This window comes from Odocoileus virginianus, chromosome 4 (genome assembly GCF_023699985.2).
Source record: "Odocoileus virginianus isolate 20LAN1187 ecotype Illinois chromosome 4, Ovbor_1.2, whole genome shotgun sequence".
NCBI classification, from domain to species: Eukaryota; Metazoa; Chordata; class Mammalia; order Artiodactyla; family Cervidae; genus Odocoileus; species Odocoileus virginianus.
The window spans coordinates 75,431,523-76,529,738 of NC_069677.1; the positions used below are offsets into that span (position 1 = coordinate 75,431,523).

A 1,098,216-nucleotide genomic window follows, 5' to 3' on the forward strand; every position below is an offset into this window, starting at 1 on the left:
TTGGTTCTAGCTGTGGCCCACTGTGGCCCAATGGTCTGGCCCTTCTCATTTTACCTGCAAACTTAGCTCTTGGCCTGGTTCTTACTGTGCTGTAGGTACCCTAAAAGTCTGACCGAGACTCCCTATTGTGATTGCCTCCATGAAACTCCCCAGATTGACTCTCAGGGGCTTTGGGGCACTTTGGGTACCACCTATGGGGCCAGAAGGCAGCATTGAAAAGTTAACTGAGAACTTTTCCTCTGTTGAATCATTTCTTATCATGAAATGTTGCTTGAGTCCAGGGGCCTACATTAGGGTATTTTCATGCTAGCACTGGAAACCTTAACTTCCTCCTTATACCTCTGTTCTCTGGGACTCAGGTCCAGCTAGGGTAGGCTGAGGTGCAGCTTATCTTCCACTGTCTCCTCTGCCCCTTCTGATCTCAGGTGGCATTAACCTGCCGTGGCTTGAAGCAAGATTTCAGTTCCTGGCCGGAGACTGATGTCGGGTCACAGCAGTGAGCGTGTGGAATCCTAGCCACTAGCCTGCCAGGGACCGGTGGCCAGTGACAAGGCCCTGGATCATCAGCTTTGTGGAAATGAATTTCCACAAAGAAACAGAAAGTAGTGAAGAAAGTCAAGTGTTTATTAGGAGGAAAAAAGTATGTGTGAACAGATACACACAGGCAAATTCAGAGAAAAATTTGCACTCTCCTGGTGGTTTAAATCACTTACCTAGGGCATATTTCCTGGGTTTCCTTTGGTCAATCATCTTGCTTTGCCTGGTTCTGAGTCTGTGTCTATTTATTCTGGGTCCTCCCGTGTGTGCATATGCATCTCTTAACCACAATGGATTCTAGCTAAGGGGCCTATGGGTAATTTGACTTCACTCCCTTTCTTCCTTTTTGACCTCCAAGGAGCTTTTCTGTGCATCTACAGTTGGGAAAGTCTCCTTGACCTCAAGAATGAGAAATGCATGGTCTCTTATCTGGGCAGGGCTCAGCTTCTCCTCCGTCTTGCTATTGTCTTCATACTGGAGTATCTGTCCTCAGGGCACAACCTCCGGCTGCTCAGCTTGGGACCCATCTAATCTCTTGCCTCATTTCCATTATGCCTGAGATTGGAAAGGGAGAACTTTGGGCTTCCTGCTTCCTCTATGCTTTATATTCTTTCCACCTAAGGGCAGCAAGCCTTGTGATGAGCCATCAGACTTGCAGAGTTGTCTCCTTGTGGTGGAGAGAATGCTATGGTCCATGGACCTGCTCTGGGAGTTGGTGATGGACAGAGAAGCCTGGCATGCTGCAGTCCACGGTGTCGCAGAGTTAGACATGACTGAGTGACTGAACTGATGGGCCTGCAGAAGCATCACTGGAAGCTTATTAAAATGCACACCCAACTCAGACCTAATAGCTAAGATTCTGCATTTTTAAGAAGATTTTCAGGTAACTTATGTGCACATTAAGGTTTGAGAAGCACAGGTATGTAATAATCACTAAACTTCTCAAGGGAAATAGATGTTTCTGATATGGAGAGTTCAGTATAAGGAAATGCAGAAGAGAAAGCTATTTAATCAAATTAAACTCTTAGCTTTTATAGATTTTTAAAAAGGAAAAGAAAATCACAAAAGATGAAATGAGTAAAGCAGTTAAGTGGATGACAATATAATTTGTTATACTTGAGTTTTTCTTTCATAATATTACTCTGGCACTATATAGTTTGTAAGTAAGAAGCAAATTTAATTGATTTTTGTCACTATATTCATGCTTCCTAAAGTGAGTTTTGCTGAAGTGTTCTAAAAAGGTGGGTTTCATCAACCAGTTTGCCAAATGCTATGAACCATATGGGGGCTTCCCAGGTGGCTCACTGGTAAAGAATTCACCTGCAATGCAGGAAACACAGGTTCAATCCTGAATTGGGAAGAGCCCCTGGAGGAGCAAATGGCAACCAACTCCAGTATTCTTGCCTGGGATGTCCCATGGACAGAGCAGCCTGGCAGGCTACAGTCCATGTGGTTGCAAGAGTCAGATAAAGTTTAGGGACTAAACAATATACTTAATTACTTAGTGACTAACAACATGAATGGCATATTCTTCTTGGAGACTTCCAATAAACATTATGACTATAAAGATGCTGCCAAGTCCTGTTGAGAAATCCCTCTGACCTTATCTAATGGATTTCTAAAACATGGTTTGTCCATGGAACTCTGTTTCATGTAATATCCATGAGCAAGCCACAAAACTGTGTTCTCTTGACCATGGTTTAGACTTTTCTAATCTAAAACAAACCCTTCATATTAAATAAGAAATAGTTGATAAATCTAATTTGCAGTGTCCCCAAGCTCCACCTGGTTCACTGTAGAAGGTCCAAACTCTTTTACTCACCAGCAAGGTCAAGGACCAGAGTCTACAGGACTCTCTCTGCAGTGCCTCTGTGCTCTCTGTCCTAAACCCAACTGCTATGCTCCAGATACCTCTTTTTGTATTCAGTCCTTATTTTCTGCCTTTCTAATTCAGTTGATATTGTGTATTGTCTACTTGCTCCTCAATTCAGTTTTTCCTCAGATGCTATACCCCTTAGATCTTCCTGAAACCAAAAATGAAGCAGTTGATAAAGAAGCTGACATTGCCTTCTCACAGCCCAGTTCAGACTCTGGGCCAGATTCTTGAGACTTTTGCTGCTGAGGAGGAGAACTAGACAATTACTGAAATAAACCTACTCCAAAGAGTTAGCACTGATCACTTGACCATAGACACAAGAGTAAAAGAATTGGCTTTGCAAACCCAAAAGGAGGATACATAATCTGCAAAGACTTTCTGTATAATTTTTTTGAAAAGTTTTGGCCAACTTTCAAATTTTGTGTGAGGATAGTCTTGCAGTTTCAGATTCTTGATAATGTTGCATAGATACAGGATATGTGTATTTAGAAACCACAGGGTCTCTGAGAACCTCTCCTCTGTTTCTCTTGTACACTGTGCTTGAATATCAGGCCAAGTTCTGTGTCAAGCATCTAATCAACTGCATATAGACTAGCATGAAATTGTCTTCCATGCAACTAATTTTGGGAGATAAAAGTCAGAAAAGAGTCTTGTGTACAAAACAAAGTTGGAAATTTCTGGAATGATACTTGAAATGCTGATGGGGTGAGAGTGGGATGGGAGGGACTCCAGAAAGGTAATGGAGTGTTGGAAATAGTAGAATTAGACACCCATGATCAAGCTGTAGCCTCATAGTTCGTGCCCCTTGACTAGGGCTTGCCATGTGTCTTGCTTTGGCCAATAGGATGTTAGCTGATCTAATGTGAACAGAAGCTTGAAGTAAGCTTGTGCAAGAGTGTCCCCTGGGCAGCTGCTGCTCCTTTGGTCTGGGTCCCAGTGTGGGTGTTCCAGAGGTGGCCTGAGCACAGAGCCACATCAGTCAATCTTCAGCCTGAAGCAGAGGTGCCCAAATGAGCCCAGTCTTTTACTGACTAAGGTTCTTGTCAACCTACAGACCAAACCAAAGCCCAGATTTACTGACCAAGTTATTGTCAACCTGCAGACTTGTGAGTATCAGAATAACTGCTTTCTGTAAGACAGAGTTTTGGGGGTTATTTGTTATGCAGCATTATTGTGGCAATAGTTTCCTGATAACCTGGATTAAACAAAGCTAAAAAGATTTCTCAATTGCATTTTCTTTAAGACCTTAATTGTCTTTATGCATAGCAAGATGGTCATAGAATGAGTGACATTTCCCAGTGCATCTTTATTTTTCATAGCAATTTATGATACCAAGGTAGGTAGAGACCAGAACTGTCCTCTAGAGGAAGGGTAATTAAACCTCCCCTTCTCTACCCCCTAGTGCAACACACACAAAGAAGTCTGGTCCCCTAAGAAGGGTCCCTAATATGATGGGTAACAGATACATAGATATTGGGTCAGGATTTGGGTACAATAGTTTTGGGTATGCAGAGGGCAAAGGAGAAATTTTTTGAGATTGCTCCATGCCTTACCTTTGGGCATACTGCTGCTAATATATCTATAGCAAATATTTATGCTTTGAGAGATGGATACAAAATAGAATATGAAAAGGGTCTGAGGGAGCAGAGATACCCATGAAGAATTAAGAAGGGAAATATGAAGAAAGTTTATGAGAAGCTAAGAAGGGAAATATGAAGGAATTCTATGAGGACTTAAGAAGGGAAATATGAAGTGTGACAATGAAAGAATCCAACTAGTTACCACATTTACTAGTTCACTAGGGGTATGTTTGCTTCCCGTTTTTCTAGTGCATCCTTTTCTCTTGTGAGGGCTGATTGGAACTGGGGTTTCAGGGAGAGGAACTTCCTGCCTTGAGAAAGCTTAGGCTGGGAGAAAATTCAAAAGCAAAATAATTTGCAGCAAATTAAAGATTACAACTTGATTAATTACAAAGAGGCAAGTGAAATTTGCAAGACAGCTATCATGAGACTTAGAGCTCTTGTGCATTTCTTGTGAGTTAAAAGGGTAGTCAGCACATTTACCCTTGTGGAAGGTCAGCAGGGTAACTGTGATTTCAACTCCATACTAATGAGACCCACATCATCTGCATGGAAACCTTCCCGCATTTCTGTGCACTTGAAAATTTAATAACACTGCCTCAAAACACTGCCCAGATTTCTTCCCTTTTATGAATTACCTAAGTTTTGTGCCATCACTTTGTCTTACAGGACACCTGCAGATAGTTCATTTAAGCAAGCTGCAGTAGAGTTCCACAAGCAGTCATTCCTGCTGTTCATGATCCACTTAATTACCAGCTTTGCTAGATCACCCATGAAGTCACCCCAAAATTTTTCCAAAGAAGCAGAGAGATTCTAATCAAGGAGAGAGATTTAATGGTTGCCAGCATGTAATGGCATATTCCTGCCTTTAGGGACCAATGAATTCATCTTCAGGCTGCAAAGGTAAGTGGGTCTTATTTCCCGCAGTTCCATAGTGTTAACAGCCTCAGTAGGGAGGCCAGAGGTCTCCAAGCAGCAGGAGGAAATAAACTGCAAGTGCAGAATTTTTTCCCTTTCTATTGACTACACCTGGTTCCGCCTGAACTTTTCTCAAACCTTGAGCTACCCAATGCGTTTTTCTTGTGGAAATGTTTTCCTTAAGCTTTGCTAATGAAACTATGTATTTGCTTTGGAATCGGCCTTTCTTCAAATCGGATTCTGCCTAAGACTAAATTTTTTCCTTTTCTCAAACTTTGGGCTGATGATGGCTCAACAACCCAGCATTCAGGTCAAATGTTTTATGGCCAGAGATGACACATCTTGTACCATTCTGTCTCAAAATTGCATATTGTGGGAGAGTAGACTGGTGAAACTCCCTCAGCCTTGAGGTGTCTCTTTTATCTGATTAGCAGCTCGCTGACATAAAGCACCTTGCTAAAAACTAGCAAGCAGGCATTCTTTCTGTCCTCTTCTGACGTCTATGTCAGAATCTTTCCCCATCTCTACTACACTTTAATAAAAGTTTACTGTACAAAAGCTCTGAGCACTCAAGCCTTGTCTCTGGCCCCAGATCGAATTCCTCTCCTCTGGAGGCCACAAATCCTGGTGAGGCACATGACTTGCAACCACAAGCTTTCACATAGAGAGAAGTTTCTTTAGATACTCTGGGAGTATGGAGAATGCAAACAGAGAATTCTATGGGCTAATTAAAAAAATCTCTATCTTTAATTCTATTCTATTGACTCTCCTATAAAATCTAATTAGATAATTTTCCATTTGATATTGTCCCCAAACCTTATGTGCCTTGTTGTCATCTCATTCTGATGCCTAATGAGTAGTATTGGGCTCATGCTTTTCAGCTGGTCTTCTTGAGGTCTGCAAAGCCATCTCCAGGGTGAAAAATCACAGGTAACAGTCCAGTGAGGAGAATGGGTGTAACTTTCTTCTAAAAGAACCAAAAGCAGTAGCCTAGGTCACATTTGCTTTGGATTAGTTCTTGCTTTCAGCCTCTAAGACAACAATACCTTCTGAAAAACAACTATATAAACAACAGCAATTTTTAAAAATCCAGTAAAACCAAGAAGTAGTCAGTGTGCTAAAAACCTTGGAACTGACCCAAATGGCAACACAAATTAGATTATTAAAATTGCTTCTTTTTTTGCATTTTTATTAGTGTGACCTAACGAACCTATTAGAAGAGATGCATTTGAAAAGACAGTCTGAGCAAGGTATATGAACATCCAATAAAGTCACAAGGTCATACTGCACTTGCCTTTGTTTTGGCATCATTTCTGTCAGTCTCAGTTTTACCACCAACTACTTGAGCATGGGAGTTTATCTTTCCCTTTTTGTTTGTAAAATTCCACTCTTCAATTCCAGAGTTACCCAAATTCATGTTACCTAAGTAAGTCAAATTACTGCATGCCTTCTGGCAACGAAGATGAGTTTTATCTGGGTCAGATGTTCACCCATGAGATATCTTTAGATGATTGCTGAGGCATATGAGATAGGGGCAAATGTTCTTTCCACTGGATTAGAATTAAAAAAAAAAAATGCAGTCTTACAGATTGTTGTAACCATGTTGCCTCATGTGAATACAAAGCGTGGGTTCAACATCTAGACAGCAGATCCAAGAAATAAAGAGGAAGAAAGGTTTCTGGGAACATCGTTGGATCAATTCACACCTGATTTTCCTATGGATATTTTAATTATGTAAGATAACCAATCCTTTCTTGCTTGAGCCACTTCGGGTTGTTTTCTGTTACTTGTAAGCCAGTAAGGCCTAAATATTCAGATCTAAATGGCCACTATTCATGCTGAAAGGGCTGAAGGGATGATGCTCTCCACATTTTATTTCTAGAAAGCATGAAGGTGGGGCACTGACTTGGCACCATGCTGGTGGTAGAAGCATATCTAGCCTCTGGGTATTTTTCCTTTCTTAACCTTTAAATTAATAACTAGATCCATCAACAGGAGATAAGACACATTCAAGAAAGTCACTTAATCTTTTGAATTTATTCTCATTCAAATGTGCCAGTTCTGCTGTCAGTTTTTAACTTATATATTTTAAAATAAAATTACAACTGGATTTTCAGCTAAAACATATAAACAGGGGCTTCTCTGGTGGCTCAGTGGTAAAAGTGTCCACTTGCCAGAAGATATGGGTTCCATTTCTGATCGGGGAGGATCCCACATAGTGGAGCAACTAAGCCAGTAGGTAACAACTACTAAGCCTTTGCTCTAGAGCCTGGGAACCTCGACTACTGAGCCCATAGGCCACAACTGCTGAAACCTTCATGCCCTAGATCTCATGCTCTGCCACAAGAGAAGCCACCATAGTGAGAAGCTTGCACGCCACAACGAAGAGATGTCACACTTGCTGCAACTAGAGAAAAGCCTGTGGAGCAATGAAGACCCAGTACAGCCAAAAACAAATAAATAAAAATGAAAACGCACAAACAAAAGACACATAAACAAGCAAAAATAAGAGTCATCATCACAAGCCCTTGGCTTATCAATCTGAGTTGAAACTATAACATCCTCTGTGGCTGTGTGATGGGCCCGGGATAACCCTGGCCTCTCTTAGCTGGTACACTGCTCCAGTACTCTTTTGCCTGGAAAAATCCCATGGACGGAGGAGCCTGGTGGGCTGCAGTCCATGGGGTCGCTAAGAATTGGTCTGAGCGACTCACTTTCACTTTTCACTTCCGTGCATTGGAGAAGGAAATGGCAACCCACTCCACTGTTCTTGCCTGGAGAATCCCAGGGACGGGGGAGCCTGGTGGGCTGCCGTCTATGGGGTCGCACAGAGTCGGACACGACTGAAGCGACGTAGCAGGGCAGCAGCAGCTGTTACCTGGTAAGTGGTTCCATCTTGCTCATTAGCATCAGACAACTTGACTTTGACCCCAACTCCTTCATGAGTTCTAATCGGCCCAACCTCTGGGATCTAGGGACAGAGCCACATCCTGTTTTTCCTGGAGTCAGTCTCTGTTCAGGGAGACTTCTCCTCAGGGTTGATTCTAAGTCATATCTCTGGTCACCCTTTCTGTCTACTCCTCACTGAACTCTCTCTCTCTGGGACTTTAAATGTGGCCTGAACTCTATTTATCCTATAAACTCATCTTCTGATCCCTTCTGCCTCATTAAAGGACATCTATGGATTTATGGTGTTTTCCCACTCTGATGGTCCCTGGGACTCCTCTGACTATGTCCCTTGGGATGACTGGAATATTCCTTTTTAGGAACTAAAAAATAAATAAAAACTTTTTTAAGAAATAAAAACTGTGCTATGCTTAGTTTCTCAGTCATGTCTGACTCTTTGTGACCCCATGGACTATAGCCCACCAGGCTCCTCTGTCCATGGAGATTCTCCAGGCAAGAGTACTGGAATGGGTTGCCATGCCCTCTTCCAGAGGATCTTCCCAACCCAGGGATTGAACCCAGGTCTCCCGCATTGCAGGTGATTCTTTACTATCTGAACCACCAGGGAAGCCCAAAGAAATAAAGCAATTAGCCTATTTGCTCAGAAGACTTCGGCTAGTACTGAGGTCCTGAGGGCCTAACTAAATTTACAGACTTAAGAAAAAGTAATTATAAGGCAATATTTAAAAACCTGTAGGATTTATGTCAGAATTATGCAGTTCTAGACTAGTCCTAGGAAAATTAGATGATCTGGCAACAATGCTTTCCTATTTCATAACTATGAGGGCCTGTGCCACAGTCCCTAGCATCCCTGTTACATTGCTTCCAGTTCTATCATGGCTTTAACTTTTATGCCTGTCCAGTATTTCTATTTGAGTTTGGAACCTCTTCCCAAGTTGGACCTTTCTAACTCTGCTGTCATCTAAATTATGTATTATGAGTGTCTTTATTCTCAAGAAATATGTGCTTTTTAATCAAAATATAGTTGATTTATAATGTATTATTTTCAGGTGACAGTACTGTGATTCTTTTATTCTTTTTCAAATTCTTTTCCCTTATAAGGTTATTACAAAGTATTGACTACAGTTCTCTTGCTATACAGTAGCTGGTTATCTATTGTATATAGAGTAACGTGTAATTGTTAATCCTAAACTCCTAATTTATCTCCCTCCTCCCCTTTCCTCTTTGGTAATCAAAAGTTTGTTTTCTATGTCTGTGGGTCTATTCCCATATTGTAAATACATTTATTTGAATCTTTTTTGTTTTGCTTTTGTTAAATTCCACATATAAGTGATGTGCTCAGTGCTCAGTCACTTCAGTCATATCCGACTCTCTGCGACCCCATGGACCATGGCCTGCCAGGCTCTCCTGGCCGTGGGATTCTCCAGGCAAGAATACTGGAGTGGGTTGCCATTTCCTTCTCCAGTGATAAGGTATGAAGTGGTGAAGTGAAGCCGCTCAGTCGTGTCTGACTCTTTGCAACCCCATGGACTGTAGCCTACCAGGCTCCTCCGTCCATGGGAATTCCCAGACAAGAGTACTGGAGTGGGTGCCATTTCCTTTTCTGCATATAAGTGATATCATGTGATATTTGTCTTTTTCCGTCTGGGTTATAAATGAGATATGCTTTTGAAGTTGTATGTACAATTTCCATTGTGAATATATTCATTTTAGTTATTCTTAGCCTGTTGTTTCTTAAAGAGATGCGAACATCAGACCATCTTACCTGCCTCCTAAGAAACAGGTCAAGAAGCAACTGTTAATGGACTGGTTCAAAATTGGTAAAGGGACATGTCAAGTCTGTATATTATCACCCTGTTTTTTAAACTTATATGCAGAGTACATCATGTGACATACCAAACTGGATAAATCACAAGCTCAAATCAAGATTTCTGGGAGAAATGTCAACAGCCTCAGATGTGGGCTATGAGTCTATCATTATCCAGAAGGCTGGCCTGAACTTGTTTCCCTGGTGGCTTGGCAGGGTTCCAAGGAAAAGAGTGTAAGGTCTCTGGAGACGTAGGCTCAAAACTGGCACAATGTCACTTCTGCTGTGTGTTCTTGACTAGTCCAAGTCCAGCTCAGACTCAAAAGATTAGGAAGTAGACATTTGATGGAAGGGACTGCAAAATCACCTTTGCAAACAGATGTGGATGCAAGAAGGCCTTATTTGTAAACGATCTACCCAATATCCTTCTGTGAGCAGGCAGAGCCCACTATATTGGAATTTAACTCCTCTTCTTGTGGGCACAACCTGTCCAGGCACTCACTGAGTGAGTCAGTGGCAACATGGTGATCACACTGATAGCCTACGGTGAATGGTGTTGGATTCATGATCTCTGAAGAAGAAGATTTAGCTTCAGGACCAGAGACCAGGCTTGATCACTCGGGAGCTTTTGTGTAGCAGAGTTTTATTAAAGTGAGAAAGGGACAAAGAAAGTTTCAGACATAGACATCAGAAAGGGGACAGGGAGTGCCCCCCTTGCTAGTTTTAGCAAGGGAGTTATGTAGATTTTTAATTACTTACTACAATAAATCAAAAGAATGTCTCAAGGTTGTAAAGATCTTACTAGACCCAGTCCCATAATTTACATTTTAAGATAATAGGATTAGCCAGAAGGTTTTCAGGAAGGAGAAACTGGCCACCAGCAGGATACATTGTTGTTATGTAATCCTTAGTACAGAGTTTAAACTGACTTGTTTGTTATGTAGTCATCAGTTCTGGGCTTAGAGAAAAAAATGTTTACGTGACTAAGATTAAGGAATATAGAGAAAAAAGAAAAAGATGTTTGTTCTTTCCTCCTCCTTGAGAATTCCAGATCCTTATCTCCTCCTTGAGAGTCCCAGACACCTTTCTCCTCCTCAGGAATCCCGGGCTTCTTATCAGCCTGTCTAGGAATTGACTCTCTCAACACCATGGCTTGATCTTTGATCTAGATAGCAGGCTTCTTGGTTCTGATTACCTTCAATGTTTTTGGTAATGGCTTGCTACCCAAGGAAACCAGTCCTACAAGGAATGCACAATACAGAAGCAGAAGCAAACAATACAAAAATGGCAGTTGAGTCCCATGACTTCTGGGAATGTCCAACACAAAAATTTCATTTCAACACAATCTCTGATCTCTTTCTCAGTACATGACCAATAGTACCTCAAAGCTGTTAATTATTTAAAGCAGTAAACTCCCTAGGTGATGATCTTGGAAAATCTTATTCTGTAAAGAATTTTCCTTTTGTCTCACCCTCACTGTGCCAATGGGAGCTGCCTTTAGGACTTCTTTGTAGCTGAACAAAGTTGGTGACAAAGTTCCAATGTATTAATATGTAGTGAACCCATTCCACAGAATGGCCCTTGAATATCAAATATGCTTTACTGTCTAAACACAGCATGCAACCATCATTAACACTCCTCATGTGCCTTTTGTAAGAATTACAAGCTAATTGGTGCTGGAGAAGACTCTTGAGAGTCCCTTGGACAGCAAGGAGATCAAAGCAGTCAATCCTAAGGAAATCAATCCTGAACATTCTTTCTGAATGTTCTGAACATTCTTTCTGAATTCTGAACAAGGACTATGCTAACACCGAAGCTCCCATATTTGACCATCTGATGTATAGAGTCGACTCATTGGAAAAGACCCTGATGCTGGGAAAGATAGAAGGCAGGAAGAAAAGGGGATGACAGGATGAGATGGTTGGATGGCATCACCAACTCAATGGACATAAGTTTAAGCAAACTCCAGGAGATAATGAAGGACAGGGAAGCCTGGCATGCTGCCGTCCATGGGGTCACAAAGAGTCAGACACGACTGAGTGACTGAACAACAACACAAATTAATTACAAAATGCATAATTAAGGTTTCATCTTTCAGATGCTGAAAAAAATTACCAAGCATTCCTCGTTTTGAGTTTGATATTACTATTGATGATTAGCAGTATGGTTAACTCTGAAACTGGAGGGGTGCGCTTTGAAGCATACTTTTTGCTTTTCAGACATAATAAGAAGTTGAAAGCTCAGAATGTATGTGTTATTCACTCAGTCGTGTCCGACTCTGTGACCCCATGGACTGTAAGTCCGCCTCTGTCCATGGGGTTCTCCAGACAAGAATACTGGAGGGGGTTGCCATTCCCTTCTCCAGGGAATCTTCCCAAATTTTTCCCCGTAGAAGTAGACTTTTTTATTTGTTTGTTTAATTAATTAATTTATTTTAATTGGAGTATAATTACTCTACAATATTGTTTCTGTCATACATCAACATCAATCAGCCACAGGTATACATGTGTCCTCCCCATCCTGAACATCCCCCTCCGTCCCAATCCTATCCCTCTGGGTTGTCACAGACACTGACTTTGGCTGCCCTGCTTCATGCATTGAACTTGCACTGGTCATATCTTTCACATATGGTAATGTACATGTTTCAATGCTATTCTCTCAAATCATCCTACCCTTGCCATCTCCCATTGAGTCCAAAAGTCTGTTCTTCACATCTTGATTGGAAACTTTTTTCTTGTCATCTGTTATGAATTATTGTTTAGTTCTTAAGTGGAGTGCAGCCTTTCTCACTGGCTGAGGCCAAGGTAGGAGATCTGTGAGGCATAAGACAACAACTATTAATGTAAGTACATAATTTTATAGTTATTGAAACTTGGACCCATAATTCATTCAGTGCTCACAATAAACTTTTAATAAAGATGTTTTTAATCTCCATTTTGTAGTAATGTGGTTCAAAGTCTGTAGTTAAAGTCTATTTCAGAGTCTACAAATGTCTAACAATTAAAGGATGATTGAGATCTTTGACCAGGATCCAGCATGATTCTAGATTCCATGTATTTCCTCCTACAACATTATGGAAGGGATGAGGAGTCAGCTTGAAAAGTTCTGTTTAGGGTATGCCTTGGGGTACCAATTTCATCCCTGGAATTCCCCTGTGTCTGATATATTAGCAAAAACACTGTTTTTGTGATATCTGGTGATCATCTGGTGGGATTAAAGTGGGAATAATCATTGCAGCACAAAGTAAATAGGCAAATTCATCAACTGAAGTATGTAGGTGTAACACTGTATGAATGTCAGGATTTGATTGTGGAGTTGAATCTTGTTATAACTTGAGTTCCCCCTAAAGTGGCTCAGAAAGTGTGGGCATGAGGATGCTTCAAAGTAATTACACATATGGAAAGGGAAAAACCATTCTGTTATTTTTCTACCCACACTCACAGCATTTCTGAAACCAGATGTGTGGGGTTTTCCCACACAAACCAAACCTCTGAGTGTCCTGCAATTCAACTTAGTTCTGACACTCTTCTTGGAGTTAAGAGCACAGTCCTGCAAGTTGGCCCATACTTCAGATGCAAATCACAAGTCCCAAGTTTTCACCTGTACTTCTGACCAAGCAGCATAAATCCCCTGATCCCTTGCTAAAACAGTTTTCAGGGCTCAGGGAAACACTTACTTATGTATCCTGGTTTATTATATAGTAAATGATTTGATAAAGGATATGGATCAACAGCCTGATGAAGAGATACACAAGTGAAGGTCTGGAAGGGTCCTGAGCACAACCACGTCTGTGGCACTGGGGTGGGTTACCCTCTTGGCATGAGAAGGTGGTCTCCAACCAAGAGTTCTCCAAATCCTATAGTTTAGTTATTTTTTTAAGAATATTTATTTATTTATTTTTGCTGGCCTGGGTTTTCATTGTGTGTTTTCTCTAGTTGCATTGAGCAGGGGGTATTCTCCAGCTGTATGGTGGTGGCTTCTCTTGTTGCAGAGCACAGGCCCTAGAACTCACAGGCTCTAGGACACAGACTTAGTAGTTGTGGTGAATGTGATTAGTTGCACACAGCCTGTAGGATCTTCCTGGACCAGGTATTGAGCTAGTGTCCCTTGCATTGCAAGGCAGATTCTTCACCACTGGACCACCAGCGAATCTCTAGTCTAGAGATTTTTACAAAGGCTTTGTCATACAGGCACAACTGATTATTAACTCAGTTTCCAGTTCTTCTCCTCTTCCAGGAAAATAGCAGGTAGGGCTGAAAGTTCCAAGCTGCTAGTTATGACTTGGTCTTTCTGATGTCCAGCCCCCATCCAGGCAACCATCTAGAGTTGCCTTATTAGGACAAGAGATGTTTCTACCAGCCAGAAAATTACAAGAAATTCAGGAGCTGTATGTCAGGAACTGAGGTCAAAGACTAAATATTAGCAGGAGTCAGTATCTATCTATCTATCTATCTATCTATCTATCTATCTATCTATCATCTATCAATCATCATCATCTATTAATATCTATCATCTACCTAATTTACCAAAGAAGACCTTCACTGACACATTGTAATCACCCAAAGTCCATAGTTTACACTAGGATTCATTCTTGGTGCTGTACATTCTATAAGTTTGGACATGTATCTTTTTAACATCATGAAGACTATTCTCACTGCCCTAACAATTCTCTGAGGTTTGCCTAGTCATCTGGATTTTGATCATTCTAGTAAGTATGTAGTGATATCTCATTGTCAATTTGATTTGCATTTCCCTGGTGCCTTTTTATGTGGAGCATATTTTCATACCCCTGGGTTGGGAAGAACCCCTGGAGGAGGGCATGGCAACCCACTACAGTATTCTTGCCTGGAGAATCCCATGGACAGAGGAGCCTGGCAGGCTATCATCCATAGGGCCACACAGGGCCTGACACAACTGAAGCGAGTTAGCACTTGCATATATTTTCATATGTTTATTTGCCATCTTTATGTCCTCTATTGTGAGGAGTTTATTGTGATCTTTGACTCCCTTTTTAATTGGGTTGTTGTTTCTTATTGTTGAATTTTAAGTGCTCTTTGTACATTTTAAATAAGAGTCTTTTATCAAATATGTCTTTTACAAATATTTTCTCCATGTCTGTGACTTACATCCCAATTTTCTTGATATTGCTTTTTACAGAGCAGAAGTTTTAAATTTTAATGATGTCCAACTTAATAGTGATTTCTTTCATGGATTGTCTCCTTGTTGTTGTATCTTAAAAAAGGTTTTGCCATACCCAAGAACATCTAGGTTTTCTCCTATGCTATCTTCTAGGAATTTTATATTTTTGCTTCTTACATTTAGGTCTGAGGTCCATTTTGAGCTTTTTTTCAGATATAAGTGAAATACTTCATTAATATTCATTGCAACTATTGTATTAAATTTATTTTTAATTGAAGGATAATGGCTTTACAGTGTTGTGTTGGTTTCTGCTGTACAACAGTGTGAATCAGCCATAAGTATAAATACATCCCCTCCCTTTTGAACCTCCCTTCCACCGCCCACCCCACCTCTCTAGATTCAGTTATTTGCATGTAGGCATCCAGTTGTTTCATCACCATTTATTGAAGAGACTATCTTTATTGCATTGCCTTTGCCCCATTGTCAAAGATCAGTTGACTATATTTATGGGAGTCTATTTCTCGGCTCTTTAAACTGCTCATTTGTCTATTCTTTTGCCAATACCATGCTGCCTTGATTGTTGTAGTTTTATAATAAGTCTTTAAGGTGGGTCGTGTCAGTCATCCAAATTTATTCCTCTCTTTCAATATTGTGTTGGTTATTCTGAGTCTATGTTTCTCTATATAAACTTAGGAATCAGCTTAATTACCATAAAATGACTTGATGGGATTTTGATGAGGACTTGATAATGTAATCTTTCTACTCATGAACATGGAACATGACCCCACTTATAGTTTTTCTTTGATTCTGTTCATCAAAACTTTGTAGTTTTCTTCATACAGATCTTGTACATATTTTTGTTGAATTTATTCCTACTTTATTTTGGAAGGTGTTAATGTAAATGATATTGTGTTTTTAATTTGAAATTCCAGTTGCTCATTTTTGATATATAGGAAAACAGTCAAGTTTTGTGGAACATTTTTTAAAATTTTAAACTTAATTTTGTAAAACGTATGTTGTTGATTAAAACAGAATTAAATTGGAAATCAATCACAGAAAGAAGTTTGGGAAACTCATAAACATGTGGAAATTGACCAATATTCTGAAGTAAACAATGAATCAAAGAAGAAATCACAGGGGAAATTAAGACTAGTTTGAGATGAATGAAAATGAAGATGCAACATACCGAACATTGAGATGCAGCTTAAGTAATACTTAGAGGGAAATTCACAGTTGTAAAATGCCTGTATTAGGAAAGAATAAAGATCTAAAATCAATAACTTAATCCTTAAGGCACTGGGAAAAAGAAAAGAACAAACTAAACCTAAACAAGAAAAAGAAAGGGAATAATAATGATTAGAGTGGAAAGTGAAAGTGAAGTCGTTCAGTTGTGTCCGACTCTTTGCGACCCCATAGACTGTATAGCCTAGCAGGCTCCTCCGTCCATGGGATTTTCCAGGCAAGAATACTGGAGTGGGTTGCCATTTCCTTCTCCAGGAGATCTTCTCGACCCAGGGATTGAACCCGGGTCTCCAGCATTGTAGGCAGACGCTTTACCGTCTGAGCCCCCAGGGAATGATGATTAGAGTGGAAATTAATGAAATGAAAACATGAAAAACAGTAAAGAAAAATCAACAAAACCAAAAGTTATTTTAAAAAATATCAACAAAATAGGCAAAATTTAGCTATATTGACCAGGAAAAAAAAGGAAGACTCAAATTACTAATATCAGAAATTAAAGAGGAGACATTATTACTGACTGTCTTAGCTCAGGCTGCTATAATAATAAATTTTCATGTACTGGGTGGCATATCAAATGTCAACATTTATTTCTCACAGTTCTAAAGGCTGGGAAGTCAGAGGCTAGGGACCTGTGTGACCAGGTTTTGGTGAGAGTGCTTCAGTGGGCTGCAGATGGCTGACTTCTTACATCCTTGCATGGTGGAAAGAGAGTGTGCTAGCTCTCTGGCCTTTCTTATAAGGGCACTAATCCCACTCATGAGGGTGTTGCCTTATTCATTTAATTACCTAAAGCCCTACTTCCAAGTATCATCACATCAAGGATTCGATTTCAATGTAAATTTTGCTGGGACACAACATTCAGCTTTAAACACCTTTCATAAATTAAAAAAAAAAATGGTAAAGGAATACTGTGAACAGCTGTATCCCAATAAGTTAGATAACTTAGAGAAACTGCAATCTATAGAAAGAAACAAATTACCAAATCTGAGTTAAGAAGCAGAATGTCTGAATAGGCCTATAATAAGTAAAGAGATTGAATTAGTAGTTTAAAAAAATACAAAGAGAAAAATGGCTTTCACTGGTGAATTCTACTGAACATTTATAGAATAATTAATACTGTTTTTTTTTTCATGTATGTGCAAATTCTTCCAAGATATAAAAGAGGAACATATGATTAATACAACCTGCTTTTTCAGTTCCCAGGCCTACACTTCAGTCCCTGGTTTATGATGCATCCCTTGCACCTGGGCTTTCTAATACCACTTCAGTTTTTCCTTGAAATCCTTAACTGTGAACTGCTAGTGGAGAAATCTAATGAGGTGAAGCCCCAAATCCTAAAGATATTCCTGCCTTTTCTGGTCTTGGACCTCAGAGAACAGACCTGGTTGAGCTTAAATGCTATCTCTCTTTATCACTTCCACTGGTTAAGAAATGATTTAACCAGCCAAGAAACACAGGGACTAGGCTTTACTCTGTCATGCTTCTGATTGTGTTTAGTCCAATCAGCAGGGGTACAGACTCCCTCAGAACATGTGACAACTGATTCTGTGTCAATTTCCATCCAGAATCTGTCTGGTAGTACCAGGTCAAGGGATGGGGTACCACAAGGGTGTGTGAACACCTGTCTAGATTTAGCCTTTTCCAGGAAATTGACCCATCTTTGAGAGGTTCTTGACCTCAACAAGCAGGGCTTTTCAGTGGCTGCGTATGGCTTTATGGTCTATATCAGAAGCTTCTTGGAGTAAATAAAATCATAGGAAGGGCTTATAACAATGTCTGGGATGTAAAAACCCTCAGTAAATATTAACCATTGTTGTTGATTGCTTTTATGATGCCCAGCCCTTAATAGAGACTCAGTCAATGATAATTTATCACTAACAATAATTCATGCTACCCTTCATATCCCATAGAATTTATATGAAATCAAAAAGAAAATTATTCTGTGGGCTGTTAGTAATCTGAAAGGCATGAAACAAATGCAAGGGGAAAAATTCATGGAAATAGCTGCCTGCATGATTTTCAAAGAATTATGAGAAAAAATAGCATAGACATGCATTAAAGTATTTTGACTAACTGATTGTTACAAAAGGTTAGACAACACAATCCCTTTAGTGGTATCTGACCTTAGCCCTGCTGTGGAATTAAAGATTCTTAATGACAAGGAAAACATAATGTGTGTGTGTGTGTGTGTGTGTGTGTGTGTGTGTGAACACACATGTTTAGTCACTCAGTCATGTTCGACTCTGTGTCATGGACTGTAGCTTGCCAGGCTCCTCTGTCCATGAAATTTTCCAGAACACTGAAGTAGGTTGCCATTTCCCACTCCAGGGTATCTTCCCGACATAACGATGGAACCCACTTCTTGGGTTCTTTACCACTGCACCAACTGAGAGGCCCACAATTTTTATATAAGCACAGATTTATCATACATTGATAGACATTCTAGGATACGTAGTTTGAGACAATTCACACTCATTATTCCTTACATTTTCTTTCTCATTATCTTGTTAGACTTGAGAAGACTGTTTTTGAACTTGAAATCTATGTAAAAAGAATGAGACTCCGTTGTTTTTCAGTCAGTCAGTTCAGTTGCTCAGTCATGTCCTGACTCTTTGTGACCCCATGAACTGCAGCACACCAGGGCCTCCCTGTCCATCACCAACTCCTGGAGTCCACCCAAAGCCATGTTCATTGAGTTGGTAATGTCATCCAACCATCTCATCCTCTGTCAGCCCCTTCTCCACCCACCCTCCATCTTTCCCAGCATCAGGGTCTTTTCAAATGAGTCAGCTCTTCGCATCACGTGGCCAAAGCATTGGAGCTTCAGCTTCAACACTGGTCCTTCCAATGAACACCTAGGACTGATCTCCTTTAGGATGGACTGGTTGGATCTCCTTGCAGTCCAAGGGACGCTCAAGAGTCTCCTCCAACACCACAGTTCAAAAGCATCAGTACCTCTGTGCTCAGCTTTCTTTGTAGTCCAACTCTCACATCCATACATGACCACTGGAAAAACCATAGCCTTGACTAGACGGAACTTTGTTGGCAAAGTAATGTCTCTGCTTTTGAATATGTTGTCTAGGTTGGGCATGACTTTCCTTCCAAGGAGTAAGCGTTTTTTTAATTTCATGGCTGCAATCACCATTTGCAGTGATTTTGGAGCCCAAAAATATAACATCAGCCACTGTTTCCCTATCTATTTGCCATGAAGTGGTGGAACCGGATGCCATGATCTCAGTTACTGAATGTTGAACTTTAAGCCAACTTTTTCACTCTCTTTTTTCACTTTTATCAAGAGGCTCTTTAGTTCTTCTTCACTTTCTGCCACAAGGGTGGTATCATCTGCATATCTGAGATTATTGATATTTCTCCCAGCAATCCTGATTCCAGCTTGTGCTTCATCCAGCCTAGCGTTTCTCATGGTATACTCTGCATATAAGCTAAATAAGTAGGGTGACAATATAGAGCCTTGACGTTCTCCTTTACCTATTTGGAACCAGCCTGTTGTTCCATGTCCAGTTCTAACTGTTGCTTCCTGACCTGCACACAGATTTCTCAAGAGGCAGGTCAGGTGGTCTGGCTTTCCCTTCTCTTTCATAATTTTCCAGTTTATTGTGATCCACACAGTCAAAGGCTTTGGCATAGTCAGTAAAGCAGAAATAGATGTTTTTCTGAAACTCTCTTGCTTTTGCCATGGTCCAGAGGATGTTGGCAATTTGATCTCTGGTTCCTCTGCCTTTTCTAAAACCAACTTGAACATCTGGAAGTTCACAGTTCACATATTGCTGAAGCCTGGCTTGGAGAATTTTAAGTATTACTTAACTAGCGTGTGAGATGAGTGCAATATCGCAGTAGTTTGAGCATTCTTTGGCATTGCCTTTCTTTGGGATTGGAATGAAAACGGACCTTTTCCAGTCCTGCGGCCACTGCTGAGTTTTCCAAATTTGCTGGCATATTGAGTGTAGCACTTTCACAGCATCATCTTTCAGAATTTGAAATAGCTCAACTGGAATTCCATCACCTCCACTAGCTTTGTTCATAGTGGTGTTTCCTAAGGCCCGCTTGACTTCAGATTCCAGGATATCTGGCTCTAGGTGAGTGATCACACCATTGTGATTATCTGGGTCATGAGGATCTTTTTCGTACAGTTCTGTGTATTCTTGCCACCTCTTCTTAATATTTTCTGCTTCTGTTTGGTTCATACCATTTCTGTCCTTTATTGATTCCATCTTTGCATAAAATGTTCTCTTGGTATCTCTAATTTTCTTGAAGAGATCTCTAGTCTTTCCCATTCTATTGTTTTCCTCTATTTCTTTGCATTGATTGCTGAGGAAGGTTTTCTTATCTCTCCTTACTATTCTTTGGAACTCTGCATTCAAATGGGGATATCTTTCCTTTTCTCCTTTGCTTTTCACTTCTCTTCTTGTTACAGCTATTTTGTAAGGCCTTCTCAGACAGCCACCTTGATTTTTTGCATTTCTTTTTCTTGGGGATGGACTTGATTCCTGTCTCCTGTAGAATGTCACGAACCTCTGTCTATAGTCCATCAGGCACTCTGTCTATCAGATCTAGTCCCTTAAATCTATTTCTCACTTCCACTGTATAATCATAAAGGATTTGGCCACACTGGAGCATGAGAGGAAAAAACTAAAGGCAGATTTGGTCTGGGAGGGGGTGGGGGGTACTGAGAGGACTGAGACCTGAACCAGGGATTTCAAGAACACTTGTGAGGAAACCAAGATCCCACCTGGGGATCTTCCCAATCCAGGGATTGAATCCAGGTCTCCTGCATTGTGGGCAGATTCTTGACCAGCTGAGCCACAGCGGAAGTCCCCATTGCTTTTAATGTAACCTAAATACTCCATGCAAAGTCAAAGTCAGCCAAAGATAAAGAACATTTTATAAAAATAACTCCAAATCAGTTTGTTCTCTCTCACCTCTGCTCCCCACCTGTCTGGTGAGATCTTGGTTTCCTCACAAGTGTTCTTGAAATCCCTGGCTCAGGTCTCAGTCCACTCAGTCCCCACCCCCTGCCCCCCAAATAAATCCACCTTTAGCTTTTTCCTCTCATGCTCCAGTATGGTGTGTTGGCTTCCTCCAAGCCCTGTTCTTCTCCCCAGGAGCTATTGCTACCTCAGTGGTGCCAATTCCTATCCAAAACCACCAACACTTACCCAGGGTGTCCTGTAACCATAGAAACTATTGCTACTCATGTCGTCTTTATGGTCCAAGGAGATCATAGGCAAAAAAGTCTGTACTTGCTCACTAGTTTATTCAACCTTCCCTTTCCATGAATCAGACATGAGCCTACAGAAGTTCTGGAACAATCTTGGGAATGACCTGCTCTTCTCATGAGCAGAACAGAGCGCCTCCACCCCTCACAGCCTGGGTCCTGCCCTTGAACCCCACTGCCCCTCTTCCTTGCCTCCCTCCCCTTTGTCATAGCACATTTCAGATGTCCCAGTAGCCCAAATGCCACAGCAAACACAGCTTGGGGCAAGTCTCAGACACTGGTTGCCGCTAATGACGTACAACTGGTAATTAATTTTTAAAATCAACAGATCATTTTCTTTGAAGAGGTAAGCACCTTAAAAAGAAGGTGTCATAGTTCTTATTTCCAGAAGATCCCTCACAATTTGTTAACAAAGATTTCCAAACAGCCCCATGGATAGGTGTTACACCAGACATGAGTCCTGAAGTCACTCTGTATTTGAATCTTATCTCTGTTTAATTAGTTATATAACCTGGGCAAGGTTCTTAAGTTCTATGAAAGTTGATTTATTCATCTTTAAAAATAAGAATAAAAATAGCTTCCTTTAAAAGTCAATTTCTATTTTTTAAAAATTGAAGTATAATTAATTGATTTACAATGTTGTATTAGTTTTAGGTGTACAGCAAAGTGATTCAGTTTATATATAAACATGTTATTGTTCAGTTGCTGAGTCATGTCCCACTGTTTGTGACCCCATGAACTGCAACACTCCAGGCTTTCTCTATCTTTCTCTATCTCCTGGAGTTTGCTCAAATTCATGTCCAATGAGTTGAAGATACTATCTAACCACATTATCCTCTGATGGCCCTTCACTTTTTCCTTCAATTAGGGTCTTTTCTGCCAGCTTTATGGTCATTTCCAATGAATCAACTCCTCGCATAAGGTGGCCAAAGTATTGGAGCTTCAGCATCAGTCTTTCCAGAATATTTAGGGTTGATTTCTTTTAGGACTGATGCCATCCAAGGGACTATCGAGAATCTTCTCCAGCACCACAATTCAAAAGTATCAATTCATCAGTGCTCACTCTTCTTTATGGTCCAACTCTTACACCCATACATGACAAATGGAAAAACCATAGTTTTGAATATACAGGTTGATTTTGGTGAAGTGATACCTCTGCTTTTGAATATGCTGTTTGATTTGTCATAGCTTTCCTTCCAAGGAGCAAGCATTTTTAAATTTCATAGCTGCAGTCACCATCTGCAGTGATTCTGGAGCCCAAGAAAATAAAATGTCACTTCTTCTACTTTTCCTTCATCTATTTGTAATGAAGTAATGGGACCAGATATCTTCCTTTTTTGAATGTTGTGTTTTAATTCAATTTTTTCATTCTTCTCTTTCACCCTCTTCAAAGGGCTCTTTAGTTCCTTTTCCGTTGTGCTATTAGACTAATATTATTTGCTTATCTGAGGTAGTTGGTATTTCTCCTGGCAATCTTGATTCCAGCTTGCAATTTATCTAGCCCAGCATTTCACATGATGTTAAATATTCAGGATGACAATATATAGCCTTGTCATACTCCTTTCCCATTTTGAAGCAGTCAGTTGTTCCATGTCCAATTCTAACTGTTGCTTCTTGACCTGCATACAAGTCTCTCAGCAAACAGGTAAAGTGGTCGGTGTTTCCATCCCTTTAAGAGAATTTTCCACAGTTTGTTGTGATCCAACAGTCAAAGGCTTTACTGTAGTCAACAAAGCAGAAGTAGATGCTTTGCTGGAACTCCCTTGCTTTATCCATGATCCAACAAATGTTAGCAATTTGACTTCTGGTTCATCTGCCTTTTCTAAACCCAGCTTGTACATCTGGAAGTTCTTGGTTCACATACTGCTAAAGCCTAGCCTGAAGGATTTTGACCACAATAAACTTGCTAACATGTAAAATCAGTGCAACTGTACATCACTTTGAACAGTCTTTGGCATTGCTCCTCTTCAGAATTGGAATGAAAATTGACCTTTTTCAGTCCAGTGGCCATGGCTGAGTTTTCCAAATTTGTTGACACATTGAGTGCAGGCTTTAACAGCATCATCTTTTGGGATTTGAAACAGCTCAGCTGGAATTCCATCACCTCCACTAACTTTGCTCCTAGTAATGCTTCCTAAGTCTCACTTGACTTCAGACTCCAAGATTTCTGTCTCTAGGTGAGTGAACATACCATCATGGTTATCTGAGTCATTTTTTTTTTTTTTTGCTATAGTTTTTCTGTGTATTCTTGCCATGTCTTCTTAATCTCTTCTGCTTCTGTTAGGTCCTTACCATTTTTATCCTTTATTGTGCACATCTTTACATGAAATATTTCCTTGATATCTCCGATTTTTTTGAAGAGACTCCTAGTCTTTCCCAATCTGTTGTTTTCCCCTACTTATTCGCATTGTTAATTTAAAAAGTCCTTCATATCTTTTCTGCTCTTCTCTGGAATTATGCATTCAGTTGGAAGAAAGTCCCTTTCTTCCTTGCCCTTTCTTCTCTTCTTTTTCAGCTATTTGTAAAGCCTCCTCAGACAACCACTTCGCCTTCTTGCATTTCTTTTTCCTTTGGGATGGTTTTGGTCATTACCTCCTATACAATGTTATGAATTTCAGTTTATAGTTCTTCAGGCACTCTGTCCACCAGATCTAATCCCTTGATCTGTTGGTCTTCTCCACTGTGTAATCTTCATTATTCTTGCTTTGAAACCCCATGAACAATATGAAAAGGCGAAAAAGATGAAAGATGAACTCCCCAGGTCGATAGGTGCCCAATATCCTACTGGAGATCAGTGGAGAAATAACTCCAGAAAGAATGAAGAGACAGAGCCAAAGCAAAAACAACACCCAGTTGTGGATGTGACTGGTGATAGAAGCAAGGTCTGATGCAGTAAATAGCAGTATTGCATAGGAACCTGGAATGTTAGGTCCATGAATCAAGGCAAATTGGAAGTGGTCAAACAGGAGATGGCAAGAGTGAACATCAACATTTAAGGAATCAGCAAACTAAAATGGACTGGAATGGGTGACTGAGTAATATTCCATGGTGTAGTAATGGGTGAATTTAACTCTGCTGCTGCTGCGTCACTTTAGTCTTGTCCGGCTCTGTGCGACCCCATAGATGGCAGCCCACCAGGCTCCCCCATCCATGGGATTTTCCAGGCAAGAGTACTGGAGTGGGGTGCCATTGCCTTCTCTGGAATTTAATTCAGATGACCATTATATCTACCACTGTGGGCAAGAATCCCTTAGGAGAAATGGAGTAGCCATCATAGTCAACAAGAGAGTCCAAAATGCAGTACTTGGATGCAATCTCAAAAATGACAGAATGATCTCTGTTCATTTCCAAGGCAAACCATTCAATATCACAGTAATCCAAGTCTATGCCCTGACCAGTAGTGATGAAGAACCTGAAGTTGAATGGTTCTATGAAGACCTACAAGACCTTTTAGAATTAACACCCCCAAAAGATGTCCTTTTCATTATAGGGAACTGGAATGCAAAAGTTGGAAGTCAAGAGATACATGGAGTAACAGGCAAATTTGGCCATGGAATACAGAATGAAGCAGTGCAAAAGCTAACAGAGTTTTGCCAAGAGAATGCACTGGTCATAGCAAACACCCTCTTCCAACAACACAAGAAAAGACTCTACACATGGACATCACCAGATGGTCAACACTGAAATCAGATTGATTATATTCTTTGCAGCCAAATATGGAAAAACTGTATACAGTCAACAAAAACAATACTGAGAGCTGACTGTGGCTCAGATCATGGACTCCTTACTGCCAAATTCAGACTTGAATTGAAGAAAGTAGGGAAAATCAGTAGACCATTCAGGTATGACCTAAATCACATCCCTTTTGATTATACAGTGGGAGTGAGAAATAGATTTAAGGGACTATATCTGATAGACAGAGTGCCTAATGAACTATGGATGGAGGTTCATGACATTGTACAGGAGACAGGAATTAAGACTATCCCCAAGAAAAAGAAATGCAAAAAAGCAAGATGGCTGTCTGAGGAGGCCTTACAAATAGCTGTGACAAGAAGAGAAGTGAAAAGCAAAGGAGAAAAGGAAAGATATTCCCATTTGAATGCAGAGTTCCAAAGAATAGCAAGGAGAGATAAGAAAGCCTTCCTCAGTGATCAATGCAAAGAAATAGAGGAAAACAATAGAATGGGAAAGACTAGAGATCTCTTCAAGAAAATTAGAGATACCAAGGGAACATTTTATGCAAAAATGGGCTCAGTAAAGGACAGAAATGGTATGGACCTAACAGAAGCAGACGATACTAAGAAGAGGTGGCAAGCATACACAGAAGAATGGTACAGAAAAGATCTTCATGACTCAGATAATCACGATGGTGTGATCACTCACCTAGAGCCAGACATCCTGGAATGTGAAGTCAAGTGGGCCTTAGGAAGCATCACTACGAACAAAGCTAGTGCAGGTGAAAGAATTCCAGTTGAACTGTTTCAAATCCTGAAAGATGATGCTGTGAAAGAGCTGCACTCAACATGCCAGCAAATTTGGAAAACTCAGTAGTGGCCGCAGGACTGGAAAAGGTCCGTTTTCATTCCAATCCCAAAGAAAGGCAATGCCAAAGAATGCTCAAACTACCTCACAATTGCACTTATCTCACATACTAGTAAAGTAATGCTCAAAATTCTCCAAGCCAAGCTTCAACAATATGTGAACCATGAACTTCCAAATGTTCAAGCTGGTTTTAGTAAAGGCAGAGGAACGGAGATCAAATTGCCAACATCCGCTGGATCATTGAAAAAGCCTGAGAGTGGCAGAAAAACATCTATTTCTGCTTTATTGACTATGCCAAAGCCTTTGACTGTGTGGATCACAATAAACTGTGGAAAATTCTGAAAGAGATAGGAATACCAAACCACTTGACCTGCCTCTTGAGAAATCTGTGTGCAGGTTAGGAAGCAACAGTTAGAACTGGACATGGAACAACAGACTGGTTCCAAATAGGAAAAGGAGTACGTCAAGGCTGTACATTGTCACCCTGCTTATTTAACTTATATGCAGAGTACATCATGAGAAATGCTAGGCTGGATGAAGCACAAGCTGGAATCAAGGTTGCTGGGAGAAATATCAATAACCTCAGATATGCAGATGACACCATTTTTATGGCAGAAAGTGAAGAAGAACTAAAGAACCTCTTGATGAAAGTGAAAGAGGAGAGTGAAAAAGTTGGCTTAAAGTTCAACATTCAGAAAACTGAGATCATGGGATCTGGTCCCATCACTTCATGGCAAATAGATGGGGAAACTGGCTGATGTTATATTTTTGGGCTCCAAAATCACTGCAGATGGTGATTGCAGCCGTGAAATTAAAAGATGCTTGCTCCTTGGAAGGAAAGTCTTGCTCAACCTAGACAGCATATTAAAAAGCAGAGACATTATGTTGGCAACAAAGGTTTATCTAGTCAAAGCTATGGTTTTTCCAGTGGTCATATGTGGATGTGAGAGTTGGACTATAAAGAAAGCTGAGCAGCAAAGAATTGATGCTTTTGAACTGTGGGGTTGGAGAAGACTCTTGAGAGTCCCTTGGACTGCAAGGAGATCCAACAAGTCCATCCTGAAGGAAATCAGTACTGGGTGTTCATTGGAAGGACCAATTTTGAAGCTGAAACTCCAATACTTTGGCCACATGATGCGAAGAGGTGACTCATTTGAAAAGACCCTGATGCTGGGAAAGATTGAGGGTGGGTAGAGAAGGGGCCGACAGAGGATGAGATGGTTGGATGGCATCACCAACTCTATGGACATGAGTCTGTGTAAACTCCAGGAGTTGGTGATGGACAGGGAGGCCTGGAGTGCTGCAGTCTATGAGGTCGCAAAGAGTCAGACACGACTGAGTGACTGAACTGAACTCTATGATCATAATCATAAAGGATTTTATTTAGATCATACCTGAATTGACTAGTCATTTTCCTTACTTTCTTCTTTTTAAACCTGCACTTTGCAATAAGAAGCTGATGGTCTGAGTTATGGTCAGCTCCAAGTCTGTTTTGCTGCATCTATAGAGCTTCTCCATCTTCAGCTGTAAGGGATATAATCCATCTGATTTCAATACTGACCATTTGGTGATGTTCATTTTAAAGTAATCTCTTGTGATGTTGGAAAAGGGTGTTTGCTACAACCAGTGTGTTTGCTTGACAAAACTCTGTTAGCCTTTGCCCCCACTCCATTTTGTATTCTAAGACCAAACTTGCGTGTTATTCCAGGTATCTCTTGACTTCCTACTTCTTCATTCCATTCATTCCATATGGTGAAAAAGACATCTTTTTTTTTTTGTTGTTATTTGTTTTTGATATTAGTTCTAGAAGGTGTTGCAGGTCTTCATGGAACTGGTCGGCTTCAGCTTCTTTGACATCAGTGATTGGGGCCTAGACTTGGATTACTGTAATGGTAAATGGCTTTCCTTGGAAAGAAGTCAAGATCATTCTGTCATTTTTTGAGGTTGCACTCAAGTACTGCATTTTGGACTCTTTTGCTGATTGTAAGTTTACTCCATTTTTTCTAAGGGATGTTTGCCCACAAGAGTAGATACAATGGTCATCTGAATCAAATCCTCCCATTCCCATCCATTTTAGTTCACTGATTCACTGACACACACACACATATATTTTCTTTTCAGATTGTTATAGGTTGTACTGCTTGCGTGCTAAGTTGCTTCAGTCATATCTGACTTTTTTGACCCCATGGACTGTAGCCTGCCAGGTTCCTCTGTCCATAGGCTTCTCCAGGTAAGAGTGCTAGAGGGGGTTGCCATGCCCTCCTCCAGGGCATCCTCTGGGCCTAAAAATTGAATCCGCATCTCTTACATCTCCTACATTGGCAGGCAGGTTCTTTATCACTCTGACAACCTGGGAACCCCTGTTATAGATAATTACAGAATATTTAGTAGACTTCTCTGTGCTACATATTTTGTATATATTAGTGTGTTCATGTTGATTTCAAACTCATAGTTTATCTTTATCCACTATTCTCCCATTGGTAGCTATATGTTTGTTTTCTATGTTGATGGGTCTATTTTTTGTTTTGTTTTGTAAATAAGTTAATTTGTAACTTTTTTACAGATTCCATATGCAAGTGATATCATATGACATTTATGTTTCTCTATTTGGCATACCTCACCTAATATGGTAATATCTAGGTTCATCCGTGCTACTGCAAATAGCATTATTTCATTCATTTTATGCTTGAATAATATTCCACTGTAGGTATGTATACCACATCTCCTTTATCCATTCATCTGTTGATGGATATTTAGGCAGCTTCTGTCTCTTGGCTATTATAAATGGTGCTGCAATTGAGGCACATGCATCTTTTAGAATTAGACTTTCTTAAGATATATGCCCAAGAGTGGAGTTGCAGGATCATTTGAGAACTCTACTTTTAGTTTTTATGGAACTTCCATACTGTTTTTCAGAGTAGTTTCTCAAATTTACATTCTCACCCACAGTGTAGGAGAATTCCTTTTTCTCCTTACCATCTCCAATATTTATTAGTTTTTATGATCTGGTTGTGAGCACAAGTTGGTATTGGGTGTTTAACAGAGAAAGTGGCCCATTAGTGAACATTATTGTATCAAGTCCAACCTACAGTCATCATGGCCCTTAGGTCTTGAAATAACTTGAAAGAAGACGAAGATTATTTTGGCTTTTTTTTTTTTTTTTTTTGCTAAAGTCTTTATTTTCAGGAAGAGAAGTAAAGGTCATGATATACAAAAGATTGTTAGTCACATAAGTAAAAAAGGTGTGGTAGATTTTCTTCTAAGATACAATTATACTACTGAACTTAATTGCCAACTGTATTTTTCTATAGCAGTAAAACAACACCTATTATTTTACTAAAGCAAAGTAAAAATTATTTAGCATGCTATATTTTATCTGAGAAGAATCTATTCTTTAAAATCCTTCTTGTCCCATTAGGTACATGGGAATTGATAAATATTTTTCTGAAAGAAGGAAATCTACACAGAAAATTCAATAGACATTAGATAGCCTAAAATTTTAATAAGCCAAGTTACTTAATGTAAAGCCTTCAAGGTATATATAGAAGTAGGAAGTTCAACCTCTACAGTTTGATCAAAGAATTGCAATTCTAAGTCTGAAGGTTTGATTTCTGCAATCATGGGTATTCCTTCTACCCTAGGGAAATGTGCCTTTCCTGGTATTATTTTAAAATATAGATATAGATTTATGGGCTTCCCAGGTGGTGCTAGTGGTAAAGATTCTGCCTGCCAATGCAGGAGATAGAAGAGACATGTGTTCGATCCCTGAGTGAGGAAGATCCCCTGGTGGAGGGCATGGCAACCCACTCCAGTATTCTTGCCTGGAGAATCCCATGGACAGAGGAGCCTGGAGGGCTATAGTCCGTAGTGTCTCACAGAGTCAGACACTACTGAAGCAACTTAGCATGCACACACATGTAGCTATATAGGTATAATTTTTTAGATTAATTTTTATTAAATTTTAAGTAAAGTATAATTATCTTTTTTTCTAAAATGTGCTCAGTTGGTCTCTTCTTTTTTCTTCTTCTTTAATTGGTGGAAAATTGCTTTACAAATTTGTGTTGATTTCTTCCATACAACAATGTAAACCAGTTATAATTATATATAAATTCCTTCCCTCCTGAGCCTCCCTCCCCTCCCATACCCATGCCTCTAGGTCACCACAGAGCACCAGGCTGGGCCCCTTGTGTTATTTAGCAACTTCCTACTAACTATTTTACACATGGTAGTGTATATATGTCAATTCTATTTTCTCAATTCATCCCACCCTCTCTTTCCCTGACTTTGTCCACAAGCCCATTTTCTACTAGGTTCATCAGTACCATTTCTCTAGATTCCATATATTTGCATTAATACACAATATTTGATTTTCTGTCTCGGACATACTTTATTCCACTTAACAGGCTCTAGATTCATTCACCTTACTACAACTAATTCAAATTTATTCCTTTCTATGGGTAGGTAATATTCCATTGTATAAATATACCACAATTTCTCACTCCATTGATCTACTGATGGACTTCTAAGTTGCTTCCATGTCCTGGTTATTGTTAATAGTGATACAATGAACATTGGGGTACATGCGTATTTTGGAATTGTGGTTTTCTCAGAGTATATGCCCTGCAGAGGGATTGATGGGTTATACAGTAGATTTCTTCCTAAGTTTTAAAAGAAACTGTTAGGGAAATTTTTAAAAAGTACTTTTAGGCTTCAGAGACAAAGCAGAGCAGGTCTCTGACCTTGCTTCTAACCTGCTTGGACACTGGCCCGACTGGGAATGACTCTGATTGACTGCCTGCTGTGAGTGCAAGACTTGCAGCACCTTAGATAACATAGAGGAGGAATCTTGAGATTGTTGAACACCTGAAGGGGGACTGGCCAACCAAGCCCCAGGTTTAGCACCATTCCAAGTTTCACAAAACAGAGCAAACAGCATTAACATGAAACCAGGCTTGCAATTTGGCCACAGATTAATGATGGTATCAGTTTGCATCCCAGGATTATAAATGGAATCCCAAATTGCAATCTTTGAAGTCTCACCCACAGAGCAGAGGTGCTGCCTGGGACCTTTTCCCAATTGGGACTCCAGGTATGCTGTGATATGGGACTTCCCAGCACTGATTAAGTCAGGATGTTGGTCAAAACCCAATTTGGTGATGTATTCTTTGCTCTTTATATTTCTCTTTTCTTTAATGTTAGCATGTTGAAAGTAAGTCAGATAATTCTCTAATAAATATCTGTGTTATTTATTTATATATAATGAGTGGCTTATTTTGTTAACAAATCCTTTGAACCTGAGATAAAAGTGAAAACTTTCAGCAAAACAGAATCTGCATACTGTATGGACTGTCTCAGTACATAATGACTGATCAGTTTACATTCCTACCGACAGGGTAGAAGGGTTCCCTTTTCTCCACATGCTCTCCAGCATTTATTTGTAGATTTTTTTAAAATGGTGGACATTCTGATTGGTGTGAAATGATACCTCATTGTAGTTTTGACTTGCATTTCTCTGATAATGAGTGATATTGAGCATCTTTTCATGTATCTATTTGCCATCCATATGTATTCTTTGGAGAAATGTCTGTCAAGGTCTTCGGCTCAGTTAAACAAATTAATTTATTTTTAATTGAAAGCTAATTACTTTACAGTACTGTGTTGGTTTCTGCCAAACATCAACATGAATCAGCCATAAGTATTCATATGTCCCCTCCCTCTCACACTTCCTTCCCCATCCCACCCCCCTAGGTTGTTACAGAACTCCAGTTTGATTTCCCTGAATCATACAGCAAATTCTCACTGGCTATCTATTTTACATATGGTAGTGTATATTTGATGTTACTCTGTCCATACATCCCACCCTCTCCTTCCACCTTCTGTGTCCATAAATCTCTTCTCTATGCCTGTGTCTCCATTGCTATCCTGCAAATAATTTCATTAGTACCATCTTTCTAGATTCTATACATATGAATTAGTATATGATATTTGTTTTTCTTTCTGACTTACCTCACTCTATATAATAGAATCTAGGTTCGTCTACCTCATTAGATCTGACTCAAATAAACTCCTTTTAATAGTTGAGTAATATTCCATTGTATGTATGTACCACAGCTTCTTTACCTATTCATCTGTCGATGGACATCTAGGTTGCTGCCATGTCCTAGCTGTTGTAAATAGCACTGCAATGAACACTGGGGTACATGTGTCTTTTTTAGTTTTGGCTTCCTCTCAGGGTATATGCAGCAATCCCACTGCTGGGTCATATGGTGGCTTTATTCCTAGTTTTTAAAGGAATCTCGACACTGTTCTCCACAGTGGCTGAACATTCCTACCAACAGTGTAAGAGTGTCCCCTTTTCTCCACACCCTCTCCAGCATTTATTGTTTGTAGACTTTTTGATGATGGCCATTTTGACATGTGTGAGGTGATATCTCATTGTAGTCTTGATTTACATTTCTCTAGTAATGAGCAATGTTGAGCATCTCTTCACGTGTTTATTAGTCTTCTGTATGTCTTCTTTGGAGAAATGTCTGTTTGGGTCTTTTCCCCACTTTTTGACTGAGTTGTTTGTTTTTCCAGTATTGACTTATATGAGCTGCTTGTATATTTTGGAAGTTAATCCTTTGTCAGTGGTTTCCTTTGCTATTTTCTCCCATTCTGAGGGGTCGTTTCACTTTGTTTATAGTTTCCTTTGCTGTGCAAAAGCTTTTAAGTTTAATCAGGTCCCATTTGTTTACTTTTGTTTTTATTTCCATTCTCTAGGAGGTGGGTCATAGAAGAACTTGCTGTGATTTATGTTATAGAGTGTTCTGCTTATATTTTCCTATAAGAGCTTTATAGTTTTTGGCCTTACATTTAATCCCTTAATCCACTTTGAGTTTATTTTTGTGTATGGTGTTAGGAATGTTCTAATTTCATTCTTTAACACATAGTTGCTGAGTTTCCCAGCACTACTTATTGAACAGACTGTCTTTTCTCCATTGTATATTCTTGCCTCCTTTATCAAAGATAAGGTGTCCATAGGTGTGTGGGTTTATCTCTGTACTTTCTGTCTTGTCCCATTGATCTGTACTTCTGTTTTTGTGCCAGTATCATATTGTTTTAAGGATTGTAGCTTTGTAGTATAATTGGAAGGCAGGAAGGTTGATTCTTCCAGCTCCATTCATTCTTAAGATTGCTTTGGCCATTTGGGGTCCTTTATATTTGCATAAAAATTGTGAAATTTTTGTTCTAGCTCTGTGAAAAATGTCTTTGGTAATTTGATAGGCATTGAATCTGTAGAGTGCTTTGGGTAGTATAGTCATTTCAACAATATTCATTCTTATACTCCAGGAACATGGTACATCTCCCCATCTGTTTGTGTCATCTTTGATGTCTTTCATCAGTGTCTTATGATTTTCTGCATATACAGGTTTTTGTCTCTTTAGTTAGTTTTAGCCTATATATTTTATTCTTTTTATTTTAATGGGATTGTTTCCTTAATTTTTTTTCTAATTTCTCATTATTAGTGTATAGGACTGCAAGGGATATCAGTGTATTAATTTTGTATATTGTGATTTTACTAAATTCATTCATTCATTAGTTCTAATAGGTTTTTGGTGGCATTTTAAGAGTTTTCTATGTATAGAATCATGTCATCTGCAAACAGTGAAAGTGTTATTTCTTTTCCAATCTGGATTACTTTTATTTTTTTTTCTTCTCTGTTTGCCATGGCTAGGATTGCAAAATACTCTAGCTGTGAGAGTGGGCACCTTTGTCTTGTTCCTGATCTTAGAATAAATGCTTTCAGTTTTTCATTGTTGAGAATGTTTGTTTTGGGTTTGTCACATATAGCCTTTATTATGTTGAGGTAGGTTCCTTCTATGCTGATTTTCTGGGAGGTTTTTTTTTTTTTTATCATAAGTGAATGTTGAATTTTGTCAAAAGCTTTCTCTGCATCTATTGAGATAATCATATGGTTTTTATCTTTCAATTTGCTAATACAGTGTATCACATTTATTGATTTGCCTATGTTGAAGAATCTTTGGATCCCTAGGCTAAATCCCACTTGATTATGGTATATAATTCTTTAAATGTGCTGTTGGATTCTGCTTGGTAGAACTTTGTTGAAGATTTTTTGCACCTGTATCCTCAGTGACATTGGCCTATAATTTTCTTTTTTGTGATATTTTTATCTGTTTTTGTATCATGGTGATGGTGGCCTTGGAGAATGAGATTGGGGACTTTTCTCCCTCTACAATATTTTGGAATAGTTTTGAGTGGGATTAGTGTTAGCTCGTCTCTGAATTTTGAATAGAACTTGCCTGAATTTTGAATAAAATTCACCTAGAATCTGTCCTTTGACTTTTGTTGGTTGGAAGATTTTTGATCACAGTTTGAATTTCAGTACTTGTGATTGATCTGTTCATATTTTCTACTTCTTCCTGATTCAGTCCTGGAAGGTTGTAGTTTCCTAAGAATTTTTCCATTTCTTCCAGGTTATCTACTTATTTGGCATATGGTTGCTCATACTAATCTCTTATGATCTTTTTGTATTTCTCTGTCTCTACTGTAATTTCTCCTTTTTCATTTCTAATTTCATTGATTTTAGTCTTCTCCCCTTTTTTCTTGGTGAGGCTGCCTAATGTCTTGTCTGTTTTGTTTATTCTCATAGAACCAGCTTTTAGTTTATTAATCTTTGCTACTGTTACTTTCATTTGTTTTTCATTTATTACTGCTCTGATCTATGTGATTTCTTTCCTTCTACTGACTCTGGGGGTTTTGTCCTTCTTTTTCTAGTTACTTTAGGTTTAAGGTTATGTTGTTTATTTTATGTTTTTCTCATAAAACATAGGTAGGGTTGTATTGGTACAAACTTCCCTCTTGGCACAATTTTACTGCATTCCATAGATTTTGATGTGTTTTCATTGTCATTTTTTCAGGTATTTTTAAATTTCCTCTTTGATTTCTTCAGTGACTTTTTGAGTATTTAAAAGTATGTGGTTTAACCTTCATATGTTTGTGTTTTTTACAGTTTTTTTTCCCCCTGTAATCGGTATCTAATCTTATAGCTTTGTCATAAAAAAAATGCCTGATACAGTTTCAATATTCTTAAATTTACCAACCGTTGATTTGTGACCCAAGATGTGATCTATACTGGAGAATGTTCCATGTGCACTTGAAAAAAAAGTGTATTCTGCCATTTTTGGATATAACGTTCTATAGATTAACAATTAGGTATGTCTTGTTCAATGTGCCATTTTAGGTTTGTTTTTCTTATTAGCTTTTTGGCTGCATGAACTATCCATTGGTGTGAGTGGGTTGTTAACTACCTCCACTCTTATTGTGTTACTGTTGATTTCTCCTTTTATAGTTGTTATCATTTGCCTCATGTATCGAACTGCTCCTATGTCGGGGGCATATATATTTTTAATTGTTTTATCTTCTTGGATTGATCCCTGAATCATTGTGTAGTATCCTTCCTTATCTCCTCTAATGATCTTTATCTTAAAGTCTATTTCATCTGATATTATTATTGATTCTCCTGCTTTCTTTTGATTTCCATTTGCATGGGATATCTTTTTCCAGTCCCTCCCTTTCTGTCTGTATATGTCTCTAGGTCTGAAGTGGATTTCTGATATACAGCATGTATAGAGGGTCTTGATTTTCTATCCGTTCAGCCAGCTGTATCTTTTTGGTTGGGACATTTAATCCATTTACATATTAAGGTAATTTTTGATGTGTCCACTTACTTTATTGTTTGGAGTTTGTTTTGTCTTTTCTTTCTCTTGTGCTTCCTGACTAGGGAAGTTCTTTTAACATTTATTGTAGAGCTGGTTTGGTGGTGCTGGATTCTCTTAACTTTAGCTTATCTGTAGAGTTTCTGATTTCTCCATCAAATCCAAATGAGATTCTTGCTGAGTAGAGTAATCTTGATTGTAAGTTTTCCCTCTTTTATCGCTGTAAGTATGTCCTGCCATTCCCTTCTAGCCTGCAGAGTTTCTGTTAGCATCATGGGGATTCCCTTATATGTTACTTGTTGCTTTTCCCTTGCTGCTTTTAATAATTTTACTTTGTGTTTAATTTTTGTTAGCTTGATTAATATGAGTCTCAGTGTATTTCTCTTTGGGTTTATCCTGTGTGGGACTCTGAGCTTCTTTGACAATCGTGGCTATTTCCTTTCCCAAGTTAGGGAATTTTTCATATATAATCTCCTCAAATATTTTCTCATATACTTTCTTTTTTTCTTCTTCTTCTTCCATGACTCTTATAATTTGAATGTTCATGAACTTAATGTTGTCCCAGAGGTCTCTGAAACTGTCCTTATTTCATTTTTTCTTTTTTCTCTATGCTTCTCTGCTTCAGTTATTTTCAACCATTCTACCTTCCAGCTCACTTATCCATTCTTCTGCCTCAGTTATTCAACTATTGGTCCCCTCTAGTTTTTTTTTTTTTTTTGAGAAGGCAGTGGCAACGCACTCCAGTACTCTTGCCTGGAAAATCCCATGAATGGCAGAGCCTGGTAGGTTGCAGTCCATGGGGTTGCTAAGAGTTGGGCACGACTGAGCAGCTTCACTTTCAGTTTTCACTTTCATGCATTGGAGAAAGATATGGCAACCCACTCCAGTGTTCTTGCCTGGAGAATCCCAGGGACGGGGGAGCCTGGTGGGCTTCTGTCTATGGGGTCGCACAGAGTCACTTCGCATGACTGAAGTGGCCTAGCAGCAGCAGCAGTGTATTTTCTATTTTAGTTATTATGTTGTTCATTGTTGATTGTCTGTTCTTTATTTATTCTAGGTCCTCGTTAAATGTTTCTTGTATCTTCTCAATCAGGGCCTGCATTCTGTTTATCTGCATCACTATTTATTTCCGAGGTTTTGAATCATCTTTACTATCGTACTCTAAATTCTCTTTCAGGTAGACTGCCTATTTCCTCTTCACTTGTTTAGTCTGGTGGGTTTTTATCATGCTTTTTCATTTGCTGAATGTTCCTCTGTCTTTTCATTTTGTTTCATTTACTGTGTTTTGGGTCTCCTTTTCAGAGGCTGCAAGGTTGTAGTTCTTCTTACTTGTGAAGTCTACCCCCAGTGTGTGGGATTGGACCGCACCTTGTGAAGATTTCTTGGTGAAGGGGGATTAGTTCTTGTGTTTTGGTGGGTAAAGTTGGATCTTTTATCTCTAAAGAGCAGTGCTGTACCTAGTGGTGTGTTATGACATGTTTGTGACCTTAGTATGACTTTGGGCAGCTTATCTGCTAATGTGTAGGATTATGTTCTTATTTTGCTAGTTGTTTGGAATGGGGCATTCAGCACTAGAGCTTGCTGTCCTCTGGGTGGGGCTAGATCTAGTGTTGAAATGGAGGCCTTTGGGAAAGCTCTCGATGATTACAATTCCATGGGGTCACGACCTCTCTAGTGGTCCAACATCCTGGACTCTGGTCTCCCATCTTGGATGTTCAAGCTTGACTCCTTGCTGGAGCACCAAGATGCCATCAGCTGCACAGAAGAGAAAAAGAGGGAAAGAAATGGGGAATCAAACCAACATACAAACAAAGAAACAGATAGACAAAACCCCAAGACAAATGGTGAAAGCAACACTAATCAGGTAGGAACAAAGAAACTCAAAACTCACACTCACAAAAAGAATAAAAAAGGAAAGAATGAAGAGAGGAACCAAAAAAAAGAAGAGAGAAATCAAACCAATAAACAAACCCATAAATGAAACAAATGCTAAAAACTAGAGTAGCAAAAATACAAAGCCAAAAACATGGAAAAAATTGCAATACAACAAAAATTTGTTGTAGAAATAGGAAAAAATAAAATGAATTTATTCAAAAATAAAAGCATTAAAAAAGGAAAAAATAAGTAAAAATAAAAATTAAAGGATTAACAAAAAGAAATAACAATAGAACAACATGATAAAGGAAAAAACCAAATTTATATATATATATATATATATATATACACATACATATTATGTATGTATGTATTCTAGCCTATGTATGTATTTCTCTCTCTAGCAGAGAGAGAGAAACAGTGGTAGTAAGAAGCATGGGGCTTCCTGGGTGGCTCAATGGTAAATAATTCACCTGCCAATGCAGGAGATTTGGGTTCAATCCCTGAGTTAGGAATATATCTTGGAGAAGGAAATGGCAAGCCATGCTAGTATTCTTGCTTGAAAAATCCCATGAACAGAGGAGCATGGTAGGATCATGGGGTTGGAAAAGAGTCATAAGTGACTTAGCAACTAAGCAACAAAGTAAGAAGAATATTATCCTGTGAAGACAGTTGTCCTCAACACATGTCCTCACCACATGAGCTACAGCCAATCTGCCTACTCAGAAAGTCCTCTAATATTTTTAGGAATGTCTCTGGGCCTGGTGTGGGCGCTGTGGGGTCAGCTCCTACTGGCCTTACTCCAGCTTGTTCTTGCTTCCAAAGTCCACAGTCTCAAGCTAATTTTCAGGGATTTAATTCACTGCATCTGTGGCTGCAGGAGTGAATTGCCTTCCTATTCTCTGTTCACACGGCCCCTGGTGCTCAGTTTTTGTTTTGGCCCCACCTCTGCTTCTAGGCTGCCTTCCAGTGTCTGTTCCTTGCACGGATAAGAGGTGGTGAGGGCTGAGGCTTGCTGGGGCTCACTTGCTCATTTGGGCTGGGGAGAGAGAGAGGTATAGCAGCTACAATTTGGGTATGTGGGCAGTGCCTGTGGTGGTAGGGACTTGTAGGTAGTTGCTGCATTCTGAGGCGAGTCATGCACTTTCCCAGGGGAATTGGCCCCAGGTTGAGGGTCCCTCAGAAGAGTCAAGATTCATAGACTCCCAGGAAGTTTTTGGCAGTGACTTGCACCTGTTCACAGCTTGGTGGCCACTGCAGTGGTCATCATGCCCATCTCTGGGGTCTCAGACCACAGCCCCATCTCACCCCCTACCTCTGGCACTTGTGCCAGCCTTGGCAGCAGCAAGTCCACAAGCATGCCCACCTCTGGGATTGCAGATTGCAGCCAGCTTGTTCCACCTAGGGCACTCAAGAAGCTGTGTCTTGTTGTCTGCATGTACAGAGTTAGAGTCCCCATGACAATGATCTCTTACCTCTCTGGCTGATCCAGGCTTTTCCCTGGACTCCCTCAGCTATGTTGTACTAGCCTCATCAGAGTATCTTCAATGCAGTTAACACCAGGCCTCTCCATGGGGTCCAACCCCCGAAGCCTGAGCCTTAGTACCTTGTCCCCACTTGTCATGGCAGGTGTGCAAATAGCTTCTCAGCTGGGAAGTACTGGTCAGCACTGGTCTCTGTGCTTACTCTGCTTTGTCTTCCATGCACTTGTTGCTGTGCTCCCTTCTAAGGTTCTGAAGCTCCTCGCCATCCCTGCCTTTAAGAGGTTTCCAAGTGTGATGAAACTTTTCCTGCTTCACAGCTCCCTCCCAGAGGTTCAGGGCCTGTACTATTTTGTCTCTTTTTTGTCTTGTTGCTTTCTCCCTACCACTTTATGTGGAGCTTAGCTTGCCTTTTTGGAAGTCTGAGGTCTGCCAGTGTTTAGTAGGTGTTATGTAGGAGTTGTTCCACATGTAGATGTATTTTTGATGTATTTGTGGGGAGGAAGATGATCTCCACATCTTATTCCTCCACCATCTTCAACCCATCTCAAGGGGGTTTTAATATTTTTGTGAATTCAAAGGAAAGACAGAAAAGAAGGTATCTCAGGCCTGCCTCAAAGTGTATGACTTGAAAATAACATTCAATAATAAGAATAATAATATTTATGACAAGAAATCTATTTTCCTTGTGCAAAGGATGGGAAGAGGGATATCACTAGTTGAGGTGGGACAAATAAGCCAACTGCTGCCACTTTCCTTTCTTAGGAGGTACACAGGGTTGTCAGAGGTAGCAAAGAAAAATAAAGGACACTAAGTGAAGTTTATATTTCAGAAAAGCAACTAATAATTTGTTAATATGAGTGGTGACCAAATATTGCATGAGCATCTTGTATTTTGTCTGGCAATCATAAATCCAATTATAAAACCTTCTACCTCTTCTCTTGAGATCCTGGCACCATCAAGCTTTCTGCTCTAGACATTTTACCAGACATTTTGGTAATGAGTTTGTCTGTCTGTGTCAGAAGATCAGCAGTTACCCTGAATTACAGAGCTCATATATCAAGGCTGCTCTGTTTAATCAGTGAGGAGATGCTGGCTGGAAGGCTTCTGCCTGGCTCAGACCTTGAGAATTATCCTAATACATTGTCCTTAAATATGCAGCTCAGAATATACATGCCTTTGTGGCTGAAGCTAGACCCCAAAACATTTGGTAAATGATGGCAGTTATTGTGATACATATCAGGGTGGATCTGCTGATCACTTGGCATCATCTGCTCTAGCTCCACTGTGTGAAGAGTCTTGATGGAAATTCCTGTCCATCACAGCTTGGGGCTTTGGGGAGTAGGATTGGTGGCAATTACTTGATAATATATATTTGAGAAGGCTTCCCTGTTGACTCAGTGGTAAAGAATCCACCTGCAACACAGAAGATGCAGGTTTTATCCCTGGGTCAGGAAGATCCCCTGGGGAAGGAAATGGCAACCTACTCCAGTATTCTTATCTGGAAAATCCCATTAACAGAGGAGCCTGATGGGCTACAGTCCACGGGGTCACAAAAGAGTCAGACATGATTAGAGATTAAATAACAATAATGCATTTGAGAAGCTGCATTGCTTTGTGATAATTATGAAATCATGAGTAAACTATGCTTCTCCCCTTCTTTACATTAATAGTCACAAGGACATGTATAAATTTCAATGACATATTAATGATCTCTCCAGGAAACTCCTTTTCCCAGGCAGCTGGAGTGTTTGGGGACTGGGCAAGCTCAGTATGGCAGCTGCTCTTCATCGTTTCAGAATGAACACAGTAGTCTGGAGCTTCCTTAGGGCTTCTTAAGAGGCCACCTACCTTCCTTCCCTTAGTCTCTCCTGACTTAGTGGGGAAGCTGGAATTATTAATAGAAACTCAGTGACTGAAGTTTGCAAAAGTCAGTAATAAAAGCAGACATTTGTAGAAATTCTTGCAGGATTCCTTCATGCCTTTTTGTCTCTTTGTTCCAGTATCCTTGCCTGGAGAATCCCCACTGACAGAGGAGCCTGACAGTCCTGGGGTTGCAAAGAGTCAGACACAACTGAGCGACTAAGCACAGCACAGCATGAAGGAACAAAGAGAAAAAAATGCATGAAGGAACCCAGATATTCCACATTGCAGGTGGATTCTTTACCATCTGAGCTACCAAGGGAAGCCCTTGTTCCTTCATAGCAATCACTAAAATCTCCATTTCACAGAAGAACTAGTGCTAGTGCTTCCCTACAGTAGTTAAATTTCCAGGATTAGAATCCAGATCACTTGACCATTGACAAGAGCACATTATATCTTAGTTCCTTTTTAAATTAAAAAAATTTTTTACATTTATTTTTAATTAGAGTATAATTGATTTACAATATTATGTTGGTTTCTGCTGTATGAAAACAGGAATCAGCCATGTGTATACATATATCCCTTCTCTCGTGAGCCTGCCTTGTACTCATCCCCACACCTCTAGGTTATTACAGAGCACTGAGCCAAGCTGCCTGTGCTGTACAGCAGCTTTCTGCTATCTATATTACACATGCTAGTGCATATGTGTCAATGCTACTCTCTCAATTCATTCCCCCATCTCCTTCCCCACTGTGTCCACAAGTGATTCTCTATGTCTGCATCTCTATTTCTGCCCTACGTATCTGACTTCCTTCTGTGGTCACCTTCTAGGAGAGGCAAGTTACTTCATTAGCCCTTGAAGACAATTTCATGGTTCCAGAAGAAGGTATAATTCCCATTTGGCCCTAAATTTCAATTAAGGCACCATGGAACTCAGAAAATAGTACAAATTGTCTACCCCTCTGTAATGAGTTAAGCAATTACCAGTATGCCACTGTTAACCCTACAGGACAGGATTTCTCTATCAATTTATATGGTCATTATTTTCTAAAATAAATTTTCCTTACTGTACCTGCACTGTTTAGAATGGAAACACTAGGCATGTGTGTTTTCTGAGCTTTTGAAATGTGGCTGGTTTGGGCTGAGATGTTCTGTGAGTGTAAAATATATACCAAGTGTTCAAGACTTAGTAGGAAAAATGTATCTCATTAATCAAACTATTGACTACATGTTGAAATGATAATATCTTGGATATGTTTGGTTTAATACAATGCATTGTATGGTAGTTTGAACATTCTTGAACTAGGGTTTCCCTGGTGGTTCAGACAGTAAATAATCCTTTTGCAATGCTGGGGACCTGGGTGTGATCCCTGGGTCAGTAAGATCCTCTGCAGAAAGAAATGGCAACCTACTCCAGTATTCTTGCCTGGAGAATTCCAAGGAAAGAGAAGCCTGGCAGGTTGTAGTCCATGGGATTGCAAAGAGTTGGACATGATTGAGCAACTAAAATTTTCACTTTCACTTTGAACATTCTTTGGCATTGTGCTACTTGGGGACTGGAATGAAAACTGACCTTTTCCTGTCCTGTGGCCACTTCTACGTCTTCCAAATGTGCTGACATATTAAGTGCAGCACTTTCACAGCCTCATCTTTTAGTATTTGAAATAGCTCAGCTGGAATTCCGTCACCTCCAGTAGCTTTGCTCCTAGTAATGCTTACTAAGGACCACTTGACTTCAAACTCCAGGATGTCTGGCTCTAGGCGAGTGACCACACCTTCATGGTTATCCATGGTCATAAAACCTTTTTTATATAGTTCTTTTGTGTATTCTTGCCACCTATTCTTAATCTCTTCTGTTTCTATTAGGTCCTTATCATTTCTATCCTTTATTGTGCCCATCTTTGCATGAAATTTTACCTCCAAAAATTTTCTTCAAGAGATCTCTAGTCTTTTCCATTCTATTGTTTTCCTCTATTTATTAACATTGTTCTTCTATGAAGGCCTTCTTATCTCTCCTTACTATTCTCTGGAACTCTGCGTTCAGTTGGATATATCTTTCCCTTCCTCCTTTGCCTTCTGCTTCTCTTCTTTCCTCAGCTATTTGTAAAGCCCCCTCAGGCAATCACTTTGCCTTCTTGCATTTCTTTTTTGGGGGGGATGGTTTTGATCACTTCCTGTACAATATCATGAACTTCAGTTTGTAGTTCTTCACTCTGAAGATCTAATCTTCAGGCACTACCAGATCTAATCACTTGAATCTATTGGTTACCTCCATTGTATAATCATAAGGGATTTGATTTAAGTCATACCTGAATGGCCTAGTGGTTTTCCAAGCTTTCTTAAATTTAAGCCTGAACTTTGCAATAAGAGGCTCATAATCTGAGCCATGGTCAGCTCCAGGGCTTGTTTTTGCTGACTGTATAGAACTTCTCCATCTTCAGTTGCAAGGAGTGTAATCAATCTGACTTTGATATTGACCATTTGGTGATGTTCATGTGTAGAGTCGTCTCTTATATTGCTGGAAAGGGTGTTTGCTATGACCAATGTGTTCTCTTAACAAAACTCCATTAGTCTTTGTCCTGATTCATTTGGTACCCCATGGTCAAGCTTGCCTATTATTCCAGATATCTCTTGACGTCCAACCTTTGCATTCTAGTCCCCTATGAAGAAAAGGACATTTTTTTTTTTTTTTTGTATTAGTTCTAGGTGTTGTAGGTCTTCCTAGAAACAGATATTTTCAGTTTTTGGCATCAGTGGTTGGGGAATAGACTTGGATTACTGTGATGTTGAAGAGTTTTCCTTGCAAATGAACCCAGATCTTTCTGTCATTTTTGAGGTTGAACCCAAGTACTGCGTTTTGAGCTTTTTTGTTGACTATGAGGGCTACTGAATTTCTTCTAAGGGATTCTTGCCCACAGTTCAGTTCAGTTCAGCTGCTCAGTTGTGTCTGACTCTTCGCGACCTCATGAATTGCAGCACACCAGGCCTCCCTGTCCATCACCAACTCCCAGAGTTTACTCAAACTCATGCCCATCGAGTCGGTGATGTCATCCAGACATCTCATCCTCTGTTGCACCCTTCTCCTCCTGCCCCCAGTCCCTCCCAGCATCAGGGTCTTTTCCAAAGAGTCAACTCTTCAGATGAGGTGGCCAAAGTACTGGAGTTTCAGCTTCAGCATCAGTCCTTCAGTGAACACCCAGGACTGATCTCCTTTAGGATGGACTGGTTGGACCTCCTTGCAGTCCAAGGGACTCTCAAGAGTCTTCTCCAACACCACAGTTCAAAAGCATCAATTCTTCGGTGCTCAGATTTCTTCACAGTCCAACTCTCAAATCCATACATGACCACTGGAAAAACCATAGCCTTGACCAGATGAACATTTGTTGTCAAAGTAATGTCTCTGCTTTTTAATATGCTATCTAGGTTGGTCATAACTTTCCTTCCAAGGAGTAAGCGTCTTTTAATTTCATGGCTGTAATCACCATCTGCAGTGATTTTGGAACCCCCCAAAATAAAGCATGACCCTGTTTCCACTGTCTCCCCATCTATTTCCCATGAAGTGATGGGACCAGATGCCATGATCTTAGTTTTCTGAATGTTGAGCTTTTAGCCAACTTTTTCACTCTCCTCCTTCACTTTCATCAAGAGGCTTTTTAGTTCCTCTTCAATCTCTGTCATAAGGGTGGTGTCATCTGCATATCTGAAGTTATTGATATTTCTCCCGGAAATCTTGATTCCAGCTTGTGCTTCTTCCAGTCCAGCGTTTCTCATGATGTACTCCGCATATAAGTTAAATAAGCAGGGTGACAATATACAGCCTTGATGTACTCATTTTCCTATTTGGAACCAGTCTGTTGTTCCATGTCCAGTTCTAACTGTTGCTTCCTGACCTGCATACAGGTTTCTCAAGAGGCAGGTCAGGTGGTCTGGTATTCCCATCTCTTTCAGAATTTTCCACAGTTAATTGTGATCCACACAGTCGAAGGCTTTGGCATAGACAATAAAGCAGAAATGGGTGTGTTTCTGGAACTCTCTTGCTTTTTTGATGATTCAGCGGATATTGGCAATTTGATCTCTCATTCCTCTGTCTTTTTTTTTTTTTTTCCATTTATTTTTATTAGTTGGAGGCTAATTACTTTACAATATTGTAGTGGTTTTTGCCATACATTGACATGAATCAGTCATGGATTTACATGTATTCCCCATCCCGATCCCCCCTCCTACCTCCCTCCCCACCCCATCCCTCTGGGTCTTCCTAGTGCACCAGCCCTTCTGAACATCTGGAAGTTCTCAGTTCACATATTGCTGAAGCCTGGATTGGAGAATTTTGAGCATTACTTTACTAGCGTGTGAGATGAGTGCAATTGTGTGGTAGTTTGAGCATTATTTGGGATTGCCTTTCTTAGGGATTGGAATGAAAACTGACCTTTTCCAGGCTTGTGGCCACTGCTGAGTTTTCCAAATTTGCTGGCATATTGAGTGAAGCACTTTCACAGCATCATCCTTCAGGATTTTAAATAGCTCAACTGGAATTCCATCACCTCCACTAGCTTTGTTTGTAGTGATGCTTTCTAAGGCCCACTTGACTTCACATTCCAGGATGTCTGGCTCTAGGTGAGTGATAACAGCATTGTGATTAACTGGCTCCTGAAGATCTTTTTTACACAGTTCTTCTGTGTATTCTTGCCACCTCTTCTTAATATCTTCTGTGTCTGTTAGGTCCATACCATTTCTGTCCTTTATTGAACCCATCTTTGCATGAAATGTTCCCTTGATATCTCTAATTTTCTTGAAGAGATCTCTAGTCTTTCCCATTCTGTTGTTTTCCTCTATTTCTTTGCACTGATTGCTGAGGATGTCTTTCTTATATCTCCTGGCTATTCTTTGGAACTCTGCATTCAATTGGGCATATCTTTTCTTTTCTCCTTTGCTTTTCACTTCTCTTCTTTTTTTTTTCTCACTCTTTTTTTTTCCATTTATTTTTATTAGTTGGAGGCTAATTACTTTACAGCATTGCAGTGGTTTTTGTCATACATTGAATTAGCCATGGATTTACATGTATTCCCCATCCCGGTCCCCCCTCCCACCTCCCTCTCCACCCCATCCCTCTGGGTCTTCCCAGTGCACCAGGCCTGAGAACTTGTCTCATGCATCCAACCTGGGCTGGTGATCTGTTTCACCCTAGATATACATGTTTCGATGCTGTTCTCTTGAAACATCCCACCCCCGGGTTCTCCCATAGAGTCCACAAGTTTTCACTTCTCTTCTTTTCATAGCTATTTGTAAGGCCTCCTCAGGCAACCATTTTGCCTTTTTGCATTTCTTTTCCACAGGGATGGTCTTGATCCCTGTCTCCTGTACAATGTCATGAACCTCCATCCATATTTCATCAGGCTCTCTGTCTATCAGATTTAGTCCCTCAAATCTATTTCTTACTTCCACTGTATATTTATAAGGGATGTGATTTAGGTCATACCTGAATGGTCTAGTGGTTTTACCTAATTTCTTGAGTTTAAGTCCAAATTTGGCAATAAGGAGTTCATGATCTGAGCCACAGTCAGCTCCTGGTCTTGTTTTTGCTGACTGTATACAGCTTCTCCATCTTTGGCTGCAAAGAATATAATCAATCTGATTTCAGTGTTGACCATCTGGTGATGCCCATGTGTAGAGTCTTCTCTTGTGTTTTTGGAGGAGGGTATTTGCTATGACCAGTGTGTTCTCTTGGCAAAACTCTATTAGCCTTTGCCCTGCTTCATTCTGTATTCCAAGGCCAAATTTGCCTGTTACTCCAGGTGTTTCTTGACTTCGTACTTTTGCATTCCAGTCCCCTATAATGAAAAGGATATCTTTTTTGGGTGTTAGTTCTACAAGGTCTTGTAGGTCTTCATAGAACTGTTCAACTTCAGCTTCTTCAGCATTACTGGTTGGGGCATAGACTTGGATTACCATGATATTGAATGGTTTGCCTTGGAAACAGAGATCATTCTGTCATTTTTGAGATTGCATCCAAATACTGCATTTTGGACTTTTTTGTTGACCATGATGGCTACTCCATTTCTTCTAAGGGGTTCCTGCCCACAGTAGTAGATATAATGGTCATTTGAGTTAAATTCACCTATTCCAGTCCATTTTAGTTCGCTGATTCCTAGAATGTCGACGTTCACTCTTACCGTCTCCTGTTTGACCACTTCCAATTTGCCTTGATTCATGGACCTAACATTCCAGGTTCCTATGCAATATTGCTCTTTGCAGCATCGGCCCTTGCTTCTATCACATCCATTTTTGCTTTGGCTCCATCCCTTCATTCTTTCTGGAGTTATTTCTCCACTGATCTCCAGTAGTATAGAAGGCACCTACCGACCTGGGGAGTTCCTCTTTCAGTATCCTATCATTTGCCTTCTCATACTGTTCATGGGGTTCTCAAGGCAAGAATACTGAAGTGTTTTGCCATTCCCTTCTCCAGTGGACCACATTCTGTCAGACCTCTCCACCATGACCCGACCATCTTGGGTGGCCCCACACAGCATGGCTTAGTTTCATTGAGTTAGACATGGTTGTGATCCTGTGATCAGATTGGCTAGTTTTCTGTGATTATGGTTTTAGTGTGTCTGCTCTCTGATGCCCTCTCACAACACCTACCATCTTACTTGGGTTTCTCTTACCTTGGACGTGAGGTATCTCTTCAGAGCTGCTCCAGCAAAGTGCAGCCGCAGCTTCTTACCTTGGACGAGGCATATCTTCTCATGGCTGCCCCTCCTGACCTTGAACGTGGAGTAGCTCCTCTCAGCTTTATTGCGCCCAGCAGCAGCCGCTCCTTGGAGGTGGGGTTGCTCCTCTCGGCTGCCGCCCCTGACCTCGGAGGTGGCTTGCCTACAGTAGTAGATACTAAATTTGTCTATTCCCACTCATTTTATCTTACTGATACCTAAGATGTTTGAATTTCATGGCTGAAGTCACAATCCACAGTCGTTTTGGAGTGCGAGAATCTCCCGCTTGACCATAACCAATTTACCTTGATTCATAAACCTAATATTCCTGTTCAATATTATTCTTTACCTTATCAGACTTTACTTTCACAGCCAGACATGTCCTCAACTGAGTATCATTTCTTGGCCTAGCCTCTTCGTTCTTTCTGGAGCTATCATTAATTGCCCTCTGCTCTTGCAGATGGGCAAATCTGGTTTAGAAAAGACAAGAAGCCAGAGATCAAATTGCCATCATTCATTGGATCATAGAAAAAGCAAGGGAATTGCAGAAAAACATCTACTCCTGCTTCATTGACAATAAGAAAGTCTTTGACTGTGTGGATTATTGCAAACTGTGGAAAATTCTTCAAAAGATGAGAATGCCAGATCATCTTTCCTGTTTCTTGAGAAACCTGTATGTGGGTTAGGATGCAACAGTTAGAACCGGTCATGGGACAACTGACTGGGTCAAAATTGGGAAAGGAGTACAACAAGGCTGTATATTGTCATACTGCTTATTTAACTTATATGCAGAGTATATCATGTGAAATGCCAGGCTGGATGAATCACAAGCTGGACTCAAGATTGCCAGGAGAAATATCAGTAACCTCAGATAAGCAGATGACACCAACTTTATGGCAGAAAGTGAAGAGGAACTAAACAGCCCCTTGGAGGGATAGAGGAGATTGAAAAAGTTGGTTTAAAACTCAACATTCAGAAAACTAAGATCATGACAACTGGTCCCATCACTTCATGGCAAATAGAAGGAGTAGAAGTGGAATCAGTGACAGATTTTATTTTCTTGCACTCCAAATTCACTATGTATGGTGACTGCAACCATGAAATTCAAAGATGCTTGCTCTTTGGTAATAGAGCTATGACAAACTTAGATGGCATGTTAAAAACCAGAAACATTACTTTGCCAACAAAAGTCCATACAGTCAAAGCTATGGTTTTTCTAGGCATATATGGATGTGAGAGTTGGATCAAAAAAAACGCTAAGTGACAAAGAATTGATGCTTTTGAATTGTGATGCCGGAAGAGACTCTTGAGAGTTCCTTGGATAGCAAGGAGATTAAACCAGTCAATCCTAAAGAAAATGAACCCCAAATATTCACTAGAAGAACTGATCCTGAAACTGAAACTCCAATACTTTGGCCACCTGATGCCAAGAGCTGACTGACTGGAAAAGAGCCTGATGCTGGGAAAGATTGAAGGCAAAAGGAGAAGAGAGTGGCAGAGGATGAGATGGTTGGATATTGTTGACTCAATGGACAATACGTTGATCAAACTCTGGGAGATAGCAGAGGACAGAGGAACCTGGTGTACTGCATTCAATGGTGTCACAAAGATTTGGATATGACTTAATGACTGAACAATAACAACAGCATTATGAGTTATCAGCAGTATATGGATCTTCACACATACACATTACTGTGTGTGTGAAGCATGAATTTCACCCTTTATTTCTTGCATTTGTCACTGTGATGACTAGAAAATGTCAGAGGGCATTCATCATTCACGTTATATGTGGAGCCATATTCCTTGGTAACTAGTGAAGTCTGCTATACAGCAGGTGCTTGATAAATGCATGTTGACCAAATGCCTAGAAGATAAACAAAAAGAATAACTCTTTGGGGATGATTGAGTGGGATCTTATCATCCATAGACCTGCACAACAATTAGAGCTAAAGGGGTGAGAAGTAATATGCATAGACCCAGTTATTCGCTAGGGACAACAGAAAATTCATCTTAGGATTCCTGGTGGAGGGCACTTGCATTTGCAGTAAAATGTTTGGTGACTGCAAACCTAATGCCTTGAGAGGGCATCTAGCCCTGGCAGGGCTTTTATTTGCTCCAAGGATCCCCACTGCATAGTCTTGGGCACATGCATCCACAGAATCCCAGCAGCTGCTTCGTGGATGAGAGTGGCTCCACATTTTAACTCTCTTCCTCTTCCTGGTTGGCTCCACTGTTGGCCTGTTTCTGGGATCCTTCCTCTTCAACCAGCTATGGGTAGCTTGGTGATGTTTTTGCATATCATCTGGGATTTTGAATGAATTCTTTACCCGGTGCCACTGCTTCCTTAGCTGCTCCCTTAGCATCACACATCCAAGTTCCCAAACAAGTAAAGGACTCAGTTTCACCCACATATGATTTTTCTGGTAAAGACCACTGGCTTGGAGCACTATCCAGAGTTTATGCTGCTTAGACAGGGAAACTGAGATGGTATCAGTTTACCCTCTCCATTGCTGGAGATATTATCCAGGGGGAATCTTCTTAGCTTTAATTCTCACAATTGCCCTATGAGACAGGCAGTATTTTTTAAACTGAAGTATTATTGATTTACAATGTTCTGTTAATTTCTGCTGTACAGCAAAGTGATTCAGTTATATATGTGTGTGTATGTGTGTGTGTGTGTGTGTGTGTGTGTATATATATATATATACGTTATTTTTAAAATATTATTTTCCATTATGGTTCATCACAAGATATTGAATGTAGTTCCTGGTGCTATTCAGTATGACCTTATTGCTCAAGTAGTATTACTAATTCCATTTATACTGATAAAGGAACTAAGCCTTGACAAAATTGAATAACCTACCAAAGCTCATTCAGAAAGAATGACAGAATGGAAATTTGACACATATCAAGTCTGATTCCAAAACCTAAATTACTAGTCATGTTGCTATGATGTTTTGTAATCAGTTAATTCTGCATTCTGAAGTTCACATTCTCTTCCGACCTTCCTTCACAAGTCTTTCCCTGCTTTCACAGGGTCATCTTTAAAGAATTTGAAGAAAGCAGTACCTTCCTCCTTTGCCTAATTATTTCAGACTGATCAATTTTATTTTCTTCTGCTTTTCCTCATCCAGTATGTTGAGTGGGTATGCTGTTACCATCCCATTTCTCCTATCCAAGCAGCATGAACTGTTAGATCAATGCTATCGCTCACACCTTCACTGGGAGTTGGTCATATTTCCATTTTAGAATTAGAAGAAGGATATATGAGAAAATAACTTATAGCTCTTAAAAAGAAGTTTACATATACTCATCTGAGTTTCGCAATAACCTTGAGAAGTAGTCTTGATGTTTTTAGTTATTGCAATGATTGCAGACAAGAAATTAAGTGACTTATCCAAAGTTATACATGTGATGAATAAAATAATTAAAAATTTGAGTCTAGACCATCCCATGCAAAGTCCATCTTTTTCCCACTTAAATGTACTAATACATGATGTTTATACTTATTGGCACATTAGCCCTGGGGCTTGGTTTCATGAGTTTCTGGACTAGAATTCCTTGGAAAGTCTAAGATTATTTTGACAGTAAGATTCACTCTTTCAGAAATATTGCAAAGGCATTGCCATTTATTTTTAAAGAAGCAAGTTTTGAGAGAGTAATTGCATCTTTCTAGAAAGACTTAACTTTAGTTGAGAAACTTTCTTGGATGGTTGAAAAGAAAGACAAGAGACTGAAGGAAACCATTATAAACACCTGGTGAACCAACTCACAGCCCTGTGGACTCTTGGGAGAGCATTTAGTAAAGTCCCTGATGTGCAGTAGGCTTTCAGCAAGTGTTCATTTCAATAAGTGAACTCATGTAGCCTTAAAAAGGTAGAATAGAGCACACTAACCTTCTTTCCCTGTGTTCAGAGCAATCAGAGCCTGAAAAACTGAGGTCACTTCTCAATATATAGGAGTATTGAATATTTAATGACTTAGCTAAGGCAGAGCTCAGATTTATGTATCTGGGCTAGCCCTGGCTTTGGTTACCACCTATATCCTACCAGAGTCCCTTAGAAAGATCTTTAAGGAGGATGGGTGAATAGTTGTCCTGGTAACCAGGTTCCATGGTAACCAGACACAATTAGGATGGTGATGGTGATGAAGTTATAGCCAGTATATTTCCCCATCACTTCCAATAACAAGACTGCCTCACAGTTCCTGGGGAGAGGACTAGGGCATGTCCAACAGCAAATAGGTTTCCAACAGAAATGAAGCAGCTTCATAAAGTTTACTGTGAGATCACCACTGAATTATATTGATCAGTCCTCTAAGAAGTTTTCTGTGTTCTGCTTAACAGCTCTCAGCCATATCATCACTGTGCAGTTAAATGAAATAGCATTTTTTCCAGCTGTCAGGTGAGTTTTCACAACTTAAGTTAGTTTACTGCTCCTTTTGCCTCCACTCATTCACTTGAAAACAGTAACACCATTTTTCTTTCCGGGTTGGCATATATTTATAAATGCAAGTTGCTCTGCATTTATATCCAGCTTAGCAATAATGCATGCATAATGATAAAAAATAATCATGAACGTCAGGGTACTGCTTTGCAGCACATCAAGTGCTTAGTATAATCATTATATTTCCTCCACATATGACTTCTGGGATGTACTTATGATTCCAGTTTACAGATGAGGCAGAGAATGGGCCTCAGAAAGTGGAAACATCCTATTCAAATCAGGAAACTGGTAGTGAAGGGGATGGGACAAAAGAAAGGTCTTTTCAACCTCAAGACTCTATGCCTCCTACCCCACTGCATGGAGCACAACCTCTTGTGTGTCTTTCCAGCTTTTTTTTTCTTACTGCTCCTCAGAGCCATCCTAATCTGTGCTGTTACATTCATGGGAAACTGTGTGCCTGGTCTCTGAACATCATCCTTCTTCTCTAATTGCTGCCTGTTTTTCTTCTTCAGGAACCTTGTTTAACTTCTGCCCCTGCTGGAAAGTGTCTCAGTCAGTTCAATTCAGTCACTCAGTCGTGTCCAACTCTTTGCGACCTCATGGACTGCAACACACCAGGCCTCCCTATCCATCACCAACTCCAGGAGTTTACTCAAACTCATGCCCATTGAGTCGGTGATGCCATCCAACCATCTCATCCTCTGTTGTCCCCTTCTCCTCCTGCCTTCAATCTTTCCCAGCATCAGGGTCTTTTCAAATGAAAGTGTCTACTCATCTTTAGAACTAGATAAAGCATCACCCTTCTCCATGAGAGATTCCTTGAACATCTCTGCTTGGCTGAAAAAGACCTGTCATTCTAAGGAATGGCTTTTATCACTTTTCCCATTTGTCTCTCCACTAGGCTGTCAATCATTGAGGGTAGGGCTTGCTTCTCTTTGCTTCTGTATTGCCAGGACCTACCTCAGTGTCCAAAACTGGGTAGAAATATAATAAACAACTTTTGAAATGATAGGCCCACATGTATTCCTTTTTAATTTTTATTTTATTGAAGTATAGTTGATTTTTAATATTGAGTTAACTTCTGTACAGAAAAGTGATTCATACATATATATTTTTTTAATATCCTTTTCCATTATGGCAGGATATTGAATATAGTTTTCTGTGCTATACAGTAAGACCTTATTGTTTATTCCTTCTCTATGTAATAGTTTGCTTCTGCTAACTCCAACCTTCCAATCCATTCCTCCCCCTTGGCAACCACAAGCCTATTTTTTGTTTCTGGGCCCACATGTACTTCTAATGGTTAAATGCAATTCAATTGCATTTGATTTATGAATGTGTCACTCCTTCCCATGAACTGACATATCCTTGCAGAGGATGTTTGGCCTCTCTTGATGGTGAGGACTTCCAACTGACCAGTGTTCAAGTAGCTCATGAGATACATTTTAATTTTCACGTGGGTGCCAGAATGAGAGTCCCCCTTTTTTTCCCCCCAGTGGCAAAGTTTATTGGTATTTATTATTAATTTCTACTCTTTAGTCTTTATAGCTCCTGTTAGCTTTTCTATAAAATTTTTCTTAACCATTACTGTGTAGAGGTCCAATTTATAACCCTTATTACTCAGAGAAATTTGAAAAACAACTTGTTCTAGGTTCAAGAAGGCTGGACACTTTGAAGCTTTCTCATCTATTTAGAGCAGTACTAAAAAATAATTTATTTTCTCAGCAAACACAATTTCTCGGTCACTGTGAATCCCACACTTGTCCTTCTCAGTGGACGTAATGGCCTAAAATGACACTAATTTTCCTAAATGGAAAAAAGAGATTGTAGGCATTACCATTAGGTTTTGACAGCTTTGTTTTGCCTAGAGCTTTCATAGTTCTATTCCTTCATATATGGTGGTAAAAATTTCCTGTGTTTTTAACTAAAGGAGTGTCTTTTAAAAAATTATTTGCTAAGAATTAGACTACAGGGTACTTACATATGCAAAAAGTATCTGTGTTGGTATATGTGGGAGACACTGTGAGTTACTTTCCCTTAGTCCTGGCTAACAGAACTCCAGTTTTTTAAATATATACATTCTTTTTCATTATGGTTTATCACAGGATACTGAATATAGTTCCCTGTGTTATACAGTAGTACCTGTTGCTTATCCATTCTATGTAATACTTTGCATCCTAAAATATGCTATATTTTAACTATATATAATTATATATATTTAACTATATAATTATTTAACTATAAATAATTATATTTCAACTATAATCCTAAACTCAGAATCCATCCCTCCCCCAGTCCTGTCCCCTTTGGCAACCACAAGTTTGTTCTCTATGTCTGTGAGTGGGTTGCTGGGTCACATGATAGCTCTATTTTTAGTTTATGAGGAACCACCATACTGTTCTTCATAGTGGTGGCACCAACTTATATTCCCATCAACAGTATAGGAGGGTTAACAGAATCTTGGTTTATTTTCCAGCAGCAGTGTGTCCAGCCTTGACGGAATACTTGTGATTAGTGCAGTGTATCATGGCTTTCTGGTTCTGCTTTCTCTGCCTCCCTGGCCTAGAGGTAGAATTGTGTCAGTGAGTTAATGGGAAGATTTTCTAATTAGACTGCTCGCATCCCTATCACTTCTTGCCTTGGGACCTTGAGGTGACAAGCATAAGCTTAAAGAATCAAATCCTTAGAAGGGTGGAAGGAAGCATAGCCATTGCTGGATCCTTGAGGACACTTTTGAGTTTCTGAACCAGCCATGGGCTCCTCACCTATGGGCATGTTAGGTAAACGACAAATGTATGGAAAGTTTAAGCCACCATGAGACTTTTCATTACTAGTAGTCTAATTTCCACATCCATAGCAGTCAGGGACCCTACCTGCTTGCAAGGACCCATCTCTTCCTGGATTATGAGGTGCTCCTCTAAAATATATTGCTTTTTTCCCTCTGGCTAACATTAAGGTTTGAGAAACACAGGTATATAATAATCACTAACATTATCAAGGAAATAAATGTTTCTGATATGGGAATTTCAGTATAAGGAAATGTAAAAGAGAAAGCTACTTAATCAAATTAAAATGTTAGCCCTAGGGGAGGAGAGGGTGAGATGTATGGAGAAAACAACATGGAAACTTACATTACCATATATAAAATAGATAGCCAATGGGAATTTGCTGTATGACTCAGGAAACTCAAACAAGGGCTCTGTATCAACTCAGAGGAGTGGGATGGGGAGGGAGAGGAGAGAGAGGGTCAAAAGGGAGAGGATATGTGTATACCTATGGCTGATTCATGTTGAGGTTTGACAGAAAACAGCAAAATTCTGTAAAGCAATTATCTTTCAGTTAAAAAATAGATAAAATTTTAAAAAGTTAGCCCTTATAGATTTTGAAAAAAGAAAAGAAAATCACAAAAGATGAAATGAGTAAAGCAGTTAAGTGGATGACAATATAATTTGTTATACTGAAGTTTTTCTTTTATAACCTTACTCTGGTGCTATACAGTTTGTAAGTAAAAAGCAAATTTAATTGATTTTTGTCACTATATTCATGCTTCTTAAAGTGTGTTTTGCTGAAGTGTTCTAAAAAGGTGGATTTCATCAACCAGTTTGCCGAATGCTATGAACCATATGGGTGCTTCCCAGGTGGCTCACTGGTAAAGAATCCACCTGAAATGCAGGCGACGCAGGTTCAATCCTGAATCAGGAAGATCCCCTGGAGAAGAAAATGGCAACCCACTCCAGTATTCTTGCCTGGGAAATCCCATGAACAGAGGAGCCTAGTGGGCTACAGTCCATGGGATTGCAAGAGTTGGACTTGACTTAGCAACTAAACAATATACTTAATTACTTAGTGACTAAAAATAACAGCAGAACTATATATTCTTCTTGGAGACTTCCAATAAACATTATTAATACAAAGGGGCTGCAAAGTCCTGCTGAGAAATCCCTCTGACTTTTTCTGAAACACCATTGTTCATGGAACTCTGTTTCATGTAATATCCATGAGCAAACCACAAACTGTGTTCTCTTGACCATGTTTTATTTTTTAAAAATTATTTTATTTATTTTAATTGAAGGATAATGCAATATTCTGATGGCTTTTGCCATACATTGACATGAATCAGCCATGGGTATACATGTGTCCTCCCAACCTGAGGCCCCTTCCCACCACCCTCTTCACCCTATCCCCACTGGGGTACCTGTATCTCCTTCAATTCTGGTTTCCTCAGGGTGTATGCCCAGCAATGGGATTGCTGGGTCTTATGGCAGTTATATTTCCATTTTTTAAAAAGGAATCTCCATACTGTTCTCCATACTGGCTGTACCAGTTTTCACAACAACAGTGTAAAGAGGGTTTCCTTTTTTCCACACCCTATGCAGAATTTATTGTTTGTAGACTTTTTGATGACAGCCATTCTGACTGGCAAGAGATGATACCTTATTGTGGTTTTGATTTGCATTTCTCTAATAATGAGTGATGTTGAACAGCTTTTCATGTGTTTATTAGCCATCTGTATGAAGGAAATGGCAACCCACGCCAGTATTCTTGCCTGGAGAATTCCAAGGACAGAGGAGCCTGATGGGTTACAGTCCATGGAGTCACAAAGTGTTGGACACCACTGAGGAACTAACATATTAGTCATCTGTATGTCTTCTTTGGAGAAATGTCTGTTTAGTTCTTTTGCCTACCTTTTGATTGGTTGTTCCTTTTTCTGGTATTGAGCTGCATGAGTTGCCCGTATATTTTGGAGATTAATTCTCTGTCAGTTGTTTGGTCTATTATTTTCTCCCATTCTGGGTGAGAGAATCAATTCTTAGGTAGGTTGATAGGAAGTCCAGGGTCCTCAAGGAGGAGAAAGGGGTCTGGGACTCTCAAGGAGGAGGTAGGGGTCTGGGGTTCTCAAGGAGAAAAGACAAACTTTTTGGTCTACATTCCTTGTCTTAGTTGCCTAAAATGCTTTTATCTTTAAGCCCAGAGCTAATGATTACACAACAAAACAAATCATCTTGCCCAAGGGTATGTTCTTCCTTAAACTCTGTACCAAGGATTATATAATAACAATGTATCCTACTTGAGGACATGTTTCTTCTTAGTAAGAACCTTCTGACCAATCCTCTCATCTTAAAATGTAAACTGTGGGAGTGGGACTGGTAAAATCTTTTAATTGTTAGCTCTAATCCCATTATCTTAAAATGGATGTTGTGGGAGTGTGTCTGTTAAGACCTTTACAACATTGAGACATTCTTTAGATTTACTGTAATAACCAAATGAAAAAGTATATATCTCCCTTGCTAAGACTAGTGAGGGGGGCACTCTCCATCCCCCTTATGATGTCTATGTCAGAAGCTTTCTCTGTCCCTTTTCACACTTCAATAAAACTCATACACAAAACTCTTGAGTGATTGAGCCTGGTCCCTGATCCCAAAGCTAAATCTTCTTTGGAGATCAGGAATCATTCGCTGTAAGCTATCATAAGGGCTGTCTTTTCACCTTGCTTATAGTTTCTCTCATTGTGAAAAAGCTTTTAAATTTAATTAGGTTCCATTTGTTTATTTTTGTTTTTATTTACATTAATCTAGGAGGTGGGTCATAGAGGATCTTGCTGCGATTTATGTCGGAGAGTGTTCTGCCTATGTTTTCCTCTAAGAGTCTTATAGTTTCTGGTATTACATTTATATCTTTAATCCATCTTGAGTTTATTTTTGTGTATTGTGTTAGAAAGTGTTCTAGTTTCATTTTTTTAGATGTGGTTGACCAGTTTTCCCAGCACCACTTGTTCTTTTTTTTTAATTAATTAATTTTTTTATTAGTTGGAGGCTAATTACTTTACAACATTGCATTGGTTTTTGTCATACATTGAAATGAATCAGCCATGGATTTACATGTATTCCCCATCCCGGTCCCCCCTCCCACTTCGCTCTCCACCCGATCCCTCTGGGTCTTCCCAGTGCACCAGGTCCAAGCACTTGTCTCATGCATCCAACCTGGGCTGGTGATCTGTTTCACCCTAGATAATATACATGTTTCAATGCGGTTGTCTTGAAACATCCCACCCTCGCCTTCTCCCACAGAGTCCACAAGTCTGTTCTATATATCTGAGTCTCTTTTTCTGTTTTGCCTATAGGGTTATTGTTACCATCTTTCTAAATTCCATATATATGTGTTAGTATACTGTAATGGTCTTTATCTTTCTGGCTTACTTCGCTCTGTATAATGGGCTCCAGTTTCATCCATTTCATTAGAACTGATTCAAATGAATTCTTTTTAATGGCTGAGTAATATTCCATGGTGTATATGTACCACAGCTTCCTCATCCATTCGTCTGCTGATGGGCATCTAGGTTGCTTCCATGTCCTGGCTATTATAAACAGTGCTGCGATGAACATTGGGGTGCACGTGTCTCAGATCTGGTTTCCTCGGTGTGTATGCCCAGAAGTGGGATTGCTGGGTCATATGGCAGTTCTATTTCCAGCTTTTTAAGAAATCTCCACACTGTTTTCCATAGTGGCTGTACTAATTTGCATTCCCACCAACAGTGTAAGAGGGTTCCCTTTTCTCCATACCCTCTCCAGCATTTATTGCTTGTAGACTTTTGGATAGCAGCCATCCTGACTGGCGTGTAATGGTACCTCATTGTGGTTTTGATTTGCATTTCTCTGATAATGAGTGATGTTGAGCATCTTTTCATGTGTTTGTTAGCCATCTGTATGTCTTCTTTGGAGAAATGTCTGTTTAGTTCTTTGGCCCATTTTTTGATTGGGTCATTTATTTTTCTGGAATTGAGCTGGAGGAGTTGCTTGTATATTTTTGAGATTAATCCTTTGTCTGTTGCTTCCTTTGCTATTATTTTCTCGCAATCTGAGGGTTGTCTTTTCACCTTGTTTATAGTTTCCTTTGTTGTGCAAAAGCTTTTAAGTTTCATTAGATCCAATTTGTTCATTTTTGCTTTTGTTTCTAATATTCTGGGATGTGGGTCATAGAGGATCCTGCTGTAATTTATGTCGGAGAGTGTTTTGCCTATGTTCTCCTCTAGGAGTTTGATAGTTTCTGGTCTTACATTTAGATCTTTAATCCATTTTGAGTTTATTTTTGTGTATGGTGTTAGAAAGTGTCCTAGTTTCATTCTTTTACAGGTGGTTGACCAGTTTTCCCAGCACCACTTGTTAAAGAGGTTGTCTTTTTTCCTTTGTATATCCTTGCTTACTTTGTCGAAGATAAGGTGACCATAGGTATGTGGATTTATCTCTGGGCTTTCTATTCTGTTCCATTGATCTATATTTCTGTCTTTGTGCTAGTACCATACTGTCTTGATGACTGTGGCTTTGTAGTATAGTCTGAAGTCAAGCAGATTGATTCCTCCAGTTCCATTCTTCTTTCTCAAGGTTACTTTGGCTATTCGAGGTTTTTTGTATTTCCAGACAAATTGTGAAATTATTTGTTTTAGTTCTGTGAAAAATACCGTTGGTAGTTTGATAGGGATTGCATTGAATCTATAGATTGCTTTGTGTAGTATAGCCATTTTGACAATATTGATTCTTCCAATCCATGAACACGGTATATTTCTCCATCTGTTTGTGTCCTCTTTGATTTCTTTCATCAGTGTTTTATAGTTTTCTATGTATAGGTCTTTTGTTTCTTTAGGTAGATATACTCCTAAGTATTTTATTCTTTTTGTTGCAATGGTGAATGGTATAGTTTCCTTAATTTCTCTTTCTGTTTTCTCATTGTTAGTGTATAGGAATGCAAGAGATTTCTGTGTGTTAATTTTATATCCTGCAACTTTACTGTATTCGTTGATTAGCTCTAGTAATTTTCTGGTAGAGTCTTTAGGGTTTTCTATGTAGAGGATCATGTCATCTGCAAACAGAGAGAGTTTCACTTCTTCTTTTCCTATCTGGATTCCTTTTACTTCTTTTTCTGCCCTGATTCCAGCACCACTTGTTGAAGAGACTGTCTTTTCTCCATTGTATATTCTCACCTCCTTTGTCAAAGATAAGGTGTCCATAGGTGCATGGATTTATCTCTGGACTTTTTTTTTTTTTGTTGTTGTTGTTCCATTGAGCTATATTTCTGTCTTTCTGCCAGTACCATACTGTCTTGATGACTGCAGTTTTGTAGTATAGTCTGAAATCAGGTAGGTTGATTCCTCCAGTTCTATTCTTCTTTCTCAAGATTGCTTTGGCTATTTGAGATTTTTTTTGTGTTTCCATACAGATTGTGAAGTTATTTGCCCTAGTTCTGTGAAAAAATGCCATTGCTAATGAGACAGTAATCTAATTTCTTGTCTGTGGAGCCGAAGAATGAAATCCACAAACATGCAAACAATCACAGTAGCAAGCAAATAGGATTTATTAAAGAGGAAGACAGTGCAAAGCTCTCAGCAGAGAGGGTAGAGTCCCCCCAAAGTGGGACTTATAGCAGTTTTTATATCCTTCCTTAAATAGCACGAATTTTCAGTTCAGTTCAGTTGCTCAATCATGTCTGACTCTTTGTGACCTCATGGACTACAGCACACCAGGCTTCATGTCCATCACCAACTCTTGGAGGTTACTCAAACTCGTGTCCATCATGTCAGTGATGCCATCCAACCATCTCATCCCCTGTCATCCCCTTCTCCTCCTGCTTTCAATCTTTCCCACTATCAAGGTCTTTTCCAAGGAGTCAGTTCTTCACATCAGGTGGCCAAAGTATTGGAGTTTTAGCTTTAGCAACAGCCCTTCCAATGAACACCCAGGACAAACTTCCTTTAGAATGGACTGATTGGATCTCCTTGCTGTCCAAGGGACTTTCAAGTCTTCTCCAACACCACAGTTCAAAAGCATCAATTCTTCAGCTCTCAGTTTTCTTTATATTCCAACTCTCACATCTGTACATGACTACTGGAAAAACCATAGCCTTGACTAGACAGACCTTTGTCAACAAAGTAGTGTCTCTGCTTTTTAATATGCTGTCTAGGCTTTTCTTCCAAGGAGCAAGTGTCATTTAATTTCATGGCTGCAGTCACCATCTGCAGTGATTTTGGAGCCCCCCAAATTAAAGTCTGTCACTATTTCCATTGTTTCCTCATCTATTTGCCATGAAGTGATGGGACTGAGATGCCATGGTCTTAGTTTTCTGAACGTTGAGTTGTAAGGAGCTTTTTCACTCTCCTCTTTCACTTTCATCAAGAGGCTCTTTAATTCTTCTTTGGTTTCTGCCATAAAGGTGGTGTTATCTGCATATCTGTGGTTATTCGTATTTCTCCCAGCAATCTTGATCCCAGCTCGTGCTTCATTCAGCCTGGCATTTCAAATGATGTACTCTGTATGGAAGTTAAATAAGCAGGGTGACAATATACAGCCCTGACATACTCCTTTTCCTTTTGGAACCAGTCTGTCGTTCCATGTCCAGTTCTAACTGTTGCTTCTTGACCTGCATACAGATTTCTCAGGAGGCAGGTCAGATGGTCTGGTATTCCCATCTCTTTCAGAATTTTCCACACTTTGTTGTGATCCACATGGTCAAAAGCTTTGGCATAGTCAATAAAGAAGAAGTAGATGTTTTTCTGGAACTCTCTTGCTTTTTCAATGATCCAACAGATGTTGGCAATTTGATGTCTGGTTCTTCTGCCTTTTCTAAATCCAGCTTGAACATCTGGTTATTTCTAACCAACCAATTTAAAGGTCAAGATACTTAACATCTTTATGGCTTCTCTTGATCCTTGTATTAACTTACCACCCTTTTTCATGCCCTCTGGCCATTTTATCATTGACCAGATGTATGGGCTTAAGATTAATGATCACCAGTTGTTTTTCCCTAAAACATATGGAACAGAGTTTAATTACTGCCCTTCCCTAGATCTGAGTGCTGATAATTTATTAGACTAAAGACACATTCAAGGAATTTAGGATGTTTACTGAAAAGCAAGATGTTTACTGAAAACAAGACTGAGGTCTCAGAGTTCTACATTGGCTTCCTAATAATTTCTACCTCAGTAGTTTTATAGGGATTGCATTGAATCTATAGATTGCTTTGGGTAGTATACTCATTTTCACTATATTTATTTCTTTCAAGCCAAGAACATGGTATACTTCTCCATCTATATGTATCATCTTTGATTTCTTTCATCAGTGCTTTATAGTATTTTATATACAAGTCTTTTGTTTCTTTAGGTAAATTTTTTCCTAAGTATATTTTTATTTTCCTTACAATAGTGAATGGTTGTTTCCTTAATTTCTCTTTCTGATTTTTCATTCTTTGTGTATAGAAATGCAAGGGATATCTGTGTTTAAATCCTATATACTGAGAATTTACTATATTCTTTGAGTAGCTCTAGTCATTTTCTGGTGACATCCTTAGGGTTTTTCCTATGTAGATGATCATGTCATCTGCAAACAGTGAGAGCTTTTGCTTCTTCTTTTCTATCTGGATTTCTTTTATTTCTTTTATTTCTCTGATTGCTGTGGTTAGGACTTTCAAAGCTATGTTGAAAAATAGTGGTGAGATTGGGCACCTTGTCTTTTGGGTGGGCTCTTGTCTACTAATGTTCCCTGGGGTCAGAAGTTCTATGATGATCTAAAGTTCTGGAGTTGAGCCTCCTGCCTCTGGGTTTTGGTCTCCCTCTTACAGTAGCCTCAAGACTTCTCCATCCACACAGCACAGAAGAGAAAACCCCTAGTTAACGGTGAAACAACTCTCCACAGCCAGGAAAACCCAGAGAGACTCACAGGGTTATATAGAGAAGAGAAGAGGGAGGAAGGAGATAGAGATGTTCAGGAAGAGGAAAGAAAGAGTCAAAAGGGGAGAAAGCAATCAAGCCAGTAATCAAATCCCTAAATGAAAATGGATACTAAAGATTAGATTCTTAAAGGTACAAAATTGATACCAAACATCAAAAAGCAAAGATAAAAAAATCTAGTATAGAGATTAGACTCTAAAAAATGCAATATAAAAAACACAAAATGAAATCACTCATAAAAACTAAAAGAAATATATGTATATTGGATTTGTTTGGAAAAACAGGTGTTTTTTTTTTTTTAAGGTAGCGTATAAAAATGAAAGTTAGAGGAGTAATAAGGAAATAAAATTTAAAAAATTGAAAAGTGATAATAGTAAAAATATAGCTAGGAATTTCTCTGGAGCTGTTGTGGGCAGTGCGGGGTCATTTCAGTGTCAGATAGTCCCTTGTACTGGCTTGTACTTGTTCTTAAAGTCTACAGTTGCTCCTCAAATGCAGTCTCAGTTTAACTGCAGGGTTTGAATCTGTTGCACCTGTCACTTACAGGATGGTTCCCCCTTCTTTGCTTATTTTGGCTTTCTCTGGAAGTCTCTTTAGTGTCTAATCTCTGCCCTGACACCAGGGGGTGAAGGTGGCTACTTATTCAGGCTCACTTGCTCAGTTGTACTGTGGAGAGGGAGGGACACTGCAAATACCGCTAGCATATGTGGGGTGTGCTCGCAGTGGATGGACCACACTGGGGATGCCACAGCCTAAGGTGGAGGGTACTTCCCAGGTTCACAGTTCTCAGGCTACTGGGTGCTCCGTGAGCACACTGTCCCAAGAGGGCCCTGAGTTTTGTGCGCTTTCCAGATCTAAGCCACTCAGGCTCTCAGGTGCTCTGCTTGGAGCATCCGACTTGGGCTGTGTGTTTTGCTCCCTTCCTAAGTCCAAGCCACTCAGGTGACTGGGTGCTCCACAAGGGCACTGTCCCAAATGGGTCCTGTGATTTGTGCACTTCCCAGATCTAAGCTGCTTAGCCTCTCAGGTGCTTCACACAGGCACAGACCCAGGTGGGCTGTGCATTTTGCATCCTTCCCAGGTCCAAGCCTTCCAGGCATCCGGGTGCTTGGCAAGTGCACTGTCCCAGGTGCGTTTATGCACCTCTCAGGTCCCAGTTGCTCAGTTTCCCAGCGGTGGTGCTCTGTGAGGGCACAACTTCAGGTGTGCCATATGTCTCCTCTGGGGAGCTGATCTCAGGCTGTGACTCTCCTGGCCAACGTGAACCATCCACGATCCCAGGAGGACACGGTTGGCAACTGGCAGCCTGCTCACCGTTCGGTGGGAGGTGTGGTCTCTGAGGCTGAGATTGCAGCAGCCCTTTGCCTTCTGCCTCTGGCTGTTGCACATCTGCCTCTCGGCTCCCGGGTAGGGAGGGTTGTAAATGGCAGCAGGCTTGTTCTCATTTGGTATTTGCTAGGGCGCAATCTTTTGTTCCGTGGGCATACCAGGGGTCACCTACCAGTAGCATTAGGGCCTTCTCTTAGGAAAGCCCTTTTTTTTTGGTCTCTCTGGCATTCCCACAGTATGAGTTGCTATGTCACATTATCCCCTTCAGATTGTCCTCAGGGCATTTAAGCCCGGTCCTTACCCTAAGGACCAATGATGCAGCCTGTGCCTCTGTGCCCAGCCTCCACTTGCTGCTGGTGGATGGATGTGAGCATCTGAACCATTTCTCTGCTGTTAACTGCAGTTTTGCCTGCATTCTGGGGTGTTGGATTTTTTTTTTTTTTTTTCAGTTATGTTGTCCTCTGAGATTCCAAAACTCTCCACTTACCCCACCTGTGAGAGGGTTTCCTATTGTGTGGAAGATTATCCTCCTTCACAACTCCCTCCCCAGGATAGGTCTCCTTCCCTAAATCTTTTGCCTCTCTTTTCGTCTTTTATATTTTGTCCTATCTCCTTTCAAAGAGATTGGTTTGTTTTTCTGGGTATCTGGTGTCCTCCACCAGTGTTTGTAAGTTGTTTTGTGAAGGTTGCTCCACATTCATATGATCTTTTGATGAATTTGTGGGGGAGAAGGTGGTCTCCCCATACTATTCCTCCACCATCTTGGTACTGCCCCTTGACCATGTTTTAGACTCTTCTAATAGAAACATCAATAACCTCAGATATGCAGATGACACCACCCTTATGGCAGAAAGTGAAGAAGAACGAAAGAGTCTCTTGATAAAAGTGAAAGAGGAGAAGGAAAAAGTTGGCTTAAAACTCAACATTCAGAAAACTGAGATCATGGCATCCAGTCCCATCACTTCATGGCAAATAGATGGGGAAACAGTGGAAACAGTGGCTGACTTTATTTTTTGGGGCTCCAAAATCACTGCAGATGGTGATTTCAGCCATGAAATTAAACGACGCTTACTCCTTAGAGGGAAAGTTATGACAAACCTAGACAGCATATTAAAAAGCAGAACATTACTTTGCCAACAAATGTCGATCAAGTCGAGGCTATGGTTTTTCCAGTGGTCATGTATGGATGTGAGAGTTGGACTATAAAGAAAGCTGAGTGCTGAAGAATTGATGCTTTTAAATTGTGGTGTTGAAGAAGATTCTTGAGAGTCCCTTGGACTGCAAGGAGATCCAACCTGTCCATTCTAAAGGAGATCAGTCCTGGGTGTTCACTGAAGGACTGATGTTGAAGATGAAACTCCAATACTTTGGCCACCTGATGCGAAGAGCTGACTCATTTGAGAAGACCCTGATGCTGGGAAAGATTGAGGGCAGGAGGAGAAGGGGACAGCAGAGGATGAGATGGTTGGATGGCATCACCAACTCAACGGACATGTGTTTGGGTGGACTCCTGGAGTTGGTGATGGACTGGGAGGCCTGGCGTGCTGTGGTTCATGGGGTCGCAAGGAGTCGGACAAGACTGAGCAACTGAACTGAATATAAAACATACACTTCATATTAAATATGAAATATATTGCTAAAAGTTATTGCTTTATTCACTCTGGCTAAGTATGTGCCACCCATATCTCTATAAATTCAGCTTGCATTAATCTTCATTTGATCTGTATTCTATACTCCACCATCTAGGATTATCTCTGCATTTTGTTTTAATATTTCCAGGCAACAGCAGATGAACTTATCCCAGCAAATATAATGAATGCTTTGTTCTACTTTTCTGATTGCATAACTATCTCTTTCATCTAGGTCAGTGCTACCCAATGAAAATATAACAAGAGCCCCCATGTGTAATTTAAAATGTCCTGAAAGGATAAAATACATGTAGATTACAGTACAATAATATCTTAGGAAATGCAATGGTTAGAGTGAAATGTACTCCTACCAAAATAATAAAGTGTGCTAAACAGAAAAATAACTTTTGTATTGCTTCAGTTTAATAATTGATATTAGTTAATATTAGTTTATTGTATTGGCCATATTTCAAACACTCAAATAGCTGTATGTGAAAACTCTATTGGGTAGCTTTAAACCTCTTGAGAGCAGAAACTGTGTTCCATGCAGGTCTCCCCTTGGTTTGTTTCCTAGAATACTTCCCAGGTCCCCCAAGGCTGAGTTAAGTGCTCCTCTTATGTGCTCCTACAGCCCTCTGTACTAACTTGTCAGGCAGTGCTTACCTCCCGCATTGCGCTTACTTATTTACCTGTCTGGAGGCTCCTTACAGCAAGGATTCTTCCTTTCTTTCTCCTTCTTTCTTCTTTTTCTTTTGATGTGCAAGACTTTTTTAAAAAATTATTTTTCATCATGGCTTATTACAGAATATTAAATATCCTGTGCTATACAAGAGAACCTAGTTGTTAATCCATTTTCTATATACTACTTTGCATCTGCTAATCCCAAACTCTCAAATCATCCCTTCCCTTGACAACCATAAGTCTGTTCTCCATGTCTGAATCTGTTCCTGTTTTGTAGATAAGTTCATTTGAGTCCTATTTTAGATTGTACATAAAAGTGATATCAAATGGTATGTGTCTTTATCTTTCTGACTTACTTCACTTAGTATGATCATCTCAAGGTCCATCCATGTGGCAATTGGCATTATTTCATTCATTTTAAGTCTGAGTAATATTTCATTGTAAATATGTACCACATCTACCTTATCCATTCATCTGTTGGTGGACATCTACATTGTTTCTGTGTCTTGGCTATTGTGAATAGCGCTACTATGAACATAAGGATGCAAGTATTTTTCTGAATTATGGTTTCATCCAGATGTATGCCCAGGAGTGGGATTGCTGGATTATATGACAACTCAAAATAGTTTTTGAGGAAGCTTTACACTATTCTTTATAATGGATGCACCAATTTACATTCCTACCAACAGTGTAGGAGGGTTCCCTTTTCTCCACACACCCTAGACAAGAACTGTTTCTAGTTTACAATTACATGCTCTGTGCTTAGTATGGGGCCAGGCATATCATTGACACTCATTAAATATTTATTGCTTTTTTGATGAATTATTAAATTCACCAAAATAAGTTTTTTGGGGAATTTTTATCAGAATAAGGATTTCTTGAAGGTAGAGATTATGATTTATTTATCTCTGTAGTCTCTTTACCTAGCATAAAGCTTAGCACATAGTAGGCACTCAGTAAATGTTTGTTGAATGACTACTGAACCCTGTCAAAACTCCAGGCTATCCAGCCCTTCTATCTTCACAGCTATGACTGACTGCAGCCTCAGCTTCTCCCTCAGGGTTTGAGACTTTGAATCACCTTATAAAGACTTGCATCTGACCCTCTTAGCTGGAGTCTGCCTTGTATCCTCTGTCTGGTGCTGGGGGTCGTCTTGGACTTGTCAAGCTCCCTCTTGCCTCCATCATCCTCTTTACGACCAAAGGCAATGGCCCCCTGGCTTTTTGAGTCCAGTCTCCCTTCGGAGTGCTTCATCTTGGATTATGCCTTCCTTTGATTTACAGGCTATGGTGCCTGATGTAGACTGATTTCTGGCCCATAACCATGGTTGCATGTACACTACCAGGCTAGATTTCCTCTGAAGTTGACCTAACTTATAGTTGTTTGGGTTTTGCAATGACAGAACGCACCTCCAGGGGGAACATTCATTCACCCTAGATATAAATCATTATTTTGACAGCATTCCAGTAGATGGCAGTAAAGTGTTTTAAGCAAAACTTGTCTTTTTTCTAGTTAGCACAATGTCTGCAGACAAGCCAGGATCTGGCCTACCAGTGGGGTCTGCCTGCAAGTCTAGCAGGAGCTTCTAGTTGTGGTTTCTTGTCTGTCTCCTTTTCCCCTTATCCTGGCAATTAATTGTACTTGGCCAGGTATACTGAAGATGTTATAAATAGGAAAACCTTATGCTTGAAGAATGAGACATATTTCTTTAGGACAATTTCCTATTGCCAAGCATCACAGGGTAGCACAACACGGACCCTCCCCAGCCCTGCCCTGATTCTGGCACTCTGATATCATTCTCTCCCTTCCTATAATTCATCTGTAGACAACACTTGCGTTCTGTCATAAGTCTGATTAAAGCTCTTTGCATGGAACGCAGTGGCCCTGGAGATGTCAGAATATTCTATGCAGATTTTTTTTTTGAGAGAAAACGTTTTAAAAACTATCAATAGGAAAGAATACCATTTGCAGCAATATGGGTGAACCTAAAGATTAACATACTAACTGAAGTAAACCAGAGAGAGAAATGTTGTATGATATCACTTTTATGTGGAATTTAAAAAATGGTACGGGTGAACTTATATATCAAGCAGAATTAGACCTGCAAACATAGAAAGCAGACTTATGGTTGCCAAAGGGGAAAGGGGGAGGGATAAATTAGGAGTTTGGGATTAATATATACACACTACTATATACAAAATGGATAAACAAAGATCTACTGTATAGCACAGGAAACTCTACTCAAGACTTTGTAGTAACCTATAGTGGAACAAATCCAAAAAAGAGCATATACACCTGAACAACTTTGCTGTATACCCGAAACTAACACAGCATTATAAATCAATTATATATCAATTTTAAAAATAAGTAAGTAAAGCTATCAAAAAGAAAGAACAAAGAAATGAAAGGGAACTAGTTACTGGTTCCAAGAGAAGGAAGGTTCCCAAATGTTTGTGATGCTAATTTTCCTTTTAGGCCCAATCCTCTGGACTGTGGAGTCGTATCTAACTGTGAGAGATCTGTAAAGCTGTGAGCATCTCTGTGTGTAAGTCCATAGTAGGAACAGAACCCTCCACTTATTGGCTCTCATGGTGCAGTTTAGAGTGTATTTGGGAAGGAGAATTTAACCCCTGCAGGGCTAGACTCCATCCCTCCACTCAGCAGGTTCCAGAGAGAAGAGCACATTACAATATGAAGCATGTGGTCAGGTCTATCCTGTTTCAGGAGACAACTTCATACTCATGAATCTCCTTATCCCCAACTCCCCTGGGACTGTATTCCTGCTTAGGAGAGCAGAACCAGTCATTATTTTGTTTGGTTCTTCCTTGGTTGGATGGTTCTGGGTTATTTCTTAGTGGTTTGTGGGCCAATTTGATATTGGTGACAAAAGACCACCACCCATTGCTTGGGAGAACTCCCCACTGACCTGGCATAGTGGAGATTTTCTCAGTTTTCTTTCCAAAGGCTGTGTAACAGATGTGGATAAGATTAAAAGGAACTTCTCTCATTGTTGTGAAACATTGCTGAGGATAATAAAGAGAATTGGATGGGCAGAAAAGAAAACTGAAGTCTAGCTTTTGGTCCTACCTTTCAAGCAATTACTTAGCTTTGGGAAATTCATCCTTTCTGAATGCTACTTCTTGTACATTAAATGTAAATTTGAAAGACAGAAAGTTTCCAGAATTATCTGATTTGGGTACTGTAAACCAGCAGCCTTTTCCAGCAGAAATACTGAATTATTATGAGCAAGAATGGCAAGTGCCTGGAATGTTGCTGCTATGTTGCCCAAAATCAATCACACTACCCTAGACTTCCCTAGTGGTTCGGTGGTTAAGAATCCGCCTGCCAACGCAGGGCACATGGGTTTGATCCCTGGTCCAGGAAGATCCTACAGGCTTCATGGCAACCAGGCTTGTGCACGACAACTGCTGAGCCCACAGGACCTATAGCCCATGCTCCACAACAAGAGAACCCACCTAAATGAGAAGTCCATGCACCACAACTAGAGAGTAGCTCCTGCTCACTGCAACCAGACAATGCTTGTGTGCAGCAATGAAGAGCCCATGAACCATAGCAAAGACCAAGTGCAGGCAAAAAAAAAAAAAAAAAAAAGAAAGAAAAAAAATTGCACTATTCTTTCCACTACCAATTAACTGAAGTTGGCTTTCAAGATAGCCACCCCAGACTGAGTTCAATGTTCTGCCTCTCTCATCATGCTGGAATTTCCATTTGCCTTAAAGCTCCTACAGATGGTTAGTTGTTCATGACAAGAGTAGTCTCAATAGACTCATTAGCATAAACTCCCATTTCCAGCTTGAGCATATATCAAGGAAAGAATGCCTGAATGTGAAAACAAATGAAATGAACAACAATAAAGACAGAGGCTACATATATCAGTATAAATGAATAACATTGGATTTGTGCTGTATTAAGTAGGAGAAATAGAGAATTTTAGAAAAGATCTAAAATTTAGTTTGGCAAAGTAACCTCACATCTCCAAATAAAGGGAAAAACTCTTTAATTGATGATATATTAACAATTCTGTGTTGCTGATTTGATTTCTTTGCCTTAGTATAAATTGATGCACAGTAGAGTCTGCTGTGTGCACTCTCCAGGAACAAGAACCACTACATCCAAGATTTTACATCCTCTATTCTTTAATATGAATCCTTTGCATTTTATTTAGATGCAATATTGTACAGTTCATAACATTGTACAGGAGGTGGTGACCAAAAACATCCCAAAGAAAAAGAAATACAAGAAGGCAAAGTGGTTGTCTAAGGAGGCCTTACAAATAGCTGAGAAAAGAAGAGAAGCAAAAGGCAAGGGAGAAAGGGAAAGATACACTCAACTGAATGCAGAGTTCCAGAGAATAGTAAGGAGAGATAAGTGAACAATGCAAAGAAATAAAAGAAGACAATAGAATGGGAAAGACTAGAGATCTCTTCAAGAAAACTGGAGATATCAAGTGAATATTTCATGTAAAGACGGGCACTATAAAGGACAGAAACAGCAAGACCCTAACAGAAGCAGAACAGATTAAGAAGAGTTGGCAAAAACACACAGAAGGAAAATGTAAAAAAACTCTTAATGACCCAGATAACATGATGTGTGGTCACTCACATAGAACCAGACATCCTGGAATGCATAGTCAAGTGGGCCTTAAGAAGCATTACTACAAACAAAGCTAGTGGAAGTGATAGAATTCCAGATGAGCTATTTAAATCCTAAAAGATGATTCTGTTAAAGTGATGTACTCAATATGCCAGCAAATTTGGAAAACTTGGCAGTGGCCAAAGGACTGGAAAGGGTCAGTTTTCATTCCAATCTCAAGAAAGGCAATGCCAAAGAATGCTTAAACTATCATAAAATTGTACTCATTTCACATGCCAACAAGGTAATGCTCAAAATTCTTCAAGCTAGGCTTCAACAGTATATGAACCAAGAATTCCAGATGTATAAGCTAGGTTTAAGAAAAGGCAGAGGAACCAGAGATCAAATTGCCAACATCCATTGGATCATAGAAAAAGCAAGAAAATTGCAGAAAATTTCTACTTCTGCTTCATTGACTATGCAAAAACCTTTGATGATGAGAATCACGTCAAATTATGAAAAATTCTTAAAGAAATGGGAATACCAAACCACTTTACCTGTCTCCTAAGAAACCTGCATGCAGGTCAAGAAGCAACAGTTAGAGCTTTACATGGAAGAGCAGATTGGTTCAAAATTGGGAAGGGAGTATAACAAGGCTGTATATTGTCACCCTATTTATTTAACTTACATGCAGACTGCATCCTGGGGTGCTGAAGTTGATGGGGTTGCAAAGAGTCAGAGTATATTATGTGAAATGCTGGGCTGGATGAATCACAAGCTATAATCAAGATTTCTGGGAGAAATATCAACAATCTCAGAAAGGTAGATGATACCATTCTACTAGCAGAAAGCGAAGAGGAACTAAAGAGCCTATTGATGAGGGTGCAAGAGGAGAATGGAAAAGTTGGCTTAAAATGCAACTTTAAAAAACTAAGATCATGGCATTGGGTCCCATTACTCCATGGCAAATAGATGGGGGAAAAGTGGAAACAATGACAGATTTTATTTTCTTGAGCTCCAAAATCACCAAGGATGGTGACTGCAGCCATGAAATTAAAAAATGCTTGCTCCTTGGAAGAAAAGCTATGACAAATCTAGACAGTATATTCAAAAGCACAGCCATGTTTTGTTGACAGAGGTCCATATAGTCAAAGCTATGGTTTTTCCAGTAGCCATGGAAAAGTTGGATCATAAGAGGGCTCAGTGTGAGTGATAGTGAGTGGCTCAGTCATGTCTGACTCTTTGTGACCCCATGGACTATAGCTATGTCTTTAAGCCTGTTTCTATTTTGTAGATCATAAAACAATCTGTTTTGTAGATAAGTTCCTTTGTGTCATACTTTAGGTTCCATATATCAGTGATATCATATGGTATTTGTCTTTCTCAAGTATTTGATTTACTACAACTGTTGCTCAGTTCGAAGGTATCAATTCTTCAGTGCTCAGCCTTTTAAATTGTGCAGCACTTACATCCATATATGACTGCTGGAAAAACCATAGCTTTGACTAAACAGACCTTCTGTAGGCTGTCTAGGTTTGACATTGCTTTTCTACCAAGGAACAAGCATCTTTTAATTTCATGGCTGCAGTCACCATCCAGAGTGATTTTGGAGTCCACGAAAATAAAGTCTATCTCTGTTTACATTGTTTCCCTGTCTATTTTCCATAAAGTGATGGGACTAGATGCCATGATCTTAGGTTTTTGAATGTTGAGTTTTAAACCAGCATTTTGACTTTCCTCTTTTATCTTCATCAAGAGGTTCTTTAATTCCTCTTCCCTTTCTGCCATAAGGGTGGTGTTATCTGCATATCTGAGGTTATTGATATTTCTCTGAGCAATCTTGATTCCAGCTTGTTCCTCAGTCCAGCATTTCAAATGACGTATTCTGCATATAAGTTAAATAAGCAGGGTGACAATATTAAGCCTTGACATACTTCTTTCAAAGTTTGGAACTAGTTCATTGTTCCATGTCCAGTTCTAACTGTTTCTTCTTGACCTGTAAACAGGTTTCCCAGAAAACAGGTAAAAGTAATCTAGTATTCCTATCTATCTCTTTAAGAATTTTCCACAATTTGTTGTGATCTACACAGTCAAAGGCTTTATTGTAGTCAATGAAACAGAAGTAAATGTTTTTGGAATTCTCTTGCTTTTTCTGTGATTCAAGGGATGTTGGCAATTTGATCTCTGGTTCCTCTGCCTTTATTAAATCCAGCTTGTACATCTGGAAGTTTTTTGATTCACATACTGTTGAAGCCTAGCTTGAGGATTTTGAGTGTTACTTTGCAAGCATGTGAAATGAGTGCAATTGTACAGTAGCTTGAACATTTTTGGGGGGTTGCACTTCTTTGGGATTGGAATAAAAACTGACATTTTCCAGTCCTGTGGCCACTGCTGAATTTTCCAAATTTGCTGGTATATTGAGTGGGTCACCTTAACAGCATCATTTTTTAAGATTTTGGAAAAGGTCAGCTGAAATTCCATCCCCTTCTCTAGCTTTATTCACAGTGATGCTTCCTAAGGCCCACTTGACTTCACATTCCAGGATGTCTGGCTCTAGGTGAGTGATCACTCCATCGTGATTATCTGGGTCGTGAAGATCATTTTCGTATAGTTCTTCTGTGTATTCTTGCCATCTCTTTTAAATATCTTCTGCTTCTGTTAGGTCCACACTGTTTCTGTCCTTTATTGTGCCCATCTTTGCATGAAATATTCCCTTGGTATCTCTAATTTTCCTGAAGAGACCTCTAGTCTTTCCCATTTTACTGTTTTCCTCTATTTCTTTGCATTGTTCACTTAAAAAGGCTTTCTTATCTCTCCTTGCTAGTCTCTGGAACTCTGCTTTAAGATGGATCTGTCTTTCCTTTTCTCCTTTGCCTTTTGCTTCTCATCTTTTCTCAGCTATTTGTAAGGCCTCCTCAGACAACCATTTTGCCTTTTTGCATTTCTTTATCTTGGGCATGGTTTTGATCACCACCTCCTGCACAATGTTATGAAACTCTGTCAACAGTTCTTCAGGCACTCTGTCTATCAGATCTAATTCCTTGAATCTATTTGTCACTTCCACTGTATAACCAATCATAAGGGATTTGATTTAGGTCATACCTGAATGGTCTAGTGGTTTTCCCACTTTCTTCAATTTAAGTTTGAATTGTTCAATGAGAAGTTCATGATCTGAGTCACAGTCAGCTCCTGGTCTTGTTTTTGTTGACTGTATAGAGCTTCTCCATCTTCAGTTATAAAGAATATAATCAATCTGACTTTAATCTTAACCATCTGGTGATGTCCATATGTAGAATTGTCTCTTGTGTTGTTGGAAGAGGGTGTTTTCTATGACCGGCATGTTCTCTTGGCAAAACTCTGTTAGCCTTTGCCTTGCTTCATTTTGTACTCCAAGGCCAAACTTGCCTGTTACTGCAGGTATCTCTTGACTTCCTACTTTTGCATTCCAGTCTCCTATGATGAAAAGGACATCTTTTTTTTTGGTGTCAGTTCTAGAAGGTCTTATAGGTCATCATAGAACCATTCAACTTCAGCTTCTTCAGCATTAGCGGTTGGGGCATAGACTTGGATCACTGTGATATTGAATGGTTTGCCTTTGCCTTGGAAATGAGCAGAGATCATTCTGTCATTTTTGAGACTGCATCCAAGTACTGCATTTCAGACTCTTTCATTGACTATGAGGGATACTCCATTTCTTCTAAGAGATTCTTGCCCAAAGTAGTAGATACAATGGTCTTCTCAATTAAATTTGCCCATTCTGGTTCATTTAAGTTCACTGATTCCTAAAATTTCAATGTTCACTCTTGCCATCTCCTGTTTGATCACTTCCAATTTACCTAGATACATGGACCTAACATTCCAGACTCCTATGAAATATTGTTCTTTACAGCATCAGATTTTACTCTCACCACCAGACACATCCACAACTGGGCATTGTTTCTGCTTTTGTCCATCCTCTTCATTCTTTCTGGAGCTATTTCTCCGTTCTTCTTCATTAGCATATTCAACACCTACCTACCTGGGCGGTTCATCTTTCAGTGTCATGACTTTTTCCTTTTTATGCTGTTCATGGGGTTCTCAAGGCAAAAACGCTGCAGTGGTTTGCCTACTACACTTAGTGTGATCACCTCTAGGTCCGTGTTGCTGCAAATGGCATTAATCCTTTCCTTTTTATGGCTGAGTAATATTCCAGTGTGTGCATATGTGTGTGTGCATGTGCATGTGTGTGTGCATGTGTGTGTATGTCACATCTTCACCCATCCATTCATTGGTCAGTGAACATTTATGTGGCCTCTATGTCTTAGCTACTGTGACTAGTGCTGCTATGAACATTGGGGTGCATAAAGATACTGTTTATTTAATTTATATATAACATAAGAGGAAAGAGGTATATATACATTTATCATGTATGTAGTTATGACTAATTCATGTTGTTGTATGGCAGAAACCAACACAACCTTGTAAAGCAATTCCCTTCCAATTAAAAACTTTAAAAATATATATGTTACAGGTTAGGAAATTCTGTGAAAGAATTCCATCAGCTAATCCATATGTCACTCAACCTTTCTAAGGGTCCTTGGCACAGAAGCTTGGTCATTTGGGATATGGAAATGACCAGGTGATTTGAGTTGGAAGTCCACAAAGGATCCAAAATGACTGAGTTATGTAGAGACTGAACTCATAAGCTTTAGTTTTCTTACGTGTAAAATGATGTTGGTTAACATATTCCTAATGGGTTTGATGTAAAGACTGAATTACATGTACACTTCTTGGCTTGAGGCAGACAATTAACACTGGCTTTCTTTTTGCCTCCATAAGAAATCATGAATGCATTCCTTAGGACATAGGCACTGGGTAATCTGAAGCTTTGTGCTTTCTCTTAGATTCAGCTTTAATGACCCTGAAGCTGTCCTTCGCTACAGAAGACAGTTTAAGGCACTTTCCACTTGGTGCTATATTGATGCTTTTTATTGGTCTGTGCTTCTCTCAAATGCGTTACCCATTTCTAACACTATCTTCTTCATTAAAAAGATTCTCAGCACTCGAGGAATGATACAGAACAACTATTTCATCTTCTTTCACTTGGAGAGGAACACACAAAGCATCACCCATAATTAGTGTGTTTCTGTCTTAATGTTCCCAAGTCAAGCCTACAAGGAGCCAAGGTTATTATATCCACTTAGAACATCCTTTTCTACCCCTCATCAGGAGACAGCAGAAGGAAGTTTGTGTTTTTCTCTTCCTCTGCAACTATTCTTCAATCTGACACTGAAAACACTCATGCTTGAAGTTTAATTTGAATATCTATGGTATAAAATTACCAGCATTCACATGCCCTAGCATTTTCCCGACAAATTAATTGCCAATACAATTTTCCATGGCAGGGGTATATGGAGGGTGGTGGACTTGTAGGTTCAGTTTACAGAGGTAATTACAGGTGCACTTGGCCAGGAAGAGCAGAGATGATACTAAGGAGGCCAGTGTTAAGGGTAAGCAACACTTGCTTCTTTGCCTACTCCATAGATCTGTGTGTCTAGGAAAAACATGTATTCTGGAGGGCTTAGCATCTGCCTTTGGTACAGGTAATTCAATTTCTTCAATGTGTTATAATCTGTGGCTTCCACAAGTTCTCTGAAACTACACCCTGTGTCACCATCACCTGGTTCTTAGATCTTTGCCGTATTTTCTCAGCATTCAGAGTCCTCAGAACATTAGGATAATGACTGCAAATAACAAAACCATGCACTGAATACATACATGCTAAGTCTCTTCAGTTGTGTCCGACTCTTCACGACCCCATGGACTTTAACCCACCAGGCTCCTCTGCCCATGAGATTCCCCAGGCAAAAATACTGGAGTGGGTTCCATTTCCTACTCCAAAGGCACGGGGTAAATGAGGCTAAGAAGATTCTTCGTTTTGACTGGGTCTTAGGAAAGGGATCATGGACAGAAAAGTCTAGGGTTGCAAAGAGTCAGACACGACTGAAGTGACATAGCACTCACGCGTGAGGGAAGGGGCAGTTTTGTTGACATATCTGAAAGTAACTGACCTTCACTAAAAAACATGAGGAAATATTCTGTTGGGATGAAGCATCTGACCTTTTAAGCAATAGTCTTTGCTCATTTCAAAGCCTTCACTGAAAAACCACTTCCCTGAAAGATACACCTTTGGAAAAGATGCATGTGTTTCTTTTTCAGCCAAAGCCTCTTACAGTAGTGGTAATTCTCTCGTGTCAGAGGCATTTCCTGCTGGAGTTATTTTAATTTTTTAGTGTGCTTGTGTGCTAAGTCACTTAAGTCATGTCCAGCTCTTTGAAACTCTGTGGACTCTAGCCTGCCAGGCTCCTCTGTCCATGGGATTCTCCAGGCAAGAGTACCAGGGTGGTTTGCCATGTCCTCCTCCAGGGCATCTTCCCAACCTGGAGATTAAACCCTCATCTCTTACCTCTCCTGCATTGGCAGGTGGATTCTTTACCATTAGTGCCACCTGGGAGGCCCTAGATTCCATATTTATGCATTAATATGCTGTATTTATTTCTCTCTTTCTGACTTACTTCACTCTGTATAACCAGCTCTAGGTTCATTCACTAAAGTTCTCAAAGATAATTTTAGAAATAAAGGGTTTTAACATTCAGTTCAGTTCAGTTCAGTTGCTCAGTCATGTCTGATTCTTTGTGATCCCATGGACTGCAGCATGGCAGGCCTCCCTGTCCATCACCAACTCCTAGAGTTTATCCAAACTCATGTCCATTGAGTCGGTGATGCCATCCAACCATCTCATCCTCTGTTGTCCCCTTCTCCTTCTGCCTTCAATCTTTCTGAGTATCAGGGTCTTTTCAAATGAGTCAGCTCTTTGCACCAGGTGGCCAAAGTATTGGAGTTTCAGCTTCAGCGTCAGTCCTTCCAATTAATATTCAGGACTGATCTCCTTTAGGATAGACTGGTTGGATCTCCTTGCAGTCCCAGGGACTCTCAAGAGTCTTCTCCAACACCACAGTTCAAAAGCTTCAATTCTTCAGTGCTCAGCTTTCTTTATAGCCCAACTCTCACATCCATACATGACTACTGGAAAAAACATAGCCTTGACTAGATGAACCTTTGTTGCAAAGTAATGTCTCTGCTTTTTAATATGCTGTATATGTTGGTCATAGCTTTTCTCCCAAGGAGTAAGCGTCTTTTAATTTCATGGCTGCAGTCACCATCTGCAGTGATTTTGGGGCTATGTGAAAAAAAACAACTACAACAAAAAACAGAGAAATGCATATATTTGATACCAGTAAGTCTAGTTCTCAAGTTTTCCCTGTGATGTCAGTCGCTTTTAAAGATATTAAAGGTATAATGAAGATGAGATAACATTTCTGGCACTTTAGTTCCTGGAATAATAAGATTGGAGAGAAGAACATAAGAGTCTTTGTCTGTCAAGGCTAATGAAAAAGTACTTCACTTGGTTTTTTGATGAATTTGGATATTATCATCCAAACATCTCATGTCTCTCTAGTGAGGTGGATATCATTCCTAGTTTACAAATGAGAAAATCAAGGTTCAGAAAAGTTAAGCATTTTGCCCAATATCTTTCAGCTGTTAATGTAAGATTTGAACCCATAAATAAATGATTCCAAGTCCATTTATAGTTTTTCTATTCACTATCTTTGTTTCACCTATTCCAATATTATTTTTATTACTCCTTCTAGCACCATGAAAACCACAAAGCTGGGTCAAGATAATCAGCCTTATGAACTTACACAGGCATTTGTAGGACATCTACCAAACATGAGTTTTGTGTTGGGTGGGAGAAAAATAACAAAGAAATATGAGAATTTTATATAACTTTATGTTTCATCCTCAGAAACTGGAACATTGCCTGGCTTATGTTATAAATTAGTAAGAGAATGGACAATGGAAAATATTTCATTGCTATTGAAATTTCAACATTTTGATATTAAAAGCTAACATTATTTGCAAATATTTATCTAAGCAAACTACCAATTTATATAACAGCATTTTTTTATTTGCTGGTCTGAGATAAAGTTCTTTGGGGCTTCAATTCATGAATTAAGAAAAGAAATGTGTGGTAGAGGGAAATTTTTTCTTTTTAAACTTTTACCAGTTTCATATAAATTGATTTAGTTAGGGTGGCATTTAGGGATTTTTGATTTAACTGCCCAGGTGAGTTTTTCTCTAAATATTTATTCAGCATTTCCCTAGAGAAATGCAGATGTTTACCTTTGGCACATGCAAAAATGTGCATGAAACCTTCCCATTTAATTTACAGGCACCTATCATGAAGCAGCTTATTTCTTGGTTAAAAACATCCATTTTGGAGAGAATTCATGCATACTTTATGAGTTAACTCTGCAAGAATCCACTGCAGATATTCTTAGAATGAAAAGGAAAGGTAGCTGCTCTGAATTCTGATGAGACATCCTGGGAAAAGCTCTCACATCTGTGATCTACAAAGGCCCTATAAAAAGGAAAATGAGAAAGAAAAACCATCTGATATGCAATATATGTCAGATGACATAAAAAATGTGATCTTCTTTTAGCTCTCATTGCAACTTTATGAGTCAATATTGCCCCCATTTTACAGAGTGAGAAGCTGAGCTCGAGGTTAATATTTAATCCAAGTCATCCACCTGGTGTCTACTTCTGCTTCATTGACTACACTAAAACCTTTGACTGTGTGCATCACAACAAACTGTGGAAAATTCTTCAAGGGATGGGAATACCAGACCACCTTACCTGCCTCCTGAGAAATCAGCATACAGGTCAAGAAGCAACAGTTAGAACTGGACATGGAACAATGGACTGGTTCAAAATTGGGTAAGGAGTACATCAAGGCTGTATATTATCACCCTGCTTAGTTAACTTATAAGCAGAGTATATCTTGCAAAATGCTGGACTGGATGAAGTACAAGCTGGAATCAAGATTGCAGGGAGAAATACAAATAACCCCAGATATGCAGATGACACCACCCTTATGGCATAAAGTAAGGAGGAAGTAGAGCCTCTTGATGAACGTGAAAGAGGAGAGTGAAAAAGCTGGCTTAAAACTCAACATTAAAAAAAACTAAGATCATGGCATTCAGTCCCATCATCTCATGGCAAATAGATGAGGAAACAATGCAAACAGTGATATTTTATTTTCTTGGGCTCCAAAATCACTTAAGATGGTGACTGCAGCCATGAAATTAAAAGACGCTTACTCCTTGGAAGAAAAGCTATGACAAACCTAGACAGCATACTAAAAAACAGAGACATTACCAACAAAGGTCCATACAACCAAAGGTATGGTTTTTCCAGTAGTCATGTATGAATGTGAGAGTTGGACCTTATAGAAGGCTGAATTTTGAAGAATTGAAGCTTTTGAACTGTGGTGTTGGAGAAGACTCTTGAGAGTCCCTTGGACTGCTCCTTGCAGATCAAGCCAATCAATCCTAAAGAAAATCGGTCCTGAATATTCATTGAAAGGACTGATGCTGAAGCTGAAGTTCTAATACTTTGGCCACCTGATATGAAGAACTGACTCCATTGGAAAAGACCCTGATGCTGGGAAAGACTGAAGGCAGGAGGAGAAGGGGACGACAGAGGATGAGATGGTTGGATGACATCCCCAACTTGATGAACATGAGTTTGAGCAAGCTCTGGGAGTTGGTAATGGACAGGAAAGTCTGGGTGCTACAGTCCATGGGGTTGCAAAGAGTCAGACATGACTGAGCAACTGAACTGATCCAGCTGGTAAGCAGGAAATTCAAATCCATGTTCCTTCTACTGTATCACTGTCCCATCATACTTACTCACTCTCATCCTCCACCATCTACTGCCCTTGCTAGGATGTTTCTACTGCTGCCTTTTTACATGAAAACTCTTTTGTGGGAGCCAAATTTTCCACTTACTATAGAAGAACATCCCAGGGATCAATCACATTATAAAGGTTTTATGAGGAAAACAGAAATGATAGTGCAAAGTCTTCCATATTACACAGACAGAAAAGGCTCTCATTCTGGAAATCCAGAAATAGAATTTTGTTTACCTCACAGGACTTTGGCATGCTTGGTCAGCAGATTCAACCAAAATGTAATTTACAAGGATTTGAGAGGTCAGCTATTATGGTTTCCCATACACACATGTATATTACTCTATTAGTCATACATTGTCCAATTGTTGTTATTGCACAGTTGCCAACTGGTGTCCCACTTTTGTGACTCCATGGACTGCAGCACATCAGGCTCCCCCATTCTCCACTATCTCCCTGAGTTTGCTCAAATTAATGTCCATTGAGTCAGTGATGCTATCTAACCATTTCATCATGTGCCTCTCCCTTCTCCTGCCCTCAATCTTTCCCAGCATCAGGATCTTTTCCAGTGAGTCAGCTTTTCAGGATAGGTGGCTAAAGTATTGGAATTTCAGCTTTAGCATCAGTTCTTCCAAGGAATATTCAGGGTTGATTTCCTTTAGGATTGACTGGTTTGATCTCTTTGCTGTCCAAGGGACTCTCAAGAGTCTTCTCCAGCACCACAATTCCAAAGCATCAATTCTTAAAAATTCAGCCTTCTTTATGGTCCAACTCTTACATCCATACATGACTATTGTAAAAAAACATAGCTTTGACTTGGATCTTCATTGGCAAAGTGATGGCTCTGCTTTTTAATACATTGTCCAGGTTTAGACATAACTTTCCTTCCAAGGAGCAAGCCTCTTTGAATGTCATGGCTGCAGTCACTGTCCACTGATTTTTTTTTCCACAGTGATTTTGGAGCCCAAGAAATAAGACCTGTCACTGTTTCTATTGTTTACTCATCCATGTGCCATAAAGTGATGGGACTGGATGCCATGATCTTCTGAATGTTGAGTTTTAAGTCAACTTTTTCACTCTCCTGTTTCACCCTCATTAAGAGGCTCTTTAGTTCTTCTTTGCTTTCTGCCACTAGAGTGGAATTATGTGCATATCTGAGGTTGTTGATATTTCTCCTGGCAATCTTGATTGCAGGTTGTGAGTCATCCAGCCTGCATTTCACATGGTATACTCTGCATATAAGTTAAATAAACAAAGTGATAGTATACAGCCTTGTCATACTTCTTTCCCAAGTTTCAACTAGTCTGTTGTTCCATAAGGTTCTAACTGTTGCTTCTTGACTTGCATACAGGTTTCTCAGGAGACAGGTAAGGTGGCCTAGTTCGCCCATCTCTTTTAAGAATTTTCTGCAGTTTGTTGTGATCCACACAGTCAAAGGCTTTCTTGTAGTCAATGAAGCAGAAATAGATGTTTTTCTAGAATTCCCTTGCTTTCTCTTTGATCCAACAAAACTTGCCAATTTGATCTCTGGTTCCTCTGCCTTTTCTAAGCCCAGCTTGAAAATCTAGAATTTCTTGGTTCATGTACTGCTGACAGTGAGCTTAAAGATTTTGAGTATAACCTTACTCATGTGAGATGGGTGCAATTGTTCAGTAGTTTGGACATTCTTTTGCATTGCCCTTTTATGAGATTGGAATGAAATCCAAATTTTACCAGTCCTGTGGCCACTGCTGAATTTTCCAAATTTGCTGGTATATTAAGTGCAGCACTTTCACAGCATCATCTTTTAGGATTTTAAATAACTCAGCTGGAATTCTATCACCTCCACTACGTTTGTTTGTAGTAATTCTTCCTAAGGCCCACTTGACTTCACACTCCAGGATGTCTGGCTCTTGGTGAGTGACCACACCATTGTGGTTATCCCAGTCATTAAGGCCTTTTTTGTATAGTTCTTCTGTGTATTCTTGCCACCTCTTCTTAATCTCTTTTGCTTCTGTTAGGTCCTTACTGTTTCTGTCCTTTATGGGGCCCATCCTTGCATGAAATGTTCCCTTGATATTTCCAATTTTATTGAAGAGATCTCTAGTCTTCCCCATTCTATTGTTTTCCTCTACTTCTTTTGTTGTTCATTCACCAAGTCGTGTTGACTCTTTGCGACCCTGCGGACTAGGCATGCCAGGCTTCCCTGTCCTTCACCATCTCCTGGAGTTTGTTCAAATTCATGTCCATTGTGTTGGTGATGCCATCCAATCGTCTCATCTTTGTCACCCCCTTCTCCTCCTGCCTTCAAACTTTATGTTAAATTTTCATTGAAGAATATCTTCTTATCTCTCCTTGCTCTTTTCTGGAAATTTACATTCAGTTGAATATATCTTTCCCTTTCTTCCTTGCCTTTCACTTCTCTTCTTCCATCAGCTATTTGTAAAGTCTCCTCAGACAACCACTTTGCCTTCTTGCATTTCTTTTTCTTTGGTATGGTTTTGGTCACTGCCTCCTGTACAATGTTATGAATCTCTGTCTTCAGGCACTCTGTTTTTCAGGTCCTCTGTCTACCAGATTTAATCCCTTGAATCTAGTCATCACCTCCTCTGTATAATCAGAAGGGATTTGATTTAGGTCACACCTGAATGGTCTTGTGGTTTTCCCTACTTTTTTTTTTTTTCAATTTGAGCCTGTATTTTGCTATAAGGAGCTGATGATCTGAGCCACAGTCAGCTCCAGGTCTTGTTTTTGCTGGCTCTATAGAGCTTCTCCATCTCTAACTGCAAAGAATATAATCAATCTGATTTTGGTATTGAACATTTGGTGACATCATTGTCAAGTGGAGGACCTAATTCAGACTGGATATACTGTGATCCTATGCTGACAACAGAATATAAAAGAATTTCTAGAACAATGTGATATTCAAAGAATTGAACCTTTCTTTCTAGTCATGTGAAGGCAGTGAAAAGAGGGCAGAGGGTTTCTTGGACATTTTCCCCTCCTTGTTAGATTGTAGAACTAAGACAAAGCCCCCTTATGGACATATTTTGGGACCTTCCTTATTTCCTAAGATGCTAAATTTGCATCTTTCCCGCTGAGAATGAACTTATAATTCTATTCCAGAGGCTATGCAAAGGTCCAAGACAAGAATTTCAAGTAAACCCAGAAGGCCACCTGGGTTTCTAGGAGTTTTCTGTTATAAACCATGAAGGCTTTTGCAAAATGAGTCCTGAAAGTGCATTAAAATTTTCCACAACAGTGTGTATGATCCCACTAGAAGGTGCTCATCAGCAACTTTCTGGCAAACCTATACTTAGAACTTTTTACCAAAGTACTGCAAAAATGTTATATTTAAGTTTAAAATCTTTTGGAAAACTAGAGCTTTGTAAAATACATTTCCTCTCATTTCCTGGTTCACAGTCCATTCTTTCAGAAATTGGAATTCAAAGGACAGTAGGGAATGTGCCACTCAGTTTATAAAATTGCCTTCTTTAGTTTATAAATATTTCATTAACTTTAACATTTCCCATGGCTAAGAGAGAAAAAAACATAAAAACAACTAGAGAATGATTCTTCTCCACCTATTCCCATTTTGTTTTCATTTCCACTTAGGGGATAACTGTTCCCCTCCCCCTCCCTGAACAGAATTTTTCTTTTTTACTTGTTTTATTGAAGTATAGTTGATTTACAATGTTGTGTTAATTTCTGCTGTATAGCTAGTGTTTCAACTATACAGTTATAGTTATATAACTTATATAATGGCCCACTTGACTTCACATGGTTTTTCCAGTAGTCTAGTATGGCTGTGAGAATTGGACTATAAAGAAAGCTGAGTGCCAAAGAATTGATCCTTTTGAACTGTGGTGTTGAAGAGTCCTTTGGACAGCAAGGAGATCCAACCAGTCCATTCTAAAGGAAATCAGTCCTGAATATTCATTGTAAGGATGGATGCTGAAGCCGAAACTCCAATACTTTGCCCACCTGATGTGAAGAGCTGACTCATTTGAAAAGACTCTGATGCTGGGAAAGACTGAAGGCGGGAGGAGAAGGGGACGACAGAAGATGTGATGGTTGAATGGTATCACTGACTCGAAGGACATGAGTTTGAGTAAGCTCCAGGAGTTGGTGATGGACAGGGAAGCCTGGCATGCTGCAGTTCATGAGGTTGCAAAGAGTCAGACAGGACTGAGTGACTGAACTGAGTTTATCCATCCTAGTTTGCATCTGTTAATCCTAAACTCCTAATCCTTCTCCCATCCCTACTCCTTGGCAACCAAAACTCTGTTCTCTATGTCTATGAATCTATTTCTGTTTTGTAGATAAGTTTGTTTGTGTCCTATTTTAGATTTCAAATATTATATGTTATTTGTCTTTCTATTCTCGATTCCATTTAGTATGATAATCTCAAAGTCCATCCCAGAGGTTTATTTTATTTTGGCTTAATCCCCAGTCAGGGACTAAACCTACAGCCACTGGAGTGAAAGCACTGAGGGCTAATCAGTTGGCCACAAGGGAACTCTCTCTGGAGGGTTCTATTTGGAGATCATTTGCTTATAATTCAAAGTCCCCTTCTTGAAACAGGTGTTTTAAATAATAGTTGTGAGATATTTAAAAATGCCTGCTCAACCCTTCTTGTGCCTAGCGGTGAGTCTCAGTATGATTTCAGTAAAATCTAGGCAGTGTTTACCCCATTGTTTTTGAAAATAGATTCTGAAATATTTTACCTAGTGGAGACCCAGTGGCTGAAACAGTTCTTCTGGCACCAGTAATTTAGTGATTTCTTATCTTGGATTATACATAGGAATCTCAGGAGCACTTATACTGTTTTGTTATTTTTTAATGGACAAAGACTGATAGTTCCACTTTCAGAGGTAAACCTGAACTTTCTCCGCATCCAGGGCTGTGGGAATACATTATTATTCTGACCAAATGATGCTTTTCCCTCAAAATCAAGTCTTCAGTAGTTTTCAGTAACCACAGTTTTATCTTTGGCAGGTGCTGCCCCACAATCAAGTAATCCTTTATAAAGGATAGCTGAGGGGAACATTTGAAGTAGAAAATGCTAAAAATGTAGTTCAGGGTGTAGCAGAATCAAAGGAAAACTTTGATGCTGAGTAATTCACTAAAAATCTCCTAGAAACTGTGGGTCAGCTTTATCATTGCTAATGGGACACCATTTCTTTCTACAGTCAGGCCCTGTCTGGTCTAAGAAGAGATGGGGTCCATAGGTTAGGTCTCAAATGTTTCCCAAGATTTTAGGATCCAGTTGATCAATCTGATTTTAACACAAAGTACGTTCTCAGCTCTTTGCTAATTCTCAGAGGGGCAGAAATGTTAAATTTTAGTGTTAAGTACATAAGAGACAATAAGGCTCTGTTAATAATATGCTATTGTATGCTCAACCTCACTAATTATTAGAGAAATGCAGCCTCACTCTGGTCAGAATGGCCATAATCAAAAACTCTAAAGATAATAAATACTGGAGAGAGTGTGTGGAGAAAAAGGAACCCTCACTGTTGGTCAGAATGTAAATTGGCAGCCACTCTGGCAAACAGTGTGAAAAGTGAAAGTCACTCATTCGTGTCTGACTCTTTGTGACCCCATGGACTATACAGTCCATGGAATTCTCCAGACCAGAATACTGAAGTGGGTAGCCTTTCCCTTTTCCAGGGGATCTTCCCAACTCAGGGATTAAACCCAGGTCTCCCTCATTGTAGGCAGATTCTTTACCACCTAAGCCACCAGGGAAGCCCAAGAATACTGGAGTAGGTAGCCTATCTCTTCTCCATCAGATCTTCCTGACCCAGAAATCGAACCAGGGTTTCCTGCATTACAGGTGGATTCTTTACCAACTGAGCTAGCAGGGAAGTCCAAACAGTGTGGAGGCTCCTCAAAAAATGGAAGGGAGTTGCTGTATGATTCAACAATCCCACTCCTTGGCATAACTAGACAAAGCTAGAATTCAAAATGATACATACGCCACACTGTTGATTGCAGCACTGATTACAATAGCCCAGGACATGGAAGTAACCCAACTATCCTTTTGACAGATGAATGGATGAGGATGGTGTGGTACCTATGTACAATGGAATATTACCCAGTCATAAGAAAATAATGAAATAATTCCATCTGCAGCAACATGGACGGACCTAGAGATTATCATAATAAGTGAAGTAAATCAGGCAGAGAAAGACAAATATCACATGGCATGGCTTACATGTGGAATCTAAAAGAGAAAAAAAGAAAGAGATATAAATGAGTATATGCAAAACAGAAATAGACACACAGACATAGAAAACAAACTTATGCTTACCAAAGGGTAAGGAAAGAATTTGAAATTTGGGATTAACATAAACACACTACCAGATAAAGGAAAGATGGCAGGGGAGTAAGATAGGGAGATTACCTTTCTCCCCCAAAGTTCATCTGAATATGGAACAACTCCTACGGAACACCTTCTAAATGCTAGCAAAAGACCCCAAACTTTCAAAAAGGCAAGCCAGTCTCCTTAGAATGAGGTCAAGCAAAAGATAAAGACAAAAATAAAAGAGACAAAGGATTTCAGGATGAGGACTTGTGCCCTGGGGAGGGAGTCATGAAGGAAGAAAATTTTCTACATACTAGGAAAAGCCCCACAAATAGGGCAAGGGGGGAGTTTTAGAAGCTCAGAGGGGGGTGCAACAGCAGGGGCTCAGAAGGCAAAGCAGAAAAAATTCAACACAGATCATAGCCGAACAGCACTTCCCAGCCAAGAAGCAACGTGCACACCTCTGCCCACAGCAGAGGATGGGGGCAGGGTTCTGGGGCTCAGGCATGAGTGTCAGATCCCAGGGAGATGACCAGGGTTGGCAGCCATGAGGATACTCTGAGAGGGCTACTTCAACAAAGTGGATAAAAGACCGGACCAGACTAGACTTTGCTGAGAAAAGACTGGGTGTCCCAGAGTAGCAAGAAGTCATTGTCACCAGGACACTAACTTTATACTAATAGACAGTGGCTGAGTGCCCACTACGTCTGCCAAAACCAGCAAAACCATTCAGAGCACCAGCCATGGATTTAGACATGACTGCCACTGCCAAAGCTGGGGAAAGTGCTTGAGGCAGCAGGCAAAATGCTACTGATGCAATCCTGACCCCACAGTTGGCAGCTACCACCAGACTGCGAGCAGGCAGAGGCTACTATCTACACCTCGCTGGTAGTTTAAGCATCTTGGCTCTTCCTAGGGACCCATGACCTGGGACTGATTCCTCTGGGAGAGCACATGACTTGCCTCAGACTGTGACAACATCTGGCAGGTCTCTATCACTACAGGCACTCCCTGATACATCCCAGCTGGGGGTGTCTTGTCCTCCCCTCACCCTAGCCCAGGGGAGCAAGTGAGCCCTAATAGGCCTCAACCTTCTCTCCCTCATGCCTGGGCAGGGAACAGACTGTGGACTCTAGGGGCAACTGTGAACTTTAGGAACAGATACAACCTGGAGTGAGCCCAGATCTGAGACTGAGCTGACCCCATACACTGACCAAGCAACAGGTCCAGAGTCCTTCCTATAAATATTGGAGGACTTTGGTGTGAGTCTATCTGGGTGTTCTGGGCTGTTGAACCAACAGTCTTAGAGTTTGTCTTCTGTGCTCGGTTGCTTGTGAGATCTTAGTGTTACAGTTAGGGTTTGGTCTTGAACCCCTGAGGTGGGAGACAGGAGTCCAGGACTTTAAGCTATCATAGAACTCCCAATCCCAGGAAACATTAATTGACAAGAGCCCTCCCAAAGTTCTCCATCTCAATATTAAGACCAAACCCCTCCCAAAGGTCAACAAGCTTCAGTGCTGGAAGCCCCATGCCAACCCTTCAACAGAACAGGAGTACAATCCTGCACATTAGCAGATTGCCCAAAGTCGTACCAAACCCACAGACAACCCAACACACACACTGGACATTACGCTGCCCTGGAGACAAGATACAGCTCCACCCGCCAGAACACAGGCACAAATTCCCCAAACTATGCAACCTTCACAAGATCAACCCCACCCATGGTGGGCAAACTCCAAGGTTAAGAGAAACTACAACCTCCAGCCTGCAGAAAGGAGACCACAAACATAGTAAATTAAGCAAAATGAAAAGACAGAAACATACAGCAGATGAAGGGACATGATAAAAACCCGCAAGACCAAACAAATGAAGAGGAAATGGACAGTCTACCTGAAAAATAATCCAGAGTTATGATAGTAAAGATGGTCCAAAATCTTGAAATTAAAAAGGAGGCATGGATAAATAGACTGGAGGCATGGGTTGAGAAAATGCAAGTAATGTTTAACAAGGACCTAGAAGAGTTAAGAAAAAACAATCAACACAATAACTGAGATTAGAAATACACAAGAGGGAACAAACATGAGAATAACTAAGGCAGAAGAAGAGAGAAATGAGCTGGAAGATAAAATTATAGAGAATTGAAGCAGAATACAATAAAGAAAAAAGTATAAAAAGCAATGAAGAGACTCTCAGAGACATCTGGGACAACATTGATAATAACAACATTCAAATCATAAAGGTCCCAGTAAAAGAACACAAAAGGAAAGGTAATGAGAAAATATTTGAGAGGATTATAGTTGAAAACTTCCCTAAAATGAGAAAGGAAATAGCCACCCAATCCAGGAAGCCCAGTGTATCCTATACAGGATAAACCCAAGGAGAAGCATGCCAAGACACATATTAATCAAACTAACAAAAATTAAACAGAAAGAGTGAATATTAAAAACAACAAGGGAAAAGCAACAAATAACATACAAGGGGATTACCACAAGGCTAACAGTTGATCTTCCAGCAGAAGCTCTGCAGGCCAGAAGGGAATGGCAGGATATATTTAAAATGATGAGAGGGGAAAGCCTACAACTAAGAATACTCTGCACAGAAAGGATATCATTCAGATTCCAAGGAGAAATCAAAAGGTTTATAGATAAGAAAAAATTAAAAGAATTCAGCACCACAAAACCAGCTCTACAACAAATGCTAAAGGAACTTCTCTAGACAAGGAACACAAAAAGAAAAGGTATACAAAACATGAATATGAGAGAAAATGAGGATTCAAGGCAACTTAAGTGTTTGGATGGAAGAACCAAGGAAAAGGTGATATACTGTCTAACTTAAGAAGGTAGAATAAATTTGGATACAGATATGATGAAGAGTTTTGGGAAGATTAAGATGCCTGTTTGATATCTAAGTGGAGACGTCAGATAAGTTATTGGATGTATATTTTTGATGTACTATCAAAATTGGAATGGTGTCAGAATTGGAAATGAGAATTTTAGGGTAGCGGCATATGGATGGTTTCCATAACCACAGTAATGAAAGAGATTTCTTAAGGAAATAATCTTGATAGAAAAGAGAAAGCCACCAATTAGGTATGAACATTACAGATATTCTCACAGAATGGGAAATGTATCTTCCCAAGCCAGGGATCAAGCGTGGGTATCTCACATTGCTGGAGGATCTGCCAGATCCCAGGATCTGGAAGATCCCCTGGAGAAGGAACTGGCAACCCACTCCAGTATTCTTACCTGGAGAATTCCATGGACAGAGGAGCCTGGAAGGCTAGAATCCAAGGAGTTGCAAAGAGTTGAACATGACTGAAAAACTAACTCCTGTGAAATCTGTTGCTTGACCTTTGGGATGGGGAGTACATGTAAATCCATGGCTGATTCATTTCAATGTATAACAAAAACTACTGTAATGATGTAAAGTAATTAGCCTCCAACTAATAAAAATAAATGGAAAAAAAATAAAATAAAATTAAAAAAGTCTGTTGTCACTCTGAAGGTGATGGGGCAATCTGAGTTGAGGAAAAATTTTCTTTAGGAGTGTCTTAGGCACTTCAGTTGCCTTCTCTATTCTAGAAGGGAAGGCTTCTATCCATCCAGTAAAAGTATCTGCAAAGATTAATAAGTATTTGAAGCCCCGGAAGGAAGGCATCTGAGTGAAATCTATTTGCCAGTCCTCTCCATGGTAACTCCATAGCTGGACTGGGCTAGAAAGGGAGGCTTGATGTTACCTCCTGGATTACAGACTCCTCCAGGAGTCTTTTCCTTATAAAAGTTCAGAAAACTATTATAGATACTGCATCTCTCCCCAGGTGAAGAGAATCATGTAGCCCTTTAATAATTTTCAGTTAGTTAGAAACAGGTATGAGCAATTTCTGATCTATGTGCCACAATAAAGGACAGAAATGATATGAATCTAACAGAAGCAGAAGATATTAAGAAGAGGGGGCAAAAAGACACAGAAGAACTATACAAAAAAGATCTTAACTACCCAGATAACCACAATGGTGTGATCACTCACCCAAAGACAGACCTTGTGGAGTGTGAAGTCAAGTGGGCCTTAGGAAGCATCACTACAAACAAAGCTAATGGAGGTGATGGAATTCCATTTGAGCTATTTAAAATCTTAAACGATGATGCTGCAAAAGTGCTGCACTCAATTTTCCAGCAAATTTGGAAAACTCAGTAGTGGCCACAGGAATGGAAAAAGTCAGTTTTCATTCCAATCCCAAAGAAAGGCAATGCCAAAGATTGTCCAAGGTACTGCACAACTGCACTCATCTACACGCTAGCAAAGTAATGCTCAAAATTCTCCAAGCCAGGCTTGAACATTATGTGAACTGAGAACTTTCAGATGTTCAAGCTGCAATTAGAAAAGGTAGAGAAACCAGAGATCAAATTGCCAACATCCATTGAATCATAGAAAAAGCAAGAGAATTTTAATCATAAATATACAAGCAACTCCTGCAGCTCAATTCCAGAAAAATAAATGACCCAATCAAAAAATGGGCCAAAGAACTAAACAGACATTTCTCCAAAGAAGACATACAGCTGGCTAACAAACACATGAAAAGATGCTCAACATCACTCATCATCAGAGAATGCAAATCAAAACCACAATGAGGTACCATTACACGCCAGTCAGGATGGCTGCTATCCAAAAGTCTACAAGCAATAAATGCTGGAGAGGGTGTGGAGAAAAGGGAACCCTCTTACATTGTTGGTGGGAATGCAAATTAGTACAGCCACTATGGAAAACAGTGTAGAGATTTCTTTAAAAACTGGAAATAGAACTGCCATATGACCCAGCAATCCCACTTCTGGGCATACACACTAAGGAAACCAGATCTGAAAGAGACACGTGTGCCCCAATGTTCATCGCAGCACTGTTTATAATAGCCAGGACATGGAAGCAACCTAGATGCCCATCAGCAGATGAATGGATAAGGAAGCTGTGGTACATATACACCATGGAATATTACTCAGCCATTAAAAAGAATTCATTTGAATCAGTTCTAATGAGATGGATGAAACTGGAGCCCATTATACAGAGTGAAGTAAGCCAGAAAGATAAAGACCATTACAGCATACTAACACATATATATGGAATTTAGAAAGATGGTAATGATAACCCTATATGCAAAACAGAAAAAGAGACACAGATGTACAAAACAGACTTTTGGACTCTGTGGGAGAAGGCGAGGGTGGGATGTTTTGAGAGAACAGCATCAAAACATGTATATTATCTATAGTGAAACAGATCACCAGCCCAGGTTGGATGCATGAGACAAGTGCTTGGGCCTGGTGCACTGGGAAGACCCAGAGGGATCGGGTGGAGAGGGAGGTGGGAGGGGAATCAGGATGGGGAATACATGTAAATCCATGGCTGATTCATGTCAATGTATGACAAAACCCACTACAATATTGTAAAGTAATTAGCCTCCAACTAATAAAAATAAATGAAAAAAAAAGAAAGAAAAAGCAAGAGAAAATCAAAAGAAATTCTGAAATTTCTGCTTCATTGACAATGCTAAACACTTTGCCTGTGTGGATCACACAAACTGTGGAAAATTCTTCAAGAGATGGAAATACCAGACTGCCTTATCTGTCTCCCATGAGACCTGTATGCAGGTCAATAAGCAACGGTTAGAACTGGACATAGAACAACAGACTGTTTCAAAATTGAGAAAGGAGTATGTCAAGGCTATATATTGTTACCCTGCTTATTTAACTTACGTGCAGAATACATCATGTGAAATGCCAGGCTGGATGAAGCACAAGCTAGAATCAAGATTTCTGGGAGAAATGTCAATAACCTGAGATACACAGATGACACCACCCTTACGGCAGAAAGTGAAGAGAAACTAAAGAGCCTCTTGATGAAAGAGAAAGAGGAGAGTTAAAAAGTTGGCTTAAAGCTCAACATTCAGAAAACTGAAGTCACGGCATCCGGTCCCATCACTTCATGGCAAATAGATGGGGAAACAATGGAAACAATGACAGACTTTATTTTTCTGGGCTCCAAAATCACTGCAGATGGTGACTGCAGCCATGCAATTAAAAGATGCTTGCTCCTTGGAAGAAAAGCTATGACCAACCTAGACAGCATATTAAAAAGCAGAAACATTACTTTGCCAACAAAGGTCCATCTAGTCAAAGCTATGGTGTTTCCAGTAGTTATGTATGGATGTGAGAGTTGGACCATAAAGAAGGCTGTGTTTCAAAGAATTGATGCTTTTGAACTGTGGAGACGTTCAAGTTGGAGAAGACTCTTGAGAGTCTCTTAGACTGCAGGGAGATCAAACCAGTCAATTCTAGAGGAAATCAGTCCTGAATATTCACTGGAAGGACTGATGCTGAGGCTCCATAATTTTGACCACCTGATGCGAAGAGCTGACTCATTAGAAAAGACCCTGATGCTGGGAACGATTGAAGGTAGGAGGAGAAGGGGATGACAGAGGATGAGATGGTTAAGGGGATGACAGAGGATGAGATGATTTGGTGGCATCACTGACACAATGGATGTGAGTTTGAACAAGCTCCGCGAGATGGTGAAGGACAGGGAAGCCTGCCGTGCGGCAGTCCATGGGGTCGCAAAGAGTTAGACACAACTGAGTGAAAGGAAAACATGTGCCACCAACCATCTGTTCCCTTAGTTCCCCCCTGTCTCATGCCCAGTTTTCTTCATAAATTGCTTACCTGGATATAATTTTAGGAGGATTAAAGGATGGGGATTAGAGCCATTTTGTTATAGGCATCAAGGCTGCTCTCTTGCTTTCCAAACTTCCCTGTCTTTTCCTCGGGAAATTTGAGAATTTCCCTTTTGGTGCCTGTAGCAGTGGATGACTGCTACCTGTTCTGGTTTCTGTATCACTTCCGTGAGATGTAAAATCTCAGCCACCTACTTTATAGGGGAGTTTCTTGCCTTTGGCAGTTCATTCTCTTTCAAGATAACTGCATGGGCATGTAAGACAAGAGAGGCATATTTTGAATCTGTGTATATATTTGCAACCTTTCCTTCCCCAGATTATGGCTCAAGTTAGAGCTATCAGTTCAGCCTTTTGGGCCAAGGTGTTAGGTGGGCAAAGATTTTGCTTCTGTAATGCTGTGACCATTCAAAATAGCATAACCTGCCCTCCTGGCTCCATCTCTAAAGAAACTACTGCCATCAGTAAACCATTCTTCCTCAGAGTTTTCTATGACCTGGTCTGTTAGGTCAGATCTGCAGGCAAGAATGTGTTAGCTCTGGGCTTTCGGTGGGCATTAAGGTAGTGGGGTTAAGACTGTGGCAGGTTTGGAGGGTTAACTCTGGAAAGTCAAGGGGCAAAACCTAGTACTTGATAAGGTGGCCTCCAGTTAACCTTTTATCTCTAGACTCCCTTGTACCTGATAAAGGGTCTGGACTTCAAGTAAGCTTGTTAACTTTTTCCACCAATAAAGGCCAGCAGCTACTGCCTGGAAGCAGCCAGGCCAGCCTCATGCCATGGCGTCTAGTTGCTTGGGAAAGTCTCCTACAGGCTCAGGAACTTCCCCTAACTTCTGTATAAGAACCCTCAAGGCTGTCCCTGCTTTTCAGCCATGTACAAGAAGAATATGTTGTGCTTAGTCACTCAGTCATGTCTGACTCTTCGCAACCCCATGGACTGTAGCCCACCAGGCTCCTCTGTCCTTGGGGATTCTCCAGGTGAGAACACTGGAGTGGGTTGCCATGCCCTCCTCCAGGACAGGTATCCTATAGGCTCAGGAACATGAAGAATGGCTTTTATAAATTGGGGAGACCCTGAGCAGGGGCCCTGGTGAGGGTCTGCTTGATATTGTTAAAAGCTTTTCCTGTTCCCCATTCCAGAGCAACTGTTTGGTATCTATCTGGGCCTTTAGTGGCTTCATATAGGGACTTAGCCATTAACCTGAATCCTGGAATCCAAATTCTAGATAATCCTACCATGCCCTGAAAGTAATGGAGATTTTCTTTGACTTTGGAGTGTTTAGACCCAATATAGCTTGTTTTCTATCTGGAGACAACTGTCTACTTCTGAGATTCTTTACCATGATTGAAAATGGATTCTGAAATACCAGACCTCCAGCTATGTGACCACAGGACTCAACTACAGTCTGAAAAATAACCATCCCTTCAGATAATTTTTCATTGGTGGAGCATAAGAGAGACCCTGTCAGAAAGGGAGGACACTAGTTCTCCTTAAGGGCTAGTCACCCTTTCATTTCCCTCTAATAAATTTCCCTTTTTGCCTGACTGCCCAATTCACTCTTTTTTTCTCTGCACTCAAATATACCATATTTGGTATATCCCAAGATCTCCCATGTGTGTGCACACATCTCAGCCAAGGTGGATTTTATCGAAAAGGTGTCTGGGTAGAACATCCCTTAACATAACTCCCTGTCAACCTTCAAGGAGTTTTTCTGTGCATGTGTGGTCAGGGAGGTCTCCTGACTTTGAGAAGGAGAAATATGTGGTCTGGGCAGGGCCCAGGCTCCTTTCTTAATTGTCTTCTATTCTCTTCATGGAATTTTCCTCAATAGGGAATGAATCTCCAATTGCTTTACCAGCATGGGAGAGCAGGTGGCATCTGCCTCTTGTCTAAGGTTGTCCTTAGCATGCCCTACCCTGGTGACTTCATGCAGTGATGGTGAGACATGAGAACTAGGACCAAGCTTGGGTTAGATGTCTTGGAAAATGAAAGGAGACACTAGAGCTGGGAGAAAGAAAGTTTCACCAGGAACACTGGGACACTGCTTCGTGAATTCCACTTAATCTCCTCCATTTTCTAACTTTTCTACAAGTACAATGTACTACAGTTAACCTTGAACAACACAGGGTTTGGGGTACAAATCTCCAAACAGTTGAAAGTCTGCATATAACTTTACAGTCAGCCCTCAGTAACTGCAGTTTCACACCCACAAATTCAACCATCAGAGGATTGTAGTACTGTATTTATTGAAAGGAATCCTTGTATAAGTGAATCCGTGCAGTTCAAACCTGTGTTGTTAAAAGTTTAACTGTGGTTGTATCATTTGTTATATTGTGATTTATAATGAATTTGCATTTGGGTTCTGTCCCAAGCACAGAGCTCCTAAAACCCTTGTAATTTCCTGTGAGGAGGGCAATAAAGGTGCCTTTTGTTATGTTAATGAAGTTATATTTGGAAAGCCTCTAAGGAAGGGGACTGTTGCCTTGGGAACCAACTCTTTATTAGAGGGTTGGAACTTTTAGTCCCTGTCCCTCCCCAACCTTTGGAAAGAGAAAGGCTGGAGATTGAGTCCAATCACCAACAACCAATGCTTTGAACAATCACACCTATGGAATGAAGCACCTGTAAAAATCCAAAAGGGAGGGCTTTGGACAGCTTCCAGTTCAGTGAACCTAAACCCATCCATGTGCTGCTGTGCTGGGCCTTAAATTCCTTGGACACAGAAGCCCCCTTTGTTCACGATCTTGCAATGTGTATCTGGCTGTTTCATGTCTTTTAATATCCTGTGTAATAAACTGGTAATCTAATGAGTCAATGAATTTCTTAACTAATCAAACACGAAGAGTGGGTCATGGGGACCTCTGATTTGTAACCAGTTGGTCAGAAGCACAGATAACGACCTGGATTTGAGATTGGCATCTGAAGTGGGGGCAGTCTTGTGGGACTGAGCCCTTACCTGTGACAGCTGATGCTATCTCTGGGTAGATGGTGCCAGAATTGAGTTGAATTGTAGGACACCACACTGGTGTTAGAATTGGTTGGTGTGAGGAAAAAAAAATCCAGGACTGGTGCTAGAATTATATTATTAAAATCACCTTACGTCCCCCAACCCCACATAGGCACTAAATGTATTGAATTTAAGCAAACTGTTTATCATGCATTTATTTCAAATCATTGAGGTCAAAAGGGTGAGACTATGTTTCCAGCTTGGCTTATGCCCAAGACTTGGGCACTTACAGAACTTTTCTATCTAAACAATAGAAGTGTTACCAAGTCCAAGCTCACTCTGCTTGCTGCACAACAGGCCAATGAATCTGAGAGAGTGAGGTGTTGAGGCAAGGAAGAGACTTTAATCCGGGAGCCGGCAGACTGAGAAGACGGCAGGCTAGCGCCTCAAAATAACCATCTTATTTGGGTCTGGATGCCAGGTTCTTTTATATACCAGAGAGAAAGAGGCAATGAGGAACTAAAATCAAAGGCAGAATAGAGTGTGGGAGGCAGTTGGGGAAGTAAAGTGAAAGGGTCTTCAGTTTTGCAAAACATTTCCAAGGGAATGGCCGGTCTTCTGAAGGGGTGTGTTAATCTCTTCTATTCATGGGTGGGGAGAGACAAACTACCTTTCCAGGAGCTGAACAAAGGCACTTTTCTTCAGTCAAGCAGAGGGTCAGGGTACTTCAGGCAAGTCATTGGAGAAAGAAAGTGTCAGTTGCTCAGTTGTGTTCAACTCTTTGCAAACACACAGATTGTAGCCCATCAGACACCTCTGTCCATGGGATTTCCCAGACAAGAATACTGAACTGGGTTGCCATTCACTTCTCCAGGTGGTCTTCCTGATTCAGGGATTGAATCCAGTTCTCCTGCATTGCAGGCAGATTCTTTACCATCTGAATCACCACAGCAGCCATTAAGTATGCTTATAATAAAAGCAATGAAAAGCAAGACAAAGAAGCAGTTTCCAACATGAAGTCAGAATTGGCTTCCTCCCTGCGACATCAGCACTTACTCAAAGCCAGTGCATCTGAGTTAACTCAAACTTAATTTTTTTCAATTGATTGAAGTAGAGTTGATTTACAATGTTGTCTTAATTTCTGCTATATAGCAATGTGACTCAGTTATACATATGTGTGTGTGTGTGTGTGCGTGTGTATATAATTTTTCATATTTTTCCATACTGGTTTATCAAAGGATACTGAATATAGGTCCCTGTACTATATAGGAGGATCTTGTTGTCCATCCATCTTGTATAACAGTTTACATTTGCTAATCCCAATCTCCCAATCCTTCCCTCCCTCACCAGCTCTCCCCAGTGGCAACCAAAGGTTTAACTCAAACTTTAAAATGTTTATGATTCATGTCAAGATCTTGTTACAATGAAGTTCTGATTCAGTATATATGGAGTGGGGTCTCAGATTCCTCATTTCTAACAGTTCCCAGGATTTTGATATTGCTGCTTCAGAGATTGCATTTGAAGAGCCAGGATCTAGGTTTCTTCAAGGTTGAAATGCTATGATTTTATGGTAGGGGATATAGAAGGTATGTCTTTGGCACCATTCATTCATTCAACATATTTATTTACTGCTCATCACGCATCAAGACTTGTGCCAGATATTGGCATTGCAGAGGTGGATGTGGCCCAATCCCATGTATCAAATCACATTCTAGTCAAGGAGACAGATGTGCAAACAAACATTTTTCAAAATCAGTTTGACCCAGACTCCTGAACAGCTATTTCTTTCATTTCTTTAAAATCCCTATCTAGTCTCTGGCTAAGTCTCTTTTATTCATCCATTCTGAGGCCATCTTGAAAGATAAAATGTAGGGCAGATGCTGATAGTCATGTTTCTAATGAAAGAATGAACTCACAGAGTTCTTTGTGAGTCTCAGGTCTTTTACAGCTACAAGATCTTGGGCAAAATTCTCAAGGCCTCAATTCTATTGCAAAATGAGAAGTGTTGTACCTCACTTTCTTATTATGTGGAATTTTCATGTAGCTTAGAATGAGATAATGGATGTGAAATGTGTTTGAAACTGTAAAATGAAGTCTAAATGGAAAGAAAATTTCAGCTTATCACATGCACATGAAAAACAATGTTATCTAGCCATAATGATGAAAATATAAGTACAAATATTTCAAAAGTGGAACTGCAGTAAGGTTAAGACCTTAGAACTAGACTAATGGAACTAGTTGTCAGTTGTAGACCATGGCAGTTAAGAGCCTTTGTACCTTCCTGGTCCTTCCCTTCCACAGTGCAGACACCCCAAAGGCCACACATACAGGATTATCTAACTACATGGTAGAAGCAGCCCTGATTTTCAAGTCACCATTTGGAGGAAGACCACACAGAAGGACAACCTTGATCTTGGGAGATACTTATTATTATAGAATAGCCTATCTTATCTTAAGAGCACAGTTAACTCCTTCAGACTTTCAATGCATTTCAATATATAGGCAATTACAAATACATACTATTGGCCTTGTGATTTTTTGCCATACATGTTCTCTTACTGTATATACTGTAGTGCAGCTTATTATTTTCACTCAATAATATACTGCAGACATGTTTTAAGTTGTTTAATATAGCTCTACCTTATTCTTTCAGCAGATACAAAATATTCATATTAGATGTGTAGCCTTTCCTACACTGATGGATATTCTATTTTTCACTCTTTTATTTTGATACTGAAATAACTATATTTGTTCCTTGGTATACATGTGGATGATTTTTTTAGAATAGATTCTGAGTTACAGTGCCTGTGTTAATAAATGTTAATAAATACTGCCAAATTGCTCTCCAAATTAGCTGTTTTTATATAAAACATTTGTATACTTTTATTTTTTGCTTTTACATTTTGTATAAACTGAATTTTAGACCCATTAGCAGTATGTGAGAGTGTTCAAATTCCCCACACATTCCTCTTACTTCTTAAATAAGAATATCTAAAAATCATTGTTTATCTGTTACTGCATAACAAACCACCCTCAAACTTAGTAGAAACAATAGGCATTTTTATTATTTCTCATGACTCTAGCTTTACTGGATTCCATTGGGCAGTTCTCCTGCTGATTATGTCATAGGCAGAGGCTGCAGTTTTCTGAGGACTCAGCTGCCCTGGAATATCTGAGAAGATTCATTCTTGTGGTCGCCATTGTATTTTCTCCATGTGGCTTAGACATCTGATATTAATGGAAAAGCAGCTGGATTTCTGGAAAGGAAGCAGAAGCTTCCAGTTCTCTTAAGGCCTGGACTCTGAAGTTCCAAGCATCATTTCCCTCACATTGGTCAAAGCACCCATGGGCCAGCCTAGGTTCAAGAGCAAAAGAACTCAGAAATTGTTGGTAGCTCTCTTTAGTGACTATTTACACAGGAATTGTACTATCAAAACATTATTTGTATCTTTGAGTTTGAACCAAGTTGAAGAAATTCTATCTTCAAAACTTCCAATAAGCTAGTGGAGTTTAAAGGGTTGGTTTCTTTTTTTTTCATTTATCTTTACTAGTTGGAGGCTAATTACTTTACAATTGCAGTGGTTTTTGTCATACATTGACATGAATCAGCCATGGATTTACATGTATTCCCCATGGTTCCTTGATTAAGAAGTAAATGTGGTTTGTGCTGATCAAGTTAGAGAGGTATGAATTTTGCTAGGAATTATCTCAGCTTGAAGGTCAGTCATTTGACCAGTGACTCTATAATTCAAGGTGTGAACAAGATGTAATTTTTTTTTTTTTTTACCCTCTCACACTATCTAAACATACCAGTAGAAAATAAAATGAAGGTGCAGGTTCAGGTTCATTTCCAGGTATGTATAATGTGCTTGGGAGCTTCAAGGTTAGATATGATGGGAAGCATTCAAAATAAATGATTCAGACGTGTGCAAGATCTGCATCACTCAGAGTGATGGCTCATTAATTAATCTCCTGCTCCAGAGATGGGGTAGGAGGTAAGGCAGATGAAGGGGTTGTGTTGGGAGGGGTGGGAAGCACCACTCAGAACTTCCTTTAAGAGAGAACTCACTGCCCAACAGGAAGGATAATGTTTGACTAACAGCTTCCAGCTGTAAGCACTTTCACAGACTGCCTACACTTTCAAGCCTAGGACATACCACTCTGGGAACAGCCCCAGTCAATGACTGACCGAAGACATGGTAGTGGGAGTCTTGCTATCCTGAAAGCAGTCCCAAGCTAATAACTAAGCAAGACATGTGGTTCAAGAACTAGCCATTTTCAACCAGTGTAGGACTCCTCCAGTGGACAAGTTCCACCACACCCCAAACTCCCCATTGGGATAGCAGACATTTTGCCAATTCAGCATCACAGTGTTAGCTCTCCCAGGGCCTGCTAGGATTGTGTGTCCAATTATGGATCGACCCGTGATGCCAAAGAGACAAAGTAGAAAGCTGGCAACTCCAATTTATTTATTTATTTAACATGGTGAATTTTATTTTTTAATTAATTAATTTGGCTGTGTTGGGTCTTAGCTGTGGCATGTAGGATCTCTCTGCAGCATGTGGGATCTTAGTTCCTTAACCAGAGATTGAACCCATGTCCCTTGCATTACCTGCCAGAATCCTCTGTCCATGGAATTCTCCAGACAAGAATACTGGAATGGGGTGCCATTTCTTTCTCTAGGGGATCTACCCAACCCAGGAATTGAATCCAGGTCCTCTGCATTGTAGAGAGATTCTTTATTGTCTGGGCCACTAGGGAAGCCCCTGGAAAGAACATAAAGAACATCAAGATCTCATTCTTCCAACCAGCAGAGATGCAGACACTCTTACCTCATCCACCTCTTCAAGAAACTCCACAGCTAAGAAGATTTGTTCAGTTTTATTTATCTATCATTTTTGTATCAGGGGTAACAAAATAGGAGTATCAGTTTGTAGCAAAACAAACAGTAAAATTCAGTCACTGCAAGCAACAGCGGTTTTTTTTGGCTCACAGATCTATGGGCTGGCTGGTGTTTCAGCAGGGCTCAGGCAAGCATCTGTCCTCAGCTATGGGGCAGGTGCTCACATATCTGGCTATTGACTGATTTGGGGCTGATCTAGAATGTCCTCATCTGGGAGAGCTGAGCTCTGCTCTTCTGGGTGGGCTCTTGTCCTTCACAGGCTGGTCCAGCTCATTCATATGATGGTGACAGCATCCTAAGAATGAAAAGAAGTGTGCAAAGCCTCTTGACCTGGACTTGGAACTTGAAAAGCATCAAAACAGTCCAGATCCAAGGGGTGAGAAAATAAACTTCATTATTTTTTTCTCAATTGAAGGATAATTGCTTTACAGAATTTTGTTGTTTTCTGTCAAATCTCAACATGAATTAGCCATAGGTATACATATATTCCCTCCCTTTTGAACCTCCCTCCCCTCTCCCACCCCATCCCACCCTTCTAGATTGATACAGCCCCTGTTTCAGTTTCCTGAGCTATACAGCAAATTCCCATTGGCTATCTATTTTACATATGGTAATAGAAGTTTCCATGTTACTCTTTCCATACATCTCACTCTCTCCCCCACACTCCCCATGTCCATAAGTCTATTCTCAATGTCTGTCTCTCCACTGCTGCCCTGAAAATAAATTCTTCAGTACCATTTTTCTAGATCCCGTATATAGGCATTAGAATACAATATTTCTCTTTCTTTCTGGCTCACTTCACTCTGTATAATAGATTCTAGGTTCATCCACCTCATCAGAACTGACTCAAATGTGTTCCTTTTTATGGCTGAGTAATAATCCATTGTGTATATGTACCACAACTTCTTTATCCATTCATCTGTCAATGGATATCTAGGTTGATTCCATGTTCTAGCTATTGTAAATAGTGCTGCGATGAACAATGGGATACATGTGTCTCTTTCAATTTTGGTTTCCTCAGGGTATATCCCCAGGAGTGGTATTGCTGGGTCATACAGTGGGTTTATTCCTAGTTTTTTAAGGAATCTCTGTATCATCTTCCATTGTGGCTGTATCAATTTACACTCCCAAGAACAGTGCAAAAGCATTCCCTTTTCTCCACAACCTCTCTACCTTGCTTATAGTTTCCTTTGCTACACAAAAGCTTTTAAGTTTAATCAGGTCCCACTTGTTGACTTTTGTTCTTGTTACTCTAGAAGGTGGCTCATAGAGGATCTTGCTTTGATTTATGTCATTGAGTGTTCTGCCTGTGTTTTCCTCTAATAGTTTTATAGTTTCTGTTCTTACATTTAGTTCTTTAATCTATTTTGAGTTTATCTTTGTGTATGGTGTTAGGAAGTGTTCTAATTTCATTCTTTTACATGTAGCAGTCCAGTTTTCTCAGCACCATTTGTTGAAGAGGCTATCTTTGCCCCATTGTATATTCTTGCCTCCTTTGTCAAAAATAAGGTACCCATAGGTGCATGGGCTTATTTTTGGGCTTTCTATCTTGTTCCATTTGTCTATATTTCTGTTTTTATGCCAGTACCATACTCTCTTGATGACTGTAGCTTTGTAGTATAATCTGAAGTCAGGAAGGTTGATTCCTCCAGCTCCATTCTTCTTTCTCAAGACTGCTTTTGCTATTCGGGGTCTTTTGTGTTTCCATATGAATTGTGAAATTTTTTGTTCTATTTCTGTAAAAAATGCCATTGGTAATTTGATAGGGGTTACATTGAATCTGTATATTGCATTTGATAGTATAGTCATTTTCACAATATTGATTCTTCCTACCCAGAAACATGGAATATCTCTCCATCTGTTTATGTCATCTTTGATTTCCTTCATTAGTGTCTTATAAGTTTCTGTGTGCAGTTCTTTTTCCTCCTTAGGTAAGTTTATTCCTAGGTATTTAATTCTTTTTGTTGCAATGGTGAATGGGATTGATTCCTTAATTTCTCTTTCTGATTTTTCATTGTTAGTATATTGAAATGCAGGTGATTCCTGTGTACTGATTTTGTATCCTTCAACTTTGCTAAATTTGCTGATTAGCTCTAGTAATTTTCTGATAAAGTGGATGACAGAGGATGAGATTGTTGGATGGCATCATTGACTCTATGGCCATGAGTTTGAGTAAGTTCCAGGAGTTGGTAATGGACAGGGAAGCCTGGCATGCTGCAGTCCATGGGGTCGCAAAGAGTCGGACACCACTGAATGACTGAAATGAACTGAACTGAATTAATCTTTAGGATTTTCTGTGTACAGTATCATGTCATCTCCAAACAGTGAAAGCTTTACTTCTTCTTTTCTCATCTGCTGCTGCTGCTACGAAGTTGCTTCAGTCGTGTCCAACTCTGTGTGACTCCATAGATGGAAGCCCACCAGGCTCTCCCATCCCTGGGATTCTCCAGGCAAGAACACTGGACTGGTTGCCATTTCCTTCTCCAATGCATGAAAGTGAAAAGTGAAAGGGAAGTCACTCAGTCATGTCCGACTCTTAGTGTTCCCATGGACTACAGCCTACCAGGCTCCTCTGTCCATGGGATTTTCCAGGCAAGAATACTGGAGTGGGGTGCCGTTGCCTTCTCCATTTCCCATCTGGATTTCTTTTTCTTCTCTGATTGCTGTAGAAGAGACTTCCAGAACGATGTTGAATAATAGTGGTGAAAGTGGACACCCTTATTCATGATATTCGGGGGAATGCTTTCAGTTTTTCACCATTGAGAATAATGTTTGCTGCAGACTTATCATATATGGCCTTCACTATGTTAAGCTAGGTTCCTCTGTGCCCATTTTCTGAAGAGTTTTAATCATAAATGGCTGCTGAATCTATTTCCTGCATCTATTGAGATTATCATATGGTTTTTACCTTTCAGTTTGTTAATATAGTGTATCACATTGATTGATTTGCATATATTGAAAAATCCTTTCATTCCTGGAATAAACCCAACTTGATCATGGCGTATGAGTTTTTTGATGTGTTGCTGACTTTTGTTTGCTAAAATTTTGTTGAGGATTTTTGTATCAGTGATGTTGGCCTGTAGCTTTCTTTTCTTGTGTTGTCTTTGTCTGGTTTTGGTATCAGGGTGATGGTAGCCTTTTAGAATGAGTTTGGGAGTGTTCCTTCCTCTGCACTTTTTGGAAAGAGTTTTATGATAGGCATTAGCTCTTCTCTAAATGTTTGATAGAATTCTCCTGTGAAGCCATCTGGTTCTGGGCTTTTGTTTTTCAGGAGATTTTTTCTTTTATCACAGCTTCATTTTCAGTGCTTGTAATTGGGTTGTTCATGATTTCTTTTTCTTCCTGGTTCAGTCTTGAAAGCTTGAACTTTTCTAAAAATCTGTCCATTTCTTCAGGTTATCCATTTTATTGCCATATGGTTGTTCATAATAGTCTCTTATAATCCATTTTATTTCTGCATTGTTGTAACCTCTCCTTTTCCTAATTTTGTTGATTTGATTCTTCTCTCTTTTTTTCTTGATGAGTCTGGCTAAAGGCTTGCCAATTTTGTTTATCTTCTCAAAGAACCAGCTTTTAGTTTTATTAATCTTTAATATTGTTTCTTTCATTTATTTTTCATTTATTTCTGTTTGGATATTTATGATTTCTTTCCTTCTACTAGTTTTGGGGTGTTTTTATTCCTTTTTTCATTTGTTTTAGGTATAAAGTTAAGTTGTGTATTTGATGTCTTTCTTCTTTCTTGAGGTAGAATTGTATTGCTATAAACTTCCCTCTTAGAACTGCTTTTGCTGCATCCCATAGATTTTGAGTTGTCATGTTTTCATTGTCATTTGTTTCTAGAATTTTTTTGATTCCCCTTTTGATTTCTTCAGTAACCTGTTGGTTATTAAGAAATGTGTTGCTTAAGTCACCAGGTGTTTTGGTTGCTAGCAGTTTTTTTTTTTTTCCTTGTAGTTGATATCTAGTCTCATAGCGTTGTGGTCAGAGAAGATGCTTGATGTAATTTCAATTTTCTTAAATTTACTGAGGCTTTATGTGTGGCCCAAGATGTGGTTTATCCTGGATAATGTTCCATGTGCACTTGAGAAGGTGTATTCTTCTGCATTTGGATGGATGTCCTGAAGATATCAATGATACATCTAATGTATCATTTAAGACTTGTGTTTCCCTATCAATTTTCTGTTTTGATGATCTGTCCATTGGTGTGAACGGGCTGTTAAAGTCTCCTACTGTTATTGTGTTACTTTCAATTTCTCCTTTTATGTCTGTTAGTGTTTGCCTTATGTATTGAGGTGCTCCCATATTGGGTGCATAGATATCTACAATTGTTATGTCTTCCTCTTGGGTTGATCCCTTGATCATTATGTAGTATCCTTCCTTATCTCTTGTAATCTTCTTTATTTTAAGATCTATTTTGTCTGATATGAGGATTACTACTCCAGCTTTATTTTGTTTCCCATTTCCATCCTCTCACTTTCAGTCTATATGTGTGTTTATGTCTGAAGTGGGTTCTTGTAGACAGCATATATGTGGGTCTTGTTTCTTTATCCATTCAGCCAGTCTGTGTCTTTTGGTTGGAGCATTTAAACCATTTACATTTAAAGTAATTATTGATACATATGTTCCTATTGCCATTTTCTTAACTGTTTGGGGCTGATTTTGTAGGTCTTTTTTCTTCTCTTGTATTTCTTGACTTTATAAGTCTGTTTAACATTTGTTGTAAAGCTGGTTTGGTGGTAATGAATTCTCTTAACTTTTGTTTGTCTGAAAAGCTTTTTATTTCTCCATAAATTATGAATTGGTGGATACTGTAATCTTTGTTGTAGATTTTTCCCTTTTAGTACTTTAAGTATATCCTGTTTCCCCTTCTGGACTGCAGAGTTTCTGCTGAAAGATCAGCTGTTAAGCAATGGAGTTTCCCTTGTATGTTACTTGTTATGTTACCTTGCTGCTTTTAATATTCTTTCTTTGTGTTTAGTCTTTGTTAGTTTGATTAGTATATGTTGAGGCATGTTTCTCCTTGGGTTTATCCTGTATGGGACTCTTTGTGCCTCTTGGACTTGATTGAATATTTCTTTTCCCATGTTGGGGAAATTTTCAACAATAACCTCTTAAAATTTTTCTCATACACGTTTTTTCCCTCTTCTTCTTCTGGGACTCCAATAACTCAAATATCAAATAATTTGATATTGTCCCAGAGATCTCTGAGACTATCATCAGTACTTTTCATTCTTTTATTTTATTCTGCTTTTCAGAAGTTATTTCCACCATTTTATCTTCCAGCTCACTGATCCATTCTTCTGTTTCAGATATTCTGCTATTGATTCCTTATAGAGTATTTTTCATTTCAGTAATTGCATTGTTTGTCTTTGTATGTTTATTCTTTAACTCTTCTAGGTCTTTGTTAATTGATTCTTACATTTCTCCATTTTGTTTTCAAGGTTTTTGATCATCTTTACTGTCATTATTCTGAATTCTTTTTCAGGCAGTTTGCTATTTCGTGTTCATTTATTTGGACTTCTGTGTTTCTAGTTTGTCCCTTCATTTGTGTAGTATTTCTCTGCCTTTTCATTTTTTTTTTTTTTAAACTTGTGTTTGAGGTCTCCTTTTCCCAGGCTTCAAGGTTGAATTCTTTCTTTTGGTTTCTTCCCTCCTAAGGTTGGTCCTGTGCTTTGTGTAAGCTTAGTATAGGGTGAGATTTGTGCTGATTTTTGTGCTGAGATTTTTGTGTTTTTCCTCTGATGGGCGAGACTGAGTGAGATGGTAATCCTGTTTGCTGATGATTGGGTTTGTATTTTTGTTTTGTTTGTTGTTTAGAAGGCATCCTGCACAAGGTGCTGCTGGTGGCTGGGTGATGCCAGGTCTTGGGTTCAAATGGTTTCCCTGTGTGAGTTCTCACTATATGATGCTCCCTAGGGTTAGTTCTTTGGTTGTCTGGGTTTTGGAGTCAGTGCTCCCACTCCAAATGTTCAGGGCTTGACCTCTCTCCAAAGACTACAAAGAGGAATTTCACCTGAAATGAAAGGGCCTTTACTTGAGTTCCAAAAGCTAGAGCGCAAGAACACAATGGCAATCTTTGACTTAGTGGCAGCTCAGTATTCCCTGCCACATGGACAGGCCTCCTTGGATTGCCTAAACTCCACTTCTTGATGAAAGGAGCTGCAAAGCCATGATGCAAAAGATGCAGGCAGATACAGAGAAATGTGAATTATGTACAATTCTGCAAAAAGAAAGACTATGACAGGAATTAAAATATAACTTACATTTTCCCCCAAATATGGTCTTTTATTATAAAATAACAATTACACTTTACCTGCATCCTCCCTTTACTTATAACTGCTTCACCTCCTACTACCTTCTTTCCCTTGATACATCATTTACCTGTACATCACAGGTGAGAAGGCCTCAGAAGTTGACGAGAATTCAGAAGAGAGAAATTCTTCACTTGGCACACACAAAAAAAGACACAGAGGCTGGGTTTACTGTGTGTGGGGGGAGGACTATTAGATAAATCAATGAAAGGGAAAAGGACATGAATTTACCTCTGCAAAATGAGAGGGTATCACTGGATCCTTCTTTACATGCTGTCAGAATGGCCCATATTGATTCACTCTACTATTTCCTTTTTTCCAGAGAAATTTCACCCAAATAAGAGAAAAGGGTAGTCAGAGGAATGGATTCTAAAAGTCACTCATGTCATAAAACAAAATATATGTGGGAAATAGTAACCTAGAGTTATAGAGAGCAAAAGAGTAAAACAGCATTTATTGAGTTCTTCAGATCTGCTAGACTTAGAACTCTGCATCTGCTGAAGCATTTTACCTTTCCCACAATCTATGTAACCAGGTAGTAGCAACCTTATTGTACAGGTGAAGAAATGGAGACTCAGGAATATTAAGAAATATGTCCCAGATCTCACAGTTAGCTAGTGGTAAGTCTGCTGCTATTTATTTATTGGAGGGTGAGGAATTGCCTGGAACTCTGCAACAGAGTTTTGCAGGTGCTGAGTGGGGAGAAGTTGCCAAGTTCTGTAGTAATGATTGTGAGCTTCTTGAAGACCTGACCTGTATCACCTTCACCTTCATATCACACTGCTCAGCACAGTTCCTGGAGGCATTCAAGTGAAGTGAAAGTCTCTCAGTCGTGTCTGTCTCTTTGCAACCCCATGGACTATACAGTCCATGGAATTCTACAGGACAGAATACAGGAGTGGGTAGTCTTTCCCTTCTCAGGCGATCTTCCCAACCCAGGGATCGAACCCGGGTCTCTCACATTGCAGGCAGATTCTTTACCAGCTGAGCCACAGTGGAAGCCCTCCTGGAGGCACAACCATCTATTATTCTGCAGATAATAACGAGGGCCCCATTGATGTGTAGTGGTCAGAGCACAATTGAAGTGCTGGGGAATAGACATGAATTTGAGGCATAGTGGAGGTCATGGGAAAATAGAGATGAAAACCAGCTGCAGGATGGGGCCAAGCATGGGTGAAGAGAGAAGCTACTAGAGTCTAGCTTTCTGCACCCAACAGAATCAGATATCAGAACCACCTAGATTTGCTAGAGCCAATACCAAAGCTGCTCTCATGGCACAAGTGAAGGAAACACTTGGATCTTTAGCTTTGCCACAGCTGGGGAGTGGGGTGGGAATAGTAATAATGGAAAAGAGAAGATTCTAAGAATGGAATGAAGTATAGGGAGTTGAGACAAACTTCAGACTGCTTCTGTGGGTCATGAGATAATCCTGCCTTATCACATACTGACAGGCACTGTGCCCTACCAGTTACTGCACCAGGGATGGAACAAGTGTCCACAGACTCCAGACATGGGTTTACTCCATATGTCTTATTTTTAAATTAAGCAACCAGTAGTTATACAATTGAAGACTTTCTTCTAAAAATAATGGAAAGCATAAAAATACCCTAGAAAAATTGTAACATCCAAAGTTTTGCTAGTAGGTGATTTACCAATGTGATTCCAGTTACTGTGATAACAAACAAGACCAAGACTCAATGGCATAAAGTAACTGTCTTCTCATAGTCACAGATTTTGTGGGTCAGGAATCCAGACAGGGTGTAGCATTCTCTGATTTTCCTTCAGGTTTGGGTCCTCAGATTCAAACGCTGGGGTCTCTCAATAGCTTGGGGGGGGGTGGAATTACCTGGAGGTGGAGGTGCCTTCATTCACATGATTGACAGTCAGTTCTGGCTGTTGGCTGGGACCTCAACTGGGCTCTCACCTTAACAGTTACAGGTGGCCTTTCTGTATGCAGTTTATCTTAAGCTTCTTTAAATAAGGTACCTAGATTCCAAGAGAAGTGTCCCAAGAGAGCATAGTAGATGCGAATGGCATTTTCATGATGTAGCCTCAGAAGATGCATCATTCATCCTGCCCTATTTTTTGAAGAAGCCACTAAGATCTGCCAAAGTTTAAGAGAGGGGACACAGACTTAATCACTCCCTGGAGAAGTATCGAGGCACAGTGTAGGAAGGGCATGGAAAATAAGGGAGATTGTTGTGGTCATTTTTGGAAAACACAAACTTTTATAAATGCACATTTCCTTTTGATGATTTAATGGCAGTGCTTGTCATGACTGGTATGATTCCTGGTACTAGACTCTTAATACATTAGTACCACCCTGGACATGAGGAAAGCTTCTGGCAGAACTCATCCTAAAAGAACATCCTGGGTTGAAATCAAGTGGCCAGAATTCCAAATCCAACTCTGCCACAACTAGTTGGACCTCAGCCCCTCATCTGTAAAGTTTGAGAGATCTAAGGAATTAAGAACTCTGTTATTATTAGGGGAAAGAAACTTGTTCCCTGGGCATTAAGTTGGATTCTCAGACCTCCCCTTACCCTAGCCCCAGAGATATGGCCCACCTCCCTGCCCCTCACCAGTTTGGCTGTCTATACCCTGGACCCACAACTGTAAGCTGACTCCACTGGGATTAGCCTCTTGGGAATCTGGAATTCTAGGTTGGAATTCCTAAGACAAGGTAGGTGGTACTGGACATTAAGATAAGAAGTCATGTAGAACCATTAGACATTTCCCACCATAGGCTCTGAAACACAGAATATTGCTTTGCAGAAAGACAGGAGTAAGGCCTTTGTGAAGGCAGAGTAAGAAGAAGGAGTTGGGGAGGGCAAGCTGGGTGAGTAACACTGATTGTGGTTTTATGGTCCCTGGTTTAAGTCTCTCATTAGATCTAATTGCTTTATCTACTTTAGTTCTAAGAAATTGCTGTATCTTCTTTAGTTGTACAGTGAAAACTACTGTAGTTTCTAGGAAATTATCCATTTGCTTGAGAAGTACATTAAATAATTCTATTCTTCTGAAAAAAAACCCTGCCTGAACAAGATGTATAGTCACACTTCAGTGTAATGAACTTGACAGTATAACCCAGATGAGACCTGTCCATTTGACACTCCTGCCCAGCTCTCAGCACTCATAGCCTGGTGCCCATATTATAAAATCTTGGGTGAGTATCACCCTGCAGTTTATTATTCAGTGAGGATCTAGAACAGAGAAGTAGAACATTTGTAGGTATCTGTCCTGGAACGGACTTTGGAGATAGTTGAGACCAAGTCTCTCACATTGCAGGGAAGCAAGTGCAGAGAGTGAAGGGACTTGCCCAAGGCTGTGGATTATTATCAGTGGAGCTGGCATGAAATGCGTATGATTGTTATTTCCACACCTGTCTGATTTTAAATCAGCCAGAGCTGCCTAGAAGAGAGATAGCAAATGATTGAGCAATCAAACAGTTCTGAATCATTTTTTCTCTGCTCCTCTGTTCTCCTGGGAGTCAGGTTATATAGGAAAGTCTTTACTGCTAACAATGACAGATTTTAGTTATTGCCCTCATGCAGGGCAGTAAGGGTAGAGGGAAATAAATGAGGCTCATAAAGGGGTAAAATTAAATTTGCACAAGTCCAGCATGTTTTTTGAAAACTTTAGTGACACAATTGAGGCTATAATATGTCTAAGCATTATATGCACTTGCCTACCTCCCAGTGGGGGAGGGGCATTGATATGTCATCGTCTCAAGCCACTTCTTATTCCATGACTCTCATTATGTTGTACCAAAAAGACAAAGGTACTTCTTTTAAAATTTTTATTCTGAATTATCTTAGACATATACACAAGGGCACAAAATAGTGAAATGGATCTCCAGACAACAAAGATTTTTTTGTGGTTAATGAAATGGATATTATATCATATCTTAGGTGCATGTTTAACCTTTTGAGAAATTGCTAAACCATCTTCCAAAATACTTGTAGCACTTTGCATTTCCACCAGCACTGCAGGAGTGTTCCTGTTCCTCCATATGCTCTCCGACATTTGCTATGGTCAGTTTTAAAAGTTTTAACCGCTCTAATAGACATCAGTGGCATCTGAGATTTTACTTTCAACTATATAATCAAAATTATAATTATGCTGAGCATCGTTTTAATGTATTTCTTTGACATCCACATTTCTTCATTGATGAATTGTTGATTCAGGCCTTTTCCTGATTTTTTTTAAAAAATTGGGTGGTTTGTTTTCTTGGAATTTAAATAAAAAATAAATACCTATAAAAAGACCATAAAAATGTTCTTTTAATACTTGGGTTTATGTCCTTTATCACATATATATATTTGACAAATATTTCTCCCAATCTGCGGCATGTCTTTTCATTCTCTTAATGGTGGTTTTGTTGTAGGAAGGAGGACCCCTTCTAGGGCCCGAGAGTAGGCTCTTGTCTAACACTCAGAAATCGGTTGTCCTAGGAGACACATGCTGGCAAAGCAAGAGATTTTATTGGGAAGGGCATCCAGGCAGAGACTAGTAGGGTAAGGGAACCCAGAAGAACTGCTCTATCAAGTGACTCACAGTCTTGGGTTTTATGGTAATGGGGTTAGTTTCTGTGTTGTCTTTGGCTGATCATTCTGATTCAGGGTTCTTCCTGGTGGTGCATGCATTGCCCAGCCAAGGTGGATGTCAGCAAGAAGGATTCTGGGATGTGGTCAGTTTCAGGGTGTCTCCTTTTGACCTTTCCTGAATCCTTCCAGTTGGTTCAGTTCAGTTCAGTCCCTCAGTCGTGTCCGACTCTTTGCGTCCCCATGGACTGCAGCACACCAGGACTCCCTGTCCATCACCAGCTCCCAGAGTTTACTCAAACTCATGTCCATTGAGTTGGTGATGCCATCCAGCCATCTCATCCTCTGTCGGCCCCTTCTTCACCTGCTCTCAATCTTTCCCAGCATCAGGGTCTTTTTAAATGAGTCAGCTCTTCGCATCAGGTGGCCAAAGTATTGGAGTCTCAGCTTCAACATCAGTTCTTCCAATGAACACCCAGGACTGATCTCCTTTAGGATGGACTGGATGGATCTCCTTGCTGTCCAAGGGACTCTCAAGAGTCTTCTCCAACACCACAGTTCAAAAGCATCAATTCCTCAGTGCTCAGCTTTCTTTATAGTCCAACTCTCACATCCATATATGATTACTGGAAAAACCATAGCCTTGACTAGATGGAAATTTATTGGCAAAGTAATGTTCTGCTTTTTAATATGCTGTCTAGGTTGGTCATAACTTTTCTTCCAAGGAGTAAGCGTCTTTTAATTTCATGGCTGGAATCACCATCTGCAGTGATTTTGGAGCCCAGAAAAATAAAGTCAGCCACTGTTTCCACTGTTTCCCCATTTATTTGCCATGAAGTGATGGGATCGGATGCCATGATCTTAGTGTTCTGAATGTTGAACTTTAAGCCAATTTTTTCACTCTCCTCTTTCACTTTCATCAAGAGGCTCTTTCATCCTTCTTCACTTTCTGCCATAAGGGTGGTGTCATCTGCATATCTGAAGTTATTGATATTTCTCCTGGCAATCTTGATTCCAGCTTGTGCTTCATCCAGTCCAGCATTTCTTATGATGTACTCTGCATATAAGTTAAATAAGCACGGGGACAATATACAGCTTTGAGGTACTCCTTTTTTTGGAAGTTTTTTTTGGAACTAGTCTGTTGTTCCATGTTCAGTTCTAACTGTTGCTTCCTGAGCTGCATACAGATTTTGCAGGAGGCAGGTAGGGTGGTCTGGTATTCCCATCGCTTGAAGAATTTTCCACAGTTTGTGGTGATCCACAGAGTCAAAGTCTTCGGCATAGTCAATAAAGCAAAAGTAGGTGTTTTTCTGGAACTCTCGTGCTTTTTCAATAATTCAACGGATGTTGGCAATTCAGTCTCTGGTTCCTCTGCCTTTTCTAAAACCAGCTTGAACATCTGGAAGTTCACAGTTCATGTATGGTTGAAATCTGGCTTGGAGAATTTCAGGCATTACTTTACTAGTGTGTGAGATGAGTGCAGTTTTGTGGTAGTTAGAGCATTCTTTGGCATTGACTTTCTTAGGGATTGGAATGAAAACTGACCTATTCCAGTCCTGTGGCCACTGCTGAGTTTTCCAAATTTCCTGGCATATTGAGTGCAACACTTTAACAGCATCATCTTTTAGGATTTGAAATCGCTCAATTCCATCACCTCCACTAGCTTTGTTTGTAGTGATGCTTCCTAAGGCCCACTTGACTTTGCACTCCAGGATGTCTGGTTTTAGGTGAGTGATCACACCACTGTGATTATCTGGGTCGTGAAGATCTTTTTTGTGTAGTTCATCTGTGTATTCTTGCCACTTCTTCTTAATATCTTCTGCTTCTGTTAGGTCCATACCATTTCTGTCCTTTATTGGGCCCATCTTTGCATGAAATGTTCCTTTGGTATCTCTAATTTTCTTGAAGAGACCTCTAGTCTTTCCCATTCTGTTGTTTTCCTCTATTTTTTTGCATTGATCACCAAGGAAGGCTTTCTTATCTCTCCTTGCTATTCTCTGGAACTCTGCATTCAAATGGGTATATTATTCCTTTTCTTTTTGCTTTTCACTTCTCTTCACAGCTATTTGTAAGGCCTCCTCAGACAACCATTTTCCTTTTTTGCATTTCTTTTTCTTGGAGATGGTCTTTATCCCTGGCTCCTGTACAGTGTCACAAACCTCCATCCATAGTTCATCAGGCACTCTTTCTATCAGATCTAATCCCTTGAATCTATTTGTCACTTCCAGTTTATAATAATAAGAGATTTGATTTAGGGGTGGCAGCTGCACGATGCTGGAATGGCCATGAGGAGATACCCCACATCCAAGGTCAGAGAAACCAGCAGGATGGTAGAAGGGGCGAATTTGCATTTAGAATCAAGCCTCATTCCCACCAGAGACACTCTGAAGGCTCAAACAAACCTTGTGTGCACCAGGACCCAGAGACCCCACAGAGACCGAGACAGAACTGTGTTTGAGTGTCTCCTATGGAGGCACAGGTCAGCAGTGGGATGCCACAGGGGCTCTGGGTGCAGCAGAATGGCATAAGCCCTCTTGGAGGAGGTCACCATAAACCCACCATAGAGAGTCCAGAACCTACACAGGACTGGGAAATAGACACTTGGAGGGCACAAACAGAACCTTGTATGCACCAGGACCCAGGAGAAAGGAGCAGTGACCCCACAAGAGACTGACCCAGACTTGCCCGGGAGTGTCCAGGAGTCTCCAGCAGAGGCGTAGGTTTGTGGCGACCCACTGCAGGGTTGGGGGCAGTGAGTGTAGCAGTGCATGCATGGAATCTTTTGAAAGAGGTCACCATTATCTTCATTACCTCCACCATAGTTTGGCCCCAGGTAAATAACAGGGAGGGAACACAGCTCCACCCATCAACAGAAAATTGGATCAAAGATTTACTGTGCATGGCCCCGCCCACCAGAACAAGACCCAGTTTCCTCCTCAGTCAGTCTCTCCCGTCAGGAAGCTTCCGGTTGATGGTGGCTTATTAAATCTGTGTTCCTTACCAGACCTCATGTTATAAAATAACTCACACAGATGGTTACTATGGTGGTTGGTCAGGGTGGGCGGTTTCAATCGGTGTGCTTCCCCTAACAGTTTTAGAAGAGCCAGCATTTTTAATTTTAGTAAAGTCTAATTTATCAATTGTTTCTTTTATGGATCACACTTTGATATCTTATTTAAGACATCTTTGCCTAATTCATGATAACAAAGTTTTTTTTCCTACTTCTTCTTTTAGAATTTTTAGTTACAAGTTTTGTATTTGTCTGTGATCCATTTAAATGATTTTTTAATTTATTTTTAATTGGAAGATAATTGCTTTACAATGTTGTGTTGGTTTCTGCCCTACAACAGTGTGAATCAGCCTAAGCATGCATATATTTTTATCTAAGATGCACGATTGGATCAGAGTTTATTTTCTTCACATAGCCAATAATTCTGGTACTATTTGCTGGCAAAACTATCATTTCTCCAATCAATTGCCCCTGCACTTGTTAAAATGATCCTAAAGGAGTCGAGGAGGAGACGGCATTTGTTCTGGATTTTGAAGAATATATAGTTCTGAGGAAGGCTGTTCTTTCAGCTCCCACTCAGTCACATAAGAATGAGGCTTAGGTCTTAGCAAGAGCTAAAAGAGCCCACACAGCCTGTGCTGGGCTTATCCCCTTGTCTGAGGATATCTTTCTTGGTTTTAGGTGCAATGAATAGTCTTGTTTCTGCCTAAAGTGAGTGTCATGTGACACCTGGTCGGCTTACTGTTACATCTGTCCTCCATGAGGAAAGTTAGGTTTCCTTCGACTGCAGCACAAGAAGGGTGCGCATAGGCAGACTGTCCCGTACTGGCTGCTAGGAGAGTCCCATTGGCCACAAAGGACTGATACTGTCTATTGAGACTGATCTAGTTTTGTCTCTTCTTTATCTAAGGAAGGTGTTGCTCCATCCAGTTCTTGACTGCATGTTGTGTTTTCTTTGGCAACTCTGATACCAAATTGCCATGGGTAGAGGGTTTAGAGTCCTCTCTTGCGACTGGTAACCAGTGCATGGCATTATGCTCCCTTGGGATTGATAACTGGTGCATGGGACTCTGCTTGACAACAAAGACTGTAATGTTTGGGTGAAAGAAAATTCTGAGTTAGGAGGTAGATAGTGTGCAACTCACAGGGCAACAGTAACACAGAGCCGTCTGTGCATCAGACCCTTGGAATTAAACCTGGTCCTAAAGATCTTTCTAAATGCATCTCCTCATGTGACACTGTTTTATTATAAAATCCTCCCATTGGACTCCAATCACCTGCACACCAGCACCCTAATGATCTGGCCTGATTCATCTCTTGTCAGACCCCTCAACCCTTGTCTCCCAACTTAAGATACAGATAAATGATTTCCAGATTTCTGCAGAAGCCATGTTCTCTCTAGACTATCAGACTTAGTTCATCCTGTTCACTCTGCCTGGAACCTCTCCCTCCTTTCCCCTTGACTCACCTTCCCCAACTATTTCCAACAGCCTCTGAGAACTTAGCTTTTGAATTTTCTTCAAATCCAAACTTTATCCACCTCTAAATTTTGTTGCTAACAGTGTTGGTTATGTGATTGGCAGAGCCTAGTGGAAAACAAAAATATGGAGTCTCTTGTTTAAACAGTAGGAGTAAAAGTGCAATTAATAGTACTACAATTAAAAGAGTTTTCTTTTCTTTCATAGCCTGTTGTTTAATGTTTGCTATTTGCTATTTATGTGCTATTTAGTGTCATTAGAAGTAAAGAAAGTTTAAATTCTGTGGTGTTAGCATGAATTTTATCATTCATCTCTATAGTATGCATTGCCAGTTTTATATAAGAACATTTCCCTCATATGTAGGATCACCAAACTTGCAGAATGGATGTTTCACAGCTTGTACATACATATATATTTTGTTCCTATCAAGCAGTGAAAAATATGCACCAAAGTATCTCAACACTACCTCCACCATAGTTTGACCCCTGGTAAAAAGCAGGGAGGGAACACAGCTCCACCCATCAACAGAAAATTGGATTAAAGATTTACTGAGCATGGCCCCGCCCATTAGAACAAGACCCAGTTTCCCCCTTAGTAAGTCTCCCCCATCAGGAGCAAAACCTGGGTGCCATAGCCTAGTCAAGCTGACACAGACAATCAATTGTCATGGAAATAGAGTCTGAGAGGATATCAATCAGTGTGCAGAGGTTCTATTAAGGAATTCTCTGGGATCAATATTGTGGAAAGGAAGAGGAGGAAGCAGGAGAGGTCAGAGGAAGGAAGTGAACTGTGATACAGTACCAGGATCAGCCAACCTATGGGAAACACCAAAGAGGAACAACCTTTCAGAAGTGACACGGTTTGGAGCAAGGGGACTGTTCCTTTAGATGCTCAAGTTGATCATGTTGGCTATGAATTCTCAGGAAGTGGGCATGACCTTGGGCAAGGGCATTCTCTTTGATCCAGGTGTTACCTCTAAGGGACTGTCTGTAATTGCAGCAGCTGGGGGAATAAGTCTTTTTCTTTTAAATGTAATCATTTATTTTATTTTTAGTAGCACTGGCACTTTGCTGTGCTTAGGAGCTTTCTCTAGTTGCAGTAAGGGAGGTCTACTCTCTAACTGCAGTGCATGGGCTTCTCATTGCAATGGCTTCTCTTGTTGCAAAGCATGGGCTCTAGGGCATGCAGGCTTTAGCAGCTGTGGTGCACGGGCTTAGTTGCTCTTAGGATGGGCATGTGGGATCTTAGTTCCTGGCAAGTAATCGAACCCAAGTTGCCTGAATTGTCAGGTGGATTCTTAAGCACTGGACTACCAGGGAAATAAGTCTTTTGACACTAAAGGGGGATTTGGCTGCCACATCACAGCATCTATTATGCTTAATCTCCTTTTTCCTATTGCCTTCACTCCCCTCATGCTTCCCACCCCACCTCACAGACTAGATAGTTTTTAAGAGTCAAGATCTCCTTTATTTCTTCTGTGTTTTCTACACAGAACCCATTGTCTGGCACATAGCAGGCTCTCAGCAAACCTTTATTAAATGAATCAACAAAAATCTTGAGCCAAAAATAATTTTCTCTAACAGAAAGTACATAGATAGGAGAGAATGATTGAATGTTTATGCAGCTTTCTGCAATTTCCACAGGTCTTTCACATTTATCCCATCTAAATTTCACCACAACTTGGTGAGGTAGGGAATGATTGTTCTCATTTTCTAGATGAAGACAAAGCTCAGAGAAACAATAATTTGCCCAGGATCATATAGTTAATTAGTGGCTTTTGCAAGATTTTTTTTTTGGTGCAGCTTGAAGGGATTGTGTTATGTGAACTAAATGTGTCCCAATCTTCTTATCTCCTGAGACCCAGCTCTCATAGTCTCCAAGAACTAAGTGAACAAGCAATGCCTTTCCTTCCTTTATCTACTCAAAAGGTGCTACAGATGTGTGTTTCCAGTAGCAGCAGGAGTTGAGGGAGCTCCATCTTTTGGACTTCATTGCAACTAATGATGTCAACAGTGGTTTAGGTGGCCTTCTCGGGATAGAACTAGTCCCTTGTCCTCTTTATGTCACCACTCTAACTATCAAGGCTAGTTATAAGACAAGATCAGGCTTGAGGCTATTATGAGGAGAGAAATTTGTGAGAGCTCTTCTGAGTTTCTCCTTTTACTTCCATGGTGCTGACCTTTAAAAATCCTGCAGACCATCAGATGGACATAAAAATAGCCTTTTTTGGCATTGAATAATCTGATTTCCCTTGACAAAGAGGTCATAGACTCCTCTCTTTGATATCTTCTTTTTGATTAACTAGCCAAATCTGTTGAGGAAGGAGCATTCACTTCTTTGGAGGAAGAAAAATGGAGATATTTAGGTAAAGGACATCTTTTTTTTTTTTTTTTCCCCTAATGTTCCTAAAAGGTAACTTCCATTTGATCATATAGAACACATAAAGTATAGATCTTTGGGTTAGAATGATAGCGACAGAACTAAACTATTTTTTGAGAACAAATAAGATGTACTAAATATGTCTTCTGGTGCTTGCTAAAGAAATTAAACCTAAAGTAAAGAGCCCATTAATGAGTAGTCTTAAAGGCATCTGTGATGTAATGGGAAAACAATAGATTCAGATACAAGTGGATGTTAGTCCACTTACTAGCTCTGCGATTCTAAACCTTAGTTCCACAGCTGTAAAAGAAGAATACAAACATATGCCTTATTGAACTATTTCCCAGATAACATATAAGTGAAAATTCTCTTCAAAGAGTAAAGTGATTTTTACTATAAAGTACTTTATTTTTTAACATTTATTTAATTTTTGGTTGTGCCATGTGGCATGTTGAATTTTGGTTCCCTGATCAGGGATTGAACCTATGACCTCAGCAGTGGAAGCTTGGAGTTTTAACCACCAGAAAAATACCACCAAAGTACTCTGTTATTTGTAGTATATGTAAGGATGAAAACAGACTTCTAAAGACCTGTGCCAATTAGAATTACTGGGTATCAGGTCTCATGGTTAATTGTACACCATGTTTAATCTAATCATGAATTACATGACAAGCCTCTTGGAATAATATATCAATCAATTGGATTCCAGAAAGTCTTTTGGTATTATCTGAATCTAAAGGGTCTGAGTGATAAAGTGTGGTTTTCAAAGGGCCACTACCCATTAATGGAACCAAAATTAACTCATTCATTTAAAATGTACAATTCCATGAATTTTTACAAATGTAGACATCCATTTAACCATCACCATAATGAAGATGTAGAATATTTCCATCATCTCCTGAAATTCCCTTGTGCCCCTTGATGGTCAGTCTTCTCTTAGATCCCAGGAACCACTGGTATTTTTTTGTCAGTAAAAGCAGATTTATATAGAAGTTTATATAAACAGAATCATATAATATGTACTATGTTTTTCATTTATTATAGAGTCTGAGTTTCATCCATATTTTGTGTATCAATAGTTTCTATTTGTTGCAGAGTAATAGTCTTTTGTCAGGATATATCACAATTTGTTTACTCATTCATTTGTTGTTGGTGATGGTTGTTACCTTTTTAAAAACATTTATTTTAGTTGGAAGATAGTCACTTTACAATATTGTGAAGGTTTTTGCCATGCATCAACATGAATTGGTCATAGGTATACATGTGTTCCCCCTCATCCTGAACAACCCTTCCACCTCCCTCCCCACGTATCCCTCTAGGTTGTCCCAGAGCTCTGACTTTGGGTGCTCTGGTTCATGCTTCAAACTCACACTGGTCGTCTGTTTTACATACGGTAATGTATATGTTTCGATGCTGTTCTCTCAAATCATCCCACCCTCTCCTTCTTCCACTGAGCCCAAAAGTCTATTCTTTATGTGTCTCCTTTGCTGCCCATACATAGGATTGTTGGAACCATCATTCTAGATTCCATGTATATGTGTTAATATAGAGCACTTAGCTTTCTCTTTCTGACTTCACTCTGTGAGTAGGCTTTAGGTTCATCCACCTAATTAGAACTGACTCAAATGTGCTCCTTTCTATAGCTAAGTAATATTTCACTGTGTGTATGTACCACAAATTCCTTATCCATTCATCTATCAGTGGACATCTTGGTTACTTCCATGTCCTAGCTATTGTAAATTGTGCTTCAGTGAACATTGGGGTACATGTGTCTCTTTTAGTTCTGGTTTCCTCAGGGTATATGCCCAGCAATGGGATTGCTGGGTCATATGGGAGTTCTATTCTCAGTTATTTAAGGAATCTCCACACTGTCCTCCATAGTGGTTGCACCAGTTTGCATTCCCACCAACAGTGTAAGAGGGCTCCCTTTGCTTCACACCCTCTCCAGCACTTATTGTTTGTAGACTTTCTGATGATGGGCATTCTGACTAGTGTGAGATGATACCTCATTGTGATTTTGATTTGCTTTTCTTTAATAATGAGGGATATTGAGCACCTTTTCATGTATTTATTAGCCATTTTTATGTCTTCTTTGGAAAAATGTCTATTTAGTTCTTTTTTTTTTTTTTTAAGGTATCACCTTGAATTGTTTTTTTTTTCTATTTATTTTTATTAGTTGGAGGCTAATTACTTTACATCATTACAGTAGTTTTTGTCATACATTGAAATGAATTAGCCATGGATTTACATGTATTCCCCATCCCGGTCCCCCCTCCCACCTCCCTCTCCACCCGATCCCTCTGGGTCTTCCCAGTGCACCAGGCCCGAGCTTGCCCAGTTTTTGATTGGGTTGTTAGTTTCTCTGATATTGAGCTACATGAGTTGCTTGTATATTTTAGAGATTAATCCTTTTTTAGTTGTTTCATTTGCTATTATTTTCTTCCTGTCTGAGGGCTGTATTTTCATCTTGCTTATAGTTTCCTTCATAGTGCCAAAGCTTTTAAATTTAACTAGGCCCAATTTGTTGATTTTTGTTTTTATTCCATTACTCTGGGAGGTGGGCCATAGAGGATCTTGTTGTGATTAATGTTATAGAGTGTTCTGCCTATGTTTTCCTCTAAGAGTTTGATAGTTTCTGGCCTTACACTTAGATCCTTAATCCATTTTGAGTTTATTTTTGTGTATCATGTTAGAAAATGTTCTAATTTCATTCTTTTGCATGTGGTTGACCAGTTTTCCCAGTGCCACTTGTTGAAAAGACTATCTTTTCTCCATTGTATATTTTTTCCTCCTTTGTCAAAGGTAAAGTATCCATAGGTATGTGGATTTATCTATGGACTTTCTGTTTTGTTCCATTGATCTATATTTTCATCTTTGTGCCAGTACCATAATGTCTTGATGACTGTAGTTTTGAAGTATGGTCTGAAGTCAGGGAGGCTGATTATTTCAGTTCCATTCTTCTTTCTCAAGATTGCTTTGGCTATTTGGGGTCTTTTGTGTTTCCATACAAATTGTGAAATAATTTGTTCTAGTTCTGTGAAAAATACCATTGGTAGTTTGATAGAAATTGCATTGAATCCATAGATTGTTTTGGGTAGTATACTCATTTTCACTGTATTGATTCTTTCAACTCAAGATCGTGGTATATTTCTCCAGCTATTTGTGTCATCTTTTGTTTCTTTCATCAGTGTTTTATACTTTTCTGAATACAAGTCTTTTGTCTCTTTAGGTAAATTTATTCCTAACTATTTTATTCTTTTCATTGTGATGATGAATGGGATTGTTTCCTTAATTTCTCTTTCTGATATTTCATTGTTAGCATATAAGATTTCAAGGGGTTTCTGTGCATTAACTTTATATCCTGTGACTTTACTATATTTATTGATTAGCTCTAGTAATTTTCTGATGGCATCTTTAGGGTTTTCTATGTAGACCATCATGTCATCTGCAAACAGTGAGTTTTACTTCTTTTTTCCAATTTGGATCCTTTTTATTTCTTTTTCTTCTCTGATTGCTATGGCTAGGACTTCCAGAACTATTTTGAATAGTAGTGGTAAGAATGGGCACCCTTGTCTTGTTCCTGATTTTAGAGGAAATGCTTTCAATTTTTTGCTAATGAGGATAATGTTTGCTGTGGGTCTGTCATATTTGGCTTTTATTATGTTGAGGTAGGTTCCTTCTATACCTACATTCTCGAGAGTTTTTATCATAAATGGGTGTTGAATTTTGTCAAAGGCTTTCTCTGCCTCTGCTGGAATAGTCATACTGTTTTTATCTTTATCTATCATTTTTATCTTTTATCTTTCACATTGGTTGTTTTGTGAATTTTGAAGGAGAGATGCTGCTAAACATCTTCCAAGGCACAGACTTATTCCCCAAAGAATGTCACCATTATAAATGTCAATGGTGCCAATACTGGGAAACCCTGATCTACCAATTTTCACTATTTATAAATATAGTCTATTTGCATTTTTACTTAATATCTATCTCCTTCACTATACTGAAAAAGATACTAGTTGATTTATCACTGAACTCTCAGATTATAAAATATGGCATGCCATGTAGAAAGTGCTCACAAAACTTTGTTCAGTGGATAAAATAATTCCAAATGTAATTCATTCATATTTACTCATTTAAAATATTTTTTAGATATCTACTGTGTCAATCACTGGAAAACCAAGATCAATAAACTTTAGGCCTAGCCTCTATACATCTTTCTTGCTGTATTTATTGTATTTACTATGCACAGCTAGTAAACTGTGAACTGTCTCTTCCATAATTCTCTCATGCTTCACAAGGACTCTCTGAAATGGGTATACTATTATGATCATCATTTTCCCATAGTTAGCACTCAGAGAGTTTAGTCAATTTGCCAAATATCACATAGTAAGCACACAGAAAAACCAGAATGCTGCTTCAGTTGCATTGAATTATCAATAGCTCTTTCCAAACTACAACACAGTATTCATTGCTTTTGAATTTACTTTCAACCAAGACTTCGCATTTTTGTTTTATCAGTTGCGTTATTAGAACTAAAATGCAAATGCCCTGAGAGATAAGAGGTATAGGGTTTATTGACACAATTTTGTTTTTATTGTTTAAGTTTTTTTTTTTTTTTTTTTTTTTTTTAATGTGGACCATGTTTTTAAAGCCATTATTGAATTTGTTGCAGTATTGCTTAGGTTTTGGTATTTTTGGCCACAAGGCATATGGGATCTTAACTCCATGACCAGGAATCAAACCCACAACCCCTCCACTGTAAGATGAAGTCTTAACAATTAGACTGCCAAGAAAGTCCTGTAACTGTTTTAAACATGAGGAAAAAGGTGTGCAGTAAAGCCAATTGATCTGCTGCAGGACATATATCCAGTAAGTGGCAGAACCAAAAAAAAAAACGCAATGTTGATGTTTACCAGCCAAAAACCAGAAGGAACAACCTGTGATGGAACAAATTGGCTTTACTGACACTTGTTTCAACAAGGTAGGGCATACACCACGGGGAACAAGGGACCTCTCTGCATGAGAAGCTTGCTATGGGATTGAGTTCGGATTAGGAGCACTGGAGTAGGCTTCAAGGAAGCATGGTTTTATTCTGGATTGAGGGCCGGTAGGAGGAAATTTTAGATAGCTGCAGTTGAGTGTCCTAAAAACTTTTATTCAGGAGGTGGGAGAAGTGGTGTAGGGATAGAAAGGCAGTAGTCACTCATTTTAGCCACTACAATAGGATATCTTTGTGGTCTGTGTACTTCTAGAGAGGTTTTGTTTTGTCTTTGACAAAAAAAAAATCATTTTGTTAGATGCTAATGTCCTGTAAAATATTTAACTAGAAAATACCAGGCTTTTCCTGTGAGTGCTGACCAGCTAGTTTGTGGCAGCTGTCAGTAGTTGCTCTTTTTCTTTATGAAAGTCTTGGTACTTCTAATTCAGTGATTTCACTATGCCACACTACCCGCTTATAAGCAATTTTTTAAATACTGTGTCCAGGTTTACAGGTGTCTGAGAAAGGGCAATGTGAATGGGGTTGGGAGTGGTATGTTATGATCCTCCCACCTCACTGCAGGCCAACAATATGCCTTTTCCTTTTCTCCCTTTACTCAACACTCAGTGATGTAAGTCTTGCCTCCTCCCAGTCCAAACTTGATCTCCGGGACTTCCCTGGTGGTCCAGTGGTTGAGACTTCACCTGCAAGGGGTGCAGGTTGGATCTCTGATCAGGGAGCTAAGATTCCACATGACTTGGGGCCAAAAAACCAAAATGTAAAACAGAACAACATTGTCACAAATTAAATAAAGACTTTAAACATTGTCCACATCAAAAAATCTTAAAAAAAAAAAAAAAAACTTGCTTCTTTAGAAGATATGAAACTGAAAACTCCTTGAATTGTAAGTAATTGATGACATTCCCAGAGACCCTAGGCGAAAACAAAATACCAAAGTCCTATCTTCTCTAGAGGATTGTGAAATTTTCACCAGTTTATTTTAAGACGTCTTTATTTTCATCACAAAAGTACCATATGCTCACTAAATGAGGAATAAAGAGAACTGGAAATTCAAAGAGTCACTGAGAATCTCACCACCTGAAGAAAAACACTGTCAATATTTTTGAGCCTTTTGTATCAGAATTTTCTCTATACATAATATTGTGTGAGATATTTGTGATGTGTATTGTTTTGATCAGAATCACTCTATAATTTTTGTCCTGTTTTTTTTTTTATTAACTTAGAAAATGAATTGTAATCAAGATTTTCAATGTTGACTTGATACTCCATCATATGGCCATGCCAAATTTGCTTCATATTTTAATTCGGGGGCATTTGCATCACTTTCATTTTTTAAAATACATGGTTGTCCTTCAGTATCCATGGAGGATTGACTCTAGGACCAGCCCCCCAAAATATGCAGATGTTCAGTCCCTTATAGAAAACAACATAGCATTTGCACATACATCCTATTACTTTAAATCATCTCTAGATAACTTATACTACCTAATACAATGTGAATGTTGTGTAAATTGTTGCAGGCCTGCCAGATTCAAGTTTCACTTTTTGGAACTTTCTGGATTTTTTCCACATATTTTTGATCTGCTGTTGGTTGAATCCTGAATGCAGATACAGAGAGCTGACTGACAAGCAATGCTGTGGTAAACACCTCCTGCAAAAATCTTGCTACATGTCTCTGTTTTGTTAGACTAAATGGTTATACTGGGGTTGATAAATTAGAGGATATAAACATTTGAAACACTGTTAACATGTATTATTGAATCTGGACAATTGTATTTTGAGAATGAAAGCCTTGACTACAGGAATGACAATTTTTAGTAGAATTCCAGGTGTTGGGCAGCTGGTGGGTGGGAGCAGGGGAAGTAATGTGAGACATGAGTTTTCCTGAAAAGCACCTCATTCTTTCTCTTCCACATGGGATTGGTTCAGGTGTTCAGAAGGTCTCTGGAGAAAGTCTAGCAGACCAAGAGGGCAAAAGGGTTGCAGAATTAGAAGGTAAAAGAGAAGAAATTCAAGATTTATCCTGAAAGTAGTGACCTTGCTTTAATTTAATCCCCCCACCCCACCCTGGTAGCTCAGCTGGTAAAGAACTGGCCTGCAATGCAGGAGACCCTTGTTCAATTCCTGAGTTGGGAAGATCCCCTGGAGAAGGGATAGGCCACCCACTCCAGTATTCTTGGGCTTCCCTGGTAGCTAAGCTGGTAAAGAATCCTCCTGCAATGAAGGAGACCTGGGTTTGATCCCTGGGTTGGGAAGATCCTCTGGAGAAGGGAATGTCTACCCACTCCAGTGTTCTGGCCTGGAGAATTCCATGGACTGTATAGTCTATGGGGTTGCAAAGAGTCAGACACAACTGAGTGACTTTCACACATGCACCGCCATCCTGAAGGAGCATTGCTTTGAGCTGCTCACAGAGCTGAGGGCTGCAGCAAGGATCCCAGGCCCTCACCTAAGGCTGTTGAGATGGGGAGAGTGATTGGTATTCATTAGCATTTGCCCAAAATGAGACATGGGAGAAGGGAAATACACATTGGCAGTCAGATCTTAAGCTGCAATTGGTGTTAAGGCCAAAGCTTCCCATTCTCAGCTGCTTTTCATTCAAGACATCTTAATTCCCCCTTGTCCCCTGGTGAGGCATTAACTACACAGCCAAGGGAAGCCTGTGAACTCTGGTTGTCAGCAGAGAACATTAACTAATTCTTTTCTGGTTGGCAATTCTCATTCTCTCTCTCTGTCTCGTGACCTCACTATTAAGAATCTTGGAGGCTCTTTGAAAGTCTATTGTTGCTTAGTATAATCTATAGTATCTTAAATGAAAGGTGGAAACCAAGATGATATCACTTTCAGAAGGGCACCAGCAAGTGGGGAATCTAGCAGGACTTGGCACTTCCCCGTAGCTCTAAGCCAAAGTTCAGGCAGGTTACGTTATGTAACCCAGGTTTGGTTATTCATCACTCAAAGCCATTCAAGAGGACAGGTTGGTGGAAAGTTAGCTTTATTTTGGATTCCAGGAGCCTTGGGGTGGGAGAGAGACACTTGTCCGAAAGCTGACTCCCTTCTGTCTGAACAATCAGTGGAAATGAGCTTTTATAGGTTGAGGGAGGGGGCTACATGTAAAAGCAGAATAGTCAGCTCTGACAGTCATCTTGAAATTGGTCATTTGTGGTCTGACAACTGTCATCTTGATTGTTTTAGGTATAGTTAATCTTCAGCTCCACGATCAGTTGTTTCCATTTCTTTAAGGCCAATTCTCAGAATTGCGGCAGCTTATGTCATGACTTCCCTTGTGGCTCAGACAGTAAAGAATACGTCTGCAATATGGGAGACCTGGGTTCAATTCCTGGGTTTGGAAGATCCCCCGGAGGGCATGGCAAGCCGCTCCAGTATTCTTGTTTGGAGAATCTGCATGGACAGAGAAGCCTGGCAGGCTACAGTCCATGGGGTTGCAAAAAGTAGGACATGACTGAACGACTAAGCACAGCATGTCATGGCTGGACTTCCCCGGTGGCACTCTGATAACGAATTTGCCTGCCAATGCAGGAGATGCAAATGATGTGGGTCTGTTCCCTGTGTTGGGAAGATACCTTGGAGGAGGAAATGGCCATCCACTCCAGTATTCTTGCCTGGAAAATTCCATGGGCAGAGGAGACTGGAGGGCTATAGTCCACGGGGTTGCAAAGAGTCAGACATGACTGAGGGGCTGACCACACATACACGAATATCATGCCTACAGTCTGGTCATCATGCAGTTTACTTCTTCCATCTGGTGGGGATTTCAGTGTCTATAAGACAGCTCACAGAATATGGCTCAGAATGTTATCTATAGCCCTTGAGAAGGAACTGGAAGTCCTTGATTATGCTTAAAGACTAAACTATTGTTCTTTGGTCTCCTTTGACTCTTTTCCCTTGCTTCTGGATTTTCTCACTTCTCTGATTAAACTTATTCTTTGGCTAAAGTTTCTCCACAGACAAAAGACAGGCAGAGGGCATGAGAGTCAAGGACCATAGAGTCTTGCTCTTTTCAGTTACAGACCAGTGAGGTGGAGGCATGCATTCTGCCAAGACAGCAGGGGAAAAATCACTGCTCTGGAATACTGTCACCTGGTAGAAGTGTTAGAGTTGCAATGTGCAAATTAGTTAGCAAATGTTATACTTCAAGAAAGAGAAGGGAGGAAGAAAATGAATATTTATCAAGCTTCTATTAATTAATAGGACTCTGATTGGCAATGATCTTATACTTTCTCATTCATGCCCCAATTTGTTCTATGAAACAGGTGTGTAAATAATAATAAAATTCATCTTTAATGTGAGAAAATAGAGTTTCAGAGAGGTTTGCCGCATGCTGAATTCACAGAGCTGATGTGAGTGGGAACAAGGATGCAGAAGTAAGGCTGATGCCAGTATAACATATGTAATGTATACAAAAATGCATAAAAATGCATTGAAAGAAATAATATGTAAGTTTTAAAAGTTAAACATTCAGGTGTGCTTTATTTAGTTGTAGTTTACACACCTTGAAGATCATCCACTGGGGGGTGGGAATCACCATTTATAAATCACCATTTATGGTTAAAAAATAACCGTTTAGAATAGTTTTAGTAAATTTATGAAATTGTGTAACTATCATCACAAGCCAGTTTTTTTAAGATTTCTATCCAGGTGTACTTCTTTTTATGCAATAAGGTTATGACTGAAGATATAGGTAGAGAAAAATACTGTAATTTCTATTGATTGCCTATATTATCTTTTCTAGATTCTAGAAAATATAATGTTGACCCAGGGTACAGAGAATCATGGCAGTTTCTTAGAACAAACCAAAGCTGGGTGAAATTTCCAGAAAGATAACTAAAAATCAATGATGCCCCATATGACATCACTACAAAATAAACTGCAGTGCAAACTAATACTCTCCTAGTATTGTCTATTAAATAGACACAAAACATTAACACTTTCAATTACTGGCTTGTTGTTATAAAGTTCTATTTATATTTCATGTTAAGCTTAAACATTCTAGGATATTAAAGTATGTGGATGTAAAAAGCTGAAATGATCATGACTCAGTCTGTACAGTTTTTTCCTTTCCCCTATGATCTACTTTGCTGGTACTTGCTTGGTCATTACTTCCTCTGGGCATATAGTTCTGACCTTCTTTCTCTTCTTCCTAAGTATGGTTTGTATTTCCCTATAAAATCCTGTGATTATTGCTACCATATTATCATACTGTATGCTTTTATCCCTCTACATTTATTCATTCCCCATTAGACACTAAGATACTTTAAGGCATAGGAATGACTTTTTTCTACATTCAGGGGTAAAAAATTTACTTAGATTTCATTTGATTCTAGCTCACCTAGAGAATTGAAAAGCTACAAGGATCACATATTCCTTTAAATTTTTTTAGAAGGGGGTGTAAACTTAAAAAATAGTTAGAACCTAAAAGTTGAGAGTTATGTTTTACCCAACAGGAATTTTTAGGACTTCAAGCCCAGGAGATAGCATCTCAAGTAACTGCTTTGAGGATGTCGGGGGAGGAGTCAGGTTATAAAGAGACTGGCAAAAAAGGGTAGGTAGTCTGAACATCAAAAGTATTTTGGGGAATTAAATCAGATATCCCAAGTTAAAGAATTTAGGAATTGCTATGTATGGGAATATGCAAGAGTCTGGGCTTACTGAAATTATTCCTTTTGTATTTATTGCAGCTACCTGGGAGTCAGTATCCTCTGTTTTTCACATCCTGAGTTCCTCAGGGCTTACCATAGGGAGTGGTTACAGCCTGATGGCTGCCAGATCTCAGGTATTTTACTCCTTTCTAAGTGCACTTTATGAATTGAATTAAAGTCGCTCAGTCGTGTCCGACTCTTTGTGACCCCATGGACTGTAGCCTACCAGTCTCCTCCATCCATGGGATTTTCCAAGCAAGAATACTGGAGTGGATTTAAGTGCACTTAGTAATCAGGAATTCACATTTGAAGGGCTGTAATTTCTGATAACTGTGACATCCTTAGTTACTGATATGGAAGGAAGTACTCCATTTCTCAGGGTCCAGAAAAGAATGAAAAGTACTAGGGCAGAATTATCTGGTGGTCCAGTGATTAGGACTTAACACAGAAATTGAGTATTTCCTGCCATATCAGTAAACAAAGGATGTCACAGTCATCAGCAGTTGCAGCCGCCACAGATGGTGAGCTGGTGAGCCCTGAGGGAACTCAGGAAGGAAAGAATACCTGCCATCTAGCAGCCATCAGACTTCAGTCACTCCCTGCAGTGAGCCCTGAGGAAACTCACTGTATGGAATGGCTCTTGCATCTTCTCATACATAGAAAAGTGCTAAATTTCTTAACTTGAGATATCTGGTTTTCTTTAATAAACAATAATCTTCTAATGTTCAGACTACTTACCTTTTGTTGCAAAACTTCTATATAAACTGGCTCCTCCCCTCGCTTTCTCAGAACAGTTCTCTCAGGGTTACTTGAAATGCTGTCTTCTGGGTGTGAAGTCCTAAAAATTCCCACTGAATAAAACATAACTTTCAATTTTTAGGTTTTGAATATTTTTTAAATCCATAGTGCTTTCACTGCCAAGGGTGTGGGTTCAGTACCTGGTTGAGAAATAAGATCTGGCAAGCCCTGCAGTGAAACAAACAAACAAACAAGCAGGAAAAAAAAAAAAAACAAAACACCAGTGTTGGGGCCATTGTCATCTAAAGGAGATGAAAGCCCACTGGAAGAGAATATGAAATATTCTTAAATTTTCAATGTCATTAAATGGGACTATATAACAGTTTGAGGATGGGAGTTGTTTAAGAAAATTCCCAGGCCTTCCCATGCAGTTCAGTGGAAAGAATCCACTTGCCAGTGCAGGAGATGCAAGAGATTGGAGTTTGATTTATCCCTCGGTCAGGAAGATCCCCTGGAGGAGGAAATGGCAACCTATTCCAGTGTTCATGCCTGGAAAAATCTGTGGACAGAGAAGCCAGTGGACCATAGGATCACAAAAATTTGGACACAACTGAGTGACTGAGGCACAAGAAAATTTCCAGTTATTAAAAAAAAATGTGTTTCATAAATTCACATATGGAATATAGAATCCTCAAAACCTCCAAATTATTTAGAAATTATTTATCTTACCATCTCCTTTATACTAGAAATCTTGAAATTTTCCTAGAGTTAACATTTGACAGTAACTTTAAGCAAAGCTCTTGAATTTTCATTTGATTCAATTTTGTGTAACTATAGTCCTCACTTTTAAAAAATATTTAATACTGTACAATATGTTGCCGAAAAATGACTTTTCAAGTGATGTTTGCAAATGTTCTACCACAGCAATATGATTTTCTTTTGGCTATCATATGACTATGCTAAATGAATGTCTGAGATTTTATCTTAAACATGAAATTGGATAATAGTAATTATTCAATATGTGTTCTTGTTGCAATGTTCAGTTCAGTTCAGTTCAGTCGCTCAGTCATGTCCAACTCTTCGAGACCTCATGGACCACAGCACGCCAGGCCTCCCTGTCCATCACCAACTCCGGGAGTCTGTTCAAACTCACCTTCATTGAGTCGGTGATGCCATCCAACCATCTCATCCTCTGTCGTCCCCTTCTCCTCCTGCCCTCAGTCTTTCCCAGCATCAGGGTCTTTTCCAATGAGTCAGTTTTTCGCATCAGGTGGCCAAATTATTGGAGTTTCAGCTTCAAAACCAGTCCTTCCAATGAACACCCAGGACTGATCTCCTTTAGGATGGACTGGTTGGATCTCCTTGCAGTCCAAGGGACTCTCAAGAGTCTTTTCCAACACCACAGTTCAAAAGCATCAATTCTTCAGCACTCAACTTTCTTTATAGTCCAACTCTCACATCCATACATGACTACTGGAAAAACCATAGCCTTGACAAGACAGACCTTTGTTGGCAAAGTAATGTCTCTGATTTTTAATATGCTGTCTAGGTTGGTTGTACTTTTTACTTCCTTGTACACTCTGTACTCTATATGACTGACTCTTCTGCTGATTCATATTTAAACAACTGTTTGCACACCTCAACAGAATTCCTCCCAGTTTTATTGTGCCTTTTGTTATGCTCTAGAAAATATTTCTTACTTGTTGAAGCTATTTTTTTTCTTATTGCTCATTGGCAGCAAATGTAACTGCTTCTGATTTCTTTATTTGCTTTCTTATTTGCTTGTTTATTAAGAACTAGGGAGTCTTCAGTCTGGATGGTAATTTAGGAGATTAACTGTCTCCAATTATCTTTTTTAGAACAACCAATTATCTTTTCCTGATTTGTCTATTTCCTGGAATTTCTTCACCTAATTGAGGGATAACTGGGAAGCCACAGCAGAGTCATTGCTGAAAAGGTTTCAACTTTGGTTGCAAAGGTAGAAGGATGGGTTAGCATTGTGTTTTCCCCCCAAGTACCTATCTACCTTTTTCCTCTCTGTCTGTGGCAGTCATTTATTTTTATACTAAGCTGGTTCAAATGTAATCACAACCATTATTTATATTGATCTTTTCTCCTGGAAGCTAAAGTTGGAACTGGGCTCTTACTGAACAGCTCATGTGGCTTAAAGCTCTTCAGAATCACAGAGGAAGAATTGGAACTGAATGATAGAAACTGCCAACCTTCCCTGGAATTCAGGGGGTTTCATCCAATGATAATGGCAGAATCTTGACTGAAAGAGCCTAAAGATTATTATCAAGCTCAGTGTTTTCCCATTACCCTATTTGCTATGCAGTACATACTGTATTCATTTGGACCTCAGATGCATGGAGTTAAGATCAGCATTCTTTTCAGTTCATGATGAACTATCACTAGAGTTCCCACTCTTTTTTTTTTTTTAACTAAAAAAAATTTTCTTTTAAGTATATGACTCAGTGGTAAAGAATCCACCTGCTAATGAAGGAGACTCAGTTTCAATCCTTGGGTTGGGAAGATCCCATAGAGGAGGAAATGCAGCCCATTCCAGTATTCTTGCCTGCAAAATCCCATTGACAGAGAAGCCTGGTGGGCTACAGCCCATGGGGTCACAAAAGTGTTGGACATGCCTTAGTGAATAAACAACAACAACAATAGTTGATTTACAATGCTATTATACAGCAAAGTGATTTGATTTTACACATGTGTGTGTGTGTGTGTGTGTGTATATATATATATATATATATACACAGTCTGTTTTAAATATTCTTTTCCATTATGGTTTATCATAGTATATATTGTTTTAATTGTAGGATAACTGCTTTACAATGTTGTGTTAGTTTCTGCTGTTCAACAATGTGAGTCAGCTATATGTATGTGTATATATACCCCCTCCCTCTTGAACCTCCCTCCTATCCCCCCATCCCACCCACCTAGATCATCACAGAGTACCATGCTGAGCTCCCTATGTTATGCAGCAGCTTCCCACCAGCTATCTTTCCTGCTCTTGTTATATTTTTATTTTCTCTTTTATGCCTTAGCCTCTCTTCCCACTCTTTATCTATAGTGTGTTGCTCACTAGGTAGCCTGTTTAATGTGTCAGATGCATATCTTTAAGTTTGTGTGGATTCTTAGTGTGTAAAATGGTAATCACACCTGAAAGTCAGGAATATCTGAGGACTGCAAGCCCAGGAGACAACATCTCAGGTGACCTTGTTTTCAAGGAGATGGGTGGGGAGGAACCAGGCTATATGAAAGGAGCCTGGTAATCTGAATTTTTAGATTATTATTAATTAAATAAACCAGTTATATTTTGTTAAGGTACTTAGCACTCTTCTATTTATGGAAAATACAAACATTTGGGCTCACTGAATTCATTCCTTTCATGGGATGTCAAAAGTCAGACAGGATTTAGTGACTAAACCACCACCACCAAATGCATTTCAGCTATTTGGGGTCAAATTCTGCTTAAAAAGCAGAGACATTACTTTGCCAACAAAGGTCTGTCTAGTCAAGGCTATGGTTTTTCCAGTGGTCATGTATGGATGTGAGAGTTGGACTGTGAAGAAAGCTGAGTCCCAAAAAATTGATGCTTTTGAACTGTGGTGGTGTTGGAGAAGATTCTTGAGAGTCCCTTGGATTGCAAGGAGATCCAACCAGTCCATCCTAAAGGAGATCAGTCCTGGGTGTTCATTGGAAGGACTGATTTTGAAGCTGAAACTCCAATACTTTGGCCACCTCATGCGAAGAGTTGACTCATTGGAAAAGACCCTGATGCTGGGAGGATTGGGGGCAGGAGGAGAAGGGGACGACAGAGGATGAAATGGCTGGATGGCATCACCAACTCGATGGACATGAGTTTGAGTAAACTCCGGGAGTTTGTGACGGACAGGGAGGCCTGGCGTGCTGCGATTCATGGGGCGGCCAAGAGTCGGACATGACTGAGTGATTGAACTGAACTGAACTCTGCTTCTTGCTTATTCACACCCTTAATTCCTCATTCACCTTTTATCATATAGCAGATGGCTCTGTCTTGCACTTTCTCACATCACTCCCCCACCCCTAACTTCTCCGCACTAAAGGGGAAGTGGCTAATGGCTGTCTGATAGTGCAGTATTGTTTTCCTGGGCTCAGAAACTTACATTAGAAAGGCTTCAATACCTGATGGCTGTGACATTCTTCTTTACAGGTACAGCAGGAAATATTTCATATCATATTAGAAAACATAATGTGTGTGTCCTTTGGGGTGGTTTTATATTGTAACCTTTATTATTATTATTTTTTAAAATTTGTATTTATTTATTTATTTATTTATTTATTTTTGACTGCTCAGGGTCTTAGTCATGGCACGCGGGAGCTTCCATCTTTGTTGTGGCACGCTGTATATATTTAGTTGAAGCGTGTGAGATCTTTTTAGACGTGGCATGCAAACTCTTAGTTTCAGCATGTGGGATCCAGTTCCCTGACCAGGGATCAAACTCAAACCCCCTGCATTGGCAGAGGAGAGTCTTAGCCACTGGACCACCTGTAGCCTTCATTATGATTTTTACTTTTATCACTTGACACTAACTTTCTGAGATTTAGTTATTTTTTCTAATTAATTAATTTATTTTAATTGGAAGTTGATTACTTTATAATATTGTACTTGTGGTTATGTTGTTTTATCATGTTGAACATCTAGTTCATTGCTTCTAATTCCAATGAAATACTCTACAGTTTGGGTCTACATTTGATTTCTTCATTCCCCTAATGAATAAACCATGCTGCCTCCAATTTCCTACTTCCACAAAAAGGATTCAAACATCCTTGACTCTTTTTGGACCAAGACAAGGATTTCTTTAAGGAATATGCCTTGGATTGGTGATGCTGTGATTTCAAGCATCTTTACTATCTTTATCTTTACTATCTTTATCTTTATCTTTACTATCTACAACTAGATTTATTTCCAAAACGGCTATACTGGGTCATAATTCCAGTAGCCGCGTATCAGGTTTCCCATTTCTGCATGTTCTTGCCAATACTTGGTATCACATAATTTTTTTTCTTTTTTTACTTTTACTAATGTGATGAACAAGAAGTAGCATCTTATTTTGATTTGTATTTCTCTGATTATTAGTAATGTTAGCTTGGGGGTTTCACTTTTTTGAACTACCTATTCATATTTTTCTGGTCATTTGTTTTTATTAGTACTTTCATCTTTTATTGCAAACTGTGTTTTGTTGGGTATAAATGAGTAAAAATGAATCATTTTTCTATTTCACTGTACCTAGAGCTCTGCCTATCTTTTCATCTACTGACCATGGCTTCCTATCAGTCTTTCTAATCAATGAATTGATATAATTACAGCTAAAATAAGACTTATTTATCCATTGATTCATAAGGTTATATGCTAATATAAACAGAGAATTTCCACTAGCCCTTTCAAATGCTTGTGGATAGAACACTGATGACACACCTTGAAGAACTCCTAGAAACCCATCTGGTAATCGTGGATTTAACTCCCTAAAAGGAATTAAAATCTTCCTCAAACCTATAATACTTTTTTCCCTGGATTTAGCATCTTTAGGGCTGACCACTTGACTAATCAATGAAATGTTATTGCTCCTTAAAGGAAGGTCATTATAAAGATACACTGGGTGCCTATAAAGTAAGTAATGCTGTTAAAATTAGATATGTAAGTCCTGGTTTGGCTTTCCTTCAAGAAGAATTTGTTTAAGAATATTTATTAAGAAGAATCAGATATGAATTCTTCCCTCATGTACAATTTAGTTATCATTCAAATTTCCACCTTTGGAGGTAGCATCTTTTATCCAATGATGCTATATTGTTCAAAATATTGTGGTATTCTTCAGTTCAGTTCAGTCGTTCAGCTGTATCCAACTCTTTGCAACCCCATGGACTGCAGCATGCCAAGCTTCTCTGTCCATCACTAAGTCTGGGAGCTTGCTCAAACTCATGTCCATCGAGTCGGTGATGCCATCCAACCATCTCATCCTCTGCCGTCCCCTTCTCCTCCTGCCTTCAATCTTTCCCAGCATCAGGGTCCTTTCCAATGAGTCAGTTCATCACATCAGGTAGCCAAAATATTGGAGATTCATTTTCAGCAATAGTCCTCCTAATGGACTGATTTCCTTTAGGATTGACTGGTTTGATCTCCTTGCAGTCCAAGAGATTCTCAAGAGTCTTCTCCAACACCACAGTTCAAAAGCATCAATTCTTTGGTGCTCAGCTTTCTTTATGGTCCAACTCTCACTTTTTCCCAGCAGTGGTATTCTTACTGTTTTATAATTATTGAAAAATCCAAGTGATTACATGCAGCCACCACTGTTTGTAGCTGGGAATTCTGAACTACCCTTCAAGAAAGCCAAGTTAACATGCAGCTTTATCATTCTTAGTTGTGAGGTGCTGTGCATGGTATGTATGTAATGTGTATGGATTTCACTTTTCTCGGGCAACAGACATCCCTCACTCACAGGGCTGGTGAGGAAGATAAACAAGATAACTCATGGGGAAAGTCCTAGCACAGTGATGGGTACAGAATTAATGTTTGCAAATATTTCTTATATTGGAATCCAAATTTGTGTCAGAATCATAGTGAGCTTCCTAGAGTAGCCTTTGTCTAAGTTCTGAAATGTACTGAGGCAGAATGTAGGTGAATATCTCAAAGTTTTGTTTTGGTGTTCACTTGTATGTTGGTGAGATGCCACATTTGCCATCCTTTTTGTGGAAGCAGGTCCGTCCTGTTTACATCCTGACAGTGCCATCTGCTATGGGGTAGCAATAGTTCTAAGTTTGGGTTGTTAAACAGACTGTATTCAGAAGTCTACCAGGGAGAGGGCTCTCTGTTTCTATCTGAAGTGGGTTCACCTAATACAACATTCTCTAACAATGGTTGATGGAAACTAAAAGCCCAGCTTGGATTCTAGGGGCAGATTTCTACCCTGTCATTCAGATGAAGCAGCTTTAGGCTTTTGGAAAATGTTTGCCATTGGTAGTTGTTTTATTGAAGTTCTCCTGTTGTCACATTTATCATTTGGGTTCTAAGAACACAATGGAGTAGGTCCATCTTCCAACTTGCATTCTCATTTTAACCAGCCACATGACCTTGAATGAGTCTAATCTATTTCAGCCCCATTTTTTTAATTTACAAAAGTAAAAAAGAGATCTTGCAGGGCCACTATAAGGATTAAATAAATTAATGCATGAAAATCCTAAGCACTTTGACAGGCCTACTGTAGGTCTTTAGGAAATTTTACTTGCTTTCTGATTCACTTAGCCACAGAAAAAGTAGGCTGTTCTGTAAGTGGAAAGCCAGTGTGCCCCAGCACCTCATGTCTTATTCCAAATTGGGCCTCTTTCTCAGATGCCTGCCAGGTGCTCTAACCTCCATTCTTGTTTTGACAGAGGCTAGATTCTGGATTTACAAAGACCATTCTGAGACCTGCTGAGTATAGAAATGAAGGCTCTCCAAGAGCTGCTGAATGTCAGGAAGTAGCACTTCTGCCAAAGACTATCAGTGTGCTCTCTTTTGCCATCACTGCTCTGAACTCTCAGAGCACCTTTTAAAATTTCAAAAACCAATGAACTTCAAGGGCTTGCCAAGGCAGAACTCAAGCTTTCTCACTGTAGCCTGAGAGGCATGGTTAGACATAAGGATGCACCAGTGAGAGGCTCAGGGAAGTACTCATGACCTGAGCTGGGGTTCCAATACCATGGGCTCAGAGCACATAGTTTTGAGGGAGGAGTGGAAGGTGCTCTCATTAGGTGTGATGGGGAACAGTGGCCTCCTTTACTGATAGGGAGGGTCTTTCTACACAATGTGCCAGGGATCCATTTGCCAAGCCCTAGGATCCACAACAAGGGTGTGTCTCCATGGTGAAGAGGAGGAAAGTGAAGTCCATTTCAAGAAATATGGCCCATAAGGCTTCACTAAGTAGTAGAGGTCTTTACTCAGGACTGCAGAAGGCAGACATTTGTAAACAGACCACAAAACTAGAAGTAAAGAAAGACAGGAACTCTATACTATTTATAAGTTGTCTTTGCATCTCTTAGCTGGCATCCAATGCTTTTCTCTAGCTCTGACCTGGGCTTGCCCTTGGCTTCTCTCATGCACAAATGTCAGAAGCTAGACATCATCATCATCATTATTATCATTGCAACAACAGTAGCAATAATGGTAATATTTTAAGATCTGGTACAGGTTACATTGTATATGAGTAGGTCTTACAGCTTGAAGGGATCAGGCAGAATTTTATAACTGGCTTCAATGACATATTTCTGGCTTTTGGCTAGTGTAGTGGTTAGCTATTGCTGTTTAACAAACAACTATAAAAAATCTCAGTTGTTAAGGGTAAGTGTTAGCTTACATGTCTTCTGGCTTGTCAGGGTGTCATTGCTTTAAGTTGAGGTTCCAGCTGTTGCATATGCTTTATTCTAAGGTTTAGGATCAGGAACAGCTACTTCTTAAGGCAATGGCAGAGACACAAAACAGAAACTAAAAATACATGTGGCCTCTGAAGGTTGATCCTTGAAACTGGCACTCCTGCCTGTGTATAATTGGATAAAGAAAGTAACAAAATCAAGTCCAAAGGCAAAGGTTAGAGAACTATGCGCCATCAATGGAGGCAGAAGGAAATTTCTTTTTTTGAAAGCTCATAGCATAAGGCTTGAATATATGGAAGAGTGAAGAATTGGGGCCAGCAATTCCTACCAGGAATTAACAGGAAGACTTTCTGTTTTCAGTTCAGTTCAGTCTCTCAGTCGTGTCCAACTCCTTGCAACCCCATGAACCGCAGCACGCCACTCCTCCCTGTCCACCACCAACACCTGGAGTCTGCTCAAACTCATCTCCATTGAGTCAGTGATGCCATCCAGCCATCTCATTCTCTATTGTCCCCTTCTCCTCCTGCCCACAATCTTTCCTAGCATCAAGGTCTTTTCAAATGTGTCAGCTCTCTGCATCAGGTGGCCAAGGTATTGGAGTTTCAGCTTCGACATCAGTCCTTCTAATGAACATCCAGGACTGATCTCCTTTAGGATGGACTGGTTAGATCTCCTTTCAGCCCAAGGGACTCTCAAGATTCTTCTCCAAAACCACAGATCAAAAGCATCAATTCCTCAGCACTCAGCTTTCTTTATAGTCCAACTCTCACATCCATACATGACTACTGGCAAAACTGTAGCCTTGACAAGACAGACCTTTGTTGGCAAAGTAATGTCTCTGCTTTTTAATATGCTGTCTAGGTTGGTCGTAACTTTCCTTCCAAGGAGCAAGCATCTTCTAATTTCATGGCTGCAATCACCATCTGCAGTGATTTTGGAGCCCAGAAAAATAAAGTCAGCCACTGCCACTGTTTCCCCATCTATTTGCCATCTATTTTATTAAATGTAATTCCTATTTATTTACTTAGCAGATTACTTTGTGATTTGTGGTACTGCATTGAGGGCTAATGTTTCCCTCAAGCACACACATGCCAGCCAGAGTGGGATATGAGATATATGTGCTATTTCTCTGTTCCAACTAATATTCATGAAGGTAAACCAATAACTGAAATTAAATGGAGTTCCTAGAGTTTTCTTTTAAAAATATTTTGTTGCTCATGATTAATATACATTCCAAACCACATATACACATCATGAGGGCATAGCTTGAAGTTGTTGTTCAGTCACTAAGTCATGTCAGTTCTTTGCAACCCCATGTACTGCAGTAGGCCAGGCTTCCCTGTCCTTCACTACATCCTTGAGTTTACTCATATTCATGTTTGTTGAGTCTATAATGCCATCCAACCATCTCATCTTCTATGTTCCCCTTCTCCTCCTGCCCTCAATCTTTCCCAGCATCAGGGTATTTTCAGAAGAGTCAGTTCTTTGCATCAGGTGGCCAAAGTATTAGAGCTTCAGCTTCAACATCAGTCCTTTCAATGAACACCCGGGACTGATCTCCTTTAGGATGGACTTGTTGGATTGCCTTGCAGTCCAAGGGACTCTCAAGTGTCTTCTCCAACACCACTGTTCAAAAGCATCAATTTTTTTTGGCACTCAGATTTCTTTACAGTCCAACTCTCACATCCATACATGACCACTGGAAAAACCATAGCCTTGACTAGATGACCTTTGTTGGCAAAGTAATGTCTCTACATTTTATTGCAGCCATGAAATTAAAAGACACTTACTCCTTGGAAGGAAAGTTATGACCAACCTAGATAGCATATTAAAAAGCAGAGACATTACTTTGCCAACGAAGGTCCATGTGGTCAAGGCTACAGTTTTTCCAGTGGTCATGTATGGATGTGAGAGTTGGACTATAAAGAAAGCTGAGTGCACTAAAAAATTGATGCTTTTGAACCGTAGTGTTGGAGAAGACACTTGAGAGTCCCTTGGACTGCAAGGAGATCCAACCAGTCCATCCTAAAGGAGATCAGCCCTGAGTGTTCATTGGAAGGACTGATGCTGAAGCTGAAATTCCAGTACTTTGGCCACTTCATGTGAAGAGTTGACTGATTGGAAAAGACCCTGGTGCTGGGAGGGATTGGGGGCAGGAGGAGAAGGGGACAACAGAGATGGCTAGATGGCATCACTGACTCGATGGATATGAGTTTGGGTAAACTCCGGGAGTTGGTGATAGACATGGAGGCCTGGCATGCTAAGATTCATGGGGTTGCAAAGAGTCGGACACGACTGAGCGACTGAACTGAACTGAACTGAGCTTGGTCATAACATTCCTTCCAAGAAGTAAGCATCTTTTAATTTCATGGCTGCAATCACCATCTGCAGTGATTTTGGAGCCCCCCAAAATAAAGTATGACACTCTTTACACTGTCTCCCAATCTACTTCCCATGAAGTGATGGGACCAGATGTCATGATCTTAGTTTTCTGAATGCTGAACTTTAAGCCAACCTTTTCACTCTCCTCTTTCACTTTCATCAAGAGGCACTTTCGTTCCTTTTCATTTTCTGCCATAAAGGTGGTGTCATCTGCATACCTGAGGTTATTGATATTTCTCCTGACAATCTTGATTCCAGCTTGTTCTTCTTTCAGCCCAGCGTTTCTCATGATGTACTCTGCATATAAGTTAAATAAGCAGGGTGACAATATACAGCCTTGACGTACTCCTTTTCCTATTTGGAACCAGTCTGTTGTTCCATGTCCAGTTCTAACTGTTGCTTTTTGACCTGCATACAGATTTCTCAAGAGGCAGGTCAGGTGGTCTGGTATTCCCATCTTTTGAAGCACTTTCCACAGTTTATTGTGATCCACACAGTTGAAGGCTTTGGCATAGTCAATAAAGCAGAAACAGATGTTTTTCTGGAACTCTTGCTTTTTCAATGATCCAGCAGATGTTGGAAATTTGATGTCTGGTTCCTCTGCGTTTTCTAAAACCAGTTTGAACATCTGGAAGTCATGGTTCATGTGTTGCTGAAGCCTGGCTTGGAGAATTTTGAGCATTACTTTACTAGCGTATGAGATGAGTGCAATTGTGCAGTAGTTTGAGCATTCTTTGGCATTGTCTTTCTTTGGGATTGGAATGAAAACTGAGCTTTTCCAGTCCTGTGGCCACTGTTGAGTCTTCCAAATTTACTGGCATATTGAGTGCAGCACTTTCAAAGCCTCATCTTTCAGGATTTGAAATAGCTCAACTGGAATTCCATCACCTCCACTAGTTTTGTTCATAGTGACAGTTTCTAAGGCCCACTTGACTTCACATTCCAGGATGTCTGGCTCTAGGTGAGTGATCACACCATCATGATTATCTGGGTCATGAAGATCTTTTTTGTACAGTTCTTCTGTGTATTCCTGCCACCTCTTCTTAGTATCTTCTGCTTCTCTTAGGTCCATACCATTTCTGTCCTTTATCGAACCCATCTTTGCACGAAATGTTCCCTTGGTATCTCTAGTTTTCTTGAAGAGATCTCTAGTCTTTCCCATTCTGTTGTTTTCCTCTATTTCTTTGCACTGGTCGCTGAGGAAGTCTTTCTTATCTCTCCTTGCTATTCTTTGGAACTCTGCATTCAAATGGGAATATCTTTTCATTTCTCCTTTGCTTTTCACTTCTCTTCTTTTCACAGCTATTTGTAAGGCCTCCTCAGAAAACCATTTTTCCTTTTTGCATTTCTTTTCCATGGGGATGGTCTTGATTCCCTGTCTCCTGTACAGTGTCACAAACCTCCATCCATAGTTCATTAGGCACTCTGTCTACCAGATCTAGTCCCTTAAATCTATTTCTCACTTCCACTGTATAGTCATAAGGGATTTGATTTAGGTCATACCTGAATGATCTAGTGGTTTTCCCTACTTTCTTCAGAATACGTCTGAATTTGGCAATAGGGAGTTCATGATCTGAGCCACAGACAGCTCCCAGTCTTGTTTTTGCTGACTGTATAGAGTTTCTCCATCTTTGGCTGCAAAGAACATAATCAATCTGATTTCAGTGTTGACCATCTGGTGATGTCCATGTGTAGTCTTCTCTTGTGTTTTTGGAAGAGGGTATTTACTGTGACCACTGCGTTCTCTTGGCAGAACTCTATTAGCCTTTGCCCTGCTTCATTCTGTACTCCAAGGCCAAATTTGTCTGTTACTCCAGGTGTTTCTTGACTTCGTACTTTTGCATTCCAGTCCCCTATAATGAAAAGGACATCTTTTTTGGGTGTTAGTTCTAAAAGGTCTCGTAGGTCTTCATAGAACCGTTCAACTTCAGCTTCTTCAGCATTACTGGTTGGGGCATAGACTTGGATTACAATGATATTGAATGGTTTGCTTGGGAATGAACAGAGATCATTCTGTCATTTTTGAGAGTGCATCCAAGTACTGCATTTCGGACTCTTTTATTGACCATGATTGCTACTCCATCTCTTCTAAGGGATTCCTGCCCACAGTAGTAGATATAATGGTCATCTGAGTTAAATTCACCCATAGCTTAAAGAGTTCTTATTAATACAAATTGAGCACAGCAGTGTAACCAGCATGTAGACGAATTAACAAAATCTAATCAGCATCCTGGAAGTCTAATTTATACCATCTTCCAGTTGATATATCCTAAGAGTAGCCACTGTCTAGACTTCTAGCATTATTGATGAAATTTAGGACATTATATGAATGGATCATATGATAGCCAGATTCTTTTTTATGTCTCCAGCTTCTCCTTTACATGGCTTTTCATAAGTTCTCCCTTTTCAAGTTTCAAGAGTCTAGCTTTCACATCCTTCTTGTTAAAGGATTCTATAGTTCATTGACACTTAGCTTGGTATACAGTATCAGCAATGTGGTAGTATTTAAAATTATTTTATTTCTAAATACCTATAGAAGATGTGTCCCCTGATACAGACATGATTGGTAATGGTATGAAGACAGGGTCAATTGTTCAGTATACTTATTGATGTTATCTAGTTATTCTACTATTTTTGAGAGAGTTGTGTTAAAGTTTTTGGCTAGAGTGGTTTTTTCATCTCTTTCTTTAGTTTCGTCAATTTTTGTTTCATACATTTTGAATTTTTATTAGATGTGTAGCATTTATAATTGTTGTATCTTCCTAACTTTGACAACTTTATTATCCTAAAAATCCCATTTAGCCTATTAACCTATTTTGAAGATCTGAGATGATCCTAGGGATACAGAGCCAAGTGTCACACTAGTATGTCCCTTCCTGAGACCACCCTGACTAGAGAGGGGAAACTTTGTATAGGTCAGATCATGGTCATGGAGGGAAATGGATGACACAATTGAAAGTTTTAGGTGGAGAGAAGTTAATGAATGTGGATTGAGGTAAAGCAAACCCTGAAGGATGGGTAAACACTCAGAGATTGGCAACATAGAAGGACTGTGAACTGCCCAGGACCAGAAAGCAGAGGGAGGAGACATTGTGATCACAGTCTGGAGAGTTGCTGCCCAGCAGGAACAGATGAGGAAGTAACCTTGGCTGTCACTGTAAGAGGGACAAAGGATTAAGGGCAGGGAATTGGGAATAATTATCCTCTTCTCTCCCTCTCATCTCATGTCAGCCCATTGCAATGTCTAGCCAGAATCCTGAGGTCAAGGGAACCTGGGTGATGCAGGCAGCGTTCAGTCTGTGGGACACAGAGGAAGGCAGAGAAGGGTGTAAACTGCTATGTTGAGGGGAGATAGAGGATAACCAGTGAATACCTCAACCTGAGGTCCATCAGTGTTCCTACAGTGTCCTGGGAGAGAGTAGAGAGCAATGCACTTAGGAGCCTAGATTCTAGAGCCAGACTGCCAAGTTTCAAACCATGCATCTATCACTCATCTTGTACTAAAACATACTTGTTCTATCACATCCTTATTCTATACTATAATGTATAGGATATACATCCTATGCTATAATATATTTGTCTTATACAATAATGTCCTTGTCCTGTACTATAATGTACTATATCCTATACTGTGATGTCCTTACCCTATACTATCACATACTGTATCCTATATTATAATGTCCTTACTCTATACTGTAACATATACTATGATGTCCTTGTCCTATACTATAATGTACTGTATTCTGTACTATAATGTCCTTATCCTATACTATAACATCCTTATCCTATGTTGTAATGTTCTTATCCTATACTATCATGTACTATATCCTAACTTACTTAACTTCTCTTCCCCTCACTTCCACTCCTCCCCTTAAAGGTGACTATAATAGCATGCTGTTTTTGCATTTATTGTAAAAACATACAATATATTTAAAAAAAAACTGCCTCAAGGGTAGTTTTGTGGAAATTAAATGAGCAAATGTATGTAAAACACTTAGAAGTGTTCTGGACACATAACACTACAGAGATGATGCTTTCATATTTACAGTCCAATGGCTAGGAAATCTTGCTTGTTTAAGAGTCCTTGCCTTGTCCTTGTCTCTGGGTCATAGTACTTTGGTGTGTCAGTAACTTTGAAACAAGGATAGAGGGGAGCATGGGTTGATTGGATTAAGTGAAGAAGATGCTGGGTGCAGAACAGGGCTCCGTAAATATTTATGGATTAGTAAATTGAGTAACCCTGCCAGTCATGCCCACAGTTTGCCTTTAAAATGTCATAGCCTTTTCTACTTATGTAAAAATGATGCATATCAGTCAACACCAGTCACTGTGTGCCATTTTTCTGGAATTCCCTTATCATCCTTACTTGCCTTCACTATCTTCCCAGTAAATGGCTCAAATAAACTGATGGGCTACATAACTTCAATATTCCTTGGAAAGTTCCTCTTGTTAATTAGGAATATGATCATCTGAAAATAAAATATCAGCTGAGAGAAGTTGAAACAAAGGATTTTTCTCAATAAAAAACAGCAAGGAAGTGTTGCAGCTACCTGTCCCAGAGATGGCCCTGGGGACTCAGGCTCTGTCTCCATCCTGGCTGGGTCAGCCTTCATCCCCCTGCTCGTCACCTACTGGTTGAAGATGGTGAAGTGGTTATGTCTCTAGGCCTCACAATTGCAGAAAGTAATGTGAATGGTGGTGGGGTATCTTTTTAGCAAGGCTTAGCTCTTTTATCCATGGATATTAGCCTATATTTAATCAGTCAGGCTTGTGCAATAGGACTACCTCTATCTACAAAGGAGTAAATTGTAGATGGCTACATTACTGTGCTGAATAAATCAGGTTAGCAAGGAAGAAGCAAGTGTGAGCTAAGAGGGAAGATGGAATGAGTGGGTGATATGAGGGGAGTATAGCCATTGAATAGATAATTAGCAATGTCTATGCCAAGAACTTACCAATCACACGGTTTTAGCAATGGGTTTTCTGTTCTGCTCACACAAACCCAGAAGGCTGCCCTATTTTATGCTCATACAGAATGAGTAAGGCAGAATTTATAACCCAGTAGACAGCTTCGGCAGAAGGTCCTGGAGGTAAGCTGGACTTTCTGTTTCACTTTTGTCCATCTTAAAGAATAATTTGAGTGTGAGGTAGTCACTCATTTTGCAGTAAAATTCAGAGACAGTAATTGGGGTACACACTACATGTGGCAAGTGGAAAATCAACCCCTCTGTTGTTGCAGAAAATCAATAAAGAGGATCACTAGCCTAGCAGTTGAAGGGCTTTGATATTTTTAGTAGAAATCCCTTACAGATAAAGGGACTTCCACTGTATTCTTTGCTTGGACTTAGCTTCTGTCTCAAGCATATCATTCTTGAGTTTTTCTCCCTTGCAACCAACCAGCTCACAAACAGACCAACCCTCTCACTGAACCAAGAAGTCAGTGTCACATGAGAGAAATGATGATACCATAATATCACCTTGCATTTAAAGTCCCTTGCGTTTCATAGCCTTTTCTACATTTATCAGTTTTTTTAAACAATTGTGTGGTGGGAGTTTGGGTACAGCCCTAGGGAAAAAAAATCTCAATTCATTCTCTTTGTAGATAAGCAGACTGAGGCTGTAAGAGAGGAACTCTGTTAAATCCACTGAACTGGTATTTGCCCAACTTCTGATCCTCACCCCACTGAACCAGGAACTTTTTTTATGGAACCAGCTGTCACTTAATTTAAAAAGCCACAAATGCTAGCTGACATTTTTGATGATTTGATGCTCACCTCCTGTGTTTTCTTTTCTTCTTAAATCTCTATTTTTAACTCTGTACATCTTTCTAACTTGAAAATATTTGGAATTATTTTCAACTCTCTTCTTGATCTTGAACCTGGGTTCCAACACAGTTTGATATGCCCTTATTCCTTGTGATCCCGGGCCTCCTTGGGCTCTTACTAAGGGGCAAACCATGCAGGGACCTTTGTACCAACTTGCCTCCTCATCTTTATACCATCTTACACATCACAGTGCAGTTGTTTGGAATAAAACCATAACCAGAATAATACCGCCCTTCACTCTTTTAATGATCAATAACAAACACAAGCTTTTCAGACTGGCATTGCATTTTACATTCAGTTTATCTGGAAGTCTGATTCATTCTCTTGCTTTTGCTTGGCAGTGGCCCAAACAGTTTTCTCCCCCTTTTAATATTCACCCAGTAGTTCTCAGGATTTGCATGGATTCTGTTCCCTGTTCTCTATCTCTTTCTTATGTGGAAAATCTGTGTAGCGATTTGAATTCTGCTCACCCATCCTCCTCTGTCAGGAGCCTACCCAACCATGGTTTTAGTAAATTCTTTCTTGCCACCTTGTACCTATTTTGTGTCCTCTATTTTCTTGTCCCTGGCAGCAATGTTCCTGGTGCTTAATATCTAATTTTCAATTTCTCCATCATGCATCTTTCAACAGAGAGGTCTTACAGTGTGGTGGGAGACCTAGGAAGGAAAATATTTCCAAATGACAACAGGCATTTGTTGTCTTCATTCTTGATCATATTTCTGCATGCCAGCTGGACACAATTTCCTTGCTGACTGCAGCTTCCTTAGTCAGGGGCCCTATGCCACATTTCCGGAGGAGGTTACTATTAGCATGTCTCTCTCAGTTTTTTTTCCACCTGATAAAAATGGACAAAAAACTGGTTGCCAGGGACTTCTCTGGTGGTCCAGTGGTTAAGGAGATGCCTGCCAATGTAGGGAATGCAGATTCAATCCCTGGTCTGGGGAGATTCCACATGCCACAGAGCAACTGAACTGTGTACCACAACTGCCAAGTCTGTGCCCTAGAGCCTTTGAGCCACAACTCCTGAGCACACACACTGCAACTACTGAAGTCCATGTGCCCTAGGACCCGTGCTCTGGATTAAGAGAGGCTGCCACAATGCAAAGCCAACACACCGCAACTAGAGAAAGACCATATGCAACAGTGAAGACTTATTACAGCAAAAAAAAAAAAAGAACTGATGGCTGGCTTCCTTGGCCCAGAGCCAAGAAGTAGGAAGGCTGAGTTAAAAATTAAAATTCACTCAGTTGTGTCTGACTCTTTGCAACCCATGGACTATAGCCCGCCAGGCTCCTCTCTCCATGGGGATTCTCCAGGTAAGAATACTGGAGTGGGTTGCCATGCCCTCCTCCAGGGGATCTTCCCAACCCAGGGATCAAATCCAGATTTCTTGCCTTGCAGGCAGATTCTTTACCATCTGAGTCACCAGGGAAGCCCAAGAATACTGGAGTGGGTAGCCTATCCTTTCTCCATGGGATCTTCCTGATCTAGGAATTGAACTGGGATCTCCTGCATTGCAGGCAGTTTCTTTACCAGCTGAGTTACCAGGGAAGCCCAGGAAGTAGAAAGGCTTAATTAAAAATTAAAATTCTCTTCAGAATTTGGCAATTAAAATCATCTCAAACTTATAGCATCTCCAAGAGGAAAAGGCAGCAGTTCTATATCTGATGGTTCATGTAAAGTCGGCAGAGGAATAGGAGACCAAAAGAATAAGCATGACTAGATACTGGGGAACCTGTCCTATTGCAGGCTTTGTGCTAACCAACTAGTTTTGTGATTGGAGCAAATAAGTAAACCTTTCTGAGTCTTATAACTAGACTAGTCTGTTTCCAGCTTTAAAATGCTGAAAAAGGAAGAACTCAATGTGTTCATTTCCCTTCAGTGTTAGTCGTTCAGTCATGTCCAACTCTTTGCAACCCCATGGACTTTGGCTCATCTGGCTCCTCTGTCCATGGAATTCTTCAGGTCAGAACACTGGAGTAGGTTGCCATTTCCTACTCCATGGGATCTTCCCAGCCCAGGGATTGAACCCAGGTCTCCTGCATTGCAGGCAGATTCTTTACTATTCTTTCCCACCAGGGAAATCTCCCTTCAGGGCATCAGCTATTCCTGCTTATTATTCTCTATGTTTCATGCTCAAAATGTATTAGAAGTAGGAGCCAGGGTCTGAGCTAGATGTCCAGGGTCTGAGCTTTGTTAATGAAGAGTCTGCTACCATCAGCACCTTTTTCATTTTACACAATAGCCCTATGTCCTCTCTTATTGTGAATCAGTCTGGCACAAGGCAGGGGTTCTCAAATTTGCCTGTGCATCAGAGTTGCTCAGATACCTAATAAAATATAAGTTGTGTGTCCCCCTCCCAGAGCTATTATTTAGAAGTCTGGGGGCAAGACCTCCAAGTTTTTATTTGTGACAAATTCCCAGGTAATGCTGATACTGACAGAGTGGGGCTCACACTTTCAGAACTTGACGCTGGAGTGAGCAGAGATCTCCCAAACAGAGAGGAGTTCAAATGTTGACTCTGTCATTTACTGTTTGTGTGACTTTGGGCAAGTTATTTCATTCATCTAAGCTTTGGTTTCCTCACAAAAGGAGAAAAAATATCTTTTAGGTCACTGTAATATTAAACAGTTGCCATGTATTAGTGTCTGGTATTTTTACAAAATTCATTTCCTATTCCCTTATTCTTTTTCTCCTCCATTTTAAATCTTCCAGAAAATAATTAAATCATGGATCATTGTTGCAGACAGTGACCGTAATTTCACAAGCAGAAAGAAAGAAAACAAGCCTCTATTCCAAGATTCTTTCTAAAGTTTATAATTTTAGTGTGCTTGATAAAAGCCTTCTTGAACACTCAAGAAAATCTTTAACAGGAATCTTCCCATATGAAACTCTTAAATATTCTTCAATTATAACATATATGGCCTTTGTTACTCATTCAGAGTCCTATAAATCAGGCCAGAACTAAAATGAAGCACAAAATCTTGAAGAAATTGGTAATTATCATTTATTTTCTCTTAACTTAAACATGTAGGACTTATGTATCTGAGTGGATGACTAAGAATTTTGGTATCTACTAGATAAATTACATGTTCATACAAAGAATCATGGGTGAATCACAATGAATGACTCCTTCATGGATCACAGTCTTGTTGTGGTGAAGGGGCTTGTGTAACTCAATAAAGCTATAAGACATGCCCTGCAGGGCCACCCAAGACCAGCGGGTCATAGTGGAGAGTCACAAAATATAGTCCACTGGAGGAGGAAATGACAAACCACTCCAGTATTCTTGCTATGAGAACCCCATAAACAGTACAAAAAGCCAAAAATATATGACACTGAAAGATGAGTCCCATAGGTCTCAAGGTGTCCAACACACTACTTGGGAAGAGTTGAAAGCAATTACTAATAGCTCCAGAGACAAGGAAGCCACTGGGCCAAAGCAGAAACAGCACTCAGTGATGGGCATGTCTGGCAGTGAAAATAATGTCCAATGCTGAAAGAATAGTATTGAATAGAAATCTGGAATATTAGGTCCATGAATCAGATAAACTGGATGTGGTCAAGCAGGAGATAGCAAGAGTGAACATAGACATCTTAGGAATCAGTGAACTAAAATGGACAAGAATGGGTGAATTTATTTCAGTTAACCATTTTATCTACTACTGTGGACAAGAATCACTTAGAAGAAATGGAGTAGCCCTTATAGTCAACAAAAGATTCCAAAATGCGGTTCAGTTCAGTTCACTTCAGTCTCTCAGTCGCATCCAACTCTTGGCGACTCCATGAACCGCAGCACGCCAGGCCTTCCTGTCCATCACCAACTCCGGGAGTTTACCCAAACTCATGCCCATTGAGTCGGTGATGCCATCCAACCACCTCATCCTCTGTCATCCCTTTCTCCTCCCACCCTCAATCTTTCCCAGCATCAGGGTCTTTTCAAGCGAGTCAGTTCTTTGCATCAGGTGGCCAAATTATTGGAGTTTCAGCTTCAACATCAGTCCTTCCAATGAACACCCAGGACTGATCACCTTTAGGATGGACTGGTTGGATCTCCTTGCAGTCCAAGGGACTCTCAAGAGTCTTCCCCAACACCACAGTTCAAAAGCATCAGTTCTTCTGTGCTCAGCTTTCTTTATTGTCCAACTCTCACATCCATACATCCATACATCCATACATGACTCATGATGTATTCTGCATATAAGTTAAATAAGCAGGGGAAATATACAGCCTTGATGTACTCCTTTCTCTATTTGGAACCAGTGTGTTGCTCCATGTCCAGAAGTACTTGTATGCAAGCTCAGAAATGACAGAAAAGAATGATATTGATTGGTTTCAAAGACAAATCATTCAACAACTCAGTAATCCAAGTCTATGCCCAAACACTGATGCTGAAGAAGCTGAAGTTGACCAATTCTATGAAGCAGTTCTAGAACTAACACCAATAAAATATATCCTTTTCATTATAGGGAATTGGAAAGCAGAAGTAAGAAGTCAAGACATATCTAGAATAACCAGCTAGTTTGGCCTTGGAGTTTAAAATGAGCAGGGCAAAAGATAACAAAATTTTGCCAAGAGAATACACTAGTCATATCAAACACCCTTTTGCAACCACACAGAGAAGACTCTACACATGGACATTATCAAATGGTCAATACTGAAATAAGATTGATTATATTCTTTGCAGTTGAAGATGGAATTATACAGTCAACAGCAACAACAAAAATACCTGGATCTCACTTTGGCTCAGATCATCACTTGCTTCCTGCAAAATTCAGGCTTAAATTGAAGAATTTAGGGAAAACTATGAGTCCATTCAGTTCAGTTCTATTTAGTCACTCAGTCGTTTCTGACTTTTTGCGACCCCATGGACTGCAGCACACCAGGCTTCCCTATCCATCATCAACTCCCAGAGTTTGCTCAAACTTATGTCCATTGAATCAGTGATGCCATCCAACTGTCTGTCCTCTGTTATCCCCTTCTTCTCCTACCTTCAATCTTTCCCAGCAGCAGGGTCTTTTCCAATGAGTTAATTAATCACATCAGGCTAAAGCATTGGAGTTTCAGCTTCAGCATCAGACCCTCCAATGATTATTCAGGACCAGTTTCCATTAGGATTGATTGGTTGGATTTCCTTGCAGTCCAAGGTACTCTCAAGAGTCTTCTCCAACACCACAGTTCAAGAGCATCAATTCTTCAGAGCTCAGCCTTCCTATGGTCTAACTCTCACATCCATTCATAACTACTGGAAAAGTCATAGCTTTGACTTTTGTAGGCAAAGTAATATCTCTGCTTTTTAATATGCTGTCTAGGTTTGCCATAGCTTCTCTTCCAAGAAGCAACAGTCTTTTAATTTCATGGCTGCAGTCACCATCTGCAGTGATTTTGGAGCCCAACCGTGCAAAAGTCTGTCACTGTTTCCATTGTTTCCCCACCTATTTGTCATGAAGTGATGGGACTAGATGCCATGATCTTAGTTTTCTGAATGTTGAGTTTTAAGCCAACTTTTTCACTCTCCTCTTTCACTTTCATCAAGAGGCTCTTTAGTTCTTCTTCGATTTCTGCCATAATGGTGGTGTCATCTGTACATCTGAGGTTATTGATATTTCTCCTGGTATCTTGGTTCCAGCTTGCGCTTCATCCAGCCTGGCATTTTGCATGATGTTCTCTGCATATAAGTTAAATAAGTAGGGTGACTATGTATAGCCTTGACATGCTCCTATCTAAATTTGGAACCAGTTTGTTGTTCCATGTCCAGTTCTAGCTGTTGTTTCTTGATGTGCATACAGATTTCTCAGGAGTCAGTGGACTGGTATTCCCATAACTTTAAAAATTTCCACAGTTTGTTGTGATCTATATAGTCAAAGACTTTGGCATAGTCAATAAATCAGAAGTAGATGTTTTTCTGGGAACTCACCTTTTCTATGACCCAATAGATGTTGGCAATTTTCCCTCTGGTTCCTCTGCCCTTTCTAAATCCAGCTTGAACATTTGTAAGTTCTCAGTTGACATACTGCTGAAGCCTGGTTGAGAATTTTGAGCATTACTTTGCTGGCATATGAGATGAGTACAATTATGTAATAGTTTGAACATTCTTTGGCATTGCCTTTCTTTGGAATTGGAATGAACTCTGACCTGTTCCAGTCCTGTGGCCACTGCTGAGTTTTCCAGATTTGCTGACATGTTGAGTGCAGCACTTTCAAAGCCTCATCCTTCAGGATTTGAAATAGCTCAACTGGAATGCCATCACCTCCACTAGCTTGTTTATAGTGATGCTTCCTAAGGCCCACTTGACTTTGCACTAGAGGATGTCTGGTTCTAGATGAGTGATCACACCATCGTGGTTATCTGGGTCATGAAGATCTTTTTTGTTTAGTTCTTCTGTGTATTCTTGCCACCTCTTCTTAATATCTTTTGCTTATGTTAAGTCCATTCCTTTTATGTCCTTTATTGTGCCCATCTTTGCATGAAATGTTCCCTTGGTATCTCTAATTTTCTTGAAGAGATCTCTAGTCTTTCCCATTCTATTGTTTTCCTCTATTTCTTTGCACTGATCCCTGAGGTAGGCTTTGTCATCTCTCCTTGTTATTTTTTGTAACTCTGCCTTCATACAGGTATATCTTTCCTTTTTTCCTTTGCTTTCAGCTTCTCTTCTTTTCTCAGCTATTTGTAAGGCCTCCTCAGACAACTGTTTTGCCTTTTTGCATTACTTTTTCTTGGGAATGGTCTTGCTCATCTCCTATGGTACAATGTCATGAACCTCCATAGTTCTTCATGCACTCTATCTATCAGATTTAATCCCTTGAATTTATTTGTCACTTCCACTGATTAATTGTAAGGGGTTGGTCCAGTGGTTTTCCCTACTTTTTTTTTTAATTTTAAGTCTGATTTTTGCAATAAGGAGTTCATGATCTGAGCCACAGTTAGCTCCTGCTCTTGTTTTTGCTGGCTATGAGCCCTCCATCTTCAGCTACAAAGAATATAATCAGCTTGATTTTGGTATTGACCATCTGGTGATGTCCATGTGTAGAGTATCTTTTGTGTTTTGGAAGAAAGTGTTTTCTGTGACCAATATGCTCTCTTGGCAAACTCTGTTAGTCTTTGCCCTGCTCCATTTTGTACTCCAAGACCAAATTTGCCTGTTACTGCAAGTATCTCTTGACTTCCTACTTTTTCATTCCAGTCCCCTATGATGAAGAGGACTTTTTTTTTTTTTTTTTTTGGTGTTAGTTCTAAAATGTCTTTTAAGTCATCATCGAACTGTTCAGCTTCAGCTTCTTCGGCATTAGTGGTTGGGGCATAGAATTGGATTACTTTGATATTGAATGGTTTGCTTTGGAAACGAACAGAGATCATTCTGACAATTTTGAGATTGTACCCATGTTCCTCATTTTGGGCTCTTTTGTTGACTCTGAAGACTACTCCATTCTTGCCCACATTAGTAGATATAAGGGTCATCTGAATTAAATTCACCCATTCTGGACATTTTAGTTCACTGATTCCTAAAATGCTAATGTTTACTCTTGCCATCTCTCCTGTTTGACCACTTCCAATTTGCCTTGATTCATGGACCTAACTTTCCAGGTTCCTATGCAATATATTGTTCTTTACAGCATCAGACTTCACTTCTACCACTAGTCACATTCACAACTGGTGGAGAGTTCTGACAAAACATAGTCCACTGGAGAAGGGAATGGCAAACCTGTTCAGTAATATTGCCTTGAGAACCCCATTAACAGTATAAAAAGGCAAAGAGATATGACACTAAAAGATGAACTCCCCAGGTTGGTAGGCCATTTAAGTATGACTTAAATCAAATTCCTTAAAATTATGCAGTGAAAGTGATGAATAGATTCAAGGGATTAGATCTGGCAGAGAGAGGGGGAAGAACTATAGATGGCGGTTCATAACATTGTACAGGAGGCAGTGATCAAAACTATCCCAAAGAAAAAGAAACACAAGAAAACAAATTGGTTGTCTGAGGAGGTTTTACAAATAGCTGAGGAAAAAAGGGAAGTGAAAGGGAAAGATATGTCCAACTGAATTCAGAGTTCCACAGAATAGCAAGGAGAGATAAGAAGGACTTCTTCAGTTATCAATGCAAAGTAATAGAGGAAAACTATATAATGGTAGAGACTAGAGATCTTTTCAAGAAAATTGGAGATATCCAGGGAACATTTCATGCAAGGATGGGCACAATAAAGAACAGAAATGGTATGGACCTAATGGAGGCAGAAGAGATTAAGAAGAGGTGGCAAGAATATACAAAAAATGTCTTAATGACAGATAACCTTGATGGACTGGTCACTCACCTAGAGAAAGACATCCTGGAGTGCAAAGTCAAGTGGGCCTTAGGAAGTATCACTATGAACAAAGCTAGAGGAGGTGATGGAATTCCTGTTGAGCTATTTCAAATCCTAAAAGATGGTGCTGTAAAAGTGCTGCACTCGATATGCCAGCAAATTTGGAAAACTCAGCAGTGGCCACAGGACTGGAAAAGGTCAGTTTTCATTCCAATTTTAAAGAAGGGCAGTGTCAAAGAACATACAGACTACTGGAAAATTGTGCTCATTTCCCATGCTTGTAAGGTTATGCTCAAAATCCTTCAAGCTAGACTTCTCTGTTCATTTACTGAGAACTTCCAGATGTTAAAGCTGGATTTAGAAAAGGCAGAGGAACCAAAGATAGAATTGCCAACATTTGTTGGATCATAGGTAAAGCAAAGGAATTCAAAAATTCTACCTCTGCTTCATTGACTATGAGAAAGTCTTTCCTGTGTGGATCATAACAAACTGTGGGAAATTCTTAAAGAGATGGGAATATCAGACCACCTTTCCTGCCTCCTGAGAAACCTATGCAGATCAAGAAGCAACAGTTAGAACCTTACATGGAACAACTGACTGGTTCAAAATTGGGAAAGGAGTATGATAAGACTGTTTATTGTCACCCTGCTTATTTAAATTAAATACAGAATACATCATGTGAAGTGCCAGGCTGGATAAAGCACAAGCTGAAATCAAGATTTCTGGGAGGTATATCAATAACCTCAGATATGCAGATGATACCATTCTAATGGCAGAAAACAAAAGGAAGTAAAGAGCCTCTTGATGAGGGAAAAAAGGACGTGAAAAAGTTGGCTTAAAACTCAACATTCAGAAACCTAAGATCATGGCATCTGGTCCCATCACTTCATATAAATGGAAAAGGCGGAAGCAGTGACAGACTTTATTTTCTTGGAATCCAAGATCATTGCAGATGGTGACTACAGCCATGAAATAGAAGACACTTGCTTCTTGGAAGAAAAGCTATGACAAACCTAGACAGCATATTAAAAAGTAAAGACTTCACTTAGATGACAAAGGCTCATGTAGTCAAAGCTATGGTTTTTCCAGTAGTCATGTAGGGATGTGAGAGTTGGACCATAAAGAAGGTTGAACACCAAGGAATTGTTGCTTTCGAACTGTGGTGCTGGAGAAGACTCCTGAGAGTCCCTTGGACTGCAAGAAGATCAAACCAGTCAATCCTTAAGGAAATCAACCCTGACTATTCATTGGAAGGGCTGTTGCTACCTGGAGCTCCAATACCTAGGCCACCTGATGCAAAGAACTGACTCATTGGAAAAGACCCTGATACTGGGACAGATTGAAGACAAAAGGTGAAGAGAGTGGCAGAGGATGGGATAGATAGATAACATCCCCAACTCAATGGACTTGAGCTTGAGCACACTCCAGGAGATTGTGGGGGACAGGGAAGCTTGGCCTGCTATAGTCCATTGGGTTGCAAAGAGTTGGCCATGACTGAGAGACTGAACAGCAAGAAAGTTCTGTTCTTTTATTTCACTCTTACAATGAATCATAGTAGGAATCAGCAGGATTTTCTGAATTTGAGAAATACAGAAATCCTTAATAAAGAGAATTGAAAAGTGTTCAGATATACTGGGGGCTTCCCAGGTGGCACTAGTGTTAAAAGAATCCACTTGCCAATGCAGGAGATGTAAGAGACATGGGTTCCATCCCTGGGTCAGAAAGATCCCCTGGAGAGGGGTACAGCAACCTACTCCAGTATTCTTGCCTGGAGAATCCCATGGGCAGATGAGCCTGGCAGGCTACAATCCATAGGATCCCACAGAGTTGGACACTACTGAAGTGACTTAGCATGCCCGCACAGATATTATTACCAGGAGGAAGTTTTCCAATATTTCTTTAATCCAGAGTCAGAAAATCAGTTATCTGACTTGTTCAGATATGCATCTTTGTTATCATTTGATTCATTAGATCAATTTAACTTATCTTTATTTAACTCAGATTCACTTTTATTATTTTTAAACTCTTGAACCTAGAAAGAGAAAATTGACTCTAACATGGAGATACGTTTTCTCTCATTTGCTTAAAATGCATGTCCTTCTTTTTTTTTCTGTTTTCTTTTCTTCCAGCTTATTCTATTTTACTTTTTAAGATTTTTTATGTGGACCATTTTTAAAGTCTTTATAGAATTTGTTACAGTATCACTTCTGTGTTATGGTTTGGTTTCTTTTGGCCTCAAGGCATGTGTGAGCTTATCTCCTTGAGCAGGGAATGAACCCACACCCTCTGCACTGGAAGGCAAAATCTTAACCACTGGACTGGAAGGTTAGTCCCTCTTCCAACTCATTTTAGAGATATGAAAAAGAACTTGATATTACATTTAACTTATTTAATAAAAGTGAAAATGAAAGTCATTCAGTAGTGTCTGACTCTTCGCTACCCCATGGTCTATACAGTCCATGGAATTCTTTAGGCCAGAATACTGGAGCTGGTAGCCATTCCCTTCTCCACGGGATCATCCCACTCTAGGGATCAAACCTAGGTCTCCCATATTGCAGGTGATTCTTTACCAGCTGAGCCACAAGGGAAGCCCAAGAATACTGGAGTGGGTAGTGACAGGTTGCTGCTGGAAGCCGTGTGTTATGCTGGGATTCGTGACCTCCAAAGGAGAGGATTTCCATCTGGGGTCAGAGGTGAGGTTTGACTACTTGGAGCTTTTCATGTAGCAAAGTTTTATTAAAAGTATAACAGAGATAGCGAAAGCTTCTAACATAGACATCAGAAGGGGACAGAAAGAGTGCTCCCTTGCTAGTTTTTAGCAAGGTGTTTTATGTTTATTTAGGCTTCCCTGGTGGCTCAGATGGTAAAGCATCTGCCTGCAATGCGGGAGACCTGGGTTCGATCTCTGGGTCAGGAAGATCCCCTGGAGAAGGAAATGGCAATCCACTCCAGTACTCTTGCTGGAAAATTCAATGGACAGAGGAGTCTGGTGGGCTACAGTTCGTGGGGTCACAGTCAGACACGACTGAGCAAATTCACTTTATGTCTGTTAGAAAGCTATTAATCAGTTTCATCCATCTCATTAGAACTGATTCAAATGAATTATTTTTAACGGCTGAGTAATATTCCATAGTGTATATGTACCATAGCTTCCTTATCCATTTGTCTGCTGATGGCATCTCAGTTGCTTCCATGTCCTGGCTATTATAAACAGTGCTGCGATGAACACTGGGGTACACGTGTCTCTTTCAGATCTGGTTTCCTTGGTGTGTATGCCCAGGAGTGGGATTGCTGGGTCATATGGCAGTTCTATTTCCAGTTTTTTTAAGGAATCTCCACACTGGAATCCATTATACAGAGTGAAGTAAGCCAGAAAGATAAAGACCAATACAGTATACTAATGCATATATATGGAATTTTAAAAAATGGTAACAATAACCCTATATGCAAAACAGAAAAATAGGCACAGATGTACAGAACAGACTTTTGGACTCTGTGGGAGAAGGCGAGGGTGGGATATTCTGAGAGAATAGCATTGAAACAAGTATACTGTCAAGGGTGAAACAGATCACCAGCCCAGGTTGGATGCATGAGACAAGTGCTCAGGGCTGGTGCACTGGGAAGACCCAGAGGGATGGGATGGAGAGGGAGGCAGGAGAGGTGACCAGGATGGGGAACACATGTAAATCCATGGCTGATTCATGTCAATGTATGGCAAAAACCACTACAACATTGTAATGTAATTAGCCTCCAACTAATAAAAATAAATGGAAAAAATAAATAGATAAATTATATGGTCAAAACTAAAAAAAAAAAAAAAGAAAGAAAGAAAGAAAGCTATTAATCAAATAAAAGAGACACCTCAAGGCTGAGGGAGTTTCACTAGGCCCCTCTCCTACAATATACATTTTTGAGATAGGATGGAATAAAACAACTGACAGGAATACTGGTTTGTTAAGCCATTATCAGCCCTAGGTTTGAGAAAAGAAAAACAGTTAGTCTCAGGTGGAACCATTTTGAAAAAAGGTAAATTCCAAAGCGAACACATAGTTTTATTAACATAGCTTAAGAAAAAGGTATTGGTTAGCACAAGGCAGAACCAGGTGTTGTCAACACAAAATTAAAAGAAGTCTCTTTTTAATTTTGTGTAGAGAAGGAAAAGAAAATCCACCACTTGCAGTTTATTTCCTCCTGCCTCTTTGGGGCCTCTGGCCTTCCTACCTGTTACCTTCTCAGTAGCCTATCCTTTCTCCAGGGGATCTTCTAGATCCATGAATTGAACTGGGGTCTCTTGCATTACAGGCAAATTCTTTACCAGCTGAGCTAAAAAAAGGCAATGCATGTGTGGTGATAAATGGAAACTGTTGCTCAGTCTTAGGATAAAGAAGATGAAAAGGCAGGGGACAGATGGTGAGTAACTAAAACCTCAGGCCCTGCCTTTAGACACAGCTGCTACACACCCAGAGCAGATCTCTGCCATGTGAAAAGAAATGAACGCATGACCTCCTTACTACCCAATTAATAAAAAAGTTTAGTTGAGGAATTTGAGAAGGGGAGCTGGGTCGGGGTCAGGAGTAACACTGCAATCAGCAAATGACATGTCTTCCATCTCCTTGTCCCTACTGTGTTTGGTATGCTGGGCCCTGGGGCCCTGGAAGAGCAGGTATGTATAAACGGTATACATGGCCCTACCTCATGAAAGACTCTTTTTGAGCATTTTACATGGGGTGGTGGGTGGAGGAGAGGCTTCACCTTTGATGTTTTTTGGTATAAATGAGGAGGGGCAGAGAATAAGTATCTTCATTTAGCCTAGGAGTGGAAGAAGGGGATGGGGCACCAGGGTCGAGGGAAGGGTGGGGCATGCTACTTCATAGAATTCACTAGTGATAACGGCCTACATGAAGACCTCTTCCTTAACACCTGAGATTGCAGGGTGCAACATTTAGACCCAGTTCAGCTCAGTTCAGTTGTTCAGTTGTGTCTGAATCTGCGACCCCATGGACTACAGCATGCCAGGCTTCCCTGTATGTCACCAACTCCCAGAGCTTGCTCAAACTCATGTCCATCAAGTCGGTGATGCCATCCAACTATCTCATCCTCTGTCGACCCCTTCTACTCCTGCCTTCAATATTTACCAGCATCGGGGTCTTTTTCAATGAGTCAGTTCTTCGCCTCAGGTGGCCAAAATATTGGAGTTTCAGATTCAGCATCAGTCCTCCCAATGAATACTCAGCACTGGTTTCCATTAGGATTAAATGGTTTGATCTCCTTTCAGTCCAAGGGACTCTCAAGAGTCTCCTCCAACACCACAGTTCAAAACCATCAATTCTTCAGCACTCAGCTTTGTTTATAATCCAACTCTCACATCCATACATGACTACTGGAAAAACCATAGCTTTGAGTAGATGGACTTTTGTCAGGAAAGTAATGTCTTTGCTTTTTAATATGCTGTGTAGGTTTGTCATAGCTTTTCTTCCAAGGAGCAAGTGACTTTTAATTTCATGACTGGAGTCACCATCTGCAGTGATTTTCGAGCCCAAGAAAATAAAGTCAGCTACTGTTTCCATTGTTTCCCCGTCTAATCACCATGGAGTGATGAGACCGGATGCCATGATCTTAGTTTTCTGAATGTTGACTTTTAAGCCAGCTTTTTCACTCTCCTCATTCACTTTCATCAATAGGCTCTTTAGTTCCTCTTTGTTTTCTGCCATAAGGGTGGCGTCATCTGCATATCTGAGGTTATTAATATTTCTCCCGGCAACCTTGACTCCAGTTTTTGCTTCATCCAGCTTCGCATTTCGCATGATGTACTCTGCATATAAGTTAAGTAAGTAGGGTGACAATATACAGCCTTGATTCACTCCTATCCCAATTTGGAAACAGGCCATTGTTCCATGTCCGGTTCTAACTTACTTCTTGATGTGCATTTAGATTTCTCAGGAGGCAGGTAAGGTGGTCTGGTATTCCCATCTCTTGAAGAATTTTCCGTAGTTTCTTGTGATCCAGATAGTCAAAGTCTTTGGCACAGTCAATAAATCAGAAGTAGATGTTTTTCTGGGAACTCTCTTGCTTTTTTTTTTATGATCCAATAGATGTTGGCAATTTGATTTCTTGTTCCTCTGCCATTTCTAAATCCAGCTTGAACATCTGGAAGTTCTTGGTTCATGTAATATTGAAACATTGCTTGGAAAATTTTGAACATTAATTTGCTAGCATATAGATGAATACAATTGTGTGGTAGCTTGAACATTCTTTGGCATTACCTTTCTTTGGGATTGGAATGAAAACTGACCTGGTCCAGTTCTGTGGCCACTACTGAGTTTTCCAAATTTGCTGGCATATTAAGTGCAACACTTTAACAGCATCATCTTTAAGGATTTTAAATAGCTCAACTGGAACTCCATCCCCTCCACTAGATTTGTTTGTAGTGATGCTTCCTACATCAAGTCAAGGCCCACTTACTTTGCATTCAGTGATCACACCATTGTGGTTATCTGAGTCATGAAGATCTTTTTTGTATAGTTCTTCTCTGTATTCTTGCCACCTCTTCTTAATATTTTCTGCTTCTGTTAGGTCCCTACCATTTCTGTCCTTTATTGAGCCCATCTTTGCATGAAGTGTTCCCTTTGTATCTCTAATTTTCTTGAGAGATCTCTAGTCTTTCCCATTTTTTTTTCTTTCTATTTCTTTGCATTGATCCCCGAGGAAGGCTTTCTTATCTATCCTTGCTATTCTTTGGAACTCTGCTTTCAGATAGGTATATCTTTCCTTTTCTCCTTTGCTTTCAGCTTCTCTTCTTTTCTCAGCTATTTGTAAGGTCTCCTGATACAAACATTTTGCCTTTTTGCATTACTTTTTCTTGGGAATGGTCTTGCTCATCACCTCTGGTACAATGTCATGAACTTCCATAGTTCTTCAGGTACTCTGTCTATCAGATCTAATCCTTTGAATCTATTTGTCACTTCCACTGGTTAATTGTAAAGGATTTGATCTAGGTCATACCTGAATGGTCTAGTGGTTTTCACTGTTTTCTTCAAATTAAGTCTGAACTTCACAATAAGAAGTTCATGATCTGAGCCACAGCCAGCTCCTAGTATCGTTTTTGCTGACTGTATAGAGCTTCTCCATCTTTGGCTAAAAAGAATATAATCAATCTGATTTTGGTCTTGACTATCTGGTGATATCCATGTGTAGAGTCTTCTATTGTGTTGTTGGAAGAGGGTGTTTGCTATGACCTGTGCATTCTCTTGGCAAAACTCTCTTAGATTTTGCCATGCTTCATTTTGTACTCCAAGGCCAAAGTTGCCTGTTACTCTAGGTATCTCTTGAATCTTACTTTTTCATTCCAGTCCCCTATGATGAAAAGGAAATCTTTTTTTAGTGTTAGTTCTAGAAGGTCTTTTAAGTCATCATAGAACTGTTCAACATAACTTCTTCAGCATTAGTTGTTGGGGCATAGACTTGGAGTATTGTTGATATTGAATGGTTTGCCTTGGAATTGAACAGAGATCATTCTGTCATTTTTGAGATTATACCCAAGTACTCATTTCAGAAGAGAAGTTATGACAAACCTAGACATGATGCTAAAAAGAGCAGAGATTACTTAGCTAACAAAGGTCTGTCTAGTCAAAGTTGTGATTTTTCCAGTAGTCATGTATGGATGTGAGAGTTTGACCATAAAGAAAATTGAGCACTGAAGAAGTGATGTTTTTGAACTGTGGTGTTGAGAGTCTTGAGAGTCCCTTGGACTGCAAGGTGATCCAACCATTCAATCCTAAAGGATATCAGTCCTGAATATTCATTGGAAGGACTGATGCTGAATCTGAAACTCCAATACTTTGGCCACATGATGTGAAGAACTAACTCATTTTAAAAGACCCTGATGCTGGGAGATAGTGAAGGTAGGAGGAGAAGGGGACAACAGGTGATGAAATGGTTGGATGGGATCACCAACTTGACAGACATGAATTTGAGACTCTCTGGGAGTTGGTGATGGACAGGGAAGTCTGGCATGCTGGAATACATATCTTCACAAAGAGTTGGTCATGATTTAGCAACTGAACTGACTGACTGACTGCATTTCGGACTCCTTTATTGACGATGAGGGCTATTCCATTTCTTCTAAGGGATTCTTGCCCACAGTAGTAGATACAGTGATCATCTGAATTAAAGTCGCCTGTTCCAGTCCATTTTAGTTCAGTGATTCCTAAAATGTCAATGTTCACTTTTGCACCTCCTGTTTGTCACTTCCAATTTACCTTGATTCATGGACCTAACCTTCCAGGTTCCTATGCAGTACTGTTCTTACAACATCAGACTTTACTTCCACCACCAGTCACAGCCACAGTAGACATTGTTTTCACTTTGGCTTCTTCCTGGAGTTATTTTTCCAACGATCTTCAGTAGTATATTGGGCACATACCGACCTGGGGAGTTCATCTTCCAGTGTCATATCTTTTTGCCTTTTCATACTGTTCATGGGGTTCTCAAGGCAAGAATACTGAAGTGGTTTGCCATTCCCCTCTCCAGTGGACCATGTTTTGTCAGAACTCACCACCATGACCTGTCAGTCTTGGGTGGCCCTATATGGCATGGCTGATAGTTTCATTGAGTTAGACCAGACTGTGATACACATGATTAGTTTGGTAGGTTTTCTGTGATTGTGTTTTTCATTCTGTCTTCCCTCTGATGGATAAGGATAAGAGGCTTGTGGAAACTTCCTGATGGGAGAGACTGATTGTAGGGGAATCTGGGTCTTGTTCTGATGAGCTGGGCTATGTTCAGTTCAGTTCAGTTGCTCAGTCGTGTCCGACTCTTTGCGACCCCAAGAACCGAAGCACACCAGGCCTCCTTGTCCATCACCAACTCCCAGAGTCTACCCAAACCCATGTCCATAGAGTCAGTGATGCCATCCAACCATCTGATCCTCTGTTGCCCCTTCTCCTCCTGCCCTCAATCTTTCCCAGCATCAGGGTCTTTTCCAATGAGTCAGCTTTTTGCATCACGTGCCAAAGTATTGGAGTTTCAGCTTCAACATCAGTCCTTCCAATGAACACCCAGGACTGATCTCCCTTAGGATGGACTGGTTGGATCTCTTTGCAGTCCAAGTGACTCTTAAGAGTCTTCTCCAACACCAAAGTTCAAAAGCATCAATTCTTCAGCACTCAGCTTTCTTTATAGTCCAACTCTCACATCCATACATGATCACTGAAAAAACCATACCTTGATTAGATGGACCTTTGTTGGCAAAGTAACGTCTCTGCTTTTTAATATGCTGTCTAGTTTGATCATAACTTTCCTTCCAAGGAGCAAGCATCTTTTAATTTCATTGCTGCAATCACCATCTGCAGTGATGTTGGAGCCCAAAAAAATAAAGTCAGCTATTGTTTTCACTGTTTCCCCATCTATTTGGCATGAAGTGATGGGACCAGATACCATGATCTCAGTTTTCTGAATGTTGAGGTTTAAGCTAACTTCTTCACTCTCCTCCTTCACTTTCACCAACAGGCTCTTTAGTTTTTCTTCACTTTCTGCTATAAGGGTGGTGTCATCTGCATATCTGAGGTTACTGATATTTCTCCTGGCAATCTCGATTCCAGCTTGTGCTTCCTCTAGCCCAGCGTTTTTCATGATATACTCTACATATAAGTTAAATAAGCAGAGTGACAATATACATCGTTGACGTACTCCTTTTCCTATTTGGAACCAGTCTGTTGTTCCATGTCCGGTTCTACCTGTTGCTTCCTGACCTGCATACAGATTTCTCAAGAGGGAGGTCAGGTGGTCTGGTATTCCCATCTCTTTCAGAATTTTCCACAGTTTATTGTGATCCACACAGTCAAAGGTTTTGGCATAGTCAATAAGGCAGAAATAGATGTTTTTCTGGAGCTCTCTTGCTTTTTCGATGATCCAGCAGATGTTGGCAATTTGATGTCTGGTTCCTCTGCCTTTTCTAAAATCTGCTTGAACATCTGGAAGTTCACAGTTCACGTATTGCTGAAGTCTGGCTTGGAGAATTTTAAGCATTACTTTACTAGCATGTGAGATGAGTGCAACTGTGTGGTAGTTTGATCATTTTTTGGCATTGCCTTTCTTTGGGATTGGAATGAAAACTGACATTTTTCAGTCCAGTGGCCACTGCTGAGTTTTCCAAATTTCCTGGTATATTGAGTGCAGCATTTTCACAGTGTAATCTTTCAGGATTTGAAGTAGCTCAACTGAAATTCCATCACCTCCACTAGCTTTGTTCATAGTGATGCTTCCTAAGACCCACTTGACTTCACATTCCAGGATGTCTGGCTCTGGGTGAGTGATCACACCGTCGTGATTATCTGGGTCGTGAAGATCTTCTTTGTATAGTTCTTCTGTGTATTCTTGCCACCTCTTCTTAATATCTTCTGCTTCTGTTAGGTCCCTACCATTTCTGTCCTTTATTGATCCCATCTTTGCATGAAATGTTCCCTTGGGGTGTCTCTAATTTTCTTGAAGAGATCTCTAGTTTTTCCCATTCTATTGTTTACCTCTACTTCTTTGCATTGATCGCTGAGGAAGGCTTTCTTATCTCTCCTTGCTATTCTTTGGGACTCTGCATTCAAATGGGTGTATCTTTCCTTTTCTCCTTTGCTTTTCGCTTCTCTTCTTTTCACAGCTATTTGTAATGCCTCCTCAGACAGTCATTTTGCTTTTTGCATTTCTTTTTCTTGGGGATTGTCTTGATTCCTGTCTCCTCTACAATGTCACATTCCTCCATCCATAGTTCATCAGGCACTCTCTCTATCAAATCTAGTCCCTTAAATCTATTTCTCACTTCCACTGTAGAGTCATAAGGGATTTGATTTATGTCACACCTGAATGGTCTAGTAGTTTTCTCCACCCATTTTCTTCAATTTCAGTCTGAAATTGGCAATAAGGGGTTCATGATCTGAGCCATCGTAAGCTCCCAGTCTTGTTTTTGCTGACTGTATAGAGCTTTTCCATCTTTGGCTGCAATGAATATAACCAATCTGATTTCAGTGTCGACCATCTGGTGATGTCCATGTGTAGAGTCTTCTCTTGTGTTGTTGGAAGAGGGTGTTTGCTATGACCAGTGTGTTCTCTTGGCAAAACTCTATTAGCCTTTGCCCTGCTTCATTCTGTACTCCAAGGCCAAATTTGCCTGTTACTCCTGGTGTTTCTTGACTTCCTATTTTTGCATTCCAGTCCCCTATAATGAAAAGGACATATTTTTTGGGTGTTAGTTCTAGAAGGTCTTGTAGGTCTTCACAGAACTGCTCAACTTCAGCCTCTTCAGCGTTACTGGTTGGGGCATAGACTTGGATTACCATGATATTGAATGGCTTGCCTTGGAAACAAACAGAGATCATTCTGTCGCTTTTGAGATTGTATCAAAGTACTGCATTTCGGGCTCTTTTGTTGACTATTATAGCTACTGCATTTCTTCTAAGGGATTCCTGCCCACAGTAGTAGATATAATGGTCATCTGAGTTAAATTCACCCATTCCAGACCATCTTAGTTCACTGATTCCAAGAATGTTGATGTTCAGTCTTGTCATCTCCTGTTTGACCACTTCCAATTTGCCTTGATTCATTGACCTAACATTCCAGGTTCCTATGCAATATTGCTTTTTACAGCATCGAACCCTGCTTCGATCACCAGTCCCATTCAAAACTGGGAAAACTGGGTGTTGTTTTTGCTTTGGCTCCATCCCTTCATTCTTTCTGGAGTTATTTCTCCACTGATCTCCAGTAGCATATTGGGCACCTACCGACCTGGGGAGTTCATCTTTCAGTGTTCTATATTTTTGCCTTTTCATACTGTTCATGGGGTTCTCAAGGCAAGAATGCTGAAGTGGTTTGCCATTCCCTTCTCCAGTGGACCACACTCTGTCAGACCTCTCCACTGCTACCCAGCCATCTTGGGTGGCCCCACAGGGAATGGCTTAGTTTCATTGAGTTAGACAAGGCTTTGTTCCATGCGATCTGATTGGCTAGTTGTCTGTGGTTGTAGTTTTAGTCTGTCTGCCCTCAGATCCCCTCTCTCAGTGCCTACGCCCTTATTTGGGTTTCTCTTACCTTGGACGTGGGGTCTCTCTTCATGGCTGCTCCAGCAAAGCACAGGGCCATGTTCAGTAAATCTTTAGTCCAGTTTTCTGTTGATGGGCAGGGCTGGGTTTCCTCGCTGTTGTTTGCCCTGAGGCCAAACTATGGTAGGTGTAATGGTGGTAATAACAACCTCTTTCAAAACGACTTCTGCCCACACTCTTGCATTCAGTGCCCCTGACCCCCCAGCAGGCAACTGTTGACCCACGCCTCCACTGTAGACTCCTGGACACACCCAGGCAAGTCTGACTCAGTCTTTTGTGGGGACACTGCTCTTTTCTCAGACCCAATGCTGGCCCAGAAATGGGGGCTCAGTGGCAAACCCACTAGTGTGCTAAGAGCCTTTACCAGTAGCTCCCACCAGCTCACCTGGTGCCACCTCACTTCACACACATGAGCCAGTAGTGCCCACATGCTTTTGCTCTGCACTTTATGCTCAGCTTGCAGTGCTCTTGTGAAAAGCATTCCCCGGAATCATTGCTAATCAACTGATTTTTTAAACTTAAAAATAAGTTTAGCCTTATCCTAAGCAATAACATCCATGAAATTGTTACCAAGTCTAAGCTCACTCTACTTACCACATGACAGCCTAATGAATCTGAGAGATGAAGTGTTGAGGCAAAGAATATGACTTTATTTGGAAAGCCCACTGACCGAGAAGATGGCAAACTAATGTCTCAGAGTAACCATCTTATTGAGATTTGGAAGCCAGGTTAGCCAGGGAGCCCAGTTAGTGTTCTTTGTTCAGACAAACAGATGAGATATTCTGGGTATTCTGGGTATAGTTTTCAGGTAAAGCCAGGTTGTTGAACTGAAGTGTAGTGAGGGAAAGAAAGAGTCATGATTAACTCCAGAGTTTTTAACTGAATGATGAGAAAGATGCAGTTGCCATCAATTGAAATGGAGCAAGTTTGAGTAAGTTTGAGAGGGAAAATCAGGAGTATTGGACACATTGAATTTCAGATGCCTATTGGAATCCAAGTGGCTAGACATTAGGATCTAGGAGAAAGCTCTGAACTCAAGATGCACATTTAGAAGTAGCTATTGTTTATGTGTTACTAAACCCATGAAACTAGATTAAACTGTCTGATAGAGTGCATAAACAGAGAAGAAGAGCTGACCAAGGACTCAGCCCCGAGGAACCTCAACATTAAGAGGTCAGATATAAGAGAAATCAGGAGACTAAGAAGGTGCTGCTAGGGGGATAGAAGCAGGAGCATGTGGTGTTCTGAGATCCAAGTAAACAAAGTGTAATTAAGGAGGAGGAACCATTAAATGCTGCTGATGGATCGAGAAAGATGAGGACTGGACACTGACCGTAGGACTAGACCACAGATGACACCTTCATATGAGCAGTCCTGGTGGAGCAGCCATAGAAAAAGTGAAGTTGGAGGAGTGCATTTAGGTGAAAAGATAATTTTAGTTAGTTTGTATGACCAACACTTTCAAAGGGTTTTGCGGCAAGGAAAGGTAGCTAGAGGTAAAGTGGGAGCTAGTGGACAAGATGTTTTTCATTGAAGTATATAACTAATTTATAATGTTTTGTTAATTTCTGCTGTATAGAAAAGTGATTCAGTTATATTCATGTCAGATATATATATATATATAATATTATATTATATTTTCAGTCATGGTTTATCACAAGATATTGAATATAGTTCCCTGTGTTGTACAGTAGGACCTTGTTTTTTATTTGTTCTATATATAATAGTTTGCATCTGCTAATCCTAAACTCCCTGTCCATCCCTCCCCCAACCCCCAACCTTGGCAACCACAATTTTGTTCTCTATGTGTGAGTCTGTTTCTGTTTTATAGATAAGTTCATTTGTGTCCTATTTTAGATTCCATATATAAATGTCATCATATGGTATTTGTCTTTCTCTTTTGGACTTACTTCACTTATGATAATCTCTAGGCCCATCTAGAGAGCTTTTTGTAAGATGGAAGATATAAAGTGTTTGTAAACTGATGTAGGTAATTTCAAAGAGGGTGAAAATTTGCTGATGTAGGGAGAGAATGGGGCTTCCCAGGTGGCACTAATGATAAAGAACATGCCTGCCAATGCAGGAGACATATGAGATGTGGGTTCGATCTCTGGGTGGGGAAGATCCCCTGAAGAAGGGCATGGCAACCCACTTCAGTAGTCTTGCCTGGAGAATTCCACGGACAGAGAAACCTGGCAGGCTACAATCCATAGGGTTGCAGAGAGTCAGAAATGACTGAAGCCACTTAACACACAAGCATGCAGGAGAAAGCAACTAATTGTTAGGAGAGTATTGCTAGAAAAACATCTTTCAATACCAGAGGGGATGTGACCAAGTATAGAGGGAGGGTTTTTAGACAGGAGTGTGGTTAATTCACATGTTAGCAGATGAACAGATAGGAAATGTGGCCTTGGAGATGGTAGATAGGTAGAACCGGTGGGAGGGTTTGCCTAACTTCTATACTTCCAAACTTCTCCAGGAAGAAGCAAGTGAGAATTGGCTAAAAATAAGAATGTGGGAGGTTTCTTGAGAGTTTGAGGAGAGAAGGTGTGAGAGAGTTCTTTCAAAGGGTAGGAAGTGAATGGACAGAAAAAGTAGAGTGTGATCTCTCTCTCTTCCCCCCACTTCTCTTCCTACTTTCCTCCCTCAATCCCTCCCATCTTCCCTTCCTTTAATCCAGCTTCCTCTTGTGTGTCTCTAACACACCAAGCACTGGATATATGTAAACGGAGGCACAAACATTTTTCTCAGTGAATTCTAGAGGAAGAGGGAGCCTGTTCCAAGTTGGTATCATAAATTAAATAATCAGGTGTCAGACCCATCCCAAAGTCTTCAAAGCTGTTCCTAGCAAGCAACAAAGGATGGTTAAAAATGGGCAGTAAAAATAACAGCTGAGTTTTACAAGAGAGTAGAAATCCAAACTTCAGCAGTGAAGCTGAGTTTGCCTCCCTCCCACACATAGGTTTCAAATTTCATTTTCAAGGGAGGCTGTTCTCATTAGTCTAGTTGACTAGAAATTTAATTTGGATTATTTCTCAGAGCTAGATGAAAAATTTTTTTTTATAATGTAGCATTTTCAGACTATATCCAAGCCAAGGAAATGCATCAAATGAATCAGCTAAAGATTGTTGGTCAATATATCTTCCTCAAATACCATCAGGATTCTCAACACCTGCTGAGTGCTTGGAGCCTGTAATAGGGATTAGTTCTTGTTGTTCAGTCACTCAGTCATGTCCAACTCTTTGCAACCCCATGGATTCCAGCATGCCAGGCTTCCCTGTCCTTTATCATATCCCAAAGCTTTCTCAAACTCAAGTCCATTGAGTCGGTGATGCCATCCAACCACCTTGTCCTTGGTCATCCCTTTCTTCTCCTGCCTTTAATCTTTCCCAGCATCAGGGTCCAATAGGGGTTGGACATTGTCTGTATTCATAGGGACCCAAGACAGAACAATATAGCATTTATAGAGTGAATCTCAGGTGGGAAGTTAAAACCTTCACTGGAAAACAGAATGGCTAGGTACCTTATTCTAAATAGCTTTTCTCCTTTCTTAAAATTCTGACAGCTAAACAACAATATGAGTTTTGATGCTTTTAATCTTTCCAGGCACACCATTTTGGTTCACAGTTTCATTATATTGGCCTCTCTGTCACCTCTTATGTTAAGGTGTTAATGTACTTCTGAGAGTTGAGTGGCCTAAAGGTGGTCAAGATAGTCAAGTGATTCCAGATCCATGGTTCAGAAATGCATTTTAGAGGTTTGATTAGAAAGTGATTGCATGAATTTTTTCCACATTTCAATTACAATGTATTTTTCAATTGAAGTGTAGTTGATTTACAATGTTGTGTTAGTTTTAGGTGTACAGAAAAGTGATATATATATATATATATATATATATATATATATATATATATATATCTGAATATATATATATATATTCAGATTCTTTTCCCTTATGTATTATTACAGAACATTGAGTATAGTTCCCTGTGTTATACAATAGGTCATTGTTGATTATCTATCTTATATATAGTGGTGTGCATATGTTAATCCCAAACTCCTAATTTATCTCTCCCTTTCCCCTATGGTAACCACAAGCTTGTTTTCTTTTTTTTTTTTTCTCCATTTATTTTTATTAGTTGGAGTTTGTTTTCTATGTCTGCAGGTCTATTCCTGTTTTGTATATAAGTTCATTTGTTTCTATTTTTAGATTCTACATGTAAGTTTTATATATATATATATATATATATATATATATATATATATGTCTTTGTGTGGCTCAGTTCACTTAGTATTATCATCTCTTTTCAGTTCAGTTCAGTTCAGTTCAGTTCAGTCTCTCAGTCATGTCTGACTCTTTGTGACCCCATGGGCTGCAGCACACCAGGCCTCCCTGTCCATCACCAACTCCTGGAGTTTACTCAAACTCATGTCCATTGAGTCGGTGATGCCATCCAACCATTTCATCCTCTGTCATCTCCTTCTCCTCTCGCCTTCAATCTTTCCCAGCATCAGGGTACCATCTCTTCAGATCCATCTATTTTGCTGCAAATGGCATTATTTCATTCTTTTTAAAGACTGAATAATATTCAATTGTATATATTTACCTGGAAAAGGTCAGTTTTCATTCATATCCCTAAGAAAGGCAATCCCAGAGAATGCTCAAACTACTGCACAATTGCACTCATCTCACACAATAGTAAAGTAATGCTCAAAATTCTCCAAGCCAGGCTTCAGCAATACGTGAACTGTGAACTTCCAGATGTTCAAGCTGGTTTTAGAAAAGGCAGAGGAACCAGACATCAAATTGCCAAATATCCGCTGGATCATCAAAAAAGCAAGAGAGTTCCAAAAAAAATCTATTTCTGCTTTATTGACTACGCCAAAGCCTTGGACTTTGAAATATGGACAATGAAATATGGAAAATTCTGAAAGAGATGGGAATACCAGACCACCTGACCTGTCTCTTGAGAAACCAGTATGCAGGTCAAAAAGCAACAGTTAGAACTGGACATGAAACAACAGACTGGTTCCAAATAAGAAAAGGAGTACATCAAGGTGTATATTGTCACCCTGCTTATTTAACTTATATGCAGAGTACATCATGAGAAACGCTGGGCTGGGGGAAACACAAGCTGGAATCAAGATTGCCAGGAGAAATATCAATAACCTCAGATATGCAGATGACACCACCCTTATGGCAGAAAGTGAAGAGGAACTAAAAAGCCTCTTGATGAAAGTGAAAGAAGAGAGTGAAAAGTTAGCTTAAACCTTAACATTCAGAAAACTAAGATCATGGCATCTGGTCCCATCACCTCATGGGATATAGATGAGGAGACAGTGGGAACAGTGTCAGATTTTATTTTCCTGGGCTCCAAAATCACTGCAGATGGTGACTGCAGCCATGAAATTAAAAGATGCTTACTCCTTGGAGGAAAGTGATGACCAACCTAGATAGCATATTAAAAAGTAGAGACATTACTTTGCCAACAAAGGTACATCTAGTCAAGGCTATGGTTTTTCCGGTGGTCATGTATGGATGTAAGAGTTGGATTGTGAAGAAAGCTGAGCACCAAAAAATTGATGCTTTTGGACTATGGTGTTGGAGAAGATTCTTGAGAGTCCCTTGGCCTGCAAGGAGATCCAACCAGTCCATCCTAAAGGAGATCAGTCCTGGGTGTTCATTGGAAGGACTGATGCTGAAGCTGAAACTCCAGTACTTTGGCCACCCCATGTGAAGAGTTGACTCATTGGAAAAGACCCTGATGCTGGGAAGGATTGAGGTCAGGGGAAGAAGGGGACAACAGAGGATGAGATGGCAGGATGGCATCGTTGACTCGATGGGCATGAGTTTGAGTAAACTCCGGGAGTTGGTGATGGACAGGGAGGCCTGGCATGCTGCGATTCATAGAGTCACAAAGAGTCGGACATGACTGAGCAACTGAACTGAACTGAACTGAACCATATCTTCTTTATTCATTCATCTGTTAGGGGATATTTATGTGGCTTTCATGTCTTGGCTATTGTGACAGTGCTATGAACATTAGGGTTCATGTACCTTCTTTAATCGGAGAAGGCAATTGCAATCCACTCCAGTACTCTTGCCTGGAAAATCCCATGGACAGAGGAGCCTGGTAGGCTTCAGTCCGTTGGGTCGCTAATAGTCGGACACGACTGAGCGACTTCACTTTCACTTTTCACTTTCATGCACTGGAGAAGGAAATGGCAACCCACTCCGGTATTCTTGCCTGGAGAATCCCAGCGATGGGAGAGTCTGGTGGGCTGCCGTCTATGGGGTCACACAGAGTCGAACATGACTGAAGCGATTTAGCAGCAGCATCAGCATCTTCTTTAATTAGAGTTTTCTCTGCATGTATGCCCAGGAGTGGTATTGCAGCATCACCTGGTAGCTCTATTTTTAGTTTTTTAAGGAACTTCCATACTTTTTTCCATGTTGTCTAGGAAGTGCTTGTGTTTCTAGGAGACTTAATTTTTTTATTGTAATGAGCTAAGATCATATCTACAATACAGATGGTGCCATGGCATCATTGTCCCATTTGCCAATAAATCATGGAGTGACTTGTGGTTGTGTTCACTGTTGAATCTGTACTGAGTTCAAGTCTAGGTTCCTCCACCCTCTGACATGATATCTTGATTAATTGATGTGGGTCCTCTCTTGCTTGTTATTGGTCACTTGTGGAAGTCCCTGAGACAGCCCTCTTGGAGGACACGGCTCCCTCATTGTGGGTTCATCCAAAGGCTGGATGTGGAACAGATAACATTCCTTCCTGCCCACCCCCAATTACACTGTCCTCAATATATACCTCTCCAAGTGGCATGGGATTGCTGCTCTTTATTGAAGAGTTCAGAGAGATAGTTTTTAAAACTGTATTTTATTGAAGTTGAGTTGATTTACAATGTTGTTTTAATTTCTGCTGTACAGCAAATTCATTTGGTTTTAATTATGTATTTTTCATATTTTTTCCATTATGTCTTATCACAGGATATTGAATGTAGTTCCCTGTGCTATACAATAGGACCCATGCTATATACAATAGTTTGCATATACTAATCCCAAACTCCCAATCATTCCTTCCCCTACTCCCCACTCCCTTGACAAACACAAGTCTCTATGTTTATGAGTCTGTTTATGTTTTGTAGATATGTTCATTTGTGTCATATTTATTCCACATATAAGTGATATCATATGGTATTTGTCTGGTTTATTTCATTTAGTATGATAATCTCTAAATGGCATCATTGCATTCTTTTTTTATGGCTGAGTTATATTCCATTGTATATATGTATCACATCTTCTTCATTCATCTGTCGATGGGTATTTACCTTGCTTCTGTCTTGGTTATGGTGAATAGTCCTGCTACAAACACTAAACATTGGGGGTACATATATATTTTTAAATTAGAGGTTTCTTAGATATGCGCCCAGGAGTGGGATTGCAAGAGCATATGGTAACTCTATTTTTATTTTTTAAAGGAACTTTCATACTATTTTCCATAGTGGCTGTACCAGTTTACATTCCTACCAACAGTGTAGGAAGCTTCTCTTTTCAGAGAGGAAATGTTAAACTGTAGATTAAATTTAACTTTTGGCAATTTTCAAGGGGAAAACAGGAGAATCAGACCTTTCTAAAGGTTTTCAGGCAAGGCCCCTCTGGTTACCAGTCCTACACTATCAGGTTCTTGCCTCTCCCTGGCACAATTGATCCCTTTTTTTTTTCAACCTCAGGTCTGTGACTTTCTGTCCATCTTGTTGGAAACCTCATTTCTTATATGGTTAGGTTTCAGATTCTTGACCTATTCAGTGAACCAATAGGTCTACCATGGAACCATCTTTCTTCAAGATCTTCCTCAAATAGTCCTAGAGTCCCATATTTCGAGGTTTTGACAACCTCCATCCCCTTCTCCATTGAGCAACCCCTTTCTTTCAGGGCCTTCAGGGGAATTCTTTTCTTCTTTCTTCATTCCCCACTGAGACATATAATATAACTTAAAGGAGTTTGGGCTTTCACTGTGACAAAAATACGTTTCATCATATACATCACTAGAAACTTCAGCTTTCTGCTCATTAATCACTCTCTGTGAATTACAAGGAATTAAAAAGAGTGTGTCTACTTTCTTGAAGTGGAAATGGGAGAGGAGGTAAAAATTCAGATACAAAAATAAAGTAATATCCCGTGAAACATGCAAAATACAAATGATATAGTTAATAACACTGGTGGAATTCAAAGTAAATACTTTAGCCATGAGCCTCCCACACCAAACCAGTTTTTTTTTTTTTTTTTTTAAGATCATCAAGACTAGGTAATGGGTCACTTAAAGCAGAAATCTGATTTTTCATGTGGTTCATCAAATGTGTTACATTAAAGGATTTATCAGGTATGAAAATATAGCATTCACTTTGAATTATAGCACAGATATCTCCCTGAGATGCTGTAAGGTGTCAAGGGCCTTGCAGTTGTGTAACACTGCCTTTCTCATCATAGAGATCTCAGAATTCAATAAGCTAAGAGCCCAGTTACTACCATTTAAAGCTTATGAAAGTTACTAAGGCTTTGATATGGCCAATTACATCCTCTAACCACAATGAAGACACACACACACCAAAAAGAGCTGCTAACTAGTCATGCCAGTAGAATACAGATCTTTGACCCATTGGGATCATACCAATGGTAGATTGGTTCGGATTACCTCTAATTTGTTAACATATATGACCTTAAATTCATGGGAATCCCAGGCTACACCTTCATATCCATCCCTGTAGATGTGAAAGCCATAAATTAGTACCACAAATCCACTGAGTTCCACGCCAATCACTCTCTCTAAAGGTAATAATAGGCATATTTCATAAAGCACCCAGCCTTGTCTCATAATTACCAGATTGATCATTTTTATTATGATTTAACCCTTCCCAACATAGAGGAGATTTTAAACGTAAATGACTATAGCCTGGTGTTACCATGTAGATCCACACCAAAATTGTGGGAATTTTCCTTTTAATAGATGAGAGGTTTTTTTTTTTTTTTAATTGAGACTTAGCTCCTCACTCTGATTGAGTTTTAATGACCCTAAAAGAAAACCTAACTCTATGGCCAGCATCAGAGCAGGTATTATTAACTGGCCAGGTGAGAGGATCCCACCTAGTAATATCATGAAGGTAGAACAGGATGGAGCACTCATCTAAAATAATTCCTTAGAGGGTATCCAATCAGAGCCCTAGAGAACAGAAATCCACCAAGTTAACCTAGAAATACTAGACGCAGGTAATTGGCCACAACCAAACAATTGGATTGAATTTTAAACTAGCATAGACTCATGTCCATGATAAAAAACATTTGATTGCTAGGCATAGGTCCAAGAAATCAACAACATTATAAATGATCGTACAAGTCAGATCAGAATCTTGGGCACGCTGTCTACTTCTGATGTCATCTTCTTCTCATCCTACTGTAGTTTCCTCTGTTTGAGCATTGTTTTAAGGTGAGTTTGAGTTTAGTAGGCCTCTCTATGGACCAGTCCAGCTTAGGGGTCTTTGGAAGTGGGAGTTAACCCAAGAGTCAGTTTCCCTTCAATTTCACTGGGCATGAGTTAGTTAAGGGTACCTGATAGAAAGGTTCTTCCTTTTTATTATTAAATAAGATTATCATTTCTTGTATTACCAAGTGTATGACTGAGACTCCAATGAAAATAATGATGACTAGACTTGAAGCAGTTGATCAAATGTATAGATGTATAGCTTGATATATGATCAATGATTGTAATAGTGGGTTCAGGGAGAGAATTACAGCCCATTTCTCAATGGGCTTTAGGGAAATTTCATGCCATTCTAAGGTTGGTCACAGCTTATCTTTCAAAGAGCAAGTGTCTTTTAATTTTGTGGCTACAGTCATCATCTACAGTGATTTTGGAGCCCAAGAAAATAAAGTTTTTCACTGTTTCCATTGTTTCCCCATCTATTTCCCATGAAGTGATGGGACCAGCTGACTTTTTTTTGGTGGGCGGGAGAGGGGGGCTCCAAAATCACTGTAGATGGTGATTGCAGCCATGAAATTAAAAGACTCTTACTCCTTGGAAGAAAAGTTATGACCAACCTAGACAGCATATTAAAAAGCAGAGACACTACTTTGTCAACAAAGTTCCGTCTAGTCAAGACTATGGTTTTTCCAGTAGTCATGTATGGATGTGAGAGTTGGGCTATAAAGAAAGCTTAGCAGAGAAGAATTGATGCTTTTGGACTATGGTGTTGGAGAAGACTCTTGAGAGTCCTTTGGACTGCAAGGAGATCCAACCACTCCATCCAAAAGGAAATAAGTCCTGGGTGTTCATTGGAAGGACTGACGTTGAAGCTGAAAGTGCAATACTTTGGCCACCTAATGCGGAGAGCTGACTCATTTGAAAAGACCCTGATGTTGGGAAAGATTGAGGGCAGGAGGAGAAGGGGACGACAGGATGAGATGGTTAGACGGCATCACCGATTCAATGGACATAAGATTGGGTAAACTCCGGGAGTTGGTGATGGACAGGGAGGCCTGCCATGCTGCAGTTAATGGGGTCGCAAAGAGTCGGACAAGACTGAGTGACTGAACTGAACTGATGAGACCGGATGCCATGATCTTAGTTTTTTGAATGTTAATTTAAGCCAGCTTTTTCCCTCTCCTCTTCACGTTCATCAAGAGGCTCCTCAGTTCCTCTTCACCTTTTGCCATAAGAGTAGTGTCATCTCCATATCTGAGGTTATTGATATTTCTCCCAGCAATCTTGATTCCAGCTTGTGCTTCATCCAGTCTGGCATTTCACATGATGTACTCTGCATATAAGTTAAATAAGCGGGGTGACAATATACAGCCTTGATGTACTCCTTTCCCTATTTGGAACCAGTATGTTGTTCCATGTCCAGTTTTGTTGCTTCTTGATGTGCATACAGATTTCTCAGGAGGTGGGTAGGATGGTCTGGTATTCCCATTGCTTGAAGAATTTTCCACAGTTTGTTGTGATCTATACAGTCAAAGGCTCTGGCATAAACAATAAAGCAGAAGTAGATGTTTTATTGGAATTCTCTTGCTTTTTTTATGATACAATGGATGTTAGCAATTTGATCTCTGATTCCTCTGTCTTTTCTAAATCCAGCTTGAACATCTGGAAGTTCTCAGTTCATGTACTGTTGAAGCCTGGTTGGAGAATTTTGAGCATTACCTTGCTAGCACATGAGATGAATGCAACTGTGCAGTAGTGTGAACATTCTTTGGCATTGCCTTTCTTTGGGATTGGAATGAAAACTGATTTTTTCCAGTCCTGTGGCCACTGTTGAGTTTTCCAAAATTACTAGCATATTGAGTGCAGCACTTTAATAGCATCATCTTTTAGGATTTGAAATAGCTCAACTGGAATTCTATCACCTCCACTAGCTTTGTTTGTAGTGATGCTTCCTAAGGCCCAGTTGACTTCACATTCCAGGGTGTCTGGCTCTAGTGAGTGATGACACTGTGGTGGTTTTCTGGGCCATGCAGATTTTTTTGTACAGTTCTTCTGTGTATTCTTACCACCTATTCTTAGTATCTTCTGTTTCTGTTAGGGTCATACCATTTCTGTCCTTTATTGTGCCCATCTTTGCATGAAAAATTCCTTTGGTATCTCTAATTTTCTTGAAGAGATCTCTAGTCTTTCCCATTCTATTGTTTACCTCTATTTCTTTGCATTGATCACTGAGGAAGGCTTTCTTATCTCCCTTTGCTATTCTCTGGAACTCTACATTCAAATGGGTATATCTTTCCCTTTCTCCTTTGCCTTTCACTTCTCTTCTTTCACAGCTGTTTGTAAGGCCTCTTGATACAACCCTTTTGCACTTTTTTTTCTTGTGATGGTCTTGACCACTGCCTCTTGTACAATGTCACGAACCCCCATCCATAGTTCTTCAGGTGCTCTGTCTATCAGATCTAATCCCTTGAATCTATTTGTTACTTTCACTGGTTAATTGTAAGGGATTTGATTAGGTCATACCTGAATGGTCTAATGGTTTTCCCTACTTTCTTCAATTTAAGCAAAATTGGCAACATAGAGTTCATGATCTGAGCCACAGACAGCTCCTGGTATTGTTTTTGCTGATTGTATAGAGCTTCTCCATCTTCGACTGCAAAGAATAAAATCAACCTGATTTCGGTATTGACCATCTTGTGATGTCCATGTGTAGAATCTTCTCTTGTGTTTTGGGAAGAAGATGTTTGCCCTGATCAGTGCATTCTCTTGGAAAATTCTGTTAGCCTTTGACCTGCTTCATTGTGTACTCCATGGCCAAATTTCCCTATTACTCCAGGTATCTGTTGACTTCCTACTTTTGCATTCCAGTTCCCTATAATGAAAAGGACATCTTTTTGGGATGTTAGTTCTAAAAAGGTCTTGTAGGTCTTCATAGAGCCATTCAACTTCAGCTTCTTCAGCATTACTGGTTGGGATGTAGACTTGGATTACTGTGATATTGAATGATTTGCCTTGGAAATGAACAGAGATCATTCTGTCATTTTTGAGATTGCACTCAAGTACTGCATTTCATATTCTTGTTGACTATGAGGGCTACTCTATTTCCTCTAAGGGATTCTTGCCCTTAGATATAATGGTCATCTGAATTAAATTCACCTGATGCAGACCATTTTAATTCATTGATTCCTAAAATACTGATGTTCACTTTTGCCATCTCCTATTTAACCATTTCTTGTTTACCTTGATTCATGGACCTAACATTCCAGGTTCCTATGCAATGTTGTTCTTTACAGCATCTGACTTTACTTCCATCACCAGTCACATTCACAACTGGGTGTTGCTTTCTCTTTGACTCTGTCTCTTCATCCTTCCTGAAGTTATTTCTCCACTCTTCTCCAATAGCATATTGGGCACCTACTGACTAGGGAGTTCATCTTTCAGTGTCCTATCTTTTTGCCTTGTCATACTGTTCATGGGTTCTCAAGGCAAGAATGCTGAAGTGGTTTGCCATTCCCTTCTCCAGTGGACCATGTTTTGTCAGAACTCTCCACCATGACCCATCCATATTGTGTAACTCTACAGGGCATGGCTCATAGTTTCATTGAGTTAGACAAGGCTGTGGTCCTTTTGATCAGTTTGATTAGTTTTCTAGTCAGGGAGGGAACAGAGCCCCACTCATCAACAAAAAAATTGGATTAAATATTTACAGAGCTTGGCCCTGCCCATCAGAACAAGACCCAGTTTCCCCCATAGTCTCTCCCATCAGGTAGCCTCCAGAAGCCTCTCATCCTTATCCTTCAGACGGGGTACAGAATCAAAATGCTGGTGTAGTTCATGAATAACCTCCGCCAGAGTTGAGCCTCAACATCAGAGACCATAGCTTAGCTGTTTTTGAATGTTTTGCCTGGAGAACTATGTTGAATTCATAGTAGCTGCTCAATAAATGTTTATTGTATAAAAGAATGGAGTCATTTAAATTCCATCTGGTCCAACCCTCAAGGACAGTTCCAAGTTCATGAAGAAAAGGGACTAGGAAAACTAAGAAGCCTGTGACTTCACAATAAGCTTTATGAAGCTGCTGGTGACTGTGGCTACAGCCCCTGACCCCAGCTGGCAGAAATGGCATACATGACACCAGTGGCCTCAGCAAGGTCAGAGCCTATGGAGAAGGAGCCGAAGGAAGCAACGGCTGTTGTGTAAAAACACTGTGCATTGAATTGGATATAACTCCATTGGTAACAGCAACAACAATAATACTGGCTACTATTGTTATAATTATTAATATAACAGCCACAACAATTATACATTAGCTAAATTTACTAGAGAACCATATGCTGCTGTATGTGCTAAGGAGTTTATAAAAATAAATCTCTATAATCTCAAAAACCATCAAGTAAGATAGGCATTATTATCATTATATTTTAGACGTCAGAGTTCTGATCAAGAAAGATTAAGTAATTTTACCAATAACACGTATCTATTAAGAGCAGAACTGGTATTTGAACCAAAGTTGATCTGATCCAAAAGTCTGTGATCATTTCTCTGTATCTTGTGTCCTTCCTAGGAAACTTTCAATGACTACTGGGGAATGTCAGATCCCTCCTGGGATAAATTAAGTATTTCCAGGTTTGGAGTGTCAGGGATTCTCAGGGTTGAGATAATTCAAATAGTTACCCAGTTATTGACTGGTGTGACCTAGAAAACAAAGGTTATATTAAAATACAGAATATGAATGAATATCTCACTAAGAAGGAAAACTTTCTTTCTGAGCACTTCATTTCCTATACTTCAATGCTCTGCATCTTGAAGACACATCCCCTTAAAATCTTTACTTGAATGGGATGGCACGCATTGATTGCCATTTCACTTCATCCCTGGAGCATCTCAAACCATTTCATTATTTATTTTCATATGGTCATTCAGGTAAAGTTGTATTCACTCTGGGTTTATGAACATGGATATCTATTTCCTATTCATTTTGCTTCAAGCATTACTTACGGATTTACCTCCATCATAAGTAAATCATTTTTTAAAGTATTCATTTTCATCAAAGATTTACATGCCGATGATTTAACAAGTCAAACTGTGACATAAAGTTTGATACAAAAAAGTGTAGCACTGCTCCTCTACCCAGATTTCTTTCTTTTAAGAGGGAGCTTCATAGCATTAGTGAATTCTTTTGATATTTACTGCCATATTTTAAAATAACATTTTCCCATTAGGCGTTATCTATTGACTTCTGAACAAGAGAATTTAACTCTCTCTCTCAATCCCTATAACCCTAATACTCACACTTCCCATTCTCCTGTCATACTATATTTATAAGTTAGAGCAACACTCAGAGTTTACACTATGTGAATGTAAGGAGTTTACAACTGAGCCATGTAGTGCTCTAGAATAACTATTTTGCACAGCTTTTTGTTTTCAGCAGTGAAATTGTCTCTTGTTTCCTTGCTTTCTATATACCTTTCCCTAAATTCAGCCCAAATTTTCATAGGCTATCCAATTCACCTCTCAATATATATTCATATACATCAACATTAATACAATTTCATTTTCTTGAAGAAAATTATTCTCAAGCTGTCTTACTTGCCCCAGTATGGATGGATTGCTTTCTTTCCTGGGTGGCAACTGCTTGGGGATTCTGGTGTTGTTTTTCCCTGTTTCCTGAACCCAAACCTTTTTCATTCTGGTTTATTTTTCCTTTAAATAGCACATATCCATCAGAAAATACCAAGAAATGTTGCATTAAAAAGTCAACTATAATTTTAGAGATACATGTTTGTGTAGTAAATCTATAAAGTAGAACAAAAAAAATTTAGGATAATGGTTACCTAGAGGGGAAAGCAGTGGTAGAGATTGGGGAGGTACAATGACAGTTTCTAAATATGGTAATGTTCTTCTTTTTTCCAAACCCAGATGGTGGATGTTCCCCCACTAAGCTATTGAACTATGCACTTTTGTTTTGTCTGCCACTCTGTATGGATAAGAGATTTGACCATGTGTGTGTATTGTGTGTGCTCAGTCACTAGGTCATGTCTGACTGTGACCCCATGGACTATAGCCCACTAGGATCCTCTGTCCATGGAATTTTTCAGGCAAGAATACTGGAGTGGGTTGCCATTTCCTCCTCCAGGGGATCTTCCAAAACCAGGGATCAAACCTGAGTCTATTGCATCTTCTGCATTGGTAGGCAGATTCTTTATCACTGTGACACCTGGGAAGCCACATATTTGACCATAAAAGGCATTTTAAAGGATAGTTTAAACCAATGGTTAATCTGTAGTTCACCTTCAGGAAATGTTTGCTGTTAGTGTACTGTTAAAGCGGCAGTTTTCAACTAGTGGAAATTTCACCACTCTGGGGACATTTGGCAATGTCTAGAGCATCACCGACCCAATGGACATGAGTTTGGGTAACCTCCGGGAGTTGGTGATGGATAGGGAGGCCTGGCGTGCTGCAATTCATGGGGTCACAAAGAGTCGGACACGACTGAGCTACTGAACTGAACTGATCTGAACTGAGAGATATTTTTGGTTGTTTCAGCTGAGAAGAAGAATGGTGTTACTGAATCTATTGGGTTGAGGCCAGAGATCCTGTTAACATGGTAGAGTGTACAGGACAGTCCCCGATAGCAAAGAATTATTTGAACCAAAATGTCAATAAATTATGTTGAAGTTGAGAAACTCTGTTGTAAAGCCTCTCATATCATATGTAATGCCCAGATCACCTTAATTAACGGTGATCACCCCCCACCACAAATTATATTCTTTACTTATATCTGTTTATAGTCTTCTTATCAATTACATCACTGCTTCAATATGATAATAATTCAGGGCTTCTGGTTCCTTCAAGGTCAAATACTGGATAAACTCTAATAGATGAGAATAATGAAATGGACATGATTTTCTCTTAAATCACTTAGGTGGGATAATGTTTTATTGGCTAACAATAACTCTGCTCTCCAGAGAGTTATCAGATTTACTAGGTATATGCTTCATCTGTCTTTTCTTCTGAATAAACAATGGTCATCCTTTGTTTTGTTGAAGGCTTTTTCCTGTAAATTCAGTATGCATCATTGCAGGCCTGGCTCCTCAGGCAGTAGTGGCAGAGGGTTCATGGATGTCACTTGCATAATCTTTACTTAAACACCAGAGATTTAGACCAGTGGGTACAACTCAAGGGACATTGGCACATCTAATGTTTCTTCTCTGGACATAACTAAAGATCTGTTGGGTTACAGTAACTGACTTTTCCAAGTCATAATGGTCAGATTATTAGATCAAGATAATCACAAATTATAATAATTTTTAAAAACTCACTTAGAGAAGATTACAGATAATCCAAAATTAGTGTGGCAGTGGTATAGGAAAAACCTCAAAAATGGAAGAAAGAGAGGCTTCTGGTTCAAGATGGCAGAGTAGAAGAACATGCACCAATCTCCTCCTGAGAGTGCACCAAAATTGTTGAACAATCATAGACAGGAGAACAGTAGAACCCACCAAAAATATACTCCAGTCCAAAGACAAAGAAAACACTGCAATGAGATGGTAGGAGGGGTGCAGTCATGATATAATCAAATCCCCTACTCCCCAGGTGGATGACCTACAAGTTGGAGAACAATAATACCAAAGAAGTTCTCCCACTGTTGTGAAGGTTCTGAACCCCATGTCAGGCTTCTCAGCCTGGGGATCTGAAAAAGAGACTGGGAATCCCCAGGGAACCTGACCTTGAAGGCCAGTGGGATTTGATTATAGGATTTCCACAGGACTGGGGAAAATAGAGACTCCAGTCTTGGAGAGCACAAACAAAACGTTGCATACACCAAGAGCCAGAGGAAAGGAGCAGTGACCCCACAGGAGACTGAACCAAAATTACCTGCTAGTGATGGGAGGGAGTCTCCTGTGGAGGCATGGATTGGCAGGGGTTAACCAGATGGATGGGGGCACTGGAAGCAGCACTCCTAGAAAGTCCTCCTTGGCATAAGCCCTCTTGGAATGCAGCCTAAACACTAGCATAGAGTCCATAGACCCCAGGGCTGGGTTGCCCTAGGCCAAACAACTAACAGGAAGAGAGTGCAACCCCACCCACCCATTTTAATCCAGATAATCTGAGCAAGGCTCTGCCCATCAGAGTAAAGTAAAGAAGTGAAGTCGCTCAGTCGTGTCCGACTCTTTGCGACCCCATGGATTGTAGCCTACCAGGCTCCTCCGTCCATGGGATTCTCCAGGCAAGACTACTGGAGTGGGTTGCCATTTCCTTCTCCAGGGGATCTTCCCGACCCAGGGATTGAACCCAGGTCTCCCACATTGGAGGCAGACGCTTTAACCTCTGAGCCACAGGGAAGCCCATCAGAGTAAGACCCAGTTTTTCCCATGCCAGTCCCTCCCATCAGGAAGCTTATGCAAGCCTTTTAGCTTCCTCCATCAGAGGGCAGATAGAAGAAGCAAGAAGAACCACAGTCTCACAACTATAACAAAAATCACTTTACAGAAAGTTAATCAGGATGAAAAAGCAGAAAGTTATGTCCCAGATGAAGAGACAAGATAAAACCCTAGAAAAACAACTAAATGAAATGGATATAGGCAACCTTCCAGAAAAAAGAATTAAAAGTAATGATAGTCAAGATGATCCAGGATCTTGGGGGAAAAAATGGAGGCAAAGATTGAGAAGATGCAAAAAATGTTTTCCAAAGACCTAGAAGAACTAATGAACAAACAAATAGAGATGAATAAAACACTAGAAGGAATCAATAGCAGGATAATTGAGGCAGAAGAATGAATAAATGACCTGGCAGACACAATGGTGAAAATCACTGCCACAGAACAGAATATAGAAAAAAGAATAAAAGAAATGAAGACAACCTAAGAGACCTCTGGGACAACATTAAAACAAACATTCACATTATAGGGGTCCCAGAAGGAGAAGAAAGAGAAAGTTCCTGAGAAAGTATTTGAAAAGATGAAAGCTGAAAAATTCCCTAACATGGGAAAGAAAATAGTCAACCGAGTCCAGAAAGCAGAGAGTCTCAGGCAGGACAAACCCAAGGAGGAACACACTGAGACACATAATAATTAAACTGACAAAAATTAAAGACAAAGAGAAAATATTAAAAGCAACAAGGGGAAAAACAACCAATAACATAGATGGGAACTCCCATCAGGTTATCAGCTGATTTCTCAACAGAAATTCTACAAACCAGAAGGGAAAGCCACAATATATTTAAAATGATGAAAGTGAAGAACCTACAATCAAGAATACTCTACCCTGTAAGAATAAGTCTTTCCATCGGATTTGATGGAGAAATCAAAAGCTTTCCAAACAAGAAAAAGTTAAGAGAATTCAGTACCACCAAACCAGCTTTACAGCAAATGCTAAAGGAACTTCTCTAGGCAGGAAACACAAGAGAAGGAAAAGACTTACAGAAAATAAACCCAAAATAATTAAGAATTTGGTAATAGGATCATATAAATCAATAATTACCTTAAATGTAAATGGATTAAATGCACCAACCAAAAGACATAGACTGGTTGGGCAGATTAAAGCACGTGTGTGTATGCATTTCCACTTATCACATCACTCTGCTTGAATCCCTCAATTGTATGTAGTTATTTTATATTGTTAGGTTAATCATGTTCCCATTATGGTTTGCAATTTTATTTATCTTTTCTTTTTTGCCTGGCTATTGACTGCAAAAACTGATAAACATCTTTTACTATTGTGATTAGGTAACTATTACTCACTTAATACCATTGTATCATGATTGGTCAACAGAAAAGTAATAGAATTCTATATCATCAAATTACCACTTCATAGAAAAACCTGTAATCACTTTTTAAAACCCAGATGCATATCAGAATTATCTTGGAGTTTTTGAAAACTACAAATGCCCAGGTATTTCTCTTTTTTTCCAAAGCTCCAGATATGTTTCTAATGAACAGCCATGTTTAAAACAACTGGACTATACGATGCTCTTTTATCTAGTTTGTTTCACTTTTTCTATTTCACATTCAGTGCTTCTATTTCATTTAGTTTGCTTCCCAATTTCTCCATCTCTTCTTTTTTTTTTTTGCTGCTGTTTTTCTCAAGCCTTTATCAAGTGTAGCAGAAAAGTTTTTGTATGCATATAGTATATATAACATATACATACTTTAGAAATCATGAATTTTTGCCTAACTAAAAAAATTATGATATTTTGATTCCACTTGTTTGATTTAATATAAATAGAAGGCTAGATTTCTAATTTAAAAAAAAATAGATATGCAACATGCCACAAAGGTTTACTGTATAGCACAGGAAACTATAGTCAATATCTTGTAATGACCTATAATGGAAAATAATCTCAAAAACAATATATGTGTATATGTATAACTGAATCACTTTGCTGTGCACCTGAAACACTGTAAGTCAACTATACTTCAATAAAATATATATTAAGATAAAAAAGGGAAGAAAGAATCTGAATCAATTTTTGTCTATATTTATTTGGTGGAACAATTGTGAGGCAGTGATTAATTTGGGTGTTCTGTAAAGTTTTTTTATATGCCTTCATAATAAGTAAAACAGTACATTTGAAACTTGTTAAGTGAAGTTATTTTCTTACAAGTTATTTCATCCCTTCCCTAAATCACTCTGCCTGATAAAAGTAATGCTTTATAAGCTTAGGAATTCCACAAGCTGAACTAGGTATGATTCAACAAGCCACACCCTCATTTTGGACCAGATTCTGATATCACACCTGTGGTTTTGTGATTTTCCTTGTGTGCGTAAGAAAACAACTTTCTCATGGAGGTTGCCCCTAGATCTGCAGCCTTCCTGTCAGAAGCTATCCCTGGATCAAAGTTTAGATAAACATCAAATAACAAGGGATTCTGATTATTTTGGTTTGACTCTTCTGTGCCAGGATAGAGGAATGTTCTCTTTCTCTAATATTAGCATTTCACCACAGTTTGAATCAATTTTTTGCGGTACAACTAAAATAACAAAGATCTTGGCTTTGTTGGATCCCAATTCTGCCATTTACTGACTGCATGGGAACATTCATTTAAACTCTCTATGTCTAAATTTCCTCATCAGTAAAAGGAACAGATATTTTGAACAACTATGAGAATGGGGAAGGAGGTGTCATGGGCTTTTAGATGGACAATTTTAAGAAGTGGTGTGGGAGAGCCAGGGAATTAAAAACATCTCTTAGTAACTAGGGACTAGGAATTATGTTCTGAAGAAAAGTTAAAGACTTAAGATTTAATTTGGGTGACTATAGAGAGAGGAAAAGAGAATATAAAGCATCTTTGTGAATGTCTATATGCCCATCATATATGCTAGGTACATTTATTACTCATTTTCACCTTGTTTAAATCCTTACAATAGTCCTACAGAGTGAATATTAATTCGTTCCTTTTTCAGTTGAACCATAGCCTTGCCAGAGACCTGTATATAATATGACCTTGACTCCAAAGATGGACTGGACCCATCAGGTCCTGTTTCTTGGAAATCAGGAAACAGAGAGAAAGGGAGAGGAGAGAAAATGAGAGGGGAAGAAGGAGGGAAAGAAGAGAAGGGAGAGACGTGGAGAAAGAAGGAGAGGAAGAATACAGCTCAAGAACTGGAGGACAGGTACCCAGTCTACATGGCTGCCAAGGTGCTGTCAAATTCTGCAGTTCCAAGTCAAATGTATCCTCACCTAATCCCAAACCTCCTGTATGTATTCAAAGATAAAATCATTCGGGCTGTTCTCCAAGATCCTAGTTAACATTATAATATCATAAACATGTACACAATCCCCAACAAGCCTCTCCTGAGTATTGCTTGTGAGCAAGGCAGTGTGCACAAACAGACAAAGGTAGCTATCATGGCCACAGAGATATACTTGGGTCTTTCCTCAGGGTTTCTCTGCATATTTTCTCACTTCTTCACAGCTGGCTCCTAACTTCTGGCTTTGCCTGACCAATGAGAATGAATGAATGAATGAATGAATGAATGGGTTTTTCTTTTGAATGGGGTTCTTAATCTCACTGTATCCAGCACCACAGTAGGGAGTTATTAGGACCTGATCAACTCCTTTTCTCACATTGTGTATGGTCTTCTCTGCCTCTTGCCCTTTCTGCCAGGCCAGTTTTCCCAAATACTTAAAAAAGCCAAATAAAACAACTGTGTGTGCTTGTAGCCACCACCTGGAGCTTATCCCCACCTCTTCTCCTGACCATTTGATTGTTCCTGGTTTTCTCTAGCCTTTGATACTCACCCTCTGATTTCCCAGCTCATCTCCAACCATGAACTTGTCCTCACTTCTGGTCTTCAGATCTACAGTTCTGTTGTGTTGTTCAGTTGCTAAGTTGTGTCCAACTCTGGGGCCCCATGAACTGCAGTGTGGCAGACTCCCCTGTCCTTTACTATCTCCCAGAGTTTGCTCAAATCATGTCCACTGAGTCAGTGATGCCATCCAACCATCTCATCCTCTGTCACCCCCTTCTCCTCCTGCCCTCAATCTTTCCCAGCATCAGGGTCTTTTCCAATGAGTTGGCCCTTCATATAAGGTGGCCAAAGTATTGGAACTTCAGCATCAGTCTTTTCAATGAATATTCAGGGTTGATTTCCTTTAGGATTGACAGGTTTGACCTCTTTGCTGTCCAAGGGACTCTCAAGAGTCTTTAGCACCACATTGAAAGCATCAGTTTTTAGGTGCTCAGCCTTCTTTATGGTCCAGTTCTCATATCTAAGGTTCTGTAGCAAGGTTATCTAGTGTTTAAACCTTGATAGCCTTTCCATTCAGAATTTATTGTAATATAATTGGTCATCATACTGGCTAAAGTACCCCGACTAGCAGTTATACCATCCATAGTCCCTTGTAAGATGAAGAGGGGCATGCAGGCATTCTCACTAAGTAAATTTTTCAACATCTGCACTGGTAGGATTTAGTAACCTAGTAGAGTAGCCTGTATATGAGTCCACGTCTGAAAGGGCTGGGATGAAAGGCAGGGAACAGAATTGAAATGAAATCAGAAACTTGAGGTGAAGAACTAGTGAATTTTTATCTTTCATTGGAGACTTTAACAGGAATCTGTTAAATCTGTTAAAGAGAGGAATCTGGCAGGTTAGAGGTTTATCCTGGTGCCCTGAATAACTCAAGTGTATGACAAGAATCCAGCATTGTTGATAAGCTGATTGATGGCTTCTTTTGGCTATTCACTCTCTTGTTCATCACACATTTATTAAGTATCTGCCATGTACCTGGAACCCAGTTTAAAAACACATCTTTTCTGCTTTCATGCAATGCTTCAACTACTGGATTTCCAAAAATAAGTATTGTAATCTTGACCATGTGTTAGACCAAGGTGAGAACAGGAGGTCTCCATTTTCAAACTGTGCTGTGGCTAAGAATTTACCAAGACAATTATGTTTTCTCTCTTTTCCCAACAGCCAGCTGCATGGTGCAATCTGAGCTCTAGTGAAGGAAGCAAAAGGGCTTTGCTATAGAGTCTGTGTGGAAGAAGTGCTTTGCTTGAATGGGACAGTTAGAATAGGGACTCTAATCTGGGCTCAGTCAGTGAGTGAGCTATTCTCTGCATATAGAAAATGTACAAAAGTCTAGAGAAGAATTTTATATTTTCTATGACCTTAACCTTCTGACACGATTTTGTGTACAGATAAGGTTACAAGATATATGTATGCTATTTGTATCAAGTGCTTCCCATTATGTCTTGAAAACTTTCCCACTTCATTAAATATTTCTAGGATATATATATTTTTTAAAAATTTATTTCATTGAAGTATTGCATTGGCCAGCGGATTCTTTACCACTAGTGCCACCCAGGGTTTCCCAGGTGTTAAAGAATTTGTTAATGCAGTAGACACAAGCAAAGTGGGTTCAATCCCTGGATTGGGAAGAACCCCAGAGTAGGATATGGAAAACTTCTCCAGTATTCTTGCCTGGAAAATTCCATGGACAGAGGAAACTGACAGGCTACAGTCATGGGACTGCAGAGAGTCCAACATGACTGAGCAACTGAGCACATACTTATTGTTGATTTACAACATTGTGTTAACGTCTACTCTACAGTAAAGTGATTCAGCTATACATATTTTTATATACATTCTTCTTCATATTATTTTTCATTATAGCTTATTGATATTGAATATAGTTCCCTGTCCTGTAAAGTAGGACCTCATTGTTTATCCATTCTCTATATGATAGTTTGTACTGGCTAATCTCAGATTCTCAATCCATCCCTCCCCAGGACCCTCCTCCTTAGAAACCACAAGTGTGTTTCTGTTTTGTAGGTAGGTTGATTTGTGTCCTATTTTTATTTTTTTTATCTGTTTTCTTTTACTTATGTGAATTTCTGTCTTATACATTTGGTATAAAATTATTTATTTTATTTTTGGCTCCACTTTATTTTGGCTTAAGGTCTTCGTTGCTGTGCAAGGTGTCTCTCTAGTTGCGGTGAGCAGAACCAACCTCCAGCTGTGCTGCACAGGTTTCTCTCTTTGCAGAGCGCAGGCTTTATGTCACACCAGCTTCAGTAGTTACAGCTTGCAGGCTCAGTAGTTGTAGCCCCTGGGCTTTAGTTGCCCTATGGCATGTGGAATCCTCCCAGACCAAGGATCTCACCTATGTTCCCTGCACCGGCAGGCAGATTCTTCATCACTGGCCCACCAGGAAAGTCCTGTGTCCTATTTTAGATTCTACATATGAGTGATATCATATGATACTGGTCTTTCTCTGCCTGACTTACTTCACTTGATATGATCATTTCTACGTCCACTCATGTTACTGCAAATGGCATTATTTCATTCATTTTGTGGCTGAGTAATAGTCCATGGTATATATGTACCACATCTTTATCCATTCCTCTGTCAATGGGCACTTCTGTTGCTTTCATGTCTTGGCTATTAAACAGTTCTGCTATAACATTGTGGTGCACATATCTTTTCAAATTATGGTTTTCTCCAGATTTATAACCAGGAGTTGGTTTACAGGACCATATGATAATTTTATTTTCAGTTTTTTAAGGAACCTCCATGCCATTCTCTATGAACACTGCCACTGTGTAGCTGAGATGGTAAAGAATTTGCCTGCAGTGCAGGATTGACCTAGGTTCAATCCCTGCATTGAAGGGTCTCCAGGAAGGTCCCCTGGAGAAGGAAATGGCAACCTACTCTGATATTCTTGCCTGGAGAATTTCATGGCAGAGGAACCTGGCGGCTACAGTCAGACACAACTAAGTGACTAACACACACATACACACATAATTTTAATGGCTACATACATTTCATTATTTGAATGTGTCTTAATTTATTTAACAATATGATTGATTTTTTAAATCATAAATGGTGCTTTTATGAATGTTCTTTGACTGCAACCCTAACTACTTTTGTAGGTAGATTCTTAGAAGTACTGAGTTTAGGAATTTTAACTTCTAATGTTTTTGAGGCCTACTACAAAAATAAGTTTTTTCAGGCTGAAAGTCCCCATATGCATCCCAACAGCAAAGTATAAAGATGATTGAAAAACCACACTGTCTCCAACATTGTGTATCATTTAAAAAATTCTTCTATGATTGAATTAGTTGCTGCATTATTGGTTGGAGGCCAAAAAGAGTTACTTGTTGCATTTGAAGGTTTATTACCCTTTTCTGACTCTTTCCCTGGGAAAGATGAAGCGATTGAGCAGGTATCCACAATGTCATCATAACCTTTTGTTTTCTGTGATGTGCCTTCATCTTGCTGCCAAAAAATGTTGTAAATGATTCTTGTTCCTCTTCACCTCTCCCCACTCAGAACACTTGTCTCAGTGATATGATGATTTCTCTCCTCTCATTCTGGCTGATAAAGAAGTCAGAATGTTCTTGGGGTATGATATAATTTGAAGCTGCTGATTGGGACCTGGGAAAGGAAAGGTTATTAAGACCTTAGCATTTTTACCCTGCCTTAAAATTTTACTTCAAGAACACAGTCCTATTTTGGTTTTGTAATACCTAGGGATATTTTCTTTTTTACCCAAAATTGCCACAAAATCTTTTTTTCAGAAGTAATTTAATATATTTACCTTGAAAATTAGCTTTAAAAAACCATTTCTAGGAAGAAAAGTATGATAAAACCAAACAAATAAAGTGGGGTTTCTCAGCTCCCTGAAGATTGGCAAACAGTTCCCTAACAGTCAAGAATTTTCCTCTGTGTGGGATACTTTTACACAGCTAGGGATGTGGAGTCTTGTTTGTTTGCATGTTTGCTTTTTCTGAGAACAGTGAGGTAAAGTTGACTGGGATGAGACTAGAGCTAGGATTATCTGCTTATTGGGATCAGATGGCAGTTTAGGGGACAGAGCTAACTGTGGAAGTTGGAAAAAAATGTAGCCTATGTGTGTAAAACAGTACCAAAATAATATGGTAATAAATACTAGATAATATGGCAATTAGTGATACACAAAGTTCCAACAGGAAATAATGGGAACATCCCAAGTGGTGGGTGCAACACAGTGTGAAAGTAGATGGCTGTTGTGATCCAGCCAATGTGGTCAGCATTTCTATCAAGGCTTTCAGAAGTTTGTGTGTGTCCAGACATTATGAATATAGGACTGAACCCTAGTTCCTATCTTCCTGGGAGAGTAACATGGTTGAAAGACCTGCAAAGATTGGGATCCTAGGCAGAAGGTCAGGTAAACAGACTACCGTATAAGATTGTCAACTTATTTAGAAAAGAGGACTTCAAGTTTAAGTACAGAACTGCTTCACAACCCAGATGCAAAATTGATGGTGGTATTGGGCAAGAGCTTATGATAATATGACTGCCTGGAATTGACTTGGTCCTAGTACAGGCTGGCAATGGATGGCTCTGGGGACCCTGTTTCCAGGGTGAAGCAACTGAGCTGGGATTAAGAGCCAAGCAGGCTTGACTTTAGACTAGAAAGATGGCATGGATAATGCATTTCATGCTAAATGTCCCTGTTTGGCCTTAGTACAATATCTTATCTTTTGAATGTATGGATGGATTATGGAGACAGTTTTACATCCATCCCTCTTGTCTTCCCTTTTCTCATTTATCTGCTAGAGGTCAATCATTAGCACTCTGTTGAAGAGGAAAAAAGAGAGGCCTGAGAATAAAGTGCATCAAATATACCTCACCAATGTCACACTTGTCAGAAGGTAGATGAGGGCTGCAGGGATAGCACATCCATCTTTTCCCACTCGAGTGTTCTTTAAAAAGTGATTCATGGGGCCAGAGCAGTCCTCCATCATAGGACACTTAGCCCTTACCATGACTGTGCAAAGTTAGAAAAGTTTTGTGCAAGCAGAATTTGGGGGGGGGGGGAATGCTCTGAATTTAAGAGGAACATAGATACTGTTATTTTTCTCCTCACCTTGGTCAAATCATCTGTCTATGTTTCAAAGCATCTGCAGTGTCATGCAGGGGATAAAGAATGAACTTGCAGGTCAAATAGACCTTAAATCACCACTTTTTACCTGAAACTGATTCTCAGTTTCCTCAATTATAAACCTTTCTCTTCTTTGCTGTCTTCTAGGATTATTTTGCATTTCAGTTGGAATAATGCAGGTAGAAATGCTCTGCATAGTGAAAAGTGCTACATAAAAATGACAGCTACTAAGTGAAAAGAACAAGTAAAATAATGAGTCGTCTGTCCTTCAAGGTGACTTTCCACCTCCCACTTTAACCCTGGTTAGAACTTGGAGATAAGTAGGGCAGTGCTCTCAGGTCCCAGATCAGCAAAGCTAAAGTCAGCCTGCAGGACCACACAGGGCCATCTCACACACGGTTCTGTGCCAAGAAGGGAAGAACCAGCAGGAGACCTCCTATCCACTCTCTTTTTATTGGGGTTGATACTCCAGGGAAAGAAAGAAAGAAAGAGATACAATCAAATTTCCTAGTAAAGAAGCTAGTGACAGAATTCCTAGAAAATATGTTCAGTCCTTGTCTATAGGATGCTTTTGGAGGGTTTCAAGGATTTTATCATAAATCTAAATCTTAGGAAAAGATATAGGATCTTATTCTAAACCTGTGTCTAGGGATTAATAGATTAATAGGTCATAGATCCTTAGGAAATGGGAGGTAAGCTGAGTTCTGCACAGTTCTGTGTAAGTGATATGAATTGTGCACATTGCTCAGAGACTCATAGGTTAGTCTGGGTCTGAAGTGAGATGGATCAGAAGTCAGTGTCTGAAGTCTCCAGGCCTCCCTTTGCTTTGTCTGGGTCTTGTAGTTACCTACGTCTTTGAAATTATTAGAAAAGCTTGATAACTGGGTACGATTTTGGTTACATGTTGGTATGTTTTGACAATCTGACTTTCATGTAATCTCAAATACCATCCTTAAAAATGAGCTGAAGCCCTGTAACAGGAATGACCTGTTATTCTCTTCAGAGTGTTTGTTTTCATGGGCACTAAGATACGCCATTCAGGTATGACCTAAATCAAAACACATACAATTATACCATGGAAGTACAAATAGATTCAAGGGATTAAATCTGATAGACAGAGTCCCTGAAGAACTATGGATGGAGGTTCCTAACATTGGACATGAGGCAGTGATCAAAACAATCCCTGAGATAAAGAAATTTTAAAAGACAAAATGGCTATCTGAAGAGGCCTTACAAATAGCTGAGAAATGAAGAGAAGTGAAAGGCAAAGGAGAAAAGAAAAGACAAACCCAACTAAATGGAGACTTCTAAAGAATAGAAAAGAGAGAAAAGAAAGCCTTCCTAAGTGAACAATGCAAAGAAACAGAAGAACAAAATAGAATGGGAGAGACTAGAGACCTCTTCAAGAAAATTAGAATACCAAGGGAGTATTTCATGCAAAGGTGAGCACAATAAAGGACCGAAACAGTATGGACCAAATAGAAGCAGAAGATATTAAGAAGAGGTGGCAAGAATACACAGAGCTATTCAGAAAAGATCTTAGTGACCCAGATAACCATGATGGTTTTATCACTCACCTAGAACCAGATATTGTGGAGTGAAAAGTCAACTGGGCCTTAGGAAGCATCACTACAAGCAAAGCTAGTGGAGAGGATGGAATTCCCGTTGAGCTATTTCAAATCCTAAAAGATGATGCTGTGTAAGTGTTGCACTCAACATGACAGCAAATTTGGAAACAGGTCAGTTTTCATCAAGGTAATGCTCAAAATTCCCCAAGATACGCTTCAGCAGTACATCAAGCAAGAAATTCCAGATGTATAAGCTGCATTTCGAAAAGGCAGAGGAACCAGAGATCAAATTGCAATCATCCGTTGGATCATCGAAAAAGCAAGCAAATTCCAGAGAAACATCTGCCTCGGCTTCAATGACTATGCTAAAGCCCTTGACTGTGTGGATCACAACAAACTGTGGAAAATTCTTCAAGAGATGGGAATACTGGAACACCTTACCTGCTTCCTGAGAGACCTGTAGGCAGATCAAGAAGCAGCAGTTAGAACCAGACATGCAGTGGTTTTTGTCATACTGGACCGGTTCCAAATTGGGAAAGGAGTGTGTCAAGGCTGTATATTGTCACTCTGCATATTTAACTTATATGCAGAATACATCATGTGAAATGTCGGGCTGGATGAAGTGCAAGCTGGAAGCAAGATTGCCGGGAGAAATATCAATACCCTCAGATATGCAGATGACACCACCCTTATGACAGAAAGCAAAGAGGAACTGAAGAACCTCTTGACAAAAGTGAAAAAGGAGGGAAAAATTTGTCTTAAAACTAAACAATCAAAAAACTAAGATAATGGCATCTGGTCCCATCACTTCATGGCAAATAGATAGGGAAACAATAGAAACAGTGAGAGACTTTATTTTCTTGGGTTCCAAAATCACAACAGATGATGACTGCAGCCACAAAATTAAAAGACACTCACTCCTTGGAAGAAAAGCTATGACCAACCTAGACAGAATATTAAAAAGCAGAGATATTACCTTGCCAACAAAGGTCCATATAGTCAAAGCTATGGTTTTTCCAGTAGTCAAGTATGGATATGAGAGTTGGACTGTAAAGAAGGCTGAGCATGGAAGAATTGATGTTTTTGAACTATAGTGTTGGAGAAGACTCTTGAGAATCCTGTGGATTGGCAAGGGGTCAATCATTTGGGGATTGACCCTTTCCCAGTCAATACTAAAGGAAATAAACCCTGAGCATTCATTGGGAGGAATGATGATTAAGCTAGAGCTCCAATATTTTGGCCACCTAATACAAACAGCAGACTCACTGGAAAAGACCCTGATGCTGGGAAAGATTGAAGGCAGGAGGAAAAGGGGATGACAGAGGACGAGATGGTTGGATGGCATCACCAACTCAATGGACATGAGTTTGAGCAATCTCTGGGAGATGGTTAAGGACAGGGAAGCCTGGCATGCTGCAATCCACAGGGTCACAAAGGGGCAGACATAACTGAGCAACAGAACAACAGCAACAAAAATAGGCATAGCTTGTTCACGACTCAGTGACCCAGTAGCAAATTTTGTGTTGAACAAAAGCAATATTGATCAGTTTGGTCATCGTTCAGTCAGTTCAGTTCAGTTGCTCAGTTGTATATGACACTTTGTGACCCCATGGACTACAGCACATCAGTCTTTCCTGTCCATCACCAACTCCCAGTGCTTACTCAAACTCATGTCCACTTAGTGGTGATGCCATCCAACCATCTCATCCTCTGTCATCCCCTTCTCCTCCCACCTTCAAACTTTCCCACCATCAGAATCTTTTCAAATGAGTCAGTTCTTCTCATGAGGTGGCCAAAGTATTGGAGTTTCAGCTTCAGCATCAATCCTTCTAGTGAATATTCAGGACTGATTTCCTTTAGGATGGACTGGATGGATCTCCTTGCTGTCCAAGGGCTCTCAAGAGTCTTCTCCAACACCATAGTTCAAAGGCATCGATTCTTTGGCACTCAGCTTTCTCTATAGTCCAGCTCGCACATCCATACCTGACTATTAGAAAAACCAGTTTTGACTAGATGGACCTTTGTTGGCAAAGTAATGTCTCTGCTTTTTAATATGCTGTCTAGGTTGGTCATAGCTTTTCTTCCAAGGAGCAAGCGTCTTTGTATTTCATGGCTGCAGTCACCATCTGCAGTTGGAGCCCCAAAAAAATAAAGTGTCTCACTGTTTCCACTGTTTCCCCATCTATTTGCCATGAAGTGATGGGACAGGATGCCATGAACTTAGTTTTCTGAATGTTGAACTTTAAGCCAAATTTTTGACTATCCTCATTCACTTTCATCAAGAGGCCCTTTAATTCTTCACTTTCTGCCATAAGGGTGGTGTCATCTGCATATCTGAGGCTATTGATATTTCTCCTGGCAATCTTGATTCCAGCTTGTGCTTCATCCAGCCCAGCGTTTCTTATGATGTACTCTGCATAGAAGTTAAATAAGCAGGGTGACAACGTACAGCCTTGATGTATTCCCTTCCTGATTTAGAACCAGTCTGTTGTCCCATGTCCAGTCTGTTGCTTCTTGTCCTGCATACAGATTTCTCAGGAGGCAGGTCAGGTGGTCTAGTATTCCCATCTCCAAGAATTTCCCACAGTTTTTTGTGGTCCACACAGTAAAAGACTTTGGCACAGTTAATAAAGCAGAATTAGATGTTTTTCTGGGAACTCTCTTGTTTTTTTTTTTTTTTTTAATGATCCAACGGATGTTGGCAATTTGATCTCTGGTTCCTCTGCCTTTTCTAAATCCAGCTTGAACACCTGGAAGTTCATGGTTCATGCACTGTTGAAGCCTTGCTTGGAGAATCTTGAGCATTACTTTGCTAGCGTGTGAGATTAGTGCAACTGTGTGGTAGTTTGAGCACTCTTTGGCATTGCCTTTCTTTGGGCTTGGAATGAAATTTGGTGATACTGATTCCTTTTTCCCTCTGTCTTTCTCTACCTTTGCTTCCTCCCTGACATCTCCCTCCTAGAACCCTGTTCATCATGTCCTGATCTGCCTCAGTTTACTATTTTTTCATTGGGCCTCAGCTTCCCAGGTGGTGCTAGTGGTAAAGAACCCACCTACCAATGCAGGAGACATAAGAGAAGCAGTTCAGTCCCTGGGTTGGGAAGATCCTCTGGAGAAGGACATGGCAGTCCTCCCATGACAACCCACTCTAGTATTCTTGCCTGGAGAATCCCATGGAGAGAGGAGCCTCGCAGGCCACAGTCCATAGTGTCACAGAGTCAGACATGACTGAAACCACTCCTTCGACCTCATTAGCATTGAAATTAGTAGAGTCCTGCAGCTGTCTTGAGAGAGACTTGAGATGTTATCTAATCAATCATCTTTGAATTTCCATCTGTGTCTATTTACTATGCCAGGGATCCCCAATCCCCAGGCTGTAAGCATTGTGGCCTGTTAGGAACCAAGCCACACAGCAGGAGCTGAGCAGTGACAAGTGAGAGAAGCCTCATCTGCATCTACAGCTCCTCCCAATTACTTGCGTTGTGCTCTGTTCTGTGTCACTTCAGTTGAGTCCAACTCTTTGAGACACTATGGACTGTAGCCTGCAAGATTCCTTTGACCATGAGGTTCTCCAGGCAAGCATACTGAGTGGGTTGCCATGCCCTCCTCCAGGGAAACTTCCCAACCCAGGGATGAAACCCACGTCTCCTATGTCTCCTGCATTGGCAAGCAGATTCTTTACCACTATGGCCACCTACTGCGTAAAATTGCAAATGACAGTGGCCCTAGAAGTATGTTTGAGACAACTTCAAATCTCCCTAAATTCTGGATTAAAGTCAAGGCAGAATATCCTGAGATTGCCACAAATGCACTGAAAAGTCTGCTTCCATTTCCAACGCCCTATCTTTTTGAAGCAGGGTTTTCTGTGTGACAATAAGAAAAATGAGATTATATAGACTGGACCTAAGCAACATGCTTTGAGTGTCACTGTCTCCCATCACCCTCAGATGAGAACGTCTAATTGCAGGAAAACAAGTTCAGGGCTCCCACTTATTCTGTGTTATGGTGAGTTGTAAACTTATTTCATTATCTCTCATAATGTAATTATAATAGAAATAAAGTACACAATAAATGTACTGTGCTTGAATCATCCTGAAACCATCCCCCACCCCTGGCCCATGGAAAAATTCTTTCATGAAAGCAGTCCCTAATGCCAAAAATGTTGGGGATGGCTGGAATATGTGACCCTTGTGTAGATTCTTCATTTTCTTCTTGGATTGGCACAGGAACTTAGAGGTTCCTGTCCCCCGCAACTTTCATTACATGGGTTGAGAACTATACAGTTGAAGTTCACACAGAGACAGTTATAGACCCAATAATACACTCTGCACATCCACATTGTTTCCTAATCTTCACAGCTCACATGCAATCATCAGAATAAAGATTCACGTATTGGTAAAGAATTGCTTTAAAACTTCTCACAGACAAATAGTTAACTTCCTGCTGTACTCTGATTGGGAGAGATGGCCTTCCTAAAATCTTTGACAAATGAACCTGTTCTTCTGTACTATTCTGCCCTTGTGGATTTGTTCTATTAGAGGTGTCCTTGGTATTTAAAAATCAGTTTGAGAGGGGGAAGATTGTTTCTACATGGGAAGAACAACATCTGATTCTAATTTTTTAAAGTGTGTATTGAAGGCTTTGGAGTCCTATCTGGGATGACTCTGTGTCCTTTTCATCATTCTTGTGCCTCTTGGAGGGAGGAGCTAGGTAGTGTTGTGAGATAGTAAAAGGATAGAAGGACAGGAAACTTTAAGCCACCAGGTTGTGAAGTGAAGAGAACCTCCTTCCATTTAGTCACTGTGTGGCCTTGGGCCCATCCTTTTTCCTCTCTGAGTCACACTTGCCTTATATATAAAATTGAAATAAACATATACATTGACGGATGGTTGGGAAGGTCAAATGTGATGGTGAATATGAAAGCATTTTGTAAACTACAAAGTGCTACAAAGGAATGTCCTGATTTGGTATTTTAAATAAAAGGTCTTGATTGTTTCTGGGGCTTTCTAAGTTATCTTTATTACCCCTGCTCCCACCCTGATCAGAGGTTCCATAAACATTTAACATGGGAGTGTAGTATGCTCTATCAGGCTCATGGCAGACCATCTTCTAAATGAATTTTGAGATCTGTCCAAAAGAGGGCAGAAATTCAGTGAACCAAAGTACACATAGATGATTGTGTACATGCACACGCTCACACAGGCACACACACACACATACACACCCTTCCCCTCAAATCTCATGTGTGTGTACTAAGTTGTTCAGTCATGTCTGATTCTTTGCAACCCAATGGACTGTAGCCTGCCAGGATCCTCTGTCCATGGGATTCTCAGGCAAGAATATTGGAGAGGGTTGCCATGCCCTCCTCTAGGGCATTTTCCCAACCTATGGATGGAACTACATCTCTTAAGTCTCCTACATTGGCAGGTGGGCTCTTTACCACTAGCACCACCTAGAAAGACCCCACCAAAAAAATTCAGAGCTACCATTTCTTCAAGTTATGTAGTGAAAATAAAATCAGATTGTTTCTCCCACAGCAATTTATAATGCCAGCTGGAAAGCAGCATTCATGCCTTTTGAGGTGGAGCCTCTATGCCGGAGGCATGACTGTGAGGTCCGAAGTGGGGGAGAAGCAGGACACTCTCACAGAAAGGGTCACCTTGGGATCAGAAACCAGGATTAGAACTCAAAGCTTGCAAAGATTGCAAAGCTCAATTTTTATCCTGGCATGGCCTTTCTGGGGACTTATTCCTTACCTCCATCCTTATCTCTAGGGCCTCCTGCTGTTACCTCTTGGGGATGGTCTGGAAGAAAGTGGGGAGCTCCAGTGAGCTTCTGGGATGGAGTCAGAGAGCAGGACAGGCTTGGCATGTGCTCTAGGGATAGAGGACATTGAAATCAGGTTACTCATGAGTACAAAGTCATGCCCAGGATATTTTTCATTATCCTAGATCTTTGTAGTTCAAACCAGGTTTGTGCATCTCAGAGTAGCCATATAATTCTTTCACTTTTCATTGGACAAATCTTCATTCTTTGTCAAAAATAGGACTTAGAAAAACTAGCTGTTGAATTATGGTTTCCCTTCAATGCTGTTCCTAGATATTTGGTACAATGGAACTAAACAGATTTGAGTTCAAATCCCACTAACTAGTTCTAAGGCTACGGGCAAGATGGCTATACTCTCTGCAGGCAGTTTCTTTATTGTAAAATGTGGATAATAATGTTGACAAAATCACACAACTGTTGCCAGTTTGGGAGTAGATACTCACTAAATGTTGATTCTTTTCCAAGCCCCATTTCTTCTTCAGGTCTCTGTTGGGTCTCTCCAGGAAAACTCCCTCCACCCATAACTGCTCTTTAGATTCAGATTATTTCAAACTCATTTGGTTATTTGTCCAATTGTTTTCAAGGTAATGGAGACAAAAAAGAACCTCAGAGGGCCTATCACATGGGTCCATTGTAAAGGATGAATGATGTATATTTATTTTACAAATAAAGCAGTACTGAGCTTGGCAAGTAGGAGGTGGATGCAGGCTAGCAAAATGTATCATCCTTATGATAAGGGAAGAAAAGACAGTCCTTGAGTCCCCCATCAACCCCATTTTTAATTGTTCCCTTTGTGCCATCTCCGTAAATCAGTAATCCTATTTGAATCAGGAAGTCCTCAAAATAGTATACCTATTCTGAGTGACCTGACACTACAGAAACATTTCAAGTCAACTAGAGCCTTGTTTCTGTTCTGTTTACCCTGCACGCCTTCATTGTTTGGCTTATTGCAATTTGAATTGTTGAGAAGGCAAGACACTTCTACCATTGCCAAACAGTAGACAATGAAATGCTCCAGAAAATTCTGTGCTGGGCTTTTTGTGTTTTACTGGGCTCATACTGTGAGGGTGAGATGGCAGGGTCTGGAAACCCTACATTTTACAAAGGAAGAAACACTTTAATTTTATCATTTTCTGGTTCTAGCTTCAGATCACAATGCAAAGTCAAATCCACCACCCTCAACATACCTTCAGCAATCTAGGGATGGCACCTGATTCCAAATTATAACTTCTGGATGCCAATTCCTCAGAAGCTCTGCTTTCTTTTGATACTGATATTATTGGGACTCATTTTTTCTAATTTCAAGAGAATAGAATATGTAATAACACTGATCAAGAAAGGTAAAAGATTCCTACCTGGAAATGAATATTTGTGGCATCAGAAACATGCAGCTATTTTTAGGTATGTATGGAACTGGTCCACTGGACAACAGAATAAAATATGCGTCCCTAAATATCAGTATGCAGAGAATGGAAGATGTCATATTAATCAGGAAACAAAAAGAAAAATTACCATTTTAAACAGCAGAAAAATGAAAGCAGCCAGTTTTGGGGGCTGGGGAGAGTTTTATTTTACATCAAAAGAGGTGGAGAATTAAGAATCAATCTTGATTGTTTCTTTGTAGGTGGAATCTGAAGGCTCTTCATCATAAGACATCAACTTAAGGGAGAAGCAGTAAGATGGTGGATAGCAGGATTGCTCTGCACAATAAACCTAATAAATCTGGAGTGGGGGATTTTGAATTTCTAAGGGCCACCCAGGAAGGGCTAAGATATGTAAAGATGCAAGGAAACTAGGAGATGTGTGTGCATGTGTGCATGCTCAGTTGTATCTGATTCCTTGCGATCTCATGAACCATCCCATGAATGATCCCAGGCTCCTCTGTCCATGGAATTTTCCAGGCAGGGAGGGGAGATAGCCAAATGAGGGTCCAGGCAGCCAGTGGTCCCTACATTGGCAGGAAGCCTGAAGGAACAAACACAGCCAGCAAGAGATTGTGAGAGGGAAGGATGTATTTTGGAGTCAAATGCATGAGTTTGCTGATGTACAAGGAGACAGAGTAGTTGCAGGAGGAGGGATGCAGAAGCAGGACACTGGCTGTAGGATAAGATGACCAAAGGACAGATTAAGCCCTTTGTGAATCCTCAGCAATATCGCAAGGGTGGGGCAGTGAGAAGGGAAGACTGCAAGTGTTGGATTTTCTAAAGAAATTAGGAGAAGCACTTTAGATTCTGTTGGAAAATTAAAGGACAAATGAGTCCCTGAAACCTTGAAGATGCAGGTCCCCCAGAGACAGCTGATTTGTGTGTATGTAGTGGTTGTGGGGAAATCCTTAGGTAAGGCAATTAACAAATGCTGATACCTTTTATAAACATCATTTGTACTTGAGAGAGCTATTTTGTATAAATCATAAGGCTAAAAACAGAGCCTGAAGCCTTGTTATGTGGTTCTGGTTCTTGACAGTAAACTATTCCACACTGGCATATTGGAGGTAATCTAGCTGACACACACAAATAGGTCAGATCAGAGGTAAACTCATTTTGTAGACAAACTTAAGATCCTTTTATAAAAGGGGATCAATTAGATTATGCTTCAATCAGATTGTGATAATCAGTTAAGATTGTATTGTTTTATCCTGCAACTGTGCTATAGCTTCCTTGGCAGGTGGTGCTACTGTGTAGACAGGTACTTTTTGTGTACCTGGCCTAGGTGGGAGTGGAGAGTTAATACCAGCCTTCACTCATCTTGAGAAATTGTCTGTCTGTTAGCTAGTGGGCCCCAGAGCCTTGAAGGTAAAAGGCATTATCTCATTGTCATCACTCTTTTTATTTTACTTCTTTTGTGTCTTTTTGTAATTCTTAGTTCAATGGTTCTTTGTGCAATGTACCTTCAGAATATTCTTATTGATTGGCCAAACTTTTAAACTCAATCATTTTGTCCTCTCTGAGGTTACATGCTTCAATCTCCTCAACTTCTAAAAAAAAAGAGAGACCTTGAAATACTATACAAAGCATCTACTTGGTAAGTTCTTGTGCTTTTCTTAAGGAAAATAAAGCAATTATTTCATAGGAGACTTGGAAAATGAAAGTTTTCAATAAGAACTCATCATATCTATGGTTTGCATGGCCTATCATGTTCTTTATAATGACTTTAGAATTTCATATATTGCAACTTGACCATACCAGCCGGAGTACAAATCTAAATGGAAAGGGGCCAAGCTAGCACTCTAAGGCTAGGATAACAAGATTACATTTTGGTATGATTGGTAGTAACTGCCCTGAGCAGTGTGTTGTAAAGATAATAGGGCTATATTTAAGCTGACTCAGGACTGGATGGCCGCAGGCCATTAGTGGTGCCTGCTGTAGATATGAAAGAGTAGGGTATATGCCATGTGGTATTATGTGGTCCTGCTCTAGGTCTTTTTTATAGTATTGAACAGAATAGGTACTCAATAAAACTTTGCTTTGTTTCATAAATTAAAACAAAATAAATTGCTACCAAAGGAATGCTAGAATTCTCACATTACCCAACTTCTGTCTGTATAGGACAATAAGGTGTATACCTACAACCACATGGTTTATTGTTCACATTTTTAAAAAATTATTTTCTATCATGGCTTATCACAGATATTGCATATAGTTCCCTGTGCTACACAGTAGGACCTTGCTGTTTAATCCTATACAAAGTAGTTTGTATCTACTAATCCCAAACTCCCACTCCATCCCTTCCCCACACCCTTGCCCCTTGGCAACCACAAGTGTGTTCTCTATGTCTGTCAATCTGTCAAACTTGTACACTCTTGATAGTGAAATAGCTAGTATTAACTATTTGCTGGGACAGAGGTTATTTGGGATTCCTCTGGGTGGCTCAGATGGTAAATAATCTGCCTGCAATGTGGGAGACCTGGGTTCGATCCCCAGGTTGGGAAGATCCCCTGAAGGAGGGCATGGCAACCTACTCCAGTATTCTTGCCTGGAGAATCCCCACAGGCAGAAGTGCCTGCCAGGCTACAGCCCATGGGGTCACAAAGAGTCAGACATGACTGAGTGACTCAGCACATTTACTGGGACTGCTGCTGATAAACAAGACATATGGATCACCCTACATATCTCCTTGAAGTGACTCTGTAGGGTAAATTAATATTTCTTCTAATCCAAGGGTTAGCAAACTATGACCCATAGGCCAAAAACAACCAGCCATCTGGTTTTGCAAATAAAGTTTTATTGGAATTTTGCAATGCCTATGTATTTATGTTTTGTGTCTTTAGTTTCTTTTGCTACAACAGTGTTGAGTAGTCATGACATAGACTGTATGGCCTGCAAAGCCAAAAATATTTACTATGTATCTGGCTCTTTACAGGAAAAGTGCTGACGCCTCCTAATCAATGGTGTGCTTGTTGTCAGAAGGGTCTGTGAGCTGGCTTCTTGGGAAAGAAAATGAATGTACTAGGACTTACTATGTGCTGAGCCTCATGCTACACACTTCACATATGTGATCTCATTTAATCTCAGATGACATCAAGACACATGCATAATCGCCAGTGAACTTGGAATTTTCCTGGCTACCAAGGACAAAAGAAATGAGACTTCCTGACCAGCAGTGCTCAGAATATTTTCCTGCAAACCCTCTGACCACCTATGAGGCATTCATAACATTCCATAGCCAACCCAGCAGCAAATCCTATGGACTTCACTTTCAAATTTTATATCTAGAATTTGACCACTTCTCATCATCTTCACGCCCTGGATGCCGCAACCCCTATCTGAAGTTTCATGCAGAATCCACTGTCACCTCTTACCTGAATTACGTCAGCTTTCTCACTTTCTCCAACCCTACTCTTGAGCCTACAGCTGTTGTCACTGTATTATCTACAGTGATCATTTAACCCAAGTCACTCATATGCTCTGATCCAGTTTATTTCCCTCGTATTCTGAGTAAGAACCAAAATCTTGATAAGGGCTCACCTTCACTGCCAAATATGGTGGCCCCATGGAGTTCTTTAAACATATGAAAATTAAATAAAATTAATAATTGAGTTTTCCAGTCACACTAGCCCCATCTCAAATGCTCAGCAGCCACACATGGCTGATGGCTATCTTGGACAACACAGGCATGGAACACTTCTATCATCACAGAAAGTTCTTCTGAATGGCACTGGGACCCATTCCCTTCTTGTCTCTCATTGCTCTTCCTGCTCCATCTCAGTAACATGCTCTCATAGCTGTTTCTTAAACATTCGTGCCTAAGGGTCTTCAAACACATTTTATAAATCTGTTGTGAATGCTCTATCCCTAAACTATGATATGTCTGGATTGTGTACAAACTTCAGGTCCTTGTTCAAATAGCACCTTCTCTGACTCTGTTTAATCTCCAACTCCTTTCCCTCCACCTCCCTTGCATGTCATTCACCACCATCTAACATATAATATGTGTGTGTGTATATACATCCCCTCCATTTCCAATCATTTCAACATGACTTCTAATGAGACAGCCTTAAGAATTTTTGGTTTTGATTGTCTTTTCCCCATGAGTTTCCAGCTCACAGCAATGAACTCAAAATGTCTGATGAAAGAAAATAAGAAAGAATGAATATTCAGCTTAGAAGCCTACCTAACTTTCTCCACATTGTACCACACTGTTTTTTCACCCACTAGTCTTACTTTGCTCTGTAATTGACTGTAGTCCTGTCTCTCCTGCCAGGTGCTCATTTTCAGGAGTACACAGTCCCTGTCTGTAATTCTTCTGCCTCCTCCAGTGCTCAGAATGCCTTCAGCCCTACGTTTGCTGACTCACTGGTGTCCATCAAACCGAAAACCCTTAAGTTACTCTCCTAACTCAAAGCAGTAGGAATATATCAGGTTGTCAGTATTTCTTCTTCATTGCTGCTTCTAAGAACTATTTTCTCATTGCCTTGAGAAAACTGATGTGCACTAGTGCCATTACGCTAATAGTGGGGTGTTTCTATTATTTTAATTAATCAAAGTTCCATATGTACACAAAAGAAAAGATCTAATGAAAGATCATTTTCATGGAAACATATAATTGTAGTATGCCAGTGGAGGAATATTTGTCCATCAGAAATTATGTCTTCCTATCCTTTGACAGGGATTTGGGTCAGATGAAGCTGGGTCTTGACTGCTGTTACTGTGCAAAATGGTGAAAAAATTTTTACCTGGTTTTAAGACACACATGTTCTAGAGAATGAAGTGTGACTGAGTGCTTAGTCACTCAGTCCTGTCCAACTCTTTGTGACCCCATAGATTGTAGCCTCACAGGCTCCTCTGTCCATGGGGATTCTCCAGGCAAGAATGCTTCCATCACCAGTCCCATTCACAACTGGGTATTGTTTTTGCTTTGGCTCCATCCCTTCGTTCTTTCTGGAGTTATTTGTCCACTGATCTCCAGTAGCATATTGGGCACCTACCGACCTGGGGAGTTCCTCTTTCAGTATCCTATTATTTTGCCTTTTCACACTGTTCATGGGGTTCTCAAGGCAAGAATGCTGAAGTGGCTTGCCATTCCCTTCTCCAATGGATCACATTCTGTCAGACCTCTCCACCATGACCTGTCCGTCTTGGGTGGCCCCACATGGCATGGCTTAGTTTCACTGAGATAGACAAGACTGTGGTTCATGTGATCAGATTGGCTAGTTTTCTGTGATTATGGTTTCAGTCTGGCTGCCCTCTGTCACCCTCTCACATCATTACCTTTATTAGGTAGGTCACTTCAAATGTTCAGTTCAGTTCAGTTCAGTTGCTCACTTGTGTCCAACTCTTTGTGACTCCATGGATTGCAGCACTCCAGGCCTTCCTGTCCATCACCAACTCCCGGGGTTTACCCAAACTCATATCCATTGAGTTGGTGATATCATCCAACCATCTCATCCTCTGTCATCCACTTGTCCTCCTGCCTTCAATCTTTCCCAGCATCAGGGTCTTTTCAAAGGAGTCAATTCTTTGCATCAGGTGGCCAAAGTATTGGAGTTTCAGCTTTGACATCAGCCCTTCCAATGAACACTCAGGACTGATCTCCTTTACAATGGACTGGTTAGATCTCCTTGCAGTCCAAGGGACTCTCAAGAGTCTTCTCCAACACCCCGGTTCAAAAGCATTAATTCTTTGGCACTCAGCTTTCTTTATAGTCCAACTCTCACATCCATACATGACTACTGGAAAAACCATAGCCTTGACTAGATGGTCCTTTGTTGGCAAAGTAATGTCTCTGCTTTTTAATATGCTATCTAAGTTGGTCACAACTTTCCTTCCAAGAGGTAAGCATCCTTCAAATTCATGGTTGCTGTCACCTTCTGCAGTGATTTTGGAGCCCCAAAAAACTAAAGTCTCTCACTATTTCCACTGTATCCCCACCTATTTGCCTTGAAGGGGTGGGATCAGATGCCATGATCTTAGTTTTCTGATTGTTGAGTTTTAAGCCACCTTTTCCACTCACCTCTTTCAATTTTATCAAGAGTTTCTTTAGTTCTTCACTTTCTGCCATAAGGGTGGTGCCATCTGCATATCTGAGGTTATTGATATTTCTCCTGGCCATCTTGATTCCAGTTTGTGCTTCATCAAGTCCGGAGTTTCTATGATGTATTCTGCATATAAGTTAAATAAGCAAGGTGACAATATATAGCCTTGATGTACTCCTTTTCCTATTTGGAACCAGTATGTTGTTCCATGCCCAGTTCTAACTGTTGCCTCCTGACCTGCATACAGATTTCTCAGGAGGCAGGTCAAGTGGTCTGGTATTCCCATCTCTTTCAGAATTTCCCACGGTTTATTGTGATCCACACAGTCAAAGGCTTTGGCATAGTCAGTGAAACAGAAACAGATGTTTTTCTGGAACTCTCTTGCTTTTTCAATGATCCAGCAGATGTTGGCAATATGTCTGGTTCCTCTGCGTTTTCTAAAACCAGCTTGAACATCTGGAAGTTCACGGTTCACATATTGCTGAAGCCTGGTTTGGCGAATTTTGAGCATTACTTTGCTACCATGTGAGATGAGTGCAATCGTGTAGTAGCTTAAGGATTCTTTGGGATTGGATTGAACACTGGCCTTTTAAAATCCTGTGATCACTGCTGAGTTTTCCAAATTTGCTGGCATATTGAGTGCAGCACTTTCACAGCATCATCTTTCAGGATTTGAAATAGCTCAACTGGAATTCCATCACCTCCACTAGCTTTGTTTGTAGTGATGCTTCCTAAGGCCCACTTGACTTCACATTCCAGGATGTCTGGCTCTAGGTGAGTGATCACACGATCATGATTATCTGGGTCATGAAGATCTTTCTTGTACAGTTCTGTGTATTCTTGCTACCTCTTGCTTCTGTTAGGTCTCTACCATTTCTGTCCTTTATCGAGCCCATCTTTGCATGAAGTGTTCCCTTGGTATCTCTAATTTTCTTAAAGTGTTCTCTAGTCTTTCCCATTCTATTGTTTTCCTCTATGTCTTTGCACTGATCACTGAGGAAGGCTTTCGTAACTCTCCTTGCTATTCTTTGGAACTCTGCCATCAAATGGGTGTATTTTCCTTTTTGCCTTTGCTTTTCACTTCTCTTTTTTTCACAGTTATTTGTAAGGTCTCCTCAGACAGCCATTTTGCTTTTTTGCATTTCTTTTTCTTGGGGATGATCTTGATTCCTGTCTCCTGTACAATGTCATGAACCTCCATCCGTAGTTCATCAGGCACTCTGTCTATCAGATCTAGTCCCTTAAATCTATTTCTCACTTCCATTGTATAATCATAAGGGATTTGATTTAGTTCATTCCTGAATTGTCTAGTGGTTTTCCCTACTTTCTTCAATTTAAGTCTGAATTTATCCCACGTTCAAGGTAAGAGAGACCCCAGTAAGATGGTAGGCACTGAGAGAGGGCATCAGAGGGCAGACAGACTGAAACTGCAATCCCAGAAAACTAACAAATCTAATCACATAGACCACTGCCTTGTCTAAGTCAATGAAACTAAGTCATGCTGTGTAGGGCCACCCATGATGGACCAGTTATGGTGGAGAATTCTGACAAAATGTGGTCCACTGGAGAAGGGAATGGCAAATCACTTCAGTATTCTTGCCTTGAGAACCCCATGAACAGCATGTAAAGGCAAAAAAATAAGACATTGAAAGATGAACTCCCCAGGTCAGTAGGTGCCCAATATGCTACTGGAGATCAGTGGAGAAATAACTCCAGAAAGAATGAAGAGATGGAGCCAAAGCAAAAACAACACCCAGTTGTGGATATGACTGGTGATAGAAGCAAGGTCTGATGCTGTAAAAAGCAATATTGCATAGGAACCTGGAATGTTAGGTCCATGAATCAAGGGAAATTGGAAGTGGTCAAACAGGAGATGGCAAGAGTAAACATTGACATTTCAGGAATCTGTGAGCTGGAATGGACTGGATTGGGTGAATTTAACTCAGATGACCACTATATCTACTACTGTGGGCAAGAATCCCTTAGAAAAATGGAGTTGCCCTCATAGTCAACAAATGAGTCTGAAATGCAGTACTAGGATGCAATCTCAAAAGTGACAGAATGATCTCTGTTCATTTCCAAGGCAAACCATTCAATATCACGGTAATCTAAGTCTATGTCTCGACCAGTAATGCTGAAGAAACTGAAGTTGAATGATTCTATGAAGACCTACAAGACCTTTTAGAACTAACACCCAAAAAAGGCATCCTTTTCATTATAGGGGACTGGAATGCAAAAGTAGGAAGTCAAGAAACACCTGGAGTAACAGACAAATTTGGCCTTGGAGTACAGAATGAAGCAGGGCAAAGGCTAAAAAGTTTTGCCAAGAGAACACCCTGGTCATAGCAAACATCCTTTTCCAACAACACAAGAGAAGACTACACATGGACATCACCAGATGACCAACATCTGGTCAGATTGAAGTCAGATCGATGTAGAAGCTCTATACAGTCAGCAAAAATAAGACCGCGAGCTGACTGTGACTCAGATCACGAACTTCTTACTGACAAATTCAGAGTTAAATTGAAGAAAGTAGTTAAAGAGTTAAATTGAAGAACCACTTCAAATGTAGATTTTGCTTTTTCATCTATAAAATGCAGAGTTGGACAACACGGATGCTTTTTTTACATCTCTTCTATACTTAACGTTTGAGAATTCAACTGTATTTGCACACATAATACTGTTTTTATTTTAGAATCCTGTGGGTTTTGTTCATCTTCCTTTGAGTGTTCACTTTATCATCTATGCAATAACTCTTCGTATTTGTTTCCCCAGGATATGATTCTTGACACCCCCAAGCATAGCCCTGAGCTATATGGAATCAGCCTGAGTGAACTCTCATTCTTGCTTCTCCCCTTCCATGTCATTCCTTAGGTAAGATAACATCCTTTAGAACTTTCTATGGCTTTCCATCTTATGCATTTGAAGTTTATGTGGGAGCTCCTGGGTTGCCTACATTTTAGATAACTCATCAGATGCTCATTTGGATGACCATTGAACATTGCTGTTAGTGTTTACTCATTTGGATGATGCCTAGTCAACCTAGATTTAAGACAGAAAGCCTAGTGCTCAGCTCAGGATATAACCAGGCTGTACCTATATACCTAAGGTTATACAACTAGTTAGAGGTGGAAAACAGTTCTGGGATCCAGGTCTTCCAATTCCAAACCCAGTATGTACCTTGATGCTTTGACTGGGAACACCTGGGTATACCATATAGAAATGCTATACATCCTTTGATTCATCAAGTTTGGCAGACTTGATAGAAAATGAACTTAGAAGGGAAAAGCTATGAAATGGTGACATTCTCAAGATTTCAAAGAAGAGAGTTGGGGATTACAGGCTGCATTTACCCAGGCTTCCATTTGTAATTTGTCTGAAGGGCTTCCCTGGTAGCTCAGACGGTAAAGCGTCTGCCTACAATGCAGGAGACCAGGGTTTGAACCCTGGGTCGGGAAGACCCCCTGGAGAAGGAAATGGCAACCCACTCCAGTATTCATGCCCAGAAAATCCCATGGACCGAGGAGCCTGGGGGCTACAGTCCATGTGGTTGCAAAGAGTTGGACACGACTGAGCAACTTCAGCTCAGTTCAGCTCAGTAGACCAGAACTTGACCCAGGTGTTAGAAAAACAGATCAGTTAGGAAAAGTCATGGTGAGACTTCTACAATCAAACAAGAATAGGAGGAAGGGTCAACGGATGAGGCTGGACACACTGCACTGGGTGATTTGCTTTACTCTCACTTCAGTGGTGGTTATATCATCTGTGTTTCATTCACTGATGGAAAGTTATCCTGAAGTTGAGATATAATTTGGCAACTCATAGAGTTTGAGCAAGCTCCGGAAGTTGGTAATGGACAGGAAAGCCTGGTGTGCTGAAGTTCATGGGGTCACAAAGAGTTGGACATGACTGAGCGACTGAACTGAACTGAATTGGAAATACTACATTTTTGCTTCTTTCTCATTTTCAACTCTGGAACCATGCATAAAAATGTACTCATCAGCCATGTGGGAGAAGGATTTTCTTTATTTAACAGCTAAATGTACCCAACATTATGTTAGACATTTGCAAAACATACCTAGAGAGTGGGAATTAAAGTGGTTTAGGGGAAATTTGGGGTCTCAGAACAAGGAGTGAGAAAAACAATGAAGTGTCTTTTGTGACATTGGATCAGGATGAGATTGGAGGTTGTAAAATCTCAAAGGTTATGAAAAGTCTTAATATGAGTATGTTCAACAAAACCCCTAAGAAATTGGGAGAACCAGTTCTGGAATCACTAAAGAGAGACATAATTCCATGCAGGAGACAGCAAACTTATAAGATTTGTATCAGAAGGTAGCAGAGTTGAAAATGCTGTTTCTCTGCAAGGATATCGATATATCCATGGGTGAAAACTCCATTCAAAATTGTTAGTAGAAATGAGGGTTGTTTGAACTGAATTGCTGACCTCATATGGCTGATGTCATTGGAGACCATCATGACCTTCAAAATATATTTCTTGGGGTTCCTCTGAGAAATGGAATTCCAAATCAAATAAATTGTGTTTCTGAACTGGAAGTTTATTGTTGGTAATGACCTCACTATTTTATAAAAATGTTTCATAGACTCAACCTAAGAGATTCAAAGAATATAAAAAGTACAAGTAACTATCATCAACATTAAGTGAATATTATTATAAAACATCTCTCTCTCTCCTCTTCCCTCTTTCTTTCTCCATATATATACAAAAAAGAAAAGTGGGTGGTTTAGGTGGAAATGATGATTACATTAAGAGATCATACTATATATATGTCATTTTACATAAAACTATTAAATCTCCTTAAATGTAAACTAAAATAATGATTTCCCAAGAGAATCTAGCTTCTAAAGGCTCCTACTAAGACAATGGTCTCTGGACCAGCAGCATCAACAATTCCTGAGAACTTGCTAGAAATGCAGGTTCTTAGGCATCAACTCAAACCTGCTGAAGTGGAAAATCATGTGAGCCCAGCAAGCTGTATTGTAACAAATCTTCCAGATAACTTTCTGCATAGTAAGATTTCAGACCTGGGCTTTCAAGGTGGTGCAGTGGTAAAGAATCTCCCTGTCAGTGTAGGAGGTGCAAGAGACATGTGTTGGATCCCTGGGTTGGGAAGATCCCCTGGAGTAGGAAATGGCAATGCACTCTAGTGTTCTTGCCTGGAAAATTCCATGGGCCAAGGAACCTGGTGGGTTACATTCCATGGGATTGCAAAGAGTCAGATACAACTAAGCGACTAAACACATACACAAGATTTGAGACCCACTGTTCCACTAATAAGAAAATAGTTGGTAGAAATGTTGACAGATACAAGTCCTACATGGTTTTTAACTGTGTTCCATGTTTGTGCAATGCTGATTACTTCTCTATTATGAAAAATGAAAAAACTTGCACATTTATATTTTCCCCTATTTTCCTTTCCCTTATGTCCTAATTTCCTTTAGCTATATGTTGTGTTTAAGTTGTCAAGACCTATAACATTTACTTCTATTTTTTACAGTTCCCATAATTGTTTAATTCTAATTTATGGAAAGAAATTAGTCCCTTTTACTTCAGTTTCTATATTTTTATATTTTGTATTTCATTTTAACTCTCCTTTGGTTTTGACCATCTGTGGGTTTTGGTTTTTTTTTTTCTCAAGGTTTCTCAGGCATTATAATCCTTTAACTCCTTCATGGTAAAAGCAATTTTTTATTTCTTCTATATTTGAAAGACATCTTGATTTTGCAAGATAGTTAGGTCAGAATTTCTTGAACTCAGAAATTTGTAGCCATTGATAGTTGGCTTCTGTCATTAAATTTTGCTGTGGACATTCTGATGACATACTCTATTTTTTCTCCTAATGACTTGCTTTTTTGTCTACTAAATACCTGAAGAATTTTATTTTAGCCTTAGAGCCCAATAACTTAATGATGATTTCATTAATTCTCTCACAATCATTAATTTTTCCTGGAACATTTTATATCCTTTCAGTCTGTAGATTATTTTCCTAATTTCAAGGAAAATCTCTTCAATAACTTTTAAATGTATTTTTGTCCAATTTATTTGAATTTTCTATTTCTGGAACAATAATATGCCTTTTGGGGGCAATTGGCTTTTTTTCCTCCCTCTTTCTGTTTTCTGCATTTATTCCCTTTTAATCTTATTGATTTAGGTTCTTGGGTTTGGTTTTGTTTTTGGTGCTGTTTTATTCTTGGAGTTTTTTTTTTCCCCCTCTCTGAATTCCTTGTGATTTCTTCCTTACATGTTAGTAAATGTATTTAGCTGTGTCTATTACATACCTTGTTCCATAATGGGTTGTTTTGGTCTTTGGCTTCTTTGCCTGTCATTACAATCTCAATTTTCATCTCATTCTTTTGTTTTATTATCTTTGGTTTGTGGTCTTATTTTATAGATTTCATTTTCCATAGAGGCCCATAGAAAAATTATAACATGAAACATTGCCAGAGAACTTCTTCCACATTAGCTTTAGGAAGAGTTTTGGCATATTCTGTCCTGCTTCTCCCCTCTTTGCTCCCTTCACTTTCACTCCTGCTGTGCCTTCTCTTAAGGTCACACTTTTATTTGCATCTTCAGTGCCTGATGGGGACAACCCTACCTAGAGTTTCTATTGGTTCTAACAATGTGGACATATTTTCCTTGACCCTCTTCTTGCTCTATCTGTGACTTGTTTGCCTTTCTCTTCTGAGCTACTTTGAAGTGTAGCAGCTCGAGAATTCCCCTCATTTTCAAAAATAGCCTGGAGTGGTGGGCGGGATCTTGGAGAGAAAATCTTGGGTCATGTGCAACTTTCAGAGGATGTGAGACTTCTCTTCCTTCCAAAGCTTTGTAATTGTCCTGTGTCAAACCTCATTGCACTTGGTTGGCTGAGTGAGGACAAAGATGGCATCTTTCTTTGGTCTTTTCTCCAAGTCAGTGTTGACCTTACTTAAGCAGAGTGATTGTCATATCTCCATTCCCACTAACCTTTTTTTCTCAATAGCTTTTTCTTTCCCACAGTTAGAAGAAGAAAAAGGACAATGATTAGAACTGCCCATATCTAACCATTTCCAACAATAACAGAGACAGCAGAACCAGACAAAAATTGTGCTCCTAGGGTACAGAGAGGGTGCTCTGAGAGGCCTGGATGAAGACTCCCTTCTCTGTTCAAAACTGTGAAGAAGGACTGAAATCTCAAGAAGACCTTTTTAAATTTAAATTTATTTTATATTAATATATATTATATTATTAGATTCTTTATTTAACTTAGAGGTGCCCCAAACTGGCTGATTAGAGCAACAGTGATTGTTTATTGATATGTTGTATAAATTTGAAGTTGGAGAACATCGGGGGGGAGGGTGTGGTGGTTAACACTAGTATCCTTGAAATAGTTCCATGTGACATTGTCCAGATACTAGGAAATTATCTTACTGAAAGTTCCACCAGGAAAAGCTTTCTCTGCCTTTGGGGAATATTCACATGAAACAGTAAAAATGGCTTGAAATCAAATGGTGTATTGAAGAAATATGAACTTTGAAGCCAAACAGGCCTAAGTTATGTCCAAGCTTTATCATACACACTTATGTGACATTTAACCACCATAACTTCAGATTCTTCACTTGTGAATGAGAAGAATGTCCCTTGTTGTATAGATTAATGGGGAGGATTCAATGGGATGGCACAGTCAAAGCACTGAGTCTACATCTAACATGACTCTGTTGCTGGGAAATGTGGTTCCTTTTCCCGCTCCCCCACCAATGCCCTCCTCTATCCTTTCTGATCTGCAGACACAGCCATCAGGAAATGAGGAGGGATGACTAGTATCCTGACACACACATATTATGTGTCACCGATGCTTTTCTTGCCTTGTAGTATCTCATCTAACACAAGGAGTATGAGGTAAAATCAAGTCGTGGGCAGGTGGGGAAGTATTTTGCTTTTTGACCTATCCCTAGATAGTGGGTGTGTTTTCCTTTAAACTTCAATTTGTGTAAAGTCCAAAAAGGCATAAAAAGTACTAAAATACACTAAACTACTTGTTCTTCCAGCAAAGATTAACACATTAATATAGCATAGCTGTTTAATTTTTAGATGGTTTGCAGTGGGCATAACTCCCTCTGCTTGTCCCCAGTCACTGGTGAAGATAAAGGCCCTGGCAAGGAAGGCAGGAACATGACTTGATTAGAACCTAATATTCTTCTCATCTGCCCTCCAGAGGAATGGTCCTGAGTGGGATTTGGCCATTTGCCTCTGTTGAGTGAGAAGAATGATTTGAAAGAGACAAAGGAGTATACATGAGTATATATGAGTATAAGTCTCTTTCAGTTAATAAATTTGATGACAGTGTAATGCTTAATTTGAGTTTCCCCAAAAGCTAACCCTGAGACAAGGATTTTGCCACAAGTGGTTTATTTGGGAGGTGACCCCAGGAAGCAGAAGCGAGGGGATAAGGCAGTGACTTAGAGGGTAAAAAAGCTGATGACAATGCATTTATGAAGGGGTCACCAATGTGGCTCACCGGGGCTTGGTTTCAATGAGGGACCCTAAAAGACTATGGAGAAGATGCCAAGAGTCATCTCACACAAAGACAAGTAAACTAGGGTGTTTATCTACAAATTTCCATTCCTCTTTGGTAGAGGGTCACTCCTGAAGCACCGATTTACAGTCAGTAGTCAGAATACCCCTAGACACAAATGCAGAGAACTCTGCGTGTATGAATTGTCTGCAGGTAACCTCAGATGTGGGCAGAGGTAGTGTGAATCCACATTAAATGGCCCCAAGCCAGTTTTTGTCTTATGAATATCTCTGGAATTACTCAGCCTTCCCACTTCACTCTCCCCAACATCATCTTTTCCCCAGATCACTGCCACCATCTTAAGTAAGCAGTCTCTTGACCTTAAATCAGTTCTCCACCAACTGGTAGAAGAAGCTTTCTAACATAGAAATAAAATCATGCTCAATTCAGTTAGGTCACTCAGTCATGTGCAACTCTTTGTGACCCCACGGACTGCAGCAAGCCAGGCTTCCCTGTCCATCACCAACTCCCGGAGTTTACTCAAACTCATGTCCATTGAGCTGGTGATGCCATCGAACCATCTCATCCTCTGTCATCCCCTTCTCCTTCCACCTTCAATCTTTCCCATCATTAGGGTGTTTTCAAATGAGTCAGTTCTTCCCATCAGGTGGCCAAAGTATTGGAGCTTCAGCTTTGGCATCAGTCCTTCCAATGAAACTCAGGACTGATTTCCTTCAGAATGGACTTGTTGGATCTCCTTGCTGTCCAAGGGACTCCCAAGAGTCTTCTTCAACACCATAGTTCAAAAGCATCAATTCTTTGGTGCTCAACTTTCTTTATAGTCCAACTCTCACATCCATACATGACTACTGGAAAAACCATAGCTTTGACTAGATGGACCTTTGTTGGCAAAGTAATGTCTCTGCTTTTTAACATGCTATCTAGTTTGGTCATAACTTTCAATCCAAGGAGCAAACGTCTTTTTAAATTTCATGTCTGCAGTCATCATCTGCAGTCATTTTGGAACCCCTCAAAATAAAGTCTCTCACTGTTTTCAATGGTTCCTCATATATTTGCCATGAAGTGATGGGATCAGATGCCATGATCTTAGTTTTCTGAATGTTGAGTTTTAAGCCAACTTTTTCACTCTCCTCTTTCACTTTCATCAAGAGGCTTTTTAGTTCCTCTTCACTTTCTGCTGTAAGGGTGGTGTCATCTGCATATCTGAGGCTATTGATATTTCTCCGGGCAATCTTGATTCTAGCTTGTGATTCATCCAGTCCAGCGTTTCTCATGATGCACTCGGTTTATAAGCTAAATAAGCAGGGTAACAATATACATCCTTGACATAGTTCTTTCCCTATTTAGAACCAGTCTGTTGTTCCATGTCCAGTTCTAACAGTTGCTTTTTGACCTGCATACAGATTTCTCAGGAGGCAGGTCAAATGGTCTGGTATTCCCGTCTCTTTCAGAATTTTCCACAGTTTGTTGTGATCCACACAGTCAAAGGCTTTGGCATAGTCAATGAGGCAGAATTAGATGTTTTTCTGAAACTCTCTTGCTTTTTCGATGATCCAACAGATGTTGGCAATTCAATCTCTGGTTTCTTTGCCTTTTCTAAAACCAGGTTGAATATCTGGAAGTTCACAGTTCACATACTGTTGAAGCCTGGTTGGAGAATTTTGAGCATTTCTTTGCTAGCGTGTGAGATGAGTGCAACTGTGTGGTAGTTTGAGCATCCTTTGGCATTGCTTTTCTTTGGGATTGGAATGAAAACTGATCTTTTCCAGTCCTGTGGCCACTGTTGAGTTTTTCAAATTTGCTGGCATGTTGAGTGCAGCACTTTCACAGCATCATCTTTTAGGACTTGAAATAGCTCAACTGTAATCCCATCAACTCCACTAGCTTTGTTCATAGTGATGCTTCCTAAGGCCCACTTGACTTCGCATTCCAGGATGTCTGGCTCTAGATGAGTCACACCATTGTGATTATCTAGGCCATGAAGATCTTTTTTGTATAGTTCTTCTGTGTATTCTTGCCATCTCTTCTTAATATCTTCTGCTTCTGTTAGGTCCATACAATTTCTCTCCTTTATTGTGCCCATCTTTGCATGAAAAGTTCCCTCGGTATCTCTAATTTTCTTGAAAAGATCTCTAGTCTTTGCCATTCTATTGTTTTATTCTATTTTTTTTGCACTAATCACTGAGGAAGGCTTTCTTATTTCTCCTTGCTATTCTTTGGAACTCTGCATTCAAATGGGTGTATCTTTTCTTTCCTCCTTTGTCTTTCACTTCTCTTTTTGCATAGCTGTTTTTAAGGCCTCCTCAGACAACCATTTGCCTTTTTGTATTTCTTTTTCTTGGGAGTGGTCTTGATTCCTGTCTCCTATACAATGTCATGAACCTTCACCCATAGTTCTTCAGGCACTCTGTGTATCAGATATAATCCCTTGAATCTATTTGTCACTTCCACTGTATAGTCATAAGGGATTTGATTTAGGTCATACTTGAATGGTCTGGTGGTTTTCCCTACTTTCTTCAATTTAAGTCTAAATTTGTAAATAAGGAGTTCATGACCTGAGCCACAGTCAGATCCTGGTCTTGTTTTTGCTGACTGTATAGAGCTTCTCCATCTTTGGCTGCAAAGAATATAATTAATGTGATTTCAGTATTGACCGTCTGGTGATGTCCATGTGTAGAGTCTTCTCTTGTGTTGTTGGAAGAGAGTCTTTTCTATGACAGTACATTCTATTGGCAAAACTCTGTTAGCCTCTGCCCTGCTTCACTCTGTACTCCAAAGCCAAATTTGCCTGTTACTCCAGGTGTTTCTTGACTTACTATTTTTGCATTCCTGTCCGCTATAATGAAAAGGACATCTTTTTTGGGTGTTAGTTCCGAAAGGTCTTGTAGGTCTGCATAGAACAATTGAACTGCTTCTTCAGCATTATTGGTTGGGGCATAGACTTGGATTACTGTAATATTGAATGGTTTGCATTGGTAATGAACAGAGATCATTCTGTCGCTTTCGAGATTGCATCCAAGTATGGCATTTTGGACTCTTTTGTTGACTATGATGGTTATTCCATTTCTTCTAAGGGATTCTTGCCCACAGTAGTAGATATAATGGTCATCTGAGTTAAATTCACCCATTCCAGTGCATCTTAATTCGCTGCTTCCTAAAATGCCGATGTTCACTCTTGCCATCTCCTGTTTGACCACTTCCAATTTTCCTTGACTCATGGACCTACCATTCCAGGTTCCTATGTAATATTGCTCTTTACAGCATCGGACTTTACTTCCATCACCAGTCACATCCACAACTGGGTGTTGTTTTTGTGTTGGCTCCATCTCTTCTTTCTTTCTGGAGTTATTTCTCCACTGATCTCCAGTAGCATATTGGGCACCTACCGATCTGGGGAGTTCATCTTCCAATGTCCTATTGTTTTGCCTTTTCATACTGTTCATGGGGTTCTCAAGGCAAGAATACTGAAGTGGTTTGCCATTCCCTTCTCCAGTGGGCCACATTTTGTCAGAGCTCTCCATTATGACCCATCCGTCTTGCATGAGCTTAGCAGGCCATGGCTCATAGTTTCATTGAGTTATACAAGGCTGTGGTTCATGTGATTCGATTGGTTAGTTTTCTGTTATTCCACTTTTCATTCTGTCTGCCCTCTGATGGAAAAGGATAAGAGGCTTATGGAAGCTTCCTGATGGGAGAGAATCATGCTCTTCCCCCTTTAAAATTTTTCAATGATTCCTTAAAGTCTTCTCTTGAATGGCCTTTTAAGATCTTCCATTGTCTGTCTCTTCACCCTCTTGATTCTCATTGAACATATTGCCATCTCTTTTTCCAATCTGCAACCCCTCCCTTAACTTGCCAACGTGCCTCTTTCTTCCCACTCTCTCTCCAGCCACTTTTATCTCCACATACAACCCTTTATCTGCCTTTTCCTCCTGCCTCAATACCGTTTTCCTGACCAACTTATGCTAACCCTTCAAGTCTAAGTCTCAATCTTACCTCTTAAAGAAATCTTTCCATTTCTGTTTCTTTAGATCATGTTAACTCCTCATAACCCTGAGGCTTCCTTGCGGCCCTGAAGATTCTCTATTGTAATCTCACCATGCTTTATTAGATCAATCTGACTATGATCATCACCCCGTACAAGTCTATTTTATTTTTCCCATCTCTCCAGTGACAGGAAAAGGACCTGGCATATAGAAAGTGCTCATCAATACTAAATGAATGAATGATGATTAACACTTGCCTTTGATTCTGTGCTTCTCTATTCCCTGAATCTAAGAAGAAATGAATCATGAATAAATTGCCATGCTCTTGTGGCAACTCTAATAAGAGGCTGTGAAAACATAGTGTCTGTTCCATCCTTGTTCTCATTTCTGATAGATGGAAAAATATTTACAAAGTAAAGGTCATTTTGAAGACTATAAAAAGCAGAGATATTTTGAGATGTTGAATCACTTTCTACAAATCTGATGGCTTGAATCACACCATTAAATGACCTGATCAACATCTTTCTTTATCCTGCATGTGTGCTAGTTGTTCAGTCATGTCCAACTCCTTGTGATTTTATGGACTGTAGCCAGGGTCCTCTGTCCATGGGATGGTCCAGGCAAGAATACTGGAGTGGATTGCCATTTCCTCCTCCAGGGGATCTTCCTGACCTGGGAATCGAACGTACATTTCCTGTGTCTCCTGGGGGACTTGGTTTTAGTTTGAGCCTCACTGGACTACAAGGAGATCCAACCAGTTCATCCTAAAGGAGATCAGTCCTGGGTGTTCATTGGAAGGACTGATGTTGAATCTGAAACTTCAATACTTTGGCCACCTGATGCGAAGAGCTGACTCATTGGAAAAGACCCTGATGCTGGAAAAGATTGAGGGCAGGAGGAGAAGGGACCGAGAGGATGAGATGGTTGGGTGGCATTACCGACCCAATGGACATGGGTTTGGATGGACTCCGGGAGTTGGTGATGGACAGGGAAGCCTGGCGTGCTGAGGTTCATGGGGTCACAAAGAGTCAGACATGACTGAGCGACTGAACTGAACCAAACTGAAAGCTACCTTTTCTATCCTCAAAGAGCAGAATGTCAAATCCTTTTCCACTGTTGCAGATAAAGTGAAATACAGAGACTTCCTATAAGAATAATACAGAAGTAAAGAGGCAGAAGAAGATGGAGGAGGAGTAAGATGGGGAGATCACCAGCCTCCCCACAAATACATTAAAAATTCATCAAGATACAGAATAACTACTACAGAGAAACCTTTAGGAGACAGCAGAAGACCTCAGGTCTCCAGGGGGACAGACTAAGCTCGCTAGTGAGGTAGGAGAGAGGATGATGACATAAAAAAGGAAAAGAGGGAGAAATTCTGGATGGAAGCTTGTGCCCTGAGGGAGGTAGGGGGTCATGAAGCAGGAAGAGGTTTGGTGCACTGGGAAGCTCCCTCACAGGGGGCCCAAAGGGGAGCTGTGGAATCTCAGAAAGCTGGTCAAAGTAGGGACTTAGAGGGCAGAAAACAGAGAAAATTGCACTTCTCAGCCTATGAACAGCTCGTGAACCGTGGCTCCGCCCAGACGGCAGGCTCGGGGAACAAAGACAAGACCACAGAAGCCTCATGCAGAGGTCAGACCTGGGGAGGAGGGGAGATGAGAGAGGCACGGTATACAAACCTCTCAAGTGCACATGACCCTCGAGGAGCAGAGGGTAGGCCCAGGTAGCTTGAAGAAGCACACTCAATATCCAAGACATAGAGGGCAGGCCCAGGGAACTGAGACAAGCGCACACAAGCCCTGCAATATGGTGGGTGAGTTCAGGGGCCTGAGGGAAGCCCACACAAGTCTCCACGACACACAGGGCAGCGCTGGAGAGCTACCACACAAGCTCCGGCCTAGCAAGCTTTGGCTTGCAGTGCACGGAAGGACCAGGGATCAGAAGCACCAGCAAAGATTCCAGGGACAGTATGAGGCTGGCAGCAGTGAAGTTATGCTGAGAGGGCCACTTTGATGAGGCTGCAGATATAGATGTGTCTAACATGGCCAAAGCCAGAAGGACTCCCTAGAGATGTATTGAACCCATAGACAGCCTGAAACCTACTTACTGGCCACTGCACTGCTCTTCAGAGAGATGAGATCCAGCTCCATCAACATACAAGCACAAGCTCTGCCAACAAGGAAAACATCACAGGACACTAGTCCAACCCCATCCACAAGAGCAGATTCCACAACGAAAAAGAACTATGACCTGAAGAATTTTTTTTCTTATAAATCACACTGTTTATTCCCCTTACATATTTCTATGTTCACTTTAGTCTTTTGCAGTGCTGTGGAGTTTTCTTCTTTGCTTTTCTTGTTAAAAAAATTATTTTCAAGTTTTTTTTTATGCCACCCCCCCCCCTTTTTTAGTGGTGTTTCTGATATTGTTTTTGATACATTTGACTGCCTTTCTTATAGTTTTTTTTTTAAACTGGCTATTGCTATCCCTGAGTGTACATAAATCTCTTTCACATACGTCTACCTTTGTTTTTCTATTTTTCCTTTTCTCTCTCTTTTTTTAAAACCATCTTCCACCCCTTCCTTTTCTCTTTTCTCTCCTTTCTCCTCTTTTTTCCTTCACTCTTTATTTTTTCACCATATAGGTTATGTTGTTGTGCTCTCTTTGCTATATTCCCCAGTTGGCAATTTGCTCAGGCTCAGATTTCCAGATTGAGTGTTAGTTGACTCTGCTTTTAATTGGTCAATATCACTTTTGGTTTCCCTTGTTCACCAAGTCAAGTCTCCTGTACTCTTTTCTTTAGAATACTTTGGTTATAACTGTATGTGTGGAAGTGTGTTTATATGTCCCATTATTTCTGCAACTACCTGCTTGATCTACTTGATCTTCTCCCAGTAGAACACAGGCACAAGTCACCCTTAACAAGAAGTCAGTGTAAAGCACTTAACCAACCTTTCCCTCCAAGGGAAAAAACCAAAAAGAAGAAGGAATACAACCCTAAAACTTGGGAAAAGGAAACCTCAAGTGGAACAAGTTAGAGAAAAGATTATGAAAATAAAGAGAAATACAGCACAAATGAAAGAACAAGCAAGAAACTCACAAGACCAAATAAATGAAGAGGAAATAAGCAATCTACCTGAAAAAGAATTCAGAACAACGATAGTAAAATTGCTCTGAGGACTTGAAAATAGAATGGAGAAGATTCAAGAAAAGATTAACACAGTTATTATGATCACCAAGGACATAGACGAAATAAAGAATAAGCAAACAGAGATGAATAACACAGTGACTGAAATTAAAACTACTCTAGAAGGAACCAAGCCAGGCTTCAACAGTACATGAACTGTGAATTTCCAGATGTTCAAGCTGGATTTAGAAAAAGCAGAGGAACCAGAGATCAAATTGCCAACATCTGTTGGATCATCAAAAAAGCAAGAGAGTTCAAAAAAACCATCTAATTCTGCCTTATTGACTATACCAAAGCCTTTGACTGTGTGGACCACAACAGACTGTGGAAAATTCTGAAAGAGATGGGAATACCAGACCACCTGACCTGCCTCCTAAGAAATCTGTATGCAGGTAAAAAGCAACTGTTAGAACTGGACATGGAACAACAGACTGGTTCCAAATAGGGAAAGGAGTACATCAAGGATGTATATTGTCACCCTGCTTATTTAACTTATGTGCAGAATGTATCATGAGAAACGCTGGACTGGATGAAGCACAAGTTGGAATCAAGATTGCTGGGGAAAATATCAATAACCTCACATATGCAGATGACACCACCCTTATGGCAGGAAGTGAAGAAGAACTAAAGACCCTCTTGATGAAAGTGAAAGAGGAGAGTGAAAAAGTTGTCTTAAAACTCAACATTCAGAAAACTAATATCATGACATCTGGCCCCATCTCTTCATGGCAAATATATGAGGAAACATTGGAAACAGTGAGAGACTTTTTTTTGGGGGGAGGGCTTCAAAATCATTGCAGATAGTGACTGCAGACATGAAATTAAAAAAGACGCTTGCTCCTGGGAAGAAAACTTATGACCAACCTAGACAGCATATAAAAAGCAGAGACATTATTTTGCCAACAAAGGTCTATCTAGCCAAGGCTATGGTTTTCCCAGTAGTCATGTATGTATATGAGAGTTGGACTATAAAGAAAGCTGAGCACCAAAGAATTGATGCTTTTGAACTGTGGTGTTGGAGAAGACTCTTGAGAGTCCCTTGGACTGCAAGGAGATCCAACCAGTCCATCCTAAAGGAAATCAGTCCTGACTATTCATTGGAAGGACTGATGCTAAAGCTGAAGCTCCAATACTTTGGCCACCTGATGTGAAGAACTGACTCGCTGGAAAAGACCCTGATGCTGGGAAAGATTGAAGGCAGGTGGAGAAGGGGACAACAGAGGATGAGATGGTTTGATGACATCACTGACTCAATGGACATGATTTTGAGTAAACTCCGGGAGTTGGTGATGGACAGGGAAGCCTGGCCTGTTGCAGTCCATGGGGTTTCAAAGAGTTGGACATGAACGAGTGACAACTGAACTGAACTGAGAAGGAAATGATAACAGAAATAACTGAGGCAGAAGAATGGATAGATGAGCTGGAAGAGAGAATGGTGTAAATAACTGCTGAAGAGCAAAATAAGGGAAAAAGAATGAAAAGAATTGAGGACAGCCTCAGTAACCTCTGGGTCAATTTGGACAACATTAAATGCATGAAGATTCAAGTTATAGTGGTCCCAGAAGAAGAAGAAAAAAGAAAGGCACTGAGAAAATTTTTGAAGAAATTATAGTTGAAAATTTCCCCAACATTGGAAAGGTTGTCAAGTCCAAGAAGCACAGAGAATCCCTTACAGGATAAACCCAAGGAGAAACACATTGAGACTCATGGTAATCAAGGTGACAGAGATTAAACACAAAGAAAAAATATTACAAGCAGCAAAGAAAAGGCAACAAATAACATTTAGGGGAAAACCGATAAGATTAATAGCAGATCTTTCAGCAGAAACACTGCAGACCAGAACTGTGTAGGCCAGAAGGGAATGGCAGGATTTGTTTAAAGTACAAAAGAAAAAAATATATATATACAACCGAGATTACGTTACCCAGAAAATATTTCATTTGAAGTTGTTGGAGAAATCAGAAGTTTCACAGACAAGCAAAAGTTAAGAGAATTTAGCACCACTGAGCCAGCCTTACAACAAACACAAGAGAAATGAATGACCTACAAAAACAAACTCAAAAGAATTAAGAAAATGCCAATTGGAACATATATATCATTAATTACTTTAAATGTAAACAGATTAAATGCACCAACCAAAAGATACAGACTGATGGATATAAAAACAAGATTCATATATATGCTGCCTATAAGAGACCCACTTCACACCTAGAGACATATACAGACTGAAAGTAAAAGGATGGAAAAAGATATTCCATGCGAATGGAAACCAAAAGGAAGTTGGAGTGGCAACCCTTATTTCAGACAAAATAGACTTTAAAATAAAGAATATTATAAAACACAAAGAAGGACACTTCATAAAGATCAAGGGATCAATAAAAGGAGAAGACATAACAATTGTAAATATTTATTCTCCCAACATAGGAGCACCTCAATATATAAGGTGCTAACACTAACAGGGATAAGGGGGGAAATCAACAGTAACACAATAATAGTAAAGAACTTTAACACTCCGCTTACACCAATGGGCAGATCATTAAAACAGAGAATCAATAAGGAAACACAATCCTTAAATGAAACTTTAGACCAAATGGACCTAATTCATATCTTGAGGACTTTCCATCCAAATGCAGAAGAATACACCTTCTCCTCAAGTGCACATGGAACATTCTCCCGGATAGACTACATCATGGGTCAAAAATCAAGCCTCAGTAAATCTAAGAAAATTGAAATCATACCAAGTATTTTGTCTGACCACAGAGCTATGAGACTAGATAACAACTACAGGAAAAAAAAAATGCAAAAGCACAAACTCATGGAGATTAAACAAAACATTACTAAATACTGAAGAAGTTACTGAAGAAATAAGAAGAGAAATCAAAAGATTCCTGGAAACAAATGACAACAAAAGCAAGACTACCTAAACCTATGGGATTTAGCAAAAGTAGTTCTAGGAGGGAAGTTTATAGCAATATAATCCTATCTCAAAAAGCAAGAAAAGCATCAACTGACAAGCTATATCTACATCCAAAGCAAGCTGGAGAAAGAAGAACAGCAGCAACAACAAAACAACCCAATATCAGCAGAAAGAAAAAAAAAATCATAAAGACCAGAGCAGAAATAAATGAAAAAGAAAAGAAGGGATGAATAGAAAGATTAATAAAACTAAAAGCTGTTTTTTTGAGAAGACAAACAAAATTGACAAACCACTAGCCAGACTCAACAGAAACAACAACAAAAAAAAATAGGGAGAAAAATAAAATCAAAATTAGAAATGAATAAGGAGAGGCTGTGACAGCACAGAAATACAAAGGATCATAAGAGAATATTATAAGCAACTATATGCCAATTAAATTGACAACCTAGAGGAAATGGACAGATTCTTAGAAAAGTTCAACCTCACAAGACTGAACCAGGAAGAAACAAAAATCATGAACAAGCCAATTACAAACACTGAAATTGAAACTGTGATTAAAAAAAAAAACAAAAAACAAAAAACTCTCCCAAAAAGCAAGAGTCCAGGCCAGGGCCACGACAGCTTCATAGGGGAATTCTATCAAACATTTAGAAGAGCTAATATCTATTTTTCTGAAACTCTTCCAAAAGAAATTGTAGAGGAAGTAACATTTTCAAACTCATTCTACAAGGCCATAATCACCCTGTTCCAAAGCCAGGCAAAGAAAGCACGAAAAAAGAAAATTACAGGCAAATATCACTGGTGAACATAGATGCAAAAATCCTCAACAAAATTCTAACAATCAGAATTCAACAACACATGAAAAAGTTCATACACCATGATCAGGTTGAGTTTATTTCAGGGACACAAGTGTTCTTCAGTATACACAAATATATCAATATGATAGACCATATTAACAAATTTAATGGTAAAAACAACATGATCATTTCAATAGATGCAGAAAAATCCTTTGACAAAATTCAGCATCCATTTATGATAAAAAAAAAGACACTTCAAAAAGAATGGCGTAGAAAGAACCTACCTCAACATAGTAAAGGCAATTTATGATAAGTCCACAGCAAACATTATTCTCAGTGGTGAAAAACTAAAAGCAGTCCCTCTAAGATCAGGAGCAATAAAAGGGTGTCCTCTCTCACCACTATTATTCAATATAGTTTTGGAAGTCTTAGCTATGGCAATTAGAGAAGAAAAAGAAAGAAGAGGAATCCAGATCAGAAAATAAGTAAAACTCTCACTATTTGCAGATGGCATGATACTATACATAGAAAACCCAAAAGAAACTATCAGAAAATTACTAGAGCTAATCAGTGAATTTAACAAAGTTGCAGGGTACAAGGTCAATACACAGAAAACACTTACATTCCTAAAATATACTAACAATGAAAAATCAGAAGGAGCAATTAGGGAATCAATACCATTCACCATTGCAACAAAAAGAATAAAACATCTAGGACTATGTGACCAAAAAGAACTGTATATAGAAAATTGTAAGACACTGATGAAAGAAATCAAAGATGACATAAACAGATGTAGAGATATTCCATGTTCCTGGTAGGAAGAATCAATATTGTGAAAATGACTATACTTCCAAATGCAATCTACAGATTCAATGCAAGTAAAAGTCACTCAGTCATGTCCAACTCTTTGTGACCCCATGGACTATGGAATTCTCCAGGCAAGAATACTGGAGTGGGTAGCCATTTCCTTCTCCAGGGGATCTTCCCAATCCAGGGATTGACCCAAGTCTCCTGCATTGCAGGCAGATTCTTTACCAGCTGAGCCACAAGGGAAACCCAAGAATACTGTAGTGGGTAGCCTATCCCTTCTCCAGCAGATCTTCCAACCCAGGAATCAAACCAGGGTCTCCTGCATTGCAGGCAGATTCTTTACCAGCTGAGCTACCATGGAAGCCCCCAGATTCAATGTGACCCCTATCAAATTACCAATGGCATTTTTCACAGAACTAGAGCAAAAAATTTCACTATTCATATGGAAACACAAAAGACCCTGAATAGCCAATGCAGTCTTGAGAAGGAAGAGTGGAACTGGAGGAATCAACCTTCCTGACTTCAGACTATTCTACAAAGCTATAGTCATCAAGACAGTTTATGGTACTGGGACAAAAACAGAAATATAGAACAACGAATAAGATGGAGAGCCCAGAGATAAACCCACACACATATGGGTACCTTATTTTTGACAAAGGAGGCAAGAATATACAATTGGGCAAAGATAGCCTCTTCAATCAGTGGTGCTGGGTAAACTGAACAGCTATGTGTAAAAGAATGAAATTAGAACATGTCCTAATGCCATACACAAAGATAAACTTGAAATGGATTAAAGACCTAAATGTGAGACTGGAAACTATAAAACTCTTAGGGGAAAGCATAGGCAGAACACTCAATGACATAAATCAAAGCAAGATCCTGTATGACCCACCTCCTAGAGTAATGGAAATAAAAACAAAAATAAACAAGTGGAAACTAATTAAACTGAAAAGCTTTTGTGCAGCAAAGGAAACCACAAACAAGGTGAAAAGACAACCCTCAGAATGGGAGAAAATAATAGCAAAGGAAGCAACTGAAAAGGATTAATTTCCCAAATATACAAGCAGTCATACAACTCAATACCAGAAAAACAAACAACCGAATCAATATGTGGAAAAAAGATCTAAACGGACATTTGTCCAAAGAAGACATACAGAATTCTAACAAACATATGAAAAGATGCTCAACATCACTAATTATTAGAGAAATGCAAATCAAAACTACAATGAGATATCACCTCACACCAGTCAGAATGGCCACCATCAAAAAGTCTACAAACAATAAATGCTGGAGAAGGTATGGAGAAAAGGGAACACTCTTGCATTACTGGTGTATGTAATGTAAATTGATACAGCCATTATGGAAGACAGTATGGAGTTTCCTTTAAAAAAAAAAAAAACTAGGGATAAAACCACCATATGACCCAGCAAACCCACTCCTAGGCATATGCACTTAAAAAACCAAAATTGAAAAAGACAAATGTACCCCAATGTTCATTGCAGCACTATTTACAATAGCTAGAACATGGAAGCAACCTAGATGTCCATCAACAGATGAATGGATAAAGAAGCTGTGATACATATGTACAAAAGAGTATTATTCTCCCATAAAAAGAACACATTTGAGTCAGTTTTAAAGAGGTGGAAGAAAATAGAGCCTGTTATACACAGTGAGTGAAAGTCACTCAGTCATGTTTGACTCTTTGCGACCCCATGGTTATAGAGTCCATGGAATTCTCCAGGCCAGAATACTGGAGTGGGTAGCCTTTCCCTTCTCCAGGGGATCTTCCCAACCCAGTGGTCAAACCCAGGTCTCCTGCATTGCAGGCGGATTCTTTACCAGGTGAGCAACAAGGGAAGCCCAATAATGTATTAACCCCTGTTAAATTTTAACAAAGTAGAATTAGCCCACTTAAATAATGTTCTAATGTCACAGTAAGTTGGGAATTGCTGAGGCAAGTCACAAACATAAGGAAGCAAAATAAGACAGGTAGGCATGGAAGAATTCTGATGGTCATAAGGCAATCAAGTATGTTAAGTAAGTCTATGCAGATGCTGAATATAAAAGTTAATATTTGGGAACTCAGGGGTTTTCATGTTGTTGTTTAGTTGCTAAGTCATGTCTGACTCTTGTGACTCCTTGGACTGTAGTCACCCAGGCTTCTCTGTTCGTGGGATTTCTCAGGCAAGCCTATTATAGTGGGTTGCCATTTCCTACTCCAATACTGAGTGAAGTAAGTCAGAAAGAGAAAGATAAATATCATACACTAATGCATATTATATGGACTCTAGAAAGAGGATACTGATGAATTTACTTGCAGGGTAGCAATGGAGAAACAGACATAGAGAACATATTTATGGACATGGTGGGGAGGAGAGGAGGAAGAGGGTGAGATGTATGGAAAGAGTAACATGGAAACTTACAATACCATATGTAAAATAGATAGCCAATGGGAATTTGCTGTATGAATCAGGGAACTCAAACAGAGGCCCTGTAACAACCTATAAGGGTGGGATGGGGAGGTATGGGAGGGAGATACAGGAGGGAGGGGTCATGGGTGTACCTATGGATAGTTATTGTTGATGTTTGACAGAAAATAGCAAAATTTTGTCAAACAATTATCCTTGAATTTAAAAATTAATTAATAAAAAAAATACAGAAATGAAAAATAAGACCCAAAAGAGAAAAGTCATTCCCAAAGCCACGAACAACCAGCAGCTGGAGCTGGTAGAGCAGATTTGAAGAACTGCTTTTTAGAAATAGTTGATGAAGCCTCTGTGTTTAAAATGTTAACTTTGAGTGATTATCCATCAAGAGGCTGTAGAGTTTCTGTCAGTCATAATAAAGGATCCCTACTTTGAGCACTGTTCCATCACAGAATGATGTTGTGATGGAGCTCAGCAGAATTTGTATAATGTGAGACATATTGAGAGCAGATCACACACAGAACGTATGTCCTGTGAATCATCATGAATTCAGTCATGGAAAACAATGTGGTGACAAATGCAGAGTCATTGTTAGTTAGAGCTGGTACACATGACTTTTTTTTTTAATACTCGTTATGAGGAAAGAATTTCTTTTATATTTTATTGAAGTATAGTTGATTTTCAATGTGGTTTTATTTCTGCTGTATAGAAAATTATTCAGTTGTACATGTTCAGTTCAGTTCAGTTCAGTCGCTCAGGCATGTTTGACTCTTTGGGACCCCATGAACATGAGATATCACTAGGGAGGCAGGCCAGGCCTCCCTGTCCATCACCAACTCCCAGAGTTTACCCAAAATCATGTCCATTGAGTCAGTGATGCCATCCAACCATCTCAGCCTCCATCGTCCCCTTCTCTTCCTGCCCTCAATCTTTCCCAGCATCAGGGTCTTTTCAGATGAGTCAGTTCTTCACATCAGGTGGCCAAAGTATTGGAGTTTCAGCTTCAGCATTAGTCCTTCCAATGAACACCCAGGACTGATCTCCTTTAGGATGGACAGGTTGGATCCCCTTTCAGTCCAAGGGACTCTCAAGAGTCTTCTCCAACACCACAGTTCAAAAGCATCAATTCTTTGGCGCTCAGCCTTCTTTATAGTCCAACTCCCACATCCATACATGACTACTGGAAAAACCATAGCCTTGACTAGATGGACCTTTGTTGACAAAGTAATGTCTCTGCTTTTTAATATGCTATCTAGGTTGGTCGTAACCTTCCTTCCAAAGAGTAAGCGTCTTTTAATTTCATGGCTGCAATCACCATCTGCAGTGATTTTGGAGCCCCCAAAAATAAACTCACTGTTTCCACTGTTTCCCCTATTTCCACTGTTTCTCCATCTATTTGCCATGAAGTGATGGGACCAGATGCCATGATCTTAGTTTTCTGAAATTTGAGCTTTAAGCCAAATTTTTCACTCTCCTCTTTCACCTTCATCAAGAGGCTCTTTGGTTCTTCTTCACTTTCTGCCATAAGGGTGGTGTCATCTGCATATCTGAGGTTATTGATATTTCTCCTGGAAATCTTGATTCCAGATTGGGCTTCTTTCAGCCCAGCACTTCTCATGATGTACTCTGCATAGAAGTTCAATAAGCAGGGTGACAGTATACAGCCTTGACGTACTCCTTTTCCTATTTGGAACCAGTCTGTTGTTCCATGTCCAGTTCTAACTGTTGCTTCCTGACCTGCATACAGGTTTCTCAAGAGGAAGGTCAGGTGGTCTGGTATTCCCATCTTTTGAAGAACTTTCCACAGTTTATTGTGATCCACACAGTCAAAGGCTTTGGCATAGTCAATAAAGCAGAATTAGCAGAGTTTTTCTGGAACTCTCTTGATTTTTTGATGATCCAGAGGATGTTGGCAATTTGATGTCTGGTTCTTCTGCCTTTTCTAAAGCAGCTTGAGCTTCTGGAAGTTCATGGTTCATATATTGCTGAAGCCTGGCTTGGAGAATTTTGAGCATTACTTTACTAGCGTGTGAGATGAGTGCAATTGTGCAGTAATTTGAGCATTCTTTGGCATTGCCCTTCTTTGGGATTGGAATGAAAACTGATCTTTTCCAGTCCTGTGGCCACTGTTGAGTTTCCCAAATTTGCTCACATATTGAGTGCAGCACTTTCAAAGCATCATCATTTAGGATTTGAAATAGCGTAACTGAAATTCCACCACCTCCACTAGCTTTGTTCGTAGTGATGCTTCCTAAGGCCCACTTGACTTCACATTCCAGGATTTCTGGCTTTAGGTGAGTGATCACACCATCGTGATTATCTGGGTCATGAAGATCTTTTTTTGTACATTGTATGTACAGTCTTTTGTATGTGTATATATATATTTTTTCATATTCTCTTCCATTATGGGTTATCACAGGATATTGAATATAATTCCCTGTGTTCTAAAGTAAGACCTTGTTTCTTATCCTTTCTCTATATAATAATTTGTATCTGCAAATCCAAAATTCTCAATCCATCAATCCCTTACTGTAACCACCCCCTGTCCTTGGTAACCAGAAGTCTGTTCTCTATGTCTGTGAGCACATGAACTCTTTTCTCAATGTTGGCCACTACTTCCCCACATAACCAGCTTATTTTTGGAGTGGGAAGCTTAAGCCATCAGCATTTCACATTATCTTGCTCCCAGCATTGACCCTTTGATGGTTATATGGCCTAAGTGATCCAATCATAATAGACCTAGAAACTTTTGCTTAGGGTTTCTCGACAAAAATGGTTCCTTACATCCTCTGAATCTGTGAATGTGTAACCTGAGCAGTTACATGATAGCTCAGTTGGTAAAGAATCTGCCTGCAATGCAGGAGATCCCAGTTCAATTCCTGGGTCAGGAAGATCCTCTGGAGAAGGGAATGGCTACCCACTCCAGTATTCTTGGGCTTCCCTTGTGGCTCCGCTGGTAAAGAATCTGCCTGCAGTGCGGGAGACCTGGGTTTGATCTCTGGGTTGGAAAAATCCCCTGGAGAAGGGAATGGCTATCCACTCCAGTATTCTAAGTTGGATAATTCCATGGACTGTGAAGTCCATGGGGTCACAAAGAGTCGGATATGACTGAGTGACTTTCACTTTCACTTCACTTTCTGTTAGAGCCGTAAGACATCCAGAGTTTCTGGCTAAAAAATCATCTGATTATTATCCTGCCTATGCTGTCTTTCAAATACCTAAGCAAATCAATTCCTGGCTTTTTATGCTAGCTTGTGTTCCTTTTTCTATTACTCATTGCCAAAAAATATTCCAACTTTTCTTTCTTGTATGTTGAGTCTTAAAAACCATGAAAACTCTCTTGAAGTTAAATCACACATAAGGAAGAATAATGACATATGATTCATATATTCAATGAATATTTACTGAGAGCCTACTACATGCAAAACTCTGTGACAGCCCTAGGTATACAATGGCAAATAAAACAGACAGTATGTTAAGGGATATGAGTAGTTAAACCAGCAAATACAGTACTGAGTGATAAATGCTATCATAGGGTAGTACAGGCTACTCGTGGAAACATAATGAGACCGTGTTATCTTGTTTAAGACATTCAGGGCAAGATTCTCAGCAGAAGGGAAATTTCTTCTAAGACTTAAAAAAAATGTGTGTGTGTGTCTGTGTGTATGTGTGCTCACATACTTCAAAGGCCTTCCCACTTGAGACAATAGCATATGTCAAGAGGGAAGACTCAGAAATAGGAGCTAAAGGACCTGAAATAAGTCCAATCTAGCTCAAGTGTGTATGTCAGTAGCTGTATGAGGTCATAGTATGAGACAAGTCAGAAAAGTAGGAAAAACTGGGTCATGTAGGAACTACTTTGCTGAGTTAAGGAGTTCAGACTCTCCCGAGAACAATAGAAAAGGGCTGAAGGGTTTTAACCAGAGGAATGTCATGATCTAATTCATTGTCTTTCGGAGCCAAAGAAAGAAGTAATGAACTAGAAGAATGACAAGATCAAGGCCGGACAATGAAGTTATCAAACTCTGTCACTGACCTGCAGCTGCTTGATATCCAGCTCAGGTATAGCTGCTTCCTCCTCTCAATCTCAGTCTTGCAGGGACCCTGGACCTACAACAACACATAGGGCACTTTCACCTTGAGACACAGGCCTGCAGCAGTAAGTAGTCTGGTGAGCAGCTTGGCAGTGGACCCAATGAGCTTATGCTCCAGGCTCTCTTTGAAGTCTACAGAAACGTCAAAAGTTCTTATTTTGTGTTGAACTTGTTAAGGTTGGCCTGCCACAGGAGGTTCAGATTCGTGTAGGAGCCCCAACACTTCCCCAAGTTTACCCAAGTTTATTCAAACTTCCAGGGCTGAGGATGTTAGAGTAGAACCCACACTGCTTCATCAGGGGGTATTTCTTATCATTGCCTGTCAGGGGCAACTTCCTGGGCTGCCCCAAGTCTGAGGGCATGGGTGGGGCCATAGCAGGGGTAAAGGTGGAGTCTTGGGGCCAGGGCTTGGAGGAAACTTCTCCGACCCAGAATCTGGTTCCTGAAGAATGCTTCCCAGGTTATGCTCCATGTTTCTCAGAGTACACTCTTGGCCCATAGGAGTTAGTGGAATGGGGCTATTAGGCATTAACTAAACTACTTTTATTTGTGTTGTGACAGAAAGTGAAAGGACATGCACAGGAGACAAAAGGAGAAAGGTATGGAAAAAGAGACAAGGCACAAAGGAGGGATGAATGGCAGAGCCCCATAGGGAGAGAGGAAAGGAGTGCTGAGGGGTAATTGGCCTTGCTTTTAAGGAGTAGCAGGCCAGTTTGCCAAAAGCAAATCATTTCTCATTGTGAGGTGATTACATTTTTACACCAAGGTTAATGCATTTGTTTCAGACTATGTTATTGAAGTTAAAAAATAGCTGTCTCTCACCCTTCTCTCCATTGAATGCATCATTCTTAACAAAGGTACATACATGCACTCATGCTGTTCACTAATGGCAGAAAGCTAGGGAAGGAACTCTAGTTTTATCACATTCAAGTAACTGTGACACTCGGTTGTGTTGGTTATTATTCTTGTTTTCATTCCATGGACAGGGGTTCAGTAGAGGTCTTGGATTTATTTAGTCCTTGGGTTGACTCCTGACTTTCCCCACTTATTAACTGTGGGGCTTTGGAGACCTTATTCAATCTTTGTATGCCTCAGTTTTCTTTTAACTTAAAAAGAAAATTGACTATCTTCTTGTACTTTTGATAAATAACGAACCACTTTCAAAACTCAATGGCTTAAAATATGAAGCATTTATGAGCTCAATCTTTTGCCCAGACTCAGCTGTTTATGGCATGGCTGATTCATGTGTCTACGGCCAATCAAGGACTGTCTGAGAGCCAGTTTGCTGATCTTGCCTGGGTTGTCTCACATGTCTGGGCTTCAATTGCAGTAGCTCATCTCCACTCATCTGTTAATCACCCTCCAACAGGATGGACCAGACTTTTTCTGGTGACTGAGTGGAAATATGCCAGTCCTTTTAGAAGTCTAGGCTCAGAGCTGGCACCAAACTTCTGCAGCTTTCTCTTGAACACAAGGTCAGCTTATATTTAAAACATTTAACCCCCTCCCTACTCAATTGGAGGAGTTGTAAGCCACCTGGCAAGGGATACATCCACATATATCCGCATATTTATTTGCATATATATATGAAGGTGAAGAATAGTGATCATTTTTTGGAATCTCCCACTTTGTTACCCTGCACTGTTGGGAAAAATCAATAAGAACACATCTGAAGAGGCCTAGTACAGTGCCTGGTTTTCAGATGCTAAGGACCTGCTAATGTCTCTCTTCCCATAAATACCAACAGCAAGATCAGACACAGTGGAGATCACCCTGCTGCATGCTGCTGCCAGAGGAGGTGATAGAAACAAAACAGACGAACTTTTTAATATAGGCCTCAGCATTACTTATGCCTCTCCCAATAGGCAAGTGTTTTTAAAAAAGATTTTCAAAAGAGCAAAATTACAGGCCTCACTTTTAGAAGAAAGAGGCAATGTGGTCTTTCTCTGGCTCTTCTTTTCTTTTCCTCCAAGAACACCCTCAGAATGATAGGATTTCACCTTCTCTTCTCTGGAGGAACAATGTGTTATTTTGGTCTGCCTTTGATCACCAGTGATTCACTTTAAAGGCAGTGCTGCTGGGAAAATGCAGAAAGCAGAGTTGCAATCAGAAAAATGACTATGTACAAATGACATCCTCTGACTTTCTGTCCTTGTTTCACAGGTTTTTTTTTTTTTTTTTTCCTGGTCACTTCTTCTTAATTCCTTTGCCCTATGGGAACCAACCAGACTAGGAAAGTTGGGCTGGTTCTTAAATCTTTGGCCATTCTCATCAATATTCTCTCTGAGTTCTGTGGAGAAAACTGGGAAATGTTTTCCTGTGGAATTTGCCAAGGAGACATTTGACTTGAAGATGCCAAGCAGATAAAGTAAGGTTTTTGCTGACAAAGTAGGCAAAAATGATGCCTTAAGATAAATAACCATTAATTTCACAAAATTTATCCAGAGCATGAAAATTTTGCAAAGGCTTAACTTCAATTAGTCTAACTTTATCTTAAGGAGACAAGTGGAAAGGTTGTGTGTTTTTTAAAAATAGAGTTTTAATTGGGGATAATTTTAGATTTATGGAAAAGTTATAAAGAACAATACAGAGAATTTCCATACAGTTATCATGCATTTTCCCCTAGTGCTAATAGATCATGTATATTACTATAGGACATTTGTTATAACTAAGAAATCAACACTGGTGCATTGCTATTAGGTAAACTGTAGACTGTATTTCACCGGTTTTCCCATTACATTCTAGGCAAGTAGCTGTCTCTACAACATAGTGATATTTGCGTAGTGACACTTCTTAAACCCAAAGGAATGGAGTTTTCATGTATTTATCACTCTGGAGTGGTGTAACAGAGCAGACATGATGTTGCTGAAAAGCAGAATCCCAGAACTGAAGATCAATTTAAATATCTTCCTTTTACAATGAGGAAACTGAGAGCTGGCCAAGAGGCCTAATTAAATGCAAACTCAAACTATTTTATATACAGGATGGATAAATAACAAGGTCCTACTACATCACACAGGAAATACAGTATGTAGTCAATATCCTATGATAAACCATAATGGAAAAGTATATGAAAAAATATAGATGAATCACTGTGCTGTACAGTAGAAACTAACACAACTCTGTAAATCAACTAACCTTAAATAAAATAAATTTTAAAAAAGAGATAAATGGTTTTCTTTGTTGTGCAAAAGCTTTTAAGTATAATTAGTCCCATTTGTTTATTTTTGCTTTTATTTCCAATATTCTGGGAGGTGGGTCATAGAGGATCCTGCTGTGATTTATGTCAGAGAGTGTTTTTGCCTATGTTTTCCTCTAGGAGTTTTATAGTTTCTGGTCTTACATTTAGATCTTTAATCCATTTTGAGTTTATTTTTGTGTATGGTGCTAGAAAGTGTTCTAGTTTCATTCTTTTACAAGTGGTTGACCAGTTTTCCCAGCACCACTTGTTAAAGAGGTTGTCTTTTTTCCATTGTATATCCTTGCCTCCTTTGTTGAAGATAAGGTGTCCATAGGTACGTGGATTTATCTCTGGGCTTTCTATTCTGTTCCATTGATCTATATTTCTATCTTTGTGCCAGTACCATACTGTCTTGATGACTGTGGCTTTGTAGTAGAGTCTGAAGTCAGGCAGGTTGATTCCTCCAGTTCCATTCTTCTTTCTCAAGCTTGCTTTGGCTATTCGAGGTTTTTTTGTATTTCCATACAAATTGTGAAATTATTTGTTCTAGTTCTGTGAAAAATACCATTGGTAGCTTGATAGGGATTGCATTGAATCTATAGATTGCTTTGGGTAGTACAGTCATTTTCACAATATTGATTCTTCCAATCCATGACCATGGTATATTTCTCCATCTATTTGTGTCCTCTTTGATTTCTTTTATCAGTGTTTTTATAGTTTTCTATTGTTTCTTTAGGTAGATATACTCCTAAGTATTTTATTCTTTTTGTTGCAATGGTTAATGGTATTGTTTCCTTAATTTCTCTTTCTGTTTTCTCATTGTTAGTGTATAGGAATGCAAGGGATTTCTCTGTGTTAATTTTATATCCTGCAACTTTACTGTATTCGTTGATTAGCTCTAGTAATTTTCTGGTAGAGTCTTTAGGATTTTCTATGTTGAGGATCATGTTGTCTGCAAACAGTGAGAGTTTTACTTCTTTTCCTATCTGGATTCCTTTTATTTCTTTTTCTACTCTGATTGCTATGGCCAACACTTCCAAAACTATGTTGAATAGTAGTGGTGAGAGTGGGCACCCTTGTCTTGTTCCTGACTTTAAGGGAAATGCTTTCAATTTTTCACCATTGAGGATAATGTTTGAATCAGTTCTAATGAGATGGATGAAACTGGAGCCCATTATACAGAGTGAAGTAAGCCAGAAAGATAAAGACCAACACAGTATACTAACACATATATATGGAATTTAAAAAGATGGTAACGATAACCCTATATGCAAAACAGAAAAAGAGACACAGATGTACAGAACAGACTTTGGGACTCTATGGGAGAAGGTGAGGGTGGGATGTTCTGAGAGAATAGCATTGAAACAAGTATACTATCAAGGATGAAACAGATCACCAGCCCAGGTTGGATCATGAGACAAGTGCTCAGGGCTGGTGCACCGGGAAGACCCAGAGGGATGGGATGGGGAGGGAGGTGGGAGTGGGGATCGGGATGGGGAACACATGTAAATCCATGGCTGATTCATGTCAATGTATGGCAAAAACCACTATAATATTGTAAAGTAATTAGCCTCCAACTAATAAAAATAAATGAAAAAACAATAAAAAAGAGATAAATGGGGTAATCTGCTCTGAAATAATAGAAAGATAAGTTAATGTTTTTAAAGCATCACCCATGGTAAAATATAAAATCTCAGAAAGAAAATGCTCTCTGCCAATGATTTTTAAAAAGCAATGAAGAGCTAAAGGGATTCTGATGCCACCTATTGGTAGACAAAAGAATAGGGCACCCCTTCATGACTGGGAGATTGTGACTGGTGGATAGGTGCCTGAGGTCTTCACATACAAAAATGACAGAAGTAGAAGATATCATCTGGACACAAGTTTGGAATGTGCATATCAGTTCTCCACTGACTCTCAGCATCTTAGAAGGACTTTCTTAGAGCATTCCTCTCTGCTTTCCAGTAACATAACCCATTTCAGGCATATATAGAAACACCAGAGGAAGACATATCAGTCAATTCTCAAAATCACATAAATAGAAAAAAGAACACATTTTATACATATAAATAACCCTGGGGGGGAGGAATGCAAGATTCTTTTCTGATCCAAAGTCTCCAAAATAAGTCCTGTTATTTATAGCAGTCTCTTTGACTGGTTGAGGATGCAAAAAAGAAAAGATAAAAAAGAAAGAAAGAAAAAAAGAAAATAGGAATTCAATTTCAAAGCAAAATGCTCACCCTGAATCATTCAGAGAAGAATCTAAGGTTTTCAATACAGGGCACTGATTCTCCTCCTGTTTTTCCCCTTCATCATCTGTCACCCTTTAAAAAATGGGATCAATTGCATTGGTAAGAATCCACATTTTTTCCCTTTTCATTTCCTGGCTTCGTTCCAGTATTGCACTTGTCACACTGATGGGAGGGGTGCCTTTCATATTGGCATAGGACAGTAAGCAAATGTCTCCCCTTATGTTATCAAACAGAGACCCAGAGACAGGATCTGCACAGAACTGGAGAATCCGTTTGCGGCTTGGGAATGCCAGTGGTGCCGTGACCCTGCGGCTTTCTTTAGATCATTTTAACTATGTCTGTAGAGCCCAGCAGCTCAGAATTCACAAAGAGGAGAGTTGGAAGGAGGTGAGTGATACAGATCTGGGGGTTTGATGTAACAGTAGTTGAAGGGACTCCAGCGAATGAGCAACTTGCAGTGACTGCGACCTGAGTTCATGAGCTGGTTATAGATCTTCATTTGTAGAGATGGGCTGGACTGTTAGTTTCATGGGTGAGGTGGGAGAGAATTTTGCTTTCTATGCCTGGCAGAGAGCCTCTTTGAATTTACCTTCAGTGTAATTTTTTTCCTTGAGAAAAAAGAAATCCAAATTTCTGGCATAGAGTTGCACGTGTGTTCTGCACACTGGTTTGCAGGCAACTGTTTCTAATTAGGGAGCTGAAGCCTGCTGGCAGAGGAAACCGTATTTGTCACAAGTAGTGGTGCTGTGTTCAGTTTGTGTGTTTGTGCCTTTAGCACAGGGACTAACAATGGTTATACTGGACTCTCCCTGTGGTGCTGTCTGTAATTTGCCCTGTGGTTCCTGGGTATGTCATTTTTAGTTGTGCTTTCAGAGCCTGCTTCCATCAACACTATGTTCTCTGGTCTGTGCATTCTGACCACCCAAACCCTGGGCTTTTTGTAAAGATAATAAAATCTATGTGGGCAATTGGTGGTGATCCATAGAGTAGCTTACAGATTGCCTGGAAATAGTACATGATCAACATACCTTAATGCCTTTTCTCTCACCTTAATTCCTTTTCCCATAAGATGCTTGTGTTCAATAAACTCTAAGGCATTTTTGTAAATTTAACAAATGTTTATTGACTATCTGCTAAGTGACAGACATTGCAATGGCATCAGGGTTGTGATCACAAGACAACAAAACAGACTATCACCTGCCTTCATGGGACTTAGATTTCAGAGGACACAATCAACATGCAAGGAAATACATAATCACTTTCCTTTTTCTTTCCCTCATTTTTGCAAACTCAATCCAGCTCAACTTTATCTCCAAGGCTACTTCTTTATTAAACTGGAAAGGAATATTTTCTTACTTAGTATTTCCATATTCAGTAAACATATGCTGACTTTGCCTGCACAGCATCTATCCCTTGTTTTCTTGCAGTACAACAATGAATTTCCTGCGGGGGACCATCCTGGGCCTCATGCTCAGCTGCTGTGGATCAGGCAGAGCTCCACGTCAGCTCCAGAAGTTCAGCAAAGCACAGTGAATGCTCCCTAGCTCTGTGGAAGGCGTGTAGCATCAAGGGAATCCTGTGAGGCCACAATGATTGACTTGTGCTTAACCACCTGACCCAAGTTTCTCCAATCAAAGTGAATCAAAGGCACTTACTATACACACAAGCTCCCTACGTTTCTTTCTAGGGTCGATATTTTGTGGCTGAAGTTCTCAAGACCTTCAAAATGGCATACTTGAGATGTAACCTGGGTGAAGAGAAATATTATCTTCCTCTGCTTCTCAAAGATCTTCCTAATTGGCTCTACAGAACCATGAGTGAGGTTCCCGTTCCTCATCCAATTATTTCTTTTCTGGCCTTTGAAATTTAGAACACTGTGGTTGGTACAAGTCCTTGGCTGATAACCTCTTTAAATGAAGAGAGGTCTTGTTAGACGTGCCTTAAAAAGATGGGGAGGAAGACCCGGCTATGTCCCTGTCTCCCGGTCCACATTGTGTGTAATATCCTCCACATCATTCCAATGTCGGACAGAGACAGATTTTTCTGAACCTTATGGATTCTGAAGTCCAATGTGTGGTTCTGACAATACCCTCCATGCTGAGAGAATGTAACTGTCTAGTTTATCTACTATTTTTGGAACAACCAAGAGCAGTGCACAGTATACATCTGAAGCACTCACTTGCCTGAATTCGACCTAAGTTTGGAGCAGAAAAGTCACACTTTCTTTCTAAAGTGCTTCATAACATGTGGTCATGGTTAACCTCTTAACATAAGACGGCATGTTTATACTTATTTTTAAGCAGTGGTATTCCCCAAGCAGTTCTTTATCTTATATTATTTGTAAGTGGATGTATTCCGGAAGATATTATGAGATGAAAAAGAGCCTCAATATCCATTCATTTATTTATGCATTTATTTACTAAAAAATAACTACCAGGCTCCTACCATATGCCAAGCACTCTTGTAGACATAGAGGATTCAGAGATGAGCGATCTCGTCACCGCTTTTGGTGGCAGATGAGCATCCATCCAAGAAGTTTTCAGGGATGTGTGCAAAGAGTAGCATCACTGCTGCCTCTTTCCAGATATTTCGATTTCCTCTGAAATGAAGAGGAGGTCTCAAGGGTGACTTGACCCCAGGACTCCGGGGTGAGCAACTGGGCCTCGCGGGGAGCTAGGGCTGCAGCTGCCACCAGCGTGACCGCTATCCAGGGCTCAACAGCTGCTCAGGATCCGCTCCCGGAGGGCGGGGCAGCGCCCTCGGCTCCCGGCCGCGCCCTCCTCCGAGGCCCCCAGGGGGCGCTAGCTCCCAGGCCTCAGAGCCGGCTGCGCGCGGGCGGCGGGGCGCGCGGGTTTCGTCAGAAGGTGGAAGCTCTCTGCCGAGCCGTAGTTCCCCGCCGCGGGGTCGCGCCCTGCTTCCCCGCTCCCGCTCCGCCCCCCTCTCCAGCGCCCCCTCCTCTCCCCCGGAGTGACCGAGGGCCGAGCGGCTCCGCCCCCGCCTCCGGCATGGAGCCCGGGTCCCCGCGCCGCCCGAACTCCCAGCTCGGCGCCTCTTCGTTCGGCGGTTGCTGAGCTGCCTAAGAGCCCGAGGGGAGAGCGGCACGACCCCCGAGCCCGACCGCGTCCCCGCCGGCGGCCGCACCGCATCTGCGTCCAGGTCGCCCGCCGAAGCCCAGTCCTCCTTCGGGGCCCGCGCCAGGTAAGTTGGTCGGGACCCTGCACCGCGTACCAAGACCAACTTTTGAGGTGCGGGGCTTCGCTCCGAGCCGGCGCTGCTCTCTAGGAAGAGCCGCGCGCCGCCTCTTGGTGCAGGGGAACTTCGGTCCCTCCCCTCGCCCCTCTCCTCCGCCCGGCGGGCTCGGCTGGTGGGGGTTGGGGAGGGGGTGGACCTGCCAGTCCGGAGGCAGTCGGGACCTGGAGGCGCAGCATCTATCCTCCCGACGGCGGGAAAGCGAGGAGGATGGGGGTGGGGGTTATGGGGGTCCCGGGGCTGGACCGCCGCGGTGAGACTCGGCCTCTCAGCCTCCTAACCTCGCCTCCTCCTCATTATCCCCCTTACGATAGGGTGCGATAATACTTAATTGTATTGTGGGCTCTCTGGCTTAAAACTCATCCATGGTTCTCAGGTTCCTTGATTCAGTCACATCCCTCTGCACTCCTTCCTCTATTAAAGTACCACGGGGAGGGAACGGGGTTGGGACCGAGGGACCTCTGAAGCGCTGGCCGCAGCCCACTAAAGAGGTCGGGACCAAAGCTGTCACAGAAGCCCAAGGACCCTTAGGGTGAAATTGAAGGAGACAGTTAGGAGTTGGTACCTGCGGGGTCAAGTGTGTATTGATCACCGTCGTTTGGGGTGGAGGCTGACCTCTGAAAAGTGCTGTTAGGAAGATCCGTTCCTTCTTCGCCTTGAAGGACGAGGGTGGGCTTTAAAGGTTTCAGATCCCTCACCCTTCCTCCAGGTCCCACCGCGCCTCCAGCGGCCTTGGAAGCCTGAGTTCTAGCCTCCGAACTTGCCAGGCTCCGGGAAGAATCCAGGCTGCAGAGATGGTCCCTAGGGGCTCGAGCTTAAAAAGTGCTGCCCCCGGGGTACCGGAGGTGGAGGGAGGAAGGGTGAATGGTAGTGAGGTGGTGTAGGGAGGGATGAGTGTCCTGGGAGACTTTAAGAGAGAAATACCCTCCGCCCACGCCCCCTGCAACTGACCCATTGATGCCAGAGCTGATGCTTCTGCTTCTTTCCTCCGGTATTCAAAATTATGCAAAACCAGCTCCTCATCCTCTTGCTGCTTTGCCAGGATTTTTAAAGCACTGCTGTGGTTCACTTGGTTTTTGGTTCCCTAACCAGGAGTTTTGAGCTGTCCAAGGTATTTTAAAGTGTTTTCCTGAAGCTGATACTAAACCACCCTATTCTTTTGGAAAAGCTACCTTCACTTCAGAGGAGATGTTGTTTTCTCCCCATTCCTTCTCTGTCCTGCCCTCTTAACAATCTCTGTTCTCAAGGACCGGTTTTGTGTGTTACTTTTTTGCTTTATGTTAAAACAACCTCCTCCCCACCCTGCACTCTCCTACTCCCCCACCCCTGAAAACAACAACAAAAACTTTCCTAGAACACAGATGTTTCAAATCCATGCCAATGTTTTGTACTTCATGGACACTGGTTGAAAAGACCCTGATGCTGGGAAAGATTGAAGGCGGGAGGAGAAGGGGACGACAGAGGATGAGATGGTTGGATGGCATCACCAACTCAATGGACATGAGTTTGAGAAGGCTCCAGGAGTTGGTGTGGACAGGGAAGCCTGCCGTGCTGCAGTTCGTGAGGTCACGAAGAGTCGGGCACGATTGAGCAACTGAACTGACTGACTGGTTAAGCTTCATAAGGATCCCCTCAAAAGCCAGAGGCAAACAATGTTGCTTACTTCATTTGATGTTCTTCAAGCTTAGGAAGGTTCCATTTTATTACCCAGCAGATAAGACAGAGCTCTGGATGGCTGTGGTTGTGATTAGATAACTTCTGATGTTTTCATTTCCCTTACTAAACTGCTGCTTCTAGGTTAAATTCATTTTACTGTCAGGCCATTTTTAAAGAAAGACCTACAAAGTCACTCTAATAGATAGGTCTGAGTTCAGAGCAGATGAAAGGTAGGGAGGTGGATAAAAATAGGTTTGGGAAGTACAGATAGGACACCTGTGTTCATTGTGCATATTAATAAAGGCCAGGATCTCCTCATTTATCTCTGGAGGGAACTTCTGAGGGTTTCATAGGACCAAACTCAAACCACATGAAAACTAGGTGATTTCCCCTAAGCCTTACATGAAAAGAAGTATCCCTCCACAGTGGGAGTGGCTGTTGAATCCTGGGCTGGTTTTAATGGTTCAGTGAGAAGTTGTTGAGTCACTAAGTTGTGTCTGACTCTTTTGCAACCCCATGGACTTAGCCTACCAGGCTCCTCTGTCCATGGGATTTCCCAGGCAAGAATACTGGAGTGGGTTACCATTTCCTTCTTTAGGGGGTCTTCCCAACCTGGGGTTCGAACCCTCGTCCCTTAAGTCGCCTGCATTGGTAGGTGGCTTCTTTACTACCAAGCCATCAGGGAAACCATCAATCAGAAGAGCTTTCCTGTAATGGAACCAAAGGTCTGCTAATGTGTTGCCCTGTGAAAAGGTTCAGGGACATCAAACCTATACCATTCCTGTGAGTGCTCATCCTGGCATAATTTATTGGGAGCAGTGATCTTCCCAGCATAAGACAAGCAGTTTCCTACAGTTGCTGAATATCTCTTTAAAAATAGTTGCTCTGAGATTTGTGTGTTTCTTTTTATTTATTTATTTTTAAATTGAAGGATAATTACTTTACAGAATTTTGTTGGTTTCTGCCAAACATCAACATGAATCAGCCATATGTCTCCACTCTCTTGAACCTCCCTCCCATCTCCCTTCCCATCCCACCCCTCTAGGTTGTTACAGACTTCCTGTTTGTCTTCAGGTCTCAGGTAGTAGCATGCCATTTTGCTTGAATCCTTGGTTTGTCTTAAGGAGACCCTGCTTCTGAAGGTTTTGATTAAAAAATGCCTTGTCCGACAGGTTTCTTGATCTGCATGTGGGCATCTGATTTTAAGATACTGTACTTTAGTTAGTGGGAAGCAAAGTTGTTATCTGTTTCCAAAGTAGTTTCATGTAGTATTCCAGGAAATAGAGGCTGTATCCTTCTCATTATCCAATGATTGAGTTCACTTTCATGACTGAAAAACTTTAGATTCTACTAGCTAGAAGGAATCACAGAGGAAAAAAAAAATGGGTCAGTGGTGAAATCTTTATTCTCATCTATATTGGAATCTTTTGAAACTCAGCTGAAGGTATTTATAGACTTTGCACCATGCATTTCTCCGTCTTCTCTTTACAAGTTTTCTGAAATATAATACGCTGGACCTTTAACCACCTTTATTCTCATAAAGAAAGGATTTTCCCATTTGGAGGTAAACACATTGGTGGTTAGTAGCTAATATGGTGTATAATCAGTGTACCATACTTTCACAGGGGCTCAATCCAGAACTAAAAAACAAGAGAACTCTGGTGGTACCAGCTTCATTGGTTGAGAGAGAAAGTCTCCAAACCAGTTTGGAAAGTCACTTCACAAATCTTTGTATTTTTAAATCAGAGATGTGACCAGAGGGTCTGTATTTCATGTATTTTTAAAAGGAAAGGGGCTGAATTTATTCTTTATATTTACTTTTTCCATTTTTGTCATGTTAATATTTAATAAAAAGCAACAACAACAACAACAAAAACAAAAGCCTCTTTGGATCCCTGCAGTAACCCAAAGTCATATTTCCTTAGCAACAGTAGCCAGTGTATTAGAGTCACAAAATATCTATCAAGACAGAAAAGTTCCAATGCACTTAAAATAAAATGTCACATAGTTCAAGACCATCCTATAGTGCATTAAAACTGACCTGCCAGCATATGATAATAGAGTTGCCTTTAACTTTGCCTTTCTTCTGATTGAATGCAGATAGTAAAGACAGATTATAGAACTTTGATTCTTTTTAGCATGATCTAAAAATTCTAGAATGGTCTTTCTTTTGAGGGAAGTATGCTATCAAAATTAAGGAGGCTGGAGTAACATATCCTTTCTTTGAGTGAGAAGTTCTTGTAGAGGTTGGTAAGTCCAAAATCAAGCCCAATCAATGGGTCATGCAAAATGTTATATTTTCTGTGTTATTTGAAATAGACAATATATAGTAGAACCTCAGTTAGCATTAAATTCAACCAATCTGCTAAAACTTGTGACTGCAGAGTAAAAACATAGTAATGCCTACATATACTTTTAGTCTTTTCTGTACTAGAAATCACATTTATGTGGGAGCTTTCCGCTACAAACTACTAAATATATATGACATATAGTATATGTTTTCCCTAAGTTAGCAAATGCTAGGAAGTCTTTTCTTTGGTGGTGTAGTCTTGGGAAAGCATCTTGAGAACCACTAGCTTTTTAACTGAGTAAACATAGACGGCCTGAAGGCAAGTCTTGAAGAGTGGAACGTGATAAGGATGACTTATTTGGGAAGGTTTATCCTTGTCCTATGATTTTGGTGCCCTTGTATGGGTCGGGGAGCCCCTCTAAGCTGGCTGTGGTGGGCTTATCTCTGAACTGTGAACAACAATTTTATCACTTTGAATCTTTGACTGTCAGAACCAGAAAAGAGCTTGGGGATCATCTATTGACTCCAGCTGTTTAATTTGACAGATGTGGGAACTGAGCCTCAGAGAGACGACATGCTCAAGATCAGGGAACTCACTAAGCAACTCTCTTGGTTATTAAGCAAGTCTCTTGATTCTGTGAAGAGACTCACATTCCCTGGAGATAATTACTGTGGTGGTGGCCATGGGTACTGATGATCTTGACCAAGTCCAAGTCGGCGATGATGGTGGGGGAGGGGTTCTCCTACCTTCACTGGCTGTCTTGAGTCTTAATATTTTGCTCTCTCTTGGAGCCAGTGCAATATTTACTCAATAGATGTGATTCAATTTGTACAAAGTCATTGTCTGCAGCCATCCCTATTAATGTTCATGTTTTATGAAGAATTGCTCATGCTCAGTCCTAACTTTCTATTTTAAATGTCACAATTGAGTCAATAAAGTAAATAGACATTTTATGTGTATCCAGTTTAAGAAAGAAAGTCCACAGGGGAATCCTTTATTCTGTCTTAAATGAAAGATCCATTCAAAAAGAACAAACTTTCTAAAATGTTGCTTTTCCATCTCTTGCTCAGAACATCATATTGCTGACTTTCTTCTGACTTAGAAAACTAGAGCTGCAGCTTCAAACATCAGGAGAAAAATGTAGTACTTAAGGTTAATTCTAGAAGCAACCTTCTCAGGTTTAAGGTGTATTGACTAAAGGAGCTTCCTTATTCAAGAGATGCTAACCTCTGTAGGGCACTTCATCGCACTTGGAGAAGAGGAACAAAATCAGGCTGGCTAGTGCCCAAGGCGAGCGCATCCCCGAGAACTGGAGAGGGAGGAGGAAGGGCTGAGAGATGGCGTTAGAGCGGACCGCCGCGAGAGGGCGCCGGAGCACCAGCGGAGCCCTCCTGCGGCTCCCAGGCCCGACCTCCTGGCTGGGGCGTGGGGTTGGAGATAGGGGTGACAGAACCCCAAGGAGATGCCCAGAGAGGAGGGGTTGGTTACGGGGCACCTCTGACTCTCTGGCTCAAACCGCCTTGCTTCACAGAGGAGACAGAGATCTGCCTTCAGTATCGGATGGGGCGCTCCAGCCTGGTCGGGTCCTAGCGTCTGGACACCTGACATGCTGTCTACAGTCTCACAGCCCTTTGTTTCTCTGGAGGCAGGACTCCAGACCCAGAAATGCCTGACTCGAATCTCGGGCTTGCAGGTTTGCAAGCTGCAGGCCCGCGTGGATGTTGGCCTGTGGAAAATGAAGCTTGTGGTGGTGAATGTGGAGTGTGTAGAAGCGGTCTTTCAGTAGGCAGGCTGTCCTCATCCCTGGGACCTTTCTCTTGAGAGTTCTCCCTAAACTTCCTTCTTCCGCTTCCATCTGAGCCTTTCCCTCCTGTCCCCATACCCCTCCCTTCAGCAGAAGCATCTCACGTATCCATCTGTTGAACAATCGCTGAACACAGCCTCTGTGCTCTAGGCTGCTAGGTACTGAAATCAGTCAATATGGAGTTCCCCTGGTTTGGAGTTGTGGCTTGAGGGGCAGATGGTGATCATGAGATAGAGATGAACAAACCTTGTGGGTTGAGAGAGACTGGAGTCATTTGCTTTGTCTCAAAGACCCTGGGAAATGGTCTCTCAAGTTCTTTACACACATGTTTTTTTTTCATCTCCCTGCATTTTAAGGAATCTGGTGCATAGAGGGTAGTTCTGAGGGAGGGAAAAGGGGATGAAATCTCTCTCAGCATGTGCTTTGGTTTATATGTACATTTAACTGTGCTAATAGAGGTTCTTAAATCCAACCAACCTGTACTACTGCCCTCTGTGTGTTGTTTTCATCAGTATCATGAAGATAAATGCCTTTATAATTGACTTAATTTCATTTAAGCAGGAAAATGATTTTTATTTATTTATTTATTTTAGGAAAATGATTTTTAAAGGAAACAGAAATATAACAGCAAAATCCTTACTTCTAAAGGTTGGGTCTGGAACAACCTAAATCAGGGTTCTGTTTTTAAAGTATTACAGATGTGGTCAATACAAATGACAAAAATGAAAAATAATGAGGGCAGCAGAATGGTTGCAAGAAATACTTTACCATTAAAGTGACAGAAAACTGTTTATTAGTAAGCACTGGGGAAAACTGTTTCTTAGTAGGCACTGGGGACAGAGGATGCCTGATTTGATGTCTTTGTTATATTTCTGCAGTTATTTCAATGAGTAACTTGAAGACAAAGTCGAAAAACAAGGTTTGTGCCTGAGGTGGTGGGGTTTTTTAAATTTTATTTTATTTATTTTTGGCTGTGCTTGGCCTTCCATTGCTGCACAAGGGCTTTCTCTAGTTGTGGCAAGTGAGGGCCACTCTCTAGTTGGGGTGCAGTCTTTTGTGGTGGAGCACCTCTAGTGGAGCACCGGCTTTCGGAGTGCAGGCTTCAGTAGTTGCGGGTCTCGGGCTCTATAGCGTGCAGGCTCAGTAGTTGTGGCGCATGGGCTTAACTGTTCTGCAGCACGTGGATGTATTGGCAGGTGCATTCTTAACTACTGAACCACCAAGGAAGTCTGAGATAGTGTCGATGTGAAACCAGGGATGGCCACCTGGGCCGGGTGAGTTAAGTTTACTTGGCCAGGTAGATAGCAGCGCTCTGGAAAAACCAGGGTAGTCATTCTCCTGCTGGGTGCCCTGTGGGTTCTGTGACTTGACTGATTGTGAATTATGTTGGCAGGAAGGCCTGCTCAGAGAAGAAGGGTGGAAACAGTTGATTTGGGGGGCAGCTAACAACATTCATCACATTTCATAGCCTGACTGAATTTTAAAGAGACAGGAAAACAAACACTTCTTACGGAATCAGAGAATGTGAGAGCTGAAGAATCTCATAAAATTAGGAACACTTCTTCCCATTTTCCAGTTGAGGAAACAGAGGCCCAGCAAGATGAAATGCATTACTCAACCTGCACCCAACTACGTGCTTCCCAGCAGGCAAAACTCCTCCTGTCTTGTTCACTGCTGAACCTCAAACAGGGCCAGGCATCTGGCTGCTGCTCCAGGAAGTTTGATCAGCTACATTAATAATGCTATTTCTTTTTCTTTCACCCTTATTCTGGATCACTAGGCTGTAATATAATTGATAAAGATAAATATTTATTGAGTTTTTTTTTAAGATAAGGGCTTAGGCTTAGATGGTAAACAGACTTGGTCAGATCCTGGTTCTGCCACTCAACAGCTGTTTGGTTTGGGGAAGATTACTAAATCTCTCAAGTTGTATTTGTTCATTTGTAAAAATGAGGATAAAACTGTGTAAGGCAGCAGAGGGCCTGGACTGAGGGTTGGTCTTTCTCAGCCTTCCATTCCTGCTGTGTTCTTCCCAGAGAAGATTAAAGGGGGATATAATGCTTTTTAAAAAGGAGTTTTAATTTCTTTCAGATAATACACATTTGCAGAAAAGATTATTCCACTATAGACGTATAAATGCCTGAAATCACTACAAATACATATTCTGTGGGTTAGATATTATTTCCATTTTATAAATAATTGGACTAATGCCAAAGCACTAGAAACAGGAGGAAGAAGGCTCAAACCTAGGATGCCCCCCATCCCATTTTCAAGACCAGAGAATTGTTTTTCTTTTTTCTTTGCATCTTCATTTCCATAGGATATTGACTATAGTTCCCTATGCTAAACAGCAGGGCCTTGTTTTTTATCCATTCAATATAATAGTTTGCCTCTGCTAATCCCAAACCCCGAATCCATCTCCCTGACTCCCTCTCCCTTAGCAACCACAAGTCTGTTCTATATGTCTGTGAGTCTGTTTCTATTTGATAGATGAGTTCATTTGTATCATGTTTTGGACTCCACATATAAGTGACATCACATAATATTTGCCTTTCTTTGGCTGACTTTTTTCACTTGGCATGATCATCTCCAGATCCATCCATGTTGCTGCAAATGGCATTATTTCAATCTTTTTTTTACGGCTGAGTAATATTTTATTGTGTATGTATGTACCACATCTTCTTTGTCAGTTCATCTGTTGTTGGACATTTAGGTTACTTCTGCATCCTGGCTATTGTAAACAGTGCTGCAGTAAACATTGGGGTGCATGTATTTTTTCAAATTATGTTTTTTATTTTTCCCAGATGTATACCCCGGAGTGGAACTGCTGGATCATATGGCAGCTGTATTTTTAGTTAGCTTGGTACTGCTCTCCATAGTGGGTGCACCAATTTACATTTCCACCAACAGTGTAGGAGGGTTCAACCAGGGTGTTTTTTAAAATCCATGTTTCACATGGTCTTTGTATCTCATCTATCCTTCTGTGTCTGAGTCTCTCAAGAAGGTTCAAGTCCTCCCTTTTCACATCCTCCTGAATGGCTGCTCTCTTGCCCCAGTTGTGTGACACTGGTGTGCACGCGTGTGTCTGCCACCCCAGTGTACCATGGGCGTTGCCAGGTAGTGGCTGTATTCTGTGCTGCTTGCTGTGACCAGAGTGCTTAGAACCTTCTGGTACATAGGGTGCTCCTTCTGTGCCTGTGTCCTTATCGTGCATCCTGCATCTGAGTCAGGTTTATTAGTGACTGCAGTGTGCATTTAGTTTCCTCAAAATAAACTCCACACCCTTGATTACTTGTTAAAAATACTCACATTGCATTTTGATTGTTTGCTTTCTATTATATAATCTAATGTGTGACGTACAGATATATTACTGTATGCTGTCATAAAGTCATGTAAGGTACTTGGTGAACAATTTATGGGATTTTTTTCAAAAATCATTTTGACTTTGAATCATAGCCCTTCCCTAAAGTGTGCTCTATTATATTGTGTTCTGTGTGGGTAGGTAGACTCATTAGTGTTCCTGAGTTTGAATTCCAGCTCTGCTTAATCTCTTGAAGCTCAGTTTCTACAGATGTAAAATAAGAATCATGTGAGAGCCTGTGCCCTGGAGTTGCTGTGAGCCTTGGAAGATGTGTGCATCCCAAGATCTGATCATATAGTGGGCGCAGGGAAATTCCTCAGTGACAACCACTGTTTTTGGCTGATGGCATCCCTTAAAGGTTAGTGTTTAGGAGCAGTTACCCTAAAGGCAGTGGTTTGCTGTGTTGCGAGGGAGTTGTGAAAACTAGAAGAAGTATGTGACGGTACAGTACAAACTAACAAAAAAATATGTGCTCTCACAGCTTCTAGCACAATCATTCACTGTCCTTCCGTTCCCCCTCACCTCTGTTTCCACACACAAGTTTTATGCCTAGCCACAGAGATGACTCAAGGACTATGCTAGGGTTTCTCCAAGGTAAAACCGCCTGCTGATTCCAGATTTACTTCAAATGCAAAGTATGTTTAGCACTGGCCCCCAGATACACAGCCAGAATACACAATAAATCACTCTGCCCTACAAGACTTCACATTAGACATTTATTGTATTTATATATCTCCTGTGTGTGTGTGTATGTGCATGCTCAGTCATGTCTGATTCTTTATGACCCCATGGACTGTAGCCCGCCAGGCTCATCTGTCCATGGGATTTTCCAGGCAAGAATACCGAAATGGGTTGCCATTTTCTTCTCCAGGGATATATCTCCGCTATCTTTACCCAAAAGATTCTGGGCAGCCAGCAACAGATAGCATATTGGGTACACTGTACTGTCAAATCCACATTTCTACTAGCACAAGATATTCTTTTTTTTAGGGAGACCCCATTCATATTGTAAAGCCATGGTTCTCACACTGGAGAAGGAATCAGGAAACTCCTGCAGGCCTTTTGTTATAACACCGATCTATGGGCCCCACCATCAGAGTTTCTGATTTGGAGGGTATAGTGTTAGAATCAGATAATTTGTATCTCTGACAATATCCCAGGTGATGCTGATGCTGCTGGTTTGGGAACCACACTTTGAGAACCAGTGCCTTAGATATTCACTTTATTTGGACAATCTGTGCATTTTCTCTCCTGTGGGGTGTGACTAAGAATTGCATTGATGATGAGGAAAGGGATCTGACATTTACTGAGCACCTGTGACATTTGCCATATTCCAGGTACCTCAGTAGCACTTTACACATATTATCCTATTTAAGCCTCACAACTGCCCCACCAATCAATTCACAATTGTTTATTGAGACCCTGTCGTGTATCATGCCATGTACAGTGCTAGGTGCTGGGGGTATGGAATCAACACCACAGACTTTATCAGGTAATGAGCAGATAATTATGAGGGTGATTAGTCTGATCCATAGAAAATGGAAGATTGGAGAGTTAAGTAACTGGACTCAGGTGACAGAGCTAGTGGGAAACAAAGGAGACAAACTTAAAAAGCATTTTACTCAAAAATGTATAATCCCTCCACTAAAGCAGAGGTTCTTAGATTTTTGGTCTCAGGTCACGTTTATGCTCTCATAAATTATTAAAGACCTCAACGATTTTTTTTTTTTGCTTATTTAGGTTAAATCTATCAACATTTACAGTATTAGAATATAAAACAATGTGGTTCATACTTTGAGAACTGCTACTCTAAACCAGGCTGCGAATAGTACCATTTTCTTATGCTCTAAACCCCGACTTGTTTTAATGACTTTTGTAAGCCATCAAAGATAAGAAACTTCTCCTAAACTTTTTTTTTTTTAAAGCACAAGGGCCTCAGTCTTTACTTCTAGTGCTGATGGCTTCCTAAAGACAGGGCTGACCTGCTTTGGAATCACAAATGTGTGTTTGTGGGACTTCCCTGGTGCTCTAGGGTCTAAGACTCTGCATTCCCAATGCAGGAGGTCAAGGTTCTGTCCCTGGTCAGGGAGCTAGATCTCACATGCCCCCAACTAAAGATTCTGAATGCCAAAACTAAGACCTGGTACAGCCAAATAAGTAAATATTAAATTAAGTAAATAAATGTATGTGTGTTTATGATAAGGAAAAGCAACAAGTTAAATGACCAGTTGCAGAACAAAACAAGATGTGGTGGCTTTATTGTTCACCAAAGGGTCCCTATCCCAGCCGGTGGTATTTAAAAAGTTACAGTCCTAAATCCATGGCTGATTCATGTCAATGTATGACAAAAACCACTACAATATTGTAAACTATTTAGCCTCCAAGTAATGAAAATAAATGAAAAAAAAAAGTTACAGTCCATTCAAGTTACTGATATGCATTGCCTTCAGTGTTCTTTGGGGCAAATGCCATGGCCAGAGAAGCACTGTGGGATCACTTTTGCTGTCTCGTTACAGTGAGAGAAATAGATGGAGGACTGGACTCAAGTCTGGCAGTTTGTATGTAATGTTGGCAGCTGAATCATGTTTAATTGTGGGTTAATGACTAAAATACTGCTTTTCCCATCATTTGAATTCATTGTCTAATGAGCATGAGATGGCCTAGTAGATACTTACTCACTGTGTGTAACGGTCTGTGCTTGTTCAGATATGAATGCTGTGCCTGACTCTGAATGTTTTATGGCCTTGTTAAGTTTTACTGAGTAAAACCACCAAATCAGAGCCTTGTTAAGTTTTACTGAATAAAACCACCAAATCAGAGCCGCCACAACTCAATGCAATTCTTGGTGGATGATCGATGAGATCAGATCTCCTTTTATTTTTAGAGAAACCAATGAACTGGCGGCAGGGGAGGGGGGCTTCTCCAGCAAGACCTGTGCAGTTATTTAAATGTAGCAGACCCTAGGATGAGAAGTAGGAAAGAGAAACCTGTGTGGTCTTCTTGACACCAAACATATGGATCACTGGTTCATGGGCAAACTTTTAAAATGTTTATCCAGATATTTTGTGTCACACATGCACATTCCACAGATAAATCAAAGCAAATGAAAAAAATGAGTGATGCTGGATGATCATTCATCATCTTCCTTAAAGGCTGAATTTTGATACCAAGCATCTCTGTTGGTCGACCTGAGGTAACATGGAGTCCTTCACATGGCATTTCTGCAGAGGGCCTGTTTTGCCTGGTGACTGTAACATTTTAGAGGAAATATTTTCCTGGAAAGAGGCAATTGTAGGAAGATCCAAGACATGAGGCAAGTTGAATCTCCTTTTTACCGTCACATCAAACGGGAGGCTGTGTTACATCCCCTGAGGGGCCCTCTCCTGGGAATCCTTTTAGCTAAGTTTCTTTTGCTGTTTGTAAATCATGAGCTTCTTGCCCAGAATTCTGTTTTTGAGTCCATGGGCTCATGTGAGCAGCTCTCAGTGATGAACCCTGTTGGTTTTGCAGATTGTTAGGTCCATTTTCTAGAACCCCTATTTTCTAAAGCAAGCACAAGGAATTGCCTGTCTGTCCAATAAATAGGACTACCAAGGGCATGAGTTTAATCCCTGGTTGGGGAACTAAGATCCTGCAAGCCACGTGGCCAAAAAATAAAAAGATAAAAATAAAGCAGGCACAACCATGAAAGGTAGCTGAGCCTCTGCTCCTCACCAGCCCTCCTTATCCAGGGATGGGGCTCAGAGGAAACCAGGCCTGCTCACTGACCCTCCATGTCTGTTGTGCGTCTACCTTGCCAACAGTCAGCCTCAGTTTCTGCCCGGCGAACACTTGCAGGAAGGGATGGGGTTATTATCTCTGGGGATGGAATAATGGAAATCCACCTGACATCATGGGAACATTGTCTTCCCTAAGTTGGGGAGAAGACACAGCATTTATTTAGGGAGGTGCAGTGGGGTTACTTAGGTTTCCTAGGTGACACTAGTGGTAAAGAACCTGCCTACCAATGCAGGAGACTTAAGAGACTTGGGTTTGATCCCTGAGTCAAGAAGATCCCATGGAGTAGGAAATGGCACCCTACTCCAGTATTCTTGTTGGGAGAATACCATGGACAGAGGAGCCCTGGTGGGCTACAGTCCATAGGGTTGTAAAGAGTCAGACATGACTGAAGTGACTGAACACATAGCGTGCAATGTGGTTACTTAGGAGGAAACTTAAAATATTAGAGGAGGTGAACATTTATGCTTTGCACCCTAGTCTGCAGTGACAGCTACAGCCTCGTGAATCCTCATCAGTCATGTTCATTCAGCATGAACCAGAGTTATTCAGTTCAGTTCAGTTCAGTCGCTCAGTCGTGTCCGACTCTTTGCGACCCCATGAATCGCTGCACGCCAGGCCTCCCTGTCCATCACCAACTCTCGGAGTTTACTCAAACTCATGCCCATCGAGTCGGTGATGCTATCCAGCCATCTCATCCTCTGTTGTCCCCTTCTCCTCCTGCCCCCAATCCCTCCCAGCATCAGGGTCTTTTCCAATGAGTCAACTCTTCACATGAGGTAGCCAAAGTACTGGAGTTTCAGCTTCAGCATCAGTCCTTCCAATGAACACCCAGGACTGATCTCCTTCAGGATGGACTGGTTGGATCTCCTTGCAGTCCAAGGGACTCTCAAGAGTCTTCTCTAACACCACTGTTCAAAAGCATCAATTTTTCGGTGCTCAGCTTTCTTCACAGTCCAACTCTCACATCCGTATATTACCACTGGAAAAACCATAGCCTTGACCAGATGGACCTTTGTTGGCAAAGTAATGTCTCTGCTTTTTAATATGCTATCTAGGTTGGTCATAACTTTCCTTCCAAGGAGTAAGCGTCTTTTAATTTCATGGCTGAAGTCACCATCTACAGTGACTTCTGTCATCTAAAGTCTGACACTGTTTTCCACTGTCTCCCCATCTATTTCCCATGAGGTGATGGGACCAGATACCATGATCTTAGTTTTCTGAATGTTGAGCTTTAAGCCAACTTTTTCACTCTCCTCTTTCACTTTCATCAAGAGGCTTTTTAGTTCGTCTTCACTTTCTGCCATAAGGGTGGTGTCATCTGCATATCTGAGGCTATTGATATTTCTCCTGGCAATCTTGATTCCAGCTTGTGCTTCTTCCAGCCCAGCGTTTCTCATGATGTACTCTGCATATAAGCTAAATAAGCAGGGTGACAGAGTTATTAGGCAATGTCAAAAAGCATGACCATCTGCTGCTACTGTGTATCGAGTGTCTTATATGGAGAGAAACAAGGAGGGTTAAGAGTTGAGAGCATCCAAATTATGCTTAATGGCAGTTTGGAGTTGCTTTGTGGAGCATTGTTTGTGTTCTGCAGCTCGTGGTGTGACCTTGAGTATGTGCCAGATGTCCCAAATCACAATCCAAAGGGTAGTGAGTGGTAGATAGATGATGTGATGGGGGATGGAGGGAAGGAGAGGTGATGGCATTAGTCTTCCACTCAGGGAGAAACGTGAGCTGTGCTATGGGGGAGAAAGGCTCATGCTCCATTGTGTGACCTGGCCGCAGACTACTGATTCAAAGTTTATGCTGTTCCTTCCTTTAGGACCTGGAGTTCCTATGGTCCCCTTTCCCAAGGAGATAGCCAGAGTTTCCATCTGCTTAGCTCCACAGAGTTGACTGTGGGGTCATCATTTATTCATTCATTCATTTGGGAGGGTGACAAGCTGCCTCTGCTGATATGTAAGCAGGGCCTCAGCCTTTGCATCCGTATCCAGGCTGCACCTGGGTTTTCCTTTCAGGAACTGCAGCCCTCAGAACCCTGCGGTTCAGCTGAGTGGCCCTGCCTTCTCCCATCCCACACTTACTCACTGTGGCAGGTCTGAAGGCTAAGGTCAAGCAGGATGTGAGCAGCCCAGGGCTGAGGAAGGGGAGGCCTGCTCACTGGCCCTTGGCTTTCATGTGCAGGACCCTTTGGGAAGAGAAGGGTAGAAAGGACAGGACCAGCATGGAGCACTGTATAGTTTGTACTGTGTTCTGACTCTCATACCTTTAAGCTCCATGGCTAGGAGGCATGTTGCAGCGACAGACCGCCTAGTCCTGCTGGAGGAGCAGAATTTGTTCATTCTAGAGTTTTAATTTCTGAGAGCTCATAGTTCTTAGAACTTCTGAAATTCTTTTAATCTTAGGACTGGAGGTAGAGGGATTGATCTGCTGAAGTGTGGCTAAATTTGTACTTCAGGAAATTGCATGATTAGGTCAAGTGAGAAAATTGAAGCACGTTCTCATTAGTTTTATATTGGTTGCTTTTGTTGTCTTTAAAAGTAAGTATCTAATCGCAAACTTCCTTCTTCCTTTATATGTGTACCTTCATGTTTCCCGTGAGTGTATATTTACCTTTATTTATCAAATTTATTTTCCAGTTATATTGTATTACATACTGATGCAATACCATGCCCATTACTTTGAACCAGTTATTTAAGTCTTTCATCTGAAATAACAGCTATCTGAGTATTTCTGCTACTTACAACCTAGGGCTTAGAAGATTTCATGTGCAGTTGAGGCAAAGTCCTACAGTAGAAGAGAGGGCATGCTTTCTAAAGCTTGGAAATGAAGATGCTAATACCCAGCTTCACAAAACTGTACATAATTTAAAACTGTAACATACTTTCTTGCTTGCCTTATTTTTAAATGTTGATCCTGGCACTCAGAATCTCAGAGCTCCTATTTTCTTATTTTACAACTCCTAAGGAATGTGCAAAAGGAAAGGTAATAAAGGACTATCTTTTCAAGATAAAAACATGATTCATAAAGGTGACAGCCATGCCATATGTGAGAAGTGATTAATAGCTGTCGTGTCTGCTAATGGCTTTTTAAAAATAAAATGATAAAGCAGAGTTTCCTATTATTTAGTGTTTCAGTGCTTGCTCAAGTACATTGCCCCGATTCTTTTTCACACCCCAGCAGTGCTGCGTTAGAGCTTACTTAACTATTTCACATAGCTTCATGGTTATTCTTCTAGTATATTTTAAGTTTTAAGACAATGATGTGGTATGTTAAAACCATAACCGCCACTTTTTATTTCTGGAGAGTGCAATTGGATGGACAGAAGGCAAAGTATTTTCAAGGTTTGCTCATTTGGAATTTCATCCAGAGCAGTGATGAACCAGTAGTCATGCACTTAATCAAGCACATGCACACATTTCGATGCGCTTCCCTTGCCATCCTCAGCAGATCTGCTGCAGGCCTCATGGGGACAGACAAACAGGCCTGAAGACCTCTGAGTGAGGGATGGAAGGGGAAGAAAGCTCTTATTTTGAAATTCAGTTGTCTTGCCTTTCTCTAATAATGAGTGAGGTTGAGCATCTTTTCATGTGTTTATTAGCCATCAGTATGTCTTCAGTCACTATAGAAGACAGTATGGAGACTCCTTAAAAAACTAGGATTAAATTCAGTTGTCATCTTAGCAAAATTGGTTAGTTCTCGGAAATGCATCTCCGTGAAATTCTATTGTTTTTGGCAAATAACCAAACCCTTTTCCCTTCACTGATAAGCTCCTTGTGTATGTCGGTAGTTTTCCTCTTGTTTGGGTCACAGTTCCCTTTGAGAATCTCCTGAAAGCCATAGATTCTCTCACCTAAAAACTGAACACACTTACTTGTACACAAAAGTCTGCATCCAGTTTCAGGAGTTTACAGACCTCCCTGAGGCTGAGACCTTTTTCTTTTCCCATCAAGAACCCCTTCATTGTTTTTCTAGTGGATGTGTTCTTCATGGTAAATTTCTTTGAAAAAATACCGACATTAAATTTGTGACATGGCAGCGTTTCTTTTAGAGGAGAGGGAGCAGTAGAACTGGGGACATGTTATTACCGTAAATAGCTGTGCATTGTGTTGTCGGGGGCACAGTCTGCATTGAGCATCTGGCTCCTCAGCTCCTGGGGATGCTTGGAGGAAGCAGGTGCAGGAGGGGTGAGGGCAGTGCCTTGGGTGTTGGCAGTGAGGGAGGCATGGCTGCGTGCCAGTCATTGTCCTCAGGGGCGCTCCCTGCCCCCACTCTGTGAAGTACAGGAGCCCTGATTCCCTGACGGGCTGCCCAGGAAGCTAGTGAGTTGAATGCATCATGTGATGCCTTGCCACAAATAAGGGGAGAAGGCCTCCTGCCGCATTCCTGGTGGAGGGCCAGCAGCGCCCAGGCTTTTGCCCAGATATCCTCCAGAGCTCCAAGCCCTGGGCCATGAGACACAGCGTTTCTGGGACCTGCTTCCCTAGACCAGGGCTGCTGTGCTCACAGGAAATAGTGGTTGCTTACCAGTGAAGCAAATTGGCCTTGGATGAGGTTCCCACACATCTTTATGCAGGTACATCAGGCAGCCTGGAACTAGGTGCTGGGTGCCTTGTAAGGTGCCAAGAGATATTTTGGAAATAGAGAGGGAAGGAGAATGAACATGGAGGACCTGGAAGCTCAAGGGTAAGATGTGTCCTCCATCCCTTTATCTTCCCCCTTTTCACACTCCCTCTTCCTTCCTCCTGCTCCTTCCTCCATCGTTCTGTCCATCTTTCTTTCCTTCCTTTCTTTCATTCTTCTCTCCTCCTTCTCTCTCTTTCTCCTTCTTCTTTCTCTATTTTTCTTTTCCCTCCTCACTTTCTTCCCAATACTCTTTCTTTCAGTCTTTTCTTCTTTTCCGTCCCTCCTTTCAAAAGATGTGTTGGGCATCTGCCTGGGTCTGTTGGTTCTCAGCTGGAGTGGAATTTTGGTGCCCTTTCTGGGTCCAGCTCTTCCTACCAGGGAGCATTTTTGTACTGTGTTGCCTTCCCCTGCTCCTTCCTTCATCAATATATTGAACAGCTGCCTTTAGAGAAAAAAAGCTAAAATGATTATGGACTTTACTTTCAGGAAGGAAGATTAAAATCAAATTTAGGAATTGAGGTACAAGTATATGAAAAGCTAAATAATAGTGGGATAATGACATGATGTCTTCAAACAAGAAGGTGATGTGCCAGAGGACAGAATGAGCATTATTCTTAGGTGAGTGAAATGAGACATGTTTGAGTTAGGAGAATTGAGTAGTTTTTGTGGAATAGGTGGGTTTGGGAAAGTTTTAGAGAGAAGGAGTGTAAACTGGGGTTCCAAATAGGGTTTTCATATTTGGAAAAGAAAGAGAATTTCAGTCCAGGAAAGGGGAATGATGTGGGTAAAATCTTAGTGGTGTTGGTCTCTTTCTTTGGTCTCCTACATTTTCCAAGGGAAAGTTCTAGTCCAGGGAACCTCTCTTTCTCTCCTGGTCATGGCTATCTTGTCTCCAGTTCTGTATCTTTTCCCACATCTTAAATTCAGCTGTTGATGTGCTCAGGGGAAGCACCTGGCATGTCTCAGCTCCTGCCCTGATCAGCAGACTGGTCATTTTCTGCTAAATGTAAGGAGCTACTTGGGGGGATATTTAAACTGAAGAGAGGGCATTGAACCATCTTTCCCAGCTTAGTGGTTGAAATTCCAACAGTAATTTTTTTTTTAATCAGCCCTTGGGAACCAGAGCACTGCTTTTAGCACTCATGATTTAACATGTTGGAGGTCTCAGAGCACCTGAAGTTAAGGCTTTGGATTTGCATTCTTTATGTGACTTGTCCAGTGTGATTGAGTCCAATCCAGAAAACACTCCCATTTTTCTTGCACATTTTATGTAAATTTAGCCATTGTTCTTGTAAGTTTTCATAGTAGATAGGTATTATAAGCTGAAGCCAATCCATATTATTTTGTTCCAGCATCTTGAGTCCTTGAAGAAATAGTTGATTTTTAAGATGCCTGATGAGCTTTGTACTTAGCCTAGTGTCTGGGTCTTTCCTAGCAGTGACTTGAGTCAAATCTGACTAATATACCGTGGTAACACCTGGGCTGTGAAACGTGAAGATTCTAAGTTTAATCCCTCTGAGTCTAGAATTTCTCTTTGATTGTTCCATTGGATCCTTTCCAAGGCTTAGCCTCTTTGGCGACATTGCTAGGGAGATAGAGGGTTGCCGGGATCCTCCTAGGCATATGAGCTTTTGATATTTTCCCCTAAGTAAAAGAAATAATTCCTTTACCAAATACTTGTTAGTTGTCCAGAATTGAAATTTTCTCATTGGTCCATTACATTTAATTATTTAAAAGTTGACATTCAGACATCATATATGTCATGTGTGTGTGTGTGCGTGAAGAAAATTCTTTTTCCTTTCAAGAATAGTGTGGTGATTTTCAGCATCTAGTTGATCTTCTCTTCTTTCATAATCTGGTTTAAAAGGTTACTTTGGAGCAGAAGGGAAGGGGGATGATGACCCTGGTGGTAATTGTAAGCCTAACTGAAAGCTGTCCTAGAATGCTATTGTCAGAGGACAGTTTTGAAAGTTTTAATTCAGCTCCCCATGTTATGCAAAAAGGAAAACCTAGGTCCAGAAATGTGAAGTGATTTCTGCCAGTATGATGCAACAGATTTAAAGACAAACCAGGATATGAGTATAGGTTCTCTGACTGTTAGAAATAATTACATGTACAGAATCTGTGCAGCCTGTTATCAAAATATGTAGGACAAAGAAAGCAATGATAAATAGTTTTCAGCAGAATAAAGGAAATAGCTTTGTGCCACATTTAATTAGGAGTGATTTAACAACATGTTTCAGAAAAAATCTTAAATTGGAGGATAAATATTTCTCAAGAATACAAAGATCTTTTGCTAGGATATTTAGGGTCTGTTTGAAAAATATTATCGGTTAAAAAAAGCAATCAGACTTCTTGCCCATGACATTCTCATAACACCATATAATGACTCTGGAGGTGTAGAGTGCTAAGCTAATCAAAAGCTATTCAGTTGCTTGAAAACTATTAAATAACTGTGTTTGTGAAAGAAGCCAAGTACACAATATATTAAAAGATACTAGAAGTGCAGTCTTCTTATATACCATGGGATGCAGTCAAAACTGTAATTAGACTATATTTCCTGCTCCCAAAGCCAGTGTTAGACAAAAGAAGAGATTAAAATAGTTTCTGAGTCAAAAATATTTTAAGTAAAAAAGAAAGAAAAAGGAAAGAAAAATCAAAATCATTTGGGTATTGAGGAAGGAGAAAGCAAATGGTCTAATGAACAAAGTTATCATTTGTAGCCCAGCTTGATGGTGCCTCCTCCCACCTCTGCTTCTCAGCTGCCCCTCATTCTCACCCCAGTCTCTGAGAAATGCCTGGCCCATGTACTCCACTAGGATCTTGGGGAGGTCTGGAGAGGAGGCAGGGACTACCCTGGGCCATTTTCTGTGCTCTGTTGCCTCAGGGAAGGCTCTCAGAGCGTCAGAGAGAGAGCACTGTTCTCAGTTGTAGGCACATATCCAGGGCCTGGGAGGTGGCTGAAGAAAGATCTTCTTTATGAGCTGCCGACAGGCCTTCTTTCAGTTCCTCTAGTAGCAGCCACCCTCTTAGAGCTGAGTTTGGGTGCAGAGCCCTCAAGATAGTCCTGGGTTCCCCACCCAGGAGAGTGTGCAGAGTGAGCTCATGGCAGTCATGCACAGTTTGGTTTAGCTTCAATCCAGATCTCTTGCTTTGCTCTCCTTCTCTCAGAGTCACTACTGTCATCTACCCCAAACATGTGCTGATCACCTGTGTTGTTGCATTGTTAGGAAGCTATGGTATAAATAGAGCAGAAGGGCACTGGCTCTAGAGCTGCAATACCTGGGTCCATATCTGGACTCCATACTTAGTAGCGCATGATTTGGGACAAGTTATGCAATTTCTCTGTGTCTCAGTTTCATTATCTGTGAACATGGAATAATAATGATGTGTGAGTGCTTAGTCACTCAGTTGTATCTAATTCTTTGCAACCCTATGGACTTAGCCTGCCAGGCTCCTCTGTCCATGGGATTCGCCAGGCAAGAATACTGGAATGGGTTGCCATTATCTATGCCAGAAGATCTTCCCGACCCAGGGATCAAATCTGGCTCTTCTGCATCGGCAGGCAGGTTCTTTACCACTGAGTCACCAAGGAAGCCCTGGAATAATAATGATAATAAATCCCAAGACATGGGTTGTGAGGTTCTTAAATGAGAAGGGAAAAGCACTGTGATTGTGCCTGGCATGGAATAGCGGCTCCTCAGATATTAGGGATGATTATTACCCTAACCTGTATGGATGGTGGGAAAGGGTAATAAATACCATCCCTGCCCTGGACGGATTATGCTGTAATCTGGGAAACTGGACATTTTTCAGTCACGAAGAAGGAAATTTGTCTTATAAAGCTGGTCTAGTGGAGCTGAATTCTCTTAGTTTTCACTTGTCTGTAAAGCTTTTGATTTCTCTGTCAAATTTGAATGAGAGCCTTGCTGGGTAGAGTGATCTTGGTTATAGGTTTTTCCCTTTCATCACTTTAAATATATCTTGCCACTCCCTTCTGACCTACAGTTTCTGCTGAAAAATCAGCAGATAATCTTATGGGGTTTCCCTTGTATGTTATTTGTTGCTTTTCCCTTGTTGCTTTTAATATTTTTTCTTTGTATTTAATTTTTGTTAGTTTGATTACTGTGTGTCTTGGTGTGTTTCTCCTTGCATCTATCCTGCCTGGGGCTCCCTGTCCTTCCGTGACTTCGGTGACAGTTTTGTTTCCCATGGTTGGGAAGTTTTTGACTGTAATCTCTTCATATATTTTCTCAGACCCTTTCACTTTTTCTTCTTCTTCTGAGACCTCTAAAATTCAAATGTTGATGTATTGGAAGTTGGTCTTATGACCTTGTGTGTCTAGCAAAGGATCACTTTTATGTCTGAGAGTGGATTGCTGGCCTTGCCTGTGCGATCTAGCATGGATGGAGCAGAGGGTCCTTATTTTTTCAAAAGAGCTAAGCCCTCTAATCATGTTACTTTTCCCAGATCTTAGCTTCTGAGAAATCCTGTCTGGGTTTCATTCACTCTTTAGGGAAAAAAAAAATAAAAAGCACGTGTTTACATAGGAATAACTACGTGTAACTGGCCAAAGAAATAGAATACACATGAATTCTTAAATATGCTAGTTTTCAAGGTCATCTTTTTGATTGTGCCCCTTTGGTATCCTGGGAAAATGCAGAGGGAAGACCAGTCCGTTCTGTGGAATCTTGTATGAATTTATCAATCTCATAATGCCTAGAAGATGCATCTCTTAGAATGAAGCCTCCATGCTCTAGTAAGTCCCTCCTCTTACTGTGTGATGCCAGTCTTTTCAGGGAAGGATTTCACACCATTGCCATTTTGGATACTAACTTCTGTTTGGCTGGTAGCGTCAACTCTTGGTGGCTTTCATTGCTCCTGTCAGTGAACTGGGGCTCAGGTTCTGCAGCACTGCCTCAAGCAGAGGTCAGCAAACTAACCAAGGAGCCCAATCTAGTCTGCCACCAGTCTTTATACATAAAGCTTTATTGAGATGCACCCACAGCCATGAATTGACATATTACCTATGACTGCTTTTGTGCTACAAATGCCGCGTTAAATAGTACTTGGGAGAGGCCATATGGTCCACAATACCTAGAAAAAGTCCTGTCCAGCCTGCTGATCCTCGGCCTAAAGATTAGATGTAGAGAGAGGGGGAGTTCTCCCAGGGCCACATGGGGAGGCAGAGATCACAACTGCTCAACTGTAGGGAAATTCAGGACAAGAAAGTATAAGATGAGAGTAAGAAAGTTGCCTGTAGAATCAAGGAGATGAAGTAGAAGCTGAACTGTTTGGATACAGGCTTCTGCTGTGGTATGTAACAACTTATCAAATGTGACTGGAAGTTGCCCCTGATCATATGTTTTTCTCATCATAGGAGTCACATGAAATCCTCCAGTGAAGGGAAATGTATTGGGTCTGTGACATGATTCCCTGTCTCCCTACAGCTCTGCTGTGATGGCTGGTTACAGTCTCCAAACAAAACTGCCCTTTGAGATTTGACCTTACATTTCTGTGTTGACTCAGAACTGGGTAATGAGATTCCTGTATTTCCAGCTTCCAGAGCCCCCTCACTCCTTTGAAAGTGCTGTGTGAAGTATTCCCAAGGAAGCCACACCACTCCAAGTGTCTGCCTTTCCCTTTTCTGTCATTGAAAGGGCCACAAAGAAGACAGAGTATGAAATCCAGTCCTGTTGACCCACGAATCTTGCTTTGCAAGGAGAGCAGTGTCTTAGGAGCCACTCATTTTCTGTATATTACTGACTCCATCTCTACTAAGAGCTTGTCAGTCTGATCTCAGCTCTGTGGCAACCCCTTCCCAGAGCGTCTTCACAGGACTGTCTGCTGGCCTGGGATCTCTGCTGGTTGCTGGCTGTTCACTGTGGCCCAGGACTGCCTCCATCCAGATGGCCACCATTTCTAACTTACACAAGGCATCCTGTGGACTGGCAGCAGTCCTGGGTCCTGTTCCTTCCCCTCTCTAAGCTTCGGTGTTGCCTGCTTGGGGAAACTGAGCTAGATGGCTTCCAAGGCATCTCTTAACTCTTTGATTTGTAGTCCTTTTGAGGAGTCTCTGTGGCTGGCGAAGTTCCCTTCATGCTCTGTGGTGCTTCCCTGCCTGGAGTGCCTTTGAAACCAGCAGGGAAAGCTGTGCGCCAGGAAATCCAAGGGCTTGAGAAGAGAAGGGCTGTTGGGTTGCTCTGGAGACTGGACGTGACAGTGTCAAGGCAAATACTGGCTTCGAGTGTCAGACCAAAGGCAGATATGGCTAAGCCTGGACTGATCTCAACGTCAGAACAGGAGAAAAGCTGGAGCCCCTCTGGCTCCATGTGTGGCGAGAACAGCAGCATGTGCCCGAGCGTCTTCTCTCCCTGACCAGACCATGGCAGGAGTCTGACAGCAGAGATCTGGACACCAGAGTGACCAGATGCCTGGGCTGAGCGAAGGGACAGTCATAGGGAGGAGAACAAGGCACCTCGTGGGTGTGAATACGCAGAGGTGAGGCTCACTCAGACCCTCTAGGGAAGAGGCACCTCTGAGCCTCCTGAGATCTTGTCAAAACCACACTCCAGTTCCCTTAGATTACGAAAGTGTTTGGTGTATTTTTCTTTTTTAAAAAATTTATTTATTTATTTTACTTTACAACATTGTATTGGTTTTGCCATATGTTGACTTGAATCCTCCATGGGTGTACATGTGTTCCCCATCCTGAACCCCCTTCCCACCTCCCTCCCCATCCCATCGCTCTGGGTCATCCCAGTGCACCAGCCCCGAGCACCCTGTCTCATGCATTGAACCTGGACTGGCGATTTGTTTCACATATGATAATGTACATGTTTCAATGCCATTCTCCCACATCATCCCACCCTCACCCTCTCCCACAGAGTCCAAAAGACTGTTCAATACATCTGTGTCTCTTTTGCTGTCTCACATACAGGGTTATCATTACCAACTTTCTAAATTCCATATATATGGGTTAGTATACTGTATTGGTATTTTTCTTTCTGGCTTACTTCACTCAGTATAATAGTCTCCAGTTTCATCCACCTCATTAGAACTGATTCAAATATAGAACTACCATATGACCCAGCAATCCCACTGCTGGGCATAAACACTGAGGAAACCAGAATTGAAAGAGACACGGCACTGTTTATAATAGCCAGGACATGGAAGCAACCTAGATGTCCAACAGCGGACGAATGTATTTTTCTTTTTTTTTTTTTCCATTTATTTTTATTAGTTGAAGGCTAATTACTTTACATCATTGCAGTGGTTTTTGTCATACATTGAAATGAATTAGCCATGGATTTACATGTATTCCCCATCCCCATCCCCCCTCCCACCTCCCTCTCCACCCGATCCCTCTGGGTCTTCCCAGTGCACCAGGCCCGAGCACTTGTCTCATGCACCCAACCTGGGCTGGTGATCTGTTTCACCCTAGATAATATACATGTTTCAATGCTGTTCTCTTGAAACATCCCACCCTCGGCTTCTCCCAGAGTCCACAAGTCTGTTCTATACATCTGAGTCTCTTTTTCTGTTTTGCATATAGGGTTATCGTTACCATCTTTCTAAATTCCATATATATGTGTTAGTATACTGTAATGGTCTTTATCTTTCTGGCTTACTTCGCTCTGTATAATGGGCTCCAGTTTCATCCATCTCATTAAACGTTGTTTTCTTCTGTGTTGTCCCTACTTTGTTGGGTGTTGATAATGATGATGTGGACCTGTGGCTAAATGATTTCCTATTATCTCATGTAATTTAAACCTCACACGGTTAGCTGTGGCCAGTTCTCTCTACATTTGGCAGAAGAGACAACCATGGCTCACTGGAATTAGATCATCTGCCCAAAACCATAGAACTAGAAAGTTCTGCAGCTGAAATTCTAACCCAGACCTTCCACCTGGATGATAATGCTTTTAAATGCTATGTCCTGATGCCTGTCCACATCGGCTTGAATGTGGCTAGTGGAATTGCTAGTGCAATGAGATTGCAGGAGCAGGGGGAGCTTTCTTACCTGTGCAGAGTTAACAGAACTCAGGGTTCCTTAACAGCAGCTCTGACACTGGGGCAGAGAGTTCTTTGGGTGGGGGGACTTTGCGGTGCACTGTAGGAAGTTTAACAGCATCCCTACTCTCCACTCACTAGGTACCAGTAGCATCCTCATCTCCACCCACTTGTGACAACCCAGGATGTCTCCAGACTTTGTTCGTATTCCCTGGGAGACAAAACTGATCTTGGTCCAGTGAGAATCACTGAGATGTTAATTTGTCAATAATGAAAAAAGTCTCTCATATGTAATTCCTTTATTGTCTACCTTTTTTCCCCCTTTTACACCAAAATTCTGCTCTTCAGGGCTTGAGCCCTTCTTCCTGCTTGGCTGACATCCTGAACTGTGTCACTGGGAACACTTTACCTTGCTGGCATCTTGTCCAGACACTCTCTCTTTGAGCCTGGAGCCTCCTAGGGGAAGTATTAAGAGACAACGAGCTATGAAAACAGTGTGTTCTTCCTTGTGCTAAGTGCCTCTGCTCTGGCAGTAAAACGCTTCAGTGGTGTGAGCATATGGCATCAACTCAGCCTCTGAAAACCATGCTGGGCATCTAACATGCATGGAGGAAAGGAGACAGGCTGTGTGAGCTCTGAAAGCTTTTGGAAGGGACTCCCCTCTCCCCAGGAGCAGCTGGGTTGGGATTCCTCAGAGATCTTGACTCCACACAGGCCAAGGCTTTGCAGGCCTTGAAGCCATTGCATTTTGCTTCTTTAATTAAACTCCCTGCAGCCCTTGACATCTGCCACAGAGGAAGGCCTAGAGCAGAGCAGCCTTGTGGCTCAGTGCTTGCCCTCACCTTGGCTCCAGGCAGGCGTCTGTTAAGGGAGGGGTCAGGGCACACCAGTAGGGACCCACTGCCTTCTGTCTGCACAGCCTTCTGAGGGTGGGGTGTCGCTTGGAGACTTCTAGGCCAATAAACAGCCTGAGGCATTGGTCTCAGAGCAGGGTGTCTGAGCTGCTCAGCTGCCCAGTTTAATAGTCCCAGCTGTAAAAGGTTAGCAAGGTCAGGGGTTTAATGTGCCAGAAAGTGATGGCTGTGAATTTTCATCAACATGCTTCCTGGGGGATGTCATCATGGGATCTGAAAATGAATCTTAAAATAGTCTTTTTTTTTTTTCAAAACATAAATCTTTGGAGCTAAATAGAATTATCAGGAAAAATCTTTGAAAGCTTAGTCCACAGGGATTATATACATGTCCTGAACCCTGGCTGTAGGTGTAGGGTGTACACGTGCCCGAAACTTTATGCACATGTGCACACATGCGCTTGTCTTCATGTGAAGGATGAGGGGCTTAAAGCCAGATGAGCCTGTTTCACATTCCAGGTCAAGTCAGCTGCTGCATATACCCATGGATTAGTTAATTCTGATCTCTGAGCCTGTTTCCTTATCCTTAAAATAGGAATAATTGTACTGACATCCATGGCACTGTTGTGAAGGTTACCAATAACGTGTTTGAAGTTAACAAAGCGTAGAAGACACTCAATAAATGATGTTGTTGTTTCTATCACAATATCCTGTTGTGAATTGTTAGGGAAAAGATACCAAGTCTAAGGTAGAACTGAATTTCTTAGATTGAGTTCAGTCAGTTCAGTCGCTCAGCCTTGTCTGACTCTCTGGGACCCCATGAACCGCAGCATGCCAGGCCTCTCTGTCCATCACGAACTCCCGGAGTCTACCCAAACCCATGTCCATCAAGTCAATGATGCCATCCAGCGATCTCATCCTCTGTTGTCCCCTTCTCCTCCTGCCCCCAATCCCTCCCAGCATCAGGGTCTTTTCCTATGAGTCGGGTCTTCACATGAGGTGGCCAAAGTATTGGACTTTCAGCTTCAACATCAGTCCTTCCAATGAACACCCAGGACTGATCTCCTTTAGGATGGACTGGTTGGGTCTCTTCAATAATTACTATATCTCGTACTTCCTTCATTTCACTCTTGGGACTGGATGTGAATATATTCAATTTCAAAATACTCTCTCATTCAATAATAATAACATGATCTTTCAGGAACTTGAATTATTATCACTTAACACCTCCAAAGGCTCCTGTTTTGTGTTCATTACTGTGAACCTTTATGAAGTGTGTACTGTGTGCCAGACATAGATCCAAAGGCTGGGTACCCAACAATTGAACCAGACAAAGCCCCTGCTTGCTGATGGTTTATGTGCTGAGTCTGCTCCAGCCATGTCTCTGGGAAAGATGTGCCATCCCATAGCAGAGATAGCCACTGTGAACAGACTTCGTGTCATGCTCTGTGTTGGGTGCTTGGGGGAGAAACATGTAGTGATTAAAAGAAACACTGAAATATGGCAACATGGTGGTTTGTTGGGTAACTGATACATGAGCAAGTGACTGAGACAGAAAATGCAAAACCATGACAGGTGTCATGGAAATCTAAGAATTGACTTAGAGTAAACTTATGGATGAATAATTCATTAAAGCTGATTAAGGGAAGTTGAGAGCATAGTTCCTGAAACATAGTATGTGAATGTTTGAATGGATGAATTGTTGCATGAATGGGAGGTCTGCCATGTACAGTTGTATAGGTTTCATATTGCACTCCACTAGGCTATTCAAACTATGATGATGGTGTTCAGCCTCTGTGCTCATGTGCCAAGAATTTCACATATGATCTCATTCAATCTTCCTAACACTCTGCAGTTTAAGTGGTGTTTTCTCCATTTTTGCAGGCACAGATTTGGGTACTCAGTGAGGTTGTTACCTGCCCAGGTTCACAAAGGGAGTCAGTGGAAGAGGGGGCCCACAATTGGAATCAGACCCTTTAACTCCAGAGTTCCTGCTTGGAGAATAGGAGAAAAGAGTAGCTTAAAAGGAAACTTAATGGTTTGGGTCTTGTCTTTTAGAACAAAATGCTTGGGTCTCTGAGGTCAAAAGAAGAAGTAGAGACACTGAAATGATTGCTTTTCCAGGTTTCAGGCTCCAGGTCACAAGTTAGTGAGACCCTTGCCCTGTTTTCTCCACCGTGATCACATCACTCTCTAAGCACTCCATCCTCTCCTTAAGGGAAGCATGGATCCCAGACCCCATAAAAACCATCTAGTAGAAGTGGTAAATACACCATATGTATTATTAACAAAATTAATAATAAAAAAGATAACAGCACTGGACCAGATGTGTATTATCATGTCCACTGTTATTGTAGTGGACACTTAGCCTCTTGGCCAGGAGATGACATCCAGCTCAGATGTGCTGTTTCTTTTATAAATAAGTTTAGCCTCTCTCCATTCCTGAGTCAGCAATAAGCTAGATAATGCACTGCCATGTTGGAGTCCTGTCAGGACTGTCAGCTAACAGGACCTTCCCCACACTGCCCCCTGAAGTCTCAGCACTTCATGCTCCTGTGAGATCCTGGAAATTGACAGGAGTAGGGGGTCGACTAACTGCACCTGATTGCTAGTTGCTCTTAAAACGCAGTTTATTTCTCATCAGATTCATAATGTATCTGTTCAGCCTAGAGAATTGTAGTTCTTAGGTGAAAGAAAACTTTATGGCAGGTTAAGTAGAGTTGTAGATAACAGTGAATACAATTTTAAAATTTCAGGAAATGGAGGGTTAGAAATTGCATGGCCTTTGAAGGGGAATGTAGTCTGCCTGCTTTGGAAACATCCTGCTTCTTATACTGTTTTTCAAATTCCAGAACCTGTAGGATTCTTAGAGATAATCTACTTACAGTTGTAGACAGGCCTTACCTCTTTAGTCTGGTTATCTTAGAGAAAGAAGGGGAGTGGTAAGGAAGAGAATTATATTTCTGAGTTATGCGCTTTATTTCCTTAATTTCTTTCAAGGGTCCTGACAATGAGATATTATTGTCTCAATTTTACTGTTGATGAAACTGAGGTCCTCAGAAGTCCCAGGGCCCAGGGTGTGTGTTCAAGCTTTTTGTCTCTGGACTGCTCATGCCCTTTCTGTAGTAATGTTTATTTTTGCACTCAGGGAGGGAGTTTTCTTAAATAGAAGGAGGAGCATTTCTGTTTTAACTATCTACTTTAGGTAAATAAAAACAACAATAATGGGTATTTAATGAGTAGTTGCTATGTTAGATGCTATGCTAAGTGTATTTTTCTGATGAGGAAGGCACTGTTTTTCCGTATTTGACAAGTGATGGAGCTGAAGCTCAGGGGCAGATGATTCCCTCGAGTGGTGCAGGTGTTAGAAGCGCTCTGTCTCTATACTCATGTACTCTTTGTACCTTCCTTCCTTCTCTGAAGCATAGTGTCTTACAGCTCATATGTATGTATGACAGGAAAGGAATATTCTTTTGTGTGTGTGTGTGTGTGTGACTGTGTTAGTCAGGATAATACAGGTTGTGCTAAGTTGACAAATAACCACAGCAGATTGGCATCTTGGAGCAGCTTTCTAGGGCCCCTGTCCCCCATCATCAGTGGTGTAAGATGTGCCTTGACCTTTGGCTCTGCATTTCCACGCAAAGCCCTTTCATAGTCACCCCAGTGGGACAGCTGGGTGCTGGGACTGTCCTGCCCTGGTCATTGAAGAGAAATATGTCATACTGGTCACATCCTATCAAGCTGAAATTAATTGTATGCCCCTAGACAGCAAAGAAAGTGGAGAGGAGGAATTCTGCCCTCTGCACAGAAGGGGAAAGTTAGATGTAATTGATCTTGAAGACTCTAGTCCACTGGTACTGATGCTTCGTTTTATTTCCTCTACTGAGTATAGAAAAAGTTAAAGGTAGCAGTTATAATACTATGATATCTCTTCGGAATACTTTCATGGATTTGCAGTTCCATTTGGCAAATGATACTAATTTCAATTCCATATGTTTAACCACAGTGACTCATGTCCAACTCTGGCTATTTTAAAGTTTTGTATGTTGGCTATACCAGTAAATGCAATTTTTTTAAAGGATAAGATACTTCTTCTAAACTGTCAAAAATGTTTTAGCTCAGGAAATTGTTCTATTTTCTTGATAATATCTCAAATTATGCCTTAACTGGAGTTCTCAACTTTTTTAAACATCAGTGTAAAAATATTTTCCAACAGATTGTTAAAATCCTTCACAAAATGCTAAGTGAACCTAACAAAATATTAAAATATATATATTATGATTCCAAATTTCTCTGTTTCTTTGATAATTGTTGTTTGTGTCACTCTGTCTTCTACACACACACACACACACACACACACACACATCCATATTGTAAATCAGTATATCAAAATATGGAAAGCTATAGTATCTGAGCCTAATGATTATTTTTATTATATTTTCCAATCTTTTTGGAATTAAAAAAAAACTTTATACCAAAATATCTTTTTAAAAATTAACATAATTTTCTCAGGTATGTTATAATCAGAAAAAATGCATTTTATATGTTTATATAAATATAGAATGATTATGTATTTCTTGTTATTCTGTCTCACAGAACAGAATTCAATGGTTGCTCACCATAGATTATTCCTTCTTTCCTTTTTCAAGTCATTTAGAACTTGGAGGCAGTGTTGAGAACAGGAAAGGAGAGGTGCCATTCAGAGATGAAAGGAACATCATTTGCATCAGGAAATCCAGTTTAATTAGGGTCAGCCAGTCCCCACATCAGTCTCCTCTTCTCTTCTTCGTGGATAGTTACTGGTATCTTCTGAAGAATGCCATCTTGCAATTAGCATGCTGATGCTGGTGACTTTCAGCATCTCACCTGCTATGGCTCCTAGGTGTCAGCAGCCTTGTCTTTTCAATTAGGACCTATATGGTTCTGTTTATTCAAGTAACTTTGTATTTCCCCAGATTCTAGTGAATTTGGATGGAGAAGAGGTACACTAGTTGAAATTTAGTTTAATCACTTGCCTGTTGGGAAACATGCTAAAAAGATGGCATTAGGATGGTTCATACAAGGCCAGGATAATGCATCTGCTGGGGCCTGATTCCTACTGACTTGTCACCCTGGTACAGAGCACTGAGGGTGACCAGCAGGCCTGCCACCTGGGAGCAGGAAGTGAGGATGGCTTTCCTTGAAAGAAGGAGAGAAAGGCAGCCCATGGCTGTAAGGTCATCCTAATCCTTGCTGTCTGCGTTTTGAGTGGGAAGGGGATATGGCCTCCACATGCTTGCTCCCTGGGAACAAATGACTGAGGCAAGGTGCTTGCTGGGATCAGTGGAGGATGAGCTGATTGTTGAGGGCTTTCTGAAGAGGCTGATCAGACTGACAGCTCAGAGTCATCACAAATAGACTGAGAAGTTGTGCTGTGACAGATGCTTCCTCTCCTCCATCTTCCCTTACTTGTCACCTTAACTGCGTGGAGTCCCTCAAGCAGCACCTGTGTTGTCATCTGCTTGACCTGTGTGGCCTTACAGTGTGATGTGTGTACAGCTGCCCGCACTGGGCTGACCAGCAGGGTGTGCTGGCAGTGATGAGTTCCATTCAAAACCTGGGAGCTCACTCAGGGAGCTCAAGGCTCTTCAGCCCCAAAGTGCAGACAGATCATTTGGGGATCTTGAAAAATGCAGATTCTGTCTCAGTAGGCCTGAAGTGGAGCCTGAGAGTCTGCATTGCAGCAGGTTTTCAGGTGATATTGAGGCTGCAGATTGCAGGATCTCTCTTTTGAGTTGTCTTTACTGGGGCCATCAGCCTATTAGGATACTGGCAAAGCTTGGCTTCTTGATACATTCTTCTATTTGAATTTTATCTGGGACTTTCCTGGTGATCCAGTAGTTAGAATCTGCTTTGAAATGCAGGGCACGTGGGTTTGATCCCTGATCAGGGAAATAGGATCCCACATGCCACAGAGCAGCTAAGCCTGCATGCCAATGTTACACAGAGAGCCTGTGTTACACAGCGAAGACCCTACATGCCACAACTAAGATCCACGGCAGTCAGATAAATCAATCACATAAATAAACACATATAAATACATTTTTATCTATTGCAAAGGATGATTGTTTTAATGTAGCCTTTGATAGGGAATGGCGAACTCACTCCGGTATTCTTGCCCAGGAAATCCCGTGGACAGAGGAATCTGGTGGGATACAGTCCTTGGGGTCACAAAGAGTCAGACATGACTGAGCAACCTAGTTCACTCTGATATAAAAATAGATCTTAAAGGGATTGATTCATGATTGAGTTTCTTTTTGGTTGTTTGTTTAGTTGGAAATGGAAGTGCCTAGATGGGCACTGTGGTCTCATTTTCTGCAAGAGGAGGAACACATTACCTCATCTAAATACTGCAACCCTAATTCCCTAAGTTGTAAGCTTCTGGAGAAAAAGGGCCAATACTTGTGCAAACTGGTGCTTAATAGAAACTTTCTTATCATAATCTGTGTATACTTTTTGATGTGATCTATCTGGGCAAAAAATAAAAAGAATAAAAAAGATGTAGGTTTTGAGTTAAATATGACAAGAAAAATTGAAGCAGTGTCTCTGGAATGTCATGCCTTATCTCCCTGCTTAAATCAGACTTAAGCTCCTTACAAGACTCCCATGAAAGTGGCAAGTTGGCGACACATTAATGAGAACTTTGTCCCTGTCACTCGCCGTTTCTTTCTGGCTCCCTCTGAGGCTTTCTGATGAGGCATAGGTTTAATTTAATACCCCCCCATCTCTATAGCAGTTGGTTTTTGGCCATCTCAGACTGTGTTCTGAATGCCATGGTATACTGGTGAGATGACAAATGGGGCAGATAAAGGAAATCAAACAAGTAGCTCTGGGAGGCTGTTGCCATGGGGCATGGGCGCCAGAACTGATGATGAGATTGGCAGTCTAATGGATTTTATTATCTAGTATCAGTTGTGTCTGCAGTGATCTCATCCCTTCAGAAAGGAGCTCAAGACTCACTGGGAACAACATAACCTGGTTAAGAAAAATAAAAATGTTTGGAAAGAATCACACTGGGAAAACATTCTATTCAGCAGCAGCTGACTTAGAGAAGGTAGAAAAATGAACTCAGTTGCATGTGGGTCACCATAGTTAACATCCAATGATTTCTTGCACTGAGCAAGAGTTAAATAACCTCCATGACTTGGGAGACTCAGTGATGTGACCTAAGGATGTGGGTTTTAGCCTTGGTGTAGCCCCCACATCTCTGGATGTCATCCTCATATGTGGAGTGCGCAGAGGGCAGAAGGGTTGAGCCTGTCTTCCATCTACTTTATCCAGGCATAAAGTATTTTTGGACTGGTTACTTTGCATCCAAGTTTTTCAGAATTGTTGCTTTGCATCTGTATTCAAAGCATGGATGGGAGTTTTTCTAAATGCTGAGAACTATAGGTATTTCCTATGGTCTGGGCCAGTGGGCTTGGAGTTTCTGATTAGGTCATATTTGTTGTCTGTGGTCTGTTGATTAAAACAACCATATTGCTAACAGTATCTACTCACCATACTTTGATAAGATTCCCTCTCTTCCCCTTCATGAAAGTGTCTTATTCTGGTTCTTGTGAATCAAGACTAATCAACATCTTCATCCATTCAAGTTGAGTAATCTTTCGGTTGACTTAGTTAACTGTCTTGCTCTCAAGCCAGCGGAGTAAATCAGTTAGTATCAGCATCTCATTGAATTTGCTTTGCTTTGCTTTCTTGATCAGGTTATAATATTTAGAACCTTAGACTTTTTTCTCCGTGCAACACTTGCATCTCCAAAGCAAAGAACAGAGACTTTAATTGTACATTAGAGCACGGTACATGATCACAACTAATTCTACTGAGGGTTTGTTTTGAGTGGATTGAGTGTATCTTAACATTTCTGTGCTTTATTTTTCTCACCTGTCAAATGTGGATTATTATAGAATATAGCTCATAGAATTTATGACTGTAGAATTAAGTGAGATTATAATGTCTTCCCCACTTTTCCAACATTTGTTCTGTCTGCCTAGAATGTTCTCCCTCCCCAAACTCTAATCACCAGTTAACTCTTTTATGTTTTCTCAAGAATTCCCTTATCGGACTTCCTTGATAGTCCAGTAGTTAAGAATCTGCCTTTCATTGCAGGAGATGTGGGTTCAATCCCTGGTTGGGGAATTAGGATCCCACATGCCGTGTGGCAACTAAGCCCATGTGCCGTAACTACTGAACCCACGAGCCGCAACTAGAGAGAAGCCCAAGCGTGAAAACAAAAGATTCTGCATGCTGCAACTAAAACCTGAAGAAGACAAATAAGTAAATAAATAAAATATTAAAGAAAGAATTCCCTTCTCAATGAGTTTGCCTTATCTAAAATGTCACCTGCCCAATAATTCACATCTTCTTTCTCTGTTAATTCTTTGTCTTAGATCTTAGCACTACTATTAAACTGGGCATTTTGTTTATTTATCTTATTTATTGACTCTCACTCCCTCTCTCCAAACCACCCTGATTTACTTGTAGCACTTGAGGATAAAGTAGATATGGCTAGTGTGCGTGCTAAGTTGATACAGTTGTGTCTGACTCTTTGTGACCCAATGGACCCAGGGATCCAACGCCTTGGACTTTCCAGGTGGTGCTAGCGGTAAAGAACTTGCCTGCCAATGCAGGAGACATATGATATGCATGTTTGATTCCTGGATTTGGAAAATTCCCTGGAGGAGGGCATGGCACCCACTCCAGTATTCTTGCCTGGAGAATCCCCATGGACAGAGGAGCCTGGTGGGCTGCAGTCCACGGGGTTGCGAAGAGTCACTCCCAGCTGAAGCAGCTTAGCACAGCATGCACACTATGCTTCAAGCACAGTGGCTACTTAATAAACATCACATTGTGACCGCCTTCTTTCTGCTGATTGTCTGTGCTCCACAGCTGAATCTAGTTTCATCACCTTTCTTTCTGGGTCCACTCAGATGCCCTCCTCTTGCCAGCTGCTCTCTTTAAATTCCATTTTTTATTTTTAAAAAAGAGTTTTTAAAGAATTTTTTTTTATGTGGACCATTTAAAAAGTCTCTATTGAATTTGTTACAATATTATGTCTATTTTATGTTTTGGTTCTTTTTTTTTTTTTTTTTTTTTTGCCACCAGGCACACATGGGGTCTCTCAAGGGATCAAACCCACACCCACACTGGAAAGCAGGAAGTCCCCAAATCCAAGTTTTTATGATAGCATTATCTGTTTATCTTCCCTAACTTGTTCTCTGATTATTTCATACGAGTTGGTCCAATTGTGTCAACTGTATCTACAGGTTTCTTGTGGGGAATAAATAGCTCATACTTCTGCCCTATTTGCTTCAGCATAGTGCCCAAGGCATAATGAGTAGTCACTGAATATTGTTTCTGTATCAATCTGCATTGAGGAAATGATGTGTGACTACAGAATTTACTGTTTACTAACTAGAAACCATGACACCAGTTGAATGAAGGGAAAGAAGTATCATTCAACCAAAAATCACATTGGTGAAACGTTTACTTGTGTGAATGATTTGATCAATACTTGTCTCCATCACGTTAGGGTACTCTAGCTGCCCTGGCCATCTTCTTGTCTTTCCCAAGCTTTCATTGTAAAAAATTTTAAGTATCAGAAAAGTTGAAAGAATTTTACAGTAAATACCTAAGTACCCACCAATTAGATTCTACTATTAAAAATTTTAGTTTGTGTCATGTGTAAAATAGTTAGTGGGAAGTTTCTATAAAACACAGGGAGTCTTTAGGGAACATTCTAATAGCAAATGTTACTATGCAGGGAAAAGAAGCCTATCAGAAATAAACTGCTTTGTCACTCAAAAAAAATAAAACCACACACACACACAGGGAGCCCAGCCTGGCATTCTGTGATGACCTAGAGGGATGGGATTGGGGGAAGGGACATATATGTAATTACGACTGACTCATGTTGTTGTACAGTAGAAACCAACTCAAAATTGTAAAGCAGTTTTCCACCAATTAAAAACAATAAAAAATTAGTCTAGTTGCATTATCACATTCTCCTGCCTATTAATGAAACATATATTTTGGTGCATTTCAAAGTAAAATGAAGGAACTTCCCTGGCAGGCCAGTGGTCAGGACTCCACTGTACGTCCACTTCAGTGGGCACAGGTTTGGTCCCTGGCAGGGGAACTAAGATCAGCATCCCTGCCTAAATAGCATGGCTACATAGATAAGTAGATAAGTAAATAAATAAATAAAATATTGATAGGAAATTCCCTGGCAGTCCAGTTGTTAGAACTCGTGGTTTCACTGCTGAGGGCTCAGGGAACTAAGATCCCACAAGCAGCTAGCGGGAAAAGGGGGGAGGCAGTGGGCAAGTAAACTGATGACATCAGTACATTTCTGCCTAATTGCTCAGCATATATTGAAATGGAGTTGATCGTATAAGTGGAAATTCGTCATGTACTATCTTGTTGCATGAGGCTTGCTCACTGAACACAGTGTTCCTAAGATTGATCCATGTTCTTATAAGCACCTTCCTTTTCACTGCTGAGTTCCATACTTTGTCTTGCCCTAGCTGCTGTGTGTTGTGACCTATTTGGGTGCTATCCGTGTATGTTTGTGTGCAAAGCTATCTTCTACATCTTGGATTTCAAATACCTCAGATGAGATCTCTGGGTCATAGAGCACACTGTTTCTTGTTTGTCCTCAGACATACCAAGCTTTTCCCTACCTTAACACCTTGGGCATTTACTCTTTCCTGTATTTGGAATGCTGTTCTGTGTATGAAATACTTTTGCTCCTGTTCTCATGTAACATGCTTCTGTTGTATCACTTAGATCATAGGCTTCCCTGACAGACATTCTAAAGTAATCATGTAGTCTCTCTTTAGCACATGATGCTTTTATAATTATCTGCATAGCATTTCTCATTCTCTGATAATTTTGTTTTCCCCTAATGTAAGGTATGAGATGTTAAAGATGGGATGGTTAGATAGCATCACCAATTCAATGGACATGAATCTGAGCAAACTCTGGTGGAGATGGTGGAGGATAGAGGAGCCTGGAGTGCTGCAGTCCACTGGGTCGAAAACAGCACGGCTGAGCATGCACATACTACGTACTATGCCAGTTTGACCACAGAGTAATCTAAAACCATTAAAGCCTAAACCGTCATTGAGCACTTTAGGTTATAGAATGAGAAAAGTAAATCTGACAGGCCCTTTCCCTAGCTTACATTGTTCTTTGTTCAGTCACTCAGTTGTGTCTGACTCTTTGTGACCCCAGGGACCCCGTGGAACCATGTAACCCCCAGGCTCCTCTGTTCATGAAATTCTCCAGGACGGAATACTGGAGTGGGTTGCCATTTCCTTCTCCGGGGGATCTTCCCAACCCAGGGATTGAAACTCCATCTCTTGCATCTCCTCCATTTGCAGGTATATTCTTTACCACTGCACCACCTAGGAAGCTGTAGTAGGCACTCAAAAAATATTTCATGAAGAAGTGAATACAGGGATGAATACACAATTCTGAGTTGCTGGACCCCATCCACCTTGTTCATTGTTTAATCCTCAGTACCCAGCATGCAGCAAGTGTACCCCATCTATTTGAGGGTAGTTCTATTCCTTGATAGATCATAAACTCCTAAAATGCCACTCTGGAAAAATATCTTCTGTCATACCTTGTCACATGAAGGGAGTTAACTCAGTTCCTTAAACATGTTCAAAACCTGGGTAAAAAATCTCACAGTTGGAGATTCGAGGTATCTGTCGTCTGTCTTGATATCCGGCAGGATGTTTCTGGTGGCAAAGTGGAAAACACATTTATAAGCTGCCTTTAACATATTGGCTCACTAACCTGATTTTTAATGGTGCTAAAATATGTTTCTCCAAATTTAGTTACTAATAGTTACCCTGATTCAGGGAGTAGAGGTGAAGGAAAAGGACTTATGTGCCTATAGGGCAGTTAGTACAAACGGTGGGGTTGGCGACTGGACTTCGGTTTCTTGTCTTGCTCAGGTATTATCATCCAGCATGCCCACAGCCATAGCAATAGGGGATCTTTGAAGTCCAAGGGAAGGAAAAGTCAGCATTTTATGCTCATAGAGTCCTGGGGTGGTGTAGAGGGACAAGAAAGAAAGACTTCCTGGTGACATCTGCCTCTAGGTTCTTCCTTTTTCAGTTCGGCTGACCTTGTACTATCTGGGAGCAAAGAGCTGGACATGCCCATCCTGTGAATTGAGAAAGAGTCCTTGTATCTTCCAATACTCCACCAAAGAAGTGGAAAACCAGTGGGGACAGTGGAGGAAAATCTTCCCAGTATCAGCTTCCTTCTACCTTGGCCACTGTTGTGCATGTGTCCTGAGCATTATTATAGACAGAAGTATGAAAAAAGGCAAGGCAGAAGTTGTGGTTGACGTGAATAGCCCCCAAAACAGTGCTACCCCCTTATCCCTGGCCCTACCACAGTGGTCAGCAAAGAATCTGCTTATGTGGAGATCAGACTCAAGCAACCACCTTCCACTGTGTCTTTCACTATTTACCCCTCTCTCAGGAAGAACTGGATCCAGATATTAAGGCCTTGCTTAGTGTCCAAGTTGAACCAAACCATATCTGTTAAATTCCTCCATTTGAGGAAAAGGAAAATGAGGGAAAGGAAAATCAAGACACTCTAGGGCAGCTTGATGAGGGAGGAGAGGAATCTTACGTGGGCTTCTCTTTCTGCGCTAGGCATAACCATGAAATAGCCAAGCACTCACAAGGTTCTGTTTGTTTGTTTTTTAAATATCAGGCTATGGTAATTCTAAGGAGGTGCCAGCTACTCTTAATGTAACATTTTGCAAAGCAGAGTTTTTCCGTAATATGAGTAACCATCCTACATTATATCCTTTAGAACCTTGGACTTTCATCTTTTTAGCTGTACTTGAATAATGTTTGAGTTCAGGGGACAATTTGTGGTAAGGGATTCTGGGAAGATGCAGCTTGAAGGTGTATCCTTCATGTCAGTCCCTCTTGATTCCAAATTATCTGCTTCTCGTGGGCCAAGTAGCAGATGGGATTGACACTGGAGGTATTATTGAGGCCACTTTTCCTGGGATTTATGGATAAGGGATCAAGCTTAGGACTTTATTACCTTTGGGCCAGACGTTGTTGTTTAGTTGCTAAGTCATGTCTGACTCTGCAACCCCATGGACTGTAGCATACCAGGCTCCTCTGTCCTCCACCATGTCCTGGAGTTTGCTCAAATTCATGTCCATTGAGTCTGTGATGCCATCTAACCATCTCATCTTCTGCTATCCCCTTCTCCTTTTACTTTCAATCTTCCCAGCATCAGAGTCTTTTCCAGTGAGTCTGCTTTTCATATCAGGTGGCCAAAGTATTGGAGCTTCAGTTTCAGCATCTGTCCTTCCAATGAGTATTCAGGGTTGATTTCCTTTAAGATTGACTGGTTTGATAGTCTTCTCCAGCATCACAATTCAGAAGCATCAGTTCTTTGGCACTCAGCCTTCTTTATGGTCCAACTCTCACATCTGTAGATGACTACTGGGAAAACTATGACTTTGACTGTCCAGACCTTTGTCAGCAAAGTGATGTGTCTGCTTCTTAATACGCTGTCTAGGTTTGTCATAGCTTTCCTAAAAAGAAGCAAGAGTCTTTTAATTCATGACTGCAGTCACCATCTGCAGTGATTTTGGAGCCCAAGAAAATAGGCTCTAGGAAATACAGAGACTGAGAGGCCAGGGGCAAAGGCTGGTTAAAGATGGGCATAGGAGAGATGAAAGGACCTCCATAAAGAGGGAGTCCGAGTATAGTCTTTGATGGCGGGCCTGATGGATCTTCCTGGACCCTGAGTAGCTGCCTGGGAGTTAATTGGATGGGATGAAATCCTCAAATCTTCAAGTCTAGGAGACAACCAACTCTTGTAGCTCAGGTGGTCTGGATGTGGAGGCTTCCTCAGGAAGAAGGAATAGAAAATGGAGAGTTGCTGACCAGTGCTTCACCAGCCCCCAGTGACTGCTGCAAGTTTCCTGCTATCTTGGGTAACAGTTGATTGCTGGAAGGTGGGAGAAGCGTGGGAAGATTCTAAGTCATGATTAGTCAGAGGAAACAGTGCAGCTGGAGGGAGGAGGGCAACGAATGTTGCCTAATGAAATTGAACCGCTGGATATACAAGCTGACCAATGACAATGAGACCAGTAAGGATATTTAGGAAAATTTTCTTACCAGGTAGAAAAGTTATTGGGATTTAAAAATTATTTTTAATAAAAATGCAGTAGTTCAACTGAAAGAGAATAATTGCTGTTAAAAAAAAGTGGCTTGGAAGGTGAATGAGAAAAAATATTTCAAAGTAGAGACTAAGGAGATAAAAATATGAAAGTAAGGAGGGATGCCAAAAGACCCAGAGGACAGTCTGAGATCCTCACTAGGCATTTCAGAAGGTCTACAGAAGAACAAGTGGTAGAGAGACAGTTATTTTTTAAAATGATGAAAAAAAATTCCTTACTTGGAAGAAAAACTTGTCTATAAACTGAAGATCCTCACTGAGTTCTGGAAAGGATTAATTATAAAGATATACATCTGGATTTCAAAAATATGGATGTAACTATCAAAAGCTTCCAAACATTAAGAAATGACTGATAAGCTCAGACTAGCATCAGACTTGTCTTCTGCAGCTCTAGAATCTAGAGTGTGGTAGAAATAACATCTATGTAAAATCTGTTTTTTTATATCTGATGTCGAACTCTCTGAGAAGAGATGATTACTGGCTTGAGACTACATTGATATAGAAATGTTAACTGTTTTATTGAGTCAGAACTTGGAAGACTAGTGGGCACTCCCACTGATACTGTCACTACAGAAAAAGTCTTTTGATTGCATTTTCTGGCAAGACTTACCATTCCTTCCTGGGAAATTTCTTCCCAGTATCAATGAAGACAGTTTTTGAAAATAGAATTATTTGAGAATTCCAGACTTCAAATGGCTCTTCTGTATTATCTGGTTCTACTACTACCTTATAGAAACTAGGAAATTAAAAATATCAAATAAGTTAACAAAGGTTTCATAAGGAATGAGTATACAAGTCAGGATAAGAACATGGATCAGGTTTCCAGTCTAATCAGCCTTCTAGTTTAGTTGAGGAGAGGAAGTCCTTTACTTCTGTGATAGATTTCACATCCTTTGATATATTTCTTTCTTGAATAAAATCTAGCTGTTCTCTCAGTTTCAATAGTAGCATATAATCATATAACTTGGTATTTCTAGGCATGACCTTTTCCTCTGCTTTCAATATCTCAAATTTCCTAAAAGAAGTCTCTCTCTGCAGGACTTACTCATTTTTTTCAGATTCAGCAGGTATCAAGTCAGACTCACAATGTCATTTCCAAAATCAGTGTTTTCTTCATGTTCCTGCTTATGTCTTTTATATCACTTACTCTAGGAATTAGGATCACTTTTCATGAAACATTTTCATTGTTATTCTCTTCCTCAGAAACCTCTGCCTTTCTTTGCTGCTTGCAAGATCTTGTATGTTAACACCTTGGCTTAGCAGTCAAGTTCCTATCAAATCTCATCATTTTATTGTCATTAATCTATGACCATATCTGTGACCATACTGGACATTCCAATCTAAAGTGAATTTCCCTACGTGAGAATTTTTTTGCATATTGCATGTAATAAAAGAAGATCTAGCTAGTATTGTACAGCAACTATCAGTTCAGCTCAGTCATGTCCGACTCTTTGCAACCCCATGGACTGCAGCACACCAGGCTTCCCTGTCCATCATCAGCTCCTGGAGCTTGTTCAAACTCATGTCTATTGAGTTGGTGATGCCATCCATCTCATCCTCTGTCGTCGCCTTCTCCTCCTGCCTTCAATCTTTCCCAGCATCAGGGTCTTTTCTAATGAATTCAGTTCTTCACATCAGGTGGCCAAAGTATTGGAACTTCAGCTTCAGCATCAGTCCTTCCAATGAATATTCAGGACTGATTTCCTTTAGGATTGACTGGTTGGATCTCCTTGCAGTCCAAGGGACTCTCAAGAGTCTTCTCCAACACCACAGTTCGAAAGCATCAATTTCTTTATGGCCCAACTCCCACATCCGTACATGACTACTGGAAAAATCATAGCTTTGATAAGATGGATCTTTGTCGGCTAAGTAATGTCTCTGCTTTTTTTTTTTTTAATTGACGTATAGTTGCTGTCAATTAAAAAAAAAAGCTCTGGCTTTGTGCTTAAAATCAAAGATTTAGTTCCACTAATCCTGGCTATGGGTCCTTGAAGCTTCAGATATTTTTATCTATAAAATATGCACATTTTCTGTTCTAGGCCATATCTTTCATTTTTATTCATATAATAGAAAAATAAGACAGAATTTTAAGGACTCGATCAAGGTCATGTTGCTTCCAAATAGAGGAAAGCTAAATGAATGTGAGATGCTAATTCTCAGGAGGACTGTTTCTCGGGAGTCCCCTGCCTGCTGCTGCTTGTAGCCTTAAGCATATTCAGCTGTGAAGATCGGTCAGTGCACTGGGGATAGAGTGGGCAAGGGGAACGATTTGGTCAGAGTCTGATTTGTAAAGTTTGTTTCAGTCTTTAGTATAACAACAGCTGTTGGAAATATCTGAAACTTTTATTTCTGAGTGACCTGCCCTTTCCACTGATGGTTAAAAACAGACTTTTAATATTTTGGGAAATATTTTTTCAGGGAGGCAAATTACAAAGTTGGAAAGCATGCTAGAATCCAGAGACCTTGATGTGAAATTGGGTTCCATTGAAACCACGGTAGAGGGAGGGACCCTTAACCATACTGAGTTGAAAGCATTTCCGGTCATAATGCCAGTGTCTACACGGATTATATGCCCCCCTCGCCCCATAGGTCTCCCTGTATTATTATTTATGTGTATGAGTTTTTGGTATTACCCAGTCATTCTCATCACCAACATGTAGGTCTCCATCCTTCTTGAGGCAAGTGTTTTGCACATTTAGAATTTCTTGAAATTCTCTAATTTCAAGAATGCTAGTGCAAACCCTCCAGGTTTCCTGAAATTCAGGCTGTTCCATTTCTGGACAGAAACACTTTTCAAAAAGGTGTGGCCATTGCTTCATTATCCCACCTCCTAACTCAGAAACCAGATTGTGCCTTGTCCGGCTGTGACATCACATTCCCAGGAGGTTGGGGATGCCACAGTCAGTATCAACTGATGAGGTCTGCTCTCATACATAACCTGCCTGACAGATCTGAACAGTTCACGCCTGGGTTCTGCAGACAGGTGCAAGGTGAGCTGAGAGGTAATGATTGAAGTGCAAGTGGCCTTAAACATTCTCCCTGACCATATGAGGTTTGCTTGTATACTTGTTGTCTTGGGGCGTACTCCCCTCCCCTCCTTATTACCCTCCCCATTTCACACTGTCATTGGGCTTCTCCTTCTAGCTCATCTCCTTCTGCCTTCGCCAGGTGCACTGATTCCTTTCCCTCCTACTTGTTGACTTTTTCATCTCAAGTCCTCCTGCCTTCCAGCCTGAGTTCATTTTATTTTTAATGGAATTTCTCCTCTGGTTCTCTTCTCTCTCCTCCTACTCTCTGTGTTCTTCCACAGTCCCTAAGCTATAAATAACCCAAGGCATCCAACCTTTTGCTCTCATGGAGAAATGAATAATTAAAACTCCAAAGGAAGACACGTGGATTAAATCAGGCACTTAATTCCTTCAAAACACAGAAAGCATTTTGTGGTGTCCTGTGCAAATAGATGAGTCATAGCCAATTACTTCCAGAGTGAGAGAAAGCTGCGGTTTGATTTGATCAACAGCGTAGTTAAAAAAACGGAGCATGCTCATGAATGTCAGATGTTGGATGGGAACAATGCTCCTTCCACATTCAGCAGCATGAGCCCTGGAGTCCCAACTGTAACACATGTGAAAGTGATAGAGTTTACTGACCAGTGATTTGTAGAGTGTTTCTCTACAATGTTTCATTTACATTATCAAATATCACAGATTTGAGTTCTTTCTTATTAAATGTACCTCATCAACAGTTCATTTGTTAGAAATGCTCTCTTTGGTGAACTGGAGAATTGAGATTCTCTTAGAGACGTTGTTGAGATGATGGCTTATGGGACTTTTTAATAGTCAGTGCTCAGAAAGCTTAAGGATGTCTCAGGAATGGGTCCACAAAGGAGGCTGGCGGTTGCCAGGCTGAATGGTTCTCACTGGCTCCCCTTATGGTATAAGTTCTTCAGCTTTCCAGAAACTGCCTGTGCTCCTTCCAGAAGGGTCTCATTTTATGGTGTCTTCTCTTACCCCGAGACATCTCACTGATGTTGTCAAAAAAGTGCAGGCATCAGGATCCATTATGCCAGCCTTCTGTTCTGCTGCCTTGTAAAGAGACTTTCTGAAGGAAAGTCTTTCAACCTGGATGAAGTCTACAGAGCCTTTTATGGGAGGCCAGGGGCTCAGCAGAACCTTGAAGGGTGAGGTATCATTCAGAGACCCATGAAGAGAAAAGGCCTGGGTACTGGATTCAGAAGCAAAATACACACACAACCCTAAAGAAAATATTGGTAGTTTTACAGAAATATCTCAGACCTGGCTCAACCCAGGAAATAGCCATGTGTTGGAACTCTCAAAAGAACAGGGTGTGTGTGTGAATTCTTCTTTGAGAACAGATAAAATAAAAACTGCCTTAGAGGAAATTACTCAGTGAGGTAGGAGGGAAGGAAGAGTGTCATCTTAAAAACTGAACAGCAAGGAGAGCAGTAGACTTATATTTTTATTAAAAAACTCATTTGGCAGCATGTGCTTTTGTTAAATCCCTTCTTCTCTTTGAACAGTGATTAGCTGCTTTTCTCTACAAATGAGTTTTGTTATAGAAAAACATGTTTTGATTTGTTTATCTCCCCTAGCTCATATGCTACACTTTCAAAGTTTAGGTCCTTTGGAGGAGTAGGTGTTAATTAAGCTAATTATTTCCTTCAGTTTATTCAGACCTTAGAGATGGCTTTAGGGCCCAGTGCACAGGGCTCTCCCAAAGAAACAAACATGTCTTTGAAATAATTTGTTTCTTTTATATACACTTTGCTGCTAAATAAGGGGAAAGATTTTGGATGAGGGTAAGTTGTTTGGGGAAGGGCTGAAGGTGGAAGTCAGGAACACAGTGCTTCTTAAACTTTAGTGAGTACACGGATTGAACTGCCAGGGCATCTTGTTAATAATGCAGGTTCTGGTTGGGCAGGGCTACTAGATGGTGCCACTGCTGCTGGTCCTGAACCACACTTTGAGAACAAGGAGCTGGCATTTCAAACTGTGATTCCATTATAACTGCAGCTTACAATTATCTTTACTTTTTCTTAGGTAATTTTATTTTTTATAATACATAACCACAAAACTCACTTTCCTGATACTTTGATGGGTGTTGAATTGAGTGTCTCTCTCTCTCTCCCTCTTTAGTCCCTAAGTCGTGTCCGACTCTTGCGACCCCATGGACAGTAGCCCACCAGGCTCCTCTGTCCGTGGGATTCTCCAGGCAAGAATACTGAAGTGGGTTGCCATTTCCTTCTCCAGGTGATCTTCCCGACCCAGGAATAGAAACTGGGTCCCCTGCAGTGCAGGCAGATTCTTTACCAACTGAGCTATGAACTGAGTGTGTATAACAATATTAAGTCTTCTGATATATTTCCATTTATTTAGGTCTTCTTTGATTTTTCTTGTTAATGTTTTGTGCTTTTCAGCATATAATCTTGGGAGAATCTTGCTAGATTTAGATCTTTATCTAAATTTAAAATTCATCTAGATTTGGATTTCATGTTTTTGGTGCCACTGTTAATAGTAATTTTTAAAAAATGTTACTTTTCCATTTCATGGCTATCATATGGACATGCTGTTGTTTCTTATATGTTGTCTTTGGATCGGCAGTTTGCTAATAAGTTCACTGTTAGTACTAATAGTTTTTTTTGTAGACTTTTGGGATTTCTTACATAGATAGTCATTTTGTCCAAGGACAGAGACAGCATTATTTCTTTCTTGCTGAAGCGACTTAGCACTTAGCACATAGCATGCAAACTGTATGCCTTGCCATTTCTTGTTTCTGGCATTTTTACACCAGCAAAGATCACTAATATGATGTTGAATAGGAGTGTCTTACTAGTTTTTTTAAATCTAGGAATATTATTTTAGGCAATAATTAAAGCAGAGGAGAAGGGGATGACAGAGGATGAGATGCTTGGATGGCATCACTGACTCAATGGACATGAATTTGAGTAAGCTCTGGGAGTTGGTGATGGACAGGGAAGTCTGGTGTATTGTAGTTCATGGGGTCGCAAAGAGTCAGACACGACTGAGTGACTTAACTGAACTGAAAGCAGATCTAAAAAAAAAAACACGACTGAGTGACTTAACTGAACTGAAAGCAGATCTAAGAGTGGTATCTTAAATTGAGGGTTGTTGCCTATTAATATATCTTCAGGCGATTTTTTTCAGTTACTGCAAAAAGAGACTCTTCTCTGTTAGAGGGTTTGAAACCTTCTAGGACTCATTCTCTTCCCGAGTTTTGTTTTTGCTTCTGCTATACTTGGGATGTCAGTGTTTGCTCAGACACCCTCACTTCACAAAGTCATGCTGCTGATGGCTGGACCTCTGGCGCGCAGTCTCTGAGCTGTGCTGTCTCTTACCATTCCTGCCACAAAAGAGGGGTGTCCTCTTCTGCCAAGGCATTCCACACTTGAATAGCTCTAACAGCACTTTTTCTGATTGTTTTCTGCCTTCTCAAAAGGTTGCTGAATGTGAAATAAAAATCACAAGTTTCCTGTGCTCTAATTTTAAAAGGGCCTGAACCCAGGTAGCATGTGTCAGTCTGCTTAGCCTCCATAGCAAAGGACACAGCAAATAATGTACTCACTTCAGAACTTGAAAATCATCTGTGATGCCTTCACATCAGTGAGATAGAAAAGAGCAGACAGTTTTGTGTGGACCCACCACCTCCTAAATCACAGCTATGCAGTCCCTTATAGTTCTGCAGAGCCATCACTGGGAACTTCTTCCAGCCCTGCCCTGTGCTTTACCCTTCATCAGCTTTTCAGCCTCTCTCTACTCCTTTTCTATTAACATCTTTATCAATGAATATCCTGGACAAAGAAATTGCACTGGGAGCAAAAGGGGCGCTAGTGATTTTTTGAATCTATTTTTGAACTATAAATTTCCAAATCAGATATTTATTATAAGGGATCAAAGAAAATAAGAAGGTCAACTTTTTTCATATTTTCACTTCATACTGGCATCGTGTTGTAAAGTCAAGTAACATTTCTGTTGCATTTTTTTCATTGAATATGTCCTTGAAAAGCTTCCTACAATTGTTATTGTATTTGCTGGAGGATTTTAAAGGGAAAAAGAACTTAAGACAACATTTATTCCACATGTATAACATTTCAGTCAGTTCAGTCACTCAGTCATCTCTGACTCTTTGCAGTCCCATGGACTGCAGCACACCAGGCTTCCCTATCCATCACCAACTCCTAGAACTTGCTCAAACTCATGTCCATGGAGTTGGTGATGCAAGATGGTGGAGTAGAAGGACGTGGTCTCATCATCTCCTGTGAGAACCCCAGAATTACAACTCACTGCTAGCAGCCATTCACAGGAGAATGTTGGAAACCCCCCAAAATAAGATATCCCACATCCAAAGGCAAAGGAGAAGCCCCAGCAAGACAGTAGGAGGGGCAAAATCATGTTTAGAATCAAACCCCATACCCACCAGAGAGGCTTGGAGGGCTCAAGCAAATGTGCACCAGGACCCAGGGGCCCCACAGAGACTGAGCCAGACCTGTCTTTGAGTGTCTGAGTGTCTCCTGCTGAGGAACAGGTCAGCAGTGGCCTGCCGCAGGGGCAGGGACTCTGGGTGCAGCAGACCTGGGTCACACAGCGTGTGGCATAAGCCCTCTTGGAGGAGGTCGCCATTAACTCCACTGTAGAGCCACTGAGCAGACGACCCACAAACTGCAGAGCAATTTTACCAAATAAATTTTTGCACTGTTAAGAAAGTTCTAGGACCCACAACAGATTTTCCAACCCGGGAATCTGGCAAAGGGAATGAGAACCCCCAGGGAATTTGACTTTGGAGGCCAGTGGGATTTGATTACCGCTTACACAGGACTGGGGAAACAGACTCTTGGAGGGCACAAGTAAAACATTGTGTGCACCAGGACCCAGGAGATAGGAGCAGTGACCCCAGAAGAGACTAACTCAGACTTGCCTGTGAGTGTCCAGGAGTCTCCGGCAGTGCATCAGCAGTGGCCTGCTGCAGGGTCAGGGCCCTGAGTGCGCCAGTGTGTGCATGGGACCTTTTGAAGGAGGTCGCCATTATCTTCATTACCTCCACCATGGTTTGGTCTCAGGTCAAACAAGGGAGATGGAACACAGCCCCTCCCATCAACAGAAAACTGGATTAAAGATTTACTGAGCATGGCCCTGCCCATCAGAACAAGACCTAGCTTCCCCCACTGTCAGTCTCTCCCATCAGGAAGCTTCCATCAGCTTCTTATCCTTATTGTCAGAGGGCAGACAGAATGAAAACCACCATCACAGAAAACTAATCAAACTGATCACGTGGACCACAGCCTTGTCTAACTCAGTGAAACTATGAGCATGCCATGTAGGGCCACCTATGACAGGCAGGTCTTGCTGGAGAGTTCTGACAAAATGTGGTCCCTTGGAGAAGGGAATGGCAAACTACTTCAGTATTCTTGCCTTGAGAACCCCATGAACAGTATAATATTTATCCTCTCTCTATTCAGTAATGGCCATTTGGACTTAGTTGCTACAAAATTGGGTAAAACTCCAAACTCACCTCAGCCCTCAAATCAAGAAGTGTTTAGGGAAATAAGAACCTTTCTATGGCATGTAAAAATCACAATTTAGATACTGAAATTCTTTTTACAAAATAAAACCTATCGACTCTTTCTTTTCTTTAAGAAACCAGAAATTAGATTATTATTTTTCTCTTTTGGAGATATAGTCATGTTTCTAGAGGCTTGTATGATAAACAGAAAATGATAAATGAAGATGTGCGATTTTAAATCTTTGGTATTGTTGTTCAGTTGCTAAGTCATGTCTGACTCTTTATGACCCCATGAACTGCAGCTCGCCAGAATTCCTTCTCTCTCTTTGTAGCACTAATTTCATTCTGTTTGGGTTATCTTTCTTCTTACCATGTCTGTCTCCTGGCAAATTACATTTCCATGAGGATAGGACTCTTGGTTTATGTGTCCCCAAATTTGCACCAGGTTTTGGCCATTTTTGGTGCTCAAGAAGTATTCTTAAAGCAAGTATATTTTATTTAAAAATTTACCTGGGGTACACATTATCTGGGGTACATACATTGATGTATGTATATAACAAAGCTATTGCCACAAGAAGTTATTAATGCCTGAGACTCTCTCCAAGTGAATTAAACCACAATATATGGAACAGCAGTTCTCAGTCTTCACTGCAGTCTGGATCCACTTGGGGAGCTTTAAAAACCATGGATTCCGGGGTCTCACTCCCGAGATTCTGATGAAAACCCTCAAGGTGATGCTGAAGTACAGCCGTGGTTGAGAACCACTGGTCTAATTGGCATGGGTATTTTTATAGCTCTGTGTGATTCAGATGAACATGTAGGGTTGAGAACCACTGCTAGAAATTAATGGTTCTAAAAGATGAATGTGCCTAAGAATCACTGGTGAAATGTAGTTTTAATAAAAAGTATGTGTATTTGTAGCCAAAGCCTCTTGTGATACACCCAAAATGGTTGATGGAAATTCAGCATTTATGTTCCAGATTCCAGAGGAGCATTTTGTGCCTGAAACAAGCCTGTGTGCTTCTAGGGGCATTTAGTTGACTTATCTTTAGACACCCCAGGTAGCTCTAAACTCCCGTATTTTTATGTTGCATGTGATCTCAGTAGCCACCAAAAGTGGATGCACTATAATGAACCCAGGACTGTGGCTTGTCTCCTAGAGGTCATGTTCATCATCATCTTTGCTAGGTACCTGCTGTCATCCAGGAAGTGGGCTCTGAATGTACATTAAAAATGCATGCTGTTGTGCTCGCTTCAGCAGCACATATACTAAAAATGCATGCTGTATACTTTAAAAATGTACAGCTTTTATTTGTCAAGTATACCTTAATGAAGCTGGAGAAAAAACAGTTTTACATGTTAAAAAATACATTACTCTGGGAAGTAAATTCAGCACATTGCAAGTCAGAAGAACACACAATTATGAGCAATTTCCTAAATGTGTGTCTTCATATACAGTAGTCAACTACTGATTTATGAGAGCTAAAGGGAAGAAGGAAGGGATGCACAAAGAGAAGGATTATTTGGATCCAGTTTTTGAGTTTTGGGGGCTTTATATTCACAGTGAAGTGTAAGTGGACTTGGCATTACACTGATCCAAGGTTATGTGGAAAGAGCTATACATACATAGGGAAAGAGCTGTGCTGACCATTGGAAAAGAGTGCCATTGTTGTCAAGCTGTTTTTTAATTTTGTGGGTTTATTTCTAGGAAAAGTCTTATATTGATAAACTATGTTTACTGAAAAATAATAAATTTGTATGAAATTGGGAGTACCCTGGAAAGCCTTAAAAATATGGAAATAATAAGCATAATGTTCTCCACCTTTGCAAATGATACCCCCAGTTTTATTAGAGTTGTGCAAATGAAAAGACTCAGACTCATCTTTGACAACCTCATAGTCAGTCTTTCATGAAGACCTGCTCGTGTTCCTAGATAAGTATCCTTAAACCATCTCTGTCTCTACAGCTATCACCCTTGTCCAAGGTAAAGTCACCTCTCCTCTGGTCTACTAGATTAGGCTTCTCTCCTGCCCCCCTCTAAGGGTTCTCCACACTGGAGTTAGATGATCTTTTTAAAAATGCAAATCTGATTATGCCATCCCTCAGCTTAAAACCTTTCAAAGGCTTCCCATTGCTCCTCAGATAAAGACTAGAATCCTTACTGTGGCTCTCAAACTCTGGCCACTGCTTTCACCAGTGAACCCATTGCTTAACTGCTGACCATCACTCCTGACTTTCCAGCCACATTGGACTTATTTCTGCAAAGTCAGTTTTACACTGGTCTTATAGCACTTCTGCCAGTTTGGATGAGTGAATATTTAGGATGATCATTTTCTGGTCTAATAACTCTGGAGAGGGGAAACAGGCACCTGATCATAGCAAATGGCAGAGACTCACTGAGATTTTTTTTTCAGTTAGTGAGTTTTTTTAAAAACTTTTTATTTTATAGTGGAGTATAGCTGATTAATAACATTGTGATAGTTTCAGGTGGAAAGCAAAAGGACTCGGCCATACATACATATACATGTATCCATTCTTCCCTAAACTGTCTTCCCATCCAGGCTGCCACATAACAGTGAACAAAATATAGTAGTACCTTGTTTGTTATCCATTTAAAATATAGCAGTGTGTACATGTCAATTCCGAACTCCCTTTCACTTCCCCCGATCCTTTTCCCTGGCAACATGCATTTGTTCTGTAAGTCTGTGTGTCTGTTTCTGTTTTGTAAATAAGTTCATTTGTATTATGTCTTTTTAGATTACTCACATGAGATGTCATATGATATTTCTCCTTCTCTGTCTGACTTTCTTCAGTGAGTGAATTTCTGGTATGAATATTGTTGGATTGTGACTTCTTCAAGGATAGTGTATGCTGGAGACATGTCCAGGGCCTGTTGTTCATACCAGCTGGGCCCAGCCCTGCAGCTGGCACACATGGGCACTGGGTAAGCATTTGTAGCACATTTACTTTAAGTCACAAAGACTCTAGCTGAGAGCCTTAAGACTCAGACAAGCATCATCAGCATTGCTTGGGAGCTTATTAGATCCAGATTCTCTCCAGCCTTACCAAAGCAGGTTCTGATTCTGCCCCTGCCCCACCCAGAACCTACTGTTTAATTGTTGAAGTGTAGTATATATAAAGTATGTAAATTGTACTAAACTTTAGTGCATGACTTAATGTGTTACCACTTCTCAGATCAGAGGTAGAACATTCCCAGCACCCAGGAGGATTTCTTTCTTCCTGTTGTTTTGCCAAAAGTTTTCACTTTCATCTCAGGTTCAAAGGATTTGTTAACAAAATAAGCCATTCGTTGTATACAAATAAATAATACCAGTATTTATTAGAGAATTATCTAGCTTACTTTCAATATACTAACATTAAAAGAAAAGAAAAATAGAGCAGAAGATACATCACCAAATTAGGTTTTGACCAACATCTGACCTTAATCAGCCAAGGGAAGTTCCATGTCATGGCACATCTGGAGTCAAGTCCCAATTGGGAAAGGGTCCCAGGCAGCATCTCTGCTCTGTGGGTGAGATTTCAAAGATTGCAATTTGGGGTTCCACTTATAATCCCAAAGATGGGCTCAATAAAGGACAGAAATGGTATGGACCTAAGAAGCAGCAGATATTAAGAAGAGGTGGCAAGAATACACAGAAGAACTGTACAAAAAAGATCTTCATGACCCATCGATAATCACGATGGTGTGATCACTCATCTAGAGCCAGACATCCTGGAATGTAAAGTCAAGTGGGCCTTAGGAAGCATCACTACGAACAAAGCAAATGGAGGTGATGGGATTCCAGCTGAGCTATTTCAAATCCTAAAAGATGATGCTGTGAAAGTTCTGCACTCGATATGCCAGCAAATTTGGAAAACTCAGCAGTGGCCACAGGACTGGAAAAGGTCAGTTTTCATTCCAATCCCTAAGAAAGGCAGTGCCAAAGAATGTTCAGACTACTGCACAATTGTACTCATTTCACAAGCCAGCAAAGTAATGCTCAAAAGTCTCCAAGCCAGGCTTCAACAATATGTGAACTATGAACTTCCAGATGTTCAAGCTGCTTTTAGAAAAGGCAGAGGAAACAGAGATCAAATTGCCAACATTCGCTGGATCATCGAAAATGCAAGAGAGTTCCAGGAAAACATCTATTTCTGCTTTATTGACTATGCCAATGCCTTTGTGTGGATCACAATAAACTGTGGAAAATTCTGAAAGAGATGGGAATACCATACCACCTGATCTGCCTCCTGAGAAATCTCTATGCAGGTCAGGAAGCAACAGTTAGAACTGGAAATGGAACAACAGACTGGTTCCAAATAGGAAAAGGAGTACATCAAGGCTGTATATTGTCACTCTGCTTATTTAACTTCTATGCAGAGTACATCATGAGAAATGCTGGGCTGGAGGAAGCACAAGCTGAAATCAAGAATTCTGGGAGAAATATCAATAACCTCAGATATGCAGATGACAGCACACTTATGGCAGAAAGTGAAGAACTAAAGAGCCTCTTGATGAAAGTGAAAGAGGAGAGTGAAAAAGTTGGCTTAAAGTTCAAGATTCAGAAAACTAAGATCATGGCATCTGGTTCCATCACTCCATGGCAAATAGATGGGGAAACAGCAAAAACAGTGACAGACTTTATTTATGAGGGCTCCAAAATCACTGCAGATGGTCACTGCAGCCATGAAATAAAAAGACACTTACTCTTTGGAAGGAAAGTTATAACCATCCTAGACAGCATATTAAAAAGCAGAGACATTACTTTGCCAACAAAGGTCCATTTATCAAGGCTATGTTTTTTCCAGTCATCATGTATAAATGTGAGAGATGGACTATAAAGAAGGCTAAGTGCCAAAGAATTGATGCTTTTGGACTGTGGTGTTGGAGAAGACTCTTGAGAGTCCCTTGGACTGCAAGGAGATCCAACCAGTCCATCCTAAAGGAGATCAGTCCTGAGTGTTCATTGAAAGGACTGATGTTGAAACTGAAACTCCAATACTTTGGTCACCTGATGAGAAGAACTGACTCATTTGAAAAGCTCCTGATGCTAGGAACTATTGAAGGCGGGGGAGAAGGGGAAGACAGAGGATGAGATGGTTGGATGGCATCACCGACTCAATGGACATGAATTTGAGTAAACTCTGGGGGTTGGTGATGGACAGGGAAGTCTGGCATGGTGCAGTCAGTGGGGTAGCAAAGAGTTGGACATGACTGAGGGACTGAACTGAACTGAATTTATAATCCCGGGATGCAAACTGATATCAATCTGTGAGCAAATTGCAGTTCTGGTTTCCTGTTCATGTTGTTTGTTTTGTTATGTAAAACTTGGAATGTTCTTAAGCCCAGGGCTTGATTGGCCAGGCCCTCTCCAGAGGCTTAGCAAATTCCAAGATCCACTCCCTATCTCTCTGTTGTTTCTCTTCTGACACTCACTGCATGGGTGGCAGACACCCACAGCTGTAGTCTGGGCACTGTCAAACAAGGTCAGAGGGCTGCTCTGCTGTTTTGTCTCTGAAGCCTGAGCAAGACTACTTCCATTTAATTTCCCTAACATTTATTTTCAGTCAGTACTCTCTCAGAAGGAACCACTCGTCTTACTTCTCTCTTTAATAATTAGCTTATTAGCTTTTCATGTTCTGAATTTACAGGGTGCACTTTTTTACTTAACATTTTCAGAATCTGCATTTTCACAAAAAACCTAAGTGAGTTGCATTCAGGTTCAAGTTTGAGAAGTATTTCTAGAGAGCTTTAGTTCTTACCCCTGGCGGCATATTGATGTCAATTGGTGCCCAGGTACTGCCCTCACTGATGCTGATTTAATTGGCCTTGGGTGAGCCCTAGGCAGTAAAAAAAAAAAAAAAAAAAAATTTTTTTTTTTTTTTTAATCCTGAAGGGATTCTAATTTGCAGCAAAATTGAAGACTGCTCTGTGTGTCCTATGTCAGCCAGTGCTCGCTGCCTCTCTAGTCCATGCTGGGAAGGAACAGTCGTTACTTCTCTGAATGAAACAGATATCACCCAGAGCAGATTTTGTCAGCTTTCTCAGTTTACTGCTTTTCTCACCTCCCATCTTCCCTAGAACCTAGAGAAGATACCCTTAAGCCTTTGACTTGTGTTTTCATCACTCCATGGGAATAGTGGTGTGCCAGAGCTGGCTCATACAGGCTTGTGAAGGCAGACATTGTGCTTCTCTTTCCAAGTGTGCATTAAAGGACTACATGTTGGCACCTCAAAATTGGCCATGGTGGGAGTTTATTTACACCACAGAAACGGGCAAACATGACCATTCAGGTTCTGTTTCTTCCCCTGTCTCTTCATGGAGAGTTGGTTTGCATCACATATTCCCTTAATATAGGCAAAGTACTTTTCAAGTGGTTCCCAGTGTCCACTCATTCTTTCACTCCTGCCAACCCTTAACTTACCACTTGGCATTTAATTGTATGTTTCATTAATATTGGCAGTGCATCCACTGCTTTGGGAGTATAAGAAGATGGGCATGATTATCATGTTTCTTCCATCCAGCTTAGTTGGAAATCCCTAGATGTACGCTTCCAGGGTCATTACTGTCTGGCCTTATTTAGGCCATCAGTATGTGAATAATGAAGCAGAAGTCAATGAGAACATTCATTATGGTAACTCACTTAAGATTTTTCATTGCATCTAGTATTCTCTTGGAGTTGTTCAGCATTTGACTTATCTGGTTTCTATTGACCATTGGATACAACTGATTACAAAGTGATTCAGGATATGTTGCAGACATTTTGTAACTATATCTGTTGGTCAACACTGATAAAAGATTTATGGTTCTTAGTAGTTAAAAACAAGACTTTTAAGTCAGATAGATTTGTGTATTAATTGTGACTTATGCACTCCTAACTGGACAATGGTTGGTCTGTTATAACATCTCTAAGTTTCTCATTCCTCATCTGTAAAGTGAATGTAAAAATCCACTGTGGAATTGTTATGAAGATTAATTAAGGTAAAATAGGCAATGCACTAGGATTCAAACCTGCCATATAGTCAAAGTTTATTCATTGTCTTAGGTTGGGTCCCAAGGAATAGACCCCAAGACAAGGACTTGGGTGGAAGTAGTTTGAGATGTGATCTCAGGAAATATAGGTGGGTAAAGGGTAGAAAAGCGAGACAATCAAGAGCTGGAAACTAATAAAAGGTGCCATTGTCAAGCCACTTTACACTGTTAACAATTGGAACTTAATCCTACTGGGAAACTCTGAGAAACAATGTAAAACAGTGGTCCCCAACCTTTTTTGTCACCAGAGATCTGTTTTGTGGAAGACAATTTTTGCATGAACTAGAGTGGGGGAGATGGTTTCAGGATTATTCAAACACATTACATTTATTCTGTACTTTATCTCTATTACTATTATATCAGTTCCACCTCAAAGATCATTAGGCATTAGATTCTGGATGTTGAGAACCCCTGATATAGAAGACAGAACTAAAGTTTGTCCCATTAGATGGTAGAGGAAGTGGTGGTATTAATCCACCAACCCAATAGTAATAGCTGTGTATGGGAAAGTTTCCCATACCAGAAGTTTGTTTTTCTGATCCATTACTCTGACAAGGGCAGGATAGTGTAGCCAGAGGAACATTAGTTCATCTCCTAAGGTTTGTTCTAGCTCTGTTATTCACAAATAGTCTCTTGGCTTAATTTCATTTTGTATTCACAAACATTTCTGCTGGTATTGAAGTAAAATCACATTCACGCATACACTCACACATGCAGAAAACCCTTGTACAATTTTACTTTTCTTAATGTAGTGATAGGAAACAGTAGCTATTCAGCTGTAATATACTGAAGCATAGATTTGTCTAGAGGTAGTGTGGCTCCATTGTAATACCACAGGATGAGGAGTTAGGAGGCTTTTGTGGAATCTTGACTCAGTCACTTACTATTTTTGTAGTCCTTAAAAGGAGCAAAATTTCCATGAAACTGCTGAAGGGGAAGAATTTACCTGCCAAGGTAATTCTTTGTGGTGAGAAGAACAAGGATAGTGCTTTAAAAAGAGGTTGTCTTATATGCTGTGGTCTATATTAAAGGAGCCAAGTCTCCATCAGTCATCAGAGCAAGGTGCTTCTGGTTGCTTTTGGCAGGATTCTTGAATTCCTGTAGGGCTTGGGAGTTACCTTGTTATTCTCCTGTATCCACAGTATTGCAGTAATTTGTAGCCTAAAGACATAGTGACACTTGGGAGACCCTAAGACACCCTGATGTAAATCTGCTGGTTCCAAGGATTCTGTGAGTCTCTTGGCTTCAGTGGAGGGTGTGGCTGCAACAACTTTCTTTAGTTTCTTCTAGAAAACAGTGTTGATATCAGTCTGACATCCTGGAATATTTCCTTGGCTCCTCGGACATGAAGGAGAAGAAGGACAAATACCTACACAACTTTATTCTTCTTTGTTCTCAAATCCCAGGAATGATCATGTTGGACTTTGACAGAAGCTTCTTTGCCCTCAACATGTCCATCACTTTATGAATTAAGTTCTGTATGCATATAAGGTCTTTAATTACTGAACCGATTGTCACTGTGTAAATATTTAGAGGGTGCCCAGGTTGCTTTATTGACTATGCCAAAGCCTTCAACTGTGTGGATCACAATAAACTGTGGAAAATTCTGAAAGAGGTGGGAATACCAGAGCACTTGACCTGCCTCTTGAGAAACCTGTATGAAGGTCAGGAAGCAACAGTTAGAACTGGACATGGAACAACAGACTGGTTCCAAACAGGAAGAGGAGTACGTCAAGGCTGTATATTGTCCCCGTGCTTATTGAACTTCTATGCAGAGTACATCATGAGAAACGCTGGGCTGGAAGAAGCACAAGCTGGAATCAGTATTTCTGGGAGAAATATCAATAACCTCAAATATGCAGATGACAGCACCCTTATGGCAGGAAGTGAAGAAGAACTAAAGAGCCTCTTGATGAAAGTGAAAGAGGAGAGTGAAAAAGTTGGCTTAAAGTTCAACATTCAGAAAACTAAGATCATGACATCCGGTCGTATCACTTCATGGGTGCGAATAGATGGGGAAACAGTGGCTGACTTTATTTTTTGGAGCTCCAAAATCACTGCAGATAGTGATTCCACCCAAGAAATTAAAAGACGCTTACTCCTTGGAAGGAAAGTTATAACCAACCTAGTCAGCATGTTGAAAAGCAGAGATATTACTTTGCCAGCAAAGGTCCATCTAGTCAAGGCTATGGTTTTTCCAGTGGTCATGTATGGATGTGAGAGTTGGACTATAAATAAAGCTGAGCACCAAAGAATTGATGCTTTTGAAATGTGGTGTTGGAGAAGACTCTTAAGAGTTCCTTGGACTGCAAGGAGATCAAACCAGTCCTTCCTAAAGGAGATCAGTCCTGCGTTTTCATTGGAAGGACTGATGTTGAAGCAGAAACTCCAATATTTTGGCCACCTGATGCAAAGAGCTGACTCATTTGAGAAGGCCCTGATGCTAGGAAAGATTGAGGACAGCAGGAGAAGGGGAATACAGAGGATGAGATGGTTGGATGGCATCACTGAGTCAATGGACATGGGTTTGGGTGGACTCCAGGAGTTGGTGATGGACAGGGAGGCCTGGCGTGCTGTGGTTCATGGGGTCACAAAGAGTCAGACATGACTGAGTGACTGAACTGAATTGAACAGGTTGCTCAGTAGTAAAGAATATGCCAACTGATGCAGGAGACATTAGAATGGGAAAGACTAGAGATCTCTTCAAGAAACTTAGAGATACCAAAGTACCAAGGGAACATTTCATGCAAGGATGGGCACAATAAAGGACAGAAACAATATGAACCTAAAAGAACCAGAAGATATTAAGAAAACGTGGTAAGAATATATAGAACTGTACAAAAAAGGTCTTAATGACTCATAACCATGATGGTGTGATCACTCACCTATAGCCAGACATCATGGAATGTGAAGTCAGCTGGAACGTAGGAAGCATTACTATGAACAAAGCTAGTGTAGATGAAGGAATTCCAGCTGAGGTATTTCAAATCCTAAAAGATGATGCTGTTAAAGTGCTGCACTCAATATGCTAGCAAATTTGGAAAACTCAGCAATGGCTACAGGACTGGAAAGGGCCAATTTTCACTCCAATTCCAAAGAAGGACAGGACCAAAGAATGTTCAAGCTACCGCATAATTGCACTCATTTCACACGCTAGCAAGATTATGCTCAAAATCCTTCAAGCTAGGCTTCAGTAGTATGTGAACTGAGAATTTCTTCCAGATGTCCAAGCTGGATTTTGAAATGTCAGAGGAACCATAAATCAAATTGCCAACATCTGCTGGATCATAGAAAAAGCAAGGAAATTCCAGAAAAACATCTATTTCTGTTTCATTGACTGTTCTAAAGCCTTTGACTGTGTGGATCACAACAAACTGTGGAGAATTCTTAAAGAGTTGGGAATACCAGAGCACCTTACCTGTCTCCTGAGAAACCTGTATGCAGGTCAAGAAGCAACAGGTAGAACTGGACTTGGAACAACTGACTGGTTCCAGATTGGGAAAGGAGTATGTCAAGGCTGTATACTGTCACCCTGTTTATTTAACTTCTATGTAGAGTACCTCATGTGACATGCCAGGCTGGATGAAGCTCAAGCTGGAATCAAAATTGCAGGGAGAAGTATCAGTAACCTCAGGTATGCAGATGATACCGCTCTAGTGACAGAAAGCGAAGAAGAACTTAAGAGCCTCTTGATGAAGGTAAAAGAGGATAGAAACAAAACTGGCTTAAAATTCAACATGCAGAAAATGAAGATCATGACATCTGGTCCCATCACTTCATGGCAAATAGATGGGGAAACAATGGAAACAGTGACAGGCTTTATTTTCTTGGGCTCCAAAATTGCTACGCATGCTGACTGCAGCCATGAAATTAAAAAAACGCTTGCTCCTTGGGAGAAAAGCTGTGACAAATCTTAAAGCTTCCCTATTGGTTCAGCAAGTAAAGAATCTGCCTGCAGTAGAGGAGACGCAAGAGATGCTGGTTTGATCCCTGGGTCAGGAAGATCCCCTGGAGAAGGAAATGGCAAGCCACGTCAGTATTCTTGCCTGGAAAACCCCGTGGACAGAGGAGCCTGGTGGGCTACAGTCCACAGGGTTGCAAAGAGTCAGACATGACTGAGTTACTAAGCATAACACTTATATAAAATGTCTGGAAATGACAAATCTAGACAGTGTATTAAAAAGCAGAGACATCACTTTGCCAACAAAAGTCCAAATAGTCAAAGCTTTGGTTTTTCCAGTTGTCATGTATAGACATGAGAGTTGGACCATAAAGAAGGCTGAGTGCCAAAGAACTGATGCTTTTAAACTGTGGTGCTGGAGAAGAATCTTGAGAATCCCTGGGACTGCAAGGAGATCAAACCAGTCAATCCTAAAGGAAATCAACCCTGAATATTCATTGGAAGAACTGATGCTGAAATTGAATCTCCAAGACTTTGGCCACTTGATGCGAAGAATTGCCTCATTGGAAATGACCTTGATGTTGGGAAAGATTGAAGGCAGGAGGAGAAGGGAGTGACAGAGGATGATATGGTTGGATGACATAATCGACTCAATGGACATGAGTTTGAGCAAACTCTGGGAGATAGTGAAAGACAGGAAAGCCTGGAATGCTGTAGTCAATGGGGTTGCAAAGAGTTGGACATGGCTGAGCAACTGAACAACAAAATATTTAGATGGAAAACTTTGGAATTGTAAGACTTTATTCCATGTTTTGAACTTTAAAAAGGTCCTTTTCTATAAATTAGGTTGTCCAACATAAGTTTTTCTTGCAGCTCCATGTGGGAGCAAGAAACTTATATTATGTATTTACTTTAAAGATGCAATATAGCATTTTAGCAATTAAAGAATCTCAATATAATGTAAATGTAAATTAATCTCATCAGATTCTATGTTTTAAATTGCAGTGAAAAACTATATACGTTTTAATGATGGACCTACTGTTAGGAAAAAAAACACTATTTAAAAAAAAAAATAAATGTAGACAAATATAGAGCAAGCTAGAATTAACTAGAGTTGATTCTCAAGTCCCTAAACTTAAGTACTTGAAAATTTAGATATTTATAAGTTAGTAGTTTTTAATTGGAAAGTCTAATGCTAACCAAAGCTATTATTCAGTATTAATGTAGTTACAATACTTTTAGTTTCAATTTCTAAAAAAAAAAAAAAATTAGTGAGTTTTAGAAAGTAAAAATGACACAAATTAAAGATCATAAGAAATAATTATATCATTCTTTTTTAAGTTGGTTTTACTTTTAAATCAGCATTACCTGTAACTTCAGCATAAGCATACATTTCAGAGTATCCATAAAGATAATGTGTGCAGAATATTTCTAGATAGTTTCTTATATAGAACATGTATAATAGCTTTATTATGAGCCAGTTAGAAGTTTGTTGAATATTGCACATATAAATTAAAATAAATATGGGTCTTTTTTCTATCAATGGAATTTTTTATACATGAGCAAAAGAACAGCTCTCATGAGCAAATACTAATAATAGGCCACCAATGATCCCAACAATGAAGTATACAAATAAAGTGAAAGTTATGATTTTCCTTTAACCATAAACTCTAATCATGGCAAAGGGGATAAAACAACATTGTTTTTAATAATTCTGTGTTTAATAATTATATTTGCTAAACTGATTATTCCTTTTATGTGACCTCGCTTTCTAAATCTAACACTTCAATTTTGTTAGTGGAAGGACCTGCATATTGCATCCAATATATAGAAATTGTACACTGAATAACTGCAAACTGATGGGACTCTTTTGACTATTTTAGTAATTTTAAAAATTGAAGTATAGTTGATTTACAATGTTATGTTAGTGTCTGGTGTATAGCAAAGTGACTTGGAGATATATATATATATATATATATATATATATATATATATATATATTCTTTTTCAGATTCTTTTCCATTATGTTATTATATGATATTGAATATAGATCCCTTTGCTATATAGTAGGACCCTGTTATCTGTTTTATATATAGTAGCTTATATTTGCTAATCCCCAACTCCTCATTTATCCCTCTCTCTGCTTCCCTTTTTGGTAATTTTAAATTTGTTTGCTGTGTCTATCAATCCATTTCTGTTTTGTAAGTAAGTCCATTTGTATCATTTGTAAGTCCATTTGTAACTGGAATCATAAGATTCCAGTTATAATACATTTGTCTTTCCCTGACTTCACTTAGTATGATAATCTTTGGGTCCATCCATGTGGCTGCAAGTGGCATTATTTCATTCTTTTTTATGGCTGAGTAATATTCCATTGTGGGCTTCCCAGGTGCCTCAGTGGTAGAGAATCTGCCTGCCGGTGCAAGAGATGCAGGAGACATGGATTTGTTCCTGGGCTGGGAAGATCCTCTGGAAAAGGGAATGGCAACACCTAGTATTCTTGCCTGGAAAATTTCATGGACAGCGGAGCTTGGCAGGCTACAGTTCATGGGGTCATAAAGAGTCGGCCATGACAGAGCATGCACGTTGTGTTCCATTGTACATATGTATATCTTCCAACCTAAATGGACGCATTTAGGTTGCGTCCATATAGTGCTGCTACACTATTGGGTGTAGGCGTTGGAGTGCATGTATCTTTTCAAATTCAAGTTTTCTCCAGTTCTATGCCCAGAAGCACGATTGTTGGATCATATGGCAACTCTAATTTTTAGTTTTTTAAGGAACCTCCATACTGTTTTCCAGTGGTTGCACCAATTTACATTTCCACCAACAGTGTAGGAAGTTTCCTTTTCTGATTGGACCCTTTTGAATTCTACTGTGTTCACTAACTTATCTCTATGACACTTTATTTGTATCTTTGTGTTTTTTAAAATTAATTAATATATTTTAATTGGACGATAATTGCTTTACAATATTATGATGGTTTTTGCCATACATTCACATAAACCAGCCATAGGTGTATACATCTGTCCCCTCCATCCTGAACGCCACTCCCACATCACTCCCCACTCTATCCCTCTGGCTTTGGGTGCCCTTCCTAATGCATCAAATTTTTGGAATGTTTTTATTAAGTCATTTTATTTATGTAAGACTTTCTGGTTGTTTAACACGGCTAATCTGTTGAGAGATCTGAACAGATAAGTCTTAGTGATAAGAGAATTTACCTCATAGGTTCCATTGGTAAATGAAGCTTAGGGATATATAGTTAGAAATTTTTAGAGCTTTCAGTGATCAAACAATGGACATTTTAAAGACCCATTTACAGGAGATGCCTGAAGCTAAATAGCTTTGCAGTGGTTTCTATGTGGTAGATCAGTGAGAAAGTATTTTCCTCCTTGGGTGATTTATTGTCAAATATGGATTGACTGGATATTCAGCACAAGATGTCACCTTAATCACAGGTCCTCACTGAGGTGTGAGCTTCTATCCTTATGCTACTTTTCACAGGCCTGAAAGGAGAAGGTGTCCTGCTGGCTAATTATTACTCTATCTTGTTATTACTGTCACAACAAAATGGTATCTTGCTTGATTTAATCATCAGTCCATGTGGTGAAGATTCCTTCCTGGGACTTAGCAACTTATTAAACGGTTGACCTGTAGTTTTGCAGAGAGTGGTGTTTATCATCCAGTGTCTGCTGCCATCATGCTCTTGTAAGTAACAGGAAACTGTGGTCTCTGCATTCCTCTCTCCCTTTGGTTCCTTTGCTTCAAGTCCACCATCCTTGAATACTGGATAGAATTCGTTCATATTTGATTTTCATCTTTACAAAGAGTGTTGAGGAAAAGAACAAAATAAATTTCATCTAAAATAGCTTTATCAGAAATGATAGTGTTTTTTTCTGTATTACCCATTAATTTTTCAGTATTGGATGTTTATTCCTTTCAGATATTTAGAAGCCAGTTGCCAAATCCTTCACCAGCCTTACACAACCAGGTCATTTCCTTTGGCGCCAACTTGGAAATAATTTCCTTGATCATTTATGCAATATTCCCTCCTGAGCTTCCCTTATTTACTCTTCCTTTTAGATATTGTGCAGCCTGGGATGCTAGATAAAATTCTGACAATCATTTCAGAAGACTACTTAGGGGGACAGATTTCTTATTTCTTTTTGTGCCCTCCTCCTTCATTCTCAAGTAAATAAAACCAAAGCCAGAAAACAAAGAACCAAAACACGTTTTCTTAGTGTCTCAGGCTGCAACTACTGATATCTTGAAGAAAAAATAGCTTAGGTAAACTCTGAAAGTTTTTGTTGTCAGTGTTGGGTTTTTATTGTTTGCTTGTTTTTATGTGAACCATTTTTTAATTGGAAAAGTAAACCATAGTCATAGTATGAAAAAAATAAACCCCATAGCAGTGTATTTCTGTCCCAACTCAGACTCCTGACCCTCGATGCTTCTGTTGAAGTGATAGATATGGTGATTTCAACGAATAAGGCCTTCTTACAGGAGAGAAAGATGAGGCAGTTATTTTGTAACATCTTTAACTACCTCATTGGGTTTATCTTTCCCCAAATCAGTGACTTTCCAAATGCAGTGATTTGTGCCTAAAGACATGGTGGTGAGTCTCCAGAGACAGGAAGACACACTTTCGTAAATCCACTGGTTCTGAGGAGTCTATGAGTCTCTTGGCTTCAGTGGAAAGTGTGACCGCGATGGCTTTGTTCAGTTTCCTCCTGGAAGGCAGTGTTGATATCAGTCTGACATCCTGGAATATTTCCTTGGCTTCTCAGACATTAAAGAGAAAAATCAAGGACAAATACTTATGTAACTTTATTCTTCCTTGTTCTCAAATCCCAGGAATGATCATGTTGGATTTGGACAGAAGCTTCTTTGCCTTCAACGTATCCATCACCTCATGAATTAAGTTGTATATGCGTACAAGATATTGGCTTTCAGTTACTGAACAGCTTGTCACTGGGTAAATACTTAGGTAGAAGACTTTGGAGTTGCAAGACTTTACTACATATTTTGAACTTTAAAGAGCCTTCCCCCCACTAAGTTAGGATTACTTGTGATCCTAGAAATACTTCAAGGATTGAATGTTACATGGGGAAGGGGATAGGAGAGAATGAAAGGAAGAGAGAGCATTCCCTTTTTTAAGAAGATTAATAGTGACGGCCTAAGTTTTTTTTTTTTTAAACTCAACTATATATTTTAGAGGTCTTTCTATATCAACATCCATAAGTCTACTTTATGCTTCATCACAACTGCATAGTATGGATAAGTTATAATCTATTTTGGCTATTCTTTATCAGTGGACATTTCAGTTATTTCATTCATTCATTCGTTTTGACTGTTAAAGTCATGCTGTAGTCATTGCCCTTATTGATACACCTTATACCTTGTGTATACTTGTCAAATAAAATTCTGTGCATGCTACACATAAATGTCTTCATATGCAAATATGGGATAACTGCTTGTACACTTAAGCAGAAACATTAAGAATGCAGTTCTGCACCACCCTAATTTCTTCACTTTACAAAATATCTTAGGATGGCAGCAGGTACAGAGCCATCTCATTCTTCAGGTTTTCTTGCCTTTCCCTCCATAGATGTGAATGTCAGGGTGGTGTTTCTACAGTGAAGACGTTCAGTCCTGCAGAAGTAGCATGAGTAGATGCCCCCTGGATATGAAATGAATGGGCTGAAGAGATTGGAGCCAGTGGCAGGCATGCTTGTTGTAGTTCAGAAGACTGGGCTCTTGGTCATGGGAGAAACAATGGGGTAGTGGAACCTAAGCCCTCATTCTCTGAGTGGAGGAACTGGACATCCAGGCAGGGTCATTCTCATGCCAGAGTCACTTATCCAGTGAGGGGCAGAGCCTCCCAGTTCTCCACTCAGGGCTTTTTCTACTCCCCATGGAAAACTCCATGTTTGTGTATTTCTTGTTTGCTGACTCTATCTCTTGTGACCTTGGCTGGGTTCTTTTGACCCAATTGAAGGGATATTTAAACACCATCCCACTCAACTTCTAGAACATAGTTAAAATTTGACAGGCAGTTTTGTCTTGCAGGAGAGAGTTTTGCCAACTTCTCTAAGCCCCCCGTCTCAGTTTATTTATTTTTTATTTTTTTTTCCATTTATTTGTATTAGTTGGAGGCTAATTACTTTACATCATTACAGTAGTTTTTGTCATACATTGAAATGAATTAGCCATGGATTTACATGTATTCCCCATCCCAGTCCCCCCTCCCACCTCCCTCTCCACCCGATCCCTCTGGGTCTTCCCAGTGCACCAGGCCCGAGCACTTGTCTCATGCACCCAACCTGGGCTGGTGATCTGTTTCACCCTAGATAATATACATGTTTCAATGCTGTTCTCTTGAAACATCCCACCCTCGCCTTCTCCCACAGAGTCCACAAGTCTGTTCTATACATCTGAGCCTCTTTTTCTGTTTTGCATATAGGGTTATCGTTACCATCTTTCTAAAGTCCATATATATGTGTTAGTATACTGGGAATGCAAATTAGTACAGCCACTATGGAAAACAGTGTGGAGATTTCTTAAAAAGCTAGAAATAGAACTGCCATATGACCCAGCAATCCCACTTCTGGGCATACACACCAAGGAAACCAGATCTGAAAGAGACACGTGCACCCCAATGTTCATCGCAGCACTGTTTATAATAGCCAGGACATGGAAGCAACCCGTCTCAGTTTAATAATAATAATTTCAAAATCATTGCTAAAAAATAAAAGTGATATAACTTTGGAGGAGGGGAAGGGGAGAGTGAGACAAATTGGGAGATGAAGATTGACATATACAATGTGTGTGTAAAACTACGGTGTGTAAAACAGATTGCTAGTGGGAACCTGCTATAAAGCACAGGGAGCTCAACTTTGTGCTCTGTGATGAGCTCGAGGGGTAGGATGGAGAGCAGGGTGGGAGGGAGGGGATATATGTATACATGTAACTAATTTACTTCATTATACAGCATAAATGAATATAGCATTGTAAAGCAGTTATATTCCAATAAAATATGTATCTCTATATGTAATCTTAAAATATAACTTTGGGGGAAAAAATGATGGTTCTCTGTCTTTCTCTCTTTTGCATCCCATTTGAAGATGCTTAGGTGATGGGGGAATAGTGGGCAGCCAGGCCTGGCCCTATTGATATAGTATGGGGGAGGGGAAGAAGCAGTGGTGACCTTAATGAACCAGATCACATCTGTGTGGGCCCTTCTCTCATGGAGATCAGAGAAGAGAAAATGCTGCTTGGTATCCTTTCTCAGCTGAACTCAGCCTCCAGGTGGGCAGGCATCTTTCAGAAGCATGAGCTGAGAGTGCCGTGGTAAAAGGAAGATGGGAAGTCAGGAAATATCCATCGTGATTTGAATGTGCATGTTATAAACATATACAGACATGCATTTGCTATATATGTATATGTGCATGCCATGTACATATATATATATGTGTGTACAAATGGGGCATATACACATGGCCTGTCTATGCACACACATTGATTTTACAGTGTATGGCTGTGAAGGGAAGAAGAAGATAAGGACTCACTCAACCCTCTTCCGTGTAGGAAAGAAAAAAAAACCACCTGTATTAATAAGATTTGAGAACAGAAAGTTCTGACAAAAGCAAGGATGTTTGTCTTCCTAAAGTGAAAGATCTCCCACAGGACAGATTATCTCCAAATACCCACTTTCTATCACAAGCAGGATTTTAATGACAGTCCTTCTTCTATTTGTTTACATGGGGGCATCTCCACTGACACTGGTTGCCATGGTAATTTGAAGCAACTGATCTGGGCCTGTAGTTTAGGATAATATATTTTGAATAGGCAGGGTAAATAAGGAGCCCAGAGAATGCACATTTGTGGCCTGGCATTTTGCTAATCTGTGCTGAATTCTTAGGGTTAAAAAAATATATATGCCAATGGTATGCTGTGTGAACCAGTTTCTTTTGACAAGTGCTTGAGACACGTCTGCTTTTCCCATGTAATTGATCTGCAGATTAAATTGACCTTAGAGATAAACAGTCATACTCATTCCTCCATGGTGATGATAACTATTCAAAACCTTCCTTCCGAGTTTCTCTGAACAAGATTCCCATGTGGGAAGATGTTGTGGAAGCACTGACTCATGTCCAATTACCTGGGTTTGAATCCCAGCTCTGCCACTTACTGGCTGGGAGGCCTTGAGAAAATTATTTAAACTTTTGGGTCCTCAGCTTTCTTACCTGCTATTGGGAATGATGATAATCTCTACCATTTGGGGTTGTATTGAAGAAAAATTAATTGATATACAGAAAGCAGTTAGAATTATGTCTGATCCATACTATAGGCTACATAAATGTCAGATATCACCATCACCATCATATTTCTGTTATTATTATCATATTTAATTTTTACTGGAAACACTTGACTTTTTTTCTCCATCCTACACTTTGATGAACTCAGGGAGAAGAAAGACAATAAAGTTCCTAGAGTGGAGTCTGAGTGGAAGCTTGAAATCTCAGGAATTCTTTGAGATAACCTGAAAATCTTCCTGAACACATCTGAGAACCTCCAACCTTTCTTTCTTCTCTTAAACTCAGATTTTGGTAGCTTTTGAAGTTTTGAAGTAGCCATCTTTCCACTAATCAGTTATAGAAGTGTTTTTTCTCCAAGCCACTGGAGGCACTGAGATTCTATACTCAGTCACACTCTGCTACTACAACCAGTTGGAGTTTTTTGAGCCAGGAGATGAGTCAGGGAGTATTTGTACATGTGAGGGGGAGAACATGGGACCAAACTGAAGTTGTTATGGGCCTTTGTTACTATCTAATTCCCTTTTTTTTTTTTTTTTTTTTTTACAGTATATAAGAAGGCTGAGTTCAGGGAAAGATTGAGAGTAAAACTCATTGTGCAGTGGTTTCTTAGGAACTGTGATCTCATAATGACAGAGCTGGGATGAGTCCATTGGGAATATTCGCTTCTACACTGCAGGTAAAACATGGAGATGGACCTGCAGGGGCAAGCACAACTCTAGCATAGTAGGACTTTTGTAAATGAATCCAAATGACCCTCTTGGGCCAAAAGGAAAGCAGTTAAACTCATAAGGAATTACTATTGGCTCATTAAAGCTTAATGTTATTACTGGGTTTTTTTTTTTAATCTAATGATATCTTAGGGAATCAGAGAAGCAGCCAAGAGGGTGCTCTTTCATGGTATAATACATGTAATTACAGATGCTTTGTTTGCCCTGGCACTGAGTTGCAGAATTTAATTCCCCTTCCTATCAACTAGACATAGCCTTTTTTTTCACCAGTAAATCTCAGCAGAAGAGAAGTTCTGGGACTTTTAAAGCTAGATCCTAAGAAGCCTTGCAGATTCTACCTTGGAACACTCTTAAGGAATCCAGTTTCCTGAGATGACCATGTTGGACTAGGTCCTGGATTTAACATAATTAGATAAATCCCTGTCTTCCAGCCATCCCTACTATAGTTCCAGACATGTAAGGGAAGACATCTTGGACTCGCTAGACCAGCCTCTTCACCAGATAAGCACCAGTAGATGGCCTCATCTATGCTACTGAGCAGAGCCCTTCCCAAATTTCCCACTCACAGAACCAGTGGTATACAATGAAATGGTTGTTGTTTTAACACACTAAGTTTTGAGGCAACTTATTAAACAGGAATAAATATTTAGGAAATGCCCTTATCATTTATGACCACTTATGTCCACCATGTTAACAGGGGCTGGCAATGACCCTCCACCAACCCCTATACACAGAGATACTAACACATACCACTTGAATTTTGCAATTCTGTTCTCAGCAATCTAGGCAGGTAATTGAGTCTAATGTGAAACTGTTGATTCTGGATGAATTTTGAATTTGGGGAATGGAGAAATCAGTAAAGAGCAGCATCACCAGTTAACCTGTGCAGCCGGGGACAGTGCTCGGTTGTGTCTGACTCTTTGCAACTCCATGGACTACCAGTCCATGGAATTCTCCAGGCCAGAATACTGGAGTGCATAGCTGTTCCCTTCTCCAGCCCAGGGATCGAACCCAGGCCTCCCACACTGCAGGCAGATTCTTCACCAGCTGAGCCACCACGGAACCCTGGGGACAGTGCAGTGAGACCTAATCAGAAAAGGAATGAATATTAGTAAACAAAGTACTGGTCAGAATATACTGGACTATGCCACTATAGCAAACTCCAGATCTCAGTGACTTTATACAGGTAAAGCTTTTCTCCTGCTCTTCCATAGGTCTAACTCAGGTTGGTGTGTGTGTGTGTGTGTTGGGTGGGGGGGGGGGGTGTCTCCATTTATTGAAGTTACTCAGAGACACAGAATAACTGAGCTTCACACAGTTTATGCTTCCACCGTGTCCTGAGCTTCAGGAAAGGGAAATGGCAGCTCACATATGGTCCTTTAAGCTTAATTTGGACTAAAAGAGAGACCTTCCATTCACACTTCACTGGCCAAAGCAAGTTATTGTGGGGGGTGTGCAAGCTAAATTGCTTTAGTCATTTCTGACTCTCTGTGACCCTCTGGACAGTAGCCCCCCAGGCTCCTGTTGTTCATGGGATTCTCCAGGCAAGAGTACTGGAGTGGATTGCCATTTCCTCTTCCAGGGGATCTTCCTGACCTAGGGATCTAAACCACATCTCTTAAATCTCTTTCACTGGCAGGAGAGTTCTTTCCCACTAGTGCCACACAGCTTAAAAAGGGCAGGGACTTCTCTTGGGAGAAAGTAGAATGGGTAACCCTTGGTGAGGAGCACTGGTTATGACAGCAAGAGTGTATTAATGGGACAGGCACTCTACCAGGCATGTCTCACTGAATTCTAACGAAACTGCATTTTATAGGTATAAAAGAGGCCTATGGAGTGAAGTAAGCTGTCCATGGTCACAGCTGATACTTATAAGGAGGGCCTGAGACCGGGGTCCTTGGATCAGATTCCAAAGGGAAGACTCTTTTTGACATGATACTTAACCAAGCATATTCATATTATTGAGGAACAAGAACAGACAAGAGGAAGTGAGGAGGATTTGATAATTATTTGTATTTTGCAGCAACTTTCATCTTAATAAGGCACTTTGTTTCTCCTTTGACCTATGCTGTGAGATACATTGAGATGCTTGGTAAGTTACAGAGGCCTCACTGTTTTCAGGGCACTGTTCTTGGTCTGAGCAAAAGAAAGAAATCAGAACACAGTATCCTTGTAGAGTTTATTATACTCTAGTAAAAGGAGACATACTTTAAAAGAATAAGGATTCCTTTTATATACAAATATGTGTGGAACTTGCTCAGATATAAATATATATTGTTCCAAGCAGATTTTAGAACAGTGGTTCTTAATTTTTTTAATGTGCTGAAAGCTATTCTCTTTCCTATAAAAGTAAATTTGCATACTTGAACAATTTTCAGTTTCTAGGTCTCCATAAATGCATTTTCCCCTAGAAGCTCATCCATTTGCTCAAGGCTCCATGATTTAGTCAGTTATTCATTGGAAGGACTGATGCTGAAGCTGAAACTCCAATACTTTGGCCACCTGATGCAAAGAGCTGACTCATTTGAAAAGACCCTGATGCTGGGAAAGACTGAAGGTGGGAGGAGAAAGGAATGATAGAGGATGAGATGGTTGGATGACATCACTGACTCAATGGACATGAGTTTGAGTAAACTCTGGGAGTTGGTGATGGATAGGGAGGTCTGGCGTGCTGCAGTCCATGGGGTCGCAAGGAGTCAGAGATGACTGAGCGACTGAACTGAACTGATATATTTTTAAGTTCCTAAAGCTGTGCCTACCCCATATCAGGTGCTCTCTGTCTCTATCTCTGTCTCTGTCTCTCTCTCTCTCTCTCTATATATATATATATATATATATATATATATATATATATATTTTAAATCAACTGTACGGTTGATCTACAATGTTTTGGGTGTACAGCAAAGTGAATGACTGAGAAGAGAAGGAAGGAATATTTAGATGTAGTTCTAATATATGCTCATCCTTATATGGCTGTCACTCAGAAGTATGGTCTGTATTTTCTCTGGGGCATCTTAGCACATTTTTGCTGTTGTTGTTCATGTTCATAGCATGAGAATTGGGCCCCATGGAACTGAGAGAAGATCAACGACTGAATGGAGAATAAAGCAATGGATTGATTTTTAACTGTCAGAGTAGTTGCTGTTAGGGTTGTTGCTGAAACATGTAACAAATTCTGTGGGAAGAAGATATTTTGTCGTCTACCCTTGACTGAGCATCCACTAAGCACCAAGCACTTGTTGGGTGGGCACTTAGGAAATAGAAATTAAAGGGAAACTTATGATCTTGAGAGGCCCTTCGTCTAAGGATGAAACAGAAGGGAACAACTGCCTACAATGCATTGTGAGAATAGCGCCAGGGACTTGAGTGACTTGGAGTAAATGGTGTTCCTGGATCCAGTTCCCGTGTTTGTGTGTGTGTTTGACAGGGTCCTTCCTCATGCCAACAAGGACATCCTGCTGGTGTCTGATAATTCAATTCAGTTCTGACACTCTCTTCCTGGAGATAGATATGAGAAGATACAAGAATTTGGGCTCATAAAATCTTTGGAAAATAACTATTTTAAGGCCTTATTCTGCAAAGTTTTCTCAGAGCACAGAGTATCTCGTTCCTGATCTCCACCCTAAATTCTCTCACAAGGTATTGAAGTTCAGTGGCTGCAGTGGCCATTGACTAGTTCCTGCAGAGGCAGATGACAGGTGCCCGTTTTCAGTTGGCAGGGCCCCTTCAGGGTCATATACTTGACCATTATACTATGGGTGGCATTTCATTACCATTTTGTCCCATGGTGCTCAGAATGCTTATTCCCAGATATGGCAAAGATTTCACTGATAGGCCACCCAATGTGCTATTATTGGACTAGGCCTTATTATCAGTGCCAAAAGACTCTAGACCACCAGTTTTACTAGTCTCTTATGGTCCAGGAAGATATTCCCTCTTGTTGCCTCTTCCCATATTTAGGGTTATACTAATACAACTATTGATGTCATATGAAGCTATATATCATCATTTTTTCGAAGGCTCACACTGGTAATGGAAGAAATAATTTTGTAAAATAGGCAAAATAAAAAATAATATAGCTAGCAGTATTTGTAAGGTCATAGGTAAGAATTTAAGAACTTCCATTAGGTGCAGCCCAGTATATCCTAGATCATATGGCTTTGTCTGCTCCCTATCAATCCTATGTTTAAGGAAAATTATATATTTACATTGTCCAAAAGTTTCCCAGTGCAATTTCCTAGTGTTACTAGGCTAGTTATCCCTAGTGTGGTTTAATTGTCTCGAACATAAGGCAGCCTTCAAATTTAAATAACCATAGTCTGGTGTTAACCTCCTGGTTGTAGATCATGGAGCATCTGATCTTCATCCAAAGATAGAGTGCTGAGTTAAACTTCAGAAACAAACTTAAAGTTTCCTTTTAATAATTCAGTTAAACCTGCAGTTCAGTTGCTTAATTGTGTCTGACTCTTTGCGACCCCATGGACTGCAGCACACCAGGCCTCCCTGTCCATCACTGACTCCTGGAGTTTACTCATGTCCATTGAATCGGTGATGCCATCTAACCATCTCATCCTCTCTCGTCCCCTTCTCCTCCCACCCTCAATCTTTCCCAGCATCAGGGTCTTTTCCAGTGAGTCAGTTCTTCATATCAGGTGGCCAACGTATTGGAGTTTCAGCTTCAACATCAGTCCTTCCAGTGAATATTCAGGATTGATTTCCTTTAGGATGGACTAGTTGGATTTCCTTGCAGTCCAAGGGACTCTCAAGAGTCTTCTCCAACATAATAGTTCAAAAGCATCAGTTCTTCAGCACTCAGCCTTCTTATATGGTTGAACTCTCACATCCATCCATGACTACTGGAAAAACTATAGCTTTGACACATAGACCTTTGTTGGCCAAATGATGTCCCTAGTTTTTAAGAGGCTGTCTAGATTTGTTGTAGTTTGTCTTACAAGGAGCAAGCATCTTTTAATTTCATGGTTGCAATCACCATCCAGAGTGATTTTGGAGCCCAAGAAAATAAAGTCTGTCACTGTTTCCATTGTTTCCCCATCTATTTGCCATAAAGTTATGGAACTGGATGCCATGATCTTAAGTTTTTGAATGTTGAGTTTTAAGCCAGCTTTTTCACTTTCCTCTTTCACTTTTATCAAGAAGATCTTTAGTTCCTCTTTGCTTTCTTTCACTACAGTGGTATCAGCTGGATATCACAGGTTGATATTTCTCCTAGCAATCTTGATTCCAGCTTGTGAGACATCCAGCCTGGCATTTCACATGATGTGCTCAGTATAGAATTTAAATAAGCAGGGTGACAATATACAGCCTTGACATACTCTTTTCCCAGTTTTGAACCAGTCCATTATTCCATGTCCGGATCTAGCTGTTGCTTCTCGATCTGCATACCAGTTTCTCAGGAGACAGGTAAGGTAGTCTGGTATTCCCATCTCTTTAGGACCTTTGTTGTGGTCCACACAGTAAAAGGCTTTAGCGTAGTCAATGAGCAGAAGTAGATGTTTTTCATGAATCCCCTAGCTTTTTCTATGATCCAGTTGTATGTTGACAATTTGACCTTTGGTTCTTGTGCCTTTTCAAAATCCAGCTTGTACATCTGGAAGTTCTCGGTTCATGTACCGTTGAAGTCTGCCTTGAAGCAGTTTGAGCATAAACTTGCTAGCAGGTGAAATGAGTGCAGTTGTATGGTAATTTGAACATTCTTTGGCATTGCCTGTCTTTGAGATTGGAGTGAAAACTGACATTTTCCAGTCCTGTGGCTACTGCCACATTTACCAAGTTGGCTGGTGTATTGGGTGCAGCATTTAACAGCATCATCTTTTAGGATTTGAGCTAGCTCTGCTGGAATTCCATCACCTCTGCCAGCTTTGTTTGTAGTAATGCTTCCTAAGGCCTACTTGACTTTACACTACAGGATGTCTGGCCCTAGCTGAGTGACCAACCCATCATGGTTATCTGGGTCATTAAGACCTTTTTTGTATAGTTCTTCTGTGTATTCTTGCCCTTGCCTTTATTTCTGTCCTTTATTGTGCCCAACTTTGTGTGAAATGTTCCCTTTGTATCTCCAACTTTCTTGAAGAGATCTCTAATCTTTTCATTCAGTTGTTTTCCTGTTTCTTTACATTGTTCACTTAAGAAGGCTTTCTTATTTCTCCTTGCTATTCTCTGGTACTCTGCATTCAATTGGACATATCTTTCCCTTTTTCATTTGCCTTTTGCTTCTCTTCTATTCTCAGCTATTTGTAAGGCATTCTCAGACAATTACTTTGCCTTCTTGGATTTCCTTTTCTTGGGGATGGCTTTGCTCACCACCTCCTATACGATGTTAAGAGCCTCTGTCCTAGTTCTTCACGCACTTTGTCTATCAGATCTAATCCCTTGAATCTATTTGTCACCTCCACTGTATAATCATAAGGGATTTGATTTCGGTCATACCTGAATGGCTTAGTGGTTTTCCCTACTTTCTTCAATTTAAGCTTGAATTTTGCAATGAGAAGCTCATCGTCTGAGCCACAGTCAGCTCCTGGTCTTGTTTTTGCTGACTGTATAGAGCCTATCCATCTTCAACTGCAAAGAATATAATGAATCTGATTTTGATATTGACTCTGGTGATTTCTCTGTGTAGAGTCTTCTCTTGTGTTGTTGGAAGAGGGTGTTTGCTATGAGCAGTGCATTCTCTTGGCAAAACTCTGTTAACCATTTACCTGCCTATTTTGTACTCCTAGGCCAAACTTTCCTGTTCCTCCAGGTATCTCTTGACTTCCTACTTTTTCCTTCCAATCCCCTATTATGAAAAGAACATCTTTTTTTGTTGTTAGTTCTAGAACATCTTCATTCAATGTCAGCTTCCTTGGCATTAGTGATTGGAGTATAGACTTGGGTAAGTGTGATATTGAATGGTTTGCCTTGGAAAGGAACTAAGATCATCCTGTCGTTTTTGAAATCTCATCCAAGTACTGCATTTTGGAGTGTTTTGTTAACTGTGAGGGCTACTGCATTTATTTTAGAGGATTCTTGCCTGCAGTAATAGATATAATGCTTATCTGAGTTAAATGTGCCCATTTCCATCCATTTTAGTTCACTGATTCCTAAAATGTTGATGTTTAGTTTTGCCGTCTCCTGCTTGACCACATCCAATTCAATTCATCTTGATTTATGCATCTAACATTCCAGTTTCCCATACAAAATTGTTCTTTACAGTATTGGGCTTTTTTTCACCACCAGACACATCCACAACTGAGTGACATTTCTGCTTTATCCCAGCCTCTTCATTCTTAGTGGAGCTGTTTCTTTGCTCTTCACCAGTACCATTTTGGACACCTACTGACCTTGGGGGCTCATCTTCTGGTGTCATATCTTTTTGCCTTTTGTATTCATGGGTTTCTCAAGGCAAGAGTACTGATGTGGCTTGCATTCCCTTCTTGAGTGGACCACGTTTTGTCAGGCCCTGACTAGGAGAGACATGTCCTTCAGCTGCTCCATGTAGCCGGATGACGTGCCTGGCACCCTGGTTGTCCCACTGCTGGTCCTCATTGACTGGTCCTTCACTGACCACTGGGTGTCAGTCAACATGCTGCCCAGGGGCCGGGGCAAAGCCGCTGCTGGAGTCAATGGGAAGGGGATGGGGGAAAGGCTGGAGCCAAGGTTGGAGGACACCCAGGAGTGGATGGGCCCTGGCATCACTGCTGCTGCTGGCTGCCCTGGGGCAGATCTTCCGCCCAAGAGTAGTAAAACTCATGAAAATTGTAAACATATTCACTAGTTCACTCCGTAACTAATACTTTAATCAACTTTTTATGAAGCCATCAGGTTTTTCTTTAAGAGTCATTAATTTCTTATGGAATTCAGTGTTATGGTCTGAAAGTTAGATTTCATATTTATGCAAAAGTCAAGGGAATTTCAGAAAAACATCTATCTCTGTTTCATTGACTACACTAAAGCCTTTGACTTTGTGGATCATGAAAAACTGTGGAAAGCTTTTAAAGAGATGGGAATACCAGACCATCTTACCTGTCTCCTGAGAAACCTGTATGCGGGTCAAGAAGCAACAGTTAGAACCCTATATAGAACAACTGATTGTACAGGAGTACAACTGGGCTTTCTGCTCTCATCCTGTTTGTTTAACCTATAGGCTGAGAACATCATGAGAAAAGCTGGGCTGGATGAGTGACAAGATGGAATCAAGATAGTTGGGAGAAATATCAACAACCTCAGATATTTGGATGATACCATTCTGATGGCAGAAAGCAAAGAGGAACCAAAGAGCCTCTTAATGAGGGTGAAGGAGAGTGAAAGAGCCAACTTAAGACTAAATATAAAAACTAAGATCATGGCATATGGCCCCATTACTGCATGGCAAATAGAAGGGAAAAAGGTAGAAGTAGTAACAGAATTCCTCTTCTTGGGCTCCAAAATCACTGGATTTTGGTGACTGCAACCATGAAATTAAAAGACATTTGCTTCTTGACAGGAAAGTGATGACAAACCTAGATGGTGTGTTGGAAAGCAGAGATATTACTCTTCCAACACAGGTCCCAAGGCTTTGTCCTTCCCATTGGTCATGCATGGTTGTGAGAGCTGGACCATAAAAAGGCAGAGTGCCAAAGAATTGATGCCTTTGAACTGTGGTGGTCGAGAAGACTCTTGAAAGTCCTTTGGGCAGTCAATCTTAAGGGAAATCAAGCCTGAATATTCACTGGATGGACTGATGCTGAAGCTGAAGCTCTGGTATTTTGGTCATCTGATGCGCATAGATGACTCATTGCAAAAGTCTTTGATGCTGGGAAAGATTGATGACATAAGGAGAAGAGGGCATCAGAGAATGAGATGGCTGGACAGCAACACCAGTGCAGTGAACATGAACTTGGGCAAAAGCTGGGAGATGGTGAGGAACAGGGAGGCCTGGTGTGCTATAGTCCATGTGGTCTCAAAGAGTCAGACACTGCCTGGGCAACTGAACAACAATAACCTTTCTATAAATCTTCTTGAAGAGGAAGCATTTTTGCAGAGACATCACAGTGAAACCATAACTGTCTATAATGCAAAACAAAAGAATCAATATTGTCAAAATGGCTATACTACCCAAAACAATCTATAGATTCAATGCAATCCCTATCAAACTACCAACGGTATTTTTCACAGAACTAGAACAAATAATTTCACAATTTGTATGGAATGCAAAACACTTAAGAGTACACATTTAAGTTTGATTGCAATGCAGTTGACAAAGTAACTTGGTTATTACTATGACATACAACTTTCAGATAAAAAGTAGAATTATGATGGATAACATTTTACCAGGACATATGAGATTTTTAGGAACTCCATATAATTTCTAGAATACCTATATTAGTAACATTTATCGTACAGTATAACAAGATTTATTACTCATTTGACAATATTTCCCATATAATTTAACATACCTAATGAACCTAATTAGTTTAATATCTCTCTTTGGGATGTTTTAGGGGCCCTTTGAAGTTAGCTAAAGGTCAAAAGGATTTCATTAGAATTTGATGTGGGAAATTTTTTGTCAAAAAATATCAAAAGGATTTAGAACTCTTAGTCAGATAGAATCATAGGTCACTGCGAGACAATAGTTATTCAGTTAGCCAATGACAATAAAAAATTTCAAAGGCAAATATAGAAGAGATCACTTAAAAAGTCAAGAAGCTTAAAATCTGTTGTCAAAAGCAGTTTAACATTTGAAGAAAACTTGTTCTTTTAACAGAGAGAAAGGCCACATTTAGGTTTTGTACCAGCTTACTTTTTTTTTTTTCAGAAAAAATAATTTTTACGTTAGTATTTAAAAATTGTTTTAAATTATGAACATATAATAATACATTTACAGACGACTTGGAAAATACAGAAGACTTAGGAAAGAGTTGCATATATTTCCACTATATATTGCAATTATGTTTTAAGTAAAGAAATTAAGATTTCTAGTTGGAATTTCAATATCCAACTCTCAAAAATTAATAGAATGAATAGAAAAGTAGAAGAATATAGTAGATCTGAAAAACAGTATGAACCAGTTCAACATAATTAAGATTTAATGCAATTTTCACACAACAGCAGATTTCAAATTCTGTTTAAGTTCCTAGGGACATAAAACATGGTGCAGAAATTTCATGGTCTAAAGGTATTGAAATCATTCAGAATTTGTTCTCTTATCACTGTGAAATTGTGTATTAGAAATCAATATCATAAGATATTTGAAAATAACCCACATATTTTTAAGTGCAATGTGACATTTACCAAGAGAGATCTTTTACTTAACCATTGAAAGCCTCAATAAAATTAAAAGAGTGAAGAAACACAGAGGGTGACTGCAAAGAAGAAAGCATCTAAAATTAGTATTAGAGAAATTAGTATCAAAGGTGCTTTAAAAATACCTTGTATTTGGATATTAAATGTCCACTTTTAAATGATGAGTGTATCTAAGAAGTCATAACAAGGAAAATTAGAAAATATTTGTAATGGAATAAAAATGAAAAAAGTATCAGAATTTGTTGCATACTGCTGAAGCTGCTCAATGAAAACAAATACAATGTGAAATCTTAAATAAGGTATGGAAATAAATAATGGACATTAACAAAATTTTGTGAGACTTGGATAAAATATGTACTTAATAGTACTGTATCACATGTTAATTTCCATTTTTTGTGTTTTTTTTTTTTTTGCAGCATAGTATTTCTTTATAGTCTCAGAATTGGGTTAGACGTTTCAAGCCTCATTCAATTTTTTGAGAAAAAAAAATCACTAAAGTAATAAGCTTTCTAGACTTTTAGCAGTAATACTAGATGCCAGAATAAATGGAACTATATCAAAGTTTTGAGTGAATGTAAAATTCTAGCATTCTATTTATACTTAGTCAAACAGGTGGAACCAAAATGTCATAAATTTTTTAGCTAAGCAAAATTTTATAAGTTTTCTAAAGCATATGTATTACATATTATATATATGTATGTATGTATATATATAGACATACATACATACACACACACATATATGTATCAAAAGTTTTTCTACTACATTTGATAAAGGCTTGAAAAGACTCTTGAGTGTCCCTTGGACTGCAGGGAGATCCAAGCAGTCAATCCTAAAGGAAATCAGTCCTGTATTGAATATTCATTGGAAGGACTGATACTGAAGCTGAAGCTCCAATATTTTGGCCACCTGATGTGAAGAACTGACTCATTGGAAAAGACCCTGATGCTGGGAAATATAGCAGGCAGGAGGAGAAGGAGATAACAGAGGATGAGATGGCGGGATGGCTTCATTCTCTCAAAACTATGGACATGAGTTTGAGCAAGCTTTGGGAGTTGGAGATAGACAGGGAAGCCTGGTGTGCTATAGTCCACGGGGTCACAGAGTTGGACGTGACTGAGCGACTGCTGAACTGAGAAAGAATAACAAAAAGAGACAGAGAAATTGGGAAACATAGACTAAATGAAATGGGAGCACTGAATATGAAGTAGAAAAGGTGAAACAAACTAGATAAAAGATCATCATATAGTCCAGTTATTTTTAAACATGACTGCTCATTAGAATCACATCTGGAGCTTTGGAGAAAAAAACAATTCTTGGGCATTTGTATTTTTCAAAAAATTCCAAGATAATTCTAATGTGCATCTGGATTTTAAAAAGTGATTACAGATTTTTCTATTAAGTGGTAGTTTTAGAATCCTCAATTCTTAAAACTGTATAGAATTTTATTATTTTCTATTGCCCGATCATGATACAGTGATAGTAAAACAAATAATAGTTACATAATCACAGTAGTAAAAGATGTTTATCAGTTTTCGCAATCAATAGCTAGACAAAAAATAAAAGATAATTATAATTGCAAGCCATAATGGAAACATGATTAACCTAACAATATAAAATAATTGCATACAATTTGGGGGAAGGTCAAGGCGAGTGATTTGGTAAGTGGAAGTGCATATATGGACATGTTTTCATCTACCCAGCCAGTCTATGCCATGCTTGGTGCATTTAATCCATTTCCATTTAAGGTAATTGTCAATATGTGTGATCCTATTACCGTTTTCTTATTTGTTTTGTGTTTATTTTTTGTAAGTCTTTTCCTTCTCTTGTGTTTCCTGCCTAGAGAAGTTCCTTCAGAATTTGTTGCAGAGTTGTCACCAGCTTACTTTTATAATTTATTTACTCAGTTAACTTCAATCTAAACGTGGCCAGCACTGATCATCCACAAACATTCCATCACTTTCTATATCCAATTAGTCTGTCCCCCATTCTCTTCTCCATCTAGAAAAAAAGTAGTTACTTACTTTCCTTTCCCTTAATAAAGTACAATTCTATTCCTCACATCTTCTTTATTTAAAACACCCATCCTACTTTCCTACTGTATACTGAAATGTTTCCTTTATTATTTCTAGTAGCTTTAATTACATATTTAAGTTAGACTCCTCAGCTCTTAAAAACTTAATTTCTTGTGAAAATTAAGAAGTAAGCAATTATGAACTGTCTTTTACATTAGTGCTGTGTAAATTGGTAAACATAAATACCAATGATAATTTCTAAAAGCATTTTTTAAAATAGACAACTTCTCAGGGTGGCACTGACCATATTCAGTAATAGTCCCACATACTCTTGGTTTCTCTGTTTAGTAACTGATACCTTTAACTTCTGTTGAGTATTTCCTAGATCTCATTTAACTTGAAATATATTCTGGCCATTTTTATATTTCTGATTATACAAGTGCTTTGTTTTAAGCCAATTAAGTAGAGCCTAATTTGGTTATATTTTTGGTTATACCATACATCTACGACATACATAGATACATACATACACACACATAGAGAGACCTCATAGTCCTCATTTCAAAATTTCAGCCCTGAGTCAGGTACAACAACATAAAATCCATCAGTTACAATGGTTTGGGTTCATATTGGGCTTCAGGCAGATGGAGAAAATCAAGGTCATTTGTCTAGATGGCTAAACCCTTTTTTACTAATATTTACAGAAAAGACACTTAGGGTTTCTACTACTCCTTGCAAGTCAGTTCAAATAATTTACCTCCTTTTGCAAAATTTGCATTTTAAAAAGATGGTAGAGATAAGGGTTCCTGAGAAGACCAGGTAAGACATTGTATCTCAAAGGTACAGGCAACTATATACGCCAAAAGAAACAGTTTTGGAATTTTCAAGACTTTTTCCTACACCAGTTTTTTCCAAAGTCTAAAGAATATGATGGCCACTCACTGTCACAATAAAATACTACCTCTTTCTTAGACATGGGGTCATACCTAGAATCTTCCCAGTCACACAGAATTCGTTCAAGAAGGCTCCACAGTGGAACAGAACCAGAATTTCCCATTTAACAGTGCAGAATGACCATCACAAGACACCACACAGAACCCAAAGTGTAAAACAGACAGGCATGGCTTTCCTAATCGGACATTCCATTCAGTACAAGATTTCAGTCTCTCAAAAAAAAAAAAAAAAATCTCATGCAGAAACAACTAAGAACTGACAAAGAGGAAATGGAAATATCTTGAATCTTCAAAGATTTCAAAGGGAGGAAAGGAGGCCAGATTGAAAGAAGGGAAGGGGAGGGGACAAAAGTGGCCTTATGGCTGTCTCCTGCCACCTGCAGATGCCCAGGCATTATAGGACTTCCAAGGAGGATTGGAACTTGGCCCTACCAGAAACCAGATTGTCATTTAGTTGTTAAGTCATGTCCGACTCTTTCGCAACCCAATGGACTGTAGCCAGCTAGGCTTCTCTGTCCATGGGGTTTCCCAGGCAAGAGATACTGGAGTGGATTGCCATTTCCTTCTCCAGGGGATCTTCCTGACCTGGGGACTGAATCTATGTCTCCTGCATTGGCAGGTCAATTCTTCACCATTGATCCACCAGAAAAGCCCTCAGAAACTAGATACAAGACCAGACCAGAATTTGAGTTCTCTGCCCACTGAGGGTGATCAGGCCCTAACCCTCAGATCAGGCTGAAGCCCTTCAATTGGACTGTTGAATCTAGGACCTGGCAAAAGAAGAAAGGTAGGATAGGAGAGGTTGAAAAGAGGAAAGGAAGAAGAAAGGGGAAAGAGGTCAATAAAGCCTCTTATTTCTTACCCCATCAGAGTACTCTGCATCAGGAGACCAGGGACAAAAGGTTTCAGTTGTGGCTGCTAGGTCTGGTCCATTGGTGGGTCAGCTGGTCCCCAAGAGTGGTCAGGATGTTAGTTGTGGCGAAAGAGAGGTGCTGCCAGAGTCATCATTTGTTGCAGGAAGGGAGACCCTTTCTAGGGCCTGAGAGTGGGCTTTTGTCTCATACTCAGAAATGAATTGTCTGAGGAGACACTTGTGCTAACAAAGCAAAAGACTTTATTGGGAAGGTTGCCCTGGCAGAGAGCAGCAGCGTAAGGGAACCCAGAACCATTCTGCCACGTAGCTTGCAGTCTTGGGTTTTACGGTAATGGGGTTAGTTCCTGGGTTGTCTCTGCCCAATCATTCTGACTCAGGCTCCTTCCTGGTGGTGCACATGGCTGCACTGAGATGAATTCCAGGGAGGAGGATTCTGGGAGGTTGGTAGGACATGTGGACTGGCATCTCCTCTCTCCTTTTGACCTTTCCCAAATTCTTCCAGTTGGTGGTAGCTTTACAATTCCAAGCTCCTTACCAGGGCCTCCTATTGTAAGATAATTTATACAAGTGGCTACTGTCTTGCCTGCCCACAGCGGGCAGGTTCAGTCAGTGCTTCCTCCACGAACAGGGCTCACTCACTCTTTTCCCTCACACAGTATATTGCCAGACTCACAATTCTTTTCTTTTCAAGGCTGAGTCATTTAAATGACCTGACTCTTTAGAAGCACCACATAGTATGACATATTACTTGATTTGTTATGGGTTTTGGTATTCAGAAGATATATTTCTTAAAATAAGGGATTAAACAGTCAAAGATGGTTCTTTTAGACATTCACATCCATAGCTCACTGTTATTGTAATTCAGGGCACTGTATGACATTTAATTTAGGTGGCTTTATATGAGAGTGGGCGGGAAGGGGTGGTAAGGGGAGCAAAAGGATTTTGCCTTAATTGCATCTGAGAGTGGAAAACATTCTTTATACCTTCCATTGTTTTGCAAAGGTGCCATCATGCTTTGGTGTTACAGGCAGTTACACCGGCAAGTTAGACTGAGGGGAGGAGAGACTTTTTAATTGGATATCGCACTTTCTCCCTTATGGTCCCATGGACAGAAGTCTGCCAGGCTTCTCTGTCCATGGAATTTTTCAGACAAGAATGCTGAAGTGGATTGCCATTTCCTACTCCAGGGGATCTTTCCGACCCAGGGATCAAACTCGTGTCTCTTGCACTGAAGGCTGATTCTTTACTGCGGAGCTGTCAGGGAAGCTTCCCCCTTTCATAGTGGTCCTCTAATGAGAATGTTGTCAACTGAAAAAAAAAAAAAATGCACAATGTGAGAGTTTGAGTTAGGTTTTATCTGGGGCAAGATGATATACAGCCTGGAAGACAGAATTTCAGATAATTCTGATAAACTGATAAACTGCTCCAAAGAGATGGAGAGGAAGGTCAGTGTTATATATGATTTTAGTGAGGGAGGATACGTGCAGTCACACATTTTGGCAAAGACTTGCTGCTAGTCACAAGGAGCAGATGTCTCTGTTAATGATTTTAGTGCTTTTCTAGATGTGAGGAGATGAAAGAATTGTCTCAAGGCCTGTTCTGCTGGTTTTCCCGGAGCACAGAGCGCCTGAACACAGCCTGCAGCAGCTCATGATGTATTCTTTGTAGAGGGAGATGGCAAGTGCCAGTTTGTAGTTAACAATGTTTAGGAAGCTGGTGGCTGTGCCTTGGTGATTGGTCATCTGTTCTGAAAGGGCAGTGTTTGAGTTTGTAATTTTTCTCTTCTATGGGTTTTTATTAGAAGCAGCCTGCCTTTTCTTTCTTACCCTTCTTGTCTCCCTGCTGCCTAGATATTGAAATATTATGCTCATTTCCCTACTGTTTGATGTTTTTGATCTTTGGTGCCCAGGGATGCCTGGCTCCTGTGGACCTCTGCACATGTTAATCCCAATCCCTCCAACCTTTTTTTTTTTTTTTTTTTTTTTTGTGCTAACTTGTTCGTTTTGTTCAGAGAATTGTTACTTAATTCACAGCCTATGGCCAGTTTACATCCAGATATCATTTATGGAGCCTTCACTGCTCTAGGTTCTTGCATTTGTCTCATTATATTCATTATAAAACCCACTAGGATTGGGGAATACAGGGTTACTTATTACTAACTCCATTTTTTAATACAGAAGAATTGAAGCTTAGGAAGGTATATAGATTGTCAAAGGTCACACAGCTGGCACATAGGAGAGCTAGAATTTCATTCCAGATAACTGACTTCAGAGTCTGGGATAGAGCAATGGTTCTCAGGCACCAAGTGGGTCAGAACCCTGAAGGGCTTGCCAAAAATAGTGTCCTGGACCCTAGCCTCAGTTTCTTAATCAGCTTGTTAGGGACAGGACCTGGAAATATGCATTTCTAGTATGACCCTGTGTGATGACCATGCAGCCAGTTTGACACTGGAAACAAAAATGTACAAAGAAAGGATTTCTAGAGTCAGTCTATCTGGATTTAAATACAGACTCCATTACTAATTAAGGGAAAGCACAGTAGAACATCACTTGGTCTCTGAAATACTCATTGCTCCTCTAGACCTGCTTCAGAGAGTTATAGTAAGAATGACATGAAATAAAGCATTCCGAATGGTTCACAGAGTGCCTGAGATATGTGAAGTTTCATATTGTTGCCACTCTTACTGAATATCTCTGCCAGAACTCTACAAGTCTTTCTCATGCTCTGAGATATCACATTTTCTATTCTTGAAATCCTATGATTTGCGTAATGCACTCATGTTATTTTCTGTCAGACTCTGAGGTGTTCTTTCTCCCCATCTTAACAACTACTTCTCCTGGCTCACCTCTGATCCAAAGTGCAATGTTGAGAAGCTTCTGCAACCACATGGGTAGCATAAAACTCCCAATCTCAACCTTATCTCCAACTGTTTTCTGCTACCTTCTGACACAGAAGAGGCAGTAGAATCATTTGACTTCAGAACTTTTCTTCTAGAATAAGCTCCTGGAAGACAGGTGTGGCGTGCAACAAATCTTTGATCCTCTGCAATGCCTGTCACTGTTAGCAGGACCCTAACACATACTTGGTGAGTGAATAACTAAGTGAGGGAACTGGAAGGCATGAGGTCAGAAAGAGCCTTGCTACCTAGCATGGATTATTTTCCCATTGTGGGTTTTGGTTTCCTCAATGAAAGGCTTGAATTAGAATTTTTTAAAAAATATAAATGTGTGCCTTTTCTATTACACCTGTACACACCTCAGGTCAAATTATTTCCTATTCAGTAGTTTGATAATAATGCTGGTAACCAAAGGCTCTATGCATGCTCCTCTTTTCTTATTCTACTAAGTCTCCTTCTTGTATACCTGGTGCTGAACAAAAGGCAGGACTTGCTAGTGACCATTTTGGTGACTTTTCTTTTTCACAATCCCCATGATTCAGTTCAAGAAGCTATTATATTTGTCCCAGGATCAGGCTGACAGGCATGGGGACAACATACTCCTTCACTAAGCTTTGCTTTGTTTCAGTTTAGAAGTTGCCCTAGATGTATTCTGACAGGCCTAAAGTTCTAGTGGGGACATGTTCTGATACTAGTTTTAGATACCAGCAGTTTCTCCTCAAGTTGCAGTGTTGGGTTATTTTGTATCCCTACTCAGAAAGTAGGACATAGCATTGAATTAGTAGAGAATGCCTTTCTGCAGGAGGAGCTAACTCCCATTCTGGATCAATGTGGCTTTAAAATATAAGAATGAATTTTTTAAATCTGTTATAACATGTTTTCTTCCTGATGGCAGAAGTATCATTCATGTTCATGATAAAATATATATGTAACAATTTAATGAAAAATACATCAAGGTTAAAACTTTGGGATATGTACTATGAGTCTTTTATTCTCTCTCCTCTTTTCCTTTCCCTCTGTCTCTCCCTCCCTTTTTCTTTCTGTCTCTCCCCTTCCCTCCTCCCTCCCTCTCTCTTATTTGCAAATGAAAGTAATAGAATATATAATTTTTTTCACCTTTCAACCCATAATATTCTCTCACACTCTCTAAATATTCTTCAAGAATATAGCTTGTGTTGGCTGTATGGCATTTAATTGAGTGGATATGATACTTTGCTGAAAACAATCTCAATTTTTAATATTTATATTGCTTCCAAAATTATTGGTGTTATAATAAGTACTGTATTGAACTTCCATCCCTATGTATAAATTTTGTGTATCTTTCTGACAATTTCAGTCAGTAAACTAAAGTGGAATTTTACTGGATCACAGGGCATGAATGTGCTGTGCTGTTCCATAGATTTCAAACTACGTTTTTTTATGCAAGCTATTTTAATACTTAAGATTTTATTGACTGAAGGTGACATAAAAAACCACAGTGAGCAATATCCATTAAAGAAATAGTCTTTGTAGTTAAAAATATGCCTCCATCAATTCTGTACCTCTGAAGAATAAGAACTACATCAGGTCACTAAAATTTGAACCCAGGTTTCATCAAACATCAACTGATAGTCTCTATCTTATGCATATTTTAGAGAACACAAAAAGAAAGAAAATCATAGATTTTTTTAAAGCTATATTATCTTGATACCACAACCAATACTCAGAATTTAAAGAAAAGGAAGGGAAAAAAAAAAAAGGCTACTATAGACTAATTTCACTTAGAAAAATGCTAGTGCATGAAATCCAGTATTTTTAAAATATATCATGTCCAAGGAGAATTTATCCTGAGGGTGAAGGATCGGTTGACATCAGTCTTTATATCAGTATATATCAGCCTATCAATGTCAGAGATTAAAAGAGAAAAATGTTACCACTGTCTTAGTAGATGTGCTAGGTTTTAGTCTGAGTACCCTAGGCTGGATCTGCTAGAAAGCAGAACCTGGGGTGCAGATTACAAAGTTGACACTTTGAGGGGTACAGATCTCAGCAGGGAGAATGAGAAAACAGGTGATGTCTGGCAAGGAAAGTTGTGAAGTAGTTGTACTGTTGCCATATTAGCCACAACTGCCAAGTAGATTACAGACATTCAGTCTTGTGACTTCAGCTTATGGGAATTTACACAAAGGATTTGCAAGAAGGAAGTGCCCCCATTGAGCAGATCCATAGAGGGGCAAAGGGAGGGTAAATTTATCTGCCTGACTTCCTCTTGCCTTTGTTTCCCATTAGTTGTGGTCTAGTCCACAGAGACCTGATGCTTTTTTATACCTGGTAAGATGGGGACAACTAAATAAGCCCCATTGTGTGATATTTCATCCAAGTCCAGAAGCAGAGGGCTGATTCAGCTGGTTGGAGGACCCACAAAGAGAGCAAAGAAGGAGGCAGCTGAGGGAAACAGGTGATACACAAAAACTTTAGATGCAGTGCAACTTAAAAACACTGGATGTGATGTAGCACTTATGATAAAAATAAGTAAAACCAAAGGAAAATTTCATCATCAACATGGTCAATATATCTATCAAAAAGCTCTTGTAAATTTCAGGTTTTAAAAGCTTAGAGATAGTTCCATTAAGTCAGATATAAGACAAGGATGCCCACTTTTCTGCTACTATTCCATCTTTAACTGAAGATTCTAGCCTTACCCTTGTGGCTCAGCTGGTAAAGAATCTGCCTGCAATGTGGGAGACCTAGGTTCAATCCCTGGGTTGGGAAGATCTCCTGGAGAAGGGAAAGGCTACCCACTCCTGTATCCTGGCCTGGAGAATTCTGTAGACTGTATAGTGCGTGGGGTTACAAAGAGTTGGACACCACTGAGCAACTTTCCCTTTCCCTTTATGGCATTACCACTTAAAAAACTGAAGTAAAAACAAAAACAGAGGGCTTCCCTGGTGGTCCAGTGGCTAAGACTCTACACTCCCAATTCAGGGGGTGCGGGTTTGATTTCTGATCAGGGAAGTAGATCCCACATGTAACTAAGAGTTTGTATGCCACAGCTAGAGATCTTGCGCACTGCAACTAAGACCCAGCACAGCCAAATAAATAAATATTTTAAAAAATAAAAACAGAAAACCAATAACTTAATCACATGATTACAAGGGAGCCTAAAATATGTTATGTTTAGCTGGTGGCCATGTACTTAGCTAAAACAGGTGTGTGTACTGGGGGGAAGGCCTTTTACCAAAATGAAAATATGGTGAGTGGGTGCTGGGACCATAGTTAGCACTTTTTGCCCCATCTATGTGGGAAAAGTACCAATAGTATCTGCAAACAATAATCAAAAATAATAGAGCTCAGTGGTTCCAGATAAAACATTAATAAAAACTTTAGTAGTATGAGAATGTAAATTAGTGCAGTCATTATGAAAAACAGTGTGAAGGTTCCTCAATAAATTACAGTTAAAGCTACCATTTGTTGTTTTTGTCCAGTCACTCAGTCGTGTCTCTTTGCAACCCCATGGACTGCAGCACAACAGGCTTTCCTGTCCTTTACCATCTACTGGAGCTTGCTCAAACTCATGTCCATTGAGTCAGTGATGCTATCCAACCGTCCCATACTCTGTACCCCGCTTCTCCTCCTGCCTTCAACCTTTCCCAGCATCAGGGTCTTTTCCGGTGAATCGGCTGTTCACATCAGGTAGCCAAAGTATTAGAGCTTCAGCTTCAGCATCAGCATCAGTCCTTCCAATGAATATTCAGGGTTGATTCCCTTTATGATTTACTGGTTTGATCTCCTTGCAGTCCAAGGGACTTTCAAGAATATTCTCCAGCACCACAGTTTGAAGGCATCAGTTCTTTGGCACTCAGCATTTTCAGTTGTCTAGCTCTCACATTGGCACATGACTATTGGAAAAACCATAGCTTTGACTATACGGACCTTTGTCAGCAAAGTAATGTCTCTGCTTTTTAATATGCTGTCTATTTTAGTTTCATGCCTGCAGTCACTATCCACAGTGATTTTAGAGCCCAGAAGAATCCAGCAATTCTAATTCTGGGTACATTACATATCCAAAGAAAACAAAAATACTGTCTTGAGATATTTCTGCTGCCCCCATGTTCATTGTATAACTATTTACAGTAACCAAGACATGGAAACACACCATGGTCTGTGTCCATCAGCAGATGAATGGATAAAGAAAATGTAATTGATGACATCCATTGGATCATAGAAAAAACAAAGGAATTCCAGATAAACTTCTATTTCTGCTTCATTGACTATGCTGAAGTCTTTGACTGTGTGGATCACAACAAACTGTAGAAAATTCTTTAATAGGTGGGAATACCAGGCCACTTTACCTGCCTCCTAAGAAACCTGTATGCAGGTCAAGAGGCAACAGTTAGAACCAGACATAAAACAATTGACTGGTTCAAAATTGGGAAAGGAGTATATTGTCACAAGGCTGTATATTGTCACCCTGCTTATTTAACTTCTATGCAGAGTACATTGGGCGAAATGCCAGACTGGATAACTCACAAGTTGGAATCAGGGTTGCTGGGAGAAATACCAACAACCTCACATATGCAGATGATAACACTAATGGCAGAAAGCAAAGCGGAAATAAAGAGGCTCTCAGTGAAAGTGGAAGACGAGAGTGAAAAAGCTCGCTTAAAACAGCATTCAAAAACTAAAATCATGGCATTTGATCCTGTTACTGCATAGCAAATAGAAGGGGAAACAGTGACAGATTTTATTGTCTTGGGTTCCAAAATCACTGCAGATGGTGACCACAGTCATGAAATTAAAACACTGGTTCCTTGGGAAAAAATCAATGAGAAACCTAGATAGTGTATTAAAAAGCAGAGACATCACTTTGCCAATAAAAGTTTGGATAGTCAATGCTATTGTTTTTCCAGTAGTCATATATAGATGTGAGAGTTGGACCATGAAGAAGACTGAGTGCCAAAGAACTGATGTTTTCAAATTGTGGTGCTGGAGAAGATTCTTGAGAGTTCCTTGAATAGCAAGGAGATCAAACCAGTCAATCCTAAAGAAAATCAACCCTGAATATTCATCAAAAAGACTGATGCTGAAGCTCCAATACTTTAGCCACCTGATACAAAGAGCTGACTCTGGAAAAGATTGAGGGCAGTAGTGGAAGGGGGTGGCCAGAGGAAGAGATGGTTAGATGCCATCACAGACTCAGTGGGCATGAGTTTGAGCAAACTCCAGAGACCATGAAGGACTGGAAAGCCTAGCAAGTTGCAGTCCATGGGGCCGCAAAGAGTCAGACATGACTTACTTACATGAACAATAGCAACTCTCTCTCTCTCTCTCTATATATATATATATACACATGTATGTATGTATGTATGTATGTATGTATACACACACACACACACATATACACATGGACTTCCCTGATATCTCAGGTGGTAAAGAATCCACCTGCAAGGCAGGAGATCCTGTCTCAATTCCTGGGTCGGGAAGATCTGCTGGAGAAGGGATAGACTACCTACTCCAGTATTTTTGGGCTTCCCTTGTGACTCGCTGGTAAGAAACCACCTGCAATGCAGGAGACCTGGGTTTGATCCCTGAGTTGAGAAGATACCTTGGAGAAGGGAAAGGCTACCCACTCCAGTATTCTGGCCTGGAGAATTCCATGGATGGCCCATGGTGTCACAAAAAGTTGGACATGACTTATTGACTGAAGAACAGCAACAGTATACACACACACACACACACACACACACATACACATATATAAAAAATGGACTATTATTCAGCCATAACAAAGTGAAGCAGAACTAAAGAGCCTCTTGATGAAAGTAAAAGAGAAGAATGAAAAAGTTGGCTTAAAGCTCAAGATTCAGAAAACTAAGATCATGACATCCAGTCCCATCACTTCATGGCAAATAGATGGGGAAACAGTGGAAACAGTGGCTGACTATTTTTCTGGGCTCCAAAATCACTGCGGATGGTGATTGCAACCATGAAATTAAAAGACGCTTACTCCTTGGAAGGAAAGTTATGACCAACCTAGACAGCATATTGAAAAGCAGAGACATTACTTTGTCAACAAAGGTCCATCTAGTCAAGGCTATGGTTTTTCCAGTAGTCATGTATGGATGTGAGGGTTGGACTATAAAGAAAGCTGAGCACCGAAGAATTGGTGCTTTTGAACTGTGGTGTTGGAGGAGACTCTAGAGAGTCCCTTGGACTGCAAGGAGATCCAACCAGTCCATCCTAAAGGAGATCAGTCCTGGGTGTTCACTGGTAGGACTGATGTTGAAGTAGAAACTCCAATACTTTGGCCACCTGATGCGAAGAGCTGACTCATTTGAGAAGACCCTGATGCTGGGAAAGATTGAGGGCAGGAGAAGGGGACAACAGAGGATGAGATGGTTGGATGACATCACTGACTCAATGGACATGGGTTTGGGTGGACTCTGGGAGTTGGTGATGGACAGGGAGGCCTGGCGTGCTGCAGTTCATGGGCCTGCAAAGAGTTGGACACGACTGAGTGACTGAACTGAACTGATTCAGCATAAAAAAGAAGGAAATCCTACCATATAAAATAATATAGATGTACCTTGAATTCATTATGCCAAGTGAACAAATAAAGACAAATACTGTAAACCTAAGTTAATCTCAGTTATATGTGAAATCTTAAAAAAACAAACTCGTAGAAACAGAGAGCAGACTGGTCGTTACCAGAGGTGGGAGGTCAGAATCGGGTGCTAAGCTGATAAGAGAGCAGATCTTAAAAGTTCTCATCACAAGAGAAATATATAACTATGTGAGGTGATGAATATTAACTAAACTTATTGACATGATCATTTGGCAATATATACATAGATCAATGTGTTATATGCTTTAAATGAATGCAGTGTTTATGTCAATTATATCTCAGTAAGGCTGGGAAAATTTTCAGTAATAAGCCCTATAGCAATAGTAATCAATTAGAAAATGTTATGGAGATATATAAATTATAACAAAAACTATGCAGTGCTAGAAATAAATTTAATTGCCAAATATACAATATTTTTCTAGAGAAAAATCACAAAACATCTCTGAAATACATAAAAGAAGATAGTAATAGATCTTTTAACAATGTTATATCTCCTCAAACTGACCTATAAAATCAATGTAATTGTAATAAATTTTCCAACAGAATTTTTTTTAAGTGCTTTATTTTTAAAAATTTTTTTTCATTTATTTTTATTAGTTGGAGGCTAATTACTTTACAATATTGTAGTGGGTTTTAATTTTTTTTTAAAGTGGGCAAACCTGTTCTAAAATTTGTATGTTGAGGTATATATCCAATGATAACCAAAACAAACCAATCAGCAAACAATAGGAAAATGGGAAATGAGCATCTGGGCAATTCATAAAGAACAAAACTTATAAAGGGGTTCTCAATCTTATTAGTAATCTGATAAATCCACCTTTAAGCAACCATCCAAAAATTGCCATTTTAAGTGCTCTGGATTGACAGAAGTTAAAAACAGTAACAATACTAAGGGTTGGAAATGATGTGGGGACATTAGATGGGGTGCAACTTATGATGGAAGTGAAAGAGGTACAACCATTTTGAGCAACAATGTGCCAACACCTAATAAATCTGGAAGATGGCTATAGGTTAATATCTAGCCAGATTTGCAAATTTGCCCACTTGCTAAAATGCATTTGTAATCCTCAAATCAGTGCCTATATTGCTTTCACAGTCACTTGTAGATGAAGAGCGGCAGAAGTTTGCATCCCTTCATATGCACAGTCCCAGCTGAGGCCACAACAAGGTGACACTCTGCCTTGAGAAATGGAATATTTTCTTCTACATCAGTAAACAATGGATGTCATAGTCATCAGCAATTACAGCTACTTTGGCTAGTGAGCTGGTGAGCCCTGTGGAACTCAGGATGCTGTGAAAACACAGGATAATTTCCCCAGTTAGCTGAAGTACGTATCAAAGGAATTATTTCAGTGAGCACAGACTCTTAGATCTTTCCATACAGAGAAAAGCACTGAATTCCTTAACTTGGGATATCTGATTTTCTTTAATTAACAATAATATTTTGATGTTCAGACTACCTGCCCTTTGTTGTAAAATTTCTGTTTAACCTGGCTCCTTCTTGCCTCCTCAGAGCAGTTCTCTCAGGGTCACTTGAGTTGCTGTCTCCTGGGCTTGAAGTCCTAAAAGTCTCCACTGAGTAAAACATAACTCAGCTTTTAGGTTGTGAATATTTTTGAAGTCCACTGCCTTCTTGTTTTGTTTGCAAATGAGTGTCCTTCCAGTCATGGTCATTTTGTGTGTGTGTGTGAATTTTGTTGGTGATTTCACTTTTAAAATGCTCCCCGCCCCCCCCCCGGCCAATATATGCTGAAGTGCTGTCTCGTGTTCCTAAATTCAGAAAGGCTTGCTTGTGTTAAATATCCTTTGGTTAGCCATGAGTCACAGTGCTTTTGGCTGTGAGTTCAACATCAGTGAATCAGTAGCACATATATAAGGTGTCTTGAAACAGAAATACACATAAAACAAGAATTGATTGACAAAAATATTGTGACCAGAGGTTTTCAGGGATCTAACCCTGTGTTTCCTCTAGGAGCAGTAAGTACAGTTCAGTTCAGTTCAGTCGCTCAGTCATGTCTGACTCTTTGAGACCCCCTGAATCGCAGCACGCCAGGCCTCCCTGTGCATCACCAACTCCCTGAGTTTACTCAAACTTATGTCCATCGAGTCGGTGATGCCATCCAGCCATCTCATCCTCTGTCATCCCCTTCTCCTCCTGCCCCCAATCCCTCCCAGCATCAGGGTCTTTTCTAGTGAGTCAATTCGCATGAGGTGGCCAAGGTATTGGAGTTTCCCCCTCAGCATCAGTCCTTCCAATGAGCACCCAGGACTGATCTCCTTTAGGATGGACTGGTTGGATCTCCTTGCAGTCCAAGGGACTCTCAAGAGTCTTCAATATCTGCTAATTCAGTGTTTGCAGTACTTTATAAAACACAACTACTGCAAATAACAAGAATTAACTATAAATCACAGAGAAACTCTCATATGTGAATAAAAAGACATGAAGAACATTCATTACTTGTAATGGTGAAAATGTAGATATGACACTGATGTCTTCCATGCAGTGAATGGATGAATGCATTATGGTATATCCTTGCAATGAAACACTCTCATGGTGCTAGCATTTTGGTGGAGAGACATACAAAAAACAGAATAACTATGTAAAGTATATAATTTGTTAAAAGGTAGTGCATGCTGTGGAGGAAAATTAAGTAGAGAAAAATTTCAAGTCCTGCTTTGAAATTTTAAATAATGTGGCCAAGGAATGCCTTCCTGCAAAGATGTAAAGTAATTAATATTTAATATTCTCTTATTTCATAAGATAGAACTTCTAGAATTTATTAAATAATGATTATTAATAGCACATTTTTTTACCCCTGGCTCAGAATCTAGCAAATAATAGGGGATGAATAAATGTTTACATAATGAATGTCTCTGATGTTTCACCTAAATATGATTTTGGTTAATGTCCAATACATCCACATTTCCGTGCTCTAGGAATTTTGCATATTTTTTGCATGTTTTATTATTTCAGTTGGAAGAAATGTTGTAGGTTTTCCTGGCTTTCCTCCATTCTGAGCTGTAGTTCCTTGACTGACATTTTAATGTAAGTGAAGCATTGGGCCTGACATGAATTAACACTCAATAAATGTTTTTTAATTGAATTAATGAAGAAACAGAGAGGGGGGAAGGGAATACAATGTTTACCTTGATTTTTAATTTTTAAACACTCATGTATTTTTTAACTAAGCCTCTTTTTCTCCTTTTGCCATGAGCTTTGCAGATGGTAGGGGTGGGCTTAGCCAAGGGAACTAGTATTTGTTCAGCTACAAGTATATTCTAAGTACAGAGTGCAATCCTTCATATGTAATCATAACAAAACCCTGCAAGGCTGATATTATTTCTACAGAAAAAGAAATAGTTTCAAAGAGATTATACAAATTTCTCAATGTGACACAACCTGAATCATAGCAGAGCTGGATATTCCAACCTAGTTGGTCTAACACCAAAACCTGCTGTTTCCTTCACATAATGGTGCTGGTCCCTAGAAACATATCAGAGTGTTCAGAACTGTCTGTGTTCTTTTGTTTGCTTTTTCCTCCGTTGGCATTTTATACTCAGCATTGCCATGCCAAAGCATATCAGCATATAGGGAAAAATCACTTCTTGTTTTCAATTTAATAAATACTTAGAGCTCCTACATTGATTATTTTCAATATTTTATAAAAAATATGACCTTCTCAACATGATGAAAGGCATTGATAAAAAACCCACAGCTAACATCATGCTCAGTGGTGAGAGATTTAGTTTTCCCCTTAAGGTGGGGAACAGACAAGGATGCCCGCTTTTACCACTGATATCCAACATTGTACTGGAAGTTGTAGCCAGAGAAATGTTTTAGGAAAATAAATGGCAATGAAATTGAAATGAAAAAAGTAAAATTATCTCAATTTGCATATGATATGATCCTGTATATCTCAAAGAATCTACAAAAAAAAACTGTTAGAGCTAATAAATTTAGCAAAGTTGCAGCATGCAAGATCAACACACAAAAACCAGTTGTGTTTTTAAACTCCAGCCATGAGAAATCTGAAAAGGAAATTAAGGAGTCAATTTCATTTACTATCCCCGCAAAGAGTACAATACCCAGGAATGAACTTAGCCAAAGATGCTAAAGACCTGTGTGGTATAAAACATTGCTGAAAGAAATTAAAGAAAACTTATATAAATGGAAAGATATCTATGTTTATGGATTAGAAGACTTATTCAGATATCAGTATGACTCACAGTAATCTATAGATTCAGTGTCATCCCTATCAAAATTTCATTTTTGGCAGAAATGTAAAAGCTGATCTTCAGATTCATTTGGAATTGTAATATCCCTCAAATAGCCCAAAAAATCTTGAAAAACACGCACAGCTTCTTGATTTCAAAATTTACTACAAAGCTTCAATAGTTAAAAGTGTGATACTGGTACAAAGATAAACTTATGGCATAGTGGAATAGAATTGAGAGTTCAGATATGATTTCATACCAAATTATGGTATATTCATGCAATAGAATATTATTTAGTCATAAAAAGGGATTAAATACTGATATGTGTTGCAAAGCAGATGAACCTCCAAAACCTCAAGTTAAGTACAAGAAGTTAGACACAAAATGACAAATATTGTATGATTCCATTAATATGAAATCTTTAGAATTGAGAATTTCATAGAGAGAGATTACAGATTGGTGGTTACCAGGGGCTGAGTAAAGTTGGGAGTAGGGAGAAACCATTTAATGAATAAGAGGTTTTGTAAGTGATGGAAATGTCTTAGAACTAGATAGAGAAGATAATTTCTACAAAACTTTGAAGATACTAAATGACACTGAATTATTCTCTTCAAAATGGTTGATTTCATTGAATGTGATTTTCATCCCAATAAATTACTTTTTTTAAGTCATGACCAACCTCAGAGATTCCAGTAGGTCTGAGATGGGTATCGACTCTGTTTTGTAAACATAGCACTAGTGGTTCAGATATATACCAAAGGTTGTGAACTTTTGGCCTCCATGCCACCAGTGTCCTGGGATCTTTTACAGCATTATCTCCTTATCTCATTCCTGTTCTCATTTAACTCTCCTAGGACCTGACTCTATGGGTTATATTCGCTATGTGTGTGTCAGTTTTGGTCCTCCAATAAGAAGTTGCCAAGATGGAATTAGACATTGGAGAGATTTATTTGTGGGAAATAACTGCAAAGAATAAAGGAGAAAGAAAACAGATTTGGTGTAAAAGGCTTTCAGAGTATGATGCAAGTCTGATGCCTGTGAAAGGGGAACCGGAAGGAAGAGGGCTTGAGGAGGAAAAGTCTCAGACTTCAATGCAGCCCTGAGAAATGCTCATCTAGGCAATAAGATCCCCAGAGTAGATTGCCTATCAGAGGAATTCTCAGGATGGAATGGCCCATCTCTTGTACCTGAATTATTCCCTTTCATTGGCGAGGAGCAGCCCTGGGAGGGAGTGGTCTCAGGGATGGATGCTGCTGAATATTTGAGTATAAGGCACCTGGAGAATGTCCACCAACCAACCTTCTTGCAGCAGGTTTTCTTGAAAGATCTGAGTACAACACGTCCACCACCACCAATAGCATGATACTGGGAAAGTCTCGTAATCGCTCTGAACCTTATTTGCAAAATGGAGTTCATGTCATCTCCATCACAGGTTTATGTGAAGACAAAATGATATAAGTAAAAGTCCTGGTGAGGTATTTGGAGTGAATATAAGTGACTGACAGTCCTTCCTTTTCCCATCATACATGTGAGCAAACTGTGGCTGAGAGAAAACTGGCCTTCTTGAAGGTTGCAAACCTTGTGAGTAGCAGATGCAAGATTAAAACCCAGCTTGACTTCATGTCCTACACATGTTCTATTTAATAGTATAGTTATACAAGATTTTTATTCCAGTACCTGGAACTGGGATCTACATGAACTTTCAGTAAAGCTGTCTGTGGAGACACATCTGCCAGCTCTGGGTGTGCAATACATACTTTTTCTTTATTTCTTCATGTCCTCCTTTCCATTGGCACATCACAGAAAAGAGCCAAGCATCTTATGTCATCTTTAAAGAGAGTTTTTCTGTTCCTTTCTTGTTTAGATGCCCTTCATTTGTTTTTATGGACTAATTGTGCTGGCTAGGAATTCTGTTACACATGGAATAGAAGTTCTGAGAATGGACATCTTTGTCTTATTCCTGGTCCTAGAGGAAAAGCTTCAAGCTTTTCATTGTTGTGTATGATGATAGCTATGGACTTCTTATATGTGGCCTTTATTATGTTGAGGTATGTTTCTTCTGTTTATATTGTTGAGAATTTTTTATAAAAGGATGTCAGATTTCATCAAATGTGAGATGATCATATGATTCTTTGTTTTATGTGGTGAGTGATTCATGAATTCTGAGGCCTATAGCTCCCAGAGCTGGGTAGTTTGTAATCCAGTCCCTCAGAGACAGCTGTAACAGTTGGGGTGCTAGGTATGGACAGGCTCCTTCCAGGGAGAAGCTCAAAACTTGATTCGAGTTGCAGTGAACCAGGAGAGGTAGTGGGGGATGTGCCCATGAGCTGTTTCAGGCTCATGGGAGGATCCCAGTCTCTTTCCACATTCAGGCTGATTAGAAGCCAGAGCCTTTGGCAGCAGCTGGGAAAGTATGCAATAAATCCAGTCCATGGAGTGACTGGGAGATGGGTATTTTTGCCTTCTCCTTCTTCAGTAAATCTGGAGAGGGTAGCTTCAGGAAGTGCTTATGCAGCTGTTTGAAAACTGGGTGGATTTTTTCCCCTTTGTTTATTATGTTTCTGTGGAACTCATGAACGCTGAGCTCATTGGCTATCGGAACCAGATGACTTGAGGGTCCATGTCTTGTTTGGCAGCTTCAAAAGTATGGACAATCTCCTTGGACCCTTGGTTTTGCTGTTGAAACTAGGTGGAGAAAGTATCCTTTCAGGCTCCCAGGAGGATCCAAGTCAGCCCTAAAATTCAGGCTGATTAGAAGCTAAACCGTCAGGCAGCAGCTAGGAGAGTATTGTAATCAAATCTCTTTCAAGAAAAAACTGGGAGTTGGGCGTTTTTGTTTGTTCCTACGCTGAACCTGGAGGGGATGTCCAAAAGGAGTGCTTCTGTTCTTTGTTTGCTACAGTCCTGTGGGACTTTGAAATTCAAACCTCACTTGCTATCAGAGCTGGGTGATTTTGTTGTCCATTCCTCAAGTGATGGCTTTAAAAGTTGGTACACTCCATGTGTGGCCCAAACCCTTTGTTTCTCATAGAGAAGCTGTCGGCTTTCTTCTCAACTGTATGGTATTGTGCTTAGGGCAGAGATCATGGTGAGAACCTGTTTCAGTCTTTCCTATGCGTTTCAATGTGGGCATTTTCTCAGTTGTCTGATGCCCAGGAGTCACTCAACTTCTTTTTGGATTTTCCTCAGAGGGAAGTGATCCATGTATAGCTGTATATTTAGTGCATCTGTAGGAGGAGGCTAAGTCAGGAGCCTCCTAGATCATCATCTTGGTCAGCCCTTCATTTCCGTCACCAGAAACAATTAATAGTGACAAGTAAATATACTGACTCTTTCCCTTCTTTCTGGCTTTTCTCTTTTATAACTTTATTTGAATAATTAATATTATCTTTCTTATTAACTTTGTACTATGAAATATGCCTTTATTTTTCTTAATTGATATATCAGTTTTAAATGACATGTGGCATGTTTTTTTTCTGTCAGATGCTCGACAGAGCAGACAACACTTTTTGTTTGTTTGTTTTTAAAGGCGGCTAACTTTTACTTATTTATTTACTTAATTTTGGCTGAACTAGGTCTGGGCCTTCACTGCAGCCTGCAGGCTTTCTCTAGTTGTGGATGGGGGTGGGGGCTTCTCTCTACTTGCAGCATGTAGGCTCTGTTGTGCCACAGCATGTGGAATCGTCCCAGACCAAGGATCGAGCCTGTGACCCCTGGTGGATTCTTAACCACTGGACCACCAGCATAGTCCTAGATAGCATATTTTCTTTATCTCCCAATTTCTTTCCTCTTTGCTCCATCATATTTCTGTTATTTACCTAATTTATGTGATCAAGATGTTGATAGATAAATTTTGTTTTGGCATCTTAATTCTCACTTAGTTTTTGTCTTAGTTGGAGAGTTAAATACCTTCAATGTTCCTTTGCCATAGTTTCTTCAGTCATTTTGTAATTGGTTTGTCTTCTAGTATTTCCTCAAGAAAATCTCAGAAGTACAACATACCTAGAAGTTGCAAAGTGCTAGTCAATGACCTTTATACCTAAGGTATCAGTTCAGTTCAGTTCAGTCGCTCAGTCATGTCCGACTCTGCGACCCCATGAACTGCAGCACGCCAGGCCTCCCTGTTGATTACCAACTCCCGGAGTTCACCCAAACCCATGTCTACTGTGTTAGTGATGCCATCCAACCATTTCATCCTCCTGACCTCAATCTTTCCCAACATCAGGGTCTTTTCAAATGAGTCAGCTCTCCACATCAGGTGGCCAAAGTATTGGAGTTTCAGCTTCAACATCAGTCCTTCCAATGAACACTCAGGACTCATCTACTTTAGGATGGACTGGTTGGATCTCCTTGCAGTCCAAGGGACTCTCTAGAGTCTTCTCCAACACCACAGTTCAAAAGCATCAATTCTTCTGGGCTCAGTTTTCTTTATAGTCCAATTCTCACATCCATACATGATTACTGGAAAAACCATAGCCTTGACTAGATGGACATTTGTTGGCAAAGTAATGTCTCTGCTTTTTAATATTCTGTCTAGGTTGGTCATAACTTTCCTTCCAAGGAGCAGGCATCTTTAAATTTCATGGCTGCAATCAACATCTGCAGTGATTTAGGAGCCCAAAAAAATAAAGTCAGCCACTGTTTCCACTGTTTCCCCATCTATTTGGCATGAAGCAATGGGACTGGATGCCAAGATCTTAGTTTTCTTAATCTTGAGCTTTAAGCCAACTTTTTCACTTTCTACTTTCCCTTTCATCAAGAGGCTCTTTAGTTCTTCTTCACTTTCTGCCATAAGGGTGGTGTCATCTGCATATCTGAGGTTATTGATATTTCTCCTGGCAATCTTGATTCCAGCTTGTGCTTCCTCCAGCCCAGCATTTCTCATGATGTACTGTGCATAGAAGTTAAATAAGCAGGGTGACAATATATAGCCTTGACGTACTCCTTTCCCTATTTGGAACCAGTCTGTTGTTCCATGTCCAGTTCTAACTGTTGCTTCCTGACCTGCGTAGTGATTTCTCAGGAGGCAGGTCAGGTGGTCTGGTATGCCCATCTCTTTCAGAATTTTCCACAGTTTATTGTGATCCACACAGTCAAAGGCTTTGGCATAGTCAGTAAAGCAGAAATAGATGTTTTTCTGGAACTCTCTTGCTTTTTCGATGATCCAGTGGATGTTGGCAATTTGATCTCTGGTTCCTCTGCCTTTTCTAAAACCAGCTTGAACATCTGGAAGTTCATGGTTCACGTGTTGCTGAAGCCTGGCTTGGAGAATTTTGAGCATTACTTTACTAGCGTGTGAGATGAGTGCAATTATGTGGTAGTTTGAGCATTCTTTGGCATTACCTTTTTTTGGATTGGAATGAAAACTGACCTTTTCTAGTCCTGTGGCTGCTGCTGAGTTTTCCAAATTTGCTGACATATTGAGTGCAGCACTTTCACAGCATCATCTTTTAGGATTTGAAATAGCTCAACTGGAATTCCATCTCCTCCACTAGCTTTGTTCATAGTGATGCTTCCTGAGGCCCACCTGACTTCACATTCCAGGATGTTCGGCTCTAGATGAGTGGAATTGATCACACCTTTGTGAAACCTAAAGTATAGTTTGGCTATGCTTGAAATCCTTGGCTTATCATTTCATTCTTTCAGAACCTTGTAAGTGCTACTACATTGTGTTCAGTGTAGAATTTCTCTGTAGAGAAATCTAATGCCAGTCTGATTTATCCTCCATAGTTATCCTACATAGTTGTTCAAATAGTTACTTAAAGTATGATAACTTCACTGGGATATGTCTTTGTTGTTGTTCTTTAGTCACTCAGTTGTGTCTGACTCTGCAACCCTGTGATCTGCAGCATGCCAGGCCTCCCTGTCCTTCAGCATGTTCTGGAGCTTACTCAAAGTCATGTCCATTTTGTCAGTGATGCCACTCAACCATCTCATCCTGTATTGTCCCCTTCTCCTCCTGTCTTCAATCTTTCCCAGCGTCAAGGTCTTTTCCAATGAATTGGCTCTTCATATCAGGTGGCCAAAGCATTGGAACTTCAGCTTCAGCGTCAGTCCTTCCAGTGAATATTCAGGGTTGATTTTCTTTAGGATTGACTTGTTTGATCTCCTATGTCCAAGGGACTCTGAAGAGTCTTCTCCAGCACCACAGTTTGAAGGCCTCAATTCTTTGGCTCTCAGCCTCTTTTATTGTCTGTGACAATAGACAGATGGATAATGATTGCATTAATATACAATGGAATATTACTCAACCATAAAAATAATGAAATTTTGTCATGGCTTTGACTATACAGATTTTTTGTAGGCAAAGTAATGTCTCCACTTTTTAATATGCTCTCTAGGTTTGTCACAGCTTTTCTTCCAAGGAGCAAGTGTCTTTTAATTCCATGGCTGCACACAATGATTTTGGAGCCCCCCCCCAAATATATATTTTTATTGTCTATTTTTGTATAAATTTCCAATACATGTACTATACTTTTGATAAATATATTGAAACATTTTATTTCAGGTAACTTTTCTTAATCATATTTAAATTAGTTTTACTGTGTCTTTTTTTAGTTTTCATCCAGTTTTATAAGTAGGGAAATGAACATTTGCAAGTTGGCTTTTTTTTTTCTTTTCACATAATTTTTATTGTTTGTCTAATCCCTAATTCATTTTTGTGGCTTTTTTCAGTTTTGATTCTTGTTTTTTTTTTTGTTTTCTTTTAAATATCTGGTGTCTGTTCAATTCCTGTGCTCTCTGTGATGTCTCCTATTCTCATGTTCTTTCAAATTGCATCTTTATATCTGTGATTATTTTTTCCTCTGCTTATTTCCCAGGTTCTGCCAGTTAATTTTTTCTTGTTTTTTCCATCTTTTTTCTAAGATTATTTTATTAAAATTATTATGATTTGTTGTAAAATATCTTAATCACAGTTTTGATATGCCTATGACACTTTCTGATGTCTATTTTTTGTCTTAGCAAGTTTTTTCTCCCCTTTTCCACATTTTCTGTGCATCATGTCTGTGCCAATTCACTTTCAAACCATTGAAGTATAGTTGGCTTACAGTGTTCTCTTTGTTTCAGATATACAACATGGTGATTCAGTATTTTTATAGATTATACTCTATTTAAAGGCATTGCAAGATAATGACATTTCCCTAAGCTTACAATATATTCTCATTGCTTATTTACTTTATACAGAGTAGTTTATGTCTCTTAATCCTCCACCCCATCTTCCCCCTCCCCCCTTACTTTTCCCCGCTGGTAACTCCTAGTTTATTCTCTATATCTGTGGAATCTGTTTCTGTTTTGCTATATACATTCTTTTGTTTTAATTTTTAGATTCCACCTGTAAGTGATAACATACAGTATTTGTCTTTTTCTGTGTGACTTATTTCATTAAGTTCTCTCAGTTAATCCATGTTGTTGAAAATGACAAAATTTCATTCTTTTTATGGCTGAGTAATATTCCATTGTACATTTATGCAATCTTTTTCCATTTGTCTGTTGATGGACACAAGTTGCTTCACTTTGTTGACTATTGTAAATAAGGTGTCCATGAAAATTGCAATGCATGTAGTCTTTTTAAATTTGCGTTTGCATTTTATTTAGATATATACCTCGAGTGAAATTATTCTATCATATAGTAGTTCTGTGAACTTCCCTCTTGGCTCAATGGTAAAAAATTGGCCTGTCAATGAAGGAGATGTATATTTGATCCTTGGGTTGGGAAGATCCCTGAAGAAGGAAATGGCAACCTACTCCCAATTTCTTGCCTAGGAAATCCTCTAAGGACAGAGGAAACTGGTGGGCTACAGTACATGGGATCACAAAAGAGTTGGACATGACTTAGTGACTAAACAAAACAACAACAATAGTAATTCTGTTTTTAATTTTTTTTTGGACCCTCCATACTGTTCTCTGTAGTGGCTGTGCCAATTTACATTTACATTTCCACCAGCAGTGTGGGAGGGTTTCCTTTCCAGCATTTATTGTTAGTAGACTTTTTAATGATGGCCATTCTTACTGGTGTGAGGTGATACCTTATTGTAGTTTTTTTTTCCTCTGATAATTAATGATGTTAAGTAATTATTTCATATGTCTGTTGGCTATCTGTATATCTTTTTGGAAAATATTGAAAGGTTGTTACTGAATGATAAAACACTGGGATTTCTTGGCCTCAAGAGGAGAAGATTCAATCTGGGGCCAGAGACGAGGCTGGATCGCTCAGAGCTTTTGTGTAATAAAGTTTTATTAAAGTATAAAGGAGATAGAGAAAGCTTCTGACGTAGGCATCAGAAGGGGGCAGAAAGAGTACCCCCCTGCTAGTCTTCAGCTGGGTGTTATATAGTCACTAGAAGTCTGTTAATGAAAAGAAAGGAATGTCTTAAAACTCAGAATGGCATCAGGCCCCTTGTCCATAAGATGCATTTTGGGATACTCTTGGCACCAGCTGATTCATCCCAGGCCATAAAATGATTGACTTGAATCTTGTAGAAGGGCAGATTACCATACAAATAGTTACGTTTACATAGATTAGGGGAACAATATCTGAGTATAGCATACTGGTTTGTCAAGTAGGTTCTGAGCCATTAGACAGAACTGACTTGAAGACAGAGTCTGGGGTAAACGCATAGCACATTAACATAGCTTAGGACAAACATTTCCATAAGAAAAATGTATTGGGTAACTCAAGGTTTGAGAATAGTTAGCTTCAGGTGAAACCACATATCATGGCAACACAGTATTTTAAGAGAAATCTCCTTTTAAATTTGTATAGAGAAGGAAAAAAATATCGCTAGTTTGTTTCCTCCTGCCGCTTAAGAGAGATAAAAATGTCTGACACTTGCAGCCTATTTCCTCCATTTGGAGACCCCTGGCCTTCCTGCCTGTTACCCTCTCACTATCTATTTAGGTCTTATGTTCATTTTTAAAATTGGTTTGTTTGCTTTTTTGATACTGAATTATGTGAGCTATTTATATACTGTGGATATTAACCCCTTGTCAATCATATTTGCAAATATTTTTTCCCATTCTTTAGGTTGTCTTTTGTTTATGGTTTCCTTTGCTGTGTAAAAGAGTTTAAATTTAATTAGGTCCCATTTGTTTATTTTTGCTTTTTTTTAGATCAAAAAATATAGTTATGATCTTTGTCAAATGTGTTCTGCCTATGTTCTCTTCTAGGAATTTTATGGTTTCTAGTCTTACATTAAGTCCTAAATCCATTTGGAGTTTATTTTTGTATATGGTGTGAGGAGCTGTTCTAATTTCATTCTTTTTACATGTAGCTGTCGAATTTTCCCAGCACCACTGTCCAGCCTTTTCGTCATTTGTATGTTCTTGCCTCCTTTGTCCTAGATTAATTGACCATAAGTGTGTGGGTTTGTTTCTTGGCTGTCTCTTCTGTTCCATTGATCTATGTGTCTGCCTTTGTGTCAGTGCCATACTGTTTTGGTTATTGTAGGTTTGTAGTATAATCTGAAGTCAGGGAACATGATACCACCAGCTTTTTTCCTTTTGTCTCAAGATTGCTTTGGCACAATTAACCTTTTATTACTCTTAAGTAAGAAAGTTGGATTTTTCTGAGCTAGTTATATGTAGAAATTTCTCTTTGAGGTGGTATGGGTCCAAGGTAAACTTACAAGCATCCCAGTCCAAATATTCTCTCCTTTCCTACTGCTACACAGACCCATTCTAGTGTTTCTTGTGTAATCCCTTCTTATTTTGTCTGAACCAGGCTTAGTAGAACAGGTCTTCTGCTAGCAGCCCTACTCACCCAGCCCACACTGATTATTGCAGAGCCAAGTCATACCTTGCTCTCTTCAGGTGAAGCCCTCACCTTTAAGTGAATTGTTGCTTATCCCTTCAATGCTGAATTCCCTTATCTGTTTATTCACTTTTCACCCCCTAGAAGGCTTCTTCTCAGATGCTTTAACGTGTTTTGACTGTCTCTTTTCTCATGAAAATAGAGTTTGAAGATTTTATTTTTATTTTCTTTATTACTTTTTAAAATGATTTTCATGAGGAAAACAGTAATGTAGACTTACATTGCTATTATCATACTGGAAGTCCTGAATAATATTTCTGCCAAAAACAACATAAAATGCAGTAGGAGGCCCCTAATTATGGAATTCACATTGACTTTCCCCGGCTTTAATCTTTAAAAAGAAATTTATACCCCTCCACTAATCCACACATCTTCTTTACATACTTCTTTCTGTAGTGCATACTTCTTTCTGTAGTGCACTAAACACTACCCCTCCTCTCCAAAACCTGCTTCTAGTTGGTGTTTCTTAGAATTCTTCAAATAATGAACTTCTTTAACTTTTATACTTCTAATGGAAAATTTCCATCCTCTAATTTGCCTAGGTTAATATATGTTTGAATCCCTAAGACAGCACTTTTTCTGTGTCCTTCTCAAGCAGAGTCTATTTATCAAAGCCATGCTGTCATGCCCAGTCTCCTTACTACACCCTTTCTATTACTGAAGGCTTCACTCAATCTTCCTCAGTTCCTTGCTTTCAGCTATCATCCTTGAAAATTGACATCTGCTTGAACATCCCCCAAAGGGCTCAGGCCTCTCATTTTCTTATTTTAATTTTTTCTATCCTCAGTGACCCTTTGTTGTCTTCAACTTTGTTGATCTCATCTGTTATTTATGTTGTTGACTTTGGTGATTAATTCAAAGTGCCCCACCTCCAGTATTGCTAATTCATTCAACCCACTGTCCAACTTATTTGTTCAATTATCTCTCCACAATGATTGTGTGACCACATCAAGATGTCCAGTCTGTTGGTATCTCCAATTTCTCCCTTAACTTCTTCCTGTTTTATTTCCATCCTATCCAGATCATATTTTATTGGCCTTGATTTTTGGAATTTATTTTTATATATGTATATTTATATTTAATTAATTTTATTTTAATTGAAGGATAATTGCTCTACAGAATTTTGCTGTTTTCTATCAAACATGAGCATGAATCAGCCATAGGTATATAGCCCCTCCCTTTTGAACCTCCCTCCCATCTCCTTCCCCATCCTACCCCTCTAGGTAGATACAAAGCTCCTGTTTGAGTTTCCTGAGACATAGAGCAAATTCTCATTGGCTATCTATTTTACATTTGGTAATGTAAGTTTCCATGTTACTCTTTCTATACATTTCACTGTCACCTCCCCTCTCCCCATGTCCATAAGTCTATTCTCTATGTCTTTTTCTCCATTGCTGCCCTACAAATAAATTCTTCAGTACCATTTTTCTAGATTCCATATATATGTGTTAATACACAATATTTATCTTTCTCTTTCTGACTTACTTCACTCTGTATAGTAGGCTCTAGGTTCATCCAACTCATAAGAACTGACTCAAATGTGTTCATTTTTATGTCTGAGTAATATTCCATTGTGTATATGTACCACAACTTCTTTATCCATTCTTCTGTTGAAGGACATCTAGGTTGCTTCCATGATCTAGCTATTGTAAATAGTGCTTCAGTGAACAATCAGATACATGTGTCTTTTTCAATTTTGGTTTCCTCAGGATATATGCCTAGGAGTGGGATTGCTGGGTCATATGATGGTTTTATTCCTAGTTTTTTTTTTAAGGAATCTATACCATCTTCCATAGTGGCTGTATCAGTTGACATTCCCACCAACAGTGAAACAGTGTTCCCTTTTCTTCACACCCTCTCCAGCATTAACTCTTCGTAAACTTTTTGGTGATGGCCATTCTGACTGGTATGAGGTGATATCTCATTGTAGTTTTGATTTGCATTTCTCTAATAGTGAGTATTATGGATGTGAGAGATGGACTGTGAAGAAAGCTGAGTGCCAAAAAATTGATGCTTTTAAACTATGGTGTTGGAGAAGACTCTTGAGAGTCCCTTGGACTGCAAGGAGATCCAACCAGTCCATCCTAAAGGAGATCAGTCCTAGATGTTCATTGAAAGGACTGATGCTGAAGCTGAAACTCCAATACGTTGGCCACCTTATGCGAAGAATTGACTCATTCCAAAAGACCCTGATGCTGGGAGGGATTGGGGGCAGGAGGAGAAGGGGACAACAGAGGATGAGTTGGCTGGATGGCATCACTGACTTGATGGGCATGAGTTTGAGTAAACTCTGGGAGTTGGTGATGGACAGGGAGGCCTGGCTTTCCGCAATTCATGGGGTCACAAAGAGTCGGACACGACTGAGTGACTGAACTGAATGGAACTGAACTGAATAATGAGTAATGTTGAGCATGTTTTTATGTGTTTGTTAGCCTTCTGTATGTCTTCTTTGGAGAAATGTCTGTTTATGTCTTATCCCCACTTTTTGATTAGGTTGACTGTTTTTCTGGTGTTGAGTTGTATGGCTGCTTGTATATTTTGGAAGTTAATGCTTTGTCTGTTGTTTCATTTGCTATTATTTTCTCCCATTCTGAGGATTGTCTTTTCACCACGTTTGTAGTTTCTTTTGCTGTGCAAAAGCTAAGTTTAATCAAGTCCCACTTGTTTATTTTTGTTTTTATTTCCATTAATCTTGGAGGTGGATCATACAGGATCTTGCTTTAATTTATGTCATCAAGTGTTCTGCCTATGTTTTCCCCTAAGAAATTTATAGTTTCTGGTCTTACATTTTGGTCTTTAATCCATTTTCATTTTATCTTTGTGTATGGTATTAGGAAGTATTCTAATTTCATTCTTTTAATGTAGCTGTCCATTTCTTCAAGCATCATTTGTTGAAGAGGCTATCTTTGCCCCATTGTTTACTCTTGCCTCCTTTCTCAAAAACAAGGTATTCATAGGTGCATGAGTTTATTTCTGGGCTTTCTATCTTGTTCTGTTGATGTGTATTTCTGTTTTTGGTCAGTACTATACTGTCTTCATGACTGTAGCTTTGTAGTACAATCTGAAGTCAGGAAGGTTGATTCCTAGAGCTCCATTCTTCTTTCTCAAGACTGCTGTGGCTGTTCAGGGTCTTTTGTGTTCCCATATGACTTGTAAAATTTTTTGTTCTAGTCTGAAAAATATTGTTAATTTGATAGGGATCACATTGAATCTGTAGATTTCATTTAGTCATATAGTCATTTTCACAATATTGATTCTTCCTACCCAGAAATATGGAATATCTCTCCATCTGTTTATGTCATCTTTGATTTCTTTCACTAGTATCATAATTTTCTGTGTATATTTGTCTCCTTAGGTAAGTTTATTCCTACATACTTAATTCTTTTTGTTGCAGTAGTGAATAGGATTGATTCCTTAGTTTTCTTTTTGATTTTCCATTGTTAGCATATAGAATTGCAAGTGATTTCTGTGTATTGATTTTGTATCCTGCAACTTTGCTAAATTCACTGATTAGCTGTAGTAATTTTCTGATAGTATATTTAGGGTTTTCTATATACAGTATCATGTCATCTACAAACAGTGAGAGCTTTATTTCTTTTCTGATCTGGATTTCTTTTCTTTCCTTTTCTTCTCTGATCACTGTAGCTAGGACTTCCAAAACTATGTTGAGTTACAGTGGTGAAAGTGAACACCCTTGTCTTATTCTTGATCTTAGTGGGAATGCTTCCAGGTTTTTACCATTTAGAGTAATGTTTGCTGTGGGCTTATAACCTGTACTATGTTGAGGTAAGTTCCTTCTCTGCCCATTTTTTGAAGAGTTTTCTTCATAAATGGGTGCTAAATTTCTTCAAAGGCTTTTTCTGCATCTATTGAGATTATAATATGGTTTTTATCCTTCAGTTTGTTAATATGCTATATCACATTGTTTCATTTGTGTATATTGAAGAATCCTTGCATCCCTGGAATAAACCCAACTTGATCATGATGTATGAGCATTTTAATGTATTATTGAATTCTGTTTGGTAAAATTTGTTGAGGATATTTGCATCTATATTCATCAGTGATATTGTTCTGTAATTTTCTTTTTTTGTGTTGTCTTTGTCTTGTTTTGGTATCTGGGTGATGGTGGCCTTGTAAAATGAGTTTGGAATTGTTCCTACCTCTGCAGTTTTTTGAAAGAGTTTTAGAAGGATAGTCATTAGCTCTTGTTTAAATGTTTGATAGAATTCTTCTGTGAAGCCATCTGGTCCTGGACTTTTGTTTTTTGGGAGACTTTTGATCACAGCTTCAATCAGTGCTTGTAATTGGGTTATTTATAATTTCTATTTCTTATTGGTTGAGTCTTGGAGAGTGAACCTTTCTAAAATCTGTCTATTTCTTCCATTTCTTCTATCCATTTTATTGCTATATAGTTGTTCATAATAGTCTCTTATAATCCTTTGTATTTCTGCACTGTCTGTTGTAACCTCTCCTTTCTCATTTCTAATTTTGTTGACTTGATTCTTCTCTTTTTTTCTTGATGAAACTAGCTAAAGGTTTGTCAATTTTGTTTATTTTCTCAATGAACCAGCTAGTTTTATTAATTTTTACTGTTGTTTATTTCATTTCTCTTTCATTTATTTCTGCTCTGAACTTTATGATTTCTTTCCTTCTGCTAATTTTGGCATTTTTTTGTTTTTCTTTTTCCAATTGTTTTAGGTGTAAACTTAGGTTGTCTATTCGATGTCTCTCTTGTTTCTTGAGGCAGGATTGTATTGCTATAAACTTCCCTCTTAGAATTACTTTTGCTGCATTCCATAGGTTTTGAGTTGTCATGTTTTCATTGTCATTTGTTTCTAGAAATTTATTTATTTCCCTTTGGATTTCTTTCTTTGGTCTTCCCTTGTGGCTCAGCCTGTAAAGGATTGCCTGAAATGTGGGAGACCTGGGTTCGATTCCTGGGTTGGGAAGATCACCTGGAGAAGAAAAAGGCTACCCACTCCTGTATTCTGGCCTGAAGAATTCCATGGACTGTATAGTCCATGGGGTTGCAAAGAATCAGACATGACTGAGAGACTTTCACTTTCACTTTTGATTTCTTCAGTAACCTGTTCATTATTTAGAAACATATTGTTTGATCTTCATGTGTTTGTGTTTTTTACAGTTTTATTTTTTTTCTTGTAATTGATATCTAGTGTCATAATGTGTGGTCAGAAAAGATACTTGATACGGTTTCAATTTTCTTAAATTTACTGAGGTTTGATTTGTGACTCAAGATGTGATCTCTTCTGGAGAATGTTCCATGTGAACTTGAGAAGAAGGTGTATTCTTCTGTATTTGGATGGAATATCCTGAAGATATCAAGGAGATCCATCTCATCTAATGTATCATTTAAGACTTGTGTTTCCTTATTGATTTTCTGTTTTGATGATCTGTCCATTGGTGTGTGTGGGGTGTTAAAATCTCCTACTATTATTGTGTTACTGTCCATTTCTCCTTTTATGTCTGTTAGTGTTTGTCTTACGTATTGAGGTGCTCCTGTGTTGGGTGCATAGATATTTACAATTGTTATGTTTTTCCTCTTGAGTTGATCCCTTGATCATTATATAGTGTCCTTCCTTATCTCTTGTAATCTTCTTTAAGATCTGTTTTGTGTGACATGAGGATTGCTACTCCAGCTTTCGTTTGCTTTCCATTTGCATGGGATATATTTTTCCATCCTTTCACTTTCAGTATATATGTGTCTTTAGGTCTGAACTGCATTTCTTGTAGATAGCATATATATGGGTCTTTTAAGACATTCAGCCAGTCTGTGTCTTTTGGTTGGAGCATTTAATCCAGTTACATTTATATTAATTATTGATATATATGTTCCCATTGCCATTTTCTCAATTGGGGTTTGATTTAGTAGTTTTTTCCTTCTGTTGCATTTCTTGACTATAGAAGTCCATTTAACATTTATTGTAAAGCTGATTTGGTGGTACTAAATCCTCTTAAATTTTACTTGTCTTAAAAACTTTTTATTTGTCCATCAGTGTTGAATGAGATCCTTGCTGGGTACAGTAATCTTGGTTGTATATTTTTCCCTTTCAGTACTTTAAGTATATCCTGCCATTCCCTTCTGGCCTGCAGAGTTTCTGCTGAAAGATCAGCTATTAATCGTATTGGGTTTCCCTTATATGTTACTTATTGCTTCTCCCTTGCTGCTTTTAATATTCTTTCTTTGTGTTTAGTCTTTGTTAGTTTGATTATTGTGTGTCTTGGTGTGTTTCTCCTTCGGTTTATCATGTGTGGAACTCTTTGCACCTGTTGGACTTGATTGACTATTTCCTTTTCCATGTTGGGGAAATTTTCAACTATGATCTCTTCAAAAATTTTCTCATACCCTTTCTTTTTCTCTTCTGTTTCTGGGACTGTATAAATTGAATGTTGGTGCATTTGATATTGTCCCAGATGTCTCTGAAACTGTCCTTAGTTCTTTTCATTCTTTTTTGCTTTATTCTGCTCTTCAGGAGTTATTTCCAGTATTTTATCTTCCAACTCACTTATTCTTCTGCCTCAGATATTCTGCTATTGACTCCTTTTAGCGTATTTTTCATTTCAACAATTGTGTTTTTTGCCTCTGTATGTTTCTTCTTTAATTCTTGTAGGTATTTATTAATTGATTCTTGCATTTTCTCCATTCTCTTTTCAAGGTTCTTGATCATCTTAACTATTATTATTCTGAATTCTTTTTCAGGTAGTTTGCCTCTTGACTCTTCATTTATTTGGACTTCTGTGTTTTTAGTTTGTTTCTTCTTTTGTACATTATTTCTCTGTCTTTTCATTAGTTTCTCATTTTAAACTTATTGTGTTTGAGGTCTCCTTTTCCCAGATTTCAAGGTTTAATTATTTCTTCCTTTTAGTTTCTGCCCTCCTAAGGTTGGTCCAGTGGTTTGTGTAAGCTTCCTATAGAGTGAGATTTTTTCTGAGGTTTTTGTTTTTGTTTTTTTTCCCCCTCTGGTGGGCAAGGCTGAGTGAGGTGATAATCCTGTCTGCTGATGATTGAGTTTGTATTTTTATTTTGTTTATTGTTTGGATGACATGTCCTTCTCAGGGTTCTACTGGTGGTTGAGTGATACCAGGTCTTGTATTCAAGTGGTTTCCTTTGTGGGAGTTCTTGCTATTTGATACTCCCTAGGGTTAGTTCTCTGGTAGTCTAGATTCTTGGAGTCAGTGCTCTAGCTCCCACAGCTCAGGGCTGATCTCTGGTCAGGAACGAAGATTCCACAAGTGGTTTGTTATGGCATTAAGTACAATTAAACTAATACCCAAAAATGAGAAACCAAAGATGAACCCCAGACAAATGCCAGTTACAAAATCAGGCAAGTAATAATTTAAAGAATAGAATACAAACACATACACACACACATATACACACCCATAAGCAAAATAAAAACAGTCCAACACAAATAAAGTACAATAGATTGACCTGGTGAACAAAGGAATCCAAAAATTATATCTACCAGTTAAGAACAAGACTAGATAAGTCCAAACTGGGAAGAACAAGTAAAGTAAGCTGCTAAATCAGTAATAAAGCAATGAAAACAAAACTAGCAAATATGGTGAGGGGAAAGGAAAGAAAGAAAGAATAGGTATGCAAAGTGAAATAGAGGTAAAGATTTATGTCCATTAAAGAGTAACTTCAAGGGGAAAAGAACAGTTGGAAAAACCAACAAAGTAATAAATGTAGAAGAAATAATGACATGTTTAAAAAAATTAAAAATTAATATTAAAAAAGGAGATAGGAAAAAAAAGAAGGAAAAGAAAAAAGGAAAACTCCACAGAACTGCAAAAGCCCATGAGGCAGAGGTTTATAACAACAATAAAATGTTTGATTGAAAAAAAAGTAAATGGCTCAAAGCTTAATTAGATTTCATAGTACCCACAAAATCAACAACTATGACAGAGGGGGAAACAAAAGGGAAAATAAAAGAAAAAAAAAAGACAAAAAATCCAAAACATACTACATAACAATCAAAACATAATAATATTAAATATTTTTCCTGAGTCATTGCTGTCAGGGTCCTTTCCCTTGCTGTGAGTCACAGTCACCTCACCTCCCTAGGTTACCCTCCAAAACTGTTCTGGTCTCTGGATCTGCTGTGGGGAGCAGCTCAGATTTTATTCTGGTCCTACTCCTGTGTGTTCTTGCCTCCAGTGTCCACAGCGATCAGAACTTGTGTGTTTTCTTTTGTGGGAACTCTCAGTGCCCTGTTATGTATTCCATAGTCACAGAGTCTGCCTAGTTGATCATGTGGATTTAATCTGCAGATTGTACAGGTGGTGGGAAGGTTTTGGGTCTTCTTCCTTAGCCGCACTGCCCCTGGGTTTCAATTGTGGTTTTATTTCCACCTCTGCATGTGGGTCATCCACTGGGATTTGCTCCTGAGGCTGCCCTGGAGGACTTGGGTCTGCCCCAGTGAGGGCCAGGTGTGGAGATGGTGCTGCTTGGGTTACAGGGTTTCTGGCAGAAGATATTCAGGGGAGTTGGTGACTAGGGCAGCAGGAAATATAGCACTTTAGAAAGGTATAGCAACTGGTATTGGCCAATACATTCCAGTATTCTTGCCTGGAGAACCCCACTGACAGAGAAGCCTGGCAGCCCACAGTCCTCAGGTTCACAGAGAGTTGGACATGACCGAAGCAATCCCATGTGCATCGATGCAAGACTTTTTGCCTGTTGCAGCTCTGCCCCAGTGAGGGTAGAGTGTGAAGGTGGCGCAGCTGCTCGGGTCATGGGGACCCTGGCTGTGCCAAGTGTGCAGGGACACAGACTGCCTCAGCTGCAGGAGTTATAGGCCTGCCAGAGTGTTTTTTCAAGCCTCTGGTAGCTGGCAATCAGAAGGCCTCTTTGGCCAGTGTTTCTCCATAGCTCTGCCTGTTCAGGCAGTTAGAGGGCTTCTTTGCCTGGGTTCCTTCTCTGCTGTTCGGCACATCAGGCACTTAAAGGGGCATCTTGGGTGGGGTCCTACTCTGTAGTTCAGTGTATTAGTCACTTAAAGGAGCACCCTGGAGGGATCCTACTCTGTAGTTCAGTGCATCAGGCATTTGATGAGCCAGCCTCTCTATTGTTCAGCTGAGGATCCTGGCATGTAGGAAGAGAGGCTATGGTGATGGCTCCACCCACTATGTGTGACTCAGCAGTATTGCCTTGCTTCTGTGGCTGCCTGGGTTTCCTTCACAGGCATTTCCCACCACAGTCTCCTCCTTCACATCCCCTCGATCCATCTCTTTGCAGTCAATAGCATTCTCACCCTGGGATAGCTCCCCAATTCCTTATACTCCAGCTCCCAGCCACTGCGCCTTCTAGGGGACCTGCATCCCTGTCTGGGGTATGTATGGCTGTGGCAAGGACTGTCTGATTCTCATTCCACTTAGGCTGCCACAGATCAGCTGTTTCACTCTCAGTCTTAAATGTTTCTCCTCTAACTCAAGACAGTTGCCCTAATCTGGGGCTTGGACCCTTACTTCAGTTCCCCCACCCACCAAGGGCAGGTCCAGTACTACCAACCCCCTTGTTTTTCCCCCTAGTTCCTTCATCCTACCAAGTTTTGCATGGTTCTATATATTCTCTTCTGCTGGTTAGGTACTCCTGTCCACTCTCAGCTGGTGTTCTGCGTGCATTTCTGTGTCTGAGTGTGTAGTCCTGATGTATCCAAGGAGAGAGATGTACTCTACATTCACCTACTCCTCCGCCATCTTGTTCCCTGCCACCTGGCCTTCAATTTAATGTCTCTTTTGCAAATACTTTCATGTTCTTTGACCTTCTCTCTGTCATTATGGCTGCTTGATCTCAGCTCAGCTAAACCACTTATGTGTCCACACCGAAGAGCTAGGTCAGGTTCTCTTGGGAATATCACACATTGGTAAAAAGTGGTGATTTGTAAATCCATGACCACCATCCTTCAACTGGCCCGTCAATAATACCAAAATAGCTTGTTTATGTTTTCTTATTGAGGTTTTTCTTCATCATTAAACTAATATTGCACCTCCTCCATGCTCCTTATATCTCTAGACACCATTCCCACAATGTGCATCAAATGGCATTTTTCTTTTTTAAATTAATTTTATTGGAGTATAGTTGATTTACAAGTGTTATGTTAATTTCTGCTGTACATCAAAGTGAGTCAGTCATACATAAACACAAACATATATAAATCCACTCATTTTTAGATTCTATTCCCATGTCATTGCAGAGTATTGAGTAGCATTCCCATGTCATCCAATAGATTCTTTGTTTTTGGACAGGCATTTTTTAAATTAGAGGATAATTGCTTTGTAATGCTGTGTTATTTACAACAGTGTGAATCAGTCATTTGAAGGCCAGAGAAGTAAAGTGATTTCACCAAGGTCACATGGTTATGAGACCCCTTTGTCCACACTGTTCACTTCATGTGCATGCCAGCTTTAGATCAGTTTCCTTTGGAATGTTTTTTGAGTTGTAAAAAAGTAGAGCAGAATGAAGATGGGGATGAAATGGGTATGGGAACTTCAACATCATTGTGATTAGAGGGAAAGCCTCGAGTTCTGCATCTCTCAGTGTTGAAGGAGATCTTACTAGTCATTAAGCCAAAGTAGTGTGGCAGATCCTATAAACCCAGCGGTATGAAGCTCAGTCAGTCAGTTTAGTCACTTGGTCGTGTCCGACTCTTGCAACCCCATGGACTGCAGCATTCCCGGCTTTGCTGTCCATCAACGATTCTCAGAGTTTGCTCAAACTTATGTCCATCGAGTTGGTGATGCCATCCAACCATCTCATCCTCTGTCGTCCCCTTCTCCTCCTGCCCACAATCATTCCCAGCATCAGGGTTTTTTCTAATGAGGCAGATCTTACCATCATGTGGCAGAAGTATTGGAGCTTCAGTTTTAGCATCAGTCCTTCTGATGAGTATTCAGGACTGAACTCCTTTAGGATGGACTGGTTGGATCTCCTTGCAGTCCAAGGGACTCTCAACAGTCTTCTGCAACACCACAGTTCAAAAGCATCAATTCTTCAGTGCTCAGCTCTCCTTATGGTGCAACTCTCACATCCATGCATGACTACTGAAAAAACCATAGCTTTGACTATTTGGACCTTTGTCAGCAAAGTAATGTCTCCGCTTTTTAATATGCTGTCTTGGTTTGTCATAGTTTTTCTTCCAAAGAGCAAGCATGTTTTAATTTCATGGATGCAGTCACCATCCACAGTGATTTTGGAGTCCAGGAAAATAAAATCTGTCACTGTTTCCATTATTTCCCCATCTGTTTGCCATGAAGTGATAAGACTGGATGCCATGATCTTCATTTTTTAAATGTTGAGTTTTAAGCCTGCTTTTTCATTCTTCTCTTTCACTTTCATCAAGAGGCTTTTTACTTCCTCTTTGCTTTCTGTATAAGGGTGGTGTCATCTGCATATCTGAGGTTATTGCATTTTTTTTATATAACTCTCTTTCTCTGCATTCTAGCTCCTCCTGTTGTCTGTTTATTGTATTATCCCTTGAATTTTCCCTGTATCACACTTACCCTAATTTGAGTGTGCCATTTTTTTCCTTGTAAAGACCCTAACTAATACAAGCTAGATATCAAGATGAAGTCTGTCTCACTGGAAAGTTAATGTCCTTACTATAGACGAAACAGGAACTGAGTTCTTGTTCATGGAGCTGAAGAATGAACTTCATGAACATGAAAACACTCACAGTAGCAAGCAGGCAGAATTTATTCTAAAGAAAAGCACAAAGCTCTCAGCATAGACAGTGAGAGGGGGTAAAGTGCCCTGAAAAGGTGGAACTTACAGCAGTTTATATCCTTATTCGTATTGATCTATATATTTTTGGTTGATGCTTAGCCTTAATGTATGTCGTTTTTCACCAATGAGTTTACAGTGCTTAACTTGACATCTTTATGGCTTTTTTGATCCCCAATTTCTAAGTCTTCTCAAACATTGAGCCGCCATCCTGTGACCCTGTCTTCTGATCCTTGGCCACTTCACAACGGACCAGGTATCGGCCAAAAGTTGATGGTCTGCCTATTGTTTTTCTTTTAATAAGAGAACCAGGAGTTAATGGTTGTCCTGTGCTGGATCTGGTTGTTTTATAATCTAACAGGCCAAAGAAGCGTTCCTCTGAAAGTCAGGAAACTGGAACAAAGGGTATGGCTTTAGGTTAATGGAGTAATGGAGTAATAGGTTTATTGAAAGAAAAAAAAAAGACCAAGGTCTCAGAGTCTTATACTGACTGCCTAGCAATTTCTACCTTACTTCTCTCTGTTGATAATACCTATTGAAAAGGGCTAGTACTTTCATGTGAATATCTGTTAAGTGGAGTCTCTGGCAAGGACCTCCAGGATGGTAAATGTTAGTTGCTTACTTGCAAATCTTCACAGCTCATTTACAGTAGCACTTGTGGCCAAAAAGACCTGCTGTCTATATGCATGTCATATTATTCTCAAGTGATTTCCTAATAAGACACATTACAATAGTCCTTCCTGTGGAAAGGCTCCCCTGCTCCCAGCATCTTGTCAGGCAGCCAGTGCTATTAATGCAGATGCACTCCACAGCTCTAAGGTTTGCATCTAGGAGTGTTCAGTTAAAGACTTAAGAAGCTCTGTCAGGGGAGAGAGTACACACTTGTGACAGAATGGCTAATTTCTTGGTGCGCTTTCCAACAAGATAGCTAGGTGGAGAGAACGGAATGCAGAAAGGGTTGACTGTGATAAGGGGGAGAGAATATGTAGAACAACTCTGTGTTGATAGCTGGTCTGTGCAGGTGTACGGGATGGTGAGGGGGGCTGGGGGGCCAAGGGCACACCTGATGGAGTGGGCCGGAAGACATAGGAGTTCTGGAAAACAGATGTGGAACAAAGTGGAATCTCCACCTCCCTTAGAGGTTCTTTTTTTGCCCTGAATGATATCAGTATAGATCTCTGGCCAGTCATCTTCCTGGCTTAGAGTTTAATCTTTTCACCTCATCATGAAAGTCACTCTGATTTCCTACTTAATTTTCAGCAGAAGTGGAGTTCAAGGCAGGCAGATGATCATGAGTGAGTCAGTAGGCTGGAGGGCATCTCCATGAAAGAGATCCCAAGAGCAGGAGAGATTGGCACACTTTCTGAGAGGATGCATTCTTTCTTTAGTTGTTTATCCTTTGAATTAGGTGCAGGGTTATGGGTAGGGGCTACCAAGAAACCATGGAGCCTATATAAGTGCCACCTTTGTCTTATCCTCTGTAGCCATAAGGAGAAAGTGGATGGAATGGAAAGATAGAGGTGATGTACAGCGGATGGAAGGACCATGGAAGGAAAGCAGTGGCTAAGCTCGAGCTCTGATAGCAGCTTCTGATGTCGCTACTACTATTATTACTGCAACTGCCACTGCTAGTACTGCCTCCTTCTGCTACTGCTGCTGCTCTTACTACTATATACCTCCCAGGTTTGCTATGAGACCTAAAGAAATTAAGTGCTTAGCACAATTCCTGGCCCACACTAAGAGCTCACGCTATGCTAGCCATCATAATTATTGTTGCTGTTACGCAGAAAGGGAAGGAAGCACTATTAGCAGTTGGCGAGAGGTTGCCAGAAAAACTTTCCCAACTTGAGTTTGGCTGGAACTAGTCCTGGTTGTGTAACTCAGAACCACCTTTTGGATCCCTTTGGTTATTTATTCACCCATTCAAGAAATATTTCTTGAATGTCTGCAACATGCTAAACATATGAGGGGTTGGCTTTGTGATGGGGAATGTTTATAGTCTCTCATGTAGCTCAAGAGTGAAGGAGAGCTTGGAGAACAGATTATTACATACAGGAGGGCATGTGCTGTATTAGGGGTGGAGCGTGTTAAGTGTATATGGAGAAGGAAGACAGGAGAAGGGGGTGGGAATTTAAGTTGGCTTGGAACAATGTCCAGGTTGGCTTCCCACTGATACTGACCAACCCCTTAGCTGAAGAAGACTGATACATTAGCCTTTACTAATATCAGAAGACTGATATTAGCCTTTACTTTATTACACTTTGCAGATGGTGTGTTTGTTTTTTTTTAAACAAATTGAAAGTTTATGGCAACTCCATGGCAAGCAAATCTATTGGCATCATTTTTCCAACAGCATTTGCTTACTTGATTTCTCTGTGCCATATTTTGATAATTCTTGCAATATTTATAACTTTTTTATTATTATTGTACTTGTTATGATAATCTGCCATCAGGGGTATTTTTAATATTAATATTGTAATTATTTGGGGGCATCACAAGGTGTGCCCATATAGAATGATGAAATTAATAAATGTACTATGTGTTCTGAATGTTCTTTCTTCCTATCCCCGGGCCTGCTTCTTCCTTGAGATGCAACAATACTGAAATTAAACCAGTTAACAATTCTAAAAGAACGTCTAAGTGTTTAGGTGAAAGGAAGAGTTCATATCTTTAAATCAAAACATAGAAATGATTAAGCTTAGTGAGCAATGTTGAAAGCCCAAACAGGCTGAAAGCTAGGACTCTTGCTCTAAACAGTTAGCCAAGCTGTAAATGAATGCAAAGGAAAAGTTCTTGAAGGAAATTAAAAGTGCTGCCACTGTGAACACACCAATGATAAGAAAGTGAAAGAACCTTACTATGGACATGGAGAAAGTCTGAGTGGTCTAGATAAGGGATATAACCAGCCATCACATTCCCTTAAACCAAAGCCTGATCTGGAGAAAGGCCCTAACTCTCTTTAAGTCTATGAAGGCTGAGAAAAGTGAGGAAGCTGCAGAAAAGAAGTTTGAAGCTAGCAGAGGTTACTTCATGAGGTTTAAGGAAAGAAGCCATCTCTATGACTTCAAAAAGCAAGGTAGAGCAGTGAGTGCTGATGAAGAAGCTGTAGCGGTTATCCAGAAGATTGAGCTAAGATCATTATTAAAGGTGGCTACATTAAACAACAACTTTTCAGTGTAGATGAAACAGGCTTTTACTGAAAGTAGATGCCATCTAGGACTTCCATAACTAGAGAGGAGAAGTCAATGCCTGCCTTCCAAGCTTCAAAGGACAGGCTCACTGTTGTTAGAGGCTGATGCAGCTGGTAACTGAGATAAAGTCAATGCTCATTTACCATTCCTAAAATCCTAGGGCCCCTAAGAATTATGCTAAATCTTTTCTGCCTGTGTTCTATAAATAGAACAACAAAGCCTGGGTGAAGGCATATCTGCTTACAGCATGGTTTTCTGAATATTTTAAGCCCACTGCTGAGACCTATTGCTAGAAAACAAAATTCCTCTTGAAATATGACTGCTCATTGACAGGACACCTGGTTACTCAAGAGCTCTGGTGGAGATGTACAATAAGATTATTATTGTTTTCTTGCCTACTAACACAACATCTATTCTCAGGCAATGGATCCAGGAATTGTTTTCACTTTCAAGTCTTCTTATTTAAGAAATACATTTCAAAAAGCCATAACTGTCATAGATAATTATTCTTCTGATGAATATTGGACAAATAAATTAAAAACCTTCTGGGAAGTATTCACAAGTGTGATTCATGAGAAGAGGTCAAACTATCAACATTATCAGAAATTTGGGAGAAATTTATTCCATACTCCTGGCTGACTTTATGGGGTTCAAGACTTCAATGGAGGAAGTAACTGCAGATGTGGTAGAAATAGCAAGAGAACTAGAATTAAAAGTGGAGTCTGAAAATGGGACTTAGTTACTATACTTTCAGGATAAAACTTAAATGGATGAGAGTTGCTGCTTATCAATAAAACAGAGAAAGTGGTTTCTCTTTTCTGGTGAAGATGCTGTGAAAATTGTTGGAATGACAAAGGGTTTAGAATATTAAACTTAATTGATAAAGCAGTGACAGGACTTGAGAGGATTGATTATACTTTTGAAGGAAGTTATGCTGTGGGTAAAATGCCACCAAACAGCATTTCATGCTACAGAGAAATCAGTCCTGAAATTGATGTGGCAACCTTCATTGTCTTAGCTTTAAAAATCGCCACAGCCACCTCAACCACCACCCTGATCAGTCAGCAGCCATCAAATCAAGTTCAGACTCTCCACCAGCAAAGATATTATCATTTGCTGAAGACTCAGATAATCGTTAGCCTTCTTTAACAATAAAATAATCTTAAGTTAAAATAGGCACATTGATTTTTATGCATAATGCTATTGCACACTTAATAAACTACAGTCTAGTATAAACACAACTTTTATGTGCGCAGGAAACCAAAAACTTCCTGTGACTCTCTGTATTATGATATTCACTTTTTTGCAGTGTCTGGAACCAAATCTGCTGTATCTCTGAGGTCTTCCTGTATCTGTGCATTAAGCAGTATTCCCATGGTCAAAGTTACCTTACTGATTACTTCAATAAGTGTTTATTGAACACACCTCCCTGGAAGCCATCCAATGAGATGCTTTAAAACTCCATGAGGTCAGAGAATTTATCTCTGTTACTCTCTTCTCAGTCACTAGTCTGAGAAACTCAGAGATCCAGATAATACCAAAGGTCATTTGAATCTCAGTCCTTCGTAGGAGTCTCTGGTCCCTATGGGCTTGGTGTTTGTAATAAGGTGATGTGTGTGTTTCTTTCTGGCACAAATGAATGTGCAGGGAGTATGCAGCTCTTCAACTCAATGGTATCATCCAAACACAGCATGTCTTTCTTCGTGGACACAAGTTGGGGACTGGTGATTGTTGAAGAAAGATGAATGTCAGAATGTGTGACACACGAATCAGGCTGAACTGAAAAATCTTAATGATTCAGAGGCATCTCCTCTGGCTTGATGAGCATTGGAAATCTGAGAGAGTTTCATTGCAGCCATTGCTTGGAAAATGCTCAACTCTGCTTCCCCTCAGCTGGTCCTGGGACAAGCCTTCTCTGCTGGACCCAGTCCAGCGCTTCCTTACTCACTGTTTATACCAGAAGCTGGGCTTTGATGCTGGATCAGCCAGCTGCTGCTTTTTACTTCAGTTTTTCTGTATCTTGACGACTGTGTCAAGAAACATGGCTTCTCACATGACAGCTTTCCCTGGTTTAGGCCTGAGAGGCTCAATATTCTTCCACCTTTTCTAATCAGGCCTAGAGAAAATGTGGACAGCAGGTAGTCCCTCATGGATGTTGCCTTAACAAGCGTGGTCAGGTACAGTTACGGAAGGACACAGGCCCTGTTTCCTTGTGGTGGTCACACTTCAGGCACTCCCAGTTGGACACAGCTCTAAGTCTCGAGGTTGGCTTTGGGACACAGGCTGTAAGCAGTCACTTCCCAGGGTTCTGTTGTCCTCTTGTACCTCTGTCTATAACAGATAGGCACCTCTTGTTGCTGAATGGTAGAGGAGAATAGTGGGGGCCACCAGCTTGAAAGGCTTTTTCCTTTCAGCTGCTTTGATTATAAAATTCCCTTAGGATTTCATAGTTGAGTAGATTTAAAGCATGAGTTATAAAGTTTTTGTGTTAAATACAATCCCAGTTTTATGTGCAAACTATTTTTTTGAATAGCAGACTGTTATAAGTTTTGAATTATCTCTACTTTATTCACTGATATGATATGTATAATTACTACATGCTTATTCTAGATTTTGAATATTGATATAATGTAAGAGCTCATCTATGGAGTTTGTTTAATGCTTAAAATGTAATACTTATTGTATTTTTGTTATAAAAGTAATGTATGCATGTATATTATCTACAATTTAGAAATATCAAAATGTGAAACACTGAAAATTAAAATCATCTATAAGCCTATTACTCTGAAATATATTAAGATTAGCATTGTAGTGTATTTTCTTCTGTGTTTTTATGCAGTACATGCATCTAGTATGTTTTTGAATGATTTTTACATATAAAACTTGTATCAAGAATGTAGGGAAAAGAAAATAGAATTACTTTTCTTACCTCTTGGCAAGATTATCTTTGAATAAATGGTCTTTCAGACATAACCCAGCCACCTGTACTTCCTGCTACAAAGACAAAAGCAGAAAACCATGGTGGGGAGGTGGAATGTGGGGACTGGCAGAGAAAATTGAAACTCTGGTCACTATCCAAAACAGAGGGTCAAATATCATAAGAATGTATTTGGAGGACTGTTTTATATAGTAACCAAAGATGATGTGATTGATTGACTCATTCATCCATTCAGCAAACATTGATTGAGCCCTTATTTTGAACCATGTATTGTACTTGGCAATAGGATTAAAATACAAATAGGACCCAGCCTTAACCTTTAAGAGGGCAAGATGAATAATTCAGCAGTGACAATGAGATGTCTTTGAGTTATGAATGTGTAGAAAATACAAGCCATTTGCACTGGATGGGGAGAGGTACTTGAGGAGATGGGGCAGGAGAAGGGCTCTGTGTTAACGTGATACTAGGTAGTTTGTTCTTAATCCTTAAAGCACATGGATGATTGTAAAGAGGAGAGTTAAATGATCACTTTTGTATTTTGGCTAGCACTGTTGGGATCCCTGGGTGGCTGAGTGGTAAAGAATCTGCCTGCCAGTGCAGGAGACACAGGAGACATGGGTTCAATCCCTGGGTCAGGAAGATCCCCTAGAAGAAGAAATGGCAACCTACTCCAGTATTATTGTCTGGAAAATCCCATGGACAGGGGAACCTGGTGGGCTACAGTCCATGGGGTTGCAAAGAGTCAGAACCAATAGAGCATGTGCACATGATGCCTACTGGAAACAAACGATTTTGATATTACATAGATCTATAATCCTCTGAAAAGCAAACAAAACTACTGAAACCCAAGCAAATCAACAGACATGATTCTCCAAACCTCAGTCTGGTCTTCTGTAAAATGGGAACAGTAACTGCCTGTAAGGTTGTTGTGAGAGAGAAGACAATATGGTGGAGCAGAAGGATATAAGCGCACCTCTTCTTATGGAAGTACCAAAATCACAGCTAACTGCTAAACAACCAATGACAAAAAAACAAAACAAAACAAAACCAAAAAAACGCTGGAACCTACCAAAAGAGCTAGCCTACTTTCAAAGACAAAGAAGCTGCAACCAGACAGTAAAGGGATGCAATCATGATCAAAATGAATTCCATTCACTCCAAGTGGGAGACCCACAAACTGGAAAATAATTATGCCACAGATGTCATCTCACTGGTGTGAAAGTCTTGAGGCCCACCATAGGCTTCCCAGCCTGGGGGCCCGGGATTGGGAGGAGACCCCAGAGAATCAGGCTTTGAAGGCCAGTCGGGGTTTAATTGTAAGAATTCCACAGAAAAAGCAGAAACTCTACTCTTATAGGGTACACACAGGAACTCACGTACACCAGGACACAGGGTAAAAAGTGGTAACCTTGTAAGACTTCAGTTCAGTTCAGTCACTCAGTCATGTCTGACTCTTTGCAGCCCCATGGATTTTGGCATGCCAGACTTCTCTGTCCATCACCAGTTCCAGGAGCTTCCTCAAACTCATGTCCATCGAGTCGGTGATGCCGTCCAACTATCTCATCCTCTGTTGTGCCTTCTATTCCTGCCTTCATTCTTTGTAACATCAGTGTCTTATCCAAGGAGTCAGTTCTTCACATCAGGTGGCCAAAGTATTGGAGTTTCGGCTTCAGCATTAGGCCTTCCAATGAATATTCAGTACTGATTTCCTTTAGGATTGACTGGTTTGATCTCCTTACTGTCCAAGGGACTCTTCAAGAGTCTTCTTCAACACCAAAGTTCAAAAGCATCAGTTCTTTGGTACTCAGCTTTCTTTATAGGCCAACTCTCACATCCACACATGACTACTGGAAAAACCATACCTTTGACTAGATAGACCTTTTTCGTCAAAGTAATGCCTCTGCTTTTTAATATGCTGTCTAGGTTTGTCATAGCTTTTCTTCCAAGGAGCAAGTGTCTTTTAATTTCATGGCTGCAGTCACCATCTGCAGTGATTTTGGAGCCCCCCAAAATAAAGTCAGCCACTGTTTCCACTGTTTCCCCATCTATTTGCCATGAAGTATGGGGCCAGATGCCATGATCTTAGTTTTCCAAATGTTGAGTTTTAAGCCAACTTTTTCACCCTCCTCTTTCACTTTCATCAAGAGGCTCTTTAGTCCTTCTTCACTTTCTGCCATAAGGGTTGTGTCTTCTGTGTATCTGAGGTTGCTGATATTTCTCCTGGAAGTCTTGGTTCCAGCTTGTGCTTCATCTGGGCCAGCATTTCTCATGATGTACTCTGCATGTAAGTTAAATAAGCAGGGTGACAATATACAGTCTTGACATACTCATTTCCCAATTTGGAACCTGTCTGTTGTTCCAAGTCCAGTTCTAACTGTTGCCTTTTGACCTGCACACAGATTTCTTAGGAGGCAGGTAAGTGGTCTGATATTCCTGTCTCTTTAAGAATTTTCCAGGTGGTTGTGGTCCACACAATCAAAGTCTTTGGCATAGGCAATAAAGCAGAAGTAGATGTTTTTCTGTAATTCTCTTGCTTTTTCAGTGATCCAATGGATGTTGGCAATTTGATCTCTGTTTCCTCTGCCTTTTTAAAATACTGCTTGAACATTTGGAATTTCATGGTTCATATACTGTTGAATCCTGGCCTGGAGAATTTTGAGCATTGTAAGACTTACTTGCTGGTATTAGATGGTCTCTGTGGAGACAGGGGACAGCTGTGGCTCACTGTGGGGACAAGGACAGTGGTGGTGACCTCAGCGTTAGCCCTCCTGGAGGCCACTATTTTCTCATCAAGACCTTCCCGCCCCGCCATCCCCCCCGCCTCCCGCTGCAACAACCTAAAGTCTCCAGTGCTTGGACACTTCAGTCAAAAAAACAACAGAGTAGGAACACAGCCTCACCCATCAGAAGACAGGCTCCTTAAAGTCTCTCTCAGCACACAATTGGTTGACAAACACACTCTGACATGGTTCTGCCCACTTGGACAAGACACACCTCCACTCCCCATAGGCAGACACCAATCCCTCCCACTGGGAAGCCTGTAAAGCCTCTTAACAGACTCTTTCACCAGAGGGCAGAGACCAGAAGCAAGAACTGTAACTCAGCAACCTGTGGAACAGAAACAGCAAATCACAGAAAGTTAGACAAAATGAGAGAGCAGAGGAATGTGTCCCAGATAAGGGAACAAGATAGAGGCAAAGAAAAACAACTAAAAGAAATGGATACTCAGGAGATATACATTCTACCTGAAAAGAATTCAGAGAATTGATAGTAATGATGACCCAAGATCTTGGAAAAAGAACAGAGGCACAGATCAAGAAGTACAAGAAATGATTAACAAAGACCTAGAAGAACTAAAGAATAAAGAAATATCATTGAACTAGGCAATAACTGAAATGAAAAATACACTGGAAGGAATCAACAGCAGGAAAACTGAGGCTGAAGAATGGAGAAGTCACCTGGAAGAGAGAATGGTAGAAATTGCTACCATGGAGCAGAATAAAGAAAACAAATTGAAATTAAATGAAAACAGTCTGAGATACCCGTAGGACAGCCTTAAACACACCAACATTCATGTTATAGGGGTCCTAGAAAGAGAACAGAGAGAGGATATGGGAAAATAATTGAAGAGATAATAACTGAAAATTATACTAACATGGGAAAGGAAATTGTCACCAAACTCCAGGAACTATAGAGTTTCAGGTAGGATAACTCAAGCAGGAACACACTGAGATAATTAGTAATCAAATTGACAAAAATTAAAGGTGAGGAAAAAAATATTAAAACTACAAAGGAAAAGCAATATCCATCTAATGTGCAAGAGAACTCCCTTAAGGATATTAGCTGTTTTCTCAGCAGAAACTCTGCAGACCAGAAAAAAATGGCGTGATACATTTGAAGTGATGGAAAGGAAGAGCTTACAACCAAGAATACTGAACCCAGCAAGTCTCTCATTCAAATTCAATGGAGGAATAAAAAGTTTTATAGACAAGCAAAATCTAAGAGAATTCAATGCTACCAGACCAGTGTCACAGCAAATGCTAAAGGAACTTCTCTAGGTGGAAAAGAAAAGGCTCAGTCACTCAGTTGTGTCTGACTCTTTGCAACCTTATGGAACCCACCAGGTTCCTCTGTCCATGGGATTCTCCAGGCGAGAATATTGGAATGGGTTGTCATGCCCTCCTCCAGGAGATCTTCCTGATCCAGAGATTGAGCCAGTATCTCCTGTATTGGCAGGTGGATTCTTTACCACTGAGCCACCTGGGCCTATAATTATATGTATGTTTTAATTGCCATTTTGTTAAATGTGTTCACTTTGTTTTTGTATGTCTTTTTCCTTCCCTTCCTCTTTTGTTCTCTTTTCATGCTGATTGATGACTAACTTTAATATTGTATGTGTGTGTGTGTGTGTGTGTGTGTGTGAGAGAGAGAGAGAGAGAGAGATAGAGAGTGACTGAACACATGATTGGTAATTACTTTAAACATAAACAGATTAAATGCTGAAACCAAAGGACACCAAAGGCTGAATAGATGCAAAAACAAGACCATCATATATGATGTCTACAGAAGACCCATTTCAGATCTAGGGATACATATAGACTGAACATGAAGGGATGGAAAAAGTTATTCCAGGCAAATAGGAATCAGAAAGAAGCTGCAGTAGCAATATCCATATCAGACAAAACAGACTTTAAAATAGACTGTTGCAGGAGACAAAGAAGAACACTATGTAATGATCAAGGGATCAATCCAAGAATATATAACAGTTGTAAATATATATCCTCCAATACTTCCAATACTTTGAAGCTCCAATACTTTGGCCACCTAATGAAGAGCCAACTCAGTGGAAAGGACTCTGATGCTGGGAAAGATTGAAGGCAGGAGGAGAAGGGAATGACAGAGGATGAGGTGGTTGGATTGCATCACCGACTCGATGAATATGAGTTTGAGCAGACTCTGGGACACAGTGAAGGACAGGGAAGCCTGGCATATTGCAGTCCATGAGGTTGCAAAGAGTTGGACATGACTTAGCTACAGAACAACAATAACACGTATATATGCACTCAGCATAGGAGCACTTTAATATATAAGGCAAATACTAACAGTCATAAAATAAGAAATCAATAGTAAAACATAATAATGGGGGACTTTTAACACTCTATATTCATCAGTGGAGATATCATTCAGGCAGAAAATAAGGAAACATGGGCCTTAAATGACACATTAGACCAGATGGAATTAATTGGCATTTATGGAGCATACCATTCAAAAGCCACAGAATGAACATTCTTCTCAAGTGCACATGGAACATTCTCCAGAATTGACCACATTCTGGGCCACTAAGCAACCCTCAGTAAACTTAAGAAAATTGAAATCATATCAAGCATCATATCAATCATATCCAGCACCACATTACTGTTGGAAATAGCACTAGATTAGAAATCAACTACAAGATTAGATTAGAAATCAACTACAAGCATTAGATTAGAAATCAGCTACAAGGGGGGGGGGGAGCTGTAAACAAACCCAAACACGTGGAGGCTAAACAATATGCTGCTACTGCTGCGGTGGTGGCTAAGTCGCGTCAGTCGTGTCCGACTCTGTGTGACCCCATAGACGGCAGCCCACCAGGCTCCCCCGTCCCTGGAGTTCTCCAGGCAAGAACACTGGAGTGGGTTGCCATTTCCTTCTCCAATGCATGAAAGTGAAAAGTAAAAGTGAAGTCGCTCAGTCGTGTCTGACTCAGCAACCCCATGGGCTGAAGCCTACAAGGCTCCTCTGTCCATGAGATTTTCCAGACAAGAGTACTAGAGTGGGTTTCCATTGCTTTCTCCAAAATAATATGCTACTAAATGCAAATGGATTACTGAAGAAGCCAAAGTAGAAATAAAAAAATACCTAGTGACTGTGAAAACAAAGGCACAATGATCCAAAACTAATGAGATTCAAAGAAAGCAGTTCTAAGAGGAAAGTTTATGGCAGTACAGTCTTACCTCAGGAAACAAGAAAAATCTCAAATAAACAACATAGCCTTACATCTAAAGCTACTAGAGAAAGAAGAACAAAAGAAAAAACAAACCCAAAATTGGTAGAAGGAAAGAAGTAATAAAGATCAGAGCAGAAATAAATGAAATGGAGATGTAGAAAACAAGAGCTAAGATCAATGAAACTAAAAGCTGTTTTTTTGAAAAGATAAACAAAATTGCCAAGCCTTTAGTGAGATTCATCAAGAAAAAAGAGGGAGAGGACTCAATCAAAATTATAAATAAAAACGAAGTTACAACTGGCACTGCAGAAATACAAAGAATCATAAGAGATTTACTACAAGCAACTGTTTGTCAATAAAATGGGCAACCTAGAAGAAATGGACAAATTAGAAAAGTACAGCTTTCCAAGACTGAATCAGGAAGAGTTAAGAAGCATGAACAGACCAATCACAAGTAATGAAATTGAAACTGATTTTTTAAAAATCTTCTAGTAAAAGAAGTCCAGGATCAGATGACTTCACAAGTGAATTCTGTCAAACATTTAGAAAAGACCTATCCTTCTCAAAGTCTTCCAAAAAGTTGCAGAGAGAGGAACACTCCCAAGCTCATTCTGAGGCCACTATCACCCTGATACCAAAACTAGACAAAGATATCACAAAAAAAGAAAATTAAAGTCCAACATCTGATGACCATAGAAGCAAAAATCCTCAAGATTCTAGCAAACCAATTTGACAACACATTAAAAGGATTATACATCATGATCAGAGGCTTCCCAGGTAGTACTACTGGTTGAAAAAAAAAAACAAACAAAAAACACCTGCCAATGCAGGAAATGTAAGAGAAGTGGGTTCTTCCATCCCTGAGCAGAACAACCCTCTGGAGGAGAGCATGGCAACCCACTCCAGTATTCTTGCCTGGAGAATCCCATAGACAGAGGAGCCTGGTGGGCTCTAGTCCATAGTGTTGCAAAAAGTCAGACACGACTGAGTGACTAAGCATGCATGCATGCACACCATGATCAAGTGAAATTCATCCCAGGGATGCAAGGATTCTTCAATATACATAAATCAATCACTGGGATACAGTACATTAACAAATGAAGAATAAAAACCATAGTATCATCTCAATAGATGCAGAAAAATGTTTTGACAAAATTCAGCACACATTTAAAAAAAAAAAAAAAGACTCTCCAGAAAGTGGGCCTAGAGAAAACATACTTCAACATAACAAAGGCTATAGATGACAAACCTGCACTAAATATTATTCTCAGTGGTGAAAAATCAAAAGCTTTTCCTTTGAGATCAGGAACAAGACATGGATGTCCACTCTCACTACCTAAACTTAACATAGTTTTGAAAGTCCTAGCCATGGTAGTTAGAAAAGAAAAAGAAAAGAAATCCAAATTGGAAAAGAAGAAAATTGTCACTGTTTCCAGATGACATGATACTTTACATAGAAATCCTAAAGATGCCACCAGAAAGCCACTGGAGCTCATCAGTGAATTTGGTAATGTTCAGTTCAGTTTAGTTCAGTTGCTCAGTCATATCTGACTCTTCGTGACCCCATGGACTGCAGCATGCCAAAATTATTACACAAAAATCTCTTACATTCTAATGAGTGATCAGAAAGAGACATTCAAGAAACAATCTTGTTTACCATCACATCAAAAAGAATAAAATACCTAGAAATAAACCTACCTAAAGAGACAAGAGAATTCTACTCAGAAAAGTATAAGATACTGATGAAAGAAATCAAAGATGACACAAACAGATAGAGAGACATACTATGTTCTTGGTTTGGAAGAATCAATATTGTAAAAATGACTATACTACACAAAGCAATCTACAGAGTCAATGCAATTTCTCTAAAATTACCAATAGTGTTTTTCACAGAATTAGAATAAAAAATTCTACAATTTTTATAGAAATACAAAAGAACCTAAATAGCCAAAACAATTTTGAGAAAGAAAAATGGATCTGGAGTAATAAGGCTCGCTGAAATTAGACTACACTACAAAGCTACAGTAATCAAGACCACATGGTACTGGAACAAAAACAAAAATATAGATAAATGGAACAAGATAGCAAACTAAGAGATAAAACCACGCATTTATGGGCACTTTAAGAAGTGGATGTCCACTTGCAGTTTTCCCCATCAACTGTTGCAAAGTTAGTGCTCAATGTACCATGGCATCACTGATTCAATGGACATGAACTTGGCGAACTCTGGTTGATGGTGAGAGGCAGGGAGGCCTGGCATGCTGCAGTCCCTGGGGTAGCAAGTAATTGGGCACAAATTAGTGACAGAACAATAAATGGGCACTTTGTCTTTGACAAAGGAGGCAAGACTATAAATGGAGAAAAGATAGCCTCTTTAATAGTTCAATATCAAAAAACTAAACAACTCAATTGATAAATGGGTGGATGATCTAAATAGGCATTTCTCAAAAAAGACATAGAGATGACCAAAAAGTACATGAAAAAATCCTCAGCTTTACTAATTATTTTTTGAAAGTTGCTCAGTCGTATCCGACTCTTTGTGACCCCATGAACTATACATGGTCATGGAATGACCATGGAATTATCCAGACCAGACTACTGGAGTAGGCAGCTGTTCCCATCTCCAGGGCATCTCCCTAACCCAGGGATCGAACCCAGGTCTCCTGCATTGCAGGCAGATTCTTTACCAGCTGAGCCACGAGGGAAGCCCAGGAATTCTGGAGTGGGTAGCCTTTCCCTTCTTCAGGGGATCTTCCTGACCCAGGAATCAAACTGGGGTTTCCTGCATTGCAGGCAGATTCTTTACTAGCTGAGCTACCAGGGAAGCCCTGGTGCTTACTAATTATCAGAGAAATGCAAATCAAAACTACAGTGAGATAAATCACCTCAACACCAGTCAGAATGGCCATCATCAAAAAAATCTGCAGACCAATAAATGCTGGAGAGGGATTTAGAAAAGGTAACCCTCCTATAGTTCTAATGGGAATGTAACTTGCTATAGGCACTGTGGAAAAGAGTGTGGAGGTTCCATAAAAAACTAAAAGTAGAGCTACCATATGATCTAGCAGTCTCACTCCTGGACATGTATCCAGAGAAATCTTTAATTTGAAAAGATATATGCACCCTAACATTCATGGCAGCACTGTTTGCAATAGCCAGGGCATGGAATCAGTCTAAATGTCCATGACAGAGGAATGGATAAAGTTGAGTGGTATATATCTATAATGGAATATTACTCAGCCATAAAAAATAAAATAATACCATTTTCAGCAACATGGATGGACCTAGAGATTGTTATATGGAGTTAAGTAAGTCAGTTCAGTTCAGTTCAGTCGCTCAGTCATGTCCAACTCTGTGTGGCCCCATGGACTACAGCACGCCAGGCCTCCCTGTCCATCACCAACTCCCGGAGTTTACTCAACCTCATGCCCATTGAGTCAGTGATGCCATCCAACCATCTCATCCTCTGTCGTTCCCTTCTCCTGCCTTCAATCTTTCCCAGCATCAGGGTCTTTTCAAGAGTCAGCTCTTCGCATCAGGTGGCCAAAGTATTGGAGTTTCAGCTTCAGCATCAGTTCTTCTAATGAATATTCAGGACTGATTTCTTTTAGGATGGACTGGTTTGATCTCCTTGCAGTCCAAGGGACTCTCAAGAGAAAGATAAATATTATATGATATCACTCATATGTGAAATCTGAAAAATTTTTAGAAATGAACTTATTTATAAAACAGAAATACAGTCACAGATTTAGAAAATAAATTATGGTTACCAACAGGGAACAGGGGGAAGGGATAAATTGGGAGTTTGGTATTGACATATACATACTACTGTATATAAAATAGATGATAAGTAATAAGGACCCCTGTATAGCATGGGTGACTCTGCTCAAATCTTTGTAATAACATATATGAGAAAATAATCTAAAATAGAATGGATATATATATGTATAACTGATTCACTTTGCTGTAAAGCAAAAGCCAAATAGCATTGTAAATCAACTGTACTGCAAAAAAAAAAAAAAAAAAAAAAACAAAAAACTTAGCTGATATTTCCCGTTTGCCTGCGATTTTCCTGGATTAGTGACCCTGTCCTTTCCTCTTTGTATCTGCCAGTACCCAGCATGGTTCCCAGCACATATTTGAAATGTTAAATAAATATTTTATGAATGAGTGAATGAGATATAACTCTCTGGGACTGTCAGTCTTAAGGGATTCATATAGAATTAGAAACTGAACTGGGATGTTAAAGTTTACAGGGGAGGCCAAATAACATTACAGGCTGAATGCTGTAACTTTGGAGTTAAAAGAATCTGATTGAATCCTGTGATCTAGGAATTTACTTAGATTTTCTGACTCTCAGTTTTCTCATCTGTAGAACTGAAATAATACTGAGTTATTAGTATAACTAATGAAAGGGTTGAATGTACTGGTGTAACTGGAAGCACTGAGAACAGTGCTGGTCACGCAAATATCCAAGAATAGTTGTGGTTGGTTTCATTGGTACTATTGTGGTTGTCCTTGTGGCACTTGTTTGTTTCTATGCTGTCTCTGCCTACCCGGGAACCTGTAGGCTTTCCTGTGTTCATAATTCTCCTTGAAGTCAGTGAGGATGGAAATCTGTGGAACTTCCAGCCCCTACACACATGGCTTCAGTCAGGTTTCTTTGCCATCTCATCACGTCTTGCACATGCCTTGTCCAGATGCTTAAACTTGATCTATTCAGTCAGTATCTCTTCCTGCTGCCAGCAGATGCCTGAAGTTTCTTAGTGCTCATGAGGAAATGGTATTTTTTCCTTTTCAGACTCCTCCACTAAATGTAAATTTTTCACGTTGTTATGCAAAAGTAGCCCCACTTTGTACTCTGGAAATTCATTGGGAGAGAGAGGGAGAGAATTAATTTGTGCATGTGTCCGCATGTGAATACTGACATGCAGATACCATACCTTCTGCATCTGCTATCGGCTTTTGAAGCATCATGATTTGTACTTACAACAGATATCTGAGACAGGTAATGATGCTAACCTCCAGAACAGCTTGCCTTTCCAGCAGTCCTCTCTCCACTCCCAGATCTCACCTGCTTTACATAGTACTCCTGCCTCAGTTCTCACCTCTTATTTGTTTTCATCCATTGCTACTCTAGCAAGGCCATAAGCTTATGTCTTGCCATTTTGAAACTTTTTATAGAAATGTCATCACACATCAATGATAAAGGTTCAGTTCAGTTCAGTTCAGTTCAGTTCAGTCACTCAGTCATGTCCGACTCTTTGCGACCCCATGAACCGCGGCACGCCAGGCCTCCCTGTCCATCACCAACTCCCAGAGTCCACCCAAACCCATGTCCATTGAGTCGATGATGCCATCCATCCATCTCATCCTCTGTCATCCACTTCTCCTGACCTCAGTCTTTCCCAGCATCAGGGTCTTTTCCAGGGAGTCAGCTCTTCTCATGAGGTGACCAAAGTATTGGAGTTTCAGCTTCAGCATCAGTCCTTCCAATGAACACCCAGGACTGATCCCCTTTAAGATGGACTGGTTGTATCTCCTTGCAGTTCAGGGGACTCTCAAGGGTCTTCTCCAACACCACACTTCAAAAGCATCAATTTTTCAGCGCTCAGCTTTCTTTATAGTCCAACTCTCAAATCCATACATGACCACTGGAAAAACCATAGCCTTGACTAGATGGACATTTGTTGGCAAAGTACTGTTCTGCTTTTTAATATGCTGTCTAGGTTGGTCATAACTTTCCTCCCAAGGAGTAAGTGTCTTTTAATTTCATTGCTGCAATCACCATCTGCAGTGATCTTGGAGCCCAGAAAAATGAAGTCAGCCACTGTTTCCCCATCTATCTGCCAGGAAGTGTAATGCCACATTAAAAAATAAAAATCTAATTTCTTAAGGAAACTCCATAGTGTTTTTCATAGTGGCTGCATTAGTTTACATTCCTACCAACAGTATAGGAGGATTCCCTTCTCTCCACACCCTCTCCAGCATTTATTGTTTGTGAATTTTTTGATGATGGCCATTCTGACCAATGTGAGGTGATACCTCATTGTAGTTTTGATTTGCATTTCTCGGGGGGCAGGAGGAGAAGGGGATGACAGAGGATGAGATGGCTGGCTTGCATCACCAACTTGATGGGCATGAGTTTGAGTAAACTCCGGGAGTTTGTGATGGACAGGGAGGCCTGGCGTGCTGTGATTCATGGGGTCGCAAAGAGTTGGACACGACTGAGCAACTGAACTGAACTGAACTGAGTAATTAGTTATGTTGAGCATCTTTTCATATGTCTCTTGACCACATATATGTCTTCTTTGGAGAAATGTCTATTTAGGTCTTCTGTACATTTTTTTTTAATTGGGTTTTTTTTTTTTTTTTTGATGATATTAAGCCGTGTGTGCTGTTTATAAATTTGGAAACTAATCCATATGATCCTGAAATCCCACTCCTGAGCATATACCTCGAGAAGAAAATTGTCCAAAAGGATACATGTGCCCCTGTGTTCATAGCAGAACTATTTACAATGGCCAAGACATGGAAGTAACCTAAATGTCTATCAACGGAAGAATGGATAAAGAAGATGTGATACATAAATACAGAGGACTATTACACAGCCATTAAAAAGAATTAATGCCATTTACAGAAATACAGATGGATCTAGATATTGTCATACTGAATAAAGTAAGTCAGATAGAAAGAGAAATATATGATATTGCTTTTAGGTGGGATCTTAAAAAAATGAAACAAATGACCGTTTTACAAAATAGAGACAGACTCACAGACTTAGAGAATGAACTTGTGGTTAACGGGGGAAGGTTGGGAGAAAGGGATAACTAGGGAGTTTGGGATCAACAGGTACATACTTCTGTGTTTAAAATGGATAACCAACAAGGACCTACTGTATAGCACAGGTAACTCTGCTCAGTATTTTGAAACAAGCTAAATGGGAAAAGAATTAAGAAAAAAAGATACATGTGTATGTATAAGTGAATCACTCTGCTGTATACTTGAAAGTAACACAACATTATTCATCAACTCCAATATAATATAAAAAGTTTAAAAAAGAAGTTCTAAGGAGAAGCACACTCCAGTATCTTCCATAAGCTGCTACATCCCCAAACTGTGTGGATGGCTGCTGATGCTGCTGCTAAGTCGCTTCAGTCGTGTCCGACTCTGTGCGACCCCATAGATGGCAGCCCACCAGGCTCCCCCATCCCTGGGATTCTCCAGGCAAGAATACTGGAGTGGGTTGCCATTTCCTTCTCCAGTGCATGAAAGTGAAAAGTGAAAGTGAAGTCGCTCAGTCGTGTCCGACTGTTCGCGACCCCATGGACTGCAGCCTACCAGGCTCCTCCGTCCATGGGTTTTTCCAGGCAAGAGTACTGGAGTGGGGTGCCATTGCCTTCTCCAGTGTGGATGGCAGCCATTGTTAATTAACCACACTCTTTCTCCTGCAGTCTGTCTCTGTGCAGTACTGTAAGCATTCACCACTGATCAACTGGCCCTTGAAAATGAGGAAAAACCTATGGACCAAACCGGGACCCACCAAGTCCGTATAGTGCCTCTGTGTCCAGTCTCACTAAAGAGTGGGAAAGAAGTCAATTTCTTTAAAAAAGAATCCTATTTCTATGACTTACTTTGAGGTGAGGTCCTTGACATCAAATTCATGTTGGAAGGTTCTTTTGAGCAGGAGCATTCAGGTTTAGTCTTCAGTAGAAACAAAGGGAAAAAAAAAAAGCTATGAATGGTGGTTTAATACAGTATGTCAAGGACATGTCAGTTATGGTAGCCATCAGCCATAGGTAGCTATTTAATTTTCAAATGAAATAAATATTCATTTCCTCAGTTGTACTAACCCCAGTTCAAGTACTCGTAGCTGCTATATTGGACAGTGTAGATAAAGAAAATATCCATCATCACATATTTCTATAGGGCAGTGCAGAGCTAGAGGTTGTGTTTTGTACCCTACAAGATAGTTCTTTTTATACTTTGTAATCTGCTAACCCCCTTCTTCTTTCCCAAAACACACGAGACTGCCCTGTGCTAACTAAGCAAAAGCCTGTTAATGCTAGGATGCCATTCAAAGCAGAAGCAAGTCTTAACCGATGTGTAGGAGCAGAACAAGACCCATCAGTAGATCTATTATGATGCTTTTTCAAGGAAATTTACTTCTGGCTTCTTATACTATCTATAGGGTCTCCTAGTGAACATAAAAATAATGTTCCTTTTTGCTTTTAAATTTAGCCACATATATGAGACTAGAAACACACAATCCATTTCGTGAGTCTTCAGCTTCCTGTTAACATGACATTAGTAGAAGAATTCACCCTGTGATTATATGAAACAGGAAAATAACCGAACAAAAGAAGACTGGAATTTGATTTTTCTATTGGCTAAATTTAGTTGCCTGAGAAACAGGAGGAAATTATTTCAATTCCAAAATAATAAAACATCATCTAAATTTGCTTTTTCTCTTTTATTCAGGAGCTATAGTTGCCTTTGGTGTGGTAGGAGAAGGAAGGGCTGTTAAAAGGAAGAGACAGCCATTCATACAATTTCCTTTAACATTTTGTTCATGTTTCCCTTTTAAAACTTTCTGTCAGCTTTTATAATCATCCAGTTAAATTTGTCTATCCAGTTCTCCTAAAACCAGGTGGCATTTGAGTGCTATAAAATTAATATGAATGTGATGCAATGGACATAATTGCTTTCTAGAAAAATCTCATCCTTATGATTCATTGTCAGAGACACAACTGTGAGCCCGGAAGTTCCTAGAACATTGATATATCTGATTCCTCATGTACATTTAACCAAAAAAAGCTCTTTTTCAGGAAATAGGATCTCTGCTGGATTTTTTTCTTTTGGTTTTTTGGTTGTCTCAAATTATAAAGTCAGGAAATTTCTGAAATAATAATTTACTGCACTTGTGTGATTTGGCATAGTATATTTCAAGAAAAACATTCAAATCCACACGTTGTCAGTTTTGAATCTTATTTGTTAGCACCATGGCCTTTTGAGGTTCATGTGGTTTTATTTCCAGGTTTGCTGGTGTTGTAGCCCCACCATCTGTAACCCATCGACGAAATCATGAGGTCACTGAGTTCCCAGACCCCTCAACCTCTTGATGATGCTATTGTTAAAGAGTTCCAAAATGACTTGGGCTGCCTTGAGAGTAAGGGGAGAAAAGAAAAGTGAATTTTTCAAGGCTGCTGGAGCAAAAGGTCATTAATGTTCACAGTACAGCTTAGAGATTTATTAAAATTGGAAAAATTTGAAGTTTTCCTTTGCATAATCTAGAAGGAAAATAATTGTTAAGCTAACTAAGCGTATAAATCATTTTATAAGAAATGATCAGAAACGCAGATTGTGGAGTCCATTAGACCCAGGCTTAATTCCTAACTCTGTCACTTAGCAGCTGTGACTTCACCATCATGAGCCTTATTTTTACATCTACAAAGTGAGGCTGACAATACTTACCTCAAGAGATTTTCTCAAGAACTATGTGAAACACTGTGCAGTTTGTTATTAGTGTTAGTATTAGTGGTTAGGAAAACAAGCTATTTTTAAAAGAGATTTATAGAACATTATAGGCTTCATGAAAACAAAAAGTATAAGTGTTTCCAGCTTTTCTCTCTTTTCAGCTCTCATGGGAAGATTCAGTGTTTATGCACTGAAAGCAGGAATCAAGGGGGCCTGAGCATGATTAAAGTTGTGAGAGGAAAGGAACCTAGAGGGCAGATTAATTTGTAAAGTAAAGAGCTCTCTATGAAGGAAAAATAATAAGGAATCTAAAAGTGTTGAGAACTGAGAGAAAATGGTCCTAGAAGTTGAGGGGATAGCCAGAAAGAGGGAGAAGCATAGCAGTGTGACACAGGAAAACCAGATAAGTCAGGAACATCTGAGGAAGTGTTGTGCAGTGTAATTCCCTAGTTGCCACTTTTATTGAGAGTCTTCTTTAAAAAAAAACTTTTTTTTTAATTAAAGTATAGTTGATTTATATTATTGTCTCAATTTCTACTATACAGTGATTCAGTTATACATATATACATTCTTTTTCATATTTTTTCCGTTATGGTTTATCACAGAATATTGAATAGAGTTCTTTGTGCTATGCAGTAGAACCTTGATGTTTATCCATTCTTTATGTAGTACTTGGCATGTGCTAATCCCAAACTCCCAATCCATCCCTCCCCCAGTGCCCCCTTGACAACTACAAGTCCGTTCTCTATCTCTGAGTCTGTTTCTGTTTTGCATATAAGTTAATTTGTGTCATATTTTAGAGTTCACATACAATTGATACATGTAGTATTTTTCTTTCTCTGTCTGACTTAATTTAGTGTGATAACCTCTAGGTCCATCCATGTTGCTGAAAATGGCATTTACTCATTCTTTTTATGGTTGAGTAGTATTCCATCATTATGTGTGCGTGCGTGTGTGTGTGTGTGTGTATGTGTGTGTGAGACATCTTCTTCATCCATTCGTCTACTGCTGTATTTCCACACCTTGGCTATTGTTAATGGTGCTGCTATGAACATAAGGATGTATGTATTTTTTGAATTATTGCTTTGTCCATAAACATGCCAGGAGTGGGATTGCTGGGTCATATGGCAGGTCTATTTTTAGTTTTATGGAAAACCTTCATACTGTTCTGCATAGTGACTACACCAATGTGGCTACACCACATTCTCACCAACAATGTGGTAGTTGTTGTTCAGTCACTCAGTTGTGTCCAACTTTTTTGCAACCCCATGGATTGCAGCACACCAGGCTTCCCTGTCCTTCACCATCTCCTGGAGCTTGCTCAAACTCATGTCCATTGAGTTGGTGATGACCATCTAACCATCTCATCCTCTGTCATCCCTTTCTGTTCCTGCCTTCAGTCTTACCCAGGATCAGGATCTTTTCCAATGAGTTGGCTATTCACATCAGGTGGCCAAAGTATTGGAGCCTCAGCCTCAGCCTCAGTCCCTCCAATTAATATTCAGGATTCATTTCCTTTAGGATTGACTGGTTTGATCTCCTTGCTATCCAAGGGACTCTCAAAAGTCTTCTCCAACACCACAGTTCAAAAGCATCAATTCTTTTTGAAACACAGCCTTCTTTATGGTCCAACTCTCACATTCATACATGACTACTGAAAAAATCATAGCTTTGACACATGGAGTTTGTTGGCCAAATGATGTCTCTGCTTTTTAATATGCTGTCTAGGTTCGTCATAGCTTTTCTTCCAAGGAGCAAGTGTCTTTTAATTTCATGGCTACACTCACCATCTGCAGTGATTTTGAAACCCAAGAAAATAAAGTCTGTCACTGTTTCCACTGCTTCCCCATCTATTTGCCATGAAGTGATGGGACCGGATGCCATGATTTTGGTTTTTTGAATATTGAGTTTTAAGCCAGCTTTTTCACTCTCCTCTTTCACTTTCATCAAGAGGCTGCTTAGTTCCTCTTTACTTTCTGCTGTAAAGGTGGTGTCATCTGCATATTTGAGGTTATTGATATTTCTCCCAGTCTTGATTCTAGCTTGTGCTGTATCCGGCCCAGCATTTCACATGATGTACTCTGCATAGAAGTTAAATAAGCAGGGTAGCAGCATGTAGCCTTGACGTACTGCTTTCCCAATTTGGAACCAGTCTGTTGTTCTATGTCTGGTTCTGGAGACATTATGAGGATTAATTCATTTAATTTAGTACAGCTCTACAAGGCAGGAGCTATGATTATTTTCATTCCACAGATGTTAAAACTGAGGTACAGGGGAGTCAGTTAACTTGGCCAAAGTCATACACAGGGAGTAGCAGGGCTTGTGTTAGCATCAAATATTCTAATGCTGGGTCCATACTCTCGTCCTCTATACCAGAGTTACCCAATTCCCAGGCCATGGACCAGTACCCAGTAACAGTCTGTGGTCTGTTAGGAATCAGGCCATGTAGCAAGAGGTGAGTAGCTCTTCAGAGAGTGAAGCTTCATCTATATTTACAGCTGCTCCCCATCACTCACATTACCGCCTGAGTTCTGCCTCCTGTCAGATCAGTGGTGCCATTAGATTCTCATAGGAACATAAATTGTAGTATACTTGAATTATCCTGAAATCATCCCCACCAGGTCTGTGGGAAAATTGTCTTTCATGAAACCAGTCCCTGGTACCAAAAAGGTGGGGAATATTGGCGTCTCATACGTAAGATGAACAACCTCAATGGCAGTTTGCCTTGTTTTATAAATGGTTGGTTTGTAGTCAGCAATCTTGCCACTCAAGTGTGGTCCATAGGCAGTGGGATCAGTGACATCTGGGAACAGTCTCAGGCCCCCCACTCCAGACTCTTGAGACAGGAACTATGTCTTAACAAGCTTTCCACATGACCCATGAACATGCATAGCCTGAGAAGCTGCTCCAGGATATGAATATATAGGAGATGGGCTGTCTTATTAGTATCCATCATCATGCTTGCTGCCTATGAGTAGAATTACTGTTAATCTACAAATAGGTTGAACAGGAAATAAATTCACAAGCTGAGAGAATAATACCTGTTTTCTCCTCAACTGAGTGAATGATGCCTGGGGCCTCTGGACCCACTGCAGCAACAGGCACATAGTAGATTCCCCATCATATTTCTTGCACTGAGATGAAAATGTTGTGTGATAGAGACATCCAGCATAGTAGCATTCTGCTGCAACGTTTAAAAAGGCTGGATAGTGCCAGGGCAAGCAGAACAGAGATTATGCACTTAATCTTAATGCAGCTTTAAGACAAGCTCTGCTCAGCTGGTTCCCCTGTGAACTGGAGGTGATTCTGTTCTCTCTTGGGCTCTCTATTGTCTTGGTGCTGTGTGCAACTCATTCAGAAACTAATTAAGTTTCAGGATCAGTTTGTCCTGTTAAAAGAGTGTATATATGCTGAAGAGGTGGGTTTTTTTTTTTAATTACTTAAGTTTTCTAAGTGAAAGGACAATTATAATTTGCTGCTAAAATTAGCCAAAAGTCAGCTTTCATCAAAATAATTCTCAGCAGACATTAGTCTCTGTAAAACCAGAGTATTGTAAGGAAGGCAACAAACGGATTTACATAGCCATGGAAAATGTATTGATAATCTGGCCATATTAATTCTGTCCTCTAACAGAGTGTGAAATTACTTGTTTACTCCACTTATCTGGGGCTGGAGGTATCTGATCACTGGTTGACAGAGCTGTATTTTGTGATCACCTTTCAACCATGAGCTTCAGCTGGGCCAGGGCCAAACAGTCTGACTTCACTGGCCTGTATACCACCTCTAAAGTCAAGGTCAGGACTCCTGCTACATCTGGGCAGCCAGAGGAACTCATAATCTCCAATATGTCCATCTAGGTATGGCTTTCACTTGTGCATGGGTATGTCCTATATCCCATCCCCCGAAAGTGAGCATCTATAGTGGTTTCATCATCAGTATATAAATATTATCAAGGTGAACACTATTAGGGATACAATAAAGTATAAGAAGTAGTCCCTAACCTAAAGTAGACTAACCACTGTGGTAAAATAGGCCCTGCTGATGCTCTGCCCAGTTTCCCTTCATCAAGGTAGTGCATCTATCCTCCAGTGCCCAATAGATGTGAGCATTGGCTGCTAATGGCTCATAGCTGCCCTTTTTCTGGAGACTTGACCAATTGCTCTCAGCTCATGGGAAACTGGGACCAAATCTGAGGGGTTATGGTTCCCCACCTCTAGCCAAACTGTAAGCCTGAAGGAGCCAAAGAAAGAACTTGTATTCCCAAAGCATTGTGAGCGCCATGGAAATGGAGTCACCCTACAAGACTGGGTCATGTTGGGGTTTGGCTCACATTTCTAGTGGCTTGACATCCCATGATCAGAGTGCCATCATGGTTGGATCAGGGCTCTTTTCCCACTGTGTTTTCACATGGCAGATGGCCTGGAGAGTTCTGTGGGTCTCTTTTATAAGAGCACTAATGTTGTTCATGAGGGTTCCACCCTCTTGAGGCTCCACCTTCTAATCTCACCACCTTCAAGGATTAGGATTTCAACCTTGGGGGTGGGGCACATTAAGACTACAGCAACAGGAAGCTAGCCAACAGTGGTCTGTTAGTCAGTGGAGATTAGTCTGTTAGGTCCCTGAAGAAAAGAAGAAGGGGGAAATCAATGAGAAAAGGAGAAATAAATAATGACCTTATACAGCCTTAGACAGTCATAAGTTTTTTTTTCTCCTCTAGTTCAACCATTGTATTGGCACTAGATTGATTTTTCTTGAATGATTATTTCATCATCTATTTTCCAAGCTCTCAATCCTCCAAATCTTCACCATCGCCTAAAAGAATGATTCATTAAAAAGTTTTTGAATCATATACCCAATTGGTTAAAAGAAAGTCTGTAAACATGTGCTTCCTGTTCATTTTTTTTATTCACTTATCGACAATTTAAATTTACTATCAACTCAGAATACTCAGAATAGCTCAGAATACTACATACACTTACAGCTTAAGATGTCATTCATGGTTATGGCATAAAAGAAGCTTTCCTAATAGTTTTAAATTATTTTAGGCAGCCTTTGGCCTATGTGATCAGATTGTCACATGTTTTACTATCTACCTTCAAAATATGTGAGAGTTATCAGCTAATCAATGTATATGAATCCTCAGACAAACTACTGATTTGAGAGGCAGCTCTGTGCTCTTAGGTGGAAAGTGTTATGCCCAGACTGTGGACTGAAAAGACAGAATGAATTTAAGTGAGAGAGTTCCAGTTGGCAGTGGGAGAATGAGTGATTTAACCTTGAGAGCAGTCAAATTACAATAATAATAGCTCCACTTTTGGAGCATCTACTGTATACTTGGGCTTCCCTGATAGCTCAGTTGGTAAAGAATCTGCCCGTGATGCAGGAGACCCCTGTTTGATTCCTTGGTCAGGAAGATTCGCTGGAGAAGGGATAAGCTATCCACCCCAGTACTCTTGGGCTTCCCTGTGGCTCAGCTTGCAAAGAATCTGTCTGCAATGCGAGAGACCTGGGTTTGACCCGTGGGGTTGGGAAGATCCCCTGGAGAAGGAAAAGGCTACCCACTCCAGTATTCTGGTGTAAAGAATTCCATGGACTACACTCCATGGAGTCTCAAAGAGTTGGACACAACTGAGCGACTTTCACTTTCACTATATGCTTGGCATTGTGCTAATCACTTTAAATGTATTATTTCATCTGCCCTTCATATCAGCTTCAAGGTAGGTATCACTACAAGAGAGGTTAAGAATCCTGTTCAAGTTTATATAGTAAGTGAAGGAACCAGGATTTGACCCTGGAAGGAACTATGTGTCTTGACAGTCTTTTTTCCATCACATCCCAAGACGCAGCCTTAGAGTAGGTGTCCCATTCCATAATCACACTTGTTTTATATAAAAAGGAGTCCTGGATGAAAGGAGCCAGACTGAAAAGGTTCCCATCTTTGTGACATTCTGGAAAAGGCAAAACTGTGGAGACAGTAAAAAGAATCAGTGGTTGCCAGAAGTTAGAAGGTATGAATAAGTAGAGCACAGAGGATTGTTAGGGCGGTGAAACTACTTGGTGTGGTACTATAATGGGTGTTCAAGTTCAGTTTAGTTCAGTTCAGTTGCTCAGTCATGTCCAACTCTTTGCAACCCCATGAATTGCAGCACTCCAGGCCTCCCTGTCCATCACCAACTCCCGGAGTTTACTCAAACTCATGTCCATCGAGTGGTGATGCCATCCAACCATCTCATCCTCTGTCATCCCCTTCTCCTCCTGCCTCCAGTCCCTCCCAGCATCAGGGTCTTTTCCAATGAGTCAGCTCTTCACATGAGATGGCCAAAGTATTGGAGTTTCAGCTTCAGCATCAGTCCTTCCAATGAACACCCAGGACTGATCTCCTTTAGGATGGACTGATTGGATCTCCTTGCAGTCCAAGGGACTCTCAAGAGTCTTCTCCAACACCATAGTTCAAAAGCATCAATTTTTCGGCACTCAGCTTTCCTTATAATCCAACTCTCACATCCATACATGACCACTGGAAAAACCATAGCCTTGACTAGATGGACCTTTGTTGGCAAAGTAATGTCTCTGCTTTTAATATGCTATCTAGGAAAGTAATGGGTGTACACATTATTATACATTTGCCCAAACTCATGGAACATGCGACTCCAAGAATTAACCCTGATGTTAACTGTGGACTTTGGGTGACTATGATGTGTCACTGGAGGTTCACTGATTGTAACAAACATCAGTTCAGTTCAGTCGCTCAGTTGTGTCCGACTTTTTGTGACCCCATGGACTGCAGCGCACTAGGCTTCCCTATCCATCACAAACACCAACATAATGGAGATAAAAAGGTGGCAAATGGGTCCCTGAACCTTCCTCTCAATTTTGTTATGAACCTAAAACATCTCTTAAAAAAAAACAGTGTTTAAGAAAAATCGCGGGGGGGAGGGATGGAGGGGATAGACATGGCTATGAGTCTATAAGGATAGGGCCAGTTAGAAAGAGGTAGCAATGCATCCCAGAGATAGAAGAGGCCACTCAGAACTCAGCAGAGCAGTGTGGATCCAAGGAGCCAGTTAATGCTTTGGGAAAGCAGAATTCATGAAGGATAATCTGTTCTTATCAAAAAGTTGATACTTAATTATTTTCCAATATTGTCTGATACAAAGCCTCTTCATACTTGTCTATTTTTCCTCTGTGTGCCTTTTTATAAATCAGAGTTCATATATGCTATGCCTTCTATGTTGCTCTAATAATTGGTCTGCTCACAGTCTGTAAAAATAGAGGAACCATCATTTACTAAGCTGTGCATTTATGATTTGTGCATTTCCTACATATGAATAGAATTTATTTAAAAAATAGAATGATTCTGTATGGAAGTTGAAATAAGTCAAGGATATTGTCATATTCACTGTTGCTTGGTAGATTCAAACAATTCTTCAATCAACCATTTCATATATGATAAATACTAGTGTGGGCTAAGAGATAGAAAACTGGCATTCCAGTCTTAGCTCTGCTGTTAGAATAACTGTGTGACACTGTTAAGGTACCCAGTCCCCTCTGAGCTTGGATTTCCTCATTTATAAAAAGCAAATGCCCCAAATTCCCTATAATTTTCAGTATGATAGAGGATAGAGCAATTCTCACCCTCAAACTAATCCCATAGCACATATTGAAACAGAATCCCAGCTCTTCCCAACTGCAAACTCCCCTTACCTGATATTTTAGAGCAGAGATTGGGATACATTTCCAATTGGAGGGGCCAGGGAGTAGGTATTTCAGGCTTTACAGGCCATGCAGCCTCTGTTGAAAGTACTCTGAGCTGCCATCTATTAAGGTATCCACATACACTATGTAGATACATGACAAGGTCTGTGTTCCAACAAAACTTTATGTATCAAAGCAGGTGGCAAGACAGATTGGGCACACAGGCCATAGTTTGCCCATTTCTGTTCTAGGACATAACTTTTTGGGATTCAGTTCAACTTCCCTTCAGCATATATGGGAAAAACCATCTGTTCACAATAATTAAATAAAATGGGGATGAGAGACTTGGAGGGCTTCCCTGGTAGCTCAGCTGGTAAAGAATCTGCCTACAATGCAGGAGACCTCAGTTTGATTGCTGGGTCAGGAACATCCCCTGGAGAAGGGATAGGCTACCTACTCCAGCATTCTTGGACTTCCCTGATGGCTTAGATAGTAAAGAATCTCCTGCAATGCAGGAGACCTGGGTTCGATCCCTGGATTGGAAAGATCCCCTGGAGGAGGGCATGACTATCCACTCCAGTATCCTTGCCTGGAGTACCCCCATGGGCAAGAGGAGCCTAGCAGGTACAGTTCATGGGGTCACAAAGAGTTGGACATGACTGAGCAGCTAAGCACAGCACAGAGACTTGGAATGTACAAGGGAGGGAGAGTAGAGAGCCTTATGATGCAGGATTGGGAGAGAAAATTCCAGTGATATCTGCTATGAAGGAGAGGAATTGTCACTTTGGAAAAATTGGCTTTGGCATGGAGCTAGCTGCTAAGTTTGGAGAAACCAGCTGGTGTATGTGTGTGTGTGTGTGTGTGTGTGTGTGTGTGTTTGCAGGTGTGTGGGTACATGTATGTGTAGGAGGTTACAGTGTACTCCAGCCTACTGTGGTTATCAGGTACCAAGGGGACTCGCTGAATATTTGTTGAGAAAGGGAAGGAAGAGGGATGGATTATCCTCATTTATAGATGAAGAAATTCCACTGTGGGACTCCAGTGTTGTTTCTCATAAGGAATCTACAGGGAAGCAGAATTTCATGGGAAGAATATTGATCTCACCCTGGAGAGGATCTGTCAACATCTCTACAGGCCCGCCCTTCTCAGAAGAGGAGAGTATTGTTGGGCTCAGAGTTCCCTATAATCCTGAGCTGCGGTCATGCAAAGTGTCAGTGAAAGGTGGCCATATGAAGACAGGAAGGGGGGCTGCAGTTACCACTTGTGGCAGCTGCTTCCATAGGTTAGGCTTTATGCTCTCCCTAAATGGTCACAGTCGCATTTCTGACATGGCAGCAGGAGCAAGGAAGGGAAACGGACTTATGAAAATGGACTTATGCATTCAAGTCTGGAGATCAGAAACATCTTGGGAAAGGAGGCCAGAGTTTGTAGAAAGGAAAATTGTCCCTCTGTGCCATCACACAGAAGCTGGATTTGGGGGAAACCTTAACATCTTGGAATGTCTTAAAATTGATGAATTAACAACTATGTAAAATTTCACACAAGCCATGCTCTTACTAGAGAGCTGATTAAGGTTTGCAGTCTACTGCACTAATTCAGTAATATAATTTCATAGCTAAAAATTTTGCTATGCAAATATATGCAAATCATATAAGAAAACAGTGTTCTTAGCCAAGTGCATTAGCACCTATTTCTTTGGTTTTGTTTGTTAGTTTCACTGGAACTCTGGCCCTACTAGATAAATAATATATTCAGTACTCAAAAGTGTGTAACATTTTCCTGAAGGGTGATTGAGAGACTTTCTCTTTTGACAAATACTGTAGTGATTGGCATGTCTGTTTTCCTCTTTTTCTTGCCTAAAACAGAATGAAGAAGATGAGCAACATTTATGAGTCAGCTGCCAATACACTGGGAATCTTTAACAGCCCCTGCCTGACCAAAGTTGAGCTACGTGTGGCATGCAAAGGCATTTCCGACAGAGATGCCCTTTCCAAACCAGACCCCTGTGTCATCCTCAAGATGCAGTCCCACGGGCAGTGGTTTGAGGTAGGCATGTCCAGTGAAATGGAGAGAAGCATGGCAGGAGAGATTCGAAAATGTTTTGGCATTTCCTGTCTTCAGGTGGTTTATTTTGGTGAGACAGAAAATTCTAGAAATGAATATGATCACATTTCTGCTCGTATCATGATTTTTTAATTTATTTATATATTTATTTATATATTTAAATTAAAAAAATTTATATTAGAGTATAGTTGATTAACAATGTTATATTAGATTCAGGTGTAGAGCAAAGTGATTCAGCTATACGTATATATGTATCTATTCTTTTTCAAATTAGTTTCCCATTTATGTTATTACAAAATATTGAGCAGAGGTCCTTGTGCTATGCAGTAGGTCCTTGTTGATTATCTGTTTTATATATAGCAGTGTGTATATGTTAATCCCAAACTCCCAATTTACCCCTCCCCTCCATCCTTCCCCATCTGCTAACCATAAATTCACTCTCTAAGTCTGTGAGTCTGTTTCTGTTCTATAAATAAGTTCATTTATATATATTTTTTTGGATTCCACATATAAGCAATATCATATATTTGTTGTTTGGTATCTGAATTTTTTTAACTTAGTATGATAATCTCTAGGTCCATCCATGTTTCTACAAATGGCGATATTCCTTTCTTCTTATGGTTGAGTAGTGTTCCACTGTGTATATGTACCATATCTTCTTTAGCCATTCATCTGTCAGTGGACATTTAGGTTGCTTCCATATCATGATATTTTAATATTGTGGATATTTTGACATTTACCATTAACTTATGTGCTCATTGTGGATATAGTATCTTCTGGGGATGGGCAGCAGGGACTGCTTTACTGGGGCCACATCACACACTTATTTTGGGGGAATAAACAATATTAGCTAAACTTTATTGGGTGCTTATTAAGTATCAGGCACTGTTCTAAGTGCTTTATGTAAAACAACTAATTTCATCTGTACAATAATCCTATGAGGAAACAGAAAGATTAAGGATTTGCTCAGGATTATCCAGTTTATAAGTGGAATAGCTAACATTTCCCAGTCAAGCTCCAGGGCCTATTGCTATTTTATACTTACAGTGCCCATTGGTGTGGCCTTTGATATTTTGTGTGGCAATACAGCATGTTGAATTCTGCAGTTGGGTTTTGTTGGTTTATTTAAAATTGAAACAAATTGGACAAGGACTGGTTTTTAAGTTTGGGAGGGTAGATATTGTTTTCTTTGTTATGCTGCTGCTGCTGCTGCTAAGTTGCATCAGTCATTCCCGACTCTGTGCGACCCCATAGACAGCAGCCCACCAGCCTCCCCCCGTCCCTGGGATTCTCCAGGCAAGAACACTGGAGTGGATTGTCATTTCCTTCTCCAATGCATGGAAGTGAAAAGTGAAACTGAAGTTGCCCAGTCATATCTCCGACTCTTAGCGACCCCACGGACTGCAGCCTACCAGGCTCCTCCGTCCATGGGATTTTCCAGGCAAGAGTACTGGAGTAGGTTGCCATTGCCTTCTCCATTCTTTATTCTAGGTACCTGGTTCCGTTCAGTTTAGTCTCTCAGTCATGTCCAGTTCTCTGTGACCCCATGGACTGCAGCACACCAGGCTTCCCTGTCCATCACCAACTCCCAGAACTTGCTCAAATTCATGTCTGTCGAGTCGGTGATACTATTCAACCATCTCATCCTCTGTCATCCCCTTCTCCTCCTGCCTTCAATCTTTCCCAGCATCAGGGTCTTTTCAAATGAATCAGCTCTTCACATCAGGTGGCCAAACTATTGGAGCTCCAGCTTCAGCATCAGTCCTTCTAATGAATAGTCAGGACTGATTTTCCTTTAGGATGGACTGATTGGATCTCCTTGCAGTCCATGGGACTCTCAAGAGTCTTCTCCAACACCATAGTTCAAAAGCATCAATTCTTCGGCGCTCAGCTTTCTTTATGGTCTAACTCTCACTTCCATACATGGCTACTGTTAGCAATGTTTTAAAAAGATCTGGTCTCAGGTGAAATTTGGGATAGGGAGGAATAGGGGATGCAGCTGTGGAAGCAGTTATTATCATCTCTAAGGGAACGAGATGACCAGCAGAATTTGGATGAGGGTTTTGAATCCATGCTGAGTAGGGCAAGTGTACACAAATACCTTGCTTGGATCCCTCAGGACAGACTTCAGGCCTGTTTTTATCTGTTTGCATGGAGCTGACAGGTACTTCTTTCGGGACCAAGGTCTTCACTCCACAGTAAGAAAAAGGTTCAGAAGATCTCATAGGTAGTAGGTTTACTTACTTGTACATATGTGATAAAATGTACTTCTCTGAAAGGATAGGTGAGCAGATGAAATGCAGGTGAGAAGGCAACAACACATGAGGAAATCAATGACAGATGGTAGATTGGGGATCTTCCTTTAACCTCCATCTTATCCAGGGCTTATATTGTAAATATAAAATAGCGCTCACAGGAATCTTAATGTGTAACGTCTCTTTTTCCCCTTCTAAATATTCTCCCTGACTGTTGGTGGACTTCTTGTCTTTTATTTTTTGTTTAACAAAACTAAGTGGAATATCTACATTAGGAAAAAGAGACTCGTGGAAAATTAGAGGAAAAGACTTAATCTCCTAAGAGTCCCTTTACATCATTTGTTTATTTGTATACATTTCTTTTCAGTCTTTTCCTTCTGGCATTCATATTCTTACATGATATTTACGATGCACGTAAAATTTTCTTTTGTGATTTTATTACCTAGCAGAATATGTTTTTTTCCATATTGCTATAATATTCATAATCTTAATTTTAAGCCTGCATTATATCCCATCAAGTAGATTTATTTGATCATTTTCCTTTTTTTTTTTTCACTTTTTAGTTGTTTTCAAAATTACCCTATTTTAAATAATGCGGCAGTATCCATCTTTAAGCATAAGGCTTTCCTCTTCCTTTTGGATTAGTTCCTATGAGAGTCTGTCAAAGTGGAACTAATGGAACAGGATAGGACACTTTGGGGGCTTTGGTGCATTTGCCAAATTGCTTTTCCAAAGCATTCTTCTACAGAGTTACTTGAAGTGTGTTTGCACACAGCTACCAGCTTGCAAACATTTTGTTACCAGTGCACAGTGAAATCAGAAACTTGTGCCACACTGTAAGCTAATTCACTGCTTCCTTCATCTCTAAACTCTTCCTTTTTAAATAGTGTCAGCTGAACTTCCAGCATCCTTAGTGACATGACTGAGTTATATTTTGGAACTTTTGAGAAGCACTTCTCTAATAAATTTTAGTCTTAAGAGTGTACATTTAGGGTATAGTTGGGAAAATAGAGCCCACACCAAGTAACTAGTAGAAAAGATTTAATACAAATAACTAGTAACAAAAACATTGGAAATGTTGAGAAACCAAGTAGGCACTGTGTGAAAACCCAGAGATTAACAATAAGGAGGTGCTGGTTGATTTAGGGTAGAGCAGTGATGTGCTGAAGCTAGCTCATAGAGGTTTGTGAGTCAGTTGTTAAATATTCAGGAAATTTTGCAAGACTGGGTGTAAGTATTTATACCATAGATACTGGCAAACATGTCAAATCAAAACTTTACTTCCCATCAAGAGAACCAGTTGTTGAGCATTTACTGGCATACCACTGGGATAGAGGGACAAATGTTAGTACCAGCTGGACCACCCAGCAGAAGCTGGATTTGTGGAAGGAGGGCCTATGTAATGGGAGCCAGAAAGGTAGAGGAAATGCAGGTAGTGCTGGAAACATTGCCAGAAAAGGATGTGAGGAAGGAGTTGCATCCAAGGTCTCCAATCTGTATCTTCCAGTGACCACACCCCTGGTGGAAGCCTGTTGCCAAGGTTGCAGGAAGAGTCTGGAACACATTTGAAAATACCAAGGTAACTGACTAGCTGGGAAAAATATCTATAACCTCAGATATGGAGATGACACCACCGTTATGGCAGAAAGTGAAGAAAAACTAAAGAGCCTCTTGATGAAAGTGAAAGAGGAGAGTGAAAAAGTTGGCTTAAAGCTCAACATTCAGAAAACAAAGATCATGGCATCCAGTCCCATCACTTCATGGCAAATAGGTGGGAAAACAGTGGAAACAGAGGCAAACTTTATTTTTTGAGGCTCCAAAATCACTGCAGATGGTGACTGCAGCCATGAAATTAAAAGACACTTACTCCTTGGAAGGAAAGTTATGACCAACCTAGACAGCATATTAAAAATCAGAGACATTATTTTGCCAACAAATGTCCATCTAGTCAAGGCTATGGTTTTTCCAGTGGCTATGTATGGATGTGAGAGTTGGACTATAAAGAATGCTGAGCACTGAAGAATTGATGCTTTTGAACTGTGGTGTTGGAGAAGACTCTTGAGAGTCCCTTGGACTGCAAGGAGATCCAACCAGTCCATCCTAAAGGAGATCAGTCCTGGATGTTCATTGGAAGGACTGATGCTGAAGCTGAAACTCCAGTACTTTGGCCACCTGACGCAAACAGCTGACTCATTTGAAACGGCTCTGATGCTGGGAAATATTGAGGACTGGAGGAAAAGGGGATGACAGAGGATGAGATGGTTGGATGGCATCACTGACTCGATGGACATGAGTTTGAGTAAACTCCGGGAGTTGGTGATGGACAGGGAGGCCTGGCATGCTGTGGTTCATGGGGTCGCAAAGAGCTGGACACGACTGAGTGAGTGAGCTGAACTGAACTAGCACATAGACCTTCTGACAACTCTCAGTAAGTGAGAGAATCACGCACTCAGTCATGAAGTAGTACATATTTTTTTAGTGCTAACACATGCCTTTTAGTGCCAGTTCAGTGCGTGGTCCGTGCTCAAAGTGAGAAGCACCTGACAATCTATTTAAATCACACACCTCCTACATCCTGTGTTTAGTGAAAGCTGGCAAATGTGGACATTGCCCTGGGACATAACTGATGCACATTCTTCTGTATCTGTCCCTTGGAACAAGACTGGATTTACATCTCTGTTCTTCCTGAAGAACTACAGAATTCAGAGAATGCCTTGCAGAATATAATTCATGCTGGCTGTGCCAGTTCCTGGGTGTCTTTGTTATGTGGAATTTGGTAACTAAGTGAGGAAAGAAAGAAAAAACCTGGGAGGCTGAACTTCTTTGCATAATAAAGAGATTGTTGGGGGTGTCAGGGTGAGAGAGAGAAAAACGGGGTGCACTTCTGTTTCAGAGAATTTTGAAGCTTGGCAGAAGAGACTCGAGATAAGCACTGTCCGCCAGAAACTCCCTACAGTGATGGGAATGTTCTGCATGTGTCCTGGCCAGGAGGTAGTTGCTGGTCACAGGTGGCTCCTGAGCAGTTGAAAGGTGGACTATATAACTGAGGAATGGAAAAGTTTAACTACTTAAATTTAATAAATTTGAGGGTAAATAAGTAGCTGGTGTGATTTCAGAGTCTTCTTGGGTGGTAAAGAATTAAGGTATGTGGGGAGATGAAGAAAGGGAGTTTGTTAACATGTTATATTCACAGGATGTTGTTTTTATAGCTAAAATTCTTTTGGGGGAGATATACCTAGAGATTGGCATCCCTTTGTTATTACTTGTGATTGCTGGCCTTTTGCTTTTTGTAATAGTATTCCATCCAGAAAAGGCCCTATTATGCCCTCATTTACAGCTCAGGTACTACTGCAATAATTATAACTACGTTCAGATGCCCTGCTCATATATGGTGAGGGGGAGTGCTCTTTAATTGGCTGTATCCTGTTTGCAATTGAAGAGAACATTTGATCTCTGACTGGTATCATAAAAATGTAAGCCTGATTGTCAGACTCTAAAGGACCTACAATCCGACCTTCTGTGTTATTAACCATTGTTGTTGTTCAGTTGCTAAGTTGTGTTAACACTTTGTGACCTCATGGACTGCAGCATGCCAGACTTCTCTGTCCTCCACTGTCTTCCAGAGTTTGCTCAAATTTTTGTCCATTGAGTCAGTGATACTATCTAATCATCTCATCCTCTGTTAATGGTATTGAGTCAATAAGAACACATAGTAGTTTGTGTCTCTTAAACCCCCTCCCCTATATTATCCTTCCCCACTTCCATCTCCCTGCATGTAACCACTAGTTTATTCTCTGTATCTGTGAGTCTGTTTCTGTTTTGCTGTACACATTCCTTTGTTTTATTTTTTAGATTCCACCTGTAAGTGATAACATACAGTATTTGTCTTCCTCTGACTTATTTTGCTAAGCATAATACTCCCTAGGTCCATCCATGTTATTGTAAATGGCAGGATTTCAATTTTTGGGGGAGAGGAGTAATATTTCGTTGTGTATATATATATACACCACTTCGTTTTATCCATTAAGGATATATTGTACCATACAAGGAGTTATAGCCATTATTTTGTAGTAACTTTAAATAGAGTATAATCTCTGAAACTACTGAATCACTTTGCTGTAAACCTGAAACTAATATAATATTGTGCATCAATTATACTTCAAAAAAAGAGCTGAAGATAAATTGTGTCTTTGAAATATTGGGAATCAGTTATTCCGAAATGTAGAACAGACTGTCGCTCTTTGCAGACCAGCAGGGTTTGGAGTGTATGTCTGAGGGCTGAGGAGCTGGAAAGGATGCTTTTTGTTTCTTCTCAGAGTATAAACACGAGATGGTAAAACTTCTGGTAAATTTTTAATGACCGTGATTGTAACTCTCAAAAAGGAAGGAAAGGAAAACTTGTAGCTTGGAAATACATTCCCAATGGAGAATTGCAGGCCTGTCATTTAATTTCCCTAATTTAATTCATACCCATTTTAAAAATCACTCCTGCTTCTCAACATGTAATTGTGACAGTAAATGGTACAGTTCAGTGTGGTGAGGATAATTTAGAACACATTTCGTCTTCCAATGAAGGATGGAAATATTTCCCTCTGACTTTTAGTGAGTGCTGCTATTCACTAACTTCCAGAAATGAAGCTTCTTATGTAAATAGAATAAATTGACACTTCCCAGGGATTTGAAAGGCAAGAGCCCTTGTGAACTGGAGACTTTTATTCAGTTTCCAGGAGCACATCCTCTATTCCTTGGACGCGCTGGATGTCCTCCATGAAGCAGAGCTACACTCCTGGTACTCTGGCCCTTGGCAGAGATCTTGTAAATAGCATAGTACTTGTCCTCATTGGAAAAAGCCAAATGATTCCCCACACTACTAGAGTGTTGTTCCATAACCCTTAATTCCATTTTCCATTTAATTCCATCATAGGAAGCTCTAAATAATTCTGAAGATGAATTACCCTTGGATAAATTCCATATGAAAGCATATTATGATGAATCACATTCTTTGGTAGATTGTTGGTAATAATTGTTAATAATCATTGTGGTTATATTCAATATGCTTTCAGTGGATATTAATGCAAGATTACTATTGTTTGTAATAATAAAGTATGCATATAATACTTTACATTCAGAAAACCCATCTACTTATATTACTTCATTTATTTCTCATAATAACCCTGTAAAAAGGTGGCACAGACATTGAAATTAACCCTAGCATGAACTGAGTACTATGAAAAAGATGTGGTTTGTGTCCTCAATGACTTCAGGTTCCAGTAGAACAAAGCCCATCTCAGAGACAGAGGCTTTGGAGACTTAGATGGTCATGTGAACTTGAGAAAGGGGGCTCAAAACAAGGTCATAACTTAAACCCCTTCTTTTCCTTTAATGTGTGGAGGATAGTCTATTTCAAGGGCTCCTAGGCTACCTTTGTTTGAGGTAGAGCTAAAAATCAATCATTCCTCCATCCCTCCACTATTTCCCATCTTCTCTCACCACTCCCCACCTACCCAGATGTAGGGTCTATATACCACATGACCCAACATTCCTACTGGCAGCACCAGGAGAAATACGGGTCCATGGTGGTAGGCTTGCCCACTCCCAGATAAGCAGGCTGTGAACTGTTTTCAGAGGTTCTTTCTTGACTGGAGGGCTCATGGAGGAGTGGAACTTGTGGAACAAGTTTCTTTCATGCTTGGGTAAAGAGTGAGACAGGATCCTTTTGTGTATTGAACCAGGAGAGTCCAAGGTAGTAGTTTCACATATACTGGAGATTTGCAATTTTCTGTTGCTCTGAAGTACTAGAATTTTATGAAAATGTGTTAGACAATGTGAACATTTAGGTGTAACAAGATAAAGTAATCATCTCTAATTGTTAATACCAGCCATGTATCCATCATTTTACATGTTTTCCTTCTAATCCTCATGACTGCTCTGCAGTGCAGACTTTATTAACCAGGTGAGAAAACTGAGGCTTGGGCCGAATTAATAAATCACCAGGTTCCAAAGCTAGTCAATGGTAAAGATGGAATCTGGTTGACTCTAAAACCCAAGTTCTCTCTGTTTTCCCAGAGGTCGAGAATTTAAAGCTAAAGACCTCTATTTCATCTCCAGACATGTTTGTACTTTATGGTGTTTCAACAAGTTTTGTACTGGTTTACAAAATTTAAAGACCAGGAGATTTTTCATAAAACTCCAGATCTTTTGTTCTTTTTGTCAGGAAGACTGGCAACATTAATTCTTGTGAAGTGATGGTCAGCAGCTGCCCCCTATCCAGAGTCCAGGTGTGTCCTTGTGCTCACTTGGAGGATGCCTTCTTCTCTCACTGGGATGGCTTGAATGGCCCCCTGGAGGTGTTTGAGTTCAGACCATACTCCTGCAACTGCTGGGCTGGGCCTCTGAAACAGCTAACCTCTCAGTTGTGGACTCAGACAAGAGCTGAAAAATGAAAATTAAGTCAATTAAAGCATTCCCTCTGGATATCACAAACAAGCTCCTTTCTTGAAAGATCTTCTGTTCACACTTTGCTGACTTGCAGCATTTGAGTAGGTAACACCTAGTATGATGGATGATAAAAAACAACAGTTTCCTGCAGTTGTGCACAAAGTTTCCACTATGGTTTCACATCAAACTGCTATTTGGGAAACCTTTGATGTTGCTTTCCACCTCCCCCTTAACAAGTCCTTAAATGAGAATAATTTCTTTTCTTAAAAAAAAAAAAGGAATTAATTTTGGTGATATTAGAAACCTTACCCTGAGCACTGAATAGGAAGGGAAACAAAATATTAGAAGCAGAAAAAATTTCCTTCCTGCCGCTGGTGGTTACATCCCTGTGACCAGGGACTGCATTGCTGTGATGCTCACTCCAATTATGATGCTTCTTGGATGAAAGGGAAGATTACTGGATTGTGTGATATGTGACTAAGTAGTTTTTTTAATCATTGAAATCAAGTTGTCAGTGTTATGATATCTGAGAGCAGAATGACACAATATGGGAAATTTGAGGTTGCGAATGAGAAAAAAACCAATTTGAATGGAAACTTTTTTTTTACTACTAATTCTCTTGGGGACCTGGAAGGTGATTTATCAGCTGGAAGGATAATATCAGGCCTCCTGCAAAGAGGAAAGCACCATGATATGGGTTTCACTGCCTCCTTACCTCAAACAACTGGCAAGGTACACTCTGGATAGAAACTCAGCATTGGTTGTCATGGGTTTTGTAATGTGTCTTGATTTCCTATGTTGAGTGTTTGAAAATGTGATTCTGGGCAGGGAAAGAAGATATCTGTGATTTAGAGCTCTCTGACTGTAGCTCAAACCACATGCAACATTTCAAAGGAGATATTTTTCAACACCTTTTCTGGGTATTCATTTTAATATTTATCTAGTCACTATGATAATCATCTTAAAATTAATCTTTCCTTTGTAATTTCAATCTTATCTTTTTATTAACTGTAATGGTGGTTTACTGATGATGATACCTTAAATATATTGAAAGTTATCATGAGATGTATAAGGCAGTCTTTTTAAGCACTGTACATGTGTCATCCTATATAAATATCAAAACAACCCTACAAATTGTCATATTAAGTGTAGATATTTTATAGAGAGGCACAGAAGATTTAAGCAACTTGCTCAGTGGTCACACAAGTTATAATTGGAGAAGCTGTGACAAATTGAATCCAGACTGCTTGACTGCAGACCCTGCTGAGAGGATCCTTCACTGCCCATCTCTGAGAATAACGCATCCCAGTCATTGGGTGTCTGCTGTGTGCCATGTGCTGAATATTTACATACATATTCACAGAGTTCTCACAACAAAGTTAGCAGACAGGAACTGATTACCCATTTTACAGGTAAAAAAAAATGACACTCACATAGGAAAGGTACATGTCCAAGGTCACAAGGCTAGTTAGAAGTGGTATTGGGACTTGAATACAAATCTTCATATCTCCAGTGCCCACGAAGCTAGAGTGGCCTTGGAATGCCTCCTAACTTATTATTGGCTGGCAGGAGAGTGATAGTGCTGATGCTATAGGCTCTGCAATTAGACAATTTGGGTCATATGTAAACTTACATAGAAGCCTTACCTTCCCTGACCCTGCGTTCTCTCCATCTACAACATGGAGGTAACAATAAAACCTGCTCCATGAGTTTACTGTTAATGTAAGGATAGAATAAAATGATCCTTAACAGAGTCCCTGTGGCATAAACATTAAATGTTACTTTGCTTAAAGAATATAATGTATGCAAAACTAATGTGGTTCGTATATTACGTAGGATTCCATATGTAGAAGATGTTATCAGGTGATACCTACATGAGGTGTGTTTAACGCCAGCAACAAGTTTTTGCTGGCTGCCTCATCCAAGTGTTTTTGGTCCCATTCTTTGTTTAAAATAAGAGAACTTTCAATCAAAAATTTTGACAGGTCTAAGTTTCTCCCAAGCTTCTGACTAACCACTTTGATTGATCTGTTTTGGCTCTCCTGGTAGGGTATTATCTAAGCCTCTTCCTCCCCTGCACACCCTGCATCTTGAAGAAGATGAATAGTCTTGAAGCAACTTCATTTTACTTGTCTGCGTTCTCTAATCTGTGAATGGGAATCAGAGAGGCCATTCTGATAACCTTGCCTTTCCGTCTTTGCTTCTGTACCAATGTCAGCTAGCACTGTTCAGCAGTCTTAGAAGAGAAGTGACAAGAAAATGCTTCCTTCAGGAAGCTCCAGATGTTCTCAGGGTCAGTTTATAGGCTAATTAAATATTTTATCTCTATTCAAGCTCAGAAATGTTCAGCTGCCTGTCTTGGCTAGTCCGTTTTCAAATACTTGATGTTTCAAAACCTTCTTCCAATTTGAGAATTCAGTCTTAGATAGTTTCTTCTTGAGTGTGAAGACTAGTTCTTATTAAAAGATTACAGCTTGAGAACTGTGTATCTAAATAAGAATTTTTTTTAACTTTTTATTTTATTTTTAGAAATTTATTTATGTATTTAAATTGGAGGATACTTACTTTACAATATTGTGATGGGTTTTGCCATACATTAGTATGAATCAGCCGTAGATATACATGTGTCCCCTCCATCCTGAACCCCGCTCCCACCTCCCTCCCCACCCTATCCCTCTAGGTTGGCACAGTGCCCTGGCTTTGGGAACCCTGCTTCATGCATCAAACTTGCCCTGGTTATCTGTTTTACATATGGTAATGTCTATGTCTGAATGCTATTCTCTCAAGTCATCCCACCCTCTTCTCCCACTGAGTCCAAAGTCCGTTCTTCATGTCTGTGTCTCCTTTGCTGCCCTGTATTAACAATGTTGTGGTCGTTTCAGGTGGACACCAAAGGGACTCAAGCTTCCTTGGCGGCTCAGACTGTGAAGAATCTGCCTACAGTGCAGGAGACCTGGGTTCAATCCCTAGGTTAGGAAGATCCCCTGGAGAAGGAAATGACAACCCACTCCAGTATTCTTACTTGGAGAATTCCATGGACAGAGGAGCCTGGTAGGCTGCAGTCCATGGGGTCACAAAGAGTCAGACACAACTGAGCCACTAACACTTCCATACATAAACATGTATCCATTCGCCCTCAAAGTCCCCTCCCATCCAGGCTGCAGAGTTCACTGTGCTATACAGAGGGTCCTTGTTGGTTATCCATTTTAAATACAGCAGTGAATATATCTATCCCAAACTCCCTTTCCCCCATCCTTCCACCTGGCAACTATAAGTTCATTCTCTAAGTCTGTGAGTCTGTTTCTGTTTTGTACAAAGTTCATTTGTATCATTTTTTTTCTAGATTCCAAGTATAAATGAAATCATATGAGATCTGTCTTTATCTGACTTACTTAGTATGATAATCTCTGTATCCATCCATGTTGCTGAAAATGGCATCATTTTTTATGGCTGAGTAATATTCCATTATATATATATATATATATATACACACACATATATATATATTATATATATATGTATGTATGTATGTGTGCATATATATATACCATATCTTCTTTTTTAAAATTTATTTTAATTGGAGGCTAATTATTTTACAATATTGTGGTGGTTTCTGTCATACGTCGACGTGAATCAGCTGTGGGTATACATGTGTCCCTCTAATACTCCATATGTAATATTCTATAATGTCATATTCCATTGTATATACATACCATATCTTCTTTACCCATTCATTTGTCAATGGACATTTAGGTTGGAAGCAAGAAAATTTGGTACCTTTTAAACACTTACTTGGAATTCTAGCCTTTTCAGAACAACTTCTGAGGAACTGGGATTTGTGGTAGGGGAACCAATTTAAGTCTACCTTTCTTGAAGCTTTCCTTTTCCAATTTGTTCCAGTTACTTCTGTTGTATAACAATCACCCTACATTTTAACAGCTTGAAACTATGATTTTTTTAATATGATGGATTCTGTGAGCTCAGACAGGGCCCAGTGGTGCTGGCTTATCTCTGACCCCAAGGGTCCAGGGCCTCAACTGGGAAAACTAGAGAGGATGGCAGGACTTGAGGCTAAGGTTCAAATCACCTGAAGGCCCTTCACTCTCATATCAGTCTAGGACTTCCAACTGGAGCATCTGCATGTGGCCTTCTATGTATGGTGATCTCAGGGCAATGAGTAAAGTGTTGCATGTTTCCTATCTGGTTAAACTATGGACGATGAAGGCTGAAGTCCCTCTTCTGCTTCCTGACACCAGTTTTAAGAATAATGTATAAGAAATAGAGATGCTGACACAGAGAACAAACATATGGTCACCAAAGGGGGAAAAAGTGTGGGATGAAGTGGGAGATTTGGACTGACATGTATTCATCGCTATGCATGGGATAGGTAACTAGTGAGAGCCTGTTGTATACCACAGGGAAGTCTGTGGTGATCTAGATGGGCGGGAATCCCAGAAAGGAGGGGATATGTGTAAACATATGGCAATACAGCAGAAACTAGCAGAACACTGTGAAAATAAACTGGAAAAAAAGAACAATGCATAAATATTATCACACTAAATATAAAGAAGAAATAAAGGCATAGCCCTTCCACAATTTTTTCATAGATTCCCCATATCAATCTGTTAAAGTCAGTACTGTTATTTTTACAGCCAGTTTACAGGTGAGAATCTGAGATTGAGAGATCCCATAATAAAATTTCCAAGATCATATAGTCTATTTACATGGTGCCTGCTCTGCAAAATCTTCTGACTCAAAGTTTGGGATCCTGTAGTTGTATAATAAATCCTCTCCCACTAGTACTCATCATTCAAATCCCGGCCCTTTCTGAGAACCCAGCACACCCATGGCTGTGGGAGCCACCTGAGCCCAAACACAACCCTCTACATCCATCTGCGCTTCATTGTTTACTTGCCCACTCCCTGCCTGCTGCCTTGAAACTTGCTCAACTGCATCTTCCGAATCCCAGTAAATACTTCCCACACTGATTTACTGGCAAGAGAACAGTTTATCCCATGGGTCAGCCATGATTCACCTACCATGGTACAGATGTAAGTGGTCCATTTTTTATTCATTTAGCAAACACTTATTGAATTTCTACTATGTGCCAGACACTGTGCCATCCATGAGCTGGAAGGACAGCAGGTAGTAACACACAGTCCCAGGCTTTTGTGCAAGTGAAGAGAATAGAAAGTAAACAATGAATGTATAACCTCTTGTCAGGTAGTGGCAGTACTGGGAAGAAAAATGAAGCAAGGAAGAGGATGGAGAATGCTGAGAGCATCATCAGCTTAAAAATTATGGTTAGGGAAGACTTCTCTGACCATTAAATTGTGCATGGGTAAAGAGTATTCTAACAGAAGAATGAACAGAGGCCATGGTGACACAGGTTTGCTAGACTTTCTAAGGAATAGCAGGGAGGCAGGATGGATAGAGAACACTGGTGTTAGAAGGCAGGAGTGAGAGGAATGTTGTAGGGAGGCAGTGAAGGGCTAGGTCCTATAGAGACTTACAGGCCACAGTAAGGATCCTGGGGGTTCCTGAATTTTATCCCAACATGGGGGGCATGGAAGGCTTGGGGCAGGGAGTTCAGTTTCAGTCGATCAGTCATCTCTGACTCTTTCCAACCCCATGGACTGCTGTATACCAGGCTTCCCTGTTCATCACCAACTCCTGGAGCTTGCTCAAACTCATGTCCATCGAGTTGGTGATGCCATCCAACCATCTCATCCTATGTTGTCCACTTCTCCTCCTGCCTGCAATCTTTCCCAGCATCAGGGGCTTTTCCAGTGAGTTGGCTCTTTGGGTCAGGTGATCAGAGTATTGGAGCTTCAGCTTAAGCATCAGTCCTTCCAATGGGTATTCAGGACTAATGACCTTTAGGATTGACTAGCTTGATCTCTTTGCTGTCCAAGGGACACTCAAGAGTCTTCTCCAACACCACAGTTCAAAAACATCAATTCTTCAGTGCTCAGCTTTCTTTATGGTGCAACTTTCACATCCATACATGACTACTGGAGAAACCATAGCTTTGACTAGACGGACCTTTGTCAGCAAAGTAATGTCTCTGCTTTTTAATATGCTGTCTAGGTTTGTCATAGCTTTTGTTGCAAGGAGCAAACATCTTTTAAGTTTCATGGCTGCAGTCACCATCCACAGTGATTTTGGAGCCCAAGAAAATAAAGTCTGTCACTGTTTCCATTGTTCCCCCCATATATTTGCCATGAAATGATGGGGCTGGATGCCATGACGTTCATTTTTAGAATGTTGAGTTTTAAGCAAGCTTTTTAACTCTCCTCTTTCACTTTCATCAAGAGGCTCTTTAGTACCTCTTTGCTTTCTGCCATAAGGGTGGTGTCATCTTCATATTTGAGGTTATTGATGTTTCTCCTGGCTATCTTGATTCCAGCTTGTGCTTCATCCATCCCAGGATTTTCCATGAGGTGCTCTGCATAGAAGTGAAATAAGCAGGATGACCACATACGGCTTTGCCATCCTCTTTTTCCCAAGTTGGAACCAGTCCGTTGTTCCATGTCTGGTTCTAACTGTTGCTTCTTGACCTGCATACAGATTTCTCAGGAGGCAGGTAAGGTGGTTTGGTATTCCCGTTTCTTTTTGAATTTTCCACAGTGTGTTGTGGTCCACACAGCCAAAGGCTTTGGTATCGTCAATGAAGCAGAAGTAGATGTTTTTCTGGAACTCTCTTGTTTTTTCGATGATCCATGGATGTTTGGTAGTTTGATCTCTGGTTCCTCTGCCTTTTTAAAATTCACCTTGAACATCTGGAAGTTCTTGGTTCACATGCTGTTGAAACCTAGCTTGGAGAATTTTGAGTATTACTTTGCTAGCATGTGAGATGAGTGCAATTGTACAGTAGTTTGAACGTTCTTTGCCATTGCCTTTCTTTGGGATTGGAGTGAAAATTTACCTTTTCCAGTGCTGTGGCCACTGCTGAGTTTTACAGATTTGCTGGCATTTGACTGCAGCACTTTGACAGCATCATCTTTTAGGATTTGAAATAGATCAGCTGGAATTTCATCACATCCATTAGCTTTGTCTGCAGTGATGCTTCCTAAGGCCTACTTGACTTTGTATTCCAGAATGGCTCTAGGTGAGTAATCACACCATCATGGTTATCCAGGTCATTAAGGTCTTTTTTGTATAGTTCTGTATATTCTTGCCACCTCTTCTTAATATCTTCTGCTTCTGTTAGGTCTGTACTGTTTCTGTCCTTTATTGTGCTCATCTTTGTATGAAATGTTCCCTTGGTATCTCTAATATTCATGAAGAGGTCTCTAGGTCTTTCCATTCTATTGTTATCCTCTATTTCTTTGCATTGATCACTTAGGAAGACTTTCTTATCTCTCCTTGCTATTCTTTTTAACCCTGCATTCAGATGGATATAACCTTCTTTTTGTATTTTGCCTTTCACTTCTCTTCCTTTCTCAGCTATTTGTAAGGCCTCCTCAGACAACCATTTTTCCTTTTGACATTTCTTCTTCTTGGGGATGGCTTTGATCACCTACTCCTGTTCAGTGTCGCTAACCTCTGTCCGTAGTTTTCTGGCACTCTGTCTATCAGATCTAATCCCTTGAATCTATTTGTCACTTCTACTGTATAATCATAAGGGATTTGATTTAGGTAATACCTGAATGGTCTAGTGGTTTTCCCTATTTTCTTTAATTTAAGTTTTGAATTTTGCAACAAGGAGGTCACGATCTGAGCCACAGTCAGATCCCAGTCTTGTTTTTGCTGACTGTGTAGAGCTTCTCCATCTTTAGCTGCAAATAATATAATTAATATGATTTTGGTATTCACCATCTGCTCATGTCCCTGCGTAGAGTCGTCTCTTGTGTTGTTGGAAGAGGGTTTTGCTATGACCAGTGTGTTCTCTGGGAAAAACTGTGTCAACCTTTGCCCTGCTTCATTTTATACTCCAAGGCCAAACTTGGGCAGGGAAGTGATTGGGATTTTGAGATAACACTGTTTGTTGTGCCAGTGTACAGAGACTACATTTGTCTAAGGGAGAGAGATTGTAGTTTGGTAACTGTGGAGATGAGAAGTGGTTGGAAATGATATCTATTTAAAAAATAGAATATACAGTTTGCTGATGGATTGGATGTAGAGTTTGAGAAGAAGAGAAGAATCAAGTACGATTCCAGAGGCCTAAGCACCTAGGTCACTGATGACAATACTGGGGGAAAGGGGAAGTATGATGATAATCCTATGATGAACATGTTTCTAGTAGTGAGATTCAGGGTGGTGTATTTACAGTGTGAGTCAGGAACATCTACATTAGAATCCCAGCTCTGTTGTTTATCTACTGTAAGATCTTACCCAGGGCTCTTTCTGACCCAGGGATTGAACCCAGGTCTCTGGCATTTCAGGCAGTTTCTTTACCCTCTAAGCCACTAGGGAAGCCCTTACCCAAGTCAGTTAGATCTATTTTCTTACCTATATAGTGGAGACCCTGATGCTGGGAAATATTGAAGGCAGCAGGAGAAGGGGACGACAGAGGATGACATGGCTGAATGGCATCACCAACTCAATGGACATGAGTTTGAGCAAGCTCTAGGAGTTGGTGATGGACAGGGGAGCCTGGCGTGCTACAATCCATGGAGTCGCAAAGAGTTGGACATGACTGAGCGACTGAACTGAAATGATAGTGGAGACGATAAAAGTACCTACATTGTCAGGTTGTTTGGGGGACTTAATACATAGTAGTACCTAGCACTTAACTGCCAGCCATCAGTGTCATTATAAACATAAATCTGATAATACTTAGATTGTTTTCTTAGGGGAAGTGCTGGATCAAAGGATATACACACATATTAAGCCTTTAAAATTATCTATTCCCTATCTAGAATGATCATATCCATATGTTCCTTACAGCAAACTCTGAAATGCAAAGGAGGCAACTCTTTGTTTAAAAATTTTTTTAAATATTTAGCATTTAATATATAGGCTCCCCAGACCTCTGTTGCCCCTCCTGCCCCAGTCACAGAGGGAGGCTTTCTTTAGTTTGGCATGACTTGAGCTCACATAAGGGATTCTAATCACACTTCCGCCCTTTTCCTTCCAAAAGTATCATTATATTAATACATATTAACTATTAAAATAATATACTATGCCTAATATAATAAAACACTAATATAACTAAACATAACTGTTACTTTTTATTACCATACAGTGTGGGTTTGTGAGATTGAGAACTTGAATGAGAGAGATGTGGGGTTTTTGTGCATGTTAGGACTGGAGACTGAATCCAAATATCTCTAGGTTGTCATCTCTAATTCTGAAAGATCACTGTACTTGATGCTGTGCTTTATTTAAAGAGAGGGAGAGAAATTGATTTAATAACCTGTCACATTATACAACACAAGAAGAAGTTGGGAAGAAAAAGTGCTCTGGTATTCTCAGTGGGAAGAAAAATATTATGACAGCTCCATGGAGAAATCTTTGTACAGAGAATGCTGGTAGAAATTATGGTGGTGAGCTGAGGATTTTAGTAAAATGTACTGCTTCCATAGAAAAAGTGTGACCACTATGCCAGAGAGCTTTCTTTTATAGAAAACTATTTCCCTCTCTCATCTAAGGGAAAATAGAAACTCTGATTGTTCCTTCTCTTATTCTAATTCCTTAAAATAATTTATCCCAGCATAATTTCCTCTGGGGATCTTGAAAATATTTTATTTACCTGAGGTGGGACAGAATATCAACAAATTATGATAATAATAGGATAGAATTGTAAAATTTAATCAAGAGCCTTTAATATCTTAGTGCAATGATCTACAGCCTTTTTGGCACCAGAGATCAGTTTCACAGAATACATTTTTTTCCATGGACTAGTGAGCAGGGGATGGTTTTAGGGTTCGTGCTTCTGTGAGGATCCACTGCCACAGGTGACCTGGCAGAAGACAAAGTTCAGGTGGTATTGTGAATGATGGAGAGTGGCTGTAAATACAGGTAAAACTTCACTCACAAATGCCCGCTGCTCACCTCCTGCTATACGGCCTGATTTCTAACAGGCCACCAGTCCATGGCCTTGTGGTTGGGGGACCTTTGTCTTGGTGTAAATGCTGGCAGTTGGGAGAACTTAGTTTGTACGTTAGTGAACTGATAAATGTATGGGAATAATACTCTCCAGCCACCAGAAAGACACCTATAGTTGAACAAGCTGGACCTGTTGCTTTTTGCCCCATAAGAACACTGTCCTTGGGGAACTCTGAGGCATCTTAGAGAGTTTAAGAAAGGACTTATAGAACTTGGGCTATTGTTCAGTGATTTGTGGAGAATTTAAGGAAGGACGTTTTTTTTTGGATTGGGTAGAAGCCAGGACAATTCTGTAATTGAGTACTATAATAGGTTTTATCTAGGAGAGAAGAATAGACCAAGGCTGAAGCTATAATTGATAAAGAAGCAGCAATTAGTCATTTTAACCAGGATGAGAGATGTTTGGTCATTTTTGTGGTTTGGACAGGATTTGTGTTTTTGTATGACTCCAGCATGATAATGAAGTAATCTAGTTTTTGCCTTGCTCCATCATGGCCTTGTGATATATTGGTGTTCTGTGAAAGGGTTTTGTTTCACAGGACACTGAAACCTAGCTGTAAGTGCCAGGCCAGCTGCTAGCAACACCAAAGTCAAGTTGATAGCACTGAGATGTCAAGGGATGCTTTCCTCTGACTCAGAGTGAAACTCAAATGTTAAGCTGTTCTACTTAAAAGTCGTATTCTTAACAATAGACAAACTTGTTGACTAAGCATAATGTAAACTGTAACAAGTCTTAAATCCAAATAAAATAACCTTCTATTTCTCAACTGTCCTTATTATCCAAAAAATTATAGTTATGATATTCAACATATATAGATTCTGTAAGTTAATATTACTTCAATTTAACCCCACATCTCCCATATATATTAAAATAATATATAAACATATAAATATTTAATATATAAAAATATACATATAAAGTATATATATATTTAAATCTCATATATATGTGAGATTTTAAAATCCCATAAATATGTATATATATTTAAGTCTCCATTATATACTTAGAAATGTCTCAATAATAGGCTTCCCTGGTGGCTCAGATGGTAAAGAATCTGCCTGCAGTGTAAAGAATCTGCCTACAGTGTAGAAGACCTGTGTTCAAACCTGAGTCGGGAAGATCCCCTGGAGAAGGAAATGGCAACCCACTCAGGTATTCTTGCCTGGAGAATTCCATGGACAGAGGAGCCTGACAGGCTACAGATCATAAAGTTGCAAAGAGTTAGACATGACTGAGTGATTATCACTCACTCCCTTTTTTTCTCTATCTCCCTGTTTAGAGGGAAAATTCCCAGTAGCTCTTGTGAAAACATTCAAGTTTCTGCTCATCTTTTCTCGTAAAGAAATCTCTTTAAGTTGTATCCTCAGCCCATCAGACAGGACATGCATTTTCACCAGATATCTGGGCAAGATAATTTTTTTTTTTTGAAGATGAGATAGAGGGCTTAATTTCTATCACATTTATTAAGCCAGCTCTAGTTAGTTATGTTTGGGGGGAAGTTATTTTCCAGAAGGTCCATTTTATAAGCACCATATGGTCACTGACATTCATTCAGCAAATGGCTAATGAATACTGCCATGCACCATACACCTTTCTTGCCACTGGATATGAAAATCGGCGATTATGGTCCCTGTCTTCATAAAACTCATAGTTCTCAAAGGACAAGAAAATGTGCAACCCAAAATATTCTTTCAAAGTTTGGAGGAGTCAGAGGCAAGTATATTCAAGTCTAGATTGAGAAGGGGAACCAGGGAGGGTTTTATTAAGAAGATGTGACTTAATTAGATCGTAGGTGATGAGTCTACCATGTAGATAAAATAAGGAATAACATTGCTTAAAAAGGGAAAAATTATGCTATGTGCAAAAGATTGACTTTGATAGGAGCATCAAATAACCTCTACAATCACCAAGCCTGGATAGTTTTGATAGATGTCTCTTGATGGGACTTTATGAAAGGACCATCTTCTTGGCTAGAGCTCTTCATAAGCTACACTCCAGGAAGAGAATATCTCTCCTATTTTTGAAGACTTTTTGAGGAGTCCACAGTCATCCTGGGAGGTCCACAGCTTTGAGTCACAGAACCTTATTAACACAAATGGTGTTTAACAACTCTCAGTGTGGGGAGGAAGGGATTTTCCAAGAGGGATCCAGGGCCAGTTTTGAGGGTTTAATATTTTGAATAGAGAATAACCTTGATGCAGCCATGAGCTAGGGTTTTCCCATGAATATACCACAGGAGACAGGATATGGTAACGTCAGATGAAACAGCTAACTTTTTTTAAATCTTGGGGAACAATGGGGGAGTTTAAGGAAAGACTCATTGATGGAAGTAGATTTTTGTTAGACACAAGATTTCAGCCTTGGTTACATGTACCCTTACTCATGGATTCCCTAGAGTGTTCCACGCTCCCTTCCTTCACTTTACTTAATCATATTATAAGTTGTCTCTTGGACAATCTCACATGCTCTGTGTGGTTTACACACACTGACAAACTCAAACCCTCTGAGTCTGTGCTTTTTACAAAGACACACACACCATTATACACATTTAGATCCAATTCATAGTTAACTCTAGTTAAGTGATCTTTTTAACAAATGAAACTGAGTCAAGAAGTCAACAGTAGGAGGCAATCTCAGCTATACTTTTGATGGAATTACCTAGGATAAACAAGCGAAATTTTTAGATGTGTTTTTGTTCTGGAATTTAGAGGAAGGCAACGTAAGATCCATAAGGGTGAGATTTTCATCTGTCTTACTCATCACTGAATCTCCAGCTCTTTTTATTTTTTTTTATTTATTTATTTTTTCATTTATTTTTATTAGTTGGAGGCTAATTGCTTTACAACATTGCAGTGGTTTTTGTCATACATTGAAATGAATTAGCATGGATTTACATGTATTCCCCATCCCGGTCCCCCCTCCCACCTCCCTCTCCGCCTGATCCCTCTGGGTCTTCCCAGTGCACCAGGCCCGAGCACCTGTCTCATGCATCCAACCTGGGCTGGTGATCTGTTTCACCCTAGATAATATACATGTTTCGATGCTGTTCTCTTGAAACATCCCACCCTCGCCTTCTCCCACAGAGTCCACAAGTCTGTTCTATACATCTGAGTCTCTTTTTCTGTTTTGCATATAGGGTTATTGTTACCATCTTTCTAAATTCCATATATATGTGTTAGTATAATTTAATGGTCTTTATCTTTCTGGCTTATGTCACTCTGTATAATGGGCTCCAGTTTCATCCATCTCATTAGAACTGATTCAAATGATTTCTTTTTAATGGCTGAGTAATATTCCATGGTGTATATGTACCACAGCTTCCTTATCCATTCGTCTGCTGATGGGCATCTAGGTTGCTTCCATGTCCTGGCTATGATAAACAGTGCTGCGATGAACATTGGGGTGCACGTGTCTCTTTCAGACCTGGTTTCCTCGGTGTGTATGCCCAGAAGTGGGATTGCTGGGTCATATGGCAGTTTTATTTCCAGCCTTTTAAGAAATCTCCACACTGTTTTCCATAGCGGCTGTACTAGTTTGCATTCCCACCAACAGTGTAAGAGGGTTCCCTTTTCTCCACACCCTCTCCAGCATTTATTGCTTGTAGACTTTTGGATAGCAGCCATCCTGACTGGCGTGTAATGGTACCTCGTTGTGGTTTTGATTTGCATTTCTCTGATAATGAGTGATGTGGAGCATCTTTTCATGTGTTTGTTAGCCATCTGTATGTCTTCCTTGGAGAAATGTCTGTTTAGTTCTTTGGCCCATTTTTTGATTGGGTCATTTATTTTTCTGGAGTTGAGCTGGAGGAGTTGCTTGTATATTTTTGAGATTAATCCTTTGTCTGTTACTTCGTTTGCTATTATTTTCTCCCAATCTGAAGGCTGTCTTTTCACCTTGCTTATAGTTTCCTTTGTTGTGCAAAAGCTTTTAAGCTTAATTAGGTCCCATTTGTTTATTTTTGCTTTTGTTTCTAATATTCTGGGATGTGGGTCATAGAGGATCCTGCTGTGATTTATGTCGGAGAGTGTTTTGCCTATGTTCTCCTCTAGCAGTTTTATAGTTTTTGGTCTTATGTTTAGATCTTTAATCCATTTTGAGTTTATTTTTGTGTATGGTGTTAGAAAGTGTTCTAGTTTCATTCTTTTACAGGTGGTTGACCAGTTTTCCCAGCACCACTTGTTAAAGAGGTTGTCTTTTTTTCCATTGTATATCCTTGCCTCCTTTGTCGAAGATAAGGTGACCATAGGTTCGTGGATTTATCTCTGGGCTTTCTATTCTGTTCCATTGATCTATATTTCTGTCTTTGTGCCAGTACCATACTGTCTTGATGACTATGGCTTTGTAGTATAGTCTGAAGTCAGGCAGGTTGATTCCTCTAGTTCCATTCTTCTTTCTCAAGATTACTTTGGCTATTCGAGGTTTTTTGTATTTCCATACAAGTTGTGGAATTATTTGCTCTAGTTCTGTGAAATCTACCGTTGGTAGCTTGATAGGGATTGCATTGATCTATAGATTGCTTTGGGGTAGTATAGCCATTTTGACAATATTGTGAATCTCCAGCTCTTAAAATAGTGTCTGATACCTAGCAGGCACTAAACAGATGTTTTAATGTATAATTGAGTGAGGTTTTCTCTTCCTTGTAGATATTGTTGGTGTTTCATCATTTCTGAATTTGATCATTTAGAAATTCTTCTGTAGAGATCAGTGAACTTCGTCTAGTTTTAGCATGTTTGTTCTTTTTTAAAATATATATATATGTACATTTTATTGAAGTATAGTTGACTATGTTTCAGGTGCACAGCAAGGTGATTCAGTTATACAAATACACATATATTATTTTTAAAATTATTTTCCATCATAGGGTATTACAAGATATTGACTATAGTTCCCTATGCTATACAGTAAACCTTTGTGGGTTTTTTTTTTTTTTTTGTATATCTATTTTTAATTAGTAATCTAGCATTCTATTCATACTAAGTCAAACAAGTTGAATCAAAATGTCATAATATTTTTAGTTAGGCAAAAATCAATGTTTTCTGAAATATATGTATTATACATACATATATGTATACAAAAGCTTTTTTACTGCACTTGATAAAGGCTTGAGAAAAACAGCAAAAAAAAAAGAAGAGATGGATAAATTGGAGAACATAAACTAATGAAATGGGAGCACTGAATATAGAGAGAATGAAACAAACTAGATAAAAGAAAAAGATCAACATATGGTCCAGTAGTTTTTAAACATGACTGATCATTGGAAACATATGGAGCTCCGGAGAAAAAAAGCAATACCTGAGCATTTGTATTTTTTTTTTCCATTTATTTTTATTAGTTGGAGGCTAATTACTTTACAGCATTGCAGTGGTTTTTGTCATACATTGAAATGAATTAGCCATGGATTTACATGTATTCCCCATCCCAGTCCCCCCTCCCACCTCCCTCTCCACCCGATCCCTCTGGGTCTTCCCAGTGCACCAGGCCCGAGCACTTGTCTCATGTACCCAACCTGGGCTGGTGATCTGTTTCGCCCTAGATAATATACATGTTTCAGTGCTGTTCTCTTGAAACATCCCACCCTCGCCTTCTCCCAGAGTCCACAAGTCTGTTCTATACATCTGAGTCTCTTTTTCTGTTTTGCATATAGGGTTATCGTTACCATCTTTCTAAAGTCCATATATATGTGTTAGTATACTGTAAAAAATTGAGATAATTCTGATATGCATCTGGATTTTAAAAACTGATTACAGGTCTTTCTATTAGATTCCAGTTTTGGTGATATAGAGTTCTATTATTTTTCTGTTGACCAATCATGATACAATGGTATTAAGTGAGTAATAGTTATATAATCACAATAGTAAAAGATGTTTGTCAGTTGTCACAATCAATAGCCAGACAAAAAATAAAAGATAATTATAACTGCAAACCGTAATGTGAACGTGATTAACTTAACAATATAAAATAATTACATACAATTTAGGGAGGTCAAGCAGAGTGACGTGGTAAATGGAAGTGCATACATGCATGTTTTCATCCACTCGGTCTATGTCTTTTGGTTGTTGCATTTATTCCATTTACATTTAAGGCAATTGTCAATATGTATGATCCTATTACCATTTTCTTGATTGTTGGGGGTTTATTTTCTGTAGAGCTTTTCCTTCTCTTGTGTTTCCTGCCTAGAGGAGTTCCTTTAGCATTTGTTTTAAAGCTGGTTTGGTGTTGCTGAATTCTCTTAACTTTTGTTGGAAAGCTTTTGATTTCTCTGTCAAATCTGAAGGAGAGTCTTGCTTGGTAGAGTATTCTTGGTTGTAGTTTCTTCTCTTTCATCACTTTAAATACATCATATCATTCCCTTCTGGCTTGTAGAGTTACTGTTGAGAAATCAGCTGATAGCCTGATGGGAATTCCCTTGTATGTTATTTGTCATTTTTCCCTGATTGCTTTTAATATTTTATCTCTTTCTTTAATTTTTGTCAGTGTGATTACTATGTGTCTTTATGTGTTCTTCCTTGGGTTTATCCTTCCTGGGGCTCTCTGTTTCTTGGACCTGGTTGATTATTTCCTTTCCCATGTTAGGGAGGTTTTCAGCTATCATCTCTTCAGATATTTTCTTAGGTCATTTTTCTCTCTCTTCTCCTTCTGGGACCCCTATAAAGTGAATGTTTGTATATTTAATGCTGGTCCAGAGGTCTCTTAGACTGTCTTCATTTCTTTTCTTTTTTCTATATTCTGTACTGTGGCAGTGATTTCCACCATTCTGTCCTCCAGGTCGTTTATTCATTCTTCTGCCTCAGTTACTCTGCTATTGATTCCTTCTAGTCTATTATTCATCTCTGTTTGTTCTTTAGTTGTTTAGTTCTCTAGTTGTTTGTTCTAGGTCTTTGGTAAATGGTAAACATTTCTTGCATCTTCTCAATCTTTTCCTCCATTCTTTCCCTGAGATCCTGGATCATCTTCTCAGATATCATTATTCTGAGTTCTTTTTCTAGAAGGTTGCCTATCTCTACTTCATTTAGTTGTTTTTCTGGGGTTTAATCTTGTCCCTTCTTCTGGGACATAACTTTCTGCTTTTTCATCGTGATTAACTTTCTGTAATATGGTTTTTGTTTTAGCTGCTGTGAGGTTGTGCTTCTTCTTGGTTCTTCTGTGTTGCTTCTAATGGATGAGGCTCAGATGCTTGTGTAAGCTTCTTGATGGGAGGGACTGGTGATGGGAAAAACTAGGTCTTGCTCTGGTTGGCAGATCCTTGCTCAGTAAAACTTAATCCAATTATCAGCTGTTGGGTGGTGTTGCACTCTCCTGAGACAACTCAACCCTGAGGTCTATGGTAGGGATAATGGTGAACTCCAAGATAACACCATGGACCCCCATCCCTGTGGTGAGCCATGCCAACCCACACCTTCACTGGAGGCCCTCCAACACTAGCAGGTAGTTTTGGTTCAGTCTCCTGTGAGGTCACTGTCCTCTCCTCTGGGTTTTGGTGTGCACAAAGTTTTGTTTGTGCCCTCTAAGACTGAAGTCTCTGTTTCCCTCAGTCCTCTGGAAGGCCACTAATCAAATCTGCTGGCTCTCAGGGCCAGATTCCCTGGGGATTTCCAGTCCCTTTGTCAGATCCCCAGGCTGGGAAGCCTGACTTGGGATTTAGAACCTTCACAATAGTGTGAGAACTTCTTTGGTATTGTTGTTCTTGAGTCTGTGGCACACCCACCTGGCGATTATGGGATTTAGTTTGATCGTGATTATACCCCTCCTACCATCTCACTGTGGCTTCTTCTTTGTCTTTGGATGTGGGCTATCTTTTTTTGGTGGATTCCAGTGTCCTCCTGTCAATGGTTGTTCAACAACTAGTTGCAATTTTGGTGTTTTCACAGGAGGATATGAGCACATGTCCTTCTACTCTGCCATCTTGAACTGGAAGCCCAGCATGTTTGTTCTTAATAGAAATATCTTATTTCTTGATAGCATATGAGTTGAGTATATGCCTTTTTGTTATTTTAATCACATAGCTGATGTGAAATTGTGTCAGTTTGCCTTTGTGGAAACATACTCCAATAATTATTTTAGGTGAACTTTTAATTTTACAAGTTGCAAGTGTTCAACTCAAGGTATTTTCAGGAAACGAATCCAATTGTAGAACCAACACCTAGATTAATAAACAGAACATCAGCACAACCACAGAGCCCCTCTTGTGTCTTCTGTTCACTATCTCTCCACCTGTGTCAGGAATAAACACTGTGCTGACATCTAACAGCATTGATAGCCTTTTGCCGATCTTTGACTTTTATACAAATTGAGCATGCAGTTTGTACTCTTTAATGTTGACCTCCTTCCATTGAGCATTATATTTATGAGATTCTTGATACTGCATGTAGTCTTGTTCATTCTTATTGTTGTATACCATTCTTTTGTATGGATATGCCCTAACTGGTGTATCCATTCAGCTGTTAATGGATATTTGAGTTGTTTCCAGTTTAGGGCTCTTATGAGTAATTCTGCTATGAACATTCTTTGGGATGACTTTTAATGAGTATATTGATATGTTGCTCTTGGATAAATACCTAGGAGTATGATTGCTGGATCTTAAGATGAGCAAAGAATGAGCTTTAGTAGATATTTCCAAACAGTCTTTCAGAATGGTTATATAAAAATCATCCCCATGAGTAGTGTTGGGAGTTCTAATTGCTTCACATCTTCAATCTTTGATATTATTGCCTGTCTTTTTAAGCATAGCTACTTAGGTAGTGTGTAGTCCTAGCATATTGGGATTTTAATCAGCATGCTCCTGGTGAATAAGAAGATAATCTCTTTCATTTATTTGTTAGGCAAAGTTTTTTTTTTTTTTTTTAAATTGTATCTCTATTGGGCATATATGTTTCCAACCCCAACAGTCACTCTCTTTTCAACCTATTTTAATTCACTCCCACCATAGTTATTATTGTAGTTATTATTATTATGAACAGGGTAATTCTTAGCTATCACAGTCATTTTTGCCATCACTCTTATTGTGGAACTTCACACTTAAAATTGTTTTTTTTTTTTTTCTTTTTTTTCTTTATTTTTTATTTTTTAGTTGGAGGCTGATTACTTTACATCATTACAGTAGTTTTTGTTATACATTGAAATGAATTAGCCATGGATTTACATGTATTCCCCATCCCAGTCCCCCCTCCCACCTCCCTCTCCACCCGATCCCTCTGGGTCTTTTTTGATTACTATTTATAATATTGATATATCCTTCTGTTTAAAAAAAAGGTGCTATTTTCGACTCATAATTATTATCATCATCCATATTACATCATTAGACTTTATAGTAAACCACATTACATTTCTGTACCAACTAAAAATACTTTATGTTTTGATAAAAGGAGGCTAGAGGGTTTTTGAAGAAATAGGGGTTCATTTTTCTCATAAAAGAAGAAGTTATTTGTGTTGGGTCAGTTACTCCACATCACGGTCAGAAGCTGAGATTTTTCTGCATTTTCTTTGTGCTGTTCTTAGTTAAATTATGCATTTTCTTCCCTATAGCTGTTGCCTCTTAGACACAAGTCGGTTGTTGAATTGCCAAGTATGATGCCAACATTCCTACCATTCAGGAAAAATGGTGGTAGGCAGAAGGCTGTGCCATCCAGTTTAAAACCCTTTTCTGGTGGGCATAGTTTTGTTTCTAGAACTCTGATCTGCTTGCATATTAGGGATCACTTGATGGTAACGATGTCACTGGTTACTACTAGATGCAAGGCAAGCTGGGAGATTAGTGGTTTACTTTGTAGCCCTAAAAGCAGAAGGCAAGAGAGAGGGGTGTGGTTTTGGTGTCAAGGAAGCAAAATATACAATCTACTGTTGATTATTAGAAAAAAAGAAGGCACAAACAGCATGATACAATCAACTCCTCTTTAGCCTTGAAAAATATAGCTCGGGAATGGCTTTTAAAAAGATAGATAATGTCCTTTGCTGATGCTTGTGTACTTTATACCTGGTGCTCAGAGTTTGATTTAGGGAGTACTTGCCAGATTGTCCCTAGCTGTTTCTCCTGATTAGTGATGGCCACACGTGGTTCATTAGACTCTGTCACCTTCTGTCACCTACCACACAGATTAACCTTTAGTAAAACATGATAAAACACAGACACACAATCTCTCTAAAAAGGGGGAAAGAACATCTCATAGCAATAAACAGCTCTCACAAAAAAAAAAAAAAAAAGAAAGAAAGAAAGCCTTGCCTTCCATTTGGTTGTAGTTGCAGTTTTGTGTACACTAGATAAATATTATTTGCTTTTGTCTTTTATAGGTAAATATGGGACCTTATTTGTCTGTGGAAAAGTAGATTATTTTTTTTTTTTAAACAGCACTAGTGAGAAAATAAAATGAAAATACCAACCAGAAAAATCCAACAACCTGTTTTAAAGATTTTAAAAACTCAGTGAAATTTTTTATGGTAAGAGGCAAAATGGTTTCAATTCATAAAATTCTTTTCTAGCCTTATTGAGGTATGGTTGACAAATAAAAGTTATCTATATTTATGTTATACAAGGTAATTTTAAGCTGTGCAATATGATGATCTAATACATGTATATTGTGAAATGATCACCACAATCAAATTAACTAACACATCCTTTACCTCATGTAGACCTTATGTGTGTGTTTGATGAGAACACTTAAAATATATTTTAAAACATGCTCTTTTAGCAAATTTCAAGTATACAGTGAAGTATTATTAACTATGATCACCAAGCTGTACATTAGATCCCCAGAAATTATTCATCTTATAACTGAAAGTTTGCACCCATTGACCAACATGTCCATATTTCCTTATCCTCTACTATTCTACTGGTTCTATGAGTTTGACTTTTTTAAATTCTACATATAAGTGAGATCATACATAATTTATTTTTTTGTGTCTGACTTATGTCACTTAGCATAATATCTCCCAGGCTTATCCATATTGTCATAATAGCAGGATTTCCTTCTTTTCTATGACTTGATAAATCCATTGTGTGTGTGAATCCACATATATATGTGTATTGTTAGTCGCTTAGTCATGTCTGACTCTTTCTGACTCCATGGACTGTAGCCCACCACTTCCTTTGTCCATGAAATTCTCCAGGCAAGAATACTGAAGTGCGTAGCCATTCCCTTCTCCAGGGGATTTTCCTGATCCAGGGATTGAACCAAAGTCTCCTGCAGGCAAATTCTTTATGATCTGAGCCATCACAGAAGCCCATTATATATGTGTGTGTGTGTGTGTGTGTATACATATATGTGTATTATCAATCTTCTTTATCCATTCATTCATTTATAGATACTTAAGTTGCTTCCATGTCTTGTATAGTGTAAACAATGCTACAGTGAACATAGGAGTGCAGATATTTCTTGCTGACTTCATTTCTTCTGGATGTATACCAGAAGTGGGCTTGCATGACTGTATATAGTAGTTCTATTTTTAATTTTTTGAGAAACTGCCATACTGCTTTCCATAGTGGCTGTACCAATTTACATTCTCAACAATAGTGCATGAGGGTTCCTTTTTCTCCACATCCTTGCCAACACTTATTATTTTCTGTGTTTTTGATAGTAGTCATTCTAACAGGTGTGAGGTGATATCTCATTGTGGATTTAGATCTGCATTTTCCTGATGATTACATTGAGAACTTTTTTATAAACCTGCTGTCTTTGAAAAATATCTGTTCAGGTCCTTTGCTCATTTTTAAGAATCAGGTTATTTGTTTTGTTTACTATTGAGTTGTATGAATTCCTTAATATAAGCATTTTGGATATTAACCTCTTATCCAGTATATGGTTTACAAATGTTTTATCCAATTCTATAGGTTGATTTTCATTTTGTGGAATAATTTCTTTGTTTTGTATAGCTTTTTAGTTGTATATAGTCTTACTTGTTAATTTTTTTTTCATTTATTTTTATTAGTTGGAGGCTAATTACTTTACAATATTGTAGTGGTTTTTGTCATACATTGACATGAATCAGTCATGGATTTACATGTATTCCCCATCAATATTTTTATTTATTTATTTTTGCCTACACTTTTCATGTCAAATCTAAAAAAAATCATTATCAAGACCAAAGTCAAGATGCTTGCCTCCTATGTTTTCTTTTAGAAGCTTTATGACTTCAAGTCTTATATTTAAGTCTTTAACCAATACAATCCAAGTTAATTTTTGTGTATGGTGGGAGACAAGAGTACAGTATCATTTTCTTCCACGTGGGAATAGAGTTTTGTCATCTTCACTTATTAAAGAGACTATCCTTTTTCCATCGTGTATTCTTGACATCCTTGTCAAAAAAATAGTTAACCTTATACATGTGTTTTTGTTTTGTTTTTAAATTTGTGCTCTCTATTCTGTTCTTTGGGCTATGAATCTCTCTTTATGATGGTACCAGGATGTTTTCACTATTATAGTTTTGTATCGGAGTTTGAAGTCAGGAAGTATAATGTCTCCAGCTTTGTTATCCTTCCACAAGATTACTTTAGCTATTTAATGTTTTCTGTAGTTCCACACAAGATTTAAGAGTTTTGTGTGTGTGAGAGAGAAATGCCATTGGGATTTCGATAGGCATTGCATTGAATATGTAGATTGTTTTGGATACTTTGGGCATTTTAACAATATTAATTCTTCCAATACATGAACATGAGATCTTTTTCTATTTATTTATATCTTCCTCAATTTCTTTCTTAAATGTCTTATAGTTTCTTTGTTTGTTTGTTTTGATCTTTTCATTTTTTTCCATTTATTTTTATTAGTTGGAAGCTAATTACTTTACAATATTTTTTTAAAAAAAATAAATAAAGGAATCGGGCATGGCAGCATGAATAAAAAATAATTGATATTTAAAATATTTTTGTTTTTAAAAATTTATTTATTTTTTAATTGAAGGATGATTGCTTTACAGAATTTTGTTGTTTTCTGTCAAAACTCAACATGAATCAGCCATAAGTATACATATATCCCCTCCCTCTTGAAACTCCCTCCCATCTTCCTCCCCATCCCACCCCTCTAGGTTGATACAGAGCCCCTGTTTGAGTTTCCTGAGACATACAGCAAATTCCCATTGGCTATCTATTTAACATATGGTAATGCAAGTTTCTGTGTTACTCTATCCATATATATCACTCTCTTCTTCCCTCTCCCCATTTTCATAAGTCTGTTGTGTGTGTCTGATTCTTCATTGCTGCCCTGCAAATAAATTCTTCAGTACCGTCTTTCTAGATTCTGGATATATGCCTTAGTATACAATATTTATCTTCCTTTTTCTGACTTATTTCACTCTGTATAGTAGGCTCTAGGTTCATCCACTTCATTAGAAGTGATTCAAATGTGTTCCTTTTTATGGCTGAGTAATATCCGTTTGTGTATATGTACCAGAACTTCTTTAACATTCATCTATCAATGAGCAACTAGGTTGCTTCCATGTTCCAGTTATTATAAATAGTGCTTCAGTGAACAATGGGATACATGTGTCTCTTTCAATTTTGGTTTCCTCAGGCTATGTGCTGGAGTGGGATTGCTGGGTCATATGGTGGATTTATTCCTAGTTGTTTTTTTTTTTTTTTAAAGAATCTCCATACTGTCTTTGATAGCGGCTGTATCAATTTATATTACCACCAACCGTGTAAGAGTGTTCCCTTTTCTCCACAACTTCTCCAGCATTTACCGTTTGTAGGCTTTTTGATGATGGCCATTCTGACCAGTGTGAGGTGATATCTCAGTGTAGTTTTGATTTGCATTTCTCAAATAATGAGTGATGTTGAGCATCTTTTCATGTGTTTGTTAGCCATCTGTATGTCTTCTTTGGAGAAATGTCTGTCTAGATCTTTTCCCCACTTTTTGATTGGGTTCTTTGTTTTTCTGGTATTGAGATGTATGAGCTGCTTGTATATTTTGGAAATTAATCCTTTGTCCATTGTTTCATTGGCTATTATTTTCTCCCATTCTGAGGGTTGTCTTCTCACCTTGTTTGTAATTTCCTTTGCTGTGCAAAAGCTTTAAGGTTTAATCAGGTCCCATTTGTTTACTTTTGTTTTTATTGCCATTACTCTAGGAGGTAGGTCATAAAGGATCTTTTTTTGATTTAATGTCATTGAGTGTTCTGCCTATGTATTTCTCTTAAGAGTTTTATAGTTTCTGGTGTTACATTTAGGTCTTTAATCCATTTTGAGTTTATATTTGTGTATGATGTTAGAAAGTGTTCTAATTTCATTCTTTTACATGTAGCAGTCCAGTTTTCCCAGCAACACTTACTGAAGAGGTTGTCTTTGCCCCATTGTATATTCTTGCCTCCTTTGTCAAAAATAAGGTACCCATAGGTGCATGGGTTTATTTCTGGGCTTTCTATCTTGTTATATTGATCTCTATTTCTGTTTTTGGCTAGTATCATACTGTCTTGGTGACTGTAGCTTTGTAGTATAATCTGAAGTCAGGAAGGTTGATTCTTCCAGCTCCATTATTCTTTCTCAAGACTGCTTTGGCTATTCAGGGTCTTTTGTGTTTCCTTATGAATTGTGAATTTTTTTGTTCTAGTTCTGTGAAAAATTACAGTGGTAATTTGATAGGGATCACATTGAATCTGTATATTGCATTTGGTAGTATAGTCATTTTTACAATATTGCTCCTTCCTACCCAGGAACATGGAATATCTCTCCATCTGTTTATGTCCTCTTTGGTTTCTTTCATCAGTGTCTTATAATTTTCTGTATACTGTTCTTTTGTCTCCTTAGGTAAGTTTATTCCTAAATATTTTATTCTTTTTGTTGCAATGGTGAATGGGATGTTTTCATGGTTAGTATATAGGACTGCAAGTGATTTCTGTATAGGGATATTATATCCTATGACTTTGCTAAATTTACTGATTAGCTCTAGTAATTTTCTGCTACTATCTTTAGGGTTTTCTATGAATAGTATCATGTCATCTACAAACAGTGACAGCTTTACTACTTCTTTTCCAATCTTGGTTCCTTTTGTTTATTTTTCTTCTCTGATTGCTATTTCTAGGACTTCCAAAACTATGTTGAATAATAGTGGTGAAAGTGGACATACTTATATTGTTTCTAATCATAGGGGGAATGCTTTCATTTTTTCACCATTGAGAGTAATGTTTGCTGTAGGCTTATCATATACGGTCCTTACTATGATGGGGTAAGTTCCTTTAATGCTCATTTTTTGAAGAGTTTTAATCATAAATAGGTGCTGAATTTTTTTCAAAGGCTTTTTCTGCATCTATTGTGATTATCATATGGTTTTTATCCTTCAATTTGTTAATATAGTGTATTCACATTGATTGACTTCTATATATTGAAGAATCCTTGCATCCCTGGAATAAACCCAACTTGATCATGGTGTATGAGGATTTTAATGTGTTGTTGAATACTGTTTGCTAAATTTTGTTGAGGATATTTCCATCTATGTTAATCAGTGATATTGCCCTGTAGTTTTCTTTTTTGTGTGTTGTATTTGGTTTTGGTATCAGGGTGATGGTGGCCTTGTAAAATGAGTTTGGAAGTGTTCCTTCCTCTGCAAATTTTTGAAAGAGTTTTAGAAGGATAGGCATTAGCTCTTGTCTGAATGATAGAATTCTCCAGTGAAGCCATTTGGTCCTGGACTTTGGTTTTTTTAGGAAATTTTTGATCACTGCTTCGAAATCCATGCTTGTAATTGGATTGTTATCATTTCTATTTCTTCCTGATTCAGTCTTGAATGACTGAACTTTTCTAACAATCTTTCCATTTCTTCCAGGTTATCCATCTTATTGCTATATAGTAGCTCCTAGTGGTCTCTTATACTCCTTTGCATTTCTGCATTGTCTGTTGTAACCTCTCCTTTTTCATTTCTAATTTTGTTGATTTGATTCTTCTCTCTTTTTTTCCTTGAGGAGTCTGGCTAAAGATTTGTCAATTTTGTTCATCTTCTCAAAGAACCAGCTTTTAGTTTTATTAATTTTTACTACTCTTTCATTTCTTTTTCATTTATTTCTGCTCTAATCTTTATAATGTCTTTCCTTCTGCTAATTTTGGGGGTATTTGGTTCTTTTTATAGCTATTTTAGGTACAAAATTAGGTTACTACTAGATGTTTTTCTTGTTTCTTGAGGTAGGATTGTATTGCTATAAACTTCCCTCTTAGAACTGCTTTTGCTGCATCCCATAGGTTTTGAGTTGTCGTGTTTTCATTGTGATTTGTTTCTAGGAATTTTTTGATTTCCCTTTTGATTTCTTCAGTAACCCATTTGTTATTTAGAACTGTACTGTTTTATCTCCATATGTTTGTGTTTTTTATAGTTTTTTTCTTGTAGTTGATATCTAGTCTCATACCATCGTGGTTGGAAAAGATGCTTGATACGAGTTCAATTTTCTTAAATTTACTGAGGTTTGATTTGTGACCCAAGACATGGTCTATCCTGAAGAATGTTCCTTGTGCACTTGAGAAGAAGGTGTGTTCTTCTGCATATGGATGGAATGTCCTGAAGATATCAATGAGATCCATCTCATCTAATGTATCATTTATGACTTGTGTTTCCTTATTAATTTTCTGTTTCGATGATCTGTCCACTGGTGTAATTGGGGTGTTAAAGTCTCCTATTATTATTGTGTTACTGTCAATTTTTCCTTTCATGTCTGTTAGTATTTGTCTGATGTATTGAGTTTCTCCTATGTTGGGTGCATAGATCTTTGCAATTATTATGTCTTCCTCTTGGATCGATCCTTGATCATTATGTTGTGTCCTTCCTTATCTCTTGGAATCTTCCTTATTTTAAGGTCTACTTTGTCTGATATAAGGATTGCTACTCCAGCCTTCTTTTGATTTTCATTTGCATGGAATATAGTTTTCCATCCTCTCACTTTCAGTGTGTATGTGTCTTTAGGTCTGAAATGCATTTCTTGTAGACAGCATGTCTTGTTTTTTATCCATTTAGCCAGTCTGTCTTTCGGTTGGAGCATTTAATACATTTACATTTAAAGTAATTAGTGATATATATGTTAATATTGCTATTTTCTTAATTGTTTCGGGTTTGTTTTCGTAGATCTTTTTCTTCTCTTGTATTTCCTAAGTCCCTTTAACATTTGTTGTAAAGCTGGTTTGGTGGTACTAAATTCTTTTATCCTTTGCTTATCTGAAAAGCTTTTTTTTCCCCCATCAATTTTGAATGAGATCCTTGCCAGGTACAATAATCTTGGTTGTGAATTTTTCTCATTCAGTACTTTAAAGATATCCTGCCATTCCCTTCTGGCCTGCAGAGTTTCTGCTGAAAGATCAGCTGTTAAGCATACAGAGTTTCCCTTGTATGTTACATGTTACTTCTCCTTTGCTGCTTTTAATATTCTTTCTTTGTGTTTAGTCTTTGTTAGTTTGATTATTATGTGTCTTGGCGTGTTTCTCTTTGGGTTTATCCTGTGCGGGACTCTTTGCACCTGTTGGATTTGATTGACTATTTCCTTTTCCATGTTGGGGAAATTTTCAGCTATAATCTCTTCAAAGATTTTCTCATACCTTTTTTTTTTCTCTTCTTCTTCTGGGACCCCTATAATTCGAACGTTGGTGCATTTGATAATATCCCAGAGGTCTCTGAGACTAGCCTCAGTAGTTTTCATTCTTTTTACTTTATTCTGCTCTTCAGAAATTATTTTCACCATTTTATCTTCCAGCTCACTGATCCATTCTTCTGCGTCAGACATCCTGCTATTGATTCCTTCTAGACTGTTTTTCATTTCAGCAATTGTATTGTTTGTCTCTGTATATTTCCTCTTTAATTCTTTTCTGCTGGTCAGGTACTCCTGTCCACTTTCAGCTGTGTTCTGCAAGCAATACTGTGTCTAAAGGTGTATTCCTCATGTATCCATAGAGATAGATGTAACCCACATTCACTTACCCCTCTGCCATCTATTCTGTTTTATAGTTTTTAATTTATAGATCTTTCACCTCCCTGGTTAAATTTTTCCTGAGTACGGTTAGTAGGAATTGAATATGTGAAAGAGCAAATAGGAGACACTATGGTATCCAAATGATAGCAACTGAAGGAAGCGGCTTTAGCCCTTAGAGCTGGAGGGACAAGGGCGGAAAATGGGCTAAAACCCAGGCCTCTGAGGAAGAGATGGTGCCATGTCCATGAAGGGTGTGATAGGCTGGTTCTGTGAGTGTCAGAGAAACTTAAAATAGATTCAACAGCTGCCAAGGGAATTGCCCTTGTTGGAGTGAGAAGTGTTGGTAAGGGAAGATTGCTGATGCTCCTGGGGTGCGGGAGCCAGCCCCCTCCACTTCTCCATTCTTATCATCACCTCTAAGGGACCCTGCTTGGCACTAAGCCAAAACAGACAGTGGTTTTCAGAGTTCTCAGCTTTGACATCACAAAGAAATATAGAAAGGTGAGTGAAACTGAGAAATAAGTTTAATAATTGGCAAACCCACCTACCTTCCCCAAGCTGTCAGTCACAGAGTATGAGTGTCTTTAATTATTCCACAAGACAGCTAAGCTCCTATCCTGGCCATAGCTAATACTTAATCAAGTTTCATTCTTGTACTATCAGTGGTCCTAGGTAGGTTTCAGGGGTGGATAGAGCAAAATAAGATGGGTTCTCTGAAAATTCATCTGCCCAACAAATATTTATTGCCCTGTTCTAGGTCTTGGAGGCATACAAGTAAAAAGACATGATTCCAGCCATTTGAGATTTCCCAATCTTGTGATTGATAAAGTGATCAAGTTATAATATAGTGTGATAAGACCAATGATTTCATTAAAATGAGTACTGTAGAGTCATGAAAGATGGCTTAAGGCAACAAAAATTATTTATTATCTCTCACCTTTTCTGTTAGTAAAGGATTAAGGCAGGGCACCTCAGGGAGAGTTTGTCTCCTCTCTACAATGTCTGAAGTCTTTAGCAGAAAATTTGAAGGCTGAAGGCTGAAATCACTTGAAGGTTCATTCACTCACATGTGGGATATGTTGGCTGGGGGCCGAGCTGGGGCTCTTGCTCAGAACATATGGTCTCTTCATACAGTCTGAGCTTCTTCAAAACATGGCATCTGGGTTTCTAAGGCAATTATGCCAAGAGAGAGCCAGGCAGAAGCCACATTGCCTTTTATGACCTAGTTTCACCTGCCATGTACTTCCATCACAGTGTTTCTGAGACATGACAAAGATTTACTTAGGTCAGTGTAGGGGAACCAATTTCCCACCTCTCTATGGAGAAATGTCAGTGTCATGATATAAGGAAGGGTGTGTGCAGTGGGATATATATCAGTGCAGGCATCTTTGGAAAATGTCATCTGCCACAGTATCTAACTCAATCCATGGTTAAGGTACAAGGTAGTCAGAAAATATTCTTAGAGGGAATGGCATTCCTGATGGATTCTGAAGACCTAGAATGATTTCATCAATGAAAAAGAGAGGAAGGTTATTTCAGATTAAAAAAAAAAAAAAGTCCCATTAAGGGGACTTACTTAAGGTAGATTTATGTCTAGAAAAGTGCCTATAGTTCATTGTGTTTAATTTTATTTGAATGGTAGAGTCTCTGTTTGCCAAGTCTTTCTCTTTCAGAAGAAAATCAGGCTGATGATAGGAGGAATAAAGTCTGGCATTCTGAGGGTAGTCCGCCCACACTCATCCTCCCTTCTCTGTCTGGACACACAAAAAGTGTTGAGATGCTCTGGGTAGTCAGTTTCCTGTTGCCACAGGACTGTATCTCAGGGCCCAGGTGTGAAAATGCTGGGGAAGGAAATGCCTTATATCAGCAATCCTACTCCAAACCTGCTCACCTGGCTCTCTGCATCATTCTGAAGAATCCAGAAAAATTCTTGATGCTGACACCAAAAATACAGTCTTCTTCTAAAGCCTTTTATTGCTATATCTTATTGCAATCCCCTCAACTCTTCTGATTAGGAAAAATACCAATTGATCCTTATTTTCTAACTGAGATCACCTCCTGGGAACATGTCATCCTGTTCTGTCTTAACTCAGCAAAGTTATATTGCCCTTAGCTACCATCAGCTCCTAAGTACCCCTTATAAATATCTTCTTCTTGCTAGTTCTTTCTCCCTTATTCTCCCTACTTTATCCAATCAAACTCTGCAGTATTTTTTTCTCTTCATTCTTTTATATCTCCTTTGCCCTCACTCTAGACTTTTAGAATTTTCTTCTTCGATTTTTAAGGTGGTTTAATAATTGGTCACCCAACCCTTTGTCTTTTCCCACTCTCAACCATACTTAGCATCACTAAGACCTCTTTGCAAAGGCCATTCAACTTGGTTGATTTTTCCTAGGAGGCATTTATTGAATTGCTCCCAAGCTGGATGTTCCCAGAGGTACCCCCCTGCACCCTGTATGTCTCTAAACATGGCTCAGTGTGATGTGTGCTGCTGAGCTAAATGACTCTAGATAGAAACCTTCCAGTTTCTGGCACCATCATTAACTAGCATTCATTCATCAGAACATTTAAGCGAAATTAGTTGGATGAATAATGTGCTCCCACACAAAACTAATGAAACATGAAAGTTAGCAACATTAAATAAAATAAATAAGTACGTGCAGCCTTTGTTGGTTAACTGCTCATGCAGAGTTTACCAAACATACCTCTTTTTGACTTCTCCTTGCTGTCCCTTGACCCTCTTACCTACTGCCTTCTTGTCCTGTCTCTTTAGAATTACGACTGTGACCATACTCAGTCATGTCTGACTCTTAACAACTCCAGCCTCCTCTGTCCATGGGATTTTCCAGGAAAGAACACTGGAATGCGTTGCCATTTGCTCCTCCAGGGGATCTTCCAACCCAGGGATCAAACCAGCTTCTCCTGCATCTCTTGCATTGGCAGGCAGATTCTTTACCCCTGAGTCACCTGGGAAGCCTCAGAATTAAGACTACTTGTGTTTTAAAGATCACATTGTGTCCTGTTCATGCTTGATTGATTATTAACAGCTGCAACTCTCAAACCATCAATTTAAGCCCAGACTGCCTCTGTTGACGAAGTTTGTTTCTCCTCAAGGATAGCGACCATTTCTTATGTGTCCCTCTAGGCTCTGTAAGTTGGCTCTTTGCACTGGAGGCCAAAGTAATGGAGCTTCAACTTTAGCATCAGTCCCTCCAGTGAACACTGAGGATTGATTTTCTTCAGGATTGACTAGTTTGATCTCCCTGCTGTCCAAGGAACTCTCAGGAGTCTTCTCCAGCACCACAGTTCAAAGGCATCAATCTTTGTCACTCAGCTTTTTTTTTTACTGTCCAGCTCTCACATTCATACAGGACTACTGGAAAAACAATAGCTTTGACTATTTGGACCTTTGTCAGCAAAGTCATGTCTGTGCTTTTTAATACACTGTCTAGGTTTGTCATTGCTGTTCTTCCAAGGAGCAAGCATCTTTTAATTTCATGGCTGTAGTCACCATCCACAGTGACTTTGGAGCCCAAGAAAATAAAAAGTCCGTCACTGTTTTCATTGTTTTCTCATTTGTTTGCCATGAAGTCATGGGGTGTGATGCTGTGATCTCACATTTTTAGATGTTGAGTTTTAAGCCAGCTCCTTCACCCTCATCAAGAGACTATTTCCTCTTCACTTTCTGCCGTAAGGGTGGTGTCGTGTGCACATCCGAGGTTACTGACATTTCTCCTGGCAGTCTTGATTTCAGCTTGTGATTCATCCAGCCTGGCATTTCATATGATGCATTCTGCATGTAAGTCAAATAAGCAGGGTGACAATACACAGCCCTCACACAAACTGCTCCCAATTCTGAACCAGTCCATTGTTCCATGTCTGGCTCCAACTGCTTCTTCCTGAACTGCACAGGCTTCACAGGAGGCAGATAAGATGGTCTGGTATTCCCTTTCTCTAAGAAATTTCCACATTTTGTGTGATCCACACAATCAAAAGCTTTAATATAGTCAAAGAAGCAGAAGTAGATGTTCTTCTGGAATTCTGCAGCTTTTTCTATAATGCAGTGGATGTTGGCAATTTGATCTCTGATTCCTCTGCCCTTTCTAAATCCAGCTTGTATATCTGGAAGTTTTCAGTTCACATACTGCTGCAGACCAGCCTGAAGTACGCTGAGCATCACCCTGTTGCATGTGAAATGAGTGCACCTGCACGGCAGTTTGAGCGTTCTTTGGCATTGCCCTTCTTTGGGACTGAAATGAAAACTGACATTTTCCAGTGCTGTGGCCTCTGCTGAATTTTCCAAATTTGCTGGCTTGTTGAGTGCAGCACTTTCACAGCATCATCTTTTAAGATTTGAAATACCTCAGCTGGAATTCTATCACCTCCACTAGCTTTGTTCTTGGTGATTCTTTGTAAGGCCCACTTGACTTCACATTCCAGGATGTCTGGCTCTAGGTGAGTGATCACACCATCGTGGTTACCTGGGTCATTAAGATCTTTTTTATATAGTTCCCCTGTGTGTTCTTGCTACCTCTTTTTAATATCTTCTGCTTCTGGTAGGTCCATACCATTTCTGTCCTTTACTGTGCCTATCTTTGCATGAAGTGTTCCCTTGGCATCTCTAATTTTCTTGAAGAGATCTGTAGTTATTCTCACTCTACTGTTTTCCTCTATTTCTTTGCAGTGTTCAGTGAAAAAGGCTTTCTTATCTCTCCTTACTATTCTTTGGAACTCTGCATTCAAATGGGTATATCTTTCCTTTTCTCCTTTGCCTTTTGCTTCTCTTTTCTCATCTATTGGTAAGGTCTCCTCAGACAACCATTTTGCCTTTTTGCATTTCTTTTTCTTGGGGATGGTCTTGATTCCTCCCTCCCATACAATGTTAGGAACTTACATCAGTAGTTCTTCAGGCACTCTATCAGATCTAATTCCTTGAATCTAATTGTCATTTCCACTGTATAATCATATGGGATTTGATTTAGGTCTTGAGAGTCCTTTGGGCTGCAAGGATATCTAACCAGTTCATCCTAAAGGGGATCAGTCCTGAGTGTTCATTGGAAGGACTTATGTTGATGCTGAAACTGCAATACTTTGACCACCTGATGCGAAGAGCTGACTCATTTGAAAAGACCCTGATGCTGGGAAAGATTGAGGGCAGGAGAAGAAGGGGACATCAGAGAATGAGATGGTTGGATGGCATCACCAACTCAATGGACATGAGTTTGGGTAAACTCTGGGAATTGGTGATGGACAGGGAGGCCTGGCATTCTGTGGTCCATGGGGTCACAAAGAGCCAGAAACAACTGAGCAACTGAACTGAACTGAACGGATTTGTCACTTCCACTGTATAACCATATGGGATTCGATTTAGGTCATACCTGGATGGCCTAATGGTTTTCTCTATATTCTGCACTCATCACACACGCTAGTAAAGTTATGCTCAAAATTTTCTAAGCCAGACTTCAGCAATACATGAACCGTGAACTTTCAGATGTTCAAGCTGGTTTTAGAAAAGGCAGAGGAACCAGAGATCAAATTGCCAATATCTGCTGGATCATCGAAAAAGCAAGAGAGTTACAGAAAAACATCTATTTCTGCTTTATTGACTATGCCAAAGCCTTCGACTGTGTGGATCACAGTAAACTGTGGAAAATTCTGAAAGAGATGGGAATACCAGACCACCTGACCTGCCTCTTCAGAAACCTGTATGCAGGTCAGGAAGCAACAATTAGAACTGGATATGGAACAACAGACTGGTTCCAAATAGGAAAAGGAGTCCGTCAAGGCTGTATATTGTCACCCTGCTTATTTAACTTCTATGCAGAGTGCATCATGAGAAACGCTGGGCTGGAAGAAGCACAAGCTGGAATCAAGATTGCCAGGAGAAATATCAGTAACCTCAGATATGCAGATGACACCACCCTTATGGCAGAAAGTGAAGAGGAACTAAGAAGCCTCTTGATGAAAGTGAAAGAGGAGAGTGAAAAAGTTAGCTTAAAGCTTAACATTAAGAAAACTAAGATCTTGGCATCTGGTCCCATCACTTCATGGGAAATATATGGGGAGACAGTGGAAACAGTGTCAGACTTTATTTTTGGGGGCTCCAAAATCACTGCAGATGGTGATTGCAGCCATGAAATCAAAAGACACTTACTCCTTGGAAGGAAAGTTATGACCAACCTAGATAGCATATTAAAAAGCAGAGACATTACTTTGCCAACAAAGGTCCATCTGGTCAAGGCTATGGTTTTTCCAGTGGTTATGTATGGATGTGAGAGTTGGACTGTGAAGAAAGCTGAGCACCTAAAAATTGATGCTTTTGTACTATGGTGTTGGAGAAGACTCTTGAGAGTCCCTTGGACTGCAAGGAGATCCAACCAGTCCATCCTAAAGGAGATCAGTCCTGGATGTTCATTGGAAGGACTGATGCTGAAGCTGAAACGCCAATACTGTGGCCACCTCATGTGAAGCGTTGACTCATTGGAAAAGACCCTGATGCTGGGAGGGATCGGGGGCAGGAGGAGAAGGAGAAGACAGAGGATGAGATGGCTGAATGGCTTCACTGACTCGATGGGCATGGGTTTGGGTAGACTTTGGGAGTTTGTGATGGACAGGGAGGCCCGGCGTGCTGCGATTTATGGGGTGGCAAAGAGTTGGACATGACTGAGTGACTGAACTGAACTGAACTGAACTGTGAAGAACACACAGAAGACTTTAAACAGTTTGAACCTAAAGATTTTTATTTGAAAAACACTACATGGGAGGATGTAAGGCTATGGGATCCTTTGCTTACAAAAAAACAGGACTGTTGGACAAAACCTTTTTGCTACAGTGCTTGCCCATTTTCTTTAAAGTTTTTCTCTGCCTACAAAAGTCATTTCCGGAATGTCCATAGTGAAGGCTTTGAAAATAGGATTCTCCTTAATTGTCTCTACTGTACATTCAATGCAGACAAAAAGACTTTGGAAACACATTAAAATACTTCATGCTCCAAACGCCAGCGCACCAGGTAGCCTCAGCACATTCAAAGATAAAAGCAAAAGTGATGGCCTTAAACCTAAGCAGGTTGTCAGTGTAGAGCAAGCTGTACCAAGATCCACTTTAAGAAATAGTTAGGAAGCACTTTTATAGGGAACATTTTCAGCATGTGGTAGCACTTTACATAGCAAGGGCAGGAGAAAAATCATTCAGTGCTGCAGTCCCTTTAGACACGAATGCAAGGGAAGAAAGTAGTATTCACTGGAAACGATGCCTTTTTTATGCCAAAGTCCTACAGAGCTTTGGTACAACATGTCGTTGAAGACCACGAACACACAGGCTATCAGATCACTGCCATGATTGGCCACACAAGTGTGGTAGTTCCCAGATCCAAACCCTTGATGCTAATTGCTCTCAAACCTCAAGAGAAGAAGGTCATGGACTCCAATCAAGAATTGGTTCCCTCACTTCTGGAAAAGTCAGGTCTTTGTAATCACAGCAGATGGTGAATTGACTCAATACCAGAGCCTAACTTAAATTCAACAGATGTCAACATGATGTCCAATGTTCACCTGCAGCAGAACAACTATGGAGTCAAATCTGTAGGCCAGGGCTGTGTGTTGGTCAGTCAATGAGACTGGGGCTAGATGGCCAGGCACCTGTTTCCATCCCTCAGTAGTCTGAGTCTGTAAAACAGTTACTTCCAAGTGGCAATGGAAGATCTTACTGTCTTGGGTCAAAACAGAGGACCCAGGTGCCAGCAACATACTCACAGCAGTCTCCAAATGCCCCGTCTTTCTCTTCAGACCAGTTAATGTCTCCTTTCCTCTCCCAGTCACATGTATCCAGAGTATTAGGTCAGTCCAGCTCCAAGCTGACTGCAGCTGCCACTGGCCCTCCATTACCCAATACTTCCTCAACTCAGAAGTGGAAACTATGTACATTCTGTAATAAGCTTTTTCCTGACAATGTGTATAGTGTGCACTTTGAAAAAGAACATAAAGCCGAAAATGTCCCAGCAGTGCCAAACTACGTTTTGAAAATACACAATTTCACTAGCAAATGCCTCTACTGTAATCACTATTTGCCCACAGACACTTTGCTCAACTGTATGTTAACTCATGGTCTGTCATGTCCATATTGCTGGTCAACCTTCAATGATATGGAAAAGATGGTGGCACACATGGAGTTGGTTCACTTTAATGAAGAGATGGGACCAAAAACAGATTCTACTCTGAGTTTTGATTTGGCATTGCAGTAGGGTAGTCATGCTAACATCTATCTGCTTGTAACCACGTATAACCTGAGGGATGCTCCCACTGAATCTGTTGCTTACCATGCCCCAAATAACCCACCCATCCTTCCAAAGCCACAGCCAAAAGTGCAAGAAAAGGCAGATATCCCTGTTAAAAGTTCACCTCAAGCTGCAGTGCCCTATAAAAAACATGTTGCGAAAACTCTTTGCCCTCTTTGCTTTTCAGTCCTAAAAGGACCCATATCTGATGCACTTGTACATCATTTATGAGAGAGACACCAAGTTATTCAGATGGTTCATCCAATGGATAAAAAGCTCACCTACAAGTGCATCCACTGCCTTGGTGTGTATACCAGCAACATGATGCCTTGACTGTCACTCTGCATCTGGTTCACTGCAAGGGTGTTGGGAAGACCCAAAATGGCCAAGACAAGACAAATGCTTAATGAGTCACCAGACCTGGCACCTGTGATGTGCACTTATGAGCAAATGGAATTTCCTTTGCTGAAGAAGTGAAAGTTAGATGAAGATAGCGATTCACCTGGCTTCTTTAAAGAGAGCCTGAGGAGCCTGTTGTTTTAGCTTTAGACCCTAAGGGTCATGAAGATGATTCCTATGAAGCCAGGAAAAGCTTCCTAACAAAATATTTCAACAAACAACCCTATCCCACCAGGAATGAAAATGAGAAGCTGGCAGCCAGCCTATGGTTGTGGAAAAGTGACATTGCTTTCCATTTTAGTAACAAGAGGAAGAAGTGTGTCTGAGACTGTGAAAAGTACAAGCCTGGTGTGTTACTGGGCTTCAACATGAAAGAATTTTTAAAAAGTTAAGCATAGATGGATTTTGATGCTGAGTGGCTATTTGAAAACCATGATGAGAAGGATTCCAGAGTCAATGCTAGTAAAACAGCAGACAAAAAGTTCAATCTTGGGAAGGAAGATGACAGTTCCTTAGACAGTTTTGAAAATTTGGAAGAAGAGTCCAATGGAAGTGATTGTCATTTTAACCCTGTTTTTAAGGTTGAGTCTAAAATCCCTAATGATAACCCAGATGAACACAACTGAAGGTAATTTCTCAAGATGCTTTAGGATCTGAGAAGCTAGACCAAAAGGAGGAGGATGGTTCAAAATATGAAGCTGTTCATTTTACTCAATAACCAACCGAACTAATGCATGATGCCTCTGATAGTGAGGTTGGCCAAGATGATATTGTTGAGTGGAAAGATGGTGCTTCTCCATCTGAAGAGTGGCCCTGGTTCCCAACAAGTGTCAGACTTTGAGGACAACACATGTGAGATGAAAACAGGAACCTGGTCCATTGAATCTTGCCAAAGTGAAGATGCAAGGAGCAGTAAGCCAGCTGCCAAAAAAGGGCTACTATGCAGGATGACAGCTGATGAAATGGAAGAATAGCTCCTATGGAAAAGTTGAAGGGTTTTAGTCCAAGGACCAGTCACGGTGGAAGAATGCAACTGAAAATGATGAGCACTTATCCACCCCACAGATTGAGTGGCAGAATAGCACAACTGACAGTGAGGAAGGGGAGCAGTTTGACAACATGACAATGGAATAACTGAGCTGATGCATGGCAGCTTGACGGGAGCTAAACTGAGCAGCCATCAGGCTTAAGGGCCAGGTTCTCTGGCATTGGTGACAAATGCTGCAGCCTGAAACTCTGTTCTCCTTACAGCTATGACTGCAAAACTATGTTCTAACTGGTACTGCCTTTTGAGTGCTGGGTCATCAGGGTGTGGGGACATGTGGCCACTCCAGTCTCAATGGTTATTTCTAAGTCTGTGGGTGACACATGATTGGCTGATCTTGCTTTAAAACGTTCTGTGACAGACACAGTAACTAAATGTGAAAAACCAATAAGCTTGTGGCTCATGAATGCACACAAGAAAAAGCATAGGTTTGTTTTATCTGCCTTCTCCACATTTTTTTCCCTCTGTAAAACAATGTTTGGTTGGATGTCCATGAGAAATGTTCTCCTGATTAAAATGGCAGTGTAGGGCCAACACACAAGCTACCAGTCCAATGTGTACAGTGGACTTTAGGGAAATCAATTTTTTTTCATGTATTCATTCTGAATAGTTGAAATGTATATTTGTACAGTCTTTTAAGACCTATTCAAGTGATGCTTATGATATTGTTATGGTATACCCATCCATCATAGATTCATGTCTTTTTTTAGTGTTGCCCTTGCTGTGTAATAAGCATTGTATCTGGTTGACCTACCAAAAGCCTGAAACTATACTAGTGTGGACTTAGGGACAGACTTAGTTTTTGTACCTAACCTTGTGCAATCTTGTGACAGAGACCAGCCACATAAGACATATATCTGGACTCTCTTGTATTAAAGAATTTTTCTTGTTCTGAATACGCTTGACATTACAGCTGACAAAACCAAAAACTGGTATTGGAGATGTTTTCTAAAATCTTTTAAGCTAAATGTCACATGCAGTATTGACTTTGCAGCTACTGATTTTGACATCTTTTAGATCTGTGTGGAAATGTGTTGTATTGAAGCAGCAAACCAATGAGTGCTGCTTTTTGGATATTTAGTTTTATTTTTGTTAAACACCACCCTGGTGTATTCATTTATACCATCTAATATATGACACACTGTTGTAGTATGTATAATTTTGTGTTCTTTATTTCTCTTTGTATTCATTTTCAGCATCTAAATAGATTGCAGTATTGTGCTTTAAAAAAATTGTCCTGTATTCATATGTTAGCTCTCAAAACTTTCAGCAACTTATTAAATTTGTAAAATAAAGTTGTTAATTCCTATATTTGTATCACTAAGGAATTATTTGGGCTGCAAGGGAAATAAAAGTGTTAATTATTTATACAAAACACAAGTTTATTTTGCTCACATATTATCCAGGGTCTGCTAAAGCAAATTCTGGGGTCATTTGGAATCAAGGCATTTTATCCTGTTGCATTGCCATATTTCACCTGGAATTTCTACTTTGGTCCAAGATGTTGCTTGACTTCTCCCGACTGGTCTGCATCTCAGCCAACAGGAAGGAGATGGAGGAAAGATATGCATGGCCACCTATTTTAAAGGGTGTTTGCTGGAAATTATAACACTGCTTCTGCCAGAAGTTAGAGAGTATCACACCTAGATGTGCGAGGAGGTTGGGAAAGGCATTCATCATTTCAGGTGTGGCCACAGGTTACAACAAAAACCAGGAGCTGATTCCTCTGAGGACAAAAAGAATGGATACAGGGGAACAATTAAAAGCCTTTTCTACCACTCCTCACCTTAATGTTGTAGAGATTAAGTGATACAAATGCATTTCATAAACTTAAATCCTGTATCCTTGACAGATTTTGTTTTTAAGATACTAGTAGCACTATTCTCATGGGTGGGAATTCAGAAAACTAAATAGAAGTTAAAAGAATTGCCTTCTTAAAAGGACAAATGCATATATATGTGTTAGTATACTGTAATGGTCTTTATCTTTCTGGCTTACTTCGCTCTCTATAATGGGCTCCAGTTTATCCATCTCATTAGAACTGATTCAAATTAATTCTTTTTAATGGCTGAGTAATATTCCATGGTGTATATGTACCACAGCTTCCTCATCCATTCATCTGCTGGGAAAAAAAAAAAAAAAAAAAAAGACAATTGCTAGATAAAATCTGATTTTGAAGAGTGATTGTTGAGATTTGTTTTTGAAGCATTCAGTTCAGTTCAGTTCAGTCACTCAGTCATGTCTGACTCTTTACGACCCCATGAACTGCAGCACGCCAGGCTTCCCCGTCCATCACCAACTCCCAGAGTTTACCCAAACTCATGTCCATTGAGTCGGTGATGCCATCCAGCCATCTCATCCTCTGTCGTCCCTTTCTCTTCCTGCCTTCAATCTTTCCCAATATCAGTCTTTTCAAATGAGTCAGTTCTTCACATCAGGTGGCCAAAATATTGGAGTTTCAGCATCAACATCAGTCCTTCTAATGAACACCCAGGACTGATTTCCTCTAGGATGAACTGGTTGGATCTCCTTGCAGTCCAAGAGACTCTCAAGAGTCTTCTCCAACACCACAGTTCAAAAGCATCAATTCTCTGGCCCTCAGCTTTCTTTATAGTCCAACTCTCACATCCATACATGACTATTGGAAAAATCATAGCCTTGACTAGACAGACCTTTGTTGACAAAGTAATGTCTCTGCTTTTTAATATGCTGTCTAGATTGGTCATAACTTTCCTTCCAAGCATTTTTATAAGGAAAATACATACTGTTCATTGCATGCTGCTCAGTTGCTTCAGTTGTGTCCAACTCTTTGTGACCCTACAGACTGTAGTCAGACAGGCTCCCCTGTCTATGAGATTCATGGTCTTCCATGGGTCTTCCTGACCCAGGGATCAAACCCACGTCTTCTGCATCTCCTGCATTGCAGGTTTTACTGCTGAGCCCCTGAGGAAGACCTATTGTTCATTGCCCCTCTACATAAAGGATGGAGGGGACTGGGAGATGGATGGTGTATCGCTTTCACTTTACAGATAAAGAAATGAAATCCAGAGAGGGGATGCTATTTTTCCAAGGTTATAGAGCTAGTTAGTGGTAGAGCCAAAATTAAAATTCAAGATCTCTTGAAGAATATTAAATATCCAATGTACACCCCTACCTTCCCAAAATGACAATCAGTTGTAAAACGAGGGTTGATTAAACTGTCAAGGAAAGTTGCTAGAATTTTCTGAGACTAGCTAAGGGGACCTCTTCAGGTCACCTCAGCTCCAGGTTTTTCTTGGGACTGGAGTTAAAATAATGAGTGGCTCATTTAACATTGTCTCCCTGTCCTTTTGTTTCTTAGTGGCAGAGTTGATTTTGGCCCCCCATGACTACACTGTGGGGGTCCATTCTTTTTCACTGCTTGAAATTTGATGTTTTTAAAAGCAAAAATAAACAAATGGGACCTAATGAAACTTAAAAGCTTTTTCACAACAAAGGAAACTATAAGCAAGGTGAAAAGACAGCCCTCAGATTGGGAGAAAATAATAACAAATGAAGCAACAGACAAAGGATTAATCTCAAAAATATACAAGCAACTCCTCCAGCTCAACTCCAGAAAAATAAATGACCCAATCAAAAAATGGGCCAAAGAACTAAACAGACATTTCTCCAAGGAAGACATACAGATGGCTAACAAACACATGAAAAGATGCTCCACATCACTCATTATCAGAGAAATGCAGATCAAAACCACAATGAGGTACCATTACACGCCAGTCAGGATGGCTGCTATCCAAAAGTCTACAAGCAATAAATGCTGGAGAGGGTGTGGAGAAAAGGGAACCCTCTTACACTGTTGGTGGGAGTGCAAATTAGTACAGCCACTATGGAAAACAGTGTGGAGATTTCTTAAAAAACTGGAAATAGAACTGCCATATGACCCAGCAATCCCACTTCTGGGCATACACACTGAGGAAACCAGATCTGAAAGAGACACGTGCACCCCAGTGTTCATCGCAGCACTGTTTATAATAGCCAGGACATGGAAGCAACCTAGATGCCCATCAGCAGACGAATGGATGAGGAAGCTGTGGGACATATACACCATGGAATATTACTCAGCCATTAAAAAGAATTCATTTGAATCAGTTCTAATGAGATGGATGAAACTGGAGCCCATTATACAGAGTGAAGTAAGCCAGAAAGATAAAGACCATTACAGTATACTAACACATATATATATGGGATTTAGAAAGATGGTAACGATAACCCTATATGCAGAATAGAAAAAGAGACTCAGATGTATGGAACAGACTTGTGGACTCTGGGAGAAGGCGAGGGTGGGATGTTTCAAGAGAACAGCATTGAAACATGTATATTATCTAGGGTGAAACAGATCACCAGCCCAGGTTGGATGCATGAGACAAGTGCTCGGGCCTGGTTCACTGGGAAGACCCAGAGGAATCAGGTGGAGAGGGAGGTGGGAGGGGAGAACGGGATGGGGAATACATGTAAATCCATGGCTAATTCATTTCAATGTATGACAAAAATCACTGCAATGTTGTGAAGTAATTAGCCTCCAACTAATAAAAATAAATGGAAAAAAAATTCAGCCCTTAAAAAAAAAAAAAAAGAAAAGAAATTTGATGTTTTACTTGTCCTTTGGTTGAGGACAAGTACATTCTGAATTCAAGGATTCTCAATTTACCAGCTCCCAGTGCTCTTTGTCCTTACAGCTTTTCTTACACTCTGCACCAGCAGCCATTCCCCAAGGGCTGTGGGGGTGTCAGTTCTTCCTGAGTGTCACAGCCCTTTTTCCATCTCTTTCCTAGCATCAGGAAAACCTCAGAGTGTGAGTTATAGCTTCTTGTATGAACATAGACAGCAGACTCTTCCCTCTCTCCCAGTAGCACCAGCTGCCTCTCTCAATTGTCACCTGAATTTCTGAATGTTGCTGACTAGTTGCTGAGGTATCGGTGCTTCATGTTTTATGCTTGCTGTTTTGTTTTAATGTTTAGTGGTATCTTTTTCTCATTTTGCCCTTTTTTTTGTATTCTTTTCTTTGCTCTCTCTCATTGAAGATGACTTTGATTCTTTATCGCAGAAATTTGTTTTCTGCTGTGTCAGGAGCTGGGTGCAACTCTTCCCCTAATCTCCTTTGGCAAGCTTCATTAATTCATATAATTGTGTTTTGGTAAGTGGGAAACGGTCACTTTACAAAACAACAATTACCTTATGAATCTACCCTGTCTCCATGTTATCTAATCTTATTACATGTCACTTGTTTCTCCTTTAAATGTGTATTTTTTAATTAATCAATATTTTTATCAAAGGATAATTGTTTTACAGAATTTTGTTGTTTTCTGTCAAAACACAACATGAACCAGCCATAGGTATACATATATCCCCTCCCTTTAGAGCCTCCCTTCCATCTCCCTCCCCATCTCACCTCTTTAGGTTGATACAGAACCCCTGTTTGAGTTTTCTGAGCCATACAGCAAATTCCCGTTGGCTATCTATTTTACATATGGTAATGTAAGTTTCCATGTTAGTCTTTCCATACCTCTCAGCCTCTCCTCCCCTCTCCCCATGTCCATAAGTCTATTCTCCATGTCTGTTTCTCCACTGCTGTCCTGTAAGTAAACTCTTCAGTACCATTTTCCTAGATTCCGTATATATAAATATGTTAGAATATGATATTTCTCTTTCTCTTTCTGACTTATTTCACTCTGTATAATAGGTTCTAGGTTCATCTACCTCATTAGAACTGACTCAAATTTGTTCCTTTTTATGGCTAATATTCCATTGTGTATATATACCACAACTTCTTTATCCATTCATCTGTCGATGGACATCTGGGTTGCTCCCATGTTCTAGCTATTGTATGTTCAGCACTATTGTAAATAGTGCTGCAATGAACAATGGAATACATGTATCCTTCAATTTTGGTTTCCTCGGGGTGTATATGCCTAGGAGTGGGATTGCTGGGTCATATGGTGGTTTTATTTCTAGTTTTTTAAGGAATCTCCATACAGTCTGCCATACTGGTTGTATCAATTTACATTTTCACCAACAGTGCAAGAGTGTTCCCTTTTCTCCACACCCTCTCCAGCATTTATTGTTTGTAGACTTTTTGATGCTGGCCATTCTGACCAGTGTGAGGTGATATCTCATTGTGGTTTTCATTTGCATTTCTTGAATAATGAGCAATGTTGAGAATCTTTTCATATGTATGTTAGTCATCTGTATGACTTCTTTGAAGAAATGTCTGTTTAGGTCTTTTCCCCACTTTTTTATTGTTTTTTTTTGTTTTGTTTTGTTTTTCTGGTATTGAGTTGTATGAGCTGCTTGTATATTTTGGAAATTAATCCTTTGTCCGTTGTTTCATTTGCTATTATTTTCTCCCATTCTGAGGGTTGTCTTTTCACCTTGTTTGAAGTTTCCTTTGCTGTGCAAAAGCTTTTAAGTTTAATCAAGTCCCACTTGTTTACTTTTGTTTTTATTTCCATTAATCTAGGAAGTGGGTCATACAGGATCTTGCTTTGATTCATGTCATTGAGTATTCTGCCTATGATTTCCTCTAAAGGTTTTATAGTTTCTGCTCTTACATTTAGGTCTGTAATCCATTTTGAGTTTATCTTTGTATATGGTGTTAGGAAGTGTTTTAATTTCATTCTTTTAATGTAGCTGTCCAGTTTTCCCAGCATCATTTATTGAAGAGGCTGTCTTTGCCCCGTTGTATATTCTTGCCTCCTTTGTCAGAAATAAGGTACCCATAGGTGCATGGGTTTATTTCTGAACTTTCTATCTTGTTCCATTGGTCTATATTTCTGTTTTTGTGCTAGCACCATACTATGTTCATGACTGTAGCTTTGTAGTATAATCTGAAGTCAGGAAGGTTGATTCCTCCAGCTCCATTTTTCTTTCTCAAGACTGCTTTGGCTGTTCGGGGTCTTTTGTGTTTCCGTATGAATTGTGAAATTTTTTGTTCTAGTTCTGTGAAAAATGCCATTGGTAATTTGATAGGGATTGCATTGAATTTGTAGATTGCATTTGGTAGTATAGTCATTTTCATAATATTGATTCTTCCTACCCAGGAACATGGAATATCTCTCCATCTGTTTATGTCGTCTTTGATTTCTTTCATTAGTGTCATAATTTTCTGTGTACAGCTCTTTAGTCTCCTTAGGTAAGGAGACAAAATAAAGGAGACATTTGTCTCCTAGATATTTCTTTTTTTTTTGAATGGTGATGGAATTGATTCCTTAATTTCTCATTCTGATTTTTCATTGTTAGTATTTAGAAATGCAAGTGATTACTGTGTATTGATTTTGTATCCTGCAGCTTTGCTAAATTCACTGATTAGCTCTAGTAATTTTCTGCTACTATCCTTAGGGTTTCCTATGTACAGTATCATGTCATCTGCAAACAGTAAGAGCTTTACTTCTTCTTTTCTGATCTGAATTTCTTTTATTTCTTTTTAATCTCTGATTACTGTAGCTAGGACTTCCAAAACTATGTTGAATAATAGTGGTGTAAGTGGACACCCTTGTCTTGTTCCTGATCTTAGGGGGGATACTTTCATTTTTTCACCATTGAGCATAATGTTTGCTGTAATCTTATCATATATGGCCTTTACTATGTTGAGGTAGATTCCTTGTATGCCCATTTTTTTAAGAGCTTTCATCATAAATGGGTGCTGAATTTTTTCAAAGGCTTTTTCTGCATCTATTGAGATGATCATATGGTTTTTATCTTTCTGTTTGTGAATATGGTGTATCACATTGATTGATTTGCATATGTTGAAGAATCCTTGCGTCCCTGGAATAAACCCAACTCTATCATGGTGTATGAGCTTTTTGATGTGTTGCTGAATTCTGGTTGCTAAAATTTTGTTGAGGATATTTGCATCTATGTTTATCAGTGATATTGGCCTGTTAGTTTTTTTTTTTTTTTTTTTCATATTGTCTTTGTCTGGTGTTGGTATCAGGCTGATAGTGGCCTCATAGAATTAGTTTGGAAGTGTTCCTTCTTCTGCAATTTTTTAAAAGAGTTTTAGAAGAATAGGCATTAGCTGTCGTCTAAATGTTTGATAGAATTCTCCAGTGAAGCCATCTGGTTCTGGTCTTTTCTTTTTGGGAGATTTTTTATCACAGCTTCAATTTCAGTGCTTGTAATTGGGTTGTTCATAGCTTCTATTTCTTCCTGGTTCAGTCTTGGAAAATTGAACTTTTCTAAGAATCTATTTCTTCCCGATTATCCATCTTATTGTCATATAGTTGTTCATAATAGTCTCTTTAATGCTTTGTATTCCTTCATTGTTGCTTGTAACCTCTTGTTTTTAATTTCTAAGTGTTGATTTGATTCTTCTTTTTTCTTGATGAATCTCGCTAGAGGTTTGTCATATTTGTTTATCTTCTCAAAGAACCAAGTTTTAGTTTTTGTTTTATTAAGAGCTTTTAGCTTTTAGTCTTATTAAAAGGAAAACTCCACAGAACTGCAAAAGCCCACTGTAGAGACAGAAGTTTATAAGAACAATAAAAATTAAGAGTGAACATATACATATAAATATACACCCATAAGCAAAATCAAAACAGTCCAACAAAAATAAAGTACTATAGTTTGACCTGGTGAACAAAGGAAACCAAAAATTATATCTATCAGAACAAACCTAACTAAAGCACAAACTGGAAAACAAAACTAAAGCAAGGTGGCAATTGGGGATTAAAGCAAAGAAAATAAACTAACAAATATATTGAGAGGAAAGTAGAGAAAGTGAAGAAAGAAAGAATAGATATGCAAAGTTAAATAGAGATACATAAAGAAGATTTATATACAATCAAGATTAACTACAAGGGGAAAAGAACAGCAGGAAAAGCAAAAAAGGAATAAATGTATAAAAAATAATAATAGGTTTAAAATATAAAAGTTAAAATTTTAAAAAAAGAGAGAGAAAAAAAGGAAAACTCCACAGAATTGCAAAAACCCAATGTAGAGGTGGGAGTTTATAACAGCAATAAGAAATGTGACTTAAATAAGAAATAAGTCAATTTTCTTATTTCTGTGCAGTAAGAAAACAAGAAAAGCTCAGCAGCAGCGGCAGCAGCAGTGCCAATAAAATCAACAACTACAACAGAGGGGGAAAAAAGAAAAGAAATTTAAAAATCCAAAAGAATCTACAGAACAAGTCAAAGCATAAGAATAATAAATGTTTTTCTTGAGTCACTGCTGTCAGAGTCCTTACCCTCGCTGGAAGTCAGAGTCCACCTCACCCCTCTAGGGTGCCTTCCAATGCTGCACTGGTCTCTGGACCTGCTGTGGGGGCAACTCAGACTCTCATATGTTTCTACTCCTGTATATTCTTGCCTCCAATGTCCACAACTATCAGAACTAGTGTGTTTTCTTCTGTGGGTGCTCTCAATGGCCTTTTATATATTCCATAGACACAGAGTCTGCCTAGTTGATCATGTGGATTTAATCTGCAGCTTGTACAGCTGGTGGGAAGGTTTTTGGTCTTTTTTGTTAGCCACGCTGCCCCTGGATTTCAGTTGGGATTTTATTTCCACTTCTGCAGGTGGGTTGTCCCCTGGGGTTTGCTCCTGAGGCTGCCCTGGAGGACTTGAGTCTGCCCCTGTGAGGGCCAGGTGTGGAGGTGGTGCAGGTGCTTGGGTCTCAGGGGTTCTGGCAGCACCAGGTACTCAGCAGAGTTGGCGGCTAGGACAGCAGGAAATACAGCACTCTAGAAAGGTATGGCAGCCAATGTTGGCCAGTACACTCCAGTATTCTTGCCTGGAGAACCCCCATCCCTGAACAAGAAGCCTGGCAGGCCATAGTCTACATGGTCACAGAGTCCTGACATGACCGAAGTGACTCTGCACACATAGACGGAAGACTCTCTTTGTGGCAGCTCTGCCCCAGTGAGAGTTGAGCTTGAACATGGCACAGCTGCTCGGCTTGTGGGGATCCTGACGGTGCCAAGTGTGCAGAGACACGGACTGCCTCAACTGCTGGAGTTATGGCCCTGTCAAAGTCTTTTTTTGAGCCTCTTGTAGCTGGCGATCAGAAAGCCTCTTTGACCAGTCTTTCTCCATAGCTCCATCCATTCATGCGCTTTGAGGGGGCCTTGAAGGATATGAAAGTTTTACCATATAAAGTAGGAGGTAAAGGGCATCAAAAAGGGAAGAGTATCCATTAAAAGACACATGGCGTGATTAAAAGAGACAAATGGTTTTCTGGCAGGTGGGGAGACAGGTGATTTGAAGCCTGATAGTGGAAGACATTATATAAGTCTTTGACAATTCATTGGTCTTTGTAATAGTCAAGGTTTTATGATAATTTGAGAACTGATGAAAGACCAACTGTTGGTCATGTGAAAGGTAGATTATGTAGGAAGAATCAGGGTTAGGCAAATGAGCAAGTGCTCTTTGTTAGCTTATCCAGGCAATAAGTGATGGGAGTCTAAACTAAGATAGGGACTGTAAGTACAGAGAGGGTGTGATGGATTTTGGAAATTTAAGTAGAGGAATCAAGAGGGCTTGTAATCTATATTGATGTAGATAGTAAGAAAGTCAAAGATGACTGAGAATTTTGGCTTATGAGATGTGGTTATGGTAGTCTCAAAAGCCAAAAGAGGGATTAAAAGAGATTTGAGGTCTTGAAGATATCTAGAAAAACAACTTGAAATAGATTTCTAACACACAGAACCATCCCTGAACAGCAAATGTAGGTTTCTAATGCAATGAAGTATGTGTGTTACTTGAAGCCCTATATTTGAGAGATGTTGTTAAAAAAGAAGATGTAGAATAGAAGAAAAAATGGCAAAGGACAGAACCCCAGGGAAACATCCTTGTGCCTTTGTTGTTCAATCATAAGTCATGTCTGACTCTTTGCACCCCGTGGACTACAGCATGGAAGGCTCTTCTGTCCTTTACTATTTCCTAGAGTTTTCAAATTTGTGTCCATTGAGTCAGTGATGCTATCTAGTCATCTCATCCTCTAGCCCCCTTCTCCTTTTCCCTTCAATCTTTCCCATCATCAGAATCTTTTCCAATGGGTTGTAATAAGACCTGAATAAGTAATGCTGAATCCTGAGCAGAGTGATGATGTCTAAACATTTGAGTCAAATGAAACTGAGTGAAACTTTTTAGAATCTTTCCAGTAAGTGATGTTTTGCAGTTATTTTCTGACTCCAAATGAAAGATTTTCTGCAGATATGGAAATATATGTCCAGTTTCAGAAAGACTTAAGTAGAAATAAATGTATAAAGTGATCACTATGATGAGTCTAGTTATCGCCCATCAGCATACAAAATTATTGCACTATTATAGACTGTGTTCTCTTTGCCATACATTACATCCTCAAGAATTACTTGTTTTATAACTGGAATTTTGTACCTCTTAATCTCCCTTACCTTTTTATACATGTACCCCTCCCCACCTTGCCTCTGGTAACCACCAGTTTTTCTTTGTATCTTTTTATGAGTCTTTATGCTTTGTTATGTTTGTTTATTTCTTTTGCCTTTTAGAGATCACATTTATTAATAAGTGAAATCATATGACATTTGTCTTGCTCTGACTTATTTCTCTTAGCATAATACCTTGAGGTTCATCTATGTTGTCACAGATGGCAAGGTTTCATTCTTTTATGGTTGAATAATGTTCTGTTTTATACACATACACACGCACATTGGTGCTTGCATGCATGCTAAGTTGCTTCAGCTGTGTCGGACTCTTTGTGACCCTATGGACTGGAGCCTGCCAGAATCTTCTGTCCATGGGATTCTCCAGGCGAGAATACTATAGTGGGTTGCCATGCTCTCCTCCAGGGAATCTTCCCAACCTAGGTACTAATGTCTCCTGCATTGGTAGGCAGGTTCTTTACCACTAGTGCCACCTAGGAAGCATATATATATATATATATATATATATATATATATATATATAACAGAAACATATATTTATATATATATATTTATAACAGAAACATATATATATATATATATTTTCCACTTATTTTTATTAGTTGGAGGCTAATTACTTTATATATTTATAACAGAACATATATATATATGGTCTCCTCTGGTGGCTCAGTGGTAAAAAAAAAGTCCACCTGCCAATGCAATAGATGCAAGTTCGATCCCTGGGGCAGGAAGATCACTGGAGAAGGAATGGCCACCCACCCCAGTATTCTTGCCTGAGAAATCCCGTGGACAGAGGAACCTGGTGGGCTACAGTCCATGGGATCGCAAAAGAGACATGACAATGACTAAACAACAACTACATATATATATGTATTTTTATATATATATTATATATAATAAAATATTATTTATCCATTAATCTCTTGATAATTAGGTTACTTCCATATCTCAACTACTGTGAATAATGCTGCAAAGAATGTAAGGGTACATAAATCTTTCCAAATTAGTGTTTTTGTTTTCTTTGGAAAAATAGCTAGAAGTAGAATTTCTGGATCCTATAGTAGTTCTGTCTTTCATTTTGGCTAGAACCTGCATACTATTTTCCATAGTAGCTACACCAGTTTGCATTTCCAACAGTAGTGCATGATAGTTATCTTTTCTTTACGTCTTCATCAACACTGGTTATTTTGTGTGTTTTTGACTAGGCATTCTGACAGGTCTGAGGTAATGTCTCACTGTGCCTTTGATTTGGATTTCCCTGATGATTAGTGATTTTAAGCATCTTTTCATGTGTCTGTTACCCATCTGTACATCTTTGAAAAAATGTCTATTCAGATTCCCTGTCTATGTTGTAATTGGTTTTTTATACTGATTTGTATGAGTTCTTTGTATATTTTATCTAGTAACCCCTTATCAGATGTCATTTACAAATATATTCTCTCATTCAGTAGGCTGCCTTTTCATTTTGTTGAAAGTTTCCTTTGCTATGCAAAAGCTTTCAAGTTTGGTGTAGTACTACAAGTTTGTTTTTGCTTTTGTTTCTTCTGCCCAAGGAGATATCCAAAATAAATTTGCTATAGAAGCAATAACTGTGACATCGAAGCAACCTAGATGTCCATCAGCAGATGAATAGATAAGGAAGTTCTGGTTCATATATACAATGGAATATTATCCAGCTATAAAAAGGAATGCATTTGAGTCAGTTCTAATGAGGTGAATGAACCTAGAGCCTATTATATAGACTGAAGTGAGTCAAAAAGAGAATGAAAGATATTGTATATTAACACATATATATGGGTTCTAGAAAGATGGTACTGATGAAATGTGCAGGACAGCAAAGGAGACACAGACATAAAGAACAGACTTTTGGACTCAGTGAAAGTAGAGGATGGGATGATTTGAGAGGATAGCATTGAAACATATACATTATCATATATAAACAGATAGCCAGTGAAAGTTTGGTTTATGATGCACGGCACCCAAAACTGGTGCTCTGTGAAAATCTGGAGGGATAGGGTGGGGAGGGAGGTGGGGAGTGGAGTTCAGGAGGGAGGGTACACCTGTATGACTGTGGCTGATTCATACTGATATAAGGCAAAATCTATCACAATGTTGTAAAGTAATTATCCTCCAATTAAAATAAATCAACCTAAAAAATAAAATAAATTTGCTAAGATTGATGTCAAAGAGCATACTATCTTATGTTTTCTTCTAGTTTTGTTTGTTTTTTTTTTTTTTTAATGGTTTCAGTTCTTAGATTTAAGTCTTTAGTATATTTGGAGTTAATTTTTGTATATGATGTGAGAAAGTAGTCCAGTTTGATTATTTTGTGTATGGCTGTCCAGTTTTCCCAACACTGTTTATTGAGGAGTTATTTCCCAACACTTTTCCACATTGTATGTTCTTGCAATCTTGTCATAGATTAATAAACACATAATTAATGTGTTTACTTCTTGACTATTTTGATTCATTGATTTGTGTGTCTTTTTTTGTGTTAGAACCAAGCTGATTTGATTATTGTAGCTTTTTTGATACTGTAGTATATTTTGAAATCAAGGTGCATGATACTTCCCTCTTTGTTATTCTCTGTAATGTTTGTTTTGACTATTTGCTATCTTTTGTGTTTTTATATAAATTTTGGTTTATTTGTTCTAGTTCTGTGCAAAATGCCACTGGTAATTTCATAGGGATTGCAGTGAATCCATAGATTTCCTTGGGGAATACTGTTATTTTAACATTAATTCTTGTAATCCATGAGCATGGTGTGTCTTTCCATTTGATTGTATTGTCTTCAATTACATTCATCAATGTCTCATAATTTTATTAGGATAGGACTTTTGCCTCCTTAATAATATATATTCCTAAGTGTTTTATTCTTTTAGATACAGATGTAAGTGGTTTTTTTTTTTTTCATTTATTTTTATTAGTTGGAGGCTAATTACTTTACAGCATTGCAGTGGTTTTTGTCATACATTGAAATGAATTAGCCATGAATTTACATGTATTCCCCATCCCGGTCCCCCCTCCCACCTTTTTAATTTCTTTTCTGATAGTTTTTGTTTGTTTGTTTTTTTAGTGTATAGAAACACAACAGATTTTTGTATGTTAAGTTTGTGTTCTGTAACTTACTGAGTTCATTTATTAGTTCCACTAATTTTTTGGTATTGTCTTTAGGATGTCATCTGCAAACAATGGCAATTTTACATCTTCCTTTATAATTTGAATCTCTCTCTCTTTTTTTTTCTTGTCTGATTGCTGTGGTTAGGACCTCTAATACTATAATAAATCAAAGTGGTAAGAGTGAGCATTCATGTCTTGTTTCTGATTGTAAAAGAAATGCTTTCAGCTATTCATGGTTGTTGGCTCTAGGTTTGTCATATATAGCCTTTACTATGTTGAGTTATGTTTCTTCTATACCCACCGTCTGAAGAGGTTTTATCATAAATGGATGTTGAATTTTGTCAAAAGCTTTTTTTGCATCACTGAAATGATTATATAATTTTGATTCTTCAGTTTATTATATGGCCTAAAACACTGATTGATTTTTTGATATTGAACCATTCTTGATTTCGTGGGATAAATCCCACTTTATCATGGTGTATTCTTTTAACGTATTGTTGAATTTTGTTTGCTAATATTTGTTGAGGATTTTTATATCTATGGGCATGAGTAACATTGACTATAATTTTCTTTTCTTATGGTACCTTTGGCAATGTGGTATCAAGGTGATGCTAGCCTTATAGGGTGAGTTCAGAAGCACCACTTTCTCTTAAAATTTTTGGAATAGTTTGAGAAAGATAGGTGTTAATTTTTCCTTAATTGTTTGATAGGATGTACCTGTGAAGCTGTCTGGTCCTGGAATTTTGTTTGGTAAAGTTGGTTTTTCTTAAATTACTTATTCAGTTTCATACTGGTAATCAGTCTGTTCATATTTTCTATTTCTTTCTGAGTCAGTCTTGGGATATTGTGTATTTCTAGGAATTTATCCTAGAAATTGCACTCATCTCACATACTAGCAAATACTCAAAATTCTCCAAGCTAAGCTTCAAGAGTACATGAACCGAGAACTTCCAGATGTTCAAGCTGAATTTAGAAAGGGCAGAGAAACCAGAGATCAAATTGCGAACATTTGTTGGATAATAGAAAAAGCAAGAGAAGTCCAGAAAAGCATATACTTCCGCTTAATTGACTACGAAAAAGCCTTTGACTGTGTGGATCACAACAAACTGTGGAAAATTCTTAAAGAGATGGGGATCCCAGACCACCTTACCTGCCTCCTGAGAAACGTGTATGCCGGTCAAGAAGCAACAGACTGGTTGCAAATCAGGAAAGGAGTACATCAAGTCTGTATATTGTCACCTTGCTCATTTAACTTATATGCAGGGTATATCATGCGAAATACTGGGCTGGATGAAGCACAAGCTGGAATCAAGATTGCTGGGAGAAATATCAATAACCTCAGATATGCAGATGACACCACCCTTATGGCAGAAAGCGAAGAGGATCTAAAGAGCCTCTTTTTCTTTTTTTTTTTCCATTTATTTTTATTAGTTGGAGGCTAATTACTTTACAACATTGCAGTGGTTTTTGTCATACATTGAAATGAATTAGCCATGGATTTACATGTATTCCCCATCCCGGTCCCCCCTCCCACCTCCCTCTCCACCCAATCCCTCTTGATGAAAGAGAAAGAAGAGAGTGAAAAAGCTGGCTTAAAACAGTATTCAGAAGACAAAGATCATGGCATCCAGTCCCATCACTTCATGGCAAATAGATGGGGAAATAATGGAAACAGTGACAGACTTTATTTTCTTGAACTCCAAAATCACTGTGGATGTTGATTGCAGCCATGAAATTAAAAGACACTTGTTCCTTGGGAGAAAAGCTATGAAAAAAACTAGAAAGCATATTAAAAAGCAGAGGCATTACTTTGGTGACAAAAGTCCGTCTAGTCAAAGCTATGGTTTTTCCAGTAGTCGTGTATGGATGTGAGAGTTGGACTATAAAGAAAGCTGAGCACACAATTTATGCTTTTCAACTCTAATGTTGGAGAAGACTCTTGAGAGTCCCTTGGACTGCAAGATCAAACTCGTCCATCCTAAAAGAAATAAGTCCTGAAGATTCATTGGAAGGACTGATGTTTAAGCTGAATCTCCAATACTCTGGCCACCTGATGTGAAGAACTGACTCATTGAAAAAGACCCTGATGCTGGGAAAGATTGAAGGCAGGAGGAGAAGAAGACAATAGAGGATGATATGGTTGGATAGCATCATCAACCCAATGGGCATGAATTTGAGCAAGCTTTGGAAGTTGTTGATCAACAGGGAAGCCTGGCATGCTGCAGTCCATGTGGTCACAAAGAGTTGGACATGACTGAGCAACTGAACTGAAGTGAGGAATTTATCTATTTTCTCTGGTTATCTGTTTCATCAATGTATAATTGTTTATAGTAATCTCTTAACAAATGAACAAAATGAAGGAGCACAAATGTTGACTGAATTCTGCCAAAAGAATGCACTAGTCATAGCAAATACTCTGTTTCAACAACACAAGAGACAACTTGATACATGGACACAACCAAATGGTCAATACCAAAATCAAATTGATGACATTCTTTGCAGCCAAATATAGAGAAGCTATATACAGTCAGCAAAAACAAGACCAGACCTTGAGCTAACTGTGGCTTAGATCATCAGCTTCTCATAGCAAAATTCAGACATAACCTAAAGAAAACCAGGAAAACAATAGACCAGCCAGGTATGGCTTAAATCCTTATGAATTCACAGTAGAGATAATGAATAGATTCAAGGGACTAGATCTAGTTAACCATTTGTCTGAAGAACTATGGACAGAGGTCTGTAATATTGTACAGTAGGTGGTGAACAAAATCATCCCAAAGAAAAAGAATAGCAGGAAGGCAAAATGGTTTTCTGACAAGGCTTTACAAATAGCAGAAGAATGAAGATAAGCAAAAAGCAAAGGAGAGAGGGATAAGTACATCCAATTAAATGCAGAGTTCCAAAAAATAGCTAGATAAGACAAGAAGACCTTCTTCAATGAACAGTGCTTAATAATAGAAGAAAACAATAAAAGGGGAAAGACTAGAGATCTCTTCAGGAAAATTGGAAACATCAAGGGAGGATTCTGCCCAAAGATTGACACAATATAGGGTAAAAGATGGTAGAGACCTAGTAGATGCTGAAGAGATCAAGAAGAGATGGAAGGAATACACAGAAGAACTAGAAGAACTATTAAAAAAAAAATCTTAATGAACCTGACTGCTATGATGGTGTGGTTAGTCGCCCAGAGCCAGACATTCTGGAGTATGAAGTCAAGTGGGCCTTAAAAAACATTGCTATTAATAAAACTAGTGGATGTGGTGAAATTCCTGCAGAACTATTCAAATCCCTAAAGGAGGATGCCATCAAGGTTTTGCATTCATTATGAAAGCAAATCAGGAAGACCCTGCAGTGGACACAGGACTGGAAAAGTTCAATCCTCATCCCAGTTCCCAAGAGGGGTAGTGCCAAAGAATGTGCTAACAATAAGACAGTTGCACTCATCTCCCATGTCAGTAAGGTCATGCTTAAAATCTTGCATGAGAGACTTCAGCATTCTGTGAACCAAGAACTTTTAGATGCCTGAGCTGGGTTGAGAAAAGGAAGAGAAATTAGAGAGCAAATTGCCAACATTCACTGGGTTATAGAGAAGGCAAGGGGATTTCAGAAAACCATCTATCTCTGTTTCATCAATTATGCTAATGACTTTGTGTGGATCCTGAAAAACTGTGGAAAGCTATTACAGAGATGGGAATATGAGACCATCTTATCTGTCTCCTGAGAAACCTATATTTGGGTCAAGAAGCAACAGTTAGAACCCAATATGGAACAACTGATTGGTTCAAGATAGGAAAAGGGTGGAAGTAGTGACAGATTTCCTCTTCCCAGGCTCCAGAATCACTGCAGATGGTAACTGCAGCCTTGAAATCAGAAGACGGTTGTTTCTTGGCAGGAAAACAATGACAAACCTAGACAGTGTGTTGAAAAGCAGAGACATTACCCTGCTGATAGAGGTCCATATAGTCTAGGCTATGGTGTTCCTAGTGGTCACATATGGATGTGAGAGCTGGGCCATAAAGAAGGCAGAGTGCCAAAAATTGATGCCTATGAACTGTAGTGCTGAAGAAGACTTTTGAAAGTCCCTTGGACAGCAAGGAGCTCAAACCAGTCAATCTTGAGGGAGATCAACACTGAATATTCACTGGTTGGCCTGATGCTGAAGCTGAAACTCCAGTATTTTGGTCATCTGATGTGCACAGATGACTCATTGGATAAGTCCCTGATGCTGGGAAAGATTAATGGCAGAAGGAGAAGAGGGTGTCAGAGAATGAGGTGGCTGGATGGCATCACCGATGCAATGAACATGAACTTGGGCAAACTCTGGGAAATGGTGAGGGACAGGAAGGCCTAGTGTGCTGCAGTCCATGGGGTTGCAAAGAGTCAGACACAACAGGGTGACTGAACCGCAACAGTAACAACTACCTTTATGATCGTTTGTGTTTCTGTGGTGCCAGATGTAACTCCTCTTTTGTCTCTGATTCTATTTATTTGGGCTCTTTTTCCTGATGAGTCTGGTTAAAGGTTTATCAATTTTTTTTTTTTTTTGTCTTTTCAAAAAAGATTTGTTAGTTTAATTGATTTTTTATTTTTATTTATTTATTTATTTTTTTGGTCTGTTTCATTTATTTCTACTCCAATATTTACTGATTTCTTAGGTGGTTCAGCTGGTAAAGAATCCTCATACAATGTGAGAGACCTGAGTTCTATCCCGGGAGAATAGAATGGCCATCCACTCCAGTATTCTGGCCTGGAGAATTCCATGGACTGTATAGTCTATGTGATCTCACAGAGTTGGACACGACTGCACGACTTTCACTTTCACTTTACTTTCTACTTTGAGTTTTGTCTGTTTTTCTTCTTCCAGGTTCCTTTAGGTATAAGATTATATTTTTTGAGATTTTTCTTATTTTCTGGCATAGGTGTGTGTCACCACAAACTTCCCTCTTAGAACTTGCTTTATGAACTCCATAGATTTTTATTTAGATCATTATATTTCCATTTTCATTTTTTTCAATGTATTTTTTTATTTGCTCTTTGACATCATCAGTGATCATTGGTTATTTATTAGTGCTGTTTTTTTTTTTTTTTTCCTAATAGTTTACTTCCAGCATTTTAGTGTTGAGGTCAGAAAAGATGTTTGAGGTGATTTCAGTCTTCTTAATTTTACTGAGACTTGTTTTGTGCCCTACATGTGATCTATCCTGGAGAATATTCCATATGCACTTGAAAAGAAACATATATTCTGCTGTTTGTAGATGAATGTTCTGTAAATATTAAGTACATCTTAATAACCATACTTAATTAAAAAGTATCATATGGCTAGTGTTTTCTTTTTTATGTCTGAATATGTGTCTATTGATGTGACTGTTAAAGTCATCTAGTTTTGCTGTGTTACAGTCAATTTGTTTTTTATGCTTGTTAAAATTTCTTTATGTTTTTATACATCCAATCCTATTTAGAATGCATATTTATATTTTCAATTGTTATATGTCTTATTAGGTTGATCTCATTATGTAATGTCCTTTGTCTGTTCTAGTCTTTCTTTTAAAGTCTACTTTGTCTAAGTACAGCTACCCCAGTTTTCTGTCTGATATAAGAATCGTTACCCCACAAGTCTGTTCTATACATCTGAGTCTCTTTTTCTGTTTTGCATATAGGGTTATCGTTACCATCTTTCTAAAGTCCATATATATGTGTTAGTATACTGTAATGGTCTTTATCTTTCTGGCTTACTTCTCTCTGTATTCTTTTTTCACTTGAATGGAATTATCTTTTTCCATTCCCTCACTTTCAGTCTACTTATCTCTAGATCTGAAGTGGGTCTGTTGTTGATGGCATATATATGGGTCTTTTTTTTTTTTTTAGCCCATTCACCAATCTCTGTTTTTTTCTTTTTTTCCATTTATTTTTATTAGTTGGAGGCTAATTACTTTCTCTTTTTCTGTTTTGCATATAGGGTTATTGTTACCATCTTTCTAAATTCCATATATATGCATTAGTATACTTTATTGGTCTTTCTCTTTCTGGCTTACTTCTCTCTGTATAATGGGATCCAGTTTCATCCATCTCATTAGAACTGATTCAAATGAATTCTTTTTAATGGCTGAGTAATATTCCATGAATTGGAGCATTCAGTCCATTTACACTTAAACTAATTATTGATAAGCATATACTTATTTCCAGCTTTGTTGTTTTCTGGTTGTTTTGTGGGTTTTTCTTTCTTTCTTTTTCCTCCTCTCTCCTTGTTTTCCTCTCTTTCCATGATTTTCTGCCTATCTTTAGTGCTATCTTTGGATTTCATTCTCTTTTTTGTGTGTGTATCTATTAAGGGTATTTGGGTTGCAGTTACCATGAGGTTTATATATAACATTGTGTGTGTATATACATGATTACTTGAAATTGATCGTCTCTTTAGTTCAAGTGCATTTTAACAACCCTATATATTTACTCCCCTCACCTACATGTAATGTTTTTGGTCATATTATATACCTTTTTGTTTTGTATATCCCTTAACTACTTACTGTGGATATAGATGTTTTACTACTCTTACCTTTTAATCTTCCTACTAGCTTTATAAGTGATTGATCCACCACCTTTACTGCTTGTTTGCCTTTACCAGTGAGATTTTTTTTTTTTCATAATTTTCATCTTTCTAATTGTGACTTTCTCTGCTTAGAGAAATTCCTTTAACAATTATTGTAAAGCCTATTTAATGTTGCTTAACCCTTTTTCTTTTACTTGTCTGTAAAGCTTTGAGAGCTCCTTAAAATCTGAAAAATAACCTTGCTGGATAGAGTATTCTCAGTTATAGGCTCTTTTCCTTTCATTATTTTGAATATATCATGCCATGCCTTTCTGGCCTGCGAAGTTTCTACTGAAAATTTATGTGATACCTTTATGGGAGTTTTCTTGTATATAACTGGTTACTTTTCTCTTGCCACTTTTAAAATTATCTCTAATATTTGCTATTTTAATTTCAATGTGTCTTGATGTGGACTTCTTTGGGTTCATCTTGTTTGGGACTCTCTGTGATTCCTGGACCTAGATGTCTGTTTTCTTTCCCTGTTTAGGGAACTTTTCAGCTATTGTCTCTTCAAATAAATTATCTGTGCCTTTCTTTATTCTCCTTCTTGGATCTCTCTAAAGTAGATGTTAATATGCTTGATATTGTTCTAGAGGTCTCATAAACTATCCTCATTTTTAAAAATTCTTTTTCCTGTTCAGCTGGGATGATTTCCACTTCTTTGTCTTCCACTTCACTATTCATTTTCCCATAACATCAAACCTAGTATTGACTCCTCCCAGTGTAATTTTAAAAATTAATTTATTTTTAATTGAAGAATAATTCCTTTAAAGAATTTTGTTGTTTTCTGTCAAACCTCAACATGAATCAGCCATAGGTATACATATGTCCCCTCCCTCTTGAACCTCCCTCCCATCTCCCTCCCCATCCCACCTCTCTAGGTTGATACAGAGCCCCTGTATGAGTTTCCTGAGCCACACAGCAAATTCCCATTGGCTATCTATTTTACATATGGTAATATAAGTTTGCATGTTACTCTTTCCATAACATTCAGAAAGCTAAGATCATGGCATCTGGTCCCATCACCTCATGGGTAATAGATGGGGAGACAGTGGAAACAGTGTCAGACTTTATTTTTGGGGGGACTCCAAAATCACTGCAGATGGTGACTTCAGCCATGAAATTAAAAGATGCTTACTCCTTGGAAGGAAAGTTATGACCAACCTAGATAGAATATTAAAAAGCAGAGACATTACTTTGTCAACAAAGGTCCATCTGGTCAAGGCTATGGTTTTTCCAGTGGTCATGTATAGATGTGAGAGTTGGACTGTGAAGAAATCTGAGCGCCAAAAAATCGATGCTTTTGAACTATGGTGTTGGAGACCCATAGTTCTCCAACTCTTGAGAGTCCCTTGGACTGCAAGGAGATCCAACCAGTCCATCCTAAAGGAGATCTGTCCTGGGTGTTCATTGGAGGGACTGATGCTGAAGCTGAAACTCCAATACTTTGGCCACCTCATGAGAAGTGTTGACTCATTGGAAAAGACCCTGATGCTGGGAGGGACTAGGGGCAGGAGAAGAAGGGGAGGACAGATGAGATAGCTGGATGACATCAGCGACTCGATGGGCATGGGTTTGGGCAAACTCCAGGAGTTGGTGATGGACAGGGAAGCGTGGCATGCTGCAATTCATGGGGTCGCAAAGAGTCAGACACAACTGAGCAACTTAACTGAACTTTCCATCCATCTCACTCTAGTTTTTATTTCCATTATTGTATCCTTCAATACTGGTTGTTTCTTCTTTATATTTTCTTAAGTCTTTCTTAAACTTCTCACTGTGTTTATTAGTTCTTCTCCTGAGTTTATTGAACTTCTATGACCATTTCCTTGAAATGCTTATGGGAAGATTGCTTATCTTCTCTTCACTAAATTCTTCTCCTGGAGTTTTACCTGCTTCCTCTTTTGGAACATATTCCTCTGTCTCCTCATTTTACCTAATTTATCTGTGTTTTTCCCCCCTATGTATAAATAGGTCTGTTATGTTTCCCAAGCTCAGAGAAGTGGCCTTATGTAGGAGAAATCCTCTGGGGCCCAGCAACACTCCCCTCTGATCACATGAGCTGCGTGCCCCCTATGTGCACTGCACAGGCCCTTCTGTTGTGACATAACTGATTACTGTGGGTGTGTTGGTAAGCGGAGCTGGCATCTGGCCTGGTCGGCTTCCAGGAACTGCCTCATGTGTTAGTTGTCAGCCTGCTTTGGGTCATTCGTTGCTAGGTCTCTGCAGGGCTGACTGCTTGTCTCTGGAGTCCCAGGTTGGTGCCAGTGCACTGGTGAATGGGGCTGCATCACTGCACTGCTGGCTATGCAGCCCTGTGGGCTGGTGCTGATGCTTGCTAACTGGTGGGCAAGTAAGCCTCTGGCTTTAATAGGCTGGGAGGAAGAACTCCAAAATGATGTGTATCAGCATAGTCTCATGGTAGAATGAACTCTCCGAAACGTCTGCTACTCTGTGTCCCCAGGAGCAGTCTCAGTTGCCTTTTGCCTTTCTGGGAGGCTCTCCAAGATCAGCAGGTATGTCTGACTCAGGGTCCTTTCCAACTACTGCCTGTGTGCTAGGACTGGATTATGCCAGATTTTCCACGTATCCTTTGAGAGCAGAGTCACTGTTTCCTTCACCCCTGTGGCTCTCACATAGGGGTGCCCTGCTTCCCTTTAAAGCTAAATGTTCTGGACACTCTTATACCTGATAAATGACCCTTGGCTTGCAGAACTTGACATGGGGCTTGGACCCCTCACTGCTTCAGAAGAACCTCTGTGATCATCCTTTTGTTTTGAGTCACCCACCCAGAATTGTGAGTTCTGATTGTACTGCATCTCCACCCCTCCTAATCATCTTGTTGTGGCTCCCTTTATATCTTCAGTTGTAGAAAATAACTTCTGCTGGTCTCCAGGTCATTCCCAAAGATAATAGCTCTGCAAATTGGTATAATTTTGGTGTATCTGTGGGAGGAGGTAAGCTCACAGCTTTTCTGCTCTGCCATCTAGGCCACATCAATGTCAATATATTTATGTTTGAACTCAGCAATGACACCTGGAAACTTTTATTTGAAATTATACCTGAGTCTTTTAAGGCTGCTATAACAGAGTATCATAGACTGGGTGGCTTGAAAATGACAAAAATGTATTTCTCACAGTCCTGGAGGCTAGGAAGTCCAAGATTAAAGCACCAACAGACTTGGTGTCTGGTGAGGATTCACTTACTAATTCATAAACAGCTGTCTTCTATCTTGTATCCCTAGTTTGCAGAAGAGACAGGATAGTTCTTTGGGGGTTCCTTGATAAAGACACTAGTCCCATTCATGAAGCCTCCACCCCCTTGACCTTCTGAAAGACCATAATCATTTCTGAAAGGCCTCACCTCTTCAGTTCAGTTCAGTCACTCAGTTGTGTCCGACTCTTTGCAACCCCATGGACTGCAGCACGCTAGGCTTCCCTGTCCATCACCAGCTCCCAGAACTTCCTCAAACTCATGTCCATTGAGTCAGTGTTGCAATCCAACCATCTCATCCTCTGTCGTCCCCTTCTTCTCCCACCTTCAATTTTTCCCAGCATCAGGGTCTTTTCTAATGAGTCAGTTTTTTGCATCAGGTGGCCAAAGTATTGGAGTTTCAGTTTCAGTGTTAGTCCTTCCAATGAATATTCAGGACTGATTTCCTTTAGGGTTGACTGATTGGATCCCCTTGCAGTCCAAGGGACTCTCAAGAGTCTTCTCCAACATCACAGTTCAAAAGCATCAATTCTTTGGCTCTCAGCTTTCTTTATACTCCAACTCTCATGTCCACACATGACTACTGGAAAAACCATAGCTTTGACTAGATGGACATTTGTTGGTAAAGTAATATCTCTGCTTTTATTATGTTGTCTAGGTTTGTCATAGGTTTTCTTCTAAGGATAAAGCATCTTTTAATTTCATTACTGCAGTCACCATCTGCGGTGATTTTGGAGCCCCACAATATAAAGTCTGTCTCTATTTCCTTTGTTTCCCCATCCATTTACCATAAAGTGATGGGACTGGATGCCATGATCTTATATTTCTTAATGTTGAGTTTTAAGCCAACTTTTTCACTGTCCTCTTTCACTTTCATCAAGAGGCTCTTTAGTTCTTCGCTTTCTGCCATAAGGGTGGTGCCATCTGCATATCTGAGGTTATTGATATTTCTTCCAGCAATCTTGATTCCTACTTGTATTTCATCTGGCCCGGCATTTCACATGATGAACTCTGCATATAAATTAAATAAGCAGGGTGCAATATACAGCCTTGATGTACTCCCTTCCCAATTTGGAACCTGTCTGTTGTTCCATATCCAGTTCTAACTGTTGCTTCTTGACCTGCATACATATTTCTCAAGAGGCAGGTAAGGTGGTCTGGTATTCCCATCTCTTAAAGAATTTTCCACAGTTTGCTGTGATCCACACTGTCAAAGGTTTTGATGTAGTCAATAAAGTAGAAGTAGATGTTTATCTGGAATTCTCTTGCTTTTTTGATGATCCAACAGATGTTGACAATTTTATCTCTGGTTCCTCTGCCTTTTCTAAATCCAGTTTGAACATCTGGGATTTCATGGTTCACAGGCTCTTGAAGTCTGGCTTAGAGAATTTTGAGCATTACTTTTCTAGTGTGTGATATGAGTGCAATTGTGTAGTAGTTTGAACATTCTTTGGCATTGCCTTTCTTTGGGATTGGAATGAAAACTGACCTTTTCTAGTCCTGTGGCCATTGCTGAGTTTTCCAAATTAGCTGGCATATTGAGGGCAGCACTTACACAGCATCATCTTTTAGGATTTGAAATAGCTCAACTGGAATTCCATCACCTCCACTAGCTTTGTTTGTAGTGATGCTTCCTAAGGCCCACTTGACTTCACATTCTAGGACGTCTGGCTCTAAGTGAGTGATCATACCATCATGGTTATCTGGGCCATGAAGATCTTCTTTGTATAGTTCTTCTGTGTATTCTTTCCACCTCTTCTTAATATCTTCTGCTTCTGTTCGTTTCATACCATTTCTGTTCTTTATTTTGCCCATCTTTGTATGAAATGTTCTCTTGATATCTCTAATTTTCTTGAAGAGATCTCATCTTTCCCATTCTATTGTTTTCCTCTATTTCTTTGCAGTGATCACAAGGAAGGCTTTCTTATCTCTCCTTGCTATTCTTTCAGTATATCTTTCCTTTTCTCCTTTCCCTTTAGCTTCTCTTCTTTTTTCAGCTATTTGTAAGTCCTCCTCAGACAACCATTTTACCTTTTTGCATTTCTTTTTCTTGGGGATGGCATTGATCCCTGCCTCCTGTACAATGTCACAAACCGCCTTCCATAGTTCTTCAGGCACTCTGTCTATCAGACCTAATCCCTTGTATTTATCTCTTCCACTGTATAGTCATAAGTGGTTTGATTTAGGTCATACATGAGTAATCTAGTGGTTTTCTGAACTTTCTTCAATGAAGTCTGAATTTAGCAATAAGGAATTCATGATCTGAGTCACAGTCAGCTTCTGGTCTTGTTTTTGCTGACTGTATAGAGCTTCTCCATGTTTGCCTGCAAAGAATGTAATCAATCTGATTTCAGTATTTACCATCTGGTGGTGTCCATGTGTAGAGTTTTCTCTCATCTTATTGGAAGAGGGTGTTTGCTATGACTAGTGCGTTCTCTTGACAAAACTCTGTTAGCCTTTGCCCTGCTTGATTTTGCACTCGACGGCCAAATTTGCCTATTAATCCAGGCATCTCTTGACTTCCTACTTTTACATTCCATATTGGAATGCAAATTTTGCATATTGGGGATTAGGTTTCAATATAAGAATTTGGGGTGGAGGATAGTCATTGATTTCATAGCAGGTAAATAGAAATTCACAAAGTCAGTGATAACAGAGGCAGCAGGGCATACTGGAGATGTGATTCATATACTGAAACTAACTGCTTAGGCAATTAGCATTTGCACTGATGTCCAGAAATCTCTGGGGCTTCCCAGGTGGCTCAGTGGTAAAGAATCTGTCTGCCAATGCTGTAGACGTAGGAAATGCAGGTTCGATCCCCAGGTCAGGAAGACACCCTGTCATAGGAAATGGTAACCTACTCCAGCTTTCTTGCCTGGAAGATCCCATGGACAGAGGAGCCTGGCAGACTACAGTCAAAGAATTGAACATGACTGAGTGATTGAACATGCACATTAGTGCATCAGTTCAGTCAGTTCAGTCGCTCAGTCGTGTCCAACTCTTTGCGACCCCATGAATCGCAGCAGGCCATGCCCCCCTGTCCATCACCAACTCCTGGAGTTTACTCAAACTCATGCCATCGAGTCGGTGATGCCATCCAACCATCTCATCCTCTGTCATCCTCTTCTCCTCCTGCCCCCAATCTCTCCCAGCATCAGGGTCTTTTCCAATGAGTCAACTCTTCGAATGAGGTAGCCAAAGTACTGGAGTTTCAGCTTCAGCATCAATCCTTCCAATGAACACCCAGGACTGATCTCCTTTAGGATGGACTGGTTGGATCTCCTTGCAGTCCAAGGGACTCTCAAGAGTCTTCTCCAATACCACAGTTCAAAAGCTACACTAGTGCAAAATCATACAATGTTCTTTTTCATCAGTTATTAAAGACACACTCATAAAACAGGTGTTACTCATTCAAAGACAGATTCACTTTTCACTTTTGAGTATTCTGTGTGCTAAGTACTGTGGTTTATTTTGTTTTTTGCATTGCTTAGCACAGGGAAGATACAAATTATTTTATTCTTTCAGCATCTTCTGTGACATAAGCAATATAACCTCCATTAACAAATGAGGAAACAAAGACTATTTGTACTTGACTGACTTAGTCACCACAATCTAGATCTCTGATTCACACTGAGGTCAAATTGACTCAAAGTCCTATACACTTTAAAACATGTGCACACTGTTTCCATTAAATCCTTCCTTAAAAATGTATGCATAACCTAAGTAAAGGGAAGTAAATACTATTTTCAGATTTCTTTATTATCTTAGTTTATCATCCATGCCAGGATCAGGAACTGCTGGGGAATATGTAGACATTGTCTCAACTGTTTCCCATTGCAGACCCTGCCATTTCTTTTAGAGGTTTATAACAGTCATTTAAATGAGTCTGTCTTTGGCTTTTTTGTATCTTAGCCCTCCTCTCCTTATGTTTTGCACAAGTAATCCTCAGTTAATATCTAATCTGCTTCCAAATGTTATTATTGTAACTTAGTAACTCTTTTATTTTGTACGGCTATAGCCTTAGAAACATCTAACTCTGGTGGATTGAGTCTTTATTATGGCCATCTTTGTCTCTTCAGAATAACTTCTGAAGCATTTGTTGTCATGCTTTGTTGGGTGATATGCCAGCATAACTTTATAGACACAAAAGAACTGACTGATAACAAACAGTTAAAGGCCCAAGTGTCCCAGCTTGTCTAAATAATGACGTGGGTTTGATATAATTATGTGCACACGAGAGATGGAACACAGGAGAAGGTGATTTGTTTGAAATTAAGGAAAGGGATGAGAAAATAATTGCTGAGTGAGAAAGTATGGGATAACTAGGTCATTCTGTGGATGGATTTGCATTGATGTTTTCTATGTTAGTTTATGCCCTAGGTTCTGGTGGATCAAAATCATTATCATTTCTTTTAGCAGTACCAGTGTTTTTCTGTGCATCTTTTCCCATTGGACACAAGTTTTGCATTTTGTTGTAAGGTTCTTGAGAAATATAAGAGTTTGGACATCAGTGGACTCACTGAGAGTATTATGAATTGGACAGAGTTCGGTGGATAACAACATTATCTCCTTTTTGTAATTGCCTGGAGAGTACTGAGTCTCAATTGTGGCTATACACTCAAATCATCTTAAAAAAAATACTGATGCCTTACATTTAACCCTCAGAGATTCTAGTTTTATATACCTGGAATGTGGCTTTGTTGTTGTTATTCTATTGCTTAATCATGTCCAGATCTTTGCAACCCCATTAACTGTAGCACACCAGGCTTCCCTGTCCTTCACCATCTCCCAAAGTTTGCTAAAACTCATGTCCATTGAGTCAGTGATGCCATCCAAACATCTCATCCTCTGTCGTCCCCTTCTCCTCCTGCCTTCAGCCTTTCCCAGCATCAGGGTCTTTTCCAGTGAGTCAGTTCTTTGCAACAGGTGGCCAAAGTATTGGAGCTTCAGCTTCAGCAGTAGTCCTTCTAATGAATATTCAGGACTTTCCTTTAGGATTTCCTTTAGGATTGACTGGTTTGATCTCCTTGCAACTGAAGAGACCCTCAAGAGTCTTTTGCAACACCCTCAAGAGTTCACAACCATCAATTCTTTGGCACTCAGCTTTCTTTCTAGTCCAACTCTCATGTCCATACATGACTACTGGAAAAATCATAGCTTTGACTATATGACCTTTGTCAGCCAAGTAACATCTCTGCTTATTAATATGCTGTCTAGGTTTGTCATAGCTTTTTTTCTAAGGAGCAAGCATCTTTTAATTTCATGGCTGCAGTCACCATCTGCAGTGATTTTGTAGCCCAAGAATATAAAGTCTGTCACTATTTCCATTTTTCCCCCATCTATTTGTCATGAATTGATGGGACCAGATGCCATGATCTTTGTTTTTTGAATGTTGATTTAAGCCAGCTTTTTCACTCTCCTCTTTCACTTTCATCAAGAGGCTTTTTTGTTCTTCTTCGCTTTCTGCCATAAGGGTAGTGTCATCTACATGTCTGAGGTTATTGATACTTCTCCCAACAATCTTGATTCCAGCTTGTGCTTCATCCAGCCCAGCATTTCGCATGATGTACTCTGCATACAGGGCTTCTCTGTTAGCTCAGTGGAGAAGGAAATGACAACCCACTCCAGTACTCTTGCCTGGAAAATCCCATGCTTGGAGGAGCCTGGTAGGCTGCAGTCCATGGGGTCGCTGAGAGTGGGACACGACTGAGCGACTTCACTTTCGCTTTTCAATTTTGTGCACTGGAGGAGGAAATGGCAACACACTCCAGTGTTCTTTCCTGGAGAATCCCAGGGATGGGGGAGCCTGGTGGGCTGCCGTCTTTGGGGTTGCACAGAGTTGGACTAAAGCAACTTAGCAGCAGCAGCAGCTGGTAGCTCAGCTGGTAAAGAATCTGCCTGCAATGCAGGAGATCCCTATTTCATTGCTGAGTCAAGAAGATCCCCTGGAGAATGGATAGGCTGCCCACTCCAGTATTCTTGGGCTTCCGAAAACTGGTGGCTACTTCTTGAGCCACGAGTATTCTTGGTGGCTCAGATGGTAAAAAATCTGCCTGCAATGCGGGAGACCCAGGTTCAAGTCCTGGGTTGGGTAGATCCCCTGGAGGAGGTCATGGCAACCCACCAGTATTCTTGCCTGGAGAAATCCCAAAGTCAGAGAAGCCTGGCGGGCTACAGTTGATGGGGTCACAAAGAGTTGGACATGACTGAGCAACTAAGTACAGCACAGCACTCTGCATATAAGTTAAATAAACAGGGTAAAAATATATAGCCTTGAAGTACTCTGTTCCCAGTTTGGAACCAGTCCATTATTCCATGTCCAGTTCTAAGTGTTGCTTCTTGACTTGCATATGGTTTCTCAGGAGGCAGGTAAGGTGGTCTGGTATTCCTATCTCTTTAAGAATTTTCCACAATTTGTTGTGATCTACACATTCAAAGCCTTGATGTAGACAATGAAGCAGAAGTAAGTGTTTTTCTGGAATTTTCTTGCTTTTTCTATGATCCAATGGATGTTGACAGTTTGATCTTTGGTTCCTCAGCCTTCTAAACCCACCTTGTGCATCTGGAAGTTCTTGCTGCACATACTGTTGAAGGCTAGCTTGAAGGAACTTGAGCATTACTTTGCTAGCATGTGAAATATGTGCAGTTGTGTGGTAGTTTGAACATTCTTTGGCATTGCCCATCTTTGGGGTTGGAATGAGAACTGAGCTTTTCCAGTCCTGTGGCTATTGCTGAGTTTTCCAAATTTGTTGGCACATTGAGGGCAGTACTTTCACAGCATCATCTTTTAGGATTTGAAATAGCTCAGCTGGAATTCCATCTTCCTCACTAGCTTTGTTCGTAGTAATGCTTCCTAATGCCCACTTGACTTCGTACTCTAAGATGTCTAGCTCTAGGTGACTGATCACGCCATCGTAGCTTTGTGGGCCATGGAGATCTTTTTTGTATAGTTTTTCTGTGTATTCTTGCCACCTGTTCTTAATATCTTCTGCTTCTGTTAGGCCCTTGCTGTTTCTGTCCTTTACTGTGCCCGTCTTTGAGTGAAATGTTCCCTTGTTATCTTCAATTTTCTTGAGGAGATCTCTAGTCATTCTTGTTCTGTTGTTTTCCTCTATCTCTTTGCATTGTTCACTCAGAAAGGCTCTCTTTTCCCTTCTTGCTATTCTTTGGAACTCTGCATTCAGATGCATGTATCTTTCCTTTTGTCCTTTGTGTTTTACTTCCCTTCTTTTCTGAACTATTTGTAAGGCCTCCTCTGACAACCATTTTGCCTTTTTGTATTTAATTATTGGTTAAGGTTTTGATCACTACCTCCTGTACAATGTTATGAACCTCCGTCCATAGTTCTTCAGGCACTATGTCCATCAGATCTAATCCCTTGAATCTATTTGTCACTTCCACTGTATAATGATAATGTATTTGATTTAGGTCATACCTGAATGACCTAGTGGTTTTCCCTACCTTCTTTAATTTAAGTCTGCATTTTGCAATAAGGAGTTCATGACCTGGGCTGCAGTCAGTGTCAGGTCTTATTTTTGCCTACTCTATAGAGGTGCTTGAAAATTTAATCTGTCCTGCAGTTTCTAATGTGTTGTGAGAACCACTCAGATAGAGGTTGAGAATCACTGAGATCGATCCTTAATTTGGTGGAAGATAGTATGGGAGAGCAGAGAAGGCAATGGCAACCCACTCCAGTACTCTTGCCTGGAAAATCCCATGGGCATAGGAGCCTGGTGGGCTGCCGTCTCTGGGGTCTCACGGAGTCGGACACGACTGAAGCGACGCAGCAGCAGCAGTATGGGAGAGAAAGAAGAATGGAACTGGAGGAATCAACCTGCCTGACTTCAAATATTACTACGAAGCTAGTCATCAAGACAGTATGGTACTGGCACAAAGACAAAATATAGATCAGTGGAACAAAGTAGAAAACCAGAGATAAATCCCCGCACCTATGGACAGCTTATCTTAGACACAGGAGGCAAAAATATACAATGGAGAAAAGGCAATCTCTTTAACAAGCGGTGCTGGGAAAACTGGTCAACCACCTGTAACAGAATGAAACTGGAACACTTTCTAACAAAAATAAACTCAAAATGGATTAAAGATCTAAATGCAAGACCAGAAATTATAAAACTCCTAGAGGAAAACATAGGTAGAACGCTCTCTGACATAAATCACAGCAAGATCCTCTATGACCCACCTCCCAGAGTAATGGAAATAAAAGCAAAAAGAAACAAATGGGACAAAAACTTTTAAGTTTTTGCACAATGAAGGAAACTATAAGCAAAGTGAAAAGTCAGGCTTCAGAATGGGAGAAAATAATAGTAAACAGAACAGCTAACAAAGAATCTCCAAAATATACATGCAGCTCAATACCAGAAAAATAAGCAATCCTATCAAAAAATGGGCCAAAGAACTAAACAGACATTTCTTCAAGGAAGACATAAACATGGCTGATAAACACATGAAAAGATGCTCAACATCACTCATTATCAGAGAAATGCAAGTCAAAACACAATGAGGTAACATCTCATGCCAGTCAGAGTGGCTGCCATCAAAATGTCTACAAACAGTAAATGCTGGAAAGAGTGTGGAGAAAACAGAACCTTCTTATACTGTTGGTGCGAATGTAAACTAATACGGCCACTATGGAGAACAGTGTGGAGATTCCTTAAAAAACTGGAAATGGAACTCCCATACGACCCAACAATCCTACTGCTGGGCATACACACTGAGGAAACCAGAACTGAAAGAGACACGTGTCCCCCAATGTTCAATGCAGCACTGTTTACAGTAGCTAGGACATGGACGCAACCTAGATGTCCATCGGCAGGTGAATGGATAAGAGAGTTGTGGTATATATACACAATGGAATATTACTCAGCTGTAAAAAAAAAAAGAATGCATTTGAGTCAGTTCTAATGAGGTGGATGAAACTGGAGCCTATTATACAGAGTAAAATAAGTCAGAAAGGAAAATACCAGTATAGTATATTACACATATATATGGAATTTATTTATATTCAGCTGTAAATATATTCAGTAGTACTGATTCAGCAGTACTTATTCAGATCTTACTCCAACTCATTAGAAAGGACTCTGATGATGGGAAAGAGTGAAGTTAAAAGGAGAAGGAGGCTAGAGGATGAGATGACTAGATAGCATCACTGACTCAATGGATATGAATTTGAGCAAACTAGGAAATAATAGAGTGATAAACTTTTTTGAATCGCCTTTGTTGAAAATCATTTGAAAGTGTTTGTATCTGTTCATTGCCAGACTTTCCTCTGCTCTGTATATTACTTTTCTGTCCTTAAAACAGTATCAGACTTTCTTGGTTACTGTATCTTTATAGTATGTCTTAAATTTGTATACTGAGGGTCCTCAAACATTTTTATTTTTCAAGATTGTTTTGGCTATTCTAGATCATGTGCATTTTCACAAAAATTTAAGATCAGCTTAACAATGTCTTCAAAAATTTTGTCTTGTATTTTGTTGAAATTGCTTTAAATTTTACATCAGTCTGGGAATAATTGACATTTAACATGTATGTTTTAACATGAGCTGTCATTCTTTAATTTTTTTTAATTCCTCCCAGAAATTTTAAATAAGTTTTACTATACAGGTCTATGCATGTTTTGTTCATTTTATTTCTATGTATTTTTATGCTATTTTAAATTATATCTTATTTTCTAATTATTTATTATTAGCCAATGAAAATACAATTGACTTTTGTACATGACTTTGTATCCTGGGAATTTCATAATTTGTTTTATTAGTTTATTTTTTAGATCCCATAGGAATTTCTGAGTACACAATAATTTTGTCTAAAGTAATGATCATTATCGTTTTAATCTTTTTTCTCTTTGTCTAGAACTGTGTAGAACTTCTAGTACACTTGTGAATACATGTAAGGAAAGTGGAAATCTCTACATTTTTCCTAATCTTGGGTAAAAATGGCTGGTAATTCAACATTAAATATGTTAGCTCTAGGTTTTTCATAGGTGCCCTTTATCACACTCAGGAAACTCCCATTTATTTCCAGTTTCCTGAGAGGTTTTAATATCAATAGACTTTTCTACATTTTTTGTATGATGTTTTTTCTCTTTTGTTCTGTTAATGTGGTGAATTATGATTCATTTTCAAATGTTAATGTGATCATGAATCCCACATTATCTATTACCCTTCTTGTATATTGCTGGATTTTATATATTGCTTATATATTGCTAATATTGTCAGTGGCACAAAATCATCATCTTCTCCTATTAGATATAATTCTTGAGGAGAAGGGAATTTATTTCTAATCTGTGAAAGTTTCCATTACTGTATCATACTCTTAATGACCAACAAGTGCATAAATAAATACATATGCCTTTGTTCTCCCACGTCTCTTTCAAGAGTAGGCTTTACTTAATAAAAAACCTTGGGATATATAACATCCTTGTACTGTAGCACATGATAAATATAATTAATACCATTGTATATGAGAGTAAGTCCTAAGAGTTCTCATGACAGGGAAGAAAATTCTTTTCTCTTTCTTTCATGTTCTATGTATATGAGATGTGGATGTTCACTGTATGTATTGTGGACATATTTTCATGATGTATGTCTGTCCAGTCATCATGCTGTACACCTTATACTTACACCATGCTTTACATCAATTATATCTCAATAAAATGGGATCAATAAAATGGGAAGGAAATAAGAAAGCTCACGCTGAGCACCTTCCCCTTTGGACAGGTCTGAGTGCCTTATACGGATGTGAACATTGCAGCTGTCTGTGGTGTGCAGGTCATCCCAGTGGCTCCATTTTCATCCATGAATGAGGACTCAGCCCTGAGTGTATGGTGATCAAGGAGGGTTCTGCTGGTGTCTCAGCCTGGGCTCCAGGAGAACTGCTACCAGGAGGATTGAGCAACCTACCTGCTGCCCTGTCTTCATTTCCTCATCTGTGAAGTGAGAAAGGTCTTGGGTCTCTAAGACCTTCTTTGAGTGTCAGATATTCTGTGTCTGAAGGTGGCAGTGAATTATAGGAAGACCGAAAACAGAATCCAGGTCTCCTCAGGCTGAGCCGCTGTCTCCTCCACTGCAAAACTCTGTCTTCCTCTTCTAATGCTCACTGTTTCATGCTGGCTGTTTGAAGACTTACACTAAAATTTTTCAGTTCAAGGGATGTTTACTTTTCTCTCTTCCATCACAAATTCCCAGGAAGTGATTGTGTAAAAGTTTTTTTATGCCCATTCACTATTAATATGAGGGTAGTAGTCAAACTGTTATTTTTAGCTTAATTGAGGTATACTTGACTAATAAAATTATAAGATATTTAAATTACTCACTCCCTTTCTTACTGCCCTGTTAACCCTTCAGTGACTTTCAGCATTTATGTATGTATGATTCGTCTGGGGAGTGATGGTCCTATCTATGTTTTATGATTTCGTGGCTCTAATTTTTCAGCTTGATAAATTTCCTCCATCAAACTGTTATGCAGCCCATGCTAAGTTCACAGAGTATTCTTCCAGTCAGCCTTTGGAGTTTCTCACTGAATTTTTTGTTAGGAAGGGATTAAAAATATTAATTTTTAATTGACTGAGAAATATATAAACGCAGTCTAATTTTAAAAGCCAGCCCCTTGTTTCCTGGTCACTTCTCAAGAGGTTATCTGTGTGGTAACTTTTCTCATATATTTACATATATACGTACATGTACCTAAAAAAGTCTGAAATCATAACACAAATGTCATCTGGCAATGCTCATTTTTCATTACCTTTCCTCATTGTATTGTTTCAGTTTATCAGTATTGTAAACAGTTCTGCAGTGAACCAAGTTCTTAGACACATTGTCTTGCACACGGGAGCAGGCAGAGCCGGCAGGTAGCAGGATTTCTGTGTCATGGAGCTTGTGCATATTTACTTTAATAAATACCATCATAGCAGAGGAATGAGAGCATGGGCCCTGGATCCAGACTACCTAGGTTTGAATCTCTGCTCTGCTGCTTCCTAACTGTGCGACTCGGAGGCTGCTCTGCAAAATGGGGATAAGATCTCACAAGGTTGTTAAGGGGATTAAATGAGATGATAAAATAGTACCCACTCCAGAGTGTTGTCTGCTACACTTCAGTTCACTAAAGCTGTGGATCATGTCTTACTCATGCTGTATCCTCAGTAAAGCACTATATTTAGCACATATTAGAAATTCAGAGATCCTATTAATTGTAATTCAACCCCAAAATGTTTTTTTTTTTTTTTCACATAGTCATAGTAGCTCCTTGAATAAGATAGGAAGGGAGTCAGAATAAAAAAGAAACAAATACTTATTCTGTTACTTGCATATGTCAGGTATCAGGCTGGGTATTCTACATTTCTTACCTCATTTAATGCCCCATGAGATCTCATTTTATCAATTAAATAATTGAGCCTCAGAGAGGTTAAGTAACTTGTTTGAGGCCATGCAGCTAATGATTTTGAATTCAAATTCAGCATTGTCTACTTTCTGATCTAATGAATATCCTTCCAGAACAAACAGAAGGATGCCTTCAGTTTCTATAGGCACAGTCTCACTGGGGGAAGATATGCTTTTTCTAGAGGTGTCATAACCCTATACCAAGAACTCTTAGAGAGCATTTTTTTCAAGACCAAGCCCCATTTTAAGATATAGTTAACATTAAGCGGTTGAGAGGAGTTCTAAATCTTAGCCAAAAAGCTAAAAATTGTTTTAAAATTTAGGAAAATGGAAGTGATGAATTGTGCAGACTGCTGCAACCCAAAAAGGTACTCTCAGTATTGAGGAGATGCTGGTCATGAATACTGCACTCACAATGAAAGGCGGACTTATAGCACCAAACCAAGGATAAGGTACCCCTAGCTCTCAGAGCTACTGGATAGTACTGAGAGTCTGCTGTAGCTATGATCATTCTGTGGAACAAATAACCACAGAAGCTCAGTGGCACAGAGACGAGTTAGGTGTGTCTGTGGGTTGACTGAGAGCCAGATGGTTTGAGCTGGGCTCCTTCACATTCTTTTTGGTTGAAGCAGCTCTGTTCCATGAATTTTTCATCCTCCTCCTGGGACCAGAGGGCTAAAAGGGGAATGTTCTATTGTGGTGATGGCAAAAGTCCCAAAGAGCAACAAGTCCCAAAGAGGCCTGTGCATCACACAAGCCCTCTTAAAGCTGGACTCAGAGCTAGCATACTGCTCCTGCCACTTCATTCAATGGCCAAAGAAAGTAACATGGACAAAGCAAAGTCAATGTGTGGAGAAACATACTCATTACCTTTACAGGGAGGACTTCAAAATCACTTGTCAAAGTGCATGGATTTGGGCAGGGTGAAAAATGGAGACCAGTGATGCAATTTACCTTGAAGATTAGTCACATTCCCCTTGTTGCTGTATATTTGCTCTTCCAGCCTTGGTTGAGCAGCTAAGACAGAAAGAAGTGGCTGTATCTCATCTGTGTCTTATCTTTTTTTTTATTTTTTTTTTTTGGAATCACCACTGTCATTCTACTAGTGATGGAAAATGCCTTCTTCAATTCTGCCTCCCCTGTGGTCACATGGAATGAAGAGTAATTTAAAATGAACAGACTACTTTAGATTTTTCAGAACACCTGTATCTTATTTTAGAAGCAATTGATGCTCTTGGCCTGGTTTGTACTTGAGCAATTTGGAGTGATTAAAGAATTTTATATTTCTCAAGTGCTTCTGTGTTGAGATGAGCCAAATACAGGTTGGATGCAAATTTTCTTCAGTGCCTTTTTTTTTCTGAGAAGTTTAAAATTACTAATCACCTAATAAAGTGGCTAAGATATGAAGCTCCCAGTGTTCCAGTTTGAATTCACAGCAGAACAAATTTAGAAGCCCTCCTGGCAAATTCTACTTCATTGGCTTAGTATTTTTTCCCATTTCCCTTTTTATTTTTATCAACAAGGAGTCCTTGCCTGTCTCTGTGTTTGTCATTTTTTTCCACATGATGTAGGCTTAAAGAAAGTCAGCTTAAAAGTATTGCCCTCTTAAATGAGATTATTTTGGGATGGGAACTGGTGGAGTGAGATGAAGTAGGAAAAGAAGAGTGGGGACATGAATGGGGTGGAAGCCACAAGCAAGATTAGCCACTGGTAATATTTGGCTAGCAATAGACAAATAACCTAGAGATAAATGGACATGATACAAAGGAAACAGCAACATCTGAAGTTTTTAAAATGATGCTATCTACCAAAGAGGGTGAAAGAAAAGAAAGTGAAGTCGCTCAGTCATGTCCAACTCTTTGCGACCCCATGGACTGGAGCCTACCAGGCTCCTCCATCCATGGGATTTTCCAGGCAAGAGTACTGGAGTGGGCTGCCATTTCCTTCTCCAGGAGATCTTCCTGACCCAGAGGTTGAACCCAGGTCTCCCGCATTGTAGGCAGACGCTTTACCGTCTGAGCCAAAGAAGTCAAAGAAGGAGGATTGTACCAAATACTAGTTCAATTTTTTGTGCAATACATTGGGTTTAGAAAGGCAAAAAGTGGGTGTGGAAATGTAACTCGGCATTAAGAGCCTGGAAGAGCAGAGCTGATCTCTGTGAAGCAGAATTACAAAATTTCCCAAAGCCTTCCACAGAGTATTGTCTTGGGACCAGCATGGGCTACAACCACGAACTTGTCAGAAATGGAGAATCTTGGAGCCAAACGGCCTTTTGGATCATAAGCTACATTGCACCAAGATCCCCAGATGTTTCGTATTGAAGGTGAACTACCTTAGAACAGGACTATTTGATTTTACACCTGAGTCTAGGTGGGAAAGACTAGAACCAGCAATGCAACAAGACAGGGAGACTCAGTACCTGAGGGAACCTATTGTAATTGGGAGTCTTGGATAAGAGACCACCAAGATGATGTTGATACAATGAGGATGTTTTAGAACTTAATCTTTTCCCCTTTAGCATGTGCTTGTGACCTCCACATCAACTAAAAGAAACCTTTGCCTCAAGGAGTATTGGTATTATTAAAGCCACAGGGCAATCAGAGATGGTCAGTATGCAAATTCCAGGTGTCTTGACAATTCCAAGAATTTCCTAAATTATAGATGCTTCCCATTACATATCAAGACTCTGACTTATCTGGCTGTAATCATAGCATTTTATTGTAAACTCTGGTGTAGAGAAGATCCAGACTATAATCTTGATTCCTAATCCAGGAATCCAGTTTCTCCACTGCATTGGATTTACTCAGGGGAGCTTAGAAGTAAGAAATCTCAGTTAGGTTGAAGAAGTCAACAGTGAAAGGGCTTCTATCTGCTTTCTCCTTATGACTCTGGGAAGAGATGTGGCTGCGATGCCTCAGGGTGATATATGGTGACCAGGGTAGGATTGATGTGGCATTGTTCAATGTGGAGTGAAAACTTGACACTATTTCTCCCTCACATCCACCACACTATTCTTAAGACTTGTGGTAAAAAGGAAAGGACCAGGCTGTACCTCTATTCTCAGTGAAAATATGGTATATAACTGAAGAACACTCTGGCAAGTTCTGGCCAAAGTGACTCTGTGGCCAAGGGCTTGAAGTAGGGCAGGCTAAGCTGGCAGTTAAATTAGAGTCATGGTCAGAGCTCAGAAGATTTACTAAGTCTGTGTGAGCTGCTGAGATTGGGAGGAGAACCCAGGCCTCAACCACAGGAGACCTGAACTCTAGAGAGCAGTGGTTACACTGAGGACAGGGGCCACTGCCTAAATCCTTGGTGAGGTGAGCTGTCCTCAGCCTTGAGCTTATCAAGGATCATGAGGAAGGACAATGTAGGACCCGACACCCCTTCCCCTGCTGCCAGGAAGATATGAGCTTCACCTCACTCCCAGATAGGCTTGTAGAAAGATGGGGTGATGGTGGTGATCGTGGTGGGGAGATCCTTTAAGAAAACAGAGAAATACCATTGATGATGGGTATTTTACACTTAAATTGACAAAGTACTTGCCCAAAGAAGTTGAAATAACTAGAAACTTTACTTTAATGTGTACTTGTACAGTTAGAGATGCCAAGGAAACATTTCATGCAAAGATGGGCACAATAAAGGACAGAAACAGTATGGACCTAACAGAAGCAGAAGATATTAAGAAGAGGTGGCAAGAATAAACAGAAGAACTATACAAAAAAGATCTTCATGACTGCAATACTGTAATCACTCTCCTAGAGCTAGACATCTTGGAGTGTGAAATCCAGTGGGCCTTAGGAAGCATCACTATGAACAAAGCTAGTGGAGGTGATGGAATTCCAGCTGAGCTATTTAAAATCCTAAAACATGATGCTGTTAAAATGCTGCACTCAATATGCCAGCAAATTTTGAAAACTTCGTAATGGCCACAGGACTGTAAAACATTAGTTTTTATTCCAATCCCAAAGAAAGGCAGTTCACACTATGTCACAATTGCACTCATTTAACATGCTAGCAAAGTAATGCTCAAAATTCTCCATGCTAGGCTTCAAAAGTCTGTGAAGCAATTGCTTCCAGATGTTTAAACTCTATTAAGAAAAGACAAAGGAACCAAAGATTGAATTGCTAACATCTGTTGGATCATAGAAAAGCAAGAGCATTCCAGAAAAACATCTACTTCTGCTTAATTGACTATACTAAAGCCTTTTGACTGTGTGGATCACAACAAACTGTGGAAAATTCTTGAAGAGATGGGAATACCAGTCTACCTTACCTGCCTCCTGAGAAATCTGTATGCAGGTCAAGAAGTGACAACTTAGAACCAGACATGGAACAATGGGCTGGTTCAAAATTGGGAAAGGAGTCAATAAAGGCTGTATATTGTCATCTTGTTTATTTAACTTATATGCAGAGTACATCATGTGGAATACCAGGCTGGATGAACCACAAGCTGGAATCAAGATTTCCAGAAGAAATATCAATTAAACTCAGATATGCAGATGACACCACCATTATGGCAGAAAGCAAAGAGGAACTAAAGGGCCTCTTGATGAAGGTGAAAAAGGAAAGTGAAGAAGCTGGCTTAAAACTCAACATTGAAAAATCAAATATCATGGCATCTGGTCCCATCACTTTATGGCAAATGGATGGGGAAACAAAGGAAACAGAGACAGACTTTATCTTCTGGGGCTCCAAAATCACCATAGATGGTGACTGTAGCCATGAAATTAAAGGATACTTGCTCCTTGGAAGAAAAGCTGTGACAAACCTAGACAGCATATTAAAAAGCAGAGATATTACTTTGCCAACAAAGGTCCATCTGATGGGAGAGTTGGGCAATAAAGAAGACTGATTGTTGAAGAACTGATGCTTTTGAACCATGGTATGGGAGAAGACTCTTGGACTGCAAGGAGATCAAACCAGTTAATCCTAAAGGAAATCTACCCTGAATATTCACTGGAAGGACTGATGCTGAAGCTCAATACTTTGGCCACCTGATGTGAAGAGCTGATTCATTAGAAAAGGCCCTGATGCTGGGAAAGAGTGAAGACAGGAGGAGAAGGGGACAACAGAGGACAAGATGGTTGGATGTCATCACTGACTCAATGGCTATGAGTTTGAGCAAGCTCTAGGAGTTGGCGAAGGACAAGGAAGCCTGGCATGCTGCAGTCCATAGTGACACAAAGAGTCAGAGATGACTGAGCAACTGAACAATAACAATATTTTTAATGTGAAGAGTGTGACTTTTAATTGGTATGTGCGTATTTTCTTTCAAAATTGAAAAAAATAATGATGAGATGAATTAATAGAAAATAGAGGAAACTACATTTTTTGCAATCTGACATGTTGAGTTAAATCTCCCTGTCCAGCTTCCTTGAAACATAGACACACAAGCACACATAGAAACACACACTCATGCAGTGTGCACATTTCTGAGAATTTTTAAAAAAGATATGAAGGACATCTTTAATTATTGCACAGTATAGGAAGTTGGAGCTTTCAGTCTTCATGGGCACTGAGACCCCAAATGATATCCAAGTGACAGTAGCTGTCAAGTACTTGAGTATCTTTTGTGCTGATACTTAATACATTATTTAAAATACCTTTTACAGAAAAGTCTGATTTATTAATAGGTGGTGGTATTCCAGTTTACAGATGGGAAACCAGAGGCTCAGAATGGCTGGTTTACAAGTAACTTGCCCAGTGTAATCTGGCCAATAAGTGACCACATTGGGACTCCAACCCAGATTTAACTCAGAGTTTGTTTATATCTCACAGTCTATATTTAATCCTCTCCTAAATGTATGCTTGTGGCATAAGAGCCTTTCCTATTCCTTCCTCCTTCTAGGTTCTGCATTTCTATTTTTTCTCCCTTTGCTTTCTCCATTTGTAGTTGCATGATGACTGTTTGTCTCTGGGCATTAGCACAAGCTTTAGCATCTACTATCACAGGTACTCCCCTGGGCTGAGTCCTGTGTCCTAACTGGACCTTTTTCAGTGGTCCTCATGCATGAAGAAGAGACACGTGTAACCCAGTGTCTATGCAGGTCTCCCTGGAGACACAAGTGTGACCGAGCATCTGTCATGGTTCCTGGTACTGTGTCCTCTCATTTGCCTTCTAGAAAATGGCCAGGGTGCCTCAGCCAGGGAGCCACCCTTGTGTTGGCTGACATTGACTTTGGTTGGTCGTGTTCTCTCTAAGTGCTGGGAACTCTGAATGCCTCCTGGACTGTTGTCGCTGTGCTTTATGACAGCAGTGGACTGGCAGGTTCTGCTATTACATGAGAGCTGTAAAACTTCCTCCTTCCTCTCTCACTGGCTCACTTATTCCCTGAACATACCTTCCTTTGTCCCACTTCTGTTCCCCAGAATTTCACATAGAATTAATATCTAAGGATTCAGTGATTGAGTAAAATATTGTATGTAGTTATTATCAAGCCTCCCTAGAGTGAGGAGACCTGGGATAATTTGAAAACGCTGCTTATTCAGGCTGTAAAATCAGAAGTTTTAAAGAAGAACAGACAAATCAAGAGATAGCTTTGTTTTTGTTTCTCTGAGAATGTCTTTATCTTAGGAAGCTGGTCTACAAAGTAGGGTGGCGCTAGTGGGAAAGAACTCACCTGCTGATGTAAGAGATGTGGGTTCAATCCCTAGGTCAGGAAGGTCCCCTGGAGTAGGAAATGGCAACCTGCTCCTGTATTCTTGCTGGAAAATTCCATGGACAGAGAAACCTGGCAGACTACAGTCCATGGGGCCTCAAAGAGTGAGATATGACTAAGTGAGCACTACAAAGCAATCTTGTACCACTGTTTTATAGGGTCACACTACTACCTGTATTCTGATTCTTCATGAGTTACACTTATTTACTATCCATGTTTCTCTCAGATTAGCAATTTATATTACAAGAGATGTCAAAATATATGTCAATGTCTTGCTTTGCAAAAGAGGGGATGACATGACACTGCCTAAGAACACAGAGGCTATGCAGGACATAAAAACAGATTGGCTGAAAGACAGGAGTGAGCTGTGCAAATGAAAATACAGTTCTAGCTATCCTCACTATAAATCACTGAAGGGAGCCAAAATGCACAAACATTTTCATATTTTTTTAACTCATTATTCCATTTTTGGGAATCTTTCCTAATGGAGTAATGAAAGATATGGACGAAACTGCACTGATTAGATAATATGGGATTTACTAAGTCCTTGAATACTTTATAGAATTTACCTGTAAATCCATAATGACTTAGCATGCTTTAGGGGGAAATACTTCATGAACTTTCCAATTTCTTTAATGGTTATTAGACAATTCAATTTTTTTTTTCTTGTGTCAATCTTGGTACTTAATATTTCTCACCAATAGTCCATTTCATCAAACTTGTCACATTCCTTTTGAGTTTCTTAAGTCTTTTCCATGTCTGTGGTAATAAGATTTCACTAACATTGTATTGTGAAACTTCAAACATTCAGAATGTTGGAAAGATTTTATAATGAGCACCCATACACTCACTACCAAGATTCTACCACTAACATTTTACCATGTTTGCTTTATAATACTTCTCTCCATCACTCCATCTTTTTAAAATGAATTCCAAAGTAAATTGCAGACATAGTATTAGGATCTTAATGTGAACAAATATTATTTTAATCTCTGAGTAGTGTAATAGCATTAGTATTATTAGTTGACATAGCTGAGATTCATGGAAGGAAAGAGATGGTATGTACTACTGAAGACTGTTCACAAAGATGGGAATGGTGCCACCCCAAGGCATTGGGGCACCAGTGCCACCCTGGGACCTACAGGGGCAGCTAAAGGGGGCACTCACTAGAACTAGGTACAGAACTGTATGGAGGCAGTTGCCTCACAGGGAAAGTGCAGGTAGGATCCTGGAAGACTAGACACCAGCTTCACCTGCCTCTCTCCCTTCAGTCTCCTGCTGGTGCTCCCATTGCCCAAACCCAACCAGACAGCAGAAGGCAAGGTTAGCTTTTGGAGCACATAGCAGGGTGGAGAAGGGAAGTGAGTACATCAGGAGGGGACTATCTAAGTAACATAAATTCTAGGTAGAACTTAGCATGTTCAGCAATAACCTGGATTTGGAAAACCTTGGTGTATGTAACTCAAGCAGATATATACATAGTAAGTGTCCAGGAAATGTCAGTTAATATCAGAATTGTGAAAAATTTAATATATGGTGATTAAATCCTGGAAGACCCATCAGCATAGTAGCAGAAAGGCTTCTATATGGTAGAGGTGACTGTGAGGGAAGGAGACTGCAAGATAACCATGAGGTTGATCACACTGTCAACTTTTTGCGTGTGTTTCTAGTGGGTCTTCTGCCTCACTGGATGCTCCCAGCCTTGCACATTTGGCCCCCTTCTGACTCTTAGCTGGCCTGCTGGCTTCACAGCCAAGAAAGTTAATGCCCTTTCTAAAGGAGGTGTTCAAGACATTATGTCTTTGTATCTGGGAGTCTTCTAGAAGGTGCCATCCTAGGTACTGTGGGGGAATTTAGGCAGGGAAGGCTACCCACAAGGAGCATCTCATCAGTTAGTGAGCTATAAGGAGGCATAACTGACATCTTACTTTCAGATGTCATTGAGACGTGATCCCCGGGTGTGCCCAGGTCATCACTCATTACTGCTTCATCCTAACACTGCAGGTAAGGCCAATGACAAAGAGAGAAGAGGCCCCCCACTATAAAGTGTAACAGGTGCTTCACTTTTGTTTCAGCTGCTCACCTGCCACCTCTTTCTGTAACGGGAGATCTCCATCTCAAGAGTTTGGGTTGTGCATGCAAGCCTTCTCCTTCCTGTGGAGTCTAAGGCTTAGTTAACTGGCCATGCTGGTGCCAGACTTTGACTCAAAAGCAAGTGAAATGGGACACAAAGAACCAGGAGTTTCTCTCTCTCTCTCTGTCTCTCTCTCTCTCTCTCTCTCTCTCTCTCTCTCTGTTGGCTGTTGTGTAGGGGCAGTAGTTTCTTGACCAGAATCTGTTGAAAAGGGAGTTGTTAGTCATATTTCCTGGCTGCTTAGCCTCAAGGTTAGTTTTCAAGCCTTCCCAAAGACACTAGGAACTGCCTCAAATCTTTTTAACATAACCATGTTTCTTCCTTCTTTCTTTCTCTATTTCCTTCCTTCTTTCTTTCTCTCTTTTTTCCTTGCAGTTAAAAGCCCTGACTTATACATAAATTCCTGCTTCAGATATTGTCATCACATGCCAACAGATACATGTGCACAAACTATGAGCAGAATTCCTAAAGTAGTCTTAAATGGCTAATAAACACATAAAAACATTCTATTCTATTAATAATCAAATAAATATGAATATAAAATAAGATACAAGTTTTCAATTATTGTAATCCCTTAATTTTTTAGCTTAAAACAATTTTGTTTATTTATTTATTTATTTATTTTATTAGTTGGAGGCTAATTACTTTACAATATTGTAGTGGTTTTTGTCATACATTGACATGAATCAGCCATGGATATACATGTATTCCCCATCCTGGTCCCCCCTCCCACCTCCCTCTCCACCCGATCCCTCTGGGTCTTCCCAGTGCACCAGGTCCGAGCACTTCTCTCATGCATCCAACCTGGGCTGGTGATCTGTTTCACCCTAGATAATATACATGTTTCGATGCTGTTCTCTTGAAACATCCCACCCTCGCCTTCTCCCACAGAGTCCAAAAGTCTGTTCTGTACATCTGAGTCTGTTTTTCTGTTTTGCATATAGGGTTATCATTACCATCTTTCTAAATTCCATATATATGTGTTAGTATACTGTAATGGTCTTTATCTTTCTGGCTTACTTCACTCTATATAATGGGCTCCAGTTTCATCCATCTCATTAGAACTGATTCAAATGAATTCTTTTTAATGGCTGAGTAATATTCCATGGTGTATATGTACCACAGCTTCCTTATCCATTCATCTGCTGATGGGCATCTAGGTTGCTTCCATGTCCTGGCTATGATAAACAGTGCTGCGATGAACATTGGGGTGCACGTGTCTCTTTCAGATCTGGTTTCCTCAGTGTGTATGCCCAGAAGTGGGATTGCTGGGTCATATGGCAGTTCTATTTCCAGTTTTTTAAGAAATCTCCACACTGTTTTCCGTAGCGGCTGTCCCTTAAGTTTTAAAAATAATGAAAAGGGTTTTTGAGGGTGCAAGGGAGAGATGTTCTAAACTTTTTATTTTTGCTGTTGAAAATAAGATCTAATTAATATGTGAACCTTATGTATAGAGAAGGTTGCTCCTCACAGTGGTGGTTATAATAGTGGAAATATGAAAACAGCCTATATATACAACAATAGGAAAGTGATTACATAAATTATATTTATACAGTTCAATAGTGGTCAGCTATTAACAGTGAAATTTTGAAACAGTATTAAATAATATAGATACTTAAATAGCACTTTAAAAAGAAGGATGTAAGGGTAATATGATCCCATATCTGTCAAAATTATGAAAGAATATATGTTATAATATACGCAAAATTATCAGGAAAAAAATCACCAAAGGTACATACTTTTATCTGAGCTGTGAGCAAGTAAGATATTTTATTTTTTCTTTATTCATGTTGGTATATTCCAAATAGTCTTCAATAATCATGTAAAAATTTTAAATCCATGGTTATCATTTTCTACCTTACCACTTATCTAGCTGCCCATCTGCTACAATTAGCATCTATTTCTGCATTTGAATTTTTGATACACTATTTGAAGTAATGAATGTTTTAAACATTTGGGTCTCTAAAGTGGATGTGTAATTTTTATATTTCTGTGCTATCTCCTAACACTCATTGCAACCCCTTGGACAAACCCCGATATGTGGGATTTGAATGAACTCCCATTGGTCTGACCTTTTAACACAATTAAAGTGGCCTTGAATTCAATCTCTTCTGATCTATGATTCTATTCCAGCTCCATCCCAAGTCAGAAAATATCTACATTTATTCTCTGAATATACAGTGTCAGCAATGCATTCAATTGTACTTATTCCTATATGCTCAGGATTGTGAGAAAATTAATCATTAAGAACATTGGTTCCTGGAACTAGTAATACTAAATATAGGGCTTTCCTGGTGATCAGATGGTAAAGAATCTGCCTGCAATGCGGGAGACCTGGGTTTGATCCCTGAGTCGGAAAGATCCCTTGGAGAAGGGAATGGCAACTCACTCTAGTATCTTGCCTGGAGAATTCCAGGGACAGAGGAGCCTGGCAGGTTACTGTCCATGGGATCGCAAAGAGTCGGATGTGACTGAATGACTGACACTTTTTCACTTTCAATACTAGGTATGACTAACAATGAACTAAATGGAATTTGCTTCTCTGTTGGAAGAGAAACAGAGAGGCAAAGGGTATGTATGTAAAACTCATATTAGACAAAACTGACCCTGAGTGGAAATAGTGGTGATGAACAAAACCAAGTCCAGTTGGGAACCCAGGGCACAGCCATGAGGGGAAGATGAGATGGAAGGTTCAGGGTACCGGTGTCCAGAAGAAGAATGGCAGGCAGACACTTGTGAAGAGCCAGTAATGAGATGACATCATGCCTGAGAGCTAGAGTCGGGGAAGTGGGTGTTTATCAGATTGTGTCTTCCAAAGATGGCTATGATCATTGGACCCATCTTCATGCTCTTCCTGTAATAGGACTTTGATATCCCTCCTTTCAAGGTGTGAGATCTCAGTAGACTCGTGACTGTAGTGAATTTTGTGCACCTCTGAGGCTGGATTATGGGAGGAAATACAGCTTCTGCCTGGTTTGGGGCAACACTTGCTCTTGAAACCCAGCAGTCATATGGTGTGAGGAGCTCACACAATCCATCAGCATGTTGAAATGGTTCCTCTATACACTGTGTTTGGGATGTGTGTTACAGAGGATAGTAACTGGAATAGGAAGATGTAAACATAAATGAAATGAGTCACAATCTGGGGATTTGGTGCAGAGTTAAGACTCGACCCCACAGGCTAGAATCATGTGGCTAAAGAAGGGTAAAAACATATATAGCTTTTATTATGTTGAGGTATGTTCCTTCTATTCCTGCTTTCTGGAGAGTTTTAATCATAAACGGATGTTGAATTTTGTCAAAGGCTTTTTCTGCATCCATTGAGATAATCATATGGTTTTTATCTTTCAATTTGTTAATGTGGTGTATTACATTGATTGATTTGTGGATATTAAAGAATCCTTGCATTCCTGGGATAACTTAAATGACCCAATCAAAAAATGGGCCAAAGAACTAAACAGACATTTCTCCAAAGAAGACATACAGATGACTAACAAACACATGAAAAGATGCTCAACATCACTCATTATCAGAGAAATGCAAATCAAAACCACAATGAGGTACCATTACATGCCAGTCAGGATGGCTGCTATCCAAAAGTCTACAAACAATAAATGCTGGAGAGGGTGTGGAGAAAAGGGAACCCTCTTACACTGTTGGTGGGAATGCAAACTAGTACAGCCGCTATGGAAAACAGTGTGGAGATTTCTTAAAAAACTGGAATTAGAACTGCCATATGACCCAGCAATCCCACTTCTGGGCATACACACTGAGGAAACCAGATCTGAAAGAGACATCTGCACCCCAATGTTCATCGCAGCACTATTTATAATAGCCAGGACATGGAAGCAACCTAGATGCCCATCAGCAGACGAATGGATAAGGAAGCTGTGGTACATATACACCATGGAATATTACTCAACCATTAAAAAGTATTCATTTGAATCAGTTCTAATGAGATGGATGAAACTGGAGCCCATTATATAGAGTGAAGTAAGCCAGAAAGATAAAGGCCAATACAGTATACTAATGCATATATATGGAATTTAGAAAGATGGTAACGATAACCCTATATGCAAAACAGAAAAAGAGACACAGATGTACAGAACAGACTTTTGAACTCTGTGGGAAAAGGCGAGGGTGGGATGTTTCAAGAGAACAGCATCGAAACATGTATATTATCTAGGGTGAAACAGATCACCAGCCCAGGCTGGATGCATGAGACAAGTCCTCGGACCTGGTGCACTGGGAAGACCCAGAGGGATCGGGTGGAGAGGGAGGTGGGAGAGGGGATCGGGATGGGGAGTATATGTAAATCCATGGCTGATTCATGTCAATGTATGGCAAGAACCACTACAATATTGTAAAGTAATTAGCCTCCAACTAATAAAATTTTTTAAAAAAGGGTAAAAACAAAGTTATCTAAAATAAAAATGACATTTAGCTTGTAGTAACTCTATGCTGCAGTAACAGAAAAACACAGAAGAAAATCTATAGCACCTCCAAAAATGAAGAAAGACCATCACTGTTGGGGTTTTCACATGCTTCAAATCTCACAGAGCTGAATTGGGAATCTCAATAGGAAGCCTGCCATCTGAAGCCATTCCTTACTGTGAAAGAAGCAGGAAATACTTTTTTCCTTCCTTACTAGGGTCTGAACCAGGCGGAAAACTGAACAGCTTTTTACTGTGTGGGTGACCTCAGGAAACAGCCACTTATTCTATCCTTGCCGCACCTGCTATATGTGTTCCTAGTAAATTCTAATCTGATTCATTACCTTTACCCACCTCCTGAATAAGGCCAAGCCCTTAGACCTCTCTTACTATTGATGCTTCTATTCTTAGACAAGTTTTCCCTGTCAACAAAAAATGGAGGTAACAGGAAGTGGGTTGTACTAGGGAAGCTTTAGGGTAAAGCAGAGGATTTTTAGAGATAGACTTCTGACAATAAAGCATAGGAACTAAAAGACAAAAAAAGAACTCAGGTAGCTGGACATGAGGGGTAGATTTTTGTTAGTTTATTGCATCAAGAGAGTTGGTAGTTTCTAGCAGCCCCACCCTCTTTGGAACCAAAGACTGGTTGCAAAGAAGACAATTTTTCCACAGACCAAAGACAAGATTGGGGGATAGTTTTGGAATGACTCAAATGCATTACATTTATCATGCACTTTATTTCTATTATTATTACATAACTTTGCCTCAGATCATCAGGCATTAGATCTTGAAGGTTGGGGACCCTTGCTATAGTCAGTAAGGAGAGACGATATCAGCTCATTCTGGAGGATCTGTGCTAAACAAATACCTCTTTCAGTTCAGTTCAGTTCAGTCACTCAGTCGTGTCTGACTCTTTGCAATCGCATGAACCACAGCACGCCAGGCCTCCCTGTCCATCACCAACTCCCGGAGTCTAGCCAAACCCATGTCCATCGAGTCGGTGATGCCATCCAACCATCTCATCTTCTGTCATTCCCTTCTCCTCCTGCCCTCAATCTTTCCCAGCATCAGGGTCTTTTCAAATGAGTCAGGTCTTCGCATCAGGTGGCTGAAGTATTAGAGTTTCAACTTCAACATCAGTCCTTCCAGTGAACACCCAGGACTGATCTGCCCCTTGGACCCTAGAAATTATACTAGATGTTCTTGAAAAATATATATTTAGTGCCAAGCACTTCTAAGCAAAGTACATATATTAACTCATAATAATTCCATTAATTAAGTGCATTATTTCCTCCATTTTACATATAGAAAATAGGCACAAAAAGGTTAAATGCCTTGTTCAAAATTGTATGACTTGTGAAAGAGAAAATGTAGGCAATCTGGCTCTAATCCGAGTGTTGTTGACCTCTGTTCTATCAGACTTCAAATGGGTGATTTAATTCCATTTAACTTTCCAGAACTGAGAATGGAATCAAGGATGCAAATTTAAAAGTTTTGTCCCATTTCAATAAAAATAATGGAGGAAGACTCGGTCCTCTGCTCAGTATTCTGTGTGCTGTGTCGTACTTAGTTGCTCAGTCATGTCTGACTCTTTGCGACCCTACGGAGTGTAGCCCTCCAGGCTTCTCTGTCCATTCAGGATTCTCCAGGCAAGAATACTGGAGTGCGTTGCCATGCCATCCTCCAGGTGGCATCAAACCCAGGCCCCCCACATTGCAGGCAGATTCTTTACTGTCTGAACCACCAGGGAAGTTCCTATAGGGAATATTCTATAGTAACCTAAATGGGAAAATAATTTGGAAAAAAAAAGTATATGTATAACTGAGTCACTTTGCTCTACACCTGAAACTAACACAATATTGTAAATTAAATATAGTACAATATAAGGTAAAAATTTAAACAAAACAGTCTTCAGTGTAACTAAATTTTTCTCACTAAGCAAAAGTGCAAAGCATATAAACATCCAGGAATTGTAAACATGTCCTAAAGGGAATCTAAATCAAGCTATTTTCCAATTTCTGCTTCATTAAATACCAGAAGAGAAACCAAACAGCATCTACATAGTCTTTGAACAAGAAAGGTATGCCGGGATGGGGAATACATGTAAATCCATGGCTAATTCATTTCAATGTATGACAAAAACTACTGTAATGATGTAAAGTAATTAGCCTCCAACTAATAAAAATAAAAGGAAAGAAAAAAAAAAAAAGAAAGGTATGGACCGACAAGTTTATGGATGCCTAATTATTACTTCATTGATCATTCATTCAATAAGCATACATATTAAGCATCTATTATTATAAAGGGAGTACATGAAAGTAGTAGAAAAATATTCTTAGACATATTTTAACTTCATTGGACCTATGTTCCATCTTTGAACCTCTTGTCTTCCTGGATTCCTAAAGGTACGGCATATTTCTCATGACAAAGTTAAGTAGCTTAATGGAATTGTGTTACAGTTAACTCTAGCTTTCAGGAGATTTGACTACAGTTAGGTGGATGAGCAGTATAAACTTGGAAGGCATATTGCATGGTAAAGAGCAAAATATTTTATGCCAGAGAATGCTGAGTTTGAGTGCTATGTCTGCTACTCGGATGTGGCCTCAAGTAAAATAATCATCTCTTTTAAACCTTATTTTCCTCATTGTCAAATGGAGTTAATATATCATAGAGTCATGAAAATTAAGTGGGGTAATATATTTGAACGGTTGAATCTGGTACCTGGTATAGAATTAATATTCAACATAAGTTGATGGTGTTGATGGTTATGATGATGGCCTATTTGTATATGGTGAAGAGTCAGTATTTAAATCAGTCTACTAAAGCTTTTCAGCAAGTGTTTATTTGAGGTTTTTTTTTTATTGAAGTGTAGTTGATTTACAATGTTGTGTTAGTTTTAGGTATACAGCAAAGTGATTCATATGAATTCATACATATATATATATTCATTTTCAGATTCTTTCTCCCTATAGGTAATTACAGGATACTGAATAGATTTCCCTGTGCTATATAGGAGGTTCTTGTTGGTTATCTATCTTACATATAGTAGTGTGTATCTGTTAACCTCAAACTGCTAATTTATCTCTCCCCCCTTTTCCAATTTGGTAATCATAAGCTTGCTTTCTATGTCTGTGAGTCTATTTCTGTTTTGTACATAAGTTTGTTTCAGTTCTTAAATTGCGCACACAAGTGGTATCAAATGATATTCATTTTTCTTTTCTGACTTACTTTGCTTTGTATTATAATTTCTGGGTCCATCTATGTTGCTGCAAATGGCATTATTTCACTATTTTTTATGGCTGAGTAGTATTCCATTGTGTATATATACTACATCTTCTTTATCCATTCCTTAATCAATGGACGCTTAGGTTGCTTCCCTACTTTGTCTATTGTAAATAGGCAGCAAGTCTTAAATCCAGTAAAAATACATAAATGAAATCAAAACATTGACTGAGTCTCTTTGTATTTTTTTTTTTTTAGCTATTACTCCAAACCATCTTTTTATCTCACCTAATGTTGAAATGTAGTATGAAAGAACTAATAACGAAAGTGACTTTCCTAAATAACAAAGGTATAAACTGGGAGTAGCAGATTTAATGAAAGTTATAGCTCACAGTAACCACTTTTCCAAGTGTGGTGACTTGAACGGTATCCAGAATATGTGTTAGTGTCATGTGGAAGCCATTATGAAGGACTTTTAAAAGCAAGTTTGTGGCTAGAGAAAATGCACCACGGTTATTTATATAAGTTCTCCCCCCACACCCTCTCAATCTTCACTGCTTACTACTCATATCTCTGTCTCTCTAAGTCTCACTCTAGGTTTCTCTAACACAGGCAGTTTTTATTTCCTCACAGTGCAGCAGGAAACACCTTCAAGTTGATATCCTGATGTCTGGTACTCCTGGTTGATAGCTGGCTGCACAGCTCAGGTGATCCCTGAGGAAGCTGGTACTGAGGTTGGGGCAGCAACTCATTCCATGGAGGATCTGGGTGGTGCATTTCCAATGGCAGCTTCTCTGCTAAGTGATGTAATTACTGCTGTCTTTCTTTCTGTGCTCATCTGAATACCTTAAGTTATTTTCTCATGTAGGAAAATCTTTGCCTCATTGCATTGAAAGGAGGAGGCTAGTTTATGCTCCTCTGGGAAGCCTAGTCACTTTCTAATGAGAATATGAACCAAAAATTGATTTTCTGTACTCTCTTCTCCCCTTGTACTTCCCTATGTAACATTATTTAATTCCCCTTGTTGCTAAAGAAGCTCAATGGTTCCTTTTTAGCCATTCCAGGCTTGCTGTGGTTTTTCCAACTGTAATTTTTCTGGTAGTCATATATGGATGTAAGAATTGGACCATAAAGAAGGGCAAGTGCCAAAGAATTCATGCTTTTGAGCTATGGTGCTGGAGAAGACTCTTAAGAATCCCTGGGAGACCAAGGAGATCAAACCAGTCAATTGTAAAGGAAATCACTCCTGAATATTCATTGGAAGGACTGATGCTGAAGCTGAAGCTGCAATACTTTGGCCACCTGGTGTGAAGAGCCGACTCATTGGAAAAGACCCTGATGCTGGGAAAGATTGAAGGCAGGAGGAGAAGGCGATGACAGAGGATGAGATGGTTGGGTGGCATTACTGACTCAGTGGACATGAATTTGAGCAAACTCTGGGAGATGGCAAATGATAGGGAAGCCTGGTGTGCTGCAGTCCATGGGGTGTGAAGAGTTGGACATGACTGAGCATCTGAACAAGGCTTACTGTGATGAGTTGTTTCAGGAACTAGAAAGACAGCATTTATCCTCCTTTGGAGGTGGTGATGGTTTGAGGAAGAACTCTTTTCAGAAGGGAATATGAGTGCAAGGCAGGAGGGAGACAGCAGAAAGGTTGAAAGTAAGCTACCTCACTCCTTGTGAAGTTCCCCCAAAGGAATGAAACAGCAGGTAGCCCCATTCAGATGAATGATCACATCCAAGCTCCCTGCCCCCCACCCCACAGTGTGAATGCCTGTTTGTAAATTACTACTGGACAGACTACTCCAGGTTCATTTCCTATGGTTAGGTCATTAACAGGCAAGAATCTGTGTTCTACAAGCCCACTTTGGGGATGCGGGTATGTTCAACTTGTATGATGTAAAATGTCAGATAATATACTCCCAAAAAAACTCCGTGAAAGGTTGCCAAGGACTCAGATTGGTGTCTGTGTTCAAGAGCCTTGCCATCTGAAGTTGGCAACAAAACACTCACACAAATATTTGTCTTGCTGCTTTGAAAGTCCTTTGATTAGAAATCTTACCAGCTAGATATACCACATACTTAGCTGAGCAGAAATTTAAATCAAACTGTAGAATTAAAGTCCTGTTGATAAATATTTTGGCTGACTGTTTCATAGTGAGCCTGGCATTTAGCCAACATTTTTCTGCTTCTGTGTCACTCTTACACTTCTGACAGGATTCACTGCAGAGGAAATTTAAATAAAAACTAATAAAGATTCAAAAAACTAATGGAATAAAATTGGAAGCCAATTGAGAAAATTATAGAGGAGAACATCAATTGATTTTGCAAAATCCTTCATGAAAATATTTCTGCTCAACCTGTGAGATGTGTCTTCTCCTCTGCGAACATCATGACCCCCAGTAAATTCTCCCTCATTAACAATGGATTTAGACATGTACATGATTGTTTCCCCTAACTAGATAGTAATGTGTTTGAGGTTCAGTTCACATTTTGCATCTTGCGTGGCCTTGTATCAGTTCACTTCAGTTGCTCAGTCACGTCTGACTCTGTGACCCCATGGACTGCAGCATGCCAGGCTTCCTTGTCTATCACCAACTCCTGGGGCTTGCTCAGACTCATGTCTATCAAGTTGGTGATACCATCCAACCATCTCATTTGCCTTCTGTAGTGCCTCACATATTCTAGGTAATTGAACTGTAAAATAATAGAGCTAACAGGAACTCCGAGATAACGTAACTCACTCCTCCTTTAGGAGGACAGAGACGTTTTTAAAGGTTGGTCCAAAAGTAACTGCAGTTTTGCATTGTTGAACTTTGCTGTATGATATTGAAATACATCTTAAATGTGATCATGTTACACATCATTTTAATGCAAATTTCTAGCTTTTTGTTTTTTTTTCTAATTATTCAGTTCAGCCACTCACTCCTGTCCAACTCTTTGCAACTCCATGGACAGTACGCCTGGCTTCACTGTGCATCACCAACTCCCAAAGCTTGCTCAAGCTTATGTCCATCAAGTTGGTGATGCCATCCAACCATCTCATCCTTTGTCATCCCCTTCTCCTGCCTTCAATCTTTCCCAGCATCAGAGTCTTTTCCAGTGAGTCCGTTCTTGGCATCAGGTGGACAAAGTATTGGAGCTTCAGTTTCAGCATCAGTCCTTCCAATGATTATTCAGGATTGATTTCCTTTAGGATGGACTGGTTTGATTTCCTTGCAGTCCAAGGGACTCTCAGGAGTCTTCTCCAATGCCACAGACAAAAACATCAATTCTTAAGTGCTCAGCTTTCTTTATGGTCCAACACTGATATCCATACATGACTATTGGAAAAACCATAGCTTTGACTCGACAGACCTTTGTTGGCAAAGTAATATCTCTGCTTTTTAATATGCTGTCTAGTTCGTCATAGCTTTTCTCCCAAGGAACAAGTGTCTTTTAATTTCGTGGCTGCAGACACCATCTGCAGTGATTTTGGAGCTCAAGAAAATAAAATCAGTCACTGTTTCCATTGTTTCCTCATCTATTTGCCATGAAGTGATAGGACTGGATGCCATGATCTTCAGTTTTTGAATGTTGAGTTTTAAGCTAGCTTTTTCACTCTCCTGTTTCACATACATCAAGAGGCTCTTTAGTTTGTCTTTGCTTTATGCCATAAGGATGGTGTCATCTCGGTATCTGAGGTTATTGATATTTCTCCCAGCAATCTTGATTCCAGCCTGTGCATCATCCAGCCCTACATTTTGCATGATGTACTCTGCATATAAGTTAAATAAGCAGGGTGACAATATACTGCCTTGATGTACTCCTTTCCCAATTTGAAACCAGTCCATTGTTCCATGTTGCTTTTTGACCTGCATACAGATTTCTCAGGAGGCAGGTTAGGTGGTCTAGTATTCCCATCGCTTAAAGGATTTTCCATGGTTTGTTGTGATCTTCATAGTCAAAGGCTTTGGCATATCCATAAAGCAGAAGTAGATGTTTTTCTGGAACTCTCTTGCTTTTTCTCTTGCTCAAACTCATGTTCATCAAGTCGATGATGCCATCCAACCATCTCATCCTCTATCACCCCCTTCTCCTCCTGCCTTCAATTTTTTCCAGTGCTCAGGGTCTTTTCCAAGGAGTTAGTTCTTTGAATCAGGTACTTTTTCAATGAGCCAGCAGATGTTGGCAATTTGATCTCTGGTTCCTCTGCCTTTTCTAAATCCAGCTTGAAAACCTGGAAGTTCACAGTTCACATACTGTTGAAGCCTGGCTTGGAGAATTTTGAGCTTTACTTTGCTGCATGTGAGATGAGTGCAGTTGTGCAGTAGTTTGAACATTTTTTGGCATTGCCTTTCTTTGAGATTGAAATGAAAACTGACCTTTTCCAGTCCTGTGGCCACTGCTGAGTTTTCCAAATTTGCTGGCACATTGAGTACAGAACTTTCACAGCATCATCTTTTAGTATTTGAAATAGCTTAACTGGAATTCCATCACCCCCCACTAGCTTTGTTCATATTGATGCTTCCTAAGGCCCAGTTTACTTTGCACTCCAGGATGTCTGTCTCTAGGTGAGTGATCACACCATCACGGTTTTCTGGGTCATAAAGATCTTTTTTGTACAGTTCTTCTCTGTATTTTCACCACCTCTTCTTACTATCTTCTGCTTCTGTTAGGTCCATACTGTTTCTGTCCTTTATTGTGCCCATCTTTGCATGAAATGTTCCCTTGGTATCTCTAATTTTCTTGAAGAGATCTCTAGTCTTTCCCATTCTATTGTTTTCCTCTATTTCTTTGCAGTGATCACTGAGGAAGGCTTTCTTATCTTTGATTGCTATTCTTTGGAACTGTGCATTCAGTCGGATATATCTTTCCTTTTCTCCTTTCCTTTTAGCTTCTCTTCTTTTCTCAGCTACTTGTAAGGCCTCCTCAGACAATCGTTTTGTATTTTTACATTTGTTTTTCTTGGGGATAGTCTCGATCACTGCCTCGTGTATGAAATCGTGAACCTCTGTCCATAGTTCTTCAGGCACTCTATCAGATCTAATACCTTGAATCTATTTGTCAGTTCCATTGTATAATCAAAAGGGATTTGATTTATGTCATACCTCAATGGTCTAATTTTTTCCCTGCTGCTGCTGCTGCTAAGTCGCTTCAGTCATGTCCAACTCTGTGCGACCCCATAGACAGCAGCCCACAGTGGGTTGCCATTTCCTTCTCCAATGCATGAAAGTGAAGTCACTCAGTCGTGTCCAACTCCCAGCGACCCCATGGACCGCAGCCCACCAGGCCCCTGCATCCATGGGATTTTCCAGGCACGAGTACTGGAGTGGGGTGCCATTGCCTTCCCCCTACTTTGTTCAATTTATGTCTGAATTTTGCAATAAGGAGTAATTGCTATTTATTTTGTATTTATTGTAGACTATAGAAATGATATTAGACAAAAAGCACATTTGAGTGATTTTTTTTTAATTTGAGTTCAAATGGGTTGTAAAGCAGTAGAGATGATTTGAAACATCAGGAAAGCATTTGGCCCAGGAACAGCTAATGTGCATACAATGCAGTGGTGGTTAAAGAAGTTTTGGTGGTTAAAGGAGATGAGATCCTTGAAGATGTAGAGACGATTTGCAACATCAGGAAAGCATTTGGCCCAGGAATGGCTAACGTGCATACAATGCAGTGATGGTTAAAGAAGTTTTGGTGGTTAAAGGAGATGAGATCCTTGAAGATGAGGAGCACAGTAGTTGGCCATCAGACTTCATAGTATACTGCAAAGCTATAGTCGTCAAGACAATACAGTACTGACACAAAAAACAGAAATATAGATCAATGGAATAAGATAGAAAGCCAGAAATAAAGATAAACCCACACACATATGGATACCTTACTTTTGAGAAAGGAGGCAAGACTCTACAATGGGGCAAAGACAGCCTCTTCAATAAATGGTGCTGGGAAAACTGGACACCTACATGTAAAAGAATGAAATTAGAAAACTTCCTAACACCATACACAAAGATAAGCTGAAAATGAATTAAAGACCTAAATGTAAGACCAGAAACTATAAACTCTTAGAGGAAAACATAGCCAGAACACTCGATGACATAAAGCAAGATCCTATATGACCCACCTCTTAGAGTAATGGAAATAAAAACAAAAATAAACAAGTGGGACCTAATTAAACATAAAATCTTTTGCACAGAAAAGGAAGCTATAAACAAGGTGAGAAGAATGGGAAAAAATAATAACAAATGAAACAACTGACAAAGGATTAATATCAAAAACATACAAGCAACTCATATAAGTAAATACCAAAAAACCAAACAACCCATTCAAAAACAGGGAAAAAGAGCTAAACAGACATTTCTCCAAAGAAAACATACAAATGCTAATAAACACATGAAAAGATGCTCAACATCACTCATTATTAGAGAAATGCAAATCAAAAGTATATCACCTCACACCAGTCAGAATGGCCCTCATGAAAAAATCTACAAAATATCTAAATGCTGGAGAGGGTGTAGAGATAAGGGAACCTTCTTCCACTGTTGATATGAATGTCAATTGATACAGCCACTATTTAGAACAGTATGGAGATTCCTTTAAAAACTGGGAATAAAACCACCATATGACCGACTCCTAGGCATATACCCTGCAGAAAGCAAAATTGAAAAAGAGACATTATCCCAATGTTCATTGTGGCTCTATTCTCAATAGTTAGGACATGGAAGCAACCTAGATATTCATCATTGACAGATGAATCCGTTCATTGACAGATGAATCCAATCATTGACAGACAGATGAATGGATAAAGAATCTGTGGTACATCTATACAGTGAGATATCACTCAGCCATAAAAAGGAATACCTTTGAGTCAGTACTATTGAGGCTGATGAGCCTCAAGCCTATTGTACAGAGTAAAGTAAGTCAGAAAAACAAATGTCATATACTAATATATTTATATGGAAACTAGAAAGATGGTACTGATGAACCTATTTGCAAAGAGCAGTGGAGAAACAGACATTGAGAACAGACTTACGGAAATGGCTAGAGGCGGAGGGAAGGAGAGGGTGGAATGTATGGAGAGAGTAATATGGAAACATACATTACCATGTGTAAACTAGATAGTCAATGGGAATTTGCTGTATGGCTCAGGGGACTCAAACTGGGGTTCAGTAACAACCTAGAGAAGCAGGATGCAGAGGGAGGTGGGAGGGATGTTCAAGTGGGAGGGGACATAGGCAAACCTATGGCTGATTCATGTTGATGTTTGGTAGAAACCAACACAATGCTATAAAGCAATCATCCTTCAATTTGACAGTGACCAACTGAGGATTATTTCTTCCCATCAGGTGGCCAAAGTATTGGAGCTTCAGCATCAGTCCTTCCAATGAATATTCAGGATTGACTTCCTTTAGGATTGACTGGCTTGATCTTCTTGCTGTCCAAGGGACTCTCAAGAGTCTTTTCCAGCACCACAATTCCAAAGCATCAATTGTTTGGTGTTCAGCCAACTCTCACATCCATACATGACTACTGAAAAAAAACCATAGCTTTGGCTAGATGGACCTTTGTTGGCAAAATGATGTGTCTGCTTTTTAATATGCTGTCTAGGTTTGTCATACCTCTTCTTCCAAGGAATGAGCCTCTTTTAATTTCATGCTGCAGTCACTGTCCACAGTGATTTTGGAGCCCCCCCCCCCCCAAAAGGAAAATCTGTAACTGTGTCCATTTTTTCCCCATCTGTTTGCCATGAAGTGATGGGACTAGATGCCATGATCTTAGTTTTTTAACACGTTGAGTTTTAAGCCAGCTTTTTCTCTCTCCTCTTTCACCCTCATCAAGAAGCTCTTTAGTTCCCCTTCACTTTCTGTCATTAGAGTGGTATCATCTGCACATCTCAGGTTGTTGATATTTCTCCTGGCAATCTTGATTCCAGCTTGTGAGTCTTCCAGCCCAGCATGTCGCATGATATACTCTGCATATAAGTTCAATAGCAAGATGACAATAAGTAGCCTTAAAATACTACTTTCCGAATTTTGAACCAGTCCATTATTCTACATCCGGTTCTAACTCTTGTTTCTTGACCTGCATACCATTTTCTCAGTAGATACGGAAGGTGATCTGGTATTCCTATCTCTTTAAGAATTTTCCTCAGTTTGTTGGGATCCACACAGTCAAAGATTTTAGCATAGTCAAGGAACTAGATGTATTTCTGGAATTCCCCTTTTTTTTTATGATCTGGAAGATGTTGGCAAGTTGATCTCTGGTTCTTCTGCCTTTTCTAAATCCAGCTTAAACAGTTGGAAGTTCTCAGTTCATGTACTGTTGAAGCCTAGCTTAGGATTTTGAACATTACCTTGCTAGTATGTGAAGTGAATGCAATTATGCAGTAGTTTGAACATTCTTTGGCATTGTCTTTATTTGGGATTGGAATGAAAACTGACCTTTTCCAGTCCTGTGGCCACTGCTGAATTTTCCAAATTTGCTGATGTAATGAGTGCAGCACTTCCACAGCATTATCTTTTCGGATTTGAAATAGCTCAACTGGAATTCCATCACCTCCACTAGCTTTGTTCATACTAATGTTTCCTAAGGCCCAATTGACTTCACACTCCAGGATGTATGGCTCTAGGTGAGTGATCACACCATCAGGGTTATCCAAGTCATTAAGAACTTTTTGTGCAGTTTTTCTGTGTATTCTTGCCACTTCTTCTTAATATCTTCTGCATCTGTTAGGTCCTTGCTTTTTCTATCCTTTATTGTGCTCATCTTTGCATGAAATGTTCCCTTGGTATCTTCAATTTTCTTGATGAGATCTCTAGTCTTTCTCACTCTATTGTTTCCCTCTATTTCTTTGCATTGATCAGGGTAAGGAAGGCTTTCTTGTCTCTCCTTGCTATTCTTTGTAACTCTGCATTCAAATGGGTATATCTTTCCTTTTCTCCTTTGCCTTTCACTTCTCTTCTTTTCCTCAGCTATTTGTAAGGCCTCCTCAGATAACCATTTTGCTTTTTTGCATTTCTGTTTTCTTGGGGATGGTTTTGATCACCATCTCCTGTACAATATTAGGAACCTCTGTCCATACTTCTTCAGGCACTCTGTCTATCAGATCTAATTCCTTGAATCTATTTGTTACTTTCATTGTACAATCATATGGCATTTTATTTAGGTCATACCTGAATGAGCTAGTGGTTTTTCCCTACTTTCTTCAATTTAAGCCTGAATTTTTCAATAAGGAAAAAACTATAGTTCTGTCAAAACTATATGTCAAAAACATATAAAAAGACAAAAATTATGGAGAAATTTTATAGTAAATTAAATTATTATAAGCAATTCATATATATAAAGCATTCATATTAAATAATTAGAAAAGCATTTAAATATCATTTGAGATTGAGCAAAGGATATGAATGTTATTCAAAGAAGAAGAAGTAAAAATTAACAAATATCAAAAACAAAGTCAATCTCACTAGTAATGAAAATAAAATGATAGGAGGTTCTCTATCTCATCAAGATGGAATAAATACATTTTATCCTACTTCTGTTAATTATAACTAAAACCCTGGGCCCACAGAAAGCAATTATCAGAAGATTTTAAAAGGTGAAATTAAGAAAGCCAAGGAAGAAGAAAGATTTATGGTGAATTCCCTGAGCTTTATTTATTTATTTCTCATTTATATCCTTGTCTGGGTGCTAGAATGTCCTGGAACTCAGAATCACCACAGGACACAATAAAAAGTAAATCAGTTATTCCCAGGAGAAGCCTGCTCCCTCCATCCAGAAGACTGAGAGGAGGAAGCTCTTTGATGACATCGTTTTAACCCCGCTTTGCCCTCTACACCTCATAAGAGCCAGCTCTGGGCAGAGTCCCTTTTTTTGCTTATACTGAAAGAGTCTTGGGGTGTAGCCCCCATCAAAGCACTCCTTTTTACTGAACAAATGACAGCAAGGAAGTGGTACCCTCTCCCCATCCTCACACCCTAATCTGGCATTACTGCTGCATATACAGTGGTAGAGTTCCATCCCCTTCACCAAGCAAGTGCAGGAGATGCAGCATCTTGTCTCTTTGTGCTTCCCCCTAACTAGAGACTGGGGAGATCACTGAGAAGACAGGCGAGAGAAAGAGACCCTTTGCATCTGTCTATAGTCCCAGGCTCAGCCTGAAGTGGCCTATGCATAAAACTGACCATGAATGAACACAGTGAATGCTTTGAGAACTGAATTATAACATAAAACATTACCCAGTTTTAGGTTGGCCTCTACATAGGACCAGAATTGGAATTGCAAAGGTTTTAAAATATAATTGGCATTTGAACCACCGATCTCCTGGTCATAGATTCAAAAAGTTTTAACAAATATTTGTAAATATGTAAAGGAATAAAAAATCATGACCAAATGGGTCAAAGTTGTTTCAAAACTCAAAAATGAATTAATGCAAACTGTCACACAAACTCTAAAGGAAAAAACCCACATGATCGTATTTATTGAGGCATAAATGTCTCACCCACTCATGCTAAAACCTCCCAGCAAAGTAGAAATAGAAACTTCAACATGATAAAAAGTATCTACAAAACAACAGTAGCTCACATTGTATTCAATGTAGCAGACTGAATGTTTCTCCAGAAGTCTAAGACAAGTGTGTCTACTTTCACCAGTCTTATTTAACATAAAGGTGTTCCACTCTGTGCAATAAAGCAAGCAAAAAAAAAAAAAAAAGGAATTTGGAAAAGAAAAAATAAAATTTCCATTCACGACCAGGGGTGAGACAAAGAATACTTAGATATACCATCAAAAACATAATTCATAATAGAGCTGATCAAGTAGACTTTATCAAAACAAAGCAAAACAAAACAAAACCACTCTTGCTAGGCTAAAGGCAATGTTAAGAGAATGAAAAGATATGCTACAGACTGGGAGAAAACATTATAAATCACATGTCTAACAAAGGACTTGTATCCAGAATATATAAAAAATTCTCTGAATTCAACAGTAAAAATTAAGTAATCCAGTTTAAAAATGGATAATATATTTGAATATAAGCTTCTCCACAGATATGCTGATGAAAAACAAGCAAATGAAAAGATTTCAACATCACTAGACCTTAGGAATATGCAAATTAAAGCCACAATGAGATACCACTACACATCTGTTAGAATGGCTAAAGTAACAAAAGGCTTGAAATAGTAGGTGTTCACAAGAGAACACAGCATCCAGATCTCTCGTACACTGCTGGACAGAATGTAAAAGGGTGCTGCCATCCTAGGAAATGTCCGATAGTTTTCTGAGCATTTACCGTATAGAACAAAGATTTACATTTACACAAACACTTGTACATATGTTCATGGCCTAAAACTGGAAACAACCTCAATGTCCTGCACGAAGTGAATAGATAAACAAACTGTTGGATGTTTGTACCATGGAACACTAACTGCAGCCCTAAAGAAGGCCACAGTCCAGATACACACAACAACTGCCATGGCTTCAAGAGCATTACCCTGAGGGAAGAAGGCCAATCTCAAATGACTGTACGGTATGATTTCACTTTACATAAAATTAAATACACTATGACAAGATCTTAGTGATGGTGAATAAATTAGTGATTGCCACTGGGGTATGATAGGGAGGGATTGACTGGAACGGACAGCTCAATGTTTGTGAGAGGTGATGGAACAGCTCTGTAACTATGAGACTGGTGACACAAATTTACACATGTAATAAAAGTAATAGAATATATGCCCCCACTGCAAAATAACAAAGGGAAAGAGTATGGAAAAAAACACTGATGAAATCCACATTATACTTGTCACTCAGGTAATACTGTTATACCAGTGTCAAACTGCTGGTATTGATAACTGCACTAAGGTTATTTAGTGGCCACAGGACTGAAAGGGTCAGTTTTCATTCCAATCCCAAAGAAAGGCAATGCCAAAGAATGCTCAAACTACTGCATAATTGCACTCACTCACGCGCTAGTAAAGTAATGCTCAAAATTCTCCAAGCCAGGCTTCAGCAATATGTGAATTGTGAACTTCCAGATGTTCAAGCTGGTTTTAGAAAAGGCAGAGGAACCAGAGATCAAATTGCCAACATCTGCTGGATCATCAAAAAAGCAAGAGAGTTCCAGGAAAATATCTATTTCTATAGCTTCATTGACTATGCCAAAGCCTTTGACTCTGTGGATCGCAATAAACTGTGGAAAATTCTGAAAGAGATGGAAATACTAGACCACCTGACCTGCCTCTTGAGAAACCTATATGCAGGTCAGGAAGCAACAGTTAGAACTGTACATGGAACAACAGACTGGTTCCAAATTGGGAAAGGAGTATGTCAAGGCTGTATATTGTCACCCTGCTTATTTAACTTATATGCAGAGTATATCATGAGAAACGCTGGGCTAGAAGAAGCACAAAATGGAATTAAGATTGCTGGGAGAAATATCAATAACCTAAGATATGCAGATGACACCACCCTTATGGCAGAAAGTGAAGAGGAACTAAAAAGCCTCTTGATGAAAGTGAAAGAGGAGAGTGAAAAAGTTGGCTTAAAGCTCAACATTCAGAAAACTAAGATCATGGCATCCGGTCCCATCACTTCATGGCAAATAGATGGGAAAACAATGGAAAGAGTGGCTGACTTTATTTTTCTGGGCTCCAAAATCACTGCAGATGATGATTACAGCCATGAAATCAAAAGACACTTACTCCTTGGAAGGAAAGTTATGACCAACCTAGACAGCATATTAAAAAGCAGAGACATTACTTTGTCAACAAAGGTCCATCTAGTAAAGGCTATGGTTTTTCCAGTAGTCATGTATGGATGTGAGAGTTGGAATATAAAGAAGGCCGAGCACCAAAGAATTAATGCTTTTGAGCTACAGTGTTGGAGAAGACTTTTGAGAGTCCCTTGGGCTGCAAGGAGATCCAACCAGTCCATCCTAAAGGAAATCAGTCCTGAATATTCATTGGAATGACTGAAGTTGAAGCTGAACCTCCAATACTTTGTCCACCTGATGCTAAGAACTGACTCATTTGAAAAGACCCTGATGCTGGGAAAGATTGAAGGCAGGAAGAAAAGGGTATGACAGGATGAGATGGTTGGATGGCATCACCGACTCAATGGACGTGAGTTTGAGTAAACTCCAAGAGTTGGTGATGGATAGGGAGGCCTGGCATGCTGCAGTCCATGAGATCGCAAAGAGTTGGACACGACTGAGCAGCTGAACTGAACTAATCCTGAGCTTAAGCTACTGTACTACTCTACTATACAGTACTGTACAGTAAAGTACACAAAAGCATGACCACTTGTAAAGGGTGCAGGCATGTGACACGGTACACCAGACACATGAACTAACATTATTGCACATGCAAACACATGTTCACATCTTTGAAAGTTCTCGACTTGAAGGTTTGTATATAGGACTTACTCTAAAGTCTTGAAAATATTGATTAAGCGTAACTGTTCTGTTGTATCATGTAGGATTTCTGTTGCCTTACTGATTATCTGTCTCAAAGATTTGTTCATTAATGTGAGTGAGGTGTTAAAATCTCCTACTATTATTGTATTCTTGTCAATTTCTCCCTTTAAATACTAACAAATACTAATCTGTTTTGTTTGTATTTGTTTTATGTATCTGAGTGATCCTATATTAGGTGTATATATTTTGATGAGTGAAATAGCCTCTTCTTGTGTTAATCCTTTTATCATTATATAGTATCCTTCTTTATCTTCCTTTATGGTCTTTTTTTTGAAATCTATTTTGTCTGATGTGAGTATTGTGACGCCCACTTTTGTGTCATTTCCATTCACATGAAATATATGTCTCCATTCCCTCACTTTCAGTCTATGTGTGTCCTTTGCCCTACTGTGGGTCTCTTATAGACAGCATATTGTAGGTCTCTTTGTGTTTGTTTGTTTAATCCAATCTCCCACTCTGTGTCTTTTGATTGGAATATTTAGTCCTTGCCATGTAAGAGTAATTATTGATAGATATGTACTTATTGTCATTTTAATAGTTCTTTCTTTTTTTTTTTTTTCATTTTAAGCCTAGTTTTCCCATTGATTTTATATTTCTTCTTTATCCCTTTTTCCCCCCTTTTGTTGTTTGATGATTTTCTTTGATATTATGCTTACTCCCCTACATTTTATAATTTTGATATCCTCTTTTACATTTTCATGTTCATTCTTTTGCTTTTCATTCTTTGCTGTTAATTAAAAAAATTTTTTTTTTTTTAAATCTGTATGAAGTGAAAGTTGTTCAGTCATGTCCAACTATTTGAGACCCCATGGACTATACAGTCCATGGAATTCTCCAGGCCAGAATACTGGAGTGGGTAGCCTTTCCCTTCTCCAGGGGATCTTCCCAACCCAGGGATCAAACCCAGGTCTCCTGAGTTGCAGGCGGATTCTTTACCAGCTAAGCCACAAGGGAAGCCCAAGAATACTGGAGTGGGTAACCTATCCCTTTTCCAGGGGATCTTCCTGACCCAGGTATCAAACTGGGGTCTCCTGCATTGCAGACAGATTCTTTACCAATTGAGTTACCAGGAAAGCATTAATACTTTCCAATTGTGATTTTCCTTTTCCATATAGATTCTTACTTATTTTCTATTTAGAGAAGAATTTTCAATATTTCCTTTAGGATAGGTTTAGTATAGTTCTTTTTTTTTTTTTTTTTTTTTTAGTTTTTGCTTGTCTGAGAAATTCTTTCTCTCTCCTTCTGTTCTAAATGATAACCTTACTGGTTAGAGTATCCCAGGTTGCAAAATTTTCACTTTCAAGACTTTGAATATATCTTGCTGCTCTCTTTTGGCCTGCAGTGTTTCTGTAGAGAAATCAGCTTATAGCCTTATGGGGGGTTCCCTTGTAATTAACTCTTTTGTTTTTCTCTTGTTGCCTTTAGAATCCTCTCTTTATCTTTAACTTTAATCATAGTGTGTCTTGGTGTATGTCTGTTTGGTTTTATTTTGTTTGGGACCCTCTGTGCTTCCTGTACCTGGATATCTGTTTCCTTCTTTAGGTTTGAGAAGTTTTCAGCCATAATTTCTTCAAATATATTTTCCATCCCCTTTTCTCTTTTTCGCCCTTCTGGAATCCCTATTATGCATAGATTGGCACACTTTTATGTTATTCCATAGGACTTGTATTGCTTTTTTTTCATTTGACTTTCTGTCTGCTGTACTGATTGGGTAGTTTCTATTATTCTATCTACCAGGTCACTTATTCATTCTGCATTATTCATTCTGCTATTTATTGCCTTTAGCTCTGCTTTTGTCTCAGCAAGTAAAAAGTGAAAGGGAAGTCACTCAGTCGTGTCTGACTCTTTGAAACCCCATGGACTGTAGCCCACCAGGTTCCTCTGTCCATGGGATTTTCAAGGCAAGAATACTGGAGTGGGTTGCCATTTCCTTCTCCAGGAGGTCTTTCTAACCCAGGGATTGAACCCCAGTTTCCTGCATTGTAGGCAGATGCTTTACCATCACAGCCACCAGGGAAGTCCAGCAGGTGAGTTTTCTAATTTTCCTGGTTCCCCTTTATAATTTCTAGTCCCTTTTTACAGTAATCTTCATTTCTGTTTATATAGCCTTTCGGTATTTTCATTATCTACTTTTAGAAATCCATGTCATTTGACTCAAAAGATCTGTTTCATTGTGCTTTTTCAGGGGAATTCTCTTGATTGTTTTGTTTTTTTTTTTTAATTTATCTATTTGGTTATGCCAGGTCTTAGCTGCAGCATGAGGCATCTTCAATCTTTGTTGCATCATGAGGGACCTTTTAGTTGCAGCATGCAGACTCACAGTTGTGGCATGTGGGACCTAGTTCCTTGACTAGGAATCGAACCTGGGCTCCCTGCATTGGGAATGTGGAGTCTTAGCCACTGGACCACCAGGGAAGTCCCTCTCTTGGTCCTTTAACTGGGAGTAGTTCCTCTGCTTCTTCATTTTAATTTTCTTTTCTTTACTTTGAGAGTTTTGGAGAAGCAGTTATCTACTGTGTTCTTGGAGGGCTGTTTATGTAGGAATATCTCTGTGTATCTCGTGTGGTTTTAATGTTTTTTTGTGGAAGTGTTTTATGTTTAGTATGGATGCCTGTTGCCTCTTTCCTCAGTGTGTGCTGGTCATTATCTCCTTGGTAGGAGTGTACGGATGTGAGCATTGGTGTGTGCTGGTCATTATCTCCTTGGTAGGAGTGTACAGATGTGGGCATTGGTGTCTGGTCCTGGAGTTCTCAGTGACAGTGGTGGCTCACATGCCTCCCAGAGCATACAACTAAAGAGGAAGTAGCTTGTGACTGCTCCTGAAGCTCAGGACATGGCAGCAGCAGCTTATAACCACTCCTAGATCTTGTATAGGTCATGCCCTGCCACCTGACAGCATTCACAGGGGAAAAGGCTGCAGTGGTGGGTCCCAGCCCTCCCCATATGCACCCCCTAACAGTAGCACCTGGTCTCTAAGGCAGTTCAGTCTTCCTCCACATATGCCCTCAGTTGCAGTCATACCAGACTCCAGCTTCTTCAGGCTGTTTTGTGCAACCAAACCCAATGTTCTCCCCTAGGTTTGATCTCTGAAGTCTGTGCTTTAGCACCCAGCCCCCACCTGAAACAGCAGATGTGTGTCTCAGGTTGGAGAGTGTGGGGTGATGGCACTGACCATCTGTGCAGGTCTCTCTTCATTCTGGCTGCCACAAAGCAGTATTCTCCTCTGAGGCTCTGAAGCTCCCAGTCTGTCCTTGCTGATCTCCCTGATGGTGAGGGGACGTCCCAGCGTGTGGGAACGTTTCCTCTTTTACAACTCCTCCCCAGGGGCACAGCTTCCATCCAGATTATTTTCTTATTTCCTTTTTCTTTTCTCCTACCAAGTCACATGGAGGCTTTCTTGCCTTTTCAGAAGTCTAAGGTCTTCTCCCAGTCTTCAGTAGACATACTTTGTGAATCATTCCATGTGTAGATGTATTTTTGATATATTTGTGGGAGGAAGTGAGCTTTACGTTCTGCTACTTCTCCATCTTGATCACCAACAAATTTATTTTTAGTCTTTTGTGAGAAGTGATGTAACTTGATCTTTCTTCCAAATAATTGTCTCAGCATCTTTCTTTATTTAGTAATCCTTTTTCTCTACTAACAGATGTAATTATTGAATGAATAAACCCTTTTTCCTTCAAAGAAGAATTTCTTTGCCACCCACACTTTCAAGCCCAATAAACTCTTTTTTTGAATCAAAATAATAAAATATAATCTAACTTTCCTCATAAAAGGTGACATAGAAAGAATCTCCTTGTCTTCTCTTTTCTACTCCCCACATACCAGTCCACATTAAAGAGATAAGCAAGTAAATGAGCCAAACAAAGAAATAAGAGGAATTTAAAAGAAGATAATTAAATCTGGCTGTCCTGTGATATTAATAAAAGAAGAAAATACAGAAAGATAAAGATTATTATAAAATCTAAAAAGAGAATTTAAACCACAGGCTTTCACTGTAGTCTGCATTTTCCTCCTAGCTACTGCCTTTTTAAAAATGAAAAACTTGAACATTTATTGCCATCTTTTCAAAATGCGGAATTAAAATTGGTGTTTCATAGAGAAGTAAAACAATTGTATTTTAGTGTGTAGACATTTCTGCTTTTCCTGTTTAATTTTTTGAGTTATTCAAGTAATTTTAATTGGCCATTTTAATAGTTATATGAATTTAGAGGTATATCACAGCCCTCAATTGCTCCTGCTTTTATTCAGATGGGGAAAATATACCCAAAATGTGAGTTTCCTCTTGCTGGGATGCATATTACTCGGTAAAGGAAGGAATCATGGTGAAATGTATGGTAAAGAAGAGGAAATGGTGAATGTTCTTGATGAATCAGTGGTGACCTTTGCAGATTACCTCAGTCAATGAATTATTCTTGAGCAAGTCAGCCAAGCCAAGTTTTATATCTTGAATACTCTGAGCCAGCCCTCTTTTGGCAGAGATAACATTTTTAACAGTAAAGGCTGAGATATCATCTTTGTTCCCCAAACAGACCCACTTGACCTAGCATTTCCTGTCATACTCCACTCAAACCACCAGACTATGATGACATATTGACACAAATGTCAATTATACAATATAAACCATAAGCCCATCAAATAGAACTTTGAGCCCTTGACAGTGAGGACACAAGCATGGCCTGAACAGAGTTTTAGTCATTTATATTAACATCCAAGACTGTTTTTTGATCAGAAGAGTTCTTGTTATTCAGTCAGTAGTGTCTGGTCTTTACAACCCCATGGACTGCAGAACGCCAGGCTTCCCTGTCCTTTACTGTCTTCCGGAACTTGCTCAAACTTATGTCCATCAAGTCGATGATGCCATCCAACCATCTGTTCTCCATAATGGCTATGCCAATTTATATTCCCACCAACAGTAGAGGAAGGTTCTCTTTTCTCGACACTCTCTCCAGCATTTCAGTTCAGTTCACTTCAGTTACTCAGTTGTTTCCATCTCTTTGCAGCCCAATGGATTGCAGCATGCCATGCTTCTCTGTCAATCACCAACACCCAGAGCTCGCTCAAACCCATGTCTATCGAGTCAGTGATGCCATCCAACCATCTCATCCTCTGTCATCCCCTTCTCCTCCTGCCTTCAGATCTTTTCCAGCATCAGGGTCTTTTCCAAGGAGTCAGTTCTTTGCATCAGGTGGCCAACGTATTGGAATTTCAGCTTCAGCATGAGTCCTTCCAATGAATATTCAGGACTGATTTCCTTTAGGATGGACTGGTTGGATCTCCTTGCTGTCCAAGGGACTCTCAAGAGTCTTCTTCAACACCACAGTTCAAAAGCATCAATTCTTTGATTCTCAGATTTCTTTTTAGTCCAACTCTCACATCCATACATGACTACTGGAAAAATCATAGCTTTGATAGATGGACCTTTGTTGGTAAAGTAACGTCTCTTCTTTTTAATATACTATCTAGATTAGTAATAGATTTTCCTCCAAGGAGCAAGCATCTTTAATTTCATGACTGCAGTCACCACCTAGAGTGATTTTGGAGGCCAAGACAATAAAGTCTGTTCCTGTTTCGTTTCCCCATTTATTTGCCATGAAGTGATGGGACTGGATGCCATCATCTTCATTTTTTAAATGCTGAGTTTTAAACCAGCTTTTTCACTCCTCTTTCACTTTCATCAAGAAACTCTTTAGTTCATCTTCTCTTTCTGCCATAAGGATGGTGTCATCTGCATATCTGAGGTTAGATATTTCTCCTGGCAATCTTGATTCCTGCTTGTGCTTCATCCAGCCCAGCATTTCACATGATGTACTCTGCATATAAGTTAAATAAGCAAGGTGACAATATACAGCCTTGACGTACTCCTTTCCCAATTTGGGACCAGTCCGTTGTCCCATGTCCTGTTCTAACTGTTGCTTCTTGACCTACATACAAATTTCTCAGGAGGCAGGTCAGGTGGTCTTGTATTCCCATCTCTTGAAGAATTTTCCACATTGTTTTCTGATCCACCCAGTCAAAGGCTTTAGCATAGTCAATATAGCAGAAGTAGATGTTTTTCTGGAATTTCTTTGCTTTTTCTATGATCCAATGGATGTTGGCAGTTTGATCTCTGGTTCTTCTGCCTTTTCTAAATCCAGCTCGAACATCTGGGACTTCTTGGTTCATGTACTGTTGAAGCCTATCTTGGAGAATTTTGAGCATTACTTTGCTAGCATGTGATAAAGAGTGCAATTATGTGGCACTTTGAACATTCTTTGGCATTATGCTTCTTCAGGATTGGAATGAAAACTGACCTTTTCAGTCCTGTGACCACTGCTGAGTCTTCCAAATTTGCTGGCATATTGAGTACAACACTTTAGTATCATCATCTTTTAAGATTTGAAATAGCTTAGCTGGAATTTCATCACCTCCACTAGCTTTATTTATGCTAATGCATCTTAAGTCCCACTTGACCTTGCACAGTGCAAGAACTTCTTTGGTATAATTGTTCTCCAGTTTGTGGGTTGTCTGCTCAGCTGTTCCTATAGTGGGACCAGAAGAGTACCAGTATTTAAGAGCCTTTGCTCAGCAGTTTCTCATATTCTACTTTCTGTCACATAAGTCTTCAAAATAGTCACTATTGGCCCCAATTCGCAGGTGAGGGAAAATGAAACTTGGAGAAATTATGGCTCCAGCTCAAGTTTTCAGAGTTGTTAAGTGATGGAGTTGGCATTTAAATCTGTGTTTTGGACTCCAGAGCCAACACTAAACTACTCTAATGTTCTAGGGACACAGAGATGATTTTAGGGGGAATCTGGATTAGAATTAAGTAATCCTGAAGCACATAGTGAAACAGTTAGCCCTTCTAAATTCTCTTTCTTTTCTTCTGGTGCTGTCCAAAAAGTTTTGTTTTGGTGTTGTACATTTTCATATCTTTTTAACATTTTATGTCCTCCATTTTCAATAAAGAGAAGATCTCAGACCCAAAGTATTGGGCCAACAAAAGTATCTGGCTAGAATTTATTTATTTGCTTTCATTATATATATTTTTATTTTTCTCTTTTATTTTTGTCTGTATTTATTTGTCTATTATTTTATTTAAAATTTTATTTTATATTTAAAATTTAAATTATTGAAAATTTTCCATGCATGGTAGTGATGTAAAGCTTCACTTGTTTGGATCAATATACTTAATTTTTTAACATGTCAATTTAAAGGAAAGTAGTATTTAAATGCAAGTATGAGTAATATATGAAAGACTAATATGTGGAAAACACATATTTTGTTTTAGATATCATACTATAAATTCTTAGGATTATTTCAGAGCTTGAACGATATGATGTATGCTCCCTTACTCTAGGGCCCACATTCATCCAAATATGCCATGGACCACTGGATATGAGAAATATCAGTACCAGAACACAATAGCATTTTTCTTGCAGAATAAAGAAAAATGTATTGTTCTCCATTTTGAGACATTCCTAACAATATTATAATACTAGATGAATTGCATTTTTTTTTTTCTTCCTTTAAAAGCCCTCCTCCACTTCTGGGTACAATAACTTTTACCCGGGATTCTACATGTAATATAAAAATTGGCCTTCAACAATAAATCTTTGGCCCATTTTTTGGCCAAAGATTTATAAACTGGAGCCCATTATACAGAGCGAAGTAAGCCAGAAAGATAAAGACCATTACAGTATACTAACACATATATATGGACTTTAGAAAGATGGTAACAATAACCCTATATGCAAAACAGAAAAAGAGACTTAGATGTATAGAACAGACTTGTGGACTCTGGGAGAAGATGAGGGTGGGATGTTTCAAGAGAACAGCATTGAAACATGTATATTATCTAGGGTGAAACAGATCACCAGCCCAGGTTGGGTGCATGAGACAAGTGCTCGGGCCTGGTGCACTGGGAAGACCCAGAGGGATCGGGTGGAGAGGGAGGTGGGAGGGGGGACTGGGATGTGGAATACATGTAAATCCATGGCTAATTCATTTCAATGTATGACAAAAACTACTGTAATGGTGTAAAGTAATTAGCCTCCAACTAATAAAAATAAATGGAAAAAAAAAACAATAAATCTAACACTATCTCTCAATATATTTTCTAAATTTTCCATAGTGAAGTCAACTTCAGGGAAGGCCTTCATTAACAGAAGCATCAAATGCAAATTTTTCATTTGTTCAATAAATGTTTTTTGAGTACATATTGTATGCTAAGCATACACTTGGGATATATCAGTGAACAAAATATATAAGAATTTGTAGATCCCACCTTTGTGAAGATAGTTAGGGAAAATAGACAATAGATAACATATATAATAGGTGAGTCTAAAAATGTGGTAAAGACTATGGTGTGAAGATTGGGAAAGGAGCAGGGATTGGAATTTCATTAGGGGGTCTGAGCAGGCTTTACTGAAAGGGAATATTTTAACGAAGACTTGAAGGTGGTAAAAAGGAAGTAAGGAGGAGGAAATACCATTGCAGTTGTAGAGAATAAGCATATCCAGGAATGTTTTAGGAATATTAAGGAAGCCTGAGTCACAATAGTGTGGGATGTAAAGAAGTGGAATGAAAGGAGGTGAAGAATTTGGAAGAAAACAGAGTAACAATGATCCATCTTATCTCTTAGAGGACTTATGCTGTCAGCTTGGGAATAAGCTGTTGAGCTGTTGAAGAACAAGAATGAAATCAGGAGCCCAGGTAGAATGGTATTGTAGTCATATAGATGAGACCTTGTGATGACTTGGACTAGGGAAGAGGTGCAGAAAACTAGTCATTTTCTGGATGTATACTGAATGTCAATGGATTTCTCAATGAGTTGAATGTAGAATGTGAAAGAACTTGTACATCAGCAGACGAATGGATAAGAAAGCTGTGGTACATTTACACAATGGAATATTACTCAGCCATTAAAAAGAATTCATTTGAATCAGTTCTAATAAGGTGGATGAAACTGGAGCCTATTATACAGAGTGAAGTAAGTCAGAAAGAAAAACACCAATACAGTATACTAACGCATATATACGGAATTTAGAAAGATGATAACGATAACCCTGTATGCGAGACAGAAAGAGAGACACAGATGTATTGAACAGTCTTTTGCACTCTGTTGGAGAGGGTGAGGGCGGGATGATATGGGAGAATGGCATTGGAACATGTAAATTATATGTGAAACGAATCGCCAGTCCAGGTTCGATGCATGATACAGGATGCTTGGGGCGGGTGCACTGGATGATCCAGAGGGATGGGATGGAGAAGGAGGTGGGAGGGGGGTTCAGGATGGAGAACACATGTACACCCATGGCGGATTCAAGTCAATTTATGGCAAAACCAATACAATGTTGTAAAGTAAAATTAATTAATTAATTAATTTTAAAAAATAAATAAATATAAAAAAGAAAGAAAGAACTTGTCAACAAGAGGGCAGCACAGAATGGTATATCTGGGAGAGATAGTAGCAAAGGCATAAATTCAGAGGAGAATACTGTCCTTGAGCAACCACATTGTGATGAAATTTTATAAGCTCCAAAGAGTAAATTTAAGAGAAGAGACCCATGAAATGCTTGATTTTTGCCTGTAGAGCTGTGTACATCTAAATGATGATCACCACTTCTTGCAAGAATCTTCCAGTGTTAACTTTTGGAGGTGTGTTTGCATGCATGTAGGGTCTTTCCAGTTTCCACCTAAAAACTATCACCTAGTGGCTTGATTGAAATGCAGTACCACATTCTACTGGTGAATAGTCCTGGTGACAGTGATGCGTATAAAGTTATTTCAACAGTCAATGACATATATAAATCCAACGAATTTCTCGGTGTCCTTTTGTGAAGGGGTGTTGCTTCTGATTTATTCAAATTTAACATCCTCAACACTTGTCAAGTAATGTCCCATTTGGACTTGTTACTCCTTGGTTTATTGCTTTTTTTAGTGTAGTTTTAGTATCATTTTATAGAATCATCTGGTTAATGTTCTGAGTATCCTTTTTGTCTTTACTACCTCATCAGCTCTATATAGGATTTGAATGTTAATTTCTTGCTCTTGTAACTTTTCACCTTGCACTGATGAAGTTGGTTTGTGGATAAGAGGGAATAACTAAACTGCACCAATGAAGTTAAATTTGAGTGACTCAGAAGAAGCACACATTTTATTTGAAAAATTACACACCAGTCAGGATGGCTGCTATCCAAAAGTCTACAAGCAATAAATGCTGGAGAGGGTGTGGAGAAAAGGGAACCCTCTTACACTGTTGGTGGGAATGCAAACTAGTACAGCCGCTATGGAGAACAGTGTGGAGATTTCTTAAAAAACTGGAATTAGAACTGCCATATGACCTAGCAATCCCACTTCTGGGCATACACACCGAGGAAACCAGATCTGAAAGAGACACGTGCACCCCAATGTTCATCGCAGCACTGTTTATCATAGCCAGGACATGGAAGCAACCTAGATGCCCATCAGCAGACGAATGGATAAGGAAGCTGTGGGACATATACACCATGGAATATTACTCAGCCGTTAAAAAGAATTCATTTGAATCAGTTCTAATGAGATGGACGAAACTGGAGCCCATTATACAGAGTGAAGTAAGCCAGAAAGATAAAGACCATTGCAGTATACTAACACATATATATGGAATTTAGAAAGATGGTAATGATAACCCTATATGCAAAACAGAAAAAGAGACACAGATGTACAGAACAGAATTTTGGACTCTGTGGGAGAAGGCAAGGGTGGGATGTTTCGAGAGAACAGCATCGAAACATGTATATTATCTAGGGTGAAACAGATCACCAGCCTATGTTGGATGCATGAGACAAGTGCTCGGGCCTGGCGCACTTAGAAGACCCAGAGGGATCGGGTGGAGAGGGAGGTGGGAGAGGGGATCAGGATAGGGAATACTTGTATATCCATGGCTGATTCATGTCAATGTATGACAAAAACCACTACAATATTGTAAAGTAATTAGCCTCCAACTAATAAAAAATTAAAAAAGAAAAAGAAAAATACTAACTTCTGGCCATGTACCAGGCACTGGGATCATAATGATGAAAAGATACATACCATCCCTACGTCAAGGTGGAGTATTCCAGGTGAATGATGATAAGACCTAGTTTAAAGCAAGGACATTGATAGTTGATGAGAGAGGAGATGGATTTGAAAAGTGTGTCACCCATGTATATATAAAAAAAGATATTTTACAGAAGTTTTCAAGAAATACACCAGTTAAGATACATAATGCTTACCAAACTTTCCAGCATTCTAACATGTGACCCTGATAACCAAAAGATTAATCAAAACAAGAGTCTGAGAATAAAATGTGTGAAGTCAATTATCCCCCTATTTGTATTCATCCAAGAAGAAAGATATATACATATAAATACATGTAAGAATGTTCATAACAGCTTTATTTATAATAGCCCATACTGGAGGCAATCTAAATTTCTTCAATTTGAGAATGAATAAATAAATTGTAATATATTCATACAGTGGAACACTACACAGCAATAAAAAGAAAAATACAATGCATATAATAACAGATAAATCTCATATTTTTTTTTAATTGAAGGAAAGCAAATGTAAAAGATCTTCCCTGGTGGCTCAGATGGCAAAGAATCTGCCTGCCAGTGCAGGAGATCCCAGTTCCAGCCCTGGGTCGGGAAGATCCCCTGGAGAAGGAAATGGCAACCCACTACAGTATTCTTGCTTGGAGAATCCCATGGACAGAGGAGCATGGCAGGCTACAGTCCATGGTGTCACAGAGAGTTGAACACGACTGAGAGACTGACATTTTCAAATGTAGAAGAGTAATATACTGTATGATTCTATGTCTATGAACCAAAAATAAGAAAATAAAAGCTAGGATGATAGAAATCAGTATAGGAAAGAACTTGCTTGTGTTATGGAAATGTACCATTTTGTTTGTGGTACTGGTTGCACTAGTATATAAAGTTGCCAAAACTCATTGAACTGTGCTCTTGAAATCTGTGCATTTCAATGCTGGTAAATTATTCTTCAGTAAAGAAAGACTAGAGATGATGGATAAAATTTGAGGATGAAACAATTAGAAGATTATATCAAGCAAATTTAGGATTCAAGTAATACAGTGTTATACTGGCTTGTCCTAGACTGACAGGGTTACTATTACCATATTAATGAATTACTGTTTTAACTATGGCTCCTAATTCTTTCTCCTTCATTGAAATATGAACTCATTAGTCTCCGATATATTGTAATGGAGAGCATAATGCATGTCACAAAGTATTTTCTTGGAATTTCATGGCCTCAGCCGAAGAAAACCATGCAAGATACCAAGGTTTGTGCTTGTGCCTTGCTTGATCCAGATCAGTCCCATGTTTATTCCTATTGTTTTGTCTTATTAACTTCCTGTTTGTTTCTGCTACAAATTCAACCTGAAGAGCTATCCTTTCCTATACTTCAGCCCCAACTCAACACTTTTCCTTTTGATATAATGAAATAAGGGTAAAGACAGAAATCAGGTACTCTAAGACATGACAGTTATTGTGGCAAAAATGTGAGAATTCACGAGTGGATTTGACTTACTCTTCTTTATGTTGCAGTTTTTTATTTATGGCTATGTTGTTTAAATCGTAAAATGCTTTATATTTTGCTATGCTGTCAGTTGTATCCTATTTATCCATTGCTGCTGTTTTCTACAAATATAATAAAGCCAGAGGCTACTGCTGTGATGAGCCCACAGATTACTGTGTCTTGCCTCACCCTTGAGTATATGCACATTCAAGTCATGTGTCGTGAGGCAGATTTCCATTACTGGCAAAGCCAAGAAACCTTAAAATAAATAGGTCACTTTCATAATGCAAAGTCTGATTTCTTCCTAGAACACATTTTAGGTAATTTAGTATCTGTGGTTGGACATAGAAACAATTGGGAACTGAGTTGACGAGGTTTTATGGTATTTTTTTTTCACATATCATCCTGACACATTTTCCTTTTTCCTCCCAAATATGTATCTTCGACACTAAAATTTTAGATGCATCTTTTTTTAATCCCATAAAAATTCCTCAAGATAATTCAAATTCTCCCACTTTGAAAGTGAGGTATGATGTATTTTGTAACTTCAAATCACATGGAACAATCTTCATAAAAAAGGGAAGATTAAGAGGGGTGGGATGAGGTGGGAGGAAGGTTCAAGAGGGAGTGGGCATATGTATACCTGTGACTGATTCATGTTGATGCATGGCAGAAACCAACACAATATTGTAAAGCAATTATCCTCCAATTAAAAATATGAAAAAGTAAAGATTTAACAAGTACATCATCAAAATAACCTATGATAACTATACATGACTTTACTAATTAAAACATTTTTTAAAAAATAGAACAGTAAGAAAAAAATTCAGGATGCCTATGGAGACAAAAAGCTCATTGGATTTTAGTAACTAAGAAAAAGACAGTTTTTGTGATAGAGTGTATAGAACATCTGTGTATTTACATTCACAAGGTAGGAGCGGCTGTGAAGACTTCAGTGGATGGCCTGTGGAATAAAAGAAATGTTTAAGGATGAGATTTAGGGAAGGATGTTAGCTTAAAGAATAAATGACCCTAAATTTTTTAATTTACTTCGTCTCCCTCAGTCTGAGTGACCTGGTGCAAGGGAGCCCATCTCACTTGGGAGCTGGAAGAACCAAGATACACTGAACCCAAAAGCTGGATGGGAATCTTCCCTGAGAAATTATTTTTCTCTTCCCAGGTCCATCTTACTGTTTTCCTTTTGTTCTGACCTTTGTGTTGTAAAGGAATGGATGAAGGGGGGGCCTTCATAAAGCCCTGCAGTGGGAAGCCTGCTTAGTGTTAAAAGTCACAGAACAGAGTCACAAGAACTGTGTTCAGTCCCACATTGTCTTAGGCAAATACATCTTTGTACTCAAGCCCTTTTTGTAATAGGAAAAATAAGGGTTCTCTAAGTTTCCTTCCAGTCCACTGTGACTTTCTGTGACTCTTGCTAAAACCTTTCTCAGATATGAAATTACCTTAAACCTTTTCTTTCCAAGCCACCCAACTGTCCTCAGGTGGTTTAGTTTGCATTCTTTAACCATTTGCATTACTCTTACCCAGAAGATCCCCAGATACACTGGAATACCTTTAGACCATGAAGAGCCTAAACAAACTTTTTGATTACCTACTTACTGTAGGCCCATGTGCGTGCATACACATGTACACATACAAACACACACACACACACACACAGGCAATTTTACCTTATCCTCACCCACAGTCACATTAAATAGGCATTATTTATCCTATATTTGGGTTGGGGGGATAGAGGTGTACAGCAATTAAACAATTTACCCAAAATTTAGCTTATGTAAGTCAGAACTAGACTCCAGGGCTCATAATCTCCCCTCTTATTTTGCTTCAGCTCCTGAAATACTAATTTCACTTATTTATTCATGCGACCAGAATTTGTATCAAACACTTAACTATATACTTGTCTCTGTGCTGGGATTTGGGGTGTCCCTAGTGTCTACAAAATATTAATTCAGGCATTTTCTTTCCTTCAGAAGTGAAAATAGTCCAGCATATATTCCACCAAAACTTTTGTAGAGTTCTCTGTTTTTATCACAAGCATTTATGGAGCCCTTTCTCTTTTGTTTTTATCCATTTTTGCATTCACACAATGCTGATCCAAGATCTGGGGCATAGGGTCTGGGCTTTGCTTATCATCCTCTGTGCTAGAAACAGATGGACTGTGCTGTCAGTCTGCTGTTGGAGGCAACAGTATTGAATGAGATGACCAAGAGTTCATCATGTGTTGTAGCCTTTATGAAGCCCAGGGACCTTGGTTGGGCCTCTTTCTGGTGGCCTGAATCATAGTCATCAGCCTGGGGAAAGATTTTATGACCACTTTCAATCTAAACCCGCACAGAGTAGATGTATTCTTGTGTTGTGCTAAGTCTCTTCAGTCGTGTCCGACTCTGGTGACCCTATAGATTGTAGCCTGCCAGGCTTATCTGTCCATGGGATTCTTCAGGCAAGAATACTGGAGTGGGTTGCTGTGCCTTCTCCAGGGGATCTCCAGGACCCAGGGATTGAACCTGTGTCTCTTGAGTATCCTTCACTGGCAGGCAAGTTGTTTATCACTGGCACCACCTGGGAAGCCAGATATATTCTTACTTGCCTTGAACTTTGTGCACTCAATTTATTATATTCAGGACCCGTTAGGACGTGACCAAGAAGCACCTGACACTGGTTGGGAATGAGTATGTTTCTTCATTCTGATATTCTTCTCAGGATGAAGTTCTACCTTAGAAATGACTACTCACAAAAGTTACCATGGTTTTATTTGTTGATTGGGCCTCCAACAGTGAAAATTGTCTTGCCAAGTTTTAGCTGTCATTTCTGATGATTACTCTTAAGCATATGCTATAAGAACCATTCACATGGTTCCTATTTCACAGTATTAATTACATTTGCAGTAATTTGGAGAGATCCCTATGGTTCCTGAAACTCCTGGGCTCCTCACTGGGTCTTCAATTATTCCATTGGTGGTAGAAGTTCAGGTCACGTTCCATGAAAAGAAGACTGAACATCCGGTTATATGGTCACTTCTATGGTCCCTTCAGGACTTCAAAATTTTGTGCTGCTGTGGAGAATTTTCAAGAGTATCAGCCTGTCTTACTTCCTACTCCCTAATATGCTGTCCTCTCCAGGACCTTTACCAGAGTTGCTCTGCAAATCCAAGGTGCCCTAGAAATGAGAGCAAGGAAATGTTGCCTCCATTCTCTAGTTATCCCTTCTCTTGTTCTACTCAGGAGGAGAAGGGAACAGACACACCAAAAAAATGGGGAACATTCTCCTGAGGAGGAGTTTCCTATGCTTAATATGCTTTCACTCAAACAACCTGTTGTTCTTCCCAGCGGGAGAAGTTTACACAGGCTTACCTGTTTAAATACTGATAAAACTGAAACCCAGAGACATTAAAAAAACCTGAGCAGACCACTGACTGGTATTATTAGGTTCAACAGTTCTGCCTTTTCCCCCCATCATCCCAACTAAAGAATTATACTGGTCTCGTCACACATTAGACTAGGTCCTGTCACATTTGCAAAAGTCATCATCATCCAGTGTCTTTGGACAACATACTTGAGAACCCTTAAGTAAGCTGCCTCCTAAAAAGCAGTTCTTTTTAAACTCTGATTTCTACATTTCTTTCTAAGCCACGTTTATATTAAATTCCTATGTCATTGGGTAGCCAGAAAGTTAACAGAGAGTATGTGTGAGCTGAATAACTGGGTTTTGATTTATAGAATCAGAGTCATATTGTTAGCTGGAGCCTTTCTTTTTTTTTTAACTTTAAACTTTTTATTTTGTATTGGTGTATAGCCTATTAACAATGTTGTAAACATTCTAGGCAAACAGTGAAGTGACTCATTCATACATATACATGTATTCATTCTCCCCCCAAACCCCCTAAACCCCTTTCCCATCCAGGCTGGCGCATAACATTGAGCAAGTTCCATGTGTTACACAGTAGGTCCTTGTTGGTTATCCATTCAAAAATATTAATAACGTTGTGTATATGACCTTCCCAAAGTCCCTAACTATCCCTTCCCCTACCCAATAACCATAATTTTGTTTTCTGTGAATCTCTTTCTGTTTTGTAAGTAAGCTGATTTGTATTGTTTCTTTTTAGATTCCACTTGTAAGGGATGTCATACGATATTTCTTCCTCTCTGTCTGACTTACTTCACTTAGTATGACACTCTCTAGGTCCATCCATGTTGCTCCAAATGTTATTATTTCATTCATTTTAATGGTTGAGGACTATTCCATTGTGTATATCTACAACATCTTTTTTTTATTTTTTTTATTTTTTTTTTTTTTAAATTTTTATTAGTTGGAGGCTAATTACTTTACATCATTACAGTAGTTTTTGTTATACATTGATATGAATTAGCCCTGGATTTACATGTATTCCCCATCCCAGTCCCCCCTCCCACCTCCCTCTCCACCCGATCCCTCTGGGTCTTCCCAGTGCACCAGGCCCGAGCACTTGTCTCATGTACCCAATTAATAATTTTAATTGAAGGATAGTTAAAATATTGTGATGGTTTTTGCCATACATCAACATGAATAGGCCACAGGTATACATGTGTCTCCCGCCTCCCTCCCCACCCCATCCCTCTGGGTTGTCCCAAAGCAACAGCTTTGCGTGCCCTGCTTCATGCATTGAACTTGCACTGGTCATCTATTTTGCATATGGTAATGTATGTGTTTCAATGATATTCTCTCAAATCACCCCACCTTCTCCTTCTCACACTGAGTCTAAAAGTCTGTTATTTACATATGTGTCTCCTTTGCTGCCCTGCATATAGGATTATTGGTATTGTCTTTCTAAATTCCATATATATGCATTAATATGCAGCATTTGTCTCTCTCTTTCTGACTTACTTCATTCTGTAAATAGGCTCCAGCAAAATACTAAAGAAAATTTAAATGACTTTACCCAACTAATCAGCTGTAGGAATCAGGCTTTCTATCATCCATACTAGTGTTTTTAATTCTCTGAAAGTTCAACATATTAAAGATTCTTAGTCTTGAGAATAAGGAATCAGACTCTCATTCATTTATTCATTCAACATGGCTTTCTTATAGATCTTTTCTGTGCTAGGTGATAAAATGGCTCCGAAGAATCATGAAACAGTTCTTCACAGTTTCATGAAACAGTCTTACAGTCTTGTTCTAAGTTCCAGTATACATACCAGTGCCTCTTGTTTCTTTTTTTCATTTAAATTATTGAAGAGAAGAAATATCTGGCTTGCTACCCTTGATATCAGACGGAGAACAAAATATAGATTTGATGTATGGTCTTATTTAAATCCCACAACATGTTCTTGTCTTTACATAAATATGCAATATGGCTGATGAAAGTAACTTGGTCTTTGTGCCTAACCTTTAGGGAGGGTGTGATTGCAACATGATTTTGCAACTCTGGTAACTTTTGCATTCATTAGAAAGTGCTTCAGTGGTGCTTCAACTTCACCCTCCATCAATTGCTTTCAGAAAGGTATTTAATTGTCATGCACTCAGTGAAAATGAAAGTCTTGACCCTCTCTTCTGAGCAGGTGATACACTTCAGTTCCAACATATCAAAAGGTGATACACTTCAGCTCACCATGTTGGTGTCTGTAGTGATGTGACAAGGTGATTTCTGAACTATGGCACCATCACACTTACATCTTGCTGGCAGTGTCATAGTGGAAAGCTCACAAGAGCTGTTGTTACAGTCAAACGCAGACTTGCCAGTTATAAACTGTGGAATTCAAGCAAGTTGCTAACATTTCCAAATGTCCATTCAGCATCCTGCAGGGTTGTGATGAGGACAGAATGATACACAAGGCATCTAGCAATGTCTGGCACATAGAAAGCTTTCAATAAATGATAGATTTCTCCCCACTTCTCTTGCATTAAAAAAAAAAAATTGAGATGATGTGTGAGTTGCCATTTATTTCTGCCTCCTTCCTGAGAAGTGGGGAAATTATTTTAGAGATCTCATACTGGACACAAATAACAAGTTGAAGCATATGAAACAGGAATACTTCCCAAATGATCATAAGTGGATGGGTTTTTCTGGGGTTGCAGTAGTGAGGCGATGACCTTGATAGGTGTTACCTTTATGTGAACAACGTACTTCCTGACTCCATAAAACTATGTCTAGACAGGCATTTGGTTCCCTGTGCAGGTAAAAAAGCCAGTTCCCTCCCCAAGGCAGGCAAGAACATTAACTCGGATGGCTGAATAACAAACTCCGCCAAATTCTCTCCACATGTTAAATTAGTGCATCTGGAATTACATGGGGATTTAGGAGTAGGATGGATATTTAAGGAGAAAAGAAGATATCAATTATTTTCTAACCCTTGTTCGTTCATTCCTTTGGAATATCACCCACTTGTGCTAAGGCTGGAATTACAATCACTGGTCTATGCTGGTCTAAGTATCAGAGCAGTCGGTGTATTTAGCATATAAAAATCCCTCTTTGGGATTTCAGAACAAAGAACCAAATTCCACATCTTCCTACAAAGGCATAACCAAATATATTTTGTTGTAGCCTGACTAGAGGTTAAAATTTAAAGTAGTTTACTTGCAACCTGAAAAAGAGTTCTATTTCACATAATCAGCTGGTTTGTCAGCACCATTGCCTTTGTCTTAAAAATACAGTTTCACTGAATTTCTAGAATTTGGGAATTAAATGGCTTCTTCTTCCTCAGTTATCAGGAGTATATATAAAATAAAAATTTCCCCAGATAGTTGGAATGTTTACCAAGTCCTTCTTATACCTGGAAATATTATTTAACATTACACTTCTCTTGGTAATAAGGGAATAAGCAATCCCTTGAAGAACTACTCAGGGTTGATTTGTCTAGTTTTCCTATTTTCCAAAGGAGTTTATTAGATATAAATGGAAAGCATAAGAACCCCCGGAGAGACCTAGGGCCTGGGAAGCAGAGTCCTTAGATGATTTGGACAGCTTCAGAATACAAAGAAGAAGTTGATTTGCTTCCTGAACATGAGTCTGAGGAAACAGCCTTGCACTAAGTGTGGGCATTTGTATTGCAATGCCCAGTCACATTCCCCTTTCCAAATATACCCTGGTTTCCTTTTGTGAAGTAAAATCTCCCCAAATTTGTGATGTTTTTGTGGGAGAAAAATTCCATGTGTCCTCACCTACAGTGGAAACGAAAGGGCTTGTGGCCTCTCTGTCCTCACCTGGTATAGCTATGTGGCAGCTTAGCAGATGGTTTCTCTTCAGACTTCCCATTCTGGGTGAGTGAGAAAGGGTGGAAGGAGTACTTGGGAGTCATTTGTCTGTGGCTGCACTAACACCATGGATAGCACCTGTCCAGGCTTCTTGCAATGAGCAGACAGCTGGCTTCCTGATTGCCAGTCCCCAGGGACTGCATCGTTCTGCCAGTTCCACTGGCTCCCTAAACTCTTAGCATTCTCCAAAGTATTCTTTTGCATAACTTAGCCAAAGCTAGTTTTTATAGCATGCAACCATAACTGGCCTAGACCTGTGTTCTAAGCTTGTCTCAAAGTATATTACACTCCACCTATTAATATGCTGGATTATCAGTGGAGAATTCTCAAGTCAAAAGGGGTTCTAGTGGTGCTGTAATCCAATCACCTTGGGGGCAGTGGGGAGATGAGGCATGGGTTGATTATACTTTACAATGTAATCATTGTAACATAAAGGGAACATTGTGACATAAACATTAAGTGAGTTGGCAAGATACATGTGTCACCTTTCTCAACAAACAGGAAGAAAGGGAACACAGTTCCCTTGAACCTTTGTTGTTCAACTGTTGATGAGTTGAGCTGAGGTTGGACAGGCACATCAATGGTATAGCAAGAAGTGCTATTAAAAACCTGTCCAATATCATGTCCTTTCACTCTCAACCACTCATCAGAACTAGTTCTACTTACTGTCTGCACTTGTGTCTTCAACTGTAAGATATATGAACTTTATCTCATGGAGTTATTGAGAAGTTTAAATGACATGAGTGTGGGTTTCAAAAGCCCAGGGCCCAGGATCTAACAAAGGACTAAAAGCTATTTTTAAGAACAGAGAACCAAAATTGATAAGATGTTAATCATAATAGCATCTTTCTGGACACCAGAATCTCTGTAAAAGAAGTTTTTAAGGATTGTGTAAGCAAAGGAAAGGAAATAAACATGACTTGCAGAGTATGTGTTGGATGAAGACACAGCACCCAAATCCCCTGTTAAGGGGTTTGTCACCTTGCTGCCGAGAATGCTGTCTGCCCCTTCAGGGATTGGCTTGGTTGCAGAGAACTCCCTCACCCAAGGTCATGTTCTTCCCCGAGCTGCCCGTCTCTATTGACTGACTGATGGGTGTGGGATAAATGTCTGACTGTTTCAACCCACTGCCAGACAGTTGTGTCAGGCCATGTAAGCTCCGGTGTTATGAGGTCAGCCAAGTCCATTGTTGGGGCTCATTGCAGCATCTCCTTCTGTCCCTTCTGCTCCTTTTCCTTTCCTTCCACAGATGTTTTGGCCCCAAGGGCATTCCCTAACATGTCTACTGAAAGGTAAACTCAGAACCTGCTTCAGAAGGAACTTAAATCTACAACACCCTTGGTTGGGCATTTATTTTACACTGAATTCATGTAAGAAACCTTGTGAAACATCTCTTATTTCCCCACTGTAACAGATGAAGGAATTGAAGCTCAGTGAAGTCAGCAGCTTGTCTCAGGAAACACGTTACGTGACAAAGCTGGCATCCAAATCTAGTTCAGTTTGGTTATAAGGACTGTGTTTCAAGAAATTATTAATATATCTTTTCTTGGCCTGAAAAAACAGTTTTCTCTCCCGGAGTGAGCAGCTGGGCTCAGTGCTTGGTCAGAATCATTCTGTCCACATAACTGTCTAGGTTGTTTCAGATGAGATTCCCTTTCCTTTTGCCTTTATTAGTTTGCATCCTTCTTTTGTTCCCTGAGTTAATGTCTATTGTTTAGCTTAAAAATAGCAAGTGTCAGTTTCTACACATTTTCAAAAATGTCAACGTAATCATTTAAAAATAGGTGCTGAAATTTTGTTTTCTCTCTGTTGGCAACCACAGTTGCTATGGAGTTCAAGTAATAGATTGTGATGTTTAACACTGAATTAATTACTACTCCTCGCTTGCAGGGAACATCTAATTATACGTATTCTTGCCAAGCAGGATTTGATTTTCTTACGGAAAGTGTGGTGTGGTGTGTGTGTGTGTGTGTGTGTCCTTTTACTATATAAGATACATGGGGGAAGGGTCTTGGTTTGTAGTCTTCTAGAAAAACACTTCTCTTTCCTTCTTAATTGCAGTTTTTCCTAACTAGATCTGACCTATATTGAGATCATACTTCTCTCTTACACACCTGAGTGAATTTTTGTTCATGCAAATGGCGACCTTTTTCTTTTATTTTAAACATCTTGGTGAGGAAAGCATGAAGATGTCCTCTCATTTCATCCCCTAGCCTTCTCCTCTTGGACACATGTTTTGGGAGCTTGAGACAGCATATTATCTGTTAGAATCAGATATACCTGAGTCTGACTGCTGGTTTTGTAACTTGATTGACTTGGAGCCAAATCAGGTCAGGACTGAATTTCAACTCCTTAATTGATGAAATGGGAATGATTTTATCTACCACTTGGAGCTGTTGTAAAGATTAAATTATATTTTAAGTAAACTTAGCACCATGCTTCTCAAACTTTAATGTGCAAGATGGAGCTCTTGTTAAATGGCAGATTCTGATTCAGCTGGTTAGGTTTGGGGTCCAAAGTCCATGTCTAACTGGCTCCCATTTGATGCTGCTGCTGGCCTATGGCTCACACTGTGAGTAGTAAGAATGTACATGATGCTGGACACACAGTAAGAGGTAAGTACATTTGTAGCTATTAGTACAAACTCTTAATTTGTTACCCGATACCTTTTGGACAGAAGAGCACAAAATTCACACCCACCAGCCAGATGGAGAAACAGAGGCATGGGCAAGCAGACTATCACCAAGATGATGCCACTGGGTGTCTCTGCCATGAGTGGCCCTCCCTTGTAAAGATTCTGTTTTTCCCTTATGTGGGCTGTGGCAACTCCTACTGCTACTAATGGAGTTACCCAGACATGTGGAGGAAAGAACATAAATTCTGTGGTGCTTCTATCTGCTCAGCTCATAAAGCAATTTTGTATTTTGCTGAAGAGAAACCACTTTCTTGACAGTAAGCTGTTGAGAAAGTTTCTCTTTCAATTGGCCCATCAGGTGACTAGTTTGTTTTTTTTTTTTAATTGAACTCATGGTGTTCACTTGAAATGTGATTGTGACTCAAAGGCTTGGGGGACCTAAGTGGTTGAGGTTGTGCAACACAGAACTGAGTTTTTTAAGATTAGAAGGCAACCTCTTGCTGAAAAGATCCAGGGATTCTTACAAAACGGGAGTTGGCAACCTTTCAGATGTGGGTAGGTGGTATTTCTTTTATTTATACACTTCATTTAGGGGAGATGGTAAATTGCTTCTTCTTTGAAAGGGTTAGGAAAGAACTTTTCCACCTTCCTTTGTCAGTGGCTCAAGGAAATACGTCTCTATTTAATGTCTGCCATGGACATCGTCATAGTTTCCCACCTCCTGGGCTTCCTGGCTTCTTTCCTAGAACTTCTGTGTCTTTCTGGCCTGCCCTTTTGAAGCTTGTATCACTCGCTGCTCTATCCTTTTGATCCAGGATGGAACGGCAAAAGTCAGAAAGGAATACATCTGATCCATCCTTGGACCAGGACCAAAACATACCTGCCAACTTCCCCTTAGCTGATGACTCTGCTGACCCCTGCTGGCCTAACCACACGACCATACCACATGGTAAAACAGCAATAATAACCAGAGTCCTCCAGTGGCCATCTGCAGCCAGCTTGGTTTAATTCCACCATGATCTCCCTTGTCTGCAATCCTCCTATTCACTCCTCACTTCTCACGCTCCAGTCATGGCCTCCTTGGTGTTCCCTGACTGTGTGAGGTATATTCCAGCATCAGTACTGGATTATTGCCATAGCTGCCCCCTTTGCCTGGAACTCTTTCACCTGAGTTAACTCTCTCCTCTCCTTCAAGGCATACCTTCTCAGTGAAGGCTTGCCTGATTTACTCCTTTAAATTAAAAACTGAAAACTAAGGCCATCCCCACTCCACCATTCTTGATCCGGTTACCCTCTTTCCTTTTTCTTTTTTTCCATACTGCTGTAACCGTCTGTTCCTATGCAGTAAACTGCAATTCCAGTAGAAAACACTCCTCACTCCCTCTCCCTCTCTCAACATTATTGATTTTGTTTGAAAATTCCTTCCCCCCCTCCCCCACAGAAGGCAAATCTCAGTCTTCAGAAACAGCAGAAATAATTTTTCCTCAAGAAAAGTTCAGGCTTTTGTGTGTCTTGATTTTGGTGGTAGCTACACAGGTGTACACATTTGTCAAAACTCATCCATCTACTTTAATGAAGTTGATTTTTAAAAAAGAGGATGTAACTGTTCCTTTCATCACATGGGTTGGGTGTGAGGTGGGCTGATATTATAGGGTAGATGTAGTTGACATTTAGGAAGGTAAGTTTCTTCCTCAGAAATAGTATGGACAGAGAAGTCAGTACAAACGTATATCATGTGAATCACTCCCTCTGGCTTTGAATGATAAGAGCAAATATTTGGTGTTTATAGATCTGCATTGTCCCTGCTGACTCTTCTTTTATTTACAATTTTTTCTTGACAGGGGTTGGGGAATGATTTCAGACTGATTCAAGCACATTACATATATTGTGTACTTTATGTCTATTATTATTATATCAGCTCCACCTTAGATCATCAGGCATTAGATCCCAGAGTTTGAGGTGAATGTGCGTGCTAAGTCACTTCAGTCGTGTCTGACCTTTTGCGACCCTATGGGCTGTAGCGCTCCAGGTTCCTCTGTCCATGGGGATTCTCCAGACAAGAATACTGGAGTGGGTTGCATGCCCTCCTCCAGGGGCTCTTCCCAACCCAGGGATTGGACCTGTGTCTCTTATGTCTCTTGCATTGGCAGCTAGGTTCTTCACCACTAGCACCGCCTGGGACCCCTGGTATATAGGCAGGTTCTGGATTCTTCCCATAGTGGAGTAGAGGGAGGCTTCTTTATAAAGTGCACCAAAATTGAAGTAACAGTATCTTAATGTGCAGTGTTCTTATGAAGATCTAAATAAATAACACCCACAATAGCACTTTGCAAAACAGTTAAGAGCTATGCAGGTAATAATAAAGAGTAAGCAAGTGATCAGAATCTGGGGAGCCCATAGTGTAGTGTAATCACTTACCCTTAATCTCATTAAAAATCAGTCTTATCCATTCATCTGTCGATGGACAACTAGGTTGCTTCCATGCACTAGCTATTGTAAACAGTGCTGCAATGAACATCGGGGTACATGTGTCTCTTTCAATTCTGGCTTCCTCAATGTGTATGCCCAGCAGTGGATGTATGGCAAAAACCACCACAATAATGTAAAGTAATTATCCTTCAATTAGAATAAATTAATTTATTTTTTAAAAAGAAAAAGAAATCAATTTTAGTAAATCTCTGTAGAAGTTTTTTTAAAAAGCCTCAGTTGCTCTAAACTCTCAGTAGTGTTATCAAGAGGATGGTATAAGCTTCCTTCCCACACCTTCAAGTTGAAATCTGACTAGCAGTCAGGAACTTCTTACATGAATTTGGGGCCTTCCATTTTCATCCTGGTTGGCTCCAACCCTCTTCAGTTCTTATCCACTGGATTTTTTTTTTTCTTGTCTTCACAAGGAAAAAGTATTCAAAGTGTTTCTGTCTCTTTCACTTTATTTATATCATTAGCATTGTCCAATTTCATGATCCCAGAGCCTATTTCCTTATATATCTCTCTAGAATGCCTAGTGATACTTTCTGATTTTCATGCTCAATAATTCTCCCTCTGGTCCTTTACATCTGGTGGATATTTTTAGATTGCTGCCCATCCACCTCCACCACCCACTGTTGCTCCCCACTGAGTAGGCTCAGCCAAACTATACATATTTAATTCTTCTAATCTTCCTTTATCCACCAGACCCACCAGTCTCTTAAAATTGTTTTGCACTTTTTGAGACCTCCTTCTGATTTTTGCTGCCCTGTGACCCTGTAGACTGTCTCTCGGAGATGGTGTTTGAAGGCACATCTCAGTGAATCCTGACTCTGTTAAAAATAAACAGTGGAGACACTGCTTTGGGGAAGCAACTGTTCTCCTTACTTGCTGCAAGTGATAAATCCTTCTCTAAAAAATAATAATAGTAAACAGTGGAGAAAGGAAGATTCTTATGGCAGCCATTAACAATATTTATCCAGTTCTTTGCCTTCTGAACATGCAGTAGGATTTCACTTCCTGGGCCCTTGTCATTGGTAGAAACTTGTGACCAATTTTGGGAACTGAATTATGAGTAATGAAACACTTCCAGGCCAGCAAGACCCTTGGGTACTGTCTTCTCTCAGGAAAAGTGTCTGCCAGTGTTCAGGGTAGTGATTGCTCAATGCAAACCATTGCATATAGAATGGATAAATAACAGGCCCTACTGTATAGCACAGAGAAGTATATTCAATAACCTGTGATAAACCATGATGGTAAAGGATATGAGAGAGAATATATTTATGTGTATAGAAGAATAATTTTGCTGTAAAGCAGAAAACATCGTAAGTCAACTATACTTTATTTTTTTTACTTTATTTTTATTAGTTGGATCGTAAATCAACTATACTTTAATAAAGAAGATAGTGGCTGCTTTGATAGCCTGATTCCTTGAGTTACTGAAGTGAGTTGAGACACCCAACCCCACCCTGCCAACCTATGCTATCCATGCAACAAGAACAGAGAATATACTTTCATTGTTTTAAGCCTCTGAGGTGGGAGGGCTGTTTGTCACTGCAGAAAAACCTAACCTCTGCTGACTGATACAACTCTAATAGATGCCCTGAGTTGCTCCATATGTAGAGAGGTCTGTGTCATGCCTAGCAACCTGTTACAGTGTAGTTTTGTTTGTGGATATAGCAAATCTCTATTGGATGCAGTTAATATTTAGTTGAAGGCTTCACTTAGACCCTTTCCATTTATCAGTCATAGAGAAATCAGGTCTAAAGCAATGACACAAATGGAACATCTTGCCAAAGACTCAAGATACAAAAAACTTTAGATACCCCCCATATCTTATTGCAAAGCCATCTTGGGTGTAATTAAGCACATCACATCTCAGATCCAGATACTGTGACAGCAGCAGGAATAAGTAAGTTTTCTGGAATTTTTCTTCCCAAAACCTGCAGCTTTATAACATGGGAATCACTCCCACTTCAGTTGACTGCTGTTCCATATTTCTGTTGAACAGTGGAACTTCTTGATTTAAGAATGGAAACAGTGAACTTCTTGTTTCCCTGGAAAAAAAAAAATAGGTTAATGTGTTTCTTTCAGACTTAGACTAAATGGAATATTTTAGAAAAGTGACTAAACCACTTTTAAAGGATTCTGATGAATTTGCTATCACTTTGGTTCACCAAAATTTAAATCTGTACATACTTGTGTGTATGCATAGATGCCTATATTATATACACATATGTATAAATTAATATGAATGGATTTTTAATATTCTCATTGCATCTGCTGTGCTGTTACAACAGTTATTCTCATTTCAGTTTTCTTTTTCATCATTGTCAACACAGAAACATTTTACATTCTTGAATTTATGTTATATGTGGAATATTTGTTATTTGTATTTTACCTGTCATTTTATGAATTCTTTTCTCTGTTTCTACGTAGTCTTCCCAGATTTTCTGACATTTTCATTGGAAGAACTACTGTTAGACTGAAATTCCATTTGGTTAAATAATGTGAAACTATTCTTCAATGGTTGAACATGTTGATTGTTTCCATGTTTGAATTTCAGAGTAAATCTGGTTTCAGTATCTTCATGTGCTATGCTTAGTTGCTTAGTCATGTCTGACTCTTTGCAAACCCATGGACTTTAGCCCTCCAGTTCCTCTGTCCATTGGGATTCTCCAGGCAAGAAAACTGGAGTGGGTAGCCATTCCCTTCTCCAGGAAGTATTCTCAACCCAGGGATCGAACCCAGATCTCCTGCATTGCAGGTTAATTCTTTACTATCTGAGCCACCAGGGAAACCCCAATATTTTCATACATTTATTTAAAATCTGTTTTCTTGGCATTTATTCCCAGATATTGTCTGACTGAATAAGATGTTTATTTTTTCTTTGTTTTTCTCTGACGAGTTCCTATGTATATTTTGAGATCCAACTCAAATTGCTCCCTGTTTGTGAAGGGGTCCAGTATTCTTGACTCCCCCAGAATTCTTGACTCTGCCTATTCTGAAGCACTATCTATTCTGTAGATCTTGAAATGTTTAGTCTACCAGTCTGCTTTCTTGGCCTCTAGCTTCTGTGCTGCATCTTACTGTCCTATAGGCCACGAATGCTGTCAACAGTGCTTGGGATACAGTTAGTGCTCAATGTACATTTGTGGAATGGAACAAACCAAATGTTGAGCACACTCCCGGGTACCTAACATTTCCATGTGAGTTCAGTATTTATTGCCAAGGCTGTTGATCTAAGGCAGAACTCAGGGAAACTCAGATTCTTTCAGTTTTTTGTTTTTTTTTTTATGCAGTTATCTTTTATTTTTTTATTTTTTTTCCATTTATTTTTATTAGTTGGAGGCCAATCACTCCACAGCATTGCAGTGGTTTTTGTCATACAGTAAGGGTTTTGGGCTAACTGATAAAATAGCAGCCTCCAGTATCTTTGTTTTTGTCCCTAAACCCTGATGGCTACCTTGACTTGACCTTCAACTGGCTTTCTATCAGACTGTACTAAATATGTGTGCTTTACTTTCATCTTTCTGTCCCTAACTTTATTGATTTTTTGAATAGAATTGTGGTGCAGACTTTGTGGGCTTTTCCCTCCCAATTTGGCCAACTTAATTTCTATCTTCTTTATTTTCTCTTCAGTTCAGTCCACTCTCTCAGTCATGTCCATATCTTTAAGACTCCATGAATTGCAACATGCCAGGCTTCCTTGTCCATCACCAACTTCCGGAGCTTGCTCAAGCTCATGTCCATCAAGTCGATGATGCTATCCAGATATCTCATTCTCTGTCGTCCCCTTCTCCTCCTGCCTTCAATCTTTCCCAGCATCAGGGTGTTTTCTAATGAGTCAGTTCTTTGCATCAGCTGGCCAAAATATTGGAGCTTCAGCTTCAGCAGTAGTCCTTCCAATGAATATTCAGGACTGATTCCCTTTCAGACTGACTATTTCCTCTTGGGAAGTACAAACACTGAATTCTAATTATAGTCCTCAATGATTTGAGCATCAGTTAGGGTACAGGAATAAAATTGCCTAATTTATTCTTTATACCCAAAGACACTCAAGCAGGGGGCATACTGGAATTTCTAGCAAGGACTATTGATCTCCATGCCCTTGCACATGGACAGTTCACTCTCTTTTACTGCAATGTCAAGCAGTATCCTTCTGCCTTTCTGAAAAGCTATGTTTCCCCCTTTGCTGACTGTTACCCATGTGACCTTTGGAAAGATCCAGTTTCCTGATCAGGATAGTTATAAACTACCACATAAAGATGAGGGGGTTAAATGAGGTGATGGATTTAATAGCTAAACTCCTAACATGGTGCCTAACATGACATGAGTTCTTTATCAGTATTGATGTCTTCTTCATCTGGGACCATGTTCCTTTTGTTTCACTATACTAACTGTTAATATGAGAAAGTCTACATGGTGCCCTTCCTCTGGGACACTTAGAAAATTAAGAACTTTTATATAAAGGCTAATTTGAATAACATTCTCAGAGAAAGAATTAGAGACAAGGTTGAGGCAGAAGAGAACCACAGAGAGGTAGAATCTCATGAAAGAGATTTGAATGCACAGCAGAAATTCCAGTTCATACCAGACAGTTGTCCTCCTGAATTGAAGCCGGTGACCTGTCTTCCCATCAGTCCTCTCTCCAGGTCCCAGTTCCAACCTGTCATATTTAGGTTATTTTCAAGATCAACATCTTTATACTTTTATGTCTCTTCTACTTCTTTCTTTTCCTCCTTCCCCTTATCCTCCTCTTCCTTTGACTCATTTTCAATTTATTCCCTCATGTATCCCCATATAGGGATGTAATCTGCTTATTTAAATAAATCAAAGATATTCAATGACTGAGGAAGCACTGTTTGTCTTTTAACCTATTTGAACTTAGTTTAGTTCAGTTCAGTTGCTCAGTCATGTCCAACTCTTTGCGACCCCGTGGACTATAGCATGCCAGCCCTCCCTGTCCATCACTAACTCTCAGAGCTTACTCAAACTCATGTCCACTGAGTCGATGATGCCATCTAATGATCTCATCCTCTGTCATCCCCTTCTCCTAACTCTGTCAATGTTTCCCAGCATCAGGGTCTTTTCAAATGAGTCAGTTCTTTGCATCAGGTGGCCAAAGTATTGGAGTTTCAGCCTCAGCATGAGTCCTTCCAATGAATATTCAGGACTGATTTCCTTTAGGGTGGACTGGTTGGATCTCCTTGCTGTGTAAGGGACTCTCAAGAGTCTTCTCCAACACCACAGTTCAAAAGCATCAATTGTTCGGTGCTCACCTCTTTATAGTTCAAATCTCACATCCATACATGACCACTGGAAAAATCATAGCTTTGACCAGATGGACCTTTGTTGGCTTAAAACTCAACATTTTATAAAACTAAGATCATGGCATCCAGTCCCATCACCTCATGGCAAATAGATGGGAAAACAGTGGGAACAGTGACAGACTTTATTTTTCTGGACTCCAAAATCACTGCAGATGGTGACTGCAGCCATGAAGTTAAAAGATGCTTGCTACTTGGAAGAAAAGTTATGACCAATCTAGACAGCATATTAGAGTCCAGTTCTAACTGTTGCTTCTTGACCTGCATACAGATTTCTCAGGAGGCAGGTAAGATGGTCTGGTATTCCCACCTCTTGAAGTATTTTCCACAATTTTTTGTGATCTATACAGTCAAAGAGTTTGGCATAGTCAATAAAGCAGAAGTAGATGTTTTTCTGGAACTCTCTTGCTTTTTCAATGATCCAATGGATATTGGCAATTTGATCTCTGGTTCCTCTGCCTTTTCTAAATCCAGCTTGAACATCTGGAAGTTCATGGTTCATGTTGAAGTCTGGCTTGGAGAATTTTGAGCATTAGTTTGCTACTGTGTGAGATGAGTACAATTATGCAGTTGTTTGAACATTCTTTGGCATTGCCTTTTTTTGTTACTGGAATGAAAACTTACCTCTTCCAGTCCTGTGGCCTCTGCTGAGTTTTCCAAATTTGCTAGTATATTGAGGGCAGCACTTTAACTGCATCATCTTTTAGAATTTGAAATAGCTCAATTGGAATTTCATCACCTCCACTAGCTTTGTTCATAGTGATGCTTCCTAAGGCCCACTTGACTTTGAAGTTATTTACTCCTTCTTTATATTAAATTTGCAAATTTCTGCAATAATATATCAGATAATTATGATCTTTCCACTCTTATACGTGAACATTTTGGCTTATGTGTGTTTGTCCTTATTTGGTTACTTGTTTGCCCACGTTCCCCTAGTTTCTCATTAACCCTAATGCACATATTGTCAATCTCATCCAAGTTTTATCACCACACAGTTCCTAGGTATTTATTGAAGCTGTGTGGATGAATGGAGAGTGCATATTCATTTGCTATTGTAACAAATTACCACAAACTTAATGACTTGAAACAACACACATTTAGCTCACAGTCTCTAGAAGTCTGACATGAGTCTTAATGACTAAAACCAGGATGAGGGCAGAGCTGTGTTCTTTTCTGGAAGCCTTGAAAAGAGAATCAATTTCCTTTCTTCTTTAGCTTCTAGAGGCCATCTACATTTCATGACCCTTCCTCCATCTTCAAACCAGTAATGATTGGTTGAATTTTTCACATTTTAGAGTACTCTGACTTACTGTTTGACCTCCCTCTTCTACTTAAAACTTTTATTTTTTTTACGTTTTTACTGTGCTGTATCTTCATTGCAGCATGTGGGCTACTCATGTTGATGGTTTCTTGTGTAGAGGAGCTTGGGCCATAGAGCACTGGGGCTTCAGTAGTTGTGGTGCATGGGCTTAGTTATTTCACAGCATGTGATCTCTTCCTGGACCAGGAATTGAACCTGTGTTCCTGCATTAGCAGGCAGATTCCTAACCTCTGGATCACTGGGGAAGTCCTTCCTATTCTACTTTTAAAGACATTTGTGGTTACATTGGACCCACCAGAATAATCCAGGATAATCTGCCTATTTTTATCTCGATGTCCTCTCTAACACTTGTTATTTTTTGTTTTTATTTTGATAATTGCCATTTTAATGGGTATGAGGTGATATCCCATTGTTTTAATTTGAATTTTCCTTATAATCAGTGATGTTGAGCATCTTTTCATCTATCTGTTGCCCATGTGTGTTTTCTCTTTTGAAAAACTGTCTATTCATATTTTCTGCCAATTTTTAATGTACTTTTTAGTTGGAGACAAGTAGTTTTACAATTTTGTATTGGTTTCTGCTGTACTACAATGCAAATCAGCCATAATTGTACACATATCCCCTCCCTCTAAGACCTCCCTCCCCTGCCCCCATCTGACCCGGCTAGGTCATGACAGCACAAGGCTGGAGGCTGAGCTTCCTTTGTTATATAGCAACTTCTTGTCAGCTATCTGTATTACACGTGATAATATATATATGTCAATGCTGTTTGCTCCATCTTTCCCAATCTATCCTTCCCCCATTGTGTCCACAAGTCCACTCTCTACATCTGTGTCTCTACTACTTCCATGGAAATAGGATTGTCATTCTAGATTCCATATATATGTATTAATATACAATATTTGTTTTTCTCTTTCCAATTTCACTGTTTGTTTTTCTCTTTCTAACTTCACTCTAAGAAGTTCCAGGTTCATCCACCTCACTAGAACTGACTCAAATTAATTCTTTTTTTTTATGATTAAGTAATACTCAGTTGTATACATGTACCAACTCTTCTTTATCCACTTATCTGTAGATGGACATCTAGGATGTTTCCATGTCCTGGCTATTGTAAATAGTGCTAGAATGAACATTGGGGTACATGTGTCTTTTAGGATTGTCATTTTATCAGGGTATATTGCCAGTAGCAGGATTCCTGGGTTGTATGGTGACCAAAACCATCCCAAAGAAAAAGAAAGGCAAAAGGCAAAATGATTATCTGAGGAGGCCTTACAAATACCTAAGAAAAGAAGAGAAGCAAAAGTCAAAGGAGAAAAGGAAAGGTATAGCCAACTGTATGCAGACTTCCAGAGAATAGCAAGGAGAGATAAGAAAGTCTTCTTAAATAAACAATGCAAAAAAAAAAAAAAAATAGAGGAAAACAATAGAATGGGAAAGACTAGAGATTTCTTCAAGGAAATTAGGGATACCAAGGGAGCATTTCCTACAAAATGAGTTCGATAAAGGACAGAAACAGCAAGGACCTAAGAATACACAGAAGAACTGTACAAAAAAAGGTTTTAATGACTTGGATAACCATGATGGTGTGATCACTTACCTAGAGCCAGACATACTGGAGTGTGAAGTCAAGTGGGCTATAGGAAGCAATACAAAGTTAGTGGAGGTAATGAAATTCCAGCTGAGCTTTTTCAAATCCTAAAAGATGATGCTGTGAAAGTGCTGCACTCAATATGGCAGCAAATTCGAAAAACTCAACAGTGGTCACAGGACTGGAAAAGGTCAGTTTTCATTCCACTACCAAATGAAAACCAGTGCTGAAGAATGTTCAAACTACTATACAATTGCAATCGTTTCATATGCTAGCAAGGTAATGCTCAAAATCCATCAAACTAGGCTTCAACAGTACATCAACCAAGAACATCTAGATGTACAAGCTGGATTTTGAAAAGACAGAGAGGAAGCAGAGATAAACAGCAATCTTTGGATCTTAGAAAAATCAAGGCATTTCCAGAAAAACATCTACTCCTGCTTCATTGACTACACTAAATCCTTTGCCTGTGTGGATTACAACAAACTGTGGAACACTTTTAAAGAGATGGGAATCCCAAACTACCCTACCTGCCTCCTGAGAAACCTGTATGCAGGTCAAGAAGCAACAGTTAGACCTGGGCATGAAACAACGGACTTGTTGAAAATTAATGAAGTATGTCAAAACTATATGTTGTCACCTGTTCATTTAACTTATTAATAAATACAGAGTACATCACATGATATGCCAGGCGGTATGATTCACAAGCTGGAATCAAGATTGCCGGGAGAAATATCAGCAACCTCAGATATTCAGATGATACCACTGTAATGGCAGAAAGTGAAGAGGAACTGAAAAGCCTCTTGATGGGTGAAAGAGAAGAGTGAAAACGCTGACTTAAAACTCAACATTTCAGAAAACAAAGATCATGGCATCTGGTCCCATCACTTCATGGCAAATAGATGGGGAAACAGTGGAAACAGTGACAGACTTTATCCAACATCACTGCACATGGTGACTGCAGCCATGAAATTAAAGGATGCTTATTCCTTAGAAGAAAAGCTATGACTAACCTAGACAGCATATTAAAAAGCAGAGACATTACTTTGCCAACAAAGGTCCATATAGTCAAAGCTATGGTTTTTCCACTAGTCATGTATGGATGTGAGAGTTGGACTATAAAGAAAGCTGAGCACCGAAGAATTGAGGCTTTTGAACTGTGGTGTTGGAGAAGACTCTTGAGAGTCCCTTGGACAGCAAGAGATCAAACCAGTCCATCCTAAAGGAAAATCAGTCCTGAATATTCATTGAAAGGACTGATACTGAAGCTGAAACTCCAATACTTTGGCCACTGATGTGAAGAGCTGACTCATTTGAAAAGACCCTGATGCTGGGAAAGATTGAAGGCAGGAGAAGGGGGCGACAGAGAGTGAGATGGTTGGATGACATCACCGACTCAATGGACATGAGTTTGAGCAAATCCTGGAGACAGTGAAGAAGAGTGAAGCCTGGCATGCTTCAGCCTATGGGGTCCCAAAGAATTGGACATAACTTAGTGACTAAGCAGTGAACATGGTAGCAAACATTCCCAGATTTTTTAAGGAATCTCCGTAATATTCTCCATAGTGGCTGTGTCTGTTTACATCCCCACTAACAGTGTGAAAGGGTTCCCTTTTCTCCATACATTCTTCTGTGTTTGTAGATTTTCTGACTGGCATGAGGTGATACTTCATTGTAGTTTTGATTTGCATTCTCTAATAATAATTGATGTTGATCTTTTCTTGTGTTTATTGACCACCTATGAGTCTTCTTTGGAGAAATGTCTGTTTACAACTTCTGCCAATTTTTTGATTGAGCTGTTCATTTATGTGATATTGAGCTGTGTGTGCAGCATATATATTTTGGAGATGAGTCCTTTCGTCAGTTGTTTCATTTGCAATTATTTTCTCCTATTCTGAGGATTGTCTTTTAATCTTCTTTATTGTTTTCTTTGCCGTGAAAAAGCTTTTAAGTTTAATAAGATACCACTTGTTTATTTTTGTTTTTATTTCCCTTACTCTAGGAGGTGGATCAAATAGGATCTTGCTGTGATTTATGTCAAGGAGTGTACTGCCTATGTTTTTGTCTAAGAGCTTTATAGTTTCTGACCTTACATTTAAGTCTTTAATTCATATTTTGTTTATTTCTGTGTGTGGTGTTAGGTAATGTTCTAGCTTCATTCTTTTACATGTTTACTCTCCCATTTTCCCAGGACCACTTATTAAAGAGGCTGTCTTGTCTCCACTGAATGTTTTTTTCCTTCTTCATCAAAGGTACTCATATGTGTATGGGTTTATCTCTAGACTTTCTTGTTCCATTGGTTTATATTTCTGTTTTTGTGTTAGTACCATACTATCTTCATGACAGTAACTTTGTAGTATAGTCTGAAGTCAGGAAGGCTAATTACTCCAGCTCTGTTTTCCTTTTTCATGACTTCTTTGGCTATTCAGGGTCTTTTGTGTTTCCATACAAATTGTGAAATTTTTGTTCTTGTTCTGTGAAAAATGCCATTGTTATTAATAGTTTGATAGGGATTGCATTAAATCTTTTATTAATATAGTCATTTTCACAATATTAATTCTTCCAAGAACATGGTTTATCTCTCCTTATGTTTGTGTCTTCTTTGATTTCTTTCATCGTGTCTTACGGTTCTCTGCATACAGATTTTGTGTCTCTTTAGGTAGGTTTATTCCTAGGTATTTTATTCTTTTTGCTGCAGTGGTGAATGGAGTTGTTTCCTTAATTTCTCTTCTGATTTTTCATTACTAATGTATAGGAGTACAAGAGATTCTGTGTATTAATTTTATATTCTGCAACTTTACTGTATTCACTGACTCGCTCTAGTAATTGATTTTCTTTAGGGTTTTTTATGTATAATACATGTCATCTGCAAACAGAGTTTTACTTTTTTTTTCCAATCTGGATTCCTTTTGTTTATTTTTCTTCTCTGATTACTGTGGCTAGGACTTCCAAAACTATACTGAGTAATAATGGCAAGAGTGAGCACACTAGTCTTGTTCCTGATTGTAGAGGAAATGCTTTGTTTTTCAACATTGATAATAATGTTTTCTGTGGGTTTGTCATATATGGCCTTTATTATGTTGAGGTATGTTCATCCTATGCCTACTTTCTGGAGAGTTTTTATCATAAATGGGTGTTGAATTTTGTCAAAAGTTTTCTATGCATCTATTGAGATGATCATATCATTTTTATCTTTCAGTTTCTTAATATCAAATTGATTGATTTGTATATATTGAGGAATATATTCTAGGCTTTCATCCCTGGGATGAAGCCCACTTGATCATGATGTATGATCCTTTTAATGTGTTATTGGCTTCTCTTTGCTAGAATTTTGTTGAGGATTTTTGCTTCTATGTTCAGCAGTGATGTTGGCCTGTAATTATTTTTCTTTCTTTCTTTCTTTTTTTTTTTTTTGTGTGTGTGTAGTATCTTTGTCCAGTTTTGGTATCAGGATGCTGGTGGCTTGTAGAATGAGTTTGGGAGTTTTCCTTCCTCTGCAATTTTCTGGAAGATTTTGAGTTTGATAGGTGTTAGCTCTTCTCTAAACTTTTGGTAGAACTCATCTGTGAAGCCATCTAGCCCTGTGCTTTGTTCTTTGGAAGATTTTGATTAGAGTTTTGATTCCTTTGGTTGTTATTGGTCTGTTCGTATTGTCTGTTTCTTCCTGATTCAGTCTTGGAAGGTTATTCTTTTTAAGAATTTGCCCATTTCTTCCAGGTTGTCCATTTTATTGGTGTATAGTTGCTCATAGTAGTCTTTGATGATCTTTTGTATTTCTTTGTTGTCTGTTCTAACTTCTCCTTTTTCATTTCTAATTTTATTGATTGAGTCTTCTCCTTTTTTTTCTTTGATGGGTCTGGCTAGTGGATTGTCAATTTTGTTTATCTTCTCAGAGAACCATGTTTTAGTTGTTGATCTTTTCTTTTGTCTCCTTCAGTTTTTTCATTTATTTTTTATCTGACCTTTATGATTTCTTTCCTTGTACTAACTTTGGGGTTTTTTGTTCTTCTTTTTCTAGTTGCTTTAAGTGTAAGGTTAGGTTTTTTATTTGTTGTCTCTCTTGTTTCTTGAGGTAGGCTTGTATTGCTTTAAACTTCTCTCTTAGCACTGCTTTTACTACATCAGTTTTGATTTGTGTTTTCATCATCATGTGTTTATAGATGTTTTTTAATTCTCTCTTTGATTTCTTCAGTGACTTCTTGAGTATTCAGAAACATAGTGCTTAGCTTCCATGTGTTTGTGTTTTTTACCATTTTTTCCCTGTAGTTGATATCTAATCTCTTAGTGTTGTGGTCAGAAAATATGTTTGAAATAATTTAAATTTTTAAAAATTTACCAAGGCTTGATTTGTGAACAAAGATGTGATCTGTTTCAGAGAATATTCCATTCGCACTTGAGAAAAAAAGTGAAATCTACTGTTTTTGGATGAAATGCTCTGTAGGTATCAGTTAAGTCCAAAGGTCTAATGTATAGTTTAAAGCTTGTGTTTCCTTATTAATTTTCTGTTTGGATGACCTGTCCATTGGTGTGAGTGGGGTGTTAAAGTCCCAAATGATTATTCTGTTACTGTCAATCTGCCCTTTATTAGTTGTTAGTATTTGCCTTATGTATTGAGATGCTCCTACATTTGGGTACATATATATTTATCATTCTTATGTCTTCTTCTTGGACTGACCCATTGATCATTATGTGCTGTCCTTTTCTGTCTCTTGTAACAGTCTTTATTTTAAAGTCTATTTTGTCTGGTATGAATGTTGCTCCTCCTGCTTTCTTTTGATTTCCATTTTCATGGAATATCTTTTCCCAGTCCCTCACTTTCAGTCTGTGTGTGTCCATAGGTCTAAAGTGGACCTCTTGTAGACAGAATATATATGCATCTTATTTTTGTATCCATTCAGTCAGTCTGTGTCTTTTGGTTGAAGCATTTAATCCATTTATATTTAAGGTAATTGTGGATATATGTTCTTATTTATGGAGTCTTTCCCCCATGGGTGGGGTTGGACCAGTGCCTTTTGATGGTTTCCTGGTTGGGGAGACTTGTGCCTGTGTTCTAGTGGATGGAGCTGGATTTTGTCTCTCTGAAGGGCAGTGCCATGTTCATTAGTGTGTGTTTTGGAGTATCTATGGGTTTGGTATGGCTTTGGGCAGCCTGTCTGCTATTGTGCAGGTTTGTGTTCCTATTTTGCTGAAGGTTGGCATAAGGCATTTGGCACTGGAGCTTACTGGTCTTTGATGGGGGCCTGGTCTTAGTGTTGAGGCCTTAGGGGGAACTCTCTTAATGATCCATGGCATTGGGAGTTCTCTTGCAGTCCAAAGCTCTGGACTTGGATCTCCCACTTCTTAGGTTTAGGCCCAACTCCTTACTGTAACACCAAGGCTCCACAAGCCACACAGCACAGAAGATAAAACCCCAAGAAAATGGTGTTTTCGCACTCAACAGACAGAAACACCCAAAGAAACTCATACAGTTACAAAGAGAAAAGAAGAGAGAAAAGAGAGGGAAAGAAGAATAAAAACAAAAATAAAAATGTCTCCCAATTTTTAACTGGCCTGTTTGGTTTTTTGCTGTTCATTGTATGGATTCTTTGTATATTTTTGATATTGGCCCTTTTCAGGGATATGATTTGAAAATATTTTCTTCCATGTTGTAGGTTGCCTTTTCATTTGGTTGATGATTTCCTTAGCTGTGCAGAAGCTTTTCGTTTGATTTAGTCTCATTTGTTCATTTTTGCTTTTATTGCCTTTGCTTTTGGAGTTAGATCCAAGAAGTTATTGCCAAGACTGGTGTCAAGGAGCTTATCACTTGTTTTCTTCTAAGAATTTTATGGTCTCAGGTCTCACATTCAAGTCTTTAATTCATTCTGAGCTAATTTTATGTATTTGTGTTAATATAGTGGTCTAATTGCATTCTCTTGTATTTGGCTGCCCAATTTTCCAAAACCATTTACTAGAAAGTCAATCCTTTATTTATTGTAGGTTCTTGGCTCCTTTGTTGTAGACCACTTGACCATATATACATCTGTTTATATCTGGCTTCTTGATTCTGTTTTTGTTCTGTTTTTACACTCAAACCATACTGAGTTCTTCTTACCTACACTTGTGGTGGCCTTGTCTTCATCTCATGCTCTGTACTCCATCTCCCCTTGCAGACACTTTCCTTTAGACTTCAAGCTGCTTTGTACCCTGTGACCTCGGTTTGGTTTAAGAAAAGTTGTGAATATTTAGATTAGTTGGCTTTCTCTGATTGTCAGAGTAGAAGCAGTGCTCTTTCCAGCTATGAACACTGTAGGCAGAAATCCTCACTTCAAAAAGATTTGAGAAAGATTAACTTCTTCTTCCATTTTCTTGTTATGGTTGGTTCATTTATTCAATCATTCATCAAGTAATCCTAATTAAATATCTTCTATTATGTACCAGGAAGAGTTCTAATTTATATGTTTGTAAAATTAAAGACAGGAAATTTTCTTGCTTTCTTGGAGGATGCATTTGGACATTTTCTAATATTTCCTTTGCTCTTGAAATTCATCATACATTTTTAAATATTTGTTTTATGTATGTATATATATATATATATATATATATATATATATATGAAAATGTGGAGAAACAAGTTACCTCATATTTTGCAGATTAAGATACTAATTACTACACTCACTTTAGAAGATAATCAGTCAAGACTAAAATTATATACCTTAAAAAATGCATTCCCTATGACCCAGGAATTCTTTATTTTCTCTAGAGAGATACATGAACTTATTCACAAGGACATTCACTGCTGTATTATTTTAGGGAAAAATTGGGGAAGAAAATATCTGTCAATAGGATAATGTATTTTGTGTCCCGATTATGAAATAATATGCAAACAGATACAATAGGGTGGGTCTATAGGTAGTGACCTAATATTTTTTAAAAGGTATGAAATGATATATGTAATCTGATACTTTTTAGAAAACCCAGACTTTGTAAATGATGTTGAATGATGAATAGTTGAAATAACTGCTTAGGGACTTATCAGATAAATTTTAATAATGCTGGGGGGAGGAGGAGGAGTTCCTCATAAATCCACTACTCAGATATTCGTTAAGAAACTGGATGTCCTCATGAACTCCTTAATTGAATAGACAGATAATTGTACCACATAACTTGAAAGTCTTTTCTAATTCTGAAATTATACAGAAACGCTTTGTTAAAAAACAAAAGTGAAAGCAATCTTGGACTTGTATTTTTAAGCTTAATAATCGAGCTAGCAAATGTACCCCTGAAACTTGATACATGAGTACAACTTAAGTTCTAGCAAGAAGTGTTATGGCTAAAGAGAACTGACTGAGAAAAATAAAATATGGGCTGTGAAGTAGACAAATGCTTTCATGGAGCTTTATTTTAGCAGCTTATCCCAAAACTTAATGGCATAAACAATAAGGGTTTTTGGTCTCTTCCTGTTTCTGTAGGTCAGGAAACTGAGAGCAGTGTTGCTGGTTGGTTCTGGTTCAAGGTCTCTCATGAGATTACAGTCAGATAGTGGCCACGGCTGCAGTATCCTGGAAGCTTGGCCAGGTTTGAAGCAATTGCTTCTAAGATGGTCCATTTATGTGGATGGTGAGTCAGTGCTGGCTCTAGGCAGAAGGCCTCAGTTTCTCACCACAGGGACCTTCCCATAGGAATATCTGATTGCCCTCATGTTTCTTAGTTGTTTCCCCTAGAGCAGGTCACATAAGAGGGAGCAAAGTGAACGCTGACCTGGCCTCAGAAGCCACACCTCTATTGGTTGTGCAGGCTGGCCCCCTTCAGTGTGGGAGGGAGCTACATAGGAAATGGGAATCACTGCAAACTATCTTGGATATTGACTATCACAGAATTATTTTCCAACTTTTTTAGCCACATATCTGAAGGAAATGGTAGACAGACTAGAGCAGACAAGGAAAGTGATTTCCAATTCCATCACATTTTATGATACGTCAGTAAATAAGAATGGAATTTTTTCCCATGATTTTTCCTTCAAGTTGTTGTCGTTCAGTTGCTAAGCCACATTTAATTCCTTGGGACCCCATGGACTACAGCACACCAGGCTTGCCTGTCCTTCACTAACTCCTGGAGTTTGCTCAAACTCTTCCATTGACTTGGTGATACCACCCAACAATTTTATCCTCTGTCACCCCCTTCTCCTCTTGCCCTCAATCTTTCCCAGCATCAGGGTCTTTTCCAATGAGTTAGCTCTTTGCATCAGGTAGCCAAAGTATTGGAGCTTCAGCTTCAGCATCAGTCATTTCAATAAATATTCAAGGTTGATTTCCTTTAGGATTGATTGGTTTTATCTCCTTGCTGTCCAAGGGACTCTCAAGAGTCTTCTCCAACACCACAGTTCAAAAGCATAAATTCTTTGGTGCCCAACCTACTTTATAGTCCGACTCTCACATCTGTACATGACTACTAGAAAAACCATAGCTTTGACTAGATGGACCTTTGTTGGCCTTCAACTTAATTATATTCAAATTGCCCAGTCTTTCATGATTGCCTATAATATGCATAGATAGAAGGTGAAGACTAACACATCTGGATGCTACTTCACAGCGACCTTTGCATATTTGTCATAGTTAAGTGTTTCAAGAGTCCTGTGCAGAAGTATGCTTTGTTTCATATCATGGATGACAAAATTTAGATTAAATGAAATGCTCATAATACACACCCAGTCAGTAGGATCAACAGGATTTGAACCCAAAACTACCTGTCTCCAGGTATTCTTTCTACTAAACTGGGGTGAAAGATATTTCCTCCTTCTCTAATTTTCTGTCCACTAATATAAAATTAATTTTCTTGAAATTAAGAAAATGGTAACTACAAAAATATTTATTTCTCAAATAACAGTGCAGTAGTTATGAAGTTTAGTCTACAAACTGGTGAGTGAGAAGTGTAACTTGCTTCATTTTCATTAATGTTAAATATTAATACAATTTAATATTTATGATCATAGTCTCACTAAGCTAATAGGAAGCTTCAGCATCTGTTTTTTCTGTGACTCCCTGAACCCATCTTATTCCAGCTATATGGTGTCAGAGTTGGGCAAGAAACATGGACCATGTGACCCAGAAAGGTCCCTGACATGTCCTTTGCTACATGGCCTTGAGGTCTTGTGACTGTATGAGGTTTCTGTGTCTGGTTGGAGCAAGGGTACTTTTGTTCAAAACGGCACCTCCCCCACCATACCCACGATAACCATTGCACCTCATGGATTTGTGTGCCCCCCTTCTCTCGAGCGCCTTAAATCACTGGCAGCTTAGATCACCAGTTACTGATCTCTAAGCTCTCCCACATCTCTCTGAATTTTCATGGCCTTGCCAGGAATGCATGTTCCCTTGCTCTCCTGTTATGCATGCCTTTTTTCTTCTCTTCTCTCTTCCTCCTAACCTTGGGAAATATCTGATTATAAGCAGAATCTTTTCACCTCCTGATTCATTTGAGAATTTTTATGAAAACTACAAACTTACTCCTTTCTCATCCCCTGGATAGATGTTAGGGTTTTGAAAACACATCCAGGAAGACTTACAAGTAATTCACTCACCCTTAACCCCACCACATCCTTCAGAGGCAGGGGAACTGGAGTAGACCACCTATGACAAATCAAAGTAAGGAAATGCAACAATAACTTTGCTGTAGTTTGTGGCTTCATAAAGTGTCTAAGAGTCTTTTGATGTTGTTGAACCTTTTCCCTGCACCTGGGATTTAATTTAGCTGACCAAGTTGGCTGTGGTTTGGCTTTTTTTTTAATTCAGGCAGAGGCTGACAACAGTAAAATTACTGTGTTCTGAAGTTAATACTTTACAGCAAAATTCATATTTTTAAATTAAATATCATTTAGTTGTGTGTGGAAAGATTGTATCCAGCCAACAGAAAGGTTCTCATCAACTTTCAAGATGCTTTTAGGCAGACTCAGATCAGGCAAATTTCAAGTTCTAGTCAAGACCTGGCTGAATGTGGCCATACAGTATTTAATGTCTAAATCATTAGTAGGATTCTAACTGCCTTTTAATAAAATGTCTAGCTTAGGGCAAGGAAAACTGATTCAGAAATTTCCTGATTTCCTATTGTTTATCTTCACATCTGGAAAGTTTTATTTTCCACTGAAGGCTATAATAACATCTCCCACTCTACCTGTTTTTCTTTAAATGTGACCTTTCCAGATCCATGAGTCCTAGAGGTAGAATCTATGTCCCTTTTTCTTGCACCTAGGCGTACCTTTTCCACTGAGTACCGTTCAACAGATCATAGTGTCAATTTCACAGAAGAAGCAATACTGTGACTCCTGAGGCATTAAAGGAGTTGCAACTTCTCCCTAGCTATCTCTCAGAGCACTTATTCTTGGTACCCAGTTACCCTGCTGTGAAGAACCCCAAACCACGTAAAGAGCCCACTTGTAGATTGTCCAGCTGGCATGAGCCACCAGCCAGGTGAGTGAAGAATTCAAGGTGACTTCATTGCCACTTCTTATTAGGCTGCAGCTTCATGAGAGATCCCAGTTGAGAATCACATAGTTGAGCCCAGAACCATAAGAGAGAATAATAATAAGTGATGATTTTTTCCCTATACTATTACAATTAGGATTTTTTTTTTCCAGACAGTTACAAGAAACTAGAATAGCACATTGGCCCAGGGACAAAAATGCCCTGAACTAAAGGTGTCAAAGTTGGTGGAATCATCTGCTTGTGGTCTCACTGTAGCTCTCGATGTTAATCTTCTTCCGTTCACCTGTTTATCTTGCCATAAATACTTGTAAAGCATGGGTGCTCCCTGTCATATACATCTCTGTAAAATTATTCTCCAGATCAGGTATCCAGAATAATGTATCTCCCCAAGGCCCAAGGCAAGTAAGACAATGCATCTCTCTAGGTTTTACTGTGTGATTCATTTATGGATTGAGAAAGAGGAATGAGGAAAGAAAACTCACAAATGGGAAACTAGAATTCTGGCTGGACTCATGGTAGATGAATCTGGGAAGTGCCCAGAATTCTGCTCATTTTGGAATCTAGTTTGCTTCTGTTTCCCTTAAGTAATAAACCATCCAAAATATAGTGGCTTAAAACAACCACCATTTATTTAATTCAGTATGTGGGCAGCAGTGTGTGCTGTGCTTAGCTGAGCATTCTGGTCTCAGATGAACTTTCTCATCTGTATGTCTTAAACCACATTAAGACTTGGCTAATGGAAGAGATAATGGGAGTGATCGGGCCACATGTTCCCTTACTTTTCTGCAGTATAGCCTGGGATCAGTCACATGGCAGTGGTTTAGCTCCAAGAGAAAGAGCAGTAGCCAGCAAGTGTGTTACAGCTAGGCTTAGAATTGTCAACAATACCTCTGCACATCCCACTGGCTAAAGCAAGTCACAAGGCTAGCCCAGAAGCAGAAGGTGGGGAAATACACTGTACATGTTGTTGAGATGAGTTGAAAAGTCACATTGTAAAGATGTGGGACATGGGGAATGGTGTGTGTATATATATATATATATTCATTTTGCAGTCACTTAGTCCTGGCCTTGATTGACAGTAGTAAAAACCTTTGTGCTGGTTCTATGGATAAGGCTAAGGAGGGCAGTCTAAGAATGAAAAAGAGCCAGGTGCTTACCACTGATTCTTAAGGCTGTGGTCATACTCAGGGGAGATATACCTTCCTGTTTGAAAGGCATTTTCAAATCACATATTCAGTAGATATTTACAATTTGTGTTTTGGTAATACTTGCCCACTCCTTGACATTAACATTTCCCCAACTGCATTTGGCTAAATCATGTGGATTCTTCTTAGGGCCAGCAACTGGGTTCCACAGAGGTGTGTAAATACTGATGTTGATAAAATATGAATGGATAGGGAAGACAGAAATAGTAACAACTCTCAGAATTTGTACATGATGGTTGAATCAAAGAATCTCAAACCATCAGTTCTCAGAGGAAATTTCCTCTTCAACTCTGTTGGGATAGATTAATTAATAATAGTGTGTGTGTATCTGTGTGTGAGGGGCTTCCCAGGTGGCGCTAGTGGTAAAGAACCCACCTGCCAATGCAGGAGACACAAGAGATATGGCTTCAATCCCTGAGTCAAGTTGTGGCTTCAAACCCTTCAATTTCTATGGCTCCAAGATCCCCTGAAGGAGAGAATGGCAACCCACTCCTGTATTCTTGCCTGGAGAATTCCATAGACAGAAGAGCCTAGTCGACTACAGTTCATGGGGTCGCGAAGAGTCAGACATGACTGAAGTGACTGAGCATGCATACAAGTGCATGGGTGTGTGCGTGAGAGAGAGAGACAGACAGACAGAAACAGAGATACAGAAGGACAGAGGTTGACTCTAGGCACTGCAAACAATAAAACAAGGTGAGGAAGAAAAGCTGAAGTGTGCTGTGTCAAGAAGTCTATCTTACAGATGCTCAGGGATGGAGTCACACCTTAATAAGAACCTGAATTTCTTATTCAGTAAGAAGATGGTTCTTATTTATAGTTGTCCATTCTTTTCACAACCATCATGTGATCACTGTATAATGCTCCAGCAATTAGAAATACATAATTTACTTAGCCATTTCCCTGTTAAGCATTTATATTGTGTCCAGTTTCTTCTTATTATAAATAATGTTGCAATAAACATTTCTCAGCAGAGTTATATTCTCCCCAACTTGTGTATTAAGTGTCAGGAGATCTGAGAATTGTTCATATTTATATCTCTAGAGCCTAGAACAGTGCCTGGCACAGAGTAGGTACCTAACAATATTTTAAATATTGTTTAATATTTTAATATTTAATATTTTTAGTATCTTTCCTCACATTTTAAATTCTTTATTTGGAAAAGATTACCAGATGTCTATATCTTCAAAGTGTTCTTATCCAAATATATCCTTTAAGGACCAGGACAAATCACATATTCAGTTTTTCTTCATTGAAAAACTTTATAGAAGCAGTTATCAGCAAAACCTCCTCAGTACTTTTGCTTTTGGGGGCGGGAAGGGGGACTAAACTTACATAGGGCTGACTGGACAAAGAATGGGGAGAGACTTCAGGTTTCCTTTCACTGGTCACATGCCTGGCGCTGTGCTAAGCATGGTGCTGCATCATCATTATCTTCATGACAACCAAGATGTGGGTGAAGTCGGCCCATATCCAAACCTCCAGGGGACTATACAACTTGTCCAATTCCAAGGCCATGCAGCAAGCTAACAGCAGAGCCACATTTGAATTCACATTTGTCTGATTTCAAAGTATTTTTTAATTTTACCATTCACTACTCCTCTGGAAACCAATTTTAAATTATAAGGTAGAAAATGTTTGACGTGAGCCTTGGAAACTTCTAATTCCAGTCCTGTGTTCATCAGCGTTTTCAGACTAAGGCCAGCGTGCCAAGACTTGAAGGCCTCGTTCAGGGATGGTTTTCCCTGTGAGTGCTGGCCTATTCTGCTGTGGCTCTGTGTTATTATAACCTAGTCTCTGCAAGTCATCAGGAGCAAAGCAGCATCTTCTTCAGTGTCTATAATGCTGAATATTCTGTCTTGATTGCCCATCTGACTCTTGCCGTCTCCTCTGGGGATTCTAGCAATGAGACTCTCACTTTCTCTCCAGTCCTGTTGGCTTCTGGCTTAGTTTCTTTTGAACTCAGGGTCACTAGTCAGTGTACCCAGACTAGGTCCTGACACTGAGCATTTACTAAGTACCTGTCAGCCCTCCCAAGCCTGAGAAAACTCTCATGAAGTACACTACATTTTATATCCCAGAACTTTTTACACAGTGATGCCCTGTATTTGAAGAGTGCGCCAGTGGTCGAGTCCTGTGTTTGGTAAGAAGTCATGGCCCAGAGTCCCCCTTGTTTCTCCTCTGTTGACACAAAACTCTGGCAGAGAGCTGAACCGATGGAACATCTAGATTGGATTCCAGATATTGTTTGATGCCTGTTTAAAGACAGAAGGCAAGTTTTTTTTTTTTTTATGGCCTGTATTGTATAGATTTATCTCTTCTACAGTGATCTAAATGGTTTTGAGTGGTTGGACAGGAAGTTATTGTAAAATACAGTTAAGTACAAAAATAAACCTGACCCCATTTCAGTCAGAAAAGCAGCATGAGATTTTTAGAAAATTCCCGGCACTACCTGCATAGTGACTGATTGGCCTGCTGTGGGCATTGCTGATAGAAGCAGGTCACTCCTCCCAGTCCCCAAGACAAATGATAGAGGCTGCCTAGAGGCGCCACTGAGGAAATACATGTCCATGACTGTGCTGCAACGTCTGGATACTGATTCCACTTGATATATAAGCCCCTGCTGGCATTCTGAATGAGCCCCTTGGAAGTCATTCTATATGATTTCTTTCTGGGGTGATATGGTGAGTTCACTCCTCTGATAACTCTCAATCTCACACTCTCATGGAGGCTTCTTCGCTTCTCTCATAAAAGATGAGGTAGCTGCCAGTTAGACATGTCCACCTTTGTCTCCAGCCTTCTCCTGTCACTGCCAGAGGTAGTTCCACAATATATATCAATCCTGTCACTTATCCCAAGCATTCATCCAATAATATCTCTCATTTGTTCGGGACTTCATCCTGAAATTAAGGCTGCACACTTCAGCTAACATTGAAAGCCTCCCAGTTGTAACCCCCGTATTTCTTTTCTGTGTTATCTTCACCCAGACCTTCCCATGCCACTCTTGGGCAACCCTAGTGAGAAGCACACAGTGGAAGGGCTGCAGCAGGATTGAAAGAGGCCCTCCTTTTATTACCCACCAAATATTAACACAAGTAATGTCTTGGCTCCATTCTAACCCTGACATTGTAAGTGTCCATAAAATTAAAATATTGGTACATTTAGGATCAAAATCCTAAATATTGTTTCCTTTTGTGCCAGTAATGGATTAATTGAATGTGACAAAACTATCAGGATTTGTGAAAAACTATTTCTTCTGTCACTTATTGTGAGGCTACAACCCCAAAGACATTCCACCACTTATCTACCATAGAACAACTACTATATGCTCAGTAGTTGATATAGATCAGTAGAAGATATAGATCCTTAAGATAAATGGACCCTGTCTTCAAGCATCTAACCATGTGATAGTGATGGAGACCTGTAAGCAGAGCTATATTATTAGGTGTTATGAGAGCTGCTAAAACACTCTTTATGGTTACAGAGGGAGCACAAACTCCTGGAAAGGTTAGGGAAGGCTTCTGGAAGGAGACATATGAAATACACACATATACAATGAATAGTCCATTTGAAGCCTAAGACCTGGTGTCTAGGGCTCTTGGATACCAAAGCCCACTCCAGCTCTAAACTTCACATTTTTTCTACAACAATATAGAGAAGGCAGTAACTCCAGCTGTTGGCACTGGCCATTACTTCACTAACCCTAGGATGACCTGCAGGCCACTGAATTATCATTCCAGGTATGTTTCACCAGTAGTCATACTAGGGGGAGGGAATCTAGGCTATCACTGAAAATGATGATTATATTTGACTCTTGTGTCAATGCTGGAGCATCATTTGTGGGAGCCAAAAGATGGGAGAAAGAGAGGAGATCATGGAAGAAAATTATTCCAGTTCTTTTCATAACTCAATTTGGAGACTGAGGAGTAACAGAAAAATATTAGAAAAGAAAAGAAAATGAAACAAAACCCAAGAGTAGGTAGAAAATAATGATCTCTTATTATGATATGTAACTATTCTATGACTCATTCTTGCTTGTAATAAGGACTCAGTGAGATGGGACGGAATACACCCCTGAAGGCTCTCATAGAATTCTGAGCTCAGTTCAGCACCTTGGATAAGATTATAATGATGGCCCCATTCAGTATTGTAGCTCCACTTCACTCATTGGTCTTAAAGACACTACATAGAGTTTAAACCTTTAATAAGTTTATTTTTACCACAGGAGCAAGTCCTGGTCCAGCTGTCTGTGTCTTTTCTAAATCAATTATTCCCAGTCTCTCATGAGATAACTCTTAAAGTTAAAAATGTATCCACAGTAGTGATCATAACATTTTTTTTCTTTCAGAGCCAGTTTTCAAAACCCCACAAGGTGAGCAAATACATCTTAAGCTCTTTGGAAATGTCAGAGAGTTTAGAGAAAAGTGCCTTTAGTTGACTGTGGGGCATAACAAGTTCAATTTAAATTCTAAGGTGCAATGGAATTGAATCTTGCACAATTTTATCTTATTTTCTTCTAGGTTTTTAGATTAAAAAGTAGAAGAAATAAAAACATCCAAGCAATTATTTTTTTGTGTGTGAAATTCAAGCTATGATGTTAGTAGTATTAATGCCATATTAACAAAATATTGCCAGTTTTCTACCACCTTGTCAATACTTCACAGTCAATAGCTATAGAAAGTGGGTTAATTACCTTACTTACATTAAGAATGACAGTATTTGTGTCAGCAATGTTCTGAAATAGACAGACTGCAGTGTTCAGACACAGCACATCAATGCCTCTTACAACAAAATTCCCTGAATGAGTCATGTTGAGGCTTGCCCAAAGTGACCAGTTGAGCAGAAAAACTGCCTACTGAGTGGACATGAGAACTCAGATGCTCTGCCACTGAACCAATAATATAATTATGAGATGAACACCCCTCAAAAGCTTCAGTCACAGGCTTCTGCCAATTAAGATCGGTGTATGGACATGTACACAATAATTCATTGAATCACCATCAAGGACCTATTTTGTACCATGGCTTATGCAAGATAATAGGAAGATAAGCAGGAATATCACTATATAAGAGAGAGACATAAACAGATACTTAATAAACATTTTAAACAGGTACAGATTAAATAGTCTTAAGTGTGATGTTTAAAGTGACTTCCCTTGTGGCTCAGTGGTCAAGAATCCGCTTGCCAATGCAGGAGATGTGGGTTCTATGCCTGAATTAGTAAGATCCACTGGCGAAGGAAATGGCAACCCACTCCAGTATTGTTGTCTGGAAATTCCATGAACAGAGTGGCTTGGCAGGCTATAGTCCATTGGATTGCAAAAGGATTAGACGTGACTTAATGAGTAAGCAACAACAACGATGTTAAAGCAATGCATATGAAGTGTTAATGTAAGTGTTAATGTAAGTGAAAGTGTTAGTCACTCAGTCACCTCTGACTCTGTGACCCCGCGGACTGTAGCTTCTGTGCATGCATAGAGTGATATAAAAAATCACAGGTAGTAGCATCATCTAACCTGACCTATGAAGGGTGGTAGGAGGTCCCTCCCAGAAGAGATGGCCCTTGAGCTGAGTGATAGATAAGAGTTTTCTGAGATGGTTGGGAGTCTGAGGAAGAAGTTTTTCAACCTTCCAATTTTCTTTCAACGAGGTATGTATTTAAGTCTGAATTTTGCAATAAGGAGTTTATGATCTGAGCCACAGTCAGCTCCCAATATTGTTTTTACTGACTGCATAGAGCTTCTCCATCTTTGGCTGCAAAGCATATAATGAATCTGATTTCAGTATTGACCATCTGTAATGTCCATGTGTAGAGTCTTCTCTTATGTTGTTGGAAGAGGGTGTTTGCTATGACCAGTGCATTCTCTTGGCAAAACTGTTAGCCTTTGAGCTGCTTCATTTTGTACTCCTAGGCCAAACTTCTACTGTTAGTGGAAGTATCTCTTGACTTCCTGCTATTGCATCCCAGTCCCCAATGATAAAAAGGACAACCTTTTTTGCTGTTAGTTCTAGAAGGTCTTGTAGGTCTTCATAGATCTGTTCAACTTCAGCTTATTCAGCATTACTTGTTGGGGCATAGACTTGGATTACTATGATATTGAATGGTTTGCCTTGGAAACAAACAGAGATGATTCTATCACTTTTGAAATTGCACCCAAGTAATGCATTTCAGATTTTTTTGTTTACTATGAGGGCTACTCCATTTCTTCTAAGGGATTCTTGCCCACAGTAGTAGATATAATGGTCATCTGAATTAAATTCACCAATTTCAGTCCATTTTAGGACACTGATTCTTAAAATGTCAATGCTCACTCTTGCCATCTCCCGTTTGACCACTTCTAATTTACCTTGATTCATGAACCTAACATCCAGGTTCCTGTGCAATATTCACTTCAATTGAAGAAAGTAGGGAGAACCACTAGGCCATTAAAGAAAGAAAGTTACCCAGTTGTGTCCAACTCTTTGGGACCCCATGGACCGTAGACCACCAGGCTCCTCTGTTCATGGAATTCTCCAGGCAAGAATACTGGAGTGGGTTGCCTTTCCCTTCTCCAGGGGATTTTCCTGACCAAGGGATTGAACCTGGGTATCCTGCATAGCAGTCAGATTCTTAGCATTTGAGCCACTGGGAAAGCCCAAGCCATTAAGATTTGACCTAAATCAAATCCTTTATGATTATACAGTAGAAATGACCAATAGATTCAAGGGATTAGATCTGATAGAGTGCCTGAAGAACTATGAATAGAGGTTCGTGACATTGTACAAGAGGTGGTGGTCAAAACCATCCTCAAGAAAAAGAAAAAGAAATGTGAAAAGGCAAAATGGTGTCTCAGGAGGCCTTATAAATAGCTGAGACAAGATGAGAAGCTAAAGGAGGAGAAAAGGAAAGATATAACCATCTGAATACAGAGTTCCAAAGAATAGCAAGGAAGGATAAGAAAGTCTTCCTAAGGGAACAATCACTGAAGAATTGATGCTTTTGAACTATGGTGTTGGAGAAGACTCTTGAGAGTCCCTTGGACTGCAAGGAGATCCAACCAGTCCATCCTAAAGGAGATCAGTCCTGGGTGTTCACTGGAAGGACTGATGTTGAAGCTGAAACTCCAATACTTTGGCCACCTGATGCGAAGAGCTGACTCATTGGAAAGGACCTTGATGCTGGGAAAGATTGAGGGCAGTAGGAGAAGGGGACGACAGATGATGAAATGGTTGGATGGCATCACCGACTCAATGGTCATGGGTTTGGGTGAACTCCAGGAGTTGGTGATGAATAGGGAGGCCTGGCATGCTGCGGTTCATGGGGTCACAAAGAGTCGGACATGACTGCACAACTGAACTGAACTGAACTAAAGTGAACAATGCAAAGAAATAGAGGAAAACAATAGAATGGGGAAGACTAGAGATCACCTCAAAAAAATTAGAGGTACCAAGGGAATATTTCATGCAAAGATGGGCACAATAAAGGACAGAAATAGTATGGACCGAACAGAAGCAGAAGATGTTAAGAAGAGGTGGCAAGAATACACAGAACTATACAATAAAGGTCTTCATGACCCAGATAACCATGATGGTGTGATCACTCACCTAGAGCCAGACATCTTCAAGTCCAAAATCAAGTGGGCCTCAGGAAGCATCATTATGAACAAAGCTAGTGGAGGGGATGGAATTCCAACTGATCTATTTCAAATCCTAAAAGATGATGCTGGGAAAGTGCTGCACTCAATATTCCTGCAAATATAGATAACTCAGCAGTGGCCACAGGACTGGAAAAGGTGAGTTTTCATTCTAATCTGTGTCCAACTATTGCGACCCTATGGATGGTAGCCTGCCAGTTTCCTCTGTCCAAGGGAGTCTCCAGGCAAGAATACTGGAGTGGGCTGTCCATGGGAGTCTCCAGGCAAAAATACTAGAGTGGGCTTCCATTTCCTTCTCCAGGGGATCTTCCCACCCCAGGAATTGAACATAGGTCTCCAGCATTGCAGGCAGATTCTTTGCCAACTGAGCTACATGGGAAGCCCTTTCCAATCCCAGAGAAGCGCAATGCCAAAGAATGTTCAAACTACTGCACAACTGCACTCATTTCACATGCTAGCAAAGTAATGCTCAAAATTCTCCAAGCCAGGCTTCAACAGTATGAGAACTTCCAGATGTTCAAACTGAATTTAGAAAAGGCAGAGGAACCAGAGATCAAATTGTCAATATCCATTGGATCATGGAAAAAGCAAGAGAGTTCCAGAAAAAAACATATACTTCTGCTTCACTGACTACTCTAGAGCCTTTGGCTGTGTAGTAGTTGTAGTGAAAATTGCTCAGTCATGTCTGATTCTTTGTGACCCTGTGGACTGTATAGTCCATGGCATTTTCCTGGCCAGAATGCTGGAGTGGGTAACCTTTCCCTTCTCCGGGGGATCTTCCCAACCCAGGGATCAAACCCAGGTCTCCCACACTGCAGGCAGATTCTTTACTAGCTGAGCCACAAGGGAAGCCCAAGAATATTGGATCAGATAGCCTATCCCTTCTCCAGCAGATCTTCCTGACCCAGGAATCAAACTGGGGTCTCCTGCACTGCAGGTGGATTCTTTACCAACTGAGACTGTGTGGATCACAACAAACTGTGGAAAATTCTGAAAGAGATGGGAATACCAGACCACCTTACCTGCCTCTTGAGAAATCTGTATGCAGGTCAAGAAGCAACAGTTAGAACTGGACATGGAACACAGACTGGTTCCAAATTGGGAAAGGAATACATCAAGGCTGTATATTGTCACCCTGCTTACTTAACTTATATTCAGAGTGCATCATGCAAAATACTGTGCTGGATGAAGCACAAACTGGAATCAAGATTGTTGGGAGAAATATCAATAACCTCAGATATACAGATGACACCACCCTTATGACAGAAAGCAAAGAGGAACTAAAGAGCCTCTTGATGAAAGTGAAAGAGGAGAGTGAAAAAGTTGGCTTAAAACCCAACATTCAAAAAGCTAAGATCACAATATCTGGTCTCATCACTTCACGGTAAATAGATGGGGAAACAATGGAAATAGTGATGGAGTCTAGTTTCTTGAGTTCCAAAATCACTGCAGATGGTGACTGCAGCTATGAAATTAAAAGATACTTGCTCTTTTCAAGAAAAGCTATGACTAAACTAGACAGCATATTAAAAAGTAGAGACATCAGTTTGCTGATGAAGGTCCATATAGCAAAACTATGGTTTTTCTAGTAGTCATGTATGGATATGAGATTTGGACCATAAAGAAGGCTGAATGCCAAAGAATGATGCTTTTGAACTGTGGTGTTGGAGAAGACTCTTGAGAGTCCCTTGGACTGCAAGGAGATCAAACCAGTCAATCCTAAAGGAAAGCAGTCCTGAAAATTCATTAGGGGGACTGATGCTGAAGCTGACGCTCCAATATTTTGGCGACCTAATGGAAAGTGTCGACTCAGCGGAACAGTCCGTGATACTGGGAAAGACTGAAGGCAGGAGGAGAAGAGGATAACAGAGGATGGCATCTCTGACACAATGGACATGAATTTGAGCAAACTCTGGGAAATGGTGAAGGACAGGGAAGTCTGGCATAGTGTAGTTCATGGGGTTGCAAAGAGTCAGACATGACTGAGTGACTGAACAACAGCAAGGTATGTGTTTGGAAGAAATAAAGCAGTTACCTCTTAGTCTCTCTCTCAGCCTGATCAAATAATTTTTACAGCTGAATTAGGACATTTAAAAAGGCACTGTGCTGGGTGCATGCTCAGTCGTTGCCTGGTTCTTTGTGACCCCAGGAACTCTAGCCTTCCAGGCTGCTCTGTCCATGGAATTTTCCAGGCGAGATTACTAGAGTGGTTTGCCATTTCCTACTCTAGCGGATCCTACTGATCCAGGGATAGAACCTGCATCTCTTGTGTCTCCTGCTTTGGAAGGCAGATTCTTTATAACTGAACCACCAAGGAAGCCACTTTAAACATCACACTTAGACTATTTAATCTGTATCTGTTTATTATATTTATTAGTATCTGTTTATGTGTCTCTCTTATATTATGGTATGCCTGAGAATGGAAGCTGTGCCCTGCTTATATTCCTATTGTCTTGCACAAGTCGTGGTACAGTGTAGGTACTTGATGGTGATTGAGTGAATTATTGTACATGTCCATAGACTAATCTTAGTTGGCAGAAGCCTGTAATTGAGGCTTTGAGGAGCACTCTTCTCATAATTTTATCATTGGTTCAATGGCAGAGCATCAGAGTTCTCATGTCCACTCAGTGGGAAGTTTTGCTACTTGACATGACTCATTCAGGAAGTTTTATTTGTAAGAAGCATTGAAGTGCTGTGTCTGAACTGGGAAGTTAGTCTATCTCAGAACATCACTGACACAAATACTGCCATTCCTAATATAAGTAAAATACTTACCCCACTATCTATAGACTGTAATGTATTGTAAGGTATGTAATAGAGCCCCTTTGTTTCCATGTTCCTATTTCCTACAGAATAAAGCAAAAACAAATAATAGGTGTCCTGATAGTTGGACCCCTCTAGTGTGTTCATTTGGAAAATTTGTAGTGAAATCTAAACTTTCCTACACTTTGGGTGGAATCCCTATGATAGGATAAACCAATCAGTCTTGATTAGCCACTGGCATGAAGTTAACTACATCATGGTCCATTCATGCCTGAGAGATCATGAGCAGATACACATGAGTTGAATGTGTCCTGTGTTACCCTCCTCAGCTCCCTCCCTTTGCCAGTCTGGGGATACTTGCTTTGGAAATACTAAATCCAAGAAAGCAGGTCATTGCAAATGATGAGGGGTCTGAAGTATCCTAATTTCAGCCGAACTGTCCTTGACAAATGAGAATGACAAGAAAATGCTGTTGATGTGGCCAGCATTTCAATCCAGAATTCAGATTTCTGTAGCTTAATGAAACCAGAGCCATTGTGACCTACAGAGTGTAATCATACAGTGTGGAATGAATGAAACCTAAGTAAACTCCTGTCAGAGGCTGGCACTGACCAGTGTCATCTGGAGTTAATAGAAACCACTCAGACCCCTCTCCAAAGAAAGATCAGTATTCTGGTTGGAGGCACAAAGCTGTTACTTTTGCAAAGAAAGTTAAACTTGTCCAACATCCTTAGAGAAAAAGAATATATATGCATTATTCTTAAAACAAAGCAGTGGCTTGAAGAGGAAGACTCTTGTGGTCTACCTCTGTGAACTGCAATGCCACTGATGTTCTTTGAATGGGAGGTTTCTGTTCATTTGATATTTTCAGCTTTTTGTGCCAGAAACAGAAGCACCTTGGGAAACTTGTGGGTGAATGCATTCTTCCTAGAGAGCAGCAGATAAGGTTAAATCCATGTACTGATGGAGGGCCTGGGGATAAAGGTGAGGAGCAGGAGAGGAAGGGGCAGATGGATGTGTGGCAATGAACTGACTTAAAGAATAGTTTTCCAGCCTTCCTCCAAAGACTTCAGGGACAAAGCTTGGGAAACATATCTTTCAGCAGAAAGCTATGGGGTAGTTCATGTTCTTGACCTGAGGGAGCAGGTCCAGAATAGATGAGTGTGTCTGAATAGTCAGGGTCGGGACACCTGACTTCATCGAAAATGTGGCAGTTCTCTCACAAAATGGCTTTGACTCAGTAATCTTGGACAGTACATATTTGGATGCAGAAAATTTGGTACGAGGCTTCCTCTGAGGTTTTCATGATTCTGTCATGAAAAAAAAAACCATCTATATGATACCTTTGAAAGATGTTATGCTCTTAATCAGTGTAAGTCCCTTTAAGATACTGAAAGTGGTGTATGACAGGTATATCCTTTTATAGCCAAATTGTGCTTGGGCATCTAAGTTGAAGCTCATTCTAGTCCTGAGAGCTTTATACCCCAGTCAACTGCATCTCTGAAAAAGTAGCTTCCTAGTAATAATCCTGATGGCATCTCAGGAAGTCTGTGCACCATAGGCAGGGAAACAGGAGGGCAGCCCATGGCAATGAGCTCATAGAAACAGGACACACGATTCAGCAGTCACGGACATGCACACTGGTAAATCCTCACAAAGGGCTTTGATCTCATGTACACAGACATGGAGGTTTACAAGTCTGTTGCCCAGTTCTCTGTGACTCTCTTCTTTGAAGAGGTGATGTTTGAGCAAAGAACTGAATGGTGACCTGGAATCAGCCAATATGAAAATCTGGGAATAATGGGCTCCAGTTTCATCTATCTCATTAGAACTGATTCAAATGAATTCTTTTTAATGGCTGAGTAATATTCCATGGTGTATATGTACCACAGCTTCCTTATCCATTCATCTGCTGATGGGCATCTAGGTTGCTTCCATGTCCTGGCTATTATAAACAGTGTTGCGATGAACATTGGGGTGCACGTGTCTCTGGATGCATGAGACAAGTGCTCGGGCCTGGTGCACTGGGAAGACCCAGAGGGATTGGGTAGAGAGGGAGGTGGGAGGGGGGACCAGGATGGGGAATACATGTAAATCCATGGCTGATTCATGTCAATGTATGACAAAACCCACTACAATATTGTAATGTAATTAGCTTCCCACCAATAAAAATAAATGAGAAAAAAAAAAAAAAAGAAAATCTGGGAATAAAGCATTCCAGAGAGAGGAAACAGCTAGTGCAAAGATCCTGGAGCTAGCACAGATTTGGTGCATTCAAAAAGAGATTTGAATCAGTATTCTTGGATTTTAGTGAGTGAGAGAGGCCGTGATAGAAGAAATGGTCAGAGCAGGAGACAGAAGTCTTATCATGTTGGACAGTGGTTGTTACCCATCACTGTGTATCATAAATGTAGACACTCTACCTGCATTGATTCCCATTGAGATAGTCTAGGATGGGGCATTACTGTTTAATTCTTGTTTTCATTGTTGTGGCTATTCCTGCTCTTGTGGTTATTTTATGTCTCCAGGTGATTAAAATCACAGGTGAAAAATCACTGATGAGGAGCCTTATAGGTTCTTCTAAAAGTTTGGATTTTATTTGAGAAACAATTTTTTAAAAAACCACAAAGGATTTTAAGCAGGGAGGTGACATGACATGATTTCCATGTTCAAAATGGCATTCTTGCCCCTGTGTAGAGAATTAATTAAAAGAGGCAAGAGTGAGAGAAACTCTTAGAAGTCCATTGCCAATATCTGTGGAACCTTGGTCTATTAGAGGGAGAGCTGAATAGAGAAAGGAAGCATGGAGGTTTGTCCTACACATTTTATAAGATATTTTTGTGTGCTGATGGATTGGATTTGGAGTATGGAAAAGATGAATGGCCAACAGATTTTTTAGGAATTCAGTTCATTGTGGTGCCATTTACAGAAATAGGACACCCTGAGGAGAAGCACATCTTTTGGAGGATGAGGAGTGGAATAAAAACTTCTATCCTGGAGTGTTATGTTGAGACCACATGTTGATTCACAATAGGAATTTAGGGGAGAGATACAGACTATGCATAGAAAATTGTGAGTTTGTATGGTACATTAAGCTATAGGTTGAGATTTCCTTGCATTCAAATGTGGAGAGTGAGGGGGTGTGGCAATGTTTAGGGGATCTAAGGCAACTGGGTGCTTTTTTGTGTGTGTGAATTAAAATTGAGAATAATGGATCTGTGCAGAGCATTCTTGTATTGGTATTAAAATATTTCTTGAAGAAATAAAAGAATCTGAAGTGGAAGATGAAACTAAACAGTTTGTTGTAATAAGCCCTGTGTTGGTCAGCTTTTCTCTATAGAAAGAAATGAAACTAGGTATGAGATGACATGAGGTTGGGGGCAGGAACAAACTTTTCAGTGACAACAGCTTTGATTCCAGAGACAACTGTCTGAAGATGAATCACTGTGTCCTGTTCCTTTTTGCCCCTCACCCCAGGCTGGTTCTCCTGCCAAGTGAGGGGGTACTTTCAGATTCTGCTGCTACTGCTGCTAAGTCATGTCAGTTGTGTCTGACTCTGTGCAACCCCATAGACAGCAGCCCACCAGGCTCCCGTCCCTGGGATTCTCCAGGCAAGAATACTGGAGTGGGTTACTATTTCCTTCTCCAGTGCTTGAAAGTGAAAAGTGAAAGTAAAGTCGCTCAGTCATGTCCGACTCTTAGCGACCCCATGGACTGTAGCCTACCAGGCTCCTCCGTCCATGTGATTTCCCAGGCAAGAGCACTAGTTCCCTTTAATTCTGCTTCAACTGCCAGTTTTGTGACTATAGTTCAGTATCTTGACAGTGTCTTCAGACAACCTTAATACCAGTGAAGTGGTTCACCTAATGGTAAAAATAAGTCCTTTTCTTAAAGAAAACAACCAAAATCACTGAGGAGCCATGGCTTGGTGATGGCAGGCAGCCCTGGAGAGGTGACACCTGCCTCTAGCATGGCTCCTGAGCACCCAGTGACTGGGAGTGGGGGGTGGGGCGGGGTGGGGGGGTGGTACCTTCCCCCACACAGTGAATTTCTCCTTTCCACAAGCACATCAGTACTGTTCCTCCTTTCCCAATCTTGTATGGTCTGTTGATTAGTTGACTTAGAGCAATATTCTTCAGACCCTAGAGGCACATGCTCTAAGGAAACATGAAGATTTTCCAGAGTACAAGGGCATAATTACAGACCTTCCAGTTCCATCTGCACTGCTTCCTGAGAACTGAACTGTGTAGGAATTCTCCATTCTCCTCCCTTATCAAATAAAGAAACTTGCTCCTGGACTCTGTCTAGTGGTGCATTGCCCAGTGGTTTACAAAAGCTTCCTAAATGCAAAACAAGGGGCTGTTGGAATGTTAGTGTAGATACTGAGAAAATGGAGGACAGTCCTGACAAATTTTCTGCAAATCAGGTTTTCCAGTTCTTTGATCTTACAAAATTGAAGATGGACTAACTGACTTGTCAGCTGCTAGATCATTAAAAATAATTTTGATGATAAATCGCTTTGTGATTTTGAGATACAACTTGAAAGGCGTACAAAATTTAAATGGCACTTCTATTACAAAACTCATTCATGTCTGTTTATTTACAAGAAAAATTCTTTTAGTTCTAGTTGTTGTTCAGTCACTAAGTCGTAACTAATTTTTTGCGATCCCATGAACTTCAACATGTCAAACTTCCCTGTTCTTCACTATATCCTGGAGTTTGCTCAAACTCACTTCCATTGAGTCAGTGAAGCCATCCAACCATCTCATCATCTGCTGTCCTCTTCTCCTCTTGCCCTCAATCTTTCCACCATCAGAGTCTTTTCCAGTAACCAGCTCTTTGCATCAGGTGATCAAATTATTGGAGCTTCAGCTTCAGCATCAGTCCTTCCAATGAATATCCAGGGTTGATTTCCTTTAGGATTGACTGGTTTGATCTCCTTGCAGTCCAAGGGATTCTCAACAGTCTTCTCCAACACCACAGTTTGAAAGCATCAATTCTTCAGTGCTTAGCCTTCTTTATAATCTAATTTTCAAAATCCATACATGACTACTGAAAAACCATAGCTTTGACTACATGGACTTTTGTTGGCAAGGTGCTGTCTAGGTTTGTCATAGCTGTTCTTCCAAGGAGCAAATGTCTTTTAATGTCATAGTTACAGACACCATCCACATTGATTTTGGAGCCCAGGGAAATAAAATCTGACAGTTTTCACATTTTCCCCATTTCTTTGCCATGAAGTGATAGGACCAGATATCATGATCTTCATTTCTTGAATATTGAGTTTTAAGCCAGCTTTTCACTCTCCTCTTTCACCTACAATAAGATGCTTTTTAGTTCCCCTTTACTTTCTGCCATTAAAGTGGAATCATATGCATGTTTGAGATTCTTGCTATTTCTACTGGCAATCTTGATTCCAGCTTATGATTCATCAAGCCCAGCATTTTGCCTGATACACTGTGCATATAAGTTAAATCAGCAGAGTGACAATATACAGCTTTATTTTTTTTATTAGTTGGAGGCTAATTACTTTACAATATTGTAGTGGTTTTTGTCATACATTGACATGAATTAGCCATGGATTTACATGTATTCCCCATCCCGGTCCCCCCTCCCACCTCCCTCTCGACGCAATCCCTTTGGCTCTTCCCAGTGCACCAGGTCCGAGCACTTGTCTCATGCATCCAATTGGGACTGGTGATCTGTTTCACCCTAGATAATATACATGTTTCGATGATGTTCTCTTGAAACATCCCACCCTCGCCTTCTCCCACAGAGTCCAAAAGTCTGTTCTGTACATCTGTGTCTCTTTTTCTGTTTTGCATATAGGGTTATCGTTACCATCTTTCTAAATTCCATATATATGTGTTAGTATACTGTAATGGTCTTTATCTTTCTGGCTTACTTCACTCTGTATAATGGGCTCCAGTTTCATCCATCTCATTAGAACTGACTCAAATGAATTCTTTTTAATGGCTGAGTAATATTCCATGGTGTATATGTACCACAGCTTCCTTATCCATTCGTCTGCTGATGGGCATCTAGGTTGCTTCCATGTCCTGGCTATGATAAACAGTGCTGCGATGAATATTGAGGTGCACGTGTCTCTTTCAGATCTGGTTTCCTCAGTGTGTATGCCCAGAAGTGGGATTGCTGGGTCATATGGCAGTTCTATTTCCAGCTTTTTAAGAAATCTCCACACTGTTTTCCATAGCGGCTGTACTAGTTTGCATTCCCACCAACAGTGTAAGAGGGTTCCCTTTTCTCCACACCCTCTCCAGCATTTATTGCTTGTAGACTTTTGGATAGCAGCCATCCTGACTGGCGTGTAATGGTACCTCATTGTGGTTTTGATTTGCATTTCTCTGATAATGAGTGATGTGGAGCATCTTTTCATGTGTTTTTTAGCCATCTGTATGTCTTCCTTGGAGAAATGTCTGTTTAGTTCTTTGGCCCATTTTTTGATTGGGTCATTTATTTTTCTGGAGTTGAGCTGGAGGAGTTGCTTGTATATTTTTGAGATTAATCCTTTGTCTGTTGCTTCATTTGCTATTATTTTCTCGCAATCTGAGGGCTGTCTTTTCACCTTGCTTATAGTTTCCTTTGTTGTGCAAAAGCTTTTAAGTTTCATTAGGTCCCATTTGTTTATTTTTGCTTTTGTTTCTAATATTCTGGGAGGTGGGTCATAGAGGATCCTGCTGTGATTTATGTCAGAGAGTGTTTTGCCTATGTTCTCCTCTAGGAGTTTTATAGTTTCTGTTCTTACGTTTAGATCTTTAATCCATTTTGAGTTTATTTTTGTGTATGGTGTTAGAAAGGGTTCTAGTTTCATTCTTTTACAGGTGGTTGACCAGTTTTCCCAGCACCACTTGTTAAAGAGGTTGTCTTTTTTCCATTGTATATCCTTGCCTCCTTTGTCGAAAATAAGGTGACCATAGGTTCGTGGATTTATCTCTGGGCTTTCTATTCTGTTCCATTGATCTATATTTCTGTCTTTGTGCCAGTACCATACTGTCTTGATGACTGTGGCTTTGTGGTATAGTCTGAAGTCAGGCAGGTTGATTCCTCCAGTTCCATTCTCCTTTCTCAAGATTACTTTGGCTATTCGAGGTTTTTTGTATTTCCATGCAAATTGTGAAATTATTTGTTCTAGTTCTGTGAAAAATACCATTGTAGTTTGATAGGGATTGCATTGAATCTATAGATTGCTTTGGGTAGTATAGACATTTTGACAATATTGGTTCTTCCAATCCATGAACACGGTATATTTCTCCATCTGTTTGTGTCCTCTTTGATTTCTTTCATCAATGATTTATAGTTTTCTATGTATAAGTCTTTTGTTTCTTTAGGTAGATATACTCCTAAGTATTTTATTCTTCTTGTTGCAATGGTGAATGGTATTGTTTCCTTAATTTCTCTTTCTGTTTTCTCGTTGTTAGTGTATAGGAATGCAAGAGATTTCCGTGTGTTAATTTTATATCCTGAAACTTTGCTATATTCATTGATTAGCTCTAGTAATTTTCTGGTAGAGTCTTTCAGGTTTTCTATGTAGAGGATCATGTCATCTGCAAACAGAGAGAGTTTCCCTTCTTTTTTTCCTATCTGGATTCCTCTTACTTCTTTTTCTGCACTGATTGCTGTGGCCAACACTTCCAAAAATATGTTGGATAGTAGTGGTGAGAGTGGGCACCCTTGTCTTGTTCCTGATTTCAGGGGAAATGCTTTCAGTTTTTCACCATTGAGCGTAATGCTTGCTGGGGGTTTGTCATATATAGCTTTTATTATGTTGAGGTATGTTCCTTCTATTCCTGCTTTCTGGAGAGTTTTAATCATAAATGGATGTTGAATTTTGTCAAAGGCTTTTTCTGCATCTATTGAGATAAGCATATGGTTTTTATCTTTCAATTTGTTAATGTGGTGTATTATGTTGATTGATTTGCAGATATTAAAGAATCCTTGCATTCCTGGGATAAAGCCCACTTGGTCATGGTGTATGTTTTTTTAATATGTTGTTGGATTCTGTTTGCTAGAATTTTGTTAAGGATTTTTGCATCTATGTTCATCAGTGATATTGGCCTGTAATTTTCTTTTTTTGTGACATCTTTGTCTGGTTTTGGAATTAGGGTGATGGTGGCCTCATACAATGAGTTTGGAAGTTTACCTTCTGCAATTTTCTGGAAGAGTTTGAGTAAGATAGGTGTTAGCTCTTCTCTAAATTTTTGGTAGAATTCAGCTGTGAAGCCATCTGGTCCTGGGCTTTTGTTTGCTGGAAGATTTCTGATTACAGTTTCAATTTCCTTGCTTGTGATGGGTTTGTTAAGATCTTCTATTTCTTCCTGGTTCATTTTTGGAAAGTTATACTTCTCTAAGAACTTGTCCATTTCTTCCAAGTTGTCCATTTTATTGGCATAGAGCTGCTGGTAGTAGTCTCTTATGATCCTTTGTATTTCAGTGTTGTCTGTTGTGATCTCTCCATTTTCATTTCTAATTTTGTTAATTTGGCTCTTCTCCTTTTGTTTCTTAACGAGTCTTGCTAATGGTTTGTCAATTTTGTTTATTTTTTCAAAAAACCAGCTTTTAGCTTTGTTGATTTTTGCTATGGTCTCTTTAGTTTCTTTTGCATTTATTTCTGCCCTAATTTTTAAGATTTCTTTCCTTCTACTAACCCCGGGGTTCTTAATTTCTTCCTTCTCTAGGTGCTTTAGGTGTAGAGTTAGGTTATTTATTTGACTTTTTTCTTGTTTCCTGAGGTAGGCCTGTAATGCTATGAATCTTCCCCTTAGCACTGCTTTTACAGTGTCCCATAGGTTTTGGGTTGTTGTGTTTTCATTTTCATTTGTTTCTATGCATATTTTGATTTCTTTTTTATTTCTTCTATGATTTGTTGGTTATTCAGAAGTGTATTGTTTAGCCTCCATATTTTTGAATTTTTAATAATTTTTTTCCTGTAATTGAGATCTAATCTTACTGCACCGTGGTCAGAAAAGATGACTGGAATGATTTCAATTTTTTTGAGTTTACCAAGACTTGATTTATGGCCCAGGATGTGATCTGTTCTGGAGAAGCTTCCATGTGCACTTGAGAAAAAGGTGAAGTTGATTGTTTTGGGGTGAAACGTCCTATAGATGTCAATAAGGTCTAGCTGGTCCATTGTGTCCTTTAAAGTTTGTGTTTCCTTGTTAATTTTCTGTTTAGTTGATCTATCCATAGTTTTGAGTGGGGGATTAAAGTCTCCCACTATTATTGTGTTACTATTAATTTCCTCTTTCATACTCGTTAGCGTTTGCCTTACACAATATACAGCTTTAAAGTACTCCTTTCCCAATTTTGAACCAGTCCATTATTCAATGTCCATGTTGCTTCTTGTCCTGCATACAGGTTTCTCAGGAGGCAGGTATTGTGGTCTGGTAGTCTCATCTCACAAAGAATATCCCACAGTTTTTTGTGATCCACAGTCAAAGGCTTTAGCATAGTCAACGAAACAGAAGTAGCTTTTTTTTGCAATTCTCTTGCTTTTTCTATGATACACTGTATCTTGGTATATGCTCAGTTCTAAACATTTATAAAAATAAAAATGAATGCAATGGAGATGGAATCTGATTTATGCTAGAGATTGGTTATATTTATTAATTTATATATGAAGTAATTATCATTCATCTCACTAAGAAATGCATTTTGAATTATAATTTTAATTAATAATTATTAATCAAAATTTATGATATATTTCATTGTTTTGATCAATGCTATATTCATAATTCTCTTGTTCTTATCTGTCAGAGGGCAGACAGAAGGAAAATCACAATCACAGAAAATTAATCAAACTGATCACATGGATCACAGCCTTGTCTAACTCAATGAAACTGTGAGCCATGCCATGTAGGGCCACACAAGATGAATGGGTCATAGTGGAGAGTTCTGATAAAATGTGGTCCATTGGAGAAGGGAATGGCAAACAACTACAGTATTCTTGCCTTGAGAAACTCATGAGAGTATGAAAAGGCAAAAAGATATGATGAACTGAAAGATGAACTCCCCCGGTCAGTAGGTGCCCAAAATGCTATGGGAGAAGAGTGGAGAAATAACACCATAAAGAATGAAGAGACAGAGCCAAAGGAAAAAGAACACCAAGTTGTGGATGTGACTAGTGATAGAAGTAAGTCCAATGCTATTAAGAACAATATTGCATAGGAATCTGAAACGTTAGGTTCATGAATCAAGGTAAATTAGAAGTGGTCAGATGGGAGATGGCAAGAGTGAACATCAACATTTCAGGAATCAGTGAACTAAAATGGACTGGAAACAGTGAATTTGACTCAGATGACCATTAAATCTACTACTATAGGCAAGAATCCCTTCGAAGATGGAGCAGCCCTTATAATAAAATAAAAGAGTCCTAAATGCAGTACGTGGGTTCAATCTCAAAAATGACAGAATGATCTCTGTTTGTTTCCAAGGACCACCATTCAATATCACAGTAATCCAAGTCTGTAGCCCAACCAGTAATGCTGAATAAGCTGAAATTGAACAGGTCTATGAAGACCTACAAGATATTCTGGAACTAACATCAAAAAAGGTTGTCCTTTTTTGTCCGACTCTTGTGACCCCATGGACTGCAGCATGCCAGGCCTCCCTGTCCATCATCAACTCCCAGAGTTTACCCAAACTCATGTCCATTGAGTTGGTGATGCCATCCAGCCATCTCATCCTCTGTCATCCCCTTCTCCTACTGCCTTCAATATTTCCCAGCATCAGGGTCTTTTCAAATGAGTCAGCTCTTCGCATCAGGTGGCCAAAGTATTAGAGTTTCAGCTTCAACATCAGTCCTTCCAATGAACATTCAGAACTGATCTTGTTTATGATGGACAGGTTAGATCTCCTTGCAGTCCAAGGAACACTCAGAGTCTTCTCCAACACCACGATTCAAAACCATAAATTCTTCGGCAAGCAACTTTCTTTATAGTCCAACTCTCACATCCATACATGACTACTGGAAAAATCATAGCCTTGACTAGACAGACCTTTGTTGGCAAAGTAATGCTTTTGAATATGCTGTCTAGGTTGGTCATAACTTGCCTTCCAAGGAGCAAGTGTCTTTTAATTTCATGACTGCAGTCACCATCTGCAGTGGTTTTGGAGCGCCCCCAAAATAAAGTCTGCCACTATTTCCACTGTTTCCCCATCTACTTGCCATGAAGTGATGGGACCAGATGCCATGATCTTAGTTTTCTGAATGTTGAGCTTTAAGCCAACATTTTCACTCTCCTCTTTCACTTTCATCAAGAGGCTCTTTAGTTCTTCTTCACTTTCTGCCATAAGGGTGGTGTCATCTGCATATCTGAGGTTATTGTTATTTCTCCCAGCAATCTTGGTTCCAGCTTGTGCTTCATCCAGCCCAGCGTTTCTCATGATGTATTCTGCATATCAGTTAAATAAGCAGGGTGACAATATATAGCCTTGACATACTACTTTTCCTATTTGGAACCAGTCTGTTTCAAATAGGAACAATTCATATCCATGTTGTTCCCTTTCCAGTTCTAACTGTTGCCTCTTAACCTGCATACAGATTCCTCAGGAGGCAGGTCAGGTGGTCTGGTATTCCCATTTCTTTCAGAATTTTCCACAGTTTATTGTGATCCACAAAGTCAAAGGCTTTGGAATAGTCAATAAAGCAGAAATAGATGTTTTTCTGGAACTCTCTTGCTTTTTCGATGATCCAGCAGATGTTGGCAGTTTGATCTCTGGTTCCTCTGCCTTTTCTAAAACCAGCTTGTACATCTGGAAGTTCATGGTTCACATATTACTGAACCTGGCTTGGAGAATTTTAAGCATTACTTTACTAGCGTGTGAGATGAGTGCAATTGTGGGGTAGTTTAAGCATTCTTTGGCATTGCCTTTCTTTGAGGTTGGAATGAAAACTAATGTTTTCCAATCCCGTGGCCACTGCTGTTTTCCAAATTTGCTGGAATATTCAGTGCAGCACTTTCACAGCATCATCTTTTAGGACTTGAAAGAGCTCAACTGGAATTCCATCACCTCACTAGCTTTGCTCGTAGTGATGCTTCCTAAGGCCCACTTGACTTTACATTCCAGGATGCCTGGCTCTAGGTGAGTGATCACACCATCATGATTATCTGAATTGTGAAGATCTTTTTTGTACAGTTCTGTGTATTCTTGCCACCTCTTCTTAATATCTTCTGCTTTTGTTAGGCCCATACCATTTCTGTCCTTTATTGAGCCCATCTTTGACCAAAATCATATTGGTGATATTCTTTGCAGCCAGTGATGGAGAAGCTCTATACAGTCAGTAAAAACAATATTGAGAGCTGACTGTGGCTCAGATCATGAGCACCTTTTTGCAAAATTCAGACTTAAGTTGAAGAAAGTATAGAAAACTTCTAGACCATTCAGTTGTGACCTAAATCAAATCCCTTATGATTATACAGAGGAAGTGACAAGTAGATTCAAGGGATTAGGTCTGATAGACCATGTGCCTGAAGAACTATGAACAGAAGTTTGTGACATTGTACAGGAGGCTGCGATCAAGACCATCCCCAAGAAAAAGAAATGCAAAAGGCAAAATGGTTGTCTCAAGAAGCCTTACAAATAGCTGAGAAAAGAAGAGAAGCTAAAGGCAAAGGAGAGAGAAGGATATACCCATTTGAATGCACAGTTCCAAAGAATAGCAAGGAGTAATAAGAAAGCCTTCCTAAGTGATCAATCCAAAGAAATAGAGGGAAACAATAGAATGGGAAAGACTAGAGAACTTGTCAAGAAAATTAGATATACCAAGGGAACATTTCATTCCAAAGATGTACACAATAAAGGACAGAAATGGTATGGGCGTAACAGAAGCAGAAGAAATAACAAAAGGTGGCAAGAATACACAGAAGAACTGTACAAAAATGATCTTTATGACCCAGATAACTGCAATACTATTTGGGGGGGGGGGCTCCAAAATCATTGCAGATGGTGACTGCAGCCATGAAATTAAAAGATGCTTCCTCCTTGGAGGAAAGCTATGACCAACCTAGAAAGCATATTAAAAAGCAGAGACATTACTTTGTCAACAATGATCCATCTAGTCAAAGCTATGGTTTTTCCAGTAGTCATATATGGATGTGAGAGTTGGACTATAAAGAAAGTTGAGCGCTGAAGAATTGATGCTTTTGAAGTGTGGTGTTGGAGAAGACCCTTGAGAGTCCCTTGGAGTACAAGGAGATCAAATCAGTCAATCCTAAAGAAAATCATCCCTGAATATTCACTGGAAGGACTGATGCTGAAGTGGAAACTCTAGTACTTTGGCCACTTAATGCGAAGAGCTGGCTCATTTGAAAAGACCCTGATGCTGGGAAAGATTGAGGGCAGGAGGAGAAACGGAAGACAGAGGATGAGATGGTTGGATGGCATCACCGAATCGATGAACATGAGTTTGAGCAAGCTTTCAGAGTTGGTGATGGACATGGAAACCTGGCGTGCTGCAGTCCGTGGGGTTGCAAAGATCTGGACATGACTGAGTGGCTGTACTGATACTCATAATTGTAATGATAACTCAATCCAAATTAAAATCTTTAACACTTAGGGTTACTGAAAACTTTTTTAAGTGTTTACATTTATAGACATATTTTTGCCACAAAAAATATTATAGACCAATGAGTAAGACAATTTAACACATAAAATTGTATTTCATGAGATAAAATTCTGTGAGGAAAATAAAAGGGAAAATAAATTTGAAGGGGCCCAAGGAACTTTGTAAAATTTGTTAATGAAGAACTTGTTCATATATTTTTCAATAGATAGTAACATTAAGTCACCATGACATCAAATTTCTACTCTTGAGAGTTCAAGCAATTTTAAGATGGCAGTGTATCAAAATACTCTGAATGCTATATATTATGAAAGCTGAAATATTTCAGGTGCCAGCTTACAAGTGTTTTAGTGGATTCACGGCTTTTCAAACTTCTTTTAAGGGGGAATCTAGAGGATGAGATGGCTGGATGGCATCACCGACTCAATGGATTTGAGTTTGAGTAAACTCTGGGAGTTGGTGATGAACAGGGACGCCTGGTGTTCTGCAATTCATTTGTCCGCAAACAGTCAGACAGGACTGAGAGACTGAACTGAACTGAACTGAGCTGAAAGGTAGAAGATGACTCTCAGAGCATGTGATAGATCTTCACACAGGTTGTTTAGGTTCCTCTGATGCCAGGGACACAAGTCTTCATTCAGTTTTTTTTAAGTTTTTATTTTATTGGAGTATAGCCAGTTAACAACGCTGTGGTAATTTCAGTTGGACAGCAACGTGGGGGACTTAGCCATACATATACACGTATCCATTCTCCCCCAACTCCCTTCCCATCAAGGCTGCCACATGACATTGAACAGAGTTCTCTGTGCTACACAGTATGTCCTTGTTGGTTATCCATTTTAAATATAGCAGTGTGTACATGTCCATTCTATACTCCCTAACTACCCCTTTCTCCCTACAAATCCTCATTTTAAATGGCCACTCTCAGGTCATTGAGCCTTGGTGTTGCTGTCTTAGTTCAGGACAATTTCAAAGTGACCACTGGGGGTTTATAGACAGGTAGACAATATACATAACATAAAGTTTACCATTTTAACTATCTTCAAATGCACAATTCTGTGATATTAAGTACATTTACACTGTTGTATGTCCGTCACCACTATGAAAACATGTATTTTAAAAAATATTTAGCACCTCAAATCTTTACCATCAGTGAGTTGTATTTTACTGGTGTTTTCTGAGAGAGAATTCAGCAAATAAGAATTTGCACCTTAGTTTCTGTATAGTTCTGACTGAGAATTTTGTTTGCTCTGTACTGCCATTTAAGTCCGATGTGAGATACCTCCTAGCATTGAGGTCTTGGAAAGAATTTCATTTTAAAAGTATTATCAGTGGCTGGGCTCTTTGTTTTATTTTTCTGCATTAAAAAAAGCCTATAACAATCATGTATTCCTTATGTGGTAAAATATAAAACAAGAGAAAGTTTGAAGGCCTTTTATTGAGGGTAATAAGCTATATGTTCAGCTTTACATGACTAAGGTGGTCCTCTGTGAAGCTCTGAGAGTCCTAGCAGGAGTCTGTAAGGATACATTTCTGCCCAGGATTTGCTCTATTATCTTACATTAAGTTGTATACCTGATTTGTATGAAAAGTTCACTTTTTCATTCACTCATTTATTATTCACTCATCAAATACTGATTGGACACTTGTTATATGCCATGTCACCACCATGCTGGCACTGGATTACAGGTAAAAGATATAAGAACCACACTTACAAAAATTCATGGTTTAAAGTAGGAAAGAGAATTCTAAATGTTACTGGTGGGATTGGTGCTGTTGCTGATGGTACCTAACTGAGCCAGGAAGCAGAGTCAGAGAGTGGGTTTCAGAAGGGGTGATGCCATAGTTGAGATTCAGCAGACATAAGGAATCAGCATGGTGGAGAGAAGAAGGACAGGATTTCTAGCCAGAGGGAGCAGCTGGCCTTTCCAAAGAGCTCTCCCTAGGCTTGGCCCATTCTTGACCTGCACTGGAGAGATTTGAACTTCTAAATTAGACTCCTAAGAAAGGTACCAGCTAGAGGCAGGCATGGAGTGACTGGAAAACAAAATCAGCTGTTTGGGGGTAGGGAGTAGCCAGATGAGTCCTGTTTGGCCTGAAGAACAAAGAAGTACCCCTGGGAATGTTGGATATTGACTAAGCGGCTTAGTTAATTTTCAGACGTCCTGTGTTCCTAAAACTCTGTGACAGCAAGACATGGGTATTTACTGCTTTGTGAACAGAAGGGTTAGCATAGCCTTTCTCTAAAGGTCAACCCAACCCACGGAGGGGAAGTACAGAACTCCCATATCTGGCAAGAGCAGGAGAAACAGCATGGAAATGGCAAATACATGTCAAAAATGAGTGCAAATTTGTAGTGAACTACCACTTACCCACAGTGGGCGTGGGAAAGTGAACTGGAAGAAAAGCAAGCATGTCTGTTCCTCATTCCCTCTCCTGTTATTACCTAGTCTCCCCATAGGATTGACAAGAAGAGATAATTAGCAGAGTGGAATAGAGGAAGAAATGAACGTGTGTGAGATACCTACTGTGTGCATCATAATCAGTATCACTTCCTTCTCTGAACGCTTAGACTAGATGGATGAAAAGCCCCTTTTTATGCCCCTAGGGTGCCCTGTACAGACTCCAACCTGATTTACTTTATTCTATTTGGGAACTTTTTTTTCTTTCTATGTGTGTCTCCTTCTCAAAATCATGACTTTCCCCAAAGCAGAGGTTATATATTCTGCTATTGTGGATTCCTTAGAAGGACTTGGCACATAGTAGATATTCAGATTCTGGATTAACTGAATTGCATCTCTTTAATCATGTTTTACACCTGATGCCTCATTGAATTATTGTGGAAAGCATGGGCTTAGTGTGCACCATATACCAGGATGGATCTAAGTGTTTCTTAACCCACATGCTTCTCCTAAAACCCTGCAAAGCAGACACTCTTATTATCTCCCATTAAATAGGCAGCCGCCACATCTCATAAAGGTTAAATAACTTGACCTGGTCCCACAATTAGCAGGTAACCAAGCTGGGATTTGAACTGAGGCAGGTTCCTGAGTTTGTGCTTTGAACCAGTTGAACAGTTATTCCCATCCTGTTCTTGTCACATTAATGTTGGGTAGATATTTATAACCATGTAACCTTGCTTTATGAAGAAGGAAAGTAAGTCTCACAGAACATATATAAGAGAGCTGCCCAAGAGACACAGCTTGTAATTGCCTAGCCTGAAGTTCACATTCAAACTTGTGCAATTCCAAAGTTGTGTCTCTTACACTCCACAGCAATCTGCACACTCTCAGCTCTGGACAGTCATCTCAAGTGTTTTGACTAAAGATGCTGAGAAGGTGAAGCTGTCATTTCTTCAAGAATCTAGAGTGAGTAGCTGAAGATGGGTGGCTGGTGAAAGAGCAGGAGCAGACTTAACTTCCTCTGTTATTAGCTTCCTATTTAAAAGTGTGTGTGTTATCTGAAATGCACAAAGTGTAAAAGTTTTGAAAACAGAGAAAGAAATGAATAAAAAAGTCATCATTACCTATTCCACCCTCCTGACATAAACACTACTAATTTCTATGCATCTAGTATGTATATGCTGCTGCTGCTGCTAAGTCGCTTCAGTCGTGTCCAACTCTGTGCGACCCCATAGACGGCAGACCAGCAGGCTCCTCTGTCTCTGGGATTCTCTGGGCAAGAATACTAGAGTGGGTTGCCATTTCCTTCTCCAAGTATGTATATGTATGTATGTAGATAAATATATTTATAAGTGAATTTAGGCTTACAATGTTTTCTGTGACTTTTTACAACTTAACATTATAGCCTAAGCACTTTCTAATTTCATTAATTCTTCTTCAATTAGGTGCTTTTTAATAGCTTCACACTAAGTGGATAAATCATTATTTAATCCTAATTCCTCTATTGGTGGACGTTTATCAGTGTTTACATCTCAGATAATTTTACAGAAAAATTTTAAAGTTAGAATAGTTGGATCACAGGCTTTTTATTCACACAGAAAATATCCTTAACAAAGATGGTATTAATTTATTTTTACTCCCAATGTATATGTAAATCTCATCTTCCCAATCTTTGTCTACAGTATTATCTTTTCAAAATTTGTAGTTGGATAGATTAAAAACCTTTTTCTTCAGTTTTAAAATTGCAGCCATTTGATTATTATAAAGTGGTTAGATGTTTTATGTATATTCCTTGGTCATTGTATTTCTTCTTTTTGGAAAAGTCCTTTCATACCATTTTGTTCCATTAGTATATTTTTATTATCCTAATTACCTTTTCTGAACTCTTATTAAAAGGAAGACTTTATCTGTTACAAATATTTTCCAAATTATCTGCTTTAATTTTTTTCTTTCTTTTTGCATATGGAAGTTTAAACATTATAAAAGCAAACTCTGAATTTGCTTTTTGATTTTTTTCTTTGCTTCTAAAATTTGAAACTATCAAAATCATATGTACCTGCTTTCTTTATTCTTATATTTATTTATTTTTAATTGATTGATGATTGTGTGACGATATTGGTTTCATTTCTGTCATACATCAGCATGGATTAGCCATAGGTGTACATATGTCCCCTGTCTCTTGAACCTCCTTCCACCTCCCACCCTCTCCCACCCCATCAGGTTGTTACAAAGCCCAGTCTGAGTTCTCTGTCATACAGAAAATCTCCATTGGCTATCTATTCTACATATGTTAGTGTATATGTTTCCATGATACTCTCTCCATTCATCTCACCCTCTCCTTCCTCTCCCCCACCGTTTTCCTTAAGTCTGCTCTCTATGTCTGTGTCTTCATTGCTGACATGTAGATAATTTCATCAGCAGCATCTTTCTAGATTCCATGTATATGTGTTAATAGATGGTATTTGTTTTCCTCTTTCTGACTTACTTCACTCTGTATAATATGCTCTCGGTTTATCCACCTCTTTATAAATGACTCAAATGCATTCCTTTTTATAGCTGGATAATATTCCACAGTTTCTGTGTCCATTCATCTGTTGATGGACAGCTAGGTTGCTTTCATGTCCTAGCTATTGTAAATGGTGCTGCAATAAACACTGGGGTATATGTGTCTTTTTCAGTTTTGGTTTCCTCAGAGTTTATGCCTAGATGTGGTATTACTGTGTCATATGGTGACTTTTCAGATATACCTGTTTTCTTACACTGTGGTTTCAGTTTTTACCCATTCAATTCACTCACTCAGTCATGTCCAACTCTTAGAGACCCCATGGACTGCAGCATGCCAGGCTTCCCTGTCCGTGACCAAACAGCATATTAAAACTCATGTCCATGAGTCCATGTCATGCTCAAACTCATATCCATTGAGTCGGTGATGCCATCCAACCATCTCATCCTCTGTCATCCCCTTTTCCTACCACCTTCAATCTTTCCCAGCATCAGGGTCTTTTCCAGTGAGTCAGTTCTTCCCATCAGTGGCCAAAGTATTGGAGTTTCAGCTTCAGCATCAGTTCTTCCAATGAATATTCAGGACCAATTTCCTTTGGGATTGACTATTTTGATCTCCTTGCTGTCCAAGGGACTCTCAAGCGTCTTCTCTAATACCACAGTTCAAAAGCATCAATTCTTCAACACTCAACTTTCTTTATAGTCCAATTCTCACATCCATACATGACTAGTGGAAAATCCATAGCTTTGACTAGATGGGCCTTTGCAGTAAAGCAATGTCTCTGCTTGTTAATATGCTGTTTAGGTTGGTCATAACTTTTCTTCCAAGGAGTAAGCATCTTTTAATTTCATGGCTGCAGTCACCATCTGCACTGATTTTGGAACCCCCCAAAATAAAGTCTCTTACTGTTTCCATTGTTTCCCTACCTATTTGTCATGAAGTAATGGGACCAGATGCTATGATCTTAGTTTTATAAATGTTGAGTTTTAAGCCAACTTTTTCACTCTCCTCTTTCACTTTCATCAAGAGGCTCTTTAGTTCTTCTTCACTTTCTGCCGTAAGGGTAGTGTCATCTGCATATCTGAGGTTATTGGTATTTCTCCCGGCAACCTTGATTCCAGCTTGTGCTTCATCCAGCCCAGCATTTCACATAAGGTACTCTGCATATAAGTTAAATAAGCAGGGTGACAATATACGGCTTTGACACAGTCCTTTCACTATTTGGAACGAGTCTGTTGTTCCATGTCCAGTTCTAACTGTTGCTTCTTTACCTGCATACAGACTTCTCAGGAGGCAGGTAACACCTATTCCCATCTCTGGTATCCCCATCTCTTGAAGAATTTTCCAGTTTGCTGTGATCTACACAAAGACTTTGGCATAGTTAATATACCAGCAGTAGATGTTTTTCTGGAACTCTCTTGCTTTTTTGATGATCTAATAGATGTTGGCAATTTGATCTTTTGTTCCTCTGCCTTTTCTAAATCCAGTTTGAACATCTGGAAGTTCTTGGTTCATGTACTATTGAAACCTGGCTTGGAGAATTTTGAGCATTGCTTTGCTAGTGTGTGAGATGAGTACAACTGTGTGGTAGTTTTAACGTTTCTTTGGCATTCCTTTCTTCGACATTGGAATGAAAACTAATATTTTCCAGTCCTGTGGCCACTGCTGAGTTTTCCAGATTTGCTGGGCATATCGAGTGCAGCACTTTCACAGGATTATTTTTTAGGATTTATTTTTATAATTAATACTTTGATACATTTGCCATTCATTTTGGTACATGATATGATATAAGTGCCAATTAATCTTTTCTTTTTCACAATTAAACAATTATTCAATAATTATTTGCTGACAAATATCCATGTAGTCAAGGCTGCGGTCTTCCCAGTTGTCAGGGTTGTGAGAGCTGGACTTTAAAGAAGGTAGAATGCCAAAGAATTGATACCTTCAAACTGTGGTGCTGGAAAAGTCTCCTGGGAGTCCCTTGGACAGCAAGGGGATCAAACCAGTAAATCTTAAGGGGGATCAACCCTGAATATTCATGGAAGGACTGAAGCTAAAGCTGAAGAGCCAGTATTTTGGTCATTTGATGCACATAGACGACTCATTGGAAAAGTCCCTGATGCTGGGAAAACTTGAGGGCAGAAGGAGAAGAGGGCATAAGAGGATGAGATGGCTGGATGGCACTACTGATGCAATGAACATGAACTTTGGCAAACTCCAAGAAATGGTGAGGGGCAGGGAGGCCTGGTGTGCTGCAGTCCATGGGATCACAAAGACAAGCACATGACTGGGCAACTGAACAACAACATGATCTACTAAGCAGTCCTTTTTCCCATGGCCCTTGGTAGAATTCTCCCCCAGTTTTGTACTTAGCGACATCTACATCTTCCTCGTTATATAAAGGGGGGATCCTATGTGTTGTAGGATCTTCAGATGAATAATCCCTAGCTTCTGTCCTCTAGGAATGTGTAACACCATGGGGAAGGTCAAGCTATTGAATTAACTCCTGCACAAGAGAGAAGGAAGAAGAGTGATCATTTTGGTCAAGGCCTCCAGGTTTTCTTTAGAATATTGATGAAATCTCAGGTCTAGTTTCAACATCCATGCAGAAGTTGTACAGATTCACCACCCCGACCTCCTTCAAGGAAGCTTGATACTCAGCAGTGGGGAGGGACAGTCATCAGATAACCTTAAGCTGTCATAGCCTTCAGGGTTGCCTGGGTGCAGAAGAATGCTCACCCAAGAACATGCCCTTTCCAAAGCATCTGGTGCCTAGGTGAGGCCGGTTGTAAATACCAAGCTGTCTAGACTTAATGGAGGGTGATCCTGACAGGCAGTATTTGCTCCAGAGCTCCCCATGAATTGGCCAACACTTTATCATCCCTGCATTGCCATTCATCTTCTTCCTCTGCCAAATCTGCCTTTCCCCTGCTTCCTCTCATAGGAGTTAATCCTTGATAAACCAACTTCAACATCTGCTTCTCGACTCCCTAACTATAGATTCTCCCTCCTTCTCCTGAGCATCACCCTGGACCAAAGGGGGCTAATCAAGCCTTCCAAGGCACCCATAGAAACTTAATTCTGGAGATCAAGGGGAAACCTTACAAATGACTTCAATGTGCTAGGAAATGAGTGCATCAGCATCAATTAGCAAGCACTATGAACTTAAAATGTGTGAAGATACAAAAGAGAAGCAGAAGTTCAAGCTGGTAATAACTGATGTGTTCCCAGAAGGTGTACAGGCAACCACCTGGCAGTCAGAAACATGTGCTGGTGTGGATTTTTTAGGATTTGATGAAAGTAGCACAGACTCATTGACTCATATTCACAGAGAGGATATTCACTTTCCCAATACAAGCATGATTTCTAAATGGGTGCTGTGTGATAGCAGTAACATTTACAGAGTACACCATGTACAGGCATTGAAATAGGCACTTTCTTTTTTTTTTTTTAATTTTTCTTTTTTTTTTTCATTTATTTTTTTTCCATTTATTTTTATTAGTTGGAGGCTAATTACTTTACAACATTGTAGTGGTTTTTGCCATACATTGACATGAATCAGCCATGGATTTACATGTGTTCCCCATCCTGATCCCCCCTCCCACCTCCCTCCCCATTCCATCCCTCTGGGTCATCCCAGTGCTGAAGGATAATTGATTTACAGAATGTTGTTGTTTTCTGTCAAAACTCAACATGAATCAGCCATAGGTATACATATATCCCCTCCCTTTTGAGCCTTCCTACCATCTCCCTTCCCATCCCACCCCTCTAGGTTGATACAGAGCCCCTGTTTGAGTTTCCTGAGCCATATAGCAAATTCCCATTGGCTATCTATTTTACACATGGTAATGTAAGTTTCCATGTTACTCTTTCCATACATCTCACCCTCTCCTCCCCCTCCCCTTGTCCATAAGTCTATTCTCTATGTCTGTTTCTACATTGCTGCACTGTAAATAAATTCTTCAGAACCATTTTTCTAGATTCCGTATATGTGCATTAGAATACAGTAATTATCTTTCTCTTTCTGACTCACGTCACTCTGTATGATAGGTTCATCCACCTCATCAGAACTGACTCAAATATGTTCCTTTTTATGGCTGAGTAATATTCCATTGTGTATATGTACCACAACTTCTTTATCCATTCATCTGTTGATGGGCATCTAGGTTGCTTCCATGTTCTAGCTATTGTATATAGTGCTGCAATAAACAATGGGATACATGTGTCTCATTCAACCCTGGTTTCCTCAGGGTATATGCCTAGGAGTGGGATTGCTGGGTCATATGGTGGTTTTATTCCTAGTTTTTTAAGGAATCCCCATATCATCTTGTGTAGTGGCTGTATCAGTTGGCATTCCCACCAATAGTGCAAGAGTGTTCCCTTTTCACCACACCCTCTCAAGCATTTATTGTTCATAGACTTTTTGATGATGGCCATTCTGACCAGTGTGAGGTGATATCTCATTATGCTTTTGATTTGCATTTCTCTAATAATGAGCAATGTTGAGCATCTTTTCATGTGTTTGTTAGCCATCTGTATGTCTTCTTTGGAGAAATATCTGTTTAGCTCTTTTTCCCACTTTTCGATTGGGTTGTTTGTTTTCCTCGTATTGAGTTGTATGAGCTGCTTGTATATTTTGGAAATTAATCCTTTTTCTGTTGTTTCATTTGCTATTATTTTATCCTGTTCTGAAGGTTGTCTTTTCACCTTGTTTATAGTTTCCTTTGCTGTGCAAAAGCTTTTAAGTTTATTCAGGTCTCACTTGTTTAGTTTTCTTTGGGAGGTGAGTCATAGAGGATCTTACTTTGATTTATCTCATTGACTGTTCTGCCTATGTTTTCCTCTAAGAGGTTTATAGTTTCTGGTCTTAGATTTACGTCTTTAACGCATTTTCAGTTTATCTTTGTGTATGATGTTACGAAGTGTTCTAATTTCAGTCTTTTACATGTAGCTGTCCAGTTTTCCCAGCACCATTTATTGAAGAGGGCTTTGTCCCTTTGTATATTCCTGCCTCCTTTGTCAAAAATAAGGTACCCATGGGTGCATGGGTTTATTTCTGGGCTTTCTATCTTGTTGCATTGGTCTATTTTCTGCTTTTGTGTCAATACCATACTGTCTCAATGACTATAACTTTGTAGTATAATTCTTCTTTCTCAAGACTGCTTTGGCTATTTGGGGTCTTTTGTGCTTCCATATGAATTGTGAAATTTTTTGTTCTAGTTCTGTGAAAAATGCCATTGGTAATTTGATAGGGATTGCATTGAATCTGTAGATTGCATTTGGTAGTATAGTCATTTTTACAATATTGATTCTTCCTACCCAGGAACATGGAATATCTCTCTATCTGTGTGTGTCATCTTTGATTTCTTTCATCAGTGTCTTATAATTTTCTGTGTGCAGTTCTTTTGTCTCTTTAGGTAAATTTATTCCTAGATATTTAATTCTTTTTGTTGCAATGGTGAGTGGGATTGATTCCTTAATTACTCTTTCTGATTTTTCATTGTTAGTATATAGAAATGGAAGTGATTTTTGTGTACTGATTTTGTAACTTTGCCAAATTCACTGATTAGCTCTAGTATTTTCTATATGTATCTTTAGGGTTTTCTATGTACAGTATCATGTCATCTGCAAACAGTGAGAGCTTTACTTATTCTTTTCTGATCTGGATTCCTTTTATTTCTTTTTCTTCTCTGATTGATGTAGCTAGGACTTCCAGGACTATGTTAAATAGTCGTGGTGAAAGTGGACACCCTTGTCTTGTTCCTGATCTTAGGGGGAATGCTTTCAGTTTCTCAACATTGTGAATAATGTTTGCTGTTGGCTTATCATATATGGCCTTTACTATGTTGAGGTAGGTTCCTTCCATGCCCATTTTATGAAGAGGTTTAATCATAAATGGATGCTGAATTTTGTCAAAGGCTTTTTCTGCATCTGTTGAGATTTGGTTTTTATCTTTCAATTTGTTAAAATGGTATATCACATTTGTTAAAATGGTATATCACATTGATTGATTTGAGTATATTGAAGAATCCTTGCATTCCTGGAATAAACCCAACTTGATCATGGTGTATGAGTTTTTGATGTGTTTCAGAATTCTGGTTGCTAAAATTTTGTTGAGGATTTTTGCATCTATGTTCATCAGTGATATTGGCCTGTAGTTTTCTTTGTTTGTTTATTTATTTTCTTGTATTATCTTTGTCTGGTTTGGTATCAGAGTGATGGTGGCCTTGTAGAATGGGTTCAGAAGTGTTCCTTTCTCTGCAATTTTTTGAAAGAGTTTTAGAAGGATAGGTATTAGCTCTTGTCTAAATGCTTGGTAGAATTCTACTATGAAGCCATCTGGTCCTGGGCTTTTGGTTTTGGAAAATTTTTATCATAGCTTCAGTTTCAGTGTTTGTAATTGGGTTGTTCATAATTTCTATTTCTTCCTGGTTCAGTCTTGGAAGATTGAACTTTTCTAAGAATCTGTCCATTTCTTTCAGGTTATCCATTTTATTGCCATATAGTTGTTCATAATAGTTACATAATCCTTTGTATTTCTGCATTGTCTCTTGTAACCTCTCCTTTTTCATTTCTCATTTTGGTGATTTGATTCTTCTTTTTTTTTCTTGATGAGTCTGGCTAAAGGTTTGTCAAATTTGTTTATCTTCTCAAAGAACCAGTTTTTAGTATTATTCATCTTTACTATTGTTTCTTTCATTTCTTTTTTATTTGCTTCTGCTAGGATCTTTATGATTTATTTCCTTCTACTAATTTTGGGGTTTTTTGTTCTTCTTTTTCCAATTGTTTTAGGTGTAAAGTAACTGTCTATTCAATGTTTTTCTTGTTTCTTGAGGTAGGATTGCACTGCTATAAACCTTCCTCTTAAAACTGCTTTTGCTGTATCCCATAGTTTAATCTCCATGTGTTTGTGTTTCTTACAGTATTTTTCTTTTAATTGATATCTAGTCTCATAGTGTTGTGGTCAGAGAAGATGCTTGGTACGATTTCAATTTTCAGAAGTTTACTGAGGTTTGATTTGTGACCCAAGATGTGGTCTATCCTGGAGAATGTGCACTTGAGAAGAAGGTATATTCTTCTGCATTTGGATGGAATGTCCTGAAGATATCAAGGAGATCCATCTCATCTAATGAATCATTTAAGACTTGTGTTGCCTTATTAGTTTTCTTTTTTGATGATCTGTCCATTGGTGTGAGTGGGGTGTTAAAGTCTCCTACTATTATTGTGTTACTGTCCATTTCTCCTTTTATGTCTGTTAGTGTTTGTCTTATGTATTGAGGTGCTTCTATTTTGGGTGCATAGATATTTACAACTGTTATGTCTTCCTCTTGGATTGGTCCTTGATCATTATGTAGTGTCCTACCTTATCTCTTATAATCTTCCTTATTTTAAGGTCTATTTTGTTTTATATGAGAATTGTCACTCCAGCATTATTTTGCTTCCCATTTGCATGGAATATATTTTTCCATCCTCTCGCTTTCAGTCTGTATGTGTGTTTAGGTCTGAAGTTGGTTTCTTGTAGACAGCATATATATGGGTCTTCTTTTTGTATACATTCAGCCAGTCTGTGTCTTTTGGTTGGAGACTTTAATCTATCTATTTAAATTTAAAGTGATTATTGATACATATGTTCTTACTGTCATTTCCTTAATGGTTTGGGGTTGATTTTTTAGTCCTTTTTTCTTCTCTTGTATTTCTTGACCATATAAGTCCATTTAACATTTGTTGTGAAGCTGGTTTGATGGTACTGAATTCTCTTAACTTTTGCTTGTCTGAAAAGCTTTTTATTTCTCCATCAATTTTTAATGAGATCCGTGCCAGGTAGAGTAATCTTGGTTATAGATTTTTCCCTTTCAGTACTTTAAATATATCCTGCCATTCCCTTCTGGCCTGCAGAATCTCTTCTGAAAGGTCTGCTGTTAAGCGTATTGGGTTTCCCTTGTATGTTACTTGTTGCTTCTCCCTTGCTGCTTTTAATATTCTTTCTTTGTGTTTAGTCTTTGTTAGTTTGATTAGTATGTGTCTTCACGTGCTTCTCCTTGGGTTTATCCTGTATGGGACTCTTTGTGCTTCTTGGCCTTGATTGACTATTTCCTTTTCCATTTTGGGGAAATTTTCAACTATAATCTTTTCAAAAAATCTCTCATACCTTTTCTTTTTCTCATCTTCTTCTGGGACCCCTGTAATTCGAATGTTGGTGGGTTTGATATTGTCTCAGAAGTCTCTGAGACTATCCTCAGTTCTTTTCATTCTTTTTACTTTATTCTGCTCTTCAGGAGTTATTTCTCCCATTTTATCTTCCAGCTCACTGAATCATTCTTCTGCTTCAGATATTCTGCTATTGATTCCTTCTAGAGTATTTTTCATTTCAGTAGTTGTGTTTGTCTCTGCATTTTTATTCTTTAATTCTTCTAGGTCTTTGTTAATTGATTCTTACATTTTCTCCATTTTGCTTTCAAGGTTTTTGATCATCTTTACTGTAATTACTCTTAATTCTTTTTCAGGTAAATTTGCCTATTTTCTCTTTATTTCTTTGGAGTTCTGTGTTTCTAGTTTGTCCCTTCATTTGTGTAGTATTTCTCTGCCTTTTCTTTTCTTTCTTTTTTTTTAACTTATTGTATTTGAGGTCTCCTTTTCCCAGGCTTCAAGGTTGAATTCTTACTTCCCTTTGCTTTCTGCCCTCTATATTTGGTCCAGTGGTTTGTGTAATCTTCTTATAGGGTGAGTTTTGTGCTGAGTTTTCATTTGTTTGCTTTTCCTCTGATGGGCAAGGCTGAGTGAGGTGATAATCCTGTCTCCTAATGACTGACTTTGTATTTTTGTTTTGTCTATTGTTTAGATGAGGCGTCCTGCATAGGGTGCTATTGGTGGCTAGGTGATGCTGGATCTTTATTACAGTGGTTTCCTTTGTGTGAGTTCTCACTATTTGATACCCCCTAGGGTTAATTCTCTGGTAGTATAGGGTCTTGGCGTCAATGATCCCCCTCCAAAGGCTCAGGGCTGGGTCTCTCTCATAACATTGGACAATCACTTCCGTTTACGGTGTCTCAGTCTCCTTTTCAGCAGCTACAGAGAGTTTGCATGGATAAATTCTGCTGGAAGAGCCTCCAGAGCAGGAAACTCGTGGCCTGAGAAGACAGAGCCCACTTCAGGCCTCTGAACTAGGCACTTTCTAATCTTCACACTGAGCATTATCATCACCCTCAGTTTCCTTAGAAAGTATAAGTACATGGCTACAGTCATGCATATTGTAAGAAGTGGACTTAGCAGAGGGCCCTGAGATTTGAATATAGTTTTTTTTTCATTTATTTAATTTTTTTAAATTGTAATATAATTGCTTTACAATGTTGTGTTAGTTTCTACTGTACCACAAAGTGAGTCAGCTATACGTATACATGCATACATATATGTAAACATACGGCTATATATGTACATGTATCCCCTTCCTCTTAAGTCTCCCTCCCATGCCACTCCAGTCCCACCACTCTAGGCCATCAGTGAGCTCTCTGTGCTATATGGCAGCTTCCTACCAGTTATTTATTTTACACATGATAGTGTATATATATCAATGCCGCTCTCTCAATTTGTCCCACCCTCTCCTTCCCCCACTGTGTCCACAAGTTTTCTCTGCATATGCAGTTCTATTCCTGCCTTGCAAATAGGTTCGTCAGTATCATTTTTCTAGATTTCACATATATGCAATATTTGCTTTTATCTTTCTAACTTACTTCACTCTGTATGACAGATTCTAGGATCATCCACATCTCTACAAATGACCCAAGTTCCTTCTTTTTTATGACTGACTAACATTTCATTGTATATATGTACCACATCTTTATTTGGGAGGAGATGCCAAGAAGTAGGCATGAAGGAATTTGGAGAAGGAGACAGGAAAGAGAAAAAGACAATAAAGGCTCTTCTAGAATGGGCAGCCTGGGGCCCCCTTGTACTAAGGACTTTCTGAGGAATTGTGTAGCATGCATCTCAGAGCTGTCCCTCCAAAGTGTGGGAGGCTGGTTAAGGTCACTCAGGGAAGTGGTACTCACCACACATCTAGGCCGCCTCCAGATGGGCTCCCACAGCTTAAGATAAAGTCCAGATCCTTTGCTCTTTCTTTCTAGAGAAAATATCAGCAATGCATGAAATAGTTAGAGATCTACATTTTCTCCCATTGTTCCCTACCAAAGGGACCTAGAATCTCTGATCCCAGCCCCCAGCTGCCAGCTCTTTCACAATATATCACATTCTTTTAAAAAATATTTTAAATCTAGTTGCCTAATTTCAAAAACCATGTATGGCCTTTTTGAATAAAATTAATCTTTTCAAAATAACTAGAAACAAATGAACTATGTGTTTGCGTGTATGTGTATATTGTACTTAAATGAGATAAACCAAACTGAAATTATTCAGATATATTCAAAGTGCATCAAATAGTGGAAGGGTATAGATTAAATTAGTAATAATTTCAATATAGTTACAAGTTATTTATAAGATATGACATGTTTGTTGTTATTGTTGTTCAGTTGCTAAGTCACGTCTGACTTTACCACACCATGGATCGCAATATTCCAGGCTCCCCGGTCCTTCACCATCTCCTGGAGTTTGCTCAGATTCATATTCATTCAGTTGGTGATCCTATCCAACCATCTCATCCTCTATTGTTCATGTCTCCTTTTGCCTTCAATCTTTCTCAGCATCAGGGTCTATTCCAATGAGTCAACTTTTTGCATCAGGTGGCCAAAGTATCGGAGCTTTAGCATCAGTGCTTCCAATGAATGTTCAGGGCTGATTTCCTTTAGGATGGACTGATGTGATCTCTTTACTGTCCAAGGGAGTCTCAATAGTCCTCTCCAGCACCAATTCTTTGGCACTCAGCCTTCTTTATAGTGCAACTCTCACATCTAACTGACTACTGGAAAAACCATAGCTTTGACTATGTAGACCTTTGTTGGCAAAGTAATATCTCTGTTTTTTAATATGCTGTCTAGGTTTGCTGTAGCTTTTCTTCCAGAGAGCAAGTGCCTTTTAATTTCCTGGCTGCAGTCACTGTCCGCAGTGATTTTGGAACCCAAGAAAATAAAATCTGTCACTGCTTCCATTTTTTCCCACTCTATTTGCCATGAAGTTATGGGACCAAATGCCCTTAGTTTTTTGAATGTTGAGTTTAAGTCAGCTTTTCCACTCTCCTCTTTTACCCTCATCAAGAGGCTCTTTAGTTCCTCTTTACTTTCTGCCAGTAGGGTGGTACCATATGCATATCTGAGGGTGTTGATGTTTCTCCTGGCAGTCTTAATTCCAGTTTGTGCTTCTTCCAGCCAGGCATTTAGTATGATGTCCTCTGCATATAAGTGAAATAAGCAGGGTGACAACATACAGCCTTGTCATATTCCTTTCCTAATTTTGAACCAATCTGTTGTTCCATGTCTGGTTCTAACTGTTGCTCTTGACCCTCACACAAGTTTCTCAGGAGACAGGTAAGATGGTCTGGTACTCCCATCTCTTTAAGAATTTTCCAGTTTATTGTGATCCATACAGTCAAAGGCATTAGCGTAGTTAATGAAACAGAATTAGATGTTTTTCTGGAATTCCCTTGGTTTTTCTATGATCCAAAGGATATTGTTGATCTCTGGCTCTTTTCTAAATCCAGCTTGTATATCTGGAAGTTCTTGGTTCATGTACTACTGAGGCCTATGACAAGACGTGTTAGGGACCATTAAATCTGTTTGAAGAGATGAGACAGTAATAGTATATGAAAATCTTTTGCGTTGGAGGTCTCTTTTCACTAAGATATTCTATTTTATTATGAATTTTAGAAACTGTTATTTTCAGAGTTGGCCAAATTGATATTACTAAGTTTGATCTCCTTGGTTTGATGTACTCATCTGCTTTTAATTTTGAGGATGCTTAAGAGCATAATAAATAGTCAGAAGAGATCTGATTATTGAAAGGGAGAAATGAAGAATGGCAGAAATAGTTTATTTTTAAGTCGTTTAACCATTTCAAAGTATTTCCATATTATTTAGCTCTTATCCTCATCTACTCAGTGATTTTAACAGACAGTAACTACTGAACCCTCTATGTGCCAGAATCAGTGGCAGGCATTTGAAGGTAAAGATTCAAAAAACCTATCCCTACTTCAAGAAACTCTGGTAGCAGGGTTCTGGCATGCATGGTGAGGTCCTGTGTGATGAGGGGATGAGACTAAACAGATGAAACCATTTACCCAAGAGAACAGGTTGTTAGTATTTGAAAGGGCTAAAATTTTAATCATGTCTCTGGCTTAAGCAGGAAGCTTTTTTTTAAGATGGTACATTTAAAAACAGTTTCACTTGGCATTTAGACCTAGAATGTTGATTTCTGAGCCAGGTCTGACCCAGTGGGAAAATAGTAGGAGAACAGAATATGCGAGAATTTCCACTTACATATCCTCACTTTGGGGAGTGTTTATTTATTTATTTATTTATTTATTTATTTTACTTCACTTGACTTTGCACTCCTCTGCATATCTTAGTGATGTATGTTTTAAATTTAACTTTTCAGTACCTTATTTAGAAGGACCCTGTACTCTGCTTTGTACTTTGTACTGTACTTTGACTGTGTGGATCACAATAAACTGTAGACAATTCTGAAAGAGATGGGAATACCAGACCACCTGACCCACCTCTTGAGAAACCTATATGCAGGTCAGGAAGCAGCAGTTAGAACTGGACATGGACCAACAGACTAGTTCCAGATAGGAAAAGGAGTACATCAAGCAGGGTGTATATTGTCACCCTGCTTATTTAACTTATATGCAGAGGACATCATGAGAAATGCTGGGCTGGAAGAAGCACAAGCTGGAATCAAGATTGCTGGGAGAAATATCAATAACCTCAGATATGCAGATGATACCACCCTTATGGCAGAAAGTGAAGAACTAAAGAGCCTCTTGATGAAAGTGAAAGAGGAGAGTGAAAAAGTCAGGTTAAACCTCAACATTCAGAAAGCTAAGATCATGGCATCTGGTCCCATTACTTCATGGGAAATAGATGGGGAAACAGTGGAAGCAGTGTCAGACTTTATTTTGGGGGGCTCCAAAATCACTGCAGATGGTGATTGTAGCTATGAAATTAAAAGACAGTTACTCCTTGGAAGGAAAGTTATGACCAACCTAGATAGCATATTAAAAATCAGAGACATTACTTTGCCAACAAAAGTTCGTCTAGTCAAGGCTATGGTTTTTCCAGTGGTCATGTATGGATGTGAGAGTAGGACTGTGAAGAAAGCTGAGTGCTGAAAAATTGATGCTTTTGAACTGTGGTGTTGGAGAAGACTGTTGAGAGTCTCTTGGACTGCAAGGAGATCCAACCAGTCCATCCTAAAGGAGATCAGTCCTGGGTGTTCATTGGAAGGACTGATGCTGAAGCTGAAACACCAATACTTTGGCCACCTCATGTGAAGAGTTGACTCATTTGAAAAGACCCTGATGCTGGGAGGGATTGGGAGCAGGAGGAGACGGGGATGACAGAGGATGAGATGGCTGGATGGCATCACTGACTCGATGGACATGAGTTTGAGTAAACTCTGGAAGTTGGTGATGGACAGGGAGGCCTGGCGTGTTGTGATTCATGGGGTCGCAGAGTTGAACATGACTGAGTGACTGAACTGAACTATGCTGTGCCATGAAGATTCTGAATGGCCTCTGCATATTTATTGTGCATTGCTTTCTTCATCTTAGATATTCAAATGACTAGGATACAGCTGGAAGGTTTAACTCGGATAAACACAAGATGGGGTCCAGTTTGATGATGTCCTCATCCTTATGGAGGGGGCTCCCCTGGTGGCTCAGCAGTAAAGAATCCACCTCAAAGCAAGAGTCGCAAGAGATGCAGGTTTGATCCCTGGGTCAGAAAGGTCTCCTGGAGGAGGGCATGGCAACCCACTCCAGTATTTTTGCCTGGAGAATCCCATGAACAGAGGAGCCTGGCAGGGTACAGGCCACAGGGTCACAAAGAGTCGGACATGACTGAAAGGAAGGCATCTCTATAAAGGACAGGCTAGACTTCCAACAAGTTTTCTGCTCTTTTAATGTATTTGTTCTTGAAAATTGTCTGCCTCTAGCCTTATTCAGGCAACTGGTATAAGAACTCAGTGAAATATTCCTTATCTTTGCTGCTTTCTTAAAAATTTTGCTCGACTTCTTGGTAAAAGTAGAGTCAAAGTTAGACCAAATTTCATTTTATCATCACCTCAGTTTACCAATGGCAGGGACATATTTATTCAGAGGGAATTTTGTCTCCTTCTGTCCCCTGCTTCAGAGAAACATTGAGTTGGTTTCACTCATGCAATTGTCAGGGAGCCCTTGAGCAAACTGATTCTCACCACAGCCAAGATCATGGCCTGTCCTTTCGCAGCCTCCCAACCTCCATTCATCTGTTTGACATCAGTCCAGGGTCACATGCACCCTCCTGGACCTGATGGCAGGCGTATCTTTTCTCATTTGTTCCTGGGTATTCCTCCCTTGATTTTGTATTACCCTCTAGCTCAATAAGCCGTCCAGTCTAACCTCCCCAGCTCCAAAGAGGGGAGATAAGATGGGTGTGGGAGAGCATTACTTGCTTTCCACTGTGTCTGGTCATGTTGGGGATTTTTTCAGCATGCTGTGTCATGGGTGCTTTTTCTAATCAATCACCCTTGGAATTACTTGCTCTCCACTGTGTCTGGTCATGTTGGGGATTTTTTCAGCATGCTGTGTCATGGGTGATTTTTCTAATCAATCACCCTTGGAATTTGAACAGGGAGGCCAACTGTGGAGGGAGCAGATATACCTGCCATTTATTGAGGACCTGCCATCCTCTATTCTGTATTCTCTATCCTGCATGCAAACTGCATTTTACATGTACTTCCTGTGTAGCTGTGATTATAATCCCCACTTCTCAGGAAATGAAACTGAGTTTCAAGAAGGTTATATGACTTGTCCAATGTCATATCATTTGCAAGTAACAGGATTTGAGCCTTACTCCAAACCCATACTCTGTACAGAACAGGCTGCACCTCACCAGATCTGAACTAGACATGCGCTTCTGGAAGGAGTGCCTGATGGAGAGTGGGGGCAGTGGGTGTTCAGGAAGTATATCGGGCAAGCAGCTGGCCCCAAGGCAGTGCATCATCCCTAAAGGAAGAATGTAGGAGTAGAGTGAGCCTTGTGAGATCTGTCTTTGGCCCCCAGGGATAAGCCTGATGCTTGAGGTCAGCCACACTCTAATCCAGAGGACAAGGCAGGACCCTTTGCATGAGGAATGCAGTCACTGGAGAGCAAAAGCCAGTCCTGCTAGGAGAACTGGATTTGACAGTTGGGCCAGAGTCTTACAGAACCAGTATGAAGCCCTTTCCTGAAGACAGTTATGAAAGTCCCCCAACACATCATCACTAAGTAGCAACCTCAATAAAGGGGTGTGTTTTACCTCCAGACCTGCTCAGGAGAAGGTCTTTGCATGTTCCCTTCAACTTTGCCCAAGGATAGGTGTCAAATGCTTTCTATTCCACTCCCTAGCTCCTTTCGGGTACCAAACCACCACCATTGGTCTTGGGGGAGGGGATTTTAAGGTTCCCCTGGAATGTGGATAAGTGCTGCCCATAAAGAGTGGGACCGCCTGGGATTGCATGAAGTCCTGGGGTGCATACTGAGTCCCAGCGGCTGCTGTCAATAGACACCCTCCCCAGGGAGGACAGCCTCTATGCCTTCTGATGAGCAGTGAGCCAGGACCCTCCTGGGTCCCTCTCAGCCTGGGTCCCCAGTGTGATCCATAATCCAGTGAAACAGCTCTCATCTACCTTCTGGGGAGGTCTTCCTGCTCTCCCATTGTTTCTCCCAATTATTTATAAAAAGGCTTGCTTTTGTGATTTGAAAGTTCTGGGCTCTTGAAACTAAAAAAAAAAAAAAAAAAAAAAAAATCTGGAAATGCTGTCATCTCTGGTCCAAACTTTTACTTAAAAACTCAAAGGTAAGCACACCTCACATATTTTTCTGTCTTCACTTCTACCATTTCAGATGCACCTGAGAGCAGGGTATGTTGAATGCTCCTCCTGCTTTGTGAGTGCTGGGATAGGTCGGGTTCAAGTTCTTATCTTACAAGGGAAAGATTAACACGGTTACTCAAATAATGACACCTCACCACACAACCTCCCAAGGGAAAAAAAGAAGCACTTCCACATGAAGGGTATATTTACTGTAAGAAGAGCCCCTCTTTGGGGAAGATTAATGTGTGTATTTTAGAATACATCTTGGACCAGGCAAGTCTGCAGATGAGGTGTGGTCCAATGGCGGTGCTCTGAGGATGGAGGAGCATGGCCTCTCCAGCTGGAAAGTGTAAAAACTCAGCAGCTTCTGACCAGCTTTCCTGTGTACCAGGGGACAGGTTTATCTTTAACTGATATAAAGCTTGATGAATTACCCTATCACTTTTTAATTCAATCTGTACACTTGCTTCAATGTATTTCTTAATGTTGAACAGTTCGCCCTAAATCTGTGTGTACCAGGTAGAAGATGAGGAAGGGAGTTGCTTTCTCCCTAAAGATAGGTCCTTAATCAGCTGTCAGCTCCTGATGAATAAAAGGCCATTTTCCAGCAAGATGTGACAAAGCAGTGTGTTAGGCGAGGTGGCCTCGTCCTTGGTGTTTTGTGTAAACTGGGTTGGCTCTTAAAGATACTGATTGCTTCTCGTCTGAGTGCTTTTGTCCAGCGCTTTCCCCAAATTGGCATTTCCTTTATCTCTGGGGTTATCTCTCTCACTTGGCTTCAGTGCCTCAGTTTGAAGCTGACTGGGATGGGTTTGTAAAGTTCCCATCATTCCACTCTCTCCTCGTCTCTGGTGGGTGGCGGCAGGGTGCTGAGGTGAAAAACGTCCAGCCATGATGCTAGCAGCCTCCTCCCTCTCCTGCTCAGGCTTCAATTTCTGGAATCCTCTGACTAGGACTTTGAAATGTCCTGAGCCAGTGAAAAGAGTCACCCAGTTGGAATCCTGGCCTCCCACTTGCTATAAGTGAAAATCAGAAAATGTCAAAATTTCTGATCCTTAGCTTCCTGGCTTATGAGAAGGGAAACAGTTTTATTGGAGGAGATTGGAATCATCTACGTTGATATCATGTAGTCACCTACATGACAAATACACGAAGAGGCCGACATCTGATCATCTAAGATGCTTGGTTGGTTTGGGAAGCTTATTGGAAAGCTAGTGAGAAGTTGGGTTTGGACTTACCTGGGCTTCCCAAGTGATGCAGTGGTAAAGAATCTGCTTGCCTCTTCTCCTGCAGGAGCTATAGGAGATGTAGGTTCTATCCCTGGGTCAGAAACATGCCCTGGCATAGAAAATAACAACCCACTCCAGTATGCTTGCCAGCATAATCCCATGGACACAGCAGCCTGGCAGGCTACAGTCCATGGGGTCACAAAGAATCAGACTGAAACACAGCTGAGCATGCACATACATTTACCTTCTCCTGGATCACATTGTGCATAGAGGCTGAGGGAGGACAGGTCAGCCTGTCTGGGCTGGTGCATTTATTTTGCACTTACTTTCATGCTGGGCCACAAAGGCCTCTCCTATCTGAATATCCTGACATTCTCCCAAACACAGTGAAGACACGACATCTGCACTGTTTCCCTCACCTTTTAATTCTGAAGTCTGAGATTTTGGATTGAGGTAAATAAAGAAGAAAAAGAAAAAGGAGAGCCCTGAAATTTCCTTGTTTTCCAGCTGGAATATTTTTTGATTTTTTTTTTCCCCCTCAATTTGCTCTCTGACCCTGTGCAAGTTGCTATCGGGAACCCTAGTACAGAGAAAACAAAATCTGAAGAATCAGGGCTTTCAGACATCATGTCCATCTCTCACTTGAAAACCTGGACAATTCAGGTTCCAGCCTCCCAAAGAAGTGGGATGGCTCCAATGGCATCTTTAAGAGTACTTTTAAATTTCTTCCTTTATTTATTTTTGACTGTGCTGGGTCTTTGTTGCTGTGTGAGGGCTTTCTCTAGTTGCAGTGTACTGGCTTCTTTCTTGTTGTGGGGCACGAGCTTAGTTGCTCCGCGGCATGTGAAAACTTCCCAGACCAGGGATTGAACGCATGAATTGGCAGTCAGATTCTTAACCACTGGACCATCAGGGAAGTCCCTCCAAAATGGCATTTAAACTGATGGGAGAGGTTATTGGAACACTCTGCCTCACTCTGCCCCTTCCCACAACCTGTCTCTTTCTCTAGTATCCTTTAGACATATATTGTGTATGAACCAAAATTCCACGCCCCCAAAGGTGGTTAATTCCTCTAGAATAAAAGAAAATAGTCACCGAAATCTGTCTCAGGAGGAATCTAAAGTTTTAAAGAACATATGCTCTGGTTGTTTCCACAGTACAGTCAGATGCTACTGCCTCATGAACTCTCTCTTTTCTACAGGAACTGTGGTCATTTCAGTCCTCTTCAATACCTTCCCTAACAGGTGAAAAGTACAAGGGAAAAGAAGAGGGTGCTTAGAACAGAAAACAAGGTGATTTTAACTATTTAATAGCTCAGAGGAAGAGAGATCTAGATAAGAAAGAAGACGTTAGATCAATTCAGTTAAGGAATGATTTCTGAATTGCCTTTGGATTTCATCTTTCCTTTCTTTCTGCCCCATACATTATCAGCAAAAATCACTGAAGGAAAATTTAGACCATGATTTTAAGGGTAGTCTTCTTAAGCAGAAGAAAACCATCTGTTTAGAATTAGCTTGAAGAAAAAAAAAGAAAATCTGTCTTCAAAGAGGCTGCATAGAGTGATGAAATGGTTCTCCATTATTTTTAATCAGGAAAAACTTTCTAAGAACAGTATCTAACTCTGAGCTTCTACATGTTAAACAATGCAGTGGAAGAGGGGGCAGGGGAGGAGGTCTCTCCAGCGTAGCTCCTCCCTCGTTCTTGCCAGCACTTCCGAGGCACAAGGTTTGAGCTTTGTACTCAGTCAGGCCTGTGTTTAAAAATCTCATTTCTGTCACTCTTCCAGCTAGAATGCTCTTGATTACAAGTAGAAGAATACTCAGTTATTTGTTAACTAGTATTAATAATTAATGTCCTACAAACCCAGGACCTTTCCTCCTATTCTCTCCTCTATCCAGAGCATGTTGGCATCACATTCAGGCTGTTTCTGCAGGACTGTAAGTTGGTATCCATAGCTCAGACATTATGCTCTCACTCTGCTATGTCCACGGGAAGAAGAAGAAGAGGTTCTTTCGCTCTGCGTCTCTCCTTTTTTTAAGGGTAGAAAACGTGTAGCAGAGGTCTTCAACAGACGTTCCTGCTATATTTTTGGCTGGACTAGATAGAGACTCATCTCTAGATGAATCACTGATCAAAGAGAATGAGGTTACCATTTTGAGTTTTGACCAGTCATGCTCCAGCTTGGGGTGAAGGCCTATCTCCCCTGTGGATCTGTTAGTGGTAGATAAGGCAGCACAGGCCAGGGGTAGCCAGCCGTCAGTGGATGGAGCTCATGGGTGCCCCCAAACACATTCACAATGAGCCTACAAATCCCATGTTCTCAAAAAAGAGCAAAATTCCAACAGGAACAGAATGGAAGGACTGTGCTGAAATTGACTCACATGTAGTAAGGTCTAGGGTGCCTCCGCATCCCTCTCCACTGCTCTCGTTCCTTTCTGTTGACAGAATGTTACAAAGCCATCTGCGTTTCACAAATCTTAGTAGAAAGACCAGGGTTCACATTAATAATTTAAGTTTCAAAGGAAAAATTATGACTTCTTGTGCCTGCAGCAGTCTGAGAAGTCTGTTGGGGAAGAGATGCATGTAGTGATTCTGATGCTTTGAGGGAATTCCCTTGCACATGTCTAACATGGTGATGCTGCCTCATAGCTCACGTGCCCCTGTGGACACTCTCCACAGAGCTTCCATAACCATACTTTGGCAGCAAGACTCTTTTTTAAAGAGGTTTTGTTTTAACTGAAGTATAGTTGGCTTGCAATGTTGTGGTACAGCATTGTGTACAGTTTCTGCTGTATAGCAAAGTGATTCAGTGATATATGTGTGTGCTAAGTCACTTCAGTCGTGTCTGACTCTTTGCAACCCTATGGACTGTAGCCTGCCAGGCTCCTCTGTCCATGGGATTCTCCAGGCAAGAATACTGGAGTGAGTTGCCATGCCCTCTTCCGGGGATCTTTCCAACCCAGGGATTGAACCCACATCCGTTACGTCTCCTGCATTGGCAGCAGGTTCTTTACCACTGGTGCCATGTGGGAAGTCATACAAATATATAGTTTTTAGATTCTTTTACATTATAGATTATTACAGTAACCTATTATTTCCATTGTAGATTATTATATAGTGCAGGGAGCTATACTGAATATAGTTCCCTGCACTATACAATAGGACTTTGTCATTTAACCATTCTGGATATAATCATTCATATCTACTATTCCCAAACTCCTAACTTATTCCTCCTCCCCTATCCCCTTTGATAATCGTAAATTTATTCTCTAGGCCTGTGAATCTGTTTCTGCTTTGTAAATAAGTTCATTTGTGTCATATTTTAGATTCTACATATAACTGATATAATTTGACATTTGTGTTTCTCTTTCTGACTTACTTAATATGATCATCTCTAGTTGACCCATATTGCTGCATTATCTCATTCTCTCTTATGACTGAATGGCGGTCCATTTTGTATATGTACCAGATCTTCTTTATCCATTCATCTCTCAGTGGATACTTAGGTTGGTTACATGTCTTGGCTCTTGTACACACTGCTGCCATGAACATAGGGGTGCATGTATATTTTCTAATTAGAGTTTTGTCCAGATATATTCCCAGGAGCGGGGAGGGTGGCAAAGCTCTTGAAGTCTCACTCTGTAGTTCCTTCCTAATGCCAGTGAGAACTTATATTAACATGTATCACATCTGTTCCTTCATGTATCATACCTTTGTTGGCCACCTGCTCCGCACTGGGCACTGTTCTTAGTGTGAGGTAGGTACAGGCCACTTAGCTTTGTTTGCTCTATCAATCCCTTCCTCTCTGTCTCAGTGAAGATAGTTCCCCCAAACCTGTGATGTTGCCGCCCCTTGTGGCCCAACTCCCGTGGTAGAATGAGGAGCCTGCTTTGGGACAATAAACATGGTCAATTCCTGGGACACCATGTGGAGATTCCTTTCAGGAGATTCCTGTGGCCTCTGTCTTCTGTTTTTTGGTCATTTGCTTGCTGATTGTGAGGGATGCTAGCGATTGTTCGCATTAACTAGTTGACCTTCATGTAGACTCAGAGGCAGGTATGATTGTATCTGAAAATGTGTGTGTTGGAAAAAAAAAAAATCAAACCTAATGCTAACCCCAAACTGTGCCTCAGGCATCTGAGAAGGAGTCAGGAGCACATGGAACCATTTTCAGATAGTATTGACTTCTTCAGAATGGGGATTTTGAAAATTCAATGTGGATTCCAGACCCAATTTCTTTATGTCTGATATAAATAAATAAATTCCTTATAGCTAGGATATGTCTGTTTGAGGCATTATAAAGTTCATTTATTGTTTCTTCAAGTATTTGTTAAACATCTATTATGTGGCATATTTTGCCATAGACACTGAGGGCAACAGCATCAAAGGATTAGAAGTGCTTCTCATTTTCATGGGGCTTACAACTTGGTGGGGGCAAAACTTTAACAAACAGACATACAGAAATAAGGAATTACAATCAGGTTGAAGAGTATAATGTTTATCAGACATTACATTTAGCCATTACGTTCACCTTTTTATTAAGTATAGTAGATTTACAGTGTTGTACCAATCTCTACTGCACAACAAAGAACTTCAGTCACACATACACACACACACATATTCTTTTTCATTATCATTTATCACAGGATATTGTGTTTAGTTCCTTGTGCTATACATTAGGACCTTGTTATTTATCCATCCTGTATATAATAGTTTGAATCTACCAACCCCAAACTCCCGGTCCATTCCTCTTCCTCTCCCACTCCCCCTTGGCAACCAAAACTCTGTTCTCTATGTCTGTGAATCTTTTTGTTTTGTAGATAGATCCATTTGTGCCATATTTTAGCTTCTACATGAGAGTAATATCATATATTTGTCTCTTTCTGAATTACTTAGTATGATAATCTCTAGTTGGATTCATGTTGCTGTAAATGACATTATTTAACTCCTCTCTATGGCCAAGTAGTATTCCATTGTGTATATCTATGGCATCTTCTTCATCCATTCATCTGCTGATGGTTTTTTACACGTTTTGGCTATTTTGAACAATGCTGCCATGAACTTAGGGGTGCATGTATCTTTTTTAATTATAGCACTGCCTGGATATATACCCAAGAGTGAGATTACTGGATCATATGGTAACACAATTTTTGTTTTTCTATGATATCTCCATATTTTCCATAGTGAATGCACCAATTTACATTCCCACCAACAGTGTAGGAGGGTTTCCTTTTCTCCACACCGTCTCCAAAATTTCTATTCGTAGACTTTTTGTTATTATTTTTGTAGACTTTTTAATGATGGCCATTCTCACCAGTATGAGGTGGTACCTCATTGTAGTTTTGATTTGCATTTATCTATGCAGCCAGGGATGGAGAAGCTCTATACAGTCAGCAAAAACATGACCAGGAGCTGACTGTGACCCAGATCATGAACTCCGTATTGCCAAATTCAGACTTAAATTGAAGAAAGTGGGGAAAACCACCAGACCATTCAGGTATGACCTAAATCAAATCCCTTATGATTACACAGTGTAAGTGAGAAATAGATTTAAGGGACTAGATCTGATAGACAGGGTGCCTGATGAACTATGGATGGAGGTTCATAACATTGTACAGGAGACAGGGATCAAGACCATCCCCAAGAAAAAGAAATGAAAAAAAAAGCAAAATGGCTGTCTCAGGTGGCCTTGAAAATAGCTGTGAAAAGAAGAGAAGTGAAAAGCAAAGGAGAAAAAGATATACCCGTTTGAATGCAGACTTCCAAAGAATAGCAAAGACAAATAAGAAAGCCTTCCTCAGTGATCAATGCAAAGAAATAGAGGAAAGCAATAGAATGGGAAAGACTAGAGATCTCGTCAAGAAAATTAGAGATACCAAGGGACTATTTCATGCAAATATGACCTCAATAAAGGACAGAAATGGTATGGGCCTAACAGAAGCAGAAGATATTAAGAAGAGGTGGCAAGAATACACAGAACTGTACAAAAAAGATCTTCATGACCCAGATAATCACAATGGTGTGATCACTTACCTAGAGCCAGACATCTTGGAACGTGAAGTCAAGAGGGCCTTAGGAAGCATCACTATGAATAAAGCTAGTGGAGGTGATCAAATTCCAGTTGAGCTATTTCAAGTCCTAAACGATGATGCTGTGAAAGTGCTGAACTCAATATGCCAGCAAATTTGGAAAACTCAGCAGTGGCCACAGGACTGCAAAAGGTCAGTTCACATTCCAATCCCAAAGAAAGGCAATGCCAAAGAATGCTCAATCTACCCCCACAATTGCACTCATCTCACATGCTAGTAAGGTAATGCTCAAAATTCTCCAAGCCAGGCTTCAGCAATACATGAACTGTGAACTTCCAGATGTTCAAGCTGGATTTAGAAAAGGCAGAGGAACCAGAGATCAAATTGCCAACATCCACTGGATCATCGAAAAAGCAAGAGTTCCAGAAAAACATCTATTTCTGCTTTATTGACAATGCCAAAGCATTTGATTGTGTGGATCACAATAAACTGTGGAAAATTCTGAAAGAGATGGGAATACCAGACCACCTGACCTGCCTCTTGAGAAACCTGTAGGCAGGTCAGGAAGCAACAGTTAGAACTGGACATGGACCAACAGACTGGTTCCAAATAGGAAAAGGAGTACACCAAGGATGTATATTGTCACCCTGCTTATTTAGCTTATATGCAGAGTACATCATGAGAAATGCTGGGCTGGAGGAGCACAAGCTGGAATCAAGATTGCCAGGAGAAATAACAACCTCAGATATGCAGATGATACCACCCTTTTGGCAGAACATGAAGAACTAAAGAGCCTCTTGATGAAAGTGAAAGAGGAGAGTGAAAAAGGCGTAAAGCTCAACATTCAGAAAACTAAAATCATGACATCCAGTCCCATCACTTCATGGCAAATAGATGGGAAAACAGTGGCTGACTTTATTTTTTTGGCTCCAGAATCACTGCAGATGGTGATTGCAGCCATGAAATTAAAAGATGCTTACTCCTTGAAAGGAAAGTTATGATCAACCTAGATAGCATATTAAAAAGCAGAGACATTACTTTGTCAACAAAGGTTTGTCTAGTCAAGGCTATGGTTTTTCCAGTAATCATGTATGGATGTGAAATTTGGACTATAAAGAAAGCTGAGCGCCAAAGAATTTATGCACTTGAACTGTGGTGTTGGAGAAGACTCTTGAGAGTCCCTTGGACTGCAAGGAGATTCAGCCAGTCTATCCTGAAGGAGATCAGTCCTGGGTATTCATTGGAAGGACTGATGTTGAAGCTGAAACTCCAATACTTTGGCCACCTGATGCGAAGAGCTGACTCATTGGAAAATACCCTGATGCTGGGACTGATTGAAGGCAGGAGGAGAAGGGGATGACAGAGCATGAGATGGTTGGATGGCATCACCAACTCAATGAACATGAGTTTGGGTAAACTCCGGGAGTTGGTGATGGACAGGGAGGCCTGGCATGCCGTGGTTCATGGGGTTGCAAAGAGTCAGACACGACCGAGCGACTGACCTGAACTGAACTGAATAGTTAGTAATGTTGAGCATCTTTTCATGTACTGGCCATCTGTATGTGTTCTTTGGAGAAATATCTATTAAGATATTCTGTTGCTCTTTCAGTTGGGTTGTTTGGCCTTTGTTGTTTTTGAGTTGTATGAGCTATTTGTTTATTTTAGAGATTAAGCCCCTGTCTCTCACATCATTTGCAAGTATCTTCTCCCATTCTATAGATTCTTTTTTTGTCTCCTTCATTCTGCATATGCTTTTAACCTTGATTATGTCTCATTTGTTTATTTTTGGTTTTATTTCCATTTCCTCAGTAGACTGACCTAAGAAAATATTGGTATGATTTTTGTCAGAGAATGTTTTTCCTGTACTGTCTTCTAAAAGTTTCAAGTGTCATGTCTTATGTTTAAGTCTTTAAGGCACTTTGAGTTTATTTTTGTGTATGGTGTGAGGATGTATTCTAACTTCATTGATTTACATGCAGGTGTCCAACTTTCCCAGCAGCACTTGCTGAAGAGATTGTCTTTCCCTCATTTTATATTCTTGCTTCCTTTGTTGAGGAGTAATTGACCGTAGGTGTGTGAGCTAGTCATTACTTTCATAAGCAGATTTTCATGTGTTCTGATTTGGCCAATAAAATGAAACATCCAATTTATGAAAAAACATGTGATCTCTCCATATTTGCAGCCAGACAAGTCTAGTAAATGCATTGTGATGGGTGGGAAGGCTCCAGCAATTTAGATTCAGGGGTCCATCCATGACCTATAACTCAGATAAGTCAGTAAAGTTTTCCAAGATAAGAAGTTTTGGTGGCAGGGCCACAACTTAAACTGGTTCCAGAGTGGCAGAAATCTCAGAATATCAGCTTTATAAATTACTCTAGGATTAAATGCCAGCAGGTGGTCACAGCACTGGGCAGAGGCTCTCAGCCTTCTTCACTCTTGCCTTTAGAGGATTATCCCATGATTTCCTGGAACTTCTGGAGCCTCAGTTGACCCTCAATAGTAGGATTCATGCAAGGCAGTTCAGTGATGCCTGACTTCCTGGATATCATTTGACCAACAGAAATAACACCCATCTTTGTCACATCAAATGGTAGATTCATTAGCCAACTTGCCAACTCTCTTCTTTCACTGCTCAGATTGGTGCCAAGGAAATATTAGCAAACCACTGCCTAAGCAGGTGGCCAACCAAGGATCCCCTTCCTGCTAGCCCTCTCAGTTTCTCAGGAGAGTTCTGCAGGAACTCTGCTCCCCTAACTTTGCTGAGTGAAGCTTTGCCTCCGTTGAGGGAGGAGATGGCAGTCCCCACACTGGCCATCAGGCCATAAGAAGAAATCCAGCCCTTCTTGGCCGTACCTTCCTTCCTTAATCATAAGCTTAAATTGGAGGCACTGATGGTTATGGGTTTGGTCATGTCAGAGAGGTGTTTGGCTCCCAATTTATCCCACTCTTTAAAAGATGAAGTAACTGATGTTTGTGTTCTCAGCTGGAGGTAATTCCAGGGTAATAGGAGAAGCTCCATTTAAAGTTCCTTCACATGTGTAACACACCAACACAAACCTAAAGCCAAACAACATCTTGTGAATCCACATCATAGCTGGGTCAGTGCTCAGAACACATTTTGTGCTATGAAAACAAACGAACAAAAAAACCTCACATACATTTAGAAATGGAGTATCTTAAAATCATTCAAAAGCTCAAGATTCATGCTTTGTAAATGCATCATGAACTGATGGAGTGTTTTGGGGTCAAGACCAAGAGTAATTTAGTTCAGAGAATAAATCAAAGGTTATCTTTGGCCCTATTTGGCAAAAAATATATAGCTAAGGGGAAATAAACAATCAGTTAGCTCTGTTCAGTCACTCAGTTGTGTCTGACTCTTTGCAACACACAACACATAGTCCACTGGAGAAGGGAATGGCAAACCACTTCAATATTCCTGCCTTGGAAACCCCATGAACAGTATGAAAATAAACAATGTTCATATCATAATGCAGATTTAATTATTTGACTTTTACAGAAGTCTGTTTAAGAGATAAGGCACAGAAATCATTATTCATAGTCCAGTTACTAGAGAAAGGAGAGAACTCCCTCCCATCAGTAGTGGCCAAAGGATGACCCCCATTGCCCTCTAAATCCTAGGACCAGTCAAATTGGTCATTCAGGAAGGAGCAGCAGGAGGGAGAGATCAGAAACAAAGGAAGATTCATGTCAATGTATGACAAAAACCACTACAATATTGTAAAGTAATTAGTCTCCAACTAATAAAAATAAACGGGAAAAAAAAAAAAAAAAAAAAAACAGTCTTGTTGACTCCCCAAACAGGAGTCATCGCCACTGGCTTGGGGAATCTCAGGTTACCATTCCTTTCTGGACATAATTCACATCTCAACTTCTTACTAATTTATCATAAGGAAAAGCTTGATTGTTTCTTTTTCAGCACAGACCAATCAACTACTGTCAGCTATATCATCTACAAAAGTAAATGTTAGATTCAATATGTACATATTCTTCACACAAGTGTGCATCCTCATCTACAGACAGCCAAGTCTTACGGGGCTTCCTTGGTGGTTCAATAGTTAAGACTTCTCCTTCCAGTGCAGGGGGTGTGGATTCAATCCCTGGTTGGAGAGCTAAGATCCCATCCATATGCTTTGGGGACAAAAATCCAAAACATAAAGCAGAAGCAACATTGTAATAAATTAAATAAAGTCTTAAAAATGTGCTGACCTTTTTTAAGAAAAGAAGAAGTAAAAGGGAACCTGGCACTTAAGTTTTCTTTACATGTTGCCACAACCCTGAGAGATACCCCCACCAGTTGTGTTTCTCTGTTTTCACTGTTTACTAACTTGATTTTAGACCAAAACCTGTCCCTGAGCTTGCGTGATGATACTAATTCCAGAAGAGGGTCACTGAGCCATCACCTCATCTAACTCTATGGATTCCATTAGCACTGGACTTTTTTGGTGGCTCAGATGTTAAAGGGTCTGCCTGCAATGCGGGAGACCTGGGTTCAATCCCTAGGTTTGAAGATCCCCTGGAGGAGGGCATGGCAACCCACTCCAGTATTCTTGCCTGAAAAATCCCATGGACAGAGGAGCCTGGCAGGCTACAGTCCATGGGGTCGCAAAGAGTTGGACACTAGTAAGAGACTAAGCAGAGCACAGCACTGGAAAATTCCATGGGCAACAGAACGTGGGAATGTTTACCAGCACCAATGGGTGAACACTGGTTGGATGAGGTCAAGCTTTGTAGATAGTTGATGGAAATTCACATACTTACACCAGCATATACCTAAATATAATAACTATTTGCCCTGGCAGTCCTCAGGGCTAAGAAATATTTGGAATGTCTTTTTGTAGCATAGTCAAGCTATAAAAAAAAAAAAATAGAATTTTCCCTGAGTAAGCAAATTGCTTTGAGTGGGGTACAAGCAGCCTTTCTTTCTAGCTGGTCCAGTTTTGGGGCTCGAGTTTACTTCCAGGAGATTGATTCAGTATTCATGTCCAGTCTGGTTATACTGCAGGGAAGTCTGGCATTAAATTCATGGATAATAGAAAACAAGGCAAAATCGTTTTCAACAGCAGAAGCAGTTCTGTTTGTCCCAGGCCTTTCAACAGCTGATCAGTGCGAGCCAGTCCCCATCCTGCTTAAGGTGAAGTTGTTCAGCAGACTTCCCTCTGATTAAAGTGGGTTTTGCAGATAGTGTTCTCTAAATCTCAGCCAGTTCAAGGTCTTAAAATACTGCAATTTCTCAAAATTGAGAGATCCTATTTGATACCACCACAGCACTGAGAGGAAAGAATAGATCACCATGAAGGACATTTACACAAAGGAGAGTTTCTGATTCAATTTCTATCCCAATGGATGGACTCATTCTGGGCTCAGGTTATTACATTTGCAGTAGGATTTTTTCAAGTCTCTCCTGAACCCAGTTTAGCCTTCCTTGTGGTCTGTCTTCATTTCCACCTTTCCTTGCAAAACTAGGCATTGAAACTCCTGGGTCCTGATGGAATCTCTCTCAATGGGCATCCTTAGTGACTGTGCAAGCCACTGGAAGTCAGAGTTGGGTTCTAGAACTTGTTATTGTTGTTGTTTAGTTGCTCAGTCAGGGCCAACTCTTATGTGATCCCATAGACCATAGCCTGACAGGCTTCTCCATGGAATTTTCCAAGCGAGAATACTGGAGTGGGTTGCCATTTCCATCTCCAGGAGATCTTCCTGACTGAGGGATCGAACCCTCATCTCCTGTGTCTCCTGTATTGCCAAGTGAATTCTTTACCACTGAACCACCAGGAAAGCCCTGGGTTCTAATAGAATAAGTGAGAAGCATCCTCAAGACCAGCCTGTGGTTTTCTGCAGAAACATTGAAACTTCCAATACATGCAAACTGGCTTCAGCTTGATAACAATCACAAGTTTTAGCCTCCTCTTCCACCAGGCTTTGGAATTCCAGATATTCTGGCCAATATCTACAGGGAATGGTCTTTCTTTCCCTGTCTTCTCCTTAACCAGACCTGGGAGGACAAATAAAGCAAGATAACAGAAAAGCCTAAAACCCCAAAAGTCCACAAACTGGTTTCCAAATAAAATAATAGTGTGCAGGTTCAGTTTGATAAGGGTATCAGCTTGGTTTTTTACTTTCTGGATATAAGCACTCAAAACATATTTCTCCTAATACCTGTGAAATCTGAATGTGGGTGTTTGGGGAGGGGATTTGGGGAACTGAAAAAAAATCCTTCTAGAAAGTTCACTCCTTGGTAGGCAGATTGGGTCTGAAGCTCTTGTTTTGAAGAAATACTCACTGAGGTGGCAGAGGGGAAATTACAACTGTGATTTTTTTTTTTTTTCCCTCTCAAGTCTGACAAAGTATGAGCAGCATTCTTTCCTTGCCTAAAGGAGATAGGGGTCACAGCTACCCCCAGTCCCCATCAGTGCCCCAGTCAAGCTGAAGGGAGCCAACTTGGCTCTTTGTTTAAAAAAAAAAAAAAAAAGCCACTCACTGGATATCAATGGGTCCAGCCCTTTATTATTGAGTCCTGATTTTTTTTTAAACAATCCAAACTGGTTTCCTTCAACTTTACTTTTAAGGGCCAGCTCTAAATATATGTCTCAGTGTGGTTTATCACTTTGTTGTTTTTTTTCCCCAAACTTTAAACTTTTTATTTTGTATTGGGGTATAGCCGATTAACAGTATTGTGGTAGTTTTGGGTGAACAGTCAAGGGACTCAGCCATGTATATACATGTATCCATTTTCTCCCAATCTCTCCTTCTATCCAGGCTGGCACATAATATTGAGCAGGGTTCCATGTGCTATATTATAGGTCCTTGTTGGCTATCCATTTTAAGTTCAGTAGTGTGTACATGACCTTCTCAAGGTCCTTAACTATCCCTTAGCAACCATACATTTTCTAAGTCTTTGAATCTTTTTCTGTTTTGTAAGTAAGTTCATTTGTATCATTTCTTTTTAGGTCCCATGTATAAGGGATGTCATACAGTATTTCTCCTTTTCTGTCTCACTTACTTCACTCAATATGAACCTGTCAAGGTCCATCTGTGTTGCTTCAAATGGCATTATTTCATTATTTTTCATGGCTGAGTAATAGTCCATTGTATATATGTACCACATCTTCTTTATCCATTCCTCTGTTGATGGACATTTAGGTTGATTCCGTGTCTTGGCTATTGTAAACAGTGCTGCAATCAACACTGGGGTGTGTATATCCTTCTGGATCATGTTTCTCTCCAGATATATGCCCAGGAGTGGGTTTCTCACTTTGCGTTAGAGGTTAAACTATGCTGAGAAGTGATGTAGGTTTTGTGTGTGTGTGTGTGTTTACTAAATATCTGAATACAATACACATGCACACACATGCACACATCTAACACTTTCCACACTTTGTGCTTTTATTACCCCATAATCAGATGTCTTAGATAAAGTTACAGACAAAGACAAAGGAAGGAAGGAAGGTGGGAGGAAGGACAGGCTTTTCCCCTTTCTTGCACACATGTGTTTATGTCCAGGTTAATACTCTATTTTAAAGTTTCATTGATTTATTGTTTGTACAACATGAACAGGCATCCAAATGAATGGAAGAATTCCGTTATGGGATTACTTCAACAACAAATCAAACGGTGTTCACTTTACTCTTTTCCTGTCCCCATCCCAATGTTGGCATCAATTTATCTGTCCTTTACTGTTGATTCTAGAGAAGCATAGCTTATGTGGGGCACCATTGATGAAATAACTGCTTTTCAGAAAAATAACAAATGCATGGAACAATGTTAAGTGGAGATTTAAGATGCACAGTGACCACAGAAAATCAGCAGAACTCTGAAAACCATGCATCTTAGAATCAAGGAAGGGACTTCTCTAGTAGCCCAGCAGTTAAGAATCTACCTTCCAATGCAGGGGACAGGAGTTTGATTCCTTGTCCGGGAGCTAGAATCCCATATGCCACAGAGCAACTAAGCCCATGCGTCACAACTACTGAAGTCCATGGGCTCTAGAGCCTGTGCACCACAAGATAGTATCCCCTGCTCACCACAGCTAGAGAAAACCTGCCTGCAACAGCAAAGACCCAGAGCAGCTAAAACTAAATCAATAAGAATCAAGGAATCCTGTGGGTTACCATTTCATTACAGATATCATTTTGAATCTAGACTTTTTATTATGGTAAGCTTTTTGTAGGGCTGTATCTAGTCTTTATAATTCTAATTTCCATAACATATGTTATCAAGGGACTATTCTTCCATAGATATTTAAGCCTCCTCACAGTGGTGAGCAGTGCTTGTGCCAGCTCAAGGGGTCCCTCATTCATATCTCATCTCTACCCCGGCTTCAGAGACTTCAGGTTGGTGTCTTCGAATTGACCATGATAGGAACTTCTACACCATGAAAGTTGGCAGATATGACCAGTTCACTAGTACTCCACTACTCATTTCTAAAACTTTCCCTATTATATGTAATACCATAATGATTGACTAAGCATCCCAATTTTTTCTTATTCTACACCTGGAGTAATTCTGCTCAGGGGATAATGATAATTTAGTAGTAATAAGTAAACACTAACTTTTCCTGAGTGCTTACTAAACCAGATACCATGTCAGCTACCTTATTTATCCATCTTCTAATATCCTACATCAAATTAGGAATTATTTGTAAATTCACTTTACAGATGAGAAGACTGAGGCTTTTAGAACTGTTTAGATAACAGTCAAGCAGCTTACCCAGCATTACACAACTAGTGAGTGGCAGGGACAGAGTGCAGGCAGTCTGAAGCCAGAGGTCACCCTCCTAATTCAGAGGTCAAAAGGATTCCTGAGAGTCCGACTCTGGTCCCCAACAAACAGACTCTGAAGCCCAAGCCCGCCAGCTCCCTCCCCTACCCCGTCACAAGCTCACACAAGGGTTCACGCTGTCCTTGGCTGCCCTGAAGCTGCTGGTGCCAGATCTGCTTGTTCTCTTCTGTCTTCCTTGCACCATCTGGTTCCGGCACTCTGTGAATCGATTCAGTTTCTCCATTCTCAGGGTTTCTGATGCTTTTTATCAAAGGTCTTCTTCTTTCCCTGCCTTCCGGATACTGTGGCTCATCCTTCTCAGGGCTCTAGGGTTTTCTTCCACTTCAGCAACATCACTGCCACCACCTCACCCATTCCTCTCACTTCCAGTTTCTCCTCCTGCTCCTTGGCTTGAGAGAACCTGAGAGGAGTATGCAAAAGACCCTGAAATCCTGCTGGTCAGGAAAGCAGAGTTTGTTAAATGTGCTTCAGTGAAGGACAAGGCCACCTGGACAGTCTTAGGAGTTTCTCAGGGAAATGAGAAGATGTTCAAAGGTTTCAGGGTCTGGGCTCCATGATTCAAGGTAGGTCTTTGGAGGCAAGGAACTAGTCAGGGATGGGGAGACTTTACAGGCTTTTGGTTTGTGGGCACAGTCAGGGATCACCTAAAACCACTCCTGACCTGCAGCCGGCCACTAATCCTCATCACTAAGCTCTCCTGTGGTTCACGTTGTCATCTTCTCAATGCAAGCACTTCCCAGAGCAATTAAGCAAGTTGCTTGTGTGAGTTCCCAATACTATGTTTAGCACAGAAAAGGGAAATACATTTGCTCCCAGCATTGTTTATCAGAGAGATAAAAGTGATATTTTAGTTCTCAGGAGAAACAGGCCCTTTCTGCATCTGCGCTTTGTGATCCCAATGGGTTGGTAGAAGCCTGATCATGTCCCTGAAGCCCAGACAGGTGACAGGATCTCTGAAGGCCATCTCTCCCACAAGCCACTGGCATTCCTGGAATTAAGTCTAGTCTGCACTTTTTCCAGGTGGGTTTCCTGGCCTTTAGGACACCAGAACTTTGGTAGGAGGTTTTGGTCAACCACGCAGTTTCCTTCAGTATGTCTGGTGAGTGTCTTCCCTCATACACCCATTGGAAGGCTGTGCAAAGAGAGGGCCTAGTAGCCTGCCAGCCTCTCGGGGTTCTCCTAGCAGACACACAAATTAAATATTTCAGTTTTGTATTTCTTACTATGTGCATAAAGCAGTTTTCTTCTTCTGAGTTGTGATCATAAGATAATGTCCACAAGTGGGACCACAGGGTTAACAGGAAATGAAGATTTTCATGAATGATTTTCATTGCCAGCTTACTTTCTATAGAGGTTCATAACAATTTACACAGTGAGCAGCAGTGCATGATTGAATTGTTTTCACCACAATATGGTTGACATTACATTTTATGGTTCAAAACATATATACTGTAATTATACTATTATTTCTGGTACTTAAATTTCAATGTGTTTGACTTCTAAGGTGCTTTTAAACACATGGTCTTTGTAACAATGATTAGAACTAAGAGAGAAGCAAAGAGAAAATTTCAGAAGCATCTAAACATGCTGCCCCAAAGAAACCACTGTCAATACAGTTGTTATAAAAGATCTTTAGGTTTTCTTTCTACAAATACTCTCTTTTTTTTCTGTGAAAACAGGGTTACACTGTTCAACCTATTTTACAACCTGGTTTTTTTTTAACTAAACTCCATATTCTAACACTTTTTCATGAAATGGCATGTCGCCGTAACACCAACACTGCCAATGGAACATTACCTCATTGTTGTGAGGCAGTGTTAAGTGATGATTAAGAATATGGACCATAGTGCCCAGTTCAGTTCAGACACTCAGTGGTTTCTGACTCTTTGCGACCCCACAGACTGCAGCATGCCAGGCTTCCCTGTCCATCACCAACTTCCATAGCTTGCTCAAATTCGTGTCCATCAGTCGGTGACTCCATCCAACCATCTCATCCTCTGTCATCCCCTTCTGCTGCCTTCAATCATTCCCAGCATCAGGGTATTTTCCAATGAGTCAGCTCTTCGCATCAGGTGGCCAAAGTATTGGAGTTTCAGCTTCAACATCAGTCCTTCCAATGAACACCCAGCACTGATCTCCTTTAGGATGGACTGGTTGGATTGCCTTGCAGTCCAAGAGACTCTCAAGAGTCTTCTCCAACACCACAGTTCAAAAGCATCAGTTCTTTGGCTCTCAGCTTTCATTATAGTCCAACTCTCACATCCATACATGACTACTGGAAAAATCGTAGCTTTGACTAGAGGGACCTTTGTCAGTAAAATAATGTCTCTGCTTTTTAATATGTTGTCTAGGTTGGTCATAGCTTTTCTTCCAAGGAGACTTTTAATTTCATGGAAATTCTTTCCAAGTAGTATTTTAATTTAACAGCCGCAGTCACGATCTGCAGTCATTTTGGAGTCCCCAAAAACAAAGTCTGTCACTGTTTCCATTGTTTCCCCATCTATTTGCCATGAAGTGATGGAAATGGATACCATAATCTTATTTTTTTGAATGTTGAGTTTTAAGCTAGCTTTTTCACTCTCCTCTTTCACTTTCATCAGAAGGCTCTTTAGTTCTGCCTCACTTTCTGCCTTAAGGGTGGTGTCATCTGCATATCTGAGGTTATTGATACTTCTCCCAGCAATCTTGATTCTAGCTTGTGCTTCATCCAGTCTGGCATTTCGCATGATGTACTCTGCGTATAAGTTAAATAGGCAGGGTGACAATATACAGCCTTGACATACTCCTTTCCCAATTTGGAACCAGTCCATTTTTCCAGGTCCAGTTCTAACTGTTGCTTCTTGACCTGAATACAGATTTTCCATGAAGTAGGGAAGATGGTCTGGTATTCTCATCTCTTAAAGAATTTCCCCCAGTTTGTTGTGGTCCACATAGTCAAAGGTTTCGACCTATCAATAAAGCAGAAGTAGCTGTTTTACTTTCACTCTCTTGCTTTTCCGATGTTCCAGCGGATGTTGGAAATTTGATCTCTGATTCCTCTGTGTTTTCTAAATCCATCTTGAAAATCCAGGAGTTCATGGTTCACATACTGTTGAAGCCTGGCTTGGAGAATTTTAAGACTTAACTTTGTTAGCGTGTGAGATGAGTGCAATTGTGTGGTAGTTTGAACATTCTTTGGCATTGCCTTTTTTTGGAATTGGAATGAAAACTGATTTTTTCCAGTCCTGTGCCCACTGCTGAATTTTACAAATTTGATGGCATAATGAGTGCAGCACTTTCATAGCATCATCTTTTAGGATTTGAAATAGCTCAACTGGAATTCCATCACCTCCTATAGCTTTGTTCATAGTGATGCTTCCTAAGGCCCACTTGCGTTCTCATCCCAGGATGTCTGGCTCTAGGTGAGTGATCACACCATCGTGTTTACCTGGCTCATAAAGATCTTTTTGTATAGTTCTGTGTATTTTGCCACCTCTTCGTAGTATCTTCTGCTTCTGTTAGGTCCATACCATTTCTGTTCTTTATTGTGCCCATCTTTGCATGAAATGTTCCCTTGGTATCTCTAATATTCTTGAAGAGATGTCTAGTACTTCCCATTCTATTGCTTTCCTCTGTTTCTTTGCATTGATCACCGAGGAAGGCTTTCTTATCTCTCCTGCTACTCTTTGGAACTCTGCATTCAAATGAATATTTTTCCTTTTCTCCTTTGCCTTTCTCTTCTCTTCTTTTCACAGCTATTTGTAAGGCCTCTGCAGACAACCATTTTGCCTTTTTGTATTTCTTTTCTTGGGGATTGTCTTGGTCATTGCCTCCTGTATGATGTCACAAACCTCTGTCCATAGTTCTTCAGACACTGTATCAAATCTAATCCCTTGAATCTTTTTGTCACTTCCACTGTATAATTGTCAGGCATTTGATTTGGGTCATACCAGAATGGTTTATTTGTTTTCCATACTTTCTTCAATTTAAGTCTGAATTTTGCAATAAAGAGTTCATGAACTGAGCCACAGTCAGCTCCCGGTCTTGTTCTTGCTAGAACTTCTCCATCTTGGGCTGCAAATAATACAACAATCTGAAATCAGTATTGACTATCTGGTAATGTCCTTGTGTAGAGTCTTCTTTTGTGTTGTTGGAAGCAGCTGTTTGATATGAACAGTGCATTCTCTTGGCAAAACTCTGTTAGGCTTTGTCCTGCTCCATTTTGTACTCCAAGGCCAAACTTGCCTGTTGCTCCAGGTATCTCTTGACCTACTTTTCATTCCAGTCCCCTATGATGAAAAGGACATCTTTTGGGGATAGTAGTAGTAAAAGGTAGTGCCCAGCTGCTGAATTCAAGTGACAGGTTAGTGATGTGGAAGCTGTATAACCATGACTAGGTTATTTATATCCTTGTGACTCAGTTTACTCACTTGTGAAATAGAGATCATGATAGTACTGCTTCATAGGGTAGTTTTGGGAAATTAAATAAGTTAAAACATGCAATACTCAGTCCGAAACACTATGTGCTTGTTTCCTGGAAACAACATTGAGTATGCAATAAATAATTCACCGAACTATATTATTGGACATTTCAGCTGTTTTCTTTTTTCTTCTGTTACAGAAAATGCTGTAATGAATTCCTGAATATTAAATTACTTGGTCAAAGAATACATGCCTATTTAAGGCTTTCAATACATATTGCTAACTTTCCTTCAAAAAGTATATCTCATAAATAGTGTTGTTACTGTTCAGTTGCTAAGTCATGTCTGAGTCTTTGTGGCCCCATGCATCACAGCATGCCAGGCTTCCCTGTCCTTCAGTATCTCCCTAAGTTTTCTCAAACTCCTGTCCATTGAGTCAGTGATACTATTCAACCATCTCATCTTCTGTTACCCGCTTCTCCTCTTGCCATCAGTCTTTCTCAGCATCGGGGCCTTTTCCTAAGAATCGGCTCTTTGCATCAGGTGGCCAAAGAGTTGGAGCTTCAGCTTGAGCATCAGTCCTTCTAATAAATATTCAGAGTTGATTTCCTTTAGTATTGACTGGTTTGATCTCCTTGCAGTCCAAGGGACTCTCAAGAGTCTTATCCAGCACCACAGTTTGAAAGCATCAGTTCTTCAGTGCTCAACCTTCTTTTTGGTCCAATTCTCACATCTGTACCTGACTACTGGAAAAACCATAGCTTTGACTATATGGACCTTTGTATGGACTTGCTTTGTAATATGTTTTCTAGGTTGGTCATAGCTTTCCTTCCAAGGAACAAGCGTCTTTTAACTTCATGGCTGCAGTTACTGTCTGCATTGATTTTAGAGTCCAAGAAAATAAAATCTGTCACTGTTTCCATTTTTTCCCCGTCTATTTGCCATGAAGTGATGGGACCAGATGCCATGATCTTTGTTTTTTGAATGCTGAGTTTTAAGCCAGATTCTTCACGCTCCTCTTTCATCTTCAAAAGTCTCTTTAGTTCCTCTTCACTTTCTGCCATTAAAGTGGCATCATCTGCATATCTGAAGTTGTTGATATCTCTCTCCTATATGAGTAGTATATATAGGAGAGTGCAATTTCTTCTCTGATGCTAGCAACAAGTGTCCTTTATATTCTTTGCCTACCTGAGAAGGGCAAAGTCTGGAAGGTAAACATGAGCTGACTCAAGAGCCCGGAGTGCAATTTCCTGTGGCCTCTCTGTTCTGCCCATCATGATCTCCTCCTTAGCTGACCTAGACTCTACCTAAAGCAGGGAACATTCACCTTTAGGCACCTTTTAAAGTGAGAAATAATAACTGGTAATATTGCAGTTAGGGTTATCATTAGCTTGAACTAAAGTACAAGGAGACAACTCCAGAAGCAGACTTGAAGGAATAACAGTGTAATCTAATACAGCTCCATATGCCCACAGAGAGCGCTGGGTGGGCAGGCTCACCACAATCGGGACTTCAGAGCATGGGCTTCAGACCAGCCTCATCTGATAAAGCCTGCTTGACGTGGCAGATGTGGTTCGTGTTATCTCAGGTATTAAGTCAGTTGGTAAATCACATTTATCATGAATCCTTATTACTTGTCCAGATTAAAGAGGAAAAACGAATTGCAAAGAGAATCAAACACCAGCTTCTTTATCATAATTAAGTATGCATGTACAACAGAATTTCTTTGAGGAATATACATTATTGAATTTGAAGGAGATTCTAGATGGTCATGTCCTGGGTTGAAAAGGTAGTTTTATTTTCTGGAAAAAAAATTTTTTGTGATATATATACATTCTTTCTTGCCTTATCTCCTTCACCATCAGAATTTCAGTGGGATTCGCTAGTCACTTCTGTGTGTGTGACTTTTTTCCCTGCCTTGACAGGTACAAGTTTATTTGTAATATTGAAAAGATCATGTGCTTTTGCCAACTGTAACTTGGTCAAGGAAAAAACAATAATGTATACCTAAAGTAAGGGGGAAACAGTTGATTTTTTTATGTTATTACCTGAGTTTTCCCACCAAAAGGAATTAAACTGTGTTTATCATATCTTTGTATTCCAAGGAGTGGTTATCTAGTTCTTGTTTACTCTTGTTTGGAAATCAGCTCCCTTCATTTCTGGTTATCCTCTTTGGGTCATGTGCCTGATTATTAACTTGTTAATCCATGAGAAAAAAGCTAGAATATGTATGTCATCTCACTGTCTTTCTTGTCTGTGCTGAGTCATCGTTGCATTGTGCAGGCTTAGTTGTCTGTGGCATGTAGGATCTTAGTTCCCTGACCAGGGATCAAACCCATGATCCCTGCATTGGAAGGCAGATTCTCAACTACTGGACCACCAGGGAAGTTCCCATATTGTCCTTCTTAAGCTGCTCTGGAGAGAAGTTTAAAGAGGAGGTTGAAGCTCTTGGGGTGCATGAGGTGGCTGAATAATCTCCATTCCTGACACATTTCTTCCCTCAAACCATGCAGATAGTGACTGCTTATGAGTACCTGTCATTTACAGTATTCAGAGCATGTATGACTCACTCTGTTATTCAGGAAACAAAGGTCTAGAAAGTTGTGTGTTTTGACTAAGATCAGAAAAAGATGAGACAAGACTCTAACCAACATATGTTGAACATCAATTACAGACTAGACATGCTAATATATGGCAAATGACTTAACCTCAGCCCACAGCAGTGAGATAAGGTAGGAACATATCCTGGCCTGGCAGATGTGAAACGCATCATCCAGGTCCATAAAGGCCACAGGTGTTTTAGTTAATTGTAGTTGGTCCCCAGGTATTTTGCAGAACTTATCAGAGTCTTCAATTTGCTGATTAGTATTGTATATCTTTAAGAAGGGAACATAATATTCAGAATTTTCCAGCTGTCTTGCATACCTTCCCCCCCTACACACACACACACACACACACACACACACACACACACACACACACACACACACACACATATATATATAAGACAAACAGGCATAATTTTTAAAAAATAATACATTTTCAGTTAATGTTCCATAAAGCACATTTGGAAAATACTCTTCACTGTACTAGTGAGATATGAGAGACTCAGAGTGGCTAAACAACTTTCTCAAGCTCACACAGAGATTTTGAGGTAGAATTGGCACTTAGTCCCACCAATATAAATCTTAAACTTAAGCTGTTATAGCAGTGCTTTAACAATAATCCTCACACAGTGGCCAAAACTTGAACTCTAGCTGATAGTTTCTCCTCTGGTTTCTTTTGTTCCTACATTTTAATATTACTCAATATTAATTCTCAACTTTTGTTAAAAAAGCAAGTCATTCCTTGTTTGTCCTAAGCAAAAGATTGTAAGATACTGAACCTTAGATGAGGATGAGATATGGTAGAGAAGCTTATCAGTCTCTGATGTGACCAGGCATTCCTCAGTGATGAAAGACACAGCCTTTGGTGAAGACATGAAGCCCTGATCATCCCTGGCTCTGTCACTTGACTGCTGAGCTTTTTAAGTTAATGAGGGCCGTATCTAAGATGGTTTTGCTCAATAGCATATGTCCACTTTTGGCTTACAGACCATTAAGGAATAATAGTTAAGCATACATATATGATATATTTCATATGTGCTCAGTCGTGTCCAATTTTTTGTAACCCCATGGACTGGAATCCCCCTAATGCATTTAATCACCTATTATTGCTGTATTTTTCTCTATGATGACATAATCATTTCATATATTTTATATCTTTCATGTTTAGTTTATTGTCTGTAACTCCCACTTGTTTATAAATTCCATGTGTCCAGGGATTTTTTTTCTATTGTGTTCCCTGTTACAATCTTCATCAACTAGTATAGTGTGTGACACATAGTAAGAACTCTATAAATAGCTATAGAAAGGAAGGAAGGAAAAGAAAAGAAAGAAGGAAGGAAAAAGGAAGGAAGGAAGGAAGGAAGGAAGGAAGAAGGAAAGGATGAGGTTGGAGGAGGGAGGAGAATAAACCTGGGGTAAGTCATGAAGTTAAAAGACACTTGGTCCTTGGAAGAAAAGCTATGACACATGTAGACTGCATAAGTAAAAAGGAGAGGCATCACTTTGCCTATAAAGTTATGAATAGTCAAAGTTATGGTTTTTCCAGTAGTCATGTATGGATGTGAGAGTTGGACCATAAAGAAGGCTGAGTGCCAAAGAATTGATGCTTTTGACCTATGGTGCTGGAGAAGACTCTTGAGATTCCCTTGGACTGCAAGGAGATCAAATCAGTCAATCCTAAAGGAAATCAACCCTGAATTTTCATTGGAGGACTGATGCTGAAGCTGAAGTTCCAATACTTTGGCTGCCTAATGCAAAGGGCTGACTCACTGGGAAAGATCCTGAGGTTGGGAAAGATTGAGGGCAGGTGGAGAAGGAGACAACAGAGAATGAGAAGGCTGGGTAACATCACTGATTCAATGGACATGAGTTTGAGGAAGCTCCAGGAGATAGTGAAGGACAGGGAAGACTGGCGTGCTGCAGGCCATGAAGTCACCAAGAGTTGGACACGATTGAGTGACTGAACAACAACAACAAAGGGAGAGCAAGGATTTAATGAAAGGGATAGGAGCGACTTATTTTAAAAACAGAGTTCCTTTTGAAGTGAACAACAAAGTTGCTAGAAAGATCCTTAGTAAAATGGACATGAGGATGAGTCACTGTATGTATTTCACTGAGGAGGGAAACCTCATTTGAGTGCTATCATCTGCTCCCTAATTGACTGACTATAAATAGTATTTCAATCATTTATTTCCACTCAGAAAAAAGCCTACTAATTTGCTCATGTGAGCCTTAAAGCAGTGCTAATGCAGAGTTTCATGTCCTCTCTGCTAGAGAATCATGGTTTGGTAGGTCTGTTTTTTGTTTTTATTTTTGAGAAATCTCCAGAATTCTACCTGCTTCCATTTCTACATCAGTTTTTGCTCCTTCTTCTTCTTTCAGTTGACCAAATTTCCTCAAGATTTCATTGTGGGGTGGTGGTGAGAGTCCCAGTGTTCTCAGAGAGGCAAAGAGAATGAGAAATCAAGAATACAGAGTTGTAAAGTTACCAGTGCAGCTGAAGGCTTCTGTGAGAATCTGGGTGAACTTGGCCCAAGCTTTTCATGGCTGTGGGAGCCACACCCTGTCCCCCGCCAGTGGATAGACGTTCTCAGAAGCTTACTTCCTTACTTCTTTTGAACTCTGCCTCCATAACCACCAGTTTTATCCTGTAGTACCAATCTATCTCTCCAGACAATGTGCCCAGGCTTTTCGTGATTGAGTATTCCTTTTTATCAAGTGTTTCATGACTTTCTTTGGCAATCTGATTAGGAATGAGGCTGGGAAATGATGTGGAATTACTTCATGATCAAAGAGCCCTTTCCTCAGTTTTTCTGCTCTACTCTTTTCCCTGTCTCTCTCTCTCTCTTACTGGCTTCTCCCTCTTGGGAGGAAAAAAAACAAAAGCTTCCCCAAGTCTCAGACTAAACAATTTTATCCTCATTCTGGCCCTGAAGGTTCAGATTCTATCCAAAAATGGACTTATTTGGGCACCTACTCAACAGGAAGACATATATCTTCCCATGGAAGGCATTTATCTTCTTGGATTAACTGCCAAGAAAATGAAATCATCACCTGAATCTCCTTTTCTTGCCTGAACCAAGTTCATAACTCCAAATAATTTGTTGTCCTGTTGGCCCAGTCACCACCCAAAAACATGAGAATGAACGGGACCCTGACCTTGATCTTGACATTGGTAATATATATGTGAACTTCCAAGGCTTTGCTTAGCAAATCATCCACAAGAGCAAAAGGATTTATCCCACCCCATGAAATATGCAAATAGGCATGTACCCTGCACCTCGAGGGTGACACAGTGTTTCAGGAGATGAAAATGAAGAAAAGTGCAGGCTTTCTGCTACATTTGGGGCTAAGATTTAAGCTCTCTAAAGTGGGTAGCACAGCTGGTAAAGGATTTGCCTGCAATGCAGGAGACCCTGGTTTGATTCCTGGGTTGGGAAGATCCTCTGGAGAAGGGATAGGCTACCCACTCCAGTGTTCTGGCCTGCAGAATTCCATGGACAGATGAACCTGGCAGGCTACAGTCCATGGGATCCCAAAAAGTCAGATACAACCGAGCGACTTTCACTTTCACTTTCAAAGTGAAATTTAGAAACATATCACATGGGAACCTGGGTTTGATTGGTGAAAAGGAACAGACAACTTTTTTGTGTTTTTTTTGTGTGTGTGTGTGTGTGTGTGTGTGTGTGTGTTTTAGCAGTTAACTTTAAGAAAAAGGTCAGATTCAAATCTGCAACTTAACAGGTAGGCATCCTTGAGCCAGTTATAAACCCTCCCTGAGCCTCTTTTCTTTCATTTGTACAATAGTAAGGAGGATGCCCACGCTACAGGGATGCTACGAGGATTAAGTTCTATAAACACACAAGAAGGTCAGAAAAAAATGCCAGGGTCATAATTTCCTCCCTTAAGTCAGAAAAAAAATCCTACAGTTATAATTTATATGGACTTCATTGTCAGTCATTTCATTCTTGGGTATCATAGTGACCAAGGCATTTTCTTTATAATAAAGGATTTACTGTTTCAGAAGTGGCAAAGCTGCTTAAAGTCATTCCTATAAAATGGACACTTGGCAAAGCCATAATATTGACAACTATCTGCAAGCCACAACACCTCATCTATATTAGAGTGCAGTCTTTAGAACAACTAGCAATGTGCCTTATAGATTTATTCCCGTTTATAGGAGGGATGGTGCTGATTTGAGCTGTTCCTTGCTGCCCAGTGACTTACACTGACTCTGTTTCCTGACTTGTTCTTTCCTTCTTGCTTGACTCCATCCACTTTCTGCTGTCCCTATTATCTGACTAGAATCCCACAGGTGTCCTAACCTGCTTGGTTTTCTCTTTGAGTTAGACCCTTTTCAGCCCTCAATTCCAGGCCTTCAACTCAAGTCTTTGCTATTGAGTTGCTAAATCCCCCAAAACTATAACTAATGGCCCAGTCCCAAAAGGGACCCCAAAAGGATCTGCCTTCTCCATGAGATTCTCTCTCCTGCCATCTCCTGGTCAAAGGTGACCTACCAGCTGCCACCCTCTGCTCATTCTTTGCATCCTAAGGACATCATGGATGGATGATAATGGAATTTACCTTTCTAGGAGAAGGCATTTTGGGATAAGAGGGTATCAGCACAGTAGCATGAGCTCTGCCCTCTAATGGTACTTCAAATTTGGCCCTGGTTAGAGATAGTGCCAGAGTCTGGTGGGTTCCTGTGTGGGTCTGGTGGACGCTGAACGTTTAGAATTTATGAGGTGAAAATTGAAACTTGAGCTAAGAATAAATACCCTAGTTTTTTTCAGCATCTTACAAAGCAATACTGAACAGGGTAAGTATACAGTTGTTAATTTTATGAAATCATTTTTACTTTAGCACTAATGAGTATTTGTGGGTCTAATTACCAATATGTATCAATGCTCCTTATGTTTGGCCAAAGAGATATCAAAGTGTTTTGGACACCAAATCTTGGCATTTTTTACCCACTGTCTCTTTATGGCCACACATAAAGCCCTAGCATGACCCTTGGCACACACTTGTTCTTGGTGGTAGGATGATTATTGGATCAGGAGGACTTAGATGAGCTTACTCACCTTCTTTCAGGGTGAAATAGAGAATTTATGAAAGCACACTGTCAAGATTTCTTTGGGCCATGCCAGGGCTTTTAGAAATTGGTTTTGCTTTTGGAAATTGGCTTGCAGAATCTCTCAGAAAATGCTTCACAATACTAGCAACCCTGACACTCTCCAGGATAAGAGTGCCTAATATAAGGGTGCAGATGATTCTAATATGATTTATTTAATAATGATATAATAAGGTGGGCATGCAGCCTTTATATTTAACAAGTCCCATTACAAAACACACAGAGGAAGTAATCAAACACCAGAATGTGCAAACTCTGAAGAGATCTGACACCAGGTTTCTGAATATTGAGAAACTTGTCAAACTTACTGTGTCTCCTAGCAAGGCAGTGCTCAGATTTATGGTGCCTGAAAACCCAATGTAACAGTAATTAATTTGTAATTGTTTTGTATTCTTTTCTCCCTACAGGTTGTAATGGAGACAGTAAATGAAATAGCAGTTAACTTTTTGGGGTTAATATGAGTAAAGTCAGTGGCAGCACATTTAGCATTAAAAGAATTCTTTTAACAGATTTATAGAGGAAAGACTTTATTGTATTTTAGTAGTGATCATCCATCCCAGGCCTATTAACGATTTTCATAGCAGTTGCAACCATTTGCCTCCTTCCTTGTGGAGGTTTGAGTTGCTTAGCTTCATCTCTGTCATCTTATAGCAGGGGGTGCTCTCACAGCCTTTTTAGTGGCTCAGTAATTTTCTTATGAGCTTCTCTGGTGGTTCAGTGGAAAAGAATCCACCTGCAAACGCAGGAGACACAGTTCAGTCTGAGTGTTGGGAAGATGCCATGGAGAAGGAAATGGCAACTCACTCCAGTATTCTTACCTGGGAAATCCCATGGACAAAGGAGCCTAGCAGGCTACAGTCTACAGGTTGCAAAGAGTCCAAAATGACTTAGCGACTAAAAATAAATTTCTTACAATGTATATAGGCTGAAAGAAATACCAGTTCCATCTATTAAGTAATTTGGTCCAAGCAACTAAACAAGGCATTTGAAAAAGTAATACACATAAATTGAAAGAAAAAATATTCAAAACTGTATTCTTTAGTAATCATAGTTACTCGATAGCAGAATGTATGTGACTTTTGGGCACACATTTTCAGACCTTGAAATGCTATCAGACCACACCACTCTTATTTCGTGTTTCACATTTTGGCAACTGCCAAAACACCTAGTTTCACAAGGATATCATGACTTTGAAAGAAATGTAGTAAAGTGGATCTAATGTTGAAAATGTAAACTTCTTGAAGTTTGCAAGATATCCATCAGATATCAAATATCAAATGTCCCTTGAAATGTCTCTTGAAAATATATGTTGCTGTGAGCTCACTGTAATACCCTGGGTTCCATGATGTACACAGTTTGGAGCCATAACGCATAGATTCATGTTGCAGGAGCACCTTACTTATATAAATTCAACTACAGTAGCCCCCTCTTATCTATGGGTCGTATGTTCTAAGACCCTCAGGTGGTGGTTTAGTCGCTGAGTCATGTCCGACTCTTGTGACCCCATGAACTGTAGCCCCCCAGACTCCTCTGCCCATGGGATTTTTCAGGCAAGAATACTGGAGTCGGTTGCCATTTCCTTTACAGAGGATCTTCCCGACCTAGAAATCGAACCTAGGTCTTCTTCATTGCAGGCAGATTCTCTTCTAACTGAGCTACAAGGGAAGTCTGAAACCACAGACAGTACTGAACCCAATATATACTATGTTTTTTCCTATGCATACGTATCTAAAGTGAAGTGAAGTCTCTCAGTCATGTCCAACTCTTTGCAACCCCACGGACTGTAGTCCACCAGGCTTCTCTGTCCATGGAATTTTCCAGGCAAGAATACTTGAGTGGATGCCCCCCCCTCCCCATTTCCTTCTCCAGGGGATCTTCCCCACCCAGGGATCGAACCTGGGTCTCCTTCATTGTAGGCAGACGCTTTATCATCTGAGCCACCAGGAAGCATACATGTCTATGGTAAAGTTTATTTGATAAATTAGAGATTTATAGAGATTTTTAAAGAGTAACAGCAGTAACTGATAATAAAATAGAAGTTATAATACTGTAATCAGTTATGTGAATGTGGTCTCTTTCTCAAAATATCTTATTGTACTATATACTCAGCCTTCCTCTTGTGATGATGTGAGATGATAAAATGCCTACTTTATGTACTGAAGTAAGGTGAATGACACAGGCATTATGAAATAGCTTTAGGCTGCTATTGAAATTCTGCCAGTGTGTCCCAAGGAGTATCACCTGCTTGGGTGATCCTGTTTTATGGAGCCATGAGTTAATGGTTGGATATCAGGAGTAGATGACGTCAATGGTTGGGGATCCCAGGTGGGATAGAACAGTATGGCATGAGATTTCATCACTTTGCTCAGAACCACATAAAGCAAATTAAAACTGATTGTTTACTTCTGGGATTTTCCATTTAATATTTTTGGACCACAGTTGATAGTAGGTAACTGAAACTGTAGAAAGCAAACCCACATAAGAGGGGACTACTGTACCCTCCCTTGCGGCTAAAAGCTATCCCTATGTTCAAAGTAACATTTTTTTTTTCACAGTTACATATTTTTAATACAGCATGGTCTACAAATGTAAATCAACTAATTCAACTTACCTCACACAAAGAATCAGAGTCTATTCCAACATGGGCAGAAAAGTTAATTGTTTTGGATATACTGAAAGGTTATGTCTATATTTTATGGATAATTTGGGTATTTTTTAAATTTTTAAACTTAAAAAAATTACATGATACTTATACACACAAATGTATATATAGTTTTATATAAATATACAAGTAAGAGCCTATCTTTACCTTATAAGGACAATCTCTCTTTTTCTTGTCCTTTTTTTTGCTTGATTTCCCCATTATCTTCTTCAATCTTTCAATGTGCATTCTTACTCTGATATAAACAACTTAGATTATAAGCTTTTAGATTTTTCTCTTTTTTCATGTAATCTTAAACACTGTGTTGATGAACAGTGATATGGACACTAATCATTGATTTACATGATGGATATATATATATATATGGGTTTCTGTTTGTTTTTTTATATTGGGGGAGAATGGATACATGTATATGCATGATTGAGTCCCCTCACTGCCCACCCAAAACCATCACAACAGTGTCAGTCAGCTACACTTCAATACACAACAAAAAGTCCAAGGAAAAAAAATAACACCTTCCCTCAGACTTGCAAGGCTATAGAGAAAAGCCTGGAATATAAAATAATATGTGAGAAAGTACTTTGTAGATTATTGTTTAATGGGCAGAGAATGTCAGTGTCACAAGTTTAGAAGAGTTATAGAGTTGGATTGGTGATGGTTGCCCAACAAAGTGACTGTACTTAATATTTCTAAATTATACACCTGAAAATTACTAACAGGGTAAGTTTTATGTTATGTGCATTTATATATACACTGTCTCTTGTGTCTTACATTTTTAAATACAAAGTGCCAGGTTGGTTGATATGTTAATTTATTTTTTCAAATGGCTGCATAATATCCCATGGTGTGGATGACAGTGTATCCAGCCATGCTCTTGTTAATGAGCATTCACCATGTTTTCAGTTTATCCAGCCCCAAAACAGCTCTACAGGCCACAATTTTGTTCATATTTTCTCACATACTCAGTGGTTTTATTTCTAAGGGTTACAGTCTTAGGTGTAGAATTGCTGTGCTGAAGGACATATTCACATTAATTCTTTAAAAATAGATGTTGTTAAATGGCTTTTATTTTTATTTATTCTATTTAGATTTGATTTGTTTCTGCTTTTTAAAGTAGTTTTCAGCCATTCGTCTTTCACTTAGTAACATTGTTTTCAGCTTCTATAGATCTGATCACATGGTTTCCTCCATTTGATGTTTTGATATAATTACTTTACATTAATAAATTTCCTAATGCTTCATTTATATCACAGGAATAAACTATGTGGTCATAATGTATATTTGTGTACATGCTGGATTCTTTTGCCAATATTTGATTTATAATTTTCATAATATTCCAAATGAGGTTAGCATATACTTTTCTGTTTTTCTACTATTCCTTCTCAGATTTTAGTATGACATTTGTGCTTGTTCCATAAAATTAATTGGAGAGCTGTCTACTTTTTTCTGTAGTCTGGAAAAGTGAAAGTAGCATTATAATTATTCTATAAAGTTTAGCTCAATCTCAGCTGTGATCCCATCTGGTCCCAGTGCCCTCTTTAATGTTAGATCTCTAACCACCTTCACAAGCTTGTCTATATTTGCTAGTCTATTCAGGTTTTCCATTTCTTCCTGGATAAGTTTGAGTAATTTATATTTTGCTATAAAATAATTTCCTCTTGGAAATATTTAACATTAAGTATTATTTTAGTCTTCTTAATATTCTTTTAATCCTTTTGTGTCTGTGATTTTTCTTTCTCTTGTATCTATAATTAGGCTGCTAGGTGTTGGTCTGTTTTACTTTACATTGTTTTCCAAAGAGCTGTCTCCCAAATTTGTTTATCCTTTCTAATATTTGTATTGCCTTATTTTCTATTTTGTTGACATAAGGTCCCATTTTCATTAGTTCCTTCTCCTAGTTTCTTCTGATTTATTTTATTCTTCTAGTTTCTTAAGATGAGTAGTACCAAGTTTCTAAGAAATTTTTTTATTCTTTTTTTTTTAATTTTTTTTAATTAGTTGGAGGCTAATTACTTTACATCATTACAGTAGTTTTTGTTATACATTGAAATGAATTAGCCATGGATTTACATGTATTCCCCATCCCAGTCCCCCCTCCCACCTCCCTCTCCACCCGATCCCTCTGGGTCTTCCCAGTGCACCAGGCCCGAGCACTTGTCTGTGGTAAAAGCATTTAAGGCTAAATTTTTTCCAAAGAGTAAAATTTTCAGAGTCCCATAAATTTTGATTATTCATCTAGTTGCTTTCTAGAATGTTTGAAATTTCTATTTATTTCCTCTTAACATAAACATGTCTATAAATTTTGTTTCTAACGTTTTTTTTTGTTTTGTTTTGTTTCTAACTTTCAAAGTCAATAAGATTTTTGGTCACATTTTCATTTTTTACTTTTATTTTTGTTGGATTTGGCTCAGAGAATGTGTCTATAGAATCTTTACTGTTTACATTTTCTGAATTAATTTTTATTGGAGTATATTTGCTTATAATATTGTGTTAGTTTCTGTTGTAGAACGAAGTGGATCAGCTATAAGTATACATATATCCCCTCTTTTTCTATTTCCTTCCCATCTGAGTCACCATAGAGCACTGAATAGGGTTCATCTTTCTGACTTCACTCTGTATGACAGTCTCTAGGTTTATCCATGTCTCTACCAATGACCCAATTTTTAAATTTATTTATTTGTTTTAATTGGAGGCTAATTGCTTTCTGATATTGTGGTGGTCTTTGCCATGTATCAACATGAATCAGCCACAGCTGTACATGTGTCCCACCATCCTGAAACCCCCTCCCACCCCCCTCCCCACCCCATCCCTCTACGTTGTCCCAGTGTACCAACTTTGGGTGCCCTGCTTCATGCATTGAATTTGTACTGTTGATCTATTTTACATATGGTAATATACATGTTTCAGTGCTATTCTCTCATATTGTCCCACCCTCTCCTTCTCCCACAGAGTCCAAAAATCTGTTCTTTACATCTGTATCTCATTTGCTGACTTGCATATAGGATCATTGTTACTGTCTTTCTAAATTCCATATATATGCAGTAGTATACTGTATTGGTGTTTTTCTTTCTGGTTTACTTCACTCTGTATAATAGGCTCCAGTTTCATCCACCTCATTAGAACTGACTCAAATGCATTCTTTGTTTTAGCTGAGTAATATTCCATTGTGTATATGTACCACAACTTCATTATCCATTTGTCTGCAAATGGACCTCTAGGTTGCTTTCATGTCCTAGCTATTGTGAACAGTGCCACAGTGTACATTGGGATATATGTGTCTCTTTCAATTCTGGTTTCCTCGGTGTGTATGCCCAGCAGTGTGATTGCTGGGTCATATGGCAGTTCTATTTCCAGGTTTTTAAGGAATCTCCACACTGTTCTCCATAGTGGCTGTACATGTTTGCATTCCCACCAACAGTGTAGGAGGGTTCCCTTTTCTGCACATCCTCTCCAGCATTTATTGTTTGTAGACTTTGATGGCAGCCATTCTGACTGATGTGAGATGATACCTCATTGTAGTTTTGCAAATAACCCAGTTTTGTTCATTTTTATGGCTGAGTAATATTCCATTGCATAAATGTACCATTTCTTCTTAATAAGTTTCAGTTGGTGGATAATTATAAAGCCAATTTGCATAAATATTCCATAGACGTAAAGAAAAATAACCTTCTATTCAATAAGGATAAGGCCTACATATATATAAAAGCACATATGTCTGTGTATGCATGTGTATATATTCACAAATATACATGCATACATGTGTGTATGTGTGTGCATATATATATATATATATATATATATATATATATATATACAATTATTCTTTGTATATATAACAAGTACCTCTGTGGCTTTTCTTATTATCTAATAAATCAGCTCTTTCTGAGACATGTGTATTGAAGAATCCAATAGTAATTCCATTTTTGCAGCATTCTCTTGCATAGGTTTTGTTTTAATATATGGGTGATCTTTATGTGTGTGTGCATTCAGGTTTATAGCACATATCTTTTTCACAAATTGTGCAACATAATTACACAGCACCTGTTTACTCTGTCCATCTTATTTGCTATCAGTACTTAGGTTTTTATTTTACTGAATTCCTTCTCTATGTTTAATCTTTATTATTTTCTTTGTGTTTCTTGTAAACTGCATTCAAACTGTTTTCTTTTTAAGCAGTAATATGGTCTTTGCATTTTAATTGGAGAAATAAATCTGTTTACATTTATTCATTGATTTTTATGCTTTATTTTTTTTCTTTTATCTTGATTTATTATTTTACATTTTTATTTCTTCTTGTTTATTTTCTTTGTTTTTACTCATATGATAAAGTTGCTACTCATTTCTCTTCATCAATTTGGTAAAATTGTTTCCTTATTTTTCTTAGAAAAATCAGGAGTAGTTATCAGGAACTCTGTTTAGGAATGCAAAGTTTGAAATGCCTGCAAAACATTAAGCAGGGCAGGGGCTTGGAGACTCCCTATAGAGTTCAGGAAGTTTCCGTTTTGCCTCCTTTTCAACCACAAGGCAATAGCTCTGAGGCCATATCTCCAGGGTGTCCTGAGAGGGTCATCCTTGAGTATTCCCAGTTTCTCAGACCATTAGGGGTAGGTGTGATTTTATTTTGAAAGCCGGGCTTCCTCGGAGTCATCTCTGGGTCAGCATAGCTTAATATTCATCTAGGGTTGGTCTGAATTTGTTCTTAATCCCCTTGAGCTCATAAGGCCCCTGTATTTGCTGATGAATCAAGTGTGACTAGGAACATGCATTTGAGTCTATTACATTTTCTGCTCTGAATGTTTCTGAATAGGTGCAGCCCAATGAACGTCCACAGCCTTCCTGACCCCCAGAAGGGTTTTTCTTGTCTGTCTTTTTCCCTGGTTCTCAGTGTTAAATTTCTTGCTGTTCTACCAGGTAGCCTGTTGCTGCTAGTATCATGATTACTAACCCTTTCTTAATTGCTCTCCACCAAGATCTCCATGATATTTAACATCAAGGCATTTAAACAGAACTTTTCCAGGCTTTGTTGCAAATAAAATCAGCTCCCTCCATCAGAGCTCTCTTCCTTAAGGTTCCTCCCCACTTGGGCAGAACCTCTGTGCTGTTGTACCAAGGTGGGCTGGAGTTCACGTTTCAACATCTGAGCTTCAGGGAAGAAGGTCATCTAGCTTTGAGATATCAGTAGGGATGGAAGTCATCAGTTTATCAATTTTATTTAAAACCATGAGGTTTTAAATTAGATTAGCTGTGTAGAGGGAAATAAGAGCAATTGAAGAATTAAGTCTTGGATCATGCCCTCTTGTAGGGCTAGGCTAAGGCATTTAGCTATGAATAGATGGTCTCAGGTTTCCTGCCTGAGACCAGGGCCAAGAAACACTTGGTTCAGTAGCCATGGGCCAGCTCCATCTCAAGCCACAGGGGACAGACTGAGTTCCATACCTTTTGTGTCTCATCCTGTACCCATACCACTTGGTTATAAACATGCTTTCCATTCACCAAGTCTAGTTTATGCTATTGTCTCAAAAATACAACTGACTCTACTTGTAGTAGATGAACAGAATCCTTTCCCATTCTGTGTTTGTGACCTTGAAAAAAATCAAGGCAGGCTGCTATGACATTCATATTTGGTATAGAAAAAGTAACTGGAATATGATAAAAATAAATAATTAAAACCTGGACTCATCATGGCCAGGAACTAAGGGTGACACCATCAGGGGCAAGTTACTTAACTTCCTCAGGTGTCAGTTTCCCCAATATTTATCATCTCTACCTTGCAATGCTATCATGTTCTGAGACCTAAGTAATGTAATGTAAGTGCAGTAACATGCAGTAGGTACTTAATAAATGTCGCCTGTTTCCTTTACTGACTTCAGAGGCCACAGAAAAGCTACTTAAATCCACAAAGTAATCTCTGAATTTCTGAATGTTATTCTTTCTTTATCAAGCTGTCTACCTTCCTATAGCTACATTGTTTTTAAGAGTAACTGAAGGGTACTTTAAGGAATTATTTCAAGCATGCATAGTAAAACATGAAGACACAAAATGAGTTTTATAAAGGAGGAAGTCTGTACTCACGTTTCCCTAGAAACAGGAGGAACGGCATGGCACACGGGGCACATGGAACAGCACTGGGTTCAGTCAGAAGGCAGAGGGAGCCTGAGGCAAACGGAGGCAGGAGGAGCCTTTATTGTGGTTTTCATAAGAAAGAATGGACATAGAGGAGTAAGCAGGTTTAGGATTGGCTGGTTTGAAAAATGTCAAATGAATGCCAGCCAATAGGGGCTGTTCCTAGTTGTCTGAGTCATGGCTCTGGAGTGATCGGGGCAGGGGAGTCATGGTGGAGAGTGAAAAAGCTGGATAAGGAGGTGATGGGGGTGGGGGGAGGCTCTGGGTTGGTTGGCTTGCATGTGAAAGTGTGCCGTCCAGGTTTCTTACTCTCAGAATTGGCCAGTCCTGACAAAGACAGTCCCTCCAGGGTCAGCGAGGACCAAGATGTCAAAGCATAAAAATGTAGAAAAAAAGATGTCATAATTAATACACATTTTGTTTCATTTATATTTGTGCATATTTGCTGGACCAAGAAAAATAGATCTTATGTTGGAGCAAGCAAAATCAGGGAGAATCCATAACAGTAAATTATCCTTGAGGTAATTAAAACTACCCATTCTCTGGATATCAAAGCCATTTTTTAAAAAGTCCATATTTAGATTTAGGGATAAGATTAGAACTGCAGGGCTAGAATAAAACGTAAGAATTAATCTGTTCCTCCCCCACACCCACATCTGTTGTTTATTTTTTTTTATTTTTTATTTTTTTTGCAAAAAAAGGGGAAGTTTATTGCTGACTTGAGTCAGGGCTCCTGCCACACGTCCAACGCAGTGGTGCAGGGTCAGAGAGCGCTGAGCTCAAGCTGTTACCCAATTTATAAGGTGTGCATAAGCAGTTGGTAGCTGGCTTAAGCGGATTGGTTACATGTTTGCAAAGTAATCTTATTGGCCCAAACCTTCGCAGGCTTTTTTCAAACTTGGGCGTTCGCGGGCTTTTCAGCTTTCCCCTGATAGGTTCCCTTTTTCTTGCTAGGCGCATGTTGATTGGCTGGCTCCAGGTTACCTGATGGGGGGGCGGGGAATCCCACCATTTCAGGGGAAACCAAAACCCAGGTCCGGGCCGCCTGCCAGCCCCGGCAGCCCCACATTCCCCCCTGTCTTTGTTTCTATGGAAGGCCCAATCATGGGTCTTTTATATCATCTGTGGGGACAGTCGAATATTGAGATCTGAGTAACATTCGGTGGATGGACAGGCAGTGTGTTTTTCCTAACAACTCCCCCTTGAGAGACTTCATACTCAAGATGCTTTTTGGGATTTGGGGCGGAGGTCTCTTTCTTCTGTAACTTCTTCCTGCTGTGCCTGGGCGTAGGCCTGCCTAGCAGAGCAGAAGTCTCTCTATACCTGACCTAAGTTGGGGTGTTTTATATCTGAAATCAGCATTTACTCTTGTAATAACAGCAACTTAGTTTGAAACTGTTGGTGCCTCTCAGAGATAAAATAGACAGGGGCCAAACAGGAGACCTAATAGGATGGTCATCACTGGTCCCCAGAAACAGGAGGCACCGCTGGGATGATTGGCTGGTGGTCAAGCAACAGAGCTGTGTTCTAGGAATCTTGTGTTTAGTCTGAAGTTACCATCTTCCACCTGGGTGGGGGCTCCAGTTCTGTAAAAGAACTCAAAAGACATTGTTATGCATATTTCTTTGAGTAGGAACCAGGACCTGTCTCAAGGCTGTACCACCATCTGATTGTTTCCCCTCTGTTTTTGTATTTCTTCCCTTCTCTGAATAGCAATTGTTTGAATCCACCCCTGGGAACTCAGGAATACTTCCAATTCAGTGTCTCTTCTCCAAGCTGAGGCAGTCCTATGCCCCATTTTGACAGAAAGCTATCACAGTCATAGTTGCCCTGTTCTCTAAATTAAAACTGAGCAGGACTCTGTGGGGTGGCGACTCTGGAGTACAGATCTGCTGTACTCTAAAATATAGGCTTTATTCAGCCTCTTTGACCTTCCCTGAGTTCCAAGTCCTAGATCTGGGCCTTGTATGATTAAAATCTCAATCCGTTGGTCTGCCATTTTGTTCTAACATACCCAGTTAGTAGTAGCTGGAGGAGGGATAACTGGAATTTTAATAGACAAAATAAATCTCTTTCTTTTTAGAAGAATAGGCCTGAAACCCAGTCTGGAACTGACACTTCGGGGAGACTTTTAGCCAGGTGGCCAGTTACCTAGTTCTATAAAAAGTAAGGTATAAGTTACTAGCTTTTAGCAGACATCGTTTTGAGAATGGTGGCATCTAAGCCTGATACGACTCAGAAAACTCAAGTGTTTAGCAATACAATGTCTAATCTGAAATTACACCCATAGTAACATCTGTTTATTTTTCAGGATGTCTGAACCATAGCTGAGTACTCTATTTTGACTTTTAATTGTAAAATTTTTTTTAATAGCCAAAGCAGATGGCACCATTAATGATGTCAGTGTTTCTCTAGGTATGAGAAGATGCAAGAATTGGGACTCATAAAATCTCTTGAAAAGATCTAACTATCTGAAGGCCTGTTTTGCCAGTTTTTCCCAGAGCACGGAATGCCTCATTCTTGATCTTCACCCTGAACTCCTTTCAGGGCCGTTGAAAGTCAGCAGTTGCAGTGGCCATGATATAATCTCCGTAGATGTAGATGGCAAGTGTCAATCTTCAGTTGGCAGAGCCCCTTTCTGCTCACAAACTTGACCACGACTTTGAGGGGGGCATTTCATGACCATTTTATCCCACAGTGCTGAGAATGTCCATTCTCAGGTTTGGCAAAAATTTTGTTGACAGGCCACTCAATGTGCTGTTACCAGACTAGGCCATAAAACAGTATCTAAAATTCTCTGGACCACCTGTCTTACTAGCCTCTTGGTCCAGGAGAACATTCCCTCTTGTTGCTTTTTCTCATATCTAGAGTTACACTGCCATCATCATCGATCTCATAGGGAACTATATATTATTTTATCAGAGGCCTCAGTCACACATTTGGCACTGTAAGAAACAGCAATTTTGTAAAACAGGTGAAATACAAAGAACATAGCCAGCAGTACTAGTAAAGTCACAAGTAAGACTTAAGAGCTTCCGTTAGATGTAGCCCAGTATATCCCAGGTCGTCTGACTTAGTCTACTCTGTACGAATCTTTATCTTTCAGGGAAATTATACATTGGCACCACCATCTATAAGGCACGTAGCCCAGTTTTCTAGTGTTACTAGACTGATTATCCTTAGCATGATATAATTGTTTTCAACACAGAGGAGACTTTAAACCTAAATTACCATAGCCTGGTGTTATCTATATAAATCTATCTCATAATTATGGGAGATTTCTTTTTCTTTTGCTAAAACTTTTCTTGTTGCTCTGATTGAGTTTGAGGAATAGAAAAAGACTCAAATTTATAGCCAGAGTAAGAGTAGGCATTATTAATTGGCCCAGTGAGGGGATCCCATCTGGTAGTATCACAGTGACCTGAATATGACTATATATATATATATATATATATTTTAAGTAAATTTCCTCAGGGCCAACCAGTTAGAATCTTGTAGTAGAGAAATTTACCAAGGTAACCCAGAACTAGATACAGGTAATTGGCCACAAACCCAACAATTGGATTGATTTTTAAAACTAACATAGAATCAGGCCTATGATAGAAAAGCATTTGATTTATATGCAAAGGTCTAAGAAGTCAAGAAAACATTATAAATGATCATACGAATCAGGTCTAGCATCTTGGACAAGCTGTCTGCCTCTGATGTCGCTGTCTTCTCATCCTGGTGTAGTGTAGTTTCTCCTGATACAAAGTCTTTCCATCCAGGTTGGAGACAGTCTCTTAAATTATATCTTTTTCCAGTCCTGGTTGCAGGTCATGAGGCATCTGATCTTCATCCAAAGATAGATTACTGAGACAAGCGAATGGCGTCCATTGTTCACCAGACTCGGGATCAGGAGAGGAACTCCCCTTCCTGTAGAGCCGGCAGCCTTCCAGCGCGCTCGCTGGCCTCGGTCTTGTGCTGGCTGGAATGTCCAATCTGTTCCCCCTTTATAGAAAGCTTTCTCCTGTGCCAGATACCTTCCTGCTTCCCAGCAGGGCCTCAGATTTACACTGGACTTTCCTGTTCTGCCTGAGCACCGGTGCTATATCTATCCTTCCCCCTGTCCCGGAAGTGTTCTCTTTCCCCGGTCAAGGGATCCCGGATGAGCCCCCAAATGTTAGGCCCGATGTCCGAATCCCTGAGCTGGAAGAGAGAAGGCTTCCAAGACAGTGCAACTCGCAAAAAAAGGGAAGTTTATTGCTGACTCAAGTCAGGGCTCCCACCACGCGTCCAACGCAGTGGTACGGAGTCAGAGAGCCCACATCTGTTGTTTAATCTCTTCCTTATTTCTGCAAAAGTGAAAGTGAAGTCACTCAGTCATGTCTGACTCTGCGACCTCGTGGACTGTAGCCTACAAGGCTCCTCCATCCATGGGATTTTCCAGGCAAGAGTACTGGAGTGGGGTGCCATTTCCTTCTCCAGAGGATCTTCCCGACCCAGGGATCAAACCCGGGTCTCCTGCATTGCAGGCAGAAACGTTACCATCTGAGCCACCAGGGAAGCCCCCATTTCTGCTAAGGTGGCATGAAAAAAAAAAAACTAAAAAACCTCCTTCAGGTTTTTCTGATTGTAAGTAAAATTCCTCTCTTTATGGAGCCAAGATTTGCTTTGCTTTGTCCTTGGCCTCTTAATTCCTAAAAGCCTGATGACTTGCTGTACAAACACAAAAAAACACTCGGCCCAGCCCCCTGAATAACTGCCAGATCAAACTATGTGTAGTGAGCTTGTGTAACTGACAAAGGACACTTGTATTTTCTTTCTCTGAGCGGGGCAGGAAAATGTCCATTGTAGGCAACCCCAGGGTGTTGCCAATAGCCACTGCTACATAAAGTTTCCTTCCCACAGAACAGATGGGACATTGAGTAGGACACCTGTTTTTTAAATTGAAGTCTTGACTTTGAGAGGTATGATATATAGTTTAATGCTGAATCCCTAAGGTCTAGCTAAGTGCTGGAAAAATCACAGGTACTCAGTAAATCTTCATCGAGTTATGCTTCCATTGCAGGGGGCATGGGTTTGAACCCTGGTGGGGGAGTTAAGATCCCGCATGCTCAATGCAGCTAAAAACATCTTCATTGCGTGAATGAGAGGATACATGGAAATGAATATGAAGTGCTAATCAAGTGCATTTCAAATAAGTAAAACAAGAAAAGAAGCTTTGGGTTTCTAATAAAAGGAAACAGCAGTCTTCCAGGGAACTGACGTTAGGCACTGAAATCACTAGTGTTGCTCCAAGAAGGCAATATATTCTTTCTTTTTTTTCCTTTTTTTTTTTCCATTTATTTTTATTTGTTGGAGGCTAATTACTTTACATCATTGCAGTGGTTTTTGTCATACATTGAAATGAATTAGCCATGGATTTACATGTATTCCCCATCCCGGTCCCCCCTCCCACCTCCCTCTCCAGCCGATTTTTTAAATTTAAATTTATTTATTTCTAGTTGGAGGATAATTGCTTTGCAATATTGTGTTGGTTTCTGCCATATATCACCATGAATCAGACATAGGTGTATGGCTATGCTTTCCTCCCTCTTGAACCTCCCTCCCACCCCATCTCACCCCTCTAGGCTGTCACAGAATACCAGATTTGAGCTCCCTGCATAATACAACAAATTTCCACTGGCTATCTAATTTTATCAGGTTTTCTTACCTGTTGAGCGAAGGCCGACATAGAAGATTGTTGTCTAGCTTTAAAGAAAGAATGAGCATTAGGAACTTTGCACAGAGCCCATAATGAATAGTCAAAGCACTCCAGCTATTGTTGATTTGCTACTTCTGTATCCAGTGGACTCTTGAACAACTTGGGGGTTTGGGGTGCCAAGCCCTTCATGCAACCAAAGATTAACATATAACTTTTGGCTAAAACTGAACTACTAATAGCCTACTGTTGGCTGGAAGCCTTACCAATAACATAAACAGTCAATTAACACATATTTTGTATGTTATGTGTATTATCTACTGTATTATTAAAATAAAGTAAGCTAGAGAAAATAAAATGTTAAAAATTATAAAGAAGAGAAAATACATTTACAGTAAGTACTGTATTAAACTGTAAACTACATCATCTGTTTGCAAAATGAATAATCTGTTAGTACCTATATCAATATCGTCTTATACAACATAAAAGACTGTAGCTGTTAAATGTGTTACTACCACTAGGCATCAAAAATGAAAAGACAATTTGAAAAAGCAATTTATATTTAGATACAGGTATAACGAATCATTCATTGATAATAGAGAAGCAGTAGAAATATTTCTTCATGGTCACCTAAGAATGAATTGTTATAAAATGTTTGTGGCATACAGTATCACAATCATATTCATAATACAGTATTGGAAACATATTAGTGCATTTTTAAAAAAAAATTTACTACCTATGATGATGGGCTGATATGCAGTTTCTCCAACTATGAGACAGAGAAAGAGGTATACTGTACAGTAACATAATTCTTTGAAAGCAAAGTTATAAAACAGTAAAAAAAAAAAAAACAAAACTAGCATATTATTAACTTTCTATTCCATACTACTCACGTAGTGCTTATGTAATGATAGGTTATCCGCTTCAATACAAGTCTTATACACAATGTTCTACATGATGAACATTTAGGAGATGGTGACAATGATAATACAAAAATGCCTACACCATTCTTGCTGAATAGTTATTAGAGTTCACACCAAAACGCATACATACTCCTGGCAGGTAAGTTTATCAACTGTATGACATGATAATTATTTACCATTCATTTTGTGAAAGTGGATCATCTTCATCTCATGTCTGCACACTGAGTGAGCTCAGTGGGAGGAGAAGGCATTGGTCTTGCTGTCTTGCTTGGGTGGCAGAGGTGAAGGCGGTGGAAGTGCAGATGGGAGGCAGCCACACTGAGTATAAATTTATACATCATAGTTTATATGTATATTACATATCATATAGAAATACATCATAGTTTCTGACTTTTTTCAGTTCAGTTCTGTCACTCAGTCACATCCAACTCGTTGTGACCCCATGGACTGCAACATTCCAGGCTTCCCTGTCCATCACCAACTCCCAGAGCTTGCTCAAACTCGTGTCCATCGAGTTGGTGATGCCATCCAACCATCTCATCGTCTATCATCCCCTTCTCCTCCTGCCGTCAGTCTTTCCCAGCATCATGGCCTTTCCCAAGGAGTCAGTTCTTCGCATCAGGTGGCCAAAGTATTGGAGTTTCAGCCTCAGCATGAGCCTTTCCAGTGAATATTCAGGACTGATTTCATTTAGGATGGACTGGTTGGATCTCCTTGCACTCCAAGGGATTCTCAAGGGTCTTCTCCAACAGTTCAAAAGCATCAATTCTTCTGTGCTCAGCTTTCTTTATAGTCCAACTCTCACATCCATACCTGACTACTGGAAAATCCATAGCTTTGACTAGGTGGACCTTTGTTGGCAAAATAATGTCTCTGCTTTTTAATATGCTATCTAGGTTGGTCATAGATTTCCTTCCACCGAGCAAGCGTCTTTTAATTTCATGGCTGCAGTCACCATCTGCAGTAATTTTGGAGCCCAAAAGTAAAGTCTGTCACTGTTTCCGTTGTTCCCCGTCTATTAGCCATGAAGTGATGGGGCCAAATGCCATGATCTTTGTTTTTTGAAAGTTGAGCTTTAAGTCAACTTTTTCACTCTCCTCTTTTTCATCAAGAGGCTTTCTAGTTCCTCTTCACTTTCTGCCATAAGGGTGGTGTCCTCTGTGTATTTCAGATCATTGATCTTTCTCCCAGCATCCTTGATTCCACCTTGTACTTTATGCAGGCTGGCATTTTGCGTGATGTATGCTGTATATAAATTAAATAAGCAAGGTGACAACATATAGCCTTGAAAAACTCCTTTCCTAATTTCTAGCTGTTGCTTTTTGACCCGCATCAGATTTCTCAGGAGGCAGTTAAGGTAGTCAGGTATTCCCATGTCTTTCAGAATTTTCCACAGTTTGTTGTGATCCACACAGTCAAAGGCTTTATCGTAGTCAACAAAGCAGAAGTAAATGTTTTTCTGGAACTCTTTTGCTTTTTTGATGATCCAACAGATGTTGGCAATTGGATCTCTGGTTCCTCTGCCTTTTCTAAATCCAGATTGAACATCTGTGCATTCTCAATTCACATTCTGTTGAAACATAGCTTGGAGAATTTTGAGCATTACTTTGCTAGCATGTGAGATGAGTGTAATTGTGCAGTAGTTTGAACATTCTTTGACATGGACTTTCCTTGGGATTGAAATGAAAACTGACCTTTCCAATCCTGTGGCCACTGTTGAATTTTCCAAATTCGCTGGCATATACAGTGCAGCACTTTCACAGCATCATCTTTTAGGATTTGAAATAGCTCAACTGGAATTCTACCACCTCCACTAGCTTTGTTCGTAGTGATGCTTCCTAAGGCTCACCTGACTTAACACTCCAGGGTGTCTGACTCTACGTGAGTGATCACACCATCATGCTTATCTGGTTCATGAAGATCTTTTTTGTATAGTTCTGTGTATTCTTGCCACCTCTTCTTAATATCTTCTGCTTCTGTTAGGTCCATATTGTTTCTGTCCTTTATTGAGCCCATCTTTGCTTGAAATGTTCCCTTGGTATCTCCAGTTATCTTGAAGAGATCTCTAGTCTTTCCCATTCTATTGTTTTCCTCTATTTCTTTGCATTAGTCACTGAGGAGGGCTTTCTTATATCTCCTTGCTATTCTTTGGAACCCTGCATTCAGATATTTTTCCTTTTCTCCTTTGCCTTTTGCTTCTCTTCTTCTCAGCTATATGTAAGGTCTCCTCACACAACCATTTTTCCTTTCTTGCATTTAATTTTCTTGGGGATGGTTTTGATCACCACCTCCTTTAGAGCACAGGCTCAGTAGTTGGGGTGCAGGGACTTAGTTATCCCATGATATGTGAAATCTTCCCATCAGGTGGATTCTTAATCACTGGACCACCAGGGAAGTCCCTCAGTGATTTTCTTAATGGTTACTGGACACTTATCTGCAGTCTCTTTCTTGGCAGAATTTGCTTCTACTGTCATGTTGACATTTTTAAAACCAAGCCTCTTTCTAAAATTATCAATCCATCCTTTATTGGCATTAAATTCTCCAGTTTTAAATTCTTCATCTTCCATTTATTTTAAGTTGCCATGTAATGATTTTGTGTTTTCTCAAATCATATTACAGTCTTAGGTGTACCTCTCTTTTAAATTTTTTGCCTATTTATTTTGTTTTATTTTTGGCTGTGCTGGGTCTTCACTGCTGCACATGGGCTTTCTCTGTGGCATATGGGGGCTACTCTCTAGTTGTGATGTGCAGCCTTCTCATTACAGTGGCTTCTCTTTTATTTTTATATTTTGATTGGAGAACATTTGCTTTACAATGTTGTGCTAGTGTCTGCTGTACAATGAAGTTAATAAGCTACATGTATACGTGCATCCCTCCCTTTTGGACCTCCCTCCCACCTCCCCCATCCCAAGCATCTAGATGATCACAGAGCCCCGAGCTGAGCTCCCTGTGCTATGCAGTAGCTTCCCACTAGCTATCTGTTTTATACATGGTCGTGTATGTATGTCAATGCTACTCTCCCAATTCAACCCACTCCCCCCCCCCACCGTGTCCACAGGTCCATTCTCTACATCTGCATCTCTATTCCTGCCCCGCAAATAGGTTCATCAGTACTGTTTTTCCAGATTCTCTATATATGCATCCACATGAATGCTGCCGTTTCTCAAAAAATTAAATACTATTTCATAAAAAGTGCAAGATTTTCGCAGCTGCTGTTATAGCAGAAGCAATCGCTTCACAAATTTCCTTTTCTTTTTTTACAATGGTTCTTACACTGGATTTGGGCTTCCTTTGTGGTTCAGCTGGTAAAGAATTCACCTGTAATGTAGGAGACCTGGGTTCGATTCCTGGGTTGGGAAGATCCCCTGGAGAAGGAAATGTCTACCCACTCCAGTATTCTGGCCTGGAGAATTCCATGGACTTATCCATGGGGTTGCAAAGAGTCAGACACGACTGAGCAACTTGCACTTTACACTGGATTCATTCATCCTGAGAGGTGGTAATCGCACTTGCAGGCCTCAATCTAGGGTACATATCAAGCAACTGAATTTTTCCTTGTAATGCCATGACTTTCTCTGCTACTTGGGAGCACTGCCAGCATCACCAGTGGCACTTTGTGTGGGTCCCATAGGTGCTAGGATTCATGGCATTGAACATGCCATGATGAAAACATGATGAAAAATACTCAACAACTGCAAGGGGTCACTTTCCACTGCCATGTGCAATTTACTAGAGACAAACTATTCACATGGAGATGACTAGCATAACATGGCATCTTAAGCAGATACTCGAAAACACTTGAGCTCATCACAATAGCAACAGAAGACTACAAATTATTACAGTAGCATAGTATGTACTACAGCTCACTTTCTTCAGATATGACTGGATATTCCATCTTTACATTTGTTTACATTTCTCTCAACTGAGAATGACAGCATGATGGTCTGTAAGTGTTTGTGTATGTAAATTTTGATAAATTTTAACTTTTTAGACTAGATTTGTATATGTTTTATGGTGGTAAATGATGAAATAGACTAGTATCTACATATATTTTATGCATTAATGACATAGCTAACTTTTCCTTATTTTTGCCAATATTTCTAGATCGTGTGGTATGTGAGTTTTTCAAATTGTCACAGATCTCCAAAATATTTTCCAATATATTTATTGGAAAAAAATCCACATATAAGTGGACCCTTGTGTTGGGGTTCTTTAATGGACCGGAACCTGGTGGTCTGGAGTTGACAATAAGAAAGTGAAAGAAGGAAAGAGGCTAATGTTCCCTGGGTTACACAGCTGGCCTTCATGCTCCAGGGAATCAGCCAGAAATAAAGAAATAGAGAGAGAGAGAGAGAGAGAGAGAGAGAGAGAGAGAAGGACACGGGGACCCAAGTCTCTGGTGGAGCAAGAGTGCTTTATTGAATTCTGTAAGAGTATATATACCATATTACAAGGTAGCTTCTTCAGATAAAGATCAAAAGACCCGACTTTACAAGTTACCAAGGAAACAAGGAGCAATAGAGGCCATAAGGCCAAAAGGTAATCCATATCAAAAGAGGGTTGTAAATAATCCCTATCGCCAAATGGAAAAGCTAATGAAGGAAATGCTATGCAAGCATCCCATCTCTATGATCTCAGTCCTGGGAGTGGCTTACCAGCTCCTCTTGCCCCTGATAGGGACTGATAAGGAACAGAGGGCTCAAGAGGGATAGGAAACAACACACAGGAATCCTACATGCCCTGACAGTTCCCCCTATTTTAATATATTTGTAGAAAAAGTTCTGACCATTTGAGTTTGTTTAGTTTTAACGATTTTTGCAGAAAGGCAATGGTAAACAACAAATATGATTGCCAAGACAATTCCTAGAGTTACAGTTCCAAACCCGATGCTGTGAATGATGCTTTGAAACCATCATCGTGGGTCTAGCCCAGAAAATTGATCAGCAAGTTGTTCAGCTAAAATTTCCAGATTGGTGGATGAGGGCAGACTTTTAGAGAAGGTTTCAAAGATTTCTTTTTGCAATAATTGTACATTCAGAGAGGCGTTTTCCTGTATATTTTGTAAATGAAATTTGATTTGCTCCCAGTTATAGGCACTATGATTGAATTCAACAGAAGTAACACAAAATTGAGTAGAATTCCAATCACATGTTAGTATCACTTGTTTTTGTACATCTATTAATTGATCTCCAACCCATTTGATGGCTGTTTTTAGTTCCTCTATTTCATCTGGAATATCCTCAACTATCTGAATATGAGCATCTTTAGTCCAATTGTGGATAAAGTTATGTATTTGAATTGAGGTTTGTAAAGCAACGCGAGTGACGGCAGCAGTGGTGCAAATAGATATTAATCCCAAAATGCCAAGATTCAGCCATCCAGTGAATCGTTTAGATCATCTAAGTAATTTAGTAAGTAACTGGGAAGCAAGCCCGGCCATGGGACCTTCTTCCCAGGGCCGTTGGAGATTTACTGGTAACCACAAATTATGTAGAGATTGAAGAATCAAAAGGGATTCATTTCTTAAGGAAATAGAAGAGTTAAGACAGGTATCACTTCAGGTCAGATCAGTCACTCAGTCGTGTCTGACTCTTTGCGACCCCATGAATCGCAGCATGCCAGGTCTCCCTGTCCATCACCAACTCCCAGAGTTTACTCAAACCCATGTCCATCGAGTCAGTGATGCCATCCAACCATCTCATCCTCTGTCATCCCTTTCTACTACTGCCCCCAATCCCTCCCAGCATCATGGTCTTTATCAATGAGTCAACTCTTCTCATGAAGTGGCCAAAGTATTGGAGTTTCAGCTGCAGCATCAGTACTTTCAATGAACACCCAGGACTGATCTCCTTTAGGATGGACTGGTTTGATCTCCTTGCAGTCCAAGGGACTCTCAAGAGTCTTCTCCAACACTACAGTTCAAAAGCATCAATTTTTCGGCACTCAGCCTTCTTCACAGTCCAACTCTCACATCCATACTTGACCACTGGGAAAACCATAGCCTTGACTAGACGGACCTTTGTTGGCAAAGTAATGTCTCTGCTTTTTAATATGCTATCTAGGTTGGTCATAACTTTCCTTCCAAGGAGTAAGCGTCTTTTAATTTCATGCCTGCAATCACCATCTGCAGTGATTTTGGAACGCAAAAAAATAAAGTCTGACACTTTCCACTGTCTCCCCATCTATTTGCCATGAAGTAATGGGACCAGATGCAGTGATCTTAGTTTTCTGAATGTTAGGCTTTAAGCCAACTTTTTCACTCTCCTCTTTCACTTTCATCAAGAGGCTTTTTTAGTTCCACTTCATTGTCTGCCATAAGGGTGGTGTCATCTGCATATCTGAGGTTATTGATATTTCTCTCTGCAATCTTGATTCCAAATTGGGCTTCTTCCAGCCCAGTGTTTTTCATGATGTACTCTGCATATAAGTTAAATAAGCAGGGTGACAATGTACAGTCTTGACGTGCTCCTTTTCCTATTTGGAACCAGTCTGTTGTTCCATGTCCAGTTCTAACTGTTGCTTCCTGAACTGCATACAGGTTTCTCAAGAGGCAGGTCAGGTGGCCTGGTATGCCCATCTCTTTCAGAATTTTCCACACTTTATTGTGATCCACACAGTCAAAGGCTTTGGCATTGTCAATAAAGCAGAAATAGATGTTTTTCTGGAATTCTCTTGCTTTTTCGATGATCCAGTGGATGTTGGCAATTTGATCTCTGGCTCCTCTGCCTTTTCAAAACCAGCGTGAACATCTGGAAGTTCTCAGTTCACGTATTGCTGAAGCCTGGCTTGGAGAATTTTGAGCATTACTTTACTAGCATGTGAGATGAGTGCAGTTGTGTATTAGTTTGAGCATTCTTTGGAATTGCATTTCTTAGGGATTGAAATGAAAACTGACCTTTTCCAATCCTGTGGCCACTGCTAAGTTTTCCAATTTTGCTGGCATATTGAGTGCAGCACTTCCACAACATCATCTTTCAGGATTGAAATAGCTCAACTGGAATTCCATCACATCCACTAGATGTGTTCTTAGTGATGTTTTCTAAGGCCCACTTGATTTCACATTCCAGAATGTCTGGCTCTAGATGAGTGATCACACCATTGTGATTATCTGGGTCGTGAAGATATTTTTTGTACAGTTCTTCTGTGTATTCTTGCCACCTCTTCTTAATATCTTCTGCTTCTGTTAGGTCCATACCATTTCTGTCCTTTATCAAACCCATGTTTGCATGAAATGTTCCCTTGATATCTCTAATTTTCTTGAAGAGATCTCTAGTCTTTCCCATTCTGTTTTTCCCTCTATTTCTTTGCATTGGTCACTGAGGAAGGCTTTCTTATCTGTCTTGGCTATTCTTTGGAACTCTGCATTCAAATGGGAATATCTTTCCTTTTCTCCTTTGCTTTTTGCTTCTCTTCTTTTCACAGATATTTGTAAGGTCTCCTTAGACAACCATTTTGCCTTTTTGCATTTCTTTTCCATGGGGATGGTCTTTATCCCTGTCTCCTGTACAATGTCACAAACCTCCGTCCATAGTTCATCAGGCTCTCTGTCTATCAGATCCAGTCCCTTAAATCTATTTCTCACTTCCACTGTATCAAATCAGGGATTTGATTTAGGTCATACCTGAATGGTCTAATGGTTTTCCGTACTTTCTTCAGTTTAAGTCTGAATTTGGCAATAAGGAGTTCATGATCTGAGCCACAGTCAGCTCCTGGTCTTGTTATTGCTGACTGTATAGAGCTTCTCCATCTTTGGCTGCAAGGAATATAATCAATCTGATTTCGGTGTTGACCATCTGGTGATGTTCATGTATAGAGTCTTTTTGCAATTTATACAAGTTACAGAACATAAAGTCTTATTAAATTGTAAGTTTCCTATAGCTAAAACAAAAGGAAGGGGACTACAAGCTTGTATGAAATATGACTGATTATAGCAAAAGAAATAATTACTATGACTATAACTGGTTCCTGTGAAATGTCCAGTCCAAGTTCCAAGTTCTTTGGTGCTTGCAGCAAGTTTCCATATGTCCCATTGTTCAGGCCCAATTTGTTTACCGAGGATGATCTGAGGAGGAAGGATTGCCATTCCACTGTCAAGCCAGCCAAGAAGTCCTTGTCATGGTAATGTTCCATCGTAGTGTTAGTAACTTTCCAAGCCATTTGAGTAGCACAATCACACACAGTGCTGTTAATATCATTTGAGCAGTTAGACAAACACATACCATGGGATCTCCAATCGACAATGGTGTGGCTAGCCACAAATAGTTTTCCTGATTTGGCTTGACATTTGGCCCAATGAACAGGAGTATATTTAAAGTTCTTATAAGTAAATCCCTTACATAATGTTCTTGGTTCTTTCCCTAACTCTTTCCCTAAAGTTTCAGTAGTATAAACATGGTTCACAGACAAAGAAAGGGCAGTAAATAATCCAAGCAATGTCCGAAAGTCTTCTTTTGAAGGCAGGACGAAAGCCCACGTTTGTCAGCTGACACTTATGCATAATACCCCTGATCCCAGGCACAATGACAGGACTTCACAGCCTAAAGAAATGTTAATTAGTTTTCCCTCCTCCCCAGGGTGTGAGGGTCTCTGGAGTCATTGGTTCATATGACTGGTCCTTTCTCCATCCATTCTATGACCTGCAGTAAGGGGGGATTGGGGGTGGTGGGTAAGTAAACCCAGTAAGTGTGATTAGTTAACCCAGCTCAAGCGGGGTCAACAGAGCAAGCATAGCGATAAGAAGGTTTTCAGCATTCCCTGTTGAGAAACCAGATTTTCAGCTTGATTAGTAAGGGTTTTTATCTGTCCCCAAGAGGGGAGGTCATAAGCTTGATGTCGCCGAGGACGGTGCTTCCTGGAGATCTTTAGAGCCAATATGGCCCATATTGGAATTTCTTCCTCCTGGAGTTTTTGTTGTTTCATCCTCATTTTGAATGCTGTGAGCCCCCTTGGGTTGAATCTTCCGAAGAGGAAGCCATGTGAGTTGCTTGGATCCATCTGGGGAAATACAAGCGTGTGCCTTTCCCTGTAAGATTAATTTCCTATATTTCCATTGTTTATTGAACCCGTCTTGTTACCAAATGGGCAGAGGAAGAGAAGTGTCCTTCAATTCCTCAGAATGTTTTTCTGCTCTTGTCAAGATATCTCCTTGTGGTAAGTTTTAAAAATTTAAAACAAATAAAGCTGTTTTAACAATAGTTATAGGTTTAGAGAATATCTTATGTTGGAATCCAGTACAGTCTGCTTTAGAAAGGGAAGGTAGCAATATTCCAGTATATTCTCCCTTTTTAAATTTTTTTATTTGCAATTTTAGTGTGTGATGTGAATAAGAGCATATAATTCGTTTTGCTGAGCAGAATGGAATTTAGTGTAAAAAACTTTATATTCTGTGAGAGACCAAAATAAGGCTTTAGCGTTCTTAGTCCCATCTATATAGAAAACTTCAGCTTGAGGTATTGACTGTGAGCTGATGATGCAGGAAATAATAAATTCAGTATTTTTGAAGAAATTCCATAGCTTGTTAGAGGGATAATAAAATGAAATTTCTCCAAAATATCCCAGAAAAGCTATTTGGAAATCAGTAGAAGTTTGTAAGGCATTCTCGAACTGAGATTTATTGACAGGTATCACAATTTTATGGGGATGGAGCCAATTAGAGTTTTAATCCTATTTCTTCCATTGATAATCATTAGAGCAATTAAATCTAGGTAGGGTGTAAGTGACTTTATTCCTCTAAAATAAGTATAGATCCATTCTATTGGGTGTTCTTGTTGAGCAAGAAGTCCTGTGGGAGAATGAAGAGAGGGAAGTACAAATAGTTCTAAAGGTAAATCTAGTTTAATGTGAGTAAGAAATTACTTTTGCAATTTATTTTGTACCAAATAGAGTGCCTCTTGAGAAAGTGCTCGGGAGCTATTTAAATCAGGATCTCTTTTCCAAAGTATTAAATAGATTAGTCAGTTGATAATTAGCAATGCCTAAAGAGGGTCTAATCCAATTTATATCACCTAAGAGCTTCTGAAAATCGTTTGATGTTGATAATTTATCAGTACGAATCTGAGTTACTTGGGGAGTAATAAGTTGTCTATTAACAACAAATCCTAAGTAATGATAAGGAGGAGAGGTTTGGATTTTTTCAGGGGCAATAATTAATCCAGAGTTTTTTAAGCATTGTTGAGCTCTATCAAACATGTGTTGAGTTTCTAAAACAAATGGAGCCAAAAACAAGATATCATCCATATAATGGATAACAAGAAAGTCAGGAAATTGTTTTCTCACAGGCTCAAGGGCTTTAGCTGCATAGTACTGACATATGGTGGGAGAATTCATCATTCCTTGAGGCAGTACAGTCCATTGGTATCGTTTATGAGGCCCAATATGATTAGGATAAAGGAGAAAGCGAATCTCTCTCAGTCTAAAGGGTGTAGAGGTATATTTAAAAAGCAATCTTGCAAATCAATAATAATAATGTGCCAATTTTGAGGAATAGTGGTAGGTGAGGGGATTCCTGGTTGTAATGCACCCATAGGTTTCATAGATGCATTAACTTCTCTAAGGTCTGTTAAGAGACGCCATTTGTAATATTTCCTTTGTATAACAAAAATAGGAGAGTTCCAAGGAGAGCAAGATTCCTTGATATGTTTCAATTCTAATTGTGTATTTATAAGTTCTTCAGCAGCCTGTAGTTTCTCTTTCATAAGGGGCCACTGCTCTGTCCAAATGGGCTCTCGTACTTCCAATTTATTTTAATGATTATTTGTTAAATGAGCAGTGGCCCCTAGGAAAAGTGTGGAATGTAAATCTGAGTTTGCCATTGCATAAGTAAATCCCTTTCTATTAAATTAAGGGGTGCATCTATCACATAAGGTTTTAATGTTGCAGGTTGACCTTTTGGTCCCTCACATGTGTAGATTTGAACACTTTGATAAACTTCTTGTACTTTGGTTTGAGAAATTCCTGCAATTTGGCAAGAGATTTTTTGTATAGGCCAGGATTTGGGCCATAAATGTTTGTATATAATAGTAGTATCAGATCCAGTATCCAGAAGACCAGAAAATTTTTTACCATTAATTTTGATATTTATATTCAGTCGGGCAAATTCAGATACCAATGATGTCCGTAAGGACTGTTTTTTATCTGTACTGCCGAATCCATCTGTCCATACATCATTAGAGGAGTTAGTAGAAATGTAAGGTAAAAGGAGTAACTGAGCAATTTTGTCCCCCTTTTTGAATTGCCAGAAATCCGAGATGACATCGTAATTTAAATTTCTCCTTTATAATATGAATCAGTTACTCCAGGGTGAATAGTAATCCCTTTAGAAGTCAAACTAGATCAGCCAAGTAAAAGACCGAAGGTTTGTGGGCACAGGGGCCCAAAAAGTCCGGTAGGTATTCTAGAAGGGACTGCTTGAGGGTAAAGGAGAAAATCATTTAGGGCTGGTATATCGATGGCAGCGCTGCCAGATGTTGAGGTTTTGAGGGAAAAGATGGATTTTGCCCCTGGTTTTTGTTGAAGGGGGCCTGGGGGATCCCTTGCTTGGAGTTTCCTGATATAGGCTTTCCTACAATATCAATTTTAGATGTACACTCTTTGGCCCAATGCATTCCCCTACGACAGCAGGGGCAGACTTTTGGAGGTTTTTTATTAGCTTTCTTAGGGCAGTCCCTTTTTAAGTGGTTCTTTTCCCTGCATATAAAACATCCCTCATTTCTCTTTTAAAGCAAGCAGCCATTGTTTCAGCTAGCATTTGCATTTTTTGAGTTTCTGATCCTAGATTACAAAAAGCCTTCAAATAATCAATAATAATTCCTGTCTCACGAATTGGGGCTATAGCCTTTTGACATTCCTGATTTGCATTTTCATAAGCAAGTAATTTCTCTAGTTGCCTTTTAGCTTCTTCTGATTACAGTATAGGAAATAGCAGTTTCCAATCTAGCTAAAAAATCAGCATAAATTTCATTAGGTCCTTGCAATATTTTAGTGTAGCTACCTGTAGGTTCCCCTTGAGGAGTAATTCGACCCCAGGCTTCAAGGGCCACTGTTTTTAATTGTTCATGCAACAAAGGAGGGCATTGTATTTGAGTTTCTATAGCGTCAAATTGTCTGGTGCCAGTTAACATTTCAAAAGTAATTTGATTTTGGGGAGCACCAGCTTGAGCATTTTTGTTAGCATGATCTCTGGCTATATCTTGAAACCGCATTGTCCACTGAAGATATTATCCTGGTTTAAGGAGAATTTTTGTTAAAATTCGCCAATCATAGGGAATAAAGGTTCCAATAGAAGACACCATAGCATTTAGAATCTCTCTAGTAAAAGGTGAATGTGGGCCATACATAGTTACAGCATTTTTCATTTGTTGCATGTGAAAAAAGTTAATACCTTCATATAGAGGTATTATTTGCCCTTGAGCGTCAGCATTTCTTAAAACTGGAAAGGTGAAAAAACCATCAGCTTCAGAGATGTGTGATTGCAAAGCCAGCAATTCAGAGAGCCTCTGTCGTGAAGGAGAGTGAGTAGGTAGCAATTTTTTGCAAATATGAGTTTGTACTAAGGACTTATCATTGTTATCGAGAAAAATATTGCCAGTTTTGGTGTCAAAAAGTGTCTCAGGAGAGTCGTTGTTAGGTTCTAGTAAAGGAGAGACTTTTGGATTCACGCCTGTTGGCAGAGGAGGAGCATTTGGAGCAGCTGGGGCAGAGCGTGTAGGAAAATTCTGAAATATTTTATGTTGTTCTAATTGGGCCTTTTGTAAAGTTATATCATCTAATTCATATTCGTGTAATAAGCTCTCTCTGTTTTCTAATATTGGGAGGGCTAGTATTGCCTTGAAATGGCAGAGTTACAGCTTTAATGAGAGCCCACAGGGGCCAGAAATTGATTGGAATATTTTTTCCCGATCTGGCGGCTTGTTCAACATTCTCTTTGACCCGGTACCAAATTTCTAAATCAAAACTGCCTTCATCAGGGAATCAGGGATTATGTTCAACTATTGTTTGAAGGCAAGCCTCTATTCATTGGCGTGAAACCAAAAGTCCCTGAAATGTAAAGAAGTGGTGAAGTAAAGTAGAAAAATAATGGGGCTTTCCAGCCATTTGACCCATGTCCTTGTACTTACCGACCTCAATAGGTCCTGACCTCAATAGGCCCTGAGTCACTCCGTCCAAAGTGCCATGTATACCAGGTCCCTGTTCTGGGCGCCACTTGTTGGGGTCCTTTAATGGACCGGAACCTGGTGGTCTGGAGTCGACAATAAGGAAGTGAAAGAAGGAAACAGGCTAATATTCCCTGGGTTACACAGCCAGCCTTCACACTCCAGGGAATCAGCCAGAAATAGAGAGAGAGAGAGAGAGAGAGAGAGAGAGAGAGAGAGAAGGACACGGGGACCCAAGTCTCTGGTGGAGCAAGGGTGCTTTATTGAATTCTGTAAGAGTATATATACTGTATTACAGGGTAGCTTCTTCAGATAAAGATCAAAAGACCCAACTTTACAAGTTACCAAGGAAACAAGGAGCAATAGAGGCCATAAGGCCAAAAGGCAATCCATATCAAAAGAGGGTTGTAAATAATCCCTATCGCCAAATGGAACAGCTAATGAAGGAAATGCTATGCAAGCATCCCATCTCTATGATCTCAGTCCTGGGAGTGGCTTGCCAACTCCTCTCGCCCCTGATAGGGACTGATAAGGAACAGAGGGCTCAAGAGAGATAGGAAACAGCACACAGGAATCCTACTGTTAAACATGCCCTGACACCCTTGCAGTTCAAACCCGTATTGTTCAAGGGCCAGCTGTAATCATAAGAGTATCTAACCCCCATGCTTATAAAATGTAGGCATGCAATAAATATTAGTCACGGATGATCATTTGAATGATGCTGATGGTGATGAGAGTGTGACTCCACTCCTGATAGTTCTTGTGCCTAGTGAAGGACCCAGCAATGTAAGCTTTTCAGTGTCAACATTATTAATGACAAATAAGAGGGGTGTCACAGCATCTCTAGGAGATGCCTCTAAAAGAGACTTGTGCTTTGTAAAGAAGCCTTGTATGCTGTATATATATATGTTTATTTAAAGTTAGAGGAAGTAGATGTTTGAGAATGTGAAAGATAAAAAGAAAGATTATTTTTACCTCTTCTGATGTTATCTTGTGACAGTCTTAGAATAACTGTGGTCATAAAGAATCAGTCTGGAGGCTTCCCTGGTGTCTCTGTGGTAAAGAATCTGCCTGCCAAGGCAAGAAACATAGATTCAATCCCTGGTCCAGGAGGATCCTATATGAGCAACTAAACCTGTGTGCCTCAGCTGTTGAGCCTATTCTCTAGAGCCTGGGAACCACAATTATTGAGTCCATGCACTGGAACTACTAAACCCCACAGGCCCTAGAGCCCATGCTCTGCCACAAGAGAAGCCACCACAGTGAGAAGCCTGAGCGCTGTAACGAAGTGTAGCCCCCACTTATCACAACTAGAGAAAAGTCTGTGCAGCAGCGAAGACCCAGCACAGCCAAAAATAAATAAATAAAAAAAACTTAAAAATGGTCCTCGAAAAATATTTTTATTAAAAAAAAAATCAGTCTGCCCAAGTGGTTGGCAGTAAATTGAAAAATCCATTGAGGTTAATTTTAGGATTACCAGTCCTTTTCATTTATCAGAAGCTCTCTCTGTTGTTTACAAGGAAATATAGGAATAGGGGGAAATATATATACAATTAAAAAGCTTTGTGGTATGTGGAGTGGCTTGAATCTTCTGGGGTGATGCCAGAGCAGTCACCATCCACGTTGGCCTTGAATATTCCAGTATTCAGCTTACCATAGGGTAGACTCAGGACTTGACAAGCAGAATGTACCTCCTACACTCTGGGTGTCCATCCCACCATGTTCTCTCTCAGCCCTGTCTCAGTAGCTTCAACTTTTAAATTAATTAATACAGTAAATATATTCAGTCACTAAGTTGTGTCCGACTCTTTGTGTTCCCATGGACTGCAGCACACCAGTCTCCTCTGTCCTCCACTATGTCCCAGAGTTTGCTCAAATTCATGTCCACTGAGTTGGTGATGCTATCTAACCATCTCATCCTCTGCCACTCCCTTCTCCTTTTGCCTTCAATCTTTCCCAGCATCAGCATCTTTTCCAATGAGTTGACCAAAGTGTTGGAGCTTCAGCTTTCCCATAATATAATGAATCCAATTTCTTGGATTCTAAAAGGAGTCTTTCAGGGACTGGTAAAATGAAAAGTAAAATATGTGGAAATGGGACAAAAAGAAGGCGGGGGGGTGAGGGGGTGCTGATTGTTGAGTCTCAGTGGAAGGAGAACCTGGTTGAATGGCTGGACTGACAGACATCCCCCAGACTTGTCACAGGTGTGGCCTGTGTCTGAACAAAGCTGTTTGATCTGAATTGAGTGAGGCGAGAAGGCCGGGAGCTGTGATACATGTCAGGATCCACCCTAGGGTGAGAAGAAACTCAGCTCTCCTACTGCCTTCTAGTAACTGAGCTAGAGTTTCATGATGATAACAATTTATGGTAACTTGGATTTTGCTTCAGGTAGAAGCTCAACACTTTTAAAGAGGAGCTTGGAGAGAGAAGCTGATCAAGAGAAACATCAGGCAAGATGAGAGGCAAGGACCACAGAAACTGCAAAACATTGAACACACTCAGTGGTTTATTATGTATCATTAATTTAATAAATACTAAGCAAACAGTTTGTGTTTGGCAGTGTGCCTATGTGGAGCATGTAAGTCAACACATCCTACTTGTGTTGTAACTTCTTTGCCCTTAGAGAAAGTAAAAGATATCTATTTTCTTAATACTTCAGTGCAAACTCCTTCAAGTGTGTTTTGTTGGATATTAATATATATACTTTTTGGGAGAAGGGGAAAGGAGGGTTAAGTACACTTGGAAAAGTTAACACGTTAATTACTGCAGAATTCCTCAGGAGCTTGTAACATACTACACTACACATGACAACTTTCTAAGAAAAGGGTACAGTGGACAGTGAAGTGTAAAGTGAAAGTGTTAGTCGCTCAGTCATGTCTGACTCTTTGCAACCCCATGGACTGTAGATTGACAGGCTCCTCTGTCCATGGAATTCTTCAGGCAGGAATACTGGAGTGGGTTGCCATTCCCTTCTCCAGGGAATCTTCCCAATGCAGGGATCGAACCTGTGTCTCCTGCACTGCAAGTAGATTCTTTACCATCTGAGCCTCCAATATTCTTGCCCAGAGAATTTCATGGGTAGAGGAGTCTGGTGGACTACAGTCCATGCAGTCACAGAGTCAGACATGACTGAGCTACTAAAACAGTGGACAAGACTTCCTAAATTATTTTGACTGCAGATGCCTTGTGTCTAGGAGATGCTTGTTGAACTCAATGTTGTATAGCACGCTTCTGTGTGGATTCTGCTGTAAAGCCCTGATCAGGGACTTCCCTAGTTGTCTAGTGGTTAAGACTCTGTGCTTCCACTGAGGGGACATGGGTTATTTCCCTGGTTGGGTAGTTATGATCTCATATGCTGTGCAGGGATAAGATGCTATTATCCTTATACCTCAGAGGGCAAACAGAATCCAAACTACAATCACAGAAAGCTAATCAAACTGATCACATGGACCACAGCCTTGTCTAACTCATGAAACTATAAGCCATGCCGTGCAGGGCCACACAAGATGAACGGGTCATGGTGGAGAGTTCTGACAAAATGTGGTCCACTGGAGAAGGGAATGGCAAACCACTTCAGTATTCTTGCCTTGAGAACCCCAAGAACAGTATGAAAAGGCAGAAAGATATGACACTGAAAGATGAACTCCCTGGTCGGTAGGTGCCCAATATGCTACTGGAGATCAGTGGAGAAATAACACCAGAAAGAATGAGGAGATGGATCCAAAGGGAAAACAACACCAAGTTGTGGATGTGACTGGTGATGGAAGTAAAGTCCGATGCTGTAAAGAACAATATTGCATAAGAACCTGAAATGTCAGGTCCATTAATCAAGGTAAATTGAAAGCAGTCAAATGGGAGATGCCAAGAGTGGACATCAACATTTTAGGAGTCAGTGAACTAAAATGGACTGGAATCAGTGAATTTAATTCAGAAGACTATTATATCTACTACTGTGGGTAAGAAACCCTTTGAAGAAATGGAACAGCCCTCATAGTCAACAAGATCCAAAATGCAGTACTTGGGTGCAATCTCAAAAATGACAGAATGATCTCTGTTTGTTTCCAAGGCAAACCATTCAATATCACAGTAATCCAAATCTATGCCCCAACCAGTAAACTCAAGAAGCTGAAGTTGAATGGTTCTATGAAGACCTACAAGACCTTCTAGAACTAACAACAAAAAAAGATGTCATTTTCATTATAGGGGGCTGGAGTGCAAAAAAAGGAAGTCAAAAGATACCTGGGTAACAGGAAAATTTGGCCTAGGAGTAGAAAACAAAGTAGGACAAAGGCTAACAGAGTTTGACCAAGAGAACGTACTGGGCATAGCAAACACCCTCTTCCAACAACACAAGAGAAGACTCTATACATGGACATGACCAGATGGTCAATACAGAAATCACATTGATTATATTCTTTGCAGCCAAAGATACAGTCAGGAAAAACAAGACCAGGAGATGACTGTGGCTCAGATCATGAACTCCTTGTTGTGAAACTCAGACTTAGATTGAAGAAAGTAGGGAAAACCATGAGACCATTCACTTAGGACCTAAATCACATCCCTTATGATTATACAGTGAAAGTGATAAACAGATTCAAGGAATTAGATCTGACAGACAGACTGCATGAAGAACTATGGACAGAGATTTGTGACATTGTACAGGAGGCAGTGATCAAGACCATCCCCAAGAAAAAGAAATGCAAACAGGCAAAATGGTTGACTGAGGAGGCCTTACAAATAGATGAGAAAAGAAGAGAAGCTAAAGGCAAAGGAGAAAAGGAAAGATATACCCATTTGAATGCAGAGTTCCAAAGAATAGCAAGGAGAGATAAGAAAGCCTTCCTCAGTCATCAATGCAAGAAATAGAGGGAAACAATAGAATGGGAAAGACTAGAGATCTCTTCAAGAAAATTAGAGATACCAAGGGAACATTTCATCCAAAGATGGGCTCAATAAAGGACAGAAATAGTATGAACTTAACAGAAGCAGAGGATATTAAGAAGAGGTGGCAAGAATACACAGAACTGTGCAAAAAAAAATCTTCATGACCCAGATAACCACGATGGTGTGCTCACTCACCTAGAGCCAGACATCCTGGAATGTGAAGTCAAGTGGGCCTTAGGAAGAATCACTATGAGCAAAGCTAGTAGAGGTGATGGAATTCAAGTTGAGCTATTTCAAATCTTAAAAGAGGATGCTGTGAGAGTGCTGCCTTCAATATGCCAGCCAATTTGGAAAACTCAGTGGTGGCCACAGGACTGGAAAAGATCGACTTGCATTCTAATCCCAAAGAAAATCCATGCCAAAGAATGTTCACGATTGCACTCATCTCACATGCTAGCAAAGTAATGCTCAAAATTCTCCAAGCCAGGCTTCAACAGTACGTGAACAATGAACTTCCAGATGTCCAATCCAAATTTAGAAAAGGTAGAGGAACCAGACATCAAATTGCCAACATCCATTGGATGATCGAAAAAGCAAGAGAGTTCCAGAAAAACATCTACTTCCGTCTTATTGATATGCCAATGCCTTTGACTGTGTGGATCACAACAAGCAGTGGAAAATTTTTCAAGAGATGAGAATACCTGACCACCTTACCTGCCCCCTGAAAAATCTGTATGCAGGTCCAGAAGCAACAGTTAGAACTGAACACGGAACAGCAGAGTGGTTCCAAATACGGAAAGCAGTATGTCAAGGCTGTATATTGTCACCTTGCTTATTTAACTTATGCAGATTATATCATGCAAAATTCTGGGCTGGATGGAGCACAAGCTGAAATCAAAATTGCTGAGAGAAATACCAATAACCTCAGATATGCAGATGACACCACCCTTATGGCAGAAAGTGAAGAAGAACTAAAGAACCTCTTGATGAAAGTGAAAGAGGATAGTGAAAAACCTGATTTAAAACTCAACATTCAAAAAACAAAGATCATGACACACAGTCCCATCATTTTATGGCAAATAGATGGAGAAACAATGGAAGCAATGACAGACTTTATTTTCTTGTGCTCCAAAATCACTGCAGATGTTGACTGCAGCCATGAAATTAAAAGACGCTTTATCCTTGGAGGGCTTCCCTTGTGGCTCAGCTGGGAAAGAATTCACCTGCAATGTGGGAGACCTGGGTTCAATCCCTGGTTTGGGAAGATCCCCTGGAGAAGGGAATGGCTACCCACTCCAGTATTCTGGCCTGGAGAATTCCATGGACCATATAGTCCATGGAGTCACAAAGAGTCGGACATGACTGAGCAACCTTCACTTCACTTTATCCTTGGAAGAAAACCTATGACCAACCTAGACAGTATATTAAAAAGCAGAGAAATTACTTTGCCAACAAAGGTCTATCTAGTCAAAGCTATGGTTTTTCAAGTATTCATGAATGGATGTGAGAGTTGGACTATAAAAAAGCTGAGTGCCAAAGTGTTTATTGATGCTTTTGAACTGTGGTGTTGGGGAAGACTCTTGAGAGCCCATTGGACTGCAAGGAGATCAAACCAGTCAGTCCTAAAGGAAATCAGTCCTGAATATTCATTGGAAAGACTGATCCTGAAGCTGAAACTCCAATACTTTGGCTACCTGATGCAAAGAACTGACTCCTTGGGTAAGACCCTGATGCTGGGAAAGATTGAAGGCAGGAGGAGAAGGGGACAAAAGAGGATGAGATTTTTGGATGGCATCACCAACTCAACGGACATGAGTTTGAGCAAGCTTCAAGAGTTGTTGTTTGTAGGGTAGCCTGACATGCTGCAGTCCATGGGGTTGGAAAGAGTCAGATACAATGAACGACTGAACTGAACTGATGCAACAAAAGAATAAGTTAAATAATAATAATAAAGCACTGATCATCCCATTTGGGGTAGGCAGGATGCCTGACTGGGCACTGCTCTGTTAACCAAGCATCCTAATCTATCTGGCTGCATGGTCACCTCTGAATGATGCTTGGGTTGAGAGGCACCTGGAGTGGTTCAGCTCATTTCCTAAGACTGCATTCCCTGGCATGGCCTGGTTCCATGGTGGTGTTCCCTTTAGGGAACCTGGCTTTTAGAAGGTTGTTTCAGATGTTGTGGGATTAGCCCTCATTAACCAAAACCACAAAAAATGATTGAATATGTCAGTGTTTGTTTTGAACTTTGAAGTCGACATGCTGGGCCCTGGGACCCATAAGCATCTGTGTAGCTGTGTAGGCAGTTGTGAAATAAGTAGTTTGGCATGAGGAGACTAAGTGCTGAACCAGCCGGCAGGGAACCTAGTTTATCCACATGCCTACCTATCAGTCTATAGCTTTAGGAGTTCACAAATATTGTTTTACTATCTGTGGGCCTCAGTTTCCTCTGTTACAAGTTGAATCACCAGAGTAGAAAAAGAATGACACATATTTGACACCTGAGCCACTTTACCCCTCCCACACCTAGGGCTGACAATGCTAAGCAACCATCTTCCTTTTAAACACAGAGATGGCCTCAGGCACTTTTGCAGTACACTATTCCCACCAACCACTCAGAACCAAGAGGAAGGATGAAAAGTGAAAGTGAAGTCCCTCACTCGTGACAGACTCTTTGCGACCCCATGGACTGCCTACCATGCTCCTCTGTCCATGGTATTTTCCAGGCAAGACTACTGGAGTGGGTTGCCATTTCCTTCTCCAGAGGATCTTCCCGACCCAGGGATCGAACCCGGGTCTCCCGTGTTTTAGGCAGATGCTTTACCATCTGAGCCACCTCTTTCATTAGCTGCTGCCATCCTCGGACTGGATGAATGCTAAGATCTGAGATTATCACTGTCAACAACATCTGCTTTCTGAGAAAAGCCAAGGAGAGGTGAGTGCCCCCAGTGAATGGGGGAGCACTGTGGAGAAGAACCTCAGACATAGGATGATCTGCTTCTCCCTCGTCAATGGCATTCAGAGAAGGTCCATTTGGATCATTTCACAATCTGGGCAGTCAAGAGCTGACTTACAAGCAGAGCGGATGTTGATTATTCTAAAGGAGTCAGGGGAGGAGGAACTGGAGCCTAGAAGGTTGACCCCAAGCCACAGGACCACCCCCACTGCTTCATTCCTGCATGTGGGCACCTGTTGTAAGGACGGGGAGGCAGCCTCTAGAGCCCACCTGCATAGTCAGCTAGTTGGTGCACATGTGGGACTTGACTCGCATATGCAGCATCCTGCAGATGAGTTTCTTTTCACTATTTCACATCAGTCAATAAGAAAGCTAATGCTCTCCAGTCTTGGATGACCTTTCCCAAGGTCTCTAGAACTGTGATAGAGAGATGAGATGATGGGACCATTCTGTTTATAACCAGCATCTGAGTGAAGTGCAAATTTCTTTCCACTTATGTGGGCTTAACCTTCAAGCTCCCTTGTGAGGAGGATCTGACAGGAGCTGCAAACTCAGAGTAGCCTGCAATCCAGCCCCTTCCCATTCCTGTCTCAGCAGGGTCTAACTCACTTTAGAAGACAGATATGAATTTTGTAAGGGAGTTTCTGATTGTTTGATATTCATGTGCCAGCTTATAGCTGGTGTCCGATAGAAGGCAGTTAGTTTAGGATTGAAACCATCATTTATGTTATAGACTCTTCTTAAGTCCTATCCACTTAAAGCATCCAGATTTCTCCTGAGCCATCCTCAAGGGAAATGAGCTAAGTGGAAGAGCAAAATATAAAGGGGGGGGGGGGGAGAGAAGGTTTGAAGACAGGGAGAGGCATGCTGGACACCCCCACAGTCACATCGAGAAATCTTTTCTGGGTCTGTCACCCAGCTTAAGACGGTAGAGGTTGTTTTCCTTTCAAAGACTATTTACAGTCTTGGGTGTTGGGATGGACTCAGCTTGAAACCATTATGTTCAGAAGGTACCTGAAGAGATGTGTCCTCTTCAAGAAAGATGGTCATGTCCCAGGGAAGAGCTTTAAAGGAAATTCCACATGGCTCAATCACTTACACCTGAGTGACTGTGACAGGTTAACCCCTTGACCCTATGTTTTCTCATGTGCGAAATACTGATAGTGGTACTATATGGTTGTTGGGAGGATTAATGAGATAATACTTGTGAATTGGTTAGAAAAATGCCTGTGGCATATTAAGTGTTCAGCAATGTTCCTTGTGATCTATTACAGAACCTGGTTGAGGAATAGACGTTGAGGCTAAGAGGAAGTTACCACATCAATCATATATTGATCACCAGTTTTCAGACTCTTAAAAGAGCATATAATGCATTCATTGTGAGCCACCAGACTGGACTCAATTTTGCCTGCCCTTGGGATTCTGAAGGTTCTTCCAGAAGACATGTTATGACACACATGGGGATGTGTGTGCAGAGTTAAAGGGATCAGCAAGGGATGCTGAGATGCTCTGGAAATAGCAATAGTGGGAAGGTGCCACTAGGCTTGATGGGCAGGTGGAGATGGCAGTGTTACTAGAACCCAGTGAGAGCTAGAACCTTGCAGGCAGGCTACTAGCAGAGGACTGTGGAATGGGAAGACATAGTCACTGTACAGTTGCAGTGGGGGGCAGGGAGAGGGACAAGAAAAACACACTGACCTCTCTTTCCTCCCCATTTCTAATCTCCTACTGATGCCTCCCATTGGCTGAAGGAGGCAAGCTGGCACAGAAATCCTAACACAGCAATTCATGCAGCCAGTCTGCTAGGGGCACAGAGTAGAGCAGAAAATCTGTGGATGCAAAGGCTAATCACCACATTCACTAAGTCATCTCACAAACTCAGAGTGTTCCAGTTAATGGAGTGCTTGGATGGATAAACCTTCAACTAAATCAGCTCATAGTTTGGTTATTTCCTTCAGTCTTCATATCCTATAGCATGATGAGCAGCAGTCAAGATGGCAGCTCCCAAGAAAGCAGAAATGTGCCAACACACAATTGACCGGGAGGTGGGGGCGCTCAGAGTAGATCATATGATACCTTCTGGTCACCATGATCTTGGAGCTGAGCCATAGCACTTGGCAATATAATATTGCTAGTTCTCAAACTTAACTGTGCATTGGTTAAGATTTCTAAATTACATAGTTACATAATTTTAATTACATAAAAAGTTTAAAGATCACCTTGTGTCTTAGTCTGTTAGGGCTGCTATAACAGAATACCATAGACTGGACAATTTGTAAACAAAAGAAATTTGTTTCTTACAGTTCTGGAGGCTGGAAGTCCAAATCAAGGCATCAGCAGATTTGGTGTCTGGTGAGAGCTTGCTTCTTGGCTACTAAACACTGAGGTGTCTTCTTGCCATGTCTTCATGTTGCAGACGGGCCAAGGGAGCTCTTTGGGGGCTCTTTTTTAAGGGCACTAATCCCATTTGTGAGCATTCCACCCTTATGATTTAATTACCTCCACAAAGCCCCATTTCCTAATAACATCACACTAGGGCTTCTGTTTTAAATAGGAATTTTTGACGATGGAAACTAAGCCACACACACTGAGCACTCATATTGGGGACAGGAACACCTGATGAGGATGCAGACATGGATACTAGGGACCCCTGCCAATAGGGGCTGAGGAGGCCAGCAAAGGAAGATGAAGACCCAGGAACTCTGCCTGTGGCCCTTGAGATCTCTCCTCTCTGAAGGTGCTTCTAGGTGATGCTCATTTCATTCATTTCTGAGCTACACTCTTCAGTTAGGTGATGTGACTCCACTGTTTACTCTGAGCAGTACAAACCCAGCTGAGACTAGTGATTAAAGGACTGCCTCACAGCAGGTCCTCCAGCAGGCTAATCCCACGGGCTGCATAAAGAGAACCCAGCTCACACAAGGAACTCTGTTCCTTGAGAGGAAGATGAAATGCAGGGCAGAAAGATAAATGATATGTGTGTGTTGGGGGTGGGGTGGGGTGGGGTGGGGGTGGGCAATGGATTGACTTTGGTAATTCTAGATTAAATTCATTCAATTTAATCTAAAATATTTGAAGATTTTTCTGTGGGGTGGGTGAGGAATGCCTTTTCAGAGATGAATCTTTTTTTAATTGGACTAAAATTGCTTTACAATGTTGTGTTAGTTTCTACTGGATAGCATTGTGAATCAGGTATGTGTATAGAGATATCCCCTTCCTCTTGAGTCTCCCTCCACCTCACCCCCATCCCACCCCCTCTAGGTCACCACAGAGCACCGAGCTGAGCACCAGCTTCCCGCTAACTATCTATTTCACACATAGTAGTGTATATGTCAGTACCACACTCCCAATTTGTCCCTCCTGCTTTCCCCTCCTCCCATGTCTACAAGTCAATTCTCTATGTCTGTATCTCTATTCCTGCCCTGCAAATAGGTTTATCTGTACCAGTTATAGAGATTCCATGTATATGTGTTAATATATATTTGTTTTTCTCTTTCTGACTTTCTTCAGTCTGTACAACAGACTCTATGTTCTTTCACGTCACTCCAAATGATTCAACGTCATTCCTTTTAGTGACTAATATTCCATTGTATATATGTACCATGTGCATGCATGCTAAGTCACTTCAGTCGTATCTGACTCTTTGTGACCCTATGGACTGTGGCTGGTGAGGCTCCTCTATCCATGGGATTCTCTCCAGGCAACAATACTGAAGTGGGTTGCCATGCTCTCCTCCAGGGGATGTTCCCAACCCAGAGACTGAACCCGCATCTCTTATATCTCCTGCATTGGCATGTGGGTTCTTTACCTTTAGCACCATCTTGGAAGTCTGTATATACATATCACATCATCTTTATCCATTCATCTTTTATTGGACATTTAGATTTTTCCCGTTCTCTTGATGTTGTTCAGTCCCTAAGTTGTGTCCAACTCTTTTTGACCCTAGGGACTGAACCATGCCAGGCCTTTCTGTTCTTTACTATCTCCTGTAGTTTTCTCTAACTCAAGTCCATTGAGTCATTAATGCCATCCAAGCATCTTATCTTCTGTCACCCCCTTCTTTTACTGCCCTTAATATTTCCTAGCACCAGGATCTTTTCCAATGATTTGGCTCTTCACGTCAGATGGCCAAAGATTTGGCACTCAGCTTCAGCCTCAGTCCTTATAATGACAATTCAGAGTTGATTTCCTTTAGGGTTGACTGGTTTGATCTCCTTACTGTCCAAGGGACTCACTAGAGTCTTCTCCAACACCACAGCTCAAAAGCATCAGTTCTTTGACACTCAGCTTCTTTATCATCCAGCTCTCATATCTGTTCATGACTACTGGAAAAACCATAACTTTGACTATAAAGAACTTTTTCAGCCAAGTGATGTCACTGCCTTTTAACATACTTTCTAGATTTGTCATTGCTCTCCTTCTAAGGGGCAAATGTCTTTTAATTTCATGGCTACAGTCACCATCCACAGTGAGTTTGGAGCCCAAGACAATAAAGTCTGCCACTGTTCCCACTTTTCTCCTTCTATTTGTGATGAAGTGATGGGACCAGTTGCCATGATTTTCATTTTTTTTAATGTTGAATTTTAAGCCAACTTTTTCACTCTCCTCTTTCACCCTTATCAAAAGGCTCTTTAGTTCCTCTTAGCTTTCTGCCATTAGTGACATCATCTGCATATCTGAGGTTGTTGATATTTCTCCTGGCAATCTTGATTCCAGCTTGTGAGTCATCCAGCTTGGCCTTCACACAGTGTACTCTGAATATAAGTTAAATAAGCATGGTGACAGTATACAACCTTGAAGTACTCCTTTCCCAATTTTGAACCAGCCCATTGCTCCATGTCCGGCTCTAGTTGTTATTTCTTGACCTGCATACAGGTTTCTCAGAAGACAAGTAAGGTGGTGTGGAATTCCCATCTCTTTAAGAATTTTCCACAGTTGGTTGTGATCCACACAGTCAAAGGCTTTAGCATAGTCAGTGAAGCATAAGTAGATATGTTTCTAGAATTCCCATACTTTCTCTATGATCCAAAGGATATTGGCAATTTAATCTCTGGTTCATTGGCCTTTTCTAAATCCAGCTTGTACATCTGTAATTTCTCATTTCACATACTGGTGAAGTCTAGCTTGAAGTATTTTTTTTGAGCATTATTTTGCTAGCATGTGAAATGAGTACAATTGTATGGTAGTTTGAACACTCTTTGGCATTTCCCTTCTTTGGGACTGAAATGAAAACTGACCTTTTCCAGTCCTGTGGCCACTGCCAAGTTTTCCAAATTTGCTGGCATACTGAATGCAACACTTTAACAGTATCATTTTTTAGGATTTTAAATAGCTCAGATAGAATTTCATCACCCCTACTAGCTTTGTTCAAAGTAATGCTTCCTGAGGCCTACTTGACTTCACACTCCAGGATATCTAGCTCTAGGTGAGTGACCACACTATCATGGTTATCTGGGTCATTAAGATCTTTTTTTGTATTCTTGCCACCTCTTCATAATATCTTCTGCTTCTGTTAGGTCCTTGCCATTTCTGTTCTTTATCATGTTCATTCTTGCATGAAATGTTCCCATGGCATCTCCAGTTTCCTTGAAGAGATCTCTAGTCTTTACTACTCTATTGTTTTCCTTTATTTCTTTGCATTGTTCACCTAAGAAGGCTTTCTTATCTCACTCTTCTTTGGAACTCTGCATTCAGATGGGTATATCTTCCCTTTTCTCCTGTGCCTTTCACTTCTTTCCTTTTCTCATCTATTTGTAAGGCCTCCTAAGACACTTTGCCTTCTTGCATTTCTTTTTCTTTGGGTTAGTTTTGGCCCCTGCCTCCTGTACAATATTCCATCTACCAGATCTAATCCCTTGAATCTATTCCTCACCTCCACTGTATAATCATGAGGGATTTTATTTAAGTCATACCAGAATGGCCTAGTGGTTTTCCCTACTTTCTTCAGTTTAATCCTGGATTTTGCAATAAGGAGCTCATGATCTGATCCACAGCTATTCCAAGTCTTGTTTTTGCTGACTCTATAGAGCTTCTCCATCTTTGGCTGCAAAGAATATAATCAATCTGATTTCAGTATTGACCATCTGGTGATGTCCATGTGTAGACCTCACATGGAAGCGGGTGTTTGCTATGACCAGTGCATTCTCTTGACAAAACTCTGTCAGCCTTTGCCCTGCTTCATTTTGTACTCCAAGGCCATACTGCCTGTTACTCCAGGTATCTATTGACTTCCTACTTTTGCATTCCAATCCTCTATGATGAAAAACATCTTTTTTTGGTGTTAGTTCTAGAAGGTGTTGTAGGTCTTCATAGAACCATTCAACCTCAGCTTCTTTGGCTTTAATGGTTGGGGCATTGACTTGGATTATGTGATGTTGAATGGTTTGCCTTGGAAATGAACTGAGATTACTGTCATTTTTGAGACTGCACCCAAGTACTGCATTGTAAACTCCCTTATTGACTATGAAGGCTGCTTCATTTCTTCTAGGGCTTTTTGCCCACAGTATTAGATAAAATGGTCATGTGAGTTAAACTCACCATTCCCATCCATTTTATTTCATTGCTTCCTAAGATGTTGATGTTCAATCTTACCATCTCCTCCTTGATCACATCCAATTTACCTTGATTCAAGGACCAAATACTGGAGGTGCCTATGCAATATTATTCTTTACAACATCAGATTATACTTTCACCACCAGACACATCCACCACTGAGCATTGTTTCTGCTTTGGCCGAGCCTCTTCGTTCTTCCTGGAGCTATTTCTCCCTTCTTTCCCGTAGCATACTGGACACCTACTGACCTAGGGGGTCACAGCAATATGACACCTTCTGGTGTCATATCTTTTTGCCTTTTCATACTGTTCATGGGGTTCTCAAGGCAAGAGATCCATGGCCATGTTCTGGTATTATAATATTGTAAATATACATGCTCTGGCTATTGTAAATGGTACTGCACTGAACATTGGAATACATGTATCCTTTTGAATTATGGTTTTCTGGATCATATGGTTGTTCTATGTTTACTTTTTAAAGGCTCTCCATACTGTTCTCCGAAGTTGCTATATCAATCTACATTTCTTGAGATAGGTACAATGACGTCTATTTTAATAGGACTGTTGTAAGAAACTACCATAGACTGGGTGGCTTAGAAGACAGAAACTTGTTGTCTCACAGTTCTGGAGGCTAGAAGTCCAAGATCAAGGTATAACCAGGTTTTGATCCTTCTGAGGGCATTAGGGAGAATCTGCTCTACATGTCTCTTCTGGCTTCCAGTAGTTTGCTGGCCATCATTGTTTGTTTCATGGGTTGTAAGTGCATCATTCCAATCTCTTCCTTCATGTCCAAATGGTAGCTCCCTGTATTCATATCTATATATCTGAATATCCCTACTTATAGGACACCAGTCATATAAGATCAGGGCTCCTCCCTATTCTAGTATGACTTCACCCTAACTTCTAACTTCAGTAACAACTGTATCTTCAAATAAGATCACATTTTGATGTACTCAACATATGAACTTTGAGGGACATAATTCAACCCATAATAAATCTTAAGGTAGAAAGAGCATGTATTTTTTTAGTTGGACAGACTGAGTTTGATCCTTTCCTTTACCAATGCTTTTCTGATTCAGTTTTATTTTGTCACCTGCAAAATAAGGATAATGCTTTAATAGGCTTATTGGTTAAATAATAACATATAATTATTATTATTTATACACTATTATAAATAATATAAATAATATAACATATTACAATTTTATAATAAATAAATATAATTCATATTATAATTTTACAATAAATAAAATAGTACAATTATATATATAATTTATATAATAAAATTATAATTATTTTATAATTATATATTATTTATAATATATTATCTATAATTATGTAATATATAAATAAAATATAATTTACTTAATAAAATTTTAATTATTTTATAATTATATAATTATATATCTTTATTCCTCTCTTGGCTAGTAAGTCCACTCATATGCTTGATTCTGAGGTCCAAACATCCTTGGATAAGTTTCTTTATTTGTTTAGTTGGGGTTGAAAGTGGGTTGGACAAATAGAAGATACCACTAGCTTTGGAGAGTGTTTGGTTCTGGGTTGACTAGAACTAACCTCCACATTGTAGGATATTTGGCATCCAGTGATGTTACCCCATCATTGTGACAACCCCAGACACCTCTATGCATTTCCACATGCTCCCTAGGAAAGTGAGTATTGCCTCCACTGAGGACCATATATGTCCAGGTGCAAGGTCAGCTTTAGCCCAGGATATTATAAGTGAGGGAGAAGCAAAGGTTGACAAATACTCAGGCATATTTTCATTCCTAGTGAGCAGGAACCATCCATGTGGCAAGCCAGCAGAATGATGCAAGCGCAAAGACATAGCGCAAAAATGGCGTCAGGAAGCTCAGGTTCACATGTGTGATTTCTTACGTAACCAGCAAAATGTTAAAGAGGGTTAATCCTGTTCAAGTAGAAAACCCACTACAATGAAAATAGAAGTCATATCTCACCAGCACCAGCCTATTGCCCCCCGTTGAGTGATTTTCAAGACCAGTGACTTGTTTCCTGCAGCTGTAGGGCAAGCCCACCAACCCCACAGCCAGCACTTGAAAGCATCTGAAGCTGAATAATGCTAATTCCTGTGACTCAGTGACTTATTTTAATATCTAAATTCTATGTGGTTTAATATGTCACTTTGGAAGTTCCATGGTTTGAAAAATTGTCTGTAATCAATCCTTTATTTTTTGTCCTAACATTATCCTTTCTTTATTCAGAGAAAATTAGTTTCCCCTCACCCTCACTAAATAAATATTGAGAAAATATTTAAGGAATATAAGTTTTAAATAATATCTAATTATAAGCCTGCCCTAGGGGTTAGGTTATGTCTCTCTCTGGCACATGATATCACTCTTCTCCAGCCCTGTTATCCTTGGGATAAAGACTTGTACTTCTCCAGGAAACCTCAGACCATTCAGTGAGACAACAGTTTTGGCTCCTGGCTTTAGTTTTTCCCAATTAATAGCATCACATTGTTTAGTGCTCACCTCTCAGTCCCCTCACCTCCTTTGCGTCTGTCAGTCCCAGCCCTTGGGGGCCTCAGGGAGCAGATGGCCATTATCTGTGTTGAATTGTTTTTGATGACAGACTGAGTTTGTCTCATACACAATTCCCTGGGCAGTGTGTGGGGCCCCCATTGCATCTCCAATATGCCAGCGGACAAACTAGAGACCCAACTACAGCCTCATTCACTAACTTTCCCAGTTAGTTCCATATCCATGTCTGTTGTTTATTTTGTACAAGAAGATTTAGGTGAAAAAGCTTCAAATTTGCATGACTGTTTAACATAAAGATGAAAAATCCTACCTCTCATAACCTGTATGAAATTGGGAAAGGTATGGAGGTCTCTCTACCTCTCAGGAAAGGGGATGATAATAGTACCTACATCACAATGTTGTCATAAGGATGAAAAGAGAGTTAGAAGATTTGAACATACACTTCACCAAAAGAGACAAATAAGCACTTGAAAAGATGCTATTACAGCCCTCATAAGTTATTAGGAAAACACAAATTAAAACCACAGTGTGATACCCCTACACACCAGTAAGAATTTTAGAAGTTAAACATATACCTATTTCACTCACAGAAAGAAGTAATATGGAGTCCATACAAATGTTTGTACATGAATAGTCATGGCAGTTTTATGTGTAATGGCCAAACTGGAAACAGTTCATCAGTGAAATATTACTCTGAAATAAAAAAGATGAACCACTGATGCACAATGAATACATTTCAAAATAATTACACTGAATGAGGGAATAAAGGCAAAAAGACTACACGATGTGCAATTAATTTATAGGCCATGATAGAGAATACAAACTGATTATGGTAACAGAATAGATTGGTAGTTGCTTGGGAACAAAGGTAGGGAGGGGTGAGAGGAAGGTTTTAAGGGGACATGAAGACACTGTAGGGGGTCATGAGTGCCTTCACTTGCTTGTGGGGATGATTTCACATATCAAACCTTACTGAATTGCATACTTTAAATAGATGTGGTTTATCTTATGTAAATTATACCTCAATAATGCATTTTTAAAAAGTGAGTGCCTGTGACACACCAGGCCTTCCATAAGCATTAACTATCATAAACTTTACTGGTACACTGAAAAATGTTTTAGATGAAAGTCTTTAAAAGAGTATCTCATCAAAAGCAATATTCAATGATTAATTGTATCATCATGATATCATAACACAGCTACATTTTTTCTTTCCTTCTAGGGATGCTTATGATAAAGGTGAATTAAGAAAATAGTCCAGACTTTGCAGTCAAAAGGCCTGAGCTCATTGCCCATTCTGTCATCCAGTACTTTGTCCTGATGTCTGACCTTGATTTTACTCTTATATAAAATAATATAAATCTACAGCATATGATTGTTCTAAGAATCAAACAAAAATGGGTGTGAATACGTTCTGCAAACCATAAGCAACACTAGGATATCAGTCATTACAACTGCCGAGGAGAGAAGCAGAGAGAAGTGTTGACAGTTTTGCAGACTCGGTAACAGAAAGAAAGCAAAATTTTTAAAACCTTGATCAAAAACAAAACAAAACAAAACCCCACATAAGAGCAAGAGCTAGACCCTCCATCACTTCAATTCTTTTACTATGATAGTCTCGCGTTCAGATTGCCTAGGACACCTTTAAAATACACATTTCTAGGATCCCCTACTCTTATTGAATCAGAACCCTAAGTGTAGGGATCATGAATCAAGTGTAAAGAAACCTGCCCCAGTGATTCTGATGCAATTGGCAGCACCAGGCAAAGGGTGGTCCTTTGGAAACAACTGCCTTGATCTTGAGGCCTCTCAATAAGAAACAACAGCCATCCTAAGCTCTGTTGCTCAGGTTAAACCTGACTTCAGTCTCCAGAAAACATAATGTATCTCCCATAAAGACTAGGAATGCCAGATGTTTTAAAACATCAGCAAGTGTTACAAGCATTTCCCCATCACCATTCTCCTTCTAGTCCTGAGCATCCATACTCAGAAGTCTCACTGGTCCTGAGATTATCCTTATAATTATCTATGTTGGTAATACAAATGTGTGTTACTTAACTCCTTTCCAAATCAGTCCTTTCCCTCACAAAATGAAGTCATTCAGTATTGCCTTGGATGGTCCATCTGAGGTGTGGAGTGATGTTTGTGTGGAATCAGCATTTGAAAATCAAGAAGTGAGAAGAAAACCAGCAGGACTGATGCACATCAGCCATTTGTGCCCTTTGGGATGGTTAAAGCAGAGCAATAAAGACCTGAGTTTTCAACTCCTATCTCTTATAAGCTACACCTGTCCGGGACTCTATTCCTTCAGCCACAAGAAAAGAACCTTTTCTGTATCTTGAGAATCCACCTATAAGTTACTTCTTGGGGATTGTTGTTTCAAAACCCTCTATCGAAAGGCACTGCATGAATGCAGTTAAATCCCTTATCATATGCTTCATGATTCTATGAATTTTGACCGAGTGTTGCAACAATGCCTCTAGGAGTCAGATGGGAGAATTCATTGAAGATTAAGACCTTGGAAAATGGAGAAAGAATGCCCATCTGAATGAGGCAGCCCCCAGTTGGTTTCCATGTACAAATCCAGCCCCAGGTTGCCAGATAATGTTTTTTTATCCCCCAAAGGTAGGGCAATAGAAATAGTACTTCTGTTCTGTTGGCAAGTTAAGGGAAAACTACTTTTTTTTTTTTTTTTTTTTTTGGTTACAGCTCAGTTTTATTGGGAAAAACAAAGGATAGTACACCCACGAGGAGTGAGGGCGGGCCGACCCCAAAGGAGAGGCCTCAATCCTTCTAGGCTTCTTCCTTTTATACTCCTCCCCCCAGAGCCTGCCCTATGCAAACTGGGCTAGCCAAGAAGGGGGAGTGTTTGTTTCACCTGAAGTTCTCACTCCCGTCCATGGATTTCCTTCTGTTCCACTTTCGCAGACTTTTTCCTTTCTTTATCTTTTAGCCACTGCCATTTTAGACTTCTTTTTCCTATTCTAACTACCTAACATTCCCCCCTCAAGAGATAGGAGGCCCAATTCTTTGGCAATGGAGTGCCACGGTCTCTCTGGCTACTTCCTGCTGAGCTGGGACAGCGAGGGGCATTGGGCCTCCCCCTCTTGCTAGTCTCAAGCCTCAGAGTCCTTATAGCAATGTCCATCTAAGGATGCGTGATATTTTCTGTGGTCAGGTATAGTTTTATAAATCCTTGTTGAACTGGCATTGCATGTTGTAGCTTGTTGACCTGGGCAGAGACAAAATGGGTTAGACAAGTGATAATACATGGAGCAATCATAAGCAGCATCAATGTGGTGATAACAGGGATTAGTAGGAGCATTAGCCACTCCAAATTCCCCTTTGCCAGGAGAAAGATCCCCCAAAGAGAGGTTGTAGCCACCCCAAGAACTCTCCAGCTCATTCTTGGAGATCCTGTAGGATCTGAATATTTTTCTTGAGGTCTGTAAGACTTTCTTCAACTTAACTGGAGGTATTTACCCAGAAACAATATGTCTCATTCAAGGTGGTTCAAGTCCCTCCATTTTCAGGGGTCAGGAGATCTATCTCCTGTCTATTTTGGAATACCACCCCTGCCAAGCTGTTTTGGCTCTTTAGAGCTATCCTGAGAGATCTTATCTCCAGAAACTTAATTTTGGGAGTTTTCATTAGAATGGCGCTCATTTGTAGTTCTGAATAGGTATCTGAGATCTCCCAGGGGCTCACAGGTGTATTGAGTGTCGTCTTCTGTTTTCTTCCACAGATTGACTCATGAGTAGGGAGTCCAGGAGTCATGTCCTGGTACCTTGACTGCTGTGGGGGTAGAAAGTATTACAGGTAGGGGCCCTTCCATGCGGGCTGGAGTTGAGCCTTTGCGGACCCATCTTTCCAGACTTTAATTAGGACTTGAGTCCCTGGAGCATATAGTGGTAGCTCTTTAGAATCTTTTGGGTCCTAGTTGACACCCGCAAGTGTATATTTCATTGGAGTTGCCCAATGGCCATGGTATAAGACTGGAGGGTCTGAGCCTCTGGATCTAGGAAGACGTCATTGGCATAAACAAAAGGTCTCCTATATACCATTTCATAAGGACTAAAACCAACCTGTTCCTTAGGGGCAATATGGATGCAGAGGAGAGCTATTGGTAAAGCCTCCTTCTATCCCAGGGAGGTCTCCTGGGTTATCTTTTTTATCGCTGATTTTAAGAATTAGTTGCCTCTTTCTACTTTTCCTAAAGACTGAGGCCTCCTGGCACAATGGAGGTAATAATTAATGCCCAATGCTTTAGAGACCCCTTGGGTGACCTTAGAAGAAAATGGTACCCTGTTGTCACTTTGTAATGACCTGCACAGATCAAATCTCGGAATGATTTCATGGAGCAGTTTGTGGGGGTTTTTGTTTGTTTGTTTGTTTTTTACCACCTCCTCAGCCTTCTCAGGCTGGGCGGGAAAGCCTTCAATCCATCCTGTGACTGTATCTATCATAACTAATAGGTATTTATGCCCTTGAGAAACTGACATCTGGGTGAAGTCCATCTGCCAGTCTTCTCCTGAGTAGATCCCACCCCATTGGATGGGCTGGGCCAGCTGGGGTCTTCAAGCTCCTTGGGGATTGTTTAATTGGCAAGTAGGACAAGAGGAAACCACTTGCATTATAGTCATTTGCAGGCCTGTTCCTCTGAAGGACTTTTCTAGTAATCTTTGGAGGGCCTTCTCCCCTAAATGAGTGGTGGCATGTAAGGAGTTAACCAACTTCCACTGGAGGTTCCCACGCAGAAAAAGGAGTCCCTCCTTTTGGAACCACCCCATATGATCTTCTTGAAAGCCCTCACTCTTAGCTTTAAGAATATCACCTTCAGTATATGAAGGAGTTTCTGGCAAAGTAGCCTGTGAAACTAAGGTGGCAATCCCTATGAGGTCATTGTTCTGTAATGCTGCTCTCTTAGCTGCCTGATCAGCTGCTGGGTTCCTTGTGCCACTTCTGTGCTCCCGTTTTGGTGTCCTTTTCAATGAGAGACTGAAACCTCAGCGGGCAGATGAACTGCCTCCAAGAGCCTAAGGATTTGATCACCATATTTGATTGCAGACCCTTGGGTGGTCAAGTGGCCCCTTTCTTTCCAAATAGCAGCATGTGCAAGTAGCACCAGATAGGCATACTTGGATTCAGTGTAAATGGCTATTCCTTTTCCTTTTCCCAGCTCTAAAGCTTGAGTAAGGGCTATGAGCTCAGCCAATTGGGCTGAAGTACCTGGTGGCAAAAGTTGGCCTCTATGATCTCGAAATTGGAGACTACTGCATATCCCCTCTTCTTTTTCCATCTAAAACAAAGCTGCTTCCATCAGTGTACCAGATTTCCCCAGGATTGGTCAAAGGGTCTTCTGACAATCCCTCTCTGGGTTTTGTCCAGTGGTCCAAAACTGCAGGTCTTCTGGAATCTGAGACAGTCGCGTGAGCTTTCTGCCCAGTTTGTTTTCGCTGTCCCGGTTTCCAGCCTCCTGGGCTTCTTGTTACTTCCACTGCACTAGGTTTTCTTCGTGTTCAGCTCCCGCTGCGGGAGGTTTCACCAAGTTGGGCTTCTGCTGTGCTTGACCTCTGCTTCACAGAGGCTGAGCCAAGGTTGTTTCAGACAGATTAAAGCCGAGAAATGGCACCATATATGTCGGAGGAGTGGGTAATTTCCTTGATTCTGTCTCGCCACAGCAAAGATTTGAAATGGCAGACCAGTGTTACAGCTGGGTTATGGCTCAGTTTTATTAGGAAAAACTCAAGGCACAAGCGGGCAAGGCAATGGCACCCCACTCCAGTACTCTTGCCTGGAAAACGCCATAGTCGGAGGAGCCTGAAAAGCTGCGGTCCATGGGGTCGCTGAGGGTCAGACAGGCTGAGCGAATCTCTTTCACTTTTCACTTTCATGCATTGGAGAAGGAGATCCCAGGGACTGGGGAGCATGGTGGGCTGCCATCTATGGGGTCGCACAGAGTCGGAAACGACTGAAGTGACTTAGCAGCAGCAGCAAGGCACTAGGGCAGGCTGACACCAAAGGAGAGGCTGAAAACTACTTTTAAGTGGAATGAATGAAACACCTCCAGGTCACTGTGAACTTATAGGCCTCTGATTTTTACTATTATTCAAAAGTATAATCTCTTAACAACAACAATAACAAAAGTATACCAATATAATAAATCTTGTACTCACATAATCAGTCAATAGCATATACAACCCTGCCTCCCAGAATGAACATTTTAAAGAATATAAATTAAGCTCAAATAGCCACTCTTCATGGAAAGAGTCAAATAACCATTGGTCTGAACAGTAGCTTGTTGTCGAATCCTAATCGGCAGTGGATTGAGGTTTGGTTTTCTGTCTCTTGCAGCAGGATGTAAAAGAACCATATTCTCCTCCTCACAACCAGGATCATCCATCCCACCAGATAGCAGAAGGTACTCCTTACAGGGTAGCCCTATCTCAGACAGGGCCCTGCATAGGAAGAGATGGGGCCAGGGATCAAGCCACGAGATCAAGTGTGTATCAGATTTTTTCTTTGCTGGATAATATGTACATGCATAATATGGTCAAAAATGGCTTCCCTCATTTTATTGAGAAACCCTCTTTGTACTTAATGAAAGTGGGGAGGTGTTTTTCACAGTTGGTGCTGATGAATGACTCTTGGGAAGTATCCAATAAACTGTCAACTGAAAAAAATTGCACAACATAAAAAGTTGAGAATTATATTTTATTCAGAGAACATTCTGAGCATTTCAAGCCTGAGAAATAATATCTCAAATAACTCTGAGAAACTGCCCCAAGAAGCAAGGTGAGGAGCCAGTATATACAGGAGTTTTTGCAACAAATATCAGGTAATGGGAACATCAAAAGATAACTATTAATTAAAGAAAAACAGCTATCTCAAGCTAATGAAATTTAGCACTTTCCTATGTATGGGAAGATGCAACAGTCGGGGCTCACTGAAACCACTCCTTTGATATGCGCTTCAGCTACCTGGGGCCAGAACCCTGCTTCTCTCCATCCAGGGTCCTCTCAGGGTACCCCATGGGGCTGCTGCAGTGGCTGAAGGCTTGGCAGCTGGCAGTCCATTTTTCTCCACCCTGAGTTCCCTCAGGGCTCACGATCAGGGTGACTGTATTGTGATGGCTTTGTGGCTGCAGCATCCTTTGTTTGCTGATATGACAGGCAATATTTTTCATTCACAAAATGATGTTTCTGTTTGAAGTCTGAGAGTACTTGTAAACTCCAATTGACCTATTAAATATGAGTGATGGATATCTCCAGTTGAGAACTACTGTAGGATCTTGGGTTATCTGTAACTTGGTCCTCTAAGGCTTCACAGAATATAAGTGGTATTGGGTATTCTCATTTGGGACAGATGTGGAAGAGATGAACTTTAGTGGTTGGGGTACGAGCAGAGAGCAGAGTACCCTATTGGCATTCCCAGAGTTTCCCTAAAAAGGCTGAACTCTTCACACAGAAGCTCTTTGCATGGGCATGGGATAAGGGAGTCAACCAAGGATGCTGTGGCAGCTGCAGAAAGTCATCACCATCCCTTGATCTGAAGGTCAGGTCCGTGTCACCAGATCCTGGTGGCAGCTTCCTCTATGGAATGGAGTTGCTAACAGACTGTGTAGAGAGGTGCAGAGACACTGCCCATGTCCTTCTGATCTCCTGCCAAGTCCCTCCTCAGGCTTCCTCCCTCCTCTGACACCCAGAGGTCCAGGGAACCCAGGAATCCATAGAGGCCAGTCAGTCTCCTAGGGCACAGAGTGGGGCAGAGAGTGAGAGAGAAATGAGAGTTATTATCTCAGAAGGATGGGGAAATCTTTACTCCTGGAACACTAGAGACTAGGGCTTTTTCAACCTCTAATATAGAGTTCCCCAATCCCCAGGCCATGAACTGGTACCAGTCCATGGCATGTAAAGAACTGAGCCACACAGCAGGAGGTGAATGGCAGGTAAGTGAGCAAAGTTTCATCTATACTTACCCCCACTCTCCATTGCTCACATCCCCCTAGATGGGACTGTCTAATTGCAGGAAAAGAAGCTCAGGGCTCCCACTGATTCTGCATTATAGTGAGCTGTATGTTTATTTCATCATATATCACAATATAATAATAATAGAAATAGAATGCACAGTAAATGTAATGTATCTGAATCATCCCCAAACCCCCTCCCCCTTACCCTGGTCTGTGGAAAAATTGTCTTCCAGGAAACCGGTCCCTGGTGACAGAGTGGGGACCACTGCTCTAATCCTCTAGCCCTCACTTGTTGATGAGGGGACTGAGACAGAGGGATTGAACTACTGAGTCAACATGTGTAAACCCAATAAGAGGCACACTTGAGACCACAGGGTTTCATATGACGCTGGGATTCATATGACTCTAACGCTAGAATAGGGTTGGCTAAAAGGGACATCTATGAGGTCATTTGCCCAACTGTGCCCCTAAGACATCAGGAATTGAGTGCGGATTTTTTTCCTCCTGAGCCAAAATATGCCCTCAGACTTTTTCCTGAGGCTCCAGGTGGCCACTAATAATCAATCCGTCTTCTTGCCCTATTACTTAACAATACAAGGTGCTCTAAAACCCTTAGACATAAAGCTCAGATTATTCTGTGATTTTCCCCCTTGAACCATGACTCATTCTCAGGTGTATCCTTGAAGATGTCCAGACTGCTCACCCTGGTGACTTGGTGGCGGGCACTGACAGTTTGGAAGGAGACAGAGCACCATCAAATGAAGCTTCCTGAAAGATAACGATACAAGGCCTTGATCCCCTGATGGGGTTTCTCTTCCTCTGTCCCGCAGGTTGACAGAACAGAGGTGATTCGCACCTGCATCAACCCAGTCTATTCAAAACTGTTCACAGTGGACTTTTACTTCGAGGAGGTGCAGCGCCTGCGGTTTGAGGTCCATGACATCAGCAGCACCCACAATGGGCTGAAGGAGGCCGACTTTCTGGGCAGCATGGAGTGCACGCTTGGCCAGGTGGGTCTGTGACACCCTCCCTCCCCTTTAGCCTTCTGAGGGCCTTTCACCCTCCTTTTTTCCCCTCTCCCCTCATTCAGTCTTTGCTTTCTTTCTCCTGTTGATTTATTTCCTTTAACATGTAGCATTGTGTGATATGCACTGCCATGTCCATTATATTCAGTGTTACACTTTCATGTGGATGATGGTTGTAGATATGTCAGGTGTCACTTATTTTGCACAGTTAATCATTTTTGTTTCTGAATTCCTTCATTCTGTCAATCATTTATTTAACAACTACTTATGGAGCACCTGCTCTGTTCCAGTTGTATGTCTGCTAGCCTTATCCTGATACATCATAATCTTCCACCTCCCAACTCAACTATGTGAACCATTACACACGGAGTATCGCTCGGTCACAGCTATCCCAAGCCCCTGGTGCCAAAAGCAGCCCAAGAGAGGGCTAAATAGATACATGGTAAATGAATAAATGCTTTACTTAATCCTCACAACAATGTTTGGAAATAAACATTCATTTGTCAGAGAGACTCAGAAGTAATTGATTTGCCAGAGGCTCCACACTAACAAGGGCAGAGTTATATCCAAGTGGGCCTTACCCCAAACCCCATGATCTTGCCTTTGGAACACCTTTCCTTTTTCCCTTCCTTCCTGCTGTACCCAGAACTTGAATAAGTACTGAGGTGGGATCTAAGTGGAAATAGTCCCTGTGCTCAAGACTAATTGGAGAAGGCTCAGTGTGTGCCCCTCAAACAGAGACACTCATAATGTGCTCTAAGCTCTCATGAGACAACTCATCCTGGGAGCTATATACAGTTATGGGCCTGCAGGGAAGGGAGAGCTTTCTTCTGGGGAGAATGACAAAAGGCATTGTGGAGCCAAACTTTGAAAAAATATGGTCCAGGGATTGAAGAAGGAGGAGGGATGTCTTCAGGTAAAAAGGCAATGCAAACAAGGCATAGAAGTCAGAGCAACCATGCAGAGCTAAGGGTTGAGAGGACCAGCCACCCTTAATCAAGGTCAGAGGCTGATTTACTGGGAAACTAGTGCACCTTAAAATTCAGAGAACTTCACTTATGTAGACACTTCCAGAGTTCTATATCACGTTTTTATTTGTAGTGTTGTACTTTTTCCACAAAGAAAGATTCCAAATTATATAAGCCTCAATCCTCACAAGACCTGCATTAATCCCATGTAGAGGTAAGGATCTTGTTTAGGGATTAGTAAGAAAGAGTTTAAGTTGTCTTAAAACTCAACATTCAGAAAACCAAGATCATGGCATCCAGTCCCATCACTTCATGGCAAATAGATGGGGAAACAATGGAAACAGTGATGGACTTTATTTGGGGAGGGGTCTCGAGTATCACTGCAGATGGTGACTGCAGCCATGAGATTAAAAGACACTTGCTCCTTGGAAGAAAATTTATGACCAACCTAGAACGCATATTAAAAAGCAGAGACATTACTATGCCAACAAAGGTCCATCTAGTCAAAGCTATGGTTTTTCCAGTGGTCATGTATGGATGTGAGGGTAGGACTATAAAGCTGCACTCCTGTTCCTGCCTCACTTCTCTACTCCACTGTGGTGCTTCCTTCACCTCCTTTGACTTTCAGTCTCAGAGTCAGTTTTTTGGTAAATCCAAACGAAGATACTCCACAGCATATGCCAAACTCCTTCCTGAATCCAGAGACTGTATGCAGTGTTCCCATCTGCTCAGAATGTGCTTCCTTTCCCTGCTCACACTCATGCTCCCTTCCCAATTTCAGTGGAAGTGTCACTTCTTTCTGGAAGCCTTCTCTGAGCTCTTGTCTGCTTGATACCATCCCGTCAATGTTTGCTTCCTCTTCTGTGCTTCTCCCTAAGAATGGTTATGATTTATTTGTGTAATTATTTGTTTTACATCTTTATCCCCAACTAGTTGTGAGCTGTTTGAAGGCAAAGACAATGTCACTGGCCCCTGGCACACTGCCTGGCATGAGGTAGAGGGTCAAGGATTGGTTGGACATGGGAAGATAAGCCTTACAAAAGAGGTAATTTTGAGGATCATTCACACAGACAAAATTGTGAAAGCTTTGGATAAACAAGATCTTTTATTCGCATGACTTAGTGGATCTACATTTACTTCTTGGGACAGCATATAACTTTTATGCATATGTGAGATGCTCATTGCTAAGTGAGAATCTTAAAATGGTTCCTTTATATCTGCAAAATGCCATTTTAATCACCTTTTAAGTTTATTTATTATTTATTTAAGTTTACTTAAGTTGGGAGGACTGATGTTGAAGCTGAAACTCCAATACTTTGGCCACCTGATGAGAAGAGCTGACTCATTGGAAAAGACTCTGGTGCTGGGAAAGATTGAGGGCAGGAAGAGAAGGGGACAACAGAGGATGAGATGGTTGGTTGGCATCACTGACTCAATGGACATGGGTTTGGGTGGACTCCGGGAGTTGGTGATGGACGAGGAGGCCTGGCGTGCTGTGGTTCATGGGGTCGCAAAGAGTCAGACACGACTGAGCAACTGAACTGAACTGAACTGAACTGGTTTATTTATACATTACAGAATTTCACCTCAAATCCACTATTCATTCATTCATTCATTCATTGCCTACTTACAGTGCACTGTACCTATCAAGAACTATGTGCTCTTGACTCTTTCCAAAAGTAACGAGAGAGATATACAATGATGATTATATAATATATGATGGAGAATATCCCCGGAACCCACCTTCTTGTGGACTTCTCCTCAGGAGGGCATAAGGTGTCCTGCTGTCAAAGCCCTTTGGGATGAGATTTCCCATTACTCAAGTGAGAAGCATCAGGGTTGATATGGAGAAATGGCCAGATGGCCTTGAGTGGGAGAAAGAGAGAAACTGAGGGGTTCATTCACGCAATCTTCTTAATCTGTCGAGATGAGAAATATGTAGACCTGAGCACTTAAGGTGAATTACCAATAGTCCTTCCTAAGTATACTTTGATGCTTTTGAAAGGGCTTTCAAACTGATCCTTTCTCTTGGCTTTTTAAAAATTTCTTTCTTTTAGAAGTATAGTTGAGTTACAATGTTGTGTTAATTTCTGCTGTACATAAAGGGACTCAGCTGTACACGTATATACATTCTTTTTCATATTCTTTTCCATTCTGGTTTATCACAAGATGTTGAATATAATTCCCTGTGATATACAATAGGACCTTGTTCTTTATCTATCTTATATATGCTAGTTTGCATCTGAGTTGGGAAAACTAAGAATCAGAAAGATTCTATCCCTTGACAGAGCCAAGACCAGAAGTCAAGAGCTCTTTATCTTTAATTCAGAGCTCTTCTGCCATGATTTAGGAAAAGGATAATGCAGGGAGGCTGCATGTTGTGAGAAATTTTGTTGACATGGTGGCTTAGGAGGAAAAAAAGACATGAGCAGCAAGTCAGCCATGCTTCCTGAGTCATACTACTGCACCCCCCTGGTGATTTGCTGGCCTGACTGGGTATCCTGTATATTTTTAAACAACCACCCTCTCATCATATCAGCCATGTGATTGGTGCTATTGACCTGGCCCACACTTTGGGATGCCACTGACTTAAACCAATCAGAATGTCTCAATTTTGTGGCAGCAGTGATTGATTCAGGGAAGCTATGTAACTCATCAGGCATAATGAGATGTAAATATATATTGACTGGAGCCTTATAGGAAAGAAAAGGTAGGGTTGTGAGGTGGAAATAGACCCTGCAAAAGAAAAACATGGGTGCTATTGGAGAAAAAGAGAGAAACTGAATGGTGTTCTTTGCACCCTAGATAGAGTCTATCTGAAGCCAGCTTGTCCTCAAAATTTCAACCATTATCTTCTCTTTGCTGTTTGAACTACTATAGGCTAATTCATTTTGCTGCTTGCAAAGTGAAATCTAACATATTGAATTATATTCCACAGAACCCCTTTCCCAGACCATAGTGATCTCTTTAAACTCCAAACTCCTATAACCCAACTTTATTTCATTCATGTAAATCATTCTACATTGCACTGAGAAGTTCCTTTTTATCAGTTCATCAAAATAATTTCTCTCTTAATTAGCACTTATTGTTATAGTTACCTGGCCCATCCCCAGATTGCAAGTTTTTAGAGCCGGAGGGCACAGGCCACATTCAGCACTTCTTTGGGTCTAAAGCAATATCATGCTTTATATATCATGTGCTCAAGTCAAATTTATTGATCAGTTAATTTTGAAAATTTCAGATCAGTATGAACTTATACTTTGACATGGTAGATTTAATTCTTTTATGTATTCATTTTTTTCAGCAAATATTTAGGAAGGACCACAGGCATAAAAAATACCATGCTAGGTGCTAGAGGCACAAAGATGAAAAAGACAGGGGCCCTGCTCCAGAAGAGCTTATAATGAGCTAGGAGATACAGACTAATAAAGAAATCATCCAAATGCATATTACTAAGTGCTACATAATGAGTTGTGTTTCAGGGGCTCTGAGGGAAAGACTTACCTGTGCCTAAAGGCAATCGAAGAGGTTTTACAAGAAAATTGCCTCACTCTGGACCTGAGTCTCAAAAGAGTGAGTAGGGATTCACCAGCAGAGAAAAGAAATAAGGACTCTCTGCGCAAAATGACTGGTATGCATCAATGCACAGCAGTATGAGAATGTCAGAGAACTCTGAGTGAATCAGCTTGGTGGGATGGGCAAGTGAGTTGGGAAAGGGATAAAGGAGGCCAGACAGGAGAGGGTGAGCTGAGCTGACCACATGGTTTTATGAGCCTTTCATTAAAGTTTGGAGAGCTTGGATTGGATGCACAAAACCCTGAGGGGTTTTAATGAGGGGAGGGCCGGGACTGAATGTGTGTACTGGAAAGATCACGTTGGTATTCCTGTAAATGGTGGATGGGAGAGGACTGATGTGGAGGCAGATAAACAAGTTAGAAGGCTGTTAAAACAATAAAGAAGAGTTGGGGAGGAAAGTCATGATGAAAGTTGAGAAGAGGAGATAGAGAGGGGAATGTGTCTGAGAGCACAACCGACAACTTTTCGAACCTGGGTGAGGGATGCAGGGTCTTCTGGCATCTGACAAAGGTTACTGGAGGAGCGACTTGCTGTCACTGAGGGGAATCAGACTGAGGAATGAGATGGGGAGTAGGATGTGGTGCCAACACCTTAAGCTCAGGGTGTCTGTGAAAAGTCCAGAGGAAGTTGCCACTTGGTGGCTTTACCACATGGATCTGATGATGACACAGATTTGGAAGCTGACTCCCTACAGATGGTAGTTGGTAGCAGAAAGTCAAAATCCTTTTCTATATGTAGAGTTCTTTGGATGGTTATTTAGAATCGGATAAGTAGAACAGTCATATGATTAAAACAAGATTTGATATTTCTATACTACATAAAGGGGGCTTCCCTCATAGCTCAGTAGGTAAAGAATTTGCCTGCAATGCAGGAGACCTGGGTTATTTTCATGGGTCAGGAAGATCCCCTGGAGAAGGAAATGGCAACCTACTCCAGTATTCTTGCCTAGAGAATCCCATGGACAGAAGAGCCTGAAAGGCTACAGTCCATGGGATCGCAAGAGTCAGACATGACTTAGCGACTAAACCAGCACCATGTATAGAGTAACACAACAGACAAATGCATTTGTCATGAGAGCTCTGTAAAGAGCTCCTTCACCCTACACAGTTTGACAGTTTGTTACCCTTTGGTGAGAATGGGAATTTTCTTGCTTTTTCCAAATTATTCTCTCTAATGTGATCAAGCAAAAAAAAAAAAAAAAATCAACATTTTCCTTCTTTGTAACTTCAGCAGTGAGAGTAGATTCCTTTTCCTTGCACTGCTTAGTTGGGCAGGGAATGGTGGACATGGGAGCTGTAGGAACAGTGTGGTGGGGGCCCAAGGTGCTGTTTCATGATGCTGCACCACGGAGCTGAGTGGACTAGTGTCGGATCCCAGCTCAGCCGTGCTCAGTTGTATGTCCAGAGGCAAACTCCTGCAGCCATTTAAACGTCAGTCTCTTCATTTGCACAGTGATTATAATAGTTCTGACCTCAAGAAATAGTGTGAGGATCAAGTGAAAAAAATACATATAAGGTGCTAAGCAGCATCCCTGGCATTCAGCGTCTGAAACCTGTTATTAAGGAGATACCACTATGGACACTTGTAAGGACCAACATTGTTTCAGGAGTAAATGTGGAGGGAAAAAAAAGTGAAAATGTTATAATAGAACCCATGTCCTGGGCAATTAATAAAACTGAACTTATAATTTTGCCTTAAGATTGCTGCATAATTTGTATATAAAGATTCAGTGTGTGTAATATTTACTCTTATCAGGCTACTTTTAGTAAAATATGGTTTCTCTGAAATAATTTGGGACATATGTTTCTGATCCTGTCTTCCACAACTGAAGCCCAAGACAAAAGATAAAATGACTTCCAAGAACCCATCCAGAAAGTCACACATTCAGAGACTCTCAAGTACCTACTCTGTCTGAATTTGTCACATTTCATTCTGCCATGTGAATCAGCAGGGTTCATGGTATTTGGGAAGGGAAAATAGCAGCCCTCAGCATGCTAGAAACTGGCATTGGCCATAACACTGGGTACCAGCAGTGCAAGTACCCAATGAGTGGTGGTGCCAGATGAAGCTTCATGTCCTCTAAGAGCACTCAAGGCAGAACTGTGTGTTCTCAGCAGATGGATGAAGACGGCGAATCATAGATGCAGGGTGTTCAGAAAGCTGTGTATGCCTTCTGTGTCAGTGTGGAGACTTTCCTTGGGTTGCTGTTGGCTGAAAGAAGACCAGAAACTAAGCCCTGCTCCTGCTGCACCCATCAGAGGGCATGCTAGGGACAAACTTGACCCCTCACCATCTCGAACAGCAAGCCAACCTTTTTTATTTAGCTTTATTTCTTTATTATTTTATATAAATGTATTTATTCTTAATTGAAATATAATGGCTTTCAACATTGTGTTGGTTTCTGCCAAACGTCAAGATTAATTAGCCATATGTATACCTATGCCCCCTCCTTCTGAACCTGCCTTTCACTTCACTCCCCATCCCACCCCTCTAGGTTGTTACAGAGCACAGGTTTGAATTCCCTGAGTCATTCAGCAAATTCCCATTGGCTATCTATTTTACATATGGTAATGTATATGTTTCCATGTTACTCACACCATTATCCCACCCACTCTTTCCTCCTCCCAACCCTCCATATGTCTGTTTTCATTGTCTGTGCCTCCATTTCTACCATACAAATAGGTTCATTAATACCATCTTTCTAGATTCCACACATATGCGTTAACATACAATATTTTTCTCTTTTTTACTTACTTCATTCTGTATAAGAGGCTCTAGGTTCATCCATCTCATTAGAACTGACTCAAATGTATTCCATTTTATGGTTGAGAAATATTCCATTTTATATATATATATATATATGTGTGTGTGTGTGTGTGTGTGTGTATTATATATAATGTATTATATATATATATACCACAGCTTCTTTATCCATTCATCTGCTGATGGACATCTAGTCTACCTCCGTGTTCTACCATTGTAAATTGTGCTGCAGTGAACATTGGGGTACATGTGCCTTTTACAATTTTGGTTTCCCGGGAGTATAAGCCTAGTAGTGAGATTACTGGGTCTTATGCTGGTTTTATTCCTCACTTTTAAAGGAATCTCCATCTGTCTTTCATAGTGGCTGTATCAGTTTATACTCCTACCAACAGTACAGAGGGTTCCCTTTTCTCCACACCCTCTCCAGAATTTAATGTTTGGAGACTTTAATGATGGCCATTCTAACTGGTGTGAGGTGATAGCCAGTGTCGTTTTGATTTGCATTTATCTAATAATGAGCAAAATTAAGCATCTTTTCATATGTTTGTTAGCCATCTGTATGTCTTTCTTGGAGAAATGTCTGCTTAGATCTTTTGCCTGCTTTTTGATTGCTTGTTTCTCTGGTATTGAGTTGTATGAACTGCTTGTATATTTGGAAATTAATCCTTTGTCAGTTGTTTCATTTGCTATCATTTTCTCACATTCTAAGGACTGTCTTTTTACCTTGTTAATAGTTTCCTTTGCTGTGCAAAAGCTTTTAAGTTTAATTAGGTTCCACTTGTTTATTTTTATTTTTATTTCCATTGCTCTAGGAGGTGAGTCGTAGAGCATCTTGCTGTGATTTATGTCATAGAGTATTCTGCCTATGTTTTCTTATACAGAAATAACTTGCATTCCTATGCACCAACAATGTTTTCCTAGTTTTATAGTTTCTGGTCTTACATTTAGGCCTTTAATCCATTTTGAGATTATCTTTGTATATGGTGTTAGGAAGTGTTCTGATTTCATTCTTTTACATGTAGCTTTCCAGTTTTCCCAGCAGCACTTCCTGGGGAAACTAGATATCTTTGCCCCACTTTGTCAAAATTAAGGTACCCATAGGTGTGTGGGTTTATCTCTGGTCTTTCTATCTTATTCCACTGGTCTATGTTTCTGTTTTGGTGCCATTAACTTACTGTCTTGATGACTGTATATTTGTAGTGTAGTCTGAAGTCAGGAAGGTTGATTCCTCCAGCTCCATTCTTCTTTCTCAAGATTGCTTTGGCTCTTTAGGGTCTTACATGATTCCTTATGAAATGTGAGAGTTTTTGTTCTAGTTCTGTGGGAAATGTCATGGGTAATTTGATAGAGATCACACTGAAACTATAGATTGCATTAGGTAGTATAGTCATTTTCACAACATTGATTCTTCCAACCCAGGAACATGGGCTATCTCTACATTTGGTTATGTTGTCTTTGATTTTTTTATCAGTGTTTTATAATTTTCTGTATACAGCTCTTTTGTCTCCTTAGGTAGGTTTATTCCTAGGTATTTTATTCTTTTTGTTGCAATGGTAAATGAGATTGATTCCTTAGTTTCTCTTTCTGATTTTTCATTGTTAGTGCATAGGAATGCAAGTGATTTCTATGTATTGATTTTGCACCCTCAACTGTGCTGAATTTACTGATTAGCTCTAGTTATTTTCTGATAATATATTTAGGGTTTTCTATGTATATTATCATGTATATGCAAACAGTTAGAGTTTTATTTCTTCGTTTCCAATCTGATTTCCTTTTATTTCTTTTTCTTCTCTAAATGCGGTGGCTAGGACTTCCAAAACTTTGTTTAGTAATAGTGATGAGAGTGGATGCACTTTTCTTGTTCCTGATGTTACAGGAAATGCCTTAAGTTTTTCAACATTGAGAATAATGTTTGATGTGGTTTTTATCACATATAGCCTGTATTAGTTAAGGTAGATTCCTTCTATGCCCCCTTATTAAGAGTTTTTATCATAAATTGGTACTGAATTTTGTCAAACACTTTTTATGCATCTATTGAAATAATCATATGGTTTTTATCTTCCAACTCGTTAATATGGTGTATCATATTAATTGATTTGTGTATATTGAAGAACCCTTGCATCCCTGGGCTAAGCTCAACTTGATCATGGTGTATGATCTTTTTAATGTGTTGTTGAATTCTGTTTGCTAGGATTTTGTTGAGGATTTTTGCATCTATTTTCATCAGTTATTTTGGCCTATAATTTTCTTTTTTGTGCATTGTCTCTCTCTGGTTTTTGTATCAGGGTGATAGTGGTCTCACAGAACGAGTTTAGAAGTGTTTCTTCCTCTGAAATTTTTTGCAAGAGTTTTAGAAGAATAGAAATCAGCTTTTCTCTAAATGTATGGCAGAATTCAGCTTTAAAGCCATCTGGCCCTGGGTTTTTGCTTTTGGGGAATTTTTTTTTTTATCATAGTTTCAATTTCAGTGCTTGTAGTTGGCTTCTTCATAATTTCTCTTTCTTCCTGGGTCAGTCTTGGAAGTTTGAAGTTTTCTAAGTATCTGTCTGTGTCTTCTAGGTTTTCCATTTTATTGGCATGTAGTTGTTTGTAATAGTCTCTAATGATCCTTTGTATTTTTGCCTTGTCTGTTGTAACCTCTCCCTTTTTGTTTATAATTTTGTTGATTTGATTCTTCTCAATTTTTTCTTGATGAGTCTGGCTAATGGTTTGTCAATTTTGTTTATCTTCTCAAAGAACCAGCTCTTAGTTTTATTAATCTTTACTATTGCTTTCTTCATTTCTTTTTCATTTATTTCCGCTCTGAGCTTTATGATTTTTTTTTCTTCTACTAACTTTAGGGGTTCTTGTTCTTCTTCTTCCACTTGTTTTAGGTGTAAAGTTAGTTTGTATGTTTGATGTTTTTCTTGTTTCTTGCAGTATAGTTGTATCACTATAAACTTTCCTCTTAGAACTGCTTTTGCTGCACCCCATAGGTTTTGAGTTGTCGTGCTTTTATTGTCGTTTGTTTCTAGGAATTTTTTTATTTCCCTTTTGACTTCTTTAGTAACCTGTTTGTTATTTAGAAATATGTTATTTAATCTCTGTTTGTGTTTTTTACAGTTTTTTTCCCCTGTAATTTATATCTAGTGTCATAGCATTGTGGTCAGAAAAGATGTTTCATATGATTAATTTTCTTAGATTTACTGAGGTTTGATATGTGATATGGTCTATCCTGGAGAATGTTCCATGTGTACTTGAGAAGAAAGCATATTCTTTTGTATTTGGATGGAATGTCCTGAAGATATCAATTAGATCCTTTTGATATAATGTGTCATTTAAGACTAGTTTTTCCTTACTAATTTTCTGTTTTGGTGATTTGTCCATTGGTGTAAGTGGGGTGTTAAAGTCCACTATCTTTATTGTGTTACTGTGAATTTCTTCTTTTATCCTGTTAGTGTTTATCTTATGCATTGAGGTGCTCCTATGTTGGGTGCATAGATAATTACAGTTGTTATGTCTTCCTCTTGGATCGATCCCTTGATCATTATGTAGTGTCCTTCCTTATCTCTTGTAATACTCTTTATTTTAAGGCCTATTTTGTCTGATAAGAGGATGGTTATTCTGACTTTCTTTTGATTTCCATTTGCATGAAATGTTTTCTTCCATCCTCGCACTTTCAGTCTGTATGTGTCTCTAGGTCTGAAGTAGGTCTCATAGATAGCGTATATATGGGTCTTGTTTTTGTATCCATTCAGGCAGTCTGCGTCTTTTTGTTGGAGCATTTAAACCATTTACATTTAAAGTAATTATTGATATTTATATTCCTATTGCCATTTTCTTAGTTGTTTAGGGTTTGTCTTTGTAGGTATTTTCCTTTTCTTGTGTTTCCTGTCCATATAAATCTCTTTAATATCTGTTGCCAAGCAGTTTGGTGGTACTAAATTCACTTTTGCTTGCCTATAAAGTTTTTGATTTCTCCATCAATTTTGAATGAGATCCTTGCTGGGTAGAGTAATCTTGGTTGTAGATTTTTCCCTTTCAGTACTTTAAGTATATCCTGTCATTCCCTTCTGGCCTGCAGAGTTTCTGCTGAAAGACCCTCTGTTAATCATATGGGGTTTCCTTTGTATGTTACTTGTTGCTTTTCCCTTGCTTCTTTTAATAGTTATTCTTTGTGTTTAATCTTATTAGTTTGATTAGTATGTATCTTGGCATGTTTCTACTTGAATATATCCTGTATGGGACTCTCTGCACTTCTAGGACTTGATTAATTGTTTCCTTTCCCATGTTGGGAAAACTTTCAATTATACTCTCTTCAAAATTTTTCTCAGACCCTTTCTTTTTCTCTTCTTCTTCTGGGACCCATGTAATTTGAATGTTGGTGCATTTAATATTGTCCCAGGGGTCTCTGAGGCTATCCTCAGTCCTTTTCATTCTTTTTCCTTTATTCTGCTCTTCAGCAGTTATTTCCACCATCCTGTCTTCTGGCCCACTTATGGATTCTTCTGCCTTGTATATTCTGCCATTGATTCCTTCTAGAGTATTTTTAATTTCAGTAATTGTGTTGTTCATCTCTGTTTATACTTTATTTCTTCTAAGTCCTTGTTAAATGTGTTAATTGATTCTTGCATTTTCTCCATTCTATTTTTGAGGTTTTGGATCATCTTTACTATCATTACTCTGAATTCTTTTTCAGGTAGTTTGCCTATTTCCTCTTTGTTTATTTGGTCTTGTGTGTTTCTAGCTTGTTCCTTCATTTGCACAATATTTTCTGCCTTTTCTTTTCTTTTTTTATCTTATTGTGTTTGAGGTCTCCTTTTCCCAGGGTTCAAGGTCAAATTCCTTCTTCCTTTTGGTTTCTGCTCTCAGTGGGTAGATTTGGCTCAGTGGTTTGTGTAGGCTATGTGTTGGGTGTGACTTGCGCTTGTGGGAGGAGGTGGTGGGTATTTTCTCCCCCTCTGATGTGCAGGGTTGTGTGAGGTGGTAACCCTGCCTGCTGATGATTGGTTTGTGTTTTTTCCTTGTTTGTTGTTTAGGTGAGGCATCCTTCATTGAACAGTTGAGTGGTCCTGGTCTTGCACACAGGTGGAGGCCTTTTGGGGAGTTGTCTCTTATTAAAACTCCCTGTGTTTAGAAGTTCTTTGTCAGCCTAGGGTTTTGCATCAAAATGCCTACTCCAAGGGCTCACGGCCGAATCTCTGGCTGGGGAACTGAGATTCCACAAGTGGTTTGCTATGGCATTAAAGGGGATTAAAACACACACAGAAAAACAAACAAACAAAAAAAAGAAACAAAAAATTTGCCTAGACAAATGGCAAATACAAAATCAAGCAAATAATCACAAAAATAATGGAATATACACACGCATATACACACATAAAACCAAAATATCCCAAAAGAATAAAGTACAAGAGATTGACCCAGCAAGCAAAAGAAACTAAAAATGATATCAACCAGTTAAAAACAAAACTAACTAAAACACACAGGAAAGCAAAACCAAAGCAAGGTACCAACTGGAAGATAAAGCAGCAAAAACAAAGCAAACTAATAAACATAGTGAGAAAAAGGAAGAAAAGAAAGAATAGAAAATCAAGATTAAATAGATGTAGATTAAAAAAGGTTTATATATATTAAAGAATAACTGCAGCAGTAAAGAGCAATAAGAAAAGTAAACAAAAGAATAAATATAAAAAATAATAAATTAAAAAATTTTTTTTAAGAAAAAAACCCCACAGAACCACAAAAAGCCAATGTAGAGGCAGAAGCAAATAAAGGAAATAAAAATTGTAATTTAAAAAAAATTTTCAAAAGCTTAAATAGATTTAATAGTACTAATAAAATAAACAAAAAAATAAACAAGTCACAGAGCGGGGGGGGAAAGAAAGAAAAAGAAGAAAATCCAGAAGCAGCTACAGAACAAGTCAAAACATAAGAATAATAATAAAATGTTTTTCTTGGATCTCAGCTGTCAGAGTCCTTTCCCTTGCTTTGAGTCACATTCTACCTCACCTCCCTAGAATGCCATCCAGTACTGCACTGGTCTCAGACCTGCTGTGGGGACAGCTCAGACTCTAATCTGGTCTTATTTCTGCATGTTCTTGCCTCCAATGTCCACAGCTGCCAGAGCTAGTGAGTTTTCTTGTGTGGGAACTCTCAGTGTCCTTTTACATATTCCATAGACACTCTGCCTAGTTGATCATGTGGATTTAATCTACAGCTTATATAGCTGGTGGGAAGGTTTTGGGTCCTCTTCCTTAGCCACACTGCCCCTGAGTTTCAATTGTGGTTTTATCCCCACCTGTGTATATGAGTCATCCACAGGGGTTTGCTCCTGAGGTTGCCCTGGAGGACTTGGGCATGCCCCATTGAGGACCAGGTGTGGACGTGGCACAGTTGCTTGGATCACAGGGGCCATGGCAGCACTAGGTATGCAGGGGAGCTGGCAGCTAGGGCAGCAGAAAATATGGTGCTTTTATGGGTTGTTTTTTTTTTTTTTTTTTCCCCCAGTCTCTGGCAGCTCTGTCCCAGTGGGAATCCACTGTGAAGGTGGTGATTGCTTGGGTCACAGGGACCCTGGCAATGCCTGGTACACAGGGGCGAGGGCCTCTATTATCACAGAAGATATGGTGCTATTAGGGTTTTTTTTTCCTGGCCTCTGACAGCTCTGCCCTAGTGAATATTGAGTGTGGAGGTGGCACAGCTGCTTGGTTCATGGGGAGCCTGGTGGTGCCAAGTGTCCAGAGACACTGACTGCCTCAGCCATAAGAGCTATGGCCTTATAGAGTCTTTTTATAGCCTCTGGTACCTGGCAATCAGAGGGCCTCTTTAGCTGGTCCTTCTCTGTTGCTTGACACATCAGGCATTTAAATGGCTGCCCTGGCTGGGGTCCTTCACTATTGCTTGGCACTTCAGGCACTTAAATGGCCAGCTGGCTGGTGGTAGTTTAGTCGCTAAGTTGTGTCCAACTCTTGCAATCCCGTGGACTGTAGCCTGTCAGGCTGCTCTGTCCACGCCATTCTCCAGGCAAGAATACTGGAGTGGGTTACCATTTCCTTCTCCAGGGGATCTTCTCAACCCAGGACTCCAAGCCAGTTCTCCTGTATTGCAGGCAGATTCTTTAGCAACTGAGCTGTGAGGGAAGCCCAAATGTGAAACTGTTAGTCATCCAGTTGTGTTTGACTGTGGACCCCGTGGACCCCAGGTTCCTCTGTCCATGGAATTCTTCAGGCAAGAATACTGGAGTGGGTAGCCATTCCTTACTCCAGGGGATCTTCCCAACCCAGGGATCGAACCCAGGTCTCCTGTGGTCCTCCACTGTTGCTCCACGAGTTAGGCACTTAAAGGTCCACCCTCTGTGGGGTCTTCTTTATTGTTCAGCTGCCAGTACTGGTGTGGCTATAGTGATGGCTCCACCCCCTGAACATGACCCCGTAGTATCACTTTGCCTCTGTGGCTGCCTGATTTTCCTCCACAGGCATTTCCCACCACAGTCTCCTCCCTCACATCCCCTCGTGCCGTCTCCTGGTAGTCAACAGCAGACCTTGCCCTGGGATTGCTCTTCAATTCCTACACTCCAGGTCCCAGGAACTGTACTTTTTAGGGGACTTGCATCCCTGTCCAGGGTATGTAGGACTGTGGCAAGGATTATCTGTGTGATTCTCATTCCATTCAAGCTGTCACAGATCAGCTGCTTCATTCTCCAACAGCCTCAAATGCTTCTCTTCTGTCCCAAATAATTGCCCTGATATGGGGACTGGCCTAATTCAGTTCCCCCATCCCACTCCCGCCCCAGGTGCAGGTCCTGTCCTGCTCACCCTCCTCTTCTTTTTTCCCTTCCTTCCTTTATCCTACTGAGTTTTTGCATCAGTCTATATATTATTTTCCAGTGGACAGATATTCCTGCCCATTCTCAACTGGTGTTCTTCAAGATCTTCTGTGTCTGAAAGTATATTCCTGGTATATCCTTGCAGAGAGATGTACTCCATGTCTACCTACTCCTCTGCCATCTTGTTCTCAATTATCCAAGCTAACCTTTAATGTGATGCTTTCATTTTCTGCCACTGCTTATAAACTCATTCATTCATCTCCATATTTCTCCACTCCATCATGCACCTATACAGTGGACCGTGAGTCATAAATAATAAAAATAATAAACATAGCAGCCAACTTTCTCTGTGGTGGTTTAGTCACTAAGTTGTGTCTGACTCTTGCAACCCCATGAATTGTAGACTGCAAGGCTCCTCTGTCCAGGGGATTCTCCAGGCAAGAATACTAGAGTGGATTGCCATGCCCTTCTCCAGGGGATCTTCCTGACCCAGGACCCAGGGATCAAGCAAGCATCTCTTATGTTTCCTGCATTGGCGGGTAGGTTCTTTACAAGTGCCACCTGGGAAGCATTTTTATTTACCAGCCACTGGCCTGGGTACTCACTAGACTTCAACTCATTGATCAGCAAAGCATCCCTGCAAGGTAGACACTACCATTATCTCTACTTAGAGGAAGCTAATACAGTAAAGCTTGCTAGGTTCTTCAAAGTCATGTAGCTGCTGAGGGGTCTAGCTAGAATCCAAATACAGATCTCTTTGGGCTCCTAAGGCCCCCAGAGTCTTTTCCATTTACCCTAATAGCTTATCACTAACTACTATAAATTATGATGTAATGGCTATTAATGCAAATCCATGTTGGAGTTTACCTTGCTGGGTTGTTTTTTTGTTGTTTTTGTTTTTGTTTTTGTTTTTTTAGTTTGTCTTGTGCAAAATTGATAGAGGCAATATAGGAATCCTCTTGGGATGAAAAATAGCTTTGGTTATCTCTCCTCAAGATTTGCACATTGAATTTACTTTAAATATAACATGACTTCTTAAGTTGTTCATAATGTGCTCTGCGTATAAGTTAAATAAGCAGGGTGACAGTATATAGCCTCGACATACTCCTTTCCCAATATGGAACCAGTCTGTCATTCCATATCCAGTTCTAACAGTTGCTTCTTGACCTGCATACAGATTTCTCAGGAGGCAGGTAAGGTGGTCTGGTATTCCCATCTCTTTAAGAATTTTCCACAGTTTGATGTGATCCACACAGTCAAAATCTTCAGCATAGTCAATAAAGCAGAAGTAGATGTTTTTCTGGAACTCTTGCTTTTTCAATGATCCAATCGATGTTGGCAATTTGATCTATGGTTCCTCTGCCTTTTCTAAATCCAGCATGAACATCTGGAAGTTCTCAGGTCACATATGTTGAAGCCTAGCTTGGAGAATTCTGAGCATTACTTTCTTAGCATGTGAGATGAGTGCAATTGTGCAGTAGTTTGAACATTCCTTGGCATTGCCTTTCTTTGGGATTGGAATGAAAACTGACCTTTTTCCAGTCCTGTGGCCACTGCTGAATTTTCCAAATTTGCTGGCATATTCAGTGCAGCACTTTAACAGTTGAAGCACAAACTGAAATCAAGATTGCCAGGAGAATTATCAATAACTTCAGAAATGCAGATGACACCACCCTTATGGCAGAAAGTGAAGAGGAACTGAATAGCCTCTTGATGAAAGTGAAAGAAGAGAGTGAAAAAGCTGGCTTAAAACTCAACATTAAGAAAACTAAGATCATGGCATCTGGTCCCATTACTTCATGGCAAATAGATGGGGAAACAATGGAAACAGTGACAGACTTTATTTTCTTGGGCTCCAAAATCACTGCAGATGGTGACTGCAGCCATGAAATTAAAAGACACTTGCTCCTTGGAAGAAAAGCTATGACCAATCTAGACAGTATATTAAAAAGCAGAGACATTACTTTGCCAACAAAGGTCCATCTAGTCAAAGCTATGGTTTTTCCAGTAGTCATTTATGGATGAGAGGGTTGGACTATAAAGAAAGCTGAGTGCCGAAGAATTGATGATTTTGAAGTGTGGTGTTGGAGAAGACTCCTGTGAGTCCCTTGAACTGCAAGGAGATCCAACCAGTCCATCCTAAAGGAAATCAGTCCTGAATATTCATTGGAAGGACTGATGCTGAAGCTGAAACTCCAATACTTTGGCCACTGATGCAAAGAACTGACTCCTTGAAAAGACCCTGATGCTGGGAAATATTGAAGGCAGGAGGAAAAGGGATGACAGAGAATGAGATGGTTGGATGGCATCACTGACTCGATGGACATGAATTTGAGCAAGCTCCAGGTGTTTGGTGATGGACAGGGAAGCCTGGTGTGCTGCAGTACATGGGGTTGAAAAGAGTCGGACATGACCAAACTGACTGACTTCTTAAATAGTGTGTTAACCCCACAAAACAATAACCTTACAAATTCAGTACCCAGAGCTGGTCCTTCCTGGTCTTTTCACCCTCAACAATGTTGTATAAGCCCATTATCCAACTTCAGTGCTTGCCCTCAATTTCATCATTGCTTTTTTTGCAGGCATTTTCTCTCTGCCATGGCTGGGAGAACAGTTACACTGTGTGGAGTCCTCTCTTCATTGTCCTGTGACTGTTCTTTGTATATTTCTTCTCTAAATGTCAGAGAATATATGTTAACACCAAGAACTTCCTGTCATAGTAAGTGAGCAGGAAATCTTTAACCCCTCAGAGGAGTCTGAGACTCTCTGGGGACTCATGAGAGAAGAATCGTGTGCCATCTTCCCACAAAGCAGCAGTTCTCAAGCTTGAACTTACCAGAGTCACCTGGAGGCTTATTAAAACATGGAGTATGGGACCCACTCTCAGAGTTTCTGATTCAGAAGCTTTAGCGCCAACACAAGTGATTTGCATTTCTGAGTTCCCAGGTGATGGAGATGCTGCTGGTCACACTTTGAGAATCACTGCCCCAGAGTCTTGGGGGAAGAATGCTAACTTGAAGGAATGCTAATCTTGGACAGTCCAACATTAGCAAAAGAACTAATGTTTGGGAGCACTTATCTAGAGAAATTAAGGAGAATAAAGAAAACATCTGGAGAGCAGGAAAAAAAATTACTTCATAAAGTGTTCAGTCACCCAAAGAAGCATGCATTTGGCTTTGGGTGAATCTCGATTTCCAAAGTTTGTTTCTCCTAACCACTCAATGTAGTTGAATGGACCTGTTATCTAGACTATTGATTCCTCTCCTGACACAAGTGAATGCTAGGATTAGATAAGCCACAGTGACTTCTGAAAGGATTGCAGACCACAAGCTGTCAATGATCTACATGCATTTGGTTTCAGGCTGGGATGGGCTCAATCAGTGGGCACTGTGGAGGTTTAATGGTACAGAGGGTGCTATGCAAACTCAATGTAAAGTCCAAAGTGAGATTCCCAAGGTTGATTTTTTGCTACATAACATGCAGTATCCTCATGACATAAAACTGATGGCCCAGGAAGTCAAATTTACACTTTAAGGTAGGCAACTCATTTTCCTTCTGCTGCTCACATAGAAAGTTTTCTCTAATTTTGCAGAACTGCTGCAAGCAGAAGCCACATGAGTGATGATGTCATCAATAAATGTCACTATCTTGGCTCCCATGGACCAGTTGAGAAATCCTGGGAAGCAGTGCTGCTTCCATGCTGACTGTGGGATTCACATAGCAGAATTGTGAGTGAGCACACCTCAGTTCTCCAAGAAGAAGAAAACTAATTCTTGCCTTTTTCTTTGCTATCTTTGCCCAGCAAGTAGTCTTCTTACATTTGGCTACTAGGGAAACCCCTCTGCTTTCTCTAGAGTCTCCTTTTGTACCTTTAAATCTCCTCTATGGTCTCCTAGACTGGCATCATAAGCCCAGGCCTGGATCTGCCACCAAGCCCCTGTGGGATCTTAGTGATGTAGTGACCTCACCTGTTGTTGTTGTTGTTAAGTTGCTCAGTCATGTCCAACTCTTTGCCATCCCATGGACTACATCACACCAGGCTTCCCTGTCCTTCCGTATCTTGCAGAGTTTACTCAAACTCATATCCATTGAACTTATGATGCCATCCAACCATCTCATCCTCTGTCGTTCCATTCTCTTCCTGCCTTCAGTCTTTCCCAGATTCAGGGTCTTTTCCAATGAGTCAGTTCTTCCCATCAGGTGGCCAAAGTATTGGAGTTTCAGCTTCAGCATCAGTCCTTCCAATGAATATTCAGGACTGATTTCCTTTAGGATGGACTGGTTTGATCCCCTTGCAGTTCAAGGGACTCTCAAGAGTCTTCTCCAACACCACAGTTTGAAAGCATCAATTCTTCAGTGCTCAGCCTTCTTTATGGCATAACTCTCACATCCATACATGACTACTGGAAAAGCCATAGCTTTGACTAGACCTCATCTGTAGAGGGAAGCTTTTGTATTGATTAATCTCCAAGTTCCTTCCAGTTCTACTAGTAAATGATTCTCACTCACCTCTTATCTTCCCCTTGTTTCTGAAAGTAAAGCATCCCTCCCTGCCTCCTCATCCCTTTGCAGGGTGCTCTCTGCTCACCTTCCCTCATTGCCCCACCCCAACACTTCTCTTCTCATCCAGGACTGACCCTGCCAATCACAAACGTCATTCAGCCATATATTGTCTCTCCTGCATGAGTGCCCCCCGGAAAGCAGCTCCTCGTGTCTACTTAATTTCAAAGATAACTTTCAAAAGATATATTTAGTGACAATTAAACTGAGTCTGTGTATATATTTAGTGACAATTAAACTGAGTCTGTGTATACAGACCCTCTCCCACATACATTCACAGGAACGTGGTACCTCTCAATATAAGTACAAGAGAGGAGGGCAAGTGACCTGAAACTGAGTGAGAATTGCAAGATCTGACATATTACTGCTGAAAAGCAGCTCTACATGTTTGACCTGGTCTCAACACGTTGAAATAGTCCAGTGCAGGCACTCAAACTTCAGTCTACCTGGTCAGGGTGCCCTGGGCCTGTGTACGCATACGGGGAGCCACAAGTACAAGCTGGGTTTGAAGGCAGCTACTGGGACCAGACCTACCACTTCTGCTTATTGCCAACTAGCCTTCATTCCAATCACTCTTCCACCCAACACAACTACTGACTGTAAAAACCCACCCTGACCCTGTCTTTTCAGTATTCACACAGGCTCTCTTCACTATGTGGTCCTGGCCTATATTCTCAGCAATGTCTGGTTGCACCTTCTCAATTATCAGCATTCTGAGCACCTTAAACAAAAGTGTCCTAGACTTGTCTCAATTCTTAAGGCTGAGGCACTGCAACATTATGAACCAAATCCTCAATATGCCAAATGGCCAATTTGCTGAAGTCAAATAACCATAAAGTCAATCCACCAAATAATATAGTAGCCCCCAAATTCATTCTCTACCAAATATTTTTATTTAGCAAAAATAGTTTTTTGAAATATATTTGTGTTTTATTGACATTATTTTAAAACTTGAGAAGATTACTGAATTTTTTTTAGCTTGGCTGCTTATGAAACTTAGTTATCAGTTACCATAAGCTCCCCTGAACATTAAATGTAACCATCAGAAGGGGAACTCTTCTTGGTCTTCTCTCTCAAATGTGTGTATGGGGCAGGGGGCGTGGGGATGCTACTAGCTCTTAAAGTCCTAATTTCTTCATAGGCCAAAGGACTAGGACTTGTCAATTTTAAATGACAAGAATGAAGATGTGGAGTGTAGGGTTATGAGTGATTTTTAGTGTCACCTCCATAATTTTTTATATTTTCTAAAAAGAATATATGTCACCTTTATAATCAGGAAAAATGTACAATGAATATTAGTAAAAACAGTAAATTTTTTTAAAAAGCCAGGCCTGCATGATGCTTGGAAGAATTCATATTCACACAGAAAAATATGACACCTAGTATTGTATACATTTCAAACTTTTGAAGAATTTAAAATGTGTAAAGGTGCTTAATTTAGGGAATTGATTAGAAATGCTTTTGAGTGAGGTATCTGCTGAGTCTGTGCTTTATGATTATGTATATTTTGTTGAAGTATGGTTGATTTACAGTGTTGTCTTACTTTAGGTATATGTCACAGTGACTGAGATATCTATCTATAGATATATATTCTTTTACAGATTCTTTTCCCTTATAAGTTATTACAAAATATCAAGCATAGTTCCCCAAGCTATTTGTAGATTCTTGCTGGTTCTATTTTGTATATGTTGTTGTTTGGTTGCAAAGTCATGTCAAACTCTTGCAACACCACAGACTGTAGCCTGCCAGGCTCTTCTGCCCATAGGGTTTCCCAGGCAAGAATACTTGAGTGGGTTACCATTTCCTTCTCTGGGGGATTCCAGGGGATATTCCCAACCCAGAGATCAAACCTTAATCTCCTGCATTGCAGGGGGATTCTCTACCACCGAGCCACCAAGAAAACCCTATATTATATATATAGTAGTATGTATATGTTGATCTCAACCTCCTAATTTATTTTCCCTGCCATAAATTTGTTTTCTAAGTCTGTGGTCTGTTTTGTAAATAAGTTTATTTCTTTTTTTTTTTATTCCACATGTAAGTGATATAATATGGTACTTGTCTTTCTCTTTCTGGCTTACTTTACTTAATATAGTAATCTCTCAGTCCATCCATGTTCCATTTGTTATATATATCTCACATCTTTATCCATTCCTCTGCTGATGGATGTTTAAGTTGCTTCCATGTCGTAGATATTTTAAACAGTGCTTGCTATGAATATTCAGTTCAGTTCAGTTGTTCAGTCGTGTCCAACTCTTTGTGACACATGAACTGCAGCACACCAGGCCTCCCTTTCCATCACCAAACTCCCGGAGTTTACTCAAATTCATGTCCATTGGGTCGGTGATGCCATCCAACCATCTTATCCTCTGTCTTCCCATTCTCCACCCACCTTCAATCTTTCCCAGAATCAGGGTCTTTTCAGAAGAGGCACCTCTTCACATCAGGTGGCCAAAGTATTGGAGTTTCAGATTCAGCATCAGTCCTTTCAATGAATATTCAGGACTGATTTTGTTTAGGATGGACAGGTTAGATCTCCTTGCAGTCCAAGGGACTCTCAGGAGTCTTCTCCAACACCACAGTTCAAAAGCATCAATTCTTCGGTGCTCAACTTTCTTTACAGTCCAACTCTCACATCCATACATGACCACTGGAAAAACCATAGCCTTGACTAGATGGACCTTTGTTGGCAAAGTAATGTCTCTGATTTTTAATACGCTGTCTAGGTTGGTCATAACTTTCCTTCCAAGGAGTAACTGTCTTTTAATTACATGGCTGCAATCACCATCTGCAGTGATTTTGGAGCCCAGAAAAATAAAGTCAGCCACTGTTTCCCCATCAATTTGCCATGAAATGATGGGACTCTATGCCATGATCTTTGTTTTTTGAATGTTGAGTTTTAAATCAGGCTTTTCACTCACCTCTTTCACTTTCATCAAAAGGCTCTTTAGTTCTTCTTTAATTTCTGCCATAAGGGTGGTGTCATCTGCATATCTGAGGTTATTGATATTTCTCCCAGAAATCTTGATTCCAGCTTGTGCTTCCTCCAGCCCAGTGTTTATCATGATGTACTCTGCATGTAAGTTAAATAAGCAGGGTGACAATATACAGCCTTGATGTACTCCTTTTCCTATTTGGAACCAGTCTGTTGTTCCATGTCCAATTCCAACTGTTGCTTCCTGACCTGCATACAGATTTCTCAAGAGGCAGGTCAGGTGGTCTGGTATACCCATCTCTTTCAGAATTTTCCACACTTTATGGTGATCCACACACTCAAAGGCTTTGGCATAGTCAATAAAGCAGAAATAGATGTTTTTATGGAACTCTCTTGCTTTTTTGAAGATCCAGCAGATGTTGGCAATTTGATGTCTTGTTCCTCTGCCTTTTCTAAAACCAGCTTGAACATCTGGAAGTTCATGGTTCACGTATTGCTGAAGCCTGGCTTGGAGAATTTTGAGAATTACTTTACTAGAGTGTGAGATGAGTGCAATTGTGAGGTAGTTTGAGCATTCTTTCTTTGGGTTTGGAATGAAACTGACCTTTTCCAGTCTTGTGGCCACTGCTGAGTTTTCCAAATTTGCTGGTATATGGACTGCAGCACTTTCACACCATCGTCTTTTAGGATTTGAAATAGCCCAACTGGAGTTCCATCACCTCCACTAGCTTTGTTCATATTGATGCTTCCTAAGGCCCAATTGACTTCGCATTCCAGGATGTCTGGCTCTAGATGAGTGATCACACCATCATGATTATCTGAGTCATGAAGATCATTTTTGTACAGTTCTGTGCATTCTTGCCACCTCTCCTTAATATCTTCCATATCATTTCTGTTCTTTATTATGCCCATCTTTGCATGAAATGTTCCCTTGGTATCTCTAATTTTCTTGAAGAGATCTCTAGTCTTTCCCATTCTATTGTTTTCCTCTATTTCTTTGCACTGATCCCTGAGGAAGGCTTTTTTATCTCTCCTTGCTACTCTTTGGAACTCTGCATTCAAATGGGTATATCTTTCCTTTTCTTCTTTGCTTTTCACTTCTCTTCTTTTCACGGTTATTTGTAAGACCTCCTCAGACAGCCAGTTTGCTTGTGATGGTCTTGATCACTCTTTCCTGTACAAAGTCATGAACCTCCCTCCATAGTTCATCAGGCACTCTGTGTATCAGATCTAGTCCCTTAAATTTACTTCTCACTTTCACTGTTTAATCATAAGGGATTTGATTTAGGTTACACATGAATGGTCTAGTGGTTTTCCCTACTTTCTTCAATTTAAGTCTGAATTTGGCAGTAAGGAGTTCATGATCTGAGCCACAGTCAGCTCCTAGTCTTGTTTTTGCTGCCTGTATAGAGCTTCTACAACTTTGGCTGCAAATAATATAATCGCTCTGATTTCAGTGTTGACCATCTGGTGATGTCCATGTATAGAGTCATCTCTTGTGTCGTTTGAAGAGCGTGTTTGCTAGGACCAGTGTGTTCTCTTCTCAAAACTCTGTTAGCCTTTGCCCTGCTTCATTCTATACTCCAAGGCCAAATTTGCCTGTTACTCCAGGTATCTCTTGACTTCCTACTTTTGCATCCCAGTCCCCTATAATGAAAAAGACATCCTTTTTGGGTGTTAGTCCCAGAAGGTCTTGTAGGTTTTCATAGAACCGTTTGACTTCAGCTTCAGCATTACTGGTCAGGGCATAGACTTGGATTACTGTTATATTGAATGGTTTGCCTCGGAAATGAACAGAGATCATTCTGTCATTTTTGAGATTGCATCCAAGTACTGCATTTCGCATTCTTTTGTTGACTTATGAGGGCAAGTCAATTTTTTCCTAAGGGATTCTTGCCCCCAGTAGTAGATATAATGGTCGTCTGAGTTAAATTCACCCATTCCAGCCCATCTTAGCTTGCTGATTCCTAGAATGTCGATGTTCACTCTTGTCATCTCCTGTTTGACCACTTCCAATTTGCCTTGATTCATGGACCTAACATTCCAGGTTCCTATGCAATATTGCTGTTTACAGCATCAGACCTTGCTTCCATCACCAGTCACATCCACAACTGGGTGCTGTTTTTGCTTTGGTTCTATCTCTTCATTCTTTCTGAAGTTATTCCTCCACCCATCTCCCATAGCATAGGGCACCTTACTGACCTGGGGATTTCATCTTTCACTGTCCTAACTTTTTGCCTTTTCATGCTGTTCATGGGTTCTCACGGCAAGAACACTGAAGTGGGTTTCCATTCCCTTCTCCAGTGGACTACACTTTGTCAGAACATTCCACCATTACCTGTCTGTCCTGGGCGGCCCTACACAACATGGCTCATAATTTCATTGAGTTAGACAAGGCTGTGATCCATGTGATTAGATGGTTAGTTTTCTGTGATTGAACATTGGCATTCATGAATCTTTTTAAATTAGAGTTCTATCCAGTTATACACCCAGGAGTGTGGTTGCAGGAATGTATGGTAACTCTATTTTTAGTTTTTTAAGGAACCTCTATATTGTTCTCCATAGTGGCTGCACCAAAATACATCTTCACCAACAGTGTAGAAGGGTTCCTTTTTCTGCACAGCCCACTTCAGCATTTATTATTTGTGTACTTTTTTATGATGAGGTTGTCCTTTTTGTTAGGCTTTTGAGAAAGAATTTTGCAGGTGCTGCAGGTAAAGCCTTGATTCCCATGCCACTGCCCACAGGGAGGAGGTTTTCCTTGGGCAATCTGTTTCTGATCTTTCATAGTACTCCTTTTGATTACAGAAGAGACCCAAGAGGACTTGGAGCACTAATAATGAATAAGTTAAGCAAGCTTCATTAGAATCACAAAGAGGTTCTGACATTCCCCCAAACTCCAGTTCAAGCCTAATTTGAAAAAAAGAGTGTTTTATTTTGAATTAAACTAATAAGTTTAAAGGGAGAAAAAAACAATAACTGCTTGGGTTACAAAATCATTCCCAAGAGTCTTGGGTTCAGATTCAAGGGCAAAATGAAGCCAAGTATGGATTCATTAACTTTGTTTTGGATGGAATGTGAGCCTTTGAAGTTCCTCTGTCCTCCTGGGCAGGTCAGGTGAGGCCTCAAGTGAACTGATTATAGTGCTCACCACTCCTTCCTGGCATCTGCCCACCAGGAGACTGAGGGCATCACATACTCCCAAGCCAGTTTTCAGCAACAAATGAATGGAAATCATTCAGATCTGTCTCCCCACAATGAGACTTGAACCAGGAAAACTAATACTATAGTGAACTTGAAGATATAGTTCCAGTGGAATCAGAAAAGCTTGAAATTGGGAGGAAGACCAAAGTCCAGCTTGGGTTCAGCTAGCATTAGGCAGGTGTCAACCCTCATGCTCCTGGCTTCAGCTTAAGTACTTCCAAGGAGGGGAATTCATCCTTACTGTAAAGTATCCCATAAGGATATTGTAACCTAGACTCCATTTGCCCTAGGCCATCTTGGTTCACACACTGTTCTCTTTCATTTTCAAGTGTCCAAATTAGGACAATATATTTTATAGTCCCTTCATGATAATAAATCATTTTCATAGCTGATATTTATCAAGTGTTGATCCTATGCCAGGCATTCATGAGCTTGGTGCTGTCAACACCATCATCACAGTTCATCACAGATCATCATCATCACCAGACCAAGATCCACACCTCCTCAGTCAGAGTCAAGATGTAATAGCAGGCTTCTGGATTCAGAGTCAGAGCCCTACGCTCTTCCTCTCTTATCTCTAAACTTCACTACCTTTGAACTTCTGTTTTGTATACCTAAAGAAAAACGTCCATATCTCTCTCCAGATGTCCCCACCACTGACTTTCTCTTAAGTGCTCAGTTGAGGGAGGAGACTGAATGATATCTAAGGGCCTCGTATATCTCAGGTGCTCTGTTACCTGATAAATGAAGAACTGGGCTCTGAGAGCTCAACTAATTCATCTGCACTCATGTTGACAGCAAGTTGTGGAACTAAAATTCACACCCAAGTAGACCTGATATCAGTACTTGCCTTCCCAGTATACCATTTTTCTATCCCCATTGCATTCAGTTTCTACAACCCTTTGCAGATTGGAAAAACTGAAGAATAATTCTCCCTAAATGTAAACTGCAGTAACTGCTCAGTGAGGTCGGGAAGAAAGCGACCCTATCCATATGTTGATAAATTGACTTCTGTATCTTTTTCCCAGCTCAGGAAAACTTATGACATCCATCTGTGAGTGTTTATCTTCAATACTCCTGGACCACAGAATCTGAGCCACTTACAGTATTCAGGCCTCACCCTTTCCTGGGCACAGACCTTTTGTTCATGTACCAGATATGGATAACAATCAGATAAAAATAGCTGATATATATTCATTTATTCATCCATTCAGTGAATAATATATTCAATGCAAACAATAATAATACAAAGCTAATATATATTTATTCACTCATTCAAATAAATATGTATGTATTCATTCATTTATTGAGCCCTTACTATATGCCAGACACTCCTCTAGATGCTGGAGCATCAGCTGTGAATAAAGGGGACAAAGCCCTGTTATCATGGAGTTTACCTGTTGCTACATAAAAAATAATAACAGCGATAGTCCTATGAAGGAAAAAATCTTGACAGGGTAAGGAATAAAGAGTGATGGGAAGGGATGGGTGCTAATTTAAATAAGGGCTCTGGGAGGCCCTTTCTGAGCTGAGACCAGAATAAAGTATGGGCATAATCCATGCAGAGAATTGTAAGAAAGCAGTCCAGGCAGAGAGCACAGTGACCACCCATACATACTGCCCTATGCTGAAAACTGTGCCAACCAACCATCTCATTTCAATCTAACAGAACCCCTGAGGGGAAAGTGCCGTATTTTCACATTTTCTGCTAAACACCCAAACCTTGAAGTGACTTGCTTAAATGCAAGCCATTTTCAAGTTGGTGAAGATAAACCCAGGCCTCCTGACACCCAGATGATGTCTCCACTGCAGCTCCTGGGCACTTCTGTGCCTTTGCCTGTGGGTGACACCCACCAGGCTTTCAACACAAGATTTAGAGGTTGACCAGGAAGCAACCTCTGTAAAGCCTGTATCATCCATCTTCTTCTGCATCTGGTTCTGACCTTTGTTACATATTTTTGATTATAGAAGAGACCCTGGTGGGCTTGGAGCACTAATAATGGATAAGTTAAGGACCCTCATGGGCCCATAAGGATGGAAAGTTTAACTCTCCATGTCCCAGGTTTGCCAATCAAGCCACAGGCAAGCAGGAATCTTTGATCTGGGGCCAGGCCTGTAGTAGATGGAGTAGGAAGAACAACACACTGGGAGCCTTCCTGTGTGCCACTCACTCGCTCTGCCCCACAGCCCACCCATTCCGCTTTCCCAATGCCCATTGTTATCCACACCGAGATCAACTCAGTGTCTTAAATATCTTTACTCTCTACCTCTTTTTCCAGTCTACCTCAGGACCCCAGTCCAAGCCAGTCAATGACTATAATCATCTCTTTGTGGGAATTGATTAGATGGGAGAGAAAAGAAGAGGAAAGAGCATTTCCTTAGCATCTCCATGTACCTGATGCTGGACTTTTATTGGTACTCATTATGCACATGATAATATACCAATGGAGTGGATAGTATTATCACCATTTCACAGAAAAGGAAACTGAGGCTTGAGGAGGTTACCCTGCTTGTCCTATACCAAGTTCAGTGTTTGGAGCCTCATGTGTGATTCTTTAAGATTAATTTGTCTTCATTTTTAATTGAAATATGGTTGATTTAGAATAGTGTGTTGTATAGCAAAGTGATTCATTATATATCCTTTTTTTTTTTTTCAGATTTTTCCCTTATAGCTTATTATAAGGTATTGAATATAGTTCTGTGTGCTATACAATAGGACCTTATTGGTTATCTATTTTATATATATACACACACTATTTTATATATATATATACGCATATGGTGTGTATACGTTAATCTCAAACTCCCAGTTTGTCCCTCTCCCCTTTCCTCTTTGGTAACTGTAAGTTTGTTTTTATGTCTGTAAGTCTATTCCTGTTTTATAAATAAGTTTATTTGTATCATTTTTTTAGATTCCACATATAAGTGGCATCATATATTATTTGTCTTTCTCTGTCTGACTTCACTTAGTAAGATAATCCCTAGGCCCCTCCATGTTTCTTACTCAACATTATACAGCAAGAGTGAAGCATGAATCTAGGGCACAAGTTAAGTGGCTTCTGCAGTGGTCTGAGGGAGAGGGAACACCCCTCTGAGGTTAGCTTCTCCAGGGTGAGGAGTGAGTATGAATTACTGAGTACATCTGGCAGAGTTCAGTGCAGGATCAAGTCTAGCCTCTGTCATTTCCAGGAGGCAGCAGAGAAGGGATGGACTCTGGCTGGACTGACTGGATTCAAATCTCTGGCTGTGGAACCTTGAGCAAGTCACCTAGCCTCTCTATAGTGGGCTGCATTGTGGCCACCCCCAAAATATGTCTGCATCCTCAACCCTGCGGTCTGTGAATATGACCTTATTTGGACAAAGAGTCTCTGCAGATCTAGTTAAGTAAGGGTTAGCAAGATGCAGAGGTCATCCTGGGTTATCCATGTGGGATAAGTCCGATGACACGTGTCTATACAAAGGAACCACAGAGGATGCCCACAGACAGGAGAAGGCCACAGAAAGGAGGTGCAGTGATGCAGCACAGGCCAGGGGACAGCGGCAGGCACCAGACTCTGGAACAGGGACAAGAAATAGAAATCGCCTTCAGAGGCCCTGGAGGGAGCATGGCCCCCACAGGCACCTTGATTTCAAACTCTGCCCTTAAAGCCATGAGAGAAGATGGTTCTGTTTTTTTATGTCAATTTGTGGTAATTTGTTATAGCAGCCCTAGCACACCAATACACTCTTTATACTTTGTTTTCTTATCTGCAAATGGGCATAATACTTACTTATAGGGCTGTTGTGAGAATTAAATTAATCAATACACTTAAGTCACTACAGAACAGTGGCTGGCTCACATTAAGTGCTCTTCCTGCAGTAGGATTATTACACTTTGACAGTTGTGTGACTTAATTATCTCTGAGCTTCCGGTCTCTTCACCTGTTAACTGATAATAAAAATACTTGATCTAATAACCTGAAAGTTGGAATTTGCATCCTTCACTTAAAAGTAGTCCAGGGATTTCTCCCATCCTTCTCTTCCTGTAGACTACTAGTACCTACTTGCCAACCTCAGTGACAATGAGTCACCCCCTGCCAAAGGTGAGGATGGCTGCAAAGCTGCTTTGTGCCCTTGACCTGACACAGGGCCCTCCCCTGGGCAACGGCTGCTTGGAGATGAAGCTCTTCCTCTTTCTCCTGATCGCCATGTGGTATTCCTCAGCTTGGGGTGGGCAGATGGCCTCTGGGCCAGATCATTGGTGATGAGGAGGCAAAGATGCAGAATACACAGGCAGTCCTTAAATCCTTCTCTGAACATCTCTCCATCCCTTACTAATGAAGTCAGAGAAAGGGTAAAAGCCTGTAATTACACTGGAAGTTATTAGAACACTGCTTAATAGAAAGCTGGAGACAGGAAGCCCAAATGAGCAGATTACCCATCACGCCTGTCACTTGAAATCTTTCTTGCTGGGCTGGTCCCAGTAGGTCTCCACTGGGGAGCTGGGGACCAGACTGAGTTTATGTAATACGTGCATGCACACATGTGTTGCCATTCTCTCTCCTGAATATATGAGAAAGCTTCTAAGCTACTACAACTTTACTCTTAATCAAAGTCTAAATCAGCTGAATGGATTCATTTTTAAACACTTTTCTAAAAATCCTTTAAATCTGATCATACTGTACTGAACTTTGATATGAAATGTCGACATGTAATTCTCACTTCTAGCTCAGTGCTTATCACTTTTAATGTACATGCAGGTCACCTGGCGACCTCATCAAAATGAAGATTCTGGCTCAGTAGGTCTGCAGTGGGCCTTGGAAGTCTGCCTTTCTAGCCATGCAGGCAATGCTGCTGCAGCTGGATAGTAGCCAGCTAGGATGAGGAGGGGAGGACAAGAGAGGGGAGAAGGAATAATTCTCTCTCCTACAGGTGACTCTGCATCCCTCCTATCATAGCAACCACTCCAAGCTCCTAATGAAGATCATAAAAATGAATAAAATTTGCCAATTGAGGAGAGAGGGAACAGCATAAGAAAAAGCATAGCTCTTCAAAGGCTATTTTGAAGTGATCTTTAAAACAGTGGTAAAGTTTCCCTTTACTGGTAGTGCATACAAGATGCCAAGCTTCTCAGGCATTATTCTGTGCTCAGATAGGATTGTGGCTCCTCTGGGTCAGTTGTGGAAGCCAGGTGACCAGAAAAGGGAGGAAGAATGTCAAGGCTAGGGCCTTCAGGCATATTTATCTTAGCAAGTCTGATGTCTACTAGGTGAAGTTCTATTGCCCAGCAGTCTTGGGAGGGAAATGAGAAGGTAGGGATTTCCCTAAAATCAGTCATCATCAAAGCCATCATCACATCTTTTCCTGGGACTTTGAACATGGTTATGGGCTAGGTCAGTATTAGTTCCCTGTTTACTGTTACAAATGATTACAAGCTTGGTGGCTTGAAACAACAAATTTATTCTCTCACAATTCTGGGGGAAGAAGTCCAAAATCAGGGTGTAAGCAGGGCCATGCTCCTTATGAAGGCTTTAGGGGAGAATCCATTCCTTGCCTTGTCCATCATCTTCAAATATTCCTCTGTTCTGTCTTCATATTTCCGTCCTTTCTAAGTGTATGTTATCATATCTCCTTCTGATTCTCTAGATTATATTTAGAGTCCACCCAGATAATCCAGGATTATCTCCAGTCTTTAAGATCCTTAACTTAATTACATTTATAATGACTTTTTTGCCATATAAGGTAATGCACACAGGTTTCAGTGATTTTACATATGGATATCTTTGTGTTTAGTCGTGTCTGACTCTTTGTGACACCCTAGACTGTAGCACCAGTCTCCTCTGTCCTTGGGATTTTCCAGGCAAAAATACTAGAGTAGGTTGCCACTTCCTCTTCCAGGGGATATTCCAGACCTAGGGATCGAATCCACATCTCCTGCATTGGCAGGCAGATTCTTTACTACTGAGCCACTTGGGAAGCCCATGGATATCTTTAGGGGGTCATTTTTAACCTACCCCAGCCAACATTGCTAATGTACCTAGTGTCAGTCAGAGGACAACACTGCCAGGAACCTGGTCTGTAGAAATAAAGGAAAAGTCTTCTTTCTGGCCTCATATATTCACCCTGATCCTCATACTCATACATGGCCTTGGTAGCTACCATTCCCTCTCCTCTTTGACTCCTCAGTTGTCATCCATGAGCCTTCAGGTCAGGAGCAACTTCTTCAAAAGTGCCTCACCTGACCTTCTTCAGGTGAGCCTCCTCTCATGGCACAGCATTGCTTCTCCTTGCAGAGTCGGAATTTGACACGTGTTTTGTGTTGCTATCTCTGGAGGGCTGTGTGTGCCTGCCTTGTGCCATCATGTTATTCTCAATATCCAGCACATGATAGATACTCAATAAATAGGATGCTCAGTGAAGGAGCAAACCTTGGCCTCAAATCTTATAGCTTTGTGTGTTAGTCTGTTAGAACTGCCATAACAAAATATCACACACTAGTGACTTCAATAACTGCAATTTATTTATCATATTTCTGGAGGCTGGAATTCCAAGATCAAGGTGACAGCAGGGTGAATTCATGGTGAAGCCTCCTGCCTTCTCATGGTCTCCTCATGAACCTTTTCCTCTGTGCATATACATAGAGAGAGACAGAGAAAGAGGGACTTCTAATATATCGTTCTCTTTTATAAGAACACTAGTCCTATTGGATTAGGGCCCCACACTTATGACCTCATTTAACTTCAGTTATCTCCATTATAGGCCCTGTCTTCAAATACATTGTGGGAAGGGAAACAATTCAGTCCATAATGCTCTGTGACCTTAGATAAACACCCTAATTTCTCAAAGTCTGGCTTCTCTCATCCCTGTTTCTCTGGGCAAGAGAGAGTTTTGTGCATTGTGCTGAGTTGCTCAGTTATGTCCAACTCTTTGCGACCCCATAGACTATAACATGCCAGGCTCCTTTGTCAATGGGGATTCTCCAGGCAAGAAGACTGGAATGGGTTGCCATGTCCTCCTCCAGGGGATCTTCCCAACCCAGGAATCGAACTGGGGTTTCCTGCATTGCAGGCGGATTTAATATTTTGCTCATTAAATGACAGTAAATGAGATCATGTATGTGAAACACTCAACACATTATCTGACAGAGTAGATTGTCAGTAGTGTCTCCCAGAAGCAGACAAGCATTGAAAAAAGATTATTTGAAAAGTAAGAGAAATCCTAGAAAGGGAGTAGAGAAGTGACAGGAAAGGAGGAGGAGTCAATAAAGCAAAGGCTGTGATGTCTAAGGAATCACTACTGGGAGTAACTGGAGCTCCATCCACTGGAGAAACTCAGCTTCTGTGCAGAGCAAACACCACAGAGTTACCCCCATACCTGGGCGAAAGGAGCTGGGATGTTTCTGTCTGCTCCCAAGGGTGTTAATCCCCTCCACTTGCAGCTTTCTTAACCAGTGGACAGTGGACACAGACTCCAGGGGAACCTGCAGTCAAAGAGATGCCGATGTCAGCATTTGTTGGGATGTTGGGAGCCCAGCCAGCCCTGCAAGAATCCAGCCTGAGGGGACCTGGGACTGTCCCCTTCTGTTGCTATAGGAGCCATCAGGAATGCTTGGTTATACACTGTAGTGATGGGAGTAGTAACTGCTACTTTACAGAGCATCAGGGATGCTCCTTGACAAAAGGTTCTGGGGCCAAAAAAGTATAAAGAATAATTCTACCATGGCTGTGCTCAGGGTGATTCAAAACTAGAGCTCTGTTGATGTCCTGCAGTTAAGATGTCAAGCTTTTTTCTAATCGTATGATTTCCAGACTTATCTACACAAAGACTTTCTCATACAATATTTACTTACCTTTTAAGGGATGAATGTTCTCTGACACATGCTTTGCTGTTGCTATTGTTTAGTCACTAAGTTGTGTCTGATTCTTTTGCAACCCCATGAACTGTAGCCCGCCAGGCTCCTCTGTCCATGGGATTTTCCAGTTAAGAACACTGGAGTGGGTTGCCATTTCCATCTCCAGGGGATCTTCCTGATCCAGGGATTGAACCCATGTATCCAGCATTGACAGGAAGATTCTTTTTTACCTGAGAGTAGTAAAGCCACTGGGGAAGCCAACACATGCTTTGGGCATTCTCAGTTCTGGTTAACAGAAATGTGATTGTCCTATATTGTAAATATGTTCTCATCTGTCCACCTCTGTTGTCTCAGAGCAGCATCCAGCACAGAAAAGATGTTCAATAAATGTTTGTTTTGCAATAAATTCCTAGAGAAATTTCCAGAAATGATCTGGAGATATTTTCAGTAAAAGGAGCTCATGAAAAACAACTGTCTAGTCCCCAAAATGACTGCTTTGAAAGCCTTTGTATGCAAATCCAGCTAAATATACATGTTAAAATATTGACCAAAATATTTTTTATTCACCTGGATTTTTTTCCATTTATCTGAGTGAAACAGTGGACTTGCCTAAAAAATGAGGATACCTGCTGTTAGAATACTGTTCACTTCAGAAGGAGAGAAGCATTTCCTCCATAGATTCATGTATGAATGCAGATCAGAGACTTAACAGTGGTAATGTCCCTCTGATCTGACTTTCCTAATAAGAGTGTTTGGTCCCCCTATACTTCACCTTTCTCAGGATTGCAGCTGCGATCCCACTCTAGGGTGAGAAGAATCAAATGAGAGGACTTCTGGCAAGTGTATCCTGTTCAGCCCAGTGCTAAATACTGCCTATTTATTGGCATCAATGTCAGCTGGGACAAGGGTGAGTCCTTGTCATTCAAATCCCCTCATCCTCTGACAAGAGAAAAGGTTTTTCTTCAGTCTGATGCAGTTGCTTCAGTTGCAACAAAGCCTGCGTGAGATGGGGATTGGCACGAATAGGCTTTTCTTCAAAGATCACTGCTCCAGCTGGCTATCCTACTGTTCTTGCCCAAATGCCCAAAAATGGCAATGCCGATGGGAACTCATTGTCAATCATTATTACAATGAGAGATTTGAGACTTAATTGTTATTCTTTTTTTGGAGCTAAGATGGAGGCCTGGAACTGTAAAATATGTTTGTTTGAATACCTGCTTGATTAGCCACTTATGTACCCAAAGCCCATTTCTTAAGAAGGAATATTTTCTAGGATATTGCTTGTCTTCCTAGCATTCATAAAAGGCAGGAGGTGGTACATGGTAGCATTCTTTTCAGGCCCTACTAATGGAAATGTTGGCATTTCAAAATAAGTTCTTCTTCTTCTCCTGCGAGAACTCCAAACCAACAACTCGCTGCTGAACAACTGTCTACTAGAGAATGTTGGATCCCACCAAAAAATGATACTCCATGTCCAAGGGCAAAGGAGAACCCCCAGCATGATGGTAGGAAGGGTGAAACCATATTTAGAATTAAACAAACCCCTTACCCACCAGAGACTCTCAGAGGGTTCAAACCAACCTTGTGTGCACCAGGAACCAGAGACCCCACAGAGACTGAGCCAGAACTGTTTGAGTGTTTCCTGTGAGGGTTCGGGTCAGCAGTGGCCTGACGCAGGGGTAGGGGCTCTAGTTGCAGCAGACTTCAGTATGACATAAGCCCTCTTAGAGGACGTCATCATTAATCCCACCGTTGAGTCGCAGATCTCTAGCAGACGGTTGTTCAGCAGCAAGCTGTTGTTTTGGAGTTCTTGCAGGAGAAGAAGAACTTACTTAGAAATGCTAACATTTCCATTGGTAGGGCCTGAAAAGAATGCCACAGACTGGGGAAACAGACTCTTAAAAGGCACAAATAGAACCTTGTGTGCATCAGGACCCAAGAGAAAGCGGCAGTGACCCCACAAGAGACAGACCCAGACTTGCCCATGAGTGTCCAGGAGTCTCCGGCAGAGGCATGGGTCAACGGTGTCCTGCTCCAGGGTCGGGGGCACTGAGTTCGGCAGTGCATGCATGGGACCTTTTGAAGGAGGTACCTCCATCATAATTTGGCCTCAGGTCAAACAACAGTGAGGGAACACATCCCAGCCCATCAACAGAAAATTGGATTAAAGATTTACTGAGCATAGCCCAGCCCATCAGAAAAAGACCCAGTTTCCCCCTCAGTCAGTCTCTCCCATCAGGAAGCTTCCATAAGCCTCTTACCCTTATACATCAGAGGGTAGACAGAATGAAAACCACAATCACAGAAAACTAACCAAACTGATCACATAGACCACAGCCTTGTCTAACTCAGTGAAACTATTAGCCAGGCTGCATAGGACCATCCAAAATGGACGGGTCATAGTGGACAGTTTTGACAAAACATGGTCCACTGGAGAAGTGAATGGCAAACCATTTCAGTATTCTTGCCTTGAGAACCCCATGAACAGCATGAAAAGACAAAAAGATAGGACACTGAAAGATGAACTCCCCAGGTCAGTAGGTGCCCTATGCTATGGGAGATCAGTGGAGAAATAACTCCAGAAAGAATGAAGAGACAGAGCCAAAGAAAAAACAACACCCAGTTGTGGATGTGACTGGTGTTGGAAGTAAAGTCTGATGCTGTAAAGAGCAATACCCGTAGGAACCTGGATTGTTAGGTCCATGAATCAAGGCAAATTGGAAGTGGTCAAACAGGACATAGCAAGAGTGAACATCGACATTTTAGGAATTAGTTAACTAAAATGGACTGGAATCAGCGAATTTAACTCAGATGACCATTATATATACTACTATGGGCAAGAATCCCTTCGAAGAAATGGAGTAGCCTTCATAGTCAGAGTCAACAAAAGAGTCCAAAATGCAGTACTTGGATGCAATCTCAAAAACGATGTAATGATCTCTGTTCATTTCCAAGGCAAATCATTCAGTAGAACAATAATCCAAGTCTATTCCCCAACCAGTAATGCTGAAGACGCTGAAGCTGAATGATTCTGTGAAGGCCTACAAGACCTTCTAGAACTAACACCAAAAAAAAGATATCCATTTCATTATAGGGAACTGGAATGCAAAAGTAGGAAGGCAAGAGATACCTGGAATAAAAGGCAAATTTGGCCTTGGAGTGCAAAATGAAGCAGGGGAAAGGCTAACAGCGTTTTGCCAAGAGAACACACTGGTCCTAGCAAACACCCTCTTCCAACAACACAAGAGAAGACTCCACACATGGACATCACCAGATGGTCAACACCAAAATCAGATTGATTATATTCTTTGCAACCAAAGTTTTAGAAGCTCTATACAGTCAGCAAAAACAAGACTGGGAGCTGACTGTGACTCAGATCATGAACTCCTTACTGCCAAATTCAGACTTAAATTGAAGGAAGTAGGGAAAACCACTGGAATATTCAGGTATGACCTAAATCAAATGACTTACGACTATACAGAGGAAGTGAGAAATAGATTCAAGGGATTAGATCTGACAAACAGAGTACCTGATGATCTATGGATGGAGGTTCATGACAGTGGATGGTAGACAGTTATCAAGACCATCTCTAAGAAAAAGAAAGGCAAAATGATTGTCTGAGGAGGCCTTACAAATAGATGAGAAAAGAAGAGAAGTTAAAGGCAAAGGAAAACAGGAAAGATATACCCATTTGAATGCAGAGTTCCAAAGAATAGAAAGGAGAGACAAGAAAGTCTTCCTCAGTGATCAATGCAAAGAAATAGAGGAAAACAATAGACTGGGAAAGACTAGAAATCTCTTCAAGAAAATTAGAGCCACCAAGGGAACATTTCATGCAGTGATTGGCACAATAAAGGACAGAAATGGTATGGACCTAACAGAAGCAGAAGATAGTAAGAAGAGGTGGCAAGAATACACAGAAGAATTTCTGACCCAGACCCAAAAAAGATCTTCATAACCCAGATAACCATGATGGTGTGATCACTCACCTAGAGCCAGACATCCTTGAATGCAAAAGTTAGTGGACGTTAGGAAGCATCACTACAAATGAAGCTTGTGGAGGTGATGGAATTCCAGTTGAGCTCTTTCAAATCCTAAAAGATGATGCTGTAAAAGTTCTGCACTCAATATACCAGCAAATTTGGAAAACTCAGCAGTGACCACAGTATTGGAAAAGATCCGTTTTCATTCCAGTCCCAAAGAAAGACAATACCAAATAATGTTCAAGCTACTACACTGTTGCACTTATCTCACAGGCTAGCAAAGTAATGCTCAAAATTCTCCAAGCCAGGTTTCAACTGTACATGAACTGTGAACTTCCAAATGTTCAAGCTAGATTTAGAAAAGGTTGAGGAACCAGAGATCAAATTGCCAACATCCGTTGGATCACTGAAAAAGCAAGAGAGTTCCAGAAAAACATCTACTTCTGCTTTATTAAATATGCCAAAGCCTTTGACTGTGTGGATCACAACAAACTGTGGAAAATTCTGAAAGAGATGAGAATACCAGACCATCCGACCTGCCTCCTGAGAAATATGATGCAGGTCATGAAGTAACAGTTAGAACTGGACATGGAACAACAGGCTGGTTTCAAATTGGGAAAGGAGTACGTCAAGGCTGTATAATGTCACCCTGCTTATTTAACCTATACATAGAGTACATCATGGGAAATACTGGGCTGGATGAAGCACAAGATGGAATCAAGGTTGCCGGGAGAAAAATCAATAACCTCAGATATGCAGATGACACCACCCTTATGGCAGAAAGTGAAGAAGAACTAAAGAGCCTCTTGATGAAAGTGAAAGAGGAGAATGAAAATGTTGGCTTAAAACTCAGCATTCAGAAAACTAAGATCATGGCATCCGGTCCCATCACTTCATGGCAAATAGATGGGGAAACAGTGACAGACTTTATTTTCTTGGGCTCCAAAATCACTGTAGATGGTGACTGCAGTCATGAAATTAAAAGACTGCAATGATGTAAAGTAATTAGCCTCCAACTAATAAAAATAAATAAAAAAAAAGAAAACACTTATTTTAGGTATAACATCTATTCTAAAAAATGACTTTATTCTAAGGTTTTATATCCTTGCCTCAGTGCTAAAAACTGTTTATTAAAATGAGAGCTCTCAAAGCAAAAAAAATAAATAAATAAATAAATAAAAATAAAAGACGCTTGCTCCTTGGAAGAAAAGCTATGACCAACCTAGGCAGCATATTAAAAAGCAGAGACATTACTTTGCCAATAAAGGTCCATCTAGTCAAAGCTATGGTTTTTCCAGTGGTCATGTATGGATGTGAGTTGGACTATAAAGAAAGCTGAGTGCCGAAGAATTGATGCTTTTGAACTGTGGTTTTGGAGAAGACTCTTGAGAGTCTTCTGCAAGCAGATACAACCAGTCAATCCTAAAGGAAATCAGTCCTGAATATTCACTGGAAGGACTGATACTGAAGCTGAAATTCCAATACTTTGTCCACCTGATGTGAAGAAGTGACTCACTGGAATTGACTCTGATGTTGGGAAAGATTGATGGCAGAAGGATAAGGGGATGACAGAGGATGAGATGGTTGCATGGTATCACCGACTTGATGGACATGAGGGTGAGTAAACTGTGGGAGTTGGTTATGGACAGGGAAGCCTGGTGTGCTGCAGTCCAAATGGTCACAAAGAGCCAGACAGGACTGAGTTACTGAACTGACTTACTGGCTAAGTAAGAGTGAGAAGAGAGACCTAAGACCATAGTTGGTCTTCCTTGAAGAGACTGTGGATCTTGGAAGACACAATCTGTAAAGGCAATCTACCAACATGTGGTAATCCATTGCATGGATCATCTCAGTGCTGAGAGAATTGTTGGGGTCATTTGCAGCTATTGGAATGGGTAACAAATGCGGATGGAACACAATAACACTGGACCAAATTATTTTTTGAAATTTATCATGTCATATCTTAGTTGCATCACATGGGTTCTTTGTTGCTTCATGTGTGCTCTTTCATTGAGGCACACAGATTCTCTAGTTCTCGTGCATGGCCTCTGGAGTGCATGGGCTTAGTAGTTGCAGCATCTGAATTTAGTTGCTCCGTGACATGTGAGATCTTAGTTCCCCAACCAGGAATTGAACCTGCATCCCTTGCTTTGCAAGGTGGATTTTTAAGCATTGGACTACAGGGAAGTCCTGACCAAAGTATTCCTGAGACCAGATTTATTTGGAAACAGGGAATAATATTACCTTTCTTTAGACAGATATTGACCTGACTACTTCTTATCAATGATTTTTGTTTTGTCGTCTATTGGTGTGTCTTCCCCTCTACCCCCCTACTTAAAAATTCCTGGAGAGAAAGTCTTCCTAATGTTGTTTTACTGTTTGTGTTCTGTGCTTTGGTTTATTTCAAGTTTAAAAAATAATGTCTACATTATTCTAGGAAATGGTAGCTTTTCTACAATGAGTGATAATCTGGGAATGAGGTAAGGGGGATGATGATTTTGTCAATAAGACTAAAAACATTGAAACATTCTAATGATAGGGTGGGAAAGGTGAGGAGTTTGGGTTCAAAATTAACTTTGGGAAGCAAAGCCGATTCCTTCATCATCTGAATTTTTCATGTCATTTTATTGACAGCTATACATAAAAATCCTATGTTCTTTTTTTTTTTGGAATATAATTGTTTTACAATGTTTTATTAGTTTGTGCTGTATAACAAAGTGAATCAGCTATATGTACACATATATTCCCTCCCTCTTGAGCCTCCCTCCCACACTATCCCCATATCCCACACCTCTAGGTCATCACAGAACACTGAGCTGAGCTCTCTGTATTATATAGCAGCTTCCCACTAACTATTTTGAACATGATAGTGTATATATGTCAGTGCTACTCTAAGTTCATCCCACTCTCTCTTTCCCACCCTGTGTACACATGTCCAATCTCTACATCTGTCTCTACTCCTAAGCTGCAAATAGTTTCATCTGAATCATTATTCTAGGTTCTATATGTGTGTGTTAATATTTGTTTTTACTCTTTCTGACTTATTTCACTCCATATGACAGATTCTAGGTCCATCTAGATCACTACAAATGACCCAATTTAATTCCTTTTTATGGCTGAGTAATATTCCATTATATATATTAATATATATATATATATATATATATGCATATATACCATCAATAGATGAGTGGATAAAGAAAATATGTTACATATTTACAATGGAAGACCTACGTTCTTAGTCATTATGCCACAGTGAGCTCAACCAAAACCAGTGCCTTTAGATTACTTCATTCTTAAGTTTTAACTTAATTATTTCATTACCATCTTCTCCATGCTTAAACATTGAGACTTAAGCACTAACATGAGATCTAGGGCTTAAAAGGCAAACACATGTAGTACAAACCCCACTGTGAACATTTTCTGAATCTCTTTTAGGAGTTTCCTTACCAGTCATAATGTAACTGGAGATCAGTTTCTGGAGTCAGACCCAGGTTCAAATCCCAGCTACATTCCCTCTTATCTCTATAACCTTAGGAGGGTTACTTAAACTCTCTGTGTCCAACTTTGCTCCTCTATCAAAAGAAACTAATAATACCAAATTTGTAGGGCTGTAACATTAGCAACAAAGTGACCACTAAGACAAAAACCTTAGTGAATTTTTCCTTCCCCTCAGGGTCTATTCTCTCTTCTTCACTTTATAGCAAAACTTACTGAAAGAATTATCTTCTTATTCATTCCCTTCCTCTTTTTCTCTTCATCAACTTACTCCAGTGTGTTTTCTGCCTCAAACTTTGTTCTTTGCCTTCCAACTTAATATCCTCTTCGTTGACTCAACTCAATGAAGGGCATTTCTGTCTGATTCAATGATGCCTTTGGGATGCCTTCCACTCTCTCCATATTCAATCCACTTCCAAATTTTGACTATTTTATATTTATCTCATAGATCCAGTCTTTTCCCTCCATCTCCACAGTCACTGTTCCCTCTCACCTGGCCTGTTGCCAGAGATTTATAAATGGTTCACCTTCAATTATCCCATTCATCATCCCCACCATGGCCAGTACATCTCTCCTTTGTGACAAGTTATATTTGTTTGACCATTTGGTTTGTTACTTGTGCTTGTGCTGAGTCGCTTCAGTCATGTCCGACTCTTTGTGACCCCTTGGACAGTAGTCTGCCAGATTCCTCTGTCCATGGGATTCTCTAGGCAAGAATACTAGAGAGGGTTGCTGTTTCCTCTTCCAGGCGATCTTCCCGACCCAGGGATCAAACCCTCATCTCTTACGCCTCCTGCATTGGCAGGTTATTTACCACTAGCATCGCCTGGGAAGCCCTGGTTTATTGCTATGTCCTCTACTAAAAATGTAAGCTCCATGAGGTCAGAGATTGTATTTGACTTTGCTTACCACTCTATTCTTGGGGCTTGGCACCAAGTTTGTCACACAATAGGGGCTAAATAATTATTTTTGGAATAAGGCATCTGCCACATAATCTGTGTTCTTACATGGGAGCTCCCATTGTTTTCCTTGATGTCATCATCATCATCATCATCAGTGGTGATTTTTTACAGAAACACTCCTTCCTCTTCAGAGGATAGCAAACTGAACATTAGGATATTTCAATCTGCTTGGCCTAGGGAAGTTCTCTGAACTTTTTTGCATCGGATATTAGCACACTCCTGATATTGCTCTAACACAGAGACAAAATAAGGATTTCAGAGAATAAGGTTATGCCCCCACTTTTCACAGTGATCTCCTTCCCTATCTTATGTGTACTTTTACCAATTCCTGCATCAAAGATTACCCCAAAACTTGAAAGCTTAAAAACAAATGTTTATTATCTCACAGTTTTTGTGTGTCAGGAGTTGCAGCAATGGTCCTCTGGACCAGTGCTTCTCACAGGCTATTGTCAAGGTACAGTTATATCAAAGCTCATCTGTAGGGAGGACCTACTCCTTGCTTACCTATGTGGCTGCAGATCAGCTTCTGGTTCTCACTGGCTATTGAGTGGGGACATAAATTCCTGGTCATGCGGGCTGCTCTTAGAGGGCTCTTCATAACCTAGCAGCCTGCATTCCCCAGAGCAAAGACTCTAAGATAGAGAAAGAGAGATGGTGAGCAAGAAAGAAGTCACGGTGATTTCAGAAACTAATCTTCGAAGTGATAGCCTGTCACTTTTGTGGTATTCTGTATACTAGAAGCAAATCACTGGATCCACCCAACACTCAGGAGAGGGAATTACACAAAGGCAAGAACTCCAGGAAGCAAGGATCACTGGGGCCGTTGCAGATAGAAAGCACCACCAGCAACTGGGGACTTCCCCCTCCTGAGAGCATGGCTTTCACTCAAGTCTTTTAAGCCTTGTTTCCTTTAGGAATCACTGGGTACATCTGGGCCTCAGTGCCTTGCCATCTTTCTCTTCCAAAAAAGAAAACAAGAGGGTGGGTTCTAGTCTTGTTTTCTTGTTCAAGAAAACAAGATAGGGTGGGTTCTAATGAGAATAACTGCCAGTGGACTGATTCTTTTAGTTGACACTGAGTTGTGGAGAGGACTCCAATTACTCCTTTTGGCTTGTCTGAACATCAGTCTCCTGATGACTTACTTTATAGCTTCATAATGAATATATTAAAAATAGAACTCTAGAGGTTATAGATACAGATTTTGACCTTGAGTTTCTTTCCTCCCCTCACCCCAACCCCCACTCTGCACAGAGGTTTTAGTGCTAATTTGAAATCATTCTGAAATTTCATCTCCTTTATCTTAATTTACATACCCAACATGTTTTGTCTAATTTTAATATAAATGTCTCACCAATGATTAAGCCACCTCCTAAGTGACTAAATTATCCATAATCCTTCACTCACACAGCTCAGACTGTAAGAGGAAAGGAGAGAATGACCTGTATTTAGCAGAGGTTTGTGGAAGAACCTTGGAAAATAAGTGGACATTGATGTCTTAATTTCAAGGAGAACTGTAACTGTAGAATTCTGTAAGAAAAATACTGAAGTGCATACCTGCAAGTATATGACTATAATCTCCACCTTGTGTTTCCTTCATACAGATTGTTTCCCAGAGAAAGCTGTCCAAATCCTTACTGAAGCACGGGAACACGGCAGGGAAATCTTCCATCACGGTGAGCCCTCCCTCAGCAGCTACCTGCTCAGGTGCCCAGATGGAGCCTGCTGGTCTAACCCAGCCTCATGGGAAGCTGACCCTCTGGATGTTAGGGGTTGATCCCATAACTGCTCAGCTATACCAGTCACCTCTTTTTTTTCAATCTTTCTCCTTCCTAATAATACAATTTTGACCTTTTCACTGTAGGAAAAAGGATTTGAAAGTGAGGCCATTCACTTCAACTAAGCACTTCTATATTTAAATGTAGGTTTTAGCAGGGAACAAAGAAAGAAGTTATTGATCATAGTAAGAACATGGAATTGTCTGGCATTTTCAAATTATCAAAACTACCTATCCCAGCTTCTCAGTTTCTTGAGAAAAAACATCTAATAGCATTTAGTCCAAGGTTTGGTCTGTTGCCCAATGATCAGAGAGCCCAGCATTTAACTCTTCTTTTTAATATGATAGTTTGGAGCTGCATTGCTCTATTTGGTAGCCATGTGATTTTTTCAACTTAAAATTATTTAAAATTAAATAAGAGCAAATAGTCATTCCTTACACTGGCCACGTATCAAATGCTCAGTAGATCCATATACTGGACAGTGCAGATTACAGAACATTTCTGTTGTTACAGAATATTCTCTTGGGCAAAACTGGAAGTATTTCTAACTAAAACATACAATGTTCAAGATGAACTCCAAGATTTAAAACTTTGGCATCTTGTATCGAAGTTCTTGAGAAAGATAAAGTAGTCTAACCATTTAGTTGTGTGGGCAAAAAATAATAATAGGTTTAAAAAGTGCCAGAAGAATTTGAGTTCCTTGCAAGGCAAATTGCCTTAGGAGGAAAACCTAAGTTCTTTGAACATTCCTTTTTAACTCAAAACTGACTGATTCATTAAAAAAAAAATTAAGCCATTTTTTAAGGAAGAATTTTAAAATATTTTATTTCTACTGGTGAAAGTTACGACTGTTCTCACAAGAACTTAGCTGAGTTTGTTGGTTTGGGCATTTTAAATGAGCAGTCATATCAGATCTATTTCTTTAATACCATTTTCAATCATGAACAAGTGGTTCAAATGGTCTTTGACGATGCCACTAGTGCTCTAAAAATCTCACACCCAAAGCCCACAGTCCTAGAAAAGACTTGGGATGGTGAACCCAGTTATGAGATCTGCCACAGTCCCTTCCCAGGAAAACAAAAGCTCATCAGCCCACATTTTCGCTAAGAAGTATTGGGAATTTCCTTTCTCTACACAGCCCATAAAAACTCAATATCCTTCCTAATTTTAAATATTTAAAAACTACTCTTGATTTTGGATCCTTGGGTCAGAACAACTTCCATAGCTTCTGGAAAACACTTGAAAATAAGTGCAAATTTTTCTAGGCTTTGCAGATGAAAGTCATAACTTTCATCATCTTTACAAAGGTGTCTGTAACACAGGATAGTTGAAGACCATAGCTCAAGTGGAGTGTAAGAGGCATTAAAGGACAAAAGAGAATCAAATGAACAACCTAAATATGATCATTCCTGGTTTATCAAGTCATTCTTGAGTTTTTGCTGTAAAACTTGAGTTTTTGAGTTTTGTCTGGACCCATGTTCTCTACTCCTCAGGTGCTTACACCTTTGGAGGGGTCCTTCCCTCTTTAGATAGCTCTTTTAGCTTTAATTTTATGCATAAAATAAAAATTTCCAGAGGCTACCAATGTGTACTCAGAACAGATGAGTGCAACTCATAATGAAACAGTTTAGCTCAGATAGAATGGAGATAAAATTGAATTAAAACTCAATGTCTTCACATAATAACTTTGATAAGGGTGTCCACAAGGTCAGAGGCACTATGGCCTCTGAATGCATAGTGAAGTCTTAACATGACTTAGAAGCAGTTTAACCTGTATGCAACCACATTGGTCCTATATTTGGTTGTTGTCATTGTTTTTCTCCTTCTTTTCCCATCAATTTCTGCTTTAAGGTTTTAAGAGTCATTATTCAATATTAGGAAGTGATCTTTTTATGAAACAGGCTTTTAGATACTATTATCTCTTTGCTTATGTCAAAGTTGTTGTCAAGAATTCTGTTCTTTGAAGTTAAGGGTTTAGATCCTTGTTCTCTTTCTCCCCCCCCCCCCCCCCATCTCAAAAAGCCCAGGAACAGTCTTTTTTAAAGCATTACAATTAGAACTTTCTTTGATAATCTTATAACCTCTGGTCTGGAAGGGCCATACAGACCAGTTTATTTCACAATTCTTTGTGGGTCTGGTTGAAAGCAGTGGAGAAATATTGTTGCCTGCTCCTCGTTTTTTGGTCACTTCCCAAAGAAGAAAATATATATAATTATTTATGGACATGCTGTTCAGTGCTGTGTGGCCTTTGAAGGAGAAGCTCTTCCTAATTACTCCTCTAAAACTTCTTCTTCCAGCCTACACCCCATATTTCATGTTCTCATTCTCAGCACCAGTGAGGTCTACTTATCTCCTGTGGTCTGTTCTAGGGAGTTCCCTTGTACACCTGGAGATGCTGTGCCACATTCACTGGATTATGGGAAACTCCATGCCAGGTGTCAGTCTTTGTTGATTTTTGGATCAAACACGAGCTAAATCGTTCATGAATCCCTGGGTTGAGTGGTCCAACTGCCACTGCGTCTGATGAATGCTTTTTTTCTTTTAGGTGATTGCTGAGGAATTATCTGGTAATGATGACTATGTGGAACTTGCCTTCAATGCACGGAAACTGGATGATAAGGTAAAGTGTTTGGCATCAACCTTATTGAAGAAAGTAATAAAGCTAGCACACAAAGCTTAATAAGATTTCCCCTCACAGCTATTTTTTCCCTTTCAACTCACATTATTAAACAGATCAATGATTTCAGAGAGGATGGAAAGTAAGACTTCCTCCCAATTGAGAGGCAGTTAATGAGAAGAAGGAAGGACTATAATTAAAACAATTTTATAATTAAGTTTATAATTAATAATTATAATTAATTTAATTTATAATTAAAACAATTTTGTTACACTAAGACTTCATTTGTTCCCAAATGCTACAGGTCACATGGCATAGGTGAATGTGATTTAAACCCATTGCTAGGAACTTTTCAAAGGAAAAAAGAAGATGGGAAAGGGAAGAAAAATGGCATTTTTTAAGCATCATATTTGCAGGCATGGGGTTAAGAGCCTTTCAAGCATGATCACAGTTAATCATTCTTATGGCACCCTTGTAACAGGTATATTAAATCTGTTTTACAGGTGAAGTAACAGATTGAAAGATGAAGTAATTGTCTAAAGTCATTCCATGTGTTAGTCCAAATAATCAAGAAATAGACACCAAGAAAGAGTTAATGATGCAAGAAGGATTTTATTAAGAAAAATGCCTGTGTAGGGAACACAAGAAGGAAATCTAGGAGAGCTGACAGACCACAATAAGTCTGAATACAAGTAAAGAAGAGAGGGAAAGAGGTGGCAGTTTCTGCAACACCACGTAGTCTAAGGAAGGTTCTACAAAGTCAGCAAGGAGTCCTGTGTGTCTCCCATGAGTGCCTTTATAGCCCCTACACATGCAGCAATGGCTAGAAGCAGCCGTGTGCAGCCTGGCCTTGGAATGAGGGCAGGACTGGATTTCAGAGTACAAAAGCACTCAGTTACATTCCCTAAGTGGGAGGTCTGCAAAGCCGTGCCAAAGTGCTAGTTGGTGGTAACTCTGAGGACTCAGTCCCCGGTCAGCCTGACTTCCATCTGTACTCTTTTGGTTATATCTCACAACTTCCATGCAGTCACAGGCCATGTTAGTCTTGTATATACAGAAAAAATCCTATAGACTCCACCCCTTTAAAAAAATGTCTCCTCTCCAACCATAACATCATATCCACCAGTGTATTCACAGAGGGCTCCATTTTCCTAGCATACAACTAAAGAGGTGATTTGGGGATATGGTGCTACTTTTTCAAACAATTGCTTGTAGGCGTTAGACAGAAAAAGGAAAAAGTTTTTTCATAGCTCCCCATAGTATTAAGCAGCAGCTCATATCCTGGCATAGTTCATTTTCACACACAAAGAGTACTCAGCCTAATTATGTGTTCATTAATTCACTCTCCTATCTGTTCATTTATTCACTCCTCCATCATTCATTTACCAAACCTTTGTTGTGTGCTTGTCATGCATCTGTTGGTGGCAAATGGGCATCCCTGGAACCATTCTTATATCCAAAACCTGTAATTCACCATCCAAGTGACACATCAATTTAAACAACAAATGACAAAATGATACTAAAGCTATAAGAGGATGATACAAAATCAGAGTATCCCGAAAAGGGCAATCCATTCTGCCTTGGAATAATAGGAAAGACTTTGTTCTTAAGAAGAAATTATAGTTGGATTTTCTTGTTATCCTGAGTGGATTGTGTGACACTTTCACACACTGTCACCTTTTGACATTAGCTGAATGAGGTACTGGGAACTATAGAGTGCAATGGTGTCAATGGAGTGTAAGATCTTACCACTCACTTCCTGTGCTTATCAGGCTCTTTCTCTCTATCACCTTCAAGTTTCAGAATAATTCACCAGACTCCTTTGTAGTATCTTGCCTGGGGACATTATAAGCCCCTGGGTCAATGTGTAGCAGTTTTAAACTACTCACTTCATGGCTTCTCATGACTTCTTTCCACTTAGTCGTGCACCCCAACTGATTTATGTTACAGAGCAAGAGGACATGGGGTTTGTCAGTGGGCCCATCAGCTCTAAGGTGTATAAGCAGTTTCCCTTCATCCAAATGAGCACTTGCTCACTGAACTGAAAGATCCCCTTCCACACCTGCCATGGTTCTCGATGGCTGTGCCCACCTTGGACTGTGTAGATTGCTCATTACTGAGACCCCAATGCCCTGGAGCCACAGACCCCAGGTCCTCTATAATGAGGTGGGGTCTTTCCCAGACTCAGCCACCCAGAGAGGAGTGGGCCCTGTTCATAACAAAGTAGAAGCCATTGCTCCAATGTGGACTAGGAGGGGAATGGTCTCAGATGGATAGAGATTGTAGAGATGAGGAGCAAGATGATACCATGATGATCAGCTCACACAACCTCTTCAGGAAACAGAGGCTCAGCAAGGCCTGACGATTTGCACCAAGACACTGCTGTCTGGTTATTTATTGCTGTGTCACAAACTACCTCAAAACCCGGTGACTGAGTAACAGCTACTTTTTTATATGTCATCATTTTGAGGGTCGGAAATTCAGGCAGGGTTCAACTGGGCAATTCTTCTGTTACTTATGACATTGACAGAAGTCACTCAGTTAGGGACTTCCCTTGTTGAATTGTTCCCAATTGTTCCCAATTCACCTGCCAACGCAGGGGATGTGGGTTCAATCCCTTGTCTAAGAAGATTCCACATTCTGTGGGGCAACTAAGCCCATGCACCACAATTGTGGAGCCTGAACTCTAGAGCTGTGAACCACAGCTACAGAAACCCATGTACCCTAGAGCTTGTGCTCCACAACATGATAAGCTACTGCCTGAGAAGTCTGCCCACCATAACTAGAGAGTAGCCCCTGCTAGCTGCAACTAGAGGAAGCATGTGCCCAGCAACGAAGACCTAGCATAGTCAAAAATAAATAATAAAGTTAAAAAGAGGTCATTCAGTTATATTCAGCTGGTGGAAGAGCTTTACTTGCATGCTTGGCACATAGGATTGCTGGAAGCCTGGGCTCCACCAGGTTGGTCAGTCGGAGTGCCTTCATGGTGGTCTTAGGTTTATCACATTTTCTATATGGTGGCTACCTTGAGATATCATTCCATGAGAAGCCACTGAAAGCCATGTGGTCTTTCCTTTTTTTAATTTTTTATTTCGAGGATAACTGCTTTACAGTGTCGTGTTAGTTTCTGCTGTACACAGCAGGGGAAGGAGATGGTAGGACGGACTGAGAAAGTAGCACTGACATGAAAACACTGTGGTGTGCATGGCCTTTTCTGACCTAGCCTTGAAAGTCATGCGTTAGCCCTTCTGCTGCTTCTGTTGGTTACAAGTGAGTCATAAGGCTGCCCAGAGTCGAGGGGAGGAAAATGACTCCATGTCTTGGTCGGGGTGTGGCAAAATCATAATGCATAAAAAAGCATGTGGACGTTGTAGTGGAAAATGCAACCTGCCACAGTATTTTTGTGACAGAATCAGAATAAGAGAGGACAATTATTTCATGTCACAGCTAGTAAAATAGTTCGCAGCGGTTCTCAAGGAAGACCTCCTTCTAGCCTTAGCGCCAAATGAGGTTGTTGCCCTCTTCATGTTAACAGTTAAACTTATGTCTATTAATTGAGAAAACAGACCATGACTAAAAGCCACTGAGGTAAACAGATCTCTTAATTTAAAACATATTGCTAATTAGCATCATGAGAGCAACTAATTCCTACCTACATTTAAAAAATTGCAATATGAATATGTTATATCCAATTCAGAATAGTTATGGACATCTGGGCCCCCAGTCTCCTTGAAGTAATTCTCCAGTTATCCCCATACCTCTGGTAGAAAACTCTGGCCTAATGCAAATAGCCTTCTTTTACATATGAAAATGTCAAAGTTTAGGGATGTGAAATGACTTACCCAGGGCCACAGACGCTCACACCCACACTCACGATCAGTGACAGAGAAGAACCCAATCAGTTTGCCCAACTACCATCTAAATCTTTTTTGGGGGCAGAGAATTAATGAACACAGGTTAGATTGGTCTTGGGCTATGGAGAACTTGGTTATATTCCCATGTATTTCAGGGAAGAGGGGATCCAGGGAAGAGGAAGATGAGGGTATGTATGCTATTAGGCAGCAGTCCTCAAGGTGTGGTCCCAGGTCCCAAGACCTTTCAGAAGAATGTATGAGGTCAAAACCATTTTCATAGCAATGCTAGGACATTATTTTCTATTTTCATTCTCATTCTGTCACATATGTACAGTGATTTTCCAGAAAATACTTGATGCCTACTATCACAAGAGATTGAATGCAGCAGCAGATATGAGAATCCCACTGCCTTCTATTGATCCAGTCATTAAATTGATTTACAAAGATGTAACATAATGGCATTCTTCTGAAAATTTTATACATTTGGGAAATATAATTATATTCCATTAACATGCTATTTTATTATGATATAATTGGTTTATCTTTATTTTTAAAAATGATATAACAAATGAATATTTTTAAAATTTCTCAGCTTTAGCTTATAATATGGTAAAATATTGTTAGATATAATCCACATAAACAAAAGCTCCTTGGTGTCCTCAATAATTTAAGTGTATAAAATGGTCCTAAGACCAAAAAGTTTGAGTATATTTTGCAAACCTTGAAGACAAGTAAATGTCTCTTTTCTTTTGATAGAAGTAGTTTTAAAAAAAAAATCACAGATGAGAATCATTCATTTTTTCAGAGCTTGTAATGGCTTTACAATATTGTGTTGGTTTTATCCATACATCAACATGTATCAGCCATAGGTACACATATGTCCCCTCCTTCCTGACCCTTCCTCCCACCTTCCACCCCATCCCATCCCACTAGGTTGTCACAGAGCACCAGGTTTGAGCTCCATGGGTCATACAAAAAATTTCCACTGGCTATCTAATTTTATATATGGTAATGTATATGTTTCAATGCTACTCTCAATTAATCCTACCCTCCACATCCACATATCTGTTCTCTATGTCTGTGTCTCTATTGTTGCCCTGCAAATAGTTTCATCAGTAGCATCTTTCTAGATTCTGTGTGTGTGTGTGTGTGTGTGCTTAGTTGTGTCCAACTCTTTGCAACCCCATGGAATGTAGCTATATATGTGTTAATATGCAATATTTCTTTCTCTTTCTGACTTACTTCACTCTATATAACAGGCTCTAAGTTTATCCACCTTATTAGAATTGAATCAAATGTTTTCCTTGTTATGGCTGAGAACTACTCCATCGTATATATGTACCACAATTTTTTTATCCATTTATCTGTTGATAGACATCTACTTGCTTCCATGTCATATCTATTGTAAATAGTACTGTAGTGAATGTTAGAGTACATGTGTCTTTTTCAATTATGGTTTCCTCAGGGTATATGAACAGTAGTGGGATTGTTGGGTCATATGGTAGTTCTATTCCTAATTTTTTAAGGAATTGCCATACTGTTCTCCAAAGTGGCTGTATCATTTTACATTCTTACCAACAGTGCAAGAGGATTCCCTCTTCTCCACACCTTCTCCAACATTTATTCTTTGTAGATTTTTTAATGATGGCCTTTTTGACAGGTGTGAGGTGATACTTCATTGTAGTTTTGATTTGCATTTCTCTAATAATGAGTGATGAACAGCATCTTTTCATGTGTTTGTTGGTCATCTGTATCTCTTCTTTAGAGAAATGTCTGTTTAGATCTGCCACATTTTTTTTTTTTTTTTTTTGGATTGGGTTGTTTGTTTTTCTGGTATTCAGTTGCATGATCTGCTTGTATATTCTGGAGATTAATCATTTGTCAGTTGTTTCAACTTGCAATTATTTCCTCCCATTCTGAGGGTTGCCTTTTCACCTTGCTTATAGTTTCCTTCATTGTGCAAGAGCTTTGAACTTTAATTAGGTCCCATTTGTTTATTTTTGTTTTTATTTCCATTACAATGACCCAGTGAGGTGGGTCATTGCTGTGATTGAAGTATGTTGAAGAGTGTACTGCCTATGTTTTACACTAAGAGCTTTATGTTTCTGGCCTTACATTTAAATTTAAGTCTTTAACTTATTTTGAGTTTATTTTGTATAGGGTGTTAGGAAGTGTTCTAGTTTCATTCTTTTGCATGTAGCTGTCCAGTTTTCCCAGAACCACTTATGAAGAGGCTGTCTTTTCTCCATTGTATATTCTTGCATCCTTTGTCAAAGATAAGCTGCCCATAGGTGTGTGGGTTTATCTTTGAGCTTTCCATTTTGTTCCATTGGCCTATATTTCTGTTTCTGTGCCAGTATCATACTGTCTTGATGACTGTAACTTTGTAGGATAGTCTAAAGTTGTTAAGGTTGAGTCCTCCAGTTGTATTCTTATTTCTCAAGATTGCTTTGGCTATTTGGGGTCTTTTGTGTTTCCATACAAATTGTGAAATTTTTTGTTCTAGTTCTGTAAAAAAATATATATCATTGGTAGTTTGATAGGGATTGCATTGAATCTGTAGATTGCTTTGGGTAGTATAGTCATTATCACAATATCGATTCTTCCAATCCAAGAATATGGTATATCTCTCCATCTGTTTGTATCATCTTTGATTTCTTTTATCAGTGTCTTATAGTTTTTTGCATACAGGGCTTTTTTCTCTTTAAGTGGGTTTATTCCTAAGTATTTTATTCTCAATGATAATATTTCCTTAATGTGTATTTCTGAATTTTCATTGTTAGTGTAAAGGAATACAAGGGATTTCTGTGCATTAATTTTATATCCTGAAACTTTACTGTATTCACTGATTGACTCTAGTAATTTTCTGGCAGAATCTTTAGGGTTTTCTATGTAGGGAATCATGTCATCAGCAAACTGTGTGTGTTTTACTTCTTTTCCAGTTCTGACTCCTTTTATTTTTTCTCTGATTTCTATGGCTAGGAATGCCAAAACTATATTGAATGATAGTGGTGAGACTGGGCACCCCTGTCTTATTTCTGATCTTAGAGGAAATGCTTTCAGTTTTTCATTATTGAGAATAGTGTTTGCTCTGGGTTTGTTGTATATGGCCTTGATTATGTTAAGGTAGGTTCCTTCTATGCCCACTTTCTGGAGAGCTTTTATCATACATGGGCATTGAATTTTATCAAAAGATTTATCTGTATGTATTGAGAAGATCATATGACTTTTATCTTTCAGTTTGTTGATATGATATATCACACTGATTGATTTATGTATATTGAAGAATTCTTGCATCTCTGGATAAATCCCACTTAACCATGGTGTACAATCCTTTTATGCATTGTTGGATTCTGTTTGTTGGAATTTTGTTGAGGATTTTTGCATCTATGTTCATCAGTGATATTGGCATATATATATATATATTTGTGGTATATTTGTCTGGATTTGGTATCATGGTGATATTGGCCTCGTAGAATGAGTTTAAATATATTCTGCCACTCACTTCTGCACTGCAGATTTTCTGTTGAAAAATTCGTTATTAGCCTTATGGGGATTCCTTTGTATTTTATTTTTTGCTTTTCACTTGTAGCTTCTTATGTTATTTTTTGTTAGTTTTATTAATATTGTCTTGGTGTACTTCTCTTTGTTTTTTTTTTTTTTCATTTATTTTTTTTTTTTTAATTTTTATTAGTTGGAGGCTAATTACTCTACATCATTACAGTAGTTTTTGTTATACATTGAAATGAACCAGCCATGGATTTACATGTATTCCCCATCCCAGTCCCCCCTCCCACCTCCCTCTCCACCCGATCCCTCAGGGTCTTCCCGGTCCACCAGGCCTGAGCACTTGTCTCATGCACCCAACCTGGGCTGGTGATCTGTTAGACCCTAGATAATACACATGTTTCAATGCTGTTCTCTTGAAGCATCCCACCCTCGCCTTCTCCCAGAGTCCACAAGTCTGTTCTATACATCTGAGTCTCTTTTTCTGTTTTGCATATAGGGTTCTCGTTACCATCTTTCTAAAGTCCATATATATGAGTTAGTATACTGTAATGGTCTTTATCTTTCTGGCTTACTTCACTCTGTATAATGGGCTCCAGTTTCATCCATCTCATTAGAACTGATTCAAATGAATTCTTTTTAATGGCTGAGTAATATTCCATGGTGTATATGTACCACAGCTTCCTCATCCATTCGTCTGCTGATGGGCATCTGGGTTGCTTCCATGTCCTGGCTATTATAAACAGTGCTGCGATGAACATTGGGGTGCACGTGTCTCTTTCAGATCTGGTTTCCTTGGTGTGTATGCCCAGAAGTGGGATTGCTGGGTCATATGGCAGTTCTATCTCCAGCTTTTTAAGAAATCTCCACACTGTTTTCCATAGTGGCTGTACTAATTTTCATTCCCACCAACAGTGTACTTCTCTTTGGATTTATCCCTTATGGGACTCCCCGGGCTTCCTGGATCTGGGTGGCTATTTCCTTTTCCATGTTAAGGAAGTTTTCAACAATAATCTCCTCAAATATTTTCTCATACCCTTTCTTTTTCTCTTCTTCTGGGACCCCTATAATTTGAGTGTTGGTACATTTAATATTGTCCCAGAGGTCTCTAAGACTGTCCTCAATTCTTTTCATTCTTTTTTCTTTACCCTGCTCCTTGGCAGCTATTTCTATCATTCTACCTTCCAGCTCACTTATCCGTTCTGCCTCAGTTACTCTGCTATCAATAGAGCATTTTTAATTTCAATGAATGTGTTCTTCATCACTGTTTATTATTTATTTCTTCTAGGTCTTTGTTAAATGTTTTAAATGTCTCTTGCATTTTCTCCATTTTATTTTCAATATTTTGAAAGCTTCTTTACTATCATTACTCTAAATTCTTTTTCAGGTAGGTTGCCTATTTCCTCTTCATTTATTTGGTCTTGTGGTTTTTTCCCTTACTCGTTCATCTGTAACATTTTTTTTTTTTTGTCATTTCATTTTCCTTTTTGATAAGTGGAACTGTGTTCCTGTCTCACTAGTTGTTTGGCCTGAAGTTTCCAGAAGTGGAGTTTGCAAGCAATTGGGTAGATCTGCGTCTTAGTGTTGAGATGTAGACCTCTGAGATCCCTCACTCTGATGAATATTCTCTGGGACCTGACATTCTCTATTGTTTCAGCACTTCAGACTCAGTGCTCCCACCTCAGGGGCTCAGGCCTGATCTCTGGCCAATGAACTGGGATCCCACAAGCCATGAGCTGTGGGGAAAAAAAATTTACAAAAACGGTGGGGGTGGGGCAGAAAATAACAAAAGGTAGCAATCCCCAAAGGTAAAAATGTATTTCATTAGCAAAGAGAGAGAAAAAAAAGGGGGGGGAATATATATATATATAAGAGGGGACAGAATAATAACAAAGACTAAAAAATACTAAAATAAGTTTAGAAAACTAGCAGAAATAGTAGAAAAAATAAGTATATATATGAAACAACTACTGGAGAGTAAAACCAAGCTCCAGTGGTAAATAGTAAAGATAATAAAAACCAAAAGGCAGAACAAACCTTGGCTCTAAAGGGCGGGGCCTAGGTGGGGAATGGCTTAAGGGGTGGCAGTTTTTAGGTGGAGGTGGGAGTCACGTGAGGGTGAGGTCCTGACTCAGGACCCAAGCCTCCAGAAAAGGCCCTGGATGGGGGTGGAGGGAGGCCCAGGCTCCACGCAACTGAGGTGGCCTCTGCATTGCCTTTGGCTTTGGGGTGTAGAAGATAAGGTCCAGGTCCCAGGAGGCTCCCAGGGCTGAGTGGGTGGCAGAACACCAGATGGGTTCCCCTTTCCTCCACACCTGCGGGGACCCCCTTCCCTGCTGGCCCTATTCTGTCTTCCCTCCCTCCTGCACCCGCAGGCCCTATGTGGGCAGTGTGTGCCCTTGACGGTGGCCCTGAAGGACAGAGGGGGCCCCAGAGAGTGGAGATGGATCCCCAGAGGGCAGAGGGCTCAGCCTGGAAAGCAGAGGGGAGGTCAGAGGGAGAGGGGCCCTGGAGGATGGAGCGGGTGCCCCCTGGAAGGAGGAGGGAACCAGAGGGCTTAAGGGGGTCCCAGATGGTGGAGAGCCAGGTCCAGAGGGCAGTCAGGGCCCTTGGAGGGGTGTGAGACCCACAGAGGACAGGAACCCTGGAGGGAGGAAGAACATGGAGAGCAGAGAAGGGCTCTGGAGGGTGGAGGGGGGTATCCTGTATGGCTGAGGGCTCAGCCTGGAGGGATGAGGGTGCCTGAGAGAGGGGGGAGGGCCTTCAAGGGTAGAGGGGAACCCCAGGGGTTTCCCAGAGGGAGGGAGCAAACTGGAAGGTGGAGAGTAGAGGGAGGCCTGGAGAAGTCCTTGGAAGGTGACCTGGGCCCTGGAGGGCAGAGGTGGTTCCAAAGGGCAGAGAGAGGTCAGCCTGGGGGCCTTAGGAAGCTTCCCAGGGCCCTTGGGCAGGGGACCGCCAGGCACTTCCCTATTCCTGGAACCCCACAGGAGCCTCCCACTCCTCACGTGCAGATGACCCACAGGTGTTGGGGGTAAGCAGTAGGGGTGGGGAATCCCTGAAGAGCAAGGTACCCCAGAGAACAAAGGGAAGATGGCTCAGTGGGAGAGTAGAGAGGGCCACGGAGGGCAGAGGAGCCCCCAGAAGGCAGATACCCTGACCCCTGGCCCCAGAAGACTCCCTGGGGTCAAGTGCAATGGGAACCCCAGGAGGGCTCCCCACTGGATCCTCCAGCCCTCTCAGGGGTCCCTTCTCCTCCAGTCGAGCAGGCACGCTGCTCTGGACGCCCAAAGGCACCCAAACCATTCCCAGCTTGTCGCCCAAACCTCTTCCCATCCCCCAGCAGCCCTGCACTCCTTCCGTTGGAATGAAAGGGAAACCCCACGGGCTTCCTCCAACCCTTGAGGATCCCTCCCCCTCCTGGCCGAGCAGGCATGCTGCTCTTGGCACCCAAGGGCTCCCAAACTGCTCCCAATGTGCCCAAATGGCTCCTGCACCAAACTGCTTCCCCTCCCCCAGCAGTGCCTCTGTCCTGGGGGGAGTGAAGGAGAAGTGCGTCCCTCCCTCTCCCAGCCAAGCAGGCGCACTGCTCCAGGCACCCAAAGGCACTAAGCAGCTCCTGGCACCCAAATGATCCCCGAGCCCCAACTGCTCCCCCTTCCCCAGCAGCCCCTCTGTCTCTGGTCCTCTCACCTGGACCTTCCCTCATTCCCCACTGCCTGGTACCTGGTGCCCTCTGGGACTCTTCCCGGCAGGCTGTCTGCCAGAGATCCCTCACTAGTGTCTGATAAGTCCTTTCCAATGCTGTCCAGACCAGCAGCTATCTACTCAAGACAGAAATCCAGTAGGCTTCATGAGATTCACACATAAAATAGGTGAGGTTTGCAGGAAATAATGATTTTAGTATAATGTTAATGTAATTCACTTAATGGAGAGATGGACTTTTTAACTCCTAAAACTCCTCATTACATTAGCAGTTAGTTGGTGATTAATCTAACAAGTAGCGATATGAATTTAATTACTTTGGAGCATTCAAGCTGACAAAGTGTTCTTTTTCCTCTCTTTCCTGAGAAAGTATTCTTGTTGGTATGTAAGAACTGATTCTTGCACTGGTGCTCTTCACATCTGTAATCATGATCATTATATGTTGTATTTTTTTAATGTTGCTGTGATGCTAGTTTGATGGCGTGCTATATAAGCAGCTAAATGTCTCAAAAGTAGAGGTTGGCAAACTTTTCCTATAGAGGACCAGATGGTGAATAGTTTAGACTTTGCAGATTGTATGGTCTCTGTCCCAGCAACACATCTTTGCTTTCGCAGCATGAAAACAGCCATGTGCTGTGCTGTGCCTCATTGCTCAGTCATGACAGTACATGACTGGATGAGCATGACAATGTTCCAATAAAACTTTATTTACAAAACAAGCAGTGGGCTGAATTGGGGCCATATGCCATAGTTTGCTGACCCCTGTTCTATAGCAATAGTAACTGTCATGCTGTGCTGTGATTTTACTATGTTCAAATATGCCTGCCTGAACACTAATCCACCTACATTAGTGATACAGACTTTCATTCATGAGCGTCTACAGTATACCAGGTGTCAGACATCAGCCTGCATCACTCCCAAAACATAACCATATTCTTAACAATGGGTCTTATTATTTCCAGTCTACAGATGAAGCACAGTGAGGCCAAACAATTTTCCCAAAGTCACAAGGTGAAGAAGTCACAGTGTCTGAATATGACCCCAAATTCAGTCTTTTCCAGTTCCAATATTCTATTTTCATGATCACCATCATGGCTGTGCACTGCTTCCTTTTCTTTCAAACCTCGACTGACATCTCCCTTAACTAAATTTCTTTCATATTGGACTAAAAGAGGAAGGGCATATAGCCTCCAAGTTATTTCACTATGAACATTTCACTATAGCAAAACTTTGGTAAAATGCCTCTATCATTAATTTTCATTGTACTGAACTGTCCTAAAGGCCTTCTTAATACTGATGGTCAAAGCAAAGAAAGCTGAAAATTCCAGATTGTGGTCAAGTAACTATACAATTAGATTCAGGTTTGTTGTTTTTAACTATGAATCTCTGAGTGTACATTTGAGATGCTTTTGAGCTGCGTATAAGTAGTTTTATTTCCAGAAATCAGATGGAAGTACTGCTAAATTCTTAATAATAATTATCCCTGATATTTGTATAGTGCTTTTCTAAGTGTCCTCATGTATTCTATCTTTTATTGGTAATAATAAATAGCAGTAATGCTTTCTGAGTGCTGATCATGTGCCAGGCACTGGACTCAAAACTTTATGTGCATCACTTCCTCTAATCCTTCTGCATTGCTATGAGGAAAGGTTGATATCCTCTCCAATTAATGGATAAGAAAACTGAGATGTGAAAAAATTAAATATCCTGTCCTAGATCATCCCAATTGTATATGGTGGAATCAGGATTTGAAAGATAGTGCACTACACGTTAGATTTTTAGTTGCTTGAAGGTGAAGATTGTATCTGATCTTTCTTTTCTTGATTTATAGTACCTCCTTCTGACAATTCCATGCCAATACTAAATAGTATCTTAAAATAATATGAAATTAAGTTTTAAAAAATTACAATATACTTCCATTAGGAAAAATAAGATACTAAAGTGTATATAGAGTACAGTTACAAGTATTTTTTAATAAGAAAAACAAGATTCTAGAAAAAATTATCAAACTGTTATTGATAGTTGTGGTATTATGGGTGAGATTATGGACTTTTTTTCTTCTATTTTTTTCATATTTCTATTTTTTTTTTCTTTTCATTTATTTTTACTAGTTGGAGGCTAATTACTTTACAATATTGTAGTGGGTTTTGCCATACATTGACATGAATCAGCCATGGATTTACATGTGTTCCCCATCCCAATCCCCCCTCCTGCCTCCTTCCCCATCCCATCCCTCTGGGTCTTCCCAGTGCACCAGCCCTGAGCACTTGTCTCATGCATCCAACCTGGGCTGGTGATCTGTTTCACCCTTGATAGTATACTTGTTTCAATGCTGTTTTCTCTGAACATCCCACCCTTGCCTTCTCCCACTGAGTCCCAAAGTCTGTTCTGTACATCTGTGTCTCTTTTTCTGTTTTGCGTATAAGGTTGTCGTTACCACATTTTTTAATTCCATATATATGAGTTAGTATACTGTATTGGTCTTTATCTTTCTGGCTTACTTCACTCTGTATAATGGGCTCCAGCTTCATCCATCTCATTAGAACTGATTCAAATGAATTCTTTTTAATGGCTGAGTAATATCCCACTGTGTATATGTTTCTATTTTTATATATATTTTCTATTTTTTAAAATAATGATAGCAAAAAGTTTAAAATGATCAATAAAAGGAAAAAGAAAAATAACTGATAAGAGTTCCTCCAATATATTAGGGACCAACAGTCTATCCCCCCTGGAGAAGGGCCCCAAGGGCATGCAGAACATGCTAGTGTGTCCATACTAGGAAGTGGGGATTGGGCGCCAGTTCTTTAATATAAGGGATGAAACACAAATAGACTTGAGGGGTGAATGTCTTGAGCAGATTCATGTTTGTGTGTCCCTGCACAGTGAGGCCAAAAAATCAAAACATTGGAGTTTGGAGCAGAGAAAGATTTCTTTCAGGGCCAAAAAAGGAAAGATGGGTGGCTTATGCTCTAAAGTTTGACAAAACTCTTTTTTTTTTTTTTTTCTTTTTTTTTTTGGCTACACCGCTTAGCTTGTAGAATCTTAGTCCCCTGACCAGGAATTGAACTTGTACCACTGACAGTGAAAACCCAGAGCCCTAACCACTGCACACACTGCACCACCAGGGAATTTCCTCAGCAAAGCATTTTTAAAATGCCAGGTGAAGGAAGAGGGTCCCAGGGTATGCAATCAGCTCATGCACAATTCTCTGATTGGTTGCTGGTGGTGAGATAGCAGGAAGGTGTCACAGAGGCTAACATGATCAATCCTTGGGTTCCAGGAGGCCTGGGTGCTACGTGCTGAAGGTCATTATGTGGTTCACGTCTTCTGTTGGGTGGGAGGTTTTCACATCTGTGGAACAACTCAGGACATGTGCATCCAATACTGTTATCTGGGTACTTCAGAGAGAAGCTAAAGCACAGGATGTGGTGGAAGGGCTTATCTCAGAAAGGCCCCATAGGATCCTGCTCAGTTACACAAAGAAGTACCCATCAGATAGAAATGTGTCTGGGAGGAGGCAGGAGCTGTTTCTGTGGAAAGACACAGTTTGCAGGGCAGACTTACTGATGAATGCAAGTGTCAATCAGGCACCTTTAAAAATAGAGAGGAAGGGTATTTTCCAGACTCTGTGCATTTGGTCCTGGTCGGGTGGGAAGGCAGATATCCCCACCTCCCTCCTCTTTCTAAGTATCCTACAAAGTTTTCACTATACAGCCAATCACATTACTTTCCTGCTCAAAATCCTCCAGTGGCTCCCCACTGCCTCTCAGGTGAATGCAAACACTTGGGATGCACCTGTAAGGTCCTCCACTTCATGGAGCTGCTCCACCAGTATTGCCTCCAACTCTTCCCCTGCACAACCTTAGGCTGCAGCATTATTTAGCTATTTGGTGTGTCTTTTCTCTTTTACACCTTCAGTCAGTCTATTCCCTCCCTAGAAACATCCTCCTCACAACTGTGTACTTAATATTCATAACCTAAAAGTTGAGAGTTGTGTTTTATTTGGTGAAAATTTTTAGGACTTCAAGCCCTGGAGAGGAGCCAGGTATATAGAAGTTTTCTACAAAGTCCAGGTAGTCTTAACATCAAAAGATTATTGTTAATTAAAGAAAACAAATATCCCAAGTTAAGGAACTAAATACTTTTCTATGTATGGGAAGATGTAGGAGTCTGGGCTCACTGAAATAATCTCTTTGATATGCACCTCAGCTATCTGGGACCAGTATCCTGTGTTTTTCATCCTGAGTTTCTGCAGGGTTGACTGCAGAGAGTGGCTGCAGTCTGATGGCTACGAGATGGCTGGTATTCTTACCTTCCTGAGTCCCCTCAGGGTTCACCAGCTCACCATCCCTGGTGGCTGCAATTGCTGATGACTGTGACATCCTTTGTTTTCCTTTTCTCAAAACCATATTTTATAATCAAAATCCATCAACTTGCCCTCTTCTCTGCTGTTCATTCATTCATTCATTCATACTTAACCCTTGGTGATGTTTATGTGTATACTTAGCACCAAACTAGATAACATGTTGGAGGGCTGAGAAAAGTTTTTACCCTTCCTTGAATCTTAATATCAAGCACAAGTTTCCATGATCAGTATATTCCCTGAGAGTATTTTTTTTTTTGACCTAAAGACTAAGATGGCTGTAGGCTTTATTCTACTTTGCTGCCACCTGGATTTCTGGGGCAGGGAATAATCTGGTGAAATACATAGTAAGAATGTGATGACTAAAGCTGCGTCTCAGATAACCTCCTGTTATATACACAGTGTTCATGTCACTCATTCATTCACCTATGTATTTATTCATATATCCAGTAAATACGTCTGCCACTAAAAACTAGATGCTAAGGAAAATGTAGAAATATAAAGGAAAATAAGACATAATTCCTCTTCTCTGAAGAGTTTATAATCTATTGGGGTAAAAAGCAAACTTAAGCGTATGCTACTTCCAGTATTAAAATGCCTGTTTGTTTTATGTTATTCTGCCACTGAAAACAACTATAAACACTGAACAAGATACAAGGGATGTCTCTTTGGGAGTCTTCAAAGTCAGTCAAGATTTAGGAGTGGAGAAGCTGGGAAGAAGAGAAATCCATTGAGATGATTCAGATAGTCTATGCAGATTTTCCACTCAAGGCAATTCCATAAGGCTGAGTCATAAAACCTAGGAATGGAGAACCTGGGAAGCCTAGCAGAAAACAGTTACTGAGAAATAAGAAACTGAGCCGTGGTTTTGATAGTCTCATGGGGTTGGGGAAGCAAAGCTGGAACTCAGGGTTACAGGGACAGCTTGGGTTATTTGTAGAGGCTTCAGAGGAGGGAAGCAGCCCAACAGTTGGAGTGACTTACTCTCTCAGGGCATTCACTAATTAGCAAATAGCAACTTAGAGAGAAACTGAACCAAGAACTGTAGAGCCAAGAGATCATGGCCTAGAGCCTGTTGTACAGAATGAAGTACGTCAGAAAGGGAAAAACAAATATCATGTTTTTTAAAAAATAGAAAAACAAATAACACATATACATGAAATCTAGAAAAATGGTACAGATGAACCTATTTGCAGGGAAGGAATAGAAACATAGACATAGAGAACAGACAGACTTGTAGACACAGTGTGGGGAAGGATAGGGTAGGATGAATTGAGAGTGTAGCATTGACATATACAATACCATGTGTAAAACAGCTAGTGGGAAACTGCTTTATAACACAGGGAGCCCAGACTGGTGCTTTGTGACGGCCTAGAGGGGTAGGAGGAAGGCTCAAATGGGAGGGGAATATATAGGTGTGTGTGTATATATATATATATATATATATATATACACATATATATACTTATATACATATACATATACTCATGTACATATACATATATATACTTATGGCTGATTCACATTGTTGTATGGCAGAAATCAGCACAACACTGTAAAGCAATTATCCTCCAATTTAAGAATTTTTTTAAGTAAAAGAGAAAAAAAGAAATAACAGAAATAAACAGTCTTTCAGAGAGTCTCACAAACAAAAATGAGTATTTATGGCTTTTCAAGGAGAAACATCCCTCATAAATAGTGTTTTTGAATGACAGTCTTAAAGGACTATACCTAAGGAATAAAGAAATCAGAACTACATCAGACTTCTAAAGACTTTCGAAAAAACCAACCTCTAAAGAACTCAGTCCTAATTGGAATCAGGTGACTGCCCCCATTCTAACTGCTTATTAGAGCTAAACTCTCATCTAAAACCTTTATAAGTGTTTTATATGGTATCTAGTATTACACGATGTCTACCTAACAGAAGCAGAAGATATTAAGAAGAGGTGGCAAGAATACACAGAAGAACTATGCAAAAAAGATCTTCATGACCCAGATAACCATGATGCTGTGATCACTCACCTAGAGCCAGACATCCTGGAATGCAAAGTCAAGTGGGCCTTAAGAAACATCACTACGAACAAAGCTACTGGAGGTGATAGAATTCCAGTCGAGCTACTTCAAATCCCAAAAGATGATACTGTGAAACTGCTGCACTCAGTATGTCAGCAAATTTGGAAAACTCAGCAGTGGCCGGACTGGAAAAGGTCAGTTTTCTTTCCAATCCCAAAGAAAGGAAATGCCAAAGAATGCTCAAACTACCACACAGTTGCACTCATCTCACACGCTAGTAAAGTAATGCTCAAAATTCTCCAAGCCAGGCTTCAGCAATACATGAACCATGAACTTCCAGATGTTCAAGCTGGTTTTAGAAAAGGCAGAAGAACCAGAAATCAAATTGCCAACATCCACTGGATCATCAAAAAAGTGAGAGAGTTCCAGAAAAACATCTACTTCTGCTTTATTGACTATGACAAAGCCTTTGACTGTGTGGATCACAACAAACTGTGGAAAATTCTGAAAGAGATGGGAATACCAGGCCACCTGACCTGCGTCTTGAGAAATCTGTATGCAGGTCAGGAAGCAACAGTTACAACTGGACATGGAACAACAGACTGGCTCCAAACTGGGAAAGGAGTACGTCAAGGCTGTATGTTGTCACCCTGCTTATTTAACTTATATCCAGAGTACATCATGAGAAACACTGGGCTGGATGAAACACAAGCTGGAATGAAGATTTCTGGGAGAAATATCAATAATCTCAGATATGCAGATGACACCACCCTTATGGCAGAAAGCAAAGAACTAAAGAGCCTCTTGATGAAAGTGAAAGAGGAGAGTAAAAAAGCTGGCTTAAAACTCAGCATTAAAAAAACTAAGATCATGGCATCTGGTCCCATCACTTCATGCAAATAGATGGGGAAACAATGGAAAAGTGAGAGACTTTATTTTTGGGGGCTCCAAAATCACTGCAGATGGTGACTGCAGTCATGAAATTAAAACATACTTGCTCCTTGGAAGAAAAGCTGACCAACCTAGACAGCATATTAAAAAGCAGAGACATTACTTTGCCAACAAAGGTCCATATAGTCAAAGCTATGGTTTTTCCAATAGTCATGTATGGATGTGAGAGTTGGACTGTAAAGAAAGTTGAGTGCTAAAAAAAAAAAAAAAAAAAAAGAAAGTTGAGTGCTGAAGAACTGATGCTTTTGAACTGTGGTTTTGGAGAAGACTCTTGAGAGTCCCTTGGACTGCAAGGAGATCGAACTAGTCAATCCTAAAGGAAATCAGCCCTGAATATTCATTGGAAGGACTGGTCTTGAAGCTGAATCTCCAATCCTTTGGCCACCTGATGAAAAGAACTGATTCCTTGGAAGAGACCCTGATGCTGGGAAAGATTGAAGGCAGGAGAAGGGGGCGAAAGAGGATGAGATGGTTGGATGGCATCACTGACTCGATGGACATAAATTTGAGTAATCTCTGGGAGTTGGTGATGGAAAGAGAAGCCTGGTGTGCTGCAGTCCATGGGATCAGAAAGAATCAGACATGACTGAGTGGCTGAACTGAACTGTCTAGTATTTAATAAAAATTAACAAGCATAACAAGAAGCAGAAGAGAAACAGATAATAACAGACCCACAGTGTCTGTAGTCATTGCCAACTTAAAAAACAGCCAAAACCTTAAAGTTGAGAGTTATGTTTTATTTTGTGGGAATTTTAAGGATTTCAAGCCTGGGAGACAGCATCTCACATGACCCTGAGAGATGGAGGGCCTCTCCATCTGTTTCACGGAGGCAGGCAGGCTGGGATGTCAGGTTATAAAGAAGTTTGCCACAAGGGGCAGGTAGTCTGAACAAAGAAGATTATTGTTAATTAAGGAAAATTATTTCCTTATAATTTATTAAGGAAATATTTTTTTAGATCTTTTGAGTTAAGAAATTTAGTGCTTTTCTATGTATAGGAAGATGCAAGAGTCTGTAGTTAATGCAATCATTCCTTTAATATGCATCTCAGCTATTGGGGCCAGCATCCTGCAACTTGATTTTTCACATCCTTAGTTCCTCATTCACCATAGGGAGTGGGGGCAGCTTGTGGCAGCAGCTTAATGGCTGCCAGATTGGAGGCATTGCTCTTCCTCGGTGCCCTCCGGGCCTAGAAATTAAATTTGGAGGTTCAGAATAGCTAATGACTGTGACATCCTTGTTTACTATGGCAAGAAACACTCTGTTTCACACATCAGACACAGGCTTTACAATAACTAGGATGAACCTGTTTAAGACAGCAGATACACTGCTTCTTAGATAACTGGCATTTGAACTGATCTTTGAAGACTGCTTGGGACTTCAATCAACCAAGTCCTTTCTTCTCAAAGAACTTGTGGGGTTCAGATACAGCTCCTTCTAGCCGAAGGCAAAAGCAAGGAAGTGTCAAATTCAGGGGTATTTTATCCAGGGATGTTTCGAGTGTGTTTGTGCAAGGGGATGAGAGAAAAACTCATTTTTGCTTATCTGTTTTAGGATTTCTTCAGTAAATCTGACCCATTTCTGGAAATTTTTCGAATGAATGATGATGCAACTCAGCAGCTTGTGCACCGAACTGAGGTGAGAAGTGCCATCTTCAGTTTTGCCATCTCATTTCCTTAAGATGATACACTGACCTTACCTTTCTTAATGTCTGTAGCTCTCCCCCAAGACCTGCGGTCTTCCCAGTCCTCTCTTTCTTCTGAATGTGGGTGTTATAAGAGGAGAATATGGGACCCTTTCTCACCCATATTCTCCACTCCTGACCTTTAATACAGAAAGCCAGCAACTTATTAATAATAAAAATATGAATCCTAGTTAACATTTCAGGAGCGTGACTAGGTGCCAAGCAATCTACCAAGTGATTTTACACACATCATTTTATTTACTTCTCACAACTATGCCCTGACATGTTTATTATTACCCCATATTACCGATGAAGAAGCTGAACTTTGAGGAGGTTAATTCACCTTCCAGTTCTCACAGTGAGCAAGAGGTAGAGCTAAGGTTTGAATTATGTGTGTTTGACCCTGAGCTTTGCTGTAATTTGAGAAGCCAGTCAGCCTCCCCGGGGAAGTCCACACACAGTACTGATGTCAGGTCTGCACATGAATAGCTGCCCTGTATCAGCAGGCACTTGATCTGACTGCATCTCCCTCTCATATTCCCACCTTCTCGCCATGTGTCTGTGAACCTCATCCTTCAGTATCCCACCCACCACTGCCCGTGACCACACACCCACTTAACAACCAACCCTAGACTCCACTTTGTATTGTATTTTATGTATAAGCTAGTTCAAGAGAGAGACTTGTTGGGGTGAGAAGCGCCTTGGTAAGGAGAGATGGCTTGGAGCCGAGAGAACTGTTGTGCTTGCAGGGAAGTGTACAGGAGGAAGGGACTGTCATGTCTCCTACAGGGTTATAGCTGTGTTCCCACACCTCACACTGGAAATCCAGTTCCTTTTTCCCAAAGTGGTAGAGTTGCACGTAGCATTAGGGGGACATTTCATGTCATATTTAAGATAAGCAAAAACTGAATAATCTTGGACAGGCTAGTCTGTGAATGTCATTTGGTATATGGTTAGCATTTAGTAAAAGAATGAAAGCATGAATGGAGTTGATTATAGATAGCATGCCCAGTCCCTGTAATAGTACAGTGTGACTCTTTGGACAGTCACAAACTATTCCCTAGGGAATAGTTTCAAATGCAACTTGGATGGTTACCCTGAGTGGCACCTCATCAACACCACCTAGTAGAACTTTTTCCCCACATAAAGCTTCCTTTGATGGAACAAAGTTCTTTCAGAAGAAGTAACTAAATGTTGGAGAGAATCAGAAGTGGTAGCCATTCATGCCTTTGCCCAGCCAGTGCACGGGGACTTGAATGTACGGGGAGAAGGAAGAGGGGTGGCATCATATTAGACTTCTTCTCTCCTGACAGCGGCCCTCCTCTCAGTTTTAACGCTGGTAAATTCCCCTGTTCCCAGAGTCTCTAACACTTCCCCATACTCCATTGTGAAGGGCCCCTGGAGTCTCACAGAAAAGTGATTGTAAATTTTCCAGTGAATCAATCAGCATAACATTGCTTTTTCCTCTTTCTTGCTCAATACATAGAAAATAACCAGGCAATACTATTCTCCCTGGGTAAGCACATGTGTACACACACACATACGGATTTTAATTTCAGAGGAAATTTCTAGTAGAAATTTTGATTTGTGATTGAGTTTTGCATAATTGTTGCAATGAAACATCTTCACTCTTAATATTTCTATAAAGGTGAGAGATTTAACCAAAATAATTTTATCTAACATTTCTTCTCACTATCACTTTGATCATTCAAGGAATGAGAACAAAAAGCAAAGTCACACAGGAACATTATTTTTCTACTCTTTAATGCACTATAGGAAATTTAATAATGAGCCTGCAGTATACTCAATAATTCATTATATTAAGGAATTCAGAAGAGGGAATCACTTATAAAATAATTATGTTGGATAGAGAATTAATTTTTTTTATAATACTAAGATTTCTGCTAACTAAAAACTGCTTATGAAGAGAAATCAATATGACTGAATTCCATTTAACTTCATTTGTATGTCCCCTGGAACAGTGGTTCTCAAATATCATGCATCAGGATCACCTAATGACCCACCTAGGGAGTTTCTGTCAGTATATCTGGTTGAAATCTAGGAATTTGTATTTAACAAGTTCCTGAAGTTCCAAGAATCACACTTTGGGACCAGCCCCCAGAGCATACAGTACAATCCTAGATACAGAGCAAATACTCACACATTCTAAACCAAAATGAATTATTTGAATCATTTGATGGCAGAATAAGACTTGACTCAAATGGACCCTCAGGCAGGATTTAACCAAGTTCATGATCAGTAAACTGCTTTTAAAAGGATTACACTCCATTATAGTCTTAGTTTGTGATCCTGAAATTCTGAAGATCTACCTTCATGCCTTCCAAGCATACTCCTAGGATTTTTCTTCTGACTTGCAATCTGATCTAACCAAGGTCACGGGTCACCAAAGATCACTCAACTTCAGCAATAGAATTTATCACCTATAAGCTTTATGTATGCTGACCTCAGTAGAAGGGAATTTATGCCATAGCACTGAGCTACATAACAGTAGATCCTTTACCAGAGGCAGAGGCAGCCCATCTCCTTAATCCTACCCTCTTTTGATATAGAAGGGGTCATCTCCAACACCCACATACTGTACAATATTATTGTTATTATTCATAAAACAGCATCCAGGCTAGTGATCACAGGAGTTCTGCCCATAATGTTCACTTAGTGAGCACCTTTCAAAGCTTTACTACTTCAAGTTTTCATTAAGACACCTGTTGCAGACAATTGTCCGTTTCATAAGCTTCTCAAGCTTTCAATGCTTCTCAAGTAGTTTTTATGTTGAAAATGAAAATGTCAAGCATTTCCTCTCCTACCCACCACTCCTTTCTTTTTTCCTCAGGTTGTGATGAATAACTTAAGCCCAGCCTGGAAATCATTCAAAGTATCTGTAAACTCTCTATGCAGTGGAGATCCCGACCGCCGGCTGAAGGTCAGAAATGTGTCTATGTCTAAGAAATGCAGTTTTACATATTTAATCCTCCTGTTTCTCCTCAAGTGAATGTTGGCAGACTCAAAATTTTCTGTAGCTTTTACCTAGATCTCTTAGCATCTTGATGGAAAAAAAAACAAAGTGTTTCCTTCTGCTAGAGCCTTTGTGGCTCCTGAGATAATAAGAGATAAATCCCAGTTGTGTTAGGTTGAGAGGCAAATCCCATGGCTCCTCAGAGAGAAATGTGGCAATAAGCTCAAGGACTAACTAGGAGTTATTATAAACACAAATGCTGTTGTTGTCAGTTATCTACTGCTGCATAAAATACTACTCCAAAATTTAATATTTAAAACTATAGCAATTTATTTAAGCTTATGACTCTGTGCATTGGCAAGCTGAGTTCATCTAAGAGGCTCTTCTGGAGAAAGGCAATGGCAACCCACTCCACTATTTCTTGCCTAGAAACTCTCATGGACAGAGGAGTCTGGTGGGCTATAGTCTATGGGGTCACAAAGAGCTGGACATGACTGAGCACATGTACACCACGCCACAAGAGGATCTTCTCTTGGTCTCGGGTGGACTTCCTCATGTATATGCAGTCAGCTGTACCAAGCAGAATGCCTCTCTTCCTGGGGTTTGTCTGGCTCTCCTCTGGAATGATCAAGGTGGTGGGGACATTTGTTTCTCATCATTCAGCAGGTTGGCTTGGACTGATACACTAAGCAACTTTAAGGTCCAAAGGATCCAGGACAGAAGATGCACATGTCTTGAGACCCAGTCTCAAATTCGTATGAGGTCACTTCCTCTGTGTTCTACTGGCCAGTCCCATGGCCATCTGAGATTCAGGGATGAGGAAATAAGACATGGACTCCACTTCTTGGTAGAAGGAGCTGCAGAGTATGGTGGCCACTTTTTTCAATCTACCACACATGTTTTTGGGTATCGTGGGAATGTAGAAGTTGGAAGAAAAGATGTGTTATGACAATCAGGATGACCAAAGAGGGCAATAGACCAAGTGCCAGAAGCAGATGCCCAGAGGCATTCCTTTTGGTTCTTGGTCTGGCTCTCACTCTACCTTGGAAGTCCAGAACTCCATGTTGTCAGGGTCCCAGAGGTTATTCTATCTAGCAGGATGGCTAAGTAGATTCAATAGAGCCCAGAGATATAAACCAAAAGACCAATTGGTTCATGTTTAGTGAAAAACACTCAAGCAGACTCAACATTCTTATCAGCTTTGCCAGGTCATTTTCTCCATGTGGGTTAACTATGGGGAGGACAGTTATTAGGGGGTTGTGTCAGAGCCTGAAAACAGAGCTAAGGAAGCTGGATAATGGAAATTGTTAATGGCTTCAGACTTTAAAAACCTGGGACACCTATTACCACTGTGAATAATAATAAGCAGATGAAACATTCATATTGGAGGCACCAGCTCCCCTGGAAAGTGTTGGATGGGCACTGCCAATGCCTATATTTGTAACTTTAAACTTTCCTTACTCTTTTTGCCCTGTAAACCTTCTTCTAGTGGATATAATTATTGGATTTGTCAATGTTATCCTTCAGATCAGAATCCTATCCGTCAGTTACTCCCAAACTCTTCATGTGACTTTACATCTTTGCTTAAAAACATTCTGTGTGGACTTTGTACTATCTGTGGACATGCTTACTTCTGTGGTCTTGAGGCAGAGTTCAGAGTTATCCCTGATGTCTCTTGTGGAAGCCTCCAATTTCACCGCAGCTGTCTTTCACGCCAAAATCAAGACTCCTGGTTGTTTGGGCCTCAGGTGTAAGCTTATGTGCAGGGTGGCCAAGACCTACAGCTTCAGGTCTGAGGTGGGGCCTGTCACCTATACTCTGAGCCACCCTATCCTACTCCCAGGAAGAGAAATGGGCCCTTTGGGGCAAAAATAAGATAATGCCTATATTAACCACAGGTCAACTTAGTCATGGGGAATTTCTAATTCAATAAAAGGAGATGGTTATCTGTAACTGAGTAAATAACAAAAATGTGGAAAAGGAGCATTTGGTGGTTTTTTGAGTACTCTGCTATCTGTCTGTAAAGGACAAGTGGAAATAAAAAAGAGACAAGAAGGAAGGAAGACACAGACAGAGAAAGGGAGGATCGGGATTTCTCAACAGCCGCACCATTAACATTTGGATTTTTTTGGCAGGGGCGGGGCGGGGTGGGGGGAGGTTGTCCTGTGCACTGTAGGGTGTTTAGCATCATCCAGGCTACTAAACACTGGTAGTAGTACTTTAGCCCCATCAGTCATACAGACCAAAGTGTATTCAGACACTACTAAATGTCCCATGGAGGGTAAAATAGTTTGGAGAATCACCTAGAAGGCTAGTTAAAGCAGATTCTTGGGCATTACCCACAGGGTTTCTGATTAAGCAGGTCTGGGTTGAGCCTGAGAATTTGCATTCTGGAACTTCCTGGGCGATGCTAATGTTGCTGGCCCCAGACCACACTGAGAACCTGGTACAGACATTTGCTCCTTCATTATAGCCCTTCCTCAGCTCAGTGCCCACCACCACTTTCCACCACCCAGTCTCCCCTCCACAATCTTTTCTCTGCCTGGCACTCATGCCAGTCCTTCAGTCCTGGGCACATGCCTCTCCCTGTCTGGGATGCTTTCCTCACTCTCCTACTTTTCTTGGATTATCATCATCGCTACTTTCCTTCGGGTCTCTTCAATATCCCTCCACTTCCAGAAACCTTCCCTGATGTCTTTAGCTTCTAAGGGTGCCCTCCAGTTCTCTGCACCACCTTAGGGAGACAACTCCACTTGTTTAGAACCTTTCTGTTTCTCTTTCCTGAGCAGGTGACTCATTCCTAGATTGCTCCTGCAGTGTGAGAACCATGTTTCTTTCCACGCGTATCCATGCAACCAGCCCAGTGCTTGGCACAGGGTATACACAGAAGCTGTTTCTAGAGGGAATGGATGGAGAACAGGGAGGTGCTAAAAGGTTGACAGCACCTCACTGGGCGAGAGGGAATACCCAGGTGTGCTGAGCTCCCTAGGTGACAAACCCAATATCATCACTCACCTGCAGCTTTTTTGAGAGGCAGGAGAGACTTCCTATATTATTCTTTATTTGTATTCATTATTTTGTCACAAATGCCATTGTGAAATTCTGATAGTGTTGTTCCTCTTTAGCTTTCCCTAATATAAAATGGTGTCATATGACATACTAGAAGGCAGCACCTCCTTGCCACCACAAAATTAAAAAAAAAGAAAGTGAACTTTTAAATTAAAAAAAGTTTTAACCCCTCTGTCCATTTATATTCTCAGTCTTAGCAAAACTCTAACAATGAGATCTTGGTCCCAAATGAGACTTGATATCTTTAGCTCTTATTTATTCAGGGCCACAGTAACACCAAGTTGAAGTAAAGCCAGTGTTTTCTTTTGTTTTATTTTTCCTATTCCTCCTTTGTGGGGAAAAAAAACTTAAGCAAATAAGTATTTTTCAGAAATTAATGTTTTGATTTATTTATTATGAAAATTTTTAAACATCCATAAAAGTAGTGACTTATCTGTTTACAATAGCCAAGACATGGATGCAAACTTAATGTCCATCAACAGAGGAATGGATAAAAAAGATATGGTACGTATATATAATGGAATACTACTCAACCTAAAAAATAATGAAATAATGCCATTTGTAGCAACATGGAAATGCCTGGGGATTACCATGCTGAGTGAAGTAAGTGAGACAGAGAAGGAGAAATATTGTATGACACCTCTTTTATGCAGAATCTAAAAAGAAATGATACAAATGAACTTATTTACAATGCAGAAAGACTCATAGACTTAGAAAATGAATTTATGGCTGCCAGGTAGGAAGAACAGGGGATAGAGATAGTTAGGGAGTTTGGAATGGATGTGTACACGGACATGTACACACTATTATGTTTAAAATAGATAACCAACAATGACCTACTGTATAGCACAAGGAATTCTGATCAATGTTATGTGGCAGGCTGGATAAGAGGGAAGTTTGAGAGAGATTGGATACATGTATACCTATAGCTAAGTCCCTTTGCTGTCCACCTGAAACTATTACAACATTGTTACTCAACTATATTCCTCTCACCCTCAATCTTTCCCAGCATCACGGTCTTTCCAATAAGATGGTTCTTCACATCAGGTGGCCAAAGTATTGGAGCTTCAGCATCAATCTTTCCAATGAATATTCAGTGTTGATTTCCTTTAGGATTGACTGGTTTGATTTCCTTGCAGTTCAAGAGACTCTCAAGAGATTTCCCTAGCACCACAGTTTCAAGGCATCAATTCTTTGGTGCTCAGCCTTTTATTGTCCAACTCTCACATCCATGCATGACTACTAGAAAAGCATTAGCTCTGACTATACAGAACTTTGGCACAGACTGATGTTTCTGCTTTTTAATACACTGTCTAGGTATGTCATAGCTTTTCTTCCAAGGTGCAAATGTCTTTAATTTCATTGCTTTAATCACCATCTGCAGTGATTTTGGAGCCCAAGATAATAAAGTCTGTCACTGTTTCTATTGTTTCTCTATTTGCCATGAAGTGATGGGGCTGAATACCATGATCTTAGTTTTTTGAATGTTGAGTTTTAAGCCAGTTTTTTCCTCTTTCACTTTCATCAAGAAGCTCTTTATTTCCTCTTCGCTTTCTGTCATAAGGGTTGTGTCATCTGTGTATCTGAGGTTATTGATATTTCTCCTGGCAATGTTGATTCCAGCTTATGACTCATTCAGCCCAACATTTCACATGATGTACTCTATATAGAAGTTAAATAAGCAGGGTGACAACAGCTTTGACTTACTCCTTTCCCAATTTTGAACCAGTCTGTTGTTCCATGTCCAGTTCAAATTGTTGCTTTTTATCCTGCATACAGGTTTCTCAGGAGACAGGTGGTCGGGCATTCCCATCCCTTTAAGAATTTTCCAGTTTGTTGTAATCCATATAATCAAAGGCATTAGCATAGTCAATGAAGCAGAAGTACATTTTTTCTGGAATTCTCTTCCTTTATATATGATTGAACAAATGTTGACAATTTGATCTCTGGTTCCTCTGCCTTTTCTAAATCCAGCTTGTGCAACTGGAAGTTTTCAGTTCATGTACTGTTGAAGTCTAGCTTGAAGGATTTTGAGCATTACCTTGCTAGCATGTGAAATGAGTGCAATTGGGCAGTAGTTTGAACATCCCTTTGGCATTGCCCTTCTTTGGGACTGGAATGAAAACTGACCTTTTCCAGTCCTGTGGCCACTGCTGAGTTTTCCATTGAGTGTAGCACTTTAACAGCATAATTTTTTGATATTTGAAATAACTCAGTTGGAGTTCCATCACCTCCTCTAGCTTTGTTCATAGTAATGGTTCCTAAGACGACTTGACTTCACACTACAGGATGTCTGGTTCTGGGTGAATGGCCAAACCATCGTAGTTATCTGGGTCATTAAGACTTTTCTTGTACAGTTCGTCTGTGTATTCACCTCTTCTTAGACTCTTCTGCTTCTGTTAGGTCCTTACCATTTCTGTCCTTTATTGTGCCCATCTTTGCCTGAAACGTCCCCTTGGTATCTCCAATTTTCTTGAAGAGATCTATAGTCTTTTGCATTCTATCTTTTTCTCTATTTCTTTGTACTGTTCACTTAAGAAGGCTTTCTTATCTCTCCTTGCTATTCTCTGGAACTCTGCATTCAGCTGAGTATATCTTTCCTTTTTTCCTTTGCCTTTTGCTTCTCTTCTTTTCTCAGCTATTTGTAAGGCCTCCTCAGACAACCATTTTGCCTTTTTGCATTTCTTTTTCTTGGGGATGGTTTTGGTTGCTGTCTCCTGTACAAACCTCTGTCCATAGTTCTTCAGGCACTCTATCTATCAGATCTAATCTCTTGAATCTATTTGTCACTTTTACTGTATAATCATAAGGCATTTGGTTTAAGTCACACCAGAATGGCTTAGTGGTTTTCCCTACTTTCTTCAAGTTATGTCTGAATTTTGCAATAAGGAGCTCATGATCTGAGCCACAGTCAACTCCAGGTCTTGTTTTTGCAGACTGTATACAGCTTCTTCATCTTTGGCTGCAAAGAATATAATCAATCTGATTTTGGTATTAACCATCTAGTGACGTTCCTGTGTAGAGTTGTCTCTTGTGTTGTTGGAAGAGGGTCTTTGCTATGACCAATGCATTCTATTGGCAAAACTCTGTTAGTCTTTGACCCACTTCATTCTGTACTCCAAGGCCAAACTTGCCCGTTACTCCAGGTGTCTCTTGACTTCCTACTTTTGCATTCCAGTCCCCTAGGATGAAAAGGACATCTTCTATTGGTGTTAGTTCTAGAAAGTCTTTCAGGTCATCATAGAACCGTTCAGCTTCAGTTTCTTTGACACTAGTGTTTGGGGCATAGACTTGGATTACTGTAATGTTGAATGTTTTGCTTGGAAATAATCCAATATCATTCTGTTGCTTTTGAGATTGCACCAAATTAGTGCATTTTGGACTCTTTTGTTGACTATGAGGGCTACTCCATTTCTTCCAAAGGATTCTTACCCACAGTAGCAAACATAATGGTCATGTGAATGAAATTCACCCGTTCCTGTCCATTTTAATTCACTCTTAAAATGTTGATGTTCACTCTTGCCATCTCCTGTTTGACCAAGTTCAATTTACCTCCATTCATGGACCTAACATTCCAGGTTCCTATGCAATATTGTTCTTTACAGCTTTGGAATTTACTTTCACCACTAGACACATCCTTAACTGAGTATTGTTGTTTCCACTTTGGCTCAGCTTCTTCATTCTTTCTGGACTTATTTTTCTGCTCTTCCCCAGTAGCATATTGGTCACCTACCAACCTGAGGGGCTCATCTTGCAGTGTCATATCTTTTTGCCTTTTCATACTGTCCATGGGGTTCTCAAGGCAAGAATGCTAAATTTGGGGCCTGTGGGGTATTTTTTCAAGCTGATATGTGAACAAGGTCCAAGCATTGCATTTGACTGAGATGTCTCCAATCTCTTTCAGTCTCTCTCCCTCTTTTTTATCCTTGCAACTTACTGAAGAAACCAGCCTGTTTTTTTCTCTGTGTACCCTGTAAATAGCTAGCTGGGTTTGATCAGATTCAGGGATTGTTTTGTAGCAAGAATGTTTTACAAGGGATGGTGCTCTTTTATGATCTTAACAGTCACTGAGGCATATTGCCTAGATACATTATTTCATTAGAATTTCCAAAATGGTAGTTTTCTAATTCTGTTATTCCTTCTTTATTATTTAGAGTTCTTTACAGAAAAACTGTTTGGTTAACAGTTCAACACCTATTTGGTTCCCAGAGGTGTGATTTGTATAAGAAAGACAGGAAAATGCTTTATTCTTTCTTTTTTAAAAATAATTTTCAGAATAACACATTTATACTCTAGCATCCTTCATTGGTGACTAATGGGATCCCTTATATTATCAAAAATTCATGATTTTTTAATGTATTCTAGTGTTTCAATCTATTTCAGTTAATATTATTCCTTTGAAATCTTATATAATTCCATGTTTCATCAGTTAAAACCTCTTTAAATTGTCTCTTGAGTTCTTTTGACATAAGCTTAGTAGTTTGAATAGGGTAGGGGGTGGGAGGGAGGTTCAAGTGGGACGGGACATATGTATCCTATGGCTGATTCATGTTGATGTATGATAGAAACCAACACAACATTGTAAGCAATCATCCTCCAATTAAATATATTTTAAAAAATAGTTTCCTTGCTTTCTGGTATCAATTTTTTAAGTTCAAGAGTTTGAATTTTTTTATGTAAGATATGTATCTCCTTATGAATGCTCAATCATACTTTAAACTCTAGAGATAAGTCCTCTCCATGGTTGAAGCTCTAACCCATGAAACTCTTGGGTTTCTTTGTTTCATTTTGCTTTCAGCTTTTAGAATTTAATTTTCAATGAAATTAGTTTTATAATTATATAAAATGCTTACATGATTCTAAAGTCAAAACTACAAAACAAAATACATTCAGACAAACTTAGCTCCTATTCTGTTTCTTCTAGTTTTTACTCTCTTCCTGTATAAGTAATTGTTATATAGCACATTTTAATACCTAATAGAACCAGCTTTTCTCACTTCTATATTTGTCTTTTAAGGATTTTCTTGAATATTTTCTTGTTACTCTTTCCAGTCAGTTCTTTCATTGCATTTATAAGCAACTAGTTATTCAGTCACCTAGCCATGTCTGACTCTTTGTGACCCCAGGGACTGCAGCATGCCAGGCCTCTCTGTCCATCACCATCTCCCAGAGTTTGCCCAAGTTCATGTCCCATTGAATCGGTGATGCCATCCGACCATCGCATCCTCTGTCACCCTCTTCTCCATCTGCCTTCAATCTTTCCCAGCAACAAGGTCTTTTCCAGTGAGTCTGCTCTTCACATCAGGTGGCCAAAGTATTAGAGCTTCAGCTTCAGCATCAGTCCTCTCAATGAGTATTCAGTGTTGATTTCTTTTAAATCTGACTGGTTTGATCTCCTTGCTGTCCAATGGACTCTCAAGAGTCTTCTCCAGCACCACAGTTAGAAAGCATCAATTCTTTGGTGCTCTGTCTTCTTTGTGGTCCAGTGCTCACATCCACACATGACAACTGGAAAGACCACAGCCTTGGCTATGTGGACCTTTGTCAGAAAAGTGATACACTGTCTAGCTTTGCATAATATTCCTGCCAAGATGCAACCATATTCTAATTTAATAACTGCAGTCACCATCCACAGTGATTTTAGAGCCCAAGAAGAGGAAATCTGTCACTGCTGCCACCTTTCCCCTTCTATTTGCCATGAAGTGATGGGACCAGATGCCATGACCTTATTTTTTTAATATTTAGTTTTAAGCTGGCTTTATCACCTCCCCCTTTACCCTCATCAAGAAGTCCTTTAGTTCCTCTTTACTTTCTGCCATTAGAGTGGTATCATCTTCATATCACTGAGGTTGTTGATATTTCTCCCGGCAATCTTGAATCCAGCTTATAACTCATCCAGCCTGGCATTTCTCATCATGTGCTCTGTGTATAAGTTAAATAAACATGGTGAAAATAAGCAGATTTGTCATACTCCTTTCTCAATCCTGAGCCAGTCAGTTGTTCCATACAGGGTTCTAACAGTTGCTTCTTGACCTGCATACAGGTTTCTCAGGAGACAGGTAAGATGGTCTGGAATTCCCATCTCTTTAAGAGTTTTCCACAGTTTGTTATTATCCACACAGTCAAAGGCTTTAGCATAGTCAATGAAACAAAGGTAGATGTTTCTTCTGGATTTCCCTTGCTTTCTCTATGATCCAGCAAATGTTGGCAATTTGATCTCTGTTTCCTCTGTCTTTTTGAAACCCATCTTGGACATCTGTAAGTTTTGGTTCATTTAATGCTGAAGCCTAGCCTGCAGGATATTGATCATAGGCTTACTAGCATGGAAGATGAGTGCAATTGTCCAGTGGTTTGAACATTCTTTAGTACAGCACTGCCCTTCTTGAGAACTGGAATAAGGATAGACCTTTTCCAGTCCTGTGGACACTGCCGGGTTTTCCAAATTTGCTGATATAAGCAACTAGTAGCAGAAGGCAAAAACTGATAGTATTTTCATTGAAATTGCAAAGGAAATCTCTTCTAATGCTGTGTTCCCAGCCCAGAACATGATTTTTCTTCCAGTTCATTCAAGTCTCCTTTTGTGTTTGTGCGGGCACTAGTGTTTCTCTTAGACGTCTAGAATCTTTAAATTTATGCCTAGTTTATTTGTGTGTGTCTTTCTTTCTCTTCCATTACTCCTTCAGACTATTGTTTGCAAACATAAAAGCTATTGAATTGTTTTCTCAAATTAGTATTTTACTGTTTTATTGTTGTTTATAGTAATTTTCTGTAATTTTTTGGAGTTTTAAAAATATATTTCATCTGGAAATAGTGATAGTTTTGCCCCTACTTGCTTACCTAGTGATTCTCCTTATTTCTTTATTTGTGTGGACCAGTGCTCCCAACACAGTGTTAAATAGTAGTAGAGAATGGAGGGCATCCTTGTTAGCCTTATCCATCACTATAATGGAAAAACCTCTGGTGTTTCCCTGTTAATTCTGAGAGGTTAATTTTCTAAAGTAATTGTGAAGGGGTCAGAGACTTAGAATTTTCTCAACCATGTCTACTGAGCCTTAAATACCTGTGGTAGGATTTATAGAAGATTCTTTCTTGGTAACTCAAGAGACGATGCTGCAACCAGCTGAAATGTCTTCTGAAGTATGTAAAAGAGTTTGCACCACTTCCTGAGTAGATTTAGGGTTACACTTAATATTATCTATTTAACAAAATATTCTAGTAGTCATGTATAGATGTGAGAGTTGGACCACAAAGAAAGTTGAGCACCAAAGAATTGATGCTTTTGAACTGTGGTGTTGGAGAAGACTCTTGAGAGTCCCTTGAACTGCAAGGAGATCCAACCTAAAGAAAATCAGTCCTAAATATTCATTGGGAAGACTGATGCTGAAACTGAAGTGCCAATACTTTGGCCACCTCATACAAAGAACGGACTCCTTGGAAAAGACCCTGATGCTGGGAAAGATCGAAGGCAGCAGAAGAAGGGGACAACAGAGGTTGAGTTGGTTGGATGGGATCACCGACTTGATTGACATGAGTTTGAGCATGGTCCAGGAGTCAGTGATGGACAGGGAAGCCTGGAGTGAAGCCCTAAAACTGAACTGATGTATTTAATATTTAATACTACCTATTTAATGAAATATGTTTAATAATTGATATCAGTTATTTAATGAAATTCATATTTTATATCAGCTATTCAGTGAAATATATTTAACATTAGCAATTGAATGAAATTATCCATGATTTCTATGGCATATTGATTCTGTTCAGTTCAGTAACTCAGTCATGTCTAGCTTTTTGAAACCCCATGGACTGTAGCATGCCAGGCCTCCCTGTCCATCACCAACTCCCAGAGATTACTCAAACTCATGTCCATCGAGTTGATGATGCCATCCAACCATCTCATCCTCTGTCATTCCCTTCTCCTCCTGCCCTCAATCTTTCCCAGCATCAGGGTCTTTTCCAATGAGTCATTTCTTCACATCAGCTGGCCAAAGTATTGGAGTTTCAGCTTCAGCATCAGTCCTTCCAATGAATATTCTGGACTGATTTCCTTTAGGATGGACTGGTTGGATCTCCTTTCAGTCCAAGGGACTCTCAAGAGTCTTCTCCAACACCACAGTTCAAAAGCATCAGTTCTTCAGTGCTCAGCTTTCTTCACAGTCCAACTCTCACATCCATATATGACTACTGGAAAAACCATCAAAATCACAACTTCATTTACTTCTAACCAAATTATGAGGTAGATTCCATGTGTTCATTTTACAGATGAAAAAAACTAAGGCTCAAAATCCCATGCATTCAAATGCCAAATGTCATGCTTTTTATTGAATTGTACTGCCTATGTTTTGTTGTATTTCTTATAAAATAAATCATCCTTATTTTATAATATGATTATATCCATATCCCATTACTCTCACCTAACCAAAATGTTTATCATCATTCAAATATTTAATAGAAAGACTTGTCTCTATGTAACATATTTCATAAAATCTGAGAAGCTATCACTATTCACTATACCACTAAAGGGAGAAAAAACACTCTCAGTGAAGCTATAACACAGTGCTTTCCTACCAATTTGTGGGTTGTTAAGAAAATTAATATGTGTCTCTTTGATCCTGTGAAATGTGATATGAATCATTTCCTTTGACTTTATCAACACATTATTAATATCTAGTATATATTTGTTAGGAGATACTGCTGGTATTTAGAATAGACTCTTCCAGAAGAGAATCTTAAAGAGGAAGAGAGGGAAAGGGGACCACCAGCAAGTATTATTAACACCCTAACACTGGGGGAAAGACCATGCAGAACAACCCAAATACCGTGTAAGCACCCTGAGGCCATTTCCTGTCCTGTTCTCTGGTGCTCAAACTGTAGAGGTAACTTGTAGATTTTCCCCTTGTGAGTTTATCAGGCATCCTCTGAGGATAACTGATAGAAGCTAGTTGCTTTGAAGAGGAGTCTAGGGTGATGAAGAAGAGGATTCTAGGGTGATGAAGACCAGTTGTTTCTGTATAAACTTACCACCCAGCCTTATTCAGCAGAGAGGCCCAGGTTATTAACTGAGGTCATGGTGAGGTGGACACAACCTAGACAGAACCTGGAGAAATAAGTAGTGGAAAAGAAAGAGAAGCAGGTCCCCAAAGTCAAAGCAGAGGCAAGAATCTCAGGAAACCATGAGGGTTGAGAGGAGGCCTGGACACACATCTAAAGCAATGGCATCTTGGCATACAATGGCATCTTTGCCCACCGCTCATCTCGCTCTTTCTTCACACCCTTCCCTCTTTTACAGCCATGCCTGGGTAATTTAGAGCAGCATGTTTACAAGCTCCCTCCTAACACCTCAAAGTCAGATTCCTGGTCAGTCAACAAAGTGCTCTGTGGAATCAGAATCCCAGTGGTCCCAGAAGTTTCAGTGTAAAGGTTTTCCTAAGCAGTGCTGGTGCAGGCCATTTGCCAAGCATACATGGATAAACAGTCTTCTTACTGAATCTCCAAACTAAGCTGGCTTCCTGGCACTTCTCTTAGGTAGCTCAGTGTTTTTCCTGCCACCTCACTGCAAAGCTAACGTTTGCTCCTCCTCTATAGGCAATCTTAACATTTGTCCTTGGCTTCTATCCAGCTGTTCCTGTCCTCTCTTCTCACATGTGACTAGGCCATCTTCTCCACAAAATCCATGTCTTTGCTTTGGACTCTCTGAGCCAGACTGTCACACAACTGCTTAATGGATTGGACTCCTGGAGTATGCTCCTGGAGTTTGCCCAGAACATTCCCCCTTTATTCCCAACCCCCATGTGACTCCTTACTCCCGAACCCTAAGTGTTGCTGAACCTTTGGATTTAGCTGCCATATTTTTTTCATCCTTAACAAACCCCACTTCTTACTGCTTGGAAAGGAAGAAACCCCACCCCTGCTCCAACCCCAGGATCTCAATCCTTGGCAGTGGCCCCAGTTCAGCCCCATAGTTGCCCCAAACTCATAGAAGGGGTTTTAATCATTAGAAAACCCATGGCTTACACCAGCATTTCCTGATTCTTGGTAAAAAAAACAGAGCAGGTTGGAATTGAGAGGTTCATCACTATGTTCAGTGTTGCTGGAAACCCCCCTAGTAAAGAACCTGACACTCCCAGGCAGTTGGCAAGCAAGTTTGCTTCCTTCTCTGCCTACCTGATAATAGAAAGGGAAAAATTGGGGGGTAGCTCAGGGTCCTGTGAATCTTTCTCAATATCTGTTAAAATGTAGGTGCTTTCTTGATGGCCTTTGGACTCTAGGGCTGCTGGTTTTATGCCTGTCGATAGCCTGCTCAACCTAGATGCCCTGCAATTACCAGAAGACTGCACTCACCAAGGTGTCTCTGTATTGGATCAGCCCTGGCTCAAGAATTCTCAATGCTACTTTAAGTAAATGACACCTGAGCCCAGCAGGCTGCCCCTCCTGAGATCTGTAATCAATACAGTACTGCAGCAAGAAAAAACAACAGCTAGCTTAAAGAATGTTCAATCATGCAGGAAGAGAGGTTTCTGAATGAGAGAAAAACTACACATTCTCTTAATTTTAATAATATTTTTCCTTTTTATTAATATTATTTCCCTTTTTACAGATCAGTAATTTAAAAGTCTGTTTGAGGAATTGCTTAAGATTACTTAGCAAACTAAGTACAGCCTTAGTTTAAAACCAGGTCACACATGCTGCATCATTGTGGTTCTTCACTGTTAAAGGACAGTTAACATTCACTGAGCATGCACCCACCAGCTCCCAGGTGCTATGTTGGACACTGCTTAAGTTATCTTATTTAAGCCTGTAATTATCTTAGGTTAAATAATGCTGCAGTAACAAAGAGCCTCCATGCAATATAAGCTTATGTCTTGCTCACATAACAATTAGAACTAGAACTTTCTAATCAGTGGCTGATTAGAAAGCCTCTCCCGTGCAGTGCTTCAGAACCCAAGTTGCTTCTATCTTGTGGCTCCTCCAGACTCTAGGGCCTCAGTGTTACTTGCATTGACAGGAAGAAAGGTAAAAAATGGGGAGAGTGCAGTCTGTAGAAGTTTTAGGTGAAAACAGCACTTGGCACTGCTGCCTATATTCCAATGATTAGAGCTCAGTCAAATGGCCACACTGAACTACAGTAGAGGCTGAGAAATGTGGTCTAGTTGGATTTTGTGTGGTTTTTTGACGGCTAGTGAGCTGGCTTTTCCACTGGGTGACACTCTTAATATCCCCATTTTGCAGATGAGAAAACTGAGGCTTAGAAAAGGGAAATCATTTGATTCAATTCACACAACTTGGAAGAGACATAACCAGAATTGTGTCTGTCTGACTCTGTCCAATAAAACTCTCTGTGATGGAATATTTTGTATCTGTGGTGATCAAGAAAGTAGCCACTGCCCATATGTGGCCAGAGCAATCCTCTCTCACCCTGTCCTCTCTTTCTCTTCAAGAAGCCTTCCTATATCCACTCATCCCATCCTGGGAACCCATTCCGTCTTCTCCAAAAAACACCATCCCAGGAGAAAATTTCCCCCTCTTCATGTGTTGAGTACTCATTGTTCATGGGACACATTCTCTGCCCAGTCTCCAATGATCCCAAATGGGGAGGAATGGGTGTCCTGAAAATCAGGTCACAAGTAGGTACTTCAATGCAAAGATAATTTTTTCATCATGGGGAATCAAGTCTGATTTCCTCAATATCTAAGAAAAGAGAACACCTTGTCAAAGTGCTGTGTTCCTCCCCTAGGAAGCTATACCATCTGGTCTTCCATAAAAAAGGAACTAACTTGCAAGTTAGTGCTTAATACTTAATGGGTATACATTTTCAGTGGGGAAGATGAAAAAGTCTGAAGATGGATGGTGGTGATGGGTACACAGCAGTGTGAATATACCTAATGCCACAGAGCTATGCACTTAAAATGGTTAAAAGTAGATTTTGTGTTATTTAGCTGTTTCTACAATGGAAAAAAAAAAATGTGTGCAAAAAAAGAATCTTCTTAAAAAAAGAAAGAATCTTCTTCCTGCTGATGTGACTTAGAACTTGCTGTTTGTGAAACACCTGCTTGGCATTACTGTACTAAAGAGCATTTCAGTGCTGCCCACGCCTGGCATACCTCACCTAGAATGTCTCTTGCTTGCACAGTAACCTGGGATGAGGGTGAGGCAACTCCTCAGACCCCCAGACTCCTCCCTTTCCCTCTCAGAAACCCTTGTGGGGTGTAGGGGAGGTCCTTCCTTGCCACATTATGAGTGAAAATGGTAGAAGAGTTGGCATGATCTAGCCCAACTGTTTTGTGGGGATAATTGTCAATTATGCTCCAATTAACTCAAAAAAGATTTTTGAGGAAACTACCTTTGGAAAATACTTTGAAGTTCTGAACTAAGAAAAGCAAATAAACACTAATCAGTGCCCTGGTGAGATCTCTCATGTAAAGTAAAGAGGGAGCCCTCTTGCCATCCACAGTGGACATTTCCCACTAGAGAGAACATCTATTTCAATAAATTCTAATTTATTGCTCTGATGAGAAGCAATTTCCTCACATTATTTAACCCATCAATTCCTGCATCTTCCCTGAAAATTAAGATAGCTAACTAACTCCTGGGAAGATGCTTAGGGAGAACTAGGCAGCTAGCTGGACCAAGTTGCTGAATGAAAGCAAGGAAGAAATGCACTAGAGGATGCTCTGTACAGCCTTCAGGCACAATTCAACCCGACGGGGTTCCCTGCTCCGATGAATGATGCTGTGTGCGGGTGACATGGGCATTTCCCTTATGCTGGTTGCTCTTGTTTGCTTATGTGTTTGTGTTTATTTAGGTCACTGTTCATTGCTCATTGTACCACTGTGTTAGCGTTGAAGCTGAAAAAGTTAAGTTGCCTCAAGATCTCAATTTTCATGTTTGTACTTTCGAAAACATTTTTAAATGTAGCCTTGTCAATAAGAAAGTTTTCATAAACTGGGTTGACATCCCGAGAGGCCATTGTATTGAGTCCATTTCTGTAGGGCATTCAGCTACTCTCCAACATTTTAAACATTAAAGAGGAATGTAGGTTTAAATAAATAAGGATTGCAATCTGCAGCCATCCTGGGCATTTCTTGTGAAAAGTCTTTTCAATAGAATTTCAAATAAAACATTAACAGAGCCCTCTTTTATGAGGAAGAATAACTTTTTTTTTCCATTTATTTTTATTAGTTGGAGGCTAACTACTTTACAACATTGCAGTGGTTTTTGTCATACATTGAAATGAATTAGCCATGGATTTACATGTATTCCCCATCCCAGTCCCCCCTCCCACCTCCCTCTCCACCCCATCCCTCTGGGTCTTCCCAGGGCACCAGGCCCGAGCACTTGTCTCATGCATCCAACCTGGGCTGGTGATCTGTTTCACCCTAGATAATATACATGTTTCGATGCTGTTCTCTTGAAACATCCCACCCTCGCCTTCTCCCACAGAGTCTGTGGACCCTCAGCACCTGTGAAAAGGTCATTTATCTAGGCCAGGTGCTGAGGGTCCACAGGCCTTCCTTCTCAGGAGCTGGAGGAGGTGTCAACATCTCTTCATGGCCACTGTGCTCATGAAATCCCAGCTGCTAAAAGGTACTCAGGCTTCTAAAAAAGGGTTGGAGACGGCTAAGATTTTGTCTGTGGGGAGTACATGAAACAATTGTCAGGGGAGAGCAGACTGACTGACATCATAAGAAATAAAATATTTGTCCCCTGGGAGCATGTGAGTCCCTTCCTTCCTGTGACCTTAAACTCATGACAGAGGTTACAGATGTCCATCCCAATGAGGAAACTAAAGCTAGAATGATCATCACCCTACCTCTACCCAACAAGTTAGAAACAAGTGAGATGCTTTTCGTGTTGCCTAGAGTGGCCACTCAGCTAAACAACTCCAGCCGGGGCCCTGTCTGCCTGCTGTGGTCTGTCTCTAGCTTCTTTTATTAGACAGCCACTCAGACTTGATGGGTACTGGAAGAAGTGACCCCTGTTAGAATTAGATGTATACATCAGGAGACCAATATATGAATTTATAAAATATTCAATAATTTAACAAAACTATAATCTCCATGCTGCACACAAGGTACTCATTTCCTGATACCTAAAACTTTAAGAAGCAGAGTTAGCCATCAGAACATTGCTTGAAAAATCAAGGCCAGGGCATATGAGGAATCTTGAGAGATACTACTGTGGTTAGCAGTGGACAGAAAAACCCTCTTGGAGAGTCTGAGTAATAGAATATTTGCCTTTTAAAATGCAGACAATTTCAGGGCTACACATACTCATTAAGGCTGATCCCTGGCCCAGAGCCCTGGGCTGAGCTATGGAGAGTCTTGTCAAAATATAATTTTCCAAAAGTTAAAAGCATGACTCATTTGACTATCAGTAATCACATATCAAAAATTTTAATCAACTCATTCATTGTTGAGGAAACCAATATGATGATACACTATTTTCTAAACCCTATTTCTAAATAGGGCTTACACAGTCTTTTTATTTAAACATGACTAGACTAAGATTTCTAAACACAAAATTGGTCAGTGTTCCTCACAGCAACAAATCATAAATTTCAAGGTTATCTTTGCTATTATATAGAAATCACTGCATCATATGTAAGTTTAACATATATAACTTTGCAGAGTCTGAGCTCTCAATTAATAAGTAATAAATAGCAAAATCTTGTGATGGTACATTCTTGCAAAAAAAATCAGTCATCCTTGGACCTGTTAAACAAAGCTTCAGTATACCTTTGAAAGGACTTGCAGAATCACTCTTGATGTATTTCCAGGTTATAGATAATTTTTTTTTAATTCATTGGCCCCCTAGTTCACATTTCTGGAACTTGATATATGCTTGAAATTTCTGTCTGTCCTCCTTTGCTCCCTCTCCATCTCCGAATGGCTATAACATTCTTAACTTTCAGATGTCAGCTCAAAACCCAGCCACTCAGAAATGTCTGAGGGGTTCATACATACATTTGTTCAAGTACTGTCTGTCTCACCACCCTATTAATCTCTCTGATGGCACTTATCATCATCTGTCATCCTCATGTTTACTTGTTTACATGTTTATTGTCTGTCTCCTATCCTGAAATGCATGTACCAAAGTCCAAGAGAAAGGAATTGGCCTATCTAAATCACCTTTATATCCTTAGCTCCTAAAGCAGTACTGAGTATTATAGTTGATGCTTGATAAATATTTACCTAATGGATGGATGCAGGCATGCATGGATTAATGCATGGATAGATGGTGTACATGTATGCCCACAGTTACACTAGCAAGATCTTTTGGAAGCATTCTGCAAGTTTTTGCTCTTTGGCCTACCCTTTTAAGGGTTCCAAGAAAAACACTCCTCTCATCCACTTACTTATTCTTACTGTCACATATATTGACACTATTAACTTCTTATTGCTATCCATCACTTTGACTTGGAACACTTCCTTTTGTGTAAGGCAAGTCTAAATGCATTACAAAAACATTCCTGCCTCATTGCCAGTGTCTTGGAGAACAGCCCACTACAGGCCATTTACCATCATGTCCCTCTCCTGATAGTTTCTCCCTTAAATTTAAGCATGTCTTTCCTTCTACCAGGCATGTAGGATTGCAAGAAGGAAAGAAAGGAAGAGGGAAGTCTGAATGAGGGGGAAACCAACAGGAAAAGACACCCCCTCAGGAAAAAGAGCTAGAATGAAAGCCACAAAGAGGATAAACTAGATCTTGGCCTCAGCTAGCTTTCACAGCATAGCTCTTGGAGGGCAGTGGGGCCAAAATTCCTCTCAGAAAAGAAAGAGAAGGAAAGTAGCCTTGTGAATTTTCCAAATACTAAATCTCAGACAATCTCTCAAATAGCAGGGACCAAATCTAGGACTGGGAATGAAAAATTCTAGTTCATCTGTAAGCTGTAAGATTTTCAATGGAAAAAGTCAGGAGACAGAGGTAGGGTGAATGAAACAAGCAGGATTCAATTAAGTCCCCCAGAGTAGGTGAGAAAAGAAAGGACCATCTTCTATATTCTGATCCTCAGAACTTTTTCTATAATTCCATTTTCTTTTTTTTTTTTTACTTGTATTTCCCTTGGCAATTAAACATCTATCCAAATTTTATTGCTGTTGACCACCCAGATGCCTGGCTGCACTGTCATTTAAAATATGGTATGACAGCTATCCCACAAAAGAGTAAAATCACTAAATGGACTTGTCAGGATGCATTACCTCCAGCTCATCTCCCCTGCAGACCAGCTGGTCCTCTTCATACGCTCTCTTACAATTCACTAACCCCTGCTGCTCCCTATAATGAAACCAACTCTCGGAGGCCAAACCACAACAGACCTTTTTACAGGTCAACATATGATCTGCAGTCCATGGGGTGGCAAAGAGTCGGACACAACTGAGCGACTGAACTGAACTGATATGATCTAGAACAGTGTTGTCAAACTTGGGCATGCATCAGAATCTCCTGGAGGGCTTGTTAAAACACACATATCTGGGTTCTAACCCCAGAGTTTCTGACTCAGTCCATCCAGGGTAGAGCCAGAAATTTCTATTTCTCACATTTACCATGGTATGCTGATGCTACTGGTCCAGAGTTCACATTCAGAGAATCACTGACATTGAAGCAGCAGTTCAGAGACAACCTCAACAACGTTTCCTTCAATTCATCCATCTCCACCTTAAACTTTCTCAATATCTGCATCCATTGTTTCCTTCTTGCCAAAACCAGCTTATTCATTCATTCACTCTAGTTTCTCATAATACTCAAAGACTCTTTCATGGCTGGTCATCAATACAAGTATTTTTAAAATTTATTTAAAGTAAAGCTGATTTACAATGTTGTGTTAATTTCTTCTATGGAGCAAAGTGATTCAGTTACACATGTAGGTGTATTCTTTTTAATATTCTTTACCATTATGGTTTATCACAGGATATTGAATATAGTTCTCTGTACCATCAATAGGACTTGCTATTTATCCATTCTACATATAACAGTTTGCATCTACTAATCCCAAATTCACAATCCATCCCTCCACTAGTCCCCTCCCCCTTGGCACCACAAACCAAGTTTGTTCTCTGTGTCTCTGAGTCTGTTTCTGTAGAAAAGTTCATATGGTATTTGTCTTTCTCTTTCTGACGTACTTCACTTAGTATGATAATCTCTAGTTTCATCCATGTTGCTGCAAATGGCATTATTTCATTCTTTTTTATGGATACATACTGAAATCACCTGGGGACCTATAAAAAGTATTGATCCCACTTCAGACTAATTAAGTAATTTCTAGGTATGAGCCCAAAGCATGAGAAATTTTGAAAAGCTGCCAAAGTGATTCTAATGTCCACCCAAGGTGGAGGACTATTGCTTTAACCAGAGTCCCTGGTTGGTTATATCTTAAAGGTAATGAAGAGAGAACAGTCTGATACAAGATCTCCCAGGAAGTTTTGTAAGTCTTTTTTAGTCAACTAGTCTTCAAACTTCTGCTGCCATGTAACTTAAATTTATTATAAGGAGCATAAAATATTTACAGGCTTCAAAGCAGGCTTCATGTGAGAGTAGAGCTTCTAAGTCAGGACCTTGAAAATATATTAAAAAACACAGAAGTTCATTATTAACTTTAATTAATTAAAGTTCATTTAATTAATATTAAAATTAATATTTAATGTGTTGAGGAAGAGGACCCAGGGGAGGGTTAGAGGTGGGCAAACAGAACCCTATGGGTCATGTTAAGGAATTTGGATTTTTATCCTGAGAGCACTGAGAGGCACTGGAGTGTCTATGCAGGAGAGTAACATGATCATATTTGAATTCTTGGGATCAGTACTCTGCCTATTTGTGGTGGTTGAAGGAGGAAGGCTTGAAGCAGAACATCTAGTTGGAAGTCACAGCAGCCATCGAGGTAAGAGTTACTTACCAGACAGGGATGATGAGACTTGGTACCAGATTGGCTTTTGGACGGAGAGACAGGAAGAAGAAGGCCTCAAGCATCAGTCGCTAACTCCTGGCATGGTCCAGTGGATGGAAAATGGTATCATTCCTTGAGATCTGACCATCAAAGGAGCAGGAGTTTTAAGGTGGGAATGATGAGCTCTGTTTTGTACCTGATAAGCTTGAGGTATGTATGGGTCATCCAGTGACAGTTGGCCCAAAGTTGTCCCAGTTTTAGCACAGAAAGTCCTGCATCCCAGGAAACTACTTTTGTATTGTTATCCTGAGAGCAATGGAAGGCACTGGAGTTTCTACACACTGGTACCATTTACCATCCATGTGACTAAGCCAAGAGTTAGAGACTGATGCTTGAAGCCTTCTTCTTCCTGTTTCTCCATCCAACAGCCAATCTGGTACCAAGTCTTATCATCCCTGTCTGGTTTCATCCCTGATCTTAGGCAAACCAGGACACTTGGACCTGGCAGATATCTAGGTGAGTTTGACTCTCAGAAGAGAAAGCTGGCTGAATATAAGAGTTGTTAATAAATAGATGGTGTCTTTGTGTGTGTGTGTGTGTGTGTGTGTGAGCATGTGTGAAGTACACATGTGCATATGATTAGAAGGAAACACACCAAAATGATGTTAACTGTCCATATTACTCAGTGACTGAATAAATAAAGCAATTTTTAAGAATTAAAAAAAACATTCTACCTTAAGAATTGCAACAAGGAAAAAGACAAGACCAGTTTAAAATACACACACAATTTTTAGTATCCATGCCAACACTGTCTATTTGCTTAGTCCTTTTTACTTCCTATTTAAAAAGTAAAATTTGAAGTAATTATTTTTAAAAGTCCCTGAGGGTTTTCCTAGTGATAGACAAACATACCTTATTTTTGTATACAAAATTTATTTCTGTATTTATGCCTTATCTTTGTATAATTTTGCATACCTTATACAAAATTAGGAAATAGACTATAAATCAATGTAACTTATCTTCTCTTAAATTCCATTGTCTTCTTAGGCTTAGAGAAATCTGGCAATATAGAGTGATTATCTGGTGACACAAACTCACACAAGAAAAGTACTGTCCCTCTATATTTGTGTTAGTTTTCTGAAATGGGTTTGTCTTTACCCCATTTCTGCATTCTTCAGTCTTGACCACAACCTATTCTGAGGGCTGAGTGTGCATTTGAAACTGTAGCTACAGCATCTAACTTCTGTACAAACTGTGTGGCCACAGATTTCATCAATTGTTCCTTAAAATCAGTGGGCTGTTTCCCCTAAAATCAGGAACAAGGCAAGAGTGCCCACTCTCACCACTACTATTCAACATAGTTTTGGAAGTGTTGGCCACAGCAATCAGGGCAGAAAAAGAAGTAAAAGGAATCCAGATAGGAAAAGAAGTAAAACTCTCACTGTTTGCAGATGATATGATCCTCTACATAGAAAACCCTAAAGACTCTACCAGAAAATTACTAGAGCTAATCAACGAATACAGTAAATTTGCAGGATATAAAATTAACACACAGAAATCTCTTGCATTCCTATACACTAACAATGAGAAAACAGAAAGAGAAATTAAGGAAACAATACCATTCACAATTGCAACAAAAAGAATAAAATACTTAGGAGTATATCTACTTAAAGAAACAAAAGACTTATACATAGAAAACTATAAAACACTGATGAAAGAAATCAAAGAGGACACAAACAGATGGAGAAATATACCGTGTTCATGGAATGGAAGAATCAATATTGTCAAAATGGCTATACTACCCAAAGTAATCTATAGATTCAATGCAATCCCTATCAAGCTACCAATGGTATTTTTCACAGAACTAGAACAAATAATTTCACAATTTGTATGGAAATACAAAAAACCTCGAATAGCCAAAGTAATCTTGAGAAAGAAGAATGGAACTGGAGGAATCAACCTGCCTGACTTCAGACTATACTACAAAGCCACAGTCATCAAGACAGTATGGTATTGGCACAAAGACAGAAATATAGATCAATGGAACAGAATAGAAAGCCCAGAGATAAATCCATGAAACTATGGTCACCTTATCTTTGACAAAGGAGACAAGGATATACAATGGAAAAAAGACAACCTCTTTAACAAGTGGTGCTGGGAAAACTGGTCAACCACTTGTAAAAGAATGAAACTAGAACACTTTATAACACCATACACAAAAATAAAATCAAAATGGATTAAAGATCTAAATGTAAGACCAGAAACTATAAAACTCCTAGAGGACAACATAGGCAAAACACTCCAACATATATCACAGCAGGATCCTCTATGACCCACATCCCAGAATATTAGAAACAAAAGCAAAAATAAACAAATGGGACCTAATGAAACTTAAAAGCTTTTGCACAACAAAGGAACCTATAAACAAGGTGAAAAGACAGCCCTCAGATTGGGAGAAAATAATAGCAACTGAAGCAACAGACAAAGGATTAATCTCAAAAATATACAAGCAACTCTTCCAGCTCAATGCCAGAAAAATAAATGACCCCATCAAAAAAATGGGCCAAAGAACTAAATAGACATTTCTCCAAGGAAGAAATACAGATGTCTAAAAAACACATGAAAAGATGTTCAACATCACTCATTATCAGAGAAATGCAAATCAAAACCACAATGAGGTACCATTACACGCCAGTCAGGATGGCTGCTATCCAAAAGTCTACAAGCAATAAATGCTGGGGAGGGTGTGGAGAAAAGGGAACCCTCTTACACTGTTGGTGGGAATGCAAACTAGTACAGCTGCTATGGAAAACAGTGTGGAGATTTCTTAAAAAGCTGGAAATAGAACTGCCATATGACCCAGCAATCCCACTTCTGGGCATACACACCAAGGAAACCAGATCTGAAAGAGACACGTGCACCCCAATGTTCATCACAGCACTGTTTATCATAGCCAGGACATGGAAGCAACCTAGATGCCCATCAGCAGACGAATGGATGAGGAAGCTGTGGTACATATACACCATGGAATATTACTCAGCCATTAAAAAGAATTCATTTGAATCAGTTCTAATGAGATGGATGAAACTGGAGCCTATTATACAGAGTGAAGTAAGCCAGAAAGATAAATAACATTACAGCATACTAACACATATATATGGAATTTAGAAAGATGGTAATGATAACCCTATATGCAAAACAGAAAAAGAGACTCAGATGTATAGAACAGACTTTTGGACTCTGAGAGAAGGCGAGGGTGGGATGTTTCAAGAGAACAGCATCGAAACATGTATATTATCTATGGTGAAACACATCACCAGCCCAGGTTGGATGCATGCATGAGACAAGTGCTCGGACCTGGTGCACTGGGAAGACCCAGAGGGATCAGGTGGAGAGGGAGGTGGGAGGGGGGATCGGGTTGGGGAATACATGTAAATCCATGGCTGATTCATGTCAATGTATGACAAAAACCACTACAATATTGTAAAGTAATTAGCCTCCAACTAATAAAAAATAAAAAAAAAATGAAATCAGTGGACTGGGAATGATGACACTGAAATGAGGAGGATAACATGGAGGACACTGCCATGACTTGTCCTGGATCTTGTGGGATCTCATGCAGCAGTGCTGTTTGAACCTGGAGCTCCTTAGAATTATGGAATAGAGCCCCATGGAGGAGAAAGTACTGGCCCTGGACCACATGGCTCATTAGAAGCCAAATCATGACTTGAACCTGGACTTACAAAAGAGAAAAGAGCATTAAGCCACTACTGGTGTGCCTACTGTATACCAGGAACCATGCCAGGTACTTTCCCACTTTTCATTCCCTCTAATCCACACAACAAAATTTCAAGGCTAACAAAGAGGGAAACTAAAGCTAAGAGAGTTGAACAAGCCCCTCAAAATTCACAAATCTCTTAAGACCTGAGCCCAGATCTGGTTGATTCCAAAGTCTATCTAATACTTCCTGAAGGTTTCCAGAGGTCCCTCTTTTATATTTCCTATTCTGAAGATTGAAGGCAGAAGGAGAAGGGGACAATAGAGGCTGACATGGTTGGATGGCATCACCGACTCAATGGACATGAGTTTGAGTAAGCTCTGGGAGTTGATGATGGACAGGGAAGCCTGGCATGCTGCAGTCCCTGGGGTTGCAAAGAGTCGGACACGACTGAGTGACTGAACTGAACTGAACTGATTCTGATGCCTGGGAAAAATGGAAGAACGGGTTCAACTGCTGTCTTAAAGGAAGGAGAAAAAACAAAATAGGAGATTTATTTTCCCATCACTGTCGATGATTAAAGGACGAGGGAAGAGGAGAAATGCCAAAAACTTTCCTGCAACTTAATATCACCCATCACATTTCAGGTGAAGTGCCCTTGCAGCAAACAGCCAGGAAACAGGAACCTAAAGGGATTTTGTAAGCTTGTTGTAAAATCCCGGAGAGCCCTATGGTATTTTCAATCTCCTGGGGGAGACCCTGTATATGTGTTGGAGAAATCACATATAGACAGAAAGGAGATGCACCTTGAACAGTTCTTTCTTCTTTTCTTAGTGTAAATTTAGAGATGATAACCTACTTTTAGGTTTCCTGCTTTTCTGCCTACTTTGTATGTATTGTGTCTATTTCCAAATGTTTCCCAACATTTTCTCTTCAGGACCTCATCAGGGAGGTAGACAGGGCTGGAATTATTATTCCCATTTCTGCACAATAAGAAGCTGAGTCATAGATTAAGTAATTAGTGTAAATTACATAGGATATCACAGATAATTAGCAAAAGATAGAAGAGAAATTAGGGGAAAGATCAAGATAAATGCTTGAAATCATTTATAATTTTTTATGATGCATTTCTATCAATAAAAGCACTTTTAGTATATACATAGTTTATTAATTATGCACCTTTACTCTTATACTAATACAGTATGCATACTTTAAATTGTATACAATAATAGAATTTTCAAGGCTATGATAAAAATGAATACAAATGCAAGTGCTAATATTTTCTCCATTGACTCCAGTTGTGAGCAACAAGGATATGGTGATTGCCACCCTCCAGTATCCATGTTTTTGTGTGTTTCCTCCCCTCGAGTGTAGGCAGGACCTGTGACCTTCTAGCCAGTAAATATATCAAAGGTGGTGGGACATTATTCTTGCAGTTGTGTTACATTATATGGCAAAGGTGAAAATGTCATTAAGATCCCTAATCAGTTGACATTAATTGCTCAGAAGGGAGATTATCCTGGTGAACCTGATCTAATTAAAAGCCCTTTAAAAGAGGGCCTGTGTCTTCCCTGAAATCAGAGACTTCAAGTAGCAGACACCCCATATCTCTGTTTCTGTCTTTCAAGAAACAAACTGCTATGAATTCTACAGCCACAAATTCTCCCTAGTCAAGCATCCAGATGATAATGCAGCCCAGCCCACACCTAGACCTCAGCCTGTGAGAGCCTGAGCAAGGACGCAGCTAAGATATGTCTGGACTCCTGATGCACGGATATTGTGAGATAGCAAATGTGTGTTCTAAGTCACTGTGTTGTAGTAATTTGTTACACAATGACATCAAATGAATATACCAGAGGGTGGCCTCTGTACCCCCTTGTGTTTGTAGAATTTACTTTCTAGTAAAAAATCTGAGCACCAAGCAAAGAGGCATTCTGCTCAGCACTTTACCTGTAAGATGTCATTTAATCCTCCCTACCTTATGGAGTTAGTATTTTTGTACCTAGTTGGGAGTGATAAATCTGAAATCAGTAGGATTAAGCAATCTTCCCCAGGCTCCACAGTCAGAAATGAAAGTCAAGGGTCATGACCCTCAGCTTGGAGCTAAGAGTAAAACCAGTTACTCTCTTCCCTCTTTCTGTTGCATCAGGTGATATTACAGAAGACAACAGTGGTAAACTTATTTCCCACAGCTTTGTCTACTCGTGAAATGCTGATTATGTGCAACTACTCTAAATATGAAAATTTACACGTATCAGACCACCCTATTTTTGCCCACAGTTTGGCTAAGAGAATAACAACAAAATGTTTATCGCTTAAGGGATCTAGTCTGCAACCATCATTTTTTCTTTTTTCTTTTTTTTTTTTTGCTTTTAAAGTTTCTATTTTATATTGCAATTTAGCTGATTAACAATGTGAGTTTCAGGTGGACAGCAAAGGGACTCAGCTATAGATATACATATATCCATTCTCTCCCAAACTCTTCTCCCATCCAGGCTGCCACATTACATGGAGCAGAGTTCTCTGTGCTATACAGTAGGTCCTTGTTGGTTATCCATTTTAAACATAGCAGTGTGTATGTGTTGACCCCAAACTCCCAGCTATCCCTTCCTGCTGTCCTTCTCCCTAGCAACCATAAGTTCATTCTCTAAGTCTGTGAGTCTCACAAACATGTTTTAATACTAAGTCTCTGGCAGTGTGTTTTCCTTCCACATTTTTCTAGGGCAGAGCTAGCAGCTTTTTCTCTTAAGGAGAGAGCTGAAAATTATTTTCTCCTCTGTACCTTTCAGGATGCTGACAAGGCATTTCATGAAGGACTACTCTACAGATGTAAAATGAGTGATGGTTAAGTGTCCAGGAATAACAATAGCAGGAAGCTTTTACCATCCCAGGTCTAAAGGAATGAGGACGGGGGATTATGTTACAAGAGAGTGAAGCTGTAGAACTCATCTCCTTTCCCCACAGCCAGGAGCTGTAGTAACAAAGGAACACAGGTCCCACCACAACCTCAGCATGGCAGGGAGGGAGCAGAAGTAGATGCCCTGATACTCCCCTCTCCTGATGGTGCTTCCTACTATAGGAAGGGAGTCAGCCTTTCACTAGCCTTTCTACTGGATTTCCATTCATGCTATCCACACTGTCCTGAATAAATTTATTGTAGCATTGATGCATTGTGTGTACAAAATGCTTCACTTGCAACGTGGGTTCTGTATGTAGTAGTTACTCATGAGAATGGGTCTGTGTGAGAACCATCTGTCAGGCCAAAAAATATATTGAGGTGGGAAGTTCAAACAGTTGAATGATTGAGTATCAGTGGAGCTTGGAGCTCTTGGAAACAATTTGATATGACCTCCCTTTCATTCTATCGTGGTGTGCTGGTAAAATAGAACAGTGTGCCCCAAACTGCTGCTTACTGCGAATCAGCTTTTCACCTGTCAACAGCTATCCTAGCAGCTTCCGTTTCTGCATTGCCATGTTCCAAACCTTGCAAATCCATCACTAATCAACACCAAGAAAATAGAGAGCAAAGTAGGAAAATTCTTTCACATTTATCAAGAGGTTCTTTAGGTCCTCTTCACTTTCTGCCATAAGGGTAGTGTCATCTGCATATTTGAGATTATTGATATTTCCCCCGGCAATCTTGATTCCAGCTTGTGCTTCATCCAGCCCAGCATTTCGCATGATATACTCTGTATATAAGTTAAATAAGCAGGGTGACATCATACAGCCTTGACGTACTCCTTGTTGCCAAAAATAAACAAATAAATAAATAAATAATTTTGAAAAAAAGGAGCAAAGCCAGCATTTTCAGAACCATCTCAATTTTAAGTATTCAAACAATTTAGTCCTTGAAAGTGATAATCATTTGCTGAATAGCTTTAAGTGCCAGCTTCTTAATACATTAAATATGTGATCATTTATTTAATTATATATGTTTCCATTCAAGCCCTATAAAGAAGATTTATATATATACACACAGTGGAATATTACTCATAAATATAATCATAATTACTGAAATTACTCAAATATAATCAAATTATAATCATAATCAAATTACTCATAAATATAAGAAAGAATGAACTAATATCATTTGCAGCAACATGGATGGACCTAGAGATTATCATAACAAGTAAAGTAAATCAGATATAGAAAGACAGATATTACTTATAAGTAGAATCTAAAAAATAATACAAATGAACTTATATACAAAACAGAAATAGACCCACAGACATAGAAAAGAAGCTTAAGGTTATCAATGGGGAAATGGGGGTGCAGGGATAAATTAGGAGTTTGGCATAACATAAACACACTACTATATATAAAATAGATAACCAACAAGGATCTGTATAGCACTAGGGAATATACTCAATATTTTGTAATAACCTATAAGGGAAAATAATCTGAAAAGGTATATTTGTATATATATACATACATACATACACACACACACACACACACACACACACACACACACACATGTGTATATATGTATATATAGAGCTTCCCTGGTGGCCCAGCTATAAACAATTGGCCTGCAGTGCAGAAGATGCAAGAGACATGGGTTCAATCCCTGGGTTGCCATTTCCTTACCCACTCCAGTATTCCTGCCTGGAGAGTCACATAGACAGAGGAGCCTAGTAGGCTACAGTCCATGAGGTCACAAAGAGTCGAACAGGACTGAACAACTAATACACACACACACACACACACACACAGACACACATGACTTTGCTATAAACCTGAAACTAACACAACATTGCAAATCAAAAAAAAAAAAAAGAAAAAAGAGAGAGAGAGAGAAAGAGAAACAGAGAGAGACCTCCTCTCTGTGAAGCACCATGCCAGTTTCTGGAGGTAGAGAGTTCAATGTCTCCACCATAAGGGAATTCAAAGCATGATGAGGAAACTTGATCACAGCATATAAGCAGACAGATATATCTTTAAAGTGCAGAAATACCAGAAAAAGAAAAATCTATAGGACACCCATCCTGGGCTATGAGACATGGAAACTGTAGTCAGATTCACATTTCTGATAGTTAATCTGACTCCCTGAACTTGAACAAGAAAAAAAGCAATTGTGTTTCTGTGGTCCAGGCAAGAGATAGAGGTCCTGCAGTGCAGTGATGTTGAGTGTCAGAGAGCAAAGCAGTCTTTTGGAGACTAGATAGTGTGTTTTATAGTAAACTATGAGGGCCTTGATATCACATGGGAAAGAAGAGAAAGGGAAGGGGGGGCTAGTATTCCTCTCTGATTTCTTGCTTGAGTAATCTTATTAATTCCCCTCATCAGCCCTACAGGGTAGGTATTCTTATTAGCATTTTACTCAGAGCCTCAAGATCAAGTAGCTAGTAAGGTCAGGGCCAAGATTCATACCCACAGCCTGATTCCAAAGCCCATGCTTTTGTACTACAAACCCATCCCCCTCCAGGATCTTCTTATCAGTCTTTCCATAAAACCCTCTTCTTAGATTCAGAAGTCTGCTCCCTGGACCATTAGATGTGACAAGGGAAAAGAAAGGGTATGGCAGGATTGGAGATGACAGAGGGAAGGAGACGTGTGGGGCTGCTAACCAGTCTTATCTCCCTTCCATCATCTGAATCCCTTCCCCACCTCTCTTCTCTACCAGCAGGTGCATGATTCTTGGAGCTCATGGCCCTCCCGATAACCTGGTCCTCTTTATAGGAATCAACACAGTCAGTCTCTGCAGTGTCCCCTGACAGTCAATTTGATGGGGTTTCTCACAGCATTACCAGGTTTGGGGATATCTAATGTGCACCAAAAGGTATGGTTTAAGAGACGAGAATCAAGAAACTCATTTGCTGTTTGCTTACCAGCATTCTTAGGCTCCATCCTCACTCCAGTTGTCACATGCAAGGCAGAATTTTCTTTCTGGCCAAAGCAGTATCTTGACAAGTGGGTGGGAGCCATTTTAGCCTTCAGAGTTTCCTCTGGATCTGCACAGCAGTTTTAAAATTTCTGGGGCAGAGTGGAAAGGCTTTCTTTCTCCATCTTTTCCATGATGCTCTGCTCCCAAAGACTGGGGACTAGTGGTTCAAATGACAGGGTGGTGTCATCTGTGGACTAAAGTTCTGCATCATCAATGATTTCCAAGGTAGCAAAGATGTTACCTAGCAGTAACAGAGCTCACTGGCTGCTCAGCCCTTTTCCTCATCCTGATGTGTCTCATTTCTCTTCTTCAACTTGTCTATTTACTACTGCTCCAAATTGTCAATGAAAATATCAAATAATGCTAATAGCCCAGATTTGAGATGGGTTTCTAATACTGGACACACTGTAGCTGTCCTCAGCAGGACTCACTCTCTGAATTTAGCCTGTGGCATTTGTTGAGCCTCTGGAGACCTGGGAGAGGGTTTTTGAGGAGATTTCTTGAGGACAGAATTCTAACTTGTGAACTCTTCTGCTGTCAAAGCAGGAGAGGAATTTTCCTTGTTTCACGGAGTAGGTGGTTTCAATGAAATTCATCAATACAATTATCTAAAACATTTAGGTAATTTCATTCCATTTTATAATAAGAAATACATTGCTATGGATGAGGGGAAAATCCTTTGGCCTAACTCTTAATTCTTGGGGCACTGTATGTTTTAAGAGAAATGTAACCAGAACTCTTCAGCATTTTAGCCTGATATGCACCAAAAGGTTTTCTTTTATTTTCCTTCTATTTGTATGTGGTTTGTCACCCTTTTTGCAGCAGAGTTTGTGTTTTTATTTAGTCACAAAGAGTGATTCTGACTTCTTTCTGGGCACAGTAACCTCCTATGTTAGAAACTGGATATTCTGCAGCTGTTGAAAAGAGGTCTTCTATGGGCAGTTTCCTGAGTCCTCTCCAAGTCAAGGTCTGATTTCCACTCACAATTCTGAAACTCTCCTTACTGACTTTGGATTAATAGCTTTCTTGTGCTTAAATTGCATCATCTACAAAAGAAAGATGATAATGTCTGCTCCCCACCCCGTCCCAATTTTTTTCAGTCAATGAGAAAGTCTGAAAGCACTTGGATTGCTCTATGAGACCTATTTTAGAAATGCTTTATTAGCAGCCGGGACAGTCAGACAGATGCCACAAAGGCTCAAATGCTGAGACTTCAAATAATGAAAACCTAGCTCATAGATCACTTTATCCAAACTCTATACTTGAAAGTTTGAACTTATTTAATTTATAACCAGGCAAGATACTTCTCTCAGCTTTCATCATTGGCACAAAATAGTACCTGCTTTATAGAGATGTTGTCAGATTAAAGGAAGAAATGCAGACAACTCACACAGCATATAAGTGCTCAGGAAACATAGGCTACATTACCTGTATTATATGTTATGACAGATCACTCATTAAGATGTTTTATTGGCCAGGGGGCAAATAAAACCAAATGTACCTATGTTCTCTGAGGTACCACCAGCCACTGCCACAAACAGTGTCAGGATTTCCAAGAAAAAATATGGCTAATCCTGAAAGATGTGTCAATACTATCTGTAACTGGTAACCAGGAAGGCATCTGTGTAGATAACTCCAGCTCTTAGTGGTGAAGACCTCATCTCCTCTCAAGGTATATGCAGTGTTAGTTTGAATGTTACAGATGGACAGTGGATGGGTCAGTCAGTCAGTCAGTTCAGTTGCTCAGTCATGTCCAACCCTTCACAACCCCATGGACCGCAGCATGTCAGGCCTCCCTGTCCATCACCAACTCCCGGAGTTTATCAAAATTCATGTCTGTTGAGTTGGTGATACCATCCAACCATCTCATTCTCAGTTGTCCCCTTCTCCTCCTGCCTTCAATCTTTCCCAGCATCAGGGCCTTTTCAAATGAGTCAGCTCTTCACATCAGGTGGCCACAGTATTAGAGTTTCAGCTTCAACATCAGCCCTTCCAATGAACACTCAAAAATGATCTCCTTTAAGATGGACTGGTTGGATCTCCTTGCAGTCAAAGGGACTCTCAAGAGTCTTCTCCAACAACACAGTTCAAAAGCATCAAATCTTTGGTGCTCAGCTTTCTTTATAGTCCAACTCTTACATCCAAACATGACTACTGGAAAAACCATAGCCTTGACTAGATGGACCTTTCTCGGCAAAGTAATGTCTGCTTTTTAATATGCTGTCTAGGTTGGTCATAACTTTCCTTCCAAGGAGTAAGTGTCTTCTAATTTCATAGCTGCAGTCATTATCTGCAGTGATTTTGGAGCCCCCAAAAATAAAGTCAGCCACTGTTTCCACGGTTTCCCCATCTATTTGCCATGAAGTGATGAGACCAGACGCCATGATCTTAGTTTTCTGAATGTTGAGCTTTAAGCCAACTTTTTGACTCTCCTCTTTCACTTTCATCAAGAGGCTCTTTAGTTCTTCTTCACTTTGTGCCATAAGGGTGGTGTCATCTGCATATCTGAGGATATTCATATTTCTCCTGGCATTCTTGATTCCAGCTGTGCTTCACCCAGCCCAGCGTTTCTCATGATGTACCCTGCATATAAGTTAAGTAAGCAGGGTGACAATATACAGCCTTGACATACTCCTTTCCCTATTTGGAACCAGTCTGTTGTTCAATTTCCAGTTCTCTTGCTTCCTGACCTGCATACAGATTTCTCAAGAGGCAGGCCAGGTGATCCAGTATTCCCATCTCTTGAAGAATTTTCCACAGTTTACTGTGATATACACAGTCAAAGGCTTTGGCATAGTCAATACAGCAGAAGTAGATGTTTCTCTGGAACTCTTGCTTTTTCAATGATCCAACGGATGTTGGCAATTTGATCTCTGGTTCCTCTGCCTTTTCTAAATCTAGCTTGAACATCTGGAAGTTCTCGGGCCACGTACTGTTGAAGCCTGGCTTGGAGAATTTTGAGCATTACTTTACTAGCATGTGAGATGAGTGCAATTGTGTGGTAGTTTGAGCCTTCTTTGGCATTGCCTTTCTTTGGGATTGGAATGAAAACTGACCTTTTCCAGTCCTGTGGCCTCTGCTGAGTTTTCCAAATTTGCTGGCATATTGAGTGCAGCACTTTCACAGCATCATCTTTTAGGATTTGAAATAGTTCAGCTGGAATTCCACCACCTCCAATAGCTTTGTTTATAGTGATGCTTCCTAAGGCCCACTTGACTTCACATTCCAGGATGTCTGGCTCTAGGTGAGTGATCACACCATCCTTTATATGGATCATGAAGATCTTTCTTGTACAGTTCTGTGTATTCTTGCCACCGCTTTTTAATATCTTCTGCTTCTGTTAGATCTGTACCATTTCTATCCTTTATTGAGCCCATCTTTGCATGAAATATTCCTTTGGTATCTCTAATTTTCTTGAAGAGGTCTCTAGTCTTTCCCATTCTATTGTTTCCCTCTATTTATTTGCACTGATCACTAAAGAAGTCTTTCTTATCTCTTGCTATTCTTTGGAACTGTGCATTCAGATGGGTATATCTTTCCTTTTCTCTTTTGCTCTTCACTTCTCTTCTTCTCACAGCTATTTATAAGGCCTCCTCAGACAGCCATTTTGCTTTTTTGCATTTCTTTTTCTTGGGGATAGATAGTCTTGATCTCTGTCTCCTGTACAATGTCATGAACCTCCGTCCATAGTTCATCAGGCACTCTGTCTATCAGATCTAGTCCCTTAAATCTACTTCTCATTTCCACTGTATAATTGTAAGGGATTTTGTTTAGATCATACCTGAATGGTCCAGTGGTTTTCCCTACTTTCTTCAATTTAAATCTGAATTTGGCAATAAGGAGTTCATGATCTGAGCCACAGTCACCTTCCAGTCTTGTTTTTGCTGACTGTCTAGAGCTTCTCCATCTTTGGCTGCAAAGAATATAATCAACGTGATTTCGGTGTTGGCCATCTGGTGATGTTCATGTGTAGAGTCTTCTCTTGTGTTGTTGGAAGAGGGTGTTTGCTATGACCAGTGTGTTCTCTTGGCAAAATTCTATTAGCCTTTGCCCTGCTTCATTCTGTACTCCAAGGCCAAATTTGCCTGTTACTCCAGGTGTTTCTTGACTTCCTACTTTTGCATTCCAGTCCCCCATAATGAAAAGTGCATCTTTTGGGGGTGTTAATTCTAAAAGGTCTTGTAAATCTTTATAGAATCGTTCAACTTCAGCTTCTTCAGCATTACTAGTCAGGGCACAGACTTGGATTACCATGCTATTGAATAATTTGCCTTGGAAACAAACAGAGATCATTCTGTTGTTTTTGAGATTGCATCCAAGTACTGCATTGCAGACTCTTTTGTTTACTATGATGGCTACTCCATTTCTTCTAAGGGATTCTTGCCCACAGTATAGATATAATGGTCATCTGAGTTAAAATCACCCATTCCAGTCCATTTTAGTTCACTGATTCCTAAAATGTTGACATTCACTCTTGCCATCTCCTGTTTGACTATTTCCAATTTGCCTTGATTCATGGACCTAACATTCCAGGTGCCTATGCAATATTGGATGGCTAACAACACAGAAATGTGATTTAAGTCATCTGTGTCCTTCAAGTTGGAGGACTTCCCAAGGTGATTTCAGCCTTCCAACTTTTTCCTGTTTCCTCTTCCAGGCAATGATGGTTTGGTACCTCAAGCATCTCTCTTAGCAATAGATTCCCAGGCCTGGTTCATCAGAGGCAAATCATTAGTTCAGTATCACTCTCCATCTCTTCCCTTGTTATCTGAAAACTGTTTTTTATTGAGCTGTGGTTGGATTATATAAAGCTGGAATAATTTGTTTGCTGTTTCTTTTTTCTGTCCATTACCAGAAAGTCTTTTAAACTTTAAATTGTTCCCAACTATTCTTGACTTTTTTTTTTATTTTGCCTCTCTTCCATTCATGCTAATTTTATCTAGAGTTCATATCATCCTTAGACCTTAAACCTCCTATGGCCAAGAGGTTTGTATGGCTTACTTGAAATCACAGATTCAATCCACAGGCTGAAACAAGAAGCAAGAACTCCTAATTCATCATTCTAGAATCATTTTACTTTCTATATGGATGATCTTTTCTTCCATAAACATGAATGTGACTCAGAACTCCAAACTGGACATGGGAAATGGCCTAAGTTAAAAATAATGATTAGCAAGCATTAGCAAGAAGATAGTATTTCTCAAAGTGTGATCCTCTAACTAGTAGCATCAGCACCACTGAGGAACTTGTTAGAAATTCAGAATCTCAGGCTCCACCCAAGACTTACGGAAGCAGAAGCCACCAGGGAAGTCCTCTTCATCCATAATATAAATATTTAAGGCTTTAAATTATCATTGAAGGATCACTTTAACCACATTATACAAATTCTGATATTTAGTGTCTTCATTGTTATTTAGTTCTGAGTTATTTTCAGTTATCATTATTACTTCTTTTTTCATGAATTATTTTGATTAATAAAATTTATTTTAAAATTAGAATATGAAGATGTAGTTGTGTTTTAAAATCAAGTTTTAACTTAGTAGTAATAAGTAAGACATAAGTATCAGACAGAGGCTTCTGGTTCAAGATGGCAGAGTAGAAGGATGTGTGCTCATCTCTTCCTGTGAAAGCACCAAAGTTGCAATTAGCTGTTGAACAGCTGTCAACAGGAGGATGCTGTAACCCACCAGAAAAATTTACCCTACATTCAAAGAAAATAAAGAAGCCACAGCAAGATGGTAGGAGGGGCACAATCATGATAAAGTCAAATTCCATACCCACAGGGTGAGTGACCCACAAACTGCTGAACAATAATACTAAAAAATTCTCCCACTGTTGTAAAGGTTCTGAAATGTCAGGCTTCCCAGCCTGTGGATTTGACAAAGGGACTGGGAATCCCAGTACAGGGTATCTGACCCTGAAGACCAGCAGGATTTGATTATAGGACTTCATAGGACCAGAAGAAACAAAGACTCCAGTCTTGGAGGGCACAAACAAAATCTTGAAAAGACCCAAATGGTAGGAGCAGTGAGTCCATAGGAAACTGATCCAAAACTATCTGCTAGTGTTGGAGGGTCTCCTGTGGAGGTGTGGGTCAGGGGGTCTCACCACAGGGATGGGGGCACTGGCAGCCTCAGTCCTGGAAGGTCTCACTTGGCATAAGCCCTTTTGGAGATCACCCTTAACCCTGTCATAGAGCCTGTAGATCCCAGGGCTGGGTCACCTCAGGCCAAACAACTAACAGGGAGGAAACACAACCCCACCCATCAACAGATAATTGGATTAAAACTTCACTGAGCAAGGTCTTGCCCACCAGAGCAAGACCCAGTTTTTTCCCACTGCCAGTCCATCCCATCAAGAAGCTTACACAAGCTTCTTAGCCTCCTCCATGAGAAGTCAGACAGGAAGAAGGAAGAACCACAATCCCACAGCTAGAACAAAGCCACATTACAAAACATTAATCAGGATGAAAGAGCAGAAAGTTATACCCCAGATGAAGGGACCATTTCTCCCCTTTACAAAAGTGGGAGAACTTTTTTTAGTATTATTGTTCTGCAGTTTGTGGGTCACCCACCCAGTGGGTATGGGATTTGATTTTATCATGATTGTGCCCCTCCTACCATCTTGCTGTGGATTCTTCTTTTTCTTTAAAATCCCCCCAGAAAAACAACTAAATGAAGTGGAGATAGGCAATTTTTCAGAAAAAGAATTGAGAATAATGATAGTGAAGATGATTTGTGATCTCAGGAGAACAATGGAGAAGATGCAATAAGTTTACCAAAGGCCTACAAGAACTAGAGAACAAACACAGATGAATAATATACTAGAAGGAATCAATAGCAGAATAACTGAGGCAGAAGAATGGATGAATGACCTGGAGAACAGAATAGTGGAAATCACTGCCACAGAACAGAAAATAGAAAAAAGAATGAAAAGAAATGAAGGCAGCCTAAGAGACCTCTGGGACAACATTAAATGCACCAACATTTGCATTATAGGAGTCCTGGAAGGAGAAGGAAGAGAGAAAGGATCTGAGAAAATATTTGAAGAGATAATAGCTGAAAACTTCCAGAGTATGGGAAAGGAAATAGTCAACTAAGTCCAGGAAGCACAGAGAGTCTCAGGCAGGATAAAGCCCAAGAAGGAACACACTAAGACACATAGTAATCAACCTTACAAAAATTAAAGACAGAGATAAAATATTAAAAGAAACAAGGGAAAGATGACAAATAACATGCAAGGGAACTCCTATCAGTCTATCAACTGGTTTCTCAACAGAAACTCTACAAACCAGAAAGGAATGGCATGATCCATTTTAAGTGATGAAAGGCAAGAACCTACAACCAAGAACATTATACCCAGTAAGACTCTCCTTCAGATCTGATGGAGAGATCAAAAGCTTTTCAGACAGGCAAAAGTTAAGAGAATTCAGCACCACCAAACCAGCTTTACAGCAAATGCTAAAGGAATTTCTCTAGGCAGGAAACACGAAGGAAAAGCCCTACAGAAAATAAACCCCAAACAATTAAGAAAATGGTAGTAGGATCATACATATTGATAATTACCTTAAATGTAAATGGATTAAATGCACCAACCAAAAGACATAGACTGGCTGGGTAGATGAAAACATGTGCATGTATGCACTTCTACTTACCACATCACTCTGCTTGACACCCAAACTGCATGTAATTATTTTCTATTGTTAGATTAATCATGTTCCCATTATGGCTTGCAACTGTAATTATCTTTTATTTTTTATCTGGCTATTGATTGTGAAAATTGATAAACATCTTTTACTGTTGTGATTTTGTAACTGTTACTCACTTAATACCATTGTGTCATGACTGGTCAACAGAAAAATAATAGAATCATATATCACCAAATCTACAATTTAATAGAAAAACCTGTAATCACTTTTTAAAATCCAGGTACATATCAGAAGTATCTTGGAATTTTTTGAAAAATACAAATGCCCAGATACTGTTTTTTTCCTCCACAGCTCCAGATATGTTTCTAATGAGCAGTCATATTTAAAAACAACCAGATTATATGACGATCTTATACTTTTATCTAGTTTGTTTCATGTTTTCTATTATATATTCACTGCTTTCATTTCATTTAGTTTAAGTTTTCCAATTTTCCATCTCTTCTCCTTATTTTTTGATGTTCTTTCTCAAACCCTTATCAAGCATAGTTATAAAAGCTTGCGTGTGTGTGTATATATATTTATGTATATATATATATATATATATATATATATATATATAACTTATCTTAAGAAAACTTCTGAATTTTTGCCTAACTAAAAAATTTATGACACTTTGACTACTTGTTTGACTTAGTATGAGTTGAATGCTAGATTTCTAATTTGAAAAATAGATATACAAGCAACAAAATTTACTGTATAACACAGGGAGCTATAGTCAATCCCTTGTAATAACCTGTAATGGAAAATAATCTGAAAAATAATACATGTGTATATGTATAACTGCATGTGTATCTGAAATATTAAGTCAACTGTACTTCAATAAAATATAAATATACGTATTATGAAAAAGTAAAAAAAAAAAGCAAAAAACAAAAGTAAGTGTTTTAAAGCCACAAGAAAAGACATAAGTATAATACAGATAAGTAATAAGACAGAACAAAATCTGTCTTGTACTGATTCTTTGACTTTTTGAGCCAGAGGTCAATTTTCATAAATATTTCATGTGCACTCAAGAAGAGTATGATTCCTCAACATGGAAGATATTCCTATGGTAAAGTGGGAATGATTGTGGGGAGGTGATAGAATTAGAAAGGGGAAAGCATGGAAGGAAAGAGACGAGTTAGCAGGCTATTATGATTTAAAAATGGTGGCTTGGACCAGGAAGTGAGTAGTGGAAGTGATGAGATGCAATTGGATTATGGATGTATTTTCAAAGTAAAACCAAGCAGAATTTCCTAAAGGACTGAATGTGGAAGAGAAAAGTCTTGCCTGAGCAACTGAAATGTATTGGACCATAGGTGGAACTAATTTAGGGTCAAAGACTCAAGGAGAGTTCATATTACACACCCAGATTGAGAGGTCGAGGAGGCAGAGGAGAGGTCTGAAATGAAGATACAAACTTGGAATATAAGCTTGGGTATTTTGCACTTGCTGGTGGATTTTAAAGCCATAAAATTAGCTGAGAATACCTAGGACAATGGTTTTCAGCTGGGAGTGACTGAGGTGGTTGCTACTGAAATGTAATGATTCCACTACAGGGGATGGAATGCTGCTAAACAGGGCTTCCCAAATGGGGCTAGTGGTAAAGAACCCACTTGCCAATGCAGGAGTCATAAGAGATGCAGGTTCGATCCCTGGGTCAGGCAGATCCCCTGGAGGAGGGTGTGGCAACACATGCCAGAATTCTTGCCTGAAGAATCCCGTGGACAGAGAAGCCTGGCAGGCTACAGTCCATAGGGGCTCAAAAAGTTGGATGCAAATGAAGCAACTTAGCTTGGAAACATGCATGCTGCTAAACATCCTGTAAAAGCACTGTATTGTCCCATCGTAACAAGGAAGTATCTGGCCCAGGAGACCTAAATAGACATTTCTCCAAAGGAGACATACATATGGCTAATAGACATATGAAAATATGCTCAACATTGCTTATTATTAGAGAAATCAAAACTACAAGTGGATACCATCTCACACCAGTCAGAATGGCGATCACCAAAAGGTCTACAAATAATAAATGCTGGAGAAAGTGTGAAGAAAAAGCAACCCTCTTGCACTGTTGGTGGGCATGCAAATTGATACAGCCAATATGGAGAAGAGTATGGAGATTCCTTAAAAAGAAAACTAGGACCAAAATTACCATTTGATCCAGAAATACTACTACTGATCATATACTCTCAGGAAACCAGAATTGAAAAAGGCACATGTACCTCAATGTTCATTGCAGCACTGTTTACAATAGCTAGATCATGGAAACAACCTAGATGTCCATTGACAGATGAATGGATAAAGAAGTTGTGGTACATATACACAATGGAATATTCATGCTCATGCTCAGTCACTTCAGTCGTGTCCAACTCTTTGCAACCTGATGGAATGTAGCCCACTAGGCTCCTCTGACCACAGGATTACTCAGCTATAAAAAGGAATGTGTTTGAATCAGTTCTAATGAGGTAGATGAACCTAGAGCCTATCATACAAAGTGAATTAAGTTGGAAAGACAAAAACAAACATTGTATATTAATGCATGTATATGAAGTCTAGAAAGATGGTACTGATGAACCTATTTGCAGGGCAGCAATGTAGGCGCAGACATAGAGAACAGACCTTGGACACGGAGTGGGGAATGAGAGGGTGGGACAAATGGAAAAGGTAGCATGGAAACATATACATCATCATATGTAAAATAGATAGTGGGAACTTGCTATATGATTTAGGGAGGTCAAACTGTGGCTCTGTGACAACCTAGAAGAGTGAGATGGGGTGAGAGGTGGGAGGAAGGTTCAAGAAGGAGGGGACATATGTATACCTATGGCTGATTCATCCTGATGCATGGCAGAAACTAATACAATATTGTAAAGCAATTATTTTTCAATTAAAAATATTTTTAATTTTAACAAACAAATAAAATTGAGTTATTAATTTTTAAAAAGAGGAGTTATCTGGCCCAGGTGTCAGTACTCCCAAGGTTGATAAAACACGACCCTGGGAAATGAGAACATGAGCATAGCTGGAGAAGAAGAGCTACTTAGAGACTCAGCTCTGGGACACTCCTTCCTAGGCATTCAAGAAGATGAGAAACAGTCAAAGAAATGGGAGGGTTTATGTCCATACACTAGAAACCACATCTAGAAAGTCTATTACAGAGTAGAAAGTGATCAGCTATATCAAATGCTTAAGATAAGTTAAGAAAGATGAGGTCTTAAAATCAGCCATTGAATTTTTCATCATAGCATCATTAACAAGACCCGCATGTTGACAAGAGTAGTTTACCAGAGTGGTGTTAGCAAAAGTTCATTGAGTGACCTTGGGCAACCTATTTAGCCTCTCTAAGTTTTAGTTTCCTCAATCATAAGATGAAAATAATTGCCTATATCACAAAGTTGCATGAGATGATGTAAACAAGGTATGTAAAGCACCAGCTCAGAATTGGCACCAAGTAGGTACTCAAGAAATGTAAGATCTTCTTCCACAATTTTTGCATCATTTCCAACTTCTATCCCCCTGCACCCCTACACTCACATACAAATCCACTGCTTCAGTGTTTTATCACTCACTATAGTATTATAAGAGGCAGTTCTTGCATTGAAACACACTTTATGATAGGAACTATATTTCAATTATCTATCATGAATCAAAGAAAAAGAAATGTGTTAATAACTTCAGGTTTTCTGTATAAGGGGATAAAGTGTACTGAGAGAACCAGGTAGCAATTTGAAAATATAGCGAATCACAAAGTAATTTCTCATGAATTTAAGCATTCTCTTGTTAAGTTGCATTGTGTATGAAGTCTCAGGTTTTGGAACTGTGCAAGCCTGAAACAGTAACCCCATTTTCTAAGTCTACTTATAGCTTCACACATTTTCCTCACATAAAACTCTTATATTTCCAACTCACAGTCAAGATAAAAAACCCTCAGAGAGATGTCAAAGGATGGAGATTGGGGAAAATCTAGAGAGGTGGATATTCACTCTTTAAAACCTTTTACTCTAGAAACTCCCACTGATATTTTTTTCTCTTGGGACTCAAAATAATTATATCACTCTAATGACTGCATAATAACTTTACAAAAATGAATTTAATTTCAAGAGGAAAATTTTAAGTGGAAAAAACTATCCGAAAAGATGTCATTCTGTATTCAATTCTAATTTTCACAGAACTAAGGCCCCTGGAAGGTCATCCAAGTGATGAGACTTTGTGCTAACTCACAGCCCAACACAAACAATATCTCTTAGACCAAGTGGCCCCTGACTGCTCTAGAAACTCAGAAAACTGAAGAGGAATTCTCCATGATTTGGAAGTTCTAGATACCCGGAATCAGTTCCAAGTGATTCTCAGGCAACCTGATTCTCATATCTGCTAATTCCTCAAAGCAAAGCTTTCAATCATCTCTCTACTTCTGCATCTACTGTATTCCACTGAGTCTCAAGGAGCACACTTTTCTCAAATTCTTATCTCAGAAATCGGACTATGTCATACAATCAGTGGCTTTTTACTGTCATTGTTGGTCTGTCCTGTCCAAAAGAACACTTTCTATGTTGGAATTATTCAAATGCTGCTGGTCTGTTCTATCAAATATGGACACCATTAGTCACTCATGGCTTCTGAACACTTGAAATGTAGCTGGTGCAATTGAATAAGTGAATTTTAAATTTTATCTAATTTTCATTGTTTTGAATTTAAATAGCCACATGGGACTAATGGCCACCATATTGGACAACACAAGTCAAGTTGAATTCTCCTAAGGAGTATTTATATTTGTTTCTTCCACACACTGGAGGAATGATGAACTTGAGAGTCTTTTAAATTAAATTCTCTGCTTGAGGCTTTTTTGCACTACTTTGGTGGTACAATTTCAGATCATGGCCCTGAGTAAATACCAGGTTTGGCTCAAATTCTCAGAGGGGATTTTTCTTTTTCTCCATTTAACCAGTGCCAGTATTGACATGTGTAGATTTTCCTGCCATCCCTTCCTGCATGGTGGGCTTATTTTTGTACTTATTTGCTCTTACCCTCAGAGAGTGGCCCTTGAGTTCCAACATGCAGAAATAATTTACTATTACAAAATATCATGGATGTTTTTTAGTTTCATATTGAAACCAAAGCAATGATGCTTCTTTCAACCAGTAATAACTAAGAACAAATGAAATGTAGCAATATAATTTCTGATGGATAGTAGAAGCTTAATAGATATTGAAAGAGAAAAGGCATACAGCAAAGGAAATCACTAACAAAATAAAAAGCAACCTATTAAGTAAGAGAAAATATTTGCAAACCATATACCTGAGCAGGGGTTAATATCCAAAATGTATAAAGAACTTACACAACTCAATATCAAAACATCAAACAGCCTCATTTTTAAATGGTCAGAGAATCTGAACAGGCATCTTTCCAAAGACACACATATGACCAATAGGGACATGAAAAAATGTTCAGCATTACTAATCATCAAGGAAATGGAAATCAAAACAATGATGAGATGTCACTTCACACCTGTTAGAATGGCTATTATCAAAAAGACAAGAAATAACAAATTTTGCTGAGGATGTAGAGAAAAGAGAATACTTGTGCACTTTTGGTGGGAATGTAAATTGGTATAGCCACTATGGAAAACAGTATGGAAGTTCCTCAAAAAGTTGAGAAAAGAACTACCGTATGATCTAGCAATCCTACTTATGGGTACATATCCAAAGAAAATGAAAACATTAATTCAAAAACATGTATGCACCCGCATGTTCACTGAAGCATCATTTACCATAGCCAAGCTATAGAAAAAACCTAAATGTCCACTGGTGGATGAATGGATAAAGATGTTAGATAGATACATGTGGAATACTATTCAGCCATGATGAAGAAAGAAATCTTGTCATTTCTGACAAGATGGATGGACCTTGAGGGCATTGATAGTGATACAGTGTTTAGTGAATGGTGCTAGATTTGTGGTCTCTGAAGGAGGCAATTTCACTCGGGCCAAAGATGCAATCTTAGTCGCTCAGAGCTTTGTGTAGATTTTATTAAAGTGAAAGTGATAGAAAAAACTTCTGACATAGACATCAGAAAAGGATAGAAAGAGTACCTGCCTCACTAGTTTCGGCAGAACATTATATACTTTTCAACTGGCTGCTGAGAATAGATTTTTTAAAATCTCAAAGTTGTGAAAGTTTCATCAAATGTCTTTTCCCATAACATACATCTTGAGCTTAAAAAAAGCATGTCCTTGAGGAAGAGATATTGCTTACAAGGCCTATGTGACTAAGGCAAAAGAATGTGAAAAAGAAAGAACGTTCACCTCCTCCTTAAAGGGAACTTGGACTCCCTATCAACCTGCCTAAGTTAACTCTCTCAGCATTATGCTAAATGAAATAAGTTGGACAGAGAAAGAAAATACCATATGATCTCATTTATATGTGGAATATAGAAACAAAACAAAAACACACAAAAACAAGCTTAAAGATACAGAGAACAGATTGGTGTTTGCCAGCAGTGGGATTGGAGGTAAGTAAAATGGATGAAGGGAATCCAGAAGTGTGATTTTCCACTTCTAAAATAGATAAGTCTTGGGGTGTGTGTGTGTGTGAGAGAGAGAGAGAGAGAGAGAGAGAAAACAGAGGAGCAAGGGAAGACCATATTTGGTCACAGAATTTGTTTCTAAAAGTGATGGTTCTGTGACAACCTAGTTATTTTAAAGAAAGGAGGTGTTAAATGCACTGTTAACTTCTGTTTGAATAAAAAAGAGAGAAATTGGAGAGAGAGTGTGTATATATAATCCTAATAGGGTACAAGGCTTCTCTGGTGGCTCAGATAGTAAAGTGTCTGCCTGCAATTCAGGAGACCTAGGTTCAGTCCCTGGGTCAGGAAGATCCCCTGGAGAAGGAAATGGAAACTCACTCCAGTACTCTTGCCTGGAAAATTCCATGGACTGAGGAGCCTGGTAGGCTACAGTCCATGGGGTCACAAAGAGTCAGACATGACTGAACGACTTCCCTTTCTTTTCTTTCTTTCTTATAAGGTACAGGAAAGAGAAAACTTAATGCTTAGTGTATCAGTCAGAGTCCAGGCAACAAAGAGTTGCTACACGACAGGGAGATGAGACAGCATCACCCTGGCCTGGTTTCTTGAACTGAGCTGGAGCTCTGTTTGCACAGGGGGAGACTGGAAGCTAAAGACACTGTTTCATGAGCATCTTTATGAGCTTCTGTGTATAAGAAGCACAAATTTGGGACTCACAATTGCAGGGTGCAAACAGGAATTCCTCTTTACTTATGCAAAATCCATCCCTCTGGGTGCTGGCCTGCCATGTCTTGGAGCTTAGAGAACTTTGAGGGCCACTTTCCTTGATGGGCGTTTCCCTGGTGGCTTAGATGGTAAAGAATCTGCCTGCAGTATGGGAGACCCAGGTTCAGTCTCTGGGCCAGGATGATCCCCTGAAGAAGAGCATGGCAATCCACTCCAGTATTCTTTCCTGGAGAGTTCCATGGACAGAGGAACCTGGTGGGCTACAGTCCATGGGGTCGCAAAGAGTCAGACAAGACTGAATGACTAACACTTTCACTTTTCCTTCATGGAGGCATCATTCTGGATGCCAATGACAGCTGTAATCACAAGGCAACCCAAAGTGACTAAGGAGGAGGCTGAACAAGAAAGGAAGAAACATGACCTTACCCCATGGGGATGTGGCTGGACAGGTTGACTTCTGTATGTAACTGAAGACTCTCTAAGATACTTGGGGTATGAGAGTGACTATGTAACTCTGCAAATTACTATCATTTATGCTTGAACACATGTACTCATTGATAGAAAGATTTTTCTGTTGTTGTTCTTTAGTCACTGTCATGTCTGACTCTTTGCAGCCCCATGGACTGTGGTCTGCAAGTCTCCTCTGCCCATGGGATTTCCCAGGCAAGAATACTGGAGTGGGTTGCCATTTTCTTCTCCAGGGTATCTTTTTGACCTAGGGGCCAAACCCACAGCTCCTGCATTGCAGGCAGATTTTTTACCACTGAGCCACCTGGGAAGACCCAGAAAGATTTTAGTTCATAATATTTATGTGATCTCACTTCAGTTGAGGAGAGGATGAGAACTGAGATATTCAGATCATGAGAGAAGGAAAATAAAAGAAAAAGTGTAGTTAGCTATTCCCAAGGCTGAAACTGAAATTGTGAAGGAAAACGTGTATGTCCCTTTTTGTCTGATTCATTCAGATTTTATCCAGCAGATGCAAAAACCGGGAAACCCATTTGAGGATTACTGGAAAGTTGTAAGCCTGTGGGCCCAAGACATAAGACCAGAATTTTTGCAGAGTCCATTTTTGGCATCTAGGTTGTTGGGCATCAAAGTAACAATCCTTTGTCTCCACTAGGGCATATCAGGCATTATAGACAGACAGCACCAGCTTTGGGTTAAGACTTGGATTTGAGTCAGTTCTGTCAAAGGTACAGTGAATTCACTTAACTTGCCAACTATGAGATCCTCATCTGAAAATAGGATATGATACACTCTTATGAGACTTCACAGTCTCTGTAATGTCATCAAATGAGACAATAGAAATTCAGTAAAGTCCTATATGAATGTATGAGGGAAAGAGTATATCCCCTCTATGTTGTTGCTCAGTTGCTAAGCTGTGTCCAACTCATTTCAACCCCATGGATTGAGACACACCAGGCTTCCCTGTCCTTCACCATCTCCTGGCGGTTGCTCAAACTCATTTCCATGGAGTCAGTGATGCCATCCGACCATCTCATCCTCTGTTGCCCCTTTCTCCTTCCATCTTCAATCTTTCCCAGCATCAGGGTCTTTTCCAATGAGTCAGCTCTTTGCATCAGGTAGCCAAAGTACTAGAGCTTCAGCTTCAGCATCATTCCTTTCAATGTATATTCAGGGTTGATTTCCTTTTGGATTGACTGGTTTAATCTCCTCACTGTCCAAGGAACTCTCAAGAATCTTCTCCCATACCATAGTTCAAAAGCATCAATTCTTGGGCTCTCAGCCTTCTTTATGGTTCAAGTCTTACATACATACTTGACTACTGGAAAAAACATAGCTTTGACTATATGGACTTTGTCAGCAAAATGATGTCTCTGCTTTTTAATGCACTGTCTAGGTTTGTCATAGATTTTCTTCCAAGGGGCAAATATCTTTTAATTTTATGGCTTCTGTCATCTATGGTGAAATATTATTCCATTAAGAGAGTAAAAAGCACAAATGATGCTCACCTGAAAAATTACTCCAAATTAAAACCTGTAGTTGTGAGTCCAACTCTCTCAACTTATTGAATCTACATGTATTTGGGGTTGAATTGAATATACAGTAAGTTCTGTCAGTGATAAAAGAGAATGAAAAGGATGTGGAAAGTTAACAGGCTGTCTAAAAACTAGACCTATTTGCTATTCCAGTTGTGGCTCATTACTATTGTAAAGAAACACTTAAATTTGAGAAGGGACGAAAAGAAGCTCTGGAAAAAGGATCTGCTTTTGTTGTTGTTGTTGTTGGCAAAGTGCTGGCTCAGCTTTTTATTTATTTATTTTTTTCATTTATTTTTATTAGTTGTAAGCTAATTACTTCACAACATTTCAGTGGGTTTTGCCATACATTGACATGAATCAGCCATGGAGGATCTACTTTGTGTGGTTGGAAAATAAAGCCTTTTGTTTCCCTGTCAAGGGCAGGTTACTTCTCCCAAAGGTATGTTGCTAAAAGTCTCTAGGGGCAGCCACAATTCCTAGAATCTGGACACAGATCTCAGTAGCAGCTAGGATAGTATATGTCTCACGGTTAAAAGTGAGAAAGTTGGACTTCTCTGGTGGTCTGCTTGTTAAGAATCTGCTTGCCAATGCAAGGGACACGGCTTCAATCCCTGGTCCAGGAAGACCCCACATGCCATGGGGCAACGAGGCCCATGTGCCACAGCTGCTGAGCCTGTGCCCTTGAACCCGTGCTCCACAGGAGAAGCTACGCAGTGAGAAGCCCACCCACCACAACTAGAGGAAGGCCTGTGCGTGGCAATGAAGACCCAGTGCAGCCAAAATAAACAAGCAAATGATTGGTTTTAATGAGAAAGTTATGTTCCAAGGCCAGATGTCACAAGGGCACATGGGCACAGAGAAGAGAGCCTTGAGAAACTTGGTAAATAAGGCAGAACATGATGATCAGAAAGGTGTCACAAATTATAATCAGAAAATTCAGATAGATGGATTCATGACAGCACAAAAGAGAAAACAGTCAAATTATCAGGAAAATTTTAGAAAAACACATGTAGCAGAGAATAAAGCCAGGTCAGATACCCAAAATTAAAGAGAATGGTAAGAAAGGGGAAGGCAAATCAGACCCAAATGACAGGGCAAGGTAGTGAACAAGTGTCATAGCAAATAGAAAGAAAAGGAACTGTACCCTCTCTACCTTTTATCCATAGAACCTAAGGAAGTGCCTAATATAGAGTAGAGACCCAATACTAAGTGAATGCATAAACCCAGAAACAGGATACTGAAAACTGACTTTTCTAATTCAACCAGCTAATAGCCTAAATTGAGAAGCCTAAAATTTCTCGAACTTTAATGGACACACATATCACTCAGGGATCTTCCAGGGTGCCTGGGGTAAGTCTGGGGTGGGGCCTAAGTGTGACTGTGCCTGTGACTATAATGCTCCTGATCCACAGATACACTGATTCACCCCATAATTTGAATAATAAGGGCCTTGACTCAACTCAGCAACTTGTATTAGCTTTTTGTTAAGACAGAAATCTATTGCAAGAAAGACTGCGAGTGGAAATAAGGAAAGTATTTTCCAGGAGTAAGGAAGTCAAGTTTGGACAAGAATAACAATTTCTGAATAGAATGATTTGGGGAACTTTCCTGGGACAGTGGCTGCCAACAGCCCTGTGCCCAGAAAGAGGAGACCATGGTGGTCCAGAATTATATTGATACATGCAGATTTTGAGGAGTGCAAAATTTGTAAAATGGCTTATCCATTGTAGCCATTACAATTTTTCAGAACCTGACAGAAGTCATTACCCAGTGATGGAGTTCATTTCAGCATGCCCCATCTATCTTACTGCATAAAAGTAAAACCTCAGGTTTATTTTCTTTAGTTTGAGTATATCACTACAGTGGAGTTTACTAAGTGACAAAGAAAGCTGATATAGAGTTGTGTGTGTAGCAAAAGGGTAGAAATGGGAAGCTGCAGACACTGCAGACAGAATTGTCACATGAACTCTCTAGTCTCCCATTTACTGGTCCCTCCTTTACCTCATACCTATTGTCTTCTGTGAACTATAGCATGCAATCTGGGTTTAAAGAGAACTTGGAGAATACCTTCATCTCTAATAGATGACCCTAGGTGTGGCTTCAAAGCAACAGTTCCAAGCAGTGATGCAGAATCAACCCCAAATTGACTGCGATGAAATTCTGTGTTCTGCGATCAGCAACTTCAGCACCAGGGACAGAGGCACATCCAGGTGAACATACAACTCTGATTTCAGTGAGGCTTTCAGAGCATCTTGACCCTCTTGCCATTGTGCAGAGGACAGTCACTTCTGATCTGCCCTATCAAGTTCACACCTTTCCCACCAATCATGTTCCCATTCTTTATATGACTGTTCCCTGCTATGCTTATGCATACAAGACAACATACTCCTTTCCCATGGGCAGACTTTGCCATTTTAATTCCAGGAATTAGGCATTCATATGTCAAACAAGTTTTCAGGATGCATCACTAGCTCATAGACTGTTTAATACGGATTGTCTACTCTGCCTTGTTGTCTCAGCCATTAGCTGTCAGATGACATCTGCTCATGTACGTTGGAGTAAGAGATGGTCTTCAAGACTTTTACTTGAGGCACACTTTGTGACAATCAATGACATGTTTCATGGCACAATGATCTTAAGGTCATGTGTGGGTACTTAGATATTCTAATCCATTTACAAACTGAGCAAAATCAAGCTGCCACTCTTCTTAGTATAGTATAGCATGTGAAATCCCCTTTAGAGCAGGGATTAACTGCATGTACCCCGCTAAGACCAAAATTGGAGTAAGAAAGTGAAGTTAAAAAAAGGTTCCTGAGGGTGGTGAAACCAGGCAGGAGACGAAAACCAAAATTAGTGCTGATGACTACATGTAAGAAACTCTCTGACTTACAGAGAGTCATGAGGCATAGGTCTCAGCTAAGGGAGCTGTTGATTATAATTAGGAAAGGACACATTAGAATAAGACACCTAGACACAAATGGCCTTGTTTCTAGCAAACATTTAATTTCCTCAGAATGAGATTTGCAGACTCAAATGGTCAATGGGAAAGATTTTCTGAAGCTGGCCATGAGCACTACAGTGTCAAAGGGATAATGGCCTAGGGGACACCTGAAGTGGCAGCATCCGGAGAAGTAAGAGTAGATGGCCATAGGGAAAGTCTTGAGATGGGACACTGTCACTAGTAGTCATACAGAATAAAAGCACCGGGACTTTCCTGGTTGTTTAGTGGTTAAAAGTCCACTTGTCAATGCAGAGAACATTGATCCCCAGCCCGGGAAGATTCCACAGGCCTCGGAGCAAACTAAGGCCGTGTGCCACAGCTACTGAGCCCTGCATGCCTCAGAGCCCATGCTCCACAGCAAGAGAGGCCACCAAAATGAGAAGCCCATGCACTGCAACTAGGGAAACCCTGCATGCAGCAATAAAGACCCAGCATGGCCAAAATAATAAATTTTTTTAAAAAAATTAAAACCCCATGGATCTTGTAGTTGAGGAAGGAAATTGAGGCTTTTTGCCCAATAGTGGTTCTAAGCCAGAGTCAGTGCCATGGATTTTGAACTTGAGGCTTAATTTGACCCCCATGCTGGCTTCTCCTATGGATCCCACTTGGCCTCAAGAGCCTTCCTAGTCAACATGGAAATAATGAACAAAAGCCTGATGGTGTATTAGTTTCCTATTTCTTCTGTAACAAAGTACTACAAACTTGGTGGCTTAACACAACACAAATCTATTATTTTAAAGTTCTGGAGATCTGAGAGCCAAAATGAGTGTCTCTCTAGGCTAAACTAGGTGCCATCAGAGCTGCATCTCTTACGAAGTCTCAAGGGGAGGATATGATTCTTTGCCTTTTTCAGCTTCTGGAGGATGCCTGTACCCATTGGTTCATGGCCTCTTTCCAGCACTCACATCACTCTGACCTCTGTTTCCATCATCACATCTTCTCTAATTCTGACATTCTTGCCTCCCTCTTTTAAGGACCCTTTAGGTTACATTGGTCTTGCCAGGATAATCTAGAGGGATCTTCCCATCTCAATATTTTTAACTTCATCACATCTGCAAATTCCCTATTGCCTTATAAAGTAACATATTCACAGGATCCAGGGGTTAGGATGTAGATATTTTGAGGAATCATTACTTTGCCTATCTTTACTGAAGATACCTTCACTGAAGATGGTGATATCTTCACTGAAGCCCCCCAAAATTAGCAAATATTAATCTGACCTTCAAGTAGCTGGTAACTCTGGACCCAAGGGCTCAGGGAAAACAACCTACTGTGCTAAAAGGAAAAGGATTTACCCTGGTACAATTTGGTCAATTTAAAACCTTTTAAAACTTACATAATTTCTTGTTCCAAGAAACTCTCTCTTCAAATCATCTCATTGCAATACAACATCATCATTAGTTTCTAAATCAACCAAACAATTACAGTAATTTTTGTGTTCTGAAAACATGGATATGATAGTTGGCTACTCTCCGAAAACCCTTTAACTTTGCTTTCCACCTATGAGTATGATCAATATCATCTCCAGATGTATACACCTGCATGCTACTATGCTCTGGCTGAAGCTCTCTTGAGGGCTTACACTCAGGGGAATGTGGCAGGGACATTCTCTGCTTTTGTCCTGCTCAGAGAAGGATGTGGGTGAGAGGCAGGGACTTAGAGCCCACAGAACGTGTTGATGAGTTATTGGAGACTTTGCTTTCTTACAGTCACAGTCCAATCAGACAGTTCTACCTCCTTAATCTCTTTCTGGGCTTCTCTGGTAGTTCACCTGGCAAAGAATCCACCTGCAAGGCAGGAGATCTAAGTTCAGTTCCTGGGTCAGGAAGATTCCCTGGAGAAAGGATAAGTTACCCACTCCAGTATTCTTGGGCTTCCCTGCTTGGTTCAGTTGGTAAAGAATCCACCTGCAATGCAGGACACCTAGGTTCGATCCCTGGTTTGGGAAGGTCTCCCGGAGGAGGGCATGGCAACCCACTCCAGTATCCTTGCCTGGAGAATCCCCATGGGCAGAGGAGTCTGGCAGGCTACAGTCCATGAGGTCGCAGAGAGTTGGATATGACTGAACAGCTAAGCACAGCACAGCACAATCTCTCTCTATGCCATCCCGCTTCCTCTCCAACCTCATGCCACTTGTCAAGGCAATGTGATACACTATAAGACTTCTCCCAAATGACCTGATCTTACAAAATACCTAGGATGTATATAAAACATCCAAGACGCTCCACTTAGAAAATCTGATTCTAACTTTTGCAGGGGGCTTGGAATTTGCAAGCAACTCTTATTATCTGGCAAGAATGGGCAAGACACATTTCCACCCTGAGCCAAGAAATCAGGCACATTTTTTTCTAATGTTTCTCAAACTGGTCAACTTGGGCAAGTTATTTAAGCTTCCCAGAACCTGTACAGTGAAGAGTTCACAGGTTATTTGGAGAATTTGATAGGATCATGTGCACATTTCACTGAACACAGAGCCCAGAGTTTAATAATTGTGAATTATCTTCTTTCCCTGCCCTTCATGCCTCTCCCCCCCAGTGCCTGCCATATTGTGATTTTCATAGCTGGGAGATGTTGGCTGACTCTGCAAATGTCAAAAATGACAATGAGCAACACTTGGTTAATCTTTTTGCCAGGAACCTCCCTACCCTACCCAGTTATCAACATTATGGTATAATTACATGGGCTTTCAGAGGTTTCCCTGCCATAAAGCTTCCTCTAGTCTACAAGGAAATATCCACAAAGATCCCTCTTTCTTCACAGTACCCAAAGAAAGCTAATCTTCCCCCATAGCTGTGTCATTCATAGTCAACCAGCTTCATAGTTCTAGGAATTGTCTCCAGGAAGTGCTTGACTTTTATTCTTCAAGAGAAAGAATCATTACAGTTTTACTCCTCAGCAGGCTGAGACTAGGAATGGACCCTAGACAGGGGCACCTGTTGGCTGGAGAGTTTCTTTGCCATTCCCAAAGTCTCATGTCTCCCTGCATCAAGAATGTATGGTGCACTGGGAAGACCCAGAGGGATCGGGTGGAGAGGGAGGTGGGAGGGGGGACTGGGATGGGGAATACATGTAAATCCATGGCTAATTCATATCAATGTATAACAAAAACTACTGTAATGATGTAAAGTAATTAGCCTCCAACTAATAAAAATTAAAAAAAAAAAAAAAAGAATGTATGTCACAAGCCACAGGCCACATGCTGCTGTGATATATACATTTAGCATATGCTGTAGAATCAGCTCAGTTTTTAAGTACCATCCCCATTTTATTTTTGGCAATTTTAGGCTTGGTATGAATGAGGGAGCAATTTTATTTTTTAGTGGCTCCAAAGAATCTTGGGAGTGTATGATGACTGGTGCTCTATTTTATTCTCTTTTTTTAACCACTTATCTCAATTCTCTTTTTATTCTTAAAGTTATAGCAATGGGTACAGAGTGATGATCACACTCTTATAGTAGTTTGTATCTCTTAATCCCCTACCCCTATATTGCCCCTCACCCTCTCCCCACTAGTAACCACTGGTTTGTTCTCTGTACCTATGAATCTGCTCCTTTTTTTGTTATATTCACTAGTTTGTTGTATTTTTTATATTCCACATATAAGTGACATCATACAGTATTTCTCTTTCTCTGTCTGATTTATTTCATTTAGCATAATACCCTACAAATCCATGTGTGTTGTTGTAAATGGCAAAATTTAATTATTTTTTATAGCTGAGTAAGATTCTTTCAGGGCTTCCCAGGTGGTACAGTGGTAAAGAATTTGCCTGCAATGCAGGAGACTCAGGAGATGTGGATTCAATCCCTGGGTCAGGAAGATTACTTGGAGGAGGAAATGGCAATTCATTCCAGTATTCTTGCCTGGGAAGTCCCAAGGACAGAGGAGCCTTGTGGGCTACAATCTATAGGGTTGCAAAGTGTTAAACACGAAGACGTATGCACATATGTATGTAGGATTCCATTGTATATATGTACCATATCTTCCTTATCCATTCATCCCATCTGTTGATGGACACTTAGACTGCCTCCATACCTTGGCTATTGTAAATAATGCTTCTATGAACATTTTCAAATTAGTGTTTTTGTTTTTTTTTTCTGTTTTGCATTAAGGGTTATTGTTACCATCTTTCTAAATTCCATATATATGTGTTAGTGTACTGGAATGGTCTTTATCTTTCTGGCTTACTTCGCTCTGTATAATGGGCTCCAGTTTCATCCATCTCATTAGAACTGATTCAAATGAATTCTTTTTAATGGCTGAGTAATATTCCACCAGGGAGTGGAATTGCTTGGCCATATAGTAGTTCTATTTTTAGTTTTTTGAGAAATTCTTCCCCAAATCACTGATATCTCTTTCTGTCTGTATTTCCCAGTCCTGACACTATAGCAAAGTGTCAAAGTGTAGCCTCTAGGCCAATAGCATTACCTGAGCACTTGTTAGAAATGCAAATTTGGACTCTACCCCAGATCTGCTGAGCCAGAAATTCTGAGAATGAGGTTCAATGATGTGCACTTGAAAAGCCCTAGGTGTCAGGATAGGGGGACACTTGTATACCTGTGGCCAATTCATGTCGATGTGTGGCAAAAACCACCACAATATTGTAAAGTAATTATTCTCCAATTAAAATAAATTTTTAGAAAAGCCTTAGGTGATTCACATGCTCTCTAGTTTGAGGTTCATCATCCTGTAGCCATTTCCTGTCTATCAGCCATCTCCTGAAATCACCTTTACAATGTATCTTGTTTTTAGTAGCTTGGAATGCCACCAATGTCTCCACAGAATGCTTAGGAATCCTCCCCACCATTCCAACTGATCTCATTTTAATTCCCTTTTCTCCCACCCCATGTACATGGGCCACTATCTCATTCTCCATACCCACCTCCCCAAACTTTAAGGCACAAAAAGCTAAACTGGAAATCACCTGAGAGATAATCTAAGACAAATGTGGCAGTGGTGTCTCAGTTGTGAGTTCTGAGCCACTGGTAGTAAGCTACTTAGACTTCCAGTGGTATTCTGAGGTCATGTTCAAGTTCAGTTAGTAAATCTTGCAGTTACTGTACTGATGGGTACTATTGAGGTTATAAGGGAAAGTGGCAGCAAAGTGCCCTACATAAGCTTTACCAATGTAGACTACCCATAGCCCAGGATTTTAGGAGAGGAAACTGAGGCCCAGGGGAAGTAAGTGAACTGTGTAAAGTCTCCCAGCGAGTGATGGTAGAGATGCTTCTGGAAACCATGAATATGCTCTTCTCACAAGACCCATGTTCTTTCCCTGTGCTCTCCCTCTATTTCTCCTTTTCTTGACTCTCCATCCTACTTGTAGACTTTCTGCTCATCATTGACATGATTACCACAAATGAATCAAGGAAATGGGGGTGGGGTGGTGAGAATCAACAGACTGAGCTCTTTATACTGAGGAGTCTTGAAGAGAGGACAGGTGGAAACCAATTGCTCCATAAAATGTGCTATGGGGGACTTCCCTGGTGATCCAGTGGCTAAGAATCCACCTGCCAATGCAGGGGACATGGGTTCAATTCCTGGTCCAGGAAGATTCCACGTGCTGTGGGGCCACTAAGCCTATGCACCGCAACTAGAGAAAGCCTGCACAGCAATGAAGACCCAGTGCAGCCAAAAGTCCAAAAATAAACAAATAAATAAGAATTTTAAAAAATGTGCTGTGGGTCTTCCTCATCAATCTCTGTACTGCATGAGAGCAAACTTGCCTTTCTTCCTTTTCTTTCCTTCTTTCTCTCCTCCTTCTTTACTTTCTTTCAACAATAAATTTATGTTGGGTACATATTAAGTCCAGGCATTTTTATAAGCTCAGAGTACAGCATTAATAAAACACCCAAAAAATTCTGCCCTCGTGGTCCTTGAATTCTAGTAAGAAAGACAGAAAACAAATAATTAAGCAGAATATATGGCATGTCAGATGGCAACAAGTCTTACAGAGACAAATTAAACAGGCAAGACAAGTAAGAGGAGCAGAGGGGAGGACAGTTGTCACTAGGATGGTCAGAGAAGGTCTCAGGGGAGGCGACATGTTAACACAAACCAGGAGGGAAGGGAGCAGGCCACACGCAATCTGTGAGGAAAATGTGTTAGGACAAGCGAACGCAAGCACCAAGTCCATGAGACAAGCATGTTCCAAACAGCTTTGGGGGGATCGGAGGGACCATATATGGAGCAGAATGAGCAAGGGCAGAGGTGGTAGAAGATGCCACTAGGGAATTTCTGGAGGGATGCCTTGTGTAAAGTTCTGTACACCATTGTGGGAACTTTGGACTTTTTCGAACCCTGTTAGGAAATCCTTTCTGGGTCTTTTAAGCCCTGCCTTCCTTAATTAGTCTCCATATTTTACCTATAGTTGCAACTCCCTTGCCCAACAATTCCTTTCTTCCAAGCTCTCTTTGCTCAGAAAGTTTATTTTCCTCCCCCCATTATGTGGGCAGCCACTTCACAAGCTCATCTGCAATGCTTCCTACCCTTTCACTTGCCACACTGCTTGTTCTTCAAGTTCAAACTTTACTGTTTGCTGTAAAACCTTCCCCAGCCTCCCCAAGGTAAAGTCAATGGTCCCTAATCCTGGGTTATACACAAGCCCTTGGATGTGAACCACTGTTTATTGCTCACTCAGCCAGTGATCATAGGCCAATGATGTCTCCCTCTTTGGAGACAGGAGCCTCTTCTTCTTCCCTTGCCCCAGTAATGGATATCCCATGCACATACAGGGTTTTGATGGGTACTCAAGTATTTGGGAAATGTCTTTTCTAATGTAGACATACTTGGACACCTAAGAGTTGGACCATAAAGAAGGCTGAGTTCTGAAAATTGATGCCTTTGAACCGTGGTGCTGGAGAAGACTCTTGAGAGTCTCTTGGACTGTGAAGAGATCAAACCAGTCAATCCTAAATGAAATCAACCCGAATACCCCTTGAAAGGATGATACTGAACTGAAGTTCCAATACTTTGGCTACGTGATGCAAAGAGCCAGCTCACTGAAAAGACCCTGATGCTGGGAAAGATGGAGGGTAGGAGGGTAAGGTGGTGACAGGATGATACAGTTGGATGGCATCATCAACTCAATGGACATGAGTCTGAGCAAACTCCAGGAGACAGTGAAGGACAGGGAAGTCTGGTATGCTGCAGTCCATTGGGTCACAAAGAGTCGGACATGACTGAGCAAATGAACTACAACAATAGAAAATAGAACAGGTTCCTGGAAGTTTAGAACAGAGGAAGAAAATACATTCTGGCATGATTGCACTTTCTCCAAAAATATCCTTGAAATTCTCCAAGTCCCAGATACTACAGTATATACAGGTGGAAAACCAAAGGACCAATATAGTTCTCAGAAGCACATAGGACAGTAAGAGCAGAGATATCTTGAGTGTCATCCTTTGCTACTTTTAGCATTGGCTCTGTCCTCCCAAATCATCTATATACTCACCCTCAAGCCCTTTATAGTTAGTCAAAGTCTCCCATTTATCAACCCTTTCAGAAATTCCCTGTAGATCCAGGATTTATTTTTTACCTTTTTTTTTTTTTTTTTACCCAACTCCAAGTTGATGTCTCACTTCTCTTACAGTTTTTGGTGGTGACAAAGCTGCTCATAATTGATAAAATAATGAGCTCTAAGGTTGTGACAATAGATTGTGCTTTCTTATCAGAAGTCTCTGCCATCAAACTTTGCCCCACTTATGGTGGACACTCTGGCTCCTAAGAGATAAATATTTTAGAAGCAGAGGGATCTTTGGGGGAGTGCTCCTTTGAACCTATCAGACAGGTCTTTTCTGTATTTATGTAAGACCATAAGACCAAGGGAAGGTTATTCTCCCAAATTACTGTGCAGTTAAATAGCTCAGGACTGTATGAGGCTCAACCTTATTCCCTTTGGCCTGTCGTGCACACAGAAAATAAAGATAAAAGAGCCTATTTCTAATTTAAAGAGAAAAATATTTGGGGAGGGGGCAACAGTGCTCAGGATACTTAGTGATAGTGATAGCATTAGTCTCTCAGTTGTGTTCGACTCTGTGTGACCCCATGAAGTGTCTCCTAAGAAATCTTTATGCAGGCCAAGAAGCAATAATTAGAACCAGACATGGAATGATAGACTGGTTCCAAATTGGGAAAGGAATACATCAAGGCTGTATACTGTCACCTTGCTTATTTAAATTATATACAGAGTACATCATGTGAAATGCCAGGCTGGATGAAGCACAAGCTGGAATCAAGGTTGCCGGGAGAAATATCAATAACCTCAGATATGCAGTTGACACCACCTTTATGACAGAAAGCGAAGAAGAACTAAAGAGCCTCTTGATGAAAGTGAAAGAGGAGAGTGAAAAAGCTGGCTTTAAACTCAACATTCAAAAAACAAAGATCATTGCATCCAGTCCCATCACTTCATGGCAAATAGTTGGGGAAATAGTGGAAACCATGAGAAACTGTATTTTGAGAGGCTCCAAAATCACTGCAGATGGTAACTGCAGCCATGAAATTAAAAGACGCTTGCTCCTTGAAATAAAATCTATGACCAACATAGACAGCATATTAAAAAGCACAGACATTACTTTGCCAATATAGGTCCATCTAATTAAGGCTATGGTTTTTTCCAGTAGTCATGTTTGGATGTAACAGTCATACTATAAAGAAAGCTGAGTGCCAAAGAATTGATGCTTTTCAACTGCAGTGTTGGAAAAGACTCTTGAGAGTCCCTTGGATTGCAAGGAGATCCAGCCAGTCAATCCTAAAGGAAATCAGTCCTGAATATTCATTGGAAGGATTGATGCTGAAGCTGAAACTCCTACACTTTGTCTGTTGTTCCATGTCCGGTTCTAGCTGTTGCTTCTTGACCTGCATACAGATTTCTCAAGAGACACTTCATAGGGTCACAACAAGTCAGACACGACTGAGAGATCAACACTATCACTATCACTAAGCATCCTGAGCACTGCTGCCCCCTCCCCAAATATGTTTCTTTTTAAATTAGAAATAGGTTTTTTTGTCTTTGTTTTCTGTGCACACTGACAGGCCAAAAGGAATAAGTTTGGGCTTCATACAGTCCAAAGAATAAGTGACTCACTGGAAAAGACCCTGATGCTGGGAAAGATTGAAGGCAGGAGGAGAAGGGGATGACAGAAGATAAAATGGTTGGATGGCCTCACCAACTCAATGGACATGAGTTTGAGCAAGCTCTGGTGATGGACAGGGAGGCCTGATGAGCTGCAATCCATGGGATCGCAAAGAGTCAGACACAACTGAGTGACTGAACTGAACTGAAGTGTAGTCCGCCAGGCTCCTCTGTCCATGGAATTCTCAAGGCAAGATATTGAAGTGGGTTTCCATGCCTTCCTACAGGGGATCTTCCCAACCCAGGAATCGAACCAGGTCTCTCAACATTGCAGGCAGAGTCTTTACCATCTGGGCCACCAGGGAAGCCTGAGACTTGGGCTTGAGTTATCCCAGTCAATGACTGCCTGTCTTTGGGATACTCACTTAATTTCAATGAGTGTCTGCTTATCTGTAAAATGGATCCTTGGACAAAACAGTTTTAAGAAAAGTTATATAGCTTAATATAACTTAATATAACTTTAGGCTGAAATGTCAGCAAGACTTCATTATTCTTCTTCCTTGATCCTTCCCCTTTTGCCATAGAAGTTTCCCTCATCTGGAAGAATATAGAACTATAAAGAAGCATTCCCTGCCATCTGTAGTCATCTTGACTTGCACCAAGAGCTCTCCTCCAGATTCAGAAAGGCAGGTGGTCCTTACAGAGGACTTGTTCCCAGGAAGAGTGTTATCTCCTCCAAAATGCCTTCTCTGACCCCTCTTTCTGATTTAGAACCTTCTTTTGTGTTTTCACAGTATCCTGTCCTCACCTTTACTATAGCAAAGATATTTTCATTGTTGGTGTAGTTTCCTGTCTCACCTTTCCCCCCTCCTCCACTTAGCACCTCACCTCCCTAAATTACACTAAATTGTAACCTCCTGGGAAAAGAGGTATTCTGCCTTGTCATCTTTGTATCTTCAGCCTTTAACACAGTGTCTGGCACATAGTAGTTGCCTACAAAATGATGAATGAATGAATAAACAAATGGTTTTGGTGGTGTAGGTTAATGCTGGTGTCAAAAAGAAGTCTCTGAAGAAAATGGTCACAGTGATTTAACCAAGGCTCAGAATGGTTTTGGGAGAAATTTTTAAAGTCACCAACATTCCAAAGGATCTTGTTTATAATCCAGTGGAGATTCTGACTTAATTTGTGGAAAATCCCTGTAATTTGAAAGTGTGCAGAGAATTGAAGATGCAAAGAAGACACTGTCTTTAAGGATGGACCTTTGCAGTAATCCAGAGAATATGACATGGGGCTTAAGGTGAGGGCTGTAATAAAGACTAGCATTTCTATTTCAAATTTTAGTTTACAAATTGCTTTCAAATATATTCTCTGTTGGAAAGCAATCTGGACTACACATCAGAAAATCTGGGTTTTGGAAAAGTGGCCTAGCCTTTCTCAGCTTTATCCTCTTCAATTGTAAATTGGAAATGATACCTCTGCCCATCTCAAAGGGTGGTTGAAAGGAGCAAATGAGATAAGATATATGACAGCTGTTTAAAAACTTACAAGTGTAGCTGCTGGTGTGGAAGAGTGAGTGTGGGGAGATATTATAAATGGCCCCACAAATTAAGTGACTGAATACATTGTTAAGATGAAGTTTTTACTTCCTCTGAGCTAAGAATAAGTACAACAAGACTTTAAAACAATACTATCATGAATAAATTTAGTGATGTTTGCTCTCAGTTTTCTTATCCTTAAAATTAGAGAGTCCTAATGCAATGATCCCCAAATTACTATTGAACTACTAAAATTATGGTGACACTTGAGACAGGCATGGTGAGTAAGCCCCCATTCAATGAATCTAAGAATATCAGAACTCCTCAGAACAGTGCGCAGACCCTATAAATCTACATTACATGAGTGCAGAGTAAGTATCTGGAACACACTGTCCTGTGGCTCATGTCATAGCTGAGCTTGTTGGCAGCAGTCCTAACCCTCATTATCCCTAGTGGGCCTGGACCAATTGGCCAAAGCCTCACAGAGGCTGGCAGAGCTAATTATTTCTAGATGCAACTTATCAACGCTTTGCACCTTCTTTTGTGTTGAGGGCTGATCTCCTGACTCCCATTCTTCCTTTCTCTTTTATGCTGTCTGTGCCTTAATTCCTTGCATTTTGATGTGCCTTCAGTTCTGATGAATTCAAAGCTCTGAGGATTTTAATGTCCCCATCCATCAGTTGCAGTGATCAGCGGGGAGAAGAGAGAAATACTATCCCAATTCTGCAACTATGTGCCAAGTCTGTCACTAGGGGATTTCCATTGGAGTTTATGTCATTTAGGCTACTTTTGTTAAAAGGAATTTCGATGGCCTTTAGTTTGGGTGAGTTAGGTAGGAATTCACCTGAATAAAAGGAAGAAGATAGGGGTTTTGCTACAGTCTCAGCATTCTGGGAACTGCTAAACTACCAGGTCTCACAGAACTTACTAAATAGTTCAAGACTCAATAAATTATTCAGAATTCAGAGTGGCAAAAGTGACTGAGTCATTTGGTCAACCTCCTAAGCAACAGGGGTTCACAAATACCTATTCTCATGTTCTACCATTGTGGCAACTTGTGTGGACAGAAACCCTTAGAAGAGGTATATACAAGAAGCAGATGTTTTGAAGCCCAGCCTTCAGTATAAATCCAACTTAAAAGGCACAAAGACTTTAAGAACTCCTTTATGCACAATTTCATTATTTTTATGCCATGCTACTCTATTATTCTTTGGTTAAAGATCGTTCAATTCGTTAAGTTCCCAATGTACTGAAATAAATTTATCTAAACTTAGTGGTATGTAACTTCTTAGTATCAATCTGTCAGACAGAGTAAAGAACACATGTTCAAGGTTGTGTTTGATTTAACTGGTGGTTTGGCCATGGTGATATTTTTTGTGATTTTCCATGAAGAACTGAGTGCATTAGCTATATTTCAGGTGACCTGGAGACCTAAATACTATTTAACTTTGTTGTTCTGAGTTCTCAGCATCCAATTAACAGCAGGAACTTCTGAGTTACAACCATTTATACATTGAAAATCAATGCAGTTTTATTCCAGAAATCTTACACCATCTGAACAACCTTGAAACAACTGCCTTCAGCAAACATTTTTAAAAGGCCTAATCATCACAAATATCTTATGGCACTTGATTCTGTGTCTTGGGGAATGGTGTAAATATGAGGGAAAGATAACTGTGTATTTATCTAAACCAGTGATTTTCAAACTGTGGTCCCAGATCTAGCAGATCAGCATCACCAGAGGATGTGTTAGAAGTACAAATCCTCATGCCTTACCCCAAATGTGCTGAATCAGAAATTTTGTTGATGGGACGCAGAAATCTATGTTTTAACAATCCTTTCAAAAGATTCTTGTGTATACTAATGTTTGAGAATGCTGAGCTAAGACTTTTGTGAGCTCCAAAAGACCCCAAGGAAGACATGAGAACAACACAACATCCTCATCATGTGGTTAGGAACAAGAGCATGTATTGTTTCTCTAAGTACTTCTGACTGGGGTCAGATTTGGGGAGAAGTCCAAACCAAAGATCAATGTCACCAATGTACGCGGTTTCTCTTTCTGTATTCTCTGTCCTTCCCTTCAGCTCCAGCAGGTTATCCCCTCACTATTTCTAAGCTCCTTCAGTTTCCTACATAGAATTTCCTCCTCCTTCCTCTTTGTTGACCCAACCTCCATATTTCCTTCAAGTTCTGCTTCAAAAAAGATCTCCTTCAAGAATCTTCCATGTTTCCTCTCAGTTGCATTCATCAAGTATTTGTTAAATACACTTACTTTTTTCCTGGCACATATTTCAAAGAAAAGACTTTGTCCCTGTTCTCATGTGCAGTGAGAACCCACAACACAACATGCTTCTGTTGCTTTCGCTCCGACCTTTCTCCACAGTTCCTAATAAACTGCCAGACAACTTCACTCTGGTTTTAGGTTACTTCCAATATGTGTTTCAGCTTCCCTACTAGATAGCAAGTTCATTGAGGGCAGTGACAGTTTTAAACTCATTTTGTACATTTTGTACATTTTGTATTTCTTGGCAGACTGTGGAGGAATGTGTTAGGGGATGTTATTGAGTTGAATGAATGAGGTAATGGTTGAAACAATAGTATAGATGTGCACAGAATGGACTTAGCACCTTCATAGTGAATCTCTCTGTCTTTTCTTCATCAGCCCTTTGATTGACTCTTACCCACTTACCTAGGGTATGAAACCAATAAAATCCCAAAGACCACTCGCTTGAATGAAAGTGGATTCATGTTTCTCAGTTCTGGGCTGCAGAGGGGAGGGGGATCCCAAGAAGTGCCAAATCAGACATCAGGTCAAATGCCAATTAAAATTCTAAAAAATGTATCTTAAATCTGTATCTTAATTCCACCCTGTGCTTTTGGTTGTGATGATGTTTGGGCTTTGAAGAAAAATTTTTGTAGAATCCTGACTCAGAGCTAAAAAGACCAATAGTTTGCCCTTAATTAGTGGAATTACAAAGAACCTGCCAAATGAATGATTTGTATAAAACCAGCGAGACACAGAGGAGAATGATGGTCCATTTAGTAGTTATTATGTGTCCAAATCTTTTAAGAGACCTAGATTACATGCCAAGCTGAATCTTCCAAGAGTACCAGCCTGCAGGTAGCTTACAAATTCTCTTTTGATTCACATGTCAAATCAGTACTTAGGTTTATAGAGCACATACTTGCTTGCCAAGGTAATTGTTTGTGAATATGAATAATAAGATATCAAAAAGTCTACATTTGCCAGTTTGTTCACCTCTTCATAGATCAAAGCTCCAGAGAGCATCTTAAAAGCTAACCTTTTGACTAGAACAGGAGAAGAAGACAAGTTTCCTGTGGTTCTCTTAGAAACTCATGCCAGGGAAATCATCATCATCAATACTATATCAGTTGGATGTTGGGGCTTGAGTCATTAGGGAACTCTGAGATTTGGTACCTGACCTAAAATTAGAAGGACTTGTCATGGAAAACACGTGACTTTGTGAAAATGAGAGGTGGGAAGAAGATGGATAGGATGGTAATTTCTGTGAATGAAATATTTTTTGCTGCCTCATGATTCTTGAGTCTCGTCAAGGTGGCAAAAATGAAAGCTACTTTCTTTAATAAAATAGAACACTATGGATCGCTAAAGTTGTCAGTAGGACGAAGAATCACAGAGCAAGGAAAAGCAGCTGAACTATAGGACCTACATTTCCTAGGAGTGTTTATTAATTAGTAGTCTCAAGGTAACCAGCTTCCCACTTAACTCTGACCCAAGCATGGCTATACGCTTCTCCTCTGGGTGTTATGTGGTCCAGCTATGACAAAGTCAAATTATTCAAACCACATGGTGCTAAAAGGCAGGTAGAAACAAAGAAAATAAACCCAGTGAGTACAGTTAAGTGAAAATGATGTGGTTTACAAGATATGGCTCACTCTTCAGGGCTTCTATCCCTGCTTCAATGGGTAAGACAATGACATTCAGGTAGTTCCTTTCCTCCTAGAAACCACCCTACAAACATGCATCCTGACTCATCAAATTTGAAACTGACAAGAGGAAACAGGTTTTAATCTTATAGTCCAACAATGAATAACAGACAAAGACTGCCTGGGATGCTGGATTGAGGAAGAGTCTGAGTGAGGAAAGTATAACGATTGATTGGTGATGTCTGCAATGGGTGAGGATAAAAGGATGGACAGGGAGTAGTAGGGGAATGCTATGTCCGTGCCAGGTATTTGCCATCCTGACCAAGACCTAAGAAAGAAATGCCAAAACGGAGGTATAGAATCCTCTCTCTCTCCACTCTGTGAAGACCTGTCTCTTCTTCTATTATTGATATTTGAAATAATGCCTCTGCATTTCAGGGAAGACTCCACCTTAGCACAGGGTCCAGTTTCTATAGGCAGCCTTATAAGATTCTTATATGCCTCAGTATTCACACAGGAAAAAAAAAAAAAACTCATTCTGATGGGAGAGGCATATCTTTCCATCAGACATTTTTCTCTCTGGAATGACTCTCAATAACTATCTCAGTCTTTCTTCTGGCCCCACAGGATATGGAGTTTCTAAGTTACAAGTAACTGTCATAGGCAGAGGGCTAACCCCGCAGGGTAATTAACTTTACAAAACAGTTCCTGCATGGGAGGGAAACTCTGACACAGTCTCCTCCACCCTTGCTCATGGTGAAGTTGTTCCTGATCAGCTTAAAGAGGAGGACAAGTTAAAAAATAGCTCTAGTGAAGGGAAACACAAAATAGCTGCAGTGAGGGGAAACTTGGAGAAGAGTGGAAATTGATTACTTTAAAGGTGAATGGCAAAAGGAAAACAGTAAAAGCAGAGATTCATGGGCAAAGGAAAAACTCATGACTTGGTGGGGACCTAAAAAGAGGAGGTATTCTAAATAAGGAGGATCTGGAAAATTCTCCATACCAGCCCCCTCCCAAAGATTAAGCTAGATGGCAAGATGATTATGAATATCAAAGTAGAACTACCAGCTTTGACTCTGGATCTAAGAATAAAGTTCCCTTCAGTGGTGGCCCCACACCAGCCCAGAGCAACAGTCTAGACAGGGAAGCACTGAAATACCACAAGCCAACCTTCACATTCCACGTGTAGCCTGGTGACAAGTGTTTATAAAATATGATTGATCACCATACAGTTTGTTATGTCAATCAGGCATAGAGTTAAGTACATGTTACTCTTGGGCACTATTATAAATAATGATATGGCAAACACAGCTAGGTTTAATGGTCCTTCACATTCAGCTATTAAATTGATGACGCAGCATCAGTATTGATGAACAGGGATTTTCTCTATTAAGGATAGTTTGTATCCCTATGTCTAATGGGCTATCCCGCTCCTATTTTTGCCAAGGCATCATTCACACTGATACAGGCAATAAATCCATCAACAAAGAATTAACAAATACATTTTTTTAAAAAAAAGAAGAAGAACCCTGATAAAAGCTGCTCATGAGGAAACAGGGATTTTTGCATCGCTGACACAGAGGTTACAGAAAATGTGAGCTCACTATAAAATTGCCAAAACAGTAAAACTAAGATGGATTCAGGAGAAAGAATTTGCACCCAAGCACAGCTTCTCCAGAATGTGCTGTCCACCTGCCAAGGACATCCTTCTTTTCTACCTATTCCACAAATACATATCCAAGTTCCTTGACCAAGTAAATTGTGTATTATATACTGCGTATATGCCCTAATCTTGGAAGTTATTCACAATACAAATTAGCAGGATGTGGAGTAAGAGACAGTAAAAGGAGTATTGATGCAAAATTTAAGGAAGAACTCACTCTCAGCTTCATGCAAGTGACAACCCTGTGTTTGTGGTGCCCTAAGAACAAGTGCTTCCTTAAATTTTGTGCCCTTGTTGACTGGTTGGCCTCATGCCCACATTTCAAAGTCTGCAGAACAGGGAAAACTGTTTAACTTGGATAAACCAAGATTATTTGAGGATTCAGCCCTTTTTTGTTGATACCTTATTAACCTCCCATAAAATAGGTCCTCTATGAAATGAACTTTTAAAATGCTTTGCTACCATATAGATTTTGATTTCTGCTCTTTAAAATAATAACCTTGATGTGGAGAATGGAATTTAGATGGAAACTTGGGTCCATTTATCAAATACCACCATTGAAAATGTGCTATTATGAAAGCCAGAAAGAAATCTAACTGGTTTCCACTACTTTTCTTGGCTTTTAAAGTAGTTATTGATGACCCTGTTACTAGAAGGGCCTTCCCATTAGTGAATGGACAAATTTACACTTCCAGGTGAAGAAATTCTGTGTCACCTCCCCAGAGACAAATAAAACTATTGGTCTGTTTGGTGATAGAAATGGAATGAGAAGAAAAAAGGTTAAATTACTTGGGAAATAAGAATGATAAGATCGGTCAGTGGCCCTGCTTAACACTGTCAAAATCTCAGCTTTCTGCTTGTCCATCTTCCAAATGTGTTTCTGACTTCATCCAGATGAAAAAATAGGGTTTCTTCCTGGATAACTCAGAATCAAGCCCTACTATCTCTCAGGGAAGTGTTCAACTCAAAAGTATGTCTATAATAATTACTGCTTAGAAGAGGAAAAATGATTCTCTCTGACCAGGAGAGTTTCACCAGTAGCCATTGTAAGCTAGCTACCTAGTACCATTGTTTGGTTTTCTTGTTTCATCCTGGAACTCCATACTCTTCTCCTTACACTCACTTCCTAGGCTACATTGCTCAGAGAGGCACAGATTGACCAGGAACAGCTGGTACTATGTAGAAAGGCTGACTGACAGGGGAACCTCTTCACAAGGAACTAAATGAAACTAAAAGCAAAAGTTTTGGATTTCCCTAAGCTTGGTTTCTCATATGAGAAACGCTGGGCTAGAAGAAGCTGGAATCAAGATTGCTGGGAGAAATATCAATAACCTCAGATATGCAGATGAAACCACACTTATGGCAGAAAGTGAAGAGGAACTAAAAAGCCTCTTGATGAAAGTGAAAGAGGAGAGTGAAAAAGTTGGCTTAAAGTTCAACATTCAGAAAACTAAGATCATGGCATCTGGTCCCATCACTTCATGGGAAGTAGATGGGGAGACAATGGAAACAGTGTCAGGCTTTATTTTCTTGGGCTCCAAAATCACTGCAGACAATGATTACAGCCATGAAATTAAAAGACGCTTACTCCTTGGAAGGAAAGTGATGACCAACCTAGATAGCATATTAAAAAGCAGAGACATTACTTTGCCAACAAAGGTTCATCTGGTCAAGGCTATGATTTTTCCAGTGGTCATGTATGGATGTGAGAGTTGGACTGTGAGGAAAGCTGAGTGCCGAAGAGTTGATGCCTTTGAACTGTGGTGTTGGAGAAGACTCTTGAGAGTCCCTTGGACTGCAAGGAGAGCCAACCAGTTCATCCTAAAGGAGATCAGTCCTGGGTGTTCATTGGAAGGACTGACGCTGAAGCTGAAACTCCAATACTTTGGCCACCCCATGCGAAGAGTTGACTCATTGGAAAAGACCCTGATGCTTGGAGGGATTGAATGCAGGAGGAAAAGGGGATGACAGAGGATGAAATGGCTGGATGGCATCACCGACTCAATGGACATGAGTTTGAGTGAACTCCGGGAGTTGGTGATGGACAGGGAGGCCTGGTGTGCTGCAATTCATGGGGTCACAAAGAGTCGGACACGACTGAGCGACTGAACTGAACTGAACTGAAGTTTGGTTTCAAAGGTGTTGGAGTAAATCTTAACAAGACTTCAGTCAGAAGTCAATTCCTGGATGAGTACTCAGGAGCCACACCAAGGTCAGATGTGATGTCTGCCCACAAGAGACCTGGGTGAGAGTGTCCCAAGGTGGAGCCAGAACCTGAAGAGTGGAGGCCCAAAGGATAAATTAGGGTGCCAAGAGAAGCCAAGGAAACATTAAAAACACAGGGACATAGCATGGGCCAGTCTGTGGTGATGATAAGGCAGGAGAATCCAGAACAATATTTGTGAATCTGACTGGGATGCCTGAGATATTTTATACTGTCTATGGAGAAGGCAAAAGCAACCCATTCCAGTACTCTTGCCTGGAAAATCCCATGGCCGGAGGAGCCTGGTAGGCTGCAGTTCATGGGGTCATGAAGAGTCTGACATGACTGAGTGACTTCACTTTCACTTTTCACTTTCACGCATTGTAGAAGGAAATGGCAACCCACTCCAGTGTTTTTGCCTGGAGAATCCCAGGGACAGTGGAGCCTGCTGGGCTGCTGTCTATGGGGTTGCACAGAGTTAGACACGACTGAAGCGACTTAGCAGCAGCAGCAGCATGGATAAATTGGTGTTGTTCAGTCACTAAATCATGTCTAACTCTTTGAAACCCCCTAGACTGCAGCACGCCAGTCTTCCCTGTCCACTATTTCCCAACGTTTGCTTAAATTCATGTCCATTGAGTCAGTGATGCCCTCCAACCATCTCATCCTCTGTTGCCCCCTTCTCCTCCTGCCCTCAGTCTTTCCCAGCATCAGGGTCTTTTACAATGATTTGGCTTTTTGCATCATGTGGCCAAAGTATTGGAGCTTTAGCTTCAGCAACAGTCCTTCCAATGATTATTCAGGGTTGATTTCCTTTAGGATTGACTGGTTGGATCTTCTTGCTGTCCAAGGGACTCTCAAGAGTCTTCTCCAGCACCACAGTTCAAAAGCATCAATTCTTCAGCACTCAGCCTTCTTTATGGTCCAATTCTCACATCCATGTGTGACTACTGGAGAAACCATAGCTTTGACTATATGTACCTTTGTCAGCAAAGTGATGTCTCTGCTTTTTAATACACTATCTATGTTTATCATAACTTTCCTTCCAAGGAGAAAGCAACTTTTTATTTCATGACTGCAGTCACTGTCCACAGTGATTATGGAGCCCGAGAAAATAAAATCTGCCACTGTTTCCGTATTCAGTTGGATTCAAACTCCCAGAATTGGCTTGGATGTGGCAGCCACAAAACTGTTTTTCATAAATCATTTCTTGGGATTGGTTAGGAACGACTCCCTTCTCCATGATTATAGGGTCTAAATTTTGTCCCCTTGTTTTATTTTTTTTTCATTTATTTTTATTAGTTGGAGGCTAATTACTTTACAATATTGTAGTTGTTTTTGCCATACATTGACATGAATCAGCCATGGATTTACCTGTGTTCCCCATCCCGATCCCCACTCCCGCCTGCCTCCCCAGGCCATCCCTATGGGTCTTCCCAGTGCACCAGCCCTGAGCACTTCTCTCATGCATCCAGCCTGGGCTGGTGATCTGTTTCACCCTTGATAATATAACCCTATATGCAAAACAGAAAAAGAGACATAGATGTACAGAACAGATTTTGGACTCTGTGGGAGAAGGCTAGGGTGGGATGTCCCCTTGTTTTAAAACCTCCAAATCTTGAACATCTTTGATGGTCCCAAGGGTTTCCCTCATGGCTCAGCTGGTAGAGAATTCGTCTGCAATGTGGGAGCCCTGAGTTTGATTCCTTGGCTGGGAAGATCACCTGGAGAAAGGAAAGGCTACCCACTCCAGTATTCTGGCCTGGAGAATCCCATGGATTCTATAGTTCATGGGGTCGCAAACAGTTGGACACGACTGAGTGACTTTCACTTCACTGTGATAGTTCCAAGGGCAATAATTAAACAAGAGAAGTGAGTAAATGAGCTTATGTGGGAAGCACACAGTAATGAAGTTGCCTGGCTGAGCCAAGACTCACTCCTGGCTGTCAGTGAGCCCCATGCTGCCAGCTTGTGGTTTCCGGACTGATTAAGCCATATGAATGGAGTCATCTGTTCTTTTCTGGTCTTCAAGTGCCTTTTCCTCCTCGGGGACCAAGACGAGGTTGCCTCCAGGCATTAAATTAGAGCAATCAATAAACCATGAGCAGCATGGCTCATTTAGAAATAGAGACACAGGCATTTTTCTCGAAGAAACAATGATTACCTGTCTAGAGTACAGAGATTCATGGTGTTTATTAGAGGTCAGAAACGTGGGAGTCTATATTCGACACAGCCAAATACCAAACCACCCCTTGGGCCTGCCAGTGACTGGCACTCAGGTGAATGGTACATTGGATCACTCAAACCAGCAGCTTGCATGTAATATCAATTTCTTCTTTTTCTTCTAGCTCAACTCCAACCTCTACTTAGAGATTGAGACCCATAGCTGCCACTTCTGTAATATCTCTGTTCCCATGCCATACATTTACTGCAGGCCATCTCTGGACTTCTAGCCCACACTCTTTTTATTCTTACGCCACTTGGCAGTCACAATAATCTCTCTGCACTGCTAGTCTGATTATGTCATTCCCCTGTTTAGAATAGTTTACAACAGATCACCAGTCCAGGTTTGATGTATGAGACAAGTGCTCAGGGCTGGTGCACTAGGATGACCCAGGGAGATGGGATGGGGAAGGAGTTGGGAGGGGGTTTCAGGATGGGGAACACATGTAAATCCATGGCCGATTCATATCAATGTATGGCAAAACAACTACAATATTGTAAAGTAATTCGCCTCCAACTAATATAAATAAATGAAAAAAAATTTTTTAAAGAATAGTTTACATCTCAGAGTTGCCTGCAGCTAAGGAATTCTATAGGATTCTCTGGAACTTGATAAATGCTGGAGTGGATAGACTTCATAAAAATAGTGAAATGGCATCCTGTCTCAATTGTAATGTACCCAGAAAGTTACAGAAAACACAACAGTTAATAAATATCCATTTAATCATGAGTAAAAATGCAGTGTGGTATACGAAAAAGCATGGGGTCTTTCCCAAGAGATCAGGGTTCAAACCTCAACTTTATCACTTTCTAGCTGAGTGACCTCTGGAAAATTACCTTATGTCACTGGGCTTCAGTTTTCTTCAAATGTTGTTATCAACTCTTGCCTAACAGGTTTGTTATGAGGATTAAATGAGATGTACTTAGAGGACTTGGCCAGTGAGTGCCTGGTGCTTAGAAATAACTCAAACACCCATTGTATTTATTAAAAAACAGATAAACTAACAGAGCAATAAGCATGTATCCACTAGGCATTACCTAGGCAACGGCACCCCACTCCAGTACTCTTGCCTGGAAAATCCCATGGATGGAGGAGCCTGGTGGGCTGCAGTCCATGGGGTCGCTAAGAGTCAGACACGACTGAGTGACTTCCCTTTCACTTTTCACTTTCATGCATTGGAGAAGGAAATGGCAACCCACTCCAGTGTTCTTGCCTGGAGAATCCCGGGGACAGCAGAGCCTGCTGGGCTGCCGTCTATGGGGTCGCACAGAGTCGGACACGACTGAAGCGACTTAGCAGCAGCAGCAGCAGCATAGAGGGTACTTTACAAGGAAATGGGGGAGTTGTGACCTCTGACCTGCAGGACTTAAAACCTACATTGCACAGAGAGCACTTACTCAAGGCTCATCATGCAACTACAATCTGGGCTTTTTGAGCAGAGCTAAAGAATCTAACACAGCACATATTGTGGATACTATGTCTGACCCTGGAGTCCTAGGATGGCTTTTCTGTCTTAAAACTCTGAGGTTCGGTTGAGGCTATGGGTTATGTACCTAATCTGAATTCTAAACGAAAGTGGTTTTGTACCGGATCCCACTGATCCTCCAAAATATTTGGAGGGAATTATGGCTTAGCATCTGTGAAGTTCTCCAAGGTCCTTAAATAAAAGATCTTTGCATGTTGGTGTCATTACACATTCATTTATCTAACCGACTCTTACTGAGACCCAATGATATACCCACTTTAATTTTACATTTTTTTCTATATGTGATTAATGTCTGCTTTTACCACTGGACTGTGAGTTTTTTTTTAATTGGAGTATAATTTTTTTTTTACAATATAGTGTTGGTTGCTACTATACAATGAAGTGAATCTGCTATATCTATACATATATCCCCTCCCTCTTCACTCTTCCTCCCAGTCCCTTCATCCCACTCCTCTAGATCACTACAGAGCACTGAGCTGAGCTCCTTGTCTATACAGCAGATTCCCACTGGCTCTCTATACACAATCACATGATAGTGTATATATGTCAATGTTACTCTCTCAATTTGTCCCACCCTCTCCATCCAGCCCTGTGTTCACTCATCTGTTCTCTATATCTGTGTCTCTATTCCTGTCCTGCAAATAGGTTTATCTGTGCCATTTTTCTTCATATATATGATATTTGTTTTTCTCTTTCTGTCTTACTTCACTCTGTATAACAGACTCTAGATTCATCCACATCACTACAAATAACCCAATTTTGTTCCTTTTTATGGCTGAGTAATATTCCATTGAAAAATGTACCACACTTTTTTTATCCACTCATCTGTTGATGGACATTTTGCATGGTTCCTTCCATGCTAGACTGTGAACTTTATACAGGTAGAGACCAGTTCATCTATCTGTCCCATGTGTTGCTCCATGGACTACATCTAGTTCATTTCCTGACACATTGGAAGTAGTCAATAAAGGTTTGATAATGAATGAAAGGAAACCATCAGATAGGAAAAATAAAACCTATTTTTTCACTTTTTCTGCCTCCTATTATAGAATACATCAAATTCATCCAACATAGGTCTCAGGAAATACATAGAGGATGGAGATATGGATATAAGAGGCAGAGGGACCAAAGAGAGAAAGGAGAGACACTTGCAATTTCAGAATTCCTTGAGGACAGAAGTGCTTCATCAGATGTTCAGAAGAGTATGCATCATACTGCAACAGCCCACTGGACTGTCTGGTATTATCAAATATCTGTTTTTTGAGTAGGGATTATATTCACATTTGCAGTTCACCCAAGGAAGTTTCCTGAGTTCAACTACTCATCAGTCCTCTGATTGACTATCAGCTTCTCAGATAGATCTAACACCTGTAAATTTGGTAGAAGTATAGAACAGGTTGAGCCAACACAAAGTAACCAATCATGGCATTGGAGCTCCTGACAAAAGCTCGGGACACAAGTCGCTATCAAAGCTGGCCTCTTCACTCCACCACACAACTCTAGGGCTTTCAATCTTCCTAAAGACTCGTGAGGTGTGAAGTTAAAATGGTTTGGACAAGCATTTGGAGGCCCCTGAAGCTTATCTGAACTAATCAAATCTCCCAAAGTCGTACGTTTCCCATGAAAGCTTCCAAGGGTGACACACCTCACTGTGGAGTGTCTCCAGGCTTGGCTGCAGTCCAGAAGAGAAGAGATGTATGCACTAGCTAGATAAACAGACAGGTGCATGACCCTTCCTTCTGGGCATCTCTCAGTCCAGCTCTCATGAGCATAGCATTTCAGGACTTTTCACTGCCTATTTAGAGTGGTGCTACATTGAATGACCCTTAAGGAATGAGGATGGCCCTTGAATATTGTTTTCCATCTGTAATCAGGTTTCTTATTGATTTGAAGAAAACAGAGTGTAAGCCAGAATGTTGCTGTTCAGTCAACAAGTTGTGTCTGACTTTTTGCAACCCCATGGACTGCAGCATGCCAGGCTTCCCTGTCCCTCACCATCTCCTGGAGTTTGCCCAAGTTCATGTCCATTAAATCCATGTTGCTATCCAACCATCTTATCCTCTGTCATCCTCTTATCCTTCTGCCTTCAACCTTTCCCAATATCAGGGTCTTTTATAAGGATATAATTGTAATTATTGCCACAATTTTCACAAGCCATGGACTCCTGAATTTTCTGTCCAGTGTTTCTCAATGTGTCCAGAGACTACATACATCCAAACTGACAAGTTGCTTGCTTCTAAATCAGGTTCTTGGGGCCCTCCTCCAGAAAACTGAATCAGAAGCTCTGAAGGTAAATCCCAGAAATCTGAAAATTAATAAGCTCTCCTTAGACATATTAAAGAGTTGACTCTTGACTGTTGCAGGTCAGGAAGCAAGTTAGAGCTGTACATGAAACAACAGACTGGATTCAAATCGGGAAAGCAGTACATCAAGGCTGTGTATTGTCACCCTCCTTATTTAAATTATATGCAGAGTACATCATGCAAAATGCTGGGCTGGGTGGAGCACAGGCTGGAGTCAAGATTTCTGGGAGAAGTTTCAATTACCTCAGATATGCAGATGACATTACCTTTATGGTAGAAAGCTAAGAAGAACTAAAGAGCCTCTTGATGAAAGTGAAAGAGGAGAGTGAAAAAGCTGGCTTAAAGCTCAACATTCAGAAAACTAAGATCATGGTATCCAGTCCCATCACTTCATGGCAAATAGATGGGGAAAATGGAAGCAGTGACAGACTTTATTTTCTTGGACTTCAAAATCACTGCAGATGGTGACTGCATCTATGAAATTAAAAGATGCTTCCTCCTTGGAAGAAAACCTATGACCAACCTAGACAGCATATTAAAAAGCAGAGATGTTACTTTGCCAACAAAGGTCCATCTAGTCAAGGCTATGGTTTTTCCAGTAGTCATTTATGGATGTGAGAGTTGGACTAGAAAGAAAGCTGAGTGCTGAAGAATTGATGCTTTTGAAATGTGGTGTTGGAGAAGACTCTTGAGAGTCCCTTGAAAAGCAAGGAGATCCAACCAGTCCATCCAAAAGGAAATCAGCCCTGAATATTCATTGGAAGGACTCATGCTGAAGCTGAAATCCCAATACTTTGGCCACCTGATGCGAAGAACTGACTCCTTGGAAAAGCCCCTGATGCTGGGAAAGATTGAAGGCAAGAGGAGAAGAGGATGACAGAGGATGAGATAGTTGGATGGCATCACCAACTCAACGGACATGAGTTTGAGTAAACTCTGGAGTTAGTGATGGACAGGGAAGCCTGGCATACTGCAGTCCATGGGGTCACAACTGAGCAACTGAACTGAACTGACTGAGACATATTAAAACCATAGGCATAAAAATTATATCACTCTTCCTCCAATACAAGATAGTCATTCTAACAATGAGAACTGAAACCCAGGGAGATGGAATGACCTGCTCAATATCTCACAGATATTAGCATCACAGGCCATAACAGGACCCACATCTTGGGACATTCATCATAGCATAGTACAAGGTCCTGCAGAGATTCATTCTGATAGGCTTGTCCTTTTGCTGGGACATGTAATTTGAGGGGAGAGGAGAGACTCAATTAGGTTACATTCCTGTTGCATGCAGGCTTGAGTGTGAAGAGGAAGAAGAAAGTACCTCTGCATCCTCCACTGGTCCCATCAGGCAGATGCTCCCTGCTGTATCTGTCCCTGCCTCACAGAAAGGTCTGGTTTTAGTTATTTGTCTTTCTGTGTGAATGAGATCAAGACCCCTCATGCTTCCATATGCTGTTCTCTGGGGGCTCTTTTCTGATTTGTCTCTGACTTGCCTGTCCTCAGTGAAGACTCCAAGACTTGGTGCAACCCTCCAGTTTGGCCATTTCTGCTCTATTTGCACATCCATCTCCTGCACAACATCATCAGCATCTTGAGAACAGGAGCTAAGTCCCTCATTTCTTTTCCCCATTGCCAGCGTGATTACTAGTCCATAGTTCAGTTTAATTTAGTTCAGTTCAGTTAAGTCACTCAGTCGTGTCCAGCTCTTTGCGACCCCATGAATCACAGCACACCAGGCCTCCCTGTCCATCACCAACTCCCGGAGTCCACGCAAACCCATGTCCATCGAGTCTATGATGCCATCCAACCATCTCATCCTCTGTCATCCCCTTCTCCTCCTGCCCTCAATCTTTCCTAGCATCAGGGTCTTTTCCAATGAGTCAGCTCCTCGCATCAGATGGCCAAAGTACTGGAGTTTCGGCGTCAACATCAGTCCCTCCAATGAACACCCAGGACTGATCTCCTTTAGGATGGACTGGTTGGATCTCCTTGCAGCTCAAAGGACTCTCAAGAGTCTTCCCCAACACCACATTTCAAAAGCATCAATTCTTCATTGCTAAGCTTTCTTTCCAGTCCAACTCTCACATCCATATGTGACCACTGGAAAAACCATAGCCTTGACTAGACGGACCTTTGTTGGCAACGTAATGTCTCTGCTTTTTATTATGCTCTCTAGGTTGGTCATAACTTTCCTTCCAAGGAGCAAGCATCTTTTAATTTCATGGCTGCAATCACCATCTGCAGTAATTTTGGAGCCCAGAAGAATAAAATCTGACACCGTTTCCACTGTTTCCCCATCTATCTGCCATGAAGTGATGGGACCGGATGCCTTGATCTTAGTTTTCTGAATGTTGAGCTTTAAGCCAACTTTTTCACTCTCCTCTTTCACTTTCATTAAGAGGTTCTTTAGTTCTTCTTCACTCTCTGCCATTAAGGTAGTGTCATCTGCATATCTGAAGTTATTGATATTTCTCCCAGTAATCTTGATTCCAGCTTGTGATTCCTCCAGCCCAGCATTTCTCATAATGTACTCTGCATGTAAGTTAAGTAAGCAGGGTGATCATATACAGCCGTGACGTACTCCTTTTCCTATTTGGAACCAGTCTGTTGTTCCATGTCCAGTTCTAACTGTTGCTTCCTGACCTGTATACAGGTTTCTCAAGAGGCAGGTCAGGTGGTCTGGTATGCCCATCTCTTTCAGAATTTTCCACAGTTTATTGTCATCCACACAGTCAAAGGCTTTGGCATAGTCAATAAAGCAGAAATCTATGTTTTTCTGGAACTCTCTTGCTTTTTCGATGATCCAGCAGATGTTGGCAATTTGATCTCTGGTTCCTCTGCCTTTTCTAAAACCAGCTTGAACATCTGGAAGTTCATGGTTCACGTATTGCTGAAGCCTGGCTTGGAGAATTTTGAGGATTACTTTACTAGCGTGTGAGATGAGTACAATTTTGTGGTAGTTTGAACATTCTTTGGCATTGTCTTTCTTTGGGATTGGAATGAAAACTGACCTTTTCCAGTCCTGTGGCTACTGCTGAGATTTCCATGTTTGCTGGCATACTGACTGCAGCACTTTCACAGCATCATCTTTCAGGACTTGAAATAGCTCACCTGGAATTCCATCACCTCACTAGCTTTGCTCGTAGTGATGCTTCCTAAAGCGCACTTGACTTCACATTCTAGGATGTCTGGCCCTAGGTGAGTTATCACACCATTGTGATTATCTGGGTTGTGAAGATCCATGGTAGGTGATAAATAAATAACATGTAAATGTCTAATAAGTCTTCACGACAACCTAGCGAGTGGAGAGGAGTTATCATCCCTACCTTAGAGATGAGTAAACTGATGGCAGGGGGAGGGAGACAGCATGACCTGGGGATGATTACACAGTTGTCTGGGGAAAGAGAGGAGATTTGAATCAAATTCTGAATGATTCCACTAGCAAATTCCTCCCAAGATCAAGGTATTTCCTCCCTTGGAGGCATATACGTTTTAAACCAACAACTCTATAATTTAGAAAAGGAAACTGTGCCCCATTTTGGAAAGGTAGTGAGGCAAATACAAAATATAAATCAAGAGCATATTTAGAAGAAAAAGCAATGAAGTCGACAGCAGTGGAGTCTGGAACCTGAAGATCAAGACGTAAGGAGCAGGTTGAGGTACATGGCTCTGACCAAAGTCTGCAGGGAAAGTTGTGCTTTGGACTGCTCCTCCCACTGAGTACCTGAGCTCATTTTCAGGATTAGAGGGATCCCCATCAATCTGGACACAGGGCGCTGACAGGGAAGGTGGTGTACCCCCAGGATGGACACAGCACACCTTCCCACTGCTGCTGGACTGCATGTCCCAGACACTCTGTATTTCCTCTTGAGGTGGAGTCAGCAAGTGAGGGCAGGCTAGGCAGGGAAAACAGGTGGTGGATGACTGTGCACAGACTCATGTAAGGGTCTGCATCTGAGTTAAGACAAGTTGATATATCCAATATTTAGTATGGATTTGAAAATAAAGACTGGTGGTAGAGACTACATTTTTCTTTGTCTTGCTTCATCAATTAAAGCAGGATCTCTGACCTCCCCTTCCCTTTAAAGGCCACCCTTCAACTATTTCTTGAATTTTTCAAGCTGGTTCTTGCATATATTCACCCACATGTCATTTCTGCTACCTCTGGCTTGGGCCATGCCTCTTCCTGTGCATCACCTCCTGCTTCTGCCTCCCCTGAAGACCACTGAGGGCCCTTCCCCACTCTAACTGTATCAGAAGCTCATGGGAAGTATTAGCCCCCCAGACCAAAGGGTGTCATCTTCCATGGATACCTAAGATTTCAGCAACATTTCCTCTCCACTGCTACTGCTCCTGCCTTGGTACCTAGGTGCCTGAGTGTGTGGAGGCCCAGACTGTGCTCTCTAAGCTGCCAGACCACCCTGCAGTGGCTGCGCTGCCATCCCCCTGCCCTCAGCCCCCAGCAGCACATCCCCTGCATATACATACACTGAGCCCTCAGCATGCTCAAATCTGGGCCTCTCGCGCATCTAACTCCCTCTCTTCTCCTGACCTACATATGACCCTGCTATTTTGTGAAAACTGCTCAGGCTACCTTTCTACTTACAACTCCTTTCCTAGAACTCAGACATGAATCTATGGGGTTAAACTTATGGAAAATTCTGAGCGACGGTCACCAGATTCTGTGCAGCCTTGCCCACTCCTTGAAAAAATAGTTCTTTTTTCCTGGGCCCATCTTGTTGTCCTACTCCCTCTTCCCCTTAGGTTGAGTCCCCAGAAGATACTCGGGCTCTCAGATAAACAGACGTCCACTAGTCCTGCCCACCAGCCCAGCAAAGGTGACTCCCCGAGATGCAGATGGCTGAGGCCCCAGCCCTGCCGCATTCCTGTGGCTATCCCTGCATTATGTTCATTTGAGAGACTCTTCCCTCCATCCAGATGCTGCATGTGCCCATCTCCCAGGGTTAGGCTTCATCCCTGCTCTACTGAGCAGATTTCTTTCTTAACTCCCTATGCAGCCTGTCCTGCCAAACTCAGAGATCCAAATCAGAGTGCTCACATTACAAATGGAGAAACTACTTTAACTCCCATGCTAGTATATGAGTTTATGTTAGAAAGTTACTGCCAAGTCTGTAGTGAGTAAAAACAATCAAGTAATGATAAAATAATCAAAGGAGTGTGGACCCTCTTCTCATGGACACACCTCACCTAGGTCTGTCTGTATCCAAGTCACAACCACCAAGTAAACAAATAGACATTTTATACTCTTTTTTATAGATGTTTAGTCCTGTGTAAATCACTAAACCAATTTTGTGTTAAGGGTTGTCATTGAATTTCAACAAAAAAGAAGACATTCTAAGTACTAAACTATGAATGAAATTCTCCCAAATCCTTAGTCATACTATCCTGAAATACAGTTGTGTATATTTGCCTAAAACTCCTTAAAATGACAGAGCATTGACTGATTTCCAAAAAGTTGCAGTTAGGAGACTGGTCTGGACTAACTAATATGAAAACACAGTCTGATTCCTATATTACTGATTCTGTTAGCATTTAATTTTGATGGTCTCTATTTATTTATTTATTTTCATTTATTTTTATTAGTTGGAGGCTAATTACTTTACAATATTGTAGTGGTTTTTGCCATACATTGACATGAATTAGCCATGGATTTACATGTGTTCCCCATCCCGATCCCCCCTCCCACCTCCCTCCCCATCCCATCCCTCTGGGTCTTCCCAGTGCACCAGCCCTGAGTACTTGTCTCATGCATCCAACCTGGGCTAGTGATCTGCTTCACCCTTGATAATATACTTGTTTTGATGCTATTCTCTCAGAACATCCCACCCTCACCTTCTCCCACAGAGTCCCAAAGTCTGTTCTGTACATCTGTGTCTCTTTTTCTGTTTTGCATATAGGGTTATCGTTACCATCTTTTTAAATTCCACATATATGCGTTAGTAAACTGTATTGGTCTTTATCTTTCTGGCTTACTTCACTCTATATAATGGGCTCCAGTTTCATCCATCTCATTAAACTGATTCAAATGAATTCTTTTTGATGTCTGAGTAATATTCCATTGTGTATATATATACCATAGCTTCCTTATCCATTCATCAGCTGATGAGCATCTAGGTTGCTTCCATGTCCTGGCAATTGTAAACAGTGCTGTGATGAACATTGGCATGCACGTGTCTCTTTCAGGTCTGGTTTCCTCAGTGTGTATGCCCAGGAGTGGGATTGCTGGATCATACAGCAGTTCTATTTCCAGTTTTTTAAGAAATCTCCACATTGTTCTCCATAGTGGCTGTACTAGTTTGCATTCCCACCAACAGTGTAAGAGGGTTCCCTTTTCTCCACACCCTCTCCAGCATTTATTTCTTGTAGACTTTTGGATAGCAGCCATCCTGATTGGCGTGTAATGGTACCTCATTGTGGTTTTGATTTGCATTTCTCTAATAATAAGTGATGTTGAGCATCTTTTCATGTGTTTGTTAGCCATCTGTATGTCTTCTTTGGAAATATGTCTGTTTAGTTTGTTGGCCCATTTTTTGATTTGGTCATTAATTTTTTCTGGAATTGAACTGCAGGAGTTGCTTGTATATTTTTGAAATTAATCCTTTGTCTGTTGCTTCATTTGCTATTATTTTCTCCCCTTCTGAGGGCTGTCTTTTCACCTTGCTTATAGGTTCCTTTGTTGTTCAAAAGCTTTTAAGTTTAATTAGGTCCCATTTGTTTATTTTTGCTTTTATTTCCAATATTCTGGGAGGTGGGTCATAGAGGATCCTGCTGTGATTTATGTCGGAGAGTGTTTTGCCTATGTTCTCCTCTAGGAGTTTTATAGTTTCTGGTCTTACATTTAGATCTTTAATCCATTTTGAGTTTATTTTTGTGTATGGTGTTAGGAAGTGTTCTAGTTTTATTCTTTTACAAGTGGTTGACCAGTAAACAAAAGCCCAGGACCAGATGGCTTCACAGCTGAATTCTACCAAAAATTTAGAGAAGAGCTAACACCTATCTTATTCAAGCTCTTCCAGAAATTTGCAGAGAAAGGCAAACTTCCAAACTCATTCTATGAGGCCACCATCATCACCCTAATACCAAAACCAGAAAAAGATGCCACAAAAAAGAAAACTACAGGCCAATATCACTGATGAATATAGATGCAAAAATCCTTAACAAAATTCTAGCAAACAGAATCCAACAATATATTAAAAAGATCATACATCATGACCAAGTGGGCTTTATCCAAGAAATGCAAGGATTCTTTAATATCCACAAATCAATCAATGTAATACACCACATCAACAAATTGAAAGATAAAAACCATATGATTATCTCAATAGATGCAGAAAAAGCCTTTGACAAAATTCAGCACCACTTTATGATAAAAACTCCCCAGAAAGCAGGCATAGAAGGAACATACCTCAACATAATAAAAGCTATATAGGACAAACCCACAGCAACCATTAATCTCAATGGTGAAAAGTTGAAAACATTTCCCCTACAATCAGGAACAAGACGAGGGTGCCCACTCTCACCACTACTATTCAACATAGTTTTGGAAGTGTTGGCCACAGCAATCAGAGCAGAAAAAGAAATAAAAGGAATCCAGATTGGAAAAGAAGTAGTAAAACTCTCACTGTTTGCAGACGACATGATCCTCTACATAGAAAACCCTAAAGACTCTACCAGAAAATTACTAGAGCTAATCAATGAATATAGTAATGTTGCAGGATATAAAATTAACACAGAGAAATCCCTTGCATTCCTATACACTAATAATGAGAAAACAGAAAGAGAAATTAGGGAAACAATACCATTCACCATTGCAACAAAAAGAATAAAATACTTAGGAGTATATCTACCTAAAGAAACAAAAGACCTACATATAGAAAACTATAAAACACTGATGAAAAAAATCAAAGAGGACACAAATAGATGGAGAAATATACCGTGTTCATGGATTTGAAGAATCAATATTGTGAAAATGACTATACTACCCAAAGCAATCTATAGATTCAATGCAATCCCTATCAAGCTACCAATGGTATTTTTCACAGAACTAGAACAAATAATTTCACAATTTGTATGGAAATACAAAAAATATCGAATAGCCAAAGCAATCTTGAGAAAGAAGAATGGAACAGGAGGAATCAACCTTCCTCACTTCAGGCTGTACTACAAAGCTACAGTCATCAAGACAGTATGGTACTTTCACAAAGATACAAATATAGATCAATGGAACAAAATAGAAAGCCCAGAGATGAATCCATGCACCTATGGACACTTTATCTTTGACAAAGGAGGCAAGAATATATGATGGAGAAAAGGTAATCTCTTTAAAAAGTGGTGCTGGGAAAACTGGTCAACCACTTGTGAAAGAATGAAACTAGAACACTTTCTAACATCATAAGCAAAAATAATCTCAAAATGGATTAAAGATCTAAACATAAGACCAGAAACTATAAAACTCCTAGAGGAAAACATAGGCAAAACACTCTCTGACATATATCACAGCAGGATCCTCTATGACCCACCTCCCAGAATATTGGAAATAAAAGCAAAAATAAACAAATGTGACCTAATTAAACTTAGAAGCTTTTGCACAACGAAGGAAACTATAAGCAAGGTGAAAAGACAGCCTTCAGAATGGGAGAAAATAATAGCAAATGAAGCAACTGACAAAGAATTAATCTCAAAAACATACAAGCAACTCCTGCAGCTCAATTCCAGAAAAATAAACAACCCAATCAAAAAAATGGGCCAAAGAACTAAACAGTGATTTCTCCAAAGACATAGAGATGGCTAACAAACACTTGAAAAGATGCTCAACATCACTCATTATCAGAGAAATGCAAATCAAAACCACAATGAGGTACCATTACACGCCAGTCAGAATGTCTGCTATCCAAAAGTCTACAAGAAATAAATGCTGGAGAGGGTGTGGAGAAAGGGGAACCCTCTTACACTGTTGGTGGCAAACTAGTACAGCCACTATGGAGAACAATGTGGAGATTTCTTAAAAAACTGGAAATAGAACTGCCATATGACCCAGCAATCCCACTGCTGTGCATACATACCGAGGAAACCAGAATTAAAAGAGACACGTGTATTCCAATGTTCATCACAGCACTGTATATAATATCCAGGACATGGAAGCAACCTAGATGTCTTAGCAGACAAATGGATAAGAAAGCTATAGTACATATATACAATGGAATATTACTCAGCCATTAAAAAGAACACATTTGAGTCAGTTCTAGAGAGGTGGATGAAAGTGGAGCCTGTTATACAGAGCGAAGTAAGTCAGAAAGAAAAACACCAACACAGTATACTAACACATATATATGGAATTTAGAAACATAGTACCAATAACCCAATATGCGAGACAACAAAAGAGACACAGATGTATAGAACAATCTTTTGGACTCTGTGGGAGAAGGCGAGGGTAGGATGATCTCAGAGAATAGCATTGAAACATTTGTATTATCATATGTGAAACAGATCGCCAGTCCAGGTTCGATGCATGAGACAGGATGCTCAGGGCTGGTGCACTGGGATGACCCAGAGGGATGGGATGGGGAGGGAGGTGGGAGGGGAGGTTCAAGATGGGGAACACATGTACACCCATGGCTGATTCATGTCAATGTATGGCAAAAACCACTACAATATTGTAAAGTAATTAGCCTCCAATTAATATAAATTTTAAAAAATTAAAAAAGAAAGAAAAAAGGAAGAAGAAAAGCCTGCCATTGAAAGGGCACCTGGCATGAATATATTATGAATCTATGTAGTGTAATGAAAAGGACCCTGGGTATGGAGAAATAAACCCAGGTCCACAGGCTAATTCAGTTCTTGGGAATAAGCCACTTTTAGTTGCTTTATTGCATTTTAGCAACATCATCTGTGAAAATGGACCTGCCATCTCATGATGCTCTTGTGAGGATCACCATGAGAAGATTAATAATTGAATTTCAATTGTTCAAGAGGTGTAAAGATACCTTGCAAATACAATAAAGGCAGTAGTGTTACATTAATTGGATAATTAATAATTTTATAACTTTAATCTGATCATCTCAGACTTTGGAACAGAAAATTGCAAAAGGAATAAAGGACTTCCCTGCTGGCCCAGTGGTTAAGAATCCTCCTGGCAATGCAGGGGACACAAGTTTGATCTCTGGTCTGGGAAGATCCCACTTGCCTCAGGGCAACTAAACCTGTGCCACAACTACTGAGCCCACCCTCTACAGCCCACATGCCACAACTACCAAAGCCACCACAATAAGTCTGCCCACCACAACTAGAGAGTAGCCCCCACTCACCATAACTAAAGAAAGACTGCACATAACAGCAAAGATTCAGCATAGCCAAAATAAATAACTATTCCAAAACACATTACCTAGTTTAATCATCTCTTTTAATAAAAATTAACCAGTTGATTTTGATACCTTCCCTTTGCAATGTGACAACTGGACCAATTTGAGAACTGCCATCCACTTAATTTAAGGAGAAAAACCTTTTTCATGAACTCATCACAGATTTATCTGAGTTCTTGCTTGTGACCAAGAACTTAGCTAAACTCTGATAGAAAGCTCAGTACTCAGAAGTTTCCTTCAAGTCATGGATATAGACCAGTGGTGACCATGTAGCCAGAGACATGTCAAAGCAGATATAAACAAATTGCACTGGAAGCTTTGGGGATGGTATAACCAAGGAGCCTAGAGAAAGTCAACAGTGAACCCTAATTTACCTGGACAAATGACAGGTTACAATGTTAAACATATGTAAAATTTAAAAAGCAAGGGAAGAAGAATAGATTCCATTTTACTATAAGGACTCTGCAGTGATGAGCTGCAGTTATGTAGTTTCATAAACACAGTTTGGGTAGCTAGCTTGTCCTGGCCTTCCAGGAAATGAATCACATTCAGATCCCAAGAGCTTTGGTCTCAAAGCCAGTTGTAGTTTAAACACCAAAATATTTCATAACAGTAGATCATTTCTCTCTGTGTGTCTAAGCTTCCTATCTGTAAAGTGGAGATGACAATAATAGTGTCCCACTAATGGTGTTACTGTGAAGATTAAGTATTAGAGCTTAGAACAATGCCCAGGACAAAGTTAAGGGTTCAATAGACATTGGCATATCAGTGCAAGAAGACCAATTGTCACTGAAAACTCACATGAAGTTATGAATGTCAAGGCAGAAGGTGAGGGGAAGTGCATAGGCCAGATTAACCAGAGAAACAGAACCAATGGATGATAGACATTAATAGATTTATTGCAAGGAACTGGCTTATGCTGTTGTGGGGGGCTAGCTTCACAAGTCTGAAATCCCTAGAGCAGCCCCTCAGGAAGGTCAGACTGGAACCCTCCAGTGGAACTAAAGTTAAGTTATGATCCCAAGGCAAAATTTCTCCTCCCTCAGGGAAGCCTCATTCTGCTCTTAAGGCTTTCAACCGATTATATCAGACCCACCCAGATTGTTGAGGAAAATCTCTATTTGAGATTCTTTGACAGCTTTATTTAATTGACATATAAAGAATTATACATATTTAATGCATATGATTTTGTTAATTTGGACCTGTGAAACCATCACCAGAATCAAGGTAACAGACAGATCCTACACATCCCGATGTTTCTTTATGTCTTTTTGGCTTGTTTTGTGATATAAACATGTGACATGAGATCTACACTCTTTACAAGTTTTAAAGTGCACAGCACTATGTTATAAGCTATAGGCACAGTGCTGTACAGCAGGTCTCTAGAGCTAATTAACTTGAGTGACTAAAACTTTGTACACACTACAACAGCACCCAATTTCGCCCACCCCTCAGCAGCCTCTACTGTATTATCTGCTTCTATGAGTTTGACTGTTATAGATGCCTCATAAAAGTGGAATCAGGCTACTATCATCCATCAGTAACTGGCTTATTTCAGTTAACATAATGCCCATCCATGTTACAAATGGCAAGATTTTCTTCTTTAAGGCTGAATAATACTCTTTAAAAAAATTTTTTTAATTACAAAACTATGGTAACACATTTACAAGAAACTTGGAAAATATAGAAGAAAGTTACATATAGCTCCACTATATAATTATTTTTAAGTAGATAAATTAAGATTTTTAGCTGAAGTTTCAATATCAAACTCTCAAAAATTAATAGACTCAATACAGAAAAGTAGAAGGGTATAGTAGATCTGAAAAGCACTATGAACCAGTTGAACATAAGAGTTATATAATTTTCACACAACAGCAGGATACAAATTCTACTCAAGTTCTTATAGACTATAAACCACGAGACACAGGAACACATCCAGGGACATAAAACAAGGTGCAAAAATTTTATGGTTTAAAGGTATTGAAATTATACAGAATCTGTTCTATTACTGTGGCATTATGTTAGAAATCAATATCTTAAGATACTTGAGAATAACCCACATATTTTCAAGTGCAATGTGACATTTACCAAAAAAGATCTTGACTTAGCTACTGAAAGCCTCAATAAATTTAAAAGACTGAAAAGACACAGAGGGTGATTGCAGAGAAGAAAGTATATAAATGAGAAGCTAATATCAATATTAGAAATTAATATCAAAGATACTTTTTAAAAAACACCATGCTCATTAGAATCACATCTGGAGCTTTGGAGGGAAAAAAAAAAACACCTGGGAACTTGCATTTTTCAAAAAATTTCAAGATAATTCTAATGTGCATCTGGATTTTTAAAAGTGATTACAGGTTTTTCTATTAAATGATAGTTTTATTGATATAGAAGTCTATTGTTTTCTGTTGACCAATCATGATAGTTACAAAATCACAGTATGAAAAGATGCTTATCAGTTTTCACAATCAATAATATGACAAAAAATAAAAGATAATTACAATTCCAAGCCATAATGGAAGCATGATTAACCTAACAATATAAAATGGTGGCAATGTTTAGTTGCTAAGTCATGTCCAACTCTTGTGACCCCCCTGGACTGCAGCCTTCCAGGCTACTCTGTCCATGGGATTTTCCAGGCAAGGACACTTGCATTTCCTTCTCCAACAATATAAAATAATTACATACAATTTAGGGGGTTAAGTAGAGTGATATGATAAGTAGAAATGCATACATGTACATGTTTTCATCCACTTGGCCAGTCTAGGTATTTTGGTTGGTGCATTTAATCCATTTACACTTAAGGTAATTATCAATATGTAAGGTCCTATTACTATTTTCTTAATTGTTCAGGGTTTACTTTTGTAGGTCATTTCCTTCTCTTGTGTTTCCTTCCTAGAGAAGTTCTATCACAATTGGTGATAAAGCTGGTTTGGTGGTGCCAAATTCTCTTAACTTTGGCTTGTCTGTAAAGCCTTTGATTTCTCTTGTCAAATTAGAATAAGAGTCTTGCTGGGTAAAGTATTCTTGGTTGTAGGTTCTTCCCTTTCATCCCTTTAAGTATATCATGCTATTCCCTTCTGGCTTGTAGAGTTTCTACTGAGAAATCAGCTGATAACCTTGTGGGAGTTCCCTTGTATGTTATTTTATCATTTTGCCTTGTTTTTTAATATTTTATCTCTGTCTTTAATTTTGGCAATTTGATTACATTGTGCCTTGGTATATTCCTCCTTGGGTTTATCCTGCCTGGGACACTCTGCATTTCCTGGGATTGGTTGACTATTTCCTCTCCCATGTTAGGGAAGTTTTCAACTATTACCCCTTCAAATATTTTCTCAGGTCTTTTCTCCCTCTCTTCTCCTCCTGGGACCCATATAATGCAGATATTGATGTATTTAATGTTGTCCCAGAGGTTTCTTAGACTGTCTACAGTCTTTTTTCTTTCATTCCTTTTTCTATATTCTGTTTTGTGGCAGTGATTTCTACCATTCTGTCTTCCAAGTAACATATCCATTCTTCTGCCTCAATTATTCTGCTACTGATTCCTTCCAGTGTATTGTTCATCTGTCTGTTTGTTCTTTGGTTCTTCTAGGTCTTTGATAAACACTCCTTGCATCTTCTCTATTCTTTTTTCAAGATTCTGGATCATCTTCACTATCATTTTTCTGATTTTCTTTTCTGGAAGGTTGCCTATCTTTACTTCATTTAGTTGTTTTTCTGATGCTTTATCTTGTCCCTTCATCTGGGAAATAATCAGTTGCTTTTTCATTTTGATTAACTTTCTGTGATGTGGTTTTCTTCTGGTAAAAGGAAAATTGTAATTCTTGCTTCTTCTATCTGTCCTTTGGTGGATGAGGCTAAGGGCCTCATGTAAGCTTCCTGATGGGAGGAACTAGTGCTGGGGAAAATTCGGTCTTGCTCTGGTGGGTAGGGCCATGCTCAGTAAAACTTCAATCTGATTGTCTGCTGATGGGTGGGGTTGTACTCCTTCCCTGTTAGTTGTTTTGCCTGAGGTGACCCAACCCCGAGGTCTACAGGCTCTATGGTAGGGTTAATGGTGACCTCTGAAAGGGCTTATGCCAAGGGGCACGTCCCAGAGCTGCTGATGCCAGTGCCCCCACCCCCACAGTGAACCACTACTGATGCATGCCTCCACAGGAGACTCTACAACCCTAGAAGGTAGGTCTGGTTTAGTCTCCTGTGGGTTCACTACTCATTTCTCCTGGGAGCTGGTGCACACAAGATTTTGTTTGTGCCCCACAAAAGTGGAATCTGTGTTTCCCTTGGTCCTTTGAAAGGTCTGTAATCAAATCCCACTGGCCTTCAAAGTCAGATTCTCTGGGGACTCCTAGTCCCTTTGCCAGATCTCTAGGCTGGGAAGCCTGAGGTGGGGCTCAGAACCCTCACAACAGTGGGAGAACTTTTTTGGTATTATTGTTCTACAGTTAGTAGGTCACCTACTCAGCATGCATAGGATTTGATTTTACCATGATTGCACCCCCTCCTACCATCTCACTGCAGTTTCTCCTTTGTCTTTGGTCAAGGGGTATCTTTTCTGGTGGGTTCCAGCATCCTTCTGTCAATAGTTGTTCAAAAGTTGCAATTTTGGTGCTTTCACAGGAGAAGATGAGTGCACATTTTGATTTGCATTTCCTAACAGTTAATGACCATGAGCATATTTTCATCTATCTGTTGGCCATTTGTATATCTTCTTTGGAGAAACATGTTCAAGTTCTTTGACAATTTTTAAATCAGGTTATTGGGGAATATTTTGGTAATGAGTTGTAGGATTTCCTTATATATTTCGGAAATTAATCCCTTATTAGATATACAGTTTGAAAATATCTTCTCCCATTCTGTAGGATGACTTTTCACTTTATTGATGGTTTCCTTCGCTATGCAGAAGATTTTTATAGTTCCTGTAGGAGTTTGATGTAGTCTCACTTGTCTATTTTTGCTTTTGTTGCATGTGCTTTTGGTATCATATCCAAGAAATCATTGCCTAGGCAAACATCAAGAATATTTTCCCCTGTTTTTTTTTCTAGGAGATTTACAGTTTCAAGTCTCATGATTAAGCCTTCAATCCATTTTGAGTTGATTTTTATGTATGATGTAAGGTAGGGATTCAATTTCATTTTTTTGGCATAAGGATATTGAATTTTCAAAAAATCACCTGTTAAAGGGACTACATTTTCCCCAATGTGTATTTATGACACCTTATCAAATATCAGCTGACCATACATACATGGCTATTTCTGGGCTATCTATTCTGTTCCATTGGCCTACAGATCTGTCTTTATGGGAGTACCATGATGTTTTAATTCCTATGGCTTTGTAATATATTTTGAAATCAGGAAGTGACATCTTCAGCCTCATTCTTTCTCTCAAGATTGCTTTAGCAATTCCGTGTTGACAAAATTCAACAACTTTTCTTGGTAAAAATGCTCAAAAAATTAGAGATTACTTCAACATAATAAAGGCTGCCTATGACAAGCCCACAGCTAATATCTTACTCAACTGTGAAAATGTTAAAGCTTTTTCTCCAAGTTTAGAAATGAGACAAGAATGCCTGTTCTTGCCCCTTCTTTTCAACATAATGCTGAAAGTCCATGTCAGAGCAACTGGACAAGAACAAGAAATAAAATCCATCTTTTCACTGTCTATATGTCTAGTCAAGTCTTTAATCTCTCTAAGCCTGTGACCAATGTGGAGTCTAAGATGGCGGAGTAGAAGGACATGCACTCATCTTCTCCTGTGAGAACTCCAAAATTAAAACTCACTGCTGAACAGCCATCAACAGGAGACTGTTGGATCCCACCAAAAAAAGATACCCCACATCCAAGGGCAAAGGAGAAGCCCCAGAAAGATGGAAGGAGGGGTGAAATCACATTGAAAATCAAACCCCATACCCACCAGAGATGCTCAGAGGGCTCAAACAAAACCTTGTGTGCACCAGGACCCAGAGACCCCACAAAGACTGAGCCAGAAATGTGTTTGAGTGTCTCCTGTGGAACTGCAGGTCAACAGTGGCTTGACACAGTGGCAAGGGCTCTGGGTAAAGGAGACCTGGTCACACGCCCTGTGGCATAAGCCCTCTTGGAGGAAGTCACCATTAACCCCACCACAGAGCCACCAAGCAGATGGCCCACAAACTGCAGAACAATTATATGAAAGAAATTCTCTCACTGTTAAGAAAGTTCTAAGACCCACAACAGATTTCGCCACCTGGGGATCTGGCAAAGGGACTGAGAACCCCTAGCGAATTTGACTTTGGAGGTCACTGGGATTTGATTACAGAACTTATACAGGACTGGGGAAACAGACTCTTGGAGAGCACAAAAAACCTTGTGTACACCAGGACCCAGGAGGAAGGAGCAGTGACCCTACAAGAGATTGAGCCAGACTTGCCTGTGAGGGTCCAGGAGTCTCTGGCGTGGGCCGGCAGTGGTCTGCTGCAGGGTCGGGGCACTGAGTGTGGCAGTGCATGCATGGAACCTTTTGAAGGAGGTCACCATTATCATAACTTCCACCATAGTTTGGTCTCAGGTCAACCAACAGGGAGGGAACACAGCCGCACCCATCAACAGAAAATTGGATTAAAGATTTACTGAGCATGGCCCTGCCCATCAGAACAAGACTCTAACCCCTACAGTCAGTCTCTCCCAAAGGGAAGCTCTCCCAACAGAAACAGAATGATCTCTGTTCATTTCCAAGTCAAGTCATTCAATATTGCAGTAATCCAAGTCTATGCCCATCAGTAATGCTGACAGTTCTATGAAGACCTACAAGACCATCTAGAATTAACACCCCCAAAAGATGTCAGTTTCATCATAAAGGACTGGAATGCAAAAATAGGAAGTCAAGAGACACCTGAAGTAAAAGGCAAATTTGGCCTTGGGATAAAAAATGAAGCAGGCCAAAGCCTAACCTGAGTTTTACCAAGAGAACACACTGGTCATAGCAAACACCCTCTTCCAACATCACAAGAGAAGACTCTACACAAGGACCTTACCAGATGGTCAATACTGAAATCAGTTTGATTATATTCTTTGCAGCCAAAGATGAAGAAGCTCTATACAGTCAGCAAAAAAAAGACCAGGAGCTGACTATGGCTGAGATCATGAACTCCTTATTGTAAAATTCAGACTTAACTTGAAGGAAGTAGGGAAAACCACTAAATCATTCAGATATGATGTAAATCAAATCCCTTACAATTATACAGTGGAAGTGATAAATAGATTCAAGGAATTATATCTGATAGACAGTGCCTGAAGAACTATGGATGGAGGTTGATGACGTTGTATAGGAGGTAGTAATCCAGACCATCCCCAAGAAAAAAGACATGGAAAAAGCCAAAATGGTTGTCTGAGGAGGCCTTACAAATAGCTGAGAAAAGAAGAGAAGCTAAAGGCAAAGGAGAAAATGAAAGATATACCCATTTGATTGCAGAGTTCCAAAGAATAGCAAGGATAGTTAAGAAAGCTTTCATAAGTGATTAATGCGAAGAAATAGAGGAAAACAATAGACTGGGAAAGACTAGGGATCTCTTCCAGAAAATTAGAGATACAAAAGGAATACTTCATGCAAAGATGGGCTCAATAAAGGACAGAAATGGTATGGACCTAACAGAAGCAGAAGATATTAAGAAGAGGTGGCAAGAATACACAGAACTATACAAAAAAGATCATGACCCAGATAACTGTGATGGTGTGATCACTCACCTAGAGCCAGACATCCTGGAATGCAAAGTCAAGTGGACCTTAGGAAGCATCACTACAAAAAAAGTTAGTGGACGTGATGGAATTCCAGTTGAGTTATTTTCAAATCCTAAAAGATGATGCTGGTAAAGTGCTGCACTTAATATGTCAGCAAATTTGGAAAACTCAGCAGTGGCCACAGGACTGGAAAAGGTCAGTTTTCATTCCAATCCCAAGAAAGGCAATGCTGAAGAATGTTCAAACTACTGCACAATTGCACTTATCTCACAGGCTAGCAAAGTAATGCTCAAAATTCTCCAAGCTAGGCTTCAACACTACGTGAACTGTGAAATCTCAGATGTTCAAGCTGGATTTAGGAAAGGCAGAGGAATCAGAGGTCAAATTGCCAACATTCATTGGACCATCAAAAAAGCAAGAGAATACCAAAAAACAAAAACTTTTGTTTTATTGATTACACCAAAGCCTTTGACTGTGTAGATCACAAAAAAAAAAATACCAGACCACCTTACAGGGCTTCTGAGGAATCTGTATGTAGGTCAAGAAGGAATAGTTAGAACCAGACATGGAACAAAAGACTGGTTCCAAATTGGGAGAGGAGTACATCAAGGCTGTATATTGTCACCCTGCTTATTTAGCTTATATGCAGAGTATATCATGTGAAATGTCAGACTGGGTGAAGCACAAACTGGAATCAAGATTTTGGGGAGAAATACCAATAACCTCAGATACGCACATGACACCACCCTTATGGCAGAAAGTGAAGAGGACCTAAAGAGCCTCTTGATGAAAGTGAAAGAGAAGAGTGGGAAAGCTGGCTTAAAACTCAGCATTCAAAAAACTAAGATCATGGCCTCTGGTCCCATCACCTCATGGCAAATAGATGGGGAAACAGTGGAAAAAGTGAGAGATTTTATTTTTGAAGGCTCCAAAATGACTGCAAATGGTGACTGCAGCCGTGAAATTAAAAGGGGCTTGCTCCTTGAAAAAAAAAAGCTATGACCAACCTAGTCAACATGTTAAAAAGTGGAAACATTACTTTGCCAACAAAGGTCCATCTAGTTAAAGCTATGGTTTTTCCAGTAGTCATGTATGGATGTGAGAGTTGGACTATAAAGAAAGCTGAGCACTGAAGAATTGATGCTTTTGAACTGTGGTGTTGAAGAAAACTCTTGAGAGTCCCTTGGACTGCAAAGAGATCCAAACAGTCCATCCTAAAGGAAATCAGTCCTGAATATTCTTTGGAAGGACTGATGCTGAAGCTGAAACTCCAATCCTTTGGCCATTGATGCAAAGAACTGACTCCTTGAAAAGACCCTGATGCTGGGAAAGATTGAAGGCAGGAAGAGAAAGAGACTACAGAGGATGAGATGGTTGGATGGCATCACCAACTTGATGCATGTGAGTTTGAGCAAGCTTCGGGAGTTAGTGACAGACAGGGAAGCCTGACCTGCTCAGTCCATGGGGTCACAAAGAGTCAGACATGACTGAGTGACTGAAGTGAACTGAACTGAACCCTGTGACTGATATCTGTAAATGATAACAATAATATTGTCACTTCAAGATTAATGTACAGGATTAGAGACCATAAAAACTAATTGCTTGGGTTCATATGAAATGATCAGTTAGAGCAAACTTTAAAGTTTAACTTCTGTTCATTCAAAGATTACCTATTGTTAGATATGTACTTTAGAAAACTTACTTCACCTATCTGTGCCTTGGTTTCTTCATCTGTAAAATGGGCATAATGAAAATTGTTCTGGGTAATATGTGAAGCTGGGTAAAGTAGTCAGAACAGTTTCTGGCACATAGTAAGCACTATATGTGTTGTAATTATTATGATTTGATGTTTTGTGACTGGGTGGAAATTAGGTAGGTAGGAAACCTGGACTTCATCTCCATCCTGTACTGGATGAACTTGTAGGAGTCACTTCCCTTCTCTTTCATTAATTTCCTTCTCTGTAAACAAGGGCGTTGATAAGACCATCTATCAAGCTTAGATATTTTAAGATGATAAACTCCACTGTGAGCTTAAGAACTCGAGAAGGCCTCCTGGCTTGTAGATAGTTCTGAGCTGCTACTCTCTCACCAGTCTGTCAAGGCTTCCTTATTGATTTATACCAAGAACCGTTCCTCTGTCTCAACTTTTCTGCAGAGCAGTTGATCTGTTTACTCTTCACCAAGATGCATTCCTCTGTCAGTTGCATCAGAGCTGTCATATAAGCCAGCTTCATGGCAGGGAGAGAGAGGAAAATAGTGTTTTTATGTTTATGCCTCACTGTGTCTTCCTTCCTCTGGGATCCCTTCTGAAAAAGGTCAAAACAGAATTCTGCAACTGCCCTGATGAAAAATGACACTGATTGAAGAAGCAGAGCCTATGTAAGCAGTCCTGCCCACCCAACGAGGCGGGGCCTGGAGCCCTGCTGGGCCTGACTCATCCTCCACCCCAGGGGGGTTCTGCCCCTAAAGAGAGCAAACGTCTTGAACGTTATGGCAGCAGATGGAAGAAGGGCAGTAACTAACGGAAGCATGATTGGAAACTTAAGACAGGGCAGAGAAGAAGTGACAGTTTTGCTTCAGATTCAGTGACAAACCAAAGTATTATATACATTCTCTCTTGCTTTGCCTATATTCTTCTTTGTTTGTTTGTTTTTGTTTTTGTTTCATTAATTTATATTAGTTGGAGGCTAATTACTTTACAATATTGTAGTGGTTTTTGCCATACATTGATATGAATCAGCCATGGATTTACATGTGGTCCCCATCCTGAACCCCCCCTCCCACCTCCCTCCCCATCCCATCCCTCTGGGTCATCCTAGTGCACCAGCCCTGAGCACCCTGTCTCATGCATCCAACCTGGGCTGGTGATCTGTTTCACATTTGATAATATACATGTTTCAAAGCTATTCTCTCAGATAATTGCTTTACAATGACATGTTAGTTTCTGCTGTACAGCAAAGTGAAATCAGCCATAAGTATACATGTATCTCCACCCTCTTGGACCTCTGCCCTCCCTACCCCACTCATCTAGGTCATCACAGAACACAAGGTTGAGGTTCCTGTGCTATATACACAGCAGCTTCCCACTGGCTATCTATTTTACACATGGTAGTGTATACATATGTCAATCCTACTCTCCTGCTTTCCCTATATCCTAGGGAAGAGTTAAAAAGAAACACAGTAAGACACAAGGGAGTGTAGAATAGTCTGCTTCCTCTTCTCTTCACTTACTGGTTTTGACCCCTTTACATTTTTATCTGCCTCTCCCCAAGACTGAAGACTGGGTATCTGACCATCAGACTCAGGTGTCCCAGGGCTGAGTTCACTACTGGGCAAAGTTAAGAGCCTAAAAGAAACAGCTCCAGGAACACACTTTCTTCTCTTTCTGTGTCCAAGCTGGACAAGCTTTCCTTTGCTTCTGGCTCCAGATAATGATTGTGTGAGTGCCAGGGTCAGTGGGCAGGAGCTGACAGAGAGAGAGAAAAACCCCTGTGGGGAGTAGCTGACATCAGTGGACAAGTGTTTGGCAGTGTGCTGTTCACAGAGTGCTTCCTGAGTGATGTTACCCACTGGATGGAGGTTGATAAATCCACTGTGACAGAAAACAAATGAGTAGGAATAAATTTGAAAGAAAAGAAAGAAAGTGAAAGTTGCTCAGTCATGTCTGACTCTTTGTGACCTCAAGGACTATACAGTCTATGGAATTCTCCAGGCCAGAATACTGGAGTGGGTAGCCTTTCCCTTCTCCAGGAGATCTTCCCAACCCAGGGGTTGAATCCAGGTCTCCTGTGTTGCACGCAGATTCTTTACCAGCTGAGCCACAAGGGAAGCCCAGGAATAAGTTTAGGGGGAGATTATGTTTTGTTTGGGGCAGTATTTCATTTTAGGTCTGTGCAGTATCCCACAGAGTCAGAAAATAGATTTACACATCAAGTTTGCCAGGAAGGACTGACCAGCATGTTCTTCATCCCAAGAAAAAGCCAGTATGCCCCATGTACCCCAATATTCCAGGGAAAACCTCTGAGGTAAATGTCTCATTTACTCCCTTGAGCTTATCTGAAGTCTGGGGTTCCTGATTGCAAATTCCTTGTTTCAGATGTAGAAGTGATATTTGAAGTGCTTGAGACCCTAGTCCAACCTCCACACTAGAAAATATGGGGACTCCCTCTTTATCTAAGAGCATGTGACCAAGCAAAGTGGTGGCTACTGATTAAACCTGCATTACTCTGCAAAGTGTTACTTGGAAGCCCAGAAGGTAGCTTCTATTAGATGGAGCCCTCCTGTTGGAAGGTCGTGTCTTAACTGTGGTGGATGCCTGCTTTTTAACCAATGTAACTCACCTCTTTGTTTTTCACCCATTTTTTTGCTTGGGTATAATTAATGATCTCACTTTTTGGCTCTCTTACTCGTTTTTGTTAGCATCGCTCTTTTGCCTGCAGAAAAAAAAGAAAAAGAAAATGTGATTCATATGATCAAATCATCGCTGCCACTGTGGAAGCTACAGGCATGAACTCAGGCACCTGATTCCACCTGCAAACCACAGAGGCTCTGCTGTGGGGAAAGCATTAGAGTTGTAGTCAGGATACCTACTTTCAAATCCCAGACTTTTCATTCACTGCATGGTACCTTTGACAAGTCACTTATCTCCTTTTGGTCTTATTGGCCTTATCTGAAAAATGGGCAAATTATTAGTCACTGTTGCAGAACAGGGCTTCTGGAGATCATGGCAAAAATGCTAAGTAAAGCCAGTGGAAACCAAAGGCATACAACATCCCACAGGCTGCAATCTTAGACTTTTGACCCAGAAAGTTTTCATTGCCTTCAGCTGCTGTGGACACATTCTTAAGTTTAAAAAAAAAAAAAAACAACTTCTTTTCTGTTGCAGTGCATAGTATGGGACTGGGACTCCAATGGCAAACATGACTTCATTGGAGAATTCACTTCAACCTTCAAGGAGATGAGAGGAGCAATGGAAGGCAAACAGGTACGTGGTGAGCACCCTGTGGAATTTCTCCAAGACTCGCCCATCACAATGCCTCGTTAGCACCCAGACAGAGCAGCTAGAGGTGAAATATTAGTGTATAATTAAATGAGGCCAGCAGGGAGCATGGAGGGATCCAAAACCCAGGTTCTAGTGCCAACCCAGCCTGCAGCAATTAGTGTGACTTTGGACAGGACCCTGCCCAGTGTGAAACCATTCCTCCACTGGCAAAGTGGAGAAGTCAAATAAGGATGGTTCAAATATTCTTTAGCTGTGTAGCCCTGGACAAGTGACTTAGTCTCTCTGTGCCTCAGCTTTCTCACTTAAAAAAATTAAGGTGATAATGGTACCTACCTGTGAAGACTAAATGAGATAATTCATGATTCGCATTTGGCAGGATGTCTGACACTTACAAAATATGTACTATTGTTATTATCTAGTATCAGTACTCTTTCCAGATCTACATTTCCATAACCTGATAGCATTAATTACACATTTAATGCTTTGGATGAATTGATTCCTTCAAGTGTGGATTTTGGGCACCAGATTTTCATCTCGTCTCACCATTTCATTCTTACACTCTTGATACCAAGACATAAATCTGAACACTACCACATGCCACAGGGGCACATAGGGATTTCATTGCATCATGCAGAAGCCTGCCCCTTCTCTGTGTATCTTTCAGGCACCTGTACTTTGATAGATACATACATGCATCTATTATTCAGTTGCTGTCGTCTGAACCCTGACCATGTAACTTCTGCTGTGACCTGTTCAGGGTTCACCTGCCCAACTTCAGCTACAGAACCTGAATCTCTTTGCTTGAGAGCTTTTTCTGCCTGCTGAATCCTGCTCTGCACCTGCCAACAGCAGGCTGAATGTGTCGGGGAAGATGTACATATTTCAGACAGCTGCCCTCAAACAATAGCTAGTGGTAAGCAGGATATAACAGCCCATCTCTTTTGCCCTTCAGGCAGCAGAACTCTGAGGTGTGCTCTGAGCAGCTGCCCACAGCTCACCAGCAGGGAGTGGCCCTAGCTGACAATGGCATCCCTGACTTGATCACACACCTCTTTCTGGCTGCTTCCCTCTCCCAGTTCCCCACTCTTCTACTGTTGTTTCCTGGAAATGCCAACTAGATGAATTATTGTTCCTGTTGTTGTTGTTTTGCACTTGCTAAGTCATGTGTGACTCTTTGTGGCCCCATGGACTGCAGCACACCAGGCTCCTCTGTCTTCCACTATCTCCTGGAATTTGCTCAAATTCATGTTTATTGAGTCAGTGATGCTATCTAACCATCTCATCTTCTGCCACTATTTTCTCCTTTTGTCTTCAATCTTTCCCAGCATCAAACTCTTTTTTCCAGTGAGTCAGGTCTTCATATCAGGTGACCAAAGTACTGAAGCTTCAGCTTCAGCAACTGTCTTTCCAATGAATATTCAGGGTTGATTTCCTTCAGGATTGACTGGTTTGATCTCCTTGTGGTCCAAGGAACTCTCAAGAGTCTTCTTCTCCAGTACCACATATCAAAAGCATCTATTCTTCTGGGCTCAACCCCTTCTTTATGGTCCAGCCCTCACATCCATTTATGACTACTGGATAAACCATGCTGCTGCTGCTGCTAAGTCGCATCAGTCGTGTCCAACTCTGTGCGACCCCAAAGATGGCAGCCCACCAGGCTCCCCCATCCCTGAGATTCTCCAGGCAAGAACACTGGAGTGGGTTGCCATTTCCTTCTCCAATGCATGAAAGTGAAAAGTGAAAGTGAAGTCGCTCAGTCATGTCCAACTCTTAGCGACCCCATGGACTGCAGCCTACCAGGCTCCTCTGTCCATGGGATTTTCCAGGCAAGAGTACTGGAGTGGGGTGCCATTGCCTTCTCCGTGGATAAACCATAGTTTTGACTATATTGACCTTTGTTGGCAAAGTGATGTTTCTGCTTTCTAATACACAGTCTAGGTTTGTCATAACTTTCCTTACAAGGAGAAAGCATCTTTTAATTTCATGGGTACAGTCATCAGCCACAGTGATTTTGGAGACCAAGAAAATAAAATCTGTCACTGTCTCTACTTTTCCCCCTTCTATTTGCCATGAAGTGATGAGACCAGATGCCATGATCTTCATTTTTGAACATTGAGTTCTAAACCAGCTTTTTCACTCTCCTCTTTCACCTTCATCAAGAGGCTCTTTAGTTCCTCTTCACTTTTGGTCACTAGAGTGGTATCATCTGCATATCTTAGGTTGTTGATATTTCTCCTGGCAATCTTGATTACAGCTTGTAATTCATCTAGCCCAGCATTTCACATGATGTACTCTGCATGTAAGTGAAATAAGCAGGATAACAATATACAGCCTTGTCATATTCCCTTCCCAGTTCTGAACCAGTCCATTGTTCCATGTCCAGTTCGAACTGTGCTTCTTGACCCACACACAGGTTTCTCAGGAGACAGGTAAGGTGGTCTGGTTCTCCTATCTCTTTAAGAACTTCCATAGTTTGTTGTGATTCTCACAGTCAAAGGTTTTAGCACAGTCAATGAAGCAGAAGTAGCTGTTTTTTGGGAACTCCCTTGCTTTCCCCATGATCCAATGAATGTTGGCAATTTGATCTCTGGTTCCTCTACTTCTTCAAAACCCAGATTGTATATCTGGAAATTATCAGTTCACCTACTGCTGAAGCCTAGCTTGAAGAATTTTGAGCATAACTTTGTTAGCATGTCAAATCAGCACAATTTTATGGTAGTTTGAACATTCTTTGACATTGACCTTCTTTGGGATTGGAGTGAAAGCTGACCTTTTCCAGTCCTATAGCCACTGCTGAGTTTTTCCAAATTTGCTGGCATATTGAGTACAACAATTTAACAGCATCATCTTTTAGGATTTTAAATAGCTCAGCTACTTGAACTTAAATCTTTGCTTCAGCATTAGCTTCTGGAAGAACTCAAACCAAGATACCTGCCATCCTTACTCTGGGACCACGAGACCCATAGACCAGAAAAGAATGATAGCAAAGAAAGACTTTTTCTGTAAGAGATAAGACTCTGTGCCTGGTCTGCTCAGAATTACTGCTCAGGGAAAATGTCCCAACTCATTGTTCAAGTCTCTCCTTTCAGATATTAAGTCAAGATATAACCAGCCTGGATGGACATAAATTAATATCCTTTCGGATTAGAGGCTTAATCAGAATCAGACCATTTGTTGAATACCTTTCATTGGCCTGAGAAGTCAAGGGCAGTTCTCCACATAGCTTCCACAACCCACTGTATATACTGTTGTACACCCAGCATTGCAAGAAATTTTTCAGATACACAGAGACCTTCACCCATGAGCAGGCTTTCTGAGTTTCAGGACTATAATTAAAATCAACAGTAAACTATAAATAAAGTGACTCCCCAAATAACTAGGATTTTATCCAGAGATGTTGTTGGTTCTTTGAATACACAAGACAAGGCCCCTTTGAGTCAATAAATTAATGACAGTTAGCCACATCACCCTCTGGAGTTTTAAAGAGTTATACCAAGTTTTGCCTTGTTCTCCTTTCCAAAGAGAAATAAACAAACCAATAAACATGGGAAATATTACATCTTTAGAATGCTGGGAACATATTAAAAGTAAGATTATAGCATACATCAAAATTGAAGCATACTGAAGTCTGATGCTTTAAAACAAACAAGAAAGAGTCTTTAAGTGCCTCTGAGGAAATGGATCATATGTTCTTGTTCAGGCATTACGATGTGTCCAAATCTCTGCAGCCCCAAGGACTGCAGCATGCCAGGCTTCCCAGTCTTTCACTATCTCCCTGAGTTTGCTCAAGCTCATGTCCATTTAGTCAGTGATGCCATCAAACCATATCATCTTCTGTCATTCCCTTTTCCTCCTGACCTCAATCTTTCCCAGTATCAGAGTGTTTTCCAATGAGTTGACTCTTCATATCAGGTGGCTAAAGTACTGGAGATTCAGTATCAGTATCAGTCCTAGCTTCAGTATCAGCCCTAGCTTCAGTATCAGTCCTTCAAGTGAATATTCAGGGTTGATTTCCCTCAGGATTGACTGGTTTGATCTCCTTGCTGCCCAAGGGACTCTCAGAAGTCTTTTCCAACACCACAATTTGAAAGCATCAATTCTTCAGCACTCAGCCCCTTCTCTATGGTCCAACTCATGAGATGTGAATCTGTATGTGACTACTGGAAAAACCATAGCTTTGACTATGTGGACCCTTGTTGGCAAAGTGATGTCTCTCCTTTTTTAATACGCTGTCTAGGTTTGAACTCTGGTGTTGGAGAAGACTCTTGAGAGTCCCTTTGACTGCAATGAGATCCAACCAGTCCATCCTAAAGGAAATCAGTTCTGAATATTCATTGTAAGGACTGATGCTGAAGATGAATCTCCAATACTTTGGCCACCTGATGTGAAGAACTGACTCATTAGAAAAGACCCTGATGCTGGAAAAGACTGAAGACGGGAGGAGAAGGGGATGACATAGAATGAGATGGTTGGATGGCATCACTGACTCAATGGACATGAGTTTGAGCAAGCTCCAGGAGTTGGTAATGGATAGGCGAAGTTTCGTGTGCTGCAGTCCATGGGATCGCAAAGAGTCGGACATGACTGATCAGCTGAACTGAACTGAACTAGATTTGTCATATCTTTTCTTCAAAGGAGCAAGCATCATTTAATTTCATGGCTGCAGTCATGGTATGCACTGATTTTGGAGCCTAGGAAAAGGAAATCTGCCAGTGGTTCTACACTTTTCCCCTTCTATTAGCCATGAAGTGATGACTGGATGCCATGAATTAGTCTTTTCAATATTGAGTTTTAAGCCAGCTTTTCACTCTCCTCTTTCACCCTCATCAAGAGGCCCTTTAATTCCTCTTTGCTTTCTGCCATTAGAGTGGTATCATCTGCATATCTGAGGTTGTTGATATTTCTCCTGGGAATCTTGATTCCAGCTTGTGCTTCATCTAGCCCAGCATTTTTGCATGATGTACTCTGTATATAAGTTAAATAAGCAGGGTGACAATATACAGCCTTGACATACTCCTTTCCCAATCTGGACCCCAGTACATTGTTTGATGTCTAGTTTAAACTGTTACTTCTTGACATTCTTAACCTCCAGTTTCTCAGGAGACAGGTAAAGGTGATGTAGTATTTCCATTTCTTGAAGAATTTTCCACAGTTTGTTGTGATCCACACAAAAGCTTTCACCTAGTCAATGAAGAGGAAGTAGATTTTTTCTGTAATTCCCTTTTTCTGTGATCCAATGGATTTTGGCAATTTGATCTCTGGTTCCTCTGCCTTCTCTATTCCAGCTTGTATATCTGGAAGTTCTCAGTTCACATAGTGTTGAAGCCTAACTTGAAGAATTTTGAGCATTATCTTGAGGATGTGAGATAAGTGCAATTATACAGTAGTTTGAACATTCTTTGGCATTGCTTTCTTTAAGATTGGAATGAAAACTGAATTTTTCCAGCCCTGTGGCCATTGCTGAGTTTTCTAAATTTGCTTTCATAATGAGTGTAGTACTTTAACAGCATCATTTTTTAGGATTTTAAATAACTCAACTGGAATTCCATCACCTCCGCTAGCTTTGTTTGTAGTAATGCTTCCTAAGGCCTACTTGACTTCACACTCCAAGATGCCTGGTCCAGGTGAGTCTCCACACCACCGTGGTTATCTAGGTCATTAAGGTTTTGTTGGTTTTTTTTGTGTTTTTTTTGTTGTTGTTGTTGTTTTTTGTATAGTTCTGTGTATTCTTGCCAGAATCTCTTTTAATCTCTTCTGCTTCTGTTAATTCCTTGCCATTTCTGTCCTTTATTGTGCCCCATCCTTGCAAGAAATATTCCCTTGGTATCTCCAATTTGCTTGAAGAGATCATTAGTCTTTCCCATTCTATTAGTTTCCTCTGTTTCTTTGCATTATTCACTTAAGAAGTTTTCTAATGTCTCCTTGCTATTCTCTAGAACTATGCATTCAGTTGGGTATATCTTTCCCTTTCTCCTTTGCCTTGTGTTTCTCTTCTTTTCTCAGCTATTTATAAGGCCTCCTCAGACAACCATTTTGCCTTCTTGGCATTTCTTTTTCTTTGAGATGGTTTTGGTCACCACCTCCTATACAATGTTATGAAACGCTATCCATAGTTTTTCAGGCACTCTGTCTCCCATATCTAGCCCCTTGAATCTATGTGTCTCTTCTACCAGAGTAAGACCCAGTTTTCCCCACAGTCAATCTCTCCCATCAGGAAGCTTGCCTTTTATCCTCATCCATCAGAAGGCAGACAGAATAAGCAAGAACTACAATACCACTGCCTTTGGAATGAAAGCAAAAATCACAGAAAGCTAACCAAAACAATCACATGGATCACAGCCTTGTGTAACTCAATGAAGCTATGAGCCAGGCCATCCAGGGCCACCCAAGATGGACAGACCATAGTGGAAAATTCTGACAAAATGTGGTTCACTGGAGAAGGGAATGGCAAATCAAATTAGTGTTCTTGCCTTGAGAAACCCATGAATAGTATGAAAAGGCAAAAATATATTACACCTGAAGATGAGCCCCACACTGAACCCCCCCCACCCCGCCCCACCCAGGTCAGTAGGTATGCTGTGGGGAAGAGTGGAGAAATAGCTCCAGAAGAATGAAGAGGCTGGGCCAAAGCAGAAACAACACTCATTTGTGGATGTGTCACCACTACGTCAAAGTAAAATCCAATGCAGTAAAGAATAATGCTGCATAGGCACCTGAAATGTTAGGTCCATGAATTGGATGTGGTCAAGCAGGAGACAGCAAGATTGAACACTGACATCTTAGAACTAAATGAACTAAAATGGATGGGAATGGGTGAGTTTAATTCACATGACCACTATATCGCCTACTGTGGGCAACAATCCTTTAGAAGAAAGAGTAGCCCTCACAGTCAATGTACTGTGTGCTTAGTTGCTCAGTCACGTCTGAATTTTTGTGACCCCATGGACTGCAGCCTGCCAGGCTCCTCTGTCCATGGGGATTCTCCAGGCAAGAATACGGGAGTGGGCTGTCATGACCTCCTCCAGGGGATCTTCCCAACCCAGGGATCCAACCCAGATCTCCCACATTGCAGGAGGATTCTTCACCATCTGAGCTACCAGGGGAGCCCAAGAATACTGAAGTGGGTAGCCTATCCCTTCTCCAGACAATCTTCCCAACCCAGGATTCAAATCAGGGTCTCCTGCACTGCAGGCAGATTCTTTACCAACTGAGCTACCATGGAAGCCCAGTAAGAGAGTCTAAAATGCAGTACTTGGGTGCAATCTCAAAAACAACAGAATGATCTTGGTTATTTTTTCAAGCAAACCATTCAACATCACAGTAATCCATATCTATACCCCAAGAACTGATGCCGAGCTGAAGTTGACCAGTTCTATGAAAACCTACAACAACTTCTAGAACTAACATTCAAAAAAGGTGTCCTTTTCATAATAGGGGATTGGAATGCAAAAGCAGGAAGTCAAGAGATACCCAGATTAACATGCAAGTTTGACCTTGGGGTACAAAATAAAGCAGGGCAAAGGCTAACAGAGTTTTGTCAAGAAAACAGGTTGATCATAGAATATACCCTTTGCCAACAACACTAGAGATGACTCTACAAATGGACATCATCAGATGGTCAAAATCAAAATCAGATTGACTATGTTCTTTGCAGCCAAAAGTGGAGAATCTCTATACGGTAAAAACAAGATCTTGGAGCTAACTGTGGCTCAGATCATAAACTGCTTATTGCAAAAGTCAGGCTTAAATCAAAGAAAGTAGGGAAAACCACTAGGCCATTCAGATATGACCTATATAAAATCCCTTATGATTTTACAATGGAGGTGACAAATAGATTCAAGGGATTAGATCTGGTAGACAGAGTGCCTGAAGAACTGTGGACAGAAGTTTGTAACACTGTACAGGTGTCAGTGCCCAAAACCATCCCCAAGAAAAAGAAATGCACAAGGGCAAAGTGGTTGTCTGAGGCTTTACAAATACCTGAGGAAAGAAGAAAAGCAAAAAACAAGGGAGAGAGGAATAGATATACCAAACTGAATGCAGAGTTGCAGAGAATAGCAAGGAAAGATAAGAAGGGCTTCTTAAATGAACAAGAAAAGAAATAGGGGGAAACAATAGAATGGGAAAGACTAAAAACCTCTTCAAGGAAAGTGGAGATATCAAGGGAAATTTTCATGCAGGGATGCATATAATAAAGGACAGAAACAGCAAGGACCTAAAGACGCAGGAGAGATTAAGAAGAGGTGGCAAGAATCAACAGAAAAACTGTACAATTAAAGTCTTAATGACCCAGAAAACCATGATGGTGTGCTCTCTCTTCCTGAGCTGGACATCCTAGAGTATGAAGTCAAGAAGACATTACTACAAACAAAGCTAGTGGAGGTGATGAAATTCCATCTGAGCTATTTAAAATCCTAGAAGATGATGCTGTTAAAGTGCTGCACTCAATACATCAGCAAATTTGGAAAACTCAGCAGTGGCCACCCAGCTGCTAAAGAATCTGCCTGCAGTGCAGGAGACCCCAGTTTGATTCCTGGGTTAGAAAAGTGCCCTGGAGAAGGGATAGGCTACCCACTCCAGTATTCTCAGGCTTCCTTGTGGCTCAGCTGGTAAAGAATCTACCTGCAATGTGAGAGACCTGGGTTTGATCCCAGGGTTGGAAGATCCCCTGGAGAAGGGCATGGCAACCCACTCCCGTATTCCTGCCTGGAGAATTCCGTGGGCAGAGGAGCCTGGCAGGCTACTGAGGTGGTAAAGAGTAGACATGACTGAGAAGCTAAGCATAGCAACACTGCACAGCAGTGGCCACGGGACTGGAAAAGGTCAGTTTTCATTCCAATCCCAAAAGGCAATGCCAAAGGATGTTCAAACTACTGTACAATTGCATTCATTTCATGTGCTAACAAGGTTATGCTCAAAATCCTTCAAGCGAGGCTTCAGCAGTATGTCAACCAAGATCTTCCAGATGGACGATTTGGGTTTCCAAGAGGCAGAGATACCAGAGATCAAATTGAGACCATTCATTAGATCATAGGGAAGGCAAGGGTGTTCCAGAAAAACATGTACTTCTGCTTCATTGACTATGCTAAATTCTTTGACTGTGTGGATCACAACAAAATGTAGTAATTTCTTAAAGAGATGGGAGTACCTTAAGGGAGTACCACCTTACCTGTCTCCTGAGAATCCTGTGTGTGGGTCAAGAAGCTACAGTTTGAACTTGACATGGAACAATTGACTGGTTCAAAAATGGGAATGGAGTACTTAAAGTCTGTATACTGTTACCCTACTTCTTTCACTTATTAATATATACAGAGTACATTATGTGAATGCTGGACTAGATGAATTACAAGCTGTAATCAAGATTGCCGAGAGAAATATCAACAACCTCAGTATGCAGATGATACCATTCCAGTGGCAGAAAGTGAAGAGGAATTAAAGAGCCTCTTGATGAAGGTGAAAGAGGAGAATGAAAAAGTTGGCTTGAAATGCAACATTTCAAAAACTAATATCATGGCATGCAGTTCCATCACTTCATGGCAAATAGAAGGGGGGAAAGTGGAAGCAGTGGCAGAGTTTCTTTCCTTGGCTTCCAAAAGTTACTGTGGAGGTTATTGCAGCCATGGAATTAAAAGACCCTTGCTCCTTGTAAGGAAAGCTGTGACAAACCTAGCATATTAAAAGGCAGAGGTATCACTTTGCTGACAAAGGTCAAGATAGGTAATGCTTTGGTTTTGCCAGTAGTCATGTGTGGATGTGAGACTTGAACAGTAAAGAAGTGTCTCAGTCTGGAAGAATTGATAGTTTGGAATTTTGGTGTTGAGAAGAAAGACCCTTGAGAGTTTCTTGCACTACAAGGAGATCAAACCAGTCAATCCTGAAAAAGGAAATCAACCCTGACTATTCATTGGAAAGACTGATGCTGAAGCTGAAGCTCCAATACTTTGGCCACCTGATGCAAAGAGCAGACTCATTGGAAAATACCCTAATGCTCGGAAACATTGAAGGCAAAAGAGAAGGGATGGCAGAGGATGAGGTGGTTAGATAACGTCAACAACTCAATGGACGGGAGTCTATGCAAACTCCAGGACATAGTGGAGGACAGAGGAGCCCAGAGTACTACAGTCCACGGAGTTGTAAAGTGTCAAAAATGACTTAATGACTGAACAACAACAAAACAAAAACTGTAAATATACATTGTGACAAATGTTATTAAAAAACTGAGCCATTTTAGTTATAAAGATGTAACATAAAAGAGATCACCTGAAAAAAAATGAAATTGAACATGAGGGCCCTTAAAAATGAAATGTCAACCATAAAAAACAAAGAAATAGCATTTCAGGTAGAGGGAACTTTGCAATTTACTGAGTCAGAAAAGAGTTTGGTGTGTTTAAGGATCTGTAAAGAGACCAGTTTATCTGTAGCAGAGAGGGTGAGGGAGCCATGCATGAGATGTGATCAAGAGACCAAGAAAAGAAGGTTCTGATAACTTGGAGAAAAGAGTTTATATTTTCCTATAAATGTGTTGAGAGCACACTGAAGACTCTCCAATTTAGCAGCCACTACCTATATACACCTATCTCAGTTTTAAGAAGTTTTAAGGTAAATTCAGTTAAATTTCAATTCTCTCTCTCTCACACATACACATACACACACATATCAAGTGCTCATGTAGCTAGTGTCTTTCACATTGGTTGGTGCAGATGTGGAATCTTCTCATTATTGTAGAAAGTTTTATTGTGCAATGCTATGAAGGAGTCTAGACTGGAGAATGAAAAGACTGGAGAATGACATTAATTTTTTTCAAGATTACTCTGGCTATTGTATAGAGAATCAGTTATAGAGAGATGAGAGTGAGGCAGGGAGATATTTCAGGAAGCCACACCTATAGGCAGGACAAGAGGTCAGCAATCTGGGCTGAGTTCCTCTGGGAAACGCCTCTCGGCTCCAAACAATGCCAAGGGGACTCACTCCTGCATTTGTGCCTCTGCAGCTGGGGTAGCTGAGATGTTTCTCAACGTGCTCTTTCATCCTCTGGGATACCAGCCTAGGCTAATTTCACATGGTGCTGAAAACATCCAATCAGCAAGGGCAGGGCAAGCCCCACTGCACAGGCACTTGTGAAACCTCTGCTCATATCACTTTTGTTAATGTCCCATCAGTCAGAACAAGTCACCTGACAAAGTTCAAAGTCATTGTGCGCTGGGAAGAATGGGTCATTGCAGACAATGCTGTATCAGCCTATCCACTAACATCTGGCTCAGAAATGTCTTTGTTTTCAGACACTTCCAATTGTCAGGGGGTGAAAATTTGTCTTCTGAGTGAAAATCCAAGGAAGACTCCTGTAGGACAGTGGGCAGGAGCAATTTGGTGACTCTTGGATGTTTGACTTTGTCAGTAGTCAAAATGCAGTTAGCTTTGTCCCATGAAGTCTTGTGTAGAAATGTTGAGCTCTGTTCACCCATTAACTCCCAACTGCCTCCTCAGTTCTGATTCTATCCCTCACAGAAGCCCCTCTGGAGAAAGTGCCACCATTGTGATATGTATCAATCCATCATTTTAGTCCTCTGCGAAGTTAAGCAAACTCATCATCCCCATCCGCTTCCTATAACCAGTATTCAGCCTTCCTCAGTTTTCCTGCCTCTTAAGTCTATTCCCAGACACTAAGACTCAGCATTGGGGTTACTCAGCTATGTGTCCCAAGATCTCTCCTTCCCTCTGCTTTTTGATTTGACCCCATTCATAGCAAGCATTTATAAGTGTCAGGCACTGTTCTAAATGTATTATAGGGGCTACTCATTCCATCCTCACAGTAACCCTATGAGATAGCTATAATTATGGGCTCCATTTTACAGAGGCAATATGCAAGGCATGAGGGAAGCGAGTCATTTGTCAGAGGTCACACAGCTGGAAAGTGAGGAGCTGGGTTTCAAACCAGGCAGACGTTATCAGAGTCTTCCTCTCACCACTTCTCCTTTCTTCCCCTCCAGATGCAAGGGGATCAGCTAGAGAGCAGGTGTCAGCCCTCAGGACCGCCTGCAACAGCACCCAGGGGCCTCCTCATTAATAACTCTACTTCTTCCTGAGCTGGCAATCATAGAATAACCTTTCTTATTGCAGGTGCAGTGGGAGTGTATCAACCCCAAGTACAAAGCCAAGAAGAAGAATTATAAGAACTCGGGCATTGTGATTTTGAATCAGTGCAAGGTATAAACATAGCCCCTGTCTTCCAGGAGTTTGAAGCTAAGGCTGTCTGGGAGGAAGGCCCAGGTGGTCTGCACAGAAAGAGAGAGTGTCAAGAAGATGTGACCTTTTTAAAATAAAAAAATCAGAACATCAAGGTATTAGTGGACATACATTATAAGTTTGGGTGGCTTTGGAGCTCTGGTAGGCCAATGCCTCCATCACCTCAACAAAGACAGTCCTGCCCAAAAATAACAGAGTCCTGGTCACAAGTCAGGTTCTCCTCTGCCCAGGACAGCATCAGAGGGAGGTCCCCAGATGGGGGCAACCAACATTTCTAAAGCACTTGAGTGAGTGAGTGAAAGTCGTTCAGTTGAGTCCAACTCTTTGCAACCCCGTGGACTATACAGTCCATGGAATTCTCCAGGCCAGAATACTGGAGTGGGTAGCTGCCCCCTTCTTCAGAGGATCATTCCAACCCAGGAATCAAACCCAGGTCTCCTGCATTGCAGGCGAATTCTTCACCAGCTGGACCATCAGGAAAGCCCAAGAATACTGGAGTGGGTAGCCCATCCCTTCTTCAGTGGAATCTTCCTGACCCAGGAATCAAACCAGGGTCTCCTGCATTGCAGGCAGATCCTTTACCAGCTGCTAAATGGAAGACCCCATTTACATGTAATAAGCATTAAGTTTTTAACAAAAAAAGATTTTAAATAGAATAGTTAATATTACCAGAACTGTACCAAGACAATGTAATACCATAAAAAGTTATGGAAAATTGCAATAATCTGCCAAAAACAGGATTATTTCTATTATAGTCTAAATTCAAATTTTATCTTCACTTATGCATATTTCACAAAAGAAAACACTAATATTAAGTTTTAGAGTAAATTTTTACTCTTTTTTTTTGTACTTTTATTCCATAACTACATTAAAGTATTGCCATTTCAAAGAAACATCTACAGCTTCCCAGAAGAACTAGTTTTAATACTGGCAGTCGTCCTGTTCAATACACACCAATATAAATCTTTTCTTGTCAGAGAGCTCAATATTAAGTACTTTACACCAGGCTTTTTTGTTCTGTGTTTTCTTCTCCTCTTGGGTGCTGTGAACTCTGTTTCACTAAAACTTTCGTTCTCCATTTCCTCTTCTGTAACCACAGGCATACTCAGACTTAAAGATTTATCTTCCGTATGTATATTCTGCATACCACCTCTGTCTCTGGAAGACACTTTCGTTCCTGCTGACACTTTCTAAAGTGTCACTTTTAGACACATTCTAAAGCACCTAACTCTGTGCTTATCACACAAAGTGATAATCACTCATACTTACCACTCAATGCTTTGTATGTGGCACCTCCTCCATGCTGAAGAGATACCATGAAAACAAGACATGGAGGATGAGTAAAACACCTAAAAATTTCTCCCAGAGGGGCTCTAACTTTGCAGAAAACCCCCTCTGAGAATAATTTTGCCATTGGTTGAGTACTTGCTATGGTAAAAATAACTACAATACATTCTGTTATTCTTCCCACAACTCTGAGATGTCTACCTTCAAATGTGATTGTAACTAGTTCATTGTCACACACATGGCAAGAGCTGAGATTTTAATCTCTGTCTGTCTGACTACATGATGTAAGACTTCCATGCCATCCAGTCTCTCTCTAAATATATCAGGTTCCTTTTCTCAGAGTTGGCATTCCTGGCTGCCAGGGGCTGTAGGAGCCCATTCTCATATAACGGAAGAGTTGGAGAAAAGACTGATGGGTCTAGCTTAAGTCAGAGGCCTATCTTGTGAACTAATTACTGGAACTAGACAATAACAGTGCTTACGATTGGCCATCTGGGATCATTGTTTTGATAATGTTTCCTGTATTTTATGATGCTTTGATATCTTGGGGACTTGCATACTGAGAAGAACTGCCCCTATTAGGTTTAGCTAATTCCTCGAGATAGCAATCAGCGTGCCTATGAGCCCATCTTTGACACGCAGACAGAGCAATCCAGAGCCTGTCTCCCTAGCCACCCCCTTTCCTGAGCTCTCACACACCAAGCCAATATTCCCCCTGCCCTGTGTCACCCCAGAGCCAGTTTCAGACAATTAGAGACCATGCCTATTGCCCAGAGCCTCCAGAATCACTCATTATTCAGTCCTAAACCTGCTTAACTGCTTACCTTGCCTCACTCATTCCTCCCGACAAAAACCACCATAATGACTTTTGTCTCTGCTTCCCCTGCATGCCTCCTGCCTCCTGACTAACCCAGTGCTACCCCATGTGGCCCCTTTGTGTGGCAGGATATGCCTTCAGTCCTTTGGGGACCTGTGAATAATAAACTCTTCTTTCAAAGGCAGTTGTCTCTAATCATATTACCTACCTACCTATACAGACCAAATCCTGATGCATTCAGAACAGTCCTGTGCCCATAAAAGCAGGAGAAAAGACAATCCAGATGAGTCATGTCTGTAAGGTGACTGTGCATATAACTGTTTCGATCTAAGAGTCTGGCACTCAGAGGACATGGTACTGGTAGGGATATAGTAGCAGGGCCACCCACTCCAGTATTCTTGGGCGTCCGTGGTGGCTCAGACAGTAAAGAATCTGCCTGCACTGGGGGAGATCTGGGTTTGATCCCTGGGTTGGGAAGATCCCCTGGAGGAGGGAATGGCAACCCACTCCAGTATTCTTGCCTGGAGAATCCCCATGGACAGAGGAGCCTGGCGGGCTACAGTCCATGGGGTCGCAGAGTCAGACACGACTGAGTGACTAAGTACAACACAGCGTCTCAACTATCAGGCAAAGCATCCCCATAAGGAAGCCTGGAGCAGGCACTATTCTGAGGGCCCAGGAAACATCAGCCCTGAGACAAGTCTGCTGATAGGTGTGTGCCACCTGGAGGTGGTGCCTGGAAATGCCACCACGGGGTTTTGCGGGTCAGTCTTTGAGAAGCTGCCCTGAGCCTCAGATGGAATATGAGAAGTGAGGTTCAAAAATCAGCTAACGGTTGTACCAGTAAAATGATCCAGATCGTGAGCTCTATAACTGCAGGTACCATGCCTGTTTCTCTTCTCCCTGTATCCTTAGCATCCAGGGCATGGTGGAGGCTCAATCAATCCTTGTCAAATAACTGCGTAGATGAATGTCACCAAGACTCAAGCAGCAGAATCATAATTTAGCAGAAATGAAGACTAGAAATCAGTAAAGTGTGTGAGAACACAGAAGCTAGGGGTGGGACAAGAAGCAGGAAGACTATAGACTTCCAGCCCAGAGGTTAAAAGGATACATTTGAGTCCCACCTCCACCATCTAGAGAGGTAATCTTAGCCTCAGTTTCCTCGTGGATAAAATGGACACAATAATAATCATAGCATCACCTTCACAGGCTCATTCTAAGAATTAAATGAGATCATGTATGTTAAGAGCTTGGCATACAGTTAGCGCTCAGTAAATATTAATCCTTGTTCTTCATGGCAAGGGAAGAATCTCACTCACTGGCAGCTTACAGTGGAGAGCTTCTTGGACAATTGTGACCTTGAAGCTGTTTGTCTTTTTCACTGTGGTGTTAGGAACGTTACCAAAACTGGGACTTAGACACGGGCAGCAAGACTGAAGCTAAGCATGAGACTTCATGTATTTCAAACCAGTGGTGACCCATGAAAACACAGTACCAGTCGCACCCCAGAGGCAGAGGCTGATAAAAATCATGTAAACCCAAGAAGAGTGAGAAAGAGGATGGATGGTTGCAGCCCTCACAGGCCCATCTGTTTTCTTTCTCTCCTCTCATGAAAGATAATAGCTGACTCATCTTTTCCCCACAGGCCTTTCTCTGCTCTTCCCTCTAGGTCAGCAAACCCCATGTTTAGGCCTCTAATGTGTAAGTACTTGGATCACACTGTTCTAATACAGCTTCCTCTCCTCCCATGCAGATTCACAAGATGCATTCTTTCTTGGACTACATCATGGGTGGCTGCCAAATCCAGTTTACAGTGAGTTGTTTGTTTGTTCTTACTCAGGGAGCGAGGTTGGGGGTCAGTGCTGGGTGTGGGGCACAAGGACCCACAGTCTGTTAAGACCCTGGGCTGGCTTTGCTTGGGTTTCACCGCTGAAATATCATACAGTTACATGTCTTTGCAGTGAGGTCACACTTCTGTTTTCCCCATGACTACTTTTTCAGCATCCTATCAGGAAATGCATGCCATTTAACCTCAGGGGGGTTGGGGAACCATTCTGTTATGCTTTCCATTCTTTCAGTAACTGCAGGAGGCAGGAGGCAGTGGGTGGGTTGCCAGATTCCATCACTGGGTGAAAAGGGTTGGGGGAGGAGTGAACCGTGCTAAAACGTCCCACTGAACCATGGCTGATATCTTGGTTGTGTTCATGTAGACAGAACAAAAGCTTACATGTCAAGCCCAATGGTCAATGCCAAGAGTAACCCATCCAGATGATTCACTGGGCAATGAAAAAGTGAATTCCAAAAGACTGGAGAACCAGTCTGTCAACGTTGAGAAATAGAATTAATGAGTGGACTAAGGATCTTCTCTGTGAGCCCATGGGATTTGTATACTCCTAATAATGTATTTGGTGGTGGGCTGGGTCTTTTTTAAGTGTCTGGGTGGGCCAAGATTGTAAGTCCACCTGCCCTGACACAATTTGCTCTCAGTGGCTACCTCCTAGTTTCCAGCAGACATGACCTGCAAAGAGAGAATACCCAGATGACAAGAAATAGATCTGTTAAAACCTGTGGGAAAGTCACGTGGATATAAACAAGCTGTGCAGTATCTGCGCCCCATCTTACAGAAGTGTACTTGTGAAGTTCAGCCCTATTTAGCTCCCTAGATGGGCTCAAACACGTGAGGAAGAAAAAGAGAATGGTTTGAGCCCAAGAGAGTCAACTGGACCAATATGCTCCTGAGACTAAAGGTCAGTTCAGTTCAGTCGCTCAGTCATGTCTGACTCTGCGACCCCATAATCTGCAGCACACAGGCCTCCCTATCCAACACCAACTCCCGGAGCCCACCCAGACTCATGTCCATTGAGTCGGAGATGCCGTCCAACCATCTCATCCTCTGTCATCCCCTTCTCCTCCTGCCCTCAAACTTTCCCAGCATCAGGGTTTTTCCAGTAAGTCAGCTCTTCGCATCAGGTGGCCATAGTATTGGAGTTTCACCTTCAACATCAAACCTTCCAATGAACACCAAGGACTGATCCTCTTTAGGATGGACTGGTTGGATCTCCTTGCAGGCCAAGGGACTCTCAAGAGTCTTCTCCAACACCACAGTTCAAAAGTATCAATTCTTCAACTCTCAGCTTTCTTTATAGTCCAACTTTCACATCCATACATGACTACCAGAAAAACCATAGCCTTGACTAGATGGACCGTTGTCGGCAAAGTAAGGTCTCTGCTTTTTAATATGCTGTCTATGTTGCTTCCAAGGAGCAAGCATCTTTTAATTTCATGGCTGCAGTTACCATCTGCAGTGATTTTGGTGCCCCAAAAAATACAATCTCTCTCTGTTTCCAGTGTTTCCTCATCTATTTGCCATGAAGTGATGGGACCAGATGCCATGATCTTAGTTTTCTGAATGTTGAGCTTTAAGCCAACATTTGTACTCTCCTCTTTCACTTTCATCAAGAGGTTCTTTAGTTCTTCTTCACTTTCTGCCATAAGGGTGGTGTCATCTGCATATCTGAGGTTATTGATATTTCTCTCAGAAATCTTGATTCCAGCTTGTGTTTCTTCCAGCCCAGCATTTCTCATGATGTACTCTGCATATAAGTTAAATAAGCAGGGTGACAATATACAGCCTTGACGTACTACTTTTCCTATTTGGAACCAGTCTGTTGTTCCATGTCCAGTTCTAACTGTTGCTTCCTGACCTGCATACAGGTTTTTTATGAGGCAGGTCAGATGGTCTGGTATTCCCACCTCTTTCAGAATTTTCCACAATATATGGTCAAAGGCTTTGGCATAGTCAATAAAGCAGAAATCTATGTTTTTCTGGAACTCTCTTGCTTTTTTGAAGATCCAACAGATGTTGGCAATTTGATCTCTGATTCCTCTGCCTTTTCTAAAACCAGCTTGAACATCTGGAAGTTCATGGTTCATGTATTGATGAAGCCTGGCTTGGAGAATTTTGGGCATTAGTTTACTAGCGTGTGAGATGAGTACAATTGTGCGGTAGTTTGAGCATTCTTTGGCTTTGCCTTTCTTTGGGAATGGAATTAAAATTGACCTTTTCCAATCCTGTGGCCCCTACTGAGTTTTCCAAATTTGCTGGCATATGAGTTCAGCACTTTCACAACATCATATTTTAGGATTTGAAATAGCTCAACTGGAATTCTGTCACCTCCACTAGCTTTGTTTATAGTGATGCTTCCTGAGGCCCACTTGACTTCACATTCCAGGATGTCTGGCTCTAGGTGAGTGATCACACCATTGTGATTAACTGGGTCATGAAGATCTTTTTTGTACAGTTCTTCTGTGTATTCTTGCCACCTCTTCTTAATATCTTCTGCTTCTGTCAGGTCCATACCATTTCTGTCCTTTATGGAGCCCATCTTTGCATGAAATGTTCCCTTGGTATTTCTAATTTTCTTAAAGAGATCTCTAGTCTTTCCCATTCTATTGTTTTCCTCTATTTCTTTGCATTCATCACTGAAGAAGGCTTTCTTATCTCTCCTTGCTATTCTTTGGAACTCTGCATTCAAATGGGTATCTTTCCTTTTCTCCTTTGCTTTTCACTTCTCTTCTTTTCACAGCTATTTGTAAGGCCTCCTCAGACAGCCATTTTGCTTTTTTGTGTTTCTTTTTCCTAGGGATGATCTTGATCCCTGTCTCCTGTATAATATCATGAATCTCCATCCATAGCTCATCAGGCACTCTGTCTATCAGATCTAGTCCCTTAAATCTATTTCTCACTTCCACTGTAAAGGATTTGATTTAGGTCATACCTGAATGGTCTAGTTTTCCCCACTTTCTTCAATTTCAGTCTGAATTTGGCAATAAGGAGTTCATGATCTGAGCCACAGTCAGCTCCTGGTCTTGTTTTTGCTGACTGTATAGAGCTTCTCCATCTTTGGCTGCAAAGAATATAATCAGATTTTGGTGTTGGCCATCTGGTGATGTCCATGTGTAGAGTCTTCTCTTGTGTTGTTGGAAGAGGGTGTTTGCTATGACCAATGTGTTCTCTTAGCAAAACTCTATTAGCCTTTGCCCTGCTTCATTCTGTACTCCAAGGCCAAATTTGCCTGTTACTCCAGGTGTTTCTTGACTTCCTACTTTTGCATTCCAGTCCCCTATAATGAAAAGGACATCTTTTTGGGGTGTTAGTTCTAAAATGTCTTGTAGGTCTTCATAGAACCGTTCAACTTCAGCTTCTTCATCATTACTGGCTGGGGCATAGACTTGGATTACCGTGATACTGAATGGTTTGCCTTGGAAACGAACAGAGATCATTCTGTCATTTTTGAGATTGCATCAAAGTACTGCATTTTGGACCCTTCTGTTGACTATGATGGCTACTCCATTTCTTCTAAGGGATTCTTGCCCACAGTAGTAGATATAATGGTCATCTGAGTTAAATTCACCTATTCCAGTCGATTTTAGTTCACTGATTCCTAGAATTTCCACATTCACTCTTGCCATCTTGTTTGACCTCTTCCAATTTGCCTTGATTCATGGACCTAACATTCCAGGTTCCTATGCAATATTGCTCCTTACAGCATCGAATCATACTTCTATCACCAGTCCCATCCACAACCAGGTGTTGTTTTTGCTTTGGCTCCATCCCTTCATTCTTTAAGTTATTTCTCCAATGATCTCCAGTAGCATATTGGGCACCTACTGACCTGGGGAGTTCATCTTTCAGTGTCCTATCTTTTTGCCCTTTCATACTGTTCATGGGGTTCTCAAGGCAAGAATACTGAAATGGTTTGCCATTCCCTTCTCCAGTGGACCACATTCTGTCAGACCTCTCCACCATGACCCATCCCTCTTGGATGGTCCCGCACTAAAGACTAAAGGTAGTGGAACCAAAGGATTAGAGCGAGGTTCTCCAATGGGATGAGGTAAGGCCTCTCCCTAGATAGAGGCTGGGCGTTTGCTGTAACCTCAGAGGGGTCTACCTATGTCCTGCCTAAACTCAGGCCATTGTTCATTTGCCACTGAATACTTATAGGAGTTAATTATAGATTATGGTCATTTCTTTAAAATTTAAGGTTCTCTAAAAGCACACCCATAGAGCTATACCCCCGTATACACACTGGCATGTTTAGAAGGTAGCAACCATGTCCATTGTGGGCATACACCCTGACCCCTGTCTGTCCTGGGCTCTTGGAGGTGGAGGATCGAGCAGTGTCACAGAGGAGACAGTGTCCCATGATCTTAGGCAAAGGGCTGGTTTCAGGAAACTATTTATAGATTTTCAAGTGAAAGCTCTATTGATTTGGGTCTGTTTTAGGTTCTATAGATCCCATGCTTTTGAACAACTCTTTAGTCAACCTTCATGGGCTTGCTTTGCCCTTGGAGTTGGGCCGCAAAGAATCAGCCCCAGTGAAAACTGGAAGTTTGAACCCAGAGGGTTTCCAGCTGTACACCCTGGCTCACAGAGGAGAGTGGAGGTCGTGTGGTCCCCCTGACCCAAGGAGATTATCCTTCTGTTGTTGCTCTCCCCTCCTTCTCACGTTTAAAAAAAGTGCTTGAGTAATAAGAAACCTGTTTTTTTAAACTAGTTACTTGCCAATTAACTTTTTATTTTTTAACTCTATTTATTTTGGCTGCACTGGATCTTTGTTGCTACATGTGGGCCTTCTCTAGTTGTGGCAAGTAGGGGCTACTCTTCATGGCAGTGTACAGATTTCTCATTGTTGTGGCTTCAGTAGTTGTGGCTAGCAGGCTCTAGAGAACAGGCTTAGTTGCATGTGGAATCTTCCTGGAGCAGGGATCAAACCTGCGTCCCCTGCCTTGGCAGGCAGATACTAAACCACTGGATCACCAGATGCCCCATCCTTCTCACTTTTGCTGACCCTCCCCAACTTGGAGGGACCACCTCAGTGGTTATTGCCACCACTTCCCCAGCTTCCACTTCCCAGCCCTCGAGGGTCCACAGAGGGACCTGCAGGAAGTCTGCAGTGAGTGAGGAGCAAGACCTCTGAAGAGGGAGAGTAGGTACAGATAAATGCCAAGGAGAAAGAGCCAGACCATAAGCAGTGCCTAAAACAAAGCCCTACCTCCTGGAGGGCTCCAGGCCAGGGATGCAAGAGAAGGTGCTAGGTGTTCTATTTTGAGGTTTCTGTTAAAGAAAGCATAAGAACCACTTCATTGTTATTTTCTCTAAAATTAAGTCAATAATTTCTTACTACTCAAGCATTGCCAGCTAATGTAAATGATAAGCTGTAATGCAAACTATTAATAACAATTGACCTGCCTTACTTAATTTGGCCTCTAAGTATTTATTATCTGCCCAATCATTTCATTGAAGCCATCTGGAAAAATGAAAGGAACATCGCAGAGGGATAAGAAATGAGAAGAGGGCTTCCTTGTGTGGAGGTGGGCAGAACAGAGGAAGTGAGTCCAGGATGACTCAAATGTTTTGTGCCTGAAGACAAAGCATGTCGGCCCCATTCAGAGAAATACAGAACTCAAGATTAGCTGCCAGACAGCAGAATGAACTTCCCCGCAGATGTGGTGGGGGTGTTTTCAGGCATCCCAGTGAGATGGCATTTATAAATATGGACGTTGGTTTCAGGAGAAAGGTGGAAGCTTCACATATATAGGTCTGGAGGAGACAGCTAAAGAGAAGAAGACAGAAAGATAGGGGGCCTGGTAACAGAATGTTATGGAAAATCTGCATGCAGCAACAGGGGAAAGAGAAGCCAACAGTAAGATAAGATACACCAGAGGAAAAGGCCCCAGAGGAGGCAGTAACTCAGATGATCAGGAGAAAGTCTAATAGGATCAAGGACAATAATCTCATATGCTAAAGGAAAGATAAGGTGAAGAGTGAAAATCAGAGACTGGGCCATGTGATGAGTAAGCACAAGTCATCTTCAGAAGAGCAGCTTCAGCAGAAGGAAATAGTAGGCCCAGGTGCTGGGGTGTAACAGACAGTGAGGACATGAACACAGTGGGTACAGCTACTCGTTCAAGACAGCCGATGGTGAAGGAAAGACAAGAGGCGGAAAGTAGGTGCCAACCTGAGGATGAGAAGAGGGGAATTTTAAGTAATAAAATAAGCAGAAAAGGTCCCAGGGAGGGAAGCAGATAAAGGATGCTAAAAAGAGCCCCCATCAATGATTCTTCCTCTTTTTCAGTCCCATGGACCACTTGAAATCTGACGCAGGGTCTACATCCTCTCACTGGAAAGTGTATACACTCCATCCCACACACAGCTACAGGATGTCAAGGGCACCCAAGAGGAACCTTTGTTCCTTGTGTGAATTCTTGAGTCATAAGGACTCTGGAGCAACAGTCATATCGTGGTCTTGGAAGAGCTGGGCAGAGGTAAAGCAGAGATTAAGGGAGAGAGATTGGGTTCCATGCATTTGGCACATGGCACAGCAGCCAAAAGGAAACCAGGTACTAGAATTTCACCTACAGTCAACAGCTATAGACAGCATAGATGAGACCAGACTCCAAAAGATATCTGGAAAGACAATGGTAGAAGAATTAAATGTTTCTTTTGAAAGTTATTGCCTTTCCAGATGCAAAAAACGTTTACTGTGAAATGGATTTTCACTGAATCAGGTTGTAAGCAACACAAACGTCCAACAATGAGGTAACGGCTATATAAATCGTAGTAGCTCATTTAGGTGGACTATGATAAAGCCATTTTAAGTGATAATTATAATGATTTGTAATCACATGGGGATATGTTAATGTCATAATATTAAGTGAAGAAAAAAGAATATAAAGCAAAGCTACCCTATGATTACAACTATGTTAAATGTCTTTATGTGTTATATATATTTTTTACATATAAAATTTTAAAATATTTTGTATTTATATATATGTAAGACTAAAAAGGAAAAATATGACTTACTGAACTAGTGGAATCCTGAGTGGTCATTTTTCTCTTATTATATTCAGATGATCCTTTTTATTATTTGTAATATTTTTAAATTAAAAGGGGTATTGCTAGGAGTTCCCTGGTGGTCCAGTGGTTGGGACCTTGCCTTCCAATGCAAGGGGGTGGGGGTTCAATCCCTGGTCAGGAAGCTTAGATGCCACATGCCTTGCGGCCAGGGAACCAAAGCATAAAACAGAAACAATATTGTTACAAATTCAATAAAGGCTTTAAAAATGGCCCACATCAAAAAAATCTTAAAGGGGCAAGTATCACTTTTCATTATCTCTGATTTCATTATCTATTTTTTAATAATATGATATAACAAGCTAAATGTGGCTAAGCTTGATGATTAGCCTTCAAACCTAAGAAAAGATCACCTATTAAAGGTCCTCTCATGTCATCTTTTCTGACCTTAATACACTTAGGATATCCTATGCCCACACTGTGTCTCAGTTTAGTTTTAAATCCTGATTTTAAATGTCAGGCTAAATAGTGAGGTACTCTTGTGTAGACCTCTGAGACGTGAGACTGAGTCCTGGGTTGAAGACAAGAATGCTTTGCACGTTCCAGGAAGGGAACCAGACAACATCCAGGTTGTTTCTCATCTTATCTTGGTTCCTATTTCTTTCCTGCTATGGAGTTTTGAGGAATCAGAAAAGCACAAGAATAATATGTGTTATTTAAGAAATGGTCCAGACTGAACAGCATCACCACCTATAAGGCTCATTGTATAGGCCCAAACTGTATACAGACTTAAAAAGAAAAATGAACAGCTGCCCTAATAGCAGATGATATCACAAAGGTTTCAGAGAGATCAGACAACTAACCGGAGATGGGTTCACAGCAGCTTTCCCCCAAAAAAATCCAGGTGGGTCTCAAATGACCCAATTGTCAGAAGCAGGGAAGGGATCTGAGGCATGGGCTCGGTTCAGGCAAGAAGCTAAAAATATCCAAGGAAGGATACCATCGTTAGCATCCAGCCTTTTTCGGAAGCAGTTCCTCACACTGGGGACTTGGCAGCATAGAGAAAGTAAGCACTTTGCCCTCATACTTTGCAAGGTTTTGCAAAACTGCTCCATGGCTCTGCTTAATGAACAGCGAGGCCTCCTGGGCAGAAGGGGACACAAAGGAGGCCTGCTCTGGGGCTGCCCACTGGGAAGATGGGCATACACACCAAAACCGCAGGCTTTCCTAAATGCTTCATAGCAGAAGATGAAAACAGTAGCTCTGCAAGCCTGCCACATTCAGGAAGCCAGGAATCAAGAGCCTCCTCCACAAACTGGCATTTTTCAGTCATTTTCTTGCTTTTATCTCTCAACTTAGTCCCATCTTTCACAGCCTCCCTGTTGCTTTTTAAAATAAATCTAACCTTTCTCGCTGTTCTCTTTGCACTCATGCTAACTTAAAGAGCACAGAGAATTGGTGGTAGAAGACCACCTCCTGAAGACAAAATTCTTATCTCTAGCCTCATCAGGGAGACTTTAGGAGCCATCACTCTCCAGGGGGGACAAAAAGGCACCTTTGAGCTGCCTTGTACCTGAGACTGTCTATTTACTGCCAAGTCAAATGATAAAGTGAGACAAGATAGCTGAGAACTATACAAAAAGATTTTATTGATCCAGATAACCACAATGGTGTGATCACTCATCTAGAGCCAGACATCTTGGAGGAAGTGTGAAGTCAAGTGGGCCTTAGGAAGCATCACTATGAACAAAGCTAGTGGAGGTGATGGAATTCCAGTTGAGCTATTTCAAATCCTAAAAGATGATGCTGTGAAAGTGCTGCACTCTTTATGCCAGCAAATTTGGAAAACTCAGCAGTGGCCACAGGACTGGAAAAGGTCAGTTTTCATCCCAATCCCAGAGAAAGGTAATGCCAAAGAAAGTTAAAACTATTACACAATTGCGCTCATCTCACACACTAGTAAAGTAATGCTCAAAATTTTCCAAGCTAGGCTTCAAGAGTATGTGAACCGAGAGCTTCCAGATGTTCAAGCAGGATTTAGAAAAGGCAGAGGAACCAGAGATCAAATTGCCAACATCCTTTGGATCATTGAAAAAGCAAGAGAATTCCAGAAAAACAACTACTTCTGCTTCATTGACTATGCTAAAACCTCTGACTGTATGGATCACAACAAACTGTGGAAAATTCTTCGGGAGATGGGAAAATCAGGCCACCTTACCTGCCTCCTGAGAAACCTGTATGCAGGTCAAGAAGCAGCTGTTAGAACTGGACATGGAACAACAGACTGGTTCCAAATTAGGAAAAGAGTACATCAGGGCTGTATATTGTCACCTGGCTTATTTAACTTCCATGCAGAGTACATCATGCAAAATGCTGGGCTGGAAGAAGCACAAGCTGGAATCTAGGTTGCTGGGAGAAATATCAATAACCTCAGGTATGCAGATGACACCACCCTCATGGCAGAAAGCCAAGAGGAACTAAAGAGCGTCTTGATGAAGGGGAAAAAGGGGAGTGGAAAAGCTGGCTTAAAACTCAGCATTCAAAAAAGTAAGATCATGGCATCTGGTCCCATCACTTCATGGCAAATAGATGGGGAAAAAAATGGAAACAGTGAAAGTCTTTATTTTTTGGGACTTCAAAATCACTGCAGGTGTTGACTACAGCCATGAAATTAAAAGATTCTTGCTCCTTGGAAGAAAAGCTATGACCAACCTAGATAGCATGTTAAAAAGCAGAGACATTACTTTGCCAACAAAGGTCTGTCTAGTCAAAGCTATGGTTTTTCCAGTAGTCATGTATGGATGTGAGAGTTGGACTATAAAGAAAGCTGAGCACTGAAGAACTAATGCTTTTGAACTGTGATGCTGGAGAAAACTCCTGAGAGTCCCTTGGACTGCAAGGAGATCAAACCAGTCAATCCTAAAGGAAATCAGTCCTGAATATTCATCAGAAGGACTGATGCTAAAGCTGAAACTCCAATATTTTGGCCACCTGATGTGAAGAGCTGACTCATTTAAAAAGACCCTGATGCTGGGAAAGATTGAAGGCAGGAAGAAAGGGGATGACAAAGGATAAGATGGTTGGATGGCATCACTGACTCAATGGACATGAGTTTGAGCAAGCTCCAGGAGTTGGTAAAGGACAGAGAAGCCTGCCATACTGGAGTTCATGGGGTTGCAAAGAATTAGACACAACTGAATGACTGAACAACAACAACAACAAATGCTAAGATATTTTTATGAGCAGAGGGAACTATAGAAAGCAGCATGTGATAGGGATCATTATTTTATTTCTTTTTTGCATCAGATAATTTTTAGGTTAATACACTTCCCCAAAGTTTCATCAGCATCTCCTGAGCTTGAATAGCCTCTGTGGTTGTCGTAAATAAGGGGGCCATTCCCACAGAAAGAGTGCAAACCCCAGAGGCCTGCAGAAAAATAAAAAGCAATTTCCACTGGGCATGTTTTTCTCTACAGCACCACCAGGAACAGGCAACTCAATACTGCCTACTAACCTTGAACTTCAAGTTACCCCACTTCATAATCCCCTGCATCCCCAAGGAGATCTGGCCACTCCCTTCCCTAACTGGCATCCAACTTCAGAATCAATGAATATCCTATTTCTATTCCATGCTTAATATATTCCATCACAATCCTCTTCTCACCACCATCTCTGCCTCCCCCTAGTTTATTAAGCATAAGGGAATTATTTCAAGCCTAAGGATGAAGAGTTGATAGAAATGAAAAGATGTAGAGCACTGGGACCAGAGTGAAGAAAGAGAGGGAGGCACCTAGGATGCAAAATTTAAGGAGGCATCACTTGAATTGGGCAAGTGTAGGATCAGCTCAGATGAGTGCCTTCCTGAGTTTATGCCCTAGTCACCTCTCTTGTCTTACCCTAATCCCAGCCCTATGATTTTTTTCAAAATTTAATATAGTTATTGCCAAAATTTTTAACGCTCATCCAATGTTACATACACTTCTTCCCACACCACAGGAACTCATCCAGGTGATACACCTGGGCTCAAATGCTGCCTCTTGGTGCCTACATGCTTGGAGCATCTCACCCGTGCTTAGGAGGATTAGATGTTCAATTACGTTTCTTGAATTGCCGTTTTTCTTTATGGAGGTTTTCCCCTCTATTCTTTATATTATCTGATTTATCTGATTTCATTCTCTGATTTTACATCAGGATACCAGCATGTTTTTGTCATCATGAGACACCCTTGACAATCAGGTAATCAACACACATGGGACAACTGCAGTATTAAAAAACACACGTAGACTGGAACGTCAGTGATTTGCAATATTTGCAGTGACACTGATAAATCAGAGCAGAATCAAGTTTGTGTGTGTGTGTGTTTAGTCGCTTCAGTCGTGACTGGCTCTGTGACCCTACGGACTATAGCCCACCAGGCTCCTCTGTCCATGGGGTATTCCAGGCAAGAATACTGGAGTGAGTTGCCATTTCCTTCTCCAGGTGATCTTCCTGACCCAGGGATCGAACCCACATCTCTTATGTTTCCTGCATTGGCAGGCAGGTTCTTTACCACTAGCGCTATCTGAGAATCAAGTTTGTCTCTGCAACATCCTTGCAGTCTCTAGAATTTTCTACAGTTCTAAAGTGCTTTCCACAGTAGGAAAGAAAAAGATGCTTTACTTCTAGCCTTCCCCGCACTATTTTTACTTTTTAAACACTATGTGCACCTGTGAGGTGCCATGATCTCTTAAGTGTGTCTTGTCAGGACAGAAGTAAAGAGTGGCAGGTGTGTGTTGAAGCTTAGCAAATCCAGGAGGCCTGAGATGCTTGATTTCTCCAAACCCTGTCTCTTGGGTATCTTTCGAGTGTCTTCCTTGGAGAAGTTTTCCAGGGATTGTCTGAATGTATCTGGACCTTTTTCTGGTTGGTGCCCGATAGGTGTGACCTAGAATGCCCTTTGATTGCAAAATGCATGTAGACTCCCCACCCCCAAGTAACTTTTCACCACAGTTCATGTTGTCTTCCTCTCTCTTTTCACTGGCTTGGCTTTCACCTTCAGGATGAAGTCTATCTCAGAAGATATTGGATTTCACTGGTCCTTTTAGGTCACTCCCAATCATCCTCAGTCACCTATTATCCCACTGTTTTTTTCTTCTTTTTAAAAATTATTTTATTTTAATGTTTTTATTGAAGTATAGTTGATTTACAATGTTGTTTTAATTTCTGCTCTATAGTAAAGTAATTCAGTTATGCATATATATACATTCTTTTTTAAAATATTATTTTCCATTAGTTTATCATAGGATACTGAATACAGTCATCTGCAATATACAGTAGGACCTTGCTGTTTATCCAGTCTATATATAATAGTTTACAGTTTGTTGTTGTTGAGTCATCAAGTTGTGTCCGACTCTTTATGACCCCATGGACTCTAGCACACCAGACTTCCCTGTCCTTCACTATCTCCCAGAGGTTGCTCAAACTCATTGAGTCAGTGATGCCATCCAACTGCCTCATCCTGTTGCCCCCTTCTCCTGCCCTCAATCTTTCCCATCATCAGTGTCTTTTCCAATGAGTTGGCTCTTCACATCAGTGTTGGAGCTTCAGCTTCAGCATCTGTCCTTCCAGTGAACATTCAGGGTTGACTTTCTTTAGTTTACAGCTGCTAACCCCAAACTCCCACTCCATCCTCCCCCACACCCTCTCCCCCCTGGTAACCACAAGTCTGTTTTTCATGCCTCTGAGTATGTTTCTCTTTGTACATAAGCTCATCTGTGTCATATTTTAGATTCCACATGTAAGTGATATCATATTTGTCTTTCTCTTTCTGACTTACTTTTTGCTTAGTATGAGAATCTCTTGTTGCATCCATGTTGCTACAAATGCATTATTTCATTCTTTTTATGGTCAATTAGTATTCTGCTGTATATATGTACCATATCTTCTTTATCCTTTTATCTGTGGATGGACATTTAGGTTGATTCTCTGTCATGGCTATTGTGAATACCACTGCTATGAACATAGAGGGTGCATATATCTTTTTGAAATAGAGTTTTGTCTGGATATACTCTCAGGAGTGGGATTGCTAGATCATATGGTAACTTTATTTTTAGTATTCTGAGGAACCTCCATAAGAACCTCCATACTGTTTTCCATAGTGGCCATACCAATTTACATTTCCACCAAGAGTATAGGAGGATGCCCTTCCCACCACATCCTCTCCAACATTTGAACAACTAATTTTTAAAGCTAATGAATTTCTTCTCTAACTCTGCTTGTCAGCAGGATGTGTAACATACAACTTCCCCCCTCCCTCAGGCTGCATCACTGTCAAGGTTAAATGAAATATGTTCACTTTAAATCCACCCACTCTCCTATCTTCTCTTCCAGGTAGCTATAGATTTCACGGCCTCAAATGGGGACCCCAGGAACAGCTGTTCCCTGCACTACATCCACCCCTACCAGCCCAATGAGTACCTGAAGGCCTTGGTGGCAGTGGGAGAGATTTGCCAAGACTATGACAGGTATGAGACTTCCCATCTCTGGGGGTTCTTGTGGCCCCTAGCTGATCCTGGGCAGAATAATGGAAATGAAGTTATGCTGAGACTCATGAGGGGACAAAATAAAGCCTGGCTATTCACCTCTGGAGGAACTGAGTTCATGCCAAGCTCACATTGGCCACCAAAAAATCATTTCTTCTCTTTCTTGGCTGGCAGGACCACTGGAGAGAGATTTTGGTTTCTCTTTTATGAAGTTTCATTATGTGCCTTACTACATACAGAAACTTGCAAAGTTGTGTGCATTGACTAGCAACGTAATGTCGCAGAACATCAAGCTCCACTTGAACATCTAAGTCAGCATCTGTACTGTAACATGATTCCTAGATGATTTGTGTGCAATTTGAGATTTGAGAAGCACCAGTTTATTGGGCACTATTCTTTATTGTCCTCATACTAACCCTTCTGTCATGGGTGTTGTTTAACAGAAGAGGAAAACTGTGCAGGGAGGGGAAGTGGTGTGTACCCTGACCTACAGCCAAGGGCAGGATTTAAACCCAGAGCCAGCTCCTTCCACAGCATAAACTCGTAATCATGGGATTTCACTGACCTCAAAAGCTATTGGTAACTTTAGCAGAGGGTGTGTGTGAGCCCACAACAGTGTTTATATGTGTTTGTACGCCTGTATAGAAAACACAATTTTGAGTTCAGATCGGTATTCTATTTATTTTCACTTGATGGCAAACATTGACCTTGCCCACCAAGAGAATTCCTTGTAAGAAGTGATTTACATAAACTAGATTGAACTGAATTTATTTTGCCTTTCCAATATTTCTAGATTGAGGTGAAGTTGTTCACATGTTTGATTAAGGAGGCTCTTTGAAATAGAACCAGTATAAATATATTATGGGTAAATCTCAGTTGACAGCCTGATGTGATTGTAAAACAGGACTAGTTAGTAATAAGCAGTAACTAAGTGACGTGAAAGTTGCTCAGTCATGTCCAACTCTTTGCGACCCCATGGACTATACAGTCCATGGAATTCTCCAGGCTAGAATACTGGAGTGGGTAGCCTTTCCCTTCTCCAGGGATCTTCCCAACCCAGGAACTGAACCCAGGTCTCCTGCATTGCAGGCAGATTCTTTACCAGCTGAGCCGCCAGGAAGCCCAAGCTGTAACTAATTGACCAGGAAAATAAAGGAAGTGACTCTGTCCTCCACTTTAAGAGAGATTTCATGAAATAGCCTGATTTCTATTCTTTCTAGTCTCATAATTGGTGATAACCATATTAAAAACCTGGTACCCAGGCACTTAGGGAGTGACACAACCTAGTGACCAGAAGGTTCATGAGTGTCCTTCCCACTGGCGAGTCTCTGGATTCGGATTGGTCGTCACCAGTAATTCAGATGTGTACAAAGCTAGCTGGGGATGAACTAACAGATGCAGTCAAATCAGATAGTGCTAAACCTGAGGCCCTTGCCAACACTTCCCCTCCACGTTTGGAACAGAGAGCAGTAATAGCAGTTTAAATTACCCTGTTGAAATGATACTTGTACTTAACCTTGAAATATTGTCTGTGAGGGCAACTTGAATTTCAGCTCTGATTTCTTCAGGCCCCAATTCAGGAAGGATTCTTAGAAAGGCTCAAGTCATATGGAGATTTTTACCAAGAGGGAAAAAAACAGACAGATTGCAATTCCCACTGTTAGAAACTCCTCCAAATAGCCCCAAAATACCACCACAGTAATTCCCTCCTTTCTTTCTTTCTCTTTCTCTCTACCCTCCCCCCGCCATACACAAAATGTTATCTAGTGTCATAATGTGTCCATTTAAGAGAAGAACAGTTAGAACTTCTTCAGGATTCTTAATAACTTTTAAATATTGAAATGCTCATAAAGTAAAGTAGGTAAAAGCACTTAATACAACACAACAAACACTTAGTTCAGTTAGTAAAGTTGACCTTAACTGACTCTGCAGACACAACGCAGCCTAGTAATGAATTCTGAAGAGCAAATTGGTGGCTTGGCCAGAAATTAAGATGCCAACACCCAGAGCCCTTGCAGAAAGCAGACTTATTGGACAGGCTACAGGTAGCTTCTGTTTCCTGATTACCTCAAACTCCAAATGCAGATAAGACAGTCAGAGGAACCAACACATCTTTTGGAGCTATTATCCCTTTATAATATGAGCCAGACAAACCTGGGGAGGATTTTTATATTTCCTCAAAAGTACAGATAAAAGTAAGAAATGACACCTTTGGGTTACATAAAGAATCACCTTAGATGATTCTTTGAAAAAACTGATTCATGTTATATGTGGCAAAACCCATCAAAATATTGTAATTATTCTCCAATTCAAATAAATTAATTTTTTTTTTAATTTTAAAGGAAAATACCAAAGTTGTTGGTCCCAACTGGCCAAGAAAATCAGATTTCTTCAACTCAGTGGAGCATTTTTATTTTTCATATAAAGAAAGCACCTCAGCATTGAAATCAGCACACTAATCACTTCATGAAAACTGACAAGTTTCCCTCGCTTCTCTGTGTGGGTGGAAAGACAATAGACAAGACAGTCAGGACATTGCAAGTAGGGGCTTTGGAATTAATTTATTCTTGCATCAAAGTCAGAGAGGTTGCTGCTCAAAAAGAAACAGTTGAGTAAAAACTGACAGAAGGCTCTATTTGCCCACCTGCAGCGACACAGAGGCATTTAATCCCCAGGAACCTTGAAATTCCTCTCAGCCTCTGACAGCCAAGAGTTTTCTTCCTGCCTTGTACATTCACTGCTCACGGGTCGTGACGAGCTGATCCATGAAGCTGAACAGCTTGAGAGACGCGTGAAGCTCAGAGTTCTCAGGGCAGTCTTGAGGGGAGGCTCAGGTCCTCAGCCTGGAAGGCAGCTCTGCGAGCCCGTTTTCTCTGTGCTTCTGAGAGAGAGACCCCTGCCTTCTGTCTCCTCCAGCTCCCCAAGTGTGCGCCTCACAAACGAGCTCATCTGTTCCCAGTCGGTCGTAGCCCTACCCCCAGCTCCTACAAGCAACGTGGTCTCTTTACGCTGCTTAAGGCCGAGGAGGCATCGACTGGGTTAGAAGTCAGAAGCCACATCACAGTGCTGTCTTTTTCACTCTGCGGACACCAATCCATTGTTCTCTTGGCTCCACTTTGGAACTACTAGGGAAGCCTTAACGCAGGCTGGTGCCTGGGCCCTATCCCCAGATTTAATTAGTCTGGTGCACATCCTGAGGTAACTCCTTGGGCCTTGTTTCCCTGACAGCAAATGAAAGATTCAGCTCAGTTCCCCTGCAGAGTAGTTGTAACAATTAGATATAAAATTCTGCCTTTTGTACATTCTTAATAAATAATAGAGGCTTATTAATTGATAGAGGCTTATACTCTTTACTTATTTTTAAAACAGCAACTGACACAAAGGGAAAAGAACTATAGTGTCAGACCTAAAAGTCATTTTGGACCAATGACCTTTAAAATTTTTGGCTCACATACCCCTAAAAAGAATGTTTAAACATATAACCTTCACACCCTATTACATTGAAACCTAACATTTTCCATCATGAGTTTAAATAGTGACAAAGAAGGAAAATTCCAATATAATGTAAATATGGACATTTAAAAATAAAACTCTTACATAACTCTGTTGAATGCATACAGCAGAACTAAACACCACTTGATCCCCACCATCATCCATTTAAAAACTACGTGAACAAGTTCGTCAGTTTGAGTTGAGAATTCTGTTTCTTCTTTTTCATGAGGTCATATTTTCATTCCCTTCTCCCATAGAATTTCATCCCAATGTATCTTTAAAGTTTGCTTTGAAAGTCCTTAATTGATCACTATATTATTTCTTTAATTAAAATATGAATATAAATTTTTAAGTTTCCAATTTCTAAAATTTACTGTAATGAAAAGATTTGAAGCATTTAAAAATATCTTCTGGATTAGTTTTTATTATAATCATTATTGTTGCCTAATTGATCATAAATATTTGGGAAATTTCAATAACTGACTATTGCCTATAGAAACTTTTTTTAAATCTTAATGAAACAGATACTAGGTTCTTTCCCCAGTTAGTTTACATATCTGGGGGTAACTGCCCCCTCTGACCAGAATGGAAAAGTCCAGCATCAATCCTAATTCAATTTTTTGTTTTATCAATGTAAATACTAAGAAAGCTTGTTTTTATAAGTCCATGGTAACGAAAAGAGTTTGCCTAGCAGTGTTATGCATTTCTTTCAATTCAAAGTTTTATATAAAAAAATTACATATCTATCATCAAAAGATGTTTTTAATGGTCTACCATCTGACATCAGCACTTCCAACAATTCTTTTAAGCAAAAACTGGCAACTACCTGACTCACAAAAGGATTTGTTTGCTAGCAAGTCATTCTCATCAGGAAATGTCCCTTTGTATTCTGCTGTGGAGCTTCTACAAAGGGGAGCCTTGCACACGGTGCCTGAGATTCTGAGTGGGTGAGCAGAGGGCAACTAGGAAAGGCAGGTGTGGATGAGGAGCAGGTATTTCAATCACAGACGCTCCCAGAAGATCAATTTCAGCAAAGTATACATGGAGAGGTAAAGGAGATGAATATTGATTTCCTTTCAAAGAAGCCATGCTCTTATTTCTATAGAAGGACTTTGCACCTCCACATACCCCAACTTGAAGACCACCTCTTTAGAGAACAACCTTATTTAATGTCTAGCTGTTCTAAAATGTGATTTTACTGAGTTCATCTCCATTTTCTTATGGACATAGTCTTTCCTTTGATTCATCTCTTGCTTTAGCCCCCTCTTCCTTACCTGGGAAGATAAAAATGCAGCTCTCATTGGCAGATCATCTGACCAAGGTCTTTCCCTAAGTTCAAGACCGCAAGCCCATTGCCACTGAAAATCCTGGCCTCTTTGATCATATTTTATACTATTTTATTCCAATAGTAAGAAATACTACCTTCAGAAAATTCAATCTGCCTTGAAGTTTCCAGATTGGGAGCTTCCACCAGTCATCTCAGTAGTTTCTAAACGGCCCCTTTATAAGTGCTGGTAGGTCTCGTTTTAAGTTCTCTGATGTGTTGGCAAGCCTTTACTGCCTGTGTGCTCACCTTGCCTTCCCTCTCTCTGTCTAGTTTTATTTTTAATCAGGGAAAGTGAATGCTTAAATCTATTGTCCTTATGCTTGATTTTTTTATTTCTTTAGTATGCTTATTAGAGTATGTGTGGTGGTTAACTTCAGAGAATTGACACCCTCATGACTCATTAATTATTCCCCTTGTAGGTGAGACATTTTCCCTACCTTCCTGCTGTTGAAACTCAATTGTGTAACAGTGCCTCATGCTCAGTAAACTTCAAATCCCCAAGGGTGGCTTGAAGGTATAAAATCTGAAACACTGGTTTGCTGATTAGAAACAGAATACTAGATCTCACCTCTCTTGAACTCATCAAAGAAAATAAAAAGTGTGGAGCTTCCTAATTTTCTCTGCTTTGACTTCTGAGCCATATGAGCTGGAAGAAGCTGGACTCATCCTTCACCCAGAACAGCTTTCTTCCAGACCTAACTAGAAAGTACCTCTAAAAACTCCCTCACACTCATCACCCTTATCGTAGCTAAGAAGGAATCTCTGAAACAAAGCATTTCAATATTTCCAAGGCCCAGAAGTCTTTCAGACCTGTGTCTAATCGTTTATAAGCTTTTATGATTTTCTGTTTATCATCATTAATACCCTAATACCTTCTGAAAGTGAAAGTGAAAGTGAAGTCGCTCAGCTGTGTCTGATTCTTTGCGACACCATGGACTATAGCCTACCAGGCTCCTCAGTCCAAGGAATTTTCCAGGCAAGAGTACTGGAGTGGATTGCCATTTCCTTTTCCAAGGGATCTTCCCAACCCAGGGATTGAACCCAGGTCTCCCACACTGCGGGCAGACGCTTTACCATCTGAGCCACCAGGGAAGCCTTCTAGATGTATGCAAAGTCCATATCTATATAACAGAAAGGGAAAGGGGGAACTGGTAATTTTCTGACAAATTTAGCCTCTGATTTCAAAGAATTCTGATTTCCCTGAATCTCCCAATACCTGCCCCAAATGTGGTCAAATTGAATGTATTTTGGTGAAGTTCTATCAAAGCCATCTTTGGCTACCAGTGACCTCTATCTAAATCAGTAGATGGTGATGAGTGATAGTCTGACTTTGATCCTTTGACTTCTCAGCCTGGGGCTCCCCTTTTGCTTCCAGAGACATTCCAGGGACAGTGAGCCCTTATCTGAATTTCTTCTTCTCCCTGACTGACTCTGCAAGAATTGAGAAATGGAGGAATTGTTCCAAGAACAAATCTCAAATGAGCCTTTAATGGGAGAGAAAATAAAAAGTAGGTGTCCTGAGAAGGACATGCCCTCTTCAAAGAGCAATATTCCTGAGCTCCACTGCAACAGTCCCCTGACAGCACAAAATTCACTTAAGAAGTGTTTTGTTTGTGGTCTGATCAGGGGCCCAGTTACAGAAAGCATAAGAGGAAACCACATTTAATGCTGTACATATTCATCAAATTTTGATGGTATAATAGAAAATTCATAGACTTTGGAATTAGACAGTGCTTACTGGTAAACACCTTAGTTCACTTTATTAGACTTTCTGAGACTCAGTTTATTCATTAGTAAAACAGGAATAAAAAGTAGGTGTACCTTCAAATGTTGTATGAAAATTAACTAAGTATAGACATGGCCTAGCATCATATCTGGTGTATTGTAGTGCCAATCATTGTTCATTCATCTCCTACTCACTTCTCACTTATAGTATAGAAAAGCAGTAAAGTGATGAGCTTTGGGGATTATTTCTTTATTTCAGTTTTCCACTCTATTGCTGTGCCCTGTTACCGCAGGCTATCAAAAAGCATGAGTTAGCATTTGGCATAGTGACCTGTTCCAGGGAGGCAATGCAGGGTTATGTTTTTCTTTCTCTTTAGATGAAAAAATGTAGCAACTTCTTTTTTTAATTTCAGTGACAAGATGTTCCCAGCCTTTGGGTTCGGTGCCAGGATACCCCCAGAGTACACGGTGAGTGGGTGTTTTACTATAAACAAAGGATGGCATGGGTTTCCCTCACAGGAGTCTCACAGTTTCAACCTTTAGCATAATTATGTAAAGGCCCATAGTCAGAAATGATCTTCACAACCAGTGAGGTTAGCTCCTCGAGCTGGTGTGTAGATGTCACCCCTTCACCTGGGGTTCTTGATGGGCTGTCTCAGAGTCAATTCCAAATGAAAACTTCCATTGTTTAGCTTCATACAGACAAGTCAGAGACTGTGGAAACACTTGGAAGTTGATCTTCAGTGGCTCAGAGCCCATCTATTCAGCTCTCCCCTGGAGAAAGACCCTATTGACCATTCTGACAGTGAAAGTCCATGACAGTGAAGTCTACAGACTCCCTCACCCCAAGTTCATAAGTACCAGTCTTGTGTGGGAGAAACATAGAAATCCTGAGGAAAGAGCTACTTGGGTTCAAAGAATTTGGAGCTGAAAGGCTACTGTAAAAACACTGGAATCCTATTGGACCTTGATGCCGATTTCTCATGACACAAAGAAGGTAAAGACTGTATATGGAGAGATTTGTGCTGCAGTGGGGCTGAGGCACTCTCCCATGGTATACCAGATGGCCCGCGTGGGAGACTCTTGGAGAGGAACAGGGCTTTCTGTTCCTTAGGAGATCTCTGAGGTCCCAGATATATGCAAGCAATACTGCCCAGTCATCAATTTCTCTTTTACTGACCTAATCTGAGCTGCACATCAAGAGGCAGATGCCAACTTTTGCTCCCACCCCAAAGCAGTCAGACCAAAGACCTTTCATGAAAAAAGGAGTCTACCTTCCTTTTCCTGCTGGAGTGAGCAGTGATGGAGTAGCCTGTTTCCATGACCTGTCCTCCTTCTTGTTTGCCTATGGCCCACCCTGTTCTCCCTGCTGGCCATGCTACAGAATTTTGGAAGCATTTGTTGGAAATGGAGCACATGGTGGGGGAAGAATATAGATCAAGTGTTGTCAATTGTTGGCTTATAGATGTTAATCAAGCCACAATTCTGACACATAGTTTTGTTTTGTTTTTTTAAAGAATTAGACAATTTCATGAAAATGTCAGATTTCTGGCTTCTCTGGAAAAACTGAAAGGCCTGGCAATACTAAAATTAAAAGATCATACATAAAAGAATTAACCAGAGCTCAGGAGAACGCAGTCCCCTTCAGATGGGGTATCAGTTCCAGGATGTGGGCAGGTGGGTGCCCACCTTCCTCACAGAACTGCTATGCCTCTAGCCTGGAACTGGACCTGGACAACCACCAGTCCAGCCGCCCTGAGATGCGTAAGCATACTCCCCAATCCCCCTAGGTAGCCTTGAGCCAGTGGGGCTGAGGATAGAGGTGTATAGCATACCTGGCTTCAGGCCTTCCTGTCCTCATCCCTGACATCCGCCTGGTCCCCCTCCTAAAGCAACTTGTTCTTCTAGCTGTTAGCTAAAGTCCTGATCCCCGTCCTGATCCACTCTGCCTGACAGCTAACTACTTCTTCCTGCTACCCTACCAGGCATCCCTCATGCATCCTCACTCTATTCCCTCAAAGCCATTCAGATACCCTTTTTCCATGCCTCATCTCCATGCCTCATCTCCCCTCTGCCCCAGACAAGCCCTGATGGTCTCAGCAACTCAGGTGCCCCCAGAGAATTTATAAGGTTACCATGACTTACTTCTTCAGGATAAAATCTCAGTTTGCATTGAAACTGAGTCACAATCACCTCTGTCTTAGTTTGCACTCTCCAGGGACCTTGCAGCAAGGATTAGGATCCAAGCAGTTTATTTGAGAGGTGTAGAGAGCCTCGGTAGACAGAGGGGAAATGGGAAGAAGTCAACACAGGGTTTACTAACAAGTCATTACCAGCATGGACAGCCAAAGCCAAATCCTGGGAGACAGTGCAGAGTACACACAGACCCCAAGGGATCAGAGGACTGGGATACTGATTCACAGCCTCCTGTCAGCCCATGATGAAGAGCTACTCTCTAGGGACATTACTCTCAGGGGACCTTAATTCCCCAACACTTTTTGCCTGTCACTTGGGTAAGCCACGCCAGCTCTGGAAGCCCAAGAAAAACTTAAGGTAAATAAACCAGGTAAGATGACTAACAGTTGATTGAGTTACCTGGAAGAGCCAAGGGCAAGGGAATGTGGGCAAGGCACCAACGGCATCAGCTCTGACCCGCACTGAGAAAAAAAAAGGATTTTTACCACAATAACCTATTTTCTAGGCCCCAGTCAGTGCTTTGAGAAATAGCCTTTGAAATGGAAACCTCAGTAAAATTCCATGTGACCCAATAAAAATGTCTAGATGTCAGGGCACACCTCAAGTTTTAGAAAGAAAAAAATAAGCCACGTATTATTTGACCTTGTATTGTACGTAGGTCCCACCAGGTAGAGGAATCTGTGTTGGAAGTTTCCAAATTATGTTACTTTATTACTTTTCCAAAAGCTAGAGTCTATTTTTACCTGTATGCATGTGAAAATCCTCTGGCCCAGCAGTTCTATATATTATGTTAGAATGAGTCGTAAATGTCAACAGCTTAGCTGGAGCCTTTGTAAGCATAGTCATCTCCAGCAGACAGCTTGGGTTATTGAGTTATCATTTTTTAATCACTTGGTCCAAATAGAACTCAGCCAAATCTAGCCTCTGTTCTGAGGCCACTTCTCTCTTGAAGCTATTTGGAGTTAACATTTTTCTGAAATCTTTCCTTGTATTTTTTTTTTCATATACCTTATTCTCCCTCCCCTGCCAGCATTTATCTGGTTCTAGAAAATCTCCCTGTCACCTCAACTCCACAGGGAGCTTAGAATCCACCCTCCATCTCAGAGAGATTCTGTAAAGGCTTAAAGTGGTTCCTGCTGCTTGACACAAAATGAATGTAATGAGCGTCTGTTTGCAGACTCTAACCCCAGTGCCTCCTGACTGGATTAATGTTGTCATTCTCCTGTCTTCCTTTTGTAAATTTTAATTGGTGTCCAGGTCTCTCATGACTTCGCCATCAACTTTAATGAAGACAACCCTGAATGTGCAGGTAAATCATGATGTGAAACGAAGCCAGGGTCCCGCAGCCCTTCCCTTCCCCCTTTTCCCATCTTAGTTTCTCCTGATGCAGTATGTCAGTGATGATTGCCCACAGCAGAGAATTAGTCTCCCTGGATCCAAATAACAACAGAGCAGACGTATAAGAGTTGGAAAAGACAGAATGCAGAAGAGGTCTTGAGCTTAGAGCAAGAATATCAATCCCAATTCTGGATTCCTCTGGTCAAAAAAAAAACCAAAAAAAAACACTTGAGGGAAGGGTCACCTGATGGGCAGTGATGAGGTAACCCCCTTTCTGCTTTCCAAGTAGTCATCAAGTATTTATTTTTCACAGCTTCCTGTGTAGTAATAAGAAGAGGGGGAAGTATGGACATCATATGACAATCTTACCATATTGGTAATGGAGTCATTTCAATGGTTTTGTGCCAGAAAGAGCTCCTCAAAGGCTTTGATCCCTATTCTGTTATTTCCAGCTGGAGAGTCTCCAACACATTCCACAAAATAATGATGATGACTATGATGATAAATTGTATCCTAGAATCATTTTTCCTGGTTTCTAAATGATAAATAGAGCCAAGTACCCCTGTTGCTATGAAAATGGTAAGACATTTTTACAGTGGGCTGGTGGAAATGTTCATGTCTCTCCTCCTTCCTGTCAAGGAGGAACCCAGAACAGAGTTAATTCAGATCCTATGGGGGATGTCGAGCTTTCTGCAGTTTCTTTCACAAATCTGGCACTAACTGTCCAAGAACATAACATCAGTATCCCCAGATCTGCACAGAACAACCTCTGAGACCAGATCTCCATTTGGCTCTTATTCCCTTTCACCATCCTTCATGCCGAGTTTATTACAATTTAGGCTTCCCTCATCTGGAACCATCCCTGCTTTTCAACTGTAAGAGTGATTTTTCATCAAAGCAGAGTGAAGGACATATCTATCCCATGTTAACCTGTTTCACATGTTAGAATTTATCTGCCTGTTACCTTTGAAAGAGAATTCAAACTTGCTTATCTTAAGCAAAAACTCAAGGGCCAAAAAAGATAAAGAACTTCTATTCAGTATCATTTAACTGCAAAACCAGGCTGTGTATATTGATTTGGTATCTGTCTTTAGAATGGCAGACTAAAGAGAATGGAACACTTTCAGTCATTTTCATACACATTTTGTTACATGCGTGTGTATAAAGGTAAAACAGAATACAGCTACATCCAAGAAGCCCAAAAGCTGGTTAGAAAGATATGGACAGAAAACAATCACAGGAGGGACTTTGTGAGTCTCTCTGGCCTGAAACAGGACCAGTGTGCTGTTTTAGGGTAGAGAGGGCTTTAGGAGGATGAGATGAAACAGGGGACGGGAGAGGGAACAGAGGCACAGGCATGGACAGGACCCTTTGAACAAAAATCACTGGTAATGGAACTGTGTCACTGTGGGATCGTGATTAGAACCTTCACTGTGCAGTCAAGACTCAGGCTGGGAGAAGCTCCACAAAAAAAGCCTGCCTGTCATGAGGTTTGGGTGGAAGCCCCCCTTAAATGAAGGGTGCCTATGGTGATGAGTGTCACTTGTCTGTATTACAGTCCCCAGCAGATAACAGTAACAGTCATTTTCCTCACCCATCACACATTTAGGGAGCAGCTACCATGTGCCTGACATGCCTTGAGCTTATGAGAGAGGAAGGTGCAATTCCTGCCCACAAAGACTTTAGCCTCTGCAGAGACGGCTGTATGTACACATTACTCACATAGGTGGCCTGGGGTGGGTATACTACAGTCAACAGGGTGGTCCAAAAACTGGAGAAATGTTAAAGCCTTGAGCATGGCCCTTAGAGCCAGACATACCTGGTATGAATCCTGAGTCTGCAACAAACCTCTCTGAGCCTTAGTTTCTTCACCTGTAAAAATGATCGCTTTTGATGTGAACCTTTTAAGAAGATGAGTTCTGACCGAAAACTTTCTCTCTGAGTTTTAAGCTGTAGGGTTGCAAAATATCCCCAGCATGAACCCCTTATTTTTGAAAGTGTAGAAAAGTTTTGGGAATACATAGGTTTGTAACTGACATTTTTTTAACTGGGTCTAGAATGTTCTCTTTGTCATAAAAAAAAACTTGGTCATATTCTCTAGGAAACACAATCATTCATTAATAAATTCTTCCCAAACCAATTTCAAAAAATAACTAAAATGCATAAAGAAAATGATTTTAGTGGAATGGAGGCAGTAACACCAGCCCAGATGTGATGTTTTCTTTTTTATCTTAAGGACATAAATGTGCTATTGATAAGGACTCTTTGAGGGAAGTTAATGCTTCATGTGTGTTTGTGTGTGTGTGTGTGTGTTTGAATTTAAATTTATTTAGAGGACTATTTAGCTATTGATCTTTGCCGATTTTACCTCAGGGATTCAAGGAGTTGTGGAAGCCTATCAGAGCTGCCTTCCTAAACTCCAGCTCTACGGCCCCACCAACATTGCTCCCATCATCCAGAAGGTGGCCAAGTCAGCATCAGAGGAGACCAACACCAAGGAGGCGTCGGTAAGGAGACGGGTGGTCTACCTGCTAGTGGGTACCTGCCCTTCCTCCCCTGGATACTGGCCATAGCACCCACCCTACTCTGACAATGAATTTGCATTTTTACCTGCATAAGTTTGAATAAATGATTTAACCCAGTCCTCAGTCTCCTCATCTGAAAAATGGGGATAATCATGCCCGTCTCTGCTGGATTAACATGAGGTTTAGGGATGACACAACTCAAATGTCTTCAACATTATCAGAACGCAGGAGGCACCGAACAAGGGAAGCCTCTATATTCTCTGGAGTGTAGGTCTACGTCACAATGCTCAACTCACCTTCAGTTCCTGGGAAAGAAAAAAAAACTGTCCAAAACTAAGCTTAACTTCCGACTACAGATGGAAGTGAAATAAAATGATGGGTTATTCTTCTACCTAGTAGTCAAGTGAAGTAACACACAACATCATAGGGAAGATTTGTTTGAGGTCCTGTTGGTGGTTTTCTTAAGAAAAATGCAAACCAAAGCTGAAAGGCCAGAGTTTGGTTTTTTCCCTAATATGTGGTGTGCATGCTAAGTCACTTCAGTTGTGTCCAACTCTTTGTGACCTCATGGACTGTAGCCTGCCAGACTATCTGTCCATGGGATTCTCCAAACAAGAATATTGGAATGGATTGCCATGCCCTTCTCCAAGGGATCTTCCCAACCCAGGAATCAAACTTGTGTCTCTTACATCTCCTGCACAGGCAGGCAGGTTCTTTAATACTAGCACCACCTGGGAAGCGCCACCCAATTACATTAGAGTTACATATATTACCATAATATAATAATTTTTCTATGTATCTTTTTTCAGTACCATCATTATGTCCCTTTTTATGGCTTTATGAAAGTTTTTTCAGATTGAGCAGAATATTAATGATGTCTGAAATTTTCTTTATGATTTTATCCTGGGTTCCACAACACTGGATTTGCATAAAGAACATGGTATCCTGCTGCCTCACCTTCCTTTGTGAGCCCATCCCCATGCTCTCTGCCTGTGTTCTTAGCATTCCTCATGTGAGGATGGGCTGGACATGCTCCCATCTCACAGCAGTGTCCGCTCTCTGCACTGCAGCACACACCTCCCAACTATCCAGGAACACTGCCCTCGTACTTGCATTTCCTTTCTCTCCTTATCATCTATTTCTCTTTCTACTGAAGACTCATTCCTATTAGCAAATAAAACACATTGTAATATCTCTTACGTTCAAAGCTCTCCCTTGACACCACTCTACCCTTCAGCTACTTTCCCTTATTTTACTCGTTTTGAGCAAAATTCATTGAAAGAACTGCCCATACTCACCATCTCCATCTCTTCTTTCCACTGGTACCTCTACCCATACCATCCAAACTTTGCTCCTGACACCACTCTGAAGACCACACTTGTCAAAGTCAATAGCAGCTCCATCTTACCAAATCCAAGAGGCCTTGGAGAAATTTTGAATCCTCACAGATGCAAGGTTTAGGGATAGGGCTGGACAGGATCAGTATTTCATTTATTTTAACCCCTTTTAAATCACCAGAACCTCAAGTTCTTCAAATAATATCTTGTTTAGAAACCAAACATATAGATTTTAAGAAAACAGACTGTTCTGATTGAATCTGGGCTAAGGGGTGGGGTCCACACTTGTCTATTCTTAGCTGCTTTATCTTTAAGAGGATCCAAGGCATCCCTAGGGCTCCATGGAGCCCAGTTTGAGAACTGAGTTATCTCAGCCTCTCTAGTGTACCAACACTCATGGGAGTAAAGAGAATCTGACATAAAGTGTGCATTCTGGATTAATAGAAACCAGAATGAGGTTTTGGCATCACTTACTCCAGGATCAGGTGGGTCTGCTCTGAAAGGACAGATCAGAAAACAGTACTGGACAGATCTAATCCACATCTTCTCAAATAACTCATTCCTATATGCCAGGAACACTGATGCTTTCCCCCAGAATTTCTGTTATCTTATTAACAGAGTGTGGTCCAGGGCCCCTTGTTATCACTGATTGCTAAGTGTCCTCACCTTGAACCTTGTAGGCAAGTGGTGTCAGGAAGTCTGTGGCTATAGGATTTTCTCCCCAATTTTATGAAACTCTTCTAGAAAGAAAAAAAATCCCCTCTTTATTTAAACAGGACCTCAAGTACATTCAGACTATAATGTTTCACCCATGAGCATTTTCCTAGCCTGACTTTGGAAGCAACTGTTACTGCAAGCTTTATTGGGAATTTCCATCAGGGTTTCGATCCAGCAGTCTGCAGCCTATTACCTTTAGCTAGATTAAACCTGGAAGGATCAAGTCTGGAATCTTGACAGTCTCTTCAGACTAGAGCTTCTTAACCCTTTTTGATCCATGGACACCATTAGAAGCTGGTGAAGCCCATGGACCCCCTCCTCAGAATGGCCTTTAAATGAACATTACTTTATATGTTATAAAATAAACTAATTATGTTGAAATGCAGTTAACTAACTATTTTTAAATGTGACATAGAAGCATCATAAGTATAGTAATAAATTTAAATTATGAGAAATAGTGGCTGGCCTAATAATTCTGTTATTTCTAAGTAATATTGAATGTAAATGATACACTCTATTATAACAGGAACATATCCTGTGATTTCTATTGGTGACTCAGTCATAAGTACAGTTAAAACCAATTTTATTTGTTGATTATACTCAGAATTGAAAAATGATACATTTTTAGTTAAAGGTAAGTGAAAACAGAACTTTAATTTACCCCAACTATGCAGATGGCCTGAAATTATTTCAATTCAACAGTCTGCAAGCCCAAGTTAAGAACCCCTGCTCTACCTCTTGAACCTCCCTCCCATCTCCCTCACCATCCCACCTCTCTAGGTTGTTACATATGTATACCTATGGCTGCTTCATCCTGATGTTTGGCAGAAACAAACAAAAAAAAAAATCTGTATAGCAATTATCCTTCAGTTAAAAAAAATAAATTAAAAAAAAATGAAATCAAGGCAAATGAGAGAGAAGTAACGAATGAATAAATAATACTAGGGGGGAAAAAAGGAATCTCTGCTCTAAATGAAAAGCCAGCAACATTCTGCAATCTGTTTTTCAGTTAGCTAAGAATGGCTTCTACAGTTTTAAATGGTTGAAAAAAAATCAAAAGGAGAATCATATTTCATGGCACGCCAAAGTCATATGACATTCAAACTTGTGTCCCTCAATAAAGTTTTATTGGAACACAGCCATGCACATTCCTGTTAAGTAATATCTATGACTATTTTCATTCTAACCGGCAGAGTTAGGTCATTGCCTTGGACATGATTATGACCCACATAGCCTAAAGTATTTATTATAGCCCCTTTGCAGAAAATATTTTCCCAACACCAGATCTAGACAGTGACAACTCTAAATTCCTTGATATGGTGGTGTGATTTTCAGGTTGTTTGCTCCTGGAGGTATTGTAGGGGACAAGTAGGGGGGATCCATGCCCTGAACCATGAAGATCAGATCAGACAGGAATTAGGGAAGGGTGAGGAGTGAATGGTGGGGGTGCAGAAGTGTGATTCACTCACAAGGCCACCTGCTCAGGGATCAGGAGGAGTCTCCAACCAGATTTGGTACCTGTTATAGCCTCCAAGGCGCACCCTGCAAAGAGTCATTTATGGCTCTGGTATATCCATCATATACTCATGTGGCTCATCATATCTGTCCATCCCTAAGCCACCAAGTTGCCTCCTTTGGCCCCTTCTCCCTGCACCTCCCTAGCTCCTCCATCACTTTCCCTGATTAAAACCTTCCTCCAAACTCCCAGGCCACTTTCTCTGTGAATGTATAAGACTCCAAAAGCATCAGTATGGATGAAAATTGATAACTCAGATGAATTTAAAAATTGTTCAGTTAGAATTAAGGGTGGGTAATTAGCAGGCATGGAACAGAATTTGCCTCTGTATTAAACTGTATGAAAAGCATTAAGGACACATGCCTGTCTTCATCATAGTATGAATTTCTCTTCTCTCCAATTGTATTTTGACTGGGTTGTTTTGTTTAAAAATATTTTTTTCAGAATCACAGAGAAAAATAGGAACTCTTTAGCACTGCCAGCCCTATATGCAACCTTTTAAGTGTGATTCTCAAAACCAGATGTGTTCAACATGTGATTTTTCTATCTAGTCTTTCTCCTTTGAAATGTGGCAACTTGGAGTGATTTCACCATCCCACATTTATTCCCTGTAGATGAGCATATTGCGAAGGTTACATTAAAAGTTCTTTAGAGTTTGGTGTGAGCAGCATCTCAGTAACCTCATTCCCGAATCCCCTCTCATCCGAGAGGTTGTCATGATGCCTCTAACAACTAAGGACAGTGAGGTCCTTCCTGAACTTTCCCTCTTCAGACCCCATAGCCCTTCCCTAGCCCTCTGTGTCAGATGAGACTCCCACAAGCCTGTTCAGCCACAACTTAGAGCAGTAAGAGCCTTCTGCCCCCATCCTCGGAGAAGGGCAGCCACCCGCAGACCACTCACCAGTCCAGGGCACACGACCTAAAGAAGGAGAGCCCACAGTCCTCACCTCTCCTAGGGCTTTAGTGCAGTGCCATCCTCTAGAAACAGAGTGGAAGGTGTGCAGAAATTTTTAATTCTCCAGTAGTCACAGTTTAAAGCTGAACAGAAACAGGGGAATTCATTTTAGTAACATATTTTATTTAGCCCAGCATAACTAAAACCATCATCTTAAGAGGTACTCCATATAAAAATTATTAATAAAGTATTTTAAGTTATTTTTTGCACTGTCTTCAAAATCTAGTGTGTATTTTATCCTTATATCATCTCAATTTGGATGCTAAATTATCATCAAAAATACTTGATCCTTATATACATTCAATAAATTGATACTTGAAAAAGTAGATTCACATATTTTTTAATTTATTTTTTAATTGAAGGATAATTGCTTTACAGAATTTTGTTGTTTTCTGTCAAACATCAACAAGAATCAGACATAGGTATACATATGTCCCCTAGATTCACATATTTATAGTTGTGCAAATATACTTAAAAAGATTTTCAGTAAATCAATCAGGTATCCATTTTTTAAGTTAAATTTAAATTTATTTGAATGAGATAAAATTTAAAATTCTGTTTCTCCATTGCTTGCATGGCATTTCAAGTCCTCAGTAGTCACAAGGAGCTGTTGGTTAAATTAGGCAGCTCCACTTTAGACTTGCAAATCTCCAAGCTGAAGAGGACCCTATGAATGATCCAGCTACACCACTCACTTGAGAGATGAAAAGGGTGAGACCCAGAGGATTCAGGGGAAAATTCCCACCATCTCAGAGAATGAGGTTTTGAAACCGACCCCCTGACTCCTCTACTATTCTGTCTATACCCTGTGCTTTATAAACATCACTAAGGTGATTATTTGGATTTACTTGCAATTACTGAGCCAGGCTTTAAGCTCCATTCATCCTAAGTCTTTGGTGTTTAGGGCTGTAAACTCAGGCATTCAGGAAAAGTTAGTCATCACTTTTGCTGCGGTCAGTGTGCCCTGGAGCCACCTGAGTGTGTAACTGGCTTTGTCCTTGTCTCCCCCGCCTCTCTGTCCCTATTGTCTCCTGATGTCCAACTTATGGCAGCAATACTTCATCCTGCTGATCCTGACTGATGGGGTCATCACAGACATGGCCGACACACGGGAGGCCATCGTCCATGCCTCCCACCTCCCCATGTCAGTCATCATCGTGGGAGTAGGCAACGCAGACTTCAGCGACATGCAGATGCTGGATGGTGATGATGGGATTCTGAGATCACCCAAGGGAGAGCCTGTCCTCCGTGACATCGTCCAGTTCGTGCCCTTCAGGAACTTCAAACACGTACGCATATTTTGGGGGCTTCCCTTGGGAGAGCAGAAACAGCCCGTTTTTCTACCAGTGTTGGTAGTGAAGCAATGCCAGCCATACCTGCCTGGGCCAGGCCAACTCCCAGCTAGAACATGTAAAGCTTGACTAATTGGAGAAAGATGTATGCCCTGAGTTATGGATGAGGAGTCATGCTAACTATGTAGCCAAACTTTCATTGGAACCTGGCCTCGTCTACATAATTTAGGGTCTTCAGTGTTCCCAAGGCTGGCATATACAGTTGGACAGGTTGTTTCCTGCTCAAGGGTACCCGGCAGCAGAGGTAAAGAGGAGCTGAAATGCAGCCTCAGTTCTCCTTGTCAAGCCATGTGCCCTGGCAGAGACCTGTGTTTGCCTTGGCAAAGTATGTTTTCAAAATGATAGAATCCTAAATCCTCTATAAATATATAGTAAGCAGTATCAAAGATTTATTTAATTCAGTAGTGAAAGAACCAGCAAGATGACAAAGTTAGCTTAAAGGGTAATATTAAACAGTTGATTGTGATCAGTCGGGGAAAATGCTGGAATCGGTTTGCCAAGGTAGACTCAATACTGGTTCATGACCAACGGGTTTAAAAATAAATGTTTTTTTTCTGACTCACACGAAGTTTCCCTCTGGGTTGGTGGTGGCCCTGAAGAGCCCTGCTGGGTTATAGAGTCCCCTGTTCTTTCATTCCACGCCCCTTGTGAAAGCTTCCACAAGTGTGGGCAGTAAGCCTGGGGGAAGGGTCCCTCTGCTACCATAGCCTATCTTTAACTTGCCCAAGGGGAGGTTTCAAGCCCCCAAGGTGTCTGCACAGGAGAGCAAGGAGGGGCATCTTTGTCAAGTCGAGGTGTGCTGGAGCTGAAGCCCCTTGTGTCCATCAATGAAGCTAGTTGCTAGGGTGATGCCAAGATGGGAGAGAGTGTTCTTCCAGACCATAATGTCCTGCCCCATCTTGTCAGCTGACAGAAGTACCACAGGAGTGACCACCACCCGCAATATTGCCTGGGTGATGAGGGGTTCAGGAGTTTCCCCAAACCACCCTCTGCCTACCCGCTGCAGACACACACTCACACACACACACACACACACATACACACACACACAAACATGCCTCATTGCCATGTAGGGCTGCAGCCTTTGCTCCAGCCCCTGCTCCCCCTCACACACTTACAGACTGCCTGCTGCGTGCTTGCACTGGGACCACAGGGAGATAAGGAGCCATGGGCCCAACCTCCTCCAGGAACTGACTGGAGAATTGCCCAGTTGGAACACAGATGTCCACCTAAGTGATCCGTGGGTGGTTGAGGAAGGCTACCCTGTCACTACGAAACTTCAGAGACGTGGCCGGAGTTGGGACATGAAGGAGGCAGACCTTGGTGGAGTTGGGACATGAAGGAGGCAGACCTTGGTGGGGTGGCGGGAGGGGAAGAGGGACACCTGCAATAAGGAAGTGCCTCATGGGGCCAGGAAGGGGGTGTGCTGGCCGTCCCTCTGCCCCAGGGCCCTAGCTTCCTGTGGACCGCAGAGCAGAGCACCAGGAGCTCAACACCCGCCTTATCTTCCTGAATTTCAAATTAGATTCTGAGAACCATTTCATTATCCAAACTAATCTACTCTGAATTCAATAAACCATAAATAAAGCACAAGATGAGGTGCTGATATCATTTCAAACACCCAGGAACCCATGAATTGCCTCTCTTTTTCTGCTCTGCAAAGTAACTCAGACCTTCAGACAGGCAGAGGCTGTGGGCTGTTGTGACTCAAGGCAATTTACTTAACCTCTCTGTGTCGCAGACTTTCATTTGTAAAATGGGGTAAATGACACACACTTTGGAAGATGAGAGGAAGGGCCTATATAAAGCTCAGCACAGTGCCTGGTGCATGTAGGAGGTTAATAAATGCAGCTGTTATTACTGTTGTTACCAGATACTTTCATATTTTTTTCCTTTTCCCAACCTAAGGACCTCTAAGCAGACTTTGCTCACCAGAACCACCAGTACAGATGTGCAAAGGGCAGGAGAATCACTGGGAGCTGTGCCATCCAACACAGTAGCAAAGGGCCACATGTGGTTATTTAAATTTAAATTCATTAAAATTTAAAAATTGGTTTTTCAGCCATACTATCCATATCGCAGGGGCTCAGAGACACCATGTGTCTGGTGACTACCACATTGGACAGAAGAGATACAGAATACTTTTATCACCCAAGCAAGTTCTATTTGACACACTGGTCAGGAATATTTTTGTCTTAAAATAACAGCAAACCCATATCACAGTGGATCACATGAGTTGTTCTTAACCAAGGATGATTTTTCTCCCAGAAAAACTTGGCAATGACTAGAGACATTTTTGATGGCTGCATGCATCCAATAGGCAGAGGCCAGAGAGGCTTGTAAGCATCCTATGCTTATAAGAGGAATAGTCCTCTTCCAGAGGAATAGTCCCCACATGAAAAATAATGAAACATATCTAGTATAGCAAAATAGAAATAGTGCCAATATTGATTATGTAAGTACAAATATACTTTTCTTTTCTCGTGTAACTAAATATTAGGGACTAGTGGCTACTGGCTAGTTTTTTCAATGATTCAATAGTGTCAGTACCACTTAGAGATTCTTTTTGCTATTCCCTCATAATGATAAAATGGTTGCCAAAGCTCTAGAAATCACATTCTAGTTCAAGGTAAAAAGGAAGGGGAAAGAGATATAGAACTGATGATGTCTATTGAAGAGCTTTCCAAGAAAGCCCCCAGGAAACTTCACTTGGGTCTCAAATAATGAAATTGGGTCACATGGCATCCCTCCATGCCAAGAAGACTGGGAAATCAAGTCTTTATCTTTCTAACCTTTGTGTGAGCAACAACCAGAGAGAAAAGGGAGGAAATGACTCTTGTGTTTTCCCCAGTGTATGAGTTGGCCATGATCTAACACCTGAGCGGTTATTTATAAAATAAAAGAGTATTAATGGATGCCAATGGCCAGTATACTGACATCTTCAAAATGTGAGCAGTCACTTTAGAAGCACAGTATTTTCAGATTGTTTTTGAAATTTTTAAGATCTCTTGCATTTTGAGCCACCTAGAATATTTGAGGTAGAATGAATTCCTATTCTTTCCTTTCCTGTCTCAAAACATCAGGGTTTAGCAAAGTTGAATGGCTGAGTGACAAGGAAGGCAAGAGCTAGAAACCTCGCCACCTGGCATTTAGGCCAGCCCTCTTTCCTTCAGGATTTTTCCGGAGGGACTTCAAACGTTTCACTCTGCCTCCAGTTCTCAACCTCTGCAGGAACTGCTAACAAAGAGATTCAGGCAATCTTACTTGCCCAGGGGCTGAGCAGTGAATAATGAGTGCCAGGGTCAGAGGTCAGGCCCAACTCTGCTTGAGTCCAGAGTCCATGCAGAATGTCAGCCTCCACCTTCCTCTGCCCCAAGGCTTAGAGTCTATAATGCTGATAGGAGAAAGGCTACAGAAACCAGCGCAGCATTCAAGATATTCCATCACTCAGACACGAGCTCATTTTCCAGCCGAAAGCACAGCCAATCCTGCATCCCTAATACACACTTCCTTCAGAGCCCCATCAGATGACTCACTGTCCCTAGAATGATCAAACGCCAGTCCTCTCCTTCTCCCTGTTTCAAAACATACCCCAACTTAAGTGCTATCTCTTCTTGGAAGCCTGCTGTGATCTCTTAGATGGCTTACTCTCTTGATTTTCTGTGCTCTGGTCACACAGTGTTTGTGACTCCCTAGGGCAGTGCTTCTCAAATTTCAGTATGCATAGGAGTCACCTAGGCATTGAGTTAAAACTCAGATTCTGATTCATTAGCTCTGGGATGGGTTTAAGGATCTTAGTTTCTAATAAGTTCACGTGTGATGTGATCTGCTGCTCTGTGGCATGGATCATGTTCTGCCTCATGGGAGGGTTCATTTTGGCCCCACCAGGCTCCCCTCACATGACTCTGTGTGTGTGTGTCTGTGTGTGTGTGTGTGAGTGTGTGTGTTCATGTGTGTTAGTCACTCAGTTGTGTCTCTTTGTTACCCCATGGACTGTAACCTACCAGACTCCTCTGTCCTTGGGATTCTCCAAGCAAGAATACTAGAGTGGGTTGCTATTTCCTCCTCCAGAGGATCTTCCCGAACCCAGGGATCAAAGCTGCATCTCCTACATCGCTATCAGATTCTTTAACGTCTAAGCCACCAAGGAAGGAGAAGGCAATGGCAACCCACTTCAGTGTCCTTGCCTGGAGAATCCCAGGGATGGAGGAGGCTGGTGGGCTGCCGTCTATGGGGTTGCACAAAGTCGGACACGACTGGTGCGACTTAGCAGCAGCAGCAAGCCACCAAGGAAATCCTTCGCAAAACTGCAACTTCATAACGGCAAGAACCACAGACACTATGAACACTCCCAGAGTGCCTGGAACATAAATAGGTGTCTGGATTTGAATGTAATTCAAACACAAAACTGCAAGGCAGTTCTTTCTACCACCCAATGTTCACCCATCCTCAGATGTGAATAGTTCCTTATTTTGAGACAGATATGAAAAAAATCACAGTTATGAAATTAAAAGCTCACTTTCCAACAATCTGACAACTCTTGCTTGGAGTAGATGCTGACAAGTACAGAATGAATGATGAATAAATGAATGAATGAATGAAACCTGCTGTTCACAGCAGGATTCAAGTGTTTTAGGCTGATTTGGGTCAGATTAGTTCAACCAGGTGCCTGAGTCATGCTGATTTCTTCTTCCCTGCAGGCATCTCCAGCTGCCCTGGCAAAGAGCGTGTTGGCTGAAGTCCCAAACCAAGTCGTGGACTATTACAATGGCAAAGGAATTAAGCCAAAATGTTCCTCAGAAATGTATGAATCTTCCCGGACACTGGCTCCATGAACTGTACACACTTTTACTGAGTTCTCAGATACTATTCCTGCTAATATTTAATACTTCTATTACTCCTGTACTTAAAAAGACACACAAATACACATTTAAAAATAGCACGTTTGGTGATTTTTAACTAACTGACAATTTTTTTTGCATGTGTAGCCCTGAGGCCTGGATCTGTTAATCCCTTGTATTGTTAAAGACTTTTTACAAAGAAACACAGATAATTATAACTTACTCTTTACATTACAGCATGTTGCCTTGAAATAAAAAGTTATCTGTATCTGTTTTTTATACAGGTTTGTTGAAATTTTGCTAAATTTCTTATTATCTTTACACTGTAAAGCATTTTGAAACATTTCTTGAATGTTGATAGCCAAAACATATTTGGTTTTAGCTGCTACAGGATGAGAGACTTTTTAAAATGGCAGATGCATGGACTGTATTTTGCATGTTTAAAATAAAAAAAAAAAAAAACCCATACTGTTTTTGCAGTTGTCATCTATAATTCCTCCCTGCTGGGAACAGTGTCTCCCCTGAAGAAGAGGTTTATCCAGCTAGAGGTGATCTTCTTAAAGTGGGGCTGGGGCACCCAGTCCAGCATTTCTTAGACTTCCTTGTGTATACAGTTCACCAGAGGATGTTGTTAAAATTTAGACTGTAATGCAATTGGTCTGTGTGAGCCCAAGATCCAATCAGCTGTAACAGAATCCCAGGTGATGCCAATTCAGGCCTCATGTTTATATCAATCCTTAGGTGTGACCTCAAAGAGTCTTCAATAGACCTGTGACAGTGGAGACTTGTCCACAGAAAATGGCCATGGGGTGTGGCTCCTCAAGAGAGGTGGCCCACCAGACTGATCTTTAAGCTTATTCTTGGGCTTCTTTGTACTTCTTATCACTCCTGAGAGCAAACTGAATCATCAACACAAATGCTTGGGACTGTTTTGGGTAGAGGTGTTTTGTTTTGATATAACCTGGCCACCCTTAAACCTAAAGAATGAATGTTTCACTTGTATAATCATCTTACAGAGAAATTAGCAAGTTTTTTGCAAGTATAAAATGCCCTAGGTGAAGCCTACTTTTGTTCAGAGATACAGGAAGGTAAATGACAAGGCACAGTAGATCTGTTTGTTGTTTGGTAAGGGGGGGAGTATTTCACGTGCAAATCAAATGCCTTGTATGATTTCCAGTATTATAAATATAGATCTTAACCTTACAAATATATGTTGGCCAAAAGCATATTTGGGAATGATGGTAAATATATGACTGAAAAAAATCATAAATATTGAAAGTGTATTATTTTATGAATAAATTGGGTACTTACAGAATTTTTTCTAAGAGTTATAGTCTTGTTTCTCTTTTTAAGGCCATTTCTGAACAGTGATTTATTTCATGTATGTTACTTGGTCTCAGGGTAGGAATAAATCTTTCAACAGTCCCATAGAAACATGTGGATTGTTGTTTGTAACAGACAAGGAATTAAAATACTTAGACCCTGTTCACCAGAAATAGCTGGCGGTTGTTTCTAACCCAAAACAAGGACATGAGCTTCCATGTCTATGTGCCAGAAACATAGTAAGCAATATGTTTAATGAATGAAAAATGAATAAAAAACCATTCAATAGACTGATGCTTAAAGAATAAATAGAATACTAATCAACTGGGTAAATGCATGAAAGAACAAATGAATGGACTTATTAATATGCCTCATGAGCAACATCAAATCCACTATAGATTTTTTTAAATTGTTTTAAATTTTATCGAAGTATAGTTGATTTACAATACTGTGTTAGTTTCAGGTGTACATAAAAGTGATTTAGCTTTCTATATATATTCCTTTTTAGATTCTTTCCCATTATAGATTATTACAAGATATTGAGTATAGTTCCTCTGTGCTACAGAGTAGGTCCTTGCTTACTATCTATTTTCTATATAGGAGTGTGCATGTTCTAGTCCCAAACTCCTAATTTATCTCTCCATTCTTCCCTTTCTCCTTTGGTAATCATGTTTGCTTTCCATGTCTGTGAGTCTGTTTCTGTCTTGTAAATAAGCTCATTTGTATCATTTTTGAGATTCCACATATAAGCAGTATCATGTGGTAGTTCTCTCTGTCTGGCTTACCTCACTTGGTGTGATAATCTCTAGGTTCATCCATGTTACTGCAAATGGCGTTATTTCGTTGCATATGTACATGCCACATCTTCTTTATCCATTCAGCAGTCAATGGAGAGTTAGGCTGTTTCCATGACTTAGCTACTGTAACTAGTCCTGCAGTGAAATTGTGGTGTATATATCTTTTTGGTTTATGGTTTCTCTGCATGCATGCCCAGGAGTTGGATTGCTGAATCATATTCAGCAGGTAAAGAATCTGCCTGCAATGCAGGAGACACAGGAGATGCAGGTTCAGTCTCTGGGTCGGGAAGATCCGCTCTATTTTTAGTATTTTGAGGAACCTCCATACTGTTCTTCATAGTGGCTGCACCAGTTTACATTTCCACCAACAGTGCAGGAGGGTTCCCTTTTCCCCTAACCCTCTCCAGCACTTACTGTTTGTGGATTATTTTGCTGATGTCCATTCTGACCGGTTGAAGTGACAGCTCATTGTAATTCTGATTTGCATTTCTCTGATAATTAATGATGTTGAATGTCTTTTCATGTACCTGTTGGCCATCTGTATGTCTTCTTTGGAGAAATGTCTATTTAGGTACTTCTGCCAAATCCACTGTAGATTTAACAGGTATGAATTGAGTAACTGTGCCTGTCAGTCAAGATGAGTCACCATGTCATTCTCAAATATCTTTTGGGATCCACTGCATTCATGTCAGGATGCCTGGGATCTGGGAGATAGGGTGGAAAGGACAAAGTGCAGGTTTACTGGCAGAACCTAAGGCAGCTGACTTTCCCTTTCATAGCCAGGCTTGAGCCCAGCTCAAAAGAATAATGAAAATAACAGCTAACAATCATTGAAAGCCTCTTTTGTGCCAGCCACTATTCTAAGTGCCTGTCACATACTGCCTCATTTAATTCTTCCAACAACCCAATGAGATAGATAATATGAGTCTCATTTTTCATTAATTTCATTTATTTATTTATTGAAACTAAACACACGGAGTTTGGATAACTCATCCAAGGTCACACAACTATCAAAAGGTTTATAACCAGGATTTGAACACAAACGCTCTGGCTCTTGAGCACAAACTCATTTTTAAACCCCCATTTCAGCTACTCTCCTGACACCTTACCCATCCACTTGCCATATTCAGCAGCAGGTTATAAAGATATTTGAGAAAATGAATCTTAAAATATGACTTTAGCCTCCATTTCAAAAATCCATGTCTCATCTGGTGATCTTATCTTCTTTTCATGGGCTCTTGGCATCTTGTGATATATAACATTCCCCAAGGAGCAGTGGAAGAGTCTTGAGACACACCCAGGTCTTCCCAGCTTCTTGCTACTGAGGATACCATGTAAATGAGATATTTCAAACACAGATGTTTCTAGGAGCTGAGAAACCATGTGGACAACTGAGGAGGAGCGGGTTTAAAGGGAGAAATGTAAAGAATGGGATGTGGCAAGAATGGAGGGACACTGGAAGGCATGCATGCAGAGGAAGGCTACTCCACCCAACTGCAGAGGCCAGGCAGGATGTGGACCCAGTAAAGACAGGCCATTCAGTTTTTCAAGACAACTGAAAGATGTGATATTTCACATAAAAACTGCCAATTTGTAAATAGAGAAAACTCCTTCAAAATTCAACAGTTGTCTTACATAGTAAAAGGGCTAAAGTCAAATGAAAAGTGCTCTGGTTTTACATTGGCTCTGGAGTGCAAATTTGGAACTATTGAGTTACATCCATGTGTGGCCTGTCCTCCAACAAGCCTCAGTAGATACCGTCCACTCTAAAATTTCTGAGGACTGCAAAAAGATTTTATTTCTGTGGTTTATGTCTATTAATATTTGCACTATTTGAAGTTGAAACAGAAGTTATAATTAATTGATTAATTCATTTATATGAATAATGAACCCATTATATATTAACATAAAATATTTTTAGAAAAAAATCTATATTTTCAAAACCAAAAAATGGTCAGTGAGACAAGATGCCTTGTGTCTCTTGCTTAACAAAAGACCGCTGGATTCTTATTTCTGCCTCTGCATTCAACCTGTTGTGAAATGAGGTCTTGGCTAAAGTACAATGAAGCAAATCTAGCCTCATGTGGCTTTGTAGTTGGTAAAGGAAGGAATATTTTTAAGATAATTGTGCTGTTCTTCTTTTACCACAACAAAACTCAACAAGTTTCTTAAAGGTTAGTTGCAATTTGGAATATGGAAGCATATCAATAAACACTTCTGGCATTTTCCGTGGTTCCTTTACCCATGCATGATTCTGTAACATTAGTCATTTGGAAGACAATGACCTACTGTTATTCACATGCTGCAAATCCTTACACACTTTATTTTACAGTCTAAAAAAAAAAATCACACTCTTTTGCTGTGTAATATCACAGTTGATCTCATCAGACAGTCTGAGTATTGAGGATCAGTCAAATTCCAGTGGCAGACTCAGGTTTTCCAAAATTCTATTCTTCGCTTGAAAGCTCAAATACTGTCATCGGAAACTAAATACTGTCAGTTGTTTTTCTTGAAGTGGCAGGCTCACTTCATTCATTTTCAAGAAAATATCTCCTGAATACCCATGTCTGAGGAACTCTCATTTCTGTATCAGTCTTTTGTTAAATAAAAATGATGTTCCATGAAAGAAAAGGCACACGTGCCTTTCTTCAAGGCACTTTCTGGTGCTTTCATCACCCAGCATATGGAAAAGACATGGATTTAAGGGTCAAGATTTAATTTGTTTTGTTTTGTTCAGTAGTTCAGTCATGTCCGACTCTGTGACCCCATTGACTGCAGCATGCCAGGCTTCCCTATCCTTCACTGTCTCTCGGAGTTTGCTCAAACTTATATCCATTTAATAACACTAAGAATTTTTCTGCTCCTTAAGAGCATCCTTAAGTGAAACTTCATGTTCTTTCCTTCAAGGTTGTGCTGGCAAAACCAGAATGACCACTGGTAAAGTGATGCTACCTTGACATGAGCCAAGACACCAGTGGTTTTTCCCATCGATGCTTTTGCATTACTGGTGCAAATGTCAACAACGTGAAAAAGGCAAAAAGCATCTTAGTGTTACTGTGAAAATCATCTTCCCTTCACAGACTTTCTGAGAGAGTCTAAGGGGACCTTCAGGAATCATACTTTAAGAAGTGCTTGCTCTAAAGGAATGAATAAAGATGTGGTACATATGCACACTAGAATAGTACTCAGCCATTAAAGAGAAAGAAATCATGTCATTTGGAGCTACATGGATGGACCTAGAGATTGCTTTACTGAGTAAAGTAACTCAGAGAGGGAAAAATAGGACATCGCTTACATGCAGAATCTAAAAAGTGATGATACAAATGAACTTATTTACAAAACAGAAATAGATTCACAGACTTAGAGAATAACCATATGGTTGCCAGGGGGAAGGATAGGGAAAGGGATAGTTAGGGAGTCGGGGATGGACATGCGTACACTGTTATATTTTAAATGGATAACCAACAGAACCAACAGGACTTGGCTATACAGTGTAGCCAGGAAACTGTTCAATGTTATATAGCAGCCTGGATGGGGAGGGAGTTTGAAGGCGAATGAACACATGTCTATGTATGGCTGAGTCCCTTTGTCCACATGAAACAACATTGTTAATTAGTTATATTCTCATATAAAATGAAAAATTAAAGAAAAGAAAAATAGTCCAGGCAGAATCAGCTGGGTTCTCTCAGCCTCCTAAGGCTGAAATCAAGATGTCAGAGGGACTGCATTCCTCACTGAATGCCCAAAGAAAAAAATCTGCTTCCTGGTTCATTCAGGTTGAAGTCCCATTTCCTCACTAGCTGTCAGCTGGGAGGTGGGGGCAGTGGGGGGGAGTGGTCTTTACTCCTAGAGACCTCTGATCCCCCTTATCTGTTCCCATATGCCCCTCCAGCATTGCATTGGTGTGTCAAACTCCTCTGAAACATTGACACTCCCTCACTTCTGCAGCATCCCTCTGACTCCAGCAAAAGAAATTTCTCTGCCTTTAAGGTTCATGTGATCACATTGAACCACCAGATAATCCAGGATTCACTATCCGAAAATCTATAACCTTAATAACACCTGCAAAGTCCCTGATGTCATGGATATAACATGTTTAAAGCTTCTAAAGAGTAAGGCCTGGACATTTTTGGGGGGCCATTCTGCCTATCCCAGAAGGAGCGCAGGATATTGCCAGATGATTCTATAAGGAAACGTTGGGTTTTCAAGAACTGTAAAAAGGCTCCCAGGAGAAAGAAAGAGAATCCAGACAAGGACAAGGAGTGATGGTAAAAATATACATTGATTCCACATTGCTGCCCAGGAGAGCTTCCTCTGAGTCTGTTTAAACATCTTGCTTCAGGCTTTCCATCACTTGTTAAATACCAACCTGTACTAAGTTTGGGGGTGGGGATGGGCATGTAGAAGGGAGCAGTCAGGAATAAAGGAAGCAGAGGAAATACATGATCTCTCTGTCCAGAGGAGCTCTCAACCCAGAACTGCTTATTCTAGGCCTTTGGATCCTGATAGACACACCGTACATGACTTAACATTAAAACACACAAGATTTAAGGACTTTCTCATGAAGATCCTCTAAATATTAAAAGGAGAAGAGTAGTGGAAGGAGATAGGTGGAGACATGTGTGAGAGGAAACATGAGGCTGATCAACCATTCTCATGATCCTCCTCCTCCCTGCCCCCAGCATGAGACAGACCTTCATCAGTTCTGAAAAAAAATTCTAATTTTCAGAGAAAGATGAGCACCATAAAGGACAGATATAGTAAAGACCCAACAGAAGCAGAAGAGGTTAAGAAGAGGTGGCAAGAATACACAGAAGAATTCTACAAAACAGATCTTAATGACTCGAATAACCACGATGGTGTGGTCACTTACCTAGAGCCAGACATCCTGGAATGTGATATCAAGTGAGCCTTAGGAAGCGCTACTAGGAACAAAGCTAGTGGAGATGATGGGATTCCAGCTGAGCTATTTAAAGACCTAAAAGATCATGTTGTTAAAGTGCTGCACTCAGTATGCCAGCAAATTTGGAAAACTCAACAGTGGCCACAGGACTGCAAAAGGCCAGTTTTCACCCCAGTCCCAAAGAAGGGTAATACTAAAGAATGTTCAAACTACCATACAACATGCTAGCAAGGTTAGGCTCAAAATCCTTCAAGCTAGGCTTCAGCAATATGTGAACCGGGGAACGTCCAGATGTACAAGCTGGGTGTTGAAGAGGGAAAGGAACCAGAGATCAAACTGTCAATGTTCATTGGATCATAGAGAAAACAAGGAAATTCCAGAAAAACACCTACTTCTGCCTCATTGACTACAATAAACCCTTTGACTGTGTCAATCAAAACAAACTGGAATATTCCTAAAGAGATGAGAATACCAGATCACCATACTTGTCTCCTGAGAAACCTATATGCAGGTAAAGAAGCAACAGTTAGAACCAGACATGGAACAGGTGACTGGTTCAAAATTAGGAAAGGAGAATGACAAGGTTGTATGTTGCCACCTTGCTTATTTCACATACATTGAGAGTGTCTTATTCTTCTTCAGTTGCTCAGTAGTGTCCGACTCTTTGTGACTCCATGGACTGGAGCACAACAGGCTTCCCTGTCCTTCACTGTCTCCTAGAGTTTGATCAAACTCATGTCCATTGAGTCAGTGATGCCATCCAACCATCTCATCCTCTGTTGTCCCCTTTTGCTCCTGCCTTCAATCTTTCCCAGCATCAGGGTCTTTTCCAATGAGTCATCTCTTTGCATCAGTTCAGTTCAGTCACTCAGTCATGTCCGATTCTTTGCGACCCCATGAACCACAGCACGCCAGGCCTCGCTGTCCATCACCAACTCCCAGAGTCCACCCAAACCCAAGACCACAGATTGGTGATGCCATCCAACCATCTCATCCTCTGTTGTCCCCTTCTCCTCCTGCCCTCAATCTTGCCCAGCATCATGGTCTTTTCCAATGAGTCAACTCTTTGCATCAGGTGACCAAAGTATTGGAGTTTCATCTTCAGCATCAGTCCTTCCAATGAACACCCAGGACTGATCTCCTTTAGGATGGACTAGATGGATCTCCTTGCAGTCCAAGGAACCCTCAAGAGTCTTCTCCAACACCACAGTTCAAAAATATCAATTCTTCAGTGCTCAGCTTTCTTTCTAGTCCAACTCCAACACCCATACATGACCACTGGAAAAACCATAGCCTTGACTAGATGGACCTTTGTTGACAAAGTACTGTCTCTTCTTTTTAATATGCTGTCTAGGTTGGTCATAACTTTCCTTCCAAGGAGCAAGCATCTTTTAATTTCATGGCTGCAATCACCATCTGCAGTGATTTTGGAGCCCAAAAAAATGAAGTCAGCCACTGTTTCCACTATTTCCCCATCTATTTGCCATGAAGTGATGGGACCAGATGCCAAGATCTTAGTTTTCTGAATATTGAGCTTTAAGCTAACTTTTCACTTTCCTCTTTCACTTTCATCAAGAGGCTCTTTAGTTCTTCTTCACTTTCTGTCATAAGGGTGGTGTCATCTGCATATCTGAGGTTATTGATATTTCTCCCAGCAATCTTGATTCCAGCTTGTGCTTCATCCAGCCCAGCGTTTCTCATGATGTACTCTGCAAATAAGTTAAATAAGCAGGGTGACAATATACAGCCTTGACATACTCCTTTTCCTATTTGGAACCAGTCTATTGTTCCATGTCCAGTTCTAATTGTAGCTTCCTGACCTACATACAGGTTTCTCAAGAGGCAGGTCAGGTGGTCTGATATTCTGATCTCTTCAGAATTTTCCACAGTTTATTGTGATCCACACAGTCAAAGGTTTTGGCATAGTCAATAAAGCAGAAACAGATGTTTTTCTGGAACTCTCTTGCTTTTTCAATGATCCAGTGGGTGTTGGCAATTTGATCTCTGGTTCCTCTGCCTTTTCTAAAACCAGCCTGAACATCTGGAAGTTCACAGTTCATGTATTGCTGAAGCCTGGCTTGGAGAATTTTGAGCATTACTTTACTAGCATGTGGAGACGAGTGCAATTGTGTGGTAGTTTAAGCATTCTTTGGCATTGCCTTTCTTTGGGATTGGAATGAAAACTGACCTTTTCCAGTCCTGTGGCCACTCCTGAGTTTTACAAATTTGCTGGCATATTGAGTACAGCCCTTTAACAGCATCATCTTTCAGGACTTTAAATAGCTCAACTGGAATTCCATCACCTCTACTAGGAATTCCATCACCTCTTCGTAGTGATGCTTCCTAAGGCCCACTTGACTTCACATTCCAAGGTGACTGGCTCTAGGTGAGTGATCACACCATCATGATTATCTGGGTCGTGAAGATCTTTTTTGTACAGTTCTTCTGTGTATTATTGCCACCTCTTCGTAATATCTTCTGCTTCTCTTAGGTCCCTACCATTCTGTCCTTTATTGAGCCCGTCTTTGCATTAAATATTCCCTTGCTATCTCTAATTTTTTTGAAGAGATCTCTAGTCTTTCCCATTCTATTGTTTTCCTCTATTTCTTTGCATTGATCACTGAGGAAGTCTTTCTTATCTCTCCTTGATATTATTTGGTACTGTGCATTCAAATTGGTATATCTTTCCTTTTCTGCTTTTCACAGCTATTTGTAAGGCCTCCCCAGACAGCCATTTTGCTTTTTTGCAGCTCTTTTTCTTGAGGTTGTCTTGATTCCTGTCTCCTGTACAATGTCATGAACCTCTGTCCATAGTTCATCAGGCACTCTGTCTATCAGATCTAGTCCCTTAAATCTATTTCTCACTTCCACTCTAGAGTCATAAGGGATTTGATTTAGGTCATACCTGAATGGTCTAGTGGTTTTCTCCACTTTCTTCAATTTCAGTCTGAATTTGGCAATAAGGAGTTCATGATATGAGCCACAGTCAGCTCCCAGTCTTGTTTTTGCTGACAATTAGAGCTTCTCCATCTTTGGTTGCAAGCAATATAATGAATCTGATTTTGGAGTCGACCATCTGGTGATGTCCATGTGTAGAATCTTCTCTTGTGTTGTTGGAAGAGGGTGTTTGCTATGACCAGTGCGTTCTCTTGGAAGAACTCTGTTAGCCTTTGCCCTGCTTCATTCTGTACTCCAAGGCCAAATTTGCCTGTTACTCCAGGTGTTTCTTGACTTCCTAGTTTTGCATTCCAGTTCCCTATAATGAAAAGGACATCTGTAGGTCTTCATAGAATTGTTCAACTTCAGCTTCTTCAGCACTACTGGTCAGGGCATAAACTTGGATTACCATGATATTGAATGGTTTGCCTTGGAAACAAACTTGGATTACCATGATATTGAATGGTTTGCCTTGGAAACGAACAGAGATAATCTGTCGTTTTTGAGGTTGCATCCAAGTACTGCATTTTGGACTCTTCTGATGACTATGATGGCTACTCCATTTCTTCTAAGGGATTCCTGTCCACAGTAGTAGATATAATGGTCATCTGAGTTAAATTCACCCATTCCAGTCCATATTAATTCACTGATTCCTAGAATTTCGACATTCACTCTTGCCATCTCCTGTTTGACCACTTCCAATTTGCCTTGATTCATGGACCTAACATTCTAGGTTCCTATACAATATTGCTCTTTACAGCATTGGACCTTGCTTCTATCACCAGTTCCATCCACAACTGGGTGTTGTTTTTGCTTTGGCTGCATCCCTTCATTTTTTCTGGATTTATTTCTCCACTGATCTCCATTGTCATATTGGGCACCTACCAACCTGGGGAGTTCATCTTTCAGTGTCTTATCCTTTTGCCTTTTCATACTGTTCATCCAGTTCTCAAGGCAAGAATACTGAAGTGGTTTACCATTCCCTTCTCCAGTGGACCACATTCTGTCAGACCTTTCCACCATGTGGTGTCTGTCTTGGGTTGCCCCACATGGCATGGCTGTTTCATTGAGTTAAACAAGGCTGTGGCCTGTGTGATTAGATTGGCTAGTTGTTTGTGCTTGTGGTTTCAGTCTGTCTGCCCTCTGATGTCCTCTCTCAGTGCCTACCATCTTACTTGTGTTTCTCTTACCTTGGACGTGGGGTATCTCTTCATGGCTGCTCCAGCAAAGCATAGCCGCTGCTCCTTACCTTGGATGTGGGGTAGCTCCTCTTGACCATTGCCCCCGACTTTGGACATGGGGTAGCTCCTTCGGCAGCGCTTTTGCGCCATCACAGCCGCTGTGCTTCTGATGCAATCTTTGCATCAGGTGGCCAAAATATTGGAGCTTCAGCTTCAGCATCAGTCCTTCCTATGACTATCAGGGTTGATTTCCTTTAGAACTGACTGGTTTGATTTCCTTGCAGTCCAAGGGACTCTCAAGAGTCTTCTCCAACACCACAGTTCAGAAGTATCCATTCTTTGGTACTCAGCCTGTTTTATGGTCCAACTGTCACATCCATACATGAGTAGTGGAAGAACCATAGCTTTGACTATATGGACCTTCATCTACAAAGTAATCTCGCTGCTTTTCAATATTCTGTCCAAGTTTGCCATAACTTTTCTTCCAAGGAGCAAGCGTCTTTTAATTTCATGGCTGCAGTCACCATTCACAGTGATTTTGGAGCACAAGAAAATAAAGTCTGCCACTGTTTCCATTGCTTCCCCATCTATTTGCCGTGAAATGATGGAACCAGACACCATGATCTTCGTTTTCTTAATGTTGAGTTTTATGCCAACTTTTTCATTCTCCTCTTTCACCCTCATCAAGAGGCTCTTTAGTTCCTCTTCACTGTCTGCCATAAGGGTGGCGTCATCTGTGTATCTGAAGTTATTGATATTTCTCCTGGCGATCTTGATTCCAGCTTGTGTGTCATCCAGCCCAGTATTTCTCATGATGTACTCTGCATATAAGTTAAATAGTAGGGTGACAATGTACAGCCTTGATGTACTCCTTCCCCAATTTGGATACAGTCCTTTGTTCCATGCTACTGGAGAGTTGGTTGATATCTCTGAGCCTCAACTTTCCCATCTGTGGAATGGGGGGAATAATTTCTACCTTGACACGTTTCCGTAGGGTGTGAGATAATGTGTGTAAGCACTTAGAATCCTATTGCATGTTTCCCAAGAAGTGAACTCAAAGAATAAGATTAGTGTGCAGGTAGGTTATTAAGAGCTGTTAAGAGAAAATTCTTGGAAGTAAGACCTGTGGAAGGAGAGAGAAGTAAGTGATCCTGGGCAGAGGAAACGTTGGGTTGCAACAAGTGGATTTGAAGCTGGTATAGTCTTTCCAAGTTACCTCGAGTTGGGGCAAGACGGCCAGGTCTTTATACTCTCTTATAGACCAGACAGTGACGTGAGCTGCCTCAAGATGAAGGTGGTTTGGAGTCAAATCCTTCAACCCTGAAGGGGAAATCTGAGTTGCACAGCACAACACCCATGACACCTGGCCTATGGCAAGTATGTACCATATTGTAACACTTGTTATTTTAATTATCAGCATCATTTTAATCCTTCTTTTCATAGTCACTGCCCTGACTCAGTCTAAGTCTTCATCATCTCTTGTCTGGAATATAAAAGAGCCTCCTAACTGCTTTTCCTCATTTACATTGTCTCCCTCAGATCTGTCCTCCATACCTTTCCAGAGTGATGCTTATAACCTAAGCCTCTCACCACCCTGCTTAAAACCTCCAGTTGCTCCCCACCAACTTCAGAATAAAATAGCTCACTTTAAAGTGACCTTGAACATAACATGTTCCTGATATTTCCATCAGATCTTTGCCCACTTTCCCCATCTACCTCAGCCATCTCTCTGCTACCTAACCACCTCTTCACACGCCATTTGTTGAAGCTTCCCCCACTCTTCTCTTCACTCAGTTGTCTTCTGCTTATCGTTGCGTTCTCAGCTGAGGTGACAACTCCTCTCAGAAGCCCTCCCAAACCAAGTCGTAGCTAAGTATTCTTCCTACCAGTTCCCTTTTCATCTGGGCATACCTCTGTCAGAACTCTCTCCAACTAGGACCTGAGTTTCTCCCAGAGCGCAGAGCCCTCGGGTCCTAATGTCAGCACAGATACAATATCAGAGTGTGCAGGGCTAAACCAGTAAGAGGAGGTGCCCTTCTGGTCAGTGACAGACCTTCCCACAGTCTTTTGAGAAACGCGGCCGGCAAGCACAAATCAGATTCTGGTGCAATAACCACCACTATCACCACCATGGACACAGTCTCCATGCTTAATTTTCCAAAATATAGCCAAGAAGAGAACAGCAACCAGCAAAGCTTTCCTAAATGTTTGTACTGAAAAAAGAACATTTTTAATATGATGGAGATACATTTTTAAAGGCAATGCACTGTTTGCTCTAAGAACTCATGGATTACAAGATATATCATTCATCCAAAAACTCTGAGGAGAAAAAGAAACACCATAAAATATTTACAAGAATTTCACATTTGCCCATAATAGCACACATTCATCCCCACAATCCCATTCTTCTTTCTTCTTCATAGCCAAAATGCATCTAAACCTTCTTCACATTGTGATGTGCTTCTGCTACTTACAAGTAAGCTACTGCTTAGTCGCTTAGTCATGTCTGATTCTCTTTGGCCCTGCGGACTGTAGTTCGCCAGTCTTCTGTGCCTGAAATTTTCCAGGCAAGAATACTGAAGTGGGTTGCCATTTCCTACTCCTGGGTCTCCTCCCAACACAGGGATCGAACCCACAATTCTTGAGTCTCCTGCATTGGCTGGCAGATTCTTTACCACTAGTGCCACTTGGGAAGCCCTACAGGTAAGCAGAACATCAGGAATAAATATTGGGATTTGTAACTGCTTGGGACCTCAACCTTTTGGGGTCTTGAGGGCAGATAATATACTTCCGAAGTTTACCCAGAAACACTGAAGTTTCCAATGTAGTTCCAACTTGGCGAAACTTAAAGTGATTTCTAATTTTAATAGCCCAGAGTGGATTCACAAAGTAATACCAGTCTGCCATTTCATTCCTGCCTGTTTCTTTGACTCCTGAGGACACAAAAGGGTCCTAAAGTTGCAGTCGTGTTGATGGAATGAAAAACCTTACCCCAGGATGAAAACACAGCTTCAAGTTCAGACGGCATGAATAATTTCTCTAGTCTTGCCCAAAAATTTCTAAAAGAAAAATAAAACAGATTCAAGCATACATTGTTTTCTTATAGTATATGGAGTGCTTTTTTCTTTTATACATCTATGTACACATATGCACATGTAGTCATTAGCTTTCACTTTGTAAAACTTAAAGCAGAGCTGAAGGTTGGCTGAGTGCCCTCTAATATGAACAGACAGGACTTCCCCCATTATCACCCCATCCTGATGGCCATTATGAGATTTCTAAGGAAGGAATTTTTTTCACAGATGATTAAAAGGCATGGCATACTTCAAAAGAAAGATCTTTTCTTCCCTCTTGCATATTGAATGATTTTTCTAAGTGACATAAAATGCTAAAGAGGACCTTCTGCATACATTAACAATCCACAGGTAAATCTTTGGCAACTGGGACCCACTGAGACTGCAACCCTGCATTACAGAAAGCCACCAAAGTCAAACTCAGGTGGACTGGAGTGAAGGATATGAAAAATATGTACACCCACAGGGACTGAATTAGCCTGAGAAAATAATTTCATAATCTAAGCTAATTCATTTAGAGTTGAATACAAATCAGATGAATTGGAAGAGATTAAAAATAGCATCAAATATAGCCACAGTCCAAAAATTAACATCATGTTCAGTTTAAGTTTCTTTTGTTAGGTAGTTAGAATAGGAAAAAAGGAGTCCAAAATGGAGGTGGATAAAAGACAAAGAAGGGAGAAGCACATAAAAAGTGGAACAAAGGAAGGTCTGAGGACCAGAGTGAGAACCTCAGGTGAAACAAACAGCCATTCTGGCTGGCCCAGTTTACATAGGGCAGGTTCAGGGAGAGGAGAAAAAACACATTAAAAGAGGAGCCAAAATTGATCCCCTCTCTTCTTTTGGATTGGCCCACCCTCACACCTCAAGGATGCATTTTCCTTTGCTTGCCAAATAAAACTGAGCTGTAACAGAGCTGTAACACTGGTTCACCATTTCAAATTTTTATTGCGGTGAGACAGAACCAAGAAAATTACATACTCCCGCAACATATCTGGTGCTGTTTCTCGGATTTCACCTGGCTGAAACAACCTCGGGTTGGCCCCCGTAAGGCGGAGGCCAAGCACAGCAGAAGCCCAACTCAGTGAAAGCTGATGAAGTGGAAGCTGAATGCAAAGAAAATGCAGTGCAGTGGAAGTGACAAGAAGCCCAGCATGCTGGAAACAGGGCCGGCAAAAACAAACTCAGCAGAGGGCTCATGCAGCTCAGTCTCTGATCCCAGAAGACCTCTGGTTAAGGTAGGAGGTCCTTGCTCCTATGGCTGGAAGGACATATGGCTAAAAAAAACCTTAATTCCTTTACAATCTCTTGTTTCTTGTTTCCTTGAAGCCCCTGTGAATAGGTGAGCAGCAGTGGGTGCAACTGAAGAACTCTGGCAGGGGCTACTCCCCAGTGTGTCCTGAAGGCTCCACTACCTGCTATGACCTAGTAGCTGTTGCCCAAGTGGGTGAGGGTTCTTCTGTCTTTAACCTCCTTTGTGCCAAGGATCAGGTCCATGAAAATTGTGGGCACAGGTCAGGCATTAAACACATTTTCCAACAGGTTATGAAGGGGATTCCTCAACATGTTTTTCCCACTGCTTTTTCCTCTTGTCCTTCAGCTCCTCTCTCCATCTATTCCACTGCTTCCAAAGTATTGGGCAGCTCATAACCTTCCCATTTCTGAAAGTTGTGTCTGAAATTGTTTACCTAAGATTGGGACTCAAACCCACGCGACAGGGACTCTGCTATCCTTAGTCATTTAGTCATATTCAACTGGGACTTGAGCCTGGCCTAAACCCACAGTGCCTGGTTTCAGGACCTAATGAAGTTCAGGTTTTTGATGTCTCATTGCAAAAAAATTCAGTGAGAGGCACAGTGATAGGTAAGAGGTAGATTTGTTTGGATTCAGAGAGAAGCACAGTCCACAGAGTATATGCCATCACAGAGGGTGTATCCGGCGGCCATGAAATGTGGTGTTTTCCTGAGCTGGGTGATTTCATATGCTAATGAGTGGGAGGATATTCCAACAATTGGTGAACCACCCACTCCTTGGTCTTTTGATAGGGCCTTGGAACTATCATGGTGCTTCTGGGTGTATCATTTAGCTTGCAGATTGAGAAGCAAGGTTTAGTTGAATTTGACTTGTCTGTCATTTTGGACCCATTTGATTTTAATCAGTTTATGTTATGCCCTTGGGCTATCTCATTCTTTCAAAAGCTGTGCCCTGACCCCTTTGCTCCTGTTTCATGCTCTTTTCCTGAGCCCCGTCGAGGCCCACACTGTTGCTTCTCCAATCTTTTGGAGGGACAACCAGAAAATAGCTGGCCCTTGGGAGGGAAATACTGTATAATATCCAATCCCTCTAGATATTCAGGCCTTCATCTTCCATGTTTCCTACAACATGTGCAACAACAGCATCTCTCAGTGAACCTGCTAGGGCAGGTGACAGGCACACAATGCCTGCTAGAAGTCCATCTGTTGGTGGCATCCCCTCAAGGGCAGTTGGGCTTCTGGGGGTAGTGTTTGCCACCTTGGGAGTTAGCCCTGCAGGCCATTTGGGCCCAAACCCTTATCACTCTTCTTCTAAAGTTACAAACATACCCCTGGATCAAATCTCCACTCCACTTTTATGGAACATCTGGTCTGTTGCCTCTTGTCAATTTGTCCTTAAGCCACTTACTAACTCCTACAACTAGGACCCTGCCACCTTGAGGTAACTTTGCTCAACCCCACTTATTATTAAAATACTCTTAATGCCCCAACAGGACCGGATAATCCACTCCTTTATCATTACTTCTGTTATTACTTAGAGGGAGTCCATGACAATGAAATGTTTACCATTGGAAACACCTTAAACTGCTCTTGTGGAGGACTAGGGGAAGGAATCAATGACTTGCATTCCTTCAGAGCATTAAAATGATAAGGCTTATGGCTGTTTAGCCAGGTTCCCAGTCTCAGGACACAGGCTTGCATTGCTTTACATCATGGTATCTATTCCCATCCATGGTGGACAAGCCAGCAATGATGTAAGATTACAATGCCTTAATCCTACCCAGCACTAGTCGTGCTGGCGAGCCTGGGGATGCCCAACTCCAGCCTGGGGTCCTAGGAGGTCAATCTGCCTCAACCTGCCTAGGGATCTGGTTCCTGGAAGATTGTCACACCTCAGCCTATTCAGGGATCCACCAGCCCGGGATCCCAGGAACTCAACCTGCTTTGACCTGCCTAGGTTAGGGTCCTTGGGAGGTTGTCACGCCTAAACCTGCTTGGGGATCCACCAGTACAGGGGTCCCAGGAGGTTGACATGCCTTGACCTACCCAGGGACCCAATTCTCGGGAGGCTGACATGCCTTGACCTGCCGGGGGATTCAATCTCCAGGAGGCTGTAATGCCTCATCCTGCCTGGGAATCTGCACCCTGACCTGGGGACACCCGGCTCTCAGGTTGCAACAGTACTGGGAAGGATAAGCTTCAGAAAGACTCACCCTTAAGAAAGTCCACCCATGGAAATAGAAGGAAGCCTATTAGTTGTGGGACTGTGACTGTTCTTAGCAATAACTCAGGAATCCAATGAGAACACCACTGCCTTTCTGGAAAGTCTAAAAGAGGCCCTCCAAAAGTTTACTAAACTGGACTTAGATGCTTACAAGGGACAGGTGATTTTAAAGGGCAAATTCTATCCCAATGTACCCCAGACTTCAGGATAAAGTTACAACAACTACAGCAACAGGATCCTGCTGCCTCTTAAGACGAGCTGGTCCACACAGCCACCAATACCTTTTATAACAGAACAAGAGAGGGAGGCCAATGCCCAGGAAAAGGAGAAAAGCAAAGAGACAAGGCATGCCCAGTTGCTGGCCACCCTCCAAGGAAGGCCTATAGCTTCCTTGAAGGACAAGGCATGAGGAAAATTGGGCCAAGGAGTGTCCAAACCATGGTAAGTCTCCTAAAATGGCTTGCTACAAATGCCATCAATTGGGACATTGGATGGCACTCTGCCCTCAGGAACCAAGAACCTCAAGGTCAAGCGCCAAGCCTTCACTCATGATGGTTCAACAGACTGAAGTGGCCCACTCCAGCCAGCCTGCCTGTATAGCCATCATGGGATTGGAGCCAAGGGTGCAACTGAATGTAGCAGGTAGGTCTGAGAATTTCTTGTTTGACACAGGGGCTACCTACTCTGTCCTGACCTCCTGCTCCAGAGCCTTCTCCTCCCAAACCTGTACCATTTTGGTTGCTACAGGGAAAATAATTAGAAAAAAGATTCACCTGAGCACTTTGTTGCTGGGATGGGCAAATATCTTCTCACCAGTTTCTACTGGTCCTTGAGTGTCCTACTCCCTCATTGGGAAGAGAATTTTCCCTGCCTTTGAAATCTTGCAGCTACTGCAGTCCTGATAGAAGATGCTTTAAAACTCTCTTTTGGGGTCAAACTAACTATTTTTACCAGCCACCAAGTGAAACAACTCTTGAATGCAAGAAGCAATTTATGGAAGTCTGATCAAAGGATCCTCAGATATCAAGTAGTGCTGATGAAAAATCCGGGCCTGACTATATCCCTTTGTGAGGTTCTTAACCCAGCTACCCTCCTATCTACCCCTGAGGGCTCTCTCCCCCTTCACTCTTGCCAAGAAACTTTGGACCATTGGACAAAACCCCAAGAGGGGTTGTCAGAAGATCCTCTGACCAATTCTGAGGCAATTTGGTACACTGATGGAAGCAGCTTTGTCTTAGATGGAAAAAGAAGAGCCAGATATGCAGTAGTCTCTAATTTCAAGACCACAAAGGCAAAACCTTTGCCACCAGGTACTTCAACCCAGTTGGCTGAGCTCATAACCCTGACTCAAGCTTTAGAGCTGGGAAAAGGAAAAAGAGTAGCCATTTACACTGAATCCAAATATGCCTTTCTGGTGCTACTTGCACATGCTGCTATTTGGAAAGAAAGAGGCCACTTGACCACTCAAGGGTCCACAATCAAATATGGTGATCAAATCCTTAGGCTCTTGGAGGCAGTCCATCTACCTGCTGAGGTTTCAGTCTCCCACTGTAAAAGACACCAAAAAGGGAGCATGGAAGTGACACAAGGGAACCAAGCAGCTAATCAGGCAGCTAAGAGAGATGCATTACAGAACCATGACTTAATAGGGGTTGCCACCTTAGTTCCACAGACTATTTCGCCAGAAACTGCTTCATATACTGAAGGTGAGACTCTTAAAGCTAAGAGTGAGGGCTTTCTAGAGGATCATATGGGGTGGTTCCAAAAGGAGGGATTCCTTTTTCTGCCTGGGAACCTCCAGTGGAAGTTGGTTAACTCCTTACTTGCCAAGACTCATTTAGGGGAGAAGGCCCTCCAAAGATTACTAGAAAGGACCTTCAGAGGAACAGGCCTCCAAAAGAATATAAGGCAAGTGGTCTCCTCCTGTCCCACTTGCCAGTTAAATGACCCCTAAGGAGCCTGAAGACCCCAGCTTGTCCAGCGTGTCCAACAGTGTGGGACCTACTCTGGAGAGGGCTGGCAGATGGACTTCACCCAGATGCCAGTTTCTCAAGGGTATAAAGTCCTACTAGTTATGACAGATACATTCACAGGATGGGTTGAAGGCTTTCCCACCCAGACTGAGAAGGCTCAGAGAGTGGTAAAGAAACAGCCCCATGAATTCATTCTGACACTTGGTCTACCCAGGTCATTACAAAATGACAATGGGACATCATTTACTTCTAGGCTCACCCAAGGGGTCTCTAAAGCATTGGGCATTACTTAACCTCCATTGTGCCTGGAGGCCTTAGTCTTCAGGAAAAGTAGATAAAGCCAAAGATAACCCAGGAGACCTCCCTGGGATGAAAGGAAGCTTTACCACTAGCTCTCCTCTGCACCCGTACTGCCCTTAAGGAACAGATTGGTTTTAGTCCTTATGAGATGCTCTATGGGAGACCTTTTGTTTATGTCAATGACCTCTTCCTAGATCCAGAGGCTCAGACCCCCCAGTCTTATACCATGGCCATTGGGCAATTCCAAAAGGATATACACTTGTGGGGTGTCAACCAGGACCCAAAAGTTTCTAAAGAGCTACCACTATATGCTTCAGGGACTCAAGTCCTAATTAAAGTCTGGAAAGATGGGTCCCCAAAGGCTCAATCCCGGCCCACATGGAAGGGCCCCTACCTGTAATACTTTCTACCTCCACAGTAGCCAAGGTATCAGGACATGACTCCTGGATTCACTACTCATGAGTCAAGCTGTGGAAGAAAGCAGAAGAGGACATTCAATACATCTGTGAGCCCCTGGGAGATCTCAGATACCTATTCAGGACTACAAATGAGCACCATTGTAAAGAATACCCCCAAAATTAAGTTTCTGGGGATAAGATTTTTCAGAATAGCTCTAAAAAGCCAACATAGCTTGGTAGGGGTTGTACTCCAAAATAGATAGGAGATAGCTCTCCCGACCCCTGAACAAGGAGGGACTTGGGGCATCTCAAGTGAGACATGTAGTTTCTGGGTAAATACTTCCAGCTAAGTTAAAGAAAGCCTCGCAGTCCTCAAGAAAAGCATTCAGATCCTAAAGGATCTCAAAGAATGAACTGGAGAGTTCTCAGGATGGCTACAATCTTTCTTTGGGGGCTCCTTCTCCTAGCGAGGGGGAATTTGGAGTGGCTAATGCCCCTACTAATCCCTGTTATCACCATATTGATGCTGCTTATGATTACTCCATATATTATCAATTGTCTAACCCATTTTGTCTCTGCCCAGGTCAACAAGCTACAACATGCAATGCCAATTCAACAAGGATATATGAAACTACACCCAACCACAGAAAATATCATTCACCCTTAGAAGGACACTGCTATAAAGACTCTGAGGCTACTAGCAAGAAGGGGAGGCCAAATGCCCCTCACCATCTCAGCTCAGCAGGAAGTAGCCAGAGAAACCTCAATGCCCCTACTCCCAAAGAATTGGGCCTTCCATCTCTTGAGGGGGGAATGTTAGATAGTTAGAATAGGAAAAAGAGTCCAAAATGGTGGTGGATAAAAGACAAAAGAAAGGAGAAGCCCATAAAAATGAAACAAAGGAAGGTCCGAGGACTGGAGTAAGAACTTCAGATGAGACAAACAACCCTCCTGGCTAGCCCAATCTACATAGGGCAGGCTCAGGGGGAGGAGAAGAGACGTATAAAAAGAGGAGCCAAAATTGAGCCCTTCTGCTCTTTTGAGTCAGCCTGCCCTCATGCCTCCAAGATGCATTTTCCTTTGCTTGCCAAATAAAACTGAGCTGTAACCAAACTGTAACACTGGCCCACTGTTTCAAATTTTTGCTGTGGCAAGATAGAGCCAAGGAAATTGCACACTCCCCCAACACTTTATTTAATAACTTCAGGATCAGAATGAACTTATGGCAGAAAGTGAAGAAGAACTGAAGAGCCTCTTGATGAAAGTGAAAGAGGAGAGTGAAAAAGTTGGCTTAAAGCTCACCATTCAGAAAACTAAGATCATGGCATCCTGTCCCATCACTTCATGGCAAATAGATAGGAAAACAGTGGAAACAGTGGCTGACTTTATTTTTCTGGGCTCCAAAATCACTGCAGATGGTGATTGCAGCCATGAAATTAAAAGACGCTTACTTCTTGAAAGGAAAGTTATGACCAACCTAGACAGCATATTAAAAAGCAGAGTATGTATGGATGTGTATGTATGTATCTCATGTGTGGATGTGAGAGTTGGACTATAAAGAAAGCTGAGTGCAGAAGAATTGATGCTTTTGAACTGTGGTGTTAGGGAAGACTCTTGAGAGTCCCTTGGACTGCAAGGAGATCCAACCAGTCCATCCTAAAGGAGACCAGTCCTGGGTGTTCATTGGAAGGACTGATGTTGAAGCTGAAACTCCAATCCTTCGGCCACCTGATGTGAAGAGCTAATTCATTTGAAAAGATCCTGATGCTGGGGAAGATTGAGGGCAGGAGGAGAAGGGGGCGACAGAGGATGAGATGGTTGGATGGCGTCACTGACTCGATGGACACGGGTTTGGGTAGGCTCCAGGAGCTGGGGTTGGACAGGGAGACCTGCCGTGCTATGGCTCATGGGGTCGCAAAGAATTGGACATGACTGAGTGACCAAACTGAACTGAGTGCCATCCTTCAGGTCTCAATTTATTCTAGAATATGCATCATTCTAGAGAGAGGAGTTAAGAAGCTGGTCCGACCCTCTTGAAGAAGGCTGACTTCTGATGGTTATGAGCAAGAGTTTTGGTGTCAGGCCCAAATATGTTTTGTGGAGAATATAAATTTAGTTATCTTCTCTGATCCTCAGATTTCTCATCTCCAAAGTGGAAATGATACTGTCTCTAAGAGTCGTTGTGAAGACTCCAGGAAATAATATCTTTAAAATATTGATCTCGATGCATGGCATCTAATAAGCAGTCTTTAAGTAAGTATTTGTAGCATAATGGGCCAGATGTGTAACCTGAAAGACAAAAAGGTGGCTAAAAACTTATTCAAGTAAGCACAAAACTATAGCATTTGATGGTCCTTCTCACAGTGACTGACTCAAGGATAAACATGTGACCTGAGCCAGGCCAAAAACTCCAAACCCAGGACTTTGGCTGGAGCTCCCAGGAGAGAGTAACTGTGCCTTGATGTTGCTGCTCTGTAAGGACATGATCCTGCAGGTGTGGAAGCATCCTCACTGCCTCATGGGAATGAGTCCAGTGCAGAAGGAAGAGGTAAAAAGGGGAAAGGAGTGATCTCAGCCAGGCTCTGGATCCAACCTTGCCCCTGGAATTCTCAACGACCAAAGCCCTTAGTTATCCTTTCACCTAGTCTAGTTGAAGTTGGACTTCCATTGCTCACAACCAGAGATGGAACTCAGCTTTGGGCAGAGAGGAAAGCCGGCAGGGAAGCAGTGGAGGGATGTGGTGCTTCATGGCTATTCCTTCTCTCACTAGCCATGAAGGGAACCCATTCCCCTCACTTCTTTCTGGTTGCTGAACACTTGCAAGGATGAGAAGTATATAAATTAATAAGAACTACTCATCTATTAATATTTTGTTGTAGGTTTTCTGCCTTAAGACTCTGAAGAACAGGCTCTGTCCCTGGAGGATTTCGCATACAGATAGCAGGTGGAATGTGAAACAAAAGAAGTCCTTCCATGCTCATTGAATGAAACAGACATGTTGTATATTCATCAGGACCTCTTCCTTGTGTGAGACAGAAAAGAAACAGAGGATATACAACTTGTTTCTGGAATGGATCAAATCATGCAAGTTGTCACTGCAGAGAAAGAACAAAAGGAAAGTCTTCCTATCCTCTGCCTACAGGAGCCCACCATGTTCCTTCTTAACATTCTGTATCTACCACCTCTTACTATTTCTCTTGGTGTTTGTTATATGATGGCCCATTACACTTCTCATTTCAGGATATGGAATAAGATAATTCAGAAACAATGAATTATCTTTCTCACATCCTTGAAAGCAGGAAGGACATTCTAAATTTGCTAGAAGTTCAAGGGGGAAAACTGGGAGAAGTTTCAGGGAGAATGGCTCCTTGTCCATTACCTAGCCTCTTTTTCCTTCTCAAGAAAAGCCACTCTGTTTTGAAGTCCAAGAAAGCATCCATCAGGACTGGCATCTTTCTGCTACCTGAGACCGCCAACTTTCCAGTGACAGGATGCTCCCCTCTGTTCATGGAAGGAAGAGCCAAGTTTTGGTGGCAAAGTCAATTTCCCCAAGAATCAATTTCTGATATATTTTATTTTGTTTGTGACCAAATCTCAAACTCCCTTTTGCAGAAACCTTGCCTACTCAGAATGACATTTTATATTAGTTCCAATCTAGCTGATATTTCACTCTAAAGATCATCCCTCCCCGCTTTTCTACTGGCATAACTTCTGTTTTCAGTCACCTAAAACAGCAAACCTAAGGGCACAGCAACATATAAAGTGGTGAAATAGAACAGGAATTAGGACACCTGGTTTTAAAGCTGACTGAGCTAGGTACATGGCTTTCCTGTGGACATTTGTCCATGTTTTTCCTGTTATCCATCTTGGACAATTTATCTAACCTCTCCAGCCACAGAACTTTCTCCATAGATTATTGTAGGGATTAAATGAAATAAAATTTGCAAAACATTTAACATTACACCCAACACTATATAAGTGATTCAAAAAATTACTATGAGCCTTTTCATTACTACCATTAGTAGTGGTTTGTTTTCCAGAAAACCCATATTCTGTCATACAAATTACTGCTCCCATTGTGACTGATTCATTTGAAGGAAACTTTAAGGCAAAGTTTGCCGACCCACATCTGGCATTCTCTGCACTGCTCCTAGACTAGAGATTGTGGATTCCAAGAGTAAATAAAGAAATGGAAGGAAGAGAGAAGAATAGGCTTAGCATACTATACCTTGTCCAAAAAGGAGCCCAGGCTCCTTGATGGTAGTGTGATAATGATGATGATAAAGATGTTGTTGAAGATGGTGGAGATTATCATAAAGATGATAAAGAAGATGGTGGTTATGGTGACAGGCTGATAATGGTGGTGGTGCTGCTGCTGCTGATAATAATAAAATGATGATGACTATGATAATGGTGATGTTTTTAAACAATGAAAACACTGTCCTTTCATATGTTGTATTTCTGTAGTATTGGAAGGAGATCAGCAAACATGACAGTAAAGGACACTATAGGCAAATCAAGGACAAAGAGATCTAACACCTGTTAGGAATCTTTTATGATTGGATCAAGATGAATTTGTTCATGAATAAAATATTAATGATAAAGTTTGAAAAGGATAAGCCAAGATTTTTCATTATTATTGCAGTATCTAACAGAAAGTAAATGTAAATATTATTAATAGTAATAGTAGTTGACTTTTTTCTTTTGGTTATTACTATATGCCAACCACTGTGTTAAGCATTTTGCATGCATCATTTCCCCTGTGCTATTGCCTTGAGAGGGTTTTTTTTTTTTTTTCCTGATTTTATAGATGAGGAATCTCAAAGAAACTAAGTGACTCCTCCTGGTGTATGGAAATAGTAGAGACACAGGATCTGAACCCACACTTTCCCACCTGTGAAAAGAAGTCTGCTCCTAGGTATTATATGAGTAGACCAAATCCTTTGCCCCTGATGTTGGTGGAGGAGACAAAAGGAGCATGTTGGTGAGCAAGACAGACTCTTTTCCTTTTGTTGGTCATTTGGTCACCAAATTCAGGCCCTTTCACCCAAGCTACTCTTCTGGAGTTGTGTCTACTTCTGTTGGGGTGATGATTCTGACTACTTTTGATTTTTCACATCAGATTCAAGTATTTGTTACTGAGGCATAACTCACATACCTCAAATCCTCCCTTTCAAAGTGTACACCTCAGTGGTTTTTAGTATATTCACAAAGTTGTGCCACCATCACCACTAAAATTTTCAAGTGTTTCTGGAGCTATTATTATATATTTTTTTCCTTTTTTAATGATATGGCGAGGTGCCACATGGCTTGCAGGATCTTAGTTCACCAACCAGGAATAGAACCTGCACCCTTGGCAGTGAAAGTATGGAGTCTTAATGACTGAACTGCCAGGGAACTCCCCTGGAGCTCTTATTATAAATGTAAGATTTATGGGAGAACTGAGGAAATATATTACCCTGCCTTGAAAGAGTTTGCAATGGCTTGTAAACTTAAGGCTACTCACTACTTATAATAAAAGAGAACAATATTGTATAAGAATGTAATACATAAAATGCTAAGAGAGAAGAACTAACAGGCAGGCTAGTGATGATAAGGGAGTCTTCAGTGGGGAGGCAGGCCTTGGAGATGAGGAAAAATGGAGAAGCGGTGTGAGCAGGAGGGCATCAGATGCAAGAAACTGTCAGGCTAAACAGCCAAAGTGTTAAACTCTTGCCAAGCTAACTATTTGCCCTACTGAGAGACTAGCTGGGACTGCAATAGGAAATAGAAAAGAGATGAGATGAAGACCAGTTATATCAGCCAGAGATGACCTGGCCTATTTGAAGGTAATTTATATAATAGTGACCAGCAGCTCCTCTCAGAAACTAGGGTGTGATGCTTGTTGGTTTCAGCAGGATGTATGTTTTGCAGAGCAAAGAGAGCATTTGGCTCTTAGTGGAAATTCCTGCTTTAAAAAGCCATTTTGTTCCATTTTGAAATAAAGTGGGAGTGAAAGTCATGCCCCACGATGCTTCATGGTTAACAAAACTGCAAAGGCATTTCTGTCTGGGCATAAAAGATTATTTTAAGCATCATCTCCTGGGCTCCTCAGTTACTAAGAGAATCCTGTCTCGGCTCAGCAGTGCAGACAGGCGAGTTGCCATGACAATGCTGCTAGGCCTGGTTGGAGTCTAAATACCACAGAGGTAGGAAATGCTGTCACTGCCTGACCCCTGAGCAGCTCGGCAGTGTCCTCGCCACCCCTGCTGCACAGTCCTTGCCACCAGGAGGCACAGGCGTGGTTGTGGGCATTCAAGGGTCAGTAGCTCAACCTGTTCGATGGTCAGTCTCCTCTTGCATCCCAGAATGTGCTGTTCATGCTGAGTCATATTCAAGTCTTCCTGAATGCTCATAGTCCCTCAAGCCTGGCCTTTGTCTCTCCAAATAGAAGCTGCTGCTGCTGCTGCTAAGTCGCTTCAGTTGTGTCTGACTCTGTGCGACCCCATAGACAGCAGCCCACCAGGCTCCCCCGTCCCTGGGATTCTCCAGGCAAGAACACTGGAGTGGGTTGCCATTTCCTTCTCCAATGCATGAGAGTGAAAAGTGAAAGTGAAGTCATTCAGTCATATCCGACTCTTCGTGACCCCATGGACTGCAGCCTCCCAGGCTCCTCCGTCCATGGGATTTTCCAGGCAAGAGTACTGGAGTGGGGTGCCATTGCCTTCTCCCCAAATAGAGGAAACACTAGATATTTACCAAGAAGTTGCACTAGGAAGCAGGAGAAAATCTTGAATGAATCTTATTCTCTTTCCAGCCAGATTATGTGTAGTCAGACATAATCTGAAGCTTTTTCACGGAAGACACCTGTCATGGTATTGGTCAATCAACAATTGACCAGCAATTGATCAATCCCTGCAATTGCCTAGGTGCCATTCTATCCTTTCATGTCGATGCACATAGTGTTTGTGAGCAACAGTGCTTTCTAAAGATGGCAGTAACCATGTCTTCCATCTCTTGTGCTCTTCAACAATTCAACTCAATGCTCACATTGAGGCATGGATCTATCTTCTTCAAATCTGGGCCAGTATGTGTCTGAAGTGAAGTAGTGATGTGATTTCTAAGGTTAGGTCATAAAAGGTAACACAGATTACATCTGGTTCTCTTGGGATGCTTGTTCTTGGGATCCAATGTTCATGTTATGAGGAACCCCAAGCAGCCACATGACAGGACCACCTACAGATGTTCCAGAGAACAGCCTAGTAGAGGTCCTGACTGACAGGTAGCATCAAACACCAGACGTGAAGTAAAGAAACCTTCAAAACACTTCAGCCCCATAGCCGACATTACCCCCAGTCTTCCATCATCTCAGCAGAGCTCCCAAACATAACGAAGCAGAAAAAAGTTGTCCTCACTATGCCCTTTCTGAATTCCTGACCAACAGAAAGCATGCAAAAAGTAACAGAAACTGTTCTATGTCAAAAAGTTTGTGATGATTTAGAGAAAGGGAAAGACATAGCTGAACTGAATGCAGAGCTCCAGAGAATAGTAAGGAGAGATAAGAAGGCCTTTTTCAATGAACAATGCTAAGAAATAGAGGAAAACAATAGAATGGGAAAGACTAGAGATCTCTTCAAGAAAATTGGAGATATAAGGGAACACTTCATGCAAAGATGGGCTCGATAAAGGACAGAAATGGTAAAGACCTAAACCAGAAGAAGAGATTAAGAAGAGGTGTCAAGAATACACAGAAGTATACCCCAAAAGCCTTTATGATCTGGATAACCATGATGGTGTGCTCATTCACCTAGAGCCAAAAATCCTGGAGTGTGAAGTCCAGTGGACCTTAGGAATTATCACTACACTCAAAGCCAGTGGAAGTAACAGAATTCCAGATGAGCTATTTAAAATTCTGAAAGACTGCTGTGGAAGTGCTGCACCCAATATGGCAGCAAATTTGGAAAACTCAGCAGGGGCCACAGGACTGGAAAATACCAGTTTTCATTTCAACTCCAAAGAAAGGTAATGCCAAAGAATGTTCAAACCATCATACACTTGCACTGAATTCACATGCTAACAAGGTTATGCTCAAAATCCTTCAAGCTAGCCTTCAGCATTACGTGAGCCAAGAACTTCCAGATGTACAAGCTGGGTTTCGAAGCAGTAGAGGAACCAAAGATCAAATTGCCAACATCAGTTGGATCACAGAGAAAGCAAGGGAATTTCAGAAAAACACTTACTTCACTGACTATGCTAAAGCCTTTGACTGTGTGGATCACAACAAACTGTGGAAAGTTCTCAAAGAGATGGGAGTACCAGATCCCTTACTCGTCTCCTGAGAAAACTGTATGCAGGTCAAGAAGCAATGGTTAGAACCAGACGTGGGACAACAGACTGGTTCAAAATTGGGAAAGATATATGACAAGACTGATGATTTCACTTCTATGTGAAATGCTGGACTGGATGAATCACAAGCTGGAATCAAGATTGCCAGGAGAAACATCAACAACTTCAGATACACAGATGATACCACACTAATGCAGAAAGTGAAGAGGAACTAAAGAGCCTCTTGATGAGGGTGAAAGAGGAGAGTGAAAAAGCTGGTTTAAAACTCAAAATTAATAAAACTAGAAATTAGATAACCATAACCCTATATGCGAGACAGCAAAAGAGACACAGATATATAGAACAGTCTTTTGGATTCTGTGGGAGAGGGTGAGGGTGAGATGATTTGGGAGAATGGCATTGAAACATGCATATTATCATATGTGAAACAGATCGCCAGTCCAGGTTTGATGCATGAGACAGGGTGCTCGGGGCTGGGGCACTGGGATGACCCAGAGGGATGAGATGGGGAGGGAGGTGGGAAGGGGCTTCAGGATGGGGAACACATGTACACCTGTAGCTGATCCATGTCAATGTATGGCAAAACTACTATAATATTGTAAAGTAATTAGCCTCCAATTAAAATGAATAAATTTATTAAAAAATAAAACTATATATAAAAAAATAGAAAAACTAAGTTTATGGCACATAGTCCCATCACTTCATGGCAAATAGAAAGGGAAAAAGTGGAAGCAGTGACAGATTTTCTTTTCTTGGGCTCCAAAGTAACTGCAGACAGTGACTGTAGCCATGAAATTAAAAGATGCTTGTTCCTTGGAAAGAAAGCTTGACAAACCTAAACAGTGTATTAAAAAAAACAGAAACATCACTTTGCCAACAAAGGTTGGGATAGTCAAAGCTATGGTTTTTCCAGTAGTCATGTACAGATGTGGGAGTTGGACCATAAGGAAGAGTAAGCACTAAAGAACCAGTGCTTCTGAATTTTAGTGCTGGAGAAGACTCCTGAGAGTCTCTTAGAATACAAGGGGATCAAACCAGTCAATCCTAAAGGAAATCAACCCTGTATATTGACTGGAAGGACTGATGTTGAAGCTGAAGCTCCAATACTTTGGCCACCTAATGGTAGAGCCAATTCATTGGAAAAGACCCTGATGTTGGGAAAGATGGAAGGCAAAAGGAGAAGGGGTGGCAGAGGATAAGATGGTTAGATGGCATCACCAACTCAATAAACTTGAAGCAAACTCTGTGAGATAGTGGAGGACAGAGGAGGCTGGCATTAAGTCACTAGGAGTCAGACATGACTTAGTGACTGAACAACAACAGCAAAGCGCTAAAAGAAGATAACAGGGTTATCTTTTTTTCCAGTGAGAAACTAAAGTCCCAGAGAGGCAAAATGGTATGAGGGTCCAAGGGCCCATGGTACTCTCTGAAAGATGATGTCAGAAATGCTGGGAAGCTGGAGATCAGTGCCCTAGAGAAGCCCTGGCTAGGTCCCTCAAGAACTGGATTGGTTCTTGTCAATTAGCAGTATACTGTAGTGATGAAATTAATACTTGCCAGACCCAGCTATCAATCAGGAAATATGTGACAGCAGACAGAGCATGTTTTGCTTTGATTTGGTTTAGCAATGTTGTCTGCTAAGGATTTCTTCCCTCAAGTTTGCCATCATGGGCTTGGAGAGTTTTGGCACTAGAAGCAAAGGTTAGACTGACTGGCTTCCTCCTCAGGCCTCACAGACTGCCATGTGTGATATGATTACTTACCAATTTTCCTCTCAGCGATATAAGAACTCCAATGCAAGGGTAATAACATACTTGTCTTAGAGAATCAAAGAAACTGAATGGCTAGGAACACAGGCCCTGTGATCACACTGCTGAGATTTAAATCTTGGCCCTAACTAGTCAAATGAATTTAAGTCATGTAGTCTCCTGTGTTTATCTTCTAAACTGTAAAATGGAGGTAATTATAGTATTATCATATGGGGTTATTATAAAGATCAAATGAGGAAATACACTGAAGAGTGAACATGAATTCTGTTAGGAATCAGACTTGTGTTTAATTTATAATGGAATGTCAACAAAATACTTCTAACAGACCACACCCAAGGCCACACTCCAGTTACAAAACAGTTCTTTCCTCAAAACATCTTATCCTCAAAACAGATCTGCTCCCTCACCATCATTATCCCTAGTTTCATGTTGTCCTTCCTACCTCCAACAAAATTACTGTGATGCCCAAATGCTGAACTTTTGCTGAATAGTATCCATTTCAAAAGAAGTCTGTTTCCTTCATGCCACCCAGTGTAAGTCCAAATATTACAACTCATTTGTAGGTGTATGCTCTCTCTCACTGCAGGAAGCTAATGAAACTTAAACTTATGAATTCAAGTGTGCTCCTGGCAGTCTCTGACTGAGATTTCCAGGGCTTCCACAATACTCACCCCATATTATATGCTCAAGAAATGCTAGCCATTGGCAGTTGTAGGCAAGTCTTTTTATTCCCAGCTTCTTGCATACAGCATACCTCAAGACATGCTTGTTCAGTAAAGGGCTATTCTCAAATAACTGGGAAGCCAGGCTAGCATGAGCAAACAAAGATTTTGTGACCATTCTTTGTTTTCTTTTATCTTTACAGAACAGTTCAAGTAGTTATCAGGAATTGACCATGGCCTAGACTTTTTAAGCCAGCATAGCCATATCTCAGATAAAAGAGGGTCTTGAAATAGCTTAAGTCTTTTTATTTCTGAATTTCTACAAGCACTCATCTGATAAAGAAGGAAACAGAGTAATAGAATGAATACTCAAGATGACACATGGTGATTAGGCTGACTCTGGAACCCAGGACAAGGGTTTATTTGTACTGAAAGTATATTAGGAATAAATGCTTGCGCAAAATAATTTAGTAATCATTTACTCTCTCCAGGAGTTTCTCCTGGTCAAGAACCCAGGAGTTTCTTGGCTGAGTGGTTCAGACTCGGTCTTTCATGACTGCAGTCATTGGAAATGTTGCCTGGAACCAGAGGAATCCCTTCCTAAGTGGTTAATTCCTAGTTGGAAAGATGGTTCCTCTTCACATGGGCCCCTCCACAGGGATGTTTGAGTGCCTGCAGGACAAGACTGCTGGCTTCCCTCATAGAGAGCCGTCCAAGAGCCCAAGACACACTAGCAAACACATTTTATGATCCACCCCTGGAAGTTATACCATATCAACTTGGCCATATTCTATTAGCACGTGTCAGTCCTGTTTCAGTACCAATTCTTCCATCTGTTTTGGACCAACACTGTCTGTATTCCTTCATTTGTAATATAAAAGTAACGACCTTCGTTCAGGGATGTTTTGAACATAATCCAATATAAGAATATCAAGAGCTGCTTAGTACAATGAGCCGCCTCACAAGGGGTACTACTTAGAAGTGACTTCGCTTCCTTAAGAAGCCTGTCCCTAGTTTGCCTCATTCTCCTAAAGTTTAAATTCAATTTTTTTTTCCACCCCATGGAGAGCCAGATCCCACTCTCCCCACCCCACTCAGAGCCAAAGTTAGGACTATTTCGGAGGCGGAACTCTAGTTCTTGGAGCCGATCCCGGCACCGGCGCGCTTTGCGAGCGGACCGGAAAAGGCTCCGGCAGTTCTTTCTCGTCCGGGAAGGCAGTGTGAGAGGCTGCGGGACAGCTCCGGACGGTTCACAGGACTGGGACACGGTCGCTGGGGCGCCGTGAAAGCCAAGCTGAGCGGCAGGGCGCCCGAGGGTGAAGGGGCTGCGTTCTCCCGGCCTCACCATGCCCAGCTGGAGGCTGCTGGCTTGGGCCGGCGCCCGGGTTCTGGACCGCGGCACGGGTGGCCTGGGCACTGCCCTGGGCTCGGGAAACAGGTGGGTGCTGGGGAGAGACGAGCGTGGGGGATTATCCTTGCACTCGCGGTCACGGACTGTGGCCTGGCCCGGCCCAGGGTAGGAGGGGGCTCCGTCCAGGCCTGAAGAGTTAAGAATCACTACTCAAAGGACGTGCCCTTTGAAGGGTTGAAGGGGTAGGTTTTTTATTTTTAATGCTGATGAGCCAGCGACTGGCAGCAAGCAGTACCAACAGCAATGATACTATCTTCCAGTTAGTGAGCGTTTACTCTATAGTAAATGTTCTGTTAGAAACATTAGGCGCCTTGGCTCATGTAGCCTCATGAGAGCTGTTATCATCCGTTTTACAGATACCACCATTATTCCGTCCTATCATTATTTAGTTTTACAGATGAGTCTTAGAGACAAGCGCTTTGCCCAAGGTCACTTAACTAATAAGTGCCGAATTCAGACTCTAGCCTGGATATATCTTCCTGTCTACAAAAGAGATAGACCTCAGAAAGCTTTACTTCTTTTCTGACCCACCTCTCGAGAATTATACACCTCTTTCCTGACCCCCGTCCCCTAAAGTCTTTCTTGGGGTGTTCAACTAGTAGAGTTCAGGTCTTTTATGGATTTTTAGAATTTGCACTCTCCGTTTTTTCACCATTCTGAGCCTAGGCCATGTCATTACAGATAAGAGGTGAGTTTATCAGAAAAATATCAGTAAGCCCACATTCTGTCACTGTCACTGGATGTAAACTGTTAAGGTACATGTTCAAATGGGCCTGTGACTTCTTTTGTCTACATAGGACTATCCTGTTGGAAATCTGTTTATCCCAGAGGAGAAAGGGAGAACTTTTCCTCCAGGATGTGTATTAACAGTTAAAATATGAGCCCCGTTATTTTCATGAGAAATGTCAGTGAAAAAAACTGGAATAGGATGCAAACCTTTTCCTAAGGCCCTGACTATACTTTCCAGCTCATGTAACCTCCTGTACATTAAATGGGGAAACTTTTGAATTGTGCTTTGTTCTCTAATTGTATTTTTACAGAACAGACATCTGGGTTTTGGTTAGAAGTCTCCATGGCAAGAGTGGTACTTGGTGGGATGAGCATCTTTCTGAAGAGAATGTTTCCTTTGTTAAGCAGTTGGTCTCTGATGAAAATGAAGCCCAGTTGGCAAGTAAACTCTGTCCTCTGAAAGATGAGCCATGGCCTATACATCCTTGGGAACCAGGTGGTTATTTTGTGTATGTTGTGTTCTCATTGCCTGATTACTGTCTGACTGGCACATTTAAAGTCATAGTGACTTCTGGATAAATTTGTCATTTCTGTTTTTCATGACATAACTGAGTCTGTTTCATTGTGGTTTGGTTTGCAAGTATATTTCCAGCATCCTAGTCTATTGTTAGTGAATATCTGATGATCATCAAAACTTCCTCAAGAAATTGCATAGTAGGTGAAAAGAGAATCATTCTGCAAATGTTTTATTATTTTCTTCAGATAAAAAGTAAAATAGAAAAGAAAAGCTGGAAGAGTGGTGAACTAAAATGTATCACTCAGAGATTTGCATTTGAGGTGTTCTAGCACTCAATGCCTGCCAAGCATAACCCCAGAATCAGCTCTTAGTGCCAGACAGAGTGCTATATCCATCTGTGGCCAGACCAAAAAGCATAAGACCTTTCCTGCTGAGGGTGTTGTCTTCGATTGGGGGTTATTGTGGCTGTCAAATTGTTTAATGACTAGACATCTTAGTGGGGCAACTTCATCAATTTATACAACAAACTGAGTGTCATGGTTGATGCTAACATTTTTTAGCCACATAACCACTTATGTCCTCTGTGTAACTCCAGCTAACTTCTTAGAGTTTGAGTAGTGGATATTTCCCGATTAATGAGGTTGGATATGAATTGGTACTAGGGAAGCAAAGCATAAAGGTGGATTCATCATGCCCTCTATTAATTACCACTATTCTAAATACTAGAATATATCACTTTAACTGTTTTCTTTATTTTGTATAGTTGTCTTATATTTTTCATTTTACAGAGGTTTATTGAGTAATACTATGTCAGGCATAATTGAAGGCACTTATATCTGAAAGGAACAGTTGTATTTTACTCTATGGATATATCAGCATGTTTGTTATCTGCCTACTTCTTATATGAAACCAAAATTTAGGAAATCCTGTAGTATCAAGTTGACAAATGTTGAAAAAACTGTGTGAATACTGATTTGTCTTTAATTGCCAGGTTCCTCTAGAGTGGGCCTTATTGCACTGAAGTTAGGCATGATGCCTTTATGGACCAAAGATGGTAAGAAGCATGTGGTCACATTACTTCAGGTGAGAAAGAAATAGAAGATAAAAGCAAATCTGTTGTGTGTGCTATCTATTTGTGCAAACCTGTTGCACAATAGACAATATTTGTGTCCTGAAACATGTGAAGAAGAGGTAGAATGGAGCATAAATTCTGTGAAAGCGGTTTACTTCTGAGGATGTCAGTGAATGTTCTTACTCATGCCTGAGTGGTGGCTTTCTTGATACTGGTATTGGGATAACTGGAGCAATAAATTAAAAAAAAAAAATGTGTAACCTAACTTCTTACAGATCTACTAGTTTAACTCAGTCAGAGAAAAGTCTCAGTCCCGTCTTATTTTCATTTTTGCAGTTCTTTCAATTCCAAGTTGTAATTTTCATCTCTTTACTACCTCCGAGTGTAACACTTACCTGGAGAAGCAGCATTTTGTTGTCTGAAATAAGGTTAATGGTTAAGAATGTAGGCCCTGGAACCTGAATATCTCATATCTTGGTTATGCCATTTCCTAGCTGTGTTCTTTGAAGCACTGCCTCATCTGTAAAAGATAGGATTTTATTCTTCAGGAGAAATCACTATGACCTCCCTCAGAGGGTTACTGTGAGGCTTGCACAAGATGATAAATGTCAGGCACTTAAAATTTAAAACAATGTTCAGTGTCCATCCAGCATTAGCTGTTGTTGACTTTATCATTATTACAAAAATCACTGGTAAGTTGAGACCATCATTCTCCAGATCACTTTGGACTGCTCACTTCATCTTTGGAGTTAAGCCTTGGACAAGTGATTAGGCAAGTGATGGAGATTAAAATTAGGCAAGTGATGGAGATTAAAGTGAGAGCCCATACATGGAAGTGCTTCCAGTACTGTCAGGCATAGGTGGCCTGCAAGCCCTTAATAAGTTTTTACTGACTCTGAATGATCAAGGAAAGAATTATATCAATAGTTTCTAGAATTCTACAGAACTTTGGGAACTTTCAGGAATGATGGGTAGAATTGTAAATTGGAACAACTACTTCAGGAAATAGCTTAGCATTAGGGAAAGTTGAGGTAGGTGAACCTGTGGTCTTCCAGTTTCACTCCTGAGTGTTACTAGAAAACTCAAACAGATGAGTTATAGCAGGATTACTCTTAATACTCCGAAAATAGAAATAACTCATGTTTCCATCGTGGTAGAATGGATAAAGAAATCATGGTATATTTACATGATAAAGTGCTGGGTGGCAGTGAAAATGTACAGAATGGAGCTGCAAAAAGCAGTGTGGGTGAACCTTACCAATAGAATCTTGAGCAAAAGCAGGAAAATCTGGAGAAGTCTATGTGATCTGACTTACATGAAGTTTCAACAGATAGTACTAAACTATAGGATTAAGCAGTGCTTTCAAAGGCAGTAATTATAATGAAAAGTTAAATGAATTATTATCACAGTGTCAAGAGGGATGGTTATTTATTTGAGGGGCAGTGCATCTCAAACTTCTCTGTACCTCAGAATCACCTGGGAGGCTCAGAAAACACAGGTTCTGTTGTAGTGGGTTCTGGCAGGGGCCTGAGTTCCCAGGTAATGCTGATGCTGCTTGTCTAGGGACCACACTTTAAGAACCACTGCCCAAGGGGTAAAAAGGACAGGGAGGAATGGGTGTGAGGTGGGGATTGGGAAGAGACACAGAGGTTTGGGGGATTTTTGATACGGGTAGTGGTTATACGCATATTTTCTTTGTAAATACTCCATTTGTTTTATATTTGTGTTTTATGCATGTTGTGTACTGTGGTTAATAGTTTTTTTAGATTGTGATTGGTTTTAGAGGGATGATGAGATCAGAAACTTCAGAGAATTCTAACTTTCCTAGGGACTCAATGTGGCTGGTATGTAATATTAACATGTATTCCAGCACATTGATTTTTTGTGTGTGTTTTTGTTTTCTAGGTACAAGACTGTCATGTCCTAAAATATACTCCAAAGGAAAATCATAATGGAAAAATGGCAGCCCTGACTGTAGGAGGAAAAACTGTGTCACGTTTCCATGTAAGGATGCATTTTCATTTCTAACACTGCATTTCATTAGCTTTAGATCTGAATTCTTTGAAATTCTGAATTAAGTTTTGAGGCTATGCCATAGTCATAAACTTGTCCTGGAGGTAAACTGTGGGTTTGGGGGAAGACAGTCTGATAGAGGGGCTTCCCTGATGGCTCAGAGGGTAAAGAATCTGCCTGCGATCCGGGAGACCTGGATTCAGTCCCTGGATTGGGAAGATCCCCTGGAGAAGGGAATGGCCACCCACTCCAATATTCTTGCCTGGAGAATGCCATAGACAGAGAAGCCAAGGAAAGACAAGAAGGCCTACTTCAATGAACAGTGTATAAAAATAGAGGAAAACAACAGAAGGAGAAAGACAAGATCTCTTCTGGAAAATTGGAAATACCAAGGGAACATTTCACCCAAAGATGGGCACAATAAAGGGCAGAAGTGGTAGAGATCTATAGATGCTGAAGAGATCAAGAAGAGATGGAAAGAACACACAGAAAGACTGTACAAAAAAGGACTGTTCAAAAAAGATCTTAATGAACCGAATACCTAGTTCATGTTACCCAGAGCTAGGCATTCTGGAGTGTGAAGTCAGGTGGGCCTTAGGAAGCACTGCTGTGAATAAAGCTAGTGGATACAATGGAATTCCAGTAGGGCTATTCAAAACCCTACAGGATGATGCCATCAAGTGTTGCACTGAATATGTCAGCAAATCTGGAAGACCTAGCAGTGGCCACAGGACTGGCAGTTCTTACCCCAATTCCCAAGAAGGGATGGGACTGAAGCATGTTTAGTACTTCAGTACTAAAGTAAAAAAGAATGTTCTAACCATCTGACAGTTCCACTCATCTCTCACGCTAGTAAGGTCATGCTTAAAATCTTGCATGCCAGGCTTTAGCATTATGCGAACCAAGAACTTCCAGATGTCCAGGCTGGGTTTAGAAAAGGCAGGGGAACCAGAGATCAAATTGCCAACGTTTGCTGGATCATAGAGAAAGCAAGGGAATTCCAGAAAAACATCTACTCTGTTTCATTAACTTCGCTAAAGCCTTTGACTGTGTGGATCATAACAAACTGTGGAAAGCTCTTAAAGAGATGGGAATACTAGACCACCTTACCTATCCCCTGAGAAACCTGTATGCGGGTCAGGAGCAACAGTTAGAATCCTGTATGGAACAACTGATTGGCTCAGGATTGAGAAAGGAGTGCGACAGGGCTGTCTGCTGTCATCTTGTTTATTTAACTCATACACTGAGCACAGCATGAGAAATGCTGGACTGGGTGAGTTACAAGCTGGAATCAAGATAGGCAGGAGAAACATCAACAACCTCAGATATGCAGATGGTCCCACTCTAATGGCAGAAAGTGAAAAGGAACTAAAGAGCCTCTTGATGAGGGTGAAGGAGGAGAGTGAAAGAGCAGGCTTAAACTAAACATTAGGGAAAAAACACACTAAGTTCTTGGCATCAGCCCCATTACTTCACGGTAAATAGAAGGGGGAAAAGTGGAAGTAGTGACAGATTTCCTCTTCTTGGGCTCTAAAATCACTGTGGATGGTGACTGCAGCCAAATCAGAAGATGTTTGCTTCTTGGCGGGAGAGCTATGACAAATCTAGGCAGTGTGCTGAAAAGCCAAAACATGACTGTGCTGACAAAGATTAGTATATAAAGGCTATAGTCTTTTCAGTGGTCACGTGCGGTTGTGAGAGCTGGACTGTAAAGAAGACAGAGCACCAAAGAGTTGATGCCTTCAAACTATGGTCTGGAGAAGAATCCTGAGAGTCCCTTGGACAGCACGGAGATCAAACTAGTCAGTCTTAAGGGAAATCAACCCTGAATACTCATTGTAAGGACTGATGCTAAAGCTGAAGCAACAGTATATGGCCACCTGATGCAAAGAGCTGACTCATTGGAAAATACTCTGATGCTGAGAAAGATTGAAGACAGGAGGGGAAGGGGATGACAGAAGATAAGGTGGTTGGATGGCATCTCAACTCAATGGACATGACTTTGAGTAAACTTCAGGAGTTGGTGATGGACAGGGAGGCCTGGTGTGCTGCAGTCCATGGGGTCGCAAAGAGTCGGACACGACTGAGCGACTGAACTGAACTGTAGTCATATTGTTATCATGGTTAACTAAATTAGAAAATCCCCCATGCTGGGAGGACATTTAAGGGGTGAGCCCTCTGGGAGAGTTCATAAAAATCTTTTGCCCTGGAGCAGTTGCTTTGGACTTGGGAGAGGCAAGCATTTAAAAACCAGGTTAGGATGAGCTGGTGGGACAGGACCCAGCAGGTCAGTGCTGATGCTGTGACCTGGGACAGAGAAAAGGAACAGATTGCTTTGGAGGAAAGATATAAAGAGTTTACAGAAAAAGCAGGTGGAACTGTCCTATAGGCAGTGGGGAATGTGTGCTAAGTCACTTCAGTCGTGTTCGACTCTTTGTGACCCCATGGACTACAGCCCATCAGGATCCTCTGTCCATAGAGATTCTCAGGTAAGGATACTGGGCGTGGGTTGTCGTGACTCCTCTAGGAGATCTCCCGGACCCAGGGATAGAATCTCTTGTATCTCTTGCATTGGCAGGCGGATACTTTACCACTAGCGCCACATGGGATATACCGATCAGTAAATTGGCAATGGTTGAAGTCCTATGGTTTAATAGGCCTATCTCATAAGTATTAGAGGACTTATTTTTCATTATTATGGTAGTATGGTTAGCTTATTTTTCATTAAGACTTCATAGTAATATCTGCTACTCTTGACAGTTTATTGACTAATTATGAGGTTCAGATAATATAGTTAAAAGTACAATGTGATATTTTTGGAAACTTTTTAAAAAATGTCAAATGTTTGAATTTTTAAGTGTAAATATTTGCCAGACCTCCTGTGAATCATATGAATAATTCTTTAGTTTGCTAGATACCACTGTTTTCTAATTGATTATATTTCTGTGTTTTTGTTAGGGCTAACACTGTCATCTTTATTTCATTACCAATTTTGTAAGTTTCTGATTCTATAGCCTCCATATTTGTAAATCAGGTGTCATGTTGTGGTAATCCATTCTGTAGTAGCAAATTTGTGAACATTACCTCCTCAGGACTGTGAGATAATGGGAAATGAGTGGGCATGGCATCAGAAGAGCTGAGTTCTGTTTCTGTGGCTGCTATTAGCTCTTTCATGCCACCTTTCAGAACATCCATTTTCTTACCCACCAAAGCAAGCAATTGGACTTGATGGTCTCTGAATTCCTTCCCAGTTCTAGAAGTTTCACACTGATTCTCAAATAGTTTTTAACAAAAAACAAAAGTTCCCCTCCTACTTGCCAGCTCAGTTTATTTCCTTAATGATGAAGACAGTCTTGTTGATAAAATCTTAATAACTAAATTACTAGAGAAATGTTAGTACTTTTATTTCTACTTTTGTACTAGAGACTGGTCTTCATACCTTAAGTTTTATCTCACCAGTGAATGTATAGCACAGCAGGATGCTGATTTGGTTGCTGATTCTTACACTGTAGTGAATTTTAAACACATAACTGACATGAATTTTTTAAACTATTCACTACTGTGGTATAGGAAGTTCTTCAGAAGCCCATTTATTCTTCAAATATTAATTTTCTAGGTCTAGAGGTCATGTATTGCAATATTAAGAAACAAGTTGGTCTTCGAATGACCTTTTGTCAGAATAGGATGTGAAAATGAAGTTCTAGAATTCTTTAGAAGTAAAGCATTTTGGTTCAGAAAGAGATTTTTGAAAATCAGTGTATACAAACTTCAGACTTTTCATTTGCACATTGTAACCCTCTCATTGAAACTGCAAGTACATTGATTTTAGAGGATCTGAGAGAGAGAGAGAGAGAGAGAGAGAGAGAGATCTATGAATATTAAATAGTTTAGCATTTTTAAATGAGTTGATTAAATCAGTTTTATTTCTACTAAGGCTAGAATGTTATTTTTCTTAATCTGTAAAGAATTTATGCCTCCAAGAAATTAGGCTACTTGGCTTTTGCTATTTGTGTACCATATTATAAATAAAAACTGATGTGGTACGTAATGTTTTTGAATAAAGTTTAAGTGGCCTTACAAGTTGATTAAATCAATTCATATTTGGGGCAGAGAAGCATTTTCATTGTGAGAAGGATAATTGAAGAGGGAGAAAAAAATGCAACCTTGTAGATGGGATTATCCAAGTGTGACACTGCTGTCAGTCTTTTAAATTGCCTTTTGAAATCATTTATTTGGAAGTTAGGGAAAAAACCCTCTATAACACTACTGTTGACTTCAGCTCAGCTTGAATGTTTGGTTTTTCTCAGGACAGATGCCTGATTAGTTTTATGATATTTTTATTTAAAAGAAAAAATGATTTAACTTTAGTGAAATTGGAAGATAATCAGGAAGTATGTATTACCTTTCTCCTCCTTATGTCTCAGTCTAGAGTTACTTAGTCAAGATGTTTGTCTTGTCCATTTTGTATTACTAAAAAACAAGATTTTTCTCATTAGCCTCCTGGAATACTTAAAAACTGATATTAATAAAATATGTTTTTTAAATTGCCAACTAGAATATGTGAAGGTCAAATACAAAATTGAAATTCTGTTCTAAAATTTAATAAATCTGAATCTGATACATCATGGAAATAATTTTAAGTATCTACATTTTTAGATGTTTTATTGAAGGTAAATTGATCTAAAACACTGTTACAGATGTGCAACATACTGATTCAGTATTTCTGTACATTACAAAATGATTCCCATGATCAGTATAGTTACCATCTGTTGCCATTCAAAGTTATTACAATATTGTTGACTATATCCTCCATGCTATACATTTCATCCTCAACACTCATTTATTTTGTAACTGGAAGTTTACCTCTTAACTGCCCTCACTATTTCATTCATCCCCCCAACCCCTCCCATCTGGCAACCACCTGTTTGTTCTCTGTATCTATGAGTCTGTTTCTGTTTTGTTACCTTCCATTCATTTGTTTTTTAGATTCTGCATATAAGTGAAATCACATGGTATTTGTCTTTCTCCATCTGACTTACTTCACTTTGTATAATATCCTCTAGACCCATCCATGTTGTTGCAAATGGCAAGATTTTCCTTTTTTCATGGCTGAGTAATATTCCATTTTGCCTGTCTCTGTGTGTGTGTGTGTGTGTGTGTACACGTGCAGTTCAGTCGCTCACTCGTGTCCTACTGTTTGCAACCCCATGAACTGCAGCACGCCAGGCCTCCCTGTCCATTACCAACTCCCAGAGTTTGCTCAAACTCATGTCCATTGAGTCGTTGATGCCATCCAGCCATCTCATCCTCTATTGTCCCCTTCTCCTCCTGCCCCCAATCCCTCCCAGCATCAGGGTCTTTTCCAATGAGTCAACTCTTCGCATGAGGTGGCCAAAGTATTGAAGCTTCAGCTTCAGCATCAGTCCTTCCAGTGAACACCCTGGACTGATATCCTTTAGGATGGACTGGTTGGATCTCGTTGCAGTCCAAGGGACTCTCAAGAGTCTTCTCCAACACCACAGTCCAAAAGCGTCAATTCTTGGTGCTCAGCTTTCTTCACAGTCCAACTCTCACATCCATGCATGACCATTGGAAAAACCATAGCCTTGACTAGACGGACCTTTATTGGCAAAGTGATGTCTCTGCATTTTAATATACTGTCTAGGTTGGTCATAACTTTCCTTCCAAGGAGAAAGCATCTTTTAATTTCATGGCTGCAGTCACCATCTGCAGTGATTTTGGAGCCCAAAAAAATAAAGTCAGCCACTGTTTCAACTGTTCCCCCATCTATTTCCCATGAAATGATGGGACCAGATGCCTTGATCTTAGTTTTCTGAATATTGAGCTTTAAGCCAACTTTTCCACTCTCCTCTTTCACTTTCATCAGAGAAGTAAAGAGGCTCTTAAGTTCTTCACTTTCTGCCATAAGGGTGGTGTCATCTGCATATTTGAGGTTATTGACATTTCTCCCGGCAGTCTTGATTCCAGCTTGTGCTTCCTCCAGCCCAGCTTTTCTCATGATGCACTCTGCATATAAGTTAAATAAGCAGGGTGACAATATACAGCCTTGACGTACTCCTTTTCCTATTTGGAACCAGTCTGTTATTCCATGTCCATTTCTAACTGTTGCTTCCTGACCTGCATACAGATTTCTCAAGAGGCAGGTCAGATGGTCTGGTGGTCCCATCTCTTTCAGAATTTTCCACAGTTTATTGTGATCCACACAGTCAAAAGCTTTGGTATAGTCAATAAAGCAGAAATAGATGTTTTTCTGGAACTCTCTTGCTTTTTCAATGATCCAGTGGATGTTGGCAATTTGATCTCTGGTTTCTCTGCCTTTTCTAAAACCAGCTAGAACATCTGGAGGTTCATGGTTCACGTATTGCTGAAGCCTGGCTTGGAGAATTTTGAACATTACTTTGCTAGCGTGTGAGATGAGTGCAATTGTGCGATAGTTTGAGCATTCTTTGGCATTGCCTTTCTTTGGGATTGGAATGAAAACTGACCTTTTCCAGTCCTGTTGCCACTGCTGAGTTTTCCAAATTTGCTGGCATATTGAGTGCAGCACTTTCACAGCATTATCTTTTAGGATTTGAAATAGCTCAACTGGAATTCCATCACCTCCACTAGCTTTGTTTGTAGTGATGCTTCCTATGGCCCATTTGACTTCACATTCCAGGATATCTGGCTCTAGGTGAATGATTACACCATCATGATTATCCAGGTAGTGGAGATCTTTTTTGTACAGTTCTTCTGTGTATTCTTGCCACCTCTTCTTAATATCTTCTGCTTCTGTTAGATCCATACCATTTCTGTCCTTTATTGAGCCCATCTTTGCATGAAATGATCACTTGGTATCTCTGATTTTCCTTTTTTTTTTTTTTTAATTTGTTTCAACTGTTTATTAATGGACCAGATTACAAAAATAATCCTGGTAGATACCTTAGTTCATCCTTCTAAATTAGCCTGTTGATCTGGTCTTCCCTGTTGCCAGCATCTCCACCTTCTACAAAATGGGTGGTCTTTTTCTTCATTCCACCTCGTGGAGAAGACAATTTAAAGGGCCACAGGAAGTTGTTTGCTTCTTTGAAACGTTTTCCAACGGTATAGATCTCATGAATCAGATCCTCCATGCAGATGATTCCGTATTTCCCAAGAGATGGAGCAATCAATGCATTGTCTGTCAGGGCAATTCGCTTTTTGTTGATTTTGCCATAACCACGATTGTAGATCACTTCATTTACAGACTTCAGATTTGGGCACCCCCATGCAATATATGGCTCCACAATTCTCAGCATGTTACTTGATGCCTTGTTGAGCTTCACAAAGGTGCCATTGAAGATCTGACGGAGGTGAAGGAGCTGCAGCACCTTTCGAACCTTTGGGCTCACACCATTGATACCTCTGATCCTGATGACAAATGCCAATTTGGGTTCCGCGGGTACATAGAAGTTGCCGGCTTTTGGTGCCATCCTAGCCATTCGAATTTCAGTTCTGTACTTCTCCCTGTATTCCTTGTGGTAATGCTTAGCTTTTTCATAAATAAGCTTTCTCCTTGCCTTTTGAAGCATCTTTTGGGCAAACTTCTTTCTCAGGCGCTTTATCTTAAGCTCTGCGAAATTCTTTCCCTTTTTCTTAAGGGTTTCTGGCACAGCAGGAATCTTCTTTTTCTTCTCTTCTGCACCCTCCATGGTTCCAGCTGGGAAAGAGCTCTCTGATTTTCTGGAAGAGATCTCTAGTCTTTCCCATTCTATTGTTTTCCTCTATTTCTTTGCACTGATCGCTGAGGAATGCTTTCTTATCTCTCCTTGCTGTTCTTTGGAACTCTGCATTCAAATGCATATATCTTTCCTTTTCTCCTTTGCTTTTCACTTCTCTTCTTTTCACAGCTATTTGTAAGGCCTCCTCAGACAGCCATTTTGCTTTTCTTCAGTTCTTTTTCTTGGGGATGGTCTTGCTTCCTGTCTCCTGTACAATGTCATGGACCTCCGTCCATAACTTGTCAGGCATTCTGTTTATCAGATCTAGTCCCTTAAATCTATTTCTCACTTCCACTCTACAGTCATAAGGGATTTGATTTAGGTCATACCTGAATGATCTAGGGCTTTCCCCACTTTCTTCAATTGAAGTCTGAATTTGACAATAAGGGGTTTATGATCTGAGCCACAGTCAGCTCCCTATCTTGTTTTTGCTTACTGTATAGAGCTTCTTCATCTTTGGCTGCAAAGAATATAATGAATCTAATTTCAGTGTTGGCCATCTGGTGGTGTCCATGTGTAGAGTCTTCTCTTATGTTGTTGGAAAAGGGTGTTTGCTATGACCAGTGCATTTTCTTGGCAAAACTCTATTAGCCTTTGCCCTGCTTCATTCTGTACTCCAAGGTCAAATTTGCCTGTTACTCCAGGTGTTTCTTGACTTCCTAGTTTTTCATTCCAGTCCCCTATAATGAAAAGGACATCTTCTTTGGGTGTTAGTTCTAAAAGGTCTTGTATGTCTTCATAGAACCTTTCAACTTCAGCTTCTTCATCATTACTGGTTGGGCATAGACTTGGATTACCGTGATATTGGATGGTTTGCCTTGGAAACGAACAGAGATCATTGTTTTGTTTTGAGATTGCATCCAAGTACTGCATTTCAGACTCTTGTTGGCTGTGATGGCTACTTCATTTGTTCTAAGGGATTCCTGCCCATGGTAGTAGATATATTGGTTATCTGAGTTAAATCCACCTATTCCAGTCCATTTTAGTTTGCTGATTCCATGAATGTCGACGTTCACTCTTGCCATCTCTTGTTTGACCACTTCCAATTTGCCTTAATTCATGGACCTAACAGTCCAGGTGCCTGTCATATTGCTTTTTACAGCATCGGACCTTGCTTCTATCACCAGTCCCATCCACAACTGGGTGTTCTTTTTGCTTTGGCTCTGTCCCTTCATTCTTTCTGGAGTTCTTTCTCCACTCATCTCCAGTAGCATATTGGGCACCTACCAAACTGGGGAGTTCGTCTTTCAGTGTCCTATCTTTTTAGCCTTTTCATACTGCTCATGGGATTGTCAAGGCAAGAATACTGAAGTGGTTTGCCATTCCCTTCTCCAGTGGAACACATTTTGTCAGAACTCTCCACTGTGACCCATCCATCCATCTTGGGTGGCCCTACACGGAGTGGCTTCGTTTCATTGAGTTAGACAAGGCTGTGGTCCCTGTGATCAGATTGGCCAGTTTTCTGTGATTGTGGTTTCAGTCTGTCTCCCCTCTGATGCCCTCTCTCAGCATCTACTGTCTTACTGGGGTTTCTCTTACCTTGGATGTGGAGTATCTCTTCATGGCTGCTCCAGCAAAGTGCCGCCCTTGCTCCTTACCATGGATGTGGGGTATCTTCTCACAGCTGCTGCTCCGACCTTGGACGTGGGGTATCTCCTCTGGGCCGGCTCTCCTGACCTTGGATGTGGGGTATCTCCTCTTGGCTGCTCTGGCACTGTACAGCACGCCACTGCTTCTGGGGTAGTATGATTATCTTAACAGTATTCTTTCGATCCATTAGCACAGTATATCTTTCCATTTCTTTGTGTCATCTTCAGTTTCTTTCATCAGTGTCTTTTAGTTGTCCCAAGTATATATTTATTCCTAGTTTTTTGTGGTTTTTTGGGTACAATTGCATATGGAATTTGTTTTCTTTTTCTCTTTCTGTTCATTGTTAGTATATAGAAAAACAACAGATTTCTGTATATTAATTTTGTTTGCTGCCTCTTTACTGAATTCATTTTTTCTAAAAGTTTTTAAAAATTTTTCCATATATAGTATTATGTCAGCTACCAACAGTGATAGTTTTACTTCTTCCTTTCCTGTCTGGATTCCTTTTATTTCTCTTTCAAGGAGCTATATTTTTAAATGAAAACTTTTATGTTTGCTTTCATAGAAGAATTGAGTATGATTGAAGATGGAAAGCAGGGTCCTTGGTGATGCTGAATATCAGTCTTAGATTTCAGTATATGGGAAGTGAAACCATAGAGAGTAACAGGAATGAATGTATATTATCACTCTTGGAAGAAAGGACAGCTTCCGAGGGGCCTTTGAGGTAGAAAACAGTCTTCTGTGGACATCCAGAGCAGAACTGCTCAGTATTTGTTATGTGGTCTCACTGTGGGGCTGCAGGGGGATTCTCAGGCTGGGGAGAGGGGTGGCGTGTGGACTGATCCAAAACCAAAGTTCTCTGCCCTCAGGCCAGTGCCACCCGATTTCATGTCACCTAAGGGCAGCCTGCTCAGTAAGTTATAAACGGGCACAGTTCATATTTCAAACTGAAATAGCAAGTACCTTAAGTTTGCTGCATATTCAAATACATGTTCTTCAGATAATAGTGGCTTATCACTGGAACTGGGACTGGACATGTATTTAACAGACTTGCAGTAAGCTTTTCTGGGCATATATTTAACAGAAAGTGGTACATAGTGGGAGGAGATTATGGACCGAGAGACTGGGACAGGCAGGCACAGCTAAGCATATATAGAGTACTGTGGCTCATCAGGGCCCTGCAAGTGCTTTTTGTAGGATCAGAGGGGAAGCTGAGGGAGAGGGAACAGCAGGAAGATAAATACTGTTGATTATATTCTCATGAAAGAGGCTCTTCACATCAGGAAGTGTAAAGTGGTACAACTTTTTGGGTAAGTCTTACAGCAATCTATGTCAAGAGTGTTAATTTAAAAAGATAGGACATTATGTTAAGGAAATAAGTTGTCCATAAAATCTTCTATTCAAGAGTATTCACAATAGCACACAAAAAAACGTGAGAGTGGAGGGAAGAGCAGACAGCAGGACCTACCAGGAGCTGGGGATGGAACAGCCATCAAAGTGTCTGCTCTCTGGAAGCGTACATTTTGGTGCAGTTGGGTGTGAGTCAGAAGCAATTGTACAGAAAATAAACAACTCAGAAATATATATTATGACAGATGGAGGGAAGTGCTTTGAAGATTAATAAAGTGAGTTCAGGGTATTGCAAGAGAGAGAAAATGGTGCCATCTATTTTAGGTAAAATAATTAGGAAAGGTAGATTGATATTTGGGTGGAGACCAGAATAAAATGGGGGAGCATATCATACCAAAATCTGGCAGAGACATGAGGAGAGACATAAAGTGAGGGAGGTTAAGAGATACAGACTTCCAGTTGCAAAATAAATGAGTCATGGGTATGAGATGTACAGTGTGGGGAAGACAGTCAGTAATTATGTAATATCTTTGTATGTGACAGATGGTAACTAGGCTTATCATACTGATCCTTATGTAATGTATAGGAATATTGCATCACTTTGTTTTATATCAGGAACTAATAGTGTTATAGGTCAATTATACTTTAACAAACAAATTCATAGAAAAAGTTTTCAGATTTGTGGTTACCAGAGGCAGGTGATAGTGGGAAGGGGAATTGGATGAAGTTGGTCAAAAGATACAAGTTTTCAGTTATAAGGTAAATAAATACCAGGGTTAAAATGTACAATATGATAAATACAATTAACGCTACGGTGCATTAAATGTGTAAGCTAATCTTCTAACAGTTTTCATCAAAAAGAAAAAATTTGTTTTCCTTTTTTATCTACATGAGATGATGGATGGTCACTAAACTTATTGTGATAATCATTCTGTGATGTATGTAAGTCAAATCATTATTCTGTATACCTTAAACTTACACAGTATGGTATGTCAGTTATATCTCAATAAAACTGGAAGAAAAAATAGAAACAAATGGGCCAAATTTTGATAATTATTGACTCTGAATGTCAGCATTCATGCATATGTTTGAAATTTTCCTTAACAAAAGTGTACTGCTAAATTTAAAAAAAGTAAATCTCCCGTCTACAGTGGATAGAAGTGGTACAAACTTAAAAAGAACAGACATTTTAAATTTGCGTAACATATAGAATTCATATAAAATCCATAGTCTACTGGGGGAGAAGACTGAAATCCTGGAAAAGCATAGAAAATGTTTCCTTCTTGCCCTTTTTCAAAATAGTGAGGCGGACATTTTCCACAGCTGTAAACAGGATAGGCAGTTTCAGACTTTAAAGAGGAAAAGGGAAAACAAATCTGGCAGAATGGCCTTCTAGGCAGAGGGCCAGTAGGTGTGGAGGACCTCAGGTGGTTGTTTAGTGAGTTCTTAGACTGGTAAGGAACACATTGTCCCTGAGGCAGGGCAGGTTGGGAGAGTAGGTGGTGTTAGAACCTTGTAAACCATGGTGAGGACTTAGGACTTGATTCTGCATAAGATGCACACCATTGTGGAGATTGATGTAGCTTGAGTTTAGGATTGTGCCAGCCTGTGAATGGAAAATAGACCAGGGAGTCAGTCAGGATTATGGAAGTTGGAGAACTAATAGGAGGCTACTGAAATAATCCAGACAATATACAACTGGCTGGGATGGGGGTGAGAAGTGGCTGATGTGGCCTGTGTGTTTAGATAGAGGCTACAGGAATGGCTGTTGGATGGACATGAGATGTGCAAAAGAGAGGAGTTGTAGGTGACCACAGAATTTTTGGTCTAAACAGAAGTATAGAGCTGCTGTTGAGACTCAGAAGAAGAGGTGAGCAGACCTCATAGGGTAGGAGGCATGTTGAGTTCAAGTTTAAGATGTGTTGAACTTGAGTTGTTCTATGATATCAAAGTGAAATGTTGCCTTGGCAGTAGGGCAGAAGAATCTGTAGTTCAGAGTAGAATTTGGGATGGATATTGGAGAAGTGGGTCATTAACTTGTCCAAAAACCAGAGGGTAGTAGCTGGAAGTCAAGTGGAGGCCTTCCAAGGAGAGAGTGACTGCCTGTGCCCATTTTTGCTCACGTTTACCAGTGTCTGGTGATTTTAACCAGCATGTTTCACAGGGGCTAGAAGCCCTTGGTGAAGGTGGGTCTGAGAAAGGGAGGAGTGTTTGTGGCTGAAGAAAAGTTTTTGTTTTAATATGAGTTATTGTGATTCTTTATATGCTGATAGGAAAGTTCCAGTGGAAAAGGGGAAAATATTGATTAAGAAGGTGGTGGGGATGATTTCAGGAGTAAAGCCACTGATGGTGAGAGGGCTTAAGAATTAGTCCACAGTGGAGGATTTGGCTTTAATGAGAGCATTGACAGTTCATCTGTCATTGTGGTTCCCAGCCCCAGATTCACATCAGAAACATAGGGAATGCTGAAAACACACTGCTGCCTGGCTGCCCCCCAGACCAGTGAAGTTACAGGCTCCAAGCTGAGGCCCTGGCACTGGTATTCTCTGAGAGCTCCCTCTGTGCCTCGTGGCACCTGGAGAGGGGTGGGAGGATGACAATGTGTAAGGCTGATGCAGGCAGTTTGATCAGCTTGGTGAAAAAAGCTTGGGGAAGGTCTCTCAGTTTTCTTTTTTCAGTGAAGTGAGAAGCAACATTATCAGCTCAAAGCGTGGAGGAGAAGGGAAGAGAGTGATGGATGAAACTCTCACCTCCCTTAAATAAGGGGAATGAGGTACTGTTTGTTCATTAGCTAAGCAGAGTGCACTCTGATTTGTTTTATGGGCTGTTAGTAACTTAATTTAGATTTCTATGCATTAAATTCCACCTTTGTATTAAATTTTCTGTGCATTAAATTCCACATATTAAATGTGTTGTTTATATGTGCTGTTTTTCCTCTAGAAATCTACATCTATATTGGAATTTTACCAGGAACTTGGATTGCCACCAAAGCAGAAAGTTAAAATGTTTAACGTAACAGATAATGCTGTTATTAAGCCAGGTAATCTGAGATGGGGGAGAGGAGGGAGGTAAAAATACCCAAATATGTGATTTGTTTAATGTCAGCGCTTTCAATAAAGCTGAGTTCACAATACAAAGTCCCAAACATTTATTTTTAAATATAAAACCGTGTCTGATTTAATCACTAGGGACAAACAGGTCTTTTTCTTTTTTAAGTGGAAGGAACTGTAGAGAACTCTTTGTTTTCCATGAAAGAAGGAGGAACGCTTTTGTTTTTAGTGTACAGAGTGTTTCACATTTGGAAAAGCCTCTCCAAATAAGTAAGTGAACTTTTAAAATGTGAAGTTCACTGTTTGTAGGCTGGTATTTTATTAAGTGAGGAATAGATTCTCACTGCGATAGAATAAGAAAATATAGCCAGAAACAGAAAAGTGACTGACCATGGCACCTTGATGTAAAGATTCTTACTTAAAAATTCCAAAGTATTTTACGTACTCCACGGAATATCAAAAAGTCACATTTGGCAATATGATTATATTAGTTAATGGCATTTTGATGTCTTTGAACTTTAGAAAAGCTTCCTAATGTCTTGAACTTGGGTTCTTGAGAAGTGGACCGTAGAAGGATGTTTTAAGATTTGATATTTTAATACCTGAACTGAGTTTCTTGAGGTAGAATACAGTTGCAATAGGCCTTGTTAATTGGGGTGATAGAGTCGACCTTGATAAAAGCTAGAATTGAAGGGATTTTTTTAAGTGCAAATTTTTCATCTTTGAGGTAAGATGGAGTTAACTAGTATAAACATGAAGTCTGCGTTAACTTTTGCTATAGCTCAAACTGTATGATACTGGGTTTTTTTGTGGATGAAAAATGGCCAAATATCAATTCAGGTGATTCAGCCTCATAGAAATTTGATCATTTTCAATCTATTTTTTCTTAATTCAAGGTTTTTCTCTGCCCATATAAATCCACGTTGGGTCCTACTTAAAGGACCCTATCCTCTGAAACCCTTGCAGCACTTTACTCCTTGTTTTAAAACAAACACACATTAGCTTTTGATTATATTGGCTACTACATTGGTTGCAGTTTTTTTTTTTTTTGAAGTCTTACTGAGTGATGTTAATGTTGATTCCTATTTTTGGATAACTTACCTCCAATAGGAAAAAGAAAAGCCTTTGATATCCTACGTTTTTTTAGTCATTCTCTTATTTTTATTTTTCTTATTAGAAATGGGAAATATATCTTAATATATTGTTACTCACAAGAAAAAAACAAAGAATCTCATGTATTTACCAGCAGGAACAGTACTGTCACAGGAGTTGCCTGTTTCACCCAGTATTGTGGTGGCCTCTGAATGCACGAGCACATCAGTGGCTGTGGCTTGCTGACCTCGAGCACCATGTGCCCCATACTTCAGCCTCCATACTGTCCATTAAAATGCATTTATTGAGCAATTTTATTATTTTATTGATGTTTCTAATCATTAAAATTGCAGAAGAGACTATCCTGACATTTTGAAATCTGGTAGCTAGAAAGCTTCCTGTCTAGTTTGTTTAATGAAGTTGTTTCTGAGCTGACAAATTTCATATTGATTTTTTGTTTTCTTTTCATAAAGGCACTCCTCTTTATGCTGCTCACTTTCGCCCAGGACAATATGTGGATGTCACAGCCAAAACGTAGGTCCACATAACAGGTTTTTTTCGTTTTGTTTTCCTTGTACATTAAAAAACAGCAGAGTGAGTGAAAGAAGTGCAGTCTTTCAAAGTCAGTGAATAAAAGATAAGTAATCATTATTCTCATTCATAATTCTAATCTTTAATGCAACTGATGGTACCGGTTTTTAAATTGCACTGAATTAGTTTTGCCTGAAGAGTTTACATATTAAATTGAGATGTGTGCTTCTTGAGATGGGACTAAGAAAGGTTACATTATTCAAGTTCCTTGTGGGCTGGGCCCACATCTATTTGAAGACAAAAGGCTGCATATATCATGTTGGTAAAAGATACAGGAAGTAGTTAAATTACAAACATCTTGTACTGTAGAGCATTTTTGGAACTGTGTTAAAATCCCATTAGAAACTGGGAGAAGAAAACAGAATCACACCTTAGGCCTCTTCAGTAGCATGACATCATCTTTTGGCACTAGAAGGGACAAAATATTTTGTCATACATAAAGAAGAGTTCAGATTTGGTAGAAATGAACACTTATTTGTCACTCTAATAGAAATGCTGACTTTGTATCATACTTTAAGTTCAGCACTGGCTGGATAATCTCCAGGAAACTTTAGAACTTATAGAAGTAGTTTTTTAAAAATCAGTTGTGACAACCTAGAGGAGTGGAGTGGGAAGGACAGGGGAGGCTCAAGTGGAAGGGATGTATCTGTACTTCAGCTAATTCACATTGTGTGAATGTGAATGCTTTACAACATTGTAAAGCAGTTATTGTCCAGTTAAACATTTTAAAAGATGAGTTGATGTTAACTCACTATGGAATAAAGTCACCAAGCCCTTTTCAGTATCATTTCTTACAATCCATATGATCTAGGCTAAGCCTAGCTCCAGATATCAGCTCTCGTCCATTCTTTCGTTTGGCCATGCCGTGAGGCTTGTGAGATCTTAAGTTCCCCTACAGGGATTGAACCCCCAATCCATGGTAGTGAAAGCGCGTAGTCCTAACTACTGGACTGCCAGGGAATTCCCAAGCTCTCATTCACTCTTATTTCTTGTTCTGTTAACATTGATGACAGTTTCACTGCTTTATGTGTCTCAGTTTTCCTTTTGTCATTTCACAAGGTATGCAGCCTATGTTCCAGGAATATTCTGAGAACCGTTTGAAAATGAAAATAGCCTGAGGTGCTCTGGGATAACCTTAGATCATAGTGACTGAGCCAGAGCTGCTGCTTCTGTCCACAGAAACCAGACAAATCTAGTGTCAGTTTCCTAAATGCAGTCAGACACGTCTTCACTTCCTCATTATTATTGCCTATGGCCATGGCACACAGGTCCTAGGGACCTTAGGTTTTGATTAGCTATTTAGAAATGGAGGGGGTTTGGCCTGGAGAGGAGAGTAAGGCTTTAAAGAGACTGTGAACCGTCCTCTTCTCCCTTCTTCCTGATTGTTGTGAACTCATTCCTACTTGCTGGGGCCTCCGAAATTACTGGTCTCATGGTAACGTTTGTCCTGCGTACCCTTGTGAAGAAGTCAAAATATTGGAACTGTAAAGCTTTGGTTTGGGTAGATAGGGAGACATGTGTTATGAATCAGATGGTTTTACTTTTTAAATTACTAAATTATTACATATAATAAAATACTTCATGGTAATTTGTTAACTTACAGTTAATAATGTATGCTTTCCACTACATATTTCGTAGGATAAATGAGATATTCAGGAAGCCCCACAAAATCAGTTTCCTTTGTTAGCAGATGCCTTATGGCAGTGTTTGTGACTAGCTTGGATTGGAGCCTGGCCTTTTTAGTGTCTATGTTCAGTAGATGCTTTTATTTCATATGCTGTTGTTGGGTTTCTTTAACTTCTTCTTTTTTTTTTTAATTTTTTAATTGAAGGAAAATTGCTTTACCGTGTTGTGTTGGTTTCTGCCATACAGCAGTGCAAATCAGCCAAAGTTATACATACATTATTTCCCTCTTCAGCCTCCCTCCTCTCCCCCCATTCCTTAACTTCTCAGAAGCTGTTTTTAAAACTTCAGCCTTCTTGTGAGAGTGTGTTGGTTTTGTGTTTTAAGAGCATGTATCTAGAAGACAAGAGTGTGTACAGCCATGTGCATTTCAGCCTGAGGACTGAACAGCTGATGAGAACTGAGAGAGGAACTAGCCTTAGGCTTTAAACTGTGGAGAAGGGGGACCTATATTTGTTGTGTGGCTGCTGTACCACCTTCTGTCTGACTGTATAATGTGTGCACGGTACTCTAGTGTGTGTACCTGTTGGGGGTATTACCTGAGATCAAAGTGAAACAAACTGATCTTTCACTCAATGCTGCTGATAGCTATAGTTTTCATAGCTGGTGTGTTATTATGGCCTCAGGGTGCTTGTAAGTGCTTTCAGATTTACAGAACTGTGTCCTCCTCATGTGGAGATGTTTTGGATCGCTCCTGAGCAGGCTTGCATCTAAGCTACACACAGTCCTGGTGGCAGCTGTCACTGCCATTGACTTTCCCCATATGTGTGTACCTGTGTGCATGCACGCATACATGAATCTGCTTGCTTTTCTTTCTCCCCTTTGAATTCTTCTGTCTCCTTCCATGATGCTTCTCTCTTTTTGAACAGCTCCCCCAGCTTGGAGTTTTAGTCCTTTACAGCCAGTGAGAATGTTTTTTCCTTGTTGACTATAAATGGAACCATTACCTTTTGGACATAGGCTCCAAGTTGTGGCGGTCAACTTTGTCCTCCTTTTTTGTACTTTGTCCTCCTTTTGCAGCCCCTGTTTTAATATTTTGAAACTTCTAGGTTCCATCATCTTGATTATTAATGATGTTACAGATGTACACACTGGAGAAAAAGTGTTGCACTGACATAGCTGGGTCAGATGAGGAACAAGGGTTCATAGCCTGGAGCATCAGTTCCCATGCTTGAGTGGGCCTCAGCATCTCCAAGAAGGCTTGTTAAACAATCTTCTGTCTCCTGCCAATCTTCAGATTCATTAGATCTGGAGAAGTACCTGAGAATTTGCATTTCCAGCAAGTTCCCACGTTGTGTGGATGCTGCTAGTCCAGGGACCACACTGAGAACCACCGGACTGAAGAACAGGAACTCATCAGTGAACTTGCTTTTCTGTGCTCCTTTACCCAGCACGGAGTCCCAGCGCCTGCCTTTTCTCAGCTCTACTCAAATTAGTCCTGAGAAATCTGTATGCAGGTCAAGAAGCAGCAGCTAGAACCAGACATGGAACAACAGACTGGTTCCAAATTGGGAAAGGAGTATGTCAAGGCTGAATATTGTCACCCTGCTTATTTAAATTATATGCAGAGTAAATCATGTGAAATCCTGAGCTGGCTGAAGCACAAGCTGGAATCAGGATTGCCAGGAGAAATACCAATAACTTCAGATATGCAGATGACACCATCCTTATGGTAGAAAGTGAAGAAGAACTAAAGAACCTCTTGATGAAAGTGAAAGAGGAGAGTAAACAAGTTGGCTTAAAACTCAGCATTCAAAAAACAAAGATCTTGGCATCTAGTCCCATCACTACATGGCGATTAGATGGGGAAACAATGGAAACAGTGGCAGACTTTATTTTTGGGGGGCTCCAAAATCACTGCAGATGGTGACTGCAGCCATGAAATTAAAAGACGCTTGCTCGTTGGAATAAAAGCTATGACCAACCTAGACAACATATTAAAAAGCAGGAGCATTTCTTTGCCCACAAAGGTCCATCTAGTCAAAGCTATGGTTTTTCCAGTAGTCGTGTATGGATGTGAGAGTTGGATCATAAAGAAAGCTGAGCACGAAAGAATTGATGCTTTTGAAATGTGGTGTTGGAGAAGATTCTTGAGAGTCCCTTGGACTGCAAGGAGATCCAACCAGTCCGTCCTAAAGGAAGTCAGTCCTGAATATTCAGTGGAAGGACTGATGCTGAAGCTGAAGTTCCAGTACTTTGGCCACCTGATGTGAAGAGCTGACCCATTGGGAAAGACGCTGATGCTGGGAAAGATTGAAGGCAGAAGAAGGGGGTGACAGAGGATGAGATGGTTGGATGGCATCACCAACTCTATGGACATGTGTTTGAGCAAGCTCCAGGGGTTGATGATGGAAAGGGAAGCCTGGTGTGCTGCACTCCATGGGGTCGGACACAACTGAGCAACTGAACTGAACTGAACTCAACTGATAACATATGGACATCTGTTTTAAAGTACGAAAGTCTAATCAATCTGATTTCAAATAACATTGCAGTAATAGTAAGCCTGTGTATCACCTACATTTTAGTTAGCATGAAACTGAAAACTGGTCTCTTTAGTAACTGGCTTCATCATCTCCTTTCCATTAGAGGTTAATTTGAGACTTGTTTTTAATTGAAATTTACTTTTCTCATGTTGTAATAATTACATTTAATTGTTAAGTCTACACTTTTATTTTGAGTATTTCAAATTTTTTACCATATATTTTCAGTTTTAATTACTGGATTAAATATATGTTAGAAATAACTTAAGAAAAATTTAAAATAGAAAAATACTAATTTAAGAAAATGTAGTGTTAATAGAATCTATCTACTTGAAGAACAAAATTGTCCACAGACATCGTCTTTTAAATGACCAGTAACCAACACTAGCAACCCCCTCTTTTTTTACATTTAAAAAAAATTATTTATTTTTAATTGGAAGATAATTGCTTTACAGTATTGCGTTGGTTTCTGCCATGCATCAACGTGAATCAGCCATAGACATACATACGTCCCTTCCCTTTTGAACCTCTATCTCACCCCTCTAGGTTGTTACAAAGCCCCAGCTCGAGTTCCGTGCCTCATATAGCAAATTCCCACTGGCTATCTGTTTTACATGTGGTAAATGTATATGTTTTCATGCTACTCTCTCCATTTGTCCCACCGTCTCCTTCCGCCCACTGTGTCCTCAAATCTGTTCTCTATGTCTGCATCTCCATTGCTGCTCTGCAAATAGGTTCATCAGTACCATCTTTCTACATTCCATATATATGCATTAATATACGATGTTTGTTTTTCTCTTTCTGACTTACTTCATTCTGCATGATAGGCTCTAGGTTCATCTGCCTCATTAGAACTGGCTCAAATGTATTCCTTTTTATGGCTAGGAGTCTCTTCTTGAAGACTTCTGTAAATTGTCTTTTCACTATGTAATTATATTTAATGTCCAGAGTTTATAATTCAGGGGCCAGAGCTTTCTCCCAGACTGAAATTTATAAATTCTCATTTGGCTTGTGAGGCTAATAGGAGTACTTTTTCTTGTCTAATATGGTTTCTGGGAAAACTTCATTCAAGAATGTCCTCAGTGGTCATCTGATCAAGTGTGATTATGTTCCTCATCTTCTCCAGCTCTTTCTCATATTCCTCAGTTCTGGTCTTTGAGAGAGACAGAAACTCAGCACAGCTTTTCACATCTTCTTTTTCTTCAGTGTCTCCCTGGGCAGTGTATTTATCCTCGGGCATAGGAACCTTCGGGGCATTAACTTCTCAAAGTCATCTTTCAGGCCAGCCTTTGCCACATGGGCCTTGTAAGCCCCGTCAGTGGCATGTGGTTTCTCAGGCAGGTTAGCCAACCTGGAGGTGAGGGTCTCCTTCCAGAATTTCAAGGAATTAGCAGTGGCCTTTGGGAGATAATCTCCCTGAAAGCTACCCAGTCAATGGCTTTTAGAGCAAGTTTCCATCCAGCTATATTGAGGACCTTTATTGCCCCGGGGCCCACAGTCCACAACAGGCTTCCCTGCATTTTTAAAATGTTCCTCTCTTAATGATTATGTTGGAAAATCTGCTTACATTGAAAAAAAACATTGTGTTTACCTGTGCTGTAGTTTTAAACCAGAAATAGTTTTTTATCTAGAGTCTGAGAATACAAATTCTATTTAGATTATGTGGGAAAGATCCTTAACACCTAATATATGAAACTATTCTATCAGAATAATTTTTCAGTTTTCATTATTCTATAAATAGACAATAAGTATCAGTTTTATGTAATTTATTCTAATTAAAGTCTAACATATATAATGATGCATTCCCCACACTACCACGACTGCCACTAGGTAGTGGTACTACCTGGTATACTAGGACCCTTTCAAAGACTATATTCTTGTTCTGTAATGGCGATTATATTCCACTGCAATTTCTAACAGATGATGGGTTTAGAGGTTCAATGTTTTTCCTTTTCTTTCTCTCTCAATTTTGAGGAGGAAACATCTCTAGATAATGTAGAAAGAGTCATTAAGATAAAATATGACTGTTGATTCTACCCTTAACATATGATGTTTAGTCCATTGTTTTCTGTTGAATTCTAGCAGTTCTTATTTTAACTTTTGAGTTTTTCTTTTTTCTTTTTTTTTTTAAAGGAGAAAACTCAGGAAAGAATGAAAGTAAGATAAACAAAAAGAAAGCTGTAAATACACATTCTGCATTGTTTAGGAGAAAAATGTTAGGTCTCTCTTAAAGAACTTGGAAGACACTGGTGATAGTGATGAGCCCATACTGGTGGGCATGGGACACTTTCCTGCCAGGTGTCTTACTGAACTTTGAATTCATGACAGTGGCATGCCTGAAGTAATTTCTGAAATCAGATTGAAATCAGAAAACAGGCCATTCAGTTACTTAAAATATTTTTTTCTTTATGTTAAGATCATCTAAAAATCTGTCTATGAGTCTGGGCTAATGAAAGCAGCCCATATGTTTTCAGGCATAATCTTATTACTTAAATAGCAATTTCTGACATAATCTTAGAATTTTTGAAGTTATCAGTGTCCTTTAAATCCTCATTACCCTTTGACTCAAAGTAGAAAAATATGTATGTGTGCTCAGTCATGTTCAACTCTTTGTGATGCAGTGGACTGTAGCCCACCAGGCTCCTCTGTCCATGGGATTTCCCAGGCAAGAATACTGGAATGGGTTGCCATTTCCATCTCCAAGGGATCTTCTTGACCCAGGGATTGAACCCACATCTCTTGTGTCTCCTGCATTGGCAGGCAGATTCTTTACCACTGAGCCACCTGGGAACCCCGAAGAGAAGCAGTGGCCCGGAGAGACAGATAGGGTACTTACTTTGACAGTGTTGTCACTGGTAGTAAAAATGAAAGGAGTAGGAAAGAGTTAATTTGGGTTCTTTCATTAAAACATCAAAATACATACAGAAATATTGTTCAGCAGAGCCTTCCGGTGATTAAAAAGCTAGGTAGGTTCTAACAAATTGGAGACTCTTTTGAGCTATTTGCTCAGTCCTACATACTGTTCAGAGAAGGGTGCTTCCACACTCTCAGAAGCTCGAGGGAAAACAAGATACATGCTGCCTTCAGGGAACAATTGTTCTCCAGCCCTGCACATTTTAATAAGTTACTTTACTTACTGGTTATTCAAAGCAGTAAAATTTTAAGCATATTAGTGAAAAAATTTATAAATGAATAAACTATAGAGGGAAGTAGTCTCTGTGAAAAAACTGTTTTCTCAGGCAGTCAAAGTGAGGTGGTCTAGGGAGCGTGGTCAAAGCATGGCTCTGCTTCTCAGCAGCTCTGTGACCTAGACAGCTTTCTTAACCTCTCTGTCACCTCATCTTTGTTGTTGTTCACTTGCTTAGTTATGTCTGACTCTTTGCCACCCCACGGACTGCAGCACACCAGGCTTCCCCGTCCTTCATTGTCTCCTGGAGTTTGCTCAAACTCATGTCCATTGAATCAGTGATGCCATCCAACCATCTCATCCTCTGTCTCCCCCTTCTCCTGCCTTCAGTCTTTCCCAGCATCAGGGTCCTTTCCAATGAGTTGGCTCTTCGCATCAGGTGGCCAGAGTATTGGAGCTTCAGCATCAGTCCTTCCAATGAATATTCAGGATTGATTTCCTTAAGGATTGACTGTTTTGATCTCCTTGCTATCCACAGGACTCTCAAAAGTCTTCTCTAGCATCACAGTTAGAAAGCATCAATTCTTCAGCACTCAGCCTTCTTTATGGTCCAACTCTCACATCCATACATGACTGCTGGAGAAACCATAGCTTTGACTATATGGACCTTTATTGGCAAAGTGATAATTCTCCTGTTTTCATATGCTGTCTAGATTGGTCATAGCTTTCCTTCCAAGCAGCAAGCGTCTTTTAATTTCATGACTGCAATCACCATCTGCAGTGATTTTGGAGCCCAAGAAAATAAAGTCCCTCACTGTTTCCATTTTTTCCCTGTTGTGTTTGCTATGAAGTGATGGGACTGGATGCCATGATCTGTTTTTTTGAATGTTGAGTTTTAAGCCAGTTTTTTCACTCACCTCTTTCACTTTCATCAAGAGCCTCATCTTTAACATGAGACTAATCATACCACCTGCCTCATAGCCTCCTAGTGTTAAGACTGAATGAAATAATGCACATAAGGCTCTTAGCTCAAGATCTGGGATGTAGTAAATGCTCAAAAGTATTGGCTACTTTCACTATTACTGTTTTTTCATTTGTTTCAAATATTTTGTTTTGGTTTCGAAATTTTAAAGGAAAAATCTATGTTTTCCTCAATAGGAAATATCTTTTAAAATGAATTAACTACATTAAGTTATTTAGAATTCAATTGTGGTGTTTTCTGATACATCAAGTTATTGCCTCTTAAACTGTTTTGTATAGCCAAGTAGTAACCTTACAAAGCACTGTAGGTAATTTTAAGGATACATAATACCTGCCACATTTAGAATTTACAGTGTAATGAGGATGACCTTGAAATAGCTCCATGCTTCTCTGATATGCTGCTTTATTTTTGCTTTACTCTGTTTATCAGGAGGCAGTGTGACCTGGGTTGAAAGCATAACCAGATGCTTTCATTTACCGGGGATTTAACCTTGGGCTAGTGACTTAACTTCTCTGGATACATTTCATTATTTTTAACATAAAGGTTTAGGATTAAATGGTTTCTAAGTTTCTTCTTTTTTTTTTTTTAAATGTGGGTTTTGGGGTTTTTTAAATTTTTTATTTAGTTTTTTTTTTTAAGTATAGTCGATTGACAATATTATGTTAGTTTCAGGTGTACAGCAAAGTGATTAAGTTATATATATACATCCTTTTTCATATTCTTTTTCATTATGGTTTATCACAAGATACTGAATATAGTTCCCTGTACTGTATGGTCGGACTTTGTTGATTATCTGTTGTATACATAGTACTTTGTGTCTGCTAATCCCAAACTCCCAATTGATCCCTCTCCTACCCTTTTCCCTTTTAGTAACCATAAGTTTGTGTTCTGTATCTGTGAGTCTATTTCTGTTTTTTTAAATAAGTTCATTTGTATCAGGGTTTTTATTTTTAGATTCTACATATTTCTAAGTTCCTTTCAGTTATATAAATCTGTTTCCAAAAAATAATCCCTCAATTTCCCAAGTGGCATAATTCACTGTTTTCTATATTAATGAAGAAGTAATACTCAGAAAACTGTTTTGTCTTTTCATGATGTTACTTGAATTATTTGAATTTTCTGTCTGGAGAAGAACAGACTGAACTTAGGACAGCAAACATGGTGTGTCTGGGTTTAATTAGGACAGCCAGAAAATGTTCGCTTCTATAAAAGGGCCGAAAAGAATCACTGCGCGTTTGGCTCTTTGTCCTACTGAATGAGGGACTTCCCTGGTGGCTCAAATGGTAAAGAATCTGCCTGCAATGCAGGAGATGCAGGTTCGATCCCTGTGTCAGGAAGATCCCCCGGAGAAGGAGTGGCAACCCATTCTAGTATTCTTGCCTGGAGAATCCCATGGACAGGAGCCTGGCAGGATACAATCCATAGGGTTGCCAATGAGTCGGACCCAACTTAGCAGCTTAAACAACAACTAATGAATGATCTAGATTTAATGTCAGAAAGCTGTAAGCGGGGCACACTTAGCCGTCAGTTGTTGATAAAAATATTCCCAGATATTGATGGGAGCTTTATAGTTTTTCGACAGAAACAGAATACCTCCTGTTCAGGTCATGCTGTCTCAAAATCATCCTGGAGAGTAACAGCCAAACAGATCTTCCATGCTAGCTTTTACCTTGTGTGTGATGAAACACGGAGCCCCTGAAACATTGCACGGTGACTTACCTGTGTGTTCAGGAGCTGTTTTGCATCTCTGATTGAATAGGATTAGACAAGAATGCTGCATTGGGTGGAAACTGACTTCAGACATTTACAGGGTTCTTCAGTGGCCAGGGCAAGACTTGGTGAAATTCCTTCACAATTCCTCAGAGGACTCAGGATGGATGGACTTGAGAGTACTCCTCACCTATAGATCTTTTATTTTATCCTCATATACAAGTGTATCCAGAACCATGCAATCAAAGGTAGTTACCAAAGGTCCATCTAGTCAAGGCTGTGTTTTTTCCAGTAGTCATGTATGGATCTGAGAGTTGGACAGTGAAGAAAGCTGAGCACTGAAGAGTTGATGCTTTTGAACTGTGGTGTTGGAGAAGACTCTTAAGAGTCCCTTGGACTGCAAGAAGATCCAACCAGTCCATCCTAAAGGAGATCAGTCCTGGGTGTTCATTGGAAGGACTGATGTTGAAGCTGAAACTCCGGTACTTTGGCCACCTCATGCAAAGAGTTGACTCATTGGAAAAGACCCTAATGCTGGGAAGGATTGGGGGCAGGAGGAGAAGGGGACGACAGAGGATGAGATGGCTGGATGGCATCACTGACTCGATGGACATGGGTTTGGGTAGACTTCGGGAGTTGGTGATGGACAGGGAGGCCTGGCGTGCTGCAATTCATGGGGTCGCAAAGAGTCAGACACAACTGAGTGACTGAACTGAACTGAACTGAACCCACTAAGTAGGGAAATATTTGATGGATGTGTATTAAATCTTTATATCTGCTGGTAGACATTTAGGTGTTTGTCAGAGTGTGACAGGGAAATGAAATTCATAGTAGTAATCTCTGGAGATTTATGAAATACAGTTAGAAACACTAAATTATGCATTGTCTTCTGCAAAGTTCTTAATAGTCAGACCTTCACACCCTTCCTCCCCTTTTCTTAATACAGTCTTAAACTTTTATTAAAAAGCCTGTTATATACAGCATTTGAAAACTATAGAACCGAATCAAGGAAATAATTGTTTCTTCCAGACACAGTTAAAGCCAGTAACAGAGTTACTCTGAGTTCTGGTAGGTAGGGCACTACTTTTAGATACTGCACAATTCCTGTGCTTCATTAAAGTATAGTGAGGAAAAACACCGAGAAACAGGACAATAAAGTCTAAATTTAAATCATATCTCTGAGATTTTTTGACATTTTGTTTTCGCAAGTATGAATGCTGAAATAAAGAACACTTTTTGTTTTCCTAATTTTCATATATGTTTCACTAGATTTGGACCTTAACATTGTGTTCTTAGCTGATTTGGATTTTCCTTTATTTCATTTATTCCACTGTCATTAAAAATGGCAGCAAAAAAGGGGTGGGTGAGATTAAAGCATATTATGTATTTTGTATCCCTTTTAGTGAGATGAAGGTTTTATTTTATGCGACCTGTGAAAATTCTGTGTTGGAACTGTGCATGGGTATACTAAGTGTATATTCCTTCATTTCCTGGTTTTGTTTTGTTTTTGTTCTCCAGTTGGGTGACAACTGAGAGAAACAAAGGAATAGACACCTGTTCTGCACCCCCACCCCCAACCCTGGAGCAACAGGTGCCTTTTGTTCTCTATGGTCTCAATTCAGCCAGTGATTTGTCACATCATGTGTGTCTTATCCTTTTGTTTAAAGGTTATTTATTGAAGAGGCTCCCATTGTACGCAGTATAACAACATGATGTGTTCTAGAACTAGATTGAAAAACAGTCTGTAATTAGCTGATAGTAATTAACACTTTCAGGATACCACTTTGATTTTGTAATCATCTGCTGGTAAAATGAGCTAAATTATCTTCTGAAATTTACCCAGAATGTTTTTTTGTTTTTTTTTTTTTAACCAGTGCACACTTGCATGCTCTCTCTGTAAGCAGGGGCTGAATCAGTTTGAGAACTCAGAAGGTACCAACAAACTTTCTACCAAGAATGACCACTGTTAGTGTTTTGAAACCATGCTCACTGTAGATTTGGCATTGCCACTCCCTTCCCTTTTTTTCTTTAAAGTGTTATTTGCTGAACGTATCATAAGTTCAAGTGGCTTTTTAGGTACTTTTCTATTTTTAAATTGCAAAGCATTTATTTTTCAAATACATTCTAAAATTCAGTGTTAAGTTTCTGAAGCAAAACTGCAGTAAAATATCTTATTATTTACTTCCTAGATGCTAATCTTCCAAAGTTTATGGTGACTTTTCAGTGAATATTGAAATTTATTAAATTTCTACTTTACCTCTTTGATCAATGATAAGCATTATTTTGAGTTCTTGAGGCCAAAAAGAATTATGTACAGGCACGCCTTGGATATATTACAGTTCAGTTCCACACCACTGTGGTAAAGCAAGTCAAACAAATTTTTTCATTTCCTAGTGCATGTAGAAATTATGTTTACATTGTATTGTCTGTTAAGAGTACAATAGCATTATGTCTAAAAAAAACAATGTATGTACCTTAAAAATACTTCATGGCTTTTTAAAAAGAAACCATCATCTGATCACACAAGGTTGCCACAGCCTTTCAAATTGTAAAATCCACAGTATCTGTGGAGCCCAATAAAACAAGGTGTGCTGGTCAGTGTATACCATAAGTGATGTGTTAGTTGTTTAATGTGTAAAAAAGCTACATTTAAATTATTCATATACAAATAGCTTTGACCTGTGATTTGATAATATTCAGCTGTTATATCCTATACATATTTGTATTGTTTTTATGTTGATATCATCTTCATTTGTCTAAAACAAGTCATCTTAGTCAGGTGAGCTTATTTACTTCAATTCGTTACTCTCTGATGATTATTTAGTGATAGCTTTGTTAAATTAAGGGAATGTAACATTTAAAAAGGTTGACATATTATTAATATCTAATGAAAGGTAGAGAAATTGATTTTATCTTAAGGGTCTGTAAAATATACCTGATAGAGTCTTACAACTCATTCTAGGCATTTCTTTGTATCATTCATCCTGATATATTTGACAATCAGAGACAAACTTTAATATTTTTTGAACCTTAATATTGTTTCTGTCTACATTGCATGATGTTTCTCTAGTTAGCAGAATTTGAAAATTGAATGGTTTTGTTTAAAAATTGAAATATTAGACCTTTAAAAATTGTTAGTGTCTGATTTTATTTCTCCATTGGCTTCTGATTCAGACCTTTTTTTTTTTTTTTTTTTTTTTGATTCAGACCTTGAAACCAAGATACACCTTCTCATCTTGCTGAGCATTTAGGGCATTATTAATATTTTATTTCATGTTCTATTGTATATTCCTGCCTGGAGTTTTAAAACACAATAGCCTGAAACAATAAGCATTTATTACCTCACAGTTTCTGTGATCATGACTCCCAGTACAGCTTAGCTGGGTGTCTCTGGCTCAGGGTCTCTCACGAAGCTGCAGCTAACGCATCACTCAAGACTGCAGTCATCTCCAAGTTCAGCTTGGGGAGAATTGCCTACAAGCTCATTAATGTGGCCACTGGTGAGCATCAGGCCCACAGTTGTTGGCTACAGAAATCTTTGCTGCATGCTGTCAATAGGATAGCTTATGTTATGGCACCTGGCTTCTTTCAGAGCTGAGAGCACAGAGATGAAGCCAGTCTCTTTGTAATGTAGAGTCAGAAGTGATGTTTATCACTTCTGCCATAGTTTATTGCTTAGAGGTGAGTTGCTGGTCTACACAGACTCAAGGGGAGGTGATTGATCATACAGGGGCATGCATACTGGGAGGTCGGGGATTTTCTTGTTTTGTTTTGCTTTTTAAATTTTTATTGGAGTACAGTTGCGTTATAGGAGGTGGGGATCCTAATGGTTGCCTGCTGCATCTCTCGCAATGAACTTCTAAAATGTCCCACTTTTACTGTGTTGTTACATAGGATTAGGATGATAGAACTTCTGCTTAACTTGCTGTTGTCTTACAATCTTTATAGAGAATGAGACTCCAGGAAGTGGTGCAATCAGGAGAAAGATAAAGGCATGTTCTTTTGCAATTTTGCTTATATGGCCTTTTCTAGTTATTTAGATAAGGAACTTTGCTGAAACTCTAAAATACTGTCAAAGTATGCGGTTGGGGATATTTTACCTCTTCATTATGTAAATTGTAACCCATTTATCTTGCTCAGTATTGGTAAAGGTTTTCAAGGTGTCATGAAAAGATGGGGATTTAAAGGCCAGCCGGCTACTCATGGTCAAACAAAAACCCACAGGAGGCCTGGAGCTATTTCAACCGGTGTAAGTATAACTTAGTGATCCTCTTTTTAGTGGTGAACATTCAGCTTTTGTGTATATGGTTCTTTGGTCTGTCTTTGGGATCAAGTCACATAATTTGAATATTATTTCAGGTGGGTCCTAGTAAAAGTCCCACTTCCATGGGTTCTGGCCTTTATTAAATACTTTCCAAAGCCAGATGTGAATTATCTGGTTATATCCTATGTACTCACAGCCAGTGTTCTCAGTACTGTCTGCCTACTTTCTTTCCCATCTCTGCCTCCCATGCTATACTCTGAAGTCTGCTAAAGTGATCAGGAATCAGAGTGCTCTTCCATCTGGCCTCACTGGTTCCTTAACAGGTTTGTTTCTGCCTTAAAAGAGACCATTGGTAAAAGTTGTCAAGGACAATATAATGATAAAGGGGAAAGTAGTAGAGAAAGAAATGAGAAATAGACAATAGGGGCATAGGAAGGAGAGAGGGAGTTTCCTACTACTAATTCAGCCCTAGTGAACACCTCCCAAAGGTATAGCCTAGAGAACCTGCGGGAATGTTACTCTTTGGAGCATCAGAGGACGCAAGGTCAATTCTTCTTACAAGGATGCAATGTATTCTACTTCTTATAAGAGAGATGCAGTTTAAAAACACTCTTGAGTTAATTTCTCACCTAGCAGATTGTGCTGTCATGCTGTTTAATTTTTTCCACTCTCTTGACAAGGATATTCTCTCATCCATTGCTGATGGAAATATAGAAGAGTGTATTCTTTATGGGGGGAAATGTGGTGATATCTAACAAACTACCCATGTATTTGCTTTTGACACAGCAATCCTACTTCTCAGAATTTACCCTAAAGATATTCTCCCCAAAATATAAAGATGCAGTTGTACAAAATTAGTCATTGTAACATTATTTTTAATTTATAAGCATAAATGTCCATACCTGGGAATTTGGATGAACTCATCTGAACTCCCAGGTATAATGGAATACTATGCCGCTGAAAAACAAACAGCAAGGTCATTGTGAAACAATGACATGATTTCCAGGATATAACAAATGCACACGTTACCTGCTTATTTTTGCAAAAAGAAGGACAAAAAGGAAAAACCAGAAACTAATGAGATTGATTACCTACTAATTATGAGTTAGAACAACATTGAAGAGCTCAGTAGTGGCAGGAGTGACACTGAAGATGTATTTTTTTATTACACTTTTTACTTTGGAACCATGTTAATATTTTACATATTCAAAGTAAAATAAAAACAGGAGTGGAGGGATCCATAATGGAATATAATTAGAAAATGAACCTATTTCAGATGAGTAACAGACTCACTAAAGTGGAGGACTGGAGTGGACTAACTCAAGTAACTTGTGAACACAGTTGTTGGCTGTATACCCAGAAACTAAATTTAAAATGTTCTGTGTGCAAGTATTGAGTTCTAATTATGTTTTTTGAAGTAGTGTTAATTAGCCATTCTGAGATAATTTTCTGTGAACTGTAAGATTGACCAGATGAATAAATATATTGATAATGGAAGCCAAGTTTCTCACTGTTGGAGATGACGGAGTCTGTCCTTCAGTCACTCTGCAGAAAGGTAGTAACATCAAAAGCAGGGGTGGGAGAGTAGGGCCATTCCAGCTGCAGTGGATGGATGGAGTCAAGCCAGTTATTACAGAAGATTCGTGGAAACAGGTCAGGCAGTCCACAGTTTTTCTTTGATAGTGAGATATGTTTGTATGTCCTTCTTAACACCTCGTTTGCTGCTCTCTTGTTACTGAAGTTTTCTCCTAAAGATGTTCTCAGTCTGTGTTTTTATTGTTCTAATCTAATTTAGGAAGGGAATTTTCTAAGGGTAAATGTGACTAAATCCATGTTTAGTTTTTTACTGGGACCTAGCAAAATGGGGGAGAGGGCGTGGAATATTTTTATGACTTATTTCTTGTTTGCATTTTGGTTTGATTGGTACTATTTGAAATTGAGAGGCACTACTTGAAAAGTGCTAATTTGGATTCCCTTCTTTAGGATGTTGCCAGAGTCTGGCCTGGAACTAAAATGCCTGGACAGTTGGGGAATGTGGATAGGACAGCATTTGGACTAAAAGTAAGTTTCTGGAGTGACTCTTTTTAGGAATAAATTAATGCCTAAATGCAAATGTAACAGTATATGTATTTTAACATGTGTCAGTGTATGGTTTTACAGGTATTGAGCTGTGTGTGTGCATGTGTGTGTGTGCACGCGTTGGAGTTGCTGTCATATATATTCATTTAACATCCAAGCCATGGAAAATGCACTCATTAAAAAGAAAAAGTTAATTATCTATTATTTGACCTGGAAGATTTCCACAAGGTGTTATGTGAAAAAATAAATATTCAGAACATTATGTGTAATACTCCTATAATAAACATAAGCTCCCTACATATATGTTCCCATGCCATGTAAACACAGAGTAGATGGTTATATACCAGATTATTTTTGATTAAATGTCAAATGTGTGGGTGGATGTGGGTGAGGAAAAGAGAGGGAGACAATAGAGACAATCAAGTTAGGGGAAAAAATACTAAAAAAGCATTGTGCTATGCATCCATTGTTGTAAAATAATTATATATTTAAAAGGGGGGAGTTAAATTCACTCTCTTTTAACTTGAGGAATATATGTAATATCTAAGTGAAACTGAGTTGTAGATAATAGGTGCCATATAATTATATTTTTGTTAAAACAACTAATCTGTGTATATGTATAAAACACGTAGAAAGTACAAAGAAGAAAATAAGCCATTCAAAAGAACCACCTCCGAAGATAATCATTGGTAACATTTTGGTGCACATTCTTTCATTCTTGTTCTACATATATGTAATTTATAAATTTTAACCAGCAGAAGTTTTTAAAATTTCATATAATTAAGTATAAGATTATTTTTCTTCTTCTGGTACTTTTATATTTGCCAGTTCAGTTCAGTCTCTCAGTCGGGTCCAACTCTTTGTGACCCCATGAACTGCAGCATGCCAGGCTTCCCTGTCTATCACCAACTCCCAGAGCTTACTCAAACTTATGTCTAACAAGTTGGTGATGCCATCCAACCATCTCACCCTCTGTCGTCCCCTTCTCTTCCCACCTTCACTCTTTCCCAGCATCAAGGTCTTTTCCAGTGAGTCAGTTCTTCACATCAGGTGGCCAGAATATTGGAGTTTCAGCTTCAGCATCAGTCCTTCCAATTCAGGACTGATCTCCTTTAGGATGGACTGGTTGGATCTCCTTGCAGTCCAGGAGACTCTGAAGAGTCTTCTCCAGCACCACAGGTCAAAAGCATCAATTCTTCGGCACTCAGCTTTCTTTATAGTCCAACTCTCACATCCGTACATGACTATTAGAAAAACCATAGCTTTGACTAGATGGACCTTTGTCGACAAATCTGCTTTTTAATATGCTGTGTAGGTTGGTCATAGCTTTTCTTCCATGGAGCTAGCATCTTTTAATTTCATGGCTGCAGTCACCATCTGCAGTAATTTTAGAGCCCAGGAAAATACTCTCACTATTTCCATTGTTTCCTTGTGTATTTGCCATGAAGTGATGGGACCGGATGCCATGATCTTCATTTTCTGAATGTTGAGTTTTAAGTCAACTTTTTCATTCTCCTCTTTACACAGACATCTATTTGTATCTACTCTGTGTATTTTCTTTTCATGTATGCATGTGTGGGACAGGAGAGATTTCAGTCTCCTTAGTATTTAACATTTACCCATAAGGTGTGGGTCAAACTGGATTTTCCCCCAAACCCTTTCTCAGTACTATTTTTTGACTATTCTCACTTGTGTAAATGTTGTCCCCGTATAAAGATCTGTTTGAAGGCCATCTGCTCAGCACACTTTTTTAAAAAATTAGACCCAGAGAGATGATGGCTCTCCAATTTCTAGTTGCAAACTCATGTTAACTAAAAACAAACTTGAATTTCCACTTGTTACTCTTAATGGTGCCAGCAGAATATTGAGATATCCTAGTAGTCTTGATTTGTTCAGTCACATTTATATTTATTTATTTATTTTTATTAGTTGGAGGCTAATTACTTTACTTCATTGCAGTGGTTTTTGTCATACATTGAAATGAATTAGCCATGGATTTACATGTATTCCCCATCCCGGTCCCCCCTCCCACCTCCCTCTCCACCCGATCCCTCTGGGTCTTCCCAGTGCACCAGGCCCAAGCACTTGTCTCACGCACTCACATTTATATTTAAAATGAGAGTTTTCTACCACTTATATGAGACATGTGTTGTTGTATTATAACACAAGTCATCCATAGGATTTGAAATTTTTATTCTCATTCAATATTTTGAGTTGCTAACATGATTCTGACTCCAGGCTACTTATAGCCTCAGCTTTTGTTTGTATTAATGTAAGTATATTGTCATACTTTCAACTCTTAAAGTTTGATTTTATTTCTACTTTAGGTGTGGCGAATAAACACAAAGCACAATATAATCTATGTCAATGGTTCTGTACCTGGACACAAAAACTGCTTAGTAAAGGTATGTATAACTGTCCTTATTTTCTCTTGTTCAGAGATGTGGATGTGTGCCATAAGTTCTCTTCTTACCCATATGTGACTTGAAAATAAGTAGCTGTTGTCCCACGTGTTCTTTGCTAATTTTTCTACTAAGTAGTAGCACCTGAGTGAGAAAATTGCATAAAATAACCTATAGGTTATGTCTCTAAAACCATAGACCCACACAAAGGGTAGGTCTATTAAGAGGCTCTTTAGAAATACAAAAAGATTATTAGCAAAATTACTTATAAAAAATACCAATATATCTCCATCCTTCCAAAAACTTTTTCATTTTTTAAGAGTACTTTGACATGGGAACTGGAATTATGTGAGGTGAAAGTTAAATGAAAGTCAACAAAAAAGGTGGTTTGAAGTGGACATTTTGAGAGATTTATTATTATCATTAGCATTGCTCTGTCTTTTCCTTGAAAACGCATTTTTGTGTTCAAACATGAAGAGAAGAAAACATGTCATACAAGATAGATTTGAAAAAAGATCTTAAGCTCTTAGAGACTTTTTTTTCCATCAAATAAAAACAAAATAAATATTCAACCTGGAATTTAAGTCAACGTAATACAAAATGAGAGATCACTTTTGAATTTTGAATCGTCCATTCTGAAAAATCAACTTGTAGTAGAAGTGTATCTGCAGTTCCCAGAAATAGGCTCTTCATTAATTTTCTAACAAGAACAACAAAATAGGCTGAAACTTAAATCCCAGATTTTTCCAGTCAGGTCAAGTAGGTTGTATTACTAGCATAAGGTACCAGATTTGTTTCAGTCTTACAGTAATTAAAGTTCACTTTCTGGCTTCTCAGGCGGCTCAGATGGTAAAGAATCCACCTGCAATGCAGGCACCTTGTGTTCGATCCCTGGGTTGGAAAGATCCCTGGAGGAGGGCATGGCAACCCTCTCCACTATTCTTTTTTTTTTTTTTTTTTCCATTTATTTTTATTAGTTGGAGGCTAATTACTTTACATCATTACAGTAGTTTTTGTCATACATTGAAATGAATTAGCCATGGATTTACATGTATTCCCCATCCCGGTCCCCCCTCCCACCTCCCTCTCCACCCGATCCCTCTGGGTGTTCCCAGTGCACCAGGCCCAAGCACTTGTCTCATGCACCCACCTTGGACTGGTGATCTGTTTCACCCTAGATAATATACATGTTTCAATGCTGTTCTCTTGAAACATCCCACCCTCGCCTTCTCCCAGAGTCCACAAGTCTGTTCTATACATCTTGCCTAGAGAATCCCATGGACGGAGGAGCCTGGCAGGCTGCAGTCCATAAGGTCACAAAGAGCTGGGCACGACTAAGTGACTAAAACTTTCACTTTTCTGGAACTCTTCACTTCTTTTAATTCTCATCTTTTTTTTAAGGAAAAAAATGCATTTGATTGATTATTGCAAGATTTGGGCGGGTTTTTGCTTTTTGTTTGTTTGGTTGTTGTTGGTTTTTTTTTTTTTTTTTTCGGTTTTCAGGTTTTTAGGTTTAAGTGCTTCCAAGCTGCAGGTCACCCAAGTCATACTGGTACTGGAAGCCAGCAGATTGTCATTGTGCTTCTCCTAACATTTTGGCCTCAGAATTTAATGCATTTCTATCTCCAGATTTTAGTACATCATTTTAAATATCACAACCTAATAAAAGAGAAAAAAGGAAAATGATCATTTTTCATAATAAATTTTACTGGATAGCAGATGAAATTTTAAACATTACCAAATCCTCCTTTTCTCTCCATTTGCTGCATACAGTTCTAGGCTAGCTTCCAGCTAAGAGCTGCTCAGGTTTACCTCAGTGTTGTCCTTGACACCAACAAGGATGAAAAGGTCAACTACCTTGAAATACCATATGTGCAGGGTTCAGATCTGGTTGTTATAAACAATTTAGAAGCAACAACACTTACTACTTAGATTTTTCCATCCACTTCAACAAAGATTGCCTCCAAAAACTCAATCCACTTAATGACTAGTGGCTTGCTACCTCTAAAGATGTTCAGAAAGTACACTGAAGGCAATTCCAAAAGAGGACTCCAAATACATTTTGAGAAACTGTACCATCAGAGAAATGTCTGGCCACTTTGAAGTGTTAACACCTGAGTGAATATATTTCCAACAAACAGATTTTTATAACAGAACTGATCTTGAAAAAAGTCTTTGAAATATAGTATCCTTTAACTGTCTTTTATAACCTTAAATGTCCATCCCAAATATTAAAGTGTGGGTTTAGGGGAGTGTTTTGTGGGCTTGTGCTTTAAAGGTCAAAAGTTTGGTAAATCTTCTGAAAATATTCACCCCACTTTGTCCATTCTTCCCAGTGATTCCATAGCAGGTGAATAAGCCCCTTGTCCTTGGGGGTTGAGGCTCTTCTTGCTGGACTGGCAGCCTCATTAATCCACTCACTCCACTGGAGCTTTTGGCTCCATCAGAATACAGAGTGCTAGGCTGCCAATAACTTTTCTTTTTCATTCTAAAGTTAGTAAGTATCTTAGGGATAATAAAACCTGTTTAATTAATGTAAGCTTTTTGTTGTTGGAATTCACTAAATGTATTAAGAGAGCCTAAAGAACAGTTTTTTTACAACATAATGTACTTACTATGCATGTGTGCTTGTCCCTATATCCTGATTTATAATGTGAGTTTGTTTTCCTGTTTATTTTTGCCTGTTTCATGTGTGTGTTCTACCTCCAGCTTTCCTAAAAAGGATTTGAACTGGTTTGCCATTATACATAAATATAAAAGAATGAAAGAGAGGATCCTGAAGGCAGGGAAATAATAAAGCCAGTGGTAAGATTCAGTACACAAAAACACGTACCAGGAACTTTGAAAAGATAGTGGAGTAGAGGGACATTGAGTTCACCTCTTATGAGCATACCAAAATCACAGCTAACTGCTGACCAACCATCAATTTAAAAAAAAAAGACTGGAACCTCCCAAAAAAGATACTCTACATCCGATGAAATAAAGAAGAAACCACAATGAGATGGTAGAGAGTGCACTTGTGATATAATCAAATCCTTTACCACCTGGCTACCCACAAACTGGAGAATGAGTATATCGCAGAAGTTCTCCCACAGGAGTGAGTTCTGAACCTAATGTCAGGCCTCCCCTGTCAGGCCTTCAGAAAGAGAAGCTCCCAGAGAGAGCATTTGGCTTTGAAGGCCAGCAGAGCTTAATAGCAGGAGGTCCACAGAACTGGGGGAAGCAGAGACCTTATTCTTGAAGGGAACATGCAAAATCTCATGTGCACCTGGAACCATGGCAAAAGCAGTGATTTCATAGGAGCCTGGGTCAGACCTACCTGGTGGTCTTGGAGGATTTCCTGGAAGTTGTCAGGCAGCTGTGGTTCAACCTGGAGATGTAAAAACCAGTGGCAGATATATTAGGGAATATTCATCATGAAATCTCATTGGAGGCTGATGTCTTGCTTGGGTCGTTAGTACAAAGACCTGGCCCTACCCAACAGCCTGTAGGCTCCAATGCTGGGACACCTGGGGGCCAAGCAACCAAGTGGGCAAAGACACAGCTGCATCTATCAACAGACAGGCTGCCTAAAGACTTCCTGAGCCCATAGCCACCTTTGGACACACCTCTTGACACAGACCTACCCACCAGAGGGCTAAGAACCAGCTCTACCCATTGGTGAGCAGTCACCAACCTCTCTCCCTCCAAGAAGCCTGCACAAGTTTATAGAGCAGCCCCATCTGGCAGGGGACAGATACCAGAAGCAAGAAAACTAAATCACACAGCCTATGGAACTGAGTCTGCAAACAAATCAGACCACCCACTGGGACCAACTGGTCCCTGAGCCTTCGATGATAAGCTAGAACTGTACTGCTGGTATATACAGGACATCAAATATAGAGGGTCACTTCTCCAAGATTGAGAAACCTAACTAACCTACCACACACATAAAAATGGAAGTAGAAATTTAGACAAATGAGGCAAAAGAGGAGTATGTTTCAGATGGAGGAACAAGATAAAACCCCTGAAGAACAACTAAGTGAAGTGAAGTTTAGGCATTGTATTCAAGTAGTTGAAAGTAATGATTGAAAGATGATCCAAGAACTTAGAAAAAGAATGGATATGCAGAGCAAGAAGTTAGAAATTTTTAACAGAGTCAGAAAATAGAAAACAAGCAAGCAGAGATGAATAATGAGGACAGTTGAAGAGACCTTTGGTCCGACATCAGGCACACTAACATTCTTATCATAGGGATCATAGAAGAGAGAAAGGGCATGAGAAAATATTTGAAGAGATAATAGCTGAAAATTTCTATAACCTGGGAAAGGAAACAATCACCCAAGTCCAGGAGGTGAAGAAAGTCTCATATAGGATTAACCCAAAAAGGGGACACACCAGGACACATAAGAATCAAATTGAGAATAATTAAAGATAGATAAAATATTAACAGCTACAAGGGAAAAACTATAACATACAAGTGAACTCCCGTAAGACTGTTGGCTGATTTTTGAACAGAAATAGTGCAGGCCAGAAAAGAATGGCATGATATAGTTAAAGTGATGAAAAAATCTACAACCAAGAATAGCCAGCAAGACTCTCATTCAAATTTAATGGAGAACTCAGAAGTTTTACCAACAAGCAAAAGATACAGATTTCATTTCAGCATCAAACCAGCTTTATAGCAAATCCTAAAGGAAGTTCTCTAATCAGGATTGCTGGGAGAATTATCAATAATCACAGATATACAGATGACACCACACTTATAGCAGAAAGTGAAGAACTAAAGAGCCTCTTGATGAAAGTAAAAGAGGAGAGTGAAAAAGTTGGCTTAAAGCTCAGAAAGCTAAGATCATGGCATCTGGTCCCATCACTTCATGGCAAATAGATGGGGAACCAAGGGAAACAGTGACAGACTTTATTTTGGGGGCTCCAAAATCACTGCAGATGGTGACTGCAGCCATGAAATTAAAAGACACTTGCTTCTTGGAAGAAAAGCTATGACCAACCTAGACAGCATATTAAAAAGCAGAGACATTACTTTGCCAACAAAGGTCTAGTCAAAGCTATGGTTTTTCCACTAGTCACATATGGATATGAGAGTTGGACCATAAAGAAAGCTGAGTGTCGAAGAATTGATGCTTTTGAACTGTGGTGTTGGAGAAAACTCTTGAGAGTCCCGTGAACTGCAAGGAGATCCAACCAGTCCATCCTAAAGAAAATCAGTCCTGAATATTCATTGGAAGGACTGATATTGAAGCTGAAACTCCAATACTTTGACCACCTGATGCGAAAAGACCCTGATGCTGGGAAAGATTGAAGACAGCAGGGGAAGGGGATGACAGAGGATGAGATCGTTGGTGACATCACCGACTCAATGGACATGAGTTTGTGTAAGCTCCAAGAGTTGGTGATGGACAGGGATGCCTGGTGTGCTGCACTCCATGTGGTCACAAAGAGTCAGACACAACTGAGCGACTGAACTGAACTGAAGGGGATTAATTGCTCTAATCGGAAAGCGTAGACTGGCTAAATGGATACAGAAACTAGACATGTATATGTGTTGTCTAGAGGAGACCCACTTCAGTTCTAGAGACCTACAAACTGAAAGCAGTAGGATGGAAAAAGTCAATCCATGTAAATGGAAATTAAAAGAAAGCTGGAGTAGCAATATTCATATAAGACCATTTTTAAAAATAAAGAAATGTTGAAAGAGACAAAGAAGGACATTACATAATTGTCAAGCAAAGAAGATGTAACAATCATGAGTATATACACTCCCAACATAGGATCACCGCAACAAGTAAGACAGATATTAATAGACATAAAAGTGGAAATTTACAGTAATACTAGTGGGAAACTTTAATGCCCCACTTACATCAATGAACAGATCATCCAGACAGAAAAATCACTAAGGAAACACAGGCCTTAAATGACACACTAGACCAGGTGGAAATATACGTGTCAAGGGCACATGTAACATTCTTCAGGTTTGGTCATGTGTTGGGTCACAAAGCAACCTTTGGTAAAGTTAAGAAAACTGAAATTACATCAAGCATCTTTTCTGATTACAATGCTATGAGATTAGAAAGCAACCAGGGAATTCCCTAGTTACCCAGTGGTTAGGACTCAGCACTTTCTCCGCTGAGGATGTGGATTCATTCCTTGGCCATGGAACTAATATCCCACAAGCTCTTTGGTACAATGAAAAAGAAAACAACCACAAGAAAAAAATAAAAAAACAGAAACACATGAAAGCTAAACAATATGCTACTAAACGACCAATGGGTCACTGAAGAAATAAAAAAAAATACCTAGAGAAAAATGAAAATGAAATCACAATAATTGAAAACCTATTGAACAAAAGCCGTTCTAAGAAGGAAATCTATAGCAGTACAAACTTGCTGTAGGAAATAGGGAAAATATCGACATAGCTTTACACCTAAAGCAACTAGAGAAAGAAAAACAGTTGAAATCCAAAGTTAGTAGAAAGTAAGAAATCATGAAGATCAGAGCAGAAATAAATGAAATAGACACTAAAAACAAAAAAATAGTAGAAAAGATCAATGAAACTAAAAGCTGATTCTTAAAAAGATAAAATTGATAAACTTTTAGCTAGATTCACTATGGGAAAAAAATGGACCCAAATCAGAAATGAAAAAGCAGAAGTTAAAGCCTGTACCACAGAAATACAAAAGATCATAAGAGGCTGCTACGAGCAAGTATTACAGAAGTAAATGGCAACCCACTCGAGTATTCTGGCCTGCAGAATCCCATGGACGGGGAGCCTGGTGTGCGTCCATGGGGTCGCAAAAGCTGGACACGAATTAGTGACTAAACCACCACCATCACAAGCAAGTATGTAACCATAAAATGGAGAACCTGGAAGAAATGGACAAATTCTTAAGAAGGTGAAGTCTCCCAAGACTAAGCAAGGAAGAAACAGAAAATATGAACAGACCAATTACCAGTATTGAAATTGAAGAAGTAATTTTAAAACTGAACAGACAGAAGTCCAGAACCAGATAACTTCACAGAAAAATTCTATCAAACATTTAAAGAAGAGTTAACACCTATCCTTCTGAAGGAGTTTTAGAAAATTGCAGAGGAAAGAGCACTTCTGAACTCATTCTGTGAAGTTGCCATCACCCTGGGCTTCCCAGGTGGTGCTAGTGGTGAAGAACCAACCTGCCAGTGCAGGAGACATGAGACGCAGGTTCAGTCCCTGGGTTGGAAAGATCCCCTGGAGAAGGACATGGCAACCCACTCCAGTACTCTTGACTGGAGAATTCCATAGACAGAGGAGCCTGGCAGGCTACAAGTCCATAGGGTCACACAGAGTCTGACATGAGTGAAACAACTTAGCGCACATGTACCATCACCCTGATACCAAAGTCAAAGATAATTACAAAAGAAGAAAATTACAGGCCAATATCACTGATGATCATAGGTGTAAAACTCCCACATAAAAAAAAAAAAAATCTAGCCAGCTGAATCCAGAAACACATTAAAAGGATCATACACCACAATCAAGTGGGATTTTATCCCAATGATTTTTCAGTATCTGCAAATCAATTAGTATCATACAGCACATTAACAAGTTGAAGAATAAAAACAATATGGTCATCTCAATACATGCAGAAAAAGCTTTTGATAAAATTCAACATCCATTTATGGTAAAAACTCTCCAGAAAGCAGCCATTGAGGGAACCTGCCTCAACATAATAAAGGCCATATATGACAAACCCACAGCTAGCATCATAATTAGCAGCAAAAAGCTGAAAGCATTTCCTCTAAGATCAGGCAGAAGACAAGTACCCAGTCTTGCCACTTCTATTCAACATAGTTTTGAAACTTCTGGCCACAGCAATCAGAAGAAAAAGAATCCAGATTGCAAAAGAAGTAATAAAATTGTCACTGTTTGCAGATGAAATGAGACTGTACATAGAAAATCCTGAAGATGCTATCAGAAAACTACTAGATCTCATCAATGAATTAGTAAAATTGCAAGATACAAAATTAATACACAGGAGTCTGTTGTACTTCTTCACACTAATAACAAAAATCAAATGATAAAATTATGGAAATAATCCCATTTATCATCACATCAAAAATAATAAAATACTTAGGAACAAACCTACTTGAGGCAAAATACCTATATTCAGAAAATTGAGATGCTGATGAAGAAAATTGAAGAAGACACAAACAGATGAAAAGATACACCATGTTCTTGGATTGGAGGTATCAACATTATTAAAATGATCTTACTGTCCAAGGCAATCTATAGATTCAATGTATTCCTAAGAAATTTACAATGACATTTTTCACAGAGCTAGAAAAGAAATTTTAAATTTTGTATGGAAACACAAAATCCAGTATAGGCAAATTCAATCTTAAGAAAAAAGTACAGAGCTGAAGGAATCAGGTTACCTGACTTTATACTACAAAGTTACAGTAATCCAAACAATTTGGCACTGGCACAAAGACAGACGTATAAATCAACGGAGTAGGATAGAAAGCCCCAAAATAAAGCCACACACCTATGGTCAGCTAACCTACATAAAAGAGACAATAATATACAATGGAGAAAGATAGTCTTTTCAATAAGTAGTTCTGGTAGAACTGGACAATTGCATGTATAAGATTAGAGCATTCTCTAACACCTTTTACAGAAATGAATTGGATTAAAGATCTAAAAATAATATGGGATGCTATAAACTTCTAGAGGAAAAGAGGCAAAACACTCTGACATAAATCACAGCAATATCTTTTTTGATCCATCTCATAGAGTAATAGAGATACAAAAATAAACAAATGGAACCTAATGAAACTTAAAAGCTTTTCACAACAAAGGAAACCATAAACAAAGTGAAAAAACAACCTGAAGAATAGAAGAAAATATTAGCAAATGATGCTACCAACAGAGAATAATTTCCAAAATATATAAACAGCTCATACAGCTCAACTTCAAAAGAACAAACAGCCCAATCAAATAACAGGCAAAAGATCTAAGTAGGCATTTCTCCAAAGAAAACATACAGATAGCTAAAAGGCATATGGAAAAAAAAATGCTCAATGTCGTTAATTAGTAGGGAAATACAAATCAAAACTACAGTAAGGAAATCACCTCATACCAGTCAGAATGACCATCATTAAAATGTCTATCAGTAATAAATGCTGGATTTGGTATGGAGATAAGGGAACCCTCCTACACTGTTGGTGGGAATGTAAATTGGTGCAGCTACTATAGGAAACAGTATGGAAATTCCTTAAACTAAAAATCTGAGTTACCATATAGCCCAGCAGTCTGACTGCTGGATGTATAACCATAGAAAATGATAATTCAAAGAGGTAGATGCTTGCCATTGTTCTTCACAACCCTACTTACAGTAGCCAAGATATGGAAACAACCTAAATGTGCATAGAAAAAGATATAAAGAATCCATGGTACATTTATACAGTGGAAAATTCTGTGTGTGTGTTGTGTGCGTGCACTCAGTTACTTGGTCATGTCCAACTCTTTGCAATCTCATGGACTATAACCCACCAGGCTCCTCTGTCCATGGCGTTTTCCAGGCAAGAATACTGGAGTGGGTTGCCATTTCCTCCTCCAGGGGATCTTCCCAATCCTGGAATCGAATCTGTGTCTCCTGCATTGACAAGAGAATTCTTTACCACTGCATCACCTGGGAAGCCCACAGTGGAATATTACTCAGCTATAAAAAAAGAAAATGCCATTTGCAGCAACATGGGTGAACCTAGAGATTACCATACTATGTCAAACAAAGAGAAATATCATATGTCACTTATACGTGGCATCTAAAAATATTATATAAATGAACTTATTTACAAAAACAGAAGTAGACTCACAAACATAGAACAGAAACTTGTGGTTACCAAAGGGGAAAAGAGTAGGAGAGGGATAATTAATAGTTTGGAACTAGCAGATGCAGACTACTAAATATCAAAACAGATAACCAACAAGGACCTACTGTATGGCAAAAGGAAGTATACTCAATATCTTGCAGTAAATTGCCACAGAAAGTTTTGTTGTTCTCTTTATTGTGTGTTTGCTTGGGTTTTCTTTTATAAATTCTGAGACAGTTTAACTGGTAAGAATAACTTTTTTTTCCAAGTTAAAGTTGAACCCAGGACTGGTGAATTGGAAAAAAAATTAAAACAAGTGTTTCCTTTTGGGCAACTGACTGATAATTTCTAACAATTTTAATAAGAGAAATGAATATAGATGTTTTTCTGTACTTTGCTATTCCTAGCAGCTGTGTACTAACGTCAACCAGATTATTCATTTCTTATTGCCAAAATGTCTTATTTTAATCTCTGTGTATAATTAACACATAATTTTTATTTATCTCTGAATGGAGGTTGTGGAATGAGTCAGAAGCTTTAAAGAATCCAATAATATTTTCCAAAAATGTAACAACATTTTAGATCATATCAATATCTGTACTATTCCTCAGTTTATGAATTCACAAATGTAATTAGAATATTTTTAGAATATAAAGATTAGTTAATAGAGCTAATTTAGAGACTCTGGGTTTATTATTGTTTTTGGTAAATACTGCTCTATCCTTAGCTACTCAGAGAGAACACTGCTTGTTAAATATATGCTAATTTCCTTAATAAAACTTGTTATTTGGGGTTATGTGTTAGAATTCAGGGTTCTTTTTTAGAATTAAGACTAACAAAAGTACTAGATAAATTTTATTTTCTTTAATCTGAGCTCAAAAAATTCTATGGTAGAATATAGAATAATAATAATGTTGGTTGGCAAAAAAGTTGGTTCAGTTCATTTTTTTTTCCGTAAGATGGTTCTCAGCACTTGTGTGCATTTGTGCTCAGTCACTTCAGTTGTGTCCGACTCTGCAATCCTATGGACTGTAGCCCACCAGCCTCCTCTGTCCATGGGATTCTCACGAGGTAGTTGATTAACTTGAGGAAGTCTATGTTTCTGTGTCATTGGATTAGTTAAGTTTATTGGAATAAATATATATATACATATATATAAAGTAAGAGGAACTCAGTGTATAACAGCTATATTATTCACATTAGAAAATGTAGAAACTAAAAACAAAGAAAAAATAAACAAAATGAGAGAACAGATATTCTAGGATTATGAATAAGTAAACCAGACCATCTTTAAATAACTTATTAATAAGATCTTTGCTTCCCCCACCCCCCAGATCAAAGATTCTATACTGCCTGCATATAAGGATTTCTGTAAAAATCTACCGTTTCCAACATATTTCCCTGATGAGGACGAAAAGGAGCTACCAGAAGATTTGTATGATGAAGAAGTGTGTCAGCCTGGAGCACCTTCTATTACGTTTGCTTGACCTCATTGGCCATGAGAGAACCCCACATATGCTGTGAATTCTGATGAGCCAGAACAGTAATATAACCAGGAATTATGGGGGTTTTTTACTTAGTTACAACATACCACACTGGTTATCTTTTAAACTGTGTATTTCTCAAATTATCTTAAGTGTTTATAAATTTAACTTCTACTAAAGATTTGTCTGTCTTTGTGAAAGGGTGGTTGTCAAATGGTGTCAGGTCATATGGAGACTAGATAACTTACCTAGATTAAAGAAAAAAGAAAACCATTTCTTGAGCCTCAAAAGCAGAGGAATTCAGATCTTTATCTAAACTATAGAAATGTTTATGTCATAGTTAAAGGCCTGACACATAGTAAAATCACAAATTATGGGTCTTATGTATTACACTTGTGTTGGGAGGTATAGTTATTTTTTAGCTTGATCACTCAACTATAACTTTTTTTTGGCTGTGTCTCACAGCATACAGTGGTTAATGCTCTGCACTGAATCACCAGGGAAGTCTTGTAATCATTTTTCCTTGATGCCTTCCAGAAAGAATTTGAAACAACCTGGGTGTGCATTCAACAAACTTATTAACCACCTGTTACTCAAAATGTTAATAGCTCCTAGGTTTCTCTTCATTTTATGAAATGAAAATATTTACTAATGGCTACTTATGACAGATAATTAAGCTTAACAATGTTAGTGTCATGCCCATGTTCAGTTGTTCAGTCATGTCCGACTCTTTGCAACTTCATGGACGTAGCCTGCCAGGCTCCTCTGTCTATGGAATTTTCCAGGCAAGGATACTGGAGTGGGTTACCATTTCCTGTTCCAGGGGATATTCCCAACCCAGAGATCAAACCCGAATCTCTTTCATCTCTTGAATTGGCAAGCAGATTCTTTGCCTCTGAGCCATGCTCTAGGTCAATGTAACTAGAAGCAGGCCTTACTTAACTACTGGATTTCCTCTGGACTAGATTCCTAAGGATACACAGAATTTTAACTTTTTAAACTTCAGGTGTCTTCTAAGACTTGATGCACATAGTCACCCAAGAGACTTACTAGCCACAGTGTTACACCTTTTAATAACAAATTCATTAGTTATCAGGAAATCACACAAAGACCTACCAGTATTTTCAGGTCCACATTGCATTTCTTATTCTTAATTTTAAATCCAGCTGAAGTCACATCTCTCTTAAAGTTTTCATTTATACTTCATCTCTTTTTATTAAAGATCTGTGGTAGTTGACAGATCCATGCATTAAAATAGTAAAATAAGGGGAAAACATGTAGGATGATATAAATTAGTATAGGTGGGGGGTTGAGAAGGAATGGTGCCAATATAATATAGTTGAGCAGGCTGAAAACAAATAACATTGATTCATTTCATGTTTCTCTTTAATTACGAGGTCCTCAAGAGGAGTCATTTTAAACTGCAGTAAATCTTGTTTAGCACATTATTTTTTATTAAAAATAATTTATCAAACTAGAAATTTCTGAACTTGTTTAACATATTCCAGGGTAAAATATTAGACCCATTCTTGTCAGAGATCAAATAAGGCTATCCTTTACTACTTCTAGACAACAATGGTTTTGGAGATCTTAGCCAATGCAGTAAAACAAGAAAGAGTTAGTGATACAGATACAGGGAAATGAGAATAAATCTCATTTGTAAGAAATATGATCTACCTAGAAGATTTAAGACAGTCAGCTGATAAGCTGTCAGAACCAATGAAGACAGTTCTGGTGACTAAATACAGCATCAACATACAAACATGAATAGAGGAGCCTAGTGGGCTACAGTCCATGGGTCACAAAGTATAAATAACTGAGTGACTTACGCACTGTATACAAACATATAATAGCAATATTAGGAAATTCTGTGGTATGGAAGTGAATACCATCCACAGCAGCAATTTTTTAAAAAGTTACTGAGGAAAGAAGCCTAATGTATTCTAAGGTCTTACTGGAGAACTAAAAATGTAATTGAAGAACATGAAAGAAAACTGTGATGGTCCTCTCTATTATATAAGTTATGAATAGGAAGATGTAATATTGTAAAGAATTTAGCTTAATCCTATTTTTTAAATTTCAGTATGACTTACAATAGAACTATTCAAACTGATTGTAAAATTGGAATGAATGCGTAAATTCAAGAATAACCAAAACTTAAAATGGTACCCATTCATTAGGTCTGCCCCATTGTTTGTTTAGGGATTATTTATACCTATTTAATTTTGAAACTTAGAATATTGTGTATATCAGTTCATTCCTTTAACTGCATTTGATGAAAAGATTTTAGTAAACTTATAGATGTATCAAGGTTGCTGATGAAATGATGGGAAGTAGTTGTTAACCTACAAGACAAATGAACAGTTATTGCTGGAGAACATAAAATCTTGTTTCTGAATAAGGTATTTGCTGAGGTTTGTATCAGGAGTCCCCAACCTCTACTGAATGAAAAACTGTTTAATTTCCCAGAAGCCATTGATGGGGGAAATCATTACTCAGGAAGGATACTTTACACAGTGCAGGAAACGAATCATATCATCTGAAAGCAGCCAGATGACAGAAGAAGGGCAGAATATGTGGCCTTTTGAAGAAGTCAGGAAATTCTCTATACCAGAGAATCTGCCCCAGACCCATCATCATCTTTCACCAGAGTCTGTGTTACCCAGTCCAACCTTGTACTGCTCACCCCACAACAGGCCAGCAAATCAGGAGATGAGTTGTTGGGGCAAGGAAAGCCAGCAGACCAAGAAGATGCTGGGCTCATGTCCCAAAAAAGCAATGTTGCCTGAATTAGAATTCAAGTTTCTTTTATAGTAAAAGGGTAGGGAGTAAAGTCCCCCAGGTTCTGGTCAGACTCTTGAGAGGATGTTTTAATTTCTTCCTTCCTTCAGTCATTCACAGGTGGGCCTGGTTACGGTGTTTCCTCTGAGCTAAACAGAGGTATTTTAGCTTACTGCGAGGCAGGGTTCCCAGAGATGGGCCATTATGTATAATTTAACCTTATAGGCAGCATTAGTTAGTGATTAACTTGTAACAGAATACAGTTTCTTTTTTTTTTTTTTTTAATTTTTATTAGTTGGAGGCTAATTACTTTACATCATTACAGTAGTTTTTGTTATACATTGAAATGAATTAGCCATGGATTTACATGTATTCCCCATCCCAATCCCCCCTCCCACCTCCCTCTCCACCCGATCCCTCTGGGTCTTCCCAGTGCACCAGGCCCGAGCACTTGTCTCATGTACCCAACCTGGGCTGGTTATCTGTTTCACCCTAGATAATATACATGTTTCAATGCTGTTCTCTTGAAACATCCCACCCTCGCCTTCTCCCAGAGTCCACAAGTCTGTTCTATACATCTGAGTCTCTTTTTCTGTTCTGCATATAGGGCCATCAGAATACAGTTTCTTACCCATTAAAATTCCCTATATTCAGCATCCATTCCCATGAGAAAAGGGATAAAGACAGTTGTGTCTACTTCCTGCTGAACAGGGGCAATAAATATTCTTTAGAATCTTTAGTAGTAAAATCGTCTTTCCTTTATTATCTACAACTATTTAGACCTGATGGAAACTCTTAGCTCTTTGTTTCTAATTTGTAATTGAACATAGGGTTGGACATAGGGATGGACTTGGGTTCCAGTTCTCAATACATATATACTAAATGCCTATGCTATAAAATAAAATAAATAAAATACATTGACTCCTCTCCAGCCATAATGAAGTTACCATTTACTTCAGTTGTGTAAGCAGACCTGTTGGAGGCAAATTCATGAGGAATGTTTAGTATAATGTGCAAAGTTTTAATATAATTGTCAGCTTCTAGGTCTTTCATTTATAGATTTATCCCATCCAGGTAGATGCTTAGAAAAAACAACCATACAGTATTTCAAAGGGACTTAACTTAATCCTGTTTCTGAGAGCAACTGATCCACAGCAAGCCTTGTTGTCATTGTTCAGTCGCTAAGTCATGTCTGACTCTTTGCGACCCCATGGACTGCAGCATGCCAGGTACATCTGTCCTCCACTGTCTCCCAGAGTCTGCTCAAATTCATAGCCATTGAGTCAGTGATGCTATCTAAACATCTTTTCCTCTGTCGTCCCTGTCTTCTCCTGCCCTTAATCTTTTGCAGCATCAAGGTCTTTTCTAATGAGTTAACTCTTCACATCAGGTGGCCAAAGTTTTGGAACTTCACCTTTAGCAACAGTCCTTCCAATGAATATTCAGGGTTGATATCCTTTAGGATTGACTGGTTTGATCTCTTTATAGTACAAGGAACTCTCAAGAGTTTTCTCCAGCACCACAATTCAAAAGCATCAATTCTTCAGCACTCAGCCTTCTTTATGGACCAATTCTCACATCTGTACATGGTTACTGGGAAAACCATAGCATTAACTATATGGAACTTTATCAGCAAAGTGATGTCTCTGTTTTTTAATATTTAATCTAGGTTTCTATAGCAATCTTTCCGAGGAACAAGTGTCTGAATATCATGGCTGCAATCAACGTCTGCAGTGATTTGGGAGCCCAAAAAAGTAAAATCTATCACTACATCTATTTTTTTCCCTTCTATTTGCCAGGAAGTGATAGGAACAAATGCTGTGATCTTAGTTTTATTGTTTGTTTAATTTATTTTAATAGGAGGCTAATTGCTTTACAATATTGTGATTTTTTTTTTGCCATTCATCAACATGAATCAGCCATGGGTGTACATGTGTCCCCCCATTCCTGAGCCCCCCTCCTACCTCCCTTTCCACCCCATCGCTCTGGGTTGTCCCAGAGCACCAGCTTTGAGTGCCCTATTCATGCAACAGTTTGCACTGGTCCTCTATTTTATATATGGTAATATACATGTCTCAGTGCTATTCTCAAATCATCCCACCCTCATCTTCTCCCACAGAGTCCAAAAGTCTGTTGTTTACATCTGTGTCTCTTGCTGTCTTGCATATAGGGTCATCACCATCTTTCTAAATTCCATATATATGTATTAATATGCTGTATTGGTGTTTCTGTTTCTGATATACTTCACTCTGTGTAATAGGCTCCAGTTTTATCCACCTCATTAGAACTGACTCAAATGCGTTCTTTTTTATAGCTGAGTAATATTCCATTGTGTTTATGTGCCACTACTTCCTTATCCATTCGTGTGCTGATGGGCATCTAGGTTGCTTCCACATCCTAGCTATTGTAAACAGTGCTGCAATGAACATTGGGGTACATGTGTCTATTTCAATTCTGATTTCCTCAGTGTGTATGCCCAGCAGTGGGATTGCTGGGTCTTATGGCAGTTTTATTTCCAGTTTTTTAAGAAATCTCCACACTGTTCTCCATAGTGGCTGTACTAGTTTTCATTCCCACCAACAGTGTAAGAGGGTTTCCTTTTCTCCACACCTTCTCCAGCATTTATTGCTTGTTGACTTTTTGATAGCAGCCATTCTGACTGGCACGAGATGGTACCTCATTGTGGTTTTGATTGCATTTCTCTGATAATGAGTGATGTTGAGCATCTTCTCATGTGTTTGTTAGCCATCTGTATATCTCTTTGGAGAAATGTCTGTTTAGTTTTTTGGCCCACTTTTTGATTGAGTAGTTTATTTTTCTGGTATTGAGCTGCATGAGCTGTTTGTATATTTTGGACATTAATTCTTTGTCAGTTGTTTCATTTGCTATTATGTTCTCCTATTCTGAAGGCTGCCTTTTACCTTAATTACAGTTTACTTTGTTGTGCAAAAAAAGTTTAATTAGGTCCCACTTGTTTGTTTTTGTTTTTATTTCCATTATTCTGGAAAGTGGGTCGTAGAGGATCTTTCTGTGATTTATGTCAGAGAATGTTCTGCCTGTTTTCCTCTAAGAGTTTTATAATTTCTGGTCTTACATTTAGATCTTTAGACCATTTTGAGTTTATTTTTATGTATGATGTTAGACAGTGTTCTAGTTTCATTATTTTACAGGTGGTTGACCAGTTTTCCCAGCACTACTTGTTAAAGAGATTGCCTTTTCTCCATTGTGTATTTTTGCCTCCTTTGTCAAAGATAAGGCATCCATAGGTGCGTGGATTTATCTCTGGGCTTTCTATGTTCCATTGATCTATATTTCTGTCTTTGTGCCTGTACCATACCATCTTGATAACTGTAGCTTTGTGGTATAGTCTGAAGTCAGGAAGGTTGATTCCTCCAGTTCCATTCTTCTTTCTCAAGACTGATTTTGCTATTGAAAATTTTTTTGTATTTCCATACAAATTGTGAAATTATTTGTTCAAGTTCTGTGAAAAATGCCATTGGTGACTCTGTAGGGATTGCATTGAATCTATAGATTGCTTTGAGTAGTAAACTCATTTTCACTATATTGATTCTTCCAATCCATGAACATGGTATATGTCTCCATCTATTTGTGTCATCTTTGATTTCTTTCATCAGTGTTATATAGTTTTCTACATGTAGGTCTTTCATTTCTTTAGGTAAATTTATTCCTAAGTATTTTATTCTTTACATTGCAATGGTGAATGGCATTGTTTCCTTAATTTCTTTCTGTTTTTTCATTGTTAGTATATAGAAATGCAAGGGATTTCTGTGTATTAATTTTATATCCTGCAACTTTACTATTTTCACTTATTAGCTCTAGTAATTTTCTGGTGGTGTCTTTAGGGTTTTCTATGTAGAGGATCAGGTCATCTGCAAACAGTGAGAGTTTACTTCTTTTCCAATCTGGATTCCTTTTATTTCTTTTTCTTCTCTGATTGCTGTGGCTAGGACTTCCAAAACTATGTTGGATAGTATGGTGAGAGCGGGCACCCTTGTCTTATTCCTGGTTTTAGAGGAAATGCTTTCAATTTTTCGTCACTTAGGATAATGTTTGCTGTGGGTTTGTCGTATATGGCTTCTATTATGTTGTGGTATGTTCCTTATTTGCCTGCTTTCTGGAGAGTTTTTATCATAAGTCGGTGTTGAATTTTGTCAAAGGCTTTCTCTGCATCTATTGAGATAATCATATGGTTTTTATCTTTCAGTTTATTAATATGGTGTATCACATTGATTGAATTGCAGATATTGAAGAATCCTTGCATCCCTGGGATAAAGCCCACTTGGTCATGATGTATATATGATCTTTTTAATGTGTTGTTGGATTGTGTTTGTTGGAATTTTGTTGAGGATTTTTGCACGTATGTTCATCAGTGATATTGGCTTGTAGGTTTCTTTTTTTGTGGCATCTTTGTCTGGCTTTGGTATCAGGGTGACGGTGGCCTCATAGAATGAGTTTGGCAATTTACCTTCCTCTGCAGTTTCCTGGAAGAGTTTGAGTAGGATATGTGTCAGCTCTTCTCTATATTTTTGGTAGATTTCACCTGTGAAGCCTTCTGGTCCTGGGCTTTTGTTTGTTGGAATATTTTTTATTCAGTTCGATTTCCATCCTTGAGATGAGTCTGTTAAGATTTTCTACTTTTCCTGGTTCAGTTCTGGAAGTGAACTTTGTCCATTTCTTCCAAATTGTCCATTTTGGGAGCATATAATTGCTCATGGTGGTCTTTTATGATCTTTTGTATTTCTGTGTTGTCTTTTGTGATTTCTTCATTTCTAATTTTATTGATTTGATTCTTCTTCCCCCCCCCCCTTTTTTTGATGAGTGTGGCTAATGGTTTGTCTATTTTATTTATCTTCTCAAAGAACCAGCTTTTAGTTTTGTTGATTTTTGCTATAGTCTCTTTCATTTCTTTTCATTTATTTCTACTCTCATTTTTATGATTTCATTCCTTCTACTAACTTTGGGGTTTTTCTTTTCTTCTTTTTCTAGTTGCGTTAGGTGTAGAGTTAGGTTGTTTATTTGATGTTTCTCTTGTTTCTTGAGGTAGGCTTCTATTGCTATGAACTTTGTATTGCTCTTAGTATTGCTTTTACTGAATTCCATTGGTTTCAGATTGTTGTGTTTCCATTTTCATTTGTTTTTATGCATATTTCCATTTCCTTTTGATTTCTTCCATGATCTGTTGATTATTCAGAAGTGTGTTGTTTAGTCTCCATATGTTCATGTTTTTAATAGTTTGGTTTTTTTTTCCTGTAGTTTACATCTAATCTTACTGTATTGTGATCAGAAAAGATTCTTGAAATGATTTCAGTTTTTTAAAATTTACTAAGGCTAGATTTATGGCCCAGGATGTGATCATCATTCTTATCTGCTTCTTCACGGAATAGCCACCATAAAACCATAAATATCTATTGATCACCTCTAACCTTTAACAGGATGCCTTTTTGCCTTGGCCTCCACCAGCAGGGCTGATTCTGAGTTGAGGCTTTTGGTGATTATAGGAATGAAGTGGAATCTTCTGTTTCTTTCTTTCATTTGACATCAGTACAATTTTTAAACATCACAAAATTGACTCCGCTGTAAATGGAGAAGCTTTAGCAAACAAAATGAAACAAAGAACCCAGAGGACAGACACAACCCTCAAGTTTGCTCTTGGGGTTTTACATATACAATGACATTGGAGACCATAAATGATGTAATTAACCCAGCAAGGTTGGCAGAGCATGGTGCACAGGATTCCAAGATAACCCTACCTAAACCCATCGTGGAGATCCTAACAGGTACTCTGGCCACATATTTTTACAATAAAATATCATCTTCTTCTCACTAATGGGTTAATTTATGTAATCAGAAATTAAGATCACTTATCCAAAATCCACCTGAGAGGACTTTTCTCTAAGGAATAGTTGAAATATTCCTCTTTTTTAAGACAGAAATTCAAGACAAACAAAACACAAATGGCATATACAAATACTAGCATTCAAAGAAACAAATAAACCAGTTCACAAATCGAGAAGAAGTCTAACAACTCTTTGTCCCTCCAAAAGTGTACTCCAAACAAAGGTGTTTTACCTTAATGCTCATTTCCTGGGAGTCAGGGTTCCCAAAGAGGGGCTGTTATGTAAAATATAAGCTTATAGGCCACATGGCTTTGGTGAGTTCTTCCCCACTACAACTGCAGATGGACTGTGTGTCAGCATTTGAGTTTGGAGGAGAAATTTTCTGATCACCTCTTAGGATCACAAATGTGATCCCTGCCACTTATAGCCAAACAGGGAGCAGAGCATCCACTCCACCCCACTACCCACCACCAGCACCTTGTACAGGTACCTATCTTTGAAGAAGATCAGGCCCCATTCCTGCAGAATATTTCAGTTGCCTAGAAGTGACATGAGTTCTACTGAGCCAGGTGGTAGAGGAGGATGCCTTTTCTACCCTTACAGAATACAAAAGCCCATGTCTGCCTGGTCCAACAGACACTAAGGAAAACAGATATAATCTGCTAAGAAACTTGGGTCACAATTTCCAACTCCAGCTTTTTTCATCCAGTATTCAACTTGAGGAAAACAGAACTCTGCCTGCTATAGATAAGCAGTACATGGTCTGGACACAGACCATGCAGGCCATTGACTTGCCTTTCTGTTTGGAGCCCATGCAGTAACAGTGGCCATCTCATGAGCTGTGTTGGCTGCTGGGTAGGTGGGAAGACATGGAGTTCAAGTGGGCTTGGACTTGATCTACTGTTTTAGATTTTGTCTTGAAATGAGGGAACTTTCTGTAACCAAACTTCTTTCAGATTAGACATTTCTTCCTTAGTTGGTACTAGCTATTAGTTAAAAAATTGGTAAATACTGGGCCTTCTATAAATTCTGAAAGGCTCAGGAAGGCCAGTTGGTCAAAACACAACCTGCTTTAGCATTATTCACAATAGCCAAGATAAGAAAACCTAAATGTCCATTGACAGAGGAATGGATAAAGAAGATACACACACAGAGAGAGAATACTGTTCAGCCATAAAAAAGAATGAAATAATGCCATTTGCAGCAACATGGATGCAACTGCAGCCATGAAATTAAAAGATGCCGCTCCTTGGAAGAAAAGCTATGACAAACCTAGATAGCATATTAAAAAGCAGAAACATTACTTTACCAACAAAGGTCTGTGTAGTCAAAACTATGGTTTTTCCAGTAGTTATGTATGGATTTGAGAGTTGGACCATAAAGAAAGCTGAGCACTGAAGAATTGATGCTTTTGAACTGTGGTGTTGGAGAAGACTCTTGAGAGTCCCCTGGATTGCAAGGAGATCAAACCAGCCAATCCCAAAGGAAATCAATCCTGAATATTCATTGAAAGGACTGATGCTGAAACTGAAGCTCCCCACCTGATTCGAAGAACTGACTCATTGGACAAAACACTGATGCTGGGAAAGATTGGAGGCAGAACGAGAAGGGTATGACAGAGGATGAGATGGTTGGATGGCATGAGCAACTCAATGGACATGAGTTTGAGCAAGCTCTGGGAGATAGTGAAAGACAGGGTAGCCTGGCGTGCTGCAGTGCATGAGGTCACAAAGAGTCGGACACGACTGAGTGACTGAACTGAACTGGATGCCACTAGAGATTATAATACCAAGCAAAATAAGTCAGAAAGAGAAAGACAAATACCATACAATATCACTTATGTGTGGAATCTAAAATGTGACACAAACTTATTTACAAAACAGGAAGAGACATAGAAAACAGACTTTTGGTCGCCAAGGGGGAGGAGAGGCAGGGGAGGGAGGATTGGGAGTTTGGGATTATCAGATGCAAACTATTGTATATAGAATACATAGACAACAACATCCTATATAGCACAAGGAACAATATCCTGTGATAAACCATAGTGGAGAAGAGTATATATACCTGAATTATGCTCCTGTACTGGAGCAATTAACAGAACATTGTAAATCAGCTATATTTCAATAAAAAAAAATTTTTTAATGCCCATAAGTGTGAGTCTTGGCTGAAAGTCACTGCTTTGGAAGGCCGGTCCCCACACTCTTGCAGGAGATATGGCAGGAGAATGGGCTTGTGGTGATCTGGTTTCTATAATTTGTTTCATAATGAAGCACTTTTGTGATGGGGGGGGAACATTACTGATACTGGTGTTGCTGAAGTGCTATCTCTAAAGCAGGTAAACACAGTCAGACAGAAGTAAGTCTTGTGCTGTGAAGCCCTCTTATGCAGACATCTGTAGTTGGGAGCTTTGTAATCACATGTCACTTGTTGGATACCTACCTTCTGTACAGGAACTAGTTCTTCACAGAAAAGTTTACTTGACTGATGATGAATGAAGTTCCCCTGCTTTCAGAGATTTTTCTATCAAGTTGACTCTTCTGTAATGTGAGACCTTTCCCCTTCAGCTTCCAGTGTTACTGCTGTATCTGCTATAGAGCCACATCTGCCAGTTTTCAATCATAACTCCTGAGGATTAATAGGAACTAGTCCCCCAAAACAACAATGATCCCTCAAAGCATATTGTGCAAGACAGCCACTATACACATTCTGCCTCTAGCAACTGCCCAGGCTCCCCTGAAGTGAGAGGACCCAATAGAAGTGTCATCATTCCTTTTGGAAAACAGCCAAAGTCCTAGTTGTGCATGATTGCCAGCCTCCACCCCATCATTTGCTTTCCTGCTTTTAAATTTTGCTTTCAAAGAACTTACAGCAGTCCCTGTCATGCATTGTTTTTCATTGTTTTTAGATTAATGAGGTAGCCTGCTTAAGTTAGATGAGCCAAATTAATCTCAATGAATGCAACTCATAACACCATAAAAGTAAATAAATGACTTTAACTCCACTTGCCTGGCATGGGAGTTGCCTAATTGTTCTTTCTTGACATTTGACAGAAAGAGTGAAAGTGACAGTTGTGATCTTGCTTCTCCTAAAACAGATTTTTTATGAACATCAAGTATGTGTCAAGACATTTAGAAAGTTTGTTGTTATTTTTAAAGAAAAAGGATAAGATGTCCATCAAGTTCTGCCACTGCATTGAGTCTGCTTTATTTGAGAAGGAACTAAACACTGCATCCAGTCCTGACAAAAATACATGGATGTCTGTATTAATCCAGTCACCAGAATGAGTAATAATGAATGATTTTCTTGGGTATCTGACAAAGAGGTCCTTATCTAAAATGGTGTGTTGAGATGATGAAGCAAAGATGGCATCAGAACTGTTGATTGTCCATTTTTATCTGTTAACTGAAAAAACATTGGATGTGATGTTTCACCTTATAAAGGAGTACTGGGAATTGTGAGGAGGGGGCCCTTCCCCTCCTCCAACAGAGAGTTTTACCAGCTGCCAATAACAGCCAGCCTGATGCTTAAAATGTCATCTTAAGGAAGAACTGAGTTATAGTATGCACAGAGGACATGGATATTTAGAAAAACATGAGTCAAAGCAGAGGAAGTAGGCAAAGGACAAAGAACTGATGAAAAGGAAGTAAATAAGGAAAAGATCTATAAAAGCTGTAGACCTTTTCTAACTGTAAAATTAGAACAAGCAGCATCTCCTCCCCATGTACATGGTTCCTTTACTCTAGGCCATAACCGTGAGGATGCCCTTACCATGGGAATAATATTGTGATTTAATGAACCAAAGTTCTGTGTTAAATGCCACTTCCTAGGACTTCCCTGGTCATTCAGTGGTTAAGAATCCACCTTCCTGTGCCGAGGACACAGGTTTGATCCCTAATGGGGGAACTAAGATCCCACTTGTTATGGGGCAGCTAAGCCCCTGCACCACAACTAGAGAGCCCATGTGATGCAATGAAACCCTATGCAGCCAAATAAATACATAGTTTTTAATGCCATTTCTCATAAAAAGAGAGGTTCAAGAATCTGTTCCCCAGGAACCATCAAGATGTGTTTTTATGATGAGGTTCTTCCAAACTATGTCAAACAAAAGAAATGCTCACTATGGTTTACAAAGGCAAGTTTTACCTTCACCTGACACATTGCTTGTCAATGTTGACTGCACCTTAGAACCACACAGGGAGCTTCTAAAACCCGGTGTCCTCAGAATCTGTGGGGCTGGTCGCCAGATGCCAGTGTTTCTTAAGTCTCGGGTAATACAATGCACAGTGGAGATTCAGAACCCCTAGCATGATGCACAGACAGGAAAGTCATGTAGGACACCTCTGCCAGTTATTGGGGAACCTCCCTAGAGCAAGTCACATTGGAGAAAATTTTATTAAAATGTAATAATAGGGACTTTCCTAGTGGTCCAGTGGCTAAGATTCCATTCTCCCAATGCAGGGGAACTGGGTTTGATCCCTGGTCAGAGAACCAGAGCCCACATACTGCAACTGAAGAGCCAGCATGCCACAAAAATGTAGTAATAGTAACGTCTGTGTGTACACAGTACTACTTTATATTATAAAGTGTTTTTACATCCTTGTGAGAGTGCCCCCCAGGAATATGCTTAAAACTATACACATGTTAGGTGTAGTCAGTATGGGACTTCCCCAGGGGTCCAGTGGTTAAGACTCTGTGCTTCCACTGCAGGAAACAAGGGGTCAGTCGCTGGTCAGGGAAATAAGCTCTCACATGCCTCGCAGCCAAAAAATAAGTAAATGAGATGTAATCAGCCTGTTTGATCACTAAGGAATGATGGGCCTGGGACGAGGTCAGGGTCTCAGCAAACAAGTGGTGGCAGACCTTGAACCAGAATTGGGCCCCTGACTTTCCTGTGACAACCTGGGAGTCAGGATTATCTCCTGACTCCTGACTCTTTTAGTCAGAAGATCTCCCTAAAAGACTGACACATTTGGTTTCCTCTATTATGAGCTGTGACCTAGCCTCATATGCAAACATGTATTAAAAATTGCTCTAAGTTGCCCTAGAAATATGTTGCTTCAGTGTCTACATGGTAAGGTCATGAGTGAAACAAGCTCAATTTTAGCTCATCTGAAGTTTTCAAAGTTTTGTTACTGGTTTTGTAATATTTGCAATTGTTTTTGTTTCACTTGTCTTGCGCTTGCAGCAAGTATCAGACGTTTAGGAAAAACTACTGAGAGGATAAATGGAAACAGAACTTTATGAAGTTAGTTTCTTTGGATGCAAATTGGAATAGATGTGGAAGTGAAAGGTTTTGGGTGGGGATGAAGCTGACTGACTGATCAGTGAGTCCCTCTCTCAGGCCTCATCAGGCTTTCCCTCAGGACTCGAAGGTAATAACCACATGGCAGTTACTGAACTCACCAATCAGCTGTTTTTCACACAGCCTCTCATTTCATCTTCAACCACCCTGCGAGTCCGTTGTCACCACCTCTACTTATAGATGAGGATTTGTGACTCAGAGACTATGTGCTATCTCCAAGTCAAATATCCAGTGAATGGCCAAGCTGGGCCGAGAGCTGAAGGCCACTCCCCTGTGGACTCCTGGCCTTGCATTCTGGGCAGGGCCCTGGCTTTGTAATCATTCTGGTGGAAAAGCCTTCTCTGCAGCTGTGGAGAGAGGGAGTTCCTTTCCCCTGGCCATACCTGTTGACATAGTTTAGACAACTTTTCTGGAAGGCAGTTTCTCCCAAGTGTGCAGAAGAAAAGGTGGGTGTCATGTCTCTTAAATTCGCCACTTCTCACCTCTTCCCCCATCACCTGAGATGGGAAGAGAGTGGAAAGAAGACTGGTTCGCAAGAGCCAGGCCTGCTGAGACCTGTGTGGGAGTAAGTGTAAGAAGGCCTTGTGTGTGGGATCACCTACTGCTAGACTGGAGTTCTGGTTGACACCACTCATATTTACAACTGAGCTCTCATGGCAGGGTTACCTGAGCTTCCCATCTTCAAAGAGCAAGAGGGCTGAATATGCATCTGAGGGGTCAGATGCAGATGGTGGTGAATACGTGGTAATGTAACACTCCATGTCATAAGTCAAAATAGTTACAGTACCCTCTTGATAAACTCCAAAATTACTGTTTTCACCTGAGCAAAGGTCTTAAGCCTGGCTAACAGATATTGATTAGACCTGCAGAATAGCTTCAGGTAGTAAAACTTTATAAAACCCTGAAGTTCCAGAATACCAGCGGTCATACCAGCTAAAACTGCTGAACCAACTTCTTTAAAAATGAGCATTGATTCAAAATGTCATTGAATAGAGAACACTTGCAGCTTTTTAAGGGTGTCATCCCAATTTTCTTTCCATCAAATGAGGGAGGTAGGACACTGGACAGGACAGATAGGCGCCCTTGGCCTCTGCCTTTTCATGGCTGGGTGGCCTCTGAAGAATGTATGGATTAGTCAAAACTATTTATGGAATAAGTTCAGTTCAGTTCAGTTCAGTCGCTCAGTCATGTCCAACTCTTTGTGACCCCATGAATCACAGCACACCAGGCCTCCCTGTCCATCACCAACACCCAGAGTTGACTCAAACTCATGTCCATCGAGTCGGTGATACCATCCAGCTATCTCATCCTCTGTCGTCCCCTTCTCCTCCTGCCCCCAATCTTCCCCAGCATCAGGGTCTTTTCAAATGAGTCAACTCTTCGCATCAGGTGGCCAAAGTACTGGAGTTTCAGCTTCAACATCAGTCCTTCCAATGAACACCCAGGACTGATCTCCTTCAGGATGGACTGGCTGGATCTCCTTGCAGTCCAAGGGACTCTCAAGAGTCTTCTCCAACACCACAGTTCAAAAGCATCAATTCTTTAGCACTCAGCTTTCTTTATAGTCCAACTCTCACATCCATACATGACCACTGGAAAAACCATAGCCTTTACTAGATGGACCTTTGTTGGCAAAGTAATGTCTCTGCTTTTTAATATGCTATCTAGGTTGGTCATAACTTTCCTTCCAAGGAGTAAACATCTTTTCATTTCATGGCTGCAATCACCATCTGCAGTGATTTTGGAGCCCCCCAAAATAAAGTTCTGACACTGTTTCCAGTGTTTCCCCATCTATTTGGCATGAAGTGATGGGAACAGATGCCATGATCTTAGTTTTCTGAATGTTGAATAAGTTAGGTTGACCTAATTATGAGGCACAGAAGGTCAAAATCAGACCAAATTTGAGGAATCATCTAGTGACCCTTCTATTTCACTATCAATCAGAAAAGTGTCCTAAAAGGACTGTGATGCTCCCAGGCATGGATCCTACTTTTTTTTTTTTTAACATTTCTTTCTTTATTTTATTTTTGACTGCTTCAGGTCTTAGTTGCAGTGCTCATACTTAGTTGTCCTGAGACATGTGGGATCATAGTTCCCCAACCAGGAATGGAACCCATGTCCCTTATATTGAAAGTTTATTGTTAACCACTGGGCCACCAGGGAAACTCCATCATTTCTTATTTGCTTGTCTCTGTGTGTATTTGTCTGACAATGGTGAGGGGAGTGGTTCTTCTTTGTTACCTCCTAAGCTCTTGGTGTGTTGATTCTACCTTGAGATACGGGTATTTCTTATTCTCATTGAAATTATAGAGAAGTTCAGAGAACCCACTGACTATATAAGTAAAAATTAGGGGAAAAAATCAATGTAGGTCAATCATCCAGTTGGATTTTGTTGTTGTTATTCAGTTACTCGGTCCTGTCTGACTCTTTGTGACCTCATGGACTGCAGAATGTCAGGCTTCCCTGTCCTTAACTATCTCCAGGAGTTGGTTCCAACTCATGTACTTTGAGTCACTGATGTCATCCAACCATCACATCTTCTGTTGCTTCCTTCTCCTCTTGCCCTCAATTTTTCCCAGCATCAGGATCTTTTCTAATGAGTCGGCTCTTCCCTTTTGGTGGCCAAAGTATTGGCGCTTTAGTTTCAACATCAGTCCTTCCAATGAATATTCAAGGATGATTTCCTTTAAGATTGATTTATTGGATCTCCTTACATTCCAAGGGACTCTCAAGAGTCTTCTCCAGCACCGCAATTCAAAAGCATCAATTTTTCAGTGCTCAGCCTTCTTTATGGTCCAACTCTCACATCCATACATGACTACTGGAAAAACCATACCTTTGGCTACACAGACCTTTGTCACCAAAGTAGTGCTGTTGCTTTTTAATACATTGTCTAGGTCTGTCGTAGCTTTCCTTCCAAAGAACAAGTGTCTTTTAATTTCATGGTTGCAGTCACAGTCCACAGTGATTTTGGAGCCCAAGAAAATACAATTTGTCACTGCTTCCACTTTTTCTCCTTCTATTTGCCATGAAGTAATGGGACTGGATGCCATGATCTTGGGTTTTTTTTTTTTTCTTTTAATTTTGAGTTTTAAGCCAGATTTCTCACTTTCCTATTTCATCTTTATCAAGAGGCTCCTTAGTTCCTCTTCACTTTCTGCCATTAGAGTGATATCATCTACATATCTGAGGTTATTGATATTTTTCCTGACAATCTTGATCCCAGCTTGTGCTTCATTCAGCCCAGCACTTCACATGATGTACTCTGCATAGAAGTGTAATAAGCAGGGTGACAATATCCAGTCTTGTCATACTCCTTTCCCAACTTTGAACCAGTCAATTGTTCCATGTCCGGTTCTAATTTTTGCTTCTTGATCTGCATATAGGTTTCTTAGGAGACAGGTAAGGTGATCTGGTATTTCCATCTCTTTAAGAAAAACTTTTTTCACAGTTTGTTGTGATCCACACCATCAAAGTGTTTAGATAGTCCATGAAGCAGAAGTAGATGTTTTTCTGGAATTCCCTTGCTTTCTCTGTGACCCAAAGAATGTTGGCAATTTGATCTCTGGTTCCTCTGTCTTTTAAATCAAGCTTGTACATAAGAAGTTCTTGGTTCACATACTACTGAAGCCTAGCTTGAAGGATTCTGAACATAACCTTGCTAGCATGTGAAAAGAACATAATGGCACAGTAGTTGGAACATTAGTTGTTGACATTGCCCTTCTTTGGGATTGGAATGAAAACTAAACTTTTCCAGTGGCCACTGCTGAGATTTCCAAATTTGCTGACATATTGAGTGCAGCACTTTAACAGCATCACCTTTTAGAATTTTAAATAGTTCAGCTAGGATTCTATCACTTCCATTAGCTTTGTTCATAGTAATGCTTACTAAGGTCCATTTGACTTCACATTTCAGGATGTCTGGTTCTAGGTGAGTGATCACACCATCATGGTTATCTGGGTCATGAAGATCTTTTTATATAGTTCTTCTGAAAGAAGAATGGTCATCTGAATTAAATTCACCTATTCCCATCCATCTTAGTTCTCTGATTCCTACGATGTTGATGTTCACTCTTGCCATCTCCTGTTTGACCACATAAGAGGACACAAAAGAAAAGGAGTAACTATATTTAAAACTTAAAAATAGACTGTAGTATAAAATATTTTATTACAAAAAATTTTTTTAAAAGAGAAAAACACTTCATGATCCCACCTTGTAGTGTGTTACTAAGACTGTTAACATCTTCTAGAACTTCCGTGCCTATGTATGTGTACATTTGTGTAATATATAAGATTATGCGTGAAAGCTGTTTCATTGTATTTTATCAGTAGATAATTCATCTTTCAGTGTCTTAAAGTTTGAGGGCTTTTGTTTTTTCAGTTGGAAACAGGCTTATGATGGGCATCCTTATAGCTAAACCTTTGTGGACATCATTAATTGTTAAGTAAATTACTGAAAGGGAAATGACTGAATCAAAGATGTGGAATAGGAAAACTGTACCAAGTTACATGTGCTCAAAATCTCCTCTATGGAACACAAGAGTAACTGCTCCCCCAGGCAACAACATGGATGGGCCTGGAGACTATCATATTAAATGAAATAAGCTTCCCTAATAGCTCAGTTGGTAAAGAATCTGCCTGCAATGCAGGAGATATCGGCTTGATTCCTCAGTTGGGAAGATCCGCTAAAGAAGGGATAGGCTACGCACTCCAGTGTTCTTGGGCTTCCCTTGTGGCTCAGCTGGTAAAGAATCCACCTGCAATGCAGGAGACCTGGGTTCGATCCCTGTGTTGGGAAGATCCTCTGGAGAAGGGAAAGGCTACCCACTCCAGTATTCTGGCCTGGAGAATTCCATGGATTGTATATGCAGTCAATGGGGTTGCAAAGAATCAGACACGACTGAGTGATTTTCACTTTTCAAGTCAAACAGAGTAAGACAAATACCATAGGATATCACTTATATGTGGAATCTAAAATTTGACACAAATGAACTTCAAAACAAAGACAGACTCACAGACATACAGAACAGACTTGTAGTTGTTAGGGTGGCGGGGAAAGGAATTGGGAGTTAGGAGTTAACAGATGCAAACTGTTATGTGTAGAATGGATAAATTACAAGTTCCTACTGTATATCCAACTTTGTTGTTTATTTTTTACATTTAATTGAGAAAAACAAAGTGCCCCCCCAATGGATTGCTTATTAATTAAAAGGGGAAAATGCTAACTATACAGTAATTACCAGGTGATCAAAATTAATAGCACCACTGAGGGCCAAATGAATATTGTGGAACCAGGTATAATACATTGAGACAAAATGTCACTTCTGCCATATCCCAGCTGGAATGTATAATTTGAATTTAATCATTTAGGAATGTCAGGCAATTCCCCCCAAAGGAAAAAGAGACTGAATGCTTTCAAAAAATGTCAAGTGCATTAAAACAAAAAAAGACTGGGTGTAGATACTAGGTTAAAAGATATTAGAGACATGACAACCAAATATAATACCTGATCCGGAACTAGATCCTGTATAGGAGGAGGAAGAGGTGGGAAGGGTTCAAGAGAGAACATTACTGGGGCAATTGGTAAAACTGGAACATGGGCTTTATTTTTTGTTTTATTTTAGCATAATTGATTTACAATGTTAATTTCAAGTGTACAGCAAATTATACAATTATACACACCTATGTATTTATGTATTTGTATATTCTTTTCTAGATTCTTTCCCCCTAGCTATTGCTGTTTAGCTGCTAACTCATCTGCCACTCTGTGACCCCATGGACTTTAGCCCACCAGGTCCTCTGTCCATGGAATTCTTCAGGCAAGAATCCTGGGTAGCCATTCTCTTCTCCAGGGGATCTTTCCGACCCAAGAATCCAACCTGAGTCTCTTATATCTCTTGCATTGACAGGCAGATTCTTTACCATTGGGAAGCCTTTACGCTCTCTCCCAAATCACCTATGATTATACAGTGGAAGTGACAAATAGATTAAGGGATTCGATCTGATAGAGAGTGCCTGAAGAATTACGGAGGTTCAGAGGTTAACACTGTACAGAAGGCGGTGATCGAAACCATCTCCAAGAAAAAGAAATGCAAAATGGCAAAATAGTTGTCTGAGGAGACCTTAAAAATAGCTGAGAAAAGAGGTGAAAGGCAAAGAATAGGAAAGATATATCCATTTGAATGCAGAGTTCCAAAGAATAGCAAAGAGAGATATGAAAGCCTTCCTAAGTGATCATTGTGAAGAAATAGAGGAAAACAACAGAATGGGAAAGATTAGAGAACTCTTCAAGAAAATTAGAGATACCAAGGGAACATTTCATGCAAAGATGAGCACAATAAATGACAGAAATGGTATGGACCTAACAGAAGCAGAAGATATTAAGAAGAGGTGGCAAGAATACACAGAACTGTCCAAAAAAGATCTTCATGACCCAGATAACAATGGTGTGATCATTCACCTAGAGCCACATATCCTGGAGTGCAAAGTCAAGTGGGCCTTAGGAAGCAGCACTATGAACAATGCTAGAGGAGGTAATGGAATTCCAGCTGAACTATTTCAAATCCTAAAAGATGATCCTGTTAAAGTGCTGCACTCAGTATGCCAGTAATTTGGAAAACTCAGCAGTGGCCACAGGACTGGAAAAGGTCAGTTTTCATTCCAATCCCAAAGAAAGGGAATGCCAAAAAATGCTCAAACTACTGCACAATTGCACTCACTTCACATGCTAGCAAAGTAATGCTCAAAATTCTCCAAGCCAGGCTTCAACAGTACATGAACCATGAACTTCCAGATGTTCTAGTCGGTTTTAGAAAAGGCAGAGGAACCAGAGATCAAATTGCCAGCACCCATTGGATCATATAAAAAGCCAGAGAATTCCAGAAAAACATCTGCTTCATTGACTACACTAAAGCCTTTGACTGTGTGTATCACAACAAACTGTGGAAAATTCTTCAAAAGATGGGAATACTGGAGCACCTGACCTGCCTCCTGAGAAATCTGTATGCAGTCCAAGAAGCAACAGTTAGAACTGGACATGAACAGTGGACTGAATGCAAATAGGGAAAGGAGTGCATCAAGGCTGTGTATTGTCACCCTGTTTATTTAATTTATATGCAGAGTACATCATGTGAAATGCCAGACTGGACGAAGCACAAGTTGGAATCAAGATTGCTGGGAGAAATATCAGTAACCTCAGATATGCAGATGACACCACCCTATGGCAGAAAGCGAAGAACTAAAGAGCCTCTTGATGAAAGTGAAAGAGGAGAGTGAAAAAGCTGGCTTAAAACAACATTCAGAAAACGAAGATCAAGGCATCCAGTCCCATCACTTTATGGCAAATAGATGGGGAAACAATGGAAACAGTGGCAGACTTTATTTTCTTGGACTCCAAAATCACTGCAGATGGTGACTGCAGCCATGAAATTAAAAGACACTTACTCCTTGGAAGAAAAGCTATGACCAACCTAGATAGCTTACTAAAAAGCAGAGACATTACTTTGCCAACAAAGGCCAATCTAGTCAGAGCTATGGTTTTTCCAATAGTCATGTATAAATGTTAGAGTTGGACTATAAAGAAAACTGAGCACCAAAAATTGATGCTTTCGAACTGTGGTGTTGGGGAAGACTCTTGAGAGTCCTTTGAACAGAAAGAAATCCAACCAGTCCATCCTAAAGGAACTCAATCCTGAATATTCATTGGAAGGACTGATGCTGAAGCTGAAACTCCAATGCTTTGGCCACCTGATGCGAAGAGCTGACTCATTTGAAAAGACCCTGATGTTAGGAAAGATTGAAGGTGGAAGAAAGGAATGACAGAGGATGAGATGGTTGGATGTCATCACCAACTCAATGGACATGAGTTTGAGTAAACTCCAGAAGTTGGTGATGGACAGGGAGGCCTGGCGTGCTGCAGTCCATGGGGTCGCAAACGGTCAGACATGACTGAGCGACTGAACTGAACACCTCCAAAGCACTGACTTTCCAGAAATGTGTTTTGTATCTCTATTCATTCAGAAAAGTACCTTTGTTTGTTTATTGAGCACCTATGATTCATCAACATCATGCTTGGCTCTGGGGAATCCAGCAGGAAACCACATAGAAGATGTTTCTGCCCCCCCCCAGAGCTGACTTTCTCAGGACTGAGGGGCAGGGTCTTGTCTTCTGCCTGACCCACGGTCAGCCACTGCTCTTCCCCTCTAGCTTGCACCCTTGTGATGGTCAGGCCCTGGTAGCTTCCTTGCAGCATCAATATTTTATTATTTGATTTTCTCCTGAATAGTATGAATTTGGGAAGCATATATTTATTCCAGAGGCTTTCTTTTTTTTTTTACTAAGACAACTATAACATGGGGAAAAGAAAATACAATATATTCAAGGTCATGAAAATTGAAAATGTTGTCATTTTTAAAACATCACAGCAAATGTAATGGAATTTCAATGTAAATTATTTAGCATCCATGAAAGAATTCCCCCAAAGATTATCACACTTTTAAAGTAGGTCAAACTCTGGGCTATGTGTTTCTAGACTGTACCTAACTGAAATTCAACTATGTTTACTGCTCTTGCATTTAATGATTTTGACATGAAATTTTAATTAGTCTTCAAAAAACATTGTATGTCTGCTGCTGGAAGATGGGGAATTTGATAACCCTGCCTTTTTTGTTTCTCCTGGATGTTATACCAACAGAGCCAATTTAATGAAAGACGGAGTTTTCTTGCCCTTCATGCCTGGTCAGTTGTGTAAGGTGAAAAAGAGAAAAGTTGTCCTTGACATCTGCGAGCTGGCTCGGTGCTCTCTGCTGGGCTGTGGTCCTCTAGTGGAGCTTAATACTTACACAGACCATCAACATCAGACGAGGCCATTCTGTGACGTTGATGGATAGAGACGAAAACAGGACTACCCTACAATCATGTCTGAACACAGACAAATTGTGATCATCATCCAAATCATAAAGTGACTTATGTTCCCTATCCTGGTTTTCCAAACATCAGCCTTGGGCTTTTCCTCCCCACCTCTAGGTGAGATTACTTCGGTATACAATCACAGAATTCTCCTAGCACATACATCTCCCACCCACTCAGGATCTAATTGTGGAATGGATCTCCTAATATCTGATTCCACATATCCTCTTCTTGGACCACCACTTCCCATTCTTCTGGCCTGACCTCAGATGCATGGATCTTACAGATGCAAAGCCAGGTTTTTCACCTTCCCCAGGCCTGGCCTCTGTCACTGGGAGACTGGAGAAGCTCACAGCATCAATTGAGTTGCCTCACCTTAGGCTCACTGGCAGGATGACTACTGATACTCCCACGTGCTTTCAGGCTGTGGGACATACCAAGCAGGCGATTTCCCCAGAGTGATTTGAGTTGTTCAACCTCGAGGGAAGGGAAGAGGGGTTTGAGATAGAAGAGAAAGTTTCCAGGGGAGGATACAGGGAGGAAAGGGGATCAGGAGTGAGGGGTCATTTTCAGAAACGCTGGCTTCCAGTGGAAGAAAATAACACTTTCATAGAAAAAATTCCTTTGGAAGTGTGACCTTTTACCCCTCATCCTCCAAAATCCTAACCATCCCATTCATAAGCCCTTTTACATAAACCCTTTATATTTTAGAAAGAAGTTCATTTAATTAAAAAAAAAAAAAAGCACTACCAACTTGCTTAGTGCTGCTGTTGTTCACAGGGATAGAGAGTCTCATAGCACCTGGTCTCTGGACAACCCACTATTGTTGCTACCCCCATAGCACTAGCCAGCCTGGAATCACCCCCCTCAATCCACAAGCCCTCTGCCTCATCCCATGTGCCATCCTCTACTCCCAGCTCATCTGGGACTTAGAATATCTCTTCTCTTAATTTGGGCCACTCTAGAGGCTTCTCCTTTCAAATTCCCCAGTCATCTTCCTCTTTCCCAAAGACACCCCAGTGTTAACAACAACAAAAAAAATTCTTCTCAAACCACAGTCACAAAGCATCTAGTGGCAATGCCCATATATGGCAGTAGGAAGGCATTCTTTCTTACAGAGCGTGGTAGACTGAAAACAGGCCCCCAAAGATATACTGTTCTAATCCCTGGAAGCTGTGAAAGTTAAACCTTATCTGGCAAAGCAGAACTTTAAGAAGTGATGAAGTTCAGGATTTCGAGATGGGGAGATTGTTCTGGATAATGGGAGTGAACCCTAAATGCAATCACATGTATCCTCCCAGGAAGGAGGCAGAGAGAAGGCAGGCAGAAGAAAAGCAGAGTGAGGATGTGCAGCCACACAAGGAAGACCCACAGCCCCCAGAGGCTGGAAGAGGCAGGAATGGATTCACACCTGGAGACCCCAGAGGAAGCCCAACAGGCTGACACCTTAATATAAACCTCTGCCCCCTAAACTGGAGAGAATATATTTCTCTCTGAGCCACCGAGATTGTGACAGTTTGTCACGGCCACCCTAGGAAAGCAGTGCAGGGAGGTCCCACCTCCCCATCTCCTGCCTCAGCTGTGGCTTCCTCTAGAGGCAGCCCCAACTCTGTCAGCAAACTGGGGAGCAGCCTGCCTGGAGCCGAGAATGGGCATCAGACACAAAAAGACAAAGAAATGTGTGCAGAGCAGCAAAGGGTTTCCAGCTGAAGTGTTTGTTTCTGTTCTTAACCTGTCCCTAGGCAATGAAGGTTTCTACCCAACAAGAGGCAGAAAGTCCATTACTTCAGATGAACCAGAAGCCCTCAGCTACAAATCAGCTTCTTTTGGGAGTGGGGGTGGGAAACATTTTTGGAATAGAAAAAGTTTAAGGGAATGCCTTCAGGGAGGTGACCTTTCTTGAAATGTCATGGCCTGTGCAAACTCCCAGTGTTCAGTTTGGAAAATGAAGAGCTCTGTGGCAGGAGAGGAAGGCACAGGATAAGCTGACGCTAATGAGGGCTGTTGATTTAAAAGGGGCTGGAAGCACCAGCGGCTGAAACTGTGTGCAGAAAACTGCTTCCTTTCCTTAGTTCACCTAAACATTGTTGTCCAGTAGGAACTGAGGAACTAAAAACTTTCAATGAATAAAAATGTTTCTAGCTTTTCAGACCTACCCCTTCCCAGGCTAGTGTGAATGGCAAAAAATAATCCTTTTGGGGGACTGTGAGCTATGCTGTGCCCAAAAGAATCTGGGATCTCTTAAACTGATGCTTCTTTCTCTTAATAGTTACTTTTCAAAATTAAATATATAAGCATCTTACAGAAAATTTGTAAAATAGGGACTAGAAGGGGAAAAAAATCACACACCCATCTCTCTAATGCACCTGTCCACTGATGGGATTTCAGAGTATTTCCCTCTCCCAGAGCATTGTTCTTTGATTTTAGAAAACTAAAATCAGAGAGGACTAGATTCTCAAATTCTGAGAGCTTGCACCTGACCACCCACTCTGAGACAGTTACCTGTCACTTCTCCCTATTTTTATGTTCCTTGTAGCCCACATCATCTTTTGCAACACTCACCTCCAGTCCAGTCACAGACATTGTAGGGAGAAGGGACAAGGAGAAGGGGACTGAAAGTTGGTATAGACTGCCAAAGCAAAATTAAGCTCAATTTGGATAAATGGTATTCGTTAGTAATGTTAAATGCAAGTGGCAAAAGTGAAAACACTGACTTTATACAGTTGATTCTCATTGTTCTTGAATTTGTGAATTCACCTACACACCAAACTTCCTCTGTAACCTGACAATCAATACTCATGGGCCTGGGGTCATTTACAGAACCCAGGAAGGAGTGAAAACCTTGAGACTCTGCTACACATTCCCAGCTGAGGTCACACAAAGTGAAACTACCTCCTTGTTTCAGGTCCTCCTGTAAACAAGGGTCTTTTTGAGTTCTATTTAGTGCTATATTTGTACATGTTTGCACTACGTGTTGGTGATTTTGCTGTTTTCTGAGCCTAGTGCTAAAGTGCTGTCTAGGATCCCAAATGCAGAAGGCTGTAATGAAGCTTACAGAGAAAATGCATGTGTTAGGTGAGCTTCATGCCAGCATAAGTTCTAGTGCTGTTGGCCATGAGTTCAACCCTTATGAATCAACCAAATATATTAAATGGTGTGTTTAAACAGAAACACACAGTAAACAAAGTATGTATCAATCAGTTGACAAAAACACTATGACCAGAAGACCAGGACTCTAATCCTGTATTTCTACCAGTGGTGGGTGGAGGGTGGGGGGTGGTTCCAGGTTCATGAATCCAGTGTCCATGGCAGCTTTATAGAACATCATGACCACAAATAACAAGATTCAATTAGACACCTTTTAAAAAGTTCTTTCCGTTAAAAAAAAAAAACAAAACTAAAAATAGAGTTGGCAGTCCCACTCCTGGGGATATATCTGGTGAAAATTCTAATTTGAAAAGATACATGTACCCCTATGTTCATAACAGACTATTTATAATAGCCAGGACATAGTAACTGCCTAAATGTCCATTGACAGATGATTGGACAAAGAAGATATGGTGCATATATGCAATGGAATATTATTCAGCCATAAAAAATGAAATAATGCTATTTGCAGCAGCATGGAGGGACCTAGGGATTATGATACTAAGTGAAGTAGGTCAGACAAAGACAAATAACCGTATGATATCACTCATATATAGAATCTAAAATATGACACAAATGAACTTATTTATGAAATGAAGTCACAGACAGGGAAAATAGACCAGGATGGGGGCTGGAGAGCTTGAAAGTTTGGAGGTAGCAGATGCAAGCTACTATATATAGAATGGATAAATAGCAAGTACCTGTTGTACATGTGAATGAATGTGTTAGTCACTCGGTCATGTCAGACTCTTTGTAACCCCATGGGCTGTAGCCTGCCAGACTCCTTTGTCCATGGGATTGCCCAGGCAAGAACGCTGGAGTGGGTTGCCATTTCCTTCTCCAGGTAATCTTCCTGACCCAGGGATCAAACTCAGGTCTCCTGCATTGCAGACGAGCTCTTTACCATCTGAGCCACCAGGAAAGTTGTGCATACAGGGAACTATATGCAGTGTTGTTGTTCAGCCTCTAAGTCATGTCTGACACTGAAACCTCATGGACCAGACTTCCCTATCCTTCACCATCTTCCGAAGTTTGCTCAAACCCACGTCCATTGAGTTGGTGATGCCATCCTCATTCTCCCTTCTCCTCCTGACTTCACTCTTTCTCAGCATCATGGTCTTTCCAGTGAGATGGCTCTTCACATCAGGTGGCTGAAGTGCTGGAACTTCAGCTTCAGCTTCAGCATCAGTCCTTCCAATGAATATTCGGGGATGATTTCCCTTAGCATTGACTGGCTTGATCTCTTTGCAGTCCAAGGCACTCTCAAGTCTTCTCCAGCACCACAGTTCAAAAGCATCAATTCTGTGGGCTCAGCCTTCTTTATGGTCCAACTCTCACATCCGTACATGACAACTGGAAAAACCATAGCTTTGACTATATGGACCATTGTTAACAAAGTGATGTCCCTGCTTTTGAATATGCTGTCTAGGTTTGCAACAGCTTTCCTTGCAAAGAGCAAGCATCTTTTAATTTCATGGCAGCAATGATTTTGGAGCCCAAGAAAATAAGGTCTGTTACTGTTTCCACATTTTCCCCTTCTACTTGCCATGAAATAATGGGACTGAATGCCATGATCTTAGTTTCTTGATCACTGAATTTTAAGCCAGCTTTTTCACTCTCCTCTTCCACCTTCATCAAGAGGCTCTTTAGTTCCTCTTCACTTTCGGCCATTAGGGTGGTATCATCTGCATATCTGAGGTTTTTGATATTTCTCCTGGCAATCTTGAATCTGGCTTGTTCATCCAGCCAAGCATTTCACATGATGTACTCTCAGTTCAGTTCAGTTGCTCAGTCGTGTCCGACTTTGCAGCCTCATGGACTTCAGCATGCCAGGTTTCCCTGTCCTTCACCAATTCCCAGAGCTTGCTCAAATTTATGTCCATCGAGTTGGTGATGTCATCCAGCAATCTCATCCTCTGTCATGCCCTTCTCCTCCTGCCTTCAATCTTTCCCAGCATCTGAGTCTTTCCCAATGAGTCAGTTCTTCACATCAGGTGGCCAAAGTATTGGAGTTTCAGCTTCAACGTCAATCATTCCAATGAATATTAAGGACTGATTTCCCCTAGGATTGACTGGCTCGATCTTGCAGTCCAAAGGACTCTCAAGAGTCTTCTCCAACACCACAGTTCAAAAGCATCAATTTTTTGGCACTCAGCTTTCTTTATGGCCCAACTCCCACACCCATACATGACTAGTGGAAAAACCATAGCTTTGACTAGACGGACAACTTTGTCAGTAAAGTACTGTCTCTGCTTTTTAATATGCTGTCTAGGTTTGTCATAGCTTTTCACCCAAAGAGCAAGTGTCTTTTAATTTTATGGCTGCGGTCACCATCTACAGTGATTTTGGAGCCCCCAAAAATAAAGTCTGTGACTGTTCCCATTGTTTCCCCATCTATTTGCCATGAAGTGATAGGATGTACTCTGAATATGTTCAATAAGGAAGATGGCAATATACAGCCTTGATGTACTCCTTTCCTGATTTTGAACCAGTCTGTTGTTTCATGTCCAGTTCTAACTGCTGCTTCTTCTCTTGCATACAGGTTTCTCAGGAGGCAGGTAAGGTGATCTGGTATTTCCATCTATTTAAGAATTTTCCCACATGTAAATCCATGGCTGATTCATGTCAATGTATGGCGAAAACCACTACAATACTATAAAGTAATTAGCCTCCAACTAATAAAGATAAATGGGAAAAAAAAAGAATTTTCTACAGATCTTTTTGTGATCCACACATTTCAAAGGCTTCAGTGTAGTCAATGAAGCAGAAGCAGATATTTTTCTAGAATTCCCTTGCTTTCTCTATGATCCAATGAATGTTGGCCTTTTGACCTCTGGTTTCTCTACCTCTTCAAAATCCAGCTTGTACATTTGGAATTTCTCAGTTCACATACTGCTGAGGCCTAGCTTGAAGGATTCTGAGCAAAACATTTTTAGCATATGAAATGAACACAGTTGTGTGGTGGTTGAAGCATTCATTGTCATTGCCTTTCTTTGGGATTGGAATGAAAACTGACCTTTTCCAGTCCTGTGATCACTGCTGAGTTTTCCAAATTTGCTGACATATTGTGTGCAGCACTTTCACAGCATCATCTTTTAGGGTTTGAAATCGTTCAGCTGGAATTCCATCACCTCCACTAGCTTTGTTCATTGTAATTTTTCCTAAGGTCTACTTGACTTCACACTCCAGCATGACTGGCTCTAGGTGAGTGACCACACCATCCTGATTATCTGGGTCATTAAGATCTTTCTTGTATAGTTCTTCTATGTATTCTTGTCACCTCTTCTTGATATCTTCTGCTTCTGTTAGGTCGTTACTGTTTCTTTTATCATGCCCATCCTTGCATGAAATATTCCCTTGATATCTCCAATTTTCTTGAAAGATCTGTAGTCTTTCCTGGCCTGTTGATTTCCTCTATTTCTTTGCATTGTTAATTTATGAAGTTCTCCTTATCTCTCCTTGCTATTCTCTGGAGATCTGCATTTGGTTGGATATACCTTTCCCTTTCTCCCTTGCCTTTCACTTCTCTCCTTTCCTTATTTATCTGTAAAGCCTTCTCAGACAACCACTTTGCCTTCTTGCATTTCCTTTCCTTTGGATTTGATTTTGGTCATTGCCTCTTGTACAGTGTTACAAACTTCTGTCCATAGTTTTTTAGGCATTCTGTCTACCAGATCTAATCCCTTGAATCTATTAATCACCTCCACTGTAACATCGTGAGGGATTTGATTTAGGTTGTATCTGAATGACCTAGTGGTTTTCCCTTCTTTCTTCAATTTAAACTCCAATTTTTTAAAATAAGGAGCTCATGATCTGAGCCACAGTCAGCTCCAGGTCTTATTTTTGTTGATGGTATAAAGCTTCTCCATCTTGGCTGCAAAGCTGAAGGGGCTCATCTTCTGGTGTCATATCTTTTTGCCTTTTCATACTGTTCATGGAGTTCTTACAACAAGAATACTGGAGGGGGTTTCCATTTCCTTTTCCAAGGGACCACAGTTTGTCAGAACTCTTCACTATGACCTGTCCATCTTAGGCGACCCTGCACAGCTTCATTGAGTTACACAAGCCCCTTCTCCATGACAAGGTTGAGATCCATGAAGGAAGGTTACATGTAGCATGTGTATATACCACATTTTTTTCATTGATTCGTCTGTCGAATTATATTTGGATTGTTTCTACCTTTTAGTTATTGTGAACAATTCTATTAAGAATATTAGTGTACAAATATGTGTTCAGATCCCTCTTTCCATTATTCTGGGTCTATACCAAGAAGTGGAATTACTTGATCATTTGGCAATTCTATGTTTACTTTTTTTGGACAAACCTGCTAGTGATGCTTTTAAGATAGTCCTTCAAAGTCACCTCTATCAGGGGATGAATTTTTTACTTCTCCCTGCTTCCTTTACTTTCTCTCTGAATGTGGATGTAATGACTGGAGCTTCAGCAACTGTCTTAGAATTGAAGGCACTTTGAGAATGGGGACTAGGCACTAAAAACAAAGAGGAGTTTCCCTGGTCACATCATGAAGTGTACTATAGAGATGGTGATAGCCAGTTACCCTTCATGTGAGAGAAAAATCCAGTCCCTCATTTGTCTTGTGAGGTTAGTGTGATCTCTGTTACTTAGCCAAAACTGGTCCTGACACACCTCCCTTAGTACTGACCTCCATCCTGGGGTAACATTGGTTGGATCAGAAACACTTATTTGCATCTGCTAACCCTGAATTCCTAATCCTTCTCTCCCCCACCACCCCTCCCCCTTGGCAGCCACAAATCAGTGGACATTTGTGATTCTTTTATGTTCCACAAATAAACGATATCATGATATTTGTCTTTGTCTTTCTGACTTACTTCACTTAGCAGGATAATCTCTAAGTCCATCCATGTTGCTACAAATGGCATTATTTCATTCTTTTTATGACTGAGTAGTATTCCATTATATATATATATATATATATATATATATATATATATCTCACATCTTCTTTATCCATTCATCTGTTGATGGACATTTAGCTTGTTTCCACATCTTGGCTGTTGTGAATAGTGCTGCTATGAACATAAGGATGCATGTATCTTTTGAATTATGGTTTTGTCTGGGTGTATGCCCAGGAGTGAGATTTAGATGCATTCCTGTTACTTTAAACTTTGTGCTGTGTTGCCTGTGCTTAGTCATACTGCTCTGCACCTTTTGTAAAAGAATGTTGTCTATAGCCTGAAATATAGAGGAGAGCCTATTCTCAGGGCTCTGACCTTTAAGAGTCAGAAGTAAAAGTTGCAGAAAAAAGAATAACATTTGTTGGAGGTTTACAGGAACATCATGACCTGACCTACATGATATAAGAACAAAGGATTCCAACACCAAGAAGTTAGTAACAACTGATCAGGTCCCTCCCTTTCCTTGCCTTAAGAAATACTTTGTTCAAACCCTACAGGGAGTTCTGGGTTTGGGGGGCATGAGCTACCTTCTCCTTGCATGGCCCTGCAACATACCACTTGCATTTGGTGGTTTTTAGATGGTTTTTGTGTGGATTAACTAAGCAAATGCATGCGCAGTGCCTGGCAAAAAGAAGGGCATAGGCTAATAACATTATTATAACTCTTCCTTTGGCAAAAGCCTCCTGTCCTTTCAACTTCACACAGTGATTCACATAAAAGAGCCCCTTAACAAGGGCACATGAAGCAACAAACACTAGGATTTATGTGTATTTTCCCGTTTAATCTTCCTGGGAAACTTACAAGCTGGTTGCCATTAATATCTCCATTTTACAGATGCAAAACTTGAGGTTCAGAGAGATTGAGTAACTTGCCCAAGGTCACAAAGCCCATAAGTCATGCAGCCGAGATTCAAATCTGGGTCTCTCTGTGTCCAGAGTGCAAAATAATAAGAAATACATGTACTGGTCTCTGCTTCAAGATTCTAACATAGAGTTCCTAAAATCCTTGTAGATAGGGTGGCTGGGAGAATCTTTAGTTCTGATATTTAGTCTTTTTGACCCTTGTTCCTGATACTGAGTTTCTAAATCCCCTGGAATTTCCTGTGAGGTAAGAACATCTTTTGTTTAAATAAGGTGACTCTGTGTGGGCTCTTGGATGAGGGCTGATCACAGGGAAGACCAAGACATGACTAGAGGCTTGTAACTTTCAGCCCCTCTCTTCATTCTCCAAAGAGCAGAGAGGAGCTGAAATCAGAATTCCTAATTGATCATGGCTATGTGATGTTCAGTTCAGTTCAGTTGCTCAGTCATGTCCGACTCTTTGCGACCCCGTGGACTGCAGCATGCCAGGCATCCCTATCCATCACCAACTCCCGGAGCTTACGCAAACTCATGTCCATTGAGTCGGTGATGCCATCCAACCATCTTATCCTCTGTCATCCCCTTCTCCCACCTTCAATCTTTCCCAGAATCAGGGTCTTTTCAAATGAGTCAGTTCTTCACATCAGGTGACCAAAGCACTGGAGTTTCAGCTTCAACATCAGTGCTTCCAATGAATATTCAAGACTGATTTCCTTTAGGATGGACTGGTTGGATCTCCTTGCAGTCCAAAGGAGTCTCAAGGGTCTTCCCCAACACCACAGTTCAAAAGCATCAATTCTTCGACGTTCAGCTTTCTTTATAGTCCAACTCTCACATCCATACATGACTACTGGAAAAACCATAGCCTGGACTAGATGTACCTTTGTTGCCAAAGTAATGTCTCTGCATTTTAATATACTGTCTAGGTTGGTCATAATTTTTTCTTGCAAGGAGCAAGGGTCTTTTAGTTTCATGGCTGCAGTCACCATCTGCAGTGATTTGGGAGCCCAAAAAAATAAAGTCAGTCACTGTTTCCACTGTTTTCCCATCTATTTGCCATGAAGTGATGGGACCAGATGCCATGGTCTTAGTTTTCTGAATGTTGAGCTTTAAGCCAACTTTTTCACTCTCCTCTTTCACTTTCATCAAGAGGCTCTTTAGTTCTTCTTCACTTTCTGCCATAAGGGTGGTGTCATCTGCTTATCTGAGGTTATTGATATTTCTCCCAGAAATCTTGATTCCAGCTTGTGCTTCATCCAGCCCAGCATTTCTCATGATGTACTCTGCATATAAGTTAAATAAGCAGGGTGGCAAAATACAGCCTTGACATACTCCTTTTCCTATTTGAAATCAGTCTGTTGTTCCATGTCCAGTTCTAACTGTTGCTTCCTGACCTGAATACAGATTTCTCAAGAGGCAGGTCAGGTGGTCTGGTGTTCCCATCTCTTTCAGAATTTTCCACATTTCATTGTGATCCACACAGTCAAAGGCTTTGGCATAGTAAATAAAGCAGAAATAGATGTTTTTCTGGAACTGTCTTGCTTTTTTGATGATCCAGCGGATGTTGGCGATTTGATCTCTGGTTCCCCTGCCTTTTCAAAAATCAGCTTGAACATCTGGAAGTTCACGGTTCATGTATTATTGAAGGCTGGCTTGGAGAATTTTGAGCATTACTTTACTATGTGATGAGGTTTCATAAAAATCTGAATAGTACATATGGGGAGCTTCTGGGTTAGCAAACACATCCAGGTACTGGGCTATTTGCACACCTGTCAGGGAGGAAGGACTTCCCCCCACCCTACCTCTCATGGGTTCTTGCAGCTGGACTAATAATGAAATTAACACAGGACAGATTAACAGGAGGAAAAGAAACAGTTTAAATGGTAAGCAGGAAGGTCTCATAGAAATGGTATCTACAAAGTGGCCAAAGCAGACAACTTTTATACTTTTTACACAAAGAAACAGTAAATTTGAAAGGAATTGACAAGACAAAGTTAGGTTTGGGTGCTTAATTGGTTCTGTGAGCTGTTCTAGCCAATTATGGAATCCAAGGAAGGGACTGTGCAAACATTCAATTTGTAAGCAAGTTGGATAGACGTTGTGTGTCACCTGGGGACCTACTGCTTGTGACTGGCATCTAACATTCAGGGGACAGTCATGTGGAACTTAGCCCCTAGTCTGCGGGGTCTGTGCTAACTCCAGTTAATGTCAGACTTGAACTGAATTGTGGAACACTCAGCAGGTTGCAGAGAATTACTTGGTGAAGGAAAAATGCCCAGACACTTGGGGACCAGAGGTGTCAGAAGAAAAGTGTTCTGTGTGAGGACCAAGAAGCTCAGCGTGTGCCCATCCTGGACAAGCCTCAGAGGCTGACCACTTTGCTGCACAGCCCTCATGCCCCTGGCTCTGTCTCTGTATCAAACCCTCCCCAAAGTAGCAGGGACTGAAATGATTGCTATTTAACGCTAGGCAGAGAAAGCCTCAGGGAAATGGAGATACAGATCGGTATCTGCTTCTGTTATCTATATTTATTGATTTTGGCTTGGAAAAGATAATCCTCAACACATGCCCTGGATCAAACTAGGGCATGACTGAAGAGTGCAACTGCTCTCAAGTGAAGCTCCTCTGGGTACCGCAGCGGGAGGGAGTGAAGGGGCTGGAAATACAGAGAAGGGGGAGGAGGAACAGAGTGCAGGTCAAACTGGACAGGACAGTGGGAGCCAGAAGGGACAGTGAGGGGCAAAGCCCAGGCAGCCGCTGTGCTGGGGGACTTCTAAGAACAGAGATCCCTGGTATCTGGTGTTTACTGACCTGCTGGTCTGACCCAGGTGCCCAGCCCCGCAGTGATCTGCAAACTGTTGGTGGCAGAGACTTCATGGTGGTGTGGGTGGTTTGGGAGGCAGCAGGGAAAGGAGGCGGGTGCTGGTGTTTGGGGGGTAGAGCACATCCAAAAGTAGGAATGGCCACAAGAGACAGAGTGGGATCCAGAAGTGAGCAAAAACAGGAAATCAGAATAAGTGAGAAGTAGGAGAAACACGTGCCTCTAAGAGTCTCCCCCAGATGCTAAGGAGGCCAAGATTTTGGACTTGACACATCCAGGGGGCGCTAGGTCAGACTGACTGGAAACGGGCTGGATGCCTCCAGCTCAGTGTCTGCTGCTTCTGCAACGGCAGAGCCGAGATGTCCTCTGCACAGGTCCCTTCAAGAATCCTAACTGGAAAGAGAGACAGTGCCCCATCCCAAGTTACCTGAGAGAAGAGAGTGCAAGTGTGATTCCACATGTGTGTGCATGCGTGTGTGTTGTGTGTGTGTGTAGGGGCAAAGAGGATTCTCTGGGACTGGAGTTGACCCTGCCTTCACCTCCCCTTGGGCTAAACCTTCAAGAGCTGAGGAGGGGGAACTGCAGAAAGAGGGCTGCTGAGGGCCTAAGGGAATCACGCCTATGGGCCCTGCCAGGACCTAACATTTTCCCTTCTCCAGCCGCTGTAAAAGTAAATGCTCCTGCCATTAATAGGACTAGGCCTTGCCTGCCAATGAACACCTCTGGAGAGGAGACACCTGGAGGGAGAAATACACGGGGACTTATCAGTTATCCACCTGCCAGACCACTTCCCTCAAAGGCCCTGTGGGAAGCCCTCACATTCCACCCAGGAGAGAGCCTGCTAAGTTCTTCTGTGTGGCAGAAAGCAGGCGGGTAAGGGGACAGAGACCTGACCCTCTCCTGGCCATCCCCTTCATCAAACCAGACACCCCTGTTCTACCTGACTCTTCCCCCAATGTATACAGTGGCCTGGAGAGGCAAGAAGGAAAAGCAGCTGTGGCAGGGCCCATGCCACTTCCCCAGCACGCACAAAGCTAATCCCGCCTGGATCCGGCCTTCCCAGGCTAGGAAGCAGCACGCTGGAGCAGGAAGACTAGACAGCCTGGGGTGCACACCTGGCCCGGCCCCTGTGAGATGGGAGGCATTGTGAAAGTAGCAACCCCTGATGCCTGTTTCCTCGCCAGTAGAAATAGTGGTTGTGGGAGTTCAGAATATCTCACCTCAAAACATGCCACTTGGGCATACTGATAATTCTGAATTAAAGATATTTGAGAGGCAGCCAGTAAAAGACACTCTGAATCTTCCATGTCAAATGTACCCTCCCAGTGCCAGGAAGGCAGAAATCACCCTCATCACCACAAGTAGGGAATACAGGGCCCAGTAGTCTGTATGAACAAACCTGTTACTTCTTCACCAGTTCACTGCCCAAGCCCAAACCCCTTGTCTTGTCAATTCTTCACAAATATATTATTTCTTTGTCTAAAATGTACAAAAGCCTCCTGCTTTGGTCACTTCTTTGAACCTCATATTTTTATGGGACTCCTACACTCCTAAATTTCTTCCCCCACCCCCCTCAGTCTGACTTATGTCAACTTAATTGTTAGACCAGTCAAATGATCTAGAAAGGAAGAAGGGAAGTTTGCCTCCCACTCAATCCTGTGCTCACAGTGGGGCTCTAAGGATAAGATTGTGAACATGACATGCCTGGAGCAGAGCTGGTGCTCAGCAGATAGCAGTTTATACTTTCTATGGAAAACCCGAAGTCTTCCCCGCCACTTACTCTTTCCCCCAAGTCAACTTGAAAAGGCAATAGAGGGTCATCATTTGACATGAAGGAAAGTCAGTGTTTGCAAGCATACACCATGAATTGCACAGGCTGTTGTTCAGTCGCTCAGTCATGTCCGATTCTTTACAACCCCATAGACTGCAGCATGCCAGGCTTCCCTGTCCTTCACTATTTCCCAGAGTTTGCTCAAACTCATGTCCATTGACTCAGTAATGCCATCCAACCATCTCATCCTGTTGTCCCCTTTTCCTCCTGCCTTCAATCTTTCCCAGCATCAAGGACTTTTCTAATGAGTCGGCTTTTCGCATCAGGTGGCCAAAGTATTAGAGCTTCCATTTCAGCATTAGCCCTTCCAATGAATATTCAGGATTGATTTCTTTTAGGATTGACTGGTTTGATCTCCTTGCAGTCCAAGAGTCTTCTCCAACACCACAATTCAAAAGCATCTATGCTTCGGCCCTTGGCCTTCTTTATGGTCCAACTCTCACATCCATACATGACTACTGGAAAAACCATAGTTTTGACTAGACGGACATTTGTTGGTAAAGTAATGTCTCTGCTTGTTAATATACTGTCTAGGTTTATCATAGCTTGTCTTCCAAGGAGCAAGCGTCTTTTAATTTCATGGCTGCAGTCACCATTTGCAGTGATTTTGGAGCCTAAGAAAATAAAATCTGTCACTGTTTCCATTTTTTCCCATCTATTTGCCATGAAGTAATGGGACTGGATGCCATGATCTTAGTTTATGAATGTTGAGCTTTAAGTACAGGCTGTGAACCTTACTAACAAAACAGCTTCCTAACAAAACAGGTGTGTGTGGGATGGGATCAAGAAGCCCATCCTCCTGTTGCAGGGAAGAAAGTGCGTCCAAGTCCCTGGGACAGGCCACCAAGAGTGGGTTTTTGGCTTCTTGCAGGAAAGAATTTGAGAATGAGCTATAGTAAAGTGAAAGATGTATTCAGGGAGATACACACTTCATAAAGTGTGGGCTATCTTAGAAGGTAAGAGGCTCTAAGGTATGGGGTTGCCAGTTTTTATAGGCATAGATAATTTTATACATTAAAGAGTGTGTAGATTATTCCAGCTATTTTGAGGAGGGCATGGAGATTTCCAGGAATTGGGCCACCACCCAGTTTTACCTTTATAGTCATGGCATCTATAGGTGTGTTATTTAGAGTGCCGATGTGTTACAACAAGTATGTGCTGAGGCTCAGGGTCAAGGGGAAGTTGATTCATCCATCATCTTGGACTTATTTGATTATAATCAGTTTATGTCCCTCTTAACCAGAGGTTTAAACCCTCTTCCAACAACACAAGAGAAGACTCTACACATGGACATCACCAGATGGTCAAATACCGAAATCAGATTGATTATATTCTTTGCAGCCAAAGATGGAAAAGCTCTATACAGTCAGCAAAAGCAAGACTGGGAGCTCACTGTGGCTCAGATCATAAACCCCTTATTGCCAAATTCAGACTTAAATTGAAGAAAGTAGGCAAAACCACTAGACCATTCAGGTATGACCTAAATCAAATCCCTTATGATTATACCGTAGAGGTGACAAAGAGATTCAAGGGGTTAGATCTGATAGACAGAGTGCCTGAAGAACTATGGATGGAGGTTCATGCCATTGTATAAGAGGCAGTGATCAAGACCATCCCCAAGAAAAAGAAATGCAAAAAGGCAAAATGGGAGAAAAAGAAAGATATACCAATTTGAATGCAGAGTTCCAAAGAATAGCAAGGAGAGATAAGGAAGCCTTCCTCGGTGATCAATGCAAAGAAATAGAGGAAAATAATAGAATGGAAAAGACTAGAGATCACGTCAAGAAAATTAGAGATACCAAGGGAACATTTCATGCAAAGATGGGCACAATGAAAGACAGAAACTGTATAGACCTAACAGAAGCAGAAGATATTAAGAAGAGGTGGCAAGAATACACAGAAGAACTATACAAAAAAGATCTTCATGGCCCAAATAACCACAATGGTGTGATCACTCACCTAGAGCCAGACATCCTGGAATGCAAAGTCAAGTGGGCCTTAGGAAGCATCACGACATGCTAGTGGAGCTTGGCATCCACAAATCTAGTGGAGGTGATGGAATTCCAGTTGAGCTATTTCAAGTCCTAAAAGATGATGCTGTGAAAGTACTGCACTCAATATGCCAGCAAATTTGTAAAACTCAGCAGTGGCCACAGGACTGGAAAAGGTCAGTTTGCATTCCAATCCCAAGGAAAGGCAACGCCAAAGAATGCTCAAATTACTGCACAATTGCACTCATCTCACACGCTAGCAAAGTAATGCTCAAAATTCTTCACGCCAGGCTTCAACAGTATGTGAACTGTGAACTTCCAGATGTTCAAGCTGGTTTTAGAAAAGGCAGAGGAACCAGACATCAAATTGGCAACATCCATTGGATCATCAAAAAAGCAAGCCAGTTCCAGAAAAACATCTATTTCTTCTTTATTGACTATGCCAAAATCTTTGTGTGGATCACAATAAACTGCAGAAAATTCTTAAAGAGATGGGAATACCAGACCACCTGATCTGCCTCCTGAGAAACCTGTATGCAGGTCAGGAAGCAACAGTTAGAACTGGACATGAAACAACAGACTGATTTCAAATAGGAAAAGGAGTATGTCAAGGCTGTATTTTGCCACCCTGCTTATTTGACTTATATGCAGAGTACATCATGAGAAATGCTGGGCTGGATGAAGCACAAGCTGGAATCAAGATTTCTGGGAGAAATATCAATAACCTCAGATATGCAGATGACACCACCCTAATGGCAGAAAGTGAAGAAACTAAAGAGCCTCTTGATGAAAGTGAAAGAGGAGAGTGAAAAAGCTGGCTTAAAACTCAGCATTCGAAAAATGAAGATCATGGCATCTGGTCCCATCACTTCATGGCAAATAGATGAGGAAACACTGGAAACAGTGAGAGACTTTATTTTTCTGGGCTCTAAAATCACTGCATGTGGTGACTGCAGCCATGAAATTAAAAGACGGTTACTCCTTGGAAGGAAAGTTATGACCAACCTAGACAGCATATTAAAAAGCAGAGGCATTACTTTGCCAACAAAGGTCCATCTAGTCAAAGCTATGGTTTTTCCAGTAATCATATATGGATGTGAGAGTTGGACTATAAAGAAAGCTGAGTGTCGAAGAATGGATGCTTGTGAACTGTGGTGTTAGAGAAGACTCTTGAGAGTCCCTTGGACTGCAAGGAGATTTAACTAGTCAATCCTAGGGGAAATCAGTCTTGAATATTCATTGGAGGGACTGATGTTGAAGCTGAAACTCCAACACTTTGGCCACTTGATGAGAAGAACTGACTCACTGGAAAAGACCTTGATTCTGGGAAAGATTGAAAGTGGGAGGAGAAGGGGACAACAGAGGATGAAAAGGTCGGATGGCATCACCAACTCGATGGACATGAGTTTGAGCAAGCTCTGGGAGTTCGTGATGGACAAAGAAGCCTGGCATGCTACAGTCCATGGGGTTGCAAAGAGTTGGACGTGACTGAGTGACCGAACTGAACTGAGTTCATGTCCTGTCCTTGGGCTGTGTTATTCTTTTAGAGGTTGTGCCATGTCCCCTTCATGTCCCACTCCCAACCCCAACCTGTGGCCCTTGATTTTCCAAGAGAGAAAAGCTGAAAACAACAAAGGGTTTGCTCAGGTTGACATATGAAGCCTAGAGCAGAGCCCATCTCTGCTCCCAGTCTCTTGACCTTCTGGAGGAAATCAAGAGAGAATGAAATGGGGTGCAAATCGCTGGCCTCACTGAGCTGGCCTCATTGTCTTACAATAACTGGGAGTGGGAGTAGGCAAAAGGCTCCAGTGTCTTCCTTGAACCAGAGTTTCCTACAAAACAAAAGCCTGACACTGCTGTCTGAGGGGCAGCAGGGCTTCCTGCCTCCAGGGCACAAAGATCCATATATATGGAGGAACAATGGAAGAAAAATTCTACTGTAGCTTAAAGGGCAGAAACCTGTCTTGGGGGAAGGGAGCTGCTGCTCTGTGAAAACACTCGACCAGCTCTCTGGAGAGGCTCTTGTGAAGAAAAGCTGAGCCTTCTCCCCACTCTACTCCCCTGTCAACTGCAAACTGGCACTTGCCAAGGGCATTTGCCATCTGCCTCTGCAGGGACCAAATCTTGTGCTGATGCGACTGTTGACCTAAAACACACCCTGAAGGGAGTTCATGTGGAGAGCAAGAATAAGGCACTTTGGGCTCCAGGAAAACTGGTGGAACTGTTGCAGGAAAGGGGACCCCTTCTAGGGCCCAAGAGTGGACTCAGGAATGAATTGTCTGAGGAGACACATGAGCTGACAAAGCAAGAGATTTTATTGGAAAGGGCACCCAGGCAGAGAGCAGTAGGGTAAGGGAACCTAGGAGAACTGCTCTGCCACGTGACTTGCAGTCTCGGGTTTTGTGGTAATGAGATCAGTTTCCAGGTTGCCTTTGGCCAATCATTCTGACCCAGAGTCCTTTCTTGTGTTGCATGCAGTGCTCGGCCTAGATGGCTGCCATCAGAGAGGATTCTGGGAGGTAGCCGTACATGTGGTGTCTCCCTTTGACTTTTTCTGAACTCTTCTGATTAGTGGTAGCTTATTAGTTCCTTGTTCCTTACTAAGACCTCTTGTCATCCTAGTAACTCATATGCACCCAAAACTCATGCAAATGGTTACTATGGTGCCTAGCCAGGGTGGGTGTTTTCAGTTAGTGTGTTTCCCCTAACAGAAAAAGTCTTAGATAGTTAAATATTTTCAGGAAATGATTTTATGAGTCCAGGCCTTGTATCTCCTCATATCTAGAAAAGCACTAAATCTCTTTATGGGTACATCAGCTCCTTGTGTGGCTCAGCTGGTAAAGAATCCGCCTGCAATGCAGGATACCTGGGTTTGATCCCTGGGTTGGGAAGATCCCCTGGAGAAGGGAAAGGCTACCCACTCCAGTATTCTGGCCTGGAGAATTCCATGGACTCTATAACTATGGGGTCACAAAGAGTCAGACATGACTGAGCAACTTTCACTTACTTCTGTTAGATTAGTACTTGATTGCAAGAACTTCCCCTTCACCACAATCACATCTATTGACCTTCCCTCCCTACCATTTTGGTGCAATTTTGAAACCGTTTACCACAGTTTGGGAACTGAACCCATGTGCTTGTACTCAAACCCAGCCAAAACCCTGCTTGAGACTTGAACCCACATGGCTAGGGCTCTGACCCAGCCAAAACCCTGCTTGGGACTTGAACCCATGTGACTGGGACTCAAATTCAGCTGAAACCCTGTTTGGGACTCAAATCCAGCTGAAACCCTGCTTGGGACTCAAACCCACATGGCTGGGTCTCAAACTCAGCCAAAACCCATGGTACCTGGTTTCAGGATCTAAGAAAGCTCAAGTTCTTGCTCTCTCATCACAGAAAGAATTCAGTGAGAGACAAAGTGATAGGTAAGAAGTGGATTTATTCAGATTCAGAGAGAAGCATACTCCACAGAGTGTGGGCCACTGCAGAGGGCGAGTGCAGATGTGAAAAGCGGCGTGGTTAGTTTTTGTAGGCTGGGTAATTTCATATACTAGTGAGTGGGAGGATTATCCCAACTATTTTGGGGAAGGAGTGGAGATTTCCAGAATTTGGGCCACTGCCCACTCCTTGGTCTTTTAGCAGTGCCTTGGAGCTGTCATGGCACCTCTGAGTATGTCATTTCACTTACTGATTGAGGATCAAGGTCTAGTCTTGTCTGCCATCTTAGTTCCATTTGATTCTAATCAGTTTATGTTGTCTCCTCCGGCTATGTCATTCTTTCAAAAGTTGTGCCCTGCCGCTTTCCCTCCTGTTGCAATTTCTCAGAGCTATCTTAGGTGCTGTCTTCTGGGCTACAGTCCCCATTTTGCCCCAAATAAAACTTAACTCACAACTCTCATATTGTGTATTTTTTTTTTAAGTTGACACCACCACCAATGGGCTTCCCTGATAGCTGGTTAAGAATCTGCCTGCAATGCAGGAGACCTGGGTTTGATCCCTGGGTTGGGAAGATCCCCTAGAGAAGGGAAAGGCTACCCACTCCAGTATTCTGGCCAGGAGAATTCCATAGATTGAATAGTCAATGGAGTCACAAAGAGTCAGACACAACTGAGCAATTTTCACTTTCACTTTCACCACCACCAACAGCACCCCCACCCCAACCTCTGTGGCCTCAAGAGCCAGCATGTCCTTGCCAGCTATATGAGTAATACACCTTAGAAATGCTGCCCCAGCAGCATTTGTTTAGCAACTGATTTTGACCTCATAAGAAACACCACGCTAAACCATTCAGCCAATTTGGTCCCAAATTTTCACCCATGGGAGTTAAAACCAACCAGGACCCTGTGGAGCCCTCTCTGGTACAAACCCTTTCTGTTTACCCAGTTCCACTGCCAAGATCTTGGCTCTCTGTGCATCAGTGACAAACAGAAATATCAAGACAGAGTTCTAGAGGAGAAAAAAAGACTGTTTTTATTACTTTGCCAGGCAAAGTGGGAACACAGTAGGCTAGCACCTTGAGAACTGTGCCACTCCATCCCTGGTGAGTGGGGGAAGGTTATATAGTTAGGCAGGAGTGTGTGATAAGAATCAAGGCAGGAATAGTCCTCTATACTTTCTTCTGCAGTTGCAAAAGGGCTGACAAGTTAGAGTGTACACAGAATCCTAGGTTTCAACCCTGAATATTCATTGGAAGGACTGATATTGAAGTTCCAATACTTTAGTCACCTGATGTGAACAGTTAACTCATTGGGAAAGCCCCTGGTGCTGGGAAAGATTGAAGACAGGAGGAGAAAGGGACAACAGAGGATGAAATGGTTGGATGGCATCACCGACTTAATGGGCATGAGTTTGAGGAGACTCTGGGAAATACTGAAGGACAGGGATGCCTTGTATGCTTCAGTCCATGGAGTCGCAAAGAGTCAGACACGACCAAGCAACTGAACAACAGCAAGGATCCTAGGTGGTCTATCCCCTAGTCTTGATCAGCCTCTGCCTTGGTTGGTTTCGTTGCTGCTTCTCCCTTGATTAGCAACTGTTCTGCCCTTTGGAACACAGAGAAGGTCATGGAGGCTTGAGTCCTCCATGCTTATGAGGAATGGGGGGGCGGGGGGGAAAGGCTTCTGAGCCCTGGAGTCCCACAGGGCCCTGCTCAGCATCAATTTCTTGTTTGTAGAAAATAGGGTTCATTCAGCCTCCTTGACCTTCCCTGAATTCCAAAAGACAGGCTAAAACAGAAAAGTTATGACCAACCTAGACAGCATATTAAAAAGCAGAGACATTACTCTGCCAACAAAAGTCCATCTAGTCAAGGCTATGGTTTCTCCAGTGGTCATGTATAGATGTGAGAGCTTTACCATAAAGAAAGCTGAGCACCAAAGAATTGATGCTTTTGAACTGTGGTGTTGGAGAAGACTCTTGAGAGTCCATTGGACTGCAAGGAGATTCAGCTGGTCCATCCTAAAGGAAATCAGTCCTGAATATTCATTGGAAGCACTGATGTTGAAGCTGAAACTCCAATACTTTGGCCACCTGATGTGAAGAACTGACTCATTTGAAAAACCCTGATGCTGGAAAAGATTGAAGGTGGGAGGAGAAGGGGACAACAGAGGATGAGATGGTTGGATGGCATCACCGACTCAATGGGCATGAGTTTGAGTAAGCTCCGGGAGTTGGTGATGGACAGGGAGGCCTGGCGTGCTGCAGTCCATTGGGTCGCAAATAGTCAGTCACACTGAGTGACTGAACTGACTGAACTGATAACAGTTGCTGATCAGGGAAAGGAGGAGATACAGAAACTAGGGTGGAGCAGTCAAGAAACAATAGTGCAGCTTTGGGACAAAAATCTTGGACCCTCCTTGAGGGATATACATAATATCTTTGTATTATGTATATATATATGTATACATACATATGTATACATATATATGTATACATAATATATACATAATACATAATATACAATAGTATCTTTGAGTTCTTCTACAGAATTAAGGCCCCCACCCAGGTGGAGGATGGTAACTTTAGACTCAGCACAAGATTCCTGGAGAACCACCCTGTTGCCTTACCACCAGCCAATCAAACATTCTGCAACTCTCATCACATATTTGCCTATAAAATCTTTTTCCCAAAAACTATCTAGGAGTTTGTGATTTTTGAACACGAATCACCTGTCTCCTTGCATAGCCCTGCAATAATCATTACTCTGTTCCAAACTCAAACGTTTCCATGTTTTGGTTTGGTTCTGTAACACTGTGGGGCATCATAAATTATTACTTGCTTTAGGTCACTAAAGTATTGGGGAGATATGTTTAGCAGTAATAAAAAACCAATAAATAATTTTATACATCAAAAGTCCAAGTAAAATTTCACTTGAAGAACTCTGTTGCATGAAAGAAAACAATACCAAACAAAGAAACTTTACAAAGTATTCATGTAACCCAACTTTCTTTTTTTTAATTAATTTATTTTTTAATTGAAGGATAATTGCTTTACAGAATTTTGCTGTTTTCTCTCAAACCTCAACATGAATCAGCCTTAGGTATACATATATCCCCTCCTTCTTGAAGCTCCCTCCCATCTCCCTCTCCATCCCACCCTTCTAGGTTGATACAGAGCCCCTGTTTGAGTTTCCTGAGACATACAGCATATTCCTGCTGGTTATCTATTTTACATATGGTAATGTAAGTTTCCATGTTACTCTCTCCATACATCTCACCCTCTCCTCCCCTCTCCCCATGTCCATAAGGCCGTTCTCTATGTCTGTTTCTCCACTGTTGCCCTGCAAATAAATTTTTCAGTACCATCTTTCTAGATTCCATATATATGCATTAGTATATGATATTTATCTTTCTCATTCTGCTTACTTCACTCTGTATAGTAGGCTCTAGGTTCATCCACTTCATTAGAACTGACTCAAATGCTTTCCTTTTATGGCTGAGTAATATTCCATTGTGTTTGTACCACAACTTCTTTATCCATTCATCTGTTGACAGACATCTACATGTAACACAACTTTCTTAATTCATTGATTAGAATTAGAACCAAGAAAGATCACCATATCTGGTGACATAACTGTTGAATAAAAAATATTAGTCACAACCTGTAAATAGAGTGTTATTTTATTTGGTGCAAATTTTAAGAACTCTGAGCCCAGCATCTCAGAAGCTCTGAGAAAACTTCTCCGAGGAGGCAGGAAGAGGGAGTTAGGCTATGCAGAAGTTTACAACAAACAGGGCAGGCAGTCTGAACATCAAAGATTATTATTAAGTAGTAAGGAAAACCAGATATCAAGCTAAGAAACTTAGTATTCTTCTATATATGGAAAGCTTGAGCATTCGTTGGCATTGCCTTTCTTTTGGATTGGAACAAAAACTGACTTTTTCCAGTCCTGTGACCACCACTGAGTTTTCCAAATTTGCTGGCATATTGAGTGCAGCACTTTAACAGCATCATCTTTTAAGATTTGAAATAGCTCAGCTGGAATTCCATCACCTCTTCTAGCATTGTTCATAGTGCTGCTTCCTAAGGCCCACTTGACTTTGCACTCCAGAATATCTGGCTCTAGGTGAGGGATTACTCTGAGAACTTCCAGATGTTTAAGCTGGATTTGGAAAAAGCAGAGGAACGTGAGATCAAATTGCCAACATCCACTGGATAATAGAAAAAGCAAGAGAATTCCAGAAAAACATCTACCTTTGCTTCACTGACTACACTAAAGCCTTTGACTGTGTGGAGACCACAACAAACTGTGGAAAATTCTTAAAGAGACAGGAATACCATACCACCTTACCTACCTCCTGCAAAACCTGCATGCACGTCAAGGAGCAACAGTTAGAACTGGACGTGGAACAACGGACTGGTTCAAAATTGGGAAAGGAGTACATCAAGGCTGTATATTGTCACCCTGCTTATTTAACTTACATGCAGAGTACATCATGAGAAATGCTGGGCTGGATGAAGCACAAGCTGGAATCAAGATATCTGGGAGAAATATCAATAACCTCAGATATGCAGATGACACCACCCTTATGGCAGAAAGCAAAGAAGAACTAAAGAGCCTCTTGATGAAAGTGCAAGAGGAGAGTGAAAAAGCTGGCTTAAAACTCAACATTCAAAAAATGAAGATAAAAAAAAGAAGATTGTGGCATCTGGTCCCATCACTTCATGGCAAATAGATGGGGAAACAATGGAAACAGTGAGAGGCTTTATTTTCTTGGGCTCCAGAATCACTGCAGATGGTGACTGCAGCCATGAAATTAAAAGACACTTGCTCCTTGGAAGAAAATTTATAACCAACCTAGACAGTATATTAAAAATCAGAGAGGTTACTTTACTGACAAATGTCCATCTAGTCAAAGCTATGGTTTTTCCAGTAGTCATGCATGAATGTGAGAGTTGGACCATAAAGAAGGCTGAGCACCAGAGGACTGATGCTTTTGAACTGTAGTGTTGGAGCAGACTCTTGAGAGTCCCTTGAACTGCAAGGAGATCAAACCAGTCAATCATAAAAGAAATCAATCTTGAATATTCATTGGAAGGACTAATGCTGAAGTGGAAGCTCCAACACTTTGGCCATCTGATACAAAGAGCCAACTCACTAGAAAAGTCCTTGATGCTGGGAAAGATTGAAGACAGGAGGAGAAGGGGACAACAGAACAAGATGTTTGGATGGCATCACTGACTCAATAGACATAAGTTTAAGCAAGTTCTGGGAGATGGTGAAAGACAGGGAAGTCTGGCTTGCTACAGTCCATGAGATCACAAAGAGGAGGACAAGACTGAGTCACTGAATGTGAAAGATGTATGGGAAGATGCAAGCCTCTGGGCTTACGAAATTCATTCCTTTCATATGCATCTCAGTTATCTGGGGCCAAATCCTGTTTCTTGATTGTTTATGGGCTTCCCTGCTGGCTCAGATGGTAAAGAACCTGCCTGCAATGCAGGAGAGCCAGGTTTCATCCCTGGGCTGGGAAGATCCCCTGGAGAAAGGAATGGCTATTCTTGCCTGAAGAATTCCATGGACATAGGAGCCTGGCATGCTAAAGTCCGTGGAGTTGCAAAGAGTGGGACATGACTGAGCAACGCAAAAGTCACTGTTCACTGTGAGGGGTGGCAGCTGCTGCAGATGCTTCTTGCATCCCGCTGTGTTCCTCAGCAATCACCGTGGGAGTGGCGGCAGCTGCTGGATCACAAGTATTATGTTCCCTTTTGGGGAGCCCCCATTCACATTTGGAGGCCAGAAGTCACTGATGACTGTGACATTTCTTGCCCACTGCTATGGCAGGAAATACTGCATTTGACATAATCAAGTCAAGGCACAGACAAACCAGCATAGGATTTCCATGACTACTTTATTCCATCCCATTCAACAAGATCAGATATTGGGGAACAAGGAGATCAGAGTTTGGTTGAGGGAGAAGACTGATTTATCCACCCTGGTTGAGAAAACAGGTACCAAGATGTTCATGAGAGAAGATTGGAGAAGTCTGGTCTTCAGTTTAAAACAGGAGGGAAGAGAGAAGGGCACAAACTTTAAAAGAATGACAAACCTCAAGGACACGCATAAGCTCATTAGAACCAAATGAGTCCAAGAGAGACAAGTCAATTTCCACTAGACCTTGAACCTCAATATACGCTCATCATAACACATCAGCAAACTAAGTGACACACCATCAGATGCCACGACAGTTCTGAGGCCAAGCACAAAGGTCAGAAATGGGTGGTTACCCAATTCCTGGAAATCTCCACCCCAAAATAATCGAAATAATCCTCCCACTTTTTGTTGTTGTCATCCAGTTGCTCAGTCATGTCTCACTCTTTGGGACCCCATGGACTACAGCATGCCAGGTTTTCCTGTCCTTCACCGTCTCCTGGAGTTTGCTCCAACTCATGTCCATTGAGTCAGTGATGGCATCCAACCATCTCATCCCACTTTTTTTCTGAGTCCAAGCCCACTCTGCTCACTGCACGGCAAGCCAATTAATCCCAGAAATGAGGTGTTCAGGAAAGGGAAATGCCTTTATTCAGAAAGTGAGGTGACCTAGAAGATGGCAGGCTAGCACCTCAAGATAACCATCTTATTGAGGTCTGGATGCCATGCTCTTTTATAGATCATAAAGAAGCAGTGAGGAACTAAAGTCAAAAGGCAGAATAGAGAGGGAGAAGCAGTGGGGAAGTAAAGTGAAAGGGTCTTCAGTCTTGCAAAACACCTGCAAGGGAATGGCAAGCCTTGGAAGGGCTGTGTTGGGTGAATGTGCTTAGTCACTCAGTTGTGTCCAAATCTTTGCGACCCCATGGGCTGTAGCCTGCCAGGCTCCTCTGTCCATGGGATTCTCCAGGCAAGGATACCGGAGTGGATGCCATTTCCTTCTCCCAAGGGGTATGTTAACTTCTTCTATTCACAGGTGGGCAGGGACAAACTAAAAGCACTTTAGTTTACACTCAAGCAGAGGCACAGGGTCTTCCAGGCAAGCCATTAAGTACGATTACAGTCTGTCTGTGGAGTGCCACTCTCTTTAGTCACTAAGTCATGTCCAATTCTTGCGACCACATGGACTGTAGCCTGCCAGGCTCCTCTGTCCACGGGATTCTCCAGGCAAGCATACTGGAGTGGCATGCCACTTCCTTCTTCAGGGGATCTTTCCAATCCAGAAATCAAACCTGAGTCTCCTGCCTTGCAGGTAGACTCTACCAACTGACCCACGAGGAAAGCATAAATCCACCTTTTACCTGACACTTTATCTCTCACTGAATTCTTTCTTTGAAGAGAAACAAAGCACCTCAGCTCAGTTCAGTTCAGTCACTCAGTTTTGTCTGACTCTTTGTGACCCCATGGGCTGCAGCATGCCAGGCGTCCCTGTCCATCACCAACTCCCAGAGATTACTCAAACCCATGTCCATCAAGTCAGTGATGTCATCCAACCATCTCATCCTCTGTCTTCACCTTCTCCCCCCACCTTCAATCTTTCCCAGCATCAGGGACTTTGCAAATGAGTCAGTCCTTCCCATCAGGTGGAGTTTCAACTTCAACATCAATCTTCCAATGAATATTCAGGGCTGATTTCCTTTAGGATGGACTGGTTGGATCTCCTTGTAGTCCAAGGGAGTCTCAAGAGTCTTCTCCAACACCACAGTTCAAAAGCATCAATTCTTCGACACTCAGCTTTCTTTATGGTAAAGCTCTCAGATCCATACATGACTACTGGAAAAACCATAGCCTTACTAGATGGACCTTTGTTGCCAAAATAATGTCTCTGCTTTTTACTATGCTGTCTAGTTTGGTCATAACTTTCCTTCCAAGGAGTAAGTGTCTTTTAATTTCATGGCTGCAGTCACCATCTGCAGTGATTTTGGAGCCCAAAAAATAAAGTCTGCCACTGTTTCCACTGTATCCCCTTCTATTTGCCATGAAGTGATGGGACTGGATGCCATGATCTTCATTTTCTGAAAGTTGAGCTTTAAACCAACTTTCTCACTCTCCTCTTTCACTTTCATCAAGAGGCTCTTTAATTTTTCTTCACTTTCTGCCATAAGGGTGGTGTCATCTGTATATCTGAGGTTATTGATATTTCTCCCAGATATCTTGATTCCAGCTTGTGCTTCATCCAGCCCAGCATTTCTCATGATGTACTCTGCATGTAAGTTAAATAAGCAGGGTGACAACATACAGCCTTGACATACTCCTTTTCCTATTTGGAACCAGTCTGTTGTTCCATGTCCAGTTCTGTTGCTTTCTGATCTGCTTACAGCTTTCTCAAGAGACAGGTCAGGTGGTCTGGAATACCCCTCTCTCAGAATTTTTCATAGTTTGTTGTGATCCACACAGTTGAAGGCTTTGGCATAGTCAATAAAGCAGAAATAGATGTTTTTCTGGAACTCTCTTGCTTTTCAATGATCCAGCAGATGTTGGCAATTTTATCTCTGGTTCTTCTGCCTTCTCTAAAACCAGCTTGTACATCTGGAAGTTCACGGTTCACGTATTGCTGGAGCCTGGCTTGGAGAATTTTGAGCCTTACTTTGCTAGCATGTGAGATGAGTGCAATTGTGCAGTAGTTTGAGCAATTTTTGGCATTGCCCTTCTTTGGGATTGAAATGAAAACTGACCTTTTCCAGTCCTGTGGCCACTGCTGAGTTTTCCAAATTTGCTGGCATATTGAGTGCACCACTTTCACAGCATCATCTTTTAGGATTTGAAATAGCTCAACTGGAATTCCATCACCTCCACTAGCTTTGTTCTTAGTGATGCTTCTTAAGGCCCACTTGACTTCACATTCCAGGATGTCTGGCTCCAGGTGAGTGAACACACCATTGTGATTATCTGTGTCATGAAGATCTTTTTTGTATAGTTCTTCTGTGTATTCTTGCCACCTCTTCTTAATATCTTCTGTTTCTGTTAGGTCCATACCATTTCTGTCCTTTATTGAGCCCACTTTGGGTGAAGTGTTCCCTTGGTATCTCTAATTTTCTTGAAGAGATCCCGTCTTTCCCATTCTATTGTTTTCCTCTATTTCTTTTCACAAAGCACCTGAGCCTCAGTAAATCCAGACACCAGGCAAGTGATTCAAATTAAAACAGCATGAATTTCGAGTTTCAAGCTGGACTTTGGCTAGGTTCAAGTCCCACCTGAGTTACACAATTCCAATACCAAGAGTTGAAGTAAATGGCAAGAGGTTACTGTTTATTACTATCCTGAATGTAAGGCATGGTGAGTGGAACTTTAAGAGTCTGTATTTTTAAAAAAAAATAATAAACAAATTTAAAAGTCATCAATCCATTAACTAAAAGCTTTGCTGCCCCAAACATGGCAATTTCTCAAATACCAAATCAGTGATTTGCAACATAAATAAAGCAATCAGAGTGATGAAAATAGAAAGCTTCCAGCAAAACCCACTTTTGAGAGCTGCTGCCAAAAGAAGAAGAAAAAGCATTTTCAAGCTAAAATTTGGGCTGAAAATGAGCTGAGAAAAAGTGCAGATGATCATCTCTCTCTCTGAAACCCAGTGGTTAATTATGCTGTTTCACAACAAGGTATGTACAGATGCATCCCAGATAAATAAATGTACATCCAGAGAGAATTCAAACCACAATTCCTTTGATGGTATATCACTCGTTTCTTTTTCCCAAGCACAGACCAGGTTGCAAATATACACTGACTTCCTTCAGTAGAAGTTGTGAAATTGCTGGAAAATGGCTGAGGATCTTTGACCTGTCTCTTCAAATGACCAGTTCCCAAGTCTCTCCTTTCAACACCCCCTGCTCACTGCTATTTAAGCTGTCACCTGGAAGCATATTCAGCATGTGGGACCAGTCCTAAAACTTGCTGGAGTTCTTGTTCCTGCCTAGGTCTGTGTGAGTAGCAAAGACATGTAAGATCCTACATGTGCAGGTTCTGGGGGCTGCTGCACAGCTCTACATGGAAGCTCTATTCTCTCTACTCAAAATATGACTTATGATTTAATTTTCATATAAGCACATCTACTCACAATCCTAGGCAGAGAGAATAGAGCTTTTTAAACAATTAAAATGAGCATAGTAGCTCATGTTGAAATGAAGCAGAGCCTATAGTTCTCCTGGATACAAATCCTTTCTGTGTCCCGTTTCTTGTTTGTAGGATATAGGTTTCATTCAGCCTCCTTGACCTTCCCTGAGTTACAAACAGGGAAGACAGCAGATGCAGAAGCAAAGGAGGAGGAGTAAGAAAAGTTTAAAAATAGTGTGAGCTTGGGGCAGGGTCCTGGTTCCTCCTCAAGGGGTATACATAACAATATCTTTGAGCAGAACTAAAACCCTCACCAAAATGGAAAATGCTAACTACTTGGTGAAATATTCTTTATTCCAGAGACAAGGTCACCATTCAATAACCTTGAGAACCATTGAACCCGTCACAAGACCACCTGATGTCAGATGATCTCTAGATTGAACGAGTGAAGGCCCTGCATGCACCCTGATCCTTGTCAGCACCTCTCCCTCTTGACTACAAGACTCCTCACAATCCACTTATTCCACCCCCAGCTGGGACACACAGTTTTGAGGGCATTAGCCTACTGCAGCCCCCTTTGCCTGGCAAAACAATAAAACTATTCATTTCTACGTCATCCAAAACTGTGTCTTTGAGATTCAATTTGGTGCTGGTTGCCCAGAGGCCAGGTTTCTGCAGCACACATGCATTAAAAATATTCCAATGTCTCCTTGGCCCAGTCTTAAGCTCCAGTCCATACCATGGAGCCAAATTAAGCTTTCCATTGTCCAGCTTGGGCTATATGACCCCCATGTTTAAAACTCTTCAATAGTTGCCTCCTCTTGATGCAGGAAGGTTCAAATGCATTAGGTTGGTATCCCAGGCCTCTTACAATTATACCTCAACCTCTCTAGATCTATCCTTGACTTCAGGAAGACAGTAGGTACCTAATTAATGTTTGGTAACAAATGGATGATTAAATTCATTAATATCATTTACCTGAATATAATGGCTTACTTTCTGCTGTTATGAGTAAAAGCTGTTGTCCCTTTGCTTTACTGGGTATCCCACCTAAAGTAATTTTCATTTGGCTTTCCCCAGGAGTAGAGCCCAAGACAGGGATTCAAGGATCAGTAGTTTGAGAAATGATCTGAGAAAACTCCAGCAAAGCAGTAAGAGAGCAGTGTGACAGAGGGTATGTCATGAAGCCAGTTCCCCTGGTAATAACTGTGGATCCAAAACAGAACCCTGCACCCCATCCCCCAAAGTACAAAGGCCTCTCCATGTTTCTCGAAAAGCTGAAGTCTCCCATGCCTCTTTAAGTCACAAAAGAGCAGGTTCAACCAGCTAATAATTAGGGCGTTAGAGTCACAGACTCAGGCTCTGATGAATATTCCTGTGTTGTCTTACAGATCCTGTAACTGCCCACCAGAAGGGAAAAGCTAACTGCATGATGACCAGACTATAGCTATGACTTAAGCTGCTCTATCTTGAGTACAGAATCCATGGCTAGTACAATTCAAAGAACTAGTCTTAGGAGAGTGGGGTTAACACTATTACTCATAATAATCTATATCTTTGTGGGCACCAAATAATGTAGCCTCTTCTGCCTGTATATGTAAGTGGACAGCTGTCAGCAAAGAGATGCTGCAGGCAGTAGCTCAGCTGGTAAAGAATCCAGCTGCAGTGCAGGAAACCCCAGTTCAATTCCTGGGTTAGGAAGATCCCCTGGAGAAGAGATAGACAACACACTCCAGTATGCTTGCGCTTGCCCGGTGACTCAGCTGGTAAAGAATCCGCCTGCAATGCAGGAGACCTGGGTTCGATCCCTGGGTTGGGAAGATCCCCTGAAGAAGGGAAAGGCTATCCACTCCAGTGTTCTTGTCTGGAGAATTTCATGGGCTTTACAGTCCATGGGGTCACAAAGAATCGGCTTTCACTTTCACACTGACATTTTCCAGTCTAAGAATATGGCAATCTGTGTCAGCATGAAGTTACAGAAAACAGAATTTCACCCATTTTTCCATAGAAACAAAATGATGTTCTGAGAAGTGGGGATTTGTAAGCAACTTTTGGCAGAAAAAAAAAAAACTCTCTAGGAAAGAGTTCTCTGTAGGAGGCCCCCTTTTCTCTTCACTAATCTTAAATCAGACACCCCCATCTACTCATCTTTGCCTCTAGCATACTTTTCAAATATTTTGATCACACAATACTTTGCCTAACTTATTGGCTTTTTCTGTAGATCAAAAAAGTAGAAAGAATAAGGAATTAACAGATGACCAGATCTCTTCCTCAGCTTCCCTGTCAATATTCTCATGAAGAAAGTGAGTGAAATTACATCTGAAGAAAGATCAGGAGAACTCAAGAAGCCTGCACACAGTGGGGGATGGTGATGTCTCTCCCTCCATCTCAATGAGTAGCTGAGATTACTTCCTAGTCTCTCTTTAGAAGCTTTCATGGCTGAGCAGAATCTTCAGAGATGGTTTTGGGGGACCCTGTGTCCACCATCTCCCCAGATAGCCAGGTTTCTGATTAAAGGTAACTTTTCTCTCTACAATCATCAGTGAGTATCGATTTTGTAAAGAGCAAGGAGCAAGAGAATCTGTGGGATCTGATTCCATAATAACTGGAGATTGTGTCTATTGGGTGTCCTGAGGAAGAGAAGAAGACTGCCTTCAGAGTTGTCCCAACCAAGAGGTGAGAACATGGTGGGTATTTATTGACTGATTCCCCATCTGTTACTTGAGTGCTGCTTCTGTGGACATTGTCTCCTGACACATCTGCTCTGCACATGGCTCCCTCCTCCAGACAGATATGCTCAAGCAAAGTCACAAGCCTTCCCGTTAAGCACCCTTTAGGGCACCAAAAGCCTAGGCTGCAATCCTGCAGAAATTCCAAACCAAGTGATTCAATGTATTTCCTACAGATTAAGACAGGCTCCTCTCTCTTAACATTGCTCTTTCAGAAGCCAAATTTTTTTCTGATTATATTCTAGCACTATATAGTTCTATTGCAGTCCTAGATTTAGGTGATATGGCTTTGGAATATATTGAAGGGTCTCGGGAGTCTGGACTCATCAGTGTTTGGTGATAAAGGCAGTTAGATATCTGCAGTTTTGTTTTTTAAGATTGTATAATGTGTCAATTATGAGCAAAATGAGATTGGTTGGGACTTCTGCTGCCTTCATGTCATTACTTCTCTGTGCATTTAATGTGCTCCCTTTGGGTGTTATTTAGCATTGCAGCTTACAGTGTGCGGAAGCAGAGGGGAGGGGAGGGAGGAGGCCAAATGCTGGAAACCTGAATCATCTTCATTAAAAGATACTCTGCATGTAAGTGAGGTAAGAAGGTGGGGAGGCTCATGTCTCTCTGCAGGAGATACTTGAAAACCAATCACAAACAGGTCACTGTTCATCTCTGGGATGGAAGAGGACCAGATCAAACGTGGTTTTGGGAACACATTGAGTCACGAGAAACTTCAGGTGGTGATAAAATTTAACTACAGTTGTCTCCAATGCCGGTGGAACAAGGCTTGTAACCAAGCAGGACCCTTCAGGGCCTTCCCTGAACACACCCGTTTGCCACATCCTATGCCATAGCTCTTTTCCAAAGTGCCCAGATAACAGTATCTCATGCATATATCCTGAGTTTTACAGATCTTAAAAACCACCACCAAAAGTGTTGCAGGAAGGGGGATCTTTTTCCCAGGCCCAAAAGTAGGCTCTTATCTAACACTCAGAAATGAATTGTCCAAGGAGACATGCATGCTGACAAAGTACCCCTTTATTGGGAAAGGGGCTCCTGGGCAGAAAGCAGTAGGGTAAGGGAACCCAGGAGGGCTGCTCTGCTGTGTGGCTTGAAGTCTTGGGTTTTATGGTGATGGGATTAGTTTCTGGGTTATCTTTGGCCAATCATTATGACTCAAGGTCCTTCCTGGTGATGCACATATTGCTCAGCCAAGATTGATGTCAATGAGAGGGATTCTGGGAGGTGGAAGGGCACATGGCATCTCCTGTTGACCTTTCCCAAACTCTTCGATTGGTGGTGGCTTGTTAGTTCCATGTTCCTTACCAGGACCTCCTGTCATAAAATAATTCACATAAATGATTGCTATGGCACCTGGTCAGGGTTGGAGGCTTCAGTCAGTGTGCTTTCCCTAACAAAAGGAAAAAATTAGTGGGGACTTCCCTGATGGTCCAGTGGCCAAGACTCTGTGCTCCCAACGCAGTGGATCTGGCTTTGATCCCTGGTCAGAGAAACAGATTTCACATGCCGCAACTAAAAGATCCCACATGTCACAACTTAGACCTAGTACAGCCAAACAAATAAAATAAATAAAAATAAATATTAATGGAGGCCCCAGACCTACCGGCACCTACGGATTGATAATGTTAACTGCTCTGTTATCTCAAAATCAACCAATCAAAGAATCATGCAGGAGCTGATCACATACCCTAGAACCCTGCTTTCTCACTTGGCCTTGAAAAGGCCTTACTGAAACCCTTCAAGGACTTTGGGGTTTGGGGGGACATGAGTCACACATCCTTGTGTGGCCCTGCATTAAACCTTGTTCTGTTCAAACCTCTGATGTTTTGGTTTGTTTGGCCTCACTGAGCATTAGGCACATGGACTTGTGTTTGGAAGAGGCTAACTCCCCATTCAGCTGGGGAGTTATACTTGGAGAAATGCTGTAATCTGTGGATTTATTACCCCCAAACTGAGCTCACCTCTTGGTGAGTGTTGAGCCAAAAGACACAGCCAAGCCAAAGAGCAGAAGAAAGGACTTATTACTTGTAGAGATCACCTGAAATCTTTCCCAAAGCAGTGTCACCCTGAACAGCAAACTTAGGGAAGTTTTAAGCTAAAGGTATTTGCATATCCATGAAGGGCGTTGAAGGGTGGGGCAATGGCCATGAGGAGCTACCCCACTTCCAATGTATGGAAAGGCGGCTGCGCTTTGGTGGAGTGGCCGTGAAGAGATACCCCATGTCCAAGGTAAGAGAAACCCAAGTAAGATGGTAGGCACTGAGAGAGGGCATCAGAGGGCAGACAGACTGAAACCACAATCACAGACAACTAGCCAGTCTGATCACATGGACCACAGCTTTCTCTAACTCAATGAAACTGAGCCATGCCATGTGGGGCCACCCAAGACAGACAGGTCATGGTGGAGAGGTCTGAAAGAATGTGGTCAACTGGAGAAGGGAATGGCAAACCACTTCAGTATTCTTGCCTTGAAAACCCCATGAACAGTATGAAAAGGCAAAAAGATAGAACATTGAAAGATGAACTCCCCAGGTCAGTAGGTGCCCAATATGCTACTGGAGATCAGTGGAGAAATAACTCCAGAAAGAATGAAGGGATAGAGCCCAAACAAAAACAACACCCAATTGTGGATGGGCCTGGTGATAGAAGCATGATTTGATGCTGTAAAGAGCAATATTGCATAGGAACCTGGAATGTTAGGTCCATGAATCAAGGCAAATTGGAAGTGGTCAAATAGGAGATAGCAAGAGTGAATGTCAACATTCTAGGAATCAGCAAACTAAGATGGACTGGAATGGGTGAATTTAACTCATGTGACCATTATATCTACTACTGTGGGCAGGAATCCCAGAGAAGAAATGGAGTGGCCATAATAGTCAACAAAAGAGTCCAAAATGCAGTACTTGGATGCAATCTCAAACATGACAGAATGATCTCTGTTTGTTTCCAAGGCAAACCAACAACATCACGGTAATCCAAGTCTATGCCCTGACCAGTAATGCTGAAGAAGCTGAAAGGTTCTATGAAGACCTACAAGACTTTCTAGAACATGAAAGATGTCGTTTTCATTATAGGGGACAGGAATGCAAAAGTAGGAAGTCAAGAAACACCCAGAGTAACAGGCAAATTTGGCCTTGGAGTACCAAATGAAGCAGGGCAAAGGCTAACAGAGTTCTGCCAAGAGAACGCACTGGTCATAGTAAACACCCTCTTCCAACAACACAAGAGAAGACTCTACACATGGACATCACCAGATGGTCAACACTGAAATTAGACTGATTATATCCTTTGCAGCCAAAGATGAAGAAGCTCTATAGAGTCAGCAAAAACAAGACTGGGAGCAGACTGTGGCTCAGATCATGAACTCCTTATTGCCAAATTCAGATTTAAATTGAAGAAAGTGGGGGAAAGCACTAGACCATTCAGGTATGACTGAAATCAAATTCCTTGTGACTATACAGTAGAAGTGAGTAACAGATTTAAGGGACTAGATCTGATAGACAGAGTGCCTAATGAACTATGGATGGAGGTTCGTGACATTGTACAGAAGACAGGGATCAAGACCATCCCCATGGAAAAGAAATGCAAAAAAGCAAAATGGCTGCCTGAGGAGGCCTTACAAATATCTGTGAAAAGAAGAGAAGTGAAAAGCAAAGGAGAAAAGGAAAGATATACCCATTTCAATGCACAGTTCCAAAGAATAGCAAGGAGATATAAGAAAGTCTTCCTCAGAGATCAGTGCAAAGAAATAGAGGAAAACAATAGAATGGGAAAGACTAGAGATCTCTTCAAGAAAATTAGAGATACCAAGGGAACATTTCATGCAAAGATGGGCTCCATAAAGGACAGAATGGTATGGACCTGACAGAAGCAGAAGATATTAAGAAGAGGTGGCAAGAATACACAGAACTACAAAAAAAGACCTTCACGACCCAGTTAATCATGATGGTGTTATCACTCACCTAGAGCCAGACATCCTGGAATGTGAAGTCAAGAGGGCCTTAGGTGCCGGAGCCTCAACAAAAGGAGGAGGCATAGGAGGAATCGGAGCGGGATCCAATCCTGCCACAACAGACGGTGTATTGGAGTGTTGCGGCTTGGGACCCAAAGGAGGCAGCAAGTCTAACTGCTCCACTCTCTGTGATATGGATGTTAACATTTCTTTAAGTTCCGAAAGGGGGGGATGCCTTGTCCTTCCCTTTTGTGACAATAAAAGCATCCGAATTCTCTCTGTTGTACTCAAATGCTTGCTCATCTAGTTCTTCTTGATCCTCGTGAGAGAGTTCAGACTCTGAGTCAGATGTTAAAGCAACAGCCTCCTTTTTACTAGATTTTGGGTCTTCCGGGGGATCACAAATGTGTTCAACTGTCCCGGAGGTAGGCTGCAGATTTTTAGGAGTTATAAACTTTAGAGCAGTTAGCATAATTTTTAACATAGAAACAAAGAACTGTTTACTACTACTTTGACCCATAATTTTTACTCTCAACTATACCCTCTCCACCCACAATACCTGCAACTTCAGACGCTGCCCGCGGGATTACTTGTTCTTGGGTGGCTGTAGTCCGGGATCCGCTCGTGTCCCTGTTCGGGCGCCACTTGCCGGAGCCTGCCGGCAAACGAACTGGTCACGGGCGCAATCGCCGAAATACCTGAGAAATAAAGACTCGGAAAGATGGGGTTGAGAGGGACGGAGTCAGCCTCTCGACTGAAACCGACAACTGACAACTTTATTGAGGAGTAACATGCATATATATGCTAACAGGACTTACTAAATTTAGATCAAGGACATGTATACGTGCAGAATCGCAAGCATTAGTCTTCGCTCAGGAATTTTATCTCAACTCTTTAAGACTATCAGAGCAAGGGAGTGGCGTCTTAGTATGATTACAATCAGTTAAAAGATTATCATGATTACAATCAATTAAAGATTATCTAAAGATTACCTAGACATAAACCATACACAGGAGTCTGACAATCTCGTCAGGAAAATGGGTAAAAGGTCGCTACAGCAATTTCCTTGAGGGAGGTGAGAAAGGCCAACCTGCACTTTAATAAATCAGGGGTGGCGGGACAGAGAGGGACCTCTTGATCTCTCTCAGGGCCAAGAAGGAGCCTGAGCAGTCAGGCTGGCTCCCCGCACTTAGGAAGCATCACTATGAACAAAGCTAGTGGAGGTGATGGAATTCCAGTTGAGCTATTTCAAATCCTAAAAGATGATGCTGTGAAAGTGCTGTACTCAATATGCCAGCAAATTTGGAAAACTCAGCGGTGGCCACAGGACTGGAAAAGGTCAGTTTTCATTCCAATCCCAAAGAAAGAAAATGCCAAAGAATGCTCAAACTATCGCACAATTACACTCATCTCACACACTAGTAAAGTAATGCTCAAAATTTTCCAAGTCAGGCTTCAGCAATACATGAACCATGAACTTCCAGATGTTCAAGTTGGTTTTAGAAAAGGCAGAGGAACCAGACATGAAATTGCCAACATCTGCTGGATCATCCAAAAAGCAAGAGAGTTCCAGAAAAATATCTATTTCTGCTGTATTGACTATGCCAGAGCCTTTGTGTGGATCACAATAAACTGGAAAATTCTGAAAGAGATGAGCATACCAGACCACCTGACCTGCCTCTTGAGAAACCTGTATACAGGTCAGGAAGAAGCAGGTAGAACTGGACATGGAAAAACAGACTGGTTCCAAGTAGGAAAAGGAGTAAGTCAAGGCTGTATATTGTCACCCTGCTTATTTAACTTATATGCAGAGTACCTCATGAGAAACGCTGGGCTGGATGAAGCTCAAGCTGGAATCAAGATTGCCGAGAGAAATATCAATTACCTCAGATATGCAGATGACACCACACTTATGGCAGGAAGTGAAGAACTAAAGAGCCTCTTGTTGAAAATGAAATGGGAGAGTGAAAAAGTTGGCTTAAAGCTCAACATTCAGAAAACGAAGATCATGGCATCCAGTGCCAACCCTTCATGGCAAATAGATGGGGAAACAGTTGAAACAGTGGCAGACTTTATTTTTCTCGGCTCCAAAATCACTGGGGATGATAACTTCAGCCATGAAATTAAAAGATGCTTGCTCCTTGGAAGGAAAGTTATGACCAAACTAGACAGCATATTAAAACACAGAGACATTACTTTGGCAACAAAGGTCCATCTAGTCAAGGCTATGGTTTTTCCAGTAGTCATGTATGGATGTGAGAGTTGGACTATAAAGAAAGATGAGCACCACAGAATTGATGCTTTTGAACTGTGGTGTTGGAGAAGACTCTTAAGGGTCCCTTGGAGTGCAAGGAGATCCAACCAGTGCATCCTAAAGTAGATCAGTCCTGGTTGTTCATTGGAGGGACTGATGTTGAAGCTGAAGCTCCAATCCTTTGGCCACCTGACGTGGAGAGCTGCCTCACTGGAAAAGACCCTGATGCTGGGAAAGATTGAGGGCGGGAGAAGGGGACGACAGAGAATGAGATAGTTGGATGGCATCACCGCGACAATGGACATAGGTTTGGGTAGACTCTGGGAGTTGGTGATGGACAGGGAGGCCTGGTGTGCTACAGTTCATAGGGTCGCAAAAAGTCAGACACGACTGGTTGACTGAACTGAACTGAACTGAAGGAGTTTGGTGGTGTAAGCACATTCATGAAGAGGCTTGGGCAGAAGAGAATCAGCAAAGAATTGGGGCAAAGGTCAAAAGAGTCTAAGCGATAATTGATTACAGTCAGGGGGGTCAGGAAAGGTCAACATCATCATACCTTAGGTCCGGTTGCTTTGGGTGGTTAAGCTTCAAACAAATTTTTATCTCTGAAACAGAACTGGGAAACTTTACACCTAATTTATTTTCTTTGCCATAGTTACCCCTCTTGCCTGATAATAGTCTTCGTTCTTTTGTTCCCTTAAGATCACTAATTACTGAAATCTGTTCAGGGGCAAGTTTTGAAGTCAGGCTCAGATCCCAAAATGGCTTGGATACCAAAATGGCCTCTGTTACATCAAGAAAGTAATATGCCTGGTTCGCCTTCCTTGTGATCCCCTATCCTAGCTGCTTACAGATTTACACACGGAGCTGCTCATCCTTCACCATTTTCCTCTGCCTCTGACCCTCTTTCAGGCATCCTTCTTACCTCCCTGGGTTCTAGTGTTCTTTGAGGCTTCTTCAGATTTGCAGTGATACTCAAGAACAGTAGTTCTCAAACTTGCTGTGGCTGATGCTGCTAAGTCGCTTCAGTCCTGTCCGACTCTATGCGACCCCATAGAGGGCAGCCCACCAGGCTCCCCTGTCCCTGGGATTCTCTAGGCAAGAATACTGGAGTGGGTTGCCATTTCCTTCTCTAGGGCATCTTTCCGACCCAGGAATCGATCCCGGGTCTCCTGCATTGCAGGCAAATTCTTTACTGACTGAGCTATGAGGGAAGCCCTTCAACTCCAATACATTTCTCCAAAACTGAACTCTTGATCCAGCTTTCAGCATCTCAGAAAGTGGTGATGGAGAGGAACAAACTGAATGTGAAGGGGCTTTAGTCCCTGGCCAAGAGTGCAAGAAAGTTCTCACATCATTACTGGAATTTTTCATGGCCAAGGAGTGATAGGATTAGGACAGTCCTGCTGCTAAATCCCATTAGAATGACAATTTCCCAGAGAAAGATAGCATCACCTCAATCTGTATCAAGCCTTATCACCTTTGTGTGACTAATTTGACTGAAACCTGACCAAAGGTATGTGCAGGGGAACATGCCCAGAGCAAGAGTTCCCAGTCCAAGGGACCACCCAGCCTGGTAGGTAAAGTGAATGAGTGATGCCACTCCTCTTGCAGAGGATAAACCGCAACCTGTGCTATTGCTTTGTTAACAAGGGCATGCTGCTTCTCCAGCCCAGCCCCTCCCTTACTCCTGACAGTACTGCTACAGCTTACAGTTTTCTAAGATGGATTTATTTTAAGTGTGAGAACACTCATTTTTAAACATTGGGACTAATTCATACTAAATGGGGGGGAAAAAACCCTCCAAGGCAGGGGGTGATGGAGAAGAAAAGGAAAAATGAGGTCAACCCTTGCAGTACCCTTGCAGTAATCTTGAAACTTCTAGACTAGTATGTTTAGACATTAATCCATCCTTTGCATTAGTCCTATTAGGGTAAGTGAGAGTTTTCCCATTCTACAGAGGAGAAAACTGAGCCTCCCAGGGCATGGAATTTGCTCCCAATTAGTCTGAGATCTTGGGCCTGAGTTTCTATATCTGTAAAATGAGAAAGAGGAGGTTTCTGAGCCCCCTGAAGTTGAATGTGAAGGTCTGACCAAGTTAACGTGTGTGTATTTTTCTCAAAAAAGGATGCAAAAGCTTCATCATGTTCTCAAAGGGGTCCCTGACCCAAACAGCTTGAGCATCACCATCCCAGGTGATGAGGAATTTACAGAAGAAGGTTGTTAGATGAAACTAACAACTGTTTAACTGCAGTCAGGGAAATGCATGTGAAAGGGGTTTATTTCAAAGATAAGCCAAGTGGATTCAAGGACTTGAGGTGGTGCAGCCAAGCTGCAAATTGAAGAAGGAATTCATAGGGCCTGGACTCCATCTCAGGCCTGTCCGTGCTGGTCGTGCTCGGCCACCTCTCCAGTGGACTCTGAACTCTGTGCTTAGCGCCTGTGGGAATGACAATGGAAGGATAAGACCCTCTCTGGGCAGGGGAATCTTGAAGATCACATCCAGGTTAAGAGAAAACAGACAGTAGTCACCCCTGCCTCCGGACAGTATCTATCGGAATGTAACCACAGGCTTGTCAATTATTAACTGGTTGGAATGTAACCGCGGGCTTATTAACTGTTTGAACACATAACACGTGAATGATGGGGTTATTGTGATTGTATTTACCCTTCCTTTGTAAGCCTCAAGGGATTTGGGCTAGTGGGTTTGGACATGTACACATGGGGTATAAAAGATTTTCACAAATGCTAGTCGGGGTCCTTGGCTAAAAGGAGACTCTGCCTTGGGCCCACCAGTGTAATAAACTGCACTCCACTATCTGCATTGTCCTTCTGAGTGAGTTTGTTTCCCGGAAAGCATGGCTATAACAAAATGGGTCAATCAATCAGTTATGGCTGCTCTGATGGCTGGCCTCTGCTGCTTGGCATCCGTGGCCACCCTTGCACCAATCCCACCAACAAGTGCCCACTGGCTGCATGTTGTCTGTGCACCAGCCTTCAAGGAACAATTATAAAGCTCAGTGTATCAGGATATAATTCAAGGCCAATTCTAGCTGTTTGAAAATATTTTCTATCTTTTGATTCATTTTGTAGCATCCTACCTCCTCTCTATAGCAAAAGGATTTTCAGTGATAACTATGAAATGAAACTGATGATGATAATGATCAGAAGGGAAATGCAGAATGTTTCTAACAGTAAATGTTTCTGTTGTTGAATTGCACGTGCATGATTATGTCAGTAAATACATTTTAAACTAATGAAGGATTATATTACAAAAGAAAAAAGATAATATTTTAAAATACATTGGTGCAATTTTTGAAAAGGAAAAAATTACCTACTCCATCTCAATGCTGTGAAATAACATTATAGTTCTTGTGCTTAAACCCTAACTTCTGAAAATGTCAATGAGTTGGTCAAAATTTGCATCTTCATGTTAAATAGAATATCCAGATTTGTCTACCAATCTCTTCATTTACAGTTCACAGAAGACAGGTTTTATTAATTTTTTTTAAAAGATTTTTTGATGTGAACCTTTGGTAAAGCCTTTTTTGAATTTGTTACAACATTGCTCTGGTTTATTTATGTTTTGGTTTTTTGGCTCCTACACATGTGAGGTCTTAGCACTCAACCAAGGCTCAAACCCACACTTACTGCACTAGGAGGTGAAGTCTTAACCACTGGACTGCCAGGGAAGTTCCAGGTTTATTCATTTTAATTCTGAAAGTTTTCTTTCACCTGAAGTAAGTTACTCAAATCATTAAGAAAAGTCTTAAAGATAAATTTGACTGACTCATAAAAACCTTAATTTACAATGAATTTCAGAAACTGCAGCATTCTCCACATCTTTATTTCTTCAGGATTGTTCTCAGTGGTTTTCATATGTCTCTGTAGCTGAAACATTTCCCCTGAAAGAGTTTCACCAGAAGACTCATCATAAGTGAGAGAGCTCATTCTTACATAGATTGATAAGACCAGGGCTCTTGAGGAGGAGGAAGGGGCAAACATTTTTTTTTCCCTACATTCCTTCATCTTAATCACCCAAGACTTTTTTTCTTAAGTTCTGAGTTATGGCAACAATCTATTTTGCCTAAGACTAACTTTCTTTAAGCCTAGAGTGGTGGCTCAGAGGTTAAAGCGTCTGCCTGCAATGTGGGAGACCTGGGTTTGATCCCTGGGTTGGGAAGATCTCCTGGAGAAGGAAATGGCAACCCACTCCAGTATTCTTGCCTGGAGAATCTCATGGACGGAGGAGCCTGGTGGGCTACAGTCCATGGGGTCGCAAAGAGTCAGACAGGACTGAGTGACTTAACTTTAATGATAGCACAACAAAACAACACATCTTGCTCAAGAGTATGTTTTTCCTTAAGCTCTGTACTAATAATTTTTCAACAACAGTGTATCTTGCTCAAGGATATGTTTCCCCTTCTTAACAAAAACTTTCTGACTAATCCTGTTATCTTAAGATGTGTGTTGTGGGAGTGGGCCTGGTAAGACCTTTACAAACTTGAGATATTCATTTGACTTGTAACCAACTGAAAAAGTGGACTTCCTTGGCGGCTGAGTTGGTAAAGAATCAGCCTGCAATGTGGGAGACCTGAGTTAATCCCTGGGTTGGGAAGATCCCCTGGAGAAGAGAACAGCTATCTACTCCAGTTTTCTGGCCTGAAGAATTCCATGGACTGTATAGATCATGGGATCACAAAGAGTCCTACATGACTGATTGATTTTCACACAATTGGAAAAGTATATAAAGCACTACCCAAACTTGTGAGGGGGGCACTCTCTGCCCCCTTCTGATGTCTGTCAGAAGCTTTCTCTGTCCCTTTTTCACTGTAATAAAACTTTTGCCCCACAAAGCTCTGAGTGACTAAAGCTATGTCTTTGGTCCCAAAGCAAAATTCTCTCCTTTGAAGATCAGGAATCCAACACCATTCACCATAAGCTATCAATAAGTTGCTACTGTGTGTGTGCATGAGTGCTAAATCACTTCAGTCGGGTCCAACTCTTTGTGAGCCTATAGACTGTAGCCAGCCAGGCTCCTCTGTCCATGGGGTTTCCCAGGCAAGAATATTGGAGCTAGTTGCCAAGCCCTCCTCCAAGGGATCTTCCTGACTCAAGGATTGAAACTGCATCTCTCAGGTCTCCTGCATTGTCAGGCAGGTTCTTTACCTCTAGCACCACCTGGGAAGCCCACAATTCTATTACATTTAGTAAGCAATCTGAAGATTTTCCTCTTATACTGAATTTAGAGAAAATGACTAAAGAGCAAACACTGACATTATTTGATCCATTTCTTTAGAATGAGTGTCTTGTTGCTGGTAAAAATGATCCAGGTGTTCAAAAACCGTCCTTCTAATTTCTTTTGGCAACAAAAGACCAGCACTTTCATCATGTTTCCTGACATTCTTTTTCAAAATTTGACTCTATTTTCCACGGATTGTCTATTTCCTTACTTGCATTTTTGTTGCATTGTCCCTAGCCTCCTGCAAAGTTTCTGTGCCCTGACCCTTGAAGAACAATGTTAAAGCTTGGTGCTTCAGAATATGTGATTCAAACCTCATTCTATTTGAAAAAATTGTTGTGTACTCTTTATTTTTTTTTCCCCTTTTCACATTTTTTATTTATTTATTTATTTTTCCCATTTATTTTTATTAGTTGGAGGCTAATTACTTTACAACATTGTAGTGGTTTTTGTCATACATTGAAATGAATTAGCCATGGATTTACATGTATTCCCCATCCCGGTCCCCCCTCCCACCTCCCTCTCCACCCCATCCCTCTGGGTCTTCCCAGTGCACCAGGCCCGAGCACTTGTCTCATGCATCCAACCTGGGCTGGTGATCTGTTTCACCCTAGATATACATGTTTCGATGCTGTTCTATTGAAACATCCCACCCTCGCCTTCTCCCACAGAGTCCACAAGTCTGTTCTATACATCTGAGTCTCTTTTTCTTTTTTTGCATATAGGGTTATCATTACCATCTTTCTAAATTCCATATATATGTGTTAGTATACTGTAATGGTCTTTATCTTTCTGGCTTACTTCGCTCTGTATAATGGGCTCCAGTTTCACCCATCTCATTAGAACTGATTCAAATGAATTCTTTTTAATGGCTGAGTAATATTCCATGGTGTATATGTACCACAGCTTCCTCATCCATTCGTCTGCTGATGGGCATCTAGGTTGCTTCCATGTCCTGGCTATGATAAACAGTGCTGCAATGAACATTGGGGTGCACGTGTCTCTTTCAGATCTGGTTTCCTCAGTGTGTATGCCTAGAAGTGGTATTGCTGGGTCATATGGCAGATCTATTTCCAGCTTTTTAAGGAATCTCCACACTGTTTTCCATAGTGGCTGTATTAATTTGCATTCCCACCAACAGTGTAAGAGGGTTCGCTTTTCTCCACACCCTCTCCAGCATTTATTGCTTGTAGACTTTTGGATAGTAGCCATCCTACCTGGCGTATAATGGTACCTCATTGTGGTTTTGATTTGCATTTCTCTGATAATGAGTGATGTTGAGCATCTTTTCATGTGTGTTTTTGCCATCCATATATCTTCCTTGGAGAAATGTCTGTTTAGTTCTTTGGCCCAGTTTTTGATTGGGTCATTTATTTTTCTGGCATTGAGCTGGAGGAGTTGCTTGTATATTTTTGAGATTCATCCTTCATTTGCTATTATTTTCTCCCAACCTGAGGGCTGTCTTTTCACCTTGCTTATAGTTTCCTTTGTTGTGCAAAAGCTTTTAAGTTTCATTAGGTCCCATTTGTTTATTTTGCTTTTATTTCCAATATTCTGGGAGGTGGGCCATAGACGATCCTGCTGTGATTTATGTTGGAGAGTGTTTTGCCTATGTTCTCCTCTAGGAGTTTTATAGTTTCTGATCTTACATTTAGATCTTTAATCCATTTTGAGTTTATTTTTGTGTATGGTGTTAGAAAGTGTTCTAGTTTCATTCTTTTACAAGTGGTTGACCAGTTTTCCCAGCACCACTTGTTAAAGAGGTTGTCTTTTTTCCTTTGTATATCCTTGCCTCCTTTGTCGAAGATAAGGTGACCATAGGTTCGTGGATTTATCTCTGGGCTTTCTATTCTGTTCCATTGATCTATATTTCTGTTTTTGTGCCAGTACCATTCTGTCTTGATGACTGTGGCTTTATAGTATAGTCTGAAGTCAGGCAGGTTGATTCCTCCAGTTCCATTCTTCTTTCTCAAGGTTACTTTGGCTATTCGAGGTTTTTTGTATTTTCATACAAATTGTGAAATTATTCGTTCTAGTTCTGTGAAAAATACCGTTGGTAGTTTGATAGGGATTGCATTGAATCTATAGATTGCTTTGGGTAGTATAGCCATTTTGACAATATTGATTCTTCCAATCCATGAACACGGTATATTTCTCCATCTGTTTGTGTCCTCTTTGATTTCTTTCATCAGTGTTTTATAGTTTTCTATGTATTGTTGTGTACTCTTTAACTTCCGTTGGATAATTGAAAAAGCAAGAGAGTTCCAGAAAAACATCTACGTCTGTTTCATTGACTACACCAAAGCCTTTGACTGTGTAAATCACAACAAACTGTGGAAAATCCTTAAAGAGATGGGAATAGCAGACCACCTTACCTGCCTCCTGAGAAATCTATATGCAGATTAAGAAGCAACAGTTAGAACTGGACATGGAACAACAGACTGGTACCAATTCGGGAAAGGAGTACTTCAAGGCTGTATATTGTCACCCTGCACATCATGTGAAATGTTGGGCTGGATGAAGCACAAGGTGGAATCAAGATTGCTAGGAGAAATACGAATAACCTCAGATATGACACCACCCTCATGGCAGAAAGCGAAGAGGAACTAAAGAGCCTCTTGATGAAAGTGAAAGAGGAGAGTGAAAAAGTTGGCTTAAAAATCAACATTAAGAAAACAAAGATCATGGCACCCAGTTCCATCACTTCATGGCAAACGGATGGAGAAACAATGGAAACAGTGAGAGACTTTATTTTCTTAGGCTCCAAAATCACTGAAGATGGTGACTGCAGCCATGAAATTAAAAGACACTTGCTCTTTGAAAGAAAAGCTATGAACAACCTAGATAGTATGTTAAAAGGCAGAGACATTATTTTGTCGACAAAGGTCCATTTAGTCAAAGCTATGGTTTTTCCAGTAGTCATGTATGGATGTGAACGTTGAGCTATAAAGACAGCTGAGTGCTGAAGAATTGATGCTTTTGAACTGTGGTGTTGGAGAAGACTCTTGAGAGTTCCTTGAACTTCAAGGAGTCAAGGAGTCAATCCTAAAGGAAATCAGTCCTGAATATTCATTGGAAGGACTGATGCTGAAGCTGAAACTCCAATACTTTGGCCACCTGATGTGAAGAACTGACTCATTGGAAAAGACCCTGATGCTGGGAAAGATTGCAGGTGGGAGGAAAGGGGGATGACAAAGGATGAGATGGTTGGATGGCATCACCGACTCAATGGACATGAGTTTGAACTCTGGGAGTTGGTGATGGATAAAGAAGCCTGTCATGCTGCAGTTCATGGGGTCACAAAAAGTCAGACAAAACTGAGCAAGTGAACCGAACTGAACTCTTCAATGTGTGGTACTGAAGGGGCTGAAGGCACAAGCTGCAACTGAATTGCACTAGGATTATTGAGAACCATCATAATTCACCTTTGAAACAAATATGTGTGGCTGAATTCATGTGCATTTGTGGACAATTGTGTAGCTGGGATATGATGTTTACATGTATTATTAAAACTCAACAGTACCCACAGCAATAGTTTAGAATGTAGGCCAAAAAAATATTTTTAGCATTTATTTTATTGAAGTGTTGATTTACAATGCTGTGTTAATTTCCACTATACTGCAAAGTGGTTCAATTATACATATAAATTCTTTCATTTTCTTTTACATTATGATTTATCACAGGATATTGAATATAGTTCCCTGTGCCATACAGTAGAACTTAGTTGTTTATTCATTCTATATATAATAGTTTGCATCTGCTAATCCCAAACTCCCAATCCCTCATTTCCCCAACCAGCTCCCCCTTGGCAACCAGTCTGTTCTCTATGTTTCTGTTTTGTACATAAATTCATTTGTGTCATATTTTATATTTCACAAATAAGTGATATCATATGGTATTTGATATGGTATTTGTCTTCCTCTTTCTGACTTACTTCACTTAGCATGATCATGTCTAGATCCATTCATCTTGCTGTAAATGGCATTATTTGCATCTTTTTTATGGCTGAGTACTATTCCATTGTGTATATGTACCACATCTTTTTTCTTTTTTGGCTGTGCTGGGTCGTTGTTGCAGTGTGTGGTTTTCTTCAGTTGTGGAGCGCAGGCTGTAGAACATGTGGGCTCAGTAGTTGTGTCCCATGGGCTTAGTTGCCCTGAGGCATGTGGGATCTTAGTTACCTGACCAGGAATGGAACCTGGGTCCCCTGCATCAGAAGGCAGATTCTCAACCACTGGACTATGAGGGAAGTCCCAGCACCACATCTTCTTTATCCATTCATCTGTCTGTGGACACTTAGGTTCTTTCCATATCTTGGTTATAATGAATAGCACTGCTATGAGCATAGGGGTACATTTATCTTTTTGAATTATCATTTTTTTCTGGATATATGCCCAGGAGTGGGATTGCTGGAGTGCATTGCAACTCTACTTTTACTTTTTTGAGGAACCTCCATACTGTTTTGCATGGTGGCTGCACCAGTTTATGTTCCCACCAACAGCAACAAAAGATTTTTGAGAGAGGAGTACATTAGCACTAACATTGTTATAATGGCCTACATGTGGTGATTACTAAAAGCAAACTGACCCTGTTTTCAATCTTTCATTGCCTGTACCTTGGCAACTACTCTCACAGGAGTCAGTTTGCCACTGTTGAGAGAAACCACTTTTAATGATAATTCTGAAAAAATTCCAGAGGGGCGATAGTGAAAGGGTAACAGGCAGGAAGGCCGCGGGCCTCCAAACAGAGGAAATAGGCTGCAAGCATCAGACATTTTTTATCTCTCCCTTAATTGGCAGGAGGAAACAAACTATAAGTGTCAGATTTTTTTTTTTTTTTCTTCTCCATACAAAATTAAAAGGAGGTTTCTCTATGGAAATGTTTTTCTTAACCTATGTTAATGAAGCCATGTATTTGCTTTGGAATTTGCCTTTCTTCAAAATAATTCCACCTAAGACTGACATTTTTTCATTTCTCAAACCTTGGGTTAATAATAACTCAACAAACCAGTATTCATATTAATTGTTTTATGGCTGGAGGATGAAATACTTCATGCCATCAAGTCTCAAAAATGTATACTGTGGGAGAGGGGCCTGGTGAAACTCTGTCAGCTTTGAGATATCTCTCTTATCTGATTGGTGGCTTTCTAACAGACATAAAACACCTTGATAAAACTAGCGGGGCAGGGGACGGGGGTGGGGAATTCTCCAGCTCCCTTCTGATGTCTAGGTCAGAACTTTTCTCTGTTCCTTCTCACTTTAATAAAACTCTGCTACACAAAAGCAGAATGGGTGAATTTAAGTCAGATGACCATTATATCTATACTGTGGGCAGGAATCCCTTAGAAGAAATGGAGTAGCCATCATAGTCAACAAAAGAGTCCAAAATGCAGTACTTGGATGCAATCTCAAAAATGACAGGATGATCTTTGTTCATTGCCAAGGCAAACCATACAATATCATGATAATCCAAGGCTATGCCCTGACCAGTAATGCTGAAGAAGCTGAAGTTAAACAGTTCTATGAAGACCTACAAGACCTTTTAGAACTAACACCCTAAAAAGATGTTCTTTTCATTATAGGGGACTGGAATGCAAAAGTAGGAAGTCAAGAAACACCCAGAGTAACAGGCAAATTTGGCCTTGGAGTACCAAATGAAGCAGGGCAAAGGCTAATAGAGTTTTGCCAAGAGAACGCACTAGTCACAGCAAACACCCTCTTCCAACAACACAAGAGAAGACTCTACACATGGACATCACCAGATGGCCAACACCGAAATCAGATTGATTATATTCTTTGCAGCCAAAGATGGAGAAGCTCTATACAGTCAGCAAAAACAAGACCAGGAGCTGACTGTGGCTCAGATCATGAACTCCTTATTGCCAAATTCAGACTTAAATTGAAGAAAGTGGGGAAAACTACTAAACCATTCAGGTATGACCTAAATCAAATCCCTTATGATTATACAGTGGAAGTAGGAAATAGATTTAAGGGACTAGATATGATAGACAGAGTGTCTGATGAAACTATGGACAGAGGCTTGTGACATTGTACAGGAGACAGGGATCAACAGCATCCCCAAGAAAAAGATATGCAAAAAAGCAAAATGGCTGCCTGAGGAAGCCTCACAAATAGCTGAGAAAAGAACAGAAGCCAAAAGCAAAGGAGAAAGGGAAAGATATACCCATTTCAATGCAAAGTTCCAAAGAATAGCAAGGAGAGATAAGAAAGCCTTCCTCAGTGATCAATGCAAAGAAATAGAGGAAGACAATAGAATGGGAAAGCCTAGAGATCTCTTCAAGAAAATTAGAGATATCAAGGGAACACTTCATGCAAAGATGGGCACAGGAAAGGACAGAAATGGTATGGACCTGACGGAAGCAGAAGATATTAAGAAGAGGTGGCAAGAATACACAGAAGAACTATACAAAAAAGATCTTCATGACCCAATTAATCACGATAGTGTGATAACGCACCTAGAGCCAAACATCCTGGAATGTGAAGTCAAGTGGGCCTTAGGAAGCATCACTATGAACAAAGCTAGTGGAGGTGATGGAATCCCAGTTGAGCTATTTCAAATCCTAAACGATGATGCTGTGAAAGTGGTGCACTCAATATGCCAGCAAATTTGGAAAACTCAGCAGTGGCCACAGGACTGGAAAAGGTCGGTTTTCATTCCAATCCCAAAGAAAGGAAATGCCAAAGAATGCTCAAACCACCACACAGTTGCACTCAACTCACACACTAGTAAAGTAATGCTCAAAATTCTCCAAGCCAGCCTTCAGCAATATGTGAACCGTGAACTTCCAGATGTTCAAGTTGGTTTTAGAAAAGGCAGAGGAACCAGAGATCAAATTGCCAACATCCATTGGATCATCAAAAAAGCAAAAGAGTTCCAGAAAAATATCTGTTTCTGCTTTATTGACTATGCCAAAGCCTTTGACTGGGTGGATCACAATAAACTGTGGAAAATTCTGAAAGAGGTGGGAATACTGGACCACCTGACCTGCCTCTTGAGAAATCTGTATGCAGGTCAGAAAGCAACAGTTAGAACTGGACATGGAACAACAGACTGGTTCCAAATAGGGAAAGGAGTATGTCAAGGCTGTATACTGTTACCCTGCTTATTTAACTTATATGCAGAGTACCTCATGAGAAACGCTGGGCTGGATGAAGCACAAGCTGGAATCAAGATTGCCGAGAGAAATATCAATAACCTCAGATATGCAGATGACACCACCCTTATGGCAGGAAGTGAAGAACTAAAGAGCCTCTTGTTGAAAGAGGAGAGTTAAAAAGTTGGCTTAAAGCTCAACATTCAGAAAACTAAGATCATGGCATCCGGTCCCATCACTTCATGGCAAATAAATAGGGAAACAGTGGAAACCATGGCTGACTTTATTTTGGGGGGCTCCAAAATCACTGCAGATGGTGATTGCAGCCATGAAATGAAATTAAAAGATGCTTACTCCTTGGAAGGAGAGTTATGACCAACCTAGATAGCATATTAAAAAGCAGAGAAATTACTTTTCCAACAACGGCCCGTCTCATTAAGGCTATGGTTTTTCCAGTAGTCATGTATGGATGTGAGAGTTGGACTATAAAGAAAGCTGAGAACTAAGGAATTGATGCTTTTGAACTGTGGTGTTGGAGAAGACTCTTGAGAGTCCCTTGGACTGCAAGGAGATCCAACCAGTCTATGCTAAAGGAGATCATGCCTGGGTATTCATTGCAAAGACTGAAGTTGAAGCTGAAACTCCAATATTTTGGCTACCTGATGCAGAGAGCTGACTCATTCGAAAAGACCTTGATGCTGGAAAGATTGAGCGCAGGAGGAGAAGAGATGACAGAGCATGAGATGGTTGAACGACATCACCGACGCAATGGACATGAGTTTAGGTAAGCTCCGGGAGTTGGTGGTGGACATGGAGGCTTGGCATGCTGCGGTTCATGGGGTCTCAAAGAGTCGGACACGACTGAGCGAGTGAACTGAACTGAACTGATACAAAAGCTCTTAAGTGAGCAAGCCTGGCCCCTGGTCCCAAAGCTAAAACTTCTTCGAAGATCACAAATTTGACTCCTTCACCATAAGCTATCAATAGCACCTAATGCTGGGTCAGAATGTGGAGTGTCTGGGGACACTGGGGGAAAGGAGAATATACTCACTCATTACTGGAGAAAATGGGGGTCAGTCTCACCTTTGGGCTGGAATCTGGTAATATCTATGAAAATTAAACATAAAAATGCTTTTCAATCCAATCACCCTACCGCTGGGAAAGAAGCTGCTGCTGCTGCTGCTAAGTCGCTTCAATCGTGTCCGACTCTGTGTGACCCCGTAGACGGCAGCCCACCAGGCACGCCCGTCCCTGGGATTCTCCAGGCAAGAATACTGCAGCGGGTGCCATTTCCTCCTCCAAGGCATGAAAGTGAAAGGTGAAAGTCAAGTCGCTCAGTCGTGTCCGACTTGTAGCGACCCCATGGACTGCAGCCTACCAGGCTCCTCTGTCCATGGGATTTTCCAGGCAAGAGGACTGGAGTGGGGTGCCATTGCCTTCTCCAGGGAAAGAAGCTGAAGGCACCTCAAAATATTTTCTTACATCTGAACAGTGAAATTCCACAAGGCCACAAACAAGAATAAGTTAGATCTGGATTGATTGACTCAGAAGTATTTCCACAATGTTTTATTAACAGAAAAAAAGCTAGTGTTTACCAACCACAAGCCTTTCTACATGTGCTATGAAACGTCCCATGAGGGCGAGAGAACAGGAGAAAGGCCAGAAGGGCTCCTACACACCTGGTTTATCCCAGTGAGAGAGGGGAGATGTCAAAGCCAGAAAATGAGCCATAGACAAGAGAATAACAAAAACAGCATGTAAAACATTCCTTTTATATAAAATTGCATGTTCACTGTCCCAGAGAACTGTGGGAAAAAAGGCCAAGTTACTCAGGGCTACCAATTAGAACTTTCGGTGATGATGAAAACATTTTCTATTTGTGCTTTGCCATCCAAACCAGTAGCCAGGAGATGCATGTGGCTACTGAACCTGTGAAATGTGGTAAGTGTGACTAAGGAACCAAATCTTTAATATATTTAATTTTAATTAAATTTAAGAAGCTAATACATTTATAGACAATGGTTTACCATCAACAGTAAAGTTGCTTTTTTAAGAAACTTAGTTATTTTCAGTTGTGCTGGGTCTTTGACACTCACTTCATGAGGGCTTTCAATAGTTGCAGTGTGCAGGATTCTGATTGTCGTGGCTTCTCTTGTGGAATACAGGCTCTAGGGCATAAGGGCTTCAGTAGTTGTGGCATTTAGGTTCATTGCCCCAGAGCATGTGTAACCTTCCCTGACCAGCAATCAAACCTGTGTCCCCTGCATTGGCAGGCAGATTCTTAACAATTGGACCACCAGGGAAGTCCTATTTTCTTTTTTCTACTCTTCTATAGTGTATGAATGGTTCTATGATGAAACTATTATGTAATCAATAAAATAAATAAATAAATAAACCTGTAGAGAAGCAGTATGTGTGGTGATTTAAGAGTTCAGATTTAGATCCACACAGCTTGGTTCAAATCCTAGCCTTGTGACTTCATTGCTTATCATTTGGGGTGAATGACTTAGCCTCAAATTACTTTCTATACTATGCCTCAGTCTCCTCACCAGTAAAATGGGCATAATCATAGTACCTACCTCATGGGATTACTGTGAGGGTGAAGTGAGTCTGTACATGAGGAGGTTTTAAGACCAACTCCTGGTACATAATATTTGTTAAGTATTTGCAAATGTAAGTATTCAGTTCAGTCACTCAGTTATGTCCAACTCTTTGCGACCCCATGGACTACAGCACGCCAGGCTTCCCTGTCCACCACCAACTCCCAGAACTTGTTCAAACTCATGAGCATTAAGTCAGTGATGCCATCCAACCATCTCATCCTCTGTAATCTCCTCCTCCTCCTGCCTTCAATCCTTCCCAGCATCGGGGTCTTTTCCAATGAATCAGTTCTTCACATCAATATTACCAAAGGTTTAGTTCCAAGTGGTAGGAGACTCTGACTAAAGCATGTACTAATTGGATACTTGTTGGCTTGCAAAAATGTTGAGATATCTGGATGACCAGGTGTCAAGCCCAGGAACTGATCCCTCACTGCTGTTCTGATACCAACCTAAGTTGTTGGGGCTATTGCTTCCCTTTGTAACCAAAAGTAGGGTTCAGCTACTCGCTGTTAAAAAGCCCTGAAAGAGCAATGTTGGTGGAAGGGAAAATTTGCTTTATTTGGATGCTGGCAATGTTGGGGAGGGGGAACAGTACCTGTCCAAAGGCTGACCACCCTCCTCTGCCCCCAACAGTCAGTGTATAAGAGCTTTTCTAGGCTGAGGGTGGGGGCTACAGGCAGAAAAAGCACTGTCAGCTCTAACTGTCTTCTTGAAATTGGTCATTAGCAGTCTGACCAACATCACCTTGATTGTTTTAGGTACAGTTAATCTTAAGTTCCAGGGCAAGTTTGTTCCCATTTTCTCAAGGCCAGTTCTCAGAATAGTGGCAGCTTATGTCATGGCTACAGTCTGATCATCATATAGTTAACTTCTTCTACCTGGGAGTTTCAGTATCTATAACGCAGCTCACAGGATATGGCTCAAAATCTATAGAAAAACTATTACCAACCTAGACAGCATATTAAAAAGCAGAGAAATTACTTTACCAACAAAGATCCATATAGTCAAAGCTATGTTTTTTCCAGTAGTCATGTATGGATATGAGAGCTGGACTATAAAGAAAGCTGAGCGCCAAAGAACTGATGCTTTTGAACTGTGATGTTGGAGAAGACTCTTGAGTGTCCCTTGGACTGCAAGGAGAGTCAACCAATCAATCCTAAAGGAAATCAGTCCTGAGTATTCATTGGAAGGACTGATGCTGAAGCTCCAATACTTTGGCCATGAGATGAGAATAATTAACTCCTTGGAAAAGACTCTGATGTTGGGAAAGATTGAAGGCAGGAGGAGAAGGGGACAGCAGAGGATGAGATGGTTGAATGGCATCACTGACTCGATGGACATGAGTTTGAGCAAGCTCCAAGAGTTGGTGATGGATGGGGAAGACTGGTGTGCTGCAGTCCATGAGATCACAAAGAGTCAGACACTACTGAGCAACTGAACTGAACTGAACTGATAATCTATAGCCCTTGAGAAAGAATTAAAGGTCCTTGATTGTGCCTAATTATTATTTTGTCTTCCTTTGTTTTTGCATGTTCTCTCTTCTCTGGTCAAACTTTTTCTTTGGCTGAAGTCTTTCCACATATATAAGGCAGGCAGAGGACATGGAGGGGTGAGGGAAGGAGCATAGGGTCCTGCTCTGTTTCACCTTTGGTTCCCGAGTGAAAGTCCTGTCCAGTGCATCAGGTTGACATATCCTAGATCATAAGTCTGGGCCAGAGCCCTGGCTGAAGGGAGTCTGTACTAGCAAGTCCTCTATCTTGTTAATTCAGCTTCTGTCAGGGAGGTGGCTCTATGATGGGAGTGCAAGGGTGCGTACTAAGTTGCTTCAGTTGTGTCTGACTCTGTGACCTTGTGGACCGTAGCCCACCTGTCTGTAGCCCACCTGACAATAGCCCAGCCCTCCTCTGTCCATGGGGTTCTCTAGGCAAGAATACTGGAGTGCGTAGCCAAGCCCTCCTCAAAGGGATCTTCCTGACCAGGGAATGAACCCACATCTCTTGTGTCTCCTGCATTGGTAGGTGGATTCTTTACCACTAGCGCTATCTGGGGGAAGCCCTTTCAGAAGTGAGACAACAATATTCCAGTAGGTGAAAACTACTTCTCACCACGTTTGTGCTGTACCATCCACACAAAAAGCCACCCAGATGGGACACTCAGAATGTGGGTTCAAGGACACACAAAGCCCTGAGTGGTGAGTGTTCAACGTCATTGGAAATAGGGGCTCTGCTGTTCACAATCATGCAGTAACAATTATGAGGAGCTACTACTTCTAGCACTGTGAACTTGGGCTCACCCTTAAACCTTGGCTGTGTCTCAGTTCCCTCATCTATAGAATGAGGGTCATGTTAATAGAATGTTCTTCTATTATCATGAAGTTGTTAGCAGATTGCATGGTCATATCTGAAGCACTTAGAGCAGTGCCTAGCCATACATCAAGTTCTATAACAGTGTTTTGACAGGTAAATAAAAATTTCATCGGACTGGCTCCTTTCTCAAGATATCTAAAAAATTTTGTTCCCAATAAAAAAGACTGCCCTTGCTTACTGCTCTCACCAGAATTCACAGAGCAAGTTTTATACTGGTAAGTACTAGGACAGGATTCCTACTTCCCCTTTACCTCGGGCATTTTTTCTCTCTTTACACATGGTGGGTTGAAGAATTTACATAATAGATCGTGCTGGTTATTGTAAGCAAGGTCACCCATATTAGCAAGAGAAAGGTGTGTTTGGCTTAGAGACACTTGTGATGGGCCTGAATAATGGCCTTCGAAAGATGTCCCATGTTAATTCCCAGAGCCTGGGGATTCACCAGAATCTGGATTCACCAGAACCTAGTGAATATGTTATTCTCTCTCTCTCTCTCTCTCTCTCTCTCTCTATATATATATATATATATATATATATATATATATACACATATATGTATATATATAGAGAGAGTATATATATATTTATATAGTATAATAATATTATAATAAATAACATTTATATATATAGTATATATATATAATAAGGTAAATGTGATTAAGTTAAGGACTTTGAGATGGGAAGATTATCCTGGATTATCCTGGTGGGCGAATATAATCATCAGAATCTTTATGAGAGACAGACGGGAGGTCAGAGAGCAGGGAAGATGCTACAGTGCTGGCTTTGAAGATGAAAGGAGGAACTGTGAGTCAAAGAATGGAGGCAGCCCGTAGAAGCTGGTAAATGCAAAAAAACAGAGTCTCCTTTAAGTCTCCAGAAGGAATGAAGCCTTGATTTTAAACTTCTGACTTCTAGAACTATAAGATGGTAAATTTGTGTTGCTTAAAGTCACTAGCTTCACACTAATTAGTTACAGTATGAACCACAAAAGAATACCATGCTCTCTATACCGAAGACTTTCTTCAGATGATCCATGAAAGTTTAGATGACTTGACCTTGCAGAAGATGCCCAGAATGAACCAAGAACAACAGAGCATCTGTTTGTTTGTTTGTTTGTTTTGTTCTTTTTAAAGAAAGATTTGGCATCATCCTCTGGACTCTGCTTTGTGATCAACTAAGAACAAGATCATTTGCCATCTGGTCATGAATTGCACCTGCAGATGTTTGCAAACATAGCAAATTCTCTCCTTAGGACATACTTGAAACATTCCCGTTTTTCTCTTGTGCCATCACTTCTATTGTTTTTGTTGACTTGTTACCTAAATCTTTTGTTTACATTTTTACATATTTATAAAATAGTACTGACAACTACCCTGTATCACAAACCTTCTGTGTATGAGGCACTGACCGAAGCAGAGCATGCATTCACTCATTTAATCTCCACAATAACCTATGGAAGAAGACACTGCAATTATGCCGAGCTTACAGATGAGTAAACGAAGGCACAGAGAGAAGAAGCAACTTTCCCAAAGTGATATAGCTTCATAGTAAGTCATGCTTCAAAACCAGGTCATGAGCCTAACTGCTCAAAACCGTAAAGTTCCTCAGGGCCAAGACCCAGTGTTATTCTTGTTTTAACCTCCTCCGCTCCCATCCACCACACCTAGCACATTTATTGAGCTCCTGTTACTGCTAGCACTGTGGCAGACACTTCCACATCATCTGTACTATAATCTCAAGCGCCTTGTCCAAGGCCCTACAAATACTAAAGTGGAAGAGCTTTCCAAGCCTCCAAGCTGAATTACAGATGTGAGAGCCCTGGAGTTGGGGCCAGAAACCTGGCTGGAGCCTTAGCTCTCCCACTTTTTACAACAGTGAAACTTGTGCCAGTCTCTTCACCATTATTGCCTCTGCCACTTCACTTCTAAAACGGGGGTGATCAAACCTACTTTGTAGGCATTTCAATCTCCTCCTCGATGGGGTTGGTGGCACATAGCAGCTGGGAAACAGAGCTGGCTCCCCTCACGGCAGCAGCAGGTGTCTGAGGCTTCTTGGCAGAGCAGAGCTCTGGAGGGCACTCTAGCCTTTCCCCAGTGAAGCCCAGCTCCTGTCTTCCTTCCCGGCCTTCTCCAAGAGGAGTTACCATCCAGTTGGAAATGTTGGAGATTACTTCCTTCGGGGGACAGCACCACATCACCTACCCCAGCTCCCACACCATTCATTAGGTGCAAATGCTGTTTCTCCTTCCTTCACTCCTCAATCAGGGTCTTGTTGCCACAGGCATCGGCAGCGACTTAGAAACCCTCACTGTCACATGTGAACAGGGGACGGCAGGCTAACACGCTACCTGATGCTTTCCTTCACCATGGTTCCAGACCCCTATCCAGGCACTGAAGGAAATTTGAAGATGAAAGGGCTATGGGACCTTTATGTCGAGATGAGGGAACAGGTTCCAGTCCCTGGGAAATAGACATGTCACCAGTTTCTACTACTTCTCTGACCCAAAGATAAGGGAGAAATGAGGCAGCCCAGAGCAACCTCTAAGCTCAACTCTAGGAACCAGAATGGATTCTCAGCCACCTCCCAAACTATTCAAAACATAATTCAGGAGAGATCAGCCAAGCTGGCGGAGTAGAAAGAACTGAGCTTACCTCTTCTCATGAGTATATGAAAATCACAATTATTCACAGGACATCAATGAAAAAGATCAGAACTTACCAGGGGAGATTTTCTACAGTAAAACACAAGGAAGGAACCACGACAAGATAGGGAAGGGTGGGTACACTCAAGATACCGTCAAGTCCTGTACCCCCAGGTATGGGATCCACAAGCGAGAATCAGTATAGTGTGTAGGTTATTCCAGAGGAAGGAGAGTTCTGAGCTGTCCCCAGCCCAGGGGTTCTGCAGCAGGAAGACCAGCCCCCAGTTTCTCATTTGCTCAGTCATGTCCAACTCTTTGCAACTCCATGGACTGCAGCACAACAGGCCTCCCTGTCCTTCGCCATCTCCCAGGTTTAACTTCAGCAGCCCCAAAGGCCTGGATTGAATAGAGACAGCACTCTTAAAGGGTATACCTGAAACCAACACAACATTTGAAGTTTACTTCAGTTTTTTTAAAAACTGGTTTAAAAAAAAGAAAAAGAAAAGACTGACATTTCATAGTACATAAGCTTCACTTAAAAAAAAAAAAAAAGAATATTGAACCTCTGCCTGCTACTACTATCTGTTCTGAACCATTTAGGGTAGAGCATGCTGGCATCCACACATTACTTCTAATTATATCACAAAATACGATGAAATGATGGCTGGATAAAGGGAAGGATAGACGACTGCAAATGTCATAGAACAAGCAAAGGAAAATCTCAGTAGTAAAATCTAGATAGTGGGTATTTGGCTATCTTCTGTACAATTCTTTAAATTTTTATTTATGCTTGAAACTTTTTATAACAAAATGTTAGAGAAAACATGTGGGCAATTTATATAATATGACTGTACTCAGGGTTGGGTAGTCATGTATGGATGTGAGAGTTGGACTATAAAGAAAGCTGAGCACCAAAGAATTGATGCTTTTGAACTGTGGTGTTGGAGAAGACTCTTGAGCATCCCTTGGACTTATTTCCAAGGCAAACCATTCAATATCACAGTAATTCAAGCCTATACCCCAACCAGTAATGCTGAAGAAGCTGAAGTTGAATGGTTCTATGAAGACCTACAAGACCTTTTAGAACTAACACCCAAAAAAGACATCCTTTTCATTATAGGGGACTGGAATGCAAAAGTAGGAAGTCAAGAAACACCTGGAGTAACAGGCAAATTTGGCCTTGGAGTACAGAATGAAGCAGGGCAAAGGCTAATAGAGTTCTGCCAAGAGAACACACTGGTCATAGCAAACACCTTCTTCCAACAACACAAGAGAAGACTCTACACATGGACATCACCAGATGGTCAACACCGAAATCAGATTGATCATATTCTTTGCAGCCAAAGATGGAGAAGCTCTATACAGTCAGCAAAAACAAGACCAGGAGTCTGACTGTGGCTCAGATCATGAACTCCTTACTGCCAAATTCAGACTCAAATTGAAGAAAGTGGGGAAAACCACTAGACCACTCAGGTATGACCTAAATCAAACCCCTTATGACTCTAGAGTGGAAGTGAGAAATAGATTTAAGGGACTAGATCTGATAGACAGAGTGCCTGATGAACTATGGATGGAGGTTTGTGACATTGTACAGGAGACAGGGATCAAGACCATCCCCATGTAAAAGAAATGCAAAAAGGCAAAATGCTTGTCTGAGGAGGCCTTACAAATAGCTGTGAAAAGAAGAGAAGTGAAAAACAAAGGAGAAAAGGAAAGATATTCCCATCTGAATGCAGAGTTCCAAAGAATAGCAAGGAGAGATAAGAAAGCCTTCCTCAGAGATCAATGCAAAGAAATAGAGGAAAAAAACAGAATGGGAAAGCTTAGAGATCTCTTCAAGCAAATTAGAGATACCAAGGAGCATTTCATGCAAAGATGGGTTCGATAAAGGACAGAAATGGTATGGACCTGACAGAAACAGAAGATATTAAGAAGAGGTGGCAAGAATACACAGAAGAACTATACAAAAAAGATCTTCATGACCCAGATAATCACAATGGTGTGATCACTCACCTAGAGCCAGACATCCTGGAATGTGAAGTCAGGTGGGTCTCAGAAACATCACTATGAACAAAGCTAGTGGAGGTGATGGAATTTCAGTTGAGCTATTTCAAATCCTAAAAGATGATGCTGTGAAAGTGGTGCACTCAATATGCCAGCAAATTTGGAAAACTCAGCAGTGGCCACAGGACTGGAAAAGGTCAGTTTTCATTCCAATCCCAAAGAAAGGCAATGCCAAAGAATGCTCAAACTACCACACAATTGCACTCATCTCACACGTTAGTAAAGTAATGTTCAAATTTCTCCAAGCCATGCTTCAGCAATGCGTGAACCATGAACTTCCAGATGTTCAAGCTGGTTTTAGAAAAGGTAGAGGAACCAGACATCAAATTGCCAACATCTGCTGGATCATGGAAAAAGCAAGAGTTCCAGAAAAGCATCTATTTCTGCTTTGACTATGCCAAAGCCTTTGACCGTGTGTATCACAATAAACTGTGGGAAATTCTGAAAGAGATGGGACTACCAGACCACCTGACCTGCCTCTTGAGAAACCTATGTGCAGGTCAGGAAGCAACAGTTAGAACTGGACATGGAATAACAGATTGGTTCCAAATAGGGAAAGGAGTACATCAAGGCTGTATATTGTCACCCTGCTTATTTAACTTATATGCAAAGTACATCATGAGAAATGCTGGGCTGGAAGAGGCACAAGCTGGAATCAAGATTGCCGGGAGAAATATCAATAACCTCAGATATGCAGATGACACCACCCTTATGGCAGAAAGTGAAGAGGAACTAAAAAGCCTCTTGATGAAAGAGAAAGAGGAGCGTGAAAAAGTTGACTTAAAGCTCAACATTCAGAAAACTAAGATCATAGCATCTGGTCCCATCACTTCATGGCAAATAGACAGGGAAACAGTAGAAGCAGTGTCAGACTTTATTTTTGGAGGCTCCAAAATCACTGCAGATGGTGATTGCAGCCATGAAATTAAAAGATGCTTACTTCTTGGAAGGAAAGTTATTACCAACCTAGATAGTATATTAAAAAGCAGAGACATTACTTTGGCAACAAAGGTCCGTCGAGTCAAGGCTATGGTTTTTCCAGTGGTCATGTATGGATGTTAAGTTGGACTGTGAAGAAAGCTGAGCGCTGAAAAATTGATGTTTTTGAACTGTGGTGTTGGAGAAGATTCTTGAGAGTACTGTGGACTGCAAGGAGATCCAACCAGTCCATCCTAAAGGAGATCATGCCAGGATGTTCACTGAAGGACTGATGCTGAAGCTGAAACTCCAATACTTTGGCCACCCCTTGTGAAGAGTTGACTCATTGGAAAAGATCCTGATGCTGGGAAGAATTAGGGGCAGGAAGAGAAGGGGATGACAGAGGATGAGATGGCTGGATGGCATCACCGACTTGATGGACATGAGTTTGAGTAAACTCCGGGAGTTTGTGATGGACAGGGAGGGAGGCCTGGCATGCTGCGATTCATGGGGTCGCAAAGAGTCGGACACGACTCAGCGACTGAAATGAACTGAACTAAATGAATTCTAAAGCAGTAAAGAGTCTAAGAGATTTATTCCAGTTACCTCATTTAACAGATGAGGAAACTGAGGCTCAGAGGTAAGTGACTTGCATTGGGTCACACAACTAGCTGGTGGCAGAGGAGGCCTAAAGCTGTCGGACTGAAAACTCTCTTGATTCTATCATTAGGAAAACATTTTGCCTCAAATTGAAGCATTGTTATCAAATGCATTTTAGAATCTCAGAGTTTTATTTTGTACTTCTGCAAGTGATAATCTTTGTTATCTACTGAAGCAAAAAACACTATTTTTTAAAGTTTGTAGACTCTGGGGGTAAAAAAAGACAGTGAAATAGTACTTTATTTTAAGCAATTTAATTAAAGTTTTAACTACTTATCTATTTATTGCTTTATTATAAAGTGCTTCTGCAATGCCTAAATGCTTTGGCAGAGCATAGAGAAATACAATTATTAATTGCTATTATCATAACCACTTCACAAAGCAGTCAGGTAGTTAGACCTTCACCTCAACTTCCTGGGAGCAAAAGTTTCACACCAAACATTCCTCAAATACAAGCAACTTCAGAGTAAAATATTCATATGAATCACCAAGAGCTATTATTAATCCTTTTTCAGAGTGTCTGAGTCATTACCTAAAAGAAGATTTCCCTTGGGTTTAATTTGAGGAGAAAATAAATGGTTCAAATATGATATTTTTCTTCTGCCTTAAAACGTACTGGTCCTTGGCCGTGTTTCCTGGCCTGCTCTCCCCCTCACTCCTTCTGAGAGAGGAGGTGCTCAAAGGGAGACCGGCTGCTCTGTGAAATGAGACGTGTGTCCAGGCCTTTTCCTATTTCTGTCAAGGTAGTATACTGGCCACCTTTCTGGCTCCCTCCACCCAGATGTACCCTAGAAAAACCATAGAAACAGATGGAATCGTGGATCTGAAAAAACTATTAAAAACACCTCCAAAGTGTGAGATGCCCCTGGGAAGAAGGCAGGCGTGTTGCAGGGAGACAGCGGGAGGGCAGAGCAGATGGATGGCAAGGGTGAAGGAAAGACTCAATTCTCTTGCCTCTCCATGGCCTGACCTTGAGTGGGTCAGCGTGGCCTTTGGCTACAGAAACCTGTAGTATCTGCACCAGTGTTGTCAGGGAATATGAAGCCCTGCTGGGGTGAGGGGCTGATAAAAAACAGGACTGACAGCTGATAGTTAGCATTCATTCACTCACCTCTCCCCCTTCAAGCTTCCCAGGATGAGGGATTCTAGCTTAGGAGACCACTGATCGCAGGAAGTACCTGGCAGCGTGACACCAAAGTCATAGCTTACAGAGTTCTGTGGGGTCCAGAGCAGTCTGCCAGGGGGCTCATCCCTTCCCCTGTCATTACACTCCCCTGGAGAAATCTGACTCTTCCTCAAAACTAGAGTAGCTTAAAACAGTAACATGAATTCCCCGGGTGAAATAACAGTGCACCTAAGGATGACAAACAGAACAACAGACATTGATTGAAACTCATGGGGCAAAACTTAAATAAGCACAATAAATAGTCTCTACAGGGCTGGAGGTTGGGGAAAAGGTGAGAATTATGGCCAAAGGGACAAACTTCCAGTTACAAGATGAATAAGGTTCAAGGAGCTAGTGTATCACCTGATGACTATAGTTAACAACACTGGGTTGTGTACTTGAAAGTTGTTATGAGATCTTAAATGTTCTCACAACAACAGCAACAGAAACGGTGGTTGTGGGAGGTGAAGGAGAAGTGAGCTAAGTGATCAGGAAAAACCAAGTCCTAATCAGGTCGTCTGAGCATCAACAGCTAAAGCCAACCACTGATGAACTTCCCAATGGCACAAGCCAATAAAATCCTGTGTCCGTGTGTGTGTGTGCATGTGTGTGTATGCACACATGCACACACACGATAGACAGTTTACAGATAAGGACCTAAGAAGGGATGGGACAGAGGGTAGGACTAGACATCACTAACCCTGCTTTTAGTTCTGCCACTTTGTGATGCAAAGAACAGAGCGATTTCACAAAGAGCCCCTTTCTGAAGGCGTTACTTTAGCTAATAATTCACTGGCTAAAGCTTCTTTTCTTCTTGTCCATTTTTGATTTGGCAGTCTCCACAATCTTGCTAAAATAATTTTTTAAAATGTATACTCTTTGGAATATAGTCATATACATTTTGATTCTATTTATGTAAGGCTCTAGAAAATAAAAACTAATCTCCACTGACAGAATGCAGATCAGCAGTTGTCTGGGACTAGAAGCATTTTAAAAGGGACAGAGTATTTAAAAAGGGGCAGGAGAAAATGCTTGGGGTGATACACATGTTCCCTTTCCTGATGGTGTTTATGGTTTCAGCAGAATATATGTATGTAGAAACTCACCCAACTGGATACTTAAATATGTATAGTTTATCATGTGTCAATTTTATCACAATAAAACTGTTAAAAAGAAAAGGAAATAAAAACATATTGACAAAACAAAAAGCAAATTGGATAATATCACCCTATTTAACACCCTGCAGTGGTTTCCCAGTTCTCTCAGGGCAAAACCCAGTCTATAATGGGATTTGGAAGGCTTTCCTGATCTGGCTCTGCTGATCTCAATGCAACTCTTTCCATGTCCAACTTCTCGTGGGGCCCCAAATATCCTCAATTTCTCCCAATTCCTGGCCCCACTCTAATCAAGGGCAGTACTCTGCTTCTTGGAATATCCCGCTTGCACACCCAATACGTGTGCACATGCACACATATTTACCCGATACCTGCTTTAGGCTTCTACCCAGACATCCCCTCCTATGTACTCCTGCCCAGCATCTCCCTACCTACCATGACTGCGAGGCTCCCCTCCTATGTACCACGTTGTACACAGAACTTCCCACAGCTCAGCACCTATACTCCATCACCTAAGTGACTTTTTACTTCTCTGAAGCCCCTCACATCTACAGCCATACCACCCTGAACGCACCCGATCTCGTCTGAAGCCCCTCACCATCCTGTGAGGTATTCTAAAGATCTGTCTTATATATCATAGCTCTGGTGCCCTGAACACTGTCCAGAATATCACGCGCTTGTTGAATAATTTGATCAATAAATCAGCAGGTCATAGACAGTCCAAGAGTATATCTTAACTACTAAACTTAGAGGAGGGACTTCCCTGGTAGTTGAGTGTTAAGAATCCACCTTCCAATATATGGAACACAGGTTCAATCACTGGTCAGGGAACTAAGATCCCACATGTTGTGTGGCAACTAAGCCCATGTGCCATGACTAGAGAAGCCTGTGTGCAGCAGTGAAGAAGTAGCACAGACAAAATAAATAAACAGTAAACTTGGAGGAGACTCAGGCCAACCTTGAGAAAGGGGGAGAGGCAGGGTAGCTCCGTGGTAAGAGCTCGGGACCCAGTGTTAGGTAGACTTGGGTTCAGATATCAGTTCTGCCACCCCGTAGTGTAACCATGTGGATATTCCAAAACATCTCTGTGCCTGTCTTTTCCTCTGTTAAATGGGGATGGTGACATCTATCTCACGGGGTGGTTTAGAGGCATAAAGGAGATCATCTGCATAACTTGAGGTCCAAATGTTAACTACAATTAAGCAAAATAATATCATAGCCCTTAAGAGAAAAAGGAACTACACAAACAGAAGTCAGTCAAATAAATGTCTCTGGCATCACCAAAATGAGGTAGCCAGTTCAAAGTCTAGTAGGTGCATAGCAGTCCAACATGTCCCTCTGACCAATTTGTGCCTGAAAATCCATCTCAACCAACTTCTTACCTGAAAATCTCTGGCTCAGGATCTGCTCCCCTGGAAACTGGACCCACAACATTAAGTCCAAACACCCATTTCTTGAAGCATCAGTCCCTTCAGTGCCCCTATACCCATGTGCCACTGGGCAAGCAGCCAATTCAGGGCCAATGTCTCCTGTGAAGCCAAAACAATGGGGCAGGTGAGTAACCCGGATCAGAAGACTGAACTAATTCCCACTGCCCTTATGAATCTGAAATGTTGATCATATTTCAGGGCAAGTAGCTTTTGGGAAAGAGGCCCTGAGTTTATTGAATTCCTTATTGTAATTCCCTATTGAAAGGAAAAAGGATTGTTAGAGTGAAAATCTGGGAGAGCAGGACCCAGACAACTGAGCTTATTTTTGATAAAACTCAAGCTCCAATAGGAAGGACTTCTGTCTGCAGTGTTCGCTGCTATGTCTCCTGAAATAGCATCTGGCTTATGGGAGGTGCTCAGTCAGTATCTAGTCAATGAATACAGAGTTTGACAGGGCAGGGAAGGAGGCAAAGCTAAAAGGAAAATAAAAAATCTCTAACTTAATTCAAGTCCTAGAGAAAGATTGAGACAGTGGAGCTCGATGGGTCCAATACTGAGCTGTTTGCTTGCCCGTGAAATGGGACTGATACTTAATACAGTGACTCTGCAGATGAAGTAAAATGATTTCAATTAAGTGCTTGTACATAGCAGACACAATTCCCTGTTCATAAGTGAACACATTGGTTACACATACACACACACACACGTACACACTCACGCAATCTCCAGTATCTCGAGGGTGGCTGTTTTAATTCTGTATTTCCAGAGGAAGGAGAGTGGTGCTTTGTTCATTGCAACATATTGGCATTAAGGATGGTGAGAATCAGTGCAAAATGTTCTGGCCAAGTAGAGCCTTTGAAATAAACTCAAAAGGCTATGCCAGCTCATTAATTTGAGTCCTAACCATATTACTGATTTTATAGTCACTTGAGCAAATAAATGTTTCGAGATACACTTTGGAGAACAGCCTAATTTGTGAGTAATTTTTCTAAATTGGCCATTTGAAATGTTGCCGCTGAGGCTTGACTATTCTGCTCTGACTTAGAGCAGAATGCTTGTTCCAGACAAAGGACAGGTCATTTTACTCTTTCCGCTCAAGCATTCTAAACAAGGAAAGCTAGGACACAAGATTAGCTGCGGCCTCTAGTTTTCATAGTAAATAAGCTACAAAATCCATTTCTGACTCCAGTCTCTAATTGAATATGGGACGGAATTGGGAAAGCTGCCAGAGAGCCAATGGTTTTACATAAATTCTTCAATTACAAGGAATTGTTTGAAATCAGGCAGAACAATACAAGTTTCCTTGGTATCCCCTTTCCACTTCGACTGACAGAAATAATTATACACTTATTCAGGGATAACATTCTGTCTCCCATGGTACCATTACCAGTTGTTTGGACATTTGTGAGTTTCTTTCCTCCCTCATTGAATAGCAGTCATGAGATGTGAATAGAACTGACCCTCACTTAAGCCTATTCACCTGGGCACAGTCACTGAGGCCTCCCAAGCCAAAGTTCATGGTCATCCTGATCGTTGAGCGGTGTCGGATTCTTGATCTCCAAAGAAGAAGATTTAGCTTTGGGACCAGGGGCCAGCCTTGATCACTCAAGAGCTTTTGTATAGCAGAGTTTTATTAAAATATAAAAAGGGACAGAGAAAGCTTCTGACATAGACATCAGAAGGGGACAGAGAATGCCGCATGCTAGTTTTAGCAAGCTGTTTTATGTCTGTTAGAAAGTTATTAACTAGATAAGAGAGATACCTCAAGGCGGACAGAGTTTCACCAGGCCCCTATCTCACAATATGCAATTTTGAGACAGGATGGCACGAGGTCTGTCATCACCATCACGTAGCCACAAAACAATTGATATGAATACTGGTTTGCTGAGCTATTATTAGCCCAAGATTTGATAAAAGAAAAAAAAGTTAGTCTTAGGAGGAACCATTTTGAGGAAAGGCAAATTCCAAAGCATATACATAGTTTCATTAACATAGCTTAAGAAAAACATTTCCATAGAGAAACCTCCTTTAAGTTTTGTATGGAGAGGGGGAAAAAAATCTGACACTTGTAGATTGTTTCCTCCTGCCACTTAAGGGAGAGATAAAAAATGTCTGACACTTGCAGCCTATTTCCTCCTTTTGGAGACCCCTGGCCTTCCTGCCTGCTACCCTCTCAATCCTTTGACCACAGGGGCTGGGTAGGGCTGATTAATCATGGCAAAGCTCAGAACTCTTGCTTTGGATACAAATAAGGGGAACCAACCTTGAGATGCAGCCCTCACTAGAGTAGTACAGTGTAGAGAGAGAAAGAGAATAAAACTAAGTCACTGAGACTTTGGATCAACTATTCCTGAAATCTATATACTTCTCAGATTTCCAGATATATGAGCTAATATGGCTTAAATTGGAGCTTCTGTTACAACCCAAAGCCTCATAAATAATATATGCCCATCAGCAGATGATAATGTATATGCATTTCCAAAACTATATTTGACTTCCTGCATTTCATCTCAGCCCCAAATTCCTTAAGTGGAGTGCATAATCAAGGTAGACAATTTTACTTATGCCAAGTGATTTTTTTTTCACATCTGAAGTAGACTATGTACCCTAATTTTGCAGCTTGTTTGTAAGTAAGCACTGCACATTCTGACTGCCTCTGATTAGTAAAAGCTCAGAAAGTCATGCAAAACCTGAGTTAGATCTGGAAACTGCCTGGTTGGTTCAGCATCAATGAGGCAATCAAACAGGCAAAGCACCTTAACATCCATTACCAATGACTGGGTCAGCAGAAACACAGGAGGTGCCCACAGCTCTGTTGGCCAACCTCAAAAGTCTTCTCATCTTTGCTGTTGGATGAAGTTTGGATGAAACTTACCAGCAGATTTACCTGCCCTTTTCTACCTGTCCATCTTGTTTGGTTTCACATGATTAGTAAGCAGCATTTAATTACAATCTCCCTAAATTAAAGCTATGAAGTAGGTTTGCTTCTTCTCATAAGAAACTCAGTCAGAATCATTCAGGTGCCCAGATATGAATAAAAATAAATATGAAGGCAGGAACAAGTGGATAATTCTAGTAACTTTTAAAAGTCTGTTCTTACAAAGCCCAGAATGTTCTAGCTGGAAAGGATAAGATGGCAGACCACAAGCTGAGCTAGGAGGTTTTCAGTCATATCAAATCGTACCTAAAAATCTATCATTCAGCTTCATTTATTTGTTAAAATGTATGGAAGTAATACTTTCTATAAATAGCTTAGATCTTGTGTAATTACAATTCCCTATAATGAATGCACTTGGAGACCTATCCTGCAATCTGAAAAATTGCCACCAGCTGTCATACTGCAGACCTGAAACAATGATATGTGAGTTTAATTCCCTGAAAATAATATCATGAAACTGAAGCAATATGATCTCTCAACTCACCAGTGTTGTCTTTAAAAGTTCCATGCAGCCAGTACACAAAGATGTTTGTTCTGATACTGGACACTGTTTTTTAAAAAACATATTCTATGCTTTTTGAAGAGCATAAAGCCCTTCATATCATTTGATAAGGGGATGAGAATCTGAGGCACATCCCTAGGGACCACTAAAACCTTATCACATAGCAATCAGTAAGGCTGGTCTTGAGTTCCAAACCTCAATGTAAATACTAGGTTAGCTCGTCTCAGAGAGTACCTATATTTGAAGACTAGCAAGTATGATATTGCCATGGTAATAAGTTGCTAGGATACCTCCCAGCAGCCATCTAAGCTGACTTTGTTAAACTGTATCACATAGCTTAAGAACTAAGATATGGTTTTATGAGGCTTCCCTGGTAGTTCAGGCCCTAAAGAATCTGCCTGCAATGCAAGAGACCTGGGTTCAATCCCTGGGTCAGGAAGACTCCCTGGAGAAGGGAATGGCAACCCACTCCAGTATTCTTGCCTGGAGAATTCCATGCAAGGAGCCTGGTGGGCTACACTCCATGGGATCACAAAGAGTTGGACACGACTGAGTGACTAACACACACACAAAGTGACTTAAATATTCCTAAAACTTCTGCAGAGTGTCCAACTCTTCTGAATAATTTTTCATCTTGAGGTCACGGGTGTTCATGTTTTTCTACAAAACATCTATCTCTGTGCATCCAGAGCAATGTTTCTGAAGAGTTCTCCACCTGAGTCTCTGGGATTTCCTCCCAGGCTGCTGACATTTATCCCACAACTATTCAGCCCACATGTAGCAGGTGACAACCATATCAAGGCCACTGCCTGACATCAGTTGTAAGACCCATCCCGACTTCAGAGAGTTTAATGTAAGTCTTAGAATAATGGAAGCAAGGGGGAAGTCAGACTTCTGTCCTCTGCGGACGATCAGTGCTGCAAAACTCGCCAGGGGACAGTCCAGGAACTGAACTTGGCTCCTCAGCCTTTTGACAAGGCACCACCCTCTGTGCCTCTCTGGAGATGTCGAAGCCAGTGACCCCCAATCTTTCTGGCACCAGGGACTGGTTTCACGGAAGACAACTTTTCCACGGACCGGGGTGAGGGTAAGGAGATAGTTTCAGGATGATTCAAGAGCATTACACTTATTGTGTACTTTATTTCAAATATTATAATAATGAAATAAACATGTTAATACAACTCACCATAATGTAGAATAAGGGGGAGTCATGAGCTTGTTTTCCATCAACTAGACCGTCACATCTGAGAGTGATGGGAGAATGGTGAAGAGGGGCTGTAAAAACGGATAAATCTTGGCTTGCTGACCCCCTGCTCACTTCCTGCTATGCAATCCAGCTCCTAACAGGCCACAAAACAGTACTGTGGTCCATGGCCTGGGGGCTGGGGACCCCTGGTCTAAGCTGTGACTGGCTTTTCCTGGCAGCCTCATTCCTATCATGCCCACCCCAGAGGGAGAAGTATGAGCTTCAGAAGTAGCACCACAGCAGTTGGTGCCAGAGTTCTGGGATCAAGAACTCTGATTTCAATCCTGTCAAATTCACACCTGGATCCCTCTGAAGAGTTCCTGGAGCTGCATGCTGAGTAGGGTAGGCCGACAAGGAGAGTCCTCACACCCAATATCCTCTTTTTATAATCAACACTTCTAGTCACCAAAGATGGCTGCAAAGCTACCTGTCTCACATGATCTTCTAGAGATTGGTTACTCTTATTCAGGGATGGAGTCAGTCTCCCCACCACTCAAATCTATGTGAGTTTTGTCTTATTTATGACAAGTAGAACATGGCAGAAATGAAGTTGACTTTTGAGGCTAATTCAGACAAGGCTGTGTGACTTCCATTTGGCTTGCTAGAGCCCTGATGGTCAGGGAAGCAATCCGACCACCCTGAGGTGACCACAGAGGAGCCCAAGACAGTTGCCATAAAAAACCTGAGACCGTGTGGGGGAAGAGAGGCCTGGCCAGCCCTCAGCTGCTCAAATTCAGACTGGAATTGACTCCAGCCATGAAAGAGAAAGCAGCTGCTGTTCCTCTAAGCCACTGCATTTGGGGATGATTTGTTACATGACTGTAGCAAATGGAACCACCCTTTGGGAATGGAGTGTCATTGCCACAGGGGAGTGACTAGCCTAGAGCCATTAAGGCCGCCACATGCCCCCCATAGTTGCCAACAAAGGTCTGTCCAGTCAAAGTTGTGGTTTTTCCAGTAGTCATGTTCAGATGTGAGAGCTGGACTATAAAGAAAGCTGAGCACTGAAGAACTGATGCTTTTGAACTGTGGTGTTGGAGAAGACTCTTGACAGTCCCTTGGACTGCAACGAGATCCAACCAGTCCATCCTAAAGGAAATCAGTCCTGAATATTCATTGGAAGGACTGATGCTAAAGCTGAAACTCCAATACTTTGGCCACCTGATGCAAAGAACTGACTCATTGGAAAGACCCTGATGCTGGGAAAGACTGAAAGTGGGAGAAGGGGATGACAGAGGATGAGATGGTTGGATGGCATCATCGACTCAATGGACATGAGTTTGAGTAAGCACTAGTAGTTGATGATGGACAGGGAAGCCTGGCGTGCTGCAGTCCATGGAGTCGCAAAGAGTCAGACATGACTGAGTGACCAAACTGAGCTGAACTGAACTGATGACCACCAAGAACAGTGACACCAGGGAAAGACTTGGAGCTCAGTGACCACTATTTTCAGTCGTTTCCTGCTCACAGAGCTTCAGTGACCCTCTCCATCCCTTCTTCTCTTCATCACTCCTAAGTCCCAGGATGGAAAATTTAGATCACTTGTCATCTATTGCATACAAAGGGAATAATTTGAGCTAGCACTAGAAGTTTAAAAAGGTTAAACGGATGACAGCTCATTCCCTATGTAATTAAACCCTGGCCTTCACTTTGGGTTCCACCATCCTGGGATTGGGGGATTCAGGGGGTAGGAGGTGGTGACAAGCCCTGCCTGGCTTCCGCCACTAAAATAGCAAGAGTGTCCAGACAGCAACATAAGGCAGGACCAGGCCCCTTGGTATCTGAATCTTATGCAACTTGGGGAATGTTCTTTAGATTAAAAAAAAGAAACCAAAATTATAAAAAGAAAACCAAAGGAGATATTGATATAGGATGTAAAAGCACAATCAATTATAACTTTAAAAAGCTAAAAACTTTCACAAACATGACAGAATCTAGGGGGAAAAAATATGAGTTAATCACCTGACATGCTTTTATAGTATTCTTTCCTACTTATAGGAGGGTGGATATCCCTTTATTCCATTTTATACTATTATTTTCTACACAGTGTAAGGTAAATTCACCTAGTCCAGAAGATCAGGACTAGAGACTGCTTCCATTAGGGAGTGACATTAAAAATAAGAAAGGATTGAAGTTAATGAGGCAAAATGTGCAGGTGGGAGGCGGAGCTGGGGCGGGGGTGGAGGGATGGGAAGGGGCATGTCCCGGGGAAGCAGGTGAGTGTCCCATTGCAAGAAGCCTGAGGTGGAAATGGCTTTCTGATCTCTGGTGCGTCAGAGGATGAGAAACGAGAGAGGAAGTGATCAAAATGCAGGGGAAATACCTCTATGGAACATTATGCAGCCATTAAAAGGGATTCTGCGGGGTCTACACAGCAGCATGGAGCAAAGCCTTGGGGCAAAATTGCAGGAGGAAAATGAATTTCTACAGGAAAGTACAGCCACGTGAAGAATTATGGACTCTCACCAGCAAGGTCCCTAGTGGAACAAAGAGTAAGTTTGAGTCCCTAGTCCCGAGGGCCCCTCCCTCGGGAACCTGCTGCGTCCCCTCCCCCAGCCACTGCGAAGGCCCAGGAGCCAGGCCGCCGGTCAGGTTCTCGGTCCAGGTGCCGCCGGGAGGGGCCAGGTTAGCACGCGACTTTCTCATCTGGGGCTGAAGAACTTCCGTCCCCCCTCGGCTCAGCAAGCGGATCCAGCATTCTTCCTGGCATGGGTCCTGTGCCCGCCCTCAATCCTTTTCTTGTTTCTTTAGACTTATTTGGGTCCCGTTTCTGTAAACTCACAAGAAAAAAAGCAGTTTCGCTCTTATTACTTTAGCCAGTCACTTTATAAGCAAAATACGTACACGTTTTAGAAGGTTCAAGTAAAGAAGAAAGGTTCAGAGGGTTGCTCTCTGTCATTTATTCCAGTTTTATCATGCTGTGCTCAGAGAACGTGACGTATACTCAGTCATTTCAGAGGTGTTACAGACTGGATAGGATTTACTGGAGGTTTTCTAAGGCCCAATCAATGAGTAATTTGGTAAATGTTTATTTATTTATTATTTTCTTTGTTCCATTTTTTTTTATTAGTTGGAGGCTAATTACTTTACAATATTGTAGTGGGTTTTGCCATACATTGACATGAATCAGCCATGGATTTACATGTGTTCCCCATCCTGATCCCCTCTCCCACCTCCCCCCATCCCATCCCTCTGGGTCTTCCCAATGCACCAGCCCTGAGCACTTGTCTCATGCATCCAACCTGGGCTGGTGATCTGCTTCACCCTTGATAGTATACTTGTTTCAATGCTGTTCTCTCAGATCATCCCACCCTCGCCTTCTCCCACAGAGTCCAAAAATCTGTTCTGTACATCTGTATCTCTTTTTCTGTTTTGCATATAGGGTTATCATTATCATCATTTTAAATTCCATATATATGAGTTAGTATACTGTATTGGTCTTTATCTTTCTGGCTTACTTCACTCTGTATAATGGGCTCCAGTTTCATCCATCTCATTAGAACTGATTCAAATGAATTCTTTTTAATGGCTGAGTAATATTCCATGGTGTATATGTACCATAGCTTCCTGATCCATTCGTCTGCTGATGAGCTAACTTGGTAAATGTTTAAAGGTAGAGTCTCTCCCTCAGTCAACAGAGTTCAGGATTTATCTTTTAGGCAAAGTATATTATTCTGTCAGACTTGGTGCCAAAGTTTTTTATCTGGAATATGGAGACAACATGATAGTGTCTCTATCTGATGTGGCTGGGCTAAGTTACAGATGTTAATACATGAAAAGAGCTGAGAATAGTGTCCACAACACAGTAAGTGCTTACACAGTAAGCATGCTTAATTGTTGCCATCATGGTCATTATTTTTGTATCCTAGATTCTGTACTTAAATGGAATTTTGTCTGCCAAGGATTAAGGAACTGGGTTTGTGGCTTCCCAGTCATCTCCTATTGACTTCTCCTTGTATTTTCCATAGATTTGCTGTATGCAATCTGAAATTCATGGGATCATAGTGCATAAAATCTTAAAGAATCCTTGTGTAATTTTAAGCTGAGAGAAATCTAGCCCCTTAAACACTATCCTCCACGCTGCCAGCTGTTTGTATCTTATCCCATCTTTCCTCTTAGTCCATGTTTTCCTCAAATTTCCTCAGCAAAACTGCTTCTGTGGGTTGGGATCAGTTTTCTGGAGCAGGCTCTTTATTATTTACTGCTGGTGTTCGTGTGCCTTTATGAACAGATGCGTGTTATCTCCTGTTTACTTCAGTGAATTAGAGGTGATTTTTTCACTCCTTTGCCCTCAAACAAGCACAGGTTCACTCATCTGCTCTCCCCTCCCTGTTAACCCCAACTCTGCCTACATCCTTACCTGGAACAAGTCCTGGACAACTGGATGTTATGAACTGACCAGTCTGTCCTTCAACAGCCAGAAGAGCCTGGGAGTCCAGGGTTATGGGTAAGTTGCCCTCCCTGGAGTTTTCCCAAAGGCTGGGTTTTGTTTTTTTGTTTTTTTTGTTTTTTTTTTTACTGAAAACCCCACCAAAGTCATCTGAGTGGAAGGAGAGAAATCCTTGCCACTGTCCCTGCTAGGAATGCCTGTGGAGGGTAACAGGACCTGGTGGGGAGCAGGGGTGAGATGCCCACAAGACAGCCTCCTTTCTCTGCTTTCAGGCCTCTGCCAGGCTGCCTTTACCTGGAGGTAATCTGAACTTTCCCTTTCCTGCATCCGCCTCCCTCAGAATCAGATAGAAACAGGGGAATGGGGGTGGTGGGGAAGGGACGAGGCCATGTGGTTTCTCTTCCTGGGAGTTTTCTGTGACCTTAGGGCCACGGTGGATATTTCTCTATGCCATGTCCTTCCTCCTCAGAAGTGAATGTGTTTTAGGTATAATCCCCCACCGCCTGCTCTCTGCCCATCTCTAAGGCAGGTCAAAGTCCAGCATTCATTAGTTGGGCTCAAATTCTGTTGCCATTCACTAATTTCATCAGTTTCTCTAGTTCTTTTTTTTTTTTTCTCCTGTTCATTTTTCTGTGTGGAGGAAAGTGTTCGGGGGAAAAAAGTACCCTGTGCCATTAAAGTCACAGGCACCTCTTCCCACATCTGCGTGTCTGCCCTGGTCTGCTTCACTCAGAAGCCTTTGGGCTGAGCAACCAGGAAGGTGGCGGGCACTCTCCTCAAACATTTCTGATCAAAGCAGCAGCTCTACCAGAAACTCGATCACACCATGTTTCTGCAAATGACTCAAATTTAGGTCTCAACACATCCAAAATTACCTTGATTCCACCCCCTCCAAAAGCTCATGTGATTCCCTTTCAGCTCTGCCGGGCTTTTCCTTCATCCATAATTTCAACCGCACAGGCAAAGCTATAGCTTTTCCAGTGTCATGTACAGATATGAGAGTTGGACCATAAAGAAGTGTGTGTGCGTGTAGTCACTCGGTATTGTCTGACTCTTGGCAACCCCATAGACTGCCGGGCTCCTCTGTCCATGTGGATCCTCCAGGCAAGAATACTGGAACGGGTTGCCATGCCCTCCTCCAGGGGATCTTCCCAACACAAGGATCAAACCCAGGTCTCCTGCATTGCAGGTGACTTCTTTACCATCTGAGCCATCAGGAAAGCCCAGGAATACTGGAGTGGGTAGCCTATTCCTTCTCCAGGGGATCTTCCCAACTCAGGAATCAAACCAGGGTCTCCTGCATTGCAGGTGGATTCTTGGCTGAGTGCCAAAAAATTGATGCTTTGGAACTGTGGTGCTGGATAAGATTGTTGAGAGTCCTCTGGACAGCAAGGTCAAACCAGTCCATCCTAAAGGCAATCAACCCTGAATATTTATTGGAAGGACTGATGCTGAAGCTGAAGCTTCAATACTTTGGCCAGCTGATGTGAAGAGCCGACTCATTGGAAAAGACCCTGATGCTGGGAAAGATTAAGGGCAAGGAGAGAAGGTGGTTACAGAGGATAAAGTTGAATGGAATTACTGACTCAAAGGACAAGAGTTTGAGCAAACTCAGGAAGATAGTGAAGGACGGGGAAGCATGACATGCTGCAGTTCATGAGGTCTCAGCCAGACACGACTTGGTGACTGAACAATAATTTGAACAGCTTAAGACACCAACTGAAAAGTCACCCAAGTCCTCTCTCCATCCTCCAGCCAGCCCATCAAGGGCTTGTCAATGCTGCTGCCATCTCTCAAGCATCCCCACTTCTCCACCTCCTCTGCCATCCGGGCCCAGATCAGCACCACTTCCCGCATCCCTCCTACCCTCTCCAGGCCTCGTTCCACACTCCTTACCCATGACCACGGACTGTGGGCCTCTGCACGTCTGGTTCCTGCTTTACTTTCCCTTGCTTACTTTATTTCTTTATTTTTTAAGTATTTATTTGGCTGTGTCAGTTCTTAGTTGCAGCATGTGGGATCTTTCATTGTGGCACTTGGGCTTAGCTTCTACGCAGCATGTGGGATCTTCCTGGACCAAAGTTCGAACTTGAGTCCCCTGCATTGACTGGTGATTCCCACCACTGGACCACCAGGGAGGCCCCTCCCCTTGCGTACTTTAGTCTAATTATACTGGTCCTTTCAATTCCCCAGACCATGCTCTGGTAAAGAAGGCTGCAAATTCTTGGCATCACCCCCTGCCACCCTTAACTGAGAAGTGGAGTCTCATTTCCTACCTTTGTTTTAGGATAATTTGCCAAGATTCCTCCTCAGGACCTTAATATCCAGAAGCCTCTCCCCACACTCCTCTCTGGCTCCATCCTTCAACCTAAATGCTCTTCAGAGGCCCTTCCAGACCACCTCAACTAAAAGTGAAAATGATAAGGTGGAAACTGCAGCTGTCCTTTATTTCCTTCTTAATGTTGTTCAGTTGCCCAGTCGTGTCAGACTGTGTGACCTCATGGACTACAACACACCAGGCCACCCTGTCCCTCACCCTCTCCCAAAGTTTGTCCAATTTCATGTCTATTGCATCAGTGATGCCATCCAGCCATCTCATCCTCTGAAGCCCTCTTCTTCTGCCCTCAATCTTTCCCAGCATCAGGGACATTTCCAATGAGACAGCTGTGCGCATCAGATGACCAAAAGACTGGAGCTTCAGCTTCAGCATCAGTCCTTCTGAGTATTCAGGGTTGAGTTCCCTTAAGATTGACTGGTTTGATACAGACAGACATAAATAAAACAAGCAAATAAGCATCATAATTTATTGTATGTTCCTCTCTAGAGCAGGGGTTGGCAGCCCGTGGCCCACACCTTTTTAAATGGTTTTTTTAATGGTTTTACTGGAACAGTCACACCCATTGTCCATTGCTACTTCTGCCATGGCAGTTATGCAATTGCTACAAATGCCATGTATCCTACCCAGCCTCAGATACCTACCATTTGGCTCTTTAAATATCCTGGCTGCACAGAGAGTAAAATCTTTGGCTCTTTCATCCTTAGATCAACAGTACCCAATACAGTTAATTGGTTGAAGGGATTGAAGAACTTTGAAGCCCGGCTATAGCCCTTCTTTACTAGGGGGATGTTGCAGCAGGGTACGGCCAGCTCCCTTCACTGTCCTCAGAGTCTAAGGGGTCCCAAGTGAAAACCCTGGAGGAGATGCACCAGAACCCAGGAGTCTTAAGTCCAAGGTCAGTCCAAGGAGGCCAAACACTTTCCTCATCCCTTCTGCTCAGGTTCAGAAGAGGACAGGGGGTAGGTTAGGGCCTCTACCACCTTTTGGGGAATACTGCTCTGACCAACCCCTTAGGCAAGGATGAGACCATACTTTCAAGGGGAAAAACAGGTCCCTCTTTTTCTTTGCTTTCTCTGACAAGTATGTGCTGGACTAGACCCTGGGAACAGCCATGTAGGAATGTGGAGAAAGACTCTCCCTGGTTCAGAAGCTCCTCTCCAGCAAGGAAGTGGGTATGCTGATATGCCACTTCCTGCTTAAACTGGACATCACAAGGGATGGGGGGAGGCATCAGCTTATGTGTGTGCTTAGCGGCTCAGCTGTGTCCGACGCTTTGTGACCCCATGGACTGTAGCCCGCCAGGTTCCTCTGTTCATGGGGATTCTCCAGCCAAGAAATACTAGAGTGGGTTGCCATGCCGTCTTCCAGGGGATCTTACCAACCCAAGGATAGAACCCAGGTCTCCTGCATTGCCCGCGGATTTTTTACTGAGCCACCAGGGAAGCGTGTGCACAAATATAAAGAAAAGAGGCAGGCTCTGAGAATCTGCCAGGCCCCCGGGATGAGCTGCAGATTTTTGCCACTGATGCCATGAGTCACCACGGGGTCCTCTGCTTAGAACACATTACATACTCTTTTAATCTGTTATCATCCATCAAGCCCAGGCCCAGAAGAGAAAGCATTCCCTTTTTCCTCCCTGCCTCCCCAGTACCAAGGCCCTGATCTCAGGCAGGTTTCATGGGTCTATGGAGGGGTGCCTCTAGGGAGGAGCTGAAATCTTAAGGCGTGCAAAAGAGCCAGGTTCCAGCAGTCCCAGGTTCTGGATGGCTTCCAGCAGCTGTTCCCGTGCATTTCCAATAAAGGTATTCTCCAGGAAGGCAGGCAGGCCTCCCACACCATCCCGTAGAGTATACAGGGGCACCCGCACCAGGCCCAGCACCTGGGAAAGGAAGGAGACAGGAGACTCTGGAAATTCAAGGAGCTCATCCAAGCCAGATCTTTCTAGATCAGAGGCCTGAGCATGCACACCTCTGGGGACGTAGAGGGCACAGGTCTTTGTAGACAAATAACCCAGGTCATGCTATATACATCTCACAAATGCCAACCCTTCCCACACCACCTTAGTGGCTCCCACCTCCAAAACGCATGCTACACCAGTTCTCAAAATTTGGTACCCAAAGCAGCCACATTAGCACTATTTAGGAACTTCTGAAAAATTCAAATTCTCATGTCTTCCTCCCCTCCCCAGCTGAGCAATTATGGGAGTGGGGTCAATAATCACTGTTTTAATAAGCCTCTTAGATGATCCTGATTAGCATATACAATCTATCCCTCTCTCCCCTAGTCTAAGTGCCAAAGTTTTCCAAAAAACAGGCAAGAAAAAATAGGGCCTAAAGTGCCAAGTCTGCCATTATAAAGTGGTAGCAGAAGAGTGACTTGGGTGGCTGAGTTTTAGAAAGGCAATGCAGAGGCCTGCAAACAGGGGAGAGGGCAAGATCTTTGCAGGGAGGCCAGGATGGCTGTAACTAATCACCCAGACCCCAATACACGAGGAAGCAGAGGGGACAGGCCTTCCGGGGCTGGAGGAGGCGGGGTGGGGTCCTGGGCTGGCCCCACCTCCAGCCCGTGGTCTCGGGCGCGCGGCGCGCCCATCTCCACCGCAGTCAGCTGCTCCAGGGACAGGAGCTTAGTGTAGAAGTGCGCCACAACGCGCGGCCGGGACCCAGCGTGGGAGCTGCGGTAGTCAGCGCGCTCCACGCGAAAGGCGGTCGCAGCCTGGCCCAGCTCCTCGCCCAACTCGCGATTCAGCCCGTCCTCCAAGCTGCCGTCGCGCAAGTCCACGAAGCCGCCAGGGAAGCCCAGACGCCCATCAAAGCGCATCTGCATCTATGGGAGAGGGAAGCTGGGATGGCCTGGGACGCCCAAAGCGGCTTGGCCGCGGGGCGGGGGCGGGCGGTGGCCAGGAGCGCCCCCTCCTCACCAGCACGGCGTAGCGTAGCGGAATGCGACCAAAGAGCAGCCCTGGGTCCGGTGCGTAGAGCAGCGCGTGGCACGCGTGCCGCCAGCCCGGCCCCAGTTGCAGGGCCTCCGCCAGCTCAAGCCTACGCATGCCGGCCATGGCCTCCCTTCCCCAGCTCTGCGGTGCGGAAGGCCCAGGTGGGCAGGCGTGGGCCACCAGAACCAATCCCTGCAGGGCCCGGGGCGGGGTGCGGTGGCACGGACCAATCCCTGCAGGGCCCGGCGGCCAGGGCCAATCCCTGTGGGGCTCCGGCGAGACGCGGAAGCGGCGACAGCCAATCAGAGCGGGACGTGCGGGGAAGGCGAAGGCCCAGTGGGGCATCCGGAAAGTGGCACTGGGCCGGGGCGGGGGTTGCGGAGTGGCGGGATCCTGGACGGGGGAGTCTCGCCGCCCCCCACCCCCCCCAACCGTGACAGTGCTGCAGTCACAGTCTGCCTTCAGGGTACTTCACCAGTGTTGGGATTGCTGAGTCGTGCGCAGAGGTTTTCTGCCTGAGTAGAGTTTAAGTATCTAATTAGGGACAGGGATGCGTCCTGGGAGCCACACCTGGTTAGCCAGATGGTTCCCCTGGCCTGCGGTGGGAAGGGAATAGAGCCGAATTGGCTCAGAGCGTCGACCTGTCCTGTGCAGTGGGGACAGAGATGGGTTTAAGAGCCATCCTGGGGGTGGTACTGCAGGGACTCAGTAGCTGATTGAGTGGGTGGGGAGGGATGCTTTGCCAGGGTGATGGCAGGGTTTCTGGCCTGGATGGATGGTGCTGTCACTTTCTGGGATGGGTATCATAGGATGGGGTGTGGGGGTGTAGTTCTGGTTAAGACTTGGGGGTGGCGGTAAGTGTTGGATAGAATGGACAGGACCCCGAGATTTTCCTGTAAAGGATGAGGAAAGGGCTGTGCTTGAAACCCTGTTGGGTGGAGGAAGGAGAGAGAGCAAGAGTCAGTCATAGGTAGAAGTGTCCAAGGCTTTCTAGGCTCAGACCATTGAAGGAAGGAAGGTGAGGAACAGCCCAGAACTGGGGGCTCCTCAGGGCCTGATGCTGAGTGAGGAACAGGGGTTCAGGATCCCTCATCCTAAGCCTCCCCACCTATTTTGCAGGCCCTACATTCTATGTAGGTTCTCTCTTCATCAGCAGTCAGTATTTGTTACACAAAGGATAGGAGGAGTCAGCTTCTTGAGAGAGGCTGGGCTTGGAGTCACAGCCTTTAAATGACAGCATGTGGTGAGAAAAAGTCCAAAAATCCTCCCAGACACAGGCTGGCTTTAGCAAAAGTGAGTCAACTCTTTCTTATTGGGCTTCCTAGATGGTTCAGCAGTAAGGAATCTGCTTGCCAATGCAGGGGACGCAAGAGGTGCAGGTTTGATCCCTGGATGCGGAAGATCCCTTGGAGGAGGGCATGGTAACCCACGCCAGTATTCTTGCCAGGATAATCCCATGGACAGAGGAGGCTGGCAGACTGCAGTCCATGGGGTTGGAAAGAGCCTGACACTGAGCACATACCAACCTATTAGGGATATTAAGAGAATTAGAGCACTCAGAACAGTGCTAGGCACAGTAAATGTAGCTATCTTTGGAGTTCAGGGTGGGCCAGAGAGCTGTGTAAAGGCCAGCACTTGGAGCTTACCAGGCCTCAGCCTGGGGTGGGGTGGGGTAGAGGGTGGGGATGGAGTGAGGTGTCCCAGGGATTGTCTTCCCTAGCTTAGTCTTCTTAATAAATGGCAGAGATGGCATCTACTGACAGAGGCAAGTGAATCAAAGTAATGAGACTGTATGTGTGATATAAGTCAATCCCCTCTTAGAGTTCTAGAAAAATCTAAGAAATTTCCAGGGGTCTGGAAATTGTCAAGTTTAAACAATTAAACTTTGCAAAAAGCTCAAAAACTGCCAATACCAAAAGGTAAATTGGTGCAGCCACTGAGGAAGACAGTATGATGTTTTCTCAAAAAACTGAAAATAGAGCTACCATATGACCCAGCAATTCCACTCCTGGGTATATATCCAAAACCAAGGCAAAGACAAACAAAAAAACACTTATTGAAACTGAAAGAGATACACGCACTCCAGTGTTTGTAGAAGCATTATTTACAATTGGCAAGCAACCAGAATGTCCACTGACAGACAAATGGATAAAGAAGATATGGTATAAATACAGTGGGATACTACTCAGCCATAAAAAAGAATGACTTGGAGGGTGTTATGTTAAGTGAAATGAGTCAAACAGAGACAAATACTGTATGATACCACTTTATAGCATCTAATATAAATGCCATAAACTAGTGAATATAACAAAAAAGAGGCAGACTCACCCATTTAGAGAACAAACCGGTGGTTATGAGTGGGGAGAGGGAAAGGGGAGTGGCAACAGAGGGGCAGGGGACTGTGAGGTACAAATACTAGGTATAAAATAAACTACAAGTATATGTTGTACAACATGGAGAATATAGCAAACATTTTATAGTGACTAAATGGAGTATAAGCTTTAAACTTAAGAATCACTATATTGTATACCTATAATTTGTATAATATTACATGTCAACTATACCTCAACAACAAAAATATAATAAAAGAAAAAACCTTGCCAATACCAAGGCTCCACCCCAGACAAAGGGATTCAGAATCTCTGGAGGTGGCACTGAGGTGTGGATGTTTTTTAACTATGTATTTATTTTTGGCTGTGCTGGGTCTTCACTGCTGCACTTGGGCTTTCTTTAGTTGCAGTGAGTGGAGACTACTCTGGTGGTGGTGGTTTTTCTTCTTGCAGTGCACAGGCTCCAGAGCACAGGCTGGTAGTTGTCATACAGGCTCAGATGCCCCACCGCATGTAGGACCTTCCCGGACCGGGGATTGAACCACGTCCCTAGCACTGGCAGGCGGACTCTTATTGGACCACCAGGGAAGTCCCATAAGTGGTTTTGATATGTGTTTGAGGTGACTATTGGTAAGGAACCAGGGCTGAGAACTGTGCCCTAAACTTAACCCTTACCCCTAACAATCTAAAGGTGACTTGGTTTCTCTCTGGAAGGGCTTCGTTGGGGATTTAGGGTCGAACATGCCTTTTCCCGGGCTTCGAGAGATTGTATTCTTATTCTTTAATGGTTGCCTGAAGGAGACTTTTATTTATTTATTTTTAATTTCAGTACCTTTTATTTGTTTTGTTTTTTTTCCATTTACTTTTATTAGTTGGAGGCTAATTACTTTACAATATTGTAGTGGTTTCTGTCATACATTGACATGAATTAGCCATGGATTTACATGTGCTCCCCATCTCGATCGCCCCTCCCACCTCCCTCTCCACCCGATCCCTCTGGGTCTTCCCAGTGCACCAGGCCCGAGCACTTGTCTCATGCATCCAACCTGGGCTGGTGATCTGTTTTACCATAGATATTATACATGTTTCGATGCTGTTCTCTCGAAACATCCCACCCTCACCTTCTCCCACAGAGTCCAAACGTCTGTTCTATACATGTCTCTTTTTCTGTTTTGCATATAGTGTTATCGTTACCATCTTTCTAAATTCCATATATATGTGTTAGTATACTGTAATGGTCTTTATCTTTCTGGCTTACTTCACTCTGTATAATGGCCTCCAGTTTCATCCATCTCATTAGAACTGATTCAAATGAATTCTTTTTAATGGCTGAGTAATATTCCATGGTGTATATGTACCACAACTTCCTTATCCATTCGTCTGCTGATGGGCATCTAGGTTGCTTCCATGTCCTGGCTATTATAAATAGTGCTGCGATGAACATTGGGGTGGACGTGCTGAAAGAGATTTTTAATTTAGCTATTTCTATGGCAGCGTGAACAACTATGAAACGAAGAGAATAGCTCTACAAGAACATGACTGGAGACCGGAGCTTTTTCAGGATGGATGAATATGGAAGCCATCAAGACCCTCCGGCCTGGCCTGCCTTTCCAAACTGCTCTTGGCCTCTGCTGGGGGAGCCCAGCCCCTGCCTCACGTCTCCTTGTCCACCTCCTGAGGCCAGTTGCCCAGCAGTGGGGGCCAAAGGTCCAGAGCCGAGCCATGTGCCTCTAGAGATGCTCCCAGTTCAAGAGCAAAAATAGCTCAGTGTTCAGCCTCAGAGACTGCTAAGGGAACTTATTCATGATTTTTAAATAAATGAGAAAAGAGCTCTACCTCAGGCAACCAAATAGTCAATGTTGTTGTTCAGTTGCCCAGTTGTGTCCCACTCTTTGCGTGGACTGCAGCATGCCAGGCTTCTCTGTCCTTCAGTACCTCCCAGAGTTTGCTCAGACTCATGTCCATTCAGTCAGTGATGCCATCCAACCATCTCAACCTCTGTCATCCCCTTCCCCTCCCGCCTTCAATCTTTCCCAGCATCAGGTCTCTTCAAATGAATCAGCTCTTCCCATTAGGTGGCCACAGTATTGGAGCTTCAGCTTCAGCATCAGTCCTTCCAATGAATATTCAGGACTGATTTCCTTGAGGATTAACTGACTTGATCTCCTTGCAGTCCAAGGGATTCTCAACAGTCTTCTCCAACACCACAGCTAAAAAGCAATCAATTCTTCAGCACTTAGCACTTAGCACTTTATGGTCCAACTCTCACATCGGTACATGACTACTGGAAAAACCAGGTTTTTCTTTCTATAGAGAATTCCAATTATTCAGAGAAGAAAGATGCTGCTGCTGCTGCTAAGTCGCTTCAGTCGTGTCCGACTCTGTGCGACCCCATAGACGGCAGCCCACCAGGCTCGCCCGTCCCTGGTATTCTCCAGGCAAGAACACTGGAGTGGGTTGCCATTTCCTTCTCCAACGCAGGAAAGTAAAAAGTGAAACTGAAGTTGCTTAGTCATGTCTGACTCTTAGTGACCCCAAGCCTACCAGGCCCCTCTGTCCATGGGATTCTCCAGGCAAGAGTACTGGAGTGGGTTGCCATTGCCTTCTCCAAAAGAGAGATGAAGTCAATCAAAACTTTGCTGTTTTTTAAACTTTAAAGAATTAAGAGATCCTAGGAAATGATCATCAATGGCTGCCAACATCATTAAAATGATAGGAAAATGTCCCACCTATGAAATATTCTTGCCCCAAAACTGAATTTGAATCTAGCTACCATATTATAAGAACTACAAAAAAAAAATCGTTTTCGAATATCAGGAAGAAGCTAGGGTGATCCAGGTAGTAGTGGATTAGAGTTGGAGACATCAGTTAAGAATTTGTTTAGTTTAAATGTTGACGGTTATATACAGAAACATTTTTGGATAAGTGTATATTCAAGGGACAGTTAGTATACATACAAATGTCCTTGCTCTGTCAGCTGGGAGGGCCTAAATGAAGTGATTCCCTGGGAGCAGCACGCACACCCAGTGCGCAGATCTTGATTTCTGTTACTATTTCCCAGTAAAAGGAACCAGGACTCCTTGGAGAAACGCTGATTCAGGCACTGGGCCAGGAAATATATACAGTGGATAGATAATGAGCTCAGAGCATCTTGTGACTCCGAAAAGTTAGGAAGTACACTGAAAATTCATCAATCCATCAATATTGGGAAAAGAAAAAAACCACCATAATGATGGGAGTTTGTCAAAGCATCAGGAACACAGGAGCCAACTGAAAGAACTCCCTACAGCCAAAGTTGAAACAGTCTGGGCAAGAAAATAAAGCTCTGTTGGGTTATAACCCAAAGATGAAATAAATCTCCACAGGTCTACACTGATGTAAAGTATGAAAAAGTACATAAATAGAAAAGAAACAAATCTCCTACTCAGTAGTAGTTAAAATAATTTATATAGAGGCTCTGCCCTGAAGGGGTAAGTAAGACTGCCGCTTCCCCAGTGTGGGCTGTTAGAACGGCGAGGGTGAGGGCTCTGTAACTGGGGGGAGACCTGACACTTAACCTCTGCACCTCTGCCAGGCGGTCCAGAGCAGCATCAGCTGTGGTACGTCGTGTGGGTGCCACGCACTCGTGGGGTGCTGGTGATTATGCGGCGACTGCGTGAACTCTCTGGGATCTCTGTACTGTCTTCACAATTTTTCTGTGAATCTAATACTTCTAAAAAATAAAGTTGTTTTTTTCTTTTTAAAATTCAGGATGATGCAATCTAGACTGAAGGAAACTTTACAAATGAAATGAGCTGGTTTCTTCTGTAAATTAATTACAAGGGAAGAGGCGGTGGGGGCAGAATCCATACATTAAGAGAGATTGAGGAGACATATCTAGTGAAGGGATTATTTCGATCCTAATCTGAAGAAACAAAGACTGTGGGGGAGATGTGAATGCTGAGTGGATATTTGATACATAGGAATTATTGACCATGTTGTAAGTGTAATTGGATAGGAAATGGCAACCCACTCCACTACTCTTGCCTGGAGAATTCCATGGACACGGGAGCCTGGTGGGCTATAGTCCCTGGGGTCACAAAGAGTCAGACACAACTAGCGACTAACACTTTTAAGTGTAATAATAGTAGTGTGGCTTTCTATAAAAAAAGATTCTTTATCTTTTAGAGATACATGCTGAAATATTTATGAATAATAAAAAAATTAGCCAGCAAGGGAGTAACGATGAGACTATAAATAAAATCAAGATTGGCCACAAATTGATCATTTCTGAAGCTGAGGGATAGTTCCCTAAGGCATACTACATTATTCTCTTTACTTTGTATATAGTTTGATGTTTTTCATAGTAAAAAGTTAAAAAGCTCTTTGACTTCTCATGAAGTTAAAGGTAAAGGTTATAATTTACATTTGAATAAAGCTTTGCATTTCACAAAACCCTTTCACAGAGAGGGTCTCTTTTGGTCCAGGAGAGGGGGAGAGACAGGTAAGAGTTTGGTTTTACTTTTTAGGCAAAAGAAGACTGCAAGCATCCCATTTGTCAGAAAACTTTACACCATCCCATTTAATCCTCATAAAAGTTGCCAGGTGTTTCAAATATAGAACCAAGATTAAGAACCGCTGATTTTGAAGACTATAGGATGGGAGGAGGAGGGAGTGAGGAGGTGCCACCTACAGAGAGCTGCCAGCAGGAGCCCATTGAGGTTTATCCAGCTGTACTTACTGAAAGGGCTAGACGCTGCTGCTGTTATTATTAATTTTTAGGCATTCACATACCTGCAGTTACATCCAGCAGGCTTCAAGGAGGTGGCATTCTACAGAAGCCAGCTCTTTTCTTGATTATTTGCAGGCACAGTATCAAAAATACCCACAGCTGTGTTGTCTGGAGCTCATCAGGTGGGTCCATTTCAGTTAGAGGACAGAATTTTTCAGATACTTCCAGCTTCATACCTGGACCTCTCCCCGCTGAATACCCCACAAATGCCTCAAATCCAGCATACCCAGGAATGAGCTACTTCTCCCCAACCTGCGTCTCTTACACCCTCACCTCTGTGAATGCCTGTCAGCCGGACTTCTGGAAACACAGGAGCCTCCCCAACACCCTGCTCCTTTGCCCACCCCAGGCAGCCCTCAATCCTCAGCTCCCTCTCCTGGACTCCACCCTCGATGCTCAGACTCATCACAAGACATCAGGCTTTATCTTTGCATCTGAATCAGCCTAATATTGCTTTATCTGAGACATTTTCAAACCTGCCCTCCACACAGTCTCAAGTTACAGCTCAAAGCCATGTCCTCCTCAGGGGCTGTGCATTTCTAGGGATTCAGCAGAGTAAACAACAGCTCACATGTGGAGTTCTGTGTTCTGGCCGTTCACTGCCGTGGCCAGGGTTCAGTCCCTGCTTGGAGAGCTGAGATCCCGCAAGCTGTGTGACATGGCCAAAAAGCAGTGTTTAGGAACCTACTTCTCTGGTGGAGCAGAGGATAAGATTCTGTGTTTCCAATGAAGGGGGCATGGGTTTGATCAGGTCAGGGAACTAAGATCCCACATGCTGTGCTATATGGTCAAAAATAAATAAAAATAAATGAATTAAAAAACAGCTCACGTGTGAACTTTGCCTTCTGTATTGGTGATCTGTTGCTGAAATGTACTGTAAAAGGTAGTGACTTAACAATAAACACATCTCCCAGTGGCTGATGCTCAGGAATTACAGAATGGCTCCCTAGATGGTCTGGCTCAGAGTTTCTCATGCTGTTTTAGTCCAGCAATCAGCACGGGCTGCGTCAGATGAAGGCTTGACTAGGGCAGAAGAATTTCTTCCCGGGTGGCTCACTGTGATGACTGGAATTTAGAGCTGGCGCAGAAGCCTCGTTTCAGGCCACATAGATCTCGCCATGGGGTTGCTCGAGTGCCCCCATGACACAGCGGCCAGCTTCTTTCAGAGTGAGGCACCCAAGGGCAAGCAACGCGGGATCCATATCTTTTATGACTAGTGTCAGAAGTCATACATGACTTCTACAGGATCCTCCTGACCATGAGGCCATCCCTGATGCCACGTGAGATGGAGCTGCACAGACAGACCAGAATGCCTCCCAGAGGTGAGGGCCCACTGGGGGTGTCTTGGAGACCAGCCACACACCTTCCACTCAAACCTGCCGTGGTCACCCTCACACTCGACGAACTAGTAGCCTGGAAAGATGGCATGTTCTTCATGCCTGTAAGATCTTTGTCTCCTTCTTACTTGCCTGAATTTTCCCCCAGCTTTCAGTTCAATTCAGTTCAGTCACTCAGTCGTGTCCCCAGCTTTATTGAGGTATAATTGGCCAAGAAAAAATTGTATGTATTTGAGGGGTACAACATGATGATTTGATATATTTGCTAGACATTTACATTGTGAAATTACCACAGTCAGGCTAATTAATGTATCTTATCACCTCACATAGTTACTATTTTATGTGTGTGTGTGGTGAGAATACTTAAGATTTATTTCTTGGCAAATTGTAAGTCTACAATAATACAGTTTTGTTAACTACAGTCCTTATGTACATAAAATCTCTAGAACTTATTCATTGTATATAACTGAAACATCGTGCCCTTTAACCACCTGTCCCTGTAAGTTTCCTGCAACTGAGTGATAACACAGCCAGAACAGTTCTGTGGCCAAACTCAGAGTCTGGGGATAGGAAAATACCCGCCTCCGATGACAGTGGGAAGAAGTGAAAGAGCAGTCAAGGGTCCAGGGAGGGCTGAACTGGAGCCAAAAATTCAATCTTTAAGAGCAAGAAAAAGCGTAATATTTTGGGAGGAAAAAATTCTAGTTGCTGAATGATTGTTTCCCAACTAAACTGACAAATCTGCTTTGCAAATACTCTATTAGCATTAAGCTTTGTTTTCTGCCTAGATCTTAATGGCTCAGGGAGTATCCCCGTGGACAGAGGAGCCTGGTGGGCTGCAGTCCATGGGATCACAAAGAGTTGGGACACCACCAAGCAACTAAGTGCAGCACAGCCCTCCTGATGAGTATTTACGGAGATATTATTTCATAAGATATATTTGTTGGACTACATTTCTGAATTTCCTTCTGAAGTTGGGGGAGAGCTGAGTGTTCTGAGGGCCCTGGGGATGCAGCTCATGTTGTGGGTTCCTGCATGTGAAGTGTGTTAAGGCCTAGGCAGGACATGGAGCTGGTCCTTGGCACCACTCGAAGGCCTTCCCAGAGCTGCTTTCTTCCCAGCCTCTCAGCTCTCAACTGACTGTAAGCAAATTCCTAATCAAAGAGCTGACTGAAAATGGCTTAAAGTGTTGACTTTTGGGGTATGTTTGGATGTCAGTTCTAGAATCTTAACCACCTAAGGAGGCCTTCAGGGATGAATCTCCAATGATGGGATATCAGGCAGCCTGATAATAAAATTAATAATTCCTCCTCCAAAGTCAAGAGCATCTTAACAGCATTTAAAGCATGTGCATATGAGCAATTCCCCATGATTCAACATGCGACATTATCTTGCTTATTTTTCATGGCACTCTTCAGGCAAAGGCAGGAAGCTGAGCTTGCAAGGAAATGACTTGTGCTTGATCTCACAGTACATGGTGAGAGTGGGTCCAGAGTCCCAGTCATCTGGGTGGTGGTTGGTGGTTTAGTTGCTAAGTCATGTCCAACTCTTTGTGAGCCAATGGACTGTAGCCTGCCAGGCTCCTCTGTCCCTGGGATTCTTCAGCCAAGAATACTGAAGTGGGTTGTTATTTCCTTCTCCAGGGGATCTTTCCAACCCATGAATCAAACCCAGGTCTCCTGCATTGCAGGCAGATTCTTTACCAACTGAGCTATGAGGGAAATCATCTGGGAGAAAGTTCAATTGTTTTCCTTATGCAAACAAAGATCACTATTTTTTTATGTGAACCATTTTTAAAGTCTATTGAATTTGTTGCAGTACTGTTTCTGTTTCATATTTTAGGGGTTTTTTGCCACAAGGCATGTGAGATCTTAGCTCCCCAACCAGGGATTGAACTTGCACCCCCTGTATTGGAAGGCAGATTCTTAACCACTAGACTGCCAGGGAAGACCCAGGAAGATCATTTTAAAATACTCTTTGCTGCGCGGTCACTCCTGTCCCTCTCCCCTCCCCTCTCTCTCTCTGCCTCTCTCTCACTCCTTTCTTCTTCTCTTCCATTTTTCATTTTTCCTCCTTTATCATGTTGATGGCCTGGCCCCCTTCCCTCTGACACAGTAGTTAAGGCAAATGAGTTGCCCCACCATCTTGAAAGAAGAGTGGAGTATCTGCCCTCCTTGAGCTGCTGTCTGATTTGCCTGCCTTCTTTATCCTGAGCCCGTATAGTGGACTGAGAGCTTTCACTTTGGCCCCAGCCCCAAATACATTAAATAATTAATTCCCATCACTCTCCTTTGTGCACCTTATTTCTACATCACCCAGGATAGCTGGTGGCATTTCCCCTGCATAAAGAGGAAGCAGAGAGGTCAGCTGGCATTTCTGAAATATATGTATTTTACAAAGCCACGCACTAGCAGGGCTTCTTTATTCCTTCATTTCTGTGACTGATTCATAACAAGCAGCTTCCTGGCTCTCCAATTGCTCAGCCAATTTCCACTCACCATCTTGCAATCTGGTCAGTGATTAATGCCCACACTGAGTATGGCTGAGGGACAAAGCATTTTCCCAATGATAAAATCCAAAAGGAACTTTCTGGTCATTTTAAGTCTGTGCTGCCATTCCCAGTAAACCAGCTGGAAAGTAAACAAAGTGAGCTTCTTTTATAAGACATGGAGCTCTGATCCAAGATGGTATTTCTTCCCAGCTTTCCTTTCTGTGATGGCTGATACAGTGCACAGCATAAATCCTGGGGGATAACATGTTTTCCTTCTGCACCTGTCTTCCTAGACATTGTAGGGGACAAGAATAGGCCACCTCCACATATGCCACTTTGGCATAAGAATTATTTTGAGCTGAAAGTAATGAAGAAACAGCAGATGCAGGAAGAGCTCTGTTAAAAGCATCATTTCCCATGAAAAAAGCACCCTCCCTGGACTGCGGAAATAACATTTTTATCACTGGAGATGGGGCACTGATGCCGAGATGGATCTATGCAGACTCCTAACTCACCCCATATCTGCCACCAGTTCCATATGTCTTCTTGTCATGGCCCCAGAATTCACCCCCCTTGGAGCTCAAATATCTTTTCCCTCTGTTTTGTCACATCTCCACATATTAATCCCTGCTCTTTCGTCAAAATAGTGTTTAACTTTTCAGGTCTGTTTCTTTGGCAGTTTCACTTCTTTCTAAAAAGCAACCCCCCCCCAAACACACACACATATGCCATGTAAAAACATTAAATCAAATAAAATGTGTATCCTTTTTCTTCTGCTGCGTGTGGTCAGTTTACTTTGAAGACTCCAGCTACAGAACCTAAGAGGGTAAGTTCAGTTCAGTCGCTCAGTCCTGTCCAACTCTTTGTGACCCCATGGACTACAGCATGCCAGGCCTCCCTGTCCATCACCAACTCCTGGAGTTTACCCAAACTCATGTCCATTGAGTTCGTGACGCCATCCAACCATCTCATCCTCTGTCATCCCCTTCTCCCCCCACCCTCAATCTTTCCCAGCATTAGGGTCTTTTCAAATGAGTCAGCTCTTCACATCAGGTGGCCAAAGTATTGGAGTTTCAGTTTCAACATCAGCCCTTCCAATGAACACTCAGGGCTGATCTCCCTTAGAATGGACTGGTTGGATCTCCTTGCAGTCCACGGGACTCTCAAGAGTCTTCTCCAACACCACAGTTCAAAAGCATTAATTCTTCGGTGCTCAGCTTTCTTTGTGGTCCTACTCTCACATCCATACATGACCACTGGAAAAACCATAACCTTGACTAGATAGACCTTTGTTGGCAAAGTAATGTCTCTGCTTTTTAATATGCTGTCTAGGTTGGTCATAACTTTCCTTCCAAGGAGTAAATGTCTTTTCATTTCATGGCTGCAGTCACCATCTGCAGTGATTTTAGAGCTCCCAAAAATAGTCAGATACTGTTTCCACTGTTTCCCATCATACTGTTCATGGGGTTCTCAAGGCAAGAATACTGAAGTGGTTTGCCATTCCCTTCTCCAGTGGACCACATTTTGTCAGAACTCTCCACCATGGCCTGTCTGTCTTGGGTGGCCCTACAGAGGATGGCTTAGTTTAATTGAGTTAGACAAGGCTGTGGTCCATGTGATCAGATTGGCTAGTTTTCTGTGATTGTGGTTTCAGTCTGTCTGCCCTCTGATGCCCTCTCTCAGCGCCTACTGTCTTACTGGAGTTTCTCTTACCTTGGACGTGGGGTATGTCTTCACTCCTGCTCCAGCAAAGCACAGCCATTGCTCCTGACCTTGGACGTGGGGTATCTCCTGTCAGCTGCTCCAGCGTCCTGCAGCCTCCGCTCACCGCTCCAGCTGGTAAGAGGGTAAAGGCAGTCTTTTTCCCCTCTCCAGTATGTTCTTAAATGCAGGGTGATGTTCCCTGGACATGTT

General features: G+C 40.4%; 3 protein-coding genes and 3 pseudogenes across 5 annotated transcripts; 3 read left to right on the forward strand and 3 right to left on the reverse strand.

Annotated features, from left to right (window-relative positions):
* Positions 1 to 212,074: 212,074 nt before the first annotated feature.
* Positions 212,075 to 901,820, forward strand: CPNE4 (copine 4). 3 transcript variants are annotated; one of them, XM_070466753.1, is made up of 16 exons: positions 212,075 to 212,173; positions 241,717 to 241,870; positions 394,451 to 394,631; positions 679,715 to 679,894; positions 723,598 to 723,669; positions 726,317 to 726,391; positions 746,334 to 746,417; positions 749,315 to 749,404; positions 847,328 to 847,426; positions 863,548 to 863,607; positions 877,021 to 877,154; positions 884,130 to 884,184; positions 887,170 to 887,221; positions 889,624 to 889,757; positions 895,353 to 895,589; positions 900,353 to 901,820. In XM_070466753.1, exons 2-16 carry the CDS (start codon positions 241,818 to 241,820, stop codon positions 900,485 to 900,487), a joined length of 1,641 nt encoding a protein of 546 aa, XP_070322854.1. In that variant the 5' UTR covers positions 212,075 to 212,173; positions 241,717 to 241,817; the 3' UTR covers positions 900,488 to 901,820. The 3 variants fall into 3 exon arrangements, with proteins under 3 accessions (XP_070322854.1, XP_070322852.1, XP_070322853.1); XM_070466751.1 differs by lacking the exon at positions 212,075 to 212,173 and adding an exon at positions 859,562 to 859,648; XM_070466752.1 differs by lacking the exons at positions 212,075 to 212,173; positions 241,717 to 241,870 and adding exons at positions 244,599 to 244,681; positions 859,562 to 859,648.
* On the forward strand, positions 437,954 to 442,227 carry LOC110121906 (activity-dependent neuroprotector homeobox protein pseudogene; annotated as a pseudogene).
* A 30,982-nt stretch (positions 901,821 to 932,802) lies between the features above and the next one.
* On the forward strand, positions 932,803 to 983,023 carry MRPL3 (mitochondrial ribosomal protein L3). Its single transcript, XM_020880174.2, has 10 exons — positions 932,803 to 933,050; positions 934,064 to 934,248; positions 935,261 to 935,352; positions 937,247 to 937,345; positions 950,995 to 951,094; positions 952,670 to 952,730; positions 966,910 to 967,018; positions 969,017 to 969,094; positions 971,440 to 971,517; positions 982,695 to 983,023. Exons 1-10 carry the CDS (start codon positions 932,959 to 932,961, stop codon positions 982,845 to 982,847), a joined length of 1,047 nt encoding a protein of 348 aa, XP_020735833.2. The 5' UTR covers positions 932,803 to 932,958; the 3' UTR covers positions 982,848 to 983,023.
* On the reverse strand, positions 944,219 to 945,045 carry LOC110129053 (large ribosomal subunit protein uL30 pseudogene; annotated as a pseudogene).
* Positions 957,941 to 958,470, reverse strand: LOC139034699 (ATP synthase subunit d, mitochondrial pseudogene; annotated as a pseudogene).
* A 100,969-nt stretch (positions 983,024 to 1,083,992) lies between the features above and the next one.
* NUDT16 (nudix hydrolase 16) lies at positions 1,083,993 to 1,085,537 on the reverse strand. Its single transcript, XM_020880223.2, has 3 exons — positions 1,085,359 to 1,085,537; positions 1,084,995 to 1,085,264; positions 1,083,993 to 1,084,317 (listed from the first exon to the last, which is right to left on the reverse strand). The coding sequence occupies exons 1-3, from the start codon at positions 1,085,494 to 1,085,496 to the stop codon at positions 1,084,138 to 1,084,140; spliced, it is 588 nt and encodes a 195-aa protein (XP_020735882.2). The 5' UTR covers positions 1,085,497 to 1,085,537; the 3' UTR covers positions 1,083,993 to 1,084,137.
* Positions 1,085,538 to 1,098,216: the final 12,679 nt, after the last annotated feature.

Coding starts and splice junctions, on each gene's coding strand:
- CPNE4 (XM_070466751.1), top strand. CDS start 241,818: ATGTCTGTAGAGCCCAGCAGCTCAGAATTCACAAAGAGGAGAGTTGGA. Junction 726,392..746,333: donor CACGGAAACTGGATGATAAG/GTAAAGTGTTTG, acceptor TATCTGTTTTAG/GATTTCTTCAGTAAATCTGA. Junction 847,427..859,561: donor GAGCAATGGAAGGCAAACAG/GTACGTGGTGAG, acceptor TTCTTATTGCAG/GTGCAGTGGGAGTGTATCAA.
- MRPL3 (XM_020880174.2), top strand. CDS start 932,959: ATGCCCAGCTGGAGGCTGCTGGCTTGGGCCGGCGCCCGGGTTCTGGAC. Junction 951,095..952,669: donor TAATGCTGTTATTAAGCCAG/GTAATCTGAGAT, acceptor CTTTTCATAAAG/GCACTCCTCTTTATGCTGCT. Junction 952,731..966,909: donor GTGGATGTCACAGCCAAAAC/GTAGGTCCACAT, acceptor TATCTTGCTCAG/TATTGGTAAAGGTTTTCAAG.
- NUDT16 (XM_020880223.2), bottom strand. CDS start 1,085,496: ATGGCCGGCATGCGTAGGCTTGAGCTGGCGGAGGCCCTGCAACTGGGG. Junction 1,085,265..1,085,358: donor CGCTACGCTACGCCGTGCTG/GTGAGGAGGGGG, acceptor CCTCTCCCATAG/ATGCAGATGCGCTTTGATGG. Junction 1,084,318..1,084,994: donor CCCGAGACCACGGGCTGGAG/GTGGGGCCAGCC, acceptor TTCCTTTCCCAG/GTGCTGGGCCTGGTGCGGGT.